Source organism: Strix aluco, chromosome W (genome assembly GCF_031877795.1).
Source record: "Strix aluco isolate bStrAlu1 chromosome W, bStrAlu1.hap1, whole genome shotgun sequence".
NCBI classification, from domain to species: domain Eukaryota; kingdom Metazoa; phylum Chordata; class Aves; order Strigiformes; family Strigidae; genus Strix; species Strix aluco.
This window is the reverse complement of record NC_133970.1, coordinates 1,464,371-2,617,803: the sequence shown is the minus strand read 5'-3', so window position 1 is coordinate 2,617,803 and position 1,153,433 is coordinate 1,464,371. Positions and strand designations below refer to the sequence as shown.

The following is a 1,153,433-nucleotide window of genomic DNA, read 5'->3' as shown; positions in this document are numbered from 1 at the left end:
GACAACTCCTTTCCCTCTTTTTTTCTCTCAATTGAACTACTCTTCCAATTCCAAATTAAATATTTTTACATTGAGTTGTAGGGACCTAAGACATAGGATTGGAAAATACCGTTTTTGTCCACTCCTATATTGGCCAACACTGGTGCAGAAACTGCTTTGTAAATGGATTGAGCTATTCCTTAAAGCTAATTAGGTTTCTTTTCTCCACTAATCTTACTGGAAGACTGAATCAGAACCCAGGTCCTTTGATACTTAAATTTATTTTAAACTCAGAAGCCTTAGTGAATTTGTAGCAAACTTACATCTCTTTTACTTATCAACAATTCTGAGCCAAAAGTGCTCATTTTTTTTCCCATCCAGTTACCTTCTTTCAAAGTATAATTGGAAAAATCAGGCAAGTATGTCCTGATATGTCATTCTGTGTTGATGACCAAGCTGAGTTTTTCAGCATCCACTGGTCAATGTGTCTTCTGTGTTTTTCTGAATCTTTTGTGGGCTTGCTCCAGCCTGGATCTACCTCCTCTGTACCAGGAGGGCCAGTTTGGCCAGTAACCTTCCACCAGGGTCCCACCACTGTCTCCTACCGTAGCAGGGATGCTTCCCCCAGGTTAGAAATCCTGTGTGGATTACCTCTGGTATGCCTTAGCATCACAGTGACACTTTTCACAGGTACACCACGCTGGTGGTCTACAGTTTTCCCAGAGGAATGCACCCATTGGGTTGTCTCCAAGAAAACTGGAGGCCAAGTGAGATCCTAAAATATGCTGGGCAAGGTATTAATTTCAATTCTTCTGTTACAGCTGGAATCCCTGTAGTTAACATCAGTTTTGCACATGATGCTATTAATTTGTGCCTTTTTTTTTCCAATTCTGAGTCTAATATTCTGAACCTTCTCCGTATTGTTGATGCTTCCCAACGAATCGTTAAGACTCATCCCCGTGTTTCTATTTTTCCCATTAAGTTCATTAAAACAAACATTAAATAGAGCAGTCACAGGCTGGCTTTCCTCCAGGTTTAACTCTAGCCTCCATCCCCTCTTCCAGCACAGCCCATCATGATAAACGTCCAGTTTAGTCCCTCTCAAAGTCTGTCTTAATCACTGTTTTTGCTGTCTTACTAATGGTTTTCCCTGTGACTGCATATGAGATGCTTTATTTTTTTTTTAAGCCTTGAGTGGTAGTATCTGCCATGTTCCTTTTGTCTTGGAAATAGTTTATTCTAGCAAAGAACAGTATGAGGCTGGACTGGCATGATCATCTTTGGGAAAACCCACACTATATTTTCTCCTGTGTTCCGGATACTTTCATGATTTTAACTGTTCCTTATGCTCTGGTGAGAGATCAGATTTGTGGGTATCTAGATCACACTTTCCTCCTTACTTATATGCCTGATATTACCCATTTTACAGTCCAGCAATGTCACCCAAGAGCTGATGCGTGTTGCTAGAGCTGAGTATCATACAACTATTTTGGTTTTTGAAGGTGGGGATTATCCTTTTCTTCCAAAAGCTTGATTTGGGAAGTCCTATACATTGAATTTTCCTTCCTCCAGGAATGTAGTTTCTACTACAGCATGGGAAACTTGTGAGTTCAAGGCTTTTCCTCTTCACCTGCTGTAGCATCTCTTCCACACCCTCCTCCTGCCCTGGGTTTTGCATCTCTTCTGGTTCTTATTTTTTGATGATCTGAGCAGCAGCAGGACCCTTCAGGTCAGCCTGTGCTCCTGGCTCTGGGGTCCAGCTGGGATGGGAAAGGCCTGAGGGCAATGCTGGGGTGATGGAGGTGGGATGGGACCTGTTGAAATGCAGTTTTACTGCAGCTGAGGCCGGTGTTTGGTCACTGCTGCCTCCTGGAGTCCTCAGGGCTTGAGCTCTTGGGTCTCCTAGAAAAGTAAAAAATGGAAGCTAAGGGGCTATCTGAGGTGAAAGCAGTAGGAATGTAGGTTTCAGGAGAGAAAACCTTGACTCTGACCTTGAAACCAGCCTGTCTTCTGTATTGCTCTTTCAAATAATGAAATTTTCAATCTGGGTTGATTAAATCAGATGAGAAATTAAAGTCTCTTTGCTAGGAGGCCCTCACACATGTGTCTTTGCTCCAGATGAGAAATTCAGGGGATGCTAAGTGCAGTCACCTCCAGGTGGGTTGGGGGGCTCTGAAGCAGGGGTCTGTGCATGGCGATGGATGCAGCATGACTGGCTCCTTCCCCCTGTGGCATTTTCATCCCAAACTGACTTGTTGCTCCAGCTGGTCTCTTGGATCCTGTTTCTCCAGGTTTATTCTGTTGGGTTTTTTTTGGGGGAAAAAAAACTAAAAAGGAAATGCCTTTTTTTGAAGGCACTAATGATGTGGCTGTGGGAAGCTGAAGCTGCTATGTGAGCTCCAAGGAATTTCCTGAAAAGCAAAATGAAAGGCTATGTTTATATCTGGGATCTGCTGCCCTGGGAAGAGGGAATGTGCTTACGGCACTAGGAAGAGAATAAAGAAGGACCCCTGTTTGCAAAACAGTAAGGCAGGTGGATCCTGCCTTTTGGTGTCTTATTCCAGGACTAAATCTCATGTTTAACGAGAAGAGGTCTTGTGAGCAAAGTGATACCCACCAGGATAACCCCTTAGACGAGGCTGGTGAATGGTGGTTGTTGGGATTGAACGTGCTGAATTTGTGAGTAATTGTGTAAAACCAGCACATCCTTGTGCTTGCAACATTGCTTCCCCTTGCAGGTGAGTTTTAAGCAGGTTCAGATATTTTTACTAATGACTGATCTAGCTAGAAAGACATTGAGTTTGCATCTTGTTTGTACCTCCTCAGTGATGTGGAGCCTTTCTCCTCCTTCATATTTAGCTTTTTTTTTCTTGAAAAAAGAACTTGGAGGCTGTACTGTGTATCTGAACACAGTGGAGCCCAAGTTGTCCTGGAGGGTTTAATTCTGCAGCAATTAAAAGTTTTGGGGACCTTTTTGGCATCTCCTTTAGAGATCACATGTTTTAATTTCTTTAATTTTGAGGGGTTTTTTTGGGGGGGCAGGGGGGAGTGTTAGCTCACCTCTATCCCTTGCAGTGGCTCTCAAAAACTGCACAATTCTGTTAGTGCCAATGGGGCCTAGTTGAAAGCTTTGTCTAAAATGTGTAGGGGAAGAACAGTTTAGTTCAAATTCCTTGGTATTTAGCCATTGCCAAATAAATAGCATTTCCCCACAGATGCTCTCTGCTCTAACCATCTGCACACTCCAGTTATTTTCTGTTAATATTTTTAATTATTTCAAAATACAATCACTTTCATTATTTCTCATTAATTCCTCAATAACTTCTCATTTTTCATAATTCAATTATTCTTCATGACTGATCATGTTTCCTTCAGTCATTCACTGTCACTTATAGTACTGAATGAAACTGGAGTACTACAGTGCAGTACTTTATTCTAAGGTCCTCCAAATATGCATTTTATCCAAGATAACAAATTAAATCCTGTTTCCCTTTGCATGGTCTGGCTTAGAAAATCCTCAGAGTCTGACTCTGTCAGGAAAGTTTTTGCATTTTCGAACTCTGTAGAGACTGCTCATAGGAAACTCTTGCTTCCCTACACCACCACTGGTGCCCTCTTCTGACATGAGAAATGAGCCACAGATCTTTTCTTATTTATTTTTTTTTTTCTCAGCAGCTGCAAGTATTGGAGCTTCATCGGAAGTATTTGGGTCTTTTTTTTAAAGGCAAAAATGACTCCTGAAATTGTACCTCCATGACTGGGTTCAGTTTTGGGCCCCTCACTCCAAAAAGGCCATTGAATGACTCGAGCGTGTCCAGAGAAGGGCAACGGAGCTGGTGCAGGGTCTGGAGCACAGGTGTGATGGGGAGCGGCTGAGGGAACTGGAGGGGTTTAGTGTGGAGAAGAGGAGGCTGAGGGGAGACCTCATGGCCCTCTCCAACTCCCTGAAAGGAGGGTGCAGAGAGGGGGGATGAGTCTCTTGAGCCAAGGAACCAGCGCCAGGCCAAGAGGGAATGGCCTCAAGCTGCGCCAGGGCAGGGTCAGACTGGCTCTTAGGAAGTATTTCTTTGCAGAAGGGGTTGTTGGGCCTTGGAATGGGCTGCCCAGGGCAGGGGGGGAGTCCCCATCCCTGGAGGGGTTGAAGAGTCGGGTTGACCCAGCGCTGAGGGATCTGGTGGAGTTGAGAACGGTCAGTGTGATGTTCATGGTTGGACTGGAGGATCTTCAAGGGCTTTTCCAACCGAGGCGACTCTGTGGCGACTCTGTGGTTCAAAACCTGCCAAATGACAAGTGGTTTGTTGAAATCGGTGGGGAACAGCTCCTCACCAGCTGTTTTGACATGAGGGTTAGGGGACAGCAGATGAAATGAGTGATATGCTTAATGTGAATAAAAGTGGGTCTCGTTCTTAGTGGGGTCCATCTTAAAACATTACCATTGCCATCAAACCGTCGTTGAGTACAAGATGATGCTCAGGAGCCCTCGTGGGGCTTGTACATCTGTGTACGAGATGATGATCAGGAGGTATTTCCCCTCTTTATGTGCTTTTGTGGGGGTGCCTGCAACAAAGGTCTTATTTTCACAAAATTCCTGTCATGCTGTCTGAAACAGGGCAACTCCAGCCCGTGATCTATGGAGCAAAGGGTTTCTTCCCCATGGTCAAGGGTGGCGGGAGAAAACACCTCTGTGTCCAAGCGGTGCCCATCCCTCCCTGCTGCTGCGGAGAGCTCGCTCCACACAATTGTCTCACTTAACCTCTTTGTTTAATATTTTTAATGACTTCTTTGGTCTGTGGATATTTGTAACATTAACATAATTATCTATCTTAACATACTGTATTTGCTGCCTGCTGGGGATGAAACACAGAAACTAACACTAGTAGCTCATTAACAATAATGCTACTAGCTCATTAACAATGTTGACCCAATTACATGTTGTGTGTCCCAGAGACAAATAACTGTAATTGCAACTCAAAAGTGATTTCATAAACACTGAGTTTCTTTTTGAAATGCAAAGTAGGTTGCATTATTTGAATTTTCAGTATAAATACAGGTTTAAATTAAATAGAGCCAATCATCCCACTAAAACAATTTCCGTCCACGCAGACATCCTTAAAAAAAGGCCTTTTGCAATGAATTGGTCCACGGTGCATCTTGTTCTGCAGGTTCAAAACCATTTTCATTTTTGTGCAAAAATTATACCAGTTATAGACAACAAAAGCCAGACATCTGGTAACTGGCAGCCACTCCGGCTATCAGCAGGTAGCAGTTTTCTTTTGAAACCATTTGGATTACGTGGTGCACCCGGGACAATAGGAATCTGATGAAGCCTTTGATATAATCTGCTGAGATTTTTTTTTTAAAGCTGCCTGGATGAAACAGAGCTAAAGAGATTTGCACGAGATGATGCCTGCAAGCTGCCTGCGCAACGCTGTGCGTGCAACCTGCTGCCATGGGATGTACTGTGAATGGAAGGGAATGGCTTTAAGGGGGGGAAATGTAATATAACAGTAGGGGAGCATATGGATCAGAGCTCGGGATGACTCGTTGCCTTCCCAGAGGCTGGCGTGGGACATATTAAGGGATGCCGGGAGTGGTGGGAAGAGCCCCATTGCCATGGGAGATGAAGTGGATGAGGGTGGTTTGCCTCCTTGGGTTTGCTGATGTCCCATATCCCTGATGTCCAGGACTTTTTTTTTTAGGTTGCTTGTTCATCCTCGTGTCCTCAGTGGGTTTGCACACTGCCATCCCTGCAGGAACTCTCTTTTCTGGAAGTAGGATGGGGTAAACTTGCCGTGTGGATAAATTTCATTGAAGAAAAACTCTCTGTGAAAAGCAAAAGGATCTTATTTATTGGACCAGAAGAAGAATATTTTTTTTTTCTTTGCATATAACAAGCAGAAACTTTGTTGCAAAGGAGCAACTAATGCTCAGACTCGGGAGCACCCATTTGCAGAGCTATTTGCCCACAAGCTTCTATACTGTTGCCGTGGTCCAGGCCAATTCAGGGTCAGATTGCCAACTGCTCATCAGAGAGGGACCTGGGGGTGTTGATTGCCAGCCGGCTGAACAGGAGCCAGCAGTGTGCCCAGGTAGCCAAGAAGGCCAATGGTATCCTGGCTTGTATCAGCAATAGTGTGGCCAGCAGGGACAGGGAAGGGATCTCACCCCTGGACTCGGCACTGGTGAGGCCGCCCCTCGATGAGTGGGTTCAGTTTTGGGCCCCTCACTCCAAAAAGGCCATTGAATGACTCGAGCATGTCCAGAGAAGGGCAACGGAGCTGGTGCAGGGTCTGGAGCACAGGTGTGATGGGGAGCGGCTGAGGGAACTGGGGGGGTTTAGTGTGGAGAAGAGGAGGCTGAGGGGAGACCTCATGGCCCTCTCCAACTCCCTGAAAGGAGGGTGCAGAGAGGGGGGATGAGTCTCTTGAGCCAAGGAACAAGCACCAGGCCAAGAGGGAATGGCCTCAAGCTGCGCCAGGGCAGGGTCAGACTGGCTCTTAGGAAGGATTTCTTTGCAGAAGGGGTTGTTGGGCATTGGAATGGGCTGCCCAGGGCAGAGGGGGAGTCCCCATCCCTGGAGGGGTTGAAGAGTCGGGTTGACCCAGCGCTGAGGGATCTGGTGGAGTTGGGAACGGTCAGTGTGAGATTCATGGTTGGACTGGAGGAGCTTCAAGGTCTTTTCCAACTGAGATGATTCTGTGATTCAATTCATGGCATCAGACTAGTTTCCTTTTTGCAGGATATTCCTTTTCTATAGCTTGTACAGTCCCTGCTGGAACAGGGCGTGAGGAATAAATAATTGCATCTTCATGTCAAAGCAAGGATGCGCAGGGAGGTTGTCAAATCCTTGGACAAGGGGTAGGGAGCCCCTGCCTCTGGGATGTGGGGCTCTTCACCAACATCATGCCTCGTCCTCTCGTGGTTGTGCTTCTCTCTCAGCACTGCTATTTACTGATGGAGTGAGACTTAGTTTAAAAAAGCAACTTCAGTGCCTCTACCACAATATTTAATGACGTTATCAAGATGGCTAGAAATGGATTTTTAAGCTTGAAAGGAGATGACAACCTCGTCACGCGATATGCCAGATGATGGGTAAATTGAAACTTCTCATCATTATTTATTGAAAACAGCTACTATAGCCTGCCCAGAATTTTCAGCCTGACAAGGCTCATTTATTTCATATTTTAAACATTAAAAAAACAACAACAGGGGAGGCTGTCATTAAGATATCAGTGAATCAAACCATTGAATGAGATAATTGTTCACTAAAGAAGAGTTAGCTGAATTTTTAATGCAGTGTCAGTGTGGCTTGGAGGTGAAGTTTGTTGTATTTAGGGCGTTTTATATGGAGCCATATCACTAGGAAATGATGTATCAAAAAGGCTGGTCAAGTATCTTTACTTGTCTCTAGCCCCTCAAATAATTTCCCTGTCACCTCCGGGTTGTGTGGTGATGCCCAGTACAGCTGCGGGATCCTCACTCAATGTTTCAGTTCCCATCATGCTACAGAGCTGTTTGGTTTGTTTCTCATTTCAAAGGCTCCAAGACCAAGGTTTCATGCCCCAACCTCCAAATCTTACACACTGCTCTGAGAGACTCCCTTTATGCCTGAAGGAGGGCATCTTAGGGCAGGTCTTAAAGCAAAGCCCAGCTCCAGGTTTGCTAATACTAACCATGGAAGGGGTTCAAAGGAGGTATTAAGTCCCTTAGGTAGAGTTTTAATGTATTTTTTTTTCTCATCAAGAGCTGTAGTTGTAGCAGAGGCTTAGAAGACAGGATAAGAGTCTTTAAAACCATGCTCTCAAAGAAAAGGAGCAAAAAAGTTGGATCTCCCTGGGCAGGGAAGCACCTCTTCTGCAAGCTCATGGCTTTGCATGGCAGATACGGGAGCCCCTATATTCTGCTGAAGTTCTTCAGCTACAATCAAGGGGCTGATTTCCTGGGTAAAATCTCTCTTGAGCAGAGAGAGAAATTCAAGTCCTTGATGGTAGGTCTGTTAGCGGCCAGACAAGCCTACAAGCTTCTATTGACATGGCAAAGACTTCAGCGAGACTTACGGAGATGGCAGCCACCATGTGCTGCACCTCCAGGGGCAGCTCCTCCACTGTCCCAGCTGGCTCAGGTCTCCCCTTTGAAGGGGTATGTTTTAAGTCAAGGAAACAGATTTTTGTATGTTCTTTGATTATTTCTACCCACTATGTTAAAGTGAAGTGTCCTTGCAGGCAGCTGAAGCAAGTGCTCTCGCTGGTTTGCTATGCTTAGCCAGAGATTTTGGGGTGACTGAGAAAGGAAGATTTTTAGTTCTATCAACCCCAAGAACATCTTGCATCCTTTGAAATCATTGCTTTGCTGTCTTCACCGGTGGCTGCCAACTGCCCTGAGATTGTTTTCGCCCATTCCCTGGCTCTTTAGGGACTGGATTTACATTACTGCCAGCTGTAATTGCAGCTGTCTCTGCCCACCCAGCCCTGCTCAAAACTCCTCCCAGGAGAGCTTATTACAGCAAGAGTTTTGATCCTTTGTGGATCTTGGACTGAGATGAAATACCTGCCCAGCCTGGGGAGGGGTTTTTTGTTTTTTGTTTTTTTTTTTTTCCCCCAGTTCCTTCTGGTCTCTGAGGAGACAGAAGGCTCTAATACAATATTAAGCCCAAAAGTCCATCATTTGGGACAATCTCAGGCTACCTCTTTTCTCAAACCCTGTTGTACAGACAATGTGATGGGATGCATGGCCTGGAAGGATGGTTCCTCCTTCCCCTGTCCTGGGGGATGGTGCTGATGCTTCTGGACACAGGACTGAAGGAGGAGGGGAGAGCTGAATCTGATCCCTGTGGACCACCCTGGGGGTACGTGTTAGTCCCTCAGGCCATGAGCAGCTGCAGCCTGGGATCCCTGGGGAAAATTGCCCACGGGCTGGGACGAAGCCGTGCCAGGGGCTGGATTAATAACTCGGCAATGGTGTCAGCTGGAAATATTGCTTGTCACAGCTTTTAATACATGGATATGGATGGAGCAGGATGGCTTGTGTATCCGTAGGCATTGCTTTCCTGCGTGGGGTGAAAGGCTCTGAACCTGGTTGCTCCAGGAGTGGTGGTGGAGGGAGACGGGCTCAGCTTCCTGTGCCCCGTGGATGTGCCACGATGAAGACTGTGGTGCTTGAGCAGCTCCTGTCTCACTGCGTGTATGATCTGAACAGATTTTTCCTTCCCCCTAGGAAAGCATTGTTATTTTTTCTGACCTAGAGGGATGCTTCGGCATGCCAAAACTGGTTTGAGTCCGTAGCTTGTCACTGGTGCTGCCGAATTGCTGAGTTTCTCAGCGAGGCTGGCAGGGCCGAGCTACCCTGACACAGAGTGGTCCACCCCAGCGCTCGCTGCTCTCTCATACCACGATTTGAGAACAGTGAGCTGGGTTTATTTGGTTTGCTGGCAATATTTCACACTTTGGCTGGTTGCAATGTGTCTGAAAGAGAAATTTCACTGGGGAGCCTGCAAACGGGGCATTGGGGATGTATTATCAGAGTCTTTTGGGTAGCTCAAGAAAAAAAGAGACGGGGGAGAAGTTTGGGGGTTTTTTTCCTCATGATTACAGGAATTTGGGATATGTGGCTTCTGGCACAGTTGGGCATTTGATAATGTCAACAGCAAAACTGCAAACTGCATTGGTAATAAATAAGGTTTGTGTGGCATCACGCGCCATCCTGCCTGGTTTGGGCTTAGACACTGAGTTTTAGGCTCCAAGTGGAAAATGATACGTGAACTCAGCTGCAATATCTGTACGAGGAGGGAAAAACCCGAAGGTCACTGGTAGGATGCCACCCTGGCTGGTCACAGGTTTGTTGCTTTGTCCTGCTCTTTGGGAGGTAAAAAGGACCTGCCCAAAAGAATTGTTCCTATTTCATATTGTCAAATGTAATCAGATGTGGGCTGGGGAAGGTGGTTTTTTCATCCCATCCTCTGGAAAATAAGTTCTGGCTGTGCTGCTTCATCTCCCAGGGTTCAACCGAGACCAATGTCATGCTCGTTATCTCCAGCCCAGGCTGTGGTTGTGGTCACTGAGCCCCTTAAAGCCTGAGTGACACCTCGGCATCTCCTTTTGCATCTCACCTTGGGATAATGTCTCATTTAACCTGCAGATCCAGGGCTTTCCCAGCAGATCTGATGGGAGGATTTAGCTTTTAGAAATATTCAGATGAGCTATCTACTGCAACGGTCCTGGAAAACTGCAAATATTAGCAGATCAATTACCTGTTACAAAGGACAAGTATTTTAAACCATTTCTATTCAGCCAGTTTGCTCCGGCGAGCCTTTCGGCACCTGTGCAAATTCCGAGCTATTATCAGAATAAAGTCGGTGATGCTTTTATGCTCTCCCTTTGTCAATGTTGCTATGTAACTCGCGCTGCCCAAGTCAAATGGAAACCCAATAGGAACAGGGATGGTTTTACTGGTGGTGTTCTGATGCTGAAAAAAGGAAATAGCAGGAAAAAGATTTTTTTTTTTGGGGGGGAAAAAAAAAGCTAGATAAAACTCTACGTGTAAACTTAGGTATAAGAAAGTGTTTAACTGTCTACGCAGTGGTAGTATCTTCTGCCTTTTGCATGTGGGATTTACAGTGGCAAACCTTCCTGGAAAGTGGTAACAGAAGCAGTGGAGACTAAAAATTAAAGATAAATCTGTTTAAAAAAAACCAAAAACAAACCCAACTGACTGTGTCAGCAAAAGAGGGGAACGCTGTGTCCCCCCGGGTGTCTTCTACCACCTGGGGACTGGTGCTCCCCTGCCAGGATGAGCGAGGACCAAGTGTCAACGCAATTAAAAAGGCAGCTATTGATTTACTGATTATTCCCGTTGACAGAACACTCGCAGCCCATGAGATCTAATCTGTGGCATGTTGAATTGCCTCTGAGCTCAAGGACCTGCTGGACTTCCCTTGTTTCTCCTTTGCCTTTCCATCACGGGCAGCTCTTTTTGTGTGTTACTGCTGGTGTGTGCGAGAGCATGTCCGGAAATGAAAATTACTGATATCCCAATTATTTTTTTCAAAAACCAGCTGAACAAATACCATTTCAGGATGGTGGTAAGCAGGTGACCAGGAATGATCTACACGAGTTTGTGGTAGCCCAGGCACTGGTGGCAAGGGGGCTGGCTCCCTGAAAGCTGCACATGTGAGCTGACAGCAAAATTAGCTGCCTGCCAATCACTCAGTTTTTGATCAGTGCTGACATAACCAAGCGAGCTGGGAACAAAAGAGGGATTTTCAGAGTTCATAGTTATTTCATTAACTTATTACAGTTATTATACTCAGAACTTCGGAACAGCCCCTGCTGCTGCGCTCCAGCAGGATGAGGTGCTGCTGAAGCTGGCAGAAAACCTTGTGAAATAATGTTGTGGGGGTTTTTTTTTGTTTCCTTAATATGATTTTTTCAGTTGAACAGAGCTAAGTGTGGGGGGATGCTGCTGGGGTGGGATCCTTTCTGTGGGGGTTGTGATCCCCAAAGCTGATGTGAAGGGTGAGCTGGGGGGTGTGTGTGTGTGCACCACACAGCAAGGGCAGTGCTTTTGCTTTGGGGAAAATACATCTGATACACATAAATTGTCTTTTATTCCCATATCTTACATGCATGTATATTTTATGCATGTTATGGAATATATCTGCTGGTTCCTGTTGGCTCCAGCCCTTTCTGCAGACCCTGAAGATCACAGTTGCCTTTCCCTCAACCAGTTAATTCTTTTTTAAGCCTCCCTCTGTCAGAGACCTTCTTGCCACTACAGCGTTTGGGCAAGATTTAGCTAATAATTACCTTCTGTTAGGAAAAATGATTTGGCACAAGAAATCTTCCTCGGCTTCTGCTGGCGAGCTTCTGAGAGAGGCTGCTTTAATATCCGCCTCGGAAATTGTCACTTACCATACTGCAGGAGTCTGTGTCGGGAAATGGGGAAGGGATTGTGACTGTAGCACCACTGGAAACTAGATTTAGAGTTTATTTTCTCTGTGGTATGAGAAGATAGTGCCAGTTAACAGCCTGAGTTGGATTATATGAATCCAGTCTCTGTGTAACTTATTTTTTTTTCTAGAGATCTGGGGGTAGTTCCCTGATCTGAGTAAATAGGTGACCCTCAGGCTTTCCCAGCCCTTCCACAGTCATCCATCATATCTGGGATCTCCTTAATGATATAATTATAGACATGGCCAAAACGATCTATTCTCTGACAGCCTGACCATAGTAATAAAAATATGGCTTTTTCCAGCCTTGTGCAGGGTCCTGTAAAATATTTTTTCTTCATTCCAGTGTATCTCACGATTTAATCTGGAAAGCCTGAAATGGTTCATCAAGCGAAGCGACAGTTCTCCATCCTTCCTGCTGAAGCCAAAGCTGACCTCTGAGGACAGCCTAAGGGAATTGCAGAATGGCTGAGCTTGGAGGCACCTCTGGGGATTGTCTGGTCTCACCTCTGCTCAAGCAGGACCAGCTACAGCCAGTTGCCCAGCATTGTGTCCAGTTGGATTTTTTTAATATCTTAAAGGATGAAGACTCCATAACCCCTCTGGGTGATCAACTACATCCAGCACGTGCCTGGTATGTCCTTGCCTCTCTCATACTGGGGAGCCCAGATGCTTGTGTTCAGCTTGTCCACCAGCACCCTAGGTCTTTCTCCACCGAGTTTAGCCCCGCCATGTACTGGTGTATGGGGCTGTTCCTCCCCAGGGGTAGGATCTGGTGTTTCCCCTTGTTGAACATCACGAGGTTCCTCCTGACCCATTTCTCCAGCCTGCCCAGGGTCCCCTGAATAGCAGCTCCGGGGCTCCACCACCGCTTTTGCCACAAGCGCTCCCTTCCCTCCTAGCCAAAATAACCAAGCCTATGTCTGCCCTATAGATCTAATAATTTGAAGTCTTGCTTCTCATCTCTGCTTTTAACTCATTTGCCCATCATTTAATCAGTTTTTCGTTCTACATAAAAGGGAAAAAGTCTTATTTACTTTTGCTGTTAACGTTATTTTCACTTTGCAGACTGCTGGTGGATTTTATTAATATACTATTTGTCGGAGTGTTTAATGCATGTTTGTAAAATGGCTTAGAGATAATTTGCTGTTTCTATTTAATTTTTAATAAGGTAGCTCTCTTCATTACGCTGTCTGCTGGAGAGGTTTTATTTAAAAATATCGAAGCTGTGACCATTGTATTTTAATTCTCTAATTCATCCAGCCGTGCTGACAGCAGTGCTGCTTTGCTGCAGATATCTCCCATGCTTGGCAATTAGTGCTCGTGCAGAGGCTGCGGCGAGCTTTGTGGCTTTCCTCTCCGACTGCCACCGTGCTGCTGGACCCTCTGGGGTGCCGGCCCTGGGCTGTCACAAGTGGACCTCAGAAACATCCTCATTGCCACAAACATTTCTATGAAGGGTTTGGGTTTGAATTTTTTGTTATCTGCTGCAACAGCGTGGTCAGAAAAAGCTAGACTACCCTTATTTCTGGCCAAAACCTCCTAATTCCTAGTTCTCCAAGGGGAACAAAGTGGAAACGTGATCCTGGAGCCTCCCAATGACCTGAGACACTGTCGTATGCCCAGCTGTAGCTTACCCATCCTCCAAGAAATGTATTAAACCTCTAAACCTTCCAGGCTGGTCAGGGTGAGGATGCAGCTCTCAGACGTGCCAACGGTGGCTGCTGGACAGGATGCAGATAGTAATGAAGTGTGCAAAAATTAGCAGGATGAAGTAGTGCCTGGCACCTCTCCCTTTCCTGTTCTCCCCTATATTTTGTTTTCATTCTTTAGTGAGAGGTTTGAAGGCTTCTTGGAGGGAGGGTCTGGGAGTGAAGACCTTCCAAAAGGAAGAGGAGGAGACCTGTAGGAGCTGATGGGGATTCTCGCTGCTGGAGCATCATGGAAGGAGACTGGGAAGGGGAGGTGGAAGCACTGTGAAGATTCCTGTTTACAGAAGGCAGCTTGATGCCACTTTTGTTACAGAAAAAGCTTCCAGATGTATAACAGTTATGCCTAGAGTGTTGACATACATTTTTAAATTGTGGCTGTGACCACTGAAACCTGTACTTGGAGAGGTCAGGCTTTAAATACTCCATATTTTCTAAGTCCTTTAAGATGCCAGTGCTTTGCCACAGAGGTCCTGGCTTGTTTTATCAAGGCATTTATTGGAATTGGTCTCCTGAGCCCTACTGAGAGCCAGCGGGCGTTGCGAAGCTCTCCCCCACCTTAAATCTCAGCCTATTCCCGAACCTCAGCCTGTCGCAGTCTCTTTACATGACACAGTAGTTCTGCCCTTATAACTAAATCTTATATGCTTTAATGATTAAGCCTTTTAATTTATATGCAAAATTGATTCTTGCAATCAATACCCCTGTGGGCTAAGAACCCTGGGCTGCAAGTGGAGCTTGACTCTGGCTGCAGGAATTTTAATTGTTGCTCCTGATGGCTATTTGAGCTTAAGATGCAACACAGCTGGTTGTTTTTTCTTCTAAAAAAAAACACACTGAAACCTTGAGCTTGCTTCTGTATCAAAATCTATAGTAAATAGCAAAGCAATTTTCTTCCAGAGGCCCCAATAAAGTGGGATTAATCACATTTGGCTTCATCTCAGCTTTGCTGAAAATGGTGTTTAACTTTGAAGCTCCTTCTAAACCTTTAGTAAGTGTGAGTGCAACCTCTTGTATCAAGCGTAGAGGACTCCTGGTTCGTGTTCCAGCTGCTGCTGTTCAAGATGCCTTTGCATTTTTGCTTTTGGGTTATTGTTAAAGACCGTCCGTCAGCTTTGATGTCGTGCTGAAATAAGAATGTGAAATGGAAACCTAAATAGTTAAAGGCAAAAACTCCGTACACATCACTGCCTGGTAGCAGGGAGATGTCAAATGATCAGAAGCAGGGTCGAGCTTCGAGGTCTGTCTGGTTTTAGCAGCAAACTCAGTGAATTTGGATAAATCATATAATTGCCTTGATCTGCATTCATCCCTTAAATTGGCATAAATCGGTGCATCACCAATGTTTAATTTAGCAATAGCTCCCTCCTTAATGATCGTGGCTGGTGTGGACTGCACCTCCCATCTTGCTGAAGACCCTTGTACTGCAGCAGGATTTATCCCAAGCAGGTCGATACATTTTCAACTAACGCTTTTGTAATAGAAAATGCTGGAGCTTATGTGTTGCGGGTAAGATTTGTTGAATTTTCCAATTACTAAAGCATTTTGGGAAGAGAAATGTCCTATTGCGAAAGGCATTTCAAAGAAGCTCCACTCACAGATTCAAAGTGATTCTCATTGCTGAGACGTGTGAGCTTAGTTATTTCAAAAAGGTGAAAAATCAGTACAAAAAAGTCTGCAGCAGAAGTTTTTGTGTATTTATTAATACTTGTAATTTGGCCTTCATCCAAATAATTTAAATTTTTTAATTCCATCTCAGAAGGATCAATCCTAGACAAGTTTTGGGTCAAAACCCCTTGTCATCCACGTATCTTTTTGGTGTTTTTAGCAAAATCATTGTTACAGTTTTGTTTGGGGTGGGATATTTCTGCAGGGAGGGTGGCAGAGCCCTTGGTGGGGTGAGAACAAAGGAGATGCAGTGGAGGAAGCTTGTTGGGTATGATGCACATGGATTTCTTTGGGGCAGATAAGGTGCCTGATGTCAGTGTTAGCATCACTGGTGACCAAGAAAGCCAATGGCATCCTGGCTTGGATTAGAAATAATGTGACCAGCAGAAGCAGGGAGGTGATAGTCCCCCTGTGCTCTGCACTGGTGAGGCCGCACCTGGAGTGTTGTGTCCAGTTTTGGGCACCTCAATACGAGAGAGATCTCGAGGTGCTGGAGCGAGTGCAGAGGAGGGCAACGAGGCTGGGGAAGGGCCTGGAGAATAAATCCTGTGAGGAGCCATTGAAGGAGCTGGGACTGTTCAGTGTGAGGAGGAGAAGGCTGAGGGGAGACCTCATCACTCTCTACAGCTCCCTGAAAGGACGTTGTAGAGAGGTTGGTGCTGGTCTCTTCTCACAGGTGATTAGTGACAGAACAAGAGGGAACGGCTTTAAACTGCAACAGGGGAGGTTCAGACTGGACATGAGGAAAAAATGTTTCCCAGAAAGAGTGGTCAGAGAGTGGAATAGGCTGCCCAGGGAGGGGGTGGAGTCCCCATCCCTGGATGTGTTTAAGGGTCGTTTGGATGAGCTGTTGGGGGATGTGGTGTAGGGGAGAACTTTGTAGAGTAGGGCTGAGGGTTGGACTGAATGATCCCGAGGGTCTTTTCCAACCTGAATGATTCTGTGATCATTGCCAAGGCCGGGCAGAGCCAGCCCACAGAGTCAGCTGTGTAACATCATGTGGCGTTCATCACGGGCAAGCGTCTGCAATTCTGTCTTGACCCCTTGAAGCCCTTCAGGAGGTTCTTTAAGGCAAACATCTGAGACCATAAACTGAGGGAGAGCAAAAATAGGCACCAGTCCCTGAAGGGTGGAGTTGTCAAAATGTCAAAAGCATTTTGCAGCGATGAAGACTCACTGTTACATGACCCTGTGTTTTAAGCAGAGAAGATGAGAATTTCTCGTGAAGATGGGGATTTGTCTGCACTGAGCCTTTCCTCGGAGACTTTCCCACAAGGAGGTTCTTGCTGGTGCCACCTCGATGTACCACAAACTCAGTTTGCTGGTGGAAACTGTTTTTGCGGGGCTGATTTTGCACCAGAAAGCATTGTACTAGCTCAAGTATTGTTTTTCTCTAGTTCTTATCCTGGATCAGGTTTAATTTCTTCTCTTCTCTTCTCCAGCTAGCACAAAATGCTTCAAGCTAGCCCCAGCTCTCTGCTGTTTGCTGTGAGCCGCTTGCCAGGGCATCCGATATTAATGATTGTGGAGCAGCAGCCGCAATCCTTGGCCTCTGCATCCCAGGCACAGCTCTGGAAAGTTCAGAAAGAAAAAATACCCTTTCATACAGTGCTTTTTCTCTCTCTGGAACTGTATTTCAAGGGAAGTTTTAACTTTTTTTTTGTTTTCAATGCAAATTAGAAGAAAAGGCACATCAGGATCTCCCTATCTGCAGTGAAGTGGTCGTTGCAAAGCTCTCGGTTGAGCTGCTTGGGGTAAGGATACAGGTTTGCTGGGTTTTCTGGAGCTGATTATTAATTGCCTAGCAGATTGTGAGTACTACGTAAATAATAGATGGGTAAGGATAAATGGAATATCCTTTTCTTTCCTTGCTGTGTCTGCGTTGTGCAATTTGCATGGAGTTGGACTTTTTAGCCACCATCACCACAAAGGAAGCTGTTTCCCTGCCAGGCTCTGGAAATTGGCCCTTCTTTGTTTGGTCCCTCTGTGGGCATGCGTATTTTTTTGCTGTCACTGATCCCAGCCCAGCTTCGCTGCTGCCTGGGGGCTTGCGGGACCATGTGCAGACATTGCACGTTTGTGGGGTGAACGTCTCTGCTGAGGGGGGCTCTGTGGGCACCAGCTGTGCTTTTCAGAGGTGGGACCAGAATGGGAAAGACAAGAGGTTCCTTCCAGCAGCATTCGTGGACTCAGCAAAAGGCACTGCTTAAATATCTTTGGAAGTCGGGAACCTGAATGCATCCCACTCAGCAATCCTGGTGGTTGCAACCTGGAATTCTGCTTTTTACAAAATCCTGCTATAAAGGTTGTGTTGGTTTTCCCTCCTCTAGCTATAACCCTTGATCCATTTATTGATTGTTAGCAAGATAATAGCTTTTGCTCGGCTTGTGCTGAGAAACGGGGCCGGGGAGTGTGGGTGCAATGCAGTGACTGCAGCAACAACGGCACTAATAAAAATATTTTGTGTTTCTGGTGAAGGCAGGTCACTGCTGGGGGTGTTGGGATCCCGGCGGTGGCATGGACCAGTGAGTGGTCCCAGTTGATGCTGTGGGCATCACTGCTGTTGTGACAGAGGGATTTGGGGCTGAACTCTTGTTTCTCATCTGTCAGTGTAAATATTGCATCCTTGTGGTCCCTGCATCCCTCTGTCTCAGCTGTTGCTGGTCTTGATGTTATTAACTTAGTCTGTTGTTCACTGAGACAGAGCTCAGCAACGTAATGAGATGGCTTTGGGGTGCCAGAAAAAAATGGTAACTCTACTGTATGATATCATGTGATAGTTTGCAGGAGCAATCTCAGTTCCTCTTTGGGTGCTCGTCACCATAAAATTCCCGGGTTCCTTTTAGCGTTTATTAACTTAGTTTTCATTACTGCTGGGTTAAAGACGTGGATTTATCGGTAAGCATTAGGATGTTGATGAGCACGTGAACGTCTTCACGTCGGTGTGAGGCTGCTGGTCCCTGCTTGCTGGCATGGATCGGGACCAGCAACGCACCAGGGTCACTGTGACTCCTCTGGCAGGATGGACTCAGTCCCCATCACCGCTTGGGAATCCTTCTCCAGCTGAGATTGAAGTTTCTTGCAGACGGATGGCAGTAACCACACAGATTTGCTCAGATGAGGTTTCTCTCACCCAGGCCGTGGGCAAGGACATTTCTTCTTTGTTCTCTTAACGGGAAACATCTTGGCTGCTTCGTTGTGAGCCTGTTTGCTCGGCATCCAGCTGCGTTGCTGACTTATGTTCTACAAGTGCCTAAGGGACAGCACAGATCAGCCTGTGTCCCACCACCTGAAACTGGGGGGGGGGGGGACTGGATGGTCCTGCTGGCAGCTTTAAATATGACTTTAAAATGTTTTCTTTCAGCTCTGTCAAAACCCCTTCAAGTTCTTGTGTCTTTGACCCCTTACACATAGCGGCATCTCGCCCAGGAGCTTTTATGAGCCTTGGGAGGTCTGAGAAGGCTCTAATGCCACCATTTTACAGCAAAATAGGGAAAGGACAGTCCTGCCATGGAGACCTGGTGTGGGAGTAGGAGAGATAGAGGATCCATGGCCTGGCAGAGGGCGGCATTCTGAGTGCCCAGGAGACAGGACCTGGTGCTCCCACCCAACCAGCCGAGGGGGTGGTGAACCCCCAAACGCTGGGGAAGGACAGTATGTACTTGTGAGCGTACGCTGCACTGCGGGGCTGTGTATGCTCCTGTGCATATGTGCACACATACATATAGGTGCTATACTGCAGGCCCTTAAGGGTGTCCATAGCCTATAATTTCTGTAATTTCCTAATTTATATTTTAAATTCCTAATGAGGAAGTGAGTGGAAAGGTGAGTTTGATGGTTAAATTACTAGGTTCAGGTAAAGAGCTGGAAGATAACAGGGAGGCCTCCTTCCCATGGCAGGGTTCCCCAGTCCAGCTGGGGTTGGGAAACCAGCTTTGTGCCATGCGAGAAAAGAAAACGCAGAAAATTCCCCCTAAAAGGGATGTTTTGGTTCACTAACAGAATCGCAGAATCATCTTGGTTGGAAAAGACCTTGAAGATCCTCCAGTCCAACCATGAACCTCACACTGACCCTTCTCAACTCCACCAGACCCCTCAGCGCTGGGTCAACTCAACTCTTCAACCCCTCCAGGGATGGGGACTCCCCCCCTGCCCTGGGCAGCCCATTCCAATGCCCAACAACCCCTTCTGCAAAGAAATCCTTCCTAAGAGCCAGTCTGACCCTGCCCTGGCGCAGCTTGAGGCCATTCCCTCTTGTCCTGGCGCTGGTTCCTTGGTTCAAGAGACTCATCCCCCCTCTCTGCACCCTCCTTTCACCTACAGGAAGTTGTAGAGGGCCATGAGGTCTCCCCTCAGCCTCCTCTTCTCCACACTAAACCCCCCCAGTTCCCTCAGCCGCTCCCCATCACACCTGTGCTCCAGACCCTGCACCAGCTCCGTTGCCCTTCTCTGGACACGCTCGAGTCATTCAATGGCCTTTTTGGAGTGAGGGGCCCAAAACTGAACCCACTCATCGAGGGGCGGCCTCACCAGTGCCGAGCCCAGGGGTAAGATCCCTTCCCTGTCCCTGCTGGCCACGCTATTGCTGATACAAGCCAGGATGCCATTGGCCTTTTTGGCCACCTGGGCACACTGCTGGCTCCTGTTCAGCCAGCTGGCAATCAACCCCCCCAGGTCCCTCTCTGACTCGCAGGTCTCCAGCCACTCCTTAGATTAAGTTGTCTTGGATAAAACTGAACCATTTCATTTCCACGTTGACCTTTCAGAAATGTTATTCTGCAATGCGTACTAGAAAATAATTATATTAAACCCCAGCTTAACATGAAAGGGCAACATCTTTTATGGTGAAAGCATGGGAGGAGGCTGCTCCCTCACACTGCTGTCCCAGCGAGGCTGTGGGCACGATGACCTGTTGCGGATTGGCACTGCCAGAGGTCCCTTTCCCCAAAGCCCCTGCCCACAGCTGGGCTATGCACATCAATATTTAGGTATGTGTGTGCGTATACCTATATAAATATATACCTATATACTTTAACTTGCAGCAGTGAACCCTGTTCAGCCATGGAAGAACTGTAAAAATTTTGTATTTGGCCTGAAAAACTCACCAGGCAAACAGTAATTGGGAAGAGGGTTTGAAATCCTTTGCTCTGCTTATTTAGCGTATGTCTGCAGTTTGGACTGTGTTAGGAATATTGCTTTCTCCTGGTCTGTTCTGCCTGGGTGAAAAACAGAACCCTGACCTGGAAATAGAGGTTTGTCAAAATGCCTGGGGCTTGGGATTGCCTACTGGCCTCTGAGCCAGTGGCTCGTGGTGTGCTGGAGGGAGAAAATCCATCCTTTTTTGGAAAAAAGCTGCCAACAGACATAAAAGCCTCTGGGAGGTACCTGCTGGGTGAGGGGCTGCAGGGGTCAAATACCAAAGTCATGGTGCACATCACCAGTTTGGGGATGTTAAAGATGAAGTGCTCTGGCTGGGATGCATGCTGGCTGAGCCACAGTGAGTTTGCAATGGAAATGAGAAAGAAAACCATAAATAACGCTAATAATACATAATAATATCTAATAAATAATCCTAGTAATACTACTAATACATAATAATAATTTGAATTTACGGAGGGTTTTCCAGCCACCTCGATATCCTTGCCAGCCTCACCAAAAACAGTGAAGCACTTTGCTGGGGTTGGTAAAATGCAGTCTTTTTTTTTTTTTTTTTTTTTTGGTGTGTGTGTGGTGGGTTAGATCCCAGCATAGAATTGAGAGATCGGGGCCAGTGGGGAGTGAGGTGCCAACAGCTGCTTTTATCAGCACTATTAGATGTCCTGAGTTAGAGGAAATCAGTATTTGGGGCTTCATGGAGCTGAGTGCTCTCTGGTTGGGGTCCTACCTCCATCCCCCTATGCACATGTGAACACAACACTGTGACTTTTATTGCTATTTTTTCAAAGAAAATCTAGATCTTTCAGCATAGAAACATTTCAGCCTGGCTATGATCCCTGCTCCTGCCCCGCACTCCAAACTTGGGATGACCTCATATAGTAGTAGAGTTTGCACCTCAAAAAGAGAGCCCTGGGTGGGAAAAGCAGTGAATTGGGAAGCAGCCCCATTGCTCTCTGCGGTTGGAAAAGCAAAGCCCTGTTTGTTTGTTTGCTTGCTGATGGCCCCTGTGTAGTTTGCTGTGGCTCCAGGCTTGGAAGGAGGTACATAATGGCTTGTCCCTGCAATATGTCATGCTGATGGGCTGTCGGTCACTCCCAAACAAGTTTTACATGCAATTTTGTTTCCCTTCAGGGTAGCTGCTCCGCACCTAATTGCTTGGGCATAGAATCGCTTTGAGGAAGGGACTGCCACACTAAATAACACGCTCGGTACTTAGAGTTGTTAGCTTTCACTAACTTTTAGGACTTCTTCTATGCTTGTAGTTTTTCCTTCTTCACAGTTTCATGTAGTTGTTGAGGGTGCCCAGAAAAACAAATTACTTGGACATGAGGTGCCCGTATGTCTTTTAACATCTTTATTGATAATCTAGATGGGGGAATTGAGTGCACCCTCAATAAATTTGCGGAAGACACCCAGTTGGGTGGGAGTGTTGATCGGCTCGAGGACAGGGAGGCTCTACAGAGAGACCTGGCCAGGCTGGAGCGATGGGCTGAGGCCAACTGGAGGAGTTTCACTAAGGCCAAATGCTGGGTGCTGCACTTGGGCCACAACAACCCCCAGCAGCGCTACGGGCTTGGGGAGGAGTGGCTGGAGAGCTGCCAGTCAGAGACGGACCTGGGGGGGGTGATTGCCAGCCAGCTGAACATGAGCCAGCAGTGTGGTATGAGGAAACTGTGAGGTAACTATGCGGTAATTGTAATTCCTGCTAATGAGCAAGTACCTCGAGAATAGTCTAATATACAAAGCACACTGAGACACTTCAAACTCACAGGGACAGACAAGACAGAGACCTGTGGCTAAGGAACTCATTAATGATCTCCCGTGCCGCAAGGACAGATCTTCAGGCTCCACGCGACACGTGCGCACCCCAAAGCCTGCAACGCCGCTTTGTCCTGATCCAGTGTCAGAGGAGGCTTCGATATGATCCCAAGAGCAAGATTAAGAAACAAACAAGGTCAAATGCCATACACCCAGAACTGGTTTTATTATTAGAAGTGAAGAGGGGGAGTGATAGGACAGAATGGAAGGAAAAGACAGAAATCAAGCAAGCATCCGGAATAGAGTCGCAAGAATAGAAGGAATGGAGTCGAAGCTGGTGAAGGGTCTGGAGGACAGGTCTGATGGGGAGCGGCTGAGGGAACTGGGGGGGTTTAGTATGGAGAAGAGGAGGCTGAGGGGAGACCTCATGGCCCTCTCCAACTCCCTGAAAGGAGGGTGCAGAGAGGGGGGATGAGTCTCTTAAGCCAAGGAACAAGTGCCAGGACAAGAGGGAATGGCCCCAAGCTGCACCAGGGCAGGGTCAGACTGGCTCTTAGGAAGGATTTCTTTGCAGAAGGGGTTGTTGGGTGTTGGAATGGGCTGCCCAGGCCAGGGGGGGGAGTCCCCATCCCTGGAGGGGTTGAAGAGTCGGGTTGACCCAGCGCTGAGGGATCTGGTGGAGTTGAGAACGGTCAGTGTGAGGTTCATGGTTGGACTTGGAGGATCTTCAAGGGCTTTTCCAACCGAGATGATTCTGTGATTCTTCATTGCTCTCAGCATGACTGCAGGAATGATACATTTGTACTGGTGGTTTTCTGAGCCACGCCATCATCCAGCTCTGCCATAGATTTATTCCAGTCTGTTACCAAAGCCCTAGTGAGGCAGGGTGGTGGTCATGGTCTTCCCAGTCTGGTGTTCAAGGTGCAATGGCATCGATTATAAATGGTGACTTCTCCTTTGTGGCCTCTGTAGATAAAGTAACCCAATAAGGGATGTTGGTTTGGAGGGCAGTGCAAAAAAAAAAAAAAAAGGTAAAATGCGTTGCTGGTCATCGGGAATAATGTAGCAGGTCATCTGCATTCAGTGGAGAAAAGCTGTGGTGTGGAGGTACCTGCAGGGTGTGAACTGGCCATAAACTACCCTACGGGGGTAGGTTGCCCTTCAGGGCAATGTGGGCATTGCAAGACAAGTTTTGATGCTGAACTGCATGCAGCAGATCTGATCAGTGATTTGTAAATATATAACTTTTTTGCTCTAGTGTTGATGGAGCAGAGAATTGAAGTTCATTTTGAGGCAAAGAATTCTGGTTCATTTTCAAGCCTTTAATTTAAACCTGCCTCAGTCTCCCCAGCAGGAATTTGGGCAGACCTTGCTTGGGGACAACGCAATTACTTCTAAACTCTCCAGATATGCACCTTTGACTCCTTTAGAGTCTTTCTAATCTGGTGCGATACTTATCGACATATTCTCTACTGCTGTTTAAAAATGTCTTGCTCCCCCTTTCCCTCTCGGCAACTCGGCAACTCTTTCACCCTGTGCAGTCTCCCAGGGAAGTTTGCAAGTACTTTTAATTGACTGAGAGCAGTTTGTGCTGTGCTCAGATCCCTGGGCACGGACAACCAGCTGATGAAGTTTTACTACAATAAGCTACAGCAGCAATTGGCTTCCCCCCCCCCCCCCCCCCCCCCCCCCGCCCCCAAAATTTGCTGTATTGGAATAATAATTAATATGTTGTAAATTCTGGATTGGGCCAAGCTCCGTTGATGGAGTTCCTATGCTAAGTGGTTTTATCCTTGTTGAAAATGAGCATTTGTGCCATAAACGTAGAGAAGAGCCCAAAGTATCTCCTGCTCCTGGGGTCTTCCCCTGCCCGGAGCCCTGGGGACATCCTGGCTTGCGGGGTCCCCCGAAGGTCACCTCCTTTTCTCACTCCAGGCTTTGTAAGAAAGGGAATATCCTGATCCTCCTCCAACAGCGAGAGCTGCCTTGTAATGGTGAGAAATTACACTACGACAGGGAATTCCAGTTCCTTGTAATGGGAAACACATGAGCATATGCTGTCAGCTCCTTGCTGAAGACTAAATGAAAAACGATCCAAACCCATCAAAAAAAGCTCCAGAAACCATGAAGTAAAAGCAACTCCCACAAACCACCAAATGCTCCCATGTTTTAGATAAGAAAAAAAGCCCAAGAGCGCTTAAAATTCCTTGTGCTGGATGGGAGACGCTGCTGTAACACCTGACAACGTGTTTCAAAACATCATCCGCTGCTTCAAATCCCAACACTTGAATCAGCTGCTTCTCAAAGCTTTTGCTGCCTCTGCTCCCGGCTGAGGTAAATAGATATTCTGCTTCCTGATGGGATTTACATCTCCTTGTTTATTGATTCTGAGTGTTAATTCCGAACGTGAAACTTTTACTCGGTCTTGCAGAATGGGCAGATTTGCTTTGATCAACGTGCTGGTGATGCCTTGTAAAAATATAGGGCCAGAGTACATAATCCCGACAGTTTGTTGGAAAATTGCTTTTTCTTTTTGCCTTTTTTTTTTTTTTTTTTTTTTTTTTCCCTAGCAGAAATGAATTCAGACCAATCAGGGCATTGGATTAGTGAAGCTTGACCTGCTAAATTGAATCGGACAGTTATACAGCATTAGATGTTCACTGCATTGACCTTTTTAATGAGAAATAGGTCTATTAGATCTGTTTTACTCTCAGTAAAATATTTTATGAATCTGAGTGGTGCTTTCCATCACTTAGGTACATATGAAGTTATAGAGGGTAGGTTACAAGGTGGCCAAGTAAAATTAGCTTTTTGATGGCTTGTCCAGGTGGAACATGTCTAATTTGTTAACTTGCTGACCCCTTTTCTCCCTGTGCCAAAAGCCTCAAAAAAAGCAGACGCCAATGAACAGTCGTTACGACGGGGAGGAAAAGGTGAAGGCGTCCAGCAGAAGCTGCTCTGGCAAATCTCCGGCAGCCTGCACCCCACCAAAAATAAAAAAGTAAAGACCCAGGTCTTCTCACTTTTTTTCAAAGTTTTTTTGTTTTTGTTTTTTTTTTTTTTTGAGAGGGGAAGCCCTTTCTGTCGGAGGTGCCTCACCCCGGCGCAGTGGCTGCTCTGTATCGGATGCTTCCATCCTTCTTTCTCCTGTTCTCCCCCTCCTTGTTTGATCTGAATATTTTAACCAGCTCAAATTAAATAATTGCTTTGAATTATTCCTGAGCTGCAAATTAATTAACGTGTCTCTTCTCTGGGGTTTGAAACACTGAATGCAGAATGCATCGCGCACAAGTTGGGTAAACCCAACTTTCTTTAAAAGCTGTGGAGATGTTGGGCTGTTTTAGAGGAATCCATGGGGATTCACTGATTTCTCTCACAGCCTTTATGGAGAAGGGAGGGTGGAGACAGATGCTGACCTGCTCAACGCTTTGTGCTTTGCTCTTTGGCTTCTGCACGTCCTCCAGGTTGGATATCTGCGTCATGCTGCTGCTTCATCCCTCAGACACTTTGCCTAAAATTAAAGGCTCTTCAAATCTGAGTCAACTGTCTAAATACAGGTGTTTTGTCCTAGTTTAGGTACGCTGGGATATCCTCCTTAGCTGCCAGTTCCCACCCCAGGGACGTCCCCTCTAAGTCCCATCTCTGCCAACACCTGGGGGTGTCTTGGGTGATAGGAGGTCACCTGAGATGCCAGCAAATGCTCACCACAAAACCACCAACTCCCATCCATACATGAGTATCCATGAAATCGGGGACTTTTGGGCAGTACCTGTTTAGAAAAAGCTCCATTTACCCAGACTTGCTCTTGACATTGATCATTCAGTGTCTTTGGGAAAGACGATTGGTGCTATTAATTTTTATCTTTGTTTTTATGCTGTGCTCAAGTAAAACCTCTCACAAGCGGCATGTTCACGGTGAGCTTCATTGAGACCTTGTTTTTGCGCAGATGCAGTTTCCTCTTTATTCCCTAAACCAGATAATAGCTGTTTATTTTATAAAAATGGTCAGGTATAGACTTTTCCTATAATTTAACAGACATCCCTGGATGGGGACACGGTCCCTAGATCTTTTGTGGCAAATAGAAGAAATTACCATTTTATAGAAAGTGAATAGTCAATAATTCATTTCATAGTTGCCATGTACAATTTTCCCCATTATTTGGAGAAGATTAAATGAGAAAACTCAATTCATTATTACATTTTAAAATATGCATTGGATTTCTCTGGATTATTATTTTAGGCTGGCACTTCCAATGCTGTTCCTTGGCAAGAATAGGGTTGAGGTGGTTTTTCCTGTGGTGTTTTGTTTGGTTTTTTTTTTTTTTTTTTTTCCCCTGTGTGTGTGAAAGATTAAAGACTCATTTAAGCTGTTATCATTGAAAACATGTGTTCTTGCTGATTCACACCGGGGTTCCTGTTAGAGTGTCATCTGCTGAAACGCTGTCTCTGCTTTCAGCACGTTGGGCGTCAAATATCTGTTATCGCTTTCCAGGTGCAGCGGCCAACGCGCTGGGATTTGAAAGAAAATCTCGGACACGTTTTTCATGGAGATGGGAGGATTCCCCAATGCTTGAAGAAAGCAAAAGAGAAGCAAAAAAGCTTGAAGGAAGCAAAAGCCAGTCATGAAGGCAGAGTTTCTCCTTGGAGGAAAATGGCAGCTTTTGACCAATTCTGTTCAGAAATGTTCCCATCCGCGATGGCTGCACCTCCTCTGAGACATTTTTGACTTTATAGCAGATTTTTCATCCCAGGGGAAGTGTCTTGGGCCACCCAGCTGAGAAGATAAAGCTGCTCTGGGAGGTGTGGGAGCCTGGCTGTGCCCATAGCTTGTCCGACAGGGCACTGGCAGACCTTTGACCATCTGTGTCTCCATGGCTGCTTCCAGCCTGCCCATCTCCAGTAACCTAAAGAAGAAAAAAAGTGTTTTAAAAAAAGTAATCTAGAGGGCTAGAAATGAAAAAGCAGCAGCTAAAACCATCTCTGTATAATTTTGTAATAATATAATGAAGTAAGAAGAATTAGAAATGTCCTGTACCACAATTCTGGCTGTTGCAGACATCAGCTTGGAGGTGGATCTGCAGGATCCACCTATCAACTCTTCTGTCATCTCCCAGTATGGAGAAAAAGGGGTTTTGCAGATGGTGAGAGCTGGGTCTGCTCTGTCCTTATGTCCTGCATGCCATCCCTGTCCCTTGCCACCAGCTTCGCTCCCTCTCCCCTGAAGTCCCCCAAGAAATTCGGGAGGTGAATGTGATCTGTGCAGGCTCAGCTCAGGTCACACAGGGGCTGTGGGAGCTGCAACAAGCTCCAACCCCTCCTGCTCACTGTGACCGGCACGCGGAGAGGAAAAACGCAGCCAGCCCAACCCGTGCACAGCAATATGAATCATACCCTGCGAGCAACGCGGCAAACAACTTATCCACGTCTGCTCTGCTAATGCATATTTATTCTGTTAACAAGTAATTCATTCCTGAACAGAAAGCTCGGGTGTTGATTTATATCGCAGTCAAATCAAGTCTGAAAAAGCTGCTAAATTCACCTATATAAATCATGACAATTTTGGTTTTGCTATGGGCTGTAGAGAAAATGGGAGCTGAGCAAACCTGGCACTTTGCGACTGTTAATAATTAATAACAGTTAATGAACAGCATGAGCAAGGCTCTATTATTATTAAGATTATTAATAATACCGATAATTATTTTAGTATTACGACAGAGATCATTCATAACAATAATAATGAACGATAGGCACCTTGGAGTGCCCTCATCACCCCGAGGATGCAGGTAAATCGAGTGGTTGAACGGGTGTAGCAAAGGGTCTGCATTCCCCTTTGGAAGATGCTTTTACTCCTAATTTTTGGTGGGTGTCAGGATAATTATGTATGTGGGTAGAGACGCCCCATCAGCATTGACCCTGGAGAAGTAAATCAGTGTAAGTCATCCCCAGGTTTAGTTGTATTTACCTAAAACCACCAGGTTGTTTGTACGGGATAAATATACACTGTGGGGAACACGCTCAGCTCAAAATATTCTGTGAACTGAAAAACTCCACGTTCACTGGATTTTTATATCTGCTTTTTCCCCCCCTTCTTATTAAATTCCTCTTTAGAAGGTTATATTTCTCCTCTAACTTCTGTATATATTTTTGCCTCTGTTCAAGGTAAAATGACTTTAGCTCTAATTTCTATCATTTTAACAAACAACAAATAAAACGAACGTGCATTTCCTGGGAGGCCGAAGCCTTGAGAGCAGGAATTGCACTAAAGGTCTAAACTCCCTTGATTAAGTTTCCCTGAGAGGTTTAAGTGAGCGTGTCCTCATTCAGATTCAAGTTAATCTACAGTTTTTCACAGACATCGTGTTTTAAAGCTCTAAATCCATGAAAGGCTTTTTTGAGCCTTCTGCCTTGCCGTGGCTGCCCAGTGACGGTGCTGAATTTAATGTCTTGATGATGTATTCAGCCCAGCACGCTGTAAATAGTCGCTAAATATTCAGCAGCACCTCGACTGCCTCCTTGCACTGAGGCCCAAGACAAGCTCAGATGGTGACATTTTCTTCCTTAATCCCTTTACTCCTCTTCCCATGCAAGAGATTTTCAAAGGATGCTAAATGTCACCAAAGACCCTTCAAGCTTGCAAAACTATTTAAAAGTTTGGTGTGTTTTTTGTTTTTTGCTTTTTTTTTTTTTTTCCAAAGAGGGTACAGCGTGTGCTGCCACCACCCAGGAGAAGGGCCTGGTTTTGGTGGCATCTCTTCCAACATCCTTCTGGAGGGACCTGAAGGTTTCAAGCACACCCTGACCCCGCATCAAGACGAAGCCCAGGTGATGCTCGGCTGAGTATCGGGACTTTTTTTCTCCAGAAAACTGTGCGAGGTTATGGAGTGAGGAATAAAATGCAGCTACTTCAGGCAAACATGTAAACTAGGCCAAAGCTAACGAAGCTGATCAGTGCCAGCCTGAGAGAATCATCACTTTGGGGGAACGGCACCGCACAGAAGAGGAAAGGAAAATGATCTGGTAATGTTGTATCTGGGGTTTATTTCAGATTCTTGCACTGGAGCAAGGTGATTAATATTTTTAACTAAATATCTCAATTTTCTAGGATAGAGGTGGCCTCTGCGTCCCAGTTCCCATGCGCAAGGTGAAGCATCAGTACTAGTTTACCTGCCAAAACTGGCATGAGAATAAAACATTAAAAATTTAACTCTTGGAGACGGGGACTAGAGAGATTTCTGTGGGGTTGAAAGCCGCAGCAGAGTCCATGGATACAGCATTTACGGCCAGTGTAGCTCCCCTACCCCGGCCAAAAATTAGTTTTTAATTTGTGAGACTTAAGATCTGTCTACAACAGGAGATGCTACATCTGTGCGAGGCTGTTATCTTGGGTGGGCTTTGAGGTGGGGAATGAGTTTGAGAGGAAAAGTGTTATAAGTGCAGCAGTTAGTAGAATTAAAGAACAATCTTTCCATTCCTCCAAATGTTCAAGTTTTGAATGTTTTCCTAGGTAAGTACAGAAAGAAATTGAGTTTTGTGTGAACTGGCAATTTAAACCAAAGATGATATTTGTCTGTGTTATTTGGGCTGTCTCCCTTCAGTCCGTTTGAAAAACATTTTTAAAACAACATAATCAGCTTAAATTGAAAAGCAGTATTTGTTTTTAAGGATAGTGTAAGATTTTCACCATTTCAAAGCTTTTTTTTTTAACCAGGAACTTGCTGAAAACGCCTCTTTGCGATGACTAATTTTGGTTTTGATGAACAAGAGTCCTTAGACAAGATGAATTTTGCTGTAAAAATGCCGTCCAGCTCTATTCCTGCCACATCCTGGCACCAGAACCACCTTGTGTCATGTCTCCTGGCAGCTGGTGAGCTGGGTCTGGGAGAAGGGCTCAGCTTTGCACCCAGCCTGGCACTGGGGATTGCTCCATAGTCCTCCACTACAAACCAAAGTCAAACGTTATGCAAAAGGTTTTATCTATCCTGCGTAAACATCAGTTTATTATGCATAGAAAGAGATCACTGCATATATAAGAGAAGATTTTTTTATTTCTTTTTTTAGGTTCATCCCAATCAAGTCTTAGTTTTTTAATTGTTTATACATGGAGAAGGTTTATTGACCATATTTCTCCGTGTTTCTTAATTGTGAGCACAGACGAATGTACTGAGCATAACATTTCCACTGCCTTATATGAGTTCATAACATTTTGCAATAACCCTGGCAATATTTGTTTAGATGAACACTTGAAGGACATCTGTTGGTGCCGGAAACAATAATGTAGGTTTTTGCTTTTGTTTTTTTAATTGCTATTTTGTCAGAGGAATAAGCACGCTTCTGTCACTTGAAACGAAAATCCTGCTAAGCGCTGACAAAATCTGCTCCGTTACCGCTGTTCCTCCTTCCCCTCTCTAATTGGCAGAGTTACAAGAACGACTAAAGGTAAAGTCTGCTAACGCATATTTTGGAAATTGAGATCAATATCTCGCTAAGCCATATGTACGTCTCTCCAGGGGGTTTATTTAGCCAGTTAGTATTTGTCTTGATGATAGCACCACGAGTTCTGTTTGTTAGGTTTGAAAAGGTATGTGAATAAGCGATGGCGTGAGCGCCGAGCTGGCGTTTGTGGGAGAACCATGCTTCATATTCTACAAATCTGTGAACAAGAAACCGTGTGAAGGGCAACTAAAATACGGGACTCGGTCAGATGGTCCACATTTGAATCCCTTTTTTGTCCCTGAGGTGAAAAAAAAAAAGACAATCAGCTAAAACTTTTGTAGGGTCTTGTCCTTTGCAGGAACCAAGTGCTTGCGGAGGATGCTCTTGCTGGTGCTGGGTATGGATCAGCCCTGTGTCTGGGGGTGTTGATTGCCAGCCGGCTGAACAGGAGACAGCAGTGTGCCCGGGTGGCCAAGAAGGCCAATGGCATCCTGGCTTGTATCAGCAATAGCGTGGCCAGCAGGGACAGGGAAGGGATCTTACCCCTGGACTCGGCACTGCTGAGGCCACACCTCGATGAGTGGGTTCAGTTTTGGGCCCCTCCCTCCAAAAAGGCCATTGAATGACTCGAACATGTCCAGAGAAGGGCAACGGAGCTGGTGCAGGGTCTGGAGCACAGGTGTGATGAGGAGCGGCTGAGGGAACTGGGGGGGTTTAGTGTGGAGAAGAGGAGGCTGAGGGGAGACCTCATGGCCCTCTCCAACTCCCTGAAAGGAGGGTGCAGAGAGGGGGGATGAGTCTCTTGAGCCAAGGAACCAGCACCAGGACAAGAGGGAATGGCCTCAAGCTGCACCAGGGCAGGGTCAGACTGGCTCTTAGGAAGGATTTCTTTGCAGAAGGGGTTGTTGGGCGTTGGAATGGGCTTCCCAGGGCAGGGGGGGAGTCCCCATCCCTGGAGGGGTTGAAGAGTCAGGTTGACCCAGCGCTGAGGGATCTGGTGGAGTTGGGAACGGTCAGTGTGAGGTTCATGGTTGGACTGGATGAGCTTCAAGGGCTTTTACAACCAAGATGATTCTATGATTCTGTGGTAGAGCTGTGGGAGGTGAAGGCCACCCCATCTGCTGGTGATGGAGAAGTGTGGAGCCCCAGCAGGAGCTGCAAACCCTCCTTGCCTTAGGGTGGTCACAGGCACCCACCCTCCCTGGGGCAGAGGCAGAAGCCACCAGCCCAGAGGGCTACATCTGGCCACCTACACTTGGATTTCATACCCACTGTCATCATTTATCATCCATGTGCCTTCAGGGCCTGATTCTTGTTTTCTCATGTAAAACACGAACATGTTCCTTTGGAATAAAGATGTGAATTCATTTTTTCAGCTCCCTCCCCCTATCTTTCCCTCCCTCTCTCTCTACTTGAAGTAATAACATCAGGATAAATAGTTATGCCTTTAACAGTGCATGGCTTTTGCTATATTTTTCCTTCATTTGCAAAGCATGACTATACAGTTTCAGCCAGAGTGTTTTATATGCGACGGGGACAAACACCCTGAAGGAAAAACAAGTGAGAAAGCGATGTCTCCATGGAGCAACCTACGCCAGCAGTCTCCCAAGGTGGCAGCAGACACCTCCTTATTTAAATTGGGGAAAAAAACTGTCTACAGCTTCCTACATCTCAACCTGACCCACTCACATGGTCGTAATTTAGGACAATCTTCCCATTTCTGCATCCCCTGGTGATGAGGTGAGGGCCAGGTGGGAGGCTGGGGGTGCCACTGCTGCCTGGGGAAGGATGGCTGAGGTGGCAGAGCAGACTGACACCCCAAAACCCTTCAAATTTCAGGTGGAATCTTTTTCTGTTTCCCATGTGTGACCTCAGGCACACATCCTAGTACCTCATTTTCTCATCAGTAAAATAAAGATCATAGAATTATGGAATAGTTGAGGTTGGAAAGGACCTTTAAAGGCCATCTAGTCCAATCCCCCCTGCCATGAGCAGGGACATCTTCCACTAGATCAGGTTGCTCAGAGCCCCGTCCAACAATGACTTCAATCACTCTTACATCGCTAGGATATGAAGATGAATATACTGAAGTCTGTGAGGTAATTAGCTGTTGTGGCATTGGGTTGTCTAGTAATTCAAATGAATCTTACAGGAGAGATTAAACATCATAACACCTGTTTCCTCTGCTCTGAACCAAGTAGGAAAGCCCTTGATTTTTGCAGGGAGAACTTCTATCCAGGGTGACCTTGGTGCAAGTCTTTTTCTGGCTGAATTTTGACTCTTAACGGCTTGGAAAAAATAGCAAGGAAGCTTTAACACGTTTCTCCAGGTTGTTAATTGGACAAATTGATTTGAGATAGCACAGGTGCTCCTGATGGTTTGCTCTGCTTTTTGGATCATTTTAATTCAAGTAACTGATGGTGCAGGTACCCTCACAGCACAGCTGTAACAGCTGGAAGTGGCGTTTGTGTTTTACTTTGGTTTTGTGTGTGAGTAACAGCCTGATAAGAAGTGATGCCTTTGCCTTGGACCCTTTGCACCTGGGCAATGCAGGGGAGGGGGTGACCGCTGCAGGCGGCCACAGCACAGGAACGAGTTGCCTCTGGCCCATCCCAGTTTCCTTTTGCAAAGCAGGTACTGGGGATCATCAAACATGAGATTTGGGGACAGACTTTTTTGCCTGTTGTGAAAAGACAAGGGATAACGGTTTTAAACTGAAAGAGGGTGGATTTAGATCAGAAATTTGTTTACGATGAGGGTGGTGAGGCCCTGGCACAGGTTGCCCAGAGAGGTGGTCAATGGCCCATCCCTGGAAACATTCCAGGTCAGGTTCGACGGAGCTCTGAGCAACCTGATCTACTGGAAGATGTCCCTGATCATGGCAGGGGGATTGGACTAGATGGCCTTTAAAGGTCCCTTCCAACCCAACCCATTCAGTGAAATCCAGCTGGATGGTTTGGAAACTCTTATGAGATTCCAAATAATTTTTGATCTTTGCCCTTGTAACACCCAGCAGTGTTAAAACTGAGGTACCATCCCCTCCTGTGGACTTACCAGCAACTTCACTGCAATGCGGTTACAAGGCTGCGTGAGGTGTGTGGCAAAGTGCTGTCGTTGGAAAACAAAATATTTAGTGTCATTTTTGATGAGTACCAACACTGTTACTGCAGTGGTAAATTTTTTTTACCTTTAGAGACTACAGGTCTGCTCACCAGGTGCTATTCAGAATATTACTTTGGAAGTACCTCGTGACTTTTCCCTAGCAAACCATTTAGGAATTAGAAAACCCTGAATCATCTTTTTATTAAGTTTATATACTGGCCCAGCATGCATTCAGACTGAACATTGAAAAGTTTACCAGCCAACAAAATCAAATCAATTAAGCCCACAAGATTTACGATGTGGGTCTTCGGGAGTTTCGAGGGCTGGAGTCACTGGCCTTTTGCCAAGGACACAGAAGGAAAATGCATTTTTATTTTGCCTGTTTCAACGTGCAGGTGGAAAAGTGAAGCACCGGAACACCCAATGTGAAGTGAGCTGGGAAATTCTGCACAGAGGTGTTGTGCTGTGGGAGGATTCACCCCCTTGCCGTGCCTTGGGGACTGCATCTTTTGGGACACATTTTCAGAGGACAGATTTATATATATATATATTTGATTGAAATTACAAACGAGGTGAAGGTATCTTGGGTAAAATCACATGTACCAACCTTGGGATCTCTGTGATGAAATGTCAGGAAAAATTGGGGCAATGATGCCTGCCTTCAGACAGCCCCAGGGTTATGGGCAGAATTGTTCATGGGCACATTGGAAAAATGTTCGTTGAAATCCTCAGTAATTTCCAAACCTCCATCTCCTCCGTCCCCGCTCCCCACAGCAACGCCACCCCCAAGCATCCCCAAAACCTCTGCCTGCCCGAGAGGATGAGTTTTCCTAACAACCATCCAAATGTTTGTCAGAATATTATCCGGTATCAAATGTGTATGAAAAGTAACCTGAAAATAGCAAAATTAGAAGGGTTAATTAATAATTTAATCAAAACCAACTACCACTAAGTCCATGCACAGTTTATCTTCTCCAGAGTCACCAAAAATGGTCAAACTTGAATGGTACTGGGAAGACACAAAGTTACTTCATAAAAGAGATTTGTACACCTATTAAATTATGAGTTTTAATGGAAAATAGCTGGTTGAAACACTATATAAAAGCATTGAACGGAGCAAGATACACTCCTTATTACCTCTGAGCATATCTACATCTCTGTTAAACTGACTTGGGCTGACCTCAACAGGTGGGTCTGCAGAGAGCCGGCTCTGTGGGGAGGGGGAATTGCCTTTTTTTCCCCAAATAGTAACTTTTGAGTGGGATTTTACATGACAGCCTTCCTTTTCTACCTCTCTACTATTTCTATTATCATCACTTTCTTTTCTTACACACAAATCACCTCTGGTTGAAAACCAGGTTTCCTTACTCTCATTGATCTGCTACATGAATCTAAAATTACCTGAAGCTGTTCCTGTCACTCCTTCACCTCCTGATGTGGTTTGACTTCTCTCCCAAGTGACACTTTTCAGATCTGTATTTGCCAAGTTTTCATTCCTTTAAAAAAATGCACCTTAAAATTGTTCTCATTTCCCTTTGCAGTTTATTGACTACAATCTGGCAATTTCCAGTCCCAATCTTGACAAAACTTTTGTGATATAGGGATGATTGTTAAGAAAAACCACTTCTTCTCCAGCTGCTACACCTCCCTGTGTAGGACCTGGGTGACACTCGTGTTTCGTGCCAGCAAGATATAATCAGACTTAGAGAGCTGGGATAAAGGAAAGCTTTTAGTGAGTAAATATGGGTTTGTAGGAATGAAAAAATAAAGAGAATAGAGACACTACATCTTGCGGGATGTTGCTAAAGCTCCCGGTGTCTTCAATGCTCTGGATGCGCTTCCTTATTCTTGTCTTTGTGTGCGCTGCACGGCGCTGGCTCCATCAAACCCTCACCCCTTGCAACAATCGCTCTATCAAAGCGCTATTAAAGGAAGGATTTCACATCTCTGCCGTATTGCAAATGGATTGCGTGACAAATTCAATCTGCGCAAAGCCAGTAGAGATTCATCTGGGAAATATGTAGGCAATGCTCCTGGGGAAAGCGGTGCCCGAGGGGTGCACAGGGAGAAGCAAGATGCACCGGCAACGCGAAGGAAGCAAAGGAGAGGGGAATCAGCAATACTGAAGCAAAGTTAGAGAGCAGCTAATTTCTCTGATGAACGAGTGTGTAAATGAAAGGATTTAAACTCATAAACTGGGAAGTGCAAGCGTCTTCAAATAAATAAAACAGATGGCCACATGGAAATGTAGAGCTTGTGGCATTTACTGAGGGGCTTGTGGGTGCTCGGCTCCATGCTTGTCCCTGTAGTGAGACAAGAGGTTTAGATTGAATATCAGGAAAAATTTCTTCCCTGAAAGGGTTTAGACTGGCTCTTAGGAAGTATTTCTTTGCAGAAGGGGTTGTTGGGTGTTGGAATGGGCTGCCCAGGGCAGGGGGGGAGTCCCCATCCCTGGAGAGGTTGAAGAGTCAGGTTGACCCAGCGCTGAGGGATCTGGTGGAGTTGAGAACGGTCAGGGTGAGGTTCATGGTTGGACTGGGTGATTTTCAAGGTCTTTCCCAACCTTGATGACTCTGGGATTCTGTGGTTGTCAAGAACTGGAACAGGCTACCCAGGGCAGGGGTTGAGTCACCCTCCCTGGAGGTATTTAAAACATGTGTAGACGTGGCGCTTAGAGACATGGTTTAGAGGTGGACTTGGCAGTGCTGGGTTAACGGTTGGGCTTGATGATCTTAAAGGTCTTTTCCAACTGAAATGATTCCATGCTTTTAAGAAGGGCTGGAAACGGTCTCCAGGCTGAGGGTGGATGTTTTCAGGAGCTTAAGAGATGGTTAAGAACTCTTTATGATATTTGAGGAAAGAAGGAGCCCTGGCTCTCATTAGCAGTAAGGTTATTTTGCTTGGTGAGCAAACTGAAGGGCATCAAAGTACACAAGGATGCTTAAAAGCCTCTTCACTGTTTCACTGTGCTGGAGTGCAGCCTGAGCTCCAGAGAGAATAAAAACCTTGTGGGCCAGATCTGCAGCTGGCACCGATCGCTCGACGCTGCTGAGCTCCTTTGCACCCGCGAGCACCTGAACTTACACTGTCCTCTTAAACCATCCAAAATCAAAAGGGACAAGGGGTGCAGGAGTAACGGGGCTCTGAGGTAACCGCATGAAGAACAGCGCTCACCCAAGCTGGGCCCAGCCGCTGCTGCGGTGAGGTGGCTTGATGTTAAGTAATTTCCTAATGTGAATCAAAGTGTAATGAAGAAAAGAATATTAATGAGTACGTTATGGGGAATGGTGACATAAAAAGGCAAGAAGTGACCATCAGAGCCTTGGTGAGCCAGGGGAGAGGACACAGACGTTGCACAGGAGAGTGGTGATGGTGGAGCAGCCCCGGACGCTGCGACGTTGAAGTGCTAGGGCTTGGACAACAGGCCCAATCCAGAGCTGACCTATAGATTAATCCTGTATATTTTATAACTGATAACCACTGTGCTAGTAGGTATTGTACTAAGTTATAACAAACCACCTATGCTGATGTAAAAAGTGCTGAAGTGTTGAGATGTTGAAGCCTGAACAACAGGCCCCGAGCCGCAGCTGCTAACTTAGTATGTGATCATTAATGAAGTGTGTACGCTCGCTAGTGAAAGATGCAGCTTGGACAGAATATAATCAGCAGTGAGGATGAAATGCTGAGAGAATGTATCCAACCTCCCTTGTTCAGCCTTGTTCAAGGCTGAGAACCCAAGTGTTGGCCTTGTTAGACACTCCCTTGGTTCTCCACACAAGCCCTGGCCAGGCTTTGGGTGGAATCCAACAGGAGGATGAAACCAGAAATTTTCTGCTCAAAACAAAGGTGCCAGTTATTCTGATTTCCTGATTTTTGGTACATAAAGCTGGACCCGCTCACAGCGACTTTGGGTGCCTCACCTACGGGTGGACGCACCGTGTAGGATTTCCCACTTGCTGGGAAAGGCTCAACAAATCCTCGCTGGCTGCAGCCGGGGCTGCCCAGCGCCTGCGGGTCTGGATGTTGGTAACGTATGCAAGGGGTGATGGATCTTTATTAATTGCTATTCTCTCTCTCATGTAGTAATGAGTTGATGCATTACCCTGTATTTCCCTATTTGTTTGCTTTAAGTGCATTATTCTGTCTTTTCTTACTGCAGGTTTCCTGTATTACTCTGTTGTTATCACCAGTGAAATACACCCACTCTTGTCACGCTGGTGTCTGAGTTTAATTGGTATCCTTAATCAGCAAAACAGATGTGGGGGACAGAGGATGGAGAGGGGCTCTGGTGTGCTGCACCGAGGCATCTTCACCTTAAAATAAGTAGGGTGCTGGGGGTAAAATCTTGCTTGCTTGCCTGCTGAGGATAACGCTGGCACTCAGCAGCACTCGGGCTCCACTTAACTTCATACACAGCAGCAGATGAAAGGCTGCAAAGCAAGCAGAGTGTCATTAGGGGAATTGCTCTGTTCAGCATATTTACTGGGCTTCACAAACTGTAGTCTTTGGGGTAGTTTTATAACCCAGCTCAAGCTTGCCTCGAGTTGCCCAGGGGAAACGACAACATTTTGAGGGGACACAAGAGGAGAAGCCTCCTTGTGGCATTGAAGACATAGGCAGTTGTGAGCGAGGAAATTGATATTGCTGAAAGACTCTGTGAATTGTCTCTTTGCTATTTATGGAAGAAGAGTAAGGTCACTTCCCCAGGCTTCGGGATTCAATTTGCTTGCGGAGGGGAAGGTGCTAGGAAGAAAAAGTGAAAAGCCTGCTTGTAACAGAGCAAAACAGTCAGTAAGAGCCTTAAAAGTTGGCATTGTTCTTTGAGCTGTGATAAATAATGTCCCTCAGACTGTGAAGAAGGGATTGAGAAAACCAGGAAAGCCTTCAGCATGGATTTTTATAGCATGGATGGGTGGACCGTGGAGGCTGGGTATAGCAAGACACCACATTTTTAGCTTTTGTCTGAGTCTGTGGACTTAGTGGTGCTGGGGACCTTCGTTTGCAGGGCTGAGCACTGGAGATTACACCTGTCACTTCACATAATAAACAATTTGGGAGTTGGGACTCCGAAGCAGCAAAAATCAGTCCCAAACCAAGACCGTGATGTCTCTGCCAACACAACACTGAAGGTTTTGAAGCCAAGGACCCCAAAATCACAGCGTGACACCGTGAAGGTGACCCTGGGGGCAGAATTATTATTTTCCCCTTGGGCTTTACTCCAAAACTCATCCCAGTCAAGCTCTTCTCTGGTGTTACTTACCTGCAAGGTGCCATGATGGAGCGGGAGGTTCTTCGCCTCCTTCCACAGAGAGGGACTTTGGAAGATACTGCCCAGGGCAGGGGTGAAGTCCCCATCCCTGGAGGGGTTGAAGAGTCGGGTTGACCCAGCGCTGAGGGATCTGGTGGAGTTGAGAACAGTCAGTGTGAGGTTCATGGTTGGACTGGAGGATCTTCAAGGGCTTTTCCAACCCAGATGATTCTGTGATTCTGGGAGGACCTGCCTAACCCTAACCATGCCTAAAGCAGGGCTGTCATGGCACTGACTGGGGTAGAAAGCCTGTCAGAGAGCCAGAAACCATCGTGCTATTAAACATCACCCAAGAAAGGTAGACAAACTGTTATTGTATAGACCATTTGTCCTAAATTTCCCAGTCTCCCAGCAGATCCAAGTTTTCAGCTATTCTGCCCTGTGCTGTCAGGTCAACCTTGCTCATCGAGGAGACCTTCAAAGGTCTGGTGAGGTACCTCAGGTGGCCCAGGCAGATGGTCACCCTTGCCAGGGGCTGGCACCGCGACAGGACACACGTGTGGGCAGCAAGGACCACGCAGGAAATGAAACCCAGATACTATCTACATATAAATATACATATATGCATTATACACACCCTCGCAGCTGCTCTCTGCAGACTCCAATTTTATTTCTGAGTTTTCAAATGTGTGCCTAGACAAGAGGGTCACTCCTGGAGAAGCCGGGGAGGTTCCCCGCACCGTTTGCCAGCAGAAGCCCATCTGACCCAGCAGTTGGGGTGATGGAGGGGAGAAAGAGGGACCAAGGGCTTACAGGGAGCCCCGTGTCCAGCGCCGGAGCCCATGGCCCCACTGGGAAGGTGTCTGCTGCTCTGCTCCAGCCATGGTCGCAGTGGCTGTTCAATCTTTTTCTCAAGCCTTTGTTGCTAACACAGAGCGTAGCTCACTTTATGGGCAAAGGACACAGATTTTGCAGCTCTGGCTGTTTTATTTGGGGTTCTTTTCATGCTTTTGGTTGTTGTTTTGACAGGAATTGGGATTTTTTTTTTTTTTGTTGTTCCTCTCATTCTCCCCTCCTCTGCACTCTGATAAACGATTCTGATAAACAATTCACATGGAAGGAAACTGGCTCAGGCATTAAGGTTAGCACCGACGGACTTCTGATTGCTTCTTACCCTTTTCCCAGGCAAGGCCAAATTTAACAGAGGCTCCAAAAAATTAATAATGCTATGGAGGCATTCAGTGGTCCGGTCTTAATACCAACAGACCTGTCAGAGGAGATGTAAAACTGGCAGCAAATTAAGTTCCCCCCACAGCTGGTTTACCAGGGCAAGGCCACAAACTGCAGCAGCTGTAGGGAAATCAAGCCAGAGTGATTCTCCCTCCAGCTGAAATCTCTTTCCTGTTCCCAGCTACATATATAAGTTTTCCCTGCCCTCCAGCTTATGCTTTGAAGCACTTTGCTTTCTGCTGAGATTCATTGTTGAGTTTTTCTGGGTTTGTAGTACCCTGGTCAAGAAACTCCTGGTCACGTTGGCCTCTGGCGCACCCCAGGATGGAGAATTTAACTCAAGATGGAGTAAAGCTGTTGGACAAGCAGGTATCTCTGATACAAATATTAAGCGGGACAATGCTTTCTATTGAAGTGTATATATCACGCTGTGCTGTAAGAAATATCTTTTACGTCAGACTTAATGCTTGCTGGTTGCAGGTTATTGTTCATCTTGGTCCTCGGACCGCTGTGTTATTTACCCCTCTAGCTCCTGCATGCCAATCAGTGCTTATTTCTGTTATGCAGGGATGTGGAGTGGGTCTGGCTCTCTCTGGTTCTTCAGGTGGAGAGAAAAGAGAGAGTTTGGAGGGATCTTTTGATCTGGCCAGGCTGGAGCGATGGGCTGAGGCCAACTGGAGGAGTTTCACTAAGGCCAAATGCCGGGTGCTGCACTTGGGCCACAACAACCCCCAGCAGCGCTACAGGCTTGGGGAGGAGTGGCTGGAGAGCTGCCAGTCAGAGAGGGAGCTGAGGGGCTTGATTGCCAGCTGGCTGAACAGGAGCCAGCAGTGTGCCCAGGTGGCCGAAAAGGCCAATGGTATCCTGGCTTGTATCAGCACTAGGGTGGCCAGCAGGGACAGGGAAGGGATCTTACCCCTGGACTCGGCACTGGTGAGGCCGCCCCTCGATGAGTGGGTTCAGTTTTGGGCCCCTCCCTCCAAAAAGGCCATTGAATGACTCGAGCGTGTCCAGAGAAGGGCAACGGAGCTGGTGCAGGGTCTGGAGCACAGGTGTGATGGGGAGCGGCTGAGGGAACTGGGGGGGTTTAGTGTGGAGAAGAGGAGGCTGAGGGGAGACCTCATGGCCCTCTGCAACTCCCTGAAAGGAGGGTGCAGAGAGGGGGGATGAGTCTCTTGAGCCAAGGAACAAGCACCAGGCCAAGAGGGAATGGCCTCAAGCTGCGCCAGGGCAGGGTCAGACTGGCTCTTAGGAAGGATTTCTTTGCAGAAGGGGTTGTTGGGCGTTGGAATGGGCTGCCCAGGGCAGGGGGGGAGTCCCCATCCCTGGAGGGGTTGAAGAGTCGGGTTGACCCAGCGCTGAGGGATGTGGTGGAGTTGAGAACGGTCAGTGTGAGGTTCATGGTTGGACTGGAGGATCTTCAAAGTCTTTTCCAAACGAGATGATTCTGTTATCTAAATGTGTGGGAGAAGCCAAACAAGAGGACATGACTAACTCAAATATCCTTTCTCTTCTGATGGTCTCAAATGAATCTTTGTTTTGGGAGCAATTGAGAGATAGCTCTGTTTGGGAAATTAATAGCACTTGCTCTAAAGAACCCTTTGTCAAAGAAATGCCAAAAAAATTTATGGTCTTGAGCCAGGCTGTGCAAGTACTGAATGAAGAGTGTCAATATATGGTCTTCTGTTTACAGCTTTAGTGAAAGAGGCTTTTCAGACAGAGTATGATTTGTACCAGCTCCTACCCACAATTGATCTCAAAAGGACCGATTTAATGCAGGATCTGTTTATTTTAGGAGAGTGCTAACAGACCTTTGAAAGGGTCAGCGGTGAAGCCAAACAGATTTTTCAATATCTATATTACTGCAGAAAAGGCTTGCTCTCAGTTGTGCTCTCCAAAAATGGTAGAAGGCAAATACTACACACTTATACCCCAGTATTACTCCATTACAGAACACATTAGAGCTACAGGGCTTTTACACAACTGCAACTAATCTCCTTCCATCTGATTTCAAGGCTCTGGAAATTCAGGCTTAGGCAAGTTGTAGTAAATACCTTCACATGCTTTGCTGCAATCGGACAATTGCAGTCTTTGGCTACTGGTAGTCAAATACGAGATTTATTTTTGTTGAACAATGGCAAGTGTAATGTAAAAATTGCTCAAGAGGCCAATAAATAAATATTCCTTCTTTGCTGGGAGTGAAGGAAAAATTAATGTCCAAGCAGAGAAAGCAATTTCTCAGTGGAGGAACTGAGTTTCCTGATAAAAATGCACTCAAGCTTGCACACCAAGTTTGGAAAAATGAAGCTGCTGCTCATGCAGAGCTTCAAAAGCCCCAGTTGCCCGTGCACCTTGGTAGGAGAGGAGGAGCAGCAGCCCTGTGCCCACCCCAGAGCTGTTTAGGATTGATCCCCTTGCATGACCCTTTATAAAATTGGAATTGTCAGGCATTTCTGGGAACAAGGACAAAGCCTCCTGTTGTCACTCCCATGTGCTGCCCAATCAGTGGGGCATGGACACCATCTAGGCTGGGAAGGCCACCAAAGTGTATTTTTTAGACACATTTCCTGGATGTATTCACTAAAGTTAAGGCACCCAGAGTAACCCATGCAGTTTGGGATATGACAGGAAGGATTTGTGGGGCCAGAAGTGGGTGTGCAGCACCCTCCCTGCCACCCCAGCCCGGCCAGCTCAGGGTTGCATCTTCCAATTCCCATGTCCAAGCAGTAAGTCAGCCCTGGGCAGGTCTCCCCGTCCCGGCACCTGCGATGGTGACTGTGTACTGCTTCCCCTTTCACAGAATCATCTCAGTTGGAAAAGCCCTTGAAGCTCCTCCAGTCCAACCATGAACCTCACCCTGACCGTTCCCAACTCCACCAGATCCCTCAGCGCTGGGTCAACCCGACTCTTCAACCCCTCCAGGGATGGGGACTCCCCCCCTGCCCTGGGCAGCCCATTCCAACACCCAACAACCCCTTCTGCAAAGAAATCCTTCCTAAGAGCCAGTCTGACCCTGCCCTGGCGCAGCTTGAGGCCATTCCCTCTTGTCCTGGTGCTGGTTCCTTGGCTCAAGAGACTCATCCCCCCTCTCTGCACCCTCCTTTCAGGGAGTTGGAGAGGGCCATGAGGTCTCCCCTCAGCCTCCTCTTCTCCACACTAAACCCCCCCAGTTCCCTCAGCTGCTCCTCATAAGACATTATGCCCTTACTTACACCCTTATGCCCGTTGCCTGTTCGGGGATATACCTGGCCAGCCCTTTGCAAATGCGGTGAAGGCAGCATGCAGCACTCGCTCCTGACTGATCGATACTCTTCCTACAAGGCTCTTCATCTTCCCCTCACCGCTGCCTGATAAAGGGTGCCCATATTTTTCCTCCCCCGGGTTGCTGGTGCCTGCGTGCACGTTGTTTATTAACCGCAGTGCTCGGCAGGTACCTGCCTTTGGCCTCCTGCTCTGTGGGCATCCCCTGCTCCTTCAATTAATGCAGAATAAATATTTAGATAGTGGGATAAGAGACTTATTCAGTGTAATCAGGGCTTTCTTATGTGTCTGTTAGATGAAATATGAAAACCTTCATTATCCTTCTTATTTACTTCTATTATTGTGAGTGACTAATGATCTTCCTTTGCATGCACATCTAGTCTGTGAGCAGCTACTCTGGGAGAGGCGTAAGAAACATTTCTTTTGAAATAGTATAAAGTGTCTAGTTCAGGATCATATTAGCCTGTGTCATGCTCATTTTGGTACTATGGATGAGTTTTGTGGTGAAGGAGAATGTGATGCTTACATATTATGGGCCAATAATTTCCAGACTTTACCTAATTTTCAGTAAGTCTTAGTAGGAACTTTGACTACCATACTAATGCCAAGTCTGGTTATTTTGTGCTTAAGCTTGTAGAAGTTTCTGGACAGAGACCTGTTTCCATCTAGTTTGCAGCTCTTGTGCCTTGAAGCCCTGCCAGGATCCACCACAGCCCACCAATGAGTTTGGATGCGTTCCCGTTCCCCACCCGCCTGCGGATCCTGGGCTGATGCTTCTGCATCTCGAAGGTGCAGGAGCTTCTTTGGTGCAAGGAGCTTGGGGTCAGAGGGGTGTGGGAAATATGCAGAGCTCCCTTGGGGAGGAAGTTGCTCAAAGCATGAAAAAGGCCATTGTTTTATAAAAATTTGAGGGGTTACTACCATAGTGATGCCAAGTAAGGCATTGAGCAAAGCCCTGGTAACGCTCTCACCTGTTGTGTCAGTGTGTGTTCTCTGTAATTTTGGCTCATTAGTGCGACCACTAGAAAAATAACTTGGGTAACCACCAAGCTTTCAGCGATAGTGATTCACAAACATATTTAATACAGTACTGTCACCATCTTTGCATACCATAAAACTTCTGTAAGTTCCTTCCTGAGCAGTTCAACTTACTCAGTTTAAATGAGTCAACCATAGGAATATTAATACAAAATAGTTATTCACTGAGGGTGTTTGAGGGGCCCTCAAATTTTCCTTGCACAACATGGAAGGTGTAAATGGCTTAGCAGCTTAAAATATTTCAATGCTGCTACAAGTCTACATTTGCAGAGGAAAAAAAAAAAAATCTTGCTGGTAAAACTACTTAGCCTATTTGGTGCTAGCTTCTACACTCTGCTCTCTGCTCACAACATAATGGAGATGAACGAAGCTATAAGGTTTCTTACATCTTTCTGTAATTTTCCTTTCTGTGACCAGGTTTTGGAGCAGAATTGCACTTTTTTTTCCAAGTCTTGTGTTTGCTGATTATGCAGCAGAAAGCTTTTTCTGGTAAATGCCATGCTCCTTTGTGCTAATGGGGATCTGAGTCTGTCTGAAGGTGGTCAGATGAATGTCTAAAATGTTGGAGAGACTGTTCAAAGAGTCTCACAATCCACTAATTTCAGGTGTTGCGTGCTGTCATCTCAGTGAGATGAACAAGACCCCTTGGAGAGATCTCGTCGTTATCTTTCCCTACTTGTTCCACCCCTACGCTCTTCCCACTGCTGAAGAGCTCCGTGGCAGAAATGCCCAAATATTGGAGCTGTCGGGGATGTGCAAGGCTGACAGCAAAGCAGAAAGCTCTTGTCCTCTCAGGGAACTGAAACCATTTGGGTTTAATCAGCTGACACATAACAACCAGGGACTAGAAACAAACCAAATAACCAGGTTGTTTAATTACAACATCTTAAAACTGAAGCATTTCAGGTTTACTTCAGGCTTTTTGTTTTCAAAAATGCTTCCAGTTCTGATCCATTTATATTAAATAAGGTTAAAAAAAAGGATAATCCCCTTATAGAAAGACCTAGACCTCTTGTTTTCCTTTGAAGTAACATTTTGTTCAACCACAAAAAAGAAAAGGGAAGGTTTTAAAGGATTTTCTATTGTTATTTTGGAGCGAGCAGCAGTATTCTCATTTCAGGTTAATCCTAAACTATATCTATTCTGACATATCTTTTTGTCTTGGCAGAGCTATAACAGTGATTATTCAGACAGCTTTGTTTGCAGTATGAGTTCCAAAAATCTTTTAATTTCATTTATGTCTTAATGGTTTCAGAAGAATTATTTCACCTAGGGAATGACAAAGAGAGGATGGGGGTGCGCAAGCTAGAAAAATTTGGGAAGCCTACAAAAAGGCTGTGGGGTAGAAGGAAGTGTTCAGATGTGGGAGATGGGATAAAGTGAGCTGTAATAGGAATAAAAGGAATAAGGAGGAAAGCACCAGAATGTAAAAGAAGAAGTACTGGCAGGAGCAGAGCAAACGAGACGTTGAATTTGATGTGGATGGCTGGAAGAAACCTTCAAAGGGATGTGAGGAGGGGAGGACAAGGCTGGAGCAGCCGGTAAGGGCACGATGCTGTGCGAAGGCAGAGGTACAGGCAGCGGAGGCAGCGTGAGTCCTGTGAGGAGAGGCGTAAAGAAAGGGCAGGGCCCGGCAGAGGATGCTTTTTTGGGGTCCTGCTCAAGAGCTGAAGAGAAGTTTGTCCATGAAAAAACGACAAAATGACAGCTGCCCCAGATGATTTGGTTCTTGCATCCTTGCGGCTGTTGCTCAGCTCCTTTCAAGATGCCTTGAAACTTTATAGCTTTTCTCATGTCAGTCCATGAGTTAATCTTCTGTGGGGAAATTCAGTCCTGGGACAAGGCGCAGGGACTATTTTTCTCCCCTGTAAGACTGGTCCCAAGTCATTTATTCCTGTCCTCTGCCTGGTCTCCCCTGGCTGTGTGGGCTGTGCTGCCAAGGGAGCAGAAGCTGTGAGCATCTTGATCTCTCCCAGCTGATTATTCTGTGACAGAAAGGGAGTAATCTATGAAGATGACTCTATAAACACATTTTCGCCGGAGTGATGTTATTACCGTAGTTTTGCCAAAAGCAATTATTTTATTGAATAAGTTCATTGTGCTGCCAGGGGTCTGGCTATACTTTATGTGGCTTAAATTGAGGTTCTTTGCTAAAGGAGACTTTCAGAGAGCTTTAATTTTATCCAGCCTCTGACTCATTAGCAGCAGTATCTCTCCTTGCAATTGTGTGTCCCAGACAGAGGATGCAAATAAGGATGGCCAGCTCCTGCGGCTGGCAGTGCTCAGCACGAGGAGTGGAAAGGTGGCCCTCACATCTCTGATAATGGTGAAAGAACCTTTTTTTTTTTAGAGGATATTTTCTGTTTACCAGATTTGGAGCGGACCCCGTGAGTCATCTGTAGGTGGCTCACCTAAATGGGCACGGCTGGAGGAAATGATTCACGGTGGCACCTGATGGCTGATGTTGGCTGGGTCTGATAAGCGGAGTGAAACACTGGAGGGCTGCTGCCTCTGACAATAACCACCATCCCTGGGGTTATCTCGTAGGCAAGGCACTCTCATTTTTTCCATGATTCACACACAGTGGGATAGCCAAGAAGCTGGGTGTGAAGTGTGCCAAGCTTTGCTTTGTCATCTTGATAGGTCTTCTTGGGGCTGGTGTTTTGAGACATATGCTGCACTCTGAAATGTGGCTTTTTTTTTTTCTTATTCCCTTCCTCCTCAGTCAGGTCAGAAATATTTCTGCCACACAATGGCAATGATACACGCACTGACTAGGGCTGCTCTCCCTGCCAGGGACTACATGGCTTGTGCTGAAAAGGAGGACCAGGGTGATGCAACACCCTTGATCCTTCCCGCTTCGTCCCCACGTTGTCCACCCCAAGGTTAGGGGGAGAAGAGCTATATCCCATGCTTGTCCATCCACATGCCTCCCCATGTGTTTGTTAGTTCCAACTCGTTAGCACTGAACTGATACTCAAAGGAACCTTGCGAGTGCTGTTATCAGCTTCAAGGTGACTCGCTCGAAGCTGTAGCTCTTATCGCCGTCTCCGTTGGACGGTGGATGTGACCCAACTGTTTTATCAAATCTCATGATGGGGCGGGGGGGGGAAGAGCAGTCTTGCCTGTGCTGTTTGCAGTAGACATGAAAATCCTTTATCTGATAACACGATATTGTGGAATATTAGGAACTAAATTTATCTACAACTGGCATTGTTCAAAGCCTTGGGAAAACAGGCAGAGATGAAGTTTTCTATCTCTCGTTTGGCACAGACCCCCAGGTAAACTAGAAGGATTATATGGTGTGTAACTGCACGCCATCTGGTTCGGAGGGATTAGGACCACATTCAGTTTGTGGGCCAGTGTCCCTCGGGTCTTTTTATGATGGGCTGATGGTAGCAGTTTAAATTAAACGTGGAGATAAATGATGTCCAAAGGATTTGTAGGCAGCCTGCTGTTCATTTGAGCAGGTTTGGATGCCTTAGTACATTAAATCCAAATACCTGGCCAAAGAAACGCAGATTCCTCTATAAGCCATCCTTTGTTTTTTTACACCGCTTTGGAGATAAGGTGACACTTGAGATAAGCCCTGGGCAATGCTTGTCCTTTCTAACCAAAGGAACAGCACTTGGTCTGGCTCTCCCTGGGCTCATTTTTTAAAAATTTTTTTAATTTTTCCAGTTCAGCTTTTTATATGACATATCCTGGTTGAAAGCTCAATCTGCTGAATTCTTTCAAAGACTTTGCCCATCTTCTGCTTCCTGTGTGCCACAGAAACGCAGTGGGGCTTCCCTCCGCCGTTACAGAAGTTGATCTAACTTCTCTCACGGTGCCTGTAGCTTCGTTTTATATAGAGCTAGGGTAAGAAAAATCACTGTCACAGAGGAGCCTTCTGGCAGCGCTCGGTGGTGGCACCTTTCTTCAATCTGATACCTACTTATTAGAGGTGATGCTGGGATACTGAAACCCAAATTTTCTGTGTAGATAATAAATCAGCAGCTCGGTGCAAATAACCTGGTAGTGGCTTTGCGCAGCCTGACCGAGGCTGGGTTGTGTACGTCCTCTCTCCTGCAGTTTTTTATCAGCTCCTGCACGTTGGCATTAGAGAAAAGTCTTCCTTTGGAAAATGCACTTTAATCCAAAACTTGGATTTAGAGCCAGATTCAGTTTCTGGCACATATCTGTCATTTCAGTTAATTAAGTGGTTACATGGAGAGCAGTTCAGAGAACTGCTGTGCTCCCTGTATGATTAATGGAACTAAAGTGGTTTGAAACGTTTTATGGGACCACATTGGTAGGGCAGCGAGGTGCCTATTTCATGCTCATAAATCAGATATCTAAAATGATATGAATACCCTCATCAGGGCTTTACGCAATAAGAGGATGATTTCTGCCTTCTGAAATTCAACACTGCAAATAAAATGCACTTTTGAACCTGCTGCAGCAGAAGACACTGGGATGTGTGAGTTAGGGCTGGGTAGGTCTTAACGGCTGGATAAATAAGTCAAATTACTGGTGCTGCGAACTCCATTCTGAGGTTACTTTCTTGGCTATGTGGCTGCTGTTAGGAGCCTCTTCCTGAGCCTTCTTGGCTTTGATGGCAAGAAAGCTCTCCCTTATTTTGACACTACATGAGTCCCTTTCTAATTTATATCCACAGGCTCCTGCACCAGCATTTTTTTTACCTGAGCGAGCTCTTCTCATCCCAGGTGTTTAGACAGGATGCCAAACCCTTTCAGCTTTTGCCATTGCTGGGCTCCACAAGTGATGCTCTTAGAGTTTCCTTTTGCATGATAAAGTAGCCTTCTCCGCACCTGCACAGGTCTGAATTAACCTCTCATGGTCGAGGGGGACTTGAACTGTGTGTGCTATTCCAGACGAGGTTTCCTTCTGCCTTGCTCAGTGAAAGGCATTAACACCTTCCTGTCTCTGGGGGAAGCAGGTGATGAATCCCTGAATTGCATCGGCCTTTTTGAAGGCCTCTGGATTAATTGGGACTGTAATATGGCAAAGAAAAAAAACCAAAACTGTGAAATGAATCAAGCTGGCACAGAAAATGGGACCTTATTTACAAACCGCGCTCATCCGTCTGCATTAGCGGATTAATTTTCTGATCTCTACTTTGAGTGCAGTGGCTGAGGACTGACATTGCCACCTCAGAAGCTGTTGCAGCTTCCAGGAGCTGTGGTTGCACCCCGTTAGCAGGGGTGAATGGCTACGAACTGTGGGAGCGTGGTCAGCTGTGGGTGCTACGGAGGGCGAGGAGCGGAGCAGTCAGAGCTGGGATCATAGACCCGCTCCAGGGATCTGGAATAGCTGAGAAATGAATGTATTAATTTGCACCTCAATTACTGGGTTCAGTTTTGGGCCCCTCACTCCAAAAAGGCCGTTGAATGTCTTGAGCATGTCCAGAGAAGGGCAACAGAGCTGGTGCAGGGTCTGGAGCACAGGTGTGATGGGGAGCGGCTGAGGGAACTGGGGGGGTTTAGTCTGGAGAAGAGGAGGCTGAGGGGAGACCTCATGGCCCTCTGCAACTCCCTGAAAGGAGGGTGCAGAGAGGGGGGATGAGTCTCTTGAGCCAAGGAACCAGCGCCAGGACAAGAGGGAATGGCCTCAAGCTGCGCCAGGGCAGGGTCAGACTGGCTCTTAGGAAGGATTTCTTTGCAGAAGGGGTTGTTGGGCGTTGGAATGGGCTGCCCAGGGCAGGGGGGGAGTCCCCATCCCTGGAGGGGTTGAAGAGTCGGGTTGACCCAGGGCTGAGGGATCTGGTGGAGTTGGGAACGGTCAGTGTGAGGTTCATGGTTGGACTGGAGGATCTTCAAGGTCCTTTCCAACCGAGATGATTCTGTGATTCTGTATTGCTGCTCTTTGGCATGGGTGCTGTGAAACCAGAAGCCCCTGGCTCAGTTCTGCCTGTGCTGGAAGAATCCAGACATTGCTGGCAGCGTCCCACGGGCAGGAACGGAGGGTTTTCATGGGCACTTATGAATTATAATGGTGGCAAAAGCGACGACTCCTCCCTGCTGTGGGGGTGAACGCACACACCATTTCTGTGGGCAGACCGTGGTGTTCCTGCACCAGGCAGCTGTGCTGCTTGACAGGTTATAATCAATCCCATCAAACCTTTTAAGTAACTTAATTCCCCAAAGCAGTGCAACTCCAGTTCATAATCAATTCTTCTAACCCAATAATTGGAGGGCAAATTATTAGAGAGTGACAGCAAGGGATGTAGCTGGGGAGGAAAAAAAAAAAAAGATTCTGGCTCTTACACTGCCCTCTCCAGAGGGGATAAGGCTCAGCATCTCTCCCTGCTCACAGCACATATGTTGTTGTACAGCAATCGGGAAAGTGCTGGCAGAAATGTCTCCACTCCTGCGAATGTCTCATTTCATTGCAAACAGTAAAAACGCGTTGACTTGACGTTTAAAAAAAAAAAGGTACTGCAGATGGAAGAGGTGGGCTGGGATGCCCCAAACTTCCCTGGCTGCTGGGAACAGGTTGAGGGCAGGTTCCTGGCAGGTAGCGGAGAGCAGCAGTTCTGCCTCGCAGGGATATCTGTCGGCATGTACCCATCCACCGCTGAGAAATGCTCAAATCCTTTTCTTCTGAGCTCCAGATAGATCATGCTGCTACACCGAACACAAGTTTTAAATCAAGCTCCCTTTGACGGGAGGAACCTCGGAGCTGCAAGGCTGGGTCATAGATTTGCATTTCCCCCGAGAGCAGGAGTTTTGACATTTTGGGCTGTGGACCTTGTCGTGAAGGGTGAGGGGTGAAGTCCAGAGTCTGATAGTGGATAGTCCCCAAAATGAGCTTTGTTCACAATAATTTAATCTTACTGCAACTATTCTCTGGCTCCCGTTCATGAAACCTGTATCAATAAGAAATATTTCTATAAATTTAGTAAATGTTTTCCCCAGTTTTGGGCAAATATGGAACTAATTGTCATCTTTTTCACTTCAACACAGAAAATCACTGAAATTTAAAACATGAAGAAATAAGAAGTCTTTCCAACACAAAGAAAATCCTCTCCATATCTACCTTTTTTTTCATCAGTTTTAATTTCGGATACAACCTGCTGGGGCCGAGTTGTAGCTTTAACATCAGAAAGAAATATTCTGTCTGAAATGGCTGAGACTGTGCAAAACAAGAGATCTTTTGTGTGGCTGGTATAATCCCTCACCCTGGCTGCTGTTTGCTCAGACCCGGGGTCAGGTTGGCTTGTTATTTGGAGGAACTCAAGGTCCTCATCTATTCCCACGCTTTTACTGCGTGTAGCTGCTGCATCCCAGGTGTGGGGAGGACAAGTTCCTCACCTGAACTTGCACCGTGCTCATTTATTAACCTGTTGCTCATGTAATCTGCTGATATGTTGCAAATCCGTTAGATAAATACGGATGTTGCACTGTTTATTCCACGCAACGCTTTCCAATTAATATTAATGGCGCTTGCACATCCAGAAAAATTCAGTTTATGAAGGTTCCCACCATCTAAGTTTGTCCCTGCATCCTGTACATTTATTTTTTTGATAGAATACTGCAGTTTTGGAGGCTATTTTCTCACGACAGAAGTAAATACAACTCTAGCACATCGGAGCATTGACTTCAACTTGCTCTGTCGATGACTGGCTTGGCTCATAGTCACTCGTTTTGACTTTTGGACCTAATTATAACTTGAGGTTATCCAAGGGGCTGAAACCACAGGCATCCTACAGCTGTATAATTGCACCACTGTTGAGGATGGAAATGCTGTGATACGGCCTCTGGATGTGGGCAAAGCAGCCTTCTGGGCTAGGAGCCCTGCACCGCGAGTGGCCTTCTGCAGCTCCATCCCTTTGAAAACTGAGCTCTGTACCATCGTGCTCTTGTGGTTTAGGCCCAGCTGGCATCAGAGCACCACGTAGCCGTTCACTGGCCCCTTTCCCCACCAGCGTTGGGAAGGGTAAAAAATGAATCCAAAGGCTCAGGAATGGAGATAAGGATGGGGGGGGGGGTGTCACTCACCCATTATGGTCATGGACAAAAGGCAGGCTCGTTAGGGGAAGAAAAAGAACATCACTAATTCAAAACACTAATGATAACGCTTAACAGACAGAATGAAACAGTAAGAAGCTTTACCAACATCTTAAAACCACCTCCCCCCACCCCTCCCTTCTTCCCAGGCTCCCCAATATCTCTACCTCCTCCCTCAGCAGCACAGGGGATGGGGGGTGCAGTCAGTCCTGCTGTTTGCTTCCCCCCAGCCTTGGAGGAAGGCTCTTCTGCATTCCTCCCCCTGCTCCATGTCACGTCCCTCTCACAGCAGACAGTCCCCCACAAACTCTCTCCGCCATGAGTTCTCCCCACGGGATGATTCTTCCCGAGATGCTCTGCTGTGGGTCACCCCCACGTGTTGCACCTCCCAGCGCTGAACTACAACAGTGGGGGCTGCTTCTCCCCACAGAGTCCCGGGGGTCCCCCACAGGCCGCAGGCGAATCTCTGCTCCGCCAGTGACCCCCATGGGTGATGGCAGGGCCCTGCCCTCTCACCATGGGCTACAGGGGATTCCATGCTCTGGTGCATCTCCCCCTCTTCCTCTTCCTTCCTCCCACTGACCTCGGTGTTCACAGAGGTGTCCTTCCAGTAACACCTCCTCAAAGTTGCAACCCTCTCTGAGGTTTCCCTTCTTAAATATGTTATCACGGAGGTGCAACCACTGTCATTAATCGGCTTGGCCTTGGCCAGAGGTGGGTCCGCCTTGGAGCTGGGGGAGCTTCAAGCAGCTTCTCACAGGGGCCACTGCTGTAGCCCCCTCCCCTGCTACCAAAAACCCACCACACAAACCCAGCACACACACCTCTCCTGATACCAGCTTCTGCTGCCTGATGGGAGCCACTTTCTAGGGAAAGTGGGAGACAAGCCCTTGAGTGCTTTCAAGGTCATAAAAACACCTGGGACACTAATCGAGGCATCCCCGGAGGGTTGGATTGCTGCTGCTTGTTGGACTGCCAGGCTCAGGACAGCTGCCGCAGCACAGCTGAGCCCTTGCGTGCAGCTTGGGGGTGGGAGTAACCACCTCATGGCCTCACTGAAACAATAGATTTGCTCCCCAGCCCCATGAGGAGCACGCTATATTAATGAAAACCTTCTAAGCAAGATCTTAGCGGTGGCTCATGGGTGTCATTAACCATAACTGCGTGTTTTTCCGGGACCCCGATGCTGCCTGGCATCACAAAATAAGACCCCGCTTGGGTTTTTACCTCTTGCTTGACCCAGGAACAGCCAGCGTGCAGAACTGATGTCAAACCATTCATTACTGCAAGAAAACATCAATTAGTATCCGACATGCTGCCTTCATTATTGTTTCTAAAATTAGTATAAATGATCAATCAAGGTTATGCATAATGAGCAACAGCAATACCTGAATTATGAAGCGTGTGGAAATAATAAAGGTGACAAGCAGAAATAGCTTTCCTCTGGGAGAAAATATTAGGCTCACAGCAATAATTTACTACCTTCCTTTGCTTGAATACAGATTTGAATTTTGCACTAAAATACTATTAAGAGCCATAGGGAAATGAAGTTTCTGCTTTTGCTTGGTATTTCCAAAATAAAGGTGTTAACTTTCTTTATAAGGTCCTGTTCTGGTCATGTAACATGACTGGGCTGAGGAGAACTAGTGTGAATGTGCTGGGTTTTACTCGGTAATGAAAAACGTGTCTATGTAGCTATGCATGAAAATTATTTCAAATGAATATGTAGATGATAAAGTGATGCAGGAAAAAAAAAGGAAGGAGTTGTTCTCTGGAGTATCTACTGTTGGAAAATTCAAAGGTTTAGTTTGAAATCTTGAGAGTTTTTATAACTGGGGAGAGGGGTATTTACTGTTTGGACAAAATGAAGCTCATTTTGATTTCTCTTCTGCTTGGGAACCTGTATGGAGATGATTACAGAGGCAAGAAGGGGTCACCTTCGCTGTGTTTCCATTATTCTTGATTTCCAGAGGATGGGGGAAGCATGGAGACCCCAGAGGAGGTGGTGAGGATGGTCAGGAGTTAACAGCTGTGAGGAGGGTAATCCCACGGCAGCCCACCAGCACTTGAAGGACAGTTACAAAACTGATGGAGACCAACTCTTCTTGGTAGAGTCAGATATCAAACAAAGGGCAGGGGCCACAAGTTGTGACTTGGGAACTTCAGCTCAAATATTGGAAAATGTTTACTGATGAAGAGGGTGACATAGATCTGAAGAGGTGGCATCTCTGTCCTTGAAGGTTTCCAGGGCTTGGCTAGGCAAAGCTGCAGCTGATGGCCTCTCTGCTGCCGAGAGCCCTGCGTAGAGCAGGAGCTGAGACCAGGGACCTCCAGAGTTCCCTTTTGACAGAAATTTGTTGGATTTGTGTGCTGCTGTGATCACAGAATCCTTCAGGTTGGAAAAGACCCTTGGGATCATCGAGTCCAACCCTCAGCCCAACTCTACAAAGTTCTCCCCTACCCCAACAGCTCATCCAAACGACCCTTAAACACACCCAGGGATGGGGACTCCACCCCCTCCCTGGGCAGCCTATTCCACTCTCTGACCACTCTTTCTGTGAAAAATTTTTTCCTAATGTCCAGTCTGAACCTCCCCTGTTGCAGTGATGTGCTGTCTCCAGCAGTCTCCAGCTCAGGGAAGCGTGGCTAAGAAGAAATTCTTGGCTCGTGGCAGGGAAAGGATGATGATCGGGATGTCAGAGCACTGCAGTAAAAATAAAAAAAGCGTTCAGAACAAGATGCAGAATTCTAGCATAATTCAAATTCACAAGCAAATTCAAGTATAACCATTTCCCATTTTTCTGTTTTGGAAGCTGTGATGATCCATCCTGGAGCCAGGATTCTGGAACATACCGTTTCCCAAGGGGTTTCAGTCCTATGGCATCGCAGGTGCTGCAGGTGCAGCCCCACCGGGGATGCTCCTACCTGGTGATGAATAAAACACGCAGCGAGTGCTGGAGCTGCGCATTGCCTCCGATGCCACGAGTCGTGCTGCCTCTGCGTGGAAACCTTCCTGGAGCAAGACGGCAGCAAACTGCTGCTGTTTGTTTGCAGCTCCTCGCTGTAATTCTGCTCCAGGACGCCTTGGGAGCTCTGCCCCGTGCCCCTCTCTAGCTGATCTCGTGTGCAGCTGGGGAAGCTGTGGATGCGTTTGACGGCTCTTGTTTGAGTTTTGAGGAGAAAAAGCAGAATGAAGCTCCATGTCTCCTGCCATAGGACCTGCCTCCCATCTCGCCTCCCACTGTCAGAGGGAAGAGGCAAAGTGTGGAGGAAAAAAGGGGATTTCTCATGTGTATATTCATGTATGTTGTGGTCGGCTGTTGGGTTTTGAAGCACTGGTTCTTCAGGGTTTTCTTCCTGGCTTTCTGCATGGGGCCATGCATACGCTAATTCCAGGCACCTGCTTCCTTGGTCCTGCTGAGCACTACCTGGATGCGGGCACTGGGTACCCCCAGCGTCCTCCGCGGGTGCCGCCCATCGCGTCTTCCGAGCGTCTCCATGGTCAAAGACTCGCTGAGTGAAACTGCTCTCCTACATTAACAGCCTGTTCTCAGCATTCAAATTAATCGTAAGCCCTTCAATTAAAACAAAACCAAACCAACCACAACTGTTGAATTAGAACAGCTACGTTTTAATCAGAGCAATGATTTCGCATCTAATTGCATCGCTTCACAAGAAATATTCACAGACCAGAACCAAATACCAGAAAAAATACTTTTAAATCCCTGGAACAGACTTGAAGTTATTTCATTTCATTTGATGAGAATAATGGGTTTGTTTGCTTATAATAAAATTTATGATAGTCTTAAATATTCTCATTATGTCCTTACCTTTAAGTGCAGCACAGGTTTTGTAAATGTCATTGTTACTTAGCAACCTTGACTAGTTTTTGCAACACTTTTTGATTTTGGGAAGTATAAAGAGGATATAAACATGAACGGTATGTTTTTCATAAACAAAGAGCAAAGCATGTATTTCTCAATTCAGGCAACTAATTTTAGATTAAAGGGAAACAACAATCACAACCGTGGCAACATTCTCCAGGAAAAAGATCACAAAAATGAACGTTTTCAGCTTGTGAATCTGAAATGAACTGTAGCTACAAGATTAACAGGGCAGGGACAGTTGGTTATATTTAAAATTGCGATATCCATCAGGCAAAATGACATCTCCTTTTAGTTATGTGGCTGCATCTATCACAGCAGGCAGGCTTATCAGTTCAGGAGGAAAAGGATGTGTGTGGTGCTGATGTGTGTTGTACAGAATGGGAATCTGAGTTATACAAATTAGAGTATTTGGGCAAATAATGGTACCAAGAGTAAGTATATTGGGCTTTGTGGAGGCTGTAAAAAGAAAAGGGGGAGTTAATATGAACACTGGGGGAGGTAATTTTAAAAAGCATTCCCTTGATATGTTGCCTTATATATTTTTATACATATATATAAATATCTGAGCTTTCCAGCAGAGAATTTTCTGTGTGTCAATATAGAAAAGCTGTCTCAGCGTAGTCATTAACCAGATGACTGGGGCAATTCTCTTAGATGTAAGAGACCTCACGGTAAGATCTTGACCTGGATAAAGGTGTAACAGAGATTCATCTTCACAGCTGTGTCCCATCATTCTTCTGGGGTGGATCTGTCCGTAAACAAACAAAATCAGCCCCCAAACTCAAAGCTTTAGCTTTTTTGCTGAAAAAGATACATTGATTTCCTATGGAAATCATCATAATTTGATGATAATTGTCATAATTATGTCTATGATTCTATGATAATTTAGAAAATCCCACTCTCTGTGTCTGTTCATCCGTCCACCCCTAATAGCTTTTGCTCCGGTGTGGTGGGAACGCTCGGATGGGGGAGAAGAGCCCAAGTGTGTCCGTAGGAGGAAGACGATGGCCATCAGCCTTCAGCCCTTATCAGGAACCAGAGAGAGCATGAAGAAGAAAGCTGCTCAGAATGAAAAGCTCTGGGAAAACAGGCTTCATGTGTTTCACGGCTCACAGAATTACGTGCTTTCAAACTTCTTTTTCGTCTGCCTGAACAGAATTCTTGGTTTTTCAGCCAACTTTAATGAACACTTGACTAAAAGCGGAGAAAAGAGGCAACGTAGAAATAAGGCTCTTTGTCAAATGTACCAGTACGCTCTTATTGACTCCAGCACAGACCTTGGTAGCACTTTATACCCATCTTTTCTTTCTGTCGGAAAAAGGGTCTGTTTTCCGGGGGAAAAAAATCCCCACCTCCCCTTACCATAATCAATACACTGAAAAAAATTTTGTCTACTGTGAAGCGCTCCTTGCCTTTCTCAAAATGTTTAACAAGCTTTTTTAACTCTGAAAAGACTAGAAAAAAAAAAATTGTGAAAGACCTACTTTTTTTTTTTTTTTTTCTTTTTTTGACGCTTATTTTTACAAGTAGTTCTTTCTAGGTCATTTGTGGCAAGATGCTTTTGATGAAAGTATAATTGGGATGTTTGCAAAAATTTGAAAAGTTGGTCTTTTTTTGGATGAAAATAGGAAAATGTTACCATTTATTTTTGTCCAATTTTAATCTGATGGGAAGTCTCCACTCAGGACCACGGGCTTTTCTACAGGCTCAGCGCATTCCTACTCTAAGTTTGTGTTCAGTAGGGTTATATGGGAGATATATTTTGGTCTATAGAATTCAAGAATAAATTTAGAGAATCAATGTCCAGCTCCTAATCAGTGTCTAGATGGACAGTGCTCTTCACAGTAAAAATTAAAAAAAAAAAAAAGTCGGGGTTGTTCAGATTAAACCCCAAACTGTCCTCGTTGCAGCTACGTGCAGCGCATAAAGCGAAGCAGATACAGCAGTCGCTGCGGTGTCAGGGTCCCGGGGACCAGGAGAAGGTTGGTGCAAAGAGGAGAATATTTTTAGCAGTGTATTTATACCATCGAACTTTGGCTCTTGGGATCCCCCTGCCTAGAGCTACGCGGCTCTGCTGATTGCGTAGGAGCTTGAATTACACGCTCGAATGCATGTGGGTTAGATGTGTAAGGTGAGAAAAGTTGTATTCTACCTCTCTGCAGATTGTTGCCTGTCCTCTTGTACTTGCTATTAATTATGTCCTTATTTCTATCTTATATCTGTTCATTTGGGTCCCAGGTTCTAATCTTTTCACTTCCTGTCTCTCAAGAAGTCCCTCTTTCCTCTTCTGAATTGGTTCGGTTAAAAAAAAAAAATAATAATACAACAGCTTTCCCGTTGAGGGCAAGCCACTATTTTTCTGGACAGTCCTTCAGCACTTCCAGTGTTATTTTCTGCCCTACTTTTTGCCATAGCATTTTACCTGCCTGTACACTACACAGACTTTTACTGAACTGTGTTTTTTTGGGGGTTTGTTTTTGGTGGAATAAGGGCTATAGCATGCTCAGCATTCAGCAAGGTGTGTGGATGATATGGGTCAGGTCTTCCAATGCACAGTGTATTTGCCAGAAATTCCCAAATCTTCATCTGCATTTATGTGGTTCTTTCACCTAGGTTCCTCTTTAATTCTTTTGCTTTCTTTCTGAAACTGAAATACTTTGGGTCAGCTGCAGTTCTTGCCATCTTCTTGTTTATTTCTCATCCCAAATAATGTAGAATAAAAAATAAAAGAAACCCAAGAAACCTTACAACAATGCACAAGCAACCACACTGAGAGAATTTACTTAAATTTTCATAACATTGCAATTCCACAGGCTATTTCAATCAAACCCAGCAATACACAGCATCGGTTTAGTCAGTATTAGATTACAATTTATTTATTGAGTAGATGAAAATAGCTGTGATAAGGAAATTTTCTTCTAAAGAAAATGTTTCTCCTGGAGTTGTGTAGAAATGCATTCTTGATAACGTACTCCTGAATAATCGTCATCGATAAACCGCAGGAAAATACAAATGTCGCCAGGCATAAAGTGTGCAGCTTCTGCCAGAGTTGGTGGAATGGTAAAAAAAGGTGGCTGGGGTATGACATTGTCTGGGTGAAACTGGAGATTGGGGTGACAGAGGTGTCTCGGCAGTCCTGGATGAGCGTTCTTGGGGAACTGAGGTGGTTCTCTGCCACTGGCAGGTCTTGAGGACCAAAATCTAGAGCAGCAGCCTTCCAGGAGTGCCACAGCAGAGCTGCTGCTGCCTTGGCACAGGAGGATGCTCCAGGTCATTCCCTGATGGTTTGTGAAGCTTTCTAATTTATTTTTTGGGAATCAATGATGATCTCATTATGACGACTTCACATGCCTTAATCTTTCTGGAAATTAATGATTATATTCTCTTCATTTTCTTGGGGTCTATTTCCAGGTAACTATTTATCCTGTTCTTATTCAGCTTCATATGTTGAACTGAAAGGAAAGAGCCATTCTGATTTTCATGATGCAAATATAAATGAACACACACACACAAAATGTCTACACACATACGCGTATAAACAAGAACTCTTTCTGCAAAATAATATTTCTCATTACAAACGTTCAATTTTTTGGAATCTGGCTTTTCCAATAGGTTGTTGTTTTTTTTTTTTTTCCCCTTTAAAAAATATTGAGCCAGTTCTGCTGGCAGCTTTTGGTAAGATTAAAGAACATATATTCATACTCCTTGGTTTCTGTCTTTTAGCTAGTTTCTATGACAATACTTTACCTTTTGCCCCATGTCTACTTAACTTCCTTAATAGCATCTCATGAGGGAGTTGTCAAAGGTTTCCTGAAAGTCCATGTAAACCATCTGTCCTGTTTACAGAAAGATAGCTGAGGAAAAAAAAAAAAAAAGAAGGCAGGCAGAAAGGATAAATTAGTTGTTCAAAGGCAAACAGCAGGTTGGTTTCAGAGAACCAGGGAAGGAAACCTGGGGCCTGACTCCTCCTCAGCTACTCGTGGTATTAGATACCACTTTCCCTGAAGAAACATGAGTGACCCAAACCAAGCAAATGCAGGTAAAAAGGAGAACAGGATGTGTGATAAATAAGTAGGCTCATTAGTTTCTGAATCAGCAATCTCCAAGCTGCTTTGGAACCTGCTTCCTGAAAATAAATCTGCCATCAATAAGGGACCTGCAGGTAAGTATATCATTAGAGTCAGATTAGCAGGAATTTAACGGTCTGTGAGTTCTCTGTGTATTTTTTTATACGGAGACAGAAAGTGCCGTGAGGAGCAGGGGAGGCAAAGGGAACTGTGGCGGAGGAGGAGAGGCGCTACTGGGGACTCGCTGCAGAAACCGACAGCGCTGTGCAAAGATGGAGGCGATGGAAAAGGGCTCAGGTGCACAGCAAAGACCAAATGAAATACCCGGTTCCCAGGAACGAGCGTTGATCTCTGATTAGTTACTTATGGGACCAATATCCAACTAGCAACAAACCGACTGGGTCACTCTAGTTATCTTTCCGTGTGCGTATGTTCTTTGCGTGCGGGTCGACGCATCAGGTTGGGCTGGAAGAACCTCCCCAGAGAGAGGTGGGAAGCTGAAAAGAGAAGATAGCCTGGCCACTAGTACACCAGACTCACAAAATTCGTGGCTGAACACATTATTTGCCCGTCTTTTGATGTTTTTAAGCTGTGGGGAATGCAAGACCTTTCTGTAAAACATGTCAACAATCACAAAAACCATTAACTGTCATGCACATGGTTTATTTTTTAAATTCTGAGCTTTTGGAGTCGAGCGATTACACAAGACTTGTTGTTAACCAGTAAAAAATGTTTCCAGTCATAAAGAAAAGTGGAAATGGCTTCAAAGCATGAGCTCCCGAAGGTCACGCACCAGAGAGCAGTACAGGCAATGCCTTCAGTCCTCGAGGTTGTTGAGGGTCTGCGGGGGTGGCTGCGCTGCAGTGTGAGATGACTGTGCTGTAATGCAGAGGTGGTGTGAAAATCAATTAAAACTCATTAAATGTTTTGAAAAAAAAAATATTTTGAAAGGAATGCAAGATTAAAATGTATCTTTAGACTACCACGCTATACAAACATCTCCTTATCCTGGCAGAAATACATGAGTCCAAATAGATCCACTTCCTTTGATTTGTTTAAAGCCCTTTTTCTCCCTTGAACAGAGTGAGAGAAGGGCACGGAGAGATGCTGGAGCTCTGCGCTTCACACTCGGTCTGCTGTCCTGGGAGGCCCGTTGGAGAAGAGCAGAAAAGCAAACACGAGGCAGCTTCCACGTTGTTCTGTTTATTGTGCCTCCATGCTTCTCTTGGGAAAGAAGAGGGACCGTTTTTTAACCTTTTTGGCTTGCCTTGTCCTGCCAAGTCTGACTTAGTGAGGACTCAATGTACAGCCAGGTTTCTGCCCTGTGAGGACTGGTACTGGCTCTTTCCAAAAAGCAAGGACTGGTAGTGATGGTCTTAAATAGTCCCATGACCAGAGCGCTTCCTGGCACTAAGGTAAATGCCGGTTTCTGTCTGGTTTGGAAGATGAATTTTAACCTCCTCTTATTTCCCAGGAGAGTGCCTCAAATGCCAGGTCATTTTTTATTAAGTTTCCCTCCTTCTGGCCCGGTGATATTATTTCAGATTTTAGGAGCAATGGAGTATTCCCTGGTCCAGACATGAGACTGCTCTGAAACAACACAGATAGAGTCTCAAGACCACATTTTCCAGCTGTCCAAACTGTTTACCCTCAGGAAAAGAGTGGGAGCTGGTTTTAGGACAAACCACTGGTGCACCAGGACATAGGATGGATGGAAGGGAAGAAACTGGGGTTGTTTAGTCTGGAGAAGAGGAGGCTGAGGGGAGACCTCATGGCCCTCTCCAACTCCCTGAAAGGAGGGTGCAGAGAGGGGGGATGAGTCTCTTGAGCCAAGGAACAAGCACCAGGACAAGAGGGAATGGCCTCAAGCTGCGCCAGGGCAGGGTCAGACTGGCTCTTAGGAAGGATTTCTTTGCAGAAGGGGTTGTTGGGCGTTGGAATGGGCTGCCCAGGGCAGGGGGGGGAGTCCCCATCCCTGGAGGGGTTGAAGAGTCGGGTTGACCCAGCGCTGAGGGATCTGGTGGAGTTGGGAACGGTCAGTGTGAGGTTCATGGTTGGACTGGAGGATCTTCAAGGGCTTTTCCAACCTTGATGATTCTGGGATTCTGTGACTGTAATGCAGGGGTTACAGCAGGGTTTAAGTCCCTAGCAGAACTGCAAGACACCTTGGTTTGGAGCTGTGTCGCCAACTGGCCAGGGACTTGCATTTGGGTCTGATTCCCTGCCAGCCATTCGCACAAAAGTGATTTATTTTTGCTCAGTGCGTCCTTAAGGTAATCCCATGCAGACTGGAGCAGTTTTTAAAACACTTTTTTCTTTTTTTCTCCTTGTCTTTCAAGTTCAGGGTGTTTGGAAATGCAACTAGAACCCCCACAGTTTGGGGACAGTTGGAAAACTGTTTTCCAGACAAATATGTATTCACAGAAACTTGCTTGGCTCTAGTAAGTAGGCAAGAGGAATTTCGCGTGACTCTTCTCTGTGTTAAGCACATTAAGCGAGCTCCCAAATGTGGCAGAGTACAGGACCTGGGGATTTCTCCTTCCAGCTGAAGCCCAGACACAACATAAGCCACAGGGAACGTAAGTACAGATGGCCCAGACCCATCCTTCCTCTCCAGATGATTGGGATTGAAGGAGAAGGGATGGATCCGTCTTTCTAACAGTATTTTTGGTTGTTACATATATTTTTCCTGTTCAAGTTTGTATTTCTCTCCATCTGCCTCCCCTCTCCCTATGTGACAGGCTGCTCAGTCTGGGCGTGGGAGGGAACCACAAATTCAGCTCATCACCTCCTCCACCTTTCTTGACATGTGTAAATTTTTGTTCATTTTTGTTTGCTACCTAGGTCTGGAGCCAAGCTTTGCAGAAAGTCGGTGACGGGGCTGTAGCCAGACATCCTTCTTCTCTGCCTTTCCTCAGATGCCGCGGTCCTGGAGTAGCAAACATGAGCGGAACAGCATTTGTCCCAACCAGGTGTGAAGTTCCTGCGTGTTTGTGTTGGTGGGTCCGGTCCACTCATGCTGTCAAAGAGCCCAAGAAAGCATCTGGGCTCTGCTCTCAGGGCCGGGATTCATTTTCAGATATTTTTCAGATTAAAGTTGCACATAAATATAAAATTAATCAGGGTCTAATAGAAATTCACTGTTTAAAATATTGTATTGTCCTGCAGCTCAGCTCACTGATGGAGGGGTTCAGAGGAGAAGGGTCACTGGCAAATGCCAAAACCCCCTGCCAGAAGGGAAAGGGGGTGCCCAGAGTTGGACTGGAGACACCGAAAAGCCAGTGCTGTCTGTGCACCTCTGGGGGGTGGCAAGGAGCTGCGAGCTCCTTACCTGATAAAAGAGTGTGTGACTGCCCCCAGGCCAGGATGAAGGTGCTTGTGGAAAGAGAAGAACAAACTAAAGCTGGGTTGCTTTCACTGCTGGGCAACGTTTTTTTTCCCCTCAACTTCACTACGTGATAGTGTTCACTCAACACTATCACATCGGGATCTTACTGGTACGATTTCCCCACATGCATTTTTTGGGGAGGATTAAAGAGAAGTGATTCTTTAAATATGGCAAAGCTGTAAAAGCAAGTCACTGGGTTTTGCTTTGCTCTTTTTTTTCTTTTAGCTGTCAAGTCGTGTTAAACCCTGAGAAATTTGCTTTTATTTTTGCAAAGCTGGTTTATTTTCTCGATGCATTTTATTTTCAAAGTTGCAAACTGTCTCAACCGCACGGCCGTTCTCTCATGGGTTGCACCAAAGCATTGACATTATGATTCCCACACTAGGGAGGATGCTTCGGCTCGAAGGTTGACTTGTTGAAGGTCTATTTTCTTTCAAAGTGCTTTTGATATGAGTGCAGCAACAATATGGTATATTTTAAAGCCATTTGGTCTTCCCAGATGCTCAAGCCTGTTAATTCTAGATTTTTTAGATATAGCCTTCTAACAGCTAAATGGAGTTTGGACATTGCACAATTTCTCTCAATCGTATTTTCCCAGCAGCCAGCATTTTTCTGGTTTTCCTTTTTAAACTGAAAGCTCATCTGGAGTTGGACCTTGATTTGTATAGAAATGGCTTTTCACAGTTTTGGAGCTGTGGGTCACTTATGAAAACTAGCAGAGCCCCAGATCTCACTGAGACAGAGTGGTCCTTCTCCTTTTCCATCCTTCTTCATCTCAGCCAACTTCGGATTGATGATTTCCCTCCAGCCTTCCCCTCTCTACCTTCAGTTGCTGACACCATCTCCTCTTGCTTTTGGCATCTTTCTTTTTGGCTTTAGTTGTACCAGTAAATCTGTCTGACTCCCACAAAGTGCCAGGAACCTCTGTAGCTCAGGAAATGCCACGTGGAAGCCGGTTCTTGACGAGGGTCTCCCTTGGCCTGGGGTGGCACCCATGAGGCCACGCGCATGGGGTGCAGGAGGGGATTTCCCTCTCAGGTTTGCTTCTAGAACCAGCACTAATGCTGCTTTTTAGGTATGAATGTTTCTGATGAGCTGGTGAATTAGTCCTGCTCTTGCTGGGCTTGGTTTCCCCAAAGATCAAATCTGCCCCAACTTGATGAGGTGGAAGAAGAGGCACAAAGATGCAGCCATAAGATGCTGCAGGACGCCCTGCCGAGAGGTCATTCAGCTTCTGAAAGGGGAAAGCTCACACACTCCCAGGCCAATCTGATAAGAAGGAAAATCAAATTAAATGTTCTAAGGATGTTTTATCAAGTTTCGTAAAAGCAGATAAAGAAACCCCATCTAATTCTGAAGATAAGTGCCAAGCGCTGCCTGTGATTCACCACCCCAGCACTGAAGTAACGGAAATGAGTAACAGCCCTGTAGCTCTTGATTGTAGCTGATTTTAGGTGTTTCTATAAATCTGCTTTTAAACAAATTGTGTTTGGAAGTTATTTTTTCAGATATTGATGGTTACACATCTTGCCGTGGAAGAGAAGACTATCCACTTTAAAAACCCTGTTTAAACTGGTCAGTTCACCATTCTGCTCTCCACTGAGCAGACCTAGAGCTGCTTAGCCGCGTATCCTAGGTGTTGAATTCCTAAAAGTCGACGAAGAGTTGCTTTTGGCTCTTCGCAAATATGATTCCTGTGGCCATTATGGGATGTGGGCTGGCCTAATAGTAACCTGAAGGGCTCAGGGCCCGAGTGCAACTGCAAAGTGGGAAGATATTGATCTGGCTGAGCCAAGCGAGGAGGAGGAGGAGGAGGAGGAAGACCAGGGTCCTCAGGACACCAGGGTGAGGAGATGCGCAGTGGTGTCATTCCAAAGCACAGCTCACACCACCCTATGTATTGCCCTCAGTCAGCCCACCTGAGGTCATTTTGGTACTGGGAGTCCTTAAGGTTTTGGGAGGCTGTGGTAAATGCCTCCCTGCTGTATAGCTGCTGCCTGGCTGCACTGGAGGAAGCTCTCCAGGGTGGGAGGAGGTCGTTCCCTGTGCCAGCACAAGGACAACTTTGCAAAAAGAGCAGCTGCTTCCTGAGGCGAGACAGGTCCTAGGGGATGGAGATTTCTAAATTCGATAAAGCTTTTGACTGAAAATAGTTTTGCCGGTCACATTAATGATGTTTACAAAGAGAGGAAAGAAACAAGAAACATTGTCTGAAGTTTGCCATCTCCCCCCCGAATGCACACAGGGACATTTCATCCTTGAGAAAACATTACCCCCCTAGTGCAGCCAAAGTCACCGGCTTGCATGAATTAACTGTCATGTCAGCTCTGGCCAGGGGGGATGATGGGAATTTAAGCACCTGACTTTTCTGATGATCTCTACATTTTGCCTTCATCCCTGAGCGTGTCTTGCCCTTTGCACTGCCTCCTCTCCACCTCCCCATTGCTGTTCAGAACTGCACGTTGTCCTCGCTTGTACACAGACCGTACAGGCAAAACCCAGCGGCAGAGGCTGTTAAACATGGGGAGGAGCTCTGGGACTCTTTGAGGATAAAAACAAATGATCTGGCTATGAAGGCATGTGGGGATTTATCAAAACTGGGCTCAGATTTGGCTTTGTAGGAGCTGTCTCTCTGATGCTTCAGCTCTCGCTGTGCCTTTGCTGTCATTTTGTTCGGATGTGACAGCGACACTCCTGTGCATGCCTGGCTTTCCTGGGCCTGGACCCAGTGATTCTCACAGTCTGGAAGGGTGAGGCTTCACACTGTATCCAACTCCCTCCCAGGCATTTTGAGTCTTGCCTTCTGCCAGCCTGAATGCTCATTTGCCATCCTCAGTGAGCCAGTTCAGCCCATTAACCCAGCAGTAAGGGAGAGTCTGGGAGAGGAAAAATGATGTTTTCTGCTGATGCAGGGAGTTGAAGGAAGAAGGGAGATTTCCCGGGGCAGAGTAGGATTTCCCCTTTCAGCAAGCAGCTTAGAGCTGAGCAGATCTGAGGTGTCGTACAAAGGACAGCACTAGCAATTGTCCCAGGCAGCAGAACAGGGGCCCTCCTGTCACCACCACCTCTTTCTGCAATGCTGTTTGACCATCCTGGGTACTGTCCTGAGCGCAGCATCTGACCAAGGGATTTGTTTTGGTCACTCATCTTTGCGTGCCCCTCACCCAAACGCAGAGGTACTCACCCTTACCTCCTCCCCTGCAACCCCAAGTCTTTTTGTGGCCATTAATAAAACATGGTGTGAATTTTGAAGGGGTTCTTGCTGTTAGGCAGGATTCACCTCTTGCCAAAGCTTCTGGTGGCCCTGTTCCTCTCAGTGTGGTCAAACATCTACATGGATCCTCACCAAGGTGCAAGGAGCTGCTCAGTGTTGTGGTTGACCTGCCCTAGGGTTACTCAGCAGCAAAGCAAAAGGTATTTATGTATCCTCAGATATCTTATAGAGGATTTTTCAACGAGGCTTCTTCCTTCCAGCATGTGATAGTCAAAGGTGGCTGATCAAACCAGGGCAGCTTATCGATGCACAGGCATGCTGAAACCCCATCTTCCCAGGTCCAAGGGCTCTTGCATCCCAGGAACACCCTCCCCATCGCATGGAGGCTATTCCAATGCATGAGCTCTGACCACCCTTCATTTCCTAAATTGCAAGAACCTGATGTAATTCAGAGCAATCTCAGATTGCATTAATATTGCCTCAGAGTCCTGCCCAGTTTATTAGCTCAAAGGAAGGTAAAAGCCACATTTCTATCCCCTCTAATTTCTTGGCTTTATCAACAAACTTCAAGTGCAGAGGAAATTCTGCTCAGGAAATATTTTAATGTAACACTAAATATATATTTATTTCCCAGGTTTTTGTTATTACTCTGTGCCCTTCCACAAATATGTAAGGACTACACTGTCAAGTGCTGCCAATTGCCCTAATGTAGGAAGCAGAGGGTGTTGAATTTCCCCCAGGTTGATACTTGGGAGCAAATTCCCTTCAGCTGGAAGAGGCAGCCCTCTGCTTGTACACAGGTCAGTGGCCAAGTGTATAATTGATGTTTAGGGGATGTGGAGCTTTCTCTTAGAAGAGAAGGTGAAAAAATTAGGGTTTTCTCCTGTCTGTAGGTGTCTTGTTTCAAGTATGGCCATGAAGTCGATGCTCATATCAATATTTGTGACTAACCAGAGTCTACTGAAAAAAAAATAATTAAAAGAAGAGGTGTGTGAGTGCTAGCAAGTGATGGTGTGTGCAGGGAGCTGCTGGGGTAACAGGGGATGGGGGGACCCTCTACTGGGGAGGCCTTGATATGGATCTTTCCCATCTCCTTGCTTGCAGCGTCACGCCAAGGGGTGAAAGATGGCATTTTCAGGCAAAACTTAACCTTCCCACACACCGCAGTGGGATTTGGGCCACCTCCATTTTCTTCATTCCTGACGGCTAGGAGGGACAGGGGGAGAGGAGCACCTTAGTCCTTTGAGGAGGATGCCCCCTGTGCGTTACAGCCGAGGTTTTGTCACACAGCGGCTTTTGTCAGCGTGGCCCCAAACGCCCCATGACGTGCTGGGGAGCCCTGGGGCCATGTTTGAGGGGTTCATGGGGGGAGCGTGCCTGCACGGCTCTCCAGAGCGGAGGCCTGAGCGATTACCCCCCATGTCACGGCACTGTGGGGGGCGATGGCCTCTGCAGGCCCCAGCACGGGGTTGTAGGGCTGTTTTCTGACATCAAACGCAGCTGGACCCAGGTACAAACGAAACCCCAGCTCCAAGCGGCACCCCAGAGGCCCTTCCATCTGCTCGTGCTGCTCCTTCCCGGGCCAGGCAAGGATCTTTCCCAGCTTCGAGACCTCCATTCAATTTTCACGCTTTGTCTTTTATTATGGATATAACCGGAATAAAATAAGATAGACTTTCCCCGTTATTATTAGAGGTGATAATTTGCAGCCTAAGTGTGTTGCCATGGAGATGTGAGAAGCCCCTGAAGAGGGAAGCCGGGAGTTGCGGCCTAATCCTGAGGTGATTTTCAATAGCACCAGCTGTCCCGGGGCTGAAAGGCATGGCAAATTACACCATTATTGGAGGGAAACAGGGAGGCTAAGCTAATTATTTGTGGGCTTTAGACACAGGTGTTCATAAAAGCGGGGCCGTGTGCTCCTCATCAAGGCCGGCTCGGGAGGGGGGAGGCCCGGCGGGAGGCCCCGGCCCTCATTTCAATCACAAATGGCGGCTGCAGGCCTGCTGCTACCGTGGGGCTTTGCTGCAGGTAACTGTGCCTCAGCGGAGGCGTTTGCTGCTTTCTGGTGAAGTGTCTGTTTTTTTGGTTTATGCCCTCTTTTCCTCATGTTTTTCTGGGAAAAGGTGTTGCGACCTGGTGCTTTGGGGGTGTGCTGGGCCTGTGAGCTTGGGGGATGGGGGGGGAGGCCCCTGGGGAGACCCCAGTTCTGTGCTGTTATTGTAAAAAAAAAATAGTTCTAATTCAGTGTTTTGGTCTTTAATACCAGGGATATCTGCTGGAATTGCTTTTGGGGGCTTGGTGAATAACATGTGTGTAAAACTCTGCTAAAACAACTCGTGACCTTTTATTTAGGCAGATGTAACTTTGCCTTGTGAAAGCTTCAGTGTTTTTTTTTTGCCTTCAGTGAATGTACTGATGAGTGCAAGATAAGCATATACAACTAAAATGTTTTGAGACTAGAAAATAAGCAAGCTTATTATGAACAAAATAAGGAGCCTGACACAGGGAAATAACATGGTTTCTCGGTGAGGAAAATGCTTGTCTGTATACTTATGTGTGTGTATGGAAATATTTTTATGGAAATGTACTGGCTAGGCTTGTGATTGCTTTTACTGAGTTGTTCTGTGGTTCAGGTTTGAAAGGCTGCTTCTGAACCCTGAAACAGGATTTGAAGTATCTATTTTGGATACTGTAAAACTTAAATATTTTGTTGTGTTCTGACATTGTGATGTGAGGATGTGTGAGGCTGGGAAGCTTGTAACTCCGTTCTGCAGGTGAGGAACTTGGCAGGAGAGGCTAAAACTTGTTGAAGTGACCCCTGTGAGCGCACAGCTCGGCCCCTGCCCGCGCTGGGGGGCCCTGGTGCTTCCCGGGAGGGAACTTGGTGCAACATCTTGTGATAGGTCCTGGACAAAATGTATTTTGCAAGAATTCAAATATCACTGAACCAAAATGTTTTAGGAGCTTGTATCTATTTCATTGAATAGGGGTGGCAATGTTGATTTTGTCAAAACTGAGCATCTTCCCAAAGAAAAAACTTTAAACAAGCTTTTTAGAAGTGTGTTTTGAAATTATTTAAAGAAAAGCTTTAAGATTAATAACTTATGCTGACTTTTAAAATATTTTAGCAAGTAAAAACTTAATTAATTTTGGCTAATTGCCGGGTAAGCTTTCTGTTTGTTGCAACCCTAATAAGTGCTGCCTGAAAAAAAATGCAGCCTCTTAAAAATACTTCTGAGAAAAAGCATAGAATCACGGGCTTGTTTGGGTTGGAGGGCACCTTAAAAATCATCCTGTTCCACCCCCCTGCCATGGGCAGGGACACCTTCCACTAGCCCAGGTTGCCTAAAGTCCCATCCACCCTGGCCTTGAACCCTTCCAGGGAGGGGAGCGTGTATGTTGTCTCTTGGGGCAACCTTGGCCAGCAAAACCGTGCATTACTCAGTGTCTGACCAAAATTCTCTGGTGTCACAGGGATTTGAATCTGAATTTCTTAAAGCTGGTGGTTGGGCTTCTGTTACCAGAGGGTCGTTGTTTTTTAGGTTTGGTTTCAGCATGTGTTAGGAATAAACATGAATGCTTGAGGGCTGAAAGCTTGCTGGCTGGCATAAACGTGGGGCAGCGCAGCAAGGGGGATTTCCTCTATCTTGGAGGATGTCTTTACTGTGTACATGTACTGTCTGTCTTGGCTAGAGCTTTCAGATGCATGGAAAAATAAAGGATACTGGGAATTGGTATGTGCTTTAAAGTCTAAAAAAGTTATGTGGTATATTACGTTAATTTTTCTATAAGATAACTTTATCAGAATACTGGACCCATAGCTGTTGGGAAGAACCCATGACCATGCAAGTGTACTCCTAGATTGTGTTGTAAGTTAAACCCATTTTATGTTTCATCTTTTTACTGTCTTTCAGAGTAACACTACAGAATTGATGTGAGGTCATGTATCTTTCCCCAAGGTTAACAACTGAATTTACTAGCACAATCTATAATGTATCTAATGTATCTTTTGAGGGAGGAATTCGATATCAGGTTCAGGATAGATTATTCAAATCAACAGTTGAGGCCACAATTTCTTACGCTTTGTATTTTTATAGCCTTTTAAAAAATAAATGAAAACATTGCATATTGTTAAATGTCAAAGTACTATAAAAAAGTTCATACTTGATAGCTTCAAATAGCAAAGTGTAGGCTGACATGGCCAATTACTTGTCTTCCAAATAATAATACCATAATGGATTCATTACCTTGCTGCTGTGATATAATGAAGTAGTAAGAACCGTTGTCGTTTTTATGCACTGTGTAACACAAGTATATTCACAGTGCGATAAGATTAGTACTGGTAAATGTAAGTGTTTATTATATACTCGCATGCCCTGAGTAGCCTTTAAGCATTTACAGCCACCTCTTTTGTAACTTCTCAGACAGCACTAATGTCAGCTTTCAGGGAAGGGTGGCTGCTGTTTAGGAAGTGAAGGAGATACCTGAATCTCTGGGTAGAGGCAGTGTTTCAGCAGTGCTGAACGTAGCTTTAAGTGTGGGGTTTTTGCACGCTCCAAGTTGTAACTGGGACCTCCACAGTCCTTAGTACTAAAAATAACACTGAAGTTCCCAGATGGCCCTTGACCAAGCCTACCTGGGCTAAGCTTTTGTGAATATTCCTGGGTTGGGTTTTCAGGAAGGTTGCGAAGGAGTGCAAGTGGGTGTCCCTGGGTGCCAAGCTTTGCAAGCAGAAGCAACTTCTATATTTGTGTATCTCATGGTTTGGAGACCTGTCAAGTGAAATATTAGCTTATGTTTTTTCTCCCTCTCTATTGTTTTCCTCTGAATTATTGGCTATGTGCATTTTATTAAAATGGGGGCCTCTGAAACAAGCAGGACTAGAGCGTGATGTGAGCTGAGAGAAGCCAGTGGGAAGCTATGTCGGGTGGGTTCTTGTGGAGTTCATCAGGACAGAGGCTGGGCTTTGAAGCCAAATTCTTCACCGTGGTATTTCTTTGCTGCTGTGTCACATATGGGCACCTAGAGAAATAAAGGCAGGAGGATTTCAAGCTGTTGTTAGGGTGGCAGATGCTCTTTTCCTGCACTCTTTTGTGTTCAGCGTAGCGTGTGCTGTTCTTATAACGTTCTTCTTAGACCTTGAGATGTTGTAGTAGTTGCCAGATAAAGTCATACGTTAAAAAGCGAAGCTGTTTCATTAGAAAAAGAAAGAAAAATGCAGTAAGAAGCGATGAGCTGGAGTGTGGCACTGTGGGGGGCTGTGATCCTGTTAGGGGCTCGCTGGGTAGCAACAGCCCGTGCACAGAAATGGGGAATCGGCCCTTCCAGACGCGCACGGCTGACGGGGCAGGATGAGCCGTGGCAGTTGGGACCCGGGGGTGTTCTCTGTGGGGAGCCCCTGGAGGGGCAGAGGGGTGCTGGAGTAGGGGCTGCTGCTTTGGGGCAAGTCCTGAAGCACCAGGGCTCAGCCTCATGGAGGCCCCTTGGAGCTTTTTGAGCCTTGGCGTGACATATCGTGCGCATGAGGGGTCTTTTAGCTTTGGTGCTTCATGCTCGGGGTGGTGATGGCCCCTCTTTGGGTGCCAGCCGTCCACTGCCTTCAGCAGTAGTGGATTGGCACGATGCGAATTCTATGGGAAGAAGAAAAAGGGGGGAAAAAAAAAAAAAGCTTTGTGTGGATGATAAACTGTGTTTGGTGCCAGTGAATCCCCAGGGCCTCCTCCCTGCAGGCCCCAGGCCAGGCTGCGTGCGCCTCATCTGTGCTAGCGTCGTGCCCCCCGCTTCTGCTCCGTGCCCAGCTGGCCTTCAGCTGCCACCCCCGTACGGGGAAACCCAGGGAAGGCAGGGCTGCCGTTGCAAATTAGCAGGGTTCCCGATGACAAATTTCTTTGCAAAGTGCAAAGCCGGCGACGGGGACTATTTTGTGGGCTCATCAGTGCGGTGCGAGCTGCGGTCTGGCTTGGCGCTCAAGTGCCTGGGGAGAAATGAGGGGGTTCCTTTGAAACGAAAGGCCCTATTTAAACCCAATTCATTGTCCTGTTATTGTGGTTGCTCCTTATTATTGGGCCTTCTGCTGATTGCATTCAGCCTGATAAGCAATTATTGTTAAAATGAGCCGTGAGACAGCGTGCAAGTGATGAACGGCGCTTGCAGGTAGATGGCAACGCTGCGGAACTGGGCAGTGGTTAGCGTTTTATTTGTCTTTACTTAAATGTGAACAGTTGACACTAACCAGGAGAACGTTCTGCCTCTAGATACGCTTTCAGTTCATTACTTCTCTGGGTGCAGCACAGTGCTGTTGTTGTTTAAAGAATGAATCAATTGAGTAGCGTCGCTGGTGATTTTTTTACTATTTCCTTCGCTATGAGAACGTGTCTGAAGGGCACTTCTTTCTCTGCTTTCATATTTCAGCCTGATCTGGAAGGAGAAATCTTGTAAGATGTGAGTGTCTGCAGCTGTGCAGGGCATGCAGTTGCTCACTACTCTGCAAGGTTGATGTGGAAGACTTCTGCTCTTTATTTTTATTTTTTCCTAGTTGGGTAAAGACAGCGCAGAACAGCAGCAAGAATCATGGGAATTGAATGCTAAATGCCACTTCAGTGCTGGTGGAAAAGTGAGAAAACCATTACTGAGTACTAATAAACAGAAATATAATCAGCCTTATGATTAATAAGAGGCAAATAAAACCTAAAACCTGGGAAATGCATAGCGCGGTGACAGGGAAAGAGCAGGTGTTTGGAGGATCCTGGCTCTTGATTGTGGCTCTGACACTTTGTGTGATTTTTTTTTTTTTTTTTTTTTTTCCCCTGTAAAGTACTTGACCTCCTCCTGCCTAGTTAACCCAGCTGGAAAATTAGGGAAAGAAAGCAGAAGCCTCGGTGAAACTCAGCTAGCACATCTGATCTGAAGTCTCCCGGGAAAAGGGTTTTACAAAAAACTGTGGTGATATTAGATGTTCATTCTTTAATGCTTCCTCACATAGTATTGCATGCCTGTGAGCCGGAGAGGTTAGACTCACCACGAAGAAACACAGAGAAGTAATTTTTAACCAAGCCATCTGATCGGCTCTGGGTACTACATCAAAGTCACTACCTAGTTTTAGCTTGTAAGGATTTCCTTCCCTACGGAAGGGTGAGCCTCTGTAGGGTTTGTTTTAATGTGGAGTAAGTGTATGCAATTGATTGACCCTGTGGCAGATGCTTCTTGCTGTCATATTTGACGCAAGGTTGACTTTTCTCAAATTTACAAGTTGAAAACAGCGGTTTTCTATAATTCACCATAAGCAAACATCTCTAGCCCAGGACCAGCTGCTGCTGCCGTTAATAGAGGCCAACGTGTCCGTGCAGCCGGGTGCACGTGTACGCACTTCCCCAGGGAACTGAAAATAATGACAACTAAACTACAATCACTGTCCCGGCCTTGCAGCTTGGCTCACTCAAACCACTCCCTAATAATAGCATTACTTTATCTTGGACTGTTTAATCTCATTTTAAAGGGGACTAGTTAAAGCTACAGCGTTCTCATTTGGTGGATGAAAAGCTGTGGTGAGCTGCTTTGCCAGAAATGGGGTATGAGGTGTAGAAAAAGCTATTGCTGCTCCTACTGGAACCCAAGTGGCACATCCATATGGCTTGGGGCCATGCTGCTTTTTTTTTTTTTCCCCGTGCTAGTAATAAAACAGCACCTAATTTGTCCCTGGCTGGCTTTCACCTGCAGCCTCATTGACATGAGACCTCGGAACAAAGTTGTGGCTTCCATTCGAAACAGAAAGGGCTCTTACGATGAATGAGGTGGAGACAACGTGAGCGGTAAACTTGTCTGAAATAACCTCTTAACCGCGTTGAAATAATTGTAGCAAGTCGAATGCTCACGGCAGGGCACCTCCTTTGTAATTTGCTGGGAGCAATGGCGCTGGGGAACACAAGCATCCAAAAACTAAGTGATGACACAATTTAAGTTGAAGTCGCTGGAATTGGTGAACAAATACAGTGTAAGCACGTTTCATGTAACTCTGAAGAATACAGATGGCTCATAACTGTCCCTAGCTACATCTAACAACTGCAGGATATGCTTTTTAGCTCAGTTGTATAATTTCCATTCTCAGTACCAAGCTTTGATTATTGCTTGAAGTAGGCCAGAGTCACGTAATTGAAATTTGAGAGGCTGTATCTGCTAAAAAAAACCCTAAATCCTGAAAAGGGGGGGGGGGGGGGGGGAGGGGAGAAAAGGTGTAGTGAAGGAGCAAAAGGGTGAGGGCTAAAAAAGATGAGAAAGGCATACTGTAGAAAAGGGGATCTTGAGGAATTGAGTGAATAACAAGCTTTGCATCCATAAGCAGTTACTGGAAGTATGGTCGTTCCGGGGTTGGAGTTTCACTTGTGGGATACTTGCTCCAGCATAAAAGTGCATCTTCCTGCTGATTTCATCTCCCTGTGTCCAAACAAATCCTTTACTCTTTGTGGACATGGGAATATCCGTGTTTTATATGGAAGTGATAATAATAAGATGGCGTTGGGATATAGCACGCTCTAAATCAGATGGAATAAAATGGGAGAAGGTTTTACTGGGATGTCCCTGTACATCAGTGACTTTTGAGCAGTGGGTGGTTGGTATCAGCTGTGTATATTCTCACCATTAGTTAATAACCCACTAGCACAAGCCTGAGGAAGGTGCAAAAATGCTTCAAAGGACTTTAAGCATTTGTCCTTCTTCTGATGCCAGCTACAGCTGAAAAGCTGAACCTGCTCCTTTGCTACTGTTTGAGTGGCATCTCTTCCCCCCCCCCCCCCCCCCCCCGCCCCTTGTACTAACCAAAGCAATCTCAGCAAATCCCTCCTGAACTAACAGTGCTGGCAGGCTTTTATTTTATTTCCTATTTTTCCTGACACACCTTTGTTTCTCATGCTTAACTTGAGGGAAGGGCAGCTGATGGTCCCTAATTTCCAAGAGGTCTCATCCTGCCTATAAGGTGTTGAGTATCAAGTGGATTTTGGGGTAAGACACCAGCCTGTCAAACACCTCTTACGTTCCTCCATTGTTACTACAGCTTGTCACTACCACAGCTACGGTGGGTGATTTCTTTTTCACCCGACAAGACCTCAAGATTGAGAGAATTATCTCCACTGCCTCCTTCCTGGGAGCTGGGAGGGGAGGTGTGGGCAGAGCAGCTAGAGACAGGAGTCCCAGTGCACACCAGTGAAACCCAGCTGCCGTCCCCGTTGTGGCAGTGCTGTCCTCCAGCTGGTGGTTCCACACCTGAAGTGTCAACCTGGAATATTCAGGAATTAAAAATACAACTTTTTGGTGGGAAGGAGGAAGAAAAAAAAAAAAAAGAGAAAATAGCCTGGTTTTGTTTAAAAACCTAAAAAATTGTGGGGAAATATTAGCTAGAAACATTCACAAAGAGGAGTGTAAACATAACCGAGGTGATTTTGTTTGCAAATCTAAACAAGCACTCATGGAATTTCATTGCACTATTCCCCCAGCTCTAGTTGTAGCTGACCTGTAGGTTCACAATAGTCATTCTGCAGTCAAAACATGTTTATCTAATGCTGAACTCCCTGATCTCACTCGTGTATGCTGGAACTCTCTATAGCGAATTATTAATAATTTTGGAGAGCAGCTTTGCTCTGAGAATTTCCCTGTTGAGGGAATTTCATTTTATATGTTGCAACACACCGAAATGGCTTCGGGTTTTCTGTTTTCTTGTATCACAAAGTTACCCTGTTACCTCCCACGTTTGTTAGCAGAGCCTTTAGACCATCTGTGAAAGTCCCTCCTGTCCCCATCGCTGCGTTAATCTGGAGTAGCAGTTTGTGCCACGCAGGCTTGGAAGACCCAAGTCTAATAGACACAACGACGGACACGGAACAAATATGTCACAGTATTCAGTCTGTACGTCGTGTTAACGATGGCAAATGTTAGGCGAGGCCTGCAGTTTTTTATCACATCTCTTGTTTTAGTTGAACTGCTCAAAGTAAACATGCAGTCAGCAGAGGATCCCTGTGAGTCCAGCTGGCCAGCACAGAACAGGGGAACTGAGAGCAAGAGGTGATGAACCTTTCTTGCAGCAAAAGGAGAGATTTCCCCCTGCCAGATGATATCTTGCCCGCAGAAGTTAAAAGACAACAAAATGCTTAACCATCATCAGCACAGGAAAGTTTCACTGTTTTGTCTGCCTTTTTTTAATGCTAGGGTAGCAAGTTCAGGAAAAAAGGATTATTTGTGCAGCATATGCTTAAGATCACTCATGAGCTGAACTCATTCATTTTACAAAATCTTACTGCAACTGTGTGCAATTTCATCAGTCTTCAACTGATTGCTAAAACTTTTCAGCCTAATGCGTGCTGCAGACTGGATTTTTATTGACTATTTCAATGATTTAGGCATTTGAGCATCATTGGGGGGGGTGTGGTAAAATACCTTCTTCCATTTAATAATAATCTGCAGATAGGATTTTGTTGTTTCTGTGGCAATACCTACTCTGGACATAAGTATGAAGCTCTCCCAGGGAATTAGTCTCCATGTTAACGTACGAGGCTTGAGTAGCTGGAGCCTCTGAAGGTTTCACATGCAAGAAGCAGGGGCCTGAGGCTGCTGTTGTCCCACCCAAACAGCATGGGAAGGGATTAGCCAGGCTGCTCGCCACCCATTTTGTGAGCTGCCCAAGAACGTGGGCAATGACACTGGGGCCGGTAAGGACAGCAGAGTGGGAACAGGGGCATGGGTGTGATAGTGGAGCAGAGTGGGCAATCCGGGGGAGTCAGCAAGGAAGAGGCACGAGGCTGAGGAAAGTGGAGACCTCCACGATGAGGAGCTGCAGGTTGCCGTAAATCAAGGTGGGCCAGAGTTGAAGATATCACCTTTAGTGAGTGCAGGGCCAGGCTACCTACCTCCTCTTGCCCAATGTGGAATTAGTAACTCGTGTCAATAACTACCTGTGAAACCCCTTGGGTACATCTTAACCTTCCCTCTCGTTCACCTCTACTGATAACTCAGTGTTTTAGAGCCTGTTTTTGGGGAAGTATTGGTGTTCCAGTGTGGGGAATCAAGTGAGGCCCTGTAAAGAACTGAAGGAATTGGTGCCTCAAACATTCATTGACATAGAAAACCTCAAGGGCAAGCTGTGGCCTTTGTGATCAGTCTAAGGTCGGTCACCCAAGGAAGCGGGAGTGTATCGAAGGATGGACGCCCCCACTTCCTTGTGGTTGTATTGACAAACTGCTTAGATAAACCTTAAAGGGGGGAATTGTACTGTTAATTGCTGGCTCCAAAGTGTAAGCCCAACACCATGCAGGCCTTGCTAATGACCTCACCATTGAAGAGGTGATAAGGACTGGAGAGGTGAGTGTTCTGCCCCAGAAAGCTCAATGATTGCTCAAGAAGCAGGAAGTCAGCAAAAATCTGTGGGAAGTGGGGGAGAAGTAAAGGTGGCAGGGTGAGCTTGACCATGAAGTCAACTGGATGAGGGGGTTGGTACACCCCCTTCTCCCTCAACACACACACAGAACCCATGCTCACTGTCCTTTTCCCAGTCTCTCGTAAAAATGAGTTGGTGAAATACCTGCTCTTCCTCATCTAGTATGCAAATCAGATGATAAGATGAGCTTAAAAGGCGACAGAAAACTTTGCTGCGTGTGCACCCACCACCCAAGATTACCAGACCTGAGACAATGCTGGATCCTAGGTTCGTGATCCAGATTCTTTGACGCTCTCTCCTTTCTTTTTCTTTTCTTTCCTTTCTTTCTGTTCTTACAGATTTACAAGAAGCCACATCACTTATTATCCTTTCCCAAGTTTAAGCTGTTTCTACCTCAAGTAAAACATTTTAACCAGTTGCCTGGTGTTGTTTCACCTTAATTTAACCCGAGGACATCACAGAACCATTATGACTCTCTGGTCTTCCAGTCTGGGTTGTGACAGACCCCCAAATCCTAGGAGATTGCATCCCAAATATATTTTTAAGACCTGAAGTTACAAAGAGGTGCTCAAAAACTAAAAATCGCCAGAGTGAATATTTTCTGGAAGACAAAGTTGCCTTCTGGCCAGCATGTGCTGGGATACAAGGTGGGTTTTGTCTCCTCTAACTCTACCAGCCCCTTAAAATTTAGCTGTTGAGTCTCCCACTATAATGGAGAAAAGTAGCATCCCTAGAACATTTTTTTTTTTTTAATGGATTATAAATTGCCTAGGCAGCTCATTACACAGGATACCTAGGGTGTGGACTAGCAGCAGAAATCTATAGGGTTCTCTAGGGTCCCTTTATAGTCATCAGAGAGCTTGTTAATATAACAGCTAGAAAGGGTCACATGAGTTGCTCCCTCAAAGTGCCTGGTTCTCTCCACCGACTAAGGAGTTAATGTAGAAACGTGTCCTAAGTAGAAAGCTGAATTGTGCTGGGGCTGGCTCCCCGCAGGATTTGTGGGGCCACCTCATCCTTGTCCTTTCTCACGGTGGGTGAGCGGGATGAAGGGCCCGGAGCAATGTGTGGGGATGTCTGTTAGCAGGACTCTGGCATCTTAGTGCTGCTGTATTTAATGGGATGATGGGAAAACTGTTTAAAACTTGCCTTTCATGGGTATTTTCTCCTTTTTTGGGGCGTGTGTCCTGCTTTAAGGATCTAATTGAAGTGCCATGTTCCAGGAGCTTTAACTAAACTTCGCAGGAGCCATGATTCAGACACCCAAGGCAGTCTGTGATACTGGAGTATTTTGAAAAATTATGTCTTGGGCAGCTCAGGCAACATCCCAAAATAAAGTCAATTTTTCAGCTTCATCTCTCTGTCTCAGTGAAGCAAAGATGCTAACAGCCTCTAGCCTCCTTGGTTGTTATAAAACTAAATAATATTTGTGGAGAACTTAGTGTAGTCATGAGCATGGTATAAAAGCTGTGAGGAAACTAATAATCCTGTCTTTAGGGTATTTAATAAAAAATGGAGAAAATGCTATAAACAGGAGCACTGCAGCTCAAACTCATGTAACAAACAGCGATAAACGGTGCTTCATCCTAGAAACATTTCTCTCTTTTTGTATTACTTTATAACTGCGTGAGATGTGGACAACTTGAGTTGTGGTTATCACTACATGTTTTGCTCAGACTGTTTTGGGGTGGGTTTTTTTGCTTTTTGGAAAGAGAAGACAAAAAAAAGCCCAATCCACAAAGGTATACACGTAAGTAGGAGAGTTAAGTGTTATCTGTTCTTTACCTCAGTTGGTTTGAGAATCGCAGCTCCTGAAAAATCAGATCTAATGAGCTCTCAGGATTTTGCCCACAGCCCGTGTTATGGTTTCAAGAGGTGTCGGACCTGTCTGGCAGCAGGACAGGGGAGGGTGGGCGTTGGGAGTATCCCATGGGAGAGAACCCACTGGGACTGGACTGCGTGAAGGCCGTGTGGACTGAGGGGCATGAATTTCCTGGGAAAACGCTCCCCATCTTTCCCTGCCCATTAAAATACTCTTGTGGGTATCGTAGTCGTTAAACAGCTGACCTGCCATCCCGATTCCTTCGTTATCTGGAGGAGGGTTGGCATCCCTCACCAAACGTAATGCCAAGTGGTTATCGCAGAAGCGGAGGTGGCTTTCAGTCGCTCGCCTAGGTTCAGAAAACTGGATGGGAAATCTGTGACTACTAAACGAGCCCTTGATTTGTGTGGAGAGGTCCTGGCACCAAGCTGGTGAGCTTTCCCAGTAAATCTGGAAGGTGTGATGGGGAGTGCTCCTGACCATTTGGATGCTGCTGTGGGAGTAAGAGACTTGCTGACATCTCCTTGGCAGGCAGTGGAGACAAAGGGGGGTCTTGCCCCACGATAACCCCCCTGACTCGTGAGCACCGTGCTGGCCTCTTTTTGAACTCATGCGTGTTGACTGAAAACAACCTTTTTTTCTGTTAAAAACTACGTTGGTATTATCTCAGATATTTTGGTGCCTTATTTACCCTCGCTGCCCGCTGAAAATATTTCACACCGTTTGGTGCCTGATGCTGCTCCTTAGTGAGGAGCCGGGAATGTTCACTCCTCCGCTTCTCCCAAAACCCTCGTGCGCTGCCACAAGGCAGCTGATGCAATTACCTCAGAAATGGCCCGATTTCCCAGCAGTTCCAATGCAGCTTGACATATCGCTTGTTCCTGTCTGTGTTTGTGGATCCTTTGAGCTAAGTGATATTTATATACCTTTAAGAGCAGGTATTTACAGATGGAATTTGATAATCTAAGTGACTAAGGGTAAAACTGCCAGGAGAAGTATGAAATTGCAGCTCAGACCACCGTGTCTGGTGTTTGTAGTGATGCTTCAGCTGTTGACTGACGTAGCAAAGGAAACGCGGCGAGGCAGCGGTAGAGGAGCATTTGCAGTCACTCCATATCATCTTTACAGGTAGATGTGAGCAGTCATGAGTCAGGCACGGCACCTCACGAGAAGAGATGTGTTGCCTGTCAGTGGTTCTCATTACCTTTTCCGCTCGAAAATGACATTTCTGATGTATGCTGTAAGCTTTTCTGATGCGAATATCTCAGTGCTTAGAGTCTGCTCTCAGCGCACGTTGGAAGGGGGTTACTCCTGGGGACTAAGGTGTTTGTGTGTAAAGAGAGAAGGGCTGAAGGCAAAGGAAGGAATTTTTTGGTGGTTTTCTGCAGGCAGAATAATTTTGAACCGGGCAGTGGCATGGCAGAGGGGTGGGAGGATGTGTGAAGGAAGCTGACAGAAAACTGAAGTGTGAGAGATTGCACCAGCTTGAGCAGGTTCCCCCACTGGTTTGAGTGGCTAGCCACAGTGGGTTTATTAAGACCCAACTTAAGATATTAAGTATTTGACTCATTATAATCAAATCCACTTCTTGGAGCCTGTTTAATTACAGGAAGATGCACCCCAGGCTCTGTTTCCCTGAAGGCGGCAGAGATGCTCCCTTGCCTATTGTTCTGGGAGGCTTCTCTGTCCCTGCACCATTTTCCCGCAGAGGTTTTCCTCTCCCTGTGTGCCTTGGGATGGAGAATGAGCTGCTTGGTGGCATTTGGGCCCAGGCAGTGACGCAGCACCCTGCGGCCACCCGCCATGGCACTGAGCTTGGGCATCTCCCCTCCGGGCTCCAGGTCAGCAGCGGGGTGAAGCACCTTTCTGAGGGGTCACCTCTGGGTCTGTGGGGTGAAAACCCACGTTGCCCAAGCTCACGCCGATGCTCCGTGTGCTGCATCCCAAGAGGGCGGTTACGTTTAAGGGAATATTTATTAAATATTCATATAGTTTAGATATGTGACTCTTCTAAATGAGAAGCCTTAGCTTGTACTTTGGTTGTTAGAGAAGATAGTCTTCTGGATCGTCTTCCAGAGAGCCTGACTTTCTACCTGGTCTGTGTATGGGCTCTGTGTAAATATATTTATTTATATACACACTCTGTATATATGTGTATACACATATGTGTATATATATGCACATAAGACATATAAGCATGAACTGAATCTGGCTGGGATGGAGTTAATTTTCTTCACAGAGGCCTGTATGGTGCTTTGTAAGGTGATATATATGTATGTATACACACACACACATAATCCTCGGAGATTTGTAAATCCTTCCTTTACTCTGCAAACTCTTGTTCTGTAACCAAATTGCTTTCCTAGGGTCAAAGAAGGAAGAAACCCCAAATCATACTTATTTCAGTACACGGTTCTTTGAATTGGTGATAGAGGGTAAGAAGAGCCAGCGCAGAGGTTAGCTACCTCCGTGTCACACCCCCAGTTGCCTTTGGGGTGCCTTGTGGCCCTTCAGCAGGGAGTCCCCGCTTGCCCTTGTGCTGGTCTGGCTTGGGGTTGTCCCCGCTGAGGGACTTGGGCTGAACCTTTTGCTCTTTTTTGTCAAAGACAGGCCTTGGCTCCTCTTCCTCGCTGTGTCCGAGGCTGTGGGGTGGGCTACGTATGTCATTTCTGTAACAATTTAGTGAGGCTGCTGTTGAGGTACCACAGTCTGGAAGTTTTATTGTCTCCCCATTTTCTATTTAGCTTAAAACTTCTTGCATGTGTACACCCCAATCTCCTGGTTCTTTGCTCTCCCTGCTGCAGCCGGAGTGCCCTCTTGCCACGGTCACGCAAGGAATCCCGGCCGATCCTCACCCGGCCGGCGCTTTTCTAAGTCAACAAGAGGAGGTTTAACCTTTATGACCATACACAAGCCCTCTGTTGTCAGATCTGATTCCTCAAGCCTCTTCCATGCTCTTCCTTTGTAAAATAACCTTGCAAAGCTTTCAAAGTACGTCAAAGACACAGAAAACGTTGTGGCAGTTGTCCAGCCTATTACGCTGACTGTGATATTGTCTCATAACATCTAGAAAATAAACTAGAGAATAGAGCTTTTGGTCTCTCTTGACAGAGATGGTTTTGAGTTCCCTTTCTTACGCATCACAGCGTTTTTGTCGAATTCAAGAATGATTATTTCAGTCTTTCGAGGATGAGGAGGTGGAGGAAAAAGGGAGCCATGAAGCAACAGAGAGGAGGAACTAAGGGGAGGGAAATGCAAAACTCAATGTTAGATGTGTTTAGAGCATGTTTTTTCATAGGTGCTATAAAACACTAATTAAATGCAGTATCTTGAAAGTAATTTTATGGGTCAACAAAAGTTTGGCAGTGAAAGCAAACGCTATTACGATATTATGTTTTACTTCACCCATATCGGACCAATTTTCAGCTTTACTTTCAAACTTAATTACTACACCATGAATCAGGGGGAGGTCCATCAATACTGATTTACCCTGCTGCAAAGCTGCAGTGACGGGGCTCTTTCCTATTTCTAAGCGACCTGGAGCTATAGCCTCCTCTTTTAGCCACAATCACTTAGAACCTGAGTGTTTTTATATGATACGGCTCTATTAAATTTGCGATGGTCTGGGATAAATAGTGACTGGGTAGTTCATTTTTTTCCCCACCTCTTTTAAATCTACAAATAATGGAAATATTCTCGAACGTGTGAGTTAAAAGGGTTCTTTTTTTTTTTTTTTAAGAAAAAAAAACACCTTGTAAAGGAAACTGAAGAAGAAAGCATCAACAAAAGTGGTTGAGAGCTCTCACGCGAGTGAGAAATTAAAGGTTAGGTTGAGCTAGCAGAGGCTGGCTGCCCTTCCTGACCCTGTGCGTGGTTTTGAGAAATCTGCACGTGGCCAAGCTCTGCAGTGCCCTGAGCTCAGCTCAGCAGGCAGCCCTGGGTGCGGAGAGCCATCGCTCCTGGGGAGAGGTGAGGTCTGGCGAGACGTACGGCTGGATGCCCCGGAGATCCCTTAGTCCGGGCTCAGCAGCCTTTCCTCCTGAGGACAACTTTCAGGTGATTTAGCATCTCCTGAGACATCAAAGCCCAAGGTGGGTCGTGTCTTCCATCTGCCACAAGCTCAGCACGTCCAACCTCGGATAGCGCTGGCGGTTATCTAGCCCTGCAAATGGGACATGGAGTGAGGAGCGGGTGCTTTGCTAGGTAGGGAGACCTCCCCGATGGGTTGCTGTCTTAACCAAAGCTGCTAGAAAAGCAAGAATTTTTGCAAAGGGGCTGCAGGAGGTCTTGGGCAGAAGCAAGTTATTGCTATGTAGAGTGTGTGAGAGACTGAAATGTCAAATGATTGTCTCAGAGCTTGCTTGTGCGCTTTGAGTCATGTGGCAGTGTAAGTAATACCTCAAATGTTCATCAAGGACCAGCTGTGGCCTTTGTAATTAGTCAAAGGAATGTCACCCAGGGAAGCAGGAGTGTATTGAAGGATGCACCCTCCCGTTTCCTTGCGATTGTATTGACAAACTCCTGAGATAAACCTCAAAGAGGTGGACTGAGTGAAACCAGGTTTTCCTCATCAAGCACAAGGACCGTTAATTGTGTAAGCCTGATACTTTTTGTGCTCCAGATGCCATGCAGGCCTTGCGAACGACTTCACCAGTGAGGAGGTGATAAGAACTGATAAGAGGTGATCAATTTTTGCCCCAGAAGCCGGATGATTGCTCAAGAAGCATGAAGTCAGCAGATCTGTGGGAACTGAGGCAAAAACAAAGGTGGGCAGGGCGAGCATGACCACTGACTCAATTGCTCATGGAAATGAGTTGGTGGAATACCTGCCTCTTTTTGTCTAGTATGCAAATCAGCTGATGAGTTTAAAGGGTGACAGAGAACTTTGCTGGGTGTGCACCCACTGCTGAAGAACTGAAGACTGAGGACCAATGGGGCGCTGCTGGATCCATGGTGGTGACTGTTACAGAATCACAGAATCGTCTCGGTTGGAAAAGCCCTTGAAGATCCTCCAGTCCAACCATGAACCTCACACTGACCGTTCCCAACTCCACCAGATCCCTCAGCGCTGGGTCAACCCGACTCTTCAACCCCTCCAGGGATGGGGACTCCCCCCCTGCCCTGGGCAGCCCATTCCAACGCCCAACAACCCCTTCTGCAAAGAAATCCTTCCTAAGAGCCAGTCTGACCCTGCCCTGGCGCAGCTTGAGGCCATTCCCTCTTGTCCTGGCGCTTGTTCCTTGGGTCAAGAGACTCATCCCCCCTCTCTGCACCCTCCTTTCAGAGAGTTGTAGAGGGCCATGAGGTCTCCCCTCAGCCTCCTCTTCTCCAGACTAAACCCCTCCAGTTCCCCCAGCCGCTCCTCATAAGACAAGTCCTCCAGACCCTTCACCAGCTTCGGCTCCATTCCTTCTATTCTTGCGACTCTATTCCGGATGCTTGCTTGATTTCTGTCTTTTCCTTCCTTTCTGTCCTATCACTCCCCCTCTTCACTTCAAATAATAAAACCAGTTCTGGGTGTACGGTATTTGACCTTGTTCGTGTCTTAATCTTGCTCTTGGGATCATATCGAAGCCTCCTCTGACACTGGATCAGGACAAAGCGGCGTTGCAGGCTTTGGGGTGCGCATGTGTCGCGTGGAGCCTGAAGATCTGTCCTTGCGGCACGGGAGATCATTAATGAGTTCCTTAGCCACAGGTCTCTGTCTCATCTGTCCCTGTGAGTTTGAAGTGGCTCAGTGTGCTTTGTACATTAGGACTATTCTCGAGATACTTGCTCATTAGCAGGAATTACAATTACCGCATAGTTTGAACTGATTAATCAGTTAATGATCACTACTAACAGGAGTAGCTATTCTGGTTAAGAGTGCAATTGGTGAATCAAAGTCTTACCTTTAGAGGTGTAATTCTGCCCCTGGGGATAAAAATAAAAGTTCGTACTTCCTCCCAGGCATGACAGACCATACCAACTATACATGGAAATGGCACGAAAAGGATTATTTTCCATATCAGGCTCAGCTATTGGCCGTTGCAGAGAGGACGTTGGGTGGGCTGGAGCAGTGATGTGATCCTGTGTGGCAGGCCTAAAGCTCCCGTGTAATGCTGCCTTAGGAGTTAGAGCTCAAAATGATGCTGACACGAGCAGGCTTGATGGGCTGGTGTCAGCAAGGAGGTGTCAGAATGTACTATTTGAACAGACAGCGCTCTGAAAAAAAATCTATGTTGCTTTCCTCGGTTTGCTGTAAAGAGAATTTTGTTTAGTTTTTTTTTTTTTAACGATGCGTTGTTTGGATACCATCGTTTCTAACACACCTGTCTAAAACATTAAATCTTTGCTGTGTAGATTTTGGACTGATTTAAACAAGAACCACCCTAGAGAAGCTAATGTGCCCAAGATTTGTGCTATTTTCCATGTAGGTGCCCACAAATGAATGTGTGTTAATATAGAGACTCTGTGCCTGGGACTGCCAGATTACTGCAGTATATTCGATATTAGCATTTTTGTCTCAGAATATTTACTTCTGATATTTCCTGTCTGGATTCATTTTAGACTTACATTCACCTTGTGATGGAAGTCATACCTGTAATGCTATTTTTAGGCATTTATGTCTAGTGCCATGGACTATACTCGTCGTAAATGCTTCAAAGGGTGTATATGCCTTCCCTTTTAAAACGTCCTGGGCAGGAGATGTTTGCTGCAAGGTCATCTGTCCTAAATTTAACTTTTCTTTCTCTCCCTTTATGTGTGTACTTTTTTTTTTTTTTGCTTGGGAGGTGAAGACAGTACTTGTTTCTCATTGTTAATATACTCGTTTTGGGGTGAATTACTTCATATTGCAATCCTATCTCATTCTGTATTACTGTAATAAAGCCAGCTGAGATGAAGAATGATATCAAGTTGGAAAAATAGGCGAGCGCTACATTATGATACAAACGTAAAAGAAGATACCTTAAACTGCTGAAGGAACAAGAGTTTCTAATACCTGCAATAATCAAAACAGTAAAAAAAAAACCCAACAATTTTCAGGAATAATGTGGCAGTTAAAATGCTTATCTTTGGATATGATGATAGTTAGCATTAAAGTGGTGTTTTTATATCTTTTAAAATGCTGTACAAATATTTACTGATTCGTGATACTATTAGGAGGAAGATAGGGGACTGTAGTTTTCTGGTGATAGGGCTGAGATAAAGGTAACACTTACGCTGGATCCTTACGTGCTCCAGAATTTCTTTCATCGTTAATGAAAATGAGAAACACTTTTGTCAAGGATTTAGGATTAGATCCAACAAGGATTGGTGCATGTAAAAGGTGGGTGCTGCAGTGCCCGGGGCTTGTGCACCCAACCATGGGAACTGCTGGGATTTAAAAGTGTCTGTGGGAACAGGGGCTCCTTATTTGGCATTGGGGGAGCTTCTTATGGTCACGTAAAGTCGGAGTGTTGGTATTTAGCAGTTGCTACGTGCTCATATAAAGCTCTGGGCTCCTCTGCCCCCACGAAGCACACAAGGTTGAGCACCATGTGCCCAGAACAGTGGTTACAGCCCATGGCAGCAAAAAGCACGTGTTTCGTGGGGGCAGGACTTTTTTCCTAACAGAAAACCCAAACGAAATCTGTTGTTTTCTCTTTACACGTGACCTTTCTGTTGTGTTGTGCGGAGGATACCTGGAAAGATCTGCACGGAGGGTGAGAAACAGGCAAGTGATATGCCCGGTGGCTGCATGCAGAAACACGCTGCTACGTTTTGCCACGAAACAGGAAGGTTATTTTTCAAAGGCACCGAAGAACTGAGGGTTCCCGAGTGTAGAAGGAGCCTTGGAGAAACCCCTGGCTTGAGGCAGCAATCAGCTGCAGGAGGTCAAGGGCTCGACCGCGGCTTTGCACCCGTGGGAAGTTATCTCTCCTAGCTGGGTGCCATAAGTTCTGCACATATGCAGCGTTATAAATAGCATTTAGCAGGATCGCGACCACTGTTTGAAGAGATGTGACATATTGCAGAGTGCCACATGGCAGTATGCTGTAATACCCCGTGATAATAATGGAAATATAAGCAACTGTGAACAGTCTGTAATTTTAGTTGACGTACTTAATCGATAACATCTTGGCTTCACCTGGAGTGAACCAAAGCCTGCTCCAGAAACGAGGAGGGCTTAGGAAGTTGTTACATGACCAGGTAATGAGGCCACCAGCATCCAGCAAAAAGTTTATTTAGTGAAGATAAAAGTGCATCTCCCTGAAGTAACTTCGCTCCGTATATATATTTTTATGGATGTGTATGACAACTTTACTTTGCAGGAATCTCTATATAACAGTAAAAACAGAAATTATGTTTCTCACCAGGAGCTAAATTGTCCCGTATATTGTCAGATGGGGTAAATGTTTTCAGGCTGCTATAATTTTCAACATATCCTATTTATTGCTGCAATTATTGTTTCACTGTTAACAGTAATTTGGCTCAGGGTTTTGTTGCCAGGTACTTGCTTTGTTTAAACACCAGAAAATGTTTTCCATAAAAAAAGCCTTTGTATTTCAAAGCATTTGCTTGCAAATTTGACAACATTTAAAATACTGAAATGCCTTTTTTTTCCCTCCTCTCTTGTCTTGACCTCTTTATGAGGAGAAAACACTAAACCTTGACAAGCTCTTTGAATTCATCTGATGACCTTGTCTTGCAGGTTGGGAGATGCTGGAAGGTTTGCTCCTCTCTTCTGTCCTTGTGCAACCCCTGTGAAAGTGGAGTTGGGGCCTGCAGCCCAACCTGGCAGGCTCAGAGAGGTGCATTAATGTCCCCTTTCCACCCTTTGTGTGTGTGTGGACCTTTCCTGATCCTCAGCCTGCTGTGGGCTGTGACTGAGGGGGAGAAAAAAGAATTTGCGAGCTCCTCAGGAGCTCTGGAAGCCTCTAATCAAGAGCTATTGTCAGCGCAGACAAACTCAATCTACATCGTTTCCCAGACCCAGCTTTGTGCTTTACTTCTGTGGTAACTTTGCAAACACTGTCTGTAGGTTAATGTGACCTTCCTGCCAGCCTGGCTCACCCTGGCCAATGTGCCATCCTGCCTGGGAAGTTTTCTGTGGGATTTGGGGAAGTTTTCTGTGAACTGCAGGTTTCTGGTGTTACCACAAATCTGGTCTCAAAAGAACCCTCTAAGACTTAGCTTGAAGTTTGAGGCAGGCATTCTTTATTGCAGGGCAGGATGCACAGGGGATCACTCCACCTAACGTGCACACCCTAAAACAAAAGTTCATCCTTTCTATACCTTAAAGACACGAATATTCATACATTTTCCAAGAAGTCTCCACCTTTCTGCCCATCTACTACATTTACATAATGCTGGCGTTGCAAAACTACACTACGCATGTGCCGGGTCTCGGGTGGTCGTCGGTGGTTGTTTGGGGAGTTAGCCCCCTACTCCTTTTTCCCTTTTATGGTCACGAGTCTTTTGAGGACAATTTCTCCTCCTTGGATGTTTCCCAGCTCTGTTGTCTGGCCAAGATGTTCTTTCTTATCCTCCTTGTTTGTGCAATTCTGCCAAGATGTGTCTGTTCTCAAGGTTAAGATATCTTCTCTGTAGGCTTTAATCACTCAGGCTTTGTTAAATACAAAGTTAAACATTGTTTAGTAAAAGAATTTCTTAACAATTCTCCCCTTGGAGACTTCCAGGTATACACAGCTGGGTACAACATGACCATATAAGGCATAATGGCATGCTTCTCTTATCATTAATTGTTACAGGCCTCAACTTGCAGGTATCAACTGCTTGCAGGCATCTCTGGTGCACTGCTGTCCTGCACGGGCAGGGCCAGGACTGGCAGACTGGGGCAGTGGAGAGACCCTGTGACAGTTAAATGCTTTTCAGATCCTCTTGGAGAGCCTAAAAAAATCCGCAGCCGTGCACCGTGGCCATTCACAGGACATAGCTACCCAACCTGCTGGATGGGGGCGAGCTTTAGTGCGCTCTGGTTCTTCATCATTTGGGCAGAGGCATGAAAACTCTCTGCTGGAGAGCATCTGGGCTAAGATCTCTGGAAGGGGAGGTATGGAACGTGCAGGCTGCCGGAGGGACAGCAGGAAACCACAGGCTGGGCCTTAATTTCATCTCCCCTGCGCAGGGGAGCCCTCCCATCCGTAATTTTGGTAGGTGGCTGTCACAGCCCGATAGGAGCTATTTAGGACAACCTCCCTCACCTTAGGACTTACGACCAAGTTTTGAGATACCCTTGGAGTGAATTAAGGTGAAACAACACCAGCCAACCAGTTTAACAATTTATTAATACAAAACTCAAGACAAGTGGTTAACTACAATAACTCAATGGCAGCTTCTTAACTGGATAACTTACTTGGATAAGCAAGCCCCGTGCTACAGGTTTTTAACTGGAATCTACTTAGAATTCATTAAAGATAAAGAAGGAGAGAGAGAGACAGAGACAGGCAGAGAAAAATATCACCACCTGTGGATCCAGCAGTGTCCTGTTGGTCCTCTTGATTCTCAGTGTCTTGGTGGTGGGAGTCTCCCTTGATGTTGGTGGGAGTGTTGATCTGCTTGAGGGTGGGGGGGCTCTGCAGAGAGATCTGGCCAGTCTGGAGCGATGGGCTGAGGCCAACTGGAGGAGTTTCAATAAGGCCAAATGCCGGGTGCTGCACTTGGGCCGCAACAACCCCCAGCAGAGCTACAAGCTTGGGGAGGAGTGGCTGGAGAGCTGCCAGTCAGAGAGGGACCTGGGGGGGTTGATTGACAGCCGGCTGAAGAGGAGACAGCAGTGTGCCCAGGTGGCCAAGAAGGCCAATGGCATCCTGGCTTGTATCAGCACTAGCGTGGCCAGCAGGGACAGGGAAGGGATCTTACCCCTGGACTCGGCACTGGGGAGGCCGCCCCTCGATGAGTGGGTTCAGTTTTGGGCCCCTCACTCCAAAAAGGCCATTGAATGACTCGAGCGTGTCCAGAGAAGGGCAACGGAGCTGGTGCAGGGTCTGGAGCACAGGTGTGATGGGGAGCGGCTGAGGGAACTGGGGGGGTTTAGTGTGGAGAAGAGGAGGCTGAGGGGAGACCTCATGGCCCTCTCCAACTCCCTGAAAGGAGGGTGCAGAGAGGGGGGATGAGTCTCTTGAGCCAAGGAACCAGCGGCAGGACAAGAGGGAATGGCCTCAAGCTGCGCCAGGGCAGGGTCAGACTGGCTCTTAGGAAGGATTTCTTTGCAGAAGGGGTTGTTGGGCGTTGGAATGGGCTGCCCAGGGCAGGGGGGGAGTCCCCATCCCTGGAGGGGTTGAAGAGTCGTGTTGACCCAGCGCTGAGGGATCTGGTGGAGTTGAGAATGGTCAGTGTGAGGTTCATGGTTGGACTGGAGGATCTTCAAGGTCTTTTCCAACCGAGATGATTCTGTGATGCTGAGTCCCTTAGGGGTCTCCCTTGATGGTGGTGGCAGTCCCTTTTCTACCTCTTGATAGTACCATTTTTATACAGTCTGAGTCCCAAAGTTTCCACCTGGTTCCAAGAAACTTCATACATATGCATGGCATTATGTGATGGCAGGCGTGTTCTGGTTTGGTGCAAGCTCAGTGTGTTCCAGGTGGTCACATCATACAAGACCCTTCCTCAAAGTCAACGACCCAGCACCTGCTCAGTTGTTGAGAGACATCAAAACCACAGGTTCTTGCCTAATTCAAAACCACAGAATTTATTGTTCAGTCCTACCTCCGCAGGGCTAGAAACTGGTGTCTCATTCTTGCTTGTGGCTTCCTCTGTACCAAGAAATGTTAAAGGCCAATGTCTGCGCATCCTTCTGCCACAGTGGTCTTTGCTCGGGATTTGTGGATGTGGGGACAGCTGCTTCTGTGGGTGCAGGTCTCGCTGCTTCTCCCACCACCCTGATGGTCTTGCTAGAGGTGTGGGGGACAGGGAGAGAGACTGTTCCTGTTCAGAAAAGGCACTAATACTTTAAAAAACCTCACTACTTTAGATCTAGTTTCATATTAATTCATAATAAGTTACTTAGAGCAGCCTTGGAGTCCCTGCTGCGAGAGCTGTCTGCCTGGAGGCCTGCCCTGAGATGCAGGTGCTGAAAAATTGGGCTCTCTGCTTGCCAAACGCAGTAGCCTGCCAAGCGAAGATGCTGGCAGTATGGCTGGCTAGGAAATTGGGCAGAAGCCACGGCTGATAGAAGAGGTCTTTACTGCCCAAGCTGTCTGTAAGCAAAGGTCTGAGGTTTTGGGCCAAGACTGGCCTTTTTTAACTTTCCTCTCAGAACGTATCTGCCAAACTGCTCTGTGCATTAAAAGGAGGAGGACCTGCCCGAGGTCGGCTGCACCGCTGCTTCTCTCAGTGAGAGAAGAAAGGGTGAGCCCGGTCTGTTATTACTGAAGGTCTGTGCTAACCTGGTGTGCTCCCCCTGGGATGGGAGAGGCAACGCTGTGCTGAGCGAGCTTGGCGAAAGCAAAGGTCCTTGGGGGTTGGAATCAGGGCTGTAGGGCATCACTTGCCTTCTTTGGAAAGGTTTGTCTCTTTTGAAAGGTTTTTTTGCTTTTATGATCTGTGAATATAGCTACCTAAGATCAGGGTGTGACTCTTTCATTGGAAGATGTTTCATTTCTACGGCGTGAGGCGAGACAAGTTCGTGTTCTAATGACGGGCCACGAGCGTTTTAGGGAAGCTACCGTTACCACAAAAATTCTATATACTATTGGCATCAAGTGTGCTACTCCCACTGGTTTCTGAATTTTGTACTTCAGTGTGCAACTTCCGAAAAAGCCTGTGCACATGTGAAAATATTTAAAGAGCTTATATTTTTCCATAAGCGCAGAGATTCACTGAGCAGCTACACGTTGATGAAGTTTAATGTTTTAAATATTCCTCGCTGAATAAATAAAGTAGATCACCCATGAAGGATGACTGTTTATTCCACTCATGAGAAGACCTTGCTCATATATTAATGAGGAGTATAATACTTAACCTTCAAGGGTGAGATACCCTATATATATGCAAAATCCCATATTGCCACACCTTGAACTTTGTATAACAGCCAGATACCTCTGCACTCCTAAATATGTCCTGTATCTATTTGCCCCACGTATGCCTACACTTGCATTATCAGATAATAAATAATGACGTCTGGGGGTTAAAGAGTCTTCGTAAGAGCTGCTCCGAATCAATTAATCAGTAACTATTGATTACCAGCATGTTCTATTAATTTCATTATGATGTCTAAAGGGCAATCCATAGCAATTAAATAAAAAGTCATCTGATAGCTCGTGGTAATTGAATTTGTAAATTTATTAGCTTATGTTCATTTACTCCAAATACGAGTAATTAATATTTTATGCAACTGTTTTGAAAGTGAGAATTCTTTGGGGATTCCTGTAATTGGGGCAGACAAACCTATTTCACTGGGAACCCCCGATGCTGAGGAATGCTAATGATTTGCAAATAAAGGGAGAAACTTGCAACTAAGCTTCCTACGCACCGTATCTTCTGTGTACGTGCAGAGAAACAAATAGACCAATTACAGATTTCCAAAGATTTTTCTCTGACAGTAAACACTTTCTTACCTTTCTTTGTATTTCTCATAGGCTGCGTTTGATTGTAGCGTAGTGCTTCAGCTGATAATAATTTTAAAAAGTATTTTTTTTTGTGGGAGAGGGCCCTGCGTGTGTGGCTATGCCTCCTGATTTCCAATGCAAAACCATCTCCAACTTTGAAATGAGGTGGGGAGAGGGGGGAAAAACAGGTTTCTCAAAGTTAGAGGGACTGTCCTGTGATAAATACCGCGACACATATTTTCAACATTGATTGTAACTTTACACACTCATGCTGAGCGCGTGGAGAGATGGTTTACCATTTGGAGTAATTATTCCTTTGGATTATGCCATAAATACGTCTGCTAGGTGAGGAAGGGAGAGCAGCGTTTCTCTCAGTTTTCAAAAGCTTTCCGATTTTTGCTTTCCTTGGGGAAGCTAATAACTAGTATAGAGACAAATGCAGACATTATCGGGCAAAATTAAGGTATAAATCACCAGCGAGCGAATCTCTGCGTTGCTCTGCCGCGGTCGGGGGAAATCGGATTTCGCACTCTGCATTCTGTGTCATGTCTGTAACTCTGTCACAGCCCATTTGTTTGCCAGCCCTGGCACCTCGTTCTTCTTCACTTGAGCGTGTGGCTGATAACGACATACTGGGTTAAGGGGTATCGGAGCCTCTGTCTGCACCGGGGGAGGCAGCCATCGGTAACCCGCCTGCGAGAGGTGGGCTGCTGGCGTTGGCTTCCTGCCCACGGTTGCAGTTTGGCTGCAGTTTTTGCTCATGTCGAAGCTTCTTCTTTGATTTGTTCTTGTGAGGAAATGGCCGTTTCTGTGTCTGGAGGTTGTGGGAATACAAGGGAAGGTTGGCGAGGAGGATTGTAAGCAGACTTAAGTAATTTGCAGCCAGGGTGTCAAAAACCACATGTATCATACTAATTGTTGTTTAGTTTTGTGTGCTTGATGGGTAGAATGTCTGCCTTTAGGTAACACAGGCCTGGGAGAGGCTCAGGGGCACCTTATCGAGCATCCTTGAGATTCCTGCTCTGCTGTGGGAAGGATCAAAGCACAGTGGAAAAGTACGTGTGTGAAAATCCCTGATATCTACAGACGAAAGCAGCAGGTTCAAGATCTTTTTCTTTCTTCTCTGTTTCCTGGCAAGGACTGAGCTCTGCGGTGCCACCGTCCCCGCTTGCGTCCCTCTGCCCGGGCGCTGCTGCGGAGATCCCCCAGGTTGTGAGGTAACGAGGATAAATTTGCTCTTTGCATTTCATCTGTGGTTTTGGGGTTGCTCCTGTGTCCTACCTGTGCTGGCTCACACAGATGTGTTCCACCATTCCTCTTTGGAATAATTAATTGTGGAGGCAATGCTGAAGCCACAGGTCATCTGCAACCTTGTTATAGAGAGGAAGGATGGGACTGTGGGGTTGTTATGGCAAATTCTCAGGGCTTTCTTTTGAAATTGGAAGAAATGGAAGATTTTAGCTGAAATCTTCACTCCTTCCAGAGGGATGTATATGTCTTCAGGATCGAATTCCTGGTCAGAAAAAGAAATGCTGCTGTTGCTTGTACAGCACTCAGGTTGGACTCGTGTGGGAAGTCCACATGAATCTCCTGCTCTGAAATGGTGCAAGGAGTGAATCCAGATCTCTGGCGTGCTGTGTGAATGCTCAACCCGCCAAGCTGTCAGCTGTTACAGCTGCTGTGGCTGTTCGGTGGCAGTTGCTTTGGTCATAGAAGTGGTTGTGTTGTTTCCATGTCTGTGAGCTGGCAGTGATGGCCACTGGACAACACACGCCATGAGAGTGAGGAGTCCCTGACTGGCCAACTTATTCATTTGGTGACTTCAGTTTGTTACCTTTTGTTGAACCTTCCTCTATGAAATGTAAGGAGAGAAACTACTTTGGTGTCTTATTATTAAGCGGGAGTGTCGATCTGCATGAGGATAGGGAGGGTCTACAGAGAGACTTGGATAGATTGGATCGGTGGGCCAACGTCAATGGGATGAGCTTCAACAAGGCCAAGTGCCAGGTCCTGCACTTGGGCCACAACAACCCCCTGCATGGCTACAGGCTCGGGGAGGGGTGGCTGGAGCTGTCTGGAAGAGAAGGATCTGGGGGTTCTAACTGACAAGCAGCTGAACACGAGCCAGCAGTGTGCCCAGGTGGCCAAGAAAGCCAACGGCATCCTGGCTTGGATTAGAAATAGTGTGACCAGCAGAAGCAGGGAGGTGATAGTCCCCCTGTGCTCTGCACTGGTGAGGCTACACCTGGAGTGTTGTGTCCAGTTTTGGGCACCTCAATACGAGAGAGATCTCGAGGGGCTGGAGCGAGGGCAGAGGAGGGCAACGAGGCTGGGGAAGGGCCTGGAGAATAAATCCTGTGAGGAGCCATTGAAGGAGCTGGGACTGTTTGAGGAGGAGAAGGCTGAGGGGAGACCTCATCACTCTCTACAGCTCCCTGAAAGGACATTGTAGAGAGGTTGGTGCTGGTCTCTTCTCCCGGGGAATTAGTGACAGAACAAGAGGGAACGGCTTTAAACTGCAACAGGGGAGGTTCAGACTGGACATGAGGAAGAAATTTTTCCCAGAAAGAGTGGTCAGAGAGTGGAATAGGCTGCCCAGGGAGGGGGTGGAGTCCCCACCCCTGGATGTGTTTAAGGGTCGTTTGGATGAGCTGTTGGGGGATGTGGTGTAGGGGAGAACTTTGTAGAGTCGGGCTGAGGGTTGGACTCGATGATCCCAAGGGTCTTTTCCAACCTGAAGGATTCTGGGATTCTGTGATTATCAAATGTGGTTATTAATTCCTTCATAATTATTTTTGTTCAGCTCTATTCTTTTTCCAAACTTTCCCTTCTGAGTTATTGCTACTGGAGCCACCTACAATATTGAAGTAGTGCTCCAGCTGGCTCCTTTTCAGGGTTTTTTTCCCACTCACACTGAAAAACTTTAGCTTGGTGGGGCGCCAGGTTGCAGTGTCAGTTCTTTACTCAAGCTGACGTTTCCTGCGCCGTCGGACAGACCACACTCCTCCTGCAGCCCCTCGTGCTGCACAGCTTGCCAAATGGTCTAGATGGTGTGGGGTTTTTTTTTTGCTGATCTCTCGTTATTGCTCTCTTATTTCTGGTGGTAGCTGGAAACTAGAGTTCCTGACAATTTTTTGTTTGTTTTCTTTCGCTTAGACCCCCAAACTGCTGCACAGTATGTTCCCAGGAATGGCTGGTGTGGAGCTGCGCCTGCTGGGCTGTCAGAGAGGTTTCCCTTTCTCAGGTATGTCTTTAATCCATTTAGCAAGGCCTAAGCTGATTTTCCTTTTTTGTGTTGTCCTCCTTACTTAATCAGGCATCACGCACTACAAAGTGAAATGTTGAAGAAGGATGGCTTTGCCAATAAACAGACCTTAATGCTGGCAAGATACTCTGGAAACTAAACACTAGTTTCCCTAAGCTTCTGTTGATAGGCATTAATAAAAAATGAAGTTCAGGTAATACGGGCTAATCTTTCATAGGTGATATTTTTACATTCCAAAAGTAATTGTGTTGATGTTGTGTGTTTCATCCTCTGATAGCTGTATGTTGGCTGGCTCTTTCCCAGATGTGGGATATAAGTATTTGTTGAACACTATTGCCTTTTTCTATTATCAATTCTACCACTTGTGTTTACTAATGGGCTATACTAATATGGATAAATCCACTAAATGGATTCATTTGCTAGTAAGATGTAGGTGGTGTCTTTGAAAAGAATAACATCCCTGATTGTTTCAATTACGTTGGTCACAGACTTCTTTTTATTGTCCTTTTACTTCCCTTATCTGTACCCTACAGTTCCCAGATTCTGTCACATATTGATTACCATTAGCTTCCTCTTGAGTTTTTAAATGATAATTAAAAATATTTATTGTAGTTGCTTTGCCTTTAAGGAAGACTGACATCTCTATTTTTGCTTTATAAGTGTGGTGTTTTTTCCTTCTGTGAAACTGTGGTTTGGGTGTCTAGTTGTTGGGTTTTGTTGCATTTTTTTTTTTTAAAAGCGTCTGATAGAGAATAATTTCTGTTTATATATAGCTGGTTTTTTTATCCTCACTGATTTGACTTATAATCATTTTGAGCCTTGTGAAATTGGCCCTTTCGAAGCTCTGTGTGTGTGATTACGGTGTAGACTATCCTTTCCTTTCACATAATAAATGCAATCAAGTCATGATCGCTTGCACTCGTGAAACAGCTGATTTCCAATTTTGTGGTCAATTCCTTCTTATTTACTACGAAGGTGACCAACATGTGACTCTCTCCTCTTTCCATACATCCATCATGGCTGTGATATTGGGTTAAGAAATGCAAATCTATAACTTTTATGTCTATTAAGGCTCCTTTAATACCATTACATGTACTTGATTTTTTTTTTTTTGCTAACTGAAGACTCCAGCGTTAGTTGCACAGGCATTAGTTAGGACGCCGCATCGCAACTCAGAACAATTTCTGCTGTCTCACAAAGAACTTGAACCAGCAATATCATTTAGGAGTGTCACTCACCTTTGCTGCCAGACAATTTCTTAAATAGCTGTAAGCAGTGACTAGGCCTCTGCACCCGTGGAGATCTCGCCCGCGGCGTCCTCGGTACAAACCTGGCTCCGCTCCTGTGCCGCTCGCCTGCCCTCGTGCTGTGCACAGACGACTTGGGCGTGGGGTTTCTGCGTGTCATGTGCTTCATTAATTAACATTTGTCTTGTGCTCTGCAAATGACTTTTGCATGGGTTCACTGGTTTCCTCAAAACACCTTTGCTGTTTGCACGCTGTACGACCTGTACCTCCCTTTGTTGGCTGAAAAGCGGATCCATCACCGGGTGTGCGATAGCTCAGTAATCACACACTTGGGAGAGATGTTGCTTATTTATTTTAGGGTTGTACAAGCCTGGGTTTCCTACAAATCAAGCACAACAACGGGACTTTTTGTGCTGTATTTATACACAAAACTTGCAGAGTTAGTAATTTGCTAAGTCCATCCTCTCTATGGTGTCTGGTTAGTAATTTACATACAATTATAACACTGCTGATGTAATACTTCTACTACTACACATGCTCAGGGGAAGGGTCTTCCCCTGGTCAAGGCTTTTCTTGACCCATAGACGTGATTTTTAGTATTAGAATGAGGGTAGTTCAACGAAGGATCCATAGGCCTTGAGTTTGCTTGCCAAGTTGGCGTTGTGTCCTCTTCAAGGGCTGATGACTCTAGGATGTCCTTGCTCAAAGGTGACTATCGACTTGTTCTGCTGATGAGGGATACCTTTGACTTTAACATATCCAAAGAACATCTTTAATGACCTAAGCCTGATATTGTTGTGTTGTTCTAAAAGTTAAGCTTCAATGCCTTCTTTGCTCAGAAGGGACTCGGCCCTTCCACTTGTGCATCTCCACTCTTCTTCTATTCCCTGGCTTTTGAGAAATCCAGCTGGGATATTCCTGCCCTGATTCCTGCTTTGCTTCTGGTGTGAGAGAGTCCAGGAGCCCTTTGCAGAGCTCTTGGTGTCCCCCAAATTCCCTTTTTGCCCCCTGCAGGGTTGGTCTGAGCCTCATCCCTGACTGATGCAGGGGCTTCTTCCTAGCCCCATCCCTGGATCTGGCGCTTGGAAGATGTCTCTTCCCCGCTACTCTTTCTATCCTTATTTAAGAGATGGTTGTCGTATAAAAGGAAGGAAGCAAAACTCAAGGATAAAGGGCCAGGACTTGCCTACCCTTTGGGAAGGAGGATCCTGGTGAGTTTGGCTTCATTCCAGGAGCAGGGGGTCCCTGGATCGGGTCCCTTGGCATGTGGGTGGCTTTTCCCTCCCACCCTCAAGAGGAAGAAAATCCGTGATGCATTTTCTGAGGTGGGAACTGCTGGATAACAGAGGGCAGGAAGGATGGAGCTTGCTCTGCACTTGTGGACAGTATCACACTTGGCAATTCTCTGAAGCTTGTATTCAGTGAAAGGTTTTATGCTACCCAAGGAAGGCGGTAGCCATTCAGATGAGCAGAAATCTATCTCCCACATCCGACACTGCAATCTGGTTTTCTTCCACAAAGTCTGAAAATGCGTGTAAAAAAAAAAAAAAAAATTTATTTTGGGGATATGAGGAAGAAACGCGAGACTCATCACAAGCTAAATTGCCAGGTCTTTGTAACTTACAGTGTGTATAGATAAGAAAAGTTTTGTTTTTCTCATGGAAGTCGTATGGCAAAAATTTCCTTTCACTTACAAAAGCAGCATTAGAGAGTCCTGGCACAAGACTTAACAAGTGTTATCAACCCTATAGCCAGAAAATATTTACGCTAAAGATTTGTCTATGAATTTCTTTTTCTGTAGCATAAGGGTGCCTGCTTAAGCTGCCACCTGTGATCCATGCTGTCCAGGTCAAAAGACTTCAAAGCAGCGTTGGGGGGGAATTATCTTCTTTTTGCATCTATGCATACAGAGGCTGAGATTAGCCTATTTGCAAAATCCTTTTATATTCCCTTCCCTTGGCTTCTCCCTCCCCTTTTCTTTTTAAGACATCTGTTTAAAACTCAGCATTTAGGCCAGACAGGGGTCTCTTGATTGCACAAGCATGCTCCTGGCTCTCTGATTCAGCCAATTAAGGGCTCAGCTAGCTAACATTACCATTTTAATGCTACTTATTGGGTGGCACAATTTGCTGCATGTGAAGAATAGAGTTCATGCCCTGCTATGTGCGAAGTGGCTTATTTGGCACGTTTGTTGTTAAAGAAATCTTTAATTAACAGCGGCTGCAGTATTTGTTTTCTCTGACTGAGGTGGGGATGGGAAAATGGAAACAAGCAGCAACCACGAGGATTAATTGTCAAGTTAAACTGTTTATGTTGTTTTGCTTAGGGTCTTGTTATGGTGCTCATCACTGGAACGTTTTAACTGTGTTGCTGTTTCCTCGTTGCTTGCATAGATTCTAGGGAAAAATGGGATCTGATAGTGCTGCCTTTAATGTGAGAGTTAATCAGAATTAAGTCCAAGTTACCAATTGAATTGCGTTGGGCTAAGATTGGCATAAGCTTTGGAAATAAAGGAGCTTTGTGTTACGCTCAAAATGTTAATAGGCAAAAAGGAACACACCCTAAATACAGTGCCTTGAATACGTTAGTCTAATAAAAGTCTTAATCTTATCAAAATACAACTAATGGGTGTTATTAGTCCGGTTAAAATGATATGCACTTAGAGCTCAAATCATCTAGTTAATATGGAAAAGGCTCACTAATAATAGAGCCAAAGGCACGCTGCTCCTCCAAAGGCAGGAGGGCAGGGACGGCGAGTCCGGCCAGCTGGGTTTCAGTGCTGGAGCTGGAGGTTATTCATTCAGAATAGCTGCGTTTTTAATTTATTTTTATTTATTTATTTTTATTTATGTGCTATGCACAAACAAGCGTGCTGTATGTGGGGACTTGGAAGGGAATGGTGTAACATGTAGCACCAAAGAACTGGCTCCTGGGCTTAGGCAACGCTGGCTAAATGTAAACCTGAACACAAAAACATGAGTAGTTGGACTCGAGAGTGTAATAACCTGCAAAAATATTGTGGGTGCAAACTCAGCCTGTGTGTGGCTCGGGTTAGAGGTCTCAAAAGTATGACAGCCATGAGTAGAAAAAAAAAACCTAAAAAAATAAAAATGGGTGTGGGTTTTTTGCTTTAAAAGATTAGCCTGGATGTTGGGAACGTTAATGAACTGCAAGCGCCTCGCTGAGGTCAGGCTGTCGGCAGGTGCACATCAGCAGCGCTCCGTAGGTGCAGCGATAATCATTTGTAACGATGGAAAAAACCCGAACCCTGCCGGGACGCTGTACCCTAGAGCAAGGAACACGGAGAACGGGACAGTGCTCGGATACCTTGGTAACGGCTGCGTTGCGAAGGGCCAAAATAGGCTGATTTAAAAAAAAAAAAAGACAAAAAAGCCAAATCCCCCCCAAACGTTGCCTGCATTTCTGCAGGGGTTAGAGCGATGGGTGAGCGTTGGAGCACAGGTCGCTGTATGCCCGCGTCCCACGTCAACCAGCTTATCTTGAATCTTTCTGTGTGGTTCTGCTTACTCCACTTCAAAAGCGAAGCAAACGCACTGCTGCAAAGAGCTACTCCTGGTGCATACTAAGAGCATTTAAGTATTTCCCATGTTTACTAGCCTTGAAACAGCTGAATAACCTCCCCTTAGGATGTGGTGGTTTTTTTTTTTTTTTTGCTTCGAATCCTGTGGCTTGAAGCTGCGCTGGATAAAATTCTTCAGGGAGTCATTTAGAGCTGGCGCTAAACTAAACCAGAGAAATTTATTAGCTTTTCTGCCTCTTATTTCTCCAACTTTTTAGTTGCTGGTCACGAGAGCCAAGGAATAACATCTTCCCTCAGTACTGTGAGGGAACAGCTCCATGCTTTTTATTTTGGAGAGGAGGCTCTTTGTTAAGAGAAAGCCAAAAGGGAGGTGGCGTGGCTGGCCTTGCGCCTGCAGAGCCCGCCATCGGGGTCTTCCCTCCATCCCCCTGTTTGAGCTTCAGGCTGAGCTTTAGCACAACATGTGGCCTGTCCCCATTGTCTGCAGCGCCACAAAAGCCTTGATTGCTCCTTCCAGGGAGCTACGAAACAGCGTGCCGCACGCCCCTTGACTTTAACAAAGTCAGGCGTGCGAGACCCGTTGTGCCTCTCGGTGTAGCATTATCAAACATTTATTCAGTCCGACACACCATACAGAATTCATAAAGCTTCATAATAAACCAAAAATATTAGTGATACCAGACAACGGGGAGGACGCGATGGTGAGACGCTCGGTGTTATGAAGCTTCTCGGCAGGTTAAATGACCAGGGAGGTTAATGGTTCAGTTGTTTATAACAAAAAACAATGTGGGTTGATTATTTTTGAAGGGTTAACAAACCCTTGGGGGTGGGGGGAAAGGTTAACAGCCTGCTCAAAAAGAGATGGAGGTAAAAAACAGGTAGTACAAAGACTTGTTTAAATGCAGGGAAGATGAGAGCCACGGGGTAGGGGAAAGGCTTTGAAAGTTGGCGAACGTACTCAAACCTGGTATTGTACGTATAAGCTTAGGTTGCAAATAACTGTCACAGGTGGGTGCTGACAAAGCTGGGGAGAGGCAGGAGAGCCATATGGGCAGCGTGACGGAGGGAGGGGGGCTGATTTCTGTGCTCCCTTTTCCCATGTCTCTTCGTGCTGCCTTTTCTGCTGGTGGCCCTGCAGTGACCTGGCTTTGCAAAATGGCTCTGCTGCCTGTTGGGAACAAGGGCACTTTGTTTCTTTGGATGTGAAAGGCCAACGGTATCCTGGCTTGTATCAGCAATAGCGTGGCCAGCAGGGACAGGGAAGGGATCTTACCCCTGGACTCGGCACTGGTGAGGCCGCCCCTCGATGAGTGGGTTCAGTTTTGGGCCCCTCACTCCAAAAAGGCCATTGAATGACTCGAGCGTGTCCAGAGAAGGGCAACGGAGCTGGTGCAGGGTCTGGAGCACAGGTGTGATGGGGAGCGGCTGAGGGAACTGGGGGGGTTTAGTGTGGAGAAGAGGAGGCTGAGGGGAGACCTCATGGCCCTCTGCAACTCCCTGAAAGGAGGGTGCAGAGAGGGGGGATGAGTCTCTTGAGCCAAGGAACAAGCACCAGGACAAGAGGGAATGGCCTCAAGCTGCACCAGGGCAGGGTCAGACTGGCTCTTAGGAAGGATTTCTTTGCAGAAGGGGTTGTTGGGCGTTGGAATGGGCTGCCCAGGGCAGGGGGGGAGTCCCCATCCCTGGAGGGGTTGAAGAGTCGTGTTGACCCAGCGCTGAGGGATCTGGTGGAGTTGAGAACGGTCAGTGTGAGGTTCATGGTTGGACTGGAGGAGCTTCAAGGTCCTTTTCCAACCGAGATGATTCTGTGAAAGCTTGAACCCAAGCGGGCTAGATCGAGCCCCCATCGTACCCTGACGTACAGAGGTGTCCGCAGCTGCTGAATTTTATGGAGGGCAGGGAAGGAAAATGACCCACTCACCCGCACCAGGGACATCGGGTCCAGTGGGGCGGTTGGATACTGAATCTGTCTGACAGAGGTTTGTAACCGAGCTGGGTGATAGCCAACACTTCAGGCACACTGTTCTCTGCTCCTTTTTTTTGTTTTTTTCCTCCTTCTTTTTCTTCTTTAGCTGTTATGGCACCCAATCAAAATACTACTCAGGCACCTTGCTTTCCTCCAAAAAACTGAAATTCAGTGCAATTCCTGTAAAGATGATATTTAGGTGGTCCTTGTCAGAAGTCCTTCCCCACATTCCCCTCTGAGGTGGGTAACCAGTGATGGGGAGTTTTGACTGCTCGTATGAACTGATGCCATGGGACGCATGGGTGAAATACTTCAGAGCGCTGCGTGTCTGTACCAGGACTTGTCTCTGGAACGAACATCTGTCAAGCCAAGCTATGAAGCAAGAAACTTTCATTTAATTGAGACCATAACAAGAAATAGTGCAAGGAAAGAAAAGCCCTGTAGTCAGAGCTGAAGCACCCAGGTAATGCTCAGCCCCTCAGAAAAACTGGCTGAGACGTGAGCCTTTCAGAGAAGTGGGGAAAAAATACAGCTCACTTTATTCCAGCAATTCATTTACTTTTATAGAACTATTTTTAAAATGGTAGCAGTGAATTACCAGAACAGAGCTTTATAGCAACAAGCTAATGACTTCAAAGCCTGATTCATTAAAAAAAAAAAAAAAAAGAATTACAATCACCGTTCCCTTGGGTTTGTTGTATATTTTATTTGGAATGTTTGTCAGTAAATTATGACTAATTTGAATTCATCCCTCTCCTTTTCTCTACACATTAGCAAGCAACTGCCTACTTAAATATGAGATGCTTCTAGAAGTCTGGCAAAAAGGAGTTGTGTCCTTCTCTCCCCCAAATCAGTGGCCCAAGAATGGGGGGCAGAAGTTCTCTGGGAGGCTTTGGACGTTAAAGACAAATCAAGGCAGAGATCTGACCTGGTCTATGAGCAAACTGACCTCCTCTTTGAGAGGTTCTACCCAAAAAACTGCTCCAGGGAGGTGATTTCAGTGCCAGCCAGCATCAAGCATTTTTCAGTATGAACCCCTGGAGAAATGGAGGAGGATTCCACACCTCCAGCTAGGACACAGCAGGAATTTTTAAGGAAATCAGTTTTCACACAGGCTGCTGTGGGAGGGTGAGCAGAGCTTGGTCTCTCTTGGAGGAAAAGGACCCGTGTAGCTCAGATGCTGGGAGGTACAGAGAGCCCTTCACTGAGCAACGCGGTGCTGCTCGGTGATGGAAGAGGTGTGTGATGTCCTTTCTTCCCACCCCAACCCTCTCTGGGCTGGTGGGAACTTGACCCTTGGTCTGTCCTGGCAGTTTCACGAACGTTTGTGCTGCTTCATTTCCCCTTTCTCTCCATAGCTCATGTCTGCTCTCCACCAATACTTGGGTATGTCAGCCTAGGGCAATCGGAGAGCGCGGTTTATCGGTCTCTGCGGAGCGTGGGTGTCCCTGGGTGGTTATTGGAGCCATGGTAAAAGCTGTGGCAACTCTGGGCCTCTATCCGTCCCGTCACTGCTCTCCATTCCTCTCCCAAATCATTGTACTGCCCCCCAAATCTTACACCTGACTGCAGGTGGGACTGAGATGGGGGAACGTGGTTTGGCAGTCCAGTCCCGTGCCCCGACTTCTGCTAGCCTTCAAGGATGTGGCAAAAATAAACACCGCCTAAAGAGCGCTATAAATTCAAACTGTAAATGTAGAATGAATGTGAGATTTATCTGTGCCCTGCAAGGCAAAGCACAGGACGTTTCTATTCAACTGCCCATCTAACTGGACCTGCCTGAAGGTTATCTCTCTTTCTGGCCCCAAAACCTCTCCAAAAGTACGCAAGCGCCGAGAGCCGTGGCTGGGGCCGGATCTGCCTTGTGTTGTGCCTATTGATCTGTAGCAGAAGAAGGATTTTTCCCATGGAAAACCAGCTGTGCGGGGGGTCACTGCCAACTGGGGTATGGGGCCAGCGGGCGTGCAGCTACACACGGAAAGTCATACGTGTCTATTTGTAGAAATGGCATCTGTACAAGTGAAGGCAGTGCTGGCAGCCTGCTGAAAAGGATTGCTGAGAAGCTTGTGCCACAGCTTGGTGCTTGTCATGCAAAACTATGCAGACCCTTAAAGATGCAAATAGGTGCTTAAAGTGATTCCTCCTCTTCCATGCCACAGCAAAGCTTTCGGAGACCTTCCCCCCCCCCCCCCCCCCCCAGAATCATGTCTATTCACTTATTTCCTGCTCTGTAATTAGTCTTAGTTATTCATACTTATACACACATACACATATAATATATGTCTTGCCATATAATGCTTTAAATGTTCCTCTTAATTACATCCTCTTTCTCCCAAAACGTTTGTCTGGAAATACTGACAGTGGTGGATTTCAATCCTGCAGAGTTCCTGCCTCTTCTGGAATGTCTGAGGGTCAGTCCCTGTTGCTTGGGGCTTCCTTGGAGAATCCCAACTCTCCCAAATGGAAGAGGAGGCTGAGACATGGATGTCACATACAGCACTTTTTGTCCTGCATCCTATTGTAGTTGTCTTTTTTTTACAGCATCATTATTGTGAAGGATGCTAGAGCAGATTCAGAGGCATATAGGTGTGTTCAGTGTGATGTATTCTTCTTGGTTTGTGTTTACTTTTTACTATGAACCTTATTTTCTTTCTGCTGTTGCAAACTGAGCACTCCCATAGCTTCTTCCAGAATCTTTAAATAGTTGGAATGAAAAAGTGGCTGAAATAATCTCTCACTTTTCTAAATGAAAACAGTGTTTACTTCCTGAGGTGGTAGAATCAGCTGGTAGAGGTTTTTAAGGATGGGTTAGACAAACACGTACTGAATATGATTTTGCTTTAGCTGAGGAAATGGAAATGCATTTAAGGGCTGGCTCTGTTTGCTACGATCCCTGATAAGCAGCTATCTTCAAAAACTGTAAGTGAAGAGGGAAATCCCAGAGGACTGGGGAAAAGCAATGTATGCTTATTTTTAACTATCCTTACTGTTAGAAAGTTTTTCCTGACATGTAATCTAAATCTTGCATCTCTAGGTCTCTAACCTAAGCCTGTTACCTTCACATACTATCTGCAGAGGACAGGGAAAAAGAGACTTATCGCCGTTTCCTTTGCATCAGCATTTTCCCTATTTGGAAAGTTGTTATGTTTCTCCATAGATTTCCCTTTTTTGGATTAAACTACCTCTGTTCTCATGTGCTTTGTTTATAGGCTGTGTTTTCTAGATCTCTGTTCACTGCTGATTTTTTTTTTTTTTTTCTGTTATCTTAGTCAGCATGCTCCAATTTCATCTATTTTTACTGTATTAGCCACCCTTTTCCTAACAGCAGAAACCAACTCCCGTGTCTGGCCGCTCTAATCCTTAGCTCCTTTTCTGCAGAGATGCTGTTTGGTCTTTCATTCCTTCCCCTGTGTTTGCACAACCGATAGTTTTTACCTATATGCTCTACTTCCACTGCCATTTTGAATTGCAGCCTGTTTCTTTTTCTGCACTGCTAATGCAATTTGAAAAAGTAATTCTGAATTCTGATACTAGCCTGCAAACGACTTGCAGCTTGGTTTATTCTTCACAGTTTAATAAGAATACTCACGATTTAATTGTTGCAGGCATTAATGAAAATATGAGATAGCTTCATAGGAGGGGAATCCCTGCTTGATACAGTTCTGACTTGGCAGTGAACCACTAGCAACTATTCTGTCGTTAGGAATCAGATTTGTACCCACGTGTAGAAACTACAGCTAAAGAGTTTTCTAGGTTACTTTAAAACAAAGTGTGAGGCAAAACCTGGAGCTTTTCCCTGATTGCAGGGTTTCCTGTCGCAGGAATAAATCACTGAGTTTCAAGTACCAAAGGTCCGAATTGAATTTCACGTTACCTAGCTGAATAGATATTCTCTAATCTCTACTATGGATTTGTTGGCAGGATCTATCCCCTTGATCCAAAAGCTGCTGGTAAATACCTGGGTGTAACCCAACCTTCCTCTTCTTTCCTCTGAGTTTATAATTTCTCTTTTTTTTTGCCTTTTCTGTCCCTTACTCACTGAAACGTTGATTATCTTTTTTCCTTTTGCTTCCCATGCATCTGCTGTTCCTCTGTCCTGAGGTGGTTTGGGTCCTTGATTCCTTGCAGGACTTGCCCCCCCCCAGCCCCTTTTCACTTTCTTTTTGTTCCAGATGTGATGGCCACTGAAGAAGCCCCTGAAGCAGCCCTGGCTGCCCCTTCCTGTGCTCTGTGGCATGGGGCTGGCTTGCCAGCACGTGTTTCTGTGGCCTCTCCCTGCCTGCTCTGCTGCCTCTTTCCACACTATTTTCCCCAGAGATTTCACTACCAGATTGCCGAGTGACCCGAGACCTGCTTTTCTGCACTTCATTTTCCTTCCTCGCCCGCTCTCGCACCGTTCTTCCTTCAGAGCAAACTCTATCGTCTCGCCATCGCTTTGGCTCAAATTACCTTTCTGTCTTTTAGATTCCCAACCAACCCTCCCCTGTCAGAGCAGGGAGCTGTTTTATTGCACACCAGTCCAGCAGAGAGTAGGAAATAGACTGCTGATATTATTTTTTCCCCCCCATCTGGCCGGGATAGCGCTGCCTTTTGCTGTTCTCTGTGGATTGCCTGTGTACACGCACACACCGACTTACAGAGCAGTGGCACAGAGCAGCCTTTGCGAGGCTGCTTAGTGAAGCAGGACAGCAGAAATACACACGTCTTGGCCATGAACAAGTTCCTTGCATCCAAATAAACGACTAGAAAGCAATCTGAGTGAAAAAACTCCCTCACGGCAGAAGCTGGCAGGTTTGTGAAGGAGGTAATATCTTTTATTAGACCAATTGATACAGTTCAGAAAAACAGGAAAGCCCGAGGCTCACAAGGAGCAATGTTCAAAGCTAGATACAATTTGAAGACTATTGCTCTGCTTTTAACCAGATACGATAATCATTTGGGCTGTGGGACAGGAAAGAGATGCTGCTTGGAGCAGAGGGTAGCGGGGGTTAGCAGGTGAGGAGGGATAACGTGGCTTGCTCTGACATGGAATTTATTGCTATCAGAACTTGCAAGCTGCATCTCTGCTCCTTGCCATTTACCATTTTAACTTGCTATGTGTTAGACCTTTCTGCCTCCCAAAAAGACAAGGGGGAGAGCGAATGCAGTTTTCCCCCCCGTGGAAAGCAAAGATCTGCAGTTTACCCTGCGTTAGCACAGCCGGTCGTGCTCAGGGATGCTGCCGTGAGGGACGGGGCTGAATGGGGCTCGTACACACGCAGCAATGCAGCTGTTTGGTAGGAACAAAATTCCTCCTTCTACTGCCAATTTAGTATCCCTATAATAGCTAGATTAGCCTCAACAGCCAGGCAAAAATAATGAGCATTTTGATTAAGACAAGCTGGAAAAGGGCCAAACGCTAATAAAATTAGAAAGAACCTGGCCTCTTCAAATTAAATGAATTGTCTGCGTAATGACAAAAAAGTTTAAATTAGCTAACCAGTGCCCCAAAATGAAGCATTAGTAATCTTTATTACTGGAAACCTGTAGAATCTGAAAACAAATTGTTCTATTTTTCATTAATGCTTAATTTAGCTGATAAGCATAGAGTTACAAAATCACTTAAGGGAAAGAGTTATTAGAGGAGCTATGTTGAGGCCTCCCTGTTGTGCATTGCTGTTTTCTGGCGTGGCGCAGAGTTTACAGCCCTTCCTGGGCAAGCGGTCCTTTGGGCTCCTTCCTTCTCTGCAGCACACTCAGCACAGGTTGGAGGGGTTGAAGATAAAGGTGGTCATTGAATACAGCCCGTGATTTCTTCTTCCCAGTTGTAGAGAACACTAAATGTCTTAAACGTGAGGCTGCCGGGGGCTCGGTGTAGTCACAGTGGCTGTCACTGGAGTTCTGGTGAAGCTTGGGGGGGCATCAGGGGAGCTTTGTGGATCAGTGGCACTTAAAATATGGGTGAAAGCAAGAGGAAAAGTCAGTATTTTGGACCAAAGGAATGGAGCTCACCTCTGAGCAAAGCCCAGCTGATGCCCCAGGTAGCAAGCCAGAGAAGTGGGAAGCTGCTGCTAGAGAAGGATGCTGACTTTGCAGTAGCTGGGAAGTCGTAAACACTGTATTAAAATATATTAGAACATAAATAGAATAAATCCTACGAAGAGTGATTGAAGGAGCTGGGACTGTTTAGTGTGAGGAGGAGGTGGTGAGGGGAGACCTCATCACTCTCTACAGCTCCCTGAAAGGACATTGTAGAGAGGTTGGTGCTGGTCTCTTCTCACAGGTGATTAGTGACAGAACAAGAGGGAACGGCTTTAAACTGCAACAGGGGAGGTTCAGACTGGACATGAGGAACAAATATTTCCCAGAAAGAGTGGTCAGAGAGTGGAATAGGCTGCCCAGGGAGGGGGTGGAGTCCCCATCCCTGGATGTGTTTAAGGGTCGTTTGGATGAGCTGTTGGGGGATGTGGTGTAGGGGAGAAGTTGTAGAGTAGGGCTGAGGGTTGGACTCGATGATCCCAAGGGTCTTTTCCAACCTGAAGGATTCTGGGATAAGTGTTCAAACTCAGAGTCAGGTTCTGTCAAATATACAAGGCAAGGCAGAAATTCACTGAAAGCATTTTGACATCTCTCTCTGAAGATATGGGCAGATTTTGTTTTTTCTTTTGCCCACAGAGGAAAACATCCTTAAAAGTAGTTAAAGGATATCTGTGGTGCCTGTAGTAGCTGTCGGTTTGATACCCTACCAAAAATCTACCTAATTCTAGTACACCAGGAAGCTGGTGTGGATAGAAACACATTTCTTCAACATTATTGTTGTGGCAAGAGGGACTAAAATGCTATTAGAGTCAGGGGGAACGGGAGGGCTGATCTAAAGCCTCAAGCTTGTCCAGGCTCAGTAAGGTGATTACTGTTATTAGAGCTCCGTCCGAGTTGGACTCACACCTGTAAAGCGACTACATGGAAATGGCCTTTTTACTCAGCAGGTTCCCTGCCTTGGTGCACTCGGAAGCATCTCTGCTGCGGTGACCAGAAAATACAACCATTTACTGCCTTTTTTTTCTGCCATTTAGCCCTGTTCGTCGTGGGGTGGAGGGGAGCAAGCTGCGTGTTGATGCTCAGCCCGTGCCAGGTTCGGCGACTGCCGCGTGTGCCGGGCCCCGGTGAGCCGTGGGACTGGTGGGCATCGCTGGGTAGGAGAGGGAATGCTTTCCAGCTGGAAGTGGTGTTAGAAAGCAATTGGCCTTGTGATCTTAGAGAGTATGGCATCCCTACAGTGAAAGCCTGTATTATCTGGGAAAAAGGAATCGGTGGCCGCTTCTTTCCTCTTCCTCGGCTGCTTCCCATGCAGTCAAAACCACGCAGGGTTCCTACTTCTGTACAGGGAGGCAGTTTCTTCCCTGCCTTTTGTCTTGGACTGCTTGCGTTGACTGCAAAGTAACTTCTATTCCGGAGCATTTTATGCTTGCTCTGAAGTGGTGGAATAGGCTGCCCAGGGAGGGGGTGGAGTCCCCATCCCTGGATGTGTTTAAGGGTCGTTTGGATGAGCTGTTGGGGGATGTGGTGTAGGGGCGAACTTTGTAGAGTAGGGCTGAGGGTTGGACTCGATGATCCCAAGGGGCTTTTCCAACCTGAATGATTCTGTGGTGCAAATACCCACCCTGGGGCAATGGGAACACCAAGCGAGGCTCAGGTTTTGGCAGTGAGAGTGCTATGACCAGCCAGAATCATTGAGTAGTTTCTTTATATTCCCCATGTATTCGTCACTTGCTGCTGAAACTAACAACTGTCAGGTAAAGCCTCCTCGTTGTATACTTGTGTGGCATTTAGTGACAGTGATGCCCTGTTTCCTTGCTGCTGCCCTGGTGTGTGTCCAGCCTGAAGCAGGAGGCATCTGCTAAGCAGAAGCGGCTCCTGTGGAGGTTTTACCTTCAGAACTGTGGGTTTCTCTGGTTTTATGAAACAAACCTTTAGTGCTGTCCAAGGTTGTGAAAAATGTTATCGGAAACTAGCGGTGAGTGTTCAAATTCAGACAACAATAGTATTGACTGCAAAGCGAAATGAAGTTTGATTTAGCTGCCAGGCAGCAATATAGCCCTGTAACAAACTAAGATGATCACAGAATCATCTCGGTTGGAAAAGCCCTTGAAGATCCTCCAGTCCAACCACGAACCTCACCCTGACCATTCTCAACTCCACCAGATCCCTCAGCGCTGGGTCAACACGACTCTTCAACCCCTCCAGGGATGGGGACTCCCCCCCTGCCCTGGGCAGCCCATTCCAACGCCCAACAACCCCTTCTGCAAAGAAATCCTTCCTAAGAGCCAGTCTGACCCTGCCCTGGCGCAGCTTGAGGCCATTCCCTCTTGTTGCTCAAGAGACTTATCCCCCCTCTCTGCACCCTCCTTTCAGGGAGTTGGAGAGGGCCATGAGGTCTCCCCTCAGCCTCCTCTTCTCCAGACTAAACCCCCCCAGTTCCCTCAGCCGCTGCCCATCACACCTGTGCTCCAGACCCTGCACCAGCTCTGTTGCCCTTCTCTGGCCACTCTCGAGTCATTCAATGGCCTTTTTGTGATGTGACAGCTTAAGCGTTAAATTACGTTTCTTGGGGATGGTAGTAGACCCCACTATCAGCTTTTAACTTTGATGAATATTGCTTGCTTTCTTCACTGTGAGGGTGGTGAAGCACTGGACCAGGTTCCTAGAGAGGTGGTAGATGCCCCATCCCTGGAAACATTCCAGGCCAGGTTGGACGGGGCTCTGAGCACCCTGATCTAGTGGAAGATGTCCCTGCTCATGGCAGGGGGGTTGGACTAGATGGCCTTTAAAGGTCCCTTTGAACCCAAACCATTCAGTGATATTTATCTTGTAAGTTCTAGTTGGCGTTGGGGCTGCCTTTGCGAGCAGCATCATTGTTTGCAGAGTTGGTTTCAATTTTCTGTGTCATTATGTTGCTACATCTGCCACAAACCAGCAACTGAACCTGAGGTGATGGCTCTGGAGTGGGAGAAATTTCTCTGCAGCTCAATAGAGGCAGGAATGGCTGAGAATCAGAAAAACGTGTTCGTTACCAGCTGTTGTCAGCACCGTTGTCAGCTTCTTTAGATGCTTTGAGAGCATTTTACTTTCAACTTGATAGAGTTTTGCAGTAGGTACTTCCTGGAAAAAGCCTTCATGGAGGTGCATCTGTTTCAAGTTAGCTTCTGATTAGAGCTTTAAAGATTATCATGGTACTCATCAACTTCTGTTTAATTCATCTGTGACTTTGCTTCCAGGTGAGGCTATTATTTGCTTGTTATTTGTTTTCTCCAAATGATTTTTGTTTCGGTTGAGTTGCCTTTAAAATGAATGCACACTTTTAATTATGTTGTCTGTTTTATCTTTTAAATGAGGCAGGTGCTGCGTGTTGGAAATAACATATGTGAATTTGGTACCTGGAATATAGAAATAACAGATGTTGAGCCATACAGCTGTGGCTACAGGGGAACTGTTTTAACACTTCTGCATAGTGACAGAAAGGTTAATCTTCCTTCTTCCCAGTAGTTTAGCTTATCAAACAATGGGCAAAACCATGAACTTTTCCCCCTTTCCTGGTTCTTCCCTGCCCAGGCTGTGCTGTAGGTTGTGGGCAAGCTCTGAAGACTTCCAGGTTGAACTGCCTATATCAGGTCATGGATTAGTAACCATCTTTAGCTGTGACAAGCAAATAAGGGACGTGGCAATTAGACAGTGGCTCAGTTAGCTGCCATAATACTAATGAGAGGAAGGTGAAGAGTTTACAGAAGACTTTTGTTTTTTTTTTAAATAGACATCAGAGTTTCTTATGTCAAATGATCGGTGCGTTTAGTCTAGGCTGAACTAGGCAGGGAAGTCCTGCATATATTGCCCACCTGTAGCATACTTAGGCCATGCTTAAATCTGGTCCCTGGTGGCTAAATCCACCTGAAATGGATGGTTGGTGTGACTGAAGCAGATGTTTAAGGGTTATTGTGTATGGGGATAGGGATGTGACTCAACAACCAGATGTGTAACACGTAGGAAAACTTCTCATCCCGACTTCAGCTCTAGTACCTGCCGTGGCATCTCTCAAAGATGGAGTGAGGTGTCCATCACTCCCCTGCCCATAATTGCTCCCAGAGTGACTGATTACCGACTGTGAGGCAATGGTAACGAGCCCCATGCCCCTGTTACACGATGGTCTGTGGCGTGGCTGCTGCTGGTCGGTACAAAATATAAAATGTGTTGTGCACGAGGGCATCGCCCAGGCCTTGCATGTGGCCCTGCTGGGCAGGAGGGTTTTTGACCTTGGGAAAGGTAAATGCCTCACGAGTAGCTCACTGAAGTGCTGCCAGTCAGTAGTAGAGAAGGAGGAGGAGGAGGACTGAAAGTGCCTTCTAATTAAGTCAAGGAACAAAATAACCTGAGGGGAAGATTTTGAATTTAAATGGAGCCCCAAGGAAACCTGAAAGAATTCTGGGGTAGGCTGCTGTAGGGCAGGCTGTGGAAGATGTAAAGCTTGCAGGAAAAGATGATTTTAAACGCACAACTAGGTGGATATCTAAGGCTTGTGATCCTGGTGAGAATGGGAGAAACTGCTCATGGTGGGATCAATCACAAGAAACAGCGTCTGAGACCATGTTATCTGGATTTTGTACATAATTCTGGATTTGTCCTGACTTACGTCAGGCTATTTTCCATTTCCCTTTGTACTTAGTCTTTCTATCCTCCTTGTAGCTGCCATACTGGACTACGTTGGAGGTGCTTTGCATCCTGCCCTGCTTCTCCAGGGCATCGCAAAGCAGGAGGAAACACCTCAGCAGAGGTGTGTGGGCTTGGAGTTGGTGACGTGGAGGTCTTCTGGCAGAGGTCGTCCTCCTGTCCCTCTTACTCTTCATCTTTTCTCTCACGTACACGTGGGGATTGAGTTTCCACTTGACAAAGGCTGGCTGTGTTTTTGTCAGAAGCCTGTGGGCTGTGTTCATGCCTGGTGAGGACGTTCACTGCAACACATGGACCTTGACTGTGAGTACTGTGTTTGCTCAAACTCTCCCACATTGTCCCCAAATGTCATTTAACTGGTACAGTACGAGCAATAACTCTAAATAAGATGGTTTTGCAAAATACAATGACTTTGCCGAGCGCTCCATTCTCTTAATCTTTGATTAAGAGGAGGGGCCCTGGAGACTTCTGCAAATCTTCTCTCACGTGGACCATCCGGCTTATTCTGGGGGAGTACTTGGAGTACTGGGTGCTCCTGCGTGTCAGGGTGTTATTTGCTGCATTTATGCATGAAGAAAAAATGGGAATGCATTTCCTTCTCGCTCTTCTGACAGGATCATTTCTCTGTGTATACCTAGAAACTTTGGAGATTTACTTTTCCTTTTAATAGAAGTACAAGCACACATCACTTCCCTCTCATCTCCTTGCCGTGGGAGTTGGGTATAGATCTACCATGCTCAGATAAGAATGCACTCTGATGGGTTCTGTAATAAAGTGAATTAACGTAATTTTACAAAGTCATTTGATAAATAAATTAACAAAGGGAAGAGGCTAAACCTGGCAGGGCACTTCTGAGAGCAAGTAACGTGCTGAACATGTTAAATATCGTCTCACTTTCTGCTTCTGTGGGGGAAGGAAGCCTGTTTCTCTTATCCATTGTTTTTATTTATGTAGTAATGTTAATTAACAATGAAAGGACCTGTTATTTCTTTACAAGTGTGGGAATATATAATGGTTGCTAGCATGTGTAGGAGGGACTCTTGCGCTTCTTTCACTTTGAAGGCAAGGCACAAATGTGAGTGTCATGATGGTGGGTGCAATTTAACATGGCAGAAGCTGGTGGGCGATTGACTCAACCAATCTTTTTTTTCTAGTCATGTCTTGGATTTCTATATAATCGTATGCATTAATGCTATGTTATGGCTTTAGAATTTAGTGCATCGTTAGCTCATACTGCAGTTGAAAAACCTAAAAATAACGGCACTGGACCAGACCAGGGAATTGGTGTCTTCTCTTGAGTGGCCACTGGGAAACAGATGCTTTGAGAAACGTGGCAATGAAGTAGCTGGTTAAATAAAACATTTACTTTTTGTCTCAAACTTCCAGAAGGTATTTTTCTGCTAGATAAATATGGATTCTAACTATTCAGACAAAAGAGCATCCTTAACAAACATGCTAAGCCTAATACTTCTGACAACCTGTCAGTCCTTTTCCCATAGCTAAGCTAAATCTCACCAGTTCTTTGGCAAAACATGGGAGAAACAACAGGTGGTGATGTTGGTGAGAAAAGGAAATAAAGGAGGATTAAAGCAAAATAGATTTTGCTGAAGAGATTCCTACCTGTTATAAAAGTTATTTTCAACTTAATAGTACTTCTCACAGCTGATAGTACAGACACATGAACAAAAGCGCTAAGTGCACTTGGAACAGCTTGAAAGCAATGTTGAAATGGCTTAAAATAGGGAGAGAATATTAACTACATAGATTTAAAACTACAGGACTACACTGTGTTAATTGCTCAAAGTCAGCCTTACTGCAGCGTCGACACTGGCTGGTGTTTAAAGTGTCACAGAGGGAACCACCGGCGCCTCTGAATATCCAGCTTTTATTTAGGCATCTAACTGGGACCAGAAATCTTCACAACATCTGGCCTCAGCTGCACACATAGAGCACTCAAAAAACCTAGCACTGAGGAAAAGGGAGGCAAACATCCCCGGGGGAGCTTCCCGGTGAGAAGGGAGCCCAGGCAACATCCTCTGGAGGTGCAAGACACGCAGCTCTGCCCAAGAAAATACAACGTGCTGGCTCTGTCGTGTAGGGCTGAGAGATGAGAGGAGTCCTTTGTTGCTGCCGTGGGTCTGCTGGTCCCTGCAGCGCTGGGTTGGGCTCCTGCCAGCTCTTATACAAGTTTTATGAGGGGCCTGTTCTACCCCCACACATCCAGCACACGTGTAACCGGCAGGCTCGGGCCAGCAGGATTTGCTGCGTTTGCCAAAACCCGCGTACGGTTCTGTTCTGGTTTATACCGCTTGCACAACTGTAAGTCTGGAGACTCAGCTGAAAGCAGGGAGCTAAGCCAGGCTTTGTGCTGGAGATACAAATTGGGACTCTACTTGTCTCATCAACGGGATCAAAATATATTCACTCTTCCCTTCAGTAACCATGATGAAACAGGTCACCATGAAGATGTATTGTTCGGTGCTAATCACTGAAGAGATTAAGAAATTGAACTCCAGCCAAACTTGAGCATATGGCAAGCCAGTCCCAACCTACGGCACCCATGAGCTGCCACTGTTTGGAGAAAAGCGTTTAAAGAGAGTGTCTGATTCCAAAAGATTTGGTATTAAATTGATCATCTCCAACAAAGCATGTCCATTTAAACTGACCACAGTGGGATCCTGGGTCCTTGGCTGCCCTCTTCCCTAAGAGCGAGTCAAGAGCAGGGAGGGATGGACTTCTGGGACACAAGCACAGTAAAACCAGTGCACCAGGCTGTGGGGTGAGCAAAGGGGCATGGCTGTAGTTGTAGTAACCATTTTCCCTTCCACAAAGGACACAACACAGCACCATGGGGCACACAGGCCTGCCGGGGCTTTGTGTTGAGGTCCAACGCTTTTCCAACCAGTGGTTCACATGAAAATTTATCACGTCAACCCACTACAAATGTGAATGTATATTTATTTTAAAGCAACAACTCCCTTCCAAGTTAATCTTTTCCCAAAGAATTCATCAGATCATTTTCTGCATCTCAGAATTGTGGTTTGTGGTGTGGTGGTTGGTTTTTTTTTTTATCTGCTGTGCTTAACAGTGGCAGTGGGAGAGATGTGTGAGGTAGAGTGCTGAACCTTATTTGTGGCAACCGTGCTGCCCAAGGCCACGTACACTGCCTGATACTCTTCAAACATTATCAACTCCATCTAAATTAGCATGGATTGTTAAGAGAAACTTTGGAAAAAGGGATTGTAGAAAAACCTGCCCCACTAACCGTTAGCCTAGGCTCTTCTCTGTACAAATTTATTGGGTGTTACTTTCATTCTTCATCAAAACTCAGTGTCAGAAAGATGGACTTTTAACAGTGCATGGATATACTAAAATACCTTCACTTTGTATTCTTTGTGGTGTAACATGGTCTCTAATTGGGTGTTACTCTGCCTTCTGAAAGGGAAGAGACTTTTCAAACTGTGACAATTAGGCTTCATATTCTTCTGTAATGCTGTAATACAGATACAGAAAGTATGGAAGTCCCTTTTTGATGCATTGATGCTGTCATTTTTTCCTGTATTATGTTTATCAGTGCTTTGTCCAGCGTTTTGAGATATCTTATGTGAGGAGGTTTCTCTTTTTTTCTTTTTTTTTTCTTTCTTTCTGGGGTAGTAAGGACCTGCTTTTTATTATTGGACCTAAAGATCCGAGTGTTGATCCTCTAAGGGAACCTTCTGGTGTTTGAGACATTTAAGAGAAATGTGAGTGATAGCATGTGTGAGACCAAAAGGTTTATCTGAAAGGTGCGGTACCAGGAGAGGAATAAACGTGATTGGGGACATTTATACCGTGTTGGGGGGGGAAAAAAGAAGTTTTTGCTCTAAAGAGAAATCTGGCCGTGGCTAACTGCAAACCCAAGGAGTGTGGCCTCAGTCAGTGGCTGTAGCTTCTCCTACTGCACTGTCTAAATCTAGCAAGGGAAGGGCAGTTTGCTGATCCTCAAAAAGCAAGAGGAATATGGAACGGAAGACACAAAAGGGCAAGAATGGCCTCTGGTCGGCTCAGGGGCTGGGCAGCCACTGCAAACAATGATGCTACCAGCAAGCCAGAGTGTGCAAAATCCATTTGCATGTATGATGGTCCCTTTTGTCAGATAAACTGCATGTGGCAGAGGAGCCGTAACAAAGAAAGATGATTAGGGAAGGCCCAACACATGGGCCTTTGACTGTTGCCGCTCCCGCTCCGGACTTGGGATGAAAGCTTAACAGAGGATGAGCATCCCTTGCCTGGTAGGAAGCTGTCAGGCTGTAAAAGAAGCGAAAAGATGTGGGTGAGCAGGGAGGGAGGAGGCCCACTGGCAAAGACAGGCGAGAGAATTAAGAGCTGGAGCGAAACGTGTGAGGACAAGCACTAAGGAAAAAAAAAAAAAAAACAGAGGAAGGAAAAGTTGGAGAGTGAATAGAAAACAAGCTATCACTTTAAATTTGGATACATACAGCAACTGAGCCGCGCAGACAAAAGTAGGAGGAATGCAAATAACAGTGCAGATTTTAAGAGCGCAGTTCTCCGATATCTAAATAGAAAGAGTATGTGGGGGATTCGGCTGTGTCAGCTCCTCCTTTTAGTCGTCTCCCTCATTGCCATGACTTCCTCTAGGTTGCAAACTCTCTGTTTTGATAAAGTTAGTTTCTTCTTCAGTGTTGGGATTTCTTTTCCTGAGGTTTTCAGGCAGCAAAGTGTGTTTTGGATACCGAAGCTCAAACATGATGTTTTAGGTGGAAAGTAAATTTTGGTGTTGGTGCTATTCTGGGCTGGTTAAATTGACTTTTCAGAGCAAAAAAAAAAAATCTTTTTGCTGATGTCAATGGAGCCAAATTAGCTACAGTTAATTGAGATCAGAATCTGTCTGTCTACCTTTCTTTAATGTTTGGAGCTCAAAATACAGTCGTTCCACTGTAGAAATGCAGCACTAGCCCAGCAGTTTGCATCCAAGTTAAGTATCTTTGGTTCTTGTGGCAATTTTGTCTCTCGCTCAGAGGAATGTGTTATAGAAATGGTGTGTTAGAAACTCCACAGTGGCAGTTAAACGGGATTATAGGCTGTTGCTATTAGTCGCATTATTTTTGCAACTTATTTTCTTCCTCAACACAGATAGGGACTTACAATATTCTCTGCTTCAGAAATATCCTTCTGCGTTACCCCGAGCGGCGTCAGGGCTTCTCGGTGCTATTGGTCTCTCCCAGAATCTAGCTATTTCTAAAACATTTTAATATGAGCTAATCAGAGCAATCTGCCAGGCCAGTAACAGGCCATGTCGGGGGGCACACCTCACTGCCCACAGATTTTCCCAGCTCTTGGGCAAGAGTATCTGATTCTGGGAAGGTGGAAAATTGGGGTGTGGGTGGGGTTACAGCTGTAGTGATGAGGCTGGTCTCTTCTCACAGGTAATTAGTGATAGAACAAGAGGGAACGGCTTTAAACTGCAACAGGGGAGGTTCAGACTGGACATGAGGAAAATTTTTTTCCCAGAAAGAGTGGTCAGAGAGTGGAATAGGCTGCCCAGGGAGGGGGTGGAGTCCCCATCCCTGGATGTGTTTAAGGGTGGTTTGGATGAGCTGTTGGGGGATGTGGTGTAGGGGAGAACTTTGTAGAGTAGGGCTGAGGGTTGGACTCTATGATCCCAAGGGTCTTTTCCAACCTGAATGATTCTGTGATTATGGTCCGTGCTAAGAGTCCTTGTCCTGGGGGATGCAGAAACCGAGCTGGTTTTTGGCTGTGTCTTTCCACAATCCAACCACACCAACCACCTCAACTGGAAGGAGCTTTAGTGCCACTGCCGACAAGATTGCTCGCTGCTTCCTGATGCTCATCATTCCTCTTCTGTGTCTCCTCGTTGCTTTTGTAGATCATCTATAAAAATAGGGCACACTAGTGCCTGCTGACTAGTAAATCTTTAGAAGAATTAAATAATCATTCAGAGGTGACTCAGACTTATGGTAGTTTGCTTAGAAGAAGAAAACCACAACGTAATAGATTTTTTTCATGTGTCAAGAGATGGCCTTCAGCCTCAGGGACCTTTCTGCTTGCTGGATTAAGGACAGTGTAGGAGAAACATCAGGGAATTCAATTAACGTTGATGAATAACTGACAGATTTCTTTTCCTAAATAATTTGTGTGGTTTGTCTTGCTCTGTGCCTTCTAAATATTGCCTAGTTCCCTAGAAGGGGTTGTGGAGAAGTTATTCTGCTTTTTATATTTGTTAACTTTGTGATTGCTCATTTACCCCAGTACTTCTTTGAATAGTCACTGGCTGTGTCAGGATAGGTGCGCTCCTCAGCAACAGGCTTTCTCTTTGTGTCTTTGGTTCTGCAACTTAATTTACTATGAAAAAAACCCCAGCCACGAAGTTGTATTCGCATGCAAATTTTGAAGACTTTGGCCCATTCAGAACTGCACTTTGGTATGTTAATCTCCACTGATGACCTATAGAAGGCAGACACTTAAGCAAATCGTTATTTTCAAATAAATGTAAAGAATCTCTGTTTCACGGATTCTTAGTCAAGTTTAATCTCTGTGAAAAGTGGACCTGTCAGCAATCCTTCAGGCTGTCAGCTCTCCTTGGGTACCCGGAGCAGCAAGATCCTGGGTAAACCAAGGCTGTGCAGGGAGGGGAGATGCTGGTATGAGCATCTCCCATGTGGCAGTTTTCTTCTGCACAGACCTCTTCTGTTCTGCTGAAATACAGCCCAAGCTGCAGACAGACACCAAAGTGCTGGACCACATTCTTCCTAATTTTTACATTTTAATTTTATGTTCCTCCAACATGGAATAAAGGTGATTAAAATGTATTCAAGGCCCTCTATGTTTCTGACCTGGCTGGGCTTTTTGTAAAGCTCTAACAGCTTCTTTGTCATGTGGACAGGAGAGAAGCAGCACAAGTTGTCCTTCCCCAAACACAAAGGCTCTTTGTATTAAATAACAATCCCTGTGTGGTAGCGACATCCAGACTGGAAGGGCCCACGCTGAGTGCTGGAGCTGTTTAACCTCCGCAAAGCAGAGCGCAAGGCGCTGGGTGGGCGCAGCGACCGCCCCCGTCTTCTCTCCTGCGGCTGCAACCGGGGTGATTCTTTTCGTTTCCTGCAGAAAGGGTGATGTGCTGAACACCAGGAGCCCAGCTGAGATCCAGAGTGTAGTCACCAGAGCTGCTTCCACCCTTTTCCATCCCGCTGAGAAGGAAAAGGACCGACGACTGTTGCCCACTGGACTGCTGGCAGATCCAGCTGGCGACGTCCACACGGCACGTGAACCACGCTCCTGATCCGTGGTGGGACCTTCAGCTTCCCAGTGTGGGGCTGAACCCAAACCAGCTGTTAAAAAACTGACTCGAAAGCACAGCATGGAAGAGTTTAATAGCTGGAAAAAAAAAAAGAAAAACCACCACAAACTCTCAATTCACCCAGAAGTCACTTTTTTTTCAGTTTCTCTAACATACATATTGCAGATATTCTGTGTCAAAATCACTTATTGTCAGGAGTAGAGAAGTTAAAAGGAAAAATACACACTCTAATGATACTCCCACACGCACTTTACAGAAACCAGCTCTCTTCCTTGATCGCTGCGCATCTTGAATAAATGTGTATTTGTGACACACAACTATTGGAAAAGCTGCATGGTGGAAACAAGGTGTCGAAAGGGTATGGCTGTTTTTCAGGTCAGCCGCACAAACGAAGCGGGAGAATGGCACGAAGTCTACAAAGAAGCCCACATTTACAGTCTGACACCACGGGTTAACTACTGCTGCAAGGTTGACTTCGTGTCCTATGGTGCCAGCTCCTTTGTCTCTCTCCCTCTTTCACCGCCAAAAGGCAGTGCTTTATAGTAAAGCAAAACCTTGGCATCATTTGGATTTTTTGTCTCTGCTATTGCTTAACTGTGTTTATGTATTTCATCTCATAAATATTGAAGAGCTCATAATACAAAAGTGTCTCATATGAATTCTCAGAGTATATGAAAAACATTATTGAAAAGTCCTTTATCTCATTGTACTGATCAAGGAAAAAAAAAAATGGCAAAAGCTTCATAATGATACTGATTCACTGAGACTGTGCTGTTTTGGACTGTGAGGTCATGATGCCTTCTCAGAACATGTGCTTCAAAGAGGAATTACAGAGCTTATTACAGTGGTAGCCTGAAATCCTATGGCATGTGTTATACAGAGGTCACACTAAACGATTTAGCAGTCCTTTCAGGAAAATCTGTGAGTCTAACCAACGTGTATAGATCCCCTTTGAAGACTGCTTGGGTGAAGCACTAATCCCTTTTCCTACCGCTGGAAGAATCGGTGATATTTTGTGCAAGTGATCTGCAGCATAACAAAGACAGTCCAGCTTTAGAGAAACGACTTACTCTATAAACAGCTCCTTATATATCCACCTACTCTAGGAGAAAATATGTCAGTAATTGAGGTGTAGTATGATCAGGAAAGGAAATTAGTTTTGCCTGCATAGAAATCAGTTTGATCTTGCCTCCTCCTAACTGAAAATTCATTGAGATAAAATGTATTTTAAAATTTTGCTTTTGCTGACGGAGAGGAGCCTTATTGTATTTTTGGTAAGCTCTAAAAGGGCAATGAATTCTTCAACTTTTCTGTTCTGAGAACAATGTTTTTGTAAAAGAAGTGATTTTTTTTTTTTTAAATTATTATTATTTTTTTCCTCTCTCCTGTCTTGTTCACTGTAAAACTTGTCTGGGGTATGACAGCTCTGTTCTGTGACAGATTTGAAGCTTCAGGTTTCTTTGTCCAATCTCAGAATGCCCTAAAAAAAACTTGTGAGCATGGTGTGAATTGGCCAGGGCCCCTTGCGTGGGGGTATATGCACGCTGGTTTTCTGCTCCATCCACCTCTTCTACCCAGTAGGTTTCAGCAATAAGCCACCGCGACCAGCTTTCCAATTATCCAGAAGCCAGTAACAAACTTCACTCCAGGCTTTAGGAAGTGACTGCAGACCCTCTAAACCTGGAGTTAGCTTTATTTGTGACATCTACACCCTAAGGAATTACCCTAAAAACAACAGAAAGAGCCAGCACCGTGCCATGTCTTGAGACGATGACCTTCAGAGTCCGGTGTTGAAAGAATTATGTGAACTCTGCCCCTCTAGCTCATTTCTGTGAGCTCCTCTCTCCTTCTAGAGTTTACCAGGGATTAGACCAGCAGCCATCAGTGCCATTTTGGGTTCCCCTTGCCCTAATGCCCTCCTTCCTGGCTTGTATCAGCAATAGCGTGGCCAGCAGAGACAGGGAAGTGATCTTACCCCTGTACTCGGCACTGGTGAGGCCGCACCTCGATTACTGTGTTCAGTTTTGGGCCCCTCACTACAAAAAGGACATTGAATTACTCGAGCGTGTCCAGAGAAGGGCAACGAAGCTGATGAAGGGTCTGGAGCACATGTCGTATGAGGAGCGGCTGAGGGAACTGGGGTTGTTTAGTGTGGAGAAGAGGAGGCTGAGGGGAGACCTCATCGCCCTCTACAACTACCTGAAAGGAGGTTGCAGGGAGCTGGGGATGAGTCTCTTTAACCAAGTAACAAGTGATAGGACAAGAGGGAATGGCCTCAAGTTGCGCCAGGGAAGGTTTAGACTAGATGTCAGGAAGTATTTCTTTACAGAACGGGTTATTAGGCAGTGGAATGGATTGCCCAGGGAGGTGGTGGAATCCCCATCCCTGGAGGTGTTTAAGAGTAGGGTCGACATAGCGCTGAGAGATATGATGTAGATGGGAACTGGCGGTACTAGGTTAATGGTTGGACTAGATGATCTTCAAGGTCCTTTCCAACCTAGTTGATTCTGTGATTCTGTGATTCCTTCAGAGATAACCCTCTTGCTTCAGTCATGTTAGGCACCTGTAGCGCAGACAGGCGTTAAAGGATTACTGTAAAAGTCACCCACTAATACAAAACAGTTGCTCAACAGAATCCACAATTACCATCTCCCCATGCAACTCCACTTTATAGCTTTATTTTACATGACAAAATGTTCTTAACTGATCTAATTTAGATTGACAGCACATGGGCCGCAATTCTTCACAGACGGAAAAATAAACGAGCACACATTTATTTATGTATAAAAAGCAATGTGAACACCTTGTCAGTACTGCGGCAGATCAGAATTCTGAAAATACATGACAGTTTGGCGGAGATGAGCCAAGAAGTCTGAAGCATCCCAAAGTGCCATGTACTGGAAGCAGAAAGATGGCCGCGAGAGCAGTGGGTGCTGCACCCTGAATCTTCCAAATTCTACAGAGCGAGACCTCCGCAAGGGCTGACTCTTCTCCAGAGAAATATGCTGCACAAATTGTTGAAGGATGGAGGGGAAGAGCTACCTTCCAGCGGCTGCTGGAAACCATTGATCTCCCATTAGCCTTCCAAACTGGCCAAAACCAAGACAGAGCCTGGGTAATTGGCTGAGTGACTGCGTCTGGAAGTCTGATTAGAGCTTTTTATAGAACACAAGACCAGCTCAAAGTGGAGCAGCAGGCAGGCAGGACTGTAGAAAAGAGCTTCTTTAGGAGCGTGAGAAACAGAACTAGGGGAAAGTTGAAACCTGAGTGAGCTTGGATGAGTCACTGCTTCAGGCAAAACGCAAAGCTACCTAAAGGGTTTTATTTTTTTTTTCCCCCCATCTTGAATGAGAACATTAGTGAATGAAGGTATAACTGTTCTTTGGGCTGCAGAGAAGACACTGAAGTGGACTTGCATTAGCTGACTTGGAAGAACTGGGTAGGCAGATTATCAAACTTGTAAAGGTGACAAACTGTGACTGCATGACCAAGGACTGATGGGACTCATACCGTAAAGCAAGTGGTGGAATCCAGACTTTATCTCCAAGTGAACTACAATGCCCATGGCTGCTGGAAAGGGTCTTCATTCCTTGGTCAGCTTCAGCTCTTAGGGATAAATAATATCCAAGTAATACTTCAGTTGGTGATTGTTAACATTTATCATAGCCCAACATATTCTTGCTGGTAGAAATTAAAACCATTTGACCTATACTGGTCTACATGTGCCATAGAGTTGGCTCTGCCACCCATTTTAAATTCATTGCTACTTCTGACTTTTTTCCCCTGCTCTCTAGTTTTTTTCCTGATGATTTTTTTTTTTTTTTTCCCCTCTGACTTTGTTCCCATCAGATTCTGTTTTACCCCTGCAGATGGGTTGAGAAATGTTATGCTGTCATCCAGATTATACTGGGCTGGAATCATATAATTCTCTTCATTTCTCCCCAGTTGTTCTTTAGTATGTCGGTACATTTGCATGAGAAGAGGATCTTTGTGATCTTTGTTCTTAAGGGCCCATCTGCTCTTGCTGCTTTTTTCCCCAACCTGAAGTCATAATCCTGCTTTTGATATGACAGTAGCGGGGAAGAAATTATAGTGATGTCACAGAAAGAGGATTATGGCACTTTCAGGTACAGGAGCAGATGGACTCTACACAAACAAGGTGGCAAGGTTCTCACTTGCAGAAAGCAAAAAAGGTGGGAGAAAATGCAAGAAATGGGTGTAAGTGTTCTGCCAAAATGGGTCTGTATGTTGCAAAATGGGTTTTTTTCTTCCAAAACAATTATGATACATTCTTATCTCTTGAGATCCAACACTGATTAAAGCAGAATAATATTCACAAAGCAGCTGTTTTATTAATTTCTGTCTGGAGAAACGAAGTGATCTCAAAGGGAAGTCAAAGCCTCAGCATGCTACGTATGAAATACAGCCATGGTAAGAGATTGTACCTGTCATTAAAAATTTGCGAAAAAAAATTAGCATGCTGGTGAAAAAGAGTTTGGTTTGGTTTGTTTTTTTTTTTTCTCCCAGTGTGGTTGCTGAGGCCCAAAGGAACTTTTGGGAGTCATTGAGTCACTCGGGGTATTGCTCGATATGACACGGCCTTTTGCTTGTAGAGGTTGGTCACGTCTGTCACGCACAGACTCAGGAGGAAAAAACCAGTTTCCCGTGCCAGCGTCTTGATCTGCAAGTATGCATCCTCCTCCTGTCTTACCACTGCCTGTGTGGAAGCAAATTCTCTCCTGACACTGATCAGAAGTTAGAAGAGTAATAAAATTCCTCCCAAACTTTGGTCCTGATAATTCAAGCTCCTGCTGTCCTTTAGCTGTCATTGGAGCTACCCTCTGCTGAGAGTATATATTCTTTTCATTCCCATAGTCTTGATCTTCTGGAGATGTTCTTTTTTATATTTATACACATATTTCATTTGTTATTGTGGTGCATTGCTTATGAACTAGCCCCAGAGCAATACTTTTGACAATATTTTAGGCTTTGATGATATTATCTGTTCCCTGAATAGAGAGAGAGAGAGAAAAACTGGTGACTTTGATTTTGAAGGATAGTAACTGTATTATCCTGAAAGCACACAAAGGTCCCTGCTCCCTTTCTTAGACACTCCCTATGGTCATGGTAGCATCTGAAATCGATGCTACTAATTCATCCCTGACATAACTCAAATGATGGCAGCTGGCCTCCCGCCCTGTTACACATGGATATCTCCTGGACCGTCTCTGCTTCCAGAGCACGGAGAACTCACTATTTTGGAGTCTCCCAGTGCCACAGTTTCGCCATCAGTAAATCCTGCCCTCAACACGTTTTGTTTGCTCTCTTTTTAAGGTAATCAGATAACAAACAGCATCTGAATTGAAAATAGACTGGATGGCAACAGAGAAATTTTTCGCATGAATAATACTGACAGCTTAGGGAGGATAAAATTTGTGAGGCTCCATCCTTATGCTTTGAGGCTTAAGATTCATTGCCAGACTCAGAGATGTTCTCCCTTAGGTGGACTCCATGCCATAATTTTGGCAAACTTTAGGGGATTTGCTTGTATTTGCAAAAAGTCTGGGATTTGACATGGTTAGATGCAAGATATGCAAAGGATTATTATGACAAGTCCTGTGATCCAGCTGATGTGACTCCATATGCTTTTAATAGAAGGGTGGAAAGTTGTCTATTGTTGCCTCCACAAAAAAATATCTTCCCCAGTGCTGGATTGAGCATATTTGCATGTTTGATTCATGCTGAGACAACCCAGAGATTCAATAGACGCCTTCGATTCATCTTGTAGTGGTTTTGTGGACTTCTTACAAGCGGGGACATTCTTAATTCTCTTATGTGAGATGGAAGAGGGATTTCTTTCTTGAGCTTTTGTGGTTGCAGTCACATGGTGAACTAAAACGGGATGGAGCTGTTGGGAAGGAGCTTTATGTGGGGAGGGATGACGAGCTCTGGATGTAGGTACCTGCAGCCTCTGCAACAGAAATGGCAGGAAATCAAAGGGAAAATTTAGGCTGAAGGTGAAAGCAAAGTGATAGAGTGTGGGTTTATCAGCAGGGGAATGTTTCTCACGCAACAGCCATTCCCCCACTGACTGCCATGCTCTGTTTCTTGACAGAGCACTGCAAAAATAGGCTGGAGAAGGGGAGCCAGGGAACTGAAATTCATAAAGTAGTATCGACAGTCCTGGAGTTTATAATAGAGAGAATGATTTTTATGATACACCTTTAACTCTCCTTTTCTATTGCTCTGCCCTACCAGGTCTGGTAGCAGACTTGTCAGGGTTCAAGTGCAGAGATGAGAAGAGGGATCTGGGATTTCAGGAGTCCGTTTCTGCTACTCACTTGTGGTACAGTTTCGAATAAGGCGTTTACACCTCTCGGTGCTTTGGATTGAGTTGGTTAAAAAGGGGAGGAGACCCAACTGCCAGCCTTGCTAGACTGGCTCGGGATGTTTTGTTGAGTGATGCTCAGGCAGGGTGCTGTATGCCTGTGCAGTTTTCAGTGTGCAGAGGTTGTTTGTCTTCTTTTCTCGTTTTATCCTGGAAAGGTAGGGGATGGCTGGTTCCTTTTATCTGGGCAGCACCTGCAGTTATGGGGTTTCTCATGTGTGAGCTGTGGACCACTTTGAGACAGCTGTGATTTATCTGAGTCCTGCATGTGTTCTGTATCTCTTTTGAAAGCAAAATCTCCTCTAGGCATGAGCTGATCTACCACTGGAGGGAAGATACATTGCAGACTTTTCTCCTCCAGTTAATTTAACAGCTATCCAAATTGCCTCACAGGCAATCCATATCCCACTGGGTTGATATTTTCCAGCTGGAAAGATACAGCCTGCAAATAAAAATGGAAAGGACAAGCAGAAAGAGAAGTTGGCTCAGCAATTACTAGGGTAGTCTGGGGCCCAGACCTCAGTTTTTGCTGACCTTGAGTAAGTCACTTAAGCTACTGTAAGTGAGGACCCACTGCATCTGTGTACGCTGTTCCTCCAGCTCACGTTCCTCGGGCACTGTTGTCTTTGATTTGCCCTAAATTCTTCATCCTGCTGTATAGTTCGGTCATTTTGTGCCTGTGTTGCAGCTCCTTCACCAGTCAGTAAGGGAGCCAAGGAGTTTGCTGTGGCAAGGAGTCTCTAAACTACTGTAAAAACACCAGCTCCAAGTACACGTGTCCGTGGCTTAGCAATCGGTGCAAGTACAAAGAGATAAACCTCGTTCTTTAACGTACTCTTTAGATCAGATTCCTGTAAAGTAGCTCTGAGGAAATGGATAGTGTTTGTGTGTGTGCATGTAAACACTAGCCACCCACTGCTCAAATTTAAATTTGAGCAAATGCCAATCTGGTAATGGTGTCATTTATTGCTCTTTATCTGCAAAATTATTGGGTGTCCATCCAGAAGTGTGCTAGGGAGAGTGAGGACACTTTTTCCAGCTCTCCACAACTGACCTGTATCGTACAGTCCAAAATCAAAAACAAAGCAAAAGAATGAGAGAGAGACTGAAGTCTAAAGATGAGCGACAAAACCAGTAGCAAAACTGGAAATGTAGCCTTCATAGCCTAGGCTATAGCTCTAGTGTAGGCAGAGCCCATTTCTCTCATCTGGGGGGCAAATGTCACGTGCAACTTAGCGGGAAGAGCCCTTGGTTTCCTTTGTCCCTCGGATCCTGCCGTGGCACCGCTTGGTTTTCCTGGGCCAGAGCACTTCTAGGAATCAGGCGAACAGCTGAACCGTCTGGATGGCTGCGGGTCGGTGTCCGAGTCCCCGCTGTGCCCCTGGTTGCTGTACTAGAGCTGTAGTCCTGCGTGTTAACCTGCTGTTGTATCTGCTGGATCGTGTCCTGCCCCACAATGTCTCGGTGTTGAGCACCAGCCAACTTCTTCATTTGACACATGCTGATTCTGGGTGTGCTCTGGCTGCTTAGCACTGATCTGACAGCACAGAGCAGCCAAAAATATGTTTAAATGGCTCTTGAAAATTACCTTTGTGCAAAGAGGATCTTGGAAGCATAATATTGCCAAAGCAGCTTTCTAGTAGAGGGGGAAAACAGGACTTGGCAGCAGTCCTCTTGCCAGAACACCTCCTTGGGGCTACAGTATCCAGCTATAAATCTGATTAACTTTCTGATTGTTCTAATTCATGCTGAGATGAGTCCCAGTTAGGCTTTGGTCTAGGAGAGCCCAATGGTGGCTTTAACTTCTCACACTCCGGTCAGCCCACCACATCTGGACACTGTTTGGCCACAGCAGAAAGTTCTGACTCTCTGTGGTCTCCTTTCTCCTCCTGCTCCCACCCCAGCTGTAACCCTCCACTGTGGGGGTCTGAAGGGTTCCGGCTCTGCTCTGACTTCACAGAATCCCAGAATCAACTGGGTTGGAAAAGCCCTTGAGGATCCTCCAGTCCAACCACGAACCTCACCCTGACCATTCTTAACTCCACCAGATCCCTCAGCGCTGGGTCAACCCGACTCTTCAACCCCTCCAGGGATGGGGACTCCGCCCCTGCCCTGGGCAGCCCATTCCAACGCCCAACAACCCCTTCTGCAAAGAAATCCTTCCTAAGAGCCAGTCTGACCCTGCCCTGGCACAGCTTGAGGCCATTCCCTCTTGGCCTGGCGCTGGTTCCTTGGCTCAAGAGACTCATCCCCCCTCTCTGCACCCTCCTTTCAGGGAGTTGTAGAGGGCCATGAGGTCTCCCCTCAGCCTCCTCTTCTCCAGACTAAACCCCCCCAGTTTCCTCAGCCACTCCTCGTATGACATATGCTCCAGACCCTGCACCAGCTTGATCCAGCTCATGTGGTGATGGCGAGGAGGCATCTCCATGCCTGCCTCAGTCTACCTTGCCTGGTTAAGATGAGATTTTTGAGACAGAAACTCTTATAAGTCCATCACGTAAGATATAGAGACCCTATGTTCTCAGAGTGCTGTCATTTGAGAAAGCCAACCGTTAAGAACATTGGAAATAAACCAAATTATTTAACTCGAGGGTGGGGGAAAATGAAAACACTGAGAAATATCAGCTTTGCTTAGGAAAAATAAAATTCATCCTTAACTCACACTTTGTCAGAGGAATGCTGCAATCTCAATCTTTCAGCAGCAGCTGAGTTTCCAGTTCAGTGTAAGTCATCATTGCAGTGTATAAATAAAATTGTCCACTAAAACTAACCTGGTATTTTGAGATTTACTTCTTCCCTCTCCTGTTGTGATACTTAACTCTATTTTCACCTTAAGCCATTCCATTATTTGTTCTCTTTTATGAATAAATACACATAGAAACAGGTACCATGCAGCAGCCAGCGCGTGGCTGTTGCACGCTCAGGGCCGAGATCCCCAGAGATCTGGGGAGACGGGGTGCTCAGCCATGCTCATTGTGTGAGGGGCCCTGTAGCGAAACAGGGATGCCTTTCCTTACTCCGCATGCGTCTGGCCTCCCCAGCTCTTGGATGAAGTTGGAAAGTGTGTTTCAAAAATGGAACAGAGATGCTGTTGAGGTCTAATCGTAGGTCTAAATCTTTGGGTCTAGCGTCATTATCCAAAATAAACAGCAACGATGTTTGAATGGGAGCTGTGGGGGAGCCAGGAGGAGGCTGGTGAGAGTTCCCTGAAGAGATTTGGCACAGACACAAAGTACTTAGAACATATGTGTAGCTTTACTCATGGCTCTCATGTTCAAGTTCAGCACATGCCGAATGACCGAATCAACACCTTAACGACGGTGATGAGTGGTGGGGTGCCCTTTTCAGAGCAGCACTCCCATCGCTTTTCTCAGTATATCTGAGATGAAACTGGATATTTGGTGGCAGACACTAAAGCTCCTGATGGCTCCTCTCAAACTCCCTCTATTTTTGTTTCTCTTCCTATAGAAAACAATTGCTTGTGCCCTGCTTTGTGTGTGCTAGCCTGCTGCATCATAATGCAAAGCAGCCCTCCCACCACACCACAGCATCCAGGTGATAGACGCTTTAAAATAATGTGGGTTTTTTGAAAACTCCATTAAATTAGAGCAGGGAGAAGCAACTTTGAGAGGGAGAAAGGGCAAACCAGCAAAAATCACAGTCTAAGGCTAGTTCAGGCTAACAGTGATCTCTTTTTCCCTCATAATGTATTACTGCAAGTCTTGAGTTTTTTTTAGAGCTGTGCTTTTTTAAAAATTGCCTTAGGGAAAAAAAAAGCCTCATTTGGCTATTTGATGAGTACCAGGATTCAGGAATTTGATGCAAACGGGGAAAAAGAAACAAACCAAAAAAATCCTGCTTTACCTGAAAGCATGTAGGGTTTTTAAAAAAAAGCTAGGACTATTACCTAGCACAGCAAGGCTAGGGAATAAAAAGCTAGTGGGACTTTTTGCAAGCAAAGATCCCCCTTGGATGCAGTGTGGACAGGAAATAAAATCTGCTTTGTTAAAGGTGCCAACGCAAAACCAGTTTGCAGTGTATTTTAGTAACTGGGGAGGGATGCAAGGGAGGAAGAACGGGGGTGAGGTGCTCTTTGTTGGACAGCTGTATCTCTACTTAAGCTTTGCAAGGTACAAAAGCTGGGCTGTCGAAGGGGCAGGGCTGGAGGTGCCAGGGGGAGGACAGCTTGTTCAGCATCACCTCGGCAGGAACGTTATAAACCCACCTGCTTGCTCAGACTAAAGCAGAGAGACTAAGCTGACCTTTAGCTGAATTGATCCCAGCTAGGTGCCACACCGCAGGAGCAGCAGGGTAGCAAGACTGCATGGCATGGCAGGCTGGAGATGTGCCCACCAGCGTGGGGGCTTTTCCTTTTTTTTTTTTTTTTTGAATTTTCAGGTTTTCTTGTTCTGTGTTGGTATCTGTCACAACCTGGATTGGAATCCCAGAGAGTCACAAGGGTTCTGTGATCCCCTCAGGTTAAATTAAGGTGAAACGACACCAAACGACCCATTAAAATGTTTTACTTGCAGTAGAAAACAATTTAAACTTGGAAAAGGATAATAAGCGATGTGGTCTCTTAAAAAATCTGTAAGAAACAAAAGGAAAGAAAAAGAAAGGAGAGAAAGAGTCAAAGAAATCTGGATCACCACCCCTGGATCCAGCATTGTCTCAGGTCCGGTAATCTTGGGTGGTGGGTGCACACCCAGCAAAGTTTCTGTTGCCTTTTAAGTTCATTTTATCAGCTGATTTGCATACTAGACGAGGAGAAGGAGGTATTCCACCAACTCATTTCCATGAGAGACGAGGAAGAAGGTGGAGCAGGAGTTCTGCACATGCATTGAGGGGAAAATGGGGTGCTCCACCCCTTGTCCAATTGAGTCGGTGGTCGTACTCACCTGCTTACCTTTGGTTTTTCGTCTGTTCGAACAGATTTTTGGTGACTTCCTGCTTCTTGAGAATTATCTGGCTTCCGGGGCAGAAATGCTCACCTCTTATCAGTTCTTGTCACCTCTTTGGGCTTACAGGATGGAGCCAGTGATTAGTGGTCCTTGTGCTTGATGATAAACATTTGGCTTCACTCAGTCCACGTTTCCCCCCCTTTGAGGTTTATCTCAGGATTTTGATGATACAACCGCAAGGGAGTGGGGGGTGCATCCTTCCATACACTCCCGCTTCCTTGGCGGCGATTCCTTAGACTAATCCAAAGGCCACAGCTTGTCCTTGAGGTTTTCTGTGTCAATGAATGTTTGAGGCATCAATTCCTCCAGTTCCTTACCGTATCCCACTTGCTGCGAGTCAGTTAACCCACCACGTTGAGACAAGTGGACTTAGTGCACACTTGGTGGGGCCAGTTCCAATCTTTTACTGTAATAGCATGTCCTCATAAGGTCAAAAAGTTTCTTCAGAGGCATTTATTCTGCTTGGATTGTAATTAAAGACATAAATCCTATAATAAAATCAGTTTGGGATCTCAAACTGCTCCTTAATGGGTAAAGATGATACAGTGATATGATGTACACTTAGGAAATGAGGGGGAAGAGAAATTAAACCTTACTGTGATTTATTTTCTCTAAAGAGTTAGTTGTATAAATGAAATAATTCTTCCAAATGGACTGAGGTCCAGTTAGCGGTGTCTTGGGCACGGGAGGATCCGTAGAGGATCAGCTCTGCTCTGTGCTGCATTGCTGAGGGTGGACTGATGAACTCGCTTCCTGGTTCAGAAGTGTTTCCTTTGTGTGAAACTCAAAACTGGAATAACCTTTTCCTTGTTTCTTTTGAAAAAAAAAAAGAACTGTAAACACTTTTTTTTTGTAAGTTAACTTCTAAGCGCTTGGGTTAAGGATAAAATTTTCCTGGGCGTGAGCTGATGGGTGCTGACGTTGCAGCATCGCTGGGACCATTTAGTCTGACTCCTTGCGCAGGACCGAGTGCGAAATGGCTGCGGTATTATTTTTTTCTTCCAGTTCAATAGGTGTCCTGAGATGAAAGATGATGTTACCAAAAAAAAAAAAAAGCACCCATGCTAACAAAATGAATGTTGTTGATAGAGAAACCCATCCCAGTCCTTGCCAGCCTGGTCCCATGGTTACGTTACTGTCACTCTTGAAAACTTGTACATAGTTTAGGTTGAATTTCCTTTTGTGGCTAGAACTTCCAGCTGCTGATTCTTGTCACAACATATTGCACGCTAAACTAGGAAGTCCTCTATTAATTTTAAGTCCTCTGTAGTTATCCTTATTTACCCCTTAATCTTCTTTCTGATGAGCTACAATATTACAGCTTTTTTTATTCTCTAATTAGCCTTGGGGCTTTTGTTTGCATCTTCAAGAGTTTTCTTGTACCCTTCCTGACTGGTAGCACAGGATAGGACACAGTGGTGTTACCCCCAGAGCCATTCCCAAAGGTAATTTCACATCTCCTACTCCAAGATTATTTAGTTTTTTCATTCTTAATCATTATTTTCTTTTGTCGTACAGAGAACTCTCATTTAACAGATTATCCACCACGATCCCTCCCTAGGTCCTTCTAGAAGAGGTGGTTTGCAGGGGAGACAACCCTGCTGTGCAGCTGTACCCTGCAGTATTGGGTTGGATTTGCAGAAAAGGGCTTTGTGCTCAGCTATGGGTCATGTTAAAGCATCTGTGCCCAAGTCACCAGGTCTTTCTGCCCTGGTGACTCGCTTCTGTTGCCATTGACCAAGTCCTTAAATGTTTCGTCAAAGGCAGACTTTGTCAGAGACTAATGGGCGTGTTTGGTTGGAGATAATAAATGTCAAAGTGCAGTTTAGCTGAGAGCTCGTTATGAAACCTTCTTAAAAACTGAGGTTGATGGGCTGAGCAATGCCCCGTCTACAGCTGCACTGGAGAACTGTCGATGGGTTTGTCTTGAATTGGTTTCCAGAGGTGACCTGGAGCTACATGGGCACGTGAGTTCACATGTTGGTCATTCCTGATGGCAGTTGAAATCCTCATCAATAGTTGCCTGGTGCCCTTTGTCTCCAGCCAGTGATTTGCATTTTCTATTTTATGTTTTATCTGTGCAATTTCGGGAGGAGGAGGCAGTCAGCCCAAGGCTGTAGCCGGCAGCAAACCAGCAAATAACCGCCATGCAGCCAAGTGCCACCTACTTTGATGCTCCCAGGTGAACGGTGTGACCTGAGCTGGCTTCTGCATGGCATCAGCTAACATCCAGGTCTGACAGCAGCCACTGAAAGCCAATGTTCACTTTTTAAAGCCCATAAAAAGCCACCGACACCTGGTTTGACTCCATTCAAGTACAGGATCAGATCCTGGAGAAGAGGAAATATTTTGCCAAGCAGGAAGCGGGTGGTGACAACCCCATCCTGCCATGAAGTCCCTAAAAATAAGTCTTGTCTGACTCATCTGATGCAGCTGTTTGAGGGAATAAATGAGTTAGCAGATGAAGGATGAACAGCTAATAATTGATCAGCTGCATTGCTGAAATTGATGTAAATCCTCCCGGTGAGGATTTTGCTTTCCATTTTTGGGGCACATTTTAGGAACGTGAGGCTGTGAGGGCTCTCCTGCTGAGTACTCTCCCTTGCTGTCTCAGACTGTCACATAATCATCATTTATCTGCACTTTTCTATAGGAGAAATTGAGGTTGAGTTAAATTATGCTGCGCTTTAACGGATCCGCACTGTGTAGGCGGTTGTTGGCCCGATGGTTTTACAGACGACCTTGGCAGTGGGACTCAGCAGAGTCCTGCCTTCAGAGCTCCCTCCGCTGGGACCACTTTCCGTAGGGATGGGCAACATCCAGAGCCTGAGACTTGTCAGCTACGCAGTTTTTTATATCCATAGTGCCTGCGAGCCTGTCTCCTCTTTTTAAGGGTTGTACATGTGTATGTGTGGATTTATGTGCATATTCAACCAAAAAAGACTTCTGTTTTGTACAGGGGATACAAAGGTGGATTGTAGATGACATGAAAACTGGAAATAAAGCATATATTTCTATCAGTGAGGGTAATTAACCACTGCAGTAACTTGCCACCTTTCAGAGTATCCGTTTCCAAAGTCTTTACTTGAATATCTTGTAGTTTTCTGAAACACAGACTATAGTTTAGTTAGTGGTTACCGGGCTTGCAGTCTGGGTCACCAAGTGAAGCTCTGTGGCCCATAGCATGGAGGAGGTTGCCCTGGGTGATGGCAACAGCCCCTTCAGGCAATGATAATGGAAACCTAAAGAGGGTTGTGTCAGGAGCCTGAGCTCCGCCGCTTGCAAGTGCAGCAAATGGAAATTGTGGAGTGGTTTTATTTAGGAACGAGCATGATATTTTTTTAATGAACCAAATAGATGGCTGGATAACATAATCAGACCCTTCAATCATATTTGCTTTACTGTGCCGAACACTTCAGCTTTCTCAATACGCCAAAAATGTTTGTATTGACAATTTATCACTGTGAAATCACAGCTGGAGGTTTTGCAAGGTTAGAGACAGATGGGGTTTCTGACCTCTGGGGAGGCAATTTGAGATGGAAAAGAAGTACGTTAACAGAATAAATTCTGCTAAAATTATGGTTAAGTGACTAGCTAAGAATGTTGACCTTTAAATCACCATATTTAAGCTTTGAAGTCAACAAATGATCGGGATAAGTGAGGTGGTGCTGAAGGGAATGAATTATTGTTGTAGGCTGTCTGCAGACTCAGGAAGACAATGCAGTGTTGATGAGTTAATGTTTAAAATGCTTTTATTCTGTCAAGTGAACCCATTTTTAAGAAGACCCTTAGATCTGGGACACAGTCCTAGAAATTGCAATGCACACGCAGGTAAGGTGAGGCAGCTTGAAGGAGAGGAAAATGGGCTTTGAATAACAGATGTGCAAAACCAGCAAAGGAAGGAGACTTAGGGATAAAAGCATGTGATAATTAGAAGGTAAAGATCCAAGTGTGTGGCAGATGCAAGAGAAGCTAATCAGGTCTTATGGCGAATAAGCAAGAGGATTAGTTAAAATCAGGAGAGAGAATGGTTTCATTATACAAAGCCTTTGTAAAACCTCATTTGAAATGTCATGTCCAGCAGTGGGCAGTGGGTTTAAAGAAGGATATTCACAATATCACCAGAGTTTAAAGGCAGCGTTACGAGGCTTATCAAGGCATTAGGAGGGTGAGCTCGGGAAGAGAGGCTCCAGGAGCCACCTTGACAAAAGAGGGAAGAGAGGACTCGATTGTGTTTTGTCAGCGTTCAAAGAGACCCGCGAGCCCGAGGAAGGATTCCCAGCACACGGGGCTGTGGCTGTGGGATTTCACAGAAGAAATGCTGTGAGAGGGCCATCAGTGCTTAATTCAGCTTGTGGTTAGAACAGGTCATCAAGCAGAAATTGCAGCTAATGTCTACTTTGCAAAATACTGCGTTGGTTTCTCCATGGAAATTCATAAGTCAGGAAGTTGGGCCATGGTGACCTGGTGACAGCGACACGTAGGAGATACCAGCTCCAGTTTGTTGGAATGGTCATCAAGTCTGGTCACTAGTAAGAAGCAGCCTCCTATAATTAATTGCTCTTCCTCTTCATTTTTTGAGGAGAAAGATACATATTTTTCCTTTACTCCAGGGCAGAAGGCATAGACATTAAACAGTGCTGGTATGTCACTGCTCACTTCAGTCTTAATGCAAACATATTGGAATTTTGATTATGTTTGTTCATTGTTCTTCGAGCCCTTCATGCAACCTGATGGAATTGAACTTGTTTATGAGGATGGAAAAGGAGGGGGAAGAATCATTATCATCTTTATGAGGGGTGACGGTCCCACCAATCAGCACCCTGTTTAATTCTGAGTGGTAATCAACACTCACCTGTCATCTTTTTTGCTTTATGCTTTTACTGTGACCTATAGTCTGCCAGATGTGGCCATGTAAAACTGAGAATGGGCAATTAATAATTTGCATTAGCTTACGTGCTCGTGGTATTATAGAATCATGCGTGTGCATGCGTAGAAGAAACAATGCTCCAGTGGTCCACAGGGCATAAACCCGTGCAATTTTTCATCCTTCTTCAAAAAAAATAACTAAGCCTCAGCTTTGAATCCCATAGGGGACAAAAGCAAAGGAAAGTCTGGCCCATTAGAGAAGTCGGGAGATGCCTGTGAGTAATGTCCGCCATTTTTTAAAGTTATTGGGTTTTTTTATGCTAGGTACACAAAAATACACGCAAAGGTGAATACTCAGATTGATGAAAGCATTGTTGAATAGTCTGTAAGATGGTGTCTGCTTGTTAAACCACAGACTTCAGAGAGCTCTGAATTGAGGTATTTTAAGAAATAACTATATAGAGCAGCAAAATTCTGGGGGAGAAACCAGAAATCCAGGCAGGGCTGGTTCAGACTAAGCCAGGACTTGAAATCATCAGAGTTGGGGCACCTGCCCCAAGCCCAGGGAGGAGTGTGGGACCTCATTCCTTCTTCCTCTTGGGTCTCCTTGGAATTTGCCGCTGGGGAATGATGCCTGGATGCTTGTCTGACGGCAGGGCCTGGCACTGCGTGAGGGCTGCAGCTCCTCGGCTCTGTGCAGGCTGAGGGAGAGACATTTCCCAGCTGAGCAGCATTGTCTGAATATAGAAATGCCAGGATGTGGCTTCCTGGGACACTGGGATGTCAGGATGTTTAGTGTGAGGAGGAGAAGGCTGAGGGGGGACCTCATCACTCTCTACAGCTCCCTGAAAGGACGTTGTAGAGAGGTTGGTGCTGGTCTCTTCTCACAGGTGATTAGTGACAGAACAAGAGGGAACGGCTTTAAACTGCAACAGGGGAGGTTCAGACTGGACATGAGGAAAAAATGTTTCCCAGAAGGAGTGGTCAGAGAGTGGAATAGGCTGCCCAGGGAGGGGGTGGAGTCCCCATCCCTGGATGTTTAAGGGTCGTTTGGATGAGCTGTTGGGGGATGTGGTGTAGGGGAGAACTTTGTAGAGTCAGGCTGAGGGTTGGACTCGATGATCCCAAGGGTCTTTTCCAACCTGAATGATTCTGTGAAATCTGCAGAATGGCCTCATCCAGCAATGAGGAGGGGAAAATCTCCCAAGTGGGGATGGGGACACACAACCAGACTCATCAAATGGGATTTTCAAAAGAAGCCAGAGGAATGCAGTGTGTTTTAGAGAGGTGCCTCAGCACCTTGGCCTCTGCCCTCCCAAATTTTTCTCCTAACTTGGTACCTCTGAACGGGAGCCCCAGCGTTTGTATTCAGCAAACACATCTCCTGTTCAGCAGCTTGTGGCAAAGACCCGAGAGCAGGAAACCATAAATGCCCCTTGTAGGCGCCGGTGGCTGCGGAGCAGCCTGTCACTGCCAAACTGGCACCTCTTGCTGAGTGCATCTTCACAAATGCTGAAGTCACTTGCAGCGAGATCACAGGCCTTCACACAGCGGGAAGCTTTCAGCAAAAGCAGTGTCATTTGGCTATTATAGAAGTATTTACAGCTCCCATTGTCGGCTGCTTTAATTCCCTCTCCTATCTCTTGGAGTTGCTCACAAAAAAGTCTCCAGTACAAGAGAGCAAAAAGTTTTATTTTTGCTAGGAATCTCTGCTTCTCCACTGCCATATAGAGGTGTGCATATAAAAATGCATACTCATGAATACAAAACTCAGCAAAATAAAATAAAGCAAAATGAAACAAGGTCTAAGAAAAAAAAAATCTTTTTCTGAAATGAAGGGATTCTAAAGGGCTTTTTTGGGGGGTTTATGTCTATGAATACATCACAGAAGAAGATCAGCCTGGGATGATATTCATCCTGAAACGAAAGGGGTTTTGCACATTCATCTCCAGACCATGCATTAGAGCTCTTTATCCGTATGTTTTTAGGTGGGTGATGCACCAGGCAACAAAGCGTAGGGTGGACTGGCAGATCCTTTCGCAGGGCCTGTCCACTGCTGGAGCAGTATTTGGAGCAATGGCTCTTGCTTTTTCTCTTGAATTGCTTGCAACAGTGCACCATACTGACTGCTTCTATACAGCAGTATGAATGTCCCCAGCAGGGACAGGGAAGGGATCTTACCCCTGGACTTGGCGCTGGTGAGGCCGCCCCTCGATGAGTGGGTTCAGTTTTGGGCCCCTCCCTCCAAAAAGGCCATTGAATGACTCGAGCGTGTCCAGAGAAGGGCAACGGAGCTGGTGCAGGGTCTGGAGCACAGGTGTGATGGGGAGCGGCTGAGGGAACTGGGGGGGTTTAGTGTGGAGAAGAGGAGGCTGAGGGGAGACCTCATGGCCCTCTCCAACTCCCTGAAAGGAGGGTGCAGAGAGGGGGGATGAGTCTCTTGAGCCAAGGAACCAGCGCCAGGACAAGAGGGAATGGCCTCAAGCTGCGCCAGGGCAGGGTCAGACTGGCTCTTAGGAAGGATTTCTTTGCAGAAGGGGTTGTTGGGCGTTGGAATGGGCTGCCCAGGGCAGGGGGGGAGTCCCCATCCCTGGAGGGGTTGAAGAGTCGGGTTGACCCAGCGCTGAAGATCTGGTGGAGTTGGGAACGGTCAGTGTGAGGTTCATGGTTGGACTGGAGGAGCTTCAAGGTCTTTTCCAACCGACATGATTCTGTGATTCTGATTCTGTAATTCTTTAAAGACACTTTTTCTTTTTGCACCTTGAAACATGAACACCAGCTCTGTTGGCTTACCTCTGTAGTGGTGATCCCCTGCCTCTGAGACCTGTCTCAGCCAGAATATATCCTTTGCTGTGTGCAGGCTGTGTGGCAAGACATCCTCCTTTGGTTTGGCATTGGGTGGATGGTCTCGACCCCTTGGCTGCTGGTTTTGATAGCAGGAGCCATCAAATCCTCCACTGAGCTTCCCAGTGTGGCATCCTCAAAGCTGAGTGGAGGGAGGAGAGGGGGGAATGTGTGGAGAGAGAGGCCGTAGTCAGCTGGGGATGCTCCACATCCCGGCTGTTTCAGATGTTGCACTGGGGATCTGGGTGTTGGACCTTAGGGGGCCAAAGCTGGAAATTCATTTTTCTGTGTGTTTGTTGCAGAGGTGGGTGCTGTGCAGTGTCAAACAAACCTCTTTCCTCCAAAGCTGCTTACACAGTCCCAGCTACTCTAAGGTCTGAGGAATTAACTGTCTTTAAGGGAATTATCTGTGCAAATGTAGGGTGAAGTGCTGGTTCTTCCTGTGGTAGAGCTGGGATGCTCTTCAGACACCAGCTAGTGTTGACCTTTTGGTTTTCCCTCCTCACCAGCATCAATTATCATCTGTCTTCCACTGGATTCCCATCTTCTCAGCCCCAGCAAGGGGCATGTGACAGTGGAGCGCTCCAGTCAATACGAGTAACACGATAATTTATATATCCTGCTGATGCTGGTGAAGAGGAAAGTAAATTTATGACTTGCCTAGCCACATTTCTTCACTTCTTTGACAAGATTGGTAGGGCAAATAGAGCAAAACCCCGTCTGCAAGTCCAAGGACAGTGACTGCCCAGCCTGCAGCATCAGGGACTGGAATAAGGCTGCAGCACAGAGAAATCATCGTCTAGTTTGGTAGCTGAGGATGTTATCCCAAGAGTAGTTAATGCATTCGTGTCACTGCACTGTCTTCTATTGGATTCAATATATTAAAGTGTTACTCAATCTATTTTCTGTTTAGTTTGCAGTAACCTCCTATATTAACCTTTCCTTCTTTAGCATGTGCTGGAAGAACAGAACAGACAGCAAATAAGAGATCTGCCTGAAATTATGTGGCATTTGCAGAGAGCGTAAATCTATTTGCAAATGTCTTGGAACAAACTTTGAGTGGGTGGAGTTAGCTAATAAACTAGAATATTCATCTTTCCTGTTGCTCGAATAGTTGAGTTTAACTTCCTGCTAAAAGCAGTTGTTTTTATGCTGCATTCACTATCAGGGAACTGAGGCAACAGTTATCATTTGCTATTAAAAGAATTAAAAGAAAAATGTGCTAGAGTATGACAGTCACAGGCAATGAAAGTGTGGAGACCCTCCTGTCAGTGGGAATATGTATCTGTGCTCCAGATACGTATGAAAAAAAATAGCACTGCTCCAAAGCTGTTGGAATTTGGAGCCACATTAACCTGGAAATACCCAAATACCAATCAACTTTTGCTTTATTTGCTGATTTAAAATAATTTCTTTAAGCAGAGAAGAAAATAATATCCAACCCCAGCAGCTCACGTAAAAGCTACCAGCTGAGAGCGTGTTATTATGTCAAGAACTCATAGTATTGTTGAAATATTGGTGAGCCAGTGGTGGCCTTGAAGAAGGTGTTCACAGCTTTTTTTTCAGCTCTCCTGACCATTTCTCCCCTTTTCAGATACAATCCCAGAACCCTTCCAGTCCGATCGCAGTGACTCTGGCAGACAGTATCAGAAACTTTTTTTAGCTGTAATTCTTGAAGGTAATTTTGTTACTGGGGACTCTTCTTTACCTTCTTTTTCCAATTATTTTAAATAGTAAATTATATAATAACACTTCGCACCTAGGGTGCTGAAAGCTGAACTGCAGAGAAGTGAAACAGAACTTTTTGTTGCATGCATCAATTCTGGATAATTATAGCTTTAAAATACCTATTTTCCTGCATTGTTTAAAAAGAAACTGTCACGGAAAACTTTTGCAAGAGAAAATTTCATTATCTTGGAACAATGTAGTTGGAGAAAACAAAGGAAAAAAACCCCAAAAGTTGTAATTAGTACAGAAACCTCACCAGGAAACATTATACAGTCATTTGTTCTCTCCTACGCGCCGTACACTATCACGTGGTTCTTCACATTTGCCTTACAGACAGTACAAAAGAGTGCCCTAAAAAAGCAAGAGTAAGCTTGAAGGGCCAAACAGTAAATTTGGAGGTGCTCCAAAATTGAACCTACGCCTATTTGCTTTACGACAGCTGATAAAAGTCCTTGCAGTTTTGCTACCTATAATTTTTCATAGCAAATCTTTCCTTTCTCCTTATTTCTAAAATATCTCTTTACCAGGAACCACACAGCACAAAGGTGATATTACCGATATTTTTAACTAGGGGCTTCAAAGAAAACTGTTAATCAGCCACCCACGAGAAACCTCCTCGCACTGACAGAAGGGAATTTATTTCTTTCCCCGTTTTAGACAAAAGCTCTTTCTCAGATCCAGGATCCAAGTGGGCAGGGTAATACTACTGGGCAAACAAACATATGTTTTACAGACTTGTTGGAAACCTTCCCATTTTGTTCCAAGAAAATATTGTATGTTGAGGATCCAAGGGAAAGTTAAATGTATCTCTGAGGGAACCGGTAAATTCCCATCCTGGGAAATCTTTGGGAAGTGTTGCTGTTTGGTGCAATCTGTTCTGCACCCAGGGCAAGAGAAAAAATATGCTCTTTAGATGTAGTTCTGTGACCCTCCGGGCTAAATCGTTGCTGGCACTGATAAATTAGCAATATATCCAGACAGGGATTAGCATTACCAGAGGCAGGGAAATCAGCCCAACCTTCCTTCCAATTTGGTGGTGGGGTTTTAGTGAAAACACTGGAGGAAATTTCAGTTCCAGTAACAAGATGACATTGAATCATGCAGAAAGACAAAATGATTCCTAAACTCCATATAAAAAGAGGAAAGAAAGCCCTCAAACCCAACCAAACATTTTGATGATATTTATTCACACATTTTACAAAACCCATTGAAGATTATTTTGGCAAAAAGAAGCTTTTGCCGTATTCTGACAATTTTGTCTTCCTGCTTGAATTTGGTGCTCATCTGTGCTGGAAGGCAGACGTCAGTCTTTGTCGTCTCAGACAGGTTCTCAGGGTTAAAGGGTCAAGAGTCACAGATTGGAAGCCAAAGCAAGATGAATTGAGAAAAAAAAAAGTGCACAATTTTAACAAAGAATGCAATTAACCATTGGGATAATTTACCTCGGGGTATGATGGCTTCTCCATCACTTGAAGTCTTTAAATCATGGCTTGAACGGTTGTCTAAATGATGTTGTGTAGCTCAGAATTAAATTATGTTGATGGAACAGTTGAATTTTGATAGAGTAGGGAGCTATTATTTGTCCTTAAATGTCCTCTACATATGTGTATGTATATATAGAGACACATGCACACATATATAAATTTAATACCCCTAAAAGGTAAAATGCATTGAGCACATCTCCACGTTGGGAGAACATAAGCCTTCTCTGCTTGTAGTTCCAGAATTATATAATATTAGCATAAAATTCACATCCTACCCTCTCCCAGGCGTATATGCTTTCATTGCAGATTAGTGTTTCCCCATAGAAAGCTGTTAGAGAACAGCTCAATCCATGATCTGCAGTCCAGCAGATTTGCCCACAGTAAAGAATCTCCGGTCTCAAAAAGTGGTTTTAAATTTTCAAGGCTCTCACTGTGAAAAAAAAGTAATTTTATCCACTACAAACATTTAATAAATATTGCTAAAACGCACAGTTTTAATGGGAAGAACAAATTAATCTGCGCTGCTGTGTGATGAAACGGGACGAACTATTTCTTGCTGGAAAGGAAAATCTTAATTTTTCCTGAAAACTTTGCTCATATTTTAACGACAGGCATAAGTCAGGTTCGATTAAATTCACCACCTGTCTAGCTGCCCAGGTATTCGGTGCTGCTGGGGGATCCGTGCACAGCGCTTACGCCGAGCCGCACCGCAGATGAGGAGCTCTTCCACAACAGCTTCACCACGATCCCTCGGCTGCAAGAGCTTCCCCGACATGTTCCTCTTGATACCTCGATCGATTGACTTCACAGGGCCTGCTCACGTCTGATACTCGCTTAGCTTTCTGGCCATCATCCAAATTTGCTTCAAGAGGTGCAAGGGGAAAGTACAGACTGAGGGGTGGGGGTGCTGGGCTGCCAAATGAGCGACGAGGTCTTTGGTCCCCTTCGGGGGAGCCGGGGTGGCAGCTTCGCTCCAGCGCGTTAGGCATTTGCTCAAGAAACACGAGGTACTGCTGATGCTGCAATTTCAACATCGTCCTAAAGCTTGATTTTTTCTGATCCTTGGTTGATGGCCTTCAGCACTAGGGAGTAGTAAAAATATTGCGGTCCTCTCCAAGATTAAGGATCTCCTTACACAAGTACAGACAAGATAGGATGGTTATTTCAGCCTAAGCTTTCCACTGACTGTGAGGGTTTGTTTCATGCAACTGTCTCTGATTTTGGGAGGCTGTGAAATGCTTCACTCGAGAGTTTTTCTTCCTCTTCTTCACCCGCCCTCCTTTAATAATGTCACCACATAAATATACATTTACATTGCCACCGTTGGCACACACTGAGGTTGGGATACTGAAGGTTTTGACAGCCCAATCCTTCATGATCGGAGCTGGATAACATGAATAAAATGAGGTGCCTGCCAAGCAGTTTGAACGAGCCATGTGTTGCGGCAGAGGCTGTCCGTGTTGTCAGTACAAGTCAGATCAATTACATTTGAAACAGATCTTCTCTTTTAAACTTAAATGATCTATTTAGGTCAGCAGCTTAGAAACTAATTCTGTGCCCCTGGCTGTGCAGCTGGTCCTCACTGCCCTCCATTTAGATGTGGGTTTTTTTAATATTTGTAGGCCAAATGTCCTCACTGTATTTATGTAAAGTACCTACCTTTCCAATGAACAGTTACATGCCGAAAACACCAGTCAGAGAGGGACCTGGGGGGGTTGATTGCTAGCCAGCTGAACAGGAGCCAGCAGTGTGCCCAGGTGGCCAAGAAGGCCAATGGCATCCTGGCTTGTATCAGCACTAGCGTGGCCAGCAGGGACAGGGAAGGGATCTTACCCCTGGACTCGGCACTGGGGAGGCCGCCCCTCGATGAGTGGGTTCAGTTTTGGGCCCCTCACTCCAAAAAGGCCATTGAATGACTCGAGCGTGTCCAGAGAAGGGCAACGGAGCTGGTGCAGGGTCTGGAGCACAGGTGTGATGGGGAGCGGCTGAGGGAACTGGGGGGGTTTAGTGTGGAGAAGAGGAGGCTGAGGGGAGACCTCATGGCCCTCTCCAACTCCCTGAAAGGAGGGTGCAGAGAGGGGGGATGAGTCTCTTGAACCAAGGAACCAGCACCAGGCCAAGAGGGAATGGCCTCAAGCTGTGCCAGGGCAGGGTCAGACTGGCTCTTAGGAAGGATTTCTTTGCAGAAGGGGTTGTTGGGCGTTGGAATGGGCTGCCCAGGGCAGGGGGGGAGTCCCCATCCCTGGAGGTGTTGAAGAGTCGGGTTGACCCAGCGCTGAGGGATCTGGTGGAGTTGAGAACGGTCAGTGTGAGGTTCATGGTTGCACTGGATGATCTTCAAGGGCTTTTCCAACCTTGATGATTCTGTGATTCTATGATTCTTTGAACACGCTGTTTCAGCACTTTCTAACTGTAGCTAGCAGGTAACCACTAGGGAAAAATAAGTAGTTATGCTCAAAAGAGGATGAAAAATAGTCTTGAAATTCCCACTGTTGCCATTTCATACTGCAGCCTGCAGACTATCGCTTTCTTCCACGGCTGCTCTGCGAAGCAGCGTAAACAGGGGTTGCCTGGTGGCTTGAGCAGGGATCTGGACAGACGAGGCTACACAGACAGCAGCGGGACCATCTTGGTCAGTCAAGTTCATGGATATGCTGGGTTAGATCTGCTGCCCACCCAGGCCAGGACCCTTCTTCCACAGTGTTCAGTGCCGGATGTCGCAGAGGTATTAAAAAAAACTTTGAGAGTTATTTTCCTTATCAAACAGGTTATACCCTGAAATTCCAACCAGCTGGGCTCTTCCCAGCTCTTCACATATCCTGTTCCTCCTGTTATGTTTTTTAAATTTCTCTCTACCACGAAACATCTCCTGTTCTCTATACAGCATTAATTTGTGGAGCAATTTTCTTTCTAATTTATCTTGATTGATATAATAAAATATTTATAACCACCTGTAACCTGTTAATAATACAATGTTTTAAATGAAATTGAAAAATTGAGGTCTTGATTGTTTCAGGTGGCAGCATGGGTCTGGATAGTGGTGTTACTCTGATGTCCAGCCTTAGATAATCACATTCCTCACGCCTGCTTTTCCTCTTCCTTTTGCATTCGATTGGGAAAGCTTCGCTGACCTATGCAAACTTGTGGATTAATGAGATGTTTGCAGCAGTGAAAGGTCTATGAATAAACATTTTTGTCTTCTTTTGCTACGGCTGACAGTATTCAGGGGTCATTTGAATAGAAACATAAGTTATTTTTATAGCTGGTTTGCTCCTGCGCATGTGACAACAGCATATCACAGTCCAGTAGTCTGCGGGACACAGAGATCAGCTGGGCTCGGCGCTTTGGTTTTCAACATCCCTGCTGTGTTACGGGTTTTATGATGCAAAGCCACTTTTCCTACTTAGCTGGTTTATAATTGGAGGGAACAATTTTCTTGGCATAGGAAGAATTCACAGAATCATCTCGGTTGGAAAAGACATTGAAGATCCTCCAGTCCAACCATGAACCTCACACTGACCATTCTCAACTCCACCACATCCCTCAGCGCTGGGTCAACCTGACTCTTCAACCCCTCCAGGGATGGGGACTCCCCCCCTGCCCTGGGCAGCCCATTCCAACGCCCAACAACCCCTTCTGCAAAGAAATACTTCCTCAGAGCCAGTCTGACCCTGCCCTGGCGCAGCTTGAGGCCATTCCCTCTTGTCCTGGCGCTGGTTCCTTGGCTCAGGAGACTCATCCCCCCTCTCTGCACCCTCCTTTCAGGGAGTTGGAGAGGGCCATGAAGTCTCCCCTCAGCCTCCTCTTCTCCACACTAAACCCCCCCAGGTCCCTCAGCCGCTCCCCATCACACCTGTGCTCCAGACCCTGCACCAGCTCCGTTGCCCTTCTCTGGACACGCTCGAGTCATTCAATGGCCTTTTTGGAGTGAGGGGCCCAAAACTGAACCCACTCATTGAGGGGTGGCCTCAGCAGTGCTGAGTCCAGGGGTAAGATCCCTTCCCTGTCCCTGCTGGCCATGCTAGTGCTGATACAAGCCAGGATGCCATTGGCCTTCTTGGCCACCTGGGCACACTGCTGGCTCCTGTTCAGCTGGCTGGCAATCAACCCCCCCAGGTCCCGCTCTGACTGGCAGCTCTCCAGCCACTTCTCTCCTAGCCTCTATGCTGCTGGGGGTTGTTGTGGCCGAAATTATGTAGGTGGCCAGCAGCGTGCAGAAGTCATCATTACTCATTCTAGGACGAAGGGCCCTTTGGGCACGGCGGGTACGTGGGGTGGACGCGTGCAGACGCTTCTGCTCTGCTGCGCTCCCGAGGCGTTACACAGATCAGGGCGTCCTGGGGAAAGCCGTACCTTGTACCAACACTGTGCCATTGCCTGTTCTGCCTGTTGTGGATCAATAATAGGCATGATGACAGAAGGCTTTCTACCCGTTTGGTTTTTGTATCATTCCTCTGAAAAGAGACTTTTAATATAAAAGGACTTGGTTGAACAGAGAACTGTTTTTACACGACTTCCCTCTATTTCTCTTCTGAGTTTCAGCATGTTATTTCTGGCTGCACTGACAAGTTTATTATGTGAGTGGGAGAGTGAGCATCCTTGGAAGAGCCCAAATATTTTCTATTCTCCACCCGAGGCTTTAGCAAAGAGCTTTTGGGGAAAAGAAGCTCTGAGGACAAGATTATTGTGGGAGTGGGAGAGAGAGCATCCCTGGAAGAGCCCAAATATTTTCTCTTCTCCATCAGAGGCTTTAACAAAGAGCTTTTGGGGAAAAGAAGCTCTGAGGGATGAAGACCTTTTTGCTCTCCTCTCTGCCCAGCTATGTAAAGAAACACCACAGAGCTGGGAACTGATACGGAAACACAACTTGTTCAACTTTACCAGTTTTTTTTGCTCTTGAATTATGCAATTGCACAATTTTCTCAGCGTGCATTTTACATGGCAGGTCTTTTGAACCTAGGAATTATGTATGAGCAAGGTCCTAAGGCTCTGCACATGCAAGTGGGCTGTACATGGGCTGTACATGGCTTTTATTGCAATACAGAGTTTCAGTCTTGTTCCTGAAAGAATTGGCTTATTGGGTAAACATAAAGAGCATGAGACCCAGAGCAATTTGAGAGTGCACAGTAATAATTCAAATATGAACAAACAGCAGCTTACAAGGCAAAGATGGAGCAGGTAGAGGTGTTTGCATGCTTTGCTAGCTCAGCTCTTCCCAGGACTATTCAAGGGATAAATTCTGGCTGCTGCTAAAGGGTATGGCGAGAAGTTCCTCCAAGTGGTGGCCATTTATATTTCTCATGTGCTTATTTGCTCTAACGAGAGGTATCCCAGTGATCTCGCGGCATCACTTTGTACCCTGATACTGGTTTTGAGTGAAAAGTACCACATTGTGGCTGACATGGCCTGGGGGGCCCCCAGTCTAGTCCTTGGACAATGGGCTTAAGTCTGTGGCAGAGGAGCTCCACGGGCAGCGGGGCTGGTCTGCGGAGTGAGATAGCTGGTGCTGAGGACTTGATCTCTACTCCGCACATTGGAGGGAGAGCTTATTTCAGACTCTCTGAAGTCTGTGGTCCCATGAACAATCAGAGGTCGTTTTCTGCTTCATTTTAACCAAAAGGTATCTAGTTTGCGTGCCCAGAATGGACTCTGAAAACCAAAGCTTGGCTGTGGCTATGGCCAGAGACCACCCAAACTAAACCACTGTTGTAATCTCCTGCAGGTACCGCCGTGGCAGGTTGGCCCTGGGCTGGTGTCTCCGCTTGTCCCAGCACGGCGAGGGGGCTCATGGAAACCTGAAGCCTGAAGCCCTCACCTGCTCCTGTGTACCGTTTCCTTGGGGAGCCCCAGCCTGCTCGAAAGGCCATCAAGAAGAAAAGGTTTTTGAAGGATTAGTCTTGTGCTTTGTTGTCTTTTGCTGCTGCTGCTGGCGTCTGGAAGCTGTTGATGCTTCACCTGCCTGTGAACATAGAGCCAACGTGGCTGGATTTCACTCTGAGACCATGGGGAGACATGTGTCACCTGTCACCGGAGTTGCCTTATTTTTTCAGACAGCAATTTCACAGAGATGAAAGAAAAAAAAAGACTTTTTCAGTTACAGTATCGAAGGCAACAGGAGGAAAAAAGGACCCCAACCCAACACCTTCTCTGCTGACTCGTCAGGCGAGACCAGGAGTGATGGCTGTAGTCCACACCTGGATGACAGGTAATCCTTTCAGACATAAAATAACTACAGTGACAGGGCAGCTTGTGTAGCACTGTACAGTGCCAGAGGTCCCTCTCCAGAGCCTGGCAGGGGTTTGAATAAACCTGCAGTGTGTGCATATTGATAGCGAGCAGATAAAGATTATTAATTTACCATTAAATTTTCTTCCTTTGTTGACCGAGGAAATAAACTTGCTCCGATGCTTGTATGAGCAGAGTGAAAAACTGCAGGGTGATTAATAGAGGCTCATGATTATGCCTCATCTCTGCGATACTGGATCCCGAACCGTGGTCTGTGGTGTATTTAGGGTAATGTAAATCCCACCTTGCTTTGAGCAGGGGAGAGCAGAGCCAGGTGAGTACCCCTGGCAGTTTCCAGCAGTGATTAGTCCCTGCTGTACAGTAATGCTGCTGTGTTCCCCACGCAGCTTTGGAGAGGGAGGCACAATATGCAGTTATTTGGGGGCCTGATCCACAGAAATCTGGACTCACCTTCCACCTGGATCCTCTTGAACAACCCATGACTTGCTGTTAGAACTGTCTCATCTGCTGAAGTGGTCTCACTGCAAATCGTTTTTTTTTTTTAAGCGGGGTTGTTTTTTCTAGAAAATATTTATTATTGGCCTAATTCTCATGTTTGTGGGTGTACTGTGAGTAGGGGTGAGCTTCCTCTGCCCAGCATCCGTGTGAACCGGGGACTCTCCGGCTCAGCACCGGGGGCCAGGCAGTTGCGTGGCAGCAGGTGATTGCTTGGCTGATGGTACCTTCTTTGTGCTTTTAGTACCTTGCCTTTGAATGTCACAAAGTATTTCACGAGATAATAACTACTGAAGTTTTATCAGTAGTCCAGTGAGGTAGCCGCTCTGGTGAAATGTTTTGCTGGTGGGTGAACTGCAAAAGTGCCGCTCCAGACACGGCTTGAAAAATTAAAGTGCGACGTGTTGCTGAGCCCTGTGAAACCTGGAGGAAAATAAACCATCTTTTCATCTCTTGGGAAGAGAGGGTGAAGAGGCCAGCAGCTTAGAGCGTGACTAATCTTAAGGGCAGCAGACATTAGATTATTAAAGTAATATTCAAATGAATCTCAGATAGTTTCACTTTCGGGTCTGTGACCTGAAGTCACAGAAGTTGCGACTTGGTTATGATATCGAGGTCTATTAGCAGTGTGAGAGGCAGACAAAGCCCAGTCGTCACGGAAGTCATGGAAGTGCAGGGGTGAGAATTAATAGATTAGAAGGAGGGGTAAAAGTGCAGGGGGAAGCCTGAAGTGATGCACATCAATGGGACTCTTTGCTACCCCTTGTGTCCTGGCCACATGTTTTGCCTTTTTCCTCCTCGAGCCAGGGGCTGTGTCTCTCCGAGGTCTTTCCTTGCAAGGAGGTCTGCTGTGATAGCTCAGATTTGGAACTCTGCTGCTCCTTCCTCATTAGCAATTTTAAAAGTTGTGCCTTCTAAAGCAGCTTTTCTTCTCCTTCCCTACCTCCTCCTGCTCTGTACTGCTCATTATGGAGGTAACAAATGAACTAGAGGTGACTGAGCCGTGGACCTTCAATTGTTCATTGCCCTACACTGTCTTTCCTCTGAACAGATCCTGAAATTACAAATTACAGATCTGCTATGATGCTATTTAGTTTAATTGGTATGTTCTTTTTATGGAAAGAAGGTTACTGAACTCTTGACACTCTAGTGTCAAAAAATCTACAAGCTCCTGACACCCAAATGACTTTGCATGGTGAAAAGAATAATCCACCATTACTATGCCGCTAACGTTTATTGTTGCTGTGACTTGCACAGCTCCTGAAACTCCGGAGTTAAAAATGATGAAGTGGTGATGGTTATGGTTTTAATGCTTGCTTCTTTGTAAATTGCTATCTGAAGTGTCACTGAAACAAATGATTTGTAAGCATGATGGTGCACTTTGCCAGCTGAGCATCTCATTAGCATAGTGGACTGTAAACCGCTTTATCACTTGCTATGGTTTATAAGTGCATTCTAATAGCTTCCTCCTCTCAGGGAGGTAATGTTTTGCTTTGTAAATGGGAGCCGATTATATATTCATGTTAATCAGCAAAATCAGTATTCCCTCTTGAGAAGTATGAAGGTACCTGATTGAGAAAATACTTGCAGGTTCCCTTGCGTTACGACCCTTTTCTCATTGCCACAGGAGAGCAGCGTCAGATGTGCTTTGCATGCATCACTTTCCTGTAACTCAGCAGCTCAGGGGGAAGGATTTCCTGAAGTCCAGCTCTGTTAATCTCAAGCAATCACGTCGTATAGTCCCTCACCTTCCCCTGGACTTGCTCACCCTCCTCTCCATAACGTTAGGCTGTTCCAAGAAGCTCATGTGCTTGCCTGGGCCACGGTTGTTCTTGCACCAGCCTTGCTGTCTAGCCCCAAAGATGATCTTCTGCTCGGTGCTACCCCTGGGGGCCAAAACCAGACACAGTTTGGGGGGGTTGGTGCGTGCCTTGACTCTTGATTGTCTCATTTTAGGGGCGAAAGTTTTGGCTTTGTACTAAGGCTCTCGCTCTGCTCATTTTCCTGCAAGCAGCATCGTCTCGCAGGGCGGTTTGTAATGCCCTGGGAACACCAGGACTCTGCGGCCTCTGTGGCTCGGAGGAGCTCATGTCCTGAGAATAACGTGAGATGGCAGTCAGCAAATTCCATCTGACAGTTTTTACATGCGTTATTTTAGCTGCTATAAGTTCTCTAATGAGCTCTCCATAAAAAAAAGATCTATTTCTCTGTGTGTATGTACACTTCTCCTTTGTGCTTTCCTTCTTTGGACTGAAAATTATAGTTATGTTGCATGCACTGGTATTTTTTTTCTCCATTCTGCTTTCTTTTGTCTAATTATAGAACAAAGAGGTGAAATACAGCGACTAAGAGTCCTATGTGTGTTTTAAAAGTGGCATGAATTAGAATGAAGAAAAGTATGGCTGTACAGCTTACCTTTAAATTGGGTTTACCTTGGCTAAATTCCAGGCTGTAAAGGGATAATCAGTGTTTGTAAGTGAGTTACCATCACCACAGTCTTAATAGTTAATTCCATCACTCTGCTGGCACACAGAAAGCTTCTGCTAACAGCTCCATAAATTCTTCTCATTTTTATATTTGTGATAATTAGCGTCATGTCATAAAGGGCCGCGGACAACATTTCTAAAATTAGAAGCTTATACCTTCAGACCTCTCAGTCTATATTTCAATGGCTGTTTAAGTTAATAGTTAAAGAAAAATCTTAACTTTTAGGATAAAGTTAAGAAGTGAGACAGGTATCTTAGATATAATAGTCACAGTCAGTAACGTTTAAAACTCTCAGGGGCCTTGTATAAATGACATTTTTTCAGGCTTTTATATCGGTGCACTTTGGAAAAGAGCAGACTGAAGCACAGTGCCACACGATGCACAGGGCAGTGAAGCACAATATGAACGTTTGGATGAGCTAAATGGTTGCCTTGTAATGAAACGCAGTGAAGTTTGGGGTACTCTGAGCCTCTAAATATCAGCCTGCTCTACAGAGTACTTATCCACAAGCTTCGAAGTACAGTTTGAAGCATTCAAGCCTTCAAGGCTTGGATCCAAAATCCCCATGTTTCTACTGCTGAATAATGGTGTACGTAGGTAGGGGATGTTTGTATGTATGTCCTTTCTTCCTAGATTAAATTCAACAGGCAGTAAAAAGATGATTGAAAATATAATGACTAAACCAGTTTACATTTTTTACCACCTATCATCCGTCAGCGTCCCGAAGTGCCTCTGTCTGACGGCCAAAATTTGCTGTTGGATTAAACCGTGAAATTCCAAACAAAGCCAATGGGAGCTGGACGCACACATCTGCGGGCAGAAGTTGGATCTACGAGCTCTACGTATGGTACCACTGAAAAGCTGCCAGATGCCTTTGCGATGCCGATGGGTTAATAGTGCACAGCGGGCTGGCCTGCGGCACGAGGAAAGAAAATGGTGGCTGAAGACCTTGGGGCAAACCCACTGTCACTACTGCAAGAAGGAGCAAGAATCGATTCACAACAGGTGGGATCTCACAGTGGGATGTCCTCAGCACGCTGGCTAATCCCAAAATCCTGTGTCAAGGCCTGGTCTCAGCCTGAATGTGTGTTCAGGGAGCTGAGCGGTGCACGGCCGCGTGCGAGACCTCGGGAAGAGCTTCCCCCTACTTTCAGAGAAGGCAGCAAGTCGTCTCCACTGAATGAGTAAATTTATGGTTTTCAAGCAATAATCAAGCTGAGAGTGCAAATGAAACCAAGAGCTGAAGCAGGAGTAGCTGTCGTGTTGGGCACACCTTTGGTGCTCTTAGTGGGAAACCCGAGAACACGCGGGCTTTGCAAATAAAACTCTGCTAGTGGTGGGATTTTGGGAAATGAGGCTCTTTTGGAAACTGGAGCAGCAAGCTGGAAGTGCTGTCCTACACAAGGGTTTGCGATGTTGTGCTTTGGATGTTGATTTTTGGATGTTTTTTGTGTCGTAGCATCATCTACTAAGTCACCAACTTCGGCATCAGGAAATTCAGAGAGGCAGAAGTGGATGCTGTTCTAAAAACGCGACTGCAAAGGGCAAGCGTGGCACTTACATACTTTAATATAAATTACTGAGCTTGTTTCTCCCTAATTGTACTATTTTGAACGGACTCCCAAGAAATGCCTGAGCTTTTTACAAAGGTAGAAGAGGAATCTCTCACCAATGTGGGTTGAAGTAGCTGTGAAGTGCTCAGGCCAAGGAAAAGGATTTGGATTTTCCTAGATTGTTTTTTTTTTTTTTAAAATCTGTGGAGGAAGGGAAATGTTTCAGGTCAAAGCATAAGCTTACATTTTTCTATTTTAAAAGCACTATTTTGCAACAAGTATCCTGGCAGATTTGACATATGCATTCAAAGTTTTAGATAAGGAGGACGTGATAGTTTTGAATGTGAATTTTTGGGTAGATCTACTTTAGCAGAGCTGTGGCTGGTGCAAGGTATAGCGGGATTTGGAAGAAGAGAATGGAGACAAATGTGGCTGTAGGAAAGGGCTGATTTAGAACAATCTGGACCCAGCCTGAACTAAATCCAAGTTGTCAGGTAGCAGCTGGTAGCAATTAAGAGTTGCACCACATGTAAGTACAATTTCTTCTTCTTTCTGAAAGGGTCTGAAAAGAGAAAGCAGATGACTAGGGGCTCTGTGCTCCCCAGCAGCAATCCTGGATTTAAGGAAGGTCTGTAGTCGGTGTTATGTGACCTGACTGTTCCTGCTGATACTTTTTCTTACCCTTGGTCATGTCTATTTAGCTTCTGGTCATTATGTGTCAGGGATTGTCTGTGCCGTAGGGACTTGCTTTTCTACTGAGTAGATCAGTAATATAATCATTTCTAAGCAGATGTGTGCATAGGAGAGGTTTCTGTTTTTTCAATAGACTCTCCTGGATAGGATTCTCTACTATTAACCTCTGACTAAGGCTTTTCTTGCTTTAACATGGGCTATTTATAGTATTTTTCTATTCTGTCAAATTCAGTTCCAGGGAACCAACATCTTAAAAAGAGAAAGGACAGAAAGACCAATAGATGGCTCGTGTTCCAATAGTCCTTACTTCTTTAAGAAACCACATTAAAAACATACAAAAGGATGAAATAATCATCAATTGAACCTTTTCTATCAATTTACTATTATACTGACAACATTTGAAAGTGAAGACCATTGCCAGCTGTCCAGGTTTTTGCACAGCACTTCGGTATGTGATTGCTGCACCTTCCTGAGGTTTCCCACAGCTTCATCTGAGTATGTGTGAATTGATTTCCTAAGCTTAGTTAACCCTGAATATCTCACATGAATTTGTGGAAATCTTGGAAAGTTCTTTGGTTGTCTGTAGAAGGAGCAAGTCTTGGAGAAAATTTGTAAGGACAGCACAAGGTTATCTTTTCCTTGGTATGCACAGGTACCCCACGACAGGCGTGACGTCAGCTGTGGATCTGTGACCTGGGAAAACACTTCTGCAGCCTCACACGCTGCTTCTCCAGCAGTTCCCGGTCAGCTGCTAGTTCTGCCCAGCTGTCCCAGGAAGTCAAAATGGGTAAAAATGGCAGCAAAATCACCCACGTGTTCCTTGCATTGCCCTTTTCTGCCCAGTTGTTGCTCAGCTGACTCATCCCCCTTGGCTTTTTTTAGGTTTCCCAACCAGTACTGCAACGTGCCAGTCACTGGGGTGCCGATGCTGGTTTGCCAGGAGCTGGACTGGCTTCACCAAACATTTTTAAAAAGCTTTATTTAGATCTACACAACTTTGGGGTAGTAAAAAATTTAAATTACCTCTGGCTGTACCTTTGGGAACGTGTTGTTAAGTAACCCTTTGCTCTGCTGGCCTTTGGACAGCTCTGGTTTTAATTTATTCTGAACCCTCCCATGCTGTTGTGAGGTTCAGCTGGGACATCTGTAATGCCTCTGGAGTAATCACAGCAGCGTTTTATCCAGGGCTGTTGGTAGAAAAGGTTGTCTCATTGGGAGTAATTATGGGAGTCACGACACCTCCCCGCTGAAAGACATCCTGCACGGGGAGGACCAGTTTCTCTGGGTACTTTGAAGCAGAAGGTCAGCTCAAAGGGCATGGATACTTATTTCCTGCTGATTTCCATAGTCCCAGAGGAGAAGGTGGTTGTTCTTTCAATAACTAGAAAATTGCATTCTCCAGGTTTTTTATAACCAGCTATTTCACCAGTTCCAGACTGCCAGAACTGCAGGTGGGAGCGGAGTGTAGATAATTCACAAGCCAACCACTTAGCAGGAATTTCTCAAAGATTGTACAAAATGTAGAATGGACCCCAAAACCAGAGGTGAAATCAAAAATGTAACTGGATATATTTTCTGTTCCAGAAACTGATGATCTGGTTCTCAGGTGGAATCTGTCCAGGTGATGCCCAGAGGCACTATCTCCCCTGTCTGGTTGGGGTTTCTTGGTGGTGTTACTCTGCTCCAGGCCCCTTGGTTTGCAAAGGTTCACTGCTGGACACCAAATTTATGAAGCCCACTGTGAAACCACTGAGCAGCTTCAGATGCACACGAGGGCTGGCTTCCCTCACAGCTCTGCTGCGAGATAAATGGGCCTCGAGAAGAGTCTGGCTTTGTGCATGTTGTAAGTTTTCTTTGCACTCGCTCAAGAGGTGCATGTAGATGGTGCCCCCATGTCTCCATGAATCTCAAGAAAATCCCTACCCTGAAAACCACATTTTGTCTTTCAAATGGGTTTATAAATGTTATTGGATTTGACACAGAGCTTGAAGTAGGTCAGAAGTAGCTGTGACTGTCACCTACAGAGAGGCTGGTTGGTAGGAGGAGTAAAGTTGTTGCAGGGAAATTTGTCAGTCGTGGTAAAGGTTTCCCACATAAAAAAAAAAAATCAGTTCCAACTTCAGTAAACAGACTGTGTAAGCAGTTACTTCCTATAAATGGGAGTAAATGGTCCCTCTTGAGACAGTCATGGGACCTGGCAGAGCCTGTGAATGAATTTTTGGAGGCTGTGAGGTGGGCACCTTCCTTGGAAATAGATACAGAGGGATGAGAGAGGGACTGTGCTACCAACCAGCCTTTTTAGCTGTTTGGTATCACAAAGCCAACACCAAAGATTTGTTTGTCTGAAAAAAAACAAATGTCTGAAAGTTGATGTTTGAAGTTTCTCCTCAGATCTACTTGGGCTGGCCGTGGTGTCTTTTGTGGTGCCTCATCCCGTGCACATCCTTTAAAATCTTTGTTGCTAATATATTTTTCTAAAAAAATACTGTAATTACATCTTTTAAGGTGTTAATTGGAATATTTTATGTAAAGGTGAAGCGATGCCTGAGGGCTAACAGGTTGCTACCATCATACTCCCAAGGAATAGTGAGATGTGTGAGCCCATAACCAGCAACTGGTTAGGTTTAGTGAAGGGTTTCAAGTACAACCAGTGCCCATGCAGATTTTATTCACTTTAACAAGTGTGCAGGGGGGTGGTTACCTGTGAGGAGTGGGGGATGATTGCCTGAGAGGAGTCTTTAGTGAATCAGTTGTGAAAATGTTGCATTTTTGCAAAGCACCTCGATGAGTGGGTTCAGTTTTGGGCCCCTCACCCCAAAAAGGCCATTGAATGACTCGAGCGTGTCCAGAGAAGGGCAACGGAGCTGGTGCAGGGTCTGGAGCACAGGTCTGATGGGGAGCGGCTGAGGGAACTGGGGGGGTTTAGTGTGGAGAAGAGGAGGCTGAGGGGAGACCTCATGGCCCTCTCCAACTCCCTGAAAGGAGGGTGCAGAGAGGGGGGATGAGTCTCTTGAGTCAAGGAACCAGCGCCAGGCCAAGAGGGAATGGCCTCAAGCTGCGCCAGGGCAGGGTCAGACTGGCTCTTAGGAAGGATTTCTTTGCAGAAGGGGTTGTTGGGCGTTGGAATGGGCTGCCCAGGGCAGGGGGGGAGTCCCCATCCCTGGAGGGGTTGAAGAGTCGGGCTGACCCAGCGCTGAGGGATCTGGTGGAGTTGGGAACGGTCAGTGTGAGGTTCATGGTTGGACTGGAGGAGCTTCAAGGTCTTATCCAACCCAGATGATTCTGGGATTCTGTGAAGCACTGCTGTTGAAACTTCCTTGGATTTGTCTGTAGTCCTTCTGGAGAGGTGGGATAACTTGGAAATTCTTCTAAATACTGTTCAAATGGCCTTCTTGAAACTTGGGGAAAAAAAAACCAAATAACTTCATGTATTCTTCATTAAAACACTGAAAAGTGATCGGTGTGTTGGATAAAGTTCAGTAGGGCACAATCAAGTGTTTAAAATGGCTGTGCTTAGCCCGGGTGTCCATCTGTCCTCTTAGCTCTTCTGCCTGAACGATGCTCCTCTGGAGTGTGATTTTACAGAGGATTTGGATCTCTCCTACCTCCCTTTGTGCACCACCCGGTGCTGCCGGCGAGGCCAGGCAGCAGCTGAAATATTTGGAGAAATACTGAAGAAATACTCCTTCAGTATTGCCTGTTTGGGGTCCAGATAGAAACACTGAGGCAGGATGGGGGTCCCTGGAGCAGAGGGAATGTGTTCCTCATTTTTACCAAATTCATCCTCACGAATGATCTGCGAGGACCATCTGTTTTAAACATGGACTGTGAGGCACTTCTGTTTTAAACGTTAACCTGTTGGGTCTGGGAGGGATTGTGGGTTTTTTTTTTCTGCCTTCTCCAAATGGTACTTTCTGCTGTTTTCCCAGATTTAGTGATGTGTTTTAAGCTCCCCAACACGTCTGGGTGCTGCCGTAGCTCTCGGAAAGGCCATTGTGGGCGCGGGATGTAAGTGCGTGCTGGAGGTGGTGGGTTCTCCCCTGAACTGGGATGGTTTCTAAATGTGTAGCTGGTGAGTGATTAAATTACCCATTAAACACAGAACTGCTTGTCAGGCAGGATTACTAGCTGAGGTTTGGATTAGCCCAGCTTTCTTTTTTAATGTACCATGGTGTGTAGTCGCAGTCCTGCTGCATTCTGGCAGGATTTAGTCCCTGGGACAGAATATAATTAGCATTTGAAAGCCTATAGGTCTCTTGCTAGTTTTGCTGGTGAAAGTGAATCCGTTCTTATGTATAAATAAAGCACAAATCGTTATCTCAAGACGTTTTAGACCTCAAGGAAAATCTTAGACTGTATCATTCTGCTCATTACAACAGGTATTATAATAGATTCCCAATGCAAAAAAAGACTTGGGTGATAACATTCAAAGGAGACTGATTGGAAAATCTACATGATTTATAAAATACTTCTTGCTGAAGCACATGAAAAGTGTAATGAAAGCATAATAGTAATTATATGAAATCCATACGAAGGATTCACACTGATACGGCATTTTGCAACAAAACCAAATTCCTGTGATGAGAGGAGAAAGAGACAAAGAAATATGGTTTAAAAGACAGCGTTGAGGGAACCTGGATGTTCTGGAGGGGCTGGTGTTGACTGAAATAAAAGGTCAATTCTTGTTTTTGTCTGGAGCTGGCAAACTGCTGAGCCAAGCTGTCAGAATTGCTCCGGCTTCCCTTGGAGAGTCTGCCGTGGGCAAGTAAAATCAAGCAAACTTTGCTAAGGAACAGAAGTGCTGTGCGACAGGAGAGAAGCAAGCTGTGTTTGGGTAGACGGATGGGTTTCAGACGCTCATTTCTGCCCCTGGTATTGTGGAATTTTTACCACTTGCAGCTTTGTAGTGACCTCAGTGTTGGTTTTTCTTTTTAATTTTCCTAATGTTTAGGTGTAGCTGGGTAATTAGAAAACGTGTCGGAGAGCCCACAGCATTCAAACTATGGCTGAGGCAAATTTAAGTCCATCGCGATTTCCGTGAAAACTCTCGTGTCAATTTTTTTGTGAAATTTTGTTTGAAAAGGTATTATATGGCTTATGCTCCCTTCTCTCTTATTCTGCAACGTGCACTGAGTGACAAACAGACTAGTATTTCTGCCTCAGTGTCGCTTCACACGTGGCTCTACTACCTCTACTTTATTTTTGCTCTAATGACAACAGCCTTAAAGTGTTATTTCATTTTCTCAGAGCTGTTTTAATCCAGCAAATAAAGCAGCACACTTCAGTGAGCACTGAGATGCAGCTGCCCTTAATTGTTCAGAATACAATATTTTAACTATTTCGTTTTAATCCTATACCGTGACATCAGAAGATGTAAGGCAATTTTAAAACACATTATTTACACTTGTATAATTTCAGAACATAGGTGGGGATTTTTTCCAATACAAAATTTTCTGGTTTGTCTCATGAGATATTTTTGTTGTTGTTGTTAAAAGCATTCCTTTTGTTTCTTTTTTTTTTTTTTTTTTTTTTTTTTCAAAACCACTGTGCTGCAAGGGGAAAAAAAAAAAGACTTTCAGTAAAGAGTCCTGGCTAGAAAAATACGTTAGACCCAGCTATTTTACAGGAATGCTGTGAAAGTCCAGATGAGACTTTGTGTAGTCCTGTGATGGGCAATTCATCTTGCCCATGGACAAGTTTTAGGCTTGGTCAGGTGAATTGACCTTAGAAGGACCCGTATCGGCACATTAGAGTTACAGAGCACTATGGTGCTAAGCTTGGGCTAAGAAAATGAATTTTCATATGCCAGATTTAGGATAGTTAAATCCATTTTTAAATTTCTGCAGCACGCCTCCTCATGCTGGTTCAACACCCGGCGCAAAAATGGTGAGGAAATCAGTCCGGACCCAGTTACGGACTCAAAAATTCTTGTACCCCTGAGACTATTTGCATCAAAGGCTGGGGACAAAGCCATGTCCAGTAAAACGATTTGAAGTGATTGAAGGAGCTGGGACTGTTTAGTGTGAGGAGGAGAAGGCTGAGGGGAGACCTCATCACTCTCTACAGCTCCCTGAAAGGACATTGTAGAGAGGTTGGTGCTGGTCTCTTCTCACAGGTGATTAGTGACAGAACAAGAGGGAACGGCTTTAAACTGCAACAGGGGAGGTTCAGACTGGACATGAGGAAAAAATGTTTCCCAGAAAGAGTGGTCAGAGAGTGGAATAGGCTGCCCAGGGAGGGGGTGGAGTCCCCATCCCTGGATGTGTTTAAGGGCCGTTTGGATGAGCTGTTGGGGGATGTGGTGTAGGGGAGAACTTTCTAGAGTAGGGCTGAGGGTTGGACTCGATGATCCCAAGGGTCTTTTCCAACCTGAATGATTCTGGGATTCTGTGAAAATGCTCCTTTCAGGAGTTTCTCTGTGCTGTCTGTGTGAGATCTCTGCAGAAAACTTATTTCCATCTCAGTGGTGTTGGGATGGTGATTTCCATTGCAGTGGTGGGGGAAATCCAGCCTTCCCTTTTGGGCACATATAGAGAGGGCAGGACGTGAAATGAGGGAGTTTATCTCTGGTGTATTAGATGTGGTGCTGTGATGAGTAGGTGTGTGGGTTCCCTCTGTTTGTTTCTGAAGCACGGCCAGTGTAAGTTATTGCCACGTCGCTGTTTCATACATCGGGAACCGGCAAATAAATAACTGCCGGCCGGCGAACGCTGCTCCCTGGCAGATACAGATTCCTGGCACTGAAGGATTAATGGCTTGAATAACTTTTTCAAATACCATTCTGCTGAGACAGCACGAACGGGGCTCATGATCACTTTTTGTCACCTAATATGAGCCCTGAAAGGTTCAGTTAATGACGCTGCTGGAATAGAAAACCAGATTAGCTGTCGTATCTCACCACTGGCGCTGCGGGGGAATCGGTCTGGGCTCACTTATCTTCCCTAAGCCACAACCAGCGCAGAGCTCGTGGTCAAAATACAGCCTCTAATTTCATTTTCTATCTCAAGTACGTATTTATTTGTGTGGAGCTGAATGTTTTCCTTCGTTCTGATTTCATTATGGTGAGGTAATTGATACCGAGAGGAGTACACTGGGCGTGACGTGGTCGCTGGTGCAGCATGTGATAACGCGTGTCTGGGAGGGATGGTTTGTACGTAGCAGGCAGAGCTTTTCATCTCCGTGGCAGATTCAAATCCCTGATGTGAAATGAATTAGGAGGATCAGTCCAGCCTGTATTCTAGTGGACTGATGCCCTTCACAAAGCACATTATTACTCTTGGTCCTAATTTTCACCTTTGCGGCAAACTCAGCCCGCAGCCCAAGAGCCTGAACAGACATGAAAACAGAAAATGAGCTTCCAGCTTTATCCCACAAGCTCTGGAGGCTGCTGGGGATCAGACAACACCAGAGAGAGAGGATGGGAAAGCTTCAATTGCTGCTGTCCTGCGAGGAAACACGAAGCTAAAGTCAAGGTTTAACTTTCCAGGAACTACCAATTCAAAAATGACAACCATGGAAATTTATAATAAATTACACTCTTACATAGTTCTTTTGGTTTAAAAATTTCCCAGGGCCTCATCTTGGAAGCCAGCATCGTGACCTCATTTTACAGTTTGCAATTGTAATTGCAATTTGACAATTTACAGTTCTGTCGTGGTTTAAACCCGGCCTGCAACCAAACCCCGCACAGCCACTCGCTCTCCCTCCCTCTGCCCAGGGGATGCGGGGAGGAATTGGAGGGGTAAAGTTAAGGAGACCTGTAGATTGAGATAAAAACCAGTTTAAGAATTGTAATAAAATAAAACAATAACAATGATAGAAAGTGCAGAAATGCTCACCACCCGCTGACTGATACCCAGCTCGTTCCTGGCCAGCGATCCCAAAATACCAAGATCCCAAAACCACAATTCTGGAAGTGACAGAGAAACCCCCCTTCCTGAGCACCCCTCCTTTCTATCCTGAGCATGATGTTACACGATATGGAATATTTCACGGGTTAATTTGGGTCTGGGGCTCTGGCCATGCCCCCTCCCAGCTTCTTGTGCACCCGCACACGGGCAGGACAGGGGGAGTTGGAGAGACCTTGATCTCTCAGCACCAACCGTAAACATCAGCGTGTTATCAGCTTCTTCTCATCCCAAATCCCACACTGAATCCAAAACACAGCACTATTCAAGCTACCACAAAAAATTAACTCTATCCCAGCCAAAACTAGGACAAGTCCCCGTGGGGTAAAGCACAGCAGAGATGATATGAGCTATTGCTGCAGGGACGCAGAGCAGAGGTGATTATATGCCCCTGTTGCTGAGCCCTGGCCAAGAGCTCCGTGCGCTGCCTCTGGTGCAAAATGACCAGTAGTTTGGCTTGGCAGGTTGCCCAAAATGGTGAGCGCTCAGTTCTCGTGAGAAGACATGAATTGCAAGATGACTCTCTCCTCCCAGATCCTTTGCACTACGCCGGAATCTTTTATTTCAAGCTTTTTGGAAGCAGACCTGTTGCTTGCCATCGATTTATATATGCCTGTTATAATCGCTCCTGTCAGTTATAACTTTTTACACAACTAATTGAAGAGCTGAAGGTTAAATTTCTTCTGCTTAAACCGAAGGTAAAAGTGTGTCAGAGGAGCCGGCCCTTAATTGCTAGTGCTCGTTTCAGCTAACGAAAGCCTGCTGTTTCCTCAGAGCCATCTGCAGATTCATCATTTCCAAGCTACGAGTTCGTGCTCCTCCATTTTCATAATTCAGTAAGCTGTTACAGTCCACAAGACTTTGATTTCTGGCTGTCAGCACTATGTAAATCCACAAGTTTCTGTGCAGATCTCTGAACGGACACGTGGTTTCGTTACTCCGGCCCTCGCCGGAGCCTTGGGCTGCACGAAAAAGTGGGATTTGCATGCTGCAGTGGGAAGAAGCTGAGAGATTTGTGCTGCTCTGGTTATACAGGAAAACTAACTTAGCTCCTTCTGAAAACAAAAATTAATCACGTTCAAATTTTTAGAAAGGATTCAGGTCCCAGCAGCCTGAATGTGGAAGTGGGATTCAGGCCACTTACCTGCTGTGTGACTCGTCAGGTCGCTTAATCTCCCCCGTCCCTTACTTTCCCCTTTCATAAATGTCAGAAAATTTGAGAGGTGTTATTTGGGAAGTGCTGGGAGATTTAGAGACAGGAAGCAGTAACGTTTGCTGTGCCTACAAATACACATTATAATTGCAACGTTACTCTATAAAATGAATATTTAAACAAAATACCTCTATATAGTCATCACACTTAAATATCCTTGCTTCTAAGTAAATTTATTTTGAGTTTATATGTAAACAAAAATGGGCGAAATTTGCTCTTTTGCCTTCATGCCTAGAAAACCCATTTTATTGAGAACGTGCCACATAGGGGTAGGGGATCGTTCAAATTGGAGACAGTTGGTTTCCCTCAACGGTAACCAAATAACCAAAAGTGAGAATTAACTGCATGGTGGCATGAAGGTAGCAAAAGAACTTATTTATGCACCAGAAAGAAGAGAAGGGAAGCAGAAAATAGGAGAAAATGTACAATAAAATCGGTGTGGACAAAAGAATCATAATTAAATGAATTATTACAATAGAAAAACACCTACAAAGAAGCAACAACATAGATAACATGCTAATTTCCAAAACTGCTAGAAGACACGAATAAAATTCCATTTTTCCCAAGCAGTTGGAGCAATGAAAAATATGTATTATTACATGTGTCTGGCAAGGGGAGACCTTGTGGGAAAAGAATTATAATACACCGTTATGATGCCCTTGGAAGCGTAACGGGGAGCGTGTTCAAAGGAGCAATTTGGGAAGCAGGGAGGAGGGTGAGAGTTATTTGGGGACGTGAGTCCAGGCCCGTGGGCAGAGAGGTCACCTCGAGGGCAGCGCAATGTGGGGATATTAGTATCCCATGGGTTATGGGACCTCCCGTATGTAAATTGGTAGGTGCCTGGCTGATCCCCTGCCCTCTGCCTGCCGTGGGTCTATAAACCCCCACGCCAGGAACGTACCGCTCCACATGCTGGGATTAGTAACACAGTGGGTACAGTTAGAGATAAATAATGAGCAGCATAGTAATAACAATCCTGTTAAATAAATAACATCAAACCTGCTTGATGTCGTAAGAATTGTAGGCTCCTGGGAATTGGTATCAGCACTAGCGTGGCCAGCAGGGACAGGGAAGGGATCTTACCCCTGGACTCGGCACTGGTGAGGCCGCCCCTCGATGAGTGGGTTCAGTTTTGGGCCCCTCACTCCAAAAAGGCCATTGAATGACTCGAGCGTGTCCAGAGAAGGGCAACGGAGCTGGTGCAGGGTCTGGAGCACAGGTGTGATGGGGAGCAGCTGAGGGAACTGGGGGGGTTTAGTGTGGAGAAGAGGAGGCTGAGGGGACACCTCATGGCCCTCTACAACTCCCTGAAAGGAGGGTGCAGAGAGGGGGGATGAGTCTCTTGAGCCAAGGAACAAGCACCAGGACAAGAGGGAATGGCCTCAAGCTGTGCCAGGGCAGGGTCAGACTGGCTCTTAGGAAGGATTTCTTTGCAGAAGGGGTTGTTGGGCATTGGAATGGGCTGCCCAGGGCAGGGGGGGAGTCCCCATCCCTGGAGGGGTTGAAGAGTCGGGTTGACCCAGCGCTGAGGGATCTGGTGGAGTTGGGAACGGTCAGTGTGAGGTTCATGGTTGGACTGGAGGAGCTTCAAGGTCTTTTCCAACCAAGGTGATTCTGGGATTCTTTGAATTAAAACCTGTACCTTGTGCTGCACAAAACCTCTCTATGCCTTTTTATCCCTGTGCCTGAAGATGAAATGGCTCTTTCCGGCTTATTTTTTTCCAGTTTTGTTCTTGGACCACATGTAATTCTTGCACTTTGCACGTTGCATGATGTGTGGCTGTACCTTTCACATACCAGCATGTAGCATAATGGGACAGGAGCTATGAAGCCTCAGGGAAGCCTGGAGGAATCCCAGGAAGCACATGCTGACCGTGAGACCTGCAATTGCTGTAGTGTTAAATGGGTCAAACAGAGTGAGTTTTGGTCTAACTTTCCTCCAGCTGGCAAAGATTCCAGTAGAGACCAATACAGAAAGCTTCTGAAAAAGCTGATTCTAATTCCCACGTCACCTATCTAACTCCTCTGTGCTCCTCCAGCTTCTGAGAGGGTCAGTCGTGCCGTGCCCTGACTTTTCATTGAATGCCAGGGCAAACGGAGTTATCCCCGGAGATTTAGGTGGCAAAGGTTGAGAGCTGGAAAAGGGTAGGTGGCTTTTTGTTGTTTCTGCATTCCTGAACACCACGTTCATTCCTGTACATGAGCATCGTGGTAGCTCCGTAACCCTGAACAACTCCCGGTAGCATTAACAGGAGCTGCACTGCACGTATTGTGTATTGTCCAGCCTGAGTTTCAGCCAAACCCTGAGAGCTTTTACTGTCACACACACACACATTATTTTATTGATCTACCAGCCGTGCTTTCTAGGTCATTGTAGACAAATTTCACTTGAAAAGCCCAATGACTTGGTTCTCAGGGAAGGTTGGAGCTGGAGGGTCTCTGAGTGCAGCTCCAGGTGCAGGGAAAGGACTTGCCCGTGGAAATACGAGCCCCGTACCATGTGTCAGGTTGACCCCAGGAGACAAAAGTCGCCATCTTGCAGTGATAAGTGAATGCCATCTTGGGGTTAAATGTTTAGTGGGCCTTCAAGTTTATTATGCTAACAACTTTTACTGGCATCTGGCATGTAACACAGATGCATGAAATTTTGTGTAAGTATGAAAAATGTTAACAAAGCAAATTGCCTCTGCTTGTGTGTGTTTTTCAGGAGCTCTATTCCACAGCTGTTCTACATCTTACACTATATATATATACACACACACACATATACTATTGCTGTGTCTTGTAAACTCTCTTCGTGTCTGCATTCAACTAAACTCTGGTCTGACTAAGGGGGAACATTTCATGATGTGACATTTGGCACAAACTGTTCATAAAAAGAAACTGTTGGTAAAGAGGAAACTCAAACAACTCCAGTGGGACGCCCTGTGGGGGAGAAGCAGAGCGAGCTCTGTGGTGTAGGGGCAGTGGGCCAGTTCTCTCCCCCTCCCTCCTGTTATTGCCCAGAGACAGAACTTGACTAATTATACAGGTACAAGCCAGAGAAAATGAGAACCTTCTGGAACGACCTACTGCGCCTGCGTAAGAACTATATAAAGGCAACACCCCACGTGTGTCTTTGTTGACCCACCACCTGCAACAACACGGGATCCAAGGGTGGTGATTCCCCTTTTTCTATCCCTTCCTCCTCTCTTTCCTCTTTCTGCTCGCTCTCTTTCTTACATATATTCATGTGTGTAAGTTTTGTAGGAGTTGAATTGCAATGGGTTGATCGTTGGTGGGTTATTAGGAAAACAGTCTCATGGCCAAAGTGCCTTTATTCCTTCTGCTGAAGGTGCCCAGTTGATTGTTGCCAAATTGTCTCCATTCACTCACTGAAGTGGTCAGTTAATAAAGTCACCGGCACAATTGTTCCTGAGGCTCTGCTGAGCAGAGACTGGCTCTTCCACCGGGGAATTCAAAAGATTCACCCCCCTCGTAACCCACCACGTGGGTCGAGACAACATTAAATGTTCATCTACAGAAGAAGAGAAGGAAATCAAAAAACCAGCCTTGATAACATACTCCCTTAAAAAGCCGTGCGACGAATGCAGACCACAAGGACTGTTCCGTGATGAAAAGTATCGTGCCCCATTGTGTATAGGTACAAACCCTTTCAGAGAAGGAAGTGTGCCAAGTGCGCTCAAAGCCTGACATTTTAATAAGGGAAATATCTCATTTGAACTGTGTATAGATTATTTCCCCCTGAGGCTGATACTTATTTTTATTTTATTGTTTTCATGTATAGGAAACGGGAGATCTACCGGCAGCTGCAACCAGCGTATATGGTATTTTAAGGCAAACTCCTAGAGTATATAGCAGAAATACAGAATTTGCTTAACACTGTATTGATAAATATGTACTTACTCATACATTCTCTGGTAAGGTCTTCAAAGGCATAATGAAATACGGTGATAGAGTTCGTACTAGTAGGAGGTTGGTGTAAACTCATGCATACAGCTGAAGTACCTTTATAAGAAATGGCCAAACTGCTCTGCTGTTGTTCCTGGTGGGAGCAGAGACCTATTTCTGCCTACACTGGTCAGATGAGCTTTGCTACTTGTTCTGCAGAAGCAGATGCTCCACCCGTAGGGAAGGGACCAACCTGTGATGGACCTCAGGTCCTCACCATCAGCTTTCTCTGTCAGGTTTCAGACTTCATCTCAACCTAGGCTGTCGTCATGTTCACTCTCTTCCTCTTCTCACAGCTGCTTCTTCCTGTTTCTCTGATTTTCCCTTGGGTATCAAGACTGCAAGTCCGCCACATCTTTCTGACCTGTTTCTTGGCATCCTGGCTTGCATCAGCAATAGCGTGGCCAGCAGGGACAGGGAAGGGATCTTACCCCTGGACTCGGCACTGGTGAGGCCGCCCCTCGATGAGTGGGTTCAGTTTTGGGCCCCTCACTCCAAAAAGGCCATTGAATGACTCGAGCGTGTCCAGAGAAGGGCAACGGAGCTGGTGCAGGGTCTGGAGCACAGGTGTGATGGGGAGCGGCTGAGGGAACTGGGGGGATTTAGTGTGGAGAAGAGGAGGCTGAGGGGACACCTCATGGCCCTCTGCAACTCCCTGAAAGGAGGGTGCAGAGAGGGGGGATGAGTCTCTTGAGCCAAGGAACCAGCGCCAGGACAAGAGGGAATGGCCTCAAGCTGCGCCAGGGCAGGGTCAGACTGGCTCTTAGGAAGGATTTCTTTGCAGAAGGGGTTGTTGGGCGTTGGAATGGGCTGCCCAGGGCAGGGGGGGAGTCCCCATCCCTGGAGGGGTTGAAGAGTCGGGTTGACCCAGCGCTGAGGGATGTGGTGGAGTTGGGAACGGTCAGTGTGAGGTTCATGGTTGGACTGGAGGATCTTCAAGGTCTTTTCCAACCAAGATGATTCTGTGTTTCTGATAGCCTCTCCTCGCTCCTGCGCACCATTGCTCTAAGGATGGTGTTTCCAGAGCCAGTGCAGTCATCTGTCTGCCGGGTCTCCATTAAAACCTGTTTTGTTGGAGGAGACTTGGGAAGTCATACCTGAGTCTTCAGAGCCAGCTGGGTCACAAGTTGTGCCTGCTATGAACCCGACAGGATCACAGTGGTTTATGGTCCTCCTGCTCCTTTCCACCTCATCAGTCAGGCAGGATTTGGATTAGCTCTTTGTTCACTGCTGAGAAGCAGGAGACTCTCAGAGATAGGACCTATCTAATCCAGATCTCAGACTGAAAAGGGCTCTCTTGTGTATTTTCTTGAATACTTCTGCTGTACTTCTGCACCATCTTAAGCATCTTACCCAAAATTCCTGCCTACGATTCAGATTTTCCCATTACTTATTTTTTTTGCATGAACTCTGTAACTAGATATGATCAAAAAGCAGTATTGGCAAAAAAAAAACCCCAACCAACCAACACGTAGGAGTTTGTTGAATTCATTTTCAGTGCAAACTCTGTGAAAAAAATCATACATTGGGTGTTTTGATATAGAGCACGCCTGAAGGAGGCAATGTGTGTTATGCTATAGTCTATATTTCCACTTTTGGAGGTTGTATATTCTGTTTCAGTACACAGGGCTGGCACAAATGGAAATCCTGTACACACACAGCTACCGGTATTTATCCAGATTTCTGGAAGCTCAAATCTCTCTTAACCCACTGTTTCACTGCTCCTGAATGTCAACATTTGTTGCACGCACCCTTTTGGAGATACATAAAAAACTAAAGCTCATCTTTAGCATCAGTGTAAGAGACGGATTTTACATTCTGTAGATTTCAGTTGCTTACTCAGTTGTTACGCTCAGATATTCGGTGGTGAGCTTTTTATTGTATGCTACAAATTCCTTGGAAGCGTTACTGTTTTGTGATCTGGAAGATTTACAAAATACTTTTATTTGACATATATCACACCGGGACATTTCTTGTTGCCCCTGGCATGCAGGACTGGTTATTGTATTGACTTGATTACTGGGCGTTTGATAAACCTAATAAAGCACTTCCCAGCATCTGCAGAGCATTACAAGTGAGTTAATCCTGACATCATGAAACGATAAGACTTTTTTTGTTGAGTGATTCCCTGAAATCAGCCTTCATGCTGGAAATAAGTGAAAGCTAATTAAAAAACACAGTTCTCAAGTGGGGATTACAGAAACTGTGGCTATTTAGCATGAATGACAGTACAGTGAGACCTTTCCCTAGCCAGTTTTCACAGCCAGAGCTGTAACTGTGAGGCAGGGAGGATGATTTTCTTTTCTAAAGCAGAACATTCCCCTGTGCTGTACTCCTCTTGTCCACTTGCTGGTTATATTTCTCAAACTATTATGGTATTTCCGTTATATTCATCTGATAATTTGAATTAACATTAAAAGAAGCGGAGAGGGATGGGAAAACCTGGAATAGAACTTGATGTGAATTGACATCTAGGAGCTATTTTGATTTATATTCATTGAGAAATATAATCTAAATACAAAGAGAAGGGAGCTAACAATATGTATAACTTCAAATAGGTTATCTTATTGTCTTTGCCTTTTACTTCCCATATCACTCCTGAAATTTGAAAGGCTCTTTTGCATTCCTGGTCTTCTCTTGCTACTTGTTGAGTCGGGTTTTGGATGAATGATTTATGGAAATAAATAGAATAATTTAACAAATTAGAAAACAGTGGATTTTGATGGAAGATGCATAAGCGCTTGGATATTAGTTAATGAGTTTCATGTGCTTATCTAATTGGAGTATTCCAGCATCCATTTTCACAGAATCACAGAATTGTCTAGGTTGGAAAGGACCTTGAAGATCATCCAGTCCAACCACCAACTCGACATTAACAGTAGCACTGTTTGTGGTTTTTTTGTAGCATTTTATAACATTTTGTAGCGTTTTGTAACATTTTGTAGCACCCAGACTGCAAGGGGTGCTCCGATGCTCGGATGGTAACACAGTTGGTAGCACGGAGAACCCGCTTTGGTTCAAAGGTTCTGGCCTTATCGAGCGTGAGAGTGTCCGTCCCAGCGAAGGACATATCACGTGCTTCATTCAGCAGCAATGCAATGTCTGGAATGCTGATTCTGAGAGATTTTGCGCAACTCCTGTCATTAAATTATGATGAGAGCACTCAGTATTTCCCAGGAATGGCCCCTGGGGATGGAGAGTGAGAGTGAAGATTCACACCTCTATTTTAGGCAGCATTAGGCAACTAATTGAGTTGTGTTTGAACAAAGTCAGAAACTGATTTCCTTACGGAGCCAGTGGAGAAAAATTAGGTACCTTTGGGGATGTGTCTGATTCAGAATGTCAAAATGCTCCTGGAAGAAACATATACTGTAGAAAAGGGCCATTATCTGCTAAAGTTAGGCCACCATTAGGGGTTTTTTTTGTTTTTTTTGGGGTTCCAAGATCTGTTTCAAGTCTCAAAAAACTTCTTCCAGGTAACTTCCCAAAAGTCAAAGAAAAGAAGTTTTAGAAGCAGAAATACCCCTGTGCCCTAACTCCTAGTGCAAGTGTAAGGCACAGGAACGTCTTAATAAGACAAGATTGAACTAAAATACAGAAAAAAAAGATCAATTTTAGGATGAGAAATGTTATTTAGCATGCTCTCAGGAGCGTGTGGCAGATTTCAGTTGCCACAGCTGCCTTGCGGACGGTCAGCTGTTGTATCTGGGGGAAAAGTGGGGGTGTCTCCTGCCAGCATGGAGTGACCAACATGGCATTAAACCCATGGCAGCCTCTGCTGAGTTAGCTGCAGGTGCTGAATTTATTCCAACAATGGGAAAGTGTAACTTGGAGTAAGCGGATTGTTAATGACCGATGCTTTGGCAGCCCAACAATAGTACAATGAGATTAAACAGATGGAATGATACTTTGTCTGCAAGTATCGGTTTACTTTCCATTAAAAAATATGGTAGCTTTTCAAGCTGAAACATGGATTTTCAAACAACAAGAGGTCTGGAGAAAAAAGGTTTTGAAGTGGCAAATAACTACTGGCTAACGTTTGGACTAGCATTAGGCAGCGTATTCTGTTTCTCACTGGGAGCCACGGCTCGGCTGGCGAGCTGAGCCGCTGTGGGCTATTTTTCCTTTCATTGTAATTTTGTCTCATCTTGGACGCAGTCCTCCTAGTAAAGGACTTCACATTTGAACAAATTGCTTCTCAGCCTGAACAGTCCAACAGAGAAAAGAAAAAAATGACCAGATGCTTGTCTTTTTCCCAGAGGGAAGAGCGCAGTGGTCTAACCGTCAGGTCTGACATACCTAATCAGCAGTTCAAGCCCTGGCAGTCATTCAGAGGTAGATAATGCAGACCTGATATTTTGGCTGAGGACTGGATGGTGTAAAGAATTAGCCCGGGCAAAACAGTTTCCAAAGGGAGGTGACAGGAGATGAAAACAAAATTTGTTCACTAGTGTCATTTGTTGTCAACGTGACTGCTCTGAGTTCACTGGGTGTTGGGGCAGGTGTCTTCTGAACCGTGACAAGAGAAAATCCAGAGGAAGGCAGAAGAGGGGCTTAGCTCAGGAAGCTGGTGGAGGGAAATGTGCTCTGGGTTAACCCACGCTGAACATTGTGCCTGCCCCAGCCCAGTCAGGCAACATTTGTGCGAGATATGCGAGAGGATCTCGGGTCAGTGGCGAGGAGTTTTCCCAAAGTGAGCCATAAGTGCATGCTGTGACCCTGGGGTCCCCTGCCCAAGACAGAGATGTGGCTCTAGGGACTCACGCCAGGGACCACCTCTGCCTGCAGGCAGCTGATATCCTTTTTGATCCCATAATTACGATGACTGCTGTCGCTTTTCCTGCCGATTTCCACAGGGTTGGGTTCAAGGCCAAAGATACACAGCCAAGAGTAAAAGCGGGCACGTGGCTTCACGTCCACTACTAACAACATCTTGGGACGCAGGATTTGAAGTCGTAGCTATGATAAAGGTTTAGTCTCTTCTACAGGTCGGGTGCCAGAGGACAGCATGACTGTCCAGCCTCGTTCATGCTGTCAGATGGACAAATGTGCCCTGAGGTGCTGCCCCAAGCGAAGGTATTTGAGGGCCACGTAGACAAGAGAATTGGGTCTGTCACAATTTAGCAGTAAGGTGTTTCCAGTTGTGAATTCAGCTGGATCTAATGGAAATTTCTTCCATCGCTGATTTATAAGAGTTGCAGGCACTTCCTTACCAAATTTCTGGCACTTAGATTTAGAGGTCATAAATGATTTTCTTATCATTTAATATTAGCTATAAAATACCCATATTTTAATATATTAGTGTAACATTAGCTGTAATCCTCTGAGACCTGCTATTATTGACTGAGAGTCTGATTTAGTAAAGCTTTTCAGCTCTTGCTTCCTTTCATTCTTGTGACTCATCTGTTGACATCAGTGGGGCTTGTCTGATTGTTCATGCACTTAAAATCAGACATGTCCCTGAGAGTCGTGGCAATCTGTCTAGGAGGAACTTTTGTGCCCTGCTAGTTGTATAAAAATAGCTTTGTTTCCAAACATCTGGCTGAGCGTGAGGGTCAACAGAAAGGATTAGGCTATTCCAGAGTTTGGATTACCTGATTTTAATGTAAATGTCAAAAAGTGATGCACTGAAACTGTGTTTTTTCACTCTATTGATGGTAATGAAGAACCTGAGATGATTAGATCAGGTGGAGACATCTGCATTGTACATGCCCAAAATTTAAGGCCAAAGAACACTTCCAAGACTTTGCCAGTACGTGGGGAATCCAGCTCTCGCTGTCAGTGCTGTTGCTTCTCTCCCAGGGCAGTTTAGGACAATGGGTTAGTGATGCCAAAGTTCCTCCAGCGCCTTCTCTGGGGAGCAGCAGCATTTGCTGAGGATGAAGATACAGGGATCAGGGTTTGCTCTGAACTCTAAAAAACTCAGAACTTGGAATCCGTGGAGGGGATGCACAGGTTCCTGAAGGGAAACCAGTGCTTGCTGTGGTGACTAGGGCTAGCTAGGGCTACAGGAGTCTGTCTGGGGGAGAGGACTGGTAGGAGGAGACACTGTGGCTCAGAAGACTTTGCTCCCCGGAGAGCAGCGTATGGAAAGGGCATTTGGAGCCCAGAAAACACACTGAACTGGTTCCTGAAAGCTGTCATAAAATGAGTGTACTTTCCAAAATCATTAAAAATGAAGCAAATTCACTCTTCAACCTAACTCTTACAGGCAACTTCCCCGTGTACGCATGAGGATTTCTCAAAGGGCGTGCTCTGATTTCGGTAAACCGTGGGGGCACGACACAGTGTGTTGGGCACGGGGACGCTTCGAGATAACCTTCAGGGAAATGCAGAGAGAGAAGCTGTGCTTTTTGCAGAGGGAGGCATGAATTGCTGATTTTTTTTGTAGCATGTGCTGGCACAAAGTACTCTGGACTTTGCCCTCCCTCTCTTTAGGGAAAACAAATCTTTCCAGGAGACTTCAAAACTGCTTTAGGAGGAGAAACATCTTGGCAATCCATCAGAGAACATAATGCACCAGGGGCACCTGAACATCTGATGGTAAGTCACTGAGAATTTCACAGCTACATTTTACTCTGAAAGAAGGTCACTTTCATAAATTTGTAAGGCTGAGCTGACTCCCACATGGCTTGATGTCCAGAAAAGTCCACAGTTCATCCAGCTGGGACAGGACCACCACCCACTTGTGTAGAAACAGAAAAGTCGGTAATTTTTTCACTTGTGGTCTTCTAGAGAAATGCCAGTTGTACCTTCCTGTAATTTCCAAAAAGGAAACTTTTCCTATAAAAATGCCTATCTGGAATTAAAACGAGGATCAGTGAAAAGGGAGAAGAGCTGACCTTGGGAAGAGCAGCATGTGAGTGAACTTTGCCGAGACATCTCTCACTGCTTGTGCTCGATAACTTTGAGAGGATCTGAGCTGCTGAAGTCCGGGATCATCAAAGGAGGAATGACTGGCATCTTTAAAAGCTTGGATACTGCAGCAGACAAACCATTTAATCCTATTTGTTACAGCAGATTGACCGTCCTTTGTTCAAGTTATAAAGTTGTTGTGGGAGGAGAGGGGAAGAACTCGTTTATTTTGAGGAAATAAGGGAGATAACAGGAAGGTCCGAGGTACAGCTGCATCCCTATAACCTGAGAAGTGAACTCCAGGAGAGGTATGGCTGGTATCCGCACACTGTGGCATCCTCCCTGTCGTTCCTGGCAGCGCAGTGCTTGCAAAACCGGTGTGATAGGACAAGAGGGAATGGCCTCAAGTTGCACCAGGGAAGGTTTAGACTAGATGTCAGGAAGTATTTCTTTACAGGACGGGTTATTAGGCAGTGGAGTGGATTGCCCAGGGAGGTGGTGGAGTCCCCATCCCTGGAGGTGTTTAAGAGTAGGGTCGACACAGCGCTGAGAGATATGGTGTAGATGGGAACTGGCAGTGCTAGGTTAATGGTTGGACTGGAGGATCTTCAAGGTCCTTTCCAACCTAGTTGATTCTGTGATTCTGTGATAGATCAACAATTAATTACCCCTTGCTCGGTGAGGCTGCCTGGGAAGTCGGAGCGTGGGCTGAGGGTGCATGTGATCTGTGAAGGGCTCTCCGGACCAGCGTGGAGGTATGATCCAGGCAAGCGGTCACCTTCTCACAGCGGTGAGAACCAGGGATGGAACCTGACTGACTGTGCTCAACCATGGGGAATTTAAAAGCACGGAGGATGTGTGCTTGTGGGAGGGCCGTGGGTGGATGGCCACCTTTACGTGCGGCGGTGGGACAGTTTTATTGCTCAGGATGGAGTTATTTCAGCTTAAGCGCTGTGTGGACACGTCTTTAGAAGCTGCTCGGTGCACAGGAGAATGTGAACCACTGCAGGGGCTCTGCAGAAGAGAAACGAGGACAAACATTTAGATTTATTAGCTTGACTCACAAGTGGCAAAACAGGAACGGTGATTAAACTCTAATCACGGGAAAAGAAGAACTTACAGCGTTAGGGGTAGAGTTCTGAAGGCAGCAAATCTAATACTCTACTGTAGAGGAGGGTGAAGCCACAGACACACCGCTTCCTTCAAAAAACATGCCGAGGCAACTGAAGCAGTTGCTTGTCTTGCCAAAGTAAAAAGCGTTCTCTCTTTTGCATGAAAACTAAAGACACTCACTTTATCTCATCTGTCTAATAAGCTCATTAATTGTAAGCCATTTAACTAATTTAAGGTTCTTTGTAAGAGGGACTGAATTCTGCTCTGAGGTATGCTGCTCTACTTCTGGAGTAACATCAACGTGGTTGTTATTGTGGCTACTTAACGCTTGTTGTTAAGAAAACTGCGAGCTAAAGAACAAAGAAATATATTAACAACAAAATAAAAACTCTCTAAGATGCATTAGGTGGCACTTCATAGTGGAAAGATGCAACAGACGTGGCCAGGAACGGGGTCCTGGCTTGGTGGGAGCCCGCATCAGGACGAGCAGCATGTTGAGGGTTGGTGGGAAGAAGAACAGGTAGGAAAGGAGAAAACTTCACTGCAGCTTAGTTTGACTCGCACCAATTTTCTAATTATGTTTAAAAGGCACTTAAGTAAGTGTGATGAAATTATGTGTTCTGATCTAGTGCATAGTTGGATGAATTCATAAAGGTGTATAAAATATTCCTTGTAACAAATGAAAGGGGAGTGGTAATTCTGGAGAACAAAATTGCATGAGAAGGAGGTAATTGCACATAATCTTACAGTGGATAATAGTACCTTAAACATGGTTATTGGGATGTAAAAGTCGGTAAAAGAAATGTTCATGTTTTTGAACAGGTCTCTTGAGGTAGAAGGAACCAGATCCTAAGGAAAGTGGTAACGTCTTACAGTGTAAACTCTGTAGTCTTCTGCTTTGAATAGTCCGTTGAGCACTGCACATCACGGGGGTTAGAGAAGGAAAAACTTGTTCATAGTGCGCGAGACGTCCAAAGGAAATCCTACGCGATGGAGAGCGTCACTGCGGAGCTGAACTCCCGTGGCCCTGGGGCAGACTCCAGATCAGAGTATGGGCTGTAGCCAGTGGCTGGTGGGGACGAGATTTTAATTTCATGGCCAGGAACAGAAATCTCCTCCAGCTTAGCGAGTGCTTTTAACCTCTCATCTTCAGGGTCACGCTTGCTCTTGTAAGTTCTCAGCCCGTGAATCGCCAGGTTTTTTCTGGCACAGTAGAAAGGATGGGTTTGGGCTGAGGAAGGAGCAGGTTTTACTGGAGAAAACGTATGTGCGAAAAAACCTGTTGGCAATAAGCCTGAAAGTAAACCCAGGGCTGATTTTTAATCTCCACTGCAGGGTCTACTGCAGTTTTTAGGATCTGGATCTGACTGAAGGACCTTTCCCAGGGCTTGTCTGTGGGGCTGGAGGTGACACAGCAAGACTTTCCCATAACCTGGTGGAAGAGGGCAGCTGAGCAACTCAGGCAGTTGTCGCTCATTTTGCCACAGCAGGATGCAGTGACTGACTGGGCAGTTTTTAGTCCTAAACCCCAGATTTGGCCTTACAGCTCTCTGTATCCTCTTACTTCCCGAAAGACCAGCAATGCTCACTTCCACTGCTGTGGAGCCTGTTTGTTTTAAGGCACACACCAGCCTTTTATCCCTCAGGATCTGCATTCAGATTGAAAGCGAAGAAATGAGTTTAGTGGTGAAAACCTGCTCACCCATTTGTGAAACTCATAAACCCCCAGTGCACAGCGCAGTACAATTGGCCGTCTGTTCCTGAAGAAGCTCAAGGCAAAAATAAGAGACATCACATGTCAGAAGAAAGCACAGCGCTTGCCTATTTTCTGCTCAGTTCCCATCAGTTCTGGTTGTCCTCCACGAACATTCCCTCAGAAGTTGGAAAAAGTACACAATTGCTACATAACTCTGCCAGACAGTTTGAGAGAGAACGGCTGTTTCTAATACTCTCGCTTTACTCATTGTTTACTTTCATACGCAATTCAGCAAGACATTGTGTTTTCACTACTAGAATACATGCAAAAGTTAAATAGAAAACCAAGACACTTGCAAACTGCAATGCCAAAACTCTCAGTGACGCCTTGAAACACAGATCTGCAATGGCATGGTTGTACCAACAGTCCTGTTTCCTCTTTAGCCTTAACCAGTCCTGGCAAAACTGGCTGCTTGTGGCTTGGATGGGCACACGCTTCGCTGGGTAAAAAACTGGCTGGATGGCCGGGCCCAAAGAGTTCTGGTGAATGGAGTTAAATCCAGTTGGTGGCCGGTCACGAGTGGTGTCCCCCAGGGCTCGGTTTTGGGGCCACTCCTGTTTAACATCTTTATTGATGATCTAGATGAGGGGATCGAGTGCACCCTCAGTCAGTTTGCAGATGACACCAAGTTGGGTGGGAGTGTTGATCTGCTCGAGGGTAGGGAGGCTCTGCAGAGAGACCTGGCCAGGCTGGAGCGATGGGCTGAGGCCAACTGGGGGAGTTTCACTAAGGCCAAATGCCGGGTGCTGCACTTGGGCCACAACAACCCCCAGCAGCGCTACAGGCTTGGGGAGGAGTGGCTGGAGAGCTGCCAGTCAGAGAGGGACCTGGGGGGGGTGATTGATAATGAGCCAGCAGTGTGCCCAGGTGGCCAAGAAGGCCAATGGCATCCTGGCTTGTATCAGCACTAGCATGGCCAGCAGGGACAGGGAAGGGATCTTGCCCCTGTGCTCAGCACTGGTGAGGCCGCCCCTCGATGAGTGGGTTCAGTTTTGGGCCCCTCACTCCAAAAAGGCCATTGAATGACTCGAGCGTGTCCAGAGAAGGGCAACGGAGCTGGTGCAGGGTCTGGAGCACAGGTGTGATGGGGAGCGGCTGAGGGAACTGGGGGGGTTTAGTGTGGAGAAGAGGAGGCTGAGGGGAGACCTCATGGCCCTCTACAGCTACCTGAAAGGAGGGTGCAGAGAGGGGGGATGAGTCTCTTGAGCCAAGGAACCAGCGCCAGGCCAAGAGGGAATGGCCTCAAGCTGCGCCAGGGCAGGGTCAGACTGGCTCTTAGGAAGGATTTCTTTGCAGAAGGGGTTGTTGGGCGTTGGAATGGGCTGCCCAGGGCAGGGGGGGAGTCCCCATCCCTGGAGGGGTTGAAGAGTCGGGTTGACCCAGCGCTGAGGGATGTGGTGGAGTTGGGAACGGTCAGTGTGAGGTTCATGGTTGGACTGGAGGAGCTTCAAGGGCTTTTCCAACCAAGATGATTCTGTGATTCTGTGAAATTTTAGATGTCTTTTTTACAAATTAGCAAACTTGCCTGCTGTGCCCTGACCGTATTTTGCTCTTCAGGTTTCACGTAGCACACAAAGCCATGTGCTGGGTGATAGATTCCCCTCCAGCTTGTGGTATTCTTGGTCACAAAGACTTGCACCCGCAGATGGTCCCTGTGCTTTGAAGTCAATTGTGCTGTTTCTTTGGGAAGGATCCGCTCCCCAAAGGGCTGGTAGAATCTCAGAGAGAAACTCCCATCTCAGTGCAGCTACAAGTTGTAAGATTATCACCATATGTTGCTCTGTGTGTTCAAATAGAACGGGTCTTGGCCACATACTGGCAGAAGTCTTGGTTCTGTTTAAAGCAGAAGCCTGCGTTTGCTCAGCTTGTTATTTCCTTGGAGCCAAATCCGTATTTAGATTTAAGGCTTTTTTGTATTTGTAAAAATAGGCTTTGCAGGATGGAAAGTGTTTCTGCTACACGAGCAGACACTCGAGGAAAGGCTGATTTCGGAAGGGCAGTTTTTAGAAACAGGTTGGGAAGAGCCACTTGGAGCTCACGCTGAGAACAGCACTGCAGAATTATGGAATTGCATGTCGGAGCGTGCCGGGAAAGGGGAAGGGAGAGAACCCACCATCCCCAACTACAAATCCCTCCTACTCGTAGTCCTTTCCCTTTCAATAAGGGCTGCTCTCTTTGAACTTTCATGATAATGGCCCAGATGCTACTTGCCGTGCAATTATCTCACCTTGCAGAATACTCACGGAGAATAGAAGACGGAGGAAGGTTGTTCAGAGAAAAGCCCTTTGTGCGTGTGCGGGAGTCCAGACCATGGAGGTGTCTGACCACCAGTGAGAAAGTGGTTGTTGCGAGAGCTGCGTTGAACACTCAGGCTGTAATTTTGGGGCGCTTGCAGAAGTAGTGAGGGTGCTACTGAAAATGGAGATTAAGCAGGTCACGGAAAAAGCGAGGAAAAAGAAAAGACCAAAATAGGAGCAAAATCAGAGAACAGCAGAGGCAAGTTGCAGGCAAACAGCGACAAGTGGCAGAAATAGAGTCTTTGCAGAAGGGGATGTTTCGTAAATCAGGAGCAGAGGGTTTGGCAACAGGAGAGCCCTTGGGAGCAGGGAACGGTGAGGGTGGTGGAGCCAGGTCCAATGTGAGGAACAGGGTGGCAGGGTGCCTTCCTCAGGGCCCTTACCCCAACGTCTGGCCTGGGTAATTTCTAGAGAGAATCTCCCCACTTGCAGAAGGCATTTCCAGGAGACTTGTGCCTGCCCAGGGGAACGTAACTCCAGCAATTAGTTGTTTGAGCTCCTCGGCTTTCATTTCCTACCCAACGTGTGTTTTTTCCAGCAGCCAAAAAGTTACTGAAATAACGTGTAGCATGGTCTGCTTGCAGGGAAAATGGGTGGAGAGCGACCAAACAAGCTGCACAAAGTTGAGGTTCCTCAGCTGCTGGTGATGCTTTTACTGCTGTGGAACCCACAGCTGGACCTAAGGCATGACATGCTCTAATTAAGCCCAAGCAATGATTGCAGGCAGAGCATATTGGTTTAATGGTTATTTTAAATGATTCTTCCTTAAAGTCATGCTGAAAAATCAGAATTCCTGAAGGAAAACATCCAAGCTGTAGAGTTCTGCCTGGGATTTGAATTCTCTATTCCCCTGAGGTGCACTTTGTGTAAATATCAGAGCTGTTGGCTCTCACTCATCCCGAATACACGCTCAGAAGACACAGCCAGTGCCCCCACTGTAGCCCTGTGCTCTTTCCCTGCAGGAGAAGGCTGCAGAGCCACGGCCCTGAATGATCTTTCCCTACAGAGAGACCTGGCCAGGCTGGAGCGGTGGGCTGAGGCCAACTGGAGGAGTTTCACTAAGGCCAAATGCCGGGTGCTGCACTTGGGCCACAACAACCCCCAGCAGCGCTACAGGCTTGGGGAGGAGTGGCTGGAGAGCTGCCAGTCAGAGAGGGACCTGGGGGGGATTGGTAATGAGCCAGCAGTGTGCCCAGGTGGCCAAGAAGGCCAATGGCATCCTGGCTTGTATCAGCACTAGCATGGCCAGCAGGGACAGGGAAGGGATCTTACCCCTGGACTTGGCACTGGTGAGGCCACCCCTCGATGAGTGGGTTCAGTTTTGGGCCCCTCACTCCAAAAAGGCCATTGAATGACTCGAGCGTGTCCAGAGAAGGGCAACGGAGCTGGTGCAGGGTCTGGAGCACAGGTGTGATGGGGAGCGGCTGAGGGAACTGGGGGGGTTTAGTGTGGAGAAGAGGAGGCTGAGGGGAGACCTCATGGCCCTCTGCAACTCCCTGAAAGGAGGGTGCAGAGAGGGGGGATGAGTCTCTTGAGCCAAGGAACCAGCGCCAGGCCAAGAGGGAATGGCCTCAAGCTGCGCCAGGGCAGGGTCAGACTGGCTCTTAGGAAGGATTTCTTTGCAGAAGGGGTTGTTGGGCGTTGGAATGGGCTGCCCAGGGCAGGGGGGGAGTCCCCATCCCTGGAGGGGTTGAAGAGTCGGGTTGACCCAGCGCTGAGGGATCTGGTGGAGTTGGGAACGGTCAGGGTGAGGTTCATGGTGAGGCTGGAGGAGCTTCAAGGTCTTTTCCAACCCAGCTGATTCTGGGATTTTGTGTGATTCTGTGATTTCAGAGCACCTGGCTCAGAGAAGGGCCACGGGCGGGGGGTGAGGGCAGGGGTGAAGGGGTGAGGGCAGAGGTGAGGGGTGAGGGGGTGCGGGCAGGGCCGCGGCCGTTCCCCGAGCGGCCCCCAGAGGGCGCCCTCGCTCCCCGGCGGGGCGCTGAGGCGGCGGCTGCTGCCGAGCGCGGCCCGGCCCGTCCTCTCCTCCTCCTCCCTCCTCCTCCTCCTCCCGCCCGGCCCGGCCTCTCCTCCTCCTCCGCCGCCTCCTCCTCCGGCCCCCGCCCCCATGGCCCGGGCTGGCCAGGCTGCGGGCGGCAGCGGCGGGAACGCGTGAGGCGCCTCAGCCCCTTCCGCCGGCGGCTGCTCGCGGCGCTGCCCCGCGCCCGCCGGCCGCGCGCTCCCCGCCTTGCAGCTCTTCTCCCCCCCCCCCATTTTTTTTACCCATTTTTTATTTTATTATTTTCATTTTTTCTACTTCGCGTTGGACATGGAGCCGCCGCGACTCTTTTGATGCCCGCCGGCCGGCTTTTTGGCTTTTTTTTTTTTTTCTTTTTTTTTGGGGGGGCAGGATTTCCCTCTGTATGGTTTTCCAGCGGTGGGAGGACCCTTCCCCATCCTTCCCCGTCTCCTTGAGTTAGTTCCCCGCACGGAGCCTCCTGGACTGAATGCAACTTTTTTTCCTCCCTCCGCACCCCTTCCCCTTTTGCTGATCCTTGTCAGCAGGGACCGAAAAAAACCCCAAACCCAACCAAACCCCCCAAAAGCCCCGGCGAGGAGGAGGCAGAAGGAGCTGAGCGTGCATGTGTGGCTGCTGCTGGTGCTCAGGACCCGACTCTGTAGGTGTGTGTTGAAATATGGAGAATAGTCTTGGATGTCTTTGGGTACCAAAACTGGCTTTTCTCCTCTTCGGGTTTACGCTGGCGAACCTCCATCCTCGAGTCTCTGGTAAGTCAGTTCTGCTTTATTTCCTTTTTCTCTCCGGGGTGAGGGGGATTTTTTTTTTTTTTTTTCCCTCCGCATCCCAAAGCAACGTGCCCGTTTCTCTTGTGCTGATGGACTTTTCTCACCTTCCGCAAGCATGATATGGTGTTTTTTTTATTTTTTTCCGAGCGTTTTGTTGTTGCTGTTGCTGTTTTGCATCACTTGCTACAGATGGGAAGGGGGGAACCGCGTTTAGAAGCGCCTTGCGCAGCCTTGGGGAGAAAGGGGAGCACTGGAAAGAAGGAAATCTATGGAAAATAAAGGAGAAATGTGGCAGGAGGTGGCATAATAGGTGGTAGGGTTAGTTCCCAGTTCTGCACCTGATCCCGCTTGCGGTTGGATAAATTCGCCTGTAGCTTTTTGGGTTTGTGTGTTGAAACCAAGGGAAGGGGCTGCTTTTACTGGGGAAAGGAATAAAAAGCAGCAGAGGAGTTAGCGAGGCAGAAAAGGCGCTTCTCTGCAAAGCATCTTCCAACTCTATGAGGCTGCGAGTCTTCGGGGCTGCACCTCTCTCGCCGCACTTGGCAGGCACATTTTCTAATTAAAAATGTCAAAGCCGGTGGTGTGTGTGGAAGCGGGGTCGGGGAGGAAGGGAGAGGACTGACACGGCGATGCTCTGGGGCTACTTGTGCGGGAGGTAGAGAAGGGTTCGGCACTACGCAATCTCTTCTTCGAAAAGAAAGGGAAGAGAGGTGGGAGTGCGAGCCAAGAAGTGTTAGGAACTAAGAAAGTGCAGCTTTGATTTGCAGGAGGCTCAGGGTGTGAGTGCGTGGTGGAGGGAGATGCGTGCGAGGAAATATTATTCCCCAGCGCTCATCTAATTGTCTCCAAAAGAAAACGAGGCACACTTTGGTAGGAGAAACCTTGGGAAGGGGGAGTCTGGAAAATACACACACACAAAAAAAAAAAAAGCATCCGAGCAGACTGCTTTTCGCTGCAGCGACGGAGGAACAATGGGAACCAACTCCCCACACCGCGCACACCACCGCTAAAGCAGGTTTTTGTGATGGGGAGAGCGCTGCACCACGAAGCGTTGGGCGAGAAGGTCCTCGGTGTCTTCTGGCAAAGCTCAGGGTGTCAGCTGTATGCAGATTGCCCGTGGAGGTGGTGCTTCCTCTACACAAACCGCTGTATCTTTTGATTGTCCTGATTTTGGGCAGTTAGTGCGTAAACTGGAAGATGCTCCTCTGTCAAACCAGGAGGTTTTATTTTTTGTACGCGTGTCCCCAGCATCGTCCTCTGCAATGACTTGCGTGGGAGGAGGGGGGGGACCAGGGCAGTGGGAGCAGGATAACAAATTGGTGTCTCTTTTGCCTTTCCAGCTTAAAAGCTGGGAGACGTGGCAGTGATCCTCCTTCCTGAAAGATGATTGACTTGCAGGTTGCTTTGCTGCCAAAGGAGGGGATGGAGCGAGAGCCTCTGTGTGCCTGAGGAGGGAAGGAAACCGTGTGCTGTGTCAGGGGCCAAACGTGCCGCAAACCCGTCGCTCCCACAGCGTCCGTATTGTTTTGTGGTTTGTGGAGGAAACAGGCTGTTTTCCAACTGCACGTATCGGCTGTGTGTTTCACACCCCATCTCCGAGACACGGGTGGGTTGTTTTTTTTTTTTTGCCCCGATTTTGAAGGTGGCATCTTTGCGGCGCAGCCAATTCCTTGCGCTGCGCTTCACAAAGCTGCAAACGGGCAAAGTTTTCCCAGCGTCGCAGCCCCGGGGGCTGTCGTGAGTTTGTGCTTTCCTGAGCGTCTTTATCGCCATCCCAAGTCAGTCGACTAACCCAAATCAAGCAGATCTTACCCCTTTTTGGGCAAGGCAGCGGCCTCCACACCACCGGCGAGCTGGTGTGCCGTGGGCAGGAGGTGCAGGCAGGAGGTGCGGGCAGCGCTCTGTGCTTGGCACCGTCCCCGCACAGCAGGGCATGAGCAGGCAGCGAGTCCTGCTAACAAAGGGCTCCCAGAGATGCTGCACAATGGGGTGGGCTCCTCTCTTGCCCCCCTGCCCAAAGCCCGGAGCTGCTGTGGGTGTGCAGGGCGGGGGGGGGATTGTTCAAAACTTTGGTCCCAAAGGGCAGCGGCGCATCCATGTGCGGGCAGGGACGCGCCGTTTCTGCGCCCGAGTCAAGTCCCACGCCCGTCCTTTGCCGTTGGGCACGAGGGGCGAAATGGTTTGGGGGATGAGACAGAAAGTAAAGCGCAACATTGGACTTTTCCTGGTTAAATATATGTGGGTGGAAGAAGAGATGATGGGCAACGTTTGCCATTTTGGAAAGAGGCCGTGGAAAACGTGTTCCTGATAAAGGGGGATGTAAATTATGTAGCGCTTGATCATGCTGGTGCTGTATGGTTTGTTCTGTGTAGGTATTAAAGTAACCACTAAATACTTACCTTTCTTTCTTGTCTGTAGAATTTAACTCCATCTCAAAGATTTTTTTTTTTTTTTTTGTGTGTGAATGGCTTCTGCGTTTGGTGTCTTTGCCTCCCGCTAGATCCTGGCGAGAAATTTAGCGTTAGTGCAGCATGTCAGAGCCCGGCGATGTCTGGGTACTATGGCAATCACTCCTGTGAGTGGTGCAGTATAAATCACCAGTGACCTGTCACAGCATCCATTTCACATGCGCTGCAGTTGCCCTCTGTGTTACGAGGCGTGTGAGCCACCCCGGGGTACCACAGGACTGGGGTAACCTCCGCGCGTTCGCCAGAGTGTTTTTAAAAATGGAAATGAGCTTAGTTGAGGACGAGCAATTTATATTTGAGTTAAGTCTTCTTTCTAGAGTTTGTTGAATGTTTTTGTATTCAGCTCTTCTTGTTTTATGCCTTTTTGTCCCCACTCCCCGCTTCTCCACGTCCATAAGGATCCAGAACCAATGCTGACTTCAAATACGCAGGCAGGAATGTTTGTTTTCAATCAGATTATACCACGTTTTATGCCTTTTTGTCCTCACTCCCCCCTTCTCCACGTCCATATGGATCCAGGACCAATGCTGACTTCAGACACACAGGCAGGAACGTTTGTTTTCAATCAGATTATGCCAAGTGCAATCATGTCCAGATTTCACACTTGGTTCATTTATCCTTGACTGCTACTCCGTTGTCCTTCCCAATACAAAACTTAGCCTGAAAGATCTGTTCCAGGGCCCAAGACGTGGAAGCGCCATCGAGATATTTCTCTGTTTGGCTGAACCCATCTTTGCTTGCCTGTTTTATGCTGGGACGGTAGGATTTTCGGGCAGGGCTGTCAGGGCTTTGCTCTGCAGATTCACAGCGGGATCGTGGTCCGCAGCGAGGGCTTCCAGGATCCAAATGATTAATAAATACATCCGTGCTTCTCAAATTTAGGGAAGAAAACCGGGGACTGCAGTCCAGGTGAGTTCTTCCCATCATCAGACTGAGCTTAAGTTCAGAGCTAGTGCCCTGACCTTGCTGTTTGCATCTCCCTGGAGCAGCCTGGCTGGAGATGGAGGTGCAAGTGCTGCCTTCTCCCAACCCACCCGGCCTTTCACTCCACTGCCAGGGAAGCGGAGAGCCTTGTTTTGCATCCCTGTCCTGCCTCACATTTTAACTGGCAAAAGGCTGATGCTGTACGTGGGCTGGTATTTCCCAGTAGCCTGTTGTTTAACACCATCCTGCAATAATCTGGGTTTTGCCTGAGCTCGGTCCCTGAAGCGTGTGTTGTATGTGACGCCTGGCTTGGCCCCTTCTAGCGGGAGACTGCTGTCAATCCGGTGACATGACAGCTAAAATAACTCTTTCAGAGTCATTCATCAGATGTACAGCACATGGATGTTCCACCAGCTGTCCTTTAGAGGGCCAGTACTGATTTTTTAAGCTTTAGTTTTACGAGATAAAATAACGCCGCAAAACCGAGTGTTTCCCATGTGCCCGCTTGTGCGGCGGATCCAGCTGCAGAGGATAAAACTCTGCGGTGTGTTTGCACCTCCATTCTTGGTGAAAAACTTGTAAAGACTTCAGCGAATGTGCTAATGTGAGTAAGCTGTGAAAGAAGTTTGCCTTTTCCTGATAGTTTAACATCTGGCCAGGCTAAAGCTCGCCGGTTCCCCGCTGTGCTGGCGTAGGAGAAGGTTTATCTGTGCCGCCGCCGTGCAGGTGTAGGGACAGTCAGACTCGAAGGCCAACAGGTAGGTTCTCCCTTCAGGTTTGCTGCTGCAAATCCCTTGATGGATGCAGTTTACAGAAGTTCTCCCTTGGTGTAGGGAACGAAGCGCTTGTGAAAGAAGCTGCGGCTCAAAGCGGGGATCGTGTTTTCTCATGCCTAATTTTCCCTTCTGCTGAAATGCAGATCTGTAACAGGGTGAGTCAGTGCAGTCAGTCTCTTTGTTGTAATACAAATAGATGGAAATTTCTTAAAATGTTGGCCTTGCCTGAATTAAAAGTATACTAACAAATTCCACCGAGGCTTTCATGATTAATTAACTAAAGGCAAAAAAATTCACTTGCTCTGTTAAAATTATCCCTTGGGTGAAACAGTGACCTACATTTTTTTTATTTCCATTGGAATCCAAACTAAAGAGACTGGCCCTGTCCTCGTTTTCCTTGCCCCCCCCCCTCCCCTTACTGCAGCCACAGTGCTCGGGGCTGGATGGAGCTGCTCCTGCCCAGCATCAGCTCGGGACACAGCACCCAAATCTGCAGGGTGCAGAGGGGTCCCCACTCCTCCAGAAGGCACCCACTGCCACATCCTCTTTGCTATTCCCTGAGTCTCTGACCGCCTTTACTTTTAATTTGCCCAAGTGAATTCCTTTCTCCACGCTGGCCTGAAAAATCATCTGCCAATAAATAGGTGCCACAACGTACCGCATCCATGAGCTCAGGCGCTTTGCAGGGTTCACTCCTGGTGTTTGCACCATTTTTTATCCATCTCCCTTGCTGAATGTTTCTAACGCTCACTTACAAGAATTTCTTCTCCAATGTTTGTTGCGGGGGTGGCTTAAATTGTTACCGGTTCTGGTCCTTGAGAGATAAATCTCCTTCATGTGTCCATTACCTGTCTCCTCCTCCCCATCCCCTTCTATAAACTTCACGGTCTGTTTGACCACTTCTGCTGTTGAAAAGCAACAGCGGTTTCCTCTGCAAGATAACGGATGCTTGATGCTTAGGAATTTTTTTTTTTAATACGGGTGGAGAGCCTCGGGTATTTGAGATTTGTTCCTTTGGGTCTTCTGCACAGCCCTCTGTAAGGAAAACTCTCCAACTATGGAAAGCAACAACTGAAAGTGAAGTGTATCTCCTGATTTCTGACAGTAAATTCTCTGGTAAAATAGAGTATTTTATTCCTGAAAGATAACGCATCAGATAATTGTAAACCTAGCAGAATTGTTTCTTTCTGCCAACGTTTCTCAATTTCAGCTTTGATGTGAAGGGCTACATCTAAATTGGGCTAATGACAGAACATCTCGCTCGAGAGTTTGGAGACGTCTGCACTATAAAGGAAACGGAATTCTCAGAGAGGCACAATAAACGCGCAGTTAAATGTCTCAATTTCTGTCTCGGTTGATGGCAGTCATTTGTCGATGCTAATGCCAGTATGTGCTGTAATTTTATAAATGCTCTGAAGTATTCAAAATACGTTGAAAACTACTCTAAATTGCTGCCCGAAGTTTCAGCAAAATATTAGTTGTCAAACAGAGAAGCTGAAGGAATAGTATCTTGGAAGTTGCATTACTGGCTGAGAACTGGGTATCTTCTCACCCTGCGAAGCAGAGTTTAAAACAAGGAGTCTACTGATGTTTTGATGATTTACTTTATTTTTATGGTGCTTTATGAATAATCAGATTCGCTGGAGTGATCACATGCACCCAGCCCATGGTCACACTTCCCTGGGCTGGAGGACTCACAAGCTGCCTCCTCTCTCCCAGCCTGGAAGCAGAAGGTGAACAACCAGCAGCTTTGTAATTTCCAAAGCTTTGATACCAATTTCCATCCGTTTTGGGAAGCAGCATCCTGGCCAGCTGAGAAGTTTGACTCATTGGAAGAAATACTTATTGTCTTTCTCTTCTGGGGTCTTACAGTGAGAACAAAGGGTGACAAAAATAAATAAAGATACTGGAAAGCTCCTGTTCTGTGCACAGAGTTTCCTGGACAGTGAAATAACCCCATCCACCAATGCAGGTGTTTATGAAAACATTTGTTTTAGGTGGAGAGGTTAGGGTGGTTGGATGCTTTCTGTGCCACTGTGTTACGAAACCCAGAATTTATCCAAATCGTGGAGGTGGTGCTTGCACGACGTGGACGTAGCGTGGGACGAGGATGTACTGTGGGAGGTGAGGCTGTGCTCGTTGGGGGGTGGATGGAGAGCTTTATAAATTGCAGGGTTACGACTCTTTTGAGAGGCTCTGTAGATTAGCTGAGCTAAGGTCAGCTCTTCAATCACCAGAAGAGCTCAGCAATGAATGACAGTCTCCTAGTTCATATTTTTATCATTTATATATAATAACAGTTTCGCAGCCTGGTGGCCGCGTTCTCTATACCCTGTCAGTCAATGGGAGCTTCAGATGTTGTGCTGACAGGGACTGTGTTTGTCCTGCACAGGTGAGAAGCGACATTTCTATATTTCCAATTTGCCTTTGCTTATTGCTTTCTTCTTTTTTTTTTTTTTTTTTTTTTTCTGCCCTCAATATCACAGCTCTGTTCTTGCCTCCTATTTCTGAAGTTTTTCTTTACTCGCACTGCATACCTTCCGCCGTCTCCACAGCTGCCCGATGCTCTATCAAATCTCAGTGCAGCGCTGCCAGAACAGGCTGTTTTGGTAAAAGGAGCAGCAAAGTGACTCTTGGATATGGGTAGTTTCTCCAGTGAAAGATTAAGAGAGATTATAGTGTTATAAACGGGACTAAAGCAAACTATTATTTTGCAGTTCACTGCTTGCTTTTGGGTGCACGGAGAGAGATTGTCGTAAAAAATAGTGACGCAAATTTTGTGTCCTCTGCCTGGCTGGTCACAGGTGTGAGTCTAAGGAGAAGTTCTCACTGGAGTCCTGTCCACCATACACTTCTGCCAGGTCCTGCACTTGGGCCACAACAACCCCCTGCATGGCTACAGGCTCGGGGAGGTGTGGCTGGAGCTGTCTGGAAGAGAAGGATCTGGGGGTTCTCATTGACAAGCAGCTGAACACGAGCCAGCAGTGTGCCCAGGTGGCCAAGAAAGCCAACGGCATCCTGGCTTGGATTAGAAATAGTGTGACCAGCAGAAGCAGGGAGGTGATAGTCCCCCTGTGCTCTGCACTGGTGAGGCCACACCTGGAGTGTTGTGTCCAGTTTTGGGCACCTCAATATGAGAGAGATCTCAAGGGGCTGGAGTGAGTGCAGAGGAGGGCGACGAGGCTGGGGAAGGGCCTGGAGAATAAATCCTGTGAGGAGCCATTGAAGGAGCTGGGACTGTTTAGTGTGAGGAGGAGAAGGCTGAGGGGAGACCTCATCACTCTCTACAGCTCCCTGAAAGGACATTGTAGAGAGGTTGGTGCTGGTCTCTTCTCCCGGGGAATTAGTGACAGAACAAGAGGGAACGGCTTTAAACTGCAACAGGGGAGGTTCAGACTGGACATGAGGAAAAAATGTTTCCCAGAAAGAGTGGTCAGAGAGTGGAATAGGCTGCCCAGGGAGGGGGTGGAGTCCCCATCCCTGGGTGTGTTTAAGGGTCGTTTGGATGAGCTGTTGGGGGATGTGGTGTAGGGGAGAACTTTGTAGAGTCGGGCTGAGGGTTGGACTTGATGATCCCAAGGGTCTTTTCCAACCTGAAGGATTCTGGGATTCTGTGATGGGAACAGATAATGTTTCCACTCAAACAGGAATCCTTTGCTCATTTAGTCTGTTCTGTGTGTGGACAATCCACAGAACTTCACCTATTTACCTTGTGCTGTGATGGGCTGCAGGACATTCTCCCTTGGCGTAGCTAATTGCATTCACTGGGTTGCTTTTTTTGATTTTTTTTTTTTTTTCCGCCCGCTTTGTTTCTCTTTTTAATTTGCTTGACTTCAGTTGCATGCCACTGGTTCTTGCAGTGCCATTCCCCACTAAACTAACACTGGATTGTCCCCAAGAAGGTATGAAATACAGTGAAGGTCGTGAGCTGGAGGCGGTTGCTGTTGGCGTAGCTGAACACTGACCTCATATATATATTATTTTAGAGCCTTATTCCATGTTCCTTGTCCCATTTTCTTGGAGTGTATTTTGAGGAGGAACAAAAAAATGCCCAGTAGCCAAATCTGGTGCAACAAATCTGAGAAATCTCCGTTCAGAAAGTGCCTGAAGGCTGGTGGTTGTCTGAACAGTGTGACCTGTAGCTAAACCAGTGGGCATTTCTGTCTGGCTGTCGAGCTCTGAGAGCAGTAATTAGACAAAACATGACGGCTCTGGACAAGGTCAATTGATACAATTGCGTGAAGTGTTTCTTTCTAACAAAGTGTTGCAATTAAAAGCTGAAGGTTGCTTCCCTAGGAGTGGAGTTGACTTATCAGCAAGGAGGGGGCTGTCCTGGGGCTGGCAGCAGGTACTGAGCACAGTTGGGTGTTTCATCCTTAGCCCACAGCTTCCCGAAAGGGCTTGTTCAGTGCAGAGTTTACTCAAGAACCTCCTTCCTCCTGAGTGTCTTGCCAACACTCTTCTCCTCACTAGCCAAAGTGAAAAAAAGCCTTTTAAAAGCATTCTTTTGAGTGTCTATCCACAATATTCATTCTGTTTTTCCTCTTAGAAGCATCAGGGGAAGAAGACAGACATCTAAAAAGTCTCCGAGGGGCCTTCATCTGTATACCCTTCCATTTTTTTTTTTTTTTCTTCTTTGCCTTCTGATGCTCAGAAAAAGAAGAAAAAAAAATCCTTTAAAACTTTCCTTCTGTTCTTCCCTGGTGCTGAAGACACACAACAGACCACAGTCATGGTGAGACCCAAATGCACCACCCTGTTGACTGCTGATGAAGCAATGCCTTTTCTTGCACGGATCGAGGTTTTGATTGTCGTTGCCTTGGGGGGGGGGGGGGGGGGGGGATTAGGTTATCCTAATTTCCTACATGTTATTTATAAATTTGGCAAAAAGGCCCACAATCCCCCATTCTGCTTTGAAAGGCAGCTTCCTACATGGTTTTCTGCTCAGAAGATTGAAAAGGTTTAGATGAATTATTGAAGAGGAGTCTGTCATACATATGAAAGTAGTTAATGGTCTTAGATTTAGACTTTGCTGTTAAAAAGGACATTGGGATTTTTGTGTATTTATTTACAGGGGCTCAGGACCTTTTTATTTTCCCTGGACACTGTGTCCTCCTGTGTGAGAAACAGCGTGAAGCGAGTTTTGACCCAGCGCTGAGGGATGTGGTGGAGTTGAGAACTGTCAGTGTGAGGTTCATGGTTGGACTGGAGGAGCTTCAAGGGCTTTTCCAACTGAGATGATTCTGTGATTCTGTGAAAAAATTAACTTGAATCTGACAGCTCTTGTTTTAACCATTCATGATTAGGAGGATGCAAAACAGAGACGGTTTCATACCGTTGGATCGTGTCAGAATGGCCTTTTCCAGAGATTTAGAAATGTAGAAATTTTCTGTGCCAACGGAGGCTGATAGCTCCCATGGTCCAAGTGTTGATAGGACATTTAGCAAACCAGCAGTAGAAGGACGCTTAGAAAAAGGTATTTATGCACAAGGTTTTAAAGTGCTGTAGGATAGAGGGTGTTGTACGTGCAGCGCTTTTTGCAAAAATCATGCGGTTTAATGTTTTTAGATTTCTGGCGGTAATTGGTTTTGACATTAAAAGTAAGGGCATACTCAGTTTGTGGAAATTAAACCAACTGTGTGCTTTGGAATAGCAGGTGTGTGTTCTAAGAAATATATTCTGTTCTGGCAGAGTCTGTTACCCGTGGCAGTTTGCTCTGATCTCCCTCTCACGCAAACGTTATTCTTTGTTTTCATTAATCTGAAATAAAGGTCATCTGGATGAAAGATTCCAGAGAAAACTGGGTAAACAGCTGTATTTCCATACTGCCCACACAATTCTCTAAGCCCACAGTAATGGAGAATAAATCAGATTTTTTTTTTTTTAATCCATCACATTTTAATGATTTAAACAATTATAAAAAGAGAGAGAAAGGTTGTTTCAACGCATTAGGCCACATTCGTAACCTGAATAAATCTTCACTGACTTCCGTGGAGACACCTTCACATCAACAACATCCTCCTAACACAATTTGTTGTTGATCATTTGCATTCCTTCTATGCTCACGCAGATGCTGATTCTCTGCAACCAAATAGCTTTGCTATAGCAGGTGTATTGATATTAAAAGGGTTGTTAACATCTCTCCAGAGGGGGATATTCTGTTACCAGAAACTCTGTCAAGCTTTTCCATCTGTGTAGGGATTTTGTCAGAAGCTGGTGTTACGTTATTAAAAGTATTAGTTATCTCTTGATTTGTGTCTAATTGAATTACATCATTAATAGAACTCAATTACAATCAATGGAAAATGATATCACCGCAAGGACGGTGGCCACTCGAGGGTGTGAGTAATGCTTTGTGCTCAACCAACCAGTCACAAATGGGGCAGCACCATGACTCTTCAGGAGCAAATTTTCCAATCCTGACCAAGGGGAGGTTTCCTACTTAACTGGGGACACTGGTTTGGAGCCACCCAAATCCCTTGGCACCGTCGCTTCGTTGCAAATTGGTTTTTGTGAATCGACTATGAAATGGTTTTAATCTCAAACATGCGATAAAATAATGCTTCGGCTTTTTTTTTTTTTTTTTGTCTTTTTTTTCCCCCCACCGATGCTTCTTACATAACCTTAATCTGTTTTTATCACAAATTCTTGAAGTAGTGTGGAGTGAGGCCACCGATAAAGAATCACAGGGGCCATCCTTGTGCGTGCCAAGTCCGGGCCTGTCGGCGTTGTGTTGTCACTCATGTTACTCCTCCTTTTCATATCAGAACTCACAGAACATCCCAGGAATGACAAGTGTGTTTGTCCATAACTACAAAACTAGCTAGCTTTCCAAAAAACACCAAATCTATGAGACTTGGGAGAATAAATCCACAGAGAAGTCGGAGCAGAATCCAAAGTGGCAGAATGAGAGAGGTGGATTTCCAGGTTTTTTTGCAGAATTGGAGATACTGGCCGTAGAAATGAAACATTGCTCCTCAAGGAAGCAAGAAGGAAGCTGTAGACTCTTGCTCGGTTGTTTAATTTGCTGCCCACTGGAGATGGACCCCAAGTCCTGCTCGTGGCTGCGGCAGAAGTGCAAAAGAAAGATACTACAGCGACGAAACAGAACAAACAAGATTATCCATCACCCATGAGACACGCAGAGCTATACTGTCAGGAGTATGTTATAGCAGAACCCTGGGCTATAATATACCATTAATTTTTTTTAAAGTAATACTCTTGACAGGTTTTAATGGGAAATTCCACTTACAAATCAATGGTGTGATTCAGTCCTGTATTTATTAACACATTCCTCAGATTGCAGATGAGTGAAACTACCTGAGTACAATTCAAATGGCCCTTAAATGTGGAGCGTGGTAGTGTTTGAGTGTCCGATAATTTATATTGCCAGACTCTGTCTCATTAAATGAGATCTGTCTCCGTGCATTAATATGCCAAATACCTGATAGCAATAACTATTTCATTAGTTCTGATTGTTCCTGACATCTCCTACGTCGTCAGGAGTTTTTCTGCATCATCCTTTGCTGGGCTCCAGGCTTTGCCACCAAATACTCTGTTCCTGTATGGTAGGTAAATGGGTTGTGTCAGAAAGAAGTAAACCTTTATACAAGGTCAGTCTGGGTCACTGCATGACTAAAAACCATCCAAAAATGCAGCCAGACACTCCTAGAGCTGGGCTTAACTTTCCCTGTTTTCTCGGACATGAATGCTGATGCTCAGGTTTCCATCCCAAGTCCTTTTCCAGGGCTGAGCTGTAGAGCTAAAGGTCCCGTGATCCTCCCCATGAGTAAACCTGATGCTAAGACAGGTCCCCTTTGAGCTACAGGTGTTTTGGTTTTTTTTTTTCTCTCTAATTTTCTATTAGGTTTTCAATCATACCCCTTCTAAAATCTCATTTTCCCAAACTGCTCCGTGATGCTGCCACAGCCTTTTAAGCGTCCCGTTGCCGCTTCACCACAACGTTAAATGAGGATGGGGAGGTGCTTATCCCAGTTAAAGCTAAACAACTGCAAACACCTATGAGGGATGGTAAAATGCTTTGAGATTCCTATAGTAAAAGGGTACGACACAACTGTAATGTATGGCTGCCATAAAATGCTGATCATCCTAACGCTAGTAAGCTCCAAATGAGACTAGAGTTAGCCTGACAATAAATTAGATTTTAAAAGGTAATTCAGTGAATGTATGATGAAAATTTGGCCTCTTAGTATACGATCTGTCAGCAACTTATCTGAATTTGTTTCTCATTTTTTTGTAGAACATTTCTTGATGGCATATACATTACTCTGTAATATAAAAAAGTGAGCAGCTAACAGTTTCCAAAATCCACCCCTAGGAATAGCCTATTTGGCTCCTGGGAGGAAGCTGGTCTTTTAAAATGATAATCAATAAACATTTCCCCAAAAATCTTGGGCAGATACCTCCCAAAACCATGACTGAAAAAACCCATTGTCCTTCTTTGTGGTCATTAATCTTAAAATGGTAAGCGTTGGTGAGTGCTGAAGGCCTTCCCTCACCCCTCTGTTACTACATTAAATACATTCCTGGTGTTCACAGCCTGAAGAAGCCGAAGAGGGGATGAAGAATACCCCTCTGTGTTCCTTGGTAACCTCGCACAAAATAAAAATGGCAATTCAACAGGCAAAGAACAAAACTGGGGGCAAGTACCAACTGTTGCTTCAGGGTTTGTCCTTCAGGAATAACCATAATGTTTTAAGCCTGGGACTTAATTGTCAACTGTCGGGACTAGAAGGGCTACAGCTAATGAACACAACCCGTCCTCTGCTTCTACCTTCTTGGAAATCCTGCTTTGTACTTTCTTTTTGGTCCTGTGGTAGTTCTGTTCATCCTGACAGTCGATTTAAGCGGAGGAGAGGGGAGTAGGACCACACGGCACACGACAGTGTGCTGCAAAGCCTGGTGAAGGCTGGACTTAGGATCCAGCCCAGCAGCTCTAAATGCTGGAACAGCTTTTTTTGTGTCTTGTAGCTTTGGGCTTCAGTTTGGTGCATATCCTTAAATACATAACAAATCCACATCCGATATGTAGGGGAAAAAACTCCTTAAATGATCCCAAAAGAGGCAGGTTGGAGGAACAGTGGAGGAAGGGGCCGTTGCAGTCCTGTTAGTATCAGCCCTTGCTGCTGTCTTCTGCTCATACACCCAGATTTGGGGTCAAAAGGGAATTTTCTCCTCATGGCCAGATTACCAGGGACTGTTTTTCCCCCCTTTCCTGTACAGTGGGGTCTGCTGGGCTTCCTAGCATCTTGTGCAACATTCAGGGACATCGGTATCCCCACGTCTCCTCTGGTAGTTACAGTTTCTGGTCTTTATGAGGTCTTAAGAAGGGTGCCTGTGAGTATTTTGGGGGTTCGTGGCATGTGGTGAAGCTCTGTGGACCTTTCTGCAGTAGGTGTCCGTTGTGTAGCTCTTCTCTGACGTAGGCTTGACGACCCTGGTTGTCCCTTTCCATCCAAAGCCCCACGTGGGATCATTTCTTCTACATGTTTGGTCAAACTGGAGCCCTGCCTGCTCCAATTTACCCGATGGGAAATTCTCTCTTCTAACTTCACGTTCCTGGAAGCTTGTTTAAGGCATATGTTAATCTCGGGAGAAAAATAATCACCTGCTGGTGGTGAATCATCTGACCTGCCTTGATGTCTATCTCGGGGTAATGCTAACCTTCACAAGGTACCTACTTTATTCCTCCATAATTCATTTCTATGACTGTATAGTAGTAAGAAAACATTAACATCGGTATTAAAAAAGACACTGACTTTTCCAGCCCTGTGCAGATGATTTCTAATGTGGGCTTGGTATTGAATTAACAAAGTGACCTTTGTGGCATTAACCTAGAGGATGGAGCACCGGCAAAGGAGAAAACGGAGCCGCTGTAATTAGGGGCACTGCAGACAGCAAGGCTCTTTTATCAAAACTTGCCTTGGAGCATCCGATGCCTCGAGCAAGAATCTGTAAGTGGAAGCAGAGGCAAGGAGATGCTTATTATCAGAGAGTTAGGGCAGATCCTCTTGAAACTTTGTTGTCTACTAGATCATGGCTAAAACAAAGGAGCTGCAAGTCGACAAACTCTCCTGTAGGTTAGAAAAGAGCAAAAGGTAATTTCCTCTGTCGGTGTTTTCAAACCATTTCTGCAATACTGCTGCGAGCGACCCATTTGCTTCGAGGACACCCTCCTCGTTTGAGGTGGGGAATTGGGGGATGGCCAAGGGGTAGAGCAAAGCCAGAGGAGATACTCAGGGTCTTTGGCAGCTCCCAACCCTGGGAGGTGGCCTCACCCTGCAAAGAGAACGTTGCAGGCTGTTTCTCACGCTCCTAGCATGCAGCACGCTGGTATTTGGTGTGTCAGGCAACCAGTCGCTTCATGACCTGATGGAATAAATGGATGTTTGGATGACTCTGCGCTATCTATGCAGTAGGCTAAGGAGGTGTTTTTATTTTTTTTTAAAATCACCTCCTTAGCCTACTGCATAGATAGGTGCAGAATTGTTGGCCTGTCATGGTTTGAGCCCAGAGGGCAGCTGAGCACCACGCAGCCGTCCAGTCCTCCCTTCCCCGCAGCGCTGAAAAGGAAAAAAATGAATCCAAAGGCTCAGGAGTGGAGATAAGGAGGGGAGCCGGGGGGGTGTCACTCACCCATTATGGTCATGGGCAAAGGGCAGGCTCATTAGGGGCAGAAAAAGAATATCACTGCTTCAAAACATTAAAGATAACGACACTTCACAGAGAGAATGGGACAGTGAGAAATGTTACAGCATCTTAAAACCACCTCCCCCCACCCCTCCCTTCTTCCCAGGCTCAGTTTTGTTCCCAATATCTCTACCTCCTCCCCCAGCAGCACAGGGGATGGGGGGTGCAGTCAGTGCTGCTGTTCCTTCCCCCAAGGCTGGGGGGAAGCACTCTTCTGCATTCCTCCCCCTGCTCCACGTCACGTCCCTCTCACAGCAGACAGTCCCCCACAAACTCTCTCCGCCGTGAGTCCTCCCCACGGGGTGATTCTTCCCGAGATGCTCCGCCGTGGGTCACCCCCACGTGTTGCACCTCCCAGCGCTGAACTACAACAGCGGGGGCTACTTCTCCCCACAGAGTCCTGGGGGTCCCCCACAGGCAAATCTCTGCTCCTCCAGTGACCCCCATGGGTGATGGGGGGGGCCCTGCCCTCTCACCACAGGGTACAGGGGGGCTCCATGCTCTGGTGCATCTCCCCCTCTTCCTCCTCCTTCCTCCCACTGACCTCGGTGTTCACAGAGGCGTCCTTCTCCTAACTCCTCCTCACAACTCCTCCCAAATTCCCCTTCTTAAATACATTATCACAGAAGCACAGCCACCATCACTAACTGGCCTTGGCCAGAGGTGGGTCCGACTTGGAGCCAGGGGAGCTTCCAGAAGCTTCTCACACAGACCACCACTGTAACCCCCTCCCCTGCTAGCAAAAACCCCAGTCACACACACAAACCAAGGGCAGATCAGCTCCCCCAGAATTATCCAGGAGTGAGATTCATGGAGTGATGCCCCTGGTTAGATAAAATCCTGCCTTAATTCCTGCCCTTCGTTAAGGGCCCCACACTCACTTCGGAGTGTGTGGGCAGCATTTTGCTGTCTGGTGACTTCTGTGGGCAGGGAGAAAATGCAGTTCTATGAATGAGATGCTTTATATATAATATATATATATTTATTTATATATTTATATATACTCTAGATGGGGAGGTGAATATATACGTGTGTATCTGTGTAAGTAGGTATGTTTGTGTGTGCATTGCTGTACTTGAGTGATTTTTTTTTTAGCTTGGATATACCTGGGTGTAGGTGTATAGATACACCTATACATGTGGACAGGTGTGCCCATATATAAAATATATATACACACATATATATATCTACAGTCACAGCAAAAATGCAAGTTCTTAATAGACTATAGTTTGAAGAGCAAACCGACGTGCTGGAAGAGCTGAAAGAAAAACTGCAAGTGTGTGCTGCTGTGGTAATGACTTTTATTCCTTGAGATTGTGATTTAAAAAAAACAAGCTAGAAGGACGTGACTCGAACTGAAGGTTTCAGTTATCATTAGTAGGGGTAAAACACTCATTATTTGGACTTCTGAGAATCAGCAGTTCAATGCCAGCTTAAACACCTCCCAGCCATCTTTTGCTGCTCTACACAGATGCTAATTCTGTAAACTGAAATAACAGTGTGGGTTAAAAGCCATAAAGGTGGCAAGCTCCCTCCTCTCTTGGAGAATTAGAAAATTTCACATAGTTTTGATCTATAGTGTAAATTAGGCCCAGAAAGTGGGGTGCTACGTCTTCATTAAAAGAGGAGACAGTAATCACGAGACCATGGAGCGTGATGGTGCGGGGTTTGCTGTGGTTCTTTTGTTGCTGGGTGGTTTTTTTTTTTTTTTTTTTTTTGAATTATGACTACTGAATATTGGTTTTGCACTCATATAAAAATATGACTTTACGAGCTAAGTATAATCAACAGAAGCATACACGTGTTTTCACTGAAAGATGTGGCAATTTATGAAAATACTGTATATTCATGATCAATGCATGGATTCATTAAAACTAATTTTTTTTAAGTAGAAATTTAATGTCTTCTCCTATAAGTTATAATAATTAACAGTACCCAGGGACAGATTTTATAGGGATAAATCAGAAGTATGACTTCATGCCAATTTTTTGCCCCCTGGAGTTTTCTATTTTCACTTCCAAACAGCGATAAATTATGCATTTTACATACAATTAATGTGTTTTTAATGAACAATTAGAAAATTGCTGTGGGATGAAACGACTGTGAGGTAAACTTTGACTTTTAGAGGAAAAACTGCCCTCTGGGTTTATACACGTGCCAAACTTTTTCTGTACAAGTTTTATTGTCTTTGCAATCTCTTTCAATGTTTTTCTTTGCACCTCTAAGTCTGGACCTCTGTAAAAGCTGCTTTTTGAGTGCTGTGAAAGAAGCTGGCGATGTTTTGAGGTTTCCCCCGTTGGAGCAGACTTTGGCCACAGGCTGGAAAAAAAATTACCTTGGAAAAACATTATCTGTTGTTCCCTCCTGTTCCTGCAAATTGGTAGTGACCTTAACCCGAAGCAGTTGCACCCGTAGAAATCCTGGGACGGGAATCAGGTGCACGAGGCATAAATTCTGCACCGTGATAAATCCTTGTCACGCCAATGATCACAGCCGAGGTTGAATTTGGGATTAGGATGAGGGCTTTAGGCTTGATAGACGCTTGCGGAGGTTTCAGCTTTTGTCTAACATGGATTTATTCTGTTTTATAGAATTTAATTCCAACGGACTTTTTTTTATGGAAATGAGAATAATTTCCTCACACCTGTGTTTCAGGAGATGATTGGCTTTATATGAGCGAAGAAAATAGATGTGGAGAGGGGAAGGAGGAATATTGATTTGTAATGCACTAAGCCTGAGCTTTACATAGATAATTTGTCTGTATATATTTTGTGGTGGAAATGCCTGTCTTGCAAGAACGTTTGGTTGTAGACATCCAGTATTTTCCAAATGGAAATTGGTGATGAGTGGGTTATATGAACATGGTGGTTAATATTTAACCTGACAGTGGAATCGCTGTAAAATGAAAATCTTTTCCCATTTTACTGTCCTGTAACCATGAGGGTGACAACACAGCTGAGAGCAGGGCTGCGTTTTCAAGCACTTACCATCCAGTTTGCACTTGTCTTCCCACCTCTTCACAAGGATCTAAAGGGGCTTTCTTATGCCGTAGAAGCTGGTGTACAAGCCTGCATTTCCACCAGATTTGGCTTTGAGTAATTAGGACAGAATAATTGATTGGTTATGTTTCTATTTCTGGGTTGTTCATTATTTTAAAGTGAAGTACTGTAGATGGGCAATCAATATCAGAGTAAAGGTACATGACATCACCTTCTGTAACTGCGGATTTCTCTTCCTTTATTTTGTCCTTTTGTGAAGTCAAAGGACAGGAAAACTGCAGTCAAATGTCTGCTGTGACCAAACCTCTAGAAAACATCCTCTCTTGGCGTGAAGCCCCTTCCACATGCTGGGATCTTTCCAAGAATGGCAAAAAGTCCTTCAGGAAACTTTCTTGAAAGGACTCAAGTTAAGTGGAGACCACATTGTCCAGATTGGTTTCATCTTCAGTTGAGCTCAGAGGCTCTTTTTTGATCAAATTTGACCGAGGGGTTAAACTGCCAGGGTTTAACAAGCCATAGGACAAGAGGGAATGGCCTCAAGCTGCGCCAGGGCAGGGTCAGACTGGCTCTTAGGAAGGATTTCTTTGCAGAAGGGGTTGTTGGGTGTTGGAATGGGCTGCCCAGGGCAGGGGGGGAGTCCCCATCCCTGGAGGGGTTGAAGAGTCGGGTTGACCCAGGGCTGAGGGATGTGGTGGAGTTGGGAACGGTCAGTGTGAGGTTCATGGTTGGACTGGAGGATCTTCAAGGGCTTTTCCAACTGAGATGATTCTGGGATTCTGTGGGGTGGTTCATACCCATAGATGGTTGTGAAGAGCCACTCAAGGAAGGGCAGCACTGTCTGAATGCTTCCTGGGAAACAGGAGGAGACCCAAAGTCAAGACACCGAGCCGGGCTCCAAAACTTTGGCTGCTACCAGATGTGTCTGTACTGGAGAAGAGTGGGAGCAGCATCAGTCAGTGCAGTGCTCCTCTGTCCCACTGGAGGGGCTGTTTTAATGTAGGACCAGCCTCAGAACAGAGCTGGGCTTCCAGCTCCTACTGTCCTCTGCTTTGCAGAAGATCTGGGTTTGGTTCCTGGTGTTTCTGGCCCAGCAACACCACTAGTGGTTTATTCGGTAACGAGACTTTTGTTGTGCAACTTTACAAAGTTAATGGTGGTAACAGCAATATCCAATATCTCTAAAACAAGCCATTTTTAACTCTTTTAAAAACCAGGACAACATGATCCTGTCAGCACAGTCAAAAGATTCTGCCAGCTCTTGTCTCTAATCGAGAGCGATGATGTCTTCCTTCCCCCTCACACGGAGGATTTGCTGCAGCTCCCACTGGGCTGTTTGGATGAGAAATTAAATGCCATCAGCCCTGGTTAATCCCCGTTTTGCTCAGCCTTGTGCCTGAGTGACCAGAAGCCCCGTGCAGCAGTCACGGTGAGGATGCGCCCGGTGCAGGACCGGACTCGTGGGGCTGAAGAAACACGAGGTTTACACCAGTTTAGATGAACTGGGCTGGATGGAAACAGAGCAGAGTCTTCCCTGCTCTGGTACTGAATAAAGCAGGAAGGCTGCGGGTGTTTTGGTGTCAAGGCCCCTTCTGCATTCAGTGACTTGGGCGCTTTGATGGCTTTTGTGTTGTGGGAAAGGCAGGAGAGTGTCGGGGCTCTGAAGGACGGAGCACGGTTGTTCACGCTGGTTCTGCTCCAGGATGACTTTTCATGGTATTTATGTTCCTTTTCTCCAGGGAAAAAAATAACAGTAAGAACAGCAAAGACTGAATAATAGACATAATCTCTATTTCCTGTAAAACACCTCATCCTGCATATACCCTTCATTTCTTTTAAGGCCAAAAGCACTCAAACAGAAAAGTCCATGGAAGAAGGAAGAAAGGGGGATTTAGTTGACCTTTATATGCCCTGGTGGGATTTGCCAGCAGTATTTTCCACCCTGTGGAACTGGACAGGAGGTTCAGTCCATGTTTTGCTTTTCCTTCATTCATCTTCCTCCGGCTCTGAAATTGGGTCCATCCTGTAGCATTTATCTGAGGTGGTGTTAATTGGGCGGACCCTGTATAATCTGATTGCGGTGGCAGGTAACGGTGAAAGCTTGTCCAGAAAAACTCACCGGGGTAGTTATTTCTAAGTGAGTTGTTGCATGAGATGCTCAGAAGAAAGGAAAAGAATTGCATAAAGAAGTCAGAGGGAGACTGGAGAAGAGAGCTGGATGTCCAAATTAAATGCAACAGCAGTAATTTTTAACATGAAAGAACCAATTTCTAGGAAGCTAGTGAAGTGAGAAGTGAGGCGAAATGGTGAGAAACAAGGCAAATTGCAAAGCAGGAGAGATTGCAAAGCACTAAGAGATTGCAAGGATGGAACCTTTCTCTCCACCACCCCACACATAACGTGTGCGTATGTGCACACCATATAGCACGGGATTTCCAAATATATATAACCCCTGTGTATTTATTTTCTGTAGAATAAGTTGGATCCTTAAAATAGTACTTTGAAGTCATATTTCAAATTTCTTGAAGCTTTGACTTTCAATTAGTGGGAGGTTTTTTTCTGAAAACAAGTGCTCAAAGCTGTTTGCCACTTGTTTCAGTTTCTGGTAATTGCAAATAGATTGAAAAGATTTTATGCAAGTTTTGTTCTAAAAATTAATCACCCTCTGCAAGAAGACAAAACGTGATGTTTTTTAAGAGATCTGTTTTGAGTCTTCAACTGTTTGCATGTTGGGCTGCCGTGATAGATGAGCTCAGGGCTGTGTTGTGACTCCGAGCTCAGAGATCAAATGTTTGATGGATGCTTATACAAATGTCTGATGCCTCAGTAACAAACTAAACAGCAAAAAGTTTCAAGTGGGACTTCCAGGAATGTCCAATCCCAGGGGAGAGTGGGGATGGGGGGGATGTGAATTAATGATCCCTTGTGTTGTTTAAGTCAGTGAAAAGCCAGGACTGACCGACATTTATGTCCTCCTTGTCCTCCATCCAGGGAAAAGTTTGTAGAGAAGGAAATGAAAATGAAAAAATGAAAATGAAAAAATGAAAATGAAAAGCAAGACTCCTTTTCTAGCGGTGCTGTCGCTGGTGATTAGAGGTAGGGAAGGATGTGCAGCAGGGATGCGTGCAAGGATGCGCCTCTGGAGCAGAGGGCAGATGGTGGATGTTGGGTGTGGTACCGGCCACGATACCAGAAGCAGAAAATTCTTCTTGGGTTGATGTTGCTGAAGGGCATTTATCTCACCAGAGAGCTGGCTGCGCGTCTTCCTGTCCTCCCCTGGTTTTGGGAGGCTATGTTGGCTAGTGTGGTTTATCCAAGAGCTGAATCCAGCCCAAAATGTTTAAAATAAATACAGAGTCAAGCCTCTGGGCGTTTATCAAGCCTTGCAGATGTGCCTTTTCTTGAGGACCATGAGCATCGTATTCCTCACGCCAACGCCGGGCCAGCCCAGAGGCTGAATTATTTGTGCTTTTGCAGGGAGCTGTGAAGCTTTTCAGTGCTTTACTGCGGCATAAATCCTGTTATTACCCTGATTTACCTGCGCTCTTTTGAAACGTGGAAAATATTTTCCCACCGACAGGAATGTTTTCCCAAAAGTTCCCTGTTCATTGATGGTTAGAAGCAAAAAGTCCTTAGATGCTGGGGAAAGGAATGGTGCACCTCTGAGGGGCTTGCGTGGTAAAACAGATCTAATCATTTTTCAAGGAGAAATTCCTTAGGGTTTGCTTCCAAGGATAGGAAAGGGTCAGGTTTTGGAAGGAAAATGAGTATTTGGCTTCTCATATCTGAGCTGGACAGATACCAATCGCTTCTTTGCTTGTGCAGATTTCTTGATGCAGGTGCTTGTTCTCTGTCGGTCCGAGGGCTGTTTTGGGAAGGGAAGGCTGCATCCGTGGGGCTCGTCTGTGGGAGATTTTTATGCTTGTGGAAAGATTAAGGAGGTTTTTGAACATTGTCCCTCGGTTTACTGGAAAATGCTTCTGCTTTTTTTTTTTTTCATTTTTGTTATTGTTTTAAAAAAGGATTGTCCTTGAAGCCAGAACACAGAAGTAATATATTTCAGTAAAACAAGTGCATAATAAAGAAGCGCATGTAATTATTCCCACTTTACTTTTCTCACTAATATTTGCTGCTGTCTCCTGCAAAATTATTCCTTAGCTAAATCATGTGAACGAAACACTGAACTATGTAAGGACACGGGTACTGGGTGTTCCCCCCTCCCCAGTGCTCAGCTCCGGTTCAGAATTGTGCTGTCTTCTGCATTCCCCCCGTGGGGATGCGGAGGGATTAGGACAGCTCTGTGCATGTCTGGGAATGGCCTCGGTTTTCTTGGGAGAGTCATTTTTTCCAGTGTACACTGTCGTTCTACAGAGGTGATGATGGCCTGGAGTCATCCAGCCTTGGTTGTGGTGTCTACCCGCTGTGGGAACACAGAGCCCATCTGCCTCACTTGGGTATGCAACCTACCCCTAAATACTAGGTGCCTAAAGAACCAGTCCTTCTAAAGCAGGGCCTAAGCTCCTTCTTTAGTCACTGGAGAATATGAAGTTACTTGAAAGACCTCCCAAGGAAAAGCCTTCAGGCTGCTGACTGCTTCAGGAGGCACCAATATCCACCTGCGTGCTTGTGTCACGACCGGACTGGGAGCCCAGGGAGTCGTAAAGGTTCTGTGATCCCCTTGGGTTAAATTAGGGTGAAATGACATCAAACGACCGGTTAAAATGTTTTACTTGTGGTAGAAATGGCTTAAACTTGGGAAAGGATAATAAGCAACGGGGTCTCTTATGAATCTATAAGAAAGAAAAGGAAGAAAAGGAAGGAAAAAGAAAGAAGAGAAAGAGAGTCAAAGACATCTGGATCACCACCCCTGGATCCAGCGTTGTCTCAGGTCCGGTAATCTTGGGTGGTGGGTGCACACCCAGGCAAAGTTTCTGTTGCCTTTTAAGTTCATTTTATCAGCTGATTTGCATACTAGATGAGGAGAGGCAGGTATTCCATGAAGTCATTTCCATGAGAGATGAGGAAAAGGTGGAGCAGGGGTTCTGTGCATGTGTTGAGGGGGAAGGGGGTGCACCACCCCTTGTCCAATTGAGTTGGTGGTCACAATCTCCCCTGGTTCCCACAGCTTTTTGCTGACTTCCTGCTTCTTGAGCAATCATCTGGCTTCTAGGGCAGAAATGCTCACCTCTTATCAAGCCTTATCACCTCTTCAATGGCAAGTCCTTAGCAAGGCCTGCATGGTGTCTGGCTTTCATGATGGAGCCAGTGATTCGCAATCCTTGTGCTTGAGGGGAAACATTTGGCTTCACTCAGTCCACGTTTCCCCCCTTTGAGGTTTATCTCAGGAGTCTGACGGTACAACCACAAGGGAGTGGGGGGTGCATCCTTCCATACACTCCCAGTTCCTTGGGTGACCTTCCTTAGACTCATCACAAAGTCCACAGCTTGTCCTTGAGTTTTTCTGTGTTGATGAATGTTTGAGGCATCGATTCCTTCAGTTCCTCACAGCTGGAGACCAAATTAGAGACTGGATTTCCCTGACAGACCCTCTTCTGCCTCCTAAGTGGTCGATGAAGGAAGAGGGACCCCACCAGGACTTGCTGAGGATCTGATGGCCCCTTGAAGGGGCCCTTTGCTCTGCATTAGCAGCAGACGAGTGGGTATTTATAGGTATTTATAGATATTTATAGGTATTTATAGGGGTAGGGCTGGTGAGCAGGCTCCTCCGCTGGTGCCCAGTATTAGGTGAACCGTAAGGTCATGGTGAAACGTCTCACAAGCTGTTTAACTGAACCCGACAGAGAGAAATTACCAAGGCCCAGGATACGCAGTTCTCGATATGAATTACTGACATACATATGGATAAGGATTAGGCAACATCTACACCCTAATAGACCCTGAGAATGTCATGCGTACCTGTGGCCCTTTATAGGTGATTGAATCTTGCTGCTGAGTGTCTGGATTTATAAATCAGCCTTCCCTAGGAGTGAAAAATCAGAGGCATATGCAACTTGTATGACACCGGTGACAGCGTTAGCTTTAGCAACAAGCACTGCATATCTTTTGACTTTGAGCTTTATGTCATGGGGCAGCGTGGAAATCACAGAGGACAAAATGACAGTAAGCTAAGAATGATAAAAGAAAACCTATCCGAATCGATTCAATATTATTCAGTGAGTGATGAGCAAAGTATATGAGGATCCTAAATTTGTGTCACTTGTCTTATGAGAGTTTAGCGATAAATTGCTCTCCCCTCCGCAGGACCTTGATTGCAGTGATGGACAAGCGGGTGTGGAGACTGGAAATCGATAGCTGGGATAGATTCAGACAGGAATCATTAGTTTGCAGGCAATGGAGACCAAGATCTGCACGGGTCAGTCACTCAGAGCTCACGTGGCTTCGAGGGGACGTATTTTCTGACAAGAACAGCAGGGTTTGGCCCTTACAATTTTCATAAGTACTTTCCAGAGGATTTATGAATAAGCTTTGGGTCCAATTTTATTAGTAGTAATTGTAGAGTACATCAGCTTATTACGGCTGAACATTTCTCCTTCTACAGTGTAGTTTTGGGGCAGGAAAGCCTATTTACTGCACAGCTGAGATGCGCTGATTTTTGTCATTAACCAAAGCTTGTGGTTCTCTCGGGTACCTCTGTCCTTCTCTGTATATCCAAGCCCTTTTGCTGAGGAGATGCTTTGTCTTAGATAAAAAGATTCACGTGGGGACAGCACAGATGGAGATTTGCTCTGGAAAAATCACACGACTCCACTCCCCACAGTAAAACCAGCAGCGGAGAAGTTGTTGGCGAGTCCCGCTCGGGACCTGTGTGTGGTCACTCGTTTGGTGAAGTGACCTCGGGAACTATTTGTGCACCGCAGGAAAACGGTAAATTATTTTGCTGAGAGGTAGAGATGAATCATCAGGTCTGTAACGGGGAGAGCAGACAGCCCGTTTGGGGGAACCCCTTGCCCCCACCCTGGTCCTTGGAGCACCTTAACAAACTGCTCCGACCGACAGCTGCTGTGTTTCTGCACCCTGGAGGTTGCTGAAATCGCATCTGATTGGAAGGATTAGGCCACAAAACGTCCCCTTACTTAAAAAAAGCTAATTTCACCAAGGGACTGGTAGGCAGAAAGGGCTGGTTTTCCCCTTGTATTTTGATTTTCTCCTGAGCTAAGGTCACCGCCCTCTGTTTGCGACCGAGACGTTCAGAATTAGCACTCTGGTATTTGTCAGTGCCTGCCAGACCCCATGTGGCACTTAAGTGATTGTGTTTATGAGCAGCTTGGTTAAAAGTATCTTTTTGGAACTTTAAATTTGCCTCAGAGATGTTTTGGTACAGAAATAGGTGTAGATCAAACCACGTATACACACACAATTACGGTTATCTATAGGTAGATAAGGGACCCTGAGGAGGTTTTTTGGATACTGGGGTCAGAGGGACATGGGTACCAAAGTCTGATTTGTGTGAATAAATGTGTAACCCAGTCACTTACTGCAGAAGGGTCATAATAAAACGAGAGGCTCTAAGAATATTAAAAGTGTTTCCAGAAACCTGGAGTATTTTTTTTTTTTTTTGTCCAAGACGTAATGAGTAAGGCAAATGATGGAGGACTTGAATTTGGCTCACATTACAAAATTTTAGAGTTTAATTAGTTACAGCACTTCTGTCATTTCATCTTCAAGCATTGTATTAACTGAACAAGTCTTCAGTGATGATCTTGGGCTTAAAAAAATTAAATAAAGTTTTAATGCAATTTTTCCTGAGTAGAATTAACTGTAGAAGGAATTTACTGCCAGCCCTCTAACATTATATCCAATGCTATAGTAAAGACTTTTTTTATTATTAACAAAATAATTTCACATATTCAGTATTACTCTTCCTGGATACAAGGCTCTTGTATCTGACAGTGTTATTCTCTCACAGGAATTAATTTCCTGACCTGCGTCTTTGGGACAATATGGCTTTAAATTCAGCAGAAAACCCCCAAACCCCTAACAACTTAGCTTTCAAATTTATGAATTTTAAGCTACTGTTGTAATTTCGGTGGGTCTGGCTCCCGTTGAAGAACAGGAAGGGGAAGGCTCGTACAGAGATACAAATTCAATCACAGATGTTACACAACAGATACTAACAGCAGGTGTTAATATTGGGTAAAAGCTATTGTGTACACCTCAGTTACGTCTGTGTTAAATCCTGGGGGTGTAACTGATGTTGATAAATGAAGTGGAAGAGCATCCTCACTCCCACTGCTCAGCAGAGACGAACAGAAGTTCAGCCTCTCCCTGGCTTTGGTCCCTGGTGGTGCTTGGGCTGTGCAGGAACATGTCTACGAACTTGTACTGGAGAGCAGGAGTTTTGATTGATATAAAAGTGCCAAGTGCCAGGTCCTGCACTTGGGCCACAACAACCCCCTGCATGGCTACAGGCTCGGGGAGGGGTGGCTGGAGCTGTCTGGAAGAGAAGGATCTGGGGGTTCTAAGTGACAAGCAGCTGAACACGAGCCAGCAGTGTGCCCAGGTGGCCAAGAAAGCCAACGGCATCCTGGCTTGGATTAGAAATAGTGTGACCAGCAGAAGCAGGGAGGTGATAGTCCCCCTGTGCTCTGCACTGGTGAGGCCACACCTGGAGTGTTGTGTCCAGTTTTGGGCACCTCAATACGAGAGAGATCTCGAGGGGCTGGAGTGAGTGCAGAGGAGGGCAACGAGGTGGGGAAGGGCCTGGAGAATAAATCCTGTGAGGAGCCATTGAAGGAGCTGGGACTGTTTAGTGTGAGGAGGAGAAGGCTGAGGGGAGACCTCATCACTCTCTACAGCTCCCTGAAAGGACGTTGTAGAGAGGTTGGTGCTGGTCTCTTCTCACAGGGGATTAGTGACAGAACAAGAGGGAACGGCTTTAAACTGCAACAGGGGAGGTTCAGACTGGGCATGAGGAAAAAACGTTTCCCAGGAAGAGTGGTCAGAGAGTGGAATAGGCTGCCCAGGGAGGGGGTGGAGTCCCATCCCTGGGTATGTTTAAGGGTCGTTTGGATGAGCTGTTGGGGGATGTGGTGTAGGGGAGAACTTTGTAGAGTCGGGCTGAGGGTTGGACTCGATGATCCCGAGGGTCTTTTCCAATCCGAATGATTCTGTGATTCTGTGATTCTGAAAAGGAGACCTTAATTAGCTGTTGAGCGTTTTCTGTGCTGTTTGAGATCATTACAGGATCCTACACCAGATGTCTTCTGCAAAGTAGCAGGCAGTGAATTAAACCCCCCCCCCACCCCCCCCCCCACCCCCCCCCCCCAAATGTCGGTGAGTAACACTGAAATCAAGTCTCTTTGGTTAATAACTGCAGATGAAATCCTGGCAGTTGTCAAGAAATTGTATTTATTTGCCAAGCACTTCCACATTGTCTTGAGTCTAGGGATAACAAAGCACTTCATAATTAAATTAATTTCACAGCATCACTGTAAATGACAAAGCACAATCACTCTTGCTGTTTTCAAGACTGTAGCTTGGGGCTACACGGGTAAGATTTTGAGATGAGGCTGGAGAGATTTAGCTGAGAACTTGACAAGTGGATGAAGCCCTCGGAGACGAGCTTGGCTGGCGCTCTGGTTTACCAGCCACTCCTGCAAGTCTGGGGGAAAAGGGGACTTTTCCAGCAATCCCTTGGGGGAGAAGCTCCCGTTCCCTGTCTCTTCCCCTGTGCCCGGAGCTGAGCATCTGTGGAGCTGAGTGCTGGGGCTCCCCAGCATCCGTCTCATGTAGAACTTGGGTCAAGTGGAAAACGACATAGAAAATGGAATTTTGTTAGTAAATTGGGCCTAAAAGTAGAATGGATGGTAACTGATATAGGATAGGGAGGTTTCTTGCATCCTCATTCCCACCCCATGGGCAGAGTCTCATACCCCATGAGTTGGGACAACTGAAAAATTAAGTCTTTTTGCCCAAAGGGTGAGATTTCTCCAAGGGAAGGGGAATTTCTGGCCGATGGGAATGCAGCCCTTGAATTAAATTCTCCAGGATGTTTCAGGAGACCTCTCCCGCTTCTGCAGACACCAGGTCCCCATGCTACCTCCTCGCTAGAGCCCGTTGTTGCTTCCTAGAGGAGCTGGAACCTGTTTTGGGGACTCTGGGCTGGTAGAGACTGTCACCGAGAGTTCATATGACTTTTAATCCACTGATGCTGCGACAGTGTGCGCCTGGGTTGGATTTTCTGTTTGTATTTTGGATTTCTTTGTTTGACACTAAGGGAAATAACTCGTATTACCTGATAGTCATGTTCCCACAAGCCACCTGCCTACTGAACATGTGGTTTAATCAAAGTGACAAATCTGGAGCCAGTGAAAATGAACCAACTAATTGAACTCAGTGGATTTTCCTCTAATTTCACTTGGGCGAATTTAGGCTATTAGGTTATTTTCCATTCTAAATCTCCGGCAAAATACCACACTAAGCTAGACAGCGGTGCTGTTCTGTGTAAGGAGAAGAATTAAACACAGTAAAAGCCTTGGGGAAGAGGGCACCGGTGTTTTCACATTTAGAGTGGGCTTTTTGCTATAAGAGGTAGTCACATGTTTCAAATTCTCCTATTTCTATTCTAAGCCGCAGGGACTTCACTTGGGCCTTCACCTTTCCTTAAGTTGTATTAAATAGAGTGTGTATCTGATATAATATTTATGCCTTTCACTTCAGAGCTGAGATTTAAATACTGAAGTTTTCATCTCCATAAAAAGTGCAAAAGAAAACAGAATATTTACAGATCATTGCGAACCACCGTGCATTTCATTCTGGATTACCCAGGGGTAATGACCAAAGGGATATTTTATAACTTCTAAAATACTTGGTATTCAGTGTGATCTCCTTGTCAGCTCGTTACTAAATGATTTTACAGCTGAATTTTTGTGTTTGCAGACCATTAATTTATTTAGTTTTTACTGAATATAAGGCTTGTGGTTGTTCAGTCCAGTCTCTCGTGGTGCATCAGCCGCTGCGTTCTCCCTGGGATTCCTGATTGGAAGCTTGTTGGTGGTGCTTGGAGCTGCAGAGAGGTTTTGCAGGGTTCTGGTGATTGCCAGGTCGTGTGGCGCAGGGTGGTTCCTGCCTCTGATGGTGCTTTGGTTTTATGGTGTAACCGAGAAAGAATTTGAGACAGAAATGTTGTAAAATTGGAGGCACAACTGTACGGGCCTTGCAGCTGGTGGAGAGAAGATGAGATAAAGGAGAGTGGTGATGGTGTCTGCTGCACCACGTTGATAGATCACCTTGCAGAGATGAACTGAAGGTGAATCAAGACATTTCCCAGAGATTTCCCTGGATTCAAGTTGTGTCATTAAGTGCTGACATGGAAAGAAATGGCAAATCCTTTATTTCCATAGTTATTCAGACTTTCTGGAAGACTCTTGTGTAAGCTGGGATTGGAGGAGGACGTCGAGAAAGCAGGGCCATCTCTTGGCGAGCGACCTGGCGTGCAGCTGGGAGAGGGGCTGCCTGGGCAGGGGGTTTCTCTTGAACATCTCTGACATTTTTACCGGGTGTCTGAAAGGGACGTTTTGTGCCAGGACTCTCAGGTTGCGTGTCCCAGCCCAGCGCGGGCAGAGGCAATGGCAGCTCGCTAGTGGGGAAGTTTGCAGGCTGTTGGTGAATGGAGGAGGAGTAAACTGAACTTGAATTGAGTAGCAAATACTTTGGTAGTGCCTTTTCTGCTTAATCTGAGATGGCTTTTCAAAGGTGAGGTCATCTTCTCATGCCTGCTAGCAGGAGGTAAAGTTTCTAGAGAGTTAAATGCAAATTGCTCCCTTCAACATACGCAGTTCACTGGCACTGGGGGAGTTACACAGGTTTGACCTGAGTCAGAATTTAGTTGGTATTATGCATATTCAAGGCATTTTCAAAACTCAGAGTCCATTTAAGGCTTTGCTAAAGCCGAGGCTGAATCCAGTGCGGCTGCCGCCCTCCCCGCCCCCATCGCAGCCGATCAGCAATTGTTGGAAACCCAGAAGCGGACAGGTAGGCACGAATCGCTGGCAGCCCAGGATGCACCTTGATTGACAGCAGGCTACTGATGTCTGTGAGATTACAGGCTCTGACTTCTTTAGAAGAGCTTAATTAGCTCCGCTCCAAGAGGTCCATTCTCCCCTCCGTACGCGTGCATAACTCCAGTTGACATTAATGTGAGTTATACACCGGGAGGAGAATAGACCCAGAGGAACATGGGGGAGGTGTGGGACAGGGAGAGACAGCAAATGAGATGGTGGGGGAGGAGGAATGAGAGGGAGCACAAAGAAAATGTTGGGGGCGTAGGTACATGCCCGGGGAGGAGAGGTGACCTGCCTTGCTTACCGTAAGGATGCGCAGGGACGTGCCCTTGGCTTCCCCCTTTTCTTCCTCGGGGACGTAAGACGACGGCAGATGACTGAGGACTCTTCCCCAAGGGTAAAATCCTTGGGACATCTCCCTCCCTCGCCTCTTTTCCTTCCGAGACTCCAATCCCCATCCTGTTGCTCCGTAAAGCACGTGACAAAATTCCCCCTTGGTTTTGGGAGCAGCCAAATGGGGGACAGCCAGATATGGGATGGACACGTAGGGATGAAGGGATGGAGGAGAGGATACGTGTGTGCTGTGGGGGGTGTGGGGGCACGTAGCTCCTTTTTGTAAGGAAAAAAAAAACCAACAGAGAGGGTTGGATGTATGGACAAAAGCTCCTATTTAAACTCTAGTAAAGACAAGAGAGGACTGAAATGGAATAAGACATAAACTATAGAAATGATGAATGGCTGCGTTTGGTATGTCTATATATGGGAAAGGAGCTGCTGTGCATAATTAATCAGCGGATAAATGGAAATGTACATGGTCGCCACTAACTAAAGAGCATGATAAATGAGTTATACTCTGTCATGTTCATATATCGCCTGCTGCAGGTTACTAGTGATGCATTTGCGCTATTTATTCTACTTTCATTGCTTTAGCCAACTTATTTGTGGAAGTAAATGAGACACGGTTTGATTCCTCTGCCCAACAGGTCTGCGAGTCGGTGTTCCTAAAAAGTCTCTCTCTGTACTGCTGAAACTCTCTTCAGGACACAGGAGAAATTAAAGGCTTTTCTCGAACCCCCTTTTTTTCTCCTGAGAACTGAACAGGCTTTGTGTGCTCAGACTTAAATGAAGAGAATTGATGATAAACCTCCCGTTAGGGAACATACTGAGATCGATAAAAAAAAATCACAAAAGCTTGCCATTCTAACCTTTGTCAGGTTCCTGGAACCAAAGTACTGATTTGAAAAGCAAGAAAGACTCCCTAATTATTTTTAAAGAGTATTTTAGTATGTGGAGTCCTTAGCTGGACTTTTTAGCACTGTTTCTTCAAACCTCAAACAGTGCTGAGGTGTGGGATGGGGAAGCTGTTGCGGAGAGCTGTGGCCATGGCGAAGCCACATCTCTTACGCCCTGGAATAGCATCGTGATTAGTGGGACTCATGGCTGTTGTGAGGGATGGATGTCCGTGTCGGTAGATGTCATCTCATCCCTGGCTGAAGACCTTGCAGGGCAGCCGAAGCCATTGTCAGAGGCGTCAGGTCCCGGTGGCAGTGGGACACGGAGCTACGGTTGGGGATGGACCTCCAAACCTCCGTGGTGTTCTGCCACCAACCCACCTCCTGGACACCAGCCTGGTGGCTCACCAGCCCGCTGATGGGCATGGAAGCCTCTCTGATCCACAATGCTGGGGAGAACGGCTGGAAACTTGAGAAGAGATTGAGTATTTGTGGCCAAATATTAGAGGAGACCACTCGCTTGCCTGCTAAATTTGCTGGACTGATCCCTCAAAGTGTAAGGAATTGAAGGAATGGATACCTCAAACATTCTTTGACACAGAAAACCTCAACAGCAAGCTGTGGCCTTTGTGATTAGTCTAAGGAAGGTCACCCAAGGAAGCTTCGCTGGGTAAAAAACTGGCTGGATGGCCAGGCCCAAAGAGTTCTGGTGAACGGAGTTAAATCCGGTTGGTGGCCGGTCACGAGTGGTGTCCCCCAGGGCTCGGTTTTGGGGCCACTCTTGTTTAACATCTTTATTGATGATCTAGATGAGGGGATCGAGTGCACCCTCAGCAAGTTTTCAGAGGACACCCAGTTGGGTGAGAGTGTTGATCTGCTCGAGGGTAGGGAGGCTCTGCAGAGAGACCTGGCCAGGCTGGAGCGATGGGCTGAGGCCAACTGGGGGAGTTTCACTAAGGTCAAATGCCGGGTGCTGCACTTGGGCCACAACAACCCCCAGCAGAGCTACAGGCTTGGGGAGGAGTGGCTGGAGAGCTGCCAGTCAGAGAGGGACCTGGGGGGGTTGATTCCCAGCTGGCTGAACAGGAGCCAGCAGTGTGCCCAGGTGGCCAAGAAGGCCCATGGGATCCTGGCTTGTATCAGCAGTAGTGTGGCCAGCAGGGACAGGGAAGTGATCCTGCCCCTGGACTTGGCACTGTTGAGGCTGCCCCTTGATTACTGTGTTCAGTTTTGGGCCCCTCACTCCAAAAAGGCCATTAAATGACTCGAGCGTGTCCAGAGAAGGGCAACGGAGCTGGTGCAGGGTCTGGAGCACAGGTGTGATGGGGAGCGGCTGAGGGAACTGGGGGGGTTTAGTGTGGAGAAGAGGAGGCTGAGGGGAGACCTCGTGGCCCTCTCCAACTCCCTGAAAGGAGGGTGCAGAGAGGGGGGATGAGTCTCTTTAACCAAGTAACAAGTGATAGAACAAGAGGGAATGGCCTCAAGCTGTGCCAGGGAAGGTTTAGACTGGCTCTTAGGAAGTATTTCTTTGCAGAAGGGGTTGTTGGGCGTTGGAATGGGCTGCCCAGGGAGGTGGTGGAGTCCCCATCCCTGGAGGGCTTGAAGAGTAAAGTTGACTTAGCGCTGAGGGATCTGGTGTAGTTGGGAACTGTCAGTGTGAGGTCAATGGTTGGACTGGATGATCTTCAAGGTCTTTTCCAACCTAGACGATTCTGTGATTCTGTGAAGTGGGAGTGTATGGAAGGATGGACGTCCCAATTCCCTTGTAGTTGTACCCTCGAACTCCTTGGATAAACCTCAAAGGGGGGAAAATGGACTGACTGAAACCAAATGTTTCTCATCAAGCACAAGGTTCGTGAATCACTGGCTCCATCATGTAAGCCCAAGGAGGTGACAAGAACTGACAAGAGGTGAGCATTTCTGCCCCAGAAGCCAGATGATTGCTCAAGAAGCGGGAAGTCAGCAAAAAGCTGTGGGAACAGAGGAAAAAAGAAAGGTGGGCAAGGCAAGCATGACCACCAACTCAATTGGACAAGGGGTGGTGCACCCCCTTCCCCCTCAACGCACGCACAGAACCCCTGCTCCACCTTTTCCTCATCTCTCATGGAAATGAGTTCATGGAATATCTGCCTCTCCTCATCTAGTATGCAAATCAGCTGATAAAATGAACTTAAAAGGTGACAGAAACTTTGCTGGGTGTGCACCCACCACCCAAGATTACTGGACCTGGGACAACGCTGGTGGTGATCCAGATGTCTTTGACTCTCTTTCTCTCCTTTCTTTTTCTTTCCTTTTCTTTCATTTCTTTCTTATAGATTCATAAGAGACCCCATTGCTTATATTTTGCCAAGTTTAAGCCGTTTCTACCTCAAGTACAACATTTTAACTGGTCATTTGGTGTCATTTCACTTTAATTTAACCTGAGGGGATCACAGAACCATTACGACTCCCTAACGAAACCCATATCGAAGACCCATGCAGAGGTTGTGTGCAATGGGGTGAGGACCTGTGTGGACCAGGGTCACTTGCTGGTAACACAATGGAAGTAATAAATCCTTACGACGCAGAGGAGCAACCCCGTGCTGCAAACAAACCATCTCACTGGCTCTGTTAGGCCGTTCTCTCTTCATGGTCTGCGAGCATGTGCTTGGAGAAGAAACAAAATAAGCCAAGAGCTGTAGAGATCGTTGTTAAACACGTTGCCAAATTTGAGAGCAGCGTCGTTGGATTCTCATTCTTTCTTTTTCCTGCCAGGGAACATAATATCATGCATCAGGGCAGCTTATAGTATCAGTGTGTGTCCTGAAGTATTTCAAATACCTCGAGAAATGCCTGAGATAGTAGAACGTTTCGGTGGAAGTTGTTCCCTCCCACAGCCTCCATCCATTAACAATTCTGCAGAGTACCAAGAGATTAAATAACTGCAGTAAAAAAAATATTTATGGGCATTAATGAAGGTCAGAAAGATATTTGCCAACTCAGGGAGATATGTCTGTACTATATTAAGGCCCCAAATCTAAATTTTTCACATATTTTGACTTTGCTGCTTTATGGCATCACGACAGAGTGCACTAAGACTCGGAGAAAAATAAATTTAAATTCACAATAAAATTACATACAAATGCAGATTATATTGAGCTTTACCATCTTCTGTTCTTCTGTTTTTTTAATTGGAATTTGAAAAACATGAGTGTATAAAATATCTCCTCCGAACATAATAAAAGGTAGGATTAGTTTGCACAGATAACATTAATGGATATATTTAAATAACAGATGTTGAAGTAATTGTAACGTACAGCCCTGCTACAAACTGAAGTTGAACTTAGGGATCTGGTGGAGTTGAGAACGGTCAGTGTGAGGTTCATGGTTGGACTGGAGGATCTTCAAGGGCTTTTCCAACCGAGATGATTCTGTGATGAAAATATCTTTGCCTGTGGAAAAAACCCCAGATAACGAGTCCAAAAGCCAAATTTACCCATAACAGACTTGAGGAACGTCCCTGTTAGACTTTTTCATGTGGAGAAGTTGGCTTTGCATGTTAAAAACAGCATCAGAGGGATTCATGGGGCTCAGCTGGCTCACCTGTGCCAACACGAGCATTTGCTGTGACAGCATATCAGCATGGATGTGACAGCAGGGGCACTTTTGGAAGGGTTGTTGAGGTGGTTTTTTAAGGCTTTGGCTCTTCGTCCTCCATCCAGCCTCTTCACACTGATTTCATTTTCCCCACTGTCCTTCCAACTAGAACAGGCAGAAGACTGCGCTTGCCTGGGTCATGTTGTGCTCAGTGAACCGACCACATCACTCTGCCTGGCATGACCCATGGCCTGAGCTGGGGTTGACCAAAGGATCTCTATAGGCCCTTCCCAGCCTAAGTCCTTCTGTATGTTCACCTTGGATTAAAAGGATACGGAGCGTTTATCACAGAATCCCAGAATCATCTGGGTTGGAAAAGACCTTGAAGATCCTCCAGTCCAACCATGAACCTCACACTGACCGTTCCCAACTCCACCAGATCCCTCAGCGCTGGGTCAACCCGACTCTTCAACCCCTCCAGGGATGGGGACTCCCCCCCTGCCCTGGGCAGCCCATTCCAACGCCCAACAACCCCTTCTGCAAAGAAATCCTTCCTAAGAGCCAGTCTGACCCTGCCCTGGCGCAGCTTGAGGCCATTCCCTCTTGGCCTGGCGCTGGTTCCTTGGCTCAAGAGACTCATCCCCCCTCTCTGCACCCTCCTTTCAGGGAGTTGCAGAGGGCCATGAGGTCTCCCCTCAGCCTCCTCTTCTCCACACTAAACCCCCCCAGTTCCCTCAGCCGCTCCCCATCACACCTGTGCTCCAGACCCTGCACCAGCTTCGTTGCCCTTCTCTGGACACGCTCTGCCCAAGCCCAAACCTCAGAGGTTGAGCTGGGAGCAATGCGGTGAGGCTGGGCTGTCTGGAGGGAAGTTTAAGAGCCTCAAATTCCCCACGTAGCTTCTGGAGGCACCTTGAAAAATTGTGTCTGACAACCAAACATCATCAGCTGGGATGGGAGGCTCTAGAAGAAACCCTGAGCAACGGCAGGATTAGCTATGGGGCTGGTTTTGATGTTTCAGTGGCTGTGGCTGTGTTCAGATTCTGTAAACCAAACCTGAATATTTCTTTTTTAAATCAAATTCCCTCTGACACTGGCTGATGCTCCTGATAACTGCAAAACCTTCTCCTTTTTGGCTAAGTCTGTATCTTTGTTTCTGAGCTTCACTGCTACCTGACAATCAAGATATAGTTCATTTTCTTCTGAGAACAAACTGTTATGAGGAGAATATATTTCTCTTTTCTGGCTAAGATGAATGCAGTTTTCTTTTGGTTGTTGAATTCTGAAGGCAATAAACATTAAACAAGGGAAAGAAAGGAAAAAGACACATTCAAAACCTGCTCACATACTCTCTGCTGTCTGCTGTTATTATTTTGGACCAGGTTAAAAAGAATGCCCTGCACGGGGACAGATTTTGAAGGGTGATCGACACCCATCAGCTCCTTTTCTTCTCCAGATTTTCCCCAAAGAGCAGGACAGGACCCAGTGGGCTCTTTGCAAATCCGACTGCTCACGTGTTTGTGCAGCGGAGCCCGTGGGAAATCGGCACGGCCCCATCTGTGCTCTGCGAACGCGCAACGGGAGCGGAGGAACCTCTCCCTTCTGAGCACGACCGTGATGCTGACAGCGTCCTGCACCGAAAGCAGGTCACTTAGCTCTACCGCCTTCATTTATCCTGGTAATAATTCTCCCCCCTCTCTCCACCTCACCTTGCTGTGTAGAGGCAGTTCTGAGTCCCGTCAGCAAAACCCACCTTCCCAAAGACATTTGCTGAGACACGAGAGGAATAGCAAGCAGCTACTGCGCTCCCTCTCCCTACCCTCCGAGCCCAGTGATGAAGCTTCTTTACTAAAACTGTGAAGGCTAAATAAATAAATTAAAAATTAAGGAAGTGATTCCCCCAGCGGAAGAATCAATCTTGAGCTTATGCACTGGTAAGCTGTGTTCGTGCGACAGATAGATATCTGCCCTTTAGCCATAATGCAATGAGGTTACCGCTGGGCTTGTGCAAAAAAAAAAAAAGGATCGTTTTAGGGAGAAAACATGGCATTTGGGGTTTATGGAGCTTATCGTGATGATTCACTGCAACGGCATTGTCCGGGAAAGCTGTGGCTTTTTGGGTGTCCTGTAGAAATGTGCTTTGAGGGGACTGTCTGGCTGTGGTGAAGATCTTCTGAAGCCAGTGCAGCTTGCCCTTGTGTTGCTTCCCAACCTATAAAGGGGGCAAAATACAGAAAGAGTTTCAAAATCAGTAAAGAAAGAAAAGAAATGCTGGGAATGCTACAGGTAAGAACTAAGATGCAGGTGATTTCAGGCTGATACCCAGAGAGTTTCCCATGGGATGAGATAAATGGGGTTGTAGAATCATTTCCTAATGCAAAATTGTCGATCTGTTGCCTTGATGGTTTAAAACTGAGCTGGATAATGGCTGTTTTTCAAGAAATGTTCCGGGTTGGCTCGGTTTGCTAGGTAAGGTAACCCTGCTGTAGTTGGCCTTGCTTGGACACGGGATCTCATGTGTGGAGGTCTGCGACCCGGTGCTGCACATCCAACCTGGCATCCGCCCTTGGGCATTAGAGGGATTGCTAGAAGATGAGAATAATGAATTGCCAAGATTTTAAGGAGCTTTTTCCCTTCTGCGTCTGTCCTGTACCACTAGTAATAAAAGGGACCCCCATCCCAGGGTGGTTATTCAGCCCGGCGCTGCGTAGCCTGAACAAAGCTCGAGCGAGGCCCCGTGTGCGCCAAGGAACGGCCAAATCTGGACGTTTCTTCTTCAGATTTGTTCACCCAAAGCAGGGTCAGGCTTGTATTGAATTGAGCAGGCACACGGTTGCTGGCTAGCGTTGGGTTGTAGCATTGGGATGCCTGGAGGCAAGCACGGCACTGGTTGGGAGGTGAATAAACTGTGTCACAAGTGGACAAAAAAATAATCCATTAGACAGGCAATAGCTGAACAGCGAGCAATATCCAATAACCCCCCCGGTGTGAAGCATTTTTTGGTCACTAAGTCAAGAATAACTTTTTAGGAATGATTCAGTAAAGCAGCAGAAGCGGACGTCCCGGGTAACCACGTGCGTGTCATGACGGATGGCAGACTTTGGGTAGATATTAGCTAATTTTGCAGAACTTTGGGCATGTAATTCACTGCGCTGAAATATTGATATTGCTCCACCTAATGACAGGAGCTCCACACTGGCAAATGTCTTAAGGTTTGTAGTTAAATGAGGAGCAATCATGTTAACAAAGGTAACACAAACCATTAGGAAATCTCTATGCCGCATCTCTGCGTGTGGATGCTATTAAAGTGTCAACGCCGCGTGAATACCGATATTAACAGCGTAGTCAAACTTTAATGATTTATAACAATAGGTGCTGTATCAGCACAGAGAGAGCAACCAGCAAAAGGAAAAGCAAACCTGGAAGGAAACAAATGATGAGAGGCGAAGATAAGACAAGTGATGGGACTTGAAATTAAAGAAAAGCAAAATACAGATGGCTGCAGTAGCGAAGATGTGTCTTTGTGTGATGTGGTAGAGGGTTTTTGAGCTGAAAACTTTTGAGTGGTACCCAGATGCTGGAAATATTTCTCTTCTTTTCCCACTTTGATGTCGTAGTGCTGCTAAAATTGCATGTCACGTGCCAAAGCACATCAAAATAGCAAATTTAAATGTGACCTGATTATTATTTAGCTGCTGGAACGGTCTAACTATATGGGAAATCATCCCTAAGACCTTGCAGGTTTAAGCCTGACCCTGCAGTGATGTTTGTGGCCATGGTCCTGCTCTGTGTGGCTTGTGCCAATGGCATCCTGGCCTGTATCAGCACTAGCGTGGCCAGCAGGGACAGGGAAGGGATCTTACCCCTGGACTTGGCACTGGTGAGGCCGCCCTTCGATGAGTGGGTTGAGTTTTGGGCCCCTCACTCCAAAAAGGCCATTGAATGACTCGAGCGTGTCCAGAGAAGGGCAACGGAGCTGGTGCAGGGTCTGGAGCACAGGTGTGATGGGGAGCGGCTGAGGGAACTGGGGGGGTTTAGTGTGGAGAAGAGGAGGCTGAGGGGAGACCTCATGGCCCTCTCCAACTCCCTGAAAGGAGGGTGCAGAGAGGGGGGATGAGTCTCTTGAGCCAAGGAACCAGCACCAGGACAAGAGGGAATGGCCTCAAGCTGCACCAGGGCAGGGTCAGACTGGCTCTTAGGAAGGATTTCTTTGCAGAAGGGGTTGTTGGGCGTTGGAATGGGCTGCCCAGGGCAGGGGGGGAGTCCCCATCCCTGGAGGTGTTTAAGAGTAGGGTCGACATAGCACTGAGGGATCTGGTGTAGTTGGAAACTGCCAATGCTAGGTTAAAAGTTGGACTAGATGATCTTCAAGGTCCTTTCCAACCTAGATGATTCTGTGATTCTGTGTCTTTATTATATATTAAACACCAGTTTATTTCTGCCTCGGCAAGGTGCAAGTTAGAGAACTGGGAGGCAGTGGAGGAAAGTGTTTGGTCTGTTCAGTTCCATCACTCATTTTAAATATTAATTCTTCAACTCATGTTTAAGAGACAGTTCTCAGCATCCAAAGTACACTATGGCTCCCCTGAGCCTCGAGAACATAAACCAAAGAAAAATTGTGTCTGGTATGTGTGTTTTTAGGAGAGGAGTTGATGAACTCTTGACAGAAGCTGGGAACTTGTTACACTGGTTTTGTTCCAAGCAGGCCATCGCCGTGCCCGGTGTATCACACACTGCTGTGGTGACAGAGCGGGGAATAAACATCCTTAATTCTACCAGAACAACATTTTTCATTGCCGTGCCCTTCCCATTTCAGTTATTTGATCTCCCTCTTCCTTCAGATGCACCCATTCTTTTAGAGTGATTTTGGATGGTGTTAGAGAGCTGTTTTGGGAAAGCAGGTGTGACATGAAGAAGTAGAGATCTGTAGAAGGAAAGGATCCACAGATTTCATAAAATCACAGACTGGTTTGGGTTGGAAGGGACCTTAAAGCCCATCCAGTCCCACCCCTTGCCCCGGGCAGACACACCTTCCACTAGCCCAGGTTGCCCAAAGCCCCGTCCTACTTGGCCTTGAACCCTTCCAGGGAGGGGGCAGCCACAGCTTCTCTGAGCAACCTGTGCCAGGGCCTCCCCACCCTCACAGGGAATAATTTCTTCCTTAGATCTCATTGAAATCTCCCCTCTTTCTATTTAAGCCGTTACCCCATGTCCTGTCGCTACACGCCCCTGTAAAAAGTCCCTCTCCAGCTTTCTTCTAGGCCCTGTTTAGGCACTAGATCCTTTATGGATCCGTAACTTTTTGGCAGAATTGAGTGTGCTACCAGAGGATATATAACCGATCTGGGGACCTCTGGGACACCCGATGAAGATGCAGAAATTGGGGGTGTGCTGGGCACTGCTGGCTCCCCCTCGGCACAGGAGGGGAGCAGAGAGCGACTCAGCTGGTCGGCTGAGTGAACATCATCCCCAACTTTCTGCTGGTGACAACAGCCCCCTGGTTCCTTCCTTCCCTCCCACCATCACAGCAGCAGCAAAACTCCAACATTTCTCTTGCTTTTCACTCTCCAGTTACTCCGTTATGCCCTGCCAGGTATTTTGTGGAGGCAATGAGAGGGCACGGCAGCGGAAGGAGCAAAACCACGTCGCCTCATGGTTTTTTATGGTATTTATTTGAAAAATGGTGAAGGGAGCTTTGCTCTGTCGTTGCTTTTCATGGCCGTGGACTGATCCTGCTGCCTGTGGCTCAGCCCCGTGTGCCTCCTCTTCTTCCTCCTCAGCTCACAGAGAAGCCCCAATTTAGCTCCTTTCATAGAAAATTCCAAATTTTCCAGAAAATACCCCTAGAAGGCACATATACATGAAGCTACGTGTATTTTGCACACCTGGATTGCTGTCTTCCCCCCATACATTGGCTTGAATATATAATTAAGTCCAGGTCCCCCAAACTTTGATGTAACTTGTATAACAGCGGGGGAATATATATATGAAATAAAACAACCTTTTTCTGAACGACGGGTTCACGTTTGGGATGAAAAGGGGCTGAAAGGAAAAATGGGGCCTGTAAAAACTGATGTGGAGCTAAAAGGTGCCGGGAGGATCTCAGGGAAAGGGAGATGGATGGAGCCCCCCACCCCAATGGGAAGGGAATCTGGATTTTGGCACTGGCCAGCGGCAAAGCCGCGACATTTAATCATTTAATGGATTGCAAGAGGTGAACTGGGATGGGAATTTGAGACGTGGTAGTGACTGCATGTAGCACTCAGAAGAAGAGACTTAGACTTCATGGCTGGTGCTTACAGAGCCCTCTAACTCAGCATAGGTAACCGTCATTAGCCTTTTTTATAACGAGAGATTAATTAATAAATGGCTGAGGAAGGGAGAGAGGGGTTTGCACGTCTCTTCCCCTCCGGTGGTCGCACCAGGTCTGCCCAGTGAAGCTTTGCTTGGAGGCAGCAGCTCTACCCAGGAGAGAGCTGGGAAGGGATGGACAGCTGCTAACGTGTCATTGGGTTTGGGTGAAAATGCAGGGAAACAACATCCCCAGCCCAAGATTTGCGCGACAGTCTGGTTAAAAAACAAGTCCCTTGTGACCGCGGAGCCAGTGCTGCGTTATCTGATGTGTAACGTAGCGATGGGGTAAAAAACGTTCTGAAATATCACTTGGGGACTAAAGAACAACCCAGAGAGGTTTTTTTACCAGCTTCAAAATGACGTTGAAGATAGTGTATCCAAATAGACTGTAATCCAAGCAAACAGCACAGACCAGCGATGCGGATAATCCTCCTTCTTCCTCCTCACCCGCAAGAGCTGAGGGCGACCTGAATCTGCTTTTATTGCCGAGAGCTGAACATTGGGTTGGGTTTAAATATAAAAAAGGTAGAGATGGAAGATAATTGGGCCAGAAAGTTTGAAAATTTCCTTCCGATACGTTGCTTTGGATTTGTGACGCATTTTCAAACTTCTCTTTTTGCTCAAACCGCGAGTTGTGTCTTTTGTGAACAGAGAGTTTCACCAATGTAGTTATTTAATATGGTTTGAAAAAACCAGATCCTGGCAGTGTCCATTTTAGGATGGAGAAGGGTTTGGTTTTGGTGTTTATTAAGGAGGAAAAAAAACCACTTCTGAAACCTTTCTAGCAGAAATATTTCAGTCTGCTCTGAGGATCAAAGCCCTAACAAATGCATTTGGATATGGCATTCATTAGTGAGCTGCCCGTGTTTGCACGAGCAAATGGGAGGTGGCGGAGCCTTTCCCTGCAACAGTGGCTGAGCAATGTTTCACACACCGACGGCAGAACAAGCACCATCGATCCTAGCTATGCTCCAGAGGCTCAGAAGGGAAGAGTAAAGCAGCATTGATTTGGAAATAGTAGTAATGGGATTGGGGGTGTTGTTTGCTAGGAATGGATAAAAATGAGTGACCTTTCTGGTGCGCTCTATCTGCTTAAATCAAACCGTAATAAATGAGGCAGCATTTTCGGACAAACTAATCAATAGGCCAGCGTAGTCAAGGAACCTCATATCACATAAGCTAACTGGGTTGGATTTCAGCATGTGAGTTATTGCCTCGCGCGGCTCCGCGCGGTCCTTGGAAAAGCGCAAAAGCTCCGGAAAAGGGAGGAAATCTTTCTCTGGAAAACCAATTCGTGACGTGAGAGGCCCTGGGGAGTGTTTCTTACAGCCCACCTGCCCCACGTTGTCTCTCAAGTGACCGAGTGGATGAGGTGCTGTTAAGAGGGTCTAGACCCAGCGCTGAGGGATCTGGTGGAGTTGAGAACTATCAGTGTGAGGTTCATGGTTGGACTGGAGGAGCTTCAAGGGCTTTTCCAACCGAGATGATTCTGGGATTGTGTGATCTGAGGGGCTACGAGAAACGCAGCTTTCCTGGGAAACGTTGCTGAGGAGGAAAACATGCCGGATGGCTGCGTTTCCCTGAGCGTGCACGTGTTCTGCACAGCCTTCAAGATATTCCGGGGGTTGGAGGGAGTCTGCTTGTTCCAAACCTGTAGGGAGCTGTGGAGAAAAGACCCTTAAACAGTAATTATCTGTCTCAATATAGGTGGAATCAACCTGATTATAGGCAGGGAAAAGCTTGGAGAGGATTAATTGTGGCAGTGCAGGAGGGACCGTTCCCAACGTGATGATGATCGTGCAGGACTTGGCAATCTTGGCCTACAAGGCTCAGGTTGTTACCCTTAATCCTACAGGTGCTTGCCCTGGTCCTCTGGTTCCTCTTTGGCACCCGATATGTGGGAAGAATCATGATGGTACCGAAGCAATACCTGACGGTGCTTCAGAAGGAGCTTGGAGGGGGAAAAATCCTGATGGTACCTAAGAGATACCTGATGATGCTTCAAAAGGAGCTTGGAGGGACTTGCCTTGTATAATTTTAGCTATATGTCTTGATTACCTTATAAAAAGGTTATACAGAGCCTCTTTGTATTGAAAAGTTCTCAATATATTTAATATTAATAGTTAACAGTCTTTATGCAGTATGAAAAGTGGCATTATTATTATATCCTTGAGAGAGCGTGGACTTCATCTGACTCTGGTGGTCCACCCCTTCATACGAAGTCGTCTCTCAATCCAATTATTTCTTTTTTATGGAGAGTTCATTAGTTGGTGCAATTTTGCTCTAAAGGCTTGCTTTTCTGGGAACTGGTTTGCAAGCCACAAGTTTGATTGTACCAGGGTTGAAATGTTCTGCACAATAATAATAATAATACTGGTACTTTGCACCTCTGCAGCAGCTCTTTCACACAAAGAACTGAGAGTACTTTAGGGAAATACTCAAAGTATACATGACAGTAAATCAAAGCTAGCTGTCGTATTGCTACTTGTGCTGATCAAAAATTCATAACAATTATTAGCCTGTATTTTGTAGATAAAGACATTGAAAAAAGGGTCCAGATGTTGGACACTGAATTAGGAGCTAAGATCAGCTCTACTTTGCTGGTTTAGACACAATACCAAGCAGTCTCTGAAAGGGTTTTTCTGCTAGTTAAGCTTAATTTATCCTTTTCTTTCTTTCTTCCTTTCTCTTTTTTTTATTTACAATCCATTTCCTCTGTGTTTTTCTGCCTAATTATTAAAAGTATGTCACACCCCTTTCCCCAGCAGCATTCTACATGCCGATCTTCACTGTAATTACATTTTGCACTTAAATAATAGTTTTCACTCAGAATTCAAAGTGTTTTACAAAGGTGGTAAAATCTGCTCTGTGAGACCTCAGAAATTTGCACGTGACACGCCTGGAACGCGGAGGTGAGTTATGAACTCGCCGCTCCCCCAGGACGGGAGCGTGCCCTTTCCACGCAGAAACGGAGCTGCCATTTCACAACTATTTTTTCCCCTGCTTCCCTTTCTTTTACACCGTCATGGAAATAGGATCCTACAGTCTTAATTCCAACTATCAGTAGTTTACACACATCCTTTCTCAATGCACAGTCCTTTGGGTGCTGCTCAGCCCCCGGGACACGTGCAGCAAAGGAGCGCACCTGGTCACGAGGGCTCCAAAAACCAGTCACTTTAAACTCAAAAGAAATACATAGATTTATTTTTTCCTCAATCTCAAAGGCAAAACACCTGTCTGTAGGTATTTCTTGCTGCTGAGCGCCGTGGGGTATTACAACAGAGAAACTCCAGACCTCTTTCCTTCCACACAAGTTCTCATCCTCTCTTCTTCTGTGGCACGGGGAAGAAGTGCCCATCCACGGACCTGTGTTATTCTCTCCTGTCTCACCTCCTAAATGGCCAGGGAGTCCCTCTTACAACTTCCAGTCAACTGTTGTCAGACAAATTTCTGATTAGTCTTATTTTGGACATGCCTAAATCTCCACAGAAGGACTTCACCGAAGATGCACTGTCCATTCACAAATAAATAACCGGGTAACTCGTTCCCAACAGAGCCTCTTTGGAGGAAATACATACTTGCCTTAAATAGTAATAATAATAGGGAAATAATTCAATGTGGCAGAGTTAAGGTGTGATAAAACATTTATTCCTTCATACATGACAAGAAAAAATGTGTTTATGTTTATGTGGCAGCGTAAGATTTATGGTATCATTAACTATTCATTTCCCTGGCTTTAACTGCTTGGGGTTTCTAGATGATGGGATAGACGATTGCGCCGCTTTCACTTAGCAGCCTTAAAAGTTGGGTTTTCTTTTTTAAATGGCCTTTTAGGACCATCGGATTTTATGAAAGTATAATTTACTACACTGAGGGGAGAATAAACTTGCCTGAGGTCGCCCGTTGAGTTGGGAACAGATCCTGTCTCTCCAACTTGCTGCAACGGTGGAGTCCCCATCTCTGGAGGTGTTTAAGAGTAGGGTTGACTTAGCGCTGAGGGATCTGGTGGAGTTGGGAACTGTTAATGTCGGGTTGATGGTTGGACTGGACGATCTTCAAGGTCTTTTCCATCCTAGACAATTCTGTGATTCAACAAGGGCGGTGGGGACCAGTCTCCCCTCGCACGCCAACAGCGGTCTGAGAGTTTCACCTTCTCTGTACGGACAACACAACCTTCATTTTCCCCTCACAGTCCATTTCCTTCAAACCTCCCAACATCCCGTGACTCTTAATCCTTCTTCACGCTACTTTCTCCATGCTCCTTTCTACGCCCATATTGTATTCAGCAGGCGACAAGGGAAATTTTCACCCCGAAGATGGGCTGAAAGAGTGAGGAGGGAGTTGGCATGGTTGTGTGCGTCTTAGATGTTCAAAGCATAACTCAGACCTAACTAATGCATTCGCTGCTTATTCAATAACGTATTTCACACCCCAGAAGTGCCTTTTTGTCAGCGCTTAGTCTTAGCACCTGCTCTCCTAAAAGAAGGCCTTTTTAATGTATATTTTATGACTGGAGTGCAGCAAGGGGGAAGGCATTATTATTTGGAAATCTCTATGTCAGTACACATTAAATTGGGACTTAGTCATGGGTAATTAGCAAGCATTGACCCACACGGTGATTTATACCATATTTTGTGAGCTAAAAATAGTCATTTTCCTGGAGAACAAAAGTCCTGCCTATCTGAGGAAGGGCAGGGCTGGCGCGATGCTCGAGCCGAGCGAGAGCGGCTGAATTGGGGTGAAAACACGGTTGTTCCTCGAGTCCTTCAGGAACGGAGACGCAGATCTGAGCTGCAGCCCCAGATAGCAAAACACAACTTTGTTTGCTTAAACGCAGAGGATTAGTAAAACCTTTTAGCCTATTTAAAGCAGGAGAGGAACAATTTACATAGTGCTGAGATCCAATGAATTGCAATTAAACATGCATCATTAAGCAACTGCCCTTCCAGACGTAGACCAAGCTGGTTGGTTGTTTCAGAAGACTTCTGGGGGGAAAAAAAGGAAGCGTGCAAAGACATGTATGTGTGTAAACAAACCAAAATGGTAATTATTGCACCATTGTGCTACTCTTTTTTTCTGTCTGTCCCACTGAAATCAGCAGGGAGGTGGATTTATTCTAATCTCGATACTTCAGGGGAGAAAATCAAGGTGTGATGTCACTTCTATTAATGAGATTGTTTCTCTTGCCATCACTCAATAAGACAGTCAATAAGCAAAACCACTCTGAGTGGTGACATACCCTAACAAAATGCTGTGGTTGTATTATCCTAACTGCAAAAACAGATGTAGGGACAGTATTTACACTCGATGCCTTGTGCTATCTATCGATGTACGCACAGAAAATCACATAGAAAAAAAAAAAAAGAGACAAAATTTTGTTACTTTTTTTGCATTTGGCACAGGAGTAGATACAAAATCAGTTTGGAAATGCTGCATGGTCTGTGCCCATGGCCACCAGTGAGAAGTGGCATAGACAAGGTTTGCATGCAGGGGAAGTAGGTGAAGATACCTGTTATATATATATCTGTAATAACTGTGTGTATATATATCTGTATGTATATATGTATCCTTATACCTTTGGGTATAAACATATTCCTTTGAACTAGAGCTGGAGTAATCACACCTCGATGAGTGGGTTCAGTTTTGGGCCCCTCACTCCAAAAAGGCCATTGAATGACTCGAGCGTGTCCAGAGAAGGGCAACGGAGCTGGTGCAGGGTCTGGAGCACAGGTGTGATGGGGAGCGGCTGAGGGAACTGGGGGGGTTTAGTGTGGAGAAGAGGAGGCTGAGGGGAGACCTCATGGCCCTCTACAACTCCCTGAAAGGAGGGTGCAGAGAGGGGGGATGAGTCTCTTGAGCCAAGGAACCAGCGCCAGGACAAGAGGGAATGGCCTCAAGCTGCGCCAGGGCAGGGTCAGACTGGCTCTTAGGAAGGATTTCTTTGCAGAAGGGGCTGTTGGGCGTTGGAATGGGCTGCCCAGGGCAGGGGGGGAGTCCCCATCCCTGGAGGGGTTGAAGAGTCGGGTTGACCCGGCGCTGAGGGATGTGGTGGAGTTGGGAACGGTCAGGGTGAGGTTCATGGTTGGACTGGAGGATCTCCAAGGTCTTTTCCAACCGAGTTGATTCCGTGATTCTGTGATTCTGGAGTAAATCTTGGTCCTGGTTTACATGTGAGCGATAAGTTTCCCTGTCTAGGTTGAACCTAATCTTTAAAACTGAAGAAAAAAAATCGCCGTGTCTTTTCGTGTTCTTGATTCACCCAAGTCCAGAGCGTGTTGGGTTCCTCCAACATCATACCGTGGGCAAGTTTTCTTCCTGCTGGTTCCTTTGCTGGATTATACATTTGAAGCACAAATTGATTCCTCTGATTTTCATGAGTGTTTTCTTTCTATCAGTGCGTCTCCTTTGACATCGCATCGCGCTCCTCAAAGGCAGCAGTATGCAGTGCTGCAGCTGGGGGGTGGTTACTAACAAGCAATTACTTTTGCAACATTGTTTCTTTCAGCGGGATTAGGTCGGTATTTGATCTAACCAGCCCTAACTCTTTTGCTGCTATAAATGACGCTTTATTGCCAGGTTTGAAAAGAAGCTCTATGTCCTGAGTTATGGATGCAAAGAGCTTTCATTAATGAATTTTTCAACTTTAGTAACCCAGGAAATTGAAAATGGGGGAAAGAGAGGAGCAGAGAATATATTCTTGTTATGAAGCAAATGCATCTAAGATCCAGAAATAAAAGATTGTAAATTAGCTATTGGGTATTTTATGTTCTCTATTTTGACTTGTCTCTTTTCCAGCTTTTCATAAATGAGACTGTCTTAAAAATTATGACCCCATTCTTACAGTAACCACTATGGATACCCAAATATATCTGAAGGCTGGAAAGAAAAATGGAGGCATACGGGTAGCACATGTGTGTAGCACTTTATTCTGGTCTTTTGACAGCGGTGGGGCAGTGTCGGCAGCGCTGTCCTGCTCCGTGCCTGGACAGGTAGGAACGGCTGCAGCCCAAAAATGAGCAATGCCCCATAATTTTACTGGGAGCTTGTGACATCATTTGGATTCATTCTGCTCTGGGCATTTAAGAACTATTCCAGGCTGGTTTTTGGTCCAACCCAGATGATCCAAAGCTCCAAATCATGGTTTTGCCCAACTCACACAGTCCAGAAATCTCAGGCTGAGAGGGGCATCGTGGTTCCCATTTCAGCTGCATAAAAAGCTCCTCTAAAGAGGAGCTGCCAGCCCTCAGCACTCCCGAGTTTATCCAACTTTTTTGACACTAGAGATGGAAGAGTTTAGCCTTGACGACTTCCCTCACCGTAGCGTGTGAATAATAATCACTCAACGGGAAGGACTTGCTGGAATCCATCAGCAGTCAGTGCCTGGAAAGCCTGCAGAGCTGGAAAACAGCTGAAGAAAACCTAGCCTATTTTTGTTAACAAAATGCACCAACTTACGCTTTTCTCAAGTTTAAATCTTATTTGAGGAGACAACAGAAATACTACCGCTTTTCAGTGATTTCACTGTAAACGGCAAATCTGTGTTTTCTTCAGGTTGTGACTAAAGCGTGGGATTAAATATTGCAGGCAGGGCACGTTTCCTCACTCCTTGCGTTTTCACCGTTCCCACCGCAGGCAGTGGTGAGTTTTGAGTGGGTGAAGGGTGGGAGGTGAAGTCCCCTAATACAGGAGGAGAGTCCAACGTGGCTGATGTGAGCCCCAGGGAGACACCACAGGGTCAGCTCACCCAGGTGGGCTTGGTAAATTGTGTCTCATTTAGTTTTGGAGTTGGTGTTACCTGTGGTTCCTCATCTGGCTGCTCATGGCCTGGATGAGCAAATGGTCTGCTGGATCAAACACTGGCTGGCTGGATGGTCCCAGAGAGTGGTGGTCAATGGAGTTAAATCCAGCTGGCGGCCGGTCACAAGTGGTGTCCCACAGGGCTCGGTTTTGGGACCATTGCTGTTTAACATCTTTATTGATGATCTTGATAAGGACATAGAGTGTATCATCAGTAAATTTGCAGATGACACCAAGTTAAGCGGGAGTGTCGATCTGCATGAGGATAGGGAGGCTCTACAGAGAGACTTGGATAGATTGGATCGGTGGGCCAACGTCAACGGGATGAGCTTCAACAAGGCCAAGTGCCAAGTCCTGCACTTGGGCCACAACAACCCCCTGCATGGCTACAGGCTCGGGGAGGTGTGGCTGGAGCTGTCTGGAAGAGAAGGATCTGGGGGTTCTAATTGACAAGCAGCTGAACATGAGCCAGCAGTGTGCCCAGGTGGCCAAGAAAGCCAACGGCATCCTGGCTTGGATTAGAAATAGTGTGACCAGCAGAAGCAGGGAGGTGATAGTCCCCCTGTGCTCTGCACTGGTGAGGCCACACCTGGAGTGTTGGGTCCAGTTTTGGGCACCTCAATACGAGAGAGATCTCGAGGGGCTGGAGCGAGTGCAGAGGAGGGCAACGAGGCTGGGGAAGGGCCTGGAGAATAAATCCTGTGAGGAGCCATTGAAGGAGCTGGGACTGTTTAGTGTGAGGAGGAGAAGGCTGAGGGGAGACCTCATCACTCTCTACAGCTCCCTGAAAGGACATTGTAGAGAGGTTGGTGCTGGTCTCTTCTCACAGGGGATTAGTGACAGAACAAGAGGGAATGGCTTTAAACTGCAACAGGGGAGGTTCAGACTGGACAGTAGGAAAAAATGTTTCCCAGAAAGAGTGGTCAGAGAGTGGAATAGGCTGCCCAGGGAGGGGGTGGAGTCCCCATCCCTGGGTGTGTTTAAGGGTCATTTGGATGAGCTGTTGGGGGATGTGGTGTAGGGGAGAACTTTGTAGAGTAGGGCTGAGGGTTGGACTCGATTATTCCAAGGGTCTTTTCCAACCTGAATGATTCTGTGTGATTCTGTGTGTCATCTTTGGGGCCTCGCTGGTTTGTAGGGCTGGGAGAAGAAATTAAAGGTGTGAGTTAAAAATAGACATAAAAAAATGCTTCTTTGTGTGGCAAGGAGGGATTTTCTGGTCATTGCTGCCAGGGTTGTTGCGGAGGCAGGTGGTGTCTGGGGGAAAAAGGGTTTAAAGCAATTCATGGGTGGTGGCAGGTCCATAAGTGTAGGGGACTAGGTGAGTTGTAACTTCTACCCTCACTCGTACAACAGTTGTGCGTGCTGGGGGGTAGAAAGGTTGTCTTGGCTTGGTCGGCATCATCTAGATCTTGGGGCATGTTGCGTGAGTCAGAGGGAGACTTCTGTTAGAGTGGGCCTCCCTGGATGATGGAGCCTTCCCACTGGTGACCGCTGTGGTGGGCAGATGTCCCAGCTCCAGGAGAGCTCCCCTGCTCCTGGGGGGAGAGGAAAGCTTTGCTACAGCAACCAGAATTGGGATGAACAAAAATACCAAAACGTGAATGATGTTTCTTTGCAGTTGAGGATCAAAGTAGAAAAGCATATTTTATATTTACACCAGTGAGGGATTAAGATGTTTACCTAAGAAAGGAAAACAGAGCAAAACTCTTAAGTAACTTTTGCCAAAACCACAAGAAACTAATTTTTTATTGTTTTAATTTAGCCATAATTAAATTGTTTAATTAAAATGCTCTGCCGAAGTGTTTCACAGACAGTGGCAATTTGGTTCCTTTGTGTTGGCTTTTTCCTTCTTTATTATGGCTTCTTTCTACAAAAACTGGTTGTTGCATGGACATGTGCGTGCTCAGACATTGGCGGGTCGTTTGAGTAGTAAATTTAGACTGGCTCTTAGGAAGTATTTCTTTGCAGAAGGGGTTGTTGGGCGTTGGAATGGGCTGCCCAGGGCAGGGGGGGAGTCCCCATCCCTGGAGGGGTTGAAGAGTCGGGTTGACCCAGTGCTGAGGGATCTGGTGGAGTTGAGAACGGTCAGTGTGAGGTTCATGGTTGGACTGGAGGATCTTCAAGAGCTTTTCCAACCAAGATGATTCTGTGATTCTGTAATGCCTGACCTGGGAGGCGTTACTGTCCACGGGCAACGCAAAATCCCATTGACTCTCTCTCAGCCGGCAAAAACCTCTAGCGAACGTGCTGTTAAAATAGTCATGTGATTTCTTTACGGGAGGATCTTCCTTTAATTAAAACTCTGTAGCCTGATATTATTAGCACTGAAATGCAAGTTGGTGTAAACCAGGATCGATCGCTTCTAAAAGAAACGGCTGAAAATATAAGGTTTAAAAGTACCGTTTGGGTAAGGACACAAGTTTGCATCTGTAATGCCAAGTCTATTAAAGCATTTATAACACCTTTTTAATTTTTTTTTGGCATGGTGGTTCTTTATTTCAACCCACAGCTTGAACTTTGTAAAGGTTGCCTAATCCATTCCTGATTAAATTTGTGATTGTGGGCCCTGATTACGTGTGTGCGCACATGCTTGTTTGTCTATAATCTAGCTTTGGTGGCAAGGTGCCCAGAAGTCGGGACAAACTAGGTTTTACACAGAAAACCTGTCTGACAGAAGAGGATTTCAACTGTAGCTGAGGAGTAAATTAAGAAGGGCTGCTACATCCTCAAATGTATGAGCACTCGTACATAACAAACGCTCTCAGAAGTGGCCCATTAATATTGTCTTTCCCAACAAAACATGAGAAACGGCCGCGCTCTGTCCTCGCAAGCTAAATTTACGCCCTAAATCCAAATGACCCTGGCACTGCCCAGACCCCCAAAAAGCAGGAGCTGCTCCTAGCAAGCAGCCCCTCTCGTTTCTCTCTGTTTTACCACCTCACAACCCCCGTGAAGCCACTGGGGCGATGTGGGCTCTGTTGGCTTCATGATGGGTCATTCCACTGCTGCTACCCAGCGAGCGCGTCGTATCAGCGGGTTTATTCGGAACGGGAGTAATTCAAGGGCCTGTTTTACAAGGAATGGATTTAAGCTCTATTGACAGAGCTAACTTTTATCTCTGAATTAGTCCCACGTAAAATAATTGCATTTAAAAAGGACTCAGCAGGCTGCTGTTATCAAAACCTTTTGAAAGGTCTGTTCTGTTTGATACTGCCGTTTGGCTTTTTTTAAACAACATCAAAGAAAAAAAAGAAAAAGACAAAAAAAAAAAGAAAAAAGGAATTGATAAGAAACATTGCAGTACACTCTAGCTTACCCTATTTTATTGCTAAAATATGCCTGAGCAGGCTGAGGGCACCATGTTGCCTTCCAGACTCCACTTCAGAACGATTCTGGGACAGATGCCGTTCGATGATGTCCTCCACGTGGCCGCTCATGTGGGCTGCATTGTAAGAAGGAATAATGAAGTTTCACCAAGAAAAAGATTGGTTTGTGTCTCTCTCCATCTTTTTTAAAGAAGTTCTTAGCTAGAGGAGTGTCTCCTCAGGAGCATTTCTCACCTGCTGACCCAAGGAGGTAGTGGGTGAAGACTCATCAGTAGGTAGCCAGCGTGGCTTTGGTTTTTAGGTTGGCCAGCTCTTGGCTGCCTGGGCAAACAGGGAGGTTGTGGGAGCTCTGTGCTGGCGTGGCAGTGGGTTTCAGTCATGAAGAACAATCAAGAAAGGGGAATTGTGTCAGGAATGAACTCCCACAGCCCTCCTGGGAGGGGAGCTTCTTCCAGCCAAGCCTGTGAGGTTATTCTGGAGGTGGAAGTGTACTGAAATTTGGGGGTTTCTCTGTCCATATAGAGGTAAAACTGTGGCTTTGTGCACAAAACAACGGCATAAGTGGTATTGAGTGCCCAGGCCTCTCATCACATAGGTGGCTCTTCCAGGGGGTGCGTGGTGGGCAAGCCCACGGCAAGATGGGTAGAAAACTGGTTGGATGGATAGGCCCAAAGAGTTGTGGTGAATGGAGTTAAATCCTGTTGGCAGCCGGTCATGAGTGGTGTCTCCCAGGGCTCGGTTTTGGGGCCACTCCTGTTTAACATCTTTATTGGTGATCTAGACAAGGGGATTGAGTGCACCCTTAGTCAGTTTGCAGATGACACCAAGTTGGGTGGGAGTGTTGATTTGCTCGAGGGTAGGGAGGCTCTGCAGAGAGACCTGGCCAGGGTGGAGCGATGGGCTGAGGCCAACTGGGGGAGTTTCATTATAGCCAAATGTTGGGTTCTACGCTTGGGCCACAACAACCCCCAGCAGCGCTACAGGCTTGGGGAGGAGTGGCTGGAGAGCTGCCAGTCAGAGAGGGACCTGGGGGGGTTGATTGCCAACCGGCTGAACAGGAGCCAGCAGTGTGCCCAGGTGGCCAAGAAGGCCAATGGCATCCTGGCTTGTATCAGCACTAGTGTGGCCAGCAGGGACAGGGGAGGGATCTTACCCCTGGACTCGGCACTGGTGAGGCCGCCCCTCGATGAGTGGGTTCAGTTTAGGGCCCCTCACTCCAAAAAGGCCATTGAATGACTCGAGCGTGTCCAGAGAAGGGCAACGGAGCTGGTGCAGGGTCTGGAGCACAGGTGTGATGGGGAGCGGCTGAGGGAACTGGGGGGGTTTAGTGTGGAGAAGAGGAGGCTGAGGGGAGACCTCATGGCCCTCTGCAACTCCCTGAAAGGAGGGTGCAGAGAGGGGGGATGAGTCTCTTGAGCCAAGGAACAAGCGCCAGGCCAAGAGGGAATGGCCTCAAGCTGCGCCAGGGCAGGGTCAGACTGGCTCTTAGGAAGGATTTCTTTGCAGAAGGGGTTGTTGGGCGTTGGAATGGGCTGCCCAGGGCAGGGGGGGAGTCCCCATCCCTGGAGGGTTTGAAGAGTCGGGTTGACCCAGCGCTGAGGGATGTGGTGGAGTTGAGAACGGTCAGTGTGAGTTTCATGGTTGGACTGGAGGATCTTCAAGGGCTTTTCCAACCAAGATGTTTCTGTCATTCTGTGAGATCCCATCTCTGCCCGGGTTTGGGCACGGCTCAGGTTCTGGCTTTCCCTCTTGTAGGTATTCCGAAGGAGCCAGCACAGCTGGAGGAGGTATTTCATCACATCCCAGATCAAAAATTCACACACATTTAAGCGCTTTCTAAAAATACTAGAAGAGATGAAAATTGGAAAGATATCCTGCATTAATAGGCACCGTCCTCTGTTCTGCCATACGGGGATCTCGCTCCCAGCGGCATCCACTGGGCCTTTGCCGGTGGGGAAGAGTTTGCATCACAACTGTCCTGCTTCAGCAGCTGAAATGGAAAGAAAAAAGGGGTTGGATCAAACCAGATTTAAAATGTATGTTTTTTTCTTTCCTGATAAAAGTTAACATCTGAATAATTCTTCTTAACCCACACCAGCGTATTGTTTCTCAGCCTTTCTGAGAAATGAATGACTGCAGCAATGACTCACTGAGGAGATGGGGAGAGAGCTGGTCTTTTTTGTCTGACAGCCTGCGCCGGGGGCTGCGTGGTGGTGGGACATACCAAGGGCATGGGGCTGGTCCCCCACTGCATCTGGAAGCACCCCAAATCCTCTGGGAGTGGAGGGGCCTTCATGGCTCTTCCCACAGAGCTTTTCTACTTCCAGTTGTTTGAGTATTGAGAAGAGGGGGGGTAACTCCCTCTCCCTCTACTTGCCTGTGTGGTGGGAAGTTAGAGTCTTGGCCTCAGGATCAGTGGCAGCTGCACCCAAAATATGTCAGAGTCTAAAAATGTTGCTGGCATAAATCCTATGAGGAGCGATTGAAGGAGCTGGGATTGTTTAGTGTGAGGAGGAGAAGGCTGAGGGGAGACCTCATCACTCTCTACAGCTCCCTGAAAGGACGTTGTAGAGAGGTTGGTGCTGGTCTCTTCTCACAGGTGATTAGTGACAGAACAAGAGGGAACGGCTTTAAACTGCAACAGGGGAGGTTCAGACTGGACATGAGGAAAAAATGTTTCCCAGAAAGAGTGGTCAGAGAGTGGAATAGGCTGCCCAGGGAGGGGGTGGAGTCCCCATCCCTGGATGTGTTTAAGGGTCGTTTGGATGAGCTGTTGGGGGATGTGGTGTAGGGGAGAACTTTGTAGAGTCGGGCTGAGGGTTGGACTCGATGATCCCAAGGGTCTTTTCCAACCTGGAGGATTCTGTGATTCTGTGTGACATTTTCCTGAGGAGGAGGAGAGGAGGGCTTGTGCTCCCATAGGCAGAGGAAGGAATCCAGCACTGTAATGGGACCACGAAGCCTTGACACCACCTTCTTTCTTTTCACATTCTTTCTTTCTTTGCATTTTCTCCTTCAAATGGAATAAGAAACACAAATTGTTTCCCGACTGCCCACACTGGCACTACTTGCCAACAGTTCCTCTTCTTTAGCTTTCTATGGGCGTTTTAAAGTCATTAAATGGAAGGATGCAGTAATACATGAGCTGCCTGGGGTCAGGCGGGAGCGGAGGGCTCCTGTCAGTCCTTGGTGACAAACAAAGCATCGTTTGCCTTCAAACAGCCTATCCTCAGGAACCAGGACCAAAACCTCGTCTTGCACCTTATCACACCGCTCAGTGTTTCATCCGTCCCCGCTCTGTGTCACTCCTCTGCCTGCTCAGCTTGCTGCCACAATTGCTGAGTTAATAAAGGGCCGCTCGGTGCTAAGGAGCAAGCTGCTTGAAAGTGGATTTCACAAAGAGAAATCTGCTGAGAGTTTCCTGGGTGGCTCAGAAACTCAGCTCCAGAACTGTAAGAAATGAGGCAAAAGAACATTTTCCAGTGTTTTAATGGAGCACCGAGTACCCGGGGAGGGCACGGCTATGTTGAGGCTAGAGCAACGTGTATCACCTACGGCCCTTCAGGGAATGGTATATTCATTTTTATTAACTTTAATTATAGGAGCCCTATAAAATTTTCCCATTTTGTGTTGCATGAAAAATGCAGCAGTTAATTGCTCTTGACATTTCAGTGGTTTGTGTTTCCCTCTAACGCAATCTTGTACTCACAATAGCGACGAGGATACCAGTTGGCTTGTTTTAGAGATCAGAGGCTACGATCACACCATGAAATTAGTATTTTTGCTGCTTCTCTCATCAGCTTACAAATTCGGGTGTAAATGCGCGTGTTTTAAGAGGGTGTTCTTGGGTTTATAGCTTGCTAAATACAACAAGCTTCCTTTGCTCTGTGTTCTACCTACCCAGCCAGGTCTGTATTATTATTTTTTTTTTTTTCACTTTCATCCTTTCCTTCCTTTCTTTCCCCACAGATCTGTCAGTTTTTTCATCCTTGTTGTAGGTTTCAAGCCATCTGGACTCAGAGCTGTCTTTATTTTTTTATTTTTTTTCCAAATGTCATCTCATCTGCTGTAAAAAAAAAGGCATAGAGCATCTGAATATTACCAATTATAATGTCTGATGGCTGGATAATCTCTGAGCTCAACGTGGCAGCCGTTCCCCGATCCCAGCGGCAGTCAGGTGCTTTGGACTGCATCCATTACCTGGGAGGATGTCTCGGGATCTCCAAGATGGGTAATAATATGCAAAACAAACTAACCTGACGGTGATTTGGAAAGACAGAACAATGCAGAGAGCAGGAGACCCGACGGCGTGCCCGCCGCGCTTTGAAATGGAAAGTCGATCTGGAAGGAAAGAAAAACGTCAAATGTCGCCGCCGCCTCCTGATCGCGGGGACCAGGGGGCTGGTGGGGTGGGAGGGAGCATCATCTCTTGACGTGTGGACATGGAGCTTAGGGACTTGCTTTAGTGCTGGACTTGGGCAGCCTTGGGTTAATGGTTGGACTCTGTGATCTTCAGGGTCTTTTCCAACATCTGTGATTCTAAAAGAATAGAGCTACATGCCTAGCAGGCTGGTTTCTTTGCAAAATCGCCCAATTCAACCTATTTGCGTGAAAAAAAAATGTTTAAAATTAACTATAGAATAGGTTTGAGTGGCAACCCACAAAGATAATCACTTAGGTGTTTATAACACAAAAATATTTTTCAACATTGTTATGTTAATGAGACATTCAACCCCCCAGCTCAGTAAGTACAAAGGACAAAAGAGAAGGTGTATCTTGAAGATCATGAAGATGCAGGGAGAGATATCCAGAAATATTAATATTATTCTATTTAAAGTATGCAGATTAAGCCTAGAGAGACAGATAAACAAAAATTAGAGGGACAACAAAGCTGCTACTCAGTCCATCTCTTACGCACAAATCAAAATCATCAGCATGGATATGAAACCGTGGAGCTTTTTACTGAGTAGAAGACTATTCCCAGATAAACAGCAAACTCTGTAATTGATCTAATGAATTAGCTGTTAATCCTACCATAATGTAAATTTATTCCCTTTGCATTTTCTGAATCTTCGGAGCTGAAGTGTACTAAACGCGACGTTTTTAGTCAGGTCATATTTTTATCTTAAGACTTCAGAGGAGAAGAAAATTGTTGCTCTGCAGTACTGTTGAGACCAGGAGAATATATATACAGAGTGGATCCGTGTAAATAAATAAATAAATAAGTCATATTAGCCCTGTGATGTGAAATGAGGGAAAAAAATGGAATGGTTATTGAAACGGCACCGTTTTCTGTGTCATAAATTTCCCGCTCCCGTGGGTTACGGTAGCATTTCGATCTGAACTGCGTGCTGGCACAGATAGCCAGGGAAGAAAGAAAAAAAAGGGGGAAGAGAAAAAAAAAAAAAAGGGAAGGCTGATACTCATCTAACCAGGGTGAGGGACGTGCTTGGCTGTGGCTGGTCCGTGCGAGGGAGCTGCCCCCAAGAGCAGCGGGTTTGGGCTTGGGTTACGTAGGGCGGTTGCTGGAGCCGGCCACTGAGTTACAGCACCCTGAGAGTCTGTTTGGTGAGGTTTGGTGGGTCTAATTTACAAACTGACATCATCTACCTGGAGTTGTGCAAAGCACTTGACGCTGTCCCACCCGACATCCTTGTCTCTAGATTGGAGAGACGTGGATTTGATGGATGGAGCCCTTGGGGGATAAGGAATTGGCTGGACGGTCGCACTCCAAGAGTTGTGGTCAACGGCTCGATGTGCAAGGGGAGAGCGGTGACAAGTGGTGTCCTCAGGGGTCGGGGTTGGGACCGGCGCTGTTGAACATCTTTGCTGGGGACATGGATTGAGGCCCCCTCAGCAAGTTCCCGCTGACACCGAGTTGTGTGGGGCGGTGACACGCTGAGGGAAGGGATCCATCCCGAGGGACACAGACAGGCTGGAGAGGTGGGACCCTGTGAACCTCCTGGAGTTCAACAAGGCCAAGGGCAAGGTCCTGCCCATGGGTCGGGGCGATCCCCAGCACAAATCCAGGCTGGGTGAGGAGTGGCTGGAGAGCAGCCCCAAGGAGAAGGACTTGGGGGGGTTGGGGGGTGGAAAACTGCCTGTGAGCCAGCAACGTGCACTCTCAGCCCAGAAAGCCACCCGTGTGCTGGGCTGCACCCAGAGCAGTGTGGGCAGCAGGGTGAGGGGGGGGATTCTCCCCCTCTACTCCGCTCTGGTGAGACCCCCCTGCAGTGCTGGGTCCAGCTCTGGGGGCACCAACAGCAGAAGGACACGGACCTGCTGGAGCGGGGCCAGAGGAGGCCACGAAGATGCTCGGGGGGCTGGAGCAGCTCCCCTGTGAGGACAGGCTGAGAGAGTTGGGGGGGTTCAGCTGGAGAAGAGAAGGATCCGGGGAGACCTTAGAGCGGCCTCCCAGGACTGAAAGGGGCTCCAGGAAAGGGGGGAGGGACTCTTGATCAGCGGGGTAGGGATAGGACAAGGGTTTTAAACTGACAGAGGGGAGATTTCAATGAGACCTAAGGAAGAAATTCTTCCCTGTGAGGGTGGGGAGGCCCTGGCACAGGTTGCCCAGAGAAGCTGTGGCTGCCCCCTCCCTGGAAGGGTTCAAGGCCAGGTTGGACGGGGCTTTGGGCAACCTGGGCTAGTGGAAGGTGTCCCTGCCCGTGGCAAGGGGGATGGCACTGGATGGGCTTTAAGGTCCCTTGCAACCCAAACCAGTCTGGGATTCTCTGATAAATTCCTCCTTTCCCCTTGGTGGTGTAGTTATTGTCACATGCAGTGAGTTTGCCGCGTGCCTGGCGCAGGCTTGGCTGGAGCTGCCCAGAGGGGAAGAGGCTGTGACCATCCTCCACTCACAGAATCCTGCTTGGCCACGGGCTCCCCGGGTGCATCTTCCTTAAATTGCAGCTCTTCCGTCCACTTTGTATTACTTTCAGTTTAAATTATTACAGTTTAGATCGTAAGTGAATTTTCTATCCTTCGTTCAGGATCAAATATTGAAATTTCTTGGGAGTCGAGCAAAAATCTTCAGGACTTGAGGCTTTGATATATAAATACATACCAGTAGTAATGTGCAAAATTAGGGTTGTTAAAAGGATTGAGCTAACATGTTTCGTTTTTCTGAACTCTCTCAGAAGAGCAATCAACGAAACCTGTCCAAGCGATGGGATTGGGCTGTTTTTTTTTGTTTTTTTTTTTTTTAAGAAGCCACAATTGACTGTTTATGCAATCAAATTTAAATAGCTGGCAGCGTCGCGGACTGCGGCGTTTTTCTCCGTCGCCCCGTCGTATTGCAGAGAGCTACGCCGTGAGCTTCCCCTCATTGCCCTGCCAATGAACTTCGCCGTGTATCTATTAAGAAAATTGATTCACTCACAGCATTAACCTACTTTTGGCCCTCGGCGGGGCCGGTGCCGGTGTCTCCAGGTGCCGAGGGCTCTGCGCCGTCCGCCTCTGCGGGGGACCCCCCACCCACCTTCAGCTGGATTTTGGGCTCCCTTTTAGTGCGTTTTGGTTTGAGTTTGTAGCGTAATTCCCTTAAGGAACGTCAGTGTATTATATTTGTATACATATGTAGTTTATGGATTGATTTTTTTTTTTTTTTTTTATGATCAATAAAACAGAAAGAGTACATGAAGGACCCTGAGTATTATAAATATCCTCCGAGCAGTTTATGGAGTGTCAGTTTTCTCCATTCCCCAACTGCTTCTCGGAATGATTTTATAAGGACTCCAATCTCAGGCATTAAGGATCTGCTCCCTGAGGGGGTACAAGGGTGTTTTTAAGCAGAAAACATGCTCTTTTCCCATGTTGCATGGGCTCCCTTGTGCTTCTTCCCCTCTAGGCTCCACCAAAACCTGGAATGTTTTTTGGGTTCATATCAACTTCTGGGATCTTTTGTCACTGTCACAGCGATTCTTCAGTAGGAAGGAATCCAAACTGTGGTGTAAATATCTACTTTTATTTTTTTAATCGTTTTTATGGTAATTTCTGTATGCTGAGTTCACAGCTTTTTAGTTTTATAACTGCTATAGACACCAAAATTGTACCATTTCCTCTCATTCTGGTTCGCTTGATTCTGATATTGTTTATTGGTGCCTTCATCCAAACGAGTGCTTCTGACTGAATTCTTTTCAAGACTTTCTTTGGTCAAAGCTCATTGATTTTCTTACATTAAAAATTAAGGAATGAATCTCATTTTGATCTCAGTTCTGTCTGGTTTTCAGCTCTGAAATTGGCAGCGGAGGATGACAGCGTGCTTGAAATGGGCTTTGGACATTTCCTTTAGGTTAAATCTGTTACAGGAGTAAAAGGACTGGGTGGCTAATCCAACATACCAGCAAAATTTGGTCTTGTTTTAATCAAAACACGCTTCGCTGTCGGGAAGAACCTTGGATAAGCTACGTGCAGCCTGCCTTGCTCACAGAGGTGTTGTGGCACAGCAGCTGGGAGGAGAGTTTGCTTTTCTGGTAGGAACGTGGGAATTTATTTGAAATAGAAACCTTGCTCCTCGCTTTTTTTTTTTTTTTTTTTTTTTTGCCTGATGCAGACAGATTCATTGCACTCGGTGTCAGAGGTGTCTGAGACGGGTATCGCTGCTGGAGGTGCCCTCCTCAACTCCTCACAGGCAGCCAGAGCAAGAACACCCCCAAAGCTCTGTGCAGCAGTAAATTAACCCCTTGCCCACTCGTCCTTTACTTTTATACAAACCTCTTGCTGCTGTTTGCAGTAATTATTGTAATTGCAGTGGCATTGTGTTTAAAAACCCAGCGCTGCGTAAGGGTTTGCAGCGCTGGGCTGCCCGTGGATTGCCCGAGCATCCTGAGCTGATACAGGTAATGCTAACAAAAATGTCAGAAGGGCTGGGAAATCTCTTTCTTTGGTTTCTAATATTGTACCTGGGGATGAGGCAGGGATGGAGCGAGGCGTCTTTGATCTTCTTCAAATGAGTCTGCTCCTGTTGCCTGCTTCGGACGAGACCCTGGGCTACGTCTGATCTGGTGGTGTAATTCCTCTGGGATTCTGCCTTTTCCTGTGACAGGGACAGTTGCAGGAGACTGGAAATACTGTGTTAGCATAACAAACCTGGATCATACTGGCAGTATTTCGAAGGGAGCCACGTGAATAACTGTTGCTACAGCCCTGCTGCGAGTACCCAGGGACTTGGGTGAGAGGGAAAGGGCTAAAACTTGCACCACGTCTCTACTCCTGCAACGGTTTTACTGTACAAATCAGAAGCTGGTGGTTGTGTGTAGTTAGCCCGAACATTTTATTATTCATTCCTATTACTCATGTCTTCTAGTTGATCAGTGTTTGTCCAGCTTATGTGGCTTAGAGAGAGGAAAATCTGTGACAAGCCCAGCTGTGCAAGGAGAGAGCCGAGCTCCATCATATCTCTCCAAGCTCTTTCACCCCTTTCTTCTATTTTTCACAGCAGGAAGGAATTGGACCTCAAGGTTTTTATTTTATATGCATCGTCAATGCCAAAGTGCACAAGCTGATCTAGACCTGAATTCATAATTTATCCTTTTTTATGACTTTCCCCTGAAAACCTGATTGTCTCAGCAAGGGATAGACCTGCAGCCTCAGATGCTGTGACCCGGCGTCGCCTCTCGCTCCCCAAGTATTTTGTTTCAGTTCTCAGCTGGCACTTGGAAACAGGTTGTGTGTGTGTGTTGCCCTCTTGTTACTCTGCGTTTGGCATAATATATTTATTTTGTCACATCTGGACATTTCTGGAGCAGGGACTGATGCCCTGGGCTGGGCTGAAGTGGGGTCCCCCATAGGCAGGGCTCTGGGAGGCTGGGCAGGGACATTAGGGCCAGCGAGTGTCCTCAGGGCCAGAACATCTTGCTTGCTTGCTTTTCCTTTGATCACTTGCTTTCTTTGGAGGAAAGTTCAAGAATTATATTCACCTAAGATGCAGATGAAAATCCGTATGGGTGTCACTGTGCCAGTGTAGCTACAGGTACACAGGCTGATGCGTCGAGAAAAGACATAGATCAAATTCTACATAAATCCCTGGTGGGAGTTGATAATTTCTCTTGTAAAAGAAGAATAATTCCTCCTATTTGCAGAGAAATGAGTAAGTCTCCATCTGGAGGATCCCCTCTCCCCGCTTCTCCCATCCCCCAGGCTGGCACATCCTTGCTTTGCTTTAATCCCTGACCTACATCCAGCATCCAGGCTCCCACTTCTTGTTTCTCTCGCCGTGAATATTCTTTTCAAGAGAAGTTGGCTGAAGGATTTCCTTAACATGTTATGAGACAAACAGAGTAATCTTTCACACTGCTGATCTGGAACCGGGAGAAAAACCCTCTACAAATCTCCCCGCTGCTCATTCTTGTCACGTCCCTGCGGCTCAATTGTCTCTCCTCGCGTCTTGGCACACATCTTCACTTCTTCCTTGGCCTTGCATTTTGAACGCTACCTTCCTTATCTCTTTTTTTATCCACATTCACTTATCTTTTGTCCTCTATCCACAAACCATCATCCTTCCACGAGTCTTACTACAACCGAGTGTGCCTCCCTGCATAGTTATTAGCCATCTAATTTTTCTGCTCGGTAACACCCAGAACCTTATTTAGTGGAGTCATTGTGTGAGCCTCATCTAGGCAGGAATTACTTTAATTAAATAGCTGTCTGCTGTTGTTTTGGCTTCAGGTTCCTCTTTTATTTAGTAAAATTCGCGAGAAAAATAAATCTCAACTTGTCTAAAGACAAGCTCTGCTTCCTTACTTTGATTTATTTGACTGTTTTTTAAGAGTAAAAGAGCTTTAAAAATACCCCAGATAATAAAGCAAATAGACATGCCAATTGGAAATCATATTTGACTGAACTACTCCTCGGAAAGTCAGTTTTAGACTGGGATTCTGTACTCACTGATGAGGTAGAGAAGCAAACCATCTTCCCACAGGTATTGGTAAATTCACCTTTTTTCTTCTAATCAGCACACCGACTGTATGACAGTAGGTGGTACTGTAGTCAAATAGATTTCCCAGATTGTTGGAGTGTGCAGAATCGTATCCCTGGTGTTGTTATGGGAAGAGGTCTTGATGGCTGCATCTTGCTCCCTTGAGCGCAACGGTTACAGGACTCACCCAGCACCACCCTCGCTCCCTCTCCCCCCTGACCTTACACGTAAACGGGTGAAGAGCTCAAGGGATTGAGTGGGTGACCGAAGGAGGTTGGTTTGGCCTTTCAATAAGGCCAAATGCCGGGTTCTGCATTTGGACCACAACAACCCCCAGCAGCGCTACAGGCTTGGGGAGGAGTGGCTGGAGAGCTGCCAGTCAGAGAGGGACCTGGGGGGGTTGATTGATAACGAGCCAGCAGTGTGCCCAGGTGGCCAAGAAGGCCAATGGCATCCTGGCTTGTATCAGCACTAGTGTGGCCAGCAGGGACAGGGAAGGGATCTTACCCCTGGACTCGGCACTGGTGAGGCCGCCCCTCGATGAGTGGGTTCAGTTTTGGGCCCCTCACTCCAAAAAGGCCATTGAATGACTCGAGCGTGTCCAGAGAAGGGCAACGGAGCTGGTGCAGGGTCTGGAGCACAGGTGTGATGGGGAGCGGCTGAGGGAACTGGGGGGGTTTAGTGTGGAGAAGAGGAGGCTGAGGGGAGACCTCATGGCCCTCTCCAACTCCCTGAAAGGAGGGTGCAGAGAGGGGGGATGAGTCTCTTGAGCCAAGGAACCAGCACCAGGCCAAGAGGGAATGGCCTCAAGCTGCACCAGGGCAGGGTCAGACTGGCTCTTAGGAAGGATTTCTTTGCAGAAGGGGTTGTTGGGCGTTGGAATGGGCTGCCCAGGGCAGGGGGGGAGTCCCCATCCCTGGAGGGGTTGAAGAGTCGGGTTGACCCAGCGCTGAGGGATCTGGTGGAGTTGAGAACGGTCAGTGTGAAGTTCATGGTTGGACTGGATGATCTTCAAGGGCTTTTCCAACCAAGACATTTCTGTGATTCTGTTAGATGTGGAAAATACGGTCCCTTTTTCTTCACGTAAACAGTTTTGTAAGTAAGTGTTTTTTCAGCCCACTTGGTGTTGCATAAGGGTGAAGGACTGAAGGGTTGTAACAGGAAATGTCCAACATTTTTTTTCACTCCATATGCAATGTTCCATTGGGCTCCACATCAAATACTCAACGAAAAAACCCAACAAAGCAATTAAAAGGGAGCAGAACTGCTGGAGGAAGATAGTTGCCTCTTTACCCAATATCTCAGTAGCCTACTTGCTTTGGATGCTTGGAATCAAGGTTCAAATTCCTTCTGCTGCTGTGGGTGTGAAGACACATCTCTCTCCTGCTGTGAGAATGCCCTAATTGCTAACCCGAGGAGTAGGCTGTGGCTGAGATCTCACCGTCTCCTTTGATGATGTTCCAGCTATATAAACTGTTAAATAGCAATAAAAAGAAGTGTCTAACCTGGCAGGCTATCTATATGTCTAAAAATACTTCTGGTTTCCTCTTAGACATCTCACTCGCTTGGTTTTTAGCTGTTCCAGTATTAGCCCTCCACTTTTTGACCTCTGTAAGGGTACTTTCTTTGCCGGTCCATCTCAAAATTATTCCATCTTATTAATTCTTTTCCTGAGGTGCTTATTTAACTAGACAGCTCTGGACACCCTTGCCAAAAGTATTTTCTCCTTTGCTTGCTGGGGATGTACATTCCAGACAGCATTTGCACTTGGCATTTAAATTCAAGCCCTGCCTACACTGAAGTTCACAAGATCTTTAAGGGCATTTAGACGTGACAGACAGAAGAAAGTCTGTCTTTATCATGTTTTCTGTAGTGTTTTCTCTGAAGGAAGGAGCTTTCTTCTGAAGATATTTCCAGTACAGCTGCGACCGGAGGAGATAAAGTTATCAAGGTGTTGTTGAAGGCTACTAAAGAAGGTGGATTTGGCAGGGTCCTGGGAGTCCGTGTTGTCTAAGATGCTGAAAATGTTCTTTTTTTCTTCCCTCTGCTTTTCATGATCAGACTTGTGCATTTGTGTCGGAAAAAAATGCTTTTGTTGGGTCATCAGAGGCTTTGTCTTTCTTTGGCTTTTCTCTTTTTTTTTTTTTTTTTTTTTTCCTTTGCTGAGGCATCTTTATACCCTATTAAGGTCATCAGAAAGAGCTCTAATTGTCAAGTATATTTTTTTTTTTTCATCACCCGTGCTCTTCAGTGCTCCCCTCCTCTTCTGAGAGCTCTGTGGGACTTCCAGTCACCTCAGAGAAATGGAGATGTTCCCAAGCTGGTTTCTGACGGTGAGCACAGACACCTGCAGCCACAGGGACCCAGAGCTTGGCAGAGGCTGACCACAAATCAGGATTATTCTTCCTTGGGCATGGTGCTGTCAGGCTGGGGTGGTCAGCCAGGCAGTAAGGAGGGGAAAATCCCAGCACTGTAGCAAAGAGGTTGTACCACTGACTGAAGTTGTCATGGCCAAACGAGAGTCTGGGAAGAGACCCTTCAAAATAATTTTTGTGCAAGCTGTGTTGCTGGGCTCCAGGTATGATCCATCATTCTTCCCAGGAATAACCACACTGCAGTGCTTTGCCATATTATTTCTTAATTTATGTATTTTTTTTTTTTTTCCCCAGCAACTCCTCAAGCTGGTTCATGTTCTCCTGTCCCTGGGGCTGGAAGGGGATGTGGGTTATATGAGCCTTTTCTCCTTCCCTGTGCCTGGAGAAACACTGGGCTGGACTGGTCGAGGTCCAGACCTTCAAGTTCTGCTTTTGGGCTTTTCCTCTACGGTTTGGTTTTCTCCCTTACCTCTTCCCTCTCAATATTAGGGAGGACGAGAGAGTCTCTGTGTATGTTACCTTCCAATTTTTGACTTGCATACAAATTAATGCAGGATCCTGCTGACAGTGTATCCAAATATCAAGCCTCCTTGCTAAAAGAGTTTTTATTCTCTGGGAGGAAAGGGGAGATTTTTATCTGAATTGTGTGTTATAGGAAGCACAAAATAATGTAGATATATGGAAAGGTTTTTGCTGTTAATGCCTCTGGCAGCTTTTAAAAGCTGATGCCTTAGCACCTGATTAGTGCCACAAATAGGGGCTGAAACCCTCCTTACAAAATGATAAACTATCTCAGTGTCGTCCTAGCTGCAGTTTGTAGCAGTGATGTCTCTCAGATCAAGCTTGTGATTCTTTCCAGCCCAACCAGCACTTCTAGGGCTGTTGCACCGACTCAGGTGTGGAGTTTCTTTCCCATGACAGTATTTGTCCTTTCAACCTGTGCTTGCTTTGCTCACCAGGAGCCCTTTTGCTCCCGGGTGGGTAAATGCTGCTTGCTTTGCTGAAAGTTATTTATTTTCTTTGCTTCATCTCCAGTGCCACTTTAAAGCAGAGGAGGGATGTAGTCTCTCAGTATTGTAGAGCGGAGCTCTCCTAAGCAGGGTGATCAGATTTAGTCTGATGTGATGAAAGCACTGAAACAGATCCAGTTTAGAAAATAAAGGAAAGGTAAAATAGGCCAGATGAAACCTTTGTCCATCATGAAAAGGTCAGTGGATTGGTTCTTCCTCAGGGTCATTGAGTATATTCAGAAGAGCAAAGGATTCGCACATGGGGATTTTGAATTTAATTTAAAAAAAAATAATCAATCCAATTTCATCTGTTATTGTTGCATAGGCAAAGAAAAGTCTGTTAAGTCCCAATTCTACGTAAGAGTGATACCCACAGTACCATCTCCAACATCTTTTCGTGACATATTTCAAGGTCTGGGGTGCAGAGCTTCCCAGCAGGACCCCTGGGGTAGCTGAGGAAAGTTTTTGTAACATCTTGAAAAACAGGAAAAAAGGAAACATGGAGGTAATGACTCTCTCCTAACCCCCCTTTGCTCCTCTCTCCCCCTGTCCCACTTGAGAAGAAATTTTCTCCTGCTTCTCTTGTTCCCCCTCCTCCCCAGCAAGGCTGTGCTCAGACCTCAGCAGAGCACGGCTGCAAAATCAGGAGACAAGAGTTTCAGAAGCCGCTGAGTAAATCTTACACTTTATATTCAAAAATTCTCATTTTCCAATGGCGTGTTTCTCCAGGAGAGAACTGGCATCTCTAGATAATCCGCTTCCTCTAGGACATATTTTACTTCCTGATAAAGATACGACTGAGGAGCTGCTGCCACTTTTCTGTCCTCGGTGATACTTGAATTGCTACGTGAAACCGCTGGCACTAATTTATCCCGTGAGCTGATTGTTGTCCCTCTATGCAGACTCTTTCTAGGAGATGTCTCTGCTTTAATCACTTCTGGTGCGTCTTGGATGATGACAGCAATCACTAAAAAATTCAGCTACAAAGTGCTGCGAGGGCCCTTCTTTTGCACCAAACTGCTCCTGACTCACTTGGCTGCACAGTGGATTATAAAGATGCTTTTCAGCTGCAACCTTGTTGGATCTTAGAGCTCCAAGTCCGTGGAGCAGCGCACAACCTCAGTGCTTGCTTCTGATTTATTTATTTTTTTTGCAAGCGCATCATCTAATTAGAACCAGGAGAGCACACAGACAGTGATCCCTTCTGAGTTTGGATTACAAATCTCAATTCACTCCTGATGCCAAAGCTTCTTCCCCCAATATTTATCATCAGTGAGTCTCAGACCCTCTTCTGCTCCACAGCCTTTCTGATCTTTCCATTTCATGGATGATTTTTATTTTGTCTCTCTATTTCTCAGCCTTTCAGGTCTGAATCAGTGGTCTCCAAACAGAACCTGCTGTGCCAGCTAGCTGCAGTCATTATAGTCTCAATTGGTTACTGCAGCGATGGTTGCGCGATGGATTTTAGGCTCAGAAAGGCTCAAATCTGTTCAAAGCATAGCAAGTAATAGCTCGGGCTGGTTGGGATGGCCAAAAATACTGTATTCACAGCTAGTATTGCTTGAGGGGAATTGCTGGGTGTGTGCGTGTGCTTCCTTTATGTTCCTCTTTGCCAGATCCTGTCATTCAGAGTCACGGGCCTACAGCGAGGGCGGTAAGAGTGTGACAGTGACAGCGCCTGTCCAAAGCAGGACTGGCACACGAGAGGGAAAGGAGAGTGTATTACACCAGGAGGGTCGTACCCCGCCGTGGCGGTTTGTGTTGATGCAGAGATCGGCGTGTGAGGCCAGCTCCTGGTGCCAGAGCTTTGAACCAGCTAGTCCTGGTATTGCTAAATCCCAGAACGGAGCCTGCTGAGCTTATCCCACAGAATCACAGAATCAGCTCGGTTGGAAAGGCTCTTAAAGCTCCTCCAGTCCAACCATGAACCTCACCCTGACCGTTCCCAACTCCACCAGATCCCTCAGCGCTGGGTCAACCCGACTCTTCAACCCCTCCAGGGATGGGGACTCCCCCCCTGCCCTGGGCAGCCCATTCCAACGCCCAACAACCCCTTCTGCAAAGAAATCCTTCCTAAGAGCCAGTCTGACCCTGCCCTGGCGCAGCTTGAGGCCATTCCCTCTTGTCCTGGCGTTGGTTCCTTGGCTCAAGAGACTCATCTCCCCTCTCTGCACCCTCCTTTCAGGGAGTTGGAGAGGGCCATGAGGTCTCCCCTCAGCCTCCTCCAGACTAAACCCTCCCAGTTCCCTCAGTTGCTCCTCATAAGACATGCGCTCCAGATCCTGGTGCTGTATTGCTCGTCCCAGGGCTGTGGGGACCTTGCCACTAGCCAGTTGGGCTAATCTCCTCCTGTGGCTACCACATGGCTAGCCAGCACCCTGAGTCATCTTCGAGAGGTCTCGTTTGGAAACAGCAGCAATCCAAAAGGTTGCTCCTGCCTTTCCCACCCAGCTGGAGCAGCGGGATTAAAGCTGGTGGGAATCCACTTGTCTGAGGGAGATGAGCCAGGTTTAAGGGTTTAAGTCCTGCCTTAGTGCCACCTCATGTAAATAGTGCAGCCGGGGAAGGGCTGGGTGCTGCAGGAGAGCTCCGGAACAAAGGGGCTCCTCTTGGCATGGCACATCTGATTTGATCGTTGTGGCATTTAGCAGCTGTTGTAGCACTTTGTGTTATCCTTGTCTAGCATGTTTTTGGGAGTAATATTTATGATCCTTTTACTTCCAGGCACTGAGAGGATTTTCTGGAGTGCCTGTGGCATCAGTGTCCTATTTAACTGCAGGGAAAGCATTTTCATATGAAATGTGAGCGTACAAAGGAGAAAGGAGAGCCTTGGGCTCCCCAAACCAGGCAGATTTGCTCTCCAGCTGATGCGTTTTGCTGGAGAGATGCATATATCTGAATATCTCAAATCACTCGATGAATCTTTTACTTGGCAAAGTGAAGGTGACAGAAACTTTGGTTTCCAAACTCTGGGATGGTCCTTTTAAGCTTCGCAGCAGAAAATATACCCCCAGCCCTCGACATCCCCGAAACCGAAGCGCATTTCAGCAGAGCATCAGAGATGTCAGATCTGCTTTTCTTGATTTCCCCTCGTCCCTATTTTATCTGTGGTTCACTTTTGCTGCCCCGTTTACCACGTTTATCTTTCTCTCCCTGACAGGATGCTTTTTCCACTGCTGGCCAGGCTCTGAAAACATCACATCTCCCGTTAGCTGATCCTTGTACCTCCCTTGAAATTTCCATTGACTGCTGCTTATCTTCGACATCTTGCACGCTTGCTCTTAATTCTTTAGGAATTAATTCTTTAGGAATTAATTCACTCCCCCAATCCAGCCTGGAGATGCCCATGGGTGCTAAAGTGAGATGGCACTGTACCCTATAGACTGTATTCTTTAGGGATGAGCACATTTTCCATTCAGCCACAGCCTCCAGGTGCTTCTGTACCTTGGTCTAACGCACGTGTTTTCCTTTGAAGTTGAAATCCTAACAAAATAAAACCAAAAACTAGGGGTTTTTTTTAGCTTTCATCTATTTTCTGTTATCTAATAGTAGCATTTATAAAATTGGTCTTTCTTATTCTTTGCTATATGGCAGGATTTGGCCGAGGCGAACGCATGGGGGTGCAGTGATGTTGCTTGTCATCTGTTGTGACATCAGCTTAAATTGTGCCTTTCTGGAGCACATACAGAGCGATAGAAATGGGATCTTGGGGGGGTTCCTCAATTCCCCATAAAGTCTTCTCATGCCCTTTTTATTCCAATCTGGTTTTATTCTCCACTTATTAAAGGAGGGAGATAAATAAAATCAAATGCCTCATTTCTTCAAGACCCAGCCTGCAGCACATCCTGAACCAGTTCTCCCCAGCTCTAAGCTTCATGGAATATTTTACCAGTTCTGATAGGATGGGGGTCGTTGATGTGAGCACTCGGAGAGGTGGTACAAGCAGACCCACAGATCGTATGTATCTGTATAGGTGCAAATCTACAACCACCCCTATTTATTATTAATAGTGACTGGCCAGCGTTGAACTTTGTCCTCCACACTTTTCCAGGCTTTGCAAAGCTGTTGTGTCACCCGTTCTCTCCCCTGTTTAACTTTGCCTTTGTTATTAGTTTTCCTGATGTTTGGAAGACAGATCCAGCTGATCCCACCCACTCCTCTCCTAGCTGAGCTCAGGACTCGCTGATTTTTTCCACCCCTTGCTGTTGTCGTCTTGGCGTCAAGTAGCGACGTTGATGCTTTTTAAGTCTTTTCTGTCATCTGCTAACCTGCTTACCCTTCCCACTTAGAAAATTGCTACTCCAAAAATTGTCCCTGCCGGATGACTGATGGCTTTTTTATACCGGCTCCTTCCCAACCTCCCTCTCCAAGCTGCCTCAGCGGATGCCCACCTGTGTCTGAGCAGGAAAAAACCATCTCTGCTCCATGGGGTTGTACTCCACCAAGAGCATCCGTTGTGCTCCCAGCAGTGGCAAGATTTGTTTTGTTTCTCTGCTGTTTTTTTTAACAGGTGGCACAGAAGATAAAAGCACTAAACCAGGGAATCTCTATTCTCTCCCTGCCTCCCAGCCCCCTTGTGTAGGGTCAGGGAAGAGGCCGTGGCAGCTCTACGGCGCGCCGAGATGACTTTGAAGCTCTTCGCTTGCGATTCTGAAGAATCTTTTCTGGAAAGCTTTTCTGGAAAACTTGCTAAATACTGAAATGCAGGACAGAACTGGCTGAAGAGCTCCCCACAGGGAGAGAGTTGGGTTGACCCAGCGCTGAGGGATCTGGTGGAGTTGGGAACGGTCAGTGTGAGGTTCATGGTTGGACTGGAGGATCTTCAAGGGCTTTTCCAACCCAGGTGATTCTGTGAAAGCCTTGGAATAGGGTCGTGTTGTCTAGAGCTGCTCTCAGCTCCAGAATTACAGAGAGATGCTCTGGGAGAGGGACAAAGAGTGGAGGGATGAGAAACAGGTTCTGGATTTGTCTGGACTGCCCCACTTATAGAGTTAAAAATTGGCTGCGCTTCCATATATCTATTTTAAATTATTCATAATTATATAGTTATTGAAAACTGGCAGTTACTGTGTGGAACCTGACAAGGCTTTCACTCAGGTAATGCTCCATTGTGATATGGAGTGAGTTGTTCCCTGTCCTACACCTGTAGCGTTGAGGAGAATTTCCCATTCATCACCCTAATGACAGCAATCCGCTTTGCTGGCTGCCTCCTCTTGGGCGACGCTCGCTTTCTAGCTCTGGCTGAGATAGATACTTGCCATTCCCTGTGATCCAGATTATTTGGGTTACTGGAGGCACATTATCTAAAATGAGCGTTACCATCTTGGTGTGAGATAGAAGAGCTACTCCATTTCCCCACCTCTGATTACCATCCTGGCCCCAGCCCACCCTTTCTCTTACAGCTTTCACTACACTATTGGCATCACCACCTAAGGAGCTCTGTCAAAAGGAGATACAGGGATAATAAAAACCAGAGGCTTGCCTTTTTCTTTGCCAAGCTAAACCCAGCCTTTGTTGGGGTAGGAATTTGAACTGTTCCGCAGACTCAAACAGGTTCATAGAATAATAAAGAGTCGAGATAGAGAGGGTATTCTGGTCATCTAATCTACTCCTCCCTACCTGTCAGCGCAGATTTTTTTCCCCATTGTGTGTTTTTCAGGTGCCTTTGTGGTGTGATATCCAATTCAGCTTCAGCTGTCCCAGGCAATAATGTTCTTCCTTCTTGCCTCGATACGTACCCCAGCGAGACTCAACTTCTTCAGTGAAACATGACCGTTTGTGTCTGACAAGAAATCATTTCTTTTAGGTAGAAGATGTAGCGCGCGGCGTAGATGATTAAAGCGCGCTGCTTTTTCCATCAGGATTACCTTGTTAAAGGAAATTAATCCAGGGCTCTTCTATTCCTTACACTTGCAGCTTTTTTTTTTTTTTTTCTTTGCCTCCTGTTCCATTGTGCTGGTGGTGCAGTCAAATGAGATGCAATCACACCTTTGCTTCATGCAAAATGAATGCAGCCATCCCGAAACGCCCATCCTCCATTTCAGCTCCTGGCTTTAATCAGCAGAATCCTGACGAATTCCTCCTGCGGATGGAGCTGAAGCAGATGTTGGTTTGGGTTGCACGGAGGGCTGTAAAGTGATCCTTCAGCACCTCCGAAGCGCAACTTCATTAATTTTGTGCTTTATTGCACCTCTGCGTTGCTCACTGGATCTCTTTGCACAGGACCGGTCTGCAATACGCAGTAATCGACTGCAATCGAGCGCAGACTGCAATACATAAACCCCTTGAACCAAACGTTTTGAATATAAAACACAGACATGAGATCATTTCAGAAATCATAGCCCTTGCTCAGGCAGGTTTGCGGGAAGCGAAGGCTAAGAGATCGTTTATGTGTTATGAGGAGCGGCTGAGGGAACTGGGGGGGTTTAGTGTGGAGAAGAGGAGGCTGAGGGGAGACCTCATGGCCCTCTCCAACTCCCTGAAAGGAGGGTGCAGAGAGGGGGGATGAGTCTCTTGAGCCAAGGAACCAGCGCCAGGACAAGAGGGAATGGCCTCAAGCTGCGCCAGGGCAGGGTCAGACTGGCTCTTAGGAAGGATTTCTTTGCAGAAGGGGTTGTTGGGCGTTGGAATGGGCTGCCCAGGGCAGGGGGGGAGTCCCCATCCCTGGAGGGGTTGAAGAGTCGTGTTGACCCAGCGCTGAGGGATGTGGTGGAGTTGAGAATAGTCAGTGTGAGGTTCATGGTTGGACTGGAGGATCTTCAAGGGCTTTTCCAATGATGATTCTGTGATTCTGTGATTCTGGAGGGGTTGAAGAGTCGGGTTGACCCAGCGCTGAGGGATGTGGTGGAGTTGAGAATAGTCAGTGTGAGGTTCATGGTTGGACTGGAGGATCTTCAAGGTCTTTTCTAATGATGATTCTGTGATTCTGTGATTCTAGGGGGTTTGAAGAGTCGGGTTGACCCAGCGCTGAGGGATCTGGTGGAGTTGAGAACGGTCAGTGTGAGGTTCATGGTTGGACTGGAGGATCTTCAAGGTCTTTTCTAATGATGATTCTGTGATTCTGTGATTCTAGGGGGTTTGAAGAGTCGGGTTGACCCAGCGCTGAGGGATCTGGTGGAGTTGAGAACGGTCAGTGTGAGGTTCATGGTTGGACTGGAGGATCTTCAAGGGCTTTTCCAATGATGATTCTGTGATTCTGTGATTCTGGAGGGGTTGAAGAGTCGGGTTGACCCAGCGCTGAGGGATCTGGTGGAGTTGAGAACAGTCAGTGTGAGGTTCATGGTTGGACTGGAGGAGCTTCAAGGGCTTTTCCAGCCGAGATGATTCTGGGATTCTGTTTTATATCAATAATTAATACGATGTGTGGCCTTGGGTGGAGTGTCTGAAACCAAGGGTTATGCCTCCTGCCAACGCTCAGAAGATGTTGGAGCCAGTCACTAACAGGGCTTGTGCTCCTGATTTAGGGGTAGAGCTTTTGGCATCCCGCTTTCAGTCTATATTTTTCTGCTTTCTTGCCTCACATCCTTAAATCCTGAAGAAGCAGAAGCCGAAACTACCAGACGTGATGAATTAATGGTGAATTAGTGATTATGGTCAGAGGTTGTGAGCCCCTGGGATGGTGGAGGAGCTCTTTGAGGTGGGTGAGGCCGAAGTGGTGGTGAGATTCATGGGCAGTTAATGGGCTGCGGTGAGCAGACCATGAGTGGGGCTGTTTGCTTGCGCTCGGGGTTTGAGTTATCATGCTGACATTTAACGGCGTAGTCCATCTGTCAGCTGCCTCTCTCTGAAGAGAAAGGGAATTATGTTGGTTTTGGTTCTGTCGTGGGTTTTTTTTTTTTTTTTCCCCTTAAAAAAAATGGGGCAGTTTCTGACCTGCAACATTTAGCAATGTGCGTTTGATTTTGCTTTCATGTTACTGAGATTTCTGAGCTTTAAGCACTGTTGCTTTATGGACAATTCAGGCCCTTCTGCCACTGACAAGTCCTGATAGATTTATGGCAGTCATAATACAGAATGAATTTGCTGATACCTGTGTTTATAGTAGCACTGCTGCGCTAAGAGTATATTTGGGTTGCATGAAACAGTGGTAATACATGAAGCAGATCTGTGTGTGATACTGTCATAAGGAGACCGCGGAAGCGTGGCGAGATTTATTACGGGACTTGCATTGAAAATCCCAAAGCTGAACTCACCAAGAATATTACAGAGCAGATGACATTTGGGTAGGACATTTTCGTGCCTTTTGGGTGAGCGCTGCAGTGCTGTGACGGCTCGGGGAGGGACATGCGGATGCCCTCGGGGCTTTAACATCCACCGGGGGGGCTGGTGGAGGATGCTCTGGGTGTGGTTAATTTTGATTTACAAATTTAGTTTTTCTCACAACACCAAAAAGAGCCCAGATGAATTATTCTGAAAGAAGCGGGCTCTTCATTCCATGTACGTGGGAAGCCCAGAGAGCACCTTCAAAGTGTTTTAAAATAGATGCTTGTTGATAGAAACCACCGAGAGGTACTTATAGGAAGAAATTACTGCCTAATCTGCTGTTCATTTATAAACGACAGTTGAGGAGTCCATTATCGTGTTTAGCTTTGCTTTGATTGTTGGCTTAGGAAACAGCCTGACTGCTGATTTATTTCTTGGGGATTTCCCAACGAATCGTGGGGTGGCGGTGCCTTGTCCTGGGAGTTTTGAAGCAAGGACTGGGACTGCAGGAGGATAATTTGTGCAAAGACGTTTCTTTGAAAGATCAGAGGTGTTTGCCAAAATGCTGCAGTGTCAGAAAGGTTGGTCCTGTGGAAATGCCACGGACCCGTTGGGGATGGGGGGTGTGGCTGTTGATCCACCCATATGGAGCCCATTGCTGCACTGGTTTTTGCCTAGTTGCATCCTTCCTTCTTGGCTGGATGAACTGCTGTTCCTTACTCCTTTTTTTCTTTTTTTTTTTTATATTAGAAACAGTTTAATTTTCATTGTTTTAAAACTGCTTGTGCCTCACTAATAGTTGGAGACCTCCTAAACCAGTTATCCCCCTTTCCATCTTATTTTTCCTTGACACAATGTCTTCTGCTCTCAGCATCTTTTTTGCATCTGCTTTTCATTGACATAATCAATGAAGTTCAGTTTCTTTCTAAGAGGGTATTTTTGTCTTGGTTTTGTTCTCCTTCTCCTTCCATGACCTTAAAAACATAAAAAGAAGCCTGCCTGAGTTTTCAACCTTTGAGGTGAGTTCATGTTTAATAAGGAACAAAAGTTCAGGATGTGTCAGGCCCGCAAAGAAAAACTGAATTTATTTTTTGACACAACAAGAGTAGGAGGTGGTTCATAAATCCCAGCTCGCCCTCTCTTTCTTCTCCCTCTAATGAGTCCAGCATGCTGGAATGATACGGAGGCCCTTCATCAGGATGCTGCCAGTCAAGGAGAGCTTCCAAATTCTGCCTGCGGATGAGATGGGCACCGTAAACCGTGGCCATCCATCACGATGAAGTAGTTGGTTGGGCAGAGTTGATGAAAGGTGCGTTCTTCGAGCTCCTTTGCTTGGGGTGAGGGGAAGAGGGAACCCGGCCGCGGCGTGAGACATTTATTTGTGCCGTTGCCCTTTCTGAAAGCTGAGCCATAATGCAGAGATGGACCCATCAGACACCGTGGCAGTAGCCTTTGCTATAAAAAAGCCCTTATCCAGATTTTAGCCTATTAGTGCTTTCAGCATTCATTAAATGGCAAATGCTACAACTAAGTAGTGTTATATTAAAATCAAAGTTCATGGTCTGTTTGCTATTAATGATACATTAAGCCAGTGTTTAGAAAAACCCTCTGGGCACAGCACGTGCTTCCCCGTAGCCCCGCAGCGTGGCACGGCGTAAGCCACCCCGGCGAGATGTTCCTGTTACGCTTGAGCGTCTCTGTGCTGGAGAATTAAATGGCCTCAGTCCCCCATTCACCAGGTTAAACTCTGTCGGAACAGAAAATCCCAAATTTCCTAATGCAATTCCACATTTCCACTGCCAGCTGAACCTGCTCTCTTCACGTGCGTTAAGGGATTACTGTTGGTTTCCAGTGTAAAATGGCTCTTTCTGAAATATATGAAACATTATCCACCTCCTAAAGTTGCTTTAATGAGGGCATTTATTAATTCTCTCGCCAAGGATTGGCAATAGCAGTTTCTTTGCTTAGTGGGACTGGTTAATCTGTCGCCTCTGCTGCCACCCCAACCTGCCACGCTGCTCCACAAACAAAAAAATGTTGCGAGGAGCCAAAGTTGAAAGTCAAAAACAAGAAAGGAGGCTCTCCAAAAATCTCAGCTTGGAGTAAGGAGCACTTGACTTTCATTGAGAAAAGATTGATGAATTGTTGCTAAACAGTGCCAACAGCGTTTCTTCACTTCAAATTACTGAGTGATGAGATAAAAGAACTAAATGAAACATCCAGCTTTTCTCAGAGCCTTCTAATCTTATGTTTTATGCATTTTTCTTTATGTTTGATACTATGTTGAATTATGTTTGTTAACCCACTGAGAGTAAGGTTAAAAAAATATTGTTTTTTCCTCTAAAATAATAGGTAACATTAAATTATTTTTTCCTGTGATTTATTTGTTCCTGAACCTGGGATTCTATATTTATGTGGCGCCTTGTATATCTATCAAAAAATTCTTCATGCTTTTGAATTTGAACTCCTGACCAGTCTTTATGATGGTACTAAAAATATTTGATGGTTGTCTTTGAGCTGTGAGCCAAACTGAAAGACAAATTACAATCAGCTAAAAGCAATATGTGTTTTATCCTAACAACCCCCCCCCAAACACTCCCTAAACTACTCAGGACAGTGAGTTTCTATGCAAAATCCTCGGATTTTGGGTAACATTATTAAAACAGGCTGTGCCTTCAGTAGCCCAGCAACCCCCCGCGTTACTGCACATCAGAGTCAGCACATTACGAGAGCGTGAGTCCTTACTTTGTACTAACACAGGCAATTATTTACATTACTTTCTGCTGAGTCCAGTTAAAAAAAAAAAAAAATCAGATTTTAGCACTGGAAATGTGTGTTTCCAGCACTGTGCTGATTTTGTCTACCAAGCCTGTACCCAGAGCTGTCTTCCACCTGGGCAGGCACATGTGGAGCTTGTCTGCATGCAGCAACGCATCGAAACCTGCGGAAACGGGGCAAGAGCGTCCCATCATGGAGTAAATGTGGAATCCTGAACTCAGGAATTTCTGTCAAGCCATCAGATATGGAGTGAGGTAGCTGGGATTGCCAAGCTCCGGGGACACTGTGGGAATGAAAGCCCTCTGGGCTGGGCCATGGGGCTGGGGTCTGGCAGGACCTCGGGGTTCCAACTGTCCCAAAAAGTGGTGGGGTACAGAGGGATGGTAGAGTAATGCCCTACTGTTTGCAAGGTAGGGCAAAGGGAAGGGTCACAGAATCACAGAATCATCTCGATTGGAAAAGACCTTGAAGATCATCCAGTCCAACCATGAACCTCACATTGACCGTTCTCAACTCCACCAGACCCCCTCAGCGCTGGGTCAACCCGACTCTTCAACCCCTCCAGAATCACAGAATCACAGAATCATCATTGGAAAAGACCTTGAAGATCCTCCAGTCCAACCATGAACCTCACCCTGACCGTTCTCAACTCCGCCAGATCCCTCAGCGCTGGGTCAACCCGACTCTTCAACCCCTCCAGGGATGGGGACTCCCCCCCTGCCCTGGGCAGCCCATTCCAACGCCCAACAACCCCTTCTGCAAAGAAATCCTTCCTAAGAGCCAGTCTGACCCTGCCCTGGCGCAGCTTGAGGCCATTCCCTCTTGTCCTGGCGCTTGTTCCTTGGGTCAAGAGACTCATCCCCCCTCTCTGCACCCTCCTTTCAGGGCGTTGGAGAGGGCCATGAGGTCTCCCCTCAGCCTCCTCTTCTCCACACTAAACCCCCCCAGTTCCCTCAGCCGCTCCCCATCACACCTGTGCTCCAGACCCTTCACCAGCTTTGTTGCCCTTCTCTGGACACGCTCGAGTCATTCAATGGCCTTTTTGGAGTGAGGGGCCCAAAACTGAACCCACTCATCGAGGGGCGGCCTCACCAGTGCCGAGTCCAGGGGTAAGATCCCTTCCCTGTCCCTGCTGGCCATGTTATTGCTGATACAAGCCAGGGTGCCATTGGCCTTCTTGGCCACCTGGGCACACTGCTGGCTCCTGTTCAGCTGCCTGTCAGTCAACCCCCCCAGGTCCCTCTCTGACTGGCAAAGGAAAGTATGTGAATATCAGAGCCCCTCATACAAGTAATTTGGTCAAATCAGGCCAAGAAAATCAACCCGAGAGTAGGAGGGGGCTGGCAGCGTGCTGCCCTGATTTTCTTTGCCACCATTGAAAGGCCCAACTCATAAACAAAGGTGTTAGACCCAGCCAGTATTGATGGTGCTGCCACAGGCAGAAATCCGAGGTCGTTTGTCTCCCTCGTAGTTCAGTTGGAAGTGAGCTTAGCATGATGGCGAGCATTTGAATTCAGCTGATTGATTTTTGGTTTCATGCCCTGGGAAATCCTTCAACCCGCTGCCATCCCCTGCCTGACTCAAGTGGGCCTGCACGACTCCCCACCGCCTCCGCGCTTGACCGGAGTCTGCGCCGAGCGATGATGAGGACCTTTACAGACTATTTAGCGTCACTTTTAAGGCCTGCTTCCAAAGACAAAATTAGGTCAAAAAGTGTTTTTCCCCTCAGCAGTTCTGCGGGTGAACAGTCAAAGTGCCACCGCTACAGCTAACGCACTCTGGAAAAGGGAAATAATTGGTTGAAATATGTGGAGACGGTGGCCAAGATTGGGCCGAAGACCATTAATGACGTGAAAGTTGAGTAACTCCTTCAGAAGCACCTGGATGACAATAAAATATGGAATTACAAATTCCTTCTTCACCCACGTTGAGTAAATGCAATAATTTAGCCCAAGCTAAGTCGTATATTCTGGTCGGTTGTAAAATAATGCTTTAGTTCAAGCTTTGGTAGAACTGGTTGCAAACATTTTGGCACAGTCATTATCATTTTCCGAATGAATCCTGGGATGTTAAACAAATGTGCAGTCTCTGCTAGATTGTGGCTCATTAGGTGAAGCTGACTGCAGTCAAGTAACGGAAGGAGAACATATGCCAATGCGTGGAAACAAATGACCTAAATTAACATTATCACAGAAATCTCAGAGGAACTCCTTTAAACAACCTTCAAGGGAAACGCCAGCTCCAGCGACTGAGAGATTTGTTGCTCAGATCACTGTAATATTGAACAATTTTAGAAAAATAGGTTTCCCCAATGGTAATTTTGCATGCTCAGTGTTTAAAACCGTCCAGAGGAGACACGGAAAAGCATCCTGGAGGCCTCCCTGGCTCCTGATTCATCAACATTAACAACCGTCAGTTAAAATCAACAAGAATTTTGGAAGGAGGGAGTGTTCCGCAGTGGCTGTGGATGCTCCTACCAAGGACAGGCTCAGGAAAACTTGGGATTATTTTAACTTTTCTTCTCCCCGTTGTCTATATTTTGTTTAGAAATTTGGAAGAACGTGATAAACTGCACTCATGCCTTGAGGCTGCGATGATGAGATTTGTGAAAAAAAAACATTATTTTTTGATTTTATGGAGACATAAAACTCTCTTCATTGGTTTGAAAAAACTGTATTCTAGAAGAGATGAGGTGGAGTCGTTGTTATTGCCCTTTTAAAGAATTAAAAAAAATAATAAAGTATTGCCAAGGATGCAAGGCAAGAAAAGTGTAGCTTGCCTTGATAATGACAATAGCCTTTATAGGCTTCACTTCCTATTATTGCATGGTTTAAACATACTTTTTTTGCAGCCCAACCATAAACATCTTTCTTGTGCTTCAGATGGCATTTTGACAGAATAACACACATGCCACATGTCTGCTCTGGAGATGAAGCTGTTTGTGATGTGTCTACTCGCTTTCTCTGCTGCAATCAGTATTTTCTTTTCATATGTTTATAATTCATCTTAGTTAAAAAGAGACCGTTGTGGCTGTCAGAAATAAAACCTAACAGGCCTTAAAACCCACAATAAATACAAATTCATTCTTTCTCTTGTTCCCCCGAGGCCTGACACTGCAAAGTGGTGAGAAACTTGTATTCATACTGAAATCAATGAGACTCCACAAGCCACCCCTGTGACATGTTCTGATTTATGAAAATACTCCCATTTTTTCAGTTAATTTTTTTAAAAAATGCCAATAGAAACCCAAGAGGGAAAAGGTGGAGGGAAAAAAGTAGTTACAAATATATTTCAAATTTTCTTTCTATGAAGAGACCCTCATGTATCTTGAAACTTGCAGTTTGATGGGAGCTGGGACAATATTCAGGGGAGGTATTTCTACGGGATCGCCCTGTATTTCCCCATGTTGTTGATGATCAGAGACAAGGTGGGGGCTGGATGGACCTGGGATCTGCACCGGTGCCACTGTCCTCCGAGAGCGTGCTCGCTGTGAGTTATTGGAGATGTTACAGAGTGGTGATGACTACAGAGTGGCACTGGTGAGGCAGCACCTCCATGAGTGGGTTCAGTTTTGGGCCCCTCACTCCAAAAAGGCCATTGAATGACTCGAGCGTGTCCAGAGAAGGGCAACGGAGCTGGTGCAGGGTCTGGAGCACAGGTGTGATGGGGAGCGGCTGAGGGAACTGGGGGGGTTTAGTGTGGAGAAGAGGAGGCTGAGGGGAGACCTCATGGCCCTCTGCAACTCCCTGAAAGGAGGGTGCAGAGAGGGGGGATGAGTCTCTTGAGCCAAGGAACCAGCGCCAGGCCAAGAGGGAATGGCCTCAAGCTGCGCCAGGGCAGGGTCAGACTGGCTCTTAGGAAGGATTTCTTTGCAGAAGGGGTTGTTGGGCGTTGGAATGAGCTGCCCAGGGCAGGGGGGGAGTCCCCATCCCTGGAGGGGTCGAAGAGTCGGGTTGACCCAGCGCTGAGGGATGTGGCGGAGTTGAGAACGGTCAGGGTGAGGTTCATGGTTGGACTGGATGATCTCCAAGGTCTTTTCCAACCGAGATGATTCTGTGATTCTATGACTTGAATGGATAAGAGAAGTGGATAGACTTAGGGAAGAAAAGCATAAATAAAATACTAACAAGTGTTTTAACTTCAGGATAACATCTTATCTCTCCTCAATGCTTTTTCTTAAAAATCTATGGATAGATATTGTCAGGTAGTTACCAGCCTTTGCCATTATCTGCCACCAATTTTCATGCAATTGCTGCTAGGAAAGTGAATCGGGATGAAGTAGAGCTGAAGAAAAAGGGGTCTTGTGCTAATGCATCCAGAAAAGTGATCCCAGCTCTGGAGTGCAGGGAAAGACCTGAGCAGTTTCCCACAAAACTGTGGTGGGTCACCAGTGGCTCAAGTACCTTGTTGTCCTCTCTGTGGTGGGGCAACCCGGCCCTGCGGCGGGCTGCAGTCGCAGAGGCAGGGATGGAAATTGGGATGTAGAGTCGCGCCACCAGAGCTTTCAGGTCAGTGGTTTTGGTAAAGGTAGTGGTGTAACCTACGGTCATCGTTCCTTAATCATCCTGCTGGGATTAACACGTACAGGGTGGGAGCTGCATTCTCAAAGCATCCACTTTGTCTGAGTAAGAAAAATTGCTTAGTTATATTAAAGTTTTGCTTGGGGTGTGGTTAGTTGTTACAGTACTAAGAGTAATTATGTGACATAAAAGGTAGAGTCATATGCATATGAAAAGGTAGAATCATGTTTATGTGATAAGCACGTATCCTTTCTCTTCAATAATGTCAGAAATAAATTCCAAATTACGCCCAACTTGGGTAACTCATGGAATGTTAAGACAGAATGAAATAGAACCCTTCGTTTTTTTTGAAGTTTGCTGTTCATTTTTCAGTTGCGTAAAACACGAGCCCTCTCCTTAGACTTCTGCAGATTAAGGTTAAACTTGTAACATGTGGTGTAAGTGTAGTGATGGACCAAAGAATTGGAGTTTCTGTTTAAATGGAGTTTTTGTTTCTGTTCTTCTTCTGGTCAGTGGAAGTTTAGAGTCAGGATTTTAACCCAAGGGTGGGGAGAGGCCTCTGAGCACTGGATCTGCACAGAAAGTCTTGGGATAACAGAGCTGCAGCAGTCTTAGAGGGAAGAATATGTAATAACAGGGGGATTCTTGGCAATATTTCTTTCATTTCTGCTCATATCTGAAACAACATGAAGCAGATAGAAAACTCAATTGGAGTCAGCTTTCCAACCATTTTGTCCTTCCCTGTAGTCTCCTTTGCCCTAAAAAAACTTCTAGAAGGATGTCGGTAAAAAAGTTTGTCATTTTTTTGTTGTTCCAGCTTTGTTGCCACTGATAAGATATTTTATGATGGATTGGTGGGTTATTACGCATTTTTTGCCCAGATATTGAGGTTTTATGTATCTTGCAGCATGTTGCATCTGAGACAAAGAAAGTAGAAAAGAGCAGTTTAAAAATTTGAAAAGAAATCAAAGTAAAAATTTAGATGAGGAATGTATATAATAAAAATGCGTAGAGAAGCTCTAGAAAGATGAAACCATGATACGTCGTTAATTATCAGTATCTGATCACTACAATATTAATCTGTGCTGTGGTGGGTGAAATAAGGGATGGAGTGAAGGTTCCTCTCTCTTTACCTCCATCACTCAGAGTTTGTGAAATTAATCTTTTAATCCCATAGAAGAAGCAGAGAGAGGGTTTTGGAGATGTTGCCCCACTTTGGAGCAATATGAACCAAGTTTCAGAACATCAAATCTGTTTTGACACGGGTTTGTCTTCGCAGTTACAAGGGACCGATGAATTTTGTTTGTTTGCCTAATGAAAAAGAAATAACGCTGTAGTAGAACTGAAATGAAATTTAGGAAATACACGATTGGGGTAGTGAAATATTTAAATTGAAATAGTTTGATTTGACTTGCAATCTTTTACTGGCCCTAATATGGTGTTTATTTCATTTTGTTAACACGCTGACATAAGCCCAAACATTTTTTTTTTTTTTTTTCCACCGTGCTGTAGGAACGTGTGTGACATTTTGTGAATACCTGATGATAATCGCTGTGTGTGGTAACTATATTGCTTTCTAGCCAAAAATAATGATGCAGGCTTGGAAAAAACAGTGTGTCAGGCAGGCCAGGTCCTTGGAAATGCAAGTTTTTTGGTGCAGAGATGCCCACAGAGCTCCTCTCCACATCCTTCAGACACTTTGGGACACAGGGCAGGCCCTGAAATATCTAATAAACTTTATATCTATCAGGGAAGACCAAAACCACCCAGCTATCATTAGCTGCAGGAGACAAGTAGGAGAGATTAAGAGCATCAAAGCACTTGCTAGCATTAGATGTAGGTTCATGATGTCCATTTCAGAGCTGTTTTGTGGTTAAAAAAGCAACAGAAGAGCTTGGACACTTGACTGCTCAGCTTTTCTGGGAGCCCACCTCACCAGGCTGCCTTTTAATCAACGGGTTGCAATGAGATCCTTTCAAACTATTGGGGGGAGGGATAAAAAGATGAGTGAAATGCAGTGAAAAAAATGCAGCGCAATCTCTTCAAAATACTGGAGGGATAATAAAGATGAGCTTTGATGGGTGCAGCGTGCCCAAGGGCCTTTGAAGCACGAGTATGTCTTGTTCCACACGGTGGGTTATGAGGTGGGTGAATCTTTTGAATTCCCTGGTGGAAGAGTCAGTCTGTGCTGGGCCAAGTCACCACAATGACTCCGAGAAACAATTGTGCTGGTGACTTTATTAACTGACCACTTTAGTGAGTGAATGGAGACAATTTGGCAACAATCAACTGATAACCATCCGGAGAAGGGATAAAGTCACTTTGGCCATGAGACTGTTTTCCTAATAACCTGCCAACAATCAACTGATCGCAATTCAACTCTTACAAAACTTATACACATGGATATATGTAAGAAAGAGAGCGAGCAGAAAGAGGAAAGAGAAAAGAGAGGAGGAGGGGATAGGAAAAGGGGAATCACCACCCTTGGGTCCCGTGTACCTTTAGTACTGTGTCCAGTTCTGGGCACCTCAATATGAGAGAGATCTCGAGGGGCTGGAGCGAGTGCAGAGGAGGGCAACGAGGCTGGGGAAGGGCCTGGAGAATAAATCCTGTGAGGAGCCATTGAAGGAGCTGGGACTGTTTAGTGTGAGGAGGAGAAGGCTGAGGGGAGACCTCATCACTCTCTACAGCTCCCTGAAAGGACGTTGTAGAGAGGTTGGTGCTGGTCTCTTCTCACAGGTGATTAGTGACAGAACAAGAGGGAACGGCTTTAAACTGCAACAGGGGAGGTTTAGACTGGACATGAGGAAAAAATGTTTCCCAGAAAGAGTGGTCAGAGAGTGGAATAGGCTGCCCAGGGAGGGGGTGGAGTCCCCATCCCTGGGTGTGTTTAAGGGTCGTTTGGATGAGCTGTTGGGGGATGTGGTGTAGGGGAGAACTTTGTAGAGTCGGGCTGAGGGTTGGACTCGATGATCCCAAGGGTCTTTTCCAACCTGAATGATTCTGTGATTCTGTGTTGTCGCAGAGCAGCCAGCTTGGTGTGTAGGTGGTGGGTCAACAAAGACACACGTGGGGTGTTGCCTTTATATAGTTCTTACGCAGGCGCAGTAGGTCGTTCCAGAAGGTTCTCATTTTCTCTGGCTTGTACCTGTATAATTAATCAAGTTCTGTCTCTGGGCAATAACAGGAGGGAGGGGGAGAGAACTGGCCCACTGCCCCTACACCACAGAGCTCGCTCTGCTTCTCCCCCACAGGGCGTCCCACTGGAGTTGTTTGAGTTTCCTCTTTACCAACAGTTTGTTGTTTATGAACAGTTTGTGACAGGGTGCTCGTGCTGTCCCCATCCCAGAGAGCTGCAGAAGGTTTCTTGTTGACACTAAGGAACCCAACCCCTAGCGCATCCAACTTCCCCCTGTTACGTGGCATAATCCTGAGGGAACGGAAAGCACAGCACTGGTCCTCTGACATTTAGTGCTATGTTTTCAGTGAAAAAAGCCATCTCTCCTCCTATGAAAGAAGCAGCAGCCCTGGAAAGCTTCCCCATTATTAACGAATAAATACGCCGCTGACAGCCTCATCATGGCCAGCCAGAAGATGAGCTGCACTCTGTAATGAAGTCTAATGACATCTGCTCCATTTTCCACCGACGCTGCTCCTAATCAATGGAAAGGGACCCATTAAGCAGACCTCTCCGTGCAAGCCCCTCTCTGGCTGACAAAGGCGAGAGAGGCTGGAGAAGGAGCTGGCATCTACAAGATCGTTTAGAGCGCTGCTAAATTAGAAGGCGGCGGATGATACCGTGTGCCCTCGCTTTTAGCCAGAGCTTCCTCTGAAGGTGCAGCACTTCATCTCATTTCCATAGCCATTGCCGGCCACCTGCCCCGTTAGCATGCAGATTAAGATTCCGTGGTGATCTTGGGAGTAAGAATTCAACAGCCTTCGCTGCAAGATGCCACTGATGGGAGCAAAAGAGCCATTTTTAATTTTTTTTCCAAGGGAGCTGCAGACTTCTTTAGGTGAAATGTTATCTTTTGGCGTAATTAGCGGTTGATTTTTGATGTAATTAGTTGCTATTTCAGTGTAATGGCTGGGGCATGCATCTGGGATAGGGACAGGTGGGATAATTTTCCTGCAGGATTAACAGAACAGCATAAAAAGCTCCTTTCCTTTCTGTGAAATTTATTCAGGGCTGCGAAAGTGCCTGCCTAATTAATAAGCAAGTCCATAATAATCTTATCTTGCAACGGAAAGGTTTTACATGAAACTATTAGTGAAGACTTTACCTTTTTAACTGAACCCATCATCCCTGCTGGTGAAAACCTGCGTGGTGATGGAGTGACGAGGAGTTGTTTTGTATTTTATCATTTGGAGTTGTCATTACAATTTCCACAGATGAGTTACACTTCTCCAAGGTTTATTAATGATCTCTTTATCTAACCTTAATTCCACGGCGCTGACATATAAGAAATATATTCCACTGTACGGGAAGGAGTTTGCATTGTCTGAGCAGAGCTTGTGAATGACTTCCAAGGAGCCATGTGAAATTCTGCAGTTGTGATCGATCCGTAAAACAAGTGTTGCATGAGACCAGATGCTCTTTGCAAGCCAAATTTATATTTGAATCTACGCCGAAACCTTAAGGCTCCACAAACAGCTGAGTAGGCATTTTCCAGCTCACGTCCACGGCGTGGACGTTTGATGGAGTCTCAGATATGTCTGGGCAGGTCTTGTACGTGTGCTTACTATAAATTGTACTTCTTTACTCCACTGTGAGCTGAAGTTAGTGCTGGTATTTAGACATACGACTAAAACCACATGGCACAGCCCAGAGACCTCACTAAGGGTCTTAATCCACTGTCAGCGATGTGTGTTATACGTTGGTCCTCACATCAGCGAGGATACAGGGGTGTTCCAGCTCCAACTCAAAAAGACTTAAATCTTCAGCTCAGATTGTAACAGAGAACTGCTTTTACCTCTGTAAATCCTCAGTTTAGTCACTGATGTTTTGTCCTTGATGGCCGTCCTACAAATAGCTGTCAACACACAATCCCAGTACTTGAAAAGCTATTAAGTGGCAATTCCAGGTGAGATTGCAAATGAATACCTAGAAGGTGTGTATTTATATCTACATTTATTACATTAAAATAATAAGATTTAACAAAAAAGATGTATTTCCATTTTAAACCAATCAAATCTGTTGCTCATGAGCTGATTTCTTGCTTTAGTTCTGCAACATAATTCTGGCTTTAAGAGCTGGACCTAATTTTACAAAGCCCAGTCGTGGCATAGCTGCAGGCATGAAGGTAATTCCATGCCTTCAGGGAGATAAAAACCACTCAAGGTCAGAAAAACAGCGAAACTTAGAAGAAATGAGTTAAATTCCTGGGTATTTCTGACCCTGTCGAGTCACTTCACTCTCTGTCCTCTCCTCTCTCTCTTCTCCAGCAAAATCACTTTTATGGGATGGGGCAGCTCAAACACGTCCAACTGGTCTCAATGGGGACATCTGTTGTAATGACACCAAGAAATTCCCACTCGTGTTTTTTAGGGCCATGAATTGGTATATTTAACTATATTTAAATATATGTATATTCTTCTTTGCCCCTTGAGGTACAGCTCTGCCAGCCTGGGGTGGCTGAGAGGATTGTACACGCAGCTGGGCTGGGTGTGGAGGCTCAGCAGGGTGATAGAGAGACTACGGGAGAAAAGTACTGGCAGAAAAACAAGGCTCGAAAGGGTAGATATGCTGCAAGGAAAGTTAAAAGAAGGGAGATTTAAAAAATGACAGAGTGAGAGCAGTTAAATCTGCATGAGAGTATGGAAACCAAATCCATGAAAAATGAATGAACAGTAAGTGCATCAAGATAGGAGTTGAATAAAAAGAAATGTGAGAGGAGGAAGGTTAAATAAGAGACACAACATGTTTCCTGATTTTTATGCAATGTTAATGGTAATTTTGCTTGTCTTACCCGTGTCAAATTCCAGAAATATTGTCAGCTACAGGGGAGCTTATAGCATAGCACCATTTCCTTGCTCTCTTTGGATGTGGTGGAACGGTGCACACATGTTGACATGAGGATTTCAGTTCCTGTGATGTGGAGGCATGAAGGGCTCAACAAGTCTAGGGCTCAGTAAGTCTAGGGCTCAACAAGTCTAGGGCTCAACAAGTCTCAGTTCCAGCCTGCAAGGCAATCCAGATCTACTGCAAACCAGCCGATTTCTATCCCAATTTTCATCTGAAAAGCTTTAAATGTCTTCAAATGTGTTATTTGGAAATAAATTTTTGGGGGCTGCGTGCAATTATACCTTTAGCACTTCATTTTCATAATAGGTAGAAATCAGAAGTCACTGGTGGCATTAAATGAACAAAGGGATGGAGTCAGCTTCTCACCATTGCATTGTCTTTCTGCTGTCTTTATCCATCACCTACCTGGAGTTGTGCAAAGCACTTGACACTGTCCCACCTGACATCCTTGTCTCTAGATTGGAGATGTGGATTTGATGGATGGAGCCCTCGGGGGATAAGGAATTGGCTGGACGGTCGCACTCCAAGAGTTGTGGTCAATGGCTCGATGTGCAAGGGGAGAGCGGTGACGAGTGGCATCCTCAGGGGTTGGGACCGGCGCTGTTGAACATCTTTGTTGGGGCCATGGACAGTGGGATCGAGGCCCCCTCAGCAAGTTCCCACCGACACTGAGCTGTATGGGGCGGTGACACGCTGAGGGAAGGGATCCATCCTGAGGGACATGGACAGGCTGGAGAGGGGGGACGGGCAAACCTCATGGAGTTCAACAGGGCCAAGGGCAAGGTCCTGCCCATGGGTTGGGGTGATCCCAAGCACAAATCCAGGCTGGGTGAGGAGTGGCTGGAGAGCAGCCCCAAGGAGAAGGACTTGGGGGGGTTGGGGGGTGGAAAACTGTCTGTGAGCCAACAACGTGCACTGGCAGCCCAGAAATCCACCCGTGTGCTGGGCTGCACCCAGAGCAGTGTGGGCAGCAGGGTGAGGGGGGGGATTCTCCCCTCTGCTCCGCTCTGGTGAGACCCCCCTGCAGTGCTGGGTCCAGCTCTGGGGGCACCAACAGCAGAAGGACACGGAGCTGCTCGAGCGGGGCCAGAGGAGGCCACGAAGATGCTCGGGGGGCTGGAGCAGCTCCCCTGTGAGGACAGGCTGAGAGAGTTGGGGGGTTCAGCTGGAGAAGAGAAGGCTCCGGGGAGACCTTAGAGCGGCCTCCCAGGACTGAAAGGGGCTACAGGAAAGGGGGGAGGGACTCTTGATCAGGGGAGTAGGGATAGGATGAGGGGTGACGGTTTTAAGATGACAGAGAGGAGATTTAGATGAGATGTAAGGAAGAAATTGTTCCCTGTGAGGGTGGGGAGGCCCTGGCACAGGTTGCCCAGAGAAGCTGTGGCTGCCCCCTCCCTGGAAGGGTTCAAGGCCAGGTTGGACGGGGCTTTGGGCAACCTGGGCTAGTGGAAGGTGTCCCTGCCCGTGGCAAGGGGGATGGCACTGGATGGGCTTTAAGGTCCCTTCCAACCCAAACCATTGTATGTTTGTAAGTTAACTGAATTAGATTCATTTTAAATTCTGCCTGCAATAGCTAGCACAGCATCACCTTAAACCAGTGTGTTTGGAAATGAAATGAGTCGAATAATGTAGTTTAATACCAACAAAACTAACCAGCAGCACTAAAAAATGGCAGAAGCATTTTTGGCTTGTTTTTACGTGGGAAGCGTGAGCCAAACTGTTCAAACAAGAGAGAAACTTGCAAATCAGCCCCTGAATGTCCAAGTCCCTCTTGGAGCTCTGCATTGTATGTGTGTGTTCATCCTGCCTCAGTGGCTTTGGGGTGGAGAAAATGGGGCTGTTTGACTTTTTCATAATTAATCTGATGAAGTCAGGTTTCTTTTTGGTGTTTAGAATGATGATGGCAAATGGTGTGATTAAACCCCCTGTGAAAAATGACAGGGGAGATCAGGTCCTCCTGAGGGCCCTGGGGATTAGTGATTGGTGTGGAAATGATTGTGGGGCCTCAAACAATGGTGGATTTTCCTGTTCTTCACTTCTGGCACCACGTTCAGTCACGTGTGGTTTGTGATACTTGAATATGGCAAAAATTTTGGGGCTTAATATGGGTGTAAGTCATGTGAAACTTAACGGTGTGTAACTACAGACCGGACACTGTAACGGTCCCTTGTTGTCTTGAGCTGAACCTATGGAGAACTTTTCTAGTTCAGTCCATATAATTGCATCTGCTACTGTAAGATTTCTTCATACAAGTAATATTCACTCATTATTTAATATTTTGTGCCTGTCTGATGGTATCAGCACGTGCAGGCTGGCCACCCTGCTCTGTGGAAAAGGACTCGTTTGGATGAGCTGTTGGGGGATGTGGTGTAGGGGAGAACTTTGTAGAGTCGGGCTGAGGGTTGGACTCGATGATCCCAAGGGTCTTTTCCAACCTGAATGATTCTATGATTCTATGAATTGTGGGTGATGGAGACCCAGTGCTGGAGACTAAGCAAGAGATGGTGGGTATCACTTGGATATTTCTGCCTTTTCCAGATTTTCTCCTCCTTTTTTTTTTAATCCTTGACGTGTGTGAAAGTGAACACAATTCATTTTGTTCCCACTGTAGTTAGGGAATCAGCTATATTAAGGGCAGGATAAGAAATTTCTGGTCTACAGGCTGAATAAAACTTGCACATTCATTTTGCGTGGCTCACGGCCACGTGACTTTTTCTATATTTTTTTAACAGCATTTTGGGTAGCAGGAAGGTGTATGTTAACCTGTGCTGTCTCCCAGTTCTTTGAAACATCTCTTTGCTGCCAGCAAGGGAGAGGTTTCCCACCTGTGCAGGAGGAGGAAGGCAAGCTCGCTCTTTGCCATCGATTCCCTTTCCACAGAGCTACAGCCCAGAGGAGCTGTTTGGAGTCAGGAACGCCGATTTATAATAAATGTCAGTGAAATCTTTAATTAAAAAAAAAAAAAAAAAGACGCCATGAGAGCAGAGAGAATGGAAGAATTGGACTCCTGTGGTGCGATGCGTGGAGCAGACATGAAGGGGATAAGCTGCGTTGCCTGCTTCGTCTGGCAGCTGATAAATCGCCGCCGCAATCCCAGCGCCAGCAACGGGAGGCAAAAAGTTTTCCCACCGGGCTGCTGCGTTCGGGAAAAGCACCGTGGGTGCCTCTGAGCCTTGTCCTTGGGCTACCAAATGGGTGCTGAGCTCCCGGAGAGCAGTTTGTGAACCTTTAGGGAAAGTCAGGAACTGCAGGAAGCGCTACAAGAGAGGGGAGGAATCAGCCTGGGGAAATTCAAGCCTCTTTGGTGGTGTTAAATTGAATTGTGATCCATTAAGCAGGGAGTTTTAATTGAGTAATACTGCTTTGGAAATACTTATGAATAATACCTATTTTTAGTCCATCTAGTTGGCACGGTGGCTGAAGAACAAAACTAAACCAGAAAGGCTCTAAAATAAGAAAACTTTTGTTTGCTTCATTTTTTTTTTTTTTCCTGAATGTCCTGTTTCAATCTGTACGCCCAATATTTTTTCTTGACTCTCTATCTTTTTTTAATTAGAAACATATAAATACAGGCTATACCGGCGTTATTTTCAGAGGAAAGAAAATCTGTTGTACAAAACCAAGCCTTCCTGTTTTTGTTGTTGTTGTTGGATTTACATTTGCATTCAGAAAATGCAATATCATTTCCCTAAAAAGAAGTTAGTTCCCATCTTCTGAGCATAACAGAATAGGAGAGGGTGGGAAAAATGGCTTTGAAAAAAGCATCTTCTTCCTTACCATGAAAGAAAGGCTCGTACTGGAGTGAATAATCCCAGCAGTGTAGCCCAGATAATGCAGACTGGTTTTGTAAAGCGCTACTACTTAGATACGATTACAAACAGTTTATCTTTTGGCAGAATTGTACAGTTGTCGGGATCCCTGTTTGTGTCATTCGTAACCTTTAAGACAATTGAGTGGCTGCGCCATGTGAAAACCCTTTGATTCAGCAGGTTTTCAGTCCCTTCAAACAGCTACAGAAATTTTCTGTTAAGAGTTGATGAATCCTGAAGGTTAAGAATTGACTGTGCGGACTATTGGCTATTAAAAATAATAATGGGGTTTCTATAGGGATTTATGTCGTGGTGGTAGGGGCTAAGTGAGATGTATCTCACCTCCGTGCTCTACGAGGGCGTGAGGTGTCTCCAAAATATTTAATTTGCTGCTACATCCCAAATTCAGCCCTTCTGTCGTGCAGATATAAAGAGCCAGCTGATTGCAGTTCTCCGTGTGCATATTTAATTTAGCAGTGTAGAGCCAGGTAGGGGATCTGATAATTGTTTTATTAAATTATAGCCGGGCAAAATGTTGCGTGCGTGGAGCAAATCCGAGGATTAATTTTTGCTAGGACGGTTGTGCCTCGCTCAACGCGTCCTGTCTGACCTTAGCGCTGTCTGAAGGATGGGATTTGATTTGGAAAGGTCTGAAATCTTGGGAAAACTCCAGCAGAGCGTTTAAACACACACATAGTCTCATTAAACCAATCTGTTCAGATGGGGGAAGGAATTTGTGGTGTTATCTTTGTCCCCGGGTGAAATACTCTTCTACATAATAGTAAGAAGGTAGATCCAGGAGCAGAGTCAATTAGAGATGGACACGCTGTCCCTGGGGGAGCGAGGGCTTGCGGAGCTTCTGAGAAAGCAGGAGGGCAGATGTCTTTTGATTAATGGGACACCCCACGCATTTTGGGCATCTGGCAGGCTGCTACTTCAGGTCTGCATCCCGGTCGATGCCGTAATTGCTCAGCCCCGGGGTTACCACCCGGCCGCTTGCCTCTGCTGGAGGGGGAGCGGGAGGCCACAGCTGGCCCCAGGGCCATGGTGGCACCTCCTCTTCATGCCCAACACCCTCAGCTCATGAGCCCCTCGCTCTCGCCATCCCTCAAAAAGATGGTTAAAAAGAGTTCCCTGCAGCCCAACCACTGTGCAGCTCCTAGGATAGAGAGTTGCGTGTCGGCGTTTATTTACCCAAAAGCAAAGGTGACCCAGGTGGGGTCCTACGAGGAAGCTTTTCCTCAAGGCACCTCTTGTAGCCCAACACAGGTCCGGGAGTTGCCCACGAGCCCACCTGGGCTGCAGAAGGCCGGGCGTTGCGCTGCATCGCTGCACCAAATTCATATTTTTTTTCCCCGTTGCTTCCCTAACGCGGGTGGGTTTTGGTCCTCCTAAAGAAAACGAGTCCCTTGTCCTTAAATAAAACACTACTTCAAACAGCAGAAGGAAACGACATCGGCTTCTCTGGCTCCTTTGTTACCCGAGTGGAAAGCTGGGGAAGATATTTCCAATTTTTCTCTTAAAACATAACACAGAAAAGGGAAAAAAATGCAGATGCAGCTTGCTAAGACATATGTCAGCATTTACTTTAAAACTCTAAACATTAGTGGGTATTTTTAAATGTGAGCAGTGGGATATTAGCTCCCCAGCATTATGTATATGGAATTACTTACGCCGTTGTCTTTTGTTAGCTGACTCATAACTACCGGCATTTTAGTATTCACGTAATTAAATTTTATAAGTAGTAGAGTGATGTTTAACTTTTGGTGGTGTAAAAGGAATGGATTTAGGTCTTTGCTCATTCAAGTGATGTATATACATTTATATAGATAGGTGACTCGGGGCACATTCTGTTACATAATGAAATATAGTTTTATATTCTAAGAAATAGTCCTATTTTCCTTAAATTCACCAACACCAGGATGTGAATCCCAGCAGACCTCCCCCTACTCCTTTGTAGTCCATACCCCACGGGCAGGAGAGCCCCCGAGCCACAACCGAAGGCGAAAGAAACGGGGAGGACATTGGTGGTCTTGGCTTCGGCCCCTGCGAGGGCTCTTGGGGGGGGTGTCCCAGCGCAGGACCCCGCATCTGCTGGGCCAAGTGGCCAGTCCCCGGGGCTACCGGCAGCTGCCCGTCGGTGCGGGGCCAGTACGGGGCCACGCTGCGCAGTTGGACACACACAATAGAGGCATCTTGTCGATGGGAGGAGGTGGGTTTTTAAGCGGTCCCCGGGGGAGCCGGCCAGACAATGGCTACCTAAAGAAGCCGTAGGGGCTTTATATGAGAAAAAGAAGCATCTGTTTAAGGTCTCGTCCTTGAAGTGGCTCTATTCAACCAGCTGGAGTTGGGCTTGCTCTTTTTAATTGCCCCTCACGCTGTTTAGCAGGAATGTAACCCTTTCTGAAAGGGAAAAGTAAGGAAAGTTGATTGGGTTTTGTTCATTTTTTGGTGCGGATGTGGCTTTTGCTGAGCTTCTTCCAAGAATTTTCTGCTCCTTCAGTGCCTGCTGCGGTGTCCGACCGCTGCCTAATACCGAGCTAACAGGAGGGACGCTGTGGAATGTCCAGAACAATTGCATTTCTTTCTTGGCTGTCTCTGAACCGTGTGGCTGGCCCTGTCCTTGGCTGCACCAGCATAAATACAGACTGAACCCCTGGTAACTCTTTTCTCCTCATTATATTGATCAGTTATTTTCTGGGGATGCTGGAGACCCCAGCCAGCCAGGTCAGGATCAGACCCAACACGTTTGGGATTGCAACAGCGATCAGTGGGAGAGCTGGTTTTTTATATATTTGTCAGGTAAATAGTAAAATGCCCGCTGAGTCTTGGAGCTCTGGTTGCTGTTTAATCAGTGCCCAATGTAGTGAGGTCGGGGCTGGGGGGACGGAGCCCTGCGCTGCTCCTACCACGTCGCAGGAGGAGGAGGAGTCCAGCTGGTGCCTAAGCAGGGACCTGTATTTTTTCCTAATCTTCTCCCCTGCTGCACTCAAGTAAGACTTATTTTCCTTCCCACCCTCTCCCTGTGGTATTTCTTTGGCAACCCTAAATCAGCATATCACTCAGGACATACACCCATGTGTACAAGGCGAGTAACTGATCCTGAACCGTTACACCAAAGCACTAGTGCTTCCCAAGGAGGTTTAGGATGAGCAAGGTGGCACCCTGGGACCACCCTACTCCAAGTAGCTCCTCTCTGTAAAGCTCCCCTCTGGTTCCTAGGGTGGCTGGTGGAGTGAGACAAAGCATCTCCCCGCTGCCTGGTACTGAGGGGGGGTGAGTGCTGGAGATCTCCTGGGCCTGGCGGGCGTGGCAGGGGCTTTCAAGTCCAGGTTGGATGGGGCTTTGAGCAACCTGGGCTAGTCAAAGGTGTCTAGGGGGGTTGGAACTAGATTGCCAGTCAGAGAGGGACCTGGGGGGGTGATTGCCAGCCGGCTGAGTATGAGCTAACAGTGTGCCCAGGTGGCCAAGGCGGCCAATGGTAGCCTGGCTTGTATCAGCACTAGCGTGGCCAGCAGGGACAGGGAAGGGATCTTACCCCTGTGCTCCGCACTGGGGAGGCCGCCCCTCGATGAGTGGGTTCAGTTTTGGGCCCCTCACTCCAAAAAGGCCATTGAATGACTCGAGCGTGTCCAGAGAAGGGCAACGGAGCTGGTGCAGGGTCTGGAGCACAGGTGTGATGGGGAGCGGCTGAGGGAACTGGGGGGGCTTAGTGTGGAGAAGAGGAGGCTGAGGGGAGACCTCATGGCCCTCTCCAACTCCCTGAGAGGAGGGTGCAGAGAGGGGGGATGAGTCTCTTGAGCCAAGGAACAAGCGCCAGGCCAAGAGGGAATGGCCTCAAGCTGCGCCAGGGCAGGGTCAGACTGGCTCTTAGGAAGGATTTCTTTGCAGAAGGGGTTGTTGGGCGTTGGAATGGGCTGCCCAGGGCAGGGGGGAGTCCCCATCCCTGGAGGGGTTGAAGAGTTGGGTTGACCCAGAGCTGAGGGATCTGGTGGAGTTGAGAACGGTCAGTGTGAGGTTCATGGTTGGACTGGAGGATCTTCAAGGTCTTTTCCAGCCGAGATGATTCTGTCATTCTGTGATCTTTAAGTTCCCTTCCAACCCAAGCCAGTCTGTGGTTCTGTGATTTCTCCAACCCCATCCTCCCCGTCACTTCCTGCCTCTGAATTCCCTCGTGTTCAGGGGCTTGAAAACCCTTCAGAGGTCTATGGAAGGGTGCACCTTGCCTGTATTGACGTTAAATGAATATTCATTCCATTTCCATTGTATCAGTAGAGCTCCACAATCGGGGCTGACCAACAGCTCTAAAGACTTCTCCAATTGCACACAAAATTGTAAACCATCAGGGTGTGCTTGTGGCCAATGTGCAGCCATGTGGGTTTGCCTTCCCCAAAACAGCATTTCCCATCACCATTGTTGTCCCACTAAACAAGCAAAATTGAGGGAAGTTTTCCTGGGTCACATAACAGACCAACTTTAGAACCAAACTCAGGACTTCTCTATCTTTTTCTAGTGTCTCCCCTTCGGTACGCTGCATTTCTCCTACGGACACTGGCTTCTCACCATGATCAGCATATTCCTAAAGCATTTAATTTCTGGTCTGTACCTCCTGTGAAATACTACACGTGCTCAGAGCTCTTTGCAAGAAAGCTGTGTCACTTTATTGTTTCCCACACCACTGTGGTTAAATAGAATATAAAAAAAAAGTCCCTTTCAGTTCGCTAGGAGATAAGAATTTCTTCTCTAGTGGATGCTGCAGAATGCTGTTTTAAATATTTAATTCGCATTTTTGTTCCAAGCTTAATAATAATTTAAAAAAATCCCTACAAAGGGGTTGCTTGACAAGAATTTCATCGCGCTTTAAAGCATGCTGAGCGCGTGGCGAAGACATTATCACTGATGAAGCAAAACAAGGAGCTAAGCACACACTTTGTGTTCAGGTTTGTCTTTTTACAACAGGAGCTTGGGTTTTTTTTGGCCATTTGGGTCCTTTTCAAGTCAGTTGGTACATCATCCTTCCTCAAAATGAGCTCTGGTGATCTGCAAGGTGGTGGGTTTTTTTGGGGTTTTTTTTGGGGTTTTTTGTGTTTTTTTTTTTTTTTTTTGTTAGCCCTAAGTACTGACCAAATGGTTTAGCAGTTATTATTAAATGAGGAGTGATTAGGAAGTCATGCATACACTTCCTGAAGAGGCTGTCTGTCCTTTTGACTCCTTGCTGTTTCCTTGATGGGACTGTTTAACTCTTTAAACTGGGAATGGAAATTCTTCAGCTAATTGGAGCTGGACACTGGCATGAATGGCCTCAATCCGCTTACTGTCTCATTAACATGCAAATTGAGGTTTCCTCTATGGCCAACAGCCTCCTTCCAACAAACAAGAAAGAGCTGAATTAAGCAGGGCTAATCTAGCTGCCCAAATTAGTAACCTCAGAGCACTCTTTGGAGGTGGACTAGAGATCAGATGTGAGTCCTAATGAAGAGTATAAAAAATTCATTGCCTAAACTTCAAAGGCATCAGTTCAGAGTGAAAACAAAAATATGTTGTCCCTGTGAACTTCCCACAATGTTTTTATCATGGTCCTCATGCAATAACGTGGCCAAGACCTGCTCGGTGTTGGCACATGTGTGGTGGGTACTCACAAATCCCCAAAAATTGTCTGCTTGAGTTCAGCAGATTTGGGAGTTAACAAAATTATGTTGTTCCTGTGAACTTCCCATGATGTTTTTATCATGGTCCTCATGCAGTAACATGGCCAAAACCTGCTCGGTGTTGGCACGTGTGTGGTGGGTACTCACAAATCCCCAAAAATTGTCTGCTTGAGTTTAGCAGATTTAGGAGTTAACAAAATTATGTTGTTCCTGTGAACTTCCCATGATGTTTTTATCATGGTCCTCATGCAGTAACATGGCCAAAACCTGCTCGGTGTTGGCACGTGCGTGGTGGGCAGTCGCAAACCCACAACAATTGTCTGCTTGAGTTCAGCAGATTTGGGAGTTAACAAAATTATGATGTTCCTGTGAACTTTCAGCAATGTTTTTACCATGGTTCTCGTGCAGTAACATGGCCAAAACCTGCTTGGTGTTGGTATGTGCGTGGTGGGCACTCACAGATGATCTTCTGCTCGAGTTTAGCAGATTTGGGAGTTAACAAAATTATGTTGTCCCTGTGAACTTCCCACGATGTTTTTATCATGGTTCTCATGGAGTCACATGGCCAAAACCTGCTTGGTGTTGGTTTATGCGTGGTGGGCACTCACAGATGATCTTCTGCTCGAGTTTAGCAGATTTGGGAGTTAAGAAAATTATTTTGTCCCTGTGAACTTCCCACAGTGTTTTTATCATGGTTCTCGTGCAGTAACATGGCCAAAATCTGCTCGGTGTTGGCACATGTGTGTTGGGTACTCACAAACCCCCCAAAATTGTCTGCTTGAGTTTAGCAGATTTAGGAGTTAACAAAATTATGTTGTTCCTGTGAACTTCCCGTGATGTTTTTATCATGGTCCTCATGCAGTAACATGGCCAAAACCTGCTCGGTGTTGGCACGTGCGTGGTGGGCAATCACAACTATCTTGTGCTTGAGTTCAGCAGATTTGGGAGTTAAGAAAATGATGTTGTCCCTGTGAACTTCCTGTGATGTTTTTATCATGGTTCTCATGGAATCACATGGCCAAAACCTGCTTGGTGTTGGCACATGTGAGGTGGGTACTCATAAATCCACAACAATTGTCTGCTTGAGTTCAGCAGATTTGGGAATTAACGAAATTGTGTTGTCCCTGTGAACTTCCCACGATGTTTTTATCGTGGTTCTCGTGCAGTAACATGGCCAAAACCTGCTCGGTGTTGGCACATGCGTGGTGGGCACTCACAAACCCACAACAATTTGCTCGAGTTCACAGATTCAGGAGTTAATCCATGCCTGTGAAAAGCTTCATCGCTTCATGGTTTTATTTATAGGAGGCAGGGTAGTTATTGCCAATACTGCAAAAAGCCTGGCTGTTTACCCCTGAAAATACAAAACATATTTTTAGCCCTCGGAAATGAGCCGCTCTTATCCAGAAGGATGTCAGGGAGTTTCATGCGTCTTGGGATAACGTTTTGCCTTGCCTTAGCCCAAGAATTCTCCCAACAGCACAAATTTTTTATCATATTTAGTATGAATAACTTGTTGTAGCTCGTTAGAGCAGGTCTCTCTGCTGCAACAGGTAAAGACCGAGACCACACCTGGTGGGCATGGAGTGGTGGCCTTGATTTAGGCTTGACCCTTCAGCCCTCACTCCCAAGTCTCTTGATTTTTGTTGAGTTGGACCTTGTTCTCACTTACACCCTATGGATGTGCATCTTCTCTCCCTTAACGCCGTTGTAAACCAGGAGTAACTAAGGGGTCCTTGACACGGTGTACTCTGAGAAGGCTGGTGCAGAGTGTGCACAAGCAGTTTTGGCACCACTCCCTATCTCACGTGGCTTTGGGAGCCAACGAGAGATTCCCAATCTTGAAAACTTCACTCATCTCAAAACCACTTATATTCATCTCTGACCTTTTACTCGACTTAGGGAAGAGATAAAACAATTTTATCGGAGGAATTAACGCGGTTACAACCTTTGAAATGATGCTAAGAACATTTAGGACTAATCTCATTGAATCTTCGGGAGGGCTGACAGCTGGAGCCCGGCCTTGTGCAGGGGAGGGAGCTTAAGCAGGAAAAAAATTGCTTCAACTTCCCATAGTTAAATCCTAATAGGCTTAGTAGGAGAAAATAAAAGCATTTCACTTAATGTTACACTCGTTTAAATGAAAAAGAAACAAGTGGGGACAAAGAAAAAGAGATCCAGCCTTTAAAATTAGCCAACGTTTCAAGCCTTTTTCTCCTCACCGTCCTCATTTGCTGATTTCAGGCCTGTCAAAAGCATCAGTTTGGGCCTTCAATCTTGTGACGGCAATGAATTTTCATGGCAGTCCACGTGGCCTCTCGACACGGGGTATCAGCCGGGACTCCTCGCTGATGGGGCTTGGCCAACACTTGGGGGGGAAGAGGAGCCACGGCGCCCCCCCCATTGCCCCGCGCTGGCGTGGGAGAGGCCAAATTAAATTTCAAACAATGAAAACGAGCGGAAAATTCAACTTGTCTGGGGTGACGGGGGGGGGAGGACGGCTTGCTGCCACGCTTGTCAAGTGTAAATCTCTGATGGCTTTTCTTGATTGGCTTCAGCTTCCGTCGTTATAACCCGACCCGGCTCCCTTAATTTGTCTTTGTGACAAAAATTGCTATGCAAAATAATAATGTTGCTCCCCTTAATTAAGCTGCGAGAGATAGCCCTGCACAGAGCGGGTAAATCTGAGTTCACGGTCAAGGTTGTATTTGTTGCCAAGAGATGATGTGGGTTTTTCATTCTGTTTTTGTTTGTTATTTGAAATAAATAGGTGCAGTGGGATGGCGGTTTTGCTTTATGGTGATTGCAAGCAAAATAAAAACAAATTATTAGCAGTGAGGTTAGGTGTTTTGATAGAAAACTACTGGAGGTTTTAATTAGAGCAGAAAACAAAAGGCGTGACAGTAAATAGTGGTTGTCATTGATCAACAGTTATTATTACTGTGTCTGTTAATAAATACTTCCCCTTTTTCCACTAAGAATCACGAATGCAAACTTAACTTTTGAAGCATATTCTAATTCCCGTGAAGTTTTCTTGCAGAAATGCTGCAAATTCGGTGGAAACCCATAAACTCTAGAGAGAGCCTCACCTTCTGCAGGTGCAATGGCACAATTTTTGCCCTGCTCAGCTGGAATGGGAAATCACTGAGACCGCAGAATCACAGAATCATCTAGGTTGGAAAAGACCTTGAAGATCATCCAGTCCAACCATTGACCAGCTTTGGGGCTTGGCGGGGGGGGGGGGCACAGCCTGCCTGGGGGTTTGCCTTCTTTCCTTGAGACCTCTACACGTAAGTAATAGCAGAGTCAGATAGTTACAAAATTCTGCTTTTCTGGTAATAGCAAGACCTAAAATGAAATATTTGTCCTTTGAAGTTAATGGCTTCTTTTTTGCCATTAACCTCAGCGACAGTAAGGCTTTTTTCTATGGCACGTATTTTAAAACTCATTCATTCCTTCTCTTCTCTCACACCGTAATGAAGAAAGATGCCACTTAACTACTAAATCTGTATCTTCCTTGCTTTGGAAGGAAGGACTATGTATATTTAGCATTGCTTGAGTACAGCCTCCTGCTGGGCAGTAGGATACTAAAATTCAAAAATTCCAAAATACCTGCTTGTTTTCCTTGCTTGGGCCTTCCAGTTCCAGTGCTGCTGTGAAAATGCCAAAGCACGATGTGAATTTCCAAAGAAAATCCTGAAAAAAAAAATACTTGCGGTCAGCAAGCAATTAACACGCACAGATTTTTTCGGAGGGGGACTGATTCTTTCCTTTCTAGTTCGTAACCATTTCGCGTGCCGTGTTGTAATAAAGCAATGTTGCTGCTTCCACCCGTTATAATCGACAGTCATTATCCTCAATTCCACAGTGCTTCAACTAGAAACCAAGTACTCCAAAAAAGATGAAAAACTGCTGGGTCCGCAGCCAAGTTGCGAGACAGTAATTAATGATCTTTATATGCATCTCCTGAAGCAACAGCACTTGGGGGTCCTAAGAGATTTTGTCTCTCGAACTGAGAGACTTGTATCACTACTTGCATAAAAACTTTCCTCAAATACCCAGCAATCAGTCATTAGCGTGGCAGAAGGCACGCTCCGCCCTGAGTTATTGTTGAACTGGTGGTAGAAGGCTCTGTGAAGTTTTAAATTCACAGGTTTCCTGACCTCCAAGCACTAAGGCTCCTTGGTTGTTTGCCCCCAAACTAGCAGTGAGTGTTACTTCTACTTGCGTTGAGTAGATACTGGAGAATTTTTTTCTTTCCCAGAGCTACTGGGATGTTGTGGTTCTGCACTTGGGCCACAACAACCCCCAGGAGCGCTACAGGCTTGGGGAGGAGTGGCTGGAGAGCTGCCAGTCAGAGAGGGACCTGGGGGGGGTGATTGATAATGAGCCAGCAGTGTGCCCAGGTAGCCAAGAAGGCCAATGGCATCCTGGCTTGTATCAGCACTAGCGTGGCCAGCAGGGACAGGGAAGGGATCTTACCCCTGGACTCAGCACTGGTGAGGCAGCACCTCAATATCTGGGTTGAGTTTTGGGCCCCTCCCTCCAAAAAGGCCATTGAATGACTCGAGCGTGTCCAGAGAAGGGCAACGGAGCTGGTGCAGGGTCTGGAGCACAGGTGTGATGGGGAGCGGCTGAGGGAACTGGGGGGGTTTAGTGTGGAGAAGAGGAGGCTGAGGGGAGACCTCATGGCCCTCTACAACTCCCTGAAAGGAGGGTGCAGAGAGGGGGGATGAGACTCTTGAGCCAAGGAACCAGCACCAGACCAAGAGGGAATGGCCTGAAGCTGCACCAGGGCAGGGTCAGACTGGCTCTTAGGAAGTATTTCTTTGCAGAAGGGGTTGTTGGGCGTTGGAATGGGCTGCCCAGGGCAGGGGAGGAGTCCCCATCCCTGGAGGGATTGAAGAGTCGGGTTGACCCAGCGCTGAGGGATGTGGCGGAGTTGAGAACGGTCAGTGTGAGGTTGGACTGGAGGATCTTCAAGGTCTTTTCCAACCAAGATGATTCTGTGATTCTGCTGTGCCCCATCCTGCTAATCCTGGTGTGCTTCCAGCCCCCGGAAGGGGGTTTTGCTGACATGGCAAACGTATACAAGCTGTTTCACTCTGTTATTTGGTCGTTGAGCAGCATGCTGTGGTCAGGGCAGTTGTATTTTCATCCTCTGAAGCACATCCGACCGCGTGCCTTTGGAAGCAATGGTGGCCAACTTACACCCTTGGCATCAGGGCTTTGCACCGGGGTGTGGAACATCTGGGATCACTGCACGGCCAAGCTGCAAGGTGTTTGCCCTCTCAGCTGGCTGAATTATAGGGAGTGATGGTTGTGACTGGATCTGGTTGTGTTTATGTAGAGATGCTGCTGAAATTGCAGGCTGATGGGAGCTACGTTACTCCTTTAGCGCAGAAGAAGTCTCATCCCACTTGTTCTCTTGACAGAAATCTAAATTTCACTGATTTTAGAGTTTTCCCTTGTGAAATCCACACGTGCATTTGCTGGTAATTCAGGAAAACTGTCAAAGGCACGAGCATCCTTTGAACAGTCCTCATGATGCTTTATACACCCCGATGGAAGGGAAGAACAAATGACAGCACTGAAATGGGACCTTCTACAGCTCCAGAGGTTCAAGGTCACTTTTCACATGCCATTGAGATAAAAGGATCCTGTGGTAACTCTGGCACTTAAAACGTATCAATCGGTTCCATTTTTTACTTGCTTTCTTAGTTTTAGAGTACCTTACCTGTGAAAAGCAACTTTGTGGCACTTTGGAAGGCCAGTTTTGATGATTGACATAGCTCCTCTGTCACACGGGCTGTTTACAAGCTCAGACTCACTCATCCCACCCATCCTGAGAGCTCAGAGCAGATTTTTTGCAGCTTAAACACTGTTGGTGGTGGTGAAGATGCTGCACAATGAACTTCATTAATTTTGGCTCTTGTATCTTCTTTCCTGGTGGATCGTTCTGCTCGTTCCCTGGGCTGAATCTCAGCAATCCTCACTTTGGGGAAGTCTTAATATAATAAATATAATTACTGGAAGGCCTGGCCACGGTCAGTGTTTACCCAGAGCCCGTTAAAATCAGGAAAAGGTTTCTTTGGGCTTGTGGGACGAGGGCAGGATGGTGCCCAGTTAGTACCTGTGCAGCAGGATGGTGCTGTGCAGGAGAGCACCGGCTGCAGCGTGTCAGTGCTGAGAATGAGGCATCTGAAATCACTGAGGTTGCAAAATTATTTTCCAGAAGTGCATGGTTGGATCCAATCTGTCTTCAGGAAATGCTGAAAAATAACCTTATTTTCAGCAATGCTTTCCAAGTGTTGGAAGATGTGATGCTCACAACACAGCTTGGTTTTCCATCTTCTACAAAAACCCATAAAAAAACCTATAGGATAAATTAATAATGCCAACCTAAAAGCAGCTCAGTTTATTTTGTACCTCCTGCCTTCCAGAACAACAACTTTTCAAGAATTCAGGTCAACTACAGCTTATAGTTTGGCTAAGAAATGCATTTAGATATGGAACATAGGATGTAGAAAATACCCAAACATCGGCATTATTTTAAAAGCTTTAAAAGTTTAATTTTCACATCTCTCAATGAAACTTTTAAGACTTTCATTCTGAGCAACGCTTTATGTTGAATGGGAAAAAATGTCAAACATCAGCGTTAAATCAATTCAACGTGTAATGAGATATGCAATTTTAGGTGAAACAGAGCTTTTTACCTCCATGCAAAATAAATGTTTGAAAGACAGCAGTGGGAGGAGCTCATTCTGCAAAATATTTCCAAGCTTTCCATTTCAATTTCACCAGAATGACTTTTTTTTCCCTGTAATTTTAACATTTTTCCCAGCAAAACCTGAGGTTGTCTGTTCCCTGGCCATCTCCACACCGTGGCACGCCGAACGTCTTCGTTAGACCCAACTTCATCGTCTTCTCCTGCTAATTCCAAAATTACGTTTGCAAAGGTTTTTTGACCTCCCGTAATTAATCCATTAAGCCAGAGTTGAAGGATAAATACCGACAACGTGCCCTCTTAGCTTGAATTTGAGCTTTTCTGTCCTAACGTGCCTGTAGTGGGAAATCAATAGAAGAAATAGGAGCAAGAGAGACCCCCCAGTGCGGTGGGGCGTGCCTGTGTCTTCACCGTCTTGTATTATTCCAACCATCCATAAACTCTGTGTCATGTTTCTAGAATATTGTAATTGCTGTTAGTCAGCATTCGTGTTCTTGGGTACATATTTTGAATGGAAGAAACAAAAGAATGATGGTCTTTTCATCGCGTGCTGTTAATTAATTACAGAGTAGGACTGGTTCAACAGCTCAACACGTGAACTTCTCCTTTGCTATTGTGTAGGCTTCTGTGCGAAAACCCTTTACAACGCAACGGAAAAGAACTTCTTCATTTTTGTTGCATTTACTGTTAAATTATACCCCTGCACAGAACACTCTACTTCACAGTTTAGTAGTATATATTAATTAAATTCTCAGTGTTTGCAGAAAGTCAAATTTCTGTACGAACTTAATCATTCTCTGCAGACACTGCCATCAGCCCCATCAACTTGCTGTAGCGTTTTCCCCCCCAGATGGTTTTATTGGTAGGTTTTACCCCTGATTCAGCACCATGGTGACTGAGCCCTCAGTATTTTGAAATGCCCATCGCTGTCATCCCAACTCCAGCCTCGTTATTCCTGTGACATCCAAGCACTACAGGTGCACATTAGGTATCCGTGGGGGTGATGGGGCCTCGTGGTTCACTGTTGGGGAGGGCAATCACTGAGGACACCAAGTGGGGAGCACTTTAGTACAATTAGGACACTGCCCATTCATCTCCCTCTGTGGAAATCAAAAAATGAGGAGGAAAAGGGCTGTTAGGAAGGTTTTTAGGCAAGGAATCCCTACCAAGAAGGCAAGAGGAGTTAGAAGAGAAAATCTTCTGACTAGCACTGAGGGATATGATGTAGTTGGGAACTGTTAATGTTGGGTTGATGGTTGGACTGGATGATCTTCAAGGTCTTTTCCAACCTAGACAGTTCTGTGATTCTGTGATTTTTCCCTGATGGTGGAATATATTTCCTCTTTGCCCCTCACTGGGATTTTTTTCTCTGTCTTTCTCCGCCTCCTTATTTGTCTCCAGGTTATATGTCTCTCTTGACCTGCCTTTGGATTGTTGTTTTTTTTTTTTTTTTTTTTTTCCCCAGTGGTAAAAATGCACACAACTCTATGTAGACAAAGGAGAGGCTCAGCGTGGCTAAAGGCACAGATAGCTCTTGGGGAGCACGCAGAGAGGGAGGGAAGGACGTAACATCATCCTGCTCCTTCCACCTCATCCCGCCTTACGCTGATTTCCATTTCTCCCAGGCCCCTCTGTAGATTTATATCACTAGATACATATACATGAGAATTATTTATAGTGTTATCAAACGTATCCAGTCAGTCAAATACGATGGAGTTTCTTCAGTCCTACTCTAACGAGCCCCGTCGCGGGTGGTGCCCCCAATCCGGAGGAGATCCAGAATCTGCAGTTGCTGTGCGTAGCGCCGTTTAATTTTCCAGGCTGGAAATTAATTTCCAGTAGGCTGTAAGCATCACAGAGTATCATTTCAAGAGATAAGTCCCCAGAGTCTGTCTTAAGAAAAGTCCTTTCTCTAACCTTTATCTGTTGGGGGCAGAGATGTTTTCTTTGCCAGCGCCCCCCACTTTGCAAGGGGATGCGGCGCAGGAGGAGCCGTGTTGGTGTAATCATCTGCAGGAGCATCAAAGTTTTCAGCCTGACCATGGACAAGCTCCCCCTGTGCAACCCTGCAGCAGGGATCAGTCTTTGGAGACACAGCTCTGCATCTGAAGAGACAGCAGCGTATCCTCTCATTAAAAAAAAAAAAAAAAAATCCTTTTGAGTTTCTGGATGCCAAAAAGTTGCGCAGTCGCCTCTCACAGGTCTTTTTGGTTCAGTGCTGCTGGGGAAATGTGAGAGGTTTCAAATTATGCTCAACAGGCTTAAACACTGGCTTTTAATTTCTCCAAATTTCTAGCAACATCTAGAAAAAAAAATGAACGTTTAAACAGAAATAAATGACTATCAGCCTTTGGGCTTTTCCAATTACCTTTTATATTCTCTTTTACTTTATATTCTCTTTCACTGTATTAATCTCTTCACCTTGAGCTTCTGTCCAGAAGCTCTGACAAGTACAACAATTTTGTTTTGTATTATTTGTAGACTTGCCAGAATCGAGAAAGTCTCTTGATAACCTTGTTTATAAGAATTTTGGCTGGGCTGTATAGGTGCATGCTGCAGGATGGGTAGGGAGCAGATAAGTTTCAAAAAGATTTCTGTGTTTAGGAGATGGAGATCCAAGGCTGTTGATGCTGAATATAAAAAAGTCCCCAAGTTTGTGGTACCTCAGCTCTGTTGGTGATTTTGGAGCCTAATTTTCACTCTCTGTACTGGACTTCTTCACAAGAAATGGAGATAGCCATCCCTCTTTATGGACCTGTATATGGGCACAGCGCTCGACACGGGCAAGGTTTCAGTGCGTCGATGTGTATTGGCCAGGGAAAAAGAAATATTGGCTGTAAAAATCAGGAGGTTGTCTAAAGATATCAGAAACAGTGTAAATTGAAAAAAATAAACAGCATCTGCTGATGGCTGGCCCTGCGTCTGGCGGTGCAGCCTGGCTTTCACTCAGATAACCCCCTCCAGCTTGGGCTTCTCCATCCATTTAACGTACGTCTCCTGTGCTACTTGTTGGATCCTGAGAGCTTAAGAAATGATGGTACTTATTTTTATTTTTTTTTTTTAATTCAAAGCCCTGCAAAAGGAGACACCAGGTGAAGGGCACTGGAGCCATGGCCTCGTGTTGCATGACCTGAGATGCAGGAGAAAGGCACGTGCGGGAATGAGCATCCAAAGCACGTCGGGATAGTGTAAAAAAGGATTTTTTCGGTTTTTTTTTTTTTTTTTAGCCTAGTGCTTACCAGCAGTGGTCCTTCAAGAATTTATCTGCGGATCCACAACCAGACTTCATCTTGGACAGAGGGAGTGGTTTTACTCCCAAAGTGTCCCCCCACAAGCGAAGCAGCGTCTCCGCAATGTGGCTGACCAGGGCCAGGGAATAAACCCAGGAGCTGCGTATTTAACGGCGTAAAAATCCCCCTCATACGGAGGAGGAAAGTGTGCTAAAACCAACCGAGTTCTAGCTGCAGTCTGGCTGCAGCAAACTAGCCCGAGCTGTAAAGTAACACTTGGTAGAAAATGTGGGGAAAAATCTCATTTTACTCTCTACTGGCTGGACCAGTTACACCAGTGATACGGTGTCTTCAGCACTGGAAGGTGTGGGCAATGTTAAATACAGATTATAAACGTAAGGCAGCAAGGAAAAATAATAGTTTAGGAAAACTTTGTGCTGTGTGATTCTTCAAGACTCTGACCCCAACATACCAGATATTAAACTATTCCCTGATTATTCATATTTCACATTCCACAGGAATTTCAAAAGGGGTTGTGCTATAACCTCTGTTGCGTTCAGCAGTGCAGGACCGATAGGCAAGAAGGTGGCTTTTCCCCGACGTCTGAACAGACAAGGTGCATACCAGTGGGGCCAAATCCCAGGGCTTTTGGACCTTTCTTTGTTAGGTCACGGATTAAAAAAATAATATTTTTCTCTTTAATCATGGTGCAGCGCGGGTGGTTTTACCTCCTGACGCACCATCCCGTGTCGGTTGGCCGGGCTAAACAATGAAGAGGTGTTGAAAGCCAGGTTGGTTCTGGGGGTTGCTGCTCTGCAACGGCCTTCTGTGGGTTGAGAAGATGCTTTTGTGGGTAGAGGTGGCTGTGGTTGATGTACAGGTGCTATTTAGTGAAAATATTAAGCAGCTGCGTATTCTGGTAGTGGTAATGATTTGGGTAACTCTTCCATTCTCTCAGAGCACTGAAGAGACTTTTTTTTCTGGAGGACAACATTTCTTCAGAAGAAAAGATCTTTCATTGGAAAGGAGCTAAATCTAGCCATCTTGTCTTAGGAATTACTCCGATATATACTGTTAGAAATGAGTCTAGAATCATCCTCAAACGTCCAAAAAAAAAAAAAAAAATCACTCCCCAAAATCCAAACAATGATTTCAGAGCTTGAGATATTATGGAGTAACCTCCATCCAACACCAAATGCATGTATGTATATATCCAAAAGCAAAGAATAAGATTCAAATAATCTGGCATTTTCCTAGATGAGATTCTAAATCACCGGGTTTTATGAATTAAATTCTTTTTTTAGTTCTTTCTTTCTTTCCAACGTTGACCATGCATGCTTGGACTTGAAATCTTCTATAATAGCAGTTTCATTAACAAATCCTACTTTCTAGTGAGCGTTTCTGATATTGATACATTCACACTATCATATAAAAAGCATTTTCTAATGGAAAAAAAAAAAAAAAGCTGACACTGTTCAGGACCCTTGTGACCAGCCATGCTTTAATACCAGTGGCTGCAGTGGTGGCACGGCCAGGTTTTGTAGCCTGAACAAAATCTTCTGTAACTTCAGCAGGACCAAGGTTTAGATGGGATCTGTGGGCCCGCTCGGTGCTTTAAATTTTAATAATTTAGTGCCGTGCCTGGTGAGAATTGTTTTGTAGTCAAGGACATCAACACGATTATATTCGTACTATTTATATGATTTTTATTGCCTGGCAAAGGTCCAAAAGAAGATAGACTTCGTAGGAAATTTGTTTCCACTCGGGATGTTCAATCTGTTTAAATAAATAAAGCTGCTGGAGGAGTCCATCGATATCTGTCATCTCTCCATGGGAGCCACGGAATATTTGCTCTGCTCCCAAGAAACACCGGCTGTGCACCCTCCCTCGATAACAGGGTACAACTCCTAGAATCACAGAGTCATCTAGGTTGGAAAGGACCTTGAAGATCATCTAGTCCAACCGTTAACCTAACATTGACAGATCCCAACTACACCAGATCCCTCAGCGCTATGTTGACCCTACTCTTCAACCCCTCCAGGGATGGGGACTCCACCACCTCCCTGGGCAGCCCATTCCAACGCCCGACTACCCGTTCTGTGAAGAAATACTTCCTAATATCTAGTCTAAACCTTCCCTGGTGCAACTTGAGGCCATTCCCTCTTGGCCTGGCTCTGGTTCCTTGGCTCAAGAGACTCATCCCCCCTCTCTGCACCCTCCTTTCAGGGAGTTGGAGAGGGCCATGAGGTCTCCCCTCAGCCTCCTCTTCTCCACACTAAACCCCCCCAGTTCCCTCAGCCGCTCCTCATACGACATGTGCTCCAGACCCATCACAGAATCACAGAACTCACACAGTCCTCTTTTCTCTCCGTATATTTTGGCTCCCAAAAGATATAGATGCAGTAAAAATACACTCAGTCCTACAGCTTTGGGGGATCTGCGGCGGATTTTCAGAAGAACGGGCAATTTTGCAAGGCTCCGTTGAGAAATATATGCTAGTTGCCTACTTCTTCTGTACATGCATTTGTTGTGATTGCATATGCTACTCACATATATATTTAGAAGCAGCCAACAGTTAGGTGTCCCATTTAGCTGGGAAATCTTATGCACAGATGCCCTGTGCATGTAAATGTATATTTATGTATTGCAGCACTTCCAGTACCGTTTTAAAACGGCTTGAATGCGTTCATTCTTCCCTCCTCTTTCAAATATCTCAAAGCAACCTCAAATTGAATAGATAGACCAACTGTAAAAATAATAATTGCATTCCCCGTTCATCTTTTTGCGTGCACAAGTTTTCAGATTCATGGGTTTGTACTTTGAAAACTCAGTCTTTTATACGGAGACATTATTCATTCATGCAGTTCAGTCATTTAGTTGTCTACTAAACATGCATCCAGACAAAAATTAAAGGGAAGGTTTTTTTAGAAACAAATTCAGTCTGGTTGCAAACATTGTTTGGTGAAAAGCTGTTTCAACAACGTCTTTTGAAGTTTCTCTATCTGCTGGGAAATTATGCGAGTCGGGAATTAAAATACCAAAATACGGAAGAAATATAAAGGTCATGAAGATGCTCGGGGGGCTGGAGCACCCCCCTGTGAGGACAGGCTGAGAGAGTTGGGGGGTTCAGCCGGAGAAGAGAAGGCTCCGGGGAGACCTTAGAGCGGCCTCCCAAGACTGAAAGGGGCTCCAGGAAAGGGGGGAGGGACTCTCGATCAGGGGGGTAGGGATAGGACAAGGGTTTTAAACTGAAAGAGGGGAGATTTAGATGAGATGCAAGGAAGAAATTGTTCCCTGTGAGGGTGGTGAGGCGCTGGCACAGGTTGCCCAGAGAAGCTGTGGCTGCCCCCTCCCTGGAAGGGTTCAAGGCCAGGTTGGACGGGGCTTTGGGCAACCTGGGCTAGTGGAAGGTGTGTCTGCCTGTGGCAGGGGTGGGACTGGGTGATCTTTAAGGTCCCTTCCACCCAAACCAGTGTCTGATTCTGTGATTCTGTATATCATCATGGGTATGAAAGGCTCAAAACCCCATTACCCATAGAGAGTTTGGGCTATTGTCCCGCAGAACCTGGGTGTAAATTTACTGATCTGCCAGAAATCCCTTCCAGCCCAAATAATCAGTGATCAGATCATTTGTTGATGCCCTATTTCCCATTTCTACAGCAGAGGTATTAAGTTTGACTTCTGTCATTCTCTTCTTTTTTTCTTTTTGTTAATGAGACTCTTGATACCGTTGCTATAACATCACCTGTTTCAGTCCATTATTTTTTCCGTACGCATTGGTAGTTAGATAGAATATTGTTCTGCCTTTTAGAATATGTAAGATTGATGAGGAAAGTGGGTATTGCTTTTTTTTTCTGTGATTTGCATACTGAATTATGAGGGTCATCGCTTCTTCCATGAAAGCATTTCCTTTTAGCAGCGATATTTACTGCAATTCATTTAGGAAACCAATAGCTCTAATTTTTTAGAGTGAGGTACGGGGTTCCGACCGCATGACTCTAATTAAATTCAATAGGAAACTTTCAGTAATTAAAACCTATTTTTCATTGGAGCTGCACCTCCGTCGCGGAGGGAGCAAAAAAACTCATTAAGAAGAATTCTGATTCACTGAACTCTTGCACACCATTAGACCACTGATTAGCGGAGTTCCGGCGATGCGAGCGAGCGCAACCCTCGCACCCGGTTCTGTGCTGCCAGAGATAGGGATGAAAGGATAAAGTGAAGGCTAAAAAGGAAAGGACAGCTATTCCGACTACACTGACATTTATATATGAGCTAACCCAAACAAACGGAGCATTTTGAGGAACACAAGATGGTGAATATTTCACTGGATTGGTTACGAGGAGCAGAGAACCGGGAGCTTATTTGGATTTTATGTACTTAATAAGTTGAACTTATTCTTCTTGCAGAGAACTGGGGATGAGCCTCTTAACCAAGTAATAAGTGATAGGACAAGAGATAATGGCCTCAAGTTGCACCAGGGAAGGTTTAGACTGGATATTAGGAAGTATTTCTTTACAGGACGGGTAGTTGGGCGTTGGAATGGGCTGCCCAGGGAGGTGGTGGAGTCCCCATCCCTGGAGGTGTTGAAGAGTCAAGTTGACACAACGCTTGGGGATATGGTGTAGTTGAGAACTGTCAATGTTAGGCCAATGGTTGGACTGGATGATCTTCAAGGTCTTTTCCAACCTAGAGGATTCTGTGATTCTGTGAACTGGCCTTGCAAGTTTTCCTTGAATTGCCATTAGAGTGATAAAATTAAGGTTGTGATATTTAATTGGAAAGCTTAAACACCAATCCACGTCTCTACTCTTACTTCAGTCTTTCTGTTTAAGGATATATAACGTTAAAGGAGACTGGAGAAATTTCATTTATCTGGAAAGGCAGGCAATGGAGTAACAGTTTTGTTCTTGCTGGGAAGGTGTGAGCCTCATAATTCATGCAAGAGGTGACATTTTCACCATCACTCGAAATGGCTTGTTTTACATTTGTACCAGAAGAAGACGAGCAGAGTGGTTTTAAAACCTTGTTAACCTCTCATGTAGGAGCACATTTCTATTTTAGAATAATAATAAAATGTTATCCTTGATCCTTGGGAAAGCTGCAGAAATCCCAGGGAAAGAAAAAGACAATCTCTTTTCCAGGCATTTGCTGGTTGGAGGATGTGATGGGAAGATGAGTGGAGCCAAGGCAGCAGGTCACCTCGTGTACCCTCAGCGAGTTTTTTTTTTTCTAAGAACTCAGTGAATTTGATCTCTCACGGCCAAATTGGTGTCCCCGTGGCAGGAGCACACCAGCCCCACAGAGGATCCCAAGGCAGCAAGATGGTTGTTTCGTAGAGTACTAAAATTCCCTTTTTGGCGATGACCTTCAAATATTTCCAAGCGCTTTGGGTTTTACACTTTCTTTGGGTAACAAGTTGCAGCTTATTGCTATTGCATTTGTTGGGAGGTGGATTATATAAGCGCAGACCCAAATCTGTGTTCATTTGGTGTGTCTTTGGGCTGTTTATTAACCACAAAACCCCTCTGCCTGGCAATTCTGCTGGTTGTCCCTTCACCCCCAGGGGTTTCAATGGCAGAAAAAATCCTTTTGTTGTGTAACCAGCCATGTCCCTGCACTGGTGAGGCCACACCTGGAGTGTTGTGTCCAGTTTTGGGCACCTCAATACCAGAGAGATCTCGAGGGGCTGGAGCGAGTGCAGAGGAGGGCAACGAGGCTGGGGAAGGGCCTGGAGAATAAATCCTGTGAGGAGAGATTGAAGGTGCTGGGACTGTTTAGTGTGAGGAGGAGAAGGCTGAGGGGAGACCTCATCACTCTCTACAGCTCCCTGAAAGGACATTGTAGAGAGGTTGGTGCTGGTCTCTTCTCACAGGGGATTAGTGACAGAACAAGAGGGAACGGCTTTAAACTGCAACAGGGGAGGTTCAGACTGGACATGAGGAAAAAATGTTTCCCAGAAAGAGTGGTCAGAGAGTGGAATAGGCTGCCCAGGGAGGGGGTGGAGTCCCCATCCCTGGATGTGTTTAAGGGTCGTTTGGATGAGCTGTTGGGGGATGTGGTGTAGGGGAGAACTTTGTAGAGTCGGGCTGAGGGTTGGACTCGATGATCCCGAGGGTCTTTTCCAACCTGAATGATTCTGGGATTCTGTGATTCATTTCTATGCCCAAATCTGGCTACGACTCCTTTTTTTTTTTTTTTTTAATTGATCCTCTATGAAACCCTCGAAAACCATTCATGAACTTTCTACATCTCCTTGCTGGGAGGTGCAGAAGCCCAGCCAGGAGGAAGGAGCATCTGCCCTGAGCCTTTGTGGGAAAATATTCCCAGCTTTGATTCCAGCCTGTCGCGACGACTGTACGGAGCATCGCTGCAGCTAATACAGCTGTCATTGCTGTAACAACATTAAAAATATAAACTAATGATGACACCTAATGATGACCCACATTTTCTAACAATCCGGGCTGACAAATCTAAAGCCCTGTGATCATCTCCTCTCTGTGACCTTATCAGGGGCCGTTTTTTTCCCTTTTATGATTCCCTTTTATCATAAATTCAAGCCATTAATGCTGCTTTTTATACATACATTTAGTCTGAACACTGCAAATATTTTGACAAGGTTTTATTCTTTCATAAGGTTTCTGTAAATACAATTAGACTAGATATAACTCAGGATGATGGTGGTCCTTCCAAGATTTTCTAGACTTCCCGTGGGTGCTGTTTAGTCCTTTAATTGCTTACTAATGTAAAAATATCATTGTTAGTATAGAATAAATCATGACAATTTTGTCCCACAAGAGACTAAGAGCAGCTCAAGATGCTGTAATTAAGATATACTAATAGATCCAGCAATTTATATAACAGCAGCTTTTAACAAGGTTGAAAAATGCTATTGCTCATATTGTACTGGAGGCAGAAAAGACAACGAAGAGTAGTTCTGCTTTGCCACAACGGGGTGGGTATCTGGAGTTTTGGTACTTGTGGGGAACATCAGAAGGGAACCGATAAAGCTGCACGTGTGGATTTTTCTCAATATACCCATGTGTAAGTCTCAGATATTCTCTAATAGATGCATTGAAGACATTGAACTAGGACCTTCTGAATGACATCAGAATTATTCTGGATATCTCCTTATAGGATTAGAAAATGTAAGCCTTTGTCATCTGCCTGGGGATTTAAGATCATTTATGTCCCTATCAGGAAAGTTTCGACCAGCACCAAGATGTGAGTCTCTTCCCTCAGGAGCGGTGAAGGAGGAGAGCAGGGGGCTGGTGTCTGCTCCCCTCCAGACTTATAGGGGTCTGCTCCCAAATTCAGCCCAATTTTATCTCAAAATGAGTGGGGAAACCCAGGAGAAGAGCACATATCCAAATCACACCCCTTTTATCTGAGGCCAGCAGACCCTCGGCCGATTGCTCTTCGCGCTCTGTGTCCATCAGTAGGGGGGGGGTGTTTAAGACCGTGCTTTAGGCAGGAGAGCTCCAAACCCTCCCCGAGAACCAAAAAACCTCCAAAAGTTTGGGAATCTGAATGATTCCCAGCACTGCTCTGGAGCTCTGGGCAGCACAGGGGTGGCCGTGTGCCATGCAGGGAGCCCCGGAGCACCCCCGGAGCCGGGTGGAGGTTTGCGGGGTGCCTCACACCGGGGTGTACGTGTCTCAAATGAGGCTTAGGAGCCAGTATCCAAAATAAGTATTAAATCCCCAAAGACCCAGGGTACTATGAGCCTCTGTTCCCCAAATCTCTGCAGATTTCTAAGGGCTGGACAGATTGTCACTGGCATCACAGCTACAAATTGCTTTTACAGCGTACCGGCGTGTTATAAAAATCTATTAACAGTTCCTGGAGCAGCCTTGGGATTCCCTTTTCTTCACTTCCATGAAAGAGGACTAGTTATACTCCAGCTCTCATTCCCTCTGGACTGTCACGTCTTGACATTTTTCTGTGCAAAACTGAACGACTTCAAAACACAGTTGGTGAGGGGCACTCACTCTTCTTCTACATCTCGCTCCGAGCAGCGGCCTGAGACCTGGGGATGCTCCTGGCACCCCGGCTTCACCCACCTAACTCGGGTGACCTCCCTGCTCCAAGCAATACTCCTTGATGACTTCGATTTTTTACAAGTTTCTCTAGCTTAAATGATGGGTTTTATGGTGCATTGTCAGATTCCTTAATCACCGTGAAAATATTTTACGACAACAAAGGTGGTAAAACACCAACGTTGCGCGAGGTAGTAGTAAATCCGGGGCTGTAAGAGCGACTACGGAGAGTTGTAAACTTTCATAGATGCCTCCCTGGGTGGTGCTCTTAGTCTGTGTACCAATAAGAGCAATTTTATAACTTAAAAGCAGTGGGAGTGAAGTGACTGAAGTGAATGGTGAATCTCTGACTCAGGTCATCAGTCCTGTAAAAGCTCATTAAGAAACGCTCTGTAGTTTCAAGGCAAGGATTGCAAACTCAACAAGGTTTTATTTTATTAAGGAACAGCGGGATTTTCTGCTTGGGTTTTGGGGTAAATGAAAGTAGCCCAGCCAAAAAAAAAAGAAAGTTTGGGAGACCTGGAGATGATTTCCGTGGTTGGGATTGTTGTTTCGGTCAGCAGGAGCACGGGGCAGTACCGGGATGGGGTTGGCTGATGAAGGTGGTTTGGCAGCCGTGTCCTGGTTGTGCCCTGTCGCTCTTCAGCAGCAGCTTTGGTAGAGCCAGAAGCCACCTCCTCTAACTTGGGGTCACCTGCAGAGCTGGTTGGGGCAGGGTGAGACTCATCCTCCATCACTAAGTGAGTGTTTCAGGGAGGAACCTGCCCCAGGGGCACCTCTTTTGGTGCTGCTTTGCTGCCAGCTTCTACGCTGGAGGGACTCGTCCTGATTTAGAGTCAAATTCACTTCTGACGTTAAACTCCATAAGCGTTTACAACCTGTGAAGTCTTTAGCAACCTTTGGCTTTTATTAGTAATTACTACAGTTCTGTTTTCTTACCGGTTTAAGGGATTTGAAGCCCTTTGATGCAGTGAGGAGTACGGGAGAGAAAGTTACTGAGTGATGCTTGAAAAACCATGAAGCTGAGCACGTGGAAAATCTGTTCAAATGCAGAAAAGCAAACACAGAGGGAGGTGTTTTCCCCTCTATTTGCCTTCAATTACAGCAAAACCAGGTGTTATTTGTTTTATTAAGCTAAAGAAATTTAGACCAACATATAGGTGATGTATAAGTTGAGGATATTCCTTCTAAGAGCTGCGTGAAGTTAAGAGATTTCATAGCAGCTTCAGGAAGGAACTTCTTGATGTTTGAACACAAGAAGGGGTCGAGTCACGTAGTGGAAATTAAATATATTGCCACGTTCTGTGGTGGTGGGAATTAGTGGATATGCATTGGCTGTAATAACAGGACCAGAAGAAGCCTGGCATGTACTGAGTGCAGGGCTGTAAGCCTGGGATACAGACCAGTAAGGCATGAAAAACCAGAGGGAACGATGGAGCAAGAAGGAAATCAGCTGGTTTATACCTTTTTCAGACAGTGCTCGGTACAGGGAATATTCTCCTGTGCTCAGCATCCTCTTGCTGGTGGCACATAGTCTTGCCTGGAGCCCTGCACTGATTTTTTAGTCACAACACTGAATAATTCAACTTCCACTGTCCCTCGGTGAAAAAGCTTATCCTGATATTTTAAAGATTTCATGGCAGAAATAATCCTGGGGCTTTGAGTCTCGGAAAGGCGTAGGTATAAAATGTTCTCCGTTTTCATCCACGTGGCAGCCTGATTGCAGAATCTCTCTTGATGAGTTTATATGAAACTTAAAACCAGAGAAGCTTTTGGGCAACACGGGATGGGGTTGCAGGGCCAGGGCGGGACCTCTGGAGCTGAGAGACGTGGAGGGATGTGCAGGGCCCTTCCCGCCCCTCCCCTGATTTTTGCAGTGGTATTTGCACTTCATTTCACTGAACATCTATAGCTGATTCATTGACATCTGTTAAGGAGGCAGCGGAGAGGAAGCCGTGCATATGAAATTTCAGCGACTAACGTCTGCATTTCAATGAGGCAGAGCTGTTGTTACCTAGCCATTTATTATGTGGCCTTTGGGGCTCTTGACAGGCAACACCCAATCTGTTTCTCATCAGTTTAAATTCCAATATTTACTTACAATTGGTTCCCTATAAAGCCTTTCCTTAAGGTCGTACATGTCAGCTTCATGATGAAAATGTGTGCTTTCCAAACGCGGTCTGCAATTGTTTGGACATTTAGATATATCAACGAGGGAGTAGCAGAGAGGAGCTGGAGGACAGAAGCTGATGCTGAGAGCTGGCGTGGACATAATTATGCTCTTTGCTGCCTCTGAAGACAATAATAAAGGGCCCACAAACTTCAAGAAGAATAAAGACTAGCCTCAGCAGTGGTAATAGGTGTCAGGTGCTCGGTGTATTTTTGAAATCCTGATCAAAGCCCACTGTGTTAAACAGCTTTTTGGAAATAAATAACTAAAAGCAGTACACTTCAGGAGGAGGTTATTCAAGGTGCAAAGGTTCATGCTTTGTGTCAGGAGAGACAAGAGCTGGGGGGGTGGAGGTGCTCAGGGTACAGAGATGCTGAGGAGGCAACGCGTGCGTTCAGGATTCGGGATGTAGCTGCACCCAGAATAAGCCCCATCTTGCAAAAAAACCCAAAAAAAAGAGCACGTTGGACTCCGAGCTGAGTTGTGTTGTTTGGTCTGCCTTGTTGCTGAAGTATTTTCAGAGATAGCACTTGCATCCCTGTCCTAACTCATGTTTGGTGGCAACTGCCTGGGAACACAAAATCTGTTCAGCGTCTGCGTGGTGTTTTCTCAGTTGCCCCGATGCAATCTGGCTCGGTGTTGCAGGGTCATTCCCAAGCACAGGGCTGCTCACATTGGTTTCCCACACCAAAAAGAGCAGCGAGACAATCTTGAAGGGTGCAGCAAACCGAAAGGTGCACGGAGATTTCCAAGAGGAGCCCAGAATTGCCGCAGCTGAGCCCAGCGCCTGTTGCTGGGACTGTAACTCGGGGATCCTTACGGTGAAGAGGCATTTTGCTCTGCGGGGGGGTAGTGATGTATGTGAAGGCTCTACCCGTCTCCCTGGGACTCTCACCAGCGGGTTACGCTGTAATTTCCTCGCTGTGGGGTTTCTTTTCCCTTGTTTCTTCCGAACTGTCAAACACCATCAGCCGTAGGAGGCAGACTGCGGCACAGGGTGGGTTTTACCAGACCCGCACAGGTGATATTAAATTCCTATATTGTATTTTCACTAAAAGTGAAAAACAGAATCACAGAATCATCTCGGTTGAAAAAGACCTTGAAGCTCCTCCAGTCCAACCATGAACCTCACACTGACCGTTCCCAACTCCACCAGATCCCTCAGCGCTGGGTCAACCCGACTCTTCAACCCCTCCAGGGATGGGGACTCCCCCCCTGCCCTGGGCAGCCCATTCCAACGCCCAACAACCCCTTCTGCAAAGAAATCCTTCTTAAGAGCCAGTCTGACCCTGCCCTGGCGCAGCTTGAGGCCATTCCCTCTTGGCCTGGCGCTGGTTCCTTGGCTCAAGAGACTCATCCCCCCTCTCTGCACCCTCCTTTCAGGGAGTTGCAGAGGGCCATGAGGTCTCCCCTCAGCCTCCTCTTCTCCACACTAAACCCCCCCAGTTCCCTCAGCCGCTCCCCATCACACCTGTGCTCCAGACCCTGCACCAGCTCCGTTGCCCTTCTCTGGACACGCTCGAGTCATTCAATGGCCTTTTTGGAGTGAGGGGCCCAAAACTGAACCCACTCATCGAGGGGCGGCCTCACCAGAGCCGAGTCCAGCGGTCAGATCCCTTCCGTGTCCCTGCTGGCCACGCTATTGCTGATACAAGCCAGGATGCCATTGGCCTTCTTGGCCACCTGGGCACACTGCTGGCTCGTTATCAATCACCCCCCAGGTCCCTCTCTGACTGGCAGCTCTCCAGCCACTCCTCCCCAAGCCTGTAGCGCTCCTGGGGGTTGTTGTGCCCCAAGTGCAGCACCCGGCATTTGCCCTTAGTAAAACTCCTCCAGTTGGCCTCAGCCCATCTCTCCAGCCTATCCAACATTGTGATAACGCTGCAGGCTGGTAGCCAGACCCTGATGTTTTTGTGTCAGCTCGCCTGGGGAAGCGGTAGGCGGCCTTGTTGCTTGTGATACTGGAAAGTGGGTAAAGCCAAGAACTGGGGAACATATTACTGGGAACACTAGTTCTTTGACAAGGGAATGGTTTTGTTGATGGAAGATCCCTACAAACACCTGCTCATGTTACCGGTGATTAGTATGCTTCAGCAGGAGATTTTCCACCTGTAATATGTGCCCCGTGTATAGTGACAGTATAATATTAACATAATTGTCATTAGTTTTCCTGTCTCTCCGTGCTGAGGAGTATCATTGCAGGTGACAGAGAGCAAGTGTTCTGGTTTCCTTTCACCGACTCAGCAGAATGACAACACACCTTTTATTTTCTCCATCCTACATGCACAGTCAATGCCTGTAAAACGTCGGCAAACAATGCCGCCGCGCAGCGTTCCTGCGGTAATGCATGGGTGCATGTGAAATATTCATGAATTACAAATGAAGACTCGGAACAGAGAATCTCTGACTAGGTAGTAATGGATTAGCAAATTAGGATGTGATTTGTTACATAGAAATTTGCTTCTTCTTATTTAATTTATAGGATTTATCATTTTGTGAACGAGGCGCTGGCCCTTAAGGCCTAATGTAAAGTAAAATAAAGAAAATGGTTTTACAGATGTCATGCATGATACAATAATGGATTTTTGCCAGGGAAAAAAAAAATCATTTAAATATTCTTCATACTATGAAACTAAAGCATCTTCAGACTCTTGAAGTTGTGTATAAGCTCAGGGACAGAAAGTAATTGCACTCCCAGATGGAATTGCTACAGTTTTATGCCTGAGCAAGCGACAACTGAGCGACGGGGATGTGCAGACCAGCATCTTCTGAGGTCTCTTTTTTTGAATGTCATGCTAGAGAAATCTAAAATATAAAAGGCTGTCAGAAGAAACAACCCTAACTCCACTGGAAACCAATTTGCAGGGATCCCACTGAGTAGCACTCGCAAGAAGGGGTTTTGAACATTTGTGAGTGTATTTTCTGTGCGAGACAATGGGAGAGTTGGAGCCACGTCTCCTGGTGGGCTCTGGGTGCTGTAAGGGGTGCGAGGTGCCACTAGTTTTGGGTGACAAGCAGCAGAAAGTACAAGGTGTGGGGTCTCTCCCAGTCCTGGAGAGGATTTCTTCCCTCATCCTAGCTGGAACTGCTTTCTGTCTGCGTCTGGATCCGGCCCTTTCCCTTTGCAGTCATCACGTCTCCCACGGCAGGGTTTAGGATGTCCTTTAGTTGCAGTGAAGTCTTCAGTTCATCTCTCCAGTTTGGAGAGTTGCCTTCCTGCCTCCTCCTCCACCGACTGGGTGCTGCAGCCTGTGGTCTGTGTCTCTGGTTGCCCTCAGACCTGGAGATGAACATTTCTGGACTACATTAAATCCTTCCCAGCTTTTACATGGTCATCCTAAAAGAACTTATTTCATTTACTCTGGATTCTGAAGACTTGTTTTTGCCTTGTAGTGATGGCCTATTGCCTTTCAAATGGGAATGGAGGAAGAAAAAACGAGCCGCTCGCATGAGAAAATGTCTAATTTGTGTTTGATACCATTAAATTGCCGGCAACGGTTCAAGTGAAGCTCAAGTCCTCCAGAGAATTAGCCAGCACTTGCAATGGCACTCGTTTCGGGGTTTCGCCGGTGCGCTGTGAGAGCCCCAGCACTAGAGCAGGAGGGTAGTGCCGGCATCGGGCCTCGTCCCACTTGGCCGTCTCTGAAGCTGTCTCGCAATCAATTTAACCTCTGCTTGCCAGATCCTCTTCTCAGAAGTGTTGTCAGCACTTAAAATCATTAAATGCTCAGTGCTCTTGTGGGAGCACGATATTACCCTTCAAAACCACATAAAAAGCATTCAGGGCTCCATTTTAGAGACTGTATTTGCACACCGTTTCACAGAATCACAGATTCATCTGGGTTGGAAAAGACCTTGAAGATCCTCCAGTCCAACCACGAACCTCACACTGACCGTTCTCAACTCCACCAGATCCCTCAGCGCTGGGTCAACCTGACTCTTCAACCCCTCCAGGGATGGGGACTCCCCCCCTGCCCTGGGCAGCCCATTCCAACGCCCAACAACCCCTTCTGCAAAGAAATCCTTCCTAAGAGCCAGTCTGACCCTGCCCTGGCACAGCTTGACGCCATTCCCTCTTGGCTTGGCACTTGTTCCTTGGCTCAAGAGACTCATCCCCCCTCTCTGCACCCTCCTTTCAGGCAGTTGTAGAGGGAGATGAGGTCTCCCCTCAGCCTCCTCTTCTCCACACTAAACCCCCCCAGTTCCCTCAGCCGCTCCCCATCACACCTGTGCTCCAGACCCTGCACCAGCTGCGTTGCCCTTCTCTGGACACGCTCGAGTCATTCAATGGCCTTTTTGGAGTGAGGGGCCCAAAACTGAACCCACTCATCGAGGGGCGGCCTCACCAGAGCCGAGCCCAGGGGTAAGATCCCTTCCCTGTCCCTGCTGGCCATGCTATTGCTGATACAAGCCAGGATGCCATTAGCCTTCTTGGCCACCTGGGCACACTGCTTGCTCCTGTTCAGCCAGCTGGCAATCAACACCCCTAGCATAGGGTCTCTGACCAGTGGTGGCTACTAAACAGAAACAAAATCTAATCACAACATATCTGGGTCATCATATTAAGGTGTATTTTCAAGGTGGGACTTCATTCATCTTTGCGTAGATGGTGGTTCCTTCTTGCCTAAACCCCTTGAGCTCTCAGTGGAGTAGGGGTTGGTGACAACCCTCCTGCCTCTTTATTAGACTTCATGATCCTTTTCTTTCATCAAATAGTGTGTTTTATGTAAAGCTAATAGTGTCCGTAGGAAAGACTAAAGATATCTCCATCCTCAAGACTAGTGAGGTACATTTTTGGGTGATGTGGGTATGAACACTCCATGGCCCCAGCGAGCTAAACGGGCAGTACCCGATGTCCTGGGCAGCTGCCAGAGCCTTTGGGCTGCTGGAAAGGATGATGGGGCCAATGTCATGTCGAGTTAATCTACTTCAAACTTCAGTGACCAAACATAAACTATTCGGAAAGCTCAGCCCAATGATAGTTTATTCACCAGTAAAGAAGATTATTTAATCCGAGCTCATTATGCAGAGCAGAGGACAGAAAATACTGCTGGCTACGTGTAATGGCGTAATATTTTTGCAGCACGCTTGCAGGCTCCTTCCTGCTGCCTGGCTGCACTGGCGTGATATTGCCTGAAGTTTTATATGCACAGCACGGCTCGGTACATCATACGCTTCTGGGGAGGTACGTTGGGGCCCCGGAGGCATAAATTCCTACCTATTCTGATTTCTGTGTTGCTATTAAGCAGGCCTTGGGGAGATTTCTGAGCTCCTGAATGTATCTTTCTTTCTCCATCTTCCTCACGGAGACATACAACCTTGTTGTTTCATCCTCCCCGCTTTAATGGCAGACTTCTGTCTCCAGCAGCCAAGTTCATCCCTCCAGGAAGACCTTTGGCCTTCACCGTTTCACACCGAGGATTCGTTTTGTCATTAGGTGTCAGATAATTAAGTGAATAATTACGTTATTGTCGTTTCCCTTGAAATGGCGAGAAGAAAATAGGTTTTTGTGGTCTGCTCTTTGTCGGTTATCGGGCTCTGGTGAGCTTCGTGCTTAAATTCAAATTTCCTTCTGATGCCGACAGGTAACGTGCCTGTGGTGCGGTGCCTTTCTGTGGGACGGCAGCTCTTTATTATTGAGAATCTGTCATTTATGCAAATCCTTTCCCACATTAACATTTCTAAGTGCGGAGGGAGGATTCCCGGCGCCTGGAGCGGGTATCCAGCGACTAGAGATGATCCAGGTATGAAAGCACCCGAGACAAGTGGGAATTCTTCCACCTTTATCTGCTTTTTGCAGCTGAATTTCTCCAGGGCTGATTCCTGTAGGTCCAGGAGACTCCGTACTGCTTTATAGCTACGTACTGCTGTCAAATACTTGCTTGGCTGACAAGCTGGCAACTTCTAGGCCTTGAAGGATACCAAGTTAAATTAGAGTTGCAAGATCCCAGTCCGTTCTCTATGCAACAGTGACTGCATCCATCTATCTGGATTTGAACGCCGCCTCCGCTCGCGCGCGCTCGCGATGTCCCTCTCTGACACTTCGCCAGCCTCTCCCCGGTTCCCTCTCCCACCTGCCGTTACACGTAGACTAGCAAATTTCTCAACGTGCCAACGGGAGATCCGTCAACCGTTTCTTCTTCTTTCAGCTACGGCGAGGGGAAAAAAAATAGCTGGGTGGCATAGGATGTACGCAGCGGCTGTGGCCGGGAAAAGGTATCCCAGGAAGATTGTTATTTTGTCAGAAATAGCGTGGAGGGAATTTGGTTGATGTAGAGACTGGGCAGGGGCTTCAGTTGCGTAAAGCTAAGGGTGATCTTAGACTGGATATTTCTTTCCAGAAGAGGTTGTTGGGCGTTAGAATGGGCTGCCCAGGGCAGGGGTGGAGTCCCCATCCCTGGAGGGGTTGAAGAGTCGGGTTGACCCAGCGCTGAGGGATCTGGTGGAGTTGGGAACGGTCAGTGTGAGGTCAATGGTTGAACTGGAGGAGCTTCAAGGTCTTTTCCAACCCAGATGATTCTGTCATTCTATGATCCTTCGCTGCAGAAGGGATCGGGGCGGGGCGGGGAGGTTTGGGTGCACGTGAATCGCTTGTAGACCTGCAGTCTGGCTCCCGAGCTCGCCCTCTGCTGAGCTGCCCCATCCCATCCTGCTTGGGAGCCCCACAGCTCGAACACAGAGGTGCCAAAAAATACTAATCAGATGTTCCTTAGCAAATATGTTTGACACATTACAGAAAGCACAGAGCTGTTCCTCTCCAGCCCCGTTCCATTAGTGAAGCTACATTATACACTCAAGACACGACATTAGGTTTTCGCAGTCCTATATTAGTCATTTCTGTTTTGCTCACTGACCTGGAGGAAAAAGATTCACTAACTTGGATGAGCACCAGGGCTGCTTTTGAGTGGGCTGCATCAGGCTTCAACGTACCATATGTGCACATGTAGGTAATTGTAGGCAATTATGGGCAATTCTGCTGCTGTAGGAGTTTTGACTTGTTCCTTCTTTGTCAGCACGATAATTGCTGGTTTTAGCCTGTGGGGGTTGTTGACCCAAACTGTCCCTGGCCCTCAGTGCCTTAGCACTGCCTCGTCCCGGGTGAGACTGTGCCACAGTGAAGGCGATGGGAGTATTGCCACCGCCAGGAACGGGGACAAGTTTCAACATTAACCAAAAGGGGATATTTGCAAGAAGCCTTAAGATGTGCTTTTCATAAAATTACAGACTGGTTTGGGTTTGAAGGGACCTTAAAGATCACCCAGTCCCACCCCCCTGCCCCGGGCAGGGACACCTTCCACTAGCCCAGGTTGCCCAAAGCCCCGTCCAACCTGGCCTTGAACCCTTCCAGGGAGGGGGCAGCCACAGCTTCTCTGGGCAACCTGTGCCAGGGCCTCACCACCCTCACAGGGAAGAATTTCTTCCTTAGGTCTCATCTAAATCTCCCCTCTTTCAGTTTAAAATTGTTCCCCCTCGTCCTATCCCTACCCCCCTGATCAAGAGTCCCTCCCCCCTTTCCTGTAGCCCCTTTCAGTCCTGGGAGGCCGCTCTAAGGTCTCCCCGGAGCCTTCTCTTCTCCAGCTGAACCCCCCCAACTCTCTCAGCCTGTCCTCACAGGGGGGTGCTCCAGCCCCCCGAGCATCTTCGTGGCCTCCTCTGGCCCTGCTCGAGCAGCTCCGTGTCCTTCTGCTGTTGGTGCCCCCAGAGGTGGACCCAGCACTGCAGGGGGGTCTCACCAGAGCGGAGTAGAGGGGGAGAATCCCCCCCCTCGCCCTGCTGCCCACACTGCTCTGGGTGCAGCCCAGCACACGGGTGGCTTTCTGGGCTGTCAGCGCACGTTCTTGGCTCACAGGCAGTTTTCCACCCCCCAACCCCCCCAAGTCCTTCTCCTTGGGGCTGCTCTCCAGCCACTCCTCACCCAGCCTGGATTTGTGCTGGGGATCGCCCCGACCCGTGGGCAGGACCTTGCCCTTTGCCTTGTTGAACTCCATGAGGTTTGCACGTGCCCCCTCTCCAGCCTGTCCAGGTCCCTCGGGATGGATCCCTTCCCTCAGCGTGTCACCGCCCCACACAGCTCAGTGTCAGCGGGAACTTGCTGAATGTGCCTCGATCCCACTGTCCATGGCCCCAGCAAAGACGTTCAGCAGTGCCGGTTGTGGGTTGTGTATCCCTATAGCAGTTAAGTTTCTCAGGGTATTTGGGACAGCCTGAGCCTCGGGGAGATGCTGCTTTTTGCTCCTCACCACTGTCCTGTGAACTGGGGCCTTGTGTTCTGTCCCTAAGTCCCTCTTTGCCCCTGGTGGGTTCCCTGCACGCAGGATGTTGGAGCTTCCTATGCTGTAAAAAAGGATCTTTATAATACAGTGAGATGTAAGGGAGGGGAGAGAGGGGGATGGACCTGCGAGCTATTGTTTTAAGGATCTAAAGAGCTGTGTTGCTTCTGCAAATTGGCCTGAGCATCAGCAGTGATGTCCAACTGTTCCTCATTTTGAAGAGGCGGCAAAAAAAAAAATCAACAGAAAGAAAGAAGCTGTGAAACAGCTGCGATACTTCTTTAGATGACTTGCTAATGCATATACAGTCTGTTAAAGAGGCTATTTACAAAAAAACCTGCAAATTTTGCTGGCAGGTAGGGTGGGCTGAGGCATAGGTGCTCCCCCCTCCCCACCCTCAGTGATGATGTTCACATCTACAGCTTGGAGTTACTGCAAAAATTACATGTGCTTGTAGCACCTTGTCTGATTTTTCCTCTGGTCTTGCAGTCCAGAGCTCCCAAGGGATGAGCGCTAAGCCAATAGTCATCATCTTGCCCTGTTAATAACGTGTCTGCTTTTATTTTATGGAATTGAGATTGGAGAAATAACATTGATTTTGAAAGCACAGGGTGCAGCTTCCAATGCTTCAGCTTAACGTTTCTCAGTTTCTTGGCGTATAACACCAAACCAATCCCTTCCCGTGGGTGTGGTTTGAGTTCACTAAAGGCATTTTCACCTATTGCACTGAAAAATCTCCACTTGAATAAGTACAGGCTGCATAGAAGCTTCACGATTTGATCCTGTGAGAAGATCCTAACGTCTGCGCAATAATTATGAAATGATTAATGTGAATAACGTTCTCTGGAAGTGAAAGATTTGGAGGTGTATTATTATATTAGCAGTGTTTATAGCAAAACAGGTAATAGCGTCCCAATTAATGTCACAGTGTGTGCTCATTAGGTTTTCAGCTGATCTTAGGAACCTTCATTCTTGTGACAAATAAGAAATTTCTGGTGGAAGAATAATATTAATAAAAGAATTGCCCTAAATAAAGCCTTGACAGAAATACTCTGTGGAATAAGTACACATAGCTAGTCTGACTATGCTGGCTAATGCTTTAAAGATTTATGCCAAGGTGTTAAATATACTCGTGCTTGTCATTGATATCAGAATAAATGTGTTGCTGCAGCCCAATCAATGGAGAATAAAGCCCACAGAAATGAGGGGGCAGGTGGGAGATGCTCAAGGAGAGGACTTTGGGTTCTCCACTGAGTTTCTGCCAGGTCAGGAGCTCTCAGGGTGGGAAATAAAATCTGGAGGTGTCACCAACCTGGGAAGAAAAGAGCCAGACTTGGTCCTGGAATGATAGCTTGGAGAAATGACCCCAAATTGACAAAGTGGAATAAAGGGAAGAAGATGCAGGCAGGAGGCTCCCAAGAGAGGACTTTGGGTTCTCCACTGAGTTTCTGCCAGGTCAGGAGCTCTCAGGGTGGGAAATAAAATCTGGAGGTGTCACCAACCTGGGAAGAAAAGAGCCAGACTTGGTCCTGGAATGATAGCTTGGAGAAATGACCCCAAATTGACAAAGTGAGATAAAGGGAAGAAGATGCAGGCAGGAGGCTCCCAAGAGAGGACTTTGGGTTCTCCACTGAGTTTCTGCCAGGTCAGGAGCTCTCAGGGTGGGAAATAAAATCTGGAGGTGTCACCAACCTGGGAAGAAAAGAGCCAGACTTGGTCCTGGAATGATAGCTTGGAGAAATGACCCCAAATTGACAAAATAAAGTGAAATAAAGGGAAGAAGATGCAGGCAGGAGGCTCCCAAGAGAGGACTTTGGGTTCTCCACTGAGTTTCTGCCAGGTCAGGAGCTCTCAGGGTGGGAAATAAAATCTGGAGGTGTCACCAACCTGGGAAGAAAAGAGCCAGACTTGGTCCTGGAATGATAGCTTGGAGAAATGACCCCAAATTGACAAAATAAAGTGAAATAAAGGGAAGAAGATGCAGGCAGGAGGCTCCCAAGAGAGGACTTTGGGTTCTCCACTGAGTTTCTGCCAGGTCAGGAGCTCTCAGGGTGGGAAATAAAATCTGGAGGTGTCACCAACCTGGGAAGAAAAGAGCCAGACTTGGTCCTGGAATGATAGCTTGGAGAAATGACCCCAAATTGACAAAGTGAGATAAAGGGAAGAAGATGCAGGCAGGAGGCTCCCAAGAGAGGACTTTGGGTTCTCCACTGAGTTTCTGCCAGGTCAGGAGCTCTCAGGGTGGGAAATAAAATCTGGAGGTGTCACCAACCTGGGAAGAAAAGAGCCAGACTTGGTCCTGGAATGATAGCTTGGAGAAATGACCCCAAATTGACAAAGTGAAATAAAGGGAAGAAGATGCAGGCAGGAGGCTCCCAAGAGAGGACTTTGGGTTCTCCACTGAGTTTCTGCCAGGTCAGGAGCTCTCAGGGTGGGAAATAAAATCTGGAGGTGTCACCAACCTGGGAAGAAAAGAGCCAGACTTGGTCCTGGAATGATAGCTTGGAGAAATGACCCCAAATTGACAAAGTGAAATAAAGGGAAGAAGATGAACGCAAGAGGCTCCCAAGAGCATGGGTACAGGTTGAGGAGGGTTTGGGCTTGACAACGCTGTTGTCCAAAGAAGATCTGGAAAAGATGATGGATCCCATCACCAGAAGTGTGATGCTGTTGTGAAAAAGCTAAATATTGCTGTGAGAATTGAAGCATCACGTGTAGCAGCACGTGGAAAGAGTTATTGCTCTCCACTTGGCACTGACGGGGCCGCAGCTGGAAAACAAAGCTCAGTTTTGGGCTCTGCACTCTAAAACTCTGCAGACAATCTGCAGCAGTCCAGGGAGCCTTTAGAGGTTTGGGAAATGCTGACCTTTGAGGGAAAGGTTTAAACTCTGGGCTGGTTGAGCTAGAAAGAGAAGATTGAAGCATGAGAAGATCTTCCAATAAAGAAAATCTTGTTGCGGAGAGGATGTTATCAGTTACTTTCCATGTCTACTGGGGATGTTGCTGGTAGAGGCCGGCTTAATAGCCAGCAAAAGTTTAAGCTGGATATTAGGAAAAAGTGTTCTAAATTTAAAAATAAATATGGAAATATTTTTTTTCTGCTGGTTCTTAAGGACAGGAGGATTAGTTGGGGATGCTTCAGCTCTGCTGCTTCTCCCCAATACCCTGCTGAGGTGCTTTCTGCCCCCCCATATCCACGTTTCTCCCCACACCACCTCCAGCGCTCGGGGCAATTTCTATTTAACAACAATTTTGTCAGCCACTTGAGTGGCTGCACAGGCCAGGATTAATTGTGTTTGTCTCTGTGATAGATGCTTTTCAGCAAGTATTTTCATGAGGGAATCGGCAAATTAAACCACGGTGATCTTTCCGCTTTAAAAATGTGTCATCGGGAAGAAACCTTGGTGCAGCTTGTTGATGCTGCCACAATTAATGGCTCTGCTAATTTGTCATCTCTTCTTGCTCTCTCTCTAGCCACCGCTGTAACTTCTTGTCCCTACCGCCCCCCTCCCTGCATTTCAATGAAATATTCAGGAACATTCACCGACGATAAAATGTATAGGTAATCTGAAGTGACAGTTGTTGTATGTGAATCATTGATATTTTAGATAATTGCGTTTAAAATCCAGTCTCATAATGGTTCCTATTGATCGAGGGTAGGTAGCCAGATGTACCGTGGAGCTGCCCTGGCAGCTGGATTTCAGATAGCACGAGAGCTTTTCCATCTGGGAGTCTTAAAAACATTCCCCCACCCCAGTGCTGGCTGGCGGCCGGGGAGACTCAACCACAGTTCCTCCATTTGCTCCCTCCGTAGATCTGAGCAAGACCTGTCCCGCTGAGCAAAAATTCAAGGATCTGCAGGGCATTTTGTCAAACATCCCATTATTTTCAGCTTTCTGGAGGCAGCTGGCTCTACGGCCGCAGCACGGGAAATGAATTTGCTGGTGGGCGAACGTGGTCAACAGGATGGTTTTGGGTTGTCACCCGCTGTGAGTGTCACTCAAGCCTTTAAGGGCTGTCATGAACCAATACACCTAACGCAGTGTGGATCTGAAACGGGTTTGTTTAACTGAAAATGATAAATCTAATGGTTAAACGCCCTGGACTGGAGGATTGGTTTGTTTTTATTCAGTGGTCTGTAACTCCACAATCTCAGGTTTCTCCATCAGCGTAATGGAAGGTGATGCGATCAAGAGATGTAGAAATTTTGTCAAGACTTTATAACATTTGCCCATGACTGAGATTATAACAAGCTCAGGACTGTCTCACAGTCCCCGTGTCTGTCCCTTTCCAACCCCTGCACCGCGCTGTCGTAGCCAATAAAAATAAAAAATACCCATAACTCAGGTACGTTGAGAAACAACCAACTTGTTTCATAACGTCTTTGATTGCAGTTCAGCTGTCTTCCTTTTTAATGCAAACCAACCAGGTTTAACTAATTACTCACGTCAAACGTGTCAAAATCAATCAAAATCCCAAAAATGGGATGTTATTTCCTCGTCGCCTTGTTTTTTTTTTTTTTTTTTTTTAATTTTCCAAACACAGCGAAGCATGTTAGTTGAGTGTTTGCAAATACAGGGCTGTCAGGAGAGCGGGCAGCAGGCGGGAACGTGGAATGCGTGGCTGGTCTGTACGTTTATTTATTAATTAATTAATACAGTAAATGATAGATGAAGTTAGGGACACAATAAAGCAAGCTGGCACAGGAGATGCTGCATTTATTTCCCCATGTTTCGTGTTATCAAGAAGCATTATTTGGGCTTATGAGCTACAAGACAGGCTAAAATCGAGTAGTATAGCGTGGAAATATGGGCAAGAAAAAAAAAATAGCATCCTGACACAGATCTGTGGGGCTCCCATCTGCAGTCCTGGAGGGTGATGAGGGGTTTGCTGGGCTGAAAAGGAGTTCAGAAGTCTTATGCCACATGGGGCAACGGCTTCGTGCCCGTGGGGCTTCCCCATGGGAGAGACATGGGCTGGGGCAGTGGTGCAAGAGGGTGCTCCGGGGCAGCTCTCACAGTGCTGGGGGATTATTTGCTGAGCTTTGTACTGATATTAGCCCCAGCCCAAGTCCTAACTAGGCTGTGAGCCTGGACAAGAGAAACACACCCTCCATTAGACACATCCCATCGCTCCAGGACTGATTTCCCCCCTCCAGTTGGAACAAAATCCTCTCTTCTCTACCTTTTCCTTTGTTTCCACCTCTTCTCTCCTCTTCCAAGAGCCACCGTCATGGCCCACCACGAAAGGCTTCATGTTGCTGGGGTCTTCTGCAGGTCAGATGGTGGTCAGCAGAGGTTATCCGTGCCAGGGGCTCAGCGAAGATGTTGCTCTGTCCAGCTTGGGTTTGGGAGCTCTAATGGGATTGACCAGGCTCTAGATTTAAATCTCTGTGAAATGCCAGAGTCTCATGGAAACCTTAAAACTTCTTCAAACAGCCATCATGACAGAGTTGAGAAGAATACCTGATAGGAGGCTCCCAACAGAACACGCAGTTTTAGGCCTTATCTAGCAAAATACTACACGCTCCTCTGAGGTGCTCAGGCTGTCTTAGACTCAGCTTAAAATGAAGACCTGGAAAGGCATTACATGCACCTGGCAGCTCCCTGTCTGTGTCCCTGTCCCCAACTCCATGTCCCTGTCCCCCCACGGCCCTTGGGATGTAGCTCTGCTTGACTGCCCACACCGTGCGGGATCGCGGCCTGCGCCTGCGAACCAACCACTTCATTTCTCCCTTCCTCCATTTCCCTATCTGCCCAAGAGGATTAATAATCATAAAAGCTACGTTTCTCACGGGACTGTCCCAAGGTTCAGCTCATTAATGTTGATAAAGCACTTTGGGTCCTCCAGCGGGACGTGCGAGATGGAACGAGGCAAGAGGGGAAATGAGGCGTCTTTATTTTAAGCCGTTGGTGGCGTGTAGGATGTCAGTGGCAAGAAAGAAGACTCTTTGTCTCTGTAAAAGGCTCCATATGAGAAAGAAAATGAGAAGAAAGGCACTTTTAGAGTCACTTTCCAGGTATTAATCATAGGCTAAGAATTTACAGAGTGTCGCTGTCATATTTACTTTCCATCCACAGTCTATCTTTTGCTCGTGCCACTGATTAATTGCCTGTCTGGACATTGGAAGTCCTGATCAATTGATGACCCAAACGATGACCCAGAAATACTAACTAGCATGCCCCCACGCTTAAACGCTTTTTTATATGCAAAAGAAAACGCTCACCAGGTGTATTTTGTAGGCAAAACGGGAAAGTTTTCCTTTGTCTTTAGGATGGGATTTTGCTCCCTCCCTGGATGGGTAAGGCAGAATTTTTATAAAACAACCAACCAGACATGGAAAATCATAACCCTTTGGGTTTTAAACTCCAAATCACAGAATCATCCAGGTTGGAAAGGACCTTGAAAATCATCTAGTCCAACCGTTAAAATCTGCATATGCTATTTTATTTTATGCAAAAAAAATAATAATAATAATTCCTTAGTGTGTTTTCCTTTTGATGTATGACTCCGTGACTCCGTGCAGCCTGTTGCCCTCCCATTATCAGATGTTAATCTCCTACGCCCGTATCGCAGGAAAAAAGCGGAGAGCTGTATGCAGAGCTGCAGAGAAGTGTGACAAGGAAAAATAACTCTTCTCTCTGCTTTTATAATCTCCCCAACCCGCTCTCATTCCCAAGGAGAAGTTAAAGAAGAAGCGCTCAGGTGCCAACAGGAAAGGAGACAGTGTTTAGCTACTTTTGCATCATTTTGGTCTCTCTTCTGGCCCTTCTTCAGGCTCCATGCAGGTTTCTAAAGTGGAGTCCTGGTGGGATCCTCTGCTGTAATTCTCTCTTATCGTGCAGTGCCTAAATAATGTAGAAGTAAGGAATGGAGATAATAGGACTGCTGACATCTGGCTAATTGCCATGCCGGCTGGGGGCTGCCTGGCAGCTGAGGGAGGCATGATTTGGGGATGAAGAACTTCTAGTGAACCGTGATGGAGAGAAGCCATCAGAGACAGGCAGACAGAGAAAGAAAATACATGGTTTTTTTCCTCTCTAAATGGGTCTCAGTGGTAATGCCATCACCTCTGGTGTCACGCAGCTTCAACCTATCAAAGATAACAGCTTCGAGGATGGGAAGGTGTGGGCACTGTTTAACAGTTGTAATATACTGGCTTGCAATTGTTGCAACTGAGTTTCAGCATCAAGTCGAGACACGTCACGTGTTTTCTGCTCATTTTCCTACCAAAGATTGCAATTAGGAATGGGAAAATTCAAGAAAGCCCCACCTCATCTTTTTATCGCTCTGAGAAATTAGTTTTTCCCCTTTCTAACATGCTTTCAGGCCCCCCCCAAAAAAGACAACTATGATTTTATAAATTCACTACACACTTACAAATGATGACTGTGGTTTGCATGAGTGCCTTCCCCTCCTGTCCTCTATTGTTCTCTTCGATTTGAAGCTCTTCTAGGTAGACATAATGTCTCTGTAGGCATTTGGCCTCTGGAGCACGACTATGCCATTAGTATGAATAATCTTTCATTTTGAACTGTACGCATTGGCAGAAATATGTATCTTTAAAAGTACGAGTTCCATTTACAACTCTCTGCAAAGAAATTGTAAAGGGATTTCAAAACCACCCGTGACTAAAGATAGTTATTTTGGGCACCTAGTTTTGCAAGAAGTTGGTTGAATGTGGCGAAATACGTGTCCTGTCATTGAATTTGCGAGAGAAATTAGGTTTTTTTTCCAAACGCACGTAAGTCTGCCAGGGGAAATCGAGGCTCTTCAAGATGAACAAGCTGTTTGGAGTAGAAATCTTATAAAACTTTATTTTGAAAAAGATCCAAATTCTCTTTCATTAATTTAATTAATTCGGTCGTTGCAAATCAACCCCAAACTTTCGGTACAAGCACTGAATTTATTTCGAAGGGAAGAAAAATTTTGATGCTGTATTCAGGATTTCTAATATCGCCTGTTGCTTGTGGCATAATTTGAACTCGAGATGGTTTTGGATGCTCTGGGGCAACAAGCTACTTTTCTCTCTTAAAAATGTAATTCAGTAATCAATATTCAGTAAATAAAACTAGATAGAACATCTTCTCCCATTTCTATTTCCATACCATGCTCAGTGAAATCCTGAACGTTTTCTACTCTTCTACAAGAATTGTGTATTTCTGAAGACCGTTATCGTACAGCAAAGAGAGAAAACATCTGGGAAAAAACAGAATTATTTTGCAAAACGTGTGTACCTGCAGCGCACGCGCAAACACCCACTTACTTAAACACACGTACTGCTGCGCTGTAATTCAGTGTTTGGGTTTGATGATGGTTAAAATGTTCACGTACGGCCTCCGAATCTACAAAATGTTCAGAGGGTAAATCTAAACTGTTACCTTTACATTATGAATGCTGCTGGCTACATGTTTATTGTGCAACTTAATCTGGAAAGGTTCTTTCATGAATTTTCATCAATTTTTCAACAAAGCCCTGTTGCAAATGGTGAATTATGCATTAACATATGTTCATGCTAATTTATACAACGCTGACAGCTTTTTGGCACTGGATCAGTGAGTAGCATTTATATTTCGAAAGTTTATTTATTGATAATATCAAGGAAATTGGGACTACCATACAATAAGAGATAAGGCACCTTTTTTTTTTTTTTTTTTTTTTTGATTGCTGTTGGGTTTTTAGGGCAAAGCAATGAGTAATGAACAGAATCACGGATGCGTTTGTGGGTTCACAGTGCAAACCACGGCTTTAACAGATGTCAGATGCCTGATTTCTAAATCCGGTACCAATTGGCAGTTTGACCTGTTTAACTTCAGAATGTTGGTAGGTTTTTTTTTTTTACCTAAAGAAAGTAAAATGCTTGTCCATATAAGGAGAGTTTTGGTGCTTTGTCACAGCGCTGGCACCACACCCCTGGATGCCGCATGGCTTGTGCCTTGAACTCTACTGGGGTTTTCTGCCCTTTGCCACAGGGCTAATTGCAGTTTTCTGTAATTTTAGGAAAAGGACACAGAACTGCTTGTTTTTCAGCACGCTGTAAGCTAATGGCAAAAAACGGACTCGGCTGGTGGGTTGGGAGAATTGGAAATGTCGGTCTTTTTGAAAAATATACTCTTGTTTACTCTCATGCTAAATAGAAGGATGCACTTGGAAATAATAGGGTGGTAGAAAATGGAAATTTAGCAAGCATTTATGTCCTTCTAATGGGAGAAGAGCTAGAAAGCTTAGAAAAGAGTGGATTTTATTTTTTTTTTTAAAGCCTGCTTTTACAGTTTTTTCTCCTGATGAAGTTTCACTGGCCTGAGACATGCTGGGTCCAGGGCTAAAGGCTGAACATAAGTTATTTTACATTGTGTAGAGTATATATGATGGAGAAATTTCTAGTTTAATCAAATAAGGGGCTCCTGCTGTAGTGAAATGTCTGTAAGTAATAAGATGGCAGGTCATAAATATGGTAAGAAATATGCAGATTGGAGACCAGAAGTACACTGAAAGGAACGCCAGTATCAGGTAGGCATTATTGCAATCCATTCTGCAGCTGTTTTAATTTGATGATGAGTAGCCTTGTGAACTGCTGGATCAATGGATAGATTGTTTTCTTCATAGAGCCCAGTTCCCAAGCAGGAGTTTAATTTTTTAAACTCAAAAGTCTATTAAAAAAAGTCAATTACATTAACATTCATACATTTCTTTGGCTCCCTAATCTGTCTCCACTTAAACTCTCGTGCTCTAAACCCCTTAGGACATTCAAATAAATACCAGTAGATAGGAACAAGTTTAGGGGCTAAAGGAAGAAATCTTGACCTTACAATAAAAAATTAAAAAAAGAGTAAAACATAAGCAGGCATTTAAGATGGAAAAATCCATGCTAGGATGATCCGAGGAACCAAAGAGCAGCGTAGGCACCTCTTCCCATTCCCTTTCAGTGGTATTTTAGAGCCTAATTTCCCTTTGGAAATGTCAATTATTGACTTTAAACCGTGACCTTGCGCTTTTGGGGGAAAACCACCGTCCTTTAGTGCTGTTGCAGTGTTCGGCACGGCGAATTATTGGACCATTTCTCTTGGGTTTATAGACACTTGCCGCAGTACAAATGAATACATCCCAGGCTCAGATTTAAATTTAAGGCTTTTCTTTGTTTGGTGCAAAGTTTTTAGTAGCTGCGATTTTTCCTCAACGCCTTGATTGGATTCTCACGCCTGTTTCTGTCTCGTAGATTAAATATCTAAAGGGTGCAGTAGAGGTGTTCCGGTTATTCATCTGATGTGGTCTTGTTCAAGGCTTCCCTGCTCTTGTACAACACCTCTCCCTCATCCCTGCCTTTGCCAGCTTGTACTTATTAATCTTTTCTACCACATGATTAGGTTTTGTATAAATACTCTATAAATAAACATACTTAATGATGCCACTAATGATTAATTGGTTCATAATGGTTTACTGGTCATGATTTATGGATGACAAGTTTAAGCAATTATTAAGCTTAATTATACTTAATCGATGGGGTATTATTCCATTGTTTATCGCAGCGTTTGTTAGCGATGTGAATGAAAATAAATGTGGTAGGAAAACCTGGAGTTCAGTAGTTGTTAAATGGGTGTATTAATTCTTACACGTGTAACTAATGAATTGTTCTACTGTGCACCGAGCACACGGCTGAAGGGGCACTGAGACTGCACCTCCCGTACCACGTTTGGGCAGCGACAGGGAAAAGATTTAAGAGAAAGAGAAATCATTTTGATTTTGAGAAGGAAATCAAACTATATATTGGATGTGTGGTGTATGTATTTTATATATATGTGCGTCTCTATGGAGATATATGTGTGTGTGTATATATATACTGGAGCACAGGTCTTATGAGGAGTGGCTGAGGGAACTGGGGGGGTTTAGTGTGGAGAAGAGGAGGCTGAGGGGAGACCTCATGGCCCTCTCCAACTCCCTGAAAGGAGGGTGCAGAGAGGGGGGATGAGTCTCTTGAGCCAAGGAACCAGCGCCAGGCCAAGAGGGAATGGCCTCAAGCTGTGCCAGGGCAGGGTCAGACTGGCTCTTAGGAAGGATTTCTTTGCAGAAGGGGTTGTTGGGCGTTGGAATGGGCTGCCCAGGGCAGGGGGGGAGTCCCCATCCCTGGAGGGGTTGAAGAGTCGGGTTGACCCAGCGCTGAGGGATGTGGTGGAGTTGGGAACGGTCAGTGTGAGGTTCATGGTTGGACTGGAGGATCTTCAAGGTCTTTTCCAACCGAGATGATTCTGTGGTTCTGTGATACATCTGTAAAAAAAGTGACTGGCCCGTACTGATGCCACCTTTCCTTATTGAAATATGAAATTATATATCCCTCCTGATTGCATAGTGTTTAACCACGCATGACAGTGTCATCTCCTGGGTGGTCTGAAGGGCATATCTTAAATAAATGGAGCACATTGTAGTTGTCTTGATCTCCCTGAGCATTGACAAGGCCGATGTTCCTCCCTATGATCCATCCAACAGAGCCTAAACTTACCTGAAAACTTAGGTGAGACACGATGAATAGCCAACGGGAAGTGATACAAAGTTTTCTTTTGCTTTATTAGCGTAAAGGTTTGCGTTGAGACCGGTATGAGCTTGGATTCTGTTACTTAGAATGCTCCTGGTGTTATGCACGTGGTTTGAAGTCACTGTAAAATGCAGTGCTTTGTGCTTGCTTCGTAGGCTCTTCAGCAGCTGTCAAGTAATGCACATCCTCAGTTCTGTACTTGTCATCATCCCAGAAGGGTGACAGACAAATAAAGATGTTTGTTTATAAGCGAGTTACTTTTGAAAAGTTGGAATTCAGTCAAAGAACTGTGTTAATTCAGGCTGCAATCAAAAAGGAAGAAAACAATTTGTTTGCCACATAATAGAAGGACAAATTATTTCCAGCAAACAAGAAAATCCTGCTGAAAGTGTCCCTTTAATCTAAACGTTGGAAAAAAATCCCTAGAACCTAACAAATTCCTACAAGAAAAATATTTGAAGGGTAGGTGTTTGGGGTGTTAGAGGGCAAGTATCAGATCCATTTGCCCTGTTTTGTTTCCTCATGCCTGCTAAAATGCTCTTCCATTACATGCTCAAGCAGTGATTTGGGTTGCTCTGCTGGCTTTCAGCGACAATTAGTATGGGAAGAAGTTTTCTGTGTAAATTATTAACACAGAATAGAAGAAAAAGAAGGAAGAGCACTCAGCAGTCGTTTGACATTTCGGGGAGAAAGGGTTTTATCTTCCTCCTTGTTATGCCAGATTAATTAGTGGTTATTTCCGTGCATTATCACGGCATGACAAAATACTGACTCCGTATCACTTGATATTTCAGTGAGTGAACAGCTGACTCAGTAGGAAGGCAGCTGTCCCAGTCGAAAAAAGACCAGAATTTCTCTACTTTCATCCCTGAATAAGCATTCCCAATGTGGAAAGGTGTAAAACCCCAAAGGTGGTGGGCATGCCGGGGTTTCCTCCCAGATTACGGTTGGACTAGATGATCTTCAAGGTCCTTTCCAACCTAGATGATTCTGTGATTCTGTGATTAAATCCTTGCTGTCCCCAAAGTGGGGTGATAAAGGGTCCCCAGGAGGATGGTGGGTCCTGGCTTTCCCGCAAAGCTCAGCCCCATGCAGATGGGGCTGCCGGAGGGGACGGTCAGACTGGACGACTCTTGGTGGGTCTTTGCATGGTCTCCCATGGGATTTCAACCTGGGAGGTGCCCCAGGAGCAGTGCCTGAAGGTGCCACGTGGCGTGAGCCCAGGGATGGGCCCTGCTGCCCAAAATTAGGGCTCTGAGAAGGGTTTTTTTCCCCCTCTCTGTGCCTTGCAGCATCACCACGCACCCCGCAAAGCCCCACCGGTGCCTTGTAGTAGGGGGTATCACCCACCCACGGCACCGGCGTGGGAGGCACATTGTCTTCTCAGGGGCTGCATGAGGGAGTGGGAGCTAATTTCATCATGGAAGCGAGGCGATGATTGCGATCAATAATCAATCAAACCACTTGTGACAGTAATCATATATCACTTTTCACCACGCTTACTCCGTGCTGCTGTTTGAAATTATAGATGCTTCTCTTTAAGCAGATTTACTTCTCTGCGGTTTTCTTTTGTCTTCTGGAAAATGCCAGCAGTCCGAAACTTTTAGGTAATGTTGTCGGCATTTAAGAGAGGCAATTAGGGGAGTAACAACAAAGAAATGTTGTTGAATATGGAGCGTTGGGGCTGGGCTTGCTCTTCCTTTGAAGGCATTTATCCTCCGTGTCGAAGGCGACCTCGGCGCGGCAGCCCTTTGCTGCCCTCCTACAAATGCTCCCTGCGTGTCACCGCACACCATTACTCACAGCTTTAGCCCGAGGGGGGTCATGGGGGGGGACACGATTAAAACGGTGCGACGGAAAGTCTCCGGGGTCTTCTTGGTGCTGGCGTTCGTCTTTGAGTTTGGGGAAGAGCACGCCGCCCATCACGGTGAGCCCGCAAAATGCGGCGTCTTGTCTTCTCTGTGTTGTCGCTCCAGCCGTAGGAAGAAAGCGACGCTGGGGTTTTTGTAGCTCTCCTTTGGTCTGATAGTAATGAGACTGGATGGTAAACATGTTTGTGTCTTCCTTTAAAAGAAAAAAAAAAAAAGACGAGCAGACTGGAGTATTGTTGTTTTTCATTATACATTTTACGGTGATAGGAGTGTTTGGCTACAGTTTTCACAGTTTTGCGTCTCTTGAGCGCACGCGAGGCTCGCAATTATTTTAATCTCTGTGCACAGGACAGGATTGCGCTGGGTCACGCAGGTTTTTTTGGATGTGGGGTGACCCCTTGGTGCTGGGCCAGAGGTACCTCATCGCCCTCTACAACTACCTGAAAGGAGGTTGCAGAGAGCTGGGGATGAGCCTCTTTAATCAAGTAATAAGTGATAGGACAAGAGGGAATGGCCTCAGGTTGCTCCAGGGCAGGGTCAGACTGGCTCTTAGGAAGTATTTCTTTGCAGAAGGGGTTGTTGGGCGTTGGAATGGGCTGCCCAGGGAGGTGGTGGAGTCCCCATCCCTGGAGATGTTCAAGAGGCAGGTTGACCCAACGCTTGGGGATCTGGTGTAGTTGGGATCTGTCAGTGCTGGGTTAACGGTTGGACTGGAGGATCTTCAAGGTCCCTTCCAACCTAGATGATTCTGTGATTCTGTACCTGACCACCATCCCACTGCGGCGGAGCATGCAAAGTCCTTTGTGCAATGATAACCCTTATTTAATAAGAGTTATAAGTATGAGGGCAGCCATTTCATTTTCATCGCCGGAATTTGATAGCGTACGTTTACCACTGGGATTTATACTCCGAACCATCGCTGGGAAAAACCAAGTGGCTGTAGCTCATGTTAGAAAGCTCCATTCTGATGTGGTCTCTTGGGTTCCCATGCGCTTCACTTCCTGAGTAGATCCTCTCTGGATTTGAAATTCCATTGGGTGATGTTTATTCAGACTTGATTATGCTGGAAAATTTCAAGGCAAATCCATCCGGTCTTCTAAGACCCGTGATGTGGTCGCAGTTAAAAAGTGGGGAAAACATTTTTCTCCTTTGGAATAAAATAAAAAACATCCGAAGCTCACAACCTGTTTAAAAGTTTGCAGATGAAAATGGACGCTGTTGAAAATATAAACCTGGCATTTATTATTAATTACTTCTATTTTTTATTTATTCATTCACCACCACACTTTACATACAAATGAAAACCTTCCCCTGAGGAGTCCCAGAGTGCCTTAGAGATCTGCATGCGCCGTCATGTACGAAATGGAGACATGAAAAATCCCGGGAAGATGAATTTATACAAAAAAGGTCATAAGGTAACTCAGTGTCACCTCACCTCTCTGTTGTGGTTTCCCCTCTGTGAAATGTGTTCAGCTGACCCCTGTTCCATCACAAGAATGGATTAAGAAGGATTTTTCAAAGATGCTTGAGGAATTAATAGGAATTAATGGGAATTCTGCAAACTGGGAAACTCCAATCCCTAATTTTTGTGGACGTTTTGAATATGCGAGCTCATAAAAAAATAAACCCAATTAAAATTTGTTCTGCTTCAACAACTGAGTTCTTCAGGAGCCATTTATGAACATGTGGAGATTTTCTTATTTTTTGTTCTGCTCTTGGCTAGCCAAGATACCAGAAACTCAGATATTATTACCCAGCCCATCTTTCTAGCTTTTTCTTTTCATATCATGAAACTGGTCTTTGTCTTCATTGCCTAGAGAAGTTTTATGGTAAACTAGATATACTCAGATAGTAAGAAAAATGTTATGGTAATAGTAAACAGAGCTGCTTTTGAACGATCTCTTACTGACAGCAAGAAGCTTCTTTTACTCTTGAGAATCCTCCTCTTACACATTATATATACGTCCATTTACCCTGTATGTACATATTAGCTTTCCCATCCTTGATGCTCCAATAGATTTGTGTGTATTGCAATTAAACCCTCCAAAATAAAGTTCCCTTTTGTGCTACAACTGAGCTCTCCGTGGCGGCTGTATCGCCTGCGGGCAATGACGCAGCTGGCAGAAACCTTCTCCCATCTGTAGGTCTGCTGGGACTTGCACCTCCGAGGCTTCCTAGGGGGCTGTTCAAGGCAGACAGGACTTAACACACTCACAGCGTTTAGCTTAGAAAAGTTTAAAAACTCCTGTTTCTGTGCTGTTTGGTTTGGGAAAGCAAGAGGGAGAAAGGAGGGGAGGCGGTGGTCCTGCTGAAGGAGAGGTTGCGCTTGATCACCTTTGTCTTGAGGCCACACCTCGATGACTGTGTTCAGTTTTGGGCCCCTCACTCCAAAAAGGCCATTGAATGACTTGAGCGTGTCCAGAGAAGGGCAACGGAGCTGGTGCAGGGTCTGGAGCACAGGTGTGATGGGGAGCGGCTGAGGGAACTGGGGGGGTTTAGTGTGGAGAAGAGGAGGCTGAGGGGAGACCTCATGGCCCTCTGCAACTCCCTGAAAGGAGGGTGCAGAGAGGGGGGATGAGTCTCTTGAGCCAAGGACCCAGCGGCAGGCCAAGAGGGAATGGCCTCAAGCTGTGCCAGGGCAGGGTCAGACTGGCTCTTAGGAAGGATTTCTTTGCAGAAGGGGTTGTTGGGCGTTGGAATGGGCTGCCCAGGGCAGGGGGGGAGTCCCCATCCCTGGAGGGGTTGAAGAGTCGGGTTGACCCAGCGCTGAGGGATCTGGTGGAGTTGGGAACGGTCAGTGTGAGGTTCATGGTTGGACTGGAGGAGCTTCAAGGTCTTTTCCAACCCAGATGATTCTGGGATTCTGTCTTAAAATCTGCACTGAGAAAAGCAGCTGCACTGAGGTACAAAGTCATCGATTTTAAACCCTTTGTAGACTTTTAACCTTTTCTCATTTTGGTATTTTAAAGTTCTTACACGCGTGTGCCTTCAGTGAGTGAGATGCAGTTTTGTGCTGTACAGCCAAAGCCAGGCAGACAGATGCCCTGATTTTAGCCAGTGACTGAAAATGAGGATTTTTCCTCCTCGTGACTGACAGAAATGACAACTGAGTCATGGCCGAGGCTCTCGGGCTCTTCTCCAGGGCTCGCCTGCGTTCAGATTTCATTTGTTGTTTGCTTTGGCGGCCGCTTGCCGTGTGGGCTAATCTGATCATCTGTGGTTTTGGAGGACTGTGCGCTTTGAAAATTATAGATGTAGTTACACTTCCAAAGTGCTACAAGTCAGTTGTGTGAGAGAACAGAACCAGGAATAGCAAGGGGGAAAAGAAGTGAATAATGGTTAATAATTTTAAGTTATATGTGAGATTAGGGGAGAAAAAAAAAAGTCTGTTTAGGTTTCTGGTGCCCCTGTGTGCGCCTTGTTTTTCAGGTCTCAGTCCTCAACTGAGACTTTAAGGAAGCAATTACCCATTGACTTGTATTTTAAAAAGTAATTTTAAAGAAAAAGTGGTTCTTTGTCATTATTCTCTTCACAGCTGTGCTTGCTCATTTGTGATTCGGCTTACCAACATGTGTGCCGCAGGAGCAAGGGTGTGATTTTAATTAACTAGCTGTTGAGATCCTTGAGTAAAAGGTACTGCTGTAATTAAATGTTATTTGCTATTGTCTGCCCTTGCTTTTTGAGTTGCATTGGAAAAGATTCTTGGGAACAGAACTTGAAAAACAATCTTCATTTTCATGATTGGATATCGCAGCGGTGACGGCGTCCCAAACGCACCAGTTTCCGTGCTCAGCGAGCTGAGGAATCACCAGAACTAATCCCTGAGAGGAACAAGCCCTTTCCCACCAGTTTCCTAATCACAGCAGGAGAACAGGAGCCGTCTCAAAGTGGCTGCACGAGGGAGGTATTTGGAAAAGAAAAAGAGAGGTGAGGCGAGGAGGGAATCGGTGATGGCGCAGTGCTGAGAGGCGGTGGGGTGTCACCACCTCAGGGAGTCCCTCCACCTCTTCCTCCTGCCGCCACTTCTGCTCCGCACCCACAAACTTCTTAGCCCCCCAGGTTGCCCCCAAAATGCCTCCTTATCCTCCAGCTTGAGATCCAGTGAGAAAAAGTGAAAACCTCAGCTTAGAAAGTTGATCTTCTTGGGTTCTCTTGGGCCACTGGCAGCCGTTCTGAGCTGGCCTGAAGCACCCTTGGACTCATTCAGCAAACAGGCAGATATTCCATCGTGATCCATTCACTATTTCTCCTAAAACCTTGTCAAAAAATTATGAGAGCGTTACAACTTCGAAAGCTTCTTAGTACCTTAAACATTTTTTCCACCCACCCCCAAGTTACTTATTTATTCAGGTGTGAACTCTGCTCGGTGATTTATTATTTGTCATTTGATTCGATCTTGATTAAAGCTGTAATATCACTATTTAAAGGAAATCAAATCAGTATTGCAATTCTGCAATCAATCACGAGTCTCCATGGGATTTTTTGCTGGCCTCTCTCCCCCAGTTCCCATCTTGTTGGAAAAGAACCTTCCATTGGTGCTTGTTTTTATAAAAAGCATTGATCTTCTGCCTTGCATGTGGCAATAACGTATTTTTTTTTTAACGCATCAGCTAAATATGAGTAGGGCTGGTTTGGTTTTTTTGGTTTTTGTGGTTTTTTTGGGTTTTTTTCAAGAGATAATATTTTGCATTTAGGTAGCAATTTCCAGCCAAGGACTTCCAAATACTTTAAAAGCTTAAATATATTCAGCCCAGGAGGGAGGAGAGGTAAAGGGGAAGACTGGTCTCCCATGGTTTTTATGGGACACAGAGAAGTGGGGTTTTGACTAGCCAGAAGGACTGAGATAGATAGATATATATATGTATGTATATTCAACTCCTGATACAGATTTTCTGATTCCATAAGGCACTGAAAATATCTATAAGACATTATACTGGAATGAATATACGGTACTTTAAATTTGTACTCTGATGTATTCAAGCAGGAACCCAAAAAGATTTGGGCACCAAAAGTGGAATTTTATTTCCCTTCATACAGAAAAGCTCTGGCACAGAGCAGCCCTTATGGGGGATGAACAAATGTTCAATTTTTTCATTGATGGCTAAAAAAAATTACACCCACAGCCTGGTCACCTTGCAGCATGTCTCAAGAGTTTGGTGTGATTTGCCTGGAGCTTGGTGAGGCCAGGCATGCTCTCCCCTACACTGACAAAGCTGAATATCTTTCCAGAAAAATATTTGTGGTTTTTTTTTTTTTTAGTTACAAGCTTGGGGTGAGAGGAAAAACAACTGTTCATACTGCTTTGGGAGGTGTGAAGGTCTATCTTCAGTCCTCCTGGTTTGTTGTGTTTCATCCAGTAACTTTTATACTGGGTTTAGAGTCAGGTGTTGAAACTCAGATCTTCCCTGTCCGAATAAGTGCTCTGACCTCAAATGCTTTTCTTCCCCCTCTCTGCTCTCTAAACCTGGATTATTTCCAGTGAAGCTGAAGAATTGGGATGCTGTGAGAGAGGGAATCACCCAGCCCTCGCGGGGCACCCCGGGACGGGGCATCCTGGTAGAGCTGAGCCTGGGTGCTTCATAACACGAGATGTTTTCAGAGCTGCTGTATAAACCAGAAACTTCTCCGCTTAGATCTTAACGAAAAAATCAGTTTTTAAAGTGAAGAGCTTGGGATCTTGCATTCAGAAGAGAGTAGCGGGCTGCAGTGGGCTGCTGGCGGGATCCCTAGGATCCTGAGAGTGGATTTATTTCACGCTCACATCAGCGTTGCCTCGCTGGCTGGTTCAGGGCAGCTCCCCGCTCAGTTCTCTCCCCATACATTTCATTTCTGGGATTGCATTTTCTGGCACCTTGCTCTCCCCTTGCTATAGAAAGAGATCTTGGTCCCTAACAAAAATAGTCTTGATTTTATTGTGAAAGCCAGGAATCAGAGATGGAGGATATACAAGTTTTTGCTTAGTGGCCACAGTAAGAGGAGATGCCTGGGATCCTACTGACTAGTCTCATTTTTTCTAGACTATATTTTTTTTCCGTACAAAACACAGTCTTTTCAACCAGTCTATTCCTACTAAAAAGTTTCTCACAGCATTGGTTGTAATTCAGAGCAGTTCTCGCATTTAAACTGTGACCCTTGTACAGCTCTGGTAGGGAAAATTAAGGCCCCCAGTGATGACTTCGATGGTGTTTTGGATAATGAGCGTAATGTGGGGTGAACAAAGTCTCTAATGACAAAGCAGCAGATGGGACACCGGGGCGGAGAGCTCCATTTTGCAGCTGGGAGTGTATTTGCAGAGATGGCAGTGATGCTGAGCAATTTGGTCCCTGCTGAGCAGCGCCTGAGAGTTTGCCGAGATGGACGCTTCCAGCTGAGCGCAGAGAGATGGCTCCCAGGATGATGGCTGGCTCTGTGCTGTGGGTCACAGAATCATCAAGATTGGAAGAGACCTTGAAGATCATCCAGTCCAACCATTAACCTCACACTGACCATTCTCAACTCCACCAGATCGCTCAGTGCTGGGTCAACCCAACTCTTCAACCCCTCCAGGGATGGGGACTCCCCCCCTGCCCTGGGCAGCCCATTCCAACGCCCAACAACCCCTTCTGCAAAGAAATCCTTCCTAAGAGCCAGTCTGACCCTGCCCTGGCGCAGCTTGAGGCCATTCCCTCTTGGCCTGGCGCTGGTTCCTTGGCTCAAGAGACTCATCCCCCCTCTCTGCACCCCCCTTTCAGGGAGTTGTAGAGGGCCATGAGGTCTCCCCTCAGCCTCCTCTTCTCCACACTAAACCCCCCCAGTTCCCTCAGCCGCTCCCCATCACACCTGTGCTCCAGACCCTGCACCAGCTGCGTTGCCCTTCTCTGGACACACTCAAGTAATTCAGTGACATAGGTCATAGGGTCAGAGTGTTTCCAGCCGAGGGAGAACAGCAGCATGATCAGCGAGAGGCTGTTGGGCTGGAGCCTTCCTCCATTTATCTCTGGATCCTGTGTTACAACCTGCTTCCCCCCCAAACAATAAAAATACATAAGGACGTGTCCCCACGGTGTTAGCATAGATGCAGAGTGCCTCTTTCTCCACTCCCACCTCCTCGCTTTCAGCTCTGCCGCCGGGCTACCAGGTTGGCTTTTCCTCTGGCTGTTGGAGGACCCTTGGGAGCTTTTTTCTTCTCTTGAGGAACAGGCAGAGCAGTGGAGAGGAACAGCCCTGCTCGCCGCTGGCAGCAGGTCTGGCCTGACATAGCGCTGAGGTATCTGGTGGAGTTGAGAACGGTCAGTGTGAGGTTAGTGGTTGGACTGGATGATCTTCAAGGTCTTTTCCCAACTAGATGATTCTGTGATTCTGGCCCCGGTGATGCAATACCTGCCCAGCCCTGAGGCTGGCGTGGTTCTCAGGAGGTCAGTCCTCCCCTGCAGACCCTCTGATACCTACAGGGCGATATTTTGCGTGTTTTCTCCTCCAGCTTTCCCCTCAGAAGAGGATGGATGTCAAGAGCCTACTTGCTCATACCAAAGTCCTCCTCTACCTTCCATGCACTGGAGAGATCCGTACGGCTCCGATCATCCCAGCACCAGTTCATTAATCATATTTCTGCACCCTGCAGACACCAGGACACCCCAAACCCAGCTCAGAGCACAGGTTCATGCTTAGGAGCCACCCTAATTTCCCCGGGAAGTTGTGGAGTCCCCATCCCTGGAGGGGTTGAAGAGTCGGGTTGACCCAGCGCTGAGGGATCCGGTGGAGTTGGGAACGGTCAGTGTGAGGTTCATGCTTGGACTGGAGGAGCTTCAAGGGCTTTTCCCACCGAGATGATTCTGTGATTCTGTAACCAAGCCTCAGTTTCTTCATGAAAAATGCTACACTTGTGCGGCAGCACACGGTGATCGAGGGCAGGAGGCACGTGACTGCTGATGGCCTCAGTTCCTCCTGGGGTAAAAGTATAGGTTTTCCTCAGAAACCATTCAGAAGTCTCCTCATAAAATTGAGGTCTTGTCATTCTGGAGATGCAAGCGCATTCAGTGTTCTTCAGGGCCGCGCAGCGTTGGCTACGTTAATGCACCCATCTTGAATAACAACTTTAGAGAATACAGGGGAACAGCCTCTTTTACGTAATGGCCAGAAAAGAACAAGTGACCTGACCTGTATTATCAATTTCTTAATTAAATTCTCGATGTGTGTATAATCAAGAGGGCTGATTTTCCCCTGGTATTTTGTTTCCTCATCTGTAGAAGGATAATGGCTCTTCTGTAGAGGAGAAAACCCAATGTGCGTTGGCTCGCAAAGAGCTTTGCCTTGAACGCGCGAGTCTTTTGCAAAGAGAAGTGCTGTAAATAACAACGCGCCCGTATTTTTGCGTTGGAAACACGACTCCGTGCGTACGACGAGGCTGCCGCAGCCCGACGATGATTCCGATGCGAGGACCTGCGGGAAGGGGAATCCGTCCCTTTCCCCGACACAAACGTAACTCCTTGGGATCTCCTTGGGGCCACGCAGGAAAGAGAAGCCAGACTTTTGGTGCACATTGACAGGAGGCTGGAGGGGATATAGGGCAGGAAAAATGTTTTCTATGGGGCCAGACACTGCAGTTTCTAGGTACGCGGTGTTTTTTCTGCCGCTCTTTTTTAGTGTTTTGTGGTTGCGTTGGGTTTTTTTTCCCCATTTTTCCCTGGAGATGTCTGTGTCTGCTTGCTGCCTGACACCCTTAACCATTTCAGACCTTTCTTTTCTTTGCTTTTTCTCCTTCTCATTTTATAGTATCCTTTTCTTTCGTCTGTCACTTACTGTCCCATGAGACTCTAAGGACCCCCCGTTAGTTTCTTTCAGCAAAGAAAGCTTTCTGACAGCTAGTCTGAGTCCTACTCAATGGTAGGATATAAAAAAGAAGCGATAATAGGTCATTTTCTCCCATTTTCAGATCATTTTCTTCAGCACTTCCTTCCTCTTTTCTCTTCACCCCCTCATTTCAAGATGTTGGTCTCCTGCTGAAGTCCCCCCACTGTGATAAGCTCAGGTTGTCATATGGGTAACGTGTATCTCCAGGCCAGTCGGTGCCATAAGCCTCGACGCTGCTTTTCCTTCTGCTTTCTTCTTGTCATTTAAGGGCTGGGGGGAATTTTTTAAAATTTCTTTGTTTTAAAATTAAATTTTTATTACAGAAGTATTTCTGTTAAAGGAATAAGTGGTCCAGAGCATCTCTTCACCGGCTCTTACCCTTTGTAGGGCTAAATAAGTAGTTTTGTGGTAGCTGCAATTTTATAGATTTTTTTTTTTTTTTCCCAGAGATAATTATCACAAATTTGCAGTATTGATACCAAGTTTAGAACTCTACAAAACTCACCTCCGTTTTGGGGTTCATCAGAAATCTACAGCTCAGAGCGCGGTAGCGGCGAGCAACCGTTTCAGAAGATGCGAGGTGGGAGTAATTGGAAAGAAAACCCAGGGATTGAAAAATTTGGTTGCTGGTAACAAGATAAAATGCACACATCTCACTGTAGGTTTCTTTTTGCATGTTTTTTTTTTTTTTTTCTAGCAACTTTTAAAAGCGATTCTCCAAAAATGTGGATTTCAAGTTGGTTATAAGTCAGCATAAAAATCCCTTCTGCCTACACGTCTGAAATTCTTGAAAGTATGCAGACTGGACAGAAAATCTTGCAAAATTACATTTTGGGCTGATATCTTTCTCACGTTGCTTCCAGATATCATGAAAATGGTCCTGCTCGCATCATCTCCCTATTTGCACGTCTTGCTTCAGAAAGATATGGAAAGAAGCAACGTGTCTGGCTCTATTTTTAATTCAGCACTAAACCAGATAATGGTGGGAGAGTCTAATGGTTTTCAAACCTTATTTGAGACTGAAATTAAACAAAATGTTCCTGGGGGTTTTAGTAATGGGGGGTGCTGGAGGAAAATAAATACTTAGGATTCCAATGGATGATCTGTAGGGAAGATAAAGTCCTCAATTAAATTCAGTGAGCAAGATTATTGTTTCCCTGAGAATTATTTTGCCCCTTCAGGAAATATTTGTTCTCTGTGTTTAGCTTATCATATTATATAAGATGATTGGCTGAAATTGGAGTTTGTTTCCTATAGATTTAAGAGCCAGAATCCTGCATGACAATACCTAGGAATGCAAAGATAATGGATTCGTAAGAAGAATATAAGAAACATCCCTGTAAAGACAAAAGAACTAGAAGAAAATGGGATTTCAGTGCTGCACTATCACGAATTGAAAATTTCCGTACTGCTTGAACTGTTCTCTCCCTGAACAGACAGCCTGAAGCAGTCAGATCCACGGCAATAGAGGGCACAAGAAGAGCTGATAGACGTGCGTGCTTGTGTACTTTTTCTTTTGCTGGGTCTATTTTCCAGTTTCTCGTGAATGTTAAATATTGGTGAGTGCTGTAGCTGTGCTGGTCAGGCTTTTCTCTCTATTTGAATACTGAAATCAGAAGGCAAGTGGCCTACTGCTTGAAGTTGAAAGTTTTCTGACAACTTTAATCTGTAAAAAGTTGATGACCGTAGAAACGAAGCTTTGGTATTCTCTGCTAATGTCTCATTTAGTTTTCAAGGCACAGTAGGCTGGAATTTGTAGAATTCTTATAAAAACCTTTGAATGTGTTTTACCTTTGCTGGTGTTATATAAGTGAAGAAGAAAAACTTCATTCATTTTGATCACTAAAATGCAAAAGCCTAGCGATTGATCTTAGGTCTCTTCCATGAAATTATTTGGAGCTTTACCATATAATTTACAGCTAGGTACAATGAAAAAGGCTCACTGTCCAACAGGTTCAAGCAATATATTTATGTTTGTTAGGCAGAATGCCTTGGTCAGGGTTATTAAAAGTTATAAATGCATCTGATTTTACCCTCTAAAGTTGACTTTCCATTCTGTGGCTGTTTGCCGTTGCCCAAAGGAGTCTACATTGTCAAGAGGCCAAAGGAGAATTTGGAGCAAATGGTGCAAAACCTGCTCAGCCCACTGGTAATTCAGTCCCCTCCAAACCACTTCTGAACCATGGAGGCTGAAGCTGGTGCTTTCTCTGTCACCAAAATCCTTTTCTTTGTCTCTTTTAGAGTCGGAGAGTCTTAAATGTAGAAGCTGTTCCTTCCTTTTATGATTCTATTATGCAAAATGATGTGAAACTCGGTGATTGAAAGCTCCTGTCATGCAATCATCTTGTCATACAAGATGATTCCTCAAAGATGGGCAGAAGAATGAGGTCTCATGAAGGTCCTCCCTGACAGGCGAGCAGGACGGTTCTTTCTGCAGGAACAGTTTGGTTCCGTGCATTGAGCAAGTAATTTTGGAGCTCAGTACAAGCTGTGCTGTAAATCAAATATTTTATAGGATTGATTAGAAGGACAGCATTCTACATCTTTTCTTACAAAACAATATTGGCTGGAGTTCTGTCCAGAGTGGCTTGAATCTAATTATAATGTGTTTTGAATTTTGAAATGGTGTGGTTTGATGGTTGCATAGAAATTTGAAATTAGAAAAAGTAGTTCTGGATTCAGTTCCCCTCTCTAATTGCGTACCCGAGATATTTTTCATCTTCTTCTTGCCGTGTGTCTCCTTCCTGAACATTAATGTTTAACAGGCTGGATTCATTTTGTCTCAGAGAAATACTGAGCTGTAGAAAGAATGAGCAGTGTTGAGCGTGTTGAGCGTGAGAGTGTTGAGCGTGGCTCAACAAACGTTCCATATTTGTCAGTGAACTTTACCAATTAAACCATTTTTTCCACTGGTTTTAGCTAAGCTTAGCCTGGCACGCCAGCTACTTTAATCACTATTTATCAAACGTATTTATTTAAACAGTTCAGTTCATAAAATATTACGGGCTAATGATGAACTTCCAATTGTGTGTTGGCTAATTGAAGAGACCAGTAGTTGCACCTCCTTTTCAGTAGATTGTTGGTTGTGCTTTTTGGATAGTCTTGTCCTGATGACACGTGAAATGGTCCTTCCACTGAAATCCCTCTAGTTTTGCCTGGTGACACGGAGCAGCGGTTACACGTACAATAGGAGTGTTCCCATACTAGAAATGAAGAGAAGTGTAATTCCAAGCATCAAATTGATTTTATATGGTACCGTAGTTTGTTGCTTCTGCATGAAATCTTTATGGTAAACAAGCTGTAAACAATTCTGTCCCTTGGTATTTCTGAGGAAAATGTCTGAGTTTATTGATTCTTTGTAGTAGAATAGTGCATAAAAATAATTAATAACAATGATCCATTAATTCTTCCTCAGTTATAATGACCATCTTACTCTGGAAACATTAAGAATTCATACATAATCTTACATTTTAAAAAGTTTTTCATTTTTTTAAGGCTTTTTTCCAGGGAGAAATTGAGTTTAAATAGATCATTAAACACTTAAAAAATTTCTACTGAAGAAGTAAAATGTCTTTCATTCCACATACGCAGGTGGCATAGCTGTGTTGAATTCCATGGAGCAACAACGCGAGTGAAACGTAGCTCTTATTCTCATTTTCTCTTTCCTTTTGCATTTCACATTGTAAAGCACCTACTCCAATTTAGCAGAAGTTTCTTCTGCAGGCAGCTTTCTGCTGGAAAGCAAATATCTCTTCTAAGAAACATCAGCAATAATTGGGAGGCTAAAGGAGAGGTAAGGTGGCCCGCAGCATTGCTTGACTTCAGTTGGCATTTTAGGGATCTGAAAACTGTATTTCCAAATTTGGAAGCGTTCAAAAATGTATTTATCATGTTACATAGAATCACAGAATCATCTTGGTTGGAAAAGACCTTGAAGATCCTCCAGTCCAACCATGAACCTCACACTGACCGTTCCCAACTCCACCAGATCCCTCAGCGCTGGGTCAACCCGACTCTTCAACCCCTCCAGGGATAGGGACTCCCCCCCTGTCCTGGGCAGCCCATTCCAACGTGGAAAAGAGTTCAAAACCATAATTATCTGGTTTCTAAACATTTGGATTTAGTGATTATTATGAGTTGACTGGATAAAATTGAGGTGAATATTGGGATGAACGTCATGGAAATAATTTTCCTCTTCTTTGTTGCGCTGTTGATTTAAACTGTTGGCACTTCGGTGTCCCAAACATAACGCAGTACTAATATTTTCCGAACAGCACTGATTTAAAACAAAATCCTAAAAAATGGCTACACAGCTTACGGCTTCACTGGTATTCTGCAGAAATGACCGAGTCTTGTAGGAACGATCATTTTATACACGTGGTCTAAGCACGGGTTAACGCGGCGTTCACAGGTTGGGATTTTTCAAGAGGAATGACTGCAATTCTGCGTAATAGGTTATGACATGAAGGCTAATTAGATACAGTATGCATTATCAATTAGTGACTAGTTAGGAAAGATCAATTGAAGGAGCATGATCTTTTCTAGGGACGCATGGGAAGGGTCACGCTCACACGGGGAGAACCCTGCTCGCTGTAATCTAGTATTAATCCCTTTGCCCTAGAGTATAAATAAATAATGTATGTCACTGATCCACTTAGCAACTGTATGTTTTTAATTCACGCATTTTCTTCTTCTTCCATACACAAGAAACACGTAAACACGTTTCTAATTAAAATCCTTGGAACTGGAACTTTTCTGTTCTTATTATAACACTGCTGGTTGGAATGCAGTGAGAACACGTGCATGTAATATTTTCAGTAAAACAGCATATATTGAAATTTAGGAACATCCCTCCTTATGAAGGGTTTATTTTTGTTATTTTTGTTCTGCACGTGCTCATGGTCATGCTCTCTGTGTCTGCTCGTGGCCACCTTTCTGCTTTTTTTGAAATTTGCTGAGTAAAGTTGTAGAAGTGCCGTTGATTTTTTGTTGAATCTTCGGTTGGGAAATGTTTCTTATTTTCCCTCTTGTATTTCTGCTCCGAAGCAGAGAGGGGACGTGTCATTAAATCTGTCCTTGGCTTGGTCTAGGGTGTGAATTTTTTTAGCCACTTTCCTCCTAATTCAAAGGAAGTTCTTGGACCTGGGTTTCCCCAGTCCCAGCAAAGCACCTTGACTACGGTGGTTACTTTGAGATTTCATAGAGGCTTTTTCCTTTAGAGCATATCTTTGACAGATTATGTTTTATTTTGATTATTTTTTTTTTCCTGAAGCAAAGTGGATTTTTTATTTTTGAAATTGAAAACTGTTTCTGAGATAATAAAATCTTTTCTTACCCACTTTCCCCAAGGCTTCAGGGGAGTATCAATAATGGTCGTATCAGCTTGCACCTGCAAAGTAACTATTATAGCCTGTATCTGAAATTAATTACAGGCACAGAAGGGTAGCAGTGGTATTTTACAGAGAAAAAAATAAACCTTTAAAGCCAATAGAAGCTGTATAGAGGGCTGTGTGAAAATCAAGTTCCTCCACTAAAATCATATTGGCTGCAGCAGAATTCACAACATCTGTATGGTTTCCAAGTCAATTTAGTTTTTTAGCAGTAATTCTTTCCAACATCTTTTTTTTTTTTTTTTTTTTTCTCCCCTTAGCACCGTTTCAACTCATACACAAGCTTCTTCATAAATTGTTAGGCACAGCAATAGTTTCTAAAATCCGAAATGCGGAAGAGTTGAAGAATCTCAGGGAGTGAATTATAAAACCGGACAGATTTAGGTTTAACAAGAAATCTCATGGAAATAAATCTAGTCCACCAAGTCAGTGCTTTCCTGGATTTAGAATATTTCAACACTATAAAACTTTCAGAACTCCAGAGCCCTGGGAATAGGGGATGAATTCACTGCAACAACTCTGTTGCTTTTTTTTTCTGTCATGGTTCACTGTGTTTAAAGATACAAACTGATAGTCAGTCATCTTGTCCTTTGCTGTCAAGAGGCAGGCTAAAGTTTTTTTTTCTTTTGTGATGCAGGTTGTAATAGAGTAGACAATACATCACTGAAGAGCCACAATTCACTGACAGTGTACCCTCCCCTATTTGAACAGTTTTACTGGCAAATATGCCACCTTTTCAATGAGTAAATCAAGGTGAAGCTCTCCACGCTAGTAATGGGCTTCCTTTGGTAATAATAGTAGATATTTGTGCTCATGCACTACACCGTCTCAGCTTCTTTTATGCATTATTTGCCTTAGTCACCCTCGGAATTTGTTAGCGACGCGATCACGCCGTAAGCTGGGGATATTTGCATTGATTCCATATAATGATGAGCTTTTCTCTTTGCTTTCCTCTTCCTGTTTGTTGCAGATGTCTTTAATCAGTACTAAGACATGGTTTTCGGGGGAGAAGAAAGACACCTCTATTAAAAATTAGGAAATTGCAGTTCTCCATATGTTTTTTTCTGGAGTAATAAGGACTGAGGTTGGTGTGTTGGATTTGTTCCGACAGTGAGAGTTAGGTCTGTAGGCTCGCAAAATCCCTCTTAACTTCCTTGCTATTCCTGGACCTCCTCTTCCTTCATCATAGATATTTTTTTCTCTTTTTAGGCAGTAACTAGAACAAAATCCATGGCTGGTACTGGAAGGCGAACTCAGGTCTCCCCTACTCACACCCGTATACAGAGTAAAACTTCTTCTGCTTTGCCTCGACGCAGAAGGGTGCTTCTTTGATCGCTGTGCAGTTGTCCAGTTTCACATGAAGGTATCCCAGAATAGTCTGCGGTTGAGATTACTCAACCAACCAATAATCCAAGCAAATACTAGCAAAAAATTTTGGCTGTACAATGCCTGCAAAACCACCATGGCTGGGAGCTACGGCTACTTCAGAAGTTGCCAGGAGCATTTGGGAAGACACGGGCGAGTTATCCTCGGTAGTGACCAACGTGGGAAGCGTCGAAGCTGTTGTAGATGTCATAGAAATTTTGGGGGACGGTATTGCTGCAGCTGCTCGCCCTGCGCTGAAGTGCAGAGATCTCTCTACAGAGAGACCTGGACAGGCTGGAGCGATGGGCTGAGGCCAACTGGAGGAGTTTCACTAAGGCCAAATGCCAGGTGCTGCACTTGGGCCACAACAACCCCCAGCAGCGCTACAGGCTTGGGGAGGAGTGGCTGGAGAGCTGTCAGTCAGAGAGGGACCTGGGGGGGTTGATTGATAATGAGCCAGCAGTGTGCCCAGGTGGCCAGGAAGGCCAATGGCATCCTGGCTTGTATCAGCAATAGTGTGGCCAGCAGGGACAGGGAAGGGATCTTACCCCTGTACTCGGCACTGGTGAGGCCGCACCTTGATTCCTGTGTTCAGTTTTGGGCCCCTCACTCCAAAAAGGCCATTGAATGACTCGAGCGTGTCCAGAGAAGGGCAACGGAGCTGGTGCAGGGTCTGGAGCACAGGTGTGATGGGGAGCGGCTGAGGGAACTGGGGGGGTTTAGTGTGGAGAAGAGGAGGCTGAGGGGAGACCTCATGGCCCTCTGCAACTCCCTGAAAGGGGGGTGCAGAGAGGGGGGATGAGTCTCTTGAGCCAAGGAACCAGCGCCAGGCCAAGAGGGAATGGCCTCAAGCTGCGCCAGGGCAGGGTCAGACTGGCTCTTAGGAAGGATTTCTTTGCAGAAGGGGTTGTTGGGCGTTGGAATGGGCTGCCCAGGGCAGGGGGGGAGTCCCCATCCCTGGAGGGGTTGAAGAGTTGGGTTGAGCCAGCACTGAGGGATCTGGTGGAGTTGGGAACGGTCAGTGTGAGGTTCATGGTTGGACTGGAGGATCTTCAAGGTCTTTTCCAACCGAGATGATTCTGTGATTCTGTGGTTCTGTTATGCCAAACAGAATGTGAGGGTTGAGAAGCAGTGTAGTCAACGTGGTCGTTTCTGGTTACTGTAATTTCCAAAAGCTTACATCCTGTGACCTGGATACTTGCCTCTGCCTCGTGAGCGCTCCTAATAAAAGCGAAAAGGGAGAATTAAGTCATTTCTAGTTTTGCGCTCAGCCATATATTCATGATGGCTTTAAGACGGCCAGAAATTTGATCAGATTAAAAAACCCGTCTAGGTCAGTAGCCTGTCTTCTGGAACGGGAAGCAACCAGCAATTAAAGAAGAGACAAGAGACAAGTTCAGAGTGGTCTTGCCTTGGCGTGTGCTCCCTCCTTTGGCCACTGGCACGCAGGAACTGACAGAGCTAAATGCTGCTTTCAAGCTGTCATGTTCAATAGCATCATCGGATCATCCCTCTTTATTTCTCATCTCTTTCTGAACCATTTGGCTCCGTAACATCCTGCAGCTCAGAGTTCCAGAATTTAATTATGCATTGCACATGCAAGTTATTCCGTTTCTTTCCTTAAAAAAAAATTCATCACTGATTTCACTGGGACCTCTCAGTTCTTGTGTTCATCACATGGTGAATAATCATGCCATATTTAACTTCCTTGAATCACTGATAGTTTTGTAAGTCTTCAGTAGATCTTTCCACACCGCTGTGTGTCTTCCAAGGAGTCCCAACCCGTTGAGTCCCTCCTGGGAATGGAAACCACATTGTATCTCATATCCTTCCTGTCCTCTAATTTTATAAAAGGCCTGGTTGCTTCTGTATCAGTGGTCGCTTTTGAGGTGACATTAGTCACTTTAAAAGCATCTTGGACTCCCTCCCTCCTTATGTTTTAATAATCTCTTGTGTTTTGAATTCAGATAAGCATTTCGAAGTGACTTCTCTTGACCCCACTGCTCTGTTGGCTTTGTTGAACTAAAGATAAGGGCCTTTGTGCAAGTGTCATCTTCTGCAGTGAAAGAAAAGTGATATTTAGTGTTGAAGATTTCCTGTCAGTTTTGTCTTAGCGATCATTTTTTTTTTCCAGAAGCTTTATATGTAGCATACAGTGAATAAAAAAAAAAAAAAAAAGAGTGCATGTCTCAACATAGTTATTACATTCAGTAAAGAGTTTTGAATCAGAACTTTAAACTGTCCTTAGGTGGAGACTTTGGAGACAGCTCTGCTGAAAAAATGTTGTTTACAAAAGCCAGTTTAGTTTCTGTGTTCACAAAGTGAAATTTGTGCCAAATAAAGCCAGGGTGTTCATTTTACTCAATGTTTACTCAGTTACACCTCTGCATCCACTCCCAAGTCCAAACCAGTATCAACCCTTTTCATCCCTCACGGAGAGATGTTGTTAACATGGATGAATGAACCCCTGAACATCGCTTAAAAGCCCCGCGATGCGAAAGCATCACGAGCTGTCTTTCATTATTGGTGAAGGTGATCCATGACAAACGTTAAATGGCTTGTCCGACACAGGGCAGGAAATTTGTAGCAGAATCTGAAATAGTGTGTAAGTCTTGATACGCAGAGCCAAGCCTGAGTTAAAAGATGATCCCTTTCACTCTGTTCTTATTAGACTATACTTGGTGTTATTAAAAGTGCAAGAAAACAAAGGAAGAGAAAAACTACAGCCTGTGAGGCAGCATGGGTAGTTCTTTAACAGGGTAGCATGAAAGATTGGGTTTTACACCTTTGTGTCTTCCAAGGATGGCCGTACTTTCTGCTTTGCTACGTAACATGCGTTGTCATTACAAAGACTTTATTTAGTATTTACTGTCAAAACTAAACCCTTACGAACCCCTTTAACACTGCCCATAACCTGCAGTTCAGAGAGGAAAGCAGAAAAGCATCGGTTACTCATCTTTTGGAGCACAGGCTCTGTGCTTTTCAAGGTTGGTGCAATCAATTACAACTTACTCAAGTAATTATTGATGCACCAATAAGGCAGTAATTATAGTTCAGAATTAATTTGCGGATGGAACAATGAAACAAGACTGCTGAACAGGGAACAAGAGCCCTGGCTCGGCACAGAAGGGAGTGGGGTTTTTCCGAGGGGAGGGGGAATAATAAGGATGTTTCTTGCTACTGCTCTAGCGAGTAGTTCTGCTGGGTGTAGGAAAATTATCGCTGAGCGTTACTTTAGAAACTTCCGTCACAAGGATTGAACGTGAACCTCTTCAGAGGTGTAACTGCTGTTCAGCAAAGCAGTCAACCTTATAAAGACCAACAAGGTGGTTAGAAAATAATTGCTGCGTAAGTGCTGGCTTAAGTTTATGTCTCGTCCCTGCGGCGCTCGAGAATTCCCAGTTTCACTGTCCTCTCAGGTGTAACTTTACATCCCCAGAAAGTGTATATCATGCAAAAAAAGCCAGGTTGCTACCGTTTTAAGCCAGGAGATGGTCAGAAATAAACTTTTATAAATAAACTAAATGTAACATTGGGGAAAAAAACCCACAGAGAGGTAGGTAGGGAATCAGCTTAATGGTTTGAATCCTTGACATCCTTCCAGTTCCGGTGAGTCAGTAGGATAATGTGAGATATATAAATCCTGAGACTCAGTTTAAAGAAAAACTGTAGCATAATAATGGGCCTGAGTGATGGCAAATTCAGGCATTTTGTTTCTGATTCTGGCGGGTGTATTTTGTGAGACTTGGGATGAATCAGTTATGGTGGGATCGGTCTCATCGAACTTTGCCTTTGACTAGATGGCTGATAGTCTAAGCTTCCTCCGTACCACAAAAGGGTGATTAATCCTACCCTGAAAGACATGGGAAACTTGCCATATGGCAGTGCTTATCTGTTAAAGATCAAGGGAATGCACGTAGCTCGCTTAGACTAAACGTACAACTTCTGGACAGGCCTTTTTGCCCTTGGTGCAGCGTTTACGCACGTCTCACGCTCTGAAGCAGCGATTCCGCTCACCACAGTTTTATAGTTAAAAATTGCCTTGTGCACTAAGCCCAGTGACCATTTTCTTCTCGGTGTAGCTCCAACTGACACCGAAGAAGACTCTCTGCTCTTTCATAGACCTCAAATTTATTGGCCATACATCAGAGTTCACAGTACAGGAAAAATGGTGTCTTGTGTTCTTTGGATACATGAACAGGAGCTCCAGCGACAGTCATACATGATAAAACAACAAAGACCTCAAGACTCCTCTTCCATCCCCACTCATCAGTGATGGGGGGTCCTCCTCTTCCATCCCCACTCATCAGTGATGGGGGGTCAGCCCCTGAAAAGGAAGAGTTAAACATGTGTTTATGGGAACAGAGAAAGTTTGATGATTCGTGGAAATCAGAAACAACAAATGGAACATATTTGATCAGGATTTACTGCAAATATTCTTACTGGGAGCAGACATTCAAGAGTTGTTATCTTGGGAGAAGTTTCAATCCTGAGTTTTGTTACAGATTTTTTGTGTAACTTCAGCTTTGAAAAGCTGCTTAGGTACAATTGTCGTTGATTCCTTTGAGGGTCTGCAATTTAGGTTCGTGCTGCTGTTCTTTTCTGCAAAATAAGTATAATAATATTTCACTTATCATGAGGTTATACTGGCATGTCAAGTATAAATAACAGCATAAATTGAAATAGAAAAGAAGATACCTGTGCCTTAACAACACATTTTGAGTGGTTCTGAGGAACTGATGAACCCTTTTGAGATGCATAGTTGAAAGACAGAAATTGAAATTATTTGTACACAAAAGCTGTTTTCCTAAGATAGGAGAGGTCCTTTGAATGTCCTTTCAACATCCAGGAACAGCTGCAGTCCCTGAAGATACTGAAATAATCGTCGTTTGTGCCGTAGCCCTTTGGTTGGGGTGCTTTGGTCCTCAAAAACCAGCATGGCAGAGGCAGAATGGTAACAATTATTTTCAATTAAAAAATATATGTAGTCAGTGGCACCCACTGCAAACGCAGCCTTGAAGTCCTACTGAGTGACAAACCATGGGGAAATTCAGGCTCGTGTTAAAATTCTGCGCAGTGGCTCTGATTAAACAGCAGAATCCTGCTGCGAGATGAATATTGAGAATTGTTTTCATTTGAGAGATGACAAAAATTGAAGCACGGGGAGGTCACTCAGGCTGACCCAGGGTCATTCAGGAAAGCTGAAAAGAGAACCTACACTTCCAAGGCCAAACCCTGGTACTGTAACCAGGAGGAATATTTCATTATGAAGCTTCTTAGTATGTGATCGTGAGAACCGTTGGGGCGATAGATGAAAATAAAACGCTTTCATCCTTCTCTATTTATTAGATTGGCTTTACATTTTTCTGTTTCTGATTTTCATTACAGTTGTCTAGGAGATAGTTTCATTACAGAGAATACAGGCTCTAAGTTTTTATTCTACTGTGTCTGTCAAATGGTGAAAATGGGATATAGTAGGTGGGAAAAAATGATGAAATTGTGTTTAGGACATCTAAGCTACCCTGTAGGATTAGCACAGCATAATGCCATTCCAGCCGTACCAGGGAAACCCCATTTGAAATCATCTGACAAGGAACAGGATAGCCATTTAAAAACTTGAGCTTGTTTTATTAATTTATCGTAAAATAAACCATTGATTCTTTCCCAAAACGGAAACATTTTAAATTTAATTGAAGCGCTGCTGCCTAATTTCCCTAATGCCTTGCAGGAGCTTGACAAAGAAAAGCCTCCAAAGATGGATGGTTAATGAATAATGGTTTTTAATGCTATCCAACTAATACTGTTTGTGTTTTCATATGATTAAAAACTACCAAAAAAAAAGAGTTTAATGAAGAGAAATATCCTGGAAAATGGCTCTCCAGGGCTTGCTTATAATACAGGCTTGGCTTTCAGCGGGAGGCCGGACTGTGGCTCTGCGGGGACGCGGCGGTGAGTGGCAGCTGGTTGCGTTCAGCAGCGCTCACCGATCGCTCTCTGGCCACCGTTTCTCCTGTCACTTCACAAGCCGGTACGCCACCAAGTACCCAGCTGAATTTTACAGCCTGCTGATTCATTTCTTTTTAAAAAAAAATTTTAAAAAGGCACTGAGGGGTGAAGGCGGCGTGCGTATTGTGCGTATTGTCACCTCGGTGCCTGGCAGGAGTCGGCCCGCAGGAGCATGGCACGTCCTTATTTAATATTATCTCCTTTGCCATGCTACTTTGCATGTTTTAAGTGGAGACTATTTCACCCAGCCCTCGTGTCAGCCGGGGAGATGATGACCAAAAGCAGGCTTTTATTTTTGGTGGTGGCGTTCATCTATCCCCTACAGCACATGCTAACGCGTGAGCTCTCTGCAGTAGGGATTTTTCTATAGATAACTAGAGGATGTATTTAAAAATTTAAGAAATGGGGAATAAATAAGAAAGATGGGCTTTCTTCTGATGAAATTACCATGCCCCTTGTGTGCCCAGGGCCTGTTTTGAGGGCAGCAGCACAGGCCAGAGCTCCCTGGGTTTTCTGAGAGCGCAGCCTTTACAAATGGGGTCTAGAAAAAGCACGTCTAAACACGGAGGTGGATGCTCTGCTGGCACATACCAAAATGCCTCAAAATTGGTAAAACCTGGCCAGCCATGTGTCTGAAAGCAGGTAGTGTGCTTCAGTGTGGCCATTTAACACCACCCTTGATGCGGGGCATCCAAAACGTGTCTGCAGGTGGATGCTTCAGAAGGGTACCAGTGCCACCATGGCGCCTGGTTGTAGGGAGCCGTGAGGCCAGAGCTGGCATGTCCCGAGCTCTGCAGCCCCACACAGGGCAGGGGAACCATCTTCTCCCAGAGAGCCAGGCTGGGAGCAGCTGGGAGCTGAGCTGAGCTGAGCTGAGCTGAGCTGAGCTGAGCTGAGCTGGCCTAGGCCCATGGGGCCTACCTAGAATCCATGGCTGGGCCCAGCTGAAACGGGGCTGGGAGGAGTGAGGCCCAGGTGAGGCTGCTTGGGGCAATTAATGCCATTAGTGCTGTGAGGGCCCTCACCTAGTACCATCTGAAACCCCCAGTCTCTCAGCTGTCAGCCATTAACGAGCCAGAGCTCATTAGTGAGCCCTCAGCCCCAGTTGAGGGGATTTGGGAGAAGGAAGAGGGAGTGTGTCATGGCTGCTCCATAACGTGGGCAGAGGAGAGGTTGTTGGCTGAGTCCTGGTGCTGCTTGTGAGAACACACAAGGTAAAGAAAGAAAAGCTGCTTTTATAGATCACAAGTACTTTTATTTTAGTTTATTGTGATAGCTGAGAAGCAGTGAGGCATCATTGTGGTGGTTTTCTTTAGCTGTAGGTAAGTGTGAGTGAGAGGTGGGCTGGCAAGTTAAATTATTGCAAAGTCAGCCTTTGAACAAGGCGAAGGTGCTCAAATATTGTGTGGAAAGACTATTTGGAGAGGAGAAGTGAGATGGATGGCTTAAAAATAAACCCCATGTGTGTGTTTTGGTGGTGCTGTAGGGGCGGGGGATTAAACACCCAGGTTATAGCTATAGGAGCGCTCCTGAGAGGGAGGTGAAAGGAGCTGGGGAGAGAAAAGCTGTTAGTTAAAAATTGGGGAAAGGCTTGGGTTGGTTTGCTGGAGATCTCTCACTGCAGAGCACTCCTCTCAGTCTGGTGATAGGATGGTGTTTGGGGGGGGGATAACTCACTTGAGCCTGCCATGAGTTGGTGTCTGTCCTCCTCGTGTTTTTGGCTGCTTATGAAAAAAGAAACATTCTGCCCAGTCTGTCTGTATTGCTGATTGTTATTGTTGGGGGGGGATGTTAATGCATGCCAAAGGGGCTCAGTGAATGATGTTATAGTCTAACATGTGACGTTTTTTCTTTCCTTAAAAATAAATAAAGAGGTGATGTAGAGTTGGTACTTGCAGGTTGGTGGCCACTACAGCCCCCGGAGGCTGGCCAGTCAGTCTGGGACGCTTGTTCACATCTTGGTGTCACTCTTAGCAGGACTGTGCTCGGAGGTGGTGGTGGTTGTGCTTTCACATTGGCTTCTGAGCTGGTGTGGAGTTAAACAAATCCTCTTATTGGTATTGACTTGCTTTGGAGCTGAATAGCTTACAGGTAAAACTTGTATACTTTTTTTTTTTTTCCCCCCTACTGCTGGGCAATAGTTTCCTGCTGCTGATTGAATCTAGTCTAGGAGAGAGGATAAAAATTGACATTACTCCTCCCCGTGCTGTTTTTTTTGCTCCAGGTTTACATCTGCAGAAACCTCCCAAGTGGGGTGTGTAGGCTTTTTGTTGAAATTGCATCTGCCTAATCAAGGTCTTGAAGCCTGGACAGATTTCAGTTGACTTTGAACTAAGTTACACCGATGTAAAGATGTCTTTTGGTATCATAGGTACAGGTCTAAACCAGAATGAAGTATGAAGTGTTTTATTTACAGGCAGGAAAAATAATTGTGTAAATCTTGCCTTCTGCTTAGAGTTGGTCACCTGCCTCATGAAAATATTATATATACTATTGATCAGCAAGATCTTGGTGGTTAAAAGTGTCAGGTGGTGTGTCTGTTGTCAGTGATTAGTGTAAGATCTTTGGCTGCTGTGCTTTCCATAAGGGGGGGAGGGAAGAAAAAAGGGAAGAAAGGAAGAGTGGAAAAGTGTAGGTTTGGAAAATAAATGTGGTCTGATACCTCTAGAAATAGCAGCTTAAAATGTTTTTCATTAGGCCCTGACAAGAGATAAATGAATTCCCAGGAGAAGACCCACAGATGAAACCTATTTCTGCTTTTCTAAAATGAACATATAGCATTCTAGAGCTAAAGAGAGCATAAATCTCTCCAGAAATGACACCAAAAACCTGCTGAGTGTTTGCAGCTGCTTGTCAGGCTCTGGTGAGTTGTGGGGGTATTTCTGAGTGAGACAATATAGGATACAGTATTTTGATGTTTGGTAGAACTGCACATGCATAATCCTCATTTACTACTTGTCACTATTCTAATCTGAAAAGTAAAGCAGGATAGCGGGGTGTTTAGTCATGCTTCTTAAGCCTGCTTTGTAGACTACTTTGCTCTGTTCTACTTAATGATACGCTGCTAACATCCTACTAAAACCTTAAATACAGCTCTGAAATAAAAGGACCATTTTCATTTGCCTGGGTTTGTAATGCCAATCAATTGGTGTCTGCAAGCAATTATTGACTAATTAAAGACTATCTCGGAGAAGACAGAAGAAGCATTAGGAGCTTGCATGTGGCACTAAACCATTTCATAATATTTGCACAGTGCCAGAACTGGAAGAGCAAATAGAAATTTCTTGAACCTTTTAGCAATGAAATTAAAGTGCCGGTGACCAGACAGAACAAATCTGTTACCAAAGTGGAAGCCCTTCATGCTGCTTAATCCGTTTAAATGTTACATAGAAATTAGCTCTTGGCATCAAGGCTTGCCTGTGGAGCTCTGCAAGGGTGTACATCAGCTGATAATATATTCTGCTACCTGCTAAAGTTGCAGATGGAATCAAAACTTTAATCCATCTGATGGTGAGGGGGTGTTCAGATCCAGAGCATTCTTTTAGAAAGAGAGAGGTTAAAACCACATGCAAAAAAAAAATCACCCGCTCGCATTTTGTGGCTTGTTTGGGTGTGGGCACAAGTATCAAATGTAGAAGTTCAGGGAGATTTATCTCTGGTGTCTTTTGATTATTATTTTTTGGTTTATGCCTAAGCTCTGCCTTTTACTACAAAAGATTCTCTAAACCTCCCTGACCTTTCAGACAATCAGGTTGTGCTTCAGACCAGCTGGAGTTGATTTATTGGTTTTTTTTTTCTTGAAAATCATGTGGTTTTCATAGCTTTTCAGAGTATAAACCCAAATCCACTGGTTTTCTAGTGAGTTTATGGAGGGGGTTTGTGCTTGCATCTAGGTGCCAAACTGAAGCCAAGGGTCTGTCGTCCTACAGAATATAATTCTTTATGTGTGATCCATAGGATAAAGTCCCTGCCTTGAAGAGTTTGATCTCTAAATTGACTGAAGGGAAAGAGGTTAGGAAGATAACTGATTATTTCTTTTGCTTTAATTATAGTGAGTGAAAACCAGGAGATGACGGAGTTGCTCAGTGCTACTGTGGAAAAGCTTGTATCTGAACTTAAATCCTCTTAGCCAGAGGGCAGGGTTTACTTGTGCAACACCATTTATTTTTTTTTAAATGGGTATTTATTGACTAATTCAGAGTTATTTAAGATTCTCACTGGAGTAAGTAGAAAGACATTTAATTCCCTGTCTAGAGACTAAGCTACCAAGCCTTCATTTCTCTAATAAATTACACATTCATTTTTTCTTAATCCTTGCTCCAATTAATTAATCCCAGCATCCTGATTAAACACAGCTCAGTTCATTTATCCCAGTCTACTTGGAGTGTCCCCTGGGTTTTCATCCAGGCAGGTGGAATCTCAGTTCTTGCTTGGCTGCAGACACTGGGCAGTTGCTCTTCTGGGGGTGGTGTGTTTTTTTTTTTCCTTCCTATCAACTGGATTAGGTAATTTGTAAGAGTTTTAGCAGTGCTTTAGTGGTGTTTCACCTGACCTCTGGTACACCTGGTGTGGTCTGATTTAGAGATCTGAATTCTAGAAATTTCTATCTTTACCTTCAGTGCAATTTTCCTGATCTACCCAGCTCTGTCGTAACTCACAGAGTTTGCACAGCCAAGTTCTTTTGGATGAAGATTTGCAACATGAAGGTACATTTTTATATTAAAAATGTTTACAAAAAAAAGGCTTCTGATCTAACTTTTTAAACCGCTTTCAGAAGAAGATGAATAAATTGCTACACTTAGATGCTCTGCCAGGCTCATAAGAGCAAACAAGCCTCCAGTTCTAGTGTTTTCAGTCAGAGGATGCAAATACTAGCTTAGAAATCTTAGGATTTTGTACCCCAGAGGATGTCTGTCTTCACAAAGCTGCAGGCCTTATTATTGAAGGGTTTGTGTGCAGCTGCAAGACTCACTTTTTTCTTTTTCCTAGGAGTTCTAGATATGTACAAATTAACACTAGAATAAATCTCTTCCTGGAGACTACAAGAACAGTTGTATCGATAAGCAAACGTAGAAAATATTAGTATCCACCTTGATTACATTTAATATTGCTGGGGCTACTTAATTGTTTTCTTAATTATGTAATACACAGCTGATCTGAGTCCTCAGTCATTAATGGACTTTTCAGTAAATGAAACAAAAGCTCTGAGAATTATGAATTGTTCTTGATCAGGAGTCAGTCACTCCCAGACAATTATTCTTTCAATAAAAAGAATATGCATTAGACAAGTAGTTTTACGTGCTGGTAGAACTTGTTATCTATTTATAGGAGATCTGATTTTAGAAAAGAAATTAAAAATTGCTTTCCCTATCTTTGCAACGTGAGGGACTTGTTTTATTACTTGAAAAAATAGTCTTAGGGATTGTAGATGGTTATACAAAATAATCAGGTTCTGGAAATGGGACGTGGAAACTTTCTCACAAGGAACATGTCACATATTATTTTCAGGCCTTTCGAAGTTAACAAACTAATAGCTTTGAGGGAGGGAAGGGGGAAGCAGGAAGGAAAAAGGGAAGGAAACAGAAATGGTTTTGTTGTGGCCACGGGATTTCTGGCGTTGTGTGGCTTATAGATGTTCTTACAGGCTGTTTCCAGTCTCTTAAAGATAAGAGACAATCAAATGCAAGAACCAGACTCATCTAATTTTAGGTTGTTCCATAACATCTGGAAAAAAAAATTATTCTTATGCAGCCTGAGCCCCTGCCAGGGACGGGGCTGCTTGTCCTGCCGCCGGGCTTGGACCTTGAATCGGGCAGGTTCTCCTCCAGCCCTGTAACGCTCAGGGTGCTGTGGAATCATAACCCTAGTCTCTAACTGTTATTTTATTTGTAGATCTCCAAGTGCTTTTTAATAATTGATACGCAACAGAGCTATCCCTGTTTATCTCGCTTGAAGATCTGCCCGTTGACTGTGGTTCACGTTCCAAATTGAAGTTGATGAAAGTTGATGAAAGTCTCCACAGAGACTGCGGAGTCCAATTTTGCCTCATTTGCTTGTTGCAGTAAGATGAAGAACTAGGCGGCTGTTAGTTCACAGTCATTTCACTGGAAAACATTCCTTTAATTCTGGTGTCCTTGTTAAAATCCTGCATGGATTTCAGCTCTGAAGTACAAATGAGTAGCAGAGTTACAGCTGTGATGCTAAAAAGGGACCTTTGGAGACCAGAAATTAGTGTTTATTTTTAAAATGAGATCTTGATGAGGCACTTTGTGTAGAAGGATACAATTCAGATATTATATTAATTATGAGGTTAATTTTTTAACTGTAGTTAAGACCTGCTTATAGAGGACTTTGGAGGCAGCTGACTGACAATACAGCTTCTGAATGGAGCGGTGAAGTTTAGCAGCATTCAGTTCCTTTGTGGTTTTTCTTGCTGAAAAATAACTTTTCTTGGCGGTGGGCTTTCGTGATCCACTCCAGAGGGTTTCTTAGGGAAGCTGTACAGACCTCGGGCTGGTTTTGCTGCGGGTGCCTTTGAGCACCTCCATCTCCCACGTGCTTTGCTGGCCAGTTGAGATCTTGCTGAAAGTGGCTACGGCTTGTTTGGACATTTTGGGGATGGGTGCCAGGAATTCAGGGCTAAATGCAATTTCATATACTAACATCAATTTGCTGCGGATGCCTGAGAAACATCCTCTGAAATTTGTGAGCAAATGAGGTTTCATCTCGCCGCTAACAAGGTTGTGTTGCCAAGGCTGTCACCGGTGGAGCTGACCCCTCTGCTCCAACAGGACTGTTATATTGCCTGTTCCAGCTGGTGCTATTGGCTGTTAATCAGAAGTGTTTATATTTTTTCATTCTCACTTGATTTCTGCTTTCCCTGCTTGACTTTGTATTCAGAGTTGGTTCATTATGAAGTGTATTGTTCCAACCCTGTCTTGACATTTTGCTGTCAGCTGGCAGTGATCGGTCAATATTACTGCTGTCACTTCTCACAATGCAGAAAATATGCTATCACACCAATTAGGATGTTTACTCAATCTTTTCTCTGCGCTCCTTCTTGCTGGCAAACATGGTTTTAAAACGGGAAAAGCATGTTAAAAAACCTACTGGCTGGAGTTTCTGAAATAACTGGCATGGCTGCAGTGTTACTAGCTTCTGCGGAGTGACAAACAACGTGATGATCAAATTCTGCTCTTGCAGCTCTGTAGGTCTGTAATAAACCCTCTGGGTTATATTTTGCACTGGTCTATGCTAAACATCATCTCTTCTCATGGGGTAAGGGTAGATATTTGCCTCGTTGACTGGAAATTAAGACAAATTACAATGGCATGACTGGTAGTAGAATTTAATTTGTTGACCATAACAAGCAAGAATGCTATTCCATCTCCCTGCTTCATTATCTTGCACCTTATTTAATTAAATATTCTGATTCAGCGTGTCCTCGTGGCACAACGCAGTGCAGTTCAAATGATGGAGCTGAAGTAGGTTCCGTGAAGTGTTCTGAGGTTCTTGAGCTTTGGATCCCAGATTGTGGTGAAGTGAATTTGACCCAGAGCTCATGTCCTTTCACTTCAGTTTAAGATACAATGAAACAAACGTATAAATGTAAAACATGTATGAGTGTTCTTTCCCGTTGTGGGGAAGGATTCATGTGAGAGGTAGGGAGATGTGCTGTGGATTGCCATTGGTGGTGTTATGATTTGGATTTAATCTTCTCTCTTCCTCCTCTTCCCCGTAATGGCTGTAGGGTAGAATTGCATAACTTGAGAAGAAGATCACTGAGTGTTGCACTATGTGTCATAGATATTTTCAGCGAGATTTCAAATAGCACATTTATGTGTATGTGGAGGAAGTGGATGACTTGTGGCAGGAGCTGGGGGGTAAAAATCTAACCGATGGATTTTAGAAGCAATCAACACAACTTTTTATTCTTGGAAAATAAGTGTAATGCCTCCAATGTCAACCTCGGAGTTCACCCACCTTACTGAAGCTGAGAACTGAGAGGCTGATCTCTTGCCAGAGCTCCCTTGTGTGTCTCCAACTCAGTTTTGAGGGCACCAGTTGCTATGATAGAATGTGTTGGCGAGGCTGGGCTCATCAGCTGTGCAATATTACTTAAAAACCCTCAGATGCTGATGCCAACTTTCTCCACAGCGGCATCCGCGAAGACCTTTGTGAAGGGTCTTAGATCAGGATCTCTTCTGACCTCTGCAGGGTGGCCTTTAGCTCTTTGAAACAAAATGAAGCTCTTCCAGAGACTCTTACAACAGAATTAGTTTTGTTATACTGAGGGGATGTTTGAGGAGAGGAAGAAAAGTGAAAGAATTCCCAGGAAGTGACTTGGTGACTTTTTTTTTCCCAGCAATTTATTCTCTTGCTGCAGCTCGTGTTGGCTGCTGTGCTGAAGTACGTGCTGCCCGGCTGGTGGGACAAGGCACGTGGTCTGTAAACTGGTTTTATTTCCTCTGCGTGAAATTGTGATGACACGTAATTATTTGAATTAAAGGTACGTGTAGATCTGGTGGATAGGGAAACTGCTTTTTGTGTGTGCAAGCAATGCATAGTGTATGCTTAATTGCCCGTTTCAAAAAACTTAAAGCCAAACCCAACAACAAAAAAAACCCCCAAAACCCAAAAGAACAAAACAGAGAAACAAATGAAAGAGATTGCTTCAGAAAGGAAATCCTTCATCTTGAAATGGAAAAGAAAAAAGGCAGGAGTGAACAAATATTTCCCTTGAAGTGGTAGAATAAATTCCATGCGAAATAAAGTAAAACTTTCTTCAGAGGACATGCATGAAGCAGTATAATCTCTTATTTGCAAGTTTACCAACCTGGTTGTCTCATTCTTTGTTTACCCATCAGGTTATGAATATCTTCTTAGGAAAGCAAAGCTTGTTTTCTTTTGAATTTTTAATTCGGATCCTATTTGCAACCAAGCTTAAACCGCAGCTTAAGCTGTCACTGTTCAAGAGGCAGATAGCAATGTTTAGGTTTTTCTGTTGTATGATCAAATATAGCTCGTTAGACTAAGGGAAATACCGTGCCATTCAAAAGAATGAGTTTGTTTAGGAAAAACCTGCTTTTCACAATGCAAGCTTTGTAGTGCAATATCTCAAATTGTCATTGGCAGAGGCTGCTTTAAATTAACTTGTCATTAGATTGTACAGCATAACTTTCCTCTAATAACTCATGGCAGTGTGTAAGTGGAGATAGTTTTTGACTAGAAACTGTAATCGTAAGTTGTGATATGAAAAAGTTCATTTTTTTTTACTTGTTCAGGTATTATGAAATGGTGAGTAGCTTAGGACAATGAAAGTACATAAAAAATGTAGGATGCAAGTAATCATAAGCCCAGCTCGATAGCAGATGGATGAAACGCCATCAAGCAGGTTCAGAACTATCCCGAGCCACCAGCCTGAAGTGATGTGTATTGGCATTTCTATAATACACACTTTATTCATAATTTTCTCTTTTTTTAACTGACTGCTGTCTAGCTCTGATCTGTCAGCTCCGAGTTTGCTTCCTCCCTCCAAATCTTTCGTTGCTGCGGCTTGACTTGATTTGGGATGTCATACAGTGAATGTTACATGATTAAAGACATAATTGATTAGGGATAATGGGAGTAGTGAAATTTTAATCCAGCACTCCATCCTGCTGCGGTATCTTTCAGAAACCCAATCGATACAGTTGCTTAGGTCTTCTAGGCGGTAATGATATAGGTTGCTGGCTGAGGTCAGGGCTCCTGTCCTCTAGCAATTATAGAAAAGCTGCCCAGAACTCCTGTGGCAGTTTATCATAGCGCTTGTGATGACTGTTTTATACAAAATACACAAATATGTTGCAATGTGCCTTATATGGAAAAATAGAACTGGAATTATGCTTCAGGTACGCTAACGAAATACCCTTTAAACTGCCTTTACTACTGATTAGGAGGGGGCTTCTGTGCTGTTTATCAGCGTTATATGGTGCTCAGGCACAGTGTTTAAAGCCCCAAATGGTTTAAATCTACTGAACGTATCTGTATAGCTGCCTGGTGATCAGAAATCCAGAACAAAAATGCCTGTCTGAGAGCAGAGGCAGAGAGTTAGTGTCAATAGTTTATCTCTGTTAAAATCAGAACGTGTTTTGCTGCTGTCACGTCAGCCACACTTTGCTCACTCCTTGCCAAAATATTACAGGATGTATGACAGTCCCTTGACAGGGTCCTAATTCAACTCCTGCTGTGTCTCTTCACTTGTTTCCTCTGCTGGGGAATTCATTGTCTTGTTTATTTGTAATTTCAGTGATGTTCAGGTGGTTGTCATAAGTTCACTTTAGCTTATCAGTAGCCCTTGTTTCCAGAACAGGTAACACAGACTTGAAATATGTAACTAAGGCAACAATTAAAAGCTAATTTGGCTTTTAATGACACGCAGAAATATTGAGTGTGCTTCAAAATTGTCTAGTCATAATTGTTTCACTTGGAAAGCCAGGTCATTGTGGAGGCAATGCTGTACAACAATCTGTCTCTAGAGCTTGGTTATTTAGGGTGCTTACAGTTCACTAAGTACCAAGCAGGTGTTAGTAACAGATAGTTTTATTACTGGACTTTTAGAGTAAATCTTTAATTACTTTGGGGGTCCAGTATCATTTTTCTCTATTTTAAAGATGAAGAAACAGACTCCTACAGAGATTTGAAGTGAAATGCTCCCGGTCGCCCAGCAATTCACAGAATCATTCAGGTTGGAAAAGACCCTTGGGATCATCGAGTCCAACCCTCAGCCCTACTCTAGAAAGTTCTCCCCTACACCACATCCCCCAACATCTCATCTAAATGACCCTTAAACACATCCAGGGATGGGGACTCCACCCCCTCCCTGGGCAGCCTATTCCAATTCTTTACAGAGACAAAACCCAAGGATGTTCTTGGAGGTTGTGAGGCATCAGGAATTGGCCTCGGTAGCCAGGTTGTTTCTACGGGCTTGTGCATGGCTGGTACTTCAACATATTGTAGACAAACAGCTGAAGAAGACAACTGTGGTCATCCACCAGTGACTGTTCCAGCTAGTTCAGGCTGGGAGGGAGCAGGAGGTCAACTACCCCATCTTCTGCTTAAAGTTCAAGGATTAACCTGAGTCTTCAAAACTTCCAAAGATGTTGTGAGAGACTGGAATGTCAAATGACTTCTAGGCTGCCTAGGCTTGCTGGGTGACCCGTCCCACTGCCCAACTGGGACTTCCCTTGGGAAAGTTGCAGCTACGAGTGGCATCCATCCACAAGAGGAGTAGAGCGCTGAAACACGGAGAACTTAGTAATGGCGCCTGCGGTGGTGAGGCTTTGGTAGCCTGTGATGAAGTGTTGTCATAAATACTTACACCGAGATGCAACAATAGAGTATGTGTGTGGATGAGAGACTTGCTAAGCATCTGTAACTTCCACGGGGGTCATCCAGGGCTCTGGGATCCGTCTTGTATTCCAGGACTGACTTGTTAACCTCTACTCCGCTGGGAGCTGGTACTGCAAATTACTTTGAGTTTATCTTGAAACAAAGATGAAGTACCCAGTCCTGAGAATTGAACTTTGAGGGCATTTTCATAATTGGAGCCAATCTTCTAAATGATCCTTTTTTGTTTTGGATGCTTGCTTGCTTGGCAACATCCAATGAATTACGTGGAATTCAACATTTAGTAACAGCATGTGAATTATCTATGTTAAATTCATGGCTGTACATTGCTTCACTTAAATATTTTACTGGTATAGGTAATTACATAAAATACACAAAGACACAGCCCTCTTATTGCTTAAAAGCAATGTTATGTGGGAGTTCTTAAATATTGGTGGATGTAAGGAAAATTGGGAGTTGATTTCTTAATTCCCTTTGGAGCAAGTAAAATTCAGAATGGAAGATACTGGGTGGCAACTGTGAGGAGGAAATTCCTTAAATTTTTAAAGAATATTAATTAGAACACATCAGTAGACAGAAAAAGCTTCAAAAAGAAAAAAGGGGGGGGGATTAATTCATAATGCTGAGCTTTCACCTCCTTATCTTATGGAAAGATATGGATTCAGACCTTGATTTTCTTTATTTTAATACAGCTTTAAGCAGCGTTGTCCCCCCCCCACCCCCAAAAAGCAAATCATTTTATGTAATGATGGGAGAATACTTTTATTTCTTTCTTAAAAGGTCATAATAAATCTATAACTTAAAAATAAACACGTTTCTCCTTTAGCAGAGCTGTGTAGCTCAGTTAAGTGCCTCTTTTAAGCTACCGTGAACCCCAGGCAACTGGGGTGCCTCATCCTGTGCGGTCCTGCCTTGCCTGTGCACGGCTCGGAGTGGTCCCTCTGCTTTCATTAGGAGCTGAGGAGGCTGAGTATCTGTCAGGAGCAGCTCAGTATCTTGAAGAATAGTCCCTTAAGAGCTAAATCCTCCTAGCCAAACAGCGGGGTGGATCACAGATAAACAGCTCAAATGAAGGATTATCTGGGCTGCAGCACGGGCAAGTTGATCTGCAGGATGCTTCCGTGCTTCAAATAAGGCTTAAAGCTGCTCGTGCACCATCTCCGTGGTGGAATCGTGGTGGATTTTCACCTGTTGCATTTCTGGGCCACATTTCTGGGCCACATTTGGCTCGGCATCCTGTTTAATTTAGTGGGGTTTCTGGTAGCCCTGACTTGCGTGGGAGTTCGTGTCAGATTTAATACCATTGATTTAGAAGTTCTCTCGTGTGTAGCTGAGGGTCTGATGGGAAATGGGAGTTTGAAATTTGTGGATCAAAGTTGAATGTTGAGGGTTTTAAAGTTTCGTGGGGTTATATTTGGTTTTTAATGGCAGTGGCCAAGAGGTGATAGCGGGGAATAAGGCAAATGAACAGGCAACTGTTAGGAAACAAAAATACCCACGTGGCTCGCTCATGCAACATGGGGTGAGAGTCCTTAAATGACAGTTTCAGGTCACTTGGCTTTGAAAAAAGCAGTAAAGATGCTTGCAGGGCATTGGTCATGGGTGAGCAGCTCTTCCCGGGGCGCTGAATTACAGCCCGATGCGGCACGGGGCTGTCGCTTCGCACCAAAAACGATGGTGCACCCACGAGTAATGGGGCTGGGCAGACAAACCGGGGGAGCTTGAGCTGTTGAAGTTGATGGTCTTTGCAGAACTTGAGTCCCAAAGGCTAACAAAATTCATTACCTACTGCTGCAGTGACTTCCACTGCCTTGATTACACGCAAGAAGAGGGGTTTGCTATCGCAACTGCGTATCTGCAGCTGGAGTCTGAAGGTGGCTTTTGAACCAATTTTTATTGCGTATTAAGTTGGAGTACAGCAGACTTTCTACAGCCCACCAAGGAAGATAGTGATGGTTCTTTTTTAATCTGTAAATTCTATTTAATGTTTTCCCAGTGCCTCTCATATTTACTCGCCTACTCACAGCTCAGCTATAATGGTAGAAGGACCAAAATTAATTTATCCGGCAAATAGCAAAATCTGATGCAACTCAAGCTGTTTTACATAGATGAAAACCAATGTATTTACTTCTGTTGCATGCTCCTTTACATCCCTTCACAGAATCAAGTCACTAAGAGGTATCTAAACTTGGTGTAACGTAGTAGTAATACTGCCTCAGAGCTGTTTTACAAGACTGCAAGCATGCATTATAATATTATTACCCAACAATATTGAGGGTGTTCCATGAGTCAGTTTTATATAGAGAATAAATTCTGCCCTTAAATATGTTCAGTGGAAGCACAGACTGATTGTAATAAATGAAGAGGAAGCAACTACTGGGAAACTTCAACCAGAGATCTCTGATGGCCCTGCCTGGTGTGAGTTGCAGCTGAGGAGAGGCTGTGGACATTCCTAGCTAATTGCTTTTACATTCCTCCCAAACAGTTAGACTAAAATAAAAATTAGATTGGAGCAGCTCTGTGATGATCTATGAAAACTCTATTTCCACTGGGCTGTGGGGAATATTTACTATACAAATATATTGATTTAATTTGAGCTGGGTGTCAGGATAAAACAAGTAGCAGAAAAGAACAGCTTAAAATAAACTGTTCTTTGGTAAGCACTGAAGTGCTAGTAAATTAGTACTGGATTTGTAAGATTTGATAATTTTTTTTTTTTCCCCCCCTTTGGTCCCTGTCAGACTCAGAACTGATTTTTGTTGAGAAGGGTCCAAGTGTTTCTCTGAAAGTTTGATGTTCGCAGGTAGGTGCCCAGCTGGGGAGATGCCAAAATTGTGGGTCTGCTCTGGTTATTTTCACGGTATAGTAAGTGTTAGAGGAAAATATAGATGTGCAGATTCACCTTTGGTTTCTAAATGCTTCATTTTACTGTTAAAATAAATAATACTTGGCTTGAAATGTTGTTTTTGAAAGCAGTCAGCACTGAGATACAAAGAGTTGAAGATGTATAAATTCAGATGAAGCGATTGGAGTAGAGTAGTTCATACAAGGAACAGAATATTTCAGAAATATATGTCAGAAGGGTGAGAGATTTGAAAGATGAAAGCAATTTGTGTTTAAAAAAAAAAATCCAACGGATGGGAGTCTGGGTTCTGTGTGTGTGACAGGTATGCTATTAATACTGGCACTGTGGTGTCTGCTGAAAGATTACTTGTTGATTAGTTAAACAAGCAGCACATTGAGTTATGCCATAATTGCTGTTAACGAGCAATTTCAGAGCAGATCTTAGGTGTGGAAGGAGCAGGACGTGCCGCTGTGGTGGTGTGTGGTGTTCCCAGTGCTGCCGGGAACGCTGCTTTGCTGGGGCTACAGCCTGAACCTGGGAATGCCCATTTTTTTTTTTTTTTTGGCAAGCTACTGAGTTTTCCAAGGCTGGGAAACCCCAGCGTTTCCCTCCATTCTCCCAGCTTGTCTGGGCATCGTTGCAGAGCGCCAAAGGGGAGAGCGGGCCCTTCGCTTGCCCGCGGGCACTCGGAAGCCAGCGGCAAACTGGTGGCTCAAAAGTTGTTATTGTGGCATTTGATAAGCGAAAGAGGTATGTGGTCTAATCTTAAGGTTCCCTTAATACCATTTATTCCTTTCAGAGATGGTTGGACGGGTGAATAATTTCCAGGTAAGGTATTTTGTGATTTTTTTCTTTTACTCTCTTGACACTTCCTTTTTTTATTTCACCAGTAGTATTCACAGTAGATCACTGCTTGTACTAAAGTCTTCAGTTCTCCCTTGTTCCTTTCCTCCTGTACCCTTGACATTCCTCCTTCTTCCCTTAAGCTTGGCTTATAAAGCTGTATTTGTTCTGACAGCAGAATAGTAAGTGCTGGAAAAAAGGTTAGTATCATATCTATGAACCACTTCTTAGAAATATAAAGTTTCTACGTGGAGCTTGAGGAGCTGCTTCAAAAACAAAGTTCTTACCTTTTGCAGGAGAAAAAAAGTCTACCCCTGCCTAACAAAATTGATGTGGTGAGTGTAGAAGGACAAAAAGATAATCTGAAACTCAGTTGCTCCTCTGAGAAAATGTAGCTGTAGTAAGAACTCTACTAAGAGTTGGACTTAAGATCTACACAGTGATGGAACACAACGGTTGCAGCAGCATCCATGAGGAGGATGCTACTGAAATACCTTTTCTCCAACCCAAGCTCAAATTAAAACAGCTAAATAAAGGGATGAGCTCTGTCTTGTTCAGTAGAAAATGTCACTTAAATGTCAGATTTCCACCTGCCTGACAACAGCTTTTGTGAAAATATAATGTAGCCTAAACACCACTGAAACGTCAATTCTTAGTTTAAAAATACCAAGGCTTTAGGAGTAGTACATGTGTATTGGTGTGGGAGCTTGGCAGGAAAAGGCACTTGCTGTCTTCTGGACCAGTTTGGGTATTTTGAAAGTCTGTTTTCTGCTGTAGACGCCTGAAAGGAGTTGAGGTAAGCGGGACTGATTTACCTAAGCATTTGTCTCCGAACGCTGATTTCTCTGCATCAGTCAGCCCATATCTGTTCTGTTGTAGGCACTTGGCATGTGGTTACTTTTTGGGTTTTTATTCTGCTTGTTTTGGGCTATTTGGGGTTTTTCTGGTTTTTTTTTTGGTTTTGTTCCCTAGTGTGACAGCAGGACAGGGTAGGGATCTACATGAGAATGCGGTGAGGTTTATAACACCATTATAGCTTTCAAGAAGGTCACGCAGTTTAAAAATCTTTGTTCTAGTAGGTCAAGATGTTAATTTGGTTTTGGATGACTTCAGTGAGCATTACATGAGATCTGAGATTTAGTTTGAATAACTTATGAAGTTGTGAAATGTACTGTTTTATAAATTTTATTTGATGTGTAAATTGGAAGGCCTTTCTTATAACCAAGACTACAGGCTGAAGTGAGAGTTGTAATAGCTGCTGGCCATTTAAGTGCAAAAAAAAAAAATCACCCAATTGTGACCTTTAGACATTCAGGTGTGTGTGGTCAGCATCCTGATGAATTTAGAGGACTTTCTCATGGTCATTAGATTTTTAGGCTGGATCTAGGATGTCATAAGGCATCTGCAGTAGAAGTCAAGCCCACACATAGGCAGCCAAACTCTGCCTAGAAGTTGTTCAATTAAACTGGTGTCTAGATCTTGGGGTTTTTTTAGCTGGCTGTAATTGGAATTTAGGCACTTGGTTTGCATGTAGATGCTTAAGCTACATCCCAGAGTTGCTTACCCCATGTAAAAGATTCAAGCTGCCAAAGTCTTTGTTATTCTACTGATGTTGTGGTAAGTCATTTTTCCTGCTACTTCAAGTGTCTCCTTGATATTTTACTTGTTTGGGTATCAAATTCAAACTTTTCCCCTTCACAGCACACTTTTGTATGTAGCAAGTCTGAAAAGGAGGATGTGTTTGATAAAGACCCATAGCGAGAGGCTGAGAGAATAGTGTCTGCAAGAGTACTAAAATACCATAAATCGCCGTATTTTGGGGAAAAAGCAAACTCTTCGGTTTCATAAGTATTTTTGAGTGCTTGAAAATGTGTGAGGAGATGAAGGGCAGTGGTTGCTGCCGGCCGTGGTGGATGGGGATCTCGATCGAGGAGAGAGATCTGAGCCTCACAACCTGCTGCTATGAGCATTTACGGGACAAAAAGTGGGGGGGGGGGAAATGGGTTTCTAGGAACCACTTTTTGAGAGCAGAGGAAATACTCATTAAGAGCAATTAGCTACTTTGTGTACCTTTGAGAACTAAATAACTTACACGTAATAAAAATACCATTAAGAAATAAGTGAGGCTGGGAGAATGATCCAAGAACGTGCAGAAAAGTGAGGATGCGTTTGTATAGCCACACAATCTTCCTACTTAATTGCTCTTGACTTAAAACTAGATAACACGGTATTTGTCCATTTAGGGCTTTTTGTTTTAGATTTCTTTTTAACTGTCTCATTTGGCAAGCTACAGCTGGGCATGTTTGTTTATGTGGCTTAATCTCATTACACAGTTCCTCTGCATAAAGCCTGTAAGCTAACAGTTTGTAACGGGATTACATACATTGGCTTATTTTATGCAATTTTCTAACAAGGTTATTCAAGGATACTGTATTGGGGTAGAATTTTTTTCTTCAAGCAATGTGTTCATTTTCCTTAGAGTCAACCTTTCATTTTCATGTTTTCAAGTTTCTGTCTGTTGTTTCCATCACCTTTTTCTTGTTGTCCAAAAAAATAATTTTCTCGAGTTTGGCAGCACAATGTATCATCTCTTCATTGCAAGACTTCTTTTAAGGCTTATCATAAAGTCGGGGAGGACAGTGGAATTAATCAGTGGTGCAGAAGGATTCATTAGGCACATGAGGAAGATATCCCCCTCCCAACCACAATAAAAGCAGAGGCTGCTCGTGTAACGCTGGTTTTCCTTTTTTTTGTTGTTGCACTTGAATTTGCTGGTTTTGCTCAGACCAGCAGCAAATGTTTTGCATCCCACCATGGTCCCCGAACAGAAATTTTGCTTCGACAGCAACGAGTCTGCTCTGGCATCAGGGGAACGGAATACCACCCTAAAGCCTAAATCCATGTAGTAAATTATGAATTGGAAATTCTCCCAATAAAGGATTTTTTTAAGTGCTCCAGTGCAAACTGTTACATGAGTGCGCTCTCATAAATCCTAGCAAGAATTAAATGACTCAGTTGAGACTTGCATCCTGTAATTAAAACTGTGAAGGTTCCTCTAGACCTAAATATAAATTGACACTTCTATTTCCTTTTTTTATGTGCCCATATTTTCAGAGATGAAAGATGCCTGTGTGTATGGGGCTGGGGTAGTGGGAAATATCTCTCTTCACTACGAAGCGTTTCTCAAAATGAGGACGAAAGGTCTTTATTGCAATCCTAATAGCAGTGACTCGAGATAAAAATATTTTTGTAACAAAGGAGGTGTGAAAGTGAAAATCTCGAAGGGTAGCGGGGCCTCAGGTCTTTAGAAGGAGAAAGAAGATATTAGTATGGCGCTGTTTGAAAGCCCAGGGATATAAGTGGTCTTTAGACTGGGATCTTAAAGGAATACGGCTCGCTGCGAGGGGCTTGGAGGGCAGAAATTGCTTTTTGTGCTCCTGGATAAGCAGCCCCTGGAAGTGCTGGAGCATCTTTGTTCCAAAGCTCCAGAAATGCCGTTGGTGTGTAACGAGCTTGACCCCTCGGTTTTGTGATGGGATTAATAACCATGGAGATTGGAAATAATCTCTTTTCTTATCAGCCGTCCGCATGCTGACGGGCTAATGATGAGTTTCCTTCCTGACCCAGATGCCACACGTGGGGTCAGAGGATATCTCGGTTGCGTATACTCGGCGTCCTTCTCTCCCCTTCCCAGTCTGCCCACAAGAGAACTGGGTTTTGCTGGTAGGTTTTAACTTTGCCATTTGACTTCTGCAGCAACTTCTCTTTGCTTGCAGCACGGGTGGGTAAGACAAGCCACTGTTGCTTCTTAATTCCCCTTCCCCTCTTCAAAATCATTCCAGCTTAAGGTCTCTTACCTTTCCAGTAGATCTGTTGAAAGTCTAATTACAGCTGGGGAACACCCACCCCCACCCTCCTCTTTAATTTGCAAAAGCTTGAATTAGTTACCTCGCCGGGCATAAATGTTTACCATATAACCTGCCCTGATAAACCTGGTTTAGTGGCTGATTAAAACTCCATCAGTCATGACTGAAACCCCGTATCCTTCTCTGTAGCGCTGTGCATCTCGTTTTCTGCTCAGGCTTCTGAGCAATGGGAGGAAGTTCAAGGTGCCATTCAGATTTTTTCAACTGGAACTAAGTCCATCTTAAAAACAGTTAAGTGTTGTAACCTTATTTATTCTCCTACTCTCCCCAAAGCAGCAAACCTGTTTTAAGAGGAGAACATGCCCAACTCTTGTTTTCCACGTCTAATAGTGGAAACAATGAAATAATAACCCTGAACTCTTCAAAACTTTGTCCTTCCTCGCACCTTCCTGAAGGCTGGAGAGATCTTGGGAAAGTTAAAACCAGCCAAGTTAGTCTGGAGGTTCATTTAGAGAAACTGAGTTGGACCACAGTAATTTTGTCACGTCGTTATTTGGCTTATATTTGGCTACAGTTCATCTACTATGATAGATGGTATTAAGTAGTTTTATTGACAATAATCTTGAAACACATTAAAAACCTGTTCCACGCAGTGTTTTGTTTTTAAAAGATCTGTTTTCCCAGATGTAGTCTCTGATTTCTGTATTTCATTAAAGGATGTGTTCTGAATTACAATGAAAATGATCTTAAACTGAATTGTACTGCCCATTACAGTTACCTAGATATGTAGATTCATGATTTCTCTGTACGCCTTATGAAGAAATAGAAGAAAATAGACTGAAAATAGGTCCTTTATGGTTTTAGTTTCAGTCCGAGAGCTCTAGAAGGTCTAAGCTTTACAATATCAATTGTATTGCATTCATGGAGCTCCAGGAGCTTATTTTGAGAGAATTGACACCTTAAACCCTTTCCTTTATGTCTGAAGGGCCCTAATGAAATAAATCAGAGAAAATCCCTGCTGAAACCATAGTATTTTATAATGCTTTGGATTAAATTTTTGTAAATCTTTTTAGAAAAATCTTTGCTACTTCTTCTTTGGAGGGTGATCTCTAATGTTGATAGATTGTAAAATAAACCTTAATAGCTTTTGTTTTATTAATGTTTTTATGCTAAAGGAACAGGATTCCCAAAAATGAAGAATATGACAGTTCCTACTTTTATCTTCAAATATTTTTTGGGGTTACCTTGTATCATTAAAGCATACCTGTTTTTGACTCATTTGTCTAAGATTAGAGTAAAACTGCTCATTCAGTGATTTAGGCACACTGGTTAATTGATCAAATATTAATACTATTTTTCCTTTGTATCATGCTTGTGTTGTCTAGGAGGCTCCATCTCTCATCTTAGTTCTGCTGGGATAAGGACAATGCGAAACTACCTGGCAAATGAGAGCATTTTAAGGAAAAAATCTCAGTAATCAAGTCAAACTGATAATAAAATTTACATGTTGCAAAACCAATTATGTCGTCCTATTTGGTTTTCATCAGGCTTCTCCATGACTGCTAGAGGAGCTATTGGCAGGCATATCTTCCTGAGCGAGGGGTAATATTTTCTGCAGACAGCTTCAAAATCATTAAAAAATATTAGTGGAAGGACTGTTGGATGAAGTGATAACTTCTGAGCGTACCTTCCTTAGTTTTTGTGATTCCTGAAACAAGCGCGTGCGTGGTTTAACACATCTGCTGAAATAAATGTCTGGGAACGGTGACTCTGCTTTCAGCGTTTCTGCCTTTTCTGTGGAAGATCCTTAAAACACAGTTCATCTTACTCCACAGATCCTCAATACCCTTTGCAGAAGTTGCTCATATTTTCCGTAAAGCTTTATGATTGATTATGCTAATCTCTAGATCCTGACTTAACCATGCCGGTCTTTGTTGCCCTTTTCATTTCCAAAGCATAACTATAATGAATTTCAATTGAACTCATGCCAAATGTCATCTTAAATACAGAATTTTCCAGCCTCTCAGTTATATTTCCCCCCCCCTCATACAATACAGCACAACACACATGTCAAGAGTTGTGATTTTGGAGTCTCTGTCTTACAAACACCCAGAAAGTGGATTCTTAGTCAAACCTTGTTTGACCTTAATTCACTTCGCTGCTCTGGATTCCCATAGTTATGCTTTAGAGAAAGTTTACGAGCGTGTGTAACAGGTCTAGGAACACTTAACACGTAAAAATGTGGTTGTGTCTCTGCGCTGTGTCTATGTCAGGCTATATACCCAAAGCTGGAAACAGGGTTGGTTTTTATTTTTAGAGCCTGTATTTAGTTCTGTTGTGTCAATATTCCTGCCTTTTTTTTCTGGTATAATTAATATATCTCGAATAAAATGCTGATTCTGCAAATAGTTTGAAAATGTGTGATCATAATGCTTTTCTTCAGGTATTCCTCCTCTGTTTTAGACAGGATTATTGGAATAGCTAAGGAATTAAATGGTGACATCAGTTTACTTCAGTTGGACTTTGCAACTGATTATTTTAGCAAGCTGTCTGCCTTGAAAATTAGGACAATACTTAATTTCTACTAATTTCTGTGAGGCAGATATATGTTTTTTTTTTTTTACAGCTGCATCCAGCACTTAGCATGACCAGAACAGAGTGGCCAAACCAGCAATTAAAGTAAATACTGCCTGTTCCATATGTATCTATCACTTTGGGATGCTCTACCCTTCCAGTTAATCCATAGTTTGTTTTCTCTATTGAAACTTCTGTTGTTGGCAGACACTTCTGCTAGGAGAAAACCTTTCCTTTTGGGATCTTTCTGGATAACTTAACTTTAGCCGTTCAGATGTTTTCATGGGAAGTAACTTCTAAATGTTTTCATTAATTAAGGTTTTTTTCCAGACCTATCAAAGGCATCTGAATGATCCGGTAACTGGTGTGGATGCCAGTGGATGAACAGTCTAGATTTTGCAGTGTTCCCAGGGAGTGCTATCACTGCCTATAAATTTTATTTGATGGCTACTTTTCAAATTTATGACTGTTTGTGAGTTGTTCCTTTTGGCAGGATATTGTCACAAGCCTCATGAATAATGTATATCGTTTGCACGGTGGTTTTATGGTAATAGCCCAGCAAATACCTGTCTGGAATTTTGCAAATACACAGTCAAATATATTAATGAATCTAATAAGGAACTTAGCATTGTATATACGGGGAGAGAAATACAAACATGAGCGTTAAATATTTCATATATGTGGTGGGGAAGATGGTAGTAGACTACGTAACAGTTCAGATACCGAAGGTTTATTAGCTGGTGTTTTGGAAATTTAGTTCAATGATTGAGCTCAGAACCTGAGGACAGGTCATCGCTGTAGGCCAGTGAACCTCTTTGAAACGCTCTGCTTTCTCTCTCCAATCTCCAAATGCTTTTAAGAGTGTTAGATTCAAATTTCACGGGCAGGCAGGTGCTCCTGTTCTTTCAGTTACACCACTAATTTTGTGTAACTTCATTATCTCTAACGTAGCCTCATACTTAGGTCAGCAGTGTGACTCTCCTCCCCTAGCGAAAGGATATTTCTGCATCGACTTTAGTTGTCACCCCTCATGTAATTTATGTGGTCCTAACCCATAATTTACATGTAAAAGGACAAGTGACTTGAGAAGATATGTGGGGGAGCTTAATGTTTGAGCTTGTGTGTGTTTATTAACGAAGGGCTCCTTTGAAAGCACTTCGTAGCCTTGCGCTGTGGCTGCTAGTCCATGCTATTGATCATAAATAGCTTTGCTTGATTGCCTCCACCATTAACAAAACGCTTACGCTGTTGGAAGGTGTGCAGTTTTAATCCCTTCTATCTGACCTCAAAGGACACACAACCAAGAAAGCCCCAACCAGAGTCTGTCTTGCTTTTGTAGCTTGGGCTATGGCCAGACTTCCAGCCCTGGTAAACTGGATCAAGCTTCTGGCTGGTTACTGAACACTGAAATGCTCTGTTCTTGAGTCAGCCAGGGCAAATGATGTGTTGCTAGGTCATTTCTTTAATAATTACATTGCTGGTTTTCAAGGAAGTCTGTGTGATGCTGTGGTGGTTTGACCTTGGCTAAATGCCAGGTACCCACCAAGTCGCTCTATCACTTCCCCCCCCCTTCCCCTTTTTTTCTCAATAGGGCAAAGAAGGGAAAGAAAATAAGATAGGAAAACAAAACAACCCTTGTGGGTAAAACAACAGCAGTTTTAATATAAGCAAAGCGAAGCAAAGGTCCGCGCGCGGAAGGAAAAAAAAGAAAACAGATTTATTCTCTACTTCCCATGAACAGGCGATGTCGGGCCTTCTCAGGAAGCAGGGCTCTGATATGCGTAGCGGTTGCCTCGGAGGACCAAGGGTGACCCCACCCCCTTCCTCCTTTCTCCCAGCTTTATACTGAGCAGACGTCATATGGTATGGAATATCCCTTTGGTCAGTTCGGGTCAGCTGTCCTGGTTGTGTCCCCTCCCAAGATCTTGCCCACCCCGTCCCACTGTGGGGGGGGGAAATGTCAGAAAGAGCCTTGGTGCTGTGTAAGCACTACTCAGCAGTAGCCACAACACCAGTGTGCTATCAACACCCTGCCAGCTCCCAGCATAAAACACAGCACCATGAGGGCTGCTACAGGGGAAAACCAATTCTGGCTCAGCCAGACCCGATACAGATGCTGAGCAGACAATTTAGTTGTCTCTTGTCAGAACGAAGCGGTAGTTGGTGGTGGAACAATCCCAGTGAAGTGAGGTCAATGCAGAAGCCCGTGTCCAAGGCAGAAGTCAATCTAAGTCTGTGCAGAACCATTCTCACCCATCTCTTCTCTAGTGCTGTCTGGAAAGACTGGAGATTTAGACTCCACTTAAACTGGAGGAATACTTGCGGCCTCTCTTTCTTGGCAGAAGATGACGGAGGTTCTTGGACGTAGAGCGCTCTGATACTCTGCTGGGCCAGAACATTTGTGAGAGGAAACATTTTTAGTGTCCTGACAGAGGGGGCTGTGACCAGCCCACCATCAGCATTGCTGTGTGGCAAATTGGGTGTTAATATGCTCCTCCTAAATAAGGAGAAAATGGGACACAGAAAGGTGAAACGACCCGATGTGTGAATCTGAGATGCACGAGGTCCTGCTGTTCAGCTGAAGAGGAGGATGGTGCTCGGAGTCCAAAAGACCTTGTATTGATTTGTTGTGTGATTTTTAGGAAAGACATTTCATAAAGCCTCAATTTCCCCATTATTCTCCCTGGGGCCAATAATATTTACCTGCTTCATGGAGGTGTTGCAAGGCTTAACTAAATAATGTTTGTAAACTGGCCTGTAGGTGAGGAAAATTAAGGCTGGTCAGCGGCAATGGTGCAACTTTATTACAGCCCAGTGATCAATCTGCTACATCGTATGGATTCAGCAGACAATCTTTTTCTTCTGCTTGGTTCAGTCTTGACACTTCTTTGGGTTTTTCAGCTTAGCATGGTGGTTTTTTTTCCATAGAAGAATTTGGATAGATATAGCGTTGTGTTGAAAACAACTATTAGAACTTGCGAAGAAGTCTTCATAATTTCTTAGAGCTAAGCAAAACTTCTATTCCGTAGGTTCTTTTGTACAGAATTTGTGTTGGGAATGATGATTGGTGAGGAGGATAGTAAATGTGCTCAAGTGACTTGCAGCTGGAGTGTCAAAAACCACATATCATACTATTATTGTTTAGTTTTGTGTGCTTGATGGGTAGAATGTCTGTGTTTAGGTAACACAGGCCTGGGAGAGGCTCAGGGGCACCTTATCGAGCATCCTTGAGATTCCTGCTCTGCTGTGGGAAAGATCAAAGCACAGTGGAAGAGTACGTGTGTGAAAAACCCTGTTATCTACAGGCAAAAGGAGCAGGCTCGAGATCTTTTCTTTCTTCTCCTTTTTGTCCTTTTCACCCCGCCTGTGTCCTTCTGCCCAGGTGCTGTTGCAGAGATCCCCTGGGTCGTGAGGTAACAAGATAAAATTTGCTCTTTGCATTTCATCTGTGGTTTTGGGGTTGTTTCTGTGTCCTGCCTGTGCTGGCTCACACAGGTAATATTTTGTTTCCTTGAATATTTTCCTTAAATAACTTCTAGTTGTCTTGTGGTGGAGTCCCCATCTCTGGAGGGGTTGAAGAGTCGGGTTGACCCAGCGCTGAGGGATGTGGTGGAGTTGAGAACGGTCAGTGTGAGGTTCGTTGTTGGACTGGAGGAGCTTCAAGGGCTTTTCCAACCGAGATGATTCTGTGATTCTGTTTCCACATCTTGAACTCATTGGAGCTGTTGAGCAGCGTAGAGCAATTCAGACACTTTTTCTGACGTCTTCAGAGCAAGACATACTGTCCTTTTTCCTCATTTGTTCTGCCTTTTATTTTGCAAATGTGAGTGAGGATTGTTCTAAACAGCAGGAAAGTAAACAATAAATAAAACCTTGTTTAGACACATGCTGCAGAACTCAGTTTGGGGTCATCTGTTAAGACTAGCTTAAGTTTGAGGTCCCTAGAAGAAGATAATCTACATATTTCTTAATTCTGCTTTTGCACTGCTAGAGGCAAAGCTGAAACGTGACTACCAGAAGGTTTTAAAATTTCTCTGTGCTACTGCTGATTTTTTTCTCTTTTGCTTGGGACAATCATTATAGAGTTAATTGGATGACAGAGGAGTTAAATAGCATGGCTTCCGCCCTCTCCAGTAGCACTGAATTAAAGTAGAAATAGTAATAACTAAAACTTGAAATCCGTGGTCTTCTGTTGTGCAGTGCTTGAGAGCAACAAGGGAACCACTAGAATTCAACGTGGCAATGTGGAACTGAACTGATCCACAACATCCCTGCTCGCAGAGGTACAGTGGCACACTTAGAAAATTGAAGCTTTGATTATCTCCAGGACTCAAATTACTATTTTGCTGCCTGGCCAGCAAGTTAGACTTGGAGATGTTGTTTGCCTTCCCTTATAATGCTGATGGCCGTTTAGTGCCATATACAACATAGTCTGTCTTGTTTAAGCAAGGTGTAGACTCTAGTGGGCTTTACTAAACCAAGGTGATCACGTTTGGTTCATCCCAGTTCATCATCTGATACAAAACTCCGGATATGTTTTAGACTTCATGTCAAGTAAAGTCTTCCTTTTTAACAGCGTTTAGGAAAAATAAAATATGTCCCAGTGAAGTTGTTGGACCTTGAATAATGCCAGTCATCCCTGGTATCTGTTGGAAATTAAAGTTGCACCTTAAAACTTGCACGATATGTCGGTTTTCTTGCACAGGTGGATGATACCTCAGGGAAATATATTTTAAAAATTACTAGGGTCTTGGGGTAGGTTAAAACTTAGAGCAAAATAAACTTTATAATAGTTTTTTGAAAACATATTGCAAAAACATTCCAATAGATTTTTTTTTTCCTAATCATGCGCTTGCATAATAGTGTAGCACGTTTATGGATATTTCCTCTTTAGGCCTTTGACAAAGCATTTTAATCACCTAGAAATCCTGTTCCTTTGCAGTTTAAAGCATTCTAAAACAGTAATAGTACTTCAGTCACAGCCCGTGCTGGTAGGTTTGTCTAGAGCTTTTCAAAAAGAGGAGGAAAAAGGTGTCTTTTAGCATGTGCATTTGAGAGCAACAGACAGCAGATCCCTTCAAACCTCTCAAACAGTCTAGAAAGACACATAAGAAATCTGCCAGCTTCTGAGCAATAAGGGATTTTTATGTTTTCTTTTGTTCAAAGCCATAGAAATATCACTCAAACAAGGAGAAAAATCAATGTATCCAGTCAGTATTGGTGTCCTGACAAATGTAGACTGTTTTAGTCTTAATCTGTGGGGTGAAACTGTAGCTGGAGCTAGTTAAAAGGCGATTATTTTTATTTTATTTATTTATTATTTTATTTCAGCTTAGTTGCCACATTTTATTCCATTCTTGTGGTGCTTTTGGACACGCTGGAAGGGTTAGCAATCTCTTCTATTTGGACATGGAAACTAGGGTGCATGTGGTATTATGCAAATTACCAGGCAACTAAATTGTCTATCTAAATGCCAAATCCTTCTCTAAGTACAGTTTGGCAAGTGCCAGTGGCAACCTGTTTTAAAGGGATCCCTGCTGTGATTTCTGAAGCAGTAAGAGTAGAAAAACCCAAATTGTGTTTTCTTAGGCTGAATAAATGGCAATTCCCAGGGTTTCTGTTATACATCCAAAGGCACTCGAGTGGTTAAATGACCGTGTCTATTGATAACCATGGAATTCTAATATCAGCCAAGGGAGATGTTTTTAAACCCCTTCTGGGATACAGGGCAGATTTTTTGAAATATATTTCCTTTTGTGCTGAAATAATTTTCAATAAAGGTGTTCTCTTTAGAGCTCTTGTTAGGTAAGATTTTTTTTTTTTAACATTGCCTCTAAATGTGGCATCAGTCTTTAAGGACTTGGGGGGAAACATGTGTGCCTTATTTGAAAAAAAAAAAAAAAGCAAATCACCATCACCCCCCCACAAATCCCAGACAAAAGCAAAAAGCACTGAGCATCTTAGTGAAATTTTACAAACGGGAAGTTTCTAGAGTTAATTTAGCTTTAAACTCTTGATTTTTTTCCCTTAATCCTTTAAATCAATAAATTAGTTTAAAGTGAAAATTTGGAACGTAACTATAACGTTGCTTTTGGTTTTTTTTGTTTATTACTATTCGCTATTAACTTTTAACAAAAACTGTGCATCGTGCTACCGTTGGGTTAGCGCTGTAGCTAATTTTTCCTTGGGGTATGTTGGAAAGAATCCCTTATGTGTTATCTTTATTGATGTAACTATGAATAAAATCACTTTGTTGCAACTTTGGGGCCATACGTCATTAAACTTTTATTAGAAGATTATTGCTGACTGGAGTTTGATAAAATACTGAACTAATCAGGTCCATTTAGTATCAAAATGCAATTCTGTGCATAAGGTTTTCTGGAACATCACACAACATAAATTATGTATACAGTTCCATCCTAGTGATTTTTCTGAGATGGCACCATCTTGTTTCCTTCTGTGTTTTGGGGCAATTACTACAGAATGAAAGAAAATGAGGGTGCGAGGGAAGGAACGGGGAAGAAATTAAATGCAAGCGATAAAGAAAACCCCGCGTACAGTTTGAGACGCATTAGTTGAGCACGCTCTTCAGTCGGTATGTCAAGCGATTCCCGTGAGGCCCACACTAAAACCAATCAAGCTGTGATGTATAGTTATGCATATGCAATTCTGGGTCTTTCATCCCGTATTTGCGACTTGACAGATCTTTCACTGGGGAGAAAAAAAAAACCCAAAACCCTCTCCTCGTTTTCATGGGAAGTGCGTGTGTTCCTGCACAATTTGCTTCCTTATAGCTCGTGCTACGGTAAGATGATGGACACGTACCCAGGGATGTGTTAAACGCTCTCCTCAAACCAGTTGCCCATTACTGACTGGCTCTAGCTTTGCATTTCCTCTGCCTCTTAAATGCAATCAACCTTCCTGTAATTGAGGGAAAAATTATAGTGGGGATTTTTACTAAAGGTAATGGCTAAAATGCTTCTCTTTCAAGGAGGCAGATTGAGTTTGTCTTGCACAAAAGAGAAACCCCAGGAAGCCTTTTTTTTTTCCCCCTTTATAATATTAGGGCAAACTAGAGGCCTAATAGGATTTTCAGTCATTGTTCTGCATGTGATCATGCTCCTGGCTGTTAAATCTTGATGGGAAGGTAAGATCCGTCACAGACGCTCAAAGAATTGTTCCATCGAAGACAGAATCTTGGAAATAATCCCCAGCATCTGTAACCTGGTTTGGTGCAAAGGAGGAAGACGGGAGCACCAGGGAATATAACGTTGGAGGGCTTCCACCTGAACACTGCCTCGTCTCTGAGGATGTTGAGAAGGGTGGATATTGAGGAGTGCCTTAGTTTTAATTATTTGGGCGTACTTTATTATCTGTGGTGCTTCTTGGAAGGCATCGGTTCTGGAGGAAAAATCTTTTCCCTCTGGCAACTTTGACGGACGGAGGGGAAGGTGTTTGTACCTCATTAAGCAGAACAAGGTATCATTTCTGAGTCTGAGAGAAGTAATCTTCCAATAATTGATCCAACAGATACGGGCCTGATGCTGCAGGTGATGTCGTGCTGGGTCACCTGAGCTTATTCACCCTTTCAGCATCACAAACTCATGTTGTTTCCAAGCTGGAGACAAAGCGAGGCGGCTGCCGATATCGCAGCGGGAGCGAAGGACGTGAGAAGCGTTTTGGGAGATCCAAGAGCCTGTTGCCAAACCTGCCAAGGAGTTTGGATCAATTTGGGAAGCCTTTTGCAATGCCTAGCTCAGGCATATTCAGATTATTGTGTACTTCAGGGGGGTTATTGTTCTTACTGTGGTAAACACAATAGCTACAAGCCTGACTCGTGGGTTGGCCAAAAGCTCTTCAATGGACTTCTCCCAGTTCTTAGTGACTTGAGAGGCAAAATGCTGACAAAAAGGAGAAAGCACCAGAAACTAGCGAGTTCCTAAACCTAATGCTGAAGAGGATGTTGGGAACCAACAGCTGGAAGTTAGAATGAGAGAAAATAAAATAAGCAAAAGGGACACAGCGAGTGGGGTTGGGCTAGCCATGGCAACAACTGCCAAGCTCTCTTAACACCTGCCTGCCTTCTTGTACAGTATACTTAGTTCAAAGACAAGTTTTTGGAATAAATAAATTGCTAATTGAATGATCTTTGGTAAATAGTTGAACAGATAAGATGGAACTCTCTAATCCAGCCTTACGGTCTGAGTGCTATCACAGGTATTAAATGCACTTGTTAATGGAAAATAGTGCAAACTTCTATATTATATATAGCTGTTTTTTTTCCTGGGATTTACAGATGCACCAGGAATATATGTAGGCTAAAAACCCCCCCTGATGACCATTTATAGGAGTGAAACAACTTATAGATGTCAACAGCAAAAATCTCATTGTAAACATTAATTTGAATTTTGTGCAGTTTCTCCAACTGAGCAACAGTTTTCTATTCCTCTTTCAACACTTGAGCGGTTGTAACATCACAGAGTTGTTCTCACCTAGTTGTCCTTAGCCATTAGCTGGATTTTCATCCCTGGCTTACATGTTGTTCTACAGAACTGGTTCTTCAGGGCAAAGGCAATGTCATCTGAAAGAATTCCATAAATTGTAAAAAAGAATTCCAAAGGTTGAAATTTTCCTTCCAAAACTAGCTTACTAAATTTTGAGTCACTTTACATTCACTGTGAAATCCTTGAATCATAAACAAGAATCTAAAATTATTTACAGAAAATTGAACTTGAAATGCCTTAGTGACCACATTTAGAACTTTGAGATGTCTCATTTCATATGAAGTTTCAACTCTTATTTTCCTTCCTGTTTTTTTTTTTTTTTTAAAAAAATCAGATGGAAATTTCAGTTCTCTGGAAGTATTTTCTCAAGCAAAGCACCCTTACCACCTGTGCGATGAAACTGCTTATGTTGTTTATTTTGCAACATGCCATAAATACAAATCTGCCAGCCTTAAATCCTCCATGCGTGACTGCGGGAATAAATTTTCTGTGCCGTGTAGTGGAATTGAAGTGCTCATGAAGGGTGAATGCACCATGCTGAGCAGTTGAACCCTTGCTTTTTTCCGTTAACCCATGTACCTCCTTTGCCTTTCAAACAATTACCTTGAGTTTTTTAAGGTTGATGCATTCAGCACTATAAATTAAAGCTCATTCAGCAGAGTTGTAGGTGATGAAGCAATAAAACCTCTCATTTTTCTTCTCTAAACCAGAAGGTTTTACACTTCAGGTGGTACAGTGCAGGAAAAACTTATTTAGAATTGTTAAGGTATGCAGCAGAAAAATCATCGTGCTCTTCTGCTCCCTCAGCCCCTCTCTCATTTAAATAGTTTATGCGAGCGCAGGACATGGGTATTCAGTGAAAAGGGGTCTCTACTATAAGTGTCATGTAGTTAGTAAAGAAAAATACTTAAAGTGTAAGTATTGTCATCTGAAAAGCTGTTGTAAAGGGAGGCCAGAATTAAGAGTGTTGCTGCTGGGTGAACCTTAGACCTCTGGGACTGAGGATTCGGGCATTGGCTGAGTGAGCTCAAAGCTTAAACCCCTCATTTGACTGTTGGGTTTCCTCATAGTTTGTTGACTGGGTGTTGAATGGATGTAGGAGGAGATATGGAGTACATGAATGTTGCTGATTATTATAGCTCTAGGCTTCTACCTCTGCTAGGAATGTAAACCTGATATGATGGTAATAACTTCAGGCCTTGTTAGATAAGTATGTTCCTTGTCGTACGCTTCTGATTTCTTTTTTTAAAGGGAAAATAATCAATGGTCTTGATATTAATTCTTTATCATTATGGTCTCCTAGCAGCAGAGTTTCCAATTAAATGACCCTTGCCATTTCAGAAGGTTGGTATCCAAGATGCTTTAAATAACCTTAATTCCTGTTGCAGTTTCAGAAACTTGTACTGAAAAGGGTTTGATTTACATTTGATTTCCCAGGAAAGGCTGTGTTATTTGCTCAGACTCTTGTCAGGATAAGCCAATGTTATCAATATTAAGCCATTACTTCTGTGTAAGACAGTTTCCAGAGAAAGCTGCTCACTTCATAAACGTTTTGGGAATTTGAAGGTTCGTACTAACCAAAGCTCATTTTCTGTTGATTATAGAAACAAATTCTGCTTACAGCAGCTGGGACTGTGTTACTAATGTAGGTGCACTGCCTTTGATTAAGGGTATTCAAAGCTTTCTGTTGCGGGATACGGTGTTTTGTATTAGCCTGTTAAACTCTTCTCACCTCATCTGGGGATGAGTCTCTTCAACCAAGTAATGAGTGATAGGACAAGAGGTAATGGCCTCAAGTTGCACTAGGGAAGGTTTAGACTGGATATTAGGAAGTATTTCTTTACAGAACGGGTAGTCAGGCGTTGGAATGGGCTGCCCAGGGAGGTGGTGGAGTCCCCATCCCTGGAGGTATTTAAGAGTCGAGTTGACATAGCGCTTGGGGATATGGTGTAGTTGAGAACTGTCAATGTTAGGCTAATGGTTGGACTGGATGATCTTCAAGGTCTTTTCCAACCTAGACGATTGTGTGATTCTGTTTTGGTCTGGTTTTATTTTTTTAACTTTGGCTTGTTTAAATTTTCCTGTCACATGATGTCTGTAATCAACTTGTGTAGGAATCTATAGAAAGGCCTGATTCGGGCCTGATAGAAAGTGATGCAAAACCAAGAGTAATTTCTCTGAAATACATGTATGAGACTATAATCAAATTATATTTGTGACATGTAATGTCCCAATTCTGAATGAGCTCTGGGGTTTCGGTGCTGCAGCTGCTGTCATGAACAGTGTATATAGAATCACACAGAATCCCAGAATCATCTCGGTTGGAAAAGCCCTTGAAGCTCCTCCAGTCCAACCATGAACCTCACACTGACCGTCCTCAACTCCACCAGATCCCTCAGCGCTGGGTCAACCCGACTCTTCAACCCCTCCAGGGATGGGGACTCCCCCCCCGCCCTGGGCAGCCCATTCCAACGCCCAACAACCCCTTCTGCAAAGAAATACTTCCTAATATCTAGTCTAAATGGTCTATATGGCTCTATTTAAAGTAGGGGGCCATTTTTTGGCCTCTGTTGGAGATGTGAATTCTTTATTTTTTCGTATTGTATGAAGTTCTTCTGAAACATGTTTTGTTTTGGACGGTTAGTAGTTAATCTTACTGAGCTAACAAATACGGTAGTTGGGTTACCTTCAAGTAAGGTGATATAGGTGCAAATCATTGACTTAAGTCTATAATAAATCTATTCACTTTCTTTGACTTAACAGTACAGATGGGATCAGACTGTTAGCTATTATGCCTGTTAGACTGATTAACTGTATAACTGTAACTCTCCAAGAAGGAAGGTCACCTTTTTTGATTGAGGAGACTAATAATTTAATATTTTATTTGCTCCCGCTGCCAATTTTAGGTTCTCTTTGGAATGGAATGAAGTTAGTGATACCAACAATCTGTAGCTGAGAAGTTTGACGGGTGTAGTCCATGGTGATATGGGATAGACCACAAAACTTTTGGTTGTCTCAGTAGATTGACCAGGTCCCATGTTCCAGGCTTATGCTGCAGCTTCACTACCGAAATTGGAATACTTTCATGGGCTTAAAACTTGGGTTTAGTGAGATAAGGCATTCGTATGTCATCATGCAGCTTATGTCTAAGGTAATTCAACACTGTGCAATCACACCATCGTAGTTGTCATTCACCACTGCGCAATCCCTAAAACGGAGAGTAAGGAATGAATACGTAAATGAGTTGTTTCTGCAGGGAGCACTTGGGGAGAAAACAGAATAGCTCTTCCTAGAGCTGTGGAATGGGTAAGCCTGTTCGCAGAAGCACCTAGCAGTCTTCTCCTCCCGCCTCGAGTTTGCACCCTTGGCCATTTGCTTGTTGCCTCCCGAGCCCCGCGTGGCAAGCGCACGTTGGGCAGGTCCGCGGCAGCTGGCTGGTGGGACTAGCTGAGAGGATGTGGCATGTGCTGTGCTACAAGCGTGTGGAGAGTGGCCTCGGTGGGTTGGAAACATGAAGTAGAAGTCAAATGAGTGTTTGGAAACTTAGGTGGTTTTGACAGTTGTTAGAGGATATGAAAATACTAGTTAGCAAAGCAGTGCAGAACGTGTTGGGATGTGGGCTACTGTGCTTGTTTATAAAGAAACAAAATCAGCTAAATATTTTTGTTATAAAGTTGTTTTTCCCTAACTGAAATTAGATTTGCTTAGCTTTCTAGATGTGCTATAACAGTAACAACATTCCTATAAAGTATAGGGCAGGATCTTCAGCCTCACGTGACAGAGACAAGTGCAACTCTGGGCTATGCCCCTACCTAGAGGTCCAGAGAAACGGGGTGGTGGTATTGGTGACCAGGTTCCCAGAGGCCCTGTCTAAATGCCAGGCTTACTTTAGACTTGCCCCTCAGCTTTGTTTAAAAGACTCCAAGAGGTGGGAAGGGTTTCGCTGATTGCTGAAATGGAAGAAGAGGAGATGAGCTCTGTAGTTAATGAGTAGTGGCGAATCTACTTAGTGCTAAAGCCTGGCAAATGGGAGGAGGAACAGGGTAGTTGAGCTTGAAATGAAGTAGGCTCAGGACTATTTATATAACCTTGTATTTGCTATAAACTTATATATACAGGCAGCTACTCTCTGTTGACATAGAAACTTGTTACGTTTAGGGATTTGACTGTTGAAGTTACCCCAACTAGAGCAAGAATTAAACTTGAAATACAGAAGGTATCTGCGAGACGAAAATTATTTTCCCTACAACTCTGTAGATTGGGAAATGTAGAAGCAGGTTAATGGTGCTGGAGAATCAGTGGTGGTAAGGAACTGACGGCTACTGAATCCAAGTTATCCATTAAAGAAAGGAGGTTGGGTCATAATATACAACACTTCTGCGGTCATATGGAAGCCGGTAAGAGCTTTTTATTAGATAACTACCTCGTAAATCAGTCCAATAGAACAAAGGCCTCAAAACTGAAATCTTCCTGACACCTCCTCATTGCTATTCTTGGTGATATATGACATGGGCCATTAGTTTAAGTGCAGAAGGTCTTGGGAGATGGCGCTGGTGAAGTTGCGCAGCATGCATCTTCATCATGCAAATGCGGGTTTAAAAAAACAACCCCGCTCAGGACGCAAAGGTGCAGCTATAAATAAAGGAGGCAGCAGCCACGGAGCAGCTGCTCTCTCAGCACCGCATGCTAATTAAATTCCTGACCCGGGGAGGTTGGCAGGTTGGCAGGTACGCGGCCGCGGCTCCGGCTGTGCTGAGTGATGGCATTACCTGGGAGCTCTGCCCAGCTCCGGGAGAGCGGAGGAGGCGATGTTCTCGTTTGTGAGTGCTGAGCAGCCTGCACGGAAAATCATTAATATTGGTGGCGACGCGCTTGTTGGCGAGGGAAGGGCGTGTAGAGAGAGAACTGATGAATTGGGATGTTTCTTTGCTGTTCTGTAGTACGGTTATTTAACAAATACTGTTAAGTATGGATGGTGATACCATTCACCAAGCTGTTTTTTGATCTAGGGGGAAAAAAGTAATTTGTTGACATTACAGCAATTATAAAATACTTGCCTCCGAGAACACAAATGTAATGATATTAAGCTTAATTACATATCATTAATTCTACAAAATATTTAAATTGTTGCGTTGAATTGTGCAGCATTGGTTGCTGTACGTTTTGTTAATGTGTGGAACAGATGTGCATGAAAGAGTCTGGAAGTCATCCAGAAGTTGGCAATTATTAACTGGGTAATCTGATATTGATTTATTCTAACACTGGTTTTACATACCTACATAAACGCCGATGTATGTACGACGAGCGAGTAGATTTAGACAGGTAGAGAGGATAGAATTCCATGTAACAACTTTAATTGTTAGGTGGTAATTAACATGAGCGTGAGTCCACGTTCCCAAGTGCTGATCCCTTTTTTTTTTCCTGTTTGCCAATGCTTGGCATAGTTATTTTTGAATCTGTCTAATGAGATTTTTATAGCATGGGATTACATGACTATATCTGCAAAATAATACCCAGTGGTAGAGTATTAATCCTGTTGGAAGGTGCCAAGAATTCAGGTGACTTCTGTGGTGTTTAATTGGACACTTGGATTAAGCCAGGACCTGAACCCCATCTCCTGTGAACCTAACTAAAGGTCCATATAAATCAAATATGCCCTTGTTTATGCAGTGAATTTGGGTTGTCAAATGCAGCCAAATGGCAAAATATTTAACCATAATGACTGCTGCAGGTGATGGGGGACGGGAGAGGAGTGAAGAGAGGGCTCCTGTTCTCCACCTTGCGATGAAGGAGCAAGTTCAAGCTGTATTTTTAGAGCCCTGTTACTCGGTTTCTGCTGCAATTCAGTTACGAGTCTTGCATCTCTCCACTTGAGAAAGCAACAGGGGCCGCTGAGCCTGACAGCCTCTTGTCCCCGTGTGGCCTGAGGAGCAGCAGCTTTTCCTTCTTCAGCTCTTGCACTTACTCCCCTGCAGCTGGCTGCCTGGAAAGCAGCCATGGCTGCCCACAGTATTCATTGCCCTCTTCTGCTCTTTAGTATTTAATGTACTCTCGCTGTCATCTTCTCTCTCTCTTTTTTTTTTTCCTCTCAAGGATGTTGTGAGGAGCATGAAAAAAATGGCTTTGTTCTTCCTTTTAAACAGGGGAGAAAAAAAACCTGCTTAGTCTTAGTCTCATAATATAAATCTAGTATTGACCCTTGGGATGGATGGGCAGAGCAGTGACTGTGTGCCTGGGAAAGCTACTGGCTCCCTGACTTGGGTAATGGCAGGTGCAGTCCTCTCTTGCTCTTCCAGCAGCACGTATCTGTGTCTCGGTGGCACTGAAGGCCGGGTGTGAGGGTGTAGAGCTCACGTTCACGCTCCAGCGTGGGTCCAGAGCAGTGATCTTCCTGTTACAGAGCAGCCATGTGCCCCTCGATCAGCTGTGAGCAGAAGAGGTATCCGCAGAGGGTTGTGTCCTTGTCTAGTGAAAGAAAAATTGCTAAGACCTTTGCTCTGCTCTGCAGGTCTTGCATGCAAAGTGGGGACCCTTGTTTTCTCTGTCGGCCTCCCTCGTGGTGTGGCATGCTGGCGAGGTTCTGGTTAAAGCTTTCCAGCGGGATGCTCCCATCCCTGCCCGCTGTGCTGGTGGTTCTTCCACAGTGGAACACTGAGGAGTTTCTTGGGGATGTTTTTCTTGCCGTGTCCCCCAAAAGCCCTTGTCCTCATTGTGGGTGGTGGGACCCTACTGAATCTGGGGGTTCACCAGCCCCTTGGAAAGCACTTTTGATGCTGTGCCAGCTTCAAGCCTTTTGCTTGGTTCTGTTGGATTGGGAAGCTAAGGAAGTTGGGTAATGTATTTAAAGGTGGATTTGGAGAAATTAAATTAAAACATCCCTTAGAGCTCTACCTTGTCTGGCTTTGGCATCAAGGTGATTTCAGTGTTCCCTACTGATAGACTCTCCAGTCAACATGGTTTGCAGGGTGATTCCAGCAGATCCATAAAGCTGATATTTGGCCTTATCATTAGCCTTTGCCAGTCCCGAGCAAGATCTCATTTGGGTGAACTCTTCCTTTCTCAGCCCTTTGCAGTTCTCAGTCCTGAAAACCGAATCAGAGCGCTGATGTGGTGTTGGACATTTCTTGAAGACCTTTGGCTGGTCTCCACACCACAATGGGCAAGGCCAGGCCTACGGCTCAGCTGCCAACAGCAGCCCTGTCCCCATGGCACTTGTGTGCTTCAGAGCTGGCAGTTAAGCAGAGAAAATCCCTTTTCCTTGAATATTCATGAGGGAAAGGGTCTGTTTCAAAATAGTATGCAAACAGAAATGTGAATGAGGCAGCTTGCTGTGGTAGAGTAAGTTGGGTAAATAGGACGAGAAAATGTGAAACTGTTGTGGGTAAGTGAATTAGTAATAAAGAGGGACTGATAAAGTCTCTCTGATTTCAAGGCCATTCTGGAAAATGAAGTATATTGGTTATAGGACATGGACATAGGCATTAGTGACTCATTTGCCCAAGACAACTTATAAGAAACTATAATTAGTGGAAATACTATAGAATTAGCTCAAAATAAGCAGCTTACATCTTTGTAATATGTCCTGTGGAGGAGGTGGGTTCGAGCACTTAATGGATGTATTTGTTCTGAAAGACACGATGAATGTGAGTCATAATTAATGTTCTCACAAAATCTAGGAAGGACAGGAGTGTCTTCATCGCACGTCTTCAACGATTTCGCCCAGATCAAAGCTTATCTTCCTTTTAACAAGACAAATTAATTTCCTGCACAATTTTAGTGTCAAACACCCTGATAACGTTTAGATTTGTAGGCCTTATAGCAATATTTAGTAAGTCAACAATGTATTATCGCTAGGGCAATGTGGTTTTGGATCTATATTATTACTATAAAGAAACAAGATGATAGTGATGTTAGTCCCTAATGTCTGTAAACAGATGCTCTGGGCTCAGATCTTTCAGTACAGAATCATTCATAGTATTCACAGAAAACAGTGGAAAAATCAATGATTAGTTTGGGGGGGGGAGGAAAAAAGAACCCACTACAGAACCAGGCAAAAAAAGTCCCAAACACATTAGTACAAGAAATGGAGCCTAGAGTTTCCATTTTCTGCCTGTATAGGAGCAGATTGCGTTAACTGTATCATTGAAAGTCCAATTTCAAACTTTTTCTTTTAAGTTGTGTTGGAAGATATTATTTGAAAATCGATTTATGGATTTTTGAGAAGCATTTTGAGCAGTTACCCCACTGAAATGAATGCATTCATCTCTTCATTTCAGAAAGGGTAGATTTAGGCGAACTTCTGATACTGTGTTTTTTTCTGAGATATTTTTTTTATATTCATAAAAGAGAATTTAGTATAGGTTCCTTTGAATAAGGTGTGATGTTCCCATGAAGGCAGTGGACATGTGGTTGGTCTGCTGGACAAAGCTGTGCAGCAGGTGGAGTTTTCACAAAGGACTAGTGTTCAAAATCTGGCTTAATTTTAAAATATTAAAAGCTAACATAATCACATTTCCCCACATATGGAAATGTTAAAAACCTTTGGGATGATTTTTTTAAAAAAATACTTTGTGTAAAACTGCTTTGTCCTAACTCTTGACTATTTTTGCATGCTTCCTAAACCACAAAATTCATTTCACTCTTGGGCCTATCTTCCTGCTGGTAACTTTTCAAGATGTTGTCCAATTTCAGCTGGGCTTGACAGAGGAGCAGGTGTTTAAGAAACATTAAATTCCTACAGAATTTTTCTGCACTTGGGCCACAACAACCCCCAGCAGTGCTACAGGCTTGGGGAGGAGTGGCTGGAGAGCTGCCAGTCAGAGAGGGACCTGGGGGCGTGATTGATAATGAGCCAGCAGTGTGCCCAGGTGGCCAAGAAGGCCAATGGGATCCTGGCTTGTACCAGCAATAGCGTGGCCAGCAGGGACAGGGAAGGGATCTTACCCCTGGACTCGGCACTGGGGAGGCCGCCCCTCGATGAGTGGGTTCAGTTTTGGGCCCCTCACTCCAAAAAGGCCATTGAATGACTCGAGCGTGTCCAGAGAAGGGCAACGGAGCTGGTGCAGGGTCTGGAGCACAGGTGTGATGGGGAGCGGCTGAGGGAACTGGGGGGGTTTAGTGTGGAGAAGAGGAGGCTGAGGGGAGACCTCATGGCCCTCTCCAACTCCCTGAAAGGAGGGTGCAGAGAGGGGGGATGAGTCTCTTGAGCCAAGGAACAAGCACCAGGCCAAGAGGGAATGGCCTCAAGCTGCGCCAGGGCAGGGTCAGACTGGCTCTTAGGAAGGATTTCTTTGCGGAAGGGGTTGTTGGGCGTTGGAATGGGCTGCCCAGGGCAGGGGGGGAGTCCCCATCCCTGGAGGGGTTGAAGAGTCGGGTTGACCCAGCGCTGAGGGATCTGGTGAAGTTGAGAATGGTCAGAGTGAAGGTTCATGGTTGGACTGGAGGATCTTCAAGGTCTTTTCCAGCCAAGGTGATTCTGTGACTCTGTAATGAAGATCAATAGCTGAGTAGAGGGGAGATCCCAGTAAGTGTTGTGCCTGAAGAAAAGGTGGAAACAAGGGTTTCAGCGATGCTGGGGAACAGTAGCTGAATGTCAGAGTGGAGACCACGGTTGGTCTCCTGAGGAAAATGTGCCGAGGCTTTGGTAGGCAGCCGTGGTGCTGGGTAAAGGCGGTGAGCTGGGATATGGGAGGTGACTCAATGGGGAGAGGAAGAATTAATGAGGTGGCAGTGTAAGAAAATGGGCTGTAATTTATCAGGAAATTAAGTTTCTAGAGTTCTGGTATGTGCAAAGCAATGTGTTCATATTGTAATAACGTACAGTGTAGCTCTCCTGATGTGAGGAGCAAAAAATCTCTTGAAAATGAAAAATGAAAATATTGATTCCAAACTGTTAGGGCATCTTTTGATCCTGGTAGACTTTCTTGGGTTTTTCTGTCTTCTGAAATTCCATTGGGAATTCTGAAAGATGTTGTGGTTTGGATGGGGCTATAATACTGATGGAATATATATAATTAAAAAAACCCCAGCCAACTCTTCCTGGCTGTTTTTCAATATAAGATATTGCGTAGCCAGTGTGTCCCGTACCCATATGGTGTCCTGTGGGGAACAGGTTAACCTGTGCAATTCACTGCAATTATTCCCCTGTGCCTATCAGCTCCTAATAAAGTATTATTTAATAGCATCAAAAATGGTCAGATTCAGGGTATGATCTGTATTGAAATTATTATGCAGGAATTAGCGATCAGGTGTAAACTGCTGAAGACTTTGCACTGTGTTTTCAAGTTGGAGAAGCCCCAGTGTTGAAGACATCATGTACTGGTGTGCTCTGGGCAGCTAGGAGAGCCAGTAGAAAATGGGCAATTTTGTGTGAGTATCAACAAGCAAAGTTACAGTCTTCTGGGATATTTTTTGTGGGTTTTTTGGCGTTTTCCCCATATAACGTATTTACTTTTCCTGTGTTTGGGTCATCCGTGGGATGTACGATGAGTGGGAAGTTGAAAAGTAATCTCAGGATGATATTTAATCATGCTTAATTCACATTTTTGAGTTATTTGAAAATTCACTTTGGAAAGTCGTCTGGATTTATCTTCAACTTTTTCTTTGGTATTTTAGTGGGAAGGGCAACTGAAATGTGGGGTTTGGGAGGTGGTGGTGAGATTTACTTCTGGCAAGTGGGGAAGATTTTTACTTTTAGAAAAGCATTTCAAGGACACGGTATTTTGCTTTGGCCCCAGATTTCTTAGGAGAACCAAATTGCTTTTCTCTCTTTAACCTTTTTGCTTCTCTTCTTTCTGCATACTAATGTCCGTGGTTGTAGATTGGTAGTAATTTCCTCCTCTAGTATCTCTATTTTTAGCCAGGCTATCTAGCTGTGAAGTGGCAGCAAGATGCAACTCTTGGGTCAGGCTTTCTTTCTATGAATCGGAAATGACTGTATTCAACAAGCTGGGAGTGCAGTGTTTTTATGCTTTGAAAGCTTTCTTTAGTTTATAGTATAAAGCAGATGGCTTTTTTTTTTCTTCCATTCTTATATCTTAACAGTTGTGGTTAAGCAGAATTTTACTCCAGTTTACACAGGTGGAGTAACCAAGTTGAAGGATGCTCATCTGAGCTATGAGTGTCACCCAGTGATGGTCTGAATTTTTTTTCCTGTTCCCCTGGAAATTGTCTCCCACAAGACTAAATGATGTATTTTGGCTACCATTTTGCATCTACTTTACACCTACTTTTGCTAGGGTTTGCTATGCAAGTGTAACAGCTTAGCAAATTAAGTAAAAAATCTTTAAGTAAATGTGTTAAAGTCAGAGCAATGCTGCATTTTATTTCTTTTTAAAAGTTTGGGTTGGTTTTTTGAAACTAATGTCCGGACTGAACCCTACCATGCCCATGGAAAATGCAAAATTTGTGTTAAAAGCCATGGGCATAAGGCTCAAAACTATATATATATTTTTAAATCAGTGTCAAGATTGAACCCTACACCTGCCCCTGGAAAATGCAACACCTGTGTTGAAAGCCATGGGCATATGGCTCAACACTATATATCTGCAAGTTTTGAGAATAAAAGTGGTTATTTAGAGCTCTGTCCTGATGCCAGATTTTTTTTATTATAATTTTGTACTTCCTATTCCAGAGGCTGATTGTGTTCGATATCTGCAGTCTCTGAGGCAGCTGTGGGTATGTGTGTTTTATTATTATCATCTCCAAGCGTGGTGAGGAGTCGTCAGGACAACCCCCTGGCAGGAGGTAGCATTTGCATCTCTGCCTTTGAGCAGCACTGGCGTGTCAAAGCTCATCTCGGAGCCCCCTCCCTCCGTTTGACAGTTGTGGCAAATAAGAACAATTTATTCCTGACAGCTTTAGTAACAATATCAACTAATTTATGCAGAACTTCTCCTGGGATAATTGGGATGCGGACATGCTCTGCATAAAAGCCAAGGGGTAGGAGGAGAGCCCCGCTTCACCAACTGCTCCTCCCAGGAAGAGGCTGTAGGCCAAGCAGATTGCCCCTTTTGAGTAGAAATTAAGGGTGATAAGGAGGTTGGAAGACAAAGAAGCCAACCCTGCGTGGGTCATCTGTCAGGAGCCCTCCACCGAGTGGGGAGGAAACAATGGGAACCACTTCAGCTCCAACAATGCGACTCAGAGAAGAGTGCCTTTGATTAGAAAAGGGAAAAGAAACGTTGGCTCTAAGCGTTTTCATGGCAAAACGCCTTATTTCCCCCTCCTAAAAGCTCAAATAAAATTTACTGAGCAGCAACTTTCCCAGCTCTTTTTTTTCTGGGTCTTGGTTTGGAAAGATCAGCAAATAAATTATTCAAATTCTGGCCGACAAAGTGAGGTGTTTGGAAGGAGGATGTGCTGCGTAGATGGAAAAAGTGGCAAAGATGATGATGCTAGTTTAAGAGATGATAGTAAAAGTTAAAAGATCTTTGAAAAACACCCCAAATCCCTGTAAACTTTCTCTGCTCTTTGACATGAAGCTTTATATTTAGATAGCAGACATAATTAGACAATTTTGCCTTGATTTCTTTTTTTCTGAGAGATTGGGTCCAGCTCTACAGATGGTAAATATTTGCATAATTCTGAAGTCTTAGGCCTAAGACTTCAACTATGCTAATTTACACCAGCTGAGCCTCTTCTGCTTTTTGTGATCCTGGAGAAAAGAAAACCCAAATCAACAAAACCGGATAATAAGAAATAGGGAGCAGAAGAGACAAGGTTAAATTGAATTTCATATGCTGTATCTGACGGGCACCTGCAGATGGGGAATTTGTAGAAGTTCGGTGTTAATGAGGTGTTTATTACTTTGCCTAGAAAGCTGAATTAGTCACGTTTAACTCAGAATTTTTTAACGACTTGCGCAAAGAATTTTGGGTTTTAAAGGGCATCTATGCAAACATAAGATTAAAAGGCAGTGAGAACTTTTTGGAAGAATACCCCTGGTTTTATTTTTATTTTGTATTTGTTATTAATTCAGTGACCCCTGCTGGGGAGGACTTAGATAAACAGAGTCAGGTATCCTGGTTTTTTTTCATGAAAAATAGCGTGTTTGGGGCTGTATGAATGAGTTTTTGTAAAACAAGGTTAAAAAGCCAAGCTATCCACCATTTTCATGGTGTCTTTTTGATCCTGGGTCATTGATTAGTAATCTTTGGGGAAATGACTGTCTTGTCAGTCACACGGACGGAATAATTTGTGTCTGTGACCAATTACAATAGGACACAGATAGTGAAATACGAGATTTCTGACCGGTTCCTTCTGAGCTGATTGTCTTTGTTCCATGGAATATTTGAAGGATCATTTCTGATCTTTTACTGTATTGTTTCTTTTTTAAAAAAAAAAAACATTAAAAGGTCTATAAGCTGGTGTTTCTTCTGAATGCTACTTGTCCTTGCAACAGCATCATTTAGGTGTATGTGCCAGTTTATTTCTGTAAGCAGGGTATTTAAAGAGGAAAAAATTCTTCATGGAGAGAAAGGAATGAGTGGAAACGTCAAGTTGATTTTATTTTCTTACCCTATAAATCCAATAGAATAATTTAACAATTGCTATATGTAATATTAAGTGGTTTTCTTACAATATTATGGGGAAACCACCTGTTTCCCTCCTCTGCTTTACAGGCGCATCCAAAGAAACATGAAAAAATATAACTTTGAGGACTGAGCTCTCCTCTCAAACCATATCGCCAACAATTTCCTGTGCAAGTGTAGGTGTGAGCAGGTAGCACAGCCTGTGGAAGTGCTGACAGACCAGGCACGAGCTGCCCCATGACCCTGGTCCGTGCTCGCTCTGCGCGCAGAAGATTTGGGCAGCATTTGGGCACTTCTCGCTTCTGTCTGCAGGTAATAATTATCAATAAGTAGCGTGAGAGAAACTCGACTTTTTCTGAGTGCTTTTCAGGACCTGAGGTCAGAAAGGGTTGCCTTGTTATCTGTAGATTTGTATTCTGCTTCAAAACTGACCCAAAATACAGCTTTTCCTTCACCTCACCCTGGGGGTATGAGCCCCGTAGATGGAGACACACCAGCTACAAATGTGGCATTTTTGCTTCTTAAACCAATATTTCTGTATCTGTAGACTTTTGGGAAGCTTTGGCTCTTTGTTTGCATGGGTGGGGGATAATGTGAAGGCGACAGATGCTGGACACTGATCCTGTGTGATCGTGGATTTCACGCCTGTCACTGGGTTGTCCCTTTGGGAAGCTCGCATTGGTGCATGCCGGGCAGGTGAGATGGAGGGGATGCTTGAGCCTGCGCTTGGCCGGGGAGCTGGTGTCACGAGGGGGTTGTAGCATCCAGGCTTTGCTTACGATATTTTTCTGGTTTTTTGGCCCAACGCTCCATAATTCTCGGAGTATGGCGTAGAGATGACTTTCTTTGGCCCTCTTCTGAGTGTTGACAGGGCTTAAATTATAGAGACGTATAGTTTATCGGCACGGTAGAATCGTGGCCCTTGCTTCATTTGTCTGCCCTCCACCCTTCCAGGACAAAAACCAGCACTCGGAGGGAGCTCTGAACCCAGCTCAGCCATTTCTTCCCTGTTAACTTCATTTTCAGTGATGATTAAACACCTTCTCCATAGCTGGAAGGGTGTGATTGCTGCCTCTTCAGAAGATGAAGCTATTACGATGCATTTTGAGGCCAAAGAAAGTTTGGCTAGCTTTGTGTGTCTGGTGAGAGGAGAAGGAAAGATGAGCTCTGTAAAGAAGCTGCAGCCCTCAGTTTTGATTTTACACATGAGAGGTTCTTATTCAAGCATGTGAGAATCTATAAATGTTGGCATGTTTAGGGAAAGTAGTACAGTAATTTCCCCCTTTTTCTTTCCCTCCTCCTGCCCTGCACCTCTTCCAGCTCCATCCTATACAATTGTTTTAGTAGCAGGAGGACTCTATAATTTTCAAAATACATAAATCAAGAGTAGTGTTAAAGATTGATCTGTTACTGAAGATACAGTTGAAACAAAGCAGAAGCTGGATTCAGGGTTTTTGATTCTTAAATGGTCCCGTTTTCACTGAAATTCAATGACCTGCTTCTATTCGTATTGGAGGCTTCTACTGATGTTACCTGTACAGTTTTCCATCCCACAATTGCTCTACCATGGTGTTTTCCTTGAATATTGTTCTGGGGCAACTTAAATCTTTTGTTTTTCATCGTTTACAGGGTGTAGTAAGGGTGGTGAGGCTCAGCTGAAAGGGGCACTAGAGAAAATGCAGCTCTTGAGATGTTGCTCTTGACCTTTGAAGACGATACCGTGCAAGTTCACTATTTCTGCGGTTTATAAATTTGTGTTCTGTAAGCTTGGGAGAAGTAACTCGGTTGCTCTATTTGAACAGATTTATGCGTGCAGGTCTGCACAGATCCTTTCTGATAGCCATAATCCTACATTATGAGATTTCTGTTGTTGTTGAAAGGAAAGAAATGCCTCCAGTAGTTACAGTGCCAGACAGAAAGGGACATGTCTAGCTAGTAAGATTTATTTGCAGGTCAACTGCTACACTCTTGCACCACTTTACCTTTCAGAAAGCGAAGTGGTGATTTATTGTGGGGTGTTTTTGTATGCACCAAGTATTTTTGAGGCTGGAGCCTCAGAAAAAGGGCACTTTATATATTTACATTAGGAAAAGTGACTTCCAAAGTAAAAGTCAGCAAAAGATTTAATTAACCTTTTCACTATAAATCTAACTGCATTGATTGTCTTCTGCTTCCTCCTCCCTTTCCTTTCGTTATTGTTCTTTTTGTGGTAGACCAATTTTGTTGCTTGTGTTTAGAAATTGCATGCCTCAACTGCTTTTGCTAGCTCTAGCCCGTCTTGGTCTCTGGAACAACCTTATTTTTTTCATCTCTGGGTCTCCCATAGTGACTTTGGCTGCTTTATTACTTCCTCTAGTCCTGATAAATTTTTAATTGGAAAATCAATAAAGACCCAAGAATATAGGGTCAGCAGAGTTTTGTAACCTACCAGGGATAAAACTTTAAAATATTATTTTTACCTCAGGGCTGCACAATTTCCCTTGAAAGAATATTATTTATGGGAGCGGAGATGGAGAGAAGGTGCGTTCTAGCAATTAGAGTCCTGCTTTTGAAGGATAATCAGAATTATTTATAGCATTTGTATTTGCTCCTCCATGTAAAAATAGCTTACATTCGGAGAGAGTTAACAGTGGATTGAGTCCACTTCTGCAGTTTCTTCTGTGCCTGTTTATACGAGCTGCCTGATGAGCTGCACCATCAGTGTTCAGCCAAATGCTTCTCCAGAAATCAAGCTTGGATCCAAATGAAGCACTTTGGGAGAGCCAAACACTATTTTGATTGCTTTCTGTATTAACCCTGCTCTCTTAAATGATGCTGGAAGCTTGGAAAACTGGGTAGTAATCAAAGAGCACAGCAATATTAGTCTAGACAAGAGGAGGCTGGGGGGGAGACCTCATGGCCCTTGACAACTCCCTGAAAGGAGGGTGCAGAGAAGGGGGATGAGTCTCTTGAGCCAAGGAACCAGCACCAGGCCAAGAGGGAATGGCCTCAAGCTGCGCCAGGGCAGGGTCAGACTGGCTCTTAGGAAGGATTTCTTTGCAGAAGGGGTTGTTGGGCGTTGGAATGGGCTGCCCAGGGCAGGGGGGGAGTCCCCATCCCTGGAGGGGTTGAAGAGTCGGGTTGACCCAGCGCTGAGGGATCTGGTGGAGTTGAGAACGGTCAGTGTGAGGTTCATGGTTGGACTGGAGGAGCTTCAAGGTCTCTTCCAATGGAGATGATTCTGTGAATATCTGTGTTAGCGTTAGCAGGTTGAGCAGCACCCAAGCAAGACGGCTGGTGGAGAGGGTCTGGTGTCCATGCTACGTGTGGTTGGGAGGTTTGGGATGTTTGTTGTCTGATCCCAGGGGTGCGTGCAGCAACAGCTTTGGGTTCAGCTTCAGCTTAAAGGGATTCATTTCTGTGCTCAAAGATGGCTCCGCCATGTGCACTGAACACAGTAGGTGGGAGATAGAAGGAGCTCTGAGAAGTGCTACCGACATCCAGGCCTAAAATGGTGTTTTCCACCTGAAGTACCATAATTCTGAGGGAAATCCCAACCTTCAGCTGACTTGTGTATTTCCTAACTTCTGCAGGAGATGAACAATGTTTTGATACAATATTTTATATGTTAGGATTTTGGTTCTTAAAACTTGTCTTTTCAAATGGAAACTCACCCAAGAAAAACAATGTTTCCAAGCTAGATACATCTCCCTTCAGTGCAGTTCTTAGAAGCAATAAATTGTTGGTCCTTTTTTTTTACTCTAGAAGTTTAAAAAGGTATGAGTTTGCACATATTTGCACTAATATCAAATACAAGAATCTGCCTAGTTCTGCAAACGGTGACCAAGCATATCACAAACTCAATTACGCTGTGAACCCGGGTTAGTTCATCTGATTTCTTTGCAGCCTTAGTAAAAGCTTCAGACATGAGCTGACTTATGGATTCATATCAAAATCTGGTGACAGATGGTGCAGGTTTTACTGCAGTCAAAACTTGCAAATTATGACAATTGAGACAAAAGTAATGTCAGATGTAAAAAGCTTGCAGTGTTTTATAAGTGTTGCATCGAAATTGGAGAAGATATTTTTTGGCTATTTGCAGTAGTGGGTAGGATACTGTTGGTGGTATATAAGATCCTTAAACTTTACTGCTCATCTAGGAGCTGTCCTTGAGTAAAGCAGTGGTGTGTCGGGCTTGCCTTATTTCTAGAAATAAATCAGATGCAGTTTGATGTCTGAGCTGCAGCTCTTAGGGCAAGCTCCAGCTGGCTCGGGGTGAAGTGCCTTGGAAGGCCTTTGGATGAGTTCCCGTTGTTGGGTTACTTTTAAGGCTGAGAGGAAGAGTTGTGGTGGTTCCAGTGATCCGGCTCGGGTGGTGCGGGGAGGCCGAAGGCTAGTGGCCTCGATTGGCAGAGCTGGAGGCGAGTCGGAGCCTGCGGTGTCGGATTGTTCTGGAATGGGATTAGCCACAGCACGGGGCGACGGGGCTCGCGGAGCTGCTCTTGGCTTTCTCATGAAACCCACAAAAATAACAGTAAATGAGCTACACGTAGTGATTTCTTGGGTTTTGTTGTGGTTTATTTTATCTTTCTGCTTAGGTTTACCTGTGTGTTCAACTAGTTTTTCCTAGTTGAAAGTTGTAACTGGCTTTCAGATGGATGTGTTGAGCTTCGTGATAGTACTAACGTGCAGTGAGTAAGTTCATAAGTAGAGCTGTCTGCCTGTTACATGGGCTTTGGCATTGGAATGTCCCGAACCTGAACTTATAAGAAGCAGTGTAATAGCACAAATTTCGCTGAAATAAGATTTTTGTGACTTGTTCAAACGTATTTCAAAGAAGGATAAATAGGTTGCATCATTCCAGAAAGGAGGTTTGGAACCCTATTGGAAGATGATGATGTCAAGTTGTAAATTGTAAACCTTATTTTTTTCCGTAACAGGAACAGAGTTTTCCTTTAATGCACGTTGCAAACAACTGTTGACCAACCACCGAAAGGCTTTGAGCTGTGAAAGCCGTGCAGTTGCATGCTCAGTGATGCAATTCCCTTTGCTATGTGATGCTTGACTAGCATTTGAATAGAATTTCTCCTCTAAAAGATCCTCTAAAGGCTGTCTTTTCTCATGGATCCTCACCTAGTTTTTCATTCACCTGCAGATGCGTTTGTGCGTGCCTGTATATTTGAGAATTGGGGTGAAAACAGTTTTTTCATGCTTGACTCTTGTAGAATAACACTGTGGTTTGAAGGAGAGAGCAAATCTTTGTGTCTGTGACAAACAGGGTTTGGGTGGCATTACAACCAGTAATTTTTTTAAAAAAAAAGTGACTGATTTCTTCCTTAACTTAAATCTTTCATTACGCTACTTCAAACCTAATTCCTTTCTTATTTTCCCAAATGGTAACTTCCATTACTTTCACTCTAGGTAATGATACAATTATATGTAATCATTGACACAATTCAATATGCAATACATCAGTTCCTTTGTGCAGCCTTTTCAGCTGCTTGAATTTGGACGCTTTCCATCTTGTGTGTTGCCAAGAGCAGTTCTGGAGTCTCTGACATTTTGTCTGACATAAGTCAAGACTAGTAAAGCAAGGTTCCTTGGCAGTGGTTCTGCCAACTTCCTTGTTTTGTAGGCCTCGATTTGATGCTCAGGAGAAAGGGATGAGCCAGCTAAAAGATGATATTTCCCCTATAAAGTAGTGGCTGGAGTATTAATCTGAGATAAATAAGACCTCATCTAGAAAGAAATCTCTTGGAGATGCAGGCAATATTATCTGTTTCAAGTGCTAATGACCAAAAATTTTATATTCATTCCTTTGAGCTATGATTTTGGAAAATAGAAAATGAATATTGATTGGATAAATCAAAAACTTGTTTCTATTTTTTTCTATATTTTTTCTACTTTTTTTTTAAAAAAAGTAGTCTGTCTGCCGGCCTTAGTGCATGAATGAGGACTGCAGGACTGGCTGCTCATTTTATTTATCCAAGCCAGATTTTGCTACTGTTGCTCAAAATGAGTTAAATCGCTTTAATTTCATTGGATATGGATCTTTACTAAAGTTACTAGTCATAAGGCATGCTGTTGAGCCCCAGAATCTTGGCCTTTTTCCCCAAGAGAACACACCTGACCTCATTGCAGACATGCCCGTGCAAACTGGATCAAAAACTTGGCCCCGGTAGAGGAGATGTGGGTCCTGTGTGGATTCCAGCGGTGCACAGGTGATGCTGGGGGACTGGCAGTGAGCTCAGGGTGTTGCTAAATGGGAATTAATAAACTCGGGACTGCCGTGAGCTCTTTAAGGAATGTGAATCAGGAATCTCCAGGTGTTTGAAGAAGTCTCTAAAGCGGCGGCGTGGGAGCGCTGGGGAGTCTCGGGCGCTGGCTGGCAGACAAGGCGATAATGATTCCTTGCGCTACGGGAACGAAGGAAACCGTAAAAATCCATCTCCCTCTCTTTTTCCATGTTGTCTGATGTCTTTGATCATTGAATTTCAGTGTATTCCTCTCTAAGGTTGGCCCCTTTTAAAGCTACCTTTGATACGACGCTGTTAGATACTTCAGTGGAGTCCCTCGTACGCTACGGATGTGCAGGAGCTGAATTATCCGCCACCCACCTCAGCCCACAGGCTGGGTAGCTCTGGTTTCAGTCCCTTTAGAGGTGGTTAGACCTCTGTTTTCTAAAAAATTTGTTCAAAAATATTTTCCCAGAGGTGGCTGTTCAATGCTGCTTTGTCCTGCCAGGTACAATAAATCATGGCTTAAGCGGGGATGCATGGGAGTGCCTTGGGAGGGGTGGTGCAGAGGAAGAATTTGTAACCCCAAAATGTATCATGCACCAAGCAGTTAAGGCAGGCTTAGACAATTAGCTGTTAGTTAGGACCAGTTCTACTTGCCTAATAAGGTGCTGGGTTACCTGCTGATAGTTGGGTCTGGCTTTTTTATTGCTGGTTTTTGCGATGGTAAAAGCTCTGCAGTGGTTCCCCAGGAATAAGGGATATACATATATATATATATATATATATATACACACACGGGACCATTTTACAGAATTTAATACCTTTCTCCAAAGTAAGTAACAGCAGCCTTCCCAGCCTATAGCAAGGCGTTTGCTTTCTATTAAATTCTATATGGTAAACTGGCACAATAAGCAAATTTGGTGTTTCAAGGACAGAAGAAACAGTCTGTAAGGAGCTGGTGCGTTGAAGTGAAGCTTTGATATGCAGGTTGGTTCCAGCTTTTTAGACTTCTGCCGAACTCCACTCGCAGCCCCCCTCTGTAGGTGGTGAACCCCCAGTTTTGGAGTTGTTTGGTAGGTACCTTTCAACTGTGTTCATCAGCCAGTAATTGGGGTACATCCACCCTTGCCTGTGTGGTCTCCTCGGGAGTTGCATCTGCTTCATCTTGCTCTTGGTGGTCACTGACTACATCTCCCTCATGAGCAAGTGTGGTGTTAACAGGGTTGGTCTCTTAAAAGAGAAGAAACTTGCTACTTTCAATAAAATTTAGGTAATTATTGTCGTTTCTGCCTGCCCCAGGTAATGCTGCACCCGCAGCTGGGGCAAGGGTGGGGGACCTCCTCTGGCATCCAGAAAAGCTGCAGGTTTTACTGCTAATTATAGAAAAGACAAAAACATCCTTATTCTTGGAAATTAGTGGCCAAACAATAAATTGTGATGAGCTTGTGCTTTCTTTTGGAGTATTTATCATGAATACTTGTCTCAGATAAGGTGGTCTTGGAAGTCTACTTACTTTCTACCAATTGATAAAGATTTAAGAACTTGAAACAAAATACAATTTTAAAGATATGATGACATTCCATATAAAGTATTTTAAGCATTGAACAGAAAAGATTAACCTCAGTAGGACAAGTTTTGAGGTTATCTTTTCTTTTAAAGACCCTGTTTTCAGTCTTTCATATGGGTTAGGTGTATCTACCTCCATTTAATGACAAAAGAGTTGTCTATTTAGACACTGGCTTTTCATACCTGTTTCTGTGTCTGTTACCGTGATGTTACACATCTCGTGTGATCTCTTCTCTTGGTGCATTTGTATTCTGCTTTTTTGGGGGTTGATTTTGTTTTTTTTCCTGGTAGGGGGACTCGTGCATCCTTCTCCCCTCTTCCTCCTCAAGAGCCGGTTGGTGGGATGGGCTGCACTTGTACTACCTGCTAGTTTCTGCGTGGTTTACCTTTTCTATGCATTTTTCGGTAGTTTTACTGTTGACAATCAGGAGAGGAAGGATGGTTCCTCTTCCAGAGGCTGTGGAGGTGGATTACAGCAGATGACAGCCAGGAGGTGCATGTCCCCACCACTGAAACTTTCATGCTTGCTGCTGACAAAGGGGGTGTTGGTTCAACCCTGCTCCTCTGGGGTGAAGTTTTTCAGTATCAAGCCTAAGGTGGCAAGAGCTTATTCCTTCTGTGTCACACCTTTTTTGTTGTGTTGCTGTTCTTGATGACTAGCTTTGTTGCTCTAAGTAGTGCTTACAAAAATCCACCCCCCCACCCCGTAAGTATTGCTTCCACTTAAATCTTAGCTCTAACCTGGCACCTACCAAACTCCTCACCTTGTTGGGCCTGGTGTGATGATGCTGTCGTGACCCAGACTGGAAACCCAGAGAACTGCAACAGTTCTGTGATCCCTTCGGGTTAAATGAAGGTGGAACGACACCAAACGACCGGTTAAAAAGTTTTGCTTGTGGTAGAAAACAATTTAAACTTGGAAAAGGACAATAAGCAATGGGGTCTCTTAAAAAACTATAAAAAAGAAAATGCAGGAAAGAAAAAGGAGAGAAAGACTCAAAGTATCTGGATCACCACCCCTGGATCCAGCGTTGCCTCAGGTCTGGTAATCCTGGGTGGTGGGTGCACACCCAGCAAAGTTTTTGTTGCCCTTTTAGGTTCATTTTATCAGCTGATTTGCATATTAAACGAGGAGGGGCAGGGATTCCACAAATTCATGTCCATGAGAGACAGGGAAAAAGGTGGAGCAGGGGTTCCAGTTGAGTCGGTGGTCGGTAGTTGTTGCCCAGCTTTGGTTTTTCCTCTGTTGCCAGAGATCATCTCAGTCACCCCAGAAATGCTCATCTCTTATCAGTCCTTGTTACCCCTTCAATGGCGAAGGCCCATTAGTCATTAGCAAGTCATTAGCAAGGCCTGCAGGGTGTCTGGCTTGCACAATAGAGCCACAAAGTATTGGGCTTAGTGGTCCTTGTGCTTGAGGGGAAACATTTGGTTTCACTCAGTCCATGTCTTCCCCTTTGAGGTTTATCTCAGGAGTTTGTCGATGCAACTGCAAGGGAGTGGGGGTCCATCCTTCCATATGCTCCTGCTTCCTTGGGTGCTGTTCTGTAGACTAACCCAAAGGCCACAGCTGGTCCTTGAGGCTTTCTGTGTCAATGAATGTTTGAGGCATCAATTCCTTCAGTTCCTTCCAGATGCGTGTAAAGTTTGATATTCCGGGGGAAGTTACAGTGCAGAGATAAATTATTCTGAGGACAGATGAATCTCGTTGACTGGCATTTTACTACTGGATTTGACTGCTGAATAATAACCTGGTTAGTAAGAAATGGGCTTGTCACTCAGCAGGCTGCAGGATTCAACATCTCTAATTATGAAGAGAGACTCTCCTCCTAGCAAAACCAGCTTTATGTAATACTTGTCCTCTAGGATGTGTAGCGTTTACTGTATTCTATATATCCTTAACACAATATTATTTGGGCTTATGACACTTGTTGCCTTAGCAAACCATGTATTTTCGCTGTTCTTAATTAAGAGAGCTAATGGCCATTTCAGAACTATATATTTATTCAGTCATTTTTCTGTAATAGAGCAAAAATCCCTTCAGGTGCTGGTAACAGGGGATTAATGTTACAGCTGTAGCCCTGTAATAAAGGACTTCTCCCTTTTTTTTTAAACTAAAAGATACTTTGAAATGATGTTGTTTCAAAGCAACTTGCTTTTTGTCTGCCTTTGAGGTACTAAAGCTGCATTTTGCAGAAATGCTGAGCGTGCAGCTTTCCAAAGAAGGGTTATGTGTGAATTACCCTATACTACACATATTGAAAAGGATCATTATGCCCATTTGCTGTTATATTTTTTCCAGCAATAGAGGCTTTGGAGTGGCACTTCTGGTACTGGGATTGTGGAGGTCCAGACCTCAAACACTTGCTGTGCTGTTCATGTCCAGAAAAAAATTTAGGATCCTGCTTTGAGTTTTTGTTCAAACCATCTTTGGTGTTCACATTGTGATTTTTTTTTTTCAAGTTTTTTTTAAAATTGACCAGCTTCTCCTAAAAGCTGGTAGAAGTTTGGTCAATAAAAACATTTGAATCACAAGCATAAATTCCCAGATTTCCTTCCTTTTTCAGTTAATGGGCAAACCCTGCTCTTTGGAGTATCCTGGCGATGTTCCACTCCTCGCTTCATTTAGTGTTAAATTATTTAGAGAGGAAAGAAAGGTCTTGCAATTTAGCTAGCAGGAGGTGGTGCCTTTCCAGTCTGGGATGAGCGAGTTGTCTGGGACTTTTCTGGCAGGCAGTGGTGGTGCCTCTGAGCTCGGAAAGTCTGTGATTTGCACCTACAGAAGAGAAAGATACATTGTGTGGGTACAGCTACTGTCTCATTCTAGATCTGGGCTGGCTTTTCAGAAGCCCACAGTAAGGATTGACTTCTTCATTTATCTACCTATCTACTTAAGTGGACCTCTTAATTAGTCCTGTCTAAACCCTGTTGTGGTGTTGACTGCAGTCAGCTGACTCTTCAAGTTCGGGGAACACTTGCCCTGTTGAGCCCCTGACATGTTCCAGCTGTAATTTAAAAACATTTTGCTTAAAAGATCTGAAGAATTGTTTCACTTGACAACTTCTCATTTGTTAAGTGACCACTTCGGGCACTTCATTTGCTGTTCCTGCCCTAGAGATTGCTCCCATCCATCATTTTCTGTCTGTCCTAGGGCCCATGGGTTGAGAATTTCTCACATCTCTCTTCTTTAAGCAACGTGATAGAGATCCAGAGGTTCAACGGTCAATGTGTTTGGCAGGATGTTTTGTTGTTGGGCTTTGTTTCTCGCCTCGCTGGGGAAGCAGAAACCTGTAACGTTGCTGGAGCGAGCGGTGAAATCCAATCTCCTTATTTGAGCGCAGGGTTTGGAGTAGAAATATCAACGTATTCCAGGACATAATGCCTGGGTGATCTTAAATTGTAGCGTGGCTTTATGGAGAGCTTCAGCCCATCAGTATCTCTGCTTTTTTTTTGCTGGATGGGTTTCAAATCCTGCCGTAAATTCTCCCTTCCCGCTGTCCTACAGGTTGCCTCACTAAATCATACCAGATGCTGTGAGCCGGGTTCTCCAGTCCTGCCCTGCGTAGTCAATTCTACCTGTGTAAAGTGGGTGTCAAGCACTGCCAGATGCTGTGGTTTTCCTCTCCCTGAGCCCAAATCGCTCTTGCTCTATATCTTTTGCAGTTGTCCACGTGAGTGGGAAGCAGGTATAAAACATTACCGGCCGTATATTACGTGGAAGCTACTTCTCTAAAGAATGACAAATGCAGCAGTGGGAAGCGGTGGAGCCAATTACTCAGCATGATTCAAAGCAAACAAATGACCTATAATTGCATTTCATAATTAAAAATACGCTGCATATTAATATATTTTTATTATTGAGTTTATTAACACTTCATAAAACTGTATAACATGCATTACTAATAGCTGCTGTATAATTGCAATATATTTTAACTTCTCAGTTCTAAATGCTTTTGAAATGGGATTTAGCACAAAGACAGATAGTGGGTTTGGGTAGAGAAAGTCTTACAACTGCGTGGTTCTTGCTTTTAATTCAGTGTTTGACTATTTGAAGGACCCAGCGGTGAAAATACTAAACTCAGACTCTGGCCTTTCCTTCTGATCTAGTCTGTCCTTTTGAAAAAACCCATGTAAGCACTGACTCATGAAAGTTCCTGGCGATGACAAGACTGCTGTGTTACTTAACATCTTCCTTCAGCACGTGTACATCGTAATATTGACAAAACGGGCTCTAGCAGAGCTGTGAATGAATGATGTTGGTGCCTTATGTGCTGTAAGGTACCTTAGATGCTCTAGGGGGACAGAAATTAACAGTAGCGATGAAGAGAATAAACAAGAAAGAGATCCAAAGTTTTGGAAAGAAGTGTCTTGGGGCTTAAGATTTGAGCCAAATTGAGATTTGAGCCAAAGCTGGCTTTTGTAGCTCCGTGAAAAAAATGTTTAAGGATGCTCAAACCCCCCGCTGTGCCTGCCAGGGACTTGGCTGAGGTATGGAAAAGCAGCAGTTGTACCAAAAATTTATTGCTGAGCTCCAGCTTAGCCCACATCTGCATGGGGCTGGTCTCTTGGCCATAGCCACCTGCCCCTTGGAAGCCCTGGGACTACCCAGGGATGTTGCTGTAAAATCTCAATAGCCTTAAATTGGAAAAAAAAATAGCGAACACCAAGGTGCTACCAGTATGAATCTTCATTTTTATGGTAGAAAATGAGTATTTCAGACCCTAATGTTGGTAAAACATGGATTTTCCTCATCCCAAATCATATGAGACCGCAAACTCAACGTCTCCTTCCCCCTGGGATTTAGCTCGATAACGGTGATGGTGCCGGGGAAGGTTTAAAACGGCAGCTGTTCGAGTGGTAAAAACATGCCTCTGCGCTGTATTGAACATATGCATCTGCATATTTATATCCAGTTGAAGCTAAATCATAAAACAAGCACAATGATAAACATTGTTGCGGTGTAAATGTTATGTGATATGATCAACAGCTACTCCTCTGAATGACTTGCCTTGAATTTTCTGAGTTTTTTCCTTGATAACTACAGGCATTTCTAACTGAATTTTCTGATGTGATAGATTATTGTGTTGCTTTAAAGTTTAACTTCAAACTGCTTTTACTGTTGCGTTCAAATATTATATAACTACAGATTTCATTGTCACTAGATATATTTTACTACTTAAAACATATTTCTGTGCGACGAATGCAATTGCACTACAATAGCGGTGACACTGTGTGTTTTGCTTAGAAAATAGAGATTTATCATTTGTGGTAGCCGAGGAAGGAAGGGAAAGAAAAAAATAGCATCTAGATGCATTTTCTTCAGCCACGCTATTAAAAAGGAACAAAATGTTCCTTGTTTCATTGCGAAGGGTCCCAAAAGCTAGCCTGAGTTAGTTGGTTGTTTCAAGCAGCCCCTCCATCACCTCCATGCCCCAAATGGCCACCCTGCTCAGCAGATGGTAGGTGTGAGGAATGGGTAATGAAGTTGGGTTGTGTCATCCAAGGCTTCCCTAGAGCTGGAGCAGGAACAGATGGATGATCCATCCTCTGGAGCACTGTTCAAGTCCTCTGTCATGACCCGGACTGGAAGCCCAGAGAATCTCAATGGTTCTGTGATCCCCTCGGGTTAAAATAAGGTGAAACGACACCAAATGACCGGTTAAAAAGTTTTGCTTGTGGTAGAAAACAATTTAAACTTGGAAAAGAACAATAAGCAATGGGGTGTCTTACACATCTATAAGAGAGAAAATACAGGAAAGAAAAAGAAAGAAAAAGAGTCAAAGCAATCTGCATCACCACCCCTGGATCCAGTGTTGTCTCAGGTCGGGTAATCCTGGGTGGTGGGTGCACACCCAGCAAAGTTTCTGTTGCCCTTTTAGGTTCATTTTATCAGCTGATTTGCATATTAAACGAGGAGGGGCAGGGATTCCACAAACTCATGTCCATGAGAGACAAGGAAAAAGGTGGAGCAGGGGTTCCAGTTGAGGCAGTGGTCGGTTGTTGTTGCCCAGCTTTGGTGTTTCCTCTGTTGCCAGAGATCATCTCAGTCACCCCAGAAATGCTCATCTCTTAACAGTTCTTGTTACCCCTTCAATGGCGAAGGCCCATTAGTCATTAGCAAGTCATTAGCAAGGCCTGCAGGGTGTCTGGCTTGCACAATAGAGCCACAAAGTATTGGGCTTAGTGGTCCTTGTGCTTGAGGGGAAACATTTGGTTTCACTCAGTCCATGTCTTCCCCTTTGAGGTTTATCTCAGGAGTTTGTCGATGCAACTGCAAGGGAGTGGGGGTCCATCCTTCCATATGCTCCTGCTTCCTTGGGTGCTGTTCTGTAGACTAATCCAAAGGCCACAGCTGGTCCTTGAGGCTTTCTGTGTCAATGAATGTTGGAGGCATCAATTCCTTCAGTTCCTTACGCTCTCTCTGATCAGCTCCTCCAAGGTTGATGTCCAGATGGGCTCCGACTTCAGCCTGTTGTAATCACCTGTCCTGAAAAGCTAGGTCTGGGCGGTAGCTCCTGGAGATCTGGAGCCTGCAGGATACAGATGGAACCATCGATACACAAGCGGACACGTCGAAATAGAGTATTTTGTTCTTATTAGGTATTCTACTTGTAGTTGCCTATCCTACTTATGGTTGCTTGTGCTTGCTTTTTGAAAAAAGTTTAAAAACCTGTGGGATATATCAATACTTAAGTACTTCAGCTAGTATTTTTATTATAGCATTTTGTAGAATATGACACAGAAAAGACTAAAGTAGGGAGGAAAACCAGAAGATGTATCCAAATTGAATAAGATATGGGTAGCTCTTCAAGGCAGCTGACTTGACAAAAGAAAAGGCATTCAATCAATTTAGGTGTCAGTCAAGATTTTACCTAAGTCAGATTTTTGAACAAATAGAAGGACTAAAACCTGTATTTGGAGGAAGAAACAAAAAGGCTGAGTAGATTAAATTATCATTTGATTAACTGGATTGTGCACCCACATGACCACACTAGATTCAGTCATTAAAAAGTGAAGTTGAGGCAAAAATATCAGTTTTACATGATGACTGTTTCGAATTTTGCTTGAAACTGATGGAAACTCTGCCATAAAATATTCTGAAAAATATTTTTGTACTGAATGTAAAAAGGAGAAACTAAATCCCATTAGGCACTGCAGAATAGCACCCTGGACTCCTGCAAGCTGGCTGTGCTCTCTTTTTGTCTCCGTAAGTGGAGATGTAATAAGTTTGTTTCATGTGGGTGTTTGGAAAGGAAACCTGGGAAACAATATTCCTGCATAGGAAGTGAGGTTTTTTTTTTAAACAAAGCAATTAAACTGGAGAATGTAGACACTTGCTTTGTTGCATGTGACAAAGCTTTGCACACAAATTGTTGTAATTATTAAAAATAGATAAGCTATATAATTATATAAACTTGATTTTTTTTAAAACCAAAATAATTTTAAAAAATTATTTGCCATTTTCATGGCATTTTTCCTGAGTGGGCAATAACTCCGTTGCCAGGAGCTCTGCTTTAGGAAGCCAGAACCAACTTTTGATTGAAGGTGTTGTCTTAGATGGGTTGTGGCCACGCTGTGCCCGTGGTATGGTGGGTTCAGGAATATGTGACATGAAAGTACACCACAGTGTTTGCTATCCATGCCATGTCTTCCAAGCAGTCTCTTCTTGGAAGGAAACGAGGCTGGGTAACTTCTTTCGGTTGCCTGTGGCAAATGAAACTTGGAGGCTTCTCCAGTGCCATTAACCAGCTTGAGCTTTAACAAGCAATAGGACAAAAGTAATGGCCTCAAGTTGTGCCAGGGTAGGTTTAGACTAGGTATTAGGAAGTATTTCTTTCCAGAAGGAGTTGTTGGATGTTGCAATGGGCTGCCCAGGGCAGGGGTGGAGTCCCCATCCCTGGAGGGGTTGAAGAGTCGGGTTGACCCAGCGCTGAGGGATCTGGTGGAGTTGAGAACGGTCAGTTCATGGTTGGACTGGAGGATCTTCAAGGGCTTTTCCAATTGAGATGATTCTGGGATTCTGAGGTGGCAGCCCATGGGTGCTCCCGAAGGCTCTTGCAGCCTCTGTGGAGGCCGTGCACAACCCTTGTGACCTGGCGTGGCACCGCACAGCAACAGGTTACATTGTCCCGGTTGGGTTGAACCCAGATGTGTGTGTCAACGCAATGTCTGTTGGTATATGAAATATTTCAGTGTTGCATTTCAGGTAATGAATTAATTTGGTATGAGGTGAAGCCCCTTGCATTCTAGCTGCTCCTCAGATATTAGAGGGGCTGAGGGTGGTTGGATTTATCTTTTAAGAGTTATGCCAGTTATGGCCGTGACTATAGGCCTGACACCAGATGCACAAACAGTCCATGTGCTGTAGATCTGGTTGCATTCAAGAGAAGCAATCAGGGTCATGAATAAAACAGTTTATTCTTATGCAACATCTACAAATCCTTTGAGATTGCCTGCGATAAATGCACAAGCTGCAGGCTGGCTCTATAGCTCTAAGCAAAAACAATTGCTGTCACACACACTTAATTCTCAGGTAATCGCTCGGCATAGCTGAGGGCCCAAATTTTAGCAAAAGGCATCCCTTCTGGGGGGAGAGGAGCACAAACCTGTTGATCTGTCCCTCTAATTCGCTATCGGATTCTCATCCCTCCAATTGAAATACAAACTCGGGGTAGTATTTAAGTGTTTATGTGTGAGGGGGTGGGACTGTGGTCAAGCCATTGTTTCTTAAGTAATGACACAGCACATTGCTGGGGGCAAAGTGTGTGCTGGTTTTGTGGGAAAAGAGGAAGAGTGAGAGATAAGGTCCGCAGAGTTCTGCAAAACAGTTCTTGAGAGAAGGGGAAGAGCAGGAGATAAATCTGCGTAGTTGTGTCAAATGTTCCTTGAGAAAAGGGGAAGAACGGGACCGCGCGGCCTCCACCTCGCTTCGCCTTCCTCCTTGGTGCCACGGCAACACAAATCACTGGATCTTCATCCCGTTCTGTGTTTGTTCTGGGTACCACGTGTTAAGGAAATATGTGTTTTGCAGGTTTTTTTGTGTTTTGATCTTCCCACGCTGCCATGGCTCAAATATCGAAGTATCTCAAGTCTTGTCTTCGGAGACCTTTAGGGTAGGTGCGGTGAAGCCAATCTCTGCGGGCTCAGGGATCCAGTCTGCGTGACAGAGCTTAAAAAAAAACAAAATAGCATCTGGCTGAGGAACAAATGTGCTGTGAAGGCTGAGTCCTGTCTCAGCTGGGTGCCTGACACCACTCAATGGCCAACGTGTACCGTGGCAAACACTTGGCCACCTTGAAAATCTGGCCAGGAGACACTTGTCCCTGTGACACTCGCTCCACTTGGCTAATGATTGTGTGTAACTTAAAATACAGCATTTTGGGGAAAGATACAGGGGAATTAGTGGAATTTAATTTTGGATTAGTGGATTAAAATTTTGTTGATTATTACAGTTTGTGTTTCTAAAGAAGTTTTATCTGAAATTTGCTTACAGAACTGGGAATTTTAGGGGGTACTTTGACTTAATTGTAGAGAAACATCTGTTCTTAATAAGTGCTGCTTCCCGATCCAATCATCAAATAAATTAAAATACGAGGCACAATATTGGGCTTTGAAGCGAGTACCCTTCTGACAGCGAGGGCACAAGAGTAATTGGAAATCATTATAGATGGTCACATTGGGGGGGGGAAAAAATTAAAAATATATCCTTTGTACTCTTTTTTCTTTTTTAAATGTTGCTGCATCTTTATTTAACACAAAAAAGGCAATAGTCCCCCATCGGCGAGGAGCCCTGTGCACACGTTTCTGTGCAAAGACATGCCGAGGCACCGGTGAGGAACCATATGTGCTGTAACTGCTCCATTACGCTGGCTGTCAGTCGGAGTATTTTGATGGATACTTATTAATGTAAATGGCTTTTCATTCTTCCTGTCTTTGCTCGGAGAGAAACCAAAGCACCTCTCTATTCCATCTTTTTTTTTCTTTACTAATTAATTGGCATAATTGGTAGAAATGGGCCATTTGGGAGTGAAAACCCCTTTTAGTACCTAAGTGAAATTACTAAATACTGTTTATCTATACAAGTGCCAGTAATTTAAATTAAAATAGTTGGTCCTAACCTTTATTCTTTCCCGAGCAAATGATTTATTCATGTGTTCTTTCTGTTACAGTATCCTCAAGTTCTTGTATTTCATGGCTCCCACTTCTTCCTTAAATCTAGGAAGCCAGAGACCATCAGTATTTACATATAACAGTAAAGGAATATGGGCAACCGAGTCTCCAAGGGCTTTGCCCACAACATACTGGGCTTTGAAAAAGCTGTTGTGGAATTCAAAAAAAAAAAAAAAGGAAAAATTACAACATCTAAATATATTAAAGATGGGGCTTTTGAAGTGATGATGTTCTTCAAGAACAGGGGCATGGGGTGTTTGATATTTGCTTTCTTTCTCTTAATCAGTGGGAGAAGAAAATCAAACAAAAACTAAAACGTGACGGAGCTGTGGTGGTGTGGACTCTGATTTCTTCTCCTTCCACTGCTTGGCGGTGGTTCTTTTGATGTATTTTTCGAGGTCTGAAAGGAAAATTAATACTTATGGATTAAAATTTAGTGAAGTAAATGATGATCATAGAGTGAATCACAGACTGGTTTGGGTTGCAAGGGACCTTAAAGATCACTCAGTGCCACCCCCCTGCCCCGGGCAGGGACACCTTCCACTAGCCCAGGTTGCCCAAAGCCCCGTCCAACCTGGCCTTGAACCCTTCCAGGGAGGGGGCAGCCACAGCTTCTCTGGGCAACCTGTGCCAGGGCCTCACCACCCTCACAGGGAAGAATTTCTTCCTTAGATCTCATCTAAATCTCCCCTCTTTCAGTTTAAAATTGTTCCCCCTCGTCCTATCCCTACCCCCTTGATCAAGAGTCCCTCCCCACTTTCCTGTAGCCCCTTTAAGTCCTGGGAGGCCACTCTAAGGTCTCCCCGGAGCCTTCTCTTCTCCAGCTGAACCCCCCCAACTCTCTCAGCCTGTCCTCACAGGGGAGCTGCTCCAGCCCCCCCAGCATCTTCGTGGCCTCCTCTGTCCCCGCTCGAGCAGCTCCGTGTCCTTCTGCTGTTGGTGCCCCCAGAGCTGGACCCAGCATTGCAGGGGGGTCTCACCAGAGCAGAGTAGAGGGGGAGAATCCCCCCCCTCGCTCTGCTGCCCACACTGCTCTGGGTGCAGCCCAGCACACGGGTGGCTTTCTGGGCTGAGAGTGCCCATTGCTGGCTCACAGGCAGTTTTCCACCCCCCAACCCCCCCAAGTCCTTCTCCTTGGGGCTGCTCTCCAGCCACTCCTCGCCCAGCCTGGATTTGTGCTTGGGATCGCCCCAACCCATGGGCAGGACCTTGCCCTTGGTCTTGAAGTGTCTGAAATCATGGTAGTGCTGTGATTTGAAAAACATACAAATCTCAACCTCTTTTGTTGTTCTGCATTTAATTTGTAAATCAAGTTCAAAACAACTTTTATATGATTAATTATGCTGCCCTGGTGAAGGAAGCACCATGCAGTAAAAACCATCCTCATCTACTGATCACAGGGAGCTAAAGGCTCTGGGGTTCACCTAGTTTCTTTTTAAACTGATTTTTTTTTTTTTGTTCTGATAAGTGTGAAATATTTTTCTGCTTAAAGATTATGAAGGTTATGTTGACTTTTAGATGTCATGTGTTAATTGGCTTATTCAGCACTTAAGGGTTTTAATAAACCTGCAGTGTGGTGTTACCTCAATATTCATCCATCAGATGGATTTCTGTTGTCTTACGGGGGGAAGATGACTGTCTAGTGGGAGGGTGATGTGTCTTGTTTTTAAAAAGAGGTTTTTAATGACTGAGTTTTGCCATTAGACACACAAGCAATGTGCAGAATTGGTTGTTTTAAGTGTGCAGCTATAGCAAGCAGACTAATGGGCTTTAATTTCATTAATTACCACGGTTAGTGTAAACTGAAGTAGACGTTTTAAGAAGCTGCAGATTTGCTCAGCTGTTTCTCAGCTCAGCGTCATCATTTTGGCCGTTTTTAGCCTCAAAAGCTGCCGTCCCCAGTTGTACCAGTGGGATGGTTTGTGGAGGCTGGGCTGCAAGGTGGAGTCGCAGCAATTCCCAGCGAACAAAACTGCCTTTCAGAGATTGTTTCGGCAAACTTTGGAAACTTTGCAGCCAGAGGAGACGCGGGGTGGGGTGACGCCCCGAGGTTTATTGATATTCAGGGCAGCCCCGGGAGCGCTTGAGGCTTTTGCTCAGCTGCAGAACGCTGCAGCCCGTTTTCTGTAGGAGGTTGAGGGAATAAGGTCCGTATTGTGCCTCTGCCCGGCGTCTGCTACAATGGGGCACTGTTCGATGGCTGCTGGGGTCTCGGGGTACCGCAGCGTGCGCCGATTTGGGGATTTGCATTTAAAAGAAGCTGCTACCGATGGCAAAGGTTCTGAAACAACATCTGGGGCTCCCTCCCAACTGTCTTTCGAAGTTTGTAATTGCATTTTTCACAACCTCGCTGAAAATCACGACAAACATTTCATTCTCCTTGTCTCATATAGCTCAGGGTTTGGATTTCTTCCCCCTTTTTTTTTCTTTCTTTTTTTTTTTTTTCCCCTGAAATTGTGTGAATTGAACCTTTGCCCAGCTTGAATCAGGTGGAGAGCTGGAAGGCACCAAAGAGAAATGTTTAATAAAACCTGTCTTGTCCCGGCTGGTTGTGGGAGTTTGCTGTTGGATGTGCCAGTGTGGCTGTCTGTAGCTCGGCCAGGATTTGTCTGAACAAGCAAACAGGGTGCAGAAACCAATTACACATCCTTAATGGCAAAAGAAACGTGTAGAAATGGTAGTGTAAAGAGAAAGCAGGTCAGGAAGGGCTTGGGTGAGGGGAGACAGAGACTGGCTGTTGTCCGTAAAACAATTGGTACATATAGTTGTTATGTCCTTAAACACCTCTTACAGCTTATTAAACCACAGTACAGTTTCTAACAGCAGTGAAGTAAGTAGGGAGCCTTTCCAATCTGTAGTAGAGTTGGAGGAAATCCTCTCGCGTAGGGTTAGTGATGCTTTCTGCAAAAGTCAACTTCCTCGTGTAAAGGAAAGAGTCATCAGAGGCAGGAATGGAGACCTGAGGAAAACTAAAAATCCAACATCTCCCAACCACAGCCTTGATTTTTTTTGATAGTTTTCCAGAACTTCAAATAGAGAAACAGGTCAGACATGGCTACGACAGAAGTGTGAGTTCCTAGGTAAGGGATGTAAATACTTCGTATAGGTTTTTCTTTTTAAACGCAGAAATACTTGCAATCAAAAGGCACTTAGCTGCAGGGATGGCCAAGAGCAGGCACAGCCTTGGCAAAAGGCCCCAAAGCCAGTGCCCTGTCTGCATAGTATTATCCACATGAGTAGGTTTTCTTCATCGAAATCAACAGAACCGTATGGCAATATTCAGATCTGAAATTATTTCGAATGGATTCCCATGTAGTTACAACTCTGTGTTTGCAATCTTAGTGATTTCAATTTGGAAACTCGTTCAAGTGAATAATATAATGTCGGACTGCTCCTCCTGTTCTTCCTTGGAGCTGGTAAACTTGAAAAATAACTTTATTATGAGGAAACTTCTCAGGTTGGGAATACGACATCAGGGTGTTTGGGATTTATTTGCACCACATTTAAAATGGAGTGGAAGTTACTATTATTGCACAACGTTTTAATAAGAGTGACTGAATTTTGTGCTCTGACTTCCAAGCTTTTCCTAGTTGCAAAAGAAGTATTAAAGAACTGAATTTTTCACGTAGTAATTGTGTTCTGGTTTTATGGTTGAAGGACCTCTCCTCCTTATGGGTGCTGTGCTGCTCCTCTTAACCTGATTGTTCTTAAAGCACACGTTCAGGGGAATTTGAAGTGAACTTGGACAATACCTTGAAGAACTTTGTGTCCGAGCGTCTCGAAGCGTGATACGGCTTTATCGCCGTTTCGACATTATAGGAACAGGTTAGTGAGACAAAATGATACCCATGGTTAAATCAAAGTTGCCCAGCAAACTCGGCGTCTGATTCCAGGTATTTTGAGCCTCAGTGCACACGGGTTCTTGGGCCAGCTTGCCCGAAGACAACAGGAGGCTTTGTCTTGGCCAGAGTGACTCTGCGGTGATTTGACAGCGAGAGGCTTTCTTCCACAGACCTGCAGTAGGAATTGGGCATAAATCAGTGCAATTAGTACGGAACAGTTTGGGCTCTCCTCAAACACCTTTGTGTGAGAAGCCCTACTGCTTTCATGGTCAAGCGACCACCAGGCCCAGCCCGAGAGGGCAAGAGAGGGGCTGAAGGGGCTCCTCGTGTCCTTGTTCCTACACCAAGTGTGGTGGCAGGTGCTGAGGTGGATACTTGGTGGTGCCTTGACTTTGCTTTTTAATTATATCTGGGTTCTTCTGTGCTTACTCTGGGCTTTGATGGTTGGGGGACCTGAGGGAGTACAGTCATATTCCTTTGTTGGCCGTGGCTAGATAAGGGACAGAAAAATAATGTGGCTCTTGAGGGGTTTGAGGAGAATGTTCTTGAGCTGTTGCGAGCGCTTGGAGGGAGCATCTTCACCTTCACGAAGAGAGATGGGAAGAGGAAAAGAGATGACTAAAGCACAGTGGAAAAACTTTTTGTTGGAGAGAGCCTGAGACTTTGTGTCAGTTGGAGGACGAGTAGCTCAGTGAAATAAGGAGAAAATGGCCTTTAAGTCAAGTTATTGTTCGTCGGGAGACACGTACACAAAGGAGGAGAGGGAGTGGTAAACCTTACCTGGGGGTCTCCTTCGTGCTATTTGCTACCATTGAAATACAGCAAATGTTTAGGGAGTGAACAGGAAGAAATTACTTAACAAAAGTAATATCCTTTCTTAAAATTTGTTGAGAAACTGTGTTAAAATAAATGTTGTAGCCAGCCCAGTACAAGAAAATCCAGTATTTTAGCATGTCTTGAAGTGAGAATGCTGGAGGCCTCATTGAAGGTGCTTCAGTTCCTGGACAGAAATGGTTTCTTTTTCCCCATAGAAGCGTATTTTCCTTGAAACCTCACTCCTGACAGGAGAGAGGTGGCTGCTTGATCGCAGAAGAATCATTTGGGATTCCTTGTCCCCTTCCCAGTCCCAGGTGAGAATCACTTCTCAGCCTTTGCTGGAAGCCCACATTGCACAGCCACCAAAGCCAAGGCAGATGACTTCTGCTGTTTCCTGTGCTCAGTGAAGAAAATTTGCTGAGTGGATTCCTTTCTTTTCTTTTCTTCCTCTTTGTTGGGAAATACTCAGTTAATTGTTGTTTGGTAGCTGGCAGAGAATAGGGGCTTTGAAGACATTTCTGCCCAAAGGCAGAAATACTGCTTACTACATGGGGGTTGCAGAAAGCCAATTGTTAACTAAAAATTGTCCATTCTCCAAGCAAACTTGTATTTGACAGCTTTGGGTGTTACTTGGACAATGTCTTTTCTAGGCTCTGTGGCATTTTTGAAACACAATGGTATTTAATACTTTTTCATTGATCTTTATGAATAACTGCTGGATGTTCATCTCCTGCAAAAGTTGGTCCCCTTATTTTGTGACTTCTGGGAAAAGTTCTCCATGTCGTGATGCAGACTTGAAAATATAGGTCCAGGTACTTTGTGGATGTAAATTAATTTAACATCGCTGTCCAAATCCAAATCTGACCCATCACGTGTCGTGCTTGATTTTGAAAATATGTGGAACTCAAATTTTCACAGAATCATCTCAGTTAGAAAAGCCCTTGAAGATCCTCCAGTCCAACCATGAACCTCACACTGACCGTTCCCAACTCCACCAGATCCCTCAGCGCTGGGTCAACCCGACTCTTCAACCCCTCCAGGGATGGGGACTCCCCCCCCTGCCCTGGGCAGCCCAATCTAAATTTTATTTACATGTATCCTGTGAAACAAAAATCATGCCTCTGCTGCTGATGAAAAAATTACAAGTGAAGGTGTGTAGGGATATGCTTAAACTTTAAGGTGCTCAATTGGAGAGAAAATCCATTGTCCTGAGGCTTGTTATATGTGACAAACTCCCAAAGGAGAGGTTCATTTTTTAGCTAGTGATTTTTTCTTGGTTTTTGAACTTTTTTTCAAGGTCTGGATTTTTCTCTGGGTTGGGGGTGCTGGCTTTTTTGTCTTTTCTTTTTTTGTTGGGCTCATAAATTAGTTTAGGTGGGAAGGGATCTTTGTAGATCTTGTAGTCTAGCCACTCAATTTTTCTATTACTGTAGTTGAGAGACATGGAGTTAAAAGAAAGTAAAACAAGGAAACTGTGATTTATTATGAAATGAAATGTTTTTTGTTCTTTTTTTTTTCTGTTGGAAAGGCTGATGCATTAAGGGAGTGTGATGGGAGCAGTTTGATATTCATTGGTTATCCCTCACAACAGCAGTCTCGATTGCTGTTGGATGTTTTATGACTCAGATTATGCTCAGATTAGACTTTTTTTTTTATCTTGATTCTTTTGGGTTTTTCAAAAGCTGAAATGATGCATTCAGGGCACACAGTCCATCGGCTTTGCTGTGTGCTTTCATTGTGCAAAGAGGGAAGGGCTCTACATCTGCAGTGAAGTCCCCATTTGTTTCTTTAATGTTCACATACATTATTGTAGCACTGCAGTTTGTTTCCTTAATGAACGCCATTCTGGTGTTCCCAGAAGCCTTTTGCTAAATAGAAGTGGGAGAACTTTAATTTCAAGGATTGAACAAAAAACTGTCTTTCTCTTTCATAAACGGAAGTAGAGAGAAGGTTGTAATTAAGATATAGTTTACGCAGCGATGGGAGGAGGACACAATCGAGCTCCTTTGACCTTACTTTGGGTGTTGGTTTGCTTTACGTACATGCTAGTCTTGAGCATAAGGAGGTGCCTAAGGATTTGCAGGCACATTTGCGAGGTACTTTGAGTTGGGGGGCCCTGGGTGCTCCCTCTGTCCCATGGCACCTGCCAACGCAAGCCACGGCGATAAGCGTCCGATACGTTCAAGGGGCTTGAGAAGTTTACAGATGAGAGAACTTAACTTAAAACTAGAAGGAGTCTTTGTAAAGTCATCAGAGTTGGCTGCTGGAGGGTCCGTGTACGTTATTTTTGGCAGCTTTATCGCCCAATATGTTGAAGGAGATAACCCCCCTTCCCTGGGTTGGATGTGCCAGATCAGCCCCGCTCATCCTTCAGCGCGAACGCAGCTCTAGTTGCGAACAAAACCAAAAGAAACCAATTTGTCTGCGTATCATTAACATAATTGGTATTTATTACTTTCTTTGTAATTTTCGGAGCGGTTTTTGGGTTTGGATGTGGGGTTTAAATCACACCCGCAACAGGCGCTGTTGATGTGTTTGTGTCTATTATGTTGTCCTGATAAGCTTGGGCAGTGGTTTTCACCTTCTTGATGCGAGTTATTGAGATTGATGGAAGCTCTATGCTTGTCCTATCCAAAATACTCTGTAATTAATGTTTCATTATGCTAATGCATGCAAATTCAGTAGTATGCATTTGATGGGGAGGGGAGAGAATAAAAAAGGATTAAAGAGTTCACTCTCAAGTACAAATTAATTTATTGCGTTACTAAATGGCCCGCAAGGAAGGAGGAATGCGTTTAAGAAATGAACAAATATGAAAACAAAAAACCCCCTGTCTAAATGTTTTGTCTTCCCCAGAAGTGGGTTTATTCTGAGCGCTGCCATGTGTGTTTTGAGCAGCACTGTTTGGGCTGTAGGCTGTTCTGAACTATAAAGCTCTTAAATTCATCACAGACTTCTCATTCATGGAGTCTGGTGGGTTTGTCTTTTTTTTTTTTTTTCCATCCCTCTCACTCTTGGTTCTTCCTCCACTCTCTTCCCTAAATGTATTACCATCTCAAAAAAAAAAAAAAAATCCAAACTGTGGAAATACTGGCTTCGTTTTTGCTCCTTCTGCCTGTCTCTTCAGCTTAAAGCTCTTCCAAGGGATTTCCTTTTTCAGCAACTGATGTATTCTTTTGATGTTTTAACTCAATAGCTCTCGCTCTTCATTATCTTTTCATCCTCCTCTTTATTCTTTCTCACCTGACTTCTTTTTTTCTTTTGCATACATTTCCACGTCCTTGTCCTCTCCAGCTATTGCCCTCGTTTGCCCTTTCATCTCACCATGGTTGTCTATTCTTGTTGGCTCATGTCTCCTTCTTCAGGCTGACTTTCTCCACAATGACGGCTAAAATCCTGCATCTGGCCAGATCTGTGGGCCTTTTCGTGTTTATATTCCACTCAACTCTCCCCTTTTAGCCTTTTTCTGCTTGGCTTGGATTCAGTGCTGGATTGATTTTTTTTTTTTCTTTCCCTTTTTTCCTTCTCTCTGCTTCTTGAGTGTTCCTTCACCACTGCCCTGGGGGATTTCCTCTGCTTCTCATGCTTGGTGTTGCTTAGTCCTCTGCCCTGATCCCTCATCCTCTTCCCCGTGCATTTTTTTTTAACCTGGATCATTTAATCTAATAATCACTGAAATTATTAGATTATGTTTTACTTTGTTTCGTTTTCTGCCTTTACAGTTCTATACCCCAAATTCACTGTTCTTGGCTTTATTTAACCCCATAGCTGTAGCCAGGCACCTCTTGTGTGTCTCCTTTGCACATTCTTCTGCTTCTTTGGACTCTGAAATGCATCCGTGGGATGCAGCAGACTGAAACGTTGTCAGAAGAAGGCTGGAGCCTTGAAGATTCTGCGTAGGAGTATCTCATTCATAACTTACTAAATGAGGAGGTTGCCCGTAGATCTCAGATGTGGGAGAGGGTGTTGGTAGACAGCTTTGGACATATTGTAGCTGCCAGGATGGAGTTGACTTCTCAGCCCTGTTCTCTAGGACCATACTTAGCTGGGTCCTCAAATGTGCACTATTTGGGTAAAAAGACCATTTCCATCAGGCAAACATGAAATCTGGTGTATCTTGAACGTATATTTAGTAGATTTAAGAGTCTGTTGTCTTGACAGAAGGGATCTGCTGGGGAGAACATTGAAAGCAGCAACACGTTGGTGTTGCGACGTACCTTGGGGAAATGAACTTCACATGGTTTCTTCCCTGCTGGAGTCTTCTGCTGAGAGCTGTTTGAAACCTTAATGGGATTATTCCCAATTATGATAAGATCCTAGATGGTAAAACTGCTTTGAGATGCCTCAAAACATTGTTATTCTTCAGGAATTTGCATGTTGGCTATGCTGTTATATTTCCTTATCTTGAGAATTATATTAAATCTAATAAATGGGAAATAGGGGAAGTACCAACAATTCCATGCCTCTATCTGTAGAGTTATATCTCTTTTTTTCTTTGTGGTGTTCCTATGTGCAAATTAACAGGTGCAGATACCGGTTATTTTAAGGAAAACTGAGCAAACCCAGTAAATAAGAAGATCGCTCACTACAAAAAGGACGTTTAATTACTCGAGCGTGTCCAAAGAAGGGCAACGAAGCTGGTGAAGGGTCTGGAGCACATGTCATACGAGGAGTGGCTGAGGGAACTGGGGTTGTTTAGTCTAGAGAAGAGGAGGCTGAGGGGAGACCTCATGGCCCTCTACAGCTACCTGAAAGGAGGGTGCAGAGAGCTGGGGATGAGTCTCTTTAACCAAGTAGCAAGTGATAGGGCAAGAGGGAATGGCCTCAAATTGCACCAGGGAAGGTTTGGACTGGATATTAGGAAGCATTTCTTTACAGAACGGGTTGTTGGGCGTTGGAATGGGCTGCCCAGGGAGGTGGTGGAGTCCCCATCCCTGGAGGTGTTTAAGAGTAAAGTTGACTTAGCGCTTAGGGATATGGTGTAGTTGGGAACTGTCAGTGTTAGGTCAATGGTTGGACTGGATGATCTTCAAGGTCTTTTCTAACCTAGACAGTTCTGTGATTCTGTGATTTTTCTGATAATGTAATTAAAGCCCTTGAAACAAAAGCATGTAGGAAAAAACACTGCCGAGTCAGTGCAATTAACCCTTCAGCAGTCTCCTTTGGGGGCTTAAAATGTAAATCCAGTTCATGGCTGCCTCTGCAGGAAAACACCAGGCTCTGTTTGGGTTTCCCCCAGACACTGAGGTCCTAGCAGTTGCTCCCTGAACTTCTGGAAAGTTTTGGACCAGACAAGACGTTCTATGAGCAAGTCTCAGTTGTCCTCCGATACCGCGTGTATTTTTTAACGTAGCCAAATACTCTTTGCCGTACATCCTCTGTGCTGTGCAAGAAGCAAAATGATTCTCTCATGTTGTTCCAGGGATAACTGGATCTTCTGAATTTGTTCCTGTGAACTTGTAATTTAAATTGATTTATAGGCTTGAAGAAGCAGCAGTGTGCACTGCAGAGCTTGTTGGTTGGGAAGACTAGATTTTTGTTCATCAAACTGATTTGGTTAAAACTAGGCAATGAGAACTCGTCGTCCTGCTTTGAGGCAAGCCTACCTACACCTGATGTCAGATGAGCTCTGCTCAGAGGACCTGAGCTCTGTCTCTGCCTTAGACTGAGCTGGAGTGTGTGGGCAAAGCAAGCAAATTGGGGGGTGGGGTGCATAGGTAATTGTTTAAATGATTTTATATTGCCGAGCCCACGTGTTGTCTCTGCCCAAACCTGATGAACATGAGGCCACTGCTGGAAAACTTATTTATCTCTTATTTCCTCAACCCTTGTCCTCCGAATAGCTGAGCTCTTGCCCTCTGCCTTGTGTCTTATGGTTCTGTTACAAGGAATCTGATCTGACTGAAAATAGCAGTTTTCTTTTGGGGGTCAGTAGGTCAAGCTGGCTCTTTTGTTTCCCTGTTTGGTAGAGCCCAAGCGAGGGAAGCCCCAGGAGCTGGGGCTGGAGGGAAGGGATGGAGAGCTCCTTTCTCTGGTCAGAGATCAGCTTGGGGCAGCCCTAGAGCTGTTCCCTGAATTAGCGGGCTATCCCAAATAGATTTGCTGGGAAGGGAGTCAAATGGTTCCAATAATAAATAGTGCTTTTAGAGACCTCAGTAGTCAGAAGGGTAGCGGAAAGGAGCATCTGCGTGTGCTCTCGTCCCTCTTATCCCATCGGAGTTTGTTTAAAATCTGCAGCCTGACTAAACCTGAGCACCGAGAGCGTGAGGTGGTGCGACAAACCCATCCGTTGCGTGGGGTTATTTGTTCATTCTTTGACAAGCAGAACTACGCATGAAACTTGGCCCTTTAGTTTGATAAAGACTGAATTTACTCTTTTTATAGGACTGTGATTTTACGTTAGAAGGTTGGCTTGAGGGTGGGACAGAGAGGGTGATGGATCTTCTCAGAGTTGTCTCAGATAAAGCCCCTTTTCAAGGTGTCGCTCACCAGTTGCACCCAGCGGAAGTTCTTTGCAACTGGTGTTTTGAGTGGATATAAACAGTGGGGTGCTGTGCTGTGGAGGCACTACCCTTAGTGACTAAGCTCCTAAAACCCTTATTTTTATCAAACTAAAGCTTTAAATTAAAAATCAGTCAGTTGATGTGTGTTCTAATGATTCCTTGAACGTGGAGGAGTTATAATGGAATTGTTACAAATACTGGAATTGTTATAATGGAATTATAAAGGAGTTATAATGAAATTGTTACAAATTTTTAGATGGTGCTATCCCAGGATTTTGGACTATCCTGGGGTAGCACCATCTAAAAATTCAGTGATTTGAAACATCACAAGAAACATCCTGATAAGAAGTGTTTGTTCATTATCATATAAAAATTGAGCAACACTTGCACGTGCCACAGGTTTGTGTTGCGCTGTACATGTCTTGAAGCATTTTCTTTCCACATATCAACATCAAATGCAGGCGTGAGGCTAGATTTTCAAAATTTTATAGAGCTGAAATGAAATATTCAGCACCCCAGAAGGCACTTCATAAGTTATGATAAGAACATTAAAGCAAGAGTTCTCCTTTTAATATATATTAAGCTTCATATGGGTGTATTTTGTGCAAACAGATAAAACTGTATTAAGTTTTGCTGTATATTCTGCATTACCTAAGCATGTAATAAATGCTTGTTAGCCTGGCTGTTAAAATAATTTATGTAGGCTCTGTAGGTGAAGGGGGGAGAAAAAAATCCTCTGAGAAAATGTATACTGAGCATCCATAAATACACTTCATTGTAATAGACTTAGTTCAGCTACGATGCTCCGCTACCAAATTTCAGTTAGGCTGGGGGTTATTTCTGTATTCACAGATTTCAAATGGTCTGTGTGCAAAAGCCTGATTTCTTAATGTTTATTTGAAAAAGAAGAAAGCTCCAGGGGTGGCCCGGTCAAATGCTTTTGCAACTGTGACATCTCTTCCCTCTCTATAATAGAAGCAACTGATGCAGAACATGAAGCAGGGGGGGAAAAAAAACCAACCCACCCTGGAAGATTACATTTCAAAGCCGGAACAGAAAGTGGAGGATTCAAAGCAAGGGACTGATTAAGAAGCACATCAGAGATCATCTTTTAAATGTTAATTTTGTCTGTGGCCTGGAGAATGATAACCTTGAAGTTACTCTGATGTTACCTGTCAGGGTGAGAAGCCCATTAGTTTTATTCCTGTATCACAAAGCAGGTCATCACGTAGGGTAATGTCTTGGTTGCTAAAACAGCAAGGGACCAAGGATGGGGTCTTTCAGCTTCGGGTTTTCTTCTCCTTTATTTGGCTAAAGGATGCGTGGGTTATTGCCAAGGGCGCTCTCCTTGACCTCAGAGCTTCAGATCTCCAAGCGGTGCTCCAGGCTTGTTTGATGACAGGGATGTGCTCGGAATAGCTGACACGGTAGCTTTGCGTAGGAGGTGTTTAATCTTCACGCCGTTTCCATTCAGGTTTGTAGTTAAGCCGTAGATCTCTGAAATCTGTGTTCGTAGTTGTTCCGCGTACGTTGTAGTCGGAGGGAAAAAGAAGCACTTGAGGTGCCCTGGAGCCATTGGTTTCAGCAGCCTCTGCTTTGCAGGATTCTTCAATTTCCTTTAAGTCTATTTTCTTTAAATATGGGAGTTCTGGAGCTTACGTGAAAGCTGAATGTGTTCGCTTCAACAGATGAAGCAGCTACAACAGCACTTCCCTCTCTTACCTTGACTTTTAAAAGCTTTGAGAGGCCTAGAAACAAGTCCTGGGCAGCTGCAAGGACATCCCCACCAAGACGTAGATGTTACAAGAAAGAGTTAACCACGATGGGTGGAGGTTGGGTTTTGCAAACCATACCGAGGAACGTCAAACCAGGGCTCGGCGTAAATGTGAAGTACATTCTCCACAACTTCGGTGACTATTAATGACCGTGGCCTTTTCTGAGCTGTTGGATGTCTTGGAGCTCTGAGGGGTTGCAAGTACAGATGAAAAATTAAGGGCATTAGTGAAAATGCCAGACAAAGGGAGAGACCCGCTGCCAGCGAGAGCAAAACTTGGAAACGGAAAACGCAAACATGTTTTACGACGAGTTGTAGAAGAGCTCTTCATCTCTTATTTCTCCTGCCTGGCTGCCTGCTTTGTTCCCCGCCTTCCTTTACGTTTCAGTTGAGCTGTTGCAATAAGGACTAAATTGTGGGTTTAGCATCTCTGTTTTAAAAATTAGTCCCTTGCTCTGCTTATGAAAACAGCTAAGTAGCTGCAGCTGTTTCAGATAAGAGACACTTACTATAATGTGCAGTGGCAAAGAAGTGGCCCAAGGACTAGGAGAGATATTCAAGAACTTCATCATCATCTTCCCGTTTCCAGCTATTAAAACGCTGTGCAATGGGGTACGCAGCTGGCTGGGCTCTGCTTTGCAAGGCTGATACTCAGACTGGAGACTGAAAGGCTGCTCTTGCCTCCTTGGTTGCGACTGGGGGTTTCGCCTTGGATTGCCTCGGCGCAGGGTGGTGGTGTTGGCTGGAAAGCGGATCCATCGCCAGGTGTGTGATAGGTCAGTAATCACACCCTCGGGAGAGACATGGCTTATTTATTTTAGGGTTGCTCAAGCCTGGGTGTCTGGTGGTTTCCCACAAATCAAGCACCCCAACGGAACTTTTCACGCTGTATTTATACACAAAACTTGCAGAATTAGTAATTTGCCAAGTCCATCCTCTCTAGGATGACTGGCTAGTAATTTGCATACAATTATAACACGCAATACTTCTACTACTACGCATGCTCAGGGGAAGGGTCTTCACCTGGCCAAGGCTCTTCTTGACCTGTAGACGTGATTTTTAGTATTAAATGAGGGTAGTTCAGCGAAGGATCCACGGGCCTTGAGTTTGCCAAGTTGGCACCGTATCCTCTTCAAGGGCTGATGACTCTGGCATGTCCTCGCTCAAAGGTGGCTATCAACTTGTTCTGCGGATGAGGGGATACCTCTAGCTTCAACATATCCAAAGAACATCTTTCTTTACCTAAGCCTAATATTGCTACGTTGTTCTAAAAGTTTAACCTTCAACAGAGAGGCACTGAGTGTTTTGGGGATAGAAATCTTGCTTTTGCAGGATACGGAAAGAGAAAGCACACTGAAGTGAGTGCCTTGGGGGGGAAAGACCTCCATAAGCTAGAGTTTAGTTTTGGCCTTGTTTTCAAATCAAGGGGATTTTAGGCAGTAGGAACCCAAAGGATCTATAGGAGCAGCCTAAGTACGGGCTGTTCTGCCACGCTTCCTCAGCTTGACTTATCCTGGGGTAGCAGTAGCATGGCTGGTGTTTGGCTTAGGCCTGAGCATGGACTGAAATTCTGATGGTTTTAAGCAGGATAGATACTATATAGTAGAAAAAGTGGGGAAATGCTTTTTAAGTCTGGCTTAAGCCTCAGTGTACTGTTAAGAAAAGTTGCTGGAGAAATATCACTCATTTGTGTTTTCTGCATTGTCTTAGGAATTGGTTCATAGGCTCAGTTTTGGTTTGGGGGGGTGTGTATATGTACACATCTAAGTATGCACTGTCCTTAGTAAATATATAGATATTTTCATGGAGAAATTGCGTTCTCCCTGAGAAGAACCCCCCCAATAATAAGAAACTGTAAGTAAGCATTTTTTGAGGCCAACTGTGAGGTAGTCTTCTAGAAATCGGGCTCTATCTTATGGCTACTTGGCTTCTGTAGAAGCTGAAATTTTTATCAGCCTGGTTAGAGCACGTTCAGTGCGGATTTCATAAACTGTGCTGGCAGAGTTTGGTTTTTCATTGCAAGTAAAGGTTAAAACTTAATTTGATGTGTGGATCTCTTGGTTTTTCAGGTGATGTTACTTAGTTTTATGCATATAGAAGGAAGGGGTGGAGGTGTGTTGTGGTCTGGTCTGATCAAGCCTGGGATTTGTGTCTCTCTTAATTCAACAAAAGCTAAGTTTATCCTGGGTTATATTGTGATTTCTTTTTTTTTTAGGTGCTGAAATAGGTTTCTGTATTGCATGTAGTGTGTTCTTCTAACCTAGTCTAGAGAAATCATGTTTAATGTTGGTTGCTTGAGGTAGAAATTAGAGATGCAGTCTTGTGGAAGTCAAGGGTGTGATAAGATCACATGTAATTAGGAAAGCTCTCCTGACTTGCCCTGACTTTAGGTGTAACGTTGCAGCTGGGCTTTCAAAACTGAGCTAATAATTTAAATATGCAAATGGGTACTAGTGGGATATTCAAATACTTTTTTACCTTTCTCCTTCAGCACCGACATTGTACAAAAATGTGGCCGTTAGATACTTATCCTTCCGAGTAATCCCTTCTGAAAATACATGGTCATTTTCTTCCTTTTTGAAGATGTCACCATTACATCTATCTCCAGGAATAATATTTCCAAGAAGATTTGAATTTTCCTCACATTCAGAAAGCTTTCCAGGTTATTCAAGCTGTTAGGTTCCTTGTAGTAAAGCAATTGAGGTTAAATTTGCCTTTTGCAAAGGATGTGAATAGCTGAAATTGCAACTGAACTGCAAGGGTAATAGCATGAAAAGAAAGTTAATCTTTGTTTAACTCCTGTAACTTCTGCATTTGCTGCACTGGAAGCTGTCATAACCCCATTTCTCCTGCAGAAGCAGATTATTTACTTGTGATAATAGCCACATAAAATCATTAACATGCTGTCATAAACAGCTGTGTTAAACTGTGTTCAAAGTGCTGGTGACATAAATAAAATGTCCAACAAGAAGCTGTGATTCACAAAGGGAACTCAGTTGCCTTTGGGAGAAGAGGAAGGAACACATGTTTTGAAAATAACCGCTTTTTCACGCGTTGTGAATATCATTTTCATCGTGTTCTGTGGTAAAAGTGCCCTGCGCCAACATGCAGCTTTCGGGCCAAATTCTTGATGAGCTTCCTCCTCCAGTAACTGAAACCAGAACATTAAGACACATAAAAACCAAATCAAGGTTTGACTCCTTTTCTTGATGTTATTAACCAACACGTTTTCTTCTGAGTTCTCACGGCGCTATTGTTAATGTGCCTGAAATACTCCACAAGTTGAGGTTTCCAACTCTTGGTTTTGCCTTTGCTAAATTTTATCGGTTATTTGAAGCCACGACTTTTTTTTTTTGTATGCTTTGAAGGAAAATCTGGTACCTAACTTCTTCAGTTCATGTACAGGTGGAACTAAGTACTTGACGAGAAAATTAACTCCTATAAAGAAAATGCCAAGTGGCTGTTTATACGTTGTTATACATACATTCATAGAAAGCTTTGGGTTGAGATCTAAAATAGAAATAATTAATCTTTTTCGTAGCACTAAAAGGCTTTTTGAATCTTTTTGTCACATAAGGTTTTGTTTTCATTTGCTCTAATGAGGTGAAAGGATTCATCTGAAGATGAAGGGGGGGAAAAAAAGCCATTTTTGAATTCGTACGCAGCTGTTGGAAAATTCACTTCCCCATGCACTGGAGTGGAAACGACTCTGATACTTTCTCATTCAACTGTAGATGCTGAGATTTGAGAGGACCGTGTCTAAAAATACAAGTTGTATGTGCTTTGCCCCTTTACAAATTATTAGAAAAGGCTTGATGCAGTAAAGGACCATTTTATGTTCTTTTGAGTTGTGACTTCTGGTGCAACTTCATCCACCTGCACTCAAGCATTTTAATGATTTTTCTACTCTTTGGTAGACTGAGAGATCTCCCTCTGTCTTTACAATCTGATTTATCTCCAAACTACACAAAGTTGAGTGGTGTCCTGTTACCCAAGTGCTACATAAGAATTCAGCCACTGTGTTCTTGCAGCGGGTGGAGATCGCGGGTCTTCAGCGCTGGGGTAGGGTTGGGCACCTTCAACACCTCCCCTGCCTCTTCCCTATAGAAAGGACATTCTCGCGTGGTTTTTCTCTTGCTGTTTACTGGAGAGTGGTGGCCAGGCTGGTTGGTAGCGAGTGGAAGGTTGGTAACGGTTGGAAGATGATCCACCAGACTTCAAGTTCCATCTCCGTTTCCGATCATTGGTCTGACAGCAGTCGGGTGTGCTTTCCTCTCATTTATTTGCTAACATTTTTGTTCTCGTCACGCTGAAATGCATCTCGGCACGTGTGGTCAGACTTACTAGGTCCTATCAGCAAATAAATTCTCCAAATAAACCCCCAAAAGTATGGTAGCTTTATGCTAATCTTCACCTCGTGTGTATATAGTTGTACAGATTTTTAGCTTTGCTTTATCTTTGTGTTTTACATATGAAAGATCTATTTATCTACAAATATTGATTTTTGTAGCAATAGGACAAAAATATAATTTATGCTTGGCTTTTTCAGTGTGTGTTAATTTGCAGAGAAACATAGCTTAATTTCTTTCAGTGTTTGCCAGCCATATCTATAGTGCCCCTGGGGGTTGCACGGTAGCTCCTTCTATTGAGTTTCTCTCTGTAATGTTGTTTCTTCCTCCACGGAAATGTACAACCAATATTTACTCCTTGTCTTAACGGTTTTGCTCTTTCAGGTTCACAGATCAAGACTTTTACATCCCTGAGGTTCCTGACTGAGCCTTCAGATGCTGTCACCATGCGTGGAAGCAACGTGCTGTTGAACTGCCTAGCAGAATCGGATCAAGGAGCCCCAGTTATTAAATGGAAGAAAGACGCGGTCTTCTTAAACCTGGCAGTCGATGAGAGGAGGCAGCAGCTGGCCAACGGATCCCTCTTGATACAAAATATTGTCCACTCCAGGCACCACAAGCCAGATGAAGGTCTCTACCAGTGTGAAGCGTCGCTAGAAGGCATTGGAGCTATCCTCAGTCGGACAGCTAAGGTCATGGTAGCAGGTAGGGAGAAACATTCCTACCTTTTGGATGGTTGGAAATACCCTTTGTAAGAAGCTGCTCTGTTAAAAAATAAGAGCAAAAAACATTCGTAAAAGCACTTCAAGTGCTGTGGGTTTTCTTTTTCCCTTCTTCAAAAGAAGCAGAGTTAGATATGACACTTCTGCGACAGTAATTTATTTCTGACAAGGTATTATTCTTGTTTAAATATGTCTAATCACCTCTTTGTTGCTTTGAGTTATCTGCTGCATATTTATTGTCTTCAAAATAGATGAAACCTCTGAAGCTGGAAATTAACTTCTGATGAATTGAAAATCACCCAAAAAAAAAAAAAAAAACCCAAACTCCTGTAGGGCACAGAATGTACAAATTTTTATGGTTTAGGAACTTTTTTTATAGACAAGAACTCATTATGCAGCTTCCTGGAATTGGCAGCCTCTTTGTATTTCCTTTAAAGCACTTGTGTAGGTAAAGGGCAGAAGGAACAGAAAGAAGTCTGTTACCAGGCATCTGAGAAAACTTACGGCTTCTCGCTGACTTAAATACCTTTGTGCAAGGTGTTTGAAGTTTTAAAGGGGTCTTTTGCCTCTTCATCAGTCTGTAGGAGGGTGTAGCCAGTCCTTAATCATCTATTTATTGGGGGGGAAAAAAAAAGTTTGGAAATCCTTCAACTAAAAGCTGCAAAGGAACCCAAAATTACTTAGTAACTGATACCAACTCAAATGTGCTAGAGTTCAGAAAAAAATTCTTTATGATCATTACTTAAGAATTTTGCCAGTTCTAAGGGGATGGGTTTTTTTTCTGCTCTTTGTATGGATGAAGCTACTGTGTATTGATGATTGCTCTGACTTGGGCCTCTTAAAGAATGTGCTGGATGCCTTGTCTTGACAAGGGTGGAGCTGCCATCCACCCCTGCTAACTTAGTAACCTGGGGAAAAGAGGATAAAATATTCTTTTACGCCGGGGACGGGATTGACACTCATGGTCTTTAGTGCCCAGGTGAACTCTGAGTCTGTTTGGGTGTGTTGGTGACGTGAAGGAGCAGCTTGTGCTTATGTGAGGAAAAGTTAAAAGTTAGGTTGTGGTGAAGCTTTTGGTCTTACCTGGCTGCGCTTGCACAGCTTGTCGGGGGTGATGCATTTTTTCTCAGGACTCTGGCCTTCCAGTCTAGGCACTACCTAGTCCTGCTGTCCTGCTGCATTTTGAACAACACAGGGATGTAAAATAAAACTGAAGTTCAAGGCGGTTCAGTCCAGGAGCTCTACAACTTTTTGCCATCCTCCGTTTATCAACAACAGCATGGCCGGCAGGGACAGGGGAAGGGATCTTACCCCTGGACTCGGCTCTGGTGAGGCCGCCCCTCGACGACTGGGTTCGGTTTTGGGCCCCTCACTCCAAAAAGGCCATTGAATGACTCGAGCGTGTCCAGAGAAGGGCAACGGAGCTGGTGCAGGGTCTGGAGCACAGGTGTGATGGGGAGCGGCTGAGGGAACTGGGGGGGTTTAGTGTGGAGAAGAGGAGGCTGAGGGGAGACCTCATGGCCCTCTCCAACTCCCTGAAAGGAGGGTGCAGAGAGGGGGATGAGTCTCTTGAGCCAAGGAACCAGCGCCAGGCCAAGAGGGAATGGCCTCAAGCTGCGCCAGGGCAGGGTCAGACTGGCTCTTAGGAAGGATTTCTTTGCAGAAGGGGTTGTTGGGCGTTGGAATGGGCTGCCCAGGGCAGGGGGGGAGTCCCCATCCCTGGAGGGGTTGAAGAGTCGGGTTGACCCAGCGCTGAGGGGTCTGGTGGAGTTGGGAACGGTCAGTGTGAGGTTCATGGTTGGACTGGAGGATCTTCAAGGGCTTTTCCAACCTTGATGAGTCTCTGATTCTGTTTTCCTAAACTCTCCCAAGTTGTGTTGGGAGGGAATCCAGGCAGCTCTCTTCTCAGTTTGGTCTCTCCAGTATCCCTCATGAACTTGGTGCCTTTTCCATTTTGAAGGTCCTTTAAACTGAAGAGGACTTTATCTTCTCCAAACTCTTCTCTATCAGCTAGAAAATGTATATTTTCGTATGGTTTCTGATTAAAACAAGTAATAAGAGTCTTGGCTCTTTCCTAATCTACGTCCTCCGAATCATTTTTCTGTCTGAATCTCTGATTACTTAACCTCACATCCTCAGCAGTGTGTGTACTCCTGTGCTGTGGTTCCTACCCAAAGTGATGCAGAGCCCCACAGAAGCCAAGAAATTGGTCACTCTTATCATGTCACTCTCGGAGGGACCCTGCAGAGCCACGTTTTCCTAAGTAGGGCTTTTTGCCAGTTCAAGTTGTTATTTGGCCTTGATCTTGGTTGTTGGCAACTCCTAAATAATAAAATTACTGCAATTATTCTTTTTAAGTGAATGCGCATACGCGAGTGCTGCCTGTTGTGCTGTGCCCAGCTCTAATTTTTGAGCTTTTCAGAGGCAGAACTGTGGTTTGCATGGTAGGTCCTGATCTCGTATCCCTGTGGTGATGCTGGGGAGTTTAGGGGGGGGACTTATTCTTTTCAAGAACAGCTTGGCTGAAACTGGATGAACTAATAAAGATTTCTTAATCGTCAAGACAGTGAAAAGCACGAGAGGCAACGTGCACAAATGGAAATATTGGGTGTTTGTTTAAACATAATTTTTCCTGCTAGGGTCGCTCGCCCAGTGAAATGGCTGTGGAGTCCCCACCTTGGAGATACTCCAGCCCCAGTTGGACACGACCCAGCGCAACCTGGTAGCTGCCCCTGCTTTCTGCAGGGCGCTGGACTAGACGGTCTCTCTGACCTTGGTCATACTGCTGCTTTTCTGAGTGTGTAAAACCAGTTTGAATTATAAAGTAGAATACGAGGTGAACGGCATTTAAAATTGGCACCGAGTTCTTCAAGCAGAAAGTGGTATTTTGTGTGCTGAAGGACACGTATTGCTGAATGAGCAGAATTTTTGTGGTGTTTTTTTTCTGGTGTGGTTGGTTGTGTTTTTGAGGGAGTCACTGTGCAATGTTGGCAGAACATCATTGACTTAAGGCACTGGCAGATGGAAACACGATGGAGTACGGGAGAGAGGGCAAGAGGAGAAATGAAGGTCTCACACTCCAGTATGTTGTGTTAATCATTGCTTGGCAAAGCAAATAAACTTCCTATGTTCAGAAAAGCCTCCTTTTAGAGATGAAGGCTGTGAAAGGATAGAGCAATGTTTAGTATTATAACACTTGAAAACTGAATCTTTCTGATCTGTTGGATGATGTACAAGGTGTCGCTGCTAAACAGACTCTTTCTGGACTGCCCGATGCTCTCATCCAAGGAAGATGATGATGATGGTACATGTGATTGCCCTGTTGTGATGAGTGGAAGATTGTGTTCATGTCAACAGTACCTAGCTTCGTTTTCTTAGTCACCCGTTTCAGGATTTTAAAGGAAGGATCACGAGGTTTAATATTTCAGGCAGGTTTTAGGAAGAGATTCATTCACTGAATTACAATCTAATCTTGGGTAGTGTCACTTTTAAACTATAGGTCTGTTCACAGCATTTTAAGTACTTACCGTGCTGTTTGGCAACATAGAATACATCAACATTTATGTCTTTGGAGGTTAAAATTGCCAAACCACTGGTATGCATAAGGGATATATATCTTCCTTGCCGTAAAGATTCTCAACGTGATTTCACCACGCTTTTTAAAGCATTAACAGTCAATAAAGCAGTTACTGCTAAAAGGTAAGTCAACTCCACCTGGAACAGACTGCTCAGGGGTACTGAAAGTATATTGCCCTTTTAAAACCCTTCCCCTTACACTTTCGTGGCTTAAAGTGCTTTCAATAAAGAAAATGTAGCAAATGAAAACTGGTTTTAATCAGTCCAGAATTTTATGCATGAAGCCTGTGTGGGGAAAATAGACCGTTTCGAAGAGCTTCTCAAGGGTCCTTACGGCCCTGACGTGCTCCTAGCTGAAAAACAGAAGTGAGAGCGCTGGAGAGAAACGGAGAGCTCCTTCCTTCTCCAGCATCTTACTAAACCTCCCAATTTAAGAGATTATTGATATTTCTAGTAGTTGGGAGGATTGAAGGTAGAAACCACCCTCTCTTGGTTTGTGTCTGTATTTATGGGCTGTTGCAGGATCAGTCCTTCAGAGGTTCTGGCTTTACTGCTGGTCTTCAGAGGTTGATAAAAAGTGGAATTCAAGGTACATTTCTAGGGGAATTCCCACATTTCAGCATCCAGCACTTTGGTGAAGATCAGCTCTCTCGATGTGATGAGAGAGGAATTTTTTTCTGTATGGTCATGGTGATTTAAGTAGAAAATGATTTATGCTGAAAATGATAACTTTTTTCTTCTAAAAAAACCCAAAGCAAGCAACAGATAAGCTATGTCACAGCCATAAATCCATTTAGACCAGTGTCCTGGCTTTGGTAATCACTAGTAGCAGCTGTCTAGAGGCTATCGGAGCAGAGTATATCCATATAGTTCACCTGAATATCAGCCATCACTGTGGGCTGTGCATCAGTATATTTTTGAGTTGGGAGTGTAGCATTTGAACCTTTGTGCCTTCTAATTATTTTTTTCTTCAGTAAATTTGTCTTCCTTAACCCATATATAATTTCAGCACTCCATTCCTTGCATGGGTATATTGCCACTGATTCAGTCCTGGCTGAAATCAGGTTATTTTGGAGGATGGAGAGGGGAAAAAAAAAACCAACCCAACCTGCAACAATCAACCACCTAGAAGAATAGTTAAAACATGTTTTCTCCAAGAAGTTGGAAATATCTCGTCTCTGAAGTCAGTGGAAAAGCACAGCTGGTCAGTGTTGCCCTTGGAGCTCCTCAGTGACTTAATTTTGTTAACAAGTTTTAATGCGGTGTAATGGCAGATGTCGCAGGGTGGCACCTTATGTGCTGTCTCACCAGACTTCTCTTGTGGAAGGAAATTTCTGGTTGTTCTGAAGGTTACTATCCAGGGAATTAAAAGAGAGAAGTTCTCAAATTGTTGCTGCAACCACATTAATTTTGGAACTAAACTGTATGTGTTGAGCAAGTACCACTGAATAAACAAAAAAGTTTGTCATATATCTCCTTTAGCTGAATGTTGGCCCTTATGCTCCCAGAGAACATTCAGCCAAGCAACAACTTATATTTTCAAGAGCTTTAAATAAGTTGAAAATATCTTAAAACGGTGTTTGACACCATCGGGGTGTTCCTCAGCTTTGAATGTGAGACTGCTGCTCGTGCCACCATGTTTTATCAGGTTGCTTCATCAGTATTAGAAAAAATAAATCAAAAAAATAAAAATCCAGGGAGTGTTTTATAATTGTGCTGGTGGGAATCAAAACTTTGTGTTTGTAGCTAAACGGAACACCAGCAGATTCTAAAAAGACAAGGTAACTGGGCTTAAAAATTACAGGCCTGTATTTATTGTGATAATTAGTTGCCAGGACAGCTGTTGAACCCAAGGTTAAAATCTTGCAGATATGAAGGAATTTTAATCCCTGCTTGAGAAAACAATGAAGCTGTAACACTAAATTGTTTTTCAACTATTAGAAATCCACTGATAATTCTAGAAGATGTATTTAAGTGCACGTAGAATGGCTAAGAAATTAGAATCATATTAGATACTGTTGTCTATCACTGGTTTTGGATTTTAATGAACTAAGGATGAAAATGAATCATTTAGTGGCACGGGGAGGTATTACTTTTAGGAAACTATGGGATAAACACAGGAAACCTGCTAGAACAAAAAATGGGAAATACTATATTGGTCAGAGCAAACAAAAGGTGGTTCAAGTGTTGCATATTTCTCATTCCCTGTATCTATCATAGTTGCTTTTCCTAAAAAAAGGAAGAAAATTCCTTTCAGAAATTAATCATTTGTTGTAAATCAAGTTGTGCCTCTCAATTAAAATTAGCCAATGCTGACTTCGCTTTTTTTTTATTCCTACTTTTTTTTGATTCCTAATCACGGGCGATTTTAGGCTATTTAATGTGAATTCATAAACCATAATAAAAGTAGTGAACAAAACTAAGAGAAGCTCCACTTCCATCCCAAACTCATTTTGGAGCTCCGCAACTTGATTTCGGTGATAAATGGCAAAATAAAGACAAGTCTTAACTCGATAGAAGAGATATTATAGGTGGAAAATTTCAATTACAGGTGTCACCCCTTGACTGTGAACTCAGCAAAATAAATGGATGTTTAGGAACTTTTGGCCAGCAGGTTTTTCTCTAATATACCTTTTAGTAGTTATATTTTATATAAAATTATACGGCACGCGTAGCGTGCACGAGTGTGTAGAGCAGCACTTAGCAGAAATTGGTTAAGCCCAGTGTTTAAGAACTAGCTCGCTGATTTAGGTTTTCTTTTTCTTTTCTTTTTTGCTCCGTGTCGTAATAATATATGCCCATGGGACCGCTCTTTACATCCCTTGATGACCTGTAGTGCTTAATAGTTTTTTTGCTTAATGGAACGGAGGATTCCCGAGTGCTCGCTCTGTGCTTACCGCTGCTTAATGTTCCTTTGTTGTCTTTGGAAGATCCGAGTGCGCCACTCATGCACAAATGTATACTCTGTCATGCCATTAGGGCTCATTAGCACATTGGTATTTAAAAACAGATTTGAAGTGTGAAAGGAAACATCAGGAAATCAGGTAAATATTTGACTCTTTACATGCCGCACTCTGTTTTGGTCCCATTTTACCACTGTCTTGTGGGTAAGATGCACCTATTTTCCTCTGATGTAAATGGGAGTGCGGGGAGATAAGCAACCAAAAAAAATCTGAACAAAATGCCCAGCGTATCTCCTAAGTGCTTTTGATGGTGATCACTGATATATTTTTGTCCTTTAAATAGTCATTTTCAACGTTGATGGCTATTGCTTTGACACAACAAGGTGAAAAAGCCAGGAGAAAGGTTTCTGTTGTGTATGACCACCCTTGTGCAACATGCTTGGAGTTACCTCCTTAATTCCTCCACATGTTTGTCCCAATTTTAGTCTTGTGGCACTTAAGCGTCTTCCCGAGGCGCCTCGTTATTGAGCGTTGCCACAGGCCACTCTCCTTTCCTCTGGTACGCTGTGATGGGATCTCTCCCTGCAGGACACAAGACCTGTAGACGATGGTTTTACTTCCTTGGGAGTAACTTGAACGTAGAGAGGGCAAGCTAGTCCTGCTTGTGTTACGTCAATACTTAATTGACCGTTGAGTATCAGAACGCTTACATCCTGAGTATCCACTCCAGTGAAAATTCAGGAATAAGTAACTGGCTCTTCTTGGTGGCTGTTATTTGGAATCACAGCTGCCACTAAACACCAAGTGGTTTTGAAGAGAATTAGCAGCTTTTCATGATACGGTGGTGGAGTCCTCATCCCTGGAGGTGTTTAAGAGTAGGGTCAACATAGCGCTGAGGGATCTGGTGTAGTTGGGAACTGTCAATGTTAGGTTAACGGTTGGACTAGATGATCTTCAAGGTCCTTTCCAACCTAGATGATTCTGTGATACGTGTCTACTGACTTCTAGTGTGTGAAAAATGTGGCAGCCCACTTCTTACCCCGTCATTGAAAAGATCAAATTCTTCATTCGGAACAGGTAGAAGGAATAAAGAAGCTTTGGAGTATTTGGAGCCAGTCATCAAGGCCTGTCTGGTGAAGAATTGGATAGGAAGTGGGCCCAAAGAGCCAGAAGTAGAGAAAGCTGAGCATTATATTGCTTATTATTTAGATATAATATAGTCTAGATATCAGATGTTTTGCTTAACCTTTGTGTTAAACGTGCTACTTATATATTTAAAGGTAACAAAAATACTACAGTTACTTAAACAGTATTTTATTATTATTTACTATCATTTTATTTTTCTATTTTAAAAAAAATCATTAGAAGTCTCTTCAAATGCATTTAGAATCCAGCGACTTGGGGATCCATTGGAGATGAGGGCAGAGAAGCACATTTGCACCATCCCCTGCTGTGTTTTACACCCAGTTCTCCCTTGTACTCATTTCTCTATTCCAACTCTGTACATCCTCTCTACTCTTAATTTATGTTCTTGGTTTTTTTCAGTTTTTATTTCCACAGAAAATCAACCTTTTAAACACTGTACCTTTCCATTACACAGACTGACAAGCGTGAACTGGGAATAGCTCCACCACAGTGTTCCAATGGTTTTAAAATAGCAAGTGAAGAAGTAGGCCACGTGTGAAGATACATGTCTCTGTGAATTTTCCACCTTATGTTTAAGTACCTGAACACCAACACAATAATTAGCAGAAACGCTTTCGTCAGCCTTTAATTTTGCTTTTGTTGTTGACTTGAAGATTACTGGAGGGAGTGACTTGGGAGCAGCAGACTCCTGAGGACCGCTCCAGTCGCACATCTCTTGATGTGTATCCATGCGCGGTGCTCTTGGGTATGCTTTCTGTCAGGAGGAGGAATAATTAACTTTATATTTCACACCAAAATAAGAAGCTAGCTGTTCATCTGCACGAATACTGCCAGTCCCCTGGGACCCCCGAGGCGGTTGCTTGTATGCTAGAGTCCCCCTTGAACACCTTCCTTGGCAGCATGATGTGGGACTTATGAGGCTGTGCTGAAGGGAGCACTCGGAAGCTGTAAGGAACTGATGGGATTAAGGCCTCAAACGTTCATCGACACAGAAAACCTCAAGGACAAGCTGTGGCCTTTGTGATGAGTCTAAGGAATGTCACCCAAGGAACCGGGAGTGTATCGAAGGGTGCACGTTCCCACTCCCTTGCAGTTGTGTTGTCAAACTCTTTAGATAAACCTCAAAATGGGGAAAGATGGACTGAGTGAAACTAAAGGTTTCTTGTCAAGAACAAGGACGGTGAATCATTGGCTCCATTGTGTAAGCCTGATACAATCCAGACCTTGGTAACAACTTCACCATTGAAGAGGTGACAAGGACAGATAAGAGAAGAGCCCACTGCCCCAGTAGGCACCAGAAGCTGGATGGTTGCCCAAGAAGCATGAAGTCAGCGAAAATCTGTGGGAACTGGGCGAGAAGTAAAGGCAGCAGGGCGAGCATGACCACTGACTCAATTGGACAAGGCGGTTAGGGCACCCCCTTCCCTCTCAACGCATGCACGGAACCTTTGCTCCACCTTTTTCCTTGTCTCTAATGGAAATAAGTTGGTGGAATACCCGCCTGTCCTCACTTAGTATGCAAATCAGCTGATACAATGAACTTATTTGCTGTGCATGAACCCACCACCCAAGATTACCCAACCTGAGACAACGCTGGATCCAGGGGTGGTGACCAGATCGCTTCGACTCTGTTTCTCTTCTCGTTCTTCTCGTTCTTCTCGTTCTTCTCGTTCTTCTCGTTCTTCTCGTTCTTCTCGTTCTTCTCGTTCTTCTCGTTCTTCTCGTTCTTCTCGTTCTTCTCGTTCTTCTCGTTCTTCTCGTTCTTCTCGTTCTTCTCGTTCTTCTCGTTCTTCTCGTTCTTCTCGTTCTTCTCGTTCTTCTCGTTCTTCTCGTTCTTCTCGTTCTTCTCGTTCTTCTCGTTCTTCTCGTTCTTCTCGTTCTTCTCGTTCTTCTCGTTCTTCTCGTTCTTCTCGTTCTTCTCGTTCTTCTCGTTCTTCTCGTTCTTCTCGTTCTTCTCGTTCTTCTCGTTCTTCTCGTTCTTCTCGTTCTTCTCGTTCTTCTCGTTCTTCTCGTTCTTCTCGTTCTTCTCGTTCTTCTCGTTCTTCTCGTTCTTCTCGTTCTTCTCGTTCTTCTCGTTCTGACCACATTTGCTGCTTATCCTTTCCAAGTTTAAGCCATTTTTACAGCAAATAAAACATTTGAGCTGGTCATTTGGTGTCGTTTCACCTTAATTTAACCTGATGGGAACACAGAACCTTTACGGCTCCCAGTCCTGGTCGCAACAGAAGTGACACTCCTACTGCATGGTATTGTCTCGTTGCTTCACCTTGTTCTCTTACTTGCCAGTCTGTGTCTTGACTTCTTTAATAGAAATTGAAGAGATCTTTGCACAGAAGCCAGTTTTTAATTTTTTTATGGCTTTTTTTCAAGGCTGACGCTGTTCAGTACTCTTCATCGTGCTTGGTGGCTCTCGATGGCGTGGATCTGCCTTTATTCTTGTTGGCTGCTCCTTTGTAGGCTTCTGCAGTTCAGGTAGGGAGGTGCTGATGGCATCAGCCCTGCAAGGGCATTGCCTGCCACCTTGCCATCCTGTGTCTTCATATTTTTAATGGCAGGATTGCTGGTTCTTATGACACCTAAATAGCTAGGATAAAATTTTTTCAACGGACATCAGCGAGACAGATGTTAATTTGCTCATAAAAATGGAAGTTTGAAAACCAGTAGCTAAAACTACAAAACTTGTGTCAACACACTGATTCTTTCATGATTTCCAATTCATCAGCCTGTAGGAGAGTGACATTCCAGAGTGTAAAAAAAAAAAAAAAAAAAAAAATAATGTGTTGTGCAGTAACACAGTTAAACTTTTCATTTAGGTGTGAGGTGACAACAGCAACACTATTTTTTGCACTGCATTCCTTTCTGCTGTCGGACTGTTGAGAAATGCTCAATGGGAATGCATGCCACAGCAATTCCTGCTCTTCCTACCCTTGTGCTGCATAGAAACATGACTTTAATTAACAAATTTCATTTAGGAGAAAGGTTTTGCTTTCGTTTTTAGTGCCTGGCAGAGATTTACTTAGGCTGAACTTGAGGAGATTGGATTGAAAAAGGAGCAGCCTTGCTTAGCGAGGGCGTGCAGTTTCAGTGAATTAAAATAATGGGGTGTAATAGATCACAGGCACTGGAGGTGGCCATTAGCCTGTAGATCATCTGGCCTGTTTGCCTTCCACGACAGGGTGGTTCCCACATCGTGTTTGCTGATCATCTCTCTGCTCTGGTTTTGCAGGCCCGAAGCAATAAGATTCCTGTAGCCTCCCTTGGGACTGTGTCCTACTGCCCAATAGATCTGTCAGGATGTTTTTTTTCTAGAAGTAAAACCTCAGTTTTCATGGTGTTATCACTTTATTGTGCAGAACAAAGGAGCTGTTGAGGTATCGTGTTCTAAGTCTGAAAAGAAATGCTTGACTTAAAACTTCTTTTAGGGTATAAACTAGCTTTTTGGGGTTTTCTTCCTGATGTAAAAGGACTTTTCAAACTGCTTGTGTTCCTGGGGCTGCTGTGACAGAACAGGTGATAACTGATGCAGTAATTTTAGTGAGAGAAAAAAAAAACCTTTGTGATTCTCACCTTCCCAGGCCCTGTTCCTTGTCTTGAGGCTTGCTGAATACCTTTTTGCTCCTTCTTCTTAGTGTCTCTTCTCCTCCCTTGGTCCCATCTCCTAGTTACAGTCACTTGAGCAAAGAAGGACCTACCAGCATCTAGTTCCCGGTGCTGTCAGCTTCAAGTTTGGTTTTTTGGAGGTAGTTTTCATTTAGGAGCATTTCTTTTCCTTTTTTTCTTGCTCCCGTGAACAAACACCCCCAGTCTCCTGCTCTTGGCAGGGCGAGCTGAGCAGGGCTCAAACTTACTGCTCTGTTCCTGCCTCTGGTTTTCTTTGCTTCCAATTATATAATCTGTGTTTTCAGGGACTCCGGACTTGCTATTTTTTATGGCAAAACAGATTTTTTTAATGTTAAAAAATATGATTTAAAATTTATCTTTAGGATCTTTTTTTGTTCTCCAGAAGTAGCAATGCTCATACCTGAATTTTCAGAGGTCAAAGTCCTCCTGCGTTTCCTACGAGCCTTTCCCCGTGAGATATGTAAGTGCTTCAGATGTATTTGTCAACCTATTGCTACAGAATATTTTGCAGAAACAGAACTAATGCTCTCAGAAACAATACTACCCTAGTTTTACAACTGGGGAAAACAAAGAATAGATTAACAAAAAAATAGGAAATAAAGGGAAGCTTCTCTGTTTAGATGCTGACATTTAAATTTGCTGCCCTGGAATTCCGACTCAGCTGCTGTCTGACCATGGAGGCAGTTTTAACCTCTGTATTTCCTCGGTGTGTGCTTGCTCCATCCTGTGTGTGTCTGCTCAGCCCTGACAGGGTGCAGGAGCCGGGTGCTCCTTGCCTTTCTTAGCTCTGTGGGAAAGGAGACGTTCATCTGCCTTTCTTCCTTTGATAATTCTTGTGTGGTGGGTAGTCCCAGCGTCCGTGCAGGCAGGATCAGGCCCTCCGAGGAGAAGTGGTGGGCAAAAGCTGGAGGAGCTGCCCTTTCTGTACAGTGCTCCAGGTAGGAGTGGCTGAGGGTATTTAGGGTTGTTTGGAGAAGAGGAGGCTGAGGGGAGACCTCCTGGCCCTCTCCAACTCCCTGAAAGGAGGGTGCAGAGAGGGGGGATGAGTCTCTTGAGCCAAGGAACCAGCGCCAGGACAAGAGGGAATGGCCTCAAGCTGCGCCAGGGCAGGGTCAGACTGGCTCTTAGGAAGGATTTCTTTGCAGAAGGGGTTGTTGGGCGTTGGAATGGGCTGCCCAGGGCAGGGGGGGAGTCCCCATCCCTGGAGGGGTTGAAGAGTCGGGTTGACCCAACGCTGAGGGATCTGGTGGAGTTGGGAACGGTCAGTGTGAGGTTCATGGTTGGACTGGAGAATCTTCAAGGTCTCTTCCAACCGAGATGATTGTGTACTCGGAATGACAGCAGAGCAGTCCACAGCCTTATCCAGCCTGGTTGTGTTTCAATACACTAACAGATTTTCTGATGTCTAACTGCCATTTTCTCAAATATTTAAGAATCCTTCTATTTATGAACAAGAACAACTGAGGGATCATAATTACTATCTAGCACATTAAAAATCTGTTGAACGTCTTGCTTACCCTCATACTTACTCTTACTTCTGGACTAAATAAACCCGATTCAACAGACACATCCTGCATCCTCCCAAATATTTTACTGTTTTTGTGACATAGTTACATGTCTGGATTATACCCACTTATCCAGCAGTAGCAGAGTGTTTTATGACCCAAGGAGGCAGGGAAGATGTGAGAGATATTTGTATATACGTTGTTGATAGATGTTATGGGGGGACGTTCTTGAAATTGTTTTTCCAGGTGATGTGTAGTGCAATATTCCTTAAAAGGGTTAAAATATAGACATTTTGTATGTATGCGTACTACAGGATAAACAATCAGGACTCCTTCCTGAGAAAAACCTGGAGTTTAAAGCCAGTAAAAATGGTTAATTTTATTACCTGTTTTTATCTTACGAGATTATAGAAGATTCGAGAGCTATTTCTTTGGAAAAGCTTTGGCTACATTTGCTGAAATGTGTTATTTTTTTTAACTATGAGCAGTTCAGTGTAATTTGATACTTACATTTCAAACTTGGTGTCATGTAGTTTGGAGTAGTTGGATATAATGCCTGGAGTTCAGAGTGAACCTAGACTTAAATTGCTCACCCTACGTATCCTGAACATTAGGGACCTGGCTCTCGGAATAGCATTTATAATGATGAATTGGATCCTAAGTGTCATTTACGGTGAATGGGGAGAATTAAATGCCAAAGAGTGAGATTTGTAGGAGCCGGCGTGCTGAATGCCAATGTCTGCAGAGGAGGAACGTGTCTGTAGTTTCATCTCGTTCGTTTGCTGGGCTCCAGAGCTGGAAACTATTTTCTGTACTTAAAATAACTCATGCTTGGGCATAGGCGGAAGGGTGGTTCTTGTTATGGCATCGTTAGGGGAAGAAGTAGCCGTGTTTATTTTGCCGAAGCCCTTGCAAATGAAATGGGAGATTGGAGTTCTAAACCCATTTTGGTGGAGGAGTGTAAACCCATTGCGCTCATTTTCCAGGAGAATATTTCCATTATCCTTCCTGTGAAACTGCAACACAGTCCAGCCCAAAATAATAGTTTTCAAGAGGTTAAGATGGGGCCTGTTTTTCTGTGTTTTTAATGAAAGTGAGCGTAGAGCACATTGGAGTCGGTCAGATGTGGCCTTGTGTGCCTGGAAAACTGGGTGGTTCTGTGAATTTTGGTTATTTGAAAGAGCGTAAACACCGAAGTGTTCAGAGAGCTGGCTCAGCCAGAGCAGAAAATCTTCAGGATGTACTCAGCAGTATCATTTCAGGTACTAAAATACATTTTTCTAGTGACAACTTAGTCATCTGTAGCGCTTCATCTGCTTAAGTGGGTCCTGCAAAGTGTTCTTGGCTTGCTGGTGTTCTAGTTTAGCTGACCAAGTTCTGAGTAAGCGTATTCTTTCGATGGCGAAGCCCTATTTTGCCTGCAGGATTTTTCTGATCCTTCTTTTGGATGAGTATGCAGTAGATGTGAGGATGAATACAAATGCGGCAGACGTGAAAATGTGTCTGTATGTTTTGTTTGCTTTACGTTGCCATTTGTTCTGGTAAAACTGCAGCAATTGCTCATGAAAAGTGAATGTGAAATGTTGAACAAATGTGATCGGATGGGGGTTGGGAAGGGATTCAGAAGGGGGTGAAGATTTCTGGGTAGCTGGTGCTTTCCATCTTCTTTTTCAATAGGTCTTCTCCTATTTCTTGATTTTTCATTTTTGTCCCTAATAAAAGTAATGAAGATGTAGTCACCTTCAGGGATTTCTTTAGGTTAATTTAATTTTCAAGCTTGGAACAATCTTGTGACCACCTCACATGCTCTCTTGTTTCCAATTTAACCTTTCTAATGGTTTCTTGACCTCGCTTACTCGAAATCTATACACGTTTCCAAAGTGATGTTTAATAAGATGAGAGAAACTGTTTACAACCCTTTTGTTTGTCCTTCATGACCTCTGTTGGGCAAACGAGAAATAGGTCATTTGCGATGCCGCCGTGTCACTACAGGGGGGGGAGAGATTTAAATTAGCTGAGTCAATCTTCAAGTTCCATAAAACACTTCATCCAAGCAATTTAATTAAGAAGGGTCAGGTTTTTCTACTCTCGTTGGTGCCCATATCTGACCAAGAGAAGTAGTTAATGTGTGGGCTAGTTTGGCTCTTGATTGACGTGCAGCAGTACAGAAATGCAGGTTTCCAAATTTCTCCGCGTGCCGTGATTGATGCAGGATGATTGGGGGTTTACAAGCAAAAAGGTGTAATTCTTAAACCTTCTTACTCCATATTTACCAGCAGATGATGCAATCCTGCACTGACAGGGGATTGAAGGGATGACATAAAGGTCTTTTCCATCTCTAATCTCGGATTCTGTGCAAACCTTTAGAATGTAAATTGGAAGCGTGTTTTACATTCGTAAATGCAAAAATACGCCTGAAAAGCTTTCACTTTGAAAAGATTATAATGATTAGCGTTTATTATGCTGTTGTTTTCATGCAAAAAAGAAAATCCTGCCCAGATCTTAGTCAAATTGAACTTTTGTGCCTTGCATAATAGCCCTGCTTTAATTTGAATAAGATTCAGAATAAAGTGGCCAGATAGGAGGTTAAACACTATAGAGAGAAAAATCCTAATTTAGGCTGCGAAACGCATGTGTCTTAATACACAGACAAAAATGAGGATGTTTACAAGTAAGCGGTATCACAAAGGGCACACGAAAAAGTCTGGGGAAGAAAAAGCAATTTAGGGGAGACAAGATGTTAAGTTTCTTAATTTTCTCTACAGCAATAAAATCTGGTAAAACGAGGTGAGTGATTGCGTTCATTTTATTACAGTGGTTCCCACTAGTGTAGCTGTAGCGGAGAGTCTGTCAGCATTTCCATTATAAACTCTATTTTCATGGGTTTATAATTCAGTCCTAAAAGCTCACCTGGGCTGGTGTCTGGCATCCAAGCTCTTCAGACAGAAATTAATATTTCACACATTTGGAAAATAACGTGTTTGGCTCGAGCTAAATTAACTAGGGATTGTAAAATGGACAGTGCCTAAAACTTTGAACACATCATTTTTGAGTCGCTTTTTTTTGTGGTTAGTGGCTGCGGTTGCTACTCGGATCTTACAGAAGAAAAATCAAGGGAGAGAATCATGCCTCAGGTTATAAAGTAATGGAATCAGAAGTTCAGCAGGGATATTTCAGTTTCCAGCCTGGGTTGTTTTTCTCACTTTATTTCCCTCTTTAGCTCATTTAAAGCCAACTCAGACGCTTTTATATCACCCCGCGCTTCGTGACGCGGCTGTACTTAGCGAGGGGAATGAAGGGAACGATTGCAGCTTTGGGGCTGGACAGGAGTCATTGAAGTTTAGACTCCGCTCTGATGCTCTGCTCAAGCAGAGAAAAATTAAGTGATAAGATTGAAGAGGATTCTGCCCAAAAATGTTCAGTAGCTTGGGGTGGGGAGCAGTGACTTGGGAGGCCAGGCCAGGTGAAATCAAGTCTGCGGAGGGTAAGGCCTGTTGTGTTCTTGAAGGTACTAAGGACGTGGACTTGAGTAAAGGAGAATCGTCATAACTTCTAGTCTGCGCTCTAGCAAGATCAGCCTAACGGATTTCATCTGGATTTCTGAACTGCATTGTGGAAAACAGATTATTTTAGCTATTCTTGGGAGGCAGAACAGGGCCATAAATTATTCGCTTAAGTCTTCCTTTTGCCTCCCTTTATCCACGTAAAATGCATATCCAGAGTCCTTAAAATACCAAATGGAAGGTGTGTCCTCTATCACATTTTTAGATACGTAGAAAGTATTTGAAATGTTTAAAATTTACAAGATATTTCAAGAAACACTCAATCAGACACGAAAATTTTCAACTCTCGTGGATCTGACCACAAAATGTAGGTTTACCTGGTTGCGAGTAGCACGCGCCTCCTCCTGTGGTGGTATCTCTCCGTTGAGCAATCGTTGACTGGACAGCAAAAAGCTATGAAATTGGCTTTCAAATATGAAACCTGGTTGAAGGCTTTTAATGTGTTGTCTGGCTTTGGGTTTGGTTTCAGCTTTTCCACAGTTGGGAAGACGAGAGAGAATTGATTTTGAGAGATTAGAGAAGAAAGTGAAGCTGCTTCTTTGAGTTCTTGTTTCTAGAAGTTGTTTCTTTAAGTTTGGATCAGAACAAATGAGTAGGTGTTTTGCTTGGTGAGTGTAGATTTTTTTCATTGGCATGTTATACCATGATCAAACCTGAGGGTGTTTTTTTTTTTTTATTTTATGGAGAACAGCAGCAGCAGTATCCACGGTGGACTGAAATGACTTGATTTCCATTGCAGTCTGTTTTTTCTCTTGATAATTTCTGAGATTCAGAGGAAATGTTTCGATGCTACTGGAAGCACTCAGCAATTTGACCAAATTCTCTTAAAACTCCTAAAAACTATTTTCATCACCTTTCCATCTCTGTTGGAAATGTTTCCTCTAATCTTTTGAATGTGTAGCCTGAACTTTAACACTTTTATGCGTCTCCAGCCTTTATGATTTATGGATGCAGCTTCTGGAACCAGATTCGCCTGCGAGCTTGTTCGTTTTGTACTTTTCAATCACTGAGTTTCCGTTCTACGCTGTGGGATGGGCTCTACTTATTGAGGAAGACATTACAGCAAAGAACTTCTAGGCAAATAAAAATGATGTCAGGCAGGACTGAGCACTTTGCAGCCTGGCAGTGCCATGTTCATAGCTATCCTTTCAGCAGGGTTTCATTTTATTATGTTTAAAACCAGCCAGTAAACCATGAATATCAGGAGGACAATAACAAGAGACCGTAAGAGGTACATGGTGAGAATTTATTCTAAGAGGACCCAGTTAAAGCTATTTCTGTGGATTGCTTAACTTTATGGCAGAAATGACACAGCGATTGCTGTTGCAGTTTAATGGTCCTAGAGCCTGAAATTTGTGTTCTGGAGTGTGGATCCAAGGATGACTCTCCAGGCCGAGTCGATGGTGCGTGTGCTCCAAATCCAACGAAAGTCCTGAGTTGGGGTGCTTGAATGGCAAGGGCAGGCGGAACCTTGCCCACCTCGGTGCTGGAGGAATGCGACTCACAGCAGCGCTTGTGTTACGAGCCGGACTGGGAGCCCAGGGAGTCATAAAGGTTTCATGATCCCCTCAGGTTAAATTAAGGTGAAACGACACCAAACGACTGGTTAAAATGTTTTACTCGTGTGGTAGAAACAACTTCAACTTAGAAGAGGATAGTAAGCAGTGTGGTCTCTTATTGATAAATCTATAAGAAAGAAAAGAAAGAAAAGAAAAAGAAGGGAGAGAAAAAGAGTCAAAGAATCTGGCTCACCACCCCTGGATCCAGCGTTGTCTCAGGTCCGATAATCTTGGGTGGTGGGTGCACACCCAGCAAAGTTTTTTTGTTGCCTTTTTAAGTTCATTTTATCAGCTGTTTTGCATGCTAGACAAAGAGAGGCAGGTATACCACCAGCTCATTTGTGTGAGAAATGAGGAAAAAGGTGGAGCAGGGATTCTGCGTGTGTGTTGAGGGGGAATGGGGTGTATTAACTCTTTTGCCCACTTGAGTCAGTGGTCATGATCTCCCCTCACCACCTTTATCTTTTCCTCAGGTTTTGGCTCTTGAACAATTATCCAGCCTTTGGTCCATCTTGTGCTGGTTGATTTGTCTCACATTAATCTTTTAGGTCTTCTTCCAGGCTGTAGTGATAAATTAAAGTGTAGACCTTAACCCAATCATTTGGTTTTACTCAGTCTCCATCTAGCCCCTTCGAGGCTTATCTGGGTAATTTGGCAATACAACTGCGAGGGAGCAAAGCTGTGCACCCTTCGATACCCTCTGTGCTTCCCTGGGCAGATAATTCATTCCTTAGACTAACCAAAGGCCACAGTTTGTCCTTTAGGCTTTCCCTGTCGCTGAAAGTTTGAGGCATGAACTCCTTCAGTTGCTCACAGGTTACTCTGCACTTCGCTGCAGGGATGCAGCTGGTATCCAAGCTGCCATGTCCAAATTTTTGTGTTGGCGTGGGGAGTCAGAATCACAGAACCATTTAGGTTGGAAAAGCCCTTGAAGCTCCTCCAGTCCAACCATGAACCTCACACTGACCATTCCCAACTCGACCAGATCCCTCAGCGCCGGGTCAACCTGACTCTTCAACCCCTCCAGGGATGGGGACTCCCCCACTGCCCTGGGCAGCCCATTCCAACGCCCAACAACCCCTTCTGCAAAGAAATCCTTCCTAAGAGCCAGTCTGACCCTGCCCTGGCGCAGCTTGAGGCCATTCCCTCTTGGCCTGGCGCTGGTTCCTTGGCCCAAGAGACTCATCCCCCCTCTCTGCACCCTCCTTTCAGGGAGTTGCAGAGGGCCATGAGGTCTCCCCTCAGCCTCCTCTTCTCCAGACTAAACCCCCCCAGTTCCCTCAGCCGCTCCCCATCACACCTGTGCTCCAGACCCTGCACCAGCTCCGTTGCCCTTCTCTGGACACGCTCGAGTCATTCAATGGCCTTTTTGGAGTGAGGGGCCCAAAACTGAACCCACTCATCGAGGGGCGGCCTCACCAGTGCCAAGTCCAGAGTGTGCACTGCAGAGGAGGGACTGCATGGGAACTGATGCTGCAGTCTGTGCGTTGCTTGTTCAAGCTTTTCTCAAATGATGGAGCAAAGGTTTTCTCATTTCCTTGTCTTGGGGGTAAATTCTTGCCTGTACCAGTTGAATAGGAAATGCTTCAACAGCCTCTGGTGATTGGTGCAAGAAAAATCCTCAGGGTATGGGCTTGCTTTGCCCCAGCGAGATTCTTCAGGATCATTCTTTGGAAGTCTCGGAGTAGGAAAAGGAGACTTGAAAGGAATGTTTCCTTCCTGTCAGGCTACTCAGAAAAAAATCCTGATTAAAAATTCAACCTTTTAGGAATAGGAATTTTAGAAATCTTTGCTTAAGATAACCAGAAACTATGTCATGCTATAGTATGATGTCCTTTTGCATGAATACCTGACGATGGCAGAGACCTGGCAAAAAGACAATGTCTTCAGGATTTAAAAAGAAAATAGAAAGTTAGAACACAGCTGCCAAAAGTAGAAATTTGTTTACTTGACTGTATTTTCTGTGCTGCAAACCAAGAAGTACTTGGTCAACAAACGAGGTGTTTATATCGATGCTTCTTGTGAGCAGTGTTTTTAAAGTGCATCTTTCTTCATGATTAAGTGGTTGTGTAAAAATGATGCTTTCTGACTAAACCACTGCCTTCTTTATAAAAGTTGGGAGTTTTCTCTTCAGTGACAAAAATAAATGTTCAGTCCTTTCTATGGGCTTGAAGGTAAGAGGGAGAACTCTTACGCACGCGTAAACCGGTCGTAGTGGTGATGTGTATCGCTCGGGACTCGGGTGGAGATGGTGGAACGATTGAAGTCCTAAGAGGAGGATTTAATGTGCTACTTGACTTTGTCATCATGAAGGGACGAGAGACCTGAAGTTTCCTGGGACCTGCACAGACTTGACCACGTAATTTTGCTCTGATGTTGTGGCTGGTAAAACATCTTGGTACAGCCCTTGCCCCTCCAAATGCTGTGTATTGTGGATGAAATGGGCCATGTAGAAAGAGGAGAGAATACAAGTTGACTTCCCGTAGCTTCTGGCTGACCCAGGAGATGGGAAAGCTCATGAATTACCCTGACAGCTGGTTGAAAAGAAGCCCGTAGCCATGTTGGGAAAGCAAATAACTTTTTCAGGTGGTAAACCTGAAATAAATGCTTAGTCTCCTCTTAGGTCCCTTTGCACACCAGAGAAGCAGCATTTTCCTACCTGTCACCAACACTGCTTGTCTTCAGGATAAATTTTTTTCCCCTCTGCACAGTGCTTAGCAGCAATATTCCTGATTCATGGTTAAAGTTTTGAGTCACTATGAAGCGCAAAGAATAGGATGTTTTAAAAGGAGGCAACTTGAAAGTGGGAAATCCAGTGCAGACCTTCACAGTTTAAGGTCTTCGGTCATGGCTTTGAGTGTAAAAGTCCTCTTCGATATGTTTAGTGTTTGGGTTTTTTTTCTTAAAGTTTTTATTTTTTATTTTTACTAAGTGCTGAGTAGTTCGCTACTGCTGAGATAAATGAGTCCAAAGTGTATTGGTGGAGTAGGCAATGAGATGTAAAATTAATTTTATGAAGTCTGCTCCTCAGAGGGTATTGAGGTTTCTTTGCCGTGTCTTCTCTGCCAGCACAACACAAATGTGGATTGTCCAGAGGCTTTGGGTACGGGGAAGCTCATCCAATCTTCTTGTGGTACCTTATGAACAAGCCAGAAATTTTTAGTATGCTGTGTCATACAAATCCTGACTACTTTTTGAGTTCACACCCAATTTCCAAGCAGACAGAGCACGGTGTAAGGCAGCAGCATTTTCCACGTGAAGTCCAACAAAAAGGAGATGAAACAGTAGGAGTTGTGCTTGGGGTTCTTTGTTTGCTGAACTCAAGAAACTGAGGCTAGTAGTGGTGAAATCTGGTCGCCCTATTTCAGCAGGGCTGCATGATATACTTCTGGAGAGGTAATATTTTAGAAATCATTTCATTAGGGATTTTGAACCTGTGTCTCAAAGTTGTTTTGGTATGTGATGCTTTGCATTTTTGATAGTGATTTTAGAAAAAAGTATTATTGAAATAGATATTATTGAAATACCTTTTACCTGCAGTAATGCTGATTTTTTTTTTTGGTAAAACTATCCTTAAATCAGTTATAAAATAACTGTACTCTGGTCAAAACACTACAGGTTTCGAAGGGGGTAGGGGAGGGCCTTGTTAAACTCATCATTTTTGGGGTGACCTGTTGGGTTTCCCATCCCACGGTGGCACTGGGCAGCACATCACCAGGTTTCTCATCCTTTCCAGACCCCGATGAAGAAAAAATGGAAGCTTTTTCTTTGTGTTCTGTGCAAAAACTAAAATATTTTAATTAAATTTGACTCATTTCACTGTGCGCAGGGAACATAGCAGCATTTGAAACTTATTTTCTTCCTGAGTTTCAGTCCTGGAGTGAGCTTGTGCTCTCCATGGTGTCCTTCCTGGAGGACGCAGGGGAGGACAGACAGAGCGGAGGTGAAACTCCCTGATGTGCAAGCGGGTGCTGGCTCCTTGCAGCATGCTCCAAGGTTTCTTGTGGAAAGAAATGGCTCATTATGCACCTGGTAACGAGAAGGCAAAGTGAATGTGTTCGGAGAGAGGAGAAGCAGCAATGGGGAGGGAAGAGAGCGCCCTGGTTTGCCACTGTGGCGCTGGCAAATCCTGTCGGCAACAAAATAAAGCCTGAAGAATGTGTCCTTGCAGTCTGTGCCCCAAACAGATTTGACAATGCACTTACTTCAAGGAAAAAATAACCAAAAAATGAGAGTAGGTATCCTTAGAGTGAGGTAACCTTTCTTTTGGTGTGCTCTCTGTGAATAGTGTACGTGTGAATCTGAATAAAAACTCTTCTGACAGTGTTGGCAGATGATTTCCTGATTCATCCTCTGAGGAGGACAAGAGGGAATGGCCTCAAGCTGCGCCAGGGCAGGGTCAGACTGGCTCTTAGGAAGGATTTCTTTGCAGAAGGGGTTGTTGGGCGTTGGAATGGGCTGCCCAGGGCAGGGGGGGAGTCCCCATCCCTGGAGGGGTTGAAGAGTCGGGTTGACCCGGCGCTGAGGGATCTGGTGGAGTTGAGAACGGTCAGTGTGAGGTTCATGGTTGGACTGGAGGATCTTCAAGGGCTTTCCCCACCTTGATGATTCTGTGAAGGCCTGAGGCTTCGTTAGCAACCTGACGCTGCCATCCCAAAATCTGTGTAATTGTGAAACTGCCAGTGGGATATTTTGCTGGGATCTTGGGGAGGAAAAAAAAAAAAACACCAAACCTGCCAAGAAAACACCCAAACGAAAAAATAAAGAAGGAACCACCCAAGAAAACCACAACAACTCATCATAAAGCTTTGGGGATAAGCGCAAATTTATATGTAGACATATATAAGATAGAAAAAATAAAATTTAAAGAATAAAAGGGAGCGGGGAGAGCGGGAGTACACTACACGTGTTTCTGTTGAGGTGTTTCTCTCCGGGGTTAAATGCCAGTATAACCCAGTATAAATATCCCCTTAGGAGGAGGAGCAGAGGCTCTTTGTGGAACAGTTGTTTCAGTGGTAGGTTGGTTAATGTTGCTTGGGGAAACCATGATGCTGTGTGGGTTTGTAAAAGTAATAACAAGACATTCCTTATCTGAATTTTAAACACATGTATAATAACAGGCTATCTGTAGCAGCCATGCCTGATTATTACAGTGTTTAAGACGAGTAATTTTATAGTTAAGCATTTCTATGTCCTACATATGTTATGGATCAAGTGCAAACTGCTGCTTTTTTTCAGCGAGATGTGACAGTCTGACACTTTGATCAGCCTGACACAGCGCAGTCGTATTTATGGGCTGGCAATCATACGTATCGCGGCGAGGGCTGGCGAGGGAGGGGACCAGCTCCAGCAGCAAAAGGCACATCAAAGTGCTGATATCAGCTTCGGAACAGACAAGCGAGGGGGGAGGAAGGCAGAGAAGCTCCAGGCTGCGGGGAGAAGTGGAAGCGTTATTATAACGTTGTCTCGGAAATCTGACTTTTCATTAAAATCGGTCAGAGAAAGTCAATTCCCCGCCATAATCCTCCCCTCTGCCTCTGGAGTAGTTTTGACAAGATCCGTAATAATCCCGGAGCACTGTGTAATTTTACAAACTCTGACACAAACAAGTGCTTATCCCAACCTTTGGTAGGCTCTGGATTTTAACATAGGTGCCAGCTGAAGAGTTTAATGTGGGGGGGGGGTTATTATATTTTTTTTCCCATTAGTAGCTAAAGGCTCATCCTGTTATATAACAACTATTTCTAATCTTCACACGAAAAAAAATAATATTCCTCTCTTAGATGCATCTTCTAGGCCAATATGGGACTGCCCCAGTTTTTCTCCCAAGGCAGAAATATTGATTTTGATGTTGTAATAAAATAGCCAAAAGGTCATTGCATTACGGTTGCCATGGCCACTAATGCTTTGTATTTCTAAAACTCTCCCCTGCACTTTGTGGTTGGGAAGTGACTTGTGGCCCCTTGTTATTTGGTGAACGAGAAGTCCATAAACAGGGCTCAGGAGAGACGGTGCCGCCGACCCCAGCGGGGACCGGGCTGCGACTGTGTCCTCCTGCCCTCTAATGGGGTCTGTCAGGCTTAGAAGGTTGAGGAATTTTTTTTTTCTGTATGTATATATATACACACCCATATATTGTATTGGAATAAAAAAATTGTGGCAATAACAATTAGAAAACAACTAAAAAGAGCTGCTTTAAGAAAATCATCTCTTTGGAAGACCCCAGTGGTGAACTTGTTGCTTTGGGTAAGAAAAAGATGATGTTTTTATAAAAGGAAATTTCCAGGGGCAGCATCAAACACTGAAGCAATTTCAATGAGGGGTGGGGAGGAAAACAGATGACATATGACTTGTAGAAATTGAATCTCGGTGTTTTTATTGCCCGTCAGGGTTTTGCAGAGGGTTACTCGGAGGGAAACAGAAGCAGGAACGGGTCAGGAGCAGAGAAGCGACCGTACAGCTGACCACTGAATTGTGGATGCTGCTACTGCAATCCTACATTCTATAGTCCCATTTTTGAAAGTTGTAAAATATGGGATAGAAACACAATATTTAGTGCTGAAAGAAATGGGGCTTAGCCATGAAAAGCTCTCTGGGTGGTTTGTGAAGGACTGTCGTGATGAATTTTGCGCATCCGTGTAAGTAGAGTCGGGTGGGCATCTCGCCGTCGCCTTGTGCCTCGCCGTTCCCACTGCTATTTCTTCCATGAAAACTGAGAGAAGTGCGTAGGTTTGGCAGACAGTTTGGAGAAAAGGAGGCCTGGAGTGAGGAGGAGAGAGGCAGACAGTGACGCAGCAGCCTTGTTGCTAGAGCCTGTGTCTTGTTCCGGGGCGCAGAAGAAGGTCAACGTGTTGTGTGTGCGATGAGGGGCTGCGAAGGTTGTATTTTGCAACCGGAAATGCTGCGGTGTGAGGAGGAAGAGCTTGAAGTTGGTGCTCAAAGAGGGGCTGAGCTAGAAAAAACATCTGATTTCCTCAGTCTTTAACGGATGGGAGCGTTGCTCTTTGTTGGGCGTTGGCCAAGTGAGTGTGTGCTGAGCAGGGTGGGTACTCACACCGTGCTCGTTAAGCATTACTTAATGCCATTTCATCCCGTTTGGATCAAGGGCATTTGAAGAATTGGTGTTCTGATGAATTCTTGAACATGTCTTCCAAGAACAAATGCAAGATGTGAAATACAGTTGCTGGGTTTTATTGTCAAATCTTTAATGAGCAGCTGATTAAAGATAAACTTAAATATACTGTGTATGAGGAGGGGAAAAAACCCCCTTAGCATTCTAGCTTAAAAAATAACCTTTATAATGGAGCTAAAATAACTAATTTTCAAAATTAATGAAAAGTGCGTAGCACGAGCAAGATGCACAGCACTCATTTGGTGAGAAAATGTACAAGTTGATATTAATTATGCCAAGTAGAAGGCTGTAACGCCATTTAGTTGTTCATGGAAGAGGGTGCGATTGACTTTTAATTTGAACCAAACAAAGCACAGAAGAACCTGAAAGCCAGGAGATGTGTTGGTGAAGAATCCAGTTGGGTCTTTGCTCCTTGCCGTGTCCTACCTGCTGTCCTTGGTGTCCCAACTTGACCTGCTGTTGTGGTTGCACACGTATACCCCTCCACCCCCCAATATCTAGCTTTATTTTTTAGATGAAATAAATGGATATTTTTAGGGCTAGTAAATGTAGAAAATTTTTCCTAGTAGAATGTATTGGGGGGGAGGTGTTTTTCTTCAAGAAAGCTTAGGAAAATGGAATAAAAACCTCATCCTGAAATACAGAAATGCTTTTATTAGTATTAATTTAATGCCCTTTTACAGCTGATTCATGCTACTGGTCTATAAGCCAAACTTACTGGCTGTGTTTTGAGGGACAATATCCCAATAATTGAGTTTCCAAGATTTTTGGTGAGGGTGTGTGATGGGAGATGCAGCTTGTACATGAGAGAGGAGCTTAGTAGGGTGTTAAATCAGCGTAGTAGAGCGTTAAAATTCTTTTTACTTCGACTAAATGCTTGATGGAACTTTTTAGTTTAGTCGTCTAGTTTCTTTGAATCTTTTGAAACATTTCAATATAATTTCTGATCAAAAACGTTCCTTATTTGCAGAAGAAATATATTTAGTCAGGAATTCAGTTTTCTAAAGAGAAAATGTTTTGCTGGGAAGGTTTTTGTCCAACCCTGGTTATTCTCATTGTTTCTATGGAGCTGTCTGGATCATCAGGGTTTGACAATGCTCATGATGATGTAAAAGAGAAAATATTAAAACTGCCAGCAAACATTAATTTTATTGCAAGTTCTGTGGCAGGTTTGTTGCTTTAATTGCTTTGTCTGGAAACTGAGGACCTAATTTTTTTCTGTAATATTTTTTGATCTGAAAATTTAGTCTCCTCTTTGCTTTGTAGAGAATCTTTTTTTTTTTTTTTCTTCCCAATGTATCATTCAAGAAAGGAAAAATGTTGCAATCAGCTGCATATTCATTATGTGAAGAAATAATACACCTAAAGCTATGCTGGTTTGCCTGAGTGAAAGACTAATTTAAAAGGTAAAAGCTGCATTGCGTTTTAATTTACTGTCAAAAAGAAATGGTAAAGAAATGTTGCCATCTGATCTCTGAGCAGGTGAAATGTATCACGGTTTGAGACTGCGTGGTTTTTGATGTTGTAAATTGAAATAAGCGTAATATTTAGAAAAAAACCCCACACTACCCCCAGAGAAATGTCCAGTAGTTAAATACTTGAGAGACTTTTTTGCTTGAATATAGTTTCTTTATAGGGAGGCAATAGTGTTTAAGATTGTCCGAGCTGGTCTGTCGTAGATGAGAACACGTAATTCTAGAGCAAGCGGGTAACGCGTTTTCCACCTTTGAAGGGAAAAAAAGGTTAATTTAGAATGCCAAGACTCAACTAAAAATACTTTTACATGTTCTGTGTCACATGGCTGTTGTCAAGTAATGGCGTGTAGAAACACCCGTTTTATCAGAATTAGTGTATTTCCTTTCTGCCCGTTTCCTCTTACGTTAATTGGCGTAATCATGGCTTTTTGAGATATGTTAATTGAATAAAACGGTCAAGCTTTTCTGATTGTCATATCATTAAGAAATGATTTATTTTCGATGCAGTGCTATATGATGTTTCAAGTGTGAAGCTCATTCATTATTTGCAAGTCTTAAAATGAAGTTAATTTAAATTTTTAAATACAGTAGTTCTTAAATTTTACGATACCTAACACCTAAAATGTATATTTCAGTCATATGGATGTTTAGCTTATTCAGTTTCCTGTAATTTTAATCAATTTCTTGCATAAATCCCCAAATGTTTCAAAACAAAAAGCAAACCTTGCAAATATTCTAGCGGTGCTTGGAAGAGAGTAACTCTAGTTCAGCCTAACACATCACCACTGCAGGCTAAGCCAGATGTTTCTTCTATAGATGGAACTGAAAATTAACGTAAGAAATAAGAAAAATATCCTATTTAGGTATGTAATTGCCTGCATTAGAAGAAAATAAGAAGCTTGAATTTTAATTCTGTGGTTTTTTAATTAGTAGAGCTAAGCTCCTCTCAACTTTCCCTGGTTATTAGTAAATACTCCAGCGGTTCTGATCAGTCTGTGAAACTCTCCAGAACTTCAGAGGAACTTGATATAATGAGATGATGTTCCACCGATTTGATATAAATTTGATAAGACAAAATCGTACCAGTTGGGCTCTGTAGTGCCAGAACAGCCAGAGAGCAAGTCCTGACGTTTCGGCACACGGCGTGACGGTGCCGTTGGTGGCTGAAGCCACATCTGTGCTCTGGGATGGATCCAGTGACATTTTCCACCCGAACAAATTCGTCTTAGATATTGAAGAATAGCTTTTAAACTTATTTTTTTCTCTGAGCATATAGAGTAAGATGTAACAACTGAATTTAAGCACTCATAAAATTTCTGGCAAAACCCGCTGGAGAAATGGGGAGTTCGTAGGATTTTTCTAACGACCTCAGAATAATTGCGGTTATTCACACAATTTCATATTTCAGTGAGCTTCAAGTTTATTAGTTTCTGAGGTTAAAAACAAACAAAAACTGCGCTCTGTTGTCCTTAATCATCATTCATCCCTTGGGTTAATAGATCTTGCTGCTCTTTGTCCATGTTTGTCAGTGCTGTGCATGTTAATTAAAATCCCCAATGATTATTATTTAAAAAGAAAGCGCATTTGACAGTAGGGTTGTGAGTAACGTACACCCTGAGTAGGAAAGCGATGCCAGCGGGCACAAATACACCGAGAATATTGTCCTTGTGCTCTAGCTGCATGAATCTACTTGACTTATGTATACGTTTGTGTGGAGGGAAGCTGCTCCTCCTATTTCTGTACTCATTACTGAGAACAAAATAATAAGCATCAGTGGCTTTGATATACAAATCCAAGAAGAAACTTCTGGTGTCTTTCTATTCCCTCATATTAATGTCACAGGCTTGAGGCCCTGGGAATTGCCCTGCAGAAGGAATATAGATGTGTGACTTGACGTGCTCTCATTAAGCTGCAGATGATGACAATATGATGGAAAATTGATAGCACGATGAAATCTGTATAATACAACGCTGCGAAGCAGTCACAAGCGTTTACCAGCAGAGGCACAAAATCTGCTTGTCAGTCTGTTTTGTTTTTTTCTTCTTACCTGTGATGGCTGAGAAGACTGCAAATGAGTAACTTGGCTACTGGTCTGTTCAGAAGAGTTACTTGTCGTATATTAATAAGCTAATATTGCTTTTTTTAATCGTACACTTTTTTTTTTAATTCTACAAGACGCCCTTTTTTAGCTTTTTCTGTGTGTGAATGGGATGATTCACACGTGGGTAGTCGATGGCTCATCTCTTTCCCTCTTCCTCTGCCCTTTGCTAGTTTGGCTTCATTGATGTGATGCTCATCCCTCCCTCCCTGACTCCTTTTGCCCTTTACTCATCAGCTGAACTCTCAGCAGCTCACTTCATGGTCCATACCCCACATGCCTCTTCTTGCAGGATTTATGACTATTTGGACTTCTGTGAAATTATTTTCCAATTTTAAGGTTGTCATCTAAGTGGAATGATTGACCGTATCTCTTCAACTTTAGTGTAAAGGTCCGAATCGTTTCCTTTTCTTAGCGATGTTATTCTTCAAAGTCTCTTTTTCCCTGCAGCATCATCTAAATCCTGATCATGGCTCCTCTCTCTTTTCAGTGACCTTTACAAATGTGGCCTTGCTTGACTCACCACATCACAGTAGAGTTGCACAAAGAGTTATTTTACAGCCTGTTGTTTTGGTCCCAAAGATCCTCCTCCTCTCTGCCTTTTCTCCTGCGGCTGCTGCTCCTGGAGCTGTTAGTTTTGCTCTCAGAGCTTTGTCGTCTCCTCTTGCACTGTCAGAAAATCTACTCGGCTCCTGAATAAGACCGAAATGGCCTGGGTGTGCCGCAGCAAATCTGACTCAAAGCCCCACTGTTGAACTAGATTCTGAATTTTCCTTCTTGATGATGGCGTATACATGTATGTGTGTATGTACGTGGTGCTCCAAGTAGGATTTAGATACTGGAAATCCACGTTATGATCTGGCAGTTAGGCTGCTCTCTGCCCTGAAGGCATTCCCTCAGTGCTTCGTTTACCCCCAGGACTTCTGACTGGCCTAGGCTGGTTTTTTTACCCCTCTCCCCGTGAGAATCTGTAAATGGCTATTCTGTCACCTATAATATCTACTTATAGCGTATATAAGTACTTCAGTGTGCCTGATGGTTCCATCTTCTTCAACACTATTAGCTGGTGTAGATTCTCTTCAATTTTAATCAAGAACCAGACAAGTCATCCACCCCCTTCCTTGGCTGTGTCCAACCTCCCTGTTCAGTGCTCCTTTGTAGCATATATTCCTTTTTTTCTTGATTTTTTTGACCATGGTTCTTACCATGCCCTTGGATTCAGTGGGAAGAGGAGCAAGAAGGTCTCCTCTCCAGAGCATATGTCCCCTGTCCCTCCCCACCAAGGTCGCTTCCCTGTTGGGCATCTCCTACGAGCGCTCCCAGAAAGGTGGATGGGAACTGCCCCGCGTGTTTGCGCGTGGGATGACGTCCAACTGCAGATTTTCCAGCAGAGGCAGCACTCCTTTTGGTCTAGGAAGTGCTGCTGCTTCTTGAAGCTTGTAGGATCTTTCTTCGTTGAGCCCTACAACTGTGACTTGTTGAATGTGGCCAACGAGTTCAAAGGCTTTTGAGAAGAGGAATGAATCAGCTATTGGTTAAAAGTGGGATGTTTGAAATTTGTGTGCTAGGATGGATTTCTAGCCGACGTTTTCTCTTTGAAAGCAATGTCTTATTTATCCTATGAATCAATATCAAAAATCCACGTGGTGTTTACCTGAAAACATCTGCTATTTTGCTACCAGTTGTATCACAACAGAGGATTAACCTGTATTTGGTGATTCCGAACCAGATTGTCTTTCAGTTTGTGAGAGAATAGTTGTGCTTTTTTCTTATCTCTGTTTGAAGTTTTCCAGATTAAAATATTGAAGAACAGAAAGCAGATATAGAAAAATCTTTAGAGTGTATTATCAAGTGCAGCGCTCAGCTTATGAAAACACATATGTGGTGTCTCTGCACGTTTGGAAGATGAAGCACATTTTGCAGACGCTTTACTGAGGCAGAAGTAATTCTCTAATTAGGAGTGGTTTAGAGTGTTTGTGTTTGTATGCTAGGCTTTACCGGCAATAAACAGCAAAGGAAACAGCCTCCCATCAGCTAAAACCTGCAAAAAATGCTTTTTCTGGGCAACAGGGCAACATGAGCTTTGGGTTGTGGAGCCTTTTCTCACCAGTGCTAATTAGCCATGACGTTTAAAGCCATCACCAGTGACAACTGCAAACCGCTCGTCAGCTGTTGTGTGGCCAGGCACAGTGATTAGCTGATTAATATTTGCTGGAGGACTTGGGCTCAACTCACCCCGCTGCTGCCTTGGACGTTGGAGAGTCTTATCAAATATGTATTTTGGGTAGTTTAGGCGGAGTCACTTCATTGAGACTGATTGCTTGAGGATTAATTCCACAGTGGAAACAGATGATATTAAGAAAACACCTTTAAAATCCACTTTCCCCTTTTTCTTCAGTTACTCTTTAATTATTTGGAAACAAAACGTGGAAATTCCTTGCTATAAATGTTTTTTTCAGCGTTGCACGTGCTGTGTTGGTATCGTAAGGTCGCTTGGCTGCGATAGGCTCAGGTTGAGCTTTATACTTTATAGAGTGGGAGAGGGAAGTTGGGTTCAGTAGAAACCAGATGTTAAGCGAGTGGTTTGATGCCCCCAAGGCTGCACGTGCTAACAGGATCCTGTCAGAGTCAGGGAAATCTCATTAAAAAACATCAGGAAAATGAACCAGTCTCTAAGGCTCCCTTTTTAGCTCCTCTTGGCTTTCAGCTTTTCACTACCCCAGGAGGAGATTTTATGGAGCTGTATGTGATTTTTAGCAAGTGGGATATCAGCCCTGTATGACAACAGACCCTCCATTCACCTGCAGGGGAACTCAGCAGGGATTTTAAAGCCCATTTGTGAGAACACAAAAGTCTTTTTGCTGTCGCAAACAACACTGAATAATTTATTTGGGGGAAAAAAAAATCAGTGATATCTCTGCTTTCCTAAAGATGCTATTGTTTATCAGCCATCAGTCCCACTTTCCCTGAACGTTTTTCTTCACCAATCCTTACTAATGGGGGCAACCAACATATTTTTTTTTGCCCCTCATTCAAATCTTGCACATCCCCAGGATGTCGCAGGAGATGGGTGCGTGCATGCTGCGATCACCGGCCATGGGATGTTCAGAGCCCTCTCCAGCAGCAGGAGGACCACGGTGCTTTTTCTGTTTTGTCACAGCTTGATAAGTTTTTAGACTCCCATTTCATTCAAGGCCAACCAAATGCAGATTTAAATACGCTTTTGTAAGACCAGGATTTGTACCCGAAGAGCATCGCTTGGACCTCTGCCCGATGTCCCAGGTCAGTGCCCCTCTCAGGGGAGGTGAGGACGGCCTCTTCCCACAAAATCTTTGCCAGAATAGAAGCATCTTTCCAAAACATACCTTCTCTGATAAAACAGTCTATTGCAACAAAACGTTGTCCATAGCCCTTGGGACTGCTGATCTCTGACCGGCTGGACAGCTAAATCTGTCAACAGGAATGGTTGGAGCTGGTGCTATTTTTAGCATTAACTTGAGTTTAAACATCACTGTATGAAGTGCAGGGCTTTTTTTAATTGTTTTCATATAAGCCAAACAACTTGGTGGCTGATCAATTTTGCTACCTTGTGATGTAGGCAAATTTAGAATTACCTGCTGACATGGCAGCCCCAGAGATAAACCTAAACTCTGGGCTTAATGAGGATCTTTTTGGGAGCTGAATTTAGTCCTTTCTCTGAGGTAAGGTTAATCCACTGCCCTCCATTTCAGCCTAACGAGGCGAATACCTGGGGAAAGCGCTGCCGTGTGGACACACACACAAGCTCATTTGATCATGTTCTCCCCAACACAAAATGGAAAAAGTGGAGCTTAAGCATTAGTCAAGTTTGCTTGATATTGCTGACAATAAACATAATTTTGAGGAAAGGCTTTGATGCAAAGGCAAGCAGGCAGGGTGCTGGAAAAAAGGTGGGGTTTTTTTTTTTTTGGTGTTTAATATGTTGGAAGAAACTATTGGCCCGTATGAACTTTGTAATGTTTCTGGGGTTGGAGAGACCTGTTGTAATGCAGTGTAAGTGCTGGTGAGACCAGCTTTAAACTCCTGGGGGCAAACGTGTGGAGCCAGAGGGTGGGATCTTGATGGTAACATTCAATGGAAGAGGTCAAGTAAATTCCCAGTAAGCTGGTGAGAGAACCCCCAAATTGTGAATTGTCCATTGGGGTGTTCTAATCTCTTACTCTTTTTCTTTCTATTTCTCTTTGGGCACCTCTTCATGACTTGATTCCCAGGATGCACACAGAATTACAAGGGACACGAGATCCTTGTTAGCTGGGAACTAGCACTGTGTTGCCACTAATCTTGTTGAAGAGCTGAAAAAAAAATCCAAAATATTGTCAGCTGACAGAAAAGATGAAATAAGTGTCCAAGTCGTCATCTTTGCACATCAAATTGGATAAAACACGGATACTTTGAAAGTGCCGTGGCAGAGCAGATTGCCAGAACAGAACAGAATCGTCTAGGTTGGAAAGACCTTGAAAATCATCCAGTCCAACAGTTAGCCTAACTTTGACAGTTCCCAACTACACCATATACCTAAGCGCTATGTCAACCTGACTCTTAAATATCTCCAGGGATGGGGACTCCACCACCTCCCTGGGCAGCCCATTCCAACACCTAATGACCCATTCTGTAAAAAAATGCTTCCTAATATCTAGTCTAAACCTTCCCTGGTGCAACCTGAGGCCATTACCTCTTGTCCTATCGCTTGTTACCTGATTAAAGAGGCTTATCCCCAGCTCTCTACAATCCCCTTTCAGGGAGTTGTAGAGGGCCATGAGGTCTCCCTTCAGCCTCCTCTTCTCCACACTAAACCCCCCCAGTTCCCTCAGCCGCTCCCCATCACACCTGTGCTCCAGACCCTGCACCAGCTCCGTTGCCCTTCTCTGGACACGCTCGAGTCATTCAATGGCCTTTTTGGAGTGAGGGGCCCAAAACTGAACCCAGTCATCAAGTGCCGAGTCCAGGGGTAAGATCCCTTCCCTTCCCTGTCCCTGCTGGCCATGCTAGTGCTGATACAAGCCAGGATGCCATTGGCCTTCTTGGCCACCTGGGCACACTGCTGGCTCCTGTTCAGCCAGCTGGAAACCAACCCCCCCAGGTCCCTCTCTGACTGGCAGCTCTCCAGCCACTCCTCCCCAAGCCTGTAGCGCTGCTGGGGGTTGTTGTGGCCCAAGTGCAGCAAGTGAAGCTTAGTGTCATTGCTCAGTGGTATCGCTGAAAGTCAGAACTGGTGACTTTTCCACGTTAGAAAAATCCTCCCTGCGAAGCTGGTGATGCATAATACAAAGTTTCTGTGCGTACATATTTCACAAAGGGTTAATGAATGGTTAACACCTCTTTAATTAATAACTAACAAGCTCTTAGACTATTGGAGTCTTGCAGATTCACCAGATGCTTAGAACCATCTGTAATACCTCTCGCTGATGAATTTTACAATCGTCTGCTACATGTTGGTCATATTTGAGTAGGTGACGGGAAGATGTTATCAACACTCCGTGTTTTAGAATGTACTTGTTGTAAGTAACACGTCCGGAAAAGTTTTTTTTTTTAAGCAGAAAGTCTTCCGAGCTTGAATTACTTTTAATTTGAAGCTTATTCATAAAGTGAAACTGGAAAAACAGAAGTGTTTAATCTGTACCCCCCCATCTGGGTGCTGTCACCAGCAGCAGAGGATGGAGCCTTGTGCTCCTCTGTCCCCTTGCGCTGCCCACGCTGGTGATAACGTAGAAATTAAGTGATAGCGTTGGTTAGAGGTCAGGGGGTGGGGCCAGGTGGCCAAATAAAATAGTTAACAAATAGTTTCGTACATGGTAATGTCTTGCATAGATAGAAACCTATGAGAGACCGTGGTGACTAGGAAAAAAATCTGCGTTACCTGCTAAATGAATGTTGAATTATTCCGAAGAGACCGAGATGGTGGTGGTGTTGGATGCGTTGACCCATGACCTGACGTCTCCCAGCTACTGTCATCTGTTCTGGTGCTGTAAATGGCACCAAAGGGTCATTATTTTCCACCTACTGCTCCATATATCCAGATTCTGTTGCTTTTCCCTCCAAAGTTTTTCACCATTCCATTTAGCTCGTAATCTCCTCGGACCTGCTATCTCTACCCAAGTTCCCCTCCTCTCCTGACTTAATTTCTGGCCACTTTTGCTTTTAGTCCTCTAGACTCAACAGCCTTTTTTTTTTTTTTCCAGTCTACAGGTCAGGAAACCTTCCCTTCATCTTCTCAGGTTCCCCCCTTGGTTGTCCTTGTTTTTTCATTAGATACTTTTAATATCTGTACTACATTTTTACACAACACTTTATTAAAAGAATAATTTTATGAACCCGTACTCTCTCATTGAAGATTCATTGGAGCTATAAGAAATCAATTTATTTATGAAGCTGTGATGGGGAGCAGCTCTAGATGGCTGACAATATATATCACACTCATTAAAGTGAAGGAAACATATAGGTGCATACAAGTATTTTTTTATACCCAGTCACTTTTGGATGCTGCTTGTTACTTGGAAGCTTGATTCTGCATTAATTTTCAGGTTTTTTTATTTGACTAATGTGATTCTCAGACGCGCGCCTAGCGTAGCAGCGGAGTCTGTCTCTTCATTTCTGCCTGTGTGGTTTCCAGCACAGCGTTATTCCCAATAAAGGCGTTTGTGTCTGAGTCAATATAAATGTTAGAATTTTGAATCTGTGCCTTAGATGTGTCTTATAATTTATGAGGTTTGTCACTTGGTGACGCCGTGCGTGTAGTAGAGTGGAAGGTGGGAAGGATGCTGCTGCTGCTCTGGTTTCAGGCTCTCTGAACAAAAAACAAAGGTTTGGTCATCTTGGGACCTGATGACCAAGAAAATTCATACTTGGAGCACACAGACTGATTTTTCTAGTGGATTTTTCACTAATTCTGAAAATAGGGAAAAGCGAGCATTTCCATAAATACACCAGTGTGTTGACGCACAAATGCATCATTTGGGATGAAGCACAAATACAACCAAAATGATGGGCTGGCTCCTATCAAGAGCTGCTGAATCCTTCAAAAATTCCCAATTTTGGCTGTGTTGAGGGGATTCTTTCATGAGGTGTGACAGCAGTCATGCCACAGAAACGCTCAGCTGGATATTGGTTACACTGGGCCCTAAACAGTTAAGAGACTCTGTGTGTGCATTTACGTGCATTTATAGTTCCGTCTATAATTTAAATAATGCAAATATTTTATCCTAAAATAATGAGCTTGAAAAAGCAAATTAAAAATATCATTACCTATGGCTTTTTCTCATTATTGCTTTTCATAGTGACTCAAGTTTATTGGGGCCAGAAAATATGCTCTGAAGACCCATGGGGTGTTAAGGTATTTGATTCAAATTTTATCCAGAAATGAAAATGCAAAGAGAATACGGAAAAAATGTAAGTTCTCTTGGCTTATCTGAATTCAGAAAGTAAAATTGTGGGGAAAAAGAAATGAACAAATAATTGTGGACTCTAGTTGTTTGATTAATCTGCTGGTTCCAGCTTAACTAATCAAATAACTGCATAGTCTTGACAGCATTTGTGCTTTGGGTTGTAAGCTGCTTTTCTAAATATTTTAGGCAAGGGAGAAATATTGACTTAGTAGCTTGAGGGGCTCAAGTACCTTACCACACCTTCCAAATAGCAATGAGATAGTTGGTGTTTTGTTTAGTGTCTCATTCTTGAGTTTTATTTGCTTGAGCTTGAGCCTTTCAGTGGTCCTGACTTAGAGTTTTTCTTTGTCCTTCAGTGTGCAGCCTTACTGGGCAATTGCCTTTTGTACCCACGCTGGGATACTTGGGGCTAAATATGCACGTGCACCTCCTGTTCAAACTTAAAAATATAACTACAGGTTTTACCTGTCTTGTTTTTTACGTGTGCTTTACTAAGTAGCCTTACGCTGCCTTTCTTCTCCTTACCCCGAGAGAAATTGTGCAGCCATTCGCTGATGCTGTCGGAGATACAGTTATTAAATCTGGTAACCACAAGCATAAAGCAGCTCATGCAAACATTTTCCTAATGATTGAACAAAATAATACACTTAAATATAAATGAGTTGAATACTGTGACTGACATTTAAATCACCCAAAGCATTACAGGCAATATAGTATATTGCTTTTTGTGCGTTGGCTCATAAATGGTGCTGTTATACCTTGATTAAGCAGTGAGAGGCCTCTCTGCTCCTTCACGTTCCTTTTTGCTCCGTTCCTTTCCTTCCTTCCTTTTTCTAAAGCTCAATATTTGTGTTATAATACTGCAGATGGGCATGGGGACCCCCACATTTATTGCCAGAAGCGGGCAAGTGGGTTCAGCGTGATACACGACCCCGCACGGAGCGGGCACGTGGTCCCTGCTGCCTTTACGGTGATACCAGTATAGAGGAGACCTTTGGGAACACCAGTATTACAGTGAAATGAAATCAAATTCAAGGTTCGTTTGAGGGCTGAAGGACTATCATTTACTAATGAGTTCATGGAAGTTGCTTTTGATGTATATAAACTGTGCTGTGACCCATCTGACACAGGCTGGTTTGAAGTCAACCAACTGATGTACCCGATGCCCCGTAGTGATGGCGTGGATTGTAAACTGCTGGCAGTTTGGTGCTTGTTAGATCTATATATTGAGCTATGCCTAATTACTCTGTAGTTTCCAATTCTTGGTACTCCTGGTCGCAACCACTTGCCCGTGTGGGATATCCACCATCATCATTACTGGATCCCATGGGACTCTGCTGGGTCTGGTTTGGGATGCTCTTTCTACACTTGAAATTTAATTTAGCTGTTTGTGTTAAAAGTTTGAGTTACTGAGTTGTAATGTGAGACAGCTGTGCCTGGGATTTATTTTTGTGTTTCAACTTAACTGATGAGAAGGCTTCTCGGAGATGTGTTCATCGGGGAAGGACTTTAGGTTGTATTTTCTATAAAAGCGCAGTCATGTTTCTTTGCAAAATCTGGAGGTACTCCCAGTTCTTAGGGGGGAAAGTTAATTAATCTAGGTACTTATCACTTCTATAATTCCTAACCGTAAGTAGTCTTTTAACTTTAAAATCTGGTTTGAAATTCTATTCCTAGTAATTTTTCAACTGGTTATTCACAGTCAAATGATGATTTTGAGACTGTATCGGTGGCTGTTCAGAAACCTTTTTTTAGTAAAGGTCTTCAAAGAGGAGTCGCTTCATTAGGATGACTTCAGAAATACGCTATTTTATTTTGTGAAACGCATGGGCAATAAATTATCACTTACTGAGAGTTAACAGATGATTTTGATACTGAGCAGGCAGGGTACGGATACGTGCGTACACGACTGTGCCAGGAAAAAACCCAAGGATCCTCATGTTGAAACGACTCTCATCCCTGGAGTACCATGAGCTTTCGAAATTCGATAACTGAAGTTCAGCACAAGTTCACGTCTTCATAAAATTAGGACTTGATACATCTTATTAAAATTATGAGGCAGAGTAAGCACTGGGCCCTTAGCCAGATACATATTCAATCTTAGACTTTGTTATCTAATGTCTTTCCTTAGAAGATCCAATTTAACTTCTACTTCATAGTCGTATCTTTCCAAATTAAATTCTTCCCATTTCTCTCATCCCTCAGCTTGTGAAAAGGTTTCTGGTGACTTCTTCAGTTGTTTCTACAGTATCCAGGAGCTCCAGAATTATTTTCTAGCAGAGAGAAACTTGGTGCTTGCAGCATCAGAAGCTCGGATGTTTTCTCTAACAGGCCTGAAAATACGAATTTAATAAATACAGGAGATGTTCCATAAAATTGTTTGGCAATGGAGAGGGCTGGTAGGGTGGTGTTTTAGTAAAAAAATGAGTTTCCAGTGTAAAAATTTAAAAAAAATTAAAAAGTAGATGCATATAAAATTGTCAGAAAGCATAACTACTGCTTTTTTGGTAGTCTAGGTAAAATAATATTGATGAGAATGACCCACTTAGTGCTCTGTTTCTAAACTGCTTGTGGTGATTAATATCTCTGTTTCCACAAGAACTTTGTTCACATACTGGCTTTCTAACAGGGTACCTGTGTTAGGGTTGGGAAATCAGTAATTTGCTGGTATTGTTTGAGATGGTGAAGTAGAAACAGTAAATCATGTCCTCCAAGGAGCACAGCTGCGGGTGCGAGGGGACTGCACGAAGCAAAAACCAGGGCAAAGTCTCTTTCTGTGATTTTTGGGGTTGACAGAGGAACAGTATTGACCAAAACCAGCTGGGACAGCAGAGACTGAGACCTGAGGGGTGCCATTAAGATTTGAGATGTGACATCCCTGTCCCCAGTGTCCCCTTGGGCAGTGGGACAGACGTTGTGCTTGGTGGCCCCAGAGGTGCTTGTCCACCCGCAGGCTCGTGGTGCTGGCACCTTCGCTGGCATCCATGGTGCTCTGCTTGTGTTTAGTAATTCTAATACAGCTGAAATTCCCGACTCTGAAAAGCCTTTTCCACCCAATCAATCTTGATCTTTTTATTTTTTACTTTAAAAAATGCGGATCTATTTTTTTTTATTAAAAAAATAACATTTTTTTTTGTGAATTATGGACACGACACATAGCAAAATCCCTTGTTGGTTTGTGGTGGAGAATCCAGCCATGGATGCACAGACATCATCCTAATGACACCTACTAATATTTCAATTTTTTTTTTCTACACGGATGATGAGGACTCTTTTGACTCAAATTTTCATTCACTTGCCTCTTTCCCTGACTTTTAAGTCCCTGCTCAGGTTGTCTGTTCATAATTATCTATGTGTTAAATATTTGAATCACTTCAGGTGCTTCAAATTGCTACCTTGGACCCTCCTTTTTTTATTTAACTTGAGTTGGCTTTTATTTTTGCCTTCAGTGCAGATTTGTTTGAAAACAAACTGATGGTTTGATCACTTGGGGGATGACAAGGGGGGAGTTTCATCTTAATTAGCTTGGAAGAGTCATTAATGTTAATGAATAAGCTGTTTGGTTTCTTTCATTTTTCTTTTTTCTTTTTGGGGGGAAGAAAAAGGCGAGTTAAATATAATGCCAAGGGAAAAGAAAGTGATTATGTAAGACTAGTCTCGGCACTAGTTTTCAGTAATTCTGGTAGCGGTGTGAAGCCCAAGGAAAATGTCTCTGAGGCTTCCTGGGGTTGTCATGGGTGGAGGCAAGTTAGTGAAACAATGTGTCTCGTGTCTTCACAGCTGGCCCCAGATCCTTCGTTGATCAACAGTTGCTAAAAATGCCCCTGAGGCGTAAGGTAAAGGCATCCTCATTTGAGAAGTACTCAACGAGGAGCAAAATAACTTGTACTACTTTGTAACAAACGTATAGATCTTGTCTGTTCGAACATCTTCTACTGAACTTCCACTGCTGAGGGTACTTTTTATTGGCTTACGGGAAATAAATTGTCTCCAGAAGAATAAAGCTAGCATTTACTATGTTTCTCTAGATATTCTGCCACTTTTATTTCTGTAAAGTATTAATCCTCGCTGTAGAAACTTCAGTGAGACTACATAAGGGATTAAATTATGTGCAGTGTGTGTAAGGACATTGGAAACTATTCCCTGGGAGTAGTTGCAGCATTGTTCTCTTGTTAAAAACTCAGACTATGAACTGCTTCAGAATTTGAATAATATATTCCCTGCGTTTTCTTCCTAAGGACTGCTAATTTAAATAAAAAGTCTTGCGAGAAAGGGGGAGGGAAAAAAAAAAACAACGTGTTTTGCTGTAAATAGCTATAGGGTCATAAACATTGCTTGGGCAAAACAAATAAACCAAATGTCACTGTTAAGTTCTGGTGATAATATGAAGCTGTGTGATGTACAGATGTGTTATTGGTACAGATGGAGTTGTAAAACTGGTTTTAGTGACTTTTCTTACAAAATATTGGAATGATAACTATGCTAACAAAATTACTCTGAAGTTTTCTGTATTTGTTTTTGAAATAATAGACGCCGTAATCTTAACATACACTCCTGCAAAGATTTTGGTACATGATTTGCTGCCTCTTAAAATATTTAAACCCATAAGGCAGAATTCTGTGAACATCCTGGCAATGATATGGTTGGAGGCATTAAGAAGATATAAGCTAGATGGAGTTAAGACTGTTCTTGCTAGACAGTTCTGTGATATATTATATAATTAAAATCAAACATTGTGGTCCTAAGGAGCCACAAATATGAAGCGTGGTTGATGTCCTGAGCAATCACTAGGCATGATGAGAGGCAATTTGTTTGCAAGCTCCTTCTGTAACCCGCTGTCTGGTAATTTCGTGGCCTGTCTGCCTCATGATGCCCTGGTTCCCTACTGCGTGCCCAGAGAAGGACAACGAAGCCGGTGAAGGGTCTGGAGCACAAGTCCTGTGAGGAGCAGCTGAGGGAACTGGGGGTGTTTAGCCTGGAGAAAAGGAGGCTCAGGGACGACCTTATCGCTCCCTACAACTACCTGAAAGGAGGTTGTAGCGAGGTGGGAGTAGGTCTCTAGCGAAGTACCAAGTGATAGGACGAGAGGAAACGGCCTTACGTTGTGCCAAGGGAGGCTTTGGTTGGATATTAGGAAAAATTTCTTCACCAAAAGGGTTGTCAAGCATTGGAACAGGCTGCCCAGGGCAGTGGTTGAGTTACCATCCCCGAAGGTATTTAAAAGATGTGTAGACATGGCGCTTAGGGACATGGTTTAGTGATGGGCTTGGCCATGTTTGGTTCATGGTTGGACTCGGTCTTCAAGTTCTTTTCCAATCTCTAAACCATTCTATGAAACACCTGCTGTAGGGGACGCTGAGTTCTGTGGCCCTTTGTGGGTGTTGAAGGTGCTGTGTGTACAGCTTTTGGGGGTAGGCAAGTCTTGTCTTAGAAACAGAGTAAAAACTGTACTAGTTAAAGTCATCAGAAAGGTTACCAGCTCTCTTGGAGATCAAGTGATTAGAGTCCTAATGAGCCAAACAAGTAGTGATAAGAAAATAATAGTTGTCTTCTAGTTAAGGAACTGAACATTGACTGTAAATAACTAAATACTTGGTTGAAGGAGTGCATCATTTAATATATTGCGAGAGATATTAAATATATTGGAAAAAAGTAAAGAAAACGATAATATTTTAGCTTTTTCAGGGAAGAATTAGCTGAGTCTTCTGAGGTTTGATACAGTTGTAAAGTGTTGTGATCTGTTAAGTTTGAAATTCAAAAAGGTATTAAGAAGTGATTTCTAAGGTGAAGATGTGCTATTTCGGCAGATGCTGAAGAGCATGTATTTTTTTCTTTCCTTCCTTGGAAGGCTTGTTTTTCCTTTCTCCTGGTGGCTTTTGAATGTTCTGGCTGATTTAAACTTAATTTGAGAGCACGGTAGTAAAGATCACGAAACTCTTAGGACTTTTTATTTGGCTATAGAGAAAAATGGTGATGCACAAGTCGAGATTTCTCCTTTGTGAAGATTAGACCGAGGGGAAACCAACAGGAGCACTGTTGCTTGGCGAGCGAAGTTGGAAGGGCAACGATACGTGAAGGAGGAGGTATTTTGTTGTAATTTTGTTGAGGTTATGGCAGTCTCGCCCTTACCTGTGTGTCACATCGTAATTTCCAAAGGTAAAGTTTAAAAAAAGACGTTAAAGTAAATCAGTCTTCAACTTTGTGAGCTGAGGGCTGCAGTTCATGGAGGAGGGAATGCAACTCTTCATTAAGGTGTTAATGTGAGAGGCCTTGTCAGCGCCACCATCTTAATTTCCTTTTTTTATCATCCGCTAGGGATTTCTGGCCCTTCACATCAAGGAGGCGGAGGTATTTTATGTTCCTGGTTTTGCACCTTGCTTTTCTTTTTCTGTTAACTGCAAGAATAACTTCATGAGCTTTCAGTTCTTTTCCTTTTAGTGTTTCTTGATGGTGTGAGAGAGCTTTATAAGGTCTTGTCGTAGAGAGCTTGCACCGTGGGCTACCAAAGGATCATTTGTGTAGCACAACACTAGTGTGGGTGTATTAATAAATTGCTCAGTGGAGTCAGCGGTTTTACGAATACTCTTAATTTTTCTTCCTTGGCCTGCTGTCGTGTCCCCTCGCCCGATGTAATGATTTAAAAATAAAAACTGGATATTTAGTTCCAGCATTTTTCCAGGTAGAAGAATGGGTTCAAAAGCACAAATTTGAGAATGCCAGGAGGAAGCAGTCAGGAGGATGTTTTGACAGGAAAAGGAGCTGCAAGAAGGATCTCCGCTGTGGAGAGGAGGCTGAGGGGAGACCTCATGGCCCTCTCCAACTCCCTGAAAGGAGGGTGCAGAGAGGGGGGATGAGTCTCTTGAGCCAAGGAACCAGCGCCAGGCCAAGAGGGAATGGCGTCAAGCTGCACCAGGGCAGGGTCAGACTGGCTCTTAGGAAGGATTTCTTTGCAGAAGGGGTTGTTGGGCGTTGGAATGGGCTGCCCAGGGCAGGGGGGGAGTCCCCATCCCTGGAGGGGTTGAAGAGTTGGGCTGACCCAGCGCTGAGGGATCTGGTGGAGTTGAGAACGGTCAGTGTGATGTTAATGGTTGGACTGGATGATCTTCAAGGTCTTTTCCAACCCAGATGATTCTGTGAAGGCAAGAGGGTGTATGCTCATGACTTTGGGGTTATTGGTGGTGAAGGAACTGGGAAGGCAAGCCAGCTGGAAAGGGAAAGGTGGGTGGGTAACAGACCTTTCATCTGGGTTATGGGGAGCTGAAGTTGTGGAGGAAGGTCTTGCAGCTCTTTTTTTCAGTAATTATAACCAGATACTTTCTGAACTACGAACCTGTATCTGCAAGACCTGGCAATAACGCCTATATTTGAACTGACATTAGAAGAGCATAATCACACTTCTTTTCTTTCTTAACACAAACCTGTGGCTATGTTGCATATTCATAGTAAAAGAGCATTTCCAACTTAAAGATATTTTGGAAGTTGGAGTATGCAATTGTGTTTATCCATCATGTGGTCCAGATTGCTGCTTTTCCATATCCTGTCAGGGTTTTTAAGATGAAGGTTGTGGCAGTCTGCTGCAAAATGTGATTGAAAATGTCAAACAAAATCAGTTTCTTGCAGATGATAAAGGTAAACTCAAATGGAGGGGTATAGGTGTGTGCGTTTGCTTTGGATTTCCCTGGTACTACCAAAATATAATTTTTTTTGTCTCTTGATAATGTGGTCATGCATGCTGGAAAATTGTACTATTTGTCAGTAAAAAGTAAGAAATTTTGTATGATGACTTTTTAAGTTGTTCAAAGAGGGTGAAAGTCACTCCACGAGAGTGGGCCAACAGAAGTTAGTAGTGTCCTGTAAAGTGTTTGGTTTTGCAATGACTCTAGGTGAAATTGGAAAATGTCAAAATCTTGTTTTGGATGGGAGAGAAGAAGCTGTTATTTCTAACGGCGTTCTCTATTCTAGAGCAGGGGAGGCTTTTAAAACAAGTTTTATGAAGTGTTTGGTTCTGCTTCAGTCCTTTCAACCAAGAAGAAAAAACATGGAGAGGGCAGATGTGGATCTGAGGCTGATTATTAGAGGCAGGGAAGGTACAGTCGTTGAATTGGGGGCAATATTCTGAACTTTTTCCATTGACAAAACCAGATTTACTGAGTCTGAGAGCTGGCTCCTTTGCACAGGCTGGATACGGGGGCTTCAGCGAGCGCACTGTTAGCTCGGGACAGGCGAGTCGGCTCTCGCTGCTGGCTGGGGTGAGATTCCTGCTAAGAGCAAGTCACAGGATCATCTCGGTTGGAAAAAACCCTTGAAGATCCTCCAGTCCAACCATGAACCTCGCACTGACCGTTCTCAACTCCACCAGATCCCTCAGCGCTGGGTCAGCCCGACTCTTCAACCCCTCCAGGGATGGGGACTCCCCCCCTGCCCTGGGCAGCCCATTCCAACACCCAACAGCCCCTTCTGCAAAGAAATACTTCCTAAGAGCCAGTCTGACCCTGCCCTGGCGCAGCTTGAGGCCATTCCTTTTTGGCCTGGCGCTTGTTCCTTGGCTCAAGAGACTCATCCCCCCTCTCTGCACCCTCCTTTCAGGGAGTTGGAGAGGGCCATGAGGTCTCCCCTCAGCCTCCTCTTCTCCACACTAAACCCCCCCAGTTCCCTCAGCCGCTCCCCATCACACCTGTGCTCCAGACCCTGCACCAGCTCCGTTGCCCTTCTCTGGACACACTTGAGTCATTCAATGGCCTTTTTGGAGTGAGGGGCCCAAAACTGAACCCACTCATCGAGCGGTGGCCTCACCAGTGCTGAGCCCAGGGGTAAGATCCCTTCCCTGTCCCTGCTGGCCACACTATTGCTGATACAAATCAGAAGCGAACTTCCCTCTTCGCTGTGCCCGTCGCTACGGCTTTTCTGGGATGCGGAGATTTCTGTGTTCTGGCAGGTGCCAGGAAACAGCACGACTGTATCAGCGTGTTTCTGGCTTTTAATTGCGAGTCAATTGTCGCACAGTAGGCGCCTTTGTTCAGCAGTGACTGAGAGGTAGCTACCCTGTGAGTTAAGCGTCTTAAATGGAAATTTTTTTTTTATTCTTTGGTTTCAGGATAGATATAGGATCCCCTGAACCTTAAGGTAGTGCCTTTCATCACGAGGTGGTACAATGCTTTATCAGCAAGGTTTCTGCCCTTTCTCCCAGTTGGGCACAGGGAGAGAATGAAGTGCAGAGGGATTTCCCTGAAGTCACCTCCCAAACTAAAAAGAGAAGCTGAAATATTGTAAGTGCTGCAAAAAATCAGCCCACAAAACAGCGCGATATGTGCTGGAGACACCGCACTGGGAGTCCTTCTCCCTTTTAACCACGTATGTGAAGAGGTTGCTGGAGTAGGTGCTTGTAGACTTGTAATGTGATTTAGGGGTCCCGGGGACACATCGGGGCTCTGCCTTGGAATAAATTGCATGACACAGCTCGGGTATCATCAACCTCACGGCTCTGGAGCTGCCTGGGAGTTGTGGGGAAGGAAAACTGAGGGGAGATCAATGCTGGCCGGCTGTGCGGTCTGCAGAATCACCACTGACCAAGGGAAAAATCATGATGAAAAACCATCGTGCTGAAAAAGTTCCAAGCAGCGCTCATACAAATATAAAATGATGTTTTATAAATGATGTAATATAAATGTTTTTGCTTTTTCTCCCGGGGGAAAAATGTGAAGCTTGAGGAGTCAATTAACACTTTATAAATTATTTTGAGATCAGTGGATAAATAGCCTTGTGTAAACGCACTGTTTATTACCTGCAAAAGCTAAAAAGATGCCACCATGCCTTTTAACTACTCTCACCCTGTTTTCTCTCTCTGATTTAATTTATTTGCACTTAACATCCTTTTTGATGTTAGAAGGCCGATTTTTGAACAGCTCCTTCCCAAATGCTGAGATTCCCACTTGGGGAAAGAAGGGAGATGACTCTTTTTCACATATGTTATGATTTTTTTCCTCTGAACTGACAAGGCCACCTGAGTTGCACCTTGGGTGCAACTTTCTATTTTGCACTAAGTACCTCTAGTACCACCACAAAATATCCTTGTCTAACCCTGACATATGGTGTAGAGAAATGCAAACATGAAGCATGTAATAGTCTCTATATGGTCATAAAAGAGGGGAAATGAGAATGACTCTGCAGAAAATGTAACACTGCAGCATTCACCGGGGCAGTTTGGGTTGATGTAACCGATCCTGTACTACTGATAAAAAACAGACTTGAAGTCGGAGATGCTACACTATAAAATATTCAAGTTATTTATTGCTGCTGAAGGCTACTGCTGATATATCTTAGATTTGTGGTAAAGCATGACAATGCTGGAGAATTCCACCCGAGCAGAGCTAGCAGGTTGCTGCATTTTAATGGCCTTTGGTTTCCAGTGATGTTATTACTGTTATTGTGGTTATTTTTTGCTTTTGGAGAAGAGCTAAGCCCTGTCAGACCAGACCATTTTATCTGTTGGTGCTGTGGGCAAGAAAATGGTCTGTGGTCAAAAAGAGTGTCCTATTAAAGTCAGTAGCACTGAAGTCATTGAGAACGCTTACATAAATAAAGCAGGCTTTGATTACTTGCATACAAGAGTTTTGAGTGTAGCCAGTGGCTTTTCGTGGGTGCCAGGTCAGTGTTTGGTCTCTTGAGATGGAGATTGCTAGAGCAAGGGGGGGTGTTGATTGTTAGCTGGTTGAACATGAGCCAGCAGTGTGCCCAGGTGGCCAAGAAGGCCAGTGACATCCTGGCTTGTATCAGCACTAGCGTGGCCAGCAGGGACAGGGGAGGGATCTTACCCCTGGACTCGGCACTTAATGACTGGGTTCAGTTTTGGGCCCCTCACTCCAAAAAGGCCATTGAATGACTCGAGCGTGTCCAGAGAAGGGCAACGGAGCCGGTGCAGGGTCTGGAGCACAGGTGTGATGGGGAGCGGCTGAGGGAACTGGGGGGGTTTAGTGTGGAGAAGAGGAGGCTGAGGGGAGACCTCATGGCCCTCTCCAACTCCCTGAAAGGAGGGTGCAGAGAGGGGGGATGAGTCTCTTGAGCCAAGGAACCAGCGCCAGGACAAGAGGGAATGGCCTCAAGCTGCGCCAGGGCAGGGTCAGACTGGCTCTTAGGAAGGATTTCTTTGCAGAAGGGGCTGTTGGGCGTTGGAATGGGCTGCCCAGGGCAGGGGGGGAGTCCCCATCCCTGGAGGGGTTGAAGAGTCGGGTTGACCCAGCGCTGAGGGATCTGGTGGAGTTGGTAACGGTCAGTGTGAGGTTCATGGTTGCACTGGAGGAGCTTCAAGGTCTTTTCCAACCTTGATGATTGTGGTATGCGGTGTGTACAGTTTTCCAGCTGGATCCCACCCCCCTCTTCCTGTGTCTCGCTGGCTCTGCGGCAGCATGTTGCGGTTGGAGATGGGGATGTGGGTCACCTCTGTTGGCTAAATGGTTTTGTGAACTAAAATGCTCTTTGTAGTAAAGCCCGAGGTAACCGTGTTAGTCTTTACACGCGCCAATGGAAGGTAAAGCACGCACGAAAGCCAGGGAAAGTGTTGGGGACTAAATTATTCTGCAGTTTGTGAACTGGTGTTAGATAGTTTCTCCTGGTATAATTTTATTACTTTTCTCCTACTCAGTTTTCCAGTTTTTTGCCAGGCTATTGTTAAAACGTCTGTTGCTTGTCTTCTAGGCTCTGAACCTGCAGGGTTTTGACTCGCTGCTTCTGTTTAGTCCCTACTAGACAGACCAGTAACAACAACTCTGAGCTGGAAAACAGCAACGACGGGTTTCTGTGCGGTGTTGTACCTGCAGATGGTTGTGTGAACCGTTTTCCTTTCTGCCATGATCAAAGGAGCCAACTTAAGTAATTGCGCTGTAAGTGGATGAGGTTTTTTCCCCTCAGGTAGGGGCAAGAAGAGCTCTTGCAGCCCTGGAAAAATGGAGGAGGTAGAAGAGGCTGGTTTGTACCAACCCGTAGCTGATGGGTCGCTGCAGAGGATGAGCTCTCCTCTGCCCAGGCTTCCCAAGGAGCTGAAGGTGGAGCCAGAAGCTACTATTGTCCAGACCTAGTTGCTGATGTTAAGCAAATTAGGACACAAAGCTGAGCTTAAATACGGCCTGAACTGGCAACGTGGCATATGCTTGATGTATAAACTGTCAGATAAAGTGGGGAAAATACGAGCAAATAATGTCCATATTGAAGGGTGTACAGATTTTGGCTATTTTCTCTCCCCGAGCCTGGCTCTGGTGTTTGGTCAGGAGTATTTTGATGGCGTGGCACTACCCTAGCCAGCAGTTCTTACCTCCTTTTCCTTTCACTTCACTCTTTTCACTTATACCTACAGCCCCCCGTGCCTCCGGGGTTGAACCGGTCCCGTGCGCGTGCGATAACGGGAACGGCGGCGCCGGGGCCCCTGGGAATGGCTGTAACACGAATACCACCGCTGCTAAACGGTTACTTCTGCTCAACGATAGCTGGTGATTTAGGGTTGCCTGCTAATGTTCAATAAAATGCCAATTGGGTCTGCATTTCTCGAGTTGGTATTTGCCTCTGCCTGCATTTCTTCCCGTTTAATGGCCGTAGAGAGTACGCTCTGCTCAGTTAATTCATTTATTGCGTTGTATTTCAGGATTGGACTTTGACATGCTTTTACCAAATTTGTCTCATAAAAAGATATGTCACATGATTCCAATGCTTTACTGGCCTACAGATGTATTTGTAAATCTGTCAGACCCAAATTACTACCCCGGTTTAGTTGTTTTCCTGAGGAAGCCACTGATATCGTGGGGGTAGGGGTAATATTAATTTTGCTAGTTTTAACGATTAGGAGAAGAGAGTGGAGGCTGAATCCTGACGTGTGGAAAAGCACATTTAAATAGATCTCCTATAAATAAATAAATACTAAGGGTTTATGAGGCATTGATTATTTCAGAAATATATTGCTACCTATAATAGTGCAACAATTATAATGTGATTCTTGTGTTCAGCTGTGTAGCGTGTGATGTCTTCCCTAATATGGATTTTATGCTGTTGCAATTTGTCTTTGAAGACACATTTAAAAAAAAAAAAAAAATTCAAGCCTTTTTCTTTATTAATTGTTAAATTCAGCCAATTCTTGTATTTGGGGCACAATTCTAATAACTAAGACTATGGTCTGGTTGTCCTTAACCCTTAGCTTTGTGATCCTTATGATTAGCAGAAAACACGGGCTTTACACTATAAAGAAAAGAATATAGCCAAAATGAAAGATCTTAAAAATACAAAAAAGATCTTAAAAATACAAAACTAGGTTCAAAAGTGTTGGCCAACTGAGAAAACTAATTTAACCTCCCATTTAATGTCTCATTTAAGTCTTACATTATTTCTGACGTGTGGTTTGCTGCATGACTTGGAGTTTTTTGGGTGGGCACGTAACCTGTCAGAATTGCTTTTCCAATTAATTTGTTCTCTTTATACTTCTAGTTTTTTTGCTGTCAGGTAAAATATTGCAGGGCTTATATCCTCCTGTGAGTAGGATGTAAGAAGAGAAGTGAGGTGTTTGAGGCTAAGAGCCGCCCCGTGGGTGCGTGGCTGGAGCGGGCCATCTCCAGATGCGTTGTCGGTCCCCTCAGGACCGTGCCCGATTGGGCTGGGGGGAATTCCCACCTTCCAGGGGTGAACACGGTCACGCTTGCGGTGCTCAGATGGCACCGTGCCAAACCCGCTGGGAAGCTGCTGTGATAAATAAGTTGGTGGATGTGCTTTGAAACGGTCTCAGTGTCTGGAATGAGATGAGACGGAGCTAAAGTGTGTTTTCATGCAACGTGTCAAATAATGGTCTAGAGAAAAGATAAACTTTCAGCTTGGTGTTTTTTCTTTTTCCTCCTTGTCTTTTGAACTGTGTTGCAGCACTTGAGAGAATGAATGCTGCCTCTGGCATGGTTAAACCTATCAAGGCTTGAGCTGCTTCACATCCTCTGGGTTTGAATACAACAACCCAACATCCTGTTGGTCTCATCTTTATTAATGATGTACGATGTTCCTAGCCCATTCTTGTGGAGTCAAAGGCTTGATGTTCATACTCCTGGAAGTTTGTCCAAACAAAATTCCCTGACCTTTTGTGTCCCTTTAATCCCTAGTGGCATCTCCTGCCCCTGAGGAACTGCAGTTGAGCAGAATAAGTGGCTCGCAAAGATGATTTCACCAGGCAAGAGCTGTGAAAATGGATACCCATTGAAACAAAGCCTAAAAGTATAAAATAGCTGAAAGTAAAATAGAGAGCAGTCAGAACTTGTCATTTGCATCTTCTCCTTCAGTCTTCCCTATCTTACTGGAATCCTTTGATGACAACTTCCCTCTCCAAGTGAGAGAGGAGCCAGCAAGGAGAGGTGCTGTGCTGGAGCTTGTTCTCACCAACGAGGAGTGGCTGGTGGGGAGTGTGAAGTCCAAGTGCTCTGCATTCAGGCATTTAAGAGCGAACCACATAGATCTTGCACGCTTACACGTTGCACCCTGTGTGTGTGAGATGCCCTATGCTTGCCCTTGATGAGTTAAAAAAAAGTTCCCCTTGTGCTTGCATTTGAAATCTCTGATGGATCTTTTGTCTTGCCAGAGTTTGCTTCATGGCCTGTCCCAGTACTTGAGAAAATCTGGTCTTCAGCAGAAGTGAGATAAATCGCTGCTGAAGATGAGTGTTTGACAATTGAAAGTTTTGCACTGATCTTTACTTCAAATAGATATCATGAGCCCATGTTAAGTGCCTTAAACTAGAGGACTGAGGCCTTGAACTTGATTTGATCTTCTATGGGTAGTCAGTGGAGGAGGGAGTGGAGAAGGAGCCTTTTGCTGTGAGTTGTGTTAGTAATGATTTAGATATGTTCTGGATCTTCAAAGCTCTGTAGGATTGTCCATGAACTGGATTAGGGCAGGGGAAGGGAATATTCATAAAAACTTTCTCTGCTGTCTAGGCAGAATCTGTTATTCACAGTAGTGGAGTCCTACCCCTCCTTTCTCTGAACAGCTTGACCTTTCATACATCAAAACTGGTCTGTCACCTTAGGAGCATCTACTGTTGTCATTGGAGAACAAACCACGGTCACGTCATGTGAGGCATTTCAGATTTCTGAAAGATGAGGCTCAAAGCCAGATTTAGAAGCCACAGAGGATGGGGTTTGCATGGCAGAGGGGCTTGTGGGAGTCTTATAGACCATGCTAACCCTTACTATGGCTGCTGGGGACTGTCATGCTGTGCAAGCTTCACTTGGCTCTTGCCTTCCTGTGCGTTCAACTCCGATTCAACAGGGTTTTGGCTCTGGCTGCTGTTGTCTTGTCGTACCGTGTAGCTCGGTGGTGGTGTTAGTAGCCTAGGAGCAATCCTTGCCTGTTGGAGGCGAGGCAATGGCGTTGCTTGGTTGTCCTCCAGAGCTGGGGATGCCTCTGTCCTGCTTGAAGACTCTTAGTTTATTGGAAGGTATGGCTGGAGTTACACCTAATTCCTCTGAAGGTCTTTTCGAGGTGGTTCTGAAGTACCTCAGATGAGGCAAGTCACAAAAACAGGACAAAAAAAAATCAAGAGATTGCTGGTCCACTCAGGGCATCTTTATGCTACTTCTACGGTGCTTTATGAGAGCAAAGTCACCTCTCCAAGTGTGAGTCTTTAAATATAATGGACCAAACGATGCTAGCACCAGCGAGCTCCCAGGGCATGGCGCACAAATGAGAGAGCCTGTGTTTTTTATTGTTTTAATTAGAGGTTTTGAAATATGGCCCTTTTTAGATCCTTCAGCAATAAAAAAGGCTTATTTTCTTGCTTATTTCCTGTTGGAGGAGTAGATTTGATGATTTCATTGGCGACTGATGGGTAGCTTGTTCTGCTCGCTGGCTGCAAGCCACGAGTGCTGGCAAGAGCCTCTGACAGGAAGATGAAGAGATTTACACCCTCTGATTTGTGTATTAACAGGGACAAAGCAGTAGGTGGGCTTGTCGGTGGATGATAAAAATTTAGGGTAGTATTTCTTTTCCTGGTGCAGGTCTATTGTGTTACTGTGAATGACAGGGAGTGACACTCCCAGAGATTCAGTATATTGTGTAGGCTTGTTAATAAATATTAGCGCAGTTGTTGCTTTGAATATCTACTGTCTTTTTAGACCAGATACAAGGAAAAAATTCTTTACTGCGAGGGTGGTGAAACACTGGACTAGGTTGCCCAGAGGAAGTTGTGGATGCCCTATCCCTAGAAACATTCCAGACTGGGTTGGACGGGGCCCTGAGCAACCTCATCTAGTTGATGATGGCCCTGCTTATTGAAGGAGGGTTGGACTAGATGACCTTTAAAGGTCCCTCCCAAATCAACTATTTGTGATTTTATGATTTTTCCCCTCTTTGAGGAAATAGCAAATAGTCTTAAGCTGAAAGCTGTGGCTGTATCTTGTAGGGATCATGAGACAGAGGAACTAGATCCAACCTACTGAGTCAACAGCCATAGTGGGTTATAGGTGGGGAGCTCTGGAGCTTTGTCTTTGCCCGTGGCTATAAGAAGGTCATAGTTTCAAGCCGTGGTCTTGAAGAATGTCAGATTTGGCTCCCGTGAACTCTGAAATGCTGACAAATCAGTAGAACCAATAGAAAAATAATCTTGAGGGTTGTACTTGAATGCGTTGGTTAAAATTGAAATTTTTGTTGTTCTGAGCGTATCCTGCATGCGTGGAACATTCAGGCACGACAAGCTTTGTGCTAGTGCCTTCTATCAGAAAGAAAGATCTGTAAAGACTAAGTAGAACTGACCACGAAGGCATTGAATCCTTGATGAAAATCCCCCTACAGCATAAATATGTGGATGGAAAAAATAGATTGTTTCCGTGCGTTATGCTGAGCGCAGCCAGCAAGCGAGCCGCATAAAAGGTGACAAGTAAATTAGATTTTAAAATTCTTGCGGGTTTGATAATCTGAGCTGACATCAGTAACATAGGTTAGGGAAAAGTCTTTTTCACAATAATAAGTTCATTTATTTCCTGTGAGAGGTAAGAGGCTTCAAAGGGCAGATCCTGGCTTCATCTTCCTTCAGCTAGCCTTTCGTGGTGGAATTAGATTGCTGCCAAGAATTGGTGCTATAATATTTGTAATGGACTGTACATGCTGGGAGAGAAAATTGCTGCGCTGGAGGAGACCTCGATGTGTCCCCATATTAGACAAGAGGAAACTTCCTTCCTACGTGGGATATTCTGAATTGTCTGTTCATGAGTTACGGTTTCTATCTCGCCTACAGTGAGTTCAGCAGCACTTGTGTGAACACGTCTGCATGAGGGTAGGGCTGATGGAGGAATTCGGTGGCTTCCGACCTTTTTCTCCGTGTGGTTTAAGAGGAAACATGGTGGCTCTCCTGCTGTTAGGAGGAACCTGATCTAACAGTAAACTACCAGGATTAAAACCTCCTCTTAAGATGAGGATGCCTGGGCAACCGGGGCACTTCCATGGTGAAGTAACATCAGGGTTGCAGCACAACTTAAGTGTTTGAGCTTAAACTCTCCCCTAAATCCTCTCTTATATATCTATTTATATATATTATTGTTTTTCAAGTCAACTATAAAATCTCTGTGCCTCGTTTCTTTGACTTTGTTACAAGTTGACCCAGTCCAGAGCTTCGCTCCAGAGTTGTGCTGCTGTTTGAGGTCAACAAAATTACCCTCCTCCCAAAAGAGCTGTGGAGAGAGAAGTGCGGGGACTGCCTCTTTCAGTCTTCACAGGAGAATCTGAGGGGTGTCTAAAGACTAGAAGACTTCAAGAATGTCAAGATGCATTTTCCAATATGCTAATTGAATGCTAAATACAAGTTGCAGAAATAATTCTCTCGCGCTTAAATGTGTAGGCTAAAAAAGCTGTCGTGGTTTGATTCTCCTGAAATGAGGCCAAATGCTTTGTTTGGCTTGGAGTTTGGGCTGGATCTGGCTAGAAAACATCGAAGCTGCTTTCCCTCCCCTGGCACGAAGCAAGACGACTCACTCCTCGATCCAAAAGCAACGAGACACGCACAAAGAGGACAGCAGAAAAGAATATTAAGTAGATATTCATTGAACAAGTATCAAAAAAAAATATTAAACATAATAGTGTTGTCTGAAGCTCTTCCTTTATTGTTTTATTTTTAGGGTATCTGGTGACGGTGGTCCCTAAGTTTTCTTTGCAGGAAGTAGACTTTCAACCACTCTTCAATAGAAGCCCACAAACTTGAATTGTGTTTTAAGCTCATTCCCTTCTGAGGATTTTTCTCTTTTCTGCTGAAGAACTGAGAACTCAACATACACCCAACCTTCCTCTCCCTCCCGGGCAGTCCCTGGACTGTATTTTCCCCAAAAGAAACTCCCACTCGGTTTTATGGAAGGGAAGGAAACGCTGATATATTTATAGAAGAGCTTGGGAAAACCTGCTTCAAACCTCTGCTGACCTTAGATTTCTCCTGTGGCTTTGAGCAAGCGAGTCAGTCACTGTAGCATCTTCAAAAGTGCCTAAAAAGCCTGAGGAACTCTTCTCAATTAGAAGTTGTCACATTTTATAAGCTTTGCTTTGTTGTCTTGCTGTATTTTGGAGAGTCAGTTCCTCATCTATGAAATTGAAATTGTATTGCCTTTTGCTTACGTCAGACAAATTAAAGACTGTGGTGCACTCAGTTATATAATAATTGAGATAATTTTATACATAAGTGTGTGTATATATAAAAAAAATATATGTAACTAGCTGTGCTTCAGTTAATCTGGAGCTATTTGGACCTACCTGCCACTGTGCTTCATAACTATTTGCATCTCGGTACACGATTTTGATGCCAAGCCCACGTTGATCCTTACCTCGTGCAGTCAAGGCCGTAGACCAGAGTCATCCTTGTTGAAGCCCGACTTCTTAAATCAACCTTGCAGACCTTCAGTTGTGTCTGTTCTCCCTTTGGTTGCCGCTGCTTGGATGCTCAGCGGCACGCCCAGCCGTGTTTTGGTATCCCCAGGGAGCTGCGATGGTGGGTTACAACTGGGTTGCTGCGGAAATAACACCTGGGGCCTGGGGAAACCAAACCATAACAAATTAAGAGTTCTATAAGTTTATTTCTAAGGATGCTGTGTTGCTCTTTCTCTGAAACTCTCACTTTTTATCGCTTCGGTGGGCACACTTTTAAAATACCTTTTTGATGGAGGAGTTTCAGGCAGAGATGATACGTGGTGTTGAACCTTTTGACTATATTGTCATTTCCAAGAATTTATTTCCTCTCAACCAGCCATGTTAACTTCTAGTTAAGCTTGCTTATGTTCAAATCAAGGAGAAATCAAGACAATCGTACGTTCACATCATAAATCACAAGCAGCAGACACGTCTCTATTGCCTGTTTCACGGGGTATTTGTGATATGATCGTGGGGTGACTGTGTCTGTGCATCCCCATCAGAATTTGTGTTCAAGGGTGAAGTTTATTGAGATTTAAACGTACTCTGCATAGTCAGAATACTGAGTGTGGGTTGTGTTGAAAAGAAAAAAAAGAAAGAAGAGGTCCTGCCTTATTTGTAGCGGTCATGAGCTCTTGATTAATCCTATCAGGGTATTAATACAATTAACATGTAGTCATCTAATTTAGGTAACCCCCATGGGTTCCCCAGCCAGGTGAAGGCAAGAGGATTCCTCTCTGCCCCACTCTGCACTGAGTACGTAGGAACCTTGGGAGATGGGTGGCCTAATTTAGGCATAAAGGACAAATGCTCCCACATTAACAATGTTGATCTATTTTTAGCTGAGGTGTATGAATTTGATGAAAATTGAGTGTTAATAAGAAAAAATCATCCATGGTCACGTGTCTACCATGCCAACAGCTGAAACGAGCAGGTGGAAACCGGGACTGTAGAGCAAATTACCATCTCCTTGTGAAGATTTTGTGTTTCCTTCAGCATTCTTGGAGTAGAGTCCTACCTTGTCGTGGATAAGTGTTATTTGGGTCATTCAGCTCCTGGCAGGATGAAGTATTTCTGATATTGGGCAAAGGTTTGAGGAGTGGTTGAACTTTTTTCTTGTTAAAACAGGTACTAGTGAATAGGCCTACGATTACTTGATGCGTCGTCTTTTGGCCTCATCTGCTTCGGAAACACCAGGCAGGTTTCCATCCTCAGCTTTTCAAACAGTAAAGCACCTTCCTTTCCTTCACTTTGTACTGAGGTGCCCTTTGTGGCAAATTGGTTTAACTTCTATCTATTAGCTGCCCAAATTTCATATATAAAAAATGCAAAGACATAAAATATCTTATTAATATTCATTTTCTTGTAAGATTAAAATCCTTCCCTTTGAGTCCTCCTCATTAGGCTGACAGTTGGTATTCGGGGTGGCTGCCTGATACTGTACTGCAGGAATTCCCCAGCAGGCAATATTGCTGAAAGCATATTGATAACTTGATTTTTTTTTTTCCTTCCTTCCCCCCAGATTAGTTTCTTCTAAATCAGAAATTTGAGCGTCCGACTTCTAATCAGTTTTATTTTCTCTGAGATCTACAGCTTCCAGTCCCCTCAGGTGGGGTTTGCAACAAGAATGGGAACAGTTTAGCTCCTGTTTTCTCATGGTCCTCTACAACTCCCTGAAAGGAGGGTGCAGAGAGGGGGGATGAGTCTCTTGAGCCAAGGAACAAGTGCCAGGACAAGAGGGAATGGCCTCAAGCTGCGCCAGGGCAGGGTCAGACTGGCTCTTAGGAAGGATTTCTTTGCAGAAGGGGTTGTTGGGCGTTGGAATGGGCTGCCCAGGGCAGGGGGGGAGTCCCCATCCCTGGAGGGGTTGAAGAGTCGGGTTGACCCAGTGCTGAGGGATCTGGTGGAGTTGAGAACGGTCAGTGTGAGGTTCATGGTTGGACTTGGAGGATCTTCAAGGTCTTTTCCAACCGAGATGATTCTGTGGTTCTGTTTCTGGGAACGAAGTCAAACGCCACATCTGTGCTTGGATTGTTTGGTGAAGTCTGCACGTCTCGGTCTGATATTCTGCTGTACGTTACTCGGCGCAAATCTCTTCAGAATTGTAAAGTGGAGTTAGCAAAGGAAAAAGAACATAAAGTAACTAAAGTATCGCACCTTTTTGGAAACTAGCCTGTGGAAGAGCAATTTAGTAGTTTCTAAAATATTTACATTTCCAGATTCACTCACCCATGCTTTCTACTCTTTCCTATTTTCTGAGGCAAGCAGACGGAAATCACTCTTTTTCATTACCTTGGTTTCTTGCCCTTCAGCTATTATGTGAATTGAAAGTGAAAAAAAGGTCTTGTCTTGATGTTAAGTAACCTTGCAGACTTTAATTTGAAACAAACAAAGCATTTAAAGCAGTTCTTCTCTGGGGGATTGTGCTGAGTGCTACTAAATTGCTGAATATTTAATAGCTAAACATGTTCCAGACCCTGAGGTCTGTCCCCCAAATGATAAGCCTTTTTATTAAGTGAACTTTAATTGCTTAATAATTGGGCCTTCTGTAAGGAAAGATGGGGAGCCTGATAGGCTGCCAACCAACTTGCGTGGTAAATCGGAGTTAAGGACTGCTGTCATTTAAGTTTAAGTAGGTTTGGGTGTAATGCAAGGAGGTGCATCTGCGACCCTTTAGCTACAGGGCGAAGCATCATCAAGGACCTTCAAAGTCTAATTCCAGAGTCTGTCTCAAAAAGTGACTTTCTCAGCCTGATTTTGCCGCTTGGCTCCCTTGAGCCATCTCCCAACAACCCAAACATCTGTGTAGCTTTAAAAACTGTCTTTAAAATAAATCAACATCAGCCAAGAGAGCTGTAAAGACCCAATGATGGTTTTGAGATCTCATATATTACGCTCCTGAAGAGAGATAAATGGGTTTTGAACGTAACCATGGGAAAAGGTGGCTGGCGGCTTTTCACTGGGACACAGCAAAAGGTTTTTCGCAACATCCCAATCTATTACGTGTAGATTTTATGATTTTTATTAAACTTTAAAAGAAAAACAGTTGGGATGCCTGCAGAAAGGGAGACGGTGCAGAGACAGGGCAAAGTGTGAGCTGGCTTGTGTTGGGGGCATGACAGGTATGGTGCTGCCATCAAAAAAAAAAAATCCTTCAGTGGCAATTAGTTTACTTGTAATTTTTACAGTAAATTGTTAGATTTAGCTGTCTTTCTGCCTGGAAAAATTTGAAATTTTCAACAATTTTCCATCACTGTTCACACAACGCTTTTCTTGTTTAATTTTTTTTTTTTTAATTAAAGTGTTGAACGCTTCTATTTTTCTATCTCGCACCAGCTTTGCTGGGGGTAAGAAGCTGTTACTTGTGTCTCTGTCCACAGGAGAAAAGCAGCATCCTCGCTGGGACAAGGAGGCTCGTGGGGATGGGTCTGGGACCGAGCTGCTGCTTCACTCACGTTGTTCGTAGGACTAACTTGTAACCATGGCAGTTGGGAAATACCACGGCCCACGTGATGGTAGATTCACGTACGCTCTTCACATACAGGAATGAACATGGGGGCCCCCCTCAAATGCCTTTTCCAGTACACGATCATTCCCCAGCACTTATTTGCTCAATAATTAGGTGGCGTTTTAATGCCGAGCAAGTTGGGGTCTTTATTCTTTGCTTCCTCAGCTCCTTTTTAAAAGCCTTCACTGAATACTGGCTGACATAATTTAAAAGATACTTGTTTCCTATATACTTTTTCATGGCTTTTAGGGTTGTCTTTTGGGTTTTTTACTCCCTCAAACACTTGGTGCATTTTGGAGCACACTTTTGAGTGACCGTATTTCCTAGTATGGCTCCAAATAGTCACTGCGGGCAGGCGAGCGTGCGCAGAGGGCTGGGGACTGGTCAGGACTGGAGCCAGAGCAGGTCCCCAAAATAGGTCCACACCATCTCTAGCACATCCCTCATCCATGCAGTTGCTTCAGTGTATCTTCTTGATTTATCCTTTTTATAGTTGACTGGAAAAAGGGCTGATTATTTATTTTTCTATGCTATTTGTAAAGTAGTGATGCTTCCAGGTAATAAAGTTCCTGTTCCTGACATCATCTTCCATTTGCATTCTGAATCTTGCAGACCTTCTCCTGTTCTTGCTGGGTTTTTCTTCTGTAGCATTTGAAGGACACAGTTCTCGTGTTTTTGCAGCGAGTGAGACTGGGATGTCTGGAGCTTGTGCAATTAAAGCTCCAAGCTCTGCCCTTGCGACTCAAAAATGTTTCATGGAAAAACAGACACAGGCCATTCCCTGTTCAAAGTATTTTGATTAAGTGACCCAAGTAACTTAGGAGTGGCTTTTTAGAGTATTTTTTTCTTTGATTTGCAGGGAAGGAGAAATACAGCAAGATGCGACTGTAACATTTTCCTAACCTTACGTAGGTTTAGTTGTTCTTTCCTTTGAATGCCACTCCGTTCTGAGCAGCTTGCCTTGCACGCTGGTGCATCTGTACTTTGTTAAAGTTGTTCCTGCGTGGGTTTGTAAGGAAGGTGCAATTTGTTACTCTTGATGTTGATAACACATCTTGTCTTGGCTGTTAATGAGTGTAATTTACCAAGGAAAGTGTTAGTCACCCTGCCATTATAGCAACCTCCAAGTAGTTTTCAGAACATGGCATAAATGATTTATTTATTTATTTTTAGTCTGGATTATTAACAAAATCCAAATCAGCATGGAAACAGCGCGTGACTGCTACTTTCAGCAGCTCTATAATTGTGCTTTTTTTTTTTTTGTGTTCACAGGACCACTGAGGTTTCTTTCCGAGACAGAATCTGTCACGGCTTTTGCAGGAGACACAATTCTGCTGAAGTGTGAAGTTGTTGGGGAGCCCATGCCCGTGGTGCACTGGCAACGAAACCAGGAGGACTTGTTGCTGAGCCCAGCTGACATGCGGGTGGCCGTCCTGCCCTCCGGAGCGTTACAGATCAGCAGGGTTCAGCACGGGGACAGCGGGATCTACAGATGCCTGGCAAAAAACCCGGCCAGTTCGAGAACGGGAAATGATGCCGAAGTCAGAGTTTTGGCAGGTAAGAACTAGACCCTTCTAGATGGCCTTTTCCTCTTGTCTGGTCGTGTCCTTTAGTTCTCTGAAAGAGCAGTCACTCCTCTTGGGGCAGCTAGGCTGATTTATCCCACTTTCTTTCCAGTTACTTCTACAAGCTTCCAAGTTCTTCACATGGAAGAGCCTGGAGACCTTTAGAAGCAGTTGGATGCAAAGGTGAGGAGTTGACACCTTAGGAAAGCATTCACGCTGCCTAACTGGAAGTACCAAATTTAGATACATATGAATGCGGAGAGAGAAGAACTTCCCATCTCAGAGTGCTGTACATATTGTCTCAGAGGGCGCTCTGGAATAGCTTCTCTCGCTCCATTGACTGGAAAAGCGATCCATTGGGACTAAGCTCCTGAATTTACCTGCTCAAAGTGAGGTTGCTTGGATGCTTTAGCGCCTGATGCGATAAGGCCAAATGCCGGATTCTGCACTTGGGCCACAACAACCCCCAGCAGCGCTACAGGCTTGGGGAGGAGTGGCTGGAGAGCTGCCAGTCAGAGAGGGACCTGGGGGGGTTGATTGCCAGCTGGCAGCTGAACAGGAGCCAGCAGTGTGGCCAGGTGGCCAAGAAGGCCAATGGTATCCTGGTGTGTATCAGCACTAGCGTGGCCCAGCAGGGACAGGGAAGGGATCTGACCCCTGGACTCGGCACTGGTGAGGCCGCCCCTCGATGAGTGGGTTCAGTTTTGGGCCCCTCACTCCAAAAAGGCCATTGAATGACTCGAGCGTGTCCAGAGAAGGGCAACGGAGCTGGTGCAGGGTCTGGAGCACAGGTGTGATGGGGAGCGGCTGAGGGAACTGGGGGGGTTTAGTGTGGAGAAGAGGAGGCTGAGGGGAGACCTCATGGCCCTCTACAACTACCTGAGAGGGGAGATGAGTCTGTTGAGCCAAGGAACCAGCGCCAGGCCAAGAGGGAATGGCCTCAAGCTGCGCCAGGGCAGGGTCAGACTGGCTCTTAGGAAGGATTTCTTTGCAGAAGGGGCTGTTGGGCGTTGGAATGGGCAGCCCAGGGCAGGGGGGGAGTCCCCATCCCTGGAGGGGTTGAAGAGTCGGGTTGACCCAGCGCTGAGGGATCTGGTGGAGTTGGGAACGGTCAGTGTGAGGTTCATGGTTGGACTGGAGGATCTTCAAGGTCTTTTCCAACCAAGATGATTCTGTGGTAGGCCAAGTTGCCCAGAGTGCCATTTAGCATCTGGTATGGTTTCACTGTGACAGGTAACGTCCCTAAATTCATGGCTGAGTGAGCATCTTGTTTTCTCTCTTAATAAACTCATCAGCTAAATAGATGGCTACCACCGCAGCATAGGATCAAAAACCCAGCACCAGAAGAGTGGCTTGAAAAAGGTATTGCTGTAAAATCTCCTTCCCGTCTGGTTTTTGCATTAAGAAATAACCACGAATTAAATGAGACAGGGATGTATTTTTAGAATTTTTTCAATATATGCATTTTGTAGACAAACGTTGGTGGCCTGCGTGGCTTCTCACTAAGTGAGAGGTGACGGGGCAGGATTTTCAGATTTCTGAGATGGTCTGAACAAGATAGACATCAGGAAGGGCAGGATCAGTCTCAGAGAAGTGTCTGTGCTAACACGGGTGAAGCTTGATGCGTTCATCCTTGCTTCTGGGTCCGGTCTGTGGCTCTGGGATTTATTGCAGTGGAATTTAGGGGATTATAGTTTCTTCTTTGGGGGTTTGACACCAAAAAAAGGAACCAGCCTCCCCCTCTAAATCTAGGATTACAAACTAAAGCCTACGTAGCAGAAAACAAGGATAGTAGTAGGTATCGATTTTTTTTTTTTTTTGGAGCTGTAAAGCAAAGCAACAACCAGAACGGCTGGCAGCAGGGGTAGGCCACAGCACCTCGAGTTCCCTGCAGGTTTTTCCTGGTCTTTTTGTGGAACAGAGCTTGCCCCAACCTCTGGAGCATGGACCTGTTCTCCAGGGTGGTGGCTTTGGGGCTCCCAGGCTCACCATGACCCCTGTGCCTTTCCCTGTGCGTTGGGCCTCAGCGAGGTCTTGCTGCCTCGGCTGTTATTGATGGCGATGAGATCCATGGGGGAGAAAAAAAAAAAATAGTTTTTTAGTTGTTTTGATTAGACTTAAAAAAACCTACAGAACTTTGTATTTTAGACAGAACTGGAAGATTTCTTTCAGGCTTTTCAGACTACTCTTAATTTGCCGCGTGTCTACATTTCTGATTATTTGTGGATGGATTGATGGTTCTTCCTTTTCACAGATTCGGTCGTTAACATCCTGGCTAAATGGCCTCTCTCAGGCTGTCTGTAGGAGAGATGGGAATTAATTTATCTCTTTCTAGCATGCTAAAATTTTATACCAGGGAAACACTGGAGCAAATAATGAGGAAAAAACATAACAAGGGAGTAGCGGAGTCCGTCAGACTTCAGCTTAGGGCAGGCAGCACAAGGTCTCATTTTGGGATAATGTGAGCAGACAGCAGCTCTTGTAAGAAATGAGTGGTGCTCCTGAAACAAAAATTCAGATCTTATTGAGCCCCTTGGGAATTTTGTTCTCATGTGCACGCTTTGATGGTTCAGAACTATCCGATACTTTGCTGCTAATTCTGCCTCTCCTGTTTTTGCTTGTTGGTAGAAATTTGTCTTCAGTTGCAGCTCTTCTCTTCCATAATTAGTGACGGTGGAATATTCTTGTTAGTCTTCTCCCCCTGGTTAGTGAGGAGAAAAGAAAAAGTTTTAAATCGTATTCAAAGGAATAGGCAACAAAACAACAAAAAAGTGTAGGTAGTATACCATAATTCTGGTTTTTTTTCTTTATTTTTTTTAAATGCTGCTTCTTCCACAGACTGTGGTTGTGATTTGTTTGAACACGCAGCATATCTGTTGGGATTTGTGGCAAAACTGACCACAATCCTGGCAAATAATTTCTAATCTTCTTTACAGCTTCCAAAGAATGCAAGAAAAAAGAACGAGGGATAAATATCTGTTGTCATTTAGTTTTTTTTAGTCAAAGTGCCTGTGGCTTAAATATTTGGTTCGACATTATGGGTGGTCTGGAGATATCTGTATGCCCTCTTGATAGAAAAATTCATCATCCAGCATGAATACAGGTTAGAAAAACAAAATATTTGGATGGAGGAATTGCTAATTTCCTGGACAGAAAAGTAAAATTCATCCTAGGAGATCCAAGCCTGTAGTTTAACTCGCCGTGTAAATGAAGGAGTAGTTGAGCCTTCAACCTCCGTTATCAAAGAGAAGTGGTTTGTAGGTGCTTGATGTGCCTCAAAGGTGGGGCAAGGCACTGAGCATCAAGGTTTGATTTTGATAACTCAGAGACATTTTGCAAGTGACCATTTGCAAGTGTTTTTGTGATGTGCAGTTTGATTCTGCCCGGGGAGGCTCTGGAAGGGGCTGATTTCATCCCCCCGCTTCCCCCCAGCGCATCAGTGTTTCACAAACAGCTCCAACCTCGCTATATCCTCCATCAGAAACCATGTGTCTGTAGAAATACAGGCCCTAGGAGAACAGATTTTGAAGAGCTTTTTTATAAAAGCCCAACAAACCTGAGCAAACCTCTTGAGGAGTTTTTAATGCGTCAGGTTTTATCTGTTGCTCTTAATTTTAAGAGTAGCCGTTGCAGCTTTTTGCAGAAAGCTCATTTTAAATGCACGTTTTCTCACCTTTCTAATTGAAGGGCTGCTCTTTTCTCTGGGGTCCAGAAACTTTAATCCCAGGTGGAAAGTTTCAGCAAATACTGAAAACATGAGGAAATTCATATTCAGATAACTATGCGCGCTCACCTAATTAATTTAGAGGGAATAATGCTATTGTGCAAAAAAAAAAAAAAAAAAGGAAAAGATGTAATACAAACCTGTATTAAGGAATTAATTCTTAGCGGAGTTTGTTGCTTCTGTAAGTTGAGCAAGTTTCTTTGGGAGGGCTGTACGCTTCAGAGGATGTTTTAAAAGCAAAAGTTGAATAGTTCGAGGCCTGAAAGCTATTAATTCTCTATTTATAAATAATAATCCTGCATTTATCATTAGCTGTTCAAGTAGTCTGCCGCTGTACTATTGTCTATTATGGAGGTTCCTTCACTGTCCCTGAGCTGGTCTGCTGAGCTGCAGTGCAAGATAACGGCAACAATATCATGTAATTCCTTCCTATTTAATGGGAATAGAGTTTGGTTGCTGCTGTGTGATTCAGCTCCTTCCTCGCCGTTGCATTTCTGAGGGGAGAAGGATAACAGCGGCAAAAAGGGCCGGATAGAAACAGATCCAGCGAGAAGGAACTAGGAAGAAGAGGTTGATGGGCACGTTTAAGTCATTGCGTGCGACAGAAGTTGCCTCACGAGCTCAGGCTTGCTTTGATGCTTAAATGCCTCCACTTAGAAGAAGAGCAATTGCAATGTTGGATTTATTTCAATACAACGTAACGTCGTGGCGCTGACAGTTTTGTAGTTAGCGCTGTCTTAGCTTGATTTTGAATAGTCTTGTTAAGACAGGAAGGTCTTGTCTGAGGACGTTTGACTTGGTAAATGCCTGTATGGGAAATGAAAGGGCTGGAATATGCTGAATTATGTGATTTGATATGATTTTGTTGGTTTTCTATGAGTTATGGTTAAACTTAGTCTTGAGGAAGGTCTGGCGAAGCGATAGCACGTCATCTCTTTGAAGCTCAGCCATCAGTTCTTCAAGCAACACGCTGAGCTTGTATCAGCTGCAGAGATAATTTAAAGATTTCTTCTCATCTTTTTATACCCTGGGAGGATCCCTGTGTTGATGTACATTCCCTAAGAGCCACTAATTGTCACAGTCAGGTCTTTACCTTATTCTTAACCTCAACAGCTAGTGCTTAACAGTGTTTATTTTTAGATGAAAACAGATTTCCAACAGATGTGAACCACTTAAAATAGACACTCAACTTGTGAATTTATATTTTTAAACATAACCAATTTCACGTTTGTTCTCCAGCGCCTATTTCCTGCAGGGGGTGCCTTGCCCTTATTCCATTTAATACATAAAAAAAACCCAACCAAACAAACAAAAAAACCAAAAAAACAAAACCAAAAAAAACCCCCCCAACTCCAACCCAAACAAAAACCCAGCAAGACCAGTGTCATTTATGGATGTGGGGGTGATACCAGGAGTGGGTCCCCTCCAAAGATGGATCCAGATCATGGGAACACGTTTCACCACGTGTATCTTGATTTATTAGCGAGGTGATCCACGCAAGCGTGTGAAGGCTCTGCTTAGAGCCAAGGATGCTTCAGAAAGGATTTCTGTTACGTGAATCACAGAATCATCTGGGTTGGAAAAGACCTTGAAGATCCTCCAGTCCAACCATGAACCTCACACTGACCGTTCCCAACTCCACCACATCCCTCAGCGCTGGGTCAACCCGACTCTTCAACCCCTCCAGGGATGGGGACTCCCCCCCTGCCCTGGGCAGCCCATTCCAACGCCCAACAGCCCCTTCTGCAAAGAAATACTTCCTAAGAGCCAGTCTGACCCTGCCCTGGCGCAGCTTGAGGCCATTCCCTCTTGGCCTGGCGCTGGTTCCTTGGCCCAAGAGACTCATCCCCCCTCTCTGCACCCTCCTTTCAGGGAGTTGGAGAGGGCCATGAGGTCTCCCCTCAGCCTCCTCTTCTCCACACTAAACCCCCCCAGTTCCCTCAGCCGCTCCCCATCACACCTGTGCTCCAGACCCTGCACCAGCTCCGTTGCCCTTCTCTGGACACGCTCGAGTCATTCAATGGCCTTTTTGGAGTGAGGGGCCCAAAACTGAACCCACTCATCGAGGTGTGGCCTCCCCAGTGCCGAGTCCAGGGGTCAGATCCCTTCCCTGTCCCTGCTGGCCACACTAGTGCTGATACAAGCCAGGATGCCATTGGCCTTCTTGGCCACCTGGGCACACTGCTGGCTCCTGTTCAGCTGCCAGTGAACACAGACTAAATACGAGCTTCCAGGTTGAGGCAGTAGCTGAGGGAGTGAATGTTGATAAATTAATAATAGTTCAGAAAAGAATTATAGTGTTTACTGTACATAGCCTGCCTTTTGGTAAACACATGGGAAATTTTGTACTTTAGGAGATCTTTATAGACTTGCTGTTAGTGTGCTCCGTAAGCAGTTATTTGGGGTAAAAGGCTCTTTAATGTGCAATTTTTTATAAACTACATGAAAAACTAATGACTAGAAACCTGAAGGTATTTTCTTGCAAGGAGAAAAAAGTTAAACGCTTAAACCCAAGTAATAGCTATTGGAACTGTTGATTTTTGTACTGAATTTTCCATCAGTTCAGTTGGATTAGTTGATTTTTAGGCGCTGCTCCTCCTGCCTTGTAAACTGAGCAACAAATGGATGAAAAGCCTCATCCTGAGCAGCGCACCCGGCACAGGCAACGCTTGTGCTGCTGAGTTGGGATAATTTTTGTGTAAGGTTTTACTTTTACCTCATTAGGAGAGAACCATTTGGATGGGGTATGCCCTGTCACAGAACGTGCTGTGTTACTAAGCAAGAGTGTAATTACTCTGATTTTTTTTTTTTTTTTTAATTATTGGTAGTATTTAGATCAAGGAAGAATATTTCCTTGTGTGGTAAATATATCCTCCTAAGGTGTCATCTGTGAAGTCGAGTTTGAAAACAAGGCAGCAGTGTGAGAATATTCACACATGCAGCAGTGCTCTCATCTTTCCATCTGTTTTGTTATAAGGTAAATTCCTAGTTAGAAAATACCCATGTAATAATCCCAGTATTGGGGTTATCGCTCCTTCCAGCTGCCCAAGTGAATAGCAGTGCTGAGGTCACTTTATAAGCTAGCTATATTCTGACCTTTAACAAAAAAAAGGTTAAATTTAAAATTCTTATTTAATAATCCTGGGGAATGAGCTGTTTTGCCTCTCTCCCCTAGATAAATCTGATTAGTGCTCCAGTAATCTCTCACATAATACATATAAATATCAATTTCCCATGTTACAGCAGCTTGCTTGGTTGGAAATCAAAATGAGCAGGCAGACGTACGTATGGTCGGTGTGTCCTCGTAGCATGGGGCTGGTCTCGAGTTCAACTCTATCACAAGAAAAATAACTAATATCAGCTAAAGAGCTGTTTGCTCAACAGCTCCCTGGCTGGCTGCCAGATGAGGGGGGGTTTATTTGGGAGATACGTGTGGAGGTTTCAGGGATTGCTCCAAACAGGATTGGGTTGTAGTACTTGTATCTGAAGCACAGATTGAGTTCGGAACAAAGGGCCTTAAGAATACGATGGAATTTATTTCCGAATATATTCGGAAGCGTAAGTCATTATTGGAAGGTTTCTGGTGTGTGATTAACCTCATGAAATTGAGGATGCTGATACTGTCAACTAGAGGAGCACAGGCTGGCTGGCACATTTGGGTTGTATGGAGAAGAACAAGGTAGTTTGTTTGAGATTTATCGCTGATTTTGCTCTCAAAACGCAGTCGAGAAGGAATCCCAAAGAGAAGGGAATCCTGTAGTGTTGGAACAGTCTGCATTCCAGCTTTGAGCTTGGTTTTATATTATAGTGGCAGTAGAGCTTTAAAATGGAATATTATTTTAAATACTGCATAATTTTATTGGAATTATATGGAATGATATTATATAAGAAATTACTAATAATTATAAATAATTACAACTAATAACAACATACTCATAAACTACTGGTGACTATTAATGATTATTATAGATCCTAAACATCAGAGATGTTCAGGTTGGGCTTTTTATGAACCTGTAGTATTTAGATTTCTGGGGGTTTTTTGGTGTGGTTTTTTATGCTTTGTTGGGTTTTTTTAATTGCATGGAACACATTGCTTTCCTTTCTGGCTATTAACCCACTTTATTAGTAAAACATACATGACTGTCTCATCACCACTACCTTTGGTGAGGTTACCTCTTAAATCAGAAGAGAATTGCCCTGTGCAGGAGTCAAATTATCAGCCAGAGAGAACATAAGTGGAGTGAATCAAATGGCTGTTGGGGAATTGCAAGTGTATTTTTACATATAAAAAAAAAATATTAAAAAAATTAGTACTATCTTGAAAGAAGTGGTTTTAAAAAGCTTGTCCGAATGCAGATCTTTTCAGGTCATTATATCCAGATTAAAACGTAGCTCGTGGAAGAGCTGAGAAATTCTCAGGACCTTCAATTCTTGACCATAACTTTGGAATATTGAAGTTTCCAGTGGTCTGGAACAAACCGACCAACCCTTGAGTTACCTGATGGTCTCTCAGGTTGGCATCTTTGAGACATAAGATAATAGAAAGGTCCGTGCAATTAAAACCAGTCAGTATCGGTGTATGAAAATGGAAGATGTTGGCATAAATTTTTGGGGATAATTTGTATTGTTATAGTAGATTTCTGGGAGGATTTTTTTGCCCAAGAAATTAGAGAATTGGAAATAAATATGGTATCTATATGCTAAATCAAATTTGTAGCCATGAAGTGTCTAAATAGAAATGGTGACTGAGCAGATTTTTAATTTTTTTACTGGGACTCCTCACTCTAGAGTCAGGGATATATTCTTGATCCTATACTCTCTAATATACCATATAACAATAAAACTGCAATTGAAAGTGTATGCACGTATCACAGAGGTGGTAAATACTGAACAATGTGGATCACTAGACAGAACTTTATAAATGGGGCAGAATTTAAAAAAAAATATTTTGATGGGATTGGTCCTATTGGTTGTATCATAGGAGAGCCTAGGGGCCAGAGCAACCACTTTCCTATGACAAAAATTTGAATAATCAGCAGAAGGAAGGGTGAGACAGTGCTATGAGAGGGTAATGAAATCCTGGTAAGGGTAACACCGGTGACGGCCGGCTCGTGACACGGGAGATTTGGGACTTCCATGCTGAGGTCAGCGTGACGTAGGGTGTGTGACTGGCCACCATGTTTTTGGAAATGTTGCAGGAAGTTTGGAGGAGGCTTAGAGAACGGCCATAAAAATGATTTAAAAGACTGTCGTATTTACCATTTAAAAGCTACGAATCCATTTGAGGGTGCTACTTGTCTCTAGAAGTTCACTAAGTTAGTCTTCAAATTTTTTTTTAAATTATTTTCATTCTTTCAACTCAACAGACCAGGACTGGGACTAAAATCTCTTTCCTCTCCGGTTATATTCAGAGGGCTGCATTGAAAATCTTCCATTAGATTTTTCTCTGGATTCAGTTACTACCTGAATCAAACGGCTTTGCTTGTGTGTCTGCATCTCAAGGATGATGTAGGTCTAAATGTCTGCCAAAGCTCTGTGGCTCAGCTGGAAATAAGGGTGTAAATGTGTTGCTACTTTCTCACCTCAGCTGTAGTCTCTGTTTTTGGGATAGAAGATAATGTGGTTGTGGAGCAGTTCCTCATTTGGTTTCAATTTTGCCTCTAAAACTTTAATGCTAGAGAAAAAGCTTCCTCCTTTTCTCTTGTAAATACAAACCAGCGATGTCCCTTCTCTACCCCCGCAGTAATAAATTTTATATTATTCTTTTACCGAAGGATCCCAGAGAACCAGTCAAAGGCCTTGTAAATATTTTTGTCTTCATTATGGATGAGGAAACAGAGTGTCTCTCAAGAAATCATCATTAAAGCTGGAAATAGGATCCCTGATGTATAGTCTCATGTTCCAGCAGCGACTTGGCACAGTTTTCCGTGCACTTTACTTAATGTATTTGGAAGTTACTACAGTAAGAAAAATGTCATCACGCCCTGATGCGTGTCGGTGCTAATGTTACAATCCTTGTGTGTCCTTATTACTTCGATGCTCTTGGTCATGTCGCATCCCTGAGCTCTGCTAAGCCAGGCTTGTGTTTTTTGGGAGGGGAGGGCGGGAGGGCTGAAGGAGAGAAATGCTAGCAAGGGGATTGGGAGGTGGAAGCAAAAAAAGGAAATCCTGAAGTAGCGACTGCGTTCTGGTTATACATTTTAATGCATTCTGTATATTGAGAGATCGGTATCATCGTAATGACAGATTGCTCTAACGCTGTTCACACACAACCCTCGCTTTCTCATTGGGATTAAGTGTTCAGCCTCCAGGCACGATGGTGAGATCAGGTTGGGGAATTTTGCTGGCCTTTCTTCACTGGCAGCAGAGAGCAAAATTGGGTTTTATTTGGTATAAATCTTTATCTCTCTTAATCGAATTTAGAAATGCAACTACGAACACTTAAGAGATAGTCCGTCACATCAGTGTCACATTAAAGGCGTCTCAGTCCTGTAATTTGCAATATAAAAACCGCTGCAATAAAAAAACTAAAATTGTACTGGCAAAGTACAATATCATCTAAATACGTTCAGAAAAATTTCCATGGGTATGATGTGATGGGAGCCTTCCGTCAACCAAACAACACTTACAAATGCAGTCGTGCAATGTAGCTTAGCACAGTGAGGTGCCGTACAACAGGATGCAACGCATTTTTATGAAAGCATTTCCTTTTTTTTTTTTTCCCCAATATATAATGTAGCTAAAATACTGCAGTGTTATTTTTCTCTTTGAGTGCTGAAGATGTGTATGTGTATTGCTGAATCCGGATGAACTGCTTGCAACTTCATTTTCCTTGGAAGACAGAAATAAATTGCGCTGTCTTGAGTTGCGCTTGCTGAAGACCAATTTGGGGTGGGAGTTAAAGACGTCTTCAACACATATCAATGTATATCGACAGAGATCTGAGGGTTTGAGAGAATGAACAGTGATTGACTAGAAAGTATTCTGGTAAAACGTGGCAGAAACTGCCTTCAATAAGTGTGAAAAAAATTAATTCGAGGCCTTTCCCTTCTACAGAATGCCCTTAGTTACAAAATACCTCAATTATTCCATTAACCATCTATAAAAAGGAAATAAAATGACTTACACTAATAAGGCTTTGTGAAGGTATATATATATATTTTTTGCAGATAGCGTGGTATTCTCAGATATCAGCGTAATGGGGCTATCGCAATCATATATGCATTCACAGATCCTATTTGTGCTTTTGAATTTCAACTATGTGTCATTGATTTAACGAGCATGGAAAATATGTGTATGGCTGTACCTCATTACTGCACATTGTGTGCTCAAGAAAAATGGTAAATATGAAACGAGAGCTTTTGCTTTGTTCGGGGAAAATAAGTTCTTACAGCTCACCGCTTTATAATTGGTTTTAGGCATATCTGTTCATTCTTAAGCATTAATATATAGAAATTAGTTAAAATAAAATCAACAAATGCCAGCAATGTGGTAGGTGCTCTGTAGGCTGGGAAGTCAGTGTAGCCCTGGCTTCCAGCTGGGCCACCACAGGCTCCGAGCGTGCACGTTGAGCACCCCAATGATGGGGTCTATGGCCATTGATTTATTTTTTTCCAAGCAGTTGGCTTAAAAAGTTAATGTTGAAAAAGACCAAGAGGTGTCCTGTCCCTTCCCCATGGATGGGGGCATCACAGCCGTGAGCTTAGGCCACAAATGATGTCTCGGGGCTGAAATGAAGGGGATGACTCCAGCGGAGCCAGGGCTTCATGCAAAGAATTTTGCATCTGCTAAAGCCTAGTCCAGAGTTGGTTGATTATGTGGGCTTGATTATGGTGTACAAGTACCTTGTCAGGGAGAACACACCGAGTGCTCTTTAATCAAGTGGAGAAGGGCTCTACAAGACCTTGGATATCTTTATAATCAAGACTGGATGCCTTCCCGAAGAACACACTTGATTCAAACGTGCTTTTGAGTTCAGGATGAGTGTGATTCCGTGGCCTGTCCATACAAGAAACAGGATTTAATGGCCCTTTAGTCTTAAAATCTCCTCACACATTTTTCCTTACTCTCTATGCAAAAACCTACTTTGCTGGACTGATCTTTTTTTTTTTATTCATCAACAGGAAATAATTGGTTGCACTGGTGCAACAGTGAGAAGTTTTATCAGACAAGTCTGAATCAGAGACTGAAATTGCTGCCTGGGCTTTCGTAAGCTCGCAGGAAGATCCAAGTTCCTCACATGGTCTGTTGTGTCACTGATGCATATTTTTGTAGGGTTTACTCAGAACATGTTTAGTGATTTATTATTTTTTTTTAAAAAAAAATCTTAAATTATTTTATTTTTTCCCCTGCCAAGCATATGTAGGGGGATACTGCACCACCTTCAGTATAACACTCTACTGCAGAGATCTGCAGTCTCTTGTCCCACAAGCTTTTTGGTTAATGAATTCTCTTGACGACCAACACCACCCCCTTGTTCAAGGCAGATCTCCGAGAGGTAATCGTGGATGCTAACCCTAAGGAAAGGGGTGTCCTTGGAGGCTCTTTGGTTCCTTGTTAAGGTTACGGTTAAGGAATTGTAGCTTCAAATACCACTGCCTTTTGTGTCCTAGGTACTGAGCTCTGGTTTTAGACCACCTCTGTTCTTTGGAAGGTGGCACAAACCCCAAGGTGGTGATATGCCAACTTCCATAGCCTGTGATAGCATGTCAGTCCTCCTAACGAGCATTTCGTAGCATAAAAGCTATGGTTTTGCTTTTTGATGATTAAACAAAATGTGTTAGTTGTTCTACTCGGACTCCTCTGGTAGTAGTCACCCCACGGACACAAGGACTGACTGCAGTTGTGATTTCCGTGGGCTGTACTCGGTACAGTCGGTGCTGAGTTCCACCCATGACACCCGAGGCCGTAGCTGCCACCTCCTGGGACTTCCCTGAATAATGTGCAAGTCCTGATCTTCACGGATTTGAAACCACAACTCTCTTCCCTCCGCTTCTTTTCTGAAAAGAATATTTTCTTTTTTCCCTTCCTGTAACAGATATCTTCTTCAGCTCTCTACATGGCTTTAAGCTGCACTCTCTATTCAACTGGAAATCAAGCAGAAAAATGTTGCTTCACAAGTGACACATTTGGTTTCCGTCTGCTTTTGAGCTGCGTTTCCGGATGAAAGAGGGATGTAAAGAAGATGCCACCTTTTCAGCTAGCAGCTAAGTCATTAGGGAGTTCAGAAAAGTTCAAATACAAGCTTAGACTTCTGTTTGTGAGTCTTGAATGGCACAAGAGATGGAAGTGATGAAGAGCAGGCGATAGCCGTGCCGTGGTGGAGCGTGGGACCCCCTCCCTCCTCCAGGCACCAGGGTGTTTCCCCACAGGGCAGGCGAGCAGGAGCCAGCCCAAGGCACAGTTGGGTGCTGGAGGGAAAAGGAGCCATCCTAAATGAGAATAAATGCTGAAAAAATGAGCTAAGCAAGAGAAAAGACAATGGTGATTAAACACAAGCTTTAGCTGGGAATGAAAGCAGAGATATGTTACAGGGATGGGTAGTGGTGGTGTTTTCTCATGCTGAAATTATATGTAGCTACCCATTAAATACAGACCTAATTTGAATAAATTTTAGACTAAAACATTTTGACAATTCTAGGTTAGAAGATCACAAAATAAATAATACTTGCCTACCTTTGAGTCTATCCTCTGTCATCTACCATTATTGTCTAATGATTTGAGTCCCAATTTGATGTTGGACGATGACCTTCCCCTTCCAGTGTTCAGCAGTTTCTCATGTTTGTACCCTCTTAGTTTAACCTTGAGCTTGGTGTAGCTCTCTGCCTGCATCCTTTAACTCCAGCAGGTTTGCTTTCAGTGGGCTGTTCATTCAATTATGTCCCTTGGGACCATCCGAAATTTTGCCAGGTAGATGACAGGAGAGAGGAAAAATCCCAAATCAAATACTGTTGTGTTTCATTTTGGTTGTAGTACGGTGGGGCTTGAATCTATATGAGTTATTAACTGATCTTCAGAGTGCTGACAGAGTTCTAATGAAAACATTATTTTCACTGGAGGAGTTAAGACAATACTGATGTCTCATTAACATTTTTGTTGTATTGGAGACTAGGAATGATGTATTTCACATCACTAAGATGGGAATGTGCTAATCTGCTTTTTTCCAAGTACAGAACGGCAATATGTATCGAGCTGCTACTTGTGTGGTTTAGGATTTTTCAGCTTTGTCTCATATCCAGTCTGGAATTCCATTTATTCCAGGTGTATCTGAAGAAGGTTCTCAGCCAAATGTATTCTATTAAAGCCGATGGTTTCAATTATCAATCATCTCCTTTTTCTAGCTTCAAATTTAATCTTCATTGATGTCACTTTCCTATATTTTTATTGCTGTGCTTCTTACTGCTGCTCACATCTTCCATCCTAACTAGGATCGTTATTTTAATCAGACGACTTCTTTATGATTTCAGAATTAAGTGCTTTGGAAGGGAAGGAGACATCCCTGTATTAAGATTGGGATGCTGTTTACAGGTTTTTTTTCTTTTCCTTTCAGTTTTTGCACATCTGTTTTCATCTTCGGACAATTGATTTTAAAAAAAAAATCAAAATAAAACTAACAAGAAAAGCTCTGTTTTTCTGCTAGTTATCTACCACGTCTTTAATTGCATATGTTAAGGTAATATGTGTATTTATGGTTATTACAAGAGACACCGTGCGATTCACGGGGCAAAGGCATCAGTGTGACCACCTAAGATGTCTCCAGAGACTGAAGCTTTTGAGTTTTGTGTGATAATTTCTGCAGCAGTTGAACTACTGAAGGCTGGAAGTTGTATGTCCATCTGGTTACAGCAAGAAGTTAAAATATGCTGTTGTAAATCCGTAACAAATGCACGCAGCTTGTTACGGTTTCTTTCTACTTGTATGGGAGAACCAGCTAATTACTTGGAGATGATCCTGGAAGATCTTGTAGTTGTTAATTTGCTGGGAATATTCATTTATATTGCGTAATTTTCTTATGTTTGTGTCAGGAAACAAGGAGTAATGTTTAATGGCTGTAGTCCAGCACATTTGTTTCAACATCTGTGATAAGAAAATGACTTCATTTTCTTGAGAAGGCACAGACTCATTTAGAAAGCAAACAAACCCAACTGATTTCCTTGGCGTGTGGTTCCGTTTGCTGGTGTTTCAGGCCCAGTGGGTGAGATGTGGGTCTAGGTTGCCCCCTGGTCACCTGTGATCCATCCGTGGCAGTCAGAGGCAGGGCTTTAGTTCATCCTAAAGCAGGTGCCCTGAGCTCAGCTCAGTTGCCCACAGGTAGGTCTCCAGGGCTGAGACAGCCTCCGACATGCCGGGTGTCCCTGTGGACACCTTCGCTCAGGAAGAGGAGAATTTGGGGCAATAACCCTTCTACTTATTCCTTCTCCATTTAGTTTTTTCAGTTTATTTCATTCTTCATCTTCGGTGTTCTCCTAACTCGAAGCTTTCCTTGTCTTCTCACCTGCCATATTTATGAACTTCCCTCTTGCAACTCTACAATAGCGTCATTAATCCAGTACTACTCTTAACCTTATGTATGTCTCTGTCTTTTTTTGCCACGACTGTCCTGTGGCTTTCCAAGACCTGACTTCAATACCAGGCTATAAACAGTCCTTTCTCACTTTCCCAAAAGCTGGTATTTTTCTGCCTTCAAATTGCTCCCTTGGGTTCAACCTGTAAGCAGCTCTAAGATTGCCATTTGATACAACTTTTTGTATGTCTGTACCATGATTTTTCTTTTTTTTTTTTTTTCCATCAGTAAGAATCTGTGAAAGCTGGAGTCTCTTGGGTCTGTTATTGATCAGGCATTTTATATTCCCCATTCCCAACAAAAAGAATGTTGTGGCGTTGTGTTGTTGGTTTTTTTTTTTTTTTAATGGATGATAATGGTCTTTTTTGCTCTCGTAGGTCCAGGTTTGCACAGGCAGCAGTTTTTCCTCCAGCGACCGTCGAACGTGGTGGCCATGGAAGGGAAGGATGCCGTCCTGGAATGCTGCGTTTCTGGGTACCCCCCTCCCACCTTCACGTGGCTGCGAGGCGATGAAGCGCTCCCCGTCAGGTAGCTCAGTCCTTCGGGGATCGCATATCTAACGCTACGTTTCCTTGAGCAAAGTACGGGCAAACCACTGAGTAATGCTTTAAATTCCATGGGGTGGATTTGGAGGCCGTGAGATTTTCCTCCTGAATAATAATGAGACTGGATGTGTCCCTTCACCTGCTGCTCTGATTATTCTCTGCACCAAATCCGAGGGTGGAATTTGATATAAATGTCACCTGGCTGGTATTTAAAATGGAAGTGTAAAGCTATTAACGGCACAAATCGCAGCTGAGAACTACTTAGAGCATAATTTATTGCGTGTATCTTTCTAGAGAGAGATAGCACCTTAACGTGCTGTGGACGTGTTATATCAATGTTTCAGGTCCAAAAAGTATTCGTTACTGGCTGGCAGCAACCTACTCATCTCGAACGTGACCGACGACGACTCTGGGACGTACACATGTGTAGTCACCTACAAAAACGAGAACAGCAGTGGCTCTGCAGAGCTGTCGGTGATGGGTGAGTACATGAACTACGTCCACTTTGCTTTTCCAAGAATGTTTTTTTTTTTTTACTATTCCCTTTTTCACACTGAATTTTCAGAACTCCAAATAACTGCAGCCTGTCCAAGTCCCTTCCCTGCTTTGATCCGGTATTGGCACCCATGGAAACCAAGTGCTATAAATCTTTGAGTATCTCCCACCGTGCCTGGTAGCTTTGCTGTTCCCAAACATCTTGTGGTATCAGATGCTAATTGCTACTGCCTTCTCTACGTGGTCCTTTCCCTTTATTTCTCCTTCCTGAAGCCTTTTTTTTTTGGCATTGCGAGGGATGTCCCCGTTGTGCATGATGTCATGCACAGTGTGAGTCGTAAATCAGGTTTGTAGTGGCTTATTTTTTTTTAAATGTTGTGAACAGTCAATATAGTAAGATCAGAAAAATCCACGTATTTAGCATCTTCTCACCAAATTAACAGAAGTCCAGGTAAATTTGTGGAAGTTCTCACTCAGCCGTGATGCTCGGAGGGTTCCCACTGTTAAATCTTATGAAAGCGCCCTCCTGACAGAACCTGCTTTCCCCCACGCTCCTTCCTCGTGGCAAATATTAATGGAATCTGAAATAGGTTTAAATCTAATAGCTGCCTTTTTTCTTTTTTCTTTATTTAAACCGTTGAACAATAACAGAGTACATTAGTGTTATTCAGTCGGATCTAAGGAACGCCATAGTTAATACTTAGTCAAACAATAACAGATTTCAATGTGCTGTTCACTTTGCATTCTGACTTTAAAGCTTACGGGTGAAAAATACTTTTATTAGTGAATAGAGCCTTAATTTGGATTATGGGATAGTCAGTGCTTATATAACAATATGCTTTGTCAAGCCATAATAGAATATAATAATTAGTGGTGATGGAGGGTTCAGTTCTATTTCTTTAGGTACATTAATGGAATACATTGTTTTACTGGATAAAAATAAAAGTGTGGCTTTATAATTGCGGAGGTTCATTTATTATGGAATTATTTTCATTGTAAGGAATCAACTGTTGAAAAGGCAGGTAAGTTGTTGGGTTAAAGTGTATTTTATCTGCCTTACTGAAATGTGTTGATTTCAAATCTAGTGTGTAGCAGGTGACTAATTGTTGTTTGAGAAGGAGAAATAAATGACACTGATATTTCCGCCCAACGATAGATTGCAATATCTGTTGGTAACAGCAACTGTGGCTTGAGGATCATTGCGTAGATTATTTCTGACCATGCGGTTCCTGTGAAAATTAATAGGAGTTTTGCATTTATGTTACCTTTTAAAGAATTTATTCTTGTCTGCGTTGTCTGTGATGGATCTAGTTCTGGCTTCATTATGCCTTCCGCTGTGTGTCATGTAGAAATTAAAAGTACATAAATTTTCATGCACGTTGAGAGGTATGTGTCGGCAATATGACATGACTGTAAGGATGGATACGAGAGGATGAAAATCTCCCCGAGAAGAAGACGGAATGCCAAGGTAGCGCTAAGCGTAAAACGGGACCGACGCAAAGATGAAAGATGCCTCAATTGCTGACGCAAGGGGAAACCAAAACTGCGTTGCCATAGCACGACGTAATTGTGTTCACCCTGTTGGTAGGTCAAAGATTTCTGTGGTAAAGTTTCTGTTCGCATGTGGAATTCACAAATACAGAACAAATTAAAAGAAGAGAGCTGTACATTTGGCACGATATTGATGTACGTTTCTTAGTTTCATGAGTAGGTCACTCATTTGTGACAGCCTGAACTGAAAATGCAACATCGTGTTCACGTATGTTTGCGTTAATAACAGAAAATATTCAAAGGGTTCAAAGGAAATTACATGACTAAACTGGAGAGATGTTGACAGCAATCCCCTGATACCTCGTTCCAGAGCAATGCACCCGGGCTGCAGATTTGCTCAGAATCTGTTAATTTGTTGAATCCATCCTTACCAGTAGGAAACTCTCAAACGCGCTGAAGTTTCTCATGTAATCGTTATATCTCATAAACAGGATAATTAATTGTTAGTTTTATTTTCTTCTTTGGCTAGATACAAATGCAGATATTTGTGCATGTTTCCTTAGAGTGACTATGCTTCTTTATTGAACAAACTGTAAATTGCCCATCAGTATTTTCTTGCCAGACTTTTTTTAATATTGATGTAATCCTTTAATTGTTAATGTATCTGTAGTGGGAAGAGGGATAAACGAGATATTTGCAGTCAGAGTGCAAAAAAAGTTAACAGTCCAATAATTATCTCCTCTGAAGTCTGAGTAGACAACATCAGATCAAAGTTAGTTACATCACATGGTAGCAAGATGCTTTTGATCTTTTAAATAATGAGGCTATTTGCAAGAAATGGAGCGTTTCACAATGGAGTTCCTATTAGTTCTGTTAAAGAGCTAAAAATAACCCCTTCGATGTTGGATATAGGCCTAAAATTGCAAGAGGTGAATGAACTTACAAGAAGAGATGATATATTTTGCTCAATTTTAATTTTGCATGTCGGCCTTTTAGCAGTATTTTCACCACATCTCCCTGTGTAATGAAAATGAAAAGGTCTGGTGCGGATTACCTAGATACTGTATGAATCATCTGCGTGCTCGATAGCTTTAGAGAGCTTTAGTGTTTAAACAAATGTTTGAAGATGATTAAATGTGTTAACCAGTGTCAACGACAATTATATTCTGAACATTTTTTAGCTTTCAGAAGTGTATTTTGGGCTTGTTGCCTTTTGGCCTCTGAGGGGTTTTATTTTTAATATGACTTTTCTGTTTCGTGTTTTGTTAAGCGAGACTGGAAGTCTGCTCGGTTGTTGTAGCATAGAAACCCCCTACCCCAACTCCCTAAATGTTCTGAAAATGACATAAATCCAGAAAAAAGTCTTCCATACCGTGTAGCTACCTGTGGGATCTCAGTCTGTTTGCAGCCTGGTTTGTCGGTGGGGTAAATGTCTGGGATTTACAGTCCTGGGAGAGATCACACTGAATTGTCTAGGTTGGAAAAGACCTTGAAGATCATCCAGTCCAACCATTGACCTAACACTGACAGTTCCCAACTACACCATATCCCTAAGCGCTAAGTCAACTTTACTCTTGAACACCTCCAGGGATGGGGACTCCACCACCTCCCTGGGCAGCCCATTCCAACGCCCAACTACCCGTTCTGTAAAGAAATGCTTCCTAATATCCAGTCTAAACCTGGCCTGGTGCAATTTGAGGCCATTCCCTCTTGTCCTATCACTTGTTACTTGGTTAAAGAGACTCGTTCCCAGCTCTCTGCAGCCTCCTTTCAGGTAGCTAACCTCCTTTCAGGATCTAAATCTATAAATCCCATTTTCTGTTGGGGGTCATAACTGAATCGACAGATTTCCTGATATGCTATTTTGCATAATATCTTTTTCTTCCTGTTTTGTATTTGGATTGTCCCTTAATTGTGTCAAAGACCAAACCGTAATTGAAGTGATAGAGTAGGGGAAGAGCGTTGCATCCTCTGAAAGTTGAGTTTTGTCAACTACCCTTTGCATATTAATGCATCTATTCAGAATGACACTAGCAGTGCCTTTGAATCAGGCAGCTGTTCTTAAATGGATCGAGATTGAGGTAATACATTTATTTAGCTCTAAATACATTTTTTAACTCAGTTTTCCTAAAATGTTCCTTAAGGAGGAACAGAGAAGGGAACAGTTTTCCAGTAGTGTTGGCTGAGGAATGCTGGCTTGAGATACTTTTAGGTCACTACCTAAAGTAAGAGAATGTAGCAGCAAAAAGCAAAAAAAAAACCCACCACTGGATCTGAAAGACAGCATTTGCAGAAAAACACCGTTGCTAACTTATAACAAGCATCCATATGTATAAGCTACAAACAACTTGTCTGCAGTTTGGAAGCATTTTTTTTCAATGCAAATGCCTTTTACTAGGGAGTTTTTAATATGAAGCGTTTTTAGCACTGGTTTTGCCACTGCGGAAGAAAAGCTACATCAAAGGTAAGGCCACATGAGACAAGTGGCTTATAAAATCACCTGGGTCTCTTTGACAAGAATGAAGGATTGTAAGCACCGTGCGTCTTGGTCAAATCACTTTTACTTCTGACTCTGCTGCATAAATTCCTGTAGCAAAATGGTTATTCAGAGATCAAGGTCATAGGAAGTACTGAATAAAGCAGGCGTGGATCACGCTGTTGTGTGTGAATCGCTTCGGTAGAGAGTAGTATTAAGAAGGAAGCCTGCATCACATACAGTGTCTTGTCACAGCAATGAAAGCGTGAAAAATGAGAAACTTTGCCTTTGTGAGCGCTGCTTAAGCTGGTCTTGCACAAACTCCCCGGTCCCGAAACATTGACAAAAGCAGTTAGAGTCTAATGTTGAAAGTCAAACCCAGTGACGCACCCTCTTGGTATATACTCATTGAAAATAATATCCAAAATACAGATTATCCACTATTATAAACCAGTAGATAAGCAGTGGGTGGACGTTCCAGCAGCTCTGCAGAAGCTGGTGAACCTAACGAAGTTTGAGTAACCTGAGGATCTGTTTTTCATTGATCCCACACGGTGCGGTGAGTTAATTTTGCTCCTACTATCTTGTTGAAGAAACCAAGCACGGAAGAGACTCTTGAATTTATTCTCTGTTCTGAGTTTCTAGCTCCTTAAGGAACAGGACGTCTATATGGCAGCACAGTAATACGATAGATCTCGTGATGGTTTAGGCAAAAAAGAGACAAATGAATGTCAAACCCAACCTCTCCCCAAAGCAAAGACTGCTTCTCTCCCATTCATTTTCCAGATAAGTTTCAACACTGATAATTTCCATGTGAATGGAAGCATTGAAACCATCCAGTCTGTTTTGCAGGTGTAACTTTGAGTCTGTGACATGGCAACGTCAGTTTTCCATCCCTGCAGCTCCTCTGTCAAGTCAGACAGAAGTGCCCGACGTGGGGGTTTTATGCCCTTTCCCAGAAGGTTGATGGGGCTGAGATATCTCATTCTCACTGAGATAAGGGAAAACTAATGGCGCTGTCACCTGAAAACATGGAAGTCAAATATTTACATTAGGCTTTGGGAAGAGATTTCTTTTTTTAGGGTGTTGACGTGGGACAGGCAGCCCCAACTGTGTTGGAAATACTGGGTTTACGTGCTGAAATGTAACCAGGCTTTTGAAGATGAAGGTGCTGGACTAGATCAGCCGGATCAATGACTCTTTCTGTGTTCACGCCTCTTTATTTAGAGAATTAAAAAATATGTATTACCTAATCTATAGCGTTTGATGGCTTTACAGAAGCCAGTTATATTCTCCATCCAGGAAAAATACATTTGGAGAGTGTTTACAATGAATTTTATGCAACTGAAGCTGAAACATTTCCCCTTGAAATCAGTTACCTACCGTTGCGTGGCTAACGGAGAGCACGGTGCTAAATACAAGTAGTGACAATAAAATAACGTTCTGGGGACACTCTAGCTGATCTTGAAATGTTAGCTACTCCCTTCGAGGATTTTTTTTTTTTTAATACTTAAATTAGAAATGACAGTACGAGCAGAGCTGTGTAACTCTGTGACAGAAATGATGAATTCTTGGCGCTAACGACGGTCTGGGCTGACATAAACAGTAAACTGGGAAGCACCTCGTAGTGCCACAGGTTTTCTGAGTCTGTTTCTGAGACCCGACGGGTTTTTACTCAAAGTTCCTCTTGAACTCAGATTTGTTTTGCCTTCTGGATGGGCGCAGTTGAAGAGAGGGAAAACATAAGGGCGGCAAGAGTTACAAAGGATGGTGAGGGGGAAGGGGACTGTCCTTGCTGAGGCTGATGTGTGAAGAATATTTTATTAATAGGACACTTGAAGATGGGGTACAAGATAGCATATGCATGGCTGAATGCCTGGCACTTCCACAGGCACGCTGAGTCAGGGCAAGTATTGGAATCAGCAGAGTTTGGCAGAAATTTTTGCAGTTTTTCTTTTATGTGTGAACATGCTCGACATTTTGATGCTTTTTTTAAAAAAACAAAAAAAATATAAAATCTTAAACTACATAGAGCAGTTCAGCCAAGCAGTCCAAGCAGAATGGCTGGCTTATCCTGCACCCTCAACGAGTCAAGAAACTCGTGTCATGACTGAATGTCCTTGAGACAGACAAAATATTTGAGTAGGCGAGAGTGCTAACATCACTTCTGCAAATGTAAAGCTGATGAAATTATTTGGTTTTCCCTTTTAAACAGTGTTATTTTAATCTGTGGAGCTTTGATATAAGAGTATAGTTTTAAGACCCAACTGATGTTTAGATTGAGGCAAGATTTGGCATTGTCTTATTGGATATGGGCATATTGGACACCTAAAAAATAGGATTTCAACAGACTCTTCTGTGTGTTTTTATATAAATAGAAGATATGTGTATATAGAAGTGTGTATATATATTTGTGTGATCTTCAGTGCTGACTTGGTCTATTATGGGAAGAGGCATCCACTTCTATATAACATAATTATTATATTATAAGCGTATATTATTCTGTATGTATTTACCACAAAGTTTCTCCCAGTTTACTCAGCTGTTGATACTGCCTAATACTGTCAGTAAGGCTGGACTGGAATGACCAATAGTCTGATCTTTGAGAATTTCCATATTTTTTTTTTTTCCTGTTCTGCTTGATACCGTGTTTTGCTTTTAGAGCAGTTTGAAGAATTTGTTCTGAGTGATTTTCCTTTAATGGGGTCTGTGAATAATGAGGTGAATGCCTACTTGCAGGTAAAGGGAAGCTCATCCTGGTAATGGTGTGTGGTTGAAGGACAGTTAGCTAATTTTTATTGCCATTGATGGAATGGGAGTTGAGTGCCTAATTGAGACCATTGTGGAAATGTAATTCTTGTCAATGCATCATGAGTATCAAATCCTTATTCAGCACCTGACACTTGTAAAAAGCACTTGAGTGAAACTCCAATGTTGCCATTTTCTGATAATGGTGTTTAAATTCAATCCTATTAAAAATAAATACACCTAACAAGCTCTGCGATACCGATGCTCACTTGGCTGATCATAGGAAAATTGCTGTGTCTGGGTATGATCTCCAGGTTTATGTTTAAGGGGAAAATATTCACGTGGAAATCCCTTTGAATCCACGGGAGAATGAGTGTTGGGAAGTTAACTATACAAGGTCTATACACAGTCTAATTTTTAAACTTTTAATTTTATGGATCAGCCTGCAATAGTCGCAGAGATATTCTGCAATATTTTCTCTCAGACAAGGGAGCTTTGCTGCTGCTGAAAACCTCCCGTGCGGTGGCGTGTTCATGTGCGGACCCACCGCGGTGACAGCGGGCTAATCCCACCCAGGGCCAGGGAGGGTGTTGTCCCCTGCCATGGTCCTGCCAGTGTATCAGGGAATTATGGATGGGATCAGATTGGAAGGGACCTCAAGGATCACCTGGTTGGACCTCAAGGATCACCTGGTTGGACCTCAAGGATCACCTGGTCGGACCTCAAGGATCACCTGGTCCAACTTTTCTTGGCAAAAGCCTGGTCTAGATAACATGGCCCAGCTCCTTGTCCAGCTGAATCTTCAAGGTGTCCAATGCTGAGGAATCCACCACTGCTCTGGGGAGATTATTCCAGTGGCTGATTGTTGTAATTGTGAAAAATTTTTCTCTTGTGTCCAATCGGAATCTCCCCAGGATTAACTTGTACCCGTCCCCCCTCGTCTTCTCCGTGTGACTCCTTATACAAAGGGAGTCTCCATCTTCTCTGTAGCCACCCTTTAAATAGCAGAACATAGTGATGAGGTCTCCCCTCAGCTTTCTTTTCTCAAGGCTGAACAAACCCAACTCTCTCAGCCTTTCCTCACATGGCTGCCCAGTCCCTTGATCACCTTTGTGGCCCTTCTCTGGACCCTCTTCAGCCTGGCCACATCTGGTTTGTATAGCTGTGTATTCAAGTGGAACTCATGAGGATCACGTGGACCAACGGAGATGTTCTCCGTCCCAACCGGTGATGGCACAGTTTGCTGCCCCAGCTGCCTACTTCAGCCATCTCTCATTTAAGGTTTTTATTTTGGCTCTAGGCTCTGTAGGGCTTTGTGCACATTTCTTAGGATTGATTTTTGCTTACGGGCGTAGGTGTTAAATGAGATTTGGAGAAGTGCCTAAATAACTCTGGGAGCCAATTCTGACCCTGAGCAGTAAAGAAGCTACTTACCCTTTGGAGACAAATCTTTTTATTTTTTTTTCTGTTTACTTGCTTCTTGGTTTGTGTTTTAAATATGACCTTGAGTCGAGTAACATGCAGGGGAGCTGTGAATCGTTTGCGCAAAAGTTACCGTTAATCTGGACTCTATGGAAAGTGTTTGGGGTAAAAAATGTGGGTTAGCTGCTGTAGGTCAGCTTGACCTTTGGTGAGGTTTGGGAGCTGAAGTGCCTGTTGAGAGTCTCCTTGCATTTTTTGAAATTTTACCACTGAATATTACCCTTAAAGCTCTTTGTACAGAAGGTTTTTGAGCAGTGTTGATACAGAAGGCTCAAAGTGGATGATGTGGGTTTTTGCATTTAGAGGAGTGGGAAAAGCTGAGCCTTAGTGATGGGACTGAGCCATATGTGATGTCAGACAACCTATAGCTGCTGTTCACCAACTTTTCATGTGTATTGGTATTACAAAAAATACATATCGTCTTTAAAAATTTCCCTGGTTTTCAAAAGCACTAGCCTTACTACTTTATAACTGTGTAATTGTTGTATAACACTAGTAACTACATTTTGATATTTACATTTAAGTATAAATTAAGTTTCTTCTGAGCATTAAACGGGATAAGACGAAACATAACAAAATCTGGGGAAGGAGGTATATTTTCTGTCGCTGTGTACCTCCTCATCTGCTTGTAGCATTCAGCTGCTTCTCTGAATAAGAATAAATAACTCGAGGACTCTCATGGTATGGTGTTATAATTAATATATTAGCATAATTTGGCACTATGCTACTTCCAATAAGGAGACCGTGTTATATACTTCCCCTCAAAAATTGAAAAGAACAAGTAAAGAAGATGCAAGTGAAATGAGTTACCCCTTGTTGCTGGCCTGATTTGAGACATAAAACCAACAGATGTCTACGTGTATTTTCAATGTCTTGTTTTAAAAAATAACAAAGCTTTCTTTTTTGTAAAACTAAATGTTGTAAGCGGAAAGCTTCCTCGGAGAGGAGTGTTTTCCAATACCTAACCTGACCCTTGGCTCTTCGGCTCTGACTTTCTACTTGGTTTCTTTGTCTCAGTGGAGAGAAGAGCCTACAGCTGGGTTACTTCTGAGGACAATCTTTTATCTCTTGTGCTATAAACTAAGAACTGCATGAATATATACTGTAAGAAAAGAAGTGGTTTCTTTTGCCCTTGGAGTGGTTTGCTCACTATTCCCCAGCTCTCCAGAGTATTTTCTGCAGGGAAGTGCTTGAGAGTAAGTCACCCTGGTACTTGCATAAGGCAGTCAAAATATGTAGATCTCATTGCAAAGCACACTTGTGTCATTTAAAAATAAACTACTTTTTTTGTCTGCCTGTTCCAACTTCTTTTAATTTACAAAGGTGTGTAGCTTTTAGGAACAGGTTGCATGGGCAGTTATCAGGCCCGTGTAAATGAAAGATATGCTGCTATGGGGCAGTGGGGTGGGCTGTGATCTCTCAGGGTCCCTTCCAGCCTGATTTTCATCATCCCTTTTATCTTTAGCAAAGTATCACAGAATCACAGAGTCATCTAGGTTGGAAAGGACCTTGAAGATCATTTAGTCCAACTGTTAACCTAGCACTGACAGATCCCAACTACACCAGATCCCTCAGCGCTATGTTGACCCTACTCTTAAACATCTCCAGGGATGGGGACTCCCCCCCTGCCCTGGGCAGCCCATTCCAACGCCCAACAACCCCTTCTGCAAAGAAATCCTTCCTAAGAGCCAGTCTGACCCTGCCCTGGCGCAGCTTGAGGCCATTCCCTCTTGTCCTGGCGCTGGTTCCTTGGCTCAAGAGACTCATCCCCCCTCTCTGCACCCTCCTTTCAGGGAGTTGTAGAGGGCCATGAGGTCTCCCCTCAGCCTCCTCTTCTCCAAACTAAACAACCCCAGTTCCCTCAGCCGCTCCTCATACAACATGTGGTCCAGACCCTTCACCAGCTTTGTTGCCCTTCTCTGGACACACTCGAGTAATTGTTGGAGGGCAAAATTTTTTTTTTTTTTCCTGAAACATCACGTCTTTAAACTCAGAGTTAGAGCAGAGTTCCACAGGTAGGAGGAAAGTTGACATCGCCGTGCTTACCCGCCGTTGCGATTCCCTGCGCACTCTATTTATAACACGAGATGAATGGCAGTGCTCATTAGACTTTTTTAGACTTTTTTTTTTTGTTCCCTTTGCCTTCTGGCTCTGGTTTGATTCGGCTTGACAAGAGCGATTGGCTGTCGGTTTGATGAATGGTTATAAAAGGTCCTAAATGAAACGAATGGTGAACTCCACTCAGTTATGGAGTAGTTCCCATTAAACTACGTAGTTAACATGAATTAATGCAGCTGCCAAAATTCAATTATTAAAAAAGAAGGCAGGAGAGTATCCAAGATTTAAAAATATCTGTTACTCGTAACGAATGTATCTAGCACTATTCCTGTGAATTTGCCCAGATTTTGCTGTTCTTCAGTGTTTTACGTTGGCTTCAGTGGTACGCTTGTGGCTTGCTGGGAAAGTATTTACAGCTCGTAGTAGTAGCGATGGGTTAAAATCACTTGGAACTTTGAGACTACTCAGATTCCACATGTGAAGTATGTATATTCCAGTTGCACGGGAGAGGCTTTCGAAAGTCTTTTGAGCAAATGGTTCCGATTAGTTTAACTCGAAAATATTGAACAGAGCGTACAACAGGCTTCCTACGAGGTGGCTGGGTTAATATGTACATTTATTAGCTTAGACAAACAGTTTGCTATGCCGGGGGAAAGAGCGAACTCAATTTAGACACTGGCTGCATCATCCTTCATAGGAACTGCATAAACAAGCTGGCACTGAATTAGCTATGACTGCTCAATAATTGCAGCTTTTGAAATAATAGGATTTCTTTTTTTTTTTTTTCCTCCTGCCCAAGGGAGATGTTCAACACAAGCACAAGTTCTTTTTCATAAGTATATTTAGATGTATAGTTACACAGTTAACAGAAAATTACTTCTGTTGTTCTTGTAATTCCGTATCTCCTTGCAAAGTCTGACTGTAAGATGGTCATGGACTCTAGAAAAGCTGCTGAAGTGGCAAAGTTCTCCCATGGAGAATGAATGCAGCCAGACAGAGCGTGGTGATAATATTTATTATATACACGCAGCCACTTAAAATTTCTGTGAAATATCAACTTCACTCACTACTAGCCCCAGCAGCAGCGATAATGAGAATATGGAGCACGTCACCCGAGCAAAACTTGCTTTATTCTCAGCTGCACAGCAGCTACAGGTATTTAAAAAAACCCCTGCCCATCAGGTGGGAAGGGCTGGAAATAGTAAAAAACACATTTAGTCAAAGCCAGATTTTCAAATATGCAGCATTTGGAACATGAAATAACTTTGAATTTAGTTTTGAAGGACTTGTATGGCTGACATCTATTTTATTTTATTTTTTTTTACTCTCCTTTAAACCTCGGAGGTGTGTTAGATATGCACAGCATGGGGTTTGTGAGCAACATTTTGTCACAACTTATCTAATTAAAGCATAGCTGCAGGCCAATTAGACACAGCCGTGAGTGTTCTTAACCATCTATTTATACATAAGAGAAGACATCATGAACTCGAATTTGTTTTCATGGAGAACATAATATCTTCCAAATTAGCTCCAAGGTTTGTAAAATGGAGTTGAAATGATATTTAAAAATACTGGAGCTCGTTATGATTTGGGAGCAGCCAAGTTCAATGTCTTGCCCCAGATGATACCCAAGAGTTGAAGGTAAAGCTGCACAGAAGCTCCTTTTTGGGGCAGTTTGAACCTGAGCTCTGGCTCAGAATGAACTTGAAGTAAAACTTCTTCTAGTGTTTGTAAAGCTTGACTTCTAGTGAAGTAAAATAGGACTGAGAGGCAAGCCTTGGAAAAAAAAAAAAAGGAAATAAGCTTGCATTTTTGGTCCTCCGTGAGTTTTGCAAAATTGTGAATGGAATAGCACAGGCTGAGATGTGTAGTGCTGAGATTCTCACAGGTTTCAGGTTTGGGGTGAAGGACTTGGACCTCATTGCTGTGATGATAGTCCATCGACATAATTTTTTTTTTCCTAGGACCTCTTGTAAATAGCCAGAACAAGAGAAGAGGAAAAAGAATAGAAATATTTATTTCAAGCCATTGTCTGTCTTTGCATGTAATTTTGGGGAAGAAAGAAGACAATTGGGATGGGGAGGAGCTCTCGTTGCAATTTTAAAACTGTTTCTCTCTGATCTTGGTAGACAACCATGTTCAGAAAGGATAAGAACAGCAAAACCAGGAAATGCAGCTTTTCATTTCGGGTTCTGACCTGTGCTCATACCCTCTCTGGGTAGGACTGTACTGCTCTATCCATCAGTGAGACCCTTGTCCAAGTGTCAAGTTATTTTAAAAAATATTTATTTTAGCTGCCTCTTTCAAAGCAGAAAAGATCATTAGAGAAGATTGGCTCTTTGGCCAAGTTGGACTTGGGAAGAGAGGAGGAGGAGAAGGTTTGAGGATGGAAAAGAGCAAACCCACAGAGGTGAGGAAGGACCCCCCCAAGCACTTCTGGGGACACAAGATTTGGTTTCTGGGTGGTGTCAGAGCTGGAACTCTGTGTCCTCTCAATATTCAGGGTATTTCTCAGGCTCCCACCTCGTTGGCATCATTCTGGAGCCGGAGGCCATGGGGAAGGTTAGCATGCCGGCATTTTCATCGTGAATCCAATCTTTGTTGCAAAATAACGTCTTCAAAATAGAGCAGTCCAATAATCTGCTTTTCTATAACTTTTCCCACCAAATTTGGCTTAGTAAATTCTACGTCTGCAGTCCTGTTTACCAGAAAGCAATTAGCACAGTTTCACAGTGCAGTGAGCTGGGCTCTTTTTTTTTTAAGGTTAATTTTAATTTCTTTGTGTTGAACTTTTGAACCTGCCTCTTATCAATTGCTTGTTGTACAAAAAATAAGTTGGACTTTTACTGCATTTTGCTGCTGGAAATATAGCTCTCCACAAAACAGGATCTGTTTGAAGTCTGCAAATTAATCATTTATTAATAGTTGTGTAAAAAAACTATCTTAATTTCAGCTAATACTTTTTTTGTTCCAAATGGAGAAGGCTCAGAGGCTGCAAGTTGATTGTGTTAGCATGGGGTCTGTGGCAAGTGTATTTGTTTTTCCCTATCTCCAAATATTGGAAAAGTTTGTTTATTCATGGTGCAGATGCTTTTGATACTTAAAGCAAGGAAAGCTTTAGCAATCAATTATATGAAATTGTGAAAAGCTGTTGAACAGTATGTCTGTTCTAAAATAGTATTTTGAATATTTTTTTTTCAACAGGCTTTTGCCCAGTTGGTTCACCCTAGCCATTTTTTTTAATCTTTTTCCTCTTTTTATTTTTACATTCCTACCCCTGTATCATTTGCCTAAATCATCAGTCTCTAATTCACACTAATTTGCAGCATGGAAGATTTCTGTGGTCATCTCTACCAGCACAGGGACTTCTATCTAGTAAATAAGCTCTTTAATGTGAAGTTATTTCTTCTGTGACCTCTTCAAAATCTTTAGTTATTTAACTTCCATTTTTCTTCCTCTTCCCACCGACTTGTGTGGATTAACTGAAGAAGACTTGGCTATTAAAGTGCAAAAAGTTTACTTTTTGAAGATGACAGAAAATGATTCCCTTGAAAGAAAAATGGAAGTAATCTTTTTTTTGCTTAAATCATGTTGTTAAGAACAAGAAGGTCATCCTGTGGGGTAAGAGAGGGTGTGGAGGTACCTGCCAGACTGAGCAGGCTCCCTCTGGACACCTCATGTGTCGTCTGCTCTGAAAGGACTTTCTGAACTCCAAGGATGGCAGGAGAGGCAAAGCCCTTCAGAAGAAAACTCCGTATTTATCGCGTGCAAATGCGGAGGAGTGCCAAGCCAACAGTTGTATGTAGCCAGTTCTATCCAAACCTTATAACTAGGGAAACTACAACTCAGAAAATCCCTTTTTTTGATGCTCACGTAACCAGATCATTTTTTGGGAGACCTTGGGCACGCCACTGCTCCCTGGCGTTTCCCCGTGTAAAAAACTGATGTCCTTTGCGAAGTGGAAGATGCTACTTATTTTGTGACTATGGATGCTGTAATAACTCTTCTCCACTGATAAAAATGATAAAAGAGTTGGGTTATTTCCTTTTGGAGACAGGAGCTGTCTGAGGGGCAGTAATTTGTGATCTTTGGGCCCTAGGCTGGAGCTGGAGGCTGCCCCGATGTGAAGCGTTATGTAAATGCCACTGGGCCACTGTTGAGGCCAAGCTTGTGTGTCACAGGAAGGTTAGGAGAAGCATCTAAAAGATTCATTTAGGGAATAATTCTAAAGGCAGTGGGAATTGGATGAGAGCCGAGTCATGGAAACCACCGAAGGATGAAATTTCAAGAGGAGGAGCACGGCCAACAGTGCTGGAAATCATTGACAAGATCTGTGGGCTAGAAATAGCTTCCACATTCACTTTTCAGTAAACACTAAAGACTTTAATGATTTCCCCACTGTCTTTCCTCCTCCTCTGCTATACACGTAGTTTGTTGATCACAAACCATTTTTATTTTTCTTTTTTGCCTTCTGATTTCCCATTAATAGTGTCAGTAGAAAAGGAGTGAAAAAAAAGAACAACCCTGTTGGATAAAGGGTTAAAGCTGAACTTTTCCGCACCAATTTCTGTTTTCTGAAATGCGTGAGCCGCCACAGGCAAGGCGCAAGAACGACCCCAAAACCATGGATGAAATTCCAAGAGCAAATTTATTCTTCTTACCTCTCAACCCGGGGGATGTCCGCAGCAGCTTCTGGGCAGAGGCACGCAAGTGGGGACAGTGGCATCACGGAGCTCGGTCCTTGTCAGCCAGAAAAAGGAGGAGACAAGATCTTGAACCTGCTCCTTTCACCTGTAGATATCAGGGATTTTCACACATGTACTTTTCCACTGTGCTTTGATCTTTCCCACAGCAGAGTAGGAATCTCAAGGATGTTGGAGAAGATCCCCCTGAGCCTCTCCCAGGCCTGTGTTACCTAAAAGCAGACATTCTACCCATCAAGCACACAAAACTAAACAACAATTAGTGAGATATATGTGGGTTTTGACACCCCAGCTGCAAGTCATTTGAGCGTGTTTCCAGTCCTCCTCACCAACCTTCCCTTGTATTGGCCCATGGAGTAACAGTTCCTTCTGCAGATGCTGTGCCACACCCCGTGCTTTTGGGCTTATTGTCTTCAAAAACCACAGCACGCTTAGATAATTCACAGCTTTAAGCAGTCCCTGTCCTGGAGGCCATCAGTTAATGCTCAATGGGGACAACTTGTCCTTACTTATGTCCTTTTTTAATATTTTTGTGGATAAACAGAAGGATTTTCTAATAGCATGAGGTGCGTGAATTGTTTGTTGAGTTCTGTTTGCAGAACAAGCTGGGAGTTTCCCTTTGGTACTGTAGGTGCCACCGAAAAAAAAAAAAGTAATTCTCTGAGTATTTTGTATGGTTCTGTTGCATAAAAATCAATGCCAGGGGCAGGTGTTGCAGAGTGGTGGGTACATCCGTGCTGGGGATGGAGGAGCATCACATCTTGAAGAGAGCACAAGCTGTGGTAAACACACCATCTTGGGTAGGAGTCGTAATATTTTCAAGTAAATACCTTTGTTCCATTTAGGATTTCAGTTTGTACAATCGTGTAAAATGGCCATGACCTCTCAGTTATTACAGTTTTGGTTGATGTTATAATCTGTATTTATTAAATGAATTTGGCAGGTGGAGCTGGAACAGCCTGCGGTCTGTTTTCATGCGATGTTGTCAGAGACAGCCGAGATGATTGCATCTATTAAATAATGGTACTTTTTATTTAAAAAAAGGACAATTTGGACTTTTTTTTCCTGGGGGGGGAAAAAAAAAAAAGGCAAAATGAAGTAGTTTGCTTAGAAATGCATATTTTAAAGCGGAGATTTTTGCAAATGTAATTAATGTATCGAATTATTTAGGAAATGAAACGTGTTTCATATCAGACTCTATGCTATTTTGAACTCATGAAATGCTTTCCTAGATGTATAAATTGATTTCCTAGCACCTTGCTCTGGTGTTTCCAAGGGAAGAGCTCTTTGTATCGACTGACAAATATGAAGAGATTAAGCATTTTCCCAGGGAGGTTTTGGATTTTGTGTTATGTCTTAAACTTGCAACTGAAGCCATAAAAGCCATCTTCTAAAGCAAAAAAATCAGTGGTTTTAACATGGGAGGTGTGGAGAATGTATGGGAGGAAGATTAGAACTAGCCATTCTCCTCATCCTTCAGCTTCATCTATAACATAATAATTAAAATTCGAGGCAGGTCAGTAGTGATGGGACATGGCTAGGATCTTGCATCCAAACACTATAATTTTGCGGTGGGTAGGAGGTGGGAGCTGCTCTGCCCCAGTGGCCTTTCCTCACGTGGGATCAGAAGATCCCCTGAAGGACTCGGGGCTGTCCCTGCTTTGTGGGAGTCGGTTGTCTCTCGGCCGTGGGACGGCGGTGGGAAGCCTGGGAAGCTGCCTTGGTGTCCATGAAAGGCTTTATTTAGGACCATATACAGGCACGAGTCATATCTGTAACGTAAAATCATCTTGTGAGTATGTTTGTGCAAACCATATAGGACTGGTATACTAATAAGTTACTACCGCTAAATGTAGACAAGGATAAATCACTTTTTTCTTTTTTTTGGGTCAGGGAATGGAGGGATGTTTAGTGTTTTTTCTCCCAGAGCCATTCCATTAATAGCTTCTACTGAGAAAACCAATTTTCTGTGTTAGACTTGACTTACAGCAGAGCCGGTTCAGATCTTTTTTGTATCTACTGTTGCGTTTATTCCGAGTTTTTTCTATTTAAGAACTTTCATGTCCTGATTGCTTAGTGGCTTTACAAGGTGTTGCAGTTTGGCTGCTCCTCAGCTGTATCCCTTGGGAGTTACTAACCGTGTCCTGAAACCCCACGGGTGCTGGAACCACGTCCGGGTGAGGACAGGGGGTGTCCAGGTTCCTCCCTCCCAGTGAGATCCTGGCCGTTCCCAGTGGAAACCCAAGAGAAACATGGTTTGGCTAACTCCTAAAACCAGAAAATATTCCAAGGAAGTCATCTGAAAGAGCTCACACCGCATCCCCATGGTTTTACACAACCGAAATAGCCACTGAGATCAGCGGGAGCCTTGTTTGTATCAGACCTGCAAGGTTTGAATCTTTATCTTCAAAAGAGGGGGATAAAACCTCTGAGCAGCTTATATATGTGTGCGATAAGAGCATCTTTGTGAGGGGCTCTTGGATAAAAAGCTCTTTTTCAGAGGGAACCACTATCTAGTGTAGTCTCTTTTCCGTTTTTCTTGCTTTTCTGCTTTCCCGTCCCCCTTCACACAGCATCCTCTTTGCATTTGCCTTTAGCCCTGGTAAGTTCTTAAAAGGAGAAATGATATTTATTCAGCGTTTGTAGTTAAGTCTGCTTTGTGTCTTTGTTGTGCCACATTATCTTCAAATGCATCATTGAATCCAATGTTGAATGTCTTCTTTGGCTGTATATCTTTTTTTATGTGGGGCGGCAGGCTGTTAACTTTGCTTCATCTGCATTCAAAACAAAATGAAACGGAGGAGGAAGAAGCAACAGTTCAGCCAAGGAGAGAAGGATTACCAAGGAGGGCAGTGCTAAATGCTGAGGCTCGTACTTCACTCACCCCTGCACATCAGTCCTGCAACTCGAACAATATTTCACAGGAGCTTCTCTCGAGTCTACAGAGTTAATCGGCTAGTAAATCAGAAAAAACAGGTCCTAAATGTACTGGTTGCGGGGGAGAAGAGATGCCCCCACCTCGTTCCCTCAGGGTTTAAGGTCTTCCTTGTCTTCAGGGTGCTGATAGGGAAAGGAAGGATTTGCTTTTCTTCTTGTTGCCTTTCACATCAGGGAGAGAAAAAGGGAATTTCAGGCTGCATATGGACCTCACCTGAGCACTGCTTGCTGTGGCTGGTGGGAGGGAGGTATTAAATAAATGGATGGTGTCTGGAGAAGCAAGAATTGGTTCCTGGGGTCGTGTCTGGAGGAGCAAGGGTTGCTCCTGGGGTCGTGCCTGGAGGAGCAAGGGTTGCTCCCGGGGTCGTGCCTGGAGGAGCAAGGGTTGCTCCCGGGGTCGTGCCTGGAGGAGCAAGGGTTGCTCCCGGGGTCGTGCCTGGAGGAGCAAGGGTTGCTCCCGGGGTCGTGCCTGGAGGAGCAAGGGTTGCTCCCGGGGTCGTGTCTGGAGGAGCAAGGGTTGCTCCCGGGGTCGTGTCTGGAGGAGCAAGGGTTGCTCCCGGGGTCGTGTCTGGAGGAGCAAGGGTTGCTCCCGGGGTCGTGTCTGGAGGAGCAAGGGTTGCTCCCGGGGTCGTGTCTGGAGGAGCAAGGGTTGCTCCCGGGGTCGTGTCTGGAGGAGCAAGGGTTGCTCCCGGGGTCGTGTCTGGAGGAGCAAGGGTTGCTCCCGGGGTCGTGTCTGGAGGAGCAAGGGTTGCTCCCGGGGTCGTGCCTGGAGGAGCAAGGGTTGCTCCCGGGGTCGTGCCTGGAGGAGCAAGGGTTGCTCCCGGGGTCGTGCCTGGAGGAGCAAGGGTTGCTCCCGGGGTCGTGCCTGGAGGAGCAAGGGTTGCTCCCGGGGTCGTGCCTGGAGGAGCAAGGGTTGCTCCCGGGGTCGTGCCTGGAGGAGCAAGGGTTGCTCCCGGGGTCGTGCCTGGAGGAGCAAGGGTTGCTCCCGGGGTCGTGCCTGGAGGAGCAAGGGTTGCTCCCGGGGTCGTGCCTGGAGGAGCAAGGGTTGCTCCCGGGGTCGTGCCTGGAGGAGCAAGGGTTGCTCCCGGGGTCGTGCCTGGAGGAGCAAGGGTTGCTCCCGGGGTCGTGCCTGGAGGAGCAAGGGTTGCTCCCGGGGTCGTGCCTGGAGGAGCAAGGGTTGCTCCCGGGGTCGTGCCTGGAGGAGCAAGGGTTGCTCCCGGGGTCGTGCCTGGAGGAGCAAGGGTTGCTCCCGGGGTCGTGCCTGGAGGAGCAAGGGTTGCTCCCGGGGTCGTGTCTGGAGGAGCAAGGGTTGCTCCCGGGGTCGTGTCTGGAGGAGCAAGGGTTGCTCCCGGGGTCGTGTCTGGAGGAGCAAGGGTTGCTCCCGGGGTCGTGTCTGGAGGAGCAAGGGTTGCTCCCGGGGTCGTGTCTGGAGGAGCAAGGGTTGCTCCCGGGGTCGTGCCTGGAGGAGCAAGGGTTGCTCCCGGGGTCGTGCCTGGAGGAGCAAGGGTTGCTCCCGGGGTCGTGCCTGGAGGAGCAAGGGTTGCTCCCGGGGTCGTGCCTGGAGGAGCAAGGGTTGCTCCCGGGGTCGTGCCTGGAGGAGCAAGGGTTGCTCCCGGGGTCGTGCCTGGAGGAGCAAGGGTTGCTCCCGGGGTCGTGTCTGGAGGAGCAAGGGTTGCTCCCGGGGTCGTGTCTGGAGGAGCAAGGGTTGCTCCCGGGGTCGTGTCTGGAGGAGCAAGGGTTGCTCCCGGGGTCGTGTCTGGAGGAGCAAGGGTTGCTCCCGGGGTCGTGTCTGGAGGAGCAAAAATACAAATTGGGTAGGTGAATGGATATTTTGAACTTCTGATTTAGATTTAATATTCCTATCTTTAGCATATTAGATATAGAAAATGGGAGGAGTACTACAAATTTTCCCTGATAAAACAGCATTTTTTCTTTTTAGTTTTAATACAAGTGATTGCTGTGATATCTGGGCATATAAATACAAAACATTGTAGTATCTGGATGTCAAAACCAATACTTTAGAAGGTCATATTAGAAACCCTTTATTTTTCAATGCTTCATCTTTGGTTCAAGGATGTCAGCCTTTTATAACAAAATTAAACCTAATTGTCAAGTCCTTAACCTTTACGAAAATGTTGACTTTTTGAAAAATCATAATTGTAAGGTCATATTAATATTGTGTGGATTTATTAGACCTGAAAAAAAAATACCTCTGCAGTAACAAAGACGCAGAATAATTATTTTCCTGAGACTTTTCTCACTTTTTTTTTTGGAGTTGAGCCTAACGTTGCCAAGTGCTTTGCAGAGCTTTTTCTTCAGAGCGTTTCACACCTTGGAAAGGGCCCTTATTTTTAGGTTTTGTCATAGAAAATATATCACTGCTTTAGCAGTGGAGATGCACGCTTCTTGACACGCCGGTGTGAATGTCCTGCTTTTGTTAGTTTTGTGCTGTTGCTACTGTTGTGGTGACTTGGTTTTTATTTGTGGCAGCTGCTGCGTGTAATAAAAAAAAAGAGAAAAAATCAGTGTACCCCACAGAGAGGGAAAAAAAAAATCAGGAAGCTTTCTGATGTTGTAAATTCTTCTTCAACAAGCAGCTCCTGAAAAAATAATTTCAATTAGCCAGTTGACCAGAAAAAAAATTCATATATACCATGTTCATCAGCCAATATTTTGCAATTCTTTGTAAGTTGCAGGTGATCTTTTTTGAATAGCGTGCTGGAACTCCGCAGCGTGTGGCGGTATCGAAATGAGCACATGGAAACGTCAGCCCTTTGGTTTTATTAACAAAAATAATATTAACAAAAATTGGATTCAGGTCGGAAGTGGCCCCTTGTGCTGCGTCGCAGTGAGGGCAAGCGGAGACATCGCTTTACCTGGCTGCCAGCTTTTGCTCCAGGTTGGTGCAGGTTTCCCAAAGATCCCGTGCGTTATTTGCCCGCATCTCAAATAATTCTGCATGTTACAGATGGTGCTTGATACCCGTGTTTAAATATGTGATTCCCACCCTTATTCATAAGTAGAATTTTCTCCCAAATTGATGCTTGTTGTGTTGACTCATTCAGCTGCTTACACAAATCTGTGCCCTACACGTGTGAGTCAACCCCTGCCTGGGGTTGCACTTAGAATTTTACATTTCAGCCTGGAAAATTGCAAATTAAAGCTAGTTTCAAGGGAAGTAGACATATAGCCCCAGATTCGCCTGCTCAGCTCTTCCCCCTTGATTTACAAATAGGAGAGAGAGGCAGCCTGGCACTGCATCATGGCCACAGCCAGGGTACGGGCGCTGGCATGCAGGGGTTGAGCTCTGTTAAAAGGGATATCTATATCCAGCACGCCCTGTCCCATCCAGAAGGACAGTGTTAATTTTTACAATATCCTAGCTCCATAGAATCATAGACTGGGTTGGATTGGAAGGGAGCTTAAAGATCATCCAGTCCCACTGCCCTGCCCCAGGCAGGGACACCTTCCACTAGCCCAGGTTGCCCAAAGCCCTGTCCAACCTGGCCTTGAACCCTTCCAGGGAGGGGGCAGCCACAGCTTCTCTGGGCAACCTGTGCCAGGGCCTCACCACCCTCACAGGGAAGAATTTCTTCCTTAGATCTCATCTAAATCTCCCCTCTGTCAGTTTAAAACCATTCCACCTTGTCCTATCCCTCCCCCCTCATCAAGAGTCCCTCCCCCCTTTCCTGTAGCCCCTTTTAAGTCCTGGGAGGCCTCTCTAAGGTCTCCCTGGAGCCTTCTCTTCTCCAGCTGAACCCCCTCAACTCTCTCAGCCTGTCCTCACAGGGGGGTGCTCCAGCCCCATGAGCATCTTCGTGGCCTCCTCTGGCCCCACTTGAGCAGGTCCGTGTCCTTCTGCTGTTGGTGTCCCCAGAGCTGGACCCAGCACTTGCAGGGGGGTCTCGCCGAGCGGAGCAGAGGGGGAGAATCCCCCCCCTCGCCCTGCTGCCCACACTGCTCTGGGTGCAGCCCAGCACACGGGTGGATTTCTGGGCTGCCAGCGCACGTTGCTGGCTCACAGGCAGTTTTCCACCCCCCAACCCCCCCAAGTCCTTCTCCTCGGGGCTGCTCTCCAGCCACTCCTCTCCCAGCCTGGATTTGTGCTTGGGATCGCCCCGACCCATGGGCAGGACCTTGCCCTTGGTCCTGTTGAGCTCCATGAGGTTTGCCTGTTCCCCCACTCCAGCATGTCCATGTCCCTCAGGATGGATCCCTTCCCTCAGTGTGTCACGGCCCTGCACAGCTCAGTGTTGGTGGGAACTTGCTGAATGTGCCTCAATCCCACTGTCCATGGCCCCAACAAAGATGTTCAACAGCGCTGGTCCCGACCCCTGAGGATGCCACTCGTCACCGCTCTCCCCTTGCACATTGAGCCGTTGACCACAACTCTTGGAGTGCGACCGTCCAGCCAATTCCTTATCCCCCAAGGGGTCTGTCTGTCAAATCCATGTCTCCAATTTGGTGACAAGGATGTCGTGTGGGACAGTGTCAAAACGAGCGTCTAATATAAGCAGACTGAACACAGCTCCTACTCAAGTAGGGTTATTAGTTATATAGTTTATATTCATCTAATGATGTGTCATGTTGTTAAGCCGCCATATGACCTGTGTATTCCATCCAAATGGAAGTGGATTATAGCTGAAAAAAACTTCTGCTGGAAGTTAACAATTCAGGTAGAGGGCAATTTAAAATATGTAATAAATCGTAGAATACTGGGTTGGAAGGGAATTCAGGTATCATCTGGTTCAACCTTTCTTGGCAAAAAATCCCAAGTGGTATTATTTAAGCTTTGAAGATCTCTGCTTTGCTTATTTTTTATATAGAGAAGTCTAAATATTGCAGCCGCCTTCTTAGAGAAGCACCAAAAATGCCTCTTGCTCCCGAGGCAGCCTGTCCAGGCAGCGGGGGGGATGCTTGGGGTTGGCACCTGCATTAGGGGTGTCCTGTGGAACGTGGTGGCGTGACGTGAATCTGAGAGAAGGAGTTTCCCTCTGTGCCCCTGTGAAAAAGCTCTAAAATCTTTTTTGAAGAAGATAAAGGTTTTCTCTTATGTTGGAAGAACAAGTTTCCAGTTCCATATGTTGGCTGAACTAGTGATGGGGAATTCAAATTACTAAAGTTCTTGGAATCCAGGTGTCTTTGAGATGGTAGTTTTACGCTGTCTTTCAAATACTTGAATTGGGGTCACACAAAAAAGACCAAAGTTCAATTCCTGAGAGGCGAGCAAGGACTATATTTTCTTTTTTTCTCTTTTTTACTATTTTTCTTTTTTTGTTTGTTTTTGGCCTGCCTAGAGTTTTGAGGTTTTGCTTCACGAGGTTTTGATTTCAGATAACGTCCTATAAAGTGCAAAACATTTCGAAGGATGAAGAATGTGGTAGTTTGCTGCGTGTGGAAGTGTTCAGAGTAATAGAGGGACTTGCACTTTACTTTCATTTATATCTGGTTTAGGTACAGAATCATGGTTTCAAGTATTTAACGCATTGGTCGTATGTGGCCAGGTTTATGAGAATCCTAAAATATCAGCAAAACGCAGGTGGATGTGCATGTCAACAGACTAATCTGCAGCAATGCACGTGCTTTTTAAATATCATATAGTAACATTTTTTATTAATTTGAGTTACGTAATTCTGTTTTACACCTGCCAAATTTGTTTGGATGTAGCACTGTCTAAACTGTTACTGAATCAAATATTCAAAATCAGTGGAAAAGCAACAGGATCGGTCATGTTTTGTAACAGAAATGTCAAATGGTGACCTAAGGAGGAAAAAAAATGCAGTAATAGGCAGCTTGTTAATATAAATACTTAAGTGCACCTCTGAACCAAGTGCCTAGGATTTTTAAGCGCTCAGGTTCAATGTTCATCTTGACTATCAAGATTTCATGCTAATGAAGAAACATCTCAAAATGATGTGAATTCTTGCTGGTCAGATTCCCATTTGAGTCTGAGACTGAGGAAGGAAAGATTTCAAGTTCTTGAGTGTTGCTTTGTTGAATCTTTTAATTTTTACATCTCAATACTGGCAGTTATCGGTTTGTTATTCTCTTGACTAAAAAAATACAAGCGGGCGTTGTTTCTGGATTTGGAAGAAGAAATTTTTTGCAGGCTGGGTGGGGGGAGATGCCAGGAGAACTGTGGGTGCCCTGGTGGGGGGGCAGGTAGCGAGTGAAAGGACCCTGGTTTGTCATTTCGGAGCATCCCAGCTGGAAATCGGGTTTCTAAATTGGAAGCTCTCATTAGCTGCTGGCACTGTGAGTTCTTTGGGGTTTGGTTTTGGGCTTTTTACCCTTTTTTGATATTTGTTATGGGAAAACTTGGTGAAAAATGGAACTATCCTCCAAAAGTGTAGAGGTGAAACAGAATTCAGAACGACATCTGCAAGCGTTAATGTAGATATCGAGCAAACACGACACGCCAGGATCTGAACCATCTCTCGTTCTCCGTGCAAATATGCTTTAGGAAGGGTTTTAGCATGAAACTCTTATTTTTTCAATACTTGGGGAATGATAAACAGCACTGGGAATATTTCTACCAGCTTTTGTGCACTTTAAAGCGTGGTGCTGCCAATGTGTGCAACACATTGTTACACACTGTAGGTCTGCCTGTTGGTTAAATTTAGTATTTGGGGGTTTTCTTTGGAGGATTTTGCCTGGGAAAAGTATAATCAATACCTATGGGTGTCTTTTGACATTTCTTTCTCAGTTTGGCAGTAAATCCTTTTTAAATTTTTTGGTGTATGGGATTTTTACAGCCTCTCTGTTCAAGGCTGTTTCTATCAGTGTGACATCATCTCCATGTCACAGAGGGAGGCGGGCAGGTTTGTTGGTGGAAGGGTCTTTTCCAGCTCTAGGATGGGTGGGGGTTTATTCTCAGTTGTCATTGTTGAGTTCGTTAGTGGTGGGTGGGTAGTTAAGGCTGCGCTGTCAGAAATAAGCCCTTTGAGAGCATTTACATTTTATTATTATTATTATAAATTTGAGCACGTCTCTTACCTTTTGAGTACGCTAACTCTGCAGGACACATCTGAACTTCCAAACATTAGAGAATTTTTGGAAGAGGGAAGAAGAAAATCAGGGAATACCCAACACAACTTCTTGTCAACGCGGGTTTGTGGCTTCTTAACTCAAAACTTAACTTGCCGAAGATTAGTTGTAGATCTTGGCTGGTGAGAAGGCTTTGAGAATTTCTAAGGCCAAGCTCAAGCGCACAAACCAAAGGGTATTATATTGCAGCTTCTGAAAGTAGAAGAAACAGCAATTAATAGAATTAATTGTTGGGGCGGGAGGCACGTTATCTGTGTTTGGAGACGTGGGGGTGTGTGCATGGAGCGAGCGGGGATTCTGCCTGTTATTTATTGGGTCAAGCGTAGTCTTTCCTGATCCTGCTTTAATGGGAAAGTTCAGAGCGATGCCATAACCGTGTAATACACAGAATACTATTAAAAATATAGATTTCAAACATTCTGAAAGGAATCTTATTGCAGCATCTGTAGTTGGTTTTATTAAAAGCAGTTTAAATTCCCCTGCCTGGAGCAGTTTGGAATTACAGAGATGGGCTGCAGAAATTTACATTTTAATTGAGGCAGAAGACAAAATAGGGCACGGCACAGCATTCACACATTACGAGAAAGAATAAATAAGATATGTATCAGCTGGGAGAAAAGAAGTGACTGGTCGTTTTTCACTGCCTCCTGTGCTATATTTTCTAACAGTGCGATGAGCAATACTGGGCTTGTTTGCTCCGTATCAAATTGCAGCAGCTAAAGCTACCCCTATTGAGCAAGTTGTTTATTTAAAACACATTGTAAGACTATAAGTATTGTCTCAAAAAAACCAGCACCAGGGATCCAACAAGAGGTAAAGGGATGTGTATGTGATCTGTCGGCTGATTCATTTGAAAGCAGGAGGCCAAGAGTAGCTTCTTGTATGGTTTCTGCCATCTGGGCAGTTGAGCGTAATTTTTGAAGGTTGGTTTCTAAAGTGTTCCTTCTACAAAAAGCTGCTCCGATGCTCATGGGAGCTGGTGCCTGGGTAAGGATGGCTGGATTTATGTTGGACTTGTTTTGGATCCTGAGGATGTTTTTTGCAGTAGCTAGAGAAGAAACCGTGCTGTTTCCACCGGTGACTTTTTAAAAACTCCACTGAAGATTTGTTATGTTTCACGTTACTCGTAGAGTCATAGTAGGGCCTAGAAATATTACCTGAGAGTATAATGGCCTATTTATATTCTCTATGATATATATGAAAAATAACCAGATGCAATCTCAACGGTTTGCTGTTCAGACAGAGCAGGTAAAATCTAGGGGAAAAACCATGAGCTTTGGGTAGTGGTGCCAGAACCCAGCTCTTCCTCGAGCAGGAAAGTTTTCCCTCGACTTGCACTATTATTTTGAACCAATTGACAAAACGTTATTGCTTGGACGTTCTTTTTAAAAATATCTGAAGACAGTCTTTTTATTTGTTTCAGCTGGCCAGATAGTAAGTCACGTCAGATTCTTGGATTTTAACATTAAAGCATAAATTTAGTGGATCTACTGTGGGTTTTGTACAACCCATGCAAAGTGTCCTCCATTTGGTGGCCCCCTTAAATAACTCTCGTAGTAGTAACCTCTGCAGAGAAGCAGAAAATATATTAGTCTAACAGGTAATGCCCAGTGTTTTATTTTTTGCTATCTAGAGAAGAATAAAAGGTGGAAAAATGCTTCCAAAAAGCCCTCCAAGTTCTCCCCTTCTCCAAACAAGCAATTTCTACCCGTGTGTGGCCTTGTGGCCCTGTGGAAACGTCGCTGCAGGCCTCCTTGGCAGGGCAGGGCAAGCCATGGGGCAAATTGGTATAAATTGTGGATGAACAACCCATCTCAGGTCCCCAGTGGTTTTGGCTGCAACGCTCTTCATTCTTGACTGGCAAAGCTGGAACTGCAGGAGGTGCAGTTGGTTGTAATTCCATTGTATCGCTACGAGGAAAATGAGGATTCCGAAGTGAGTCGTGTTGTTTTTTGGTTGGATGACTACTTTCTCTTTCCTCCAAAACCAGTTGGAGGTCCACTCCAGTCCACCAATGTGGGAATAAAGATAAACTTGTGAGACTGGAGAGCCTTCAAGCTTTAGAGTGGGCCATGCAGGAGGATGGAAGGCATGAGCAGGGGCTGCCGTTAACACATTCCTGAGTTTCTAAATTGCAGAAAGCTTCTCAGGCTGAACCAGAGAATTATCTAGATGCCCGGGAGGAACTGACACGAGCGTCAGCAGTGTATGGCATGGATCAACTCCTCTTTCCCCAGAGGAGGAGGGAATCATGCAAACGGGACGATGTTGTCACTATGGATGAAATTGCGAACGTGTTGAATATCGGTCCCCTGCCACATGGATACATGGCACCATGTGCATTTTCTGGGCTGCTCTTGAGAAGGAAATGAACAGACGAAAGCTCGAGAAGCTGGCAAATAACTTCCACCATGTGTGTATTCCTTATGGCTGCCCTAGAAATGACTAGATCTTACTCTTTCGGATCAGCGGGAGTGCTATATTAAAAAAAAAAAAAAAAATTGGCAATCCTAAAGATTTTTTTCTAATCCACCATGTAGATTATTTTTCCCTCTTCCAAAAAAAGCCTATGAAAAGAAAATAAGATCATGTCCTACATATTTTCTTGAAAGGATTTTCTTTGTGATTAAAAAAATAATGGTTTTCCTACCTTTAAACCCTTGAGTTCTGACCTTTGTTGTCTTTGATCTAAACAGCTAATCCAGTGGGAATTTAATTTTGATGTGGTTTCAGAATTTGGCTTCCTGCTGCTTTTTAAGTGGTTAGTGTGAAACATGACCAAATCTCCAGCAATATGGTGCTAATTAACATCATCTGAACATGCTTTTTCCTCTAGTTAAGCCCAAAGGCAGGAGCCAAATCCAAAGGCAATTGTCCAAACCACCTACCTAGGTCATTGCTTGGGCTGTGTTATTCTCATCTTTGTTTAATTACAATAGGTTGTCTCCATCTCTCAAATTAAATTGCGTCCAGCGTTCTGCACAGTGATGTTTCCATCTGCATTGTTCAGCCCCAAAATATCCTACTTTGTCCCTTTGTTGCAATAAGGCACCGGGGCACTCAGTTACTTTCTGTAGTTGTTCTTCTGGCTTCTTTCAGACTTTTCAAACCACTTCCAGCCTCTGTGGCTTCAGCTCCTTCTTGGAAACGTATTTCATTTGGGGAAGTTGAAAAGCAAGTTTAGGGTGTCACTGCAAATTTAATTGTTCAGGTAACTTGAATCATTCCTTCGGCACTTCAATGGAGAGTCTGTGCCTCAGCTGCCACAAATGGTGCCCCGTGTGAGGCGGTGATAAGTGTGATCAGCTTGGATCACTCCGGTGGCAAACCCCACAGAACTTAAGAGCTGCTGGAAGGAAGCAGGAGGCGGCATCAATCACGGTTGCAGTGTGAGCAAGGTGAGCTGTGGGGAAGCGATGGGTAGGTTAATACCCTCGGAGGAAAAATATAAGTTGCATGTTAACTCGCATGCCTTGAAGAGAATTCTGAAGTGGGTAGCAGTTGTGGTTACTCTATTCACTGTTCTGACATGTGATAAAGCAGGAGTAAGATTATGGGACTGTGTAACGCGAGGGAATCAGGTTGCAGCAGAACTCTTACTGATATGAAGAAGTCTTTTTGAGATAATAAAAAGACAAGATAAGGAACGCGGCCAGTCTGTTAAGACAGAGGATGAGGACACAGAGGGCGAGGACGTATGTTCTGAGCCCCTGCGGCAAGCTTTATATGCTGGATCTTTTGGCCATCATAATCGTTTAGACCCTGATACTGTAAATGCTGAAAGAGAATCTGGCCTGTGTCCTCCCTTAGCTGGGGACGATCCGTGGGTAAAAGTGAGGCAAGAAGCCTGAAATGGGGTGGGAGGCCAAAACGGGGTGGGAGGCTGGAGGGAAGTAGAGGCCAGAGAAAAGAGTCTTTGTCCTGATTGGCATCGGTCTCTTCTTGCCCACAATTTCTCTGGCCTGTTCCCTGGCGTTCTTTTCCTCTCCGTGCCTGCCTGTGCCGCTCCGTATCCCTGCCTTGCTATTTCCCTCCTTCCTGCCTCTATCCCGTAATCTCGCTCATGCCCCCCCACCGCTTCTATATCTCCCTGTCCCCGTCCTCCCCCCTGCTCACCTTGCCCTCTCTCGGATCCTTTGTGTTGCTCCCTGTCTCGACTATTGATTGCTTCATCTGTCTTGTTCTCTGTTCCTGTCTTTTCCCACACTCCACCTCTCTGTCCTTCTCGCTGTTGCTCTTGTTGGTTCCAGGCCAGCATCCTCCTCTGTGTCCCTCTCCCTTCCGCAGTCGTCTCCTGCTCTCTGGCTCCCTGTCCCTCACCTCTCTTCTAGATGCCTTTGTCCTGCTTCCTCTCTTTCCTGATGCCTCTGGCCTGCTACCCATCGCTGGCTTGGCGGTTTTTCTCCACCTCTCTGCCTCGGTCCTGTCCCTCTTCTCATCTCTCGGTTGCTGCTTTTTCTTTCTCTGTCCCTGCCTCACTCCCTGTCCCTTTTCTCCTCTCTGTCCTCCATCCTCTCCTGAACATTTTGCCTGTAGAGCTCCGTACCACGCTCTGTGACGTTGTTTCCCAGTATAACCCCGTGCCCAGTTCCATGTGCCATTGCTAGGATTAGACAATGTGTCCTGCTCCGTGGCCTTTTCCCCTTCACCTTGTAGCCCATCCTGGTCTTTCCTTTCTCCCGCTCTTTGTCCTGATCCCTCTCCCTTTCTCCCTCTCTCATCCCCTCAATCCCTCTGCCACCTTGACCATCTCTTGCTCTCCCTCCTTCCCACCTTCCTTTCCCCCCACGTTTGATTCCTCTCTCTCTCTCTGTTTTTTCTATTCTCCACTCACGATTATCTCTCCTCCTCCATCTTGATCCCTGACCTTTTTTTTTCTTCCAAAGTGTGTCTGCAGGACTCTTCATTCTTTGTTAGTGATTCCTCCATCTCTACTTCCACCACGTTCTCCCACCCCTTTTTGGCTTCCCATCCCTTTTCCAACTCTAACGCTCGCCAGACAGCACATCCCTTTTTGGCACCTACTTTTTTCTGGCCCATATTGGCCCTCTGGCTTCCCACCCCGTTACTTCGGCCTCCCACCCTGTTTTGGCCTCCTCTTTTTTCTGGCCTCTACTTCACGTGGTCCTCCCACCTTTTTTAGGTTTCCCTTTTTTTCTAACCTCTACTTCCCCCTGGCCTCCAACCACATTTTGGCCTCCACTTTTTTCTGGCCTCTACTTCCCTCCAGCCTCCCACTATGTTTTGGCCTCTACTTCCTTCCAGCCTCCCACCCCATTTCAGAGTCCCCACAGAAATAGTCCCCTAGAAATAGTCTCTCCTGTAACACTCCCCACCCGAAATGGGGCGCCCTGAAATGGGACTCCCTTTGAAATAATCCTTCCAAAATATTCCCCGTGAAATAATCTCCCACAAAAGGCTTCCCCCTGAAACATTCCCCCCCTGAAATACTCCCACCCCAAAATAGTCCCCCTGAAATAGTCTCCCCAAAATAGGCCTTCCCATAACACTCCACCTCCTCAAATAGTCCCCCCAAAATAGTCTCCCCGGAAACGCTTCCTCCAGAAATGCTTCCACTCGAATACTCCCTCCGAAATCCGTCCCCCCTGAAATAGTTCCCCCCTGAAATAGTTCCCCCCTGAAATAGTTCCCCCCTGAAATAGTTCCCCCCTGAAATAGTTCCCCCCTGAAATAGTTCCCCCCTGAAATAGTTCCCCCCTGAAATAGTTCCCCCCTGAAATAGTTCCCCCCTGAAATAGTTCCCCCCTGAAATAGTTCCCCCCTGAAATAGTTCCCCCCTGAAATAGTTCCCCCCTGAAATAGTTCCCCCCCCCCAAAGTACTCCACTTTCTTCTAACCTCTACTTCTCTGCTGCCTCCCACCCTTTTTTGGCCTTCCACGCTGTTTTGGTCTCCATTTTTTTTGGCCTCTACTTCTGCTGGCCTCCCACCTTTTTTTGGCCTCTGCTTCCCTCTGGACTCCCACCCTGTGTCAGCCTCCACTTTTTTCTGGCCTCTACTTCCCTCCGGCCTCCCACCATGTTTTGGCCTCTACTTCCCTCCAGCCTCCCACCCCATTTCAGAGTCCCCACAGAAATAGTCTCTCCTGTAACACTCCCCACCCGAAATAGTGCGCCCCGAGAGACTCCCTTTGAAATAATCCCTCCAAAATATTCCCTGTGAAATAATCTCCCATGAAAGACTTCCCCCTGAAACATTCTCCCCCTGAAATACTCCCCCCCCCAAATCGTCCCCCTGAAATAGTCCCCCCAAAATAGTCTCCCCAGAAACGCTTCCTCCAGAAATACTTTAACCCGAATACTCCCTCTGAAATCCTTCCCCACGAAATAGTCCCTATGAAATATTCCCCCCAAATTCGTCTCCCTGAAATACTCCCCTTGAAACAGTCCCCCCCAAAATAGTTCCCCCCTGAAACACTCCCCCCCACCGAGGTACTCCACTTTCTTCTAACCTCTACTTCCCTGCTGCCTCCCACCCCTTTTTGGCCTTCCACCCTGTTTTGGTCTCTATTTTTTTGGGCCTCTACTTCCTCTGGCCTCCCACCTTTTTTTGGCCTCTACTTCCCTCTGGACTCCCACCCTGTTTCAGCCTCCACTTTTTTCTGGCCTCCCACCCCTTTTCAGCCTCCACTTTTTTCTGGTCTCTACTTCCTTCTGGCCTCCCACCCCGTTTTGGCCTCTACTTTGGTCCAGCCTCCCACCTGGTTTCAGCCTCCCACCCCTTTCCGGCTCCACTTTTTTCTGGCCTCTACTTCCCTCCAGCCTCCCACCCCTTTTTGGCTTCCACCTTTTTCTGGCCTCTACTTCCCTCTGGCCTCCCACCCCTTTTCAGCCTCCACTTTTTTCTGGCCTCTACTTCCCTCCGGCCTCCCACCCCTTTTCAGCCTCCACTTTATTCTGGCCTCTACTTCCCTCTGGCCTCCCACCCTTTTTCGGCCTCCACTTTTTCCTGGCCTCTACTTCCCTCTGGCCTCCCACCCCGTTTTGGCCTCCCACCCCTTTTCAGCCTCCACTTTTTTCTGGCCTCTACTTCTCTCTGGCCTCCCACCCCTTTTCAGCCTCCACTTTTTTCTGGCCTCTACTTCTCTCCGGCCTCCCACCCCCTTTCAGCCTCCACTTTTTTCTGGCCTCTACTTCCCTCCGGCCTCCCACCCTGTTTTGGCCTCCCACCCCTTTTCAGCCTCCACTTTTTTCTGGCCTCTACTTCTCTCCGGCCTCCCACCCCTTTTCGGCCTCCACTTTTTTCTGGCCTCTACTTCCCTTCGGCCTCCACTTTTTTCTGGCCTCTACCTCCCTCCAGCCTCCCACCCCATTTTGGCCTCCCACCCCTTTTCGGCCTCCACTTTTTTCTGGCCTCTACTTCCCTCCGGCCTCCCACCCCGTTTTGGCCTCCCACCCCTTTTCGGCCTCCACTTTTTTCTGGCCTCTACTTGTCTCCGGCCTCCCACCCCCTTTCAGCCTCCACTTTTTTCTGGTCTCTATTTCCCTTCCAGCCTCCCTTTTTGTCCCCCCCTTTATCTGGGCCTTTACGTGCTCTTTGAGCTTCTGAGCCTTTTTTGCCCACCCAGCCTTTTTCTGTCTCCCACCCCTTTTGGCACTCCACCAGTTTCCGCCACTCCACAAGTAGCTGCCCTTTACTTGCCCTCTGGCCTCACCCCCCTTTTCGTTCTCCACTCTTTTCTGCCCTCTGTGTCCCCTTGGGACTCCTGGCATCAAAGGCCAAGGGTTCAATGGTAACCGGGGTCAAATGTCTGGAGAGGAGCTGCCACGGCTGAAGCTGGAGAGGCCCGAGAAAGGGAAAGAAGAAGAAAATCAAGGCTATTTGCGCAGCAGCTGCCTCCCACTGCAGGAAGAGTGAGCCTGCCTCTCTGGGTGAGGAAGGAGCCCTCTTCACAGTCCGTAGCAGGCCAGACGGCCAACGTGCACCCAGGGTCTGTGTGCATCACCCCAGGTGTGGTACGGCTGCACGGTGCACCAGCAAGTGAGGCCATGTATATAGGAAGCCTGGTCTTGTAAGAGCTGAGAGACACCCGCGTATTCTTTTAGGGGGAGGACAGCTAAGCGACTGGAGCTGCAGAAGAGGAAGGGAGGAGAGAAGGAGAAAGAAGGGTCTGTCTTCTAGCTCTCCCTTTTTTTTTTTTTTCCTAAATGCTTTTGTCCTGTTCCCTCTCCTTCCTTTTTTTCATCCTCTGTCTCTCTCCTGTAACCTAGCACTGTTTTTTTTCCTTTTCCAGTTCTTTGTGCTGAATGGCATCAGTCTGTTTTTGCCCACAATTTCTCTGGCCTGTTTTCTGGTGTCCTTTTCCTCTCCGTGCGTGCACGTGCCGCTCCATATCCCTGCCTTCCTATTTCCCTCCCTCCTTCTTTTCCTGCCTCTATCCCGTAATCTCACTCATGCCCGCCCCCCCCCCCCCAGTCTCCTGTATCTCCCTCTCCCCATCCTCCCCCCTGTTCAGCTCACCCTCTCTGGGACCCTTTGGGTGAGTAAAGGGATTGTGAGTAAACAGTGAGAGTAAGCAGGGCTGAGCAAAGGGGGCTAAGTAAACAGTGGTGAGTAAGGTGGGGTGAGTAAAGGGGGTGCAAGTAAAGGGTGGTGAGTAAGGAGGGGTAAGTAAAGGCAGAGTAATTTTTAATGGAAGTACTGGGGTGTCTTAAGCAAGGAGGGGTGTTCGGGGAGTATTTGGGGGGGACTATTTTGGGGGGGAGTTGTGGGAGTGTCAGCTCTGCGCAGCTGTGGGAGATTCAATATGTTAAGAGTTGAGTCATGTGTTACTGGTAAATGGTTAAGAGGCAAGTCGGCATTGGCCTGTCTGTCCTGCACAGCTGTGGGAGATTCAGTACTTAAGAGCCAAATGGACATCAGCTGGTCAGCTCAGCCAGAGAGCTCTGTTCAGGGAGCTCAGCAAAGGTGGAGAGCTCTGCCCAGAAGAACTCTGCTTGGAGAGCCAGGCAGGAGCTCTGTCCTGTGCTGGCTTGGAGAAGCGCCGGCCCGGAGAAGCAGCAAGGTTTGGAGGAGAAACAGGCCTTGGAAGAGAGATACCGAGCTGTGCTAGTGTGGCGAAGAAAATGGCAGCACCGAGACTGCCTGTGTGATGCGGAACTGTTTGTGGGATAAGAGTGTTGATGACCGTCTAGCTGCTGATTTGCTTATCATGAAGGAAGAGCTAAGGTAGAGAGAGCAGAAGTATGTACCATTTTAATAAGAAAGGATTTTCCTTCGGCACTTCAATGGAGAGTTCTTGCCTCAGTTGCCACAAATGGTGTCCCGTGTGAGGCGGTGATAAGTGTGATCAGCTTGGATCACTCCGGTGGCAAACCCCACAGAACTTAAGAGCTGCTGGAAGGAAGCAGGAGGCGGCATCAATCACGGTTGCAGTGTGAGCAAGGTGAGCTGTGGGGAAGCGATGGGTAGGTTAATACCCTTGGAAGAAAAATATAAGTTGCATGTTAACTCGCATGCTTTGAAGAGAATTCTAAAGTGGGTGGCAGTTGTGGTTACTCTATTCACTGTTCTGACATGTGATAAAGCAGGAGTAAGATTATGGGAGTGTGCAACACAAGGGAATCAGGTTGCAGCAGAACTCTTACTGACATGGAGAACTCTTTTTGAGATAATAAAAAGACAAGCTAAGGAAAGCGGCCAGGCTGTTAAGACAGAGGATGAGGACACAGAGGGCGAGGGCGTATGTTCTGAGCCCTTGCGGCAAGCTTTATATGTTGGATCTTTTGACTGTCATAAATTCTTTTACATGTCCTTTTATTCTCACATCATCTTTCTCTGCTTTAGAAATTAGTAGTTTTTTGGGTTAGGACAACCCGGGTATGAAACCATGCTAACAAAGAGGTCAATCAGACTGAATTTGGGTTTGAATCTTGTTTTAAGCTGTATTGGTATTTATTATTCAGTCACTGCTATCAGTGTAGTGTATGTTCTTTTCCCATTGGAATCAAACAAAGCAAGAAAATTTCAGGGCGTGGATTTTCAGTGTTTTGTGGTTTTTTGTGTGTGTGGGTTTTTTTTTAATAAATTTTAAGTGATCTAGTGGTTCCCCTTTAGTCTCATATTTCTTGCAAAACATCTATTCTTCTTTTGGCTTCTTTGCATTTACGCAGTGTGGTTACTTTTATCTACTGACTACTTGGAATCCTAAAGAAGTGGCCAGATAATCTGGTTTACGATGCAGGGTCTGCTGTAAGTAATCCCAGGATCTTCTCTGGGGATGAATGCTCCTTTAAAAGATACCAACTCTGACTTCGTGGCTTTAAATCTTCTATTTGTTTTTTTCCTTTACTGTGAAAGATTTGTCCTAAGATGACAGTATATAAGGGAAAGATTTGTTAATACGTTGAATTAAATTATGATGTGTCCCCAAGGATATGTGTTTTCTCTCATCTGGCTTGATAAGGAATGATTAAAAATAAATGTTTCTAGAGCTAAACGTAATTGTTTTGTGATATGTACTAGGGAGCACGGAAGTTAACACAAAGAAATAGCGTAAAACTGGATGGAGCAGATAAAGATACCGTGTCTGTGGTCTAGTTTTTCATCTTTTAAGTGATTCTTTTCCTTCCTTTGAGAGATTGCACGTTGGGTCTGAAAAATGGGGAATTACTTGAACAAAGGTGTTGGAAAAGTTTTTGAAAACTTCTGAAGTAGCTTCAGTCTGAGGGTTAAAATGAGAGAAACAGCACGATGAGGATGTTTGGACAGTAGCTGACAGTTTACAACCCAGTGGTCGGCCTGAGGGATGGTGTTGCCGGAGTCGGTGGAAACCGGAGGTTTGCTCGCTTCTGTGGTAGACGTGGGCTCTCCAGTTGGGTTGCGTCTCGTTGTGGTGGTTTGCTGTTGGGACCTGGAGGGTTGCCGTGGCCCTTGGGACACAACACCCATCTCTGCTGGGCATAAATCAATTTCTGATGATGGGTGTGATGGAAAACAAATCTGAGAGCCCATTTTTAGGAAGAGAGCAGTCCTTGTACTGTAGGTAGGGATGTTGGAGCTACACTTGATATATCTTTGTGGGACAGTGAAGAAAATTAGTGTTTACAGTCTAGTTTGCATAGCATCAACTGACAAATTATGGTCTAGTTCAGCATCTTGATCAATGAAGGCATAGAAATTGTTGGTTGGAGCAATCAGCATATTGCTTATGTATGACAGGGCTTCAAATTGAAATTCTGCCTATGATATGTTGTCAGGGCTTATCTAGATTTTAACGTATGAGATGAAGATCTATTGCTGCCTCATTCTAGGAACTCACAGGAAAATCGATGGGACTTTCTGAGCTGTACTGCCTGATCATTTTCTAAATATGCACGTAGAGTCTCACAAAACACTACAGAAGAGCAAAGTATCATGAAAAGATGTTTTTCAGGGTCTGTGGGTGATTTTACTCGCACGACAACTACTCCTTTCAAAATGACTGTTATGCTGTATGAATTTATGAACGGTAATCGGGATGTTCCAGCTGAGGGGACGTTATGTCCCTTCCTGTTGAGACCTAATACTGACAAAAGGATTCTTCTGATTTTAGGTATTATGTTGGATAATGCACCCAAGGGAAGGGTATTTGTCTTTGCGAGCTCTTTGATATTGCAAGATGAGGTTTTGGGTCTGACTCAAGCTGGAGTTATTCCTGAATGTTCAGAATAATGTTTCTCCGGTGTTCCTAGCATTTTGTTTGCTTATTTTTTTTCTCTGCTTCCAGAAGACTAATGCTCTCTGCAAACATGCTCAAATTTTAGAGAAAGCTAAAAAGAAGGGCATATGTTTTGTTTTTAAAAGCACGTCTTGGGTGTTGGATTTGAGCTTTTGGTTTTGAGTTGATGTTATTGGGCTTTTTGTTTTATTTTTCTTTTAAGGAATAGCTGTAGTATACCGCTGGAGGAAAAGAGAATGTAGTTGTTGTTTTTTTTCAATCAGTGTGTCTTTTGTGCAAGCTCACGCTTGCTGGAATTACTGAGGAATAAAACATTTGGTCTGTACCACACAGCTTACCTTAAACTTTCTCTAGCAACATATTTTACTATGCTTTCTTATGGAATTAAATTCATCAGGATATTGCAAGATACCCTACGGCTCAGGGTCAGTTTAGTATCCTTTATTTATTCCGATGTATTGGAAGTTACTCGTTTTATGCCATTTTCTAGTTAAAACTGTAGACATCCTCTTAGAAGGCAGAGCCTAAATCATTCAGGAATTCAGATGGATCAGTAACTTCTGTTTTCAGAGTGCTGCAGAGCCGTGTGGTAAATGACAGCAAGTACCAGCTACTCTGCTCTTCCTGCAGTGCCTTTAGTCTTTGCAAAAAAAAAAAAAAAAGACCAAACACATTTCCCTCAAAACCAGAAGTCGTGGGTGCTGACATAGGCCCCGCGTGTGCCCGAGGACTCGATAGCTTCTCCTCTGCTTGGGGTTTGATCTCGTGGATAATTTGTAGGGAGCTCCTGTTTGATAACAGGGACAGGAATGAGCTTTGACTCAGCCTGGGCTGTCAGCATCGGCAGAGACCGTGTTGTACGGGAGGTTGTTTTGGAACTGGGGGTGAGCAGTTTCCTGACGCTTCCCTGTGGAGGAGGAGGAGGTTGCTTCAGCTCTGCTCTCGCCTTGTTTCTGTTTCAGCCACCTGGAGCCCAGGAAGAGAAAAGGGAACAACGTGCAACAGTCCGTGCAGTTACTGAATGCGAAAACAACTCCATTATAAAATATTTTCTTGTTGCGTGTGTGTCTGGATGTGGTGAGCTTCTTTCTTAGCACTGCAGTTGATCCTCTGTCCTATCAAAAACTGAAGTTCAGATTTCTCCTTTTCGTATTCGTCTGCATGCCTGGAGTATTTTGCTCTTGCAGATATGCAAAAATAATCTCCGTTCATCTATGACCTGCAAAAAAACCCCATACTTGTAATTTATTTTAACCATTTTTTTCCAAAAATTGGCCTGCAGACAATGCTTTTAGGTTTCCAAGCCTTTCCAGTCAGGTATAATTCTCTTGTTCCAACATGTGAAAGGTGGAAAAAATGTCTCAAAAAGCCCACCCAAAAACCTGCCTGCCAACAGAACAAGCTAAGCCCATGCCTTATTTTTTCTTTCACATCATTTGTTGACTTTTCCTTTGAGTCCGTATCAGGGATTTATTAAAGAAATGATCATATTGAAGATCAAAGCTGCTGCTGGTTTTCTTTATTTTTAGTATTTTTCCCCCCACATTTTTATCAGAGGATGCTTAGTATGTAAAGACTATGGGGGGAAGTATGTTTTAAGGCTAAAAAATAGTGAAGACTAACGCTCAGCACCAGACTGTGTCAAGCAAGTGCTGTGTTTTAAGCTGGATTTAGCTTATTCTTACTCATGGCGTGTGCTTCCTACAGCTTCTACTATGATATATTTTTCAGTAGGCTCTGTTTTAGATAAGAAAAATATGCATTGAAACTCTTCTGGATATTTTGTAATACTCTGTTTAGTTTTCTTTTTTTAATTTAAATTGAAGTTCTACAGAGAAAGAATAAAATGTTCTTTTGGATGTCACAGTGATCTGGATAGATGGAAAACAGCTATCAGTTAGAATTCAAGTCAGTCTCAATATTTATTTTTCCCTTTAGAGTAAATAATCATGGTCTCTTAAAAATAAAGAGGTCTTGGACTTCATAGATGAATTAAAATTTTGGGTCTGCATGCCTTGAGAATTCCCCGTTACTTTGAATAGGAGCTACTCTGAATCTTAAATTTGAGTCTAATCCAGTAACAGACTTAGATGCTATCCTGCTGAAAACCAGTTTTTAGGGCTTGTAGCTGAATCTTAGTGGTGTTAAATATTTTCTTTTAACTATAGCCATGATTTTTGCTAGTTTGACAGAGCTCAGGCTTTGACCAGTGCTTTTTTGGAGATAACTGGTTCCTTCCCAGTTGAAAGCAGAGGCTTGAAAGAAGCATACGTTGTGTTCAAGAGTGTAAGCCTTAATTTTATTAGCAAAAGTTTTATCCTTGAGTAAATGTAAATTAATTATCTCTTGTTCTGCTGTTTCATAGTTGAGAAATTGGTGCTCTAGTGTATTTTGCCATTGTCATGAAAATGTAGGGTGTTCAGTCAAGTGATCGACAGCTCTGCAACACACCGAGAAAAGTCTTGGATCATGCTTTGTCACGTTTGAAGAAAAGACGACGTATCTTCTCTATATCAGCTTCCAAATTTAGGGCCACAGTCAGTCGGGTTCTCAACTTGGAGATCAGACTGCCTGAGCTAGGGATTCCTGCTGTGCCCTGGGCTGCGAGGCATTTTACTGTGCAAATATTCAGCTATCTTTGACTCTGACATACAACCAAGCGAAACAGATACAGGATATGGAATTGAAGGATGGCTGTAAATATATTCATCTCCTTTTTACCAGCGATATCCCCAGCATACAACTCAAAGGGAAGAAAATATCAGGCAGAGGAAAGCTTTGAGTTTACAATGTGTATGGTAATTAAAGTTTTCCAGCAATGAGAAGCTGCGACCCATTAACCTTTCGTCTTTGGTAGTTTTGATGAAGAATTTAGTGTCGTGATACGAGTGTGTGGCCAAAGATTCCCAGCATAAGTTTAGGCTCTTTTACGAAAGGGCAAGACTCTGAGTAGCAAAGTTGTCTGGAATTTGGAGTTCTTATGGAGAAACGTGAAGAGAGGAGGTAAGTATTGCCTTCTGAAAAAAACTTTATCCTTGTGCGTGATTCTCCTAGGAAAAAATAGAAGCGTTTCCTTAACCTTCATATAGGCAGTATTTCTCCTCCTCAGTGTATTTAATTCTTCTTAAAACATACAGACTTTTCCCCCAGTGACCCACAGCTGTTAATGGCAAGTGTGAAATTTTTGTCCTAGAAAAATAAGCAAGGCGGGATGCTATAGAATAGTAAGAGGATGGTTTAATTTTATGTATCTACAGATTAGAGTTCTTTAATTGGTGTTCTGGTTTTGTAAAGATGCTATAAAGTTGTCCATGCTGTATGCATAAATAGATGTATTTTTATATATTGTGATAGTTGTAGCTGTAATAATTATAGCCCTGTTGCATTTATAATTCTCAGTGAGTTTTTTATTCTTAGTAGTCGTATTATTATTATTATTAATAGAATTGCTCTTTGGGGGGAAAAAAGACCAATTTGCAGACTGAGTGACTTGTCTTAATGACTGCCATCAGTCTAAAGCTGCCAGTATGCATTTATCTCCATTTCCCCCCATATTTATTCTTTTCTGATAGTAATTTCCTTTTTATTTATGTCTATCATTGATGGATTTAATTCCTAATACACTCACATAGAGGAAGCCTGCGTACAATCACCCCGTGCCTGAACAGTGTGATTTTTCTTGTTTGTCGTGACATTTTACCTCTAGTTTGAAAGACAGGCACATGATTCCTTTCAGGATTGAACCTAAACGTGTCCTATAGATCCATATAGTCGGTAACGCTGACGTAGGGGACAGCCATAGCCATGAGAATAAGCTCGGCTCTACCCAAGCAGCTAATTCTAATTTAGATCGTGCCTTAATCTGCGGCATTACATAATAACAGAGGGGCTACAGCTCATTGCCGTGAAGAATTTGAGTGCAGAAATTAAACTCGGGTCCATACCGACGGTGTGCCGATGCACTCTTGTTCCCCCCTTGCGCGAGGCACGTGGTTTGATGTGTCAAAGCTACTATTATCTATTCATTCCAGCTGAGAGCCCAAGAAAAGACTCCTTAGACTCAGCAAAGAAAAAATGACATTTATTGTCGCAAAAAAAAAAATAATTGCGTCGCCATGGGTGGTTTATGATTTGTATAACAGATGCACGCGTGTGAGGGGGTGTGACTTGGAAACCACCCCATAATCCAGGGTTCATTTGAGGTGGTTACAGAGCTGAAATGGTTGCCAGGAGGCAGTGAGCTGGTGAAAAGCCGAGATGCCGGCCTTTGGAGCTTATATTTGAAACTTGGATGGAGAAACTAAGACACAAGATGAATATGTATGGTGTTGGACTTGATATTTATCTAAAAAGACATTAAATTGATGTTCTTGGCAAGTCTAGTCCAAACCTGCGCTATAGTAAATCAGCTTCCCCAAGGGTTTTCCTTGGCATCGTGAGAACCCCGTGACAGACACTAGAAATGCTCCAAATAATCATTAATTTAATATTTGGTTATTGAAAGGAAGCCATCAATAAATGATTGGAAAGGTTGTTAAACACAACGGGCCGAGGCAGGGGGGTCTGTTTTGCAGGAGCTGGGTCTGGGGCTCCCACTTGTGACGCGGGAGGTGAAACCGCTGAAATCCCAATTTTCTTCTACGCGGTTAATTGCGGTAAGTAGAGTCACTGCAACTGTTTGGGCCATTTTACCATACTGTAAACCTACTAGATGTTTTTTCAAGATGAAGGAGACGCTTGGTATTAAACCATAATTTCCTGCGTTATTTATTTGTAAATTAATGCCTTTCTCTTTGGATGAGTACTGAGAATACTTGCAGAATGGATTGTCAGTGGCAGGCTCCATTATCTTTATCAAGGACATATCTCATAAACACATGGAAATTTAAGGTCAGGAGAAGCATTTAATCATCTGGCTTTCTGCATAGCTCAGAGCATGGTACTTCCATTAAGTGATTCTATGTCAAATGCACAACTTCTGCAGGGGTTAGAATAAACTTGTTAGAAATATAACGTGGCTTGAATAAGCCATGTCACGAGAATCCCGTCCCCTCTGTATGAAAGCTGATAACCTGCACTTAAAAATGAGACCTATGCTTTATGGTCCACATCAGCCATTAGCACTTGAATATTTATTCTTCATTGACCATGGTTTCCAATTCTACAAAAAAAAAAAAATAACCTTGTCCTCCTTTGGTTTTTTTGCTTAAAAGAAAAGGACTAACAGAGCTGTGTTACTGTTTTGTAAAACAGGTTGGGATGGAGTTATGAAACCCACAGAATCCCACTTGTATTGGTTTTCATTCTAGTTCCACCTTTCATTCTAATTCCACTTTCATTCTACATCTATTTTGCCTCTTTGTGTTAATTTATTGAGTATTTTCAAGGTTTAACAAAGGATTATCCGTTTCAACCTTGACGTGCCTTTGCAAATGTCTAGTAGAGCGAGGAGCTTCGCAATCCACAATCCATTGCAGTCGTCTTCAGAAGATAAATGTTAAAGAAATGCAGGATCTGTTTCTGCTCGTCGTTCTGGTGGTCATCCAAAGCTTGTTGAATCGAAGAGGCTGTTTCGTGTAGAGATATAAGCAAAAACTGATTTGGTGAAGAGGGCACTCACTGCTTTTGTGCTGAGGGCTGCTTTGTTGTTGTTCATTGAGGGTTTATTTAGAAAAGAAAAAAAAAGCTAGGATTCCTTAGAGGATTTTCAAGATGTCCCTGCTGCCAGTAGGGACCATCAGGAGATGGTTCTGCTGGAAGAAGATGGGCTCAGCCCCAGCAAAGAGCAAGAGAGACACGTACTTCACTGGTGGTTTTCTTCTGAATCTGGTCTGTGGTGATCGAAATACAGGAGAATTGAGGAAAAAAAGCAGGAGAAAAGGGGTTGAGAGGAATGTTTTTTGGCTGAGGGGTAGGCATGATTCTTTGCTTTACGTTTCTAATAAATTTTGTGCTGTTTTTTGCTAGGGTTAATTAACTTTTGCACACTTCTGGGGGAAAGAAATGATGCTTATGAATAATAATCTTGTTTGTGGGAAGATACTGAATTACGGATTGTGGTGTCATGCAGATAAAAACCAAAGGAAAAATCTCTCATAGATGATGCTCTTAGACAAATTTACCTGTGATGCCCGTTCCCAACGGCATCACAATGAACATCACAGATGAATGTTGGTCAGCAGGAGGCAAAACAGAGAGTGTGGCCAAGATGTTAGTGCCTGAAGATAAAAAGACTGGAGCATCGGACACGATAATCTCACTGCTGTTAGAATTCAGTAAACATCCAGGAATGAGGAGAAAAATGCCTTTTATGCTATTATATACCTATCTCTGTTTACACCTGTTACTTAGGAAGGTGATGTGTTTGGATGGAAAAGGCCAGAAGGGAGCTTGCAACAGAGCAACGGAAGCTTTTTGTCCCAGGGCTCCCTGGCACTTAGTGTACGTCTTAAGTCCTGCTCAAAGCAGAAAAGAGCTTTAAAACCCTCTGTGGCTGGTTGTTATTTCTCTGTAAAGTGGGTTTAGTGACTTGGAAGGTGATCACTGCTGCAGTTAGGCGTGAACTTTCCCTGTGGCAATAAAGGAAGCGAAGCTACATGGGTGTTGTCCTGCTCTTCAGCTATGAGGTGGACCTGCCGGGTGAGGATGGGGGATGCATTGGGTGACGCGGGGCACCGTTACACTCTCTCTTCTCCTGTGTTGGGGTTGCTCTGACTGAAAAAAACACTCCCAAAACCTTGCAAGTTGTGGCTGGCAGCCCAGCGAAAGGCCAAAAGCTGTCCTTCACCCAGGGTGACTGCTGCCTTCAGTGACAGCTTGCTTCTGTGCTTTTTGGGGGCAAAAACCTACGTATTTTGATCTCTCTGTAGTTTGTCGGGTAGGATTTTTTGGTATGTTTGGGGTCTTCTTTTCTTTTAAAATGAGGGTTATTATGGTTGACGCCGCAGGTCTAGCTTTTAGCTGTCCGTTAACCCCATCACACAAGTTGACTGCAGAGATTCCGCAGTGCAGTACGGCCGCTGATGTTCACGCTGCTGTCGTTATTTCTCCGTGGAGAGCTCTGTGCTTCTTGTTGAAGCAACGTGGTCGTTGTTCTCCAGCTTTTCATAATAAATGCCAAGAGTGCTGCTTGGAGAATAGACTTGGATTGACTTCGGAACGTGGTGGTGTGAGCTCCTGCCATGGTCCTGGGGTGGGCTGCGAGGAGCTGCATCTCCCCATTACTGCTGCCGGGGGTCTGGACGACTGCGGTGGTGGTGGCCTCTTGTTTCTTTGAGAGAAATTTCCAGAGTAACAAAGCAAAGTGTTTCCTACTGGTGGATCTAAATGCATTTTATTATTTAAGAAAGGATTTGAGAGAGGTGGACGTGTGCGTGTTTGAAAGAAAAACACAGTTTGAAATAAGTGTTTAGATATTAATGTGTCTAAAGCTTCATACTGAAATCCTCATTTATATCTTTCTTGTTTTCAATAGGTGTTATTTCCAAACTAGGGAGCGGTGTCAGATACCTGCAATTCCCACATTGTTACTGGGGCACCATCTCCTCGTTGGTTTATGTTCTTAATTACCAACCTACGCACTCTTTGATGTTTCATATAAAATGAAATGTCCTGGGAAAAAAAATCATATTTGGTCATTCAGAAGGGTTTAGATTTGAGTTTCTTCCTTTGTTCCCTGCCGAAATGTAGCTTATAATTTTCTTTTCTGTTGAGGTCCCTAATCATGTGTGGCTTGCAGGGGTTATTGTTCCACTTCGCCTGCCCCCACGACCAAAGCCCAGCGTAACTTAAATGTCAGCAAGGAGTGGAAATCAATGCCATTCCCATGGCATCTCCCACTGAGGCCACGGCTTGGTACGGGGAAGCCTGGCTTTGGGGGAGCCAATGGCGAAGTCAATGGGAGCACGGCGAGGCGAGCTTATCTCTGGGGCTCTTGCTAGGGCTTTAACACATCCTGCTTGCTTTTTCCTTCTGCCAAGGTAGAGGAATGGCTTTTTCTGCTTTTCTTAGCCCTGTTATCTCTTAGCTACTTTTTTGAACACCCGAGACCTTTTGATGACACATGCAACGCAAGGGACATCCACACTGGCTCTGCTAAAACTGATCATCAGGCTCTGAGGTGCTTTAAATTAAAATCTGAAAGATGACATTTGCAGATTTTGATTAAAGTTGACAAACGGGCTTTTGCTAAATAACTGTAGACATGCAAGCTATCCTGGAGTGTACTGCAGCCCCTCCAATTTCCCAGATCAGAGCAAAGGAGAGGTGGCTTGAAAGTTTCCTTAATGATATCATTTACACCCTGGAAACACTTACCCCGAGAGAATGACATTACTCTCCTCTCATAAGAAAAGAAAGTCCTAACCAAGCTTAAGAGAGTTTTTTGAAATAAAAAGTATTTTTGAGCCCCAGGGAAAGAGGACTAAACTTCACCAGAAGATGCAAAATAAAGGAACCAGTCTTTGTACTACACGCAGATCCCTTTAGTAGATGTCATACTTCCCTAATGAGTTTGGTATCCAGAGCCTGTTCGCTACAAGTTGCCTGAAACTAGAGCAATTCATGTGTAAAAGATGTTTTCTGTTTCAGAGGAGCTATATCAGCAAAGACCATTAGCAAAGCTGTCTCATGTAGCAGCTCATCTGGCCAAATAGTTTAGCATCCACGAGCTGCTCTGACTGGTGAGGAAAGGTTTAAGTTCTGGGCCCTGTCAATAAATATCTGGTGACTGGTTTGGTTCAGTTGGGGCATGACAAGGTCTCGGAAGGTTTGTGCTGTGCTCTAACAAATGATAATGACCCCGGAGAGCTGGAGGAATTATTTATCAGATCACCACACTATCAGGCTGGATGAATACCAGCAGTGCCACCTTAATTACTGGATATACTTTGGTGGAAATGTAGGATTATTACAGAAGGACTACAGAAATGAACAGGGGTAAAGGTGGGGTGTCTGCTTTACATGTGGATGTCCAAAAAAATCCTGGTATTCAGGAAAAGAGCACGTTGTACCTCAGCTGTCCGCAAAGAGGCAGCAGGATTGAACTGCATGTTCATCTTCAGGTACTGGAGAAGATTTAGACATGGATACAATAGTTTAAAGCTGTCAGGTTGCTGGGGTAGGTGGAAAAAACGACACTGAAAAATAAGAGAGCCCTGTAGTCGGCACTGGTGAGGCCACACCTTGATGACTGGGTTCAGTTTTGGGCCCCTCACTCCAAAAAGGCCATTGAATGACTCGAGCGTGTCCAGAGAAGGGCAACGGAGCTGGTGCAGGGTCTGGAGCACAGGTGTGATGGGGAGCGGCTGAGGGACCTGGGGGGGTTTAGTGTGGAGAAGAGGAGGCTGAGGGGAGACCTCATGGCCCTCTCCAACTCCCTGAAAGGAGGGTGCAGAGAGGGGGGATGAGTCTCTTGAGCCAAGGAACAAGCGCCAGGACAAGAGGGAATGGCCTCAAGCTGTGCCAGGGCAGGGTCAGACTGGCTCTTAGGAAGTATTTCTTTGCAGAAGGGGTTGTTGGGCGTTGGAATGGGCTGCCCAGGGCAGGGGGGGAGTCCCCATCCCTGGAGGGGTTGAAGAGTCGGGTTGACCCAGCGCTGAGGGATCTGGTGGAGTTGAGAACGGTCAGTGTGAGGTTCATGGTTGGACTGGAGGAGCTTCAAGGTCTTTTCCAACTGAGATGATTCTGTGATTCTATTGATAATGTCAGATGGGGATGTCGTCAGCTGAATATGCAGAAGGCACGTTCCCACTGGAGGCCATCGGTTTGTTTGCTGTGAACTGCCAGTTGCATCAAGAGCATGTTCCATCCCTTGGTAAGAGCTGGGAAGTTAATGAAAGAATCCATCAAGGCACAGAGAGTTGGTTAGGAAAGGGCGATGGGCGGAATTTGTGAAATGGAATTCAAGTTGACAGAATAAATTTGGGAGTCTGCCCTAGCTGATAGTCTTCAAAGGGGAAGACACTGAAAGAAAGGGAAAGCTGAAAGGCTCCAAATGTGACATCACTTGTGAATTTTTACCTTTTTTTAAAGCATTTTGGTACAGTGGAGCAATGACTACAAATCAGCTGCAGTAAAGCTGTCTCTGCTGCTGTATGAGACAGAAGAGATCAGATTTGCAAGAAATTTAAATGAGGTTTATAACATGCAGCACTGCCGAGTGGAAATTTTGCATCCAGGAGATGCTCCTGGCTCTTTGCTGGATGGGAGGCAGCAGGGATCCTCAGGAGGAGGAAGAGGAGGATCTCACTGCGTTTCTCAGATGAAAGCAACAGTGTAGAAAGGGACAGGACACAGCATGTGTCATCTGCAGCCCCTGCCCTTGCTCCTCAGCAGCGCAAGAGGTTTGGAGGACGTTGTGTGTAGGAAGGGGGCGGGGATTAGCCCGATGGCCACTACCAGGGTGGTTTTACCCGCAAGTCGCTGAGTAAAAAAGAAAATCTGCTGTGATTTGCTGCCCGGCTTTCCAGTTTCAGCCCCAGTGGGATGTTTCTTGTACTGATAGGCTTGATTTTCCAAGCTGGAGGTTAGGCTGGAAGGAGTCTTCCCTTTTCTTGTCAATATTGGCAAGCTGCCATTTGGTTTTTCTTTGTATTTATTCATCCATCATCCTGAAAAATTTGATTTGGGCCTTAAAATGGTGCTTTTCTGGAAGCTTCCGTGAGTCCCTGGGGTTAAACCGTGCTGGTCCTTGGCACGGCACCATCCAGTGAGGAAGCGTGTTCCCGAGGTTGGCCCTGCCTTGGTCTTCCCTCCCTCTCCCCCGGAGCACCTACCTCCTGCCTGACAGAAAGGCTTTGATTTAAAGGCCACGGTAGAAAATAATGGAGATGTGGGGTAATCATAAATTTACTGCTGCTCTTTTCCTGTTAGTAAAATATCTCGGAACTGGCAACTAATGTGGTAAAATGATTTCTTTCACCTTATACGTGAAATTCCTGAAATTATCCAGAGTATAATAAAAACAGAGATGGCATTGTCGTGATAACGCTTTTTTTTTCCTCTTGTATGGATGGAAAGAGACATTTACAGACATTGCTTTAACAGTTTCATTTTATTCTTTTATCACCTTTTGATACCGTGGGCTCTATAGAGCTTCAAGGAGATATTAAAGTGAAAGAAAATCAAAATCATCATGAAGGTAGTCCTTTACAGTGGCATAAGTATTGCAATTTGATGACAGCAATCTAGTCTTAAACCACTATGATTTATACACGTACTCTAAGGGCGAGAGAAATGATGTTGGCTTGTGTTGGGCTTATTTTAATGAAGAGAATGAAATACTCCTAGTTCTCCAAAAAAACTGATGGCAACCAACGTGTGTCCTTATATCACTGTTGAGCAGATGAATATCTTAAAATGTCAGTGCTGTTAGTGTTGGCGTTATTTGAGCTTCCCCACAGTGTTTTGGTTTTTTTTTCTCTAGTGGGAAGATGCAGCGAGGCCGGAGGAATGTCTCCTTAAAGTATGTGTGACAGATGTTTTCTTAATCAAATATACCAAGTATTACCATTTAAAATTTGCTTAGAAAGTGATTAGGCCTAGTTGTGTGATATTGCCTCATAGTGGTTTGGTTTGGTTTTGTTAATGTTGCAATTAATCTTAGCAAAAATCTAATTCATCCCTGGGCTGCTTTCATGCCACGATCAGTTTGTCGAAATCTAATGCAACAACCCCCCTGTCTAATCACATACGTTATCTTGATTTAGAGGAACAGCAGGTTTATGGAGTTTGGTTAGAGTAATAAAATTATGTCTTCACGAGTTTAGGATAATTAATCTAATTATTGGTTTGAAGAATAAGTACTAAGGCAGTTACAGTCCTTTGTTACTTTTTTTTCGGTCTTATTTTGGGGAATATGGAATAACAGGCACTTCACAGCACTTGTCACTGCTCTGCTGTAAGCACCTGGGCAATGGATATGGGCTTTAATGAATATTATCTTCAACTTTGACAAAAAGAGCAAATAACTCTCTTGAATGAACTAGTACAATAAATGCAACCCTGACATCTAATTATTGCTGGTGCATGAATAAATTCTTTTACACTTGCTATGTTTTAGGTGAAATAAGAGTGCTTAGCATTTATTTAGCAGCAGGAACGAGCTCCTGGAGTTTAAAATGAACCCGAGGCAGTAAGTAACAATTATGTGTTAGACTTGTCCTTTCCCAAGCGTTGACAGATCACCGGGTTGGTTGGCCAGTGATCTGCTGCTGATCGGTCACAAAAATCAAATCCTAAACACCATTTCAATCCTTCCCAGCCTGCTGCCATCGAGCTCCTTCTCTCTCTTCCTCATGGCTGAGCCCAGTTCTCTGTTGATACCAGCCTACAAAGGTTTTTCCAAACTTTCAGTCAAAAAGGGCTCCATGAAGAGGCCGTCGAGTCTGGTGTTGGTTGGCCACTGATCTGCTGCTGATCGGTCACAAAAATCAAATCCTAAACACCATCTTAATCCTTCCCAGCCTGCTGCCATCGAGCTCCTTCTCCCTTTCTCATGGCTGAGCCCTGTTCTCTGTTGATACCAGCCTACAAAGGTTTTTCCAAACTTCCAGTCCAAAAGGGCTCCATGAAGAGGCAGTCGAGTCTGGTGTTGGTTGGCCACCGATCTGCTGCTGATCGGTCACAAAAATCAAATCCTAAACACCATTTCAATCCTTCCCAGCCTGCTGCCATCGAGCTCCTTCTCTCTCTTCCTCATGGCTGAGCCCTGTTCTCTGTTGATACCAGCCTACAAAGGTTTTTCCAAACTTTCAGTCAAAAAGGGCTCCATGAAGAGGCCGTCGAGTCTGGTGTTGGTTGGCCACTGATCTGCTGCTGATCGGTCACAAAAATCAAATCCTAAACACCATCTTAATCCTTCCCAGCCTGCTGCCATCGAGCTCCTTCTCCCTTTCTCATGGCTGAGCCCTGTTCTGTGTTGATACCAGCCTACAAAGGTTTTTCCAAACTTCCAGTCCAAAAGGGCTCCATGAAGAGGCAGTCGAGTCTGGTGTTGGTTGGCCACCGATCTGCTGCTGATCGGTCACAAAAATCAAATCCTAAACACCATTTCAATCCTTCCCAGCCCGCTGCCATTGAACTCCTTCTCTCTCTTCCTCATGGCTGAGTCCTGTTCTCTGTTGATAACAGCCTACAAAGGTTTTTCCAAACTTCCAGTCCAAAAGCGCTCCATGAAGAGACAATCGAGTCTGGTGTTTAATGCCCTTAATTCAGGTTTGAGTTTGTTTTGGCGATTGCGTGGCATCACATACTGTAGCTGCACGTGAGGCAAGACTGGTCGCCTGCCTTCTTCAGCAGCACCCAAATAAAACAGCATCTCTGCGATCCTTCCAGTACGAACCGTTTTCAAAACAGCGTCAAAAATGTCAGCCAGTTGCTTAAGATGGGAAGTTTTATCAGTCGTCTGGGTAAGTCACAAGTCTTTTCAATACAGTCGTCCCCTGTTGGCATTTTCAGTCAGCTGAAGGCATTAAACACGTGAAGCCTCATAGTCCTCAGCTCCTGGATTTTTTTTATGGCCTTTCTTTGTGCTCCCTAGGCTGGTATCTCCATATCTCCCTTGGAGCTGGTACCAGAACTAGGCACACCGCTGTAGTAGCGGTCTCAGGCTACGTAGTCAGGCAAGATCAGACCCTTTCTTCTCCTTGACATTCTTCTTTTTAAACATCCAAAACTTACAGGAGCTTTTTTAGACACCATGGTGTACTAAGAGCTCACGTTGAGGCTGTCTGAGACCTCTGAAGGTGAGTGCGTCGCCTGAGGTCGCGGAGTGAGCAAGCTGCTGTAGTCACGTGGGATATCGAGGCTCTTGGCAAGTCTTTGGTCACACCAGCAGAACACCCTGCTGCCTTTCAGAATACCCTTTTAAAAAATGCATGCTAGTATGTCATATTTTGTTTTTCCTTGTCTGGTGCTTTTGTTTCACTATCTTAAAAAAAACAAAAAAAAGAAAACGCAACCGAAAAGCCCCCTAAAATGAAAAAAAAAAAAAACCATGTGTGGCTTTAAAGATTTAATAACTGCAGTGAAAGAGGATAAATACATTAATGGGCTGGATTTCCTGTATTAAATGATTGTAAAAATGTCACTCTTATGCATAAAATGCACTAAAAAACATTTTGGAAAGACTTCCTGTGAAGGCCAAGAACACAGTATGAAAAATAACACAGTATATTTGATGTAAATAGATTGGTGGATGGAAGGCATTTCAATAATTCAATTTGATTGTATAACACATAATCTGCAGGAAACCAATAACTTGCCACTTAAGGAACTACTCATTCCTCTGAAAAATCTTCAATAAACATTCTGTTTAGAAACAATTCGCATTTTATGTTCTACATTTTCTTATTTTTTTTCTTTCTTATTTTTTTATACTTTACAAATCTGATTGAAACCTGATGTTTTCCACATTTATTTGCCTGTGCTGCTTATCTCACACCTGAAGTTATAATTCTTGGCTCATGAAAATGTGATTGCTTTAAAAGCAGTGGCTACGTATAGCTTAATGATTTCTTTTTCTTAGAGTGGAATCAACTACCACAGGTAGGAAATACCTTTTAGAAACAAACCCTATTTTCAGAGGGGTGCCATTAATTTGGAGGGTTGAAGGCGAGGCAGGGAGGGGACAATTGGGCTATGGGTGCAAACGCTTCGCATTGCAGCTCCTCAAAGGTGACGTTTCCTGGGGGTTACAGCACTCCCAAGTTCTACATAAGCTCGTGTTTCCCCAGAGGGAGCAGCCTTATCTTTTCTGCAAAGTGTTTGGTTAGTTTAATTTAGAGGAGGGTGATTTTTTTTTGAACCATTTGCTGCATTTTAATGGTAATTGAGGTGTGGATTCTTGGTGATCAGCCACATCCTGACGCTGATGAAAATGAGAAATAGGCAACACATTATGGGAGGGATGGGCCACTCCATCCTTTCTAGGCCATTTCACAGGATCACAAAGTCATCTCGGTTGGAAAAGACCTTGAAGATCATCCAGTCCAACCATGAACCTCACACTGACAGATCCCTCAGCACTGGGTCAACCCGACTCTTCAACCCCTCCAGGGATGGGGACTCCCCCCCTGCCCTGGGCAGCCCATTCCAACGCCCAACAACCCCTTCTGCAAAGAAATCCTTCCTAAGAGCCAGTCTGACCCTGCCCTGGCGCAGCTTGAGGCCATTCCCTCTTGGCCTTGTGCTTGTTCCTTGGCTCAAGAGACTCATCCCCCCTCTCTGCACCCTCCTTTCAGGGAGTTGTAGAGGGCCATGAGGTCTCCCCTCAGCCTCCTCTTCCCCAGACTAAACCCTCCCAGTTCCCTCAGCCTCTCCTCATGAGACATGTGCTCCGGATGTACTGGAGTAGATCTTTAGACCAAGCCAAGGGCTTAGTCTTTCCTCCTCCACCTCCAGCAGTGTATTCCTTATTGTTTCTCCTCCAGCTCTCATCCTGTCTCAGTTGCCTGGCCAGTGTGTAGATACGGTCTCCTCATAGCAACTTGTGCATCCTTTCATGCTTTACTGTAGGTTGTAGGGAGCGCTCAGTGAGGTCTAGATAAATGCTGCATCTCAACGCACGCAGCAAGGCATGAGCTAAATCTGCACTGATTGGCATGGCTTTGGTTTGAAAGCAGCAGGAATAAAATTTGGGCTCAGGATCTACAAACATCTCTCTTGCTGCAAGCTTTGGGATGTATTGTCTGTGTGTGTCTTCCTTCTCAGAGGAGAATTTGCTTAATAAATACCACTGGGGTATTTTCAAAATATTTGCACGCAAACACTAATAAATAGAAAAATTTGTCTTCCTGCTTATCAGATGGGAAAAACAGAAGTGCGCCGTGGCTTGGGGTTTATTGCTGTTCTGATGCTGTGTCCTGTGGGAGGTAAATGGGAGCTTAATCAAGAGCAGCCCAGCGTGGTTTTGTTGGTGTGAAGAGCTGGCGAGTCATGCCCGGCGGCTTCCCAGGCGCTGCTGAGCGATGCCACCAGCAGAGCTTGGGGTCCTCAGTGGCAGTTGTAAAGGGAATTAAATGAACGGTGTCACTCTGAAATTTCATCGGTGTTTCTGGTTAACTGAGAAAACACCTTTGGCTGATTTCTTTCCAAGCGGGATTATCCAACTTTGAGAAAAATTGGATGAAAGTCTGTTTTTATTCAACATTTGACTGACTGAATGGGGCATTTTGGAGTAAAGAGCAGAGGTTAGCCACTTCTTCACTGTGAAAAGCAGTCTGTTTACTGCTTGCACCATATGTTTTTAGCAATTTCTAGCTTTAGTAGTAGCTTTCTGTGAATCCTACAGTGGATTATAATATTTAGCCTAATGAAAAACCGTATGAGGTAAATCTGTCCAAAGAATTGCAAATTCCAGGTAACCAACTCTTAATTTTCTTCTGTTGTGTCCCAAATTACAGGCTTCATCTTACTCTTAGAGGTATTATTTGCATAATGTGTTGTATTTTTTCTTTCGAGTGTGACTGGCCATCAAAATATTTGGATTATGGAAATTTTTTTTCGTTCTCTCTCCATTATATTTAAAGTATGGTAGACCAAATTATATTCTTATTATTTTAGTTTAGTTGTTTAGCAGACATTTAAATCAGAGGAGAAATCCATCTTGGATTTTACTTGCCAGTTTTATCAGTGATCCTCTTCTCTATCAATGTGTAAAAATTGTTTTCTATTAACAATTTATGTATTTCCAGTGAATTAGGGGAATATCACCTCCTTAAAACTTTGAGTGCTGCTCTGGCCCTCTCAAATCATGAAAGATGGTCAGGAAGAGGTAACTGCTCTTGTAAAAATATGAATGACATTTTGATCACAGAAAGCTGGCTTTGTGTTTATTTTTGCTTGGTTTTAATTTAAAAAATGGAAAAAAAAAAAAAAAAACAAAATAAACAAAAAAAAAAAGATGGAACAGCCTTTCTGCATTTAGTCCCAGAGTCTACTTGCTAGAACTATTAAGCTCGGGCAAAGCACATGGTTAGAAAAATGCTTAATTGTGGGTGTATTTGGGAGACGTGTGTGTGCATTTATTTTATATGCATATAGAAAGTATACACACACAAAAGATCTTGAAGATATTAAAATCTGAAGGTACCGCAGGAGAGTTAGGTGGATTTTCACATCCTCGTTACGTGTCCATGGGACACATGCCAGCATATTTAATTAAGAAAAACTTCTGTTAGAGTAGAACCTTGACTCTGAGAAGACAGTAGTGTTTGGATCAGCGTTACTGCCATTGGGTTTTTACCCCAGAACTGTTGATTTTAGCTATGCAGTACAGCCCCCTGCTACCATGGATCCCTTCTTCTGATGATAACTCAAAACCCGCTCATTTCTTTTTTGGACTGTGCACTGCCCTTAATGAAATACTAATCTTAACCTTAGTAAAGCTTTATCTGATCTTGTACATCCCAGTTGTATGTAGGGAGAATCCCAGCTGGTTCATTAAGAGTTGCAGGATTCACTCCCATATGTTTCGGTTTCTCTGGGGTGTACTCGTTGATTTAGAGAGGAATTGTCAAAAGCATGGGCTAAAATTTAGTTTTTCAGTTTGAGCTCTGTTACAGACTTCTTATCCGACCTTGGGTAATTCATTTAGCGTTTCTGTAAGGTTTTTTTCCCCCTTGTGTGCAATGTGGTTAATAATAGCTATCTCAGAGGAGCATAGTGAGATTTAATTTATTAGTTTTTTTGTAAAGTACTTTGTGTTTCTTAAATGGGAAAATGCTATAAAAGCTCAAAGTATTAATATAATAAATTAACGTGTGAACTCCTTTCAAATTAATAGCCAGATTGTGAGCTATATACTCCCACTGAAAAGTGTTCTAATGCTGTGTGAGTAGCTCTGCTGAACAAGACAAGCTATGAAGGCAGGATATGTGGGCAAAATTAAGAAGGAAGGAATAATATTGCTGAACTGGCCTTAGGGGTGCTAAGAATTTAAAACTAGAGTTATTGGGAAGGCTGGTCGATCTACAGCAGTAGGAACAAAAGATCTATGACACTTTTGAGATCAGGGCAGTCGTGCTTTTGATTATTCTAGTAACAGTCCTGCTTGTTTCAGGCATCTGAAATTATTTTCCCACACAGTGATGTCGTAACTGAAAGCTTCAGTCTTCCAGATTTAGAGCCCACTAGATTTATTTTTCAGAGTGCGCTCTGTTAGGTTGGGGCTGGAAAGAGTTAATTCTGCAGTACTGGTGGCTTTTTGATCCGTACTGTATTTAAGACTGTCAAGGTATTGAAGTAGAAAATATTAAGGTTCTGCGTATTTTCTTGGACTGCAGGCGTTAACAAGGATAATATTGTGCTTTGATTCTACAGCGCTTTCACCACATGTGTTTTGAAATCGTTTTCTAGAAAAAAATAATCAATATGTACAAACTGAAGCAACAAATGCCCAATAAAGTGGAGTTCAGAAGAGCAAAGCTATGGATTCCCCAGTAATTGCAGCAAGAGCATTGGAACATGCATCGGGATGGCCAAGATTTAGACTGTAATTTGGATTCTGAACCTTTGGTTAAATTTTCTCAGTGAGTTCTGCTGTGAGACTGTGGTGACTGAAGGCTGAGAAACCCGGAGGGCACGGCGAAAGGCGGCGTGTGCTGGGTGATGGATGGCAGGTTTGGGATGGAACATTAGCTACCGTGGGCTTGGCCACCGGCAAGCAGCCAACTTCCCTCAGCTCAGCCCAGGAGGAGCCGTGCTAGCTGAGGTTCAGGCCTCTGATTTTAACACGGAGGGGTAAAGCGTTGAAGCGCCTTTTTCAGGGTTACAGATCTGCTAAGAACAGAAACTGTGTAATACTTTTCCTAAAACAAGCAGAGGAACCATGGAGGAGCTAATTAACCTGAGGCCCCGCAGTCTCCTCTTGCATCCTGCGCCGTGTTCGCGCTCCCGAATAAATGTGGGGTTTCCGTGAGAGGCACCAGTGCCTGCCCCGGGGGGGATGCTGCCTCTCCCACAGCTCCCAGTTAAATGTCACGTCAGGGGTTTTCAGTCCAGCAGGTTGCGTCTTCTGTCTCCTTGCAGCTTCCAAACCATTAGTAAATCTGAGTCGTGGTTCTCGGTGGTCTTCCAGCCACTGTAAATACAGTTTTTGTTTGATGAAAACAATGACTTGGAAAAGGTCAAGCCCTAACCTTTTGCTTGCTAGCAGAAAGGTATAAATGGTTTCTTCCTTTCTTGTATCTTGAAAATCTCAAAGACAACTGATCTGTGGGACTCGCAAGGTTCCCCAAAGCTTTTTGTTTACTTATCTGTTGGACGTGACGTTGAATGGATCTGTAGAATTCATTTGAAAGAGCAAAAACATACTCAGCTGGACACCCCCTGCAAAATTCATCGCAGTAACTGCGGTTATAAAAGATCCTCCACGACGAAGGGCAGAGTGTAAGTTGCTAAATATACCGAAATATCCAAGTACATACCCATGAGTATAAAAGGTGGATTCTTAAACTTAATCTGTATATTTTGTAACCTAGGGGTGAGCATGCTTGCCAATGGATGTCAACCAGGAAGAAAAATTGCCTACAAATTCCTGGCTGACATTCTATTTTGCAGTTGTCACAAACACTGAAAAGATTTTGAGTCTGCTTGTTCGCCTGAAGTTTGTTCTAGGTTTTCCATCTTCAGTCTAATGATTCTTACTTATGAAATGGACTGAAAGAGGTGACAGCAGTTCAATATCGAAGTGTTTCCCACAGGTGGTAAAAATTTAGGGATCTTTGCTCCCTGTCTCCTCTACAAGAACAGGTTCCTATCCTACAACTCACGCACTTTCCTTTTCTACTGTAGTTTCCTGCTCCTGAAGGACCATCCCTGTGGAAGCGTGCGTCTTGTCCTTCCCTTTTAGGTCGTAACCGAGGATGGAGATATAATTCTTGGCTTTCATGCTTAGTATCATTTGAGAAATTGGCGTTATGTATGATAATGAAGTCGTTTTGTAAAATTGTCATTCCTAGAAGCCAATCATAGAGTGGGTCAGGCGGAGCGTTGCCATCTGCTTGAGGATACACCAGCTGAGGATCACCCAAAGTCAATGTGTTAAGCTAGAGCTGGAAGAGGCAAGAGGTTGCCTCAACGTTGACTGTGGGTATTAAAGACTCAGCATTTCTTTTTCTGAAAAATAACCACATTTGAACGTTTGCACTCTAAAAATGCACGTGGTCCTCTGATGAGATCTTCAAAGGCAAATTATATTAAAGGACAGATATTCTCTCTGACTCAAGGGACGCTGACCTGCTCATGGTCAAACATGCCGGAGCCTGCGTGCCTAGAGGTTATTCCACACAGCCCAAGAGAAATTGCGTTCTTTGGTGATGGAACTTGCAGGGTGAGGAGTAAGTTTAATGTTAGGGAAAATGTACAAGTGATGATTAAAATATTAATTTTCCAGAAATACAGAAGTATAAGCAGTATTCTCTTTAGTATTGTGGCTATTAGTTGTTGCGGTCTACCAACATCGAAAGAAATTTCTTTCAAGCAGTGTGAGCGCAGAATATACAGTGATCCTATGGGTGAGGATCAGATGGTAGATGTCTCTTAATGATTGCCTAAACCACATTTTCCTGGGCAAATATTTAATGAAGTAGGTGTTGCCTTTTTTTTTTTTTCTCTCTACCTTATTTCCCAAATCTATGCAAATACAATTAAAATCCAGTAAGTATTAATATTTTATATAACATTCCCTGGGCTAAAAGAAGGCAAAGGAGACTTAAGGGCTTTTTTCCGTGTCTTTCTCCTTTTCTGCCTGAAGGAGTAGCACGAGTGAAATATTCCCAGTATTTTTCCTGTTGAATTGAAGAGTAGTTTCATTAGGACAGGCAGTCTTACCTAACATCTCATGGTTCCTACTTGGAGTGGGTAGAAACGGGTTAAAGTGAAAATTAGGGGCCTTACTGTTCTTGTCTAACGATGAGGGAAAATGCTTAAGTGCACTAAGAGGGGAGGAACATCTCATGGCATTTCCAGGAGCGTTTTTTGTGTCGTCTTAAGGAAAAAAAATCTAGAAGGGGATGCGTATTTGAAAATACAACATAAAAAACTCAGGGGGACGACGACTATTAATTTAAAGCAGATCAGTTTTATCCCCTGAGCAGAACTAATAGAGCACCGTCGGCAAGGGCATGTGTCACCGTAAGTGCTCCCTGGAAGGCTTGGTTCAGCTGCTCTGCGTGGTTACGTGCCATCTGAATTTTCAGAGAGTATTAAATTAGGTCCAAGGGGTTGGAAGTGGGTTGTTAAAGTACTGCCGAGGCTACAGAATGTCTTTGATATCATCAGCTAGGATTCTGAATAATAATTTCCATATATAAAAGCAAAAGGTTTTGATTTATAAATATGTGCTGCTAACGTTTTAATTACAAAAGGGTGTAAGTTATAGTGACAGAACATAAATTGACTAGAATCAGTTAATATGAGAAGTTAACTCTGGTAACGTGTAGTAGTAACCTGTTGGTTTCTCATTATAATCCGTTTTGGTAGAGCAGAGCAAGGATGTTTTAAGTATTTCAAACCCGTTGACTTAAGTTCCCCATGTAACCGAAGGACTAAATTTTTGAGATTAGGTTTAGAGTTGTGATACTAAGACAGGGTAAAATTGGACGTGCTGTATAAAACAGAGCTAGCGTGTTGGAAACTGGTAATTCTACATGAAAAGATCATGAAAGTAAGTAATTTACTTAGAAATGTGTATGTGTAAATTTAATATATAGAGATAATTGCCTATACTCAATAAAATGGATGGAAAGAGAAGTAATTAAACATCTGATTATATAAAATTTGGAGTAATGAGACAAAATTAGGGTCTTACATAGATAGAGAAGATTTTTGTGGCTTATAATGATCTCCACACCAGTTTGAAACCTGCTTTGTCATCAATTTCAATTTTGTGTTTAATGAGAAATAATGCAACTGCATTTAGAAGGTTTTAGGCTTCATGGTTATTGGGAAAATTACATGAAAACATACAGTGTAATATAGACAAATGTGAAATAAGCCTGGAGGCAATGAACCAAGCTACAGAGTACATGTGACTATAATAGGAAAATCCTTGAGGCCATCATTTTAGCTTTTTGATAGAGTAAAATGGCAAAGATGTTATTGAGATCCATCAGCAGAAGGGAATATAAATCATTAAAGACACGGGAGAGTGGAGCTGGTGTTTTGTATGAGCTCGGGGGCACCCGGCGCCGGGAGCCGCGCGGCGCTGCTGGAGGCTTTGCTGAGGCGAGAGCAACCGGTGTGTTTGGAAGAAGTGCTGTGCTGATGTTGCTTTGGTCTGGGGTTCTAGTATGATGATTATTGGGGTTTTATTATGGTTTTGGGGGTGTGTTGTTTTGTTTTGTTTTGTTTTTTTTTTAAGAAGCGTTCCGAATTCCAAATGCAGTAAGTCATTCGGAAGATATGCTGCCATCATACAGCAAATTTTCATGGCTGCTTATCAACAATAAAATATTTTCCAACCTGTATTAAAGCCTTGAGAGAAGAGCAGCCTGAGTTTTGGACACGAGCTCATATCTACTTGTCTTCTAACCCAATCTGTTGATTTTTCCCAACTGGATGTTGGGCGTCAGAATTTTCCAGACAATCAGCACGTTGCCTGTGATACCTGCAAAGCTTTGTGTGTAACGTCAGATGTTTTCCTTTTTCCTTCATCTCAGCTTTTAATTTTCCATGAAACAGCTTCTCAGGAATTTTTTTTTGTCAAGGTTTTTGGCCTTCAACATATTTTGTGTTGCTCTCTACCTTCTTTTAAAAGGTGTCTGTTGCTTTAAAAAAAAAAAAAAAAGAAAAAAGTAAAAAAGAAAATGAAGACTTAAAAAGCGACAGGAACAAAGAGAAAAAGGGGTTCTTTTAGTGAAGTAAAATTGTTTCCAACCTGGTTTCAGCTCTGCATTGAGGCCTTAAAATGTATTTGTTAGCAAATGCTGGAGATCTTTTATTAACTTTGGAGAGGAGAAAATGCAGGAGTCATATTTTGTGTGTGTGTGTACATGTGTTTTCTCCAGAGATGATATTTAATTTTCCCAGAAGCTCTGTCACCTCTAGGAAAACGAATAGTGGTTTTCTTGGGTACTGAACACCTATTAAATGGCAAAGTACATCAGACAAAATAATTAGCTATATATTATTTCATAAAACCGCGGTGAAAATTTCCTCATTCTAGGTGCAATAACGTTCTCTACCAGAGGAAACGGAGCCGTGGCTTAAATGGGGAGCTGAGTCATGCTTTCAGGAGTAGTATTAAAATCAGTTTATCTCGACTTCAAAGCTTTTACTTCATTTTCAATACCTATTCCAGAAAAGTGATGCTGAGGGGTGACTTTTCAGTAGAGGTTCATTTTCTTAGTAGGCAGAAAGCGAACACACAGGAGTGAAGCCTTGGATCGCTGCCAAGGATATATTCAATATCTCCCAATAATGCAACAAGTTCTGATAGAAGTAATTATTAAAGGGGGGGAAAAAGGGAATATAAAAAGGAAAAATGCTAATAAACCCACAGTGGCTCTTTCGTGGGTTTGCCCTGGCGAGTCCGCTCTGGATGCACGGGCGGAATTGTGCAATTTTTGTGTTAATTGTAGGAAACAGTCTTTTGCTGTTCCTAATGATTTGTTTTCATTGCACGAATAGGTTTTTTCCTTTTCTCTCTCTTCCTACTGACCAGTGCCTGCTTCGTGACCTGATTTTGGAAAGCATGTCTTGAAACCAAGAGTTGTAGGTGAAAATTAGGTTGCCGTTGAGGTTGCGTTGCTCCTACCTGGCAGAGGCAATGGCTTTATGTTGTGTTTGCTCTGTGCCGAGTGTCTCATCACGATGGGACTCAGCGTGGTAAGGTAATTCAGAGAGTAATTGGACTTCAGCAAGGAGTTTGAATGGTGGGAGAGCTGCATCCATGTTCTGAATTAGTTGTGTGAGTGTGTTTTTTCTGCCTCAATAAATGAAACATTGAGTAAGAATCAAAACGTATTTCATAAATTGGTAAATTGTGTTCCTTACATCCCTGAAGTGCAGTCAATTGTGATTGCACATAATTCTCTAAAACTCAAGCTGTTTTTTACTAATATTTCCATCAGCTTTTTCAGCTTTTCTTTTTTTTTTTTTTCTTATCTACACTTTTAAAACTGTAATTTTCTTGAGACTTTCCAGGGGCAAATCTTTAAACTCTTTGTTGCGGAATAAGCCTTTTTATTTGTGTGCTAGCCTGGTTTTCCCTTCAACAGCTAAATATGTTAAGTGGTGATGGGAGGAGTGACAGCTGTCAGAGCGATTAGTATCGCATCTCAGCAGCTGAGTACTTAAAGTGATGAAAATTTGGTCTTGTGCATCAATTAAGGTATGAGCAATCACATGGTGGATGGGAGAAGCAACCCAAGGCCTCTTTCCAGTCTGATTTGAAAGGTTGCTGGTTCCCGTGAAAATAATTAACAGTTTCTTCAAAAAGAATGCTCTTTGGATGGAATTTGTTGCTTAGCAGAGAGCCTGTGTGTCCTCCTTAAATTCTGTACAAGCCCTCAGGGAAATAGTCGTGCTTTGTGTGCGAAGGTGGATTTTACCCACAGTCCCATGAATTAGTGGGCTGTTTGAACAGAGGAGATGGAATATCTATTATTAAACGGGTCAAGAGCATTACTTAAAGTAGTAAACACTAATCCCGGTAATACAATCAGAGCCTGCAGGTTGGGATCATACTGGTAAGACCTTAAGGTTATAGATTATAGCTTTTATTTCTTCTGCAAACTGCTGAGAATACCAGAGCTGTAAAATTGGTATTGCAACGTGCACCAATGCTTGTAAATGTTGTATCTGAGGGAATGAGGTAGATACGGGGCCAAGTTTAATTCCTCCTGCTGTTGTTCATTCAGGATTTTAAAGTTAATGCTGCCCTTGTGAAAAAAAAGGTGCTGCAGGTATTTTAATCGTCACCAGTAATGGTGAAGGCTTCAGTTTTAATTTTTAATTAAAAATAGACAGCACTCCTAGCAGTCCAGTGTCCCCACTAGCGTAATAGAGCATTGATTTAGTAATTCAGGGGAGAGTTGCTGATAGAGACTGAAATTCAGCAATGTGACCCGACTTCAGCAAAACACTTGCTTAACTTTAATCAGATGAGTTACTTCAGTACCTTTAACAGAAACCGAGCACTAGGAGCGGGTTGTCACGCACCTGGCAGAGGTGGAACCCATGGGCGTGTAGGATGCTTGTGCTCACGTGCCTTCACGCTCTGTTTTCCTTTTCTGTGGTGTAATGGCTGATCTCCGTGAAGCTCCACCCCTGTTGGAGAACCAGCACCTTCTCTGAGGACAACTCAAGGTTTCAGGATGTCCAGCTCTGCTCGAATTCAAGTTAACTCCTCTTCTGGCACCTCACTTGTAGAAGCAGGCTCAGCTGCAAGCTGGTTTTCCATGTGGAGACAAAGCTTAGCTTATCTGGTAAATGCAAGGACTTCCCGTAGCTCCTTGGTGCACCGAGAGCTTTTAGAGCTGCAATAAAAGGCCAAGTTGCAAATGCGATAAGCCGTAATTAACTAGTATTATTTCCTGGTGCAATCATATGCTGAAAATTGCAGAGAGTATATTAGGAGAAAATAAGGGGTCAAAATAGCCAAGGGCAGTGAGATAAAATTTGAAAACATTTTAGAGATGCTAGACTGTTTTAGATGCAAAAGCTGTGTGACATAACATAATATTGTGTATTGTTGCTATGTCTGTCCTACAGTCTATTGAGGTGGGTCACACGGGAGAATATTGATAACTCACATAACTGTCAGGAAAATATTGGGCAGTCGTGATAATGAAATGAGCAGCTGTATTTTTGAAGAGTCACTTTTGGTTTCACTCAAATAATATGTAGACTATAAATAAGATGCTTTACTTATGCAGTATCACAGAATCATCCTGGTTGGAAAAGACCTTGAAGCTCCTCCAGTCTAACTGTGAACCTCACACTGACCGTTCTCAACTCCACCAGATCCCTCAGCGCTGGGTCAACCCGACTTTTCAACCCCTCCAGGGATGGGGACTCCCCTCCTGCCCTGGGCAGCCCATTCCAACGCCCAACAACCCCTTCTGCAAAGAAATCCTTCCTAAGAGCCAGTCTGACCCTGCCCTGGCGCAGCTTGAGGCCATTCCCTCTTGTCCTGGCTCTTGTTCCTTGGCTCAAGAGACTCATCCCCCCTCTCTGCACCCTCCTTTCAGGGAGTTGGAGAGGGCCATGAGGTCTCCCCTCAGCCTCCTCTTCTCCACACTAAACCCCCCCAGTTCCCTCAGCCGCTCCCCATCACACCTGTGCTCCAGACCCTGCACCAGCTCCGTTGCCCTTCTCTGGACACGCTCGAGTCATTCAATGGCCTTTTTGGAGTGAGGGGCCCAAAACTGAACCCACTCATCAAGGTGTGGTCTCACCAGTGCCGAGTACAGTAGCCTTGTATTCACCTGAGCTTTCTTCTGTGGTTTTTGAATACCTCCTGCAGCTACGTATTTTGATACCGGCTTATTTTGGGGGGAAAAATGTCATTGGAGAGCACACCAGTGCTTGGCTGCTTCACGCCAAGTGCTGATCGTTAACTTGTAACCTGACGGTGGGGCAACGTTTGTAATTCTGTAAAGTGCTCCAAAAGAACTATGGGGAGGAAACTGGACATCCTTCGAGAAACTCTTTGGTCCTCCGCTCTGTCTTGTTCCCTCCAGGCTGTGCCAGCCCTGTGCCAGATGGTCATAACTTCCAAGATCAGGGAGTAAGGGAACGGAGATCCTCCCCCTTATCGCTTCCAGTGTGAACTCAGCCCCGTGGGGGAGGCAGAAGTGATTTAGGAAGCCCCTCTCTGGCCCTGCACTATGGTTTTGGTAGTTCACAAAAAGAAACTGGAGGATATCACTACTTCTGCTACTTTTTCTGAGGCACTTAGGAGTGGTCACGGTGAAGTTCTTGACCCTGCACCCATCCAAGCCAGTGAAGAGCTGCTCCCTTCCCAAACTTAAAAATACGTTACCTCTGAATGCTCTGTGTGGACAGTAAATCCCATAGATACAGAATGCAAACTTGATGATTAAAGTGCTTCAAATTCATGAAATTAAAGACAATTCGGAGGCCAATCAGAAGGAAAACGCAAACGATAATTAGGGATTTGTATAAAGCTGTGCTTCTTTTCAGAAAGCCACAATTTCACAACAGGAGAGCAGATTTGTTTCACAAGCTGGAGAAGGCCTTGAACTGCGGGGCTGAGTGGTACTGAAGCATCATTTAGAGGTACCAGACCCGAGCGAGCTCCCATGTCTGGCAGGGACCGTGGGGCTAGTACGCTGTTATTGGTTCAGTCTCCTGCCTAAACTGGGGCTTGCAGCAGGACTAATTAGCCTGGACCCAGGTGGGTTACGGCCCGGCGGCTCCAGTATTTGGTGCAGATCTGCATTTTGCTGGGCTGTACGGCTATCTACGGTAGCATTTTCATTAAAGCTCTGGATATGCCAATATTTTGTGTGACCAGAGAAGATGGGTGATGTCTCCAGAGCATAACATTGAGAGCTTCACTAAGAGTTAAACACTAGATCGGGAAATTCAAAAAGAAGTACCTAAAATAGACATCTTCAAATGTCTGATTTCAAATCAGCCTGTCTAAATATATTGTATTCAAGAACTTTCAAAGAACTGGTTGAAGTGTTTAAATTATAAATGTTCCTCTTTTAGTAATTCTTGAAATAGTGGGAAATTGTGGAAGACTTTTAATTCACTCAAAGGGTGGAGGGGAGCTGCTTGCGTGTCGAGGTTTGAAAAGGCCGAGGGGATGCCTCGGTGGCTGTGGGCTCCACGTCGGATAAAATATTTTTCTAATATTTTGACCTGTGATCTGAAAGAAAACAAACCATTGACAGAGTTCATGGATAACACGAGCCAAGATATGTTATTTTGTGAGAGCAGGAATTAATGAAGAAAACATGTCACTGATTGGTCTAATCATCAGTAGTTAGGGGAGCTCAGCACATGTAAATGCTGTTCATGTGACTGTGTACTCTGGATTAGCAACCAGCTGTAGAGATGGCAGGCTCTGCTGGGAAATACAGACTAGGAAAGTCTTTGTGAGGGACAAGGCCACCGAGCAGCTAAAGATAGATCCAGCACAAGACAGAAGCCAAAACTGTTGATGTGGTTTTGGGGATTTACGAAAATGCAAGCCTTGAGTAAGCCTAGCACCTCTGTACCTGGAGCTGGGGAAAACCCCGCTGAAGAATTGCATCTGTGGTTCAAGAAGAAAATTAAAGAAGTGATAAAGGCATCCAGGGTGAACCGTGACATCGGTTAAAGAATCGGAAAAGATACTTAAGATGAAAGAGCCCCATTTATTTATTTAATTTGTCAGAGCAGGTTACCAAGCAGTTTGATCATGGTCTGTAGCTATCTGTGCAAAGAACAGAAATATAATAATGGAGCCTTACAGGCTACCTGACAAAGATATGAAGAACATCCACTGTTGAAAAAGGACAAGCGTAGACTAGAAGTAAGATAATACTTTTTCCTTAAATGAGAATAATTAATCAGTAGAACAACGTACCACGAGCCACGGTGTGTTTTGTATCACTAGGGAAAAATGAATGAGTTCCCTAAAATATACACAGTAATTCATAAAGTGATTAATTCAGGAAGTCCTATTGTGATTTATGCGTTAGGTCAGACTAGATCATCATAACATACCCTCCTGATCTTCTGAGTCTGATCCACATATTCTCATTTTCCCACCGGTAACATGACAGTGAGGTGTCAATCTCCTACGCTTGGGTATTGCAAACCCATTAATATCTACAGGGAAAATGTGTCATAGCAATTAAACTATTATTACTTTTGCATCAAAGGTTAAGGCGGTTGGAGGAACTGAACTGCCTGTGACACTGGCTGACAGTAATTCAACTCGCTCGCTCCGTTCAAGCTACGTTTTGTGCAGTTTGTGGTATATTAACGCCGAGATTCCGCAGCGGCGCAATGACGGACGTTCCGCAGGCGTGGAATACGCAATCCTTTAGTCTGTTGAATTTATATTAGTTTTTAAAAATTAACCTGTCTTATCCTGGGGAGGAATTGAATGAAGCGTGGCGTTTTCTAAAACCAAGCTCTTAGTTTTCATTTATTGCCCCTTTCCTTGCTGCCCTGAGCTGGGTAAACATCTTTCAGGAGGGAACATCCTCCGTTGACTTGGCGCTCGCCCACGGTTTCCCCGCAATGTGGGACGCGGGAGGCTCGTTGGCTTCACCCTGCCTTTCTCCCCCCTTTCCTGAAGCAATCTGCATTTTTTTCTTTTTTTTTTCCCCCTCTATTTTGGTGGTTGCCCCCAGGGAATGTGGGGTTGTAGCAAGGTCTGTGTGGCAATGCCTGCGAGACAGGTGGTTCTTCACCCCAGTTCGTCTCGGTGTGTGGTACGAGAGCTGTCAGCTGCTTAAGTCCTGCTTTTTGGGTGAATTAATGGAAAACAAAGATTTATCTTTTTGGTTCCTGGAGCAGGTGACTTAGCTGCTATCAAGAGAATAGCTGTCTGATTTACATTTTGGTGAACGGCGTATGTCTACCTCAGTCACTTTTCTTCTCGGTGACCTTGAATTACTTAAAAATCATTTGACATTTTTGCTTGCTAATCGAATTAGAGCTCGTTGATTCCTTTCTCTTTGATCAAAATGCAACCGCTTCCCCCAGAGCAGAAGAGGGGGAGGTCGTGTAATGAAGTGCCTGTAGCTGCGAGGGCTGTTTTGAGTCTCTTTCATCTACCTGCACTTCACTTTTAGTGCTGAGAACAAAGGTCATCCCGTGCCGGAGCCGATGGTGGAGGGGGAGGTTTGGGCCAGCTGCATCGAAAGCCTCCTCGGTCTTCTCCGTAATTCATACTTAGCTTTTGCTCACGTTTGTGTACAGAGTTGGCAGGTGGGATTGTTAACCAAATAACCCCAAATAAATCTGCCTCGCATGTGCTCTTGATTTTTAAACAAAATGGAGCTTTTTAGATGTGCTGTCATTGAGACCTAGCACTTGCCAGCTGTTGGCCATATCTCTACAAGGAAGATGAAATTACTTATTATTTATTTAAAGGCTAGTATGGGCAGACAGCTGCATAGCCACTAACAGGCCTGACATCTTCAAATGAGAGCTGGTGTTAGTCTGACGTGGAGTATATTTTTGTTTGCCTTCTGAGCATGATAACCTGGCGGTGACCACCATCACCTCTCGCCCTGCAGTGCCCTGACTCCTCCTTCCTTCCTTTGAGGGGGATAAAATTCATATTATTAGTTGAAAAAGGACCCTATTCATCTGGGTGGGATGAGGAGCAGTTCCTGCTCAAAGGAGATGAGCACTGGAGTTAGGAGATGGGTAAACGAGGACCAGGAGAGCTCTGGCATCGCACCCTGCAGACTGCCACTACCTGGTGCTTTACCTGGGGGGCTGTGGTAGCTCAGAAGCCAGCAATTCCTCCTGAATATTTGGTTTTGTTGTTATTTTTTTTGTTTAAATGGCAGTTTTTATTACATTTTGGCAATGACTTCTTCGTTCTCTGTGTTCTGCACAGCGTAGTTTGGAAAGCCTTTCCTGCACAGCTCAGATCTTTCTTTTCCAAGGTCCTCGTTCTGAGCATCTGTCCTCAGTTTGTGTTAATGATTTTGTTTGAATGGGATAATTTAAAAGTTAATGTACTAGCCTGAATAAATGACATGAGAATCCACCCATTAACTTGCCAGGTATATCAAGGGGTCTAAAAGTACAGTAAGCATCATAACAGACTGCAGTAAAACATCCAATATTATATATACGGCTGTATTATATTTTCTGTCTTATCTATTTGCTCATCAGTTCCTCATTTCCCTTTCTTTTAAGACAGTGTGCTAAAATGAAGATTGAGGCCGTACAAATAAATAGCTCAAAAATAACTACCTTTTCAGCACATTTCCTCAATATTTTTCCCCTTGCAGAGTGACAAACTGTTGCCAGTCTTTAGTATTGGACTTCCTCCAGCCAAACTCCTCCGGGCAGAATCTCAGTCTGCCAGGCAAACTGCACACACGGGGTGATTCAAGTGGATTAGCAGTTTAATGTACATTTTGGGTTGTTCCAAAAACCAGCTTGCATACTTTTGTAAAGGTTGTTGAAATGCAATCAATTGGTGATTTGTTTCCTTATGAGACAGCTGTTGGCTGACTAGTAGAATGAAATTAAAGAAAGGAAAATACAGAGGGGCTGCCATACTCTTTTTTTTTTTTTTTTTCCTAAAAAGTATTTTTCTTTTTGTATTTCCCAATGTGGCAGAGGGTCTCAAGCTAAAAGACTGGCTTCCTTGTTCTTTTGAGTCATGATGATGAGTCTGAGCAAGCAGGATCCATGCTCTGCCCATGTGTGGACCTGGCCAAGCCACTGAGTGAATCCAGTGAGCTGCTGTCTGTACACCATCAATTCTAGTTTCATTTGTTTGATTTAGAAAGGTTTGCTATTGATTTTTTTTGTTATTTGGAAGTTTTGCTACTGAATTAAAAATGTAGCATCAGCCAGGATAAGTTTCTAAAGGCACCTTCTGTGAGCAGCTCCCAATTAATTGTACTTTTGGGTGTTGTGTTTTTTTTTTTTCCCCCACCTCACATATGCTTTTTATCTCCCTGGAGTCTCATTTCCCCAGCCTGTTCCTGTGGGCTTTGTAGACCTCAGATATCATGGAAAAAAAAAAAAAAAAAGGAAATACTGACAAGAAGTGGAGGTTAATGGCAAGGGAGCTGTGGCGGTGCCTTGTCCCTGGCTGCACCACCACGTTCTCTCTGACCCTGCTCCTTCCCCCCAGGGAAAACCACAGAATTTCCCTCCACACCAACACTGCATTGAAAAAGTGAAAAAGGAATTAAATTGTAAATAACAGCAACCAAAAAAAGCCTTTATGAGAGATCAGGACTGCTCCAGAGAGGGCAATAAACTCATACAGTGCTCCCCTTGCTTCGACTGTATTTTTATCTGTTTTCAGCCTCTCCAATTTTCTTTTTGATGAGGTTATAGCAGTTGCTTTAACCTTAATGAGGAGTGCTGGGGGAGGAGGAGGGCTGCATGGAGCGAGGTGGTGCTGGCTCATTAACCGACCCGCTCGCAAACGAGGGCTGGTGCCCGTTGCCCAACGCGGGGCCGGCGTAGAGAACCGGCTCCTGCTCCCGTGGCCATGATCTCCAGCAGAGGTGCAGATCCAGAAAGTGATTTTCAGAGCAAAAACCCAAAAATAAACCTGGGAAAATCCAGGCTGCGAAGAGGCAGCTTTCTGCCCCAGCTAGAGAGGGAAAGGAGTCTTAGATATACAGAAATCTCATAGGGACATCTATTAATTACACTGGCTTTTAATTATCTGTCACTGATATGTTACATGACCTTGAGCAAGTCATTTACTCTATGTGTGTGTATCTATCTGTGAAATGCTTGTGAATTATTTAATGTCTACAAATTGCTTTGAGATCCCAAAATGAAATGCATTATAGTTGCAATTATCAAGTCTGATAGCGCGGTGCAGGCTGGCGACAGCCCGAATCTCACCAAAGAGCTCCGGAAAAGATCCTTCGCCGGTCCTTAACGTACCGTGGGGAGCAGGAGAGAGATCGTGCAGCAACCAGGGTCAACAGGTTTTTTTTCTTTCTAACCACAAATGCTGCCTCTTGCACAGATGCGTAGGAGGAAAAGTGGTAGAGAATTCTTGCCTTTTTGTTTTTTCTTGGTGAGATGAAGGTCGGTATCTATAAGGACTTAGCTTGAGGATACTCAGAGTGTCTTGATGTTTTTATGAAGGAAAAGAAAGCAAAAACACCAAGTATGGTGGAAAGTCCTCGTGGCTTTACGTTACACTTCAGAATTTTGTGTTTCCGTTAACTTAATGCCCATTTAGGCCATCCTTTGGCACACAGGGGAAAAAAAAAAAAAAAAAAGAAGGAAAAAAAGAGATAATTCAGCTCAATCTGCAACTTTTTAACAACCTAATTTTCTCTTTGATGTTATTTCCTCAAAATGTAGCTGATTGTCAGTGTCCCGTTAGCCTCTGGAAAGGCTTTTCTGTGATGCATGTGTTCCTATTATACACGGGTTGACAGAAATAACGTTAATGCATCTAAAGATAAAGTTTGACCCAATACACAATTATGAAATGCTCATTTGTTCCCAGGGCAGATGGTATGTGGTCAATAACTGTTGTCTGTACTATAAGTCATAAAGGCAGCAATAAAATAAAATCTTTAGGTAGTTATAAATTGACAGATACTGGTGACCTTAGTTTTCTCTTCCCAGGCTGTCCATTATTGGGGTATTACATAAAAGGAACATTTATTAGCATCCTGATTCTGTGGTCTCCAGCCAGGCAAACTCATTCAGGAGCCTGGACCAACGTTTTAACCTATTCCAAGGGGCAGAGATGCTTTATTTCATCTTTTTGTTGGTTTTAACTTGGTGGTCATACGTGAAACAGCATTTTAATTGGGGAAAAAATCCTCTCTCCACGCCTAACTTCTCTACTGGGGGGTGGGGAGGTCCTTGTATTTCACAAGTCATCCAGAATATTGTTGTTAAAAGAACATTTTAGTATTGTGACCCATTTGAAAGACTTATGTTCCCCATTTGTTTATAAACTCAGAAATTTCCATCCATTTACATGAATGCTGAAATATTTTACGCTGTGGTAGAATATAGTGGTCTACAAGGTGGTCTACAGAAAAGTATCATGCAGAGTCCTCTACAGAAGCTTGTAGATGAGTGTGTGCGTGCGTTCACTGCCCATACCTTGAATCTTGCCCTCAGTTGATCGGGTTTTGATGCTTTTTAACCGTATCTGCTTTGTTGTTTGGGGTTTTTTTTTTTTTTTTTTGTGAGGACAGAACATCTGCTCCTCCCTGCTGATGTTGCAGTAGCCCAGCAGCAGCCAGATGGAGCTCCCAGTGATTTCATGGGGTCGTTAGCAACCTTGCTGAACTCATTAAGGCCAGGCTACCAGGAGGGCAATAAAGTGGGAGCTGCTATTGGCCACCTGGTGACCACGCAAGCTCCCCCAAAAGACCCCAAGAGGGTTGTTTTTATTATGAGACACAGATTATGCACTTGGCAAGTTGTTAAAACTTTTTTAGGAAAAAGTCAAACAACAGGGATATGGTGTAGTTGGGATCTGTCAGTGCTGGGTTGACAGTTGGACTGGATGATCTTCACGGTCCCTTCCAACCTAGATGATTCTGTGAACACAAAGCCACAACTTCTGGGAGGAAGTAATCCTTTGCAACAGGAATTTTTGACGTGATTTCTGATGTGTGAATGGAATAGTTGTTGACGTGAATTACTAAAAAAGTCTTTTTTTCTGAACGGCCTTTTTATAATCACTCATCGTTGAGGTACGGTCCTGCAGCAAACTTGTCTTTCACTACTGCTCTGACCCCATCTGAAAATTTTACGAGGGATCTTATCCCTTTTGAGTTTCCACAGGAGGGCTGCAATTTGAACCAACGCAGAGACAATAACGAGTTTTCCTTACGTAAAAACAGTGTCATCTTTTCCTTTGCATAAGGGTGAGGGGCTGACTCCTACAAATCCATGAGAAAAAGTACCTGTTTGTTTAGATAAGATCAAGACTTTTAGCTTTTCAAGGAAAGCCCAGGACATCACAGCCTTTCAGAAGGATTTCTAACTTTGGAAACAGAAGTGGGAGCAATGTTAAGCTTTGCTTTTTGCTGCATTTTCTGGATGTAATGATGAAGAATCTTCATCGTTATTTATAAAATTGAAATTGTGGTTTTCCTTAAGCGTGTCGTCAGTGCACTCATTAATAGAAGTACATTTAGTAACGTAGCAATGAAAATAAAACCTCTTATTTTGATTATTTTTCATTTATATAGTGCTAGAGTGGAAGGATTAGCAGTTGGCTAATAAAACTTGCCTTAGAAAATGCAAAGTGGGAAACAAGTGATGATGTTTTCTACCCTCTCCCCTCTGGTGGATTTTCAGCTTTATTGGATTTTTCTCCCCAGTCTCTGCTCAGCTCCAGTATTTTACTGCACAGATGCATTTGAAACTGTGAGGAACTTGGGAATTTTAAAGGCTGCTTCAAGTTACGCTGAGGGCCAAGGATACATTTTGGTGAGGTACAGAACTGGAGATTTGGACGAATCAAAACTACATTTGTGATCCGTTCAGTACAAAGCGGGATGCGTGTCTCGGGTGGGAACGCTTTGACTACCAAAGCCCAGCTCTCACTGTGGGAGTTGTCTCTGCATCTCCTCCTCTTTCATGCCCATGGGATTGCGATGATGTATCATTTGAATTTTTGGTGGCTCAGTCCTTTTTCTCTTGGGAACCACGAACTTCCACTGTTGTGCAGTAATGGGTATAAGCTGACCTTCATGTTGAGAACTAAAGAAGCATGAAAATAATCTGAATCATTAAATAAGACAAGTAATACCTTTATTTAGGTGAAGAATGAAGTTTTACATAAAATAACAGTTTCGTTTTTCTTTTAGTTCTTCAAGGCTGGGTTGAGGGAAGATCTATTGAGTTCATATTGTCTTTCTGCCTGTCGGGCGTAGAGCTTAGAGTAAGGCAAGGATACAGAGCAGTGGTAAGCGGTAGAAAGAGTAATTTTAATCTACTATATTTTGAAGACACATTAGTGGAGTTTTAGTTTTTTATGTCTCATACTCTTTCCAAAGAGTCATGCATTGTAACAGCATTGATAGTTTTTTCTTTAACTTCTTGCAATAACAACGCAGTTCTTGAGTTACCAACAGGGAAGAGTAGTAAATATATATATTAAAAAATATGTTCATATAAAAATACAATTCTCCTATCATTTTTAGATCTGGAGGAACTCCGTTGGCTTGGAGTTAGATTGTGCTGACTCCCCTTAAGACAGCCACAACCCGGCACATTCGCTTGACGTAACTTTATTTTAAATTCACGGTTTGTGCAAGTTTAGCAGTGAAAAGTACAAGGGATTTTTTTTTTTTTAAAAAAAGGATTTGAATCTATGAGATGACAAAGCCACCCTTTAAGTACATGCAATTGAAAGTCTTCCCATTCCGAAGGCTGACAGGGTTGGGCACATGCTGACAGCAGTTATCTTTCTTAGGTCAGTAGAAACACATTCCTTATTCAAACATGCAAAGAGGAGACACTTTGCATTAGGAAATGCTGACATTTCTCGGAGTTAAAATTGTTTCCTCTTGTCGCAAGATCAGCTGTCATCTCGCAAAAGGTATTTTAGAAATAGGGAGGTCATCCCAACACACAGCTCTCTAAACTAGCTGTTTCTGCTGGCAAGTGTTCGATTAGTCCCTGAGTCTCATTACAACCAATCTTTGACATTTTTGGTAATAAATGCAGCCCGCTGTGATCCTTAAAGGGAAAAAAACATTTGATTGAAGCTGGTATTTGAGACCCACACCTGCTTTCCGTGGCATTGCAGAATTGCCACGCAGCCTTATTATTATAAATTATTTAGAAGACCACGTGGAATGATGATCTGCTTTGTTAATGACCTGCAAACAGTTCAGACTTTAGACCACGTTCTTCATCTGAGGGACCTTCGGGCACGTGAAGGCCAGGGGCGTAGCATGATCTTTACAGGAGTATCCGCATTAAATTTAATTTTCAAATTTGCTTTTTTTTTTCGCTGTGGAAAACGAAGCACTCTTCCTTTCCCAGAGGTGTCAGGATCTGCTGGCACATGGATAAGTTATTGCATTTTGAATCTGGGAGCCTGCGATAGCACAGATGAATGTGCTGTCTGCTGGGGGACAACCTCGGTAACTGAGCACCCACCAAGTGCATCTGTGTAGTATAGAGAACTTGAAACTTTTGGGTACACTTTTATACAAAACTACTTAGCTGCAAAATGGCTTCTAGCTTGTATTTCATTTAGGGATTATAAAAACAACGCATTTGATCATAGACTCAAAGCTTTCGACTCTAAGAATGAACATTTGGGACAGAAGAATGAGGGACTTCTGTATAAATATGATGCATTTGAACCTAGAATCAAAGTTTTGAATTCTAACAATGAGGCTCTGGGCCCTAAAAATGAGGTTTTGTACCCTAAAAGTGAGGGTGTGTTGGGAAAAAATGAGGCATTTGACCCTAGAATCAAAGCTTTCAACTCTAAAAAATGAACATTTGGGACAGAAAAATGAGGGTTTGTACCCTAAAAGTAAGGCTTTGTAGTATAAATATGACGCATCTGAAACCAGAATCAAAGTTTTGAATTCTAACAATGAGGCTTTAGGCCCTAAAAATGAGGTTTTGTACCCTAAAAATGAGGGTGTGTAGTGTAAAAATGAGGCATTTGACCCTAGAATCAAAGCTTTTGCCTCTAAAAACTAACATTTGGGACAGAAAAATCAGGGTTTGTACCCAAAAAATGAGTGTTTGTGCTATAAAAATGAAGCATTCAGTCCTAGAATCAAAGATTTGGATTCTGAAAATGAACATTTGGGTCCTAAAAATGAGTTTTTCTGACCTAAAAATGAGTATTTGTATTATAATAATGAGGAATTCGACCCTAGCTTTGAATACTAAAATTTAGGTGTTGGGCCTTAAGGATGAGGGTTATTACCCTAAAAATGAGGGTTTGTGATATAAAAATGAAGTTTTTAATCCTAGAATCAAGGCTTTGGATTCTAGAAATGGGGTTTGGGGACCTTAATATGAGATTTTTACTCAAAAAATTAGGGTTTGTAGTGTACAAATGAATAATTCATTCCTAGATTCAAAGCATTGGATACTGAAAATTAGGCTTTGGGCCCTAAAAATGGGAGTTTATACCTTAAAAATGAAGCTCCAAAGTGAAGTATGTTACATTGTTTAACTCTTTCCGAGTCAATAGGGTTGCACATTGAGGTCTGTCCTAATCCTTTATCCAAAGATGTTTTGAGGACACTTTGGTACTACTTGCTGGTATGAATTTTGTTAAACCCAAAATCTCGTGGACATCTACTTTTATAAATCTCCGTTAACCATTTAGGGTTTTTCCTCCCGTTTTTTGGTTCAGTATCTAGCATAAACTATCCTCAGTCTGCAACCAGGGCATTTTGATAGGGTGGGTTTGGCATGAAATAATGAAAATGAATGCTTAGAAAAGTGTTTTCATCCTGATGGGGAATAAGCGCAACCTTCTGAGACGTTATTTTAAATTATTTTTGTCTGAAAATAGAAATTTAAGGCTTTCACCCAGAGCCAGGGCAGAGTACAATATGAGCATCCTACAGCACGAAGCTTCGTGGAAAAATCTCACTAAACTCCCTTTTTCCACCAATTCACAGATATTTTCTGATAAAAAAAAAATATTTTTGTGAAAGACTTAAGTTTCTTGGGGAAGAAAGTCTGCAGTTCAAGGTTTTTTGGGGTTTTTTTTATATTGCCACAATATAATGAGAAGGAACATGAACACAGGATACACTTTTATTTCCCTTACAAACCACCTCACCAGCCTTCTTCACATTTCAAATAATTCAGTCCTGAGAAAAAACACATGGAGAGCAAATATGGCAGTGCTTGACATTTATTGATATATAAAATATTTATAGAATGTATATTTATAGCGCTTCACATTTTATATATAGATACACATATATATTTCAAGTCTAAATGTGCTGCGTGTGTCTGCTTTAGGGTGTTATTTGTGATGTCTTACCTGTGTTTAATACTGCGTAATTTCCTCCAAATTAATGATGCAAATTAATGGTTTTAATGGTGTCTTTAAGAAAAATATAGGGCACACCTACCCCGCTGTAGGAAAGGTGTTGGTGGAGTGTTTTATGATTGTTAAATACGTCCATTTTGTACGAAACTCAACACCCAGATATGCATATACTGAACATAAACCATGAAAAAAGGAAATCATCAAGCTTTCTAGAGGTCTAGAAAAATGCCCGTAATTAAAAAAAAAAAAAAACACCAAAAAAAACAAAGAAAAGGAAGAGAAATGAGGGGAGAGGAGCAACAGTTCTGGTGGAGGGAATGAAAAGCTGCAGGCGAGCAGGGTCGGGGCCCCGGAGCGTGTGTGTCGTAAAGAATAACTGGCGGGAATCTGTGAATTACAAGTCTATAAATTAATTGCAGGCTTCTGGTGACATCGCAATAAAGCACGCTAATGAAGATTGAGTAGTTTATGATTTTGTCAGAGCTCTGAAAAATTATGTGGTTTATAAACTACGGAGATAGTGGTGGGTTTATGTGAGTTTGGTGAATAAATTATACTAGGACTGTAGTGTAAAAAAAAAACCAAAAAGTGTTAAAAATTAACATATGAATGTGATTCTGTCTTAATTTTTGTTTTTTCTTCGCGTTTTTCTTACCCGAAGAGCTTGTTTCTTTTTCCTTGAGCCACACTATCAATGCTGATTCTTCAGAGCTTGGCCACTGAATTGTCTCTTTTTTTGTATCTCTAGTTTAAGCAATATTATTTTTTTAAAAACCCTCTTGATCAGCATCCTAGTTACCAGTATTTCCTTATGAGTGCTGCTTTCTTTGAAAAATCATCTACAGAATTTCCTGTATTTGGGGCTGTTTGGTCTGGAGACCCTGATTTAATGTCTCTCTGGCTGCAGAGCAAGAAGGGCCCAGCCTGGAGCGTTTCGGGTCCCAACCATCTGAGCCTTTCCTATAGGAAATCAGGCAGCTAAGTTAATCAGGACACCTCATCAGTTTTAATTTGCACACACTGGATTTAATCTGAAGTGGATCAGGAGCTTCGAGATATCCAAAATTATTAAATATGTGGTAAACGAGACCAATCTGAACAAGGAATAGAGAAGATGGCCAGGGGCAGATGCTTATTGTAGGTAACTTAGCTCAAAAGCAGGAACAATTGCTAAAAATCAAGAAAGCACTGACATAAAAACTTGGCAGTCTTGCTTGATCTGGTTGGTTTTATGCATTCCACACAGTTTTTAAATAAAATAATCTCATTTTCTTAACAGTATCTCTACCTCGTTGTGCACACAAGTTTGAAGAGCGCTCAGGATTAATCGGGAGCGTATGATTGAAGAAGTGATGATGTCTAGGACTCTGCCTCCGTTTATTACTGAGCTGGAAACTTTATTATCAATAAGGCAAAAAAAAAAAAAAAGAGTTTTGTAGTTAAGGTGATGAAATGCAGACCCCGAAGAGCACAATTTTATCCCTATGTCTGCCATAGTATTCCTACCAGACAGGGTAGGGCGCTTAGACCACGCGTTCGTACGTCGCAGATGTTTTCCTTATTTTCTTCATTCCCAGTAAGACTTTTTGGTGTGGTGTGTAAAAAAAAACACATTAGTATATTTAGTGTATAACAGAAACTGCTCTAAATCATACCGAACAGGACAAGAAAAACATGGGAGGTACTTTTGCCCTTTTCCTGGTAGCTTGGTTAGTAGCACCTCTTAGTGTCCGACTACTTTGAGTTTAAAAATATTTGTGGATCGCACAGGTATTGTAGAAATAGGAATGAGACAAAAAAACCCTCTGGGAAATGAATCATTTTGTTGGTAGAGAAAAGTTTGAAAACTAGAAAGCATGAAGCCATGTACTAGGTAGGAAGTTTGAAATTAAATCCTGAATTGCTCTTTTGGGGAGCGGGGTCCTTCTGGAGCACCGAGGGAGGCTGCGAAGAAACGGCATTTGATCGGATAATTGAAGAGCACGGTGGAGTCCTTGGAAACCCGGGGCCTGAGGGAGGGATATGAGGATGGCCTCGGTTCTAACATTTCTTGGCTTCTGTACAATTTATTTTATAATCTTAATCTTCTTTTAATTTAGAGGTTTTTTTAATATTACGGCTTTATAAATATTATAATCAGACATCGGGAGTGATGGCTCAAGAAATACAATTGGATTTTGTGTCTGAAATGATAAGTCACGAATGGTATTTGGAAATTAATCTGTTGTGGCTTCCTGGCAACTGTGGATATTCAAAACAGAGACGGTCGTTCCTCTACAAAAACTGTGACAAAATGTACACGGGCTGCTGAGTTCTTGCGTCTGTTTTTCAGTACGATGCGGGGTGGGGCTTGTTAGAAATATATTAACAGTTTTCCTCAAATTGCAAATTTCCATCATCCTAGTATTACAATAATGATGATATTAAATTAGCATATCATATAGTGTACTGAAAAGCTGTGAATACATTATAGTAATACAAGGCAACAGATAATTCCTAGCTTAATAAGAATTCATTTTCAGCAAAGATAATTCAACCTTGTTCTTCTTCCAATCACCAGGGACAGATTTCCTAGTTATTGATTATCTCTTCATCTTCTATAAACCCAGTCAAAAGTCCTTCTTGGTTACAGGAAAATGTTTCTACTCTGAATACTTTTGACTTGCACCTATATGTGCCCGGCCATATGTTGACTCGTAGAACCTTGTCACGTATGCCGTTGGCATCTCATCCTTTGAAATGAATGAGATTTTATTACCCCCATACTTGCTTAGTGAGAATTATATATAATATTTTGTTAAACATAAACCTTGTACATCTTCTAAATTGAGGTTTTAATTCTTTAATTTGGGGGGAAAAAGTTAACATCAACTGTTTAAGTGTATTTTCTAGAGTAAATGCTTTCCCTAGTATTTAATTTTTAGTAGGCTTAGGGTTAAAGAGAATAATTTGAATTACAGATAGGTTTTCTATTTATGTCTAATATTCTTCTGGCTCACAGAAATGATTTACTTGCTAAACCTTAATTTATATCTACTTACCGCCACTTTCATTGTTTCCCCATCTTGTTTGCAGTTCCACCGTGGTTTTTAATTCGCCCTTCAAATCTTTATGCCTACGAGAGTATGGACATTGAGTTTGAATGTGCCGTGTCTGGTAAGCCCGTTCCTACGGTGGAGTGGATCAAGAATGGAGAAGTGGTCATTCCTAGCGACTATTTCCAGATAGTGGTAATTATCTGGTTTTTACTTATTAGAATTAATCTTTTTTTTTTTTTTTTTTAAACTAAGTTGTGAAATGCGTTCTGGTATTTGATTCAATCATTGCTTTCATAAACATATTGGTCTTCCGGAAGGACGTGGAAGAAGTTTTGTTTTCTGATATAAATAAATTTTGTTTTCTAAGGTAAATAAGGCACCTTGTACTGAGATGTGTCAGGTCAAGACCGTTGACGTTGTTTCCCAGTTTTAGTAATATTTGAACGAGGTCTGTTTGTGGAGAAGCAACAGTGTCAGGTCATACCCTGAGTTGCTATTAATAATATTGTTTACCTTGCACAATATTGTTACCCTTACTCACCGTTGCCTTTTGTGAACAAAAAGAATAGATCTTTTCTCCAAGGAAGTAGTAGTTAGGCATAGGGGGTTAAAAATGGTAATAATTTGACATAATTACAACTTTTCAAAGAGAATTGTTGTGCCCCCTACCCGAAGTAACATCCCCATCTCTTGTAGTTTAAATGTCACTATTATCTAGGCTAAGAATGAACGTTGGGTTTTCTGAACGGCTTGGTCTACTGGCCTCTCCTGAAAGTGGTCTCGCTTGTAAGTGAGCGGAGATGTTGGAGACCACCCCTGAAAACTTCAGCCACTGTGAAGATATCCATAGGCCACGAGGTGTGGTTTCTTCAGGGACGTGGCTTGGTTCAGCACTTTCTAATTTTTGATCTTGCAACAAATAATATTGATTACGATCATGTCTTAATTGCCTCTCAAAAAAAAAAAAGTGGTTCTCCTACAGGATAGACTTATTTTGCCATATACATTAGCAAATTCAACCTGTTTTTTATACAACATTGCTTATTAGAAAGCAGCCAGAAGCTGTCCAATAAAAAGACAGCTCTATTGCTGTTCTGGTTCTGTGGTGGAGGTGGTGAAAAATAATTTCCCTTAATAGTTAACAGAAGGTATATTTCAGGCAGAGCATACCCCTCACTTGAGATATTTTACCCAACATAATTGGTTTCTGCTTGTGCTAACAGAAGTTAAAAGTTAACTCAGTTTCAAATGAAGTAGGCGTAGAGTGACCTTTTCTTGAGGATCTCCAGACCTCGAGCCATAAGGAGGGTTTGACCTTCAGAACAGTATTTGTTCAAAGATGCAGAGTTAAAAGTTCTCTTACATCTTTCCTGCAGCAAAGGGCCAAGCCAAAATCCAGAGCGCTACTCGAGTGATGGCTGTAATTTGGAGCTTAAGTCTTGAGCAGGGTTTTGGATGGGCTCTGTGCAGGAAAGCGAATTGACCCTTGGGCCGTAGGCACCATCAAACAAAATGCAAAGACCACAAAGTGCCAAGAGATTCCTGATGAAAGGGCTTATGGTTACGGCCCTCTAAGGAACAGGACTAAGTGAGCTGGGGCTGAGATTACATACACAGTGCCTTGTTTCGCAGAATAGCTGCTCTGGAAAGGTTTTTTAATCCGCATTCACTTTGGATGGTGTTTTTCTAATTAATTCTCTCCACTTCCTTTCTTTTTCTTTTTGCTGTCTCTCTAGGGTGGCAGCAACTTACGGATTCTGGGCTTGGTAAAGTCAGATGAAGGTTTTTATCAGTGTATAGCTGAAAATGAAGCTGGAAACGCACAGGCCGGTGCACAGCTAATCATCCCAGAGCCTGGTAAGATGCAAAGGACATTCAGAATTGTAGACGTAATTAATGCTATTAACATAAAAATCCCAAGTGGGCAGCTACCATTCTTTACTCCCTCTTACTTATTCAGCTGGCTGGCTGTAGTTAAAAGCGTGTCCAGGCTATCGGATACTTTGAGGCGTTTTGTTCACTGGGGCAATTACAAATACCAGCCTTGTCCTAGAAGATGACTCCGGAGGCCAACTAAACCTACATGAAAAGCCGTTGGCAATGTCTTACTACCTATTGGTGGGTTTTATCCTGCTGAAGTATGAGAAGGTGATCACAAATGGGTGAGGTGATGGAATAAAGTAGTCCATAAGCAGTAGAGAATTACATTGTACATAACTCTGCATTAAGCTGTTGTAGAACATTTATCGTGGGGAAAGGGAAGAGAAGAAAAGAGGGGAAGAAAAAGAACCATTTGGCAGTGGGATATGAAGTGCAGCCAGCCATTGAGATCAAAAGGTTTGTGTCTAGGTGCTGGAAGGGTGAATTTTTAATTTTTTTTGTTGTTGCCCTGAAATTAAGAGGTGTTTGGTTTTATGGACTGTACTGTGCAGCAGCGTGTTTACTGCTTTATGGGTTTTTAATAACAGAAAGATGTCTTCATCTTAAGCTAGATGATAGGTAAAACATAGATAAAAGCCTCTCAAAGTTTCTGGGTTATAAATGATTAATGATCTGCACTGGGCTGCAGGCTACACTTGGTACTTCTCATGGATTATGGCAGTAAGTCGAGAACAAGAGAACATGCTGAAGCGTTGTTCGTTCTCCGATTTGGACTGGGAAGAGCAGAATCTTGGTAGCCCACAAATACTCAGTTGACACAGCCCTCAGAGATCAATTAACCAGCCCGATAGCTCGTACCATAGAATTTCCTTGGGAAATCCTTTGAGAAGCTTCCACACAGCATCAGTGTGAAGTTTTAAAGCTTTGCCAAAAATCTGACCTTTTGGAAAGAGAGAAATGAGTATGACCTCGGTACACATTCTCGTTAGCTGCAGTAGTCTGACTCTTAAGGAGTCCCGTCTGAACACTGAGCAGGGATGTTTGCTGAGATCCATCCAAGTTCAGTCCTGTTGTGTTACGAGCACTATTATCTAGAGCAGTTCCAGGCAGTGCAGAGGGAGGTGGCAGTACCACGTGGCCGTAGCTGCCATCATCTCGTAGACCAAAGTGAGGATTAAGCGTCACTGGAAGCCACAGATCCCCTGTTTGCAAAGTCCTCTCCATGAAAATACTTAAAGCAAATGAAAATGGGAACAGGGATAAGGTTTCTCCCTCTGTTTTCTGTCTTGGTCCCCGATGAGTGGCCGAATGTGGATTTTGCTCCACGTTTTTTTGAAGCTCACCTCCCTTGTCCGCCTTCTCCTCGTGAAGCATCTCCTTTACAAGGGAGATGGTCTCTTTCTTTTCTCTCCACTGCCTGAAAGAAACTCCAGAAGCAACTGGGGAATTGTCAGAGACCTCTTAGTCCCCCTCTCCCCATGACATTTCTGCTGCAGATGCTTTGGAGCCATGAAAAATGGGCAGCTTAGTGGGAGACCTGGGAGGGGGTAAATGGGGAAAAACTTAATGTCCATAGAGTCATTATTATCCTCCTCCTGCTAGCATGACCCTCCAGCTCGGGCTCCATCCTCTTCCTGCCCCCCAGGGCTAATTGGCCAACTGAGCTTGGTGGTTGGGTATCGGGATCAAGAGGCAGATATTTATTTGGGTTCCCACTTCCGTACGTGCCCTCTGCCAGGATCTCACCAGGTGAGCGTTCCCTCTGTTTGATAACTCTTCCCTGAGGGAAAAATGTGAAAATGAGAAGGCATTTGCCAAGTAGAATCATAGAATCACAGAATAGAATCATAGAATCATCTAGGTTGGAAAGGACCTTGAAGATCATCTAGTCCAGCCTTTAACCTAGCATTGGCAGTTTCCAACTATACCATATCCCTCAGCGCTATGTCGACCTGACTCTTAAACACCTCCTGGGATGGGGACTCCACCACCTCCCTGGGCAGCCCATTCCAACACCCAACAACCCCTTCTGTAAAGAAATACTTCCTAATATCCTGTCTAAACCTTCCCTGGTGCAACTTGAGGCCATTCCCTCTTGTCTTATCACTCATTACTTGGCTCAAGAGGCTCATGCCTAGCTCTCTGCACCCTCCTTTCAGGGAGTTGTAGAGGGCCACGAGGTCTCCCCTCAGCCTCCTCTTCTCCACACTAAACCCCCCCAGTTCCCTCAGCCGCTCCCCATCACACCTGTGCTCCAGACCCTGCACCAGCTCCGTTGCCCTTCTCTGGACACGCTCGAGTCATTCAATGGCCTTTTTGGAGTGAGGGGCCCAAAACTGAACATTTCACTGGCAGAAAAAAACCAATGTCGATGTGATATTGCAGAAGGCTGGCTAGGATCATCATCCCCGTCAGAACCAACCTGCTCCACATCACATCTCGTCGTGGGGAGACGCGCAGTTGTTTTTTGTTGGTTTACTTTCTGCTTTCTTTTAAGCTGCATCTCCCATTCAGTTCGTGCACTCGGATTATATTTACGTGTGTGAAAATTTGAAGGAAACCGGCCATTTCCTACTGTAGTGGGGTTTAATCTGGCGCTAGGAACATCCTAGGGGAAACTGGATAACTCGTTGCTGCTCCTAGCTAGTGATTGCAAGTGAAATGCTGTCAGTAAATTTTATGCTCTGTGTTGGTGTTTATTATGTTTGGCATTGGATTAAAATCAAAATTGAGGAAAATGGAAAGAAAATCCTAAAGAGCTACGGGACACCATTGTAAACTGTATCCATTTCCCTTTTTAAGTGATGGATTACTTTTTTCTGGCTAGTTAATCAGCTCTTCAAACAATGCCACTCCAATTCCTCTGAGATGAAGGGAGGGCTGGCATGCACAGATGGTGGAGAAGCCATCTATAAATACAAATGAAGCGGTGGGGCTGGCTGTGGTGGGAAGAACGTAGCCCCCTCAGCTTTGGTTTTGTTGGGCCAGGCTTAGCACAAGTCTGGTTCTTCAGCTTGAGCTCTGTGTGACACTGCCGAGTCGCTGGGGTCTGGGCGGGGGGCTCGGGTGGGGGCTCCCCCCTTCCTGGGGTAGGCAACGGCCCAGCAGACCCCACGCTTGCTATTGTTGATGTGTTTTTATGAGAGCACAGTGAAGTTTCAATATACTCATTAATAGCTCTCATCATCTTCTGGAGCTGTTAATGAGGAAGGGGCGTAAACGGAGACATGTTGATGGCTTATCTGAGCTTCCTTTTTCTGAAAACCAGGGTCAGATAAACCCTTTCTTGAACTAATAATGATTTTACCCAACCAGTGATTTCAACCCCAAACTTAAAATAGCCACTTTTTAACTTTTTTTTGGTGTGATTTGTAAGACTACAAATAGTTTCTGCTTTAATTTTTGCAAATAATTTGGAACATTCGGTGGGTTAAATATATTATGTACATTCTGTTGGGGAATTTTGAAAGTTTTAATCAGATAAAAATATATAATCAGTCTGATCGCTCCTACTACTGTTGTTGCTACATGGACGCGTAGATTCACATCCGCTGCTGACCACCGGTAGCTGCAGAACCTGAAGTAGCTGCACAGAAGTTGGCATTAAAACAAGTATAAAATGAGACCAGATATACACCCCTTGTAAAGGCTGGGATGCTAAATTGGAATTAGACGATGCTGAAATGAGAAGTGAAAGCCAACCGGGCTGTGAGCTCACGCAGGTAATAGCTTCCACTGTTAATATTCCAGATGTGGCTATGGGATGTTCAAAACTGTTTCAGTGTTGCTTAGACTATAAAAATCCAACGAGCTCCCTGAGAAATATAAAATTTCTGTCCTTTTAAACTGAGATTATGACTGGAGAGACATTGTACTTAACATTATGAACTAGGGTAAAATAAGCAATAGTAGATGGTCTGCAATACACCCATTAGTCAATAAATCAAGAAACATTTGTAGATTCCAGCACACTTGGGGAAAAGGCACTTGGGATTGTTTCTCCTCCTTTTTCCTTTCTTTCCCATTAACAACCTTCTTAGGAGGAGGTTGCTCACCAGTTGATAACAACAACAAAAAAGTGTGACTTCAAATGCTTCCTATTTCTGTAAAAACCAACGCAATAAATGAGCCAGATTTAAGGATTTCAGTTCTCTCATCATCTCCAACACCCAAGTTTGGGGTTTCTCAGGCCACTCTGCTGTTTGCCTGCTTCTCTTTTTAATTCCTAGCTCCGGGCGATGGACTTCATACGGTCTATGGGAATGTGTGATCGTATTGAGCAGGTAGCAGGAATAAAGCCTACAATATACACTTCTGGTTACATGTGCTGGAAAACAAATTCTCTGCAAGAAAAAGCAGCTGAAAGAGATCTCAGCTGACTGTCTTATTTTTATAGCTGTATAAAACCTGTTATTTGCACACCTAGGAAATGACTAGAGAACAGTGTGGTGGTGAGTGATGGACATGCATAACTTCAGATGAGGAGAATGTCCCAGAGGAAAATCTTCCTATAAAGAACTTCCAGACAGTTATTTGCTTTATGCCAGTGGCTTCTCACGGATCCATCCTTCACATAGTCATGAGATGTGTGGAGGGGTTGTTTTATTCTAGCAGGTGAAAGATCAGATGAAGACAGCCCTGAAATAATCAACTCGTGTATGCGGTAGGATAATTATTAGCTATGTTCTGGCAATAAATTCCTTGCTAGAAAAATCTTCACCTTCGGAAGACATCCTCTCGCAGAGTCTGGTGTTGTAAATCAGTCTTTACTCCTGGCATTATTAGAAGTGTAGCTAATTTTGCAAGCAAAGCAACAAAGAAAACGATCTCTTGGGCGTTATAACTAACCAGGACCCGGGCTGGTCGTGCTGTCGCCCGAGGAGAGGGCACAGCGCCAGAATTATTTGCAGAAGGGATTGCATGTCCATCCAAGGATGATCTCCAGATGTTTGAGGATGGCCAGAGGTGGATGTTGCAGGGAGACGGGGAAGGGTACGGAGAGCTGAAGCTTGGGACGGGGGCCTGGTCCTCAGTGGCCGGTCCCCATTGCGCGGGTGTTAAACTCCGACCCCGTTGTGTCGTTATCTTTGTTATTTTTTTGTCACGTGCTTTTTCTTTTTTTTTTTAATACCTCTACCCACAACTTGCATAGCTCCTTCTCACGTCAGATTTCCAGCATAGCAGCTAGCAGATTTAACATTTTTGCATGCGTGAGATCTTTGCAAAGACTTTGCATTTCTGTATAATAAGACTTAGCTTGGGAAACCTGTGAATTACTTTTCCTTGATAAAGAAACAGGGGTTGACTCATATAATTTTCAAAAACCTTCCTCTCTCCCTGAATTCCTATTACAAAAACATTCTCTGAGGCACCATTTCCCCTCCCTTTAGTATCATAAGTATTATTTATAATTATTTATTCTATTATTTATAATTATAGTATTATTTGTAGTTGCTTCCCCAATAAAAAACCCCACAAAATAAATTCCATCTCAGTGCTAAGAAACTGAGCTAATATTGGCATTAAAACTTCAGATTTTTAGTCCTTGTCAGCCTGTTGGAAAGCCAAACCACGTATGTTAATCTTGTTTATATTTAGCCTTAAAATTAATCTGAAATAAACCCCATGATTTCGAATATCAGGAAAACCAGGGTTTTTTTCTTAAGAATTGGTAAAACAGTGAAAAAGTAGTGACGAGAAATAATGTTTATTTGCAATTTTAAGAGCTCGGGCAGATGTATCTTTGTGCTAATAATCCTGATCCTGCCTTTGCAGGGGAAGCTGGAATGTGTCAACTCTTGAGGCTGCTCCTTAAGACCTGAGTTAGAAATAGGAAATTTCACAGCTACTTCGTGTTGTGCAGGCAGAGACAGAGCAGAAGAAAGGACTGAGAGACTATTTCAAGATCCCACTCATAAATTTCAGAGATAGATAGATAGATATAAAAATATTTATTTATTTCAGATATATATAATACATATATATTTATTTTCCCCTCTAACACAGACACTGGTAGTTCTACTAGGATGTGGAAATGCATTTATTTTCTGAAGGCTGATTTAGTTGTACTGTGCAACTTATACTGACCATATGGACTTCTCCTAAATAAAAGAGTGTGGGGGCAAATTCGTGCACTGGAGTGGGGACCCTGCACCCCACCGAGTCTTGCTGCCTCTGGCTTGGCCATTGCCAGGCTGCTCTTGGCTAGCAAACTTGTGCATGGCGCTAGGGTGCTGTTCCCAAGGGGGGAAAACAGCCCTGAGTATTTAAGACACTTCAAAATGAAAAAAAAAAAGAATATAAATATACCTTGGGGCGATGAGGTGTAACCTTCCATGGGATGCAGCTCCAAGGATGAAACATGATGTAGCCCAGACATGATCATTTCTCCCCAAAGGTGAGGTGGCAGCCCCGGGCAGCGGGGGGCCCATGGGGTGCTGTGCCTGGTGGCTCTGGACCCTGAAAGAATTTAATGTGCTGTATCATCATCCTGTCTGGAGCCCCACCACTGGTGATGGCCAAAATGGTGCTTGAGGGGAAACTGCTGGCAGCAAAAAGCTCTAAAAGCACCCGATTCCCAGGGATAGGGAGAAGAATAAGCCCCTGAACCATAGTGTCAGGATTTTTTTGTGTTGAAACAAGAGATTTAACGTCCTTATTTTGGTATGCACAACTGGTAAGCTGTTCGCATTTATTGCACTGCGTAAGCAGTAATAATCAGGATAATAGTAAGAATAAATTTTGTTTATTTGCTTTTATGGTGGTCTTTGCCATAATATTATGACACCTTACTGGGGATTTATGATGGATGTATGCAAAAATGCAAAATCAGCAGAATATTTTTCTAGTTAGAAAACAAAGTTGGTAGATAAAGGCCACCCTAAAACCAGCAGAGGCGCTTAGAAGGCACCTCTAGACAGCTGCAAGGGATTGTCTTGGAACATTTTTTTGAGCTTCCATCTTTGTAGGTCTTTAAGAACAAGTTAGGTAAACGTCTGCTAGGGATATTTTTAATCTGGCCATGGGGTGTAGGAAAGGATTAGTTGGGTTCACGAGATTATTTTTGGTTGTGCTTTCCATTGATCTAGTGAACATTGGTGGAATCCGTGGACTGTAACAAAATCTGGAAAGATGCTGTTAGAGGTGCTTGATCTTGTCTCAAAATACCGATATAAAACTTGGTGGCTTTGTTCTCTAAGAGCTATAATGGTTTAAAAACCTGGCAGCTGGGTTTCTACACCTCCGCAGTCTCCTGTGAAGCTCAGGAGATGAGCTTCTGTGCTGGAGTCACTCTACTTTCTCCAAACTGAGCGAAATTGCAGCGCAGGAAAAATTTTGACTATTTGGACAGTTGGAAAGAAATTCAGCAAGAGGGAGGCCTTGGTCTGGGGAGAAGGATCGTGTGAGAGTGTGGTGAGACCAGGAGATGTCTCCTGGACTGAAGTAGGATGTGTCTCTTCTCATTGATGGATGTATTTCTGTGAAATGTCAGGTATTCTGGGGTGAGATGTTTCTTAGCTGTGCTGGAGCTGCCTTCCTGCATGTAAAAGACCTGGGTAGGCTGAACAGGATGATATTTTTATAGGCAGCTTCAACTGAAGAGAGAGAAGAGCAGCCCAAAATTAATGGTCCTGTCATAAGTAGGAGGAGTGTTCTTGTAGCTTTTATGAGTCTCAGATGGGAAGCATTTGGACGTGGATGTTCCCTGTCCCTGTGGAGTGTTGCTGGTGGGTGGCTGCTCTGTGGCCTGGGACACCTTGGGAGACCTTTGGGGTTTGGGTTGTGTGTCTGTCTTGGCACCAGTAACGTACCCTTGATGAGATGGGTGAACGCACCAGTGCCTGGGGCAGGCAGGGAGCTCTCGGGGGTTTGGGTGTGGGTTTGTAGGACCAGGGAGAGAAGTTCAGGTGAGCCAGGAACTCATGGAAGAAATTTAAGTGTTTGGGGAGCTCTTGTGCCTTCAGCTGATGAGTGCAGGAGTGGAAGATTGAAATTTTAGAAGCCATTTTTCAAGTTATCTTAGTCATCTAAGGGGTCAGTTAGACATCTAAGAACATTTGTACTTCCTGAGTCATGTTTGTGCTTTCAAAAACCAAAACATACAATTAAAGAGTGATCCAAGCATAAATAGAATTTTACACAAAATAGTGTGAGCGTGGTAAGGGAGAAAGTGCTGTTGTCTGCACTTCAACAGGAACAGAACTATCTATTAAAATAGATTTAGGATAATACGAAAAAAAGACACGGAAGGGTAATAATCTCCTATAAAGCTATTAACCATTTAAAATCCAGCCTTATGCTGATTTTTTTCTTTAATAAAGGATATATGTTGGTTAATAATAATCTCAGGAATCTGGAATACGATTAGGGTTTAAGTGGTGTTAATTAAAATATCACTTACTGTATATTGACTTTACATGGTAATGTCAGAATAATCACAAGATAGAATGAATAACTGCACAATTAGTTCAAAGATTCTGAGATGTGTTAGAATTAAATTTGTCAGAAGAGCAGAACTGAAATGACTTATGTTATAAATATGGAAAGAGATGTATTTTTTAGTCCTATATGAGTTTGGTGCAGATAACTGGATATAAAGATTTCATATAGGAACTCTTACTGTGAGTATTTTGTGGGGTTTTTTTGTTTTTTAAACCTTGAAAAGGAGATTTTTTTTTTTTTCCTCCCCACCGGTATTGTGTGAATGACTAGGCTTGCATACCAGAAAGCTTCTTTTTTCATGCAGGCATTTGAGGGCAAGGAAGAAAGGTTTTCACGAGCAGCTCATTGAAGAGTTGCTCATTCAGGTTGGGCATAACCTCATCATTTTATGTTTCCGCGAGAGCAATGCAGCATGTTTACACAGTGAAGTAACGCTGTAGAAAAATCTGTAAGAGGTGCCAAGTCAAATTCTGAAGAAAACCTGAGGTGAGGTCAGCCAAGCCTGAGTTTGGGCTGGGGGTGTCTGCAGCGACCTGGGTCTAGTGGTTGTGCATGTGCTTCCCCTCAGCTCTGCATGGAGCAGCTCCCGTGTTCTGCTCTCCAAAGGCCAGTGGGTTTGTTTTCTTCCCTCATTTGTGAACGTCCGACTCCTTGTGGCTTGAAAGATGCTCTAAGTGTCTATATATTGTCATATATCTGTGTAATTACCTTTCATACGCACAAAGGGAAGACACCCTGCGCGTGTAGTCTACACATGAAAGTGGTTTGGGTTGGGTTTTTTAGACGTAGAGTGTACTTGAGTAGACTGTGAAGGTGTGACAGCCTTTTCCTTTCTTTATTTTAAAGGCATCAGACAATTAAGAGTTTTAAATAGACGTTAGATGTATTGATGCACTCAATTTAAGTAATAAAGAGACCATCGGTGGCAGCTGATCTTGCAAATGTGGGGAAAAATTAGAAACCAGTTGAAAACTGAGGGATGTGACAACCTGCAGCTCCTGTGAGGAGGCCCACTGTGACTCCACCGACACTGGTGGAGGTGGATTTACTGGCAGGAGAGGTGACAGCACAAGTTTCAGAGAAGCCATGGTCATCCTTGAGTGTATGTGTAGGCTCTGAGGGTTGGCCATAGGCTGAGATCAGCCTGCCCTTTTTTCCAAGGAAATATCTGCGGCCTGAGTTTCGGTACTTTAACAGTAAGTTGTTAGGGGGCTCCACTGGCCTTTGCAGCCTGTGTGGGCATAGATTTTCTCCCTTTAAACCACTTCTGAAAAATGAAATGGGGGAAAAGTATGGAGAAAAGCCTTAGGAGAGACAGACCAGTGCCTAAACTGCTAGTCTGACCCTGGTGTGACAATGGTTTTGCCACAGACCTCTCAGTAAGTCACTGGGATGCCTACGGATTGAATGATCTCAGTAGTATTTGCCTCTTTATCAAAGGTTGCCTAAAAATAGCTACGTTAGAAAGCATGAGGTGTTCATATGTTCTGTAGTTGGGCGCTGGCTAGGAATTTAAGTTGCTTAAGAGTTGTTCACCTCTATTTTACCTGAATGGTAAAACTCAGGAAGTACAAATGTTCTTAGATGTCTAACTGACCCCTTAGATGACTAAGATAACTTGAAAAATTACTTCTAAAATTTCAACCTTCCAGGTTTAGACTGGCTCTTAGGAAGTTTTTCTTTGCAGAAGGGGTTGTTGGGTGTTGGAATGGGCTGCCCAGGGCAGGGGGGGAGTCCCCATCCCTGGAGGGGTTGAAGAGTCGGGTTGACCCAGCGCTGAGGGATCTGGTGGAGTTGGGAACGGTCAGTGTGAGGTTCATGGTTGGACTGGAGGAGCTTCAAGGTCTTCTCCAACCGAGATGATTCTGTGATTCTATGGCTCATGTCCTTCCAGACTTGTTCATTTGGCCATGGATAGCTGGGTGTTTCATCCCGGGTTTTCTGACTTCACCTGCCACTTCCCGAGCCAGAGTTTAAATTAGTTAACTCCTCTCTTTGTCATCTGTTTTCCCCCCTTTTCAGGTGTTCATTTTTCCCTAAGCATAACGGTTTCCTCTAGAAGCGTAGATGAAGTTCCACTGCAGAGTTCAGGAGTAATAAGGTTAGGAGATGCATTGTCTGCAATCCTGAGCGCCGATGGGTTTTTTTATATGTAGTGCACTACCCTGTCACCTTCCCAGCAGAAACCGATTTGCTGAGCTGCCATTTGATCAAAGATAAGAAGGGGTAAGAAATAGCTGAATGCGTTTGCTTTATGGGGAAACAGCAAATTAATCTTTGGGCATATTTGTCGGTGAGACTAACTTTCTGTCTTTGCTTCCTGAGGGAAAAGATTTAGGGAAAATAACCCCCAAACGTGTAGACTTGCACATGGTCCTATTTAGGAAACTGCTAGATATTTTACTAGTTTTACTTTTATTCATATTTAGGACCAGTGGTACAGGGCGACACACGGAGCACGTTGCGAGAGATACAAAAATGTGCTGCCGATATCAATCTGAAGACTAAAATATATCGATTTCGTTAGCAGCCACAGCTCAAACAATAAAAGATCGTGAGCTTTGTCCATCCCTCTGTACACGTGTTTGCGTGTCCTGTGGGCAAAAAGTGATTTTTCAGTGTTGCAAAAGATGGGTCTGGGAAACAATTTAAAGAGGAGGGGTAAACTTTGGCTCTTTGCCACCTGGAATAAAATCCATTTAATTCACCCTGACTATCCTTGTTATAGTGTTAAATATAGACTAAATAGTTTAATATGGATTTATGTAATGAGCTCAGAAATTGATTTTGCAGCGCAAGCCCGGTTTAGAGTTTAGGAGCAGACAGGCTCTTGTTAAGATCAAAGCAGTGCTCCTGCCTTCTGACACTGCTGTGCACGGGCTTGGGGGCAAAGAAACTGATTTTTTTCTTTCTTTCTTTTGGTTCTGATATTGATTCAGATCTGTTAGGTCTTTCGCTGTATGTTTATTTGCATCTGTGGGATCAGAGAGTAAGAAAGGAGGAAAAAATAAGATAAAAATTAAAAACAATGGCAGAATAAAGTATTGTGCAAGCTCCTAGGGGAGGAAGCAGGCACATTTCTTCTAGGAATGCAAATGTCTTATCTGAGCGACAGGAGGGAAAAAAAAAAAAGCAGGCTTCTCATATTCTCCCCCTTCCTCTCCTCCATTTCTTCCTTCTCTCCCATTCCCCCCCACCATCATTTAGGAATAATTTCATGCCCCTTGTTTAAACATTAATTATTTAGCTCGAGCGATTTGCTAATAATTTGCGGAATGATATTTCTGGGAAGTTTAGGAGCTGAATCCCTGAGATGGGTGCATCTTTCATCCACCCCTTCCCCTGTCTGGCTCAGTGGCCTTGGTTAGATGTAATTGTAATTGGTGTCTGGGTTGGGATGACACTGTCAGCCTATCATTTCAGGGTTTAGAGCTCTACATTGGATAGCCAGATTTGTAATTATAATGTGCTTTACTCCTATTTATATTCAGCAGCATTCTTGCCTTGCTGTTCCTTTCCCCGGGAGTGGAAGATTGGGCCGGGGAGGGGATGGCTTGAAAGCAGTGAGAGCCATTATTTGTTCAGAAAACACCCTGATTCTCAGAGGAATAGAGGGCCAAGGTGAGCAGCCATCAAAAGTTACCATTTACTGTCCTGGAGCACGTACTCTGAAATTGGTCCTGTCAAAATTAAATGGACTGGCCCCTCCAGCAGGAAAAAAAGCAGAATTTTCCTTGCTTGGGTAGCTGGAACGGCGTTATCCGTGCTGCGAGCCAGCGCGGTGCCCCGGTCAGGCTTCTGGGTGGAGGATTTCTTTTACGATGGCCTCATAAAGATGATTATTTAATGGTCCTGTTTTCCTCCAATGTATCTGCTTTCAGCTGCAGTTGCAGTACCACAAATAAGAGATTTGCAGAAGTCAACAACTGGGTACCACTGGAGCAGAGATCAGAATCAATTTCCATATCTACTGTAATTTTCCTTGCAGTGGTAGGAGTTAATTTTGAAAAGGTCCGAGCGTTTGATTAGGTTGGAAGAGTCCTGGTGGCCTTGTCAAGCTGCGGCTGTGGAGCTGACGATGTGTTTCTGGCCAGGACAGAGCTGGTTTGTGCAGCATTTCAGGCAACCACTTTGCTAGCAAACGCTTAATTTTCATATTTGGGATATTACCCCTTCAGCCTGATTAATATTTTTCTTCTCCCAATCTCAGCTCATTATATTTATTCACTTTGAAGGATTTCTCTTTCCTATGGGCCTACTTTCTGCAAATTCTTTAACGTAATTATATTTTCCCCAGAATCACACGTTCAGCCATCGCAGGCCGTATACGGCAACGCTGTCTTCTACCTAATGGGATTTGAACCTGTAATCCCACGAGAGGTGTCCTAATCCTGCTGCGGATTTTGGAGTGAAAGGTGTTTCTAGTTCGTTTCCTTTCATATTCACGCGGCTCCGTCTGCAGAAAGAAATATACATTAGAGCAAACGTTCACAAAAATCACATATTTCTCCACTGAATTCCCTAAAACCCTGCTAAAGAGTTATTCCTTCACCCCTGTTCTTTAGTTTGGTAACTCTTTTATACTACTTCATGCGTGGGACAGCTTCAGTGTGAGGATGGAAGAGTCCTCGCCCCTCCCAGCAGCGCAGATCTGCTTAACCCATGGTAAGGGTGTGAACTGACACTGCTGAAGTTCCAGAATTTCATCTGTGAATCTCTTTAATTCATTTAAAAAATGTCTTAAAAAAAAAAACAAACAGAAAAACAGGGGGGGATGCGAGCAGTGATGGCTCGAGAAGCTTTTAAAGCACATACAAGAAAATCAAATTTGTTGACATGAAGAAGGAAAGAATATTTTGCAAAGAGAAACTGTGGAAAATAATTATTTCCCTCTCTCCTTTGATCCCAAACTAAAGATAGATGCATTTCTGTCCTCTGCGTCCTTCTGTAGCATCATCTGTTGAGAAAGTAGGGAGGGAGGAGGGCATATACTTGGGCTTTCCGTAACGCTTTCTGCGTCTCTCGAGCTTGTGACATCTCTGTGGGCAGAATCTTTTAAAAACGTCCAAAATATTGTATTTAGAGTACGACTTCTCTGCGGTTACCTTTGGCACGAAGGAGACTCTAACAGCCAAGGGATCATTCAGAGGCATGTTAGCTGTTTACATGTATGCTGGGAAATAAAGGGAGAACTGCATTTGGGGACGTAGCTTGCAGAATGGACGCATAAAATAAAGGGAGAACTGGATTTGGGGACGTAGCTCACAGAAGGGACACGGAAAATAAAGGGAGAACCAGATTTGGGAATGTGGCTCACAGAATGGACACGGAAAATAAAGGGAGAACCAGATTTGGGGACGTGGCTTGCAGAATGGACACGGAAAATAAAGGGAGAACCAGATTTGGGGACGTGGCTCGCAGAATGGACACGGAAAATAAAGGGAGAACCAGATTTGGGGACGTGGCTCGCAGAATGGACACGGAAAATAAAGGGAGAACCAGACTTGGGGACGTGGCTCGCAGAATGGACACGGGACACGGTGTCATTGCTGATGGGTGACGAGCATCTCCGTCATCTGCCACAATCTTGTCCCAGCTTTACGCAGGTCCCTTGCCTGCTCGGGCCACCCCGAGGGCTCCTCTGCTATCCTGGAGCCCCCTGTTATGTTCCTCCCATCTTTGGGAACAGAGAAGGAGCCTTTGCTCCCCACCAACCCTGAGCTGAAGAACCGATGGCTGAAGAATGCTGGATAAACTATTGTACCGTCTGTGATTTTGGACGTTAAATTAAAATTCCACATATATAGGTTTTGGCTTGCCCACGTTGACCTTAGGCGGTTGTATTCCTGATTTACAATGGGAATGAATCCGCCTCCTTGCAGAACCAGAGCCATGGTTAAGAGTCTGCTTCGGAGGAATACAGGTTTTGAATATCCTTGCTTTTATCTTTTTTTTTTTTTTTTTTTTTTTAAATGAGGATTAAGGGAATCTTAGCTCTCCTTTGTTTACCTCTTTGTTTTTGCTTTGGTGTTCTTGGTGGGTCTTTCCCCGTTATTTCAAAGTTAGCATACGTCAGATTTCCGAGCGGTTCAGGGATATTAACAATTTCATTACAGAAACAGTCGGTGGGATTTTCCCTGCCAAAAGTTAGTCTCTGTCTTTCAGGTAGCAACAGCTGTTCACAGCTGCTGTCAGTTAAAACATCTACAGCAGTGGTTTCAGGTGAATAAAGCAATATTTTGCTACTCTAGTGGTGTGGAAGAATTTTGAAGCATCTGTCACAGCCGTTATCGCTAGCAAGAAACAGGAATTGGGTAAAGAGCCTGAGAATCAGGTGAGGATGGGTGTCTTTTTTTGTAATTATTACAAGAAATAGGACAATTAACGACGTGGCTTGCATGGGTAGGGCATAGAGAGCCTGACCCTGCATCCCCTGTGCCGGTGATGTGAGACTCCATTTTCTCTTTAATGGGAAATAATCACAGTGGGCCAAAACATTATCTGTCGCATGGAGGTAAAGGCAGATGGAACCTGCTGAATTTAACGGCTTAATTAGGATGATGTTTAATTCTATAGATTCCCTTCAGTGGCTGTGATTTGCCCTCAGCAGTGCTGTGTTTGGGACACCTCCCCACACACCAGTGGCGGCGAGAAATCCTCTTCCCCACAGACCTGGAGCCCAGATGCGTAGCATGAAGCAGTCTTTGCTGCACTGTGACTATCAAATCCGATCATTTTTCAAGCCAGATCAGGAAACAATAAAAACTAAGTTAATTTCTGTTATCCGTGACCAGATAAAAGTATGTATCTCAAATCATAAATTAAAATGAATTCTCCGTGAAAAAGCCAAATCACAGCACGAAAAGCAGCATGGTTGACTAGATGAGTGAAATTGTTTGCTCTAGTCAGCGTTGGCCAAGCCTTGGGATGAAGTCAAGTCTTCAGTTTTGAGCCCTTTGCCGAAGGGAGCAGAGAGACACCAGAAGGAAAAGCCGTGGGAATTATCAGAGGGTCATAAAGAGGAGAAAGACCAAAACACCAAAAGAACCGGGAGACTTTAATTTAGAAACAGAAGCCTGAGAAGACATGGGATCCCAGTTTGCAAATTTACAAGCGATAATGGCAAAGTCATGAACGTCATTTGCTTTCCCAACCCCACTGCAGAAAGTGGGATTCAGGGTACCCACCACGCCACCCCAACCTGTTTGATGGTGAGGCCGATGAAATGTCAGTGTGTTAATGCTGCTTCAGGACACTGTGTCTGTGGGGTTATGGCATCTCCGTCAATAAATGTCATTAAGAGCAGATTTTGGACAAACATCTGCCAGGGGTCCGCTGGTATAATTGCCTGCCTGAGGGCAGGTGGATGGACTGAAGTAAAATCCACCAAAGAAGCGAGAGAAGAAACCGAAAATAGTAACAGGGAACAAAAAAGATACTGTTAAGTCTGTCTTTCATCCCAGCCCAGAACGCTTTGCTGTACGTGTTTCTTAAAAATCAATGACAAAATGTACCAGGAGGAATTATTCTCATTTCTGGCTTGACTTATTCTGATGTGAAGTTGCTCAAAATTAAAACAGATCTTTTGGATTTCAGCTACGATGTTGCTTATTATATTAGAATCTGGCTTCTTGTATTTTACTGCTGTTGGTATTTTTGCAAGACTGTATTATTGAGCTAGCTTTGTGACATTTATCTTCTTGTGTAATTGCCTAACTCTAGTAAAAAGTGAGATCGACCTGCTGATATCCCAAAATTAAGATATTTTTCTAGCGTGTTGAAGGCGTGCTTAATAATGCCAACTTTAAACCAAGCTTTTTCACAGAAATATAAAGCCCTATCGAAATTAATGTTGCATATGTAATACTGTATATCAGCACTACTGTACTTACTCTGTGCTTTTAGTACTGAAATCCCATTAAGCCTTGCCTTCAACATGCAAGGGGCAGCTTTATGTTGAAATCTGTACATAAGAAAAATACAGCCTAAGTGTTATGCTCTAAAGAGGGTTCAGTTTAGCCAGCGGTTTAGTCGCTTCATCTGGGTTTTGTTCATAATTAGTGCAGGATGGAGATAAACAAATTGCTTTGTGCTGCGATGGGTGCTTTCCCAAAGCAAGGAGTTGCTCTTGGCCATTGGCTTCTCCGGAAGAGCGGAGGAGCAAACGGTGCTATTCAGCCGCTGGCTTTAGGAGCGGAGCTGTGCGACCCTGACGTGAGCACGTTGCTTTGGAGGAGACGGTTTTAGCAGGGAAAGTCTGAGTTTGCATGTGGCTATGGCCAGGGGTGGAGCAGACGCAATTTATTACGACGTCCCCTCGTGCATGAGCAGGGAATAATCTCTTCACTCCCTTGGGTGTGAGGCTTTGGGCTGAAAGTCATCCTTGGAGGAAATGTCTAATGGGGGGATGCCTGCCTGCTGCTTCTTTTCCACCAAGGAGTTTCTAATTTTTGGTTTTATGGCTTATTCCTAAAGCAATCTTCTTGCTCTCAGTAAAGCTTGCAAGGTGTTGAGTGGTGCCGGGTGGGATACTGTGCCCCACATGTCGTACGAGGAACGGCTGAGGGAACTGGGGGGGTTTAGTCTGGAGAAGAGGAGGCTGAGGAGAGACCTCATCGCCTTCTACAACTCCCTGAAAGGAGGGTGCACAGAGGTGGGGATGAGTCTCTTGACCCAAGGAACAAGCAATAGGACAAGAGCTAATGGCCTCAAATTGCACCAGGGAAGGTTTTTTTTAAAAGAAAAAGCATTTCTTTACAGAATAGGTTGTTAGGCATTGGAATGGGCTACCCAGGGAGGTGGTGGAGTCCCCATCCCTGGAGGGGTTGAAGAGTAGAGTCAACATAGGGATCTGGTGTAGTTGGGAACTGTCAATGTTAGGTTAATGGTTGGACTGGATGATCTTCAAGGTTTTTTCCAACCTAGATGATTCTGTGAAACCAACCCTTTTTATCCATAAATGATGCCAAGTCCATCTCTGCGTCTGAAGCATGGGGAAGAGATGGCAAAATGCCGAGTATCGTTGCTGGCTTTCCAGTTCTGGGCGGAGGAGGAGGGTATCACTTGGCATATCTGTCCCCTCCATGCTCTAATATCTGCAACCCTCCAGCAGCTGTGTCAAACAGCAAACTGGCTGTGAACACCCTGGGATGTGTTTTCTCACCCTCCTGTTTTTTCTTCAGCAGAATCCTCCCTGGCTTCAGCAAATCTTCCGCCTCCAGCCATCACTTTGTTCCCCTTGTTTGCATGGCCACTGTAGCTGGGGCTGTTTGGCCCGGCCAGCCAAAAGACCCATATTTGCTAAATATGCGCACAGTGTCCCCGGCGCTTTTCAGGATCCTTCTGTGTGCTGCCACTTTTCTGCCGCCGCGTCCCCAGCATCTCATTGTGCTCTGGGTCGAGGCCTCTTGAGCCTCCTGGCTTAATAACTCCTCTGCGTCGCCATGCGATATTATTAAAATATATTTAGTATTCAGGGATTTAGATCCTGACCTTCTATAATTATTGACACCTATTTAATTTCTCCTTTCATCCATGGCCAAGCCTGGTACAGCTGCTATGGCACATGTATATACATCATTGTTGCCAGCACAAGCTGATTGGCATTCATGCTTGAGTGTCTTTTTATTTTCTCCTTGGATGCTGGGAGCAGCCTGAGTAGCTCGGAAACTAAAGAGCTTCATCTATTAGGCGTGACAGATTTGTATTCAGCGGTAAATGCCTGACCTTGCTCAAACTCCCTCATCCATTCCCATCATCCCCTCCCAGATGAAAGATTCTGCTTAACTCCTGCTTCCTGTCTGTCGCCTTGGAAACGGGGACGAAGCGATGCAGCCTGAGAGAATAACTAATAAGAAAATATCTCTGGTGGAAGAATAAAAACACGCTGGGAAAAAAGGCGCTCGCCGCAAGCCGACAGGCGAGGGGCTGTCAGGAGGAGGGCTTGAACGGCAACCAAACATGAGGAATATGCTCATGTTAGCCTATAGTGAAACAGGCTAATAAATGGCCTGAAACACCAACGCCCTCCTGCTGCGCAACGATACGTTTTGGCTTTTAGTTTCCACGTGGCGCAGAGTGTTTGAGCGCTAAAACTTGCGGTTTGGGTTTCAGTGTGACACGAGGAGGCACGGATGAAATCCCTGCGTGCCCATCGCCTCCCCGCCCCGCTCTTCTCCCCTTGTAGGACTTTGGGTATCGTAGCACTGAACAACTCACTGATTTTAATGGATTTTAACGGTTTTCCAGGTCAGAAAAAAAGTTGTCTGCAGTCATTAACGTGTGCAGGCAGTGTATGTCTATGTACATTAAAAATACCCTGCTAGACATCCACAGAGGTTGGTGTGAACTTAGCGACGGTGCTGTCTGTCTCCAGCGTTGAGCCCCATGTTTTCAGCCCAACTCTTGCACTGGATTTCCTGTCCTGAAGAATCCTGGGTAATAGGCGGTAGGTGTGGGTTGGTTCCACCGGATTGGCTTTATTGCATGTTCTGTATTTGCTGCAGGTGGTTCTGCACTGCACTGAGGTCAGGAATCTCCACCAGTTACATCTGTCAATCTGGAAAATGTATATATCATATACAAATATATACATATATGCAAACACACGCAGTTTTGTCACAAATTGAATAGTTCAGATACACGAACATACACAATTTCATCACAAATTGAATAGTTCAGATACACAAACACACGCAATTTGATCACAAATTGGATAGTTCAGTCCGTTGTTTGAGTTGACGTGTTTTATCTTGACTAAGGCCATATGAATTTGTGCAGTTGTCCAAAGTGATTTCCATCTCACGTAACCAAACAGTCCACGTGCCGTAACGGAGTACCCATGGCTTATTTGGGTCATTAGGGGGTTTTTGGGACAACGAGGGAGCATGGGGCCATGGTTACGTCCCCTGGACAACCCGCAGCAGTCACTGGCAGAGCAACATCTGTCCTGGCTGATAGAGCCGACGATGGAAGCTCTTCACATTGGCTTTGAAATGGGTTTCTAAAGCAGCACAGCACAGTCCTATGAAATACCCACATGTATTTTATTATTCCTGGAGTCTGCTCCATCCTTGTTACGGTCATGGATGCGAAAGGAAGAGATTTGGAAATTTAATGTTTAGCGTGCACTGAGTGTAAGAGAGGACGGAGTGACGGCATGGTAAGTAGCGAAGGGCGTTGAAGTCCTCTAGCAACATGTGTGATACTGGGGAAAATTGTTGAACCAATTTTTAGTAATGTTAAAAAATGTGCCGTGCTTATCCTGCATTGCAATGTTTGCTCAGGATTCTGATATTGCAGTTAGGAATCAAAAACTATCCTAGTCACTCTGTCATACAGTGTCTTATTTCTGGTGGTTTCATTTACAAAGAAATACTATAAAATGGTAAAAGTAATGAAAATATGGCTGAGAAAAATTGCAAAGGAGTAGACAAAAGTAAGAGTTAAAATGTTGGGGAAAAGAAGAAAAACGTGATTGTAGACTTTACTGCAAGATGATGGTTGTGATTAAATAGATTCTATGTATATAACTGGGTAGGAAATATCTAAGATGAGTGGCTGGCTTGACAGAATTGAGAAAGGTGAAGACGAATCATTTAAAGCGAGGTAAGAGAAAAAGTATATGTAAGTTTGCAGAGAAGCAGATTCTGCTAACGTTGACATGATTGGCTGCGGAAGAGAAGGAGAATGTGCTGGGAAGGGAAAGAGAACATGAAGGAGTTTTTCTTAAAAAAAAAAATGATCTCAAGTATCGCTAGCATGAAAATAGTAGGAGGGAAGAGATTTAAATATCTGTATTTGACTGCATGTAAGTAAAACAACACAATATTGTGCGAGGCTTTTAAGCTTTTATCTTCGATGTGGGATGTCTGGAGGGAAGCTACAGGTGGACTGTGCAAACGGCAGAATTCGTGTATTGGGGAATTCAGATATTCAATGCTTATTTTCAGCCTAAATCTTGAGTGAGAAAATGGAAGGTGTCTGGAGATGAAAGCTGTGAATATATATATTGCTCTGCTGATGTTAAAAAACGGCAAGTGAGCAACTTCTGAAAGTATCAACCAACTTGGCTTATACTGGCAAGAGGGATGAGGGAGGCAATCTGACATAGGTATCAGTTCATAATGAATTAAAAGAATTAAGAGATATAATAGCTGCCGAGAGCGCTCTATGGAAAACGATGTCTTCAGAAATCAACCTGATCCTCTTCCTTGATGTGGTTACATGTTTGATTGGTGGAGAGCACCACGTGGGCTCTGGGGCATGGAAGGTGCTTGGCTGCAGCTGCCCGAAGTTCTTGTTCGAAACGTAAACACCGTTCCCTGTCAGTACCGTGTATGTTTAACGGCTTTAAAAATTGGCTAGCTTGTGAAGTTGCTGATTTGGGAATCATCGCTGGATGGGGGTGGGGGTGTGGCATTGAGCAGAGTGTCACTGGGCCTGATACTGTTCAACGGCTAAGAGAACTTCCTGAACATAAGTATGAAGTTATTACTGGAGTTAAATGGGTTAGAGACAGGCACACAGAATGACTTGGGCAGTTGAGCAAACTAAGCCTATTCAAATGATGTGATTTATCACAGAATCACAGAATCATCTCAGTTGGAAAAGCCCTTGAAGCTCCTCCAGTCCAACCATGAACCTCACACTGACCGTTCTCAACTCCACCACATCCCTCAGCGCTGGGTCAACCCGACTCTTCAACCCCTCCAGGGATGGGGACTCCCCCCCTGCCCTGGGCAGCCCATTCCAACGCCCAACAGCCCCTTCTGCAAAGAAATCCTTCCTAAGAGCCAGTCTGACCCTGCCCTGGCGCAGCTTGAGGCCATTCCCTCTTGGCCTGGCGCTTGTTCCTTGGCTCAAGAGACTCATCCCCCCTCTCTGCACCCTCCTTTCAGGGAGTTGTAGAGGGCCATGAGGTCTCCTCTCAGCCTCCTCTTCTCCAGACTAAACCCCCCCAGTTCCCTTAGCTGCTCCTCATAATAGCTAATTACAGAATAATATTTATAGGAATAAGAAAGTGGGTAACACCTAGAGAAATAGAGGAATGCAATCACCCTGGAAAGGATGGAGGAGAAGCAATGCATTCAAACAGGAATCCCCATGAGTGCTATGAAGAAGAGGAATAATGCATTAATTTGGGTATCTAAGTGGAGGATTAGTGAGTAGGAGGACGGAGCTCCTGCGATGCCTCCCCCCAGCACTCTGGAGACCACCTCTGCAGTCAGGACGGGGTATTTTTTTTTTTTCTCCGAGATACCTTTCAGTTAAACACAAGTTGTTTAAGCACGATGCGGGGCACAGAATCTGTGGTGGGTCCAGTGTTGTATTACTGCAGAGATGCAACCCTGAGAGGTGCCTGGGGGAAATCTCAACTGCGTTTGGAAAGTGAGTTCAGCCCAGCAGAGAGAATAAATGTTTGTTTGGTGAGAGAAAGTACCAAAAAATGTTTTATTGAGTTGATTTAAGCAAAAATACTGTCATTTAATTGGTAAAAATGAAATTAAGTTGAAATGAAATTAATAAAATTTGAATTGTTTTACTGAATAAAACCGAAAAAATTTGAAAAAAACCCTAAATTGAAGATTTGTAGACATTGGAGTTGGAACTGCTTTCCAACATTCAAATTCATTCAGCTAAGCTTTTGGAGAGGAGGGGCGTTACTGGTGGAGGAAAAGGTGGTTTGTTTTTTTTTTTCCAGGAGCCTTAGTGGGATGACCAAAAGCCATATTTTGCTCTTCCTGTGCTACAACAAAATTCACTGTTTGTGTTGATAGATTAAACAGAGCATAGGTAGCTGGATTAGACAGAACGCATTTTGAGAGACCAACTGTTGTGTGGAGGAATGTGATTGTCACGTTTAATCAAGTGTAGTATACTCTCATCTATATGATTATTATTTTTTTAAACAGGGTGCTGAAGGTGCCATTATAGAAAACTCTTCTATTATGGAAATCTCTGAAGTGGCAGAGGGGAAGGAGCTATAGTTGATGCTAACGGCAGGGAACTATTGAAATAAATAAGTCCTACTAAAGGTTTAAATTAAAGGGGGGAAAAAAAAAAATGGAGATGCACAAGTACATTTGCAAGTCTGTTTGTAGACAGCTGTTCCTTTACAGAAGCTGTAGTGCAAGGTCTTTGTAACCTTGACAGAATTTGCTGGGGCAATCTCTGTATGAAGAGGAAAGCACTTTTCCAGTATGTTAGTCACACCCTGGCTTTCCTTCAGCATCAGATATGCATGAGTATTTTCCCAGCATTTTCTCTTTTGTTAAAACTATTGGGCTGTTTTGTGCGCTACACATGACTCGGTTTGATTTTTTTTTAACCAGGAGCTTTGTGCATCTTTTCGTTGTAGCAAGGAAAGGGAAAAGAGCCGTGTCCTCTGCTGAGCCGTTTCAGCTCCGTCTGGGCCGGTGATATATTATGGATGCTGGATCCAAAAGCACGCTTGTTTGTTTTGGCTCTGCTTTCAAGACCCTTGTGCCCCAGAATCAATATTGTTTAATGTCAGTCTTGCCAGCTCTTCCTTTCTTTTGGGAATGAAATTAATTTTCTTCAACTTGGCACGTATAGGACAACAGTGTCCCCCCTGACCTGCCGCTTGAGCGTACGCAATTATCCGAAGAGTGGAGGTTGTGAAGGAAGCAGCTTTTAAAGCATTAGACATGGCAGCTTTAGGACATCAGCGGGCACTAGACTGAGGCAGTTCTCCCATGATACTACCCAGTTTCTAACCTCCGTTGGATAGACCAGAAGTAGGTATTTTCCTCTCACTGAAGACTTCGTTGGCATAAAACCTGCACTCAACTGCTCCTTCGTAAGGGATAAAAATCCCCTCCCATGTCAAGACTCCTTGGTCATACCCAAAACACATGGGTGATGTGTTGGCTTCGTCACACAGGGCATGGAGTTTGCAAAGTCAAGAAAAAAGTAGCGCTTCGGATTTTTTTTCTTGTAATCTTATAAATTATCTTGATGAGGTGGAATTTTTGGCACGCGACATAAAGCAAATGGATTGCAAGCTGACCCTTAAAAAGCTGTTCATAACCCACCCCCCTCCCCACCTCCTCTTAATCTGATCTACATCTTGAGTAGCAAAACTATTCCCTTTCACTTTCAGTAAGTTATACGTTTCCATTGCCAGCCCTGGAGTGGTGAGGTTTTTTGTTTTGTCTTTTCAATTTAGTGTGAATTCCTTGAGGTTGGAAAACGTAATGCCTTTTTGCTGTAGATAGATTATTTTCTTATCAGTCTCCGCCGATTTCTGTTCTAACACTTCGTTTTTTTGCCATCGCACCAGACTTGGGAGAATTATTCTAGTGTGACCACTGTTTGAATGTACTCTTTGGTCTACTCCCGAGTTTTGCCGGAGGCAGTTTGTCTGCCTGCCATTTCTTACATTACCCCGATGACCCGAGAAAGAAAGCACAATCTGTAAAGCAGAAAATGGTATACTGTTTAAAGGAGTGTTTTGCATTAAGCAAGTCTTATCTTTTTGGGTTTTTTTCCAACATTATTTGAATATATGAATTTGAAACTATATCAAACCACTCACTTTTCATTTAGGGAATGTCACGTAAATCCAGGTGGTTGTAGCCATGCTGAGGAGTTTGTTATTTTCTCCTGCTATGGTATTTCCATTCGTAAGGAACGAGGAACAAACATTTTACATTATGTTTTTTCCTCAAGAGAACCAAGTGGAGTTCACCGTGACTTACCTGGAGTAAGACGTTGTACCCAAAATAAATTTGGTGCATTTTACACCTGTCGGAAAGGGAATACAGGAACAAAGCCCAGGTTTTCTCTGTGCTGCAGCTCCCGTGAAGCTGGTGTTGGGGTGAGTGAGCCTCAGGGGTTCTTACTTTTCCTTGTGCCCATCTTAAACACCTTCCCATCCCTGCAGGTGTTTAAGAGTAAGGTTGACTTAGGGCTTAGGGATATGCTGTAGTTGGGAACTGTCAGTGTTAGGTCAGTGGTTGGACTGGATGATCTTCAAGGTATTTTCCAACCTAGAGAATTCTGTAAATAACCCAGAGTGGCTGCAACAGAGGATCCATCTTGTGGCTTTTGCTTTTTGCTCATAATGGTTCTTTACTGTTCTTTTTAACGTTCTTTTTGTTTGTTTGGGGTTTTTTTTTTTAATGTTCTTTATGCTCCTAATGGTTTTTTACTGCCTGCAGATTTATTTTTGTTGCTACGCCCTTCTTGCTACGTCCACGTATTGACTAAGATGGCGGTCAAAGCCATACGTAGGCATACGAGGGTGTGATCGGTACAGCCATGGGTCCGGTTGGTTGTTCAGCTCATTGATGCTTCACTTCTCCACTTTCTATCTGTTAATTTGCCAGAAGTGACAACAACATGTGGAACTCCCTTTACCTGTACTGGTTTCTTCATTCCCTACCGAGAATTAATTAACGGTAGGCAATTAAATGAAGGCATATTAATCCAACATAATGCAATTACGAGAAGCCTTATCTCTTTAGAGTCTTCCTAATAAATTATTGAAGGAACACGGCTTAATGTTGTGTTGGGAAGGTCTCTGATGGCCACTTCCTTAAGCTGGGGTGGGATGCAGTCCTCCTCTGCCATCGCGGAGAGTGTTTCACTGCTTTTTCAGCTGGCTTTTCATCGTTGCAAAAGGTGCGCCGTGCCGGAAGACTCATGGGCAGTGGGGTGCGTACAACAGGCTCTAACTACAGTTGTAAATCCTCTTCTGATGTCACAGATGTTTCTGGCTGCACGATGTAGCTGTGTTACGGTATCTGCCCGAGATACCAGCTGGGAGAGCCAGCACGAACAGCAGCGCTGCTGCGCGGACCCGGGTCTTTGCCCCGGTTAACGCAACCTTCTCAAGAGTTGAATGAGTAGAAGTAGATACTGTAGTAATGTGGTTATATGGCTTTGAGGACGTTGAGAGTTTCTACAGAACGCTGCGAAGGGTAAACATCCTTAAGGGGTTGTGGGATTAGGCCCTTTGCAACGTGGTGTTACGTTTCCTGTGAACCAGGCTATATTTCAGCACTGCAATAAGAAAACACAATGTGAATATATAGTTAGTGTTGTCCTGTGTCCCTCTGTGATAGTAACAAAACATAATATATTCATTTTCGTGTAGATTTGATGAGTTTCAGCCAAATATGCATTAACAGCACCAGTTGGTAGGATTTGTTTCAAACCTTGGCAATGCCCTGTTTGAAAACGATACCCGCTTTTAATGAAAACTTCCCCCTTCCCTTATTGCCGCGTATGAGCGATGCCAACAGAAATGGAATGAGATTTAAATGGCTGTTTTCTGCTTTGTAGAAGACGGTTAGCATGCAGGAGAATAGCAAATGTTTGCCAGCAACATAATGTGTTCCCCAGAGAACCAGCTCCTGCATAAGTTAGCAGTCTTCTCATGGAAAGGTAATTCCATATAGTGAGCAGACCAAAATTATTTTGCTCTCTGGTTCTTATACAGGACAACCTGGAGCGGGTAGAGGGCAGGTCTATACGTTGTCAGCTGAGGAGGTGCAAAACTCAGAAGCTCCTTTGAAAAGGAGGTAAAAAGGGGAGTTGTGTGGCAGCACCGTGATAGAGATGAAGCTAATGGCTCTTCAGGGCTGCAAAAAGAGCAGCAGCCTGTCATTGTTTCAGGCGTTCGTGGGGGATTATTTACATGCAGATCAGCACCGGCGTGCTGTGCTGAATTGCTCCTGTATAGAATAACTGAGGCCTTCAAATCACTTTGAATAGCTTGGGCTGGAGCTATAGATTTCTGCAGGCCTCTCTGCTTGATTACATTTCTGGTTGGATTCACAAATTTATAAAAATAAGCCAGTGCATTTCTTTGTGGGCCAAATGGAATCGACATGAAGGAATTCTGTGTGTCTGATGAAAAAAAAGAAAAAAAAAGTGTTCAAATGTAATGATTACCTTGAATTTTGAGAGCTTAGACCCGCTGCAGTCAAAACCCCACACTGCCCTTGGCCACCACGCGAAGCTGTGCCGTTCGTTAACCCCATAGTTATTTTTGCCAGCTTTATTTTTGCAAGCTTGGGCGCGTACTTTTGAAGGCTTCCTTAAGGACGAGCGCGTGAAATGGTTTCTGTAGTTAGATTTGGATTTAGTATTCTCGTGATCAGCCACAGATAATTTCCTGCTTAGAAACCAGCACAGTAGAGCTACACAAACGTGCAGCCTTGCCGTTTCCAATCATATGGATGGGAATTTGTTCCTTTTTTCTTGGGTTTTTTTTTTTTTTTCTGTTTTGTTTCTGTTTACAGGAAATGTTGATTTTTGGCTCATTTTTCTCTATCATTATGCAGAAGCATTCTTAAATATCGTTTCTGTGGTTTTGCTTTTTTTTTTCCCTCTGTCAAAATAGTTGTATTTAGTCAACAAGAGCAACATGAGGGGTCATCAAAAGGTGAGTAGTAGCGTGAGCTGCAGGACACACGCAGACGCCCTGTTGTTGCTAAGCCACCCCCAGGAGCCACGTCTCATGTCCACTCCCCAAGTGCTGGACCAAGCCCTGACCAAGCTTGATGCCCCATGAACATCTCGTGCGCCGTATTGTTTTTCCTAGTCATTATTCCAACATGTAGGCAGCTTTTGTAAATATCTCCAAGACTTTTTCTGGATGCCTGTTGTCATTCTTATTTCTTCCTACAAGGAGAACCTTAGGCTGGAACTTCTTAGGAAGGCTCTGACTGGTGACAGCTCCCAGGGAGGGCCTGAGCTCCCACTCATGACACCGCTTTGCATTTCCCACCCCATGCTTCCACTTCTCAAGCAGTAGGAACCTCCTCACACTCCGGGAAGATGTTCTCCCATGATTTTAAGAGCAATCAGGATGGTATTTATCCTCATTATTAGATATTTTTTCTCATCCTTCCCTGTCTCAAGGAAGCTTGAGGGCTCGTGTCTTTCTCACTATGCTAAGATATATTCCTCTCTTCCGAGTTGTCTTATTTTCAAAGAAAACGCAGTTTTCTAAGGCTGTCTGAAGAAAACAGACGTGTCTCCAGCACAGGAGTGCCTTCGATGGAGCAGGTGATCACCAGTGCGTGCTCCTTGCCTTTGTTCTCGCGGACTTCCAGCTCAGTGAGACAAATTAGCTCTTCCCTAAGGTTGCTGGCTGCTAGCCTGACATTTCTGAGCACATGAGGTGGCGTGACGTTTTTACGTTAGACACATGATAAAAGCTTATTTATGGATCTTGAATATCTCCAAGATACATCTTGCGCTTTTTCAGCTCCTCAGGACTTGGCATAGCAACGAATTACTGGGTCTTTGTACAAAGACCCAAACAAAATAATATTTTTTTTATTTTTATTTTTCCTCATGTATTCTCTCAACTCCAGGGTTTGTACAGACAGTTCTTCAAATCTTTCTTTCCTTTCATGCTTCCACATCCATACTTTTTGTGGAGAATATATCACCCATACTGTAATGATCTTTGTTATCACAATCCGCAAGGGGTCAATGAGTTTTTAAGAAGGTTTTCTTTCCTTTCTTTTAAAAATGCCTCCTTTATCTGCATAAAACATATTACTTTTTTCTTTTACATAAAAAAAATAAAAATCTGTTGCGTTTCCATTTCTTTTCTGGCTGCCCTGCATTTTCATTAGCTTAGCTTGCTATGCTAATGGTACCACTTGACTTTCCAGAATTCAATATCGGTCGTAATTTTTAAAAATATAAATTCCTGATTTCTATTCTATCCCTCTTATTGTATAGAGTCATGCAATTCTTTTTTTTTTTTTTTTGCAAGATTCATAAAAAGATTTTAAGTTCTCCAAGTCCTTGAATCCTTTCAGAACAGTGTTTACTGCTTTCTCCTTCCAAAATATACTCATCCCACTTTAAAGTCGGAGTAATTTTTCTCTCTTTGATACTAAACTTTTCATGTTTTATTTACATTTTAGAAGCAAAAAATCTGTTGTCAGAACTATGAAATCTTTAGGTGAAGAAAATTCCATTATTTCTCCAGTCATGCAGCCGGGGAATTTCCGTTTTAAATCATGAAGTTTACAGAAAGACACGGGGAAGAAGAAAACTGCAGGTTTAATGAATATTTTGCTGGGCATCCTTTCCCACACTGCAGAGCAAAGTTTCAGACCGACTTCAAAATTTCAAGCCAAGATTAAACCTCCATAAATGTCTAGACATTTTGGACCACTTGTTTTGCACACCAGCTTGGGCTGTGGGAGTGAGTTACTTTCTGAGGGGTGAAAGATTTCAATGGCACAAGCCGTGCTGCTTTGGCTTTGAGCCCTTTCAGCCTCTACTGAGGAGCGCTGGCAGTGAAATATTTAGTTCCATTTTCCCATCAGCGAATGGCTGGAAAATAACTCCACTGATGGGCTTGGTGATTGTTTACATCTGACTGCAATCTTTGGTGAATCATCTTTCATAAGTACTGTGGGGAAAAAATTATTTATTTTTCTGTCATCTTAACTGCAGCTTGAAATACCTCAATTGAAAAACTTTCTTGTTCTTGAAGCAACTTAATCATGTTTTGTTCCGTTGCTTTGTTTCAACTTTTCCCATTATAATGCACGCTATTAATAAGAGGGATGTATTCAGCTGTTTTCCTTCTCCACTGATGACTCTCCAGTTCCAGCCTCACCGTTAATGCTCCATCTGGGGCCCCAACAATGGCAGAGCTGATGGGAGTTGTCCCTTTTCTGAGGGGAGGCGAAGGTAGGATGCTCGTTTCGGTGGGGATGATGGAGCTGGAGGCTTGTTCTGATGAGGGATTCTCCCACAGCTCGGGCAGCAGCTCCCTCTCCCTTTCTCCTTGAAAAAAACTTCTAAAGGTCTTGGGCTCATCCGAATGCAGAAACATCTCTCTCTCTCTTTTATCTCAAATTTCTTCTCAAGACAGGAAAACCACTTCTGTCTGGCTCTGAATAATAACGTAGAGCGTGGAGAGCCCCGTTGATATCAAAGAGTTCGAGTGTAAGCACAGTTCAGTATTAATAAGGATATCATAATTCATCCCTCCAACATCAAATGTTTTACTGTAATTTTTAATTCTTTATAGATTTTTATGGGTCTGCTTTGTACCTTTGAAAACAACAAGGAGTTTGCCCTTGACTTCAGGCCAAAGAGGTGCTGAATCATACCTAAACAGACTATTTTAAACTGAGCTGGAGAGGGCTTTTTTTTTTTTTTTTTTTTTTTATTTATTAAGGAGTTTGTTTTCTCTGCTTTTGCACATTAGAAAACTATTCCCTCTGGTAACAAACTTAATGCAGGGGAATATAATAAACTAAAAGCAAATTAACTGTGTTATTCTAAATTCTCTCTCCTCGTACAATCAGTCTTGTAATTTTCAAAGGAAACAGTATAAAACTTGCAAGACTAATAATCATAATTATTATGAATAATGAATCCTGAGATATTATTACACAATAAAAACACACCCTCCCATGCTGTGTCTTACTGTTCAATTATTTAAAGCTCCCTGACAATTATAAACTCGCTTTAAGTCTGTCTTTTTATATGATGAGGAACCGTAACCCCAGCCACAGCAGCTTTCTTTTCTTTTTTTTTAGCACTGCAGTTCAAAATAAAATTGCATTTAATATTTCAAAAGGAAGGATTCTTTCTTTAGTCCTCCAGTTTTTCTGCTAAGAAATGCTATTTTATTTCAAAGCATTATCCAGGGCAAAAAGCAAGCAAGCAACGTTTCAAACCAAAGCGCTGTGATTATGTTCTGCAAGGAACAGAGCTGGGGGAAGAGGATTGTGTTGTCAGCTTCTTAAAAAATAAAAAGAACTGTACTAAAAATCTGAATTATGTATTAATATTTGTCAAAGTTGGTAAGAACTCTGTTGATACAGCTTATAGCAGCAAATTCAAATTACCACGTGTCGTTGCTGCTCAGTGGTCCAGCACTAGTCAGCCCTGGCCAGGCATCACAGGTATCTCAACAGCTCTCCCCAGTTTTTTGGGGAGAAGTAGGAATGCAACACCTTTCATTGTTCAGAAAATGTTCACTGCAGCACTGAAAGGTCTGTCTTGGAGGTTTAAAAAAAGCAGGAAACTTTATGTACAGGTTATATAGATTTTATTTGGTTCTCTTTGCCATCTGTTCTGTGTCTCAGCCTCACCTCCCGATCCCTCCAAAATCCCCTGAGCCTGTGCTCCCAAACTTCATCTCTGTTTAGCTCTGAGATCTTTTTAAGATCTTTCATGGATTATTTATACAACTTGCAGTATGCAAGAACAGACGTACTTGGGTAGACCGAAGCCCGTCCTGAGAGCCCTGACCAGGATGCGTGGGGAGAAGTGTAAAATTGGGGCATCCTTCCCCAGAAGATGCTGTCACGGTTGACCATCATCACCCCTTGCTTTTCTCCTCGATGGTGCCTGTCTCACATGGGACCTCCCCTGGAGGGTCCTCTCCCTGCCCGCCTTGTTTTGGGTGGCACCCAGTGATCCTCGGCAAGGGGTCAGCCTTGTGCACAGGGGAAACATGGAGGTCTTCCTCACCGGTGCATCTCACGCCCTTACCGTGCCCATTTTCCTGGTGAAATGGGTTTTTTCTTCAATAATAACCAAAATAATTTTTTCCAGCCGCCCCACGGGATCGTTCAGTGAAATTATTTCCAGATCAAATTTTGGCTCAGTAGCTCCTACATAAAGTAAAATAGTTTCAAAATTTATATTTCCCCCCCCCTGTACTGAGTAAAATATTTCTCCCATTAGCCTTCTCCTCGTGAAATACTAATGGGCGGTTCTCCACTGAAAAATTGCAACCTAATAGGTGAGAAGAAGGTTGAAAATTACAGGTGATTGAAGAGAGACTTAAAGTGGCAGAAAGCCAGCAATTTTTAAGATGCTACCGTAACTACCACTATTATGTATAATTCTTTTTAAGTCTATGGCAAAGTAGATAATGTTAACAAAACTATTAGTATCACTACACACCGCTATAAATATCATTCCTGTTGTCTCAGAGTAACTGCTTTTCTAATGGGGCACAGTGAGTTTCATTAATGTATAGATTAGTTCTGCTGGTTTCTTGCTTTTTATCTGTAAATTCAATATCCTGGAAAAAAACTTACCTTAGGAAATATGTACCATATTACTATATTTTTTCAGTGCTTTGTACCATGAATAATGGGCGCAGAATTAGTATTCAACCCATCTGATTGCGCTTTTTTAAACTGACTTAGGCAGGGAGATAATTTTCAGAAAGGACGGGGCACTAAAATCTCTGCTGACTCTTTTTTTTCCCCGTGGCAGTGCGATCTGCCATTGAGCTATCTAATAGGTTTATTATAGATCGGAGGCACTAATTCTCTCAGGTTGGGAATCCTCTTAATTACTAATTTTGTTACTCGTATGGTGGAACAATTTCTCTGGGAGCAGCGTAAGCGATGAAGCCTTCTTTCCTGTAGACTTACATCCTACGAGTTTGTGCCTCAAAACTACAGTCATCTTCTCTGGGGTCCTTTTTTCAACCCCTTCTCCCACCCTTGGAGCACATCCCGGGGTCCCAGCAGGTATAAATGCAATCATCCCCCCACGTGTAATGTCCTTGAGTACCCCCTACCAAGAGGCAGCTGATAGGGGAGCGCATTTTTGGTACCAGACCCACACATCAGGCTGAAGAGTCATTGAGTTCCTGTTGAAACTTTTTGATCAGTGGGGACCCCGAGCCCAAAACCTGATATTCATTAAACTCACGATGACTTCTTTTATTTGAGATCCCTAATCTCTTGAGAAATGTGGTCAGAGTTGGCCAAAATGCAACAGCTGCCATAGAGGGTTTAAAAGATGGGCAGATGGGATGATCACTAAGCTGTCTTTCCTTAAAAATCAAAGTTAAAAATATAAAATGGCAAAAACTGCCATGAAAGATGATTTCATATAGGGGTTTGAATCTAGGGCTTAAATTTTTGGTTTTGGGGTAAGGACTTTTACCAGTTTTGTGTCCGGCCGTTCCGATAGTCAATGAAATATTTAGACTCTCTTCAGAACTTGGTAGGGTCTGTGCTTCAGTCTCGTGCAGTGTAGCTGTAATTTCACCTCTTAAAGATGATGGACCCCAGGAGAGCAGATTAAAAGAAGCAGCCCTTTGGTGTTTTGCTTCTCTGGTGTCTATCGGTCTTTTTAGTCCTGGACCTTCTGGATGGGCAGCCCATCACCTCGCCGGGACATAAGATTGTATCATATATTGTATAATAACAGAGCTGAGACTTTTCCAGCACCGTCCCTCGTCCCCTCCCCCTGCTTTCCCCAGCCTTGGTGTGTACTTTTAACATCTTTATTGATGATCTTGATAAGGACATAGAAGTGTATCATCAGTAAGTTCACAGATGACACCAAGTTAAGCGGGAGGGTCGATCTGCATGAAGATAGGGAGGCTCTACAGAGAGACTTGGATAGATTGGATTGGTGGGCCAACATCAAGGGGATGAGCTTCAACAAGGCCAAGGGCCAGGTCCTGCACTTGGGCCACAACAACCCCCTGCATGGCTACAGGCTCGGGGAGGTGTGGCTAGAGCTGTCTGGAAGAGAAGGATCTGGGGGTTCTAAGTGACAAGCAGCTGAACACGAGCCAGCAGTGTGCCCAGGTGGCCAAGAAAGCCAACGGCATCCTGGCTTGGATTAGAAATAGTGTGACCAGCAGAAGCAGGGAGGTGATAGTCCCCCTGTGCTCTGCACTGGTGAGGCCACACCTGGAGTGTTGTGTCCAGTTTTGGGCACCTCAATACGAGAGAGATCTCGAGGTGCTGGAGCGAGTGCAGAAGAGGACAATGAAGCTGGGGAAGGGCCTGGAGAATAAATCCTGAGAGGAGCGATTGAAGGAGCTGGGACTGTTTAGTGTGAGGAGGAGAAGGCTGAGGGGAGACCTCATCACTCTCTACAGCTCCCTGAAAGGACATTGTAGAGAGGTTGGTGCTGGTCTCTTCTCACAGGTGATTAGTGACAGAACAAGAGGGAACGGCTTTAAACTGCAACAGGGGAGGTTCAGACTGGACATGAGGAAAAAATGTTTCCCAGAAAGAGTGGTCAGAGAGTGGAATAGGCTGCCCAGGGAGGGGGTGGAGTTCCCATCCCTGGGTGTGTTTAAGGGTCGTTTGGATGAGCTGTTGGGAGATGTGGTGTAGGGGAGAACTTTGTAGAGTCGGGCTGAGGGTTGGACTCAATGATCCCAAGGGTCTTTTCCAACCTGAATGATTCTGTGACTTTGCATCGTTGTGCACTTCTGGGGAGAGAAATGCTGGATATTGTGGATCTGGTGCTGTAGACGTAATAAATAGGATGCTCTGGGAGCAGACTCTCTCCAGCGTTAGCCAAGACCAGGGAGTGATGCCATTTTTTCTCACTGTTTTAGTAAGACCATTGTTTCGCTACGTATATTATATGGAAAGGGTATAATTTTCTATGACTCCTTCTTCCTCTCAGCACAGCAGAAAACATCCTTCCCATCTCACCTCTGCCCTGCTCATAGCTCAGGAAATTTCTATGGAAGAAAAAACAGCAATTAGTGCCATGTAGTCCCAACCCTTTGGGGTTGTGAACTACATGTTTAGCTCCTTCAACTCAATGTGGGAGGGGAGGCCCCCTGCGTACTCGTCTTCCTAAAACTAGCACCCGCCCCAGGACAAGTCTAGTGAGTTTATATGGACTTTTGTGGAGTTCTAGATGAACAGAGCCCCAGATCTGTCTCAGCAGTAATAGATGGTGCCACTCATGAGCCCGCGAAAGTCCGTGCACGGTGGGACGCTGCGCCCGCCTGCTGGCCTTCGAGATACCGGCTGGGTCATCTGCTGATCGTCAGAACCTTTTGCTGTTAAAAAATTACATCTGCACAAATTATTCATACGCTGCGCACAGGCATATGGTTTATTTTTAAGGGTGTGGAAGGTCAAAGGAACTTCAAATCTTTCTCTCTTAAAAGTGCTATCCTTGAGATCCCTTGATGCGCAGCATGCATCACACACAGGGCACCTGGAAGTTTTCCAGCTCCTGGATGATGTTGCTTAGTCTGCTGAAGATTCACAGGCTTTATTAAACCAATCATTTCTATGATACAGGGAGAGGAAAAAACCCACATCTTATCCTGAGCAGGCATTGCCTTTCCTTTACGTTAAAGCTGCCTTTCTTTTGCCGCTCTTTTTCCTCTTAGAAGACCCCGTTTGAGCTCTTGGTGCTTTGGTGAGCAACAACGTAAATCCCAGTTGAGCTGTGGGGTGGCACCGGGTGTGCTGACACACCACAGGCTGGCTGATGCACTGTCATGCCACGATTGCCACCCGGCTCTCTGCGCCGTCACGTCGCATCGCGGCTGCGCTGGACCTCAAAATTGGTTTTCAGTGCTGGCTTGTAGGCTGGTTTAGTTTGCTGAAGAAAGAAGGGTTATGTTGAGTGTACCATCTGGGCATCCATCTGTCTGCCTCTCACCTTCCTTCGTCGCCTTTTTAGTTATTTATTATCAGTTGGGCAATTTAAAATGCTTACAGAAAGGGTGAAGATCAGCGATTTGGGATCCCTTTTAAACTGCCGGGTGGGCAGAGAAAAACCATCAGAGTCAGTCCTGGAGGTGCAGGAGGGAGAGCTGAGCTGTTCCCATGTCCTGAGGTGGTGGGGAGCCGTGAGGAAGGGAGGGGGGGTCCCTCCAGGACCCCTCCGTATAACTTTGCTGTCAAACACTGGAAACATCTGGGGGACGCGGAGCTTTTGGAGCTGCTTATCTACAAGTTTGTTGTCTGATTTCACGGTTGACCCTGTTCCTCTGCTTTTCTCTCCTGGCGTCTCGCTGAAAGTGATGGCACACGCCTCACAAAAAATGAAAGCGGTCAAGAGCTGTCTGGATTATTTAAAATCTCACTTTGCGCTTTCCAGGAAATTTGGCCTCAGATGTTTCTCTCCTCTGTGTTTATTTTCAAGCTGGATGGTAGCATTTATTTCATGCAATTTTATACAGAGCATACAGTAAAATGATGGGCTGAATAGGAAATTCAAAGTGACTGAATTGATGTAATTCCTATGTCAGGAAAAAAAAGGTAGGGGTGAGAGCAAAGTAGTCGTGGCACCTGGGCAATTGCTGATGGAAAAAGACCTCTTAGATCCTCATCAGTCTCTTTTGATACTTTTATTTCTGTAAGATCTGAGCATTGCACGTTACTGAATTTACTTACACGGTGACTCTTGTCTCAAGCTAAGTGATTTGGGAGTTTTTTTTTATTGCCTGCCTGAAGAACGCTCCATGTTGTAATTCATGTCATAAAAAAGCAATGAAGAATAAGCATGATTATTTCATTGCGCAGATGGGAAAAGGTAGGAGCAGCGTCAGAGAGATGCTCTACGTTATGCTGAAAATCTTGCAGAGCTGGCGGTTGAACCCGGGACACACATAATCCAGGCAAAATGCCTTTATTAAAGCACCATCTTTCTTCTTTTTCCATCTCTGGTTTGAATTATCTGGTCAAAATGTAGATGGTTTTTCACACAGGTCAAAACTGGGCCTTTACACATAAATATTGTTTGCAGTAAAGCAGCTCATGAGTTCATCTTTGCTCTTGCCTTAGTTTTCATGTGGCCAAGACACAGCAGATGCTCAGTAAAGCAAAACCAGTTGGCAGGTTTTTGCAATTTGTTGAGACCTAAGAAGCGTGCGGGCCATGGTTCTGTTGAGGAACTCAAAATACCTTCTTAGGCAAATTACTCTAAAAAGCTTCATTAATTTATTTATCGGTTCATTCCGGAGTGTAGCCACAGACGTGGGGGCTGTAGGGGTTGGGTAAGATCAGCTCATTGCTCCCAAGGCAAGTCGCGGAGATACGTCTCCTCTCTGCAAGACAGAGGTGAGTGGGAGGCTGAGGCGGACTGAGCAAAGATTTTTAGGGAAAGAATAATAAAAACCAGCCAATTGATTGAGGTGCTAAGCCGTGGAGATACACACTGGAGGGGAGGGATGGCTGGAGGAGACATTCCGAGCCTACGTGGTGTTGGAGCCTCGGTGTGGTCACCCGTGCGGAGGCTGATTCAGGGATTTCCTACCAAATGCAGGTGGTTTAAAAGACTGGGAAATCCAGGATCTTTCCATTTTTTGCTTTCAAAGCCATTCCCGTCAAAGCCAGCTTTCAAATCCTTGAGTATTTAGGAAGAGCTGCTGCGAGAAAGCTTGATTGGATTTTGGGGAGTAAAAGAAAATCAAGCTTGCAGGCTGCTACCTCACGATGGCAGGGTTTTGCTCCTGATGGAGAGAGGTCAGTTTGCCGGGTTATCCACAGGTATTTTAATGAACTATGATAAATTTTTGCTCTCATAAAGCACACCTTGGCGTTGGCCTTCCTGACACTTCATGGCAGCCCTTGCAGTTGTAAGGCCCTAAAGCTTCTCACTGAGTACAAGATAAGGCTTCAGGAGTGGAAACGCTCCATGTTTAGAATTATTCTCCAGGTTTAGCTTTGTCATTGTCTTCCTTATTTCCTTCATGCTGCTTTGAAGACGGTGTTATTAATTTTTTTCCCTGGTCTTTTCTCCGGCGCTTGTTACCAGAGTGTATGAACCTCTGCGCTACCACGAACACCCTTGGATTCACCATTCTCCATTTTTCAGATGAGGAGGAAAGGTGCAGAAAGATTCACCTCAAGCATCCTCATTAGCCATGCGTGGCTGCCCTGCAAATTCACGCTCCTGTCATTGATTTTGATAAATAATCTGTTGAACAAATCAGGTAACATGTGCCACCTTCTGCCAAAACTTTGAGTAACATTGAGAACTAAAACAAAATTAAGAAAAAAGGACTAATGTGCCTGGTGGAAGCCTGAGCTGCAGAAAAGGACTAATTTTTTTGCATAGTTTTTGAGAAGAATTAGGTGCCTAGGGAATAGGAACCACAAGAACTAAAATACCGAGCAAATACCCACCTTATTTAGCCACATTAGGGGAAGTGCAGTTGAGAAAAGAGGGATGTTGAAGCATTTTGTTGCTTTGCTTTACTTGGGATTCTTTGCCTGACATTATTTTTAAATCAGCCGTACAATACCTTATTGACACAAGCAGAGGTACCTGTTTTGTCCCACCCTCTCGGAAAGCAAAGGGTTTGGCCCAAATATTAAAGGCAGCGTTAATAATAATAGATTTAAAAATTTAAACCCTGCTGTCAGCCTGGGCCAGGTTTGGTGAAGAGGCTCCATCCCAGGAAGAGCTGCCAAGGTGAGCTGAAGCTTCACATGACTTGACTGTGTCAAGACTTGGAGGCTGGTGTGTGTCCATCAGCAAAACCTTTTGGGAGTTGGGTAGCAGCAATGAGATGTGTTCGGTATAATTTAGAGATTTTACTTTCTTATACATTTAAATAGCAGTTGACCGAAGACCTTTGAAGGTCTCATCGGTTCTAAATGTTGGACTTCTATGGCCACGTGCTGCTGTGAATATAACTTGAAGTAAAAAAGAGATTGAGATGGGTCTTGATTGATATCTCTAAGTGTGAGCAAACGTTTTAAGTACGTATCCTGCCTTCCTGAAAAGTCCACCCGCCATCAGAGAGCCCACATCTCAAATGTGGCAGCAAGTTGTGGTCCCCTGGGTGGGTGCTCTAAGGACCAAAGACAAGGCCATGCAGTTTTGATTCAGATATAATCCTAGTATTAAAAATGAGAAGATACTTCATAATCAAAAGCCAGAAAGTTTCATTGAGACCAAGCTAAGACATACTGTAATATTTTGTGAAAGAAATATTTTTTTCTCTGAATAAGAACATCTCGGTTTGTCGTGCTTTTGAAATTTTCCCCTTATTATTTTTTTTTCCCTTAGCAAAAACTATTATTCAACTTTGTTACATTCATGAATAGCTTGAAATCCCTCAGGGCTCAGTTTTAAACCAAGCGTAACTTTTGCTAAAAGAAAATAAGCCACGCGCTGCTGTTGCAGGATTGCTGATGGTCACAGGGAGGAAAAGGAAGACCAGTAGTTGATCACGAACAGTGGGAAATATCTGACCTTCCGGCCGCTTCTCCCTGTCGTTCCTAGAAACAGCTGCTACAGCGCTGAGTTGCAAAAATAATGAATGTGCTCACGCGCTCCTGCTGCATTTTCAACACCGCAGATGATGACGTTTATGGCCGCTGTTTGGTATTTGACCATGAAATGCCTTCCAAGTCCCTCAGCTGCTTTAAAAATCTTTATTTCTGCTTTTTCCGTGGGCAGCAGCTATTGTTCGGTGGGTCGGAGATGGCTGACTAGATTAACTGACCGGTTTTTCCTCAGGGAGCATTTGCGGGTGATTGAATTTCTCGCAATCAACAGCCCATTGCCCCTCGCCCCCCTCCCCCCATTTTTCTCGGTGACTAATTGATGATGACAGATGTCACCTGCGCAGTGACGCCAGCCCTGCCTTCGCAGCTCCAAGGGGAGAGCAGCAGGTCTTTTCTGAACAGGGGAGCTGATCCGCGATGGGTTTGCCCATTGTTTTTTTTATTTTTTTTCTTATAGTAGCGTTAATTAATAAGAACTCTTCACTGCGTGAACGTAAGCAGTCATTAAGGCCATATCTGCTACTGATTTTTTTTTTCTTGCAAATGTGAATAGCAATTTTCTCAGCTGTAAAAGGAAAGAAATAGAATATAATATGCAGACAGATGTGCATACAGGCGTGCCAGTCTTTCACAGGCACGGGAAGAGAGAAGTACGTGCACGTACCAGCCTGTCTGAGGCTCCCCTTGGAGAACCTCTGGTCAAAACAAGCTCAGGTACAAAAAGCGAAATATCTCAGATCTACTACAGTTAAAGAAGTGATATGAAAGTTTGTATCATTTATAGGTGACTTTTTAAAATAAAATAGCGGGTAGCAGCCATGCCTGTGCTAAGAGTGGCGTTGCTGTGCTGGCTCAGCGGTGATGGGTGTGTGGATGAGACGGATGTCCACAGAGGGCTGCAGCTGCCAGCCTGGCTAACACCAGCTCTCCAAAAATAAGTGAAACCACTAAAATGTCTCCTTTTTTTGGCAGAGCTGCAGTCACACCTGGAACTTTGCTGGAATAGCGGTGCCAGGCAGCTCTTCACACCCAGCACCCTTAGATCTCGGTCAGCAGGACTTCATCTTCGTTGCCTTGACCCAGCTTGGGTTTTTGCCTAGAGTAGCTCTTAGGTGACAACAGTTAATGAGCTGAGAAAAATAAAATCACTTTCTCCTAACTCTGACTGAGCAGCTTCACTGGCACAATGCAAACACTATCACCCTCACAGATGCTCTCGTTTCAGCCTCTGCACAAAGCTCTGTGCCTTGCCTTTCCTGCCCACATCCTGCTTACAGGTTCAAATAAGAATTTTTAACTCCCCAGAGAGGCCACACTTGTATAAGGTATTGCTCTGCACATTTAACAGCAGGTAAGTGTCTGGGTTACATCTTCCTTAAAATAGAATCACAGAATCATCTCGGTTGGAAAAGCCCTTGAAGATCCTCCAGTCCAACCATGAACCTCACACTGACCGTTCTCAACTCCACCAGATCCCTCGGCGCTGGGTCAACCCGACTCTTCAACCCCTCCAGGGATGGGGACTCCCCCCCTGCCCTGGGCAGCCCATTCCAACACCCAACAATCCCTTCTGCAAAGAAATCCTTCCTAAGAGCCAGTCTGACCCTGCCCTGGCGCAGCTTGAGGCCATTCCCTCTCGTCCTATTGCTTGTTACTTTGTTAAAGAGACTCGTCCTCATAAATAGCTTTCCCCATAATACCTTTCAGTATAAACATTGGACCCAATTTCCCTGGATTAATTGCAATTATGGTGTCTTATAGTTCTATATTGCACTGCTGAATTTCAAAGTAAGCCCATCTTTTGACTTTTATAGGGGATGCAGGCAAATTATATTTTAACCTGTGCTATTCCATCATTAATTACTGGAGCCTTCTTCAGCCTGACCATCTCTTTTGCCTCTCTGACCACCCAACATGTGCTCTTTCTCGGACTTTGCTACTGGTCTCTCTTTTTGCTTCCCACCTCAGCACGCCTCAGCTTTCCGATCTTTCAGTGGGCATCCCGTTTCCCAGCCGTTTACCCTTCTCTTGTTTTCTATAAGCTGTTGTCGCCCCTTCAGGGGCTCCCTCCCATTGAAGAGGAGATAAAAAAGAAAGTTGTTGACTCTTCTGTGGGAGAAGTGAAGGTGCCATGTGGTCGTCTTCTCCCTCTGTCTTCCCTCCAGTGTCTGTCCCTGCACAAAATAGGGTTGGAGGTTGAAAGAGTAAATGTTTGATGGATTTTCGTCTTGTTTTTCCACCTGCTACTGAAAGGCGGTCAGACGTTGCGGTGATGAGCAGAGAATAAAACCCTAGAATAGTACGGCTGGCTTGTAGGTGTAGGCTCGAGGGCGGTTCGGATGTCCCGAGTTTCACGGCGATGGGGATCATTCATAGTGCTGGGTTTGTGGCGTGGCCCTCTGGGCATTTTTCCTTCACTAACCGCAGAGTTTCACGCTCCATCCTGGGGACGTGTCCTGCCTGCTCGTCTGTGAGCAGGAGCAGCACCTCCCTGTCAAGAGGAGCGTGTAGGAGGAGATGCTTTTTGTGGAGGTGTCCCTGTTTACTAGTTTCAGAGCATGATGTTTAGCAGATGAGTTAACCTCCTTCCTCCCTCCATCACAACTCAGCAATTAAGCCGTTATCCTTCCATACGTCTCTCTTGCCTGTGTTTGAGAAAATGAGGCTGGAGAGAAAAGAGAAGCGCTACTGACTATTTAGGTTCTGATGTGGTTGTTATTGCGTAGGGCGGAACTACCAAAATCTCCCTGCTCTCTGTAAGATTATTGTGCGTTTCAGCTACATCCGTGCTGTCTCCAAAGCGCTGTTGGCCTAATCCTGCGAGGTGCTAAGCTGGGAGTGAATTCCTCATACAGGAACACCAGGCATTGTTGACACACATGAACTTCAGTGATTTATAGCGTGGTTCGTCATGTCATAAAAGAGGCATAATAAAAATTAGTACTGCATGACTTGTTTCTAAGAACATCATTATGGCACCAAGTAATAACGAATTACTGTGCAAGAAGCCAGAAGGGAGGAAGTATGTATGGCAACGAGGACAGATCTTTTATTTGGTAAATTAGTATCGCTGCATATGGGCTGAAAATCTCGAAACATATGCTGATGTACCCTGACGTCCTGGCATGTGCTCCGTGTCGTCGGTAAAACCTGGCGTGTGCGAACACGTCGAATGCGGATGGGCGCGCTCGAGCCCGAGTGGTGCCAACGTGATCTCTGCTGGTGGTTGGAGGATGGATTTGAGCACCCAAGGCCTGAAGAAATGTTTTTTGAATGTGACGCTTCGAAGCTGCGTTGTGTGATTCATCGGCTGGATGAAAAATGGAAAGGCCAAATTTTGTAAATGGTCCTCAGGAAAGGTAATAGGAGTTGCTTGTGCAGGAAAGAACATTTTATTTGACTGTAAGTAGTGAGCTACCAATAACTTGTCCAATCTGATACTTATTTGGGACAGTAAATGACACCTATTTCATATCTCCGTGAAGGTCATCTGATAGAACGTCTGCTTTTTTCCTGCCTGTTGGAAAGCAGACCAAAATTTAAAGATTTGATGATCAGACTAAAACACTGCAATCCATTTGGGTCTTTTTTCACCGATTCTCACCTATTTAATCACTTAATGTGGGACGATGAGAGCTCCTGGATTCATGTCCCAGGACCTTCCCGGCGAAACATCTTCCAGCTGCAGGTTAACGTTGGGTTTTAGAAGCAGCATGGAGGATGGGTGATGAAATCCATCATTTTGTCATGAAATTTCAGATGAAATTTTTCACTGCCCGTGTGAAATGCAGAATTTTTCCTTGTTTTCCCCTCTCAAGGCATGTGCTTGGTGGCTTAACATGCCTTGAGACAGATGGGCTCCAAGGCCCCAGGATCCCTGCGCCAGAGGATAAACTTTGTACAGAAATCAGGTTCTTCACCTTCATCCTTGGTTGTTTCCCTTGATCTGGAGGAAAACAGCTCCTGGTTTACACCCACGAGCAGGTTGGGACGGTATCTGGAATGCGTAATTCCTGGATTGCTTTTGAGTTCATCAAAAATGAATCTCCCTGTGTTGAAGTAACACTGAGTAAAAATAGAACTCCTCTCGTCTGCAGATCTTGATGAGGTCTGTTAAATTAGAAATGGTTAGTGATGCGTTACGAATTTAATATAATTACAAATTGGTATTTGTATGATGGCCAGTGCAAAGTAAAATCAGGTAACTCGTGCTCTACACCTCAACGTTTTCTTTTGTTTAGAGTTGTTCTATTTCTTTCCCTAATGTGCATGAATGTTATTTTTTTAATGAACATAATTTAAGAATTTTTTAAATCCCCTTTTTAACATTTAACAAAAATGTCAATTAAATTTTTTAGTCCATGCGGGTGCCAGCTGTGGGTCTGTAAAGCATCTCTGAGGTTCTCCCCCCAGGAATGATTGTCGACCCCTCAGCTTCCTGAGCTGTCCACAGTTCTGCTGTTGGGAAATGAAAAGTGGCTGCATTCTAAAAAAAAGCAAATCTCTCAAAATTTATATCTATTACAGATCTTATTTAAGGATATTTTACTGGAAGAGGGCCTCACTTTTTCAGGTGTTAGGTGTTACATATGTAGCACCTCTGGAATTACAGATATTCCTGCAGCGAGCTTTTTTCTCACTTAGAACTTTCACAGTTTGCTCTGTGGCAGGTGTAAGATGGGTCAAAAATGTTCCGAATAAAAAAAAAAATTTAAAAAGACTAAATTCTTTGAATGCAGGAGCATAACAAAAGACTGGATTGACCAGGCTATGGCTGTACTGAGCAACACCAGACAATAAGCACTTATTTGATGTTATTTCTGGAGTTAAATTCCATGTAAATTGCTTTTCCTTTTAACACGGAGGATTTGGAGATGAGAACAGATTCACGTTCTTATGTCATACTTGAAATTCATGCTGTACAAATAACCAATTTAAAGTGCTAAACCCAAGGAAAATATTGTGGGGAAGAGCGGGGAAGAAACTTGAATTTAATCCAAAAGTTTTATATCTTAATTTGAATAAAACAACTTCTTTTTTTTTTTTTTTTTTTTTTTTTCTGAAACAAAATCCTTAACTTAAAGCCTTGGATGTTCCTTTTATGTTTAAATACATTCAGTGAAATTTCCAAAAGTCTTTTAAAACAGAAATAGATAAAAAATTCATTTCTATATTAAAAAAAAAAAAATTAAATCAAGGAATTGAAATAGTTGTTAGAAGGCATAAAAAAATATTTTGAGGTAGCGTCTTGGCTGAAAATTTTCATCTGATGTCTTGAAATGTCATTTTGGCACCAGGGAATGTGGGATATTTAGGGAAAGTGTGATTTGCAGCAGGAGGTTGAAGATTGTAAGTGTGATAGTTTTCTCATTTTTGCTGAAAAAGTATCGAGTTTCAAATCTTATCAGCAAGCTCTAATTGGCAGTATTTTGAAAGTTTGAATAGCCTGTAGTAGGTAGTCTTATTTTAACAGACCCTAAACCAGTGGCAATTGCTTGAATAGTCTTCGCTTAGGTTATAATTTAAAAAAAAAAAACACCTAAATGGGTAATGTCGTGAACATTAACCACTTTCTGTGAGATATAGACAGTTCCTATATACAGCCCGATCTCTTTCTGTATTAATTTATCCCCCTGAAAAATGAGTATAATTTTTAATTCAGGTGTGTGGCAATATGGTCTGTGTATAACAGGCTTAAATATTCTATGTGAATTAAATGCGAGTAACTAAAAATCATGGAAATTTTAATTGCTTTAAAAGCAGAAAAGTCAAAGTCATCTTTATCAGGTCAGGACTTGGTCCTTGATGCAGATTACCAGGATAGCTTTTAGGTCAATATTACTGACATCCAAGAGCAACATTTTCTCTATGCACAGTAACTTCTCAATTTATTTTTCATCTCAAACTTACAACTTATTTCCTTAAACTTTCTTTAAACTTCTTTCCTTTTCCTGTCAACTTGGTAAATATGTAAAAAAAAAAAAAAAGCGAATGAATATTTTTTGTACAGAGGCACAAAAACTGTACTGAGGTCTGGGTGTGTATGTGTATATATAGTCCCTGTAAGCACTCAAGTGAGAACATGAGATGTTTTATAACTTGGATTTAGAGGATTTTCACCCATGTCTTTTACCGGGAGAGGCTCATGAATAAACCCATGCCATCTATTGCCACCTCTGCTTAGCAATAATAATGTTTTATCTTCTTCCTGCCAAATCCCTTGTGGGATATAATGACAAGTGGGTTTTTTTCTTTCATTCATTCATCATCTCTTCTTGTATATCTCACATAAGCTTTTGCTGGTCTCTATAAACACCATTTAAAGAGGAGACAACTGCTGCTAATTAGATCTCATCCCTACCTGCCTGCAGACACATACATATATGTTAAAAAAACAAAAAAACAAAAAAACAAAAAACAAAACCCCACAAAAATAAATAAAACAAAAAAAACCCCATAAAATTCAATCAGACCTTTGAAAAGTCTTAAAAAAACCCCAACCTTCCTCTTCAAGCTAGGTCTCATATTCCTATTATTTTTAATTACAAAGAGCCCATGACTGCTGTGTATGAGAAGCAGCAGTGAAATGGGATGTTACGCGTGATGTTTTGTCCTTAGTTGTTTTCAACGTATTTTGTAGCTGGTGTGTATTTTGCCAACAAAGGCTATAAAAAAAAGTAGCTCCTGAACACCTATATCAAGCATATTTCTACATTTTTGAAGGACGTTTGCTTTAGGGGTGCAAGGATGGGTCCTACTGGCAGGATTATAAGGGCACAAAACTCACAGTTGATTCTGGATGAAAAATAACGGGGGATTTGGGTCTGGATTTGAGGTGCTCCATTTGGCTTCCTAAATGGAAACACGAAGATTGGTTCCTATCAGGCCTGTATTCAGGCCTTCTCTGTTGATTGTATAGTCATTTAGACATGGGGAAAATGAATCAAACAGTCCCGTTTTTTGCTCGCTTTGTACAGAGGTAGATGATTATTCAGACTGCCACAAGAGCAGAGAAAGATGCACTTTGCAAGGAGTTAATATAAACCACATCAGGCTAAAATCAGAGCCTGTCAGACTCTGATGAAGATGGTTTAACCAGTGGTGGATTGATCTTGTGTAGTCATATGAAAGATTGAAGGATTTCAGACATTACTTGCTGAGATAATTTCAGGTTATATGTCTCTCTATATTGTACTATTGTACTCTATATGTTTGCTATTCACTGCTAGCAACAATAAAAGTGAAATTGCTTTTGTCAGTGATAGCTCTACAGAGTTTACTGAAAGCCAGAGTAAAACACGTACTTAGTGGACTGGAGCTTCAGTCCCAATCTCGCTGCTTTTCGCCTCCGTTTTTCGCTGTTCTTTTCCTAAGTTGACACCTAGCAGGTCAGCCGCCGCCGCATCCAAGGGCGTGAGGTCACGAAGGGTATCGATTCTCCTCCAGATTTTAGATATTAATTCAGCGTGTTTAAAAGTAGATACCCCTGTTGGGTAGTTTGAGAAGCTCGTTGAGCTCCATCATCCATGTTAGGTAGAAGCCCTCATTTTCTACAGGGGGAGCTTGGACACTTGTGTATATGTAGTCGTGTACGCGTAGTCGCCTAAACGTACGTGTCTGGACTCGGGGCTGATCCTAGCGCAAGTTTCTGAATTCTAAATGGGTTTTGACAGAAGAGAGGTCCTGACCAGGAGGATGGATATTTGGTGGAGGAACCACGGACTGAGGTGTTTTGTGGGGAAACAGAGTTTCTACAGGCCCTCAGGTGCCAACACGGTTAATAACAGGGTTTTTTCTGAATTGCTGTATTTGATTCAAATACCAAAACTCAGCTGAAAAAGCCTCGTAGGTTTGTCTGCATGGTTTTTTTCCAATCGTGCCCTTGGTACTTCTCTAGAGATGTTTATCTACCACAGCAGTTAGAAGACAATGCATTTAACGCTTATAAGACTTGACTCAACATATAGAATAGACCAGAGGCCTAAATCTGCTCATTCTGACCATGAAGCAAAATAGTTGCATCGTTGTAATATAAATGTACACAGAATTATACTTTAGCCTCCTGTTTGCACATTATTTAGATCAGTGGCCTGTGACTAAGGACGCGAAACACGATCTCAGTGCAAATAATGGATCACAACTTTGCAGCCAAAAGAGCTGAGACTATGGCTTAATATTTTCTTTCAACACATCATTACTCTGGAAATGCCACTGGGAAATTCCTTAATTCCCTCTGGTTTTAGATTGATCACAATAAGTAAGAGGCAATATTTGTTATTAATGATAGCAATATTAATGGCTTTTAATAATAATTTAGGGATAAGAAAATGCTCAGCCAGTATTCGGCGAACATCATGTTTTTACGTAAAGCTATTCTTCACAAGCTGTTTAGCTAATACAACGCTCTTCGTGTCTCACGGTAAATTAATGCTACTTAATATAGTTCGCAGTGTATGCACAGGGACTGACCAAAAAAGATTTGTGATAATGAAAAAAATAAATTGCTTGTTGGTTCAATACCAATGGTAAAAACCCGCTCTTCAGGGCCGGCGTGGCCCGTGAAATCGAACCTCATATACATCATGTTTGCCCGCGGAGAAGATCAGGCAACTGTGGATGCCCCATAAGGTGCGTGTGCTAAATCAGGAGGCAGCTGATCACATAAACTATTGTTAAAAATTAAATATTATTATTTATTTATTTATGTTGGCAGGCCAGCTTTCACATGGATTTCGTGGCCAACAACCAAACCCTTAAACTCTATAATAAATAGGTACTGTTCTAAAATGAAATTTACCGCTTGAAACTGCAGTTTAGGCGTTTCTGGGTTTTGCACATAGACTGAACACTTTTCCATGGGGAACGGTGTTAATATTAAGTTTCACTGTCTTTTTTCTTTTCGTTTTATCGCACTTTGATGCAATTATCTAATAAGTCACATGCTGAAGCACCCGACTTAATTTCTGCTCTTCCCAAACCCATAGGCTTCAGGCTTTGAGTGGTCAGTTATTGCTTGTTTAGGAGGTTAAATGCTTCTGCTGCTTGGGGCACAAGAGACAAACCCGGTGAAATAGAGGCAAATGAAGGAACGTATCATACTGATCACTCATACAAGAAATAATTTCAGGGTATCGCAAGGTAAAACACAAGATTTACGTCTTGCTGTTTGCTTTAGAGGATGGTTCAGGACGGTATATTTTAAGGTGTGATTTTACCATTAGTTTTTTTTCTCTCTCTTTCATCCCTTGTCATTTTATTCACGTTTATTCCATGCCACCTCGGCCCTTTGTTCCGTACCACCTCAGCTGTGGCCACCACGACACCTCCCACCCGCCCCGACACCCCCGTGCCACCGGCCTCTCTGACTGACTCCTCTCCTTCCCCTCCAGCTGTCCCAAGTTCCAGTGTCCTCCCCTCTGCCCCCCGAGATGTGGTCCCTGTTTTGGTCTCCAGCCGATTTGTCCGTCTCAGCTGGCGCCCACCCGCAGAGGCCCGAGGCAGCATCCAGACGTACACGGTCTTCTTCTCCAGGGATGGCGTCAACAGGTAGGCCTCAACATGCCACGGGTCTCCTCTGGGTGGGGGGATAGTCCTAAGAGTGCCGGAGGTCTTTACAAGCGTCTTGCAAATGGTTCTCAACCTTGTGTTCTTCTCCCCGTGATAAAAGAAGCATGAACATGAACATGCCTTTTGTTGCCATATATTTTTATTACCTATTTTTTATTTTTTTATAGACATCATATCAACATTTATATGACAGTGCTTCTTGTCTTGGTATGAAGGACCATTTGCGTTGGGTGTTTATGGATCTTACCTCCTCCCAGCTATTCCTTGACCATCCACCATAAAGTATTGTTAGCTCCATATTTTCCCTTTCATCTTCCTCTGATGACACAGATTCAGACGTTCTTTGCGTCGCTGGCAGAGGTGAATTTGTTGAGCCCTAATCAACCGGAGAGGAGGGCTGCTTTTAGAGCACTACAACTGGTGTAAGACCTCAAAAACAGCCAGGGGAGTGGGGTGTGAAGATTTTACACAATTGCAAATATAGTCAACCTGCCTGAGCCATGCTCGCCGTGTGGGTTATAGCTGCACAGCCGATAGCTCTTTTGTGATGATGGCATTATAGATTGTTTGGTGTTTGCATGATTTCTCATCGTGTATGCTCATTTCACACTCGAAAAGGTACTGCGTATTTACTTGGGGTTTGTTTTATTTTCCTAACATCATAAATGGTTTTATGCCTGCGAAAAATCTCGTGTTTTTCTCTTCCTGTACATCATTATGAAGAACTCACTTGAAGTAGTCTGGGCTGTATTTTACTGCTCTTAGGATAGACTTCAGCTACCGACTGGTGACTGGTGTGCTGATGGCAGCTCAGCTGCTGAGGGGACTTGAGTAAGAATCTATATTTAATTGAAAAACAAGTGGATTCATGAGAGCTAAAGAAGTGCAACCCCACAGTTATCAGTGATCTCCCCTCTGCCACAGCATGGCCTTATTCTTCATCCAAAGGGGCTCAGTCTTGCAGGCAAGATTTCTTGCCCCTGCCTGGACATTCTCAAGCTTCTCATCGTAATCCCTAACAAGGTCCAGCTTAATTTAACAGCCATACAGCCATTTCTTCACAGAAAGGGTTGTCAAGCATTGGAACAGGCTGCCCAGGGAAGTCGTGGAGTCACCATCCCTGGAGGTAGACATGTAGACGTGGTGCTTAGGGACGTGGTTTAGTGGTGGAGTTGGCAGTGTTGGGTTAACGGTTGGACTCGATGGTCTTAAAGGTCTTTTCCAATCTAAATGATTCCATGATTCTATATGTATAAGTTTTGTTAATTTATTCCAATGCTTGTAGACATTGACAGCTACAGCAGCGCTACCTGCTGCAAGAGGTAGATGCTCCTAAACAGAAACGTGTATCCTTCTGGTCTGGCTGAGCAGCCTGGAAGGACACAACACCCAAAGCACTTGGGATGAGAGTGTGAAACACTCTCTCCCTCTGTAAAAGAAAGCTCTGAAATTCAAATCGCCATTTCCGTGGATGGTGTTGGGGGCAAGCGTCTTCTACAGCGGGGTGTCACTTATCCTAACGTTTGTCTGCAGCCATTGCCACCAGCCCAACCAGAACAGGGTCCGGGGCTATGCGTGGGGATTCTCTTCTCCTTACGTTTATTAAGTGGTTTGAGATTTGGTGAAGGACCTGAAATGCCCGTGACGTGGCAATGCTGGAGGGCACTGTTGGAATCGCATCTCATTTATTTTAATCGTCTTAAAAACATGAAGCTGGATCAAGGCATATTGTAACTCAGCCTTTTAACTTAGCAGTGAGGAGAAAATACTACTAGTCTTACATGAAGCTTTTAAATCGTGATGTTTCTGAGATTAAAAAAAAGTAAAAAGAGCTCACCCTGCATTCCCTTACGCTTCAAAATAATTTTTCTTCCAGAATTTCCATGGTGCTGAGTACCAGAAGGATGCCTTAGCCCCATTCCCAACTAGGTGCACACCTTCTTAAATACTCTTCTGTGGAAGACTGTGGGCTGTCTGTTAAAATAAATAAACTAATAAATAGATAAAATAAAAATTCCACTAAGCTCCTTGCAGCGAGAGACTCAGAATACCACCTGCAGTTTAAAACTCTGGAATATGCACCTGTAGTCTTGCAAACTTTCAGACAAACCGCGAGATAAAATTAAGGTAGTTTTCCTAAAAGGAAAAAACTTCCATGGAGTTTGAGAGTTGCTTATTCTTTATGCGTTATTTTTTCAAAAGAGCTATTTTTCTGTTTACAAAAATAAATATTGGATTTGACATTAACCTCAGGGATGCAAAGGAATTGTCAGAGAGATTACTGCAAGTCTGGAGGAAGGATCTTCTTGGGTTTGAGAGCAGAGAGGATTTTCTTGACGGCTGGGAACATCACTGAGGCCGACACAACACACGGCCATGTCAGGGACTGTCCAGAGAAATAGTCTCCCGTGTTTTGAACTCTTTCAGAAGGGTTTTTCAGCTCAACCCTTTCAAAGAAACCTCGTTTGGAAGTGATTGCACTTATTGCTGTAACGTAATCACCGGAGCTCTTCTGATGGGATGCTCTTTCATCTTCCTCCTCAGCTAGGCATCCTGCGTGGGATCAAATGGGTTTGCTTGCTGATAAGGATGATTGGAAAGAGCACTTAAAGGTAAAAGGCAAGTTTCTCAGAAAAGGATAAAACAAACCTCAAATCTATTAGAAAGTAAATAAACAGGCAACCAATACACCTGCACTCAGGGAAGTTTCTGGTTCAGATAAAAGTTTAGATTTGGAAGTGAGATATTCTATAACATTTGCTGATAATAGCAGAGTGGTGATGAAAAAATGAGCAGATATAGAGGCTCTCGTGAATGGGATCTGTCAGTAGATATGGCCCTCTTTTTATACATTTGGTTGCGCTTATTTTCTGTTAAAATATAGTGGAATATAGCAGTCGGGTATAATGCATGACTTCTGATGGATATCACTCTTCAAGGTATACACATGTGCACACAGAGACCGTAAAAATCTATCCTGCCATACGGGAGGACTGCTCTGGAAGAGAAAGGAGCTACTTGAGGCTTAATTTGATGTTATAAGCTCACTGTAAAAAACCCCTCTTTCATACCCAAATAATAAGATCGCCCACAATATTAAAAATGCAGAGATTACCCATGTAAGGGGTAAATCTCTGCCTTTTTATTTCCCGTTTTACCGCTGGGGTGCTGCCCCAATGGCGAGCTCTTAGGAACGGAGCCGTCCTTGAGCGCTGCGAGGGCAGAGGTGCTGCTTCATCTCTGGTATCTCCCACATCCACATGCTGTTGAAACTTTAATGTTAATTATTTATTAATTTTTTTAGCTAGAGGTGGTCTTCATGTGGGAAGCATTGGATCCATCCCTATCCTTAAACCCCATCCAACCCAACAGCATTTGTGTCTGGCTGTTGCCCACGTTTAATTGTGATCTGCTTTTGACTAGCAATGTTTTGTTTGCAAAACGGGCCAGATTTGATATTTCAATTCACAGGCAGGTTCGAATTTTGCTGTGAATTTGATGTTCAGTTTTGCTCTCGGCCTCAGTGTTTGTTGCCTTTTCTCCCCCGTCTATGCCGGTTGGCTTCTCAATGAGCGAGCGTTGATTCACGCAGGCATTTGATATTTAGGCGGTAGTGTATTAGTCACCACAAAGAAAGAGACACGGTTTATTTTTGTTGATTTGCTCTTGATCTATCTCTAAACCAAAAAAAAAAAACCTCCTCAAATGTAATCTCAAGACATATTTAATTACTTGTGCATAGTTTGAAATGAATTCTGCCTTCCCGGTGAGAATTTATGTCACTAGATATAAAATTTAAAATTTAATTTACAAGAAAAGATTGGCTATATTTATTTATAAATAATGAGAAGTATTTACATGGCAATATATTTCTGTTTAGCATTTGAGATGAGACACAAAGCCCAAAAATACCGTTCAGTTTTTGATTACAACTTTTGAAACGTCAGGTTGGCTTAAATAACGGGTCCTGATTTGTAGCTATCCTTTTTTAACTGACTGTTAGCAACCATTTTTCCCAATATATGCAATTAAATGCTCTGATCTTAAGAGAAAAAGAAGAAAGTGACCCTGAAAATCAGCAGTATTACAGCTGAACGTAAACCCCTTTGACGAAGGACTCTTTTGCAAGGTAGGGACGAGCGTTATTTTTAGTTGAACGTTCACTAGAACTTGTTTTCGGTAACAAATGAATAAATGCGTAGATAGTCACAACAAGCTAATAGATCTCCCAGTTTAGCTTCCTGCATGTTGCAGACTGAAGAAATGAATCAAGGGACCACTTAATTGAATATGAAAACTTATCTTTGATTAAAGCCTATCTTCAGAATTCAGCTGAAGTTCTAAAATATCATTCCCAGATGATCTATTTACATTAGTTTTGAGGTTTGCTTATTATAATCAAGGACTTTATCGTTCTCCCACAAAACAACATAATGGGAGATAAAAAAAAAAAGGAATTCAAAGTAGCAAAAGTCCATCCATTTTAAAATTAATAGTATTCATTTCACAGCAAGAAGCATTAACATGGCTTGTCTTACTTGAAGTAACTAATTAGGTGTTTGAAACATTATAAAAGCATTTGTTACACACCTAAGAGTTATATGGGAACTGTAATTATCTTTTTTTACATGCTGATACCGTAATGTAACATGATCTTCAGTCACTGGAAATTACATGTCGAAGCCTCTATTTTACAAGAAAGTGGATGACTTTAGTCAAGGTCTTTTATTTTTAGACCGTAATTTATGGCCGAGATGGTTTTGAAAAGGAAAACCCCACATGTAAAGGTGCCTGATTCAAGGATGTTTGGTGCTTTTTTAGATTATTCTTGCTTTGCTGTAGCATCTGTGGCGCATTAACCCCTCGCTGGTAAGCAGGAGCAGACGATGGACTTTTGGACGTAGCTGACGCTCACCTCTCTAACTTCACAGGTTCCTGGAGCTCTAGAGAGACGGACAGACACATGTTTTACAGCGCTCATCTGATGTGTTTTAGATACCTATTTTACAAAGATGAGTGTAGGGTTGTTATATTCATAAGGAGTTTTTTCTCGTTGCTAGCTGAAGCGGTTAAGGTGTCATGGAAGACATCACTGCCCGGTGTGACATTGGCGAGTGGCCCATTTAAACAAAAGGGATAATTTTTCCTCGCAGCTCATAATTACATTGCCACAGAAACCAAAACCAGTGGGGTCAGAGGTCTGACAGTTTGAGGGGGACGAACCCATTTGGGTGTCTGTGATCACCTGGGTGCTGCAATTCCAGAAACCTGTGAACAGGAGCTCTGTGCCAGGAGAATAACCAGATATTTCTGTCCCGTGCCAGAAGAATAACCACATATTTCTATCCTGGTTCACTTATTCCTCTAAATGTCGATTATCCAGCTGCTGCCAGGCTGTGAGATGGGGTGGGCTGCTGGCTGTTCTTGCACCTCAGTCTGCCTGGAGGGAAACCTCAGCCTTTTCTTTTGCTTTATTGCTCTTGGTCTCAGTCCCGGGGTGTTGGCTTGATTATTATTCAGTCATTACTTAGGAAAACCTGGAACTTTTTTTTATACGGCCCATTTTTCTTTTTTTAAGTTACAAGCTCTTGCATTGCCCTGTGGGCTTTTAGTGTTGCATTTGGAAGATACTCTAGATGTGATAGCTAGAAAACCCAAGCTGTAGGAAGTAAAACATAAAAAGGTTTAATTTGGTCAGCACTTTCATGAGGTTCATGGAGGGAATATTGTGACTCGCCAAGAACAGGGAAACTTCCCTCTGTGTCTTTTCAGCGTGGGCTGGGGACAGCCCAGAGCTTCTGCTGTTCAACGGTGCTCCCAGACTGGAAACCATCACATTGCCAGAGCACAGAGTTGGACTCGAGCTAATTAGCCTTGAAAATAGGTGGATATTGTGAGATGGAATGTGCTGCAGACACCTCCAACCACTGCCAGCCTGGGTGCTCTTCCCAGTGGGAGCAGCAGCGTTTTACCTGGACTTGAACTGATCTAGGAATGGACTGGCCCATCATTGCAGGTGATGAGCTCGTTGGCTTCATCAGCTGGAGAGCGCTCATGTAGTTATACAGCTCCTGGTTTGCACAGAGACATGTCCTGGGAGATGGGCTTGAGTATGACACAGCAATCCAATGGAAGATGAACACTGATGCTGCCAAGATTGCATTAGAGTCTAATCAAAGCACTTGCTGGCATGTGATGCAGCAAGTGCAGATCTGAGAAGAGAAACGGCAGCCCTGGGTCTCCTCATGCCTCTGTGGTGGGGCTGGATATTTTCCTTTGCTCTCCAACCTCAGCATGAGATACAAAACGGGCTGTGTCGGAATTTCACTCCTCATCATAGCGCTTCACACCTGTGCCCCAAAGGACACAAGACAAGAGAGTTGCTTTCAGACCTGCTCAGTTGGTTACAAACCCATTGCAGCCATTTTCAATGCAACAACTGGGTTCCCACTTCTGCAGCTTGCAAATAGAAACCAGAGATAAGAGGCAAGAGAATAAAATTAGCTGAGTTGCTCAAGCACAGCTCAGTTTGCCCAGTTAGAAAGAGCAAAGGCTCTGCCTGCCAGTGCCCTTGTCGGGGAGCAGCAGCCACCCACAGCTCTGCTTCGCGTTATGAAGTGCAACAGAAAAACTTCCTGCTGGAATAGAGGCATTAAACTCCATTGTCTCTGCTAAGGGGTGATCTGACCATTTTCCCCAGGGAACATTCACCCAAGCTTTGGTCAGTAAACCCTTGGAGGGCCAGAGCGACGGTGGAGCCTGATGCTCGGAGGGCAGGACCATCCCTTGGTCTGAAAAATTTCATTCTGAGAAAACATTCCCCAAAGGTACAATAATGTCCCTTCTCAGAATTGTTGCGATGCCTATTGCAGCCCGGAGAACCACGGCAGCGCTACGTGAAGTTTGACAATTAGTTGATTCAGTCTTAAATGATTTTTTTTCTGCAGCATAGTATCTACCTTTTTGTTGTTAGTTTTTCAGAGGGCTTCTAGCAAAGGCGAGGAGCGAGGCACTCCACCCATAATAAATCAGTTACTAAAGCAATTTTACCTACTTCTCTTCGCTGATTGGCCATGAAATGACTGTGATTTCATCCAATTTCAAACCCAGCTTTACTGTTTAGGGATTGTGTTTTTCCCGGCTAATCCCATGTTAACAACTCTACGTCTGTACCTTTCCCACCGATGGTTTTTCTCACCAAGCAGCACAAAACCACGGCTCAGCAGAGCTCTGCTTGATCCAGGGCAGGGATGCTGGTGCCGGGATGCAGATCCCCCTCGGTCACTGCTCAGGAGGACAAGTACCTGTTGCCCCACACACCAGTTTTACAGGAGCCGATGGCTGAGTTTGTATACGTGGGGTGGTGTCCAACCATCTGTCTGCATCAGGAGTGAGCTGGCCCTGAGCTGCCTGGGTGCTTGTTTTGCCAAGGGGGGAGCATATGTCACGTTCCACTCCGATGATATTAGGATTAGACTGGCTCTTAGGAAGTATTTCTTTCCAGAAGGGGTTGTTGGGCACTGGAATGGGCTGCCCAGGGCAGGGAGGGAGTCCCCATCCCTGGAGGGGTTGAAGAGTTGGGTTGACCCAGTGCTGAGGGATGTGGTGGAGTTGAGAACGGTCAGTGTGAGGTTCATGGTTGGACTGGAGGAGCTTCAAGGCCTTTACCAACCTTGATGATTTTGTGACGAGGGAGACAAGTGACTTGTGTTCATGAATCCCCAACGGAGAGAACAAGGGTGAGACAAGTCTCAAAGGCTGACATAGACATTTATTAACTTCCCACAATGTACTAATGGGATATACAATAATTGATTAAGTATATAACAAGTTATGGCAAGGGATATAGTATGTCTAGTGTTACCTAATAATAATAAGGAAAAAGGGGAAAAAAAGAAAAGAAAGAGAGATAGAGCAAGAGAATAGACAATTAGAGACCACCAGTCCAGGTTCCTGCGTTGGTCCCATCCGAGTTCGTCGGGGATGCATCCGTCTTCTTCACATCTTCTTTTTTCTTTCCGTATTTCACTCCTTGCCCCTCCTCAATTTATAGACACATTTTTTGGGCCTGTTCACTAGGTTGACCCACGTACCTACGTACCCCAGATATGGGGAGGGGTAAGGTTGTTATAAGGTGCTTTGTGGACGATGTAATCGGCACGATCTTGTTAATCTTTATTAGCATATTCACAGGTGTCAACTTTAATAAGCATTTCGTGGATAATGAAGCAAAGGTCGTTCATCAGACAGATGGGCCTTGAAACTTTACACGATGCCTCAGAACAGAACCATCCTATCTCCACAGGGGTCCCTCCCCCAGGTCATCTCGTGCCATCCTGGCCACCTTATCAGCTCCAAACTCCACACTATCACACCGTGACTGGAGTTTTGTTACTTGCGAGAGTTTGAGACATTCCTTGGCTCGTTGGGCCTCCTCTCCCCCTCATCCCTTAGCTCTCTCAGGCTGTTTTTTCTCTCAGGCCCTGTGTCACGGAGTTACAAGTCATGCCTCCCAGCGTAGTACAAACTCCACAAATGGGTTTTCATTTTAGACCTCTGAGATGGTGAGCGGTGGCCCCATCTTGGGAAAAAACTCTACGTTGCCTGTGGAACAGAGGGGGGTGGGGGTGGTTTTTCAGGGACAGCCATAGCGGGAGCTCAGACCAGGGCTCGATTTGCAGAGACATCCAAACCCAGTTTTCATTAGCTGGATGTTTACAGTCCAGTATGCACCTCACTTCCTTTGTCAGAGCTGTGTTCCTGTGTTGAATAGCCATTTCTTTCCATCAATTTTCCTTTTTTGTTCTATTAAGGAAGGCAAAGAACCAATATGCTATATACCTTATGAAGTGTTAAAATACAAGTGTTTTTCATAACACTTGCGGCGTTCCCAATGGGCCCCATTACTTGAATTAGGCTTTTTCAAGTAAAAATAAAAAAAAAAAACCCTGTAGACAAACAAGCCTCAAACTGAAGTTTGATAAGTAATCATACCTTACAGGCTACCAACTGCATAAATAAGTAATGCTTGAAGATCCAAATGAATTTTGAAGTGGTTTTTTGGTGGTTTGTTTTTTTTTTTTCTAGGGAACGGGCAGTCAACACATCTCAATCTGGGACACTTCAACTTACCGTGGGCAACCTGAAACCGGAGGAGACTTACACCTTCCGAGTGGTGGCGTACAACGAGTGGGGACCAGGAGAGAGCTCGCAGCCCGTCAAGGTCGCCACGCAGCCGGAGTGTGAGTGTGCGCCGGAGCGGGGCTGCCGTGAACTGCAGCGCTGCGGTTCTCATAGCGCGTTGCTCGATGGTTTTTACGTAGATCCTCTTAGAAAATATGGCCCAGTCCTTATGCTGCGTAAAGAAAACCTTTCATCGATTTGTTACAGTTCTTGCAGAGTGTTTTGCCGCTCGACGGTAGCATATGGCTAGTTCGTGTCATGACTTTGAATGGGCTGCCCAGGGCAGTGGGGGAGTCCCCATCCCTGGAGGGGTTGAAGAGTCGGGCTGACCCAGCGCTGAGGGATCTGGTGGAGTTGGGAACTGTTAATGTTGAGTTGATGGTTGGACTGGAGGATCTTCAAGGTCTTTTCCAACCTAGACGATTCTGTGATTCTGTGACTTTGACGATCGCACATTCCGCCTTCGATTGTGTGACAGCATAAGTGATATCAGAAGCTGTGCTATGGTACATAAGGTGTTGCTTTTTTCCAAGGAAACATGATAAAATTTCTGAAAGATACAAAAATTTGCCACTGGAGTAAACAGTTTGGCTTGTTGGTGTTTAAAAGCAAATATTTTCTATTAGTTAATGTTTAACAGTAAGCGTGTTTTATATACTTTGGAGCAGGTGGAATCTTTCAGTAGACACTTTTTCTGTGTGTCTCATTTTATTGCAAGTTCTTGCACGCATCTGGTCTCCAGAAAGAAGATAAATTTCCTCTGGTTGAGTTTGTCTTATTGCAGTTTTTCTTGCTTGGAAGGTCCAAGAAGGGCTGTAGCAGAGAGAGGATTGAAACATTATTTGAGCCCTTCCATGGCAAAACCAGTTATTCAGAAGAATTGGCCGTAAAATGGGATTGGTAGGTAGTTCTTAGCACAGAGATGGGTGCTGGGTCTGATACTGGTGGGCACTGGACTGTTTTGGTGGATCATAGGGTGATGGTGGGAGACTGAGCTGCGTTTATGCTCCATCACTAAGCCCCTGCCAGAATATGCTCTCGCCCTGTAATGAGGTGGGAAATCTGACGTTTAACAGAAGCCCGGAAACTGTTTTACATCGTCACACATTGCCACGTACAGAAATTTAACTGAAAGGCAATATTTTCCTGAAAACCCCTCCTTGTGTGAAGATAACAGCTGTGCTGTTTAAACCCTGAGAGGCGTTTTCTTGATTTATTGCCGCGCACTGGGAGCAGGTAGAGGAGGTGGGAATGGCTCTTCACGGGGCGGGTGGAGGAGAAGAAGAGCTTGGAAGTAAATCCTGCGCTAAGGCGAGCCTCCGGAGGTGGCTTTCGGCAGCTTTGGACCCATTTGGTTCCTTTTACAGCTAAGCTGAGCCCCAGGAAAACGTCTGTTAGGGCCGGTGAGAGCATGTGCGATGTCCCCTGACCAGGCAGGGGATGCTGTGAACAAGGGGAAAAGGGTCCTTTCAACTTCCATTATTCTGGGATTTGGTGTCTATAGCTTTGTTTATCACGAAACATGAATTTTACTCCCTGTCGTCACTTCCCAAGCCCCCAAGAGTAGTGATCTTAGTGAAATATCACCCAAGATACGTCGCTTTCTGTTTTTCTGGGTGGCCTTTCATTTTAGATACATCTTCAATTCCTGCCCTGAGGTGGCTTATTCGCCGTTATGCAACTGCCAGGTGCAAACATAAGCAAGGTTGTAGCCCTTGAATTTGGGGGAAAAAATATTGAAAGTTAGTTTATGAATCTAAGCCTTTTGGAAGTGTTAAGTAACTAACCAGCAGCGTCATTTATCTATCAGTAATTGATCTCCACTTGGACACACATGCACAAATGCACATATACATGTTTCTGGTTGTGTTTGTATTTTATATATATTTTATATAGTTATATTTACAGAAGTAAAATAACATTTCAATCAGGAAAATGCCTTGCCCCCAGGAGAGCCCTCGTGAAAAACAGGCACCGCTACCCCCTGCTGTCCCCATCTGAAGCTGCCACGGTGCAGAGTTACCAGCTCTGTTAAATGCACAGCGTAGACATTTGGAATATCTTTCCGATTTAATAACTTGAAGATTTCTCTGAAGTGTCGAGTTTGAGAATGGAGAAAATATTGCTTTCCATTTTTCTTTTTACTTTTTACTGTTGACCAAATTATCTTCCCATTTTGAAACAAGTCTCTCTGGTCCTGGGAGGCAGTCAGGCTCTGTGTGGCTGTCTTTTAGAACATGCTGTAACTATTGTACAATAAATTACATGGCTGCACATAAATTGAATTTCCACATTATTTGAAAATATCAGAAGTATTATGCAATCTGGCATTGTTAAAGAAGAAAAAGCTGATGAAAAAGGACAGCTGAAATTCATGTCTGTCAGTGCCTGTTTCTAAAAGTGCATTCATTTGCTCGGTAATCAGTTTAAAAGATCAACAGAACAAGTTCCAGCTTTTTGAAATAATCATCCAGAATACATGGGCTGGATTTATATGAAGGTTTTTGTCCCCAGATTAACACCTCCCTTCTTTTTTTTTTTTTTCTTAGTAAACTACAACGCATTTTTCTCTGCCTTTATGGTATATAATTTCACTACAGTATTATCAGTCTGGATTTAAATCCCTGCTTGCTTAAGCCATGTCTAATCTTTTCATACCACATGTGGAGACTTTGTGAGTTATTATTTTGGCTCCTCAAGATGCTGTTAAAGCAGCTTGGTAGTAGAGAATAAAGAAACGCATCTATTCTCGCAAGGGGGATTGAAATTGTCCGTCCGAGCTTTGAAAGCACTTCCCTGCTGTGGGACCAGCTCACTTCTTTTCACAGCCCTTATGAATTAAACCCAGTTTCCTAATAAATCTGTGTCTGCCTGATGTGTGTATTAGTTGGTGAAAGAGAAGGTGAATAGGAAGGCATGTTGGTGCGCCCCAAGGAAACTTGACGGCATCGCTCCAGGCTCATAAAGTCGCCTCTTATCATCTCCCTTCCAGTGAAATCAATTTAGTTTGGGCTGACATCTCAACTTCTACCTGAGCATCTTTAAGGGCTTTATAAGGAATAATTAATTACTGTATCCTTCGGAGGTAGGAAAGTATTATTATACCTAGTTAAGAATGTCCCCATATGTCTCCCCCCTCCTGGGCTGGGCTGCGAGGAGCAAATCTCTGACGCCCCGTGGTTGCCCCCCGAGGTGGGGAGCAGCCGGGAGGACCTGGGCTGTTCACTCAGGGTCCTGAAAATGGAAATTCTGGAACAGATACATAGAGATTTTTCGTGGATTTATTTAGTGAGGGGGGCATTTTGCCGCAGCTAGATGGTGATCTTGCTTGCGTAGGAGACTAAGGAGACATAGGAGACCTCTTAGTCCCTGAGATGCACACCTACCTTAGATAGTTTTCTAATTACTTTCCATTCTCATTAGAGGCTGGTGCATCTAACCTCAGAAATCAGTCCCTTTGTAATTTTATTTTTATTTTATCACCGACTGGCTGCACCTGAATTTTCTTGCTAAGACAATCAGCAGCACAAACGACCATCAATATTGCATTAAAGCAATTGCACCAGAAACTATTAAAGTTTTGGGGTTTGGTAATGGGGTTTTTCTGCTACAAGTTTTTCAGTGGAGACAATATTCTTTGACGTTATTGCATAGGAAATGTTAAAAATACATAGGCAAAATTTCAGCTGCCATCTCTTTAAACATACATTTCTTATACAACTGTCAAAACCGCATAGAAAATTAAAAGGCCATTAAAATTAATGCAATGAAATTTCACATGAAAAAGCAGGGGAAGGCAGGGATGTCTTTAAAGCCCACAGAGATGACAATTTTGTCAAGCAATAATCAGTTCCATATATGTTGATCTGCACAAATTAAGTGTGCAGAATAAACATGTGCTGGAGTAATTGAATTTTCTGAAGACTCGTATCAAATTCATCCAGTTTAGCCACCAATGCAGAGGTGGTGTCACATTGTCACCTCTTGGGGCTGGTGAGGGTCCTCGGGCAGGGCCAGACCCTGCCGCTGGCGGGTGCTGAGTAGTTCAGAGGGCACTAGAGAGCCGCCTTTGCTCCCCACTGAGCTCTTTTGGGTACCAGTTTCAGTCACAACGATGATAATGTCGTCGCTCGAAACGATGTTAAATGATCTGACGATAGTCAGGGTCGTGCTGAAGTGAGAGCCCTGCAGTGAGTTTGGGCAGGCACTGCAGGTGATGTATAAAACCTCCCACCAAGATGGGTTTGAGCCGGTTTTTGGAACCAGAGAGATGAGAAGCCCCTTTCTCCAGCACAAAATGGCCACGGATGTGGGCGGAGAAAAACCTGAGCTTGTGTTTAAGACCTGGATCCAAGTGTCTGTCGTTGAAACCTCTTGGGTCCTCCATCCCCAGAATATAAATAAACGATGTCGATGAAAGGTTGGACCAGATGATCTTCCGAGGTCCTTCCAACCTGGGCTATTTGTTGAGTATCTGACTTTTCCTCTCTCCTTCCTGATGCCCAGGTACACAGGTCTGTCTGTGCTGCTTAAACAAGATCCTTCGTGGCAGGGCTTTCCCTTTCTATCATATACTGAGGTAACAACAATTAATATTTTTTAACAGACCTGCAGAGGCCATGGGCTCTGTTGGGGACCTTCTCTGCTGCAGCCCATCCTGTATCAGCTGTCACAGTGAGGAACGGGGGACATGGCGCTCCTGCTTTCCATCCATCCATTTACAACAACATTCCTTATATTGTTTTAAAGTATAAAAAAAAAACCCTTGGTCTGAGTCTGCATCCTCACGCTGCCAAATTTTGTGTGTGCAAAAAAAAAATACCCTGAATAATGAATTGGCTGCTTTGGTTTTGGGCAATGTCTGTTTTGCGAGGTGCAGGGGTATTTATATATTTATATTTTTATATATTTCATATATTTATCATTATATGAAAGAGCTGGGACAGGCAGAAATGTAGGTATCTCCAGTGCAGTGCCTTGGTAGTGAATTTTTCTTGTCATTTGAGGAAAGGGTGAAGCAGTACTGAAAAATGTGTTCTGTGGAGTCATTAATATCCTCCTCATTTGTGTGTATTCTTCCATAATGGCTCAGTAAACTACACCCTGGGGTAACTTTATGCCATTGTTGCATGGTTCTTTAATTTTATGAGTAATTTATGTGGAGCATTGGCGGGGGGGGGTTTCAATTGCTTCAAATTTTAATGAAACGTATCTTCCTTTCTACAAGTTGGGCAGACCTAAAGGAAAAGATGGCGATGTCTGTTTTTCTGTGTCTGATTCCTGCTTTTGGCTTCCCAACCATGTTTTTTCACGGACTTTTAAGAGTTTTTTTGTCTTGAGAGAGAAGAGTTGCTTCAGTCTCAGCTCTTGGAAGGTGCTTCACTATGTAGGAGGTTGCTGCAGGAACAGGGTGAGGTCTTGCTTGAGCCTGGTCGTTAGGACACTGGTTGTCCCCAACACGGGTAACACGTAGGCCTTCGCCCTGGTATCCTTAGCGCTCTCTTGGGCAATGGAAAATATGGATTCAGATGTCCTGGACACATCCATAGTATAAATTTTGCCTTTTGTTTCCCGTGGTTTGGTTTTTATAGCGTGTTTAATTTCTTGTTCGCGGCTCCCGCGCTCCGCAGCCGCGTCGGGGCTGGGTCTGTATGTGCCGCGGGGGTGACCAGGCCAGATTTGGCTTTTTAGATACGTTTAAATGGGACTCAGGGCTGGTTAATAGAGGCTGTTAGCATTGATAATTGAGATTAAAGATCACCTCATGCTGTTTTATTCTTCAGACTCTGGCTAGCTTTAGTGCCGTGACCTTTTTTTTTTTTAAATTCTATTTCCCATTGAATTTCTAGTTTCTTCTTGTAGAACAAAATACAGTACCTTAAGCCAGATTCAGTGACTCCATCTGCACTCACCTGATGAATATGTGGTTCCCTGTGCATCATGGGGAGGCTGATTAAGACTTTTGTAAAAACCATTTACGACAAGGAGGGATTAAGTAAGAGAAAAATGAAAGTTTATGTTGCACTGCTTCCTAGAGACTTTGGAAAAAAGTTGCAGAGGAGAGGAGAATATTCTGCACGTCTTTCTTAAGGCTTAAATTGATTCTCACCTCTCACCAGAATAAGTGACCAGCTAAGCCTGTGTCTTCCAGTACTTCTGTAAAACCCACCACGATCAAATTCTTAAAGATATTTACTCAGTTGAAAAAATTCCATCTTTCCAAACAGTCTCGGTCACTGAGTGCGTTTCCACCCGGCATCGCTCTTCAGCCGTGTGCCTCTGAAGCTGTAAGATTGATGAAATACTTCTTTAATTCTTACTAATCGATGGTGCTAACTCCAGAAGTTCTCTGAAGGTGACGTTTCTAGCTGGCTCACGCAGTGACACTGAGCAAGGCGTTTCATTCCTGAACATCATCATCTCTTCGTTTCTAAAATGGGCTCAATGGGGAAGACGTGATGGAATCTTAATCCTTTGAAGACGTCATCCAAGCCCTTCTTTTCTGTGAGTTAGGAAGGCAGATTTGGCTAATTAATAGTGGGAGAATTTCTTACCCATTTGGTAGACTAAGAGTTAAAGCAAAAAACAAATCAAACCCAGAAAGTTAAATTGTTAATTTTCAAATTGTCTTGGGTTCAGTATAAAGCACCGCAAATTGCTTGCTGTTCATCACTCATCTTAATTAACTGAAATAATGCAGTCAAAATCTTTACTTTTGGGGGTTTTGTTGCTTGATTTTATTTTTTTTTCTTCTTCTGACCAGCTCTTCTGCCTCCTTTGAAAAGTGTCAGTCTCATTAGAAAGTTGCATTGCTATATGATATACTGTAATTAAAACTGAATTCAAAGCCTTTTCATCCTCTTTATGGGATCTTCTTAAGTCTTGGTGTTCTCTGTTGTACAGAGGAGGAAACCCAGCAGATGAGGAATATGTGCTGCATCAGGTGTACACGTTGAATCCTTCCTACAGTAGGTATCTCTGTGGCTTCATGCTTCAGGCAGAATTGCCAGTACATCCAACATGTGGCGGATCAGCGCCGGGCTCAAGCGTTGTTTTCCTTCTCATTATTGAGGTTCTCACTTACCAGAAAGACTTTCTCTTCTGAGACCCATACTCATCATTTTATACCTTCTGGAAAAGAAAATTTTTTTAAAAATCCTTTGGCTTGGGTAGGTTTGAAAATAGCTCTGACCTTCATCGTTCCTGGGAGGTTTTGAGATGTTCTTTCAGAGGTCTCTGGAAGTCCCGGTGAGAGTCACAACAAAAGCAGTGAAAGAAGTTGTGTTTTATTTCCTGGGGCTCCAGAGGAGTTGGGTGAGTGAGATGCTGAGGAAGATCTAGTCCCGTTTCCCACTACAAACTCCCTGCTTGGTTGTAGCCCTCGCTCTCAGCACGTGTCTTGCTGCCTCCATCCCGCAGCTGCCCTATGACCTGCAGGGGAAACCATCTTCCTCTTCTTCCTCCTCCTCCTCCTCCTCCCATCTGCTAAGCCTTGGTCTGACAGACATCCCTTTGCACATCCCGCCGCGGAGAGCCACTATTTCTCTCTCTGGGGTCTTACAGATATTTCCCAGGGATTTTAAGTACTGTTAAATTAAATATTTTTTCCTATTGTTCTTAACAGATCTCCCCTCCTCACAATAGTCTCTGCCCATTTTTCATGCCCTTAAAATTTACTTGAGAAAGAATAGTGACAGTATTTTTTATTAAAAACATTTCTCTTTGTGCTTCTTTTTTAAAACTATTTTGTGTTATTCATCAGACTCTTTAAATATAGATTAAGGATAGTGAGAGTAGGGCAAGGACCAGAGGTTTGGGGTTCACAGGAAGTCATGATGCTGGAGGCTCATATTTTCTGTTGTATTTTGAAGTACCGTGGAAACAATTCTTGATTTCTTTCCTTTTTTTGCTTTAAGTAAACAATATATTACATTCTGTCATCCAGTATGTAAAACTTGTGAAGAACTTACACCAGAATTGGTGCAAGTGATTTCAAAATTATTCAGGAAATAAATATTTTGGTTTCAAAATGTCATTGCTTTTGGTTTGAAAATGTCATTACTGGATGTTTCAGCATTGTGGAATTACTTTGCTTCATTTTCCTTGCGAAGCAAAAATAGTCGTTATTTTTTCCAAATGTTTTGATGTCTGTGAAGACCATGTTTACCAGAAATCATCTGCTGCAGTGAAAATATTCCAAATGCTCTAAATGAGAAGAGGGATTTTCCATTTCTGAGGTTTGTCTGCGCCACACGCTCTTGCCTTTTAGTGCTTCATCGAGGTGGTTGATATGAAGAATTCGGTGCTTGTCAACCTAATCATTGCTCTTTATAAATAATAAGCTTCACTGGCTTAGAAGGATGTTGTAATTCTGCTCCAGGTTTGCTGAGATGCAAAGGCACCATTATGCCAGGGAGAATACTTTGCTTTGACTGACTTGCCACGAAGGAGTGGAAAATTAAAGCCACTTTTATCTGGAAAAAAAAAAGAAAAATGCAGAACAGATGAGCATATCTTAATCAACTATGCAAATCAAGGCATTGCACCATTTGCATGAAATCTCCATATTTAGAGGTCCCTGATGCAAGCGGCAATGCAGAGGCACGGTGGCCCTGCCTGGGTCCCCCACAGCCAGGAGCGGTGTAGGACAGACAGACGGAGCTCAGCACCCCTCGTTGGGGCAGAATTTACCCCACGTGCAGGCCAAGGGTACGGGTAAGCGCGGGAGGCCTTTGACAGGGATGAAGATGGCACCTTACCAGTGTGAAATACGTTGCAGTTGGAAGCTTTTCTGCACCAGGGTCCATTTCCTTCATCCTTTCATCCCTCAGGGGAACGTTTTGATGTCACTGTCCTTTCCTCTCACTGGTGGTGAGACTCGGAGTGGTGTTTCACCAGCCAGGTCTGGCAGTTAGCTTTGGCACTCTCTGATCTTTCACTGGGCAAGAACATTCCTTTGCTTAGATTCATCCAAAAATCTCTGCCGAGCCGCAGACCACCAGGGATGTGTTTGTCTCCCTCCAGCTTTCCTAAAACAATGGTGATTTGGGGCACTGGTAATGAGCTGGAAATGAAATAAATTTCTGTGTGCCTGATTTGGGCACTGGGAAGAGACCTGCTCGGTGCCTCCAGCTGATCCAATGCCACCACATTTTACTGAATGGTGTGGTACAACGCTCTTCTCAAACCTTTTGGTCTATCTCAATAGGGTTTATTTGTAGGACAGTCGTGTCTAGAGATTTAAATTACAATTGAGGCCATTTGTGCTTTGATTTCTACAAATTTAATGGAGGTTATCTCTATAGGTTTTATTTGTAGGACAGCCGTGTCTAGAGACTTTAATTATGATCGAGGCCATTTGTGCTATGATTTCTACAAATTTAATGGAGGGACTAGACCTGAGATGGAAGACAGACTCTCGGACCTCTGCAGTTGAGCAAAGGGTGCACTCCAGCCTACTGTGCCTTGGAAGTGCCAAATCATTTAAACAATTGAGGTCGGTCCATTGGCCTCTTCCTTATCGGTGGTCTCTGGGGGACATTGGAGCCCATCGCTTTGTCACAGAGGTGTTTGATTAACCATCCCGCTCAGCTCCCACCGGAAACGCGGGTGCTGCCATCATCCTGCCTCACCGGGGGTTGGTAACCACTGAGGCGCTCTGTGAGAAGGGGAAGGTCATAGAGAAGATGTTCTATAAGACAAGCTGCTGCCAAGCATTTCTAAAACAGCTTTGGATGTAGGAATTGAAATTCTCTCTCGGTTCCCTTTGACATGCATTCATCTTTGTTTTATCTGGACCTTTCTTTCTACCCCAGAAATCTTGCAATATAAATAGGTAAGATAAAGAATGGGTAGGAGATATATTATTATGCCATTTTATGGGAAGGAAATTGAAGCATAAAAGCATTAAATTATTTATCCAAGCTCCCTCTGGAAGTCTGAGCCAGAGCCAGGATTGCTGTAACCCGTCTTTCTGTGCAGTTTCTCCAAATAAAAGGTTGAATTTCTGTCCCTGTTGAAGCCAGTAAGAGTTGCTTTTTAGTTCTGCGGATGCTATCATTTCCCATAAGTGCATAGCGGGGCCTCCAGCCGTTGTAAATGCTCTTCCATTCAGAAAGGTTTTTCTTTCCATTTTTCAGCCCTCAAACAAATGCAGGGCATGTTTGGACACCCAGAAGCAGATGGATTTTGTAACAAAAGCCTGTTTTCTAAATGATTTTATCTCACTAACTGCAGACTATTTCTTCGTTGATGGCGTTATTTTAGTGGTCGTGTTTGCACCCCATAGTTGCTTTCAAATAGCTTATTGACATTAGTGAAATCTTAATAAATTTTGATTCAGAGAGATTTTCTCCCTAGTGCAAATTGTTGCAAGACTACTTCTTCCTCCGTCCTCAGTCTCGTGGCTTTCCTGCCACAAATACAGCCCATCAGTACAGTGTAAAAATAATAGTAGGAAACCATTTAAAATGTTGTGCTCTTTCCGAGTTTAGTAGCAGGGCTAACAGGTTGGTTACAGCAGTTCAATTCCTAGAACTGTGCCCTGTGGTACGTGCTGAAATGTCTGAAGGTCAGGCAAAATAAACATGACAGTGAAAATGCTGGGTATTGAAGATACTTTTTCAAGTTTCTTTATTGAAGAAGTACCAGTATAGGTGTTGAGCTGCTTCTGCTGCCACTGTTTTACCCATTTCTGGTCAAAGATTTATTTGGCAAGAACGGAATAGACTAGGCTCTTCCAGTTGGAAGCGACCTACAACGATCATCTGGTCCAACTCCTGACCCCCCCAGGACTGCCCGAAATTTAAAGCGTGTTGTTAAGGGCATTGTCCAAATGCATCTGACAGGTCTGGAGCATCGACCCCCTCTTGAAAAAGCTTTTTCCAGGGTTTGACCACCCTCTTGGTGAAAAAATTCTTCCTAATGTCCAGCCTGAACCTCCCTGGGACAGCTCTGAGCCATTCCTACGCATCCTGTCCCTGGATCGCAGGATGAGAAGACAACACCATACCCCCAGCTGCTTCTTGGTCCAGACTTTCTGGAATTTGTGTTGTGGGATTGTGCCCCGCTGGCACATTTGGGGTCTCTGGCGATGAACAGGCCCCCCGAGCTTCCCATCTGAGCCCTGGAGCCTCTGCCCCTCCGCAGCAGGAGGGTGGAGGAGGAGGGATTTCCAAACCTCCTCCGGAAAAGGCAGCTCCGAGGGGGCCCTTTCCCTTCGCTGCAGAGTTCGGTGCTGAGCCCCCTCCATCCCATCACTGGCTGGTATCATCCCTGGCCCCACGTTCCTTATCAAATCGAAGAATATTAGTTTCACGCATCCATCTGTGGCGTGCAGCTGGGCACCACGTGAAGAGTTCAAGGGCAAACTCATGAAAACCAGAAGAGTCTGTGAAAATAGAAATGACAGCTCCTTCCAAAAGCCAACTCCGACGCCAGCTCTCGTGGCTAGCACTGGAGGCATCCGGGGCAGTCCTGCCAAACAACTGTCACGTCTTCAGAGCGTGTCCAGCACGGGGAAACAGGTTTTGCTGTGTTAATAATTACACTGCCTGCAGGCTCTCTGAAGTTGCATCTTTCCGTGCAACATGGAACCAGATTTTAATGAAATAGCGTTAAAGCTGTTAACTACAGAGAAAGAAGGGGGGAAAAAAAAATCAAAGGCGCAATCAAAGCATGCACTCTATTATCAATAACTGCAAGTGGCTTCATAAATGTTTTATGTTTGAAATGTTTTCAGTGCAGATCGGCACAGAACCAGCTGTTTAAATGAGAAGTGAAATGTAATAACAAGAACATTTTAATCATTGCATCTCATTATAGAGAAGAATGAATCACTAGGAAAAATGTTTTAAAAAAGAAGCTTTCCTGATGGAGATGGCTACCCTGACACAGAGCTGGAGACCAAGGAGGCCTAACTCAGAATTAACAGGCATATTTCTTTTAAAAAAAATTGAGTTGGGATAAGTGGTTTTGCTTTCTTTATGAAGGCATGGTGGTGGTATGTGCTCGACGGTACGTGCTCTCTCCTGGGAAGGTTTAATGCAAAGGTTTAATCCTCTCTTCTACCTGAAAAGATTCAGAGTATGAATGCCTTGAATGTCATGCTCTCGGGGCATGAGCATTGTGGCCGTTAGGCAGGAGGTTGGTTTGGGCTACAGGCAGCAAAAGTCAAGATCTCTGGGAGCAGAAGGAGAGAGAAACGAAGTAAGACCGTGATCCTTTCACCTCATGTCTGGGCATTCAACTTCCAGGTGGTGTTTAGGGCTCTGCTTTCTTGTCTCAAGGCTGCCGTGCAGAATTGTGCGTCGCTACGCCTTAGAGCTCAAGGCTGAAGCCCAGCAGGACCCTTGAAAGAAAGTCAGTGTCTTGTGATAGAACTTAAGGCAATGGTCTTGGGTTAACTAACTCGTTACGTGCCACAGCTGTGCTCAAGTTCAGGCACTCCTCCTCCTGGTCTCCAGTGGGGCTTCGCTACAAGCCAAGTTCCCACTGGCACAGGCGGGGTGGCCTGAGGTGCAGAAGGCAGAGCTTCAGGAACTTATGAAAATGTCAGATTTGAGAGAGAGATTTCACATGTTTAGGCAGTTGCCAAGCAATTTCTGATGTAGTTGCCTACATTCCTATTTTAGGTACTTGTATCTTTCTTGTATCTTATTAACTATTATTATCAGAAGTTTAACTGAACGGTAGCAAAGAGGAAATCTCTGTGCAAGAACAGTGAAGGCTCATGAGAGTAGAAATTGTGTTCCTGCAGGTTTTGACAAAAAGTTGGCTACATGGACATCTGGTTTAATGCAGGTGAACGCGAGCGGGGTCAATAGTCTCGATAAGGAAATGCAGAGATGCCTGCTCTTCCTTCTCCTACACCAAATCAAACTTGCAGGGTTACTAGAGGTCTTAAAGCCCTCGTACCCTACAAGCAACCAGGTCTTCTCAGCAGCTATTGCCCGCTTCAGGCTGTGAATCTCTCCTGCTGAGCTCCTCTTGGTCTGCTGACCCCAAAATCAAGCTGCATTGACTCAACTTGTGCTCTGGGGGTATGAATCTGAGGGTTGTTTCTCCTGCCGGAGGCTGCCGGCTTGTCTCATGTGGGTGGTGCATCAGCAGCTGGGACAGGACGTGGATTTGTACCTCTGCTCTGTAAGATGGAGGTAGGGAATGAGTTACAGAATCACAGAATCATCTGGGTTGGAAAAGACCTTGAAAATCATCCAGTCCAACCATTAACCTCACACTGACCGTTATGGATGGTCTCTGGAGGCACTTCATCTGTGGCCAACTGCCATAGGTGACCTCTCTGGGTTTATATGGACTGATGGCAGGAGGTTAGCTCCAAAAATAGCCTACGTTCCATAAAATTTGAGAGCTGCTGGAAGATTAAAAGCAAAACATACCCTTTTACGTGGAGAACAGTTCTGAGGGAACTGGGGTTGTTTAGTCTGGAGAAGAGGAGGCTGAGGGGAGACCTCATCGCCCTCTACAACTACCTGAAAGGAGGTTGCAGAGAGCTGGGGATGAGCCTCTTTAACCAAGTAACAAGCGATAGGACAAGAGGTAATGGCCTCAAGTTGCACCAGGGAAGGTTTAGACTAGATATTAGGAAGTATTTCTTTACAGAACAGGTTGTTAGGTGTTGGAATGGGCTGCCCAAGGCAGGGGGGGAGTCCCCATCCCTGGAGGTGTTCAAGAGTCAGCTTGACCCAGCGCTGAGGGATCTGGTGGAGTTGAGAACGGTCAGTGTGAGGTTCATGGTTGGACTGGATGATCTTCAAGGGCTTTTCCAACCGAGATGATTCTCTGAAGTTCTGTGACAGGCCTCTTTGGGCCCAGCTCAGATTGGAAACGCGACAGTACTGCTCTGCAGGGAATAAGTTAGGAACTCAGGTACTTAATTCTGCAAGAATATATACCTAAAATCAAGGTGTATGTCAGGTGCTGATGGTGAGTATCATCCTTCAGCCCTGGGAGTGTGGGGTTTTGGGGCAGTGCGAGGCACATTCTTACAGCACGGCGTGGATACAGCTATTTTTCCCGGTAATGCAAGATCAGCCACGCTGGCAGCTACCGTTAGCAACAACAGAAAGGCAGTTAATGTGTATTTCTAAAATCAGCATCAGAAGAAAAAAAGCAAAGCATTCGACCATTTCTGGCTTTGGACCTGATTGCTTTTACTGCCACTGAATGGGAGTAATTCCACCAAATAACCCCCAAACTGGCAGTTGTGAGAGCAGCATCAAACTCTTTGCAAGCAGTTGTTGTATCTTGTATTTATGAAACAGTCTGAGGCACCGAACTAATCTTTTGTGGGAACGGAAGGACATTCTCAGAGGAACGGCGATTTTTTTAATAATTTGAAGCATTATCTGGAGCACATGGTAAAGGAAAATGCATCAGTCATCTGCCTGCCCTCTTTCCTTTATCCTTTTTTCTTAGAGAAAGGATGCTGTTAGTTGTGAAAGACTGACTTTAGAAGAAACATGATTTAATGTCTTGTTTTAATGGAATGTAAAGCAGTTTGCAGGCTGCTCTGCTATTTAGAAAAAGAAGAATTTAGGGAAAGATTTAAAACTTAATGCCAATTTTCACAAGATTATTATTTGACAGAAGGGATCAGGAGAGATTATTAAATGCTTTGTGTGTGCTGCAAATACAGAGACCTTAGGCACATTAGAGTGCCTGTCAGAAATATTGAAATAGCGTGAAAAGGAAAGCTGGGCGAAGGAAATAAAAATATTTTAAATGCATCTACGCTGCATCTAAACCTGAAATTAATTGTGATGAAAGGCTATCAGTGTTTTGTCGGTGACATCCTGGGAGCCTTTCTCCAACGCCCGGCTCTGCCATCCCCGTTCTTTGGGAGAGGGACGGATCCAGGGAGCGCGGGGTCAGGCGTTCCTCGGCTATCGCCGCGCACCGCACACGTCCAGATTTACAAAAGAGAGCTCTTAGTGTGAAACTGCCTCGTAATGGGGATGTAACTTTGCAGAAAGCCTGTTCTCAGAGCTGTAATTCTGTTATCTGCCAGCTGCACAATAGCTGGTGAGTTTGTTTTATGCCACAGCACACTCCCTATTGAAAATAAAAAGGTGCTATTTGGTGTTGAAGATTTTCAGAAATAACCTTCTGCTTGACCTTTACGTTTTTGCCACAATTATCATTCGGGGGTTTTTTTCTGCCAATTTTGCTTGAGTTTGAGATGAAGGTAGAGATAAACTCCACATAGCCTCATCTCCCAACATCAGTCGTCGCTGGGGTCAGGTCCAGCGGAGACGTGCGGGGAGTGATTTTTCTGGTACTGCCGGTAGCGATAGGAGTTTATGAAGCTTTTTTAGCTCTCTTGTTTTAATAAGTGATTTAAGCTGACATCCAAAAGCGTGATGGAGCTGATGTGTGATAATTTGCATTCAGGGTGAAATTGGAGCACTTGAAGATACAGTCGCTATAACAAAAGGTGGCTTAGTATGGCTTCCTTAACAATTAAAAGGGATTGTTTTGCGTTGTCATTTGAGGAGGAGTTCTGTGCTTCTTCACCCACCAGTGTGATCTGGTGTCAAGGCAATCTAAATTTTGCATTTCAAATGATCTCTACTTAAAGCTAGACCTATTGCAAACCGCTCTACTTTCAGAAATAATCAAACCAGATAACAGTTTCAAGGATGGGGTATTTTAACACTTTTGTTGTCTTTATTTGATTTATAAGATGAGCTTGTTACAGCCCTGCAATTTCTATAAGTGCTGGGCACCGCGCAAACACAGGAATATTATTTCAGAGCAGAACTGGGGCTACATATAAATATTGGAGCTTATATGAGCGAGGCCTAACTTTTAAGTGCAAATCAGGGCTCGCAGATGATGAGAGGTCTCTGGGCCGGCCCCTGCTCAAAGCAGGTCAGCTCTGAGACCAGCCCAGTCACCCGGGGCTTGATGTGAGGAGCTGTGTGATGTCTTTGACTGAATCATGAGGACAGGATGGGAGAGTTGGGGGTGTTAATTGGGAGAAGAGAAGGCTCCGGGGAGATCTTAGAGTGGCCTCCCAGGACTGAAAGGGGCTACAGGAAAGCGGGGGAAGGACTCTTGATCAGGGATAACGGTTTTAAACTGACAGAGGGGAGATTTAGATTAGATATGAGGAAGAAATTCTTCCCTGTGAGGGTGAGGAGGCCCTGGCACAGGTTGCCCAGAGAAGCTGTGGCTGCCCCCTCCCTGGAAGGGTTCAAGGCCAGGTTGGATGGGGCTTTGGGCAACCTGGGCTAGTGGAAGGTGTCCCTGCCTGGTGCACAGGGGTTGGATCTAGATGATCTTTATGATTCCTTCCAACCCCAACCAGTCTGTGATTGTATGAAATCCATCGCCTTGCTCCGTGCTCCCAGATTTCGGTGGCTTCGCAGAAGCAGTCTCGTGCCACTGCTAAACAGAGGGATACCAGCCTAGAGCCCAGCCTTTGTGGGCTCCCTCCTTCATGAGAGCGTGTCCTTAATGCTCTCAGCCATCATCTGCAATCCCTCAGAGAGCTAAAATAGAGTGAGTAATGCATAAAGGAGTTTAAATAGATAGCAATAACGGGTACAAGTGCACAATAAGTGCAAATAGTGTAAGTAGAAGCTAACAGAGGCTAATTGCTTGTGAAAAGAAACCAAAGCCTGCTGCGGTGCACCAAATCAGTTTATAATTTAATAGCATTAAGCTGGTATGTACAGAGCTGGGACAGAAACACGCACAACTAAGCGGTGCCTCACTGGAAGGCAGCTTTAAGCTGGCAGTTACAGGGTGTTCGTGAGGTGACTTTGCCCATGTCAGGTGGCATGTTGGTGTCTGCCTGCAGGTTTTACTAATTGCTCCTCTAATGGCAGTCTTCTGCATGAACTGGTCTTGGATGATCAGATTTGCATGCCTCCGATTTCCTGCTACCTCAAGGTAAATGCATCTATGGCGTGCATTAGATATTTGTGCTAATTATTTCCCAGAAATTCCATTTTAAGATGAAGTCCATCCTCTGAGCCGAAGGCGCAAATGTAGCCTAGATGGAACAATCCATTTTAGTATTTCATGTATTCATGGCGCTAAACCTTCACTAAATAGTCTTTCTACAATGTGTTTTTCACGGGTTTATCAGCCCTTTTGTATTTTGTCTGGACTTTCTGAGGCGTTTAGTGCATCCCTCGGGGGGGTATGCTGGCTTGCGTCGTGCCATGTGTCGGGGACGTGGGCGATGCGGGAACGGGATTTTTACGCCGTCCTTTTCTTTCTGTGCAGTGCAAGTCCCCGGGCCAGTGGAAAACCTGCGGGCTGTGTCTACCTCACCTACCTCGATTCTCCTCTCCTGGGATCCTCCTGCCTACGCGAACGGCCCCGTTCAAGGCTACAGGCTCTTCTGTACAGAGACGGTGACTGGGAGAGAGCAGGTGAGCGGTGACTGGAGCGGCTCTGCTCTCCCTGTGACAAGGAGCTCTTTGGTGGGGGCATGTGCAGGTCTTTAGAGCACCGTAAAGGCTCAGAGTGAGGGATTTTACAGATTAATCCTCCAGGTTACGTAAATGTTGGGACAGGGAAGGGATCTTACCCCTGGTCTCAGCACCGGTGAGGCTGCACCTAGTTGACTGGGTTCAGTTTTGGGCCCCTCACTCCAAAAAGGCCATTGAATGACTCGAGCGTGTCCAGAGAAGGGCAACGGAGCTGGTGCAGGGTCTGGAGCACAGGTGTGATGGGGAGTGGCTGAGGGAACTGGGGGGGTTTAGTCTGGAGAAGAGGAGGCTGACGGGAGACCTCATGGCCCTCTCCAACTCCCTGAAAGGAGGGTGCAGAGAGGGGGCATGAGTCTCTTGAGCCAAGGAACCAGCGCCAGGCCAAGAGGGAATGGCCTCAAGCTGCGCCAGGGCAGGGTCAGACTGGCTCTTAGGAAGTATTTCTTTGCAGAAGGGGTTGTTGGGCGTTGGAATGGGCTGCCCAGGGCAGGGGGGGAGTCCCCATCCCTGGAGGGGTTGAAGAGTCGGGTTGACCCAGCGCTGAGGGATCTGGTGGAGTTGAGAATGGTCAGTGTGAGGTTCATGGTTGGACTGGAGGAGCTTCAAGGGCTTTTCCAACCGAGATGATTCTGTGATTCTGTAAATGTTGCACAGACCAACAATAAAAGAGCAACTGAAGCAAAATAAATTTACACCAGAGCAAAATGGGTCCAGGAGGTAGAAAGTGAAGGCAGCAGCCTGTCCTATATTAAGCATTCCTCAGCTTTACGCTGAAAGTTCAGAATAACGCCAAAGAGCACTTAAAGACCCTTTAGACTCCCCCTCTATATCGTGCAAAACCATCAACACTTTAATGGCAGATTGTTAGACGTGATCTTTGTAGAACATCTATCTTTTTAGTTGCTCCTTGTAACCTCGTTCAAGTGGGAGGGTGAAATAATATGAATCCAAGCTAGAAGCGGTGCAGTTCCTCTCCAGACTGATGGGTGCTCGTAGCAAAAATTGGCGTTGCTGCTGTGCACGTAATTGCGCTCCTAGGTCTGCCGTGAGCGCACGCTTTCGAGTGGCAAACAAGCAGCTTTCTACGGGTTGCAAACTGCTTCCCACGGGCCGTTTAATAACCAGTATTTGATAGGAGTGTGGCAGTAGCAGTGGAGACGAGCTCTGCGGGTGGAGTGGACAGTTTTTTAGCAAAGAATAGGGCAGGGAGGAAAGCGGAGATGTCTTTTTTCTGACCTGATAGCATGTGATAATCACAGGTATCAGCAGTCTTGTGGCAGGTGCTTCAGTAGGCTTACAGGAACTTTTTTACTATCCCCATTTTTACTCTTCTTGCTTTATTTTACTTCCTTCTTTTCTCCAAAATTCCCCTTTGGCTCTGCCTTTATTTTTTCCTTTCCCTATCATGTACCTATGAAGTGGCAGCAACTGGCTTCACCAGTAAACCCCCCTTTTCTCTTGCGCCCTGAGAAACTAAACCAACCTCTGAGGCACTGAAATCCCCTCTATCCCAAAGTCGTGGTCAGGGCTGCCGACGAGCCCCGAGAACTGAGCTATAACAAGCCCCTCTGTTACAAATGGTATTTTATATGAACTTAAATAAGGATTTAACTCTACTTCTCAAAGAGTGAAAAGCTCACCGCTAATCCACTCATCCCTCAGTGTGGCCGTGGCGCCGGTGGTCACGTTTCCCCTTGGTTTATCGTCCCTGTGTGCTAGAACGTGGAGGTGGATGGGCTTTCCTACCGCTTGGAGGGGCTGAAGAAGTTCACCGAGTACACCCTGCGCTTCCTCGCCTACAACCGCTACGGCCCCGGCGTCTCCACCGAGGACGTGACAGTCACCACGCTGTCGGATGGTGAGTAGGAACGGAGGGGCCCTGGGGGTGGGCAGGTTGAGTCTGTCAGTCGCCATCATCAGATTTTTTTTGTCTTCTCCCACCATATTTTGGAAGAGGTGGCAACGAAGCGAGGGAATTATTGAATGTGCAGGACAGAAATCAGAGATTCAGTACCTGCCTGCAGTGGAACCCTCTGAGTTGGTGTTCATCTCTAAGGATAATTGGTTTGGTTCATTATCCCTGTGTCTAGTGATAAGGATAGCCTATTCTCTCTTTATTTTCTCTTTAACTTGGGCACAGGTGTATCCTTTCATCTTTTCAACAGACACTATTTCATTACAGCTTCATTTGAAGAGCCAACTACCTGGGTTTTCCTTGTGCTTTAGACGCAGGGGTAGCAAATGCGCCAGGGCTTCAATCTCTTCTCGGCACAGCGGCTGCACCGGCATCCTTCCCCGAGCTCATGCCGTGCTCCTGTGGCTCGCAAGCTCCGGGAAATAAATTGAATTTTATTTTGCATTCAGAAGCACTTAGTTGTGTCTGATATCACAAAACTTCCACGCTCCTGAGTCCTCTTGAAATCACTGAGCCTGATCCCCACACCTGGCTAAAACAGGAATAACTTCATTGGAGTCATTTGGGCTACAGAAGTGTAAAAGCATAAAAAAACGAAGGAAAAAATCTTTCAGTAGGGCTGACGAGGGTTCATAAAGCAGAAGCCAGAGCAGGGACAGGCTTCAGGGATGTGCCTGCTAGTGACTGAGTCCCACAACCAGAGGGGCTTTTTTGGTACCAACATATTGCTTAAAGATGACATAAGAGGTGTCAACTAAGCCTTAAAAAATGAGATTTATAAGCAGTTAATTTTCCTTCTGATAAAAATGCAGACAACTGCTTTTTCATTCATGCTAATAAAGCAACGTGTGGGAGTTTGCCCTGGCCTGAGTTTGCATTGTTAATTAAAGGTCATTTTCATGGGAAAAAAAAATGTTTACTTTTACATGGGAGTATAAAATCAGGGAGTAGGCAAGAAATAGGTTACCGTGGGCTTCAGCTATAAGTGTGTTAAACTTGCTGGGCTGTTCTGCCCTCAGAAGTGTAGCAGATAACCTGTGCTAATGAGCACGTTTGGAAACAGTGCCTGGCACACACCTCGGTCACATAAAAATTTCACAGTTGTTCCTTTCCCTGCTGTAGATTGATGCTAGAGGAAAAAAAAATGGAGAACGAGGGTGACTGAGATTTATCCCTTTATATGTACAAATATTTATCTAATTATATTACAAAGTTGATAACTCTCCCTTATTATTCCATCCAAAACAGCTGAAAATTTGTATGAGGTTGAGAATGGCAATTTTCTGTCTGGAAACCCAGTTGAATGCTACAATCTGATCAACTAAAAATATCAATTTCTGGGCAGCATTAGTAGAAGCTTTATAAATCGTGGAGAAAATTAGCAGGGGGAGGAGGGAGGTATCATGGACTGGAGAAGCTCTTGTATTTGTTTAATGTATCTACAGCCTAAAGCACTTTTGCGGTGTCTCCGAGGTCACGAGTGGGTTGGTGACATCTGCCATGGCAGAGATGCTCCTGTGTCACATCCGCCCGCTCCCGGTGGGGTTGGTGCCACCCTAAATTACCTTGTGATCTGCAGGTCCCCCCCAGGTCTTCTTGACCTCTGGGAAGGTGGAGGAGCACAGTCTGAAAGGGAGCAGTGCTTTCATTTTAAAAAGGCTGAGAGGTGTCCTCAGGGGTCGGGGTTGGGACCGGAGCTGTTGAACGTCTTTGTTGGGGCCATGGACAGTGGGATCGAGGCACATTCAGCAAGTTCCCGCTGACACCGAGCTGTGTGGGGCAGTGACATGCTGAGGATCCATCCTGAGGGACATGGACAGGCTGGAGAGGGGGGACGGGCAAACCTCATGGAGTTCAACAAGGCCAAGGGCAAGGTCCTGCCCATGGGTCGGGGCGATCCCAAGCACAAATCCAGGCTGGGCAAGGAGTGGCTGGAGAGCAGCCCCAAGGAGAAGGACTTGGGCGGGTTGGGGGGTGGAAAACTGCCTGTGAGCCAGCAACGTGCGCTGGCAGCCCAGAAAGCCACCCGTGTGCTGGGCTGCACCCAGAGCAGTGTGGGCAGCAGGGCGAGGGGGGGGATTCTCCCCCTCTACTCCGCTCTGGTGAGACCCCCCCTGCAGTGCTGGGTCCAACTCTGGGGGCACCAACAGCAGAAGGACACGGACCTGCTCCAGCGGGGCCAGAGGAGGCCACAAAGATGCTGGGGGGGGCTGGAGCAGCTCCCCTGTGAGGACAGGCTGAGAGAGTTGGGGGGGTTCAGCTGGAGAAGAGAAGGCTCCGGGGAGACCTTAGAGCGGCCTCCCAGGACTGAAAGGGGCTACAGGAAAGGGGGGAGGGACTCTTGATCAGGGGGGTAGGGATAGGATGAGGGGTAATGGTTTTAAACTGACAGAGGGCAGATTTAGATGAGATGCAAGGAAGAAATTGTTCCCTGTGAGGGTGGTGAGGCTCTGGCACAGGTTGCCCAGAGAAGCTGTGGCTGCCCCCTCCCTGGAAGGGTTCAAGGCCAGGTTGGACGGGGCTTTGGGCAACCTGGGCTAGTGGAAGGTGTCCCTGCCCGGGGCAGGGGGGTGGCACTGGGTGATCTTTAAGGTCCCTTCCAACCTAAACCAGTCTGTGATTCTAAGTTTAATTTAGTAATAAATAGGCACCTCGATGAAGGACACTGGAAGAGAGCTATTGGGAGCCTCTAAAATAAACCTCTTGAAGAGTGACGTGGAGGAGGCCGGGGCTGTGGGGAACCCCAAGCAAGGGAGCTGGTGAACCCCAGCCCTGTTTTAATCTGTCTTATTCTGGGCTGTACCTTCAGTGGGATTCATCCGCGAGACCCCCGGCTCGCTTGGCACCGTTATTGTACGTTTGACACCTCTGCAATATTTTTTCTAGTGCTACTTATGTCTACCCAGCAAATTCAGTTTTCCCTTGTAATACAGGCTGGATCTTGGTAGAATAAATTACTTCACACTTATAATTATAAAAACAAAAGGAAAACAAGTGAAAATGAATATTTTGCATAATGTATGTAGATTTAATTCACACTGTGAAGTGTAGAACTGCGGCCCTGTACTCCACTTTGGTTTTAAATGTCACCATAAGTGAGAAAGGGAAAGATTGTTATTCATGAGTCTGAAAATTATCCTCTGCAAGTGTTTCAAACGCTTCACCTGTCTATGAAGAAAAAGCATTGCTAACGAGAAGGTTTGCATGAGACTGCTCCAGAAAACAGGAGTGTGCCTAGGTGTCCTTGTTCCTGGAATCTGGAAGAAGACAGTATTTATTTTTCTCTTTATTTAAGCAAAAGTCTGTTCTGCAAAGAAGTCAGTTGGCTGCAACCTTTCTGGCCTTCCTCTGTTTTTTTGGAGCAGGTGTAAAAGAAGAGAATCCCTTTAGGATATCTTTCCATCCTCCTTACTCTGAGTCTGCCTGAAACCACTTTGGTCTCTCGTATGAAAAAGAGCAGTCAAAGGGCCACAGAGAGAGCTGGGCTTTGGCCAAGCCTGGCAAAGCTGATAGCGGTCCTATCTGTCCCGAGAAGCAAAGGAAGGAATGGAGAGAGCAAGTCTGCAGCACCAAAACTTTCTGCAATTTCTTCTTTTATGGTACCACGCAGAGACCTTTCCCAGGGTTAAGGTCCCTTCTGCTAGAAGGCCATGCAATAAAACAGCAAGAAATAACTCCTGCATGGGCGAGCTAACAGCCTACGTAGAGGAGGGACAAAGACATTTAATCTCTCCTGGTTTATAGGTGAGAGATAAAGGAAGGAGAAAGCCTGTAGTTGCCCGTATACACATCTGGTTTGGGGCTGGTTTTGTTCCTGCCGCCACTCTCCCCATGGCGGGGAGCAGGCTGCCCCACTATGATTTTTAGATTGCAACCCATCCTCCAGCTTAAATTTAGATTTAGCAGCCTCATCAGTCAGGAACTACCCCTGCCGAAGGGACAGGGACTGGCCACCTTTCGCTGCTTCTGCCCGGTGCTTTTGCCACCGGACAAAACCATAACAAAGAGCATTTGACTCGTCACAACCGGCTCCCTTTGGTCTTTACTTGTGTTGTCTTTGCATCTCAGTCCATGTAGTCTCTGGCCGTTTATTTTCACATCGGTAGCCAAATCTGGAGGGCAGCCCCCAGGCAAGGAACTGGGACACTCTCAAAGGGCAGCGACTCCCGTGCTGCTTTTCCAAAAGCTGGTTTGAAACAGAAGTCAACGTCAAAAATGGGAGAAAAGTCCTGAAGATTGATCTGCCTTTCCTTTCCTCTTGTGAAAACTGACAGGATCATTTTTAAGTCTTCTTTCCTCTTGAAAATGTTCGTGCTTGAGCAGGTTATTTTTTCCACGCCGATCCTTTGCTGTGTACCATACAATAAGGTGTATGTAGTTGCATTTAAAAAAAAAAAAAAAAAAAGCCTGTACTATTAGTTCCTGCAGGTCTGTAGGCAGAAATTGTCCACGAAACTCTGGGATGTAATCTGTAGCCTGAGAAACGCTCCCCAATCAAAGGGATTTACTGTGGCATCTCCAGCTGCAGGAGCTACAGCCCCCAGACAGCATTCGGCAGATCAGGGAACATGCTGTATCTTTAATGCTTAATTTTCAGTTTAAAATACAGCTCAGATAATATTTGGCCAAGCTGCGTGCCATTTCAGAAATGCTTTGAGCTATCGCGCTCATGAATTTAACAAAATGCATTTAATCCCAGCAATTGGCAGACAGTAGAATTTCATGCTTCCTGAGTAGTTGATTTAAGTGTAATTTATATCCATAATTATAGTATGAATGCTTGTTTTTTAAGTAAAAATCGAAGATTGAAGTTCAGATTGACAGAGGAGACAGTCTATGAAGTTTTTCCGATGTCGGTAGCCGTTCCTGTGTTCGCACGAGAGCCGTGAACAGGGTGAGGAGCCGCGGGCTTCTTGTAGCACCCCAGTAGCCGAACCTCTTGCTATGGTGACTTCCCCCCAAATTATCCAATCCGTCTTTATCTGGAAGAAGTACTGGGCCGTTTTCCTCCTTCTCCTCTTTCCCCTGCAAGAATCACTCGGGAATTTCCCGATGCAAAACATTTTTTGATGTGAGCATCAGCCCCGAAACCTTTTTGGGGGAAGGCGCAGGCTCTAACGGAACATCCGTGGGAAGGTTTTGTGGCTGAAGTTAGTGCCAGCACCAGCAAGACTTGGTTAGCTGATGTATTTGTTCCAGACTTTATTGAGCTGGAGACCTGGATCTGGTCCTTTTACCTCCTGGCTCACTCTCCCTGCTTGGTGCCTCTGTCTCTCCCAAAAGAGCATCCCAGAGATGCGGGTGCTCTCTGCGCTGCAGTGAAATACTCAGGGGGGCTTCCTCAGCCATCTCGTTCCTTCTGGACTATTCTGCTCTACAATTAAAGAATAACAAACAACCAGCAAAAGCACAAAGGACATGGGTTCATCTGATGGGCAACTGAAAAGATACTCTTTTAATTTCAACAGTTAGAAACTGAGAGCAGCCCCAAGGAGAAGGACTTGGGTGATTGGGGGGTGGAAAACTGCCTGTGAGCCAGCAACGTGCGCTGGCAGCCCAGAAAGCCACCCGTGTGCTGGGCTGCACCCAGAGCAGTGTGGGCAGCAGGGCGATGGGGGGATTGTCCCCCTCTGCTCCGCTCTGGTGAGGGTCCAGCTCTGGGGGCACCAACAGCAGAAGGACACGGACCTGCTCCAGCGGGGCCAGAGGAGGCCACGAAGATGCTCGGGGGGCTGGAGCAGCTCCCCTGTGAGGACAGGCTGAGAGAGTTGGGGGGGTTCAGCTGGAGAAGAGAAGGCTCTGGGGAGACCTTAGAGCGGCCTCCCAGGACTGAAAGGGGGGAGGGACTCTTGATCAGGGGGGTAGGGATAAGATGAGGGGGAACAATTTTAAACTGACAGAGGGCAGATTTAGATGAGATGTAAGGAAGAAATTCTTCCCTGTGAGGGTGGTGAGGCCCTGGCACAAGTTGCTCAGAGAAGCTGTGGCTGCCCCCTCCCTGGAAGGGTTCAAGGCCAGGTTGGACGGGGCTTTGGGCAACCTGGGCTAGTGGAAGATGTCCCTGCACATGACAGGGGGGTGGGACAGGACGATCTTTAAGGTCCCTTCCAGCCCAAACCAGTCTGTGATTCTATGAAAAGAAAAAAAATACCAACAATTCTGAGTGCCTTGCCATATGAACCTTTTTCCCATCATTCTTCTTTCCATTCTTTCTTCCTCACTTCCAGCAGTGAGGCTCATCTCACCTACCTTTAGACACCTGGCTCAAGGCAGGCAGCAGGGCTCCTCCAGATTATTTGAGTCTTCTTCCAGCGCTGAGTCACCCCGTGCCAAGACAAAGGGGCCAAGTTACGCCTGGATTCATCTGTCTCTGTTCATTGCTTATTGCGAGGCTAACGCTAGGTAAAATGAGTTCTGCTCTAATTTCTAATGGTGTAATTAAGCTGTGAATAATAAACAAAAAACAAATTTTACCAGGTGCATCCAATTTCTTTATTTGATCAAGATATAAAACCGGAGGAAGTAATTGTAATCTCACAGGCACTGGGTTTGCCAGAGTAGTTCTCTGATTGTTATGCAACCCGAGATATTAAATCAGGGTCTCTGATTTGGTAATGCAAAACATCTCCTTGGCTGAACAGTGAGCAAGGAATAAAGACGCCCAGTATCGCTGTGGAAATGATTGAGTTCGATGCTGGGTCAGGTCTAGATTTACTTCTTGTTTTGATTGAAGTTCTGGAATAAAAGAGGAGGGCATCGGTTATGTTCATGCATGCAACAAAATTGGGAAATATGACAAGCATCCACTGAAGAGGAATAATCAAAATAATGGAAAGACAAGCAAATAGTGAAAAAAACCAAAAAGGATGAAGAGAAGTTTGTTTGGTAGGGGAATAATATGTAGTAGCAATAAAATAAGTCAGTAATGAGAAGGAGGGGTTTAAGGTGGTGATGACTAAACGTTGTGAGGAGCCTTCACTGCCCATGAGAGAAGGGTGGGAGAAGAGGAATTGCCTTGGAGAAACCGGGGCTCTGAGCAGTCCTGCCTTGCTCATGAACAAGGGCAAATATTCTCCAGGGAGAACAGGCTTTTCCGGGAGATAGCGGTGCTCGCGAGATCCGGCTCCTTCAGAGATGTCCAAAAATATCTCCCTTTTCTTATTCTTTGCAATACCAAGACAGTTCTCTCTCTGATATTTTTCAAAACAAGGGGAGTGTGAGTGGCGACATCTCTGCATTAAGGGAGATGAAATGTGTCACGTACCGGTACTGTTGCAGCAGCAATGCCTTGGATCAACTTGACACTGTCATGGACAGTACAGAAACAAATAAAGAGGAGTCCCTACGCTGGAGAAACCAACTCGTTTCTAAAGCTGCTACTCTGGGGAGCTTCAGGAGCTCCCAGCTACTCAGGCTGTCGCTTCCCTGGCCCATTTCCAACAGCGAATCTCTGCAATTTGGGATCCCCAACCTGAGGAAGAGTTTCTGTATTCCTTGCTGCTCGCTTTGCTGTACAGCTATCACCAAGCAATCTGAGTTTTCAGATAATTGTGCTTCAAATCCAACTTTTCTTCCCTTTTTATTTTTTCTTTTTTATGATCCGCCTTCATGAAGGACAATGGTGTTAATGTGGGACTTTGCTGCCAGCAGGTCCCTCCTGGTTAACTGTTGTTACTTTTGCTCTTTTGTAGCCTGTGTTTAAAACATTATTTTCTTATTAGCACTGACAAATGACTTCGCTTTGACTGACTTAAATCCTTAAATAGCAGCAAGCACTGAGGATGCTACAAAGTGCTGCACTTGGGGAATTGTTTATTGAACGTAGACGTGACTAGACAGAGTCCAGCGGAGGAGCTGTCTGACCAGCACTGCTTAAAATAACCCAGGAAAACCAGCGTTTATACGACTTGCTGCCATCCTTGCCCTTAATGACTGCATGGGGGTGTATCTTGTCATATTAGTTCCTATAACATTCTGTAGAGATTCGTAGATGTTCAGGTCAGAGGTGACTCCTCGCTCTAGATGCAGCTTGATGCTTCCAGAGCGCTGACGTTGAGCCAGGCTGTACTGATCGTTTGCATCTGCCACAGCTGGCACCTTAGAGGGACTATATATAGAATATATATAAAAATAATACATAGAGATAATCGCAGGGACAATATAGACACAGCCCCCGTTACGTCCACCTCTATACAGCACATAGAATTTCACCACTTCCTTCTGGTGGAAGTTTTGGCCGGAAAAAGTGATTTACAGAAATATTTATGTACACGTTTTGCTTGGCGATGGATGTCCCACGCTCCTAGACAGCAATTTTCAGTGAAGATTTGAGCAGTTGAAGGGAAAAGTATGCCTGATTTCCAGTGGAGATGGATTCCAGCTCGTAGCTCTTTGCCTATTAAATTATTCTCTGCAGCCTTGCCCCTTCAGACAACAATAGATAATAATCCACACACTTCTTAACACCACGCTTGTTTAAAGAAAATTAATTTATTTGATCTCTTAAGATGCTTCAGGTCTCGGCTCATTCTTGTAGGTCTTTGCTGAATCAGTTCAAATGTGTGGACGACTGCAACAAGAATGATTTTTGTCCTAGTGGTGGTGTTAATATAATATAAAAATGGGTTAACTCTTCTTTGACTTGATATATTCATACGTGTACGCTGAAAACCCATTTTCTCTCATTGTCCCTAATACATCGCATTTCAAACTCTTCTTAAATTGGGTATTCACTGTGATCCTTTTTCGCTCTTATTTTCCCAAATTCAGGGCCACCTTCCTCTAAACATAAACTACACCTCTGCTTTTCAACTCTTCAGTAGCCCAGGTTAGCAGACAGGCAACATTTTTCTGAAAGGAAAACAAAGCTTCAGGTTCTCATCAGGCAGTTGCTGCATCACCAACCACGAACTTGTTTTTAAAGCTTTGGCTCCTCAGGGGTTGAATTAATATTTGCCATCAGCTGGAAGAATATACATTTGAACCGTTGTTGGACAAGTGTATTGGAAATAAATATACAGATATGGAGTGGAAAATGGGCAGAAATCGGTCAGTAAATAGTTGGTAATGGCCTGTCCAACCGTGAGGGCGCTGAGTGTTCACGGGGATCCACACCGTGTCTCGGTGGTGTGAGCCCAATCCTTCACGGGCAGGGAGCTGGCAGCACGGGTGGGATAATAAATCTGCACCGAACGGGTTTTTTCTATGACTATAAGTAGAGAAAATTAAAGATTAAAGAAACTTTTAAGATGGAAAAAATCCCCTGTGATAGAACCATTTGTTTGATTTCAAGCTATGGGCGCTGGACCCTCTCACGAATGCGGCATGAGGCATCGTTGTAAGATGTTTAACCCATTTAAGGATTATAGTAGATTTCTCAGAATAAATATAAGAATGTTTAGCTGTATAAAACCAGGTATGGATTATGTTATGTATGACAAGCAGAGCCTTAATGTGAAACACTTTTTAAAAAATAATATCTAAAGACAAAGGGTTTTGTCTCTTTTCTCCTTAAGCATCTTTCTAGAAGAGGGTCACTGGTATCACCGAGAGAGGAATACCCTGCTCTGCCTGTGTATAATATATATTCTGAAATGCACTTTAATACAGAAAAAGTAATACAGAGACATTGTGGCATGTTCTTGTTTATTCCTGACCAAGTTTATAACAAATAACTGAATTCAAGTCGTCGGTCTCACTGCAGGGAGCCTGCTGACTGGCTGCTTAAAGGGCTTACTAATAGGTCTATCAAAAATGGGAAGAAATGAACAGATGCATTTGTTTTTCCTCTCCCTAGGGGACTTCTGAAGTGCCACCTGGTTTAGCTGCACGGTTGTGATCAGATTATAAACTAGGTGTAAAAGCTGCGCTCTTTTCTTTCCGACAAGACAAATAGTCGATGTAAGCTATTCTGTCTTAGACACTAATGGCAATATTTCCCATTTCTTTGTGCTTTTTTTCCCTTTTCAGTGCCCAGTGCGATGCCTCAGAACGTCTCCTTGGAAGTGGTTAACTCCAGGGTAAGTCTGCCACGTGCTCAGCACCTCACGGCCGCCAGTGCCGGGTATTTGTGTAGCTGTTCCTACTTTGTGTAGCTATTCTTATTTTACGTAGCTATTCCTACTTTGTGTAGCTTTTTCACACGCAAAGGGACCCAATCTACCCCTTGCAGAAGGTTCCCTTTGCTTGTCCAGGAGATTGTGTTTAAATAAGAACCGAAACACCCAAAAAATGTTTGAGGGAAGCAGTGATTTTTCCGTTTTTACAGCACTTCAACTTAGGTGAACAAGCAGAACCTGTTCCCTGATTGCAGATTAACATCTGCAATAAACGTAACTGCGCGTTGATTAAACGGAACAATCTCAGGGAATAACGAGCAGTAGAGCTGCGCCTGGGGAAGAGGTGGTGTGGGACAGAATTATTTTATTGGGAGGTTATACGCACCACGCGCAGGTAGGTCTGTTGTCAGCTTGCTTGTTCCAACAAATATATTTGTCTTCTGAAAGGTGCATTTTTTTCTCTTAAATCCAATACTTTCCTCTGTAAAAAAGTCTAATATTTCCATATCACTGATGAAGGGGGTTGATATTGTTCTATAATATGATATTGTACATAATAGGTGTTAATTATGTTTTCTCCTTGTTGAGTGCTATTTCTGGATGTATTTTGAAAAATGTTTGAGATTATTCCCTTTTTATTTATTCCTTCTATTTATGGGAACTACCTGAGCTTTTATTCTGTAGCTGATTTCAATGAGAGGCCTATTTGGACATGGAAAAGCTCCCACTTCAGAGCGTGAAAGGCAGGAACGAAAACCCCACCCCTCGTGTCTTGTCAGGATGTCCCCTTGGACGTGATCTTTGGAGATTTCTGTTTGCCCAGCTACCAAGGAGTGGGAGCCCCAAGCTCACAGACAAGGATATACTGCAGTTGAGGGAGATTTTATATAATCTCTGTTTTGCTGGGAACACTCAGTACCTGTCAGTTTGATCTTTCTCTTCTCCTGCTTATTTTCACGACATCAAATGTATATTCTGATTTTTTTTTTTTTTTTTTTTTTTTAATGCACCCAGCTCCAGTTACTTTTAAATTCCCTTTACACATAGTGCCCAAAGGGCATCGATGTCTTGGCTCATCTTGTTCCATACCTTTGTGTTTACTTTTTCTTGCTTGTTCTCAAGGTAAAATGCCACAGAGCAATTGATCACATTTTGTGACCTTTTGTGGTGATCATTTCCATTTAAAGTACTTAGAACAAAAATAGAAAACAAGCTGCAGGGTACGGTGCTGCATGGGATGGTGTGTGGATGCTCCTACCCTAAGATGTGTTATTGCAGTATTGGTGCTTACAGATGGAGATGGTTTGTGCAGATGGGGAAGAGAAGGGCCTAAATCTTGACCCTACCCACCATTTTAGAGGTCGTCACTACGTTCCCAATGGAAGTCTTGATTAATTTGCAGATGTAAGTGCTGTATGGAGACAGATTTAAATGTTAATCTGAGTGTTTGAACCGTATCGTTCAGGGCTGCTGTTCCACGATAGGCAAAAGAAACAGGTCTCAGTCCTTCTCTTTGTGACCAAGTAGTGGCAAACGGTGCCAGTGGTGGTGAGAGGACTTCTCCATCCCCCGTAGATTGTGGCGAGGGTGGCCGTGAGCAGCCAAGTCTGCCTTGACCTCCACTCCAAAACGCATCTCCCACGCAGATGGGAGAGACCTTCCCAAGCACCCCCCTTGCCATGCGGGGTGTCGGTTTCTAAGCTCTCAAGCTGGTGCCGTGTGTGGCGTAATAACTGTGTAAAAAGGTATTTTAAGGTTGTATGTATGAACAGGGATCTTTATCGAAGAGAAAAAGATACGTGGAACCTGTCGGGACTCTTTTGGGCTGTACCCTACAGGTAATGTGGCCATAGGAAAGAACAGTATTCCAGCAAAGCTTGATAAAGCTTGAATAGAATTTAAATATTTACACCTAGATCATCTGGAAAGAAATACAGAAATGAACTAAACTTCCTGAATCTTAAGGAATAAAAAGGTTTTTGCAAGTAGAACAATCAGCTTCAAAGACCACGCCCCAAACACCCTTTGCCCAATCTTCCGCGGTGCAACTCCTGCGGCGTTTGTGGTTGCGGCACAACTAAACCGTTGATGTTGTAGAGAGCTGTATGCAGTCTCCTGCTTTTGTAAAAGGCTGCAATAACCCAGAATATTGTATTTCTGCAGCCTGTTTTTTATCATGTTCTTGCTTTTCTTCTCTCTTGGCAGCAGGCAGAATTAATTTGATTAAACACTTATAATTCACAAGCTGATTACATCAAAACAAATAACTAAATAACGCTCATAGTTTGCTAACTGGATTTGAGTGGTGCACGGAAGAGCCCAAAGGCTGGCCTTGGCAGTTCCCAGAATTGTTTAAAATTTTATCTCTAGTTTAATAAGATTTCTCTCTTTATGCTATTTTTCTTTGGCGGTGGCAGATCTATTAATTTAATAACATAACGGAGATGGCCAAGCAAATGGAAGATGCTTGATATGAATTACTATTATCATGATTATTGCTTAATATTGATGGTGTTCTGTGACTGGGGACCTCGGTCAGATCGGAATTGATAATGGTGAGGACTGTGACAGAAATACAGTTCCCTGCCGAAAAGAGATTTCACTGTAAAATGCAACAGAGAAGTGGCTGAGACAAGTAAGGGCGAATCCAATATCAGAAGCTGGCAAAGTGCATAGGGTGCCTGCACGGACTTTTAATTAGAGATAGGGATCTAATAAGAAAGAAGAGATGTATTTCTGACTTCTTTTGTTTGCAAATACCCCGCTTTGCTAAAGGAAAAGGATGTGTACGAGGCTTAAGAGGCGACTAGAGTTTTGTCCAAGGAATATCTGCATCAACAGCTTCTCCTTCTGGCAGAAACAACGTGGCAATTGCCAAATTTTCATCAGCAGAGGTGGTTGAAAAAGGGGAAATATTGTTATAGCAGGCTTCTAGAAAACAAAAAAAGTATAAGACGTGCAATTCTAAACTAAGCTAATTATCGGGAGTTTTGTCTTTTTAAAAGAGAAGATTAATTTTAAACTTTAAGCTGTGGAGCAAGGTCTGCACTTTGCTGTAGCGGCGGGAACACAACAAAACCAGGTATTTTGGGGGAGAGCTGAACTCTTTTGAGCTGACGTACAATTTCTGCGACAGCCCAGCTGTTGCTTTAGCTGGGGGCTGCGAGCTGGAAAGCTGAGAGTTTGCTCCTTTTGTCTTTTCTTTGAGGTTTTCTTCTTCCTTTGAGCTTGTTTCTTCCACCCTTTTCAAGAGGCAGCGTGAAGGCAACTGGTTGTGGCTATTTATGTATTTGTTTGCTTCTTTTCTTTCTTGTTTAAATTTTGGGGTGGTTTTACTTTCTGTAATTTTTTTATATTACAGGATTTTACTAATAGTTATTAATATATATTAATATATATATGAATATGTGTAGTATATTCATATGTGTATACTGTGTATATTAATATATACTAATATTTATCAATATATATTATCTTATATATAAAATAGTTGTTAATTAGCAAATCTGAAGTGCATAAATAGCTATCGTTTTATCCAATTAAAACTGCATGTAACTTTATTTCTTCTTTCCATTTTCAAATAGGGAGCGAAGTGAAGAAATAATTGGAGCTAACTGTAGAAGCAGATTTCCTTTAGTCATATTTAGTAGCGATTTAATCCCGGGATGTCGTTCCACTTAGATGAATAGGGATTGCTTCTGGGGTGAGATTTTTCATAGAGTAGTTAGGGCTCTGAGAACGTGATCGGTGATGTTCTCCTGGGGAAAGTTAAAAGATATGTCATGAATCTGGGCTTTTTTGTCATTTCTTTTGTGTGTGTGTGTGTTTTGTATCTATACCTAAAAAAAAAAACTTCTCGCTCGTTATTGCCCCATAAGGTTTGCGGAATCATCCCGCAAATCAAAATTTGTGCTGTTTATGAGGTTTTAAAAAGACCTATAAATAAACTACAGGAAGAGTTATCTTAATTATTAGTTCACATTAATAAAATACGGGGGGGTGTATCAATTTTAACGAAGGAGAAGGGTGGCTTAAGCTAGCAATAGCTGTGGATCGTGGACTTGAAATTCCACCTTTGCAACACTTTGCTGAGGACGATCCGTAGCTCTTTCCAGTGGGAATAATTATATTGTTTAACATTCGCTGAGCAAAACTCTCCCCTTCTTGTTGCCTCGTGTGGTCAATTATTCCAAGCAAAAACTCTGCGGCGATGGAGAGCGTATTTTACTGGCAAAAGAGGTAGGTTAGTGGGTAGCAGGACCTCCACCCCTAACGAATCACTTAATTTCACACTAATTAAACACACAGATATGTGCCATCTGGAGAAGCTCCATATTCATGGCAACTTCAACCCGCTCAGGGCTGCGAGGTGTTCCTGCCGTCGGACCAAAAATGTTGGCGAGTTGACTGAGTTAAACATGAGGCTGTGACTTTGAGGTGTGTGTGGGGGGGTTAAAGCAAGGCTGGCTGCCAGTGGCAGAGCAGCTAATCAAGCCTGGAGGTTTAATCGCAGCTGGCTGGCGTAAGGCTGAGCTTGACTTTGGGATCAGCCCAGATAAGGGCAGATTGTGGTCAGCGGCGTGTCAGCTAACTCCAGTTTTAATTATGTCCAAACATCTTAACGTTTTTTTAATGGAGAACAGTGCCTAAGGTGATGAGTGCTGCAGAATATCTTAGGGTACACAGGTACTTTGGAGCTAGCTATACTTTTTTAAATCGCGTTGATTTTTTTTTTTTTTTTAATGTTGTTTATCTGTCCTTTTTCTAAATTATTTTATCCGAAGCGTTTAGGCACTTGTAGGCATCTGGCTGCCTGCTCTCGTAGGCGCTCACCAACGGGACATTTTACATTAACCCATATTTGCCAGTTTGTGGCCAGTTTGAGGATCTGCTGGTGGGACCTGAAGGAAACAGGAGTTTTACATCATCTACACATAGGTCTGCCACTCAGCTGGAAAACATTTAGCGGTCTCCAAATTAAAGTCATCACCAAGCTATCAGCTCTTTGACAGTCTGTGGAACAAAGCCTTCATGATTTTTAGGCTGTCAAAATAAAACGTGATGAAGTTTCTCTTCCTTCCCCTCTGATTTTGATGTCCCCCACCCCACCCCGGATTGATTTCTGCTGTTGGGAAGGATGCAGACACGAGGAGATGGGCCCTGGGATGCTCCGTGACAGACGTGAGGCACACAGGAGCCAGATGTTGCCACTGCAAAAAATATTTTCTTTTTCATTGCTTGGCAGCTGGGTCTGGAGGCTGCTTTGCACTGACGGTGAGCGATACACTCCAGCGCAGCCAACGAGATCAACCATTCTGTCAGCTTGCATTTAGCTCAGCTGCTTAAAATTGCTCTGCTACTAAATGTACATTAAAATGTGCTATAAATGCATCCAAAACCTTCAGAGGAATTGTTGCTGAGCTGTACATCATCCCCGTGTAGTGCCACTGGCTCACTGGAGGATGAGGATGGATTGGGCCCTTTATGATAAAGCAATATCAAGAGAGAATGTTCCTTTTAAGGCTGGACAGACTGCTTAAAATAGGGGCAATATATTCTGTTTAGTGTCTTTTATCACTTGTGAAATATTTGGTTGGCGTGAGAAGTATTTTTCCCCCGAATGAGCATTATTTATAATGCTCAGACTTGACTGTAGGAAGCATTTCTTTACTGAGAGGGTGGTCAAACCCTGGAACAGGCTTCCTGGAGAGGTGGCCACTGCCCCGGGGCCTGTCAGTGCTTAAGAGGCGTTTGGGCAACGCCCTTAACAACAGGCTTTAACTTTTGGGCAGCCCTGGAGGGGTCAGGAGTTGGACTTGATGATCATTGTAGGTCCCTTCCAGCTGAAAATATTCTATTTCTACTCTAATTCTATTCCTACTCTAATTTTATTTCTATTTTAATTCTAGTTCTAATTGTATTCTAATTCTAATTTTAATCTAATTTTGATCTAATTCTAATTTTACTCTAATTCTAATTTTACTCTAATTCTAATTTTACTCTAATTCTAATTTTACTCTAATTCTTAGTCTATTCTAATTCTTAGTCTATTCTAATTCTTATTCCACTCTAATTCTTATTCCACTCTATTCTATAATTATCCCTTTTTCTTGCCATGAAGTTTAAAACTGCCTGAGAAAGCAGCAATGATCTGGCCTGGGGTAGAGGAGCTGTCTCCCATCAGGCCGATGGGAACTCCTCCGTGCTCTCCCCCAGGCCCCATGGGTGAGGGTTCACGAAGCACCGATCCGTCCTGCAGCTCCGGTCGTGACGGGTGCTGAGTTCCGCAGCTCCAGATGGGCTGGGGGCAGAGCCTGCTCTGGACGCGAAATGTAGCAGTTGTCCCATTTCACAGACAGAAAGACTGAGACCCAAACCCCTTTTTCAAAGCGTGAAATACTAACAAATTTACTAAGTGATGAGACACTTACATGTAATATAACAGTTCTTCTGGCGGTGCGGTTTATTTGGGGCAAAACTGAGGTAATATAGCTAGTGAGTTATACTATCAAACAAACCAAGTACCATTCACCAAAAATCACCTTTCAGCAGGGAGGGTGAATCAGTAAGTACGAAAAAACCGCGAGAGCTCAGCAGTAACGACAGCTGAGTAATAAGTTTAAGTGCTTCCTCAGGCTAACCCTGCGTACAAGGCTGCCCCGTGATATTTCTGTCTGCATTTCATAGCAAAGATGAGGGAAAAGCAGGCTAGTTAAGCTGGATTTTAACGTGGTATTTGCAACGTGTGAAAAAGGTAGTAATTTATTTGAGTAGCTAATGTTTCTGAAGCAGCGTGGAAGCTGAAGCTCTCAGAGATACATAAATGTCGTGGCTGTAGGAAAAGATGAGCTGTGAGCTGGAAATTGAGATTGGATTCCTCATAAAGGAATCGATATCAAATAAGTAGTTTAGAAGAACCGAAAAGTAAAATCAAAATGACTGTCACCGCTATTTAGAGATGTGTCCTCTAGAAACAGTGTACATAACCTTTAAATATATTACTTATGGAGAAGACCACAGAGAAAGAGCTCTTTAACCTTTAAATCTATTACGTATAGGAGAGGATAGTAACAAGCATTGAGCTTAACCTTTAAAAGGAGAAAATTTGCTGAAACTTGGAGATCAATACCTTCTGATTCTCACTTTTAATTATATACATTTCTGAGAGCAAACCTGTAGGTCATTCACTTAGAGAATATCCCTTGAATTAGTCCTGCTGGAAGATGTGTTGTAATGAAGAAAGCAGCATCATTGTGCGCTTCGAAGTGCATCACACAAGTGCAAAAAGCTGTTTATCTTGCATATTATCTTGAATAGCACCATAATTTTTTGTTACGCTTTAAGCGTATCGTCCACGTCCGACACCTCGCTGCTGAGTACATATAAAGTCTCAAAGGTTATGGTGTCAAAACTGGACAGATTCATTATGTTATGGGATTTGATTAAACCTTGTTCAAGGTGATGAATGTTCTGGCCACCTTTCCATTTAAGATAAATTTAGAGATACTATTAAGCCACTTCATGCACCCAGGCAACACACAGAGTAGGAGCTCTGGGTAGTTATTTCTTAATGATAAAGACTCGGTAGCTTCTGAACAGTGTAGCACGAGACGTTTACCCAGAGACCAATAAAGCAAATTAATGAGCTATGACACTGATTAGTAGAGCTTATATGTTCCTGGGTGTCTCTGAGAGAAACAATAAAAAGACCAGGGAAGGAGAAAGACAAGGTCAGGAGGAGTGGGCAGGGGAGCAGATAGCGCGTGCTGCTCTGCCCCTCTCCCTGGTGCCTCTGACCCAAAGCCAACAGGAAGGAGATGCTGGGTTAAACGCTGGGATTTTATTTTCCGCGCTCAAGACAACGTGATTTTTGCGTGTCTTTGGAAATCAACAAATCTACCAGGTTAAAGTACCAATATCCCTTCCAATGTGAGCAACACGGGAAGCTTCCGAGTCAAACTTCACTGATCGCGACGGGATTTTCATGGTAGCAAAAATATTCAGCCCACTGGGAAATGATTGTAACTGCTCAACCTAGAACTTGATATCAGGGGAAAAAAAAAAAAAAAAAAGAAAAAAGCTAAAATTTTCATCTAGGATGGCTCTAGGTGCTTGTCCCTGGCCGCAGTGGTGGGCTGTACCACGGGCAGCCGGAGGCAGCTGGGTGATGCTGAACCAGCATTTTGAGTATTCCAGTATGATTTTGGTAATTCTTTGCACTTCTCAAGTGCGACTTTTGAATTTTTTCCTGTAATCTGAGTGGAGACTGTTTTGAAACAGTCCACGTATACTAAAAGAGCACACTATCTTTATATTGTATTTTATGTTTTTATATTTTAATTTTATATCTATGGATTAGATGTAGCTAAGTGTCATGGTATCAAGAAGGCACTAAATATTAGAAAAAAGAAAAACCAACAAACAAATAAACGCCAAAGAATAGTCATCACTTCTAGATTGTGAGTAAAAAATAAGTTCCAGGGTATTAAAAAAAAAATTCCATGATTTTTCTAAATTAATTTGATTTTTTTTTTTTAAATTTTGCACGGCACGGTAAGGGACTGAAGACATATTTCCAGTGCTCCGTGCAGTTGTACCTAATGTTAGCGCAGCTTTTCTGGTTGAAAACTCTCCCTTTGGCACATGACGTACACAGGGCAATGGTTTCAGTCAGAGGAGATTTGGGTTTTCGCTTGGGATGTGTACAGCAGCGTATGTGGATTATGAGACTTCTAATACGAATGAGACGTTAAAAATTTATCTTTGGTTTAGGATGATGCCAAACAGTCATTTTCACCCGCGGGCACTGAAGTACCATGACCATGTGCTTGGCCATCATGGGTTCCATCCAAAGTGAAAAGAGAGAGGGTGTTTAATGCTTATTGAACTGGGAAAGCTGTCTACTTTGTGTTTCTACGCAGAAAAAATATTTTTGACCTACAATATTTCCTCTGAGCAACCAAATGATGTTTTTTCTTTAAAATCTAATATTTACACGGTCAGCGGAACTCCAGCCTTGAGCAGGGCTCTCCCATTCCTTGTCATTGTGAAAAGCTCCAAGTTCACTCAGCCGGTTACTGCTTGGACTGGAAAGAAGGAGCAGAAAAAATGATGCCTTAGAGAAATGCTGAGACAAGAAAGAGTTTTTTTCCAGTGCCCCAGCCACCTTTCAGTGTGTCCCATGGTGATCTGTCTATCTCGCGCTCTTCCAAGAGCGTGCTTTTGTCAGCTCCGGCTCTGCTCTCTGCTTCACACAGACGTAGAAGGATTCAGATCCTCCCAGTCTTCATGACCTTGACTTCAAGAAGGTCTTTATGTGGTCAGAAGTTCCTCAAAACCCATAAGGAGGTTGGCACAAATACCTCCGTCCCTGCCAGGAGACGCGTTTGGATGCTGCACATCATTCAGTTGTTCTAATATTTACATTTACTCCCTTAAGAGATCCTTATCCTTTTGCAATTAGGCAGTTAGACTGACAAAATAATTTATAATCATAACAACCAAAGCAGTGCGAATCTGTTCCTAAATATATTTCTCCTTAATTTAATGTGTTGTGGTAAACAGCTTATTCATTTATAAATATGTTTCATGAAAATTACCAGCATAACGTTAGTCCCGATAAGCACAACATTGTTTTTAATATCAGACAAAGCGACTGAACTTAGCAGAGTTGTCTCTCTTCCCAGCAAAATTTATATATTTATATCTATTTATCTACCTACCTATTTATCTGTTTGTATATAAATGAAGTGATGCTGGTAGGTTTGTGTTTTAATCCCAGCTGGTTTAGGAGAAAAGGTTTAATTCAATGGGTTGGTTCCATCTGTCTATGGCAGTACCCTACTTTCTCTTTCCAAAATTTGGAGCTTGATAAAGTCCTCTTGCATTTAGAACTTATGTAAGCATCTTCAAAATATTTTTGTCGGTGTTAGCTTTGTGACCCCCCCTTACAATTTCGCCTTGAATTGGGGATTTAAGCACATTCCAGAATTGCATCGGTCTTTCAAAGTACTCGTTCTGTCTCGGAGCACGACGTTATTTCTATTATTCACCGTGATCTCGGGAGTGGTTTGCTCTGTCCGGTACAGCCATACGGTGCGCATCGTGCTTTCACGCCAATTCACGGCCGCAGCATTTGAGCACAGACGTTATCTGGTACAAATCAGACTCTAAATGTAGTCATCCAAGTTGTCATCATCGAAATGCTTCCACGCTTGCTCTGTAAGAAGCGGATATAATGCTGGTGAATTACAGAGAGAAAGTCCATCAGCCTATGTATTGCATTTAAGGGCATCACGAGGAATTGTGTTTTGTTCACATTTCTTGAATGAGTTGGAGGAAACAACAAACTTTTCCTTGTTTGCAAGCAGACATGAAGATGATGAGGGCGTCCCTCGATGACTGGGTTCAGTTTTGGGCCCCTCACTCCAAAAAGGCCATTGAATGACTTGAGCGTGTCCAGAGAAGGGCAACGGAGCTGGTGCAGGGTCTGGAGCACAGGTGTGATGGGGAGCGGCTGAGGGAACTGGGGGGGTTTAGTCTGGAGAAGAGGAGGCTGAGGGGAGACCTCATGGCCCTTTCCAACTCCCTGAAAGGAGGGTGCAGAGAGGGGGGATGAGTCTCTTTAACCAAGGAACAAGCACCAGGACAAGAGGGAATGGCCTCAAGCTGCGCCAGGGCAGGGTCAGACTGGCTCTTAGGAAGGATTTCTTTGCAGAAGGGGTTGTTGGGCGTTGGAATGGGCTGCCCAGGGCAGTGGGGGAGTCCCCATCCCTGGAGGGGTTGAAGAGTCGTGTTGACCCAGCGCTGAGGGATCTGGTGGAGTTGAGAACGGTCAGTGTGAGGTTCATGGTTGCACTGGAGGATCTTCAAGGGCTTTTCCAACCAAGAGGATTCTGTGATTCTACTCACTGTAAATAATTCACTCATCTCTAATTCTGGTTTTCTCTGTTTTAATTTTGCAATGCTGCCAGATTTTATTCCACATTGCTTTCTTTGGTTTTCTTTGTTATTTAGTCCTTTGTGCTCTAATGCCTTTTCTGTAATTGTTTTGACTAGGGAACATCTTGCTATTAAAAGCAAAAAAAGAACAACAGGGTTGTAAAAGACAGTAACGCTACTATTACAGTGGAAGAGACAAATAAGAGCAAACATCCTAACCCAGGCAAGGCCAAATGGAAACAACATACCAGAACACAGCCACGACGGGGGTCAGACTTGCTTTTAGCATCCAGTGCTGCTCCAACTTGCTGAGAGCAAACAAAGGGCACTGTGGGGGTGTGGATTTGAAGGTCCAGTGGGCTGTGCTGGAGACTTTGAGATATAAAATTAGGAGCAAATCAGCCTAATCCCAGAGCCCTGGTAGCCCCACGAGGTACCTGGGGCCAGCAACATGCTCACTGACCTGGGGCTGGTCCTGCTTGTCAGTGTTGCAACTTGATGGGCTCCTTTTTTAAATGAATCAAGGGTATTGCCCACTTAGGGAACAAAGAGACATTAAGGAAAGCTGTAAGGTTAATGGGCATAAATTAGAGGGCATTAAAACCCCATAGTGATGCTCAGTCGGATGTAAAGTTGTGGTTTCAGTGAAGCGTGAGCCTCCTTGAAACAGCAGCAAACGAAGGCAAATTTATTTCTGAAGGAGGGCATCCACCCCAGAGTTCGATGCTCTGTAATTTATGAGTGTTAACTTCACTCTTTAAAATAATTCCTTTTCCTTTCTTCTGTTGTCTAAGCATAAAAAAGCAGCTTGTGGTTGCTGAAGCAGTCTCCCCTTTCTTGGAAAGGTTTTCCTTTTCCAGACACTAGAATGGGGGAATGACATTTTTACGAGCAGGACCGAAGTCGCCCCCTCAGCTCCACAGTCTTCCCATCCCCAACCAGCCAACGGCAATAACAATTTGCAGACGTCTCTGTCCGTTGTCGTTTTTATTATTATTTCCACGTCAGAGGGTCCCTGAGTGCTCCTGTTTGTCCTCAGCATCTCACCCCACAGCCACCACCACCCCGAAGGCAGTCTCCACGCAGCTTTTTAGAGTTGAACATCAGCAGAGCTTGAGAGCCTGATGCTTTCCAAGCACCGCGGATATTATTCTCTGCTCAGTCATACGCTAGTTCAGTCAATTGCTACGAACAAACAAACATAGCAAGAACTTACTGATCATATTTCAGATGTAATCTAGATCTTCTTAAGCTGGCTTAGAGTGCAAGGCTTCCCTTTCATCCCCATGTCCTTAAATCCCTCTTCTGCACATTTCCTTTTAGCAGCCAGCCAGGGCTAACTTGCCCTCCCTTCACATGCCACTTTTATATTTGGCCCTCTGTTTTTTTTTAGAAGGGGGAACACATAACATGCAAACTAATGTAATTTTTTTATAATCACATATATTTATGTAGATTACTTTGGCTAAAGTCCAGTGAGTAAAATCGGCAGCCTTGAATGACCTTATTTAAAAAAAAAAAAAAATTCAGTTTCTTATTCAACGTGACTGATTTGGGGGAGAAATTACTATCATCTTCTAAAATTGTTATTTGTAGGAAGGACCGTTGAATTATTTCAATTTGATTATGTAATCTAGCAGCTGACCTTTGATGAACTCCCATCAAAGGGCCAGGTTTCCCATCTGAAGCTCGGCACCTCCCTTCGAGGAGATGCGCAGAAGGTGGGACGTCGCTGCCGAGGGACAGCTCGGGGTCGGGCTGGTCCCTGCAGAGACCCTGTTCCCTCTTCTGCGGTGGTGAGGGCAGGTGGGTCGGGGTGAGGAGATGCTCTTTGAGCTGCGAGTGCGGGGTTTAGTGGAGAAAGAGAAGCGATGAGGGGAAAAAAGGAAATCTTCATTTGCAATGCAATTAGAATGCAAGAAATCTTGCAGTCCGCGAGATTTCTGCCTTGACAGCAACGCTGGTTTTAAAGCTTTAATAAATATAATGAATAAGTAATATTTTCTTTTTTTTACCTATTTAGCCTGCTTTTTAGCCTGTGAAGGAATGCTGTATGGCCAGGGCAGGAGAGTTTATGATTGGGTGGGTCATTTTTGGCAGCGTTCGGGACCTCAGGAGACGCACTGGGTCTTACTACGACCTTTCAATACTTAAAGGGGGCTTAGAAGAAAGATGGGGACAGACATTTTAGTAGTGGTAGGATGAGGGGTAATGGTTTTAAGCTAAAAGAGGGTAAATTTAGATAGGTATAAGGAAGAAATTGTTTATGATGATGGTGGTGAGGCACTGGAACAGGTTGCCAAGAGAGGTGGTAGATGCCCCATCCCTGGAAGGGTTCAAGGCCAGGTTGGACGGGGCTTTGGGCAACCTGGGCTAGTGGAAGGTGTCCCTGCCCGGGGCAGGGGGGTAGTACTGGATGGACTTTAAGGTCCCTCCCAAGCCAAACCATTCTGTGATTTTGTGATTCTTTGAAGGGCAAGGACTGCGCTTGCCTTTCACGATGCAACGTGCCACAACCAGGAGACCGGCCTGAAGAAAATTGGGCCAAGCAGCGTGCTGACGGGCCGTGCGACATTGGGCTGATAACTGTGGTAAATCTGGAACGAAGGCAGTTTTCCAGCCCCGTGCTGCGGGTACCGTTTCAGCTGCCTGCCGCCGTCACGGGCGCGCGCACGGTTTCTCTAAGCAGATAGCAAAGGCGGTGAAACAAATTGGCACAGTTTGCCACTTTATTTCTGAAGGGATGACTGGAATATAAAAGAGAAAAACCAGAATGGTGATCCTCTATGGGAAGCGAGGGTAGAGATGCTGTCAAAGCAGTTTCTGGAGGCTACAGTATGACTTTCTGGCGGATGACTATCTGCAAAAATGTGAACAACAGTTGAGATTTTTCACAGTATAAAGCAAGTTTCCTCTTTGGACGTATCTACGTATATATTGCAGCAGCGTGGTGGTTGAAGTGCAAAGGAGAGAGAGTTCTGCCAGAAGAACACACTGGCTTGGTGGGGAAAAATAACCGAGTAGTAACAATTAACTTTCATAAAGTGGTTTTCATCTTCAAAGCGCTTAACAAATATGAACTAATTAATCCCCCCCCAGTTCCCTCATGGGATGTGAGCATGGTTTCATGCATGGGTAACAATTAGCTTTGGAAAAATGCTGCCTCAACATTGAAACCTTTTAGGAAGACGATGCTATCTGCTTCTGCAGACACCAATTGAGGCCTAACGAGGCAGCGGCTGATGGCTGCTGTTGCGCTGCCGCTCTCAGAGGGCTAATTTTAAGGGAGAGCATGAAAAACGTTTTGATTTACTTCCCTAACCTGAGCTGTCTGCGCTACTGAACACCCCTTCAAGGCACTGTATACGCTGTCTGTATAGCAACCTATATAAAATTAGATGTACATACAGCTCTGCTGCAGGGGAAGTCAACGTGAGTTTGAATAATCAAAGTGTGGGACATGACTCCACGGAGAAACCTTAATTGATTCCCTCTGCACACGTCTTAGGGCACAGAGGTTCAGCCTATGCCCCTTCACAGGTTTCCCCATGGACACCTGCCCCATGCTTGGTGCAGAACGTGCCATCGGGGTTCGGAAACCTCCGTACTCATCTTTGCCAGTGGCCATCAAATATCATCCTTTGCTCAGTCATGCACAAACATGCATAAATAAATGGAGCCAGAACGATGTGATAATACCTTAAAAAGTCAAATCCTCCATCCCTGAAGCTATGGCTTAGACTTGCTGCCCCCTCTCTTTGAGATATATTAATATAAGGGTGGGTTACTAGTTGCCTCCCCATGTTGCAAGGCAAGTCAACTTGAGTGGAGGTGGTTGATCACTTAGAGTTTCCCTGCACGTGAACAGCAGGGACCGTTGCAGAGTTTGACCCTGTGGTTACGAGCTGGTTTTATTCCTGCCCTTGGTTTTGTACTGGGCTGGTCAGTCTTTCAGATGTGCCTTCTTCATTTTCTGGTGACCAGCTTGGGCTGGGAGCTCTCATTTTTGAAGTACTGAGCAGACACAATTGCAAAGTCAGTAGAAGTGGGGGGTTGAGTAAATAAGGGACTCCAGTACAGCTAAAACTGGAGCAAAATTGTTAGAAGAATTGCATAGTAAGCATCATAAAGCACCCTAAAGTAGCGGAACTTAATCTTTCCCAGACAAATGGAAGAAGGGGATAATGTCATCCTTTCCACAGGAGTGCTGTAATAATAAACTCATAAATGAATATATAGGTTAAATTCATTAGTGTTTGCAAAGTACTTATACTATAGAAATCCCAAGAGGAACTTAGTAACTCTATGTCCTGACCAGGACTGAAAAGTAAGTTGAGCGAGCAGAGTGAAAGCAAACTAATGAGTATCTTTTAGTTAAAGAAATTGGATTCTGTGCAATGAGTCGGGCATGGGAAAGACTGCTCAGCATTTCCTAGCTGCTGCATCTCGACTTCACAGGATGATGACATTTCAGTATGGTTTTTACAAAGGTTTCCTTGCTTGTTGAGAAAATTAATTGGGGGGAAAAATAACTCCATGTGGGTATCGCATGACAAAATTTGACAAAATTCTGTAAACAGAATGGAAGTTTTCAGCCCCGTTCTGCAGATCTCTGCCATTTCAGTTAATAATAACCACGTTGCTTAGAGCAGAAGTTGACTGTGGTACAGTCCGCATCCAACCTGCTCCGTGGTGAGTGCCTGGAGTCCTTTCTCACGGTGGTCCAGAGCAGAGATCAGACATGAACACATTCAGTGTGGCTGAAATCTCATGGGGGAAAAAAAATATATATATATATATATATATATATGTGGTTGTAATTGCCACCAGACTTATAAATGGGTTGGGTTGTTTTTGAAGATTTCTAGGTTGGCAAAAATGTTGGATGGCTTTCCATCCAGCGTGGATGAAGTTGAGTGAGAACAGCAAAGGCGCATCCCCAGTATAAACACAACCTCCTGCAGTGTTTCTAGGTGCTGCTCACAGGTGGGTGGGGAGAAAAAACCCTCATACCAGAATATATGTATATTTTTAACTAGAACAAAGTAACATTTTCCATGCTTGGGTCTTAGAAGCAGTTGAAATTTTTAATTGTAATTTTCTGGAGCAGTTCAGCCTGAGGCAGTTATCTTCACCGGTAATGAAGGTAATTCAGTCCTACAGGTTTCACCCACTTCAAAATTCGCTGTTGCAGAGGTTTCGCTGCCTTGTCTAAGGGAGTCACTGCTCCTCCAATTATTCCATCCTCAAACAGATTTCTTTTAATCTAAAAAGTCCCATTTTTCTGCTTGCTGTCTGTTTCTTTACCTTCCATTTGAACATTACTGCTCCCCTCCAATATCCTGGAACAAACTTCAGTAAGTCTCATGCATATTCATAAGTTTATTTTCAGCACGGATGTTCTGCAGCTCCTCTTACGTGTTAATTATATTCAGCATCTCACTAGAAGTTCTCAGAAGTTTCCAGCTGTTTAAAAACCTTGTCAGAGCCACTGTGTGCCACAGTTGAATGCCGAGCCTAAATATGCTTTCAGTGTTGTAAAAAAGTGTTGTAAAAAAGAGTCAAAACATCATTGGGCTGAAGTACCAACATAACATTTCCTGTTTGTTATTTGCCATAACGAGGAACAGAACCCAAACTGGAGTGAGAGCACAGCAAAAAAAAAGGAGTTTGCCAGAGCAGCTGCTGTGCTGAAAAATATATTAGAAAAATGTTATTTTCTAAGTTATTGGTCGGGGCTATCTGTACTTCCCAGGTAAAGATTAACGCTGTCTGAAAATGAATAGGCATGCTACGTCTTTTGTTCCCGTTTATTTTTTGAGATGGGTTTGCTGGAGGCAGTACAGGGATAGTAAAGGGATACTTTGTGTTCCACCCCATGCCGCTCTGCGCTGTGCTAAGGCAGCAGCTAGGAATACCTCACGGGCATGGAGGGACCCATCACAGCAGCTGATGGTGCCAGGCAGCTTTCACCCTACTCATCTTTTGAGCTTAGGAAGTTTTTAGAATTAATTGAGAATCAGGATTAATTGTAGGAAACAAATCTCTTTTGCCGGGGGAATATTTTCTTTCAGGCACGAGAGAATTAAGTTCACAGAATCACAGAATCATCTCAGTTGGAAAAGCCCTTGAAGCTCCTCCAGTCCAACCATGAACCTCACACTGACCGTTCTCAACTCCACCAGATCCCTCAGCGCTGGGTCAACCCGACTCTTCAACCCCTCCAGTGATGGGGACTCCCCCCCTGCCCTGGGCAGCCCATTCCAACACCCAACAACCCCTTCTGCAAAGAAATCCTTCCTAAGAGCCAGTCTGACCCTTCCCTAGCGCAACTTGAGGCCATTATCTCTTGTCCTATTGCTTGTTCCTTGGTTAAAGAGACTCATCCCCAACTCTCTACAAGTTGATTCAGTCAGCTTCTTGGGGACCTGTAACCCCAAGACTGCTTAGAAGCTGATGAAGAAGTTTGGTATTTCCTTCCTGAAGGTTTTCTCCAAAGTCCTCCCAGGACATGGGGAGAGCTTCCTTGGCTTCAGCAAGCACCGCTCACCCGCCGTAGATCACAGTGCTGCTGGTTTCAGCATTATTTCACTGTTTGGAAGTGCTCTTTGGTGGCCACCAAGGTAGAACGATGCTCACGCGGACTTAAAAATTTGGGAAGTTTTAGGAATTGTAACATTTTTGCTGTTGAAGGATGTCGGTCTTGCTGATGGAAAGACTATTGTTTCTAGAAAGGTGTCTTCCAGAAATATCACTTTGGTGAAGGGTACTTTAATGGAAATCCCTTACTTTTGCATGCTTAAAGGTAGCCAGCTGTTGGTTTAAACCAGGATGCCTCCAAGCAAGAGGGCAGTTATAGGTTTTATTTATAGGTTTGTGTTTGCAAGGGCTGAGGGGGGAAGGCTGTCTCCAGCAGCTTGGAGCGACTGGTGACAGCCTGGATTTATACACCCGCAAGACAACCAGAGCTCATGCACTGCTGGGCCTGAAAGGGGTAAAAGAAAGGACTTTTTAGAAGGCTCTTCCTTGGAATTATAAACATCATCATAATTATTATTTTTTTTACAAAAGAAAAACCTAACGCAGGCTGTTGGATGGTCGCGATCTCCTCCTGCACTTCACCCCCAGATCTGTAACTCGTGGTGTTTGGCTCTGCGGATGCTCTGCAACGCCACCCCGGCGCACGGGGAGCACCCAGCAGGGTTTGGGAAAGCAACGCTGCATTATTCCTGCCAGCGTTTTCTCATTTCCTATTTATTTTGAAAGATGTTATCTAAGCTTCTTATTGAATTTATTGCTAATTATGTTTAAAAAGTAAAACTCTATTAATACAGCCAAGTTCAATGAAGACTGACAGGCATGTTGCTTCTGAGGAACTGTGATTTAATCATGCCAGCAAGCAATTTGCCCAGTGCAGGGTTGGTTAGCTGCTGTTATTCAGGGGAGAATACCTTTGAAGAAATGTTCATTAATTTCTTTTGACTGAGCTCAATATTTTATGATTTTTGTATCCAAACTGTGGAAGTTGGGATGGTTTGATTGACTTCCAGTTAAAAACTATTTGAGATAAGGAATAAAAATGGTGCAGAAATAGAAGCAGATAATTGTTTTTCAGCTGGGGGAAGTTCCATTCAAAACTGAATTTTGCATATCTCCATTCTCCCTGAACCTCTTGAGATCTTGGGGCAAATGTTCCCAGTTTGCAAGGGTTAGGCGGGAGGATCTGCGAAGAGCCGGCATGCGGCAGGGAGAGGGTGGCTCAGCACAAATACGTATCCCTGGCACTATCTCTTGTGTGATAGCACTTACAAATTCCTACTTTTTTTCCCATTTGTATCAGAGGATGAAACATATGGAACAAGCTCAGCCTAAATGATGCGTCCTTTCAAAGAACTGGCCGCGTCCTGCCGCCTGAGTGTTTATTGTGAGCAGCTATTTCTTCACTCGTTAGGACAAGGATCTTTTGTTCCACTGAAACACAATAAAATGAGCCATCAGAAAATTGGGAATGGCTTGTCATAAAAGTTTACCGAGTCAGGATCCTGCTGTATGATCGAATAAACACAGAAGTAATTCATTCTGGGGCTCAGTCTGAGCACTCGTGGTTCAAGATGGGAGATAATTTGGGTGTCTATCTTCCTTTGATTTCTGATGGCTTGTAATGAGTCATAAGATTTCTGCAGCATTGGCAGACTTTTTAAATTGGATACTTTTTATTGTATTATTTAGTATATATATAAAAAAAAAAGAGACAGCAAGTGCCTGTGCTTCCCTCATTTTCTTTAGCATTTCTTAACATCATATTTTAATTGCCTTTTATGCAGAGATACACACTGGCAATATGTTCTTTTATCATCCTCAAATATATTGGCCTGGTGCCATTTATAAAAGAAAATTTCTCGTCTGCAGTTTGACAGTAGAGCGTACAGATTTATATGATTTTTGACATTTTCCGTAATTATTTTTTTTATTACTGTAAAGAAGCATGCATGCAAAATTTAAAAATACCTAAAAGCTGATCCATAGCGGTGAATGTCCTTCAGGATGGGAATATCATGGTAGAGGCCCTTAAGAGCGTTTGATACCGTTTACCCTCCGTGTTCTCTTTTGTCCCTCGTTCCTTATGTGTAATTTATTTGCTAAAAAGTACATATGGTACACGGTCATGAGATAATGCCAAACAGGGGGTTTTTTTGCCCGTATCATCAGCAATTAAAAGCAAATGGTATGGTAATATAAGAGAAACTTATTTTTGAAATGCCTTGAATGCTGTCAGTCCTCATCTCTGGTGAACGCTGAACACTCTTGAGATGCCCCAGACAACAAACTGTTGAACAGAAGGCACCAGGCTGTTGAACGCAGGTTAAGCGGGACATTGAACATGTCACACGCACCTTTCCAGGGATGGACAGGCCTATTCGTTGCTCTGAGTTTCCATTTCTCAAAGTCTTGGGGTGCTCGTAGAAGCAGACAAAATTATTTTAGTGATAAAAGCAGTTGGGGAGGGACGGGTGGATGCAGAGATGTGGTGTGTCATTAATGTCGACAACTCTGAATGGGTAAGACAGTTGAAATGTGTCTCTTACTACTTGTTTTCCCTAAAGATAGTGGATGTACACAGCAAATCTCCGCCGTTGAAATCCAAGTACCACCAGAAGCACCCACTGCTGCAGGCGGGGCTCTCGCTGCCTTTTCACTGGTTGCAGGTGAATTTATCAGTGTCGCTAAATGATAGAAGATGGCTGTGTACTTCATAACATCTAATGGAAGTTGTTAGTGTCCCCTTTATCCAAAATATTTGGCACATCTCGGAAAAGAGAATGATCCGGGAAGCTGTGGGTTTTGGCAGGCATCTCGTACCTAGTTACGTGACTGTAGAGTAGTGGTTGTATCTGCTTGAGTTGCAGAACGAGCAAAATTATGTTGGGTTCAGAAAGCTCATGTTGGGTTCAGAAAGCTCATGTTGGGTTCAGAAAGCTCACGCTGGGTTCAGAAGGCTCACGTTGGGTTCAGAAGGCTCACGTTGGGTTCAGAAAGTTCACGGATTCAAGTTAATCGCAGACAAGGAAGCAGGGACTGAAAGGCAGGGCAAGACGTGCAACGAATCATTAGGCAACCAGGAGGAAACTTCGTTGGGCTGCAGCATCCAGGCTGGTGCGAACTGCCTGGGTGCTCTGATTTCCTCAGAGAAATGAGCTACAAGTGGGAGTTGTCCCCTTTAGTTGTTAGTTTTGCTTTTTCAGATGTTCCTTCCATCTTAAAGGAAAGAGCCCTGGAAGTCATGTTGCAAAAAGCCCGTTAAAATTGCCGTTGTTTTCTAGAAACTTAATTAAGGGAATAAAAAAAGGTCCAGTCCTAGGAGACAGATTGCTACTCCAAGGTTGCAGGCGGCCTTCTGCGCACCCCAATGCTTTCTCAGCGCTCGGCAATAGAAACGACGGATACAAAATAAAACTAAAAAATGCAATACTTGAATAAAAAAGAAAAAACAGGAGAACTTCCAATTTGCTGGTTGCGTTGACTTCTCCCATAGCTCCAGCTCTCTGCCTGAGCTCCTCGGGAGAGCGTTTCTAAAGATGTTATAAAGATGGTTGAAATATTGACGCAGTAACGAGCGTTGCATTAAATAACTGGCTCTTAGCTTATAGCAACATACAAGCTGACAGGCTGTGATGAAATTGAAATTAGAACTCTGGCGCTTATAAATACCCTGTTTTAACTATGCTCCTTTTTTTACAATTAAATTTGAGCGCTTTCCATCACATTTTCAGCTGAGCTCTGAGCCTGGGCGGGGGGTTGCAGTGTAGCCACAGCACATGGTTCCACATGCATAACCATCTTACTGGGTGGTTTTACCACCAGTGAAAAATAGATCTGTGTTTGCAGAGACGTGTTCTTTGCTGGTTTATGCGTTGTTTTTCTTTAATTTATAAGCTAAACAAGTTTAGGAGTGCTTAATATTTGGCACAATTTTGATATATCACACACAAAGAATGAAGAGATGCCTAAATGCAGCGTGTTGCGAGGTGAGCTGAGTTCCTTCCTAGCTCTTCTATTTGCTGATGCTGCCATCCAGACTAATTTTGGGATATTCCTATAGAATTTTCTGGGTAATATTGGGCTTGGTAGTTTAAATATTGTTTGTCTTCTAGGTGTATTTGTACCTTCAGTCAGACACAATCAGCCTGTGATGATTACATGTCTTATCTTTAATGAGAGAGGTCAGTAGGGTCTGTACGAAGACTTCCAGATATCTGATAAGTTAAAGTAAAAAAGCAAGAAGTGAGGCAGAAATTGGTGCAAAGATGGAAAAATCGTAGATTAGTGCAAGACAATCTTCTATACCCAGAAGAGGGCTGGTCCTGCAGCAGGGGCGACTCAAGCGATGGCCTCGGTTGCCCACTTTGTGTCCTGCCTGCCTTGGCTTTGTCTTGGGTGGGCAAAACGGGAGGATGGGGTGGCCGGGGCTCCTCGGTGGCACAGGGAGGTACCTCCAGCACTTCTCCAGGCACAGCTGCGGCTCTGCCTGCCCTCTCCTCCGCGAGTAGTATCGCAACACCATTAACTCCATATTGATTTTGCATTTAAGGAGAGAGCTGTAATTACGGCGAGATACTATACAGGTTCTTCTGTCCACTGGCATAAGCTGCATTTTGCATGTTTTATGTCTCTATTCCAGCCCAGTTCCTCTGTCAGGTTTTGTGCCCGTGATTAAAAGTTATAGCTTTGTTCTGCTGGTACAGTAGAAAACACCGAGTAAAAATATTCTCTCATTCACCCTTGGCTGCACGTGTAACTGTAACGAATGGTGCGTGTTCCCAGCTCGTAGCTGGGGTCAGTGGTGACCTGACTCAGCTGCTGTTATTAATTTAAGAGAGACGGTGATAGCCACTGTCTTGGGCTGGGGTGAAGGAATCGCAATCCCCTCTGCCGCCCCCTTGGTAATAAACTAATTGTCGTGTGGCTCTGCCTATAAGTTCAATAATTTTATTAGTTTTTCAGCACGGAGCAGAAGGCCAGAAATGAAACGACCGCATCTTGCAGTGCAATGCATGCCCAGGACAGTTAACGAAATAGGAACATTTCTCATACTCAAACGATGGCGAAAGATTGGGCAGTGTCAGTAAAAATATGGCCTTATTGGTTTATTGTCCTCATGTATTTTCAGTGTAGCATTTTAATTGCTAGTATTAACGATATTTTTTTCCATTTATATTGCCCTTTAAAAGAAGAAAATAGTAATCTGCAGTAATACAAAAAAAAATTAGGAATAAGCTTGGCGGGGAGATTTTTATTTGTCATTTTGGGGATGAAGTTATATGCTCATCTGAACCTGGCTGTAACAGAGGGTAAGGGAACTTGTATCTGGGGTTAACTGCCTGCATGCAGTAGGGTTGTTTTCTTGGTCGTAGTGAATCAGCAGATAATTTCTGGGTCAAGGTTTCCCCTGCAAAATGACTGAAATGAGAGTTGGAAGGAGTTGTTGTATCCTCTGGTACTGCTGCTAATGCACGGCTAGTCCCAGCAGTCGGTTTTATGGGTTCGAGTTTATTATTTTCCTCTCCTCTCCCTCTCTTCCCCCACCTGCCCCATGTACTGGTAAAGCATTTAAGTGCTGGTGTTTTCCCACCACGTTTGCAGGGGGCTTGTTCAAGTGTCACTGTCAGACGTTTCACTGGATATTGCTATTTGTCTTTCCTGAAACACCCTAAATTTTCCCTTTCTTAATGTTATTCTGCTGCTTCCAGTTATGCCCCTGGGTACCGTTGCGAGCAATGCCTTGCCATTGACATTTATAGTTTGTATACACTTTATGCTCTTCTCTTCCCCCCAGTACTCGTGTGCTGAGTTCCCTGAGGGACAGATTTTCATTAAATGGGCAAGGAAAAAAAAAAAAAAAGTTACATTACTGCACGCAATTACTATAGTTGCTGTTATTATTACCGGTATTAATGTGGTATATATGCACTCTAGGCATGTACTAATACAGGCTCAAGACCTCGCTGTGCTAGATGACGTGCCAAAACAATAAAATAACAGCCTTTGCCCCAAAATTAGAGTCAGAGAGATTTCTGGTAGTTCAGAATACCTTTCTGCATGGCTGCTATTAAGATATTTGCAAATAAGCACACATTTTAGTTCACTAATAATTCCTGCCATAGTCATTCTCCGTCCTCTGTCGAATTTACTATTTCCCAGCCTTTCCATATCTTGAATAATACACAATATTATACGCTTTCTTCTGTTGCATAGCTCAGTAAATTGCATCACCAGTGCTAGAACTTTACATAGAGTCTCCAGCAAGTTGGCCGGGGAGGTGATTTTACTCATGATCTCGCGGAGCGTGTTGCGCTGTCTGAGTGACACGGGCAGGAAAGTCCAGCTCGGGTTCAACAGGTTGGTGGAAGGGAGCAGGGAAGAGGAAACACAATGGGACCTGTGCAGAATTCTGGTGAAAGAAACTACGATTTTGGTGCCAGAGGAGGTGGATCAGAGGGGCAGCTGTGCCTCCCAGGGACCCGGAATTGAGGCCAAGTTGTCGAAGCCAAACCTCCTCCTAAGTGTCCTCTGGAGCACTCGTCAGAGGTTCTGCCCAAGGTTTTAGACACAACAAAACCCACCGTGGTTTTCTGATGATGCCGGTGGGGTCTGTGAGCCAACGGCTCGAACGTGGAGCTGAGTGCAGAAGCCGTGATTAATGATCCTGCAGCGGATGCGCTTGCACGGCATTCTGAGGGGGGACCCGCGGCTTTCTCTGTATCGACGCTGACGGCGTGTCCTCGGATGAGGCATTGAAGAGCTTCTCTGCTCTCCACTCAAAGCAGGACAACCCACCGCTGCTGCGATGAGGAGATGGGCTGCAAAGGTCACTGGCATGTGCTGTCGCTGTTTGTGCTACATGACTGGTTGGACTAGGGGATCTTCAAGGTCTTTTCCAACCTAGATGATTCTGTGATTCTGTGACCCATCTCGAGATACTACCCATCTGGTCTAAAATAAGTATCATCATTTGAATTTCTAGTCTCCAAAATCTGATTTTAACCTTGACTTCTGGCTTAGACCAAATCCTCCAGTTATGGGGAGGGAACCCCTGAAAACACATATGGAGGTGACATAGTCGTATGTCTCTTGGCTTGTCAACTCCAATGACATGCAAATTGAGATATTTCCATAGTTACTTGGCAATATTTCAGCAGACGATGCTCTAAAGGCGCCTCTGATAGAGGTACTTGAACCTTGAGGAGATTTGTTTCATTTGGAGAAAACTCTGTGTTTCAGCCACAGAAATAATTGTTTCGAAGTTACGAAAATTAAGTAGCTGGAGCTCAGGTTCCCCTGTGAGAAGTGCTACAGCAGGCTCGTTGTTTTGACACGGCTGAGAGATCCTGCTGTATCATAAAAACTGATTTCTTCTCGAACACAAGCAACTAAAATAAGTACCTGAAAGGTCTCTAAGGTGAATTTACCCAGGAACAAGATTTATATTAAGAACTGTCTGTAGCTGTCTTCAAGATGATTATTGGGGGAAAATGAAAAATGAAACTTTATTTCCTACTCGTTTAAGTTTTGGAACATATGGGCCAGATTCCCAGAGTTCATTTTGAAAAGGAAAATGAGGTTTATACTACAGATGAGAGATGGATGGATGGATGGATGGATGGATGGATGGATGGATGGATGGATGGAGCGAGCCATGGTGGGACTTGTCTATGTGGGGCAGAGCGTGATACTAAAGTTGGGAGCTGTGAGGCTGCCGGAGCACCCTGCTCCCCTCTAATATTGCACTTCGTGTCTCCTGGGGCCTTCTGGCCCCAAGATGTTTGTGCTGTCTGTTGAGACAGAAAGCCCTCTGGGGCAGCACCTGTGGCCCCGGCTCTATGTTCACCACGGTCAGGCCTTAACTTCACTTAGACACAATATAAAATGGTACAGAGAACAGTCAACACCACACTGCCACCGACTGAATTTTATGCACTTATTTATTGACACCTGAATTTATTATTTTTTTTTATTAGTAGGAAGCTGGTTTTGTTTGAGAGCTTGTGGGATAGTCTCAAATTCTTCCTTGGGACTCTCATTTTCTGCATGGGGTGAAATTTCTAAAACCGTTTAGTTTTTCATTCAGCCTAATATTTAAGAGACTAAATGCTGGGTATGGAGGGTTGTAAGGGATGGAGAAAGCTCATCTCTAGAAAAAGTAATATAATGGAATTTGTTGAAAGAGTTAACCAGTGAAAACGCTTAGCTTTTAGATTTTACAGGGTAGTGCAACTGGCCCTGGTGTCTTCTGAAGAAGCTCCAGAGTGCCAGGAAGAGAAATCAAATTGCAGGTGTGGGGAAAAAATCTATTATCCCATGATGTTAGGGACTGTTAGTTTTGCTGTCCTGTCAAAGATGTCATGTAGTCTGGAGGCCCGTCCACATGTAGTTTGGACAACACTCCACTCCAAATATTTTAATTTTTAAAATTTTTTTATCAAGTCCCTGCACGTCTCAGGAAGAATAGGGCTTGTCCCTGATTTCTTTCAGTTTCCTCCTTCTGTTCAAGGATGATTTGGAGAGAGATCGAGCCACATTCAGTAATTATGGCATAGTTGGGTATGGTTGCTCTGCAGCTGTAAACACTGAGATCTTTTCCTTCTTCCCCATCACATCCCTTCTAGCAGCCAGTTGGATCATAAGGATGAGGTATCTGTTTCCCCATATGTTACAGAACATAAAGTTTTTAAAGGAGCCAGGGTAAATACTAGTAATTATTTAAATTTTCCCCGTATTTGTCACTATCTCATTATACACACATGCTAAAGCAGTCCTTAAAACAAGAACAAAACCAACACAAAACTTTCTTATTAAAAGTAAAAACGTTAGGTGCCAAAACCTGCCGATTGCATTGTTAAACATGTGCAGTCAGCGTCACAGAGGGGGAAGAGAAGTGTGTTTAAGACTTCAATAAAGTGTTAGCTTGGTTAAACTGCATATAATGTATGCTTTAAAAGAGGCATTGGAGGCATAAATAAATTAGCCGGGAAAGAAGCCTTTGCGATGCAGAGTAGAAAGGCTTTGTGATTACTCTCAGAAACTTAATTTTTGCCTTTCCTTATTCTGCGAGATCTTATCTGTGTAGATTTAATGTTTCACTAGCAGCATTTCTTTGATTTTTTAATAAAAAAAAAAATCAGCTTACATCTCTTCTGTATAAATAGAAATATAATCGTGGGCATAATAATACCCTACGTGCCTCCAGTTATGGGGATCAGCTGTTTATTTTTTTTCCTTCTTATCAAACTTGATCACATTCATCCTCTTCATCTGTCCTTCAGGATTTTCCCTTACAAAACTTCCTCTTTGTTTGCTGTAAAATGCAGCAACGTTCATGTCTGGGCATTGCTTCTGTCACCTGAATAGCAGAAAGAAGCGTCGCTGCCAAGGAAACCTGGGCAGTCACTTTAATTTAAGATGCGCCGTTTTTCCTGCGTTATCGCCGAGACTTTAAAATGACATTCGCAGGACTGCGAAGAGCAGCATTAGCTGACATCGTGTAGCAGCGAAAAGAAAGCCAAATATTTCTCTGGTCTTAGGATCCCAGTGAAATGAGGATGAATGAGCTGGCTGTGTGGATCACCTTTGGAAAAAAAAAAAAAAAAAGGGCAATTACCCTTTATGGACTGTTCTTCAAGTAATTTCCACTAGAAATGCATTTTTTTTTTTTTTGAGACAAAATATAAAAGAATAGACTCCATTAATGAAGAGTTGGTCTCAGCAGAAATGTCATCTGCAGGACAGGCTTCAGCCAGGATGGGAAGTTGGACAGAAAAAAATATTACTGCTTCTTTTATTGATATTTTGAGGTCAGATCCAGTAGGAAGCAGAGCGAGCTCCAGAAATGGGATGAAAACAGTCAGTGAAGAAGAACCAGAACATTTCGTTGGACTCACACGAGATGGAGCTGGGATCCATCCCCCTCGGCCAGTTCCTGGGGTGCAGCGATGCCTCCTCGTACACCAGTACCCACAGCCCAGGGGACTGGGACGTGAGCAGAGGAGAGGTTGCTGTGGAACTTTGGGGTTCAGCTGGACGTTGGCGAGGAGGTGATGGGATGTGACTGGTGCTGGGGTTCCCAAGCCCAACCTCGGAGTCCACTGACATTTTCACTTAGTTTGTCTGAAATTCCATTTTAGGCACCTAAAAGATTTATGGCTTTGTCTCTGTGGTTGCAATGTTAAGATATGGTGGAGTTGAGAACGGTCAGCGTGAAGTTCATGGTTGGACTGGATGATCTTCAAGGTCTTTTCCAACCCAGATGATTCTGGGATTCTGTGATAATTATCTCCCAGATGGAGAAAGTATTCGGTGCTAGTGTGACTGTTGATACCACCTTAACCTTCCCTTCACATGTTTTGACTCAAGCGTTGGAGTTTCACTGTCTGTGATGACCAGTCAAAGCGAGATGAGACCCATCTTCTCATTCTTTCACAGCTCCATCCCTCCAGCAACCCCCTTCTCTCTGATCTGCTCGTGTGGGTGCCCACGTGGGGTGCAGACCAGGGCCCTGGGTTGTCCCCTTGCCCCGTGCAGCCAGCGGTGGGAGCTTCTGGGGTCATCGTGCTTCGTTTGGTTCAGCAGAGGAATGACATTTAATGAAATGAAGGAAAGGCATCCCACTTTTACTGAATTCTTCCAAAATTTGGCCTGGATCTTGAGCACAGTCAAGATCCCCAGGGCAGATTTGTTGATGTTTTTGGCCATCTTGACAAACACAGAATATGGTTTTTGGGTTGGTTGTTTTTTTCAGTGGGTCTGTAAATCTGAATACACCGAATTCCCTTCTTGCGGCCCCCAAAACCAGCGCGGGTGTCTCGTAAAGTTCTAAACCTTACAAAGTGCTAATAAAAAAAAGCCCCTCGCTGTTGGCACAAGGGTGGGAGAGGGTCCCTGTCCCTGCTGCGGGGTGCCCAGCAGTGTGGGGGTCCCGCACCCGGCACCCACAGGGTGGGAGCGAAGGCATCCCAGCACCTCCTCTATCATGGAGCCTTCCCTCACAGCGTTGACTCCACCTGGCTTGCTGGAGGGTCCTATAAGACTGTCAAAAATTTGGAAAATAAAATAAAACAGTTTCCGGTAGATTTATTATCCGATTTCTATTTATGCAACTGCTGCTTATGTCATTCTGGGAGGATGAAGGTACCTGCAAAGAGTTGTAAATTTACTCTTGCCTCCTTGAGGTCTTTTTGCACAGCCAGAATGCTTGGAAGATTTCTCAGTCTAAATGAAAATCAGGACCTGAGGTTTCTTTCTTTTTCCATTTAATGACTTTTACGACTTTTTGGCTTAATTATATATAACTGAAGGGTTTTTTTTTTTTTGCTTTTCTGTTGGTGTTTTTCTTATTCCTTGTTGATAATGTGTATATAGCAGTGGGAGTAATGTTTCTTGTTAATTTATGTTGCAGAACCAATGAAAAGGGAAGCCATAAAACATTTTTGTATGTTCCAAAAATAGCCTTGCCTAATGGGGTTGGTGTGTGAGGGGTGGGAGGGGGGAGTTGGAAACAAAAACCTAAGACCAAAATTGGCTCCTGAAAACCCAAGTTTGGATCCCGTAGCTCTGCTAAAGCCAAAAGGATATGTGCTCCCATCTTTAAAATCCACAGAACAGTCACTAGAGAATAAAACAATTATAAAACAGCCTGTTTCTGGGCTTAAATTACATGATATTTATGGAATGATTCATGCCAGAATTAGCTTTGCTTCAGAATTGCTGAAGTAGCCTTAACTCCCAGAGCGCCCTGTTAATGCAGAATTAACTCTTTTCATGAGCTTAATGTTATCTTTCACAGAGAATTCAAAAGGTGTGTGATGAAAATCTGGATTTATGCTCTGGTAGTATTCTTCAGTGCTCTTCAGATTATTTTGGTGGGGTGTTTTGGGGTTTTTTTTAAACTAGGTGGGAATAGGAGAGAAATTTTTTTTTTTTCCATTCATTGGGGCTGAAGTTGTTGTGACAGTATCTGAATTATTTGAGAGCATTCCTCTGAGTAGTCTTCACTGAGTAGATTATCTACGAAAACTCGTAAGGAACAGATTTATCACTTGCCTTCCAAGTGATCTTTGAGATGCTAACGATTGCTTTATGCGTAATACAGGATTTGATAGAAGAATAAACCATGCTGATTGCGTGCCTAATTATACTGTTTGTGGGCCCAATCCAGCATCCGTTGAAACTAAAAGAGGAAAAAATCTTGGCTTTAGGGAACTTTGGTTCAGGAGATGCGAAGCAGAGTGCTGTGTAGTGTTTCTTAACCATCGTTTTTCTTTAGATGGTGAAGACAAATGTGGTATGTAAAACCTGATTTTTTTTTTTTTTTTATAGAATCACTTTTTTGAAGCTGTAGTAGTCTGCAGGAATCATAAAATGTGGTAAATACAGAGATCAATACGATGTTATTGTTTGAGTAGTGAAAGCAAATGATGCTGGGAATCTCCTACCTCACCCGGAGGAAGGAGACTCCATCATCATCTGCAGCAACTGTTGAAGCGCTTCGATTGAGTAAGTCCCTTCTGAACTGTGTATTAAATGCTGTTTGGCTAACTAAATATCTCCAAATCTGCTCACATCCTTTGTATTGATTTATTAAACTGTTTCCTATATTTCTGTGTACACTCTAATATATTTACTTCTGATCTTTTCTGCGAATGCTTAGTCTCCTGTGTTCTTTCTCTGCTGCCTTTTTATATTTTCTCCTCAATAAGGATTTCATTTACACGCAGCAATACTCTTCACCTTGCTCCTTTTGTCTTAAATTATTTATTGAAATAAGAGTTCACAGAGCATTCACTGAGAGAAATAACATTTTTTGGGGAGCAGGGCATGTAGTGCACATCCTCATGTAAATCCAATTTTTTGTTTCCACAATAAGCGTTGGCATTTTGGGCATGCCAGAGGCACCAAGATAAGGCATGTGGGTTTTGGATGAAGTCACATGAGTATTTTAAAATAAAAATTCATGCCATATCAGGAAAAGTGTTCACTCTGCACAAAGATTACTCCTTGGTAGATTTTATTAGGGCCTTGGTATTTACTTGCTTTAGTTTTCAGCAGTGTTTTTCCGGGTGCATGTGTATTAATTATATTCAATACCTGCTATTTTCACAACTCTTTTTTCATCAGGAAATAAATGCTTGCTGGTGTAATATATAGTTGGATTTAGTAATATTTGCTCTCTGTGCTGTCCAGTAGCTATGAATACGAGATAAAGCCATTTAACCAGAATTGCCAACCTTTGGCAAAGCTTTATCATTCCAGTGCATACTCGGCGTTACGCTGTGCCTTCACGTGCGTGAAGTTAAGGTTTGCTCCTGGCCCAGGCATTTATGAACACCCAGGAGATGAAATACAGCTACAGATTTTACAGTTTGGGCCTCTCTGCACTTGAGATGGTTTTGCCGGTTGATGAGGCTACTAAGTCTGTTGAAATTTGTGTTTGTAAAGTCCTATATTAAGCTCGACTGCTCTTGTTGCATCTCAGTTGGTTCATCTGTAGGGTATGAATGGCTTCACCTGCACGGCGAGACTGAGCTGTGCTCTTGAGTGAAATTTGCAGGATTTTTGGAATAATATTTTATTTTGACTGATTATCTTCGCTGTATAGCTTGTTTTTGCCATCAGATAAAAACAAGCCCAAAATACTTATTTATAACATAGTGACGACAGCTTGGAATTTCTAAGAGTTGACATCTGGTGTAATTTACTTAAACTGGAAAACGTCTGAAATTATTTTTCCACAAGCAGCGTGCGACAAAGGTTTCTAATTTTTTAATGGTTGCTTTCTTCTTCCTGTAAAGTTAAGACAAATTAGCAACATGACAGGGTACTGCAAAGTGAAGATTCTCCTCTTTATCTACTGGATGGTACCCAAGTAATCGTGTGCCGCTTGCAAATAAAATGATATGGTAAAGAAAAGAACATCAAATGCGATCTTTATTTATCATGACTGCAATATCTGCTTCTTTGTTTTGCCTTTTAATAAAATTATCAGAGGTTAAAATATGTAGGCACTGGTCCTGTGTCTGTCCTAAGAGGAAAATTGTGTGGGATGATATATGATGGAGCAACGCTTTGCTGAGTAGAGATGAAAGCAGCTGAATATCACTCGCAGCATTTCTCTGTATTTATAGATATTTTGCTGGAATCTGCTTGATCTTTCACTCCATTTAGACAAATCCCAGCTCTTAAATGGCACGAGTAAAGGTATGGAGCAGCTTCTTCTGTGAAGAGAGGACGTTACGGCAGTCTGATGTAATAAAACATACTTGCTTTGAAACCAGCTACTTAATTTACTTATTGAACAAGTACGTTGTGCACAGCACCATAAAGTTACTCGGTGACTTCTGAAAACTTTGAATTTTTTTAGGATTTTGACAGTTCTTCTCCCTCGAGGTCTTAAATATTGTGCTCATGATAATGAGAGCAGGCGGAACTCAAACACATCACTGTCTATAATTCTTACACTGCAACTTTTTCTTTGAAAGGGATATAGCCTTAAGGGTCAAAACTGCCAGAAATGCTGCCTCTGCTATTCTGAGACATTTCTTTTTATCTTCACGACAGGGGTGGTTAATTGTGATCATGAGGTGGGAATCCACCCCGCTGTTAATGTAACAGGTTATTTTCTAAAATCTATTTTTAAAGGTTGCTGTATTTGCTACGCAGTCAAAGAATAACAACCGGGTGCTAGGCTATTTAGGTCACTGCACGCTGTACTTCGGAGGGCTTTGTTCAGGGATGTAGCTGGGATTATTTCTCATTTTTCTTGACAAGTCTATTGTGCCTTCCTTTATTGGTAACATTACGACATTAAATCTTCTGAAAGGAAAATAACTTTTTTAATGTAGTGGCACTGGGCAGCAGGACTGTAATCAAAGTTTGGCCAGTCACTCATTCTGGTGACGTTGTGCAAGTCTATCTCTTCCTTGAAAATACCATAAAACTTCCAAAATAAGCCATTTTTGTGTGTTTAACTGAACAGAACTGTCCCCTTTCCCAAGGTCAGGCAAAACCAGATTTCTCCTTTATGCCATTCAGACAAGAATTAATCCAGAGGAGTCTTACAGACTCTCTTACACGGTGGAGGGGACGGTCGCAGAGATCCTATCTGGCCTGTGAAGCTATGAATCTGGGCTCTGCTTCCAAGGAAATAATGGCTGAAATAATGGCTAAAATAATGGCTAAAAGGCTCGGTCTGTCCTATTGGGAGGGCTAGAGGGTGCAGCGATGTCCGACACGCACAGCGCTGAGCCTAAGGACAGGAGCTGCTGGATGGGAGGGCTGCGATGCCCCCAGAAAAACTGAACTAAATAATTGTGTTTATGCTCTTAATTGAAGGTAACGAGGCTGCTAATGAGCACTGACACTCTCTAAAGCACGTTGTGGGCTGTGTGGTCTCTCATTTTAGGAAGCATACCCTAGCCATCCGTGGTGGGACACCAAGTCAGCCAGGTCCCCACCAAACACGGGGGAAACATCAGTGGTGCAGGTTGCCTTTGGAAGTGTTGACCATGATGGGTCATCTCTGACCAAGTGTTAATTAAACACTTGGGGGTTGGAGTAGGTGATCCCCAGAGGTTCCTTCCAACCTACACCATTGTGTACTTCAGTTATGTTTCTGTTGCTTTCCATTGTCATTTTGATAGTAACTTCTCTTCCAGCATGGCTCAGCTGCGATCCAGATTTGTGGAGTGCCTGACTCTGAGCATTCCACCCAAAACTTAGGCACTTTATGTGGTCATCTGAAATGCAGCACCCTAAGTGCTGCTTGTTTTAGTGCTAATCTGCAGGCAGCTCCTGAAGGGTGGTTCGGATAGAAGATATGTCCTTCTCCGACCAGGTACTGGGATGCTTTGGCTATGTACATAAATTAATTGGGATACACCCAACCTTGAATATCCAGCAGCAGATTTATAACAAAGATGAACTTTTCAGCTCTAGTGGTAAACACCACTTTAGGCTGGACTAGATCCAGTGTCCTTCACTGTAGAAGAATATCCTTCTGCAGGTGTGTATATCAACTGAGGTACCAATTATAAATACATCTAACAGGAGGTCTTCAGGACAAAACTTCTAAGCCTCAGAGATTTGCCTTAAGCTTATCATTGACTGGTATTGTTTCTGGGTGTGAAGAGAATTAGGCAAATCCCATTGAGTTCTACAAATTCAGGCTGATTTTTGGGGGGAGAAAAATTGTACCAAAGTGTCCCAACGTCAGCTCTGATGCTGATTCAAAATGTCTAGCTGCAGGTTCCTAAAGCCTATTTGAGGAACTAGAAAATCAACAGTGCTTTTGTATGTCTGAGTTGACGTTCTCTGGAGCCCTGCTTAATGTTACTGAATGTCCATAGGGAATGAAAAGTCTTTAATTAAACAGATGCCAATGGGTGCAAAATTTAAAGGTCTATCCTGAATGACCCTTGTGATTAATCCTCAAAATCAATATAATGTGTTTAGTCATCTGGTGACTTCCAGTCATTTACCTTTCCCAGATGAATTTGGCATCTGGGTCCCATGATAATTACAGGGACCTCCTGCGCTTCAAATTTTAAAGAAAAACATAATTTAACAAAAAAAAAGTAGAGGTAAAACCAAGCATAATTACTGAAATTTATGTATTTTCACAGCTGACTGGAGCTAGAGTTAAGGCAATGCACAATACCTGGACTACCCTTGTATTTCAGCCAGTGTTTTAGAGACTTGGAAAGCCGAAAGCAGAAGTGCAGATAATATTCAATCAGAATTAACGAGTAAGATCAGCCCTGGGGTATGAAACGGGGAGGAATTAAGCAGTGGACAGGTTTTTAAAATGCTAAGATAATAAACGTAGGCTGAGGAATGGGGCCCTGGAGTGGGCTTGTCCTTGGTTTCTGGGACGGATTAAGTATTCTGATTTACCTCAGGGAAAACGGCAAAGCGCCTTCATTTCTCATGACATGCCAAATCTTAATTTTTCCTTGGAAATGTGAGCCATGATGCTCTGTGTCTGTTTAGATAAACGAGTCGTATGTGTGAGAAGCCCCTTGTTTTGAGGCTGCATTTGAGCCTTCCACCAGTACCTGCCTGGGACACCGGAGGAGTCGCCATCCTGTAAAACACAAGTTCTGGATGCATTATACTGAATAAACAAGGAAATAAAGTTGTTTTGTAGATGCCACAGGAGTATGTGTACACAGTCTGACGGCAGAATGTAGTCGTGGCACGCAAGAGGTGAGAGTAGAGAATCACAAATGAGTTTTGATGAGTATTTATTTGAATTTGAAAGTCTACCTGTGGGTCTTCACGCTCCATTTTTGTTTTCAATTAAGTTTCACAATCATCAGGACCCAGCCACTTGTTCGATAACTAACTTAAGAACAGGGCCACAACCTTCCCTTCTTGTTTCATTTAAACTTCTCCCAGGGACTTAATTGGAGACAAGGTCAGTGTACATTCATATTTCAGGTCTTCTCATAGTCATAAACTTCACCGCTACGTGATCATTAAAACACAGTTTTACAAAACTGCATTTTATTAGCATTCAGCCCCAAACTTAGTGATAGGAGATCTATTTGTCTAATCAAAAGGAAAAGTAACACGCTCCTGTGTATAAATGGTTGTGACAAAGCTTAGAAGTACTTCAAAGTGCCGATTTTCAATAGGGCACAGAAAATGGATGCAATTCAGGGATGTTGTCAAAGAAATTTAATAAAGTTAGTTTTGTCAGCAAAACTGAAGAAGGTATTTCACAGGGTATGCTTTTTGTTACAGAAAGAAAAGAAACAGAAATAACTCAACGTTAGATGTGTAGTGATGTCCCTCCCCATATCTGGTATCTGCATTTCTTGAGAGGGGGCTTCCCTTCCCCCTGGATACCACTCTGCCATTCTGGGAAGCAGGATGGGACAGGTCCTAGCCTAACCCGAAAATTTACAGAGGCAGAAGTGTTTTAATTTAATGCAGAGAGCTGGGGATGAGCCTCTTTAACCAAGTAATGAGTGATAGGACAAGAGGTAATGGCCTCAAGTTGCGCCAGGGAAGGTTTAGACTGGATACTAGGAAGTATTTCTTTACAGAACGGGTTGTTGGGCGTTGGAAAGGGCTGCCCAGGGAGGTGGTGGAGTCCCCATCACTGGAGGTATTTTAAGAGTAGGGTCGACATAGCGCTGAGGGGTATGGTGTAGTTGGAAACTGCCAGTGCTAGGTTAAAGGTTGGACTAGATGATCTTCAAGGTCCTTTCCAACCTAAATGGTTCTGTGATTCTGTGAATTTAAAATCCACAGCCTGGTTAACTGTCCCTGCATCTTCTGAGGGCTTGTGTGTGTTGGGAGGGCTGCTGGGTGCACTGGCTCTTCCCTCTGTCTCCCAAGCAGAGAAACCACTATAAATGCACTTGAAATTCTGCACTGGGAGGTTAAAAATCCCCTGCAGCGTCGGCGTCAGGGAAAGGCATCATCTCACATTCCAGATCTCAAGTTTTAAAATAAAATGGATATTGGTTTTGACTAAAATTGCATAGAAGTAGCATACTCAAACTTTAAAATAAAGTGAATATTGGTTTTGAGTAATATTAAGTAGAAGCAGCATACTACTTGAATCCTGTCTTCCCTGACCTGTTCCCCCATAGTACAACCGTAATTCTGAAAATGAATTGGAAGTAGTAATGTTTTTCAAGGAGAGTGTTGGTGAGTGGCACGGAGCAAGTTACCAAGAAGGAGGAGGTGTTTGTAATCCTGCAGCACGTTTGAAACAAGGAGCAGAGCTCTCCCCGTGCCTCGGTACCAGCAAAACAAGCTCATCCTTTCAGATCTTTCCATTTCAGCATCTTTCATTCTTCTGCTTTTCATCTTGTTTCTCAAGAAATGGAAAATGTGAAACTGTTTATGATTTAATTAAGCCAAGGAGCTGGTCATGGAGAATGAGTAACTTGGAGGGACTGAGGAGGATTTATCAAGCTGAAGGCAGTAGCTGGTTTAGATTGCAAAACACCAGAACTGCCCCCCAGCCTTGTAAGCTCTGTCTCTCACAGATGGCTCCACAGCTTTGCTTGCCTGGTTTTGGAAGTGACCGCGGAAAGCACGCGTGGTGCTCACCGGCAAAGCACGGGAGGGTGAGGGAGAGGTCTCCTCCAGCACCCAGCGAGCCCCCAGGCAGCATCGTCACTTGCTCCCTAAAGAATGGGGCCAGTGCACCCAAAAAGCTCTAACGGGGAAGGAGAACTGGTTCTGGCACTGATGGGCACGTGCTCTATCTCTAGAGGGACGTTTGTACCGACACAGGGTATTGTTTCTGATTTGCCGGAGGGCCAGGGCATGCGGAGCACGGGAGATTTTTGCCCTTAAATCCTAGCCAAGGTCAGCTGGCAGTAGGTGGGAGCCAGGTAGGTGATGCTGAAGTGGAGTTGCTCAGGGCTTATGGCACGTCAGGGCATGGCCGGGGCTTGGCAGACCCTACTCAGGGATCCAGAACACTGAGAAGATCTCTTATGTTTCCTAGAAACACTGTGGTATGAGAAGGAAGATGATGGCCATGAAAGTGAGCAAAGTTTGGTGGATGGCGGGTTGGTTGGTTTGCTTTCTATAAGGAGGATTTCCCCAAATCTCACATCTCCTCTTCCTCCGCACAGACGTTGTAGGTTCACTTGGACGTCCAGGCATGCGGCAGTAGCTCCAAACTGTAGCTCTCAGACAGTCATGAGGCTGCAGCAGCATGACCTGTGTGTGTACGCTGTGTTCAAGCCACTTGGGAAGTCTTAAAGCAACCCTAGTTAGGAATAAATCAGTTTGGACCCTGACTGTAAAATGTGCAATCCAGAATATTCCTCTTTGGGCATAAAAATTGCCAACCCTGGCAACTTCTGGCAGTTTTTCCCTTCCGCAGATGTTTCAATACCTTTTGTCCTGTGGCCTTTTTAATGGGATTATTCATCATTGTCTTCCATCTTGGAGCAATTCAACAAAAGCTTTATGTATACTTTACCTCTTTTTAGCTCACGATCCTGTCCAAATCCTTTCCCAGCCCTCAATGCCCACGATTGGGCTCAGGGAGCCGTTCCAGCGCACGATACCCGCTGAATAGCACCAGATGGTTCCTTTCTCTTCAGAAGCTCACTGAGTAACCTCTATACCCAAAATAGCATCTTTTCTACTACCAAATTAGGCCTTTAAATCTGAGCGTTTCTGCTGGCGAGCTACCTTGATGCTTTTTACGTAAGAGGCCCAAAGAGATGTTCTCTGGGTTAACAGGTTATCGTGAGAAGCAAATGCAGCAAAACGCACCGCGCTCTGGCATGTGGTATAACAGGAGGAACCTCCTTTACTGCTGCAGGAGCAGAAATATTCAATAAACAGGTTTAGGGGTGCATTATTTCCTTACATTTTTTTGATTTCCTCGTTTCGTTGCTTGCGGATGATGACGTTCAGCCGTTTGTGCTGATGGGCAACTAACACCTTCCTCCAGAGAAAGAGGGAGTTGGAGGCCTTTGAGGGATCTCTGGGGCAGCTTCTGGTCCCAGCACAGCATAAGAAAGGCTCATGCGTTAACATTATTTAAACTAGAATTATTTTTTTTTAAATATTCTTGAGATTTTGATTCTAATCTGAATCTTAATAGCCTCATTATTTTGAAATTATTGTGCCCTTTGCTTTATAAACTCTTAATCACGAGGCTCTCAGGCAGATATCATTTGAGTAATCAGTATCAGTATAATCAGTAATTAAAGTGATAGCCAACTACAGGTGCTGCTAAGTGCTAATCAATTAAATGCGTTTGTAATTGAAAACTTGATTGAAGTATTGATAGTTGCTTTAATCCCTGGACCTGTAAAGTTCCAGTTCGTTTTCTTATGGTTGACTGAAGCCCTTTACAAGTTTGCAGCATTTAGCAGGTGTTGCGAAGCAAGAAGGTGAAATTCAACCTTTCCTTGCCCGCCTGATATGAATAAAACTTCTCCTGTGGATCAGAAGTGGTTTTGCCAGCTGTTGAGTGACTTTGAGGAGTTTGTTTGCACATTGACAGGCAGCTCTCTGTGGGTGATTCTGCTGCCTTGATACATCTGACGTTGGCAAATGCCGTACAGGCAACGTTGCTGGTGGCCAAGGCAAGGCAGCAGCCGGTGAGCGGGGCCGGCACATCGATGCCGACAGCATCTGTGTCCATTTTCTGGTCGTTATTCCAGGATTCTTGACTCCATGAGCCCCGGTCACTCAAAACAAGAGCATCCTCAGTGGAGGGCGGAACGGCTCAGAGCAAATGTTCATTGTGAGCAATTGTGTCTTTGACACAAAAATGAGTTAAAATGAAAATAGATGAATAAAATGGAAAAGGAACAAAATAAAAAAAAAATAGACTTCAACTACGGAAATATATTGTAGATGGGCTTTCCTATTACAAGGAGTTTTTTTCTTAATGAAAACTTTCTAGCCCAGCTTTGAGAAGTCAAAGCTCTGAAAATTTTCCTGAATATGATGTTCTTTAAAAATAAGGAGCATTTCATGGTAACAGTATCTCTTAGTTACTTCAAAAGGTTTTCTTTTCAAATATACTTAGAAAATTAATCCAAGTTTGTCTTAATTGAGTAGGGTCGACCTAGCACTTAGGGATATGGTGTAGTTGGGATCTGTCAGTGCTAGGTTAAGGGTTGGACTAGATGATCTTCAAGGTCCTTTCCAACCTAGATGATTCTGTGATTCTGTAATTGTATAATGAAATGTTTAAAAATGCCCTAAAATATCTAGAAGTGCCAAAAAACCCCAGTAAGAAATGACTCTTTTCTGCTTAATAGAACGGGAAACTGATAGCAAGATTCACCTGCCCTAACTTTGACTTCTAAAAGTCAAATATCTGTGGCTGGCCCAGCTGACCCGTGGAGTCGGGGGAAAATGGGCAATTGCAGGGGCGGGCACCAGAGGTGAATTTCTTTGGACATGCCTTTTTCTCACCATCAACTATACGAAGAGCCTGACGTGTTAATTTTAAGTGTCTAAACTTAGCTCAGGGGAATCTCACCAATTTTGAAACATGAAAATGGTTTTAAGTGTTGGTCTGAGCATACTATTTTGAAAGGTCCATGCATCACCCAGCTAAAAAGCACTCAGTTGCACTGTACGTGATTAATTCCCAAGTCTTTTTTAAATATATAGAACAAAATTTTGGAAGCAGTTGTGTCTTAGAAGTTGCTACATTTGCAGAGAGAGAGAGAATCACTGCTTTTTCCATTATTTGTTTTCCAACCTCACCATTTTCTGTTTGTTTTGTTCCTTTGCCACCATAACCAAGTATTTGTCGGAGGTTCCTGACTCTTCTAAGCCTTGTATTTGGTTATGTTTCATCCTTTCTTCTTTTCAAGTTAATGAAGACACCCAGAGGCATTTTTATCCTTAAGTTTTTTTCCCCATTGCTATCACTTTTTTTTTTTTTTTTTTTTGGTTTTAAGACTGTGGCGATCAAATGGTTTAAGTATTTGATCATGCAGTTTTAATATAAGAGCTGTTTGGAGATGTAGTTCAGAAGAGAAATACCCCAAGGAGATAATACTGGCTGAAAAGGTCTTCATACCTTAACAATCCTCCCAATGTTTTTTCTTCTTCTTATCTCCTCTTGGGGTGAAAAGAAGTGGTTTTATGAAACACACCATGGTTGGGGACTTTAAAATTGCTCGTATCCAAGGCAACTGCCAACAGCCTCAACATGTATTTGTAAATTAATTTGCAGCTTACACGTTGGTTGTAGAAGGAGAGCCCCTTGCCCGCGGGGCGGTGGGAGTGGAGGGGAGTGGGTCCGAGGGCAGCGGGGGAAATAGAGCTTTTGCATTAAGCACCTTCCTTCATCACTCGTGCATGTACCGTAACAGGTTTGGATGCTGGAGAAAACAGACTTTCTGGCGAGTACAGCTGTAGTCTTACTGCAAGCCCAGCAAATAAAGCTGCATATTACAGCAGCCACATTTCCAAGCCCGGGTGGAGTCCAGGGCTGTGCCCAGAGGCGTTGGATCCAAGCCCAGGAATCACGTTGCTGGAAAGTAATTCAGGAAGGGTCATAAAAGAGCAGAAATGGTTGGAAAAAAAACGAGTCCAAACCTCCTCCCTTCTGCTCCTCAACTTCACGGAATCACAGAATCATCTAGGTTGGAAGGGACCTTGAAGATCATCTAGTCCAACCGTTAATTTTGCAATTAACTTGCAAATCAGCACATGAAAACTCCTGTTGTCTTTGACCAGCGATGCTTCCAGAGGTTTCTAGCAGGACTTTGAGCATTGACAGCACATACTGTGAGAAGAAATGCTCTCCTTTTTCTTTCCTTGCCCTCCTGTATTTTTGCAAGGCACTTCTGTGTCCCACACGGGTCTAAACGAACACGTCCACAGCCGGCAGCCTGAACCACGTTGCGCCCAAGTGCGTGTTAAACTGATGATGATAAAGATGCCGTTAGTTTGTTCTCCCAGAGCATTGAAAATGTTGTCTAAGAGCCTTTCAAAATAAGACACCCTCCTTTCATAAAAAAAACCCAAAAACCACAATCCTGGATCTCTGTAGGCTCCCTAGGTCTCATTTTTGAATCGTTTTGACTTTCCCTACATGACTGTAGGGAAATGGGCTGCCCAGGGAGGTGGTGGAGTCCCCATCCCTGGAGGTGTTTAAGAGTAAAGTTGACTTAGCGCTTAGGGATATGCTGTAGTTGGGAACTGTCAGTGTTAGGTCAATGGTTGGACTGGGTGATCTTCAAGGTCTTTTCCAACCTAGACAATTCTGTGATTCTGTGATTACGGTACCGAACTTCTGTGCCACATGCATAGTAGAGAGCAAGTGTTTCCTGGGAATTTGTCTTCTCTTTCAGAACTGACACGTAGCAAAAAGCCAGTACATTAAGCACCCTTTACTTTACCTCAGGGTGCTTAATTTCATGGTAAAATCTATTATTTTGTAGTTATGCCAGGCTTAGCACATCGTATTGCACAAGTGACACGTTGATCTCCACTTTTTCTCAAGCACTAGTCTGCTTTAAAGTACACCTGAGGATTAGACACATTTTTTAAATACTGTCTTTTTTAGAGTCCCTTCTTGAGTCCTGCCTGTTTTTCAAAACAGACCTGATTTGGGAGATAATGCATGTTTTCTGTGAGCTGTTCAGGTAGTTTTGATTTAATTATTAGAAGAAACGGAGCCTGAACGCCTCTGCGCGTTTCACCCGGAGGAGATTATTGAGGCCAAGATTAATAGCGGTTAAAAAAGCCACAGTTAGACATTTCCATGAATTTTGGCAAGCAGAGGAAGGCTCGTTCTCAGAGGCCCAGGACAACTTCTGAATGCTCTTCGCAGGTCATTAGGAGCCTTTCTGTGGGATGCATCTCTGCGTTCGGTGGTGACCAGTCTGACGTACGTACCCAGCTCCCAAAGGTTCTTTTCAGGATGAAAGATGAGTCAAACTGGTTGTGAAACTTTCTGTTCAGTATCCTGGGGGCTTGTAATTATTTGCAACTGCGTCTCAGGCAGTGTATTGTGGTTTTGGCTGTAAGCCTTACTTCTGCCAAGTCCGGCTTATTTATGCTAGTATTTAAATTAAATCTCTTCAAGCCTATAGTCCTATTCCAGCTCGCAGCTTTAGGAGGGGAACTTGCCCTCTGAGTCTATTGAAACCACTAATACTTTGGAAGGGCTGTGGGGTATTTTTGTTTGTTTGTTTGTTTTAAGTGCTGCTCTTAAGAATATTTAATGTGTGTCACTGCAACATTTGACACACCTTGGGTATCTTCAGTGCCTGTTGCTATTGCTAATAAAAGCTAAGCAAAGGCAGTAGGAGTACGTAAGATTTAAAATAGCTCTGCAAAATCTCAGAACGCTTTATGAAAGTACCTAAAGGTTATTCCTACTTTCCATATAGAAGGAGTGTTCAGTGTTTCTGTGAGATCATTGCCCGAGGCTCTCACCTGACTCCCAAATATGCTGACTCAGGATATGAGTTTCAAATCCCGGCTCACGGATGGGTCATATTTGGAACGAGAAATGTGCCGTTTCTTGCTGCTGGCCGTATTGGAGAGCAATAGCCCATTTTGCTGTGGCATGCAATCATCAAGTTATTTGTTTTTTGAACTTTTTCCAGCTTTTTCCAAACGAGGTGTGGTCCAGATGTTTAATCTACATAAATTTGCAACAGACTCTCTTATTCTCGATTTATTTCCCTTCCCTTCCCTTGCAATTGTTCAGGCTTTGCCTTTTAACCTGAGTTAACTTACATTAACTCAACCATCCAGTATATAGTTCACCATCAGCTGGTAGATGAGAAATTTTAACCCACAAAATTTCTTCCAAAAATGTGAAATCTCTAATGGACTTTGATCCTGGGTAGCACCTGTCATACCCTTTAAAAGGTCCTAGGAGGTCTGTGAGCCCCATCCCCTCCCCTCCCCTCCCATCCCATCCCATCCCTCTTTGACAGCTCAGAGTGTGTCCTGGCTGTTTTTCCACAGGTGTTATTCCCACTTTGGTTTAGTTTGGCTCCGCTTTTCAGGCAGAATAGCCCACACCTTTAAGGCACATGATTGCCTCTACTTTAAATCTTAGTGAGTTTTTGGAGTCTTCCTCCAGCATATCACTTCAAGGCTCTGTTGTATCAAAGACTTGATTTGTGTATCTGGCTGTTTGATTGTAGAAAATTTGATTTCCATTGGAAAATAATATCTACAGAATGGATTTAGTAAAGAAAAAATCGGAAGAAAAGCATATGTGTAGAGACAAAGTGCAACAGAGAGATTTCATAACGCAAGTACTAGTCCTCTGTTACCATAACTGAACAAATGTTTGCAAATATCTGTTAATAAATATTTATGTCCAGAGGACTATTGACTAAAATAAACTGACACATGGTCTTTGCACATCCAGAAACTTTGATTTGATAAGATTCATGAGATTTCTGATGCTCCACATTTCTAATCAATGTAGAGATAGTATCTCAGCTTTTTCTTATTCTGCTAAATAATCATGAAAATGGAAAAATGAAAATATCCTATGGTTCTGGAAACTACAGGAAGGATGTTTAAAGGTTCAGCTCAGGTTTAATTAGAACTGTTGGGCCAATGTCTGTTCTCCCTGAAAAGGTTTATCAAATACAGTTGAACTAGGAGAGATCACGCCATATCGTTTGCAATCTGTAAAGGGCCATTTTGCAATGTCCAGGACATTCCATCCAGCGTGTCGGCCACACCACACAGCTCGGTGTCGGCGGGAACTTGCTGAGGGGGCCTCGATCCCGCTGTCCATGACCCCAGCAAAGACATTCAATAGTGCTGGTTCCAACCCCGACCCCTGAGGACACCACTTGTCACCGCTTTCCCCTTGCACATCGAGCCATTGACCACAACTCTTGGAGTGCGACCGTCCAGTCAATTCCTTATCCCCCGAGGGGTCCATCCATCAAATCAAGATCTTTCCAATTTAGAGACAAGGATGTTAGGTGGGACAGTGTCAAAAGCTTTGCACAAGACCAGGTAGGTGACATCAGTTGTTCTTCCCTTGTCCACCAACGCTGTAATCCCATCATAGAAGGCCACCAAATTTGTCAGTCATGATTTGCCCTTAGTGAAGCCATGTTGGCTGTCACCAATCACCTCCTTATTTTCCATGTGCCCCAGCAGAGTTTCCAGGAGGATCCACTCCAAGATCTTGCCAGGCACAGAGGTGAGAGTGACTGGCCTGTAGTTCCCCGGGTCTTCTTTATTTCCCTTTTTAAAAATGGGGGTTATGTTTCCCCTTTTTCAGTCAGCGGGAACTTCACCAGACCTGGTATAACAGAAAGGAAATATTTTCTTTTTGTTGGTTACCTCGCGGATAAAGTGTGAAGGATTAGAGCACTAGTCATTACTGCTCTCTCTTAAGCAGAAGAAAGGACAAGAAGCCCGTCAGAACCTTAGTCATTGATTTTCCTGGAGCAAAGGGTCACATGTTAAGTACTATTGATAAAAAGCATCGTTGCAGTGTCCATGGAGACCAGGTTGAGGTGAAAGTGAACTGTTACCGTTACAGTGACAGCTTTAGGTGGATCTGTAAAGAACCTGCTTTTTCCTCTAATCATAAGGAAGATCTTATTTATTCTACCTTGAGTGTTAGATCAAACCCATTGCTTCTGTGAGACCTGCTGTGCAGGGAGATGTGAAGTCACTGTTGACTTCAAGGCAGAGGAGGAGATATTTGGGGTCTGGTAAAAACGGCTCAGTGCTTGCAGGTGTCGCAGCTCCAAGTGCTTGGATGCTTCTGCTGGAACTCTTGTTGTCTTTTTTAAATCGAATTAGTGTCAAGTTCAGGCTAGAAATAGCATGGCTGTAATAGTTCCTTATATCCCTAAAAACTACGCGTGTCTAAATCTCACGAGTAATTGTACGCATGTAGTACTAGGCCTGTGTGCAACAGGTTTTGTCCTCTGCAGTGTTTGGGCACATTCTTGGACGTGCTTGGAGAACGTGCTTGGACATAGCGACCCTTATGCTGGTGTGTCCTTCCTTTGGGAGCCTTCAGAGCTTTTTCTGCACAGAAAGATAGGATCAATGCTGCCTGGTCACGGTCTTGCATGGAGCACCCCAGCCTCCTCTGCAGCCTTACAATGAAATGGCTTGAGTGAGACTGGAGCCACTCCTGCTCCATTTCCAAAATGATTGTACCATCTATAGATCTGTGAAATGTTTGCTGAGTGGCCCCATCGAGGGGTTAAACCACCCCAGTGGCAGATCTGTTGCTTGAGTATTGTTCCATTTGCAAGAAACTCTTTTTCTTTGGGTGGACATCGGCCTGAAGACCCGTTCCTCTCCACACCCATAACCAACACCTCTCCTAGAGGGCAACAGATTGTCTTGGGGCCTCCCAGCTGTGTTAGCTCACACTCAGCTCAGCAATCTTTTCTGTTTTAAATAAATTGACAAAATGGAGCCTGTGGTTTGGAAATGATGGTGGACCACCCAAAGATCCACTCAAAAGTCTGGGTCATTGGAAGGTCTTCCAAATGATGGGATGTTTTTCAAAATGCACTTGTGGTTTCTATCAGCTGGTTCAGTTCTAAATATCCTGTAAGTGGCACCTTTGGGGAAAAGTTGATGTTGCTGCACTTTCCAAACCGAGAGACCAATGTGTTTCGCCCCATGTGGTGGGATTTTTCAATGCACAAATCATTCCTGTAACCATCTACCTGCATGAGCTGTGCAACAGGTCCCTGAAAGCATTCCTGTCCCTCCACTTCTTTATTGTTTCTTCTCCATATATTTTTTTTTTTTTTCCCCGTATGGTGGCAGCTGGGATTTCAGAAGAGCTTTGTTGCTCTTGGAAAGGACAGGAGAAAGATGGAGTTGTTCTTTCTTCCCCCCCTCTGAGAAAATATCCAAATTCTCTGCTTTCTTCTCTACCTGGGAAATGTGTTTTAAAGCCACTCTCTGGGTGTTTGCATTCTCCCATAAACATTTTATATGTAGGCAATTTCAATATGCAAAGTGACCAAATCTGTTTTTAAAACAATCACTCTGTTTTTGAAAAATGGAGTTTGTTCTGCCCTAATGCAAAACAACTCTGCATTATTTCACTCAGCAATGAAAACCTGAAGTATTGATTTTGAAATGTATAATTGATTGTAACAATAAATCACTGGGCAGTATATGTGCAAAATTGATTTTTCTATTGCAATAATTAATTTGATATGTGCTGTAACGTATTTATGCAGGGACTAAGCAACTCAATAATGGTAATAAAATGTATTTGGTCAAAAACTATCCACTGTGATGTGGTTGACTTTCCTCTTTGTCTAAAAATTTGTAATGCAGTGCTGTAAAAAATCATATAGATGCAACTGTACAATTGTGAGGTCTTGTTCCACAAGAAACCCTTAATGCCCTGAATACCTTATATCGTGCTGAGTAAATACATTCGAGGGATTGGAGACTTGCAAGGAACAGCTGGTACCCAGATTGTTTTAGCAGAGAACTGTTGATGTACAATATCAGCTCTCTTATCAGTCCAGCCCAATAAATCTGGTGTTTTTTTCTGGACAAACTGATAGAAGCTATAATAAAGAACACAATGAATAGACATATGGATGAACATGATATGATGAGGAGGGATCAATACAGCTTTTGTGGAGGAAAGTCCTGCTTCACACGCCTATTAAAGTCCTTTGAAGGAATCCTTGAGCACATGGGCGAGGAGATCCAGTTGATATCGTTGGCTTGGGTTTCCTCCAGCTTTTTGATAAGATCCCTCACAAAAGGCTCCTGAAGAAAAGCAGCTGCTGCAGTGTAAGGAAAAAGATCCCTTTGTGATAAGCAACCGATGCGATTTAGAACAAAAGATGGAGAGAGGTGTTGGCTTCTCTCGGCCGAGGAGCACCGGCAGCGGAGTCGCCCAGCGATGCATCCACAGTGGCTAGTGCACGGGATGGAGAGCGAGGAAACACAGGTTAGCAATTTAGTGTAGCAAACGCAAAAGCTGATTGCTAAAAACCCTTACAATGCTGAGTGCCTGGGAGATAACAGAGTAAATGAAATTCCGTGTGATTAAAGCGATGCAGGGAAAACACACGTCCCCGCAGCTGTGCGACCAACTGGCTGCTGCTGCTCAGGAAGGAGGTCTTGCTGTTCAAAGTCTGGAAGCACAGTGGACTTGCATCAAAAATAGCATGGCCAGCAGGGACAGGGAAGGGATCTTACCCCTGGACTCGGCACTGGTGAGGCCGCCCCTCGATGAGTGGGTTCAGTTTTGGGCCCCTCACTCCAAAAAGGCCATTGAATGACTCGAGCGTGTCCAGAGAAGGGCAACGGAGCTGGTGCAGGGTCTGGAGCACAGGTCTGATGGGGAGCGGCTGAGGGAACTGGGGGGGTTTAGTGTGGAGAAGAGGAGGCTGAGGGGAGACCTCATGGCCCTCTCCAACTCCCTGAAAGGAGGGTGCAGAGAGGGGGGATGAGTCTCTTGAGCCAAGGAACCAGCGCCAGGACAAGAGGGAATGGCCTCAAGCTGCGCCAGGGCAGGGTCAGACTGGCTCTTAGGAAGGATTTCTTTGCAGAAGGGGTTGTTGGGCGTTGGAATGGGCTGCCCAGGGCAGGGGGGGAGTCCCCATCCCTGGAGGGGTTGAAGAGTCGTGTTGACCCAGCGCTGAGGGATGTGGTGGAGTTGAGAACGGTCAGTGTGAGGTTCATGGTTGGACTGGAGGAGCTTCAAGGGCTTTTCCAACCCAGATGATTCTGTGACTGCGGCGGTAAAAGCACCGCTGAGTGTTGGGGTTTATTGGGAAATGAATGGGGTTGAAAAGAAAATGAGCCCTGCAGTGCCGCACAAACCTCCGCTAAGCATGGGAAGGACGAAAAGTTGCAAGACAAGGGGACAGGAAGGGCCAAATCGATGGGCTGGTGTCTGTATCACAGCGACAAAATTCCATCAGACCTTTCTCCAAGGAGAGAGGTGGCAGAGACGGGTGTCTGGACATGTAGGGCTGTCTCAGGAGCCGTCAGGAAGGGACGGTTTCAGTTTGGGCTGTTAGACTGAGATAAGATCCCTCGTACAATTGAAGCTAGACACCAATATTTAGACAAAAAGAAGCGATTGGTCTTGGTTAATTCCGTTGCTGCTGACTCTGTCAAATAACTCAGCAAAAATTATCTTACGTCTTCGGATCGGCAGTAACTTTATTCCCAAGAGGTTTCACTTACATTGATATAACGAGGGTGCAGTAACATCTCTGTGAACGTCTGTGGAGTTAAAATGGCACAAAATGGTTAGAACTGCTCAGGTTGATACTTGTATCTTACGGTCAAAAAGAGGCGACTTTGGCACTTTGGGCTGCAAAGCAAGAATGAGTTGTAGTGTCTACTCAACCCCAGAGCTGACATTTCTGGTATCTTAGGTATTCTAGTGGCCTGCTGAAGTTAAAAATTCCTGAAAATGGAGAAAATTTGCTATCTAAATCCATTGTTTAAATAGCTAGAGAATGTACAGTTTTCTTTATGCCAGTGTGAAACTTTTTAGATTTGATTTGGTTTTCTTCTCAAAACGATAACTTAGTTGAATACATGTTGCTACTAGAAAACATAGCCTTTTTCTTTTTCCTTTTTTTTTTTTTAATTCATTTTATGTGCTTTATTTCTGTCATTTCCTTGCCGGGAAAAAAAAAAAAAAAATCAGCAATAATATCTCTTCTTTTACAGAGCATCAAAGTTAGCTGGTTGCCTCCACCACCAGGTACTCAAAATGGATTTATTACGGGCTATAAAATCCGACATAGAAAGACTACCCGCAGGGGTGAGATTGAAACACTGGAGCCAAACAACCTCTGGTACTTGTTCACAGGTCAGTGTTCACATGGTACAGCCTTGCAAGGTTTTGATGAATTAAATGCTTTGGGAATAAAATATACTTTCACTTCAAGGGAACATTGATTTCTTTGCTGGCAGGTAGCATTTATTGTGTTGTACAAAGACAGTCTTTATGGTGCTTTTTCTAAACCAATTTTTTCCTTAATGCTTTTATCATATGTTTGTCTCCTGGATTTTATCATTAATGAATTTGAAGCTGAATTTCTTGTGTCCAATATCTTAAGCCTCAGCTGGTTTTTTTTTTTAGAGCATTCAATCAACATCTCATATTTTTCTCATGGGTGCAAAAGTATCGATTTCGCTGGTTTCTTTGCCAAGAATTTCGATGGAAAATATCTCCTCACAGAATAAAAAGTGCAACAGTAGATCATAGCAAAACTATAATTGTGATGAAAGAAAGTAGCCAGATGAGTATCGTAAGGGTAACAGCGAATTCTGGGGGGTGAAAATGAATTTCACCGGGGTTCTTGTATTATGCCCAAGCCATAACCGAGAAAGTAGCAAAGTGTCAAGGGCAAAAATTAGACTTTGTCAAAGTTTTTGCCCCTGAATCCAGTATAGCCATGATTTCACCTCAGAAGACCTGCATTATGTTTACTTTCACATGTAAAGTGTAATCTGTGAGAATTAGAATTCTGAATTGCATATTTCAGAATAAACCGTATCATTTTCTGGTTTGGAAGAAAAAGCAGTATTTTGTTTCAAAAATAAATAAAAGCAAAAGTAGAACGTTTCTATGAGGAAGACCTTAAATAATGAAATCTCAACTTGGTCATCTAACCTTGCTCTTGACCAAATTCCCCATGGAACCCCTTGTGAAGGCAACATAACTAACGGCTGCACAACCACTTCTTTCTTGGGGGAAAGAGAGCGTGTTAAGCTTGTTGAACGAGTTGGAAAGGATCTATTTGCTGGCAGACGAAGTAGAAATAACGATGAAAACTTCTCAGATGTTTGAGTTGCTGCTGCTCTGATGGCTTAGACAAGAAAACGTAACGATGCCGTTAAGTCCCAGAGCGAAGGCACGGACCTCCGGAGCTCCGCTCCCACCATCCCTGCCGATCCCATCCCTGTGGATCGCACCCTCGGCGAGGGGGAAAGGCTGTGGGAAGTGAAAGCCGCTGTGTGCCACCTGGGAGCAGAGCAGATTAATCTCTATGGCTGTACATCCCCACGTCTTGAGCAAACTCTTTTCTTTCACATGAATTATTCCGGGCTTGAAGAGCTGCGGGAGTCCTGGTGCCTCCGTACAGCCCGAAGTGAAGGGCTTTGTTTCACAAAGCTTGGGAATACGTGTTTTACAAAGCAATTAAGAAAAATATGCAGGTCTTGTTATTACTTTCTGCATGCATATATTGTGATTGCTGGAGACCGAGCCATGTGGCTCTTCTAAATGGACATTTTAAATATTAACGTCTCGGCACTTCGCATCTTTGCTGCAATCCTATTTGGTAGGCAGGTGCTTTATGGGATAATAAGAACATCTGCAATAGCAAAGGAGTTCAGAGTTACAGTGCAGGTTTTTAAATAGCCACTATCAATTTTAGAGTAGGCTTCCATGTCAGCTAAATGTTAACTGCTCTTTTTAATTATGAGCCTTGTTCTCCAGAGAATGTTTGCAATTAAATGAAACATTTTTCCCTGTGCTTTGTGGTCAGTATAGACTGAGCAAAAAGATAAACCTGTATCCCCACCTCAGGGACTTGGAAGTCTTGTGGCACATTCAGGAACGCGGCAGTAATTGTTTTCTGATGGCTTTAGCCACAGAGGAAAATGTCTATTTCCGAATTCGTGCTTATTTCATAATATTGGTAAGACTTTACGGTTTTTGTCTGAACTGAGTGCTCTGAAGTTAATCAGGAGCACCAGAAAGCAAAACGCTCTTCAGTTGCTAATCCAGTTCCTAGCCTGCAAATTTTATGCATAAGGAGAGTGTTCCTGCAGTTCCCTGCGTGTTAAAAGCAGTGAGCTGGTTTTGTTAAGTGTGCAATTAATGGCTTAGTTATGTAAAACAATTCTTCATTTTTCTACTAATTGGACTTCCATTAATTTTATATGTACGAGCACAACCGATGGAAATTACGACCTAAACTAATCCTGGGCCGGTGCAGCCCTCATTCAGTTTTTGAAGCCTCTTCTTTTGGTCAAAAATGTCTTTTCCCACGTGAATAACGACCTCCCCCCAGCACCGTTGTGCTACAGCCCTGCCCAGGCATCGCTCGTGCAAACCGGGCAGCGAGACATCCTGGCTTGGATTAGAAATAGTGTGACCAGCAGAAGCAGGGAGGTGATAGTCCCCCTGTGCTCTGCACTGGTGAGGCCACACCTGGAGTGTTGTGTCCAGTTTTGGGCACCTCAATACGAGAGAGATCTCGAGGGGCTGGAGCGAGTGCAGAGGAGGGCAACGAGGCTGGGGAAGGGCCTGGAGAATAAATCCTGTGAGGAGCCATTGAAGGAGCTGGGACTGTTTAGTGTGAGGAGGAGAAGGCTGAGGGGAGACCTCATCACTCTCTACAGCTCCCTGAAAGGACATTGTAGAGAGGTTGGTGCTGGTCTCTTCTCACAGGTGATTAGTGACAGAACAAGAGGGAACGGCTTTAAACTGCAACAGGGGAGGTTCAGACTGGACATGAGGAAAAAATGTTTCCCAGAAAGAGTGGTCAGAGAGTGGAATAGGCTGCCCAGGGAGGGGGTGGAGTCCCCATCCCTGGGTGTGTTTAAGGGTCATTTGGATGAGCTGTTGGGGGATGTGGGGTAAGGGAGAACTTTGTAGAGTCGGGCTGAGGGTTGGACTCGATGATCCCGAGGGTCTTTTCCAACCTGAATGATTCTGTGATTCTGAGACACTGCGTGGGCTGTGGTGTGCTGGGGGAACCCCTTTCTATATATTTGCATATATATTTTTATATATTTGCATTTCTATCTATTTCCTTACATATGGCAAATCCAACGGGCTATTACTAGAGATTTCATTTTACACCAAGTCTGTTGCAAATTCTGGTATTGTCATTAATTTGTTTCTTCATCTTCTTTCTGTACAAATTTTATTTGCTTTTTTTTTTTTTTTTTTTTTTAACAGGACTTGAGAAGGGAAGCCAATACAGTTTCCAGGTGGCTGCCATGACAGTGAACGGGACAGGGCCCCCCTCGGACTGGTACACAGCAGAAACACCCGAGAACGATCTCGATGGTAAATGCATCTTTTTTTAAAAGCAGTTGGCTCCTAAAGGCTTCTAGCTGAGGGGTGTCACAGCAGTTGTCACCCAGGCTGAGATTAGGGTGACACACCCGGGGTCTAAACACCCACCAGCAGATGTTTTCGTATATTCCTGGGTCCCACATGCTTTGGGTCGTGTTTCTCTGTTGTCACCCAGGACCAAGGAGTCAGAACCCATTGTTAAAATAATTTTGTGCCAGAATTTAGCTCCTGGGCATCAGGGCTGTTTGCAATAATACGGCAAAGCGAATCTGTAACTTCATAAATGATAAACATAATCAATCAAAGAAACGATGAAAACGATGCCAACAATCCTAACAATTCACTAAGCAAATATTCAAATAGGTCAAATCCGGTTTCCCAGCCTTTATTTGCGGATGTTAGAAATGCAGGTTGGCAACAAAGCTGAATAATTAGTGAAAGATGATGGGATGCGGATACCTGAAAAATGTGGGCTATATAAATCAGTGCAGATGCTGACACAAAAGGGGAGAAAAACACTGAAATGAAAGGGTTAGATAAAATGACTGGAATATTTGAAGTAGTACAGGAATGAAAGGAGAGTAATGAAAAAGTCTACCTAAAAAAATTAAACAGAGTGCAAATCGAATGGAACAAAGAATCTGACAGATGGAAGTCACAGTAAAACTACAGACAATCCGTAAGAAGCAAATACGCAGCAGAAAGGAGATGAATAGAAAATACAAGGAAACTGATGAAAATTGCTAAAACAAAATAAGTCACCTAAAAAGGATCAAAAGCCAACTGGATGAAAGAATAAATAAATAATCAGATTAAATACACTGTAGTACTTGATGTTGCCTTTCTTTTGACTGGCCGGATTTCCTTACGAGCTCAAAAATCAACCCTTGGAAATTGAAGAATTTCTGCCTTTTCCTATGTCCAAATGCAATTTTCCGGTGGACTGGGAGTGACCGCAGTGCTCGGCACGCAAAATGGGGGAACCTGGGGTGTCTCATCAGGGTTTTAAAGAAGAGGTAATGCTTCTAGACGTGGTGTAACCATACCAACGGATCACGCCACGCCGCCGTGCGTGATGATATCTTTCTAATTATGCTTCAGCTAGAAGTGATGTTGTTAAGGTGTAAGCGGCTGACTTCTCGCTGGCAAGAGGGAAAAAGAAATTCTGAACGCACCACAGTGTGCAAAAAGAAAGTAACACATCTGAGCACATTCAGTTTGATTTGTATTTAGTAGACGCTACGTTCCTTTGAAGTCTTTAGGCCCAAATACACGCATAGGCATGAATCGAGTCATCACAGGAGACGCGCGATGGAAGTGGGTGCGTGCAAATAAATTCAAGCCAAGCCGTTTTGTTCATGTATTGTATTTCCATGCATTTGCATTTGCAGAAGTGATGGGTTCTCCTCGCGAAGCTGGAGCAGCCTGATGCGGGGAATGCGCTCTGTGGCACGCGAGATAGAAATGCTCTGAGAAAACCTGGGGAGAAATCTTATTACTGTAGTTATGCAAAGTCCTGCAAGTGTTGACTAACCAGGGGTGGGCTGGAGCAAGGCTGGTAACTGCAGTTCCCTCTGCTCCCATGGCTAATGCGGTTTCTCCTGCTTTCACTGGAAGCCTGGTTGGCATCAGCAACACGAAGACAAACAGTATCCCGGAGAACGGCATCGACTCCCAATGGAAATTCATTTTAATTAGTGACTTTTTTTTTAAAGCGATTAGAAATCCAAACATAGCTGCTTCTTCAAGGTTCCCTAGAAAGCTCGCATGCCTTTACTGACAGCTGGGAAGGTTTTAAATATTTATTTTCAGCCTCAAATTTTGTGCTTTAAAAAGAAAAAAAAAAAAAAAGAAATGGAAAGCAGTGTTTTCCCCAAAGGGTCTGTTTTAAATAGCTTGAGTGAAGATGCAAGAGAATCTCTGATCAACTTAGCAAAGGTATCCTCCAGGAAAATGGGTTTAGGATGCTTGGTTTCTGATTACTGCATTGAACAGATGGAAGCTGTTATACATATTAGATAGCGATATAGTTTAGCTTCAGCTCTAAATTAGTGCTTTAAGAGCATGACAAGCTAGACTGCTATCATATTGTAATTTATACTGAAAAGTGATTGGGGAAATATGTGAACAAAATAGGATGAATAAAAAGTACCCTGACTTCGTAAACCATACATCTTTGAACCTCTAAGAAAATTGCTAAAGTGACCGAAATGTAAAGCATTTTTCAAGCTTGACAGTGGAATTAGGGACCTTTAAGTAGCGCTAAGTGCAGTAGTTCCTGGATGGAAGACGTGGGTACTCAAGCCATCACGTAGAAACCCAGCGAAGGACTCGGAGGCACGTGTGAGCAAATGTGACATCCCAGGAGGAGATGTCACACCAGGCAGTGACACAGAACTTCAGCTTCCATTTCCTGGGAGCCTAATTGCCCGTAAGGGAAGAGAGCAAGAAATGCAGCACCCAGAAATCTGATTTCATGGGGACATCTCCTGAGGAACTCTCCTCCTGCCTGCCAGATGCTGTCTTGGGAGCTTGGCTGACATCCACAGCTCGTGTGTCTGCTTACAACTACCCAAAAATTTCAACACCCGAGAGGAAAGCGATAAACTCTTGGTGCAGTCAGAAGCAGGATTGTAAATTTGGTTCATCTGGGGTTTAGGATGAAGAACTCAGTTGACACTTCATGTAGGAGAACGGGATCTCAAGGTTGCTTCTCAGATGTACTGCTGACATCATGTTCAAGCCCAGGAGATACAAAAGTAAATGTGTTGATCTAGAAGACATGCAAGGAAATGGCCTGACAAAAAAAAAAAAAAGCAGAAATATGAGATATATGTGTCAATAAGAATTTTACTCCTGGATATCTGAGTGCTGGGACGCTGAGAATCAGCAGAGCCATGCAAAGGCTGGATGGTCCAGTTGCCTGAAGAACTGATGGGTTTAGATGTTTGGCTCTGTGTTATGTTTGGCAGAAGCCCTTACTGTGGAAAATGTGCTTCGTTGTAAAGAGAAGCAAAAAAGATTTTGTTTGAGGGGAAAAAAATAGTTGATTCTGACATTTAACTTTGTACTTTGGGTTGTGAACCACATAACACAAATTATAAAATCTGGAGCTGTTTCAGAATAAGAAAAATGTTTTTTCCAGAAAATGTTTGAAAGTAAAGCTGATCAAAATGTAATTAAAATTGCTTTATACAGAAAGCTAAAACCAAAAAAAAAAAAAAAAAAAAAAGAAAATTTCAAAAACCAACTCTGTGTTTATGCAACTTTAATGTTCAAACAATAATTCAAAAATATCATTCACCCCAGCTTCATTTTCAACACTTAATTCACAAGAAGGGTACAAGAAGTTAAACTGCCTTTTGCTTTTTGAAACAACAAGTCATGATTTAGCTCTGAAATGCATGAGTCGCATATTTGAATTGTTTGAAATAAAGAATATGAAATGTTTGAATAAAGTAGTTTTCACCTAAACGGCTGCCTAGAGGTATCTGTGGTGCAATTGAAATCCCTGTGTTGTGTCAGATGTAAAAATTATCATTTGAAGGCAATCGGTTCTTTGAATGCTCTGATCTCCTTTGCTGCCTGAGAATTGCTACTTTAGGAAGTTCGAGGAATTGCAGTCTTGCTACGTTATCCAGCTTCTCATTTCAAGGCATTAAATTGTTATTTTATCGCTGGGGCTTGTGAGAAATGCTTCTGTCGTTTGTTTTTCAAACAGCACTGTTGAGGAACAGCTGCTCCAGTAACTTTTGCTTCTGCATTAAAACAGAGTTTGGGAGTGGAGTTGGGGGTAAATGCCAAGTTAACCTGACTTACAGTGGCACTACTGGTGCAATCTGTTTCTTCTTTTTGTGAGTAGCGACTTTTCGGTGAATTTTCTTCAACCTTTAAACAAGACCTCGTGCTTTGCAATTTTAAGGAGTTGAATGCAAAGGACTTCTAAAGTTGCTGGGTGGTTCAGACTGGTAACGTACTGATCAGCCTTCCCTGAAGGTGCAACCGGTTTTCAGAGTGCTCTAATGTGGTCATAAGAATTCATCGGAAAGCACGTAAAATGCTGAGGACACGTGTCACGCTGGTTACTGAAAAGAGTTAATTCTGCTTTTTATCACCTTTTCCAAGGTTTACAGTGGGAATGCTTCACAACTGTGAAGTGTCTTTTGTTGGAGTTTACATCATTTTATATTATTATTGGTTTTTCTACCCTGTCCTTGTTGCCTTCCGTATAGGCTTTCGTCTATTATATTGCAAGCCTTTTTATTGGGGAAAAATAGTAACTTGTCTCTTTCTGCTCTCAAAAAGACAAGCTACTGTGCAGCTCCTCTGAAGAGACTTGTGATATGGTAGTTACCTGGTAAACTCAAACAAAAGGCATTTACTCCTCTAACCTTTACAGTAAAATTAGGCTTGTAGAAGGCAAACAGACTCCAAGTGATTAATTACTACTTAATGAATTTTACCTGGGAATACCTGTACAGAAAATCTCTCATTCTATTATTTCATTTTTGAAACATTGGTGTGTTATTTAAAGCAGCTTCAAAGCAAGAGATGTATGTCCAAGAGTGAAATTCACGTCTTGTTTTCATGGGAAAGAGACAGATTATTGTCAGAATGTACAAGTATATCACTAACAAAGGAAACCTTTTTGCTAAATAATCTGTGAGTGCACACAACTCATGCAATCAGCTGTCAGGATCCTGCTGAACTTGCAAATAGACCAGGGAAGAGAAAAGTTGTCCTCCTGGAAATTCCTTTGCGGGTCATCTTTCATTTTCCTGCATCATTTTAAAGCTCTCCTGTAGCCTTATGCTAAAGGTGGAAAGCACTAGGAGATATTTGATTTAAAACCAGGATGAGGCTTATCGGTGCGCTTGGAAGGGAAGGATGTAGCTCAGAAATGAAATTGCATGTAAGCTCTGCATGTAACTCTGGGGCACCTGGTTGGGTTTTTTTGTGCACATATTTTTAATCTAAACTCAAACCTTGAGTAGAACATTAATTTATACTTTTATCTTTTTTTTTTTTTTTTCTTTGAATCCCAGAATCTCAGGTTCCTGACCAGCCAAGCTCTCTTCATGTCAGGCCCTTGACAACAAGTATCGTCATGAGTTGGACTCCGCCACTGAACCCAAACATTGTCGTCCGCGGGTACATCATCGGCTACGGCGTAGGCAGTCCGTATGCTGAGACCGTGCGAGTGGACAGTAAACAGCGTTATTATTCCATTGAAAATTTGGGTAAGTAATTGTTTTCATTCATTTCATTTCACAAAAAGAGGTTCCTCTGAGATTATGCTATTTTTGCGGGTTTATTTTTAGGCTTTCGCCGGTGCTTCGTTTATACGCTGCTTGCTTAAGCTGTTTCTGCATTCCATTTTATGTTTGGTCTTGCCTTCAAAACTCTGGACGCTCTCAAATATGTCAAATTTCGTTGCTCAAATGCTCATTTTATTCAGTAGATCTTATTAAATCATGCGCTTCTAATACTGACTCCCACTTGTGCAGAAAACTGGACCTAAAAATCTTATTCCCTGGGCTGGCCTCCCATGTTTGAATTTAATGGCAATCGCAAAACTCCAATTTCGTGTCTGTCAAAATGGTGCCGAGAGAGTGGTGGTTATTCATTATTCATGGCACAGCCTCTGTGACAGTTCATCTAAATTCTCAGCATGGTATGCAGGGACCTGGATCCTTCCAGTGGTGACGGACCGTTCTCCTAGCACTGGGAAAACAGTTCAAAGTTTAAAGGAAGTCAAAAAGTTTAATGGTTTCCTCATCATTTCTTCTTTAGCACTTTTATTCCACGTAAAAATGGTAAGTTCTGCTTGACAACCTGGGAACGATCAGATACTACAGGGAGATTCATTAACTTGGTGCATTGGGGGTGCACAGCTAGACTAGTTATCTCAATTCTATAGAACCAACCAAAACTGTGATATCTGGGGACATTTTTCTTTGGAATTGGTGTTTTACAGCGCTATGAAACCGCATTGTCCAACCTTTTTGCTGTTGCCTTGGGGAAACCTGGAGAGTCGAATAAACTGTTTCTACTGGTGCTTTATCAAACAGCTTCTCTCTGTCCAGATGTGTACGTCATGATGGAGGTATTTGCAAAAAGCCTAAACGCTCCCAAATATTCGGTGGGTTCTGCAGAAAAAGGCAGATTTGATAACGTTTTGGGCAAGTGCAAAGTTATTATGCAAAATGGAAAGATATCCGAGTGGACTATTGAAGAAATTTTGTGGAATATAAAGATAAAAGCTATTACTGGGGAATGTTTGTGTCTAATAACGAATGGGCGGGACTAAATGCAAAGTATTTTTTTTAATTCCAAAAGGGATTCAGTTTCTCCCAAGCCTATTTTAAGTTTTTTCGTATCTTTAATGAGTTTTCAGTTGAGTCCTTCACCACTGTTAACCCAGAAGTAGTAGAAAAGAAAATTATATGGACAGGGACTATCTAGGCCACTGTGCTTTGGCTTTGGCAAGAGCTAAGGAGGAGATGCCTACACAGCTCAATTTTATAAAGTTCCAAATGGTCAGCTCTCACTAAAAGTGGAGAAATAACTTGGATTTGGTGAAGCTTTAGTGTTTGTTTTCCTTCCTGTATTAAATGACCAGTGGATATATTTGCTCATAGGACCTCTGATAGCCACTACCATCGGGTGGAAGATATGCTAGGAACAACTTGCAGCTACAAAAGCCTTCTCACAGGGTAACTACACTTGGTATTTGTGGAAAGCTGATGGTGTGCTTCAGCTATTAGAACTGTTTCTGTGGATTAAAAGGGTCCTCCTATATTCTTGGCTCTGCCAGCAGGCAGAAGTGCATGTGAGGTCCAGCAAGTCAGGGAGGATGTTTCACTAATATACTTTAATTACAGAAGTAGCACTCAGGCATCTAGAAAATTTCAAGAAACTGTTTTGAGCATATTAAATATTTAATTGCAAATAATTCAGTCACTGAAATCAGGGTTGGCATTTTTTTGCTGCACATCCTCCAACAGAACGAGGTTTCCTGAAAGTTCTTAATTTTTCAAATGGAAAGTATCTTTTAATTGCACATTTTTTGCTTTGATTGCAAATATTCAAAAAGTGAGCGGTGTAACTTAATTGTCATTGTCCAGATAAGCCGCCTGCATTTGGTCTCTAACTGGATAAGGATACAAGCACTTTGGTCAGAAATCCTGACGTGCACATTTTAAATTCGACTTCTCTGAGCATTCACGTGTACAACTTTGAAAATCAATTCCATGAATAATTGCACTTATTAAATTCCATCATTTAAATATCCACAGAAAATGAACCCCAGAGGGATGTGACCAAGGGCGCAGAGAAAGCTTTTAAAAAATTAGAACAGTTGCCAATACTTCCTACATTATTCACCCACTATATTAGAAACCATTACAAGAAAATTACACAAAATGATGAGACAGAATTCTTTTCCTAATAAAAATACTGTTTTCAATAAGGTTATGAATCAGAATGTGCTGCTGGCAGGAATAAGGGGAAAAAATAGATATTATGTGGACTCATCCTACCTGTTGTAAAATTTCCTATGACACCTGTGCACGAGGGGTATACATTATCTTAAACGTAATATGGAAAAGCGACAGTGAAGTCTGATACCTAAATAAATGATGAACTTCAGTGAGTTTTTCTCTCGCCTCCAAAGATCTCTTCCCTTTTGATCCTCGTGGCTTTCAGCGATTGCTTCCTCTTGGCTCCCCAGCTCTCCTTTGTCTCGTTAGACAGAGCCTGTGGAGAGGTCACCCCACTTCGCCTCAATCCTGTCTGTGATGTATCTAGCTGAAAAATTGAGTTTTTGCAGCTTCCCGAGGTTCACTGCAGTTCTACTTTTTATTGTTCCTTTGTAGGCTATTTTGAAGCACACTGCAAGCCTGTGTATGATTTAGATTCTGGAGCGGTAGATACTTTCATTAGAGAGCAATCAGATTTGTTTGACATCAGCTGCCTTTCAGAAATCCTGCCTGACTCTCATGTACAGTGGCTGTTTTTGCACACCGATGCCCAAACCCAATAATCCAGGTCCACGTGTGCCATTATTTTACCTCTACAAGCTTGTGCTGTAGTCCTGAGAGAAATGATGGTGAAAAACTCTGTTAAAACTAGTGCCGTTCCGGGTTCAACAGGGATGCAAAACACCCTAACGTGTGCCTGGTCTTCTTCCTGGAAGCAATTTTCTTCTCTCCGTCTTCAGACCTGCACAAAAGCACCTCCCGGACGTCTTTCCAAAGACCTTACAGTTGAGACATGGAGAAGAGGGATGCACGTAGGTATTGAAAGTTGGAGCTAACAGCCCCCAGGCTGGTTCATTGGCTTTATTCCCTTCCCAGCATCGGTTGCCCTGGAAATTCCTGCCTTCGTGATCTCCCTTTGTCTGACGGTTCCTGCCGTAGATGTGCGATAGGGTTGCTGTGGTAATTCCTGCTTGTTGGATATGTAAGGCTGCAGGACCTCCTGCTGATATTTGTGGGGATTTTGTTCCTCCTTCCCTAACTTGTGCGGTCACGGGTCGTCGTTGGCCACCTGCATGCAGGCCCTAAGAATACGGATGGTTGGGTACCGTTGGTAGAAATGGCTGGAAATACAGTGATTTGTTGTCATTTGTATTTTTATGCAAAATTCTACAATTCCAAAATCTAATCCTAGTTTGCTTCCTACTATCATAAACTGGAGTTGAGGCAGAGTCAGAAACAAAACATGTAGCTTTTAGCTCTAAGCTTGGGACCGCTTATCTTCTCTGTGGCCAGGTTGTAGAGAAGATGGTAGCTTCGCTTGCGGTCAGTGTTTGGTGGTGAAACCTTTGTGATAAGACTGAACTCATGATAAACTCTCTGACCTGCTCTCTAGACTCTTTATTTTACCCAACTTCAGATGTTTAACTGAGTCACCTGAGTTTGAACCCCATCAGCCCTTGTTACTTCTGTAGTCCATCAAGGAGGAAAAGACAACAGCAAGGGTCGTTCAGGCCATCCAACAGCTCCATCATCTGACCTTTCCTCCCTGTTGACCACGGTGGGTGTTTGTAACGGTAACTTAGCCACGGTGTGCAGTTACACATCAGGATTCGGTGGTTTAGAGCTGATGATGAAAGTCCAAAGATCTTTGCACCTTCAATCTGCTGCTAATGATGGACTAAAAGTGCTTTCTGTTTAGTACTTGCTGGTTTTGGAGCGGAATCAGGTATCCAAGTCTCTTTAGAAATCCTACTAGACACTTCACCTTTGTAATCCTTTTAAAAAAAATACTATTAAAACTGCTTGAAATTATGAGGCTTGGAAGCGATGGGCGATCTCCTTAAGTAGATCACCCATAGGGAAGGATGGAGACCTACACGTTCACAGAGTGGCCTGCTTTTTAATTCCTTCCCCCCTGATCATACAAGTGTAACACCAATATGCACAAGTCATCTGGCAGCTTTACATCACTTTTCAGGTATTTAATTAATTACTTCCTTCAAGCAAAAATTTTAATGCCTGAATCAGCCTGTACCCGAGCTGTTACAGCACTTGTCTGAGTAGTACACTTCAGCTACTGAATAAATCACTTCAAAAACATGAAGAAAAGTACTCAGTCTTTCATAATAGTGATTGAGAACTTTATTCTGTGTGATGATCATCTTGAATACAACTATATAGAGGTAACACTTGTACTCTAGACTGAATTAAATAGAGTGATTTTCTCATGACTGAGTGGTCATATTGCCTTGGAGACACTCTCCACAGGTACAGAAGAGTATAAGAATATCCAGAGACTTAAGTTTTGTCAGTGAAGGATTTGTTGTATTTTCTCTCCGCAGTGTATGAAAGATACTTGATGTCAGTCTCATAAATTTCAGGAGCAAGCATCCCCTGCTCTCATTCAGCCTTTTCTGTGACAGAGAAATCAGTGCTTGACTGACTCTCAAATTAATAATTCTAACAAGGAGACCCACTTGTAGTGAGCCACTTCATTTCCTTTTTTTTTTTTTTTAAAAAAAAACTATGTTTAAATTCTTTGCTTGTGGTTATAAATGGCAAGGTTATTGGCTGATAAATGGTGGTTTTAACAATATTGGAAAATTCACAGATGCTAATTCTGATCTTTTACGCCTAGGAAGTAACGATTTCTGAACTGATCCAACTCAGAAGGCATTAAGCATAGTAATGAACTGACTGGGCTCGTGTCTGTGGAGCTTTGGATTAAAGCTTACTCATGAAATAAATGTTTAAAAGAAAGGGGAAGAAGTATGCCAAGGAGATTTCCATTTACCAATTGTGCAAATGTAAACCCCCAAATATCTGAACCACCACACTAGCTGTAATAATTTGCGTAAAACTTCCAGTAGATCATAAAGCTGTGGTTTAAATTCGTGTATTGGAGAAGTGGAACACAGTAACTTTCACAGAATCACAGAATGATCTAGGTTGGAAGGGACCTTGGAGATCATCTAGTCCAACCGTTAACCGTTAACTTTATCCGAGCGTATTCCGATACGTTAACGACGTTGTTATGTCATTCTGGGATATTTTGATAACTCATTCTGGGATATTTTAATAAGTTACTGGAATAAGGGAAATAGGTAAGAGGCTGACACGAGAAGGGTGGTAGGCTGGGCGTGAGGAGACCCAGAGGATGACCGTTAGCCTCCCAACGCTGACGGGGTGGCCTCTGCCTTTGCTTTATGTAAGTGCCATCCCAAGAGCAAAGCTGCCTTAAAAAAGCATTTGAAGAGCAACAACAGAGTAATTCTGCAGCTGATGACAGGGTGTTTGCACCATGTGAGAGGAAGCAGAGAGATGCAGATGTGAAAAGTTGAGACTCGGTTTTAAGCTGGTCAGAAAAGGCCATTCCTCTGACATCCATAATAATACTTCCATTTGTAGAGTGCCCTAAGTCTTTCCATGAGAAAATGTGTATAAAAATGATTATTGTACAGATATTCAAAGCATTAAAAAACTAAATATGATGGGAAAGCTGTACCAAATTCCAGAGTCTTACAGAAACGTGGACGTTCTTCTTCAGAGCACCTCCCTTCCTCTCCCCACTTACGTATGTGAGAACAGAAGAACAAGGCGTAATTTTAGAAAGAGTTTTTAAGTACAGTTGCCTTTATGCGACCTAAGAAAAAACTGCATTCATCTCCCCGAGCGTGCACGAATTCGTATGCACCCTCTTGAAAGAGTTTGATTGGGAAGCTGGAGTGCACATCTTGAAATATTATTTTCATGTCTCTTTTTAACTTCAACCTTTGATCATGCTGGCCCAGCAATGAAAGCAAAGTGCATAATATGCAGCAAAACCTAGCAAAGACTTTTCAAAGTTACTCCCTCTCCTCCCAGAAAGCCTGGAGCTACACACATCTGAAAATTTTAAGCTCCGAAGAGAAAATCTAATGGATGTGAGCCATTTCTGCTTAATTAGTAGTTTGGAGAATTAGAGCTACCACATGAATAATAAGAACGAGTTAACAACTCACACCGGTAAGGTGTTTTATACTGCTGGAGGGGGCTGCACGGTCTCTCCTGGTCTATACGGACCGGTGTGAGAGGCTCTATACGGCACGGTGAGAGACTGGCAGCCGGGGTGGTCTCGTCTTTGCGTGCCTTGATGCAAGTGTGACCATTCAGGAGCTGCACCAGCGTTCCGGGTGGCACAGAAGCTAAACTTTTACAGATCCCTGCGTTATTCAAGGAATAAAATTTTGAAAGAAATCGACAATTACAAGTGACAAGAAACAAAGATAAAGCTTTTAGATCTGAATTTATATTTTAACAAACATACCAGTAGGAATACAAAGGGTTCCATCAAATTCACCTTCATCTTAACTGCGGATCAGGAGAGAAAGAAGGTTCTTCATTTTCTCTAATCTTTACAGATGACAGTTGTGGATTATAACAAAGACATGAAAGGGAACAAAAAGCTTTTTAATGTAGTTTTGGGTTGTTTTCTTCCCTTTGCATATTTAATACAAAATGGAGCAGTGAAAATCAAACAAAAATATGTTAAATTTTATGCATCTCACTGTTTCCCTCATAGATCACATTAAAGCACAACACTAACAAGTAAAGGCACTTCGAGACTCCAGGGACTGTTCATTTTCTTTCTTGCCTTTGAAAACTGACTGTCATTTAAAGAATGCTGCCATTTCTGCAAATACTTCACGCAGCAATTTGCTTTCATTTCTCCCTGACTTTGCTTTCTTACAGAGTATGGACAAATTGCTCTCAAACGAAGGGTCAGTTTGTGATCCACACATTATTTACATCACGAACAGATCTTGCATAACTCCCCCAAATCAGATATTGTGTGGATTTTAAGAGTGTCCTCGTGTTAAAGTGAATTTTAGCCTGCCCGTATACCTACGCGGAAGAATCCACTCATACACTTCACTCCGGCTGACTTTCTGTAAGGCATTTTAGTTTGTTTACACGTCAGTTCTCCAGCTGTAAAAAATAGCTAAACAGGCTTCCTTGACAAAATGTTTAGGATCTGTTGACAACAGATGGAACAGAAAAGCTGAATGTTTCCCTTCTTTGTTAGTGAAGAACAGAATGCCTAAGAATAACTCTTAATCCCAAATTATAATATAAATAATACAGATAGCCAAGAATATTTTTTTCTTTATATACATTCATCAACTCAAAAAAAAAAAAAAAAAAAACAAAAGGAAGCTTTGTTGCAAAGCTTAGTTTTCAGGGAAAAGGGATGGATACAACACTATGCTTTGCCTTCTGGGGTGTCACTGATCTCTCAGTCGCGGACGCCGAGGAGATCAAAACAACTAAGTGACCCAGCCTTATAAATGCACGTTTCCTTGGATGAAAGACTTATTTTTTTGCAGAGAGAAACACAACCTCTCCTCATGGTGCAACTTTCAATGTTATTTTTTGTGCATGAGTGCCTGAAGAACCCTTGCCCCCACACACGAGTTAACCCTCCCGGTGCATTAATGGCGTTTCCTCTGATGTCGGGAAGCATCTCGAGTCACGGCTGTTCATTTTTTATTCATTTGTCCATATGTCTTACACTTCATCTTCTGCTACACTACTTTACTTTTCCTGAGTTTGGCTGCATTTGTAACATCAATAACAAATGTATGTGATACACATAGGGATTTTTTTTTGTTGTTTTGCATCCCTACCGACATGGAGTGCACTGAGCTTGCAATGCACCACGGGAGTTGTAAAGGTTCACATCTCCACAGGAGACAAGACCTATTTCTAAGCATGTTTAAATTGCAGTCTTTGCTTAAAAAAAAAAGCCCTGCACACTCTGTATTAATGCACACAGGACATAGCTCACAAGAGAAATCAGCAAGCAGGCATAATATATGATGAGATGACATCTTAAAAACAACTGTAAATATGGATTTGCTGTTCGTCTCCTGAACTACATTAAAATAAAAGCACTTAACAGTTTCTCATTATAAATTCTCTTTGCTCCGTTAAACCCTAGTGTTTTAGAAGTTAAATGTTTCCAGAATCAGCCTGAGTACCTATAAATATACAGGCACCCCCAGAATAGTGAGGCACATCGTTGTCACCCAGATGCAGCACCATGTGTTGATGCCGTGACCTTCACCGCTTCACGGTCCCATCACCCAAAGGCACTGTGGCTCCAGGGTAGGTCTGAGTTGACTTCTCGGGATGATTCGCTGAGAGATGTTCTTGCCGAGGACATAAACTGTGAGAAGACAAGGAGGTCCAGTTGCTGAAGGATGGTGCTGGAGCTCACACGGCAACGGAGTAAGGCAAAGCCCCCGGTGTTGCTACCTAACCGAATTTTTTGGAGTCCTAGTTTCTCATCTGAAGAGTTGGGACATGCCCTCACCAGTTGTAACGGATTCAACGGTGAGACTGGATTAAAAATTACAGGTTAGGTTGTATTTATTTGAAATGTAGATGTGTAGGACCCCACTCTGTCCCTCGTCCCTCACATCTCTGTGAAGCAGCTGGGCAGAGCTGTGCTCCTGAGGGACAATTTTCAATTAAATATAGGAAATATTTTAAGTGTGTCTATGTATTAACATACCTTTATTATTTGTGCTACAGGAGTGCCCGGAGGTTTGAGATGAGATTGGGGTTTCATTGTCTGCTTAACGTAGAAACATATTGTAAGACTCTACTTGAAAGAGCTTATAGACAAAAAAATAAAGGAAATAGGAAAAAAAAAAAAAAAAAAGTTAATACCTTAGGGCTGAAGACACAAAAAACCCCAGTGACTTGTCCATCATTTCTTGAGAAGTTTGTGACATACTGCAGATGTAAATTCAAGTTTCTGCTCTTCTCTAGATTTGCTCTCAAAACAGATGTTTTTGTTTAAAGAGAGCTTTAACAGGAGGGATTTTTCCCGAGCCAAAATTTTCAGATTTTGATGCCTCGATCAACCATGTGCGTTGCTTTTTTGGATCCTAAACAGGAGCAACTGATTTTCAGGAGATTCTCATACTCCTGATGCTCCAAAACCATGTTTGTTTGCTGTCTTTGTTAAAACTTTGGATAAAACCTTTTGACATGGAAAAAAAAATGTGCCAAATTTTAAAAACTTACATTTTGTGCTCTTCATTCACAAAGATGATACTAGGCCCGTCCTTTGTAACCTTAGAAGATGCATTCTTGGATTTTACAGCTTTTGGTGAATTTAACTTAACTGAATGAAGCTCTTTGTTATTATGGATTGTTAGTTTACCGGAAGATGTCAATATATGCTAATTCTGTTGTGTTAGAGCAAAGATAATTCGCTGGTAGGTCTCTTATTTTATGGAAAGCTCTCTATCACCCATTGTAGCCTTTCTGATAGTGACTCGTTTCCAAATTGCCTGATGCATTCGATGAAATGACATCACAGAAATCATCCCCTCATCCACCACTGAAATGCAGCTATTGCTGGTGTACAAAGTGCCTAGAAGGAATAAAATAAAACTGTTTTTCTCCAGCTGACAGCATAGGAGAAACTTGTTTGGAGAATTTCACCATGATAGCCTATGCTAGTGGAATATTTATGGTTAAATTTACTAATATGATTAAAAGATTTTTTTTTTTTTTAAATGTGGATATAATTTCCCTAGATTGTGCTAAAATCTGCTTCTAAGCTTTGCTCTCCAGGGCAAGTGTATGTTGTCCAAGAGGTGGAATACATCACTTACTGTTTCTTTTAATGGAATTTAATCTGCTAGCCATTAGGTGCTCGTGGATATTTGTAAAATCAAAGCCCAGGCACCTTACTTTTTGGGTGCCGGGGTACAGTCTGTTCCTTGAGGGTAGTTTCTACACAGAGGAGGCCAAATCCCCCCCTGGCCTTCCGACCCTCAGGCAAGACATTGCTGATGCTCTAACATCAGCTGATGCTCTAACATGAAGCTCTCAAAGCACAAATTTATTTAGTAGTCTGCTAAATGCAGAATGTTTTCTCCAGGCACCCTCCCTCGTGAAGAGATTCCTGTGAATCAGCAGCAAAACCCCTCAGATTCCCTCTTGAGCTGTGTCACACAGCAGGATCTCCAGCAGCAACTCCACCTGCTTTGGGCTTCTTTGGTGTGGCGCCACGAGATGAAAACTTGATTGTAAACTGGTTTTGGGGCTTCTTAATGCACATAGGGTGGCTTCCATCTTTCTGGGAACGTTGCCCAGCCCTGACAGTCTGGAAAACCACAGCCCTGGCTGCAACCCTCCTTTTCAAGTCCAGTACACTACAACTGACCGTGATATTGGAAGTGCTTTTCTTTCTTGATTTCTCAGAATTCAATAACCTTCATCTGCAGATTTTATACTTCAATTTGACATTTGGCCTATAGATAGATTACCTTTTCCTGGCAATAAAGTAATGTTACTAGGTCTAGGAACTGATACTGGTACAACAGTGTAAAGTTTTCACACATGCAGACAGGAGTAAACGAGGCCGTTCTCTGGTTGCTTTTTTGAGATAATTGTGAATGATGGTTTCTCTGCCCTTTAGAGGGTCTTTCAGCATCGGTGACAATGGCAGCACACACCATAGACATCGTTTTCTTGAAGACCTTTTCTCTTTGGAGGGCATTTCTTACAGGAGTTACTCTGCTTACACCAAAATCTAGCATTTGTGTTTCCACCCCTTCCATTGCTAATAAAGGGGAGGCACTGTGCTTTTGGTGTAGCAAATTGTGAGAGTAACAGAGAAGACAGAAGGGTCCTACGTCACCAGCTGGCTTAGAACCTCCTCCTCAGCTCGGCATCAAAGTCAAGTTCCTGCTCTCACCATGTTTGCGTGAGCAGGTATTAATTATCGCAGAATGACTTAGGTTGGAAGGGATCCTTCAAGTCATATGGTCCAGGTCTTGGTTCAAGCAGGGCCAGCTTTGAAGGTAGCTCTGGGTCGCACCAGCATCATCTCCGGCTGACTTCTGAGCACCTTCAAGGGTGGGTGTTCCACCAGCCTCTGCCTTGGTGCTTGACAATCCTCATATTTATTTTTTTCCTAATAACTAAAAGGAATTTCTCCAGCTGCAATTACCACCCTGTCTTTTTACTGCAGGATATTGCCAGACCCCATCTGCTTTGACAAGATGTCTTTGTTTCCACTTCATCTACAGGGAGGCCGTAGCTCCTCATGATGGATACCTCACTACTGTCTCTGCCATCCCAAGGGTATACTTCTGTAGCCTACAGTTAAAAACAGCTTAGTAATGGGGGGGAAAAAAAAAAAAAAAAGGGGGGCACAAAAGATGCTTTGGTTAGGATCAGGAAAGGCATCGACAAAGATGTTGGGAGATTATTGAGCATAGAACTTAATTGCTATTTTATTGGTTGCATTGCATTAGAAGAAATTCAGATGTTTTTAAGCGTGAGACAGAGGCTCTGAGTAGTACGATGGGATTGAGCAACGTTTTTATGGTGATCAGCAGACCCCATCTTTGCTTCAGCTCTCCCAGGGTACCGATCTGCAGGTCCCTCATGTCAGGTAATTGTTAAAATGGGAAGCGAGAAGAGGACTTGCGAATGAATTTTTATTCAGGAGAGAAAGGTGCTGATCTGGAAAATCTGTGAGTGCACTACCCTCTTTCCAACACTGTAGTTTAAGGCAAGGAGCTTTCCTTGGATTGGAGTTCACATCCAGTTGTCAAGTGTTTATTTTACATTCATAGTTTAAAGAGAAAATTAAATTATACATGAAAACGCCACATTTGTCAAAAGACCCTGTGTAATGGCTGTAGAGATGTCACAATTTTACCCTCTTAAAGAAGAAAATAACTGTGGTATCTTGAATGAGTTGGTATTTGTTGATTATTTTCTTTTCAGTACCATCATCTGTCAGTAGAAGGAATTGATTTTGTCCATGCTTAGTTTGAGCTTCTTGTCTTTTTGTTGTTGTTGTTGTTGTTTTAAGTTGAACTGCAGAGCACAACTTTATTTCCAGAGCGTGTTCCACACCAACACTGACATGGGGATTCTTGGTTGATGCTCTAATTAAAACTGAATTCTTTGCTCAGCTTCTTCAAAGACAAGAAGAGATTTCTTTTGCCAGGGTGAAAAAAAAAAAAAAAAAAAAAAAAAAGCATATAATTCTTTCCTGCTCCAGAATACCAAATCCAAATGGTAACTTCATTGTTACAGAGTGATGAATGGGAGTTGGTAGAGAAAAAAATTAGAATTTACCTCTGAATTCTTGCAACTACACTGCAATTGTCATCTCTAAAGCCCCTGTTTCTCTCTTTCTTTGCGTTGTTTCTGCCAGGAGCACTAACGACCCTTCTGTTCCATTAGCTGCTGCACATATTAGTAGGTTTACACTAAACAGCTTTCCTCATTTGAACTCCCCACTCGTCGATGGCATTTTACCAAAAAGAGCACCAGAACGACCCTGTAAGTATTATTAATATACAATGCAGTTCAAAAAGCAACTGCCTGCCACATGGCAATATTAATATTTTTTCACTTTTTCATTGTGTTGGACTAAACTGAACTCTGATACTGTGTTCAAACACTGTACCATGGCAAATTACCTTCCTCCCTCTTATCTAAGAGGAGACTCAAGCAATTATTTATTGCTCCAGTTAGCAGCAGCTCAAATTAACCACCTGAATTTTTCATGTTTTTAACAGAAAGCTACAGATCGCGTCCTCATCGCAATCTTAGCTCATTTTTGCAAATGTAACTTTACTCAGCCTAGTTATAAACATAAATCATATGTCAGTCTGTTCAATTTATAAAATTTGATGGACTATATATTGTGCTATATGGGCAGTTGTAATGAAGTATGCGCTATAGAGTCTCCATTTTTAAATTTTCCATGAGCTTATCACATTTTTCTACCTACTTTATCAATTTCTGTGAGTATATTTTTCATGATCAAATTAATAATAAATCACTCATTTTGCTTATTCATCATTGGGAATTCACAATTTATTTTGATTAGACGTGACAGCTCTATGGGGTTTGGGGGGGTTTGACAGTAATTTCTAGAATCAGGTTTCTCAAGTAATGTTTCACATTTCAAAAATCAGTGTTCGGGGTGACATTTTTTTCTCATTAATGTCTCGTTATTTAAAATTAAGCCAAGTGAAGTCCGGACATCTGTGCTCTGGACATAATCAGTGGAGATACGTACTGAACCTTAGAGGCTGATTCATCTTATCTTTCTTAAATACCTGTCTCAGCATGGGATGAATTATTCGACAGAGGTGCTTGACTCTTCAATCACTATAGGACAGCCCTTAAAATCAAACCACGTGACTAATTTACAGAAAGAAATGAGATTAATGCACTGTTTGTCTCTATATGTCCACTTCAATATAGCCACTGAGCTGGGAATAACAAATACCTGGTACTTCTCAAAGTCCTAAAACTTCAATTTTTGTTATTCTTCCCAGTGTTTCCTAAAGTCTGCGCTAGTGAATGGTCTGTATTAACCCCTTGCAGCACTCTGCCAGGCATCTTTCAAAACTCTTAAAAAGGCACAACAGCTGGGGCATGGGTAAAAAGAAGAGGTGGAGTCGGACTAGACTCTGCATCTGAATTTCTTTGTCTTCTGCAGAAAATACTGAATGTGACATTATTCAACTCTCAGCTAAATAATGACTTCGTGTCTCAATAAATAAATCTTTGTGTGGAATCTGGAGAGTTACAACACTTAGTTAAATTAGAAATTAAAAGTAGTATGCTAATATAGAGTGGAAATCATATGAAAATATATACTATATCTCTGTGAACACAAAATAATTTCCTTGTAACTAATGATATTACGGTGAGTACCAACTGAATTAATAACCGTACGATACTTAGTGCAGGGAGTTATTAATGCACCAGTCATTCATTTGGCAATTTTTAAAGTTTAGTTCTTTTGCAATAGAAGCACAGAAGTCACCTGAATATTAAACAAATGTGTCACTGCTTCTTCTGGACATAAAGTTAAGTACGAAATATGTGTGTGGAAAAGATATTAGTAACAATATGCAATAAGTACTTAAAGATTATTTACTCATTTCAGATTCACTGTAATAGTATTAATCATGCTGAGCTGATTTGGTGTTAATGTAGATGAAATATGTAATTCTGCAGCCGGTCTTTTGCAATGTCTCATTAATAAATGTCTCCTCACATAGAAACGTTTGTTATTTTTTGGTAAAGATCTTTGAGGAGGCAGTTCCCATCTTTAGCAGGTGTATGAGCACCCAGTGTATTCAGCTGCAATTTTTTTCTGTACAAATAGAATTAACAGCTGAAAAAAAAATAATAAGGGGAGGTGGGGGATGAAGCAATTCACATGGAAAAATCAGGAAAATGCATTGTCTTGTTTTTCTCGGAAAACAGTCGCAAAAAAACAACATGGAACTTGACAGGGTCATTTCACTTTGTTTTCATTTAGGGATATATTTAGAGTAACCCTGTGGTAAACTAGAATACACAAACCAGGGCAGCACATCCGTGCACCCCGAAGTTAATTCCCATGTGTTATTTGTGGTCTGCCACCTCCTTCGTATTTACATCATAGCGTGAGGTGTTCTCAGCGAGGTAAAAAGTGGTAAAATGGCGGTTACCGAGATAATTCTGACATCAAGAAATTAGGGAGGGAGGCTTTTTGCTCAGCATCCAGAAAGCAGGTCACAGGGTGGCATGAACTGCTCTGGGCTGGGTCCAGGAGCACCAGTTGCCCCCCAGCAGCGCTGGGAGAGCTGGACGCCGTCGGTTCACTGGTAGGAATCTCAGGATCCCAAGGCAACACGTTGCTGGTGACCCTCAACCATCTCATCCCCGGGATGGCAACGCATCCTCCCCTCCCGGGAACCGGCCCCCCACGGCATCCCTCGCCTCCGGGTAGCACCGCACGTCGCACCGCATCCGAGGCTCCCTCTGCTTGGGTGATGCATAAAGTTGGTTCCAGCTTTCTTTTGCAGGCAAAGCTGCAGGTGATTTAAAGGAGAACTTGATGGAGGTAGGACCAGGAGATTGAGATAAATAAAGCCTTTGGAAGAGAAACAAAAATGATGGGCAGACATTGTGCTCATCGCTTACTTGCTTAACTATTTTCTTTTTTCTTTATATTTCAGGAAAGCGCTTGTCCGTTCTGCATCCCAGATCTGACTTTAACAGTCTGTGCTTTGTTTTGCCTTCTTTGTTTCCTCCTGCAGAGCCAAGTTCCCATTACGTGATTTCCTTAAAGGCCTTTAACAACGCGGGCGAGGGGGTGCCTCTGTACGAAAGCGCGACCACCAGGTCGATGACAGGTGAGTTGCAAATCCCAGCTCGTAACCTGCTTCCCATCAGTGAACATTCGCCTTACAAAGGTGCACGCTAGGCAAAACGGTTTGGTCAAGGCAATGGAAGAAAAGAGCTCTTCAACCTCCAGGTCCCTGCTAGAATAAATCAGCTTCATTTTCCGCTTTATTGTAACTACACAGATAGAATGATTTATTTACGCTTTTCCAGAAATTGGCTGTATAAATTCAATGGGATGTTCACAAGTGCTTGCTCTTCGGTGCGGGTTGGCTTGGGAGAAGCATGACTCCCAAACAATTTAAATATTTAAAGATCAGGGCAGAATAGTGATGAATAGCTTAGCTGAATTAAGCCCGGATGACATTATTTTTGTTTCCTTCATTTTTAAAGCAGTTTAAATTAAAATGAATTAGTTAAAAACACACTGTCATCATGCCCTTCTACAAAAGCGTGTAGAGGGGTTGTGAAAGGTGAAGGAACGTACTGATGAGATTTTCCTGGCAGGATAAGGCTCACAAAAGGGATTACCCAGTGGTAATGGAGCAGGGTGCTTTTAGGCAGCTATTTTTCACCGATGCGTTGTTGGGATGCTGGCAAAGTTATAAGCTCAGAATTATTCTTGTGTAGCACTGCCGTCCAGACTGCCTCGTGGTTTTTCTGCAATCACTGGTGTGTGGGTGGGACTGCTGAGGGGTTAAAAGAGCAGAATGGAGAAAAAAGACAAAAAGAAAAATGTTTTTCCTCTGGAGCGACACCATCATTTGGTGAAGTTTTCACTCGCGTTTCACCCATGGTATTGAGAGCTGCCTGGAAGGGGAGCTGCGTCACTGAGAGCAAACCCGATCACTGACGCTGGCCTGGGTGGACCACGAGGGATAAACCAACCAAATGGCACTTCTGTGGCTCTACAAGGAAAAACAGCTTTTATCCATATGGTTTTGTGAAGTATTCCCATAAGAAATCTTGGAAAGTCGGAAGGAGAAAAAAAAAAAAAGAGATTAATTACACAATCAAGGGCAACCGTAACAAGCTACATTAGGTATACTAAGTGTCAGGGAACTTCTGGCTCAAAATTATTAATCTTTCTTCTTGTCTGGAGTCTACAGAGGTCATTCTTGCTGAGTGTGTGTCTTGTAAAATCTTTTTCAGTGAGTTTGCCTCAGGATCCATATATACTTTTATTTTCAAGTTTTTTGTTCCCTGTTGATTCTATTTAAAAATCACCCGGCTGGCCTGTGGGATTTGATTTTATGTCTGTAATATAACCTCTCATAAACGAAACTATATCCAGGTATAAAAAAAGGTAATTCAGGCTTGGGCTCTGACCCAATGATCATCTGCGAGTCCACCTCGGAGCTTCTCTCTTCTTGCTGAGAGACGTCCGTACCCGGAGCTTCCCACCACCTCCCACCCATGGGATGCAGCCGCTGAAAGGAGCCTGTGGCCTGGATCGTTCCTGGAGGAACATCTCAAAAAAAAAGCTTTTAGCAAAGCAGGAAAGCACAGGAGCTGTGTTCCCCAAGCAACGGATGAGCTGACGCACCCTGGACACCAAAGAAAACTGTGTCTTTGTGTACACATTTAGCATATACGTAGACATACTTTGGTGTGCATATGGTGTGGAAACTAAAGTTATAGAACATGCAAAACAACTCCAAAGAGAGCAAGAAACTATTTTCTGGCAAGAGATTACAATTTCCAAATGACAGATGTCCACACATAAATAATAGCAACTGAAACTTTGGTGGGAAATGGTGCAGTATTTAGGCACCTACTTTCAGCCACCGGTGGATTATAGACATTTCCCTCTTCCTCAGGTCAGTGGGGACGTGTTTCAGAAACTGAATTTTCTTGATTGATCAACTCTGACCATTTATTTTGCTAAACCCAGCCTCTCTTCATAATCTCCTCTACAGCAGGACTTCAGTTTTCAGTATGGGAAAGAAAAAGAGAAAGGAAGTGCAGTGTTTGCTAAAATATCAACTCATCTCCAGTCACGTCAACATCCATCATAAATTTGTAAAAAAACCCAGCAGAAACACATATTGCTCACCTTCCAAAGTTTACAGCCAATTCTTTTGGAAAACTTCAGGAAAAGAAACTGTTGACTTTCAATTTGCAGAAGTTTTATTCACCAGGTTGGGGCGAAAAAGAGATTCAGCTGCCTGTTCCTCCCCGTGTGGATTGTGTGCTTGAGTTTTGGGTCACTAAAAAAACAACCAGGTTGTTTCATTTCCTTCAACACTCATATTCAAGCTTCTTAGAAAGCACCTTTTGATGAAAGAAGCGACACAAGAAGCAGGTTGAACCTAATGGCTTATCATCCATTTTGAACATCCTTGTCTCCTCTGTTTTTCCTTCGGAAGGCTGCGACTTCCCGAGGTTCTGAATGAGAATTACAAAACCATAAAACGGGAGTGATCAAAGAAAGTCAGGAGCTGGAATTGCACATGGAGCAGACAAACTGTAGCAACTGTCAGTGATGAAATATTAGAGTCATTTATGCTTTGATTAATTAATTAGCACATTCTTTTAGGGGAAAAAAAAAAAAACCAAACAGCAGCTCTTGGTGTGCTTTTGCTGCACTTTACCCACTGCATTTTGAAATTGTGCTTAGAAAAATCACAACTGGTAAATAACGAGTCAGTAAGTAGAGCTTTAAAAGATAGGCCAGAAGTTGACTGGGTACTTCAACAAGGGCAGAGGTATTTAAACCGAGTGTGAACGGTCTCTGGTTCCCACGTGGGTGCCATCACCCAGCACCCCCAGAGAAGCCAAGAGAGGGTGAATGTCATCGGTGCCAAACTGAATGCTGGTCAGGAGAGAAATTCCAGAATTTTCCAGAATTTTCCTCTGGCGTGTGCATGGTGCTCAGCGTCTTGCTCCCCAAAGACCACCCGATCACAGACACACGGGAGAGGAACTTGTTCCTGGAGGAAGAAGCCCACTTGAAGATAATCCACATCTCCATGCCTGGATATGCACATTTAACACGCTGACAGTATTAAACCTACAATTGCAAGATCTTCACTTCAACGGTGAAATTGTTATATTCTGTTTTGCCTAATAAATGTTTAAGCAGCTCCTTTCAAGAGCCTAAAACAACAAAAGGGCCTCAAAGAGGCTGCCAAGAGAGAAAAGCATAGGTAGCTCCTACACGTGAGAGTATGTCGTGTCTATAAATCAGGTTGGAGGATGACACACTCTCCATTTTGTAGGTGTTTCCAATAATGTATCGTTGAAGTGCTTCAATTTTTTAAGAAAATGTAAGTCATTTTAAGGAGAGGCACTGTGCATTGACTTCATCTCGCGTGAAGAAAACACAGCATACCTGGAAGTACTTAAACAAGTCGTGAAAAGTCGCGCTTAGTGCTGGTTAGTTTTGTTGTAGTGATGTAACTGAAATGTTGCCGATGCGTTCTCATTTTGCATTAATGCCTTTCTTTCTGTTCTCCTCATGTTCCTCCTCCTCATTAATGCCATGCATTTAACCCATTGTGCTGTGTGCCCCTTGGTGGCTGTTTGTGTTTTGGTTTGTTTTGTTTTGTTTTTCTGTTTAACTTACCTACTCCTTTATTTTGGAATGCTCATTTGGTGATGTATGGACCCAGACCCCATTGATCCATTAGAAGTTGATTTTTATCCTTTGCTTGATGATTTCCCTACCTCAGTCCCAGATATCTCCACCCCCATGCTCCCACCAGTAGGTGTCCAGGCTGTTGCACTTACGCATGATGCAGTGAGGGTCATCTGGGCAGACAACTCTGTCCCAAAGAACCAAAAGACTACGGAGGTTCGCTTCTACACGGTCCGATGGAGAACGAGCTATTCAACAAGTGCTAAGTACAAGGTGAAATTTTAACACGTTATGAATTTATGAGCTATTCCATCTGTTCATATTTCATTTGCAAAGACTCCGAATTGGCTTTTATCAACTTCCCTCAACCAAAATTCCCATTTCAATCAAAAGGAAACTTGCCTCGGTAACTACTGCTTCTTAGAAACCTGTGTGTTTAGTTGGATGACAATGCCATATTTTAATTCCACGTGCCAACTGTTGACAGTTTTGATCTTTAATCGTTACCGATCAGATATAAGTGAGTCACAGATTTGGTAGCACGGTAGGGTAGCGTGAATAGGAAGAAATACCAATTGCAAACCCACCCACGCTGTATGGCAATTCCACCCATCCATATTACGTATTCCCAAATAGCAAAAACTGAAGGTTAGTTTATGAGAAAACTCAACTTGAATGGATATGACAGCAGCATTCTACTTTCTGTCTGAGAACTTCTTTTTCAAGCCCTAACGAAAGCAGTACCAAAACCCGTGCGGTACAGCAAAGAGATACGGTGGGACGGGGAATGGGAAGGAACAAGCACAGCCTTTAGGCTTTTTTGTTTGCTTGTTTTTGAACAATAAGCTCTCTTTCCCCACTATTGTCAGCTTATATATTGCATCTCATATAACATCCACCTTCCCCATGACGAGCATGTCCTTCCTCCCGTGCCCTACCATAATAGTTGTTTTCGCTTGCCTAAAGGATCATATTGATCCATAGTGAATTGTTTGCTATGGATGTATTTTTATACTGCGAGTGGATGCCTCATTTTTTTACTGTTCTCTGTCCTAACAAAAGCAGCCTCGTACAAGTCATTTTTACAAGGACTGTGGAGCAGGCCGTGCTCTATCCACCACTGAGGCTCCTCTGATTAGAGCCTGAGTGATGTGTCTAAATACAAGCTGGCCTTTCTAAACCCCAGACAATGTCTCTCCACCTCTTTCAGGGTTGGGGTACGCATATCCTACAGACTCTTAATCTCGAGATCTTTCCCAGGTAATTTTTGGAAGAGGTGGGAATGACGGTGGAGAAGCTCTTGCCTTCGGTCCCTTTGCTGAGTGGGATTTTTCAGCTCTCCCCCTGACACAAGTCCATCAGAATTTGGCCCGCTGGCTCTCGGCTGAGTCCACGTGCCGCTGCAAACTATCCGTTTCAGTTGCGTTACTCCTGATTTATGTTCACACCAGCTGAGAGGAGACTCAGGTCAGCTGCCTTTTTGCTGCAGGTGCTGACCCACTGTAAAGCTTTTAAATAATAACACAACTTTACAAGGTATAAAAGGCCATACCTTGTTTTTACATCTACTGCCGTACTTCTGGCAACCTCAGATGCTGACATGATGATCTGCAAAATTAGACACAATTTTTTTATGCTCATGCAGTTGTACCAAGCTCTTAGGTAATTAAGGGTGTCAAAACGATGCGTTGTAACGTTTGAATGCCCTGCCTTGATCTGACTCCTGTTTAGAGATGGATTTCTACGCCCAACAGAATGAGTATAGGAGAGGGAAGTCCCAGTCTGCAGCCTTACTGATGAGAGCAAAGCTCCAGAAAACACAGCGTTTATTTCTCCTCTCGCAATCAATCATAATATTTTCTCTAGTTTTCCAATGCATGTACTGAGCTGCATGTGGTGGAAAACGGTGGGTGACAAGCAAAAATCATCCAAAATAGCCTTATTAATGCGCCGTGCGGGAGAAGCACGTCCTGCTCGGAGATGTTGAGCTCACTGGCTTTCTGCTGGTGGACGTCTCTCCGAGAGCCACCACGCAGAGCTCCGGGAGCCATGGAGGAGCGGGAGACTGAAAAGGAAAGGAGCAAGAGTGAAATTCCTTTTTTTTGCCACCATCTCTAGTTTGGCCAGTCTGTGGGTAATGTGAGGAGCTGGTCTGATTCATTTATTCCAGTTCAATCACCCAGAAGCAGAAACAATCCAAAATGCTTTCAAGAGGGTCTGTTTTCTTGAAATAACCATATTTTTTCAAGGAAGCAAGATAAACCCTATTATGTTACTCTTTGAAAACAGTGGGGAAAACTTCCTTTTTCTACAGAAAGTGTTGGATCAGGCTCACAAATAAGTTCCCAAAGCGCTTGCCTGTGCAATGGCGTTGAATTTCCAAGTCTTTTGAGATTTTCCCATTAAAGTCTCCCATTGCTTCAAAACAGTGTATCATATCTAATATAATGAAGGGTTTAGCCTTTCCCGTTGACGTTGGGAGTTTATAAATTTAACTTTGCCCTGCCAACTTGACTTTGTACAAACTGTCCCAAACAGGCATGGCATGATGTTACTAAAGGTACTTGCTGCAGTTACACCCCCTTCATCCCAATGCGATACTGACCTCAAGGGTGTTTCAACTTTTAAAATGCTAATATTTAGCACTGAGAAAAACAGTCAGAGAAAACCACTCGGCTGGAGACAAATTACTTTCTTTTTACAAAAAAGAACCCCATGTCTTTATGTTCTGCTAAAAACTATTTTGTCCAGGAATAGGTTCAAAGCCTATTGGTTTTTCCATGTGAATTTTTCCTGATCATGTCTAATATCCGAGGACTTCCATAGTGATATTTATCAGATTTAGTTACTCTCAGTCATGCTGAGGAGTATTTTATGCTGTAAATAATTTTATTTCTTCCAAAATGTTTTCTGAGGGAGAAAATTATTATTCCCTATATTGAAATCCAGCCTTCAGTCAAAGAATAATTTGTATAAACTCTAGCAGGTAGATTTTGCCCTCTCTGGCAAGTGGCCAGGTAGTTTATGAACACATAGGTTATAAGTGATGTCTTTGCTTCAAGAAGATTTTTTATAGAGGGGGAGTCTCTGCTGGAGTAAACCCCTAGTACAGAGAAGTTGCGAAAGTGCTAATTTCCAAGAACTAGGAGTTTTAATTGAGTATGAAAATGATAAAATGTGGTATTGCCTTAAGTCTTCCTATTAAGTAGCATGCAAAACATCTGTCAGAGCACTTGTGATAAAGCAGCGTGCCATGTAGGCATACGTAGCCCATTCATTAATGTCTCTGCGAAGTAAATTTCTCCCACTCCCCCTTGAATATTACTGCTTTATTCTGCGACATGCTGGAAACCTGATGTCCCATTTTTAGTAAAGGTTGATTTATTTTTGAATCATCCGACCGTTAGCGTCACAGTGGCGTTACTGATGGATGCCAGCAAGATGTCTTGGGTGAACCACTTCCCAAATGTGAACCTCAGGGGAGTCTTCTGATGCAAAGTCATACCCGTCGTCTTTACTCAGTAAACTTTAGTCCGTAGGTGTATAAACACATAAACGTGTGCACCAGGTTTACGCACTGGCCTGTAAGTTGTTGACGCCGGAGGATTGCACACCAGGCTCTGTAGTTTGAAAAGCGTGGGAATTGATTTTATTCACTTGTCACCAATTTGTCCGATAATTTTCTTCTCACTTGTCTCCGTTGATACAAGCGCCGTTTAGCTCGAATTGTTCCTTACTGCAGGCCAGGGTAAAAAGCTAAATCAGCTAAAAATAAATGAACAATTTAATATTCACATCAATATCAATATGTTTAGTTGTTTAAACATATCACAGTGAGGCAGATCGATAATATGTTATAACATATTGTATTTAACCAAGCAAAAGTGTGTTTTATGGACACAAAAATGCATCTTTATGCAGGTGTTCTGGCTCATATTTCAATCTCTATCATAAATACATGTTAACCCCAGGAACTGGGAAGTCTTAGTCAGGACCATTCTAGGGGTAGAAAAGCTTTCTGAGACTCCACTAAAAATCAGTAGATATTAAAAACTTTTTTATTTGAAGGAACCCATCAAAGAGGCTGGAAATGAGTGTTTAAATTATGGAAATGTTTCTATTTTTTTTTTTGTCCTTCTATGGGCATTGATGAAGGCCATAGGGTTAGCTTCCAATTTACATTTGAAAAAAAAAAAATGCATGGCAAATTGCTTTGTCTGGGAAAAGAGAAAGAGAAAGCATCACAATAATTTATCTAACTGCCTACGGTACTAAAAATACTCCTGTTAAGGTGCTCAGTAGCAGTAGAGCTATTTTGCTTGAAAAAGGAATCTATTGTGACTGTGTTTTGCTTGGCTACCAGCAAAGAGTGGCTTTAAAGACATCCTCCCCTCGGTCTCTTTGCAGTCAGCAGATACGACCGCTCTGAGTCACACCGTGATCGGTCTGAAGCCCAACACCATGTACGAGTTCTCCGTCATGGTCACCAAAGGTCGGCGGTCCAGCACCTGGAGCATGACCGCGCACGCCACCACCTACGAAGCAGGTACGGCAAGAGCTGCTGGAAAGGCTTTCTTTGGGTTTTTGTCATCAAAAGCCTTGTTCAGGCTCATCCTAACTGCATAAACCGTCAGTTTATGTACAAAATTAACTATTTCTTCACTTTTTTTCACGGGTAGCAAAGCGAAGCAGCCATTCTACTGAGCTCTGGTGTCGCTGCAAGAAGTTAGGTGATGATAGTACGTGTGTGTAATCCTTTGCCCCATAATATAATATCTGTGACTTTTAATGCTGATTTAAAATAGTTTTCACTTTTCAAAGAAACCCAAGATCAGGTGAGAACAATTATTCTCTCATTAGTAGATAACGATTTTGCTTCTCTAAAATTTTGGCTTACAAAGTTCCATGTGGTTTTGTCTCAAGTTCATGACTTCCCATCTTATCCACTTAGTAAAAAGGACTCAGTGATGCTTCTAACTAATGCACGTCCTTCTTAACTCAAGGGCTTGACTCACAGGTCTCTTCATAATATTCTGTGGACGTATTTTAGCTGTTTGCTGTGCACTGTGCTAGTGACCAATGCCTCAGTCCAAGCCAAGACCTACAGTCACAGTTACAGCGACTGAAACCGTGCGTGCAAAATTAGAGACAGGGAAAAAAAGTAATAGTCAAGTGAGCAGTCTTTTCAGCTTGTGCATTATTTATTGTAAAGACACAATTATCTACCCTGTGTGAAATGTTGACTTATATAAATTCCCTGCTGACAGTTTGGTAAGGCAGCTCTTCTATGCTCAGTGTTCTTATACACCTGTATTTCATTTCCAGCAAGCAGCCATTAATATTAACAATATGCTTATAATAAATTGTTGTGGCTGCCCCCTCCCTGGAAGGGTTCAAGGCCAGGTTGGCCAGGGCTTGGATCAACCTGGGCTAGTGGAAGGTGTCCCTGCCCGTGGGAGGGGGGTTGGAACTAGATGACCTTTAAGATCCCTTCCAACCCAAACCAGTCTGTGATTCTAGAGTTCTGAGATACACTCTGAAGACTTAATTTAGCTGCTCTTCTCAAGAATTTGAGCGGTCTTTTCCAAGCAGGAAGCTATGACCTGAAAGATACTTCAGATTCTGAAGGAGACTAAATGCAGTTTTGATAACAGACACCAGATACAACCCTAGTTCAGTGGGATAAAAACATTTGAGAAGCGATGGAGACGTAGCGATCTCTATAGATAAGAACGTCCTCTCTAAAATGTAATTGTTTAGTTCTCTTTTGTGTGCCTTCAGTTAACCACAGTAGGGAAATAGTACGCCCAGGCTTTACTTCTAGTTATCAGGTAGGCGTTAATGGCAGCACGAATCCTGATCCCTAGGCTGTCTTTAAACAAGGGCAGGGTCTTCCACTAAATCTGTATTTCTTTTAGAATAAAGTATTGAGTCCCTCTCTTGAAACTCCCAAGGAGATTTCCTTTTAAATAGCTCCACTGAACTGCATGAGGCTGTATACTGCAGAACCACTAGATTTTCCCCCTTCTTTACGACTGCCTATATTTCTTGCTACAGTCCCTTGTCCGTAGATAAGACCGTCTGTGGTTTTGCTTAAGATATTTTTCTTCTTCGTCTGTTGTCGCCAGCAATATGTACATTTGGACACCAATGTAGTGCAGGCGCTATATTTTCCCAAGGGTGACTGGTGGCCTTGAAAACACTCTAGGTGCCATTCCAAATTGGTTTCTACCAGCAGATACCACATGTAGTCTGCTGGTAAATATTGATTTGTTGTGGTTTTTTAAATGAAAACCACAGTACATGCCAGTTAATTAACAAAGGGAAAATAAGAGGGAATATATGTGTCCTTAGATTTTCCCATGTGATTGCAATGCAATTATCTGAGCTTGATGGAGCAGCTCTGTTAATTAAGGGCATCGTGCACTGCTGATCTTTATTGCCTATTTTGTACCCATTCCGCATGTTGAATTTCCCGTAATGATATTAAAGAACGTACATATCAGCATCGATACAGAATTCACTGGAGATTACTACCATGGCTAGGGAGAGTTGTTATGCCCATAATTCAAAAGCAACTTTCAGAGCCAAGTTCCATCCCCAGATCTGCCTACACAAGTCTTGCTGATATGAGGGGTGTTAATGAGCGCTAAGGGAAACATCTAAAGCTTTGCTTTTTCACATAGTATCTTCTGTTCACAATCTGCTGAAAGCGGAGCTCAACTTCAGCCGCTCAGCGGGACTCATGTGACAGTCACCAGCGTGGAAAGCCTATGTTACATGAGGGGGCTTACCAGCCTTACTAGTTTAACCTCACAAAAGATAGAAAGTCTCAGAAGGGAAAGGGTTAGGTCATGAAAACATGGCAAAAGGGTTAATATCAGAGAACAGAAAATAGCGTTGAAGATAAAGATGCTGTTTGCAGACAGAGAGGTGGGCGCACTTTGGTGGAAATACAGTCGTTTATGTGAAGTTGGAGAATAATTACAAGATAGGCTCAGCCAAAGTAAAGAGAGGGGAAATGCTACTTTTAAAATCAAGTGTGATTCGTTTACAAAAAGGGTTATCACTTGCAGTTCCCTGAAACAGCAAGGCAGCCCAAGATGTTTGTTCTAGTAGACTGTTTTTTAAACTGATGGGCCAGTGTCCCAAGTTGGCTACAAGCTGAGTACCTTCTAAATGCCACACAAGACTCTTGAGAAATAATAAGAATAAGCAATAATGACAATAACAATGTCAACGTGGGGGCTCACGTCGTGCTGGGCATTGCTGAAGATTAAGAGACTTCTCAAAGATCTGGGAGCTTGTGTGGTGGCTTGCCTACTCTAGGCTAAGAAAGATGCTTCCGGCAGGAGCAGCTAATGTGAACTAAAGACTAAAGAAGACTGAAGTGAAACACTGTGAGTCCTGGTGGTGCTGGCTCTGGACATATCAGACTGAACGTGTTGTTCCTGCAAATGTAGCAAAGAAATAATCCACCATAAATCTACCACAAAGAGCATGAGCTGGCGAGTGGTCACCTACTTAGGAATGTAACAACGGTAACGGAAACTTTTGTTGTCTGTGTGCAGATTTCGTGGTTGCTTTCTGGATCCCGCTTTTGAAAAGTTCAACTGATGCGAATACCATGAGACCATCTGCTCGGTGTTATTTCAAAGGTGCAGGGACTCCTTCCGAATCCCCACACAAAGGGATCAATTCCTTGTGAGCAGAACCTGTATGGCAGCTGGCTCTTCCCTTTCTTCATGTTGTTTAAGATCATGTTGAATGTTCCTCACCCTGAAGATTTGTGTCTGTGCTTTAGATCGGGCTGGTTTAGCTCAGCACGATCCAACAGATTTTTAAAGCTTTACCTCGTAAAGTGAGACTTTGGAGCACTTCTTTGAACCTTCAAGAAAGTTATTTAGTGGCCATATGGGTAGGACACGGATGATGGGATGCCCGTACGCTCTGTTCTCCATGCTGTTATGCTATCGATACGCTCCAAGTCATCTACAGCCTGTACCAAAACGAAGTAAATGAACAATGAGCTCAGCGCCAATGTATTACTCCTCTCTCTTAACTATTTTTTAATAATTGCCTGGTTTTCCCTCCTCCTCTGGAGTCTTATGGTACGATTTAAAAATAGCTGAGACACTGTGCAAGGCCTCGTGGCCAGCATTAGTAAAGCAGGGCGCAAAGCAGGCTGAGATCCAACCTTCCATCCTTAAGGCAGTGGGAGTAGAAAAGCTGAGAATTTTCTATCATAATACATCCCAAGCTGAGCATATATTTAATGAATATACACAATTATATTTCTTTTATACTGGTACATGCCTACAAACGTTCCTAATAGAGAAGCCCCAGTATTATTGCTGTTATGAAATGTATAGGGCGCCCGGAATATATTGGATGTTCTTGGATGCCTCGGCGGTTGTTCAGCTGTACAGTAGGAGGATAAGAACTGTCTACCAAATCCTAACGTATCCACACACAGTGTGTTCTACAATTTCACTGTTAAAATATCACTTCTAGACAAATCATCTGTTACGTGTTTGAAATACAGCTAAGGACGCTCGCGTTCGAAGGGGTGTAAGAAAGCGGTGAACGCCTACAGAGTAGTTCATGCCTGCTACGGAGTATAAGGAATTTAAAAGAAGGTGGATAACTTCTGTTTTCCATTATTTTCATTATTTTCAGCTCCAACCTCTGCTCCCAAGGATTTGACGGTCATTACACGGGAAGGGAAGCCCCGGGCCGTCATTGTCAGCTGGCAGCCGCCGTTGGAAGCCAATGGAAAAATTACTGGTAAACATTGACATTATCCTGCATTCTCCATTTATTTACTGAACATTTGCTGCTTTCACCCTCTATCTCTTGTTTTGGTTTTTTTTTTTTTTCTTGGGTGCTATTTGATCTAACGTTACTTTACTTTCGCTTACTTTCACCAGCCAACTTGGTCTAGGATTCAAGGCAATGTTAGGAATCCTGCAAGAGCTAGAACTCTTACAGGGGGTGTAAATCCTTTACTTTTAAATGCTAAGAGCAGTAATATAACTTAAAAAATGCCGCACTTGAAGTGAATGTTTTGCGGTACGTGCTGCTCAGTGATAATTAGAAATGACTATAATAAGTACTTTGTTTGGCAATAATGCAATACATAATATACATAATGATACGTTGCTCAGTGGAGCACATCATGGGAGAATTTATTGGTAGATGGTTAATTTTACAATAACAATTTAAGGCGATGATCAGGGCAAACCCCTAATATTGACTGACAAGAACTGATCTTAATGAATGCTTCACAATACCAGATTTTTTTTTTTTCCAAAATACTGTATATAACCTCAGTGCCTAGTTAAGAATTCTGTTACAAACCTTCAATGTTAATTTAGTTTGAAAAATGTAGTAGAGTTCTATCTGAGATTTTGCATTTAAATTATCATCTTAGGCTGCTAACAGACATCTCAGAGGCATATAATTATTAGGAGAAGTATTCCTTATCTTCAAAAACGTGCTCATTACGGTCACATTGCTACAAACAGTTGGGTTAGACCAGTTCTACAACATATTTTTGGGTGGGAGAAAGTGTGCGTACGTCACTATTACTGCTGGTAATCCCAGCACCACGCTGCTGAAGCACTGCAAAATATCAATATAAGAGGAAGAACGCTTCAGAATGACGTCCCACGTGAGCCGTTAGCACTGAAGAGCACCAGGTCGGATTTTAGCAGTTGTAACTCAGCAGGGCTTCACTGGCATCGGATGAGCTGGTGTGAGTTACACCAGGCAAGTATCCCGCTTTATGTTACCAATAAAATAAGGATATATTTCCGTGTGGACATCACCCAGCAATAACGATTCCTAGGCTAGACTTGCGTAACTGTGTATAATTTCCCTCTACATTATCATCAGGACTTTACAATCCGTGACCGTGGCCGAAAGGAGGATGTTTTGATGAAATGGCTCTGTTTACACTAACCTAATTTAGCCATTAGAGAGAAGAAACGATCATTCTGATGGACAGCACACTGAAATGAGTGCTAATGGTCCTGATGCCCCAGCGACTAAAAGAGAAAATAAAATAAAAGCTTTCCTGACTTCCAAGACACGAAATGACTCCGTGGTAGCAACTTTTATGGAGTTTTTCCATCGACAGCAGCATTCAGACCTGAGAGCAGACTAGGTCCCCTGCCATCCATGCACAAACTTCTTTCTCGTAGCACTTGGTTGAAGAAATACTCTCATAGGGATTTTTTTACTGCATATGTGGTCAAATGTTTCTTAGAGGTATCAAGCAGAGGATTGTGGGGAGTAGAAATGTCCCTAACAACCGAATCTTCATCCCTACAAATGCTTGAGCGGGTGTATTTCTGTTCATTTGAGAAACTATATATATTTTCATTACTTTATATATATTAATTCAAATGTCAAGGTCAGAGAAACTGTTTTAATAACACCAAACTACAAGCCTCTAAATAAAATTCTGTACGATAAAACAAGAAAAAAAAAAAAATGCCCACAAAAATGTATCGCTTCCATCCTAACACTGCCTGTCTATGACCAGTGTGAGCATTCACGCAGAATGAGTTTTGAAAAGCATCTTTATTGCAGAAAAGAATAGAGAAAGAGCAATAATAAGCCTTACACCAGCTTTGGAGTAATTTTGGATCCAGGCACAAAGATGAAACCCAGAAGACCCACTCGGGCTCTCCCTGTGCCAGTAGCTCCCTCCTACAGCACAACACTGAAGACCAGACTTAGAGTCAGGTTTTCAGGGAAAAAATTAGATATTTTCAAGGTTAGGCAGAGAGTCCTGTTGCAGGGTGTGCTATACCTCTCAGCCTTGCTCACAGACTTTTTTCCATCTTCCCAAAATTTCATTTGCTGGCAAAATACTTCCTACAGTTATCGCTTTCTAACACAGGTACCTCTAGTCTCTAAGTTCTAAAACTTTTAAGTTTTATTCAGTGGTAAGTAGTTACCGTAGTACTCTGCGTTACCAAAATTTTTAATTCTTCATTCTTTTCCCCAAAATACTTTCCCCTGTAGATGCCAAGCAATATTGCATGGCTTCCCATAAGCAGCCAGATGTGTGTCATTAATACCATTTAGTTTTATTTCAGCCCTGAAACACTAAGGACTTATATCGTATGGTTTATGGCAGCTATCAGACTGAATGGCGCACACCTGAATTTGAGAAACACACTTGTAGCAGCCTTTTAATGCCTGCTACCTATTTTTATATTTGCTAAATCTGTATTTCTTACAGTGAAGACTGTAATTGTGGGTTCGTCCTGAAAATAGACAAAAATGTTTGTCATAACATTCCTCAACACGATTTTGATTGGAGACCCGCCGTCCCTGCTTTTAAAAAGAAAATCCTAATTTTTAAGACACCAGAATTTTACCTGTATTTCGTAACAGAAGCACGTTAAAATTTGGTTGAAGTACTAACTGAGAGACTGTGTTTATTCAGCTTACATCCTCTTCTATACTTTGGACAAGAACGCTCCCATTGATGACTGGGTTATGGAGTCCATCAGCGGTGACCGGCTCACCCACCAGATCATGGACCTCAACCTGGACACCGTCTACTACTTCAGAATCCAAGCTCGCAACGCCAAGGGAGTGGGGCCCCTCTCCGATCCTATTTTCTTCCGGACGCTGAAAGGTTTGGATTTGTGTGCTCTGGATACTGATGATACATAGAATTTTCTTATGCCTCTGTGGGAGCTTTGCAATTAATTCCGTGTCAGCCAGAAGAGATCCTACTACTTGAAACTATTATTGAGAGATAAAAGCAAAATGCTACGTAGAGTAGTTGACAGAAGTAAAGCACATAATGAGGCAGTAACCATATTTTAAAATTCAATCAGCTGGGGGAAAGCGCTCTGACACCACCTAACTTTCTGCTATCAATAATAAGGCTAATTGGATCTGACTGGATTTCTCTAGGGAGGTCCCTTTTCATTTTGGATCCTCTGGTGACTATAGGAACCTGTAGTGACTCACTCCTATCAACAGAGTAGGCATGCAAAATTACAATTAAAAACCTCAGCAGGCTGAGATGCAACTTGACTTTGCGTGGGGAAAGTTGTTCCAGGTATTTTTCAGTACCTCTTATTAACAGACTCATTAATACCTGATCCCTCTCCCTCAGTGACCAAGGGAGAAGGAGCAGGCAAAACAGGGGCACCCATTATTTTTTGGCTGGTATTTCAGCACCGATGTGTTTACGTGAGCGAAGGATTGCCCTTGTATCAGACTCAATTCCAAATTAATGTGGAGAGATATTCCTCTTCTCTCTTCCCTGCTGCCTGTCTGTGTGAAGCCCTGACACAATCTACCCAGAAATTATTAGTTATGAAGTTATAAGCAATACGACCGTGAGTGGGAAGCAGGGTGCTTGCTGCACCTCTGCTCCTTATATTTTAACTGTCACTCATTCATTTGCACAAAGATATGAAATTACTTTTAAAAGAGACGTGTAATTAATGAAAAACTCAAATGACATAAACAGCGAACCTATTCCAGGGAAGAAGCATGGCATATGAGAGAGCACGTTATCGCTGTCTTCTCTAGAGAAAATCCAGGGATTTGTATATAAAAATAACATCTTGGCAGAAGGTAATTGAAACTGGATGCAGGCTGGGCCTGAGAAGTCACGACTAGAGGGAAATTCAGCCTCAAACCTGCGCCTGAGAGGCTTGGAATTAGCGTTCACGCTCAAGCCTCTTTTTAATCAGTTATAAGTGACTTCATTTAACGGGAGCTGCACGAAAGCCAAGCGCAACGACTGCAGGGAAGGGGTGACACACCATCGTTCCCGTTGGGGGATTTGTTTGTTTGTTTGGCGAGAGCTCGTATTTGAGTTCGTCTTTTAGCAAACCTTCATGCAAATAGGAGATTTTTTGGCTGCCTCTGAGGGCAAGAGGGGAAACTCCATTTTCAGCCATTAAGGAAAGCTTTCGATGAATGAGCCCGCGTCCTCAGCGGCGCTGGCGGAGAGCTTGTCCTTTTTCCTTCCCCGATACCGGTGTCCCTAAAGCACGCTATCGACCGTTCAAGCGGGGAGTGAAAAGCCTCATACAACAGTTTTTTGTGAATTCACAAGGAAAAAAAGATGAAAAATTGTATCAATTTGTTCTGAGCTTATCACCGCCTGCCCAGGTTTGCAGGACTTACTTGTCCAAGTCATGTTTCACTTTGAATGAATTATTGGTAAGATCCTGATTATTCATTCTCCACCGCCATGAAATGTGAAGAGATAGCACTTTGCGGGTGCTTCATCTCTATCAAGCGGATGGTGCCAACTTAATTTCATGCTCACAATTTGTGCCAAGCAGAAGTAGTCTATTAGGCTGAGTTTAAAATGAGTCAAGGCATCAAAATATAATAACGGCAGACTAATGAGATATGAAAAGATATAGAGACCCAGATATCTAACCAAACCAAAAGATGAATGCACTTGATATCAGCTACTTTGTAATGTTTACACAAAGTACCATAAAACTCATTTGGGAAATGAATTGTAGATCAGACAGCATCAACAGATACCAAAAAGATGAATTTATACATTTGTTACATCTTGTAATAGCCTACGAGGAGTATGTCTAATACCCTGCCATGAATACTTAATGATATCCACCCTAAATATGTCATGTTCAATACTATTCAACTGTTTTTTTGACAAATCTATCCCCGCACTTGAGGTGAAAAGACTTTCTGAAGTCTTGAGCGCGTTCTGAATTATGCAAAAATGTTGGTTTCCTGCCCTTAATGATTATTAACAGAAGATGCGTATGTGCCATATGGTAATGCGCGCTCGGATGGCAAATCTATGTCCTGATCAGAGGGAGTTTTAAATCACGAGGAACGAAACAAGCATCAAAGATCCACTAAGTCACCCACTGTCTCGTTTCATATATTATAGCACATAAAGCTACTCCAAGGAAACCGAGCCATTACTTGTGTTGTAATTGCAATGTGAGTATTTGTAGTGACTTTCCTTTCCTAATGAAAATGTAGTGATCTGTGAGAAAGAGATATGTTTAGTAGTAAATAACACTACCACGGAGCAGTGAGTTTATATTCTTCCACCTCAGCTCCACTGATGATAATAAACAGGCAAATGGGGAAATCCTTAGCTTATGTAAATTGTCGTTACACTGTGAACTTCAATCAATCTGCGACAGTTTCCATCAGTTGAGGATCTGCTTTTTTTATGCTCTGACTGGTTAAATTTATCACTTAAAGCGTGAAGAATCTGATACACACATTCTTAAGGACGTGGAGTAGAAGGATAAAATGGGATCGATCATCCCGCTTTTTATTTTTGGTATATAATTTACACCAAAATTTGAGGTTGTTACTAGGATTTTTCTTACTCCTTACTGACTACTTCAGTAATATTATATATACATACACATGTATATGTGTTTCTGGAAGAGAAGCAGAGAGTGCCCAAATAGTATGTGCATTTTGCAGCCTTTCACAGTGTATTATCACAGATTGCCCCTGAAGTGAAAGTCCAAGTCTCAATGTTATATGACTTTTATGGCATATAAATGAATCCTTTTCAGAAATTCGGGAAGTTGCAGAAGTAAATAAATAGTCTGAAATTTGCAGTTGCCCAATGAGATGTGACAGCTAAAGAGGGAATGAATGAACCGATGACAGAGAGACAAGAAGGGGGATTTCCTCAGTCTTTGAAATAATTGGTCGGTGATTTGTTTTTTTCAGCTGTTACAGAAAGGAGCAAATCTCACGACTGCACCTACTAAATATGCTTATGCTTCCTTCTGCTCAGCCATACTTATTTTGGATTTTAGCCAGCATTTACAAAGCCCTTCCCTGAGTGCTGAGCTCCTTTAATTAAAGAAAATGAAAGAGTAGTATTCTGCTTATCAGAATCACACAAAACATTACATCAATATGTATAAACTGGAAAAAGTTGCCTGTTAATGCACCTACAGACATAATGAATAAAATCCCGGATCAGATGTGGTTTTAAAGGGAAGAGTGGAAAAGGAGAGAGGGAGGAAGACGTCATGGGCTGCTTCATAGCACTCTCAGATATTCCCATCGTGTTAAGATCAGCAAGGAAAACTATTCACGGGCTTTCGATAGGACCCCAGATTAAAAGTTGCCGCTGTGCCTTTTCTAAAAGAGCCCTGAAATCACAGTCCCCCAGTCCCCCCTTGACCCCTCCTTTTGGCAAGGATGGTGTGGGGCAGCATTTCTAGCCCTGCAGTGCCCTCTAATGCTGCCTCATCGTTGTGGTTCAAAAACACATCCCGGTCCATAACCGGCACCAAACGTGAACCCTTCTCCATGACCTTGCCCGACATTGCCCACCCGGGCTTCAACGTTGCGCGGCTCCGTTGCCCGGAGAAGGCAGCCAACGCCGAGCGGTGCCAGGGCAGCATCTAATCGATGGAGGTAACTGCAGTCACGAGCAAGTTTTCACGTTTTCATGAATATATTTGTCCTAAGGGAAAGGCGACGGCCAAGGTAGGGCTCGGTGGGGAGGCACAGGCTGACAGATTTCTAGAAAGTTGGAGGCAATGTGCTCCATATACACCTCTTCTTTGCATCTGTGTGAAAAACTCTGAAAGGGGGGGGGGGGGGAAATGAGCTGAGGGTTTGGGGGTCATCAAAGGAGCTATTCCCCCTCTGCCACAGGCTTGGAACTCATCGATGTAAATGGAAATTTCTGCTAGTTCAGTACCTCTGTTCCTAGCATGATGCCATGATCTAGGGGAGGTTTTGTAGGGATTTTAGCAGCGAGGGGAGCAGCACGCTCTGCGCCCAGAGGCAGTGGTTATTTGACTTCCAGATTCATGTGCCAAATCACTTCTTTTTCCCCCAATTTCCTGTACTTAAGATTCTTGCATAATTTATTAAGCAGAGGACTGGTTAATGCTCTATGATGGTTATGAATCCGAGGAAAGTTTAATTCCCTCAGCCATATCATAAATAGTCAGAAGTTGTAACTGTGCAGGAAGGCTTTTAATATATCTATTGAATTTTGAAGTCTTATCTGGTGCACTTCAGATCACTCTTTTATGGTTATTATGCAAAAAGATGTAAATAGTTTTAAACCCTTTGTAAAAATGTGAAACAATGATAATATAAGTCAGACTGAGCTTTCAACTTGTAGGTGATTTGACTGTAATTATTTAAAGTAGTGTGTCTCTTTCCTTTCTGGCTTAATTAAACTTCCCCGATTATATTGAAAAAGAACAAGAGAATGAAAAAATGCTGCGGTAAAGGTATCACACTTGGAAGAACTTGGTGGAAATATCTGCTCTAAGGAATGGTTCAACCTGCGTTCAGAATTCAGGGAGCGTCTGGTCTTAGCCGTATGGTTGAGTTTTAGGTAGGTCTGCGAGGAGCAAGGAGCTGGCCTCCATGATCATTCTGGGTCCCTTCCACCCGGAGATGTTCTGTGTTTCTATGATTCTGTGTTTGTCCTCGCAGTTCTCCAGGATGCGTCGGCTTGCCTGCGCGGAGCTGTCAGCCTCTAATGACATTGTCTCTTTCTTGCAGTCGAGCACCCTGACAAAATGGCTAATGACCAAGGTACGGTGCCCTCAATCTGTCGCCTTTTCTGCCGGAGCCTCGGGGAGGGGGCCGTGCTTTTCACCTGGGCTGCACACCTGATGAGGCAGACGCTGGCGGGATAATTAATCTTGTTAATGAAGTTCTGCTCGGCTGAGGCTGCTGCTTTGATGGGGAAGATGTAAATTTTCAGGAGAGGAAATTGTTTTGTCTCTTTTCTGAAGGACCAATTAATATGTCAAGCTTCTTTGTATGAAATAAATTTTTAGTCTCTCTGCTGCACTTCTGAATAATTCACATTAAGTATAATTAAGCTCAGCATAATTTCCAGGCTCCTCTTGCACCCTTTCGTGGGTTATAGATTAAAGTTCAAAAGCCTCACAGCGAGAAGTCATAAATCGTCTTTTCTCTCAAACCAGCAGCTTCTGTTTAATAATAGCAAAGTTTAGTCAACTTTTCAAGGCATTATCATTACATTTTCCAAATATGAATATATGTCTGATTAGTCACAGTTCCTCCGCTCCTATCTTCTTTCGAATACTCGTGAAGTCTGTTGCTAGGATATTTTTTTTTCCTTTTTTGACTTTAGACCTATTTATTCCTAAGTATTTCTTTCAATTGCGGCGAGAGCATTGTTCATTTATGTGACATCTGCCCGAGGAAACAGTCACGGTGACGTTTGGAAAATTCAGGCCTGAGCTTGCAAGGTTTATTTGGATTTGAGCTCTGACTTACCACTAGTTTAAAAGGCAAATTGAGGTGTAAACCTCAAATCCTCAGCTTGACTTAACAGGTACCGTCATACCCCAATTTAGGGAGTTAACTTGCAATAGATAATTCCCAGGGAAGACAAGGAAGTGTTATTTAGAAGATCAAAGTCAACTCTAGGCCTTTTCATAGGTTTTACTCCAGCCTGGAGCATCCCTGGAGGTAACCCAGAGCGTATTTCTTCCCTAGGATTGTACCAGGTACCACGTACAGTCTCACAGCAAGGTAGCATGTTGGAGAGACCTGCTCTCAGCCAATTTTGGAAATTCACCCTCTGATTTCAGCCTGTGATTTGCTGAAAGAAGTAGAAGTATACAAATCATAAAATTAAAAGCTAGTTTGCTCAGTACGATTTTTTTTGCACCACAGCACACTCAAATTGAAAATGTCAGGTTTGAATAGTCAAAAACTACTCTTAAAGGGTAAAGGGGTTAGGTTACAAAGAATCCTGAAAGTAAATAGTCAGTATATTTTTTTTTTTTTAAATTTGCATTTAAGATGTTTTCAGGCAGGTTTGGGAAACCTAGGAGAGGTTTCAGCACAAGGTATCCCCTGGTAAGCAGGAATGAAAAAGTGTCAAGTTCAGGATTTTTGAAAAATAAGGAAAAAAGTAAAGCTAGATGGAAAGTAGTTTGTGTTTTAGTTCTTCACTGAGCGTGTTGCTGTTTAATGGATCTCATGGCACAGCACGTGGAGCATCTGCCTTCTTTGCTGCTTGTGGTTTTCCAGTGGCAAAGCCCTCCCTGAGGCATAACCCGCTGGAGGACAACCCCTCCTATAGACCTGGTCCCTTCTTTCTCAATATTTGTTCCACATCTTCTGCCCATGAAGCAGGTTGTCTGTGAAAGCAGATTCTACTTGCTTCTTTTCATGTAACGCCGCAGAAAATTTTGTTGGCTGCTCTACATACAATTTTTGCAACGCTTTATGGGAGAAGAAAAAAAAAAAAAAGGAAATGTAGAAAAGCATTTTTAGGTCTTCACATTCATTTAAGTTCCATTGAGTGGGGAGCTTAGGCCCATCACAAGGTATAAAGAACCAGATCCTCTGCAAAGACCTGCCTATCCCACCTTGTGCTGTAGTTCGTTAACGAGGAGATATAAATAAGCATGACAGGTTAAGTGCAGCTGCTCTGTATATGGTAGGTGAATACATATTCCTCAAAGTACCACAGAAAAAAAGAGGTCTGGGTCGTTTTCCTTTTGTGCATCGTGTTCTCCTGGGCTGTGCCCCTCGCTAGGGTTTTCCTTGCTACAGAAGAACCGTCACCAGAATAATTAATTATCCTTGAAGAGCCTGAACAGTGTTTGCAACCTATTTAGTGAATGATAATCCATATAGAGTTTAAAACAGGGAAGATTTCAACCAGTCTCCTGTAAGTCCTTGCAGCGTGATGTCTGGCTAAAGCAGGTCCCCAGGGTGGTGACTGTGTCGGGCTTACAGCTGTAGCCTGTAAATTCCCGTTTGCTTCAGGTATGGTGAGGGCTTTTTTTCATTTGATTTGAGTCAAATAACTTACAAAACTGAAATGAGGTTAGCGTGTCTTTAGCAGACAGCAGGTATGCACGGCATGAGTTAAACACAGCCAGTCACCAGTACGTAAATACTGTTTTTTGCCTGGGTAGTTGAAATACACTGCATTTTCATTTTTTAGGACTGTAGTATATAAGGAGAAATTCTCAGCCTTTTGTTGTATCTTCCATAGTCTTGTTGATATCTTGAATTCAGTTTCCATTTTTACATGATCTCAGTGATGGATTCCAATAAGACAATATCTGAGGTTTTCGCTTGCATTTACTTGATCTTTAGGCATCTCTATTAAAAATAAGTGGCTGGTGCCAGGTCTCACTGTAACTGTACTCTAAACACAAGCATTAAGACAAACAAAGTTTCTAAAAGCTCATTTGCCTTAGAAGTCATCAAATCTAATTCTTTAATCAGCCTGAACCAATGCCGACTGAAGTCAGTGGGAGCCTTTTAAATTACTCTGTGCTTTGGACAAGGCCCTGAGGGCCATCTCTGCCACGAATGCAATTCTTATTGAGTGACATGAATTAACTCTGGTAGGTCATCTGTCTCTAATGGACGGCTCGTGGCTCCCGAGTTCAGGAAGCAAAATTAACTTCCGTGGCAGCAAAACACTGGTGGAGGGTGTGCGACATGCGAGGGGTTTGGGCAGAGACACCGAGGTTTCAGGGCATGAGGAGATGGAGCTTTGATGACCCCAGGTGTGGGATCTGCTAAGAAGGGACGGTACATCTGCTGCCATCCTTAGGTGCAAAAAAGGAGGTAAGGCGGAGAGTAGAGTTTAGGAAGGAGGAGAGTAGAGTTTAGGGAGAATTTCAGAGGTTTCTTGGTCAGGGCAAATATGCTCCCTGTTGCTGCAACTCGCTGAGAGAGAAGATACCAGCCGCTGCAAGAAGGGGCTACCACCGGGAAGAGGAAGGAGGCAAGAGATACCCCACCTCCGCTACTTCATTTTGCCCATGAGTTTTGCCCACAACAGCGTTGAGCCCGTCGTGTCCCGTCCTGTGGAATCTTTGGTCCGCAGCTGTCTGACAGAGAATGAGAAATCCTCGTGATGAAATGCAAATAATGCTCCCAAGGTGCAAACACCGTTATCCAAAGGGCAAAGAGAGGAGCATCGGCATCTAGAGAATCAAATCACACACTTCCCAAGAGAGCCCTTAAATCTGATGTGGGTGCCAAGCCCGTAAATGTGTCAGCTTCTCCGCAGATTTTTATTTTGCATGTGTGCAACCGGTAGAGCAGGACATATGCAAAGGTAGTAAAAATGGTAATTTAAAAGTAAGACTAAAATTACATTTTCAGATGCTCAAGAGAGAATTTTTGTCACAAACTTTATGTGTGTGGGACAAGGCCAGATGCTTTCAGATGAGCTGTTGTAGAGGCTTCATGGAGTCTAAAAAACCCTATTTATGATTTTAATATAGAGGCAAACTGGGCAAAGAAGAGATTAATTCCTTGTGTTTTGTCTTACCCCTGTTTCCATATGATAAAACAATATTAAATTCTTTAGTCCGTATTTTGTCGATATTTGTCAACAGTTTTGTGTTGCCATCGGAATTAGATCTCTGCGAGAGCAAAAAAGCCAATTTCTGCCCTTGGACTACAAATGTTTTATAACATCCCCTGTAAACTTTGATAAAAGGAAGCGTACGCAATTTTGAACAAATGCTTCTCCTTATCTTAGGGAATTTCAACACATTTTGCTTGTTCAATTGTTTTCTGAAAACATACCTCCCGTGAAATGGGTCATATAAATCTACCTAGATAAATTCATATATTGCTATGGAATACTGTTACATATGGAATACAGGTATGATTTTTTTATATATATATATGACGTTACTCTTCTCAAACTGCAAACTGGATATTTACAAGTTGAGATTTAATGTTTACTGCCATGGTGAGGCCAGTGGGAAGTCTCCTGTTCCCATGCCTGGAGCAAGACCAGTGACCATACCCAGGACAACAAAAGGCCCATGGAGAAGACCATCCATGACAGACATCCACAGCTTTTCTTTCCAAATCCTGAGGAAAACGGTGGTCTGCATAGTTTTGCATCCAGTCTGGAGACACGTGGAAGGGTTTCCACGTGACACTTGGGGGACTTTGCCTCTCCTGAACAGGGGATGAACACTGGGTACTTGAGGCGCACCTACTATTTTGCACCGCAGCTCTCTGCATCTCGTGAGTTAACAGCGCACCACTTGCTTCAGCTTTCGGGGTAAGAAGGTTTGAAGCACAGTCTGGTCACGCCTGGAATTTGACTTTCTGCAGTTCAATATTTTCCGTGTTGGATTATTGCAGGCGTGTTGCTCTTTGCCCATTTGAAACCTTCCTGTGCTCATTTTTCTGCATATGCCTTCCTGCATGAAAGCAGCTGCCAGTACATCTCCAGCCTGATATCAGGCCCAAAACAGTCGCATCGTCTCATACTGTGACTGCAGAAGGCATCAAGTTTGTCTCTTTTTTTTTTCTGCTAAAGCTTTTGATGGCTCCAGGCTTTCAGTTCTGAAGCTATTTTGCAAACTCTGAGCGTAGCAGCAGTGAAAGGATGAGCAGTTCAGATCTTTTTCAAAGACCTGCCTCCTAAACAAATAATGCAGTGGTCTGTAACGCTCTTTGCTAGAGAAAAGAAATAAGAAGTAGCCCATTTATCAGAATAACTCCTTCTGGGGGAAAAAAAAAAACAACTTTCAAACTCTGTCATCTGGCTGTGTTTACCAAGCAGGTGTAGGAACTCTTTCCTAAGGTCCAAAAAATGGAAAGCATCTCAGAAGGCAAGGCATGCTTGAAATTTAAAGAAGGGTTATTCCTGCATATTGGTTGTGTTTCCTTCTACGCTGAGCCATGGTTGAGACAGCTGTCTCTGGATGTACTTGAAACAGAAGGACTAGAAAGGCAACAGGTATTAGGGTATCTGTTCACCTAATCTTGTATTTCTGCCCCAAGCCCCAGCATCTTTCCAAGAAGTCTGCCAGTTTATACTTTCTCCTAAGCAAATTTGCAAACACCTCTGCCTTCGCTGAGCTCTTCAGCTGTCACCAGGCCAACGCGGGCGTCTGCTTCGTTATCAGGTGCTGACCATAGTTGGGAAGAAGACACAAGTCCTCATGCTCTGACTTGTTTAAATGCTGATGGATGCAGAACCTCAGCGATGAGAGCTAATATTGTACATCTCGGTGTCGGACAGAGGTGGGTACCTTCAAAAAGCAGCTTTTCCCATCCCAGATGAGCAGGTTCGGTCATGGTTGTGAGGTTTCCTCCTCTCATTGCTGACCAAAGAGGAAAATTGTGCATGGCCATGCACAGGGAGATGGATCCTCACCTCGGTGTTCTTTGAAGTCAACGTGTGACCCACCGCTGTCCTCCCACCTGGGTGTGCGAGTACGCGATGAGGCTGCACAGCATTGCCCATCTCAGGCTGAAGAGCAGCCTCTGGAGCGATACTGAACTGTGTAACGTGTTTTATTCAACCTTTCTCTCTTCTGACTTGTATTTCTACCTTCCCAGATGAATTTGAACAAGGTTCTAGGGGGATGCTTTCATTTCTCTCAGATGTCTGTGTGTCTGCTCTGGGCAGAAGCTCCCATTGCCCCTTTCTTTTCAGCCATTCTCCTTCCTCTGCTCCTACTCTGCTGTGTTGGAGCATCCTTATTCCACCAGGTTTCTAGGAGGGCTGCAGCTCAGCAGCGAGCTGGAGCTGACCCCCCGAAGGCAACTTGCTATCTTCCACTCTATTCTGGAGCAGGCTTCCAAGTGTTCAGCACCGTAACTAATTTAAGGAGTGGAAACAACAGCAGCTTTTCCGATGGCACCATACACCTGACAGTTGCGTTGGCTGTGAGAGCCAATGACTTAGTTTGTGTGCTGGAACCTCCCAGTGATTTAGTTTGCATGCTTGAACCTCCCTGGGGACACTCACGGGGCAGGAAATATCACTTACAGTCTGCGCTGTCTCATATGACAATATTGCTCGACTTATTTTCTCCGTATTTTGGACTGTTTGGGGCAAAATACAGCAACAGTGGTAGTGCGGGGCCGTGTCTGGTTCAGAGGAGCCAGACGATGTAACAGCAGCATCATTCCCCCTCCAGCTCAGGTAGTTGGCTTGCAGTGAGCATTTTACAAGGAGAGAGCGTTCCCTCAACGTCTACAAATCTGCCCGGGCCGTGCAGGGATATCTGAAGTTTACAAAAAGGAAAGAGATTTACAGCAAAACGACAACAGAATTTTTGGCCAATTTCCAGGTGCTGGAGACCTGAGAGGATGAAGAACTGTTGTCACTGACAACTTGATTTTTTTTTGCCTTGACAAGACCAAGCTGAAATGTTTATTTTATATAATGGCACCTGAGATACAGTTGTGGGAAAAGGATATGTTTTTTCAGATAAAGGCTTGAGTTGCTAAAACATTTGAAGGACAGATCTGGGGGAAAATAGAAGTTAAACAGAGAAGTGAGAGGTGAGAAATCATATGTAGGTTCGTATGGATGCAGGTTTTGGTACCTCTGATACAGATGCCTTTAATCCAACTCATTAAAAAAGTAGGAAAATCAAGGTTAAAGAGTGTTTAACCTCCATTTAGAAAGGCAGTTCTCAAAGAAACAGCTGCTGAGTCAAGATTTCATAATGGTTTGTTGCAAAAGATGGAATAATACCAAAAAAAACCCCAGCTTCACTGGAAACTGGTGGAAGTTGAAGAGAGAGTCCATTGTCTGGCCCCCCAAAAAAACCCCAAATGAGATCTGGACGTAGCTGTTGAGTTATGCCCGCCTTGTACTTGACTTTCTGGCTGACACTGAGGGTTTCCAGCTAAACTCGGTGGCACAGTTTTGTACTTGGCTTCTGTAAGACAAAAAACCCACCGGTGGATTTGGGAAGGAGGTGGAGAGTGACAGCAATAGCGAGTCCAGTGCGAACAGAGTGCAGTAAAGATATCGAAGACGAAGATTGAGTGGAAGCACACAGGTTAGCTTAACTTTTAAAATTAAATTTATTTTAAAGGTAGTCAAAACCTGACACCTTAAAACCAAGTGAAGCAATGACCTTGAAGCAGCAACGTTCTCGCACATCGTTTGAGGTTTTTTAAAGGGAAATACAAGCTAAGCTGTTGCTGAGTGAAAGCTAGAGATAGAAATGATTCGTGGGGGTGTGTTGGCTTGGAACAGAGCATGGGTAATCCTTAGGGGTTTAAGCCCTACCTACCCTTTAACATAGAAACCGTAGAACGCATCAGAGATCTACCTCCCATCTCCTAAGTGCTTAGATTTCTGTGTTTTTCCAAATATTGAATAATATTTGGATGTCTTAATAGCAGAACAGAGCTGAATTACCATAAATTCGGTCTTGGTGATCCCTGACAAAGTCTTGTTGAAATACTGTTTGTTAAGAGTTATTTGCCTTCCTGTCTCTTATCAGTGAAATTGCCTCTGATTAGCAGTTGGGCCTTTTGAAAGAGTTGCCCTCGGTGGGTAAAACTGGAAGACTCTGCTGCCTTGGGATGGTTTTAAAACTTAAAGTGTTTCAGAAACATTTCCAGGCCAAGAACCCCCCGAGATGGATGGCGTAGCCCGAACCTTTCCCTGGTTGCCTCCGTGTTGCAGCCATCCCAAATAAATGGCATCTCCAGGTGCCAGTCACCGTACTAGAGCCAGAAATGAAATGGGCAGCTGTTTACACAAATACTTGTACAATGAAAATGTCATGTATAATGCCTTGAAAAGTGCACTTATGTTAATTAAAGAAATACTCAGCTTCAGAGTCAGGCATGCAGGGTTGGTTTTTTTTGAAGTCTCCAACATCCTGACTAAATTTTCCGATGTGTTAGGCTCCCGCTAAGATGTTTCAGTGTGGGCTAAACATAAAAAAAATAGTAACATTTAGCAATCTCCCATGGAGATAGCTGGTTTCCTAAGCACAGTATAACCCCAGGGTCACAACATACTCGCACGCTGCGGTGTAATACTATGAATAGGGCTGCTTTAGAGTGTCATCTTGGTAAACAGAATTACTATATACCTTACATTTATCTCTATTTTGTCTGCTTTTACAGCTAAACATTTTGCAACCTTGCTTTCTTGGGATCAAGTTGTCATAGCTGTGCAATTACGCTGATTGAAAAGATGATTACATTGAAGTCTCTTCTGATGATAATCATCTTCCATTTATTTAGGGCCATTCATCACAAAATACTTTCCAAATTGGTAGACAAAGTTATGCACGTGAATTTCTTCACAATCCACAGAGATACAAGTACCTCTGGAGAGGAATGTGGCAGTTGTTTAACAGTGCACAGCAGCAACAAATAACTGCAGGAGAGTGAGAAACTGGGGGTTTTTGTTAATCTGCCAAGACATAGTTGTTGTTTGATGTAGAAGTCACCTGAAATAATCCCTGATAATTCCCTGCCCTGCGCTAAATTTTCAGAATTTTTACGTAACTCCTTCACCAACCAAACCCCACCCTCAGGTACTATTTGTCTGACCTAAGGGATGGTAGAGCCAAAAAGACAGTGTCTTACAGAGTTGGTGTTGATGTCTGTCTTGGCAAAAAATGTCTTCTCCCTGAACCACTGTCCCAGCAGAGCACTACTGGCATCAGCTGAGCTTGTGCCCCCTGGGAAGGTTCATTTGACATAAATGAAAAAAGAATTAGCTTTAGAGGAATGAAATGACCACATTTTGGGCTTTGCTATGGTGCAGTACACCCATACCAAGAACAGGCTGTTGGCATAAGCTTGGTCTCGGCCAGAAGAGCAGCTTTTACCCCAAACCTCTTCTGCCGTGGACTTTGACTGCCCAATCCCATACCAGTAGAGATGACGAAGAGCTTGGTAGGCCTTTAGCAACCTTTGCAACTCTCCTCTGTCAGACATGAGGAAGCAGATACGCTGGTCTTGGCAGAAATGTGGACATACCATCATGGCTGTTTAGCCCACAGCTGATAAATAGGAGAAAATAAAGCAGGGGAAGACATGAACACCTCAAATTTTATTATATTAATTTGGAGTACAAATGTGCCTCAACAGCCAAAATGGTTTTGGAATAATAATTATATCCTTTCTGGTTTTCTTTCCTTTTTTTTTTTTTTTTACATCAGGGTTAGGAAAGAAGCAATATTTTTCTAAAAACCAAGCAGTTGTGGAGTATTTCCACAACAGTGTTTCCACAGGCAGGAAACTAAATTAAAGAAAGCTTGCTTAATAGTGGTGGAAAGCCACCTGGCAGGTGGAGAACGTGCCCATGATTTTCTCTGCAGCACCCCGTCCCTCTGCCACCGTTCCAGCCGCTTGTGTACAAAAGCAGCTGTCTGAATTATTCCCGTCACCCGTGGAGGGGGCACAGACGGATGCTGCCATCACACCTTAGTTTGTCACTCTAACGAGCACATCTGGAGGTGGGGAAAAAAAAAACCCAACAGAACAAGGCAAGCTGCTCAAAGGGCTGAAATTCAACTTGCTTTCAAAAACCTCCTTTGATGGCAGATTTTCCCCAGCACATACGGGATGACTTTTCCTGCACTGTTTAATGGTTTAAACATTGTCAGACAGGCGCCGTCTCGAGCAACAAACTTGACTTTGCTGGTTTACCTGTCACGCCATATCTGATGCATATTTCTGCCAACAGGTCGTCATGGGGATGGCTCTTACTGGCCAGTGGACACCAACCTCATTGACAGGAGCAGTCTGAACGGTAAATACAGGCTCCGTCCAACAATTAATTGCAGTTTTAGTGATAACCCCCTACTTTTTGTCTCTTTATTGCTCTCTCTTTCCTCTCTCTCATGGTTTGGAGACCACTCAATGTGCCCATGGGTTGCACAATTGTTGGTTTGTACGGAAGAGTTCTATCGGCCATTGAAAATCCTCTCCGTTGTGCAAAATATCTGCTGCAAAACAAACAGAAATGTTGACAAAAAGTAGGGTCAGGTCACCATGTTTTCTGCCTTGGCTTTCTTAAAACTGATCCCCAAATCACCCATCAGATTTCCAGCTGATTCAATACTCCCAAAGGTACGTCACTGGGTATGACCATCCCATCGCAAGAGATTCTTTAGATATATCTCAGGCCATAGGAATGCCTCTAAAAAAATAACAGCTTAAAAAGAATTGTAAAACACGTTTGATGTTATTCTATTTCAATTTAAGCTTTCTGCAGAAGATACCATTTTTTTTTAATTAATTCATCCTGCCCTAAAATAGGAAGAAATGAGAGGAAACCCCGTGGATTTTCCGAAAATAACGGAACCTAATCAGTGCCAGCTGGGGTGTAGATAAGCTATCAATAACTTCTTATTCCTGACCCCATCTCCGTTACCTAATGAAGCATTGTCATCTCACGTTGTTGAATGAAACAATAGACAAGATTCCCTCAAACGTAGTATCAAGAGAGGTTTGAAAGTACAAAATAATTACAAGGCACATAGCTGATTAACTCGCACTGATTATTTTCCTCAGCCAAGACAAGGAGGGAATGCAAAATTTTGTTACCTTTTTGTCTTACTTTGCTACAGCCAACACATCGCTGTTTAACGCTTTTGTCCTGCTCTTCGTAGTAATTCATCACAAATATAGGAAAACTGACTTTTGAGAAGTAAAGAGAGCTTCCAGGGCCTGCAATAAAGGGTAGGGAGAGAAAAAATTTTGTTTTTCTTGCTAGTCGCTGTATTTTATATGGTATATTCCTTCAATGCCTTTTACTCAGCATGGAAATGAAAAAGAAATCAAACCTCCAAATCTTTGGGATTTCTGTACTGGACCGTGTAATGCTGAAAGGATGGCACTGCCAGCCTCTTGTCTTCTTCAGTTGCCTAAAAAAGCTATGAGAAAAGGGCAAATTATTTGAATAGTATAATTAGTTAAATAAAGAAAGGATACTAGGTCAGAAAATCAAGGCAGAATATTACAATTAAATTACATCACCAACTAAAACAGTTATTTGGAAAGATTTGTCCTTTTTTTTTGCCTTTCACATTCAGTTGTACTAAAGGCAAAATGAAATCCCAGTCAAGTATTGTTTTGTTTGTCCGTGGGAGGTTGGGGGGATGATGCCATATGAAAACTCTTGCGTAACGTTTCTTGTGAAATCTCCGACGTGCTATAGCACAGCTCTTCCTTTTGTATCCCCTTGCACCAAATATTTAGTTTTTCTGCAAGCTCAAGTGGAAAGATATTTTGGGGTTTGTGAGTTTGTAATCTTATAGGATGCTTGTAAGATTGCCTTAGCAGACAGAGCAAAAGGATTAGTCGCTCTTTTGTGCAGGTGTCCATAATGTACGGCCCAACGCCATGCAAATAGAGGTGTTATCCAACAAGATTAGAAAAATATAAACCGTGCTATTCCCAGTGCAATGGGGAAAATATTGCTGAAAGCAAGGGACCAGTACTTGAAGTCAGGTTGACTGGGACTTGACACCAGAAATGATGTTATTTTCAGTCCCGGTCTTGCTGCTGCATTGAAACGAAGCAGCTCATCGCTTCAGGAGATTGAGCCCTTAACCTGCTCAAGTGTTGCACGGGGATCTGGTCAGCACAGCAATAAACAAAATATTATTGTGATGTGAGACTGACTGTGGGGTGAATGCAGTCCTGACAAATGAATCGGGCATCCAGGTTGGCTGATACACAAGATGTGTATTTGCCTGTAAATACCGAGAAAGACTCTATGGGCTATAAAGAAAAAATCCATAGTCCCCGTGTTTCCATTTTCAGCTGATAAAAGCAAAAATGAGCTGAGAGTTATTGACTCCCAACATCAGGTTATTAACACCCAGAAGATGCAAAGTCGTTACTGCTTAAATATTTTCCTGTTTGCTATACCACTGAAATGCAGCGAGACATAAATTTCAGCTCTTTATGGCACCCTTCTGCACCCTCCATCTGCTTTTTCAGAGGAATTCATTCCACCTGACAGGCTTTATGTGTTTTATTTTATGGGTGTCTCCTAAAGAAGGAGAGGAGCAAACCCAGCACTAACCATCCCCTCGTTGTCTTGTCTTCTTCCAGAGCCCCCCATTGGGCAGATGCACCCTCCCCACGGCAGCGTCACGCCCCAGAAGAACAGCAACCTTCTCGTCATCATCGTCGTCACCGTCGGCGTCATCACCGTGGTGGTGGTGGCGGTGGTGGCCGTCATCTGCACCAGGCGCTCCTCAGCGCAGCAGAGGAAGTAGGTTCTCGAATCACGGGATGAAAGGAAAAGGCTCAGCTTCAAAATAGATCTGGGCGATAACATTGGAATAGGCTGCCCAGGGAGGGGGTGGAGTCCCCATCCCTGGATGTGTTTAAGGGTCGTTTGGATGAGCTGTTGGGGGATGTGGTGTAGGGGAGAACTTTGTAGAGTAGGGCTGAGGGTTGGACTTGATGATCCCAAGGGTCTTTTCCAACCTGAATGATTCTGTGATTCTGTGATTCATACTGTGGAGACGTGAGTTCTGGGACTGAGCTGCATTTTGGGGCTCGATCTTTTGATTTTGGAGGTGTCACTCATTGCTGGTGAGTGGAGAATATCCCCTGTCCTCCAGGCTGCAGAGTAAACCATGGAGAATAAGTACCCCTGACATGGCGAGGCTTGAAAAATAACTCTGCCATGCACAGCTCTCTGTTGTTTATATTGCCAAGTATCATTCAGACACAGGAAAGAATCAATTCCATTGATTTAAAGGGAAAAAAAAAAAAGTATTTGTCTGTGCCTGGTGATGCTGTCAGACTTTCTGACTCTGCAGCCCTGCACCCGCACAGCTGAGAAACACGGAGAGTCCTGCTCACTTGCTTACCTTTGGGAGGACGTCATCCTCTCCAGACAGTCTGTCTCCAAAAGTCTTCCCGTAGAAAGCATCCAGAACTGTTTCTTCAGATAATTCTCATATACTTGAAAAAAAAAAAGAAAACAGTCTATAGAAAATTATGGGGAAAAAATCTTTAGGACTCCTCTGAAAGGCTATAGAAGGGCAGCAGTGTAAAGCACAAAGCTTTTTTCAGTTTTTGTGAGAAATTAGATGTGGAGTCAATGAGTTTGAAACAGAGCTGGGTTTGATGCATTTAATGCACTGAAAAGTATTATACTATTTTTTTATGATTAATTCATTGTATTATTACACTATTATGAGAGACTGGACATAAGAAGGTGAAGTTTAATCATAGTTTGCTCACCAGAATGATAAATATTTGCACGGGCCAGACATTATTACATTAGTCTACACTGATGCTTAGAAAAGAGTGGCACCATGACCGAAGGGATGGTCAGGGAACCAAAGAGCTCCCACATTTGCTGAAATCAGCTTGGGGCTGGTGAAGCATGGGCAGATGGCAGCTTGTAGTGTTCTACAGTCACCAGGCCAAGTGCTTTGGCTAAAGATGGATATTTGAAGGTAGATTTTTTAAATGAGAATGCTCTCATTTAGGAAAAAAAAGTAAGGGCCGAGTGCTGGGGTAGTTGAATGATGAACTGATTTGAAAATCTGCTTCATAGTGAGAAAATCAGGCCATCACCTGAAGGCCATGGAAGTTCTTTTGATCTGAGTTTGGTGTTGAGTAGAGTTTGGTGAATCAAGGCTAAAGCTCTCTTGAGTTTCTAACAGCGAAAAGGGAATTACAAGAGAAAGAAAGAAACAGAGATTCATCTATCCAGAATTGGGTGTCAAAAATAAACTATTCAAGTTTGAGTTAATCAACCTTGACCTCCTCTGTAGCCCTTGGGGAGGAACAGGAACGTTCAAAGAATCATTCATCTTATTCTAAGACATCGGAAGACTTGCCATTTGAAGGTGCTTATTGCTGTCCGTTGATTAAAAAATGTGAAGCTGGTAGATCTGGATTTGCTTTTTAGGTTTTAAATGTCTATACTATGGCACCCAAGTTGCCCCAGACAGTTTCTGCACTGAAAGTGGGGAAAAAATAGGGTGATAAAAATTAAACAATGGATCTTAAATTTAGCACAAGGGGAAAAATCCTGAATTTCCTCAAAACAGAGGTTGTTGGTGGAAATGACTTTGTTTCTGACCTGCCTGGAGAGATGCACACTGTGCCATAAAGAGTTTAGATTCAGGCTTTTATTGGCAGCTGGTTCGTAGTTTAAAATCACTGATGAACTACTGAACAAAAGGACTGCAGTAAGGGCAAAGGCCAAGTCTCGTTGGATAATGCATGTGTCCTTCCCCAGAACAAAAACTCGCAGGTGATGGAATAATCTCCTGTAAGCCTTCAGTGGATGAAAGTCATATTTCTTAAGTTAATTAAAACTTGGCTGAACAAAGCACAATAAAGCATATTACACAGAACAACCTGATACTGACCTAGGTGGCTTAGTAGGTATTTTCTGTCTCTGCCATCTAGGGAAGAATGAAATATCAGCCATACAAACCCTGTGACAACTTGACACCAGTAAAAAATAGGGGACAAAAATGTGAGTAAAGATTCAGGTGCAATAACTCACCCAGTTGGGCATAAGAGGAGTGTATGGCTCCTGCAGTAATTGAGATTCATGCCCTCACCGTAATTACATCTTCCGCAGCACGAGGTGCTCGCTGCCCTGCGCTGGCAGCATCTGCTGATGTGATGCCAGGGAGGATGGACGATGGGGCCACCCATCAGCTCCATCCTTCAGGTCCTGGTCCAGGCAGGTCAGTTCAGAGCTTAAGTTTAGAGAAGATGAATCCCCGTTGAATCTTAAAATAAGGGAAAATAGCACTTTGTGTAGGATACACCCGAACTGCAGGACTCGCTCTTCCAGGAATTTTTTCCAGGCTTCAAGGTATAACAAAAATTACAGAAGATTTAGCCTATGGACCAGTAACATGAGGTTATGGCCACCACAGGAGAAAAGGTGAAGGTGGACATCTAGTCTGAGCCTGGTAGGTAAATAGTGCATATTTAAGCCATTAAAAAATGAAGTGTCTTGAACAAGTGCCCAAGCAATGAGTATGTTGAGTGGGGGAGTGGCATAACAAGAGGCTGCAAAAAATAAACTAAGACTAATTTACTTAATAGGGATGTGTCTATACATTTGGGAAGGCTTGGGGAGGCATTATCCAAAGCGTAATCAAACTCAAACTAGCGGGGAATGAGTTGGCAGCTACTAAAGAGCCTCCATATTTCACTGCTGAGTTCCCTGGAGATGCTCCTGGGTTTTGGCATGTCCTCTGTGCTGGGGTGGCTCATTAGCTGGGGTGGCTCATTAGCTGTGGCCACTGCCCCATCTCCCGCACTGTGGCGTGGGGCTGGATCATACCACGGGGGAGAGGCCCTTGAAGCCAGATGATAGGAGAGACAGGTACTAGTTTCAGCTTTTCAGAATGGCTGGCAGGAAGTAGAGAGGCCAAAATGAAATAATTTTTCATCTGTAAACACTGGGGGAGATTTTCAAGAGAAAGAATCTTTTGGGTTTTGGGTGGTTGGGTGGTTGATTATTTTTTTTTTTGTACAGGATCTCTATACCAGTTAAATTTCCTTTAATACAGCCCAAAAGGCAAAGTGCACATTTTTGCCAGGTTAAGAGTAAAGAGTGGAAAATATAAAATATTAACTCAGGTATCGGAAGGATAATTAAGGTGAAGTAAAGTTCACATTTATTGTTGAGTATCTTCAAAGTGCTTTTCAAACAGCAGTGCAGGAGGCTCAGGGTTCGTGCAGGACGTGGTTACGGCTTATGGGACCGTTGTTTCTGCGTCCTGCCTCCAAAACATCCCTGCTCCATCAGTAAAGACCATCCAATCAGGCCAGGACTGGATGGTTACCCCTGGTTTTTTTATAAGCAAAAACTTGTTTTGCCCAGAACAGTTTATTTCTGAGATCTTCAGATAGAGACATCTTCAACTGTTGTTAAAAAACTAAACTAGGCTAAAATAAACCGACCTTAAGTGTTTTCTCTGGGGTAATGTAACTGTAAAATGAAGGCAATGAAGAGTAATCTCACTCTGGAGTATTTGAAAAATTATCCTGTGTAGCATGTGTATATTGTTGGGAGTTATATGGGTGTGTTGTATAATGGCTGAAGACCCAGGGAGCGTTGTGCTGGAAACTATAGACAACAAGAAAGAGTTTTGTCTCCAGAGAGTTTATATATTTTGAAAGTACAGCGTAAGTTCTATCATTTTTCAAGATTGCATGACCATAATATATATTTTAAGGGCAGAGCTGGACTCTGGTTTTATATCCATCCTTAGAAAAAAAAAAAATAATCATTATGGTATGCAAGCTGGATGCGTTGGATGTTGTAAAATAATTGAACAACAAAACGCTGCCATCTGAGATCAGTTTTTCAATTCCAAACTCCTTGTCTTCCCCATCCCTGCTCCAGTTATAAAACGGGTAATGGACTAAATTTGAATCCCACTGTAAATCTCCACACGAACTTCCGAAGCATCGCTTTCCATCGCTGCAGCGGAGGTTTGAAGCCGATGGTGAAGCGTTTATGACTTGTCTTCTATAGATGTCATGTGCTTGTCTGGTGCAGCAAAGAGCTTGCCTCCCTCTGAAATTGAGGGTGGATGCGTTTTTAGAGGCCGAGCCTCAACTTCTGTATTTTCTAAACAACACATTCCAGGGGAGGATTTATTTTCATTTGTTATTGATGACCTTTTCGTATGCATTCCTGGCTCTGATTCAATTTGCTACTCACGGGCTGTCAGAACATCAATAATTTGTGAGAAAAAACAATGCAAACTGGGCTAGATCATTGCATATATTTTTAAATGATATCATTCCTGTAGCGGGTTTGTAGTTATGGTTGGAATGACACATTCGTTATAACCCCCTGTTTTGAGTTGTGTATAAAATTACTTTGGGGCTGAAATTTCTCTTGCCTAGCTCAAGCCTGGAGAAGTGAATTATTTTCAATTGAAAGTGACAAAAAAGCTGCTGTATCCCAAAGTGAAGAAAGTAATTCCTTGTTTAGAACCAAAATTATGGTCTTTTTTTTTGAATGAGACAGAAAGAATTTTTAACTTCAGGTGGGTTATACCTTAAGGTCTGAATGAAAGTGCTCATAATTATTCTTGTAGGTGCTAATCAGGATGGTACTGGGTCTGTGCAAGAAGGCATTAAAGAACTGACTTTATTCCATGGTTGTTTTTTTTTCCTGTTCTTTGAAATACTATCATTTTAAATTATTAAGTTTTGGCAATTAGCAAGTAACAGACTAAACATAGGAAATAATTATGACCAGAAGCCAACACGCTTATTTCTTGTGGGCTGTAAACCAAAATCTCTGAACAACCCCAGCCTCGCCTCCACTGCTAATTTTCCAGATCACATTTGAAAATTAATCTTTAGAGCTTTTGGGGTACCAACCACTCAAAGGACCTAAAACAATTTCTGCCTTTAAGGGTTTTTCGCAGTTTGAGGACTGCGATAGTTCTGCTAAATTAAACTCTCATTGCCATCAGCTTCTGGGGATGAGGCAGGGCTGTTCCCTCGGTGACATTTTAAGTTATTGGGTGTGTTTGTTCCTTCTCTCGAAAGCAAAATGTTTGGTGGTGCACGTAGTTGTAACACGCATCTCCTGCTTTCTAGATCAGGCTGAGAAAATTTAGCAAAGACCAGAAATTGATTCAACCAATTGGAATTTCTTAAAGTTTAAAATTTCCTCAAGCTTTTTTTTTGGTAAAATAATCCCATGCCACCTTCCACAATCCTGCGTGCGGCGTGTGATAGGAAGGGCAGTTATGTGAGCACACCTACACAAATACAGGGAAGGGATCTTACCCCTGGACTCGGCACTGGTGAGGCCGCCCCTCGATGTCTGGGTTCAGTTTTGGGCCCCTCACTCCAAAAAGGCCATTGAATGACTCGAGCGTGTCCAGAGAAGGGCAACGGAGCTGGTGCAGGGTCTGGAGCACAGGTGTGATGGGGAGCGGCTGAGGGAACTGGGGGGGTTTAGTGTGGAGAAGAGGAGGCTGAGGGGAGACCTCATGGCCCTCTACAGCTCCCTGAAAGGAGGGTGCAGAGAGGGGGGATGAGTCTCTTGAGCCAAGGAACAAGCGCCAGGCCAAGAGGGAATGGCCTCAAGCTGCGCCAGGGCAGGGTCAGACTGGCTCTTAGGAAGGATTTCTTTGCAGAAGGGGTTGTTGGGCGTTGGAATGGGCTGCCCAGGGCAGGGGGGGAGTCCCCATCCCTGGAGGGGTTGAAGAGTCGGGTTGACCCAGTGCTGAGGGATCTGGTGGAGTTGGTAACGGTCAGTGTGAGGTTCATGGTTGGACTGGATGATCTTCAAGGGCTTTTCCAACCGAGATGATTCTGTGATTCTGTGAAATTATGTGTAAAGCACAAGTCCTCAGGACACTAGGAGAGGTTTTGCATTGCTTTCCGTGGATTTGGGAAAAAGCCTTCCCTTCAGGAGATGCAGAGCTGTCTTTTGGGGTGAGCATATGACGGGTGTAACAAGTAGCTGAGGGCACTCAGTGCCCCTGGAAATCAAGGTTTACTTTTTTTGTTACCTGAAAGTGCACGTGAATTTGAAAATATTTGCCAGCAGCTTTTTGTATACACAAGTATTTCTACCTTTCCTTGGCAGACAGTATTATTACTTTCCTTTCACAAAGTACATTGAGATGTACAAAGTTAAAAACCAGGGGTAAGAATTCTTTTGGATTATTGAGCAAAAACACTAACAATAAGCCAGAAAACTGTTCTTTCAGAGTAATTTAAATTGATAGATTTCTGGAAAGACTTTCTCTACAGCTGTAAATTAGACATTTTACTCCATATTTAAGGAGCGTATTTTTTCTTTAGAATAGAAAAACGTGTATTTTGTTATAAATAGCCTGTGTAGTCAAGGGGAGGTGAAAGTCTGAGAGCAGCAGAGCAGGGCCATCCCCTCATGGCACGGTGTCATCCCCAGGGAAGGTGGCCCACCAACATGTAATACCTGTACATAAAGAGAGGAGACTTAATGTTGCTCTGGGAAATGTTACTCTGGATTTCTGAGCTTTTCTGTAATAAAAAAACTACTTTAGTGTATATTTAAATAAATACGACATATGCTGCACACAGTTATGGAAGGTTTAAGATGCGCATAACTCAGTAGAAGCGCGCTCAGCAGTTTTCAGTCGCTGTTTTTAGATGCAGACCCTCCACGAGTGCTGCTCTTCCTGAGATGAAACTGGACACTTCCCTTCTGTTCCAGGAAGAGTGGTTTTCCCCAGTTTCTACACCAGTTGGTGCAAAAAAAAGACCCACCTTGCCGAGCCCTAGGCCCATCCCCTGGAGAAAACTCCAAGAAACATAGGACCACACCAAGATAATTGGTGTCTTTGAAGGACACAACCAGAGGGGTTCCTTAGAAAGACTCCAATGAGGAGACATCACTCTTTTAGTCTCGTGAAGGGGAAAAACATTCTTACGTGTCACTTTTGATCTTTCTTTGCTGCAGGAAACGTGCAACCCACAGCGCTGGTAAAAGGAAGGGCAGCCAGAAGGACCTGAGACCCCCCGATTTGTGGATACATCACGAGGAGATGGAGATGAAGAACATCGAGAAGCCAACGGGCTCGGACCCTGCAGGAAGGGACTCACCGATGCAGAGCTGCCAGGACATCACCCCCGTCAGCCACAGCCAGTCGGAAACGCAGCTGGGGAGCAAGAGCACCCCGCAACCTGGTGAGGGGCTCTGAGGGCAGGAGACAGAAATTGGCTGGGTTTCACTTCTAGATGTGGGGAAATCAGCATCATAGAATGGTTTGGGTTGGAAGGGACCTTTAAAGGTCATCTAGTCCAACCCCATTCCATATACTCATTTTTTTTTTCTCCATCACCAACATGTAAATTTTACTTAAATTAATTCAATATTGGTGGTTAGTGACTTCAGTCCAGCATGTGGAGTCTCTGACAGAGGGCAAAACCTGGCAAGATCCAGGAGGAAACTGGAAGAATTTGTAGCTCTGCTATGGGTGCTGGGAGAGATGTTCCTAGATGATTTTTGCAGTGGTTTCAAAGTAGGGGAAACCCCATCAGTTTTGATTTTTACACCATTCTAATTTTTGAAGTTCAGGAATTCAACTGGAAGTCAAATGTTATCGAATTTGCATACCATGCGAAGAGAAAAGGAGAGGAAAGAGAGGAGGCATGGAGAAGTAAGTGGGGAAAAAAAGAAATAAAAAATGGAGCCGAGGGAAAACATGATTAGGAAGAAGGTCAGCAGCATCACCAGGAGCAGAATTTGGGCCAGGGAGACTGAGAAAACTTACAGATATGAAGGTAGACATTCTGTAAGAAAAATATGGTTTCGGTGAAGTTTCCTCCTCCTTTTTTTAACCTTAGTGCACACAGCACATCACAGGTTTCACTTGAGCTGATAACATTTTTTCCACCATAATGATAGAAAGTCTTGGGAGAGGCAGGTGGCGTGTACAGAGGGGGATGAATTTGTCTTGAGTTCATCAGGAACACATTGCTTGTGGGTGACAGAGTGAAATAACTCCAGAATATCGGTTGGGGCTGTAAGTAATGAAGGTGACTTTTTCAGATGCCACTGCTGGTTTTATCCCTGTTCTGTAGCTCCTGTTTTTGCAGGGGAAGAAAAGTTTAAAAGGAGCAGTTTTCAAATTTCTAAATGAATCTAATTTTCTTTTTCTGACATTGTGGTTTGGGCTGAGAGTTTACTATGTAGAAGAAAATTACGACAATGATTTCTGTTGGTTTTAACGCAAAGGTCCTCGTTATATCAGACATTGGGAAAACACTACCAGAAGATTCCCTCTGCCTAAACAGATATTGCTGGTGATCAGCAGAGCTGATCCAGGGCCTAGAAAGATCAATGTGAGAGCTCCATTGATTGCAGTAGGCTTGCAATCGAGTGCGTGGTAGGAAGTCATCACAGCATATGAGCAAGTTAATGACAAAGGCTGGGCTGGATGTTTTATGTGTAAACATCTTGGACCGTAAATAAATGCCTTTATGTTCTCTCCATTCTGTAATCCACAGTTCAGTAATACTGCCCATGGCTTTTCACTAGCAATTAGCTCTTTGAATGGCCATCGATAGAAGACTTGGCATTTCAGTCCTGCAATTCAGAGAAGAGTGATTTGGGGGAAAAAAAAAAAAATAGTCTTTTCATGCAAATCTTTTTTTTTTTTAAGGAATATGCGTTTACTTGGATACATCAGAGATGAATAGTCTGAGTGGGTCTTAAGCTTACCTGTATGACAGTATCAAACTGATTTCATCCATGGTTTATTAAAATAGCAAAACTAACATAAATATAAGGTTCATGTGAGACAAGGTATGAAGAGAGAAATACAGATTTTTTTCCATTGCAATTCATGCCACCAAACATCCACTTCCAAGCACACTTTTCTTCTGACCAGTGTAACCTCTAGAATCTTTAAATACTTCAAATATTCTATACTAACGTGACTAAATTCAAGCATCCATATTTCAATACCTAAACAGAGAGTCTAATATATGTAGCTGCTGGGACAGTTTTAAATTGGACTGGACATTAGGCAGCGTATCTCAGCTCTCTGATCGAGGCAGATGTGCAAGGTGTGGACCAAATAAGGGGAAGATCCAGGCAAATCTTTAACTTGCCATGGTTTCTGTAGAAAAAAAAACAAGATGCACAGGCTGGAGGAGCCACTGTGAATTACTGGGTCTGTAGTCTGGACAATCAAGACTTAGAACTTGGTGGCATCTGACAAGGACGGTCGTTTTCACCCTTCAGATGTATTTCAAAGGCCAGTTTTTGGCTGCCAGGATTTGTAGATACCTGCACTTATGCAGCATTTTTCTGGTCTTGATGCTTGATTCTTAAAATAAGTTTATAACAGGGTAGTTACAAGGAAAATGTCATATTTTTATGAAGTGAGTGGTGTTTTCAGGATAATTTCAGAGACAAAGAAAAAGGGGACATGATATCTTAATTCTCTTACAGAAAAATGCAAACAATAATTTTATTCAGAAAAGGCAGCCAAAAGTCTGTGCAGCTCTTTGCAGGGGTGACATTTAATGATCGGTTAAAATAACTGAATCCTAAAAAGCCTATTGATCTTTTTGCGAGATATAAGGTGAAGAGATCAGGGGGCTGGAGCAGCTCCCCTGTGAGGACAGGCTGAGAGAGTTGGGGGGGTTCAGCTGGAGAAGAGAAGGCTCTGGGGAGACCTTAGAGCGGCCTCCCAGGACTGAAAGGGGCTACAGGAAAGGGGGGAGCGACTCTTGATTGGGGGGTGTAGGGATAGGATGAGGGGGAATGGGTTTAAACAGAAAGAGGGGAGATTTAGATGAGATGTAAGGAAGAAATTCTTCCCTGTGAGGGTGGTGAGGCCCTGGCACAGGTTGCCCAGAGAAGCTGTGGCTGCCCCCTCCCTGGAAGGGCTCAAGGCCAGGTTGGACGGGGCTTTGGGCAACCTGGGCTAGTGGAAGGTGTGTCTGCCCGGGGCAGGGGGATGGCACTGGGTGATCTTTAAGGTCCCTTCCAACCCCAACCATTCTGTGATTCTATGAATCATTTACAGCATCTTCAACTAAGCCACTGCGTTGTTTTTCTCTAGGTCCTGAGACAGAAGATGTTGGAAGCAGCATGTCCACATTAGAGCGCTCACTTGCTGCCCGCAGAGCCACCCGTGCCAAGCTCATGATCCCCATGGATTCACAACCAAACAACCCTCGTGAGTACTGGGACCTTCTCCCAGCCCCTTTCTGCACCCCCCAAGCCATACTCACTCAGCTGAAGATCTTACACGATCTTTCAAATATGATCTAGTTATGCCTCATGAAGTTAAATAACATCAGCAATGTTTTCGTTGTCTAAAAAAAAAAAAAAAAATAAGGCCTGGAAACTTGCCAGGGCTTCACAACGCATCAGTGGAAAAACTACGGAGAGAGTTCAGTAATCATACTTCTGCGAGACTCAGCCCAGGCTAAGCCTAAGAGCCATCGTTTCTATTTTTACCAGGTGGATAGTGATGGATAATTTCCTCTCTCTCCCTGCTATAAAACTTTAAAAACAGGGGTAAGGGTTCAAGCTGCCAGAGCACAAGGCTTTGCAATACACAGATGTAAATTGTGATGTTATTACTATTATTAATAATTGCAATCAGCTGGACATTATTGCAGTTTTATGCTATATTTTCTTTTGTCTATTGTAGTTGGCCACACACATTAAAAACCTATGTTTTTTTAATATGGTGCAGCTCTCTTATAAAGCCACGTAAATGAGGAGAAAAGATATTTTTAATAGGTGTTACATTTTAGTGACCACAGTGCATTTATCATTGAACAAATTTCATAGATGAAGTGCATCTTTTTCAAAGCAACAAAGTACACAGAAAGGCTGGAGAGCATTAGATAGGTTCTCCCATCCTGCAGAACTTCTCAGAATTTCTGAAGTGACCTTGTTTCACATCTGAGCAAAAGAAAGGGATAATTGAGAGCCTGCAGGCACCAGAGAGAGGGTTTGGCACTGATCAAGTTCCCAGTGGAGGATGAGGCTTTGGGTCTCCACCTTTCCTCTGATCAGTCTTTTGGTGGCTCTCAGCTTTTAGCTAGAAGTTCTACCTTTGACCTCATAGAATAGATCTGATCAAAAATCTGTAGGAATTGGTATAGCTGTGTAAATAGTCTGAGGTAAGAAAATTGAGCATATACTGACAGAAATCCATTTCATCACAAAATTTCTGTCTAGCTCTGATGGGTTAAATATAAGTGCCTATTTGTAGGTTTGTGGAAGGGCACGTCACAAATGATATATTAAAAAAAAAAAAAAAATAGAAGGAACAGAATGAAGGAGAGGAGAGGGAATAACCTACCATGCCTTTGTTCAGTAAATTACTTAGGAGGAGCAGTATTGGTTCCCTTAATTTGTGTTCATTATGGGTGCAATTCAGGTCATGCTGCTCAGCCTCAGCACCCAGCCCTTGCAAGGGTGCCCGGGGAGAGACTGAATTCCAGTTCTTCACATGTTAGGCTGGACATAGCACCACATTTCAGTCTCCACCCTCTTTTTGACCTGGAAGAAAGGACTCTGGGTTGGGGCAGAGGAAGCTCTTACACCAGCTGGCCGTGTCCTGGGAAATATTCCCATCTTGTAACCACAGTAATCTCACAATTGGGCAATTTGCCCTTTTTTTCAGTGGGATTCCTCCTAGCTTGGCCTGGGTCAAAGGAGAGCAACAGTCCGAGAAAATGAATAGACTTGTAGCGGTGTAAGCAAAATCAGACCCAAATCAATTGTAATTAGGATGGGTCAGTAGCAGCGTTAGTTAAGTAAAAGTCAAGTCAACATTGTTCTACACCTTATAGATAAAAGCGCTCTTAAACCTATCCATTTTTTTCGGCCATATGCTGCACTTTGAGGAATGATGTCCTCTTTTCTATTTGTATTTTCAACAGTATCAATCTAATCTACAACGACAGCATATTATGATTGTTTGCAAATAATTAAACTCAGCTTTATAGAAGCCTTATTTGTGCAGGCTGAGTTATGTTGACTATGTTTTTTTTCCCCTGGAAGATAAAATTGAGGCTTTGTCAGATTAGATACTTTAATTAATTTCTCTCCGTTTGCCTGATACTGAAAGAAATCATCAGCAGTGAGCGATTAAATAGATTGAAGAAGGAACATTGTAATTCTGAAGTGAAAAACACATACAATTAATTGTAAAATACCAAATCTGGAAGGATTCACGCTCTTCTCAACAATCAGTATTTGCAGTCTTTGAGAACAAATATACTCCATAATGCGCCTTTGCTTACTGAAGTGGAAGGAGCATAAACCAGAGAAATTTGATAAGATTTTAGTGATATCTTTGATGGCTCTAATGCTACTGGAATACAGGCAGTCACAAACACCAAGGCTGTTGTATGGAGAGGAGTATTTATAGAGAGAAATGATTGAGAAAGTCTTTGCAGGGTATCACATTCAAGTATTGTAGGTGTATTTCCCCTGTTTTCTGTTTTGTAATCTTTACTTATGGAAGACAAAAATAAAATGCTCACAGAATAAATCCGATTTCTGCTACGTTTTGTGGGGAGATTTTTTCTCTTTATCCCCCTCCCTAAAATGGCAGAAAATCACAATTCTTTCTTTTTTTCAGGGAAATATGAACATATCGACTCAGTTGCTTTGGCAGCCTCTGGAGTGCTTGAATACAATTCAAACTGTCCTACTTTGTCATTTCTGTAAGCTGTTCTTGGGTGCTGCTTTTTTTTTTTTTTTTCCATGATACAGTACATTTTAAATGTAGACCAGTGTTTAGGGAGCTCCATGATTTGGTCAGGGAATTTCTGCGTTCAGTGTCTTAGTATATCAATATTAAGTGCAAATTCAATTGCTGACAGGCTATGACAGACCAGATTTGTTGTCATATCTGCTTGAAATTGCAAAGATTTGCTGAAAATGTTTGATGTTACCTTTTCTCTGGCTTCTCTACAATAGAGTACTGCAATGAATAGTAATCCTGTCTTATTTTAAAAATGAGAGCGCTCGGTATCTACACCCAAAAAAAGAAATGGAGAAATGGACTTTGAAAAACAAGTTGTTTTTTAACAGGATTCAATAAAGAGTGATATTTTTCACTGTAACAGCAATGTTATAAATATTGTCAATAAAAATGTCTTACACAGACAAAATGAAATGCCTGAAAAGTAGAAATTCTCTTCTAAGAGTGGGTGAATTGAACCCAGACAACTCTGAAGCTCAAATCACCCAGGTTAGCATTTCTTCATGAGTTTTCTTCACCTCCACACTTGCCCGTTACCTCTGGAAGCGCAGCGTTGGCTCGCGGAAAGCCACACGCTTGAAAATACCCTCGGCACTGCCGTGACTTCTTGTGTGACCTTGGGCAGGTAGCCCATTTCACCACTGTGTAATGGATGTAGTAGGAGCTAGAAGTAGTCGTAATGACTGTCTTAAAGTTTACAACGTTGTTTATAATTCATGTGTGAAAGGTGCTCGGTAAGCCAAACCTTATCCTCAATGCTTATTGTTTAGCTGGGCAAAACTTTAATGAGAGTTTCTAAATTTTTCCTGAAAGCTACAAAGACATTTATGATTTGTATAGCGTTATTACCACCCACTCTTTAAGCACTGATTGTTGAAAATAAAGGCAATAACTCACAGGAAAGCCCGAATTCATCACGCTGTGATCCTGGTTTTCAAATCAAAGCTTAAATTCAACTTAAGAACTCAACTTCAACTTCAGACTAGTGCTTTGCTGGCACATCTCACCCCCGTTCCTTACAGGCTTGGGCATTCCTGAGCGAGGAATGACACCCAGCCAGCCTCAGCTGATGGGTAAACACGGGGGTCCTGTGACGTTGAGGACATCCGAGGGTGTCAGGGACGTTGGGGTGAAGCTGGCAGAGGTGATGGAAGAGTTTTAAGAGCCCACATGCCCCCAGCACAGCACCTGAGGGCATCAGGCTCTCCTAAGGCATCAGAAATGGCACCAGGGACCTGGGCTTAGACAACTGAAACAAGCCCTTATATTGCCCGAGCCATTCCTTCTCATTTATTTGTCAGGGGATATAAGGCACCGCTCAAAATGTGGCTGAGTAGCTGGAACACAGACAAAAAGCTGTTTAATTTTACAGATAAGTAATTGCAGAGTGCACCTGCAATTATCCGAAGAGGCATATTTCTGTATACAGATGTGGATTCTGCGGGCAGAAGCATGATTTACACCGAGCGTTCGGGTACTTTGCTGAGGAAATGTCGTCGTTTCTGGTTCCCTATTGACCCTCTAAGGGCTTTTTTTTTTTTTTTTTTAATTTTCCAAAACCACTCATTTAGTCTCTCTCTTCTTCTTTCCTTTCAGCTGTGGTCAGTGCCATTCCAGTGCCAACACTAGAAAGTGCCCAGTACCCCGGGATCCTGCCGTCCCCGACCTGCGGATACCCACACCCGCAGTTCACCCTTCGGCCGGTGCCGTTCCCGACCCTCTCCGTGGACAGGACCTTTGGAGCAGGAAGAAGTCAGTACATGCTTTTCTTCTCCTCTTTGCTGTTAAAGTGCTTGGAAATTAGTTGCTTTCTGGCACTGGGACGTATAAATTCTACCCAACAAAAACGATGCTGCCATGGTTTTTGGGCGCCAGGGGAAGTTTGGTCTGGTAACAGCAACTGGCTGTGGGCTGCCTCTTCTCCAACAGCAGCTCCAGTTGCAATTTCCAATCTGTACTGAACGCCTTAAAAGTTAAAAGTCACCGCATCTCTAATCCAATCCTGTCTTTTCTGCAGGTCTAGTCAGGCATTTCACTGTACTTTAATTTCCTTTGCTTTATTCATAAGGATCTTCCCAGAAAAATGCAGGCTTCAAGGGCTCTTCTTCAGGCAGAATCTAGTATCATCACTCACGAAAATCATCCGTGATAGCACTTACACGACCTCTCCACACAGTGTCTTCCCAGGCTTAGCTGCCCTCGCTGCTAGAAACATTTTCTTCAATATCTAACTTGCTAAAATTTAAGCCAATTGTTTCTTGATTCGATTGTAGCGGGCATAGAGAACGTAGAAAAAGAGATTTTTGTTCCTCTCCGAGATCCTTTTACACATGTGAATAGCATTATCCCGTCTCGCACCCCTCGTCTGTTCTCTGGAGCGAGCTCTCTAATTCCCATTTGCTCCTCTGCAGTAATAGATTGGTGTTTTGTGTGCTCCCATAACTATTCCTCACCTCACCACGATCGGGGGGAAGCACACGCACGCAGCGCGAGCCCCCAGCCTCACCTTCACGACTTCCTTGTAAGCCTCAGCCGCACCGGCAGCCATCTGTTCTTTGTTTGAGCCTAACGAGCGTGCTCTGGCATATTAATTATAGTTGGAGGGCTCATATTTTCCTATCATTCTCCCTTAACTCTACTGCATATCAAGTCTGAATTATTGACAGATTAATGTCAATCTGGTACACCTATTTTTCTCACATCGCGGAGAGTCTGTGCTGCTGGTCCACGGGGAGCTCATCTTGAAATGACTGATTTTTCCTCCTATTTGATTGTTGCTTTCAGTCAGTTCAGACAGGTCCTCGGGGACCGGTGATTGAAATCCAGTGGTGGGATTGTAGGTAAAAGGTGGGTTCAGGTGTTCTAGTCATCCCCCTAATGCCATTTCCCCTCTCTTCAGTGTGGTTGCTGAGTTCTTTTCAAAGCTAGATGGCAATTTTCTCCGGAGGGCCTCGCTTGCATAATCAGGTTTTGATCTGCTGCTTAAATTAATACCAAACCCACCACAGATGCAACGCACGGAAACAAAGTAGATTCAGTTTCTTGCCTGCCATACGTTAGATGTTGGGGAATAAAAAATAAAATTATCTGTCGTGTGCCTCATCACGGAGATAGAAGCAAAAAAACAAGATTGAATTTTTTGCTCAGTCGTCATCATCCTGACCTGCTGATAAAGGACCTGAGCATCTTCAGTCCTCAGATCCAAAGTCCAACTGTCAAAGTGGGGGAGGTTTCCCGAGTTCTGCTGATGCCTCGAGGGTGCAGAGAGCTCAGCTGGTAAATACTGTACAGAGCAGTGGCTGGGACCCCCCCCCAAAATCACACATCCCTGGTGCATTCAGCTTCTGCCTGAAGCAGCCACTCACTTTACACCTGTAGTAGTCTGGAGATGAGATTTTCAAACAGAGGAATGTCTTTGAAATCCTGTTGGATCCAAAGGCAGTTCTGGGGGTAGGTCTGTATAGAAAGGTACGGGTTTGCCCAAGCCTTTCAAGTGTGGCACGCTTGAGACTTGCACAGAAGATTGCTAATACACAAAAGTTTTCTGCAAGAAGCTTGAGTACGAACCAGCTTTAATTATTCAGAAGACCTGATGGGCCTTGAAAAAGCTCAAGCAGTGAAGATTTCAGATAATTTGGGAAATTTCCCATTAAATAATTCAAAAGCAGTGGATGTAGCCTTGTTTGCCTAACGGCTATTTCAGATTATTGAGGTCTGGGTAATCAAGGCTGCATGGTATTTTGAAAATTATCTAAGCCCGCTACAACATGCAATGACAACCTGTTGCAACCTTGTGCTCTCTGGTGAAGGCTGTTGACTCCCAAAGCTCCCAGATCATAGAAAATGCCTCCAAATGAAATATTCTCTTCGTTCGCTGTGCCTTACATTTTCACCACCACGGCAACGAAGCGAAGGCACAGACAAGGACGTGGAAATAGTGTTTGTTTTCTAGTGGCACTTGACACTGTCAGAACCAGCCAAGCAGTTCACTGGGTTTATATAATGGCAGTGTTCATTACTTTTCAGTCCGAGGAGGGATGAAGGGATATAAAAGTATATTTCTAATATGATGCCTGAAGCTTTTCTCAGCACCGGTGCTGTTGATGCCAGCGCTGGCGATGTCAGCCCATCTGGAAGAGCGGTCAATCTCCAGCGCATCCGACCGAAAAGCAGCTGCTTCATTCGTGGCTCACCCCCCACTGCCTCACCGACCACCCCGCTGCAGCAGAGAATGGGGATAGATCAACGAAATTACTCTTAACGCTTTGAGTTTGTTTGTTTGTTTTGGGGGCTGTTTCCATGATCATGCGGTTGAGAGCAACTCGCGGTTAAAGAGACTGCAGAGACAATACGTAAAGCTTTTTTGTGTGTGTTTTACCCCTCAGTGATGAAAAATTCACTTGATACTTGACCAATTGCAGCTGTGTCTGAAAAAAAAAAATACCCAGCAATAATTCCTCTGAGACAGAGCCTACCTGCGGTACTGCATGACCGAGCACCCTATTGATCAAGATGTAGCAATCCCTGAATAAATCATACACCGTGCCATTAGCGAGGGTGTTGCTTGGCATCCTGTCATACAGGCAGTGCTTGAACACTTTCTTCTGGTTCTGAAGGCCTTTTTCATTGACCCAAAAATTGGAGTGCTGCAACTTGTCTTTAGGACAAATGTTCTGCTGAAGAGGAAATGGAAAAAAATGGGAAGGAGAGTCAGGCCCCAGCTAGAGCTTGAATAATAAACCATCTTGCCTGTTTGACTACCAGCCATAAAATCCGATGGTTAAATATAATTTTTTTCCAGACAAAAAACTTCTCTGAGCTATAATAAAATGCCTGTTGTCTGGTCAGCAATCCTTCCCGTGGCTTGCCTTCTCCTCCAGGCTTCTCCAGAGCTCTGTCGCACCCGCTGCTTAGAATTTTATCAAGGCAGCTAGGAGAAGATGGTGACGTGCCTAGTTTGCCATGTGTTAGAGAAGGAAGGGCATGTAGGGATAACACAAGGGGCAATGGCTTTAAACGGAAAGAGGGGAGATTTAGATGAGACCTAAGGAAGAAATTCTTCCCTGTGAGGGTGGGGAGGCCCTGGCACAGGTTGCCCAGAGAAGCTGTGGCTGCCCCCTCCCTGGAAGGGTTCAAGGCCAGGTTGGACGGGGCTTTGGGCAACCTGGGCTAGTGGAAGGTGTCCCTGCCCAGGGCAGGGGGCTGGCACTGGGTGATCTTTAAGGTCCCTTCCAACCCAAACCAGTCTGTATTTCTATGAAGAGAGAAGATGCTCTTGTTTTTTCCTCTACCACAACTATTGGAGATGCTGAGCTATCAGAGACTCCAGTAGGGAAAGACGAGAGCTGGAGGAAACCATCTCCCACTTGGAAGGTACTGAGGTGGCCCCAGCCCCATCCTGCCCCATCCCCATCCACACACAGGTCAGCATGAACAGATCTAGGTTGTGGTCCCATCCTGATCACACTTTTACAGGAGGCAGAGCACTTTTCATCAGGCTCACCCTAAACACTACGGCTGGTCTAACAGCACCGTTTTTAGAGGCATCGGTGTATTGCCCCAACACTCCACACGATGAAAACTTGGCCATGTTTAGAAAGTATGTATTTTTAAAAATAAAGAGATATTATTTTCTGGTATTAAAAAGAAAGATTGAAAATTGTGTAAACCAGAACAATCAAACAACAATTATATTGATAGCTTGAGATTATCATAGAAAAGTATTATGGAATGGAGATAACTTTATGTACACTAATCTGTTAAAGTGAGAGGCACTAAAGGAAATATTTCCTGAGCACATCTTGGAGCTGGCTCTGCAGTGAGCTCATCCAGCTGGGAACCTTAAATCCCTTCTACCATAGAAGCTGCCTTCTAGACTTCGTGTAAATTCTAATTTTTATTCAACAGTCCGGTTTGGGTTCAGCAGGGGTTGCAACATCTCACAGAATCTCACAGAAGTGGGATGAGAGCTGTACTGGAGTTGTGTGTAGGGTCCTGCTTAGCCCTTCACTTCCTCTGTTCTCCTCTAGAAATGGAATCATCAGCAAAGCAATTTGGTTTTTTTTTTTTCAGTACGTAATTCTTTGGATTTAACCCCATATGGTTTAAAAATGGTTCTGCCACTTTCCCATGATTCAGCTTTAGATTAGTAATTTTTTAAAAGTATTCCTCAAAAATATTCTTTGGGATGTACGTAAAATTGTGTGAGAGTAGTAACCTGACAATAAAATGCTAAAAAATTATTAGTGGTTGTGCTATAATATCATCCAAAGATCCCAACAGGAATAGAGGCCTTGTCAGCATCATATGGGTATATAGTCTTGGTCACATGATATTTACAACCTGTATAAGTTCCAAACTATAAAGTCATTAGTAGATAAGGAATAAAGTTCAGTCATTTTAAGTCCCCATCCACCACCACGTACTTTGAATTGTTATGACCTTTTGTTTTCAATCCGCATTGACTTTTTCAGTACCTCAGACTGTGGCAGAGCCAATAGCTACAAACCCAAGTGGGAACATTTCCAGTGTTACTTCTTAGGTAGAAGATACACAATGTAAAAATATGTTCAGAGACCTAAATTCATTAAACTGCTTAACAGCATTGTACCAACCAACAACTATGCAAAAACAAAGGGAAGACCAAAGGACTCTGTACACGATATTTATTCTTCTGCTCGGTGTCCATGGCCACTGGAATTCAAAGCAAGCTTATTCTCAGTGTTCCTCTCATGTGAAATGAATGCAAGGAGGGCTTTATCCAAGGTTTCTCCAAAGCAATGAGACCCTAATTGGTTTTACTGGGCTTTAGAACAGATCTTCATGTATAGCAAAATATTTTCCTAAATTCAAGAGCAAAAGATCACAACTGGAATGCAGCTTGGTATTATCTGCTTCATCTTAAAGGTCAGTTGGGAGTCTACTTTCTGTAAAAAAAAATAAGGTGATAATTGGATCGGTGGAAATAATCAGAATTCTTGGGCACTTCTCTTGAGGCGTATGAAGGCAAATATCTGGCTGCTAGGCAGGGGATTGATGTAGGTGATGGAGGCAGCAGTAGTGATATGCTCATCTTCATCCATCCTTCAAATAAACAATCCATCCTCTCCTCCTGCAGGGACTTGCGTGAATTGCAAATTGATGGTTCTCATTATGTTTGCAAGCATGCACATCTTATTTTAGAAAAAAAGTCTTCTCAAGCATGGAGCACCTTCATTAGACTACCTACCTTCAGTATTTAAATCTCAACTCTAGCTTCTAATTTTAATAGAGTCATCACACCTTTCTCTTTAGTAATAGCTAGAGGATAACCCGAACTCTTTTATGGAATAATGGCTATGTAGGTCTCCGGTTTTACAACTAAATCTTTAAGATAAAACATACCCATACAGTAAAGCAGTAATTTAATAGACTTTTAATGCAAAGACCATTATGCTGATGCTAGCTGATAAAGCTGATAAAGCTTTGTTATCTGAGAGCCCTGCTGCAGAAAATACCAAGAAGGTATTTGATGGCGAGGAGCAGTAAGTGTCTGGTTTCCTTATTTCTCCAAAGAGGTCAAGAGCCTCTCAAAAGAACTGTCCTTAAGGCCACAATGAAAAGTGTTGGGCTCCATAGGAAGTTCAGACTTTGACCAACATGTTGAAAGATGTTTTGAGGCTGAGAGCATAGACAAAAGGCTTTATTTTTACTTTAAGCCAGACCCCACCAAGGGTTTGCTCCATTGTAACCTCAGTTGCATACCTCTGTGAGACTCACATACTATTGTACATCTTCCTTGACTAGGACAGGGTGAAGGGAGAGAAGAGTCCAATGCCTATGGTAGCCTAGAGCAGCAACACGCTGTGACACTTTATTGAATGTGTAGGCAGTGAGTAAGAGTGGGAAAAGCTATAAATTATCATTCCTGCTCTACCCTGTTACAAATAACCTCAGTATCTCTGGCCTCCTTAAGGAGAATTTTAGTCCTTGGAGAAGAAAAGAGAGGGGTCTGCTGGGCAAGGAAGGAAATGGAAAAGCAGAGCTAGGGCAATGGCATGATAACGCAAAGAGCCTTGAAGGTGAAAACAAGGAAAATGAGCCACAGAAGAGCAAACTTTACAAACCGTAGATGATTATGACCTTGGTCTGATCCTGTAGTTGGTTTCCTATCCGCAGTGTGCAATTTTGCCAGGGATGTCTGCGGTATTGCCATAGGAACAAGCAATGGGGCTGTGGAAATGAGGAGAAATCCTCATTTCCATTTTTCAAAATTGTTTTGCCACTTAGTAGGTTGTAATTACTTATATACTTTGACATTAATTATTATAAAATGCCTTGAGATTTGACTTGGCTGTGTAATTGCATGTTATTTGCACAATGAGTTCTGGTTGTTGCAGCAGGCTTTGAAAGAAACCAGATCCTCTGGAGCGTTTTGGGTCCCAGTATAATAACTAAGTCTGATATCTATGTGTCAGAAAGGTTGTTTTCTTCAGTAAAAGGTTGAGCTTTTCCTAGATTTCTGTTTCCTGCTTGATTAAGTGTTGTGCTGTGAGCCATCTTGGCTGGCATAGATACCGTGGAGACACTGGACAACACTAACGTGCTCAAATTAAGTAAGTTCCTGTTGTGATCAGGCTCTTCACTAACCAGTTTCCTTCCTTCCACTGTTCTGCTTGCAAATAATGTCAGGCTTTGCGGGCACTCTCCCCAAGAGGAGAACTTGCTCCAGGGCTGCTCCTTGGAGCGACGGGGCAGGAGCGGGGAGAGGCCACGGACCTGAGCTCTGAGGAAGCTCAACAGCGCTCGCGATGCAGGATTTGGAAAAGAAGATAAAAGATGGTGTTGCCAGTTCAATTCACTTATTCTTCTCCTGCGGTAGGAACAAAACAGCAGTGGCGGGCTCTTTCCGGTGGCGTGGGGAAATGAACTTCTTGCTGCCATTCATAAAGCACCGCAGCGGACTTACACTTCTGAGTCCTCCTTGTAATTAATTCTTAATTAGTTCGGCTTGTTGTGGTAAGCATAGTGGTCAGGAAGAGATTTTAGTTTATTCCAAATACAGCTCCCTTACAAGAACAAAATAATCTGGTTTCTTTGCAGTTCTTTTTTCTCTCTTTGTTTATTTTCTTAAACTTCTTAAAGCCTGAATAATGTGGTACAGTAGCGTTTCCCGGTGTAAACAGCAGCAGTGAGTTTCTCTTCAAGAGTCAGTGTTAGGTGAAGAGCAGCACCGTAAATCTGGGCAACGCCATTGGGATGTGCGAGCGTGCATCACAGAATCGTCTAGGTTGGAGAAGACCTTGAAGATCATCCAGTCCAACCATTAACCTAACATTGACAGTTCCCAACTCCACCAGATCCCTCAGCGCTGGGTCAACCCGACTCTTCAACCCCTCCAGGGATGGGGACTCCCCCCCTGCCCTGGGCAGCCCATTCCAACGCCCAACAACCCGTTCTGTAAAGAAATACTTCCTAATATCTAGTCTAAACCTTCCCTGGCGCAATTTGAGGCCATTACCTCTTGTCCTATCGCTTACTACTTGGTTAAAGACACTCATCCCCAGCTCTCTTGCTGTCTTCTTCCATCCCTCCTCCTACGCAACATCTTCACTGTACACGCTCCGTAGAAGATACTCTGATTTTAGACTACGCCAGCAGAAAATTTTGCATGTAATCTGTTTTAAGAGAACTCAGTTCACAAATCACCTTTTTCTGCATTCACGGTGATGTTAGACAAAACTGGAGACCGTATACATCCTGAGAACTCCTATACAACCATAAATCATGCTTTAATTTATAGCTTGCGTACAACATGAGTTTCTAGAGGGCTGTGGAAATAAAGGGTTTTTCTGTTTGTCTCAGCCTTTGTTTTCATTAATACTTCAGCTCTTTGCTTCTGTTTTCTAGCATGGAAAGTCCATGACAGAGGTTGATACTGAAAACTTCTTTTAAGAAACACAGCCAAACGTAGGGAAGCTGTCTTTTATATTAGAAGGTTGCCATGGAACATTTAAATCTCTGAAGAATTGACTTTGTATATAGGCTAATAAAGCAGCAGCCTACTGCTTTGGCACACTAAATGTTACAGCTGTCTCAAGGAAAAACAATATTGGTGATTGGTTATGGGGAAATTAATTTCTTTCTTTGTCTCCAGCTTTTCTCCACTATGACTGGAAGAGTACCGTCATGCTGAACATAACGAGTTTCCATAGTCATACCTTGTTTCAATCTCCGTATGATGTATTAATGTATTTATTGATTTTTAATATTTAAAAGCACATAGAGAGGAAAGATAGAGAGAAGGAGATAAAAATATCATGCTTGGGGTTTGTTGGTTTGGTTGTTTTTTTTTTAAAGGAAGATGTTTTGAGCTTCAAATGGCACACGGCCACTCTGAGCAACATCTGCTTTTTAATTCATCTGCCAATAACTTGTGATGGAACTGTTCACACATTTCCTGCACCTTCTTGGAGGGTGGAGTCTAACGCTGTCCCTTCTGTTGAAAATGACCATAAAAGTAGGAAATGGAACATAAAAAATACATCAATAATAGTCTGTTGGTTTCCTTTTTTTTTTTTGGACTGTTCTCCTGCAGCTGTTAACGAAGGACCAGCACCACAGCAGCCGTCCTTGCTGCCACAAACGCAGCCTGAGCACTCCAACACCGAGGATGCCCCGAGCAGAACCATCCCCACCGCCTGCGTCCGCCCTACTCACCCTCTCCGCAGCTTTGCCAACCCCTTGCTACCTCCGCCCATGAGTGCAATAGAACCGAAAGTCCCTTATACACCACTTCTGTCTCAAACAGGTAAGAGTGACGGGGGAACCGTCTCCAGTAAAACCCATCCGAAGCACTGACTTGCAATTCGTGAGAAAATAGAGAGCACAAGGCTGTCCCATACCTTGAAGAAATATCTGTAAGTGCACACAGAATGGAAACTGGGTATATACACTTTTATGATAATAATCCAGTATTTCATTCTGACAATCTGGAATAAAAATTCAGGAGAAGGCAATAGCTTAAAATCAGAGTTAACAAGTAAGTGATAAAAATGAATTAAATGAGATGCCAAATTAATCACTTGGTCTTGTTTCCAGTCTCCTGTTATGCTACAGTAACTTGAACCAGTGCCAAATGCTTGACTCTTCTTTCAAGGCTTGGCTTTTTGATAATGAAAGGACTATTTATGTATGCTGGAAAAGGACTGACTGCAATCCACTCCAGTGTGCAAACTACTTAAAAATTAAATAGCGAGCGTGCAAGCAAGAGAAAGAAAATTATTATATTTTTTTTCTAAAAAAAAAAAGGCTTTAGAACAGTGCTACTGTTGAATGAAGCTGTGGGCTGGTTTCAAGGTTAAACGGCTGCGGATGGCTGTAGCGAAACATTCGGTCACGGGTGGGGGGCACGGCAGAGCAAGAGGGAACGCTGCCTTTCCGGCTCATTTCTGGGTTTGTTTCCAGAGCAGCACCATTTCTAGAGAGCTGGTTTAAAAATCCACCCTTGGATCAAATGAGAACATTTGTGTGATATATCTGATATCTGCTCTGTTCATAAAGTGGGCCCGGCGCTAGAATTGTTCTTCACGTGAGGTGGTGTAATTTGAGTAACACTATTTGCCTTGGTAACCCTAAATACTAGTGCTATTAAAGAGAATTAAAAAAAAAAAAAAGGGGGTGGTTGCAGACTGGTATCTCATTTTAACTGTTTGCTCTACTCCTTTAGCTTGGATAATCTCCAGTTTGGCTCAGACAACCTTTGAGATTTCAGCTTTACTCTTTTCCATTCTAATACTGCTTTCCGAGCGTAGCTTTCTTACCATACAGCATATGTTAGGTCGATGTTTGCAACAAACAAGCTACCAAAACATCTCTGCATTTTTACTGGAAGCACCTGCTATCCATCAGCAAGTAATCCAGTTTCTGACAGCAGACAGAAGTAGATAAATCCTTATTTATTGGAGAACTGCTTTTGCCAAATAGTGCTGCTGAATTATTTTTTATATATAACAGAGTCCATTCATCTTTATGTAGGACTGCATTTTACTTTATGAAGATCCAATTCTACTTGTCTTACTGCAGTGAGTAAGCCTGGTTACCTCAAAAGGACTATTTGTTCTCCAAGTCAATCAGAATTTGCATTTTAACCGTTATAATTGGGAGGCGCGGTAAAGAGAGATGAAGTCGGGGCATGTTACTTATCTTCATAAAGAATCCCGTCCTCCTGAAAAATAAAATTGCCTTTTTTTAGAGTAAGTAATCTCACGTAAGCAGATGCAATGTTTCCTACAAATGATGTGTAGAACTCTGTTATTAGGTAAAATTAAGAACTGAAAGTTTATGGCGATAATCTACCATAAAGCAATGGGAATAAATAAAACAAATGCTAAAGCAATGAAAAAATCTGTTTTTCCAGACTGTCACACAGACGAAAGCATGTTGCTGGGTTATGTATGGCATTCAAAATATTATATTCACTGTTATACTGAAACCATGATTTTTACTTTTTAGAATTGTGTATAACTTCATTGCTGATCTGCCTCTGGCTATTTTGTGGTGTTGGGGGCTATTTATTTGTCTCTACGTATAGTTTCTCTTGCATTTCTCAATGTACTTGTCCTCAAGAGTCATTAGCCAGACTGATGTTGTCTCCTTTACCAATTTCTCGTAGAAAGGTTTCCTTTGTAAATGTGAACTTCTCTTTGTGCCTCCGGGCAGTGGGCTGTGCAGAACTGATCCTGGTCCTGCACATGATCCCTCAAAACGAGGTTGCTCTTTCAGTACCCACTCCTGAATCCCTCTCCTCTGGAAGCCAGATCTTGCTTCTTTTCACTTAAAATGGGGGTGGAGAGAGAAAACGTTGAAAAAGAGATGTCAAGGAAGAGCGTTTCATTTCACCAGTATTTCACAGAATCACAGAATCATCTAGGTTGGAAAAGACCTTGAAGATCATCCAGTCCAACCATTGACCTAACACTGACAGTTCCTAACTACACCATATCCCCAAGCGCTAAGTCAACCTTACTCTTAAACACCTCCAGGGATGGGGACTCCACCACCTCCCTGGGCAGCCCATTCCAATGCCCAACAACCCCTTCTGGAAAGAAATACTTCCTAATATCCAGTCTAAACCTTCCCTGGCGCAATTTGAGGCCATTACCTCTTGTCCTATCACTTGTTACTTGCTTAAAGAGTCTCATCGCCAGCTCTCTGAACCCTCCTTTCAGGTAGCTGTAGAGTAATAGGGCAATAAGTAATGGACTCATCGTCACTTAACCAATTAAAACCAATTTAAACCAATTAAATACTATTTGCTTTGCTGTCCTATTTTTTAAATCCACGCCAATCAGGTGTCTCACCCCTTCACACCATACATAACTAACGGACCAATCCTGCAGAACTCAGAAGGGGAGAAAGCAGCAGAGAACTGTAGAGATTGATCCAGAGGTTTCCAGCAAAGACTTTAAAAAGCAGAAACCTGAAGTTCACTGGCGATTTCCCTTGGAATCTCTTCATTTCTGGTTTGCAGACTCCCCTCCCTTCAGCCCTATGAGTTTTATCACAGAATCACAGAATCGTCTAGGTTGGAAAAGCCCTTGAAGATCCTCCAGTCCAACCATGAACCTCACACCGACTGTTCTCAACTCCACCAGATCCCTCAGCGCTGGGTCAACACGACTCTTCAACCCCTCCAGGGATGGGGACTCCCCCCCTGCCCTGGGCAGCCCATTCCAATGCCCAACAACCCCTTTTGCAAAGAAATCCTTCCTAAGAGCCAGTCTGACCCTGCCCTGGCGCAGCTTGAGGCCATTCCCTCTTGGCCTGGCGCTTGTTCCTTGACTCAAGAGACTCATCCCCCCTCTCTGCACCCTCCTTTCAGGGAGTTGGAGAGGGCCATGAGGTCTCCCCTCAGTCTCCTCTTCTCCACACTAAACCCCCCCAGTTCCCTCAGCCGCTCCCCATCACACCTGTGCTCCAGACCCTGCACCAGCTCCGTTGCCCTTCTCTGGACACGCTCGAGTCATTCAATGGCCTTTTTGGAGTGAGGGGCCCAAAACTGAACCCACTCATCGAGGGGCGGCCTCACCAGTGCCGAGTCCAGGGGTAAGATCTCTTCCCTATCCCTGCTGGCCATGCTAGTGCTGGTACAAGCCAGGATGCCATTATATCTCCTTTTAAAGACTAGCCCCTATGGAAATGCCCTGCAGCGCTGTCCTCTGGTCCTCAACCAGCTCCACCACCAACCTCATGCTGAAGCTCCAGATGTATTTGTATATTTGTATATTTAGATGGTAGTCCTGGAGTTGGTGTCTAACACTGGCCCTCATGCAGTATTAGTTTCAAAATTAATTTTTGGCTCTTGCCCAGAGAATAGATGAGCACAGGGCTTTTTCTTGGCTTTGATTGACCTGATGCTAAAAGGAGGTATCTCCTCTAATATTTTATCTATTCAGTATATCTCTGTAGTGGCATTATAATTAGCTGTTAAACTCTATCATATGGTTCATAAAAAAGACATACAGAGACCATTATTCAGTTGTGGGGGATTGTGCCATGAGGATATGAATAAATATTTAAAAGGCTGTGCTCCTGGTTTTGGGTCATGACATCAGCCTAATCCAGAGCTAAATCTGCCATTTTTCTTCTTTTTTTCCCTTTCGTTTTTTTGCCTGAGCCCAGTAAATCTGGACTCTTCACATTAAGCCCTTCCCGTTGATATTTTATAGGAGATCTCACCTTTTCATCACTGCTTTGTGATCGAGCACTCGAGGTTCCTAATACTTATTCTGAAGGCGTGAAAATCACTCCATGGTATTTCCAATCCCCACTGAGGCTCCTCTTTGCAAATCATACACATAGGCATATAAGTGATTTGACTTAGTCCCCTTTCAGGTTAAATAGAAAATGTTTGATGGAGTATTGAGGTTATTGCATTATAGATCTGACATAAATTCCACAAATGGACAGGAAAGATCTTTTTTTTTACCCTCACAAATGAAAATTCCTTTTAGGTCTTGATGATCAGCTGCACTTTAAATGAACCTGAATTAGGAGGTCATTTTTCTTCTGCAGAAGCAAGTGTGAGGTGATAGAAAACACCGCCTGTGAAGTGGTGGTTTTTATATTGTGACACATTCTAAAACTTCAGCCTTTTCAGGCTCCTGTATCTTTTGTGAGGCTGTAAAAACGCTGCATTTTTTCTGTCGCTGCTCCTCAAAAAAACCCCAAATTGTCGTCTTCTTGGTATTCCACCAAGTGACACCCCAGAGCTAAAAAACGCTTTATTATACAGCAAAATTGAGCTTGATTTTCCTTCCTCCTGCCAAGCTGTCATGCCCCAAAGTGGCTGGGCTGGGAGCGCAGGGGAAGGGTTGCACTGCAGATGAACTGCTCCGGATTGATTTCTTTACCTCTTTTTTGGAAAAAAATCTTGTATTTTCAAGGTTTGGGGAGTAAAAGCAGAGAGTGAGGTGAAGAAATCTGGCAGTCAACATCCCTGTGTAAAAAGCAGCAAGCTGGATATTGCCTGGACATTAATACAAATCCTCCCATATCCAGGCTGACCCCCACACTGTTTTCATTACCAAAGGGGATAAGAAAGCCTGATAAGAAAATGAGCTCTGTGAGGTGTTTTTTGTGTGGCTTTTTTTTTTTTTCCCCTATAGCTATTGTAAGAAAAGAACCAGAAAAACAAGATAAGACTGAAGGTTTGCAAAGCCAGTGTTAAAACCATGAGTTAACAGTCAAATAAATAAGGGATGAAATCAAGAGGAAAAAAGGGTATATTGGTATTAAGCAGTGACTCCTGGGCCATAATTATCTCAAATAACAACAGTTTGAGGCCTCAGTAGATGCTGAAATTACAGTGATCCTGAAGAATGAATATAGAAAGAATATAGAAAGAATTTTCAGGCGTGCTGATCGTAGACTGCTCCTCAAAGGAGTGTTGGTAAAATCCCTGTTACACAAGGGTTTGAAGTGCAGATCTCAGGTGGAGTGTTTAGAAATGGAAATTCCAAGAATAAAACTTTTGGGTGCAAATTAGGCAAATTTTGGAGACATGAACTTAGAACTCTCTGGTGCCAGAGTTAGGGATTTAATTGCTATCCATTTTATAGAGTGTTTATTCCCTTCTCATGCAACGTGGGGGGTTAATTTGTGAGTGGTGTGAGTGCATTTATTCTGAAAAATCAGTTCACTAATTAATTAGCTATACAACCAAATTCTGGTCCCTTCTTTTTTTTTTTTTTTTTTTTTTTTGGGGGGGGGGGAAGTTTACTGTTCACAATAAAAAAATCCCAGTGCCAATATAAAATACAAATGAAAACCTAAAACTGTTGCTTCTAATTTGAATTCAGTCATTGAATTTAAAGGCAACTGAGAACTCTTTTGTTAATAGGGTATAAAAATCTACACCATAAAAATCTGGCGTAGGGTGGTTTGTTTTTTTCTGATTTTAATGATGAGTGTAAATGAGATTATGGACTTCTCTTTATCATAGTCTACAGTAAGCAAAGTCTATAAATTCACTGAAAATATGGGACTGATTCATTCTTGAAGCTTTTATTCTGAAATCCTAGTTTTCTGCACTAGTAACTCCCAGATTCAAAGGAAAATTATTCTTTTATTTCATAAGCCTTTACCTGTCTCCTCCCTTAATTTTGAAGTGTTTTTTTCTTCAACGTTTCTTTTTATGAAAATAAGCTTTCTCCATTCAGTCGGGCGATACAGTGACACAGAAGTGTCATGAAAGGGTCAGTCCTGTCTATTAGAGAAATCCATCCCCAGTCCAGTGAAGTTTAATTAGCATGCAGATAACTTGAGGCACCTGAGTTTTCTCATTAAAATCAACGGGACTACTGGAAGGTGTAAAGTGAAGTGTGGATTTAGGTGCTTGTCTGGATACATGAACTGATTCCCCTTTGATATAAATGATCTCTTTCAATACAAGGCAGCAGTCAAAGCATTAAAAAAATATTTATCTGGATAATTATACTGTAAATCCATAGAAAGATTTAATGATGGGCCATTCTATCTTCCTGTGGTTTATAAGCAGAGAAATAAAACTTTTTCCACTGCATGTACAATTTTTCCATATTAATTTGGGACTGTGTGTGTTATCACTGAGCAGTTGCAGCCAACGAGTCACTTTTGCCCCAACACTTATTTATTCCACATAGTATTTCCAGCAAATAGATTAAAAACATGAAGAGCAGCTGAGAAGACAGAGACTAAATCTCTCTGATATTTCCACATATTTGAGCAGTCTGTGTTTTTGTCTGCAAGTGTCCTTTCCAAACTCCCTGTTTCTATACTTATTTTGAAGTTGTAGCACGTAAAAATGTGTGAAGTTCATCAGTGCTATTTCAAAATCCTCCCCAATAGGCAGTGCCAGTACTTGCTTGGTACCATATTCAGGAGAGTGATTAAATGACCTCTTTCTCTTTTGTGTTTTATTTTTCCTTTTTACTTTATTTCTCCTACTATCAAATATTTCTAAATTAAACTTTGCCTCTTTCTAAAACAATTTCCCTCGCAGAATGAGCCAAGCCTCCACTGATTATCACCTCAGAAATCATTTTTAGAAACTCAATTTCTTGATGGAAAATATTTTTTCCCACCTGTAATTTAAAACAGCTGAGTCTTCAAATAATATTTTTCATACGGTTACATATTCTGTTCCCCTGAGAAGCACCGTCTTGAACAGGAACATCCTGCCATGGAGCTACAAGTGAGCTCACTTCTACTTCATGTTTCAACTTTTAAGTCACTTAAATTGATGCTGGTTTTACTGGTGGAAATATCACATAACCTGTAAGTGGCATTTGATCCTTTTGTGATTTTCTGTTGTGCTTTTGTGAGAGAATTACGTCTTCATACTACAATATACCTCACTTAACAAGGAAAACATCTGGCTTTGCGTTGCTATTCAGCCTTCCTTCCCCACCCTTGAAATTCAGCCTGCCAATCTCCTTACTGTCAGAAGCATCTGGGACAGACAAAATTCTTGAAGAATTTTAATTTTCCAGACTGATCGCTTTCAGTTTTGCGAGCTGTGACATCTCTCTGTGGGAGCATCCTGGCAGATTCCTCCGTGCCCACAGATCTTCATTGCTAGAAGCAGCTCTAGTTAATGACACAGAAAGTTTTTGTCTATTGTTGGTTAGAAAAAGCTGTGGAAAAAGTGTGAGATGCAGGGCCAGAAAAGATTAGCCTCATTTAGTTACAAGTCTGACATTACCTTCTAATTTCTCCAGCTTATTTTGACTTTTATGGGCTCATTATACAGGATTCATCTCGGTACACTTCATCCTCCAAGAATCCTCTCAGTTCTTATGAAAACAAAGGCTTGTTTGCACCCCAGTAGATAGATCAATTTTCATCTGCCTCTTCAGATGATCTTCAACTGCAGATCCCCTTCACGTCTTTGATGTATGCCCTGTCTGTTGGGCTATTGGATAGAAAAATATATCTGTATCCCCTGTTCGGAAATTTTCTATTTAAGTTTCCAAATCGGTTTTATGAGACATGCCTATTTTCACAGGTAATTTGTGACAGAACAAGAGGGAACGGCTTTAAACTGCAACAGGGGAGGTTCAGACTGGACATGAGGAAAAAATCTTTCCCAGAAAGAGTGGTCAGAGAGTGGAATAGGCTGCCCAGGGAGGGGGTGGAGTCCCCATCCCTGGGTGTGTTTAAGGGTCGTTTGGATGAGCTGTTGGGGGATGTGGTGTAGGGGAGAACTTTGTAGAGTCGGGCTGAGGGTTGGACTCGATGATCCCAAGGGTCTTTTCCAACCTGAAGGATTCTGTAATTCTGTAAATAGTTTGCCTGATCCAAAATATTTTTTTGCTTTCTTGAAAATCCTAAACCGACAACACAAAAATTAGCTTTAGATTAATCAAATATTGAACAAAACATTTTGTCCAACTCTGGAATCAATAGACTAAAATGGCTGCATGTTTAAAACTGGAACCAGTAGCCCATATACAACACAATGCATCTTACTGCAAAATCCTCTTTTCAGAGCTTCTCCAGTGTCCTGCCTGCTGTCACACATCGTGTTTGATGATGGTTGTACGTGTTGACCGAGAGCAGAGTATTAGGAAGATAAGCATTTCTAAAATGCTAGATTTCCTTCCTATAACTGCGGTCGCTATCTGCTCTTTTAGCCTAGATATGTCCTTCCTGAGCCCAGCTGTTAGTGATCTTGTTGGCATTGTGAGCTTGATCCACATCTCGCTGAGGTGAATGGAAAGACTCGCCTTGCCTTTGAGTCTGGCATTACCACCTAGTGAAAACAAATAGCCACAATCTTTCTGACAAGTGCAGGATTCACAGGCAAAGCAGATTCTATCACATTTTCTCTTCTATATATACAGATTATCATACAGAGTCCTCCTCTTTGTCACTGGGGGAAGTCCCTCTCAACACTTTGTACAGCTCATTTTTTCCTTTGTGCAACTCCTCAGGCTTTCCAGATAGGATCTTCCCAACGCTTTCTAAAACACCATTGCTATTTGCCTTGCTCCTGCCAAAAATTGCTTCCCTCATACATCCAAAGTTCGTAATTGTCTTCTCTGAGGCACATACCCACTTGTAGGCTTGAAATCAGAAGCGTGCAGGCTTTTCTCTTCCCTCATTTCCTGCTGTTAGACCCAGGAGAATTTATGGTAAAACTTCCTGTTCCTTCTTCTCAGAGATATGACTCATTCCTAGTTAATTTTAGACTTCTGATGAATAGGTTTCTGCTCTGTCCCAGTCACATAAGCTCACTGTGCAGCCAAAGCAGAGAGAGATCAGAGAGCTGGGAATGAGTCTCTTTAACCAGTAATAAGCGATAGGACAAGAGGTAATGGCCTCAAGTTGCGCCAGGGAAGGTTTAGACTAGATATTAGGAAGTATTTCTTTACAGAAGGGGTTGTTAGGTGTTGGAATGGGCTGCCCAGGGAGGTGGTGGAGTCCCCATCCTTGGAGGTGTTCAAGAGACGGGTTGACATAGCACTTAGGGATATGATGTAGTTGGCAACTGTCAATGCCAGGTTAACGGTTGGACTGGATGATCTTCAAGGTCCTTTCCAACCAAGATGATTCTGTGATTCTGTGAAAGACAATTCATCCAACCTCTCTGCTGACTTTGGAAGACGCTTCTTTCCATAGATGATAGAGGGAGATGAAAGAACCGCAGAGACTCGTCCCTCGCTTTTAAACAGCCGAAGCGATGTGAAATTCAGCTGAAGGGGTGTGATACACGGCCTAGCCTCCTTGCTGTGAAAGACTGAAAGTTTGCATGAGCAGCAGAAAGGCAGAAAGGTCCCTGCAGTTCTCTTTGTGTTACTTCAGCCCCAGCTGTATTTCCAAGCTCTTGCTGGTAATAGATTTCATAATCATATACCTATTGTATGTATCAAAATATTAAGAATTGGTCCTAGATCCAGATCTTGAGGAATTTCACTGGTAGCCGCCTTCTACTCCAGTAGTCTCCACTGAGCATGATTTCTTGTCTCTCCTTAAACTAGTTCCTTTCAATTTTTGCATTCATTTTCTCCACTTTAACTCTTTTTTTCCATGTTGCTGTTTTGCATCATTACCCAGAATGCTTGTGACACGTGAACCGCACGAGAGCTTTTGGTCTTCAGGTTGGATACAGACCCCAGATCCGTTGAGTGTGAGCATAGCATTTTTTGACACTGAGTTTGCAGCTCACTGTCCTCCCTGGAGAACATCTGGCCTCATCTGGCCTTTGGAAGCCCTGCAATGCCAACAGCAGGAACCCTGAGCCCTCTCACCGAAATAAGTTGTTCTCACCTGGCAGGGTCCGTCATCTCACGTCCCATTTAACATATCTTGAAATCAAATAATGCCAAGTAGCTCTCCCAAAGCATTGCTCTCAAGAGGATGGATGCTATATCAGTCTTACTTGGTGTCCATTGTGATAACATATGGCACAAATGGGTATAGAGTTAGAAAACTGCTTCTTTTTGGCTTGACACAGGATTCTGCTGATGCTCAGTGCTCCTGAAATACCAGGGGTGGTACTGCAGCGAGTTCAGCGTGGGCCTCGGCGAGGCGGCAGTAGCTGGGATTTGCACCTGGTAGCCATATATCATCTAACTAATGAGCCGGTGAAGTGTTTAATAACCCTACTGAGAAAATGAAACTTTTAAACAGTAAATCCATGCTGGGGCTGCTCAGAGTTACACCTGATCAGTATTGTCACCTTCTGCCTCTTGTGGCCTCAGATCCAAGGTTTCCTCTTTTTTGCTTGCGGGACTCCCGCTGAGTTGGAGAACATTAGAAACCAAAGCGATTTTAATTTAATTAGCTACTCATTTGCATAAATTAGTTTACTTAGCATGTCAACCTTCTGCGTCCAGAATTCTCTTTGAGAGAGGCCTGCTTGGTCTTTTTAACATCCTTTGGGGGAAGAGGGCTCAACTATTGTACTAATTCCGTGTTACAGGTGTTACCTTGGAAAACGGTCGCTGCTGTAAAACCTCTGCTGAAGAACTTTGAAATACGCAGCTACGCGTAAGGAAAATGTTCTCGGCTTCATTTTAGTTGTGAGCATTACAATTTGCCTGTTGCTTTTGCGAGCTAAAGGGCAAAAAGATGCACAAACTGAACTTACTAATCATCATTATGGCTTCTCATTAACAATATCCAGGAGGGAACATCTGTCTTTGTGCAGAAAAGTAGGTCTTTAAGTCCAATTACTACAATTAATGAGTTACATATGAGAAACATGATTTTTACCACGGGATTTAGAGGATTACAATAGCAACACACTCTGCATTTCACATGAGCTTCTCGCCACCACATCAAATATTTACTTCTCCACCAGCCCATGAAAATCAAACAAGTCACAATGCGAAGTCACTTGTATAAAAAAAGCCACTTTGGGTCCATTATCTAACCAATAAACAGCATGGATGCATTTTTTTTTTTTTTTTGTGGTGGCTGTATCTTATTAGTTATTCTTCACGTCATGGTGATATCCCAGGACGCAATCCAGATTCCCTGTAACAGGAATCGGATCAATCTCTTTTGAAGGGCACGCGAGCACTACTTGAGTCGAAATACCACCCCAGCTGCCAGCTGCAGGGGCCATAACTGCAGTTGGCTTCTTTGTTGAGTGCTGCAGGTGTTTTCAAAGCACCAGGGAACAAAAATGTTGAGAAACTACAGTCTGTGCACCAGGCAGCTTAGAGTTAATTTGCCCGTGGTGCTACCTTCTTCACTTTATTTTTTAGATTCGGGCTCTTGCATTTCTCAGTGCTGGGTGCATGTTTTGAGTGTCAGTGTGTGAATATTCCTCCCCACACTTCTTTGGAAAAAAGTGGTTTTTTATTAAGAAATGGAAGGGAAAAACATTTCCTTTTTTTACAACCTGATTTGAATGTGCAGCGTTTAGAAGATTGAATCTTTGGGGATAGCTGTATCTTCTACTCTTAGGCTGAGATACAGGGAAGTCTGAAGGCCCAGTTATTAAAGAAGACTTTTAGCTATTAAACTGGAGCTGGAAGAGCGAGGGTATCTTTGTGGTGATCTCTTTTAGCTTGTATTGAGCTTTCACACATTCACAGCTTCAACTAAGCAGGTGTTATCTGCGATTCTCAGCCTTACAGAGGGGGTGTTGGTGAGTCTCTACCTCTCTGCCCCCCTCTTGCAGCTCTTTCCTAGAACTTACTTTTAATGAACACGCTGTTGGCAGCTTGGTTTCGGGAGGGATTTTGTCCTCTCTTCTGCTCCATTGTGTTTTCTCTGCCTTAAACTAATTAAAAATGTAAACACAGTTCCTTGAAATACAGGAAAGTTGATCTGCAGTTCTTGTCTCCTGGCTACTGGCTGGAGCTGTAAGGATACAGAGAGCTGTCATGACTACACTGGTTTGGTGGGATTTGGGGAGCGAGAGCCACGGCTGCTCTGGCTGCAGCAGCTCCCCACCTTCCTACGCTGGAGTTACTCTCCAGGAGCATTGATTTCATGATATGGTAATGGTGTCTAAGAAAAGAGAGGTAATCAGGTGGGAATCCAGTGGTGAAGAAAACAAAATGGGTGGTTCAATTTCAGATTCATGAAGAGATGGTTTGGGTTTGCCTGGAAACTGGGTGGGTTTCTGATCTGAGACGTGGATTTTGGAGGGAGCCCGTGTGCGTCCCATGTGGATGGAGACATCTCCCATGCTCCTGGTCCCTGTGTCTCAGCTCCAGAGCCACGGGCGTCCTCGTAGAAACTTGTCCCATGGCTCGTCCTTGGGACACCCTTTCCTCAACACACATTTTATGGCTGGAGTGTCTCAAGACTTTTTTTTTTTCTCTTTCTGTGTCCAATTCTGATGCAATGGCTAATAGCCTACTTGACTTACTGAGGCTGATGCCTTTTAATATCTCTAATAAGCACTATCAGCTACTAAAGCAATGGCTGTTGTTATTATCATCATTATGGTACACATGTCCATAACAGAAAAAAGGCAGAGGGCTTGCTGAAGGTGGTAGTGGAGAAAATATATAGAAAAAAGCTCTTTATTTATTATTTGTCTTCTTGATTTCAATGGGAGTCAAATGAGCAGAATAAAAATTGTGCCCGTGTCCCATGGGAGAAGGAAAGGTGTCCTGCAAGACTCCAAAGTGAGCCCCGGTGCCAGAGGGGATCTGCTGTTACCTGCTGGGGATGGCTGGGGCAACCTGACCATCCCTGGTACGTGATGCAGCCTGTCAAGCAAGTGTCAGCCTGGAGATTCCATATTTAAAGATATGAACACGAAACTTGCCTTAGGGCACCAGTAGACATCAAAGTGGTGTGATGTTGATAGCAAGAAAGTGGGAAGAAGAAGTTTTGGCGACCGAGGGAGCTGAAAGAAATGCCAAAGGCACTCACTGGAATGAGTTTGGCCTTACGCAGGTCGTAGGGATGGTTAAGCAGGATTACTCTGGCAGCAAGAAAGCTTGAAATTGCCGTCCCCATTTTTGGCCTTGAATTTACGATGCACAGAGACATGATTTCAGTTTGGCTTTGTATGGTGACTTTGATTTGAAAACTATCCCCGTGTACTTAAAATCAATGTCTTGTGTGCCTCTATTTCAACTGACAGCCCTTGTGTTTCCAGCAGTGTCTTGCAGAGAGCCTTGTGTTGAGTGGAGGCAGATCATTCAGGACAAAAGTTTTATTGTTTGATGTTTTAAATCATTAAAAGAGGCAAAGAGTTTTTAATTTCCTCTAGAAGAGAACTGAGACATCTCAGTAGGTGCATCTTTAAAGGGCAGAACTTCACACAGTACTGAGGCTGACACTCTTTTGCCAAGCAGCTGCACTGCGGCTCGGAGCAGCAGCAGGAGTTTCAGCAGAGCTGCTTAAAAAGGGGAATCCCTTTCTGCCAAAAAAAAAGAAATCTATTTTGATTTTTGTTTTGTCCTCCTTCCAAACTGGGATAAAAAGCCAGAAAGAACTTTTTTTTTTTTTTTTGGAGAAAGTTGAAATACAATTTTTAGTTTAGCTTGTGCAGTGACCCATCTGGAGGGCTGCTATCAGCTTGAGGGAGTTAGGAACAAAAATAGGTGAGAACCATGGAAATAACTGCCACTCCCCCAGCCTGGCCACTGCTCGCTTCTCTTCAGTCTCACTTTCTCCCTCAAACACAACATCAAGCTGACAGTTCCCTGCCAGGCAGGGGCCACGGAGACCAGGTTTTCATTATCTTCCCGGAGTGCCAGGTTTGTAGGTGTTTTTCCCCAAGAAAATGTAAATTTCCTTGTGAAAACTTTTGTTTCTGCAGAAGAGCATTCTTCATCAAAAAGTAATGTCAACAGAAGTTTGCAAACCCGCTGTGACTACGAGTCCTCTTGGGGGAGCAGAGCCCGTGAAATAGAATTGAAGAGTTTTTAGAAAGTGTTTGTGTTGGCTCTGGTGCTCCTCCAGGAAGAAATAGTGGGAAGGGGACTGTATGTTTACAACTGAAAACACAAGCAGTAATGGTAAAACCAGCTGCGTTTTGCCTATAAGCTCCAAATTTCACTCCAATCCCCTTTTCCTTACCTACAGCTTCTCAATGTGACTTTTGTTTCTTCTTCCAGGGCCTAACCTCCCCAAGGCTCAGGTTAAAACAGCATCTCTTGGCTTGGCAGGAAAAGCCAGGTCACCTCTGCTGCCCGTCTCGGTGCCCACGGCCCCGGAGGTCGCAGAAGAAGGCCACAAGCAGACGGAGGACTCCGCCAACGTAAGAACCATCTTTCAGAGCCAACCTTCTTGCGGGGCTCATCACCATCGACTTACAGTCTCTAATCCCCAATCTGCACGTTAATTTTTAGATAACGATCTGTCCCTCCTTACCTAAGGTATTACGCTGCAGCTGATCGCTATTAGAAAGCTACTAAAAAGTTCTGGCAGCTGGTAAAACTTTGCTGTTGGCTTTATGGACTTTGGCGTGTGCGATACGGGGGAGAAGCGAGTACTTAAAATCTGTGTTAATATTATCCGTGGGACAACTCGCACAGCCTCTCCTGAGCGCCCTGAGATATTGGGAGAAGAGAAGGAGGGGGTGAGAAGTGCGATAAGGGAAGAAAATAATTTTGGCAGGAAAAATGAGTATGTAGTAATACCAGATAATGGTGAGAAAAATAGCATTGAAGAAGTAGATAAGTGAAACCGAAAAGATGGTGAAATTAGAATAATCTTTCCGCTCCTATTAAGGCTCCGTTAGAGAAAGGTCTCACGTGACCCAGGAGATGAAACAGTGAAAAAGAAAAGGACTAAGGAAAAAAAGAAATGTATTAAATACATGTTGTATATCACCTCTTTTCATCTACTTGCACAGGAGAATTTTTTGCGAGGCACTATAGCAGTGATTTGTCCAACATTTTGTTAGTGAATCCTTTTACATTTTCATCCTGGCTAAAGGGAAAGACAAAAGATTTGCTTTAGACGTAGGTATGGAGGGTTTGGGCCTGCCTGATTAATGCAGGACAACAGTGTTTGATTCCTGCTTGTCGTTTTCAACGGCATAAAAATCTACTTCTGCATATAGTCGCAGAAGGATTCTCATGTTTTGCTGGGAAAGGAGGACGCCGGACAATGTAGGAGACATGGAACATCCTACTGGAATGGGAATGGGAAGGAAAATGCCCTCTGTGGTAAAATTGTGGGTGTAAGGAGTAATTTAGCACAGGATGTCTGGTAACAAAAAGTGCAGTTTCAGCTCTCAACACCTTATTTCATCACAGCAACATGATTTAGCCCAGGGGAGAGACACTGCTCAAGCTACAGAAGTGTGAGGGCAGTTACAGGCAATGACAGTGCAAGCAACAAGCTCATCAGGTCATCAAAATTTGGGGAGAAAAGCTAAAATTTGGGGATTAGGGGTTTTTTTTAAGCTTGACTCTGCGGGTGCTCTTTTAAGCTGCCGGCTCCATCACGCCTCATGGCCTGCAGGGCTCATACAACACTGTCAGATCTTTTACTGGGTAAAACCCACATAAATAACTAATGTTTGAGCTCCCTCTCAGCATCTGGAAGAAGAGTCACTCCTCTTACTCTTTCCTTGGTAATTTTGGAGGTCAGTGGTTCCCAAGAACAGATGCCAAGCTGGTAATTTTAGGTTTTGCTGCAGATTCTCAGTTGACCATACCCCAAAGGTCTACTTTCCTCCAGCCCAGTTAAGCGTTTCTGAAAACTATTCCCAGTCCTCTGCTCCCACTAAAGGCCATCGGGTAGGAATTCCCACCCACCAGCAAGGGCTTAGAAGTTCAGCTAATTGCTGGACGAGCTGTTGCAGCCTGCCCTAAGAGGACACGTTTGGATGAGCGTTTGATGTCTCTGTTGGGTACTAAAAAAGTTTTCATTTTTTGAAAGGGGTTCATTTTTTGGAGAGGTTTCATTTTTTTGGAGGGATTGTTAACATTTAGCATTGTTTTAGCATGGTCACCCCTGGTTTTCAGCTCCCGTGTTAAGCCCAGAGAGGCTTTGCTATCCAACCTGTAAGCCTCAGCCCATCCTTGGGCATTTCAGGTCCCCGAGGATCGCGTGGGGAAGATGTGCCGGTGGGGTGGCCTCCTGGGAGGTCCCTGCCACGAGCCACATCCTGGGCTCTGTGCAAGGGGTTTTGGTTCCCATCCTGCTGCCCACTTATCTGTGTGTGTTTGTTCACTCGCAGGTTTATGAGCAGGATGATCTGAGTGAACAGATGGCCAGTTTGGAGGGGCTAATGAAGCAACTCAATGCTATCACAGGCTCAGCCTTCTAACAGCTCTTGATGAAGCGATAATTATCCCGGAGCATTGCAGCATACCAGGATTTCACACATACCACCCACGTACACCACCCCATAAAGTCATCTTGTTCCCGGTACCACTCATTCAGTGCAAGGAAGATTCCTGCAAAGTCCTAAAAGGAGTGATAGAAAGAAGAAAAATGAAAGAATAATAATGGAAATGTTACCAAACTGTAGATCTGGCATCTAAAGTGATGAAAGCGTGGCAAAGCGAATGATGTCATTGCTGTGGAGTCGTAGCTGATGCCACCAGATTGCTCATTTTGATCTACTAGTCTTCGTAGAGCTCAAGTTGTCATGACTAACTCATGTTTTACTCCGTAGAGGTTTGTAGCTCTTTGTATAGATCTAGTCTTACCTCATGCAAGTATGTTTTTAAACATAGACCATGCCATTAATGAGACAGTGTTGTAGGTCACTCGTTTGTTTTGGTTTTTTTTTTAAATACGTAATTACTGACTACAAAAACACCCATAGCAAATAATCACACCACCACACCAAAAATTTGGAAGTTTTCCCAACAGCACAACAAAATGAAAAGACAAATTACAAATTTCTTTTGTCGTCTCCGTCACTCATCTCGCACGAGTGGTGGGGATTAGGGAGTTGCTGTAAAATTCAGCCATTTTAAGCAAGCGTTTGTAAATCCTCCCGTAGTTAATGTTTTATGTATGGCAAACAGAGAACCAGGAATGTAAAAAAAAAAAAAAAAAAAGAAAAGAAGAAGAAAAAAAGTCTGCATTGGTGGCCTGCTGCCAGCCAGCCAGTGTACACTTGCAAAAAGAGGACATAATATGCAATCTTCTCTGGCACGCAGTCATTACGTGCTTAAGCTTGTCATAAAACACGTCTGCATATGGGTGGCCTTTGCGCCGGACCGCCCCGTGGTGACACTGGGAAGCACTTCTGGGGCCGCCACGAGCTGGAACAGAGAGAAGAACGGAGCTGAAGTTTCCCCGAGCCTTTCCCATCCACCCCGCATCCCCTGGGATGGCCCCGATCCGAGGACCCGTCCACCCGGGATGACGATGGGCAGAGGATGAGGAGGGCAAAGAGGTGGCTGACGGCGGGTGCTTCCCGCGGGCAGGACACGAGCCTGGGGGAGGAACCGTAGAGGCTGGTAAATAACGGATAAATTAATGAGGAGGGTTTTTCTGCAAGCGTAGTACTTCCTGGTTGAGGTTGGCAGTACTCCATGAGAAGAGCAAGCAAAGAGTGGAGAGCAGCCGGGCACCGGGCACCATCTTTAGGGATTCCCTCTCCTTGTCCTAGTGCTTTAGTTGCGCATTACAGTGTTTATTGACAACGATAACGGGTTGAATTGACTAAATTTTGTGTGCATACATTTTATTGCTAAATTTTCAGCTGCATTCAGCGTTAATCCCTGTTTATGCAGCTGAATCACCAAAAGGGAACTAATTTGCATATTTATCAGTTAGGAGGCTGCAAAACCCAATAAGAGAGTTTCAGATGAATTATTCCATTCAGCTCTGCCTTTGATTTCAAGCTTGAGTGGGTCATAATTTTAAAAGAGCATGGAAAGGATAGGATCTTTACAACCTAATAGCTCCTTTTATTAGGTGGGTAATTATATGTGAATCTCCGAATAAAATATTTTGAGTAAAATGGCACTGCAACAGAAGTAATAATTCAGATTATTTTCTACGGCCCTGTGCTGGAAAGGAAATCAGATGTCAAGGAGGAATTCAAGTGCTTCATTGGGATCTCTAGCGTGTTTGTGAAAATGCTCCTTTAAAAATGCCTTGTTATTCAATTTACTAAGATTTTAATGAAATATTTCTCAAGAGTGAGGAAATCTTGTTTGCATGGGAGGCTGAGCTTTCCAGTTCTGAAAGATTTGTAACCAAAAACCTCTACTAAAAATAAAATGAACAAATCTTTCCTGATGAAAACCCAGCTCAGCTGTTAGACCGTATAAAATCAACTACCTCCATTTTAACTCAAAAAATGAAGGCTTAATGCAGCTTTTGAATAGCTCCCCGTCCATATTTGCAGAGATTGACATTGTTGAAATAGGAACATAAGGTCAAATCTGTCTCTCACTTATCATTTATGAAATATCTCTTACCCTGGATTTGCAGCTGGGAGCAGAAACTGCCCCCAAGAGTTTAAAGAGCAGCACTTCACCTTTTTAATCACAGAAAACTAATCCAGGACCATATGTATAACAATCCCAAATTGCCTAAACTAAGAGGAGTCACGAAGAGGGTTTGCAAGTTGGATTTTGTTTGGTTCGGACACAAGCGTTGTAGCGTCCAACCGCTTTGGTATTGATCAGCCTCTTCGTTTGGTTCAGGCATCTCTCTTCGACTTGAACACTAAGCCCCCGAAAGATTGATCTGGCGCTCCCGTGAGCGAGGCCTTTCTTCTGCCGTTTGAAGCGTATCTGTTTCCAGGCTCAGCCCCTTTCGATCGATACCGCTCGCAGACCAAGGCCAAGGTCAACACCAAAACAAGTCCTCGTGTAACTCTGTCCACGGGAAGGAACAACCATTGGCTCAGCCCAAGCAAGACACAGCCACTTCCCACCCCCTTTCTAAATAAATTAGCAAGAAATTTCTGCTTCGGTTGAAGTTCAGCATTAAATTATTCCATATAAATACTGAGTCTAGGGCCAGGTTATTCTTTTTAAATTTTCCTTCAGACCTACAGCCATAAAAGGGCTGTACCCTTCACCTCCCCTGAGCCACGTGTCACTCAATTTGGGTGTCGCTGTAGCCTTGGAGACATTCCCAACCTTCATTTGAGGACGATTTTAGTACAATATCTAACTAATTAGCAAGCTGGCATTTCTTTTAAAATTTCACCTTATGTGTGAACTACATAACTTGTAAAACTCAGATGTTTTAGCACAAAACTTCCATATTCTATCTTGCTGGTGCTCTATTTATTTGCAGTGAGCTTGGCTGAGAATTTCTTTGGATTTTGACAAATTCCTCAACTGCCAGAATATTTATAGCCTGTGACTATCTCAGCCATGGACACTCCCAGAAAAAATGTAATGAGAAATCTGTCAATGCATGACAGGCTTGTGAAGCTTGATGTTACCTTGGAAGATCATTAGCTAATCAATACAACAGGGCTGCCATAAACAGGTGGGGGGGGGAAGCGACCAAAAAGTGATATTTTCAATTTCTTTCCTTTTTTTTTCCTCTTTTTTTTTCTTTGCTCCAACACCTAAATGGAGCAATATTGATGATTCTAAAGGCTGAGCACTCCCTAGCTCAGCGTCTTTGTAGGCTGCTTAGATGTCCACTCTTGTGGAAAAGGTTTTGTCACTTTGAGAAGCTATTTAATTTTTGGAAGGGGAATTTTTTGAAGTTCTTGCATATGACCTTGCTTATGATTTTTGTTGTTCTTACATATGCTCTGGATTATGTCACGAGTTGGGGCTGGACATCAATACTGCCAAAATTTTGCTGTAGGGTTTGTGGTGTCACTTCTCAGGGAGTGAGGACCATCATATCCCCTATACTGGTCTGGCTCTGCACCCTCAAATTTAGGAACTGGTAATTTCCAACTAACAGGCAGCCAGAAATTGGAGCAACACGGAGATAGTCATGTAGCTCCAAGCAGAATTGCCCACCCCAGAGTCTCCCAACAGGTCTGCAAATGCTTCAAAGGTTGGTCCTTGCTCTTCCCACGGCACCCAGCCCACCACCAGCATCAATGCATGTCCCAGTATGCTCTGGCAAATTTGTACTGGTAGCGAAGGAAATCTTAACTATGAAGCTCCTGTGCAGCTTGGGATGTGGTGTGTGAGATGCTGTGGTAAGATTCTGCTGCAAACTGGCTGCTCTTTGCGTCGGCAATCCTTGAGCCTCTTCTTTTAGCAGCTTTGCCTTTAGTTTTTTACAGGAGCATTTTGTCACCAACCCCTTCCCAGCACCAGCTCCTTTAAAAACTGGCTTAGGTAGGACCGCTGCATGTCTAGCTTGATTCCCTCCTTGACATTTTTAAAGACTAGATGATTTTTGAAAACATTTCTCCAGAGCTTCTGGGCATGTTTGCAGTGCACGATCACCGGCTCTGACATCTTCTGCCAAAACACACGGTGCAACCCAGAAAACACCAGGCAAAACGATGGCAGGGCTTGTTCACACGTGGAAGGATGGGAGTGAGTTAACAGTGAGGCCACCTCTGGGTCCTTCCAGCCCTTGGGAAGCATCAGATGTTTTCTTCTGCAGTCAGAGCTGATGGTATAATTCCTGCTGTAGCTCACCGAGGGTCCTTTTTTGGGACGCTGAGTGCTGCAAATGCATACTCAGGTGATGGCACATGCTGCCGTGACCAGGCACGAACCACCTTTAGCTGTAAAACCAGGCGCCAACATTTTTGCAGGGGGAGAGTCCAAGTTGCTCGTTAAATCCCGAAGTAGATGCAGGTGAGGGAAGCGGTCCGCGGGCAGCACCAGAGGGAAGCAGAAGGCACCGAATCTGCAACACCCTCGGCCTCATTTCTGAGCTGGATACCTGGAAGCTGGATGGAAGAAGGGTTTTTTTAAAAAAAAAAAATCATGGCTTCATAGGTGATCAGAGATTGTTTTTCCTGTCGGCTTTGTTTCCCTGCATCCCCGTTAGCTGCTCCGTGTCCCGTCTGGTGTCGAACTGGGTTCTCGGAGGCTCCATGACCTTTTTTTTAACGTTCTCAGCGAAAGGCATTGAACGCATCCTCATTCTGATCTGGCTTGGCTGGAGAACACGATGCAGCCCCCGCTGTCGCGAGGCGGCACGAGCCAGCGTGCTTCACTGTATGCTGTACATGGACGTCCAAGGGCGAGGAAGCAACGGCGGTAGGAGAAGGAACAATGCTGTTTTTATTCTTGTAAAATAGACCCGGCAATTCCTACGTTTGCGAATTGCCACCACGTTTGGGATGGGGCGGTCGGGGGGGGAGGGTGTACTTTTTATAAGTAATATTTAATTTATTATTTAGAGTGTTTTCTTTTGGATAATTTATGATACAAGGGATACCTGGCTGGAAACCTAGAGCAGGCTGTTAAAGCTGCAGTGTGCCCATGTCCCCTTGTGCTGGGCTCCAGCCCTGCGTTACGCACCCCAAGCGTGAGGATTCGGGGGGAGGAGTTTGGGCAGCGGGACCGTGCCACCGAGTCACCGGTCACCGCCACTGTCACACACACCCCACGGCTGCTGTGAAGCGCCGGCTCCAGCCTGCTAATTCAATGTCCTGGCACTGGTGAATGCCATTTAAAGGGCTTTGCAAGGTAATTCAAAAATTCTTAGCATACTAGTGATATGTTTATCTGATAGAAATGGGTTATACTACAGCTTTAACTAGCCTTAGTTTAAAAAAAAAAAAAAACAAACTTGTTGTTACAAAAGGCCTAAAGATGGCATTTTGAGCCTATAAACAGTTTCTTTAAATTGTCAGACTCTAGCATTGTTAACCAAATTAGAATAGTGACTGCAATATTTAAGTGTAAATCTTGTTCTATGACAAAGGAAACTTGCTTACAGTTTAAAAATAAATGACTGTTTCTACACACAATCTTGTATACTACTACATGAAGAAAAAGGGGGTTTTGTAATGCACTGTAGAACAGTCTCATATTCATTTTTTATAGAAATGTTATTCCAATGGTGCATTTTTTTGTTTAATAAATAAAGTTTTGATACAAATTCTCTCTCTTTGTCTGGTGCATTGTACGACAAGCGTTGGGTATCGGTCCCTGCATCCCACCCCGGCACATCCCCCCCCAGCCCTGCAGCATCTGCTGGCTCCATCCCTGCTGCATTTCTCCCCTCCCAAGCCCCACGTAAATGCACTTTGCAATTTGGGGGTCAATTTAAGGTGAATATCAGGGTATGCTATGGATGCTGCAGGAGCAGTGTCCGTTTGGGGAAGGCTTTGGAAGGGAAGAAGAAGAAAAACAAGCACCAGGACAAGAGGGAATGGCCTCAAGCTGCGCCAGGGCAGGGTCAGACTGGCTCTTAGGAAGGATTTCTTTGCAGAAGGGGTTGTTGGGCGTTGGAATGGGCTGCCCAGGGCAGGGGGGGAGTCCCCATCCCTGGAGGGGTTGAAGAGTCGGGTTGACCCAGCGCTGAGGGATCTGGTGGAGTTGGGAACGGTCAGTGTGAGGTTCATGGTTGGGCTGGAGGAGCTTCAAGGTCTTTTCCAACCGAGATGATTCTGGGATTCTCTGATTCTGTGATTGACTCCACAGCCCAAGGACAGCAAATCTTCTCCAGACCCTGATGGGTAACTAAGGCAGCCATTTCGGTCTCTCATAACAATGTACAACTTTCTTTCCTCTTATCTCCCATTTCTGTTGTTGCAATTGTTTCTCCTTTACCAGAGTTCCCTCGTGTTTTGCTACTGAAGTCGTGGGTGTTTTCATTGCAAAGCCACCCTGGCGATGGGTGCAGCTGACTGACCCAAAATGCTTTCTAGGTCTCCTGAGGCTGCACTGCAAACAATTTACATTGTGGACTAGGTGGGAAGGGCACATTTTATGTATGTTATGCCCAAAACCCTCCCATCTCTCCCATATGGGTGCTGGGAATGGAGGGCTTCTCATCTGATCAGAGGAGACAGGGCCAAGTCCATATTCTGAATAAAACACAATTAGAGCAACTTTTTGAGCCGTGTGAGTTCTGAGGACCTGGTGCCCACCGCTGCAGCCCCCATGCCTGGTGTTGTGTCCTCCTCAGTTGGTGTCTCAGCTTCCCAGCAGAATCACTCTTCATGTTCACCATCACGGCCAACTCCCTGATGTGCCCATATTTGTTCTTTCACATGAAGATTTTCTTTCTCATCTAATGTGGAGGATCCTGGGTAAAGTGAACATTTGAGGAAGGGCGTGTCTTCTTTTTTTCCCTATTATTCTCAACTTTTAGGGCTGCATAACAAACTATGACTCTCTGAAAGGAATTGCTTTTCTTCTCTTGCTGTTTGCTCTTTCAAGGTCTTGTCCAAAGAAAGCAGTGTGGTTTATGGGGCCAGAGCTTTCATGTTTATCCCTAAAAATTAATGTCACTTTATGGATGCCGAAGCCCTTTTTATGTTCTTGGCACAACTCTTTTCAATATCAAAACTCCTTTTATTTCTAAACGCCAGGCGGTGGCAGGTACCAAATCAAACAATCAAGCAAGTGGGAGGATTTTTGTGTTTGAAGACTGAGAAATAAAAAGCTCTCTCTGTAGTTAGATAAGGGGTTTAATCCTGCTTTTGAAGCAAGTCAAAACCTGACAATTTTGGACATCTGCAATGTTGAGAGTGACAGAGGCAGGGGCTGAGCAAGACTGTGGGCTGCTTGTCCCACGTGCTCCGAGCACAGCCCCATCCCGGCAGGAACTGAGCATGGGGACCTTGGTGCTCGGTGGGGACTCTTGCCGCGTGTCCCAGGGCTGTGCTCAGTTCAGCACTGCGGCAGAAAACGGCCAGGGACATATTGCCTATGTAAGCATTTCACACGAGCAACTTGAGCTTTTCTTCCAAATATCAGTTTTGATGCTAACGAGGATGGTGACGGGGCCAAGCGTGGGAGCGGGTGGTGGGAAGGGGCATTCTTATGAGGTTAGCCTTTTAATATTTCCAAATATTTCAAGGGAAAGGGCGACATTAATTTCATTTTTCTTTCAAGAACTACTGCACTTTAGAAGATCATGCAAAATAAAAGTCAAAGTCAAACTGAAAGCTCAGAAAACTTTCCAAGGACCCCAGATGCAGGCTATGGGGGCTTTTGCCTTCATGGCACTTTGCAAATGTTGGGTTCTCCTCTGTACAAAGGGAAAGCCCCCTCAAATACTTTAATAAAAGACCTCAAGTTGACACAACAGCGGGACTTTCCTCCAAAGAAGAAGGGCATGAGCTGCCTGCAGTTTGGTTTCTTGGGCTGAAGGCAGGGCTGCTGCATTCTGCTGAAAGCAAACGTGGGTTGTTGTCCCAAAGGAAGATCCAGGACAAAAAATTGGGGGGGGGGGTGGGAGCTGCCCTAAACCACTGCTTGTCGTTTTGTGCTGGAGTCCTTAAAAAACTCTAGTTGGAGTTGTCTGGGGATTAATGGAAACCCTTTCTATTACACCACATTTAAGCACAGAGAAATATGACTGTAGGGTAAACCAACCCGTGATGAACTGCACACGTTAAGGCTTCAGTTTGAATTTAAAATGGTGGCATTCTAATAAATTTATCACGGTTCAGGATTTTATTGGTCAGGTGGGAATATTTTGTTTCATGCACAAAAAGACGTTGACCTCTCTTGGGGCCAATAAATTAACTCTATTTGAGCTTTTCATGTAACAAAATAATGGTAGCGTAGGAAATGAATCAGTGGATGGTTTAGAAGAAAATGTTGTTTTACTTTAAGTCAAACTGACTGCCGGATCAGTGTGTTTTGGGCTGAAGACCTTTGCCCTCATTATTTGTGGTCACAGTGTGGATTTTTTGGGGGAAGTTTTGCGTGTCCGTCACCTTGCTTTTTCCGGTGTCTAGAAGAAGAGGCTGCAGCCAGCCTGTAAATATGAAACCATCATAATAAATGAATGAGCGGCCGTGGCTGAGACATTGTTTTCCAAGCGTGAATGACCCTCAGCCGCGCGTGGCGGGGTTTGAGCCCTGCGTTTGGGGGCTGGTGACTCCGTTGCTTTAGCAATCTGCTCGCGACAGATGCACCATGGAGGAGTCGGGTGCCGCTTGCCGGCTGTGAGCAAGGCAGTTAGCCACAGGCCAAAAAAATAATAATAAATTTGAGCAGGCTGACAGTGTGTTTTCTTTATTAAGTAATTTGCAAACAATCTCCTCAGAGGCTCGGCAACTCACCGATGGCTTTCCCCTTACAATTTCTCCAGCTATGATCTCATGATCACTCCACAGGAGGATGCTGGTGTGCGTGGCTACAAAATGAAGTCAAACATAGTAAAAAGAGCTGGTGGTTTGAAAGGAGGCGCAGAGCCTGTGGGCAAAAATCGCTCCTTGGACAAGCAGCAGCATGGGAAGCAGCTCGGGAGAGCACTTCTACATTTTGTGTGTGTGTAAAAACTTCCCCTTAGCCCAGCCCATAAAAGAAGCAAACCTGGGAAATGCAAGGAAGCAAATCCGCTGTGTGCAAAAGCACCTTGCAGTGATTTTTTTTTTATTACGGCAGTTGCACAGGAGCACGCCAGAGAGACTGCAGTAAAATAGGAAAAGGTTGGGCTCCAACCCAGTACCATCACTGGAGTAATGCCTGAGCATGGAGCATTTCCTCTGCTTTTATTTCCAGCTGATTTCAAGCAGGCTGACATGCCAGGAGCTGAGGTATTTGCAGGAGCAGACAATGTCCTTCCTTGAATATATAAGCAACTTCCAACCCAGGCACCTGGGGGTCATAGCTGGGGGTGGCTGAGCTGCATTTTGGGCTGGGACCGAAGAGAGATATGTCTCCGTAGGTTTCTCCTGGCTTTGCCAGTTCAAGCGCGCTGGAGTAGCAAAATCTTTTTAATAAATATAATTCTGTTCCTTGGGGGTGGCTTTGAGGGCAGGCCTCCATAGAATCACAGAATCATCTAGGTTGGAAGGGACCTTGAAGATCATCTAGTCCAACTGTTAACCTAGCACTGACAGATCCCTACTACACCATATCCCTAAGTGATATGTCAACCCATACACATAAGGAGCAGGATTGTCTGGGAGGCGTTCCTGAGGCTGGGATCTGCAGTGTCTCATCTCACAAAGAAAGAAAAGAAATGGACTTAGACATTTTGAACAGTCAGTGTCAGGTTCATGGTTGGACTAGATGATCTTCAAGGTCTTTTCCAACCTAGAGGATTCTGTGATCTTCTGCACTGCCTTACAAAAGGCCTCTTTAGGTACAGGCAGGGCTGTGGTGCATAACTACACCTCTCTAAGGAAGTTACTCTATTTTAAAAGCAATTCATTTCCCCACGCCGAGAAGGCAGAGCTTCACGGTCGCGCCAGGCTCCGGCTGCCTTTCTGCTGAGGTCCCGAGCCACAATGCTGTTTACAAAGTGCATTACAAAAATGGGGTCTTTTTTCTTGTTTAGTTTGTTGTGTTTTTGGTTTTTTTTTTCCCTTTCAAACATCAGAAACTGTTGATTTGAGTCTATCCAAGTATTTCACTGAAACATGTTGTATTTTACGGAATATGCTCAGGAAATTATCGCAATGTTTTATTACAGTCTTGTTTCAATGTGGCAAAGTATTTGACTGTGCCATAAATATTTTGACTTTTTTTCATGTACCATGCTTTAAAGCTGCATATGTTCTGGCTGATATCATAATGCAAAAGTCCAGATGTAAAAGTCAGAAGAAAACGTTCTGACTTTGCTGAAATATAATGTGAGTAAATCAAATACCTTCACAATATTTCCTTTTAAAGCCATCTATGCATTTTTCATTTTTCACCCTGGTTTGGGATGAAACCAGGTTTTGGCTCCATTGGAATTGCAATTCCATTTGCTAGCAGTCTTAAGCAAATATGCTCTGCTACGTCTGCTGTCGCTGCCGCCCCAGGCAAGACAGTCCATCTGCAGCACCCAAGTGAAAAGCAAACAACCTTCCCAGCGTATCATGGTACCCTTGGTTTGGTGGCACGTTCTGCTGTTCAACCAACACCTGCAGATACTGGGCTTCATCCCGAGACCCCAACCACCACCTGGACAGGAGATGTTGTGCCCTGGCGGGGGGTGAAGCTCCAAACAGAGCAGCAGATTGAGTTTCCTTACTCTTGGACAACTTCTGCACTCTCCCTTCCATGGAAATCCAGCTGACCTGGTTGATTTGTTCAGGTCCCTCAGAACACAATGAGATATTGGAGCTTTTCTCTCACGAGCTGTAAACCTACTGTGGGCCAGGTGGGAACAATATTTTTGCTGTACTTGCGATATTTATCCATTTCTTGAGCTCTGCATGCCCATGCTTTCAGCAGGCAAGAATATCATCTCTGGGAGCCCACCAGCTGTTGTGCTCCCTCTTGTTTGAGGCCGTAGGACAGTGCAGCAGTTAATTGCACATTTCTCGTGATGTGGGAATTAATGCAAGTGCCTTTCTCACCAAAAAACTGAGCAAAAAGTGCAGTCAGAGCAAGCAGATCGAGTAGTGTTGATGCATTGTCTGTAAATGATTGCTTGGAGGATGTTGATGGGGTCAGGAGTGGGACAGTGTCACGTGGCCTTGGGCAGTGCCATGAGTGACAGGATTTGCTAATGTGCGCGGTGCAAATCATTGAGTCACAGGTGGGAAAGGACCTCAAGGATCACCTGGTTCAACCTTTCTTGGCAAAAGCCTGGTCTAGCCAAACTGGCCCAGCCACCTGTCCAGCTGAAGCTTAAAAGTGTCCGATGTTGGGGAATCCACCGATTCCCTGGGGAGATTGTTCCAGTGGCTGATTGTCCTCATTGTGAAAAATTTTCCTCTACTGTCCAATTAGAATCTCCCCAGGAGTAACTTGTACCCATTTCCCCTCATCTTTTCCACGTGACTCCTTGAACAAAGGGAGTCTCCATCTTATTTGTAGCCACCCTTTAAATACCAGAACATGGTGATAAGCTCTTCCCTCAGCCTTCTCAGGGCTGAACAAACCCAGTTCTCTCAGCCTTTCCTCACATGGCTGTGTGTCCCTTGATCACCTTTGTGGCCCTTCTCTGGACCCTCTCCAGTCTGGCCACATCTTTTTTGTAGAACAGGGACCAAAACTGAACACAGTATTCCAGCGAAACACATGGCAAATATCTACTTTAAGGCCCGAACACATCAGCAGACACACGGTGGCATGGGAAGGTGGAGACCCTGAGTGCTGTTCTCAGGGTTGCATTAAATCCCTGGTTGCTTTGCTTCTCACTTTTGACTCAGAGGAACTTCCCAATAAAACTGCTTCTTGCTGAGAAATGGGGATTCATACACATGGAGTTCCAGACAAAACCAGTCAGAGAAATAAAAGACAACAGTTCTGAGGTGCTTTTGCAGACATTTACTGTTGCTGTTGAACATGGACTTCACGCCTTGTTTTGGGCTTCCTTGGGCTGTGGATAGCTCTACAGGCTCCCCATGGGGTGTGCAAGGCTCTGAGTTGCCCCCATAGCCCCCCCCAGGCTCTGCCCATCACCCCACGGCTACCTCCAGCCACCTTTATCCCTCTCATCACCTCCTTTTCCATGAAAAACTTCTGAAGCAGTGTGGGAACAACTATAAAATCATGAAAATGTTTGTAAGAAAGAGAAAGTCATTTCTCGAATGTAATGACAGTGCGGGTTAATGTATATGTTAATTTTAAGTGTCTGGGCATAATTTGAAAGAAGGGATGGTTTATCTGATTTAACAAATTACACCCTTTCTCAAATCTGGAATGAAACGCTGGTTCTTTATTTGGGCAATACCAATTTAATTTATAATGTTTGGACCATGCAAAAAAAAAAAAAAAAAAAAAAAAAAAGGCATGTAAAATTCAGTATCACTTTATTATGACAATGTGCTACCTGGCCTCCCAGCACCCAGCGCCAGACGTGAATATTTTAGTAACCAAGAAGGAGCAGCATGAGCTGGAAGCATAATAATCGGTGTAGCCTAAGCACATCTTTCAGTGCCGGCTCGAGGTTTTGATTTACTTAAAAACAGAGGGGACCCTTGGGAGGGTGCGATGGTGGATGCAGCGGGAGCCCCTTCCCAGAAGATGGTGTCCCCAGGGCCATGGTGACACCCTGCCCCGGGCCCAGGGATGGAGAGATGATCACAGAATCACAGAATCATTCAGGTTGGAAAAGACCCTCGGGATCATCGAGTCCAACCCTCAGCCCAACTCTACAAAGTTCTCCCCTACACCACATCCCCCAACAGCTCATCCAAACGACCCTTAAACACATCCAGGGATGGAGACTCCACCCCCTCCCTGGGCAGCCTATTCCACTCTCTGACCACTCCTTCTCCGAAAAGTTTTTTTCCTCATGTCCAGTCTGAACCTCCCCTGTTGCAGTTTAAAGCCATTCCCTCTTGTTCTGTCACTAATCCCCTGTGAGAAGAGACCAGCACCAACCTCTCTACAATGTCCTTTCAGGGAGCTGTAGAGAGTGATGAGGTCTCCCCTCAGCCTTCTCCTCCTCACACTGAACAGCCCCAGCTCCTTCAGTCTCTCCTCACAGGATTTATTCTCCAGGCCCTTCCCCAGCCTCGTTGCCCTCCTCTGCACTCGCTCCAGCCCCTCGAGATCTCTCTCGTATTGAGGTGCCCAAAACTGGACACAACACTCCAGGTGTGGCCTCACCAGTGCAGAGCACAGGGGGACTATCATCTCCCTGCTTCTGCTGGTCACACTATTTCTAATCCAAGCCAGGATGCCATTGGCTTTCTTGGCCACCTGGGCACACTGCTGGCTCGTGTTCAGCTGCTTGTCAATTAGAACCCCCAGATCCTTCTCTTCCAGACAGCTCCAGCCACACCTCCCCAAGCCTGTAGCCATGCAGGGGGTTGTTGTGGCCCAAGTGCAGGACCTGGCACTTGGCCTTGTTGAAGCTCATCCCGTTGACGTTGGCCCACCGATCCAATCTATCCAAGTCTCTCTGTAGAGCCTCCCTATCCTCATGCAGATGGACCCTCCCGCTTAACTTGGTGTCATCTGCGAACTTACAGATGATGCAACAGCAATGGTGGCCCTCCCGCCTCAAACTCCAGATCTCTTTCCAGAGCTTGCACGGAGCTGGGATTTTCCCAAGTAAACAATAAGTGTTTGCCTTCCCTCCTGCCTGGACATGGCTGTGTCCATCGGTGTTAGGTACAATAAGACACTCTGAGCATGGTGTGATGTGCTGCAGCCACCAACTCTTGGCCACCAACCAGGAGGCTTCTGCCACTGCCCTTCCCAGCTCCTAGGGTTGTTATCCCTGTTCCTGGACACCTGTTCCACTGCAGTTGTCCCCTGTCACCACCGCAGTTGTCCCCTGCTCCAGTGTCACTGCAAAGCCACCGAGAGCATGTCCCCTCCAGGTAAGGGTGAGATCAAGGTGGGCACCCAGGACCTGGTGGGACAGTTCTTCCCGTGGCTCAGGTGCTCCAAGTGAAGCACATGCTCAACTGAAGCCCGAGAAGTCAACAGATTGCAGGATTGGGTCATGAGATGATCTACAAAATTAGATGCCTTTGATCAGTGTTTGTAAACACAAGCATTTAACTTTCCAGATCACCAAGTTTCATTAAAAAAGAAAGCCTGAGTAAGTAGAAACAATTTTATATTGCTGCTAATGAAATTGGATTGAGATAATAGGGTCTTGTTGAATCATTACACATTTAATCTACAATTTTTTTCACAATTTCATTATTCAAAACTCCGCATATTTGCCATATTCATTAAAAAAAGAGGGCAAGAGACATAACCTCAGTACTGAAAAGAAAATAAAGCTTGTTGTGAAGAGAACTATTTTTGCATTGTAAGAATTGTTTTCCTTTGTACTTGAGAACCACGAGATACAGTTGGAAAAATGGATTTATTGGTTCTAGAAACAACTCTTTCTTCTCTCTTACCATCTAAAACAGACACCAGTGGAACCCCACAGGCACATGAGACCGCTCGAATTAGCTACCTGGCAGCACAGGCAGTCTCCTGGTGCTCCAGAAACAGTAGTTAAAAAGAAAAGTGTTCCACAGAAGGGTCCAGAGTCTAAATTAAATAATTTGCACACAGGAGAATCAAGGATTCGATCCCTGCTCCTAGGGCTGTTATTGTTGTTCCTGTCGGCTGCTCCCATTTCCTCAGACACTAAACCGCTTTGCCATCAGAACAAATATTATTATAGTTTAGATGACATTCCCTGCACCCAATTAAATTTTAGTTTAATTTAATCAAATGTAGTTTAAAAAATAATTAAAATCTTTTAAAAGTTAGATTTAATTAATTGCATCTAATTGGAAACTTTCTGACAGTTGGGGGGAAAAAAAAAAAAATCAATTCTCAAAGACCGGGCTAATATTCAGCATAATCAACATAAAGGCTACACAAATCAAGGTGTGCAACCAGAATATACTGGGAGGGTGGCTGGAAGATGAAGCCAAAAAAAAACCCCAAGGAATTAGAATTGATCCCTATGCTTTTAGAACAAAAAGCTCATGAGAAGGTGGAGTCTCCCAGCACCCTCCAAACAAAACAGCCTCCAGTTAAGACTGGTTGGCTCTGAGGAGAGTGTGTTGGCAGGACAGATGGAGAGAGTTTAGCCCACGGTGGGATGCGCATGTCTTTTTATTTTGTTTTTCAGCCTAGAAAATTCACCCCTGGAGGGGTGGGGGGATGCATCTGTCGATACCTCTCTAAATCACCAGATCCAAGACTAAAGCTGTCCAGCTAAACCCATGCTAAATAGCTTCCCGGAGCCTGGGATCAGGTGCAGGCACACTCAGGCTTAGTGGAAGTCAGGTACAATTTTACACCATTACCCTATTATCATGGGGAAGAGCTTAGGGGGAGTTAAGTGAATGTATTCCTAATTAAAGGTAACAGAATGGCTCCCTGAAGACTGAGTGACTCCTTTTAGTCACAGTGGAAGTACCAAGGGCAGCAACAGTGTAAAATAAAATGCCTAAATTCAGCCATAATGCTGGAAACACAACTCAGTTTCTATGTACTACTTTAGGCCCAGGTTTAGTGATCAGCTTGGCACTGGGGTACCACTGGGCACCTCTTGGACACTGATTTGCTTGGTCCTGTAGACACAGGGGCAGGACTGAGAATGAGTACTGGTCAGTATTTGCTGGTCTAAGCAACCAAACCGAGCCTTCATACCTCTTCCCCAGTCTAGTATGTGGGGTTAGTGTCTGTGAAATGAGGAAGTTAAAAAAAAATTATGAAACACCTGTAGGCTGTCAGGATGAAAAGCCTTTTTGCTGTGCCCCTGAGAGGACTGACTAACGTTTACCTGCACAACTTGAACCAAAGAAATGGGTGGTCACACCCACTTTGAAACCCACATTCAAAATGATCAGACATGTCACTGCTTTAAAATTAAAGCAAGGTGTTGGTAATGATTTTGATTTACTCAAAAACGTGCCACTTGTCACCTTGCATTTTCAAGTTCCTATCAGTCAACTTCCCCCAGTGAAGATTTAACCTTGAGCTCTTCTTGAAATGGTTTCCTTTGGTCTTTTGTTATGTTTGGTCCTGCTCTATCGGTTCAGTTTCTGCAGTGTTAGGAAGCAGCTGTACGTTCCATGGCCAATCTTAAAAAACATGTAGATTGAAAAAGTGCTGAGTGACATGTGAGGATTTTCAGAGCTCTTAAATACCGGGCAGTCTATTCTATTATATTGTTTTGTGGTCTTGCTCTAGTTATTCTAGTCTAGTCTAGTCTAGTCTAGTCTAGTCTAGTCTAGTCTATTCTGTTGTATTTCTTTTTCTGTTTTATTCATTCTGATAACGGAGAATTAAATTTATCACACCTCATGTAATAGGTCATGCAGGTTCTAGTAAATATATAGGTAGGCATCTTCAAGGGGGAAAAAAATCCCATTTTAATTGCCCTCTGAAGGAACCTGTGTCTCTGCTGATGGGGGGAATGCACCCAACTCCATACACCTAACCTAACTCCATAACCTAACCTAAACTCATAATCTAACCTAACTCCATACCCGCCCCCGAGGTTCTGCAGACAAATAATAATGGTAATACCAGTCAATAATTTTATTGTCTAAATTTGATGAGAAGCCCACTCTACCATGTGTTTGCGAAGGCAATCATTTCTGGGGAGAAGGACGGAGGAAAGGAAGAAGGGAACAGCTATCTCTGTTCCAGGCAGACCTTGTTTGAACTGTCAGTAGTTACCAGAGCTCTGTCAAGAGGAGGGATGAAGTTAGACACATTCAGGGGCCAGTGCCTAGAGATTAAGCCCGGAGTCATTCAGCGGACACGTCTTTTGCAGCTGCCAATTGTTCCAGCAAAACCAAAGATGAGGCTGTACCTGGAGAGCCCTCAAAATCAAGCCAGCCCTGTCACGAGGTGGCTCAACATTTTCACACCGACATTTTGCCTCTCGGTCCCGCTGCGGCCTGCAGTCCTTCAGACAAGAAGGTGGAGGCGTCTCCTGTAGCTCTGGGCTCTGCCAGCTTTGCAGGTCAACTTTCAGACCCACAGCCTGAGGTCTTCACACCATTTTGCTTCTCTTAGTGATTGAGAGGAGCTGTGGCTCCTCGAATGGTTCTTTCTGTCGTAAGCAGAGCAGCTCTGATGAAAACATCAACCAACAAGAAAATGAAGCAGCCAGTCGCTGATCACAGAGAGGACAAGAGTTTCCCTTCATGTACATGCCAGGCCCTGCAGCCCGGGAGCTAAAACTTGATGATAACCTGCACTTTTATGGCGTGACCTCGCCGAGTCTCCTCGTGTTTTGGTTGCAAGAACTGCACGACGGGCACGACACAAGGCAAACATCTGCCATCAGCTGAGAACGTGTCCACACCTTTCCTATCTTCAAGTCTCACAGGGCAAAATGGTCTACAACAGAACGGTGGGCACGTGCTGAGGCACAAACAACCCTCCTTTGACAGATGGGAGAGGGGCTGTGCTTTGCTGCTCTGAAACCACGTGAATTTTTTATCATCAATAACGAGAGTTATTGTTTTTGTTTTAAATTGGCTGTAGTAGCTGCAATACCTTAATGTCCAGCTAAAGGAATGCCTAATGCAAGCATAAATCTTCTGAAATATTTATAGCGTACATGTCTCAACATGTCCTGTATTTATAGGCAAACCATTTAAATGAATATCTGATAAGGAAAAAGACTATTAAGTTGAGAAAAATCTTCCCTTCCCAGCAGGGCTACAATGAGTATTTGAGCAGCTAAATGAATAAATCTGCTTGGCACTAATATATCAATGCTGCATGTTCTATAAACTTTCCATGCAGGGGAATATAAATATCTGACAAAGAAATAATCCTATTAAAGAAGAAAATTGACTGCAACTCAGAGCCATATGGATAACAGGTCTTTGCAGTATTATCTGCTGGGTCTTTGATTCTCTGTCTTTACTAACTTATTTTTTTCCCCATCAACCTTAGGGAATCTTTTCTGAAAACATCTCCATTTAAAGCAAAGTAGCCAGAAAATCTTTCACAGTTCTAGAAAGGACTGTCTAGCCAAGGAGGGATTTCACACAGCTTTAAGGACTGAAGGGATTATTTTATACGTGTAGTTTGACTTTCTATATTGCACTGATCAGTGACTTACGCAGCGGTTCATGCAGCAATTTTATTACCTGGATGGGGGTGCTGATGCGTTTTGAAGTAGCGAGACTAAAGGCATGTGAGGGATAAAAGTGCATTTGCTCCCTCCCACCGGGAGAGCAGCCAGGTTTTGAAGCTCACTACAAACCGTGGCCACCTACAAGCCACAGGCAACAGAAAACAGAGCTGGTTTTAGGTACAGCTCCAACGAAAACATCAGCGCTTTGGTGCACATCAAATGCTTTTGCATTGCACCAGGGGAGCAGGACTCGGAGCTGCCGCCCCACTTCAGGTAGCCCAAATGTCCAGGAACATGTTTGAAGACTAAGTCACTCGGGGCACTGCTCAGCTTTGGTCACAAACAAAGGATGGGACTGTTTGTGGTCTTTTGGGTTTTGTTTTCATAACTTTTCATAAATTCAAGCGTGACAAAGCATGTAGCAATTTCATAAGCCCTGTAAAACAGCTTCTTGTCTTCAGGCAAAAGCTAATGGTTGCTAAATAAACAGAGAGCCCCCCTCTCTGCCGGGGATTCACGTGTGCTAACGTGTGAGTCAGACTGAGAAAATTAGAAAACTCACAATACTGTTAAATAAAAGTGGGATTTTCAAAGGCACCTGAGTGTAGTAACTGAATCTTAAAGGATTTAAGCAACTTCATTCTTTTCTGAGAAGCTGAGTGGAAAATAACATGGTACACATGCTCAGAAAATTTCCTATTAATAAAGCTTCTGTTGGGTGGAAATTGGAAGTGACGGGAGTCAGCGAGGAAAGGGACCTGCTGTGTTCCCCCAGGGGAGTAGCACTGGACAGCCTCTCCCTCCTGACACACGGGTCAGCGGCTTGGTGCATTTGTTTCCCAGCCCAAACATTTATGTTCAGGCACAAACGAAAATAATTATTGAAGTGCAGAATGAGCCTGCCTCTGTGCATCACAATATATCCAAATAAAATTCAATACCTACCCCGCAGGGTTAGTTTTTGCCCCAGGATGTACCCTTCCAGCTAGCACAGGAGTTCCGTGCTGGGCTTGGTTTTCGGTACCCGTTATAGTCACTGTGCAAAGAGTCGTTTTGCTTGTGTAAAGGTGTCCCTCTTAGGGCTGGAGGGGACTCAGGTGGTGGAAGGTCCTTTTGTTTCCACTGCTGCCTGGCTCCACTTCATCCCAACACACCGCTCAGGCACAGATTGCCTAAGCAAAAGTTCTCCTTATTTTTGTGCCCCTCAAGCCCTGCAAACCGAACTGCATAAAAACGTTGTTCATGAGGAGTAGGAAGTGCTGCTGAAGGGGAAGGATGCACGACCAAAACACGTTCGGGAATAAACTCATCAGAGACAATTTTGTTTGCAGACATCTTTCCTGTAGGCAAGTTGATTTATGGGGAAGAACAGAAGTTGCAATCTGGCAGGGAAATCTTCCCGACTTATTTGGCAATCCCACAAAAGCATAAATCTGGGTAGCGTCCCCTCTGTCTGCTTGACCCCCTCCATAGGCATCATGATGTTCAGGGAAGGCTTGTTGTGGTACCACAGCCCATGCATTAGTGACATGAAGGGGATGGGCTTCCCTCACTGCTCTTGCATGGGGGACACTCGGAGCTGCAGGGATTACAGACACCCTGCTCAGCCTCGCCTAGAAGAGCTTGTATGGTGGGAACAGCAAAAGCTAAAGGCAGAAAGAATGATTGTTGCAAGCAAATAGGTTACCAACAGGACCCTCTGTCCAGTAAGTCCATTGAGGTCTTCTAAATAGGAGTGATTGCAGCACCCAAAACCAGTGAGCCAAAATCAATGAATCAGAAACTGGTCAGCAGGAGATAAGAAGTACTGACGTAGGTTTGGAGATCATGGAGATGAAGAGATAGGAGGGCAGGGCAGGGCAACCCTTGGAGTCAACACCACCTTGAAATGAAAGCCAAACCACATCCTGAGACAACAACCTCAATGAGCCTTTGTCATCTGGATTTTACTTGGTTTTTAATGGCACCAAACCAGAGACTGGGGGCAATGTGACCTTTCTCTTCTTTCTCTGTCTTTGTCTAAGTCCCATATAACTCCTGTAATACAAAACATATCCTTGCTGCTGTGAGCTTTCCCTCCTGGTTTTATTTCTTTTCTTTGTACCTCTCCCTTCTTGCTTTCCATGCAATGAGGATCTGGCTTGGCCAGCCAAGGTCATTTTTGTAAAACAAAGGACCTTCGTAAAGTTGCTGCAAGCCTGCAACCAAACAAGGCAGCCAGGCACAAAGGACCCCAAAGCTGCTGCAAGTTTGCAGGGCTTGGGATGGCTGAGAAGCATGGCCTGTGGCTTTGTTCTCCAGTGGTGAAGGTGCCTGAAGGGTCTGGTCCACAAATAGAGAACATTTTTTTAATGTTGCTGTTTATTCTCTTCCCCTTTTTTGCATTCATTAGTCTTGGTTGGTATGCAGGGAAGCAGGCCAGGACTTTGAAAACAACTGCAGTAACAAGCACTCCAGCTTGTTTCAGGAAACTTTTCTATTTCCCATCTGTAGTGCCATCCAAGAGATTGTCAAACAGGATTTTTTTTTTTTTTCTTAAATCCTCAGCATTTAAAGACAAAAAAAAAAAAAAAAAAAGATATTGTTAATATGAATGCCTTTGTTAGTTCTTTATTTTTCAAATGTTTTAACTGTTTTTCTTCCTTTTTAGACCTTTAATAACAGGTTTGAAAGATGTAAAACATCAGTTGTTCTTGACCAGAGGCCAAGGCAGACCCAGTCTTGTCTTCAAAACCCCAACCACATTCACCTGCTGAATACTCTACAGCAGTGGGGACCCAGCCATAGTTTCGAGCCTGTTTTTTTCATATCATGGGAAAACAAGACTAACATTGCCCTGATGTGGGTGCCCAGCCCTCCCACAGGGTCGCCTCATCGCCCGTGTCAATCCTGATTCAGTCACACTGTGACCCCAGGGATGTCCCAGTGCAGAAGCTGAGGGGTTCCCACAATTTCTCCTCTGTAGATGCGTGAGCGCACGAGGGATGAACCTCCAACACCTGCAGGCGGATGCATCGAGTCCTTTATTTCTCTTGGTATTTTAAGGACTGCCTCAAATATAAAAGAGATGGTTTTCCAGACTTATTAACACTTGATGCAGGTGAAAGAATTTATTTCCTTTTTTTTTTGTTCTGGTGAGATCTGCATGAATGCTGAGCCAAACCTAAAATATTTTTCAATACTTTCAGTGGCTGAACTGGAAAAAAAATAAGTGATTAGCTCTCAGCTCTGCTTCTGGGATAGTAGATGCATCTCTTAGCCTACATTGCAAAGCTGTATCTGAGTCCTCAGTGATCTTCTTGTTTCTCCTTATTTCACATGCTGTCAATCCCCTTCCTCTCGTCTGCAGCTTGGTAGCAGCTCTCGCTGTCACTCACACAGCCTCTCTCCTCCAGTATCAACTTTTTCAAACACAATTTGTTTCGGGGGGCTTAACAGAATTTCAGGCATGGGGCAGGCACATGGTTTGGGTTACAAAGGACACAATCGCCGACTTTTCCATCTATTCCCTTGCGGGTTCTTTCCCTGGAGAAACTGGAGTGCAGAAGGTGCTGTGGCCAGCCCCAGGTATGTCCCGGTGATGTGGAAAACTGCCGGTGCCGGAGGGCTCTTGCTGAGGGCTGAGCATGGACAGATTGTCCAGAGATGCTCGAGGGACGCAGCCTGCACCAACGGAGCCGTCTGTGATCTTCCACAGCAAACAGACCTACCTTTAAAGAAAACCATTAAGGTGACTGCAGAATTTTGGAGCAGTTAAGTGTCAAGCAAATGTTTTTTCAGGGTGAAACTTTTTTCTGTGAGTAGAGAAATAGTAGAGGTGGGGTGTCACCGAACATACCTTCTCTAAGCGGGTTTTTTTGGTTAATTTTTCTGGGAAAACAGGGGGAAAGATGGGCAGAAAGAACCCCTTAGGTCAGGCATATGAGAAGCTCCACGCTTCTTGCTTTTATTCCTTGTCTGGTACCACAGCACTTTGTCTTGGATTTTTTTTTCACCTGCAAAGCTTAAGATTTGAGACTGTCTTCTTTGTCTGTGTTCCAGGGTCAAGACACTCAGCCTGTAGCTTTTCCCTGCGGGCAGTGTAAAGCCAGGTTTTCATGCCCTTGTGTCTGTCTGACAGGTGGCCCCTCTGTTTAGAAGCACCACACCCACCACACATCCCACCACAAAGGTCCCCACTCAGGGCATCCCATGTGTCGCCCATCTCCTCCAAGGTCATGTGTCATAGAGGTGATGTGACTGCAGCTTTTGAGGCCCTTCCAACAGAAATAGCAGCAAAATGTGGGGTTTTTTTGCAGTGAGAAACTTTGGAACTGCAAAGGGATGAAGATGGCAGAAAGCTGAGAGGGGCAGCTCATTGTCAAGGTCCCCCATGAAGTCCACAGCTGAAATAACTCACATTCTCTTGCTCTAAATTTTAACAACCAGCTCTGTGCTCCTAACAACAAATCATCATTTTGAAATGTTCCCTAAGTTTAGGAACTGCATGTTTGATGGGAAGTGCATGGTGAGAACTGGGAAAAAGGAAAAAAACATTCATAGCTTGAGAAGCCCCAAAATAATGATCTGGGTGCAGGTGTTTTGTAGAAGCAAAGAAAGGAGAAACTTTAGACTAAAAAGACACAATGAAATGGTAATTTTTAAGTGAGCTAAACACCATCTCCTGATGAATTCCCACTCTAGCTGGCTAATGGCTTAAGTACACAGTTCAACGAGGAAATAAAATTGATCCAAAACAGACATTCCTGTTTCAAGTCTTGGGTGAAAAGTCTTGACCCTGCTTCTACTGAAGTTAGGACCAGCTTTCCCATTAACTTTGGTTAGGAGACACAGTAGTTCAAAAATCTTTTATGAATGCTTTCCAGAGGTAAGTGAGGAACAGCAGCAGTTGTGGAAATGACCAAACAGAATAAGACAAAGTAAACTTGTCTTAGACCTTGATCCAGCGAACAGCCTGTTGATGTGTTTAACTTTGAAGTGAACAGGCTTCTAAAGCGTGTAAAATTAAATATATGCATAAGTCACCTCCTAGGATCAAAGCTGTGTGAGAACCTGGCCCTCAAGCAGCAGAAAATGAATATTTTAAATTAGCCAAGAGAAAGAGGCTGAGACAGCAAGGGGAGGAGGGCAACCAACACTGAGCTGCAACGGAGCCAGAGAAACACAGACAAAGACACACAGCGTCCAAAAAAAGTTTAGCTTTTGTGAAGGTCAAGTAAAAGTTGCTGAAATTCTAATTTGGAGAGAAAAAAAAGCCTGGAAGTATCACAGGGGTGAAAAATGAAATTGGTATAATGTAGGATGAAGGCAGAGCTACAGAAAGACCTGGCAGAAGGGAACAGCACAAGTAGCTGCTTATTGCAAAAGAGAGACAACTTCAACCTTCCTTCTCTAACAGTTAATGCTTAATTGGCCACTAAATCTAATGTATGAGGGAATAATTTGGGTGGAAAAAGTGATGCAATGCTTATATATAGATTTTTATATATTTATTATGCTCCATGGTAAGCTCCAAAGCAAGCTAGGGTATCTGCCACCACAATTCTCCCTGGACAACCCATCTCTTTGCGATACAAAGATATTTAAGAAACTGAGTAGAAGTGAATCTTTAGCTTTTATTAGTGCTGACAGAAACTGTGGTTGCATAGCACTCCAAATAATCAAGCAATTTCTTCAGAGCACTCTCAGTTATGGAATTATAGTTATTACAGTACTGACCAACGGTCTGCTAAGAGAAAAGAGCATGTTGCACTGTTTTGCACAATTTTAAATAATAATTTAACTAGAGAAGACAAATAAAAGTGGGGTGAGGAGATGATACAGAAGCAGAGTGAAGAGTGGTGGCAGCAAACGTTGCTTTCAGCAAACCTCTCCGAGGAGGAGAAGGAAGAGATGTTAACTAAATATATTACCATGGATTTGGACATAACTAAGTTCCAAATGCTGAATTCTTTTTCCAAATACGTAGTTACCAGAGTCATCTGTATTGTATGCGTTATTTTTTTAATTATTATTGCTAATGCAGTTGCATGGAATTTGTCACTAGTGTTTGAGCATTTGAGCACACTAATGTCCTCCTGCTCTGAATGCACTCTGATAGCACTACCACTGCTCTAGCACAATGTTACACCTGAAGTCTTGTTTATAGGCAAAAAGGAAGCACTGTAAATAAAGAAAATAATTTCCTGTCAGTATAATTTGCAATATTAACACTCTAACTCAAGGATTGTTGTTAGTTTAGTTCTAATTCTTATAAAAAAAGGAAAACTAGTATAGCTAGAGTATTTTTGCACAGAGGAAGTCTCAGTGAGAGTAATAATACAATTTTATTTGTAATCTACATGCTTCTTAATGTCTATCCCTTTTCCCTGGTGCTGTGCTCACATTTCCATTGCTCATCCAGTCAATAGCTTCAGCACTACCGGGGTCTCCACCCCTGGAAGTTGAGCATTGGTGGAGCATCCTGCACCCTGCCTTAGCCCCTGCCTTCAGCCCCAGCACTTGGGTGTCAAAGCACCCACAAAGCTGTTTAGTGCTGCAGAGAGCACCTCTGGGGATGTAAAAGCAGCAGGGAAAGGGCCTGGGGAGGCAACAGCAGGGAAAAGGATGGGCTTGAGGTTGGAAGTCCCGTACGAGCATCTTCATTCCCCTGCAAAGATGAGGGGGAGCCAGTGAGTGGCTTGGTCAGTGTCAGGCAGAAAAAACTATCCATGTCATTCACAGGAATTACTAAAAAATGATTATTCCATTAAATGTGCATCTCAAATGAGGTATTCTGGTGGTAACTTTCAGTTTCCAGTTCTCTGGAAAACACAGAGCCGTGCATTCCTGTACGGTACATGGTAGCCAGATGATTTCCAGCTCTCCAGGTAGCAGAGTGCAGCACGCACAGCAAAGGTTCCATGAGCAGGCATCTGATCTGGACAAAAAAGAAACAGTTTGACCAGAAACTGAAGATGTGCTTTAAAAAACACAGAAAGTAGCTGTCTGTTCTATTAAAAAGGTTAATAATAATGATAATAACAGCTTTAGGTGTCTGTTTCTTTTTCTCATAATCCTAACAGCCTTCATTTATATTGTTCCAGCCTGCAGCTACTGCCAGCTTGCAAAAGCAAAGAGAGATGAGGATGGAAGGAGCTGTGGCTGGCTCTGCTTTCTGCTTGCAGAGCTTTGCCCAGCTGTCCCATCAGAAATGCGCTGCAGAGCTCAACGGTGCAAGAGCCTCACCTGCTGTCCTGGTCCTCTGACCAAACAATTTGGGCAAGAAGCAGAAGCCTTATTTTAAAGATGACAGGACCCAGATTTGCATAAAACACTTCCAAGAGTTATATTCAAGACTGATCAGTGATGGCTTTAGTTAAAGCTTCCTCATAACTGTGTCTTCCACTTCCTTGCTTGGTTCTGGGGTGTTCCACAGAACCTGCATGCGATCCACCACTCCTGGTGGAGACAATCAGGGTGCTGATGGTGCACCATCATCATCATCCACAAACTAATATCAATATCCTGTTTTACCAAGGGTAGAGAGAAACAATTATACCTTTGGAAAACAGTTACCAGAGTATTCCTGGCACAGGCAGATAACCTGAATTCAGCAAGGCTATGCTGACAGGAATGAGCTTCTAGTGAATTAAACTCGAGTTTCAGGACTGAAGATGAGGATTGAAACCCACAGCCAGTTGCGTAAATGCCTAAGAGCCATTAAAACTGGTTGTTCACCCCAGAAGCAAAAAAAACCCCAATGGCAAGGCTTCAAAACCATTCATTCCTGAGGGCTATGTGTATGAAACATGCAGCTTCCAAGGGAATACAGTTACATTTTTGGCACTAGGAACTACCTTTGCTGGCAGTTCTAGCCAGAACAAACACGTTGGCAAGAAGGAGGTTCTGCTTCGGCTCCTCTTCCTTGGGGTCTCGGGATCTGCTAGGTGCACTGCAGGTCTGCAAGGCCAAGGTTTGACATTTAACTACGTCATTTGGGGGGTAAAACCAGCATCTTCGCAACGACCCCATAATTCATCATGAAAATCCACAGCAGCTGTGTTTAGGGATGGAACAAGGGGCTGGTGGTGAGAAAGAATTATGTGAAATATTTCAAATTTGCATGAAATCATGTCATATATAGAACATATATTTTAAAGCCAGAGCAAAATGAGGCACTGGGCTAGTTTAGCTCTTCTTAGGTTCATGCATGCTGGAATATTGGGTTTGACCTTCCTAGCAGAGACAATGTAATTTCATCCAAATACCTTCATACTTGATGGTATGTGGTTGAATTCTACCTTTTGGTAGAAATTCAAATCTTGGTGTGAAATCTTTGACCATCAGAACTAGAACAATCGGTGTTCTACGTGGTCAGTGGGGTCCTGTCTCAGGAGCAGAGCTTTGTGGGTGAGCAGGGGTGTGCTGGCACCTCCTCGAAACACAGACCCGGCTGCCCGGGTTTGCAGCTCATGGACTTCCAGAGATGTGCAACCCACTTCTTCCATCAGTAGTTTGTTCTACCAGGTGGTAGCTTCAGTTAAGGAAGCGTGAAAGCCAGTGGAGAGGTTTATAAACCTCATGCCTTTACTTGCTGTTGTTGCAAATGGAAAAAAAGAAGAAAAAAAAAATCAGCAGGAGAGAGAAGGGTTGTGTTTCTACTGTTAAGAACTCATAAAAAATATTTATTGTTAAATAAATTAATTGTTCATTCCTTTCCCATGGAATTTATTTTTTTGTTCCTGCTGTTTTACAGCTCTTATTTGCTTTGATGTTAAACCAGGGTGGAACTGTAGGTCAGGTCTCTGAAGGGACTTAGATTGAACAAATTTTGCTTCTAGCCCAAAGAGGTGATTAAGACAAATTATAGGAGTGTTTTCTGGCCAGCTTTGTAAATATTAATAAACCAAATTTGAAAGCTTTTTAAGAATCGTCCATCATGATTAATCTTTGGCATGGTTCTTCAGTATATATTAGCACTGGAGGGGTGATACCTTAGGATTGAAAATATCAGTTAAAACAGGATCTCACAGCAGTTTGACACGCTTCTTTCTTGAGGTTGTAGTAAGTTGAGTAAGTTGTGGAAGGTCTGCAGGACTTGCAGTTCCCAAGTGAAAAAAAAAGACAAAACAAAACTTAAGCCCTTCAAGTTGACTTCAAGGGGTTACACAGGATGACCGAGGAGCAGCTTTATCTACTTCCTTGTCTTTGTAGTCGCAAAGATCATGAGACAATATAAAATAAGTCTCCTCTATGGTGTTCATAAGCACCAGGCGGTACTGGCTCAGCTTTCCTCTTTGCAACTCCCAGAGCAATTTTTGCTGGCAGTAACAGTCCAAAGGGCTTCAGCCTTTGCAACTGTCTCGCCACAGGAATGGTTTTGGAAAGGCTGCCAGGACTGCGCGAGCAGGCGAGCACAGCCAGACAGCGGCACGGTAATGGGCACTTTCATGACAAGCTGTTCTCTTTATTTCCTCAAATATAGAGTGGTGCCAACTGACAGGACAAGGAGGGCAGCCCCAGTTACACAGTTCATGCGAGGCTAGGAGATAATGATGGCATGGTCCGCACGTTAGATTTTATGAAAAAATAAATATGCTTGGGCATCACTGCCTATTTGTCCCAGTGCAGATTCTCCTGAGCCTATCGGAATAAAGTTTTCTTATAAGAAAACATCTGTAGAAGTCAACATTATTCTCTTGAATGAGTTGAGAGATTTCAGACCACATCTTCAACGTACTATATCGTCCCTGTTAGTGCCTCCTTTTTCCTTTTCCCATTTTACATTTATTCTTCTGTATTTTCCTTACTTGTTCATTTGGTAGATTGGCAATAACATTCCTGGACTGGAGTTTAGAACCAGATGAAGGTTACTTCCAAAGCTTAGTAACCCATTTCCCTGCCTCCTCTCTGTGTTTATTTTCCATAAATGACTTGAAACTTATCTTGCAGTAGGAGGTCATTACCAGTTACAACATTTATTTTCAATGACATTATTACTTGGATATTTCAGTTTCATAAAAAGGAATCTATTTATTGCTGCCTTGTGGAAAAAAAAAAAAAAAAACGTCAGCGATTTAATTAACTAGTAACTTTGGCTTGAATATTTCATGGGACTCTGGCTGTGAATTCCTGCAAAGTGAATGTTTTCAGACAACTTGCTTAAGAGCCTACTTCAGCTGATTCTCAGCAGACACGTGTTAACCGTGTCAGAAATCATTCCACTCTTGCACTACATGGTGGCTTATTTTTCTATTATCTCCCAGCATTAGCATTTACAGTAGCACCTAGAAGTCTCTGATGCCACAATGGGTCCTGTGGGATGGACACATAAAGAAGCACTTAATAAGAGAGCATCTGTACTCGGATTCCAACCTAGACCAACAGTGCAACGACAGGAAAAAAAAAACAACAGTAAAACATGTCGATGGGATGACCTGCTGGGTCATCTCTGGACCCGTGAACAGAGCCTGGGTCCCCAGGCACGTGTCCTGGTGCACTTCTTTCTAGTCTTTGCTCTGTTTAACTGTGTCTCCTCTGACAGCTTTGAATTCACTTTATACTGAAGCTTTCCCAAGTCTGCTCACTGTTTTCAATATAGTGACAGCCAGTTCTGCTCAGAGAGCAGGTAATGAGCAATGATTTCTCCTAGCAGCGTGAAAAGTATATCCTTGCATTTCCTGCAAGAGGAAATAGGACTTATTTTAATCCCACCTCTCTCATCCATTATTTACAAAAGAAAAAAATAAAACCAAAACCCAAACAGCTAATTAGGGTTAAATTCACCTACTCAAGAAGAAACCTTTACCCTGCCCAGGACTTGTTGTGTGGGCAGAGTGTCCTGGCTGGATAGGTCAGGATGTCACCAGTGACTCCAATTTGAATAGGAGGTAGAAAGACCAAAACATATGGAAAAATCCCACCACCTCTTTTTTTTTTGATCTATTGACGATCGTTTTTTGTGGACTGGGAGGGAAAACCTCAAATCCCTCCTGAAACCCTGGCTGCAGCAATGAAAACCTCTTTCCCAGCCTTTCCCACACAGCCTGTTTCTGTGGCTACACAACTTCTTCTTCTCACCTTCTTTCCCTCCCTTCTTTCATCTTGAAATATCAACTCAGACTTTAAAAGACAAGGCAGCCTACAGCCAGTGTTGCTAATATGAATTGTTTTGCGAAGAAATAGGGGGTTTGGTTATAAATGGGAAGTAATAAATCGGGGACTATAAAATATGATAAAAAAACCATGGACGATATGATTTCTTTTAGCCTCTTCCATTTTCTATTGTTCCTGAAAGTAAGTTTAATACAGACTAATTTCCAGTGCTAAAACGCAGGAAGAAAGTCAATCAGGGAAGCAGATAAAGACGTAACCATTAATATTAACAGTCCAGAACTATTAGCTTTCACTGCCTCAGAATAGAAAGCAATCCCCAGTGTACAAGCTGGCTTGCCTCCCACCAAATTTAGTTAGAGATTTATCCTTCAGTGTCCTTTGTACTTTTTGCATTTTGATGGCAATAAATCTCGCAAGAAGCATCATTTGACCCAGTAAGTGAGCCAAAGGTATGGAAAACAAAGATGCTCAAGCCAGAGGTCAGCAAGAGACATTTAAAGCCTCCGTTAAGTATCTCACGGGGGAGAGCAGCAACACGAAGGACTTCAAAACTCAATAGGGGCACCACAGCAGCAAAATCCTGGTGATTAATTGCAGCGAACACCGGCAAAGGAAATGTGATTAAAAAACAAATCAAAATGAAAATAAATACCATCAGGATCCCGCTGAGCTTTGGGAGACAGGGAGAGAGGAACCATAAACTATCGATCCAGCGATAGCCCCATGCAGCAGCTGCCTTAACACTGACTAGAAAAAAGGGGAGAGGAGATGAAAATCAGCTCTCGTAAGTGGTGCTAACAAAATAGAACCCCCATTGAAACAGCCAGCTGGCACAGCTCTACACCAGTTTCTTGTCCCACTTTCCCCAACCACCTGGGAACTTTATTATGCTTTAACAAGTGGAAATGACAACTCTAAGTGCCGTTTGAGTATACATCTATGAGCAATTCAAAAACCTCCCCTCTTTTCATGCACTAATCCAGCTAAACTGTTAAACTAGAAAGTCATATAGGTAGATGAGAACAGAGAATTGCAAAGCTGTAATAGTAATCTCACCCCTCAGCTTCTTCTTATTTCAGGAAACTGAATCAGATCATCTTTCATGTGTTACTCAAGCTTCATCTTGAAAGAAGCTGAGCTTTCTCCTTTCTGTTACTTTTATGGGAAAGCTGTTTGAAGATTTCATTGCTTACAAAAGTAAAAAAATAAAAAGTTTAATTTCAGTCTATATTTATTCAAGGCCAGGTGGCTTTTTGGAACGGACACAAACTCTCACATTTCAGGACAAAGCTTCTCAGTGATACAGATACTGCCTTTATGTGGGTTCTCCCACCTTCCACGGCTTCCCTTGCACTGACCACAGACGAAAGCAAATACCAAACTGCCTGAGTCCTAATCTGAATCAATAAATAAAAGAATGGATGGATATACCTTTGCCAGCTGCAGCCTCGGCTTAGACCTGAACCGCATTCGCTGTGGCTGGTAGCAGCAATGCTCTTACAGCTGTCATGGTCTAAGGAGGTGAATGATGCCAGGTAGCGAGGAGGGATAATATCTCTCCATTAGACCAACCGATGTATTTATAAGGAACAGAGAAGCATGATGGTCTGAAATTGGAGCAGTAAGCTTCAAAGCGAAGAACAATAGCTCTGAACTCAACTCTGTATCTTAATCAGTTAAACCATCTGAGAGGTGATTGGTACATGTGAGTAGGTGGAAAGGCTACCAGCCAAGAGAAAGACAAAATCAAAACTGTTCTTGGAACAACTAAGAGTTAGAAGAGCAGTGTTATGTGTATCTGTGTTCATTTAGTAAATTAAATTAGATTTTAAAAATACCTATTTAAATTTTCCTGTGAGCTTGCTCAGAGAAGATAGTGTACATGACCAGGCAATTACAACACCAAGCATGAGAAATGATATAAATTAGAAGAAGGCACGTGAGGCGTGTAGAACAAAGGGCTTGGAGGACAACAGCCTCCTGAAACCCAGAGGGAAGAAAATAAATCCCAGGAAAATGAGTTCAGTGAATTAATTATAATTGATAAAGAAGGCCATAGAGAAGGGTAAAGATAACATAGAAAGAACAAGAAACACTGGAAGTTGAGCAGAGGGGTGTCAGGCCCCAATCCTGCAATGTGGTATATGCAGCTAAATTGTCCTTCCTCAGGAGATCTGTGATGTGATTACAAAATAAAAAAGGAACAAAAATCTGGTCTGTCAAAACTATCACTGAGGTTTTAAGTAAGTCCAGGTGTTTGCTCTTATACAACTAAAGGCAGGATCAGGCACTGGTATTACACAAAAAGCCCATCTCTAATGCATGCGCAGTGCCCCGCGTGGCCCGTGGTACGTCCCAGGCCAGTGGCAGAACATCCCCAGCATTAGAAACAATTAGCTGCCAGAGCTGTGCAAACTAGTGCAATGTATTAGCTGGTGCTTAGTCGGCAGAAAAAAGAGAGTGCTTTTTAATTGGTACATCCCCAAGTGGTATATCTTTGATATTCACAGGATATTTACTGTGAAATGAAGCACAGGTTTCATAGACGAGAAAAGATACTATAACGTAGGTAAGAAGCCTTCAAACTTGACTATAATGTCTTTATTTGGGGAAAAATTGGCTGATTTTCATTGCAATTTGTTTGAACTATAACTTGTGGAAGACGGATCCCCTTCTTGGGTCTGTACTCTATTTAATATTTTACCTCTCTGCCTCCTTAACACGGAACTGTATTTTTAACTACGCCCATATGGCCCTTGTAAAAAACACGAGTTCATTAGCCAACACTCACAGCTCCAGCTATCAAATCCAGGTTGTGGTTTTATGGACCTACTAGACATAACATGATAACTCTCGCTCACTCTGCCAGCTTCCAGCTGATGTTATTCTTAAATAAAATTAAAAGCTGCAATGCAGAAGCGAGGCACAACGGGTTTGCCAGCTGTTATTATCATGTTCATAGTGTGAATATGGGGCCAAAAGCATTGCACAACATAATTTATAAATGTAACTGAAAATTAGGTGTTTAATGTTTTTTCCACCAAGACAACATCCCTCCTTTTCATCCCTATATGTCTGTCACTCCTTGGCTGGCATTGCTTTTAATGCCTATGTAGTAATCCCTGGCATGACCATCCATGGAGAGGTTGAGGACACTTCTGCAGGTATCAACCACTGGAGTTCTTCTTTCGTCCAAAGCATGAGGAGGGGACTTTGGAAAGAAAGGTCAGAGTCCTGATGCTTGTCCACAGAAGCCAGGTTTGATCCTACGTTGCCAGAGCTCATGGTGCAGCTGGTCCAGGCCTTGGGCAAGAAATGAGACCCAGTCTCCAACTATTTATCAGCTCACACTGGCCTTTCCCATCGCTTGTGGTCTGCCTGCACCTCTCTGTTCCCCAGACACTTTTATCTTCATATTCAAGAGCTACATTGCTATTTGCAGATCGTCTCTCACGGCTTTATTGCAGTTCTGATATTACGCTAGGTGTTGCCAAGACATTCAAAAGCAGATGGTCTCTATTTCACTATGCTCTAATATCTATTAACTAGATGCAGATAAAGTCAACACACGGATTTCCCCACAAGCAGAATGGCAAACCAGAGTCTGGAGGGGGAAATGACACCGACGTCTTCAGAGAGTCTGGAGCAGGTCAGAGGGTCAGCACAGAGCAACGCACAGGAGGAATGTCTTGAAAAGTCTGGGGAGAAGCACAGGAAGATGCAGCATTGTGGAGTAGAGCAGAAAGCATCACTAATTGTTAGTATTTTGTTATTCCATCACAGTCTGGTGTCTGAGTACCACAAGGCCTTTCTGTTGGCATTCTGTGTTCTTCTTCCACCCCTACCTTTGTACCTTCTCCCACATGCTCCACCTTGATGTGAAGCTACTGCCTGCTTCTCCTGCCCCATGTAGGAACTTACCCTTATTCATCTGAACATCTCCTTCCAACAGATCCTTTCCTTACTGCCAGCCAGCCTCTGCAGTATCACCATCAATTATAGCAAAGGGACTTTAGGGTCCACATCATAGACAAAGGTAGAAATCTTTACAACAGTAGAGTTTAGCTCAGGAATAGATTGCTAGGGGAATCACCATCACCAAAAGTCTCTAAGGACAAAATAGAGAAGTTCTGTTAAGAAATTATAGGTCTTCTACACCCTAGATCAGGCTTTGGAACACCTTCTTTCCAAGAGATTTTAAAATCAGGCACATCACCCAGTCTTTGACCTGGCTATTCATGTTCTGACAGAGGCTTTGGTTGCATATCCACAAATAAAATCCATTTGGTAGGAAAAAAAATCCTTAGAAAATCTAGATGTCCAGGCAACAAAAGGAAGATCAATGTTCACCCAAATATGCAAGAAGATGAAGAAAACTTTCCTAATGGCTGCTTGAGCAAGGGAACATTTTTTACAGCATTATCCATTGAATTAATTTTATTTGCAGCATTAGCTTTATTTCTTCATTGGGAAGATTTCCACATGACTTGCAGTGCTTTCTCATTTGTCTGTATGTCTTGTCAGGATCAGACTTAATTACCTTTCCTTTCAATGTTTTAAAAACTAACCTGCCCTCCAGTCTTGCATGAAAGTTGTGTTGGCATGGTTACCCAACCCATTACTTCACGAGTATTGATTGTATTGCTCGTATGGCTTGAAATAATTCACTAACTAATACTATCTGTTGAATTGAGAGTTGGAATTATAGCGTAAGAAATAGCTTATAATTCTAGAAATCCTGTCTAAAAATGAGAATTGGGAATCAGCTAATATACTTTTCTAATGGCTGTTGCAAAAAATATCGAAATGAGGGGGGGCAGTGCTGAGAGGCCAGCACACAGACCTCACATTTAAATGCAGATGTTCAAGGCATGTGCAGAGGAAATCACTCAACTGTTTGTATTTAGGAAAATGAGAGCAAAGGAATCGTCACGCAGAATCAGAGCAGAGCCAAATGTGATGCTGCATCCTCATTTTGACACTTGTGTCAGAGAAGATCTGACTGCAGTGGAGTAACCTGCCCTTGAGGCCTTTTGCTAAAAATATGATTGAGCGAGGGGATTCCAGAAATAAAAGTTTAGTAAAGGGTCCCATCCCTTAAGCTAGAGAAGACCCTATGCAGTGCTGTGGAGCAGACAGTCCAGGAACCTCATCCCCCAGCCCTACCAGGCTGTGCCCACCAAAAGCGGTCGCCCTGCGCCTGACTCTTTCCTCTTGAGGTGCCGATTACAGCTGCTGGCGGCTTCCTCTCTCCTTCTTGCTTTTGTTTTCCAGACTAGCACCTCATCAAACAACATCCTGAAGGGTGAAAGGCTAATGTTCTCATTGCACCACCATGTGTCAGCTCACAGTAAGAAGCGACAGTGGAATTAACCCTCTGGTAAGACAGTTCCCTTGTGCAAGAGCCTTTGCTGCATAATCATTCTTGATTGCTATTTAGTCGTTGGAAAAGAGAGCTGGTAATTAGGACTCCTGGGTACTGTTTGCAGCTCTGTCAGTCACTTCATCTGTGACCTTGGGCAAGCCACTTATCCTCACTCTCGCTGTCTATGCCTCATCTTACCCATCTGGAAGATGGCAATAGTCTTTAAAAAAGTTGCTGAGGAAATTGTGAGATTGACCCGTGAAGGCCTGTAGCATGTAAGAAGCTGCCACCTGCTGTCACCTCTATATCACTAATTTACTTCAGCCCCACACTGCCCACTCCATGCCCCCTGTGACACTGCGAGGACAGACTGTGGCACTGCAGATGCAGCAGCAGATGTACGCCCACCACGCTGTGCCCAGAGCTCTGGTACTGGGTGGCCTCTGGAAGTCTTGGTCCCTTCCAGTAGATGCTCCAGGCAGGTTGCTGCAACACTTCCCAGTGTCAAAATACCCAGAGATACAGTTGTATTTCTTCACTGCTCAGCACCCTGGGCAAATTCAGGACTCTTGGCTTCCTTTTTTCCTTGGAAACGTGTCATATGAAGCTGCTACGGACATCTCATCCCTCCCCACATCTCAACTTCACATAGCAGCTGGGAACTCACGGCCCCCTTTGGCTCAATGCAGGTCCATACAGCTAATAGCAAATCAATCCAGCATTCCCCACCCCAAACACAGCTACTGCCCAATCTTGAAGGACCTCTGTCCTGAGCTGTTGAACCCTACGGGGTCCCCTGTGGAGGGATCTGGCTGAGCAGCGTTAGATTTTTGTGTTCTTCACAGACTTTGGCACGGTACTTTGGAGGCCAAATCTGTCACTGGATGTGGATCCCTGAATCTCCTCTCTCTTTTCCATTCCAATAACAGATCAGAGGCAATCTGGAACAAATGTAGAGGCTTCGTCTTGCTTCTCAGCTTGGCTCTATAATATTTGCTCAGAAACTTCAAATTTGTGTTGCCGGAAAACCGATGATGTGGTTTAAGCCTTTAAATTGCGATTGTTTTGAATGCATGATTGTTTTAAATATTTATCCCTTTGGCAACTTGGAAATGATTAGCTGAAACAAATGTATTGACCAAGAGGCCAGGGCTCTTATCCCGTATCAGAAGCAGCCAGAACACCTGATTCACTGAAACATTTTGATAAGGCAAGAGCTATTGCACTGAAATTATAATGACTAGATAAAGGTTCCAGTATACCATGGTAACTAAACTGTGGCAATTTATTATATTGTCAAATATTTTATTTTTCTTGAAACTTGTGAAACTTTTATTTTACAATATATTTCCCTTCCATTGTGGATCCTCACGAGCACACGCTTTCGAAGTGAGGGTCATTTTGAGTAAGAATCTCTTGAAGTTTCATGACCTGGCAATGTCCTTATCTCCTGTGGGGTTCACTGAAGACCCATTGGTGGAAACAAGCAGTAAAAGGTTTCATGAGCAATTCCATGGCCCAACTTTTGGTCTCACCATCTGCTGCAATATCTGACATTTGGTAGATGAGGGGATGGTTTTGCAAAGAGGCAGCTGAGTGATGTAAAAGCCAGCTGCAGTCAAACGCTGAGTCCAATTTTCAATACACTTTTAAAATGAATTTTCTTTCAAGGAAGTAGCAATTATACACTTTCATCCTCATGGGAGCACCTGATCATCTCTTGCCGCTGATGCCTATGTCATTGCCTCATCTTCTCAAGAGGGAATAAAGGGTAAGAAACTTTATTTAATGGAATATGAAGTGCTGGTGAGGTTTGATTCTAAACTGTAAGCTCTAGCTGATATTGGTATTACGACAGGCAGGTCGAAGAAGTGCACTTTATGCTTGGAGCACCAATCAGTGAAGGTTTGCTGTGGTCATTCATTCCTGCTGAGTATCATCCTGAGCATCAGCCCTCAGAAAGGAAGGTCTCCTGCAGAGAGGACCTTTACCCTTGTTGCAGAAAGCTGTACTGATCTGAGAAATCAATAATCATTCTCAGCCTTCATGCAGGAACTTCAGTAGATATTTTAGTACCTTGGACCCAGACCATTATGGAAGTTGAAGATAAAAACTGAGATCTTGCACTTGATTCAGTTCACTCCAGGTATGTGTTGAAGTACCCAGCGGAGGGCAGGCTGACATATTTTATTTACTGATGTCTTGCATGGAAGCAAGTTTCTGAATGACTCATAGCTTGAACATCCCATTGCTGAAGTTCAGGGAAGAGGTGAAAAAGGTATGTAAGACATGAGGTGGTATTTCCTTGGCGAATGGAGGGGACAGAAGTCATTTCAGATTTTTAGATGAGAGCTTGTAACCAGATAGAAAGCAAAGGATGGTTTTTGGACTGAACTGACCAGCTGTCAGTCTGTACCTTCACCCAAGCTACACAACATCAAAACATCATCCGTTCTGAGTGTTTGCCTCATTAAAGAGTTTCACTTTTAATCGGCTCTTTTGATCCAAGCTCTCTTCATGCAGATAAGTGTTGAACCCCTGTTCAGAGAGAAAATGACCTTCACGGGCTTCAGAGATGTGAGATGTAATGCTGAAGATGTATTTTTCTATCCTTGTTATTTGAGGGTGTCCCTTGTGGAGGAACAGCAGCTATTCCTACAGCTTTTCTGGCACTCTCTCAAGTGGGAGGTAATATCTCACGGCTGACAATGTGAAGGGCTGCAGGGAGGTCTAAAATAATGAAAATGTTTACTAACAAGAGGAAATCATCCATCATTGCCACTAGAGCTGTTCAAGTCCGAATTCCAGCTGGAATCCAGAATGTGCCAAGTACTAGATATTAGGTTCAGTGAGATGAATTTGTATTTAATCTTTTGACAGATTCTGCACAGATTTTACACAGGAATGTCAGGTGTGGGTCTGGAGCAACCGTAGGGAAGAGCTGTCGTACCCAAGTTAATTCCATCAGTACTGGCCATGCTGCCATTTGAATGAAGAGGAAGGAAAAGTTCATTTTTTAAAATAAGCCGTTGCATTTTCTAGTCAGGAATGACAGCAGCTGCTTGTGACTCTTTACATCATCTGGGAAAAGCTGGGTATTAATCACATGTATTGGGTCAAGAATCCTCTGGGTTGTCCAGGGCTTTTTTGATGCTTTCTGACCTCAGAAACCCTGGCTGTTTGATAAGATGCTGCGGGCACGATCAGGGTTATAGCATTTTGCCAAACACTTAGGAGAAAAACAAGGAAACAGCCATCACTGGGGGTTTTTAGGAACAAATCATGTCAAACAAATCTAATTTCCTTCCATGACAGGGTCATGGCCTTGGAGATGAGGAAGAAGCAGGAGATGACTACAAAAACACTTAGAAAGGCTTTTAGCACTGTATCACCTGCCATCCTTAGAAGAAGAACAGTCTTGCTGGGCTCTGCTTTGTGTCTGCTTGAGCCTGAGAGGAATTTGGGAAAAAGAGTGAAAATATTTTATTTCTGTGCACTTTTATCTAAAATACATATGCTTGAGAGAACTCAGACTGCAGGTGTTGCCTTTCTGGTGCGTAGCACAGCTATTCCCTGGTTTACACTTACATTGCAGCATTTGCCATTTCAGTTGGAGAAGATTATGACACTGGTAGCAAGCACAGTTTTGCCATCCGTGCTGCCGCGGCTCCAGGTGTGCTGTAGAGTAAAGAAGCTTTCTTGTAACAAGGAAAAGCTTAGTGTAAGCTGGGCCTCAGAGGCTACACTTGTAGTCCTGGCTCTACCGTGTTATAGTAGCAGAAATGGTTCCTCTTCTAGTGTGCTCTCAAGACAGTGAAGCTTAACCTTGAGTAGGGCACTCCTGTCCTTAATTGTACTCTTCTGCATAGTTAATACTTGAGTAAAATACCAGGTATTATAATCATCCTGCCTTTTTACAGATGGCACAGAGGCATCGGGAAGTTAAAACGACTCCCTCAAGGTAATGCAAATCAGGTTAGAGCTGGTCTTCTGGGCTCCCCAATTCCGGCTCCTGCTCTCACCATGAAACGCCCCGTCATGAAGAGTTCCCATCCTGATCTTGACGTGATATATGTATCACTTGCACCCTCCAGGATTTGGTCAAAACATGACATCTAATATTCCAAGCAGCGAGTCCTCTGTTAAATAGTGAAATTTTCTCCATGACTGTGAGGACACAGCTCCTCAATGTTTTTTCCAAGTGGTTACCTACTTGGAAATGACATTATTTTTTCTGTGGCTATAAAGTTTGTTTTATTTCCTGGGATGGTGACATATACAGTTCATGGGGTTTTATGTATTCTTTTATAAAATGTTTTGTGCTCTGAACCAGCTAATGCATTATATTTTTGTCCCTCTTTTACAAAAAAAAAAAAAAAAAGACAGAAAAAGTTAATGATATGGAAAGATGATCTTCCTATGTAATGATGACTTTTTTTACCAAAGTTTCAAATATTTAATGGAGTTGTTTACTAGCCAGACCTAGGCCTTCAGCAAGGTGAATGTTATTTTCTCAATCCACCTTTAAAAAGTGCTTGGATTTTTTCATGTTTGGGTCCAAGGTTACACTTGAATAAACAGATTAGATAAATCAGTGTATGCTTTCAGTACTGAAGAACCAGAAAAAAACATGCTTGAATTTCCTTTAAAATATTTGACTTAGATTTAAATTCAATTAGCTTAGAGAACCTCATAGCAATGTATTTATCTATGTGGCTTTTGTTACTGCAGCTTTTGACCATCGTAAATTTTTGACGAGAGAGAGAGAAATAGAAAAGAAGTAAAATTGGAAGGAAAAAGGAAGACAATGGAAAGACTTTGTAGCCTACCTGAAGGTGCATAACTTTGGATTGCAGTCTCTTCTTTCAGAACCTTTTAGTTGTCTTAAACGCACAAAGATAAGATACAGTCAAACCACAACGCACTTCCAGAATGTCTTAAATTTGGGTGGATACTTTTTCTTAAACAACCAATGGCTAGACAACCAAATCTCCCAAGACATTGGCTAGTCCTCTTATCATGGGCAATCTTTCTTGTCAAACTCTTAGAAATCACCTGTGGATGCATCTACACTGGCCAGTTGTGCTGTCCAGTTGGAGAAGAGCCGCAGAGCACAAGGACCGGTGCTGAGGACCTGACACCCCGATGCATTTCCAAGGGGTTTTGGTTCAGCGTCACGTTGCTCCAGTCCCACAGGCTGGTTGCTACTCGCAGTGGGAGAGCACGAGCTGTCCTCCGGGGCATTGGTTCTACCTAGACAGAGCCCAGTTCCTGTGCACCAGGACTATTCCTCATCTACTACCAGACTGACTCCGGACAATGAAAGAACAGTCGGGATTTAGACACAGGTTTTGAGCTAAATTGCATAGATGTAAATCTAGCCTAGTGCCATTGATTTCAAACAGCTACTGCAGACTCTTCTTGTAACACTAATATTAAATCTAGCCTCAGATATACAAATTAACCCACCCGCCACAGGTATAAACAACTACCCTTCTTGTAAATGAAGTGTGTACAGCATAAAGAAACACTCTTTCTTGATGAAATATTTGTCAGCCATTCTGAGATACCCTTGGCACAACAAGCCTTTGTAGGCTTCAATATTGATAGTACTCAAAGCTTCAGCTAGGCAAATGCAGGCAGGTTGTTAACCTGATAAAAACAATACAAACAACAGTAAGTACACTTCCAAGCTCTGACTCAAAAATGAATGCTCAAAGATTATTATTTCCCACTTGGCTTAATAAACAAGGTAGAAAAAGCTTTTTGATCTTTCCTAACTGGATTTAATAACGAAACACCTTCCGTTTGTTTAAACAGGGTATCCTAAGTGCAGAAAAAAAATTGCTTTATTTATGCTCTTGTCCCTAACAAAAACGTCTTATTCTGAGTAACAGTAGACATGTGGCTTCATCACTTAGCATGAACAAAAATAATTCTTCAACTGTGCATCACAGTGAAACCTAAATCTAGATTTATTTCCTCTAGCGAGCTAAATAGGCATATAACAGAGCTAGAAGTCTAATTGTTCTACAATTTTGCCCGTTCAGTTAACTGAGACAGATATTTTTCTCTCCTGGCCATAAGTCAGAACCAGCAGTGACTAAGTAACCCCATGAAGGTCACTTCATTGGCTGCAGTGGAAGTTAGATGGGTCAAGCCAAAGCTTTTGTTCAATATAGCCTAGTGGCATTGTCTATACAGACTAAAAAAATATTTATATTGGCTGAGAATCATTTCAGTTATTTATATTTCTTATATCTCTTCTCCACTGGTCAATCTTGCCCCACAGTACTTGCTTGACACGCTGTCTCCCTGGTCCTGAATCAGGTACTGCTGGAACTCAGCAACGTTTCATAATCAACGGGGGTGAGTTCACAGACAACAAGGGGCTGCTTTGTGAGTAAAAGGGGGGTTGTAGGCTTGCTAGAGTAAAAAAATTTTTCTAAGGGAAAAAAAAAAGAAAATTCATGCTGATAGTCCCAGGCAAATGCATGTTTATCTCATATCCTATATCAGAGAAACTGTTCAAGAGCAGCTCATGTTTCTTTCTGAATTGGCTCTGGGAATAACACACGCCAGAGAAAGCTGCCTGCAGGCAAGCTCAAATGAACTGATTTTTAACTTATTTATTTTTTATCTTTTGACTTAGTTGTTCAGTAGGCTAATTTGAGACCATTCTTCCTCCTTTCCCAAACTCTCCACTCTTCTTAAAAATCTGTGCACATAGTCATTATGTAAGGGGCTTATATTTCAAAGCTTGATTAAAAAAATACCTAGAGGTAATTCTGGTTTGAAACAAGTTCACAGAACTGTTTTCTATCAGTCGCCCGTTCAAACAAAATGAAAATTAAATGTGCATGAGAATTAGGCATCAGTTCCCTTAAACTGCCATTTTATGACTGTATACTTTAATTGGACATTGTAGATAAATCCTTTTAAAAAGCTTAAAAACAACATTTTCATCAGCCTAGAGCAGCTCATATTTTGTTCCAAGCAGCTGAACAAACACATTGGGTTTCTTCTTCCTCAAAGATTTTTAAACCCTGCTCCACTCCTAGACAGAGCCGGCACGTTACATGCATGAATTAGGCAAAGCAGATTCATGTAAATTGTCTGTTATCTGAAATGGAGTATACATAATTTTGCAGAAGGGAATGGATAGAACATGTTTTATTTGTTGAGGGAAAAATTCAGTCCCTTTTCTGTTGCTGGAGTCCCATGATGTTAAAAAGCTTGCATTATATATAATGGCAATCTCTAGCCTCTTCAGTTGAATCAAGGAATACTATCAATTTTTACCTGCACCACAGGTTCCTGGACTAACCACTACAAAAAGACATTTGCTGGGCAAAGGAAACAAATCAAATACATGGAGACACACAGCGGCTGACTTGGGTTTGCAGAGACTGCTGCAGTTAGTGTAACAAAAAACAGGGGAAGAGACTTTCTGCATCGCTGAGGCCGGAGCCAGTTGTCATAGGCAACTACAGCATTGAAAACTTATTGATGTCCATCTCATGAGAGGGTTGGGGTGGAGGGTTCCCCGTGTTTGCCGCTCCTCTCAAATCCCTCTTCCAGAACCTCTCTGCACTGATGTGCTTCTCTGGGCTCTGATCCAGAGCAGAAGGACTTTCTCTCCAGATCGTTTTTTACAACTGATAGCTGCAACCACCGGGGAATTGTTTTAAAAGGGATGGCGTCTGACTTGCTGTCAGAAAAACAGCAAACAAAAGGGGCTGTGTCTAATAGGGTGAGTGGGCATAAAGGTCCCTCTGGAGTAATATCATAAATCAAAAGTCAGGTTGTTTCCAGTAAGGGAAAACAACAAAGCCCCAGAAAATCAAGTGAAGTGTAAGTTCCCTTGGTGCTGGGACAAGGGCTGGTAACTGTGTTGTGGGATAACGCTCTGCTTTGGGCAAGAGAATAATTGGACATGACAATCAAATCTGCAAGTCTCAAAGCCCCGGTGCATCCTTCTGCTACTGCTGCTTTCCCCACCATGCTCTTCATCCAGCTTCACAGAGTGAAACGCAACATATCCTATATCAAGCTGTAAATATATTGATTTATTTTCCTTCCTGCACCCTCCTTTACTCATTATCCAATACTAATACAACGTTGAGGATTTATTTGTGTATTTTTTCCACTGTGCTTTTCAACCAAAACAAAGGAGATTTAATGAATTATGTTGTTTATACTCAGCCCTCCTGAATATTAATTTTAATTGTCTACCATGTTGGTATCTGCATTGGTTTTCTGGTGTTCTGCAATGGCAGTAGAAATCCTGTGCTAGAAGTGCCTATTCTTCTTCACTGGAAGAGGAGTCTAGCCAGCTAGTTCATATCAGGACATACCCTACTTTTGCGATTCTCCACCTTCCTCCCTCCCAAATCAGTCCAAGCCTAAATCATCCCAAAAATTTTCAAGTCTTGAAGGAAACAGTAAGACCCGTTTCCAGCTCTGCCTGGTGTCCACAGCGCAGACAAGACTCTAGGAAATGGAAGTTTTAGAAATAATCCCCCCATCCCAATGCTTAGTAACTCATCAACTGCATGTAGGACACAAAAACTTACACCTCGCTCTACAAGAACCTCTAGATTTGCAACACTGCATTTTTCACCCAGTCTTTAGACAGCTAGACACAGAAAAGAATCAAAAACATAGAACTAGGTACTCAGGCTTTCTATATGAATTACAGATCAGCTTACGAGCTACATACTAAACAGCAAAATGAATAGAGAATCACATAAACTATTCAATAAGAAATGTCTAAATTGGTAGCTTCTAACAGACACGAGCTTCTTGCTCAAGGCTGGAGAGGAATTTTCGATGGTTAAAAGCCTAGTCTTGCACACTTAAAGGGTGTTTAAAAAGAGATTAGTCAAAGTGTTTTTAAATGGAGCTGAGTAGAAAATAGTACTTCGGTTTCCGCAGAAATGTCCTGTATTTCTACATTTGATTTTTTTCCAAAATTGAAATAGGATTGTCATCATGTAAATTGCAAAATATCAGGATACAGAGCACTGGCAACCAAAGAATGAAAATTAGATTCCTCTGCAAAATCAACACATTCATTTTTACAAGGTCAGTTTAGTAACAAAAGTCAGAATGAAAAACAGAATGATAAAGTCTAATAAAACCATTTTGGTTTTGCATATTTTCAAAACAAACTTCTTTCTTTTTTTTTTTTTTCCCCCTCCAAATATGTGTATCCATATGGAATATTTCAATTTAACGAACAGTGGTTTTTATCCTTTTTCTTGACCAGCCCTACTTACAGGAAATATTGGCAGGCAGATTAGGCAACCTAGTAGGATTTTTTGAATGTCTAACTTAGTCATCACTCATAGATTATCAATGTGAATTTGGCAGTTAGAGGATTATCCTTCCATGATATCAGTCTATTCAACCCCTCACTTTCAATCAACTGATCGATAACTCATTAGCTGACACCTATTTAACTTCAGAGCAGCAAGGGACTGATGTCACCAGTCAGGAAGCATATAGGCACATTCAGTAATGGGTGCAGACCTTCAAATAAAATAATTTTTAAAAAAGACCTTTTAATTTTATGTAAGAGTTACCTGCTGTTTGATGCTGTGCCACCTTCCTACCAAAGACCAGAATTTTGTTCAGTGAGTTGTAATGCTTAAATCACCTCTTTGTGACATTTAAAAGTCCCAGAAGTCCCAGAAGTTAAGTCATCATTCTTACTTGTGACACTTATTTGTTTACTCCATTCCAACCCAACATGATCTCTTTACCACCTCTTCACATATTTTTCTCAAGCACTTCTCACTGATGAGAAGCACTTAGATTCCTATTCCTTCTTTTTTTAACCTCAGCAGTGAACTTGACTGACTTAGAGGATTTAAATTCTGATTTGTTTTTTCTTAATTACTCAATAAGCTTTTCCTGTATCATTATTTCCTTAGGGAAGACCTATCTATGTAAATATACCCACCTCTTCAGTCCAGGAGAATTTCTGTATTTGCAAAGGGTAATCTAAAAAACGTATCTTTTATTAAGCATCTATTTTTCAATTTTACTCGTCATCTGATCAAAGTCAGCAGCATTAGTATGTGCAGATACAACAGTATAGATTTTATTTCAATTCTATTGACTCTCTACCTGCCTTCTTTCCAGGGAATTATTACCTTTTGGTGATATTTTCTCACCAGGAGGTAGAACAAACAGCAGCTCAAGTGAAAGAGTTGTGTGTGTGTTTGAGCCAAAAATCTCGTATTATTCCATCTTCAGTAAGTCACCTTTTCAGACTACTGTGTTACTGTTATTCTTCAGTGTATTGAGCACCACCACCACTGCAGTTACAGAAATTGTTCTGTTCAGTGCTTGTGCTGCTGCCCAGAATCACCCTTTAGCACCAGTGCCACAAGACGACCGAGACTTGCCGCGGAAGACCTGAATATATGAGCAAACTTAATCTCCAAAAAGCAGAGCCAGAAATTGCTCAGATACTCTCATGTGCTGGTCTAGATTGTGCTGGATATTTGAGAATTAAATCGGCCATTTCAGAACGACTCCCAGAAGATGTGCTCAAATTGTTGGTAGAAGATGTGCTCAAATTGTTGATAGAACTCACAGCAAACCATCCCCATCCCAGTAGATACCTGGCAATAAAGCTTTGATTTAACAACCCCACCTTTGATTCCAAAGATTTGCAGGTTGTTTTACAGGAAACTAATGAATCTCACAGTGGCCCCAGGGTACTGGTACATCGACATCAACACTGTCCTCAGCTTCTGTTCTTATTGATGAGAAATTCAATAACGGAAAAGCCTATAGCATCAAGGTATAGAAATATGAAAGTTATGTGCAGAAATTAAACCCCGTTATATCCTTATCTTTTTATGCTTCCCAATATCAAGCAGAGAGTGGGGAGGGCGTGACCAAGTAGGAATCAGAAGTGCTTTCGTGGGGTCATTCTTGTAGGAATATTCATTTTCTTCTCCTTAGTCACAACAGCTTGATTGCTCATTTCGTGTGAAATTCCAAGAGTTCAGCATGATAAAATAAGTAAATTATTGTATAACATTTAAAACAACCAGTATTTTTAACAAGTAATAAATCATTATATACCTACTTTTTCAGAAGTGTCTTCTGTGGCCTCTTAGGTCAAGGTAGACGTAGAACTAATATGCAGATCAATAAGAAATATACCTAGCAAAGATAAATAGCATGACAGAGTGCTTTGTTAATGCCTAAACCAAGTCCTCTGGAGTAAGGAAAAAAATGAGAATATAGATCAGCCATATGAGGTGAGAAGTTTTATTCACAATGTCATGTTTCAGCTGTGGTTAGTTATCTTCTGTTTAATGGGGATTACACTCCTGGGTAAAGTATTCTATACTAAGAATCTATTCTTTACTCTTAGACGCTACAAGAAACCAGGATTTATCCAAGATTTGTTCCAAACCAAGGACTTTTCCAACAGCTTTTTTAGCAGAACCTCATGCTGATGGGAGTGTGACAAGAATCCTAATTGCCTGACAGAGCCCTTATTTCCCAATCTTTCCTAAAACTCCATGTACTTAGTATGTACTTACTCCATGTACTTACAAAGCACTTCCAGCTCTTACAGGCTCTGCAATGCCCTCTCTACAGTACATTCTCCAGCCTTAAGTTCAAAATCTGGGCTCATTTTCCTTACGATGGCAAGGAGTCTCCTCTTCCTGCAGAATTCTGCCTCCTCTGACATTGATCCCCCATTCTCCAGTCAGAGGAAGGTTGAGATTACATTGCTGTTTTCTAAAGCTGGTAGGATTCTGGTCTGTGTAGAGGTTTGGTACACTCTCTCATCACCAAGATCTCTTGCCTTTCACAGCATTATTGTGGGGTGGAAATTCAGAGCCTTGGGTGCTGTAGGGTATGTTGGATCTCTGAATGTGCATCATTTCCAAGTGAAAGAAATTGAGCTTTTCTAAGATAAAGAACTTTCTTTTTCATTAGCTACAAAGTTGTCTTTTCCTCTCAAGTTATCTCAAAGCCTGAGGTACTGCTGCAGCCCCTCCGAAAAATAAAATCAAAAGGACCAAACCACCATTTTGTTCAAGAGCATTCAAGAAGCAAACGTCTGCCCTGATTGCTCTGATCAAAGCTATGATAGCTACATATTCTTCAGAACCGGAGATTTCCTTACTGGAGGCTTTTCACAAGCTCATCTGTTTTATCCCTACAGAGAACTTGTGGCATACGTACTTCCTTAGCAGAACACCAGCCTAAATCCTCTTACCCTGGGAGAGACACTTGGTATTGCCACCTCTTGGATCTATTTTTTTTGTCACAAGTGTTCCCGTTGACACTCAACAGCAGTAGTGCCCTTGAATCATCTTGAAGCTGCATGAGTACTTGATAGATGAGTTTTTCAGTTAATTAGATTTTGCTGCCTAAACTGTGAACTTTTTCATCATTTTCCCTTACTGTCTTGGCTTCCAGCTTAGCAAAATTTGTGGAGATTTTAATTTCTTTTTCCTCCGGGAGGTGGTAATGTAGAGAGTGCCTTGCTCAGCATTAATCTACAGCAGCTTTCCTCCAACTAAGGGTGCAGCCCAAGTTACGCTACTGAAAGTGTATGCTGTTGTAAAAACTCTAATTGAAGTCTTAATGGTCAATTTAATTCTTCTTTTAACTGGCCATGTTTGGCAGTTTGTTTTTACTGCCTCGAAAGTATTTCATTTCACTGGAAGAAGCAGGGCTACAGTTAATAGATTTGAAAATTCCACCTCCAATTTCTCCACTCTGGTGGAAAAAAATAGAAAAATGGGAAATCCAGAGCTCAAAGAAGGTGATGCTCTAACTTACTTTTGCTCTTCTCACCTTCACCTGTCTTCCACTACTTCTCTGCAGATGTGGAAAATCCACAGAAGCACACTTAGTGTGAAAAATAAAAGCATAATTCTCTTCAACAAACATTGATGATGTTTTCAAAACTAGATGTGGCATTAAATAAATAAGAAAACATGCATGGCTGGTGCAATATATGTAGCTGTTAGAAAGGTGAATATAAGCAAGTCATATCAGCTGACATTGGTTTTGGAGAGACAAATTTGCAGATGCTGGGAAATTACAAACCTGCCTTGAATTGCTTCAGCGTAGACCATTTCTCTTAGCTTGGCAGCCCACACCTACACCGGAAACACTTCAGGATTTTAAACCTACTATAGTAGCTTCCAAACATCTCTTGTGATCACTGTTGTACATAGAAACTATGTTAAGAAATACTAAAAAGGCTTTTTTTTTTAGTTTCAGTGTAGTAAGAATCTCACAAAGGACATCTCTCATTTACCTGCAGACTGTCCAATTAACCCTGATAAAGTGTATATCGAGTCTTTGATAACACAGATTGCTGAACCATCCCCATATCTTTTCTGCCCATCAGCTGACCTATCCGATTGTGACAAGTACCCTTTTGTTTCCCATTAATCAACAGAACAGCTTGCTTAATAATTTCCTGGCCCTGGGTCCTGTAATTTAGGTAATTTAAGTTTTTTTCTTTCTATCATAAGCCTAATGGGCACAATCAGGATCATGATGAAGAGCAAAGCGCCTGACAAATGGCAGCTATCTTGTGAACTTGAACAAGTGAATTTGCAACGGTGATGAACAATGAGGTGCGGCTCTATTTAAATCAAACAGAGGGAGACAGTTTCCGAAAGACCAATATTGAGCTTCCAGCAAGTGTCGGAAAATTTGCCAAGGACAGAACACCAAGTATGGGTAGCAAGAAGTATTGCAAAAGCACATCATGTGCTTTTTGAGAATTTTTTTGTCTGTGTTTTGTGAGAACGGTGTGTTTTTTGAGATTTTTTTTGTTTTAACCTTTACTAAATTCATACCTGCTCGTTTCTTCCATTCATAACCCCAAACCTGCAGCACACAACTTGCTGAAAAGGAGCATCCTCCAGCGAAACTTATAAAGTATAAACTTATAAACTCAGTATAAAGTATAAACTTATAAAGTATAAACTCAGTATAAAACTGCAGCTCTCTGTCTGGGATTATTAGCACCAAATTTACAGTAGTGATCGTAGGGACCACGGGTGTATTCCACACCCGTATGTGTCAATTGTAGCACGTCTTAGACAACAATGTTTTTCTGTTAATTAGCTAAAGTAGTTTATGTTATTTATGGGGTAATGATAGAACTTTTTATAATTTTTTTTTATGTTGGGATCCAAACGCTTAATAACAGAGATCAGTGTTGTATTATTGTTATTCCAGTTTTCACATGGAAAAATGAGGGTCAGAGAGGTGGAATTACTTAGCCGATAACTCTTGGCAAACCAGCGATAGGATCAGAAATCAAACCCAGGTGTCCTGAAAGCACTGCTTCACCTGGGAAGGAAGCCAGCCCTATACCTGCTAACCACAGGAACCCAGAAGAGTTTATATATTGATTACGAGGTCGCTGATAAAACTACTAATTTCTGAGTTTACTACGGTCAGCTGTTAGGAGCTAGTCACACATTTCCTGTAGCAATCTCATCGGTTGATCTGTGTCTTTAAGAATGTGATTACCCAGTTAACTGGCAACCTGATTTTGCTGCAAATTCCTTAAATTATTGAATCACTTGTGACGTTAATCTGGTAATTATACTGGATAAGTTCTAGTCAGTTTAGTAAAAGTTTTTTAGCTCATAATGTTTACACCTTCTGCAAGAAATGTCATTAATTTTTCATTTGCTTCTTTACCAATTTATGCTTAAACTCTCTGTAAATGACACAGAGATGTTTTTCTTTTACATTTCAGAATAGACTAGTAAGCCAAGGTGCTCAGCTGCGGCGTTCACGGAGGTGCAGCACTGGTTTTAATCCGTATCTTGTTCCTCACCCAACTGGAAACTCAAGCTGAAGGTTCCTGCGATGGGTTCTGTTGACTCCAGGTACCCTCAGCCCTGGGGGGAAGGATCAGTCCCCCTGGGCTGGCATTGAGCCATACCTGGGCGGTGCTCCCTTGCCTGGTTTGCAGACCAGGGGGGAGAGAGTTTCTCAACCAACGCACTTTTTTCTTAAGCAGAAGTACTAACTCTTTTCTGCTAAAACATGAGTTTTCACAAAACTTCTTTTTGAAGCTTCCATCTTTCTGGCATGTTTGGTTGACACTGGTTAGGGCATCAAGAGTGTTGGGCAGGCAGAGGGTCTACCAAACCACACTGTTGTGTACACTTAATTTCATTAAGAAATCAGGAAAAATGTAGTTCTTCATAAGAACTGCCTTCACAGGGTTGTAATTCAAAGTTCAGTGGCTTTTCTTTGCATTTATCTGGCTTTGGATCAAGTGTTACATGTGCACGATAAAACCCTGCTCCCATAAAACCCTCATTCCCTTACATTTCTTCCTGTGTGAAGGCAAATTCTACCTCTACCACTTTCTCCAGGCCTGCCAGGAGGACGTAGCTGCAGGAAAGAACATGGAGTTAGACGTAGGTTACAGACTTGCTGCGTTCATTTTTACAGACTTGCTGCCCACCTGGCAATGGTGCTTGTCTGATCTGGGAGAGAGTCTGAAGTCTGCACAGAATCAAAAATTCCGACTCCACCGTCACTGCGTTCAGTCATGAGCAAGGAAATTGTTTTAACACTTGAGTTAATTCCCGTTAAGCATATTGGCTTCTCTCCTTAGATAGTGTAAAAGAGCATTGATTCCTTGACTTGAAGAATATGTGGATTCATGGCCACTGGAATTCTAGTTAATGTCAAGGTTAAATATTGAAAATTTAGTACTGCGTAAGCTTTTTTAAAAAGTCTCCTTACTTTTTAAGGAAGTCTTCTTTTGTCCCAAAGTCATACATGAGTACAAACACCAAAAAAATGGATTTTTAGCTGCTTCTTTGCAATTCTATGAATTTAGTCTCAGTTCTGGGATTTTTGCTCTGCATTTGGTTGGTTTTTTTTTTTTTTTTGTAAAGATGAAATTGTGTAATCTGCCTAAATAATATTAAGGCTTCTCAGCTAAATCTTAAACTTAAACTAGGCATAATAGTCAAGAATAATAATCAGAGTAATACAAGTTAATGCATAACAGTCCATAATATCCCCTACTGCAAAATACAGTGGAGAAGTGAGAGTTTTCATGCAATATTAAATGCCCTGCAAGGATAACTTCCCCTGTTAACTGTCCTTGTTGTCACAGTTGTTTACTATATGTGTGCGCAGCGGGATGTGAAGGGAAGCGAGAGGTTTACTGCAGAGAACATTCCTTCACCTTGTATCCCCACAGACCTTCAGCTGCAAAACCATTAGGGCCAGAAACAATAAAAGATCTTTTTAATAATTTGGAAACGCTTGGCCCCTCGAGTAGAAACCAAATCCTGTGGTAGGCAACTAAGCTTCTTACACAATATGCAAGGAAAGCTGGGAGCCCCCAAACAGAAATATTAACCAGGACTAGGCTGCTCCAGGGGCCCATCGCCTTTATCTCATCTCAAAAGCCAGCGCCTTATACAGGAAAAAATTAAAGAGTCCTGAGCCTGGCAGAGAGCACAAAGGAAAATACACCTGGTTTGCAGCTCAGATTTGGCTGAGGTGAGTCTACACCTCTCTCCAGGGACTGACTCTTGGCAAACATAAGCCTGAAGGAAGAGGCCAGATGCCAGGGATCCTTTTTTGAGGTGTTTTAACTTTTAGGCAACAAGTTGTAGTTCCTTCATTACCCCTTGCTGGAGTGGCCTCCTGCTATGTAATGCTTTGCTTCAGCATGAGAGAAGGGTCTCAAAGACACTCCCACCCACCACACACCTTCCTCAATAGCTTTGATGTTCTGAACTCCTCCCAGGAGTGGCTTATGGCTATGTGTAAAAAAAGGTGAATTGGGATTTGAACGTCTGTCTTCCCACACCTCCTGTGGTGGTAGTCTAAGTCTTTATGAAAAGAAGGTCTACATCCTTTTAGTGGGGGTTACAACCTTTTGGCTCTTCCTGGGAAGAATCTGAGAAGCTGAACATACTGCACCCCCCTTGGGGACGTAGGACAAAGCCCAGTTATTTTTCAGTGTGTAGGTGCAAGCTGAACGTGTTTGCAGCTTTGGGAACGCACAGAAACAGGAAGAAAACTTCAGAAGAGAAAAAGGTAAGGCAGTGCTGGTGTTTGATCACTTACAGGGAGTGGAAGTAAATTTTTTAGCATTGTTTAGGATAGCGTACGCCTAAAATGCTGCCCGAGTCCTTTATCAGATTTATCCTGACTTTCATTTTGTATGGAGATCTGCCTTGAGGCCGTTCTTTCATCTGGCAGGGCCTTTGAAAGCTAAGGCGCTGCCAGAGCCCACAACAACACGAAGTTTTGCTCTTCATTGAACTCTAAACCACTGTTTTTAAACACAGCAACTATTATTTAAAGCCTTTTTTTTTGTTGCTCAGCAACTTGTCTGTGATGAAGGATGTACTGCTAGCGGGCTTCCTTGTAGATGGAAGCTTGAGCATCAGTCAAAGCAGCATCCAGTCAGGTGTACGCTGGCCAAGGCAATGATGAATTATATGCCAATCTGTTTTGTTATATTTAACATCAATGAAGCCAGAAGTGGTAGAAAGCAGCGGCGGTGCAGCCGTTGTTCTGCAGCATCAGACTAGTCGGAGTATAAAAGGCGGTGGACTGGTTCACCGATTCTGAATTAAAAAGAGAACTGTGGCATGAACAGTTAAGCAGATGTTGTGAGTAACGATTCATTTTTTGGACGGCTGCCATGCTGCCTGTAAGCAGCCCAGTTCACATCGAGTGCAATGGTTTGGGGTCACAGGCTGTGTCTTCTCCCATCACAATAACACAAAATTCTGAACCAGTTGTCAGATGCTGGGTTAACTGACTGAAAGTCCAAATTTTCTCTTCATAAGAAATGTCTTTTTTGTTTTTCAGCAAGGTTCCTGTCCAAATTTCAGACCAAGTCCAAGTCTGCCTATCAAACAAAGTTTATCTACAATCCTTCCAACTAGAATTTCAAGATGGCAAATGTAGAAACATTTTATTTCCAAAATGAAAGCTCCTTTCCATACCCCACTGTGCTTAATACCTGACAGCTTCACTCTCCAGCTGATATTATTTCTTTTTAAATCCAAGAATATGGATAATTTCCAGCCTTGAGGTCAAATAAAACTCATCTTCCTTCTGAAGAATGAAGTTCCAAACATCTTCCTTTACTTCATCTTCCAGTAGAGGAGAACTTTCATCATGAGGGTTTCTAAAACAGAATCATAGAGCACTTTGGGCTGGAAAGAACACCTGGAGGTCATGCAGTCCTGCTCAGGGCTGCCCCATCCAGTCTTAAACACCTCCAAAGGTGGAGATTCCAGGGTGTCCCTGGACCATCCTTTCCAGCATTTGGCCACCCTCATGGTAAAACATTTATTCCAAACATCTAATTAGAATTCACCATGTGCCAGCTTGTGTCCATTGCATCTCTCCCTATAGCCACTCACCTCTGAGAGGAATTCGGCTCCGTCGTCGCTGTGTCCTCTGATCGGGTGGTTATAGACAGCCGTAACATCTCCCCAAGCTTTCTGTCCTCCAAGCTGAGAGAACATAGTCATCTCAGCCTCTTCTCTTAGGTCACGTTCTCCAGCCCCACAACCATCTTGATGGCCTCCACTGGGCTCACTCCTGGATGTCAATGCCTTTCTTTTGATGGGAAGAGACATCCCTCCAGATGCAGTTTCTTAAGTATCCACCAGAGAGGAAGCATTTCTTGCCTCGAGGGGCTGGCTAAGACAACCCAGTTTGCCCTTCCTTACTGCACGGACTCACAGTTGCTCCATCCTTCACTCTCTGGCCTCATCCAAAAATACTGACCTCCCACTGGCTTCCAGAGACCCACAGAAGCCAGTGGGTGATTTTATCCTCATTATTGGCAGTCAATAGTACCGCACCTGAGCACAAAGATTTGGGAACAGACAGTAAGAAATGGCTAAAAACATCTTGGCACTGGTTATATTGTTACCAAGGCGGCAGCAGCAGATAAGCCTAAGCCAACTGGACTGTGATTTTTTTTCTTTTGTCTTCCATTTACAAAGTAAAAGTTTATTTTTCCTAAGCTGGTTTAAAAATCAAATCAATTGCAGGTGAATCAAAATTTAATTTTAGACAGAAAATGCATCTGTGATGGAAAGAGAATATCAATCACTCAAGCTCTATATCGTGTCAATAATCCGTCTGTTTGCTAAAAGTTCATGTTGGCTGTAAGAAATGTGACATTTACCACACAAATTTTATTACTTTTTCCTAACTCACCTCTTGCAATAAAATTGGTTGGGTTTTTTTCCCCTATAAATCATCTCTAAAAAGAACTCCATTCTAACAAGGTGAGATTTCAGAATAACACATTCTGCTGTTCTTCTTCCAAAAACAATATGTCGTTCCTATGGAGCAGCCTCGTATGTAACATCCCTTCCCTGTCACTAAGTTGTTGCCATCAAGCACGGGCTGAGACAGGCAATTTCCTTCTAAGCACCTTTTGTCTGGCAGTTACAACTTTCTGCAAAGTATTCTTCAGGCCACAATTCCTCATGTCTCTAAACCTGATTTCGATATTTTAGGATACTTGAGCAGGAGAACAGTCCCAGCTATTTCACGCTCATCAGCATTTACATGGTCTTATTTTGTGATTATGCTGGCGATGCCCTGGGAAAATTCCCAATCAGGTACACTATTTTACATCCTTTTTTCTAAGCCACGTGCAGTGTAGCTGCACAGCTTGAGCCCAATGGAGCTGCACAGAAGGCATCCACCTTACAGCAGTTCTACTTATTGTGCTTTCTTCAAGAGGGCCTGGAGTGAGAATAGTGCTCAGCTCTGTGCAAATGTGAATAAAGACTCTCTAAAAAGAAAAGAAGAAAGAAAGAAAAAAAACCCAACCCAGGTACACATAACTCTACCTAGAACATTCAAGAGCCTTCGGTGAAGAGCTGTCATCACACATAGCGTCACCACCTTCATCTCTCTGCATATGAATCTCCCCACTACGCATGACCCAAGCACTGTACTCTGTTTTATCATAGACTTTTTGGGGGAAAAAATATCAAAACCAGTTGGTCCCCTCGATGGTCTATCTGTTATGAGGCATCATAGCTGCGTGGAATAATTCAAAGAACAGAGACAAAGTTAATTCCCAAGCACCCAGCTGAACAGCCGTGCAAGCTTCATTTGATCAGAATTGGAGAGTTTTTCAGCAGAACTTCACGTGGGTTTTTTTGGTAGACTTTATACTGCTTTGCTTTTAAAAAAAAATTAATGTGTGCTTCTCTCCAGCCATAAAATATGCCCATATAAATGTGTTATCTGTCTATTAGTTTCTTAAGTGAAAAGTGTATTGGAATCTGTGATTAAAAGGGACAAAGACAACCCTCATTGGTTTTGACAGGTTGGATATGGCCAAGCAGTATCTTCCCCTCCTCTGCCAGCAGAACAGCTATTATGAAACCAGGGCACACTCTCATCAATGGATGGGCTGTACTATATTTTAGTGCTTTTTTATTTTATATTTTTATTCCTTTGGGAGTGAGAATAAGTATGTCTTGGTCCTCAGCTTATTTTACCCCAAATTCAGGTGTAAACTCCAGTGTCCCATCTCGAAGAGGACAATTTCCTGCTGCAAGAGCTGCTTTCCTGGCAAGGGACACGTGTCTCAAGGGTCTAGATGGCTCTGGAGTCAGAAAAGGGGCATTAAATAACTAGTGTGTGAGTTTCCCAAATTAATAAAAGGTGGTTAATAGTCAAAGTTATGCAACAAGAAAGGTGAATTAGAGTATTTGGCCTGGATTGAAAATGCTTTAAGTTTCCCCACGACAAGCAAACGTGTGTAAAGCAGGGTAATGAAGAAGCAATCTGCTTTCTCCCATAGCTGTCGAGCCCTTGTTCAATAACGTTGGCTGTTGTCTGACAAGTGCAAGTTTTGTTTCAGAAGACAGAAAGGAAACCAAAGTTTCCGTTTTCCTCTTCACCTCCCAGCACCTTGGCAGATGGCGTAAACAGGCCATTGGGCTATTGTGTAGGAAATAGGCTGTAACAACTCCAACAAACCCAAGTCAGAAGAATTCAAGGTTTTCTTTCAAAGCTTTCACACTCATTTTCAATCCCCCGACCTGTGAGCTAGCTTGCTGTCATCTGAGAGCACATTGTTCACTAAATGAAGTTTCAAGCCGCCACGGTTTTTTCATTATCAATCTCATGATCAGGACCATCCTATTCACCGCTAAAGTTTGTGCCAGCATCTTTTGCAAAAGCCTCTGTTGAATTACGTTCCTCCTGACAATAAACACATTCCTGTCATTTTGTTCCAAGTTTGCTTGGTGGGGTTTTTTTGTAGTAGATACAAATGAGGAAAACGTGACAAAAATGTTTTCTTAAGAATTTATGTCATAACAGAGACTAGTGTTTGTAAATACTGGACTTAAACTAATAGGGACCCAACTCTTATTCTAAATCATTTAACTGAGGATGGTCCAGCAAGTGTAACAAGACAGAGCTGAAATTATATGTATTTTGTAACTCAATTTACAGCTATCATTTAATCACAATTTATTAATTGCCTTCTGAGTTACCACAAAATCCTCCAATGAGATCAGATCCTTTCACTGTCACTAACATCGCACAGGAAGACAAGTCTCTAGAAACAAGAATGGCAGTTTAGGAAGGGGAAAATATTAGCTCAGGGAAAGGAGAAAAGAAATGTTTACCTAGGAGACAAGGTCAGTCGAATAACACAAACCAGAAGGAACCATCCTTGTCATCCAGCCTGAATAGGCCATATGGAGATTTTCACTGTGTCTTTCAGGGACCTTCAGAAACCAGCTGGATCGTGTCACCCTCTCAGGCAACGGCTCACCCTGCTCCATGCCAAATGCCAAACTGCTCCTGAATGAAGCAAACCTCTGTCCAGCTGCCTGGCTCCAAGGGACTGTCAGGCAGTAGAGCCTGGCTCCGCACTGTCATGAGGATCCACATCATAAAACAACATTAATAAAACATCAAAGTCCAGCTTGTGTTTCCTGCCTTTATTCTGCTTCCAGAAAGCCATTTCCAAAGTTTACCCCATGGACAGCTAGCAATCTTCTCCTAATTTCCACACTAGATTTGCTCACGACTAATGTCGTCGCTGCGTGTTTCTCTAAATTGCCCTCCAGCTTAAATATCTCTACAGCTCAAGAAGTTTTTGTTGTTCATAATTCTTCCTCCCAGTGAAGTTAATACTCCCACATGTAATCAACACACCGCTCGGCTAGCTGAACTTAAACTAAAGAGAATAAAGTGGAATTACTCACACAGTGTGTTGAGAAAAATAAATGTAGCTGTTTAAATTTTGATTTAAAATTGATTTAAAACCAGTCCTCCTTAGAATTCAATGACAAAATTGCTATAATCTTTATTGGGACCAGAATTTTGTATCACAACATATGCTGGAACCAGTGAAACACAAGTGCACACTGCCAAACAACCTCCGACTCAAATCTTTTCCATTCCTCCTACTTACCTGCAAAAATCTATCAAAAATTGTCTTCTGCAAAGTGTCCAGAAGACATAAATTTCAGGCTATTTTGAACCAGAGATGGGAAGACAATCCCAGAGACCTAACAACTAGAACCTGACTTAAACATCTCTGTTGACGACAGATATGACAAGGAGATATGAAGAGCAAGCTGACATTTTCTTTATTTTAAAATGCCACCAAAACATTGACAGGAGTGCAGACAAAGCGAAGGCTGTCGGAGTGTTTCTGATACCTCCTTCCTTGTTTTTTCCAGATTGGGCTGGAAAAACATCATCTCCACCTTTCCTTACGTGAGTCCGAGATGTGTACGGCAGCAGCAGAGCTGCAGGACTGGGGCAGGGACAGTCCTGGGAGGTGAACTGATGTATTCAGTGCCCTGCAGCACTGAGTACAGCTGGGACTAAGGGAGAGTTTAGCAGAAGGTGCAAATTTTGCACATTATTTTTACAGCACTGTAGAAAACACCTGGAGGTGTTGAAGAGTCGGGTTGACCCAGCGCTGAGGGATCTGGTGGAGTTGAGAACGGTCAGTGTGAGGTTCATGGTTGGACTGGAGGAGCTTCAAGCTCTTTTCCAACTGAGATGATTCTCTGATTCTGTGAAAACCTGAAGGCTCAGGAAAAGTGTTTTTAAGTCAAACCCAGCAGGTATTCATAGAAGGCAATGATAATAAAAAAAAAAAAAAAAAAAAGAAAAGAACAAATTCAGAAATTAATTTTCTTATTCTGTAGGCATTGTCTTACGAGAAATAGATAATAATGTTGGAGCTTTGTTGGTTTCACAGTGATGGGTGACACTAGATGGAAAAAAGAGCTTGTCTTTGCAATAAGAAAACGGCTACACAAAAGATGGAGGTTTCTGCCCTTTCAGATTGCAGCCCAGGAGGAAATGATATTTTGACACGTAATGTCCCCATTGCTGCTACTCACAGCTTCTCTCAGAACACATCGGGTTCTGGTCACCCTCTCAAAATGGAGAAATGGAAGGGCTCCTTTACTGGCCTTGGCTCCAAGTCTCTGAAAGAAACTAGATACCTTAACAACTCCAGAATACCACCCCAAATACACTTTTTCAACAGCTAATAGATGCACCTGAACTCTATAGAAGCATTCACATCTTTCATGATCTTTCACATTAATATATGAACCCTGGAAGGGCCTTTGTACCTATCTCAAGGCTGAGCAGCCTGGATCGAGGAAGCAGGCACTGTTCTGCTTCTCCTGCCAGGGGGATCCTCTGTGTAAAGTAGTTCTTTAACTGCTCATACACCAATCTTGCTCCTCTCCAAACTGAGGAGTCCCTTTTTTTATTCTTCCCCCCACTTCCATAAGTCATGTCCTTCATCCTCTTCATCATACCAATCACATTTTAACTTCTTTATCTCTATATCTGATCTTATATACCAGAAGAATGACACTGTGACTGGTTATTCAAAGTATGTATTTTATATGGTATAAACCACAGTTCTTTGGTCAGCCCTTTTTTCACTATTTAGAAAGACAAATTATCCGTGGCTTATTCTGGAGAGACAATGCTACAAAATATTTTTTTGTTTAGTCAAAGCTTTAATTTATTCTTAGCCTTTTAAAGTTAACTGTCTTCACATCTTCTTCCGTAATCACTGTAGAGTGACAAGTCCCAGGCAGCAATGCCAACCACTTATTCTGTCCTGGGATGGAGTAACGTGCCCTTTGGAAGACCTTGTGTCCTCACCACTTCCAGAGAGAGCCTGGAAACCTAACATTTCACCCTACTACTCCAGCACCTCTTGGACCATAACAAATAGTACAAATCGCAAACCAACTACTTCACAATAAGACTCGGATCAGTTCATCTGGGCTTTCTGAATCACCCAGGCTCTGTAATTTCATCTAGTTCACCCTTCACCAAGTCAACACTAAGATAAAATGTCAAGGCAAGTACCTAGGCTTGAGCTGAAGAGACGATCATGCCGTTGGAATTGGTGGAAGTTTGGTTCAATGGTTACTCAATTTCACAGTTAAAAACTGGCACCTCATTTCTGACTAGAATTTATCTAGCTGTGCATTTTAGAGATTTTACACTTTTTGCTGAATAGAATTCTCATACTTTACGATCGCTTCTGGTAAAATGGAGAGTTTTTCACATAGGGCACAATTTTTGGCCTCAGATAATTCCAGGGGTTTGTCTCTGTACTCCTTTCACTTCTTCATCACTTCCCTTATAACACAGAGCCCAGAACTGGACCTATTTATTGTCTTTACAAATGCTGCACAGGAGGCAATATCACCTATTCATTTTCATGCAACTCCTCCTTTTAGAAATATATCATCCTGCACCTACACTCTTTAGACACCATTTAATCAAGGTGCTACGCAGATATTTATCTTCTTGTACGCTTGAATCATAAATAACTACCTCATCCATTCATCATTTTTGTTTCTATCCTATGAATTTACTATAACGGACTTCCCCAAGAAGGGCAGCTCTACAATTACACACAGTAGCCAAGTGGTCTTACCCAGCTGCATGTTTAGATGTCTACAGCTCTGAAAGGTAAGGAATAGCCATAGGTCATATTTGGGAAGAAAAACGTCATTTTTATTGACATTCTTCGCTGAAGATTTGCTTTTACATCATAAATTCAGAAATCAGAAGAGGAAATTATAAGATCATTCACTGATCCTATTGACTTCAGTGTTGGCTATGGAGTGTTATGGCTCTTAAATGCCTCTTATTGACCAGTAATGAAGAAAGAAAATGAAAAATTGGTATATGGTACAACACATACTTGGATTATCAAAACTATAAACAATTCATGACAGCACCATCTTTTTCCTATGTCTTTTTTTAATGTGGTGGAGAATTATTCCATTACTCCTCCAAGCTCCTAGTCTTACGAATGCAATAAGAATAAGCGGTTAATTAATTTTCCAAGTAATGATGTTGCTACTTTTGCCACTTTTGGGTAGGAACTAGAAATATCAATAGATCAAGGTGATGGGTAAAACAAAGAATAGTCAATGATGCGGAAGATTAGACCATTCCCGAATAAAACACAACTTACACTGCTCTGTGGGAAATTGATTCCTATGCAAGAATTCAAGCAGGATATCTTGGGAAACTAATTATTCAGAGGAAATCAGTAAGCCCCAGAGCTCTGGTGGGAACAGTGTGTGATAATCTACATGCAGCCACTCAGGGCAGTATGTTTTTTCAAGGGGATCGCCACCTGTGCAATGCCCTTATTTTGAAAAATGCTGATGGCTTTTCAGAGTACACTCAGCACACAAAAGCAGTAAAATCATGCACATCTACCTCTCGGTGACAAGCGCTCATGCACAAAAAGCAAATCAGGCTTTGCTTAACTCAAGTCAAAATTTAAGGCTATTATGGTGACTTCTGAATCCTACCACCTTTACACTCTCAGGAGAAGCTCTCCTTTTTCTTACAACATTCTTGTGCTTCTTCCAGTGTCATAAACATTTTCATTTGTCTCTTCAATATGCTGCCCACACTTTCTCACAGAGGCAAACGGTGTTCATTTGCTCTTACAGAAGTGTGACTCTCAGCAATGAACCCGTCCTCTGGCCACTTGTACTAGTCAAAGGTCACTGAAAGCATATTAGGATGAAAAAACAGTGTCTGAGATGCAAGACAGCCAAAGTACAGGGTTTGTCATTAACCGAGTACTTAAATTGGAGTTAATGTCACTTCTGTAGGCTGCTGCAAAACAAAGATAGGAAGTACAGAAGAACAGAAAGATTTCCTTCCAAGAAAAGTCCCTACCTTTTCCCTGCCTAATCATTCATAAGTATAAATTAAGGTGCTTCATGTAAATGTTCTACTAATGTAAGCGCCTAAATTACCTGTCAAACCAGTAGAGAAGTTCAGATGCTCTGCAGGCGTCCAAAGACATCCCCAGTGTAAAACTGAGGGTAGGAGGGTTGGATCCCAATGTCCAATGTCCAGTTAGTAAATAGTCCACATATTCTGCATTTCTGGGCTGGGGTCAAAGGGACTTGCCAAAGCCAGGGGAAATCAGTGCTCCAACACTCCTAACCTCCTATTTGAATCCTTGAAAATCATGCTCCCTATAGTCCCTCCAAAAAAAGTCCAATGCCCTGGGTCTGATGAGGTCTGTGAAGAAAGTAATGGAACCATCAAGATATTTCTCCTTTTCATCTTTTTGTTGCTAATTAACAGTGAAAAAAATCTTAATCATTTCTTCCTAATCTTCTACAATACAGAATTAGAAAGTTTAAACACAAGACCATCTTCTGCTACTGCCCAAAGTAGCTTCTTTTCTTCTCTTTGAAAGTGATTTTCTCCCTAGGAAGCTGCTAAAAGCCCACTTCACCCCTTGGAGTCTTTGTTATTTGTGAAGGCTCTCAGTCATCCTGACAAACATTGCTCACTAGGAGCACTTGGCAATGTCACCCTGCAGGTTTTCCATGACATTCACTCCTTTTCCATCTTCTTTACTACAGCCTGATATTTTTCAAAACTGTAGAAAAAGTGACTTATTGATAGGCACAGCTTGTGAGAAATCTAGCTGCTTTTGATGGGATGTTCCTTGTTACAGACACATCACCCTTCCACTTATCCCCAGCGGTGGACTGTATTATCAGATAGACAATTTATTTATGTGCCATCTTGCTTGTAGCAGCATGCTGTAGATCACACAGCTTCCCTTCGCTATCGGGGGTGACAAGAGGGTATGACTAAAGCGTGACATTAAAGGTTACAACACTCAGATGCCTCTCCCAAGAGTCACCCTGTCCTGCCTTTCCTGCAGGACTCTGCTTCCAGGCCAGGATTGGCAGCAAGGAGATGGAGATGTCAGTCCCATATTCAGTCTCTTTTCCTGGGACGTGCTTTACCCCCATCAGCACGTTGAACTCTTGCCAGGGTTTTAATCTAGGAGTAACAGTTGTAGAGCTACAGCTCTGGCTTTGCTTCAGACTCTTGATCAATATAGCTCTTGTTCGTGCTGCTCCTGCAAATGCATCTAAGGGGAAATTCATTGCAGAGGAGGGTTTGCACAGAACTTCAACAACATGGTTATCTCCTGGTTGTGTTACAGGAGCAGCTCAGGGCCCCATTAACCTGACTCTGTACAATGCCCTTGTCTTTCAGTGCAAAAGGTGTATGGTATCACCTAAAAAGGGTTTCAACGGTGCATGTGTGAGATATTTTCTTGTTGTCCGTGTGAGCATAAATTTCACCTCTAGTTTTTGCTAAATTCCACTATTATCTTTTGCTCAGATTTTTTGCATTTATCATAACGAACTTGCAGCCATTAAAAAAATGCTAAGAAAGTGACCCTAAGGATTAGTGATCCTTTCTGCAAGGATACTGCAACTGAAAAAAAAAAAAAAAAAAAAAAAAAAAAAGGAAAAATTCCTCTATTATACAGAAAGAGATATTAAAGGCAATTTTCAGGTGGACTGTAAAGGTTGAGCAATTCTACATTTCTGCACCGTAACACCTGATAACCCGCTCACATGCAGAACAAATGCAGGGCATCTTGGGAGTCTTCCATTATCTCCGTATTTCAACTTTCTCCCTCTAAACTCTCCTATTATCACCTCTAAACTTCTTCAGCCTCAAGGCTTTGAACAACCCCACCTCAGCTCCCATCTTGTGTTAGAAAATTAACTCTTCTATAACTGGCCATCTCATTCCTTTCTCTTAAGAAGTACAACCTGTTTCCCCTCCAAATCCACCCACAGGTCCCATGTCCACGATCTTTGCAGACCAGACTGTCTTTGCAAACGTGCACGAGATGCAAAGTCAGGTATAAGAGTACTCGGTGTATTCTGCCCAGCACTGTTCGGTGAGAGCCAGAGCTCCCATTATAGAGGCAGACGTTGCATACTGGGAAGGATTTCCACGACTTGACTGCTCTTATCTCGTTACAGAGAGCATCATCAGTGTCTGTCCTCCTCCCAGCACTCTCACTTCAGCTATGAAGCATCTCCACGGATGTGATGGAGCCCAGAAATACTCAGGGACACCTAAAACTGGGTTCAACCTCAGACCAGAAATGTGCAGATTTGACTTGAGTGCCAACCCCTGGGATTTCTGTGGTGCTTCCTACTTCATTTCACCCCATCCCTCACCAACACGGTCCTATTTCTATGTCCTCGTGTACTCATAATTTTCCCTCTTTGGAACTATTTATACTGGCAAATGTATTATTCTTACATTATTTGTTAAAGATAAGGGATAGAATTATTGTCCAGGCTGGGACACAAGACTATTACCTCTTTCACTGCAGTAATGTTTGTCATTCTTTGTTTTTAAATGAATGACCATAGTCTTTTCAGGGTATTAACTTTTGTTTTCTTTTTCCTGTAGAACTACCAAAGAAAAAAGATTGAAGATTAAAAAAAAAAAAAATCTCCTGGAAGGGAAGTTTAACTTTAATAACAACTTACATATTTGTTTGCATTTCTTGATAAAACTTAATTATAAAGCCTTCATAGAACTAGCTTAAAAATAGACATCTCATGTAGCAGCAATAATGATGCTGGTAATCGCTTTTTTTTTTTTCCTTTTAAGAGATTGGAGTCTGACAAAGACTGGGATAACAAAAAAGAAATTAGTTACAGTTAATTTTAATACAGCAAGGCAGAAAAGAACAGCAGATAAATCTTTCAACACAGGAAACCCCAAAGCTTTCTTTGATGTCTATGCAGATATAGCTGAATTGAGAACCCTGTGTTCATTAATAAATTTAATATTAGACATCTTCACTGAATTAATCCTGTCCAGATATTGTCATTTTCCCAACTGAAGCTTTCTGGGGAAAAATATCCTAAAAAAAAATGCTTTCAGTTCATAAAAACACCCAAACTTTGTCACTTCAGGGATGGAGGGGCTTGTTCCTTACCTTCTCCCTTCCCTTTTTCTTCCCCTTCAAAATTCCCCCACAAAGTTTTCCTTATATTTTTTAAACCAGTTTTCTCCTTTGTTTTATTTTAGCACTGAAAAGGAATTAAGGCAAAGCAGGGCAAACCCTTAAAAGAGTGACTTAGTAAAAACTTTGATTATTCAAGCAGTTCCCACCAATATAGTCGATATCCACACGGCTCAAGCATAGCAAACAACCCCATCTCCTGTAATAACTTTTTCTAATAGTTTGGAAGGGAGATGCTTGTGGTCTTCAACAGTTCTTGAGCAGACCAAAGAAAAACCAAGGACAGATATATAATTCAGTGACCTAAACTGTTAACCCATGCTAAGCCAATGGTTAAGTGCCTCTGCCAAGTGCTTTGAAAAGTCTCAGAGAATGAAACTACCAGGGGACTAGTCCACACAAAACAGAGATAAAATGGATTTAGTTGGGATTTCTGTTTTCTGCCTAGAATTTGGTATAAGTGACCACTGTCAGGTGGGGAAGAGAAGCCAAAGACTGCAGCTGAGGACTTCATCTCCAGCCATCACAGTGTCCTGCTGAGTCACGAGGACCGGCACAGTAAGAGACAAGAGGTGTCCTTTCCTCTTTTACTCATCACATCTTTGCCCCTCAAATATAAGTGTTAGACAAAGATCCTTAAACAAAACTAAGTCTCTTTCCTGGAGACTTCAAATTTTGCAGTTCCTCGAGGTTTCAAACCACGTCCATTGCCACAGCAGCCACGGGACGCTGCTGCAGCTCCGAAATATTGACCCGCAATTTAAAACTAAGATTATTTTTTGTTGTTGTTCACGTGCTCTAAGCTCTGTAATGGCACTAATTCTATTTTCAGAAAAATATCTTTAATCCCTGACCTCCTTCCACTTTCTGGGTGCTTTCTCTCACTACAGCAATTTGCACAGCAGGTGGGAACTTGAGCCATATGCACAGAAACATCCATTATGGATTGGAAGGGCTTTGCTGCCATAACTTAAATAACTCTCCCCATCAAATTTAGGTTACAGCCTTAACCTACACTGGGAAAAAGGTTCAGGGAAGGAAAATTAACCAAACCGTTCCTGTTACATAAATGGAGAGATATTCTCATAAGTTCAAGATCCTAACCTTACAGGAGAGATTCTTGCAAAGCATTACAGCACTTAGTTTCATATTCTGAATGCTCTTGGTATATCCCTTTCTGTTTTTCCTTTTTTTTTTTTTTATTTTAACCAATTTTCAATTCATCAGTATGAGAGAGGGAAATTAATTACATGGAGGTGGTAGATCACCATTTTTAGGAAAAATGAGATGATGATGAAGTTACATGACGAGATAGAAAAATATGATTGTATATATAATCCAAGTTGATATGGAAGTCATTTATTTTTCCTGTTCCAACACTGCATGGCACCATTTTTCTTTGGAGCCTTTAACATTTTCAGAAGAGAAAAGAACATTAAAAGAAACTTCTCATATTAAAAATTCAGCCATCATGCAAGTTCTGCAAATCAAAAGCTGAATAAGCTGACAGTATGGGCAGCCTGAAATCACATCCCCTTTTTGATGTAAAAGCTGAGGTCTCACATTGCTACTGGAACTTTATAAATAATTGCCTACACATAGCCGTTGGTAGCTTTTGCCTCCTGGTCATTTTTGTTGTGCTTGTAGCACCAGGCATTTTGTTCAGGAGAGAAATACCTGGAAATTGAGCAGTTCACCTCCGTGCAAGACTTTACAAGGGCTTTGGGTGGTAGCCTCCACTATTTCTACCTGTTTTGCTACAAAAAGTAGCATCATCCTCCATGGCCACGTTCAGAATTATGCTCCAAACACAGGGACTTGACAACGGAGCAAGATTGCCTTTGGTAAAAGGCAGCACTGGCACCTCCTGGCCAAGCAAAATCCCAACACAGCAGAGCGCAGGGACACGCCGGCCAGGAAAACTTAATTTACCAATGCTAAATAGTGCTGGGATCCCTCTGAAGAATAATTTCAAACTTCTGCCAGAGGGGAAAAAAAAAAAAAAAAAAAAGACAAAAATCTTACTTTCTGAGTTTATTGCGCCTCCAGAACTGGGCTGAAAGGTGAGACACTAATTGCACTAGTAATTGTGTATGGTGAAGAAGCACCTTTCTGGGTTCATCCTCTCCTTAAAAGCAGATGAGCCATATCCTTCACACATCCTTCTTCCTCATCCGTACGCTGAGGAGTAAATGATTAAATATTTGTGTTAAAATACAAAATCAACCTAAAATTTACCAATTTTACCACCCTCTGTATCATTTCCAAAGGTGTCTACTAAGGCAAAGATAATTCCTAAAGGAAAGAAAATACTTTTTTCTTTAAAGAAGCATACTTTGGCCCTAAATGTCTTTTCATCTAGAAATAGCCATATAGCCTGATATTTTTTGCTTAAAATGAAGTTTCAGGATTATGAAATCACAAAATTGGGAAAGAATCCATATAAAGCCTGATTAAGTGCAGAAATATTACACTAATCTATAATCATCTCTGTACCTCAAGCCCTAAGAAAGCTGACTACCAAGCTAGATGACTGTAATTAGTAGATGTTTAGTTAAAAAAAAAAAAAAACAAACGAACAAACAAAAACAAACAAACAACTAAGAAAGCTTTTTTCTAGCTCAGGTTAAATTAGCAATATGTAATGTTATCTTCTAAAATAACGTAACACATGATGTATCTTCTGAACTGTAATTCTTCATGTCTGCTGGGTGGACGAGACCCCACCGCCTCACCATGGCCAGGCAGGGACCTCTTCGGGGGATTTTCCCAAAGAAAGAGGCAAGGAAGGACCGTGGGGGGAGAAGAGCTGAGCCCAGGCTATTTTCTTTAACGAGAGTTTCTCACCATCCCTTTGGCACAGCGGTTTCACAAGCACTGCATGATCCGTAGCACCATCCCGAGAGGAACCGCCGTAAAAGTTTATTGCAGCTGTGGAAGCGAGAGCAAACTCAAAATCACCCATTAGCATCATCCCATCCAGCAAAGACACACTTTGAAATCCTCTCGCTGGTTCACAGCCATTCCTGGGCGCCTGCTTTATTATACACCAGGGAACTCATTTTCTGATAAACAGAACTTGCTACTTGTTTTTAAAAAGGGTAAGCATAACAACTTCATTAGAGCAGCTGGCATTTTGATGATACTTCTCATAGCTCACCTCAGCCACCACGTCCTCCCTCTGACAGGAGAAGGAACAGCAGCCATTTTATTTATTTATTTTGATAGGCAGCATTTTTCTGTAATCAAGTATTACATTTTAAGAAGACGATTTTCTGAAGCATGAAATGGGTATATAAATACAATTCCATGACCTGTAACATCCAATTTCTGAATCTTTTATCGAGCAACAGCTATCTAACAGGAAACTAAAGATTCTCATTTCTTGGAAAGTTAAATGTAAATATTCCAAAGCATTAATCATGCAAAGTGAATTTTGGAACCTTACATTTATTTCAGATGTTTTGGTTTATTTGAATAAATCCAAAACGCAATGGTGTTTGGTGGGGTTTTTTTCAAAGCCTGGGCATGTGTATCAAATTGCTTTTTCCCCCCCTTTCTTTCTGTATCCTGCACAGACACAACAATAGATCAAAGACACCTCTTATGCCCTATACCCCTGGGGAGTGAGGCTGCCATTCCTCCCACCCCCTGAGAATAAGGACTATCTGACATTAGAGGTCCCCAATATTCTGACCAGTACCAGATGGTCAGGAACCCAGCGACTGGGGGTGCAGTCCTGTCTCTGCAGAGAGGAGGGTGAGAGGTGCAGAGGCACCACACATGGATTTTCATGCAATGCTAAGTGTCTTTGTCTGGACTTGGAGCATAGAGCTCAGCTGGTCCTCGCTCTGGGCTCTTGCCTACACGTACCTTAATGCTTTCCTCCTAAATCAAAACACCCCTGTTTTACAGTTCTTCCAATAAACTGTGCTTTGCTTTTTCCAGCTAAACGGTGCATTGCTTTTTCTCCATCTTCAATCTCAGAGGAGCTTGTTTTTCCATGAACAGACTGATTCCCCAGGCCCCTACTACTGGTGATTATTATTTGGACTGCAGTGGTCTGTGGCAGTCCCAGGTTGCAATAAGGATCTCTGTGAACCAGACTGATTGCATCCTGAAATACAACAGATAAAGTGCTTATTTCTGCATATCATCCCTCCTAAACAAAGATGATCATTTGCTAACCCAAATCATGGCTGTATTATAAAGCTTTGATGTTCCTCTTCACTGAATAACACTTTTAAAATTACCTGAAGATGTAGTGGCATTTTCACGTCCATCATGAGTACTGTGTTCAGCTCTGGGACCCCCAACAGCAGAAGGACACGGACCTGCTCGAGAAGGGCCAGAGGAGGCCACGAAGATGCTCGGGGGGCTGGAGCACCCCCCTGTGAGGACAGGCTGAGAGAGTTGGGGGGGTTCAGCTGGAGAAGAGAAGGCTCCGGGGAGACCTTAGAGCGGCCTCCCAGGACTGAAAGGGGCTACAGGAAAGGGGGGAGGGATTCTTGATCAGAGGGTAGGGATAGAACGAGGGGGAACGGTTTTAAACTGACAGAGGGGAGATTTAGATGAGATGTAAGGAAGAAATTGTTCCCTGTGAGGGTGGTGAGGCCCTGGCACAGGTTGCCCAGAGAAGCTGTGGCTGCCCCCTCCCTGGAAGGGTTCAAGGCCAGGTTGGACGGGGCTTTGGGCAACCTGGGCTAGTGGAAGGTGTCCCTGTCCGGGGCAGGGTGTTGGACTGGATGATCTTTAAGGTCTTTTCCAACCCAAACCAGTCTGTGATTCTATGATCTCTACAGGGAAACCCGTTGCTCTCCCTTACTGCCAGACGCTGGGTGCAGTCCCAGCTCTGCAGGAGCTCTCTGGACATGGCTACGGCCAGGACAGCGCTGCTTGGGAAATCTGGTGGCTGAATGAGCAACCAAGTGAAAGAGAGTTATCAGAAGAGGGTACTGACTAGCAGAGGGCTAACCATTTGGGAGCTCAAATATTTGTGCAGTCATGGGCTGACCTGGACTACTAATCGGCTCTGGAATACCAATAACCACTTTTCTTACGTCAAACTGATCTTGTGTTGATAGTTCCCCGGTCTTATTTATCTGATGATAATGTTGCTACTGAGCACTGCAAAAGAGGGAACAACAGAGAGCAGGTGGTCTTCATCTCCTTAAACCAGTTTTATTACCTAAATAAGTGTTTGTGAAACTGTATCCTGTAGCCTCTTACGTAGGTTAATTAGCAAGAAAGAGTTACAGAGTACTAAGTGGTGGAAGGACATAAATCTGCAGGTTACTGAGATGGCTCTGCTTTGACAGTCCTTATCAAGACAACACTTTACACAGGTCCACACCTAAAAGATAAACAGTTATTTTTCCTTAATTCTCCAGCATCTGATCATTTTTGTAATTCTATACAAGTGTAACAGGGCAAAATTAAAAAGGGGATCCTGGAAAGTTTGAGCTGGAGTTTATTTAATTGTGATCCCATTAAAAACACAGAAGTAATAACCCCACTGACTTCAAAAAGCTCTAGTTTGACCCAATTGATTACATTATGCAAAGCAGAAATAAAAAGAGACCAGGCCTCTCCCTGCGTGGTGGCATTAGGCACTGGTGCGATTTTCTGAATGGGAAAAATGTGCATGCTCGTTCTCCTCCATGACAGAGCGTCCTGTCTGAGTTCAAACCTCTGCAGAACAGAAAGGAGTTCTTTAAAAATGCTGGCGAGGATGCCTGTGTGACAGTCACCTTTCCAGACACATGAATAATCATCCAGCACCAGCTGTTGTACAACTTTCTCTATTGCTGTTGGATGAGCAGACCTGGAAGAGCCAATTATAAATGTTCTTCTTGAGGGATGCAGTAATGGGAGAAAATGCTAATTTAGCAGGAGGAAAAGGCATGTTGCTTCAGAAATGCAAGCTGACACTTTAGCATTTGAATTATTGCAGCTCTCAGGAGAACAGGATGGTGCCCAGGAAAGGGTGAAGAAATTTTCCTCTGCATGACACTTCGAGGAACCTTCCTCCTTTCATAAATCCTCTGCACACAAAGGAATATTTCCATTGAGGTTCTGGAGGAGATCTTGAGGGAAGAGAAACATAAAATCTCTTTTTGTTGGAAAAAGAAGGGAGAGATTTATTTGGGCTCAATTAAAATTAATTAGCATAGCAATATCATTTTGACTTTGTAAGCTTTCTCCACAAATCTCATCTCTCTGGCTACCATGGAGTAGGAATTACTACAGTTAGATGCATGGCTTTTATACACATCATTTTCTACTACTGTGGGTACTTAAGCCTGCGATACTGGTACCCTAGCGCAGAGTGAGGCACTAGAATACTAACTTGGGCAATTTACACACCTAGTTTAAAGCTTTTTTAAAATTATTATTATTAAACGGAGGCAGGAATCATCTTCAACCCCCTTTGCAAAGAAGGGTCTTGAGAAGAGCCTCACCCCTGGGCTGAGCTCAAAGAGAAAGGCACGGCTCCACTCATCTTGCAGTAGAAACCCTTCATCCCCTCCGTTATGTCTAGAGCCATGTCCCTTCCTTCCCAATAATGTTCCAGAGAAGGTTTTTGTAACAAGAAAATATTGCAAACATGACTATAATACTTTGGTTCAAGCGTTTTTGCTTTTCATGTCACAAAATGCTTTGTGCTGGAAGGATTTCACAGGAAGGAACACATCTGCCCAGCCTGCTGGGATAATAAAGCCGTGGAAAAAGGGAGGGTTTGTGGGACCATCAGTGATCAAGCCTTCTCCTGAGAAAAAAAAAAACCTCAACTATGTCCTGCTACTGGCTAGATTGCTTTCCAGTTCCACCAGTCATCTTATCACAGAATCGTCTAGGTTGGAAAAGACCTTGAAGATCATCCAGTCCAACCATTGATCATTATCATAGAGGCAAAAGGATAATGGAGACTGATGTCAAGAGCTGGGCTGGTGCTCCAGGAGACACCCCAGATGAGGGGCTGAGCGATGGCATTTGGCCTCCGAGGGCTCTTCAGGGTAAGAAAAGGCCCAGGAAAGATGGAGCTGCTCAGAACTGCTACAGCACAAGATGAGTAGACAAGATATTTTTGCTAATTAGCCAAATCAATCAGTAGATTCTTTTGTGTGTGTGTGTAAAAAATTCTACTTCCAGGTCACATTGGTGGAATGACTGCATTGTTGTTTTCCTTGTGTTTTGGTGGGGAATTTTCTGGTTCAGTGTTACTTGGGTTTTGGTTTTTTTAGCAGTCAGAAGGATATCAGTGTTCGTTTTTCTTTTTTGAAATAAATGATGCCAAAACGCAGAGGTCCGAGACTCTTTGCAAGCATCCTTCATTACGATGAAACATTGTCCATTTTGATGGAACTTACATCTCAGAAAAGATAGAAACCAAAAGCTTTAGTAATCTGAGCTTGCTGCCTGTGAGTGATGCACCTGAACCTTCAGAGCCTGAATAGCAGACGAGGGATTTCAGAAGTGCTTTTCCCTCCACCAACTCTGCTCACACTGAATCGATGGCAAAAACTCCTGTAAAGATCCTACCCCTTATCCTGCAGCACTAATAAAACCATCTCAGCAAAGCAAACAGCACAGTCACTGGACTGTTTTAAATTCAAGCCACAGCTTAGTCAAAAAGCTGTTGATGGAGAAAAATTTTAGTGCGAGCTAACGGGCTGTGATGAGCCACTCCATTCCTCAGCATTATTCACATGCTGTCGGATCACAACTCCCACTTCAAAAAAGTGGAAGACAGGGTAGCCTGGGACAGACATTTTGTGATCACACCAGCTTGGGGAAAATGGCATGCAGGCTTTATTTACAACTAGTTTTTTTAATAAGGCTGAAATATAGTAATTAAAAAAAAAAAAAAAAACCACAAAAACCAACAAAAATCTTCCATCGTTTTAGCATATGCAAATTAAAGAGCAAACCCTGCTATTTTCTCACACTCACATATTACACATCTTCTGCCTTACAGAACAGAATATGCTACACAATTTTTTTATTTTCTTCTTTTTTAACTGGAGAGCTTTATCACCTGCAGCAAAGTACATATTATAGCAGCACAAGGAGAAGGCTGTGGGAGTGATCAAGAAGAGCAATAGCCTGCTCCAGAAGCCCACAGCCTTTCAGCAGAGTGTTTTCTCTCTTCAAAGGTACCAATTTAACAAAATTCATGTGTTCTTACAGAAGGCACACACACATCTTTTGTTGGAAAGCAAGCATGGAGTCTCCAACCTGCTGCCAGCCCTCCTCGGGAACACGCTCCTGGTCTACAGCAGGGACTGGAGCAGCGCAGCTGGATTTGGGGGGACCCAGTGGGAAACCTCAGGGATTTGGGATTACCACCACCCCTGAGCTCTAGCTTGCAGCAGAGGAGCCCTAGAAAGTTCTTCCAGGCTCAAAAACTACCCGTGGTGGTGTTTTCTCCAAGATAAATAGCCTGAGTGCCCAACCACAGCAGCTCTGCCCCAGCCCATTTATTTAAAGTAAACTCAGGTGCCTACAGCTCCCACCACCAGTTTCCCCTGAGGAGCTCCCGTGTTTGCAAGCACTAACTTATCAGGGGTGAGGAGGGTTTAGCAAGTTTGTCATCCCTTCTTCCACACCTCCTGAAGGTGTGGAGGAGATCGTGCCATCTACAGGAGGAAATCTTTTATGCCCTTGAAGGGAATTGTTTGTCTGATAAAATTCATCAAATATTTATATATTTATTCCGTTCTCTGTTTAACTGCATCCCTTTAAGCATAGAAAGCAAAGGAAAAGCAGCTGTTTTCTCCCTGGATGCACAAAATAATAATCAGGGGAAAAAAAAACTATAAATGGGAAAGCAAAGCATTTTACACTCAGATTTACACGATTTTATCGTCTGGACAGAGACAATAATGAACTTGGATGACATCGGAAGGGATCCTGCTAGAAGTGTGATGAATCTAAACCAAGACTCAGAATTTAGAGGGTTGCCAAGGATATTGCTTACTCCTAATTTGCTGTTTATCTTAGAATAATGCATTACTTTTCCTCTGCCTCACTACTTAGGCCTGAAGCTGATACACTGATTTCAACAGCATCACTACCGCTTTACAGCAGTATAAATGAAACTAGCCTGAGGACCGGAGTATCTCACGGTATGAAATGTGTTTTAATATGGTTATCTTTGCTGAGAGAAAAAGCTCAAGATTTTTTTAATAATTGAGCATTGTGCATGTTAAAATGTTGAGAATTTTCCAGCTCACAGCTACAGGGCAACAGGTTTTAACGTTGCAGAATTTATCCGTTCTGCACCACGGCCAGTGCTTCTCTCTTTTTCCCCAGCAGCACGCAGGTCGACTCGTGAGGAAACATTGTTGAGCTGGGCTGGCTGCGAGGAGGCTGGTATGTCTCAAACGGGTGTGTCTCCAAGAGTTGTGGTCAACAGCTCGATGTCCAAGTGGAGAGCGGTGACGAGTGACGTTCCTGAGGGATCAAGGTTGGGACTGGTGCTGTTGAACACCTTTGTTGGGGACATGGACAGTGGGATCGAGGCCTCCTCAGAAAATTTCCCACCGATACCGAGCTGTGTGGTGTGGCTGACACGCTGGAGGGAAGGGATGATATATTCCTTTTCATTACTATTATTATGTTTTATTTATTAAACTGTTCTTATCTCAACCTACGAGTTTTCATTTTTCTTTTGATTCTCCTCCCCATGCCACTGGGAGTGAGCGAGCGGCTGCGTGGTGCTCAGTTGCTGTTTGGGGTTAAACCACAACAACTGGTTATTAAGGGAGATTTATTAAGAGAAACACACATCTATTAGTCATTATCCAGTAACTGTTCAGACAAAGAGGAGCTCACTCATTTTGCCCAGTAGAAATAAAGCTTTCCCTTGCTTTCTAACAAGACACACAATGTGATGAGCAACCTAATTCCGAAGCTGCTCAGACTAAATTATTTCATTCCAGCTTAGTTTAGGCTAACTTGCGTTAGGTGCAATTAGCTGCGTGGTGGTAGAACCTTCCAGTGTAAGATATTGCATCATTTAGACCGAGAAGTCAATCATCTAGTCTTTTATTAAAACAGCAAGTACCCAGTGATGGCTTCCTGGTGGCTTTCATTTAACACTCTTGCCAGGGGATTTCAAGATACGTCAACTTTTCCAGCCTTTGATCTCCAGCTACTGGAGAAGTTGATTTTTGTCAGTCTGTTTCTTTTTCCCATTTATTCCTTGATAATCAAGTGATTAAGTGACTAACCACCAGACCCAATAGGAGCAGATGAGAAGTGGCAGAGTGTATTTAAACAGGGAAGCTGGACAGATGAACAGAGGCTCTAACAACTGCATCTACTCCAAAGGAATGCCAGGAATAATGTGTTAGCTAAAAATACACAAGCCCTCACTCTCATCTTCTGTCTGCTGTGGCACTTACTCACTCCCCAGCTCCTCACAAAGTAGTTTCTGAGAGTTATGTCTGTGTTGGGGAAACTAAACGGCATCAATAAGTAAATTCCAGATGGCACTCCCTGAATTATTTCAGTGAGTAGCTGGGTAATGGGACTGGGGTCTGGAGGCAGAACAGCAGGCTGTGCCTTGGCTGGTGCCAGCAACGATCGCCCCAGTAAGTTACTGGAAGTCTGCTGGGTTGCAGCAATCTGTCAGCAACAGGGGATCCAGGCCCTGGGCTTTCGAAAGATGGAATAAAGAGCGGTGAAGGTGTGATCGGTGAGGCTCTCTCTTGCTGCTCCTGCTAGTTCAGCACCCAGGGTAGAGAGGCAATTTGTATTTCCCTTTCAAATTTGGGTTGAATTCTCTGCACAGTGCTCAAACGCCGCGGTTCCCTTTCGTGACAGCTTGTGAAAGTCAACGGCTTTGACCTTTTCAGCGTTCGCTGATTTGATTAGCTGACTATTCATGTTCTGCTCTTTCACAACCTTGATATCCTCTTGGAGAGAAGAAGGGGAGAGGGAGGAAATCGCAGCCCGGGCAGCTCATTAAACACGCATGGAAAAGTCAGGGAGAGTCACACCACTGGGTTTAAGATGCCTGCCTGGTAGACACAACCGTTACAAGCTTTGTGGAGCTCCCCAGCCAACGATTCACCTGCGGGGTACGCAGTGACAGCCCAGTTTTCAAGGACTTCATGCTGCTACAAAGCATTCCAGTCAGGACACAGATTTTCATTCCATCCCCATTTTCAGTAACGAAGTGGCAAGGGCAAGCCCAACACAAGAAGTATTGTGTAAATAATTACAATGCTTTATTTCTCGTACTTAGCATTTAAAAGGGTTTGATTTCAGGCTCACATCTTGGCAACTACTTAGCGACTGATCTATTTTGCTTTTAAATGGGTCTTACAGCCAAGACTTTTTCCCCCTCTCCAAGGAGTGGCATGCACAGTAATTGCTGGTTTATTGCAATTTAATCACTGTAGGGTTCAGCTTCCTTGAAGGTATCCAAATGAATTCAGGATTTCTCATATATTATATATGTATGTGGGTATAATTTGGGTCCAGTCTTGCCATTTACTTGGACTGAAGCACATTGCACTTAATTCTACAGACAGCCTGATATGGTAAATCTTTCCTTGCCTGTAAAGTATCATTAATATTGTCACTGGTAATATATTGGTATGAAAGGTCACACAAGTTACAAGTCATTTATTACAAGAATTTAGGATGAGAGTCTACATAGAAAGTGTTAAAATAATCAGATTCAGACCTTAGATGGCTTGGATCGCTCCTTGAAAGTGCCTGCCCCTAACAAATTCCTGCATACAGATGAAGACGGCCGCAGTCCTAGCTCTGATCTTCACCGACATGGTGGAAGCTAGGTGAGGTGGAGCTAGACCTCAACGCTGCAGAAAGTTTGCACAAGTGAGTAGTTTTTCTGGCTGTAATTGGAGTTCTTACCTCCACGGCAAAGACCCATTCAATGCAGGGAGGGATCTGGGAGCCTTGGTTGCAACTAGGAGGAAGAATTTGCCTGCAAGCCATGGGTAGGGATGCCTTGGAGTAAGAGAGTGGATTACCTCCAAGCAGTCAGGTGAGCTGGTCTACAAACAGTCAGTTCCCACAGGCTCCTGCCTGTGAATTAATGAAAGTTCCATCAAAACTGTTGTATTTTCTGCAAAATGATTTCGTTTCAATGAATTGGGATTTGCTGATTAAATCAGGTCAAGCTACTCAAGTCCATATTCCATCTTCACAAGCCTCTCTAAAAGGATTATTTTCAAAGGTCATATCTACCTGCTTCATAGGTCTGGTAGATTAGGGAATAATTGAGAGTTGGAGCAACATGTACACTGAGCCAAACTCAAAGCTGACAGCTGAACATGTTTTTCAACTCTCAAATTTTCATTCACGGGTGGATTGCCTGAAGAGATCAGGTGGAAGAAAAAAAAAAAAAAAAAAATCAATGCAAGATGTGACAGAGCACCCCCTGTAGCTAATGTTTATCTGCTATATGCCCATCAAACTTTATATTCATCTACAAAATTTTAGTCAATACCAACAAGAATTTTACCTGCATGTGTGCAAGGAATACAGACCTTGGTTTAGACACACACTGTAGTCAGGAACACAAGGGGGTTTAGGCTCCTGAATTTAGCATAAATCGTTGGCAACCGAGTTCCTAAATACACAAGAACCCAAAGCTTTCATTAGGTGGACTTAGCTTCTGCTATCTCACTCTAATTGGATGGATAAAACCTCAGCTTTTGCAAAGACCCTGCTTAGTCTTTCACCAGACTTTTAGCATTTGTCATCCAATCAGCTCATGTCCTGCCTCTCTGCAGATTCCAGTAACAGCTAAAGAAATTCTCATTCTGTAGGTACTTAAGTGATTGTGAATGCCAACTTCAGTATAATAAAGTTGGTGACATTTTTTAAAGAAATGTCATTTTATTCATTATTAAGAATCCTTAACCATTCTTTTTAAGAATCAGGTTAAGTGGTATATTTCTTGACAAAAGTAATTGCATTACTATAATAAAAAGCCCAAAGCAGAACAGTAATTCATAGCTCTCTGATAAACGTGGGGTAGGGTAGGGCGGCAAAGTAGTTTGTGTACTAGGTTTTTCCCTTTGTACTAAGGGGTGAAATGCAAATTCCATGGATTTCCCCTTCACCCACAGTTAGTAGATTGTGCCCCCATCAATTCTGGTTGAGTGATGGGAGGCGCTGAGAAAATTGTGTGGTTGCTTCTTGACTGAGAGTGAGACAATTCATTTTCCTCCAAATTTTCAGAGGTCTGCAAAATGGATAGAGCATGAGATGATGCATACGTACCTGTTAAGCACTCTGAGAGATTTCCTAGAGAAATGGTAGATTATCCAGCACTAAAAGAAGCTTTAAGAACAGATCAAATATTAGTCAGGAACTACATAGGTATAACAAAACCACATTTTATCCTATTTAGTCTCTGAATCTTGTATTTTAACAAAGATCAAAACCAAAATATTGTCCATTCTATATGGCTTCTTGTCTAAACTACATGAATTTTGAGCTGGTTTGGTTCAGCTAGGTTCATTTTAGCTCATTCAGGTATTCATCAGGTTATGACCTTTTCATTTCTTCATCAAACTACACAGATTTTATTTTTTTTCTTCTCCTTAGCTCAGAGAATTTGGAATAGGGTCCAACCAACAGAGTAATCACAAATCTTTGCCACTTTCTAAAACTCATTTTTCACTATCAAAATAAATGTATATTCCAGTCTTTTTGAAATTACACATATTAGAGATAATGCCTTTCATAAAACGTGGCATGTAACCAACCCATTATCACTGAATGTACAAGAACTTTATTCTGCTTTCCGACACAAACAAGAATTGCTCCTCAAGGGATTTGCTAATAAGATTCTGTGTTGAAAGGAGTTGATTAAGCACAAAGATAGAGCACAGCAAAGAATTGCTCTCTCTACTGCTAAAGAGTTTCAGATGAAATACTCTTTCTTGAGTAACAGCTATATAAATACATTTAAGTTTAATACTTAGGGATGGAAGGGTCAGTTAGGATAATATCACAATAAAAATATCTAAACTTTTCTAGATCAAATAAGTTTGCATGTGGAGAAACCTCAATATTTTTTTTGACATTTCCCTGTTACCAAGGTTTCTATTCCATTGCAGCATCATGGCGAGACCTTTCCCTTGGTAAATCCCAATAAACTGCTCTGGACACGGTCAGTGCCTGACTGCCGGGGCGGGATACCCGTGTGCTCATCTCACCCTTGGAAAGATCTTTCAGAGGCAGAAAGAGTGAAACCAGTTTTGATTGGTTTGTTTCAGGTTCCCCTCAATCACCAAAATGAGTCTATAAAAATAAGTGACTAATTCTAGGAATTCAACACTGCATTTTATCAGTATGTTTTTGACATATGCCACTTGAGTATATTGATTTCTAAACGTCCTGATCTTCTCCTTGAGTAAAATCCCATGCTCATTGGCACTGTTCATACTACAAACACTTACCGAAGCGATACAGACAGGTCCTTTGGCAGTCGATTGCACCCAAGTGTTGTCCCATCCGTGTTGTGTGAAACCAGCCTGGTATGAACACTGTAATTATCCGACAACTGGTTAATTATTGATGAGGAAGGTTGAGAGTAAATTTGTCAATGGCAAACTTACTAGTCCCTTCAGCCCAGTGCTCCTCTCTGTCAGCTCAGCTGTTTTACTCCATTCACCTCAAGTGAGGGAACACTCTGACATGTTCATCTACTTGCTTCAGATGGTTTTTTTCATATTTTTCCAGAATAACAGTTCATTGCTTGCTGTATTTAAAGACACTTATCACATTGGCAGCTCCTGTCTTTCATCTAATTATGTCCCTGAATTCAGTTTGTATATTTTGGTGCTCACCTTTGAAGTACACATTCTTCCTTGCTGCCACAATTCTCTTTATGGCCTTTGTAGTTGCATGAATTGCTTTCTGTAAGTAGTCTTTATTTCTCTCAGCGCTGAAATACATTCCTTGCCTTGAGGCTACTGAATATTATCTTCATCTCAAAGAACATTTTGCTGTCTGTACTGATTTGTTAGTTTATCTTCAGAGGTATCTCATGTATTACTTATTGCCCTCCTCTAAAAACAGATGTTGAGCTGGAAGGTGGATTAGTTCCTCTGCAGGCTTCAGCAGAATTCCTGTGAGTGGATGCCCAAGTACCCACTACAGTGAATCAATGCATCCACATCTTATTTTAATATAGCTAATTAATTATTTTTTTTTTAACCTGTAGGAATTTTTGATGAGTCGGAGCCTGGTTAACAGGAAGACATGCCCTTCAACCACTTGTGTGCCTCCTCACTTCTTGGATTAGTTTCAAGACACTGTGATGAATGATTTAATTTCCCTCCTGCGCTTGTTTGTCTTCCCTCTCCATCCTCTTCTCTCTATGAACTGGAGTTACCTGGGATGCTGTAACTACCAGACATGTGTATCAGAGCTCTGGTAGTGGTGGTGGGTAGAACTGTAAGAAAAAAATAAAAGTAATTGTGCTGTGTTTTCACAGTATATTTTATATTTTTCTTTTCCTTCTTAATGTAACTAAACTAACTGTCATGGCTTACCTGAAAAAGCCTTAAACATCTCCGAGTATATTTATTAGTTTATATTATATTGTTTAGGCACTATAATAGAGAGAAAGCGATTTGAGAATCTGCACAGTAAAATGCAGACTAAAATCACAGAAAAAGGTGAAGACTGAGAGTCTCTTATAGACTGAAAAGATGAGAACACTTACAACAGCTGAATCGGCCACAAAACCCAAGAGCAGCCAAGAATGAAAAAAGATATTAGCACAGCATGCAAGTGAAAAACATTCTATAAATATCCTGAGATCAAAGTTAACTTACGTGTTACAGGGAATAAACTACATGCAGATGGATGTAACAGCATCTCCATTCACGTTATCCACAGGGACGTGTCCTCCCTGGCCACCTCCACGGTGACGGCTTTGGGCAACTACTGTCAGACGAAGAGTTGCTGAGCCCACTCATGTGCTTCCAGCCTCCATGTGTGGTTACTGTACAAGTCAGCTTTATATCTAAAACCAGCTGTATTCACCACTGAGAAATGGAGATCACATAATTTCTACAGCTGACTGGAGTAGGGGAAAGCATGCAGTGGCACTCGTCTGAATCTGGTATCTCCCTTAGGCTAACAGTTAGTTTTAAATTAGCGTAAGTCTAGAATGAGTCTTCCTGACTTACTCTGAAGTCACGGTGATACAAGATGAAGAGAATTTGTCCCAGAAAAACAAAAAAACAACAATAAAACAAATAAAGATATTTTAAATAAAAATGTAAGGACTGAAACTAGCAAGCCATACAGGAAAAGGTGGTAGGAACATAAATTAAATATTGAAGAGATGTTAAACTAGGCTATTTTTTTTTTTTTCTTGTTGAAAGTCAAACATCTGATTTGGTTCCATTCCAGTAGTAATATTTAAAACCAGCGGTTCTGCATTCTGCTACAGTCCCATGACTGCAGAGGTACTAACCTGCAACTCCACTGCTTAATTTTTATTCAGGAGCCATGAAAGACTCTGTAATCTCTGCTGTTTTTCTATGACCCCAGCCTTCTTTTGAATATATACAATATGTCCTATGACAATACAAGCCATGACCTTCTTGGGTGACATATTGAGGAGGACTGAACGAATATAGGTCAAGAAAAAAGGCAGTAGCCTCACTTTGGGGAATTCTTTTGCCAGGGATTGCTGTGGAGGGGCAGCAGGATTGCTTGGCATGCCAGTCAGGTCTAGAGACTCTAAATTGACTTGGACAAAGTAAGAATGAAATATGAATCTCTACGCACATTCTGCTGTGAAACCATCATTGATACAGAAAGAGAAAAGTTAATGTTTGGTCAATTTAAAAAGCAAAACTTTGCCTTAGCACCCAGGATTTGCATCCCAACAGAGGTTGGTGACAGCTGGTATTTGCTAATATAAATGAAGTCACAAAGGAACTCAGAGTAAAGCTAAGGGAAATCAACTAAGGATTGATGACTTAATCCAGTTAATCCACTGTCCATAAATATTTCTGTCCATATCTCAACAACTTGGCTAGAAGGCTACGGTGGCAAGCTGTGCTGAACACTTTGCTGACGTCAAGCTACACATAATAAGCTGCTCTTCCCTTATCCGCAGGGGCAGTCAGCTCATCACAAAAAGCAGTCAGCTTGGTGAGAAAAAAACCTCTTCCCAACCCTCTTCCTGTCCTTCAGATGTCTTGAAAAGCACCCAGGAGGATTTTCTCCACAGCCTCCCCAGGGACTGAGGATAAGCTGGCAAGACCTGTGTCTCCCCAGGTCCTCTTCTTGTCTGCCCTTCTTGAAGATGGGTTTGATTTTTGCTCTTTTCCAGGCAGAAATGTCTCCCAGCCACAATGTGGTTTCAAAAATGATAGACAGACCTTAACAGCCATATCAGCCAACTCCTTTGGCACCTTCAAGTGCATCCCAGCTGGTCCAATGGACTCCATACAACTTGCTTAGGTGGTCTCTAACTCAATCTCCCTTTTCTGTACAAAATGCATCGCTTTCCTGGACTGTCTCTAAGGGATTTGGGAGGCTTGAGGGCAGATCTTGGCAGTAAAGCCTGAGGCTCATACCCATAACTGATGTTTGCTGTATATGGTTCAGGCATATTACATTCATAGAGTGTCTGTGCATAGTGTGCGTGTATGGTTTGTGTTTGAATAACATACGACACGAGTTGGCCTCATGAAAGGGATCCCTTTTCCTACATATCCTTAATTTATGTGCATAAATTTCACAAATTTAGCCAATCTGCTTCACCTCTCCATGTTTACACGGCAAAACCTTCCAGTGGTCTGATTGTCCTGGCAATGAAGTTCTTAAATATTGATTGCTATGTGCATAACTGTGCGTGTAATTAGCCGTGCACGAAAAAATTCTGTTGAGTTAGAGACTGTCTTCTCGATTAAAGTCCTTGATTTTCAGCTTGCATCCACTTCCATCTGCACACTTTTCTTTAAAAAAGCAAAATAATGATAGAAAAATAATAAAATACTTAATCTAAATACAGAAATTTGGGGAAGGCTTAAAGATTCACAACAAATTCTGTCCCTACAGAATTTCCAGAAATGGTGATTTGGCTAAGAAGCTCTTCACAGTGCTTGCTGAACTGAGACCCCAGAAGTTCTGCCTCCCTAAACTTATCTCCATGGTATCTCAGGCATATACAAGACAGGTTTTTGATGTGTATACATTACTCATGTCCATTACCTGATTGTGAAAGGATGGTCTGTCATCTGTGTTTCCTCTCTGCCGTTCCTGAGCACAGACACAATGGAAAATGCACGTGTGGAACCCATACGGGCAATTTCATCTTGGATCCTTCATTCAGTGGCAAGGAACAACACTGCAAGACAGTAGTTGGTTAATCTGCCTCTAATTGTTTACTAAATAAGAATGTTGAAAAATATTTCAATCTTTCTCCCAAACATTTTTTGCTATACATTAAGAAAAATTTCGTTATATACGAGATTTTCTGTCACCTCATATACTAATGTTTGAGCTTGTCCCATACTGCTGCGTCCTGCAGCGTCCTTGCTGGATATGGTTTTCTACTACCATGTTCCATACAGGTGTGAGATCAGAAGAATCAGACGTCGTTTCCTAACGGTGATATTGCAGCTTTTTCCTACCAGACACATTCAAAAATAAATGATGCTTATATGCTTTGCACCTTAACAGATCTGTATCCTTCACACCTCCCCCAGATCCTGCAAGAACCTGTTTCCACTTGATATTCTCAAGTGCCCCTGAACTCATCTAATTTAGCACAAATAGGACACCCAAAGTGAAGAACCATAAAGAGATCTGTGAATCAGCAAGACACTGCTGCCACCAGTAAGGGAATTCAGTGTTATTTAGAGTGTCCTGGTCTAACTGACCTCATTCATATTTATGGCTGTTGACAGCAAGGAAAAAATTTTCATATAAATAGCTGTACGTGTACAAGTCAGGAATTCCAAGCTGGCTGGAGGAAGCTCTTCCACCTGACTAGGTACCTGTTCATCACACTTTCTGAATATAGACTGAGCTTTGGCTTTGGTGAGCGAAGGAATAGAGAAGTGTATCTTGTTTCCCTGAAAATATTTTATGAAGACACACCGTACGGTTCCTGGTGGGAGTCAGAGAAGGTTCTGGTTGGTGTCCATCATGTAAGAACCTAGAGGGGAAGAAATGCACTTTGCCAACCTGATGCATTTAAGAAGAAACAAACAAATTTAAGGCAGATATTCTTAATACTCTTTTATTGACACCCTTACTTTTGGACCCTAAAGAATATTTCAAGAGCGACTTCCAGCTATAGCAAAGTTATGTTTGAGCTCCTTTGCCTGTGTTTCTTTCAAAGCCTTCAGAAGTAGGGTCCAAATATGAATGTCTCCAAGTTTCACTAGTGTAGTTTAATTTATAATAACTATTAATAAGACATTATGACCTTTTTCTTAGAAGTCCAGTGTTCTCTCATCAGAATGACAATAAAAACTGCTCACACCAATGTTGTCTCAATGAATCTTCCCTAGGGTTGTTTTTTCGAGGAAGGGACAACTGGGACTGTGGTTGTTTCAGCAAAGACCTTATCAAGAAGAGGAGAAAGCTGCTTTATTATTATTCAAAGTGACCTTCAGGCAACTTGGTTGAGAAGATTCTACAGTAAGACGATTTTTCTGCTGAATAGGTTGAAAATACGAACACTGCCCCAGAATTAAAGTCTAGGACAGTAAAACAGATAACATGCATCATTAAGAAGCACAATATTCTCATGTGCTAAAGACAGAGGCAGAAAGTTGGAAAAGCAATTTTGCCAAGTCCCCTCTTTTATAAATCCAAATTAAATCCATGGTTCTGAAACTAGGAACATTTTTGCTCTTTAATTATTTAAAGAACTTCATAGGCTCTGTTTTAAGGCAGGTTTATAAAAAAATGTTTTAAGCTGAGATTTTCAAAATATTACAGATATAAATTCTGATGAAATTCTGGAGGGTTTTAGGATCCTAATTTTTCGATCTCTTGAAAATCTTTGTCTAAAATGGTAAAGCTGGAATGAAGTTGAAATCAAACCCACATTACATTGTCAGCATCAATCTTGTTCAGTTATAAGAGTGCAACTTAATTACCTCACTTCAGTCATAGCAACCAAGAAATGCATCCAGGAGCCTTAGGGGAAAACCTGAATTTGAATGTACAGAATGAAACAGAAAAATGTATTCTGTTTTTGATCACATGCACCACTTTTCATCGTGCAGAAATCCACTGACAAGCCCCAGTGCCTGGTCAAGACCTATAAAATATTGTCTGTTAAGGGGTAAAACTGATAAAAAGTTTCAAAAAAAAATATACCCCGAGGCATTACAGTTTAAATTTGATGTCCAAATATTTTACTAAACAGAAGTGTGGAACTCTATCTCTTTGATGAATAGTATACCCTTATTTGTTATTCATGAACAATTTTCTTCTTGTTGAGAATCTTAGGTCAAATGCATATTCTAAGCATGTTATTTACCATCTGATACTTGTTGCTCTCCTTTTAAAGCTCTCATCTGAAAAGTTTTACTCATGCATTTAACGAACAGAAAGGATACTCTGTAGGGTGGTGGCCATGACACAGAGAAAGTGAGATCTCATCGATGAATGAGAGGCGTACAGGAATATAGGATGAAGGGAACACTGGGTTTGCAAGTTCTGGACTTCACAGCTACCAGCAAAAGTCAAGTAGTTCATGGGTATTAAACAGATGTCCGTGTCACACATTCCCATCCACCACTGTTTACATATTCTGCAGTTCTACAGAGTCACAGAGTGTTTTAGGTTGGAAAGACCTCTGAGGATCATCTGGTATTGGATTCTCTGCTCCAAGCAGGGCCAACTTGAAAGTTAAATCACGTTGCTTAGGAAAAACAGTTTTGAATATGTCCAAGGATGGAGATTTCATAACCTCTCTGGGCCCCTATTCCACTGTTTGACAACCCTCACTGTGAAAACTTTTTCCCTAATATTTTTCTCAATAATATATAACAAATGAACCATGGAAGAAAACGAAAACAACAACAAAACCCAAAACAAACAAAAAACCAAACTCCACAAACAGGCACAGTTGCAACTTGCCACAGGAAGAAAGATTAATGGAAATGATTGGTAAATCAATGGAAATTATTTCCTTGCATAGCAGGAAACTTATGAAATAAAACACTCAGAATGAGACTTGAGTACGGATCATGCACCCCATGCTTCAGCGGATGACAGAAAAACCTACGCTATGATCTCCAAACTGTCCCTTCCTGGTCTCAAATCAAGCAATCGGTATCACCCTTAAGCAAGGAAGTAAATCACCCCAACTGTACTAATACCAGGGATATTAATACCATGAGGAGCTGTGGTGCACCCTGACGTACCTTCTCTCTCTAGCTATGACCACTCTCCACTAAAACTCACAGACAACTCCCTTCCCTCTTCATTCTCCCCATTACACAGGTCAAAGAAAGTACGAATACGGAAAAACATCCCATCCAGCTTCTGCAGGAGACCAGACCAAACCCTGCAGCATATGATTAATAGAACTGAAATGATGTACAAACAAACAACAACTGGATCTTTAAATAAAGATGCCAGCGAATCTGCTGCCAAATGATGCAGATCACAAGCTTAATTTTCTGGCGCTAGGAAAGCTCTCACAGAATTGCCTTGATAAACATAATAACCTCCAGCACAAAATATTTTTTCCCCACTAATGTGTTTGAAAGCTTGTTCCAGAACTTTACACCTCGTGTAGTTAGAAACCATCTCATTTCCAGTCTTTCATAACTAATTTACATCCATTTGATTTTATGCCAGAATTAGCTTCCAGTTTAAATCATTTCCTCCTCCTTTGATATTTATATCCTCAGTGATTGATAAGTTTGGGCTGGCCACCAATGGACATGGAAATACACGTGTAGTCCCCCTCCCCTGTGCTCCAGAGGGATAAAACAAGAGTTATGACACAGTTCAGATGATGGAGAGGAAAAATATTCTCTGCAACATTGTTCAGAATGGGTCTGAATAAAGGCAGGGTGCTTCAGTAATCAAGATACAGGATGAAGATCGCTTGAACAAGGATCTGCGAGCTGTTATGCAGAAAGAATTGGCAGGGTTTCGACACATCCTGGATGTGAGGAGCTGCAGATCACAAAGATGGTGCCAGGTTACCGGCCTGAGTGACAGGCAATAATATTGGGCTGCACACAATGATTGAAAAAGGATAATGGTATTAATAATGGTACTAGTACCAGCTTTGGTAACAATGCATAATGAACTGATTATTATTCTAAAAGTCCACACCTGCAGTCACCATTTAAGACTATTTATGCGCTCTGACAAACGTTAAACTGTGATGCATTCTTTAGTCAGGGATTCAAAAAACAAGCAATATCATGAAAATGATTGTTTTTAACTTGTGTTGCTAAAGCAAACCGAAAGATAAAACTATCTTGAGCCAAAAGGTGCTAGGAGAACTAAAATTAAATAGATACAAAGTGCTCTCTTTCCCTAGCAGTGCAAACACGTCTGGTGTCCTGAGCCACCCGAGCACCTTCCCCAGGAGCTGGAGCCATGCTGGAAGGAGTGGAGTCCCACACGGTGTCCACTCCCCTTCCCAAGACAATGACCCAAGCTTTGGGGCTTAGGTCAAGTGGCACTTTGGTGGGACATTCCCAACCTTCTGAGGATGTTCTTCATAGCCTATCCTCATGTTTCTTCATTCCTTCCACCTTAGACAACTATGCACATACTGGTCAGTCAGAGCTCCAGATAGATTCATTCTATTTTGCTTATTGGAGCAGTTGGATAACCAGATTGATTTCATTAATTGATGTACCTCCATTAAGTAATTCTGTAATATTTTAATAATGTTTCAGATAACAGTCAGGACATTTTTTCAGTTTTTCTTCTCATCATTTATCTTCATTTACAAGGATCTGACAAGTTGAGTGGCCTACAGTTGATTTCAAATGACTTATTACAACGTATGACTAAAAACTGTAAATTATTTTATTAGAATGTGACCTCATTTGGGGGGAAAAGCTATTCTGGTTACCTTGTGAGACACAATTAATCCATTTTGAATGTCCCAGATATATTTAACTTCGACAAATAATGTAGATCTGCAGAGTGCAAGAGGAAGCATTCTCTGCTTTATTTACTTTCTAACTTGATATAGCTCCTGTTCTTAGATACAAAAAAGATAGAACAAAGCTAAAATACATTAATTGACATATAGAATTAATTTAATGGAAAAAGTAACTGACAAATCTCTTGACCATCCCCAAAGACAGATGTTGCTAGATAAGGGAGGAAAGCACGATTCTCATAGTAAGCTGTGTGTTTCTATAATTAAAGCAATTGCTTGGATTGGTAGAATCACTTTCTTGAAACTGGACTGATTTAGTAACTAAATTAATTTGTCAGGAAAAGCCTTTCCTTTTGATAGGGAATCTATATTTTTTTCAAGAAACTCAAACACTGCCTTGTTATTGTTGTTTTAGGCTGAAACCCCAAAACTGTAAATTTGGAAACCTCTAGACATTTTCTTTAAGTGTTCTCAACTGATAAAAATGCTATTACAGTCCTGAATAATCATCATTTTTTCACTTTGAACATTATGGCACGGCCTCCTGCCTTGCTCTGGTCCCTCGGGAGAGCTCAGGAGCGTGATATTCCCACTGGGTCTCAGCCTGTCTCTGAGCAAATGTGTGAGCTGCAGATCAATCCTGATGTGCTAGAGGGGGTCGAGCACAGAAAAGGCTCTGCTGCCAAGAGACCGGACATGGAAATCCAGCTGCAGAAGACACCTGAAGGGGACACTGAGAGATAAAGTCCATGAAGGACAGAAGGTGAATGTTATATAAATCCAACCCAAATCGGCATCAACCAACTTTAGAATGACTGTGGAAAATTCCGCCTTTCACATCAACCGATGACTAGACATTTTCATTTCTATTCTCCCCAAGAGAAACGTTCAATTCTTTGTAAAGATTTTGGAGGAATTTTTATAAAGAAGTCAAAATTTATCCTAGGACCCTGCTCTCTTCTTGACCTCTGTCGTGGTTTGAATCTGGCACACGGCTGCTCGCTCACCCTCCCCCTACCCGGGGGATGCTGGGGGTGCTGTAAGTTGGACAGGTAAAGGGAGACTTGTAGGTTGAGATAAAAAACAAGTTTAGTAACTGTAATAAAACAAAACACTGACAGTGATAGGAAGTACAAATGGGTAACGCACAACGCGATCGCTCACCACCCGCTGACTGACACCCAGCCCGCTCCCGGCCAGCGATCCCCAAACACCAAGATCCCGCCATCGCAATCCCGGAAGCGAGAGAGAACCCCCCCTTCCCGGCCGCCCCTCCTCTCTACCCTGAGCATGACCTTACACAATAGGGAATATTTCACGGGTTAATTTGGGTCCGGGGCTCTGGCCGTGCCCCCTCCCAGCTTCTTGTGCACCCGTGCACGGGCAGGACGGGGGGAGTTGGAGAGACCTTGATATCTCCACAACAGCCGTAAACATCAGCGTGTTATCAGCATTCTGCTCATCCCAGATCCCACACTGAACCCGAAACACAGCACTGTTCGAGCTGCTAAGAAGGAAAATTCACTCCATCTCAGCCAAAACCAGGACAACTTCTGTGAAACAGAAATGATTAACCAACTGTAAATGCCGCAAGTTGCCTCCTGAACCTGAACCACCAACCCTCCGTTGATGACCATGTCCAACCCGTTCCCCCTGCGTGATCTAGTAAAACCAAGGCACTGCCAGCAGGCTCTTGGGGAGTTCTTCCCCTTCCCCTTCCCCTCCTGCCCTCCGAGCACTGCTTTACAAAGCCAACGAGTGCATATGCAGAACTTCTGGCACTTCTCCGCTTATTAACAACTACAAACGCTGCACCTGCTTGTTGCACATCCCCAGCTGCACGTACGCCAGCCAGCAGCAGCCCCTCCATCTGCAGAAGGCTCACAAGCTCTTTGCTTTACTTGGAACGAAACACAGGATACAGGAGAAAATATTCAGAGTTTATCCAAGATCACATTTTCTCCCCATTTACCTTTTTCTCCTGGTATTTTGAAAACTTTGTTTTTCGTTCCCAAAATAACTGTCTATTAAGGTAGTAAAATAAATGTTGTTTACCACCATTAATGTTTTAGATTATAAACATTATATAGAGATTTTTTTATATATATTATACATATATAGTATTTGTAAGGGGTTTATATGCATGCACATAAATAATCAAAACATTAAAAGCTACGATTTGGAAAAAATATTTCAGTATAAAAAATTATAACAAAAATCAGTTACAGAAAACTAAATTATACAAAAGCCATTCGTAAGTGAATTTTGAGAAAATATAATATGATGTGGACTCGCACTAGTAAATGTTTTCAGACTTTGGTGGTATTCATGTAAATAAAGAGTGTGGTGGAGGATGGGGCATTACAGCTGTGCAGGGCTGTGCTTTCCTTTCCCAGGAAGCTCAAGCCTCTATTCTGCTGTTTCACATCCTCTCCAATGCCCTGAGCGTGTATCTCTGCAGCATTTCTCCCCTGGATACTGTCATTCATGCATTTCATGACCTGTCACTCACTGAGGAACTCATGGCTCTTCCTGATGACCACAGGCTGGGTTTGTCGCTGCTTCCCCCCGGGCCTGATCCTGACCTCCACCCACCTGAGGGAGCCACCAGCCCTGCTCCATCCTGCCACCAGCTCAAGAGAAGCAGCAGCTCTCACACTGCTGTGTGTTGACATGCCCTTGAATACCCCTCAACACGTGCCCAAACCTTGTCAGTCCAAAAGACTCTACCCTAAACGATCGCTGAGCCCCGCACTGACATCCTGGGGTGCCAGAGAGGATGATAACACCAAGAAGAAAAACATGAGTAGAGCTGGGGCCTGTCCAGGTCATAGGAAATTTGTTGCCCGTGTTCTAGTTTTCATTGTGTCTCTTTTGGGTTTGGTTGACTCTAACAAATAATATCAATCTCTTGTGTGTTTGGCTAAGTGCGTACAAGAGCCTCACACCAGTGTGCAGCTCCTTCACAACTGATTTACACCCTCTGAAGTCCGACCTGGGGAATTTATCCTTGTGAGCATCATCCTTGCCAACCTTAAGGAGCAGTTTTTTACGACTATTCAGGAAACGAGGGGAAAAAATACATTCAATTTTCAAAACCCTTTCAGATTATTTTGCTTCTGACCCCATTTATCAAGAAGCAATCTGTGCTGTCAGGGGGAAGGTGGGTCCAATCCTATATGATGCTGAGGTTGCTCCCAGGAATTGCTGAGCACATTCTGGCTAGACCATACCAGAAAGCATCAAGCCTGAACACCAAACAGTGGTGGCTAACAATATTGACAATATCGATTCCTTCCCCTTGAAGACAAACTGTTTTGATTATAAATGATTAATTGAAATGAATGTCCCTCAGCAAATTCTGCTGAACAACAGTCTTCTTTGAGAGTAAATAATTCAGTAGACTAATCCACTACTGAGGTATAAAACTTCCTGAGATTTCTTGCTGTTACTATTTTCAACCTTTCTAAAGACCTTTTTGGAGCTACACCAGTAGATATCTAATTTAATTATAAATTTACAAGTCAAAATCAAATTGCAACCTAATTCTTGGTAGGTGAGTCAAAGACAAGTCGTAGAGATCTCATGTAAGTTAAAGGGGATGAGGGTGAATCAGAGAACTAGAGCCCAAGTGGAACTAAGTTGGGGTTTTTTTGTGATATACACACTTTCAGCTCTTTCCTACCATAGGCAGCAACGATGGGTTTAGAAAACAATGTTTTTTATTTGAGCTAAATTTCTTTACCCATGTCACAAATCATATGTTAACCTCTTCGTACTGAAAAAAACCTTTACAACGTGTTTACTCTGCTTACTTTTAACTCAGCATTTATGCTGGTTTCTTATCCATTAGTATTTTCCTTCGCTTGGACAATAGAGATATGTTACCTCGTCCCTTATCGTTAGCTTCCAGGCAGCTGTACTTCGTGTGCTAACAAAATGCTGCAACGTTTGGATCATTCTATCTACTTACAGGCTTGATGAGAAAATTATTTGGTGAAGTTTTTTTGGCCTATGTTTTCCAAGCAGTTAGTCTAGGAACTGATCCCCGTGGTCCTTTCAAGCCTTAAAGCCTGTAAACAAAAATGATGAATAGAAGATATTTATTTGAAAGTCTCTCATACACACGCATGCACTCCAGGATCTACAGATAGATAAATCCATTTCCACTGTAATTAAAATACGCACACGGGAACTTTTTTAGTCATCTTAGAATAAAAGCTTGTATTTTCTGAATATCAAGGTGGGGACAAAATTAACCTGACATTTATATTTGACAAGGAAGTTAATGCTGTGCTAATCCCCTTTGGGAGACAGCAATTTTCACCTGTCAGAGATGTTGTAGTCCAAAGGGAATAACACTCTTATCCCTTTCTGCTCTATTTGAACTGAAGGAGGTGGCGGGGGGAAGAAAAAGAAAAGTTATCATTATCCTGAAAATGCAAAGGAACACTGTAAGCTTGCCTCTAAAGGACCCAGGGAAGGTGACCATAGGTGTTTACGTGGTTACGTGACAGCCAGGAGGATCCAAATTTGGGGGATGAATATTCATCTGGTACCCAGGTGATTTTCTGCATGTGGCCAGAATCCACACACTGCAAGAAACTGGTTAAATGTTCTTACTATCCATGATTTAGGATACCCATCTACTGGGAAAAGGGAGTGTGGAAGGATCTGGACATCCCAGTGGATACTTGAGAAGGAGAAAATGTCTGACCGTAGGGAAGGTGGAAAACTGCAGAAGCTACACCCTGTCAAGGACACGGCTGAGCACTTTGCCTGTCCAAAACTGGGGAGGCAGAGGGGTGGGGTATATATATATTATTTTTTTTTTACATAGATATAAATAAGTTTCACTTGAGAATCTTAATTGTTAATTAGTCCACTTTAAAACTAGATATGTTAAATTCATTACAGCACTAACCCAGTTTGAAATGCATTAGTATTCATCTTCAATGCTTAATCACTACAGTATTCATTTAAAATTCTTTCAGTAATCTAGTCTGCAAAATTTCAAGTTGATGTAAATGTCAAAAGCAAAAGACAGAAATGTCTAATTAGCTAAGTACCTCGGTTGTTGCTATTTCTTGGCAAATAATAAGTGAACTTATGTAATGCTGGTTGCAAGAGGGTACAGCGTGTGATGGGAGCCTTTGAAGGAAACAAAGAGTAGCTGGTGATGACTGATTGCCTTTGTGTGCCCGTAGGCATGATTTCTGTCTACCGGGTGGAAGCAGATACCTCATAGGGCCCCCTTGGATGGAGTTTCTGTTAATCACTATCTGTTTGTGAGGATGGGATTTCCATCCTCGGAAACGTTGAAAACTCAGCTGGACAAACTCCAGAGCAATATGATTAATTTTGAAGCTGGCTCTGCTCTGAGCCGGGTGTTGGACCAGATGACATCCGGGGTCTCTTCCAACCGAAGTTATTCTAAGATTAGAATCAGAGTCATATTCAAAGCAAGGCCAATTAGTTCTGATTGCTCAGGGTGTCATCCAGGAGAATTTTAATGGTCTCCAAAGAGAAACAGCCCACTGTCTGTCTGGTCCCTCTCCCAGTCTCCATTTCCTTCATTCTGGTGTTATCTCTCTTACAGTTAGACCATCCATGGAAAAAAAAAAACCAACAACCAAATTTTTATATTTCAGATCCCTCAAAAAAATAATGTGGTGGGGTTTTTTTTTTTAAACACAGCTTGAACTGATTAAAGTGGGAAGGGTTTTATCTTTTTTTTTTTACTGAAAAGAGGGGTTATTTGATTACATTATGGCCCAGGGAATGTATACAAACTGACTGCAGCACCATCTGGGTTACTTTGTGTAACTATTGTTTTCACATCATGTCTACTCTTTCCTTCCTTGTGGCTAGCTTTAAACTGAAAGTATAAATTAGATCAGACTTTGAGTGTACAAGATCTTCAGGCAGGAAACATTATATATTTGTTTGGGGAGGCACAAATTATTAATAAGTAGTAATTAGTGCTTCCCACTAATGAATTCTGGGTTTTTTCCCCTCTTGTTGTTAGGTATTAGTCAAAGTCCAAAGCTCCTTTATTTTTCTTTAGTGAAATTACTACCCAAACGTTCTGGAGAAAGAAAATTCATGACCTCATTAACTGAGAGCCACAGACCTTTCCTATATTCGTTTTTGTTCTGTCTGAAATTATGATGCCTGCCATTAAAACGTCAACATCCACCACGAGTTACACCACCATAGAATGCAAGATGCTGCAATTATTTCTTCCTCTTGATCGAAGAAGTGCTGAGAAGTTTTAGATGCCAGTGTAAATGATTTTTTAACGGTGACTACTGTGCATCAGGGTAACATCAAATATCTACTAGCAGTGATACATACCAGCAAGTGTAGGAAAAAAAATGTTTGAGGCCTAATTTCAAATTCTTAGAAGCACAAAAGAGTTTGAAGAATTAAGTCCCCACTGCAATCAGCTAGGTGCCCATTCTGCTAGGGAAAGGCTGAACGCTGAGCAAAGATATTGGAGTAGAAAATGAGGAATAAAACAAAGTGGAAAAAGAGAGATGAGAAAAGGGGTAAAGGATAATGAAAAGCTAAACAGGAAACACGAATTTGCCACGAGATGTTAGTGCTTTTGGCTTGAAATAGCTTACCTGAGACTTGTTTTTCAAAGGCTGTGTGGAATTTTTCTCTTGACTTTCAGTCATTCAGGGCCGAGAAGAGAATGCAGCCTGAAATTACTAGTCACTTTTGTAACGAGCTTGTTGGCTAGCCTGCAAATTGCATCTGTGGGTGCAAAAGGTTCTTCCATGCCCCATTTCCATTTTACCTTGATGGATCCCTTGAGCCGCCTCCTGCTTTTACAATCCTTTCATATCTTGCGTTTCTCCTGCTATCGTGATCTCTATTTCTTTTCTGAACTTGCAATCAAATCCATGGGGAAAGTTCCCTGATGGTTTGGTGATCTCCTGTCTTAGGGCCTTAGATTGAAAGCTGTTAAGGGCACTGAACACACCAGTGATGCCACAGACATGTAATAAGTAATAACAGACTTACAGAGCATGGTTCTGTCCTTTGCTACAGAAAAAAAATTCATACCCAGTTTCATTTAAAACAATAGGTTTTTTGGAAAATAAAAAAGGGTAAGATCTCATTTGGTACAAACTTACTCAGCCCCAAGCACTTCAGCAGTTTTACTGAATTAAGTCAAGAGAATTCACAAAGTTTGAAAGCCTCTGAGATTCATCTGACCAGATTAATCAAATTCTACTGCACTTATATTGCAACTCTTTGTGTATGCGATGATGGATTTATTATATCATTGAATTAAAATTCAATGGCAGCCTTTAAAATCTACTACATTGATCTCTACATCAAGTGTCTCACTGCAAGCCACGTTTAAATAATACTTTGTTAATTTAAAAAAAAAAAAGTAAGAAGTTTTATGTTACAGCAAAATTCCTTAGGGAGAGTTTCATAAAAGCAAAAGAAGAACCAAGAAAGCAATGGTAATGTGCATATTATGAATAATTGCTTAGGGTAAAATGAGAGAGGAAAATGTAATTCTGTACTAGGAGAAACAGGCTTTTCAAGAAATACAGTGCCACAAACAGAGAAAGCTAAATCATTCATGATATTTAAATAAATACCTCTGCCATAAGTTTAGAAACTGAAAGACCATCTCTGTGATCCCAGCTGTGGCAAAATTCTTGTTTATTCCTATGGAAATAGTTCCTCCACTGAAGATATGAATCATTGCTAATGGCACTTACAGGAGGGCTCAGCGCAAGAGAAACAAGCTGTTCAGTCTAAACTGCTGATTAATGAGTGATAAGGAAACATATGAATAAAATCTGTGTGCATCTAAATGTCAGCTGGTAGATAGGTGGGGAGAAAGGGAGGTCTAAGAATCAGTTGGGAAAAATAACTAAGATCCAGAGAACAGCACAGACATCTTCATAAAATGAACTGTTGAAAGTAAAATATGGCTAAAGCCAGACTTCTAAAAAAGGGAACAATCTGAGGCAGAATACAATATGTTTTCAGGCTTTTTTCTATTTCTTAAAAGAACAGAAAATTGTAGCTGTAGCCAGGCAGTTTCGATTTTTACCTTAAACGCTCTATTTATATCCTCCCCCTTTGTACCCTGGAAGACTACTACTTCTCAGATGCAGTCTCATAACAAAGAGTGAGTCAGCTTGCCAGAAAGCAGGATTTGATCTCTTTGGCGAGGTGACGAACCACAGCTAATTGCCTCCAGCCACTGTCCTCCCTTGGCTTTACAGGGCAGCACTTACAGAGCAGCTTTAGGGAAGCGAAAACACGAAGCACTTCCCGATGAGGTTGTGTACGTTTTGGAAGCTGAAAAAATAGACAGGTTAGTAGGAAATAATACAATGGGATGCTCAAGAATGCTTCTTCAAACCTTCAGGTCTATAGAATAAATCCCTAGCCGCTGTCCTCCAGTCTACGTCCAGCAACATCAGTGACTACCCCGTGTACGTCCACCGAGAATCCAGCCCATAGCATTAAACACAACCCCCTGCTTGCTAAGGAGCAATTTTTCTGAGCAGATCTATAGAACCTTATTACAGGGGATATTGTTTATGTTAAATAATGCTGGGTGGCACAAAGTTCCTACGGGTAATGTTTGGTTGGTGGTTTTTCCATCCTACCTAGGTCTGTTCTAGAAGGGAAAGAAAAAACCACAAAAATTAAGCTACAAAGTCACTACTATCATTACAGAAAGAGGATTGTGTTTATTCCTATGCGTAAATAAAAAGTTCAAGAGGATTCACCATCATAAAACACTAGAGTGGTTTAGTTAAGTAAATAACAGCATTTGGTAAAAACTGGAAATTAAAGGACTCGGATTTTTACAGACTTAATATGCAACATGACGTTATAAAGATATACAGCTTTTCTCAGAAAATCTCAGGGGGACATATAAACCCATTTAATACTGAAAAACAGGACAACAAGAGTAATAATAAAGATTTATTAAGCTAGAGGTTAACTGAATAAATCCAAGAAGTGACACGCATGGCTACTTTAAATTCAGAATATGAAATTAGCAAAGGGGAAGGACACTAAAATTGACTCTGAATCTGGGCCAGACAGACATACAGAAAATCCCTCTTATGAAATTTTAATAAAAAGCTTATTAAACCCAAAATAGTAAGTCCCACCACAGAGGAATTATGGCTATATATAAACAGGTCAATAATCACAATGAAAATCTAAAATCAGAAAGAACCACCCAGAAGGGGAAAAAAAGGGGGGAAAAGAGGATGATTAGATATTAGCTGACTGCCGTTGGCATTTCCACTGGACTGTGCCCTTCTCCCACGTCTCCGTCAGGATTTGGGAGGGAAAACTTTCACCCTGGGCAGAAGGACTCCCAGCCCCAAAGTCCTTCACCTGATGCTTCCCACCTTGGACACAGCACAAGAGCAGGATTTTACCCTTTAGTCACCCAATGTTAACACTGTCAACCCCATTTCTCTTATTAACAAAGACATTTTACTCTTGTTTTCTTGATAGGTAGAAGGGTCAGGGACCTCAGCCCTCACTGCAGTGCCTGCACACTATTTCTCCAGCCCAAAAGGGCTTCAGGGATGGTTTGGTAAAGTCCTCACTAAACTGTTGCTTCAGGGGAGTTTGCCAGACAACAGGATTTAAAAAAAGAATAAGGGGAAGACCTCAAGCCTCATGAAAAGTGGAAGAGATGGTTTAGCCAAAGCTCTCTTGGGTTTCCCATTGCTACCTGAGGACACTAGAAGAGGTGAGAGAAAGAGGGAACACACAGCACTGTGCTCGGAATGTTTCTGGGCCTGATTCGTTGAGATTTATGACTGCATAACAACAAAATTTATCAATTTTTGGCGCAGTCACCATTACAGAATAAGCCGATGTAGTATTCAGTCTGCTTTGTTTATGAAGCTTTTTATAGAATAACACTACCCGCACAGATGCGTGCATCTGTTTACCCCTCTTGCTGCAGCACCAGAAAGACAAATCGAGTTCAGAATACAAAAGATTTACAGTTAGGCTGAAAAACAAATATTTAAATTAAAAGAAAACTCACTTTTTCGAAACACTAGACTAAAAATATGGTGGCAGTTCTGCTACTGGTGTATTGAGATCATTAGTGTTTGTGTTGTCTCGTGCTTTTCTATGATTTGCTAACTGCATCTATCCATCTGCTAACTCCTATATTTAGATTGTAAACATTTGTTTGGATGTTTAGAGTGCTTGGATCTTTTAGTCCTGATCCATGACCAATACTCTGAGATACTGTTGTAATATTAATAGCAAGTGCATTATAGCAAATCAAAGCGTAAACAATTTTTACATGTCTGAGCGGTCTCTGGTGAATTAAAATAGCCATCTGTTGTAACAACACAAAGCTAAAATCTTTCCAAAACAGAAGAAAAACGCAATTTTATTTGTATTTCCTCTCCAGCGCTTTAAATGTGGTTGATATTAGAAGCTAATCAATGCTGAGCACGTAGTATCTTAACATCACTGTCATTTAGCAGAAAGGCTATTCTCTTATTTATCCTGTCCAGTAGCCTGAGCTAGTAATCACATATTTTTAAGCCATTGAATATTGAAAAAAATTCCTCCCTATAATTCTCCAGAGCTCAGAATGGCACTGTTTACAAATAATATTATACTTCGATTCAATAACCTTGTAATTTGTCCCCATATGCAGAATGGCATTCCTTGCCATTTATATGAATGACAAAAAGAACGGTATTCTGGTGATTTTTTTTTTAAGCCCTTGATTTTTTCCTTATTTTTCCAGCATAGAAGGCACTTGAACCAAGTAAGTAGAAGTTGCTCTATTTATCTACTGTTGATACTCACAGGAGTAGCAACTTTACTGGGGTATTCAAACATTTATCCATTTTCATCTTTGAAGTGCGCTAATTGACTCCTATTTGCTTATTGATATACACGTGTCTGAGCCTGGTCTGTGAAAAAAAAAAATCTATCTGTGCAGTCCTTCGAGCTTCACAGGCATTGCAGAACAACGTGCAGCCCTCACCAGAAACCACTCCTGATAGATAAGGTTAGACTAAACTACAGAACGAAGGAAAAATTGCTTGTGAAATGTCTTTTCGCTATTCTTCCCTTTACCTGATGTATTGCACGTCGTGTGCTGCCATAACAGTCAAACTGCACGCCTATAGAAGAAAATCTAAGCTGATATCCACATCCGTAAGCACACGTCTGCATGTCTTCGTTTGTCTCAATTCCTTAGGCACGAGGAATCTATTAAATATGTATAACAAAAGCGTTATAAATCCATCTCACTTGAAACACCGTCTTCCTGTGATGGCAGAGCTCTCTGTCACCCTTCCCTGACGTTGCCTCAGGGACACGCGTCCCTCCTCCTCCCCATCTTACCCTGAAGGACCTTACCAGAGTGGCTCCTCTCTATCACAAGATTCAGGTTGTGATGAACTCACCAATTATATTTCATGCTTAATGACAACGCTGACAAATCGTTTCACTCAGGAAATGAAAAGGCACCAGAGACATTTCAGAAGCACCCTGCTGCAAAGTCTGCCTCCCCTGCCTTCATGAAACAGCCCTAAATTGAGTAGACAAGCAGAAATGCGCTGTGTAGAGCACAGATACGTGCACGTAATCGAGAAGGAGGATTCTCCAATGACTCGTGCTTCCAGGTCTGATAAGACCTCGATGACTGTGTTCAGTTTTGGGCCCCTCACTCCAAAAAGGCCATTGAATGACTCGAGCGTGTCCAGAGAAGGGCAACGGAGCTGGTGCAGGGTCTGGAGCACAGGTCTGATGGGGAGCGGCTGAGGGAACTGGGGGGGTTTAGTGTGGAGAAGAGGAGGCTGAGGGGACACCTCATGGCCCTCTGCAACTCCCTGAAAGGAGGGTGCAGAGAGGGGGGATGAGTCTCTTGAGCCAAGGAACAAGCACCAGGCCAAGAGGGAATGGCCTCAAGCTGCACCAGGGCAGGGTCAGACTGGCTCTTAGGAAGGATTTCTTTGCAGAAGGGGTTGTTGGGCGTTGGAATGGGCTGCCCAGGGCAGGGGGGGAGTCCCCATCCCTGGAGGGGTTGAAGAGTCGGGTTGACCCAACGCTGAGGGATCTGGTGGAGTTGAGAACGGTCAGTGTGAGGTTCATGGTTGGACTGGAGGAGCTTCAAGGGCTTTTCCAACCAAGATGATTCTGTGATTGTGTGAAGATGAAGTAATGCAGCACCAGCAAGCTTCTCCTGCATCAAAACAGGCTGGAGGAGGAAGGGTAGGTCCAGATGAGAAGCAGTGGACCAAACGGTCCCATCGTGTAACTGAAGGGCACGTAGCAGAGAAGGAAACAGAGGACTCCTGGTTCCTCTGACCAGAAGGAGCCCAAAGTCCATCATCAGTTCAAAGTCCGGAGCGAGGATGATGTAAGATTTTTGCACAGTAAGGAGAAAGATTGCTCAAGGGAAATGCATGGCTGCAGTAGGGATGTAAAAGAGGCAGGTTAATGCCTTTTGTTCATGACAATACACACATGGCTTAATCACAACAGACTCCTCACAAACAGCCCCTACCCGTTCTCATTCACACAATAACAACCCCTCTGTGCTTTAGCAGGAAAGGATGTTTGCCATCCAGCTACACCCACTCTTTCCCTTACTCCTTGCTTCAACTGCTTTTAATGTCATTGTTGCTTTTCTGAGCGTTTCCAAATATCATGTTGACAGATTTTGGCTGGCTGGCTCACAGATGGAAAAAACATGCACTTTGTGAGCAATATGATGCTCATATTTTTAAGAATTATAGCTAAAAGCAAGGGAGGAAGAATAGCTTGTGTTATACTTTCCCAAGGCTAGATCCTTCAAAATCATTCTCTTTATATCGCCAAACTCCAAACATGTTGGAAAGCTGGTAAAGAGAACTCTGATCTGCTTCCTCTTTTAAACCCAAAAAATTCAAAAGAGGGACCAATTTAACAGAACAGTTGTTGCAAACAGCTGTTTCAAAACGTAGATGGCGATTTACATAAATTCATATTCAGATCCCTCAGCTTCTCTGTACTATAAACAAGAAAGTTTTGTCGAGTGCCCAGGGATAGCTTTGTTGTGATGGGTGCTAAATAAATACAATTTGTTGTGGTGGTGATTGTTTGTTCCTTTCTCACAGGCTGCTGGAGGCTATTACATGGAGCAGTTTCCTTCAGAAACTCATTTTGACTGAAAGGTCTTTCTGAGTTAATCCTCCATAGTCTCTGAGAGCTGTAAGAAACACACAGTTAGAAGAAAAAGGTCCAAAACATGCACAAAGGCTGCATTTGCAGAAGTGAAAGGTGCCCAGCTCTCAAATGTCAGATTTGCAGGAGAGATGTGCAAGTGGGAGTTGCAAGGTTAGAGGTTACTCCTTAGACAGTGCCAGTGCTTCAGCAAACTGTAACTGATAATAAGTGGCTCTTCTGCGTGGTCTGATTTGTAAAACATTTTGGATTACTCCGCAAAAGCTGCTTTTCAAGCCATTTCATTGAAATATCTTCTCTTGCAAAGCTGTGTTTTCTATTCAGGACTCTGTTTAGACACCTTTCCAGCCATTAAAACACAATAACATGTTGCTAAAATGGCAAATTTGACAGCACACCATTTAGCTCTGTCTCTGGAAATCACAGCATAGACAGCAAACCGCAAAATTAACAGTACTGCGAAGCTCTAATCGATATAGTTTTAAACTAAGTGTTAACTGTACAAAGCTTTTTGCTAGAATGCACTGAGCTGCTGGAGATTTTGCCTGTCCAGTGATATGTAAAATTACGACTACAAGAGCATGTATTGCAGTGGGCATCCCCTCTAGGGAGGAGGAGGAAGAGGAGGAGAAAGTACAGCTACTCTTTCTCCCTGTTAAATCAACAGCTGTTAGATTCCACTTAATTAAACCTTCTCCATGTAACAAAATACCATCAATTAGTTACTACAATAAAGAGAAAGCCGTTCAGCCATTTCAGAATTAGGTGAGCTTACATCTCAGGACCCTGGTCAAATGATTGAAGCTTTACAAATGAACACGCGTCTACGGTCATTAGAAGTTAAATTAAATTATAAACAGGGATCCAGATTGTTGCTATGGCTCCTCAAACTCCACAGGACTCCTGTGATCAAATCTATGAGTTTTGATTTCTTCCCAAACCTGGAAGTTTTAAGTTGGAAATACATAATTCTTCAGTGACAGAAGTGGTTCAGTTCTAGCGTTTGAGCTGTGAGTAAGGTTCAACGCTGTCTCAGCTGCTTGAGTTGTCTGTTCTTCCACATTTTCAGTCTCACAAACGATGAGTCGGTGCTGTCATGACATGTTGACCAGTCTGGATAACAAAAGGTTAGTCTTTACCAAGAGACTCTGACTTCATCCAAACACAAACCAGAACATGAGTGCCTTCTGCATTAAGTTTTATCAGTTACAAGTCACGAAAAGTCGGAAAAGGATTTCCATAAGATCTCTTAAAACCCATACTCATTTAGGGGACAAAATCTAGATTTTTCTACATTTTGGCCAATACCATCATCTATGTTAGGAATAAAATGCCTGGATTTTCACTGTGATAAAAATATTGCATATATATTTATGCTATTTTTACACCTACTTGTAAGTCATTAAACAGACAAAGCTCATAGCGGTATTCATTAAATTTCAACCTTAGGACGCATAAAATATTCTCCCACGCATTCTTCCCTATTCTGATATTATCTGAGAGGTACAAAAGGCCATTAATATTCTGAAATGATATGATGTAGAAACCAAATTATCCCACCAAAAAAAATAAATAAATAAAACCTTGCTTACTTATTATAGACCCTGTTTTGCATTCCTGCAAGAAAGTGAGAAACAGAATACTAAAGCACAAAAGAATGAAAGGAGGCTGATGACTTACAAGACTATGGCAGGAATTTACAACCGTGTGAATCCTTTCTGTACTAGAACTTTGAAGGAATTGTCTTTTTGCTTCAAAAATACCTGTGAGGATAAAATAAATGCAAAGTGATGTATAGATTGTTTCTTATTTGGGCTGCTGCTATTTTAAAATTAATTTTCCCAGGTTCTGCTTGCTTTTTTTCCCCTCCAGCAGTCTCAGAACAACAGCATCATGAAACAGCCCAGTTCACAACACTGTATAAAAAGGCTCATTAAAATGCAGCCTCATTAATTACTTTTGAAATTAAGTTATACTGGCTATCACTATCTCAGCGCTTCAGATTCCTCAGGCATACATAAAAGAAAAGTTATTATCTCACCTCTAGAAAGTGTTTAAAGAATAATAACAGCAAGAGGCTAATACCAAATCCTATATGAGATATACCATGATGCAGAATCAGTACATATATTTCTTAAATCAGTACCTCCTCATTTGTCATCCTAGTAACACAACGTCTTATACCACCATTCAAGCTTCAGGTTCTGACAAGATAAATTTAATGGGAGAAAAGGAGGGCTGAGCTTTACATGGGCACAGTTTCCAAACTAAGAAACCACACGCAGGGCTCAGTTTTCAGGACTGGTTAGATACACCCGTCACCTTGGGCTTTTGGTGGTTTCGTAGCTGATGATGTTCCCCTTTCCAGAAACATGAGTTTTCCAAAACCAGCTTGCTGAAGCAAGGGGTTTTCCTTTTTTTTCCCCCCTCTCTCAAGTCCTTGAATCTAAGACCTAACTAATTATCTAGCTAGTTCACAGAATCATCTGGGTTGGAAAAGACCTTGAAGATCCTCCAGTCCAACCATTAACCTCACACTGACCGTTCTCAACTCCACCACATCCCTCAGCACTGGGTCAACCCGACTCTTCAACCCCTCCAGGGATGGGGACTCCCCCCCTGCCCTGGGCAGCCCATTCCAACGCCCAACAACCCCTTCTGCAAAGAAATACTTCCTAAGAGCCAGTCTGACCCTGCCCTGGTGCAGCTTGAGGCCATTCCCTCTTGGCCTGGTGCTTGTTCCTTGGCTCAAGAGACTCATCCCCCCTCTCTGCACCCTCCTTTCAGGGAGTTGCAGAGGGCCATGAGGTCTCCCCTCAGCCTCCTCTTCTCCACACTAAACCCCCCCAGTTCCCTCAGCCGCTCCCCATCACACCTGTGCTCCAGATCCTGCACCAGCTCCGTTGCCCTTCTCTGGACACGCTCGAGTCATTCAATGGCCTTTTTGGAGTGAGGGGCCCAAAACTGAACCCACTCATCAAGGGGCAGCCTCACCAGTGCCAAGTCCAGGGGTAAGATCCCTTCCCTGTCCCTGCTGGCCACGCTATTACTGATACAAGTTTTCCTACTCCGCACGCTCCTGTTGTGATAAGACTGTTGTAGCTTTTAAACACAGACTCAGAAAGACTCCCCTAAAAAATTCTATTTGTTTCCAAAATACTGGGCACAAGTAAAAACATTGGGATACTTGCAGCATGGTTTTGGCTTCCAGCTTCAACACAGATTGACAGAACTACCTTATTTCTGACACATCGGGGATATTTTAAAGTGGCAATGTGCAGGTATCCCAGTGGAAGACTTACTGGATTGTTTTGTGCTGATTTTTAAGAAGGCTTTGGATCTCTTTAGTGTGTTTACTGTGGGATGTTGATACTCTTATTTAGTGGTTATATAGACTTCTCATTTGACATGGTGACAATTCATGTGTTCTAAAGGTTATACAGATTTGCCTAGAACTGTTTTTAAAATGACATTTGTAAACTATCTGAGAACACAAGGCTCTCTGACCCTTAGAGCTGAGCATGGCCAAGAAAAACAATCCCCTTTGCAACCTCCTTGACTTTCAGAAATAGCTGCAGGAGCATCCACAGAAGCAGCTCACGCCTCCTGCGAATGTGACAGATGCTGAGTTTAACTAATGATTCCACCTAGAATTTCATCAGGATCCTGCGCAAATACATAATATATAACCTCCATTTTTCAACTCGATTCTTATATTCTTACACTAAAATGCATCACTGGAGTGACAGTACTTGGAAATACACACCATCAGAGCACATCTTTTCTGTGATATATTGCACCAAGCACTATCTTAAGTTTGCTCAATATTCTTCTGCACCAGGGAAAGTCATAACTAAATCATAATTAAAAATAAGGAATCATTTAGAAATAACACATGTATTTAGATGCGACTACGGGACATAACAGCGTTCGGAAGGCTCACTGACCTTTTAAAAAAAACATGAAATTTCTGGTTTTATTGGAAGAAGCTATGCTGGCACAAGGATGCAGGAATTCAGCCAAACCTTTTAAAATGTATCAGTGTTAGGCTGCTTCCGAGGAATGGGAGAGTAGCTCGCAGACTTATCTCCATCTCCCTCATGTAAATTTACATCAGCGCGTGAGCTACACTAATTATTTAGCTTTTCTTGTTAAGCCCCCAGCATATTTAGTATTCTGTCTTCTAAAACTTTTGAAGCTACATTTCCCAGACCATATGTACACAACCGTGCAGCTGGTTTGCACGAGCGAGTATCGCTGTTGTACTCGCGGCGCAGCCAGCCGTGCCAGCCCACCCCGGTTCCCGCACGGCGCGTGCGTGCAGCACCTTGCACATCAGGATTCCGACTTTGTACTGAAGGAGGAAAGAGGGGATTTGTATCTGGGAAGGGCAGGGAATTCCGGGGGGAAAAAAGAAAAAATCTCAGCTTCTTGTTTTAGTTTCGATGAGAGCTAATAGGGTTATTTTCAGAACTCCTTGATTTTATACGTGTTCAATCTTATTCATACATCAGAGAAATTATAACTAAATCCCTTCGAAATGTCTTTCTTTGCCTACTTGTTATTGGTATTACACCACCACTGCTACGAAGTCTTTTAAAAGACAAAGATTGAAATTCCATCTCAACCTTTTTGACACGGTTGTGGGTTATTTTTGCAAATCCTGCAGTAGACCACTCTCTAAAACAAGACAGAAGTTCCCCATTTCTTCCAGGCTTGCTCTACTTTGCCTACATAGAATGTCAGTTATCTGGGGGCTGAAAACTTTATTATATTGGAAATTGTGCTATAAACAGCATCAGCTCTTGACCTCCCAAAGATCCAGGAAGAAATGTTTTGCCTGTCAACGGCTGGACAAGATTTCATTCTTTCACTTGCAATAAGTGGAGGAGCCACCTGGATTTAGAGCCCGTGCAGCATCCAATGAAAGGGAGCTACAACACTGAACACAGATGTCACAGGGTGATAGTCCACTCACTTTTTTTTCCATCCAGTTGTACTTTTGATGAAAAATACCAGTGGGGTTTTCTCAGATTATTTTACAGATATGCAGGATCTATTTTCCTTAGATGGGAAATCTAAGTTGTCTCAGTTGTTTCCACTAAATGTATTCAGGCTTCTCATAATGAATTTCTTCTAGAAAAAAAAAGACATCTAAATGAAGTGGTTTACAACTACAAAAAATGTATTATTTGATTTTCTATCAATAATTTAACTGCCTGTAGTTTTAATTTCACACGCTATCAAGTTCCTTTGCAACACACAGAATCTGCATCTTAATATTACACTCAGAAAAAAATGCTATAAAATAGTTTATACAATTATATGAATTGTTTAAGGCCATTCTGCTCGCTTATTGTTGTGTTAATTTATTTGACTTTTGCTGTACAAAAAAGTAAAATATCTTTACACACTTAATTCTGGCCTTAATTAAATTTCAGTGCTGTGTAATGAGCTAACAACTTCCTAGTGGGCACAGAGACCCAGCATGCCAACAGGAGCTGCTGCAGCGCTCAGGAGTGAAAACTGCTCACAAGGGGGATGGGTAGGACATCTGATTGGTTTTGTATCTTTCTGCATTAGTTAAGTCAAATTCATGCACATACACTTCTATAGCCTGAGAGAGGATCTGAGTATTTTGTCCTATTATGAAGATCTGAATGGCCCCCCTTGATTTTGATGGGCATCAGATCAGGACCAAAAGCCACATGGTTCAGCTTACTAAGGCAAACTGTTCAAGAAGATGCTTTCTGCACTCATTTGAGGTTAGCCAAAATCTCTTCTTACCTCTTTACCGATGGAAAACTCATTCATTTACTTCTGTGTTTCTCCATTTCCCACAAATACAGAAAACAGCCGAGGGTTCTCACAGCTCACACCAACACTAGTGAGAACCACTTAGCTAACCCATATCCCCATCGGTATTATTTTGAAGGCCATACATCTTTAGATACTAATCTCCCCTGACCCAGGTACATTTTTATGACAGCAAGTGAATGATGAAAGACAATTATTCATGTCCATGCTCTTATCTGAACAATAATCAGGAAAACAAGCCACTGCCACAGCCTTAGAACACAAAGGCTTCATCATGTATTGTACCTCATGCAAATGTGGTGCTCAACAAAAAAAAAAAAAGAAAAAAGAGAGATCAATGATCCTAAGGATCATTTGCCTTGGAATTTATTAATATCAAGTGTGACTGCAACAGTCACAATAAATATACATCATATAAATGCAGGGGGTTTTAGAGTTCATGAATTGGGCAATGGTTTTTCATCACTCAAAAGCAGAACTGTCAAGGAACAGCAGCCAGCGAGCTTTTGCAGACCCATGTGAATGGATGTTGCTGAGTACAGGATTTTGCTGATGACGATCTGCCCTGCAACTGGGGACGAGACAGAGGACTGATAAACCACTGATTTTTCAGTAGACGTTTCAGCCTACTGGTTTTCACAGTTAGGTACCAGTATAAAGCCAGCATCATGCTATTATCAGACTCCTGTATCAGCACCATTAGTGTTGCCTGCACTGGCCAGATTCCAGCCAAGGCAGAAGTAAGTTGGGATTGTAAAATGCACCAGATTATAGAACAACAAGCCATGAGTGATCAATGCAACATGTGACCTTGGACAGTAAGAGCTTTCCAAGCCTATGAAAACCACCACAGTTATACACGGAACTCCTGCAGACATGTAAGGAGCAATAGTCAAGTCGTTCATAAAACATAGCTGGCTGTGCAAAAGAAAAACAGTTCTTGTATTGTCTTGCTGGAAGATAAAAAAATACATCAGAATTATTAATTTCTTTTGTCACTAAATCTATAAAAATAAGGATTCAAATACTAACTACCAAAAAATAAAAAAAAGCAAATGCAAACTGCTGATTGTCGAGATTTGTAGAATTGGCAAGGGGTGATCTGTAAGCACACTTTGGCACTTGACCCTTTGTTGGAATAACACAACCTTCTCTGCAGCAACACGACGTGAAAAGCTGGTTCACAGGGAGACAAAGGGACACAGGGGCTGCTAGTGCATTAATTACATTTGAAGAGCAGACAAGCCTTCAGACACTTCTCAATGCATAAAATAATTTGGCCAGCAATTATTTTTGTTTTTCTTAAAAGCCTGGATAAAACAAAAATATTCAGGAGGTACGTTTTTATGTGAATGACTAGGAAATATACAAAAATTTGGAAAGAAAGTCAAGATCTCTTGCCCAACACCTCCACCTCAGAAGTTGAGGCTGGTTAACTTGCTTGCAATGTTCTCAGCAGAGTAGGTCTTCACACATTTAAATAAACAGAAATCAAAGAAGTTGGATATCTTCGTTTGATTTTTTTGGATTTTGGCTAATCATTCATGTAAAAAAAAAGCCAACAATATTGAAAATGTTATTTAACATGGACTGGAATCCAGAGAGGGAAACTTAATTTGGATCATTGATGAAAGGAGGTAGAAGCAGTGATGAAGCTCTTTACAGAGATCAAGAGGTCAAAAGAGTTAAAATGAAAGCAAAAGTAACAGACCAAAAAAAAAAAATCAAGAATCATTACTAAATGGAAAAAAAAACCCACAAAATAAGAGGTGGAAGCTTCTTGAAAGATACAGAAAAGAAGTATCTTGGTGTTTAGAAGAGTAAAATGAAGTGACTAGTAACGTGACTGACAAGAGCAGGTCTCCCAAGGGTCAAAAGTCAGTTTTCCTTACCCTGTCTTTTCTAAATCCAGACTAAATCCTTTCTGGATTTAATCTTAGCAAACTAAAAATCAAGAACTACAGGAAGGATAAAAGGAACCCTTCTCTTTTTGGCAGCACCTCTAAAACTGTACGACTCAGGCTTGAGTTTACATTAAGAGGAGACTCAAGATCAGTAGACTGGGCCGTTGCCTTTTGAAGTTCAACTGGACTGGATTTCCAGATCAGGATTATCAAAGGTACCTTAGGAGACTGGATTTTGCCATCAAACTTGGGTCTTTCTATCAGCAGCACACACAAAGGAGAAAAGAAACAGGACAGTAGACAGAAATGGGGAATTATAAAACACAACTCAAATACGACATTTTATCTTTTCCAAAGAGAAAAGCAGGGAAATGAGTTTTGTAGTGTGGCTGCTAGCTACTGTGCAGGGAAGCATGAACTGAAACTGTGTATGCACGATGAGACTTGGTATATTTTTGTAATTGGAACTCCATCGGACCCCTCATGCCATCATCTATTTCTCCTTCAAATTAAATACTCCGAATTTCTGACTTTAAAAAGGTACAAAATGAACAAAATTTCTGACTGGGTTGAGCCATAAAAGAATACAAGTATTTTTTTCCCCTTACATATCTTGCTCAGTGACCTGGTTCATTGAGAGCTTTAGAAAATGGTAGAAGAGTGGCATACAAATCAGAAATGTTGCAATTTATGTGCAAATGGTTAAGGAAAAGGCATAAACAGCGCTTAAAAATACATAGGGCAGCTGCTGAATTCTACAGGCCCAATAGTGTTGTCATGTATGACACGGGCTTCTTTTCTGCAGCTCTTTCCATCAGCTCTGGGAAGGTGGGTCCGTAAGGAATTGTCTGATACCAAAACATTTCCTCGGGCACTTCCTTGGCTTCCCAGGAGAAGCAGCAGGAACCACGTTGTTGACAGGTCTCGAAAGGTTTTGAAGGTGGAGCAGAATTGCGAACACGTGTTTAAGAGACTTAAACATTAGAGCCAACTGAAATGTATACTGAAAAACATGAGATTCAGGCCCCCTGTTTCATATTTCTCTTGGCTATTCTTTTAAATCATATTCTGTTCTTTTTTTTGCTATTTTGTGAATATGTGCATATGAATGGAAGTTGTTTTGCAGAGATCTTTGAAAATGGCTGCTCTCCACTGGAACACATCAGCACTAATTCCCAAGCGAGCCTAGGTGTTCAAAGAATTTTCATTACTATTCATCAATCGCTATCCATCATTTATCTTCTTGTTTAAAAATGTTTTCCTTATTTATTCAGAGAGAAAGAAAAAAACTGAAGTGGCGACACCTCATAAAACATAACTAATGAATAGCTCTGCAAACCTCCCCAGGCAGAAAATGCAGCGTTAGAAGGTCTGTAACACACACTCAACTGAAGACTGGTATGGATTCTTCTTAAATGCTTTGCAGAGGGGCAAAATCCATGAGCAGGTTTTACAGCAAATAATTTTTCTTAGGCCCACCCCCGCCCCGTTAAAGCCACACATCACAAAAGGAAGGCTTCCCTCGTATTCACAGCTTCCACTTGGGTTAGAAATAATTTTCATTAAAAATAGATAATACTTCTAACTTGTGTTAGAAATAAATTTTCAAGTGGCCACAATTTATTCACAAAAAAAAAAATTTAAAGATATTTAAAATAGTGAAAGCGGACCCAAATTCTTGATCCATTCCTTACATGTGCAGGTCTCAACAAGGCAAAGGAATTAACTTTGCTGAAGAGATTAATGAGGTACAAACCAGATTGGTGGTACCCAGACTCCGTGTTGGGCAGCATCAGAGCTGAGGATACGTTGCCACTGACAGGTTCATGTATGATGGGCAGCTTTAAGGGGCATATTAGTCTGGACTATATCTTTCAAAACCAAAGTTTTAATACTGTTTCTGCTCCTCATCAAGAAAATAGATTTCACTGAATGAAATTAAATAAGACAAGTAAGACGAAGTTAAATTAAAAAAAAACAGTTCTAATAAATAAGGCACTAACTGGGCTTTTCAGTCTGGGTTGTGGGGGTTTTTCCCCCCCCCACATTGAGGGGTGGTTGGGTTTTTTGGGTAATCTGGAATTACAGCCAAGTACCATATTGAAAACCAGGAAATGGGTCAAAAGAGTTTCCTGGAGCTCTTCAACTACAAAAATTTCTCAAATATTCTCCTTTTTGAATGGTCATTATAGGTTAATAAAGATTTAGTTGGTAGAGATTTATAGCGCAACATGATTTTAAAGCTCTTTGAGTAATGTTAAAAACCCAGAACAAAGGTAGACATTCCTGAGAGCCCCTGTAAAATAGCGATGGGGTAATGAAACCATTTGCTTTTAAATAGGTCAGCACAACCTGTTCCTAGTCACTATTTTTCATCTGTGGAGATTTCAACTGCAATAGCTGCATGGGAGTGACACAACCAGAGATGTTAGAAGCTTAAAAGGCCGTTAGGTCACTCCTGCTTAAAACCTGATTTAATTTCTTAAAGGGGAATTTCTAATAAACAAACCAACCAAAAAAAAAATCCCCAAAACCAACCACAACCCTTGAAGAAAGTGGAATAAAACTCAAAATAAGCTTCCTGAGCTGGGGCATGCGATTCCAAGATCCCAGTTACTTGGTTATGGGCATTACCTGGACTACTGCTGCCTCCAAGGGCTGAAAATGCCCGTTTGGTACAAAAGGAGAAAAAAATCTGTGCAAAGCATATTTACACCCAACTAAGAACCCAGGAGTTTTCTTAGCAGGCACGTCTGGATGGTTTGCCTTTATTTACAAAGAAGTTCCATGTAGATTTTCTGCAGACCAGTTGCAATTGTATTGAAGGATTGTGGCATTTTTTCCTCCCTTTAGCTGGAAGCATCCCTACCTATACGTTTAGTTCTCAGGGGCTGGCAGGATTTCCAAGCCATCTTTAAGAATTTAAATGGTCACTATCCCATACACAAATAAAAAGGGAATTTAAAAATCAGTGATGAATCTGAACACCTCATTTCTGCCCTTAAAAAAGCATAAAAGCAAAAAGCAAACATTTAATTACTTCTCACTGAAAATAATTTTTCTTCCTCCTTACAGAATTGTATATTTTTATGTCTCTAGTGGAAAAAGGAAAAGAAAAAAAAAGAGGTCAACACTGATTGAACATCAGGCTAGAAGTCAGAACTAAGTGTAAGTTATGCTTCTTTTACAATCAGTGGGAAGAAATTGGTACTGCCAGAGGGCAAGTGGGGTGGACATCTGTAGATGACTCACCCTCCTCACACACTGACCAGGAGATGAGCCGTGTGATAAAACAAACACCTAATATGCCCAGAGTCAGATTAAGTGAGATCCATCTGAAATCTTAAAAAGTTATTCAGCATGTTATCCCATTATTCTGCAGTACAGTGTCTTGCTTTTAAAACATTACTGTTGGCACTTAACCTGACAATACTAAAATTTCTTAATAATCAGCGTGCCAAGACTGCAGAGAAATGTCCATTTTTTATGCTGTCTCTCCAGCAAAGCTAACCTGTTAACAGCATGCAATGTAGGTTGTGATTGTAATACAGTCTAGAAAGCCAAGTTTAGGGCTTTGGCAAGTCAGGATCAGAAATAAAAAGTTCTGTTCCCTCACTATTTACACCTTCCCCCTAATTATCTGGAGCTCAAAACAGTGTAAAAAGGAGAGCAACGATAAAGAGAGTCACAGACTGCTTATAATTCTGTGGGCATTCCCTTGCAATTCAGTATAGATAACAGCAGATGGACATAACAATTACAAAGGCTCACTAACATGTATAAATTCTCACTGAAGAAGGTTTTTACAATATTTTCCAGGCACTCCATGTCTAAATGTATGTAATTCTGTTGCAAGAGAGAGTTATGGCTAGTCCAAAGCCATATGTACACAAAACTAAAACGTAGTACCTTCTGGTTACTTCCAATAAGTATATTAATTTTTTCTGCATAAGGTAGGTGGATACATATCAAATTCAGCAGCTTTTCTAAATTTCCATCTGCACATAGACATCTTCTACCCTCCACTCCCCCATCGAGAGGCTCAGCAGTGACAAGCAGTGAACGCAGTCCCCGCTTTAAAATACCTTTTTGTTCTCATTAAAGGAAAATCCAAAACCATCCCAGTCTTTTGACATTTTTGCCTAAACATATGTTACCCGAGAAAACTTCTTACTGTGGTTGAACCCTTCTGTACAAAGAAAACATTAAATACTACAGGTAAAAACAGAATCACAGAATTGCTGAGGTTGGAAGAGACCTGTGGAAATCATCTGGTTCAACCTCCTTGGATCCCCAGTTCAAAGCAGGGTCAACCACAGCAGGTTGCTCAGGGCTTCCTAGCCTTTCATCCTAAGGCTTGTAGATACCAAGAACTTGTGAATCATTTAATTATTGCTTTTCTTAACCATCTTGGAGGGGCAAAATCACAGTTGCCAGACTCCAGTCTAGATTTATGCTATTTATGGAGGTGTTTACGCCTGGAAAATTTCTAGAGCTTTCAGGCCTCTGATGTAGACTTTACTAAGCAACATCCACCAGAAGTTGCATTGCTTGCAGTTTTCCAGTGACTTGAGTAAGAATCACAGAAGAACAAGTCATAACGTAGCATGTACTCGTTACTAGAGCATGAGCTACAGAAGAGAAACTGGCCATGAACTGCACCTCATATGTTTATCCCACAAGGGAAAATGCAATGATTCCCCAGGAAGCACATTTGGGTAAAAACCTGATCTTCTTCCATTTCAGAAATAGACAAAAGTCATAGGAATGCTCCACCACTACCAGCAAGCAATGGATGATGGACCATTTTAAGCAAATTGGGCAGTCTCATCTAGACTGGGACACCCTGATTCTAGCTCAGCCCATAAGCCATCCAGGAAAAAAAAATGATATTTTACTAGAAAGTGAATTAAGTAGAGAAGTGTGCCGTATTCTACACACAACTCATGTTACCATCTTTCTTAGTAGCTTCATATATACACACACCAAGCAGGAACCCATAAGAACTCATACAATAAAATAAAATTTGATTTCTATTATCACAGTGTCTCTGCTAAAAAAAGACCTGTACAAACAAGCATCTGCACTTCTGGATAATCAATATTTCCCAGATCTTCTCTCTACGGTGCATGCTAACAGAGGGTTACTGGAATCTGGAACTGTTGAACTCCCTGTGTCTGTGTCTATTCCAGGAAATTAAGTGTCTCCAGGCATGGGAACTTAATTGCCCATATGGTTAGCCGTTGGCACAGTCCCTGGCTCAGCTCCATCCCAGGCCAACTACCACTTTTCCAAAAAATTTCCAGACATAATCAGGGAGTTTGCACCAGCCAAGGACCAAGGACCATTCCCGATGCACAGCTTGCATGAAGCTGTCTCATTTTGCAGGCCAGAGAGTTTCACAGCATGGCTGCACGCTGTTCCACACCGCTTGGCCAAAGACCACAGAGCGGTTTCAAGCACTTTTAGTTTGCTGGTGTAGACATAACATGGACTTCTGACAAATTAGCTCTATAATCCAGTTGTGCAGGTTGGGGTGAGATGGCTCCTCCAGGCTTTGTTAGTTGTCCGAGGCTATTAAAAGTGGATCCCCTACAGAAATTTGGACTGGCAGTTTAGGTTTGTGGCATAAACATCTCCTTGGTCTGCAGGGAAAGGAGGCAGACCCATGGAGAAGCAGCAGACCAAGGAAAGAATGAAGACAGCAGAATCTAATTGAGGTCAGAGTAAAATAGTGTTGTTTCTGAAGCAATAAAGTCAGGGTGGTCCAAAATTCATTAAGATGTCAAAGATATAGTCCTTACTAGCATAACACATAGACTAACTGACGACTTGCTTACCTGGAACAACCTCTTGTCTATTTTTCCCCCGAAAAAATGTTGACAAATCTTTGACCTCTCCAAAAAGTGAACTCAAATTCATATTATTAATTTAAACTACGTTCCTTGAACTAAATGGCTATCTGCATTGTAATGATAATGTTCCTCTGCTGATGGGAAGGAGGAATCCCTCTGAAAATAATGTGGGTAATGTTTTGGAACTGACACTTTAAAAATGTTGTGCTCATAGATATGTTCTACTAGGACTTCTATTTTTATTCTAGTCTTGTAAAAAGATACACTAAAAGTCTCCAGTTTTAGTTTATTCCCTTCAATATCTCCAACAATCAATTTGCATTTATCCTTAGCTGAAAATCAAGGCTCTTTAAATGACCTAAAATTATCTTTTCAAAACATGGTGAAAAAACTATTGATTACACTCCTCTATTACAGAGAAACTGGTACAAATACAAGTCAGTACCCATATTTTCAAAAATTACCTGTAATAAGAAGGTTCTCCATTTTTCTCTGTTTACCATGAAAACTAGCAAACAGGAAGGAACTTTTACTTCACATTTTGGAAAAAACAGTAAAGTCACCTTCAACTGAAATTGCAAAGCTTAATCAGGGAGGCAGCCAAACCCCAAACCCCTCCTCGCCAGGGATTTCTGAAAATTTTGGTAACTCACCCATGTGAGGTGGATTGCATTTGTCCATATAAAAATGCTAAACATAGGTAACTGCTTCATTTTCTGAAGGCTTGAAAAAAGTATTTTAATCCACAAATAGTCCCCAAAGAAACTCAGGTTAGAGGAAGGGCCTCCATTCAAAGAGAATTTATGCCCCCATTATATTTCTTGCCTTGATTCTATGCAGTGCAGGTATAGCCTTAGGAATATGAGCTTGAACTTACTCTTTAAAGCTCAGGGGTTTGCTGATCCTGGTTTTTAATCTAGGGTATGTCTAGACCAGTTCTAAGCTTAGGTTCTGAGTCACCTTGCGTTTTGAACTCAGACTGCTGAGTGTTTCTGTCATTTCTCTCTCTCCATCTAGTTAAAACACTAGAATTGCAAAGCAGATGAATCATTATAACTCAAAATTTAATTCTTCCCAAATAATAAATACCATTTAGGGACAATGCAATACACCTGAGAAACCAAGATGCAATCAGGAGAGGCAGAATAATGTTCTCTCTTCTCTTTATACAATATAATTCAAAGGATCAGACCATTTAAATAACACACATGTTCTGTCTGTCCTTTTCCTGCCACACAGGGTAAGTATACTTGAAAATAAACCATGAGCTCTGCATAGGTCTGCTAGAGTACTCGTGGGACTCGAAACAAGATGCAGGACATTCTTTGGCAAGTGGGTAGGATCCAGATGGCAAGAACTCAAGTGCTGCTTCCGCAGCTGGACAGGACAGGGATCAACATGGAAGACAGATGAGTCAGTGTTCTTCCAAAACTGTTCACCAGTGTTCCTCCAAGTCCTCTCTCAGGAGGTGCTGTAGGAGACAAGGATTCTGGATGACTACAGAAAACCATCCAGAAGGTCACTACTTGGCCACGTTAAGGTTCATAACCCAGAGTCCACACAGACTAATTGCATCAGTCAAGCACCCCAGAGAAAGGATTGCAGGGCAGGCCATGAGCGTGGTCTCTGGCAAGTCCTTTGAATCACTGGCTGAGCCCCACTGCCTCTGCTCAGGCCCTCCTGTCTACTCCCACTGTGTGACTGCAGATCTGCTGAGCACTCAGACATTGTCCAAGTTGGGTTATATTCCTCAAAACACACCAGTATTTCAGGAGTCACTCGTCGTAGTCAACCAGGCAATCCAGCCCAAGTCATCTCAGCCAGCATTTTAACTTTCCACATCTAGAAGCCAAGGTGAACCCTGCTCAGATTCCCACTAGACTCTTACGACTATTTACAAAAATCTGTTCAGTTTTGGAGAACTATTTTACACTGCTGCTTTGTCGATATTATTCAAGGGTTGAAATTCAGTCATAAAAGAAAATGTATTGGGAGATGAGCATCACTTTGGCAGAGATATCTTAAAAAACCAAACACAAATGAGATCTTAAAAACCCCACCAGCCTTTTGAGTAGCAGGGTGGAATATAGCCCAGCTATATATGCTGATATAGCACAGCTCGGGTCCATTCACGCCCTGAAATGCACTGACAGCTCTTCTCAACTGCTCTTGTATCCCAGAGTAGCAACGTTATGAGTTGTTATCGCAATGCCATGAGTGGTTATGAGCTACACGATGAGTATCTCCCAAAGTGAGCTGAAGTCCAACTTGAAGTTTGGACTCATAGGGAGCTTCAGTGGAGCTTCTGAGAAAGTACACGGCATCCCTCAGCAGCAGATGCCCAGAAATGGCAAAATCCCAGTGCCAAGTGCTTTCCCAAGGCACTGCTACTCCTATTAAGCCACCTCCAGTAAGAGGAAGGGATTTCAGCAGTCTAATTGTCACTAGCTTTCTGTCAGATGGTTCATTAACCTTCCTCCAAACATGCAAATGTTCTGATTTAAAGATATCTTTTTCTAAAAAAAAAAATTTCAGTTTACCATAACTATTTGGAAAAGGGTATCTATTTTTGAAAACATAAGTACCTCTATTTCTCTGAGGAAAAACAGCAGTTACAGAGCTAAGTAATTATTTAGAAGCACTTTTATCCCTTCTAACAAATGGAAAATTGTGTAGCTTTTGTTTCTACATCTAAATTACTTAAAACTTGTCTCTGAATTTAAGCAATTAGGAATCAGTGCATTTCCTCTACATCTGTGGATTGCATTAAATAAATTGGAAACATTTTAGAAAGGGCGATTGTCACTCTTAGTAATTAACAGCATTTCCAAAGTAACTATCTTACAATTCCCCTTGTTATTCCCAGATAATCAGACCCTTATGTCTATGTTACACCCAGCTCTGAAGTTAACAGGGGATGCACACATCTGCAAAGCAAATGTGGAAGAAGATTTTGTGATATTTGCAGAAAGGCCTGCCAGTTGGTTCTTTTCTCCCAGCAGTGAGGAGGCTGAGATTTGAAGTGAACTCCTAGTGGTATGTGAGTGCTCGTTTTCAAATCAAACATTTTTCATTCTGCAAATGTAGCAGATTGGGCTGAGCAGAGAAAAGTCCCAGTGGTGGCTCTGCAAGGGTGGGAGCCTGACATGTTGTTGTTGCCAAAATGAAGGCTCAGATTTATGTCATCTTAGTTCACATGGCTTCAAAATAACTCCCCCAGCCCTCTGCTCCCACCAGCTCTAAGGCACAGCTGCACTGCTGCCAACCACAGCACTATGGTGCTTCATTCCACCCCAGGCATTTCCCTCTTAATCCAGGCTTTTCCTCAGAGCTGCTGGGTGCTTCTTGCTAGGTATGCGTGTAGCTAGCTCAGATCACGTGCAATCAGAGAAACCAATCTGAATACGCATTTCTTCCCAGAGTCCATAATTTCAATTGTAACTGGTTTTCCAACTGGAAGAACACATACGCAGAGTCCATCTCATAGCTAGTTCCTGTAGGCCAATAGATAGCCCCAGATTCTGTTCTCAGCTGCCAGATGACACTCAAATAACTTTTTGTCCAGGTGTTGTCTCTGTCTGTATAGCGGGAATAAAGACAATCACTCTCTGCTGGAAAGTACATTGAGCTCTATGGTTAAAAAGTACAAGAGCTAAATGATTATTTATTAGCTATATTCATACTTTGATGTTTCTTCCAGCATCCTATAAACCACAGTTGTCTTAAAAAGACGATTATTTTTGCATGGTGATGCTCTCTGAGCTGTAAACATCCAGCATGTACAACACAGACTCAGTGGGAGCAAGAAATGCCGTAGGGAAAGTATAATGCACAAATTATAAAAAAAAAAGGAGTAAGTCTTAGCACGGAGTTGGTATAAGAAAATGACAGACTGTCTCTTCTGCGTGAATATAGTCCAATTCACAGATGCTTAGAGAAAAACAACCGCTAAAGCTTATTGCCATCAACTAAATGTGAACAGAATCTCATATTCTGCTTCATCACTCCAGCAGAGCCCATGTCCATTATGTTGGCAAATGGAGCTCTCTACCTAGACAAATCAATCCACATAGGGAGAAAAAGAATTTCAGTAGTAAGTTTACTCTTATAAATTAGGTAGACATGTCTTCAAATTGTCTTAATTATTCAGCTCTGTGACTATAATTGATCATGATGCTTTACTGTTCATTCCCATCTGCCCCAAAATGAAGCATCCGTTAGAATAAGATGCATCTCATTTACTGTATTACTTTTCTAACTTGAGTGTATAAAAGACACAGGTAATATCTCCAAGTATGATGTAGAGATTTACATCCGAGAATAGAGCCAAAGAGCAAGGTTCTTCGTATGGTCATTTAGAAGGCAAGTGAGTACAAAAATGCCCTCACTGCTTGAAACCTACATAAAATCCATTACTAATAGTAATAGTTCTGATGTCAAAGTGAGCATAGAAAACAGTAGCATTTTGTGCTGTGGAGGATGAGCACCATGCCAAATTCAGTTGGTTCTGACTTGACTTAACTCATGAAACTCAAAATAGAAAGCGGACTCTCAAACAGTGCTAACACAGAAAGTTTTTAGATATTCTTGAGCAACCTGACCTAGTGAAAGATGCCCGTGCCCATGGCAGGGGGGTCGGACTAGATGATCTTCAAAGGTCCCTTCCAACCCAAAACCCTTCTGTGATTCAATGAAACCGTGAATCTTCCAGTTCAGATGAGTAGACACCACTGGATTCCTTTGGGCCAATCTTTCTTTGTGTCTATAGTCTCATATGTTGTCATATCAATTAGTCCTTCCACTATTCCAGGAACATCATATCAATTCTTGTTAGAGCCAGGAGAGAAAAGAACATCTTGGAGTTTGGACTCTCCAAAGTGCTGATCTATTTCTATCTCAGATATGAACATATTTCTCTTCCTGGGTTATTTCAACTAAGCCATTTTAAAAGCCATAGACAAAGGGTTAATTTTTCAGTCTTCTGTAAACCAAATAAAAAACCTAAAAAGCAAAGAATATGAGCTTTAGAAGACCTTTGTGAAATAAGAAAAAAATGCAGTAAGGTGGACAATGTATTCCTGTTTATCCTGTGACACCCAGGATATCTCTAACTGCCTGCAAAGTCTCCACAAAAAATTAATAAAAATAAAATGAGATACAATACAATAAATAAAATAATTAGCAGGGTGCTTCCCTGTGCACTAATAGGGATAGCAGCTAAAACATAAAGGTTCAAGCCTGCCTATAGTATTGATATTTACAACTGAGCGTATAGATTGCTGGCAATTTGTTAGACAGACCTGCAGCACCAGCATTTGTGATGTACGTGCCTGGCTCCTACGTGGATATTGCAGCAGTGTCTTGTAATGGCGACCCTGTTCAGAAAGGCAAATAAGAAAAAAGAGGTGGAGGAAATGTTCTGTACACCTCTCTGTCCGTGTCTGCGTTCTCTGGTTGCAACACATCAGTCTCGAAGTTTTTATTATGTTGGAGATGGGTTTTGATTCTGTATTTCCATCTAGCACCACAGCGATGCAGCAGAATAAGGCTATATAGCCACAAAAAACCCAAACTCTTCTCAATAATGCAGTGTTTTTGTATACTCCTCCTTATATTTAAGAACTTTGTCTTTAGTGCAGAAAGGTAAGTTATAATAGCTTCGCACAAACCAAATGCAAAGCACAGATCTGTCAAAACCCTTTATTATAATGTGACAACACCAGAAGAGGATTAGCATAATTAGCAATGGTAGCTAATTATTTTCTTTATCAAAATAGCATTGTTTACTTGCTGCAGAGTGCATAGCAGCAGGCTGAAGCTGTGAAATTATAAATGGCATAGAAGAATTTCTTCACTGGAGTGTACGTTTGCAGCCAAAAGGGAAGAGTACTCGGTGCGATGCAGAGACCTACTCTATAGCGAACCACTTCAAAAATGCACAGTCAAGAACACAGAATGGAAACCAAGAAGCTTTTTCCACTGAGAGGGGAATTTTGAAATTTTTTTTTTCCCCCTTTGTAAGCACTGTAATCAGGATCCCCACAGAGGAAAGCACTCGCTGCAGGCACTGGCAGTTAGAGGCCAAGGTTGAACTGGGAAAGGTTCCTTGAGGAACCTCCTCCCTGGACAGAGCTTGCTGACATCCCAGTGCTGTATAAATTAAGTTTCCTAAATTTCAGGAAGAAGTTCAAGCTGGTATCATTTAAAAAAAAAATCAGGAGCCTGCAATTATGAGGGATAACACTTATTTTCTATTAATAACAGGTGTTTGAAAATTCAGACCATTAAATATTATAACAAAGAACAGTGAAATATTTACTTATAGGAATATCAGGACTTTCATTCTCTGATTAAAAACTGAGAAAGCAAGTCCCTCATGATGTACTTTTACTGAAATCTATTCTTCCATTAAAAAAAAAAAAAATCACACAGAACAAACAATCTTACTAGAGGCATACAGAAGAGAGAATACCCTTCTATAGACAAACCAAATTAAAGGAGAAGGAAAAAAGTCATCCCATAGTATCACAGTGAACAAATACATTGGTTTGGCAGCTGAACGCTGCTAGCCAGACTCCAAGCACCAGCTCTCGAGATGGAAATCCTAAGCACTCTGCACAGCCAACCCTGACCTTAATTTGTGCAGCCCAAAAGATCAAGCACAACCGTTAAAGATCGTAGCTGTCCTATTTTTAACCCAACCCGAGCCATCACAGCTATGCTGCTGTGGGTAGTATTTTTCCCCTTGGTCATTTCTGTGATTTTTTTGCTCTACCTATGCCCCCAGATGTCTTTCTGATGAAGCGTTCCTCATTGTATATGACATGCTGTGACCTGCTTTGGTATGCCATTAAAAATTATAATTAACGAGGGTATGATTCTTTCTACGTGAGTCTTCTCAATAGCCTCCTTTTTTTTGTCTCTTTTCTTGTAAGGCTCTAGTCCCTATTCCACAAATATTGCACAGCAACAGCCAATGTGCCATCTGCTCAGTATTCAGCTACTGAATAATTAATACCAATAAAATAAATTGCCTTTAATTTATTACATTACAATAACATGAGTACACCTAGGAAAGCAACGGAGTAAGGCATGGAGTTAAGCTTGTAAGGAGAGGTTTTCTTGGGGAAAAAAAACCATATTCTCGTCCATTTTTAGTCTATTGTTCTACCCCATTACTTATCTTCCCCCAACTCCAATCCAGTCTACGTGACAACACAGTTCGGCACGTGCAAAGGAAATCGTGAGGTGTAAGGATAAATAATATAGGGTTCATTACCAACCCTCTTTATCAAAAAGAATATGAACATAATTGGATATTCAAATGAAGTGGGAATAAGGAAAGCCAGCTATACCTGATGAATTGATTCATATTGGCCCTGAATCCAAAGCTCCAATTATTTACACTAATGCTTCATTTTCTACTAGAACTTTCTCTTCGGTAGTTTGAGAAATATACAGCAACAATATGATTTTTATAAGTATATTTTCTGACACTGAGGAGACTCCTCTGTTATGCACAAAAATATGGTTTGGCTGGCTTAACAGAGCACTAACAAACCACCACATCGTTGCTCCTGACAAAATTAACCTGTCACTACTGAGTTCAAGAATTCCCTTGAATGGAAGGAAGTTGCCCAGACTTGAGCTTGACCTATTTACTATGCAGACAAATTAATCAGTATCTCAAAGACCTTGAAAATTAATTTGTTACAAAGTTTTTGTATTCTGCAAAGAAAGCGTTTTCTACTAATTAGGAGCTGTATTTAATTAAAAAACCAATGAAAACTCTTCTGGCCACTGAGACTATGCATTTTGGCTACCATTTAAGAACATAAGCAGGATTTAAGGACCAAATCTACCCAAGACTTTCATTCCTACTTTTGATAGATGCCTTATGTTTACAACCATAAGAAGAATTACAGCAGTTAGGATATAAAACACAGCCTATCCCTGCTCCTGAGATGCAATGTATCAAGCAGTTTTTCTTTATTTGTCCCATCTCAAAAGGTGGAAACACAACTGCAGAGACATTTTAAGTCCAACTGTGGAACTTTCCACTTTAGAGAATCAGCAGAGCCCTGCAGCTGGAGCATGTATGGGTGGGTCAGGGAGTGTAACTAGAAGGGTTTATAGGATGACTGAAATCAGGGAGAGACTTCAGGGAATAGATAGATTTCTGAGTATCTTCAGCATATCAGAGATCACTTGGCGACTTCCACACTGAAAGTCTGCGTGACTTGCTCTACTGAACATTTCCCCATGAGCTCAAAATGAAACCCAGAGCATATAGCTTATTCCTTAGACACAGAAGAGCCACTTTTCCTCATTTTTATTTCCAACCTGAGGACATCAGAGAGACACATCTGTAAGCATCAGCTGAGCAAAACCTTAAAGCAGAAGTACTTGACAAAGTTGAGCCCATATAACTTCAGAGGCTGCTGGCACCACTAGAAGTGACAACATTAGCATAAGGACTTACAGAAACGTTGAGTTTAAGTGCCAGCTTTCTCCCTGCATATATTTTTGCTACAAGAAGATATATCGTGTGTGTTTCATGGATATCTCAACATATTTTATGTTTAATGTTGAAAAATGCATTCGGGTATTTTTAACATCGCGTTGCTGGCTTTCCTTCTTGGGGAGGGATAATATACAAGATTTAACAACCAATATGGAAGATACCCAGAAACAGCAGTAATTCTTGGGGTTCAGCTGACATTTGTGAACCTCTTGAGCTCAGCTGCTCTCATGGTTTATGACATATGCAGAACCACTTGAGGGAATTAATAACCCACTACCTGTCTGGAATGAGAAATCTCCTTTCTTCAATCTAAATATAACATCTGCCCATCTCTCCTTTCTATCTCTTCCAACCATTTTTCCTTCTGTGTGATTGGGGAGCCAGAGGAGAGGGGTTTTTTTCAATTTTAATCACGAGAAGAGAAATCATGGAGTACTTGAAAATTAATCCTAATAACAATCTAATTATGGGCTCTCAAGTTCTGTTTTAGAATGAAATTCAAAGTTGATTGACGTGGGAGAGATATAAAGTGCTCAACTTCATGTAGAGATCTAGTTGGAATGCCCAGAGAAATCAATACATCTCTTAAAAATGGATGCAGAATCTGATCATCTCTGCCGGGAGGGCAACCACTTAAGACACTAATTAACCCTTCTAGCTTTGTTTGAAGTGGTTCAAACAGTGGTGGACCTGCACCTGGACTGATGTTGTGAGAATCAACCTAGGAAGTTGGCATTTGGATCCATTCCTCTGAGATGCACATCACTCCTCTGACCTGGGACCTCAGGGACTGGTTTTCTAAGGAGCTAAAGCAGCCGCTTTAGCCACATTTGTAACATATTTACTAATAAATATTTCCATAAAGTCATAAATGCACATGAACATCCCCAAACATAGAAACAAATATATCTTAGACCTGACCAGACACATTCTAGATGATTAACTAACCAGAAAGCACAAGCAGCTATCTCAGACCAATATTGTCATCAGAGTACTAAAAAGTTTCATCGGGGCTACCACAATAACATCATGTGACAACCCCGGTTTAGGGCAAATTATTTGGAGTAGCTTTAAAAAACTGCATCTCCACACCCCTCAGATGAGACATTCAGGATATATTCCTTCCACGGGAATGAAGGTTGTGGAGAGGAGGGTAGAAATAGGCCCAGGGAACTTATTTACATTAAAAGAGAAGGAATTGTCTCCTGGAGTTGTTGTTAGACAGTGTGGCAGAAAAGCTTGTATGTGGCAGCCTAGCCTTAGTGTGACCCTTCAAAGTCCTTGTTTTCTTAGAAATCTTCGTTTGAAGATACTCTGAACTTCCTAGAAAGCACAGTCTACTGTGGCTGAAAACAGTAAGAGGGGGAACATTTTTTTTTGAGCAGCTTGTACCCAATTGCTGGCAAACCTATGCAAAGTTATATTGCACGTTCCCCCTCTTCACTTAAAATGCATATTTAAAATATTTCTGAGGGAAGTGAATTGGTCAAATACTTGCAATCACCAGTTGAAGCAGTAACAAGTCACATGCCCCCCTAACAGGAGTGAGAAGCGAGGTGTAAGGTTAAAGGGAGTGACCCACAGACCACCCGAGTTCCTTGATATTTAGCATGGGTCGTCAGTGAAGTATCTCTGGGTCTCCCTGGGAAGTCAGCATCGTCCTTCCCATCTGTGGGAGGAGATACATGACAAGAGTAAGCGACTTCCCTAAGGGATTCCTGAGGGGGAGCTGCTGGGGTAAAGCACTGGCAGAAGTCAGCCAACGGTCTTTCTGCGTCACCAGAGGGTGCGTGCAATAATTCTGCCTGAAAACGCAGGCTCTAGCTACACAAGAACAGCAAAGGGACAGATTGAGTAAACGCAACTGGACTGATCTTCACTCTTCCAAGGCAATGAACCAGCAGGTTTTACCATATGGTTACACGATGCAACACTGGGCGTGGCCTGTCCTTATCCAAAAGGAAGAGTGGATCTACGCTTGGCATGCAATGGACTCTTAAATAGTGCAGCTAATGTAGTCCAAATCCTTAAGAGGTGTGCTCAGGTGTTAGGTATTCTGGACATTTCTGCTAATAACATTCATCATAAGACCAAATTTAAAGCAGCAAGAATCACTAATGCTTATCCCAGCTCCTGAACTGTCTATTTTTCTTTTACAATTGGTTGCTAAAGCTGGTGCTCGGCTCTAGGCACTGAAACCAATGAATCAAATATAATGAGTCTGACATGTCACCTAACAAAACACTGGGAAGCTTTAGCAAAAACACCCTTGGTTCCATGCCATTGCCTCCCTTAGATTCAGAGTTCGAGTTTTATTGTTTTGTTGCTATAGACTTCACAGATGAATAGCCACATTGCTTCCAATAAATGCCTTTCTTCATACCTCTCTCATCTCCACAGCACTTTCTGACACAGAAGACAGTCTAAGGGTATGTTAAGAGCTAGCAGAAGGAGGGAGGTTTGGAAACAGGATTAGTTTGGTATGCTTACTATATGTATGGGTGTGAGTACACGACTATGTTCATAGTGAATATATCTAAAGAAGTTAAAATGAACAAAGCAAAGAAGTGACCAACTGTCATGCAACTTTTAACAGAAATCAGCTCAAAACCAAGAATCAGTCCAGGCCAGAATTAGAAAGCTTTGAAGGGTCTTAGACCAAAGCATTGACTTATTACCTTACACTGCCTTGGCTGTCACAGGGAATCTAATCACCTTCTGGTAAGGTACTGGACTCAGATGTCCTACATCAAAAGTATTTCATGCCTCTGCTCTAAGCTAGGTGGCAATATCAGTTATTTTTCCCCTTTCAGCTTTAGATTTATTGGAACTTCTAATTCAAATAAAACCCAAATGATTCTTAGGCTGTCGCACCCTCTTTGGAAGTAAAACATCTCACTCATTTGCATTTCACTTCGAGCCTGAAAATGGTATCATTTTCACCAGAAAAATGTTCTAAGTGCTTCCTGTATTTTAAACAAATGCATTATCCACTAATCTATTCTGCCATAACCATACTTATACTAATGAGCAAATTATATTTGCCTTCAATGGCACCAGAAACATACACTGATAACATCCCCAGCATCGTGTGAACCCAACATTGTCTGCCTTGCGCTGATGGGAAAGTTGGTTTAGCTGCTCAGCCACTATCCCAGGACTTGGAGAGTGGTGCAGCCATCTCCTCTGCCACGTACCTCCTTTATTATCTTCAGCAAAACACATGCTTGTTCTTTTAAATGCAAACGCTGAGCATCTCAAGGCCCATGTTTTGCTTATATAGCCATTCATATTTTATTTAGTGTTTGAGGAGTATGAAGTACTGGTATAAGCATGTCCTTCCCTGCCTTATCCTTCCCCAGGTTCTTTAGCTTTCCTGCATACTAGCATTTTTCTTTGAGCAGAGTATCACATTTGATATTTCCTCATTCCACTTCAGAACAAAAGGGCAGGAACTCAGCCAGACTCTGTTCTTGAGTTATTTCTTTCCACAGAAAAAAAAATAATTCCATTTCTTATCAAGTCCTGATCACACAGACTATAGCATTTGCTGGGTTTCATTAGTAACTGCGCAGCCAGAGAGGCTGTGGATGAAGACTGGAAACTTTAAACAGACACAGTCACTCTGCTGCCCTGCTCCACCACTGCACCCCAGAAGTGGTTTTCCAGATGTGCACTTCTAAAAATCTCAAGGGAATTTTGGCAGAGTACAAAATCGTAAGTCACAACCTGGTGTTTGTTTCTCACCATCTCACTAACAGCCTTTCGATCACCCTAAAATGCTTTAAGTATGGCTAAAACAGGAGTATATTGCTATTATTGTTTAAGTATTAGATATAGAAGCCACAGCCAATTTAACTGGGGTAAAAGCACAAGCAGAATTGATCAGGAAACCTCAGCCACCAGCAAAGTAGCATTTGGTTGGTTTATGAAGGAGTTACACACACTGTGTGTACAGTGACACAGCCTTAAACTCTTGCCAGGGCTTTTCTCCCAGCCATGTTTGTCTTTGTTGTTTATGCTTTTTGGGTTTTTAACTTCATTATTCCAGCATAGAGGGAACAACAGCAGATACAGGCCTAGACAGATGGATGCTGAGTAACTGGAAGTAAAACTGTGACCGTGTCACTGCTCCAGCAGCCCCTGCTTCTGCCTTTGGAAAGGACAGAAGTGGTTTCTCTGCAGCAGAAACTATCTGCGGTGTTGAACTCCTTCCAAGTATGTGTTCTGCCGTGAGACACGGGGAGAGATACTGAGAAGAATTACACTGCAACCAAGAAAATCATTACCTTCATTATCACTGGATTAAAGCACCTTGCTAATAATAGAAGCAATTATAAGCATGTTGCTAAAGAGCTCTTTATTCCTGTTAGCATGGAGGACTGTACATCAGTCACATTCAATTTGCTACCAATTTCAGAATAAAAGAATAGTTAGTTTGGTTATATTTAACTGAGATTTATTCAAGAAGCTAAATCCCAGCATATGGCATATGCTGCTCCATATTTAGTATGTGTAATCACTGTGTTCTTCTGCAGCTCCTTACAAAAGGGAAGAGGGAAAGTAAATAAAAAAGTATCAACAGCTATTTTACACATGAATAGCTGTGGTCAGGTTCACTAATTAGCAGCAATGATAGAAAATAACTGAATATCCAGAATACGGTCACAGTTAAGCCTGACAGTGTCTTACCCCCTCCAAGCTTTCCTGCACCAACCCACCCATTTTGTGATCAGTAACTTGGCTGTTGAGTTCCTCCAGGTCCAGGCCCAGCAGATCTCCAGCTGTAGGGTGAGGGAGCCCTGACTGCCAGGGTGTTAACTCCTCTCTTTGGGCTGTTAAATCATGCCAAGATGAGCAACGCCAGCTGGACGACCCATGCCTGAATATCAGGTTTTTATTCACAGGATGCCCTGTGAAGTAGGAGATCTGGGTTCAGTGCAGAGAAAATATATTTGAACCTCGACTTCCCTCATTCCCCAACCTTGGGGCTGCTTTGCACCACATGCAGGTATAGAGTGTAGGGAAATATTCCTGTTTTCAAGGTATTTTATCCTGTGTCTTTTTTCCAATGTCTTTTTTTCTGACTTGATACGTTGCTCCAAAATCTTTTTTTAAAATCTGTAGTCATCTTGTAACCACAACCGCGTCAACAAAAAGCTTCCGAGGACGCTCACAGTGAATAGACACGGGGAGTGCGTGTGATGGACCAGCAAAAAGAACCAAGCTTCTACAGAAATATCCACTTAAAGTGCAAATGCATTTGGTTGGACAAAAATACACAGATTCAATGCCATAGGGAGAAAGGATGCTATGCTAGGATTTCTCAAGAAATACATAGAACTTGGCTTTTTAATTCATTGTATATCTAACCACACACAAGGAAGGTGCACTAATATTTTCAGAAATTATGGAGCTTAAACATCAATTTCATCACCGGTCCAGGTCCTTTAACTCACACACAACGCTCCCATGTGTGCAAGAGAGACGTGAAGGAAAGTACAGAGAAAACAAGGTAAAGTTTTAGAGCCTGGAGAACACAATGAGAAAAGCAAGGAACTGGAACACGAAGCTATGATCTGAAGTGTGTGTTTTTGGAAAAGCTGAGGGAGCCTGAGGGGGAAGTCAAAGCCTGAATAGGCTGGTACAACGTCTTGCAATGTTGTTTGTGTACATAGATCACAGGGGGTTTTTTTCCAAACATGAAATGCCTCTTCCCAGCTTTGATTGCCTTTTGATGAAGAAAGACCATCTGATACCAGGTACAGCACTGGATAAAACATGTTTTTCAAGCCACAGTACAGGAGGAAAGAGGATTTTTAGAAACTAATGAAAGCAAAACAAAGGTAAAGAACCCTACTCATCTAATTCCCAAACCTAATGCCTGTACAGTCAGCAAGAACAACACAACTAATTTCACCTTGAGGGTCTGTAAGGCAGAGATTTTCCAGTGGGAAAAGTCATCAGCAGGGAATATCTCTAAAGAAGCCATACCCCAGAGCCATCATAGCAACAGCTCCACAAGCCATACAGGACCCTAACCCCTCTGGCATGGGTTGGGAGCCACGGTGAGAAGTTTAGGGGTTGATTTTTTTGTAAATGCAACTTTAGATAAGCATTATCTCCATCTACTCCATCTGAACCCCCATCAGAACTTTTATATGTGACATGAGCCTCACCTGTACCAGTCTGAGCTGGAGCTGCACAGATCCTTTATCTACAGGACCCACCTTCTGCACATCCCAAAGGCAGTGCCCAAGACCTATCGATGGTGCATCCAGCTGCTGCCATCCCAAAAATACCTGTACAGAGTATCAGAAGTACATTTTCAATCTAAAAGTCTCATTACTCACTTAGCCCACAGTGATTCAGCCCCTTATATGCCGACTTCTCCATTTCAACATTAATTCTTCATCATTACTGACGGCACATTGTTAATTGATTGGCCCAGCCCCACTTTCTCTGACAACAGCCTTTGACTTCCAGAGGAAGCAGAAGCAGGTTTGCCATTAGTAAACGATTTGACTTTGTCTTTCTGCTTGGTTAGTCATGAGTTCCTTGTAAAGGTAGCCTCATTTATGGTCACTTTCAAAGCCTTATTATTTTTTAATGATGAACCATAATATTTCTTCACACAGGCTAAAGTGAAGGAGACAGCCAGCTTCCTTTGATAGCCAATGAATTCTGAAGTGACACCTGAGCTCCTCGCTCCGTGCTGTAGGAACACGTTATGCACATCCAGCAATACCATCTATATTCATTAGTTCCTACTAACAGCCTTCAAATACTGATGCTAAACCCAAAATGCAGTGTATTTCATCTGATCAAATTGTGCAAAAAAAACCTGAATAACACCATCTGTATTTGAACATAATGTTTACAGCTAAAAGCCTCTGAAATAACAGACATTTGGTAGTTTGAGAAAACTAATTGATATATTATGCAGATTAGATTCTCAATTGTTACACCAAACCCAGAAAATGCTATGCGCTATATTTATTTTTAAACACACTATTTTCAGTAGGTTTTTTTCATCTTCTAGTCTAGTATTAGGTAAGGAAGCACAAGGAGCTTCAAGCACTTAACCCAAGAAGTGGAACAATGAATTCAGAGCCCAGACTCTCTATAGGGCCCCCTCCTTCTACACAACCTTGTTCAGATAAAGAGGCCTTTAAGGTAGATATTACATTCATTGTTGTGATTGAGTTCAGTGGTCAAAAAAATGCTGAAAAAGTTTAAAAAAAAAGAGGTATTCAGAAGAATATCCAGTGCATTACACAGATGTAATGGTTGAAAGCTAAATATTATAATAGGAAGAGCCGTAGACACCACTTCACAAGAACTTGGGACAGGAGAACCCATCTGAATCGATACAATTTCTTTATGGTGAACACCTTATTATTCCATGTCACCACTTTTTTTCATCTCAATTATATGGAATAATCTAATAGAAAGTGAAGAAGCACAAATGCAAGGGGAAAAAGGAACTCAGCCTGCAAAATAAAAATGTCAGGTCCTTTCAGACAGCAAAGACAACCTCAGAGTTCAATCTGCAGCAAAATAATACACCAATAGCCTTACAGCAGATACACATATTCGTTATGAGTTCAAATACACCACACAGAATCAGCTGCCATCCACACAGGAGTTTTTCAGACCTATTCTTCATTAATCTATTTTAACCAATATAATAGTTGCCCAAGTCCTGCCTCCTCAGCGTGTGTCCTTCTGTTGACTTCAAGCAGGCACATCTTCTAGCCCAAAGTAATCTGGATATGTGGGGAATGCAGATAAGACCACTCAGTGCCTTCTCAGATATTTCTGAGCATCTTGTCTGCCTTCTGACTGCTACCCCAGAGAGCTACAGTTCTCACACAGGCCTTGTCTCGTACATACCACTGCTGTGGAGGTCTCCACTACCCCACCACATGCCAACCAGCACCAGGTACCTGCTTAGGAGCAGCTGAATTGAGCAAAGTCCATCAGCAGGAGGTTGAGAGCTCTCCAGCAGACAGGAACTTGCACTAACCAGAGCTGAAGTAGCTCCCCAAGCTCCACTGCGTCCATCAACTACATCTCCAGCAAGGAGGACTGAAGTTTAGATACTTAACTGCCATGTATGTACACATATGTATAGGTATCACCATGCACAACCTGAAATCAGCTCTGGATTATTATTGGAGATTTACTTGTAGTGATGCTAGCAAGAAATACAGGTGAGATGTAACCTTCACAACATATTACACCAAGCAAATGAATACAAACAAGGGTTTACAAGACCTTCATGTCTATAATTTCAGACTTAGAGAGGAATTCCTCCTTACCTGCTCCACTCATGTAGCTATGCAAACAAGGAGAGGAGTCCTGCCCACCTTCTGGGTAACTGAGAGAAGAAATCCCCGGGTTCCAGGTAAAGCCAGAAACCTGGATAAAAGGCATATCAGGATGATTATTGACAAGAACAATCCCATCACTCTCCACGTTGTACCTTGGTAGTGCCTGATTATTATCAGCTTTCCTATAACACATTTACCCATCCAAGAACAGAAAACAAACAGCAAACCACAGCATTGCTAGCAGCATGCTAATTAGGCATCTTACATACCTACAGTTAAGCAAATTCTCCATCTGCACAAAAAAACATGTTTCTTTTTCCAGCTATGATGAACTGTTAATGCTGGAAAGATTCTGACTGCATCCTTTGGGATAGCCTGCTATTAACTGTACCATTAACTTCAGCACTGTTGATTCCACCTGGCTTTCCCCAGCCAAAGGAAGATTGTAGGAAAAGCTCCTAGCCCTTAAACTTTGAACCATACTTACACGGAGGAAGAGCCCACAGAGCCCACTGGAATCAGCTGTGTGAACATTCAAGCTGGTCAAAAGACACAGCAGATGTTGCTGGTGAAGACTACACCAGCTATTGTGTATCACTGCAGCCCACCCCAACAGCACCATAACTGGGCAGAGATAACAGCCACTTTTCCCTCTTGCTTGCTTTTTATTTGCTAGTGGAAGTGATTCTTACTGACAGAACTCCTGAGTTTAATCAAAGACAACACGGGTTTTCAAAGCAAAGCAGCATGATAGCTAATTAAGCCATTCTACCTCTCTTAGTCATTCATTTTAATAATCAATGTCTTCATCTCTAACACATGGAAACCATTAACAGCTTTGTTCATTTGTTGTCATTATGTGCTGGAACCAGAATTCCTTGCTTGACAAAACCAGAAGAAAATGTTACTGATTCTGTTGAGTGCCAATTTATGAGTCACTTACAAAGATAAATGATTATAGAGAATAAAACCCTTCTATAGCCACCTCTCTGGCATTATAATGCATTTGAGATTAGTACGGAGCATATCAGGACACTCCCTATGCTGTGTCTTTGGTCCCCGATGCTGAGACTTTGAAAACTTTGACTCTTCTTGAAAAAAATCTCTTGTAGTATCTGCAGGGTATGATAAGCTGACAGCTCAAAGGCCTTGTTCCCAATGCTTGGGAATGTCAGAATTCAGCTTATGCCAATGATTATTCACATCAAACTCAAATTCACCAGATGACATAACTGGCCACCAATCCATTTTAGCGATAATACATTTATTTCATGAGTAGGTCTAACACTATAGATCACATATTTCACCCTGTCCACTTGAGTAAACACCCTGGCTTTTGTGCACTTCAATTCCTGAGCACAACCTTGCAGTAATGTTGTGCTAGGCTGTTGGGTGGTGGGGTTTTTTTTTTTAATGGAACAATATTTTAAAGTGATTTATTTCCTAGTTACAGGATACAGATAACGATAATGCTGTAAATATTGTAATGTGTAGAGGACAGTAACTCAGGACGATCCAGTCATCTATATAAACAAGACATAGTTTATTACTGTCTTTGCTGAGAATTTTGTGCCCAGATGCTGAAGCATATTTCCAGGTTTGTTGTATATGAGTTAATGGATGGAGTCGGATTCCCCCAGTGAGATTTATTTAGGAAGGTATCTGGTATTTGACCTGTGTTTGGACAATTCTTCAGAAGTACCACCTACGCATTCAGAACTGCCAGAGTATTAATATTTTATGTACATTGAGGGTCCAAATATACCATCATGGTTCATGTCTTTACCTGGTAGAAACTAGTTTATCATCCTACTGACAGTCCGGCTTCTGCACTGTGCAGCTGAGTAAATCATTTGTAACAAAGAAGTCCTTTTAAGGAGAACAGGGTGTTTTTTTTTTTCTGTTTACACATTGTATGCAAGGATGTGGCAATTTTCTCTAAAGTACTTGCTGTGGAGGATTATTCACATGCACGATTTGATAGAAAATTAAGTATCATGCGTGTTGGGAATAAGTTACATTCAGCCTTGTGGGAATGATTCTTGAGGTCAAGGTGCCATAATATCAGTTTATAAGGGGTCTGTAAAAAAAATGGCCAAAGCTGCTCTGATGGGACACTGCAGGTCACAAAGCTTTGTTCCGTTATCTCGCTTCACAAGGAAAAGCCTGAATCAAGTGGCTCCAAAAATGGAGCTGGTAAATGATCAGGAAAAAAGGAGATGGAGACTTAAAGTTGATGAAAGAGGAATAATGAATCTGGGCTATAAAGGAGAGAAAGATGGGCTAAGAGGAAATGCAGAGTAAAGCAAAAATGATAATAACTTAGGTGGAAAAATATATTGTTAGCTATTTATCTAGTTTATTTTATGAACGTGGCAAGAACAATAATTTTCTTTAACTATGGTTACAAAAATAACTTGTCAGAGAACAAATAGAACCCAAAATTTTCAACATACTTACTCACTGCAATATTTTAAATATCCCCCCCAATAAAATTCTTTCTTTGGAGGACTTCTTTCCAAGGAAATTTATTAGTTATTAAAAGATGCAAATTTTTGGTGGGGTTTTAGATTAGGTTTCTAAATGTCGAGCTAAACAAGAAAAAGAAATATTTAATTACAAAAATTGGATCTCCTGCAGTCCTTTCTCTTGGAATAAAGGTTGCAGGATAAAGGGTTGTTGTGGAGGAAAAAGTCTGAAACAAATTCATTTCATTTTCACTTTTCCATATTAATCGTAGTCATTCACATATCTGGAATTAATTACATGCAAAGAAGAGGAATCAAGAATTTAAATAATAACTATTAACTTTTTCACTAGGTACATTAATTTTATGACAAGTCATTTGCCTATGATAATTAGTTTGGTGATACTGATGTACTTTCTTAATAAATCATACAAAATAAATGGACTTGAAAGTTACATTATTTCAAATTAGAAATAAGGTTTTATATGTAAATGGTGAATAACAGTGACTTCTGACAGATCAATGGGAATGAGGACAGTATAAAACATTAACAGGGAGAGTTTTATACTCTTCTTCCAGGGTCTCAGTCTGACATTAATGTTTTGGTGAAAACAGAGAAGTCTTCATATGGCCTTGCTCGATGGAAACCATCTTCCTCAAGCTTCCACAGTTCAGGTTTTTTAGGACCAAGGACAATTTTAAATGCCAACGTGTAACCTGGCTGAGCCTTGCCCCGTGCCGGGATGGGGGAGCTGCCAGGGCGGGTTGTCCCCTCCATCACTATGGGATGTGTGGGGATGGCGAAGGGCTCTCAAATCAGAGATTGAAATATATACACAGAGGAAAGCCACCCTCCAGGGCTGGGACAACAACCCATGAATGCACCCCAAGTAAGTTATCGGAGGAGGGATGTCAACTGAAGATAACAGTAGTCAGAAAATTAAAAATTTTATGCAGGTAAAAGGGAGCTGGGAGAAGGAGAAAGTTATTGAGCCCCTATCTCACAAAAAGGGAAGTTTGAAAACAATTCTGGACATAAGAGTTGGGAGTTTCTAGGGATGGAATGTGCTCAAATCATAACGTCATCTAACAGGAGTTTGGTGGGCACTTTTTTTTTTTTCTCCCTGTTTTATTTTTTCCTGAGTTATTTTTATCTTGTGTCTACATGAGCTATTTATAAATCATATAGTTCATATGCCCTAAGGAAAGCTTATGGGCTAGAAGTGTCTTTGCTGAATTTTGCATTGCTTTTTGCATTTCATTTTTTGCCTATGTGAGATCCGTGAATAAAAATAAGGAAAATGAAAACAGACATTTAGGGAATGTGAACAATTTCATCTATTCCGTTTGATTTGCTGAAGTCCAGTTACCAGCCCACTGATAGCTAAAGACACGACATCAAATCTCTCACTGGTTTACAAGTAAAATTTAGGGTTGATTGTTACTTCTGACTCAGGTTTTATTTGATGTATTTACATACTTAAATTTACAGATGGATTAAAAAAGACGTAGAAATTTTTCCTTTTTCTTGCACCTGAAAGTGGAGTTCAGCTGGGCTGGTGCTGTGTGTGCTTCATGACACACAACCAATTAAATTTTACTCTCATAAACGCCCACAATAAAGAATTTTAATCTCATGTGCTCCTTTGGCACTTTTACCTTTTGTTGCTGAAAAATTACTGTGAAGACAACCAACGGATCCAGCTCAAATATAAACATTGAATGGATGTGGTGGCCTGCTTGCAACAAATCCCTGGGAAAGGGAAGGAAAAGGAATATTTAAAAATGTGCAAGGTAAAAAAAAAAAAAAAGTGTTAACAAATAACTCAGGAAATTCTCCATTTGGCAAATTCTCCATATATGGCAAAGGGAACTGTATTTATCAACTGCATGCTCATTTAGAATTATTTGCTCAGTCCTTCTTACAAAATAATAAATGGTTATTACATTTAAAATGTCTCCAATTATATAGATATCAAAATGCAAGTTCCTTGCCAAGCTTCTTTAAACCAAGAACACATAAATAAAGGTGCGACACAACGCTACGGTTTGAGTTGCCCACTCGGGCTTAGGAGGAGATGAGAGGTACCGTGGGCGAGGTACTGGCTCCGGTGCCTGCCGTGGTGTTCACTCCCATTTCAGGATGTCAAAGCTCGTGGATTAATGTGCCATTCAGCTGCCAAACACCTACACTCTGAATTCCACAGTCAAAACCTCACCTCAGCTGAAACGAAAGGGAAAATTCCCCATTTAATTCAGTGGGTCGGGATTTTAGCCTGTATGTTTTACAGGTGTCAAAAGAGAAATGCACTTTAATATACCTCCTTCCCTTGGTTCACCCTTATCTATTTGAATATGAGCAGTGGCATCTCTATCTAAAATTAAGAAGCCACTTTTTGCATCCACAGATGGAAAAAAATTCTCTTTGAAAACGGAGGAGCAAATATATCAAACACTTTAGACAACTGGAAAAACCTGTCTAGAGAAACAAGTCTGGGCTGGCCCACAGGTGAAAGCAAGTAATAACACAAGGGCAACAACATAGATGCTCTTCCCATTTCCCTCCGAAATCACCATGTCTACAGAGCAAATTAAAGGGCCTTTGTTTCAGATGGTAAAATAGGATTTAAAAATACAATTTTCATCTCTAAAGTGGTATCTGGCTCTTGGTAGAGAAGCCCAAATAGTCCTGGTCTGGCTGTGCTGGCACATCCACGCGTCGCTGTTCGGTGCCATGCAAAGCCACTGGCTTGGAACAAGGAACAATATAGTGACGTTAGTGCAGCATTTAATCCAGCCTAATAAACTGAGTCACAAATCCTTACTGCAGCTTTACCGTTTGTGGCTCTGGATGAAATCACTCAGAGATGGTTCAGGTATCTGCAAATGGCTGCTTTGCTCCATTTCGATGTTCCACAGCTGTTCCCAAACCAAAACTAGCAACAGGTAATAATAAAAATATAACATAAAATAAAATTAGACCGTAACAGCAGCCACCTTCATCTGAACTATTTTTTCAAAACTTCCCCTGATCCACAAGAGAAATTGGTGTAGCAAACCCTTTGCCTAAGTGCCAGCGTAGAGGCCACCGCTTTTACACCGTGAAAAAACCCCTCTTTCAACAAATATCCAAGAAGTGGGCAGGCAAGACACTCAGCTGCGGTACAGGATGACCCGCATCAAGCGTGTGACCTCGATTTGTAGAGACGATGGAAACCAGCATGGAAAAGAACTTTGTGCAGCAACATGTGCCCTCCCGGCTCCTCTTTAGCCATTTCTATTTGGCCTTCAAGGTAGATGTGCCAGAAAATTCTGGTAAATTCTTCCCAAACTCTCCCCTTTTTCTTTTTACCCGTGGCTTTGCCACATGGATGGATATGTCTGACAGGCAGATTTGAATTGTAGCAAAGAAGTTCCTGCCACGGGGGAGAAATGGAAGGGGGAAGAGTTCCTTTTCCCAACCCTTATTAAAATGGAAGAAAGTTAAACTCGATAGAGAAGGTCAAAACGAGCCATGGGAGACAATGCATTAGGGAAAAGGAGCATTAGGCATGGTGGGTGATTTCATAGCTTCCCTTTTTATGGAGTGCAGCAGACTGGGATGGAAAACATATCTCAGAGAAACGCAGAACGAGGCATATGGGAAAAGAAGAGGCACAGAGGCAAAGATTTTGCAATAGTGGACTTTCTTAGGACAAAAAAGCAATGGGATTTGGAATAGCTCCTTGAAAGCATTCACCCAGCTAGCACCAGAGCTCTCAAAATTCACTATGAAACAAATAAACTAAGCCCCAGCTAGACGCAGCACGACCCAGCCTCACAAGGGAAAATGGGCTAGAGTAAACTCAGGTGATGGAAATTCTGAATTAAAGGAAATGTGTGGAAAAGAGCATTCGATTTAGGAGTGAGAGCAGTAATTTTCATTTCCCCTGCAACAGAAAATGATAGGAAGAATTGAACTACATTGATACACAGCAAAGAGAGTATTGAAGAGAGCTCTAAAAAAACTAAACAAGATAAAAAGCTTTGGAATTTTTGTTCTCCCTTTGGCAGCCGTGCCCTTTGTAACATCTTCCTCGCCTGTTGCTGCACACGCTGTGGAGAAAAGGAATTGAAAATTGCACAAGCACGAGCAGGCGTCACAAGGACAGGTGTCAGTCAGGCAGAAACCACCAGGCACCCAAACGAAAGGCTGGGGAGAGCTTTAATTTGCAGAAGACATTGCTGAAGGTGCACGAGGAAACATGGAAATCAACATATTGATTTGTTGACTGGGGCATCAATTTTTACAGATCAGAGCACAGTATCCAGCGTAGCACAGAGAAAGATAAAAAAAGAAGTGCAAGTGAAGAACATGATGTACTGACAAGTTTACAAGTAATGCTTTTTGGTCGGGTCTGAACATGATTTGTAAAGTCACGTCTGGCTTAGGAAACCCAAACTGAAATGGATAAGGTGCTTTTTTTACAACGCTAGCCTTAGCGCTGAATTTAGACTAGACAATTGTAAGCTTTTCTGCTCCAGAGAAGCTTGGAACTGTATCATTTTTTAAAACAATAGACTGCTCTGGGGTTATTAATCTAAAGTAAATATTGGAGTCAAAATATAAACGATCGGAACAATATATTGTGTAATAAACCATGCAAACCGGATGAGTATTTTGAGTGAGCAACATGTTTTGTTTTCAAAGCACGAGGATTAAAGTGTGGCAGGAATAGAATATGCAATATGAGGGCAACACTGCAGTCAACCCCTTTCATGAAAGAAGCACCTTGAAGTACTTTTATTTCATGGGTTAGTGGGGGTAGGGGAATTACTTTTGGGGTGGTTGTTTTTGAACAGGATTTATGATAAAGTCTTAAAAAGGCTAAAGACAAATAGGACTAGGGCTCTCTCCACGTGAGGAGAGTTAGGTGTCTCCGGATGGGATCCAAAATTTCCAGCTCTGTAAGACACCATCACCCAGCGTCGGCAGCTGGCTTCATCTATTCTGCCTGTGCTAAACCCCAGATAGCGGAGAGACTTAGGGCCCCCAGACTAACCAGGCTGGATTACCTCATATCTATGTTGTCCAAGTCCTAGGATCCTCTGAAATAACAAAATTGCATGTGGATCGTGTCCAGTGCAGCACTCCCATAAGCCCGTTGCATCCAGGCAGGATATCTGCTCCGTTGGCTCCATTCCTAAGTCTTCTGGGAGACGCAAGGTCAGCGCAGATCCCCGTGGAGGCAGCCTAAGTCAAACCTTGTATCCATGCAAGGCTGAACCCTGGCGCATATTATCCTCCCCTTCTGCAAAAAAATAAATAAAAAAAAAAAAGGAATTGCTTGGTTCAGCCCTGAAAAGAGCCCCAGTATGAATTATGATGTAGGCACTGGGGAGAAAGTGGGGACGAGAATCACAGAGTTTCAGTTTCAATGTGTCTGAGCACATTGCTTACACCTAACCCCAAAACCTGACAAAAGACAGAGAATAGAGGTGCTCAGACAACTTTGACTTGATTAAGCCAGAAAACAACTGAGCTGGGAAAAGAAATCTCTCAATGCCTCCATCTATATAAGGTCCTGTAGGCAGCATTTTCTTCTACTCAAATAAGTTGCTTTTGTTTTAAAGAATTGCAATTAATGCGCTCTGTCGGGCTGTAAGGAATGAGTCTGAGAGCACCTACTGTTGGCACATAAATATCAGTGACTGCACTCAAATGCAGCTCACTCCAGGCTAATTCACTATTCTGCTAGCAGTTCTGTATTTAGTTTTTCATTGCTACTGGTTTTTACTGCAGACAATATACTATTGCCTGGATGCTGGATGCTATTTAATTGACACTGAAAAGGTGGCACGTCAGGGGAATAAAATTTTTTTTAAAAACTTTCCCTTTTGAGAGCTGAGCAATAAAGGCTTTATGGAAGAAAAGTGAAAAGTGAATTATTTTTTAGTGCTGGTGAAGGATGCTAACCCAATAGGCCTAAAAACTGAACTCCTCAATTATCCAGGGCCGGGAGAATCTACAGTCCAGAAAACAAGAAGAAGCTGAGAGAGGTTGTTTATTCAGCCCTAGAAATGGAGGTTATGGGGAGACCTTGTGGTCTTCAGTTACCTTATGGGAGCTGGCAGAGGATGCAGAACCAAGTTCTTCTCTGAGATGAGGCAATGGACCCAAGCTACAGAACAGAAAATTCCGATTACGTGTAATGAGAAAAATTTTCATCGTGAAGATGGCCAAATATTGAAACATGGCTGTGGATTCTCCTTCTTTGGAGAGATTTAAAAACTGGCTGAGCAAGGGCTTGAGCAACTTGATCTACTTGGAACCCTCTTAGAACATGAGTGGACAAGATGACTTCCAGAGGTCCTTTCCAACCTAAATTATTTTATAATTCTCTGTTTTCATGCAGTCTACCCAGCATTGGGATTGGGACAACACAAGAGGGCTCAAAAGTACTTACGAGCTTGAAGACACAATTTTTAGGCAATTTTAAATAAGAAAATTGCAGCAGCGAAAGCACAAGCCTTTCACCACCCAAGCTAACATCACGTGAGGATGTCGATGTGGCAGAACTGCTGTCTCTTTGGTCCAGCCACCACGAGCAGCACTTCCCCACCTCACCGAGCTCCTCACGCAGCTGAAATAAAATCTAATCTGGGCTGAAGCTGCTGCTCTCAAGCAACTCAAAACGCAGCTTACAAGGAAACACCCTGGGAAACCTTTATCAGGATGGTTAATTAGTTATGCAGTGCCATGGTAACGTGTCTACAGCACTTCTGGTGTTGACCTCACACCTATACCCCTCTAAAGCTCTACTCTTAGCCCCATCAAAACAAAACAAAACAAAACAAAAAAACCAAAAAAACCCCAAACAAACACCAAAGGAAGTGTTTGCCACCTGAGGCAAATGGCTAAAATTAAGCAAAATAGAAATGTTTTTGCCCTTGAGATTTGGCTTCTGTAGGTTTTAGATGCTTTGATTCATGCGCAAGTAATAAAATTAAGTATAATTTTAACCCTCTAGTTATCACATTTCCTGGCCAAAGGACTCATAATTATTTTTTTTAATTTAATGTAGACCACCTGAATTTGCAGAGTTCCCAGGCAGTCTAAAATGGGGCGATAAGCTGTCATTATTGCTACTGATTACTGCCCCTTCCACCACACAGCACAGCTGGGGTCCCTGTTCCTTCATTTTCACTTATGTTCCTGCAGAGAAAGGTCTGACTGAGTAAAACTGCAAATAAATGACCTTCATTAACAGTTCTTTCCCATCATACATGTTAAGGATAACCCTGACAGGGCAGGTTTTTTGGAGAATAAGTAGCCAAATCCCAAACCATCTCTGGGCACACCACAGGCAGCCTCAGCCTCACTGTTTATTTAAACACTGTTGTTATGTGACAAACTCCTACCACTGGCATTTTCTGTGTCTGCGGACAGTGAGGTGAGAGCTGTCAACAGGCAGCAATTTAAAGAGAAATCCAGTTTTCCCAAGTTGTGAAACTTTCATTTTAATTTCCTCTTTCTTTTCCGATAAAAGCAGCCACTTTTGTTCCTTCCGACTAGCAAAAAGGCTCATGATCTCTCCTTCCTCCGTTGGTGTGAGGATGCAGATAAACAAGACACATCTTTTTGCTCTGTGCCTTGTTCCGATAGTCAATCCTCAAACCTTCCCTTTTTCTTCTGCCCTTGGCAGAAGAGCCAGGCCGGTTGGTTTTATGGGAAGAACGCTGCATGATACACTTCTGTTTTGAAAAGTTTATACTCAGTCATAAAAATTCCAGGCAGGATTTTGTTCCCATTTCTTTTTTATTAAATTTTATTTAGGTGCCTCAACAGTTACAGTGCAAAGAGAAAAGAAACATAAGCAAAGATGTCACCAAGTACAGATCTTAAACAAAAGCAGTAGAGTATCAGGCACTATAAAATTTTCTGCTGGTCACTTATCTCTGAGGTTCTGCTCCATCTTACCTCCCAATTCCATGCCTCAACCATGAAGAAGGTGGCATTTTCTTTCTCTGGGATTTTTCCTACCTCCTTTTCTTTGTCCAAAAATTCAACCCATTGGCTCCCTTTGCATTTTGAGTTTAGCCACAGTTTTGCTACCACGAGAGATAAACTCCAGATGAGGAAGCTTCTCTGGTATCCCCAGTGTCCCTTCCAACAGCCTCCCACCTCTCCCTCCTCCCCCAGGATAACAGAGGTCACCCAATCCCTCCTTTGCCTCGCCCACAAGCCAGTTGTTTAGAAGCCAGTCGCACCTCGATGTCTTACAAACATTAATTCAAGCATCTTCATTTTACAAAACATCGTTTTGAAAGATCTTTTTCACATCTGAACTTAAAATTATGCTAGCCATAACTAAAAATGCCTTGGAAAAGCAGGTGGTACTAACAGAGACCTTGCTGACCGATTATTTCTGCATCTTTTTGCCTGCTCTCCTGAATTTCACTGCAACGTGGACGTGAAGATAAAAGCCCTTGGAGGCACACACCTTGCATTGTTTATGTTGCAAATCTGGGCACTTTAGAAAAATCCAATTAATAATAATGGGCTATTTATGAGTTTATTAATAAACTGATGCAAAGTGCATGTGTAATGAGTCATTTAGGTCCATGGAACTTTCTTGGATTAATAATCCAAATGCCTGAATTAAGATTTATATAATGAAACGTTAAGGGGCCTGTTACTGTCATTTTTGTTAAATAATTTTCTTCAAAGTCATACAAATAAACATGTTTCTTGCATACTAAAAACCTAATAGCTCCTAAGAAACCATTACACTCATCTGTGAAATAATATGCATGTTTAAATGCATCTAAATACATTTTTAATGTATTTCTGCTATTCCAAGGGAGACCATAATGTCTCTTGTGCCAGCAATAACGGTTTATTATGTTGATTTTCATATACGCAAGCTTTTTGTTTCCCTTCCTAGTACAAAAGCAACAAGAAATTAAGCCATAAAATCTACACTCAAGCAAAATTATAGATTTCACCTAATCCCCCAAAATACAGGAAATTAAGACTATAAAATTACTGGGTTTTTTATCTGGCTCAGCTCATTTTGCTTGTAATTAAAGCAAGGTTCGCCCAAGGAGGTCACAGATTAGAAAACCTGTTATTAGCTCTGATTAGGACAATTAAGATACAAGCCACAAGGCCCTGCTTTGACCCAGTTCTGGGCTCCCCAGTACAAGAGAGACATGGACATACTGGAGAGAGCCCAACGAAGGGCCACAAAGGTGATGATGGGGCTGGAGCATCTCTCCTAGGAGGAGAGGCTGAGTGAGCTCGGGGTGCTCAGCCTGGAGAAGAGAAGGTTTGGGGGGACCTTATCAATGTAGATAAATACCTGAAGGGAGGGTGCAAAGAAGATGGAGCCAGGGTCTTCTCAGTGGTGCCCAGTGACAGGACCAGAGGCAGCAGGCACAAACTGGAACACGTTAGGTCGTGAGGGTGATCGAGCACTGGCACAGGTTGCTCAGGGATGTTGTGGAGTCTCCATCCTTGGAGATATTCAAAAGCCTGGATGTGGTCCTGGGCAACTGGCTCTAGGGAGCCCTGCTTGAATGGAGGGGTTGGACCAGATGATCTCCAGAGGTTCCTTCCAGCCTCAATCATTCTGCGATCAGCAGGCCCTGGCAGGTGATGTGGGCATGCAATTTTAAACAGCATTACCTCAGAGTTTCCAGTTATGGAAAGTGTCCTGTAAGGGGTAGAATAAGAATAGATTGATGCTTATTTCAGAAACAGTAGTTTAACCATCCCAAGTTCCACTATTTCTAATCCTGACTGAAAACGTCAGACCATGGCAGCGTGTGGGGAAATCCACCGGGAGAGGACCACAAATAACTCATGATGTGCCAAGCAAGGATTTAAAGTGCAATGCAGTAATATAAAATCAGCGAGTGGGTGACTAAAACAGAGTGGAGCTAAAGTCCAGTGAGCATGAAACACAGAGCAAACCCCCTCGCTAACGAGGTGCCACTGGAGGATCCTGAGGCTCGGTGGCAGCCATGGAGAAGAGGAGCTCGGTGACTTCTCACCTCAGATGAGAGGGTTTCGCAAATGCTACCTACCCAACCAGTGAGCAGCTTGTCCTGTAAAAGCTAGAAACAGAAGAAACTCGTTAGCAAATAACAAAGAACCTCGGAGCCACCCTGTGTACATTTTTTGGTTGTCTGACTTGTGCATCCTGCTCTCATCCCACCCCGGTCCGTGAACGGCTCTGCAGTCACACCGAGAAGAACCAGCTCTGCCTCATGCTTTCCTTCCTATTCTCCTATATTAAACAATGTTGATGCACCCAAACAGAAATTTATCCATCTTCCTGATGTGTATCCATGACTAAATGATCCAGCCCTGTTGTTAGGCCACAGACAATAATCCTGAGACAGCAACACGATGCTCGTGTCACCTGCAGGGTCGGTGAGCGGTTCGCCCCACCGGCCCGGGATGGTGTTTCAGGATGATCTTTACTCAACATCTTTATTGATGATCTTGATTAAGGACAGAGTGTATTATCAGTAAATTCGCAGATATTTACTGGACCACGACAGAACTCTGTTACTGTCATTAGCAACAGATTTTTATACATTTGTACATTTCTTAATAATGTATACTTTCTGGTGCATTAAAGAAAATCCACATCTTCATTCCTCTCCACAGCAAAATCTCTTGCTGTAACACAGCTAATGCTGACATTATTATTCCCCATCAATAATTCACGTCAACTTGATTATAGTGAAAGTCTTTATGCCAATTTTACTGCCGCTCTTTGCTCATTCCCTCCTGCAGTCAGACCGTGGTGGTTAGACTCCTGACATGGACTAAAAGCACTAATTTGCAGAGCTCGCTCATTGTGAAATACTACACTCCTCTGTGCTGAGGAGGCTAATCATTGCTATTCAATACCAGAACAATTAAGAAACCTTGAGGAAGCCACAAAACACATGGGATATGAAGTGAATTACTGTGACTATGTTTCATGCCTTTCATTTATTGTTTAGGGTTGTCTTTAAGTAAAACTTACTGAAATATCTTCTACTAATGATCCTAGCCCCAGTTCTTACTTGCACTGTAGTTCTGTAATCCCAGAGCATCCTCACAAACTTCCAAGCCTTAATGAAGGAAAGTTTCTGAAGTGTTTAACAGATGTACGTAGCTGCCACTGCCTTTGTGGGATTGAACAAGTGTAATTAAACTGAATATTCCATATCACGCCCCTTGCCCCTCAGATGCTCCCCTGTGATCGTTATTGAATCTTCTTTCACCAGGCCTGTACATAATCCTTCTCAGAAAAACTGTGTTCGCTTCGGAAGGATAAAATCAGATGCACCATATATGAAGCCAATTCAAGGCTGCTGTTAAGGGGTTTCCAAGTCGTTCTGTGGAACATTAACACAAAAACAAATTCATTTTGCCTTCAGGTGTACTATCTTCTGCCTATCTACATCTTTCAGTCAAGATGTCTTTATCTCTGGTGAATTAAAGTGAAATAACGATATCAAGAATTTGTGTCTGGGTGACTCCTGGTCCTACTGCAATGGAAGAAAATTACAGATATTTTAAATATATATATATATATAATTCAGCTGAAGAGGAAAGCCATGCAATTAATCATCCCCTTGCATTCCCATTTCTGCTGTACCTAAACACCACAGCTAAGCACAGGAGAAGGAAATTCCCAAGAAACACCTCCTTCTGTCTCAGTAGAGTAACAACCAACAAATCAAAACCACGTTAGCTTCCCCCAGCAGGAGTTTGTGTCAGTGAGAGCTAAATTATGGTCTGGCCCTTGATTTGAGAGCAGAATTTCTCCCCTCACACTCATGTAACACCACTGAGGGCGGTTGCGTGCGTAAATGCAAAGGCGAGGTAAGAAGCCAGTCGTTATCCTTTCCAACTTGAAAGCTGAGAGAAAACCAATTTTTATTTTAAAAAACATGTTATAATCAGAATGAATGAGCAATGAGGAAGGATGAAAAACCCTGAAAAATAACCTCAGGTAAGGAGCGGATGCTCTGGCGGGGCTGAACCTGTATCAGTCACGGAGCGGTGAGATGTTCAACAGCATCGCAAAGGTACGAGAGGTGAGACACAGCAGTCACACCGTGATACTGGCTGTCCTATAAACACTGCTAATGGATTGATTAGTTTGGGTAGACAGCATCCTAATTATGAAAATGCGAACGTATTACATAAATAGGAAAGTGCTACTAATAGCTCTTGGCACAAAGCATCCATAATAAGTTAATGCAGCAGCCTGAGGTCCCCAGGCCGGCTTCCCACCATGCACTCCTGTTCCACGACTGGGATACATGGCATCCCCCAACCATCACTCCCATAAAAATCACCCCTGAGATGGGATTTTCAGCATAATAAAGTGCGTGACAGAGAAAGAGGCGTTTCTGCCAAAGGAGATAACCAATGTCCTTCCCAATATAGAAAATAATGGAAAGGGCCATCATGGTTTAAGGGATCTGGATAGAAAATAGGGGAGAGACAGAGTCCTGCTGCTACAACCTCACATACACACCAGAGCAGGATTCTTGCCCTGGCGAGTGCTGGTGCAGAGTCTTTATTATTTTCTGCAGGATTTATCCCAACTCTGTTTGCAAACAATTTGATTTACTACAAAAGCGACGGTTGCTAATTCCCAAAGTGAACTTGCTCTTCCAGAGCAGACCTGTGGAGTATTAACCTGTTCCCCCACTGAGCCCCCAGTGCTCCACCACTGACATTATTGACTTTTTTTAATTTCTTGTGCGCTCCATACCTTGACCATCGCCACTTTTGAACCAACACAGAGTCAAATCCCCGTTGTCATTTCCAAACCAGCACAAAGCAACACAGCAACCCGGAGGAGGACACATTGATGTTGTTTGGGTAGGTCTGCCCCTCACCATACATTCCTCACTCATTCTCACAGCTTTTCCAGAATAAATTCATTTATTCAGAATAGATACCTGACAATGGGTACTAGCCAAAAGCGCACAAACACAAGCAGTTATTTCAGATTTGTAGTGTTCGACATCCTTTATCTGTCCCTTGACAATCCAAATTCTACTGGTTATGCCAAACACCTTGTTAAAACTTTTAAAACGGCCACAAAAACTGTCAGGGGAGATAAACAATCTTTAAATCAGAAAATAGCTTCTTGCCTGCTATCTTATCAGGCAATACCACCTACTTATACAGCAAACGTGCCTGCTGAACCGCTCCTGAGGGGAACACATTTGCAGAAGACCAGGAGCTCTGAGACCTGCCTCGAGTAACTGTCTGCATCTCTTTTTTTTCAATTTTACAGCCTCTTTTCAAGAGCCTTTGCCCAAACTGATCATTGTCACTTTAAAGCCAGCCAGTCACCATCAGGGATCTTTGCACGACTCTGCCTATAACTCCTCCTTTTCTACATGAAAATTGCTTTGTGCTTCCAGGTATTTCCTCTAATCCTTACTTACACACCTCTGCTTTTTTTTTTTCCTGAACTTCTGTATTTTTCTGGGCATTTTTTTCTTTTTTTTTTTTTTGGACAAGGCTTCTCATTTGGGGAAAAAAAAAAAAAAATCCCTTATCCTAGTTTCACTCAAATCTTCCTTTTCCCAAAGCTTGTTTTCTGGGGAAGAAAATGCATCTCTCTTCCTCTAACTGCAAACTGTGATGCTCATCATTTTATAACTCCTGATTCAGACTGTCTTTTGAACAATAACTGCTTGGCTGTCCATCAAAATATCGTCTAAGTCTGGAAGCTGCAGCATAAACTGCTCTTGCTGGTAGGAGGAATATTTCAAAGCCAGTCACACAAATAACAAGAACAAATGTATATAAATAAATCATTCAAAGCAAGGCTTTCTTCCATTGCTGATAGTACTGAATGTTAACAGATAGAGAAAGGAATAGATTTTAGCTACTGAAAAGAAGAACAGATGTGCAAGAAATCAGCATTTCCAGATCTGCAGCCTTCTGAGGTGAGCTGGGGCAGCTAAACTGGGTCACAATTTTCCAGAACAACTGGCAATTTTGAGCGTGTAATGAATGATATTTCAGCCACCGCGTTCAGACTCGTTGAGCCTCATGCATGCCCACTCTCAACAAATTACTCGGCATCTTAGAAAAAGGTATGCAGAATTTTAGCAGCAAAAATTAAAGCTTGTACTTGGGGAAAAAAAAAAAAAAGTAGTTGTTAAACCTCTGGATCCCTGTTCCCTTTCCACTGAGGAATGAACAGCCCTGATCTCCCTCCTAGTGGTGGGTGCTGAAAGAACAAACCCAAGCAATAAGAAAAAAACCACAAAACATTGATATTTTTTCAAAGAACTCCATAATTCAAGCCTTTATATTTTCACTGTAGAATTTGAGTGCCACCAGTGAGCAGAGGGAAACCCCATTCCCACCAACACCAGCATTATCCCCTTTGAAGCCAAAATTGGAGCAGCGTTGGGCACCAAAACACATTGCCCAAAGTCTCTTTTAGCACCGATAGAAACGGAATGAGTCCTTCCCCCATGGTGAAGGGGGATCCGTTCCAGAGATGAATCAAGAGGAAAGGCTGCCAGCAAAACCAAGAAAGCTGGCAAATACTAGTATGGAAATGAAACACGACAAATTAGGTAACGTGGTCTGATGGTACATGAAAGAGAGGACTCAAGGGAGATACAGGAATTGGGAGTGAAGGTCATGATGATAAAGAAATGTCTAAAGCATTGGTGGAGTCCCCATCCCTGGATGTGTTTAAGGGTCGTTTGGATGAGCTGTTGGGGGATGTGGTGTAGGGGAGAACTTTGTAGAGTCGGGCTGAGGGTTGGACTCGATGATCCCAAGGGTCTTTTACAACCTGAAGGATTCTGTGATTCTGTGATTTAGATGTTATAAATGAGGGGGAGGTAAGAAAACAGACATTTGGGCTATAATTAGAGAGTGAAGTTTCTCATGGATCTACATGGTTTTGAATAGTAGTAGAGCTAACGGAGTGGTGGGGTGGGGTCTTCTAACAAGGCTGGATGTAGCTCTAAAACGTAACAGAGGACTCAGCCCTATAATATGCAACGGATGACCTGACAACCTGCCATCTCTAAGGGCTTTTCATTACAAAAGAGTTTAAAATCCAGCTGGATAATGTCCAAGATCCCGCTGTCAGAGCAGCAGAACCTCCATAGTCAAATGAGATGAGAAAGGGACTAATTGTGTTCCCCTTCCAGACAGCACCTTCATTCTTTGTTTTTCTTCTTTTCTTTCTTTTCTCTTTAAACAGTTGGGACATGCCCAGCTCTTCAGTTAGATATTCGTGCTTCTGTGAAGAAACTTTTTCCATTCCCTTCTCTCCTTTATGAATCAGTAAAACATTCAGAAAAGTTCTAAAGCACTTTAAAGCCCATAACCTTATATGTTATAAGGTTCTCCTGTCCCTAAGCTACCCTGTAAAATAAGTCCACTGCACAAGCTCGTTTCATTTTTAATAATTCTGTAGTTATTGCCCCATAACTTTCCTGGTCATGAACTCCAGGCATAAAATTGAAAAGAACAAGAAATCTGAAGACTCGTTAATAAAATACTCTCACACAATTTCTTCACACTCCCTAACTTAGAGACAGATTCACCCTTTGGATGGATGTGAACAGATCCTGTCAGTGAATGGCACTGGGGACCTCACCGCTGGATTTGACCTCAGAAATCTCAAGGAGAGACATCGCTGCGGGGAAGCGATCTCTCTCTACTGTGACTTTTCAGAGGATGTAGGATTGCAGACGCATCACATGCGCACACAGGTCCGCTCGTGAAAATGTATCAAAGGGTAAAATCAGGCTGTGAATGCTGGAGGAATAAGATATTGCCATGGTCAGGGAAAGAAAAAAAAAAAAACAAAAAAAACCAGAGCGCTTTGTGTAGGTTAAATACAGAGAGAAGTTTGTGATTCAGTGTTGGTGTTCAAAGAGCTTGGCAGAAGAGCAGCCTTTGCCAAACCTCGCAGTGCGACCAGTAGCAAGGGCTACGGTGGGGCCTTTCACCATCTGACGGGTTTATATCCCAGGACAGAGACATCCCAGGGGATGCAAAGCCACCCCACTGGCATCGTGTCCTGAGTGGGACTCGGGCACTGGTTGTGTGAGTGGGCACGGAACAGCTCCTCTCTTCTTGCTCACTGTCATGACCCGGACTGGGAGCCCAGAGAGTTGCAACGGTTCTGTGATCCCCTCGGGTCAATTAAGGTGAAACGACACCAAATGACCCGTTAAAATGTTTTAGTTGCGGTAGAAAACAATTTAAACTTGGAAAAGGATAATAAGCAATAGGGTCTCTTATGAATCGGTAAGAAAGAAAAGAAAGGAAGGGAAAGAAAAAGAAAGGAGAGAAAGAGTCAAAGAAATCTGGCTCACCACCCCTGGATCCAGCGTTGTCTCAGGTCCAGTAATCCCGGGTGGTGGGTGCACACCCAGCAAAGTTTCTGTCACCTTTTAAGTTCATTTTATCAGCTGATTTGCATATTAGACGAGGAGGGGCAGGTATTCCACCAACTCATTTCCATGAGAGACAAGGAAAAAGGTGGAGCAGGGGTTCTGTGTGTGCATTGAGGGCAAAATGGGGTGCTCCACCCCTTGTCCAATTGAGTCAGTGGTTATGCTCACCCTGCCCACCTTTGGTTTTTCCTCATTTCCAACAGATTTTTGCTGCCTTCCTGCTTCTTGAGCAATCATCTGGCTTCTGGGGCAGAAATGCTCACCTCTTGTCAGTTCTTGTCATGGAAGTCATTAGCAAGGCCTGCATGGTGTCTGGTTTACACAATAGAGCCACGAAGTATCAGGCTGACACAGCAGAGCCTGAGATTAAGGCTCCTTGTGCTTGATGGCAAGCTTTGGTTTCACTCAGTCCAGTGTAACCCCTTTGAGGTTTATCTCAGGAGTCTGATGGTACAACCAGAAGGGAGTGGGGGGTGCATCCTTCCATACACTCCCACTTCCTTGGGTGCCATTCCTTAGACTCATCACAAAGGCCACAGCTTGTCCTTGAGGTTTTCTGTGTCGATGAATGTTTGAGGCATCAATTCCTTCAGTTCCTTACACCCACCCCAGGCACGGCCCGTGGTGAGGCATCTGCAGTGCAACGGCACCTGCATCCGCACCTCTGGTCTGACCTATTCTATTCTGTTCCGTTCCGTTCCATTCCATTCCATTCTATTCTATTCTATTCTATTCTATTCTATTCTATTCTATTCTATTCTATTCTATTCTATTCTATTCTATTCTATTCTATTCTATTCTATTCTATTCTATTCTATTTCCATTCTATTCTATTCTATTTCCGTTCTATTCTATTCCTTTCTAATTCCATTCTAATTCCATTCTAATTCCATTCTATTCTCATTAATAAAATGAGGCTCCAGAACAGATGCTCTGTAACATCCAAGACCTACTTTTGAAATTCCATAAGCCACAGCCTAGAATAAAGCAGAAAGGTTTAAGTCCTCTACTAAATTTTGACTTTCACTTTTAAACAAGTGCCCGTGAAAGACGTCTCTGAAAGCTTCCCAGGGGGTCAACTGAAAAAATGTTTTTGCACACGCATAAAAGTGTCATTTTAAAATTTATATTTTACATCATGGTATTACAAAAATTGCAGTTACGCTTATTGATTAACCAACTATAAAACCAACAATAGATTATAAAAACTCCATAGGATTCTCCCATGCAAATAAATGTTTCACATTACTCTGTGCTGGGAACAAAGAGTTTCTAATGGCATGACCAGAACTGTGAGCACTGTCTGAACAAACATCAGGTTCATACCAAAGATAATTTATTATATTAATTACATCTTGCTTGAAACTCACAGAATGAGAGATATTGGAAAAAGTTCTTTTCCTTGGAGTTGTGAAACATTGACAATATTGATTCATTTTAAGCGTGGTGATAAAAATTATTCTGTCCCCAGAAACCTGTTCTGCTTCCTTCTCATTTTCTTTCCCCTTATCTTTTTCACCTTCTGATTTTAATATTTTAATTTTAATGCCATTCTTCTATTTAAAGCAAAAAAATTTCAGTTGCATTTGTTTTGTCCCTTATGACCCAACCCTTGGAAAAGCAGAGCTGGTTTCTTTAACGATCCCTGTGAAGGCAGCAAGGTTTGAGTGTGCTCATGCACTGGGAAATTTCCCAAAATAGATGTGCTGGAATAATTGCTGGAATAATTGTTCCCTAAGAGTTATTTCGGTATACCCCGGCATGAACTCTCACAATCTGAAATCATTAATTTTTCCCCATCTGGAGGTGGATAGAGCTAAATATGAAAAAATAATCATTACAATCTGGAATAAATTTCCACAGCGGGCCTCCGTTGGAATAACTTTTCAGGAATAATTAGTCCATCACTGGTCTGCTGGCAAACTTCCAAGCGCAGACAAGCCTTTATAGAGTGTTATTTAATTTATTTATCAAGCACCATGCCAGCCAGGGGCACAACACGACCGCAGGCTGGTGACACCCGAAGGGGCTGTTAGGTTTGCCCAGATGGCACGGCAGAGCCTGCCCGGGGGCACCCCTAAAGTCCCTGCAAAGCAACAGCCCCCGTTAGAAGATAGTCAGAGTGTTTTTATTTGGTTCCTGCCCTTATGCATCACCCATAAGTGCTTGATTTTCTGCAGTGGCTGCAGAGGGAGCTGGAGGGAAATCACCACTGGGATGAGCCCAGCACCGGTGATGGCAGCATCGTGTCCTCTCGGATCGCTGGACTCCCAATCGCCCTTTGGGAGATGCTTTAAGAATGCAAAGTGTCACCAGGGATTTTAATCCTAAAAGCCAAATGCTGCTACTTTAAGACTTCCACCATCATAATGCCTCTATTTAGTACTTAAAGAATATCTTATATGTATTTCACTGAAATAAAAACCAGCGCAGCTGTACAACACCTCAGCAGGTCAGACAGGGAAAGGAAGGCCACTTCTTATGAGAGAATTTTGAAAAATAAGAGGCACCTCTTCACTCATGCTGGTTGCTCAGAGCTGGTGGTACAGAGGGATATAATGTGGCACTTCACCTCATCACTCACCTGGTACCAGGGGGGCAGGTAACCCCGAACTCCCCAGGCACGCACCAGCCCGCCACACTCACCTTCTGCAGCCTCTGGCAAGGTGGTCCTGCTCAAGGCCAACAAGGTGGCCTGGCTTCTCTCTACAAAGCAATTAAATTACCAGTAAAGACAGTTACAGGCCACTGTGGTGATGTGAGACTGGTTACGAGAAGCTCAGAAGCAAGAAGGCACCCTAAGACTAGTTCTTGCTAAGCATTTAGCAGAAGCTGCTGGAGTCTCTGGGTTGAAAGACGTGGGACTGGGGGCCATAAAAGTGACAGAGATTTGGAATCCTTCATGAAGGATTGTATCCTGGCTTGTATCAGCAATATCGTGGCCAGCAGGGACACGGAAGGGATCTTACCCCTGGACTTGGCACTGGTGAGGCCGCCCCTCGATGACTGGGTTCAGTTTTGGGCCCCTCACCCCAAAAAGGCCATTGAATGACTCGAGCGTGTCCAGAGAAGGGCAACGGAGCTGGTGCAGGGTCTGGAGCACAGGTCTGATGGGGAGCGGCTGAGGGAACTGGGGGGGTTTAGTGTGGAGAAGAGGAGGCTGAGGGGAGACCTCATGGCCCTCTGCAACTCCCTGAAAGGAGGGTGCAGAGAGGGGGGATGAGTCTCTTGAGCCAAGGAACCAGCGCCAGGCCAAGAGGGAATGGCCTCAAGCTGCACCAGGGCAGGGTCAGACTGGCTCTTAGGAAGGATTTCTTTGCAGAAGGGGTTGTTGGGCGTTGGAATGGGCTGCCCAGGGCAGGGGGGGAGTCCCCATCCCTGGAGGGGTTGAAGAGTCGGGTTGACCCAGCGCTGAGGGATGTGGTGGAGTTGGGAACGGTCAGTGTGAGGTTCATGGTTGGACTGGAGGATCTTCAAGGGCTTTTTCAACCGAGATGATTCTGTGAAAACAGAGTGATGCTAAATTATCCCCCAAACTGCTGATCTCTGGATTCAAGGATGCAAATCTGAGGAGCTTTCCTGCCCACTGCCTTCTCTGGAAACCTCTGAGAAGATGACATCGCTGACAGGGGGAGGCAAGTGCTTTTTTTTTACTACAAATTTTCCCCTGAGACAAATGTCAATATAATCATTCAGAGACTAAAATCTGTCCTGAGACAGGAATCAATACTTGTGGTTTAAGCCTCGCTCACAGCAAATGAGTACATGCTAAAATAGTCCATAACGGATCGGGCGTTGGCAGTTTATCATCTGTCAGCAAAACATGTCAGAAATATTTCTCTCACACCCCATACAAAGATGAATATAAGATCGTTGTTCATTCTATAGGTATAAGAAGACTTCTTTTTTTTTTTTTTAATTTACAAAACAGATGAAGAAAACCTGAGGAATGATAAAGGTTATTTGCTGAGCTGCACATGCACTCAGAAATTTGGTTCATATCATTTTACACTGCAGTAAACGTTATTCCATCTGTAGGATACAGCGTGCGTTGAATTGAATTTGTCCTTCAGTCCTCGATGTGAATTTTTTCCGTGCGTTTTGGTACGCTGGCAGGGCAGTAAAATCCTAAATGCACTTTTTCATCTAGAAGCAGATGTCAAAATAAACTATAAATGATTCGGTTCCTTTTGGAAGGAGCCGTTTGTGTCTGAGGGACTGAAATCTCAGGGCTCGGACCCCCAGCCTGCACATTAACAACCAAACTCACAACCAGTTCAAAACCACTATTTTTCTCTTATTTTCTCAGGCTTCGCTGGCACAAGAGCACCCAAAGCACTGCTTGGATACAAAGATTTGCATGAACACATGGGAATCATGCCGTGTTCGGCCCCATGCTAATGCAATTCCCTTTTTGGTTACTTCCCAAGTTCAAATTCAGCTGCATGAGCAAATATTAACGAGTCAAAAATATCAAAAAAAGCATTTAAGGGGCGGCTTATCCATTTCACTGCTCAGTGCCTTAGAAGAAAGCCAAAGGGCTCCAGCTGAAGTTGGAAACAGGGATGGCTGGTGGGGGCAGGTGGAGAGAAACTTTTTAGCTCCATGGGTACGAGCCCACCCTCCAAGTCCTGAAAAAGGGTGAAAACCCCGGAGTTCAGACTCACGGCAGCCCAGAGGTGTGGCTCTCAGGTGGGCTTGCTTTCCCAATGGCTTATTTTCCATTACTATTTGTAAATCACAATTCCTTGGTCCTCAGGTCGTTGTAAGAAGGTGCACAGCATTTCTGGCTAAGTTGGGCTTGGCAAATGCCCTTTTAAATTCTTTTCAGTACTCCTACCTTCTCAGAGGCACCGAAACCTCTGAGTTTAGGTCAGGATCTCGCCGTTTAACGCAGGTGGATATTGCCTTGGAACTAAGAGAGGTTTTCTACCTCAAATAATCTAATAATCAGTCATCCAAGCCAATACGTATTGCTGCCTAATCCCAAACTGATTGAGTTTAACAGTCAGGGTGAGGTTCATGGTTGGACTGGATGATCTTCAAGGTCTTTTCCAACCCAGATGATTCTGTGATTCTGAGTTTGCCTTTTTCCAACTGCCTTGTCTACATTTGAAGAGTTTGCTGGTGTTATCTCTGCTTGGTGGGGTCATATTTTTTAAAAAGAGCATTTTACTAGAGCAGAAAGAAAATCAGGGGGCTGGCAAAGCCCTTTGTTGGGCAGCGTTTGCGGCGCCGGGCTGGAGGGGAGTGGAACACGTGCAGGCAGAGGCAGGACAGACGGATACGATGCGCGCCGACCGGCGGGGAACTCGCAGCAGGCTGAGCGGAGCGAAACACCTACAGGTAAGTCTTTAGCTCATAACATTTCTGGGAAGAAATTGCTGAAAGTTTTAGGTAAGGTAAGAGTAGGGTAAAATTACAGAATAATTGAAAAAAAAAAAAAAAGTACTTTTAAACAGGAAAAAAAGTCCCCAGCATCTATAAAAAAATCTTTACAAGTATTTTGTTTATGACAATCTAGAAGCAGAAGCACAGAAAGCCATATGTGTACAGAAAAAAACCCCCAAACAAACCCAAAAAGTCTTTCATGTAGAGGTTTAAAGTGACCGAGTCTGTGAATTTGGTTAGAATTGGCTAAATATCGCTGGGTAAAAGAGAGGAGAAATTTGGAGATACTGCACGATTCATGTTGCTGTTTTTAACTGAATATTCAAAATCTTCATGCAGAAGAGATTTCATCTTTTCATTTAGCTTGGTTAAACTTTGTAAAGAGCAAAGCCACCCGGAACCAAAACGTTTTCAAGTAGAACGTCTATTTTTCAAGCGAGAAAAATACGCTTTCATTTCATATGATTTTCCCTTAACAGTTCAGTTTACTCACTGAGCAGTTAAATCTGCAGAAGCTCAGCGAAGACTTTGGGCATCGGAAAATATGAAGCACGAGTGTAAGACACTGACTGCATCGGTTACTTTTGTGGTGTTGGCTCAGGTGCAGCTAAACTCCTGAAAACCTCAGTAGATAACTCAATCCTGATTGTCAGGACACTCCGATTTCTGTGGCTCCTCGTTAACTAAAAAGCCAAACGGCAAATAACTCCCGCAGAAGCACAGATGTGTGGTAGGGGCTCCTTCCAACTGGACATGCCAACAAAACAATCAAAATCTGCCTCAAACCTGGCCAATCTGTTCCATATTCATGGTGTAAGTCACCGGGCAGTTGCACGAGCAGGTTTTGAATGTTAATTGTTACATTTTATTAGTATTATCGTTAGGATTTCATGCGCAAATGTGGTTCTGCCTGTGCCCTTTGCCAGCAGGGAGAGGGGTGGCAGGGAAAGGGGAGGCAGGAGGGTGCAGGACGTGGCTCTTCAGAGCCCTGTTGTGGCTCGATTTAAATCAAGAACTGCCTCGTTTTCTAATGACTTTAAAAATAATCTATGCTAAAGCCTGTTAGAGTTAACAGATTTTATTTCCCTCGGTTTCAAAGGGCTGTAAATCAGATTCTCTGTCTGTCAATGTGAATATAATTGAAACCTGGAAGGGTTCAAGGCCAGGTTGGACGGGGCTTTGGGCAACCTGGGCTAGTGGAAGGTGTCCCTGCCCATGGCAGGGGGGTTGGGACTTGAATGGTCTTTAAGGCCCCTTCCAACCCAAACCAGTCTGTGATTCTGTGAAACAATAAAGCCTTCTATTTCTCCAAACATTTCTCAACATATTTTGCATAAAATTCACCAAAGAGCCAAGGGTTCTTCGTGGAATTTCAGCAGAATGGGGACATTTAAACCCAGAGCTGAAGCCTTTGGCATGTCTGACCACCTACCTACCATCCTCCCTCCTCCGTAGGGAACTGGTTGATGGCTTTTCCCACCTCGTCCTCAAGTACCACAGAGCGATGCTAAAAGGGGATTACAGCTTCATTCCCAGAACTGGATTTACACGGCGTGTCCTGGAGGAGTCGATATGCAGGTCACAAAAATCAGACAGTCATAATTCTGAAAAATACTGGAAAAGAGAAGTGTTCAGGACTTTTACCTTCAGTTGGTGCACCCGGTCCTTCTCCACGGGCCACCCCTGGGAGCAGTTATCCCCGCCACGGTTCTCCAGGTGCTCTCTGAGCAGGAGAAACTCCTTTTTCTTCCCATTTTCTTCTTTCCGATGCCTGGGCCAGTCCCGAGATGGTCCCAGGCCGGGGGTGAGAGCGGGGGGGGATTGCTGCCAGCTCTGCCTGCAGCAGGGGTGCGGGCAGCTCAGCGCTGCCTGCGCTGCCTGGGGTGTGGGCAGCAGCCGGGCACATTGGTTGAGCTGCACCGACCTCTAGAGGCTTTGGCCCCAATTGCCTCCATTTTCCCCTGGTGAAGGAAAAGGAAATTCATTAGAGCTGGAGGGGGGGAAAATTCCCAATTCCATCATCTGCTTTCACTGTCCGGCCTCTCCCCCCGCAGAGGCTTCGGGAGCAGGGACGGCAGTCAGTGAGTTTTGGTGCAAAAATCGGGAAAAGTGGAAGATTCCCCAAGGGAAACCCAGGGACCGTCGTCTGTCCGCGATGCTTCAAACACCGGGATGCCTTGTCTGGCCAAATTATTGGTATTCTGTTGAAAAAATTGGTACCATCCCCACCCAGCCCCGAGAACGTGCTGCCACACGTCTCTTTTTTAAGTAGATCTCCAGTTTAGAGGACTCGGTCGTTAGCGTTTAATCGATTTCAGGGGCAATGAATGGCTGTGGATCGGAACAGTGAAGCTGGATCTCTCACCCAATGCTGCATGAAGTACCTGAACGAAGCTGCTAACGCTGGAAGTTCAACCAGGGATGCATCAGTGAAGCGAGCTCGGCTTTAACGAAGTCGTTAAACTTTTGATATAAAAGCTAGGGCAAAAGCCAATCTTTCCGGTGTAGATCTAAAACCGAAAGCGCGTACCTATGTTCTTCTAAAGTCAATGAAAAAGCAGCTGCTCATTTCAGGGAGGTGCATTTTAGCAGAGAAATTTAGCACCCCCAAAAGACTGCTGCGTTACTTTTTAAGTAAGGAACTGAAGGAATTGATGCCTCAAACATTCATCGACACAGAAAACCTCAAGGACAAGCTGTGGCCTTTGTGATGAGTCTAAGGAAGGTCACCCAAGGAAGTGGGAGTGTATGGAAGGATGCACCCCCCACTCCCTTCTGGTTGTACCATCAGACTCCTGAGATAAACCTCAAAGGGGTTACACTGGACTGAGTGAAACCAAAGCTTGCCATCAAGCACAAGGAGCCTTAATCTCAGGCTCTGCTGTGTCAGCCTGATACTTCGTGGCTCTATTGTGTAAGCCAGACACCATGCAGGCCTTGCTAATGACTTCCATGACAAGAACTGACAAGAGGTGAGCATTTCTGCCCCAGAAGCCAGATGATTGCTCAAGAAGCAGGAAGGCAGCAAAAATCTGTTGGAAATGAGGAAAAACCAAAGGTGGGCAGGGTGAGCATAACCACTGACTCAATTGGACAAGGGGTGGAGCACCCCATTTTGCCCTCAATGCACACACAGAACCCCTGCTCCACCTTTTTCCTTGTCTCTCATGGAAATGAGTTGGTGGAATACCTGCCCCTCCTCGTCTAATATGCAAATCAGCTGATAAAATGAACTTAAAAGGTGACAGAAACTTTGCTGGGTGTGCACCCACCACCCGGGATTACTGGACCTGAGACAACGCTGGATCCAGGGGTTGTGAGCCAGATTGCTTTGACTCTTTCTCTCCTTTCTTTTTCTTTCCTTTTTTTTCTTTCTTATAGATTTATAAGAGGCTTATTATCCTTTTCCAAGTTTAAATTGTTTTCTACTGCAACTAAAACATTTTAACGAGTTGTTTGGTGTCATTTCACCTTCATTTAACCCGAGGGGATCACAGAACCCTTGTGACTCTCTGGGCTCCCAGTCCAGGTGGTGACGAAGCCGCATCTGCCTCAAAAGATACGCGATGTGAAAGACGATGCCTCCTCACGCACCAAAAGGTCTCCTGCAGCCCTGACACCCATCCCTGACACTCATCTCTTTGGAGAGATCCCTGCTCTGTCCTGAGGGGTCCCCGGAGGGACACACAGCCCCGGTGGCATTTGCTCCACTGCCCAGCGTATGCTTTTTCCTAGAAGGCGCTGACGTGTTCTGCACCGCAGCCTTCCTCGAGCTGGCCTTCAGACTCCAGCTCCAGCCAGATCACGAAGGAAGAAGAAGGGAGAGTTGAGCATTTTGAGAAATAATTCCATATATAGAGTCTCTGATTTTGCTTCAGTTTGTATTACAGAAGCTGCTTCAGATTTAAAGATTATCTTAATTTCTCTTTAAATGTCTCCGGTGGATCTCTGTGGTCTGCTCCTGCAAACAGAGTATGTGCACCCGCAGGGAGTCTGCAGCTATATATGAAACCCACACCACTTCCAAGCACAAAATACACTCTAAATATTGTACTTAACACGTACAAGATGACAGTGATTGCCCCATTTAGACCATATTTGAGTTCCTCCAAGGACTAAATGTGATGTAAATAAAATCCAGATAACCACAGAGGGGAGATCTGGGTGAGTCGTGGTTGCAAACAGTTCCCCGGTCAGCAACTGCCAGTGTCTCCAGGGAGGAATTACGAACAGAAGACGGAGGAAACTGTTTAGATCCTCCTTCATTTAAGGCTCCTGACCTAAACTGCTGATCTCACATTAAATATAAGTATTTCATAAGGGCTTACTTCACAAAGCAATCCTCGATGAGGACTGGGGAAGAGAGAGGAGGAGGAATCCCTGTGAATGACGAAGGGAACCGACTCACCTTTTAAGGACCTGTAGCAACTAAATAACATGCACGAGTTGCAAATTGTATTTATTACCAAAAAAGTTCAACCTAAACCAGCACATGAATGGGAGAAAATCAGAACTGAGCGTTGTAGCGTGCATACAGCAGGCAGGTTTAATGCTCTGGGAGGAAAACTCTGCTTGCAGGGGGAGATGCCCTCACTCCTGTGCCGATCGGTGGCAGAAGGTTGGGGGCACCCTAATCACACCCTTTTTTCTGGGTGTATTTGGTGGCGGAGGGGTAGAGAGCTCTGCACTGAGACCTCAGAGTAGGGACAGAAAACTTCCACGAAGCAAATTCCACGACATTAATGAAAGACAATGACATTAACAAAAGACAATGGAGAAATGGACTAAATAATATTAACACAAAGAACTTGATGAAAGACGAAGAACAAGATGAAGAACTTGATGAAGGACAAAGAACAAGACCAAGAACTTGATGAAGGACAAAGAACAAGACGAAGAACTTGATGAAGGACAAAGAACAAGATGAAGAACTTGACGAAAGATGAAGGAGAAATTGACTAAATAATATTAACATGAAGAACTTGATGAAAGACAAAGAACAAGATGAAGAACTTGATGAAAGATTAAGAAGAAATTGAATATTATTAACATGAAGAACTTGACAAAAGACGAAGAGCAAGATGAAGAACAAGATGAAAGACAAAGGAGAAATTGACTAAATGTTAACACGAAGAACTTGATGAAAGACAAAGAAGAAGACGAAGAACTTGACGAAAGACGAAGAACAAGACGAAGAACTTGACGAAAGACGAAGAACAAGATAAATTTTTAATTCTTACAATATGCGAAGGGAACTGCAACTTGTGCAACAGGATTTCCAAATTGCTGGTGGCACCCAAGAGACGTGCTCTGCCTGGTACAACATGCTCCTGGAGCTGCCTTAATGCTCCAAGATGACATTTTGTCCCTCTTAATACCAGGGGGTTGTGGCAGCTGCACCAGAGAGCGTGGCCAAGCAGTAGGTGACAGCAACGGAAACAATAATTTCCTTTTCCCACCCCGCCACAAATCAAGGAGCTGCTGAGCCCGGGGCTCAGGCAGCTGCTCTGCAGATGAGAAGAGCAAATCTTTAGATCCAAGCAGTGCTTTGGGTGCTCAAATAGTGGTTTTGAACTGGTTGTGAGTTTGATTGTTAATGTGCAGGCTGGAGGTCCGAGCCCTGAGATTTCAGTGCCTCAGACACGAATGGCTCCTTCCTAAAGGAACCAAATCATTTAGTTTATTTTGACACCTGCTTCTAGATGAAAAAGTGCATTTAGGATTTTACACAACTGAAGCTTCTATTGTTCGTCAAATTACTCTTAAGAGTACCAAGCTAAACTACACTAAGACGACCAAAACATTAGCCAAAATTATTAATAATCTACTTTTTTAATGGGAATGATGAAAGTTGTTAATGAGGAACTCAAATTCAGCTGGCAACGGCGAGGCAGTGTAGGGGTGAGTGTGCCCGCCCCCACCCTGCCCAGCTGAGGTCTGGGGGGGCACAAGTTTGCCCGCAGCAGCCGTGAGGCAGAACGAGGGACCCGAAAAGTCTTTTCCCATCCCCTCTCCTGTGACGTCAGACTGCTCCAGTTAGCATGGCGAGCAGAACAGATCACTAATTTTCAAGCCCAGAGGCAAATACCTTTAACCCAGTTTTGTCTAGGATTATTTCTCCCTCCCAGGAAAAAAGATGAGCCCCAAAAATTTGTTGTTTCATGACTTTTTGCAACCCGTAGAGGAGCAAACTGTAAGTCTCTCCTTCCTTCCCCAAATACAGCAGCAGTTTTCAGGCAGCCCCTCAAGCCTGAGCCCCTCCCATCGCAGGTAACGACCCCAACACTAAGCTACAGCACATCACGTGTCCTCTCCCGCCCCCAAATTTGCAATTATTTCCTCAAAAGTGGAATGGCCTTCGTTAGGAGCCTAAGGAATATCCCTGTACGATGCAGGGCATGAGGGCTAGCACATACCGAGGGGTGGGGAGGTGTTGAAATGTGGAATCCTAAATCTTGGCTAACCTGTAACCACCACCATCCCCATCACCAGTTAACCAGTTAAGCCTCTGTTCACAAAATAAGAGCAGTAGTTGTCCCGGACCAGGGTTTGGAGTTAAAGGCCAGTGATGTCCTTCCCTCGCTATGGTCTTGCTGTTTTCCAGATTGAAAAATACTATTAAAACCAGAAAATCATTCCATTCGAAGCTGCTCTGAGGACCACTGAGCCAGCACTACAGTGGAGTAAATATCCAGCTTTTTAGTACCAAAATACACTTACTGCCAACAGAAAGGCTTCCATCAGAACGACAATTTTGACAGAAAGGGGATGAAAGCATTAGTAGAAAGTCTTTTGCCAAATTTGAGTCCAAACTTTGGAAACTTCTTGGGTTGTAACACAAAGTTTTTTAGTTTTGACAGAGAACATCTCTTCATTAAAAAATGAGAGGCATTTTCTTCCCCCGAGGCTTTTCAGCTGCCTTCAGTAATAGTAGCTACTCACTAAAAAAAAAAAAAAAAGTGATGAGGCATCATTGAGAAATAAATCAACAACACGTTAAATAGTGTCACAGTACAGTCCGGACACGCGCTACCAGGGGTTTTGTATCCAGGACCTGGACAACCCCCCGGCCCCAAGGGCATGAAGTGTTAATATTGGTGTCATAAAAAGCAAAAAAACTACAAGGCACAGTTAGACAGTTACTATTAATTTTTCTTCTGTAAGAAGCTGTATCTGCTTTTTGCTCTTATATGGAATATTAGAATCGGAAAGAGCGTTTTAAAGCCATTTCTGTGCTGATTTTACTGCACTTTATAGTTGTGTGAAGAGTAACGTCCTGGCATTTTCATCCCTAAAATAAGACTGGGTTGTACAGCTACGCAGAAGTCATCCACACCCCCGTTTGTGAACTCTTTGATCAGTAATTACACAACTCTGGAATTAGAACAAGCAGAAATTCTTCTTAAATTGAACCGATTATCGACGGTGATGTGTTTTCACTCAAGTTCTACTTTCTGAGTTTTATCCATCAAACCTTAACGTGTGTTCTGAAGAGTCAGTAAGCAGCGCAGCACACACACATTCCCAAAAAGCAATCTGCACGAAACCCACCAAATCAGGATAATCTGGTAACAGGCTCTGTTCTCTTCTTGAGGAGAGGGTTTGATCACTCCCTAATCTCTGACCAGGCTGGAAAAGATCAAAACCGTTAATCTCTTTTATTCAATTATATCCTGAAGGAAGCTACTTCAGAAAAATGACAATTTATCTGGATTCCCAGCCCAGGAAATCCTGCAGCAAGACCACCCATCTCTCCACTTTGCCTCTTGTGTAGACACAAGACTCCAGAGGCGATGGAAAAGCTCCCCCCCCCCCCTCTACTCATGGAGAAGCAGACGTTACTCTGACCTTGGAACTACTCTGACCTCCCAGGCAATTTCGACTTTAAGTCACCAGGGAAGTTAAGCAAAAGTTTTTTGATTATTTCTGAGTTTTCTGATTAACCCACCTCACTTCACAGAAGCCTCTGCCATGCCGTAGGCTGTCCCTGCTCTGTCTAGGGAGGCAGAAAGAAGCCGGAGTTGGTGCCTGCTGCATTCTGCTCTGAAGACACTTTCCTCACAGTCTCCCTCTGACCTCAAAGCAGAACTCTGTAAAGTCGTGCTGGCTACTTATTTTTAGCAATCTTCTTTCTCAGAGGAAATAGGCAATTGCACTTCACCTCGGCCGAAACATCCCCAACAGCTCCGAGTTCTGAGAGATTTCCTGAGGCAGCGCTCGGGGCAAAGACAGCGCTTGGATTTACGCCTTTCCTGTGGAACACTGAAATAAGAGCAGTGACACGCTTTGCTTACTCTATCCACACCACAACGAGTTTTCAACTGCTTGGAATATAATCATTTATTTATCTTTACAGTGATGACGGAGAATGTACAGGTGTTCTCACCCATAGGTATAAAAATCTGTTTATATACAGAGTCACAATAATCTTTAATTGGGAAATCATTCTGTTCTTGTGATCCATTCTTACTAAAAACCACAGGAAAAACAAATATTTAGTACAGGCAATATAATTCCAGTAGGTTTGCAACCTGGCATCAAAAGCTCAGCTTTAGATTAAGGGTAACGTTCGATACTTAAAAAAGGACTTTAAGTCATAGGACACAAAATAAAGTTGCTTTTCAAATAAGATATATACATCAAAAATAGGAGTCTAAAAAAGGCATTGGTTTTAATGCTATTAGAAAGCTATATAAATGTGCATGGGTCCGTTTCTTCTTATAACGAAAGACCGAAGGAGAAAGTGCCTCTGTCTTTTAGGAAGTTCCTCCTGGGATAAGTCAGTTAGAAGTACCTGGAAGAGAGAAAGAAATAACCCCCGTTGGCAAAGAAAAGGCTGCTGGTCGCATCAATTCGAGGGCTTTGCTGGAGCGGTTACAGCTGTGGTTCAGTTCCACATGAAGAGAAAACTATAAATAATTCCAAAGTGGGCAACAAAAAATTAATATGTCAGAAGATCCTCAGTTGGGAAGAGTCCCACAGATGCCTCGTTACTTTTTCATTCCCCACACACGCTCCTGGCACGTTACCCAGGCTCTTGCAGTGCTTCACGACGGCCCTAATTTTCTGAATTCTTGTTTTTTAAAGACAGCATCATGTGTGCATGAAAAGTTTCTTAATATAAAAAGATCATACTCAAATGTTAGTCCGTATAAACGGTAAAAAACCTTGCACCTCTCAAGCTATTTTACATTAACTAATCCACCTACTCAAAAATCTTCTTGAAGTCTAATTAAAGCCACTAGAGCAAAAAAAAAAAATGGTTTTATAGAACATGTAAATGTGTTGGCTACGTACAGGTTAATAGCTCACGAGGCCACAAGTTGAGGAAACTCAAGGTCTACTCACCCAACTGATTTCTGCAGAGACCACAGTACCAGTGCAACAATAACCACTTCCAAGGACTCTGTTACAAAATAATTCTTTTATGCTAAATTCAAAAATTCAAAATGACAATTGGATTCTAAAACGGCAAAGGTTTGAAACGTCACATCTTCAAACAATGTTCTTTATTGACTGCCTTTAAAGTTATCCATAATTAGACTTTTATAGGAGAAATACTTAAGGATTGAGAGTTTAATAGTAAATAGCTGTAACTTAAAGTAATTAAGATTCCAGAAGCCTGGAAAACATCAAGATTACTGGTCTGTTAAGTGAGCAGTAACCAACACTGGCAAATAGCTCTTGTCCACAACTTAAAGCTCAAATTACCCTTTATGTTGCCCTGACACTCAGTAATAAGAAACATGAGTGTTCAGGGGCAGGCGGGTACATTATAAATACATTTTGCTTCTAATTGTAAGAATTTACTCAAGCAACACGCCCTTGTACCTGAAGCAGTTAACCTAGTGCACAGTCCAGATGCTGAGTGTCAAAATAATTATTTTGAATATATATATTCAATATATATTCAATAATATATATATTCTTCATCTAGCAGGGAGCTAAACCGCCGTGGAATTACCACTCTGCACTGCGGGTTGAACACCAGCTGGAACACTCAGCAGCCTTGATAAAGCAGGTCACAGCCTGGAAACTTCCATCCTATATCTGCAAGTTACCTGAACGTAGTATCCATGGTTTTATAAAAGTTAACTCCTTTGTACCTGTCAAATAGGGAATATATATATTCTTTCCCCTTGTGGGTATTAACTCCAGAACAAAAAAAAATGAAATTAATTCCTTTAAAATTACACAACCACCTCCAGACAGAATTCTTAGTTGTTAAAACTTCAGCTAACTCTGTATGAAAAGGTCAGATCTCAAAGCTCTGCACTTTCATAAATGAGCGCTACGTGCTCGGTGGAAACAAGAGACTGAATTACCTTTCTTCTGCAGATGGTTAAAAAAAAAAAAAAAAAAAAGGATTTTTGAAGGAAGTCTTTGGCAAATCCACAGAGCAGTACTGTAAACAGGTATAAAGATACAAGAGGATGCCTTGGAAAATTAATTTGTAGAGGTGTTACCCATTTAAAAATAAATAGAAAAGTTTCAGGAACTTGTTACGTGGTTTTACTAAATTCAATTTTGAAGAACAGAAAAAGGATGGTTATTCTGATTGCTTTACCCCGGTTTCACACCAAGTGCCAGAAAACAGACCTGCAACAGTTTCCAGAGACTGAGTCTTTGCTGTAAAGGATGGAAACCACTGCTGGTGACCTGCGTAGCACTTCATGTGAGGATTTTCCTGTCGATATATGCAAAACCACCCTCATTTTCTGCTGCTATAGGGCACGCCAGCTAACACACGTGCAGAGAGAAAGCAGGACTGCTTGTGTGTGATGCACTACAGCCCACCGAGCGACTGCCGCGTGCCTGCCGGCAACGGGGACGGGGAAATCTCACCCAGGAGCTGGGACTCACCTGATTTCTTTTTTACGCTTCATCTCCATTATCCATTTCTACATCTATATCTTTTGTTGTATCAGCCGCCCGTGACAAAATGTCTGCCATTAGTGCTTCCTCCAGTTTTTTACGCACTTGTTGCACCCGCTCTTCTTGTTTTCTGAAGGGAGAGAAGGGAACAAGGGGCAGAAACGTCAGTCCTTCAAGTATACTGCTAGGCTGCGGGCGTAATACTTGCATAAAAAAATGACTCAGGACTGGTTTCTCCACTCTTATTTTAACTGAGAACAGAACACAATAGAATAGTTCCAGTTGGAAGGGACCTACAGAGATCATCTGGTCCAACTCCTGACCCCTCCAGGGCTGCCCAAAAGTTAAACCCTGTTGTTAAGGGCATTGTCCAAACGCCTCTTAAACATAGAATCACAGAATCATTCAGGTTGGACAAGACCCTTGGGATCATTGAGTCCAACCCTCAGCCCGACTCTACAAAGTTCTCCCCTACACCACATCCCCCAACAGCTCATCCAAACGACCCTTAAACACACCCAGGGATGGGGACTCCACCCCCTCCCTGGGCAGCCTATTCCACTCTCTGACCACTCTTTCTGGGAAACATTTTTTCCTCATGCCCAGTCTGAACCTCCCCTGTTGCAGTTTAAAGCCGTTCCCTCTTGTTCTGTCACTAATCACCTGTGAGAAGAGACCAGCACCAACCTCTCTACAACGTCCTTTCAGGGAGCTGTAGAGAGTGATGAGGTCTCCCCTCAGCCTTCTCCTCCTCACACTAAACAGTCCCAGCACCTTCAATCTCTCCTCACAGGATTTATTCTCCAGGCCCTTCCCCAGCCTCGTTGCCCTCCTCTGCACTCGCTCCAGCCCCTCGAGATCTCTCTCGTATTGAGGTGCCCAAAACTGGACACAACACTCCAGGTGTGGCCTCACCAGTGCAGAGCACAGGGGGACTATCACCTCCCTGCTTCTGCTGGTCACACTATTTCTAACCCAAGCCAGGATGCCGTTGGCTTTCTTGGCCACCGACAGGCCTGGGGCAGCGACCGCTTTTCTAAACCCTTACTGACTAGTTCTGTTACCTCCGCACGCACACGGGCACACAGGTACTAGAACTAAGAGCACCCTGAGCCACAAACCCCGCTGGCTTGGCGTGCATGGTTTAATTTCTCTCATCTAGAGACAGGAGGCTTGAATGTGAGATAGAATCTTCCACTCTCAGCTTAGATACTTGAAAAGACCAAGCTGAAAGTTAACGGAGCAGTTTCCCACTGGACTATCTTTGTCAGACTGGCTTTTTGCTTTTTTTGGCAGAGGTATTTTGGGGTAGATCACTGAAAAAATCACAGCAGATTCCCACCACGAGCATTGTAAAGGAGATCTGAGGCAGCTTCCCTCTCTCCAAGCGTGAGGGTGTGTACCCCAGGAGCACCTTCCCAGGATGGTGGGGCACTGAGGAGGTTTCTAAGTGCTCAGTGAACCAACTCCAAGTCCCACACGCTGCGTGTGTGGGGGAAGAACCTCAACGAGCTTCACTCTTTCCATTTATTTATTTAAATACTCCTACCCCTCTATTCAGTCTTATCCACCAGTCAGTGATGTATTTAAGATGGCAGCAACTTCTGCTGAAACAAAGGTTTGTTTTCCTGGGGGAAGTTAACTCAAAATATGACCTTGATATCAATATAAATTTGAGATGTTTTGAGTCAATGTTTAGTCGGAAGGTAATATTTAGCTTTCAAATGTTACCAGAACACAAAAAGTCCTCTTTTGAAGTTTACCTAAAGGAATACAAATTTCACATCACGCCCAGAGGTCTCGCACATGAAAATCCATGAACTGTCAAACCAATGTTTTCCAAAAAAAGAAAATCTTTAAACAAAATATCTGCCTAAAAATGGCCAGAACTCATCAGAAGCAGGCAGAGGAATTCATTCCTTCGTGCAACAAACTCCCTGGGGCTATTTAAGATGGCAGGACAGATACAAAGAACGTGGAATCTTAGAAGAGCAGGAGTGATATCCAACACCCTCCACAGAAGGCAGAGGCCTCTGAGGAACACCAGCTTCTAAGGCTATTCAGTTCTACGGCCGCAACCACTAGCTAAAGGAAGGGAAAAAAAAAAAAAGAACAAGCTAGCAGAACTTGTTTTCTATCTTCCAGCTGTTTTCTATCCTTGTTTTCTATCTTCAACATACAGCTTACTGTCCCAAAGATCATTCTAGAATGATCTTTCAAAGCCCTGGGGCAGAGAACGGAACGAAACCAAAGATGCCTTATCTTTCGCAGGACCTGTGACAAAGGAGAAATAAAAGTTAGAGTAGCAAATTCACTATTTGTTAATTGAATGAAGACGATGCCGAGAGCACACATAAGCTGAAACATAGGTTTTTAAAAATTAAGTAATAAAAAGTTGCTACCGTCTCACTGTTGGAATACATTGTGAACTGGCCAAAGCCTGTGGAAAATAAATAATTGAAGTATATTTTATTTTTCCCCTCTTTGGCATTAGAATTCTAAGACAGTAGGATCTTTCCACAATCCACAGCCTACACGCTCCATCGCAACAGGCTTCGGACCACAGTCAACAGCCATTTACACCAGGAGATCCCTTCCCTGGATTCCTGGTGGTTCCTTACTCAGGGCTAATTTAGGCTATGATGATAAATACGAACACTTAATGAGAGCACTTTTTAAAAAGGGCCTGTATGACCAAATCAGAGAGAAGAAAGCTGCTGGAATATCTTTATAAAGCTCCCCTTTTGTGTGCAAAGAAAATTGCAATGAACTGAAACACAGTAAGAACGTTTCCCTACTCTTACAAAGAATGGAATGGAAATGTTCCTTCAACATGGTTCTGGTCACTGGGCATTTTAAGTGTATCTCCTGGAAAAGCCCTGAAGTATCACATATCCATTGAAGATATGGGAATTCATCTACCCCCACCCTTTGTCCAAAAAGTCACAGGGCATTTAGTCAGCCTTGCCCACTCAGTAACCTGAACAAAGCCACAGCTGAGCTGGGAGAGAACGGAGGCCCCTTCCAGGCTCTGAATGTTTCATAATGTCAGTGTGGATCAGAAAATGCGCTTGCCAGAAAGCACATGAGACGTTAGTCTGGAACAACCTTTCTTGGTGCTACAAGGTCCTTTCCTGCTCTTCTCTTCAGTGGGTTTGTTGTCCAGACATGGAATCTAACCTAAAGGCCAGCAAGTATCTTATATATCAACTTTGAGGAGTTGGGCACAAAACAATCATAAGCTTTACCACTTCATTAGGCTCCTTTATTTGAGATCTTCTTTTAAATGTACGGAACTATGTTGAGGAAGTTTTGAAAAACATATACCGAAACATAAGCTCAGCCTGGCCTAGATTACAGAACCATCATCCTGATTTGTAACAAGCCTCCTCCTACCATCTTGGACACACGACTGCAGTATTTAACTGTCACAACACCCACAAGTGACAGCTATTTTTCTGTATCTCGGACTAACTCCTAAGGGCCCAGGTTCCCTCTTTACAGCACAGGTGGCCTTCTCCAGAGGTTACTCCCAGGTCTTGCTTCCCAAACTCACGCAAAGACGCAGCTTTCCTCAGTTATCTCATTTCCAAATTTTCAGCCAGCTAGTTGATCAACCAGGGAGCAACAACCACAAAGTAATTCACGGCAGTCCCAGTCCTGAAGAGCCTGGTCTTCTAGAAGAGTTTTTAAAGATTAAAAAAATAGCTCTTTTTATACAAGTAGCATGACTTCTACCAAGAGTGAATGTTTAAGAGCCAACAGCAAGAACACACTACTAATAAAAAGTGCTCATCCTTAACACTGAGTAAAACTCTAGGACTTAGAGCATCTCCATTCAATTTGATTAATTTGACTTCTTAACGCAGTTTTTCACAGCAGTATTAAGTAAAACTGTCTTAGCCCAGTAAGTCGAGAGTGTTAGCAGCACTGCCCACAAGTGCCCACTCCTCGTTACCGGCCCTCAGCCCTTCAGCTCCGCAGCACCATCCTGGCCACGGAGCTCCCACACGACAGCAGCCCACTGGCCACGGGCTCTTTGTGGCCTTCCTCCCAGCAAGACACAACCCTCCTCCTTTAGTTTAAGTGCTCTTGCCTTCAAAAGGAAGCTAAAATTAAAGACATGTTACTCCTAACACAGAAATCCACAGGCCCCTAACTCCAATTCTGAGCTTATTTTCAGTGGAGAACTGTTTTATACAACAGGATTGGGTACAGTCTGTGCTCAGGTGATTTCCTTAGTGCTTAGGATGATTTTATTTGTCCTTACTACTGGCACTCTTCTCAGGCCACACAACTAAGGGATGTGTCCATGCTCTAAAGAAGTGTGATCCCACACCGCTGTATGCAAACAAACCATGATATTGTGCCAACCTCCCCCCTGATTTCTCCATTTTTCTATATTGCTAAACCTATGGATTTGATTTAGTTCCTTATGTTTAGTTCCTAAACAAGAGATAAAAATTTGTAAGTTTTGTTTTCTTGTCAAATATTGAAATAAACATATTCCATCAAAACACGTTCCCATTTGAAACCTGGCAGGACTGTATTCTGATTGAAGAAATGCTGCACCAAAATGCTCATTTATATCATTTAAATGCTCAGATCTAGCTGAAACTGTAATGGTATAAACTGCCCATCTCCCTTCAACTACACCAATCATAAATTAAAACTAATTCACTATGTCCCATTAAGAATAGGAAGTTTATATATAAAGTTCCATTTGATTTAGTTCCTTATGTGCTGGTGCTCTGTCATCAAAATAAAAAATTGCATATAGCTCTACTAATAGCATTTAGCTGCTGCAGAAACACAGAGGTACCTTTACACGTAGGATGGGTGTCAGATTAGACAGGAAAAAATCCACAGAACCGACCTGTTCCTTGTCTGGACACCAGTTCCACCTCCCCATGTGTCAGGAGGGAGGTAACACCCCTTTTCCCCTGCTCTTCCAGCACATTCAAATATAGCATTTTTTGGAGACACTCTAATCAAAAATCATTACCAGAAGTGCTTATAGTAACATTTACTCTGTTTTTATGAAAAACATACTCTAGAGCTCCTCAGCAGCAGGGATTCCAGAAGTCTTCCACTACCCAGATCTGAGATGCACTGCTTGAAAGGAGAATTAATTACTAGTGTGTTGATTCTATTTGCTGTATTATATTAAACTTGGGTTTAGGGGCATCTGCTAATTCCCCCCCACACATACATCTCTCCAACAGATCACTTCCAAGAGATCTTTCCCACCTCCTCCTCCCTCAGCAGAAATTATCCACTGTTGAGACAACATACTCTAAATGGTACTGAGAAATTCTCAGGTGCCTCGTTACTGCACTTCCCTGACATATCTCTATTAAACTCATCTTTAGATCTGGGGTCAGAATGTTTCTCTCGTAGCCAAGATTGATAAGGATTATTTAGGGTTTTGCCTCCCTGCAACACACATCACTTTATCTCACAATATTCTTATTCCTGAGGAGAGCTCAGACTGTGGAAACATTCTCAATCTCTCTTTTTCTTCCTTTGGCACATTACAAGTTCTTGTGGCTTTGGTCTGAAAGTGAGGTTTGTATAGGATACGGAGGAATATTGTGAGGGACTAAGCTACAGCTGACTAGCTTGGATCAAGATTCATATTAAGATTCAGACATTCTTAAACCCATGCCTGACACTTACAGAGCATTAAACTTGAATTACTCCCCATTCCTGTCTTAAGGTAAATAAAGCTTAGTTTTTGGACAGCTTAACAGGTAGTTTTCTTACCCACTACTGTGCACAGCATGACACAGCCAGGCATAGTACATTAATTGTTTAGATTTGGTAAATTTAACAGGTTGTGGCTACCCCTATGAAAAAGCAGAGGTCCAACCGCCATGCTACTGGAAAAGGGCGACTGCCAAGACAGCTGAGAAAGCTCAGGAACAAAACCTGCTGGGTGATGGTAATTGCTCAGCACAGAACCTAGACTGAGCAAGAGAAAGAGCTGTTGAAAACTGAAAGGTGGGATTTTTAGAAATGACTTGGATGCTTTAGGAGAAGAAATCCCCTCGAAACTATAAGCTTTAGAAAATCCCACTAAAGAGAGAGAGAGATTTGAAAAGAATGACAGACTGGACTATGAAGCAGAACAGAGCTGCGAGTCAAAAATGAATTTTATAATATATTGCAAAACTTCATCCACCTAAGCACAACTAGAAAAAACCAATCCACTTACTTGTTATTTTCAGAAGATACAATTCCCCAGTTCATCCCAAAAGAGAGAAACTGATTAAAGCATTTATCTAGCAGAGACACAAAGGTTGCCAGCCTTAGAGGAAATGGAGGCACCTCAACAGTGCAGTTGCAAAGAAAATAACTAGATGCTGGTCAGGAAAGAGAAAGCTGCAAAGCAGCAGTCTCAAGATAAATGATCTCCCAGACTCAGCACAGGAGGAGACAGTTCCCAGGGAATTCTAAAAGCCTGCCTCAGGAGGCTAAGATTTGGATGTGGAGACCACCAGGAACCACACCATACTCATTTTGCACACTTACCTTTCGCAGGACTAGCATTAAGAAGCCCAGAATTATTCAGAAGGTGGATCCCACAACTGAAAATAAAATAGGTGCGTGTCCCTAGCGACAAGGAAGCATGGTTGATTCTTAACCAAGCATTTATAAGAGGTTATTTAACGTTTTCCCAGTGAATGTGCTGAACCAAAAGAGGAAATTTTGCATTTTTCTCTGATTACAAAGAGATTTACCGTTATTACACGACCAGGAATTCTTCAAGCTAAACACAAGTCAAGCTGACAGCAATTTTATTAGATGTAAACACCTGCTGTGATCTCCCTGAAGAATTTACAGTACAAAAGAGTAGATGCTGGCACCTCACCAGCTATCCCCAGTGGCAAACTCTTCCTTACCATTACGTACATTCAGAAAGCAATTCTACCGCTTTCCTCAGCGCTAACAGGTGCTGTACTCTGATATTACTTCTCCATGCAACGTGCTTTCTGGGTGGTTTTAAAACAAAAGCCAGCTTCACACAAACAGTACGAAAAGGTAACATCTAAAAATATTTAATCCTTTTGGAGTGAGCTGCCTACAAAGTCATGAGCCAGAAGAGACACCGAACCAGCAGCATATTCATAGAAGTAGAGCTGCTCCAGGTCAGAATCCGTGTCCTTCTTGAGTTGCCAGGACTGACATCAAATCCAGAATCTCCTTTGTAAAAACAACTGCATGACCGATAAGACAAAAAAGGAATTTTGTTTCCAATAAATAATAAACCTTGTCAAACATGCTAAGAAAGTTTCTCATTCTGCCCTGTAACTTTTTGTAGGAAGGCAAAAGGAGTTTACCTTCTGAAAGCATTTCGAGTTGATGTTTAAGAAAATAAAGTAAACCCCTCAGTAAAGGACTGGGAATCATAATCATAATAATAATTATAATAATTATACCTTAACATTAGCCCTGCAGAAGCTTCAGGTAGCCATCTAGGGCTTAGAAAAAAATGTGATAGTAGCAGACTTTGGTGTCGAGTGAGTTCCACCAAGTGGCAAGATCCAAGTTTGGTCTTCAGATTTCCTGTTGAAACCTTCAATTTAACTAAAAATGTGATACTAAAGGCAGTGTTCATCCCACGTGTTGATTCACGCCAAGCAATACTATCAAACTGGATGTCAGGATTGTGTCCTGCCTCTTGCCACACTCTGGCAATTAAGCAATGCAACAAGAAATCTCCCTCTTTGCTCAGTCCTAACCTTGAAATTCAGTGCTGAAGCCCCTGTTTTTAGTACCCCAAAAAAGGATGAGTTTTTCTTTGAAAAGAAGATGAACAGTGCAGCTATTAAAAAGCAAAATCTTTGCCCCTATGTGAATAGATCGATCTCATCGTGCTCTTCATATCGTAGCCCAATCTCCCACTTTAAGAGAGTGTATTAGCCACAAAGCTATATGCTATAGGGGAATATTCTTATTTTTCTTTGTTGAAATTGCTTACTCTTTAACTGAGATCAACAAATTAACTTGACCAAACCAGAAATGGGAAGGAAGAAAGGCAATATTGATCATGACTATAGCTTAATGTTTAGGGCACTCTCTTGGGAAAGAAAATGTGGATTATGACTCATACCTTAGTAAATAATTTATAGTAGTATTTTGACCACAAAATAAAAAAACAGGGTTTTATTTTTTCAAGTTACTGAACTAATCAACAGGTACAAGAAAAATGTTCACACTTCTCTTCCCTTTTCTCCAGGACTGCACTGAGCCAGGAAGGAATCTATTTTAATTCAATTTACTTTTTGTTTTACTAAAAACTTACCTAATGTCATCATCTGTGACTATGAAAGCTTTGCAGAGGGGCTGAGATGTGTTCAGCCAGACGGCTGGGTTCTTCTCAACGGCCGCAGAGAGCTGCCCCGTGATGGGTGCAGAACTGGTGTGCAAAGCACTAGCAACAGCTGATAACAGGGTATCGTCGTTGTTACCGGGGCCGACTCCTACGAGAAAGATAATTGAAGAGTTACCAACCACATTTCATGCGTAACTTCCAGTGGCAGAGCTCTTCTCAGTTTGTAAAGTTACGTAGGCTCGTGGTATAAGTGCCACTGGATACGTGATGGTCTAATCTAAACAGTTAAATGCAAGTTATTAAAAATGGCTTTGTAATAGCACAGCTCTCATTTTAAATCAGCATGCCAAAAGGCATCCCATTTCTAAAACCGGTGAGGTTTTCTGCTTACACTAACAATTAGTCTTAGGTTTATGGTTGGACTAGATGATCTTCAAGGTCTTTTCCAACCTAGATGATTCTGTGAATTACAATAGCATCAATTTTTTAATCACGATAATCCCATCATAAATTTATCAGTCACATATTGAAACAGTTTCTTTGCAGCTTCATGGTATTAATCCACACCAGCACAGTCTTTAACACTACACTGGAGATTTTTACAACACTCCAATTCCCAAGAAAACCTCCCAAGCAGTGGAACAAAGTTATTAATTGCAAATTATGACCTGAACGTATTTTAGATCAACTCTCACCAATAAAAGTGCAGTTCTAAAGCGTGGTTTATATTAACTATATAAATGACCTAAAAATAAACATTGTTTTGGAGACTGAGGTATTTTCTCAGCAAGAACATTTACAATTTCAAGTTTACTTAACCACTGCACGGTTTGGGTTGGAAAGGACCTTAAAGATCATCTAGTTCCAACCCCCAATCTGACTGTAAACTGCGAACTTGTTAAGAGCATCAAAAACTCTGTCCTTTTTAAGCACGAACAACTGTGTGGATCTGAAGCAACTGCAGTAAGTGAACACAATACCTTGAAGACCTTTAGGTAGCTCCATGGATTTTATGATTTGTTCGCTGACATCTGATGCGCTGAGGCCTTGTAGCCTCTTCTCCCAGAAAAGCTGAAAAAGAGAAAACAAGATTGCTCATTAGAAAGAATTAAAAAATAAAGAAATGAAGTAGCTACGCCACTTCAGACCTACGCTGGCTCGACGGCCCGGCCCTTTCCAACACTCTATAGATCTCTTGGCTTATCTGGAAATAGAATCAAATCTTTCTGTTTTTAGGAAGATACATGAACTAAATTCACATTCATTTTACTTTCTATTGCTCCGTCTATTAGCTGGGAACATATTTCCATTTCTCACAGAAACCAATTTCTTGACCTAAAAGATCTTTGTTTAATGATACCAATTTCCCCACTCACTCCTATCTTACTGGTCTGAAGACTGATCTTGAAGTTCTGGGCTGGAGATTAGCAACACCCATTCTTTAAATGGGCCTTTTCTATTTAGCAAGATCATGGTGAAAGGTCGTTAAAAAGTTGATTTCCATTCCACAGGAAGTTCCATTTAACAAATAATCTTAATAAGGAGGTAAGCAAGAATGTAGCTATGCCATTTTCTGTGAAAAGGGCATTCAGAAATAATTTGATTTTTCTGCAGGATATGGGGGAGGGCAAAAAAAAAAATAATCTATTTCTTTTCAAGCCTGTAAAATTTAAGACAAAAAGACAAACAGTTATTCTCATTCCCAGGACATTCTTTGTTGCAGGTGGGTACCCAAAAGCCTCAGTTTAAGATGGGGCTTTCAACTGTCACATTCTGCTCTAAAACTGGAAGTGAAACAACTGGAGCACCCTCTTTCATCTTCTGTGGAACCTAGATTGCTAGTCACATGGCATCATAACCGATCCTTTTTCAGAAAAAAAAGCCATTTTTTCAGTTACAGAGGTCGTAAAGGCAAAGGGCAACAAAGAACATCAACCTTAGCATTAAGGGTATACTACCGACTGAATATAAAACACAGTTATGCTACAAACCCCACGATACTCTCCACAACATGCCTGCACAGCTTTGTAAATCAGTAGGTTGAATGATACTTGTTCTGCCTGAGAGGTTACTACGTCATTTTATAGAGATCTATTTATTTTCTGGACAACAGGACACATTTGTAACCAAGTTTAGGTCAAAGTGGCTTAGAAAACCCACACAGGATCACCTAAGTAAGCTCTTCAACTTTTTTTTTTTTTGCAAATTCTGACTACATTTCACACGATCTTGACACCTCCGTGATTGGACAGCTTTTTAAAAATACCTGTTGCCACTTGTGTCTCGTTTTACTAGAGCCACTTAAACTTCAAATGCTTCCTGTAAACTGATACCCTGCTCTTAACTAGTATTAATTTTCAACATTCTAACCCAGGTTTGAGCTACGCTGTTAGTTGAGTATCAAGGCACATCTTTTATCCTGTTAAATATTAAATATTTAGTACCTCCAGTCATTCACTCCTGCTGTATACCACTACTGCTAAGCCCCCACCCCAAAAAACCACTCTAGATGTCTTGTAGCAGTCCTTACAGCTCCGTGGAGGAAGTGGCAGTGCCTTAAAGCTGTCCAGAACGTTGAAGAAATCCTTTGTTACAAAGGCAAAAGCAACAGCTCGCTAGCCAAACTCTAAAAGGAGTATCAGGATTCAGGAAATGAACTCAAAGTAAAATCCTATCAATTCAGTATTTCATCACTGGGTTAGCTTCCCATCTTGATAAAGTCTCTACAAAGCTTATTCCTGTTTTCCACCGTTAAAAGAATTCACCCTTCGTTCCCCTTTCCCTCTCCATTTCATCAACTTTTAGAGATAAACGAAAGGCTCCCCAACGCCACATCCAAGCTATGTTTTTACACGCTACAGGTAAACGTAAGAACAGCCCCTGTTTATTCGGGATAAAATTATATTGGTCTACAGCAACAAATACATCACCAAATACACTTTATTATTGGGTTTTGACTCTTCGGTTCCCTACTCCTATCAACCCCGTACACATCACAGAGGGAACAAGGCATCAGGAGAATGGTTTGGTTATAGAAATGTAGAAATACAGGAATGCAAATGCCTCTGTGGGAGAGAGAGAGGTGCTTGAAGAAGGACAACTCACACGTGAAAGCTTAGAAGATTTGGCAAATGTAACGCAACGTCGATGGCGTGGAGCTTCCACCACCAGCACTCGCTTGGCTCTTTAAGCCCCGATTGTGAACGCAGGGAAAAGTTTATACAAGTATCAACACCTCGGATGACTGTGAGGTCAAAGTCAGGTAGAAAAACAACACTTGGCTCATAGATACACCAATTAAAACAAGACTGAAGCGAAGCATATTCCCAGCGCAAAGCTTCCAGCACTGTGACATATAATTATTTGTAAACGACCACGATTGTGCTCCAAGTTTTTGTCTCCCCAGATCTCCACTGAGACTGCACAAGTCACTCTTACTAAATTTTTTGCTCAGAAATTAATCACATTGCTAGAGTTTTATTACATTGTTCGTTCCACAAGCCTTTATGGGTTCTTAGGAGTCCTCTCCTTTATCTTTTCTTGTAGTTTACTGAAGATTCTGAGCTGGACCAGACCTGGACAAGTATTTCCCCATCAGCTGCGCCAGGAGTAGCTATCAAGGGACACAGAGAGAGGGGAGGAAGCTGCTAATAAAAATTCAGAAAAAGCTCTTCTGTTCCTCTACTTACAAGATGAAGATGCAACCATTCCACAGCAATGAAATACGCACTCAAGCGACTGAAAAAGATCATGCCAGTCTTGATGCACAGAATATCTGAGGTTACAGCCCTAAAAATAGCTTGCATTATTTAACTTGCAACTCTCTCCTCATTAGCGAAACAGGGAAAAGAGAAAATAAAGCTCAGGTTCACGGGCTTTGTGCTGCGCTAAGCAGAGAAACAGGCACCTAAATTAGGAGCAATTCATAAATATCCTGACTGGTTTAACTGTTGGGCATCACCACAGCCTAGGCAGACTGCCCCCTGGCATTTGTCTCCCACCCAAAGTCATCTGGAGTTCATAAAACAAGAAACAGCCCCTCAAACAGCACAAGCATCTGCAGATACAGCCACTTAAATTCAGTAGGAATTCTGCCAGAAACAGAGGCCACCTTACATCACCTCACAATTAGGGGTTTCCTTGTCAAATGGAGTGAGTTATCCAGGCTCTGGGCTTTTCTCAGCTGAAGAACCCCCGGGGAGCAGGCTCATAGGGTCCAATCTTCCTTCCTCCTGCTGAGAAGGCACCAGTCCAGCCAGAAAAGCAAGATTCAGGCCTCCAGGAAAGAAGCATTAGCAAACATGAGACCCTGTTATTCAGTAATGAGAAGCCTGATGGGACCAGGGTAGGAAGGAAGGGGGGAAGAACCAGATTTCAAGATTCATCATGGTGATGCAGTGATATTTCATTACTCATGCAAAATGAATAACCACTCTGAGGATTCATCAGTCGGTTATTCATCCTGTTGGAGGATGAAAAATGGCTCTGTTTCAGTTTTGCTTGAAGTAGTGGTTAGGGAACACACACTGAAAAGAGCCTAAACCCCAGGTCCTTCATTTACTGATGTTTGAGCGTTCTAGATTCCGAGGGACCCAGCAGCCAAGTGCTCCATTTCCTAGGAAATTAATCAAAATGCATTATGCCAAAAGTCATCTCTTATGCAATAATCTCCTGCTGAGCAAGAAATGTATCCCTTATCACTCACACTTACTATCCTAAGGGCATTTTTCTTTTTTTTTTTTTTTCCCTGCGACAGAGGAGGCAGCATAGGAATGCAATGCCAAGGTCCCCAGGGCGGAGCAGAATTTTCACTTCCTCCTTGTTCTGCGACTCCATAATGGCAGAGCTGAACTACAGCTGTGCCTCTGAAGTTCTTTGTTTGGAGAAATATAAAATATTGCTTCCTCCAGAATTGTTTCTTGTCCAAGAAAAGCTATTTGTGACTAACGGTGAACTATAATCTAACCCGTAATCTCTGTAAAAACACAATCTCCTAAGCAACTATTATTTCTCATTCAGACAATAAAGAAACGACAGATTAGCCTCTCTATTGCAAGAGCCACCAAATACAAACATAATCGGAGCTGCCCCTTTTCCTTACATAAATAAAAGTCTATTTGCAGTTGCTCAAGCAATGGAAGCCTACAGGAAAATTTTGCTGGAAAGGAATCCATTCCAATTCCATTATTTTTAAAAGAAAAGCACATATGTTCTTAACATTCAAACATTCTTGGCGAGTGAGTGATTTATAGATAGTTCAATCAATCAAGAACCTCCAATTTCATCTGGCATTTACTCTTTACAGAGTATTGAAAATGCTCTAGATGTCAACAGAATGATGTATCTGACACGCAGAAGAAAGACCCGTGACTCTGCTGTTGGCGAGTTCAGAGATTTGTTTGATGAGGTGGTTTCTTCTCCTTAGACAGCTACAGGTATTTGCTTTTTAACTTGCAGCAGTAGTCAGAAAAAGCCACGCTCTCATTCAGAAGGATGATGGACACGGCAAGTTTAAGAGCGCCGTCACAACTCCAGGTAGCTGGAACCACATTTATTTCCACGCTGCTTGCAGACCCCTTCTAACCTGGTATGTGAGCTGATTAAAAGTTACTTGTGTCTACGCCAAATACAGGTGACATACCTGTACTGTAGTGCAGACACAGCCAGCCTGCCATTTTGTTACGTTTTAAAATATGTTTTAAAGGCTAAGTGAGACCAAAACGCCAGTTACCATTTGGGAAACTGCTCAAGTGACTGACATGGCAGGCAGTTTGATGAGGAAATATAATTAGAGGTCTTTTCAAAGTCTCCATGGAAGAGTTTAAAAGGAATGAGCATTTCTCCAGAAAACTTCTTTCCTCTTTTTATATCCAGTTGCTAAGTTGCTCAGCTCTGCTGCATCCATAATTGCCAATCAAAATTTCAGCGTTCCTTTAGTCGCCTGGGAGAGGGAGATGAAACTTAACAATCTCATTGGGTTCCTTCCATTCCTTTTTTTGATAATTCTAATAGATATTAACCAAGAAGCTTAAGTTTTCCAACCCTATCTAATTTTACATTCCAATCCTTTAAGTTGACCCACAGGAAATAAAATCACATCTATTTGACAAAATACAAAGTGCTAAGAGCTAAATATGTCTTTCCTGTTAAGAATTGTTCACAAGAAGACATACATAAAATGACATCCTGCAATTTTTCTTGTAAATTGGGCTTTTTAGACTGCATATATCTTGTGCCAAAAAATGACTATGGTCAGATTTAATTTGTCATATATAATCCTATTCAATAATGTATTACAACACAATCCACAGCAAATGTAACAAAATGACAATAAGTACAAAAGAGACTTTCAAATCAATTTTAAAGAGTATTTCTGGCTTACAGATAGATGATGTTAGAAGTAAATATATCAGGTTTATCTTAAGGTGTTTTTAAAAAGTAAATAGCCTCTGATTTACCCTAAGGAGGTTTTTAGAGGTGGTCGTCTGCCACAGAACTAGAGGAATCAGATCACGTAATATTAACCTGATTTTCTCAAAATAAGCTTTGAAGAGAAGGATGGCCTTCTTTCGAACACCTGAGGTATGTTTGTGGAATGTTTTTAGCCAAACGGATCAGGAAGATACCAAGATCAACGCTTTGCAAATTCAGCGTTATGATCACCACTTCCATAAACACCAGTTTTACCAGTATGGTTTCAAATATCCCTGTCACCCCCATCGACAGCGTACAACAGAATTAACTGGTGATCAGCGGGTCCTCAGGAGTCAAAGCCCTCTCAAAGCAGGTAGAGTACATTTGGGGCGCAGGGGTAAATGAGTGAGTTTTGTTATTTCCCCCCAAAAAGGACAATAAGCGTGGAACAGCGTGAACCAAGAAACTCTAAGACACAAAGAAGAGGGTAAGTGCTCTCCACAGGACCTTCTGGAGGCACCAAGTGAGCGTAGGTACAACGGGCAGGGATCTGTAAGAAAGAAGTTTGATTTGCAGCACCGTTCCATTTGATCCAGTCAGGTACAGGATGCTTGACAGGCAAGTAACTCAAATTTAAGTGATTACAGAAAAGATTTACTGCCTGGAATAGTCTCAGATAGTTACACGACTTCCTGTGCTTCACATTCACTCTTCTCACTGGGGAATACTCAAATCCAAACACACAAGTGGAACATGAATTTGCCCTGAAGTACTGCTACATCTAGTGGCCTTTTTGCTAAATAAATAGGAAAGAGGGAAAAAACAATGTGATTTTAAGACAATACTCAATGTCACTTAAGACGAAGATGACATATAGTTGCATGATTTTGTGATTCATCATTAATTCCAGTTTCAATTTCAGCTTGACTTCTTCAAATCCAAACCATTACCCTTAAATTCATCAAGAATCTACCATATTTTATCAAAACTTACTAAGTCTAACAGTGGAGAGGAGGCTAAAACGAGGGGGTTTGTTGTGTTTTTTTCTTTCCTTGCGGAGCCCACTAGCAATCTTTCAGGATTTCTTTTCTTACACTGGTTTATCAGTGGACTCTGCAAAGGGAAAAAACCCGAAGCCACAGAAATAGTAAGAAAACCTACCTCAAAGTAAGCTCATGGAGAGTCAAAATATTTTGAGCAGGTTGATACTTCAAAAAGAAACTTTAAAGCACTTTGAAGAAGACTGCAATTGAGGCTATCAGATTTGCTATTTAGGAACTTAGAGATACTCCTATCATTTGATTAGATATGAAGAATTTGAGAAATCTCTGTGGATTTATTGAACAAAGGCCACATAGAGGAAGAAGAGTGATAGTTAAGAGAAGTCTAATGAGTACCAGAAGACCCTCCAGAGCGTGCACGCCCAGCTCAAGTTCTGACACTACCTACTTGCAGGATTCTCCAGAACATTTCCATTTTTCTTGGGTAAAGTCCTCCACTCCGATAATCGGTATTCTAGAAAACCTTTCAGAATGGCTTTGAAAGCTTTAAGCTGCTGTCTTGCAGAGCTGTTGCTTGAAAAAGGCTCAGACAACCTCGTGACACAGAACCAGCAGTTGCCACAAAGATCTGTTGCTCTAATGCCAGATTTACCCATACGAAGATCACAGGCAAGCTGTTATTAGTTTATCTTTCCAAGAACTACCACAGGGTTTAGTGCTTAAAGAAGAGCTGCTGCCAAATATCTTCCCTGCCAACACCAATAAGCATGTCTTCTGACTCTCAGGTCATGAAAAAAACCTAGTGACTGCCAACAGAACTACACTACTCATTTATTTTCATCTCTACAGAAGGAGGCAGGCCAAAGAGAATTTTCTGGGAATTCTAGTCAGCCTGTCTTTTGAAAAGGGAGATACGATATAAGTGGATAAAGCTTTCTGAGATGGGTGTCTAAAACTACAGAGTTTGTGTGGTGCACCCATGAGCAAGGACTGGAGTTCCTCCATACTTCTGGTTGCTAATACCAAAGAAATATTGACAATGGTACGATGAAAATCTGTGTGTAAAGAAACCAGATGACTAGAAATTGTTTATGAAAGCTGTCACTTTGTTTAAGGTTCTCCAGTAACTGACAGCACGCTACCTACATTGAATTGCTTTTTTCCAGATTTTTTAATGAAAATTTTACTGAAAACTCACTCAAATTTTATGTAAAAACAACTGTAACAATTTATTCTCTCCTTTCCCCGAGTCTCCCACCTATGTCGATCATCACTACTCAGAAGGATGACAAACCAGAAAACAGCTCAAGGCAGCGTTCTAGCTTGGAGCAAAGCAAGAGTAAGACACACCAGGATTTGCTTTGCTAGATAAATAAGATTAACTATTACACATTCAATGCACACCGAGCCAGCATTCCTTCCAAATAAAATGTGTGGATACAGAGTAAGAATAGTGTTTAAAGCGTCCTCTTCCAAAAATGCACTGTTGCAAGCAAGGAGAAAGGAGTTTGAAAAAGAATGCCGACACAGTGATCAACAGACGATGACTTCTTGAAGATCTTGCTGTAGCTTAATCCTCTAGAACCTATCGTAAAGAGGCAAAGATTTAACTTGGGTGGGTTTGAAAAGAGCCTGCTCTGCAAATCTCTACTGGATAGTCATTCTCAAAAGACAAGGGATGCGTTCCCAAAGATTTCAGTCACTACGTGTTTGAAGAAAAGAACCTGGAAGAAAGAAAACGGGGAGGAAAGGGGCAAGTGTGAAAGGGTTTGGAACCCATCAAGATACGAATTGCCAGACACCCGTTTCTCTTGCCACAAAGGAGCCACAACCTTCATATGCTTTGGGGATTATTACTGGCTCAACAGACATGACCAAAAGGAAATTCCTGACGCACAAAGTGTAGTAGCTCAAAAGGAAAACCCAAAGAATGTGAAGAGAATCAACAGACACATGCACTTATGCATCTTTTAGATCTGAATGGGATACACTTACATGGCCCCTGTTGAACTTCACGGGACCAACAGTGAGGTTAGCTGAGGCCTTCACATCTTGCTAAAAGACATCTCAACAAGATGATCCAATACGGCTCGATAGTTCTTCTTTTTCTTTCTCACCTGAATTCAGAGGATGCAGAGTCTAAATTCCTTATGTTACTTCTGACAAGAACAGCATTCAAGATGTTTGAAAGTGCAAAATTAGAGACAGCTGGAGTTTCAAAGGAAACGCTGTTAAAAGTTAGCGACACGGGAGGGTACAAAAATTTGAACATGCCTCTGCATTTTCTTCTCAGCCCTGCACTCCTAAGACAGAACAAGGTGTTTCAACTCGATGGCAGTAATTCTATGACTCAAAAAATACAAGGCAGACTTAAAAACAACACCTCAAACCCATCTAGGTTACATTATCTAGCCGACCGTTCGTTCGTTAACTAGATTCCTCTCAGCTCCCTCCTCCCCATAAAAAACAAAACCAAAAAAGGACTGTGTGAACAGGGGATCCATCGCTGATACAGAGAAAAGCAGCTGAAAAAGAACTTGTGTAAGATGAGTTTATGTTGCCGTGGTTGGTATTGCTAGTAGTGGTAGAGGGAAAAAGAGGGATTTAAAATACAATTTTTTATTGATTTTGCACCAAGTTCTTTTATATAAAGAGAGCTTACTTCTTGATGAGAACTGTGTATTTTACAGAAACTTCTATCAAGAAGCTGCACGTGAAAATTTTTTCACATTTGATGTCCAAATGCAACGGTACAGCACATTATCTGAATTTCAAGCAGAACGTGGCTATCAAATAGGAATGAAGTTTTGGACTAAAAAATATTAATCTCCAGCTGAACTGTTATTTCTGCATTTTTTAAAAAAACTGTATGTATTCCACACATTTCTATAAATAACCTTCAGGAGAGAAATTCTCATCTGTCGTTGAAGCACAGCTGAAACCAAGCACATTTTCACCCTGTTTCAACTTTCTGAGCAGTGACAATGGGAGTAGATTAATTCTTACCTGTCGCGGCTGCTCCGTCACTCGCTGTGGGTCAGATCGTACTTTGTTACTAGGGTGATTGGTAACTTTGGTGACTGGTTGTTTGAAAATTGATGCAGTTTGTCTAATTGGTAAAGTCGTATTTAAGTCTGGTTTTCCCTGTTAAAAAAAAAAAAAAAAAAGAAAAAAAAAGCGAATTAACAAAAATTATACACGAAAAGTACACAAATTAATGTTGGATTCAGCCTCTTCTGCTGATGTGCAAAAGAAGGAGTAAAGATTTCCCTTAACTAACCTTTGCAGTCATGCCTTTTAAAGAAAAAGTAACACTTAACTGGTTCCACACATTTTCACCTTCTCGGGAAGAATTAAACTGCTTGAAAGTCCATCTTTCCTTTTGTTAAAATATATATGTTAATTGTTCAAGTGACTTACTTTCTGAAAAGAGGCAGCTTCACGATCAGATGTCAAAAGGAAATCTCCAAAGCTTCAGGAAATTATGTTTGTAGCAAACAGTTTCTAGGGTTCCAAGTCTTAAAGAACAGCAACTTCCTACAGAACTTTGGTCACAAATTTCCTAAGCGATTCCTACATAGAACAATCCTTAATGAAGTGCAGCAATTTATTCTGGAAAGAAACTAAAACTATATCTACTTTAACAAGTTTTCTGACAAAGCTAGTTTTTATCAGGTTTGCGAACTGATTCCCAGGCATCAGATAAAATTTTATCAATACTATCTTGTCACACATCCAACCCTTAGGCCCTCGGGGAGAGTAGAGCCTGAACTCCTCTCCAACAACCCCAGAGTATTCAGGGTGGGGGAACAGAATTCTCCTGTATCCCCCAAGACTGATGAAGAAAGAAAAAGACAGATCATCACTAACACACCATCCCAGATTTTCTAAATCTCTACCCAAAAGCAGACGGCCAGTTCACAGTGCTGTGCCACCAGAACAGCACCTTACAGCTTTTTTATTTGTAATGCCATTTCCTCCAAAGCCTGAACACATCATTTCAGGCTTTTCTGCTCCTGCTTTTTGTCCAATATTTTCCTTAACAACTAAGATAATTCCTTTCTTTTTTCCTAAGGATACAAGGGTGTGACTGAGAAGACATGTCATTATATTGACACAAGAGAGACACTGAAAATAAATATCCCATGATACACATTTTCCCAGTGAACGTGTATCAGAAAGCAAAATTCACTATTTTGCAGGAGTTCTAAGCACTTCAAAACATTTAAACAGCCATATCCAGTTTCTGACAGAGAAAAATGGTGAAGCTTTTGCTTTTTAAACATTTACTGCTACTCATTCAAAAGGAAGAAAAATGAGTTATTACGTAATATTTCATATCTCAGGAGTTTTATAACTGGCTGTGAGATCGTAGCTCAAAAGTTACCCAATGAACATCAATTTTAGACTTCATCCAAGGACCATGCTAGAAGAGTTTTCCATTAAGATTTACATTGACTCCTAATTTTGTGAGAAAAAGCAATCTCTTGGGTTTAGAAGTGGAAATTAAATCCCAACCTTCAAATCCTCCATATATAGATTACAAAAGTTGACTTCATAAAAGAGGCTACGTCAAGAACCAAAAGCACAAGCTTGTTTGAAAATCATTCATTCCTAAACTGAACGCTCTGGAATTTCAGATGAAAGTTAGAATACTTTAGTCTGCAATGATCAGTATAAAAATTAAATTAAAAGTATGGTGAGAGGCTTAGGCCTATTAAGCAATAAGCGTTCTCTTCACTGCATGTGTCTCGGATTAAATTCTTATTTTAAAAAGTACAAATCCAGAGCTTTGCCAGAGCAATCTGACAGGGCAGTTCCTCCACCAGCCGAATGTCCTGTATTTTAGTGCTTCTCTTATTGCAACGTAGGTGGCTGATGAGAAGGGGAACGTGGAGTCATTCTTCTGATATGTGTGCAGCGCATAATCTAGAAACCAGCAATAAAGAGAATATCATCTCTGCACTCCACAGAAAGCAATTTTCATTATGAAGAGCATTCGGCAGGCAAGCCACTTAATCCCAAAATACATCCTTACACACTACAATGGTTCTTGGCTGCTGCTATCCAATGATTTGATTCATCTGTTGGGTGCAGGGAGAGGGAAGGGAGGAGCCGCTTCCTATAGCCTATAGCCTCTTCAGGATGACAAAGTGCTATTAGCTCCTTTCTGGCAAAAAAAAAAAAAAAAAAAAAAAAAAAAAGGAATTTCCCCACGCGATTCTAAGGAATGTAATTGATAGGAAGGAGCAACAGACTAACGCTTCACATTTATCCAGGCACCTCAACATAACCTAAATGAAGGGATAGTTTTAAAATTTCAGGCCTCAATTTTTCCTGCAGATGGTGAGGAAGGTGATTTATCCAGAGTCCTCTGCATATCCTTAGCCATTCAGCAGGACGACTCAATTCATACACTCATTTGTAAGTTTGGGGAATCCTTGCTTAACACTGATTTGCTCAGAGGAGTCAAAAGAGTTTTCCAGCCCAACAGAATAAAGACACTAGAACATACAGGTGAATTCTGAAAGAGTTCTAAAAACCTCTTATTTTCAGTGGAAACAATTCTGACCCTGGGTCTCTATTCTTACCACTCCCTTAAATATACCTTGTTATTTTATAGGTCCCCTTTCTTCATAATTTCCAGGTAACGCAGTTAACTCATTAAAATAAGGCTAAAACCCCAAATTCTAATGGAGGTTTTGCTCAGAAACTCAGGCACCTATCATTTCTAGTTTATAACCTTACAGCCAGAAACTACCCGCTCTCCACGTCCTGCGGTGTTATTGCTCCCAAATGGGAAAAGCAGCGTCTCTTCAGCCGTCTCCACCTTCCGCTCCGTCCCTAACACGTTCTTGATTCTTCTTGAACTGGGACCAAGGTCTCCACGGCCAGAGGAAACGGCAACAGAGCACGAGCACTTCTACCTGTTCACACTTAATAGTTTTAACCAACCCGAGAAATTACCATTCAATTAGCTCGGAAGTTAGAAGACCTTTTTATATAAAAGCAAAAGTGAGAATTTATGCTTCTAAAGAAATCTAGGAAGTAGTCTTCTAATGTTTCACCCAGGTAGTCCCAGACCACTAGAAAAATACTTTCAGATACTTTGGTCACTGCTTTTAACACGTGCTTTGCATGGTGAATACTGCTTATGGGCTCTGTTTCTTTTTTCCCCGCTGACGATGACAATAGTAAGTCTAATGTTAGACTTTTTCATCTATAATATATATTTTCATATATAATTAAAGCAACTCTGATTGAGCCCAGAATCACCAAGCAGAGCTAGACAGTAATTGCATGTATTTAAATTTGCACAAAGCGTTTTGACAATGAACTTTCCTCACACCCCGTAACTGAATTCACACCAGAACCTCGATAGACCTTGCCTATCCTACAAGCTTCGCATTCCCTGATCTTGTGACATCAAGTTCAAAGTCGTATTTGATGCTTTGAAGTCCATGCCCCCAGGGCATTCTGTGCAGTAGCATCAGTATTAGTGGTAAAATAGCTATTAAAACTGACAAACCCAACAATATTACAGAGCCATCTGCCATATGGGGGATAAATCCGGTTTAGCAAATATTTCTAGAGCAAAGGTCTTCGTTTCAAGTTCATGAAAAATATTTACAGGTTCCTTTTGGCCTGTAGCGTGACTTACAGAGAAGTTAAAAAATAAATCCGTTAAACTTAGAAAAAGAAAAAGGGAGATTTCTTCAGGCAGTGTGAGAAATTAAGGAAATTCAGCTGCATTAATGATACGGGTCCCAGAATTAAAGCGAAACCCTGATGAATTATAAACTATGCAGGAAATACAGGTTCAAGGACTAGATGCCTCACATCCCTTTTATCAAGGCTACACACTAGGAAACGGTCATTAGGATAAACTGTTTAAACTAAGAACAGATCAATTCCTAAGTACTGTAATTATAATCTTATTACTTTCCTGCTTTATTTCCTTTCTAATCACAGTCACATCTGGGCTTTCTGATCTCATCCTAAACAAACAGTCTCTCATTTGTGGCATTGAGTTCTGAACAACAGAAATAAATTCTTTAGTACAGAAACTTGCTAAGCTCACCCATCTCCAGCACCCGCAGATCTTCGGATGTACGGGGGGAAAAAAATTATCAGGCCTTACCGGGAAGCGACTGATATTCAGAGAAATTCTTTTTTCACAACAAATCGTAAGCCAGCCGTACCTAAGATTTATTCATGAGAAAGGAAGAGCTTCCAGTACAACCTAATAGAAATAAGTAACAAAGATCCCTACAACCAACACCTCTCCTGAAGAAAGCTCTTCTGAGCTTTCCAGATAGAAGACATTATCTATGTGTTTCAAATGGTCAGACCCAGATTACTTCATTTTAGATGGCAATTAAGCTCACAATATTCAGTTTTAGGCACTCCTACAAAACTTCAGCCTTCAGAAACACAGACGTAGTGGGGGCTTTCACACTGCTCGACCGCTATCACAAAACAACATCTCTTCCTACTCTGGGAACTATAGCAATGGATCAGCTAGCAGAAATATCAATGTTCCCTGCTTGGTTTTAATCATTACGAGTATTGTATGCTCCAACAATGGTTTCCAAAAGAATTTCAGCCCATTATCTTTCCAAAGACGTGTATTTCCAGAAGCATCGATGTGCCCTGGCTGTAAAAATGTTTTTAAAAACTCAGCAATGTACTTCCAGGCCTTTCAAATCCTTTAACCTAAGAAGTCACGTATAACCAGACAGCATGTTTATCCAGTACTCTCTTTTATGTTTTCTTTACAAAATAAAGAATTGATAAGCATATTTTATAAGCACAGCAGTATGCTGTATCTACCGGATTCATATTCAATTTATTCCTTATTTCATTGTCTCTTTAAAAGCACTTCAAATAAATAAAGTAACTTAATTTGCAAGCGAAATGGAAAAACGGGGACGCAAAAAACAATGGCAAGGTGAGTAGAGGTTGAAGCAAAACTCCTCCTGTGGCTCCACCGTAAACAAACCTATCAAATATATGTTTTTATTGCCAATACTGAAAGGGCAGTACGAATGCACAAGGCTAAGATTGGAGAGAAGTATTTTGCTAGAAGAATATTTCCGTGTCATTTCTGCCGTTGCACACGAACGTCACAAAATGGAGGGCATTCGGTAGCACAGTTCCATTTTAAGCCAGGTGGCATCAGCATGTCAACGCTGACATTGAGGCCTCATCTGCTAACGCTGAGAATCTCAAAAGTTAGAAGCAAGGCAAGCCAGCATTTCCATCCACCAGCTGCATAAACCTAACTGCCTAGACACGTCCCCGAAAGAAGACTCAAGTGTATTTTGATATTTCTTCTTGAAACAGAAGGGGAGCCAAAGAATTTAGAAACATTTGCGGTAAATTGTTTGTACAAAAACAAACACCCCATAAAATGTGAGCAAGTTTATACACAAACTTGCCTACGCAAGTCTGTCTCTTAGGGGCCCCCCCAGCAGCACAGCTGCAAGGACTAGAAGACAACCACAACCAACCTCTTCCAGTGGCTGTGGAAGAAAACATAAACTTCAGGAATAAGAGATCTCATTTTTAACTGTCACAGGAATACTACAGAAATTCTCAAAAGCTCAGGAGTTACAGATTCAGTCACTCTGAAATAATAAATGTTATTTACCTAAAAAGAAAAAAAAAAGCTTTTTTTTCTAATCTTGTATTTAACAGAGCTACTGTGAGCAACATTCAAGTAATTTAAGATCACAGGAATGCAAAGTGAGCACTCATCTGAATTTATATTATCCCAAATGTTGTAATTTCTGTTCATGCAAAAAGCCTACTGAAAACCTTTCCTTGGACTACCCCGAAGTGTGGTATTATTCGAAAGCCTCATGTCTGCGGGAAGAAAATATTAAATAAATTTGAACACATGCTTTAAATAAAAAGAAATCAGCATGAAATGTGAGGTTCACGCATTACGACCGGCAGATGACAAAAAACATCAGTGCACAAGACATCACTACAACTTGTTAGGTATTTTCACACACTACTTTAAGGGATGGAATCCTGAAGAATAAAATACTTAAAAAGATAACATTGCAGGTTGTTACAGAAATTCTTTCAAACCGTTGTATGAGGTTTCTAAAGTTTGCCCAGGAATATATTATCTGTGAGTCAGCTGAATTTACTTGTCATGTCCCTATGTGCTACAATCAGTTATTTCACTTCTGTATGCTTCAGCCTTTTGTTTTTAATCTACTATGCACAATTTCTTCAGTATTCAAAAGGATACACTGGTGTTCAAAAAGAAACAGACAGCAAGAGCACAATCAGATCAATTGAGAATGGAATCTTAAACCAGAAAAACACCTGGCCTTGTTAAGCTACCCAGCTGTACCCAGACATCCAGATTTGTACAGATAAATACATTTGCCTCAGAAAACAAGCTTCCTGGCACATATCGCACCCATTAAAAACGTGAACTATTTCATCTCAGAACAGGAAGATGAACATAGCAATTTGAAGCCTCGCACAGGAGAATCTCTCGGCGTCAACAGTCCTAATTTTTCCCATTGAGAAGAATATCATTCAGGTAGATGACTAGCACTGAGGTTTTTAGTCCCAAGCCAACTCCTGAGTTACTCAAACTTCTGATTTATACTTAACCTCACCTTGATATTTTCTTGGTAGTAGCAGAGTATTCCTTCTATTTATAAATTTACGGCTCTACCACTACTAAAAATTAAACATACATGTACATCCTAGAAGCGGACTGCTTTAAGCAGAAACGAAATTGCTAAATGAACTACAGGAAAGGAAATTCTTAGGATATCCTTAAACACAGTATTTACTAACAAACCTTATTTTGATTGAGAGAATCATTCCTTAGTCTCTGTTTGTTCTTCTGCAATTTACTGGGCATCATCTTTCCCGTTCTGAAGTCAAAACTGCTGAGATCAACAGTGTTTCCCAGGTATCTTGCCAACTGAGGCTTGCTTCTGAACTTCTTACCACTTGGACTAAAAAGAAGAAAACACTTTAGTATGTTTTGTTGTACAAGAGGATACAACCTTGTCTTCTTATAACAGGTTTTATACCTTGTTAAATAGCTAAAAAGTTTCCATTATCTTTATTCCATGTGGCACGTTCATTGGTTAGTGATGGCGTACCTGCCCAACCTCTGCAGTTCCGCGCCCAGCCTTTGCACAGGATTTAATTTCAGGCCGTTGGACTCTACGCTGAGCCTTGGGAAGCTGGGTTACCAGTACAGCTAAACCCAACTCCAGTCTAAGAACTAGAAACATCAGGCTGGTGGCCAAGCGCGGGACCCTCTCTGGGCAAATGTAAAGACCGTACGCTCGGTTTAAACTGATTGCCAGCTAAGGCCAGCCTAAGCCTCAACAGCAACCCGTCTCCGCTATGGAGTGGCAAGGTTTTAAGTGATGCGCAGAGCTCGGAGTGGAGGTGACACGCCGTCTCTTTGCCATTCGGTGGCTAAGACTTGGTGAGCAAAGCCAGGTAAGTCACTGAGCCACAAGCAAGCAAGCAGCAAGCGAGATGATGCGGAATATGAAACAGGTCCAAAGCTGCGATCGCGTATATAGACCCCACCACAACAAATGAAATCAGTCGTAGGGAAGTTATTTAAATCGCCTTCATCTGGAATTATTATTACCCCAAAGTCCCAGCTGATATTTTTGAGTAACATCAGCAAATACCCGATTTCCAGTTTTCCTAGGGAAGCGGTATGTCTACCAATCTCTACATCACAGACCTTTCCAGTGCCCTCTCTGCCCTAAATACACATTTAATCCAGCATTTTTTCAGACCTCACTGGGCATTCCTGTCGACTTACTAACCAGGCTGCGTGCCCTGCGTGCAAATCATCACTAATAAGCGCCTCAGTGACAAGAAGCTACTGTAAGGGACAACGGTGCTGCCCCTGGACTTAAAAACTCGGCAGAAAATCAAGTATCAAGAACTGCTGTGTAAAACTCAGACCTCAAGAGCAGTTTGTGATAAGCCTCTCAGTATAGACAGCTGTGAAAATGGCTAAAAACCCGTCATGTGAAGCCAACAGTCCCTTGGTCTAATGCAAATTTCTACCCAATGAAACAAGCCGAGTGTGAAAATCCTCCCGACTTCTGAAACCCAAATGGTTAACTGAACTCAGAATTTTCCACGCCACTTCCTTTCTGCAGAAAACTGCTGAAGATTTTTGTCTTCTTCACTTTTCCAAAGTGTTTTTTCTTTTTTTTTTTTAAAAAAAAAAAAAAAAAAACAAACTTAAAAACACCTTGAGGCAAGAACTTCCCCACAGAAGAGTATGTATTGAATTCTGGGAAAAATAGTTAATTAAGCCAAACCTTTTTCAAAGTCATTTAAATGAATCCAGATATATGGAAAGACATAATTAACAAGAGGTAAAGGGTGGGAGAAATAGACTTTAAAAAGATCACAATCTGAAGCTAACCTCCTCAAGGATGGGTGTGGGAGGGGAAAAAAAAAAAAAAAAACCACCACACATACGTACACCCCACCACAAAACTCTTTTCTACTTCTCATAAACCAAGAATTGAAGCTAAGCTATAAGCCAAACTAAACACACCACCAGTTTTATTTTAGATAGTGGAGATTAACACCCTGGCTTGTTAACAGGAGGAAAAATTCTGCGCTGAAGGTCAGAGACAGAGCGAGTCTCCTCTGGGGCAAGTAAGTTTGCTATTAAAATAATCTGACCCATTGTCTTTCATTCCTATTCAGGCATCTATAAGAAAAATTCAGGATAAAACCTTGGCAAGAATTGCTGGCTGCCTAGCTAAATGTCCGTTTCCTAACAGACTGGAAGGGCTGAATTTACTGAATAAAGCCCCCTGTTAAGAATTGCTTTCCCAGCTGCCCTGAGGAACATAAAACACTGAAGGAAAAGGAGGAAACAATAAGCCAAGCCTGAAGTTGGTGTCAATATTCTCTGTTCCAGACACCTTTTTTCTAATTCAAACCTGTATACACTCGGTCATGTTAGCCCATAGTGAAGTAACTGCTAAACAGATGTAGAAATTTGACATCCTACAGCTTCTATTATATCCTAATTTTGGTATCAAAAATGAAACGTGCTATTTTTCATTTTTTCCCATATCACCACCTCCTATAGTTTTGTAAGAAGCTAACAGGCTGGGTCATCAAGACAGGACTCTTTTTACTAGCTCTCCTCTTCAGGTTCCTTGGAGAGAAATGCTTCATGTACACCTCAAAAGAATCCAAAATTCCAGCAGCGAGCAGTTATCAGCTTAGCTTCGCTAAAAATCCCTCCTGTAGAACTCCAAAACCAGATTCCACAAGTAAAAGCAAATTTTATAAACGCATCCAACAGTCTTAAATTCTATTATGTACACAACTAATATTTTGGAGGTCTTGTTTGTTTGTTTTGTTCGGTAATCCAAAAGCAAACCAAAGCATATGATCCAATATTCCATCTGCGTGGATCATCGGTAGGGCTGGGATTAAAGGTATTAAATCCACAGCACAAAATCTACCATGTAAGCTAACGGTGAAACTCTTAGCAGGGACAGCCTGCAGTCCATTAGCAAAATATTGAGTTTCGCCTTAATTTCAGCATTTTTGTGCCGAGATTGGAAAATTTAAAAATATAGACGCTAAAAAAGAATCCAAAACAAAGAAGAAGCAACTGAAAATAGGCTTTTTTTTTTTTTTTTACTAAAAAGCGTTTGGCATTCTGTCCCATAGTTTTTGCTTCCACACTTTCCCACACTGGCGTGAAGGACGATAGACTCGCTCTATCTGTCCTTGACCTGACATGCCAAGAGCAACCAAAAAAGGCAGGCGGGGAGGAATCCGTCCGCCTTAGCTTTGGTTGCCACTTCAGTCAAGTACTTATTCTGCACTTTTTGGACATTTCCCTTATTCCACCACTCGTTCTCATCATCCTACTCCCACTATATTCACATTGTCAGGGCATCTTTCCCTTCCACGTGATGGACCACTCGTCTGCCCTCTCTCATAAAAACAAAACAAAAAAAAAATTGGTTTTCTTGGTCCTTAAGTGCATAGCTGTCTATTCCTTATTATTTTCAGCATAATCATGGCCTTAGCTTCGAAGTCATTCGATTTCTCCGGATTATTTTCTGATTCTCACTTGTTCTGATGAAACTTGCTCACGCTACGTACGGAGCACGCAACACTTGCGCATCCAAGTTAACAGATATTAATACCAGATCGGTGCCAAGACCATCATCCATGCTACTCCATTAGGAAGTTACAACCACCAAGAAGCCCTTGTTTTATCATAACTTGCTATTGTCTCCTCTTACTCATTTTACAAAATCTCCACACCTCAATCATTTTACAAAACCAGTAGTATTTCCCATTCTCCAGCGTCAACGCAATCTAACGACACACAACTGGAAGTGAAGCTCACTGAGGTCCAACAGACTGAGCAGCATTCCTTCTGCTTACTTCAGAACACTTATTTTGGCCCAAACTCTACAATCTAGTGAATTCTGCTAGGAAACTAGATTTCATTTGCTTCCATTTTCCACACAAGCCCCTATCCATAATTGTTCTTCATTTCAGAGTTTCAACAAGTTCATACGATGACAAAATACTGGAGAAGGTAGATGCTCTGTAAGCCTCTGGTTCAACCTCAAAATTCCCACTGGCCTTCCACTCAGCCTCAAGGCTGCAATTTTTTCTACTACTGTCCAGACTCATAATTCTCAGTAAAAAAAATGTTTAGCAAGACAAAAAAAAAACATTAGCAAGACATTTTGGCTTACAATTTCATACATCAGACCTTCCTCCTGTTCTATGAGGGATACATGATGCTGGAAGGATTTTGAATAAACTCAAACCTTTATTTCCACCCCACCTGTATTAGTTTTCACACAGATTCATTTTCTGACTACCAGGCCTGTAGCTGTTTCCATTTTCTACTCTGAAAGTGTCAAACCACTAAAGTCATGCCTTAATTTCTGAATCATTCCCAGATTATTTCCAATTTCTAACCTGCTCCTGCTGCAAAGCTTTCTCGTACCTGCAGAGAAAGCTCCATGAGGTAAAAGTCAAATAAAAGACCTTTTTGCAGAGGCTTTATTTGAACATCTATTAAATAATTAGCGTGCACTAATGGAAAAGAGTGAGGTTATACAACCTATTTAACCAGTATGTCTACATAAAAGCCTTCTGCTGACACATCTTGGTTCAAACTAAGAACCAGTATGTTCTTTTTTTTTTTTTTTTCTAAAAGCGTTAAAACCAAGTTTAAGTTCAAACCTACCAAGTTTAAGTTCAAACCTAGTTTTCAGTAGGAAAGAAAGGCAGAAGGAGAGGTATGAAGCTTTCTTCTCTCTGAGAAGGCACTCTGGATGATACTCCAGAACTATCAGGAGTCAAACTGAAAGGGATGTTGAAGAAAGCTCAGACTTCGAAGTCAGATTTTTAAACCACGTCGCGCTGAGTTGACACGCTCTAAAATTTCAACCGCTACAAGAGTCAGAGCACGGACCACCACATTATTTTAGGGAAACATCACGCAGATATGGGAGAAACCAGTAAAATTTGCCCTCATTCACATGTTCTGCACATTCATTAATTTGACACTGACTTCTTTCATGCGACAAGAAGCGAGTGAAAGCGTTCTTTCAGCGGGCTGTGACACAGCGGAGCCTCTGGTCTGACTAAACTGCAGCGTGACCCAACACTGAGACAATTTAGAATTGCAGGATCAACGTGGGATTACACGGGAGTATCTCCACGTAGATCTTCAACGATACATCGCTGTAAAATTGTTATTTTTATAAGCATTAACAAAATATTTACAAATATTTAGCCTTACCTAAAGACAGTTAACTTTCTACAGCTTTTTAAAAAAATTTGTTCAATTAGATTTTCCAAATATTCAGTGCACCTGAGAGACTTAATTCTACCACAGTTGACGTGCGTATCAGCACTTAAACTTTATCCCGTCAAATTAAAACACCCTACAACGTTTTTCGACATAACCAATTAACAAAAACCAGCACACCTCAAAAGAGGTGACGTGCAACAACATCTGAAAACTATTATTTCAGTGACATTATCAAGGCTGAAATCACTTTATACAAGATTAAATGAAGAACACAACCCTTCACCTCCAGCTACACGCTTGTGCAGATTCACATACTATACAAATTGAAGTTCTTAGTGGGCTGAAGGTGATTATGTTATATAATGAGATTGCAAGGAACTTTATTAATGAAGACACTTTTCAGATGTTTCCTGTGAAGCGGTAGAGCCAGCTAATTAACGTACAAGGAAGTTACCTTGAATTTTATCGTACAGCAAAACCTACTCTGGCCCCCTTCCCCAGTTCAAAACGTGCAGCAGGTTTACAGACGAGATAGTAACGTGGCTTATTAAAACAATAATCTTGCTGGCAGACATTTCTGGGTTTGGTTGCTTTCAAAAAAATTTTGGCAAACAGCCTTTTTTTTTTTTTATTTATTTTTTTTATTTTGAGCTTTTGCTTGCTGGTCCTCCCCATCAAACAGATTTTGGAGGAAAATGGAGGAAACACAAGCTAGATGCTTCAACTGCAGATGATAACGGGGAGAAGACTCTGTCTTCTCCGAGTTTCAAAGGTCTTGCTTTTCAAAGCTTCACGGTTTTGCAGCAGTGGCTAAAATGCTACGAAACCAAAGAAAGAGATGGTGTGGTTTCATGGCTATTAAAAGTACAATTCACGCCCCTAATTTAGTATTTACACCCTCTACTACAGCACTGCAGGGTCAGTCTAAACAAATCAGGCACCCAGCCCAAGGTGGCCAATGGTTGCACGGTTCCTGTTTCCTCAGGATCCCGTCTGGAAGGCTGTGGGCTGACCTAGAGCTGTGCCCAACAGCCACACACCAACGGAGAGGCAGAAAAACGCCAAACACTTTTGAAAAGGCAATTCAGATGAAAAACAAACTTAATTTGGCTACCTAACAGAGGTGGAGCAAGGTAGAGGTATTTCTACCAATCGTTCCCCTCCACAGGTTGGGAATGAAGCCCAGGAGAGTAAGGAGATTGAAAATATATCCGAGCATTTCACAGTGTCATAGTAAATAAGACCACAGAAATCCCACAATAAAATTAGTTGTTTGATCTTACGTTCAAGGGAACCTAATATTGGACAGCTGCTGACTAAAGCCTCCTACATAGCTGACCTCTAAGGGCGACAGATTTGTTCTACCAGGATATCAAAACTGCTCTGCAATTGTTTGGAGATCTTTTTCCTCAAAGATTTGTTTGCAAATACTCAAACATACAATCCAAGACATTCAAAGATTCGGTAAAGTCACTACATGAATGGCGTAACATCATACATTTTCATGCCTTCAGCATTATCTCATTTCGCTTGCGACAAAAGTATATTTTTGACACAATAGGATGTATAGTTTATCCCATCACACTAAATCACCAACAGCAACTGACACCACTAAACTGTAAAGGGTTCATTTCTAGATTGTTATTTAATCTTCTATTTATGGAAATATTTTGAACTAATTTATCAGAATCTATTTCTGCTTCCTAAACAACCCGATGAGCTCCTCTGCTGGGACAGAAGAGTGATTCATCGTGCCCTCATAAAATGAAGTCAGAGTTACCACTATGACTTAGTAATAATCATTATTATCACTCAGTACAGGGATTAATTCACCCTATAAAGAAAATAAATTTATTTTACATACTAAGAGCCTATTAGGCAGCATGGTCCAACCAGCATTCCCGATGCTGCCCCAAACTTAAGTAGGGGAAATTGCATTTTCAGAGATCAACGTGAGTAACTGAGCCATGGAAATACAAAATACTGCCTGTTCCACTTCGACTTTTTTTTTTTTTTACATTCTCCTTCCAACAGGCAAAACAAAAGGCAGCCAAAATATTCAAACTAAAACCTAAAGATGATCAAGAGAAAGCCTACTCAAGAAAACTTGAGCTAACTTGTTTGTTATTATCATTGGCCTTGTGTTGGTTTTCATTTCAGTTTAAAAAAGCAGTGCAGATATGAGCAGTGACGGAGAAAAGATGCAGACTTCCAGAAGAGGGGAGAAGAACAAGACGGCAACTGAAAATTCTCCTCGATGAAGGCCAGCCCCTAAGTGGGGGCATCGTGGAAAAAAAGATACAATAGGGGAAGCACTAAGAAATTAGCAAGTCGCTAAAGGCAATTTTTTTTCTTGCACGGAAGGTGAAGTACATTCTCAAAATTTAGACCTCACTATTAGGACTTGTTCTATGCTCTAATTACCTTTGGAAATAATAAAAAAAAAAAAAAAAAAAAGCCTGTGTATAATTGAGCATCACTCAGGAAGTCATGACTTGCTCGCTTTTAAAGGCAAAGGTAAAGGTCTCCCTAAAAAAAAAAAAAAGAAAGAAAAAGGCAAAAAAAGATTAAACCAGTCCTACTGTCACTGGAAACTCTCTGGTGTTTATCTTACTGTCAAACCACAAAACAAACTTCAAAGGGATGTCTGTTTGCCCCATGGGTACACCTATACTGGAAAAGCTTTTGTAGTTAAACTTAACAGTCTATTAGAATCCACTGCAAGCGGAGTTAAGTACTTGGCTTTTTTAATCATGACTAGGAAAAGAGTAGAGAAGTTCTCGCTTGTTTTTTTTCCCACGAAGAACAAATGCATCAAACCAGCATATTAACTTGCTGCTGCTGTGAAAGAAGTAATTTCACGCCAGAGTTTAAGAAACATTTTTCAACAGGTAAACGCTCTAGGGGGTTATATACACTAAAGGGATTTTACCACCAAAGAGAAGGGGTAAAGAAAACAGAAGCTGAGATACCCATGTTCAAAGTTCCCACTTCACTCAGACTTTTGCAGGATTTTGGAAGCACGACTGAGCCTTTTGGCAGGCCAGCAGCACCCCCTACCTCATAGTACACTGAATAAATAATACTTTAAAAAAAAAATAAATATGGCAATTTACTACAGTATTAGGCCTTGCACAAATAGGAGAGTCACTGAAAAATGCTCTTGGTGTAGGTACAGCTTCTCAGAGAACTTTGATTACAGTTAAGATAACAACAGTTATGACAAATTGGAAATATGGTTCGTACAAGCACGGCAGCGTGATTTAAAAGAAAAATCAGATGTATGGCCTTAAATGTAATATCCTGTCTGTAGACAAAGGGAAAGAATACTCTCAGATTATCACTCTGCAGATACGGGGAGGACATTATAAAGGATTTTGCTACAAAGAGAGACAAGCTGTTCCCAAAGAGGACTTCTTATTCTCGAGGATCAACAAAAACTGCCTTTCAGCTCGCTTTTGCTGTAAGCCGAGCGCTCGCTTTATACTATGGACAAGATGGTCACTAGGAGAATTCCGACCTCCTTTAAACTCGAAAAGATGACGTATATTCCTGGAGGTTGCTACGTATCTCTGATTCACACAACACCGTTTTGCCTCGTAATCTTCTTCTTGCCTTAAATCCGCATCCCTGTGGCTGTGGATATTCCCCGCTCTCGCGCCAGAGCGGCCGTACGCGCTACGACACGCGCTCGAGCCCCGTCTCACGGCCGACCTGCCAGGAAGACACCTGATGTGTGGATTCAAGTCTAAACCCAGCATTTAGTCCCAGAACGCTGCGCTGGTTTTGCATTTGTCCTACATTCAGTAGGGTGATTTTTTTAACACACTATTCCCCAGATCGAATAAGTTTGTATTATTAAATATAGTCACTCGCTCCTCCCTCAAACTCAGCTCCTGAAGAATTAAGATTTTTCTCCATCACCATTAACAAGGATTAGGCCTCTGGTGTCACCTGCACAAGCCCAGGATCCTCAAACCAAAACACACGTGGAAATCTATTTCTTCGGACTGCTTGGATAAAATTAAGCAACTGGAAGTTTAAGCAAATTATTCCAAAGACGTACAAACTTAAAATGCAATGGCGTTGTCCTAAAGTTGCCAAAAAAGCGTGGTATTACTCTCCAAGAGGTCATGCCAAGTCCTGCCTGTGCAGGCTTTTGGGGAATACTAGTCTGTGTAAGGCACACAAACCCAAACCCACTTAGTACTCAGCGACATATTTTAACAATGTAGCATTTATTAACACTCTTTTTTTTTTTTTTTTTGCTAACAGAACTACAGTGACATATCTCTTTTGAATGCTGTTGGCCTGCTCTACTTACTGGATCAAAACAGATTTTCATTTGTTTTAAATATAGCAGTGCTGAAATCTGCCTCATAGCTATAACAGAATGAAAAGAAGGAAAAAAAAAAAAAAAAAGGATAAATTTCCTACGCCAGTCCTGCCTGCAGCCATAAAAACATTTTTTTATTTGTTTCACTTTGGTTGTGCAGAAGTAGTCCTGTTACTGAACAGAAGTTATTTCTCCAGACATAAACGACTACTTATTTTTCCAAACCTGTAATCTGTAGTGAAATCAGCAAACTCTAAGCGATGAGTTGCCTGGTAAGTTTTTAGTTTCAATTTTGCGGTTGTTTGGCAGAAGATCTGCATCACTGCTAACCATGCTGGAAGGCATCCTAAAATTTGAAACATTTATTCCTACCACTTTCCCACATTAAAAAGACAGAATTTCAGAGGCAGCGATGAGCAGATTACAGTCTTGCATCTTCGACAAAAAAAATGCGTTCAAGAGTTTCTCGACAGGGTTTTAGGCCACAGCAGCGGCAAAATCTGAAGGGTGAAGGCTCGGATCATTACACAGAACCTCAAAAGCTGTGTCTTGATCTAGTCCAGTATTTGTAAAGTATTTCCACCACACCCCTTTTAATAGCTTTTTTATGATAATCACGGATGTATGTGAAGAGGGGCAAAGGCATCCCACCAGAAACTACTGGAAGTGGTTTACTTTACCCGAGCAACTGGTTCACATCTTCCTAAAGCGTGACATGTTAAAATACCATAAAGCAGCCCCGAAATGAGCAAGTTTCAAAATGCAAATAAGGTAGATTTCAACATGTATTAATCTTGCAAGAGTTGTTCGTAATTACTATTATTATTTAGACCATCGCAGTAAATGAAGCTTTGTCCAAGCCCTTTGTTTTGCTTTTTCTAGCCTTAAGAAATCATAAAAACATAAACCTCAGGTTTTTAGTCAGCTAACTAAGGTGCCTTAATGAACTTAATGAAGTTACATATTATTCTTTGCAAAGCAAAAACTAAAATGTGGAAATACTAGAACTTACAGCATTTTCCCCAGGTCTCCATAGTTTAATTAAGGATCTGTAATACATAAAACTCTGACACCCCTACATGTGGCTCAACTCAAGTGTTTTTAAAACGAGGTCATTCTGAGCAAACAGCTGAAGTTACTTGGGCCTTCTACATTAAATATATTCCAACACAGTCAGCAGTGACTGTCTGGCTTGAGAAAAGTCTGGCATTTAATTCTGGAAAGAATAATCCTACGCAGAAATGTTGAGTTTAGCAATCTGCAGAAAAACCAGGACCCATCCAGAAAACAGGATTCAGACCGTAGGTGCAATCGTTCAGACAGGCTTCACGAGGCAGCGCCGCAGAAAGGCAAGGCAGATGCAGAGAGCTAGACAGCGATGCCAGATGCTACCCAATCATCTGCCACAATATTAGCATACGGTTGGGAGCGCAAGTCAGACAAAGGCGGTAAGACAAAACCAGAACTCGTCCAAAATAAAGTTTTCAACCGGCTCCCCGGAAAAAGCTCAGGAAAAATGACCGTTCCTCCTCCACAACTAGCGATCCTTTTGTCAGGCGTTGCGTTTTCTTTAGCAGCAACATGTGATGGGTCAAATGATTCAGCGCTGACAAAAACGGACTTTTCCATGAGCCGGGATCTGAGAGGGAGCGAGCGCGACTTCGCGCTCCTCCGGCTGGGCAGCGGAAAGACCGAGTCCATTTGCTGCGACAAAAGGAGCCCGCGAGGCCCGCTCGGAAACGGCCACGGCAGGGAGAGGTTTCAGGTGTGGTTCATCAGATGCGCAGGGAGCTATAAATAGAGGTGCTGTGGGGAAGAGGTTAAGCCTTTGCAGAAGACAGCTTCCTCTGCTGTGCAGCAGGCTGGACTTACAGAAGCGTGGCCTAAGAGCAAGACTTCAGAATTTATTTCATTTCTGCCTTGAGAAAAGAACTATCTTTTCAGTTTCGGAAAGCAAGCGGGAGGGTGAGACAAAATTAGGTTGCTGTTGCTTCTCTTGGTTTTACTATAGCCCGTGCAGTAATAACGAGAACATTTAGCAGTGGCAAGACTTCTCCAATTTTCACATGCTCTTAACTTTGCTAAAATTTCAACTCTTGTTACTAATGGTAAGCTTCCTAATTAATTTAGTTGGGGGGGGGGGGTGTGTGTGTGCATCCCCTGCCAATGCTCTATTTTGGTAGGACACCTTGGGTACGGATGATGGCAAGTCTTAGTTTAAAGGCAGGGGGATGTTCTCTTTAGGCTGAGCTGAAAAGCTAGGCTTGGGAGGGCTGTCACAGGCCAGCGTGCAGCAGCGCTAGCACTCCTCTCCCAAAGGAAAACCAGGCTGAAGGGCTCCTTACAAGCCCGGTGGGCTCCCCCGGTCATCAGCCCCGCAGTCAGCCCTGGGCTGGAAGTTGCCTGGTTGTGGCCAGGAACCGTGGAGCACCACAGCGGGAGCTGGGGGCACAGCTGCCATGGCGGGAGGGGACCAGCCTCACCCCCCTGACAGGAGCCATGGCGGGAGGGGACCGGTCTCACCCCCCTGACAGGAGCCATGGCGGGAGGGGACCGGCCTCACCCCCCTGACAGGAGCCATGGCGGGAGGGGACCGGCCTCACCCCCCTGACAGGAGCCATGGCGGGAGGGGACCGGCCTCACCCCCCTGACAGGAACCATGGCGGGAGGGGACAGGGCTCACCCCCCTGACAGGAACCATGGCGGGAGGGGACCGGCCCCTGCCAGGCGGGCGGGGACCGTCCCCATCCCCACACCGGCCCCTGCCAGGCGGGCGGCGGGAGCGCACGGAGCCCCTCAGCCGCCCCCCGGCCGGCGAGCGGAGCGGAGCGGAGCCTCCCTGCCAGGCGGGCGGCGGGAGGGCACCGGCCCTCTGACAGGCGGCCGGCGGGAGGCGAGCGGGAGTCTCCGCCGCCCCTGACAGGAGGGGACCGCGACCGGCCCCGACCCCCCGAGCGGGGGGAGCCCGGGGAGCAGGTGGCGGCGCCGGGGGAAGGCGCGGGCTGTGTGTGTGTGGCGGCGGGGGGGGGGGGGGGGAGCGGGGGGAGCGCTGTCGGTCCCTACCCGGGCCGTCCCCGTCCCGCCGGGGGAGCGGAGCGTGCCGGGCCGGGCGGCCCCGCCGGTACGTACCTGAAGTAGTAGACATCGCTCTTGCCGGCGCTGAGGCCCGACTTGCGGATCACCTCTTCCTTCTTCCAGCCCGGGGGCAGCGCGGGGCAGTCCATCCTGCCCTGCTTCTCCATGCACCGGGCGCAGGGCCCGAGGCGGCGGCGCCGGGGGAGGAGGAGGAGAAGAAGGAGGAGGAGGAGGTGGGACGAGCGGGGAAGGGGCTCCCCCGGCTGCCAGCCCCCGTCGCTCGCAACAAGAGCTTTATTGTTCCCGGACACGGCCGGGGCCGGGACCCCCTGGCGATGGCGGCCGCGGCGCGCTGCTGGGCGCCAGGAGCGCGGGCTGCGCGCGCAACCGGCGGAGCTCCTTTCCCCCGGCGCCCGCTTCCGCGGCCGAGCCCCGGAATCCGGTGGCGGCGGGGCCCAGCGAGCGGGGCGCGGCGCGGCCTAGAGGGGCCAGAGCGGCCAACCCCGCCGACCATAGAGAGCGCCGTAGGCGGGACAGAGCGGCCGCGGCGGGGCCGGGGCGGCCATCGCCGGGACCTCCGGGCGCCTGAGGACGGGCCCGGGGCTGCGGGGGCTGGAGGAGCCGCAGGGGCAGGGACGGGGGCGCTAACTGCCGTAAACCTGAATTCACCCATTTCTCCTCCGGCGCGGCCATGAATAAAACATTTCCCTGGACTTCCCCCCCCCCCCACAGCGTTCAGTTTATTCGTCTCCTCTATGCCGCCGCCCCCCCCCCGCCGCCTCGGGGCCGTTTCCCTCAGCACGACGCTGCTTTAGCACCGCGACCACCCCGACCCCCAACAACTTCCCCGGGGCGCTCCCGGAACGGAGCCACCGCTCCTCGGCGGCCCCGCCGCCACAGCGCAGCGTCCCCCGGGTCCCTCCTCCTCCTCCAGGTCGCCCGCGGGGTCCCTCAGGGCGGCGGGGCCGGGCTCGGTGGAGGCCCCGGCCCTCCCCGGCGGCTCTAGGACCTGCGCGGCGCCGCCGCCGCCTCCTCCTCTTCCTCCTCCTCCTCCTCGGCGGGGCGGGCGGAGCGTGGCCCCGGCGGTGCGGGGAGCGGCTCGGCGGTGGCGGCTGAGTCAGCCCTGAGGCGGCATGGAGCCCTTCCCGCCGCCCTCGGAGGAGGAGGAGGAGGAGGAGGAGGACTGGCTTCGCCCGCAGCCGGGCGGCGGGGCCGCTCCGCCCGCCCCGGGTGAGCGCGGGCCCCGAGCGGGGAGCGATGGCGCCGGCCGCTGAGGGGAAACCCGCGGTTCACCCCCTTCTTCTCGGCCTCTCCCGCTCGTCTCCCGGCGGGGACACACGCCCGGGGCGGGGAGGGCCCACCGGGGTGAAAAGGCGGGAGCTGCGGGGGGGCCGCCTCAGGAAAACATGGCGAGGGCCTTGTGGGCGCCGTGGGGGGGGAGGGCCCCGCCTCGGCAGCCATAGCCCTGCCTTTCCTCTTTATTTTTTAATTATTTCTGCCATCCTGCTGGTAATCACTCTAGACTCCTCCAATTCTCCTCTGGGAACCTCAGGAGACATTAAAAACGCCACAAAACAGCAGATGGAAGTAGAGCTGGGTTTCGCTGGGACTCTTATCAACTAGTTGGGGTTTGTTTCAGCTTGGAGAAATGAACCCCTTTTTATTTATTTTCTTTTGCTTTTTTTAACTTGGCAGGCTTGTTTTCAGAGCAGGGTTTGCTGTTGGTCGGATGGTGATTTGCCATCTTCATTGGCCACCCCTGGGAAAGACAGATATTTGATAGCAGAGTTAAAGATAGATGATTTTACAGAAATACATTAAAAAGAAGTTTCAGTATTCCACTGTGTAAGGATATTGTATCAGTAAAGTGATGTTCTAAAATACTTTGGTGAAAAATAGAGCTGGCCCTCTGCAAACAGGAGTGTTTAGTCATAAACCGAGTTGCTGTGGATGATTTACGCTCCTAAGTAATTCTAGAATTTGTATAAAACTTGTAAATTTTATATTCTTGCTGTAGTATCTGTTTATTAGGATGGAATAATTTGAAAAAAAAGTCGTGACATCCCATGTAAGGCGGCTGGTAATTTTTAATCTGTTTGTTTACTTCCCTCGCAGCAGACCACGGCAAGTCTGTATCAGCCAGAAGCACAGCGTGCAGAGTGGTTGTGCACATCGACTTGGACTGCTTTTATGCACAAGTAGAAATGATCCGTAATCCCGAATTAAGAGCCAAGCCTTTAGGTGGGAGTTATTTCGCTGTTAATTTGGGGATGACGCGTACTCGGGCAGAAGCAACTTAAGGATGTGAATAAAGTCAGGCCGTGGCTGTGTGGTGAGATACAGGCGGTCACACCGGCGCTGTAACCACATCCAGAGGGAGTAAAGTGCAGTCTAGACTCCACGTAGCTGGGACTACAAGATTCATAAATCCTCTTGAGGACAAGTACGGGCACTTGCCGACGTGTCTGAGCAGTTCTGGGGATTGAAGGTGGTTTTATAACGTCCGTGGGCACAGAGAGGGCTGAGCTCCACACATGAGCCTGAGTTTTTTGAGGCAGTCACGCTTCACGCATGTTTTATTCCATGCACAAGAATGAATGTGAGACAGGGTAGTGTCTGCGGTCAGCAAAGAAAGTACATTGTAAAATGACTCTTGATAAAGAGCACTTTCACGGGTAAGATTGCCTGGAAAGGCCCAAAATTAAGAGCAATATTACAATTTCTATAAACTTTTAAAATGTTCTTACCACCCAGTGATCTAAATCAAGAGATTTGTCCTTATAGTCTTGTAGAACAAGACACTCGTGTCGGCGTGGAAGTACTGTGCTCTTCTGGGAAGCACCAAGAAACCTAAACGTTAAAAACCACCTTTATTTTTAGGTGTGCAACAGAAATACATCGTCGTTACCTGTAACTATGAAGCCAGAAAACGCGGAGTTAAGAAAATGATGTCTGTCAAGGATGCTAAAGAGAAGTGTCCTCAGCTGGTGCTGGTTAACGGAGAAGATCTAACTCCATACAGGGAAATGTCGTACAAGGTTACAGGTACAAAATTAACAATTTTTCAGAAGACAAACACTTTCTGTTAAACTCCCTGTGCACGTGCACACGCGGGCGACAGCGTAAGAGGTTTTCCTGCTCTCAAAGTTACCGGGATGAGCCTCATAGCGTGGCGATAATCCTACGATCGTGGCGATGGCCGCCCTGGCCCCGCCGCGGCCGCTCTGTCCCGCCTACGGCGCTCTCTATGGTCGGCGGGGTTGGCCGCTCTGGCCCCTCTAGGCCGCGCTGCGCCCCGCTTGCTGGGCCCCGCCGCCACCGGATTCCGGGGCTCGGCCGCGGAAGCGGGCGCCGGGGGAAAGGAGCTCCGCCGGTTGCGCGCGCAGCCCGCGCTCCTGGCGCCCAGCAGCGCGCCGCGGCCGCCATCGCCAGGGGGTCTCGGCCCCGGCCGTGCCCGGGAACAATAAAGCTCTTGTTGCGAGCGACGGGGACTGGCAGCCGGGGGAGCCCCTTCCCCGCTTGTCCTTCCTCCTCCTCTTCCTCCTCCTCCTGCCCCGGCGCCGCCGCCTCGGGCCTTGCGCCCGGTGCATGGAGAAGCAGGGCAGGATGGACTGCCCCGTGCTGCCCCCGGGCTGGAAGAAAATAAGCTGTTTGACTTGGTTGCAATCCGGGTCAGGTGCTGTAACTGCATCGTGGGATCCGTGTGCTACGTTAGGATTACGCACTTGGAGTTCTTTAAGAACTCTTTTTCTTATTTCGATACTGACTGCGGTACTAGATCTCCAACTGTGAAGCAACGGAGGACAGAACACTGAAACCTCCGAGTGGGCGAACGTCTCCGGTATCTCTTAATTAAATGATTTGCCAATATTGCTATTGATTAGTGCTTTTATCATTAGCAGCGTTAGCAGGAGAAATAGTAGTAACTTAAAAAGTAAAAACCCACCTAGCAGGGAAACAGATCTCCTTAGGAGAAAGTACTGCAGAGGTTAAGAACTCTAATTTCAAAGAGAAATGAGGAAAGAAAGAGATTTGGGGAGAAGAAAAGCAGATGACAGGGGTAGTTGTGGGATGATGAAATACCCCTTCACCTTTGCTAAAATAACTACCTTATTATTTTATCTTGAAGAGAACAGTTTCCTCCTCAAATCCACGTGACACCAGACATGAAAATCTGATGTTTTTCACTGTGCACATATTATCCTTGGGTATCTTTTCCTCCTAGAGTTGTTGGGGGAATTTTGTCCACTGGTGGAAAGACTTGGGTTTGATGAAAATTTTGTGGATATCACAGAGATTGTAGAGAAAAGACTAAACCAGCTCCAGCAGAGTGGATGGTCCAGAGTCAGTGTGTCTGGCCACGTGTACAACCACCAAGGTGCGTTAAAACGTTCTTCACGCTGAAAAATTTGGTAAATGTTTGTGAGGTTCAAGTATCTCTCTGCTTCTAAGTATTGTTCAGAGCTGAACAGTTGGGAACTCGTGCTGCTCTGTGCTTGGTTTCTGTATTTGAGAGCCCACTGACCACAAATATTCATCAGCGTTCCAATTAGACTGTACAAAAAATAAATCTCCGTGGCAGAGGAGCATCTACAGTGATTCAGGAGAACAGATTGTCACCGTCCTTTCTTTTCCTTTAAAGTAGTTTTACTGTACTAAGACATAGTTGTTGTCAATTGGCAAAATTGAGGTTTTTAACGAATAAAACCCAACAGAAGACCGTTTTGCCGTGGTCATGAGGGCAGGAATAGACTTACTGAGACTGAACGTGCATGCGATCGCTACACCGCGATACGAATTTCCTGCACTAGGGAGGCAAACAGGCAGGTTTTTTTTCCTGGATTTTGAGCTATTGTGGTGGCTTTGGAGAGGAGGGAAACGCCTGGATAGTCCTCTTCCTCATTTGGCATTTGCATGTAAGAAAGGCTTGGCTGCAAGGCAGCCCTTTCAATTAAAGGTTTGTTAATCTCTACTTTGGTTACATTGGTACAAGAATCTCTGATATTTAACACTTTCCTTTGACATCTCTTAATATATTGTATTTTATATTTAAAATACTTCCTAAACATGCTTCATGGACAGTATGTCCCTGGGTTGGGACAGCAGCACTCCCCCTTTGACCAGGGTTTCGGGGAGATAAGCGTGAGGTTAAACTTAGAAGCCGTGGCAATACCACTTGACGCATGAGACCGTAATTCCTCGTACCGCTTTAACGCAATGTAAAAAATATCTAAAATCTTAGAGAATTAGCTAACTAGGTGACTTTACACACCGAACCCTGCTCGCTTTTTCTTTGCAGCTATCAACTTGCACGACACAACGCACGTAAGGTTAGTTATCGGATCTCAGATTGCAGAAGAGCTCAGGGGAGCCATCTACGCGAGACTGGGCCTCACCGGCTGTGCAGGAGTGGCCTCCAACAAATTCTTGTCTAAACTGGTATCTGGGACCTTTAAACCAAATCAGCAAACACTTCTTCTGCCTGAAAGCTGTCAAGATCTAATACGCAGCCTCGATCACATCCAGAAAGTGCCTGGTGAGTACGGTGCTGGGAGCACAGATGGGGAGCGTCCTGACAACTCTTACGATAATTAAAAAGACTGAAAGAGTAACTGAAATCATTTGAAAATCTCATTTTCGCAAGCAGGCAGCGGGGTGTGTTTAGGGTGCTTTCTCTTTTTTCATAAGCTGTTTTGAGTTTTGCTTAGCAGGAGTGAAAGCTCTTTGGGTTTCTTACTTTTTGGTCTTGACATAAAAGTCTTGCAGCACTTTCCAAGATACCTTCAAAAATACTGAAATCGCAGCTTATTTTTATTGAAGCCTAAACATCATGGTTTTAAATACAAACTTTTTTAAACCTTGCTGATTGGAAACCTTCTGCCAGTTATTAAAATGGAGCCTGACAGAATACTCTGAGGAGGTGTTTTTCCTAATTATTCCACGCCGACACTGTGCCGTTGGCCAGGAAGCCTCAGTGGAGGCCACAGACACAGACCAACTGTTGCTGTGTCCCAATTTTCTAATGGCAGATTGTAAAATTTGAATGGAAACTCGGCAAAAATATTGCTGAAAAGCCTGCACTCCAGTAGTGTAAATAACTGTCAGTACTACACATGTGGGGACGACTTCTATCTACATGTATATTTTCACTTTTCTGGGTATTTTTTTATACACGTTTTATTTAGGCATTGGCTACAAAACTACCCAACGTCTCGAAATGCTGGGTGTTAGGAACGTGTGTGATCTCCAAGCGTTTCCATCTGAGGTGTTGGAGAAGGAACTGGGTGTTTCTGCTGCTCAGCGTATCCAAAAACTCAGCTACGGAGAAGACGACTCCCCTGTGACTCCATCGGGCCCTCCTCAGGTACAAGTATTGTTCTGAATTACTTTATAAAGAGCAAAAAAACTGCTTTTAGTTTGATACAGCTTTGCTGGACTGACCAAAATGCTGCCTTTTTGTATGTATTCTCTGGTACGACTCAAATTAATGCGTAATTCTCCTGAAGTTCAGTTGAGCTCTGAGCGCCAAAGATATCTTGGTGTTAATTCTATGCTTAATTGTGATACTCTTCTTTCCTCTTTGGAATTTTGAAGTAAATATAAAACTGAAAGGACTAATGTGGGGTTTTTTTAGTCCTTTAGTGATGAAGATTCCTTTAAAAAATGTTCGTCAGAAGTGGAAGTTAAAGAGAAAATTGAAGAACTGCTTCCTAACCTATTAGACAGGTGACTGTCTTCAGTAGCTCTGTTTGATGACTGAAATGCTGACCTGGAGGCACTTGGAGCGTATCGTAGGTTTGTCTCACACTCCACATTTCATCTCTCCACAAAATGTATTTACAGGGAGGGCACCTGCCTCTCCAACTTCCCCCTTTTGGGTGTTTTTTCTCAATTCTTGGATTGTCCTGCCCCCTTGCCCCGCTTTCCTCTTGCCAGCCCTCCCCTTCCTGCGCAGCTTCTCCCATCAGGACCTTTGCATATTCCATTTCCTGATGCTTTTCTGGTGCTTTGATTGGGCATCGCAGGATTTTGTGCATCTTCACCGATCCCTGGGAAGGACCCTCTGGTTTTTTTCTCTTTCCGTAAGCAACTTTCTGTACTTTCAGGCCCTTGGTGATCCCCATTTATGCTGCTCCACCACTTATTTTTCTGTCAGGCAAAGAACATTTTCATTTTGTACTTCCCTTGCCCCGGGAATCCAGGCAGTAGCCAAGCCCAAGATACCTGACAGCATAGCAAGAGGATGCAGTCACTCATGTCTTGGCTCCCGTGACTTCCCCATCCTCCCTTTTGATCCCGTGACTCTCTTATTACTCCTTTTTATTAATTTATTTTATTCTAGCAGCACTGAACTGTAGTTCCTGTTCTGCCACACTTCAAATTCTGATTTTTGAACCCCTCTTCTGTCAGTTCTGAACAGCCTTTGCATCCCCTGTTCTTGATTTTTATTTTTCTCTCCATGTTTTGATACTCTCTACATGTCTCTCCAAGCCTTAAATCATCTACAAGTCTTAAAGGTTTTTATTTTGATTTTTCTCTCAATATTTTGATACTCTCTACATGTCTCTCCGAGCCTTAAATAATCTACAAGTTTTAAAGGTTTTTATTTTGATTTTTCTCTCAATGTTTTGATACTCTCTACATGCCTCTCCAAGCCTGAAAATCGTCTACAAGTCTTAAAGGTTTTTATTTTGATTTTTCTCTCAATATTTTGATACTCTCTACATGTCTCTCCAAGCCTTAAATCATCTACAAGTCTTAAAGGTTTTTATTTTGATTTTTCTCTCAATGTTTTGATACTCTCTACATGCCTCTCCAAGCCTGAAAATCGTCTACAAGTCTTAAAGGTTTTTATTTTGATTTTTCTCTCAATATTTTGATACTCTCTACATGCCTCTCCAAGCCTGAAAATTGTCCACAAGTCTTAAAGGTTTTTATTTTTCTCTCCATGTTTTGATACTCTCTACATGTCTCTCCAAGCCTGAAAATCATCTACAGGTTTTAAAGGTTTTTATTTTGATTTTTCTCTCAATATTTTGATACTCTCTACATACCTCTCCAAGCCTTAAAATCATCTACAAGTCTTAAAGGTTTTTATTTTGATTTTTCTCTCAATATTTTGATACTCTCTACATGTCTCTCCAAGCCTGAAAATCATCTACAGATTTTAAAGGATTTTATTTTGATTTTTCTCTCCATGTTTTGATACTCTCTACATGCCTCTTCAAGCCTACAAAATCAACTACAAGTTTTAAAGGTTTTTATTTTGATTTTTCTCTCCATGTTTTGATACTCTCTACATGCCTCTCCAAGCCTGAAAATTGTCCACAAGTCTTAAAGGTTTTTATTTTTATTTTTCTCTCCATGTTTTGATACTCTCTACATGCCTCTCCAAGCCTGAAAATCGTCTACAAGTCTTAAAGGTTTTTATTTTTCTCTCCATGTTTTGATACTCTCTACATGTCTCTCCAAGCCTGAAAATCATCTACAGGTTTTAAAGGTTTTTATTTTGATTTTTCTCTCAATATTTTGATACTCTCTACATACCTCTCCAAGCCTTAAAATCATCTACAAGTCTTAAAGGTTTTTATTTTGATTTTTCTCTCAATATTTTGATACTCTCTACATGCATCTACAAGTCTTAAACATTTCCTGCGCCCACATCTCTGCAGGTCTCACAAGAGATACATTCATTTTTGTTCCATGAACACCGTGGGCAAGCAGGGTTTTACCTGCATCTCAGACATTGCGCAGTAATTACGACATTTGCAGCCAGGCTGTTTGTAGTGTCTCATTTACAACATGTAGAAGCGAAAAGTCTTTTGTAGCGAAAGTACCACCACCCCTGTGCCTTCTGGAGGGGGAAAGAAACAATTACATACTTTGAAACAACTACAACCAGCTCACCTTTTGCTGCTGAACTGGGGATGTTTCCTCAAAAAGAGCTAAAAGCTGAGGATTATACAGGGTGTAACTGCAAATATACTACTTTTAATATATTAAAGTATTGCAGACTGACCCACTTAATTTACACTTCAGTTGAAGACTATTCACGTTGTGTTGAACTTCTAACTGATGGGTCATTAAGGAAATCAGCCAGAACCCACAAGGTTCCCTGTATAATCAGTGGAGTAAAGCCAGAAGTTGGGAGATTTGTAATTCTTAGATGCTGAGACAGTTGCTGTAGTAATTCCGATCCCTTGTGCCCCGCAGGATCCGCAGGGATGGCAGACAGCCCCACACGGTCCGACTGACCATCCGGCAGTTCTCCTCAACCGACAAGTGGTTTAATCGGGAAAGCCGTCAGTGTGCTCTTCCCCCTCATCTCAGCCAGAAATTTGGAAAAGGTAAACTTAATATTTTTTGAAAGTATCGACTTTGTGCTCCTACCACTTCACTTCTCGATAAAATTCTGCTACTTAACATCATGATATTATTCCTTACCCTTAATATTTGGCAACTTTTTCATCACTTGTAAATATATTCTGATGAGATGTGCTAAAACCCTACAGAACTTCACTGTAGGAATAACTTCCACAATTCTACCATGTTTTAACCCAGTCTGGCTGGATTCCAGGCAGTAAATTTGGTGGGGTGAGAATGGGAGATGGGGGGCTGCTTCTCAGATTCATAATCTGCTTTTCTCCATTAGGGATTTGAATTATGTTCTCAGTTTTATTATGTAATAAAATGTCTTTTTGATTTATCTCTGAAAATTAATAACATAAAGGCTCTTGTCCTTCTCAGAATTGAGCTTTCCAACCAGCAATTGCAATTCATTTGACACTTCATTCAGGTTGGGGTGAGGAAATAAATCTGAATCACTGCTGAGTCAGCACACAGAATCCCTGTTCCCTGGATTACTCCTCACGGAGAAGCTCTTGAAAGTCTCCAGAGTTTCGCTTCAAAATTGAAACTTCTACATCAGAGGAGACAAACAATTGCTGCCAGCTCCTATAGTGACACAAACCCCAAGAACCCCCGTAGTTATCACCCGTGCTGGGGCGGTGTTAAACACCCACATGGCTCTGCAAAGGCCCTTTTGGGTAGAATTAGATCATTTTTCAAATCTACTCAGCTTGGCTTGTGTTCTGTAATTCTTGTCTAACCAAAGTAATCGTCACAGGTGTAAAATTAAGCTTTTTTACTGGAGGGGGGGGAAAAGAGTGTTATTCAGTTCAGGACATACCTGGCAGGGCAGAATGAACATCTTAATGACTATATTGACAGATTATTTTGGAAGCCTTTAGCAGTGTTCAGAGTTTAATACTTCAGGAAATCGTGTTCCAAGATGAATAAAGGTTTCCTTAGTGTACAGAGTTATAAATATTCTCATATCGCTAAAAATAGCACTGCATTTTCAACTTAGATTGGGATTGGTCTCTTCTTTTGGTGCACATGCAAAATGTTAAAAAAGTTTAGAATGTGAAGTTAGAAGTTTGCTTCTACTTCACTATTTAAATCAATCTTGATTACACGTTGCTTTTTTTCAACCATTTTTGTTTTAGAAAGCAGCAACATTATATCCCCGTTGGTTGATATATTAATGAAACTCTTTCGAAAGATGATAGATGTAGATCTGCCATTTCATCTTACCCTTTTGAGTGTCTGCTTCTCCAACCTCAAAGATCTTCCTAGCAGCAAGAAAGGATCAATTGGTTTCTATTTAAAGCAGATGTCACCGCCATCAGGCTCCGGTAAACGTGTCCGGGTAAGCTGAAAGATACTGAAAACTATTCTGCAGAGAAGGAAGTTCTATGTCTGTCTTTATTTTATAGATTTAAACCTTAAATTAAGGTTTATTTGGAGTCTTCTAAGCAGGTGTTACTAGTTTGTTTTCTTAGCCAGACTGCATAAAAGAGGTTTAATACTCTCTTGAATGAGCCAGCCAGCTAGGTTATCCAGCCCCTTAATGGAAGAAAACAGAATTCACTGAGGAAGAAATCCAAACTCATGTCTTCTAAGAAATAATTGCTGAATTTTGGCTGTTCATTCCAGTAAAATCTGCCCGTTATTCAACATTTGTGAACAACAGGGCACTTACTCGGATACTGTCATACTGCAGCATCTTTTACCTTAGATTAAAATCTCCTTAAAGCTGCTTATCATTTACCTTGTTGCTTTTATTAAGATATTTTCACAGTGAGTATTTACCTTCCTACACCTTCTCAAGTCTCCCTGCTCAGACTAGAAATTAATCAGAGTTTTAATTCGGTATTGACCGCTAGCACTAGCTTCGCATCAAGCAAGCTTCTAATTCCAAATTCCTAATTCCTAATTCCAAATTCCTAATTCCAAATTCCTAATTCCAAATTCCTAATTCCAAATTCCTAATTCCAAATTCCTAATTCCAAATTCCTAATTCCAAATTCCTAATTCCAAATTCCTAATTCCAAATTCCTAATTCCAAATTCCTAATTCCAAATTCCTAATTCCAAATTCCTAATTCCAAATTCCTAATTCCAAATTCCTAATTCCAAATTCCTAATTCCAAATTCCCCGCAGAGTTTTAAAATGTATTAATAAAATGTAACTTCAAGGTATTTGCTACTTTAAAATACAAAATGATTCCTATGTGTATGTACTTTAAGGTCTATGTTTCAAAATAAGATTTAAAAAAACACTACAGATCATGAGGAAAAAAAAAAAATCCCTGTCTGTTAAGGAATAATTTGAAGAACTTGCTGTTAGTGAAATAGAGCTGGGTCACTAGTCAATTACACAGGACATACTTATGCTTTTTATGTACATTTTTTGCCCCAGGAAGTGGAAGATGTCTCACAAGGTGAGGGAAGTGCTTCTTGGAACCAGAAGTGCAACAGCACCAGCGCTACAAAAACTAGGAAACTTTCAGAGGAAAAGCAAAGCAATATAAAAAAAGCAGGAATTCCTGACTTCCCCTTGCATTTGTCTCCTGGTGACATCGACCAGGAAGTCTTCAGGGAACTTCCAGAAGATATTCAAAAAGAAATGATTTCTGAAAAACCAGCAGGGATCCCTCCTGAGGACGTTTCAGGTGGGCTGTCAGCATGTTTTGTGGAAGCGGTACCCGGCGCTTCCCCGGCGCACGGCTCCGGGGCTGGGGGTTCTCCCGAGGGTCACGGAAACCCAGGGACAAGCAGCAGCATGGAACAACAACCTACTGATGCTCTGAACTTCATGGGGAGAGACCCGTCATCTCTGGAAGCTGGAGCTGGCCGGAGTGTTCCGCGGGTGCCTGTCTTGGGTAAAGATAAGGAGGCCTTTGAAACAGCTTCCGAGGAGAAAACTTACAGCAGGCAAGCAGGAATTGTATTTCCTCCTCATGTTGACACAAAGACTTTTTATGAACTACCTGCAGATGTGCAAAAAGAGCTACTAGCTGAATGGAAGAGCCAGGAACCTGCGTCCAAAACTTCCACAGATAAACCCCCTGAAAGGCCTAAAACAAAGAAAGGAAGAAGGAATACAGCACCGTGTTTAGCACAGTCTAACAGTTTGCTAAGGTATTTTAAACCACGGTGAAATGTTTTTTCGTGAGCGACACTAAGAATCCACGCTTGAAGGCACTTTAGTTCTGAAAAGTTTACTAAAAATTGTAAAGATATGAATATTAAACATGTATTTTGATAACTTTTGACATAAAACCTGCTGGTGACTCTGTTTAACTATTAGTCCATCTTATTTTTCTTTCTTATAAATTGACATTTATCTGATGAATCTTTAGTTGTCCTAAAAATATTATAGTATGCAAATGTATTTTAGTATTCACTATTAATACCTTAACACGTTGACTGGGGGGAAGGAATTTTTACTTTAATTTTTCGTTGAGTTATACTATAGATGCAGTTAATTGTTTCTAACAACTTGGGAAGGGATCGAGCAAAGAAGATGAAAGCAATTTCCAGGCTATTCTTTAATTTGCACCACTATTTGGGTGATTTGTAATGGAAATTCCTATTCACACAGCTATCACTATTTCCTGCAGTTAACTCCTTAACTAGAGGTAGTAGAAATACTAAGGGGTAACGGGAAACATTACTTCCAAATGAATCATATCACCAGCTTGTTCCTGGAAATTAGTCAGCGTATAAAAAATGTTTAGGTTTGGTGCTCAGGATTCAGAAAACGACAAACAACTCTGTGTATAAAGAGCAGTTTTTAATGAGATGCTATATACAGATTCATCAGGCTTTTCTTCAAATATTTAATTCCAAAGCAGTGAAATAGGTGCTAATTACACTTGCACACTTACAGTTAATAAACATGTTTAAAATCTCTAGGACACAAGATGGTTCAGTCAAGAGTACATAATTGAGGTAAGAATTTATACACGTGTGTTTAAAGCTATGGCAAAATTTGACTACTGCTGTATTTTAACACTGCTATAATCTCCATCACCACATTCTTATGTCTGTGTATATATATATATTCTCTGCAGATAAAGTGCAAAAATAGTACAAAACCATGACCTGATTACAGTGAAAGCGACATCCTGTTCTTTGAAGGCCCTTCAGTGTAAATTCTTGCATCATTCCCAAGAACAGAAAAAACCAGCAGTCACCGTTTCAACAGTTAAGTTTTATATATTTCCACATAAACCACAATTAAAATAAAACGTCATCATCTACTACTTTAAAAATGAATCCATGTAAGAGATACATGTGACTTAAGTGCTTGTTATTTTCCACTTACGTTTAATTATGGCTCTTCAAGCCTTTCAGTCCAGCTCTCGTTTCAGTGATTAAGTTTATGAGAGTAGTAGGTAACACTGTCTCCACTACGGAGCCCGGAAGCATTCCTCCTAGTTGTGGCTGAATAAATACGACTAGCTTCGAATGCTCTGGATTCCTGGGATGAAAGGAGCAAAATCCTTCAGTTAACACTCGTTACTCTTCTCATTTGGGATGTACAAATGTTTACAATTTATAGCTCATCGCTGGTGAAATTCCTAATGTGGAAAAGTGGAGGATGTATAAAGTTTCATTTGTTTCAAAAGACAGTCGGAGTCACAAAACCGATCTGCACAAAAGTTGCCGCAGAATAAAACGAAGTAAAATTTTTTTAAAAGCTTCATGGTTTGGTAGATTTTAAGCTTTGGCTAGAGAAGACAACTAAAGATGCTAATGCTTTAAATACTTACTCAGGCAGAGGTGAGCAGACGTAGCCACAGGGATTGTTGTAGCCTCGGACACAAGAGGGAGTTGGAGGGCAGCTGGAGTATTCCACGCTGACAGCTGTAAGTCACAAAAAAACACCATCAAATTAATCCCCTTTCTATACATCCATCATACAACTCAAAACCGACCCTTTCTAACCCGACTCCAACTGCTACAGGATAGTACAAGACCCCACAACACAGTCACTGATGCGTTTAGTGATTCCATTCTGAACACAAAACGGCTAAAGGACATGAAATATTTGTGCAATTCATTCAACACGGGTGAAAATGTCTCTGTTTAGCAGGCACACCCAAAAGTACTAACCTTGAGACATGCTTACGCGTACCCAGGTGCTGAGGTGTGGCTCAGCTCTGGACAAAGAAGTCACTTTGTCAGCAGATGTCGTTAATTAGTAAACACAATTGCAGGGAAGATGAGGAAACTGCTGCAGACATGCACAGTAGCAGTTAGGAGGGGTTCTTTTGTTTAGTCACCCATTACTTTTACGTAATAAAGTAAAGAATACAGCTTGAAAAATACTGGTAGGTCAGCTAAGCTCCAAGAGGAAAAAATGTTGATTTCTGCCATGTACTTAAGGAAGAAGATGAGCACAGAAATGAAGTAGCAGTGGGGTATTTTCCTGGTTGGCCATATAGTTGTAGTATTAGTCATTTTACATTTTGTGTGTTTACAGAGCCAAACTCCAAGAGAATCAAATATGGGGCAAATTGGGGGTTTATTCTGAGAATAGTGTATTAGGCAAGTAGCATCTGGTCAGGAAGCCATCTAAATGCAGAAAAGTGGTATTAAATAAACACTGAATCTATATAATGAAATAATAAATTCCAGCTTCCTCATCCTACAACTTTTTTTTTAATTTTTCAAAGAGGCATAATAGGAGAATAAACAAATACAGTATTTTCATTATTAGGCAAAACATGCTGTAGTTACACACAACTTACAGTTAGTTGTAAGGATCCCACCAGGGTATGGTTTAACATACAGCAGGTCAACAAAATCTCTTGATGAAATCAGTCCCATACCATAACTGTGGGTTACACTGTGGTATATACCAGTGTCCTGCGAGTAAAGGTGATTTTTTTGGATTAGTATGTAAGAAGTTAAGTTGTATTTAATTGGCAAAGCAGCGTTACGTGTTGAATAATGAGTGTGTGGTAAAAACTGATGTCTATTTGTTAGCGTAAGACAACAGTTCTCATCATTAGTTAGTGCTGAACTAACTTGAGAGCACCGAAAGGGATCCTCAGTAACACAGGGAAGGGATTCACTGCCGTTCCTTGGGGCCTACATTTGCCACAGGAGTAATTTCCACGTGGAAAAAGTCAAAACGTGCCCATTTAGTATCCATGTTTGGGGGAGCTAAATGCCTATTTGCCTTCAAATACACACGCTAGATTGCACGCTGCGCTCTAGGACAAAGATGTCTAATCAGTTATGCTAAATCAGTTCCAAAAAAAAGCAGAGATGTGCCACCAAATCCTAATATCTGCCCAACTCAAGCAGATCCAGGCAGAGGAAAGTGAGAGAGACGTTCAGGGAAGACAAAAATGGGAGGATTTTTTTTTTTGCCCCCAGTTTAGGGAATACTTTCATACACTTGAGCCATTGATACGTGTGGAATACGTCCCGCGGCCTCTCTCCACCACGCACAGGGTGGTTAGACCAAAGCCAGCTAACACAGGACTGATATTCTTCACAGGAATTCCCTGCAGAGCGCCTGGGACAAAGCCCCAAGCAACTTAGAATTCAGAACACACAGTATTTCACAGTGCTAGAACAGCACCAATTCCATTTGCCTGTTGCCTTTAACTTTGGTGATTTTTTTTTAATTTGTATAATTTATGCTCACTGAGAGAGGAGCTTTCCCTCCATTTTGTTGGCGTTGTGTCTCCCCCTGCTCTCCGTGGACGCTTCTGTTGTTTCCCACAGACCGGATTTGAGGACATTTATTTCATAATAAATACTTACATTTACCCTAATTTTTAAATTACCCTAAATATTTAACTGCTAAGGGGAAGGGTGCATTTCACACCCACTTCACCTAAGCAGCAGGTTCAGTTTTTACCGACCCAGAAAGCATTTTGCATTAAGAGCCTTCGTCATCCAAGTAGAGGTCTTTTTAGTCACCATAATTCATGCAGAAAGAGTTAAAATAAAATCTTTGTATTAAATTATCATATTACCTGGTCAATCCTTTCTAACAGCTTGTAAGACTGTAATGCTTTGTCCCATTTGTTTCGATATTCAGGAAGATACATAAAAGGAATAATTTTACTAGGGACTTCCTTAATTATCCCTTCTCCACGGTATCTAGATTGTGTAAAAAAAATAGATATTGAATTCACATTTATGAACTGGAAAAGTAAGTTACACAATAACAAGCATTTAGCAGTTGGGGATGTCAGACTATAATGAGGTAAAGCACACGAATGTGGTTGCACTTGATGGATTGATTAAAATTCAAGTAGTAATAAAAATTATTATTCTGTAATTGATTTTTGAGACCGTTACCTTCTTGGCACCAAACATTTTAAACAAATTCTTTGCGAGCTGTTAGGTAGGAGGCTGTTAATTTAAATATATGCAATTCATCTATTGATTTATTTTTTCTACGTAGGTACTTTCAATCCATTTTGACACCGATTGCAAATCTTCTATTCTAGCACATTCTGACACTTCAACTTTTGTTCACGATCTTCTGAAGAGTTCAAGGGAAAGTTCACAGCGGGGAAGAGCGGCCTCTCACAAGGAAATGGGAAATTCCTGTGATGCTGGGAACTGCTCCTGAAGGCCGAGAGTTCTCACACCTAGTTCCTGGAGAAAATGTGAATCCCTACAGTAAGCCCTCAGCAATGAAACGCCAAGGTGAAGGATGCTGCGTGAGGACGGAGGAGCTCAAAGCAGATGACGCTCCAAACAGCGTAAGAAACTTGAAATCAGATTTACAGGCCCCGACGACACACGAGTGTTAAGTCAGAAAGAGCAAAGATGGCCGAGTTCAAACCCAGACACGGAGGCTCTGTGAAATCACGGGTCTGTTTCTTCACTCTGCCTTGGTGGAGCACACACAGTGTAGGCGTACAGCTCTGCGCCAGAAACTGGCTTCTCCACTAACTACAGCAGCTCCGACAGCGAGGGAAAACATTCTAATGCCTCCTCAAAACAGCGAACGTAAGCTGGGGCAGGACCAGTTACAACCAGCATATTAATATTTGGATACGCCCTGGATTTCTGTAACTCCCATGAACTTATGTTTACCAGTCTCCTAAGCAGCTCTCGCCTGCATCCTGTAATAGCTTCTCTCCTAAACTCAGTGCAAGTCGTTAATCAGGACTCCTAGGCAAGGCTCTGAAAGACACGGTTGCTAGACTAAAAGAAAGGGCACACTTGTGAAAAATCTCGATTTCCAGCTTTTACAGTGGATTATTGGAGCTGGAAAAAGAGGAAGTAAGCCTAGGAAAGACCGCTTGGATCACCAAATCTAGTCTAGCTTCGAAAAACTGACACACGGAGCTCACTGTCTTTCTTGAGCTGAGGTGACATAATTCCAAACAAAATCTATTCAGCCTTGAACAACCAGCTTAATGCTTCCCTGAACTCTGCTGAAAATATTTCACCTGACTGAAGCAAGGATCCCTACTGCCTTTCACTGCCAGATCCCACACTGATTTCTTTCAGCAAGTAAAGCAAACTGTTAATACTCCTGCCAATTAAAAAAGAAACCGTCATTTGTGATACGCGGTTAATAAATATTCCACGTCAAACTGAAAATGGGAACTATTATACTTTTGCTGCTAGAAACAGCTAGTATTCCTTCAGAAAAGACAGGCTAGGGACCAGTGCTGCTTGTTTATGTGACAAAGATTTGTATGAAAATAAATAAAAGATTCTGGCTCCCAGTACCAAATGGCAGAAAACACGATGATGCTTCTCCTAACTGCAAGGGACTTGCTACATCCAGATCTGAGTACAACTGAAAATGGCTTCGCACCCAACAGAGTAAAACGTACCTTTTTTCCTCCACAAAAACAAATCAGGCACATTCCTAGGAATTCTAAGCAGCCAGACTCCCACTCCCTCACATCCACCTGTACTGAAGTAAGATCTGAAATACAATAATAATGCCATATACAAAGTACGCAAATTTTTATGAAGATAACAGTGCTTTTAATATACTCTAATGAAATATTACACTATTTTCCATTATAATACTGTAATTCTTCAGTAATACTAGTGATAAAGCATTGTCTTCTGTAATTAATACTCTCTTTGCTCAAACCTTCAGAAATAATTAGAAAACCAAGCAAGACTTTTGGATTTCAAACACCACTAATCACAAACATCTCATCATACTGAGAACAAAGAAGAATGAGATGCAAATTTTCTCTAATGCCTATTTGCCTAGATTGGCATTTAATGTAATTTAATACTCATTAGGGTTTTTTTTTTTTAAAAAAAAAGAGAGAAGCTAAGGCCCTGTTGCAAGCGTCCTCTTTTCCTCTGCTTTTGCACACTTCTCTTCAGTGAGATTTTTTTTTTCCCCCTGGTTTAGTGAGCTGAATCACCTTGGTAAACAATCAGCTGAGTGCCACAGCCACCATAAACGAGAAGCAGGATTGCAGAGCCAGGAGAGGGGCAGGGAAGAGGAGGGGAGGACTGTAAAGAGTAGAGCCAAGTCTCTCAGTGAGAACAAGCCATGAGATCAGCTTAGCCAGCCTCGCCTAACTCCACCCTTTGGGCCAAACCTAGCTGCTTCACAGCACAGAATTCATCGCTCGAGAGAAGCGAGGACAGATGGAGTTGCTGCTCTGGAGATTATACGACCTTCTCATTCTTGGTACAGCTAATTCAGTCTCAGGTGCCAGAAAGAAAAAGGTACAAAGGACAGATAAGGTAGAGCGTATCTGCATGTTTGAGTATCGGTCACTGCACAACTACGAGGGGGTGAAAAGTGAAGCTCAGCTGCTAAGAGGTAATAGCTTAAATAGAATATTCCACCAGGAAGAGTCACTGACTTCAGGCCAAAAAACTGTGACTTCAATTATTGCATATTACTGTTATATGGTATTTAATTTTCACAGCACATTTGGAAATTGCTTAGGAAATCCATCTCTTGTATTCCAGCCCCACTGCTGACCCAGCGTAACTACAGCACCAAATCCTCTCTACAGCTAACAAAGCTAAACACTTTCATGAAGGACAGAACATGGTTAACTTTTCCATTTCCATCGTGGGTGTCACTGCTCAAAAACCATGTTGTTATTCATTACAATGACAAACAAAACGTAAATACTTACATATTTCCTGCATACTCTTTTGAAGGCTTTGAAGAAACTGTAACATTTTTCTCAAAGCAGAAAAAGGAAAAATAAAAACTTAGCAGTTGATAGTTATCGACTAATTTTTAAAGGAAAACAGTTTTAAACACTTTTTGCAACAAAACATATTTAATAAAAATAACTTCATAAACCATATTAACTAAGATTTTCTTACTGAAACTTTTATCACTCTCCATCCTGAAGTATCTTGACTGTATGATAAAATTTTCTCTGAAACTTCATCTGCAATTTTCTTATAGTCCATTTATCTGTAAAGATTTAAAACCAATTAGCTGGTATATGATAAAAGCATTTCTTAAAGAGCAAAAAACATGAGCTCATTCCTGTATTCTTGCCACAGGCTTTAGTACACATTAACTGAGTATTTCCATCAAATAAACTTTTTAGTCATCATAATCGATTTCAGAAAAAAAAAGTCATTATTTAAACAGAAATCTGTAACTGACTTCCAGTCTGGGCTACTGAGAAGTAGCTGTTGGTGTGGATCTTGAGAATGAATTACAGCATCTAGTGAGGCACAGCCTTCACTCTGTATTAAATCCATCATTACTCCACATTAAATCTTCCCCTCCTGATACAGTTTATCACCTCAGAGTCTGATTCTGCCTTGCTTAAGTCATTAGACTAGTAGCCAACTTGTGTAGTTAAAACACTTGAGGTTCCAACAACTGAAGAGAAGTTTTTCTTCACTCAGAGCTTTGTGCAACCAGCATCTAGGCTGTGCTATGGGGGAGGCTTTAGCAAGCAAGAGGCTTGTCTCTAGTAGTACAGAGGCAGGCTTGCAGAAGCCACGCTTACCAAGACAGCCCTTTCCAGCCCAACCCAGCCCTCCCCAACGCTGACATCTCCTGGGGTGCTGCACCTCCCGACCTCCCCACCCTTTTTTCCCCAACACATTCAGCTCTTTTTCATAAGACAAACTGTGGTCCTCAGGCCAGCACTGAACATTTCTGGACTAGTCTCTCACACAAAGTTAACCTCATACCTAAACCTTTACGGGGCTGCCTCGTGTAACGGGTGGGCACAGCCTTTTCCTGCGCTGCCTCAGTGACACCCTGCGGAATTTAGCCAGGTGCTCGGTTTGCAGCCCCGAAGGAGGACTGCCCGCCGAGGACTACGGAGGAGCACACACCCTCAGCCGGGCATAAATTCGCGGCGCCTCCGGCGAGGCGGTGGGCTGGCTGAACCCATCACCACACGCAGCCCCCGCTCAGGGAGCGCTGAGGAGAAACCGACCGCCGCGAAGGCCTGGCTGGCGCGACCCTCACCCGCGCGGAGCCAGCCCTGAGGCAAGGCGGGCAGCCCGCCCCTCACCCCCCTCTCCGGCGGAGGTAGAACCCCGGGTGAAGCGGGGGCTGAGGACAGGAGGGAGAAAAGGCGGCGGCGGGGACTCACCTCAGCGGCGCGGAGCGGGGAGAGCCACAGCGCCGCCTTCCCGCCTTCCCGCCGCGGGGCATGCTGGGAGCTGTAGTCCCGGCCGGCTTCGCCTACACCTCCCGCAGGGCCGCGCGGCCGCCCCTGCGCATGCGCACGCGCCTGCGCGCCGCCATTTTGCGGAGGGACGCGGTCCCTTCAAACCCCCTGCGCGGCAAAGCCCGGAGGAGCGGCCGCATCGTGGGGTGGGGCTGGCCGGGGTTGCTGGGGAGGGTTGTGGTGCTTTAGGCTCTTTTTTCCTCATGGTTTAGTGAGCTGATTGCTTCTTGTGAGGGGAAAGGGGCCGGGGGTGCCCGCCACGGCCGGGTTTTCACCCCGGGGGTGGTGTGTGAGGGTGGGGCCCCCGGAGGTCGCGCAGCCCTCAGGTCAGTGCTTAGCCCGGCTCCTCGGCCTTCTGGGGAAGAGCCCTTCGGCTTTGGAAAAGCTGACCCCCACTGTGCCTTTTTCATGTAAATCCTTATGCCGCGGTTGCGTGATGATCCTTGTATGCATAAAATACTGGATATAACTTAAATACGGCAGGAGGGTTGGAACTACATGATCTTCAAGGTGCCTTCCAGCCCAAACCATTCTATGGTAACAAAATTACTAAATTTTGTTCCTTGTTTCAGCGCCTGTAACAGATTTTTCAAATGGTACTTTGCCTACAGCAGTGAAATGAGCTGTTAGGTTCCTTTCTGTGACCTTGACCATCCTGATTACAGCGTTTGGAACAGGCCTGCACTTCCAACTCTTCAATTTACAGTTTGTGGAGCTACAAAGGCAGCTTGGATTAGGTTGATTAAATTGCATAGATAGGATGATTTTAAGTGCTCCCATGTGGCTTGTAAAATTCTCTAGCTGTGTGTACCCGTTCTGGTTATATAAAAATATCTGCAAGGGTAATGGCTTCCTATTCTCGTGACATTGAGTTGTTTTAATTTTTTGTATTAAGCTACTTCTGCTTTTCTCTGTGAATGCTACTCTTCTGGTTCTGAAATCAAAAGTTATGATAACTTCTGTGTTTCTTTGAATTGTATGTTTGGCAACAAATGTCAGCAGTTCTTACATGAAATCCTGTTCTTGCAAAAGCAGGGTGTTGAGGTTCCTCTAGAACTAGCGAGGAGCTGGATTTTGTTGTTCTCATTATACTAAAGTTTCAATATACAAGAAGTTTTCCCAGTTGTTATCTTTTTTTTTTTTTTTTCAGAGCCTTTATTTTCTGCCTTTGAGTTTTCTAGGGGTGGCACATGTGTATGACAAACTTGTTTGAAAAGCAGCAAGTTGAATAGCTAAATAGTAATTTTTAGGAAAATAGTAAGAAATACAAAACAAAAGTAAAAAATCCTAGATATGTTACAGTTTATAGGAAAACATTTCAGTGGAGATGATCACTTGCATGTTTGTTTCTTTTTCCATTTAGACTGATTAAAAAGATGAGTGAAGATTCCAACAGAAACCTGGATAAAAACCATGACAAGCTCAATAAAAGAAAGCAGTGTCTGTTCTGATTCAACAGTATCTTCTCTTTTAACAAGCTGTAGCACTGACAGCAACAATCCATACTCAAACAGCTGGATTCAGTACAAGGACAAGCTTTACAGCTCTGCATCTGAGGCTTTGGAAGCTTATATTGAAGATTTTGATTTAAGCCTCACCTCTTCAGAAATAAGCACTGGAAAAATCTCCATATGTCAAAGCACTCCCAAACAAGTTAAGTTTCCAAAGCATCGTGCCAAGGAAAAACATGGTATGTCTCTGCAAATACGTTGCTTAGTAAGTTTTGGTGTTTGCTGTTCTTTTCCTGTCATTGCCGATGGTGTTGCAACTCCTTATCTCACCCCAGGTGTGTTTTGTTGAAGGAATATTCCCCTCAAAACTGCTTGCAAGTCTTTATGGTACAGTAAATGATGCTCGGACATGGCTAGCAATATTTGTCATTCTCTGTAGTGCTTTTTTGTAAATGCCTGGTGGATTGGTGAGAATTCACGAGCATGCTCATGGATGCAACAATAAACTCTAGAGTATGGAATAGAAATTGTGTTTTCTATATGCGAAGACAGTGCAAATCACTGCTTAAACCTGAGTCCTGAAAAAAATCTCAGTTTCCTTTCTGGAGTAAGTAAAGTCAGAATCTAATTAATTGACAGAGTTCCCTTAAACACTGCTTTGTCTTAAAACAAAATCTGCCTCTTATCCATTGATTTTTATGGAATGTACATTTGGGCCAGAAGTCTAACCCAGCTGGTTAATATATGTGGGTTTGAACTGGCTTCTGTAATTATTAGTTAGCTTGAATAACTAAAAGTTCATATAATCAGTTTATGAGAAGATCTAGGGTAGATAACTGTGCTTGAACTAATTTATATTGCAAATTCTTTGTCCATTACATCTAAAATAACAAAGTCCTCAGTACAGGCAAACTTCATACCTGAAAAAGGATGCTTGCCTGGGTTGCTTTGGCATGGACAGTTATGGTAGCATATAGTATTAATCAGGGCTTTTTTTTTTTTTTTTTCTTCAGCATATAACCAGCATTTTCTTCAACCTATAACCTTCCTCTAGCTTCACACCTTTCTTTCTCTTACCAAGACAGCTGGTGTTTAGCTTTTCGTTTATATTTTTCTAATACAAACCACATTCTACTTATGTTTAATTGATTTCCCAAACAAAAAGAAACATTCTGGTAATCACTAAAAATGAGAAACTGTTCTATGAAGGACGTCATCTCCTCATGTTTTACTCTGAAATTTCTCCATTGTTGTTGTTTGCAGAAGTCTCATTAGCTCTGTTCAGACATTAGCTAGTCCGCATACACGTTTTGTATGTTACAATAGGCTGTAATGTACAGATTTCACCTACTGATATTACAGTGAAAGTGAGAAAAAATAACTTCCAGGTATTAGCTGAGGAAAACCTGTTTTCATCAATCAAACTGCTTCATCGTTTCAGTTAAAAAAAGGATTTAATGCTATAATTCTTCCCTGAAAAACTGTCAAGTCAAATTTTACGGAGTATGTAAGTTTGTATAGAATCACAAAATGGGTCTATAAGCCTATTTTCTGGCTACTTGCCTTGAAAGCTCTTGTTTTTAACCATTTTTTTCTAGTAAATGTGCCTGGTTTCAATATGGGGAAGTCATCTCTAACATTGTGGTGTGGAGGAAGTGTCACTACTAGGACTGAAGTACTAAGGACATGTCTGCAAAATACAGTTCTGAATGTGAAACTAAAAATGGGCTGTAGAATGTTGATTTCTTGTTTCTCTTAAATATTTTACAGTTTTGAGTGTTTTCTTTAATTATTGTGTAGGACGAAAGGAGGGGTAACTTTTGACTGGTAAGATTTTTATCGAGATTCTGATTAGAAACAGAACCACTCTTGCAAGAATGGTGATTCCGTACCCCCCTAGTAAAGAATGTATTTCAGCTTCAAACTATTACTTCATGGTAAATCTTACAAATGTATCCTTTTGGTATGCTTAAAGTTTAGCAATTCATGTAAAGTCTCTTTGTTTTTCAGCGCTGGAGGATTTTAATCAGCACGTAGGATTGGGTTCTCTTACTTCACCCTCTGGAAGGCAGAGTGAGTGTGACCCAGACTTGATTAGTCTCACGACAGATGATCTGTTAGCATTCCCAGCGGACGGATCACTGCCCTTTGTCCAGCCTAGTCCTTTTAAATCGAGGCATCCAAGTAGTGAGTGGAACAGACAGTCCCTGAAAACATCTTCCTGCCCTTACCAAACCTCATCACTCGAGACTGAAAGCGGTTTCAGTCTCCTGGAGAATGGGAAAGGTGTTGCTGCCCAGAATCCACACAAAGACTTCAGCAAAAAGAAACGTGATATGCATATACCTGATAGGTACAATTCTGCCTCCTCTGAAGGAAGTTCAAAGCCCTTATCTTTTGAAGAGAACTCTAACACTTTTAAAAATTATCCAAGGTGGCTTACCAGTCAGAAGTCCAACTTAAGTGTATCGGGGATAAGTAGTATTCCCAATTTTCACTACCCAGTCTGGCTTAAGAGTTACAACCTTTTCTCTGATTCAACTAAAAACGATGGTCAAAATTTTCATATACAAGGCAAAGCTTCCTCTTCACAAACTTATGAGATCCTGAAAAAAAGACACTCTGTAGATAAAGACAATTCTAATCTTTTTGAGCAAAATGGTTGCCTGGATCCGAGAGGTGATAACAAAGCAGAAGAAAGTTGCAACTATGACAGTCCAGATGCATTCTCCCCATGTGAAAACTCATTTTCCAGGCATGCTCAAAAGCTGTCCAGAGGTAAGGATATTTCATACATTTTTTTTTTTTTAAATTTTGAAGGTATGTGTATAAAGACATTTACATTTTTTAAGCCAACACTCTCTAGCTATGTTAGTCTGACCGCACTGTACAGTATTTATTCACTTCCATCTTTGACAAATGACTCAAAGCACTTACTAGTAGTTGATGAAGTTAAACAGCTTTTATACTGTAAGTTTTCATATATAAATCGATATTTAAGCATTCCTTTTACAGCAAAGTATTTATTACAGTGGCATATTTAGTACCTGACTGCAAGATAATGACAGTAATTCCATAAATATTTTAATAGAATTTCAAGCATTAAATTAAATTACATGAAGTGTAACCTTGAGGGAGAGAGACTGCTAAACATTGTGTAAATGAACCTGTCAAACTGGTAAAAAATACCATTTATTGTGCAGCCTTTTTCTCTACTTTACGCAGTCAGCAGGAGATATTTGTAACCCATATATTTAGGTTAATCCAGGGCCTTCAGTTTACATAAAAACTTCCCTTGGGAATGGCCCATGCAGCTACTTTTTGCAGCAGACCCTTGCTCCTCAGAAGCAGGGAGGTCCTGCTGTGGTGATCTTTGTGTTGTGAAATACCAGCAAGATAAAAATGTTGGATATAAAAATGTCTGCAAACACCTTTCTAATGTGTGTGTACGCTGAACTTTAAATACAGGCTTACATCTTTCTTTTCACACAGAACATTTTACCAGTCGTGAACAGACTAGGTATAAAGAAATATGTGAGAATGTGTCTGTCATTTTGAGTGCTTGTCTCAACCTGGTTTTAAATATGAGTCCTGTATGTGATTGTATATGTGATTTGCGTGTGTATGTTGTGTGGGTTTCTCTCCCAGGTGTCTGTAAAAGCAGCTATTAGAAAAATCTGTATGAAATAGGAAAACTAACCTAAGAACTTACAATATTAATAAGTAATATTTAACATTGTATTGTGAATTATTATTAATTATACTTTCCAGAGCATGAAAGCACCTTAAAAACATTAAATAATCTCGAATGCTGCATACGATAGTTGTTTCACGTAAGAAACTCTTGACTACTTCAAATACTCTCCTGGCTAGAACGTTGCAGATCCCGTTTGGTACTGATGATTTACGTGCCCTACTGCCATACCATGGTAACCAAAGGAGTTGTATTGGGGCTATACTCTCTGTAAAATATTTCCAGTGCTAATTCATCTGGAGTAATTTTCTCTGAGGATTGCCTACAATTCAAAGTAATGTGGAAATAATGCCCTTCAAGAGGGTTGGACACATTATGTCTTTGGTTTTTTTTTTTTTAGAAGACCAGCTTGAGCTGCTTACCTTGAAGGCTGACAGAGGTCTGGAGAGCTCAACCGAAGATTTGTCAAATAATCTGGAAATTGATGGCAGTCCTTCTACAACAGATATACTAGGAGCAGAAAGATCATGGGAAAATGCTCCAGGTGCTTTGTAAGTAAACATATATTTGGGGCTAATTTGTGACAATGTGTGATGTATTTAATTGCTTTTGTATATAGATTATAAGCAACGGTGCTGTGGCTTGTACATAAAGAAAGGATTTAGTATTAAATTTCTTGCTAGTGCTAAATATTTGATACTTCAAGGTCAGGATATGGCTCCCTTTTTCACTGACTTGCAAAGAGTGTTCTCAATATTATTGCTGCCTTTTAATATCTTTGTATATCAGTGATTTATAAGAAATACTTATTTCAGGACAAAAATTAGTTCATGGAACTTAAACTGACAGATTTACTAGTTTATGATTAATAGCTTATGAAAAACAAGTTAATAGTGGGAAGTCTATTTTTTTAGAAAAAGCAGTGTGGCTTTGGGAAGTTTTGGAGCAGTCTTAGGAGTGAAATTTCAGTTGTGGAGGAACTGAAAGGTTATTTCATAAGATCAAAGAATGTTGAAAATCAGTGCTGCTTCTTAAAACTGTAGGAAATTCTCGTAAGGTGTGTGCAGTTCTGGGTGTTGTCTGTCAGTTTGCCCTGGAAGACTTTGAACTTTTGGTTCATTTTAGCAGTATTTAACAGGTGAGTAAAAGTCTCAAACTGCAGCATTCCTGCACGCGATACTAGAAGCGGTGCTGTTCGTGTCCTGTTGAGAGGGAGGCTAATGGGCTAACCTCTTGCTAGCCACTGGAATACCCACACAGGAGACCAGCCCTGGAAATCGGGCTCCATTAATGATTCTGAGACTAATAGTTTTGAATTAAAATACCTTAGAGGCTGTAGAAGAATTAGAAGTCAATAAGCAGAAGGTAACTATTTTTCTGTAGAAGTTGAGTATTAATGGAGGAATACCAGGTGTAAGAAAAACTTCCACGTGTAATACATTATAGTTAAGAAGTCCTTACCTTCCCTTTTTTGTTCACTTGATTTTTTACAGCTACCCAGGTTTTAATTATCCTGGCAAAACTGGAAAAAAATAGTTGTGTGTTTCTCTCTAGTGCTGACAGGACTACTCAGTGCCCCCTTGGTGTTGCATTGATGCAATATAGCTGGTTTCATCGTCATAACTATATCCTAAACCAATCCTTTTTGTTTCTAAACCTGTTCTTATTCTCCGTTGTGTGTTTAATGTTGGTTTAGCAAACCACCAGGGCCTGTGTGCTGTGAGGACATGGAGAGTGCTCCACCACTCCCCAGGGCAGATATCATACATAAGTTCTTGGAAGACTGTTTAAATGACAAAAATAAGGTCAGTAAAATTGAGTATTTATTTCTGAGAGTGCCCAAAATACATATAACTGGTAAATATAAGAAGGAGAATACCTATAAATTGTTTTTTCTTCTTTTTATAATATATAAAGTGGAAAGTCTGCAGTAGGTTAGCCATATCTGAGCATGATGAATTCATACAGTTATTAAATCCTATAGTCTTACCCTTGGTCACAATTACTATTAAGAAAGCATCTAACTATGAAATGCTTTGTTTAGTAATAGTTTGACTTTTACACTCCATATTTTGTTGAAATAATAATTTTCCTGGCTCGAGTAAAGGAAGAATTTTTTTGTTATTGATGTATTAAATACCACAAATTTCCTAGCCTGGCTGATGTACTGTTGGGTACGAGTCAAGTTCAAGAGTTAAGTAATATATTTCTTATTATTAATGCTGTTGCACTGGAATTGGATCGTGGATTGAATTTACTCTTTTGATTATTCATTATTGTATTCCCAGTCCCACATATTAATCACCCTTCTTGGCAGTCTTAATATTGTTCAGTCTTTCATTTTAATTATATGAACCCTTTATCCTTTTCTCAGCTAGGGAGATGAGCACTGAGCCCGGTATTGTAGTCAAAAGGCTCACTGTTAATTTATGTATTGGGATGTTCCTTTACCTTCTGCCCTATTCTCCTTGAATCTTAACTGCTCTAAGGTTCTCTTTTCCCATCCTGTAGTAAACAGAGCATTGCCCTCTAAGTTTTCCCACCGCAGCACATCCTTCCGTTTCCCTAAGGGGAGTTTGTTGTCACAGAACCCAGTGATGTGCACGAGTAATTCAAATCATCCCATCCGATGAACGTCACTTTGCTGTATTTCACCCTTCATGCCTCCTGTTCTCTTGGTTCTGCTAGATCATCACACCTTTCTAGTCATAAGTATTTCTAGATGATCCACGAATTTTTGTCACTGTGAGTGAATTTGCTTTTTGATTATACAATGAGCAGATATATAGGTGCTAATTATATGAATAAATCTATGTTTATCATTAAGGAAGCTTACTTGCTCTGTCAGCTACGAAATGTTGAAACCTGTTCCAGCACTGCTGTCATAGCATTACACGGACTGACAGTCTTCATATTCCTGAATTATTTTCCACAAACCAGGGCTGAGGCCTTCCTGTGTTGCTTCACGTCTTCCTAACAATGTATTTCCAGTGATTTCACTGACCATACATTAAGATGAACCAGAACACGTACAATTTAGAAATAGATCTTTAAAGAACAGGTAGAGGGAAACACTCCTAGAAATTAGCCTTTAAATTCTTTCAGGGAAACTTCAAAAGTTGTTTTATGTGCACCGCAGTATGAACCAATTCTTTGGGTTTTGGTTTAGGACACTGCTTTTTCTGGACATCATCATGACAGACCCCTTGAAGCTTTGAAGCGAATGTTGTTTAAACTTCAAGCAATTCAGGGAAGTTTAAGCCAGAATGAGACTGTTGAGCAAAAAGAAGAGTTTGAAAAAGTGAGTAGTCAGTCTTGTCAAAATCCATGTGCTGTGTATGTTTCCGAGAAAAAATATTAGGAATTTTCTAGACTTGTTTTTCAAGCATTTTAGAGCGAGCACTGCAGGAGATTTAATCCAGTTTGCATCAGGAGCACATGCTCGAGCCTGCTGCGCCCCGAATCCTCCTCCTCTTGCTGCTGCGTTCGCAGGGACGCTGCGACAGGCCCGTCGCTCCACAGTGCGCTGTAAGCCAGGAGATGGCGACATTTGAGGCAATCCTGCCCGAAGAGAGTAGGCTGTGCTCTCTGCTGCTCTAGCCATAGCTGTGTCCTGGAAAAAACTGCCTTCTGAGAATACCCTTGTTAATTCTAGGCTTTCAGGGACATGTACAAAACTTTTAAAAAGCCAGACCTTCTCCAGTGCTCTATCCTTGCCTCCTTTGGCATCAGTGAGTTGGTATTTTGTGGCACTTCTGTTTCAAAATGATTTCACAGACTTTTATTATATCTCTTTACCTTTGTCCTAATGTCACTTGCATCCAGTTCTTAAACCCTCTGTCCTCTACTTGGTAGTGCATGAAATGTTTCACATGGGAATGGGAATAGGCTGGTGGGAGCCCCATGAAGGCCAACAGGGACAGATGCAAGGCCTGACACCTGGGCAGGAAGAAACCCTTGCAGCAAAACAGGCTGGGGAGTGCCTGCTAGGGACCTGCTCTGTTAAAAATGCCTCAGAGGTCTCAGTAGGTACAAGCTGAACATAGGCCATCCGTGTGCCCCGGCAGCAAAGGAGGAACAGCAGGGCCTGGGCTGTATAAACAGGAGCACATGGATCAAGAGAAACGATTGTCCCTCTGTATCCCTCAGCCCTTAGACCAAATCTTTGTTGGGGACATGGATCGAAGCACCCTCAGCAAGTTCCCGCTGACACCAAGCTGTGTGGGGTGGTGACATGCTGGAGGGAAGGGATCCATCCCAAGGGACATGAACAGGCTGGAGAGGGGGGGACGGGCAAACCTCATGGAGTTCAACAAGGCCAAGGGCAAGGTCCTGCCCATGGGTCGGGGCGATCCCCAGCACAAATCCAGGCTGGGTGAGGAGTGGCTGGAGAGCAGCCCCAAGGAGAAGGACTTGGGGGGGCTGGGGGGTGGAAAACTGCCTGTGAGCCAGCAACGTGCGCTGGCAGCCCAGAAAGCCACCCGTGTGCTGCGCTGCACCCAGAGCAGTGTGGGCAGCAGGGCGAGGGGGGGGATCCTCCCCCTCTGCTCCGCTCTGGTGAGACCCCCCTGCAGTGCTGGGTCCAGCTCTGGGGGCACCAACAGCAGAAGGACACGGACCTGCTCAAGCGGGGCCAGAGGAGGCCACGAAGATGCTCGGGGGGCTGGAGCACCCCCCTGTGAGGACAGGCTGAGAGAGTTGGGGGGGTTCAGCTGGAGAAGAGAAGGCTCTGGGGAGACCTTAGAGCGGCCTCCCAGGACTGAAAGGGGCTACAGGAAAGGGGGGAGGGACTCTTGATCAGGGGGTGTAGGGATAGGATGAGGGGGAACGGTTTTAAACTGACAGAGGGGAGATTTAGATGAGATGCAAGGAAGAAATTGTTCCCTGTGAGGGTGGTGAGGCCCTGGCACAGGTTGCCCAGAGAAGCTGTGGCTGCCCCCTCCCTGGAAGGGTTCAAGGCCAGGTTGGACGGGGCTTTGGGCAACCTGGGCTAGTGGAAGGTGTCCCTGCCTGGGGCAGGGGGTTGGACTGGATGTTCTTCAAGGTCCTTTCCAACCCAAACCAACCTGTGATTCTGCAATTGTATAATATTACATCCAGGTTTAGGCCCCCTGTTTCCAGAGAGACGTCAATAAGCTGGTGGAGGGCCACTGAGGTGGTTGGGGGCTACAGCACTTGTTTACAGAGGGGAGCTGAGAGAATTGGGCTTGTTCAGGCTGGAGAAGAGGAAGTTTGGGGGGACCTAGTAGACATCCTGCACCTGTGAGAGGGTATCTGGAGGATGGAGCCAGGATCTTTGTAGTGGTGCATGCTGGAAGGATGAGGAAGAGGCGTAAGTTGAAACGGGAAGTTCACACTGGGAGAAACTCTCTAACCCTGAAGACAGCCAAGCACTGGGACAAGTCATCCAGGAGAGGTGGTGTAGTCTCTGTCCTTGGAGGTTTTCAAGATTTGACTGGATAAAGCCCTGAGCAACCTGCTGTAACCTCGTAACTGCCCCTGCTTTGAGCAGGAGCCCACTTCCTGAGGTCCCTCCCAACCTCAATTACTTTATGATGCTATAAAGTTTTATTGCATGTTTTCTGTAATATTCGGCTACTTTTGCTTCCCTCAGTTAAATTATTTTTGTTTGTTTCATTTTCAGCTTTCTGAGAAAGCAGAGGCTGAGTTAAAACTGTGTGACAGTGAGAGAATCCCTCTTACTAATTCTATTCGGAAGTAAGTGATTTTTTTTTTCTGACTCTTCACTGTTTTCAGGAAGTGCAGAAAAGGAATGATAAATTAGCTAAGAGAGTTGTCATGTGATCAGAAACTTTGAGAATAAGCCAGTAGTGAATAACTAAAAACATGGCAGTTCACAGAGCAGAGTGAACTAGTGAATGACTGCAGAGATGTCCTCTGTAAATAAACATTTGTATTTCATCTGTATCAATAGATTAATTATTGCTGCACGTAGATGGACTTTAAGATAGTAGATGATCTTCAAGGTCTTTTCCAACCTAGATGATTCTGTGATAATCAGGCTCGGAGAAGTTGATAACATGGGACAAAATATTTTCTTTTTTTCACTACTGTGGCAAAAATAATTGCTAGAAAACGTATTTCATTAATGAAATAAGTAGAATCCTACTGAACAGTTAAGTGACTAAAGAAATAATAAGTTTGAGAAAAGGCAGAATGGAAAACAGGGTTTTATTATGTAGAACATTTGTTTCAACAACTCAGTGTTGCAGTACACTTTTAAACTGTAATGTAAAATTAAGATTTTTTTTTTAATTTAAAAAAACACAGTAATTTTCAGTATCGATGTGTTATTTTATGACCTAATGTTTTGCAGTGTTTAACATCCTGTGTTAAATACCTATTCTGTAATAATTTAATAGAAACTGGTTTTGTGAGCACCTGTATTTGAGAAGATGTATTTAAAATTTGTTCCAAAAAGTATTTTATCTTTTTACAAAAAAATCTCCTCATGTATTTTTATAATCTCTAAAACAAAGTGGAACAGTTAGACATAGAGATGTAAACCATATATAATACCATTCAAACTGTTAAATTGTTTGTTGAAAATCAACATTTTGTGTTTAATAACAGTGTGTATATTATTGTTTAAGTCTTCATTTTTTCCTAATCCAGGGCTTTACATCATTTGTCACATCTTAAAAGTGTCGTTGAAGATAACAGTAACCAACAAGAGCAGAACGATGATCATCAAGAAGATAAAGAAGAAGAATAATCCGTGAAGCTAATATCTAAAAATATTTTAATATTGTATAACTTGTCAGCCTGACCACTGGTTCAAAATTTCTTTGAATGTTGAACCAGTGCACGTTCTCAAAAATGTTGTATTCAGTGTTTCTGTACATATTCAGTATTTCTTTATATATTCATTCTTTTCATTAGTTACTTCAAAGCTTAACTGAGTATTAGTGCTTCCAGAAGGATCTAACAATATGTGACAAGAGATACCACTTTTTAAAGAACATTTCATTAAAATAATGTGATCATTTTCATGGAAGAATCTCTGTTCATAAAAATTTACAAAAAACCTGGACTATTTGCCCAATTCTAGTCATCACTTTGTTACACAGCCTGTTAGAAACGGGGAGCTCGATGTGGCGTGTGAAGTTAAGCAGTGGAGTTTAACAAGAATATAATTACATAATACTTCCAGTGCTCTTCTTTCTAACAGGACTTGAGTTGATGTAACGGCTCCTTGTTCCCTGACCACAAACTTACCAGATGTATTAAAAAGTGTTTTTTGAGTTGTCCCCCTCTCGCATCCTGGGGAAACCTGGTCTTTTGGGGAGAGAAGGTGCTTGTTTGGAGACATCCTGGTTTGGAGCGGGGTGTACTGAACTGAGCCAGCAGCTGGTTGTCACTCTTCCTGGGAAGTCCTAATCCCCCTTCCATTTTCCTTGGCTTTGTTCTTAGCTTTAGAGCATATAAAATCCTTCACTGGGCCTAAACAGGCAGAGAAGTAATAGAATATTTTTTTTTTTCAGCACAATTGAATAGAATTAGCTCGTGAAAGCTGCTGATAAGCACCAGAACTTGTGCAGGGGAGAGAGGAGTAGGACTGATCCCATTTGGCAACAGCAAATTGAGAGACAAAGGGAAAAGCTGTAAGTAGTAATTTGAGTTGAAATATATTGACAGAACATTTTGAAAGAAGCCTTTTGTACCTCTTCTGAGGCTTATATAACGTAACTGAGCGTTTTATGCTGTCAGTAAATAAAATATGTATGGCTCATGCCTTTCTAGTGAGCTGTTTCCTTTTAATCTGGATATTTATAGGTACACATGAGAAAGCAGGTACCTGAGTGTGTACTGATTCTGAGAAATGAAATAGAAACCAGAGGAAAAAGTAGAAGAAAGATTAGCTACATATTTCTCCCATCTTCCTGTTAAGAATTAGTAAGCAGAGAGGTAATAAATGAGTTCATTTTATGAATGCTGTGGCAGGAGAACATAGGTAGATCGTAAGTAATACATAATAACATATTTCAGACAGATTTTATTGGTCTTTCTCAAATGCTCAGAGCTAGATCTGAAATCAGAGTACAGAAAAGGAAAACATTTTGAGAAGCTTTTATAAAGCTTTGCATTGCTGAGACATGAATGTACAAACCAACTGATACTCTGGGTGTAACTCTTGTCTGTACTAAGAGAGTATCTGCCAGTGGTCATTTTATCAAAGGAATTCAGATGTACAAGGAAAAAGGAGGTTTTTTTCCCCTGGCATCACACGTGTGTGAGCGTGGATCACGATAAATTTGCTCTACTTTTGCACTACTCCGGCTGCTGTGCGTAGGTAGTTACACGGAGTGTGTGTATGCTGTGTTGTTTGAGTACAGATACTCCTCGGGGTGCTGGTAGCACAAGCAAGGTGGACTCAAAGCAAGACTTGATGCCCTGAGAGTGCTTAGAGGTTATACACACTGGTTGTATCCTGCTTGCAGGGGTGCAGAGAACAACTGTAAAGCACCCCCTGCTCCCTTAGAACACCTCTTGATATTAGAGCAGAGTTTCTTTGCTGTTTAGAAAGTCGTTTGCATTAATTTCTCCTCGGAGAGTCCTCATACCTATCCAAATTTGTGAGACTCATCATTCTTAGGAGGGGTTTTTTTTTTTATTAGCCTCCAGATATTTCTCCTTTACCAGTTAAATGTGCTTTGGAGAATTTCAACACAACTTTTTCCAGTTTTTAGGGCACACGGACCTCGGTAACAACTAAAAGTATTGTTGACTTTATTGAATATTCATAGTTACTAACTTTATATTGGCCGTGGAGAAGGTCCACTGTGTGGGATACTCTACTGTGTGAAATAAAAGTACCTTCAGTATTTGAAACTAAGCAGTAAATGAGTGACACCTTCTAGTTATAAACAACAGAAATTCAAATAAGAATAAAATAATTTTGAAAAACACAATAAAACACCGTTAGCAAGTGGAGACAACTGGTTTCACGTAAAAATAAGGTTTTTTAAATGCTATCAAGATTTTTCTGGCCGTTAAAGAGTATTTTAAAGAGGGATTTGATCCTTTATATATCAATAGAAAAAAGGAACTTTTTGATTGTATACTCTGGTCAGTTCTTGCAATTGTAGCTGGAATTTAGTTTGCTTACAAGTTAGAATAAAGAAGTTGGCACTCAGGAGAAATAATGGACTATGTAAATTAAGTACTAAAGAAAAGTAAGTGCTCTATCCAAGATGTCAGTGATGCTCTTGGCCTTGAGGTTGGATCGGAGAAAAGGGATTTTATTGAACTAATTTTCTGTGGTGACAGTGGGGAAAACAAAAAGGCAGGTAGAAAGACAGAGACCAGCAGTTGGAGGAAATACTAAAATAAAATAGCAGGACTAGATAAAAGGAAAGGCAGTGTTCCTCAGCAAGTTACAAGAGTTGTTTGCTAAGGATGTACACAAGTAGTTGTGATCCTATGTATTTGCATATACAGGAAATCTTTTATGAGGAGGACACTTCCTGAATTACACTGTATATATATATATCAGTAGAACGGCGCTGAGGGAAGTAAAGGCTTTGAGGAAGACAAGTATTGTTCTCTTCAATCGTGTGCAGACCGTATCTGTGGTAAGACTATGACTTGGTGTGGTGGGAGGGAAATAGATGGGCTTTGTCTCAGGGATTTTTTTTTTTTTTACCTTTTAAAGGCTTAATGAGAGAGTCCATTGTGATACTGGTCTTGAAATGGAATGACTATGCTGCAGTTATCTTTTCCTCTGCACTAGCAAATCTCTCTGCATTGCTGTATTCACACTGATGCAAAAAGGTGCTGAGAGAGGAAAACTTAATTTCAGGCTCCAGATACCATGAAGACTTATCAGGGCTGCCAGCAGAGGGTTAATTTGCCTAGAATTTGTACCTGGTTTAGTCTGAAAAGGAGGATCTGAAAAACTGCAAACCCCATAGTCACTCATTACCTACTTAATCATTTCTTTCCTATGTAACTCTGACACTGCCAGAGCAGTTGTGTTTGTTTTCCAAGAGATGCATATGGATTCTCACATATATATATATGTATATCCGGGATTGTGAAACCTCTGAAAATCGTGATGTATATTTTCTTTCTCATTGATCGTGGATTCTGTGCTCTACCACAGTTTTTAATTTTTATGTCCTTCCTCAAAATATTTGGTCAACTTTACAGTTGGTAGGTTTCTCACTGTGCAGAGAATTGCTGTTCGAAAGCAAACGAGAGAAACTTTTCATTAATTTTAATTGATCTGATCCTGCTGTTGCTGTTTGGAATGGCTGAGCTTTCACAGCTCTTCCAGAAAGGACTGCTGAGGAGAGGTGGGCTTTGTATCATAAGGAAAAATAAGTGCTTCTGTAAGTTTAGGCTTACCAACTTGGGAAGGAAGGCTTTAAACTAGGATTAACGACAAAAGAATGTAAGTTTTATCAGTGGCAAGGTGACCAGAGGCATAGTAACCATGGTTATAGGGTTTTTATAAAAAGGGTTGAAGCAATACAGAAAACAGGATAGTGAATATGTCTGCTTAACATCTAAGACGTGCAGGCTCCATGGAAACGAAATGGAAGAATGTCCATGGTTCTGTACAAAGTTGTGATTTAGGCAACGTAAATATTTCCTTGGTGGGATATTCCGTTTGTTAATGGATTAATACAGAACAAAAGTGGAGGTGGGTCCTGAAGAAAAAGGGAGGGAAAATATGTTTCTCTATAAATATTTACCTTTGTATCGAAGTCTGGACTATAGAGGGAGAGAATCTGTTAAAAGGATCTTTATGATAATAAAAAGAAAAAAAAAAGCCTGAGTGCTGTTATGTTGAGGACCTACCATGAAGACCACCAAACCAAGAAGGATGAGATGGAAAGAACATTTTTGTAAACAACTGACAGAATAACTTGCCTTCAGGAGATACTAGTTAACCAAATACTTATTGGGAAAATTAAGTTGAATAGAGAGTATCCAGGGTATTTTTAGACTAGGATGATGTGAGGTTTTGATACAGAAAGTGAAGATTAATACAAGCATTTTCTCGTAAGGTTTTCAAGATTTTTAGAATGGGAAAGGGGAAGGATAGAAAAAAGCAACTACAAGAAATTCAAAGACCTGCTTATAAAATCCTGTGAAAAAAGGTCTAGGAAAAAGGAGCTCAGGAGTTTGGCAGTTCATAAAAATACATATATTTAAGATATACTTGCAGGATATCCTAATATGGAGCAGTGAAAATAAACGTAATATGTCGTGTGTCCTCACATAAATACAGGTGTCCTCAAAATAAATGTAATATGTCCTCAATGGTCTTCAAGAAGGAAGTGTACGGGAACTAGCCAGGATTGTCCCTAGAGATGAGTCAGCTTGGACTTTTGTGCTTTTTGGAAAGTCCAAAGCACAAAAATGAGACAAGGAGGAAGAGCTGACAAAGATAATCAAATAATCCAAAAGTTCCTTGTCGTTTACGATGGTGAACAGCCAGTCCCTTACTGATGTAAGGGAGGCCCAAGGAAAATTTTGGTCCCAGGGAGTAATAAATGATGTCAGCAAATGTATAACGTTTACTTAAAACATCAAGGGCAGCGGGTGGTGGATAAAGCTCAGGTTACAACAAGGAAGATGTGATTGATAGCTCTTACGCAAGCTACCTGTGTTCAGTGGACTGCACCCACCAGCATTAACACTAATCCCTTGGAGAAAAGGCTGAGGCTACCTTGGAGTTATCAGTAATGTTTTGAACTCAGTGCAGTCCCATCATGGTCTAGAAATGGGAGCAGCAGAGGAACTTTTAACAAAAAGTCAGCTAAATGATACCAAAGAATTATAGGGCAAGAAGCTTCTCCTCAGTTTCTTCGAAGTTCAGAAGGACATAATCAAATGTGGACTATATCAAGGAAAAAAAGAGAGAGGTCATTACAAACACTGTGTATTACACAAACCTAGTTTCCTTTTTATGGGTAGCACTTGTGTGCCTCAAAACAAGGAGTCATAGTCTATATTAAATTATTGTTAGGGAAGTGTAAAGATGGGTGGAAAACAATACTTGGAGAGCAGCTAACAATGACGTCTACTGCTAATCTTTATTTTCATTTCATAATGTGGAGTTAGAGAAGATCCAGAGGAGAGTGGCTGAAATGGAAGAGCTGCCTAATGGGGGAGAGGAAAAAGGCTCAGACCTTCAGCTTGGAGAGGGGAATGTGTGTTTGATGTGGCTCAAATCCCACAATGAGGAAGTGTAGGAGGCCTTAAAGGAGCTAGTAGATCTGTTTAGGACTGAGAAGTGCTCTTTGTTTTAAGCAGCAGCCAGTAAATTTAGGAGGTCAGGGAGTATCAGCAGGTTCAGAAAAGACTTTGTCAAAGTCGCGGAGTCTTTCATAGAATGAACTCTGAAGGGAAGAGGCTGTTTCCTCTAGTATCTCTCATCCAGCAGTTCTGTGTGCTTGTGAGGTATGAAAGGTGTAACCTGGAAATAGTGGCCAGGCTACGCTCTCCCTTAGCATTTCCTAAAGCCCTGTTGGAGGAAAAGCACTGGGCTGGATGTACTGTTGGTCTCGCCTGGTAGGGCATGGCCCAGGTAGTTAGGTCCATTGTGGGAGGATAACATGTAACAGTTCTGTTGCAGCAAGAGGTATTTAGGCTTGTGAAAACCTTTTTCATTATAATAATATGTAAGCAGGGAAATGGGTTGCCAAAGAAGTTCCAGAACCTCAACCGTTTTTGTGGTTGTAAAAGTAGATTACACAACCAGCCCAAACTGGTCCTTAGCATAGGTAAAGGAGCTAGATGGCCTCTGATCTTTTCCCCCCCCCCCCCCCCCCAAGTATTTGATGCTTCAGACTCTTATCTCATTGTCATCTCATGCTTAGGGTTCATGTGATACCTGAATAATGTAAAATCTGAATGTGGAAACAGTCTGTCCTTTCTGTTGTAATTTGCTGAAGAAGAGATTTTTGTATTGCATCACATTTCTGCACAATGGTACTACCCCAAATGCCATTAGGGTTTACTGTGCAGAAGATGAGTCACTTTCCTGGACTCTGAAACATAACTGAGCACATATCGGAATTAACATTCTTTTGTTTCAATGGTTTTTTTTGTCTTCTGTGGACTAATCTATTTCAGCTGTACTAAATGGATAACCAGGCATTTGAAATGCATGGAGAGAGCATACAAAGTTCTTCAAAAGGAAAAGAGTGGCCTAAGAAAGAGGTACCAGTCATTTTCTTTTACAGTGTTATCAAAATGTTATGAACAGAGTCAGCCTGAAGATTAAACCCTTATTTTGTAATATGACCTAACCCCATACCCTCAAGAAGGCCCAGAAAAAAATAAAAGCTGTAAAGAGCTTCACTTGCTAAGATCCTAAAATGCACGTGTGCACTAGCTAGGACCTGAACTGTGAGACATAATTCCCTGGCCCCACTTAAGTTAATAGCTAAATTCGTTATCCTCTAACTACTGGACAAAGTAATTATCTTTGGAGGATTCCCCATTGATTTTAACAAAAAGAGCTACTTAAAAGCTCATCTTGTGGTAATGTTTAGTATCTCTACTGAGTTGCACATCAGAGTACTGTTTCATCTTTTTTTTTTTTTTTTTTTTGCCCTTGAGAAAAGTAATTCTCAGTAATTTTCCCATTAAAGTTTTTTGCTTCCTGGGATTTGAATTAACTCCGCGCAACAAGAGTTGGCGTATCGCTCATCAGCCGTTACGTTTGTTTGCAGTCAGCACAGTGCTGCTTCTTGGCTATAAATACACCAAGGCTGGTGATTTCCTCACACATAACTCACTCCACGCAGTTGTGCTGAGGTTGAGTGTTCTGTATTAGTTATTATTACGTACTATGTACAGCGTGCTTTCGGCTTTAAAAATAATTCTGGAATTGGTGCCACTGCTGTGAAAATGCTGCAAATTAAAGGTCCTTCAAATCTGGAAAATGGGGATTTTGAATGCATTTAACTATAAATTCTTGTTCTCTGATGAGACGCTGCAGTCTGAGTACGACTGTTGTGATATTTAATTGAACACAAGCTTCAAAAAGGGAGTCATTTAAACTGAAAAACAGATTATCACCAAATAGAATAGGGGGATATTTTGAGCACTTCTCTGCTGGCAAGAGAAATGTATTTGTAAAGAACTTTTGTCAAATACACTCATGAAAAAGGTCATTTTGTTAAAATCAGCCAGTAATCTTCAATTTTTTTCATTTCTGATTGTCCAGTTTAAGAAATGAACATTCATAGCTCATTTTCAGGCACTCACTGTCTGAAAAATCAGGCTTTTGAAGGCGGATCAAGCTGTGCACCCAGCATCAGTAAAGAGTTTTAATATTTGAGCCACAAACTGCAGTCCCTATTCATCCAAAGCTGCAACTTCAGCAGCAAAAATGGTTAAGGGACAAGAAACACTGAATATCCTCACCTGGGTGATGCTTCATGGTGCGAGAAGTGCCCTGGCTTTCTGTAATGAACTTGTGTGCAGCTGCTTCTCCCCTTCACCTCCAGAGGCCTGAATATCCCCAAAGGAAATTTGTAGTAAAGAAATGATGCCCCGAGCAGTTAGTACAGATGAAATTTCCCCAGTTTGGCCTGTTTTCTCCGGCTGTGTGAGACGTGATGTAAAGCAGGGGGAGTGTTTCTGTCCCAGAGATGCAGGTTTGGCCTGAGTTGATGCTACAGGTCTTCAGTGGTTTGTGGTAAAGTTTAGAAACAGCAAGGAAAAAAAATCTTTAAGCGTTTGTAAGACCCCAGGATGAGGAAAACGTGCTTTTACTTGATGAAATAATGGACAGCCACAATCTGATAACATGCTCTGTAAGGTTCCCCTGTGTTTCTGAAAGGCATACTGATCTGATTACCAAAGAACTATCAAAACTGTGTGTTAGATCTAATAAAACTTTCTTTTTTTGCTTGGGGGGGGTATTAATTTCAGGAAAGAAAGGGCAGCTGGCCCCTAATGAAAGTCTTTCTAGTTTGTCTGTTGGCCTGTGTTATCACCACGGCAATAGGAGTGCTGGCCCTGTCTTTGGTCTACGTAAAGAACCCTGCCTTTGTAAAAGAGACGGGTGTGACAGACGATGGCACATCTTCCCCAAAACCAGCTGAAAAAAGTGTGGATGTCAAATTCCAGTTCCTGAATCATCTGGGGAAATCAAAGGTAAATTGTTCCTCTTGTGCACTAATAGTCTAGCATCATATCTAAAAGTTTAATGAATTAATTTCACCTATTTTTTAAGTGTTAGGTGATCGCTCTAAACCTGTTCTCCAGGCTTCTTTTGTAATCCAAAACTTCCTGACAGCGTTTCACTCCAATTCATAACAGATGTCAGAAGTGGTATGGATCTCTGGAGTGCCTCTTGGAGAGCTGAATATTTGCTCCAACAGATTAAGCTTGCAAGACAAGACAACCATTTTATGTGTGATTCTCTGTAGAGTATGAAATCCTGAGAAACAATACCAGAAAAATCTAATTTTAGTACAGACTAACCTCTTCGTTCTTAGGACTGGATTCAAACAAATGTTGCAAGAAAAAATGAACTCCGTGTTCTTGTTTCAGTGGGCTAAAATGAATTAATTGACAATGTAATGAAGCCCTAGGAATTATGTAGCTTTGGTTTAGGTGTATTTTGATACTTAGACAAACATATCCTTTGAGCAAACTCTAAAGACATACTCCATCCTCTAAATATAACTTCATCTAAAAAATAATTCCTGATTCATTTTTGCTTTTCAGCAAAAGAGGGAAAAGGATAGATTAGATAGTAGGGCACTTGAAGCTAATAACAGCCATCCTGGTACTTTTTCTTGTTAGCTTTTACTATGTAATTAATTTTCAAACAAAACATGGTTTTAAGAATGCAAATAAAAGTGTTTAAGAGGAGAGCAACCCTTTTAATACGCCCTTCCTCGGTGCAAGGGGATTCTTTCAAGTACAAAACATGTTCTAGAGGGAGTACAAATATTGGGAAAGAAATAGCTTCAGGTGCAAATAGTTTGCAACCGTAGAAATTCAGGAAAACGTCTTACTTGGAAAATGTTCTGAATATTTTGAATCTAAAGGCTTAAGCATATATGTAACTCCTTTCCCAAATCAAAGTCCAGAATGATGTAAAAAGAGGCGGTGCGGATAATTTTATTCTTGATATCACTATTTCTCTCTCATTTGTAGAAACAATACATCACAACATGAGAAAGTATATAAATGATTGTGAAAAATGGTTAAAGTACATACAGAGAGAATCCTCGCTGAGAAAAGGAATAGGTCCCTTCGGTATTGCCCTGACCAAGAACTTTCTGAACTATTTTTGTATTGTTTGGTCACCGCTGTCAACAATTAATACAATTCTCCAACTCTCACTAACTTTACAGGTACATAACTACCCAGGTGGTGAAATTCAGTGGGCAAGATTCAGGAAGGATGTAAACGAATATCAAAGCGATGAAGAAATGGAATTTGGAAAAAGTATCAATAACCATCGCTCCAAAATGACTTTTGGAACCTTACGGATCAAAAGCAAAGGGCTTCGGGCTCCCCACTGGCATTTTAATGCCAATGAACACGGCTACCTCCTACAGGTATTATCTGATTATTTCAACTTTCCCAACTGGCTTTGCAGTTTAAAGCATCACGTATATATAGATGGATGTATGTATGTAAAAAAACCCCCAATGTATGTGTTATATGGAAATTTTAACAGGTAATAAAAGCAAAATTAGCACTAATTGATGTATGACATTAGTTTTCTTGCTTGAAATAACATTTTCAAATGGAGATGCTTGAAGTAGGCTCTTTAATGTTGTTACTGGCAAGAGTACCAAACATCTGTAGTTTCCAATGAAGTATAAAAACTGAGGTCAGAGGAGATTTTTAGACACCTGAAAGTTGAAAATTTTATGTACTTATTCAAGTACAAATTGAAACTCACCATGAGGAATTGAAGGTAGCATATTAATTTGACAACAAAATGATCTTTCTTTGGAAGCACTTAGATATATCTCAGATATCCATTTATTTCTAAGAGTAATAATTCATATTTTGATCAGCATAGAACTGAACAGCTCCAGTTGGATAGGGGATCCTTCTTGGAGTAAGGCATTCCACAAACACCTGGTCCTCTCTCCAGCAGTTTTTGGTCAATAATGACTCTTTTACAGCTGTTCACAGCCTCTTTAGTAAGAAATGGCTTAAGTATGAGCAATGTGTATTTGTCATGTGTTCCTTAAACCATTTATAATCTTGTCACTTAAAATGCTATTTTGGATTTAAGGTCACAAAGGCTTGTTAGAAAGTGCATCAGAATATGTTTTTTCCTGAGAGCCTTCCGGTTATTTGAATTATTGTGGATTAAATGAGAAAATTTTCATTCCGATCGTTAAGTTCTGATTATGTTACAGGGTACAGCCTGGATTGGAGTAATTGGTGCAGATGACAGCGTGGTTACCACGTACAACGTCACGGCTGGTCAAGTGATCTTCTTCCCTAGAAACACTGTGCATTGGATAAAGAATGTAGGATCAGAGGACTGCGTGTTCTTGCTGTTTTTTACAACGCATGAAGAGCTTCAGACCTTGGACGTAGACGACGCATTTTTCTCCACCCCAGAGGATATAGCAGCTAGAGCATTAAAGGTCTGTACGATAGGGCAGCCAGCCTCTATCTAGTCTTCTACGCATTAATATTGCAGTCCAGGAGAACGCGCTCTCTAATTTTTTGGAGAGGATCCTCCCTACCCCAGTTCTCTCCAGTCCCACCAGTGTGGAAGGATGTACCCACGTCCTTTGCAGAATGCTGTGCCACCCTGTGTGTTCCTTTATACACAAGGAGAAATAAATGATGATGCTCTCACCAAGAAACTTCTTCTCCTCCACTCTTCTCATTTATCGCCAGTGCATGGAGGAGCACCTGTATTTCCAAGGGTGTAAGGGAAAATAACATAGTGAAGCCCAAAGCTAACTTCCCAATTAGCCCCTTGAAAAGCCCTTGAAGATCCTCCAGTCCCACCATGAACCTCACACTGACCGTTCTCAACTCCACCACATCCCTCAGCGCTGGGTCAACCCGACTCTTCAACCCCTCCAGGGATGGGGACTCCCCCCCTGCCCTGGGCAGCCCATTCCAACGCCCAACAACCCCTTCTGCAAAGAAATCCTTCCTAAGAGCCAGTCTGACCCTGCCCTGGCGCAGCTTGAGGCCATTCCCTCTTGTTCTGGCGCTTGTTCCTTGGCTCAAGAGACTCATCCCCCCTCTCTGCACCCTCCTTTCAGGGAGTTGTAGAGGGCCATGAGGTCTCCCCTCAGCGTCCTCTTCTCCACACTAAACCCCCCCAGTTCCCTCAGCCGCTCCCCATCACACCTGTGCTCCAGACCCTGCACCAGCTCCGTTGCCCTTCTCTGGCCACGCTCGAGTCATTCAATGGCCTTTTTGGAGTGAGGGGCCCAAAACTGAACCCACTCATTGAGGGGCAGCCTCACTAGTGCCTAGTCTAGGGGTAAGATCCCTTCCGTGTCCCTGCTGGCAACACTAGTGCTGATACAAGCCAGGATGCCATTGGCCTTCTTGGCCACCTGGGCACACTGCTGGCTCCTGTTCAGCCAGCTGTCAATCACCCCCCCCAGGTCCCTCTCTGACTGACAGCTCTCCAGCCACTCCTCCCCAAGCCTGTAGCGCTGCTGGGGGTTGTTGTGGCCCAAAGGCAGAACCCAGCATTTGACCTTAGTGGAACTCCCCCAGTTGGCCTCAGCCCATCGCTCCAGCCTGTCCAGATCTCTCTGCAGAGCCAGTTTGCTGCATGTCTCTCAACTTCCTCTGCACTGTGTGTCCCGCAGCCACAAGGTGGAGTTAACTTCATCAGAACGTTCAAGAAACAAGCAGAAGATCAAGCTGTTAACCTCCCACCAAACTTAGATGAGCTTGTGCAAAATGCCACCTACGTGCAGTCCCCAGACAACCTTGTGTGGCAGTACTTCTACAATCTCAAAGGTATTCATCGAAGAATTTTGTATGTAAGATTTTTGTATGTAATTTTGTATGCTGTCTGTGTTTCTAGAGGGGGAGAGGAGGGGATCTATAATTGATTCACTGAAACAGGAGTTAAAAAGTGGAGAAATTACAAGAATTTAAGGAGATAACACGAAAAATATGATGGTAATACATCTAATTACTGCCCTTTGAAGATGTATAACCTGATTCTTATCTCAAAGCAGTTTACCCTTTTGATTTTAGCAGATATGAGAGCAGAATGCCAGTAAGCAGCAGGGCATGAGCTAAATACTGCCTGGCTCAAGGTTCTCTGCTGATGTGTGTACCCAGGACTGGTGCATTCCCTGCTACAGTTAAGTTGAGCAATAACCTAAACCTAAACTTTTCATTTGGAAATTCAAATCTAATAGGCCAGGAAGTCCTGCAGCGGATTAGCTAGAGAGTGACTGGTGCTGAGCTGCTTAGAATATCTTGCGGTGGCATCTGAAGTGTCAGTGAATAAACACCTTAATGTACACTTAATTATGTCCTCCCTTTTCTTTTACAAATACAACTTCATAAACAGCATCGAACCGCATTCACCATTTGGTTTATCGACAGTTGTATTAAACAACCCTCTGGATTTAGTGATTATCAGTGAGCACCTAATAAACATAGATGACAAAACTTAATTCCAAGTAGTATAGAAGCTATAAAAAGGAAATAGAGGTCCAGAGCTCCGCCCACAGCTGATGGAGGTAATGAGAAATGGATGTGTGACAAAAATCTTCGCACTTAGACCAAAATGTTCTTCTGCGTCAGCAGTACTTTACAAAATATGAGACACAATCGGTGCCATAAAGGTTAATATGAATGAATATACTGAAAGTTAGAGTGTTCTTTCAGTGTGTCGTTATTGATAGCAATTTGGGATGGAAAAAATCTAGTCAAGGGTTTTTCATTATGATTATCTGACTATAGAAAAATACAGTAATGGAGGTTACGTAGTGCCTTGTGCGTGACAAATCGATAAGCTAAATGAGCTTTCTTTTTGGTTCCAGAGGCTCATAAGATTCGAGGCCTCACGCTGAGCGTCTTGAAGTTGGCCAATACATGAATAAGCAACGTTAACCAACCCTTGTTGGGAACACTCATTTTGCTCTCTTTGTTTTAGGGTCAGCAGAATATCCTTTTCCAGGAGGAGTCTTCCAGTGGGCTCGTTACCGCATAAATGGCACCGGACTAAACGAAACAGAGAAAATTTTTAGTGAGTCTCTGAACAAGGTAACGTGCTTTCAAATGGATGCCATAGCTATTGAAACGTAAAGCATAGTATGCAATTTCTGGGGGCTCAGCACTGCTTTGTCGTGTCACTGCTCAGAAAACCACCAAACTTGGCATTTTTGTTCTGCTTTTCAGCATGAAAATACCCTTACCTTAGCAACTCTCAGGATAACCAGCAACGGACTGGGGCAGCCTCATTTCCACTTCAATGCTAATGAGATGGGTTATGTCATTAGCGGCTGTGGACAGGTAATTTACTACATTGGTGAGGGATAAATCAATGGAGTTTGGGCTGTAAAACAATTACAGACCTAATAACTGATTCCCAGCCCTGATAATGATACTACAATTAGTAGCATTACAAAACTTTCGGCGTCCACGCTTGCCTTTTCCGTACAAAATTTTGATCTCAGTTACGTTTGCGGGAGCTTGTCGGTCAAAGTGGAGTTATACAAAGAGCTGAATTTTTCCCTCTTGTTAAGTTGTTCAGCAAAATCACACATGCTTATTAGAGAAAGAGCCACTCCCCTGAATGCTGGGGGAACAAAATAAAAAAGAAGCAGTACTTCTGATTTAGCGCCTCTGAGGAACCGATAAATAGAGAGAATTTAGTATTAAGATTTAGAGTATGGGATTTTATTATGTTTTTCACTCAGTGCAAATTTGAAGTGCAAAGATAAGTAAGATGAGACTCCATAACGTAAGGACTTGCCGTGTTCTTACTCAAGAATTTGCCTGGGAATCCTCAACTTTTTTGGCGTCTCGGTGAAAACGCCGATGCTGCGCTGGCTGATTTCAGTGCAGTGCTGGGACCGTCGCTGTGTAGTTATCCAGGAACAGCACACTGAGCATTGTTGTTGTTGAATATTGGTGCTTTACTTGCGATAGGCTGGAGTTATTCTCTCTGGAGGCACGGCCAACTTCAACATTGGCATTGGCGATGTCATATTTTTCCCCGTTGGAACCCAACATTTTCTCAAGAGCGTGTGTGATGAAGATCTGCTTTTGGTTCTAGCCTACAGTACAGGAAACCAGGTGAGAATTCCTAAGGGCAAGGGGAATTAAAAAAATGCTCAGCTATGCTTTTCTCACGCACGTAAGCTTTACGCTTTGGTGCACACCTTCCCAAAGAAATGCTAAGAATATGCCGAGTCCAAATTCCCTCTGGTGTGAATGGTTGGCATACAACAGCTATCAAACCCCTGTACACAGAAACAGGAGGTGGGGAAGACAAAGAAAAGGTCTGTGGTAGGGTGTGACATGCTCCTGTGGGTGTGTAAGAGGTGGAAGTCAGCTCGTGTTTGTGCAGGACATACGGCTGGGGCTTGTCCTGGGGTGGCCCGGCCAGGCTAAGGGTCTTTACAAGCTGAGCACCCGCAAAAGGGAGAGATTTTTGTAAACAAAGTCTGTACCCTGGGAGCCAGAGCAAGGGTGTATTTATTTAAGGCTACACACATCCAGTTGACAGCCCAGTGTAAGCCTTGTCATTAGTTAAATACTTCTATACTAATTTGTCTTCATCTTGGACTCGAGTTGCACTTGAATGTTCTGTATTATTAATATTGTAAAAATGATCAGGTAGCTGTGATTACTCTTTTTAAAATAATTGTCTTTTTTCTTCATAGCTGGAAACTCTTCGTATGAACGACTACTTCCATGGAACAGCAGATCATATCCTGGCTCAGCTTTTTTTCAAGAAACAGTCTGAGTTTAAGAAGTTCCCAAAGCCTGCTAAAAAATCAGGCAAATAACCTCTGTTAGCAGTTAATGCTTCCACGGATTTCTTCACCATCACCATGTTTCTAGCAGTACTTTTTGGTACTTTTCTCACTATTTATCCAGAGGAGATGTTCAGAAAAAAGAGGAATTGGGGGTTATTAATTATAAAAAAAAATGTTTTGTATTTTTATCATGTTTTATTTATAGTGCAATGTAATTTGATTGTATATTAAAGTAATTTCTACCGTTACGCTTGCCTTTTGCTCTGTCAAACATCCATTATCCCACCCTACCTCTTCCCTTGCACTACTGAAGTTTAGGCTGATTTTCTGTCACATAGAGAGGGCTCTCACCCAGTGCACAAATACATCTTGGTTTGTCCCCAAACCAGGAGCATTACAAGCCCTGCATCTCTCAGCCGTGGCTGGAACGAGCTCGACCTGTGCTCAGCTCCTCTTTGCTCTCCCTCCCCTAACTGGGAGTGGGGCACTGCCTCAAAATTTAAGACAACTAACTCCTTTTCCTGACTTGGCCACCAAAATGCTAGCTGATTTTGAAAGTAGTCCAAAAAACTGGGCCAAAAAGAAGCAAAGATGGTTGCCCAGACTGGCATCTATGCCATTTTTTTTGTGACCCTCACGTTTCCCTTCCTTCTTGTGTAAATATTTAGTTACAGTCAACAGGCTCTAGGGAGGCAAGATCTTTCTCCATTTCCCATGGGTTAGGGTGTATTTTATTTTGTCTCAGGAAATACTTGCTTAGTTCATGGGGTTTAAATCAAGTCAGGATCAAAGTGGTTCACTGATTTATTACCAACACATAGCAAACAAGGATTCAGTGAAATACACAGTTGGGATTCAATTTAGTTTCTTCTTGAGGCTCTTGGTAATCCCCTGGCTACTCTTTAACTGGGCTGAAGGTCATCTTCCTCTTCAGCTTTATCAGTTTGGAGCAAACATCCCACTAGCTGGGGGTACTCGGCTTGTGGGTGCGGCCACCCTGCCCTTCCTATGCGCGGGCTGGGACTGTCCCGGCCGTTTGCAGAGCAGAGGGTGTGGCTGTGCAGGTCCCTGTGCCAACCTCGGCTCAAAAGCACGCCAAACTCAGCTCAAATGTGCGTGCCAACCTCTGCTCAAAGGCGACGTGAGCCCACCTTGGCTCAAAGATTCACCAAACTGCCTAAACATGTGCCAACCTCAGCTCAAAGGTGACGCACGCTCACCTCGGCTCAAAGATTCACCAAACTCTGCCTAAACATGTGCCAACCTCTGCTCAAACACGCCAACCTCTGCTCAAACACGCCAACTTCTGCTCAAAGACGCACACCAACCTTGGCTCAAAGGTGACGTGTGCCAATCTCGGCTCAAAGATTCACCAAACTCTGCCTAAACATGTGCCAACCTCTGCTCAAACACGCCAACTTCGGCTCAAAGACATGCACCAACCTCAGCTCAAAGATGCACCAACCTTGACTCAAAGGCACACACCGACCTCGGCTCAAAGATTAACCAAACTCTGCCTAAACATGTGCCAACCTCTGCTCAAACACGCCAAAGCATGGGTGGAGACTAATCATCCAGAGTCATTTTCTGCCATTAACAGCGGGGATCAGCAGGGTATCAGCGGCAGAGACTTTCTTGAAGATTTTGTGGGGTGGATTAGTTCAGTCTATGGCTGGTACCTTGGTGTCTGCTGAAGCAGTTGTGACCTCTCAGGAGGATTTAGGTTTGCATCTCGAGTCTGTCCGTTGCACAGCAGAATTCGGAAAAGCCAAATGAGAGGGGAGGGAGAGAGGCCACGCTCGGCCCCGTGGCCATCCCGTGTTCAGAAACTAATGCAAGAAATGTCAGTCTGCTCTGGAGCCAGCTCAGCCTCTTGAGCTCAGGCCAGTGCACAAGAAATGTGGATTTTTGGGGGTTTTGACCTTTGTTTAACTGGCAGCATCACTAGGGAAGGCTTAGCTCTGTGTGTGTATAGATTTCCATGAGTTTTATGCACTTCAGGGGGCTCCTGGGGCAGCAGAACAAATACCCAAACCCCCAATTTTACTTTTTTTCTGCTCAACAGCTGCTCCAGCCCGAAACAGGAAGGATGTCTTGCAATAGCACAGAAACACGATAAAAATCTTGATGCAAACGCTGATCCTATGAGCATGTATCATTGACATGCCACAATTAAAATGGTCCTTCAAATGAGCTTGTCTCTTTGGCAGGCAAGTTGAAAGTTTGGGATTTTGATTCACTTTGGATCAAAGAGAAAATGTCAGAATAGTAAATTTCTTCCCAGAAATACTTCATTTTCCAGGCTATTATTGTTGTTGTTATTAGGTCTGTTGTAGTTTTTTACTGTTGTTCCTCAGGAAAGAAATCACACCTCTGTGGCTCGTTATAAAATGAGATCGAGCCTGACTCTCCAGGTACCAATTAATTGGACCACTTCAAAACCCTTCAGCTCAACCCCATTGGAGAAGCCACCTAAAAAATTTGTAGACGTGGCCTATATTTTCTGAGAGTGAGTTCACTGTAGGTAAAACCCAATTTTCTACCTGCCAAAAGTGACTTTACAATATTTCATTCTTTCCTGACACATCAGTTTCTCAAGCAGAATTTTTCTTTTTGCCTTTTCTCCCCTTGGATTATAAAGGCACTGAAAATTTTGAATTTAAACTTAGCTGCAACCCGATGTCCTTGTGCACGCGGGCAGTGCTGTCAAGAGGATGTGGTTTAGTGATGAGGAGATGATTTAGCAATAAGAATGTTCTGATCCTGGCCCCTGCTCAGACCTAAATGGGCTGATTGAAGACTTGTATCCCCACGCCGAGGCGATGGGATGCATTCCTGGGTCTAGGAGTCACTTAGTGCCAAATCTCAGTAATCTTGTCTACACTCCTCCTTCTTTCAGGCTCATCTATCCCTGCAAAAATAAAATGCAACTGATGTGGAAATGTAGCTACAAGCTTGGGAGAAGCACTCCCAGTGTTCTTCTGTCCAGGAGAGGGATGGGCCATGACAAATTGGGGACCATAGGAACAGTTATTGGAAGAAATAATCATAACTTGATGTTTCCCCTCCCTTTTACAGCTGCTTTTGAATTATTTTCAGGTATTTAAAGTGTTGTTTGGACAAAACATTGTTCAGAGCAAGGGCTGTATGTCAACTCCGAGTCCCTTCAGCATCCCACAGATTTGTTTCTGCTTCCTAAAGAGACCGCTGAAATATTTTCAACGGGAGAACAATAAATACCAACAATAGCATGTTTTCCGAGGCAATCACTGAGTTCCAAACACCATAAGTAATATCATGGAGGTTTTGAGGTTTTTCCCATCAGGAGTGGGGTGAGAAATGAGCCAAAGCTGAGCATGGTGCCCATTGTGAGGGACGGGAGCCCCCAACTCCGGGCACAATTTGTGCATCTCCAGGAGCGTGCGAGGTCATTTTTCTTTATTAAAAATACAGAAATACCTTTGGGAGAAAAGTCTGCCTGCTGGTGTGCTGGGGGAGCTTCACCCTTCCTTAAAATAAAGCTTGTTGGTATCTTGCTTTGTGCCTCCAGCCCTAAATGGAGAGAAAAACTTGTCCCAGAGGACGGGGCTGGGAAGCAGGAGATGCCCTGGGGGTGTCCACTGGGGGCAGAAACAGCCCGTGACCTTCCCCGACTGCTGCAGAGAGCTATATTGCACCTAGATCTGTTTGGCTGGTAATTAATTTTTTTTTATTTACGATTGCAGCGTCCTCTTGACTGGACAGGAGAGGTGGAGCTGGGTGATGGGCAGCAGTGCTGGTGGTGCTTTGGGTTTGCCCAGAGGCGAGTCCAGCTCCAGGCCAGGTTTTGGGGTGAGGGGGGAAACGTTTTTTTCTCTGTTATCAGGAAGAATAACTTAATTTGCTCCCGGAAAAACACAAAGAATATTATGGCTTAAACGCAGTTGTGGACTTGAAGGAAATCCGATTTTATTATCTAGAAGTGAGCAGTTTAAAATGCCAGCAATTTGATTTTTAAAGACTAAAGCTCACGGCAAGGCAGGGAATTCGTGATGGGATCAGCGTGGTAATCTTCCTCTTTAATTCGCAACACGTGTTATGATTTCATCGGGGCAATGGATAAATAATAGCACTTTCTGCATTAAGACAAACCAATTCAGGCATTCTCCTTAAAACCATCAGCACTTATTTCTTTTTCTTGGTGGAAGGTTTGCCTGTGAGCCAGACATCCCTAACAAGAGTGTGTGTGTTGTAACACCAACATATAATTTATTTTTTTGAGCAAAATGTCAGTGGAGGGCTGTATTGGGATATACAGACCTGAGGATTTATGACTCTTCTAATATACTTTAGACCCCTGTTAAACACAGCGAATTGGTTTCCATATGACTTCATTTAATGCCTAGATAAAATTCAGATTACACTGTGCTACTCAGTAATAAAAATTCATGAGACAATATTTTGTGCAGACAGGATACAGTAAAATCAAAATGATTTCCCTGGTGCTCTGGGGATGTAATAACTCAAAATCCTCTTCAACCTTGTACCCCTGTGAGTTTGGCCTTTTCTTGTCGGTGAATTGAATTCAGGAATTGGTATTGATTCTTTTGTAAGGAGAAACTCAGAATATTTAATTTACTTCTAGTTTTCATAATTTATTTACTGAAGTTATTGTTTTCTGTACTTAGTCCCAGCTCTGCAAACCTGTGGGAGACCTGGTGCTGGAAGGCATTGCAAGAAAAGATATATTTTCTGTATTTTGAGCATAATGACTTAGTTTTATGAGTGGTGAGAGAATTGGGGTGCAGGGGAGGCTGCTGGGTGGATGTCTGGGATAAGGGCTGGGGGTCTCCATGGAGGCCCAAAGGTGAAGATGGGCGATTTGTGCCAGAAATCAGGCTGATGGACTCTGATTTCTGCCTGCAACTGGAAGTTCTGGTTTTTAATGTTCTGTAATTTCTGCCATCCTGAGGGACCTGGACAGGCTGGAGAGGGGGGACGGGCAAACCTCATGGAGTTCAACAAGGCCAAGGGCAAGGTCCTGCCCATGGGTCGGGGCGATCCCCAGCACAAATCCAGGCTGGGTGAGGAGTGGCTGGAGAGCAGCCCCAAGGAGAAGGACTTGGGGGGGTTGGGGGGTGGAAAACTGCCTGTGAGCCAGCAACGTGCGCTGGCAGCCCAGAAAGCCACCCGTGTGCTGCGCTGCACCCAGAGCAGTGTGGGCAGCAGGGCGAGGGGGGGGATCTTCCCCCTCTGCTCTGCTCTGTGAGACCCCCCTGCAGTGCTGGGTCCAGCTCTGGGGGCACCAACAGCAGAAGGACACGGAGCTGCTGGAGCGGGGCCAGAGGAGGCCACAAAGATGCTCGGGGGGCTGGAGCACCCCCCTGTGAGGACAGGCTGAGAGAGTTGGGGGGGTTCAGCTGGAGAAGAGAAGGCTCCGGGGAGACCTTAGAGCGGCCTCCCAGGACTGAAAGGGGCTACAGGAAAGGGGGGAGGGACTCTTGATCAGGGGGGTAGGGATAGGATGAGGGGGAACGGTTTTAAACTGACAGAGGGGAGATTTAGATGAGATCTAAGGAAGAAATTGTTCCCTGTGAGGGTGGTGAGGCCCTGGCACAGGTTGCCCAGAGAAGCTGTGGCTGCCCCCTCCCTGGAAGGGTTCAAGGCCAGGTTGGACGGGGCTTTGGGCAACCTGGGCTAGTGGAAGGTGTCCCTGCCCAGGGCAGGGGGGTGGCACTGGGTGATCTTTAAGGTCCCTTCCAACCCAAACCATTCTATTCTAAAAGACTACTTTAAAAGCTCCTTAAATAATAGTAAACATTATTTACTTTGATATTCTTCCCGGACTAAAAAGCAGAAGGTATGTTGGGGGAAAAAAAATGCTCTGAAGCCACTCAAATTGTGCCCAACCTTTTGAGAGGTGACAGCAGTGACGGGGGAAGGTGCCGGCAACATGCCCAGGGATCCTCTGCATCCCCCGCAGCACCATTGGCCAAACCCATGGTCAGGGGCTCCCTACTCCCACCCAGCCATGGGTGCAACCTCTGGGAATTAAAATATTCCTAATTGTCAACTCCCGGGGCCTCTTTGGCAACCAACCACCTGAGCCAGTTCCCCAGGGGCAGGTTTTTCCCAGCAGCCATGCCCTGGGGGAGGGTTAATCAGTGATGTGTCTCCCTGGGTGTCAGCTGAAGGTCAGGAGCAGCACCCACGGCGCGGTCCGGCAGGTGCAAGCCTGGCCATCACCCTCCCCTGCACCCCGTTTGCTGCCAGCCAGACTGAGCAGGGCCCTATAATTCCTCTGACCTTTAAAAGTCAGTGTGCTGGAGGGAAAATATTGAATCCAGAAGAAGTGATGTAGTTAGGAGCATCATATTTTTGTAGTAGAAGTTAGCAAGCTCTGAAACTTTTTTTATTTTTGCAATAGATTACTAAAACACTTTTTGGTAAGGAAACAAAAGGTCATGGAGGAATTTTCACATGGAATTCACTCACGGAAGGGTTAATTTTTTTCTTGTTTGCACACAAAGTCAGTAGACTACTGCAGCAGGATCATGTGTTTCTTGGCACAGTCAGACTGTTGCGAAAGAGAAGATGGAGCTGGTTTGAGTAGCGTACCGTGTAGGTACGGGGTGATGATAAAGAGGGGGTGTGTCTGGCATTTCGGGGTGTCTGAAGGTTTTCTGCTATTGCACATGTCTTATGGGGAGCGGCTGAGGGAACTGAGGGGTTTAATCTGGAGAAGAGGAGGCTGAGGGGAGACCTCATGGCCCTCTCCAACTCCCTGAAAGGAGGGTGCAGAGAGGGGGGATGAGTCTCTTGGGCCAAGGAACCAGCGCCAGGACAAGAGGGAATGGCCTCAAGCTGCGCCAGGGCAGGGTCAGACTGGCTCTTAGGAAGGATTTCTTTGCAGAAGGGGCTGTTGGGCGTTGGAATGGGCTGCCCAGGGCAGGGGGGGAGTCCCCATCCCTGGAGGGGTTGAAGAGTCGGGTTGACCCAGCGCTGAGGGATCTGGTGGAGTTGAGAACGGTCAGTGTGAGGTTCATGGTTGGGCTGGAGGAGCTTCAAGGGCTTTTCCAACCCAGATGATTCTGTGAATTTAGCAGCCTGGTGCTGCCATGGCTTCTTGGTGCCACCATCCCCTCCAGCAGCTCCTGGGGCTGTTCCCTGCCTTGGCCCTGCATTTCCATCTGGATTCTTGAGGTGGAATTCCATAATTTCTGAATTCTCCAGTAACTGTTTAGGAGAATCACCACACCTGGTTTTGCCTTGTGAAATTTAGCAGATCTAACCCCATCTGCATTTAGATTCATCCTCCTGCTTGGAAGAGAGGAGGCTCTTTCAAACACAGGTTGGTTTTCCTTTGGCTCTACCTGTTTATTTCTACCTCGTGCTCCGCAGTACGAGTCTGTCCTGACACCGCTGACGTGCTGCTGGTGAGCTTTAACCTCGGGGCAGGGCTCTCCAAGCTGGTGCCATCACATGGGCAAAAACCTTCACAAAATGCTGTCCCTGCTGGTGGAGGGGATTAAAAAAAGGAGAAGTGCAGAAACCCATATCATGGAAATTTCATTTGTTTTGGATAATTGAAAAGGGGGATCCGTGCGCCACGTCGGCGGCGTCTTGGTTTGGGTTCTCTTGTTGCACAACCAAAGGCAATCCCCTCTTATGTGGGCGGAGGGTGTTGCAAAGAATGACACACAGCACTGTGACATTATCCCCTTGATTTAATCCAGTTTAAAATAAATTATTTCTTCTATACTTCAGTTCTGCATGAGCTTCCCTCCCATCTCGCTCTTTCTCTTTCGGGTTGACCCAGCGCTGAGGGATCTGGTGGGGTTGAGAACGGTCAGTGTGAGGTTAATGGTTGGACTGGAGGAGCTTCAAGGGCTTTTCCAACCAAGATGATTCTGGGATTCTCAGCCTCTTTCAGACAAGCACCTTGCTTTAAAGGGACTTTTTTCTTAGCTCTTCAGTAAAACAAGTGACCATTTCTACTCTGGGCATGGGGCTGCCGTGAAGCCCAGCCGCCGCCTCCAGCTCCACCAGCAACATCTGTCTCACTCTTCCATTCATCCACCTTGCATTAATTATGAATATAACACATAATATATGAATTATACAGTGACCAAGCACTGCCTATTACCTATTTTCCCCCTTTTTGTGAGCAGAAACAAGATGCAGGTGGCCCAGCTCAGGGCACATCAGGACCGTGCCCGTATCCCCTGACAGAGGAGTGAAATATAGATAAATCCCTAAAGAAACTGCAAACAAGCCACTGTCTATAAAGCTGCAGAGAACCAGAGGTGACTAAGCAGCAGAGAAGACGCCGTATTTAGCTGTGCTTGTGGGATATTTTCTGCATGCAACCTGTCCTGGACGTGGTGTTACTTAGTTAATTATTCCCAGAAACCTTTCTGATTAATTTCTTGCTGAAAAGACCCAACTGAAGCGGATGATCATGGTCAGGAGAGGACGGATGCAAGAGCTGCTCCTGGCCACAGCGTGCCAAGAATAGGAACATGACACATCACAGGAAGAAGCTCTTTTGTAAGAATTTTTTTTTTTTAATCGGAAAACCCCAGACCTACGCCAGGACCAGTGTGTTGTACCACCACCAGCAAGTCCCAGAACAACCAGTGGCACCAGTGCAACATCCTCGGGGCAGGGATGCTCCTGGGCTGGGGAGAGGTTACAGGGAGTAAATAAGTGGAGAAATAAATCACTCGTGAGGTTGAAACGCTTTTAAGAGCGAGATGTGAATAAATGCACTTAAATAAGCGCATTAAAAATGAGGTATTGCTACTGTTTATTTTTGGCAGTGAGGTTGGGTAACCTCTTGGAAAATTCTCAGGATTATTAACACCATTAAACGAAGCTGGGTGGAGGGGGCTGGCCTAAAGTTTTCCTTTAATCTGGTTTAGACTTGCACACTGCCTGGATGGAAATCAGTGAGATGCATGATGCGAGCAATCAGGTCATTTTTTTTCTACTTTTTAGATCTGTAAGACTGGAAATTATTTGCTTTGAGCAACGGGGCTCAGACATAAATCTTGGTTTCTGTTTCCTTTACGCTTAACGCTTTCCTTACACTTAACAATAAAACAGGGTCAGAGAGGAGAGGAAAGGGACCCCGGGCTCCTCGTTCATCACGCGGTCGGTGTGTGCAGCGCTCAGTCAGGACTAGTTTAAAAGTCTGCATCAGGTTTTGTGGCTTTTCCAACCAAAAAAAAAAAAAAAAATGCAGGGAGTTAATTGTCGGCGCGTAGGGAAGTTTAATATTTCAGTGGTGCAGAAGGCTGGTGTGTTTGCACTCAGACTCTGCTGTCTCTTCTCTTGAGGACAAGCTGTTATTTGGGACGAGGTTTTGCACTTTTATATAAGGCCAGACTTGCTGTTTGCTTCAGTGGGATCTGTGCGTGCTGGTGCTGCTCCTGGGAGCCAGGATGTGGCCCCGAGCATCCTCACCTGGACTCACCCAATCCGCTTTCGCTCTAATTTTGAAATATAAACAATATAAACATGTGTCCTCGCACAAAAAAAAAAGACAAAAAGCAAGAAATCCCAGCCTTTCTCAGAGTAACTTCACTCTTCTTGAGATTATGAGCACTGTAGCATCATGCCTAATTCTATTTTTTTTCCCCTGTAAGTTCCTTTAATGCCTAAATGTCTTTTCCAACCTAGATGATTCTGTGATATGGTTTAATGGTGGACTTGGCAGTGCAAGGTTAACGGTTGGACACGACAATCTTAAAGGTCTTTTCCAACCTAAACAATTCTGGTTTTACGATTCTATAAAAACTACAAAGCTAGGCTAAGGCCTGTTGTGGCTACATTACATTAAGATATCTAATTAATCTTCGTAATTCTGTGTATTAAGGGGAAATAATTCCACTCCTCTAATTTCTTGTGCTGAAGAGAGGGTCAGGAAATTGAAGAATCATGCCACAAGTCTGAGAGAGGGGTGGGAAAAAGCTGTAAAGCCTGGATTTAACAAGTTCTGGTGGATTTATGCACAGCTGCTTCCCCCCACCATCTTTACAAAAGCTAAAAAACTTCTTCTTCACGCCGTGGCCCTCTTATCTAACATGAATAGCAACCACAGCCTGGCTAGTCCTCATGCTGGGTCATCACCCTTCAGCAGGGAAATCATGCTCCTCAATTAATGCCTGTATTTAATGAGCTCGTACAGGCCAGGCCTGCCCATGGAGAAGCCAAGCATCTCTCTGTTGCATGTCCTGAGCTGCCAGCCCAAAAAAATTGGGATTATTGCGTTCCTGCCGTGCTCCCCAAAAGCCCGGATGGTAGGTTTTGAGTGGGCAGAGAAGAGGTAGTTTGAGGATAATAAAGGCATAATAAGTGCAATAAAAACCCTAAAAAGATTAGATTAGCTCTCTGCCCTCCATCCTGGCCCGGGTGGAGCAGGAGAGATCAATGAGAGCGGCTGCAAGCCCGGTGTGAGTCGCCAGGGGAGGGAAGGCATGGGAGAGGAGCGGGAAGAGTGTGGAAAAAGAGGGAGAATCAATATTAAAATGAATGCTGAGCAGCCTGCGAGGGAGGACGAAATCAATTATTAATGCGCCTTTGAGGAAAAGGTTAAACGAGCTCTAAGTCCGCTGTGAAGCGACTCCTGCGCTGCTCAATAAAACTTGTCCTCGGCGTTTGGCGGTGAGACCAAGCAAAACGGTGTTGGGAGTGAGAATTAAATGGATGTAATTTATTTGGAGGGACCTGACTGCTCCGCTGCCGTGCGAGGGTGGGTGTTGGGGAGCAACGGGGGGTGCCCGGGGGCAGCTTCCCCCTGGGCATGGAGGGGGGAACATCTCCCCACGCTCAGTGAACCTCTGCCGTAGAGGTGGTTTTCAAATTTATGATCAAATTTTCCCTACGCTGGCGGTTAAACGCTGCACTTGCTCATCACCAAGTGAAATTTGGGACTGATCGGATTTATTTTTTTTCTTTTCTTTTTTTTTTTTTTTTTCTGATGTAGCTCCTCGCGTGACCCGTGATATCAGGGCTGGGAAATAAAAAATGTCCCTAGGTCACACCACATTCCTCATTGTGGGCTCGTTCTCCCCGGTGTATTTTATTAATTAAAATTTAATTTTAACGGTTTTTTGCTTCTGTAGCAGCAAAAAAGGATCGGTCTGGAGTAACCGTCCTCTGTGCACTAGCTCTGCACAAGTTATAGATCAAACCTGCAGCGATAGGAAGCAAAATAAAGATTCTCCAGGGAAATAATTTCTGTGTGGCTGTTTGCAGAGGACCAGAAGGTGCTTCTGAAGACGCCCGCTGTGCAGCGGGGCCGAACCGCTGAATTCGCCGTAGGCGAGTGGCAGCGGGTGGCCCCGGGTGATCTTCAGGGTGGCCTCGGAGCAGGGACCCCCCAGGGCTCCGGGGATTGACATACGTGAGGCTGTTTTACCACGGTGGCTCAAAATGGTGGTTTGGAGTGAGGTCCCCAAACCTTCCTAGGGAACCTGTTGGAGAGTTTTCTAATACTAGAATTATTTTTAAAAAAGCACTTTTTTACTTTTTTTCCCCTTGCTTAATTTAAGCTGGCAGCCCTGTGTGCTTGATGCTTATTCTTGCGTTAGAAAGCGGAGGCTGCGTTAGTAATCTTTCCTTTTTTTCATATAGAAATAGGTAAGACACTGCGATGTTCTCAGACTCATGCATTATTCAGCCTGCTGGGTGATTAATACCTGCACACTGCCCTTGGGCAGCTGGTTACTCATCAAATAGGGTTTTGCTGGTTGAAATACAGATCAAACAAGCAGGTAGCAAACTGGAGCTCTGCTCCTCTACCCCAACCTGGTGCTTTTGGGATCTGCTCTGCTGCTCTCCAGCTCCACCTGCCTGGTCCCGCCAGAGAAGATGGTTTTTCCTCTCGAGCTGGGGATGCTGGCTGTGGGGAGGTCTCCTACAGCCCAGGAAAAGCAGGGCTGGTTTATTTTAAGAACATCTGTCTGGTGGGATGAACCTAAACCCATCCTAGATGGAGTCAGGACAGCTGAACAAATTTCTCTCAGTGTCCTTCCCACTCTCCTTAACTCAATTTTCTTATACTTTTGTATATCCATATATACATTAGTTTGGTTCAGGAAGCTTTTCTGTGATTGTTCTCGGTGACTCGATGTGTGGCAGCAGCAGTTTAAAACGCCCTTATCAACCCTTCTGTGTGTTTTAATTGACTCGGGAGATGTAGGACGCAGAGTAAATGGCAGGTTTTAAATAATTAAGGTGCTGCTAATCCTCAAGAAATGTCAGAAAGTCCCTAAGAGATACCACATGAGATCCTCTTTCTTGTGAATTGGCTAATTAAAGGGATCCTTTTCATTGAAAATAAATAACTGTGTGAGGCCGGCAGCTACCGCACGCTCGCCGTGGGGAAAGGAGGGCTGTTGGGAGATGAACACCTCGCCCTGAAACTCAATCTTTGCGTGCGACTGGTAAAAATATTTAGATATAAATCCCAGGATTATTTTGCAGTAACGTGAATGATGAGCAGCGGAGTCTGCGGTTGAAAGCGGAGGCTGCGCAACTCAAGATGGACACGAGGAAGTCCCAGAAGCTGCTGGCGACCTGCAGGTGGGTGCAGACCAAAGCAAGGGGCTTGTGGCCGGCTCTGCTGGAGGCAGAAATAAGTAATGGATTAAAAAATAAGTTCGTTAGTGCGGGTGAGAGGACTGCAGGCTGCTGAGGTGGAGCCCTATGGCGTAGAAAAAACTCAGTGGGATTTAAACCTCATTTATCTGCGCTTCGTCCATCACTGTGCCTGCTTCTTTCTACGTTCTTCTTTATTGATAAGGCCAAAAAACATTGTTGGGTTTTGAATATTATGTTCTGGCAAGCACGGCTGTAACGTGAGGTGAGAAAGCGGGGTGGGAGCTAATGAGTGGAAAATTTTCAACACGCAGAATTATGGCTCTAAGGCATTTTGCTAAATAAAAGCCGAGCGGTTGGAGAAAAATAAGGTTAATTTTTCATTGATAGAAACAAAAGGCATTGCTAACAGAAATTTGATGGCTGTTCTGCCTTGGAGTTTACAGAAGCAAAGAGATGCCGGAGGAGGGGGGAAGCATCTTTCCCTCAAGGTATCTTGGGGGAAATCTAGATTGTGCCGATCAGGAAGACTCTTCTCTGGAGACTGGAATATGGTAAATTAGAGTATCTGGAGCCTTGCAGGTCCGCAGTGAGTCCCTAAAGCTCAGCTCTTCCCTCCCCGGGTGTGTTCAGGACTGGTGGCTTTGGGTTTTTGGGAGCCCGCTGCGGCTCTCGCAAGAAGCTGGTCTCCAGTCCAACCCCCTCCCCAGGCTGGTCCTTGGGGTGTCGCTGAATCCACTCGGCTGACTAACGGGTGCTTATTTGAGTGTGCGCTGACAGGGACACCCCTTTTCTAAAGAATGCAAATGTTATTTTTGTCCCGGTTGCCCCTATTTTGGTGAAAGATGCTCTCGCATCACGGTGTTATAACTGGAACCTGGATCCGCTCCATCTGCTCAATCCACTGGTGTTTTGTTTGCGGTGAAAACTGGTTTTAAACTCTCCCCATCCCGCTGTGTGTCGGGGGGGAAGAAATATGCTGCAGGAGGGGAGGACCCGCTGTAGGATCCTGGGCAAAAATATATCCAGGAGGTGCGAGACAAAACAAGGGACCCCATCGTGCCCTGTGCGCTCCCTTGTCTCCCGTTTTCAGTGAAAGAAATGGCAAATTTGGGGCTAATCCCACATTTGCAAAACATGAGCTATCCCGGCCGCGGAAAGGGCGAGGGGGCCAGCGCAGCTGCTCCTCCCAGGGCACAGGCAAACCTGGCTTCGGCCCCTGCCCCAAAATCTGCTTTATTCGACCCACTCCCCAGCGTGAGAGGCTTGGGGAGGGAGCAGCACCCACCTCCCCCAGCCTCCCCATCGGGTCCCTTCCTGCTGCCGATACCCGGCTCCTGCCAGAGAACAACAAATAGATGAACCTGAGGAAGAAAGATGGTTTGGGTTTTGGTTTTTTTTTCCCCCCTCCCTGCTTCTCTCATGCAGGGTTTTAAATCCTTCCGGTAGAAATTCACAGCAGGGTTTGCTCCATCTTCATAACGGGAGATATGAAGATGCCAGAACCTGTTTAACTCTTCCCTCCCCTAAGCAAAATTTATCACTTAACCACTTGAACCCAGAAATGAGCAGCATTAAAATGTCTCTCCTGAGCCACCTCCGACACGCTCTACCCTGCCCTTTGAGGGAAAACCTCGTCTTCCATCGTGGGGTTTATTTTTTTGCGAAAAAGGGAAACTGAGAGCCGGCGCTGCCCGCTCCCAGCCTGCGGAGGGAACGGGGACGCAGCAATCTCGGCGTGACAACACATCACCGCCAGCCCCAGCTCTGCGTGCACAGCTTAGGGGGGAGACACGGCCCCGCTCCCTTCCCCGCTGCCTCGGAGAAGCCAAAATGCCATAAATTGGGTGGTTTGTGCCTCGGCGGTGCTGCGGGTGAGGAGCACTATCGGGACACAATTTAATGTCGTTAACAGAAATCAGTAACCGGGCAGGAATTAGGAAATGGTATATTCAAGACCTTAAAAAATAGGGCAATGCTGCAGGGACTGGCTTTAATATTTTATATAGCAGTAATAAATTATTGCTTAGAAGTTGGAAACCAGCAGAAGGCAGCAGAAGGATTAAACTTGAGTTAGATCTCCGGTAAGTTGATTCACTTTATTTCCTAATGGTATGCTTTAATACTTTGTTTGTTAGTTTGGATTAAGATGAAGTCTCTTATCTGAGAAAGATAAAACAGGGAGAAGTTCTATTACATTTGGCTCAGTGATTTATGATGTTTAAACTTTGCTTCTACTCTGCCATGGATGAAGTAGTTGTAAATGTATCTTTATGTTAAAAGCAGCTCAGCAGGGAGATGCTGCTCTGAATATTGTGCCGTGCAGCGATTAGTTTAAGACTTAGTCTTCATCTAGAGAAAAAAAAAGAAGTATATATTAATGTTTTTAAACTTTAGGTGATGTTCAGAAGTCCCTTCCAACTGAAATTATCCCGTGACTCTGTGCTAAGAGAGCAGCAATAAGGTAAATCACATTATCAGACTCCTCCAGAAGCATCAGGATAAAAATGAGCAGAGCTGACGTACGCAATCGGTTTAAAATAGCGTCTTTCTCCTAAGGCAGCGAATGTGATTCTGAATTGGGATTTTGTCACGACTCACAGAACTTAATTTTCTCTGTCACCCCCCTCTGCAAAGCGCAGCGGAGCAGCACCAGCCCCAAGGGTGCCAGCACCCACCTCATTCCCCCCCGCTCCTTGGGGGGCTCTTACTGACCCTGCGGGATAAGCTTTAGCTCAGTCTGTCTTTTTCTGCCAAATGTAGTTGTGTTGAGAGTTGAATTGGGGAAGTAGCATCATTTTATTTTTAATTTAATCTCAAAAAAATAAAGATAACCGGACTGGGCTGTCGAGGTGGGCGATGGTTCCTCGGGCTCATCGCTCATGGCTGCGGGAAGGCGGCGTGCAGACCTCGCCGCTTTGAACTCAAACCTGGCAAGTTTCTGTTTCCCCTCAAAAGAACTAAGTTTTTCTATAAAAAAGCAGAAAACAAACCACAGCTTCACACCTCCCAGCTGAAGCAGCGAGTCAGTCGCCTACAGTCACCCACACAACCGTATTTCCAACCCCAGGGGAGCGCAGGGAGTTTTACTTAGGAAACCATTCATCTAGAGGCAAAACTCCTCTGTTAGTGATAAAAAGTGATAAGGCTGATTAATTTGGAGGAATTAAAGTCGTTTGAGGAGCACGGCTCAGTTTTTTTGGAGTTCAGGCCGACGAAATCCATGTCAATGTAGCAGCTGATTGCAAAACCGCCGGCGCTGGCTCGGTGCTTCCACGACGTTTCTTTTCCAGTGATAAAAGTGTAAAAAGCAGATTTTTTTTTACATGCCCCCCCAGCCCAAAATTAAACCTGAACTTTGCTGTACGTTGGGAAGCGACGAGTCATGTTAGCGGGGGGGTAGGAAGGGGCATGTTTCCCTCTCCATGGGCAGCCCCTCTCCATGCTGACGAGGAGCCACTCAGCCCTGCCCGTAGGCAGCAAGGAGGGGGCCAGCAAGGGGCTTTGCAGAGAATTTGGAGGGGGGGATTGTGTGTGTGGGAGGCCCCCGCTTTGGCAAAACTGCTTTATTCCTACATCCCAGGGTACTCCCCAAAGTGAGGAGCACCACCTCCCTTCCCTAGGAGCTTTAAAATTCCATATATACCCATTTTCATGAGTCCCATCAGAACCTGCAGCCGGTGTCGACCCTTCAGCATCTCCCACCAGCTTCCAGTCCGGAGCCGAAAGCACCGTGGGGCAGCAGGAACCTGCTGCCTGCCCAGCTCAGTCTCCTCGTCCTGTGGCAACGAGGATGAGGAGGTGGAGGGGTGGCAGAGGGGATGAAGGTGACTCACCCCGGCCGATTTGCTGAGGGTTGTACAATTTGGTTCTTTTTGCAACCGTTTGTCCACTCGTTGAGAGGAACGGTGATGGCAAAACAGCCAGTTTCAGGTTTGGGGATTTAAAATCTCCTCAAAGATTTTAAAATTTGATAAAGATTTAAAATCTTCGCAAAGATTTTAACATTTGGTAAAATAAAGATGAAAAATCTCAAAGATTTTAAAATTTGATAAGATTTAAAATCTTCGCAAAGATTTTAACATTTGGTAAAATAAAGATGAAAAATCTCAAAGATTTTAAAATTTGATAAGATTTAAAATCTTCGCAAAGATTTTAAAATTTTGTAAAATAAATATTAAAAATCTCAAAGATTTTAAAATTTGATAAAGTTTTAAAATCTTCACAAAGATTTTAAAATTTTGTAAAATAAATATTAAAAATCTCAAAGATTTTAAAATTTGATAAAGTTTTAAAATGTTCACAAAGATTTTAAAATTTGATAAAATAAAGATTTTAAATCTTCACAAAGATTTTAAAATTTGATAAAGATTTAAAATCTCAAAAATTTTAAAATTTGGTAAAATAAAGATTTAAAATCTCAAATATTTTAAAATTTCATATAGATTAAAAATCTTCTCAAGGGTTTTAAAATTTGATATAGATTAAAAATCTTCTCAAGGGTTTTAAAATTTGATATAGATTAAAAATCTTCTCAAGGGTTTTAAAATTTGATATAGATTAAAAATCTTCTCAAAGGTTTTAAAATTTTGTATAGATTAAAAATCTTCGCAAAAGTTTTACAATTTGATAAAATAAAGATTTAAAATCTTCTCAAAGGTTTTAAAAGAAACAAAGAGCTATTGGGATATTAGTTTTGCAAATTATTACAGGGCTTTTTTTCAATGAACAGTGTGTTAATTTAATTAAAATTAAGAAGTGGGGAGAGTCATTCTAAAACATTTCTCAGACAATCTTTACTAGATTTACCATTACGGTGTTTTTTACTATATCATTTTTAATCCACCCAGTTTATCACCGTAGGAGAGCAAAGTCAACCACAGCAGCACCCTCCCCTCCACCCCACTTCCATTAATCACCCTCCTACCAGGGCTACTCGTAGAGAGAGCTGCGCCTCCCCCACTGATTTAATCCCTTCTCTTTTTTTTTTTTTTTCATACAAAACATTGGAGTGATTTGATTCTTCAGAGAATCCATCTACAAGCCACAGAGATTTCAGTGAAACTCAAGCACTGGTGTCAGGAATTTATGAACTGGTTTTTTAAAAGCCACCTGGAACTATTAGTGAGTCCTTTTGCCACCAGATTTCAAATCTTGGAGGAACACACCCATCTGCAGTTAGGATTTTAATTTTTTTTTCCATACTTCTTTACATAATTTTACATACTTCAGACAGACATTTGTTCCATCAACTGTTGGGGGATGAATTTTTCTCCTGTATGCTGTCAGGTATCATTATCTTTGTAAAACATTTTAATGATACAAATGACCTACGTTCTCCGTCTGATGGGTTGTTGTTGCTCTGAATTCATCCTCAGGTGAGGGCATCCCCCTTTCTCAACACTGTTCCTCATTTGCAGGGGGAGTTTTTTTGGATGATCTGGCGTTTCAAGGTGTGAATCATGTCAAGGAACATCAAAATAGGATGTTCCTAACAGGGCATCAAAACGATGTGACCATGTAACGCGGCCAGGAGGTCCTGAGTGATCCTGGTTGTATGTTTAAACATCTCAGGCCACAGGGACTCATTTCATGCTGTAGTTTAACTAAATTGTGGTGCAAATCGCTACAGGCATTGCTACAGGCTTGGGGAGGTGTGGCTGGAGCTGTCTGGAAGAGAAGGATCTGGGGGTTCTAGTTGACAAGCAGCCGAACACGAGCCAGCAGTGTGCCCAGGTGGCCAAGAGAGCCAACGGCATCCTGGCTTGGATTAGAAATAGTGTGACCAGCAGAAGCAGGGAGGTGATAGTCCCCCTGTGCTCTGCACTGGTGAGGCCACACCTGGAGGGTTGTGTCCAGTTTTGGGCACCTCAATACGAGAGAGATCTCGAGGGGCTGGAGCGAGTGCAGAGGAGGGCAACGAGGCTGGGGAAGGGCCTGGAGAACAAATCCTGTGAGGAGCCATTGAAGGAGCTGGGACTGTTTAGTGTGAGGAGGAGAAGGCTGAGGGGAGACCTCATCACTCTCTACAGCTCCCTGAAAGGACATTGTAGAGAGGTTGGTGCTGGTCTCTTCCCACAGGTGATTAGTGACAGAACAAGAGGGAACGGCTTTAAACTGCAACAGGGGAGGTTCAGACTGGACATGAGGAAAAAAATTTTTCTTAGAAAGAGTGGTCAGAGAGTGGAATAGGCTGCCCAGGGAGGGGGTGGAGTCCCCATCCCTGGGTGTGTTTAAGGGTCGTTTGGATGAGCTGTTGGGGGATGTGGTGTAGGGGAGAACTTTGTAGAGTCGGGCTGAGGGTTGGACTCGATGATCCCAAGGGGCTTTTCCAACCTGAATGATTCTGTGATTCTGTGAAATTAAATTAACAAGGATCCAATCTGTGAGGGTTCCCATTAAAAATAACACACCATCACCATCAAAATACACAAAAAGAGATTTAAGCAACTTGTAGGAAACGCAACGCCGCTTCCCCAAATATTTAGTGAAAGCCGAGGTGTGGGTCAGGATTTTATTTTTTGCTCCGGCATTGGAGAAGTGGCAGGTCTGGCCGTGTGCAGCCACTGTCCCACCTCGGGAGCAGCCGCCCCCTTGGGCTGGCGGGAGCAATCAGCCACGGCCTGGGCGTGCTAAAGTTGCAAATATCTGTGATTCCAGTGTAAATCCTGCTCGGTTATTGAGGCAGAAATGAAGTTAACCTGCGCGTAAATGCAGCCGCAGCTGCCTCCTCTGTGAAAACAGGTCAGCAATTCGTTGCTAAGGCAACATTTTTCCCAAAGCTGGGATCTTCCGTTCGGCTTTTTAGCATGGCTCCATCAGCACGGACGTGTCACCAACAGGGCTTGACCTGTGAAAAGCTCAGCTTAAAGACCTCCTGCGGCCCCGAGGTGCAAGTCACCCCAAGGCGTGTCACCAGGGCAGATGTCTCTAAGGGGGGCCAGAGGGACCCCCCCAACCCCAGGCAGTGGTGGAGGTCGAGGCGAGACCCTAGAGCCCCTCTCCCATGGGTCGGGCACTTATGGAAGAAGTGAGCGGCCATTCACAGGCCCGTTAGCGATGGCTGCTGGAATCAAAGACACTAAATAGAGTTTTCTCATCTGGGTAAATTTATGGCTAATGGTCAGATCTGTAAAATTACTGTCTGAAAGAATATAGGCAGACATATATTGCATGCCAGAAAGCTAAATGGTAGATAAATACTCATTTATCTAATGTGATCGCTCCTACTGGGCTTTGTTTCCAAATGTCCTCTTTAATAAGTTCCTCCCCAGCACTTTCCAGACAGAAACTGGGGGAAAGTAATAAAGGGATCTGGTCGGGGCCATCTATTCTGCTCCGAAGGCACCGAGTTTGCACTGGAGTAGGAGGGAGAAATTACTTACACTGTAAACAGATATTTATCATTCTAGATAGCAAAGGCTCATTTAGTTTGTAGATAAATCCTAAAGCTTTCAGTTTGTCAGACTGTTGTGCAGGGCTCTTCGTTTGCATGATGAACCGCTCTTTGTTCTCTCCACTCCACTAAAATGCTCTTCCATTTAAAACTGGGTGCAAATCCATGATTTCTGTATCTTGTAACGTTCAAACGCTTTATGGCTCTCTGTGTCTGCTTGGTGCAAGCACCTCGTTTGGGCACACAAGCGTGCCAGCCGTGTGCCAGCTCTTTGTTGCAGCGGTAAAGGCAAAAGGCGGAGATAAAAGTCTTCTCGGGAAGGCAACGAGCGGCTGGAGCCGCCTTTCTCCACGGCCCGAGGTGGAGCGGCAAGGAGATGTCCTCGTCTGAATCCTGCCGCAGACTTCCTTAGCGTGGTCCTGGATTAAGAGTTTTCCTGCTCTTCTGTAAAACAGGGGAGCAGGAACTCGTATGGCAACGGGATGAACTTCAACAAGGCCAAGTGCCAGGTCCTGCACTTGGGCCACAACAACCCCCTGCATGGCTACAGGCTCGGGGAGGTGTGGCTGGAGCTGTCTGGAAGAGAAGGATCTGGGGGTTCTAACTGACAAGCAGTTGAACACGAGCCAGCAGTGTGCCCAGGTGGCCAAGAAAGCCAACGGCATCCTGGCTTGGATTAGAAATAGTGTGACCAGCAGAAGCAGGGAGGTGATAGTCCCCCTGTGCTCTGCACTGGTGAGGCCACACCTGGAGTGTTGTGTCCAGTTTTGGGCACCTCAATACGAGAGAGATCTCGAGGGGCTGGAGCGAGTGCAGAGGAGGGCAACGAGGCTGGGGAAGGGCCTGGAGAATAAATCCTGTGAGGAGAGATTGAAGGTGCTGGGACTGTTTAGTGTGAGGAGGAGAAGGCTGAGGGGAGACCTCATCACTCTCTACAGCTCCCTGAAAGGACGTTGTAGAGAGGTTGGTGCTGGTCTCTTCTCACAGGGAATTAGTGACAGAACAAGAGGGAACGGCTTTAAACTGCAACAGGGGAGGTTCAGACTGGACATGAGGAAAAAATGTTTCCCAGCAAGAGTGGTCAGAGAGTGGAATAGGCTGCCCAGGGAGGGGGTGGAGTCCCCATCCCTGGGTGTGTTTAAGGGTCGTTTGGATGAGCTGTTGGGGGATGTGGTGTAGGGGAGAACTTTGTAGAGTAGGGCTGAGGGTTGTCTCGATTATTCCAAGGGGCTTTTCCAACCTGAATGATTCTGTGATTCTGGGTGCCATCACGCTGACGCCAAGGATGTGGATCATTTGCCAGCTCCTAGAGAGTAGACGCTAAAATAATCAATACTTTAAAAAAAAAAAAAAAAAAGAAAAAGAAAAAAGAAAGATACAAATCCTTTCTTTGGGATAACTACATCCAGAGAGATGATGTACAGTGAAAAAGTGAAGGGATGCTGTTTATATGTGAAATCACTATTAAAATAATGAGCAGATCTCATTCTTCCCTCCGAGCCTGCTCATCCCCGCACCTCATCTCCATCCTGCCATGGAGACTGGTTCAAATAATCATGTTTCCTGATCCCCTCAGTGTATCCTGATCCCAGCGTAGGGATCCTGATCCATACAGCTTAGAGGGTTTCTCCCAAATGCCAAATGTAAATGATTTTTCCAGATCAACCTTCGTTTAGGAAGAGAGGGAAAGTTGACCAATATGTGATTGCTGGGGGCTTCCTACACCAGCTCTTGTCATCTAAATTCAGGAAATTCTTCATATCCACCAGTTTTGGGGATGGAGAGGATTATATAGGAATAACTATTGGAAGAGAGGAGTGTCAAGATCTGCCTGGAAGGTGCCCATGTCTTGGGTACTGTTGTATTGTGGGTTTCAATATAATTTTCAGTTGTTTGTAATTTTTAGTTATTTGGTTTGGCTCTGACATCCCAGGGTCTAAAGCAATCCAGCTTTCCCAAGAACAGGACTGCTGGTGGAGACCACATTCAAACTGTCGAGTGTGTATTCTTCAAAATATCTTATTTTGGCTAAAACTAATTTTGAATTTCACATATATTGAAGAAAAAAATCCCAGCCAAAGAGATCCTCAAACCTTCCGCCTCAGCGCCACGAAGCCCGAGCTGCTGGCTCCTCACACGGATCAGCTCCAGCAACCTGTGAGTGAAAAACGGGCATTATTGAGGGTTCATTTGGCAGAAAATAAAGATGGTGGGGTGAAAATTCATCAGACTCCAAAGACCTCAAAAAAAAAAAGAGCCATTAAGCGCCTGACACACAAGCGCTGGGCGATAAATAACAGGCGTTGGCATTGCTCTGAGCACATTCCTGAGCATAAATTGGGTCTGGTTCTTAGTTGAACACAACAGGAGGGTTTCTGAGGCCGAAAAGTGAAAATCGGTGGGTTTGTGTCCTTGCATTCGGGTTGGTGCAAGAACTTTTGCATTTGTGGGTTTGAGAAACGAGCCACGCGAATGAAGAGCATCGCACGGGGTTCACGTGGGAAGCGCAGCTGATCTAAACGAGTGGCGGCGAACGTAATTGCAGAGCTACTTTCAATTATTGAGGCCGTTTTGTACACTTCCCCCCTGAGGAACTGCCTGAGGAAATAGGTATAATTCACGGAATCGATATTTCTTGCCTGATGCTCCCCCCGGGGAACTGTTATTTCACAGGGTAGATATAACCAGGAGCCAGGCACTGGGATGTGCTGGCCAGGGTGGACCCGTGGGACTGGGGAATGGGCAACCAGGGGCCTGGATTTAGCAGGGAGGAGCAGGAGAGCGTGGTGCTGCTGAGGGGCATACATGGGGTGTCCCCCCCGGGTACCCCACTTTGCCAGGGTGCGCTCAGGCCTCCTGCTGCTGTTTTGAAGAAGATTTGGGCTCTTTGTAACATCTTCATACGCAGTTTTCCCTTCGGCCTTACCAGAATTCCTTCAGATATATTTTGAATCTGTGTTATAAAAAATGTTTGTTAAAGATTGATTGTTGCTGCTGGGGAAAGTCCCATGATATCTAAAAAAACCCAATTTTTTGTGAATGGGTGGAGCGGCTGTTGGAAAGCGGTGCTGTGATGGAAGCGTTGCGTTAAGCACGCGGTCCTGAGTCCCCAGCCAGAGCCCTCCACCTCCACCCCCCGACACTGCGATGAGAGAGGAGCCCTCGAGTTCTCCCTCAGGGCTTGGTTTTGGGGCCACTCCTGTTTAACATCTTTATTGATGATCTGGACGAGGGGATCGAGTGTCCACTCAGTCAGTTTGCAGACGACACCCAGTTGGGTGGGAGTGTTGATCTGCTCGAGGGTAGGGAGGCTCTGCAGAGAGATCTGGACAGGCTGGAGCGATGGGCTGAGGCCAACTGGGGGAGTTTCACTAAGGCCAAATGCTGGGTGCTGCACTTGGGCCACAACAACCCCCCGCAGCGCTACAGGCTTGGGGAGGAGTGGCTGGAGAGCTGCCAGTCAGAGAGGGACCTGGGGGGGGATTGATAATGAGCCAGCAGTGTGCCCAGGTGGCCAAGGAGGCCAATGGCATCCTGGCTTGTATCAGCACTAGCGTGGCCAGCAGGGACAGGGAAGGGATCTGACCCCTGGACTCGGCACTGGTGAGGCTGCCCCTCGATGAGTGGGTTCAGTTTTGGGCCCCTCACTCCAAAAAGGCCATTGAATGACTCGAGCGTGTCCAGAGAAGGGCAACGGGGCTGATGTAGGGTCTGGAGCACAGGTCTTGTTGCTCGGGTTGACCCAGTGCTGAGGGATGTGGTGGAGTTGAGAACAGTCAGTGTGAGGTTCATGGTTGGACTGGAGGATCTTCAAGGTCCTTCCCAACTGAGATGATTCTGTGATTCTGTGTGATTCTGAGTCATGTCAGGACAATAATAATGCTTCATGTGACAGATTTTAGCGACATATTTTTGACAAATTATTATTGTCTCTTCTCTGCTTCAAGGGCAGCATCACCAGTCCTGCCATTGCCAGCTTGCCTTGAGGATGCACGCTGCAGCTCAGCCCTTTAGTGTTGCTCAGCACTTCTCCTCTGCAAGGCTTTGTTGCTTCTTTGATAGGTGTAAAATGGATAGATCACACTGGAAATATCCAATAATTCTCCAGAAACTGCCAAGTGTAGCTTACGGGGTTAGACTGCTAATAACTGAAACACGTATCTGGATTTTCATGGGAACAAGGAGGAGCAGATGGCAAGGAAAATGCCAGTAAGACAGAGGCAGCACGAAACCAGTTCTGTTTTGTTACAGTTAAATCACTTCTTCTCAGATGTGTAAAATTCAAAAATAACCCAGACAGTTCATCAGAGGCTGCAGACTCCGCTGTCTGCTCAACGCCGCAACAAACAGCCTTCATCTCTTGCCTCTGTAAGCAGATGCCTAGTGATAGATGTAGGTGGTGGAACTGGAAAACTTGGTTTGAAACAAGCACTTTTCTTCTAGACAACACTATTATATACCTTCCCTATTAGACAGCCTTTAATTTAACGAGCTTCCGTATTCTTTTAGATAAAAATGCCAGTCCCTCTTTGCATCCCCAGCCTGTTCTTTGCCGTGCACTCCCAATTGCATTTCACAATGTAGATAAAAGAACTCGGTGCCATTAGAGCAATTTTTAATTTCTGAATTTAGCGTGTGCCCTAAAACGTGGAAAAGATAACCCCTTGCTTATGCAAGGTTTTGATATTAATAATGTATTTCTGTGTGATTATATCATGTAGATTATTATGATATAATAATATCATATATAATATCATGTAGATTATTATTTAGGCTACTCTGTGGGTAAGAAACCCAGGTTGCATCCCATGGTGCAAGTGCAGATTTGCCCCCTGAAACGGTCACTGAATTTGCAGAATTAATGTCTCTTTAGAAATTATCTACTATTTTAATGTCACTGGTGAACCGTTCTGTGATTCTAAGTATCTTTCTCTTTTCAGCTCCGAAATCAGAATTTTTCCTACTTTATTTACTAAGATAATTACATCATACAACGAGGTAGAGTTGCACAACTGCGTGACCAATGTGAGTAATTCTTCAGAGTAACTTGGCATTTTTTAATAACCCTTTTAACTTGCCGAAGGAACCGCCCAGAGCGGTTTGGTTTCAGTCTGCTCTGAGGCTCAGGTGACGAAGACGAGACGAGCTATATCGTTCCCTCGACTGGGTGAATCCAATCTGTTCAGCTTAATGTTTCCTTGGGGGAACAGATTGCTTCATTACTTTCTGCTTCCTTCCACTAGACTGGTTTTTCTCAGTTATCCTTCGTGGCCCCCTAGAAGTAGTCCCCAGACTCCCGGGAGGTCGGGAATTACAAGGCAGTGCTTAGCTGTGCTGGAGATGGAGGATGTGTGGGTATCTAATGACCTGGAGGCTTCGGGTTTGCCTCAGCCCATGAGACATCAAAAGAGACTGCAACGAGGATGTGAAGGTCTTCATCAGTGACACGCGCTTCTCCCCATTCCCATTTTGTGGGGAGTCACCTGGGCTGGGCTGAGAGACCTAGAATAGTCCTTTCTGGCAGCCCAGACCCACCTAACTGCTGCCTGTTTTGATTCACAGATGATGATTTCTAACAGGGGTGCTGACCACCCCTTGCAGTGAATTTGTCCCTTCTGATAATATTCTGTATTTTCTTAACTATTTGTCATGAATCTTTTCTGTAATCTGTGGAAAAAGACGGTTCTGAGCACCAGCACGCTCCTGCGCACTGTCTCGTGAAGGGAAATACAGGTTTAAAAATACTTCTAGCAGCAGGCAGGATGGAAGTCAGATTTCCCAAATTCTCTGCAAAAGAGTGTCCAGAGAAGGGCAACGGAGCTGGTGCAGGGTCTGGAGCACAGGTCTGATGGGGAGCAGCTGAGGGAACTGGGGGGGTTTAGTGTGGAGAAGAGGAGGCTGAGGGGAGACCTCATGGCCCTCTGCAACTCCCTGAAAGGAGGGTGCAGAGAGGGGGGATGAGTCTCTTGAGCCAAGGAACAAGCGCCAGGACAAGAGGGAATGGCCTCAAGCTGCGCCAGGGCAGGGTCAGACTGGCTCTTAGGAAGGATTTCTTTGCAGAAGGGGTTGTTGGGCGTTGGAATGGGCTGCCCAGGGCAGGGGGGGAGTCCCCATCCCTGGAGGGGTTGAGAGTCGGGTTGACCCAGCGCTGAGGGATGTGGTGGAGTTGGGAACGGTCAGTGTGAGGTTCATGGTTGGACTGGAGGAGCTTTGGAGTTTTTTCCAACCGAGATGATTCTGGGATTCTGTAAAAAGCCCAGAGAAATTCCATAAGGAGCTCCGTTGCCCTTCTCTGGACACGCTCGAGTCATTCAATGGCCTTTTTGGAGTGAGGGGCCCAAAACTGAACCCACTCATCGAGGGGCGGCCTCACCAGTGCCGAGTCCAGGGGTCAGATCCCTTCCCTGTCCCTGCTGGCCACGCTAGTGCTGATACAAGCCAGGATGCCATTGGCCTTCTTGGCCACCTGGGCAAAGAAGGCTCTCCCACAGCCAGCCCAGGCATACACAGGGGTTTAGGAGTTCCTCAGGGGGCAAAATTAAACCTGAAAGCTGAACAGTGACTTCACTGCAGCCGAACTCAAAGCGGGCTGTGGCTGCAGTCAGCAGGTGGAACTCACGACAGGACTGCGGCACTGGTTTAGAACAGAAATAACTCTTCTCCTTGTTCCTGTGGAAGACTAATGAGCACGGTACACAATTACATGGCAAACGAGTTTAAATCCACTCTCTCGTAATCGCACGCCATGGTACAGGCTCTTTTGGTTCCTAATGATGTCTCGTCCCGCCACTCACACAGCACAGCTCATAGGCGACGCGGGGAGGGCATTCAACAAGAATAGCTGTCTCCATCCCACTGGGATGAAAACGTCTCCATCAAAGTAAGGAAGAAATATCCTCCTCTTTAAAAGGGCTTTTGAAAATCTTCACAGCCAGGACCTGGAGTTATTCAGGGACATTAGCACTTGTGGGAAAGGAGGATGGCAAAAATGTGCGTTAAATGTCCATCCTGGCTGAAAGGCCAACAGAGGATAGATGAGTGTAGTTGATGTTTTCAGACCCTCCTCATCCTCCTCTGGTAAGGTACCACGGGGAGGCAGGACCAAACGGGAGCTCCCCCCGCCGCCGCAGGGACACCGCTCGCCATGTCCTGCTGAAGGCAAAGGCCCAGGCCCCCATCCAGGGTGGTGTCACGACCCGGACTGGAAGCCCAGAGGGTCACAATGGTTCTGTGATCCCCTCAGGTTAAATGAAGGTGAAATGACACCAAAGGACAGGTTCAAATGTTTTACTTGAGGTAAAAACAGCTTAAACTTGGGAAAAGATAATAAGCGATGTGGTCTTTTATAAAAGGGAAGGGAAGGGAAGGGAAGGGAAGGGAAGGGAAGGGAAGGGAAGGGAAGGGAAGGGAAGGGAAGGGAAGGGAAGGGAAGGGAAGGGAAGGGAAGGGAAGGGAAGGGAAGGGAAGGGAAGGGAAGGGAAGGGAAGGGAAGGGAAGGGAAGGGAAGGGAAGGGAAGGGAAGGGAAGGGAAGGGAAGGGAAGGGAAGGGAAGGGAAGGGAAGGGAAGGGAAGGGAAGGGAAGGGAAGGGAAGGGAAGGGAAGGAAAGGAAAGGAAAGGAAAGGAAAGGAAAGGAAAGGAAAGGAAAGGAAAGGAAAGGAAAGGAAAGGAAAGGAAAGGAAAGGAAAGGAAAGGAAAGGAAAGGAAAGGAAAGGAAAGGAAAGGAAAGGAAAGGAAAGGAAAGGAAAGGAAAGGAAAGGAAAGACAGAGAGTCAAAGCAACCCTGTCACCACTCCTCGATCCAGCATTGTCTCAGGTCCAGTAATCTTGGGTGGTGGGTGCACAGCAAAGTTTTCTGTCGCCTTTTAAGTTCATCTTATCAGCTGATTTGCATATTAGACAAGAAGAGGCGGGTGTTCCACCAACTCCTTTCCATGAGAGATGAGGAAAAAAGGTGGAGCACAGGTTCAGCGGTCGTGCTCGCACCCCCCACCTTTATTTTTTCCTCAGTTTCCACAGACTTTTGCTGATTTGATGCTTCTTGAGAAGTCATCCAGCTTCTGGCAATGGACGCTCACCTCTTATCAGTCCTTATCACCTCCTCAGTGCCTAAAGCCACAAAATATCGGGTTTATACAATGGAGCCAGGGATTATGGATCCAATTCCCCTCTCTGAGGCTTATCGAAGGAATTTGACAATGCAACTGTGAGGGAGTGGGGATGTGTACCCTTCGATACACTCCTGCTTCCTTTGGCTAATCACAAAGGCCACAGCTTGTCCTTCAGGTTTTCTGTGTCGATGACTGTTCGAGGCATTAATTCCTTCAGTTCCTTACAGGTGGGCACTCTCGACCTCACCTTCCCCTTGCTGTGTCGATTGGACAGAAGAATAATATTTTTTAAAGCAGATATTCTCTGTTCAATGCAGTCTCCGGCTTGGTTGATCAGTTACTTATTCAGTGAAAGGTGTTTTCTTCTGCCAATTACAAATTCTACTCAGAAGATTCAGTATTCAATGATTTAGCCCGGATCACATGCTAGAGCTTCTGTTCCTCAAAATTGTCTTTGGGTAAGTTATACAAAGTCATGTACTTTAAATTGCTCAGAGGCAATTAATTTGGAGTGGCAACTTGTCACAATCCAACGCAGAATTCAAAATTCTCAAGTCGTTAGAATTTTGAGTGTTTGAATTTTACATTTGTTTTCCATGAACATTTACGTGGCTCCTTAATGACTGCAAATAGTGAAGCAAAATTTTAAAAAAAAGAGAGCGTTGAAATTTCAATTTAAAAATTAATATTAAAGACTATTCTCTTGTTCACAGTCATCTCAAGACACTACCTTTTATCTTAAGAAAAACTATCTGCATAATTCTCTTCTTGTAAGGTGTAACTCTGGGAATTAGATCCTCAAAGCAAAAGAGAAATAAAAAGAAAATTTTACTGGTAAAAACTGGTGCGTGCAAAACTGTGAAGATATCAGATACAAGGAGAAAATTGTGCATCTATAGGTACAAGTTCTTGCAAAAAGGAGGCTTAAGCTGCGCCAAGCGAGCCTTTCACGGCTCATCGAGATTATAAAATCTTGACGGATTGTTCCCATGGAAAATAAAAGATATTAGCTTTCTAAAGAGAACAGGATCGCCCTGTGTAAAGCCTTGCTTGTTGTTTGTGCTCCAGGCGCTGGCAGTGAAAACACTGATACATGAGACCTGCAAATAAAAAACAAAACAAAAAAAAAAGGGAAGACAGAGAGATGGGAAATAACTAATAAAAGGCTTGGAAAGATTCTAAAATATTTTAAAGCAGGTTTCTATCGACAGTCACAGCATATTTCAAGGTTTATATTCCCCAGTTGCCACCCAAGAGCGGACACCGTCGGAGGCCCGGTGCCCCCTGCTCTCGCAGGGAATGAGCCCCCGTGAGCGCTCTCGGGGCAGCGTCACACCAAAGGAAAACTGTCGATATTTTCAGACTGGAGAGATATTTTGTTGACCTGCAAAAATTGAGGCAGCTGGTTTTGATACGAGCACATTATTCCAGCTGCAACGGCGGAGGGACCTCGGAAAGCCATGAAAATGCAGAATGAGAAACAACCACTGCAGGGCTGGGGAATGGTGTGAAAAAGCCCCATTTCCTCCCATTCACATCCTTTGCATAACAGTGCGTATGGTTGGAGGGAAATAACTAAATAACAGAATCCCAGAATCATCTGGGTTGGAAAAGCCCTTGAAGCTCCTCCAGTCCAACCATGAACCTCACACTGACCGTTCCCAACTCCACCAGATCCCTCAGCGCTGGGTCAACCCGACTCTTCAACCCCTCCAGGGATGGGGACTCCCCCCCTGCCTTGGGCAGCCCATTCCAATGCCCAACAACCCCTTCTGAAAAGAAATCCTTCCTAAGAGCCAGTCTGACCCTGCCCTGGCGCAGCTTGAGGCCATTCCCTCTTGTCCTGGCGCTGGTTCCTTGGCTCAAGAGACTCATCCCCCCTCTCTGCACCCTCCTTTCAGGGAGTTGTAGAGGGCCATGAGGTCTCCCCTCAGCCTCCTCTTCTCCACACTAAACCCCCCCAGTTCCCTCAGCCGCTCCCCATCACACCTGTGCTCCAGACCCTGCACCAGCTCCGTTGCCCTTCTCTGGACACGCTCGAGTCATTCAATGGCCTTTTTGGAGTGAGGGGCCCAAAACTGAACCCAGTCATTAAGGGGCGGCCTCACCAGTGCCGAGCACAGGGGTCAGATCCCTTCCCTGTCCCTGCTGGCCACGCTAGTGCTGATACAAGCCAGGATGCCATTGGCCTGCTTGGCCACCTGGGCACACTGCTGGCTCATTATCAATCAACCCCCCCAGGTCCCTCTCTGGCTGGCAGCTCTCCAGCCACCCCTCCCCAAGCCTTGAGCAAGCCATGATTATTCCGCCTAGAGCACGGTCGGGGTGGCGACCGCCTGGCACAGGGCCCAGGGCACGTCTCCCACGCTCGCCAGAGCACTGAGCAGCTCTTCCAGCTCATTTCAGTGCCCAGGCCAGCAGCCCCCCTGGACTGCAGCATCTCCATGCAGGAACAGCTCTGCAGAAGCCACCTGGGACCCAACTGGGTCAATGCCGAGCAGGAGCTAACGAGGCTTGATGAGCCTGATTGGAATTTGCGCTGCTGATTGCCTTCTGCGGTGAATCTCTATTTCGTGTGTTTTGCTGCCATTTAAATGTGAAGAGCCACTTCTTGTCAAAGCTGTGGAGCACTTAGACCACATTTGTTCCTTCTGGGCCAAATCACCTGTTCCTTCTCCAAACTAGGCAAGAAGTGGTTGTGAAGCACCTATGACCCATGTCTTCCCGCATCTCCTGCTTCGATGTGGGGGAACGATTGTGTTCCCGAGCTCAGGCTGCAGGTTTAGACCCCCTCGGGTTTTGCATCTTGCCCCTACGTGCTGCTTCAGCAGACAGGTCACCCCCCACCAGCCCAAGGACATTCCCCAGGCAGTGCTGTCCTGCTCGCTTGCGGACATCACACAAGCCCTTGTCTCCAGCTTCCCACTTGGGTCAAGCTTTAATTTTATTCTTTCCAGGCTTTCTAAAGAGAAAGGCACAGGGTGGGGAGCGAGAGGTGCCTGCGAGGAGCAACCGGCACTCCCTGCCCCTCGTAGCCAGCGGCCACCCACCTCTCCAACCACACAGTTTAATTAGCCAGAGCTCATCCAGAAGCTTTTCTCAGTGAGTCATAATTTTACAGCAATCTTGTTAGGTTCATTTTTAGCGGGGATAAAGCACTCCTCGTTCTCGGCACGCCACGCTCTTTTCCAGCGCCCGGCAAATCACACTCACTCGGCGCATTAAGGAGCACTCTGTTTCCAGGTTTTACAGATTAATTTCATTCAGAGCTTTTTAGCCTTTGCATGTAACAAGGGCCATTTTTAGTGCAAAGAAAGAGTTTTTATGTGATTCCTAGCTCAAATGTCTTCCGCTTGATATTCTGGATGGGGGATGTATGAGCATATGGGAATACTTCAAGGGGCTGGTGTTCTGCATGAAGCTACATCGATGGGTTTGGTGGCTCAGGTAGATTGTACAGGATGTGGTGCCACATCCCTAAACTAACCCCCGTCCTCTGCCTATGTCCGACTCGTGATTTGAATCACTCTTGTGAACTTGCATGATGGGCAGAAGAGACCTCGACAACCTCCTTGTCTGGTAGTTCTGGGTTTAGACCTGATCTACCTGATCGTTGGTACCTCTTCATCCAGGCCAATGCGTTTTGTTTGAACTAGAGCAAGCAATTTTGAACCATTCGTTCAGAAAATGGCAGGTTTTGCCTATATTTCTGCCATTCTGTCTCACTTTTTAATTGAATTAGCCCATTCTTATCCATGCATAGGATGACTAGAAGCTTCTTTTTCTCCCTTATTCCAGCAGAGGTTTTGACAATGATGTTTGCACTGTTTCCTCTTGCTGCAGAAGGGCACGACATCACCATCCGAGTTTTTGGGGTAAACCCCAGCCTTTCCCCTCACCTCCCCTCTAACCCCACGGGCCGGTCTCTGCCTCAGCGACCCCGATGGCAGAGCAGCGGGGACCTGAGGCCGTGTCTGTGCAGTGAGATTGTGCCCTCCCCATCACCCCAGAAAACCCGCCCTGCAAACGAGCAGCTTCCTTTCCCGCGTTGCTAATTAACTCGGTGGGTGAATCCATAGAAAATCCTGCAGTTGTGACACCGACCGGCGCCTCGGGAGACCACAGCTGCCACCGCGGGAGAGGGGGACCTGCACGAAGCCGGGTCTTTTCCTTCAGACTGTTTTTCGGAGTTTATAAAAGTGATTCCGCATAAATTTTAAAGCAAATTTACAGCTAGCTCTGTTGAAACGCAGGAGTGGCTTGCTCAAAAGAGATGCAATTTGGGCCGGCGTGAAATATTTTTCTGTTTTGTTCTGGTTTTGCAATGTTTCTGTAGATAACGTGAAAATGTCCAGAGGAAACGTAGGGACAAGGGACGCACACAGAGGCAGTGTGATAAGCTGTTCTAAATCGCCTCAAATGAAGTTAAGATAATGAGACAGGTCTGTTCAAATCAGGGTGTTTTTTCCTATCGCAACAGCCCCAGGTACTGAAAAGGAACATTATTACATTTCCAACTGGCCAGCGCTTGCGAATTGCTGCTTCTGCAGCAAGTGAGAGTCACGGGAGACCAAGTCAAACTCAAGGAACTGATGAAGTTCAGCGCAGGCTTTGTTGTACATCTTTCCTCACCGCGAATAAATAAATGCAGATGCAGTATTTAGGGGCCGATGCTCAGCGTTTGCAACATCAAAGTGATCCTGGTTTGTTTCTGAACGGTTGGGCGCATCAAATATTTAAAACATCGTAACACAAGGAACTAGGGAAAACGGGTGCATTTTGAAGTTAAATAACAGATCTGATTTTAAAGAGTGATGCAAATCACTTGCAATTGCAGAGAGAATTTTTGACCAGGCGGAAACGATCAAGGTCATTATCTGCTGGCCTTGACAATGTTCTTTTTTCAGGAAAATAACATTTTCTGGGTCTGAAACAAATCTGCGGCAAGCCTCTGGATGAAAAATGTATTTTAATCCAGAAACTTAGTTGCAATAAGTAACTAATTAATCGGGGCTTTTCTTTTTAACATCATTTTGGGCAGAAGAGGATATTGGTTTCCGTTCAACCCTGTTCATTCTTCTTCTTCTTAACTAATTAGCCCCTGGCTATTGAATCATGGTGCAGAAAATATGAGCATATCCTGCTGAATTATTATGGTTTAGGAAACGTATAATGGATTAAATATCCTATTGGCATAAGATGATCGAGTTTTGTTGAGCTTAGTGGAGTTACACTGGCAGCCACCAAGAGGTGAGCTCTGTCTCTGTGTACGAGTGCATAGACTAGACTAGATTAGGCCAGACTAGAATAGACTAGAATATTTCTGTTAGAAGGGACCTACAACCATCTAGTCCAACACCCAGCGAGCACACAAACCAGAGGAAGGGGTGAGGGGAGCTCCTGGGGACCTGAACTGTTCGTAGATGCCCAGCACAACTGGGAGAGGATGTGGGTGGTGGCAGAGAGGAGGAGGAAGGGGAGAAAGCAGCATAGACATGGAAGACTGACTCATTAAATAAATCTGTGATATGTGCCTTATCTAATGAACTTGTGGGCCTTATGTCACTAAGTCAACTGTTTGCTCCAGATTCACCTTGGTCACATAGCCAGGTTTTGTGTTCTAATCTAAATAAGCTCTTTACAAACATTTTATGCTGCTGCTTGTGCGTTTAGTCTGGGTGGGGTTTTTTTTGCGCCGAGGGCCAAGAAACATGCTTGATACTATTTAAAACATACAGAAAGTTTCTCCTCAAAGAACCTTGGCAATTCAGGCAGTACTTTGGTCAAGGACAGGATGAGAAAGAATATGAAATACGCTAGCAACACTTTGTCATTACTCAGTTCAGACATAGCCATGTCTGATTGATTGCTTTCATTAAATATCACTAATTGCTCCTGACAGCCCTTTGGTCTTATGCGTGTTAAGGCCCCTCGCACACTTTGGCACATCGCACGCCCCAGCGACCAAAATCCTACCTGATGCGTGAGACTTGTTAGGCCAGCTTAAGAAAACAGCGTGCCCCAGCCCTTAGAGCCCCACGCTGAGTTAAGCAAGACTAAAGCAGACCGAGCGCACTTGCGTGAGAACTTCATAGCAGTTTAATGAGGTTGAATCTACATTAATTTAGCTTGCATTAGTGAGATGAAAAATGACGCTGTTAATGCTTTGTGAAAAACCACAACTGAGCCGCAAGAACTGGTTTAAGACAACTTACTTAAAGGCATACACCGGTTTTGCTGAACGGAGTTAAAATGATTATTTTTTTTTTTCCCTTCCGAGTAGAGCAGGCCTTAAAGAAAAATTTGAATAAGAAATCATTATCTGGGATAATTAAAGGAAAAACAGGGGAAGAGAGAGAGTTGGCTGCAACTTCTTCCTTATTGCTGGAGAAGAGTGAAGCTATGCCTAGCTGGGCAGCTGCTGCCAGCTGGGATTTGTTCCCGGCTGCGGGCACAGGGAGAGCAGGTGAGATAACATATTTGCTTTCATTGTGGTGCAATATCGCAGCTAATGCAAATATGCTCGTCACAGGGAACGTAAATACCACATCCTGCTAGTACTTCCAAAGGAGATCCAGCCCTTTTTTTAAAAAAACAGCGTATCAGGAAATACCACCCTTTCATTATTAACGTTGTATGATCTTCTCTAATAACTCGGTGAAGTACTTGTTCAGTCACTGCTGTTTCACATGAAATTTTTCTATCTGGAAAGAACAGGATCCGCACACATTTCCTGTGTTCTTGTGAATAACGCCGAATTTTAATTGTTAAGAGGAATAAGCAGGAAACTGGGCTGCTAAGTAAGACATTTGCCTTGAATTTATGGGACCCAAAAGAAACACAACTCCCATAGTTTTATTCAACATTTAGCAGCCTAGAGGAGATAAAGAGGAAACTTATCTAGAAACTGCAAGGGCTTTAGAGAAATGCTTCTGTCTGAAACCGTCCGTCATAGCAAAACATTTCCAGTTATATAAAAAGAGCTGGCAACCAGCAGAGTTACTAATTGCCTGTGTGGCCAGACTGAATCACTGCTGATTGCGAGCCAATTTGTCAGCTACTGTGTGGGTGCAAAGTTCTGAGCTGTGAGGCCTCAAAGAAATGTTTGCCAACAGTTTGATCTCCTCTGTCTACGAGCACTGGGCATTTAGCAGCGGGGAGAGGGGCAAACGGAGCAGCGATAACCCGTTTAGGAATGTTGAAGGGAGGTAACGCTGGCAACCGGTCTGACTGATCTTCAACTGAGTGGTTGCTGTTCCCAGCTGAGCTGCATGGGAAGTATTTTTCAAAAAGGACGTGTGCGCCGTTGGTAAGAAGGTTTATTCGTAAGCTGTGCAGCCCAAAGAAGAAAAAACTCAGAAAAACTCTTTTTCTCACAGTAGTGACAGCACCGTTTTGAAACACGGCCAGTAACAATCCCCAGCGAAGGGCAGAAACCATTTAAACAGACTCTAAGTGCTAGAAAGTGGGACTGGGTGCAGCTGGATCATCCTCCTGGGATCATGGAAGGTCCCCTGCAGCTATCCCAGTATCGGGACAGACAGAAATCAAACCAGAACAAATAACAGCAGAGGGTTCCTATATGTTCACGTAGGGTGTGAAGCTCAAACTCCCATTTTTTGCTCCTCACCCGATGGTGTGTTTTACTGACCGGCTTTAGCGGTGTGACACCTCAGCCTTCGCCGTCACATCTCAGCAATGACCTCACGCACGCAAAAATGACACGTAAAAGAGAAATTATAAACTTCACAGTACGTTCTGCCGAAACTATGACAAGTCCAAGGATTTGAGTGAAATTATTAGCACTCACTCTGAACATGCAGCTCTGCCACCCGAGGGCTTTGCAATGTGCTATAACCTTGACAGAATAAGCACGCAGGGTAACACCAGCCCTTATTTTTCTGTGCTGTTCTCACTCAGCTCTCTCCCTCTCCTGCCTAGTGCGTTCTTATCTTTAAAGCAGATATTTTGGGGCCAAACTCTGCTAGTACTATGTGCTGGTTATCAGCAGCATAGTGCAAATGCTGTACTTGTTTTCCACGTTAACACCAATAACCTGGGAGGCTTCTCGGGTGCTCTGCAATGCAGACATCAAATTCATTTTAAGTTAGAGTAAAGAGTTACCCTCGTGTAATGACAAGCCTGTAGCAGAAATTATTATAACTGTGCTGCTGGGCTGTATGAGCTCACTGAAGGTAGCCCAATCCTAGGATTGACATGTGGAAGCGCTTCAGAAAGAGCTGCGCTTTAGCTATAAAATGCTGGGTTGTTGGGGTTTTTTTTGGCTCCGAAATACTGGAGGGTTTTTTAGCTACAAAATACTGGGGGTTTTTTTTCAGTAGCACAGAGTAATTGCGTTAGCAGTGACTGGATTAGCACTGGATGAACTCTTGTAGCTGCACCGCTCGATCCTCGCAGCATTGGGACGCCGGAGTAGCGACAGGGTTTGAAACACAACCCAGCTGGCCAACTGTCTTGGATTGAGTTTTGGGAACTAAATTTTGAGTTTTTTACAGCAGCCCCAAGGAGAAGGACTTGGCGGGGCTGGGGGGTGGAAAACTGCCTGTGAGCCAGCAACGTGCGCTGGCAGCCCAGAAAGCCACCCGTGTGCTGGGCTGCACCCAGAGCAGTGTGGGCAGCAGGGCGATGGGGGGGATTCTCCCCCTCTGCTCTGCTCTGTGAGACCCCCCTGCAGTGCTGGGTCCAGCTCTGGGGGCACCAACAGCAGAAGGACACGGAGCTGCTCGAGCGGGGCCAGAGGAGGCCATGAAGATGCTGGGGGGGCTGGAGCACCCCCCTGTGAGGACAGGCTGAGAGAGTTGGGGGGTTCAGCTGGAGAAGAGAAGGCTCCGGGGAGACCTTAGAGCGGCCTCCCAGGACTGAAAGGGGCTACAGGAAAGGGGGGAGGGACTCTTGATCAGGGGGGTAGGGATAGGATGAGGGGGAACGGTTTTAAACTGAAAGAGGGGAGATTTAGATGAGATGTAAGGAAGAAATTCTTCCCTGTGAGGGTGGTGAGGCCCTGGCACGGGTTGCCCAGAGAAGCTGTGGCTGCCCCCTCCCTGGAAGGGTTCAAGGCCAGGTTGGACGGGGCTTTGGGCAACCTGGGCTAGTGGAAGGTGTCCCTGCCCGGGGCAGGGGGGTGGCACTGGGTGATCTTTAAGGTCCCTTCCAACCCAAACCAGTCTGTGATTCTATGAACTAGGAGGTGGATTAAAGGGAAAATTTGAGTTAACCTGAGCTAGCAAGGCTGTGGAAAGCAGCCCTTTAACGCCTTCCCCTAAGGATTGAGGGGGGTGAGCACTAATAGGTTACAGCTGCTCTTTGCTCTGGATCAGGGCCGCTCCCCTGGTAAAACCTGAACACCCATTTAACCCATGGCAGGGCACAAGTTGGGACTGGCCTTCCTCCTCCTCCTCCTCCTCCTCAAGCAGTGTTGGCCCTGCTCGCAGGCCGAGGAAAGCCGATGGCTGGGTCCTGCTTGGAGCAGAGACTCTCCCTCAGAGCAAAGATGCTGCTCAAGCCCCTGGTTTCCTCGGAGAGGGGGGAAAGCTGGAAACCTGCCACTGGAGAGGGAGGGAAAATCAGGAATGGTGGGGGCTTGTGTGTGGGGGTCCCTGGCCTGAGGGAAAATCAGAAATGGGGGGGGGTCTAGTTGGGGGGGGGTCACTCAGCTGAGGGAAAATCAGGGATGGGGGGTCCCTGGCCTGAGGGAAAATCAGGGATGCGGGGTCCATCAGCTGAGGGAAAATCAGGGAGGGGGGATCTAGTTTGGGGGTTCCCTGGCCTGAGGGAACATGAGGGATGGGGGGGTCCCTCAACTGAGGGAAAATGAGGGATGGGGGGTCCCTTACCTGAGGGAAAATCAGGGAGGGGGGGTCTAGTGTGGGGGTTCCCTCGCCTGAGGGAAAATGAGGGATGGCGTATCCCTGGTCTAAGGGAAAATCAGGGATGAGTGATAGAGTGCAGGGGGGTCCTCGCCTGAGGGAAAACCAGGGAGGGGGGGTTTTACTGTGAGACCCCTTTTCCCAGTCTCTGAGGGCCCCGCGTTTTCCCGCCCGGAGGGAGGGCTGCTCCCCGTCTCGCTCCCACAGGTTTTAGCGTCTCAGGAAGAGACACCCGCAGCAGGGCGGGCCGGGGGGTGCTTCCCCTCAGGAGAACCCGGTTGTGTGCGTGTGTGTGTGTTCCACCCTCCCGCTTCATCCCCTTCCGTCCCGTCCCCGCCCCGCCGCCGGCAGCCGCCCGCCTCGGCCCCGGGGCCGGCAGCGACGCCTCCGCCTCAGCCCAGCCTCGGCGCCGGGCTCCCGCAGAGGGAGGTGCTCCGCGCCTCGCTCGTCTCCCTTTCGCCGCCGACAGCGAGGGAAGAAGCGCGGCGGCTCCCGGAGAACAGGTCTCTGCCGCCGGCGGGTGAAGGGAAGGGCGGGAACAGCGGCCACCTTGGCCGGCCTCGCTTCCCGCCGTTACCGCGGCCCGCGGAGGCCGGGCGGTGGGCCAGGCCCGCGGTGGGGCGGCCCCGGGATTTGGGGGCTGGAGGGAGGGTAAAATGGAGATCGGGGGTGGGGAGGCGGGTTGCGGGATTTAAAATCGCTTGGGGAAGGTGAGCACGGAGCCCGGCCAGCCGCTCCGCTCCAGCCCGCGGCCCGGGGCGGCCGCCCCGGGCCGCGGGCTGGAGCGGGGCGGCAGGCGGGAGTCCCACCCCCGACATGCAGCCACTGTCGCGACAGTGTTCCCCTCATGACAACGAAGGGGGGGGGGGGGGGGCGGGGGGGCGTGAGAGGGTGTCTAGATGTCTGGCACATCCTGCGTTTTGAGCTGGCAGGTTTTGTGAATGTCAAAGACCCGGCTCGTAGGAAGGGAAGGGCATCTCGTGAATGATGCGTCTAAAGCCTAAAATGAATTCGTAACAAGGCGCTTTTATTCCGGAATGTCCAAATATAGTTACCCCGAAATAGTTCTTCCGTGAGCAGACACGTTTTTACGGCGCAGTGTCTGCTGTCGTTTCTTAATTTGGGGGGAGGAATGGGATGAGAATATGGTATGAAGTATATAAAAAGATCAGCAGAGACGGAAGCAGAATGCACTGTTTCATTTAAAAAAAAAATACCCAACTGCTTCCGAAATACCGTGAACTGGTATTTCTATTGTTACGCCAATGTATGGTTAATACTCTTTTATACCTACTCAATCCTATTATTGCAGAGAGGCTTCTTTCATGCAGTTTTATGCACTTTGCAGGGGCCACGGAAACAGATTTGGTCCTTAAATTCGTAGCCAAGCCCAACTTCTGCAGAGTTTAACTGAAGCGACTTTGCGAGCGGCTGTGGCAGGAGGAGAAAGGCAGGTACACGGAGTAGCAGAGAAAGAGTTTGCCTCTTCTGAACTCTAGTATAAAAGTTCTTTTAAAGTAGCTTTGTGCCGTGGGCTGTAGGCGCAAAAAAAAAAAAAAAATTGCCAAAGGTAAAATGAATTGCATACTTGCAGGCATATGGGGGGAAAAAAGGCCTGAGTCTTGGAGTTATGCTAATTCACACCAGTGAGAGAGAGTGTGATTCCTCTTTCAGTTCTTTAATCAGACTTTGACTCAAAGGAGAAACAGTTTTCCCATGCTGAAAAACTCTTCTCAACAAATCTGGTGGGTTTTGGCTGCGTGTGAAGTTCTCAAGATGGGGTGTTACAAGTAAATGCGCAAGAAGGCACTGTTGGCAGTTTTGCACACAGCGTTGTTGGAAAGCTCTGTTAAAACATGGTGCTAGGGAAGTTTGAACAGCTGCAGAGAAAAGCGACAGCTCTCATGGTGTGGTGCTTATTTTTGCCTTCAAAGAAACAGCAATATATTGCAGCCTGCTAAAATGTGCGAACTGGGGAGTAGCAACATGCTCCCTTAGAGCGTGCCTAGAAACTGCTAAGGCTGACATATGACAACCTGGTCATTACTGAAATACATGCTGTCACTGTTTAAAGCTGGCATCATAGCGTCTCGAAAAATATCCTGCCCTTGAGAGCACATCACAAAATACAGTTGTACACTGCTTACCTGTATATCCGTGAGCCCTGCCTGCTAAAAGTCCGAATTTGCATTTGCAAGAGGTCTTTTTTATTTTTTATTCTGGGAGAAGCTGGGCTTTTCTCACTCTTTGTGCGTTGCAGCCTCAATTTTCCAAGCTGATTTTCCTGTTAGCATGCGGCAGGTTTTTGGTCTCAGAACTGCTGCTGTAAGTACACGTCGTGCTGGTTCCCACGAAAGCGTTAGGTTTGCTCCTTCATTAAGAAACAAAATAGCCAAGAGTAATTCAGCACAAAGTCTGTGGTTTGCATTTTGTCTGCTGAACTGCAGCACAGGGAAGCAACATGGGCAGTAGTAGCGTAACGCAGGGGGTCTGCGGTTGATTTGGGTGGAATTGGGACAAAGTTTGAGCCTGGCAGTGGGTCCTTCCCCCCTGCCACTCCTGTGGCCTGGGTGGGGGTACCTGTGTCCAGCAGCCGAGTACTCCCTGCTGCGATACTCCCTGTGCTCTGTCCTGGTGAACTATGGCTGTGAAATGGCCGGACAGCGTGGAAATAGCCCATTTCAGTGATCTAAACCACAGGTTTATCAAGCAGTGGATAATTCTCCGGGGTGACTGATAGAGAGTGAACCACGTAATCTTGAAATTTCCTGTCAGGAAAGGAGCTTTAAGATGTACGTTTCCTGTTGAATCTTGAAGAACTGGCTAATTCCTGTAGGTTAGAGGGATAAAACTCATTGCTAATCTTGCTTGTGGCAGCTCCTAACTCACTCCTCGGTCTCGCCCTCAAAACCTTTCATGTGTTTGTCTGCCCCTAAGCCCCCGTGTCCGCTCCTGGTGCCGTTGGCGTGGTTCAGGCAGGGCTGGTGTTAACCAGGGTGGGGTGAGCACGGCTGTTTCTTGCGAGGCAGAGGAGAACCAGCTAACGTGAGAGCTGAGGAAGGGGTGTTCCTGGTGTCTGCCTGCCCTGTCCTCCTGCGAGCAGAAGGCCGCTGGTGCAGGGTGAGGAGAAGCACACGCGGGGAAGCTCGCAGGTGTGAGCGATAGCCCAGGAGGAGCATCATGGGGAGTTGAGAAGACAGGCAAGAGAAGACCTTTCTCCTCTCTGGTACAGCCTCAGCTGGAGGAGAAAAATAACTGTTCTCTCTGCAGCTTTAAGGGGTTAAAACTTCGGGGATAACCAATTTATGCCCAAGCAGTACAATAGACTTTAATTCCTCAAACCTTTCACGGAATAATCAGCTTGCAAAGAAGAAATGATTTACTGTTTCAAAAGCAGTGATTTAAACGTCTAACAGCCATTAGCTTGTTAGAACTAATGACTTTCTATCTGGAGGAACCTTCTTTACAATTGGCAGTCCTTAAAGAGCCACAGTAAATGGGATCAGATTATTTGACAAGCCAAACCATTTTGATCCCTGCTGTATGTTTTTATTTAAACAGGATGATACAGGGAGTGGAAATCTGCCTCGCTGTATGGAGGGAAGTGTATCTGCTGTTGTGGCTAATTATTGCAGAGATTATTTAAGGGGACACTCCAAGAGTTGGAGCTTTCCAAGCCTGTCCTACGCAATAGGGAACAAAAGACATTAATTTTCATTAATTTTCATGCCAAAAATCTTTACCTGTCTGACAGCAAAAGGGAAACTGCTCTGAGGATTGCAGAAGGGCCTGTAGGAAGTGCAATCAAATGTATCTGCCTGCACAGCGTTCCCCGGGGTGAGGTGTGAGCTGAGTGTGCAGGCGGCAGGGCCAGCCTCTGGCCTTTTGGGATGTGAGAGAACCCTGTGAAGCTGCACTTCAGCCACCAAAAAAGCCTCCGTGTTTCTAGGTGAGTCCCTGCACAGGCCTGCGATGCAGCCAGGTGAGTTTGCCAGCCTAAGGGAGGTTTGCTATTAAAGGAACTGAAAACCTAGCCCAAAGAGTTTTGGGAAAAGCAGTGATGTGTAGAAATATGGATCTGTCCAGGGTGCAGCCAGCCAACAGCTTAAATTGCTGTAATGGCAGCTTTGGTTTTCACTAAAGCTATGTACTTTTTTTTCCCCCCTTTAGTATCCATACAGCCCATTATCTGTAGGCAGCACGAAGTAGAAGTTCTCCCAGTCTTAATCTTGATTCAGACTTTCCATTAGAGACTTCGCTATGAAGATGCTCCAGAAGACAGGTTTGGCTTCATTCGGGGATCAGTTAGAGGGCTAACAATGGCCCCTGGCTCATGGTGATCAGCCCTGTGTTCCCCTGCTGCTTCCCAGAATATTTTTGGCAGGAGATTAGAAAGGATCTACGGTAACAAAGCCGAGCAACCTTTGGGCTGGCTTAACTGTAAGGCAGTAACTGGTTAGTGGAGCAACGCTGTTGCGTACCGTCAGAGGACGGCCCTAACTATCGGGACAGGCTTTCTAAGCTGTGGAGTTGACTTTCCTCCCTCCACCCCCTTGCTCTTTACTCTGTTGATAACTGTTCGTGGCACACATTGATTCATGTATGCAGGAGGAGGGGTAGTGTTATAAAAAACACGAGTAGCTGGCAAACGTTCAGGGCTTTTAGATGTAATCATCCAGTTTGGAGTCTTCATCGGCGTATCAGGGTTCCTAAATTTAAATAGAGATCTGCAGAAAAACAGTGTAACAGTCACGTGCTTGGTGGCAAAGGCTGGGCTTTGTCAAAGGAGTTTTACAAAAGATTTATGATGAGTTTTGGATTCAAAGCATGAATTTGATAAGGTCAGGGAGAGACCAAGTATGGATAATGATACCATGCTTCTGCAGTTAAAAGGGAAGTCTAGCCCACTTCGTGTCTTTCCAATAACTATATTAGCTCATAAATTTTCATCGAGTTTATTTTTTTTTTTTTTCCCCTGACACACAGACAGATAAATAACATGATGAAGGGTAGGCTTCGCTTGCTCTCCGGAGAGCAGCAGAGACACGGAGGGTTTGAACAGCAGGTCAGCAGGGAGCTGCTCAGCGTCTCTCCCGGAATCTGCGGCGTGTTGGGAAGTGACCCTGCGCTTGTGAGGTTAGAATATTTGCCATCTGGGTTATTTTACAGTGGCAGGATTGTGCTGCCTTTTGCAAAATCCATTTTGGGCTTGTGTATTTTGCGGGTATTTTGTAAACGATCGTTATTTTCTGCTCAGTAGCACAGTTATATTTGTGTAGTCAATCAAGTGTGATAGACTGGATTACGGGTTAAATACAGACCTACCGTGGCACAGTCAACCCAGAACTAATTCCTGTGCTTACCAAGCAGGTTTTTGAAGCGGTGAAATAGAGGAAAATATGTTTGGTTGCTTGTGTTGTAACTCACCTCGCACCATGTGTTTGGCGTAGAGGAAAAAAACACCACGGAAATATCGTGACAACAGCCTCCCGTAATGGTTGGCCATGCTCCTTGTCTTTGCCTTTTTTTTTTTTCTTTTTTTTGTATTGCGTCTATTTTTCATATTGATTAATACCGAAAATGACTGAATTAGTCACTCTTCTCCCTTGCCCACACAAATGTAAATATGTATTTGCTGTCTGTGCCTGCAGCGAGAGAGTTTTTGGGCAGCAATGCCTGGAAGGGAAAGGCTTCAGCGCTGCTCTTCCCTCTTTAGCTACGAGTTGGGGTGGTGGAGCGTGCCGGGTGAGAAAAGGACCCCAAAAGCTGTGGGTATGTGACTGAAAAACACGAATGGACGTGGAGGGGTGAGAGCGTGCTGCTTGGTTTATTCCAAATAACACCTGCGGGCCGTGCGGCCACGTGAATGGGTTCTAGCTTAGGAAATGTCTATTTAAAAAGCGGGGTTTGGAGATTTTGCTGGTGTTGCTTGTGTGAACCCTCGCTGCGGGCTTCTCCTGACTTGAAGGGGGGTTTAAAGTGGAATTCTTGGGGATTTAAAGTGGAATTCTTGAGGGCTCCTTTGGGGGCACATGCGAGGAGCACGGTGACAAACTCCCCTTCTTACCTGTGGAGTTATGCTCAGTTGTGGAGTTACGCTGAGCCTGTGCTCCACTGGGTGAAGGCTGAAAATCCATATATTTAAAGAACTTCTAAAACGCAGTACGTTCTGTATATATTTCTTTATTAAAAAGGGTATCCTGGCTTACTAAAAGCGAGTAGTACGTGGCTGTGGCTTGCCAAGAGTCTTTTACATACTGAAGCCTGAAACTGTCTGCGCTCAAACGCTGCGAGGTGTCCATGCCAGCAAGCAGCCGTCTGGTCCTCCGGGGGTTTCCACTGTAAGGAAGAAAATGAGGAAGGATCATTTCTTTCACACCGATGCCACATTTGTTACGTATTGTTGCTCACGGCTCCTATATGGAAATTATTGTGCGTGCCTGACTTTTGAGCAGAGAAGCCAGCTTTAATTTCATCTCAGCGTAGCTCCAGTGAGTTGTTTGAATTTTTTTTTTTTTTTTAATTTTTTTTTTGAGGGGAAAAAAATGTTTGGCTCATTGTGGGCCGTTTACTTGGCAGCTGTGAGGCTCTGCTTTTAGGCAGATGATTGCAGACAAATTACAGTGTGATGCTGGGATGACTGGAGTTTTATCTGATCTTTCCTACATCCTGTCTCTTTCTCCCGCTCGGGAAGGACTTGCGGGGCTACTTTCTGATAATGCACTCTTAAATTCATTCTCTGTTCCACTTTGCGTCGCAGACGTTCCTGTATGCCCTCTCTGCTAGGGAAGAGGTGTCTAACGAGGCTGCGTTAATGAGTTTGATGTTTATAATCTGGTCGGTGTGGGGTTCTCCGTTGGATGCTCCTTGGCAAGAGATGCTCTCCCACAGCAAGAGAGTAACAGATTGTGGGGTTTTGAGGGCGACACGGGACTGGAGTTGAGTTCTTTGCTGTACTGATTGTGGCTGGGATAGAGTTAATACCAGTCAGAATCTCGAGGATGAAAGAAAAGGAGGTTTTCTGGTGTTCCCGCAGAAGACCGGGGGAGGCTTTCTGCTCATGCTGCAGAGCTTTGCGTTTCTGTTCAAAGGAGCTAAAAACTTCAAAGACCAGCCACGTCCAGGTCAGTCTTGGGATGTCTTTCTGCTACAGCCCGTATGATTTGTTTAGGAGGGTGGACGGAGCTAGAAATAATTCATTTCAAAACTCCCTTTACGTAGCGACTCTGATTTCCAACAGGAACCTGCTGCTGTCAGTGGTTTTTGTCTCCTAGAAGTGACTCGAACAGGAAACCTAGCAGGCATCCTGTCCCCCCACGGATCAGCTTTGCCTAGCTCTCTGCTCTTTTCTCGGTTGGGAGTCTCCGTGCAGCTCTTTATTTATCAGAAACGTAACGGTATGTCTGTGGGGTGCTGGGGAATGAGAACGGCTCTTCTTGGTGGCACCATGCTAAACTGGGTCAGTGCCCACCTGCCTCTCAGGCCTTTGCCCAGTGATTTTTAAACCACGGGTTGGTGTTGGGCTCATCCCTCTTGGTGGCAAGCACCAAGGTTGTCACCTCCATCCAACTGCTGACCCCAAAAGGATCCAGGAGCGGGATCTCCGGAGCGAAAGGATGGGGCCGCAGGGTCATCTTCACGCGGGCCAGTAGCTTTGCCTGCGCTTAGGCCTGTCATGCCGTGCCCCGGGGCGCGATGGCTCGTGGCACACGCCAGAAAAAGCCAAATGGGGTCGGTTTGTAGCTTTTTGGTGCTATTGGATCTCTTAGGCTGTTGCTGCGCTCTTGGAACTGCTTTCAGTAAGTGACAGTTCTGGTGTACGTGTGCTGTGCCTCCAGTACCGCCATCCCTGAGTTGGCCCTCAGCGCAGCAGTGATTTTTTTTTTTTCTGAGTGTTTTTACATTTAAAAAAAAAAAAAAGCTTGGATGAATAGTATTGGTGCCGATTTATTTTGCTGCAGAGGGAACGAATCTCTTGCTGACCAGCTGCTGGTACAATATGTGCGCTGGGATTTTATATCCTGCGTTTTCTTGAGCTAGCGCTATTTATACGTGATTTTTGTGTGTTGGACTTTTAACTTGGAGTGTGTCAAGGGAAATAATCTTATTTTCTGAAACTCTCATTGCACGCCTAACTTTTCCGTGATGATATTCCCATTAGCTGGTTATGTAATGGCTGAACTCCTTTCAACAACTCTCCATTAATGAGCAAATGTGTTATCAGAAGATCTAGCAGATAGGCTCTTTGATTAGGAAAGGCTTTTAAAATTAAAAAATCTGCAAAGTTTGAAATTTAGATGTTTTAAAGTTTTTCAAACTTCCAATTCTGAGAGATGAAAAGCGTGACTAACAGGCCGTGGTTTGAGGTTAGGTTCGTCAGAAATTCAGCCTGCTTAATTTGGTTTTACCACACATATGAACATCTTGAGATGAAAAAAGAGTTTCTGAGCTGAAACCATTTTCCTGTGGAGTTTGTTCCCAGTCAAAAGTAATTTTTTTTTTTCCACATGCAATTTAGATTTCCATGAACTGCCTTTCTCCCAGTTTTTAAGGAACATGCTATGAATGGAAGAAGAAAACCAAACTTACAACTCTTCTCCTCCCCGTCCCTTTCCATGCACTGGGGTGGGTCTTCCGGAGCGGAGTTCAGCGGCGATTCAGAACGAGCTGCTGGCTGGTGCCGAGATGCTCCTTCAGGTGGAGGGGTGAGGGCAAAGGCATGATACCCGAGGAGTAGATTTTCCTCTCCCCGTAGGCTATAAATGAAAGGCTTAAGGTTTGGTTGGTTTATCTGAAGCCATATCTCTCTATCGAGAGAATGTTCTCTGGAGTGTCTGCTGACAAGTGCCAGATTTTAAATGATCTTTCACGCTGCAGTTAGAGAACATTAAATAGGGAGGGAACAAAATAATCCATCAAGAAACAAGATGCTGCTTCTGGTCTAGATGAGAATCTTGTCTGCCAAGAAAGCAGAAGAGTGTTTTTTAAATCAGGCTCAGTCTAGATGCACAGCCTGGAAGAAACGTCACATTTATCATCCTCTGGCTGTTGGCCATGTTGGCAGAGAGGGTTGGGTGGGATGGTCAGGAGCCCCGTCTGGGTTTTTGTAAAGCTTCACTGGTTCCATGGTATTAGCGAGACAGCGGAGGCTTCCGAATTAGAGGGTGAGATGGTGTTAGTCGAGTGGAAAGTTGGTTTTGGTCTGGGTGGGTTGACTGAGCCCTGCGGGGTGGCGGGGGGAGACTGCTGTTTTGGGCTACTCTGACAAAAATGAGTTGCCATGGCTGGGGTTATGACTTCAGGTCCCTTTAGATGCTCTCAGAAAGGGGAGGACTTTGAACGTGAAGGTTCCAGGCCCAGGGGTGGTTTTTGAAAGTCGTCGTGGAATTTGGGAATTGAGTTGCTTTGTTTTAGCAGGGAAGACTTGTGAGTTACAGCCCAGGGGTGCTTCTTTTCAGTAGCTCGATATGTTGAGCCATTTAAATGAGAATTGAATAAAGTAGATTTCACTTTAAAATGCCTTGTTGATAACCTCTTAGTAGAAAATTCTGGAGTGTTTTTCAGATTTTTTGCTAGAAGAAATTCTCTTGAAGTAAAGTCTCTTTTCTAAGAACCCCAGACCTCCTCCACTGAAGCACCTGGCTTTGTTTCAGATGTGGTGTGTGACTTTGCTTCAGTTGTACCTGCTGTTTAAGTTAACATTTGTCATGAAACACAGTGAAACATTCAGAGTTTTGAAATTCAGTTAATTATAGACTTTTAAAAGCGCCCTTAGAGGTTTGTCTGATAGTAGTTATTAGTAATCAGTAGTAATTTTAGTCATTCTAAATGAAACTAAAATCTTAACGCTCAGATTTCCTGTGGAAGAAGAACGTAGTTTGGTGTCCTACAGCACTTTGGAAGTGGACAAGCAGTGGTGGCAGTAGAAAATTCTGGAGTGTTTTTCAGATTTTTGTCAGAAGAAATTTTCTTGAAGTAAAGTCTCTTTTCTAAGAACTCCAGACTCCCTCCACTGAAGCACCTGGCTCTGTTTCAGGTGTGGTGTATGACTTTGCTTCAGTTGTACCTACTGTTTAAGTTAACATTTGTCGTGAAACATTTGGACTTTTGAAATCCAGTTAATTATAGACAGTTAAAAGCACCCTCAGAGGTTTATCTAATAGTAGTTATTAGTAATCAGTAGTAATTTTGACCCATTCTAAATGAAATTAAAATCTTAACGCTCAGATTTCCTGTGGAAGAAGAACGTAGTTTGGTATCCTACAGCACTTTGGAAGTGGTCAAGCAGTGATGGCCGTGGATCGGTCTGGTCTGTGAAACTCTCCCCACACCCAGGTTTTTGTGAAGCGCGCTCCTCCTGTCTCCATCATGTAGCTGGCCAAGGAAAGGAAAACTATTTGGTGGCTTCAGATTAAAATCTGAAGGGATAAAATTGCCTCTGTGCTTTCCTACACAGTACAGAGCACGGGGAGAGCGAAGCTGGGGCAACCTTGCCAAAAGACGCCGGTTCCCAGGCTGCCTCCCTGCCCTGGTGGGACAAGGACTGCGACGCCTCTGCAGAACCGGCAGGAATTTCTGGAAAAGCAGCCAGTGCTGGGAATAGCAGCACCAACTGCCTTCTCGTGACAGATTTCCAAAAATAGGGTTTTAATCATCCTAGGCTGATGTATATTGTGCTCAACGCTTACAGGTCTGGTGAATTCTGGATGTTCTGCTTTGAACATTTACGTAGCGAGACTGAACTTCACCTCCCAGGGAACACAGATATTTGGGAATAACATCTAATCCCAAATGAATACTTTGTATTACCAGTCAAGCATTTGGGGGAGAATCATCTCTCAAGGTACCTTTCTTTTTCTGATTTGTTGAACGACATGCCTAGAGAACAGTTATTGCCTTGATCAGAAATACTTTGATTTTGATAATCCTCAGACTTCTGGGGAGTAATTTCTTGCCTTGTGGTAAACTTGGGATATTCTGGAAAGGATGAAAAACCTTGAATTAATTTCTGTGAAGTCGCCGTGTTGGTGCTCTGGCCTTGCCCAGCCCAAAGGCAGCGCAAGGCAGCGCAGCGCTGTCAGATCAGGGGCCTTTTTTTCTCTAGATTCGTTCAACCTTTATCATCGGAAGATGAATTTCTCAAAAGCTTGGCCCACCTCTCTGGGTGGCTCTGTATCTGTCAAAGGTATAAATTTCGTACAATGGAACTGCTCAGTACACAGCCAGATTTTTATCCTTAAAGCTGTTGAAATGCAGGGTAATCAAAACGGGCTTAGTTCGCTATTTTGGTCAAAGCAGGTCAGTACTTGCTAATTTAAATGCTCAGAAAGGTAGAGTTTATTCTGATGGAAATTAAGGTCTTGTACTGAAACAAGCAGTAGTTTTTATGAATGGGGTATGGCCCAGGGTCTCGGGCTCTGATACCACAGTAATTAGTGGCAGCATGGAGATCCGAATGGAACGGCTCTTTATCCGTGCTGAGGATTAGCAAGATGTTGGAAAAAAGAGGTTTAAAAGACATTGAGAACAAGGTAAGAGAGGATGTAAACTGGGTGGTGTTTCATATGATTCCAGTTCTCTCACCATCGGGGCATTTCATACATGTGAATAAATATTTTGAGGGTCTTTTTCTTACAAAGGTCCTTTTCTTTCTCCTGGAGAGCTTCACAGCAAATACTAACAAAGTAAATACAGTAATGGGAGCTTTAGGGTAATACAACATGAAGGGGAACGGAGCTGGTGCAGGGTCTGGAGCACAGGTGTGATGGGGAGCGGCTGAGGGAACTGGGGGGGTTTAGTGTGGAGAAGAGGAGGCTGAGGGGAGACCTCATGGCCCTCTACAGCTACCTGAAAGGAGGGTGCAGAGAGGGGGGATGAGTCTCTTGAGCCAAGGACCAAGCGCCAGGCCAAGAGGGAATGGCCTCAAGCTGCGCCAGGGCAGGGTCAGACTGGCTCTTAGGAAGGATTTCTTTGCAGAAGGGGTTGTTGGGCGTTGGAATGGGCTGCCCAGGGCAGGGGGGGAGTCCCCATCCCTGGAGGGGTGGAAGAGTCGGGCTGACCCAGCGCTGAGGGATCTGGTGGAGTTGGGAATGGTCAGAGTGAGGTTCATGGTTGGACTGGAGGAGCTTCAAGGGCTTTTCCAGCTGAGATAATTCTGTGATTCTGTAACACTCCCCTTGAAATAATAAAAAAACCTGCTGGGGGAGCAATTCAGTTGGAGGAAGGCTGCTTTTCGTCTGGGTGAAGGCTTGGCCAGGCTGGCAAGTCATTTTATGAAGGTGCTCGGCTCAAGCTGGCTCTCCAAGGCGTGGTTCTTGCCAGGTTGGCAAGTCGTTTTATAAAGGTGCTGGGCTCAAGCTGGCTTTTGGTGGCGTCGTTCTTGCCATGGTGGCAGGCGCCGTGCTCCGCTTGCTGCTGGTGGGAGCCCAGCTGACCCTGAACACAGGCACTCAGTCACATTGGCCAACCAGGAAAAGACCAGACTAGAAAAAAAAAAAAAAAGCCAAAAAGCCGTCCTGCCTTTATATTTGACTTTTCCTCCCAGATCTGGTGGGTCAGCAGATTGGGGAAAGCCAGGAACTGTTGCGTGGGGCCATGAAAACCCCACGGAAATAATTTCTGCGGCACGTGCTTTGCTCCGGGCGCTCCTGCCTGGGCCTGGAGGCACCCTGGGTAAATAGGATAAATATTCTCCTCTTTCTGCAAACTTGTGCTACTTTTTGACACATCTATTTGTTTTATGGGTGCTTAATGAGGTAGGTTTTGCTGCTCTTCTTCGCTGCTAGGTATAGAAAAAAGCTGTCGAGGCGCGTGAGCTGTCTGTGGCCTCGGGGACGTCGGTCCCTCTCGGGTGGCTGCAGGGGGCTCGCCATCTGCTTTTCTTCCTTCTTCCCTCCAATTAGGATCTGCAGCCTTTGAGGAGGAGGTGGGTTTAGTTGTGTACTCCGCAGAGCAAGGCAGCTGTGGGTTCATCTGGTTATACCAGAGAGTAAACTGCATTTCAGCTCGCTCCTTTTCTTAAAAGCTGCCCTGGGATAACTGCTTACTCTGCTTTGTTAATTAGTTCTCTTAGGGGGAAAATATTTTTTCAGGATAGAAATACATAGCCCTGATAATGTCGTGTAATGCTGGTTAGAGCTTAAGCCCTGAGAATGGCCCTTGCCACGTCCCCGAGTTTCCTTTTCACTCCTATTTCTGCAATACCCTTTTTCTTCAAACTCGTAGTAAAATACTTTGAGCAGAAGGATTTAACCCTGCATTTCATACCTGTGTTCATTATCAGTCTTATTGTCATCCTCAGAACAAAAATAATGTTTTTGTCCCAAACCCTGTCATTCTCAGCTTCAATTTTATTTATTTAGAAAATTGGAAGTGTTAACTCCTGGCACCTGAACCGAAATTAAGAGTTTCACTGCTGCTTTGCATTCGTGTTTTTTCAAAATACACAAACAGCTTTCAACAGGCAGCAGCATTTCAATGAACAAAAATAGAAATGAGGCAAAAACAAGCAGAAAGGGGGTTTTGTTATCGTTAAATCACTTTTTTTTTTTTTCTCCTCTTTACGTAGGCTCCTAAAAATTAGCACTATGACTGATGGAGACTATGATTATCTGATCAAACTCCTGGCCCTTGGAGACTCTGGAGTTGGAAAAACAACGTTCCTGTACAGATACACCGATAACAAGTTTAATCCAAAGTTCATCACGACAGTAGGGATAGATTTTCGGGAAAAACGAGTGGTAAGTTGTCTCACACGAGTGATACCACCTTCTTTTTTTCTTTATTCATTTCTGCTGAGAACAAATTTCCTGTAAACGTGTACTGCCTCGCTTACTGTGGGGTATAGCATGTGTTGATGATGCTTTTCCTTGTCAAGTCTTAATTAGGAACAGGATGAAGAGGGAGAATGCCACTATCCTCATCCTGATGTTGGATTGTAAAGTGGTTTATTGCACATTGGTATAAAAGGACCTTTCCAAGAGCAAGTTTCCATAGCGCTAATGAATGAGGTGTGATTGTAACTAGAAATAACTGTGGCCCCCCCAACTCATCATTTAAATAGAAGAGACAGAAGCTTACAGAAGCCCGGAAAGTTTCAGCTTCCTTTCAGGTCACTCAGTAGAGTAGTGAAGGCAGGAGAAGCTGCCCCAAGGCTGGAGGCCGAGCACACCGAGCCTGTGATCAGGACTCCTCGTCATTTAGGATTGATGTGCTGCTTAACACGAGGGCTGCAAGCCTGCCCTGCCATACTTTTGTTTTTGGACTTTAAAGAGAAGATGAGAGTCTTCTGTAGTGTCTGTCTGGTGCTTTCGTGGCTACAAGAGCACGGTCGCTTTGTTTTAATTTAATGCCGGGTTCTGCCCTTGGGCCACAACAACCCCCAGCAGCGCTACAGGCCTGGGGAGGAGTGGCTGGAGAGCTGCCAGTCAGAGAGGGACCTGGGGGGGGATTGCCAGCTGGCTGAACAGGAGCCAGCAGCGTGCCCAGGTGGGCAAGAAGGCCAATGGCATCCTGGCTTGTATCAGCAATAGCGTGGCCAGCAGGGACAGGGAAGGGATCTTACCCCTGGACTCGGCACTGGTGAGTCCACCCCTCGATGAGTGGGTTCAGTTTTGGGCCCCTCACTCCAAAAAGGCCATTGAATGACTCGAGCGTGTCCAGAGAAGGGCAACGGAGCTGGTGCAGGGTCTGGAGCACAGGTGTGATGGGGAGCGGCTGAGGGAACTGGGGGGGTTTAGTGTGGAGAAGAGGAGGCTGAGGGGAGACCTCATGGCCCTCTACAACTCCCTGAAAGGAGGGTGCAGAGAGGGGGGATGAGTCTCTTGAGCCAAGGACCAAGCACCAGGACAAGAGGGAATGGCCTCAAGCTGCGCCAGGGCAGGGTCAGACTGGCTCTTAGGAAGGATTTCTTTGCAGAAGGGGTTGTTGGGCGTTGGAATGGGCTGCCCAGGGCAGGGGGGGAGTCCCCATCCCTGGAGGGGTTGAAGAGTCGGGTTGACCCAGCGCTGAGGGATGTGGTGGAGTTGAGAACGGTCAGTGTGAGGTTCATGGTTGGACTGGAGGAGCTTCAAGGGCTTTTCCAACCCAGATGATTCTGGGATTCTGTAATGTGACTAATGTATCTGTTCATAGATCCTGATAACGGCTAAATATAGGGGACAAATTCAGCATTCTAATAGGAATCCTAGCTTGCTCGATCAGTGACACCATAATAAATACAAGATATTAGACCCTGGATAACTATTTTAGTCATTTCTTTATTAAAAAGAAATATAAATACTTGCTCAGTTCAAAGATGAAGACTTCTTTAAACGTGCTTCTTTTTAACTTAAATGAAATACTTTGAGTGACGCATGAAACGTCCTTGGGAGTGTTGTCAGTGCAGGGATGAGTAAGCTGGGAGAAGACCCACTGCTCATGGAGAGCTTTCCAGCCTGGAGAGAGGAGCACTTGGTGAGCTCTTCCTTGTACCCGAGAGCTCGAGTGCTGATAAAACTTTTCACTATTCACTTTCAACAGAACTAAGCGCTTCGCAGCCCTTCATCAGGTTCATGTAAGAGCTAAAAGTCATTTACAATATTTATTGTTAAAACAGTTCCCAGTTTGGAAGCAGGGGAATGAAAACACGAGTCTTGGCAATGTAAAGCAAGTTGTTCGTTGTTGTTATTTCATTTGCTTTTAAGCTCCTGTTAGTTCACTAGAATCCGATGAAAAGATGGGCATCATTCCCCCGTTCATCTTCCCTGGCAACTTCTCCATGACTGCCCATATTTGTGGCTGCTGAGTTCAGTTTTGCCAGGGTGACAGGGATGGGCAGGCCCTGCCTGGGAGATGGGGGGTTCAGGCGTCCCCTGAATAAAACAACCATAGATCTGGATTATGTCTTACATCACCTATAATCAGCACTACGCAAGTTCAGGTCAGTGAAGTGGAGGCCAGGTCAGGTTCAGGTTGCAGTGGTACCTGGCTCCTTCTCTGCACTACAGGATTGTGGTGATGTAATAAAAGACTAAAAACCCAGTTTTATTGCAGGGAAATGTCTGAACATGCAAATTACCGGAATGCTCTTTCCCTGGCTGGTCAGATGCTTGTTAATGTGTTTTGAACATGGGTGCTGGATTCCTTCCAGAGGGTTGAACTTTGCTGTTAAAGGTTGCACGACAAATTTCTTCCGTTGTTTTCCATTACTGTACATTTTGGGGTAGGCAGGTTTGTAAGAGAAACTACATCTTACATGAAATTATCGGCTTTGAGATATCTTGAAGATAATAAATTGATAATAAAGTCTAATATAGATAATAAAGTCCAATAAATTGTCTTCTAAGAAAGAGATCCATAAAGCTAAATAGGTGTTTTTCTGTTGTGTAAAAGTCATATTAAAAAATGACCCTGCGAGATTCCTTGTTTATCCTGTTAAATATTACAGGAACATGCTCCAGCAAACCAGTTGAATTCACAAATGTGGCACGGTTAATCTGTTGATATTTTCTCTGGTTTTCAGATCTGGCACCTGCAGTCAGAAACTACCTGTGGAAATGACAACAGTTTAATCAGAATCACAGAATAGTCTAGGCTGGAACGGACCTCCTGAGGTCATCTAGTCCAACCCCCAATTTATGTTAACTTGGTGGTGCAGGAAAATTGAACGTTATTTTACAGCCTGGGGAGGGCGGGTGAGGAAGCGTTCCGCTTCCCCACGTAAGGTCAGTGCGGCCTCTGGATACAGCCATGTCCATAAAGTCCATATTCTCTTGATCTAAATGCAAGGGGCATCTTTGCCCGCTTTGAAAATCGCTGCCAGTCTGCTAAACTACCTCAGATAACAAAAACCAGCTCATGCTCACTTTATCCCTCCACCTTTTACTGCAACAGCTAATTTACACGCTGTTGCTGTTTAATAAAGAATTGAGCCCCAGCAAAAGGGCAGAGTGATTTCTTTCAGCACCATGAGTCTGCAGTTGCAGTTAGTAAGGAAGTCATTAATGGCCAACAGAAGTTAATGAATAAAGAATAGCTTTTTAGAATAGTGGTTAATCCTGTCAGCCAGCTGTAAATTTTCTAAGAACAGCAATGAAACAGAACAGAGCCAGCTTGCTCAGCACAGTGCTATGCCAAGTTTGAAAGAATTGGTGTCTAATTTGAAGTACTAAATATGACCAAATTATCTATAAAGTGCAGCTTTCATAGACATTTCATGTGGCTCCTGGGTTTTAAAATATTATTATAAGCAACCCTCTGAAGTGGCTTTTCAAGGTAAGAGTCAGCTTTTACTAAAAGCACTGAACTCTTACGCCTTACTCGTTGCTTGCACAAACTCTGTGACGTGCGCGCTGGGTTTCAGCGTGAGCTGAGTGGCTGTACTGATTCAACTCTCTCGTTAGGTGTACAACAGCAGAGGAGCAAATGGATCTCCAGGAAAAACCTTCAAAGTCCATCTCCAGCTTTGGGACACAGCCGGCCAGGAAAGGTAACGGAGTTCAGCTCATTGAAAAGCAATTCAGAATTTTTCACGCTTCTGGGTTAAACCATTAGTCCACTCAGGTGAAAAAAGAAATCTCAGAAATCCTCGTGTTTTAGGATAAGAAAAATATCTTCCCAAAATAAATGTTTTTCTGACTTCGCTTTCGTGTGGTGATCAGAGGATCCCAGAAAATAGGACTGGAAGAACTGAAGGTGGTCTGCTCCCTGCCTCGGCAGCACGCTGCCGTGTTTCTGGCACACGCAGGTTGTTGGGTCATTGGTTAGCTCGTTTGTTTTGTTTCGTACTGGTTTTTGGCTTCGTAATGTTCTTAATCTCCTTCAGAAGATACTGGATAATCTACCTAGCTGTCCTCTTCTCCCATCTCAACTCTTTGCTGTTGGGTTGGATGGTAAAGGGTGTTGGATAAACTGAAGTGGAATATCGTTAGGACAGGGCCTACGACGATCCGGCGAGGGCGGAAGGGGGCCAAACGTGTTCACCCTGAAGATGAGAAGACTAATTACTGTCTTCATCTACCCAGTGAGAAGAGCCAGCCTCGTCTCAGCTAAGGGGCAGGAGGTGGCAGTCACCAGCAGCAGCACCGATATTCCAGCTAGGTAGAAGAACACAAAGCGTTGGCCGTGGGAGAGGTTCTCTCTCAGTGCAGTCTGTGTTCCCTCAGGTGTCACAGCTCAGGTGCACAAGGTCCTGAGCAGCCTGATGCCTTCCTCAAGTCCTGTCCACTTGACATGCCTTGGGCTTGCTCAGACATTTCCGTGGCTGGCAGCCTTTCTGGGCTTGTTGGCCGGAAAGCGGATCCATCGCCGGGTGTGTGATAGGTCAATAATCACACCCTCGGGAGAGACATCGCTTATTTATTTTAGGGTTGCTCAAGCCTGGGTGCCTGGTGGTTTCCCACAAATCAAGCACCCCAACGGAACTTTTCACGCTGTATTTATACACAAAACTTGCAGAGTTAGTAATTTGCCAAGTCCATCCTCTCTAGGATGACTGGTTAGTAATTTGCATACAATTATAACACGCAATACTTCTACTACTACACACGCTCAGGGGAAGGGTCTTCACCTGGCCAAGGCTCTTCTTGACCTGTAGACGTGATTTTTAGTATTAAATGAGGGTAGTTCAGCGAAGGATCCACGGGCCTTGAGTTTGTTTGCCAAGTTGGCACCGTATCCTCTTCAAGGGCTGATGACTCTGGCATGTCCTCGCTCAAAGGTGGCTGTTGACTTGTTCTGCTGTTGAGGGATGCCTTTAGCTTCAACATATCCCAAGAACATCTTTCTTGACCTAAGCCTGATATTGCTACGTTGTTCTAAAAGTTTAACCTTCAACATTCTCTACGGCCCCAGGCTGATTCCAGCCTCTCAGCACCAGTGGGGTGGAGAATTCCAGTTCAAGTCTCATCAGTGCTGAGTAGCAGGGAAGAATCGCTTCTTATCTTAACCTTTATGGGGCTTTTTGTCACCTTTGCAGCAACAGTTGTCACAACAAAGTTCATGACTGACCAGAACCCTCCTTTGCAGGTGGATTTTTTTTATTTAACCCGTCGTTCCCCGTCTTCTGTGTGCGCGCTTGTTTGTTCTCCCCAAAGACCTTTTTGACTTGTCGCTCTTAAACTCGATCCTATTATTTTTGTCGCCTGTCAGCAAGGGAAGAAGATGCAACTCACACCTATTTCCTCTGTAATCACGACTGAAGAGCAGCAGACTGAAGCGTTGAGGAAGGAAGGAAAGTAGTGATGAGGCAGATCTCAGGTTTCCAGAGCAAGCAGTGCAAATACCGGGTGGGAGAGGTCGCTGCTGGCTGATGAAAAAGCAGAAGAAAGCTGAAATTTTGTGTCTGCATTTCTTCCCCTTACACTCAAACACCATTTGTGTGTACCCCTCTGCAAGAGATTAAATATTTTGAGGCTACTTTTTTTTTTTTTTCTGAAAAGAAATCCTACAAGTAGTGTCGGGTATCTGACATGTTTCCATGGAGAGCTTTTTTTTTTTAATTTCCATGGATGTGTGGTGTAAAATATCAGTTACCATTTCTGGCACTGCTGGTTTGTGTGAGATTATAAAGTGCTGTTTTGTGATGCGATAGATCACCGTGATCTAGAAAACACCGGCGTGCCATTGCAGTTTTCCAGCACTGTCTGAACATTTTAATATTATTTGGCCTTCCTTCACATTTCTGATGGGAACAGGCTTGTGGCCTTTTCCAGCACTGTCTGAACATTTTAATATTATTTGGCCTTCCTTCACGTTTCTGATGGGAACAGGCTTGTGGCCTTTTGTGCTTTGTAGTTTCACCCAGCTCCGCAGCTTTGCAGGAAGCCTGTAACCACATCCCTTGTGAACACACACGTGTGTGGAGTGTGTGTGTGCCTAGAGCTCTGCAAGGAGAGGATACCTTCTCCTTCTAGCAGAGCTTCCCATCAAACACTCAGAGGCATGTAAACAGCCACCTACTCATCCTTTTCTTTAATATTTTCTTTAATATTGACTATATTGAGTAGTGCACACCCAGTGAGTAAGTGTGTGTGATGTCGGTGGGTGAATCCATTCCTACCTGTGTGATTTGTGATACAGAAACGCTTCGGTGTGGTTTTTTTTTTTTCTTTTAACCAATCCTTCTCTCTCGGTCCCTGTCTCACTCTCGGTTAAATCAGGCAGAATTTGAACTAATAGATTAGTCACTGACAATGTTTATATTCTCACATATACGCTTCCTGTGATAAATTACTAACACCCTGATTAATAAATGTTGACTGGTGTGGTGCATCATAGCTAAAACGAACGTCAAGGATTATTTTATTTTGTTTTTCCTTCCGAGGGAATGTATTTCCACTGAATCTTGCAGTCCTCAGATGTCAAGATATTTTTTTTTTAAACAGAATTTTTGCACAAGCAATTCAGAAAAGCTTTCCTTTCTTTTAACTTTCCTCAGTTCAGCTTGCCAGGGAAGTGCTCACCTTAGGGACCGCTTTGTATTAATAGAGCTATGGTGTCTTTTTTCTTCCACCTTCAGGTTTCGAAGTCTCACCACGGCGTTTTTCAGAGATGCTATGGGCTTTTTACTGATGTTTGATCTCACCAGTCAACAGAGCTTCTTAAATGTCAGGAATTGGATGAGTAAGTAGAAGCGTAGAGTTTGCTTTTATCGGTTGACTTGCAGCTTTCTTGTGTATTTTAGGCTTCTAGGCTTTATGCATGTCACTGTTTGTGAGCTGGAAAATGCTCAAAGAAAGCAGTTATGTCTAGTGCAGCCATAAGCAGGGTACTTGCAGCCTGTAATTCGGGGTGAAAGCTTCATCAAATTGTAAAGATACATGCTCTTCTTTTTTTTTTTTTTCTTTTTTTTTTTTTTTTATGATAGACTGTTTTGGGCATATTCTTGATAATCTTGTTTGGATTTGGTACAATTTGAATAAATCTGTTGCCTCTTGAAAATTCATGGCATTCGACACCTCCTTGGCCATACCCCATATTTTAGATGATATACAGGAGCTTGGAAAGTGTACTTTGGATATCACCCTTATCTTTATGGTGTGTTTTTTATTTGTAAAGCAGAATGTGATTTTTCCTGTCTGCTTTGAGGTTTAAATTAAGATTGGGCTTTGAGGATTTGGGTTGAAAGCGTATAGTGTTTGCTGTTGTTGGTTTTCCTTCAGACAAGGGCTAGACTAAAAGTGAAACAAATGTTAAATTCTTAAAGTTTGTTTTTAATTGAGAGCGTTTAGAGTGCTGGAAGGACTGAGGCCAGTACACTTCCAGCTGGCAGTTTTCCAGCAAACAAGCTGAAGTGGGGACAACGTGAGAATCCACACAGCTTTGTGAAAACAGCTCCATCTTCTTCAGAGATTCCTTCCTCCCACTAAACAATCCCTCTCATCACAATCTTCCGCTGCTTACCAATCCGAGTCTCTAATTGCTTCAGTGTATACTGCAGCTTTTCAAGTCAGGCCCCTCAGGATTGAGGCAAATATTAAGTAAATGGCTTTGTACAGTTACTTAGGAGGGGTGAGGCTGTGGACACTACTCGTGCCTGGATCTTCAAATAGATAAACCTGCATTTAAACCATTGAGCATACCCAAGAGAAAAACACACTTGAGGATTTTATCCTCAACTTCTGAAGAGCTGCGTTTGTAGATGACGTGGGATGTTGTTTGTACTTCCACAATCTCCTCCTGAGTCTTGTAGAATAAAAGTTCTGGCTGGTGGAGGTTCTCCTCTGCCAAAGCACTGTGTTTAGTGCACCTCACTGCAGTTAAGTCTTGTATGTTGATAAAATAAATACTGGAAATAATTTTCTAGTATCATTTCTACTTCCTATTTTGAAAAATTCCCCTTAGCAAGTGAGCGTACAACAAGGAAATGTGGTTGGCATGAAGTGGTTAGTCCAGGATATTTTGAGGTGAGGAGTAAGAAAGGTAGTTTGAATTATTTTGTCAACAATCTTGATCTCTAAGGCGTTTCCAACATACACTTAACTCGTGTTTATTTTTGCTTCTAGGTCAGCTGCAAGCCAATGCATATTGTGAGAATCCAGACATAGTCTTAATTGGTAACAAAGCTGATTTATCAGACCAAAGAGAGGTAAACGAAAGGCAAGCAAAAGACCTGGCAGACAAATATGGGTAAGCAAATTATGACAGAAGCTCAGTTTAGTCTGTAACTGTTGTAGGTGTAGCTGATGACTGGCTAGAGATGCTTGCAAGTATACTTATAAACTGGAGAGATTTGTGGGCATTGCAGAATCACATACACCTACAGTGATACCCAGCTCGCCACACTTTCAGATCACCCTGTTTGAATAGGAAACAGCTAAAATGAGACACACTGTTCTGGTAGTTTGGCCAAAATATTACAACATGAGAAACAAGGCTGAAATGAAACATTCTTACCAGAAAACTCCATTCTTGGGATGTTGTCTTGTCCTGAGAGTTCAGGACAGAGCATACCAAAGGCAGATACACGCTCAGTGTCAGGCACTGAATAACTAACAATATTTAAAACTCTTTTTTTCTAGTTAGTTTGAAAGTGGAGACACCTGTGGATTTGTGTCAGATTCTAAGTGTACAGTAGCACTGAATTTATTTGGTTTTCCCTCGTTAATGGCTTTTTTCTCATTCTAGTGAGCCTTCTACATTTCTTTGCACTAATAACACCAGCAGAGCGTCCTGTAACTGGATAAATTGGCTGTGTAATAGTTAGTAAATAGTGCTGTGGGCAAAGAGAGTGTGTATTTTTTAACTTGGTGGGGGATGTTCAGAGAGAATTGGGCCAGCAGCAGAAGATGACCCGAGAGACTGTGAGGAGTAATAAGCAAATCAGACTTAAAAATATTAAAAGAATATTAAAGAGTTGTCTGCAGCCAGGTAAGGAGAACCGTGATACTGAGGAGAAGTTAGCTCATGCCAGATTTCATATCATGGAAGTGCTGAAGCAATTTATAATCTTCTCTTCTGCAAAAGATGACTTGGAAGGCAATATTCTGGAGTCAAAGGGGATTTCAGAATGGAAGCAGCTAAGTTCAGTTGTGCTTACAAGTAGGAAGGAAGGGAGGGAGATAGTGCTTACAGGGAATGCTAAACAGTAATAGTTGTAACTGCCTGAAGAAAAAAAAAAAAAAAGAGATTTACGGTATGTTCTGTGGTCCCTGAGATTTTCTGTAATGCAGACCTAGGTTTCTCTTTTAAATTGATTTTCTGGTTACCTGAAAGACTTTTTCAGCCAAGGTTTGTGCTGATGTTAGTACAGTTTGAAGTCAAAATGCCAGGATAAGTTTTGTAAATCAATGTGGCAGTTTTCTTGCTCATGTCATCGTGCCACCTGTGCTAGGAACAGGAGTTTGGGTTCTGCCCAGCAAGGAAACGTGTCCAGAGAAGGGCAACGAAGCTGGTGCAGGGTCTGGAGCACAGGTGTGATGGGGAGCGGCTGAGGGAACTGGGGGGGTTTAGTCTGGAGAAGAGGAGGCTGAGGGGAGACCTCATGGCCCTCTACAACTCCCTGAAAGGAGGGTGCAGAGAGGGGGGATGAGTCTCTTGAGCCAAGGAACCAGCGGCAGGCCAAGAGGGAATGGCCTCAAGCTGCGCCAGGGCAGGGTCAGACTGGCTCTTAGGAAGGATTTCTTTGCAGAAGGGGTTGTTGGGCGTTGGAATGGGCTGCCCAGGGCAGGGGGGGAGTCCCCATCCCTGGAGGGGTTGAAGAGTCGGGTTGACCCAGCGCTGAGGGATCTGGTGGAGTTGGGAACGGTCAGTGTGAGGTTCATGGTTGGACTGGAGGAGCTTCAAGGGCTTTTCCAACCCAGATGATTCTGTGAAATCGTGTCCTGACAAACCAAAAGTCTGTCCCGTTCAGTTCATGGCCGCTAAACCCACCGCTGATGGTTGCACCGAGTGGGTTACAGATAGTCGAGTCTTGGTTGTCTTCCAAATCTCTCCAGCAAAGCTTTTCCTTTTCCCCACAGCATACCATACTTCGAAACGAGTGCTGCTACCGGACAGAACGTGGAGAAGGCGGTGGACACGCTCCTGGACTTGATAATGAAGCGTATGGAGCAGTGCGTGGACAAGACACAGGCCTCTGACACAGCCAACGGAGGCAGCTCGGGGAAGCTAGAGCCGGCGAAACCGGAGGAGAAAAAGTGTGCCTGCTAAACATCCCCTCGAAACTGTGAGAACCCGTGACAAGATTTCATCAGAACATGGCCGACCTACCACCAAATCCCAAACGGGCTCTGTGGAGCCCCGCACAGAAGCAACGTTACCTTGTTTTATTGGGATTGTGCATTTTGCTCCAAAGAACTGGGTTAAAACTAAAAGCTGTGTTTCAGTGAGGCTCTTGTGCTGCAATGATTCTTCCTGATATGGTGCCGTCTTCATGGAAAACTCCCCCGCCTCTTCTTCCCCGCTCCTTTTCCCCCAGCCCTCATCTTTATTTTTTGTGTGATCAGGATACTGAATAGAGGAAAGTAGCTTTATTTTTTTAAAAAAAGAGGGAAAGAACCTATTGTCTGCTTACACTGGATATTGAAATTAAAATGGAGGTGGGTGGTTTTCTAGGTCTGTGCCATTTTTCCACAGAATCCTGTTTCTTTATAATCCTTAAACTGCGTCAGGGACCGTGTGTTTTCTAGGGCAGAGATACAAAAGATTTTTATGTGGCCTATTAAGAAAAACTTTTATCGCTTGCACAGACTAAGCAATGCTGTGAATCCGTCCTGACTGAATCACTGAGGCGGTGGTTGGGGAGGGTGGGTTGTGTGTGTGTGTGTGTGTGGTTTGGGTTTTGGGGGGGAGGAAGTAGGGCATTTAATTTGAAAAAAAAAATAATAAAAAAAATCAGGGAATCGTGCAGCATTGCTTGTGTTGCCAATAATCCAAGCAGGGAACGGGAGAAGGTATGGAGAGGGATTCTGACACTGCAGGGACAGTTTATAAAGAAGAGAGTGTAATGTGTGGGAAGAGAGAGAAACTATATTTTATGAAACAACTTGTAACCGTTAGCAAAAAATATTCTCCCCTCCTCAGCTTAAGGAAACTCTCCTTTTTCTTCTTTTTCTCCGCGTAACTGCGTATCACGGGTAGGACACAGGAGGGAGGAAGGGAACCGTAAGCTCTGCTGTGCTGAGTGCCCCTCCAAGTTATCTCTGCAGCTTTGTCCTCCGTACGTTTGGGTTTTCAACAGAGGAAATCGTGCTCTGAAATTCTCTGCGAGAGGGCAAAGTGGAAAAACTGTGAGGTGGGGACTTGGAATGGCAGGAAACCAGCATATGTGGCTGAGTAGAGAGGAGCGTGTCGGAGGATTGGCAGGTATCTCGGCGCAGAGGGTGGATGCTGCTGCTGCGGAAGGGCGTGGTGCAAAAGATTTCTGCTGCGGGTGAAGGCAAGTTCTAGTGAAATAGCAAGTTGCTTGTCGCAAGCAAAGAGAGAAATATAGGAAAAAAAAATCAAAATACTATATTTATAAGTATAGCTCATTTTCTAGACCAAGTTACAGCATATTCATTAGTCTACCCTGTCCTTTTTTGTAGAGTAACGGTTCTGGTTTTATACAGGTGGTAGTTAAAGGTCTGTTTGTGTTTATTGAGCTTTAAACTACTTTAAAATCACATGGAAGGGTTGAGATTGGGGGGGAAAATAGATCTCTTTACAAATCAAGCTGCTTCAGTTGGGTTGACAGGACTTCAGGCTTCCATTTATTTCAGCTTTGATTGATTGAAAATTGCAAACTTTGTGAATAGCAAGCTCATGAAATGTTTCAGTGCTTCCCAGAAATGGAGAATTTACCAGATTCGCTGCTGAACAAATAACAGGTTTTTTCTGCCCAGCTCCTAAAAAATGTTTACTTGATGATTTGGCATGTTAACAGGGCAGATGGTACCATCCGTAGGAGCAGACCCATCGGGTGAGTAACCAAACAGCTGCGAGTACCGTGCCAGAAATCTCACTTGCAGGCTGTAAAGATTATATAAGTGATATAGCCTTTAGGTACAGCCTATATAGTGTGTACTGTCCAACCAGGTCTAAAGCAGGTCCTTTTATAGGCTGGAAACAGCCTCAAGAGGTGGAGAAGCTGTTGGGGTGGTCAACAGGAGATCTGCCAGGCAGAAGATGTAAAAGTAGAGTGATATTCAGATAAGTAGAGTGGAAGTTCAGGGTTTTCTTTGAAGTGTGGTTGTATTGCTTTTTAATATATAGCATAAAATGTAAACATAATTTTAAAAAAAAATAATAACATGTCTTGAATTCCTGAAAATGATGATCTGAGGAGTTCCCTGCCTCGCTTCCAAAGAAATCTCTTGTTGTGTGGCGTCAGATTTTTGCCCGTTGAATGGGAGTGAACCAAGTTTCTAAGAATAGTAAATTACTGACAGTCAACCAAAGTGTGTTTCCCAGAGCAGCTGAAATATAAATTGTCTAAAAGCTGTTCCAGAGCCAAAAGTGACCTCGGTAGCAGACAGGTGATTCATACAAAGGTGTGTAAAATCCCAAACCTGGCACTGTTTCAGAGCACTTTGCTTCTATTTCTCTCTTCCACCTGCTGAAACAAGCGTTCTTAGATGAATAATAATTAAAAAAAAAAAATACAGCTGTGATAGCCAGAACAGGGTGGTCTAGAGGAAAGTATCTCCCAACCTTGCCACTGAGCTTCAGGGAGTGTGAATTTTCCAAGCTGGTGGTCTGTAAGGATCCAGTCTTGGAAACTCCAGCGAGCACACGGCCGACCCTCGCCTGGTGTTGCTCAAGAGGTCGGTTTAGGAACGAAAGGGAAACGACCGTGGTAAAAATTCCATTGCTTGGTTTCCATTTATATACTTCTAATACAAGAAACTGATGATTATTCTGCGTGTTAAAAAAAAAAAAAAAAATCTGGGAATGTGTGTGAAACCATTATCCCAGAAGGATTTTGCCATCAAAGGAAAGGAAGGGAAATTTAAACGTGTTTCTTACCCTGGTAGGTGGTAGAAGTTTTGTATGTGGCTCTCACTTTATTAAATTAAGAAAAGGGGAACCTGATGTCTGATTCCAAATGGCTGCTGGCGCTTTTGTTGTTTATCAGGTTAATTCCCGTTGCAAAAAACTAGACAACAAACCGACTAAAACTTGCCTCCTCTCCATCATCGTTTGATCTTTGCTCCATTTTTGTTCTTCACAACTATTCCTCTTAGGTTTCACGTGCCCGCTGGCAGATTCACATTCTGTACGGAACTCCTGAGCCTGTCCCTGGCTGGAGCCCACGTATCCGAGCGCTTTCATCCTTTTTTTTGGTCAAAGTGTTTCACTTTGACCTGTTCAATCCTATAAATTCCTCCAGGACGCCGGCCTGGGAAATGAATTTACTTTTGCTTAACCTCTCTGGTAGGATATAGCCTCCCCCCATCCCATTACAACTTGATTCCAGATTCTGCTATTGCAAAATTTGATTATACATATTTGAATTCAAAGTTAAACGTTTGCTTTCGAGCACAAATACAGCTTTTTTGCAAGCCTGCTAGATATCCCACATCAGGGCTGGAGAGGGACAGAGGGTTCTGGGATACTTTATCCAGGGTGATACTAAAATTTAAATGTCAGTGCAGGTGTTCTAACCCTGTGGGGTTTTATCTTTGAATTTCAGTCCAGCCGCTGGTTTCTCAAAGTCTCTTTTTGTGTCCTTTTAGAAACACCTTCTTTCAGTTTTCCAGTATCCCTCCAGTGAAGAGTTCTGCCTGCAGACTCTCTGGCACAGCAGGGGTGGTAATTTCTGAACTGGACAGTGCTGTGCCCTGACAAAGGTAATACCCATCCTTCACCTTGCGGGATCTTACGCTGAGAATAATTTTGGTTTCCTTTTCTCTCTGTGCAGTTCTGCTGCCTCGTCTCCAGCAGCCATCCCGGGCTCTGATAATTTACCCAGACAGTTCAAGTCACTCGACTTCTTGAATGTGTTCCCTTAATCCTCTCGGTGTCCCCCAGTTAACTCACACAGCGTAACGGCGTTACGAATCTTGTCTCTTCTCAGAGCTCGCCATAGTCCATTCTTTTTCCTGATCTACAGGTATTTTTATGTGTGAAGGTGAAAATGTGGCCTCAAAAATTGTTAATACACCGTGCTAGGGTAGTGCTGGAGTGCTGACCTACAGCTGTAGGTGATGCCCTGCTTGCACCGTTTCCCTGCAGCCTTTTGCTCAGCGTGTCTTGGTGGAAGAAACACATCCCTTATCCCTTGCTAAATATTGGCATTGCCAAAGTCGGGTGTTGCTGCTCCGTTTAGGGAATTTAGACCCTGGGGGTAACACGTAGAGGAGTGAGGAAATTTATGGTCAGCAGGGAATATCTTTAAGCTGTTGATGTTGTGCTGCTCTTACTTGGCCTTTGACCTTGCCCTCACCCTCCCCAGCCCTTCACCTCGGAGTAGTAGCGCCAAGACCATTTTTAGGAATGCAAGAAAGGAAATACACTTGTCAAATAAGATTTTTTTTTTTTTTTTTTTTCCTGCGTTTTGGCTGTAGAGATGACTCCAGTGATGAATTCATACTGCCTGTATTTATGTTCTGCCCCGGGCCAGCCCTGCTGCCGGGTGGGCAAGGGGAGATGGTGGCCAGTGCCAGGGAGATGGTGGCCAGTGCCAGAGCAGGGTCCTGTGCTGCTCTGCATCCTCAGGAATAAAACAAATTACCTGCGGAGCCAGGCGGAGCGGTGGGAGCGCTGGCTGGCTGGAAGTGGTGCTAAAAGGAAAAGAAGGGCCCTTAAATCTTTACAGTGTTTACCAGAGAGCCCAGTTTGTGAAGTTTATTTAAGCTTGTGTGTAGGTGCTTGGCTGAATCGGGTCTGGAGTGTCTCTGTGAAGTCAGGAGCTGTTGTCAGGGCAAAACAACTGGAGCTGAAATGGTGTAAAATGAAAAAAAAAAACCCACGCACAGAAGTACCAACTCTGTGCACAGACGCGTATGAACAAGCGTCTTTTTATTCTTTTATTTTCAACTGAAAAAGGCCAGGGGATTATTCGTGCCTATCCTTCAATGCAGAGTTTTTAAGCAGACTCTCCAGAAGTCCTTAGAGGGCCTGACGTGTAGCGATACCCCTTCAGAGCCAGCGTGTGGCACAGCGTGTCAGGCTTCACAATTATTTAATCTGCTTTCATTTTACAGAATATTTTTATCTGCGATCAGCTAGTAACATGGTGGGTTGTTTTTTTTTTTTTTCCTTATTCTAATGCCTCATTTCCAAATAAAATCAGTTGGGAGGGGAGCGACTTGGCTCAGCCAGAGCCCTGGCAGGTACCAAAGTCCTGTGCAGAGCAGCACGTCCTCGTTTCTCAGTGGTTTCCCCCCTTCACCCTCTCCCAGCCCAGTGCCCCCCTGCCCCTAGGAGAGGTGGTGACACTCAAGAAAACCAGTAGCAGGAGCTTAAATAACTCTTGTTTTTCCTGTAGTCTTTGCCTTTGGTGGCTTTTTACAGGCATTTGCAAGAGGAAAGGTGTTTGCTTCTCTGAAACATAAAAAAAAAAAAAAATAAGAAAAAGGAGGGTGCCTGAAACATGCTTTTTATTAAAAGAGGAAACATAAGGCAAGAATAGGGAGTTTGCTGCCTGCTGAGACTGGCTGAGACTGGCGGTGTGATGTAGCAAAAGACACGGGAGAGCAGCTGCCGTTTCCTTGCTGTCTTGGTAACTTTATAAAAACCGTCTGCCTTAACTGTTTTTCTGGAGGCTACACCTTATTGAACATTCTGAATGTGTGAGGGTTGTCATACATACGTTTACATTTTAGAGGATTGGATGACATCAGAAAGTTCATTAGAAGTTGTGTAAGATGCCATTTTGATACCTGCTCCATAGCAACTCTTTGGGACTGTTTCAAGGTAAAAGGTTTTATCTCCTCAAACTATTTCAGTCTATGAATATAACTAATGTTTTCAGCCTAAACTTTGGGGAAAAAAAAGAAATCTGGAGCTGTTATTTTATTGTATGCTTGGCACTATAACTGAAGAAAAGTAGCAAGTGGAAAAATAACTGCTGTTTTTATACAGGTGTGAACGCTGCAGAGTTTCAGACCGTGCTCTGATCTTACAAAGAAAAGGGAAAAAAAAAAAAAACCAAAACACCCTGTTGGAACTGATGTGAAGCTGTAAAAATGAATCATTTTTTACCTGACTGCTAGGACACCTGGCTTGAGGCACCTTTAAAGAGAAACCCAAATTTTCACAGCTTCTTTCCTGTCTAATAATTCTACTTTAAACATAAATTCCCCCCCATATAGGATAAGTTTTTTGTTGTGTTGTTTTTTTTTTTTTTCCCCCAGAGGATGCTGTTGACTTGGGACTGATGCTGGGCAGATCTGTTTCTAATTTATTGTTATTATTTCTATCTAAAGCAGTTAAAGGCAACAGAGGAAATGATTCTTTGCGATGTGCTTTTGTTCCATACAGTTACCTAGTTCAAACAACTTTAGAAAATAGAGCCTAAAGTTGTCCATCCTCATCGTGCAATAGGGCTTCATGGACAAAGTGTATATTAGAAGAAACCTGTTGTATTTTACTCAACTTATGGAAGTTAAATGGTTCTTCTTTGGTTTTGTTAAGGTATCTTTCACCTTCTGGATAAACACTAAGCATCCTGTACCAATTACCTTTTAAGTGTTGCCTTCTGTTCTGCTACTGTAAGCATGTTTTATGTTTGTCTCCAACAGATCTGTGCTAGGCCTAGTGCTATGAGTGTGGTTGAAACTATCGATTTTTGATTATTAGACGCCCCTTGATCGGACCGTGGCGCTTGCTTACCGCTGTTCGTGTCACTCTGTTGTACCAAAGTACCCGTGGCTTCAAAACGTACCGTCAACCGACTCACCGCTGACTGGGTTTGTGTAATACCGCTGAGGAATGTATCCTGTGACTCCGTTTCTGCACTGTTCTTTTCAGAATAAAAGGCCATTTTTCAAGCCGCTGTCTCCCAAAGAGGTGCAGCCTCGCGCCGCAGCGTTAGCAATCCCTCGGCTCCGTTTCTCCCAAGGTAGAGGGATGGGAGAAGGACTGAGCAGCAGCTCCCGGCCCTCACCTGACAGGAAAACGGCACTTTTTACAAAACTCACCCCTTTCTCAGTGCTGACTACGCAGGGGTAATCACCCAACATTCAGCAGTTTGCCAGGTTTTTATCTGCACCTGAACCCGGTTAATCCCGGCCTGACACTGTGGCTGTGTAATGTACCTAAAGTTAGGCAAGAAAAAGAACAAACTGAAACTTCATAGCTTTAATTTAAGGATCAACATGTTTAATTGATTTCTTTTTTCCCCCCCTCAAGTGCTGCTCTCTGCACACAGGGGTTAGAGGACAGACCCGGGACGTGGCCGTTCTCAGATTCCTTCTGTCCCACAATCCAGAGTGCAAATCCACCGTCACTCCCCTGGGGACACGGTTTAGCTCCCAAATCGTGCCCCATCTCTCAAATAAAGGATTGCTCCTACTTTAGGGAGGATAAAAAAAACCAGCTCTCCCCCCTCCAGCAGCTGCTTTACCCTCCAAAAGGGCTTTCAGGAAAGGCTCAGGGAGGAACTTCACCCTCGTGGGCAGAAAACTTACCATTTGCTGTGGGAAGTTTTCAGGAAAGTAAGAGACTTTTTAGGCCAGAACACGCTGTGCTGAAGACGGGGGGAGAGCAGAGCCCCCCTGGCAGGGCAGGGCCACTGCTCCACCTCCATCCTCACCAGCAAGCAGGAAAGCGGCGACTGTAACAACCTCCAGGTAGCCAAAGGTTTATTTTATAATCTTACCTAAATGAAAGCTGTGCTTAAACCGAGTCTCTGGGGAGGTAGGAGCCCCTTTGTGCAGGCAGGTGCCTGCTGCTGCCTGCACGGGGCAGGGCCAGAGCTGGTCTGGGGGTGCAACACCCCCCCCCCGGCATGGCTGGGGCTGGCTTTGCTCCTTCGTGAGCTCATCCCCGTCAGCTCTCGCCTTGTTTCCAGGTTTCTTCTTTTAAGCTCAGCTCTGCGGCACAGCTTCTGTACCCCCTTTCACAGAGAGGCAGCCCAGGCTGGAGGCGCTTTGCTGGAATGAAGAGGCCGTAGGAGTTAAGAGGTTTGCGACACGCAGGAAGAGTCCCTCTGACGAAGGCAGGAGACAAACGTCCAGTCGTCCCTTTAGCTCTCTTGCTTCCTCAGCCTGGTGAGCAGCAGGTAAGGGGATGCTCCAAAATAGAGTGGGGTGCTGCACAGTGAAGCATGAGATCACTCAGACACCCCCACCTGCCTAAGCCAGGTTTAAACCCACCACAACCATGAAACAAGTCAGAGATTTGTAACTATGGCCCTGGTTATCACAGAATCATTGAGGCTGGAAAAGCCCCTCGGGATCATCGAGTCCAACCCTCAGCCCGACTCTACAAAGTTCTCCCCTACACCACATCCCCCAACAGCTCATCCAAACGACCCTTAAACACACCCAGGGATGGGGACTCCACCCCCTCCCTGGGCAGCCTATTCCACACTCTGACCACTCTTTCTGGGAAACATTTTTTCCTCATGTCCAGTCTGAACCTCCCCTGTTGCAGTTTAAAGCCGTTCCCTCTTGTTCTGTCACTAATCACCTGGGAGAAGAGACCAGCACCAACCTCTCTACAATGTCCTTTCAGGGAGCTGTAGAGAGTGATGAGGTCTCCCCTCAGCCTTCTCCTCCTCACACTGAACAGTCCCAGCTCCTTCAATCTCTCCTCACAGGATTTATTCTCCAGGCCCTTCCCCAGCCTCGTTGCCCTCCTCTGCACTCGCTCCAGCCCCTCGAGATCTCTCTCGTATTGAGGTGCCCAAAACTGGACACAACACTCCAGGTGTGGCCTCACCAGTGCAGAGCACAGGGGGACTATCACCTCCCTGCTTCTGCTGGTCACACTATTTCTAATCCAAGCCAGGATGCCGTTGGCTTTCTTGGCCACCTGGGCACACACATATGGAGGAGCTGACTTCAAGCACCTCTTCTGCTAAGAGCAGAAACACTTGTCCAGATCTACTACAGCAAAGGGCTGTACCCCCCAGGAGAGGCTCCCATTTAATTCTGAATGGATCACAAGCCGTGCTGGGCACATCCCACCGAGCTGGATGGGGAGTCAGGACTGGGGGTACAGCCATCCCACCATTAGCTACTATGTTTGTAGCAGAGCTTGTGGTTTTCTTCTCCTTAAGATAATCACAGAATCATCTAATCTCTGCAGGATGAAGTTTGGTTGCTCTCAGCAAGGCCTGACTCAGCTCACTCAAAGCCCTGTGGGGACACCGGAGGGGACCTGCAAAAGCCCCGGGCTCAGCCATTCCGTGCCACCTCCTGCGGTACTTACTCTGTCCAGACAGCTCTGGATACTTTCGCCTTGGGCTGGCCAGACCAGAACTCCACTTTTTCTTTCAGTTCTTTATTCTGCAAGCAAAAAAAAGAAAATAAACCCCTCTTAGCATAATGTAGGAGACAAGCCTGGATGCCAGCTATGACCTGCTGCTCCTCCAGAAAGGTTTTTGGGGGGTTTGGGCAGGTTGTTTTTTTTTTAAACCAAGTGAAAGATGCAGTGTAATACTGACACAAGCCCTGCAGTGTGAAGAGTCTTGACCATAGAAAACTATTTTTGCTATTTCCCTTCAATTTATCTATTTACTTTCCAACTTTACCTGTGCTTCCAGGACCATCAGCTTCTCTGTCAGGTTTTCTATTTTTTTATCTTGGCTTCTGAGTTCATTGTTGAGTTCCTCCGCCTGAGAGTTAGCAAACCAAGTTTGTAAGAGATCTGAAACCTCAATACGTCAAAAGACATGTCTGTGTTGAGCCAAACCACAGAGTTCAACATCTCACCATACCTGGGGAATTGCAGACCGCTCAAGTCCCTAGTCTTTTCCCATAGAAAAACTCAAACTAATTGATTGACCAATTTATAAAACAATTTCTCAACACACGGTGTCGTGTTTTCCGTAGGATAACAAGTCTACCTCGTTGGCAGATGCACAGAAACCTGATTACAAGAGCTAATTAGTGCAGGGCCTCGCCTTAGCTGCATGGGAGAAGGGAAAAGCAGTTGGTCAGTAAAACAGCTCACGCTGTATCGTGACTTTGGGAAGCTCTTCCTAGGATGTGTCAGGCCTTGCTCATGGGAGCAGCTTCACATGAACCCAGCACTGGGGGAGCATCCCTGGGACAAGCAGGTCCCCCTCAGGAGCACGACAGGGAGTGGGGGGCCAGGTCCCCCCCAGGGAACACTCTAGGAAGACTCAGGGTTCTGCTTGAAAGCACCAACTCCACCATGACCACCCCATTTCCATCTTAATATTGATAAGTGGACGAATGTCTGACCACGGGGTGCGCAAAAAGGGGCGCAGCGCGACGAGCAAGCTGCTCACCCTCAGCACCTGCACTTAAGGCAGGAGCCCACATCCCAGTGGCTCCCCTTTCTTCTTCCATTTTTAATTCCATTTCTTCCCCCCCCCTCCATTTCTCCTTCCCCCCACCATTTCTTCTCCCGACCTCCAAAGACCTGACCTCCTGTATCACGCCGCGCAGGCCGTGGTGCTGGGCTCGGATCACGTGTTGCAGATGGCTGATCTGCTCCTGCAGGGTGGAAATCTGCTGCTGGAGATCCAGGCACCTGCGGGCAAGAGCAGAAGCACCCCCAGTTCAATCCCCAGGGATCACTGACCCACCCAGCCCCTCTCCCACCCCAGGGTCAGCTCAAGAGCTTGTTGCTAGCAAGGATGGTCCTGAGGACACGTGGCTGTAATTCATGCAGAACTAGACGTATAAAAGCTTCTTTACTGAGCAGAACAAATAAAACCATGGTTTGAGACATATTTTGTCTAGTAGGACTACGCTTACTAGCTGGTAATAAATAAATTCATAAATAATGAAGGCGATTTCCTTACCGACCACATGCACGATGTCACCAAAGCAACGTTGACCCCACGTGAGAGTTAGGAAAGGGAAGCAATTAGTGCATCCATAGAGTTCGGAAGAGGGAAACAATTAGTGCATCCACGTGAGAATTAGGAAAGGGAAGCAATTAGTGCATGCAAGGTGGAGGGAAAAGTGCTAAGAATTCAAGTAGAATCAACACCTGAGAGCTGTAGGACACCAACATCTGTCTTGGCTTCTTCCAGCAGTCATGTAAATCAATATTTGAACCAATTGCTTTCATCATGAATAATTTTACTACCAGAAGGAACTTGAGTAAGGCATTGTCTGGTACCCTACATAATCCCCCGGAAAGAAAAGAAAACACTTTATCACATGCATTTAGTCACCGTTTGCTGTCTTCATTCCTTGACGTCATCTGTTGAAGCATCTTTTCAAGTGACATTTTCTTCTCTATCAGAATTTTCTTTTCCTAAGGAAACAATTCAAGTTCTGTAAAAACTATTTTACACTTCCTGCCATTTGATCAGAAAAAGTTTATGTGTTCAGCGGTTCCGCTCAGTGCCTGAGAACAGGCAGAATTCACTAATAACCACCTACATCAGCCTTCTTCAGCATCAGCTGGTGATAGAAACCAGTCTGGCCTCTCTTGAAGCCAGAGGGGTTGACTGCATTGATTTACCATGAGAAAAGTTCAAACTCTCTTAAAATAGTGGTTCTTTCCTTTACTTAATTAGCAAACTCCGGTTATGCGAGAGTCCCTGCTCTGCGGCCAGGGGATACCACGTTACTGCTACGTCCACCAGGGGGAAAATCTGAACAAAACTGATGACAACACTCTTTAGATCAGAAAGATTACCTGCATGTGATGGTGGTGAAAATACATTTACTGACCCTGTCTTTACAGTAAGCCCAGGAGAGGGAAAACTCCATTTTAGCGGGAGTATTTCCCCTTCTACTGAGTGCATGCATCACAAAAACGATGCGCGTTGCCATCGCTTCTTCCAACGCAAATAACACCCCCAAAGAAAATTCACAATAAAGGAGAAGAAATTTTCTGCAAGTTTCTGGGCACAGCAGTTGTTTGCCTGCCCAGGATTTTGTTCCTTACAGTGGCATTTTCCTGAGGGTTAAAAGGAGCGGGTTTTAGTGCTAGGAGGGCTACATTTTCATTTCAAGTGCCAGAAGTATGCTGAGGGGGGAAGGTAAAGAGCAACTACTCGGGAGTAGAAATCATTAATAGCTACAAATTAAGACTTCTCCCTGATGCTCTACAGTTTTTACAGAATCATCTGGGTTGGAAAAGCCCTTGAAGCTTCTCCAGTCCAGCCATGAACCTCACACTGACCGTTCCCAACTCCACCAGATCCCTCAGCGCTGGGTCAACCCGACTCTTCAACCCCTCCAGGGATGGGGACTCCCCCCCTGCCCTGGGCAGCCCATTCCAACGCCCAACAACCCCTTCTGCAAAGAAATCCTTCCTAAGAGCCAGTCTGACCCTGCCCTGGCGCAGCTTGAGGCCATTCCCTCTTGTCCTGGCGCTGGTTCCTTGGCTCAAGAGACTCATCCCCCCTCTCCGCACCCTCCTTTCAGGGAGTTGGAGAGGGCCATGAGGTCTCCCCTCAGCCTCCTCTTCTCCACACTAAACCCCCCCAGTTCCCTCAGCTACTCCCCATAAGTCATGTGCTCCAGACCCTGCACCAGACCATTTAAGCAAATTCTGAAAGAGGGAGCTCAAATTGCATGATTTATACTTACAGCTAAATGTTCTCCATTTGGTGTAACATGGCAGGAACCTTTTTAGTCCCAGTTCAAACCACTAACATGCCCCAAACCCCCGAAGCGATTAATTCCTCTTCCCAAACACCAGCGCTCCCGGTGCCAGGATGGACAGACAGACACGAGGAGCGGGCAGCCGTACCTCCTCCATCCTTTGGACGCGCTTTTCCATCTCTGCGATGCGGGTACATTTTTCCCTGATGCCTTCAGCAAGGTGGCTGATGTTTTCTGTGCTCTCCTGGAGCCTTTCTTCTTCTTGGAGATTGTAGGCCTGGGACCAAGAAGGGCATTAATGTGGGCGTGCTGGGAGCTGGTGAACGCAGCAGAGTGACAGAGATGGAATTTTGAGCCAACTCTACCAACCCAATTTCAAGAATCAGGAATAAAAAAAACAAAATCATTTTTCTTTTTAGTTTTCCTATTTAAATTTCCCCCCCACACCAGTAGAAGAGACTCAGCAGCTCCTAAGTCGACGTTTGCAGCACAGAGTCAGCACACATAAATATTTTGATAGTGAACAGGACGGAGGGAGATTTGTACCTGTATTTGCTGCTTCTCACGCTCATGGTTTTTTTTCATTTCTTCTGACCGGGTTTGGTAATTCTCATAGAGTTTCTGGGAGGCAGATCTGAGAGCCTGTACACCTGCTTCTCTCGTGGCTTCCAGCTAGAAAGAGTGATACATGTATATAGTGCTTTAAAAAAAGTGATGGTATAACCACATGCTGAAAAACAAACCCTCTATACAAGATCAAATTTCAGTATTTACCCTTATCAGAAACAAATAAAAAATAAAAGGGAATCCTAAACACCTGTGGGCGGGATGTGACAGGCATTTGATTTCCCAAATAAATCCAGATTTATTCAGTATTGAGTAATCCCCCCATGACAAACAAAAGGATGATGGTTTAAAAGGGGAGATGCACTTCCAATCACTTCACAGAATCACAGAATCAGCTAGGTTGGAAAGGACCTTGAAGATCATCTAGTCCAACCATTAACCTAGCACTGACAGTTCCCATCTACACCATATCTCTCAGCGCTATGTTGACCCGAGTCTTAAACACCTCCAGGGATGGGGACTCCACCACCTCCCTGGGCAGCCCATTCCACTGCCTAATAACCCGTTCTGTAAAGAAATACTTCCTGACATCTAGTCTAAACCTTCCCTGGCACAGCTTGAGGCCATTCCCTCTTGTCCTATCGCTTGTTACTTGGTTAAAGAGGCTCATCCCCAGTTCTCTGCAACCTCCTTTCAGGTAGCTGTAGAGGGTGATGAGGTCTCCCCTCAGCCTCCTCTTCTCCAGACTAAACCCCCCCAGTTCCCTCAGCCGCTCCCCATCACACCTGTGCTCCAGACCCTGCACCAGCTCCGTTGCCCTTCTCTGGACACGCTCGAGTCATTCAATGGCCTTTTTGGAGTGAGGGGCCCAAAACTGAACCCACTCATCGAGGGGCAGCCTCACCAGTGCCAAGTCCAGGGGTAAGATCCCTTCCCTGTCCCTGCTGGCCACGCTATTGCTGATACAGGCCAGGATGCCATTGGCCTTCTTGGCCACCTGGGCACACTGCTGGCTCATTATCAATCCTCCCCCAGGTCCCTCTCTGACTGGCAGCTCTCCAGCCACTCCTCCCCAAGCCTGTAGCGCTGCTGGGGGTTTTGTGGCCCAAGGGCAGCACCCGGCATTTGGCCTTAGTGAAACTCCTCCAGTTGGCCTCAGCCCATCGCTCCAGCCTGGCCAGGTCTCTCTGCAGAGCCTCCCTACCCTCGAGCAGATCAACACTCCCACCCAACTTGGTGTCATCTGCAAACTGACTGAGGGTGCACTCGATCCCCTTGTCTAGATCATCAATAAAGATGTTAAACAAGAGTGGCCCCCAAACCGTAAAATACTTGTAAATACACCTGCTGTCAACTAACAACAGAGCCAACTCTGCTGTCTCACTAGCCACAAGTGGGATGTGCCCCCAGAAGCAGGTTTGGAGATGAATTTCTTTGTCTGTTAGAATCAAAGTTTGCAGCAGCCGGGAAAGCAGCGTGTGCTCCGGCACGGGCACCATGCTGCAGCAGCCAGGACCCAGCTCTAACTGGGCTGCAAGGCACACGCCATCATCTGAAACCTTAAAAACCAACCCAAACACACCTTGAGCTTCAGCACTTGGTTCTCCCTGCTCACCACCAGCAGCTGCTCTTCTGTTTCCTTCATCGTCGTCGCCACAGGACTGCAGCCCCAGCTCCAGCCGCTCTTTGACTCCGCTTTATTGCCCAAGACTTGAGGAACCTGCTGAAGGAAACACACATGGAAATTATTCTTAAAATAATAGAAAAGCAGCTTGAGCAAATCCGTCTGACTCGAGAAGACGTGGCTGCTTCTGGACACCCCTCCCTGGCTCAGGCAGGGAGGCAGCTCTCCGAAGAGCCGGGGCCAAGCAGCTTGCGGGGTGGCTGCCAGCACAGCTCCTCCACTGAGGAACTGAAATTAAAATGTTCCGCTTGCACAGCTCTCCGGGGCTTCACACTGGAAAGCATTTGCCTGTCGGTCCTGATAAAGAGCTCTCTGCCACTCTCTACAGCGTTATTGCACCTGCATAAAATTACAGTTTTACAATATTGCGGCATATTGTAGGTGAGGCTGCGTAAACGCAGGTAATTGTTGGCCAACGCTTCCCCTTAAACTACGTCTTCCTCCAGATTTTAATCATTTGGACACAACATTTCCAAATCTGTTTGCTTCCTAGCGCTGCCTCTGCGCTCCAAACCACTTGCTTACAGTGGTTTTAAGTTGCTTAAACCGAGTTTTTTTTTCCCCCTACAGGTGTTCACAAATGCTCAGTGCTTGCCTCCTGTTTTGACTCAAGCAACACGACCTGCAAGCGCTCAGATTTATGCCAGAACACGCCGGCATTTCTACGGCCTTTCTTATGTTACACCAAGTTCATTTGTTCAAAATAAACTACCACGAACAAAGGGCAGCCTGTACTTTTTAAAGGGTTCAAACCATAAATCAGTTTCTTTTCACTACAGAGGCTTTTCTTCAAGTTCATTCCTTACCTGAACAGAGAAAGGAATAAGCATTTTTTAAAAAGAACTTTTGGCGATCAATTATTTCTTAATTAGCCATGTTTCAGCCCACTGATCCTCCCCCTCCCGCATCCCACAGTGCTCTCCTGGGCTCAGCTGGGATGCAGAGAAACTGCTTTTGCGTGTGATCATCACCGTGCTCTGCTGCTTGGAGCTAAGAAGCAAGATATCAGCTCTACTATCAGCTGAGTCTTGCTGTTCCCAGGATCTCTTCTGGGGGAAAAAAAAAAAAAAAAAAAAAAAAAAAATCACGTCCTACCCACTCATGGTGGTGTCAGCATCAAGCAGGGCGCTGCTTCATATGCCCCTTTATGAGTTGGTGTCACCACCAGAGAATATATATATTTTTTTTTCGCAGTAATCGCTTCATGGAAATGATTTTATATTATGAGATGCATAAGAATTCATCACAAAATTTTCAGATTCAAAGTTACAGCATTTGCCCTGCACCTTCATAAAGGTAGTTATGGAGAGGATGAAGAAATCTTTTGTCTTTTGACTTAACTTGGAAGTTTAGGAAGAAAAAGAGCTGGAAAAATCTTTTTTCTTTTGACTTAACTCGGAAGTTTAGAAACAAAAAAAAGAAAAATCTTTTTTCTTTTGACTTAACTCGGAAGTTTAGAAACAAAAAAAAGAAAAATCTTTTTTCTTTTGACTTAACTCGGAAGTTTAGAAACAAAAAGAAAGAAAAATCTTTTTTCTTTTGACTTAACTTGGAAGTTTAGAAACAAAAAGAAAGAAAAATCTTTTTTCTTTTGACTTAACTCAGAAGTTTAGAAACAAAAAAACCAGAAAAATCTTTTTTCTTTTGACTTAATTCGGAAGTTTAGAAACAAAAAAAAGAAAAACCTCACCAGCTTTAAAGACGTTTAACCCAACCTAAGACAGGCTATGCTAAATTAAGTCACTACTGCGGAGTAACTAGCACCTCTAGAACCAATGTGTAAACCTAAAGGTGCGTGTTGCCACGCAGGTCAGAGTTTTCTCTTTCAGCAGTTCCTAGTTTTGCTCACCCTGTTTCCTGCCGAAGCAAAGAAAGGAACAGAACAGCGACAACTTCAGAAATACCTTTTTCACATATTCAGCTTCCTCGGTAATTTGGGAACGGGAGGACCCATAAAGGACGTAGTTTCCCTCCGAGCCGTGGTCCTCTCGTGTTATTTGCTCAGTGAGGAGCAGGGTAGTCATCACTATACGTGTGTTTCTCTGTTCTGTACGAGTGAGAGAAGAGAGCGGCTTGTTCTGTTACGCAAGGACAGAGAATAATTCCATTATTCCATCCCATTTCATTCCGTTTCAAGCTCAGGGACATGCTGGAGCCAAGCAGGCATTGCAAGCTTAAAGCACCAAACAATAAGGACCACTTTAAAAAAAAAAAAAAAAAAAAGGCAGACAGCTGATTATTTGTTTTTTTAATGGATGGGAAGACAGATATAGTCACACATTATTATCACTGAAGATTTTAATGACTTTTTACTGGCAACCTACATCCCAATCCCATATTATTCCAGAAAACATGCGGCCAGAGATCCCAGGCAGAAAATAAGGGAATAACACACAGATGGGTGCAGTTTAACTAAGGGCAAAACAAAACTTTCCAAGTTTATAAAGCAAACCCGATTATCCTGCGCACAGTAATCCCACTGCTGTCAGGGAATTCACAGAATCATCTGGGTTGGAAAAGCCCTTGAAGCTCCTCCAGTCCAACCATGAACCTCACACTGACCATTCCCAACTCCACCAGATCCCTCAGCGCTGGGTCAACCCGACTCTTCAACCCCTCCAGGGATGGGGACTCCCCCCCTGCCCTGGGCAGCCCATTCCAACGCCCAACAACCCCTTCTGCAAAGAAATCCTTCCTAAGAGCCAGTCTGACCCTGCCCTGGCGCAGCTTGAGGCCATTCCCTCTTGGCCTGGCACTGGTTCCCTGGGTCAAGAGACTCATCCCCCCTCTCTGCACCCTCCTTTCAGGGAGTTGGAGAGGGCCATGAGGTCTCCCCTCAGCCTCCTCTTCTCCACACTAAACCCCCCCAGTTCCCTCAGCCGCTCCCCATCACACCTGTGCTCCAGACCCTGCACCAGCTCCGTTGCCCTTCTCTGGACACGCTCGAGTCATTCAATGGCCTTTTTGGAGTGAGGGGCCCAAAACTGAACCCACTCATCGAGGGGCGGCCTCACCAGTGCCGGGTCCAGGGGTAAGATCCCTTCCCTGTCCCTGCTGGCCACACTAGTGCTGATACAAGCCAGGATGCTATTGGCCTTCTTGGCCACCTGGGCACACTGCTGGCTCAAATTCAGTCCACACTCAGCTCTGTGTTCCCAACCACTATGCCAGCACAGAACTGATTTTAATCTGGTTCAGGAGGATTACCCCCATCCTGCTTAGCTGTAAGCAGCAGCACAAAGCTTGAATGGTATCATAACTCTCAGGGAAAAAAAAAAAAAAAAAAAGAGAAAAACCCAACAAATTACCTGGGGGGAGGAGATGGGAGAGAAGAGATAAGGCTTTTTCTCAGAGAGAATAAAGTCCCAAGCACCCTCAGCTGGGTTTGTGCTGTGCAATGGTGACATCCAGTGTCAGCTCCATCGCTCTGAAGCAAACGGCTGGATCTCAAGTTGCCCATTTTGAGCTCGTTCCCAGGTAGCCAGCGAGCTCCCAGGACAAGCTGATTTTTAACGAGCACATTGGAAGGGTCTGGAACCAATTAAGGTTATCACAGAGGAGTAATAAAGCCACTCAGCCAGCACAGAGGGCCTGGATGTGCTTGCAGTGGAGGAAACAAAAAGCCTTGCAAAGCTTCCAGCTGATTTACAATAATATTTCATTTAAAAATGCATTTCAAACACTTAAATTCAAGGTTCTGGGGTTCCTGCAGTTTAGCTGAGGAACAACAGGCCTGTCTGCACCCCTTGTGTCTGTTGAGTCATCCCGAGGTATTGCAGCACCCCCAGGAAGATCGCTCAGGTTAGCACATTTCTGAACGAGCTCGTTTTCTAATAAAATATAATTAGACAACTTGAAACATTTATTGCTGCGATGGAGGAGGAATGCCATTCCCAGAGAGCCCGGCGGAGCTGGTTTGCAGAACTGCCCCGGGGGGGCCGCGGCGGCTCACCCACACCAGCGACGTCACCACGTACCATCACCCTGTGTCCCAGGCAGAGAAGTCAGGGCTAAATTCAAAATTAACTCTAAAAAAGGGTAAAGAAATCGAACACGTGAGCTCTAAGTGCCCCAGAGCTACGGCTCGCTCAGAACTCCAATTCTTAGGGGATTTACAAATTCAAAAAGCAATAAAATAAAAACTCTTATTACTTTTTACTCTTCTTTAACTTGTTACTTTTACTCTTTTTACTCTTTTTTTACTCTTCTTTTACTTGATACTTTTACCCTTTTTACTCTTTTTACTCTTTTTTTTACTCCTCTCTTAGTTGTTACTTTTACCCTTTTTACCCTTTTTACTCCTCTTTTAATTGTTACTTTTACTCTTTTACTTGATACTTTTATTCTTTTTATTCTTTTTACTCTTCTTACTCTTTTTTATTCTTCTTTTACTTGTTACTTTTACCCTTTTTACCCTTTTTATTCTTTTTACTCTTCTTACTCTTTTTTTATTCTTCTTTTACTTGTTACTTTAACCCTTTTTACCCTTTTTATTCTTTTTACTCTTCTTACTCTTTTTTATTCTTCTTTTACTTGTTACTTTTACCCTTTTTACCCTTTTTATTCTTTTTACTCTTCTTACTCTTTTTTTATTCTTCTTTTACTTGTTACTTTTACCCTTTTTACCCTTTTTATTCTTTTTACTCTTCTTACTCTTTTTTTATTCTTCTTTTACTTGTTACTTTTACCCTTTTTACCCTATTTACCCTTTTTACTCTTTCTACTATTTTTACTCTTCTTCTGTTACTTCTTTTCACTCCTTTTTACTCTTCTCTACCTTGTAAAAGGCATCAGCAGATGCTGCATCCCCGGCCATCACCAAGCTGGTCTGTTCTGGACACGAGAGAGAGGAGGAAAAAAAAAGCTACTCTCCTACCATAACTTCCACCCGCACAGCAAAGAGGAGCTGGATATCCAGACACGACCTTTGAGGGCTTTGACCTCAAGCAAAAAAAATAAAGAACAAACCAATCACTCACTCAAATATCATCCCCTGATTCCACAGTTTATCCAGGCTGGGGGATAAAGCCGAAATCCCAGCCACGGCACGATAGAGGTTTTTCTTGGGGACAGGGGACGGTTCCCACCGATGCTACAAGGGGTTAAGCAAAGTTTGTTCTGTCTTGCTGGCTGCTGTTTTCCCTCCTGCCTGCAATCCAGCAGCTCCTGAGTCACCCGCACAAAGGCCGGGCAGGATCAATTCTCCCTTCAGCCTGCACTAATTCAGGCTGAAACCTCCGCTCGCCCCCAGGGGATAAATCCTGGAATGGAAATATTTTTTCAGCTCTAAACCAGTTGAGCCAGGAGGAGCGAGTGATAACAAGCACAACTCTCTGACTTGAGCTGCTGGCCCTGCGCTGGGAGGCACAAGTCCCTGGGAGGATCCTCCGTGCCCAGCTGGGCAACCACCAGCAGCAGAGCAGTAGCCCACAGGGATACTGGTAGCGGGGTGGCAGCAGAACCATCGTACCAAAGCTGCCTGTGGCACCCTGGAGCTCCGCACCCCAGAGATCAGCACCCCAACACTGCCCTGTCTCCCTACCCAGCTGTGTGGGGATGCTCAGAGGGTGCCCCCCAAAACCCCAGCGATGGGGGAAGAACCATGGGGCCAGACATGTGGGGATGCTCAGAGGGTGCCCCCCAAAACCCCAGCGATGGGGGAAGAACCATGGGGCCAGACATGTGGGGATGCTCAGAGGGTGCCCCCCAAAACCCCAGCGATGGGGGAAGCACTGTGGGGCCAGACATGTGAGGATGCTCAGCTCAACGGGTGCCCCCCAAAACACCCCATGAAAGAACAACGATGGGGGAAGAACCGCGGCTGCTCTCTCCACTTCAGAACGAAGCGTAAAAAGAAGTGCCGAGTTCGTCTGTTATTCACCACCCTTTATAAACACTCACCTCTCGGCGACCCAACACGCAGGTGAGATTTTCTTTGCCTGGCCTGAGCTCGCCAGCACAGGTGCAACAAACGCAGCACTGTTCAAATTACATTTTTAAGACTAGAAAAGCACGTCTCCGTGCTTTCGCTCGAGATGGGTCGCTTGCTCTAAAGCTCAGGCGAGCGAGAAACCAGGCCACACCAAGCAGGAAAGCACCACCCTTGCTTATATAAGGAACATCCCAAATTACTCACGATTATCGGGAACGGTCAGATAAAGTAATTCCATGCTGAGCACTGGAACTCAAACGCAAGGTTTCTGCTTTTTTTTTTTTTGCCTGTGCACGCCCCAGGCACAACCAGGTAAATAAATACCACCCCCCTTCCACCGCTGAACAGGAGTTTATACAATATTCATTCACTTTTTAATACCTGGTGCCTGGGCATGTCCACAAAAAAGCAGTTACTTGTTACCGCTGCTCCCACAAGTCTTTGAGAAAGAGTTTTTACGAATACATGAGCGTACACGTAAACACGCCCGTCTCTCCTCAGGCAAATACACCTTTTTTATATTCTCCCGCCGCACGAAAGCGCTTCTGCAGACAACGAGGGCGAGGGAGAGGATCAGATAACCGGTGACTAACAGCACAACACACACTTCAGCGCAAGGAGTCGGTTGCAAACAACCCACAGACTTTTGGCCACGAGACGTTCGCTCATCCAGACGGCATCAGCTACGCACGAGCCGGGAGGAATAATTCACTTCTGGCTTTACATGGACTCGTTAACAAAGGGATAGAGGGAAATAAAAAAAAGAAAAGGGTAGCGAGATTCTGCTTGATTAAAAGCGTGTGGTGGTAGGCGGGAAAGGTACCTCCGGGGGACAAGGATCTGCCAGGGTTTGGTTTTGTGGGGTGCAAGAATTTGGGGGAAATGCTGAAAAAGCACTTTATGGTCATGGTGAGCAAGGGGCTGTGAGACCCAGCGGCTCAACCACAAATCTGGGCGTGGGGCTCGTCCCCTGACAGCCCCGGGCACAGAGGAGGGGGGTTGGGGCTTTGGGTGCCACCGGGGGTGGGGGAAGAGACCCTTTGGGTGCTACTGAAGGGGGAAAGGGGCCCTTTGGGTGTCGTGGGGGAAGAATGGGTGCCCCCGCAGCCAAGACTCACCTTTGGAGGGGGAGGACATGCTACCTGCCGGCACGGCTCCTGGGCAGCGCCCCCCCAGCCCGGAGCCCAGCTCACCGCTGCTTGTCGGCTTGCTGGGCCTTGGTGGCCACGCCCTGCCCCGCCCCACTATGCCCCGCCCTCGTTGGTGGCCCCACCCCAAGCCCTGTGAGAAGGGTTAAGGGGGGTTTTGGTCCTTCTCCCTACCCGTGGGGTGCAGCCCCTGTGCGGTGGGGAGGGGGCCGGGTCACCGCGGCAGGGAGCCAACCTCAACCAGATGCCCCCAGGACACATCCGAGCTGAGTGGGACACACAATCATGGGATCGAGGTTGGAGAAGATGATAGAATCATATACAGAATCATAGACTCATATATAAAACCATAGAATCACAGAATGACAGAATCATTGAATTGTTCAGGTTGGAAAAGACCTTTAAGACCATCCAGTCCAACCGTTAACCCAGCACTGCCAAGGCCACCACTAAACCATGTCCCCAAGGGCCACATCTCCATGTCCTTTAAATCCCTCCAGGGATGGTGACTCCACCACTGCCCCAGGCAACCTCTTCCAGTGCTTAATAACCCTTTCAGTGAAGGAATTTTTCCTAATATCCAACCTAAACCTCCCCTGGGGCAACTTGAGGCCGTTTCATCTTGTCCTGTCGCTTGTTACTTGCAAAAAGAGACCAACACTCTTCTTTGAAAAGCTTGGGACCACACTAAGCAGGAGACAATACGGGGAAAGATGAAAAATCTCCATTTTATGGAGTAAAATCTGGGACCTATAGAGTAAGTTGCTTGCTGATGTTTGCAGAATTTGGCCTGGGAACTAAATACAGAGCTCTAGGTTGGAGGTTCATGTCTTCTTGTCCTCCTCCACACAGGGGCAACTCTTGGTTCCACTTGGTCCAGTCTTATGAATTGACCATAGCTTCTTAAAAGTAAGAAAATAATCCAAAGGTATCTCCATTACAAAAAACCCCATTCGATCTTAGTAAAGCCCAACAGAAAAGAGCAACAAAGCTGGTGAAGGGTCTAGAGAACAAGTCTTACGAGGAGCAGCTGGTGTCATTGATTCCAACCATGAACCTACCACTGCCAAGTCCATGTCCCCAGACGTGCACATGTCACTGCGAGTGCACACAGCAAGAGGTGCCTGGAACTGGCTTTTCCCTCATCAAATTCCTCTTTTTCTACATGGGTAAAAATGGATGAGGAAAAAGGAGGTATTTAGAGATGTCCCATCCAGCTGGGGTGATTAATGCTACCTCTTAGTATTAATGAGGCAGAAGAAAACTAGAAGGAAGAAGGCGAGAAAATATGGTAAATACAGATAAAAGCGAGGCACAGAAAAGCAGATACCTCAAAGGAAAGAAACATCTTGAAGAACAGTGCTTTAAAGAAAAATATTGATGGAAATACAGCTGGGAAAGCCACAAACATACTGGGAAACAGGCTAAAGGGGGAGAAGGTAAAATGGAGAATGAGGAGATAAAAGTGTGCAATAAACTCTTTTACAAACAAGAAAGTCTTGATCAGCAAGTCCAGTCCCCTAAGATCTATATCCTTCCCTATCACATCACACCCATAAATATATCAGGTTGCACTCTGTTTTCTTTTTCCAGCAACGTTTTGAATCTGAGGGTGCTTTTGGCCAGGACAGGCAGGGGAGGTCCAGGTGTTGCACACCCATACGTGCCCCACCATACGTCCCCTGCCATACGTCCCTCCCCGTATGTGCCTGCGTGGCCGGGGGCCACAAGAGCTGAACCTTCCTGCCATGCACACACCTCACCCCATTTCTGAGCGAGGCCGTTGTGATGGTCCCGGTTACCCTGTGTGAGCCCCTTGTCTGAACAACAGGTTTCTGTTGGGGTGTGAGAGGATTTTTTTAACTAGAAATGGGGGGGAAAAAAAAAAGCTGCTCTTTTTTCATTCTGCCTGAGGGCAAAGTTGGGCCGGTTCCCAGCTGGGGAGCAAACACAGGAGAGGCAGCGCCCAGCTCCAAGGTCAGCTCCAAGGTCGGCTCCTGGGGAGCGAAGAGCGAGTGCTGCCAGGCACCGCACAGGTCCCCGCCTTCCCTACGCTCCTGCCCTCCCTCCAGCTCCAGCCTCCCGGGCTGTTTCTTCCTTACCAATAGAAGCTCTTAAATCTGGAAAATGGGGGGCCCAAGAGGTGGTTTTTCTTGTTATCAGACCCACTTAAATAGCTCACCACTGATGGTTAATCTTGAGCACATTCCTGGGACTAACAACCTTCTCAGCAGGCTCCAGCTGTTCTCTGCAGCCCAGGAAGGCTGAATCCAGGGTGATAATTTCATTTGCATTTATTGCTTAAGGAATAAGGCAAAATGCAACTTGATATATCTGGGAAGCCGCATATAGAATTTTGCCATGGGAAATCTCTGAGGGTTTGAGATTTAGCACTTTGCAGCGTGATGGTGACAGCAGAGCATTGACATAGGGCGATGTGGGGATCCCTCCTCCGATGGGGAAGGCCCTTTGGGGTGATTTAGGAGGGATTGAACGAGCTAAACCCCCCCCCAGGTGCCTGTGTAGGCCCCGTCAGCGTTCCCAGTGGAGGTGTCCTGCTGCGCTCTCCAGATCCACCACACAAAAACAGGCTCCAGGAGACTCATCCTAAACTTCTGCATCAGCCCCGCGCTCCGGCCCAGCAATATTTGTCTGGGTGATGTGTGTTCCTGCCCCGGCACAAGAGACGGGCTGGGTCTCCCAATTAGTGGTTGCTAGAGAATTTGGACTCTGCGACTAACCTGAGTCCTTAACCGGTGTAACTCCCACGCGGCAGTGGAGGGTAACAAACCTGGGTAATTTAGGTCAGCAATTCAGTCTTGCCCTGGGACCATCGTCCCTCCTTGCCGCAGCATCCTGTTTTCATCCAGCTATTACGCCGCACGTAGGTTTTTATAGGCTCCGCAGCGAGCTCAGCGTATGAATGGAAACTCGGCTCCTAGAGCTTGTTCAATTAGGTGACCATTTCATGTTATTATTCAAACAGCTAATTTTTACCTACATAAAACCACAGTTATATCCACAAACCCATGAAAAAGAGAATGGAACAGTTAATATGTCGCTATAGGTTTTCCCTCAAAACTTCAGTTTTGTGTTTTGATGAGTAAAACATTAAGTTTTTTTGCAAATTTGGGGGTCTGACCCAAAGCCTGTTGAATACAACGGAAAGACACTTTTTATATACCTGTGAAAGAGGCTCTACTGAAAATATAACCAGTAATTCAGCTGCCTCACTTTTTCCTCTGTGCATGATGGCTCTTTCATGGGTGTGACTGCAGAGACCTGCGAGCTTCAGCGATCCTGTCCCAGGTCTCAATTAGCGTGATGTTGTGCCTCAGCTCCAGCCTAGCCAGGAATTTCCTTAGTGGGAAGATTGCTGATCAATAAGGCGTGACACATCCCTCATTGGGAACCGGTTTGCCCTGACTCATGTTTCTTCTGGCTCTTCCATGTGACCCTCTGCCATGCGTCCTCCCAACACGGCACTGCCCGCCTCTGCCCGCTGCTTTTACCTGCACGTCTGACTCTCTGCTCCCCAAGGAGCTCATCTGAAGCCAGCTTCCATGGAAAACATTCAGGAAGCTTTAAAGTAAAGATTTATAAATTGTAATGGAGATTCAAAGTTCCTTTAAGCAAAGCTCCCCGTGCATAAACAGCCTTTTACTGATGGCTTTTGAAATGGTTTCCATCCATAACCCCAGAAGAAGGTATTTCAACAAAGATTTAACGTTAGATAAGAACGTCCGATGACATTTTGGCTGATCAGCTCAATAAAACCTGTGTCTGCTGCCTGGCGTGAGTCAACAGGACCAAGGAGAGGAGAGATGCCAAATACCCCGTGCATCCCAGCATGCCACACGCCTGGGTTTTCACCAGTGACATTTTCCCTGGACCGACCCCGGACAGCGGCTTACAGGCATTTTCCTACACTTAAAATCCTTCTGCAGCAGCTGTCCGTGTCCATCCCTTGTTGAAACCACCAAAATCACCCCAAAACTGGAGGAATGTGGTATGGGACATCCCAACTCTCAAGTCCCATACACGTTAGCCAAGCTGCCTTGACAACTTTTACATGTCTGCAAACACGGAGGGGTTTGTGGCTACGCATTTGCACCAGAGAAAGTAACCTAGATTGTTCAAGCTAATGTTCAAACTAAAGAGTAATAATCCTTCAACAAGGAGCAAAAGACAGCTCTTTTGCCTCAAGTGTTTAATAGTCACCAGGGAAGCCTGGTAATTAATTTATTGCTTTAATTATACAGTGTGTTAACTGTTCCTGTCAATGTCTTTTTAAGATAAGAGTTTTGTTGCATGAGTAGTTTGGGCAAGAATAAAGAGTATTTCTTATCTTGCCTAGGCTGAAAACACAACATTAGCAGGAAAATGAAGCCCTCACTCTTCCTGCAGTTTATAGAGACATTTTAAAAGCATCTAACCAAGACTAGGAAATGCCTGCTTACTCCTGACTAAATAGGTCCTCTCACAATATTTGTTATTTGGAAATGAAATAAATATTGTGTCTGGTCTAACCAACCACTAATTTGAATTAAATAGAAACTAAAGCTTGAAATTTGTTCCTTCCATTTCATATGTACAGAAGACCTTGTGAACCGAAGAGCTTGTCATTTTTTTTTCCCCCCAAATAAATCATTTGTTCTAACAAAATGCTCTCCCTATAAAACTTGCTTCGCTGTAATTAAAATTACGGGTGGTTACTGGAAAGATTTATATGCTCTGTTGGTACTAAATAATCCTACCAAACTTTACTTGCCTTTCGAAGCAGTCCCATATAATTATCCAGTTGTGTATTGAAATTACCACTCCTCTGGGCAAGTGTGTACCCGGGAGGGGATGTTTAAGCCATGACTGATATTAG

General features: G+C 43.8%; 8 protein-coding genes across 18 annotated transcripts; 5 read left to right on the top strand and 3 right to left on the bottom strand.

The window, feature by feature from the left end:
* Positions 1 to 182,607: 182,607 nt before the first annotated feature.
* Positions 182,608 to 815,190, top strand: LOC141917708 (netrin receptor DCC-like). Its single transcript, XM_074811102.1, has 30 exons — positions 182,608 to 183,508; positions 423,592 to 423,912; positions 483,606 to 483,890; positions 499,563 to 499,713; positions 500,075 to 500,211; positions 578,578 to 578,732; positions 580,277 to 580,397; positions 628,249 to 628,405; positions 637,514 to 637,668; positions 654,866 to 655,014; positions 656,794 to 656,932; positions 666,959 to 667,008; positions 715,681 to 715,822; positions 718,928 to 719,038; positions 724,093 to 724,287; positions 739,656 to 739,751; positions 743,355 to 743,593; positions 747,728 to 747,866; positions 752,000 to 752,107; positions 754,782 to 754,976; positions 759,857 to 759,889; positions 769,791 to 769,856; positions 772,169 to 772,331; positions 779,532 to 779,758; positions 782,647 to 782,763; positions 786,913 to 787,072; positions 788,174 to 788,175; positions 795,893 to 796,105; positions 810,372 to 810,514; positions 812,447 to 815,190. The coding sequence occupies exons 1-30, from the start codon at positions 183,418 to 183,420 to the stop codon at positions 812,534 to 812,536; spliced, it is 4,350 nt and encodes a 1,449-aa protein (XP_074667203.1). The 5' UTR covers positions 182,608 to 183,417; the 3' UTR covers positions 812,537 to 815,190.
* Positions 815,191 to 976,011: 160,821 nt separating this feature from the next.
* Positions 976,012 to 1,017,567, bottom strand: LOC141917853 (methyl-CpG-binding domain protein 2). Of its 2 annotated transcripts, XM_074811444.1 has the most exons (7): positions 1,016,630 to 1,017,562; positions 1,004,158 to 1,004,317; positions 997,332 to 997,469; positions 987,891 to 987,981; positions 986,881 to 987,058; positions 978,561 to 978,702; positions 976,012 to 976,491 (listed from the first exon to the last, which is right to left on the bottom strand). In XM_074811444.1, the coding sequence occupies exons 1-6, from the start codon at positions 1,016,740 to 1,016,742 to the stop codon at positions 978,573 to 978,575; spliced, it is 810 nt and encodes a 269-aa protein (XP_074667545.1). In that variant the 5' UTR covers positions 1,016,743 to 1,017,562; the 3' UTR covers positions 976,012 to 976,491; positions 978,561 to 978,572. The 2 variants fall into 2 exon arrangements, with proteins under 2 accessions (XP_074667545.1, XP_074667544.1); XM_074811443.1 differs by lacking the exons at positions 976,012 to 976,491; positions 978,561 to 978,702 and adding an exon at positions 985,356 to 985,792 and having other exon boundaries at positions 1,016,630 to 1,017,567.
* Positions 1,017,568 to 1,017,623: 56 nt separating this feature from the next.
* LOC141917852 (DNA polymerase iota-like) lies at positions 1,017,624 to 1,033,717 on the top strand. 4 transcript variants are annotated; one of them, XM_074811440.1, is made up of 12 exons: positions 1,017,624 to 1,017,805; positions 1,018,691 to 1,018,816; positions 1,019,456 to 1,019,620; positions 1,020,801 to 1,020,953; positions 1,021,875 to 1,022,111; positions 1,022,761 to 1,022,939; positions 1,023,210 to 1,023,301; positions 1,025,789 to 1,025,922; positions 1,027,084 to 1,027,286; positions 1,028,339 to 1,029,060; positions 1,029,996 to 1,030,128; positions 1,033,401 to 1,033,717. In XM_074811440.1, exons 1-11 carry the CDS (start codon positions 1,017,709 to 1,017,711, stop codon positions 1,029,997 to 1,029,999), a joined length of 2,112 nt encoding a protein of 703 aa, XP_074667541.1. In that variant the 5' UTR covers positions 1,017,624 to 1,017,708; the 3' UTR covers positions 1,030,000 to 1,030,128; positions 1,033,401 to 1,033,717. The 4 variants fall into 4 exon arrangements, with proteins under 4 accessions (XP_074667541.1, XP_074667542.1, XP_074667539.1 ...); XM_074811441.1 differs by lacking the exon at positions 1,033,401 to 1,033,717 and adding an exon at positions 1,033,355 to 1,033,372; XM_074811438.1 differs by lacking the exons at positions 1,029,996 to 1,030,128; positions 1,033,401 to 1,033,717 and having other exon boundaries at positions 1,028,339 to 1,029,222.
* Positions 1,029,695 to 1,037,522, bottom strand: LOC141917854 (stAR-related lipid transfer protein 6-like). Of its 2 annotated transcripts, none has more exons than XM_074811446.1 (7): positions 1,037,472 to 1,037,522; positions 1,036,231 to 1,036,324; positions 1,036,035 to 1,036,084; positions 1,032,921 to 1,033,047; positions 1,031,675 to 1,031,796; positions 1,030,698 to 1,030,784; positions 1,029,695 to 1,030,405 (listed from the first exon to the last, which is right to left on the bottom strand). In XM_074811446.1, the coding sequence occupies exons 2-7, from the start codon at positions 1,036,318 to 1,036,320 to the stop codon at positions 1,030,252 to 1,030,254; spliced, it is 630 nt and encodes a 209-aa protein (XP_074667547.1). In that variant the 5' UTR covers positions 1,036,321 to 1,036,324; positions 1,037,472 to 1,037,522; the 3' UTR covers positions 1,029,695 to 1,030,251. The 2 variants fall into 2 exon arrangements, with proteins under 2 accessions (XP_074667547.1, XP_074667546.1); XM_074811445.1 differs by having other exon boundaries at positions 1,030,698 to 1,030,791; positions 1,031,679 to 1,031,796.
* A 95-nt stretch (positions 1,037,523 to 1,037,617) lies between these two features.
* LOC141917724 (lung adenoma susceptibility protein 2-like) lies at positions 1,037,618 to 1,050,475 on the top strand. 4 transcript variants are annotated; one of them, XR_012621419.1, is made up of 9 exons: positions 1,037,706 to 1,038,086; positions 1,038,913 to 1,039,239; positions 1,041,011 to 1,041,778; positions 1,043,095 to 1,043,245; positions 1,044,391 to 1,044,499; positions 1,045,864 to 1,045,995; positions 1,048,339 to 1,048,412; positions 1,049,331 to 1,049,554; positions 1,050,200 to 1,050,475. XR_012621419.1 is itself a non-coding variant. In XM_074811133.1 (8 exons), exons 2-8 carry the CDS (start codon positions 1,038,963 to 1,038,965, stop codon positions 1,049,428 to 1,049,430), a joined length of 1,611 nt encoding a protein of 536 aa, XP_074667234.1. In that variant the 5' UTR covers positions 1,037,618 to 1,037,695; positions 1,038,913 to 1,038,962; the 3' UTR covers positions 1,049,431 to 1,049,748. The 4 variants fall into 4 exon arrangements, 3 of the variants coding, with proteins under 3 accessions (XP_074667234.1, XP_074667235.1, XP_074667233.1); XM_074811133.1 differs by lacking the exons at positions 1,037,706 to 1,038,086; positions 1,050,200 to 1,050,475 and adding an exon at positions 1,037,618 to 1,037,695 and having other exon boundaries at positions 1,049,331 to 1,049,748; XM_074811134.1 differs by lacking the exon at positions 1,050,200 to 1,050,475 and having other exon boundaries at positions 1,037,706 to 1,037,875; positions 1,049,331 to 1,049,748.
* A 1,756-nt stretch (positions 1,050,476 to 1,052,231) lies between these two features.
* Positions 1,052,232 to 1,064,892, top strand: LOC141917725 (uncharacterized). The gene is made up of 10 exons (XM_074811135.1): positions 1,052,232 to 1,052,290; positions 1,055,805 to 1,055,891; positions 1,057,614 to 1,057,838; positions 1,059,050 to 1,059,256; positions 1,060,076 to 1,060,309; positions 1,061,507 to 1,061,660; positions 1,062,814 to 1,062,923; positions 1,063,059 to 1,063,172; positions 1,063,812 to 1,063,958; positions 1,064,549 to 1,064,892. The coding sequence occupies exons 2-10, from the start codon at positions 1,055,814 to 1,055,816 to the stop codon at positions 1,064,672 to 1,064,674; spliced, it is 1,395 nt and encodes a 464-aa protein (XP_074667236.1). The 5' UTR covers positions 1,052,232 to 1,052,290; positions 1,055,805 to 1,055,813; the 3' UTR covers positions 1,064,675 to 1,064,892.
* A 12,266-nt stretch (positions 1,064,893 to 1,077,158) lies between these two features.
* Positions 1,077,159 to 1,126,929, top strand: LOC141917711 (ras-related protein Rab-27B). Of its 3 annotated transcripts, none has more exons than XM_074811105.1 (6): positions 1,077,159 to 1,077,214; positions 1,116,189 to 1,116,360; positions 1,120,003 to 1,120,088; positions 1,123,119 to 1,123,222; positions 1,124,605 to 1,124,728; positions 1,126,561 to 1,126,929. In XM_074811105.1, exons 1-6 carry the CDS (start codon positions 1,077,174 to 1,077,176, stop codon positions 1,126,748 to 1,126,750), a joined length of 717 nt encoding a protein of 238 aa, XP_074667206.1. In that variant the 5' UTR covers positions 1,077,159 to 1,077,173; the 3' UTR covers positions 1,126,751 to 1,126,929. The 3 variants fall into 3 exon arrangements, with proteins under 3 accessions (XP_074667206.1, XP_074667208.1, XP_074667207.1); XM_074811107.1 differs by lacking the exon at positions 1,077,159 to 1,077,214 and adding an exon at positions 1,079,680 to 1,079,693; XM_074811106.1 differs by lacking the exon at positions 1,077,159 to 1,077,214 and adding an exon at positions 1,102,985 to 1,103,124.
* A 7,219-nt stretch (positions 1,126,930 to 1,134,148) lies between these two features.
* LOC141917712 (coiled-coil domain-containing protein 68-like) lies at positions 1,134,149 to 1,147,515 on the bottom strand. Its single transcript, XM_074811108.1, has 10 exons — positions 1,147,379 to 1,147,515; positions 1,143,382 to 1,143,524; positions 1,141,376 to 1,141,513; positions 1,139,773 to 1,139,898; positions 1,139,375 to 1,139,503; positions 1,137,843 to 1,137,925; positions 1,137,085 to 1,137,190; positions 1,136,223 to 1,136,306; positions 1,135,901 to 1,135,977; positions 1,134,149 to 1,134,777 (listed from the first exon to the last, which is right to left on the bottom strand). Exons 2-10 carry the CDS (start codon positions 1,143,499 to 1,143,501, stop codon positions 1,134,711 to 1,134,713), a joined length of 930 nt encoding a protein of 309 aa, XP_074667209.1. The 5' UTR covers positions 1,143,502 to 1,143,524; positions 1,147,379 to 1,147,515; the 3' UTR covers positions 1,134,149 to 1,134,710.
* Between the last annotated feature and the right edge of the window lie 5,918 nt (positions 1,147,516 to 1,153,433).

What these genes read in the sequence shown, in the direction of transcription:
- LOC141917711 (XM_074811105.1), top strand. Translation starts at nt 1,077,174, where the DNA reads ATGGACACGAGGAAGTCCCAGAAGCTGCTGGCGACCTGCAG. An exon ending in AAGCTGCTGGCGACCTGCAG is followed by an intron (nt 1,077,215 to 1,116,188) that starts GTGGGTGCAGAC and finishes CTCTTTACGTAG; the next exon opens with GCTCCTAAAAATTAGCACTA. An exon ending in AAATGTCAGGAATTGGATGA is followed by an intron (nt 1,123,223 to 1,124,604) that starts GTAAGTAGAAGC and finishes TTTTGCTTCTAG; the next exon opens with GTCAGCTGCAAGCCAATGCA.
- LOC141917724 (XM_074811133.1), top strand. Translation starts at nt 1,038,963, where the DNA reads ATGACAAGCTCAATAAAAGAAAGCAGTGTCTGTTCTGATTCAACAGTA. An exon ending in GTTTAAATGACAAAAATAAG is followed by an intron (nt 1,044,500 to 1,045,863) that starts GTCAGTAAAATT and finishes GTTTTGGTTTAG; the next exon opens with GACACTGCTTTTTCTGGACA. An exon ending in CTTACTAATTCTATTCGGAA is followed by an intron (nt 1,048,413 to 1,049,330) that starts GTAAGTGATTTT and finishes TTCCTAATCCAG; the next exon opens with GGCTTTACATCATTTGTCAC.
- LOC141917708 (XM_074811102.1), top strand. Translation starts at nt 183,418, where the DNA reads ATGGAGAATAGTCTTGGATGTCTTTGGGTACCAAAACTGGCTTTTCTC. An exon ending in TGCAGAGCTGTCGGTGATGG is followed by an intron (nt 500,212 to 578,577) that starts GTGAGTACATGA and finishes TCTTGTTTGCAG; the next exon opens with TTCCACCGTGGTTTTTAATT. An exon ending in AGCCAATGGAAAAATTACTG is followed by an intron (nt 752,108 to 754,781) that starts GTAAACATTGAC and finishes GTGTTTATTCAG; the next exon opens with CTTACATCCTCTTCTATACT.
- LOC141917725 (XM_074811135.1), top strand. Translation starts at nt 1,055,814, where the DNA reads ATGGATAACCAGGCATTTGAAATGCATGGAGAGAGCATACAAAGTTCT. An exon ending in AAGAGTGGCCTAAGAAAGAG is followed by an intron (nt 1,055,892 to 1,057,613) that starts GTACCAGTCATT and finishes TATTAATTTCAG; the next exon opens with GAAAGAAAGGGCAGCTGGCC. An exon ending in GTACTTCTACAATCTCAAAG is followed by an intron (nt 1,061,661 to 1,062,813) that starts GTATTCATCGAA and finishes TCTTTGTTTTAG; the next exon opens with GGTCAGCAGAATATCCTTTT.
- LOC141917853 (XM_074811443.1), bottom strand. Translation starts at nt 1,016,742, where the DNA reads ATGGAGAAGCAGGGCAGGATGGACTGCCCCGCGCTGCCCCCGGGCTGG. An exon ending in TGACGGAGCAGCCGCGACAG is followed by an intron (nt 987,982 to 997,331) that starts GTAAGAATTAAT and finishes TCTCTTTTTCAG; the next exon opens with CTTTTCTGGGAGAAGAGGCT. An exon ending in GCTACCTAAAGGTCTTCAAG is followed by an intron (nt 987,059 to 987,890) that starts GTATTGTGTTCA and finishes TCTTTCTCGTAG; the next exon opens with GAGTCGGCCCCGGTAACAAC.
- LOC141917712 (XM_074811108.1), bottom strand. Translation starts at nt 1,143,501, where the DNA reads ATGACTACCCTGCTCCTCACTGAGCAAATAACACGAGAGGACCACGGC. An exon ending in GTGAGAAGCAGCAAATACAG is followed by an intron (nt 1,139,504 to 1,139,772) that starts GTACAAATCTCC and finishes TCTTGGTCCCAG; the next exon opens with GCCTACAATCTCCAAGAAGA. An exon ending in AGGAATGAAGACAGCAAACG is followed by an intron (nt 1,137,191 to 1,137,842) that starts GTGACTAAATGC and finishes TCTTGCCCGCAG; the next exon opens with GTGCCTGGATCTCCAGCAGC.
- LOC141917854 (XM_074811445.1), bottom strand. Translation starts at nt 1,036,320, where the DNA reads ATGGACTATAAGAAAATTGCAGATGAAGTTTCAGAGAAAATTTTATCA. An exon ending in TGGGATCCTTACAACTAACT is followed by an intron (nt 1,030,792 to 1,031,678) that starts GTAAGTTGTGTG and finishes TGTGACTTACAG; the next exon opens with CTGTCAGCGTGGAATACTCC. An exon ending in GTCTGCTCACCTCTGCCTGA is followed by an intron (nt 1,030,406 to 1,030,697) that starts GTAAGTATTTAA and finishes CTTTCATCCCAG; the next exon opens with GAATCCAGAGCATTCGAAGC.
- LOC141917852 (XM_074811438.1), top strand. Translation starts at nt 1,017,709, where the DNA reads ATGGAGCCCTTCCCGCCGCCCTCGGAGGAGGAGGAGGAGGAGGAGGAG. An exon ending in TCACATCCAGAAAGTGCCTG is followed by an intron (nt 1,022,112 to 1,022,760) that starts GTGAGTACGGTG and finishes CGTTTTATTTAG; the next exon opens with GCATTGGCTACAAAACTACC. An exon ending in CTCCATCGGGCCCTCCTCAG is followed by an intron (nt 1,022,940 to 1,023,209) that starts GTACAAGTATTG and finishes GGGTTTTTTTAG; the next exon opens with TCCTTTAGTGATGAAGATTC.